Below are 1,024,909 nucleotides of genomic sequence, written 5' to 3' on the forward strand. Positions count from 1 at the left end.
TTTTTTGCAATATTTATGCCCCTAATGTGTATGTGCATTCATTTTTTACACAATCACTATGTTGATCCAATTTCCGGAATATTTTGAGGTATTGGAGGGGATTTCAGTTATGTTGCTGATCCTCTATATGATGCTATGCCCCCCAGATTATCTAAGAACAATGCTTCTATGAAAGGGATACGCTTCCTGATGAAGGAACTCCAACTATTAAATATTTAGAGGCTTTTACACCCAGGAGAGGATGATTTTTCTTTTTATTCAACCCCTCATGCCTGCTATTCTTGTCGAGATTACCTTTTGATTTAAGATTGTTTATTTCCTCTGGTTCAGAGTGCTGATATTAGAGTATCATCTATTTCAGATCATTGCTCCTGTTTCTTTTCAATTGCAACTTGGCCCTCCTGCCTCGCTTGCATTTAAATGGTGTCTCAACCCACATTATGATCATACCTTTAAAGACTATCAGTACCTGCCATTTTCAGGGAAATGTCAATGGGGAAACTCTCTGACTAAACTACAGCACTTCAGCAATTCAAAATAGCCATCAGACCCAGAGATACAGAGGTGGTGGATGCAACCAACACACTGCTCTTTTTCCTCCTTCTGCCACCAAACAGCTGTATCTGACCGATGTGGCCCTGGATTTCCTGTGGTCAGGCCATGGCTCCTATGGCCCATCACATTCCAATGCCTATAGTTTGTTATGGGCCCCATAGTCAGGGCAACCCACCTGGGGAGCAGCATGGGGCTGCAAGGCAGGATTCAGGACAAGACAAGGGACGGTCTCCTGCCTAGCCAGAACCCTTTGGGTTCTGGGGCCTGTAGGTCTCTGTGGCATCAGTACATCATAGTGGTGAATCCACACAGGCAAGGCTTGGACAAGGCAGGCTGGAGACGAGGCTTGGCCAATGCTGGCTGGAGACAAACGGAACAGACTTGACAGACAAGGCATGGCTTGGTACTGGACAGGACCTGGTACTAGACAAGATAAGGGTGAGACAAGGCAAGGACAGGACTCTGGTACAAGCAAGACTGGATACTGGAACAGACAGCACAAGACCAACAAGGCAGACAAGGGCAGGACTTAGACAAGGGAAACACCGAACAAACAACACAGAAGCTGAAGGCAGCAAGGCTTGGAACAGACTGAATAAGCCTGAAGGCCCCTGGGCAAGAGACAAGAGGCCAGAAGCCTCAAGACAGAGAACAAGGCAGGATAGGGCCGAGGGCCTCAAGGCAAGGCAGAAGGCCCATAGGCCACAAGGCAAGAATAAGGGTCAGGTCACGGAGCTAGAAGTGACATCATGAGAAGATAAGGCGAAACCGGCAAGGCTGGTTTACATAGGACTGAGGCTGAGGCGAAGCAAGGGCAGAGAGGAGGAGCTTGACCAGGTTAGAGGTGAAGTTTACTGAGGGCCTCTGCTGGTGGGAGGCATCATTGCAGGAGACAAGAGGGTAGGATAAGGCTGTCTAGCAGGCAGAATCCTAACATAGTTTAAGAGGGTAATTTTCAACAGTGTGCATAACTCAGCACACACATGCAAAAATAGCTGTTCCTAAATTTACACCTGTATTTTATAAACTTATTGCCACAAAAGTACATGTGTATGTTTCAGTATATGTGAATTTTTTAATGCAGGGATCCTACATGGTTTATAGACTTATTTTGTAAAAATACATATATTTTGTGTGTTAAATAACTATAACGTGCACCCTCAGTTTATGCACAGAGGCAGGTAGTTTATTTACAAACATTTGATAGTCAGTCTGTCTTTTCCTAAGATAGTCTCAAGGTGGATTTCAATCAATTTTATAATTAAAACTACAATAGAGTTGTCTCACAGTTTACGAGCAGCATTGAACAGGAAGGTGGGCATATAAACAGATATGATTATAGATACAAAGTAGGTAATTTGGGATGTATCAGAAATTATGGTAAATCACAAGTGTATTTGATAGATGGGAGAGCAGAGATAGGGAAATGTACAAGGGTGTAGATGAATTAAAATAAGACAGGCCCCTGGTCTAGAGAGAGTAAGAGTTATTAAATAAGAAGCTAAGTGATGATTAAGTACTATTTTTTTTTAAATATTTTATTTTCAAATTTCCTTATAAAACAAAGAAAAAACTTTGCTCAGAAACATCATGACAGCTAACAAATACAAAAGCAAATAAAGCATATCATACATAATCTTGCACTCATTATAATGTTCAAAACCAGTTAGTGGGGGGGAGGAGGGTAAGAAAACATGAGAGGAGAAAAGAACAAAAGAAAAAAGAAGAAAAAGCAATAGCATAGAGCATTAACCCAGTCCAAAATTAATTATCATAGACATATCTACTCAAAGCTGGAAAGATATTAAGGCTCACTTCTTGATCTTCCATCAATAAACAACCTTTGTAATTAACATTTTATTAAATTTTTGCCAAAAGGTACTATTGTGCCAATAGATACAATACAAAGAGCAAACCAGAAAATAAGCATTTCATCCATCGCTGTACCCTTATACCCCCCACCCTCCCCCTGAGTTCTCTTGGAGCAAAACAGTGGTAGTACAATAGATAAGAGTATAAGCAGGAGTCAGACCATAAAGGGAATACCGCAACGTAACTGTTCAAAACATTTTGTATCCCAACAAAGAAGCACACTCACTCGCAATTTAGAAAGAAAGCAAATTTCAGAGTAAAACCCTTGGGTATCCCCAGGGTAGACATTGCAAGGAAAGTAGGTTTTATATGGGCATCAAAATAAAAGGTATATTAAACTTGAAAGGGTTGCCAGATCCTATGAAAAGTGATCTTACGGTTATTTTTTGCTGCTGTTAAAGATGCCAGCCATCAATATTCGGTAAGTTTGACCAATACCTCTGAAAAGGTAGGAGCATTCTCAGAATTTCAGTGGATGGCAAGAACACTGCGAGCCGCTAAAAAGACTTGCATACAAAATTTCTGCTGGAATTTATTCACCCCCTGGAATTGGGATGTTAAACAGTAAACACTATTCCAGCTTCCATTGGTAATTGAGCCTTCAAGGTGTCGCCTAACCAAGACATTATGGTCTCCCAATAGGTAACAATTTTGGGGCACAACCACCAAATATGAAAAAAGGAGCCGACAAGACCACATTTCCTCCAGCACAAGTTTGATTGTTGGGGATGAAGTCTATGCAGCTTCTCAGGAGAGAGATACCATCTATATAACATTTTAAAGCAATTCTCTTGTAATCAAGCAGATATAGAGCACTTACTAGCATTTTTTAAAATGATATCCCAAGTTTTGGGATCTAAGGCTTTCCCCAGGTCCTCTGGTGTGATTAAAGGATTGTTGCCCTGAGTTATTTAATATACCATAAATCTTTGAAATCACACCGGAGATCGAATCAGCACTTACACAATAATTTTCAAAAAGAGGTGATCTAGCATGTAAGGCTTTCGAACGTATCAGGGAATCTAGGAAGTGCTTAGCCTGTGTGTAGGCAAGAAAACTGCCCTGTTCCAAAGAGAATTGCTGTTTGAGAAGATCCAAAGTTAGTAGATTCCCATGTCTGAAAAGATGTCCTATATGTAGAATCCCCGCTGATTGCCACAGATGAAAGGCCAATGTCTGGAAGCCGGCTGGGAAAACATGATTATGAAAAAGGGAAGATTGATAAAAATAAGAGTAGTCACCTACTAGTTTAACCTTCCATAAAGACCAGATCTTTAACATATTGTGGAGTGACCAGGGGATGACTCGCACAGGATGCCATGAATGCTGTGGCTGCCAGGGTAGGGCCTCCCACGGCATGTCCCCAAGAATTGCCTGTTCAATCAATGCCCATTGTTTTTTCATGTTTGTATGACTAATATCTACTAGAGCTCTTAGTTGGGAAGCAGCATAATACAGCATGAGATTAGGGACCCCAAGTCCACCCTGGGCTTTAGAAAGGAAGAGTACTTGCCGGGTCACCTGAGGGGGGTCTTCAATGCCATATAAAATAAAAAATCTTCTTCTGTCACCTACGCAAAAGAGCAGGGGAAAGGTAAATCAGTAGAGTAGAAAACAAGTATAGAAATCGTGGAAGAATATTCATTTTAGTTATAGCGATGCGCCCTAGCCAGGAGAAAAAGCCTCTTTGCCACTTCTCTAAGTCTCTGTCCACTGAGCAAACTAAAAGTATGTAATTGAGAGAAAATAGATCAGCTGGGGAAGATCCTATATGGATACCCAAGTATTTTAGGGAGGTCTTGGCCCATCGAAAAAGGAAGCACTTCTTGATAGAAGATACTTCAGATTCTGGCAGATTTATATTAAGGAGTTCTGACTTTTCAAAATTTACTTTAAATCCCAAAACTTTGCTGAACAGTTTTAGTTCAGTTTCTACCCCAGCTAGCGAAAAGCTCAGGTCAGAGAGAGTGAACATAATGTCATCTGCAAATAATGAAAGTTTAAAACTGGCTTCAGTAAACTGAATTCCCCGAATTTCTGTAGAGGATCGAATTCTAGGGGCAAAGGGTTCTAAGAAAAACGCAAATAATAAAGGGGAAAGCAGGCACCCTTGTGTAGTCAACGCACTGGAAATGCCAGCAGCCCCCTCCATGCAGGCACCCGAACCAATGTTGTCATTGCATGCCCAAGGCTGAACAATGATACCCGGCTCCAATCTTGGTGGCAGTGGTCGAACATCTGGCAGGCTAAGAGATAACCCCCTGGGCAAAAGTGAAACTCCTCCTCCCACTTCAGCAATGGGGCTTGAAACCTGACCTGGCTGGAATATGGGGACACAAACTCCTCAATCGAACACTGGTTTGGAGGTAAAAACTCTAACCTTCCTCTTCCTCTTTGGTGCCATCACAATTAAAGAGAGCTGTGGCTCTCAAAAAGAAACCTCACATTCAAAGAAACAAGGAAGCCAGCATTCAGAGCCGCATTTGGCTCTATGCCATCCAAACCTTTTGATTAAGTACTATCTTGATCAATAGCTCTTGTAGTTAAATGAAATGGTAGAGGAAGTCATGGAATCTAGGGGAAGGCTATGCTAAACAGCCCAGGCTTGGTGCAACCGGGTGTGCATACTGGGGGGTGGCGGGCCAGCAGCAGCAGATGTCGTGGGGCCACCGGCAGAGCTTAACCCACCGGTGGCTGAAGAAGGAGAGAGGCCGCAGGTCACTGGTGGAGCTCAACCTGCTGGCGGCTGAAGGAGAGGCCTGTATTTTTATTTGCATGCGCCCGCGTACAGCTTCTGCTGCCCCTCCCCCAAGCAGGAAGGCCAGTGGACCATGGTGGAACTCATCCCCCCACAGCTCGATGATGTGTATGTGTGTGTCTGTATGAGAGCCTATGTGTTTGTGTCCGTGTTGGAGCCCTTGTGTGTGTCTGTGTGATAGCCTATGTTTCTGTGTGAGCGTGTGTGTGTGTGTGTGTGTGTGTGTGTGTGAGAGAGAGCCTATATATTTGTGTGTGGGTGTGTGAGAGCCTATGTATTTTTGTGTGTTTGTATGAGAGCCTGTGTGCCTGTGAATGTGTCTGTGAGAGCCTTGTGCTTATATATGTATTTGTGTGCCTGTCAGAGCCTATGTGTCACATATAGGCTATCACAGGAACACACACATACACACATAAACGGGCCAATGCAATAAGGATGTGCTAAAAATGTGCATCTGTTCTGGTTGCCCGCTGTTTCACCGCATGCATAGCCACCTCTCCTGGGTACGCGATTGAGTATTCAAATGAAACACAAAGGACAACAGCGCCAAAAAAACACATTGTGCTCAAAAAAGAGCAACCAAAACAAGAGACACCTGAACACCAGGAATTCTTTATTCAGCACAGAACATCATAATAAGTCCGACTCAGGCAGAGTTTCGCTCATTTGAGCTGCTTCAGGGGCTATCAGAACAAAACAATATAACCTCATATAAATACATATAGAAACATATACACCATACATACATAATAAAATCATATGAAATAATATGAAATCAAATAGAAATGTACACAAACATTGGACATAATGAACAAAAATTGTGACAACACTCAATAGCCAAGAATTGGAAGATATTAGAGATGATCTAATCTAATAAATTAAAATTATAACAAAAAGAACTTCTATCTGTGTGAATAATTATATATATTTTTGTAGCGATCATATGGAGGAATTAGTGTTTGAGAGTTTTTTTAGTAGCTTCTAATGATTTTTTGTGAAATTCACCATGCTCCGTCCCAGGCATAATGTTTAATTGACTTCAGGTTTTTTGGCGCGCAATTTGACACTTCGATGGATGTCCATGTATAAGGTGACAGCTAAGATATTAAAATTTGTTTTGCAAAAATTTCAATACTTTGAATATAATTTTTGTGTTTCAGCCATGTGGTTTTCAAATAAACCTTTTGGGTTTGTTTTTTTTAAATCATTTTGGTGCGAGGATTGGCATTTAAATCGCTGACAGAGCATAAGCTGACATTGTTGATTGGTGATTAAGACTTCTTTTAATAAACCAAAAATAGGTGTATATATATTGTTTAAGATATTCTTTAAGATACACTTAATTAATAAGTGTCAGTGCTTGAGCCGGCAGTATAGCCTGGGTTGATCTCCGCTCCGGCATGACTTACTTCTAGCCAGACGTTGATATGTGATTTTTCCTTAAATAATTTCATTTTTTATCTTTTTTTTGGAGGGGATTAATTAATTGACATCTAAGATTGATTTAATATTTTTATGATACTTGTCCTTTGGGCAATTGATGTTTCCTTTTTTTAACCTATTTTAGCACACTCGGTGAAGCTGAACTGCTATATGCAGGCAACCACCGGCATCAAGTGTAATAGGTATTTACTCAAATCATTAAAACACTTTGATTAAAATGTTTTTAAATTAATAGACTGCACCAATGTAATCAATCTAATATATTGCATATATATAATTATTCACACAGATAGAAGTTCTTTTTTTTAATAATTTTAATTTATTAGATTAGACCATTTCTAATATCTTCCAATTCTTGGCTATTGAGTGTTGTCACAATTTTTGTTCATTATGTCCAATGTTTGTGTACATTTCTATTTGATTTCATATTATTTCATATGATTTTATTATGTATGTATGGTGTATATGTTTCTATATGTATTTATATGAGGTTATATTGTTTTGTTCTGATAGCCCATGAAGCAGCTCAAATGAGCGAAACTCGGCCTGAGTCGGGCTTATTATGATGTTCTGTGCTGAATAAAGAATTCCTGGTGTTCACCGGTCCTCTTGTTTTGGTCGCTACTGCAGTATTGGATCAGTTTCCGGTTTGTTTTTTTGGACCTCAAAAAAGAGCATCCATAGGTCTACCCATTTTATTGCTTCAGACATCCATATAGCATCCCGCATGTGGCATGTAGACACGCCAAAGTTCTGTCAAAAGGACATTCATCTGTCAGACAGAATACGGGAAATGTAAATTTGCAATTTATTTCCGATTTATTCATTTCAAATTTATCATTGCTCCCCCAATGTGATGTCATGCTGTGTGCCATAATCCTACCTAGGAGGTATATAATTTGCTCCTGGGAGTCGGACTGTCCTTTTGTATTCATTTCAAATTGGATATGTATTCTATACAGACTGGTGTGAACTGGTGCCTGGCATTCATATTCGATATCGGTATCTCAGGAATATCAAGATCAAGATCGGCATTGCTTCATTTTGAACAGGTAAGAGATATTTCTTTTTGTTTTACCTATGTGAACAGCTCGGGCACCCAAATCATGGACATCTAGGAAAGAGCAGGATGTCCATGATTTGTACTCTGTTGCCCTGCTCCTTTTCTGGTCGCTCATGGCTTGGGCAACCAAGTACAGGCCCATAATGGACAGTCAAATCACGGACATCCAGGAAAAGAGCAGGACATCCATGATTTGTACTCAATCACCCTGATCCTTTCCTGGACGTTCATGACTTGGGTGACCGAGTTCAGGCCCAAAATAGACCCACAAGTCCTGTTCCTTTCCTGGACATCCAGGACATGGTCGTCCGTTATGGGTCTGTAGTCAGTCGCCCAAGTCCTGTTCCTTTCATTAACTGCATGTATTGGTATCTGTTAATGCTAACCACGTGGCCTGCTTCTTTCTTCTTCTGTTAATTATTAGTGGAAAGTTATATTGACATAGATTAGTGGACAGTTGATATTTCAACATGTTATCTTGAATTGAAATGTATTGTTTATTAATAACTTATGTATGCAATGTTTTTATTTGAATTTACAGTCTCGAAAGCAGAGACAGATTATCATGGCTGAAAAATGAACCTTTGCTCAAGTGGAGAGAGAGGCTGGAGATCTGGAAGAGCAGGCAGGCTAGCGGTTGCCCAGTGCCCAAGAAGCAAACACGTGATGCTCGCTTTACAGACGGAGAGAATGACCTACTGTGCTGGGCCATGTGTGAAGGTATGCCGAAGGTTCACTCTATCACGTTTCTTGTGCTGGCATGGCCTTGTTATAACATATTTCGGCTACAGTGCATGGGGACAGGAGTGGAGTTAGCAACCAAGGCTTATAACTATAGCTGCCGTCACCTATAAAAGGGGTAACCAAGATTACATCAAAAAACACTAGAGAGACAACACCAAGCACATACATAGATCCATATGGCATATACATATACTCATTTTATACCCCACCACCCTATCTTCTTCATCCTCTTCATCATCACCCTTAAGACTAGTGCAAAGTGCCGCAAGACTGAGGATTCATTCATCCCTGCAATATCAACCGGATTTTGAAAACTTCCTGTGGCGAAAAAATGTAAACTGCACGGGGGTAGATCCAAGATGGCGATCTGAGAGGGAGCTGCTCCGGGAGTGAGACGCTGTCTTTGGAAAAATTTATTGCTATTCAAATAAAATAATGCCTCATAAGAGAAAAGTGAAGGTGAGAGTGTTTCCGGCTGAGCCCAGCCTTCCATTACAGCAACGGCTCATACCGGAGTTCGTGATACCCGCGTTGATTCAGGGGTCGACTATCCCCGCTGGTGGAGCGATGGGAGGAATTTCGCTCTCACCTGGGGAAATCTCCTTAAGTCCCCCTGCACCCCGACAGTTGATTACAGCTTCCCCCCCGAGGATTACCACAGATGCTGGAGGAGATGGTGGTATTCCTACCTTATTCTCTCAGACAGCCGGAGCCAGTGGTGGAGAATTGGAGGAGGCCAGGACCTCGACCCCAGACCAAAGTTTGAATCTACCCCAAGGAGAAGGAGGATTTATCAGGGACGGTGTTAGATGGCTTTGCCCCGTTTGCCTCACCTTGTTCATGGCTCCTCCCACTTACCTAGGAAAGATGGCTACCGCCACATCTACAAGCCAATTTCTCCAGCATGGCTATGGTGCAGCCTCCCGCCATGCTCCTCCCAGGTACCTACTAGGGTGGGCGCGCGCCACCCACTTCTTTATTCCAACCTTGGCATGAACCTCGGGGGCGTTCCCCCTTGCTGACGTCACGCCATCTGGGTATATAACCTATTCTAATTTGCTAGCTCGTTGAGTTAGCAAGGACTCAAATCCATTCCTGTCTATGCTACTCTGCCACTTCTGTGCTGCCACTGGAAGTTTTCTCTCTGCCCTTTGGGGTAACTGCTAACCTGGGTACCCGCTCCTTGGGGGCCCTCTGCTTTATTTCAGGTGCCTTACAGGGAACAGGTACTTGCTCCTCGAGGGCCTGCTCTCCCTGCCTTGGTGCCTGCACTTTCTTCTTCAACTTGGTGGAATCGCATACCTACAGCAAACACCTAGTGAATACTCTAACTCTCAGTCTGTCTCATCCACAGTACTACCTTGCTGGGAAACCTGCTTCGGAACCTCCCTATACCAATGGTGTGAGAAGGACTCCCTCTGCCGAGGTCCCTGAGACTGCAACTACCAGACTGCCTCACTACTGCCACTCAACGCACAATTAAGCTCTGGAATTTGTTGCCAGAGAACGTGGTTAGTGCAGTTGGTGTAGCTGGGTTCAAAAAGGGTTTGGATGGGTTCTTGCAGGAGAAGTCCATTAACTGCTATTAATCAAGTTTACTTAGCTACAATACTTAGCTACAATACTTTACTTAGCATCAGTAGCATGGGATCTTCTTGGTGTTTGGGTACTTGCCAGGTTCTTGTGACCTGGTTTGGCCTCTGTTGGAAACAGAATGCTGGGCTTGATGGACCCTTGGTCTGACCCAGCATGGCAATTTCTTATGTTCTTATGGCAAGCGGAGGAGAGCGCGAACTGGGTGCCGGAGGGGTGAATTTGAACCTGGTTGGGATTAAAACCCAGCAACTGTGATGTTAGATCCCTATGGGATCTAATGGTGGGACTGACAAATAGTTTCCAAGAACAATCTGTGAGTTTGCAAAAGGTGTCCATGAAGCTAGATACTGTGACTCAGGATCACCAGCGAGTTTTACTAGAGCAATGCACAGCAATTCCTCTGGAGGAAGTTAAAGATTTAAAATCTTCGACAGCCATGATTACCCGCAAGAGACTAGCGACAACTAGAAGAATGGAATTCCTTGAGAATACTATCTGACATCTTAGTATTCGGATATTAAATTTCCCTTAAAAGAGGAGCAAATGCTAATTACTTTGACTAAATATCTGGGGGAAATATTAAGAATTCCCACAGAGAAAATTCCTGTTATTAAAAAGTTAATTCACTTGCCATTAAAGCAAAGCTCCATAAGAAATAATCCCTCAGCAAATTCTATAAATTTTACAAATTTGACTCTGTATTTGGAAGAGTCTCATGTGGAAATCGTGGAAAGGATTACCTTATTAGTTACATTCCAGACCGAACAGGATATGAACTGTGTGATGTGTGCTTACTTTAAAAACATGAATACTTAGTTTCATGGAGCTCTGGTGAGAGTATTTCCAGACCTCGCCAGAATTACCCAAATGTGCCGAAAAGCATTTCATTTGTTAAAATCCGAAGCTATTGCTTTAGGAGCCAGTTTCATTATAAAGTATCCATGTAAATATGTTTTAAAGCTTCATGGTACCACATATATTTTTTTTTAAGTAAATCAGCTAAAAGATTTCTTGGGAGCTAGGAGACAAGTCTCAGTTATTAATGTGAATGGGGGTAATTAAATATATTGCGGGTAACTCTCATATCTGCTATACAATTTGGTGAAATGACTAAGTATGTAAAATTCTTCACTTTTCAGACTTCCGCCTCCCACATTACCTCTATGATGTCTGGACATGTTAAACAAAAGTGACGTAATGAGTCATTTATATTTCTCATCTTGAATTGATATTTAGAATTGTATTTTCAGTTTAAACATGTCCATTATTATTTCTTGTGCAAGGTGTGAATACTTTGTATAATTTGTGAAAAAGCAATAAAGAATAAATAAAAAAAAAAGTAAAGTACACAGAAGTTTCGTCAAACCAGGTATGGCATAGATGTGATAGGCCATGGGGTCAAGGTTACTGCGCAGATCTTCATAAAGGGTTAGAATTGCCTGAGGGGAGGATGTGATGTCACTGTTGATTATGGCCGCCTAGCTCCGAGCTCCTGACCTGATACGCATCGATCCCCAAACAGCTCCACTTGCTGAATTTTTTACCCCGACGGCCATCCCCCCAGTGCGATATATGCGCCGAAGAAAAAAACGGATCTGCTAAAGTTCTCCTTTACCAGCGCCGCAGCACAAATGGCACTGGATGAGGCAGAACGGGCCTCAGCAGACCCAGAGACTACGGAGGTGAGAGGGAACGGAGGGGATGGCGCGGGCGACAAAACACCGAGCCAGGCAGAATTCCAGCGCTGGTTTGGGGAGATTAGAGATGCCATGACAGGCCTCCAGAACGACATACAAGATTTGAGGACAGAAATCGCAGGAGATCTGGCTGCGCTGGGGAGCAGGGTGGAGGAGACGGAGGCACGGTTGGAGGACCAGGCCTCAAATTATCCAACTGTAAATTAGCCCAGGACAAGCTTCTCCAAGCCAACACTGATCTGTTAACCAGGATGGAAGATCTAGAGAACAGATCCTGCAGGGCAAACCTAAGATTTAGGGGGATCCGTGAGACGGCAGAATTTTTGGACTGTAAACAGGTAGTAATCGACATCTACGGGCAGATTTTGGGCTCGCTGGCTGATGATTCTAAAGCTCCAGTAGTAGTAAAACTGGAAAGAGCCCATAGGGCCTTAGGCCACCACGACTTAACAGGCCCAGAGAATTATAGTGAGTTTCCACAGCTACGCACAGAAGGAGGAAATTGCCTTGAAAGCTCGCAGAGAGGGCCCAGTAATGTGGAAAGGCAATAAAATAGAGGTATACCCAGGGGCGGATTGTGGGAAAATAGTGGCCCGGGGGATTTTTCTCCATACTGGCCCATGGGTACCCAATTACACATACAATTTAGTGAGTCACCAAATACAGAATAAAGGGGACCATAAAATATACAGAGAAATGCACAGACAAACTGAACTGGAAATCACAAGTTAGACTGTATGTAATGCAGCAATGGAAAAACAGAAAATACCATCATTCCTCATAAAACATCAAACGATAAAATCAAGAACTATAAAACATCAATCACAATAGGAAAATCATACTAAAAATATATATTTCAAAACTGCTGATGAATAGAACCTCCTGTAATTTAACTCAGGGAAACTTTCAAAAATTTGTATATAACACCAATAAAATATTTCAAAAAGAGCAGACATCAAATATTTATTTATTTATTTATTTGGCATTTTTCTATACCGATATTCTTGTAAACAAGTTACAAATCACCTCGGAAATAATATTCAATAATTAAAACTAATAAGGATAGAAAAAATCACCGGTTCTCCATACCTGGGAACTTTTAATTCCAGTCACCTTGAGATGGTCATGAATTAGTTGTTCTCTAGCACAGTGGTTCTCAACCTTTTTTCTGTCGGGACACACCTGACAGATGGTTCTTACATGTGTGACACACTGAACACATGACCATCATAGGACTAAATGTAAAAGTACAGTTTGTATCCACAGGAACCCCCATGACCCACAATTATGGATGTAAAGCAGAATTATGACATTTCCTGAACAACTCACCTTACAAAAAATATATTCTGGTTCTAGTGTCATCTCAGTAACAGCAACACAAACTCCAACTACCAGGCTCAATAGCCCTACTTATGAAAAGACAGCAGTTTATCACTAATGCATGTCCTCTAGAGAAAATAAAACAAATAAGACTGATACAGTAAAATACCTCACCTCGGTCACATACACAGAACCGACCTAACATACTCTCAGGATCTGCAGTAATGCACATAAACTAATCCGCACACAGTTACACTTATATTATGGAATGCACTCAAACAGTAACAACCCTACCTATGAAAAGGCAACACTACAAATATTAAATCAGGCCCTAAACACCAATACACCTCCTATTAGGAAAACAGAACTAGCCGAGCAGCTATAGATCCCAACACAGAAATAGTTTTAAAACTATACTAATAAGCAGAATAAATGTTTCACAACAACTATGAACAGAATAATATCCAACAATTAAAAACTCATAAAAATTATTTAAAATTCTCCAAACACCAATAAAATATTTCAAAACAGCAGACACATCACATAATATTAGGTAATTAAAATGGCAGTCAATCAAGAAAAATAAACTTAAAAAGCCACTTTTACTTAGCCCCTCCAGCAGCTCTCCTACTCCTCTTCCATGCAGGCCAGTAGCACACACCAGAAGCAGTAGTGGCTGAAGCTCTGTACTCATGGTCCTCTTCCTTAGGGCACACGACCAATCTCTCTGTCTCTCACATACACACATACCAGTTACACCCCCATGACCAGTTTCTGTCTTTCACACACCAATCATCTCCCGACCAGTCTTTCTCTTACATACACACCAGTCACCTTCCCGATCAGTCTCTCTCTCTCTCATGCCGGCCCTTATCCCATTCTTCCACCACCACCAACCTGGACTCTCGCGTTGGCCCATGGCCTCCTTTCCTTTTCTTTGACCGCCACTGGCTTGGGTTCCGGTGACAGCTCGTGGCCTCTTTTTTTCCTCTCGGACGTTACTCTCCCAGGTTCTTGCGGCAACAATTGGGTTTCTCTTCACTTTTTTCAACTGCCGCCAGCTTGGGCTCCAACAGCGGCTCGCGGCCCCTCTTTCTTTCTTCAGCCACCGCTGGCTTGGGCCCCGGCGGCGGCTCATGACCCCTTCTGCTTGGGCTCTGATGGGGGCTCTGCCGCAGCCTTGCAGGCCTCTCTTCCAGCCCCGCATGGCTGTCTACCGGCTGTGGCAGGATGGCTCTGCCGCAACCCCGCAGGTTTCTCTTCGGGTCGCAGCACCAGCAGAAAATCTTCTTGTCTTTGGCCAGGAAGTAAAAAAAAAAAAATCACGTGATGGGAGCGACCGGCCCACCGGGGGAAGCCCTATCCCCCGATAGGGCAATCCACCCCTGGGTATACCAATACTTAGCTCCTTCTATCATACGCAAGAGTAGAGAACCTAGAGATGTTGAAACTACGCTCCGCACTCATAATGTGAGATACAGCTTTATTTATTTATTTAACTTTTTTCTATACCGTCGTTAAGATGGATACCGTCACAACGGTTTACAGTAAGGCACATAAAATAATGATGCTAAAATATATCAATTTACACAGGTGCCATAATGGTTCAGTAACATAGGGCCTCATTTTCCAATATCGCATTGGTAACGCAGTAGGGGGCGTTACCAATGCAAATGAGGCTTCTTTCGTGCAGTGGGGAAACATCGCGTGCGGCGATGTTTTCGCCATTCGGGAAAACATAGAGAGAGAGAGAGAGAGAGCGCCTTACTATAGTGCCTATGCCCTAGACAGGTATTTTAACCCCTATGGGAGGGCCAGAACAGTGGTCTCTAGTGCAGATTTGCTGGCCGTCGGAGTGAGGACGCTCACTCCAAGAAGTGGTTTGGGCAACGTTCTCTCCACCTAGCTTGATGGACACTCTACCTGGGCAACAACAAGCTAGGTGGAGAGAATGTTGCCCAAACCACTTCTTGGAGTGAGCGTCCTCACTCCGACGGCCAGCAAATCTGCACTAGAGAGCACTGTTCTGTCCGTAGGTCTCATGTGGAATGCGAAAGTGGCCCCCAACCCCCGACGCTCATACCTAATCCCCACCCCGAGTTAGTAGGTGGCCCTCCCATAGGGGTTAAAATACCTGTCTAGGGCATAGGCACTATAGTAAGTCTCTCTCTCTCTCTCTCTCTCTCTCTCTCTCTCTCTCTCTCTCTCTCTCTCCTGAAACAGGCTGTCGTGGACCGTGATAACCCTTTAGTGGCCCCGTAACGCAAATTTCAGGGTTGTAGCTATTATCCGCGATAGCAGCCACGCTAACACTGCGGCTGTTTCGCCGCACACGATAGTTTTGCATATGCTCCGCCCCAACTCCACCCCCTGACGCATTCGCAAATCGCGATAACGGCCGTTATCGCGATTTGCGAATTTATCGCACGCGGTAAACTCCGTTGAAAATGAGGCCCATAGTTTGTAAACAATATTAATTGGTAAGTGTGATAAGTCATGTCCAGTTCTCACTGTATCAGTTTTGGATATGAGATTAGCTTTATAATTGTAACTTTATCCTTTGGTGATGATCCAAAAAATAAAAAATAAAAAATAAAAAAACTACACACACATTGATTTCGGTTATGTGTGTGGGTGTTCCATTGTTTGTACCTTGCACTTCCCTGGGTTCTATTCTCCCTTCTCTTTTTGATAAGCTTGTTTAAAGAGCCAGGTTTTCAAGTTTTTTCTAAAGGTTTTGCTGTCTCTTTGTAATCTTAACTCCAAGGGCATGGTGTTCCATAGTTTGGGTCCTGCCAAGGATAGCGCCCTTTCTCTTACTGTTCCCTTCAGCTTAAGTTTTACCATAGCGGGTGTTACATCACGGATCACTTCTCCGGAAGAAGCGAGAGATATTCTGCAAGCCGCAGGCATGAACGTTAATATTTCGACTAATGCTCCTGGAGGCGACAGGCAGGGTCGGCCACGCAGCGAGATGCCCAGATGGCAACGTGTAGAAAAGGGGGGGCAAGAGGCTTTGCCAACACTCTAGTGGATCTTTGCAACTCGGCGATCGCCCTGGATGAACTGTTAGCAGATGCCTCTCTCCAGAATTTCCACATGGGATCTGTTCCGAGATCCTTTCATACCGGCGGACTTAAACTGGTTTCGTATAACAAATGCTATTATTTTGTTTTGGGGGCCTAACTTTATTTTATTTCTTCTGTCATGTTGACATGTTTGCAAAGGGGGGACCGAGGTAGGACGGGGTGGAGGCGGGGGTTCTAATGAGACGATGCACACTCTCCTCCAAAATGAGGCCCACTGGGGTTGTATGTGGGCTTCAATCAGGTCAATCCGAGGGGGACGGGGAGGGGAGTTACCATTCTGGCTGCCAAGAGATACATTACCACACACAGGGGTTATGGAAGTAAGAGGATGCCTCACACTAACACTCAAGGGCCTAGATGGGATACGGCTTTATCTCAGATCCACAAGGGAACGATGGCAGGGTTACGAATAATGTCAATTAATACAAAGGGGCTGAACTCACCCTATAAGAGGAAATTATTATTCCAAGAGGCAAAAAAGGAGCGAGCAAATGTCATTTTCTGTCAGGAGACACATCTGCTTAAGTGCACAGAATGTATGCTCCAGGACAAATTTTTTTCCCAGCCCACCCCACCCCACCCCAGCAATATTTCCATCAAACAGAAATATTGTGGGGTGGGTGTCCTATTTGCACACATGTTGGTGATCAATGTCAAAGATAGCTGGTGTGAACCTGACGGGAGATACATTGCATTAAAAATTCTGGTAGGCACAAACTTGTTAACTCTTCTTAACATATATGGCCCCAACACCAATCAGGGCAAGTTCCTGAACACCATTTCCACACTGTTAGTCATGGGCTGAAGGACATGTGATAGTGGGAGGCGATTTTAATCTGTCTAGTTACTCTTTTTTGGACAACTCGGGGGATGGGGGCACTGGTCTCCGGGCACAGAGGCAGGCCCTTAAACACTTGATCTCCGAGAGGGGATTAGAAGATATCTGGCGGCTATGAAACCCCACTCAGTGCGACTATACTTATTACTCTGATGCCCACTGCACCTACTCTCGCATAGATATGTATCTTGTGGATAAAGAGTTAGTGAACCTAACAGTAGACTCAAATATTGGGCTTATCACATGGTCCGACCACTCCCCAATTTGACTGGAAATTACATTACCCAATAAAATGGCTATCTTAATTGACAAGTCTTTTGTCGACGCATTATCAGATGACATTAGAGAATACCTGACATTTAATAACCTGGATGGAATCTCTCCCAATATTGTTTGGGACTGTTTAAAAGCGATAGTCAGAGGTAAATTAATTTCACGGGCCAGTTTTCTTAAAAAGGATAGAAATGCCAGGCGGGCTTATCTTCTCCACCACATAGCCCGATTATCGCTAAGCCACAAATGCTCTTTAGATCCTGGCACACTAGAGGAACTCCTATCCGCTGAAAAGGAGCTTCAAGCTCTGGATCTTGCTAAGATGGCCTTTCAGATGGATCTGGTTGAGCAGCAACACTTAAGAACATAAGATCATGCCATACTGGGTCAGACCAAGGGTCCATCAAGCCCAGCATCCTGTTTCCAACAGTCACCAATCTAGGCCATAAGAACCTGGCATTTAACAACAAGGCCAATCCAGGCCATAAGAACCTGAATTTAACAACAAGGCCAGGCGTCTCTTGGCTAGATGCTTAATCACATATTACTAAGATAAAAGCTGCCTCAGGGGATCTTCTGTTAACTGCTGAAGAAATCAGCACACACTTTACAGGTTTCTATACTGATTTATATGCTTCAGACACGGCAGTGGAGGCCACTACTATAGATGACTATCTGGCAGGTGTTTAACTCCCTTCCCTACCTGACGAAGCCCAAAAATTTCTCAATGCAGAGATCAATCACACTGAATTATACAAGGCAATTCAAGAGCTGAAGGTGGGCAAATCCCCAGGGCTTGATGGGTATACTGCCAAATTTTATAAGGTGTTCCAAGCCGTGGTGATACCGCCCCTGCTCTCTATGTTCAATGCTTTGATAGGGGAGGGCTCGCTATCCCCAGAATTGAATCTAGCTGGCATAACAATATTGGCCAAGAGCGGCCCCACACCCCACACTATGTGGATCATATTGTCCCATATCCTGCTACCAGGCTCGCTATGGTGGCTCCATCCCTAACACATGAAGATCAGTCTGGTTTTTGTCCCAGGCAAACTGGCCTCGGATAACGTGAGGAGAGTTTTGGAGGTAATGTGGAAAGCGAAGCAGGCAGGTACCCCTATGGTACTTCTAGCTGTCGACACAGAGAAAGCATTTGACAGAGTACACTGGCCTTATCTGTTCAATATCTTCGTGATTGTTCAATATCTTCGTGAGTGACATCGCGGACGGGATAGAAGGTAAGGTTTGTCTATTTGCGGATGAAACTAAGATCTGCAACAGAGTGGACACGCCAGAAGGAGTGGAGAGAATGAGACGGGATTTAAGGAAGCTGGAAGACTGGTCGAAGATATGGCAGCTGAGATTCAATGCCAAGAAGTGCAGAGTCATGCATATGGGGTGTGGAAATCCGAAAGAAATGTATTCGATGGGGGGTGAAGGGCTGATGTGCATGGCGCAGGAGAGAGACCTTGGTGTGATAGTGTCTAATGATCTGAAGTCGGCAAAACAATGTGACAAGGCAATAGCTAAAGCTAGAAGAATGCTGGGCTGCATAGAGAGAGGAATATAGAGTAAAAAAAGGGAAGTGATTATCCCCTTGTACAGGTCCTTAGTGAGGCTCTTGTCTATTCCAAGAAAAACTACATGGTGGTCTCCAGGTGCCCAATCTCACCTGGTACTTTGGTGCTTCCCAATTGAGTGCATTTCTTCATTGTCATCCTTTTTTTTTTTCAAATGTAACAATATATATTCCAATAGAAACATTGATGCATAATAAATTCCTGATGTACAAGCCTAGTTTCTTCAAATATGTAACTCTTACACTTTTTAAAATATCTTCCCCCCATGCCCCCCCAAGTCCCTCCCCCCATACAATCCAACGCTTATGAAGGTTATAAGTTACTAAGAATGGATGAGTGTTCCTGTAGTTTCCGCCAAGCTGTAAATCGTTGCCATTGAACCAAAAATTTTTAAATCTGTTTCCTTCTCAAAGCTGTCAGTTTACACATGTACCATACTTTGGTCAGTCTCTGAGGACCTTTGTTCTATGAGGTACCTCTCTCTGCTTCCAATATCTTGCTACTTCGGCTCAAGCTGCTAGTATAACTTGTTGCATCAAGAGCACATGTTGTTCACACATGTCAGGTGGATAGATGTTGAGAAGAAAAATTTTGGGATCAGTAGGTACATGTTCATTTGTTATTTCAAATATGAGCTGAGTTACCATGTCCCAGTATCCCCTTATAGCCTCACACTCCCACCAAACATGTAGAAATTACCCCTTTCCCCCGCATTCCCTCCAGCAGGTATCCTCACATGTTGAGTAATATCTATGTAGTTTCTCTGGTGTAAGGTGTACCAACAATATAACATTTTGTAATTTTGCTCCATTATGGAAGCTGAAACGGAGCATTTTCTAGCCATATTAAAACAGGATAACCACTCTTGAGGGGTCAATTTAATATTTAAATCTTTCTCCCAGTGAAGGATGTGAGATGGAGGGGATTCCAAATCTTTGTTCAGTATATTGTAAATCTTAGAGATTGATTTTTTTGAGTTTCCCCGCTTGATCGCAATAACCCTCAAAGAGTGATTTACCCTTACAAAGGTCAGTTCGAACAGTTGTTTGAGATAAATAATGGCTTAGTTGTATATAAAAGAAATTGTCCTTCAATGAAAGCTTATATTTCTCAGCTAGTTCAGTGAACTCTTTAAGTTTTCCCCTTTGCCACACATGCTCAATACTTGTACAACCCTTGTGGGCCCACCTTTTCACTCTACCCGGTGAGTTCCCAGGGGCAAATTCTCTATTGAAGAAAATGGGTGATTTCATATATAGAACTCTGTCCCCTACTATCTCTCTCTTCTATCTATCCCAGAGTCTAAAAGTGAGATCGATAGTAGGAGCAGTGGTGGCTGGCTGTCTTCTAGAATTGCACGGTAGCCACACTAAAGAAGCCGGATTTATTCCCTCCAAAAGATCTATTTCCAATTGTACCCATTGTTTATTAATTCCTGTCGCGTGCCAGTCAATGATTGTACGTAATTGTGATGCTATAAAATATCTTATTAAGCACGGTACCCCTAGACCCCCCTTAGTCTTAGGTAAACACATTACATTCCCTCTAACCCTGGGGGGACAGCATTTCCAGATGAAGCGAAACAGCTGCTTTTGCCACGCTTTCAAGTCTCCTTCTTTAATGGGAATTGGAAGAGTTTGAAATAGATAGCTCACCTAGGGAGAACATTCATTTTTATGGTTGAGATTTGACCTAGCCACGAAAGTTCCAACCATTCCCACATTTGCAAGTCCTCCCCAGTCTTTTTCCACGTTGGTTCATAGTTATGTTTGAATAGTTCCCCCATGTCAGAGCCAATCTTTACACCTAAGTATTTTATTGTCTTAGGGACAAGCTTAAAAGGAAATTTCCGTTTGAGCTCTTTAACTGCGCTACTGGCTAGGGTGATATTCAATAATTCTGATTTTTCGATATTTAATTGGTATCCAGATACTCCACTAAAGCGCCCCAGATCACCCACCAGATATGGTATAGAATCCTGCGGTTGTGTGATTGTAAATAATATATTGTCAGCGAATAACAACAATTTATAATCCTATTCTCCCACCCATACCCCTTGTATTTCTGGGGTGTTCCTAATCCTTGTAGCTAAGGGCTCCAAACAGAAGTGGACATAGACAGCATCCCTGCCTTGTTCCCCGTTCAATCGGAAAGGCGTTCGAATACCTGCATTTACTTTTATGTATGCACTGGGGTTGGAGTATAATTTCATGATCCATGTCAAAAAATTTCCTCCCAGACCCATTTTCCTTAGAACCGAAAAGAGGTAGTCCCAGTGAACAAGGTCAAACGCCTTTTCCACATCTATTGTAAGCAGAATCATTGACTGTTGATTGTGCTGTGCATACCAAATTAAATCTAACACTCTCCTTACATTGTCTGCTGCTAATCTACCTGGGACAAAACAAGTCTATTCAGTCGTATAGCCAAACTTTTTGCCAATAGCTTTAGATCGAGGTTAATTTAGGATATGGGTCTATAGGGTCCGCACTGTGTCACATCCCTGCCAGGTTTCACTAAGATAGTGGTGCCTGCCCTATTTGCATCAGCAGCTATCTCCCCCTCCAGTAGTAGATTATCGAATGCCGCTGCCAGAGGGCGTGTAATAAGAGAGCTCAGGGTCTTATAAAAACTTGCCGTGAATCCATCGATACCCGGTGATTTCCCCACTTTTAACCCTTGAATCGCTTTCAGCACCTCCTCATCTGTTATTGGTTTATTTAGCTGCTGTTGTTGAGATTGTTCTGCACATGGCAAATGTATGTTCCCTAGATATGGGTCTATGGCCTCTTGGATGATGTCCTGTCGTTTGGAATAAAGTTGTTGATAGAATTGAATAAAACTTTCCCTAATTTTCTCATTATCAGAGAACATTTCTCCTGTATCTGACCGTATTTTTAATATGTTATTCTGAGTGACTTTGGCCTTAAGTCTTCTGGCTAGCAATCTCCCCGCTTTGTTTCTCCCTTCAAAAAAATCCTGTTTGGCTCTGTCCATTTGGAACGCCATTTCTCCAATTGATCATTCCTCCCTTAGTTTGTCTAACTGTGTCGACACTCCCTGATCAGCACTTCTTTTGTGCCTTATTTCTAATTTACTCAATTGGGACATAATTTCCAGTCTCCTCTTATTTTTTGTTTGCTGTACATAGGAGGCTCTTGCTATTAATTTGCCTAGTTTTTGTAGGGTTATTGTAATGGCAGCATGATCTGACCACATGATAGGTGATAACTCTGTGTTTTTTTTACCTTATTAATAAGATCTTTATCTATGAGAAAATAGTCAATTCTCGAATAGGTTTTATGGGCTTTGCAGTAAAATGTGTAGTTATGCTCAGTAGGATGATATAATCTCCAAGCATCAATCAGGTTCCAGTCTTTCAAAAGGATTTTCAGACCTTTCCTGTGCTGTCTGCAGTGACTCCCTCCTCCCCAGCTCGAGTCTAAAAAGGGATATCGGGTGATACTGCAGTCACCACCTATAATTAAGTAGCCCTCCACCCACTGTTGGAAGGTGATGGAAAGTTGTTTGAAAAATAAACCCTGTCCTGTATTAGGAGCGTATACATTTACTATAGTATAGGTTGATTTGCCCATTTTGAACTTAACATAATGAACCTTCATTCTGTATCCCACACACTCAAAATAATATCCACAGTCACATTTTTTGAGAAAAGAATACCCACACCCCCATATTTATGACCTACTGTGGCCGCTGCAAAGAATTGGGTGGGGAATTGTTGTGAAAGCAGCGGCCTCTCCTATTTTTTTCTAAGATGGGTCTCTTGACCAAGAAGGATATCAGTTTTATGCCTAGATGCATTCTGTAATAATCATTTACATTTATAAAAAGAATTAAGCCCTTTAACATTCCAGGACATCAATCTTAATTCACCTATAGTGGAATCTCCTCCCCCTCCCGCTGTGATGTCCCAGGTTGTCTCATGTCTGAGTCTGACCTCCCTTTCCCCCCAAAATCTTGGTTTGTTATTAACATCTCCTCCCATCTCTGCATAATATAGTTCGGACTGTATAAGTGCATCCTCCCGCCCCCAGTCTACGTTCCTCGTCCCCACCCTAACCCCCCTCCTTCCTTCTTTCCCTCCCATATCTAACATGCTTGGAGGACTATTGCCACACAAAACCTTTCTGGTGGCCGCATTCCCCTCCGCTCTCCCCCTCTTCGAAGTATTTACTATTACCATCCTCAACTCCACAGATTAATTTCTCTGAGATATATTACTAGGGGTAATTTTAACTATTACCTCATAAAACCTAGATAACAACGTATGGGAACTAATACCGCATAACCCAAACGTCTGCTATAAGCTGATTAAAGATTGCCAGCAGATTTCACGCTTGATCCGTCGTGGCTCACGTCTCGGGGTCCCTGGAGGTTCGCTGACCATCTGACTGACTTCTAAGGTGTTTTTTCCCCATGCTGGACCCTCTGCCATTTCTGTGTGTTTTCTGAGGGGAAACCAGGTGCTGGTGTCCTGTCTGCGTCCAGGTTGTGTTTCCATTAATCCAGCTGACCGCAGCAATTTTGAGGCTTCCTCCATGGTTTTGACTCTGGAAGATACCCCCTGGATCGTGACTTGAAGGCCAAAAGGGAAGGGCCACTTTTATCTGTAGTTTTCTGCACATAGGACTTGCAACACTTCTCAAAATTCACACCTTTTCCTTATAGTAATTGGAGACAGGTCTTGAAAGATTTCCACTTTAGCTCCATGCCACTGAAGATCTGTGAGTTGTCACGCTTGCTGGAGTATTTTTTCTTTTTGCTCATACTCGTGGAAACATACCACAATGTCCCTGGGCGTAGTCGCTCTCATTCTGGTAAGGGCTCTATGCGCCCTATCTAATTTAATCAAAGGAGGCATTTCTTCTTCATTCTGATTTTTCAAAATGAGTCTACAAATATCCTGTATGACTTTGGAGCAGTCCTGGTAAGCTTCTCCCTCTGGTATGCCCCTGAACCTTAAGTTCCCCCTTCTGGAGCAATTTTCTAAATCCTCTAATCAGCTTGATTGTTCACCCGCTCCCTGTTTTAGCTGCTCTATTTATTGCTGGAGTGCATTGATTACTTCACCCTGCTCTCCTGCCTGAGTTTCGAGGGTGTCCACGCGATCACCCAGGCCTGCAAAGTCACGGCGGAGCTCAGCAGCTATTGGCTGTAATTCATTTTGTAACATGCCCATACCTTCTTTTAGCTCTCCAAACCAGCGATGAAAATCAGCGCGGGTAATTTCTGACTCTTCAGCCACTCTCAGCTCTGTATTACACGTGGTGGCAGGAGGAGAAGCAGACCTCTGCTCTCCCTGATCCTGGTCTGCCATGCTGTCCTGAAGCTTATCTGCCGTGGCTGCAAAGGAAAATTGTTGTAGGTCCGCGATTTTTTTTTTTCTCGCTGCCATCAATCAGTCCCTGGAGACAAAGGCTTTGTTTTCGCCAATTTTTTTTTTACAGGTTTTTGATGAGGATGTAGCCAGATTTGAAAGCTGGAGGTGTGGATCTCTGGGTTTAAGCCGCCATCGGGTCGGGTAACGTCACTTCCTCCTCTCTTCATTGTCATTCTGAGGGTACACTTAAACCATGGGTGAGAGTAGCATCCCCACTTGGAGACACCCCCCCCCCCCCATTTATGTAAGGGCTTGGCAGAGAGGGCGTAGGGACAACAAAGATCTTTCCCCATTCACACATCACACAACTATTGTTTCAAATCTGGGATAACTGGAAAGATAGACTAGTAGGCCATAAGCAAGTATACCATCTGACTTCTTTTTTTATACGATAAATTTTTCCCACTGGGTCATGAACATGGTATTTTTACCAGATGGCGGCCAACGGTCTTTACAAATGGGACCAATTATGGGATGGTCAATGCCTTTTACCCTTCTCAGACTTACGTTTTTTTCACCTGCCAGATACAGACATCTATGCTTATAATCAAATCTTACATTACTTTAGTACGGCCCATACAGGACCAAAACTTCGCAAGGGCAAATCCCTCTTTGAAAATGTATGCTTGGTAAGCATACATTTCTAGTTATTGGTTTGGTAAGAGTTACCAAACCAATAACTAGAATTCTCACTCTCATTAAGGGTACTTTTCAAGGCAAGGCGATCTTTCAATGTGCATGAGAATGAGACCTAGGGGAAGTCCTGGCTGACAAAGTCTGGGATCAGATCTTTCATGCTATTAGTTGAAGTTCTGTATCTACCTCATCAAAGAAAATGGATATAAGGTACTATACCGGTGGTACCTAACCCCAGATAAATTATGCAGAATGTACGGGGGCACTGATAATCATTGCTGGAAGGGGTGTGGGCAGACTGGGACCATCTTGCATATGTGGTGGGAGTGTCCAAGGGTGCAACAGTTGTGGGAGGCGGTTAGGGATTTTATTTCTGAACTAACGAGTCTCGCTATCCCCACAGATCCCAAAAAATACCTGTTACATGCCCCTCTTGACGCAGGCATGTCCCATACACAATGATGGATATATCAGGGTTTCTCTGCTGTCAAATGCGAATTAGCTTTATGGTGGCAAAAAGCTGAAGTTCCCTCTCTAAATCATTTCCGCTCTTGATTGGAAAAAGTGTTTTACATGGGGAAGTTGACAGCTTTTCGCGGAGATAGATTGCATAGCTTTAAACAAGTATTGCAGCCCTATATTGGTTGGAAAAATTCCAGCTCCAGTTGAGGTATAAATACACCAGGCTTCCATGTGGAGATACTTCATAAATGACTTATAGGCCCAGGACACAGTCATACATATTCTGAGACGTTAATGTCCTCATTGCCTCTTCACTGTAATCCTGACAGTGCTAGACTTCGTAAGCAAAATCATAATGTATATCTTAAGGTGGTCTTAGTAGTGTGACAACAATAGCAGGGGGTGGGCAGGGTTGGGGGGAGAAAATCAATAAACACAGCAACAAGGTAAATAATAAACACTTATATAATTATAGAGCAATCCGTAAATGGAATCCAATAAATTGTCATTCAGACAGTTTAATCAAATGTTTTATTACGTTATCTCTTTAATCTATGACCACAGCAGTGTACAATTTGTAGAAGCGTTTTCTTATCAATGTATGCTAAGTTTTCAATCTTTCTGTATGAAAGGACTACATTGTTTGACAGTATACTACGGATGTTCGGATTGTCACATTCTAACTTGTGTTGTTAATAAAACTTAAATTATTAAAAAAAAAAAAAAAAAGAATTGCCTGTGAGCTCAGCTAGTATCTTCACAATACATCATGCTCAGGCAACCCAAGGAGGTTTGTCCGTGAGCGAATGATACATTGCCAGCATGGTCTATGGATGGCTCTGGCCTGTATCAAAAATAAAACAACATAAGATATATCATACTGGGTCCAACCAAGGGTCCATCAATTACAGTATTGGCCTATCCAAGTTGCAAGTATTTTGCAATTCAAGATAACATGTATGTAGGAATAACTACTGTCCACTAGCCAGCATAAATTGATTGGATGTCCATGTAAAGGCCCATGGGGATGCACTTTGTGGACGACTATTCCCTCCCTTCATGGATGTCCTGAATTTGGATTTGGCCTTCAATGTCCATTGTGGGCCCTTCAGACATCCAGATTGGGTATCCATTATCTATGTTACACAGACCCTTCATGAACGCCAAAAGCAAGGATGCTATTGGAAAGGCCAAGGCCTTGAGAGTCCATTATGGGCCCTTCAGATGTCCAGAATGGGCATGCATTATCTACGTCGCATGGATGCCCAAAGCATGGATGCCTTGGAAAGGCCAAGACCTTGGGTGTCCGTTATAGGCTCTTCAGAGTCCAATGGGTATCCGTAACATGGACCCTTCACAGACAGCCAAAGCATGGATGCCTTGGAAAGGCCAAGGCCTTGGGCATCCGTTATGGGTCCTTCACGGATGTCCATAACGGACTCCCAATTCTATAATGAGCTATTTATTTATCTGTTCTTGTACTGCCACGGGTTCTCTTATCTTTTGTTCGCCTGAACAATCACCTTTCTTTGCCTGGCATTCCGTATTCTTTCTTGTACACACAAGAGAAAGGTCAGTAGGACAAAAAAGTGCAGAAACTCCATTTGCTATGGTAGGAATCACACAAAAGCTTTCCCGATACTTCAGCTATCAGTAGCACCACCACACTAATGCCAGGGACCGGGTAGGTGCTAAATAAAAAAAACTTATTACGGTCGCACTAGTTTTGGGCATACGTTACTGGTTAGGGGTACTAGCTAATCTAGTCATTAACATGCAATTTACATGCAATCGGCGCTATTGCCTACATGCTGGTTAGCACACACATTATGGATGTGCTAATGCATGTATTGCATAGGGCGTCCATCTAGCATGTCGAAAATGTGCATCCAAAGCGAGTAAAATGGTGTGCTGGCCGGACCACCCGATATTGCATTGGCCTGAATGTGTGAGAGAATGAATGTGTTGTGCCTATGTGTGCGAGGGAAGATAAAATTTGTCGCCAATTCACAATGATCTCAGGGTGATTGGAAATCAAAAGATACCAGGTATGGAGAGCAGGAGATTTTTAAATCCTTATTAGTTATGATTATTGGGTGTAATTTGATGTTTCTGTTTTGAAATATTTAATTTTTTTGAGGGGGGAATAGAACATTTTTTAATTATTGGATTTTTTTATTCAGTAGATGTTTTGAAATATTTTATTGGTGTTTGGCAAATTTTGGATATTCTATTCCTTAACTGTTTGAAATATTTGTTCTTTTTACGAATATCATTTTACTATTATGATTGTTTTATAATTCTTGATTTATTATTTAATGTTTTATGAAGAATGGTTATGTTCCTGTTTTTCCATTGTTTCTCTGCATGTAGAGGCTGGCTTGTTATGGGTTCCAGTTCAGTAGTTCTCAGCATGTTTCTGTTTATACTTTCTGATCTCTTCATTCTGTATTTGGTGTATGTCTGTCTGTGTTCTATATATGAGACAGAGTTAAGGGAATTTCAGTTTTTAATAATCTAGATTCCAGGAGGGAGTTTGGCTTTATTTGATGGGCTGGGATAGAGACTGTTTGCACAGGACAGCAAAAAACCTAGCACCGGCCCTGAAACAGCCAAGTCTTGACTTTGTTCTAGAAGGTAAGATAACTGTTGTAATTAGTGAGGTTTGGGTGGACCCTTGGACACTGTGGCAGCTGACTACGCCCACGGGGGGCAGTCCCGTGAGGGGCCACAGGTCAGGCTCAGCTGAGGACATACAAACACAGAGTTCTGATCTTTATTTAGACAATGTTGTGTAGCCACCAGATGTGGCAGTGATGAGTAGTTGAAGTAGCCCGTCTGGGCTAGTATCCCTCAGGCTCTGGAACAGCGACTCCTCCGGTAGAAGTGCTGTAGTGGAAAGAACTGAGAATAATGAGTACAGTGGAATATGAACAAGCCCCAGTATGGAGAACTCCAGGCTAGGAAGAGCAGGCCCTCGAGGAGCGCGTATCTGATCCCTGAGAGCTGAGAGGCTTGTAGAAGATGTACTCACACAGCGATTCCACGTAGGAGATGGCACCAGGGCTGGAACGGAGGCAGGCCCTCGAGGAGCGAGTACCTGGTTCCAGGGAAAGCTCTGAGGTGGAGATGGTAGTACTCACTGGTGTTGAAGATAGCAGATTCTTCCAGGCAGAAGAGAAAGTAGGAGCAGGCAGCAAGTCAGGGAACATGGGCCTCGAGGAGTGAGTACCCGTTTCCTGATAGCGACCTGAAAAGCACGTGAGGCCCCCGAGGAGCGGGTACCCTCTTAGTGTAAAGAGTCCAATGAAGATTGGAGGCAGAGTAGCTGAGTACGGAGAGCAAATACCATCCATAGAATTCCCCTTACTAACTCAAAAGCTAGCAAACAGTGTAGGCTTTAAATATCCGGGCAGCTTGACGTCATCTCAGGGGGACGCCCCTGAGGTTTGCACAAAGTAGGAAATAAGAGCGAGGGCCGCGCGGTGCGCGCACCCTAACGTACAGATGGAGCATGGCAGGAGGCAGTCCCCAAGCTGGTCCATGGATGCCGGAGAAAGCAGCAGACAGACGCCGCGGCAGCCAGACGTCCATTAGCAACAAGAGGAGGAGCAACAGGAGACAGGTAGGAGGCGTGCAGCCATCGAGAAGGGACGGTTACAACAGTAACATGTCATAGTGAAGAGGTAGTGGCATCTTATTCCAAAGTTTTGGGGCATAGCAGTTGAATGTGTTGGGTTTGAGGCATAGTGTGGACTCTTAGTCACTGTGGAGATGACAGAAGCCCAGCAAGGTGCCAATACGTTCAAACAGCCTCAGATGGAGAAGCCTCACCCAGATATTTTATTTATTTTATTTATTTATTTATTTATTTATTTCTATACCGGCTTTCACGACCAAAGGTTGCATCAAGTCGGTTTACATTTAACAAGTCGTGTAATAAACATAGAACTAGGGTAATTGAACTGGTGCAGAAAATAATAGTTACAATGAACAAGGAAATTACCAACTGGGATAGGAGGAGAAAAGAGAAAAGGGACAGGAATATTTGCATAGTAAAAGGTTGGTAGTATTCCGCAGAGAGGGATAACCCGAACCTGGGGGTGGAAATGGAGAGCTGGATCATAGAGGTACTCACTGAAGAGTAGTGCAGGAATCCTCCTGGTAGTTGGTGAAGATGGGACCAGCGGTCCGTGATGCAGGATACTTCTGAGCTGGATAGGCCCTGGAGGAGCGAGTACCTGGAAGCACAGATGATCCTGTAAGAGAAGAAAGACCCTCAAGGAGCGGTTGTCTTAGATTAGTAGTAGAAGGCCCCAAAGGGTAGTAGGAATGAGAGGCCCCCGAGAAGCGGGTGCCCAGAGCTTCTTCAGGAGCGAATACCCCGGAGGGTAGCAAGGAGTCTAAGCGTGCAGCTTAGAAGCGGTCAGAGTAGCTAAATTGAAGTCCTTGCTAACTCGCTTGTACTGAGCAGAGCGGAGACTTAAATACCCAGAGGTATTGACGTCATGCGGTGGGGACACCCTCGAGGTTCCCGCCATGACATGTAGATAAGCGTAGGCAGCGTGCGAGCCCTAGGAGGCCACGGGAAGGAGCATGGCAACGGGGACGCCCATGCTAGTTGGAGACGCTGAGGGTTTTGGCACTTGGTACCGGAGGCAGCCGTCTTGCCCATGGAGGTGGAGAAAGGCAAAAAAGAGGTGAGGCAGAGCGGTCGCAGCCGTCTGCGACCGGACACAACAGAATGAATGAAATCTTGTATTAGTGTGGTGGATGTCAGAAGAGGGGAGGATAGGAGGGCCATTTGGGAGTACTGAAGTTCTCTTATGGGAATGTAGGAGAATAGAAGCTGGAGAGATGCTCAGGGGCCTTTGTTCGTTCATGCATTTGAAGACCATGCAAAGAATTTTGAATTTCTTCTTTAAGACTAGGAGCCAGTGTAGCTGACTTAGGATTGGCCTCATGTGATTAGTTGTTTTGGCCCTTACCAAAATTCTAGCAGCTATGCTTCTGTAAGAGTTGGAGATATTTGAAATTATATTGTGAGATGTTTTTAAATAGAAAATTGCAATAGTCAGTGAAACTGGTGATTAACGCATGTATCATGGCAGCAAGATATTGTCAAAGTAATTGGTAAATTTGGTGCAGAAACATAGAGGGGATCCTTACCTCTTTTGAGATGGGGGTTTCCATTTTAAGGTTGTGTTCAACTGAATCCCCAGACAACACACTGAGTCCTTAGGTTATGGGAGGTACTTGAGAGGGATGGCAGAAACAGAAAGGGGTGGCCTTGTTGGCATAGCTAAAGGAGTTCCAATTTGGTGGGGTTTAGTTTGATTTGTGGTTCTTGAGCCCAAGATTAGCAATGGCTGAAGCTTGACCTGATCTTATTTAGAAACAGAGTAGGATGCCAATGGAAAAGACGCAATATTCAATATTGAAGGCCTGGATAAGGTTGCAGATTGGATGAAGAAGATAGGGGAGAGCACTGAACCTTGTAATACTCCACAGGTGAAATCTCGGGGTGTGGATGATTTGTTGGCTCATGAGATGGAATGTGTTCTGTTGAATAGGAAAAATTGTTGTATCAAGAGCTGATGATTGATAGTATAAAAAACTATGGAAAGATCTAGAAGGATTAGAAGAGTGTTGCCACCTTGGTTGGGATTCAAGTGAATACTGTTGGTTATAGCTAACAGAACAGTGTCAGTTCTGTCTCCTTTGCTGAAGCTGAATGGAAAGTGTGAAGAATATTGCCGTTTTCCAAGAAGTCTGGGACCTTGGAAGAAGATTCTTTTTCTACTAGTTTGGACTGAATGGGAAGACTGGAGACTGGATGATGATAGTCAACTATGTTTTGAATAGAGGTTGTTTGATTATGGCATTTTTTGAGAGATAGGGAGCCTTTCGTTACCATGACATTTATTATGTTGGTTAGCCAAGATGCTAAGTCTTAACTTAAGTCACAGATAGATAAATATGGGAAATACTGGGTTTAATGGGCAAATGTATTGACTGATCCTCTGGAGGAGTTTTTCTATATCTTTGGGGGGAATGCCCTGAATTCAGACAATGGGATGCTGTCTGGAGAGAATTAAATTGACCTGGCTGAGGTTGCAGGAGGGGCAGTTGTGGATGAAGGAAGAGATATCTGAGTTACTTTCATTTTTTGTATGAGGTGAGTAAGGTGAAGGAGGAAGCAACAAATTAGAAGATATAGTTTTAATTTTTTCCATGAAGAATTAATCAAAGTGCTCAGCTATAGAGTCCTCTATAGTGGTAATAGGTATCTGTGATTTAGGCTTGGAGTGTTTCCATGCTAGCTGAGAGTCTTACATAAGAACATAAGAAATTGCCATGCTGGGTCAGACCAAGGGTCCATCAAGCCCAGCATCCTGTTTCCAACAGAGGCCAAACCAGGCCACAAGAACCTGGCAATTACCCAAACACCTAGAAGATCCCATGCTACTGATGCAATTAATAGCAGTGACTATTCCCTAAATAAACTTGATTAATAGCAGTTAATGGACTTCTCTTCCAAGAACTTATCCAAACCTTTTTTGAACCCAGCTACACTAACTGCACTAACCACATCCTCTGGCAACAAATTCCAGAGATTTATTGTGCGTTGAGTGAAAAAGAATTTTCTCCGATTAGTCTTAAATGTGCTACTTGCTAACTTCATGGAATGCCCCCTAGTCCTTCTATTATTCGAAAGTGTAAATAACCGAGTCACATCTACTCGTTCAAGACCTCTCATGATCTTAAAGACCTCTATGATATCCCCCCTCAGCCGTCTCTTCTCCAAGCTGAACAGCCCTAACCTCTTCAGCCTTTCCTCATAGGGGAGCTGTTCCATCCCCTTTATCATTTTGGTTGCCCTTCTCTGTACCTTCTCCAATGCAACTATATCTTTTTTGAGATACGGCGACCAGAATTGTACACAGTATTCAAGGTGTGGTCTCACCATGGAGCGATATAGAGGCATTATGACATTTTCCGTTTTATTAACCATTCCCTTCCTAATAATTCCTAACATTTTATTTGCTTTTTTGACTGCTGCAGCACACTGAGCTGACGATTTCAATGTATTATCTACTATGACGCCTAGATCTCTTTCTTGGGTGGTAGCTCCTAATATGGAACCTAACATCGTGTAACTACAGCTAGGGTTATTTTTCCCTATATGCAACACCTTGCACTTGTCCACATTAAATTTCATCTGCCATTTGGATGCCCAATCTTCCAGTCTTGCAAGGTCCTCCTGTAATGTATCACAGTCTGCTTGTGATTTAACTACTCTGAATAATTTTGTATCATCTGCAAATTTGATAACGTCACTCATCGTATTCCTTTCCAGATCATTGATATATATATTGAAAAGCACCGGTGATTCATTGTTAGTTCTAATTGTTTGTTGATGCAGGTTGTTTTGCTAGTTGAATGGACACCTTGTATTTTCATGTGTATTTCTTGCAGATATGAAGGTTAGTGTCAGTTTTTTGTTTCTGCTATTTCAAGTAGATGTAATTGTTTGAGTAGAAGACCTTTGAGAAACCAGAGGGCATTTTTGGGAGGTCTGATAGAATTGGATTTGAGGGGGGGGGGGGCTAGGGTCTCGGTGGTTGTGGTGCATTCATTGTTCAATTGTTGGACTAGAAGTCCTGTTGATTCTAGAGTATTTGGGGTTTCTGGTACATTGAGAAACCTGATTAAACTATCATTCATAAGAGAGGACATATTTCTAGTAGAAGGTTTGGGTGCAAGAGTGAGCTGATTTTGTTTAGAGATTGGAAAGGTGGTCCACACTATATAGTGGTTTGACCAGGAGATGAGGGTTACTATTATTGTGGTAGAGTCTGGGTTCATGCTAAGGGAGTGGAATATCAGGTTTAGAGAGTGTTTAATTAGTTGAGTGAGGCTAGTTGAAAGTTGATGATATTTCCTTTGGGAGGGGCCATAGCATGCTAGTTGAAGTCTCCTACTACCAGGAGCTTGTGTGTAATAGTAGTAGCAAGGTTACATAGGAGTTTGGAGAGTTTAAGAAAGAAGGCAGGTTTGTTATTTAGTGGTGGTAGATTAGGGCAGGTTGACTGATATATGCACATATCTCATTTATGAAAATACTTATTTATTTATTTATTTAAATACTTTTTTATACCGAAGATCATGTACAAGTACATATCGCTTCGGTTTACAGCGAACCAACAGTTGGAAATTACAGAAAACAATATGAACATAATTTAACAAAATTGTACAGCAAACAATATGAACATAATTTAAAAAAATTGTACAAGAATAGAATTATAATTGAACAAGCATAACGAGAGGGGAATATGGGGAATATCGAAAAAGGTAAACATGATAATCAGAACCGGGAGTACATTGTAAGGAGTACGGGGAACTTCGAACAGTTAGACACGTCTGAACCTAAGTTCTATAAAGTAGGGTTCGGTAAGGAACTTTAAGTAAATGCTCTTGAGAAGAGCCAGGTCTTCAGTTTTGTTTTGAACGTCCGCAGGCAGGGTTCTGTGCGGAGTTCCAAGGGAAGATTGTTCCATTGTAAGGGTCCAGCAATTGAGAACGCTCGTTTCTTGAGAGTTGACTTGGCGGGGGGAACATAAAGGGTACCTAGGTATGTTGTTCTAATTGGTCTGGAGGCTGAGTGATGTTGAAGAGGGCAGGATAGTTCGAGGGAGGTTAGAGAGTGAATAGTTTTGTGGATCATGGTTAGCACTTTATACTGAATTCTGTATTTGATAGGGAGCCAATGTAGATACATAAGGACGGGGGTGATGTGATCTCCTCTACTGGTATTGGTTAATATTCTTGCTGCGGAATTCTGTAGCATTTGAAGAGGTTTGGTGGTGATAGTTGGGAGGCCGATTAGAAGGGAATTGCAGTAATCTATTTTTGAGAATAAGATGGCTTGGAGAACTGTTCGGAAGTCCTGCATGTGAAGGAGGGGTTTCAGATTTTTTAGAATAAGTAATTTATGGATCTAAATTTATGGATACTTGTAAATGTACATTCAATCATATACCTCCACATTTGATTAGACCTTCACCAGTTCACACACCCACACCCTCCACCTCTTGCTGTAGACTCCCACCCAAAAAACTACAGACAAAAGAGAAATCAGATTTAATATCTGCAACTTGATTGGCATGTGAAAAAGCATGCATGCATATTTAATGTATGCAAGTACTCCATTTAAAAACTTCATGTGTGCATACTTCCAAACCCCGCCCCGGAATGCCATCAAAATGCTCTCTTTATACAGCATTCTTTTCTGCACAGCATGTACTCTTCTGAAAATTAACTTGCCACGCACAGAGACTACTTGTACACACATATGCCAATTTTAGGATATACAACTCCCTGCATAAGGCTTTGAAAATTACCCTTAATTGTGCTTTCAGAAGAATGAGAAACGTTTTCAATAAAAATAATCCACTTTTTTGCAAGGTGGGAAGTGTGAAATATTGATGCAAAATTATGCAAATTTGCCATATAATTGCCAGAGAATATTTGAAAAATCTGCTGCAGAAAATGGGGGGTTGTAATTGTGCCAAATACTGCTTTATTCAAAAGTTCTATTGATTTCAAGGGATGAAGAATTTTCCATAGGAGCTGGGCTGGCGCAACCCACTGTGCAAGCCATGCACTTGCACAGGACGGCAGCCTGGAGGGGGTGGCAGCCTCAGGACTGCAACCAAGTTGGGTGAGCTGCTTGTGCTGCTGCACTGCAAAGAAGAGGAGGAGCCGCATGCTGCAGCAGCAAAGAGGGAGGGAGTTGCAGGACCGTGTGGCGGTTCCCAATCAGCACACAGCAAAGATGAGGCATCAGCTGAGGACCGCACGGCGAAGAAGAGGAGGAGCCATAGTGCTGCACGGTGAAGAAAAAGGAGCCCTAGGGCTATGCAGTGGTTCGTATCCACTGTGTGGCAAAGATGAGAGATTTGCAGGGCCACGCAGCGAAGCAGAGAAAGAGCCATAGCACCGTGTGGTGAAGAAGAGGAGCCCTAGGGCCGTGTGACAGTTCGCAACTTGCCACATGGTAAAGATAAATTTGCAGGGTCACATGGCAGTTTCCAACCTTCCATGTGACAATAAGTTTTAGATCCGCGAGGTCAAGATGAGGAGTTGTAGGACCACATGCTAGGTGGCCAGGAGGGAAAACAAGCTACCAGGCAGCTCCCAACCTACCCCGTGGAAGAAGTGGAGGGCCAGGGCTGCTGGGAGAGGTGTTGGTGTATGTATGAGCAGGAGGGAACCTATGTGTGTTTAAGCTTGTCTGTGTCTGAGTGTGTGTGTGTCTCGAGCATGTATATGAGTGTGTGGGTGTCTGAGCATGTGAGAGGAGGCGTGTGTGAGAGAAAGAGAGAACAGAGAGATGCAAGCTCTAGGGATAAAGCAATAAGAGGTCTAAATAGTACCAAGTTCTTTTTGAGCAGTAAATTCTTCAGTTCATATCAGGAAAGGTTGAGATACTGAAGCATAGAGTGTTCTCTTCATATGTGTATCTGATCATCTGTGCGTTTGTGAGCATGTATGTGTGTCTGAGGATGTATATGTGAGAAAGAGAGGGATCTTATATACTGGTTATGTAAGAGGGAACATGTGTGAACATGTATATGTAGCAGAGAGCATATGGGAGCATGTTTGTGAGAGAGGAATCATGTGCATGTGAGCATATGTATGTAAGAGGGAACATACGTGTATGAGGGAGAGAGCATATGTATGTATAGATATATATCTATAAGAGAGAGAGGAAAAAGTTTATGCATCTCCCTCTCACTAATCCACAACAATCTGAGTGACTAGAAATCAAGTTTCCAGGCAAGGAGAGTGTGAATTATTTTATCCTTATTTGTTTTAATTTTTGGATGCTGTTTGTGCCTGCTGTTTTGAAATTTTTTTATTGGTGTTTGAGAAAGTTAAAACAAATTGTTTGAGTTTTAAATTATTGGATCTTCCATTCACCAGCTGTTTTGAAATATTCTTTTTATTAGTATGTTTAGGTTTCATGTATTTAAAATCGAGAAATATAATGTTTAATATCTGAGGATTGGTGACTTCTGGTTTTCCATTGGTGCACTGCCGAGTCTGACTTGTTGCGGTTTTCCGATTCAGTTTTTGCCTGCATGTTTCTATTTATATTTTATGGTTTCATTTTCCTGTTTTTGGTGAGGGTCTGTCTGTGTTCTGTATGTGTGATTGAGCAGGGGTAGTCTGCTAGCTTTTAGGAATCTATATTTATGTATTTAAAATTTTTTGTATGCAGCCTGTACAAATATTTTGGGTAGATCTAAGTGGTTCACAGTAAAATAAACATACATAATTCAAAGAAAAGAAGAGAGGAGGGGAAGGGTACAAAGGAACGGAGTAGAAGACATAAAAAGTAAAAAGATAAAAATAAAACTTAAAATTAATAAAATAGAGGGATGAAAGGAAGAAGATACATTGCTCAGAGCTTACTAAACGCAGTGGAACATAGATATGTTTTGAGTGTTTTTAAATGCTTTCGAGTTTGAGATTAATCTGAAGGAGTCGGGAAGTGAGTTCCATAAAGTGGGACCTCCCACTGAGAAGGTGAGTTGTCTTGATAGATCTATCCCAGTGGTCTTAATTGTAGGAACTTCAAGTAAGCATTTGTCAATTAAACATAGGTGACATGGCGGTTGTGGTATACTCTTAGGGGTATGCGCATGTTATATAATCCGGGTCGGCGCGTGCAGGGGGGGGGGGTAGATTTGGCCAGTTTATGCGCAGCGACGAGATCGGGCCTCCCCCAGTTCCCTCCACTTTCCTACTCCCCTACCTACCCTCCCTCCCTTTCCCCCTCTCTTCCCCGACCCCTTTGCAAGGCCTACCTTTTTTAATTTTCTATATTTCCAAACTTACGCCGGCAGGCTGCCAGCGTGCAATCCCCTGGCACAGCAGCAAATGGCCACTGTACCGGCCACCTCCAGCTCTGCCCCTCCCCGCCCCCCCAAGACTGCTCCTTTTCTTGGGCCTGGCACTTCTGCGCGTAACGGGAGTTATGCACATGGCTGGGCTCTTTGAAGATGCAAGTGCAAGGTCCGGCGGCGCGCATAACCCCCATTTTCCCCGTGCGCAGGGGATTTAAAATGAGGAACACAGCCACACTGTGGATTGTAGATTAGGTTGTGAATTATTGTAAGGACTTTGTATTGAATACGCTGGCGAATCGGGAGCCAATGATGAGTTTGAAGTACTGGGGTAATGTGGTCTCTATGGGATGAGTTAGTGATAAACATGCATAAATATTTTGGATTAATTGAAGTAGATGTAGAGCAATATCTGGGAGTCCAAGGTAAAGGGAATTACAGTAGTCAAGGCCGGTCAAGATGAGAGGTTCTAGGACCGTGCAGAAATCAGAGGGGTGTAATAAAGTTTTAAATCTTTTTAACAGATGAATTTTGTAGAATGATTTTTTTCACTACTGCAGAAATATTTGTGGACATTGATAAGTTGGAATCGAGAATGACTCCTAAATTACAGGCATAGTTAGCTATGGCAGTGATACAATTTTCAAAAACAAATTCAGCCAGGGGACTACAAATAGATTGGGGAATAGTGGATAGATAAATCTTTTCGGTTTTTGCGGTGTTTAGTTTCTAGGGGTTATGGGAAAGCCATGTATGGCAGCTTGGTTTCTTCTATTTTCCTAATAGGAGGTTTATTGGTGTTTTAGGGCCTAGTGTAGGGTTATTACTTTTTTAAGTGCTGGCAGTTAGTGCTGTTTTGGTGTGGGAGGTTTATTATAAAGTAACAAGCCGTTAAGCCCGTTAAAACGGGCTACATCCCTCTGTCTCTCACCTCCCCCTCATTCTCTCTCCCCTACCTCCCTCATTCTCTCTCCCCTACCTCCCTCCCACCCACTCACCCACTCCTCCCCAGCCTCCCTCTCCTCTCACTCAGTCCCTCCCTCCCACTCAGTCTCACTCACTCCCTCCCCCTCTCTCCCTCTCACTCACACTCAGTCCCACTCACTCTCCCTCAGTCCCACTCCCTCCCTCCCTCTCCCTCAGTCCCACTCACTCCCTCCCTCTCCCTCAGTCCCGCTCACTCCCCCTCACTCAGTCCCTCCCCCTCAATCCCTCCCCCTCACTCAATCCCTCCCTCTCACTCAGTCACTCCCTCCCACTCTCTCTCTTCGTCCCTCCCACTTAGTCCGTCCCTCCCTCCCTCTCTCTCTCTCCTCCCTCCCTCGCTACTGGCCGCTGCCGCTACCGCCGCCGCCCGCCACCGCCGCCCGCCACTGCCGCCCGCCGCTACCGCCTCCGCTGCCGCCCGCTACCGCCGCCGCCGCCCGCCCCCGCTGCCGCTACCGCCGCCGCCCGCTACCGCTACCGCCACCGCCCACCACCGCTGCCGCCCGCTACCGCCGCCGCTGCCGCCCGCTACCGCTGCCGCTGCTACCACCGCTGCCGCCATGTTTTTTGGTTTTTTTTGACGCTGCCTAAGACTGACGTGCTCGCCCGCACATGCGCAGTAGAGCTGCTCTCTACTGCGCATTTGCGGGCACGTCGGTCAAGCTTCATTTATCTAGTTAGATTGTTTTATTTATTTATTTGTTTTTATATACCGTTGTTCGATCTGGCATATCACAACAGTTCCAGTAAGATTTATGTTACTTACTTTACATTGTAACTTTGTATCATTTTTAACATTTTAACATGGAGTAATTGGTAACATATTACTAACAATTTCACTAACATAAGTAACGTTTAATGACATTTAACTAACTTTTTAATTCTGTGTCATTAGTAACATTTAACAAAGTAACTTTTAACATTCTAACTTGGTGTCGTTGGTAATGCTTTACATTCTAATATTTTACCTTCTGGCATTTTAACTTGGTGTTGTTAATGGCATATTACGTTGAGACTTCAGGTCTTTTGACGTAGGAACTTGGCGTTATTTGTAGTATTGTAAATTAGGAGGACTTAAGACGGAATAAGAGAGGGGTCAAACAGTGGTATAACAATGGGACATTTATATGGTAACATAGAATATAATGGTATAGTAAAGTAACGCAGAGTACAATGGGATGGTCAGCTGTAATTTAAAAGTGTAACATTTGACAGCAGTAATTTAATGGTGTAGCAATTGTCAAGTGACCTAAAATGTAAGAAATTAGATGTGCAACGCAGGATAGAATAGAGAGGCTTACTGCTGATGGGGGTGGGCCTTAGGTTGCTGTCAGAAATGCTTTTTTAAAGAGCCATGTTTTGATATTTGTTTTGAAGGATTGGGTTATGGGATCCAGTCTGAGTTGAGGCGGTAAGCTGTTCCAGAGTGAAGGTCCTGCTATCGATAGGGATCGCTCCCTTGTTGTGGTCAGGTGTGCTGTTTTTGGTGAGGGTATTGAATGAGTCCAGTGTTGGTGGAGCGTAGTTTTCTTTGAGCGGTGTGAAAGTATAGGGTGGAGTTAAGCCAGTTGGACTTCTCATTGTAATTTATTCATGGCTTTCTGAAGGTCACTCCCACACCTAACATGCATTACAGTAAACCCTAATGCTATATGGGTTCCAAGAGTTTGAATATTCTTTTTCATGTAAAATCTATTATAAATGCATAATTTTTAACCATGTACGTGGAGAGAGCAGGAAGTGGGGATGCAAGGGTACAAGATTTGCTTAGGGCACCTAAATACTCTTGCCCCAGCAATGGGTTCCAGGGAGGGGATGAAGACTCTGAGGGTAGAGGGTGACAGTTTTTAAAGTTTAAGTTGCTGGAAAGAGCTGGTCTTTTTTTGGCAGGCCCGAGACAGAAAATGAATGAAATGTGGTGGGAGGTGCCACACAGTAATTGTTCTACAGCGCAGCAACAAAGCTAGCACCGGCCCTGCATAGGAGGAACTGTTAATAGATAGTAATGTTTTCTGCTGTTATTTTGTGCAAGTAAAGGAGTCTTTATTTAGGGACCCACTCTTTTGGTGTCCCATGTGATGACTGATTTGCAGAGGTGAAGCAATTAAGGGCATTAATTTCATCTTTCCCCCTGTAGAAAAGAACTCCAGAATTAAATTATTTTTTGTGTGATTGTGTGTGATCGCATGAAGCTGGGTGGGTACAGAAACACCCAATGATATCGAGCATTTTCTTTCCTGGGTATTTTTGTGACGTAAGCATCTCTCTCTCTTCCTACAGTGTTACTATCTATATCATTAAAGATGTTCATTTTATTTCCTTCGAATTTCCTGGTTCCCAGGGTTCTTGCTTTGGACATAACTGTCTTTAACAGTATAGTCGTGTGGTCATGTTATGTCTCTGGGTTTATTATTCCAAGGGGGGCACCAGTGATCAGTGTGCACAGTCTATTTTTATATCCCTGGGCTCTGATCCCTTTTCCCTGGCATTCAAAAACAGCTTCTGAAATATTTTCTCACAAAGTACTTGCTGTTCTCCAGCACACCCCTCACATGCATATTTTGTCTCCACATGTAGTTTTTCAGTTTGCTTACTTTGTCTTGTAATTCTCTCCTGCTGTTTTGAGCTGTTCCCAGCTTCTTAAGGCATTTCTGTTATCGTGTTTACTTGTTTTTCTAGCTGATCTTCTAATTCATTCTTTTCTTTTTCAATGCAGTTACCTAGGCAGGCAAATTTCCACCTCATGTCCCAAGGTCACATCCAAAAATCTCGTTTTTGATTGCAAATCTATTTATCAAGTCATTGAGCCATCTTCTTGGCTCATTTGTCATTTCCTGGCTGTCCCGTTTCCTTGCAGCTGCTGCTCTCAGCTTTCTCTCCCACCAGAGAGGTGGGAGAGAAGGTGCTTCACATGACTTTGGGACTAATCCTCCTCTCCTGGCTGAAAATATTTCTTCAAGCCACTAGTTTTTCGCTAAATGCCCACCTCAGCTGCTTTAGAAATTCTTTTTTTTTCTTTGTGGAGTTTGGATGGCATCTGTAGGACCAGAAAGCAGTTTAATTTTTACTAGCTCCATGTTCAGAGTTGGCAATCCAAGCTACCATTTCCTGGGATGATATCACTTCTGCTAACTTCCCCATTCATATATATGAAAAATTTTAAACACTTTAACATCTTGTTTCCAATTTTCCAATTTCAGTATTACACTTCAGTAGCTTCTTATTGTACATTTTCCAAGAATTTTTAAGAAATCTTATATCTTCAGGTGTAGCCCCTACTCTGGTCTGTTTAGTATTTATATTTGACCAGATATCATCACAAGAGCAAATCTCTGCCATGCTATGTCAAACCATAACATCAAAACTATGAACCCAACAACCCCTTCCTACTAATAATATTGAAAGTGCCAGAAAAAGTTTAATTTATAAAGAACAGTAGAAGTGTTGAATATTTAAATAATAACAAAAGGTTTAATAAGTCAGTTTAAGTTCTTTATTTAATAGAATTGATTCTAGGTGATTGGAGTGTTTGGCTTCACAGTTATAAGGTATCACCTAGTTATGGTGGATTTTGAGTATAGGTAAACCATAACATCAGTCAGAAACAAAAATTAGAATGTTTACTGCATAAAAAGAAAAACTTTCAAAACAAGCCTATATATCAGAAAAAATCTGACACTTACATATTATTCAAATTGAGATCCTCTGCCTAGACATTTCAGATACTTGAAAGGTTTTAATGATCCATGGACAACAACAAACCTTTTCCGTTGAACTAGGGGTCACGATTTGAAACTCCAAGGAGGAAGACTCAGAACCAATGTCAGGAAGTATTTCTTCACGGAGAAAGTCGAGGATGCCTGGAATGCCCTTCCGGAGGAAGTGTGAAGACCAAAACTGTGGGAGAGAGGTTCTGGAATCCAAATTTAGGCTCTTAGGTAGAAAGCTGGAATCCAGAACATCCGGGGTAGCATTCTCTAAAATGTTCCCTGTTCCACGCGCAGATCACCAGAGGCAGGCAGAGCTCCGGAATCTCAATGCGTGGATGAGACGATGGTGCAAGGAAGAGGGATTCAGTTTTGTTAGGAACTGGGAAACCTTTTGGGGAAGGGGGAGTCTCTTCCGAAGGGATGGGCTCCACCTTAACCAGAGTGGAACCAAACTGCTGACACTAACTTTCAAAAAGGAGAAAGATCAGCTTTTATACTAGAACAAGGAGGAAAGCTGACAGTCACTCAGCAGTGCATGGTTCAGAGCAATGTATCCTTGAAGGATACAAATGAAACAGGAGAGTTAGGGCATCCCAACAGAGAGGTTCCAATAAAAGCAAACATAGTTCATATGCCTATATGTAAAAATCACCAAAGCTAATGATTTCCGAATTATCCCAAACAACTGAAAAGCAGGTTGTTAAAACAAGCAAAACCACACTTTGAAATGTCTGTATGCCAATGCCAGAAGTCTAAGAAGTAAGATGGGAGAATTAGAGTGTACAGCAGTAAATGATGAGATTGACATAATTGGCATCACAGAGACTTGGTGGAAGGAGGATAACCAATGGAACAGTGCTATATCAGGGTACAAATTATATCACAATGATAGGGAGGGATCAACTTGGTGGGGGTTTGGCACTTTATGTCCGGAAGGGTATAGAGTCCAACAGGATAAAGATCATACAAGAGACTAAATGCTCAGTAGAATCTATATGGATAGAAATCCCATCTGTGTTAGGTAAGAATATAGTGATAGGAGTATACTACCATCCACCTGGACAAAATGGTCAGACGGATGATGAAATGCTAAGAGAAATCAGGGAAGCTAACCAATTTGGCAGTGCAATAATAATGGGAGATTTCAATTACTCCAATATTGACTGGGTAAATGTAACATCATGACTTGCTAGAGACATAAAGTTCCTGGATGTAATAAATGACTGCTTCATGGAGCAATTGGTTCAGGAACCAACAAGAGAGGGAGCTATTTTAGATGTAATTCTTAGTGGAATGCAGGATTTGGTGAGAGAGGTATCGGTGGTGGGGGATACTTGGCAATAGTGATCATAACATGATCAAATTTAAACTAATAACGGGAAAGGGGACAATAAGTCAATCTACAGCTCTAACACTAAACCTTCAAAAGGGAAACTTTGATAAAATGAGGAAAATAGTTAGAAAAAAACTGAAAGGTGCAGCTGCAAAGGTTAAAAGTGTTCAAAAGGCATGGACATTGTTTAAAAATACAATCCTAGAGGAGTCGATCACGTGAGGCAGCGAGAGAAGCGAATGTAGGTTTCCTCGCTCCGAGACTCACCGCGCCATCCAGACTCATCCCCCATGCAATAATATCAGTCGATCAGTGAAAACATCTTCAGGTTTTTCCCCCTGACCGTGTGCGAGTGTAAACTATCGATGATGGCGATGTGAGTTGTCCGCAAGGATAAAGATCGGGAGAAAGACAAAAGTCGGAGCCAACCCGCCATCACCACCTGCGGCCGAGACAACTGCGGCGCCGACACCGGATCTTGAAAATATCAAGTCAGCGGTGGTGGCGGCAATCGGTCCGGAGTTGAGAATGATTGCCGAGAAAATGATGGAGGTGCAACAAGTTGGTGCTTGCCATGGAATGCCATCCAGGATCATTAAAGGTCCGTTGAAACACAGCCAAGAACTGACACAGCTCCCTTAGGAGAGAGTCTGATCGTTCCCATAAGGGTGAAGCCCAAACTAGCGCCTTCCCCTCGAGACACGACAGAATAAAGGTGATCTTGGTTAATTCGTCCTGGAAGACAGAAGGCTGCAGAGCAAATTGCATATAGCATTGTTTGATAAACCCTCTGCACAGCTTGGAGTCACCGTTGAACGTGGGGGTGCTGGTAGGGCCAGCAAGGCACGAGGCATCGATGATGATGGCTGTGGATGAGGAGGAACTGGCATAGAAACCGGATTACTGGTAACGGCATCAAGCCGGGCGTGAAGACGATCAATGGAGGAGGCCAGTACCTCAAGAAACTGCTGCTGTTCTTGTACCTTGGATGCCAGGCCTGCGGCTCCACCGAGTCCATGGCCTTTACGACCTGTTGCGCCGGAGGTGGACCCTTGGGCTGAGGTGGGGTTGACGCAACCCAGAGGTAGGACCTACGGGTCCCTACCGTCGGCAGGTGGAGTGGGCTGATGAACAGAGGCCAACTGGAGCTTCACTACTACCAGCCCTCATTCCCCATGGGTTGAGCCTTTGGGTGCCGGGGCCGGCTGGACTTAGGTGGGCCTCTATGTAGAGTCAATGTGGAGATCGGTTCACCCTAGAGACAGCAGGTGAAATATGGTATTTTCTTATGCTGGATGAGGTAGGGTACTGGAAACTCGGGCGCCAATGAATGGAAGCAGACAGGGGCACTCGAGCAAGAGCAGGCCGAAGCCTGAATGAACCAAGTCCAAGTGATAAGCTTAAGAGGCATCAAGGTACAGGCTTGAGTCAGGGCTGGCGGCAATCTGGAGACAATCTGGTGACAAGCAAGGCAGAGGTCTGAACACGAAGGTTAATGAGTAGACAGATGATGCAAGGTCTGGCTGGATCCGAGGATAGGCAAGAGCGTAGTCAGGCAAAGCGGGGGTCTGGGTCTGGAGATAGGCGATAGCATAGTCAGGCGAAGCTGAGGTCTGGGTCTGGAGATAAGCGATAGCGTAGTCAGGAGAAGCAAAGGTCCGGGCTTGGAGAGCGTCTATGGCGTGGTTAGGCGAAGCAGAGGTCCGGGCTTGAAGAGCGTCTATGGCATGGTCAGGTGAAGCAAAGTCAAAGTCCGAGTAGGCAATCCATAGAAAGGAGCAAGGCAGGAATGTAGGAACAAGGAGACAGGAACCAGGAACAACGAGGAGCAGGAACATAGAGATGAATCTCTTAAGAGGCAACGAGTACTCGACCAGCGAGGGGACCTGTTGCAAAAGCAAGCTAGGGAGCGGAGCCTGCGCTTAAATACAGTAGCTCTATTGATGTCATCATCCGGGGCCACAGCTAGGTTCCCGCCGCGGTCCCTTTTTAAGCAATACTGAAACGTGCGCGCACGCCTAGGGAGGGGCATGGCGCCGAGAAAGAGCATTTCTCCGCGGGCAACGTATGGAGGCCTGACGAGAAGCAATGGATGCAGTGGCTGGACCGGGAACACCAGGGACTGCAGCGGGGACCCGAGGCACCGGGGGAGGCCCGAGGACTCCCCCGGTGCCACCGCCGCCAGCAAGGAGGAACCAGGAGCTGGAGATACTGTAGCAAGAGGGAGCCGTGCCGCAGGTCTGCTGTGGACGGCATGCATAACAATAATATATCATCTTGGGAGATTTTAATTTACATCCTAAGACTAGTTCCTTATCTGATATTTGTGAACTTATTTTGGAAATCATAAGCACTTTAGGGTGGCATCAACTAATTAATGAAGCCACTCACAGGCTAGGTCATACTTTAGACCTAGTCTTCTTTAGAACATGTTCCTCCTATTTTAGTGCAAAACTTTTTATTAAACAGAATCAAATTGACAGAAAAAAAAATAACCTGAGATGCTGTTCCTCCTATTTTAATATGGCAAGACTAAATGTGAGGTTGTTCCCTGGTCAGATCATTTTTTGATTGAAATATCATCAACAATTGTTAAATCAACTATTAAGGAAAATAATCCTCGTTAGGTTATTAGTAAAAGGAAAAAATTTGAAGTTGATTCATTAAAAGAGTCTTGGATTCCCAAACTAACAGAAAAAAACTTTAATATACAGGACACAGGTTTTCTATGGGCTAATTCTTTAAATCTAGTCCTAGGTCAAATAGCTCCTATTACAGATTAAAGGGCCGATTCAGTAAAGTCCGCGGAAGAGCAGGCAAACGCCTGCTCTTCCGGTGCTCGCACAGGCCACCCGCCTGTGTGCGCGATTCAGTATTTAAATGAGGCCCAGCGGTAGAAACAGGCAAAAGGAGGCGCTAGGGACACTAGCGCGTCCCTAGCGCCTCCTTTTGGCCCGGAGCGGCGGCTGTCAGCGGGTTTGACAGCCGCCGCTCAATTTTGCTGGCGTCGGTTCTTGGCTCGGAAACCGGACGCCGGCAAAATTGAGGTTCCGGTTTTCGACCCGACAGCCGCTGGCCATTTAAAATTTTTTTTTCTTTTTTTTTTTACTTTGTTTACTCTTCAGGACCTCCGACTTAATATTGCGGCTTGGTTGCACATTTTACTTACTGAATCGCGCGGGAATACCTAATAGGGCCATCAACATGCATTTGCATGTTGAGGGCGCTATTAGGTTCAGCGGGTTGGACGCGCGTTTTCCGCCCCTTACTGAATAAGGGGTAAGGGAAAACGCGCGTCCAATGGCAGGTTAATCAATTTGTGTTTATTACCTATTAAATGGTTGTGTTTAAAGGATTAAATGGAATTGCCCCGCCTAGTTTTAATGCTGCCCTGAAACTTTATTGCTCTTTGCGATGTTTAAGGTCATCGAGTCAGGCTTTGTTTGTACCCTCTCCAAAAATTATTTGTTTAGATGATTCGGCCCGTTTGTTTGTAAAAGAATTCACTTGGCCCCATTGTTTGGGAAAGAAATGATCTTAAATAAAAGGTAGTTGTGAACTGCCGAGCGACGTTGGAGGAAATTCCTGTGATTGCAGGAAGCATTTTAAACCAACGAAAGTACCTTCATCTGAGAAGTGAGGTCGTGTTCTCGCGCTGCAGAGACCTGTTGCTTGGTGACCAAATCCTTCAAAACTCTGAGACCCGACGCCGGAGACCTCAGAAACCAACGGACAGCTGACTTAATCGCAAGGATACTGGAACTGCACCAACCCCAGCGCAACCAAATCTAACCGGAAGTTCAGAGCGCCCCTGATGTACCACAGGGATTGGCTCTCTGCCGTTCTTTTTAATATTTACATTGTCCCTATCTGCCGAGATTAGTGCAGTTAGATTTAGGTTATAGACTCTATGCTGATGATATTCCGTTTTTTGTTCCAATTTCAGAATTAATAGACTATGCTTTAAATAAGAGTTTTTCTTGTCTACCTGTCCTCAAGGATTGGCTTTTTGAAAACAGGTTAATTTTGAATATGGCTAAAACTGAAATATTGTATTTGGCTAGGTTTCCTGATTCTAAAGTTCCTAAGTTTCTTTTGATTGATGGCTCTCAAATCCCCAAAGTAAATGAAGCAAGAAATCTCTGTTTTATGATGGATACTACCTTATTAGAACCTCTGATTTTTTAAATTACCAAAAAAGCGCTTTATACAAACTTCATTTACAGGTCAATACAATAAAGTGCGGCCGCGGTTACCCTGCTCCTAACCCGCTTTCTACTCATTTTTCGGCTGCGTTAGTCCAACCCGAGATACACTAACCCCTTTAACCCATTCTTACCGCCTCTTAAAATCACCGGGTAACCCCTTCCGCCCGCGGCATGTATATTTAGATGTAAACAATCGAATTAGCTATTCCCTCCCATACAGTAACGTGCGCACCCCGACTATCGCTTTTTTACCCTGCCGTTTTGCCACGCGTTTAACCTGCTAACTTACCGCCTACCCTTACCCCTGCGTTAAAGGCAGGGGTAAGGGTAGGTGGCAAACTTTCCCCCAGCCCCCGCTCACCTGCCCTGGCCGCGTACATGGGTGCTGGTCTCCGGGGCAGCCCCAGTCCTCTCTCCCCTCCTTCCGAAGCAACGAAAGCGCGAAAAAGCGAAAAAAAAAAAAAATCGAAAAAGCGACTATTCCAAAACGAGCTGCTACGATTAGCAGATTTTCATGTTTGCTTTTTTTCAGTTTCCATGTTTGATAAATTAATGGTCCAAAGCATATTGCAGTATCAAATTCCCATCTGTCTCAACAACACCTACTATTTCTCTTACAATGGGTAGCAAAGACCTTTCTAAAGCAAGAAGCATATTTCTCAACATAGAAAATGATAGTGAAGAAAGCAAAATCTAAGTTTCACTTAAAAGGTTAAGCGAAAAAAAAAAGTAGCAACAAAGCGACTTATTTTTCTTGCAGCCCTCCTCCGGAGATGGACATCGGCGGAGACGGACCACGGCTCCCCTGCCTCCCGGAGGCAGCTGCCGGCGAAGATGGACGCCTGTACAGGCGAAAGCGGCCCCTGTACGTGCAATTGGGCCGCTCAAGGCGTGACGTCACGACGTTTGGTGTCACGGCATGTGACGTCACGTCTTGAGCGGCCAAATTGCACGCTCAGGGCCGCTTTCGCCCGTGCAGGCATCCATCTTCGCCGGCGGGGCCACTTTCGCCGCCAGCTGCCCCCCGGGAGGCAGGGGAGCCGCGGTCCGTCTCCGCCGATGTCCGTCTCCGGAGGAGGGCTGCAAGAAAAGTAAATTGCTTCATTGCTTTATACTTTGTCGTTTCACCAGTCCTCTCTCCCCCCCTCCCTGCGCCTTGCTTCGGGAGGAGGGGAGAGAGGACTGGCAATCCCGAGCGTAGGAGAACCGTCCACTTCCTGGTATCTGTCATTTCAAATGCCATTTGAAATGACAGATACCAGCGTGTCCGTGAAGCGTTAGGCCAGCGCACCCAGGATACTGTATAGCGCTCTATACAGTAAAATGGGTTGCGCGGGCCTAACGCTTCATGGACGCGGCTTGCATTTGCAAGCTATTTAAATACAGTATCGAGCGGTAGGTGAGCCGGACTGTGCGTGCGGCAACTGCGGGTGCGCCCGGCACTAACGCAGCTCTTCTTACCGCTCCTTACTGTATCGGCCTGTTAATTCACAGACTTCAGCCTTTTTTAAGTGAATCAGATCTGAGTACAGAACTTGGCAGCAAGGGTCATGTCATATATCAGGAATCTCTATACGTGAACATATTTCACCTTTTTTAATCAATTTGTGTTTATTACCTATTAAATGGTTGTGTTTAAAGGATTAAATGGAATTGCCCCGCCTAGTTTTAATGCGGCCCTGAAACTTTATTGCTCTTTGCGATGTTTAAGGTCATCGAGTCAGGCTTTGTTTGTACCCTCTCCAAAAATTATTTGTTTAGATGATTCACGTGAGAGGTTATTTTATGTTCAGGGTCCTCTCCTTTGGAACGCTCTCCTGCTATATTTAAAAGAGGAGATTTCTGTGTTAAAATTTAGAAAACTGCTTAAGGCTCACTTGTTTACTCGAGCTTTTGCTAGTGCATAGCTTTTTAGAGAGCATTTGAATATCTTAGGCACGATTTCCAGGTAGATTTTTATTGTTCGTATATTATTTATTTTAACATTATCTTAACATTGTTTATTCTGTATTATATCTGTATTAATATGATTTTTTATGTATGTTCTCTGTTAACCGCCTAGAAATGTTGATATTCAGTACATAAATGTTTTTTTAAATTAAAAAAACCCCACAAACTTATTCTCAAGAGCTCACTGTGATTAGCTCGTTTTCCTAATCAGTAGCTCAGAGCTGCTGATAAGGAAAATGGAGAGTACCTTATACTGGTAATGGGATGAATCCACCTTGAAGTGAAGGTAGCACCAACAGGAAGGATGGATGAATATATAAGCATATGGATGCTTATCAGAACGAGAGCACACATCCATTCTTGCCTTTGGATGCAAAGGAGAATCTTGTTGAGGCAATCCATTTTGAATTCCTCTCGATTTGGATGTTAGTTCAAGGGACTCATCCAAAATAGGTCTCAATCCTCCTGATTTCTTTGGATGAGGAAATATTGGAAGTAGAAACCCTGTCCATGCAGGGATGGAGGGACTAGCTCTATTGTTTGTTGGTGAAGTTATTGCACTTCTCAGTGAAAATACATGCAGTGAGACAAATGTGGATAAAGATTCGAGCAGTGTGGAAAGGATGGGTAGCTGAGAGAAATGCAAACAGTATCCAGACGCCACGATTTGAAGGACCCAGAGGTCTTTGCTTATCTGGCGCTATGCCGCCAAAAAGATTTCCATCTTGTTTCCCTCCTCCTCTCCCCAGAACGGAGTTTTGAGAAATAAAAAAACTAAGCCCGGGGGTATGCCGGGCCTGCTGTGTAGTCTTAGGCTGATGGTGCTCATGCTGTTGAGGTCTGACCGAAAGTAGTTGCTTATGCTGGGCTGGAAAAAGGAGGAGGTGGTACTGTTTGAAAAAAAATTAGAATCAACATTTGTGAAAGCATGACCATTTGTAACTGTAGAAGGTGCTCAGGGCCACTCGAGAGGGTTGGACCGCTACATTCCATTTCTTAATTTGTTACCAAAACCAAGTACCGTAAGTCTAGTAATGTCTCATTCGCAACATCTCAGATACTAGTCGCCCTGAGTCACATCATATGCTGAGCTCCAAATGAAGCTGAGGAGGTGTGTAAAAATGAAGTTGAAAAATCTATAGACAGAAAAGAGAAGGTGATGAATGTACTCTTTTGCCTTCAAAAATGATTATGGGTAAGAAGACCCTTCTTCCATAAGTTGTAGAAAAGCCTTCAGATTCTGAGTATACTTGTCAGGATATTGTATCATATAAAACGTGTGTGTAGAGATTCAGGTAGTAAGCATGGAGCTTTGGAAAACTTGCTTACCAAAATTGTCTAGCAATCTTTTTCAGGGCCAACTGACTGATTCGGCAGTTGGACAACTCCAAACTGTGGAGATTTCTGGACTCTGTATTTGAGACCCCAGCTTCCTAGCCGTAGGAACGCCAGAGATAGATTTTTCCTACATTCTCATTTACAATCGGTGTAGAATTCTGTGGACTGCGAGAATCACTGGATCTGATGGGGCATCCAATATCTGGAGAGGCCCAATGACTTCTAAGTGAGGGGTTTTTGATGCCAAGCATTGTCAACACCTTTTCCATGAACTGTGAATATGACAGGTGTTCTATTTAGGTGTGTCTGGAAATGGGTTAGAAGGTATATCTTCTGAAAGCGAGGGTTTACTAATCCAGGACCCCAAAGATAACAAAGGCAAACTGGGGAGGCTCTTCCAGTTGCCTTGGAGGGGAAAAGCCCTGGTCAACAACCTCTGAGCTATTTGACTCTGCTGTCATTGAGTAGGAAGATGAAGAACCTCAAATCAAAGGTTTTGATGATGTGTGAGATATTGCTGCAGTAAAGCTGGAGAGGAGTGGCTGGATTATTCTTTCTGTCTCTTTAGATGAAGATGTATGGAGATTTCGCACTAGGCCTGCATTCTAGTCAAGCGACTGATGTGTCTGTCCTCTGATCTGGTACAAGGTTAGGTTCCTGCACCTCGAGAGAAGGAGGTTTTGTTTTTTGTTTTTTTTGTGGAAGTGACAGTATGAAACATACTGGAGCTGGAGTCTCTAATTGGAAGCCCTCCGCTATCAACCTAGAAGGAATGAGGGTTGCGGTAACTGGAGGGGGCAAAGGAAAGATGGCCCCTTCAGCAGCTGGCCTAAAGTGGCTTGCATACAACTGAGTAGGTAATGCAGCTCAATGATTCTGGTATGGGTTCAGTGCATTGAATGCTTTGATGGAGTGCATAGCGGGGATGTTTGTGTTGATGCCTGCATTGGTTGCATTGAAGTGTGATTGTCTTTGAATGGGTAACCACACTCATTTTTGCACTGTACATTAATAGGCCATTAGGAAGGCACATAAATGCTTCCCGTGCATCGTATCATGTGTAGAGTGTGCCAATCTGCCTTGTACCGATGGTGCTGATGCTGACTTATGTTTCTTTGATTCAGGCTCCGGTTCAATGCAAGAAGACCTTATAGTTTCGATTTAGGTCTATGGGAGAGTCTTTGAGGAGTTCTGCTCAACTTATATCCCAGCGAGGAGCAGATGTACTGTGGGAGTAGGATCCACTGCAGCTTCTGAGAGACTTGCTCAGTTCCTCATGTATTCTGCCTTGGAGCATTCAGAATTTGTCCACAGGCATAACAGTCTACCTGGTTATGGGGTGGAGTGAAACAAGGAGAACTTTTGGTGAGGGCTTACCACCGATACAGTTCTTGAATCTAATGACAATGGGTTATTTCTTGCCAGCCATTTTTTTTTGTAGCACTAAAAAGTGCTTTTGTGGGTGCTGCAGTGCAGCAAGACAAAAATGATAAAGGATTTAGAAAAAATATCTGGAGAGACAGAAAAAACATCTGTGCTGTGTTCATACAATATAACGCCTTTCATCTCTAATCTGAAGCTCCTCTGGCATCATGCTGCATCCAAGGACCCTGGTTGAACTTCCTGCAGCCCCTGATCCCTTTTATAGGTCCTTCTGCCTGCTTCCTTTGACACACACTGATGACATCACATCCTGCCAAGTATAAAGGGAGTTTGGAACTACCACCCAGTGCCTCCACAACAGGTCTCTTGCTTGTTCAGCAGTGCTAGTTGCTACAGCATGTTCCTGACTTTATTCTTGATTTGTTCCTGTGTGTTCCTGCCTTGTTCTTGCTTTATTCCTGTGTGCTCATGCCTTACCTTATTCTAGCCTGCATGCCCTTCTTGCCTGTGTCCTCTGTCTCCAGCAGCCCTTGCCCACTACTGTGTCCCCTGCTGAGTCTCTTCCCCCTAGACTGACTTCTCATTGCCGATCACAGTCTGGATCTTGACCTCACCTTGCTCACCACCTGCTTTGATCTCAGCCTGGGCTTTGACTTCACTTTGTTTTCTACCTTCCTCAAACCCTGGTTGGGAAGTACTGCCGACTGCCAGAACCTGCAGGCCCAACCCAAAGGGGGAAGTGGCTGGTCAGGCAGAAGATCTAACCTCATGGCATTTCAGCTGCCACCTGTTAAGGCCTATCTTGTGCTCACTAACCTTGACCTCTGAGAGACAAAAAATGACTAAGGATAATCACAAGGAAACACATGCATGGGAACTCCCGTACATGTTTGGTAGAGCTCAACTAGGAGAGATGAGTCTGTCTGGTGCCACCAAATGACCATCACCCACATATAATGGCTAATTTAGCCTGCTTATCAATGGAAAATCATATCAACACATGCAGGTCTTGGTGAGAGACATTAGGAGTAGCATCACATATGATAGAATAATAAATTGCCTTTTCTCTCTCTGAATGAGTGACCTTTTGTACAGTCTTGCCATATAATTCAATAAACTCATTCTGACACTTCCATGAGAGATAATGAGCCTGTCCTTGCATCATTTTACCCTCTGTTTGACTTTGGCCAAATGATCACAAATGATGCTGTCATAATGAAGTATTAACAGTTCCAAGAACGTTCTCATTGTGTGGGTTACCTATCAGATTATCTCCTTAGAATATTAAACCTCTTGAAGCAAGATATAAGTAACATCCAATAATCTTTCCAATATTTCTTTCAGGATGCTGAGTGCTGTGCCGGGGCAATAGTAAGCCTGTGTCTTCCCAGCTCAGCTGGGAGATCTTTCAGAGGGTTTGAGGTGTTCAGGTGAAAGAGTGGGGGTGGGTGTTGCAGGTTGGGGAAAAATGAGAGGATCATTTGGCAAGGTTATGGAGGGTTTAAGATCAGGAGGAGGGGTGGATGTAAGACTTTTTTTTTTAATATATTGGATGAGAGGTGGGATTGGGTAGCCACAAGTTTTATATGTTTATTATTAGGAGGGGGATCAGATGGCTAATCTTTATTTTTTTTATCAGGAGGAGAATGAGATAGCCAGTCTTTTTTTTTTTTTTTTAATATTGGGAGAGGAAAAGGAATCGGATGCTGAACAGTCCTTTATTTATGTTTTACTTGAATAGTTAGCGCTGATTTTTAGAGCTAACCGGCTAAGGGTTCTATTTACTAAGCAGTTTTTCTGTTAACACAAAATGGGAGAAGTCCTATAGTACATAAGCCCCTAAGTTTGTAAATCTAGCTGGTCAAATTTTAACCGATAGATCGGGTGTAGGCAACTCCAATCCTCAAGTACCACAAGTCAATTGGGTTTTCGGGGTATCACAGTGAATATGCATTTACATGCAGTGAAGGCAGAAAATACAAATGAACTCATATTTCACTGTGGATATCTTGAAAATCCAACTGGCATGCGGCACATGATGACCACAGTTGCCTACCTCTGGCCTAGGTTTAGGCACATTTTCAACTAAAAATCCTCGCTCAGCTGAAAACTTCCCTAAAGAAATTTACCTGGTTGTCTTGGCTGCTCAAGGGGCCATTTGAAAATCGGCCTCATTGTATGTCTGTTCAGTTTTGTGCATCCTGTCTTTGCATTCTTTGTTCATGCTTCTTAGGGAACTATAACCATCATGTTTCTTCTCTTTTCCTCGGACTATCCTGAGCATGCAACAGTCTCATCAAAAGGCTTGCATTCTGCAGACCAGACATGCTGCCAATGGATGTGCAATACATTACATGCATTGCCTTGGGGTTTGTTCTGGAGGTAAAGGAACCAGATGGCAATTTTAGAGCTTTGAGAAAATTGCTAGATTTGTAGCTAAATAGTTCAAAAATCGCTAAATGCGTTCTCTGTTGCAATTCCGGTTCTAAAATCTACATCAGGTTAAAAAAGTCGTCAAATCTAGCAACAAAATCGCTGAATTGGCAACACTAGTACCGTGTGAGGGAGGGTTTTATAGGCTGATCTTGTTGAATCATGCAGCATTCAAGGCAGAGGCTAGAATGGGCCAGAGCATGGCCCAGTGAGGACCCCTGCTGGCAGGTGGCTACCTAGCAGCTAATATTGGTACAGAGCTCAACCAAACACCTGCCTTCTCGCTCAGACCATAACTAGAAGTTCTGTTTCCTATTTTTTTTTTGTATTTAATCATTTTTATTTCAATTCACAAGAAGCAAACAATACACAGTTATTGGTCATAAACAATTCAACATGTCAGAAACGGAGAAACAAAGCACGGCGAACTGTCATAGATTTTTGAATATTAAACAGATCAAAAACAAAGTATGCAAAGAATGTCCCGCCCTCCCTTCCCCTCCCCCTCTACTACCAAGAAGTCTTCCCGAACCTTCGCATGGAACACACATCCTCTTGAAGACAATTGTCTGGAATACATATATATATATATATATATATATATATATAAATAAGTAAAACAGATAAATTAGAAACAAATAAATTAAGAGAACATAAAAGATACAGCAATAAAAAAGCAGATAAGTACTACATGAGACTGTACCAGAAGTCTGTCAAGAACATCATTGAGGAAACCATCAAGAGCATGAGCTATGGGTGAGCTTGGGTCTGTAGCCATGTGTGATAGGGATCCCAAATCCTCTGCAAGGCGAGTAAGCGATCGTCGTGGATCGCCGTGAGTCTGCCCAGCTGAGAGTATGAATGTAAGCGCTGGCGTATGCTGGCTAAGGAAGGTGACACCGATTGTTTCCAGTGTAATGCAATTTCAGCTCTTGTCGCAATAAATGCTTGCAAAACAAACTTCTGAGTGTCCGTTGTGCAATCAGACATTGGTAAACCTAAAAAAGCATGCCACGGTTTGGGGGTGAATGACATGTGTAATATCTGGGAAAGCCACGTAAATACTCCACTCCACATTTGGGAGATCTTAGGGCAAATCCACAAAATATGGTAATAAGTACCCAGCTCCCCACATCCAACATTGTGCGGGTATTGTTGGTGTAAAATGGTGTAACCGAACAGGCATGTAATGCCATTTATACAATAATTTATAGCAGTTTTCCTGTAACCCAGTGGAAAAGTAACATTTATGTGCCATGGTGTATATAATATCCCAATCCTGATCGACCATTGCTTTTTTGAAATCCAATTCCCAATTAGTGCGATATTTTGGAATGTCACTCCCTTTCCCATTAAGAAGAGCATATATTTTTGAGATGGTTCCTCTAAGTGTAGAGGCATGTTTACAATAATTTTCAAAGAGAGTCCCAGTAGCCTGTATAGTTCCTGTTTTGAGTCCCTTATGAATAAAATAATATGCCTTTGCATACAGGAAGAAGTCTTTATCGTCAATAGGGAATAGAGCTTTAAGCTGCTTCCAGGTGAGAATAACACCCTGTTGATAGACATGCTCCACCCGTGTAATGCCTGCCAACACCCATCTCCTAGCGGAGCCTGTGTTCATCACACCCGGCTCTGCCATACTGGTAAATAAATGTGACATCGTCAAATATGGTTCAGCCTCCATCAACAGGGGTTTCCACTGTTGCCAAACCTGTAGGGTGGTAGCCAATGCAAAAGGGAGGTGAGGGATAATGCCCCAGGATGAACGAGGTTGCCATGGGACTGCTGTAATTGGTAAATTACCCAGTACTGCTTGTTCAAGCCTCACCCATTGTGGAATATCATGCATGCGATTCAGGGCCACCAAGGTGCGAAGTTGAGCAGCACAGAAATATCATGACAAATTAGGAAGTTGTAGACCCCCTCTAGCTTTAGGACGAAACAGTGTGCTGCTCGCTACCCTTGGCAGCCTCCTCCTCCAAATAAACCTGCACAAAATTGTTGCCATTTTTTAAGCAATGATGGTGGTAGTCCTATGGGAATAGTGGTAAAAAAATATAAAAATCTAGGCAAGATATTCATTTTGAGTATATTGCTAAGCGACCCAGCCAGGAATGTGTGTGTCTCTGCCACTTGTCCAAATCACCCTGTATGGATGTGATAAGAGGGCGATAATTTAAATCATACAACTGCTTTGTGTGAGACCCCAAATGTGTACCCCCAAGTACTTAAGGGATGTGATGGCCCACTTGAATGGAAATCGCTGGCGCAAAGCGCTCACCTCCTCGGTAGACATAGTTAGGTTGAGGAGTTCCGATTTCTCGTAATTAACTTTCATACCAGATACCTTCATGTACCTCCCTAGTTCCTTCATGACCCCCCTGTAACGAGGATTCTGGATCAGTGAGGGTAAGCATGACATCATCTGCAAAGAGGGAAATTTTAAAGTGGGTATCACCCCGATGTATTCCTTTAATGTCATCTGTTCCCCAGACTCTGGTAGCAAAAGGTTCCAAAAACAAGGCAAACAGTAACGGTGATAGGGGACATCCCTACCTCATCCCCCGTTTAATTGCAAAAGAAGGCCCATAGCTACCATTGGCTCTAACCTCAGCAAAGGGTTGCTCATAAAGTTTCTCTATCCATTTGAGAAATGTGACCCCAAACTCCATAACTCCCAAAGTCTTAAATAAAAATGCCCAATGTACTAAATCGAAGGCTTTCTCCGCATCCAAGGCCAGTAGAACGGCCGGGAAGTGATCTCTATGAACCAAGTCCATAATATCCATGATTCTGCGTACATTATCCGCCACTAGACGCCCGGGGACAAAGCCAACCTGATCACTGTGAATCAGCCCTGGGAGAACTCCATTAAGCCTAGCCGCCAATATTCTAGCCAAAATTTTTAAATCAATATTTATGAGAGAAATTGGCCGATAGGAGCTACATCGAGTGGGGTCTCTCCCTGGTTTAGCCAGGACAGTTTTGCCTGCCGTGTTAGACTCCTGGGTAAAAGAAGCCCCATGTAATAAAGAGTTAAAGGCGTCAGCCAGTTGTCGAATTAGCTGTGTGGCGAACTTACGATAGTATGCCCCCGTGAATCCGTCTAAACCAGGAGCTTTGCCTGGTTTAAGGGTCTTAATGGCTAGTAATACTTCATCCGGCTCAATAGGTTTATCAAGAAATTCCCTCTGACCCGGCAGAAGGGTCGGTAATGGTACTGTTTGCAGATATTCATCAATAGCTACTGCTGAGATGGAATTATCCAGGGCGTATAGCTGTGAGTAAAATTCAGTGAAAGAATCATGGATGCCCTCTGTGGAGGTAACTAACTCTCCTCGGCTGTTATGGACTTTTGCTACCACCGTTTGAGCTCATGCAGCTCATAACTGCCTGTCTAAGTATTTGCCCGCCTTATTGCCCCCCTCGAAGAATTGTTGTTTTAGGAGCGTAAGATAGTGACTAACTGCGGTATCCTCTATGGATCTAAGTTGGTCCTTAACCTTTAGTATTTTTTGGTAAGTCACTTCCGATTTAGTGATAATATGGGATTGTGTTAGTTGAGCCAGTTCAGTGAGCAGCAATTTACGCTGCCCTTCCCTTTCTTTCTTTCTTTTTATTTATTTAACAGCTTTTAATATACCGACGTTCGTAAGGCACATCACGCCGGTTTACAAATAACTCAAAGAAGGAGGAATTACAATTAACAGGGGGCAAGGGATGGGAGCAGGCAAGAAAGAGGTGAGGGGTGGGGGAGATAGGAGAGGAAAGAGAGAAATGCAGGTAGCATGAGAGAGAGCAAAAACAACCGTAAATACAGAAGGAACTTATTTACAGAAGGAACTTATTTACAACATTTACAACTTATTTACAACTTTGTTACAATGTGCTGCTCGTGCCAGGCAGGTACCCCTAATAACTGCTTTAGAGCATTCCCAGACCTTCAGTGGGGATATGCCCTCTGTCTGATTCTCCTTAAAGTAAATGTTCAACTGCGATTCAATCTGAGAAGCAAAGACAGGGTCTTTAAGCAAACTGTCATTAAGACACCATGGACGGTACCCCTTATCCAAATCTCTGAGCGAGCACTCCACCCATATTAAGGCATGATCAGACCACGTTATATTGTCAATATCTGCCCTCCGAGCCTTATTTTGTGAGGAGGCAGAAATAAAAAAGCAATCGATCCTAGTGTAAGTGCGTGTGGTCTCGAATAGAATGTGTAAGATTGTAAGTGGGGGTGTCATACCCTCCAAATGTCCACTATACCTCAATCTGCCATGAAGGAATACCATTGTCGTCACATCTGAACCTCCGGCATCCTACCAGAGCTAGAGTCTGCAATGGGGTCCTGCCCAAAATTGAAATCTTCCCCCTAATATGAGATCCCCATCCAGGTGAGTTTGTAGCAAACTATTCAGAGTGGTAATGAAGGCTGTTTGGTGGGAGTTCGGGAAATATACATTGAGCAGAGTTATCACTTGCTTGCCTACTCGAATTTTCACCAATATATATCTGCCTAGTGGATCGTGAATATGGGAGAGCACCTCATGTACAAAAGTTGAGGCAATAAGGATACTACACCAGCATACCGGTGATGCTTAACTGGCAGACCAGAATGTAGATGGGTATGTAGGGAATGCCAGGAATGTTTGCGGACATGGGTTTCCTGGACAAAAGCTATTTCGGCTTTCTGTCTTTAAAGCTCTCGTTTGAGAAACAGCCGCTTTCTAGGGGTATTTAACCCTTTTACATTTAAGGATATTAATTTAGTCGCCATTATGCTACATCACAACTCCACATGGTACAACAAAGCTACAACTCCTCCCAGGCTTTTCAGGATCTCGCCAGCTTACCCTGTGTGAAATGCTGCCGTGGGTACCCATTCCGCCACTAAGACCCCATTGGTACGCCCCTTAAAGCAAGTATAAAAAAAAATATAATAAAAAAAGAAAAGAAAAGTGGCCCAGATCTTCCGGTAGTTCCCTTACTAGTCCTATTGTATCCCTGTAACCTCCTGTGGGATACATCGGGCTTTCCGGCAAAACCCTTGACTGGTTTACATCCTTCCTCAAGAATAGATACTTCAAAGTTAACCTCAACAACCACTTCGTCTGAACCCATTCCCCTTGAAACCGGAGTACCTCAAGGGTCTGCACTATCGGCCACTCTGTTTAATATTTACCTACTTCCATTCTGCCAGCTCATCTCAGGCCTAGGCGTCACATACTACATGTACGCCGATGATATCCAACTACTCATACCAATAACCACCACCATTGAAGACACATTGATACTCGCAGCCTCCTACCTCGAATCAATAAGAAACATGCTAAATCACATGAAGCTCTGTCTAAACATGAGCAAAACCGAGTGCCTACTGATAGAAAGGAAAAACTCAGGATTAAACCTTAACCACTCCATACAAATCGACAACATATGCATCCAACTAAAAGAGAACGTGAAAGACCTCGGTATATTGATAGACTCTGAACTCAACTACAAAAAACACATCTCAATGAAAATCAAAGAAGGCTTCCACAAACTCCAAATCCTCAAACAACTCAAACCACTACTGTACCACCAAGATTTCAGCGCTGTCCTACAATCGCTAATATTCACCAGCTTTGACTACTGTAACTCACTCTTGATAGGACTACCTAAAACATCATTACGACCACTACAACTACTGCAGAACGCGGCAGCCAGAATCCTCACCAGCAAAAGAAAACATGACCACATCACCCCTGTGCTAAACAGCCTACACTGGCTTCCCATAGAAAAAAGAATTGAATTCAAAACTCTAACCATCCTACACAACACAATATACAACGCAGAATGTAACGCCCTAAACAACATTGTACAGATACACAGAGCACACCGCATTACAAGAACAGGGAGCAAATTACAACTTGACATTCCACCAATATCACACGCCGAACTATCCAATGTTAGAAATAGAGCCATCTCCATAGCAGGTCCCTCTCTCTGGAACTCACTTCCAGAGTACGTAAGCTCACTAAGCAACACCAAAGCATTTAGAAAAGAACTCAAAACATGGCTTTTCAGACAAGCCTACAAAGACAGAATTGGATAATCATACACGAGAGAAATATCCACTGACTGCTAAATAATACCACTGACGAGACTAATACGGATGACGATATCTTACCATTTTTTCAAATATTGTCAATCAATTTCCATTCGCATGCTTAATTCACGAATCTAAGATTTATTAACAAGATTTATTTTTATCACGATTTATTTATTATCACTAATTCAAGATTTATCAACAAGATGTATTATCTCCAGCTATCCAAAACTTGTAAGACGAGGTTATATATGTTATTCCTTATCTGGTTACTTGTTTCCAATTTGTATTACATTGTGTTATAGCAGTTGTTTCTCATATTGTAATAAGTTGTTTGACCTGTAAACCGGAGTGAAGGCATTCAGTTATACTTCGGTATATAAAAAACTTTTAAATAAATAAATAAATACTAAACATCCGAGGGGCTGCTGCAGCCCACAAGAACCAGACATCCTACCCCTCAATGAACCCCCCTCCCCCCCCCGATCCCAAAAATCCAATCGTTAACAAGAAAAACTATTTACCCACCACCTAGGAAACCTGGTGTTTTTTCCCCAAAACTTCACATTATCAACAGAGAATAAAATATTCAGCAAGTAAGAAGTATTGCACATTTCTGAGTAAATAACAAGTCCTTCAAGAGGCTACACACACCAGAATGCAGACCTCACGTGCACCGAAATATATCCCTGTGCTGATAAGCTGCACCTCATCCCTGAACTGGCGTTGGGGAGTGATTGTTGTCCAGTTGTCTCCGAAGCCGTTGGCCTCCTTTTCCCACCCGCTGCCAGAGAGGTGCTGCATCAAGCTGCTGCGTGTTCGGCGCCATTTTGGGAGTCTGAAATGCGATGGGGAGTCGTGCCTTGTTAAAAGCTTTGGCGGCGTCCTCAAGAGTGGAAATTTGATGTGTGACCCCTTGCGCTTGGAAAGTAAGTCCAAAAGGGTAGGTCCACCTGTATTTAATATCCTTCTCCCGCAGAACAGTAGTCTCAGCCCGTAGATCGAATCTCTTCTTGAGTGTGACCGTGGAGAGATCTTGGAAGATAGTTAACTTATGGTTGCCCCAGATTACTTCATTCAGCCAGCGGGCTTTGGAGTATATACGTTCCTTTAAAGGAAAGCTTGTAAAGCACAGTACAATGTCCCGAGGGCGTTGATCTCGTCGAGGGCCCAGGGCTCTATGCGCCCTTTCAAAGCTGACGGCAGGAACTAGTGATGCCGCCTCAGATGATTGGGCCTTATCGTGTGAGAGCAGACAAAGGCATATTTGAGTGGCAATCGCATGTACATCCACATATTCTGGCGACTCAGGAACCCCCCGAATCCTAAGATTGTTTCTCCTACTTCTGTTCTCAAGATCTTCAACTTTGGATTGCAATGCCTATATGTCAGCAGAAGTAGATTCTTGCCAGGTTTGCAAAGAATTTAGGGCGTCCCCGTGGTCATCAATGCGGGCTTCATTGTCATCAACTCGAGTCCCGAGTACAGCTAAATCCTCTTTCAGATCAGCGACCGACACCATGGTCTCAGTTTTATGTTGTTTCAAATCTGCCCTCAGCTCAATAAACCACTGCCGTGCTTCTTCTCTAGTGAGCAAGGACGCTATGGTCTGTGAATTCTGGCCATCCGTAGCCCCCATAGGGTCCATTGTCGCCATTATATCCTCCCCGTCTGAGCCGAGAGACTCAGCGCCATCTTGGCCTGCGTCTTGCAAGGCTTTACCATACGAAAATTGTCGGAGGTCCGTGGTTTTCTTCTTCAAAGCCATGCAGTACACGGCAAGCAGTGTCCTGACAAGCTAGTATAGTGTGAGTAAAATTTACCAAGGGATTTCAGCAATTCAGTGGGTAAATGGGATCGGGGAAAACAGGAGCCCGGGCTCTACACATCTGCTCTCATTGGCTGCCAACAGCGCCCCCGCCCCCCCTGTTTCATATCTTTTAACCAGTCTGCAATCCACAGTAGGCCATTGCCTCCTATCCTGTGACTTTTTAATTTTTTCAGGAGTGCCTCATGGGGAATTTTGTCAAATGCCGTCTGAAAGTCCAAATACACTACTATATCCACCGGCTCACCATTATCCAGATATTTATTAACCCCTTCGAAAAAAATGCAGATTGGTGAGGGAAGACTTCCCTTGTGTAAATCCATGCTGGCTGTGTCCCATTAAACCATATCTTCCCTTGTGTAAATCTCATTAAACCATATCTTCCCATTAAACCATATCTTCCCTTGTGTAAATCCATGCTGGCTGTGTCCCATTAAACCATATCTTTCTATATGTTCTATAATTTTCTACTTTAGAATAGTTTTTGTGATTTTTTTGTGGGCACTGAAGTCAGACTCACCAGTCTATAGTTTCCTAGATCACCCCTGGAGCCCTTTTTAAAGATTGGAGTTATATTGGCCACTTTCCAGTGTTTAGGTAGACTTTAATGATAGGTTACAAATTACTAGTAATTGAGCTGCAATCTAATTTTTGAGTTCTTTCAGAACTCTGGGTATAACTCAACTGTTCCAGGTGATTTGCACCTCTTTAGTTTATCAATCTACCCTATTACATCTTTCAGGTTCACTGTGATTTGTTTCATCTCTTCTGAATTGTCACCATTAAATATTTCTGACATGGGTATCTCCCCAATATCTTCTTCTATAAACAATGAAGCAAAGAATTAATTTAGTCTATCTAATATGGCCTTGTATTTTCGAAGTGCCCCTTTTAATCCCTCAACCATTTAACTGACAACCCTCACACGCTTCTGCTTCAGATATATTTTTAAAAAGCTCTGAATTTTTAGTTCTATGGTCATCTGCTTTTCAAATTCTCTTTTTGCCTGTCTTATCACATTTTACATCTAACTTATCAATGCTTATGTTTTTTCTTATTTTTGTCAGATGGATTACTTTTCCAGTTTTTGAAAGAATTTCTTTTGGCTAAAATAGCCCCTTTCAGCTCACCTTTTATCTATGCTGGCAGTCATTTTTCCTTGCTTTCAACTCTTAATGCAGGGAATACATCTTGTCTGGGATTTGAAGATGGTATTTTTAAACAATGTCCATGCCTGATGTAAACTCTTAAACAGTGCAGCTGCACATTTTAATTTTTTCTAATTAGTTTGCTAATTTTATCAAAAAGTCTCCCATGTTTTTATTTACCTTTTATTTTTGTACAGGAAATGATGGCAGGTAAAGGCCAATTGTCTATCTATCCAGGAGATAAGGGCAGTATCAGTAAGAATTAAAATGTTTATAACTCTATAGAGTCTAGAGCTCTTATTCTACACAGTGCTTATAGTTTACAAACCACTGTAATATAGTTGCAAAAACGTAACGGTCATGGCAACAGCCTCCCCATAAAAGCAGCGCTCTCGGGCAGCACGCCATATAAGCCCCCCCCCCAAAAAAATTAAAAAAAATGTCACTGCAATTAAAACCGAAATCATTGGTGAACAAATTGACTTAGGTGTTTTGAAGCGTTGAAGACAGCACTTTATCCCAGGCAACTATGCAAACGATTTTCACCTTAGCAGGAACAATATGGGTACTTAGTTTTAAAAACCGTGAATTTTTAATCATTTTTTTATATTTTAGAATGCTGCCTTCCACCACTGAGTGATAGAGCATTCCTCTACGGCCATAAAACATGAAACGACTTCACGAACTCCATTGGCACAGCTATCCTCTGGTAAAAGTCAGAATGAGGCTTGGCACACATGACCAGCAGTAGGCAAGTCCCAGGCGGACAGTGACTGCAACCAATCAGATCACAAGGATGGGTTCATCAGCTAATCCCTGTTCAGCCTAAAAGACTGCGAGTTGCGCATGCTAGTGCTTCTACATAGCTTTCAGAATGACAGGATGACCGCAGAAGCCATCCAATGGTATTAGCGATCTTGGAAGACAAACAGCTCGCTGTCCAATTGGAGGTAGGACACACACTAGGAGGCGGGGCGTAACTCTCGGTCGCCAGTGAACGGGGTGTGTTCCCGTGCGTGTGTATGTTTGTGTTTTGGTTAAATTGGGGGAGGGGGGTGGGCGAAAGAAACAAGACCGACGTAAAAGTTTTTATTTTTGTTTTACGCTTGTATTTATGATGTGACGTGAAAAAATAACTGAGGAGAATTACAAAGTCAAAACAACTATTAAATTATCCGGAGGTAAACAAGCCAAAAAAAAAAAAAAAAAAATTAAAAAAAGAGGCAACGTTCGAAGAAGATAAAAGCAGGATAGGAGCGAACTTTGGAGGGGTTAGTTGGGTGAGTACAGTTTTCCTTCCCTCTCTAACCCAAACTAAAACCCTTTCTCGTTCGGGGGGGGGTGAGAGGAAGACGAGCAGGCCCTGTTGCCGTAGTCGGGCCATGCTAGGCAAGAAGATGAAAGCTCTCCTCCGCCGCCTCCAAGGGGAGAAGTTGTCCTTAGCCGCGGCAGCTGCGCTCCACCAAAGTGTCCTTAAGGGAGGGCTCGCGCGGCTTAGGCTGCCTGTGGCCCTCTGGGCGGTTGGCGGGTCGCTTTATTTTCACTCTTCTCGCCCTCTTCGCTTACTCTTCCCGCGCCGTCTCGCGCATGGGTCGGGTGACGGCTTGAGGGGTCGCGTTCGGCTCCGGGGTCTCGCGCTGCAGTCGAGGAGGGGGGAGGGTCCTAGAAACCCCTCTTATGGGCGGCGAGGACCGAAATCACCGTGAGAGACTTCTTTAAAACACTTTTTTTTTCCTGCTACAACGCCTTATTTTCTTTTCATATTTTCTTTTCTCCTCCTCCTCCTTCCTACTTTAAATCGGAAAGATTTATTGGATATTTTACTTTTTGTTGTTGTGGCTAGGCAGGCGGAGATTGGCGAGTCTCAGGTGAGGAGGAAGAGGAAGCCTCCAAACTGTCACGCTGCTGCTAGGGTCTCTTGGTTTAATCTTCCACGACCTACCTTAAGCTCACCAAATTTTTAGTAGAACGTGCAGAGTCATGGTTGTTCCAGTCCGGGCTACCCCGCTGATGGATTGTGTTGGGCTTTTGGAGTGGAGACCGCTAATTCTGGAGACCTCGGATTTCGTTCCCCTGGCCACCACTTATTGCATGACCTCGCGGGAGCCCTTAAGATTTTTATGTTAAACGTTTAGGGCCAGATGTTCTGGAGATGTGTTTGCCATTGTGTCTGGAAAAAATGTTGAGTGTTATAAGGCTCCCTAGTTTGTAAATTCTTGTGTGAGAGAAATTTGTAGCCTTGTGAATGATCGTATATTATGGAAGTGTAACACTATAGCTACAATTAATAGGGAAGTGCCGACATGAAATTAGAATGTAAGCCCTCTGGGGATAGGGAGGGACCACTTTAAAGTGTCTTGAAAGGTGAAATATAAAATGTAAACAATCTAGCAAAGGTCTTGCCGTTCAATACATTGGAATGTTTTTGCAGGTATAAATCAGAGCTTTCCAAACTTTTCATGATGGTGACACACTTTTTAGACAAACATAATTTCATGACACAGTAATTCAGTCTATTAGCAAACCAGAGGTTAAAGGTTCACGAATGAAACATATTTTGACAATTTATGTATGTTTCCTTAAATATATACATAAATAAAATGTTTCACGACCAACCTATGTCATGAAAACCTTTCATTTATATTAAAAATATATAATATTCCAAGATTGTTATTGTTATAATTTGAGTAACACACTCATCTCTCTCCCCCCAAGCACATGTCTGTCTCCCACACACTCATCTCCCCCCCCCAAGCACATGTCTGTCTCCCACACACTCATCTCCCCCCCCAAGCACACGTCTGTCCCCCACACACTCATCTCTCTCTCCCCCCAAGCACATGTCTGTCCCCCACACATTCATATCTCTCTCCCCCCCCAAGCACATGTCTGGCCCCCACACACTCATATCTCTCTCTCTACCCCAAGCACATGTCTGGCCCCCACACACTCATATCTCTCTCTCTACCCCAAGCACATGTCTGGCCCCCACACACTCATATCTCTCTCTCTACCCCAAGCACATGTCTGGCCCCCACACACTCATATCTCTCTCTCTACCCCAAGCACATGTCTGGCCCCCACACACTCATATCTCTCTCTCTACCCCAAGCACATGTCTGGCCCCCACACACTCATATCTCTCTCTCTACCCCAAGCACATGTCTGGCCCCCACACACTCATATCTCTCTCTCTACCCCAAGCACATGTCTGGCCCCCACACACTCATATCTCTCTCTCTACCCCAAGCACATGTCTGGCCCCCACACACTCATATCTCTCTCTCTACCCCAAGCACATGTCTGGCCCCCACACACTCATATCTCTCTCTCTACCCCAAGCACATGTCTGGCCCCCACACACTCATATCTCTCTCTCTACCCCAAGCACATGTCTGGCCCCCACACACTCATATCTCTCTCTCTACCCCAAGCACATGTCTGGCCCCCACACTCATGTACCTCTTCTTTTTGATTTTTGCCAGTTAAGTGCTTCTCTCTCTTCAGGGTTCAAGCCTGCCATGGTGCATAACACTTTCCATGATCACCAGACACTGTTGCTTGCAGTCAGTACCTGTTTGCCCACATGCTCCTCATGGAGAGGCCTCATCGGCAGCAGCAGCCAATGATAGGGACAGCTGGGCTCAAGTCCCACCCACCAAGCCCAAACAAAACGCGATTGACAGCAAAAATCGCCCAATAATAAGCAACCTGCGAACTAAAAAAAAAAAAAAAAGCAAATCACTAGAAAAAAAAGATCAAACTCACGGGAAATAAGCTAGGTTGGCAACACTGCGTGCTACGTTCGCGTCAGAGTTGCTGTCGCATGAGCGTGATGCTGGAGGGGAACGGCTTCTGAGGTGCCGACTGCTTTAATGTGCTACGTTCGCGCAACACACCTTCACACTGCAGGTGACACACTAACATATCGCGACACACAGTTTGGAAAGCTCTGGTATAAATAAACAGGTAGATAAGCAGAGCTCTGTCTTCATTTGGAAGACTAGATAATTGCTTAGAGCACAGCAGGTTTCAGGGCAGCATCAGCTGCTCGGCCTGTTGACTCTATTGGTTACCTTCTCAAACCTCAGGCAGAGGTTTGAGAAGGTGACGGACCCCCCCCCCCCCTGCAGTGTGTGCAGAACAGAAGGGGAGAAGAGTGATGCTAGAGCAAAACCACTCTGCTCTATCCCAACGCAGCTCCTCCCCTCTTGTCCTGCAGGGAACAGGAGAGGAAGAAGCAAACTTGGAGAGGACAAGAATTCAATTTTTTGTCTGCAAATTTGTTTATAATTTGGTCTCTTATTCTGTATTTGAATATTTATTTTTCTGTTTTGTTTGTGATTAGCATTAGATATTCTGCTAATGTATAATCCAGCTTTTTCTGTTTGTCCAAAAGGTGTACTGCTAATAATAAACTTTGGATTTTTAGCCCACGTTTTCAAATGCTCAAGGGGATTTAAAACATTTTTAGAATTCATGTACTTTTAAGTCGTAGCACTAAAGAGTTTACAATCTACCTGAGACAATGGGAGATGAAGTGTCAGTGGGATTTGAGCCCTGGTTTCCCTAGTTCTCAGTCCATTGCTTTAAACACTAGGCCATTCCTTTTCCTAGGAAGAATTGTAATGCTGTTCTACATCCTGGTGTAGTATTCACATTGCTGCCTTTTCATGAGTAAGGTTGTTGCTGTTTGAATTCTTGGAGTTAGTGCTCTATTGATATGCAAGCAGTGCTGGTTCTTCCATTAGAGCAATTCTGTAAAAACCTAATTGGAGATAGGCTTATGCTTTTTATTTAAATCTTATTACTTTGAAGGTGGGTAATTTTCAAAAAGCCCTTTTATTCTGATAAATCAGAGAATAGTACAGATTCTGGAACCCAATGGATTATAAAATCTGAGGCCACATGGTTTTATTAAAGGTAAATCTTGTCAGATGAATTTGATTTTTATTTGAATGGGTGTCCAGAGAGTTGGATCAGGGGAGAGCAATGGATATAGGGTACTTGGATTTCAGTAAAGCTTTTGACACAGTTAGAGTTAGATACTGATGCAAAAAAAAATGTAATGAATTAGCTAACTTCTTCCACACCAAAATTACCAACCTTATATCATCTCTCCCTCCTCCCTCCCCTCTCCCTTTCACCATCCAGAAGAACCCCAACACCACTCTAAATTCTTTCGAACTTACATCTGCATCTGAGATTTCTAGATTCCTAAAGAAAATGAAACCGTCCTCACATCCTGAAGACTCCATCCCTACTAAATCCCTCTTGGCTATCCCTGACATCATAGCTAAACCCATATCAGAAATCATTAACCGCTCCCTCACTATTGGTCAAGTCCTCGCTGAACTGAAACAAGCCATCCTCAAACCCATACTAAAGAAACCTAACCTAGATCCCGCAGTTCCTTCCAACTTCAGACCAATATCCAATTTATCATTCATAGCGAAACTCATGGAAAGGGTAGTAAATGCTCAGCTCATAGAACACCTTGAAAATCACAGTCTGTTATTCCCAGCACAGTTCGGCTTCCGAAAGTTCTTTAACACAGAAACTCTCCTAATCTCCCTTTCCGACACCATTCTTAAAAGCCTTGATAAAGGCCAAACATGTATTCTGGCCATGCTAGACATCTCTGCGGCCTTTGATACCGTTAGCCACAATATACTAATCGACCGGCTCTCTGACATCGGTATCTCAGGCCCAGCACTGAGTTGGTTCACTTCCTTTCTGGCCGATCGTCACTTTAAAGTCAAATTCGGCAACTACGAATCAAACCCTGTTAAGCTATCCCATGGGGTCCCTCAAGGCTCCTCCCTTTCCCCAACCCTCTTCAATATTTACCTTCTTCCTTTGTGCCAACTCCTTGCAGACCTAGGACTTACACACTACGTTTATGCAGATGACGTCCAGGTTCTCATCCCTGTCACCGACTCTGTGACTAACGCCCTCAAAACCTGGGATACATGCCTCAAGTCAATCAACAGCCTTCTCACTAACCTCAGGCTCGCCCTAAACACTTCAAAAACAGAACTACTTTTTATCTCACCTGCCCACCACATCCCCACCCTCCCTATCCCCTCCAACCCCTCTTCACTTCATGTCAGAGATCTAGGGGTAACCCTGGATAACCACCTCAATCTCCAAAAACACATATCTAACATAACAAGGGACTGCTTCTTTAAACTTCACATACTGAAGAAACTAAGACCCCTCCTCCACTTTAGTGACTTCCGAACAGTCCTCCAAGCCACCATATTCAAAAAGTTAGACTATTGTAATGCCTTACTCTTGGGTCTACCTTCAACCACAATCAAACCGCTGCAGATGCTACAAAATGCAGCAGCTAGAATCCTCACAAACTCACGCAGATCGGACCACATAACCCCAATTCTCAAAGAACTGGCTTCCAATCCCTGCCAGAATCCAACATAAATGCCTAACAATTATCCATAAAACCCTACATAATAAAGAGATGATTTGGCTAAATGGTTCACTCCAATATCACTCCCCCAAGAGACCAACCAGATCCGCCTATTTAGGAACTCTGTCAACCCCTTCTTACAAACTCTCACACCTTGCCTCCACCCGACAAAGAGCCTTTTCCATAGCAGGACCGTCTCTATGGAACTCGATGCCTCCTGACTTACGTCTAGAGCAGTGCACAACAACTTTCAAAAAAAAGTTGAAAACCTGGCTCTTCAAACAGACATTTTTACCTAATCATAGCATCCCTGGACAACTTAGCTCTGTAATAAAGTCTGTAATCTGCAATGTAATATAATGTAATATACCTTCAGATAATGTTATATAATACTCTACTACGGTACCGTATTATAATGTGGCTGTAATGTAATATAGTTGCTCTCTCTCTTAAAGTTAATTCTAATCCTCACTAATCTTTGCTTTTCTTCCTCGCTATCCCGTTCCTTTTGAATTCCCCTGTTAGATGTAACTATTATTTTCCTCCTACTGTTGTTTATTGTTACCCCTGTTAATATGTAAACCGATGTGATATCCATTTGAACGTCGGTATATAAAAGTTTTAAATAAATAAATAAATAGAGTGCCCTTGGTATGGAATTTAGACTGACTGGGTGGCTGTTTGGGAGATGACAAAGGATAGTGGTCAATGGAGTTTACTTGGAGGGGGCTTTACTAGCAGTGTGTCTCTAGGTTCAGTCTTGGGACCAGTTCTTTTTAACATTTTCTTGAGTGATGTTGCAGAAGGATTGTCAGGAAAAGTTTCTTTTTGCCAATGTTACCAAACTCTGCAACAGGGTAGACAGGCAGAAAACATGAGGAAGGATCTAGTGAAGCTCGGGGAATGGAGCACTGGTTCTCAAACCTGGAGGATCCTCAACAAGTGGGTTTTCACGATATCCGCAATAAATATGCATGAAATTTGCATGCACTACCTCCACAGTATACAAATTTTATTTCATGTATATTCATTGTGGAAATCCTGAAAACCAGATTGGCTGGGTGACCCCCAGGACAGGTTTGGGATCCTCTGGGCTAGAGATTGACAGCTAAAATGTAATGTATTTAGGCACGAAAACCCAAGAGAGGTACAGTATTGAGGCAAATTCTTCTAGACACAAAAAAGGAGTGGGATTTTGGGGTAATTGTATCTGATGATCTTAAGGTGACCAAACAGGTGGATAAAGTGACAGCAAAAGCCAGAAAGATGCTTGGCTGAATAGTGAGAGGAATAGGCAACAGAAAAAGGGAGGTGATATTGCTCCTATATCGGTCTCTGGTGAGACCTCATTTGGAATACTGTGTACAATTCTGGAGTTCGCACCTTCAAAAGGATATAAACCAGTTGGAAGTCCAGAGGGTGGCTATTAAAATGATCATTGGTCTTAGTTCTAAAGCATATGGCGATAGACTTAAAGATCTGAACATGTACACTGTAAAGGAAAGGTTATATAGTGGAGATAAGAGAGACATTTAAATATTTCAAAGGTTCCCATGCACAGGAGGTGAGCCTCTTTCAGTGGAAAGGAAGCTCTAGAACAAAGGTCATGGGATAAGGGTTAAAGGGGGTAGATTCAGGAGTAATTTTAGGAAATATTTCTTTATAGAGAGCCTCCCAGTGAAGGTGGTGGAAACAGTATGTGAATTCAAAAAAGCATGGGATAAATGTAGCAGATCTCTTGAGGGAGTGATGGTAAATATAAAGGCAATATAAATTAGATGGATGGGCAGGCTAGATGGGCCATTATGGTCTTTTTCTGCTGTCATGTTTCTGTTTCTAAATGATTTTTAAAAATTGTCCTCCCTACATTCAGTTTGTGTGTTTTCAGGATTGTTCTGGAGGGCTGGTGGTGGTGTCATGATTTTTGAGTTTTATTATCAAAATCTTGAGGAACGGGATTAGTCCATGAGCTTGAAAGTTAATGGGAGGCAGAGGGAGGAGGAGGGGATGGTAAGGCTGAAGGTTGTCTGAGGGTGCATAATACTCTTGCACTGGCTCTGTAGATAAGGGTGAGCCAATTGATATACTATATCTGGATTTTCAGAAGGCATTTGACAAACTTCCTTATGAGACGTTTTTCATGAAATTAAAAAGTCATGGGATATAAAGCAGTGTCCTACTGTGGGTTGGTAAATAGTTAAAACACGGAAATGGAGAGTAGGACTAAATGGTCAGTTTTCCAGTGGAGAGAGGTAAAATAGTGGAGTGCTCAAGGGATCTGTACTGGGACTGGTGCTTTTTAATATTTACATAAATGCTCTGTAAAAGTGTGCTAAGCGTGAGGTGATCAAATCTGCAGATGACAAAATTATTCAAAGTTAAAACACACATGAACTGTGAAGAACTGCAGAAGGATTTTGTCAGATTCTGGGACTGAACATCTAAATGATAGATGAAATTTAATGTGGACATGTACGCAGTGATGCACATAGCTACACAATGCTGGTTTCTGTATTAGAATATAACCACCCAAGAAAAGGATCTTGGGTGGTTATATTTTAAACTGTCGCCACACACAAGCTCTTCAGCTTGTGTGTGGCGACAGTTTAAAAAAGAAAAAAAAAAGCAAATAGAATTTTAGGAATTATTTGGAAAGGAATGGACAATAAAACAAATTATGTCACTGTATTGACCACAGCTTGAGTATTGTGTGCGCTTCTGATTGCCATATCTCAAAAAGATAGAGCAACACAAATAATAAAGGGGCTGGAATGGCTGCTTTACGTAGAAAGGGCTCTTCAGCTTGGAGGCAAGGCGATTGAGAAAAGGAATATAACCAGGGTACACAATGCTGGATTCCAGATTAGGAGTAACCACCCAGGAGTCATTGTGGACAATCTTCAGCTTGTGTGCAGTGGCGGTCCAAAAATGGAAATAGAATGTTAGGAATTATTTGGAAAGAGACAGAGACTAAAACATAAAATATATCATCTCGGTAATGACCACAACTTGAGTATTGTATATACCGTAGTTCTGGTTCTGATGCTATCCATCTCACAAACATTACCTAGTTTTTTTATTCTTACAGTGACGGTCTTGGACTATGCACCATGTGAGCCCTTTGGCTGGATCATGGTTGATGCAGCCTAGCAGGCAAATCCACTAGGCCCATGTTGACAGCAGGTGGACACGCCCTTATAGGGACTGGGTCTAGGGCAGGGAGTGGGCAGACTTTTTTTTTTTTTTTTAAACAGGGTCACATTACTGGTGCTTATTAGAGTTGAGGGCCAGAGTCCCTTTAGAACTTTGTGTGTGTGTTGGGGGTCCCCTTAGAACTCCATGAGCAGCAACCATACCAATAAAATGATTTCAACACACTTTAAATAGAATACCATCAGATAGTTATAAACTTATATAAAAATGTTCTGGGAGTACTTCAGTGGTGGCAGAGGAGGAGCAACATTTGCTGGAACTGCTTAAGGAAGTTGTTCAGATTCCCCATAAGGGGGCCGTTCCGTTCTCATAGGGGTGAAGCCCAGGTTAGGGCAGAACCAGCCATGGGAGAGAGAGAGAGAGAGAGAATGTCGCCTTGATCTGGTCCGAAGAGAAGCTGTAGTTCAAAGTGCATCATGCACTGGTTAATAGTCTTTGCAGGCCTTGGTATCCCTGTCATATCCCAGTGGCAAATGTGGCATGGGTCTCAGATGCAGTGCTGGTGCAGCTGGGTGAATGGCTGGTGCAAGTATATGGACCTGCATGGAGTCCATTTGGGCTGCGAGACCTTGGAGTAATCTGGTCATACAATTGATCTGGTCTTGCTGCTAGACTTGGAGAGCCAACCCTGAAATAGCCTGAGCTGGGGATGAATCTACCGAGCTCATGATCTCAGCAATCTGTCACAGATGTGAGACCTTTGGCTGTGATGCAGTCTAGCAGGTGGAACCCACTAGGCCCATGCTGACAGCAGGTGGACACGCTGGCTTTGCCTATACCAGCCCCATTCTCCGCAGGTTGAGAGCCCTTGGGTTCCAGGGGCCAGCATGGCTTGGGTCAGAATTCTGTAAGGTGTGGTCAGTAGCAAGCCAGGGTCAGGGTGGGCAGTGAACAAATAGTGTCTAGGTCCAGGCAAAAGTCAGGCAGTGTTGGAGTCTGGGCCGAGGTCGGGGCAGGTGGAGATCAGGCAGTGTCTAGTCCAAACTGGGGTCAGGGCAGGCAGCGGGTGTAGTCGGGGTCTGGAAGTCAGGCAGGGATGAGCAGACAGTCAAGGACAAAGACATGGTAAACAATAAGACAGGGCAAAAGACAGTATGGTTAGGCAAGGAGAAAGGCAAGGCAAACACGAGATAGCAATACACCAGGGGTGGCCAATTCTGGTCTTCGAGAGCCACAAACTGGCCAGGTTTTCAGGTTAACCACAATGAATATGCATGTGATAAATTTGTTTGCAGTAGCCACTCCTGCAATACACACTGCAGGAGGATCTGTTGCTGAGGCACGGATTAGGAGCGTGGCTGGGGTTTAAATCCCCAGCTATCTCTGATGTCATCCTCCAGCGCTGCTGAGTTTTCCCTCCTCGGGGGTGCTTAAAGCATGGTCAGAAGTGTGCCTCCTAAGGTGGGCCGTGCCGACAGGGTTGGGCTGCAGGTGTTAGCAGCATCCTGGTCATATGGAGCAGCAGCTGGTGACCTGGGATAAGTGTGGCTAGTTGTGGGACATCCTGCATCCAGCCAGAATGTTATAGCTCCTAGAATCCTGCATTTATAGATCCTGAATCTGGCTACTAGGTGTCTCCCTTAAGCAATGGCCGTCACTCCCTCTCTTCCTCCTCGGCAGTATCCCCAGCTAATGTGGGGAATCGGAGACCCAAGTCGGGCATCAAATCTGGGACTTTCTGCATAGCAGTGGATTGCACTTGCCACCTGAACCACTTGGCTGGTTCACTAATCATCCTTTAGAGAAGGCTCTTGGGAGGTTTGAGCTGAGGAAATTCATACTAAATTTGAAGGTAATAGCTTAGTAGAGTATACTTTTCTGAGGCAGTGGCTGCCAGCCACCATAATTCCATGGAAGGGAATGAATGTTTAGGTTAAAGTCCCCTATACTACAGCCCATGAACTGGATCCTGACTAGCTCACATTGTTTCTTCTTTTCTGTGGCCAAATATATCTCGTTGAGGAAGTTGGGTTTTTTTTTCCCCCTCATGTGTGGCAGTGACACAGGGTGGTTGAGTTTCCTAGGCTAGGCCCCATTAACAGAATATTAGGCAGAACCCAAGGTGGGCTGAATGAGAGGGAAGGGAGGGGAGAGATTTAAAGAGTTGAAGGGAAGTGAGAAGATGAGAGAGGGAAAGAAGAGCCCCCACTAAGTCTGGGATCTGATCCGTCTCTACTAACTCAGGAGGCAGGGTTACTCCTCCATCCCTTCCAATCTTTTCTAAATTTCACAGCATGGAAATTGAGCGCTTGACCCTAGCACAATTCCACTTATTATCCAAAGTAGAAGATATCATAGTCTCGGCAAAGAAACAATCTATTAGATGTAACTATTCCTTCAAATGAAAACATTTATACCAGATGGTTTGAACAGCAGTCCATAAATCCATTCACATGTGAATCTCTCTGCTACTGCTGGATTACCTTCACTACCTTTTTGGAATAGGTCTCGCAACTTCTTCCATTAGAATACACCTGAGCGCTATATCCACTTACTAAGTCTCAGAGGAGGGTAGTTCTGTATCACACCATCCTCTAGTTTCTTGATACATGAAGGAACTTTTGCACTTGAGGCCCCCTATACAAAAGCCTCCCGTACCTTGGGGTATTAACGTAGTACTGCAGGGTCTAATCTCAAAATAAAGGAACTATTGTCTATTTTCACAATATGGTGCACACATATGACACAAATAAGAGAGAGAGTGTTTTCAATAGCAGGTCCAAAGCTCTGGAATTCCCTGCCTGATGCGTTACGTATTTTACCAGAAAGAAAGATTTAAACGTGAACTAAAAACATAGCTATTCAAAAATGCATATAATTTAACTTAAAATCATCAGAATATACAGAACCACAAAAATAAGGACAAAAATAATAGAATCATGAAGAATAAATAAATCAAACAAGAAAATGGAAGATTCTCAAAACAACTCGCTTACTAAGACATGAAAACTACCATTTTGTTTGTAATTATCCTTGTTCTTTGCCTCATGTACTAGATCAATTTTAAAAAGCCGACAGTCGCTCAGCAGCGCATGGTTCAGAGGGAGGTATCTTCAAAGGATACTAATGATGCATTAGAATTAGGGATTCCCGACCAGTGAGGTTCCAGTAAGAAGAAAAGTAATCCAAGTGCCTATAACTAAAAACTCACCTGAGCTAAAAAATTCTAACTTACCCTATCAATTAAAAATCAGAATGAAAATACAACCAAAAAACAAACTTTGAAATGTTTATATGCTAATGCCAGAAGTCTAAGAAGTAAGATGGGAGAATTAGAATGTATAGCAGTGAATGATGACATAGTATTAATTGGCATCTCAGAGACATGGCAGAAGGAGGATAACCAATGGGACAGTGCTATACAGGGGTACAAATTATATCGCAATGACAGAGGAGCACCCGGGAGGCAGTGTGGCGCTTTATGTCTGGGATGGCAAAGAGTCCAACAGGATAAACATCCTGCATGAGCCTAAATGCACAATCGAATCTTTATGGGTAGAAATCCCTTGTGTGTTGGGGAAGACTATAGTGATAGGAGTATACTACCGTCCACCTGGTCAAGATGATGAGACGGACAGTGAAATGCTAAGAGAAATTAGAGAAGCTAACCAAATTGGTAGTGCGGTAATAATGGGAGATACATTTACCCAGTCAATATTGGGGTAATTGCAATCATCGGGACATGCTAGAGAGATAAAGTTCCTAGATGCAATAAATGACAGCTTTATGGAGCAATTGGTTCAGGAACCGACAAGAGAGGGAACAATTTTAGATCTAATTCTCAGTGGAGCACAGGATTTGGTGAGAGAGGTAACGGTGGTGGGGCCGCTTGGCAATAGTGATCATAATATGATCAAATTTGAATTAATGACTGGAAGGGGGACAGTAAGCAAATCCATGGCTCTCGTGCTAAACTTTCAAAAGGGAAACTTTGATAAAATGAGAAAAATTGTTAGAAAAAAACTGAAAGGAGCAGCTTCAAAGGTAAAAAGTGTGCAAGAGGTGTGGTCATTGTTAAAAGAAAAAAAAAAACAAACAAACAAAAAACCATCCTAGAAGCACAGTCCAGATGTATTCCACACATTAAGAAAGGTGGAAAGAAGGCAAAACAATCACTGGCAAGGTTAAAAGAGGAGGTGAAAGAAGCTATTTGAGCCAAAAGAAGGATCCAACAGAAGAAAATAGGATAATGCATAAAAGTTGGCAAGTTACACAAACATATGAGATAACCCACTACTGTCGGACCAACTCGTTGGCAAGTTAAATGTAAGACATTGATAAGACAGTCTAAGAGAGAATTTGAAAAGAAGTTGGCCGTAGAGACAAAAACTCACAGTAAAAACTTTAAAAAATATATCCAAAGCAGAAAGCCTGTGAGGGAGTCAGTTGGACCGTTAGATGATCGAGGGGTTAATGGGGCAATCAGAGAAGATAAAGCCATCGCACCACGGAAAGGTTAAATTATTTTTTTGCTTCAGTGTTTACTGAAGAGGATGTTAGGGAGATACCCGTATCAGAGAAGGTTTTCATGGGTAATGATTCAGATGGACTGAACCAAATCACGGTGAACCTAGAAGATGTGGTAGGCCTGATTGACAAACTGAAAAGTAGTAAATCACCTGGACCGGATGGAATACACCCCAGGGTTCTGAAGGAACTAAAAAATGAAATTCAAACTATTAGTAAAAATCTGTAACCTATCATTGTACCTGAAGACTGGAGGGTGGCTAATGTAACCCCAATATTTAAAAAGGGCTCCAGGGGTGATCCGGGAAACTACAGACCAGTTAGCTTGACTTCAGTGCCAGGAAAAATAGTGGAAAGTGTTCTCAATATCAAAATCACAGAACATATAGAAAGACATGGTTTAATGGAACAAAGTCAGCATGGCTTTACTCAAGGCAAGTCTTGCCTCACAAATCTGCTTCACTTTTTTGAAGGCGTTAATAAACATGTAGATAAAGGTGAACCAGTAGATGTAGTATATTTGGATTTTCTGAAGGCGTTTGACAAAGTTCCTCATGAGAGGCTTCTAGGAAAAGTAAAAAGTCATGGGATAGGTGGCGATGTCCTTTCGTGGATTACAAACTGGCTAAAAGACAGGAAACAGAGAGTATGATTAAATGGTCAATTTTCTCAGTGGAAAAGTGTAAACAGTGGAGTGCCTCAGGTATCTGTACTTGGACTGGTGCTTTTCAATATATATATAAATGATCTGGAAAGGAATACGACAAGTGAGGTAGTCAAATTTGCAGATGATACAAAATTGTTCAGAGTAGTTAAATCACAAGCAGATTGTGAATGGATATCAGCTTCAGTTTCTAACCAAGCCTCAAATTCCACATCTAGCACCTCGGGGTTTGAAAACATTACACCCTCAACTCGCCCAAGAGATAGCCCTACTTCAACATCAGAAGGCTATCCGATACATCCCTAGGGCGCAACAGTGCAAGGGTTTTTACTCCCCATATTTTCTAATTCCAAAGAAATCGGGAGGCTTCCGTCCCATCCTGGACCTCGGGGACCTGAACAAATGGATGGTTCGGGAAAAGTTCAAGATGGTATCTCTGAAATTCATGCCGGGACTGCGGCCACATGTCCCCCCAAGCCCAGCGGTAAAGGTCTGCCCACATTGACCAGTTGAATGGAGCGGCATCGGGCTCCTATGCCCCTTCAGGGAGTCAGCCAGATCCTCTCTGGGCCCTCCCCCCCCGGACGTCTAAAGAACCCTTCCAGCATCAGGCTTCCTCGGTCGGATCTCCTGGCTCAGCCAGGCCGGCGCCGAAGCGAGCCCACGAGACACCGAAGCACGGAGTTAGATGTGTCGCCGCCGAAGAAAACATCTGTGTCGAAGTCATCGAATCATCATGTGCACACCGACACCACACAGACGCATCTACGTCAAAGAGTCGACCCCACAACGCACCACTGGCGCCCGCACCCATTCCATCGACGTACCAAAGCTCACTGATGCCGAAGCAGCCGATACATGGTGCCCCCAAGCCACAGAAGAAGCATGTTTCAAGACATTAGCAGCCTAGGGAGCACTCTCCCCTTCTGGTGGTCGACTTGGAGGGAGGACCATCTTCACCAGCTGTCTCCCACGGTTCCTCATCCTCAAGCATTTTCTCGGGCCTTTCTACGGCGTCCCAACACCAGAAGCAATCAGGTCTTCAGGAACCCTTACGGGAAATGGACAGACTGCCTCCTGTGAACAGCGATTGACCCAGGGGTCTGGACACTGACATTTTGTTGGCAACAATACCCCCGAATGGCACTCCAACAGAACCCAGGCCACTTCCTTCGACAAGCTTGGCCTCTCAGGCTATCTCATACTAACACGGTTTCTCACAACTGTGGAACAACAAGGTCAACACCCACCAGACAGACCCATGGACACCCTGAGGTCACCGCAGAGCAGCCCCAGCCCAGGGCCTTCACCCTCCGGACAGCCTCCACCACAGTCTCCTCCTACAGAGGATTCCCCCCAACCGGCCACTTCGCTGGGCTCCTCCACAGGATACCCCTCAGACCCTGCTGAGATTCCACCTGAGCCTGTCTCTCAGCCGGAAGATCTTTCCTATTCTAAATTCCTAGAAAAGATGGGACAACGCCTTGATGTGGAATCCCGGAAAGTCCCTGACCCCAGACAGGAAATGATGGGGAGCCTCGGGAGTTTTGACACTCCTGTGGAGCCTACGGCTTTGCCTTCCCACAATGTCCTAGACACTGTGATGACCAAAGCATGGGAATCCCCCTTTTCAGGACTGCCAACTTCCCATAAAATGGATCTAAAATACCGTATGAGTCAATCACTGTTTTATTCCATGGTCCAGCTCCTTCATGCCTCTGTCATGGTTGAATCCGCAATGCAGAGAGCAAAGAAGACTAGGCTGCATTTAAATTCACCCCCTGGCAAGGACTGCAAGTACCTGGATGACTTCACTAAAAAGGCATTCCAATCGGGCATGTTGAATGCCAAGATACAGCAGCACCAATTTTATGTGACGCAGTATCTTTATGATTGTCTCTAGACTCTAAAACCCCTGTTGCAGGCTGCATCCCCAGACGATCGACTTCCACAGGAGTTCCACGTCATGGAAGAGGGAATACGACACCTTCGCTCAGTATATGAGAGATTTCACACTTCGAAATCCACCGCCAATGCTTTTGCGGCTCGCCGATTGGCATGGTTACGAGCGAGCTCAGTCCGTCACGACGATGTTCACGAGAAGCAAGCGGATATTCCTCCCGGACAATCTTTTTGGAGATAAATTGACGGAGACGGTCGCACAGCTTAAAGAACAAAAGGTAGCTGTCATGTCTCTGACTGCCCCCTCCGATTCAGCTTCATCAAGACGCTCCTTTTCCTCATACAGAAAACCACCTTACCCACGTCGTGCATATCGGCTTTACCCAGCTTACTGGTCTCTGTCGTACCAGCCGAGTCGCCAACAGCCTTCACAGCAGCAAGGACCGCGGCAGCATTCCCGCCCCCCTCGGCAGCCTCGACCGTCAGTGGATTCTCATCCCCCTAAAGGTCCTCAAGGTTTTTAGGGAATTTGTCCCCACTGCTACCACCAACTTCAGTAGGAGGCAGGCTCTCCTGTTTTCGTCAAGCCTGGGAAAACATCATATCCGACCTTTGGGTCTTACAGATCATACAGGAAGGATACTCCCTCAACTTCCTTTCTCCTTTCCTTACCGCATCTAGTCTGACAAAAACACCACAATGCGGACCTCTGCTACAGGAGATCAACCATCTGCTCCAGCAGCGATGCATTCAAAAGTTGCCCTCCTTGCAGCTCCATCAGAGTTTTTATTCCCAATACTTCCTTATTCCCAAGAAATCAGGTGGCCTTCGGCCTATCCTGGGCCTTCATTCTCTCAACAAGTACCTGACGAGGGAAAAGTTCAAGATGGTATTTAATACATAAACAGTATTCTTCCAGTGCAATAATTTTGCACTATTTAATTGGCATTATATAGACATAAACTGTAAGTGTCACAGATCTGACAAGTAGCAAAGAAAAACTTTGGGTTGCCAAGCTCTGTAAGCCATGATACAAAATAAACTTCCTGGTTGCCATAGAAAATTAGGCTTTGGTTGTGAATTCAGAAGGGGGTGTTTCTTATGAGCTTCCTGCCCCTTAAACACTCCCACCCCAGATGGCATGTCCACATGCCATGAAGAACCCTTGCTCACTCCAGTAACTAATGGAATGTACATATCCCTAGCTAATCCCAATGAACAGCAAATTTGAATTAGTCTGTTGCGCTTAAGTACGATAGCCTAAATTGTATTCCTGTGTGCTTGGGTATAGGCTTAGACAGACATTTAAGATCTATTTGGGAAAAATTTGCTCTGGTTTTCTGGAATTTAGCTGTTCCATGCCTTATAGCTTTCATTGAGCTTGCAACTTCTGACTCATTTTGATATATAGATATATTTGTCAAAATGAGCCAAAGTTGCAAGCTCAATGAAAGCTATAAAGCATGGAACAGCTAAATTCCAGAAAACCAGAGCAAAATATGTATATGTATATTTCATTGAGCTTGCTTGTCGTCGTACTGCTATCATCTGAGAACCATGTTAAAGATAAGCCGTTTTGCTTTACTTATGTGCAGTTAACCAAAAGTACTATTTTAATGGATTTGTACAACCCATTCACTTTCATTTTGGGAGTTGTTTGCTCAGATCTATTCAGTTATGGACTTATCTAGATAAAAAAGCAAGTGATATTTTTGGAGTGTGTGAAAACTGGTGGTGTATCTTGAACAGACTTTTGAGTTCTAGAAATCAAACTTTGGAAGCTTCTTGTGGTGGCACATAGGGTTAATGTAAAATACTGTATTTAAAGAAGAATTATTATAGGAAGAATTACATGTCTTATGTTTTCTCTTTCTAATCTTAGATTGTCATGATGGAGATCTTACTTTTTCTTTTTCAGGTTTATTTTTTGTTGCACTGAATGTAGCCAGGACTGATCTTTACGGGCTTCCATTGTCCTTTGGAGCCAGTCACAAGGTAAACAAAGACCATAACACACAAATAATTGTTAGCATACAAGAAGAGGTGATTAAACCTACCTTAACGTTTCACCTATTTAGATTTGTAGTAGTACCCATGCTTGTTAGAATTTGCTGTCTGTTTCTATTATGGGATAGCTTGCTTTATCTTAAAAGGAAACTATATGTTGGCCAACAAGTCAAAAGATAAATGTGAAAAACACTAACAGCTGTGTGGCACTTCTTGATCTTTTGCTGAAATACATCACGCTTGTCTTCCCATCCTTTTCTCAGTAGTCACCAGTCATCACTCCAGTGCTTTCTGTGAGTGATATCTTGTGCCCATGTTTGAATGATTCAGCTCATAAGACTATTTCCAATATGATGGTTTTTTTTTATTTGTACTCTATTCAACTCTTGATTTCAGCCCTGTGTTCACTAGCTCCAACCCTGGAAACTGTTGCTCTGAGGTACTAGTTCTGCTGTCCTGGGGGTCCATATCACTGAGTCAATGGTGAGGAGGTTTATGCATAGAGAACCTAGCATTGAGGGTGAATCCATAGTTAGGGCTTGAGTGTACTATGTAGGTTGAATTTTTGCTTTAGTTTTTTTCCCTCTTATCTCTGTAATGATTTAACTGTACAGTTAAGCAATGTGGCAGAAACTGAGTGGCCAATAAAATTCATAAACAACTTAATTTGTAACCATAGGTGGCCAAATTATCAAGCTTCAAAAGGAAAATTATAAGGGAAACTTCTTAAGGCTGAAGCCTCCAATTCTGCAGAGGTTGTTTTCATACTAGGTACTCATCCTCTCTATTCTCAAGCTGTGGGAACCTGGGTGTTAAAATATACAGGTCTATCCTGTAAAGTGCGGCCGCGTTTACCCTGCTCCTAAGCCGCGTTTTACTCACTTTCCGGCCGCGTTATCCCTTCCTGCGATCCCGAATATACTTTAACCTACTCCTACCGCGTCCTAAAATCCCCGGCCAACCCCTTCTGCACGCGGCATGGATATTGCATGCAAACGAGCGAATTAGCTATTCCCTAGCATCCCGTAACCCGCGCCCCGACTATCGCTATCTTTCCCTGCCGTTTTGTCGCGCGTTTAACCTGCTAACTTACCGCCTACCCTGACCCTGCGGTAGAGGCAGGGGTAAGGGTAGGTGGCAAGCTTTCTCCCAGCCCCTGCTCACCTGCCCCGGCCGCGATCATGGGTGCCGGTCTCCGGGGCAGCCCCAGTCCTCTCCCTCCTCCCGAAGCAAAAAAAAGCGAAAAAACCAAAAGCAAAAAGTAAGTTGCTTCGCCGCTGTCACTTCTCCCCTCCTCCTGGAGCAGGGCGCGAAAAGCAGCCTTGCTCCGGGAGGAGGGAAGAAGCGAAGCGACTTACTTTTGCATCCCCGATCGGACTTCTCCTGCCTAAACTTACTTGTTTTGCAGCCGTCCGGTCCATCTGAAGAAGGTATCTTCCCCTCCCCAGGGAAGATGGATACCAGCACGGGGGAAAGCGGCCCCTGTGCATTCAATTGGCTGCTCAAGACGTGACGTCACGACGTTTGGCGTCACTGCATGTGACGTCACGTCTTGAGCAGCCAATTGAATGCACAGGGGCCGCTTTCCCCCGTGCTGGCATCCATCTTCCCTCGGGAGGCAGGGGAGCCACGATACCTTCTTCAGATGGCCGGACGGCTGCAAAAAAAGTAAGTCCGATCGGGGATGCAAAAGTAAGTTGCTTCGCCGCTTCTCTACTCCTCCCGGAGCAGGGTGCGAAAAGCAGCCTTGCTCCGGGAGGAGGGAAGAAGCGAAGCGACTTACTTCTTGCTTTTGGGTTTGGTTTTTCGCTTTTTTTTTTTTTGCTTCGCCGCTGTCAGGTTCTCCCCTCCTCCCGGAGCAAGGCTGCTTTTCGCGCCCTGCTTCGGGAGGAGGGGAGGGGGGATTGGCAGTCCCGACTTCCTGGTATCTGTCATTTCAAATGACATTTGAAATGACAGATACCAGCGTGGCGTGAAGCGTTAGGCCCGCGCACCCAGGATACTGTATAGGCGCTCTATTCAGTAAAATGGGTTGCGCGGGCCTAAGGCTTCACGGGCCCTTCTTAGACGCGGTTTACATTTACATAAAATTAGTGTTCAGGATCGAGCAGTAGGTGCGGCAACCGCGGGTGCCGCAGGCACTAACGCAGCTCTTCCTACCACTCTGTACTGGATAGACCTGATAGTATATGTGAGCACACTTACCAGCTCTGACACACACTACTACTACTACTACTACTACTACTACTACTGAGGGGGGGATATGATAGAGGTCTTTAAGATCATGAGAGGTCTTGAACGAGTAGACATGAATCGGTTATTTACACTTTCGAATAATAGAAGGACTAGGGGGCATTCCATGAAGTTAGCAAGTAGCACATTTAAGACTAATCGGAGAAAATTCTTTTTTACTCAATGCACAATAAAGCTCTGGAATTTGTTGTCAGAGGATGCGGTTAGTGTAGCTGGGTTCAAAAAAGGTTTGGATAAGTTCTTGGAGGCGAAGTCCATTAACGGCTATTAATCAAATTTACTTAGGGAATAGCCACCGCTATTAATTGCATCAGTGGCATGGGATCTTCTTAGTGTTTGGGTAATTGCCAGGTTCTTGTGGCCTGGTTTGGCCTCTGTTGGAAACAGGATGCTGGGCTTGATAGACCCTTGGTCTGACCTTGCATGGCAATTTCTTATGTTCTTAAGAGACTTACAGACCTGCATTTTGGTGTTGCAGCTAAAGGCATGTGACTCAAATTTTGTTTCATCACCCTTGTATTTCTTATCATAGAACTTCTTGAGTATCTAATGAAACTAGTGCTTTTCTTTTTGGCCTCTGTGAATTGCTCTGAAAACACACAGGCTTTCCTTCACCCTATCTCTGACTCACCCTCAAGATGAAATTTCTTTCTGGAATGCTTACTGGATCTGGTTATGAGAGCCGAAACATCCCATAATGCATTTAAATCCTCATTTCTCCAGTGAGAGTGCATTATGGTAGCACTAGGTCAGTGATTGGGCCCTCAGTGGTACTTTTTAATTAGCCACTAGATATAACCATAATAACAATAACTGTCTTTCCCTTCCCTTCCCTCCTCCAGGGATCTTGAGATATATCAAAGGGGAAAAACCCAAACTGGCAGTGACTTCCAGATCTTCTATTTGGTTATGCAGACAGTGCTTTTACCTAGTTTCAGCTAATCTATTTTTTTCACGTAGATAAGCAGCATGAATTAGCCATGCTGTCTGGGTATGTCCTCCGTGCCACTAGGTGGCGGAGCTCTCAAAGCCTAACAAAGTCTTTTAGCCGGAGGCTCCCACCCTGCTATATCCCGTAGGATTACCTCAGGCTCCTCAGTCTAAAATTTTCCGTGCAACAGTGTGCGGAGCTCTCATTCTCCTCACTTACTTAAAGTACAAACAGTCGTATTTCTATAAAAAAAAAACAAAACAAAAAAACCCTCTCATAACCATGAAGAAAGAAGATGAGGATTTCCCGTTGATAGCAGGGCTGAATTAACCATACTGTCATGGGAACTGTCCATCAGGGCCCAGGAGGCGGAGCTTTATAGTAGATACAGAGCTTTGCTCTGTGCAGCTGTGCGTGCCTTCCCGCACAGAAAAACAGTCTCTCCTCAGTCTGTTTTTCCGCGCGCGGGAGCGCACGCAGAGCTAGAGTTCTCCTCAGCAACTCTTGGAAACAGAAGAAAAATGTCTAAAAAAAAAACAGGAGCCAAGGCCCTCGGCATTCAAGCTCTGCACTTGTGGCAAGATTATGTCCATAACCGATGGACATGATCGGTGCTACAGGGGTCTGGGACCGGATCACCAACAGGCCACATGCAAGCACTGCGGCAGGATGTCACCGCAGGCTCGCCGGCAGAGGGCCCAAATCTGCAGTCGCTACGGAGCGAGGAATCGGGTGGTGCTACGCCTTTGAAGGCCCACTCATCACCTGGTCCGGATCACCATCGGACTGCTCCGGTAAGGAGAACAGCGTCCGTGGAACCTTCCATCTCCAGGCCTGGAAGCCGGCCATCGTGCCCGGAGTCCAAGCTGGGATCGGACGACTCACCGTGGCAAGGCCGAGGAGCGAAGTTAGTTACGACGCCCGGCGGAGGTGATGCGCACCTGCTGGTGCTGAAGAGTGTCGGCCAGGCATCGGAAGCGTCGACATTGCTGGCGCTGGAGGTGAGAGAGTCAAGTCACAGGGTGCCGGAGACGCTGGCATCGGCACACAAGTCGAAGCATGCGCCGAAGACCGACGCAAAAAGGGGCGGCCGCGGGGGAAGGAGAGAGGAGAGAGATCCCGGAGAGGAGCCTAATTACAGCACCTGTTTCCTGAATTGAACGGAGGGTGAGGATGCGTCCCGGCCCGATCGGACTCTGCCGCTGACATCATCAGAAAGGGGACGGTAGGTCTTAAAACCGCCCCTTCCTGTGGTGCGCAGCTGCCGCCGGCGCGCCAAAGGGGCGAGTGGTTTTGTTTGAGATTTGGCATAAAGAATTATTCCTCTATTATTTCGACTTTTGTGAGTATAAACTTTGTTTTATACAAAACTCTTTCTCTTTCCCTCTCTGATCACCCCCGCTTGGCAACTCCTAAAAATATAAGCTATTAGATCTAGAGATTTTGGAAAAAGAGCCCTGAAAATATTTCCTAAATTTAAGTACTTATGCCACATTCAAAAAGGAAAGCAAGGATTAGGGAGTTTGAGGCTGGAACCCAAACCTTGGATATCCTGCAACCTACAATGGAAGGGTTCATGCTTCCTGTAGTGGTTACTATGACTCCGAGGCAGTCCTTGGCATTCAATCCAGAGGAGCGTCTGGATTGTTCGCCGGACACACAAGTCAGCTTAAGTCCCCGAGCTCCGTCTACCCCCCCCCCCCCCTGTTTCCCTCAGAAGTATTGATAACAGCAGAAGGACAAATAGGTGACAGAGTTTATTCTCTTGTCACGAATGAGTCCATCCCGGAACCCAGAGCAGTGGGGTTCACGGAGGGTATAGTGCAGGGGGAAGAAGTACTAATCCCCCCCTGCAGTTAAAGCCTCTACTCCTAGAGAGAATCAAGAAACATTGGAGGAATCAAGAAATCTTTTGAAAAACCAACGAACTGAGTTTACTTTACTACGCCCAGCTATTCCAAAGCCTACTGAAGTTACAATGGACTCTATATGGACTGCAATAATGGTATTAGAAAAATCGGTATCTTCTCTAGTGGATGTTACTTCTAGTATGAACGGGAAGATTCACCCCATGGAATCTAGTATTTCTTTAAATAAGCAAAATATAGCTCACTTAGAGCAGAAAGTCACTACTTTGCAAACTAATCAAGTACAATTGATTAAGTCTGATATGATACAACAAAGGAAATTGGAGAATATAGAAAATTCCATTAGATATTTAAATCTTCGTTTACTTAATTTCCCTTTACTTGAAAAGGTATCTCCCTTAGAAATGTTTAAAAAGTACTTAATGGAAGTGTTAAAAATTCCTAAAGAGTTGATGCCTACATTGGCAAAAATTTACATGACTAAGATTGTCTCAATTGTATCAAATGATCATGTGCCTGATCCAGATTTAGATTTAACACAATTCCTAGAAACATCTATGGAAATAAAGATAAGTAAGAGAGGAACTCTGTTTATACAATGTGTATCTGCACAAGATAGAGAAATGATACTTAAAGCTTTTTTCCGCAATAGGAAGATACCTTTTCTGGGTCAATCCGTATGGGTTTTTCCAGATATTACACGTTCTACTCAGGAACGTAGAAAAAGATTTCTTTCATTGCGAAATGAAGTAGTGGGCGTGGGAGCTAAGTTTAGTCTTAGGTTCCCTTGCCAATGCATAGTGAATAAGCAAGGGGTTAAAAATGTATACTTTGAACCTGATCAGTTACAAACATATTTAAACTCAAGAACTTTGGCAAGTCCAAGTTAAGAAATATCTTGATTACGGTATGAGAAAATAAGTAACACTAATTTCTCTACTTCTATTATTTCCTGTTAGAGATATGTTTTTCTAATTTCTTTTGATTGCTCAGGATAGGAGTTGTCTTTCATTTCATTAATATTACATGGGAAGATGTTGCAGTTTGCTTAGTTTAACCCATAATAGTTTATCTTTTTTTGTTTCCTTAAATATGTTATAAGTGTGAAACTAGGAAACTGCAAAACTCCTTGTATTTTTCCTTGAATGTACCTGTATGGATGGTTAAAATTCTATAAATAAATTAATAAAAAAAAAAAAAAGGGGGGGGGCGGCCGCCCCAAACGACGCTGGAAGCACGGAGGTTGGTGCACTCTGCGCCGATATTGACGCAAGGAGCGTCGAAAGGCCCGGGATTGAACCCTGCAGCGCAGGTGTTGGCGCCGAAGCCGAAAAGCTCGAAGCATGCGACACATAAGCAGAAGTTTTCAGGTGGAGACCATCCGACGCGCCCTTCACAGACGGCGCAGAACATCGGGACGGGGTCAACCTCGCCGGATTCACCGCTAAAGAGCCAATACGCGTCCCCACCTGCCTCGCACAGTTGGGGGAGGACGGAGAAGCAAAAGAGGCAAGGGAAACCGAAACACCGGCCTCACGCGAGACCAGGTACATCGGCCGAAGCCTCCCCGAGGCTAGAGCACCCTAGTCCTAGGGTGTCCAACAGGTCAGGGTCCCCTAGGAGTGGGGGATATGGCAAATCCTCGATGCACTCGGAGGAGGAGTATGTCCATCTTATGTCCTCATCTTCATCCTCCCTGGTGGGCAGATCGCCGGTTCCATCACGGGCTCTGATCATGGCACGGATGACTCGGCTGTAGATCAACCGGTTCCAAAGAAGCATAGATTGGAGTTGGGAATGACGCCCCTGGCACCACCTGCCAGTGGCGCAGACCAGAAGCCGAAAATGCCCCCACAGACGAAGGAAGCCTTTTCTCAGCTATCCACCGCCTTAGTGGGTTTCTTTGAAGTCCTCAACTCCACTTTCCATCTTTCACCGTCTTCTAAGGAAAGCACTCCTCCCTCCCCTCAAGGGGAACCGGAGCCAGAACCGAGCACATCATTTGCAGAGACTCCCAAAGGTCTCTCCCCCACGGGCTCCTCTCCCACCCACCGAGAAGGGTGCAGTCACCCCCGGTAAGGGATCCAGAGTCACCGCCATCATCTCCGGCGTCATCCATGGGATACCCTTCCGATCCCCCAGGGGACGCGGCAGAACCATACTTGCCGCCAGAGGATCTCTTGTACCCAAAATTTATGGATAAGATGGGAACCCTTCTCAATTTAGAGGTACAGAAGGTACCAGATCCACGGGCAGAAACACTGGGAATCCTAAAGAATTTTGATGTTCCGGCGGAACATACAGCATTTCCGTCGCACAAGGTGCTTGACTCCGTCCTGGAGAAAATGTGGGAGTCCCCTCACCGGTATCCCGGAAATTAGATTTGAAATTCCGCATGCAAAAATCCCAGTTTTATTCTTTGCCTCAACTTCCACACTCGTCACTGGTCATGGAATCAGCGATGCAACGTGCCAAGAGATCCAAATTACATGGCTCTGCACCGCCGGGAAAGGAACAGCGCCTCTTGGACGAAGAAGGCGTACCAGTCTTCAATGCTTTCGGCTCGAATCAGCCAGCACCAATTTTATCTGGTGCAGTACCTCTACGAAAGTTTGCAGACCTTGAAAGGGGCGCTACCCGACTTCGACGCGGCACCAGAGGCAATACACCTGCCAATTCAAAACCTAGAAGAAGGGATTCGGCACCTCCTCCGGACAGTGTATGAGGGGTTCGAATCGTCGGCACACACTTCAGCATCAGCTATTGCCACCTGCAGAATGGTCTGGCTTCTGCAGTGCCATTCGGGAAGAACTGCACGAACGGCTGGCAAATATTCCTTGTAAGGGGGACAATCTTTTCGGGGATAAGTTTCAGGAGACGGTGGCCAACCTTAAGGACCGGGCGGTAGCGGTCCAATATTTGACCCACAACCCATCGTTTCCTCCGTGGTGGGTCTACGTACCTACCCGTAGACAGTCCTATACTCGGTGACCCTTTTGCCCGTACCAACAGAGCCGGCCGGCTCCATACAACCCCCCCACAGAGGACAGCATCACAAACTCCTCTCCCTAGACGAGGGAGACCGAGACCCCAAAGACAAACCCCTCAACAACCGCAGGTAGCTGCAAAGTCGACGCCCTCTTTTTAGGGCCACTGCCATCATCGCTGCCACCACACCCGCTGGGCAGGATTTTATTATGCCTACCGTACTGGGAAGCCATCACAACGGATCAATGGGTTCTGGAGATAGTGAGACAGGGATACCAATTACACTTCAAGGTCAAACCCAATCTACCACACTTATTGCCGCCCGGGGCCGGCAGCTACAGTTACAACAGGAAATCACATCCATCTTCCAACAGCGAGCGATCGGGCAAATACCAACTCGGACTCGTGACAAGGGATTCTACTCACCATATTTCCTAATTCCCAAGAAATCAGGGGGTGTGAGGCCTATATTGGACCTCAGAGAATTGAACAAACACTTGGTCAAGGAGAAATTCAAGATGGTATCCCTGAAAACAATCCTTCCACTTCTGCAACCCGGGGATTGGATGTGCCTATATGCATATTCCAATGCACCCGTCGTCACGGCAATACCTGTTGTTCCAGTTTCAGAATCGACATTACCAGTATCGGGTTCTCCCCTTTGGATTCTCAGCAGCCCCCAGAGTCTTCACCAAGTGTATGGCAGTGGTGGTGGCCCACCTTCGTCAACGGGGCATAACGATTTTTCCCTACTTGGATGATTGGCTGATTGTGGCCTCCGAACCCCAGATTCTCTGCAACGACCTGCATCAGACAATGCAGTGCCTGCATGGTTTGGGGATCCTCATCAATTATCAGAAATCCATTCTCATTCCAATGCAGTCTATTCAGTTCATCGGAGCGGCTCTCAACACCATCAGAGCCAGGGCGTTCCTACCCAGAGAGAGGAGGCTAGATATGTGCCGACTCTTCCGAGCCACAAGCCTAATCAGGACACCATCCGCGAGACAGATATTAACCGTCCTGGGGCACATGGCGGTGGCCATTTACACAGTTCCCAACACATGACTCCACATGCGTCGCCTGCAATGGGGACTCAAGACAATGGAAGCAACACATACAACCACTCTCAACCCGGGTGAAATTCACACAGGCAATGCTACGCGATATTCAGTGGTGGCTCCGAGGGACACATTTACGGACGGGAGCGTTATTCTCCACTCCTCAACACAATACTGTCCTTACCACAGATGCTTTCCGGAAGGGCTGGGTGGCACATCTAGACCACCTACAAACACAAGGCAGGTGGTCGCCACAAGAACAAGTCCTACAAATCAACCTGTTGGAACTCAGGGTGATAAACAACGCCCTACAGACATTCCTTCCGCACTTAAGAGGCCACAGGGTGATGGTCTACACCGACAACCAAGTCGCGATGTACTAAATCAACAAACAAGGCGGGTCCGGTTCCTGGTCCCTTTGCAAGGAAACACTGTAAATCCTGGAACATGTGGCCCGACACTCCATATGTCTGCAGGCTACGTACCTGCCTGGAGCAGTAAACACTCAAGCCGACCGCCTCAGCCGAATATTTCATCTGCACGAATGGACCCTTCACCAACAGGTAGCGGCCGGGTTGTTCCAGCAGTGGGGAGTTCCGACCATAGACCTCTTTGCCACGGAATTCAACACGAAACTTCTGCGTTTTTGCTCAGTGTGGGCCAGCGACACTCGGATAGCTCTGGATGCATTCCTCCTACCATGGACGGAACCCCTCATGTGTGCATTCCCTCCAATTCCTCTCATAACACGTACCATACAAAAGTGCATACAAGATGCAGCACAACTGATCTTGATCGCACCTGCGTGGCCATGTCAACCGTGGTACACTCATCTACTTCATCTATCAGTAGCGGATCCCTGATACTGCCAAACAGGGAGGACCTTCTCAGGCAAAACGGAGGAGCCCTGGTACATTCCATGCACACCTCCTTACACCTAACGGCGTGGAGATTGAATGGTGCTTATGGAAGGAACAAGGTATATCACACTCAGCGCAAACCATCCTTCTAGCATCAAGGAAACCCTCTACACGTAGAAACTACAGTTTCAAATGGAAGCGTTGTATGAAGTGGTGTTCCTCAGAAGGGATACCTCCCTTGGATTGCTTGCCGGAAAAATTATTGGATTACCTGCACACCTTGTATCAGGCGGGCCTCACCACCTCGTCAATCAGAGTACACCTCAGTGCCATAACCGCTTACCACAGACCATACAATGGACATCCCATTTCGGCTCATCTGTTTATCTCAAGGTTTCTGAAAGGCCTCATGCATCTCAGACCTCCCATTGCAAAGCCTCCGATTCCATGGAATGTCAACTTGGTGCTGGAACAATTAATGGTGGCACCATTTGAACCAATGGAAGAAGGTCATATCAAATACCTAACCTGGAAAGTGGTGTTTCTAATCGTGCTGACATCAGCCCGCAGAGTGAGTGAACTACAGGCGTTAGTACACTACTCTCCATATCTGCAGTTCTTTCATAACAAAGTAGTACTGCGGACTCATCCATCCTTCCTACCGAAAGTAATCACGCAATTCCATTTGAACCAATCCATTGAATTACCAGCGTTCTTTCCCAAACTGCATTAGAACGATAGAGAACGTTTGTTGCACACTTTGGAATGCAAAAGGGCGCTGGCGTATTACAAGCAATGCACACAGTCAGAGACCCGTGTATCGCAATTGTTCGTCTCCTTCAATCCGAACGCGCTGGGGCTCCCAGTAGCCAAACAGACTATATCCAGCTGGATTGCCCAATGCATTCAGTTTTGTCACCATAAGAAGAACCTCAGCTTACCTTCTCACCCAAAGGCGCACCAGGTATGGGCAATGTCCACCTCACTGGCTCATCTTGCATAATTACCACCAGTAGACATTTGCAAAGCGGCATCGTGGTCTTCATTACATACATTCACGTCCCACTACTGCCTGGATCAACAGGCGTCGCAGGATGCCAACCTCGGGAAGGTGGTTTTACACACAATATCTTCCTGATCTCCACCTGACTATCCACGCTTTGGATCACGCCAAAAAAAAAAAAAGAGGAAGAAAACAGGACAAAGAGAGTCTTTGTATGAAGTGCTGTAATTGCGTGATCGGGAGCTTAGGACTCCCATGACAGCATGGCTAATTCAGCCCTGCTATCAAGGGGAAAAAGCAAGTTTGCTTACTGTAAACGGTGTTTATGTAGATAGCAGGATGAATTAGCCATGCTGACCCACCCACCTCCCTGGATAGTCAGCAAGTTTTTCACCAACTGCTACATCACAGACTGAGGAGAGACTGTTTTTCTGCGCGGGAAGGCACGCACAGCCACACAGAGCAAAGCTCTGTATCTACTACAAAGCTCCGCCTCCTGGGCCCTGATGGACAGTTCCCATGACAGCATGGCTAATTCATCCTGCTATCTACGGAAACACCTTTTATGGTAAGCAAACTTGCTTTTCTTAAGGAAAAAAAAAAATTTCCTCCTCGAGATGCCCGTACAAGATTGCTTATCTCGGAGCACTACCCCCTCCCCCACTTCCAACGAACTGCTGGACTAGTCATCTCCTCGGTTACCCCCCCGGGTCTCCCGGGCTGGTACCGAGTGGAGACTGGGGGGAGTGGCGGTTTTTCTTGTCTGCAGCCGTTGCTCCACTTACCAGGCTGCTGGAGGAAGGAGCGCCAAACTATAGACTTGGCACACTGGAAACCCCGGCCTTGCCTCTGCGCTGAAGACTACCTCTCATTTAAAAAAAAAAAAAAAAAAAAATTCGTGGAAGAGCTGTAGAACCGGCGTGTCCAGCTCTGCATCGACAGGCCTGCTTAAATTGCAGGAGTCTGATGCACTTGAGAAGCCGGCGCATTTACTGCCTCCGAAGACGTCGAGAGGCACCGTGGAGCCAGTGCTGACTCGAGGCGTGCCGAGGAGCCAGCGCATCGCGCGTGTGCCGTTGACCAAAGCACCAGCGCGTGTGCTGTGTAGCCGGCGCATGGGTGCGTGTGCATGGAGCCAGCACAGCGTCTACGTCTACTGGGCGCCTGCGCCATGACACCGACGCAGTGAAACTGTCTGCCCTGCAGTGAGGCAACATACAATAAAAAAAAAAAAAAATAGAAGCTGAACTTCAGAATGGAGATTTTATCTCCAGCTGTTAACACTCCTAATAAGTGAGAAGCTCCAGCTCCGCATGCTCTCTACCCTTCTCGCCATTTCCTTATCTACAACTGATGTAACTTAGTCCTCCCCTGTGGGAGGTCATCCGTCTGCACCCAACAGGAAAGCGACATGCCCCGTACTAGCGACGGAGTAGATGATATTCTCTCCCCCGTTTACTGTAACATTACAGACTGGGCCAGAGCGTTGATGGGAGCACCACCCATGCAAAGACATCACTATGGCTACAAAGCGGCGCACACAATTTTGCTCATTAAGCCTCCTCAGACCAAAATGTGTAAAAAAAAAAAAAAAAAAAGGCAAAATGAACCCTCCAACTAATTTGAAGCCTACCACTAGGCATTAAAAAAAATACATTTTTAAAAATTAATTAATTATCTTTATACTGACAGGGATGACCATACTGAAGCGCAGTTAGTCATTCACCATGTATACCACCTATGCATGTAACAGGTCGGGCGATGACCATTGTACATACCACCTGCATTCCACTTCCATGCGCAACTGCGGACATTGTACAATTAAAGGTTTCCTGCTGACCTGCAACTCCCATTGCACAGCATTATGGAAATATCCCTGAAAAGGTAGCAGCCTCTGTAGCTTAGCTACAGGTTTCCAGCCTGAAACTCCTAGAGCCACAGGTTCAAACCTCAAGTGACCCAAACACTATTCTCCATGTAGGAGTTACATGTCCCTTCTGGGATTCTCCAATTATTCTCTCATCACATACAGTTTTCAACGGATTCATTGGGTCGACCATCCCAATGCACCACTGAGCATAACTCACTGGACAAAAAAAATAAAATAATAAAAAACAAAAACGAATTCCTACAAACAGAAACACAAGGGGTAAAGTCTTCTTGGGAACGGCTCATAACCCCGATGCTATCCACCAGAATTTGCATCGCATTTCATACTACTCAACGGGCTCTAGGAATCACGTTTTCCTATCAAGCCTTGCTTCAGTACCTTCACCTCACGAACATGGAAGCACTTCCTAAACTCCATTTTTTTGTTTCTGTAGTTAAGTCTCTTAAGCCTTCAGCAACTACTGGCAGCCACCTTCTATGGGTCAGTTCTCGCACCATATTTGACAATATTTTACGACTGTGGAACATTTTCCAGGTCCACCAAACAATTTCTTCGGAGATCAATTCCAGTGGCTGTCTTGGATTCCTATTGCTTGCTAGCCTTGCAAACTACCGAGAATAATTAAAAAAAAACAAAAAACCTTCAAGCCTTCCTCCACTTCTAAGCATTCTCTTCTCGCCCATCGAGGCAGCAAGCTAGTAAGCCTGCCCACCCACGGCATACTTCGGATCCTCAACCTCCACAAACCCAGTGGAATTGAACCATACATATTCTCACATTCCAATGCACCAGTTCCTAGTATTACCTTTGTTCCAGACAGACACCCAACTTCCAGTACGAGCTTCTTCCATTTGGCTTGGTTTTCAGAACCCAGGGTCCTCACCAATTGCATGATAGGGCGTGGGCGCACCTTCCTCGTCAGGGGTGCAAATATCTCCTTCTCTAAACAATTGCTCCTACTAGCATCCAAACCAATACTACTGTGGCAGAATCTTCTACAGACAATCTCTTGCCTACACAACCCAGGTCTTATGATCAATTATGACGTATCAAACCTGGAACCAACTCTAACTTTACAATTCATACGTGCCTATGTCGATACGATTCATGACAAGGCTTTCCTACCTCACCCGACAGCACTAGCTCTCTCCATACTGTTTACAACTCTGCTTCACAGTTCAAAAGTGCCAGCTCAGCAAGTCCTTGCTATACTGGGACATATGGCGACTACCATTTCTATAGTTCTTCCCCACACACACACACCCCTTCACATGGCCACCTGTAATAGGACCTCAAACTACAATGGACTCAATATCTGCAGTCACTGTCCACACCTGTTTCCTTACCCAACAGCATGAAGCGGGACCTACAATGGTGGTTGCTCCCACTAACACTTTCCATGGGTTCCCCACTGAGACCCCTTCGATATCAGGTGATACTAACCACAGATGCAGCTCATCTGGAAACGTTACAAACAATGGACCTCGTACAAACGGCACTTCATATCGCCTTTGACGCTCAGAACGGAGATTGACGCCCTCCAAGCCTTCGAAAGCGCCTTACAAGGACAGATGGGCAGGGTGCACACAGAAAACCAAGTGACCATATTCTATATCAACACATCAGAAGTCTCCAGTTCATGGAACTTCTGCAAGGAGGCAGTATAAATATTGGAATGGCCTCATCAATGATCCATTGCACTACAGGTAATCTACCTGCCACGGATACACAACTCCAGAGCATACAAACTCAGCACACTTTTCGTCCACACGAATTGGAGTTAGATCCAGAAGTAATTCAGGATCTTTTGGCACTATGGGGTCTTCCCACAGTTGCTCTGTTTGCAACACAGAACAACATGAAACTAGAAACCTTCTGCTCAGTTTACCCAAGCCCTCTAAGACGCACTCCAGACATCTTTCTCATCTATTGGTCGCACGACCTGCTCTGTTTTTCCCCCGATACCACCCATCTCTCACACAATCCAGAGATGCATCGGAAGCCAAGCGGATTTCATCCTACTTGCGCCAGCCTGACCATGGCAACCATCGTACAGTTACCTGCTACGACTCTCAATCCGCAACCCGATTCCCCTGGATAACAGTCTGAACCTTCTCAACCAGGACGAAGGAACATTACTACATCCTCTTCACCCCTCACTACATCTCAGGCGTGGGGATTGAAAGGATCTCTTACCAACATTTGAACATTTCTCCTGCCCTTCAGGACATACTATTGTCATCGAAAACTATCACCCAGACTAAATTATCAAGGAAAGTGGTCACGCTACACTTCCTGGTGTACATCACTACGCATTGACCCGTTGCCTGGCCCACCTGAATGTCTGTTGCGTTCGTGCCTGTTCTCGCCCTCGCTCCACCCTCCCTACCTTTGTGGTGACTCCCTTCGGGTTTGACGGACAGTTGCTTCTCCTTGCCTCTTCGCCCCGGAATCCCCGGGCTGGCTTGACGCTGCGGATCCGCCATGTTCCTGATGACGTAAGGGCGCTTTGTACCAGCAAGGGCGCGAACCTCAGGGGCGTCCCCCCGTAGTGACGTCATCCGCTTCCAACTTAAAAGGTCTTTGCTGGCAACAACGAATCGAGTTAACAAGGGGAATTCTTTCTCCGCTGTTCTGCCTCTACAAACTTACCTAGGGGTACCCGCTCCTTGGGGGCCCAGCTCTCTCTCTTCTTGATTTCAGATTGCTAAGATGGGATCCGGTACTCACTCCTCGAGGGCCTACGTCCCTAAATGCTTAGAAGACTCCTTACTGCCTGGAAGCGATCGCAGACGTGAACACTGTGAGTTCTATTACAGATAGGAACCGGTACTCACTCCACGAGAGCCCATGCTCCTAATCTCTGAAGACTCCCTTCTGTCTAAGACGTTATCGCAGGTACAGAGATCGTGAGTTATTATTGCAGATAGGAACCGGTACTCGCTCCACAAGAGCCTATGTTCCTAAATCCTTCCAAGACTCTCTTCTATTCCAGAAGCCATCTCATACACAGCTATTGTGAGTTCTTATTTCAGACTGCCTATAGGAACCTGTTCCTGAATATACTGAAGACTCTCTGTTGCATAAGAGGCCATTACAGATATCTACAATTGTGAGTGTATCATCTACTACTGGTTATGTATCCAGCATACCCTGTCTACTCACTATCTATAGTCTCTCTCTATAGCTTAGCAACCCAGAGATTGCAATTCCAGTATCTGAGGGACTTCAGCCCTGCCTGTTTGTCTCAATACTCCAGCCTAGCCGGTGGTCCTTCTCAGGATCTCCGCCTGGGGGCGCTGTCATCTGCCATCGGTCCAAGGATTCACCATTTCTACTAATTGTTTATTCCTTACACTACTAGAGTGGTATCATACCAACTGCCACTCTGTGGGAACCATCCCAAAACAGATCGCTAACTCCGCCTATGGAGTATTACATATCGCTAGCTCCTCTCCTTGGGGAAACAGCATTCTACAGAAGACTAACTCCGCCTCCCTGGCGATCACATCACTAACAGATTGCTACCCCTATCTTCTCGAGGAGTGATCTACAACAGATTGCTAACACCTCCCCTCTGAAGGAGCCAAGCCATATGTATGTATTGCTAACTTCGCCCTCCTGGCGGGGTTATCCATAACAGATGCTAGCTCCTCCTTCTACAGGAGTATCCAGCAGCCAGATCGATACCAGATTGCTAACTCCTCCCCTCTGGGGAGCAGATCAATAACAACTGCTTCTTTCACATCTCCATCTCCTCTACAACAAAGGACTAGCTTCGTCCTCGCTACGAGTTCACGTAAGTGCTATAGCCGCTTACCTACCCCTATAGGTGGAGAACCTATTTCATGCCATACCTTGGTATCCAGGTTTATGAAGGGCGTATTACACCTACGTCCACCTGTACACAAACCACCAGTACAGTGGGACATTAACATAGTTCTTGAACAGCTGATGCTATCACCATTTCAACCTTTGGACACTTGCCACCTTCGTTACCTCTCTTGAAAGGTACTCTTTCTGATTGCTTTAATTTCTGCAGGACGAGTTAGTGAATTGCAAGCATTAGTTCACTACCCTCCGTATCTACAATTTCACCATGCCAAGGTGGCCTTACAAACTCACCCTAAATTTCTACCAAAGGTGATCTCCAGTTTCCACATCAACCAGACCATCACCTTACCCATATTTCATCCTAAACCTCATGCTAACGCTAATGAGAAAAAATTACACACTTTAGATTGCAAATGTGCACTAGCGTACTACAAAAGACGCACGCTTTCACCTGACCGACCTTCACAACTCTTCTGTCTTTTAATCCAAACGCTCCAGGGCGTCCTGTGACGAAAAGAACTTTATCCATATGGATATCGAACTGTATACAGTTTTGTTATCAGCAAAGGTCGCAAACTTTATCTGAATCACCTAAGGCACATCAGGTGCATGCCATAGCAGCCTCGATCGCCTGTCTACATCAAGATCCTATCATAGACATACATAAAGCGGAGACATGGTCATCGCTTCACACCTTCACATCCCACTATTGTTTAGATAAACGGCGAATGATGCCCTAGTGGGGCGGACTATCCTTCAGAAGAGCACAGATTCCATGTAATTACAGCCTTCATAGGAACTGTCCGCTTTGTTTTCATCGTATTGAGCAAAAAAAAATTTTTCATTAATACACATTACCTGCTCAATACGTCAGCCTGGGTCTCCCAGACAGCATGGCTAATTCATGCTGCTTATCTATGTGAAAAGAGCATAGCAGATGAATTAGCCATGCTGACCCGCCCGCCTCCCCGGACAGTTCTAGCATACCTAACTAACGCTTTGATACTGACTGAGGAGCCCGAGGTAATCCTACGGGATATAGCAGGGTGGGAGCCTACGGCTAAAAGACTTAGACTTTGAGAGTTCCGCCACCTAGTGGCACGGAGGACGTACCCAGACAGCATAGCTAATTCATCTGCTATCTATGGAAAACACAGTTTACGGTAAGCAAACTTGCTCTTGTGGGTGTGTGTTTTACTCTTTTCTTCTGTCATGAATGTTTATCCTTGTATCTTTCAGGCAGTATTTGTACGTTTCTGCAGTTTTGCACAGAGTACTTTCTCATGCAGACGGATGAGGGTGAGATATTTGAAGAAAGCAGTCCCAAGGTAGGTGAAGTTCTTTATTTTATGGTTAAATTCATTCAAATAACTATTAAAACCCTTTAAAAAGTTATACCAGAATAGCAAATGAAACATATTCAGAAACACAAGGAATACTTATTTTTTGTTGTCTTACCTTATCTACTGTATTTCCCTATCTGCACTAATCTAGGGCAGATAGATTAAAGAGCCTTCATACAAACAAGGTTAGAGATGGTGTGTATAAATTGGCCTTAAATGCCGCTATGTAGGATCATCATTGACCATATTGCTTACCATACTGTGAGGGAATATTGGCAAAAATGGTAAATGTACTCAATTGTAAGGCTATCCCCCAAGCCCCTATCTAACTATCTTATCCATCCATCCATTCCCAATGTTGTGATCACAAGGATGATTTTATACATGAACTTGTAGCCTCATTTATATAAAAGCCCTTTAATCTACCCGATTAGATATTATGGGATATGTTTTAAATAGTTGATTTGATGAGATGTTTTTATTTTCATTTTTTTTTTTGGCATTTGATATTTTGATTTTGTCTTCTGCTCCTCACTATTTCCTTTTTTTATGGTTTCCAACATATGAAACAATGAGAAGAACTATGTAAAAAAAAAATCTGTTGTTTGTCTATAGGTACAATAACTGTCTATAGAAGGGATGAAAATTCACTAAATTTGGCATGTAGGGAGAAAATATAAATATCTTGAATGAGTTTGAAAACCAATAAACATCAGAGTAGTATTTTCAGAGAACCGGCAATGTGCCATTTCAAACACCCACCCCCCCTTTCAGCATTTTGCCACAGAGCAACACATGTAGAGAGATATAGGGAAAATAACTGAAGCAGCTGGGAAATGATGACATAAAAATGTGCTTCAAAGTACACCCCTGTCACTTCCCACATCACTCCCATTCACCTCGCATACAACATACCCACACCTATCCACACTTAAAACCTACCATATAGACAGGGAAAATAAATGATAGCTTTTCAATTCATTCATCCCACATATACTTGCTGCAACCACACTTGCCACCTACGCGCACACAGATCCCCCAAAAAAACCCATACCCCACAACATCTCTTACATATGCAACCCTATCACATAATATCAGAAACCTACCCAACATATATCTACTCCCCAACACGCTCTGATACGTACATAAACCTACCTGCATCCCCCTCATATATGCATACACACCCAAACCCCACAGAACCCCTCCATGCTCATCTAACTTATATATAGTGCCTCCATACATTCACTCACAGTCTCACAGCCACACCTACTATCCACTCATACCCCAAAAATAACATATTTCACAATCCCCATAGACACACAAACACTTCCCACCCATACAACCCCCTACCAACCCAAAGACACACTTACAACCCACATATCTATTCTCCCAGATACCCCCCACTTTACGCACACCAAACAGTCCTGTACCTGCCCTCTCCCCCTTACACACCCATACTTTCTATTCTTTGAGGACAAGCAGGATGGTAGTCCTCATATGGGTGATGTCATCAGATGGAGCCCTGATACGGAAAATTTACGTCAAAGTTTCTAGAACTTTGACTAAGCACCCTGAGTATGCCCAGCATGCCCTATACCACAGATCCATGCAGTGTCCCTCTCCATTCTCTTTTTCCACAGAGCTTAAGACTCTCATTGTGAGTGAGCTCACTTTGGCTGTTTTTGGCCTTATGGAAAACTTTGGTTTTTCTTGTGTTTTTCATGGTTTTTCCTCGTTATTCCATCCCTGGGTCCCTCTTGGTGCCCTCCTGTAGCGTCTCCTAGTCAGGGTTTTTGGCGATTCGGGTAAGTTTTCTTATGCGGTCGATTCCCTGTGGTGGTAGTGCATCAGTGCCTACTGGCCATCGCCAACCTGCTGCCATTGCTTTCGGTTTGTGCCCCTTTTGTTTCCTCCATCATGGCCATGTCGGGTTTTTGACAATGCCCCCAGTGCCTGAGGACCATGTCCATCACAGATCCACGTGAGATTTGTGAACTGTACCAGGACACTGAGGCATCCCCCTACTGATACAGTGGTCATTGCTGGTTCTTCTGAGGTGGAAGCTCCACTGAGGCTAGCAGAGACCCGAGGCGTGCCGCTCCCCCCTCCCCCTCGTTCAGTTCTACTGGTGCCTGCAGCTCTGGACGAAGACCAAGCATCTAGGGACCCATCCCCTGTGGCTTACAGTGAGGATGAGGAAACCCTGAGGGGGATGATGCTTTGGAGTCCTGCTCTGGGGGGTCTTCCTTCAGAACCTTCTCCTCCAGAGGAGCGAAGGAAGCCTTTGCCTGAGGACTTAACCTTCACAGGTTTTGTGAGGGTAATGGTGGAAACCATCCTGTTTCAGTTATTGACAGAGGAGGATGCTAGGCACAAAATGCTTGAAATCCTCCAGTTTGTGGAGCCTCCTAAGGAAATCATGGTGGTCTCGGTACATGAGATCCTTTTGGACTTGCTGCCGAGGGTTTGGGAACATTCCCTCACAGTGTTTCTTGTCAGTTAGAAGGCAGATGGGGTCTACTTTGTCCAGAAGGCTGCCGGATTCGATAAGCATCGGCTGCCCTACCAATTGGTGGTGGACGAATCTGCCCTCGAGGGCCAAGCGCACTTGAACTCATTCTTCAGTGCCTCCAGGGAAGGACCATAGAGCAGTAGACGTTCTTGGGAGGAAGGTGTTTCAAGGTGCCATGCACATTGCCCGCTTTGCTGCCTACCAGCTCTACATGAGCTGGCACTCATGGGACATATGGAAGCAGGTGCAGAAGGTGGCCGAGCAGCTGCCTCAATAGCAGCAGGACACCCTCATGTTGCTGCCACATAAGGGCTTGGAGTGCGGAAAACATGAGGTCCGTGCGACCCATGATGATTTCGAGATGGCATCAAGATTCTCTGCAGCGGGAATCATCAGCCTGCAGAATGGCATGGCTGCAGGTCTTGGATCTCTGATCAGAAGAACAGGAACGACTCATTGATGTGCTGTGTACTGGAGAGAATCTTTACAGAGATGAGTAACGCTGTGGCCCACCTTAGGGACCACAATGAAACCCTCCAACAACTCTCTGCCAGTACTCTGGATCCATACCCTTCTTCTAGGAGGCTGGCGAGACTGGGGCCAAGGAAGTCTTTCTTTCGCCAATTCTAAGCAGCAGAGAGCCCCTAAACCCCAGCCGGCTCCTCAGTCAACTCCGGGAACGGGATTTTGACTGGGTTGTAGGGAGCATACGCCAGTTGCCTGTACTCGGGATGATGGGCCCTCCAGTTGGGGGAAGGCTGTGGTTCTTTGCGAACCAGTAGCCCAGTATAATCTCTGACCAGTGGATTCTGTCCATTGCCTTCAGGGATACCAGTTGAACCTATGGGGTGTCCCACTGAATTGCCCTCCGTGCCTGTTTTATTAGCGGAGCTCTCCTCCCTCTTAATGGCCAGAGCGATCAAGCCTGTACCACCAGGGCAAACAGGGTGGGGATTCTATTCCAGGTACTTCCTGATTTCAAAGATAACAAGACTTCATCCCATCATAGACCTAAGGGCCTTGAAGAGGTTTCTAAGAAAATAAAAAAGTTCAAGATGGTTTTCCCATCGATAGCAGGCTGAACTAGCCATGCTATATGGGAGACATCCACAGCGACCTCTAGGCGGAGCTTCCTTAGGAAAATTCACAGAGTTTTAACTCTATGCAGCTGCGCGGTTCCCTTCCCGCGCGAATCAGAACCCCCTTCTCCTCAGTCGTTTTTTCTGCATGCGGAGTTTCTCCTCAGCGTTAGACTTTTTAAGATTTTCTTCAATTTTCTTCAATTTTTACTGCCATTATGGCACCTAAACCCTCTGGCTTTAAATACTGCCAGTGTGGGAAAGTTATGTACCTCTCGGACGGACTTAACTATTGTTACCTATGTCTGGGGCCAGACCACGACCAGTCCTCTTGTCAGGACTGTCGTTGAACGTCCCCCCTGGCTGAAAGTGTGCTAAAAAAATCGCTCGCCTCCGAGCTGAAAAAGGATCTTATGCCCCAACACCGGATCGCTACACCTTCTCTTCGCCCCGTCCGGGCAAGGTCAGGCAAAAATCAAAATCAAAGAGGGTGTCCTCCCTGGGACCTCATCGCAAATCCCAGGTACAGAGTGCTGCCTCGATCTTAGCTCCCCTGAAGTGCCCACTACATCAGCGTCAGGAGATGCGTCCAAAAAGATCAGTTCAAGCAGACTTGCATTGAAAGGGGGAGGCCTGGACAAGTCCTCCCAGGCCAAGGAGAAAGAATCCAGCGCACAACCCATCTTGTGATGCCAACATAACCACTCGACGCACCCCAAATGCGCCGGAAGCACACAGTGCACTCAATGCACAGGGTGCATTCGAAGCTCCTGAAGCACTCTAAACGGTCGGCATACTCCGACCATATGACGCATTGCTTGAACCACTCGACGCATTCCAGAGACTCGGCGCATTCACACATGGATTCCTTGCATTCGCCATCTGGAAAATCGCCGATCCCTACAATGGAGCCCTGCAGCACAGGGGCCACTGATATTCCGAGCCTCCTCAGTTCTTCCCCCATCTAGAAGCTCATCAGAGGGCTTAGGCGCAGTCTATTCAGGGATGTCCTCAGTTTCTAGAAGGAAGAGCCTGTCATCTGAACTGCAGGAGCCACTGATAAAAAGGCTCAGGCCTTCCTCCATTACACCACCGACCAACCAAGGTGGGCGAATGGCCCAGAAGGACACCTTGAGAGCAGCACGGCCTCTACGACCCAGACCACTTAGCTTCCAGCCTCCCAAAACCAGAAGCCTCAGCTCTCAAGCCATGCTCCATATCAAAGGTCTCAGGAATGGTGTCTCCAGCCCCCTCCTCACCAGATTCACCTCCTGCTGCTCCGCCGGCCCAATTCCGGGGCCTAATTGATCCAACATCCCCGGCCTATCCAGAGTCCCAAAGCCCGGACTCGCCTATTTCTACACCTTCTTCCCCAGGATCCTCCATGGGCATGCCGTCAGACCTACCAGAAGGACCTCCAGAACCTTATTCACCGCCCGAGGACCTTTCATATGCAAAATTAATCGAGAAGGTGGGCATCCTCCTGAAGGTGAAGACAGGAAAGGTCCCAGACCCTAGATCAGAGGTACTAGGGATCTTAAAAATTTTTCACATCCCTCCTGAACCAACAGCGCTTCCACCACACTCAGTTCTAGACACAGTGCCTCATTGGACATGGGAGTCTCCCTTCTCTAACCTACCTGCCTCCCGCAAAATGGATTTAAAATTTCGTATGAGACACTCAACAGTATATTCCACGGTTCAATTACCACACACGTCTATAGTAGTTGAGTCAGCTGTGCAGAAAGCGAAGAAATCCTGCCTGCACACCAGCGTGCCCCCACATAAGGACAACTGATACCTAGATGATTTATGATGAAAGACCTATCGCTCCACGATGTTGTCCTCAAAAATTCGCACGGAAGGGAGACGCCCCTAAGATGGCCGACTGAGAAGCCACGCTGACGAGAAGCTCCCGATTTTTTCCTCTGTTTAAAGTTCTTCTAATGCCGCACATGAAACATAAAGGGGTACGGGGAGGAGAAAGTTCTTCTACCCCCTTGGAAACGACACAACCCTGCATAGGGAGCTTTTTCGTGGCGGCACCATCATTAACGCCGAGTGAGCAGGTCGCAGAAGGGATGGGAAGGGAGCATGAGCCGTCGCCCCAGACCATTGATACATCTTTAAGCCCCGGATCTCCTATCAGACCGGCACCACCAGGTCGAGACGAGGAAAGAAGACAGCTGGAGACCACTGACTTGTCGGGTGAATCTCGAGGAGGGACAGGAGCGGTCTGGGGGAGTTCAACACCTGTAGGACTTACCATCGAGGAGAAATCGACAAAGGTACAGCCCCTCCGGGGAACTGGAGGTGAGGGACCGAGGAATGTCGAAATGCTGGGTTTGTCTAGCCTGGGTAATGGTGCCGGTGTAGCAAAGGGAGGAGAAGGAGAGGGTCGGAAAACTCTAAAGCTGGAAAGAATATTGCAGTCTTCTTCAGAAGTGTCACTTTCTACTAATTTGGATTGCGTGCCAATCATTGGAAAAATCAATAAATGCACTCACTAAAGAAGTTATTGACACTAAAATCAAGTACTTCAGAATGCAAATGGACTGAGTCAACAAAGTTCAAAATTTGAGTTGGTGGAGAGACGGCTGCAAGATGTAGAAAGAATACAAGATAATTTAATACAGAAGGAGACAGAGGTGGATAAAAGACTTGAGAGAAATGAGAATAACCTGAGGTCACACAATTTAAGATTCTTAAATTTCCCAGTCTTGAGAAATATATCCATGGTTAATTTGTTTAGGTTGTATCTAACTCAGATATTGAAAATACCGGAAGAGATAAAACCTGTGGTGATAAAAGCTTTTTACCTTCCTTATATTGAATCTAACCCTGAAAACCTGGAGGAACAAATATTCTCACAGGACAAGCAGGATGGTAGTCCTCACATATAGGTGACATCATCAGGGTGGAGCCTAATCACTGAACACTTTTGTCAAAGTTTCCAGAACTTTGACTGGCACCTACTGGGCATGCCCAGTATAGCACCAACCCTGCAGCCAGCAGGAGTCCCCCTTTAGTCTTCTTTTTTCCGCTCAGTAGTAGCCACGCGGGTTAAGGAGCTCTCCAGAGATTCCTGACAGGAATTTTTCCTCAGGAACGTCTTCAAAAAATTCAAAAACAGTTTACCCCACAGGGGTCCCCTTATCGATATCTTTGCTCCTCGGTCAAACGGTAAGTTTTTTACCTGCTTGCGGTCGATTCCCGTCGAGTTTTTCTCTTGCGGACTATTGGCCATCGACCGCACCGCGGCTAAATTTTGTCGAGGCCATGGCGTCGGGTTTCCGTCTGTGCCCTGACTGCACTCGAACGATGTCCATCACTGACCCTCACACGGTCTGTGTGATGTGTTTGGGGTCCGACCATGATGTCCTTACTTTCACCAAATGTGCCCAAATGACACCAAAGGGTTGCAAGGCTAGGCTGGAGAAGATGGGACTTCTCTTTGCCAAACTCCAATGTCATTGGCAGCTTCGACGTCGTCCGAACCAGTACCGTCTACTTCGCGCCAGCACCGGGAAACCACTGCTGCCCGACCGGCTTCGACGACTCCGCGGGTGTCGACCCCCTCTGTTCCTCCTCAGAAGAAAGACCGAGGGGAACATTGAGAAAAACATCAACACCGCCACCGTAAAGCTCAGGCCACTGATACAGGCAAGCCCTCGGCATCGACGTCGTCTGAGCCACTGACAAAGAAGTCCCGAACAGAAAAGGCCCCATCCTCTTCTGTCTCTGGGTCACCGAGGTGTTCCCCCACCTTGACAGGTGCTGGGATCCGCGATTCCACCTTCACCGGTGGACCCTCCGGCTATGCCAGTGCTGCCTCCTACTCCAGAACTGGGTATCCATGCCCCAGGTTTCCGTGAGGAATTGGATCGGTTGATCCAAGAGGCCATCGGAAAAGCACTCCAGGCGTTCAAACCTCCATCGATGTCTGTGCCGGTTCCCGAGCTGGCCACCGATCCAATACCCATGGCGCTTGCATCGCTATTGGTAAGAATGGACAAGTTAATCAGTGCCCTTCCACCGGTGCATCCGAGAGAACCGATTGCCCCGATTCCTTCCTCACTGATATCCTTCCTCACTGATACCCTTGTCATCGGAAGAAGAATCACCGATCTCCATTCCGCCCTCCGAAGTGCTACCACTGACACATCCATCAATGTCACCGATTCCATCGGTGCCTCCATTGATGTCTTCGGTCCCACTTCCAAAGCCATCGATGCCTAGGCCTGGACCTTCCGGAATAACACAGTTACTCCCTTCTGATGAACATATGGGAGCTGGTGATGAGCCATACAATCCCTGGACTGATGATTCGTCCTAGGATTCAGACGATGTGCCTTCACAGCCCTCTCCTCCTGATGAAAGAAAGCGTTCTCCTCCAGAGGACTTGTCCTTTATCAACTTTGTTAAAGAAATGTCTGAAATAGTTCCATTCCAGCTTCAGACTGAAGAGGACTCTAGGCATCAGATGTTAGAACTTCTCCAATTTCTCAATGCTCTTAAGGAAATCATGTCTATCCCTATTCATGACATCCTTTTGGACCTTTTAAAGAGAAATTGGGAGCACCCTGGCTCTGTGGCACCTGTTAACCGTAAAGCAGATGCCACTTATTTAGTTCAGCCAGCCACTGGCTTCCAGAGAGCTCAACTAGATCATCATTCAGTAGTAGTGGAGTCAGCCCAGAAGAGGGCATGACGCTCCAAACTCCTCTCTTCCATTCCCCCAGGAAAGGAACAGAAATTTCTGGATGCGTTTGGAAGATGAGTATTTCATGGGTCAATGCTCATCTCTCGCATTTCTTCCTATCAATTGTACATGACTCAGTGTAATAGGGCCCTCTTTACGAAGATTCAGGAATTTGCTGAAGCCTTACCTCTGCAATTCCAGGACCAACTTCATGCCCTAGCACAAAAGGGTCTAGATGCTGCCAAACATGAAGTACGTTCGGCATATGACATCTTCGACACCGCCTCCAGAGTTTTGGCGGCAGGAATTTAGTGCAAGGAGATGGGCCTGGCTAAAGTCTTCAGACCTCAGACCAGAAGTACAGGACAGGTTAGCTGACTTGTCCTGTGCTGGGGATAATCTTTTCGGAGAAAAGATTCAAGAAGCAGTGATGCAGCTAAAGGACCACCAAGAGACTCTGCGCCAGCTCTCCCTACTGCCTTCTGATCTCTCTTCCTCTTCCAAACGTTCTTTTAGAAGAGACTCCAAGAGACAATTCTACTGGCAAAGGAGATTCTATTCCCCCGGTGTCCAGGGCTCGAGCTTCTAAGCCTTACCAAAAAGGCCAATCCAAGCAACCTCGAGTACAGAAGTCACAGCCAGCCTCCCAGCCAGGTCCAGCGTCTGGCTTTTGACTCCTTCCTAGAGAGCAGTACCCAGCCTCCACTTCCGACTATTCCTGTCGGAGGCCGGTTGTGCCACTTCTCCAAACCATGGCACACAATCACCACAGATCAGTGGGTACTCGCTGTAATAACCCAAGGTTACCACCTCAGCTTTCTTTCTGTTCCACCGGATTCCCCACCTCAGCTGACGTGGGGAACATCCGACCACTCATCGCTCCTAGAGCAGGAAGTCTCCTTCCTCCTCCAGTCCCGAGCAATAGAACCAGTGCTCCTCTCCCAACAGGGGCAGGGTTTCTATTCCAGGTATTTCCTGATACCAAAAAAGTCAGGTAGTGTTCGCCCAATATTGGACCTTCGCACCTTAAACAAATACCTTCAAAGAGAAAAGTTCAACATGTTGACCTTGGACTTGGACACTCTAAAAGCGAAAGCCTTCCTACCTCAGGATTGAGCTTTCACTCTCAACTCTCTGGCCCAACAACTGCAGTCTCGACAACACTCAACTGCATGTCACTTTCTGATCTTACTGGGTCATATGGCTTCCTCGGTGCATGTCACTCCCATGGCCCGCCTGGCCATGAGAGTAATGCAGTGGACTCTAAAATTGCAGTGGATTCAGTCTTTTCAGCCAATGTCCACCATTGTCCACATCACCAACCAGCTCCGCTTATCGCTGGCTTGGTGGATAAACCAATCCAATCTGCTTCAGGCTCCAGAACCTCAAATAACTTTGACAACAGATGCCTCCAACCTCGGCTGGGGTGCACATGTTGCAAACCTGCAGACTCAGGGCATTTGGTCTCCAGAGGAAGCCAAACACCAAATACATTTCCTGGAGCTTCATGCAATCAGATATGCTCTCAGGGCTTTTCAGCATCACCTTTCCAACCAGGTCATCCTGATTCAAACAGACAACCAGGTGGCCATTTGGTACATCGACAAGCAAGGGGAACAGGCTCCTACCTTCTGTGTCAGGAAGCTGCACAGATATGGGCGGAAGCCCTTTCCCACTCGATGTACCTCAGGGCCACCTACTTACCCTAACCGAAAAGGTTAATATTTCAACCTCTTAGCCTTTCAGAGCCGGTTTCCCGTGTCCTAGTAGCTTCACGAAAGCCTTCCACAAGGCAGCCTTATCGTTACAAGAGGAACAGGTTTAAGGTATGGTGTACTTCCCATGTCCATCGAACCCTTCACTTGTTCCACACCTAGAGAGCAGCATGCAGCCTCCACTGATGCATGTACCAGTGGAAGGACGATTGTGCCAATTCAACATCCGGCACACAATCACCTCAGATCAGTGGGTTTTTACCATAATCACTCAAGGTTATCATCTCAACTAGGCCCAATATTGGACCTTCACACCTTAAACAAATACCTTCAAAGAGAAAAGTTCAACATGGTGACCTTGGGTTCTCTTCTTCCCCTTCTCCAAAGGGAAGACTGGCTTTGCTCTCTAGACCTCCAGGACGCCTACAAACACATTTCTATTACTCCGTCACATCGCAGATTCCTGCGGTTCTAGTAGGCCCAAAACACTTCCAATATCAAGTATTACCTTTCAGCCTAGCATCTGCCCCACGAGTCTTCACCAAGTGGGAACACTGAGAGGAGAGGATCACCTTGCTGTGGCTGAAAGGAATCAGTAAGTTTTTGCTTGGGACATTGTCTTTTTTAAAAGTATTGGGGCAAAGTTAACTATTTGGGAATATTATTTAGTGTGTTTGTGCCTTTAATAGTCAGAAAGGCAGTGAATAAACAAGTTTGACAGTTTGTATTTTTAAATAGTCAGTCAATAAGGTAGCAGTAGGTAGTGTGTTTATTTTTAAAAGTCTGCAGAACTGAGTGTTCTCCAGACTTTTAAAGAACTGAGTGTTTGTATTTAATACTAACTGAGTGTTTGTATTGAAAAAAAAAAAACCACAAAAATAAAAACCAACCCAAAAAGTAGCCAGAAGCTAGAAATAAGCTAGGAGCAGTGTATACCTAAGTAAAAAAAGTTGAATAGTTCAGCTCAGTTACTCACCTTGGAAAGGTGTTGAGGTAGTGTGATTGGGTTTGAATAGGGACCAACATTTGTTAATCAAGAGAGCAGTGAGTCACTCAGGCTGACTAACTGAAGTTAGACTGTTTGTATTTCCCAACCCACCCTTAGCTCATCCCTTAATTCCCTGTTCGTACCAGGATCAGTCCAGACTGTGGGTTATGTCCCCTGTCCAGCAGATGGAGTCAGAACAGAATTTTGGGAGAGGTTCTGTATGACCTCATCACCCTGGTCTCTAACTTCAGTATCGTTCTGACTCCAGCAGATGAGAGCAGGGAACCCAGAGTTCCCCACTGTGGTAGCTTAGTCTTTTTCTCTAGGCTCCTTTCTTTTAAAGTTTTAGGGATCAAGTAAAGAGTGTTTTTTAAATTTAGAGAAGCTTTATTTGCACGGTTAGTACTCTGGTAAAAAAAAAAAAAAAAATTCTTTCACCGGAGCTTGCTGACAGGCCGGCCTTCTCTTCTTCTTTATATTCTTTCCCTCTCTGGGGTATTAGAACTGGGGTAAGTGTGTTTTATTTTTTCCCCAGGAAGGCATTTTTCTTAATTTTTTATTTCACAGTTTTCATTGGGGTGTACGCTGGTGGCGCCAGCCCCTCCCCCCCCCACCACTCAACGAACGTTACTGCTTACCCGCGGCCCCGCGACGTTTCAATTCCCCGGGGCCGCCAGCTACCAAGAGGGACTATTCCTCTGTGGTTTTCGTCGGGTTTGCAGAGACAGCTGGCTTTTGAGCACAGGCTCTTGCGCAAGGGAGTTTTTTGCTGCGCTTGCAGTCAATTTCTTTTTCCCCTCACCGGGTCAAATGCCGCGTCCCGTGGCTTGCGTTTCCTGTGGCCAGCAGGAAGAAAACCTGCCTTCTGAGGGGAAGTGCTCAGGCTGCCTTTCCAAAGGGGAAGCCAGCCCTCCAGCGGGGGACGTTAGCGGCATTTCAGACCGCTCAGCAAGGAAGCGGCAAGCCCCGTTCCCGCTGAGCGCGGGAACGGCGGCCATTTTGGAATCCAACTCTGAGGCGGAAATTTCTGAGGAGGACCTCTCCTTTACCTCAGCGCCGCTTCCAAGAACATCTTTGTACAAATTAGAGACTGGACACCGGGAGGGGGAACCCCCAGGGGTCTCTACTGGGGGACTATCTTCTTTTTCCCCTGAATTTATTGTTTTAATGCACAAAGCTTTTCTGCAATTCCAAAATGCACCGCTGGATCTCCCGGCACCCACGCCCCCCAAGTTGGTACGTCTGTCAGCTCCTCTGGGGGGTCCTTCCTCTCAATCTACAGCTCAACCTTCGGGAAGCAATCCTGAACCCTCCAAGAGCAATTTTCTGCCTCCTAGACCCCTCGTCGATCAAGGTGGGACCCCTTCGGGGGATGATCCCACCTTAGCAGCTCCTATGGAAGGAGATGACCCGAGGGTTCTCCGCATATTTCAGCCTGAAGAATTGGAGGATCTCATTCCTCACATTTTGAAAGAAATGGACATCGACCCTCCTCCGGAACCGGTCGGTACAGATCCTAATGTCAAAAAGGGAGATCCTCTATTAGCGGGGCTTCGGCCCCTGGCTAAGGCTTTTCCTACTCATCCTTCTTTTCTCCAGCTCATTTCCCGGGAGTGGGATACCCCTGAGGCGACCCTCAGGGTCAGCAGAGCTATGGAGAAGCTCTATCCCCTTCCACAAGATTTTCTGGATATCCTAAAAGTTCCTGCAGTGGATTCGGCGGTTTCGGCGGTTACAAAACATACCACCATCCCTGTCACGGGTGGAACCGCCTTGAAAGACTCTCAGGATAGAAAACTAGAAGTGTACCTCAAGAGAATTTTTGAGGTTTCAGCATTGGGGATGCAGGCAGCTATTTGTAGCGCCTTGGCTCAGAGAGCAGGTCTAAGATGGGTACAACAACTTCTCACTTCGCAGGTATTGCCTGAAGTGGAAGGCCAACAGGCGGACCGACTGGAGGCCGTCCTAGCCTATGGGGCAGATGCCTTTTATGACCTCCTCAGAGTCCTTGCGCGCTCCATGGTGGCGGCAGTTTCGGCTCGGCGTCTCCTATGGCTTAGGAACTGGTCAGCGGATGCCTCTTCTAAGACGCGACTAGGGTCTCTTCCCTTTAAGGGACGATTCCTTTTCGGTGAGGATCTGGACCAAATTATTAAGTCCCTCAACGAGAATGCTGTTTACAAACTCCCTGAAGATCGTCCGAGGACTTCGAGGTCCTTCTATTCCTCAGCTAGATATACTGCCAGAAATCAGCGGAAGACCCGAGTTACGCGTCAACAAACTCCTCATAATCCGTCATATCGCTCAGGTTCTTGGAACCGGTCCTTTCGTGGGCGCTGTTCCGGTAGGGGAGGACAGGGACGGAGCTCAGCTAATTCCACCTCCCTCAAGACTACACAATGATGCCAGGCGGACCCACGATCCGATCCCCAAAGTGGGGGGCCGGATTGCTCTCTTTTACGAGGAGTGGATCCAGCTAACATCGGACCAATGGGTCTTAGACATTCTAAAGCACGGCTACGTGTTAGATTTTGTCCATCTGCCCAGAGACAGGTTTCTCTTCTCTCCATGCGGTTCCCGTTCCAAACAACTGGCAGTTTCTCACACTCTCAACCGGCTCTGCGCTCTCGGAGCAATAGTGCCGGTTCCTGCCTCCGAATTGGGTCGCGATCATTACTCCATCTATTTCGTAGTACCGAAGAAGGAGGGTTCTTTTCATCCTATTCTGGACCTCAAGACCGTGAACAAGTCTCTACGGGTTCCTCGTTTTCGTATGGAAACCCTTCGTTCGGTTTTGGCAGCGGTTCATCGGGGCGAATATTTGGCTTCATTGGATCTCACAGAAGCCTACCTTCATATTCCCATTTGCAGAGAGCATCAGCGCTACCTCAGATTCAAGATTCTGGGTCGTCATTTCCAGTTCCGCGCCTTGCCATTCGGTCTAGCCACGGCACCCCGGGTATTTACGAAAATCGTGGTGGTAGTTGCGGCGGCCTTGCGCCAAGAAGGCATTCTAGTCCATCCTTACTTGGACGATTGGCTGATTCGAGTAAAGTCCTTGGAACAAGGCCGTCAAGCAGTCAGCAGAGTACTTCGACTACTTCAGTCTCTCGGTTGGATTGTCAACTATGCCAAAAGCCATCTAGTTCCCTCTCAGTCCTTGGTGTTTTTGGGGGCGCGGTTCAACACAAGGGAGGGCATGGTGTACCTCAAGCAGGAAAGAGCACAGGCTCTCCGGGATCAAGTTCTGAATTTCTTGTCTCTACCGGAACCCACGGCGTGGGATTATCTGCAGCTACTAGGAACCATGGCCTCTACTATCGATCTTGTTCCGTGGGCTTTCGCTCATCTGCGTCCTCTGCAAAAAGCTCTACTATCCCGATGGAAACCAGCGTCGCGGGACTATCGGGTGCTTCTTCCAATCCCGAGGGAAACCCTAGACAGTCTCCAGTGGTGGCTGGACCCTCAAAACCTAGCCCGGGGATTTTCCTTGGAGATTCCGGATTGGATTGTTGTCACCACAGATGCCAGCCTTGTCGGCTGGGGGGCTGTCTGTCAAGAGAGTTCACTTCAAGGCCGCTGGACAATGACACAGTCACGTTGGCCCATCAATCGGTTGGAGACCAGAGTGGTTCGTCTAGCTCTCAAAGGGTTTCTCCCTCGAGTGCATCACAGGGCGGTTCGAATTTTATCAGACAATGCGACCACAGTGTCCTACATCAATCGTCAAGGAGGCACGCGAAGTCTCCAAGTCTCCTTGGAAGCGGACAAGTTGATGCATTGGGCGGAACAACATCTCCTGCGTCTCGCAGCCTCCCACATCGCAGGCGTGGAAAACGTACAAGCAGACTTTCTCAGTTGGCAGTGCTTAGATCCAGGGGAGTGGGAATTGTCGGACGCAGCGATGAATCTGATAATATCTCGCTGGGGGCGTCCTCACCTGGACCTCATGGCCACCGCAAGCAATGCAAAGGCTCCACGCTTCTTCAGCCGCAGAAGGGAGCATGGAGCGGAAGGGGTCGACGCTCTAGTCCTTCCGTGGCCAAGGCACGTTCTCCTATACGTTTTTCCTCCATGGCCTCTGGTGGGAAAGGTAATACGGAGGATAGAGGTCCATCAAGGTCCGGTGATTCTGGTAGCCCCAGAATGGCCTCGTCGTCCCTAGTTCGCGGACCTTCTTCTCTTAGCCACGGACAGTCCGGTACGCCTCAGTCATCTTCCACGTCTACTTCGGCAGGGTCCCATATTTTTCGAGCAGGCACATCGCTTTTGTCTAGTGGCTTGGCTTTTGAAAGGCGCAAATTGAGACGACAAGGTTACCAAGAAGAAGTCATTTCGACTCTATTACAGGCGCGCAAACAGTCTACTTCGGTAACTTATATTCGAGTCTGGAAGGTATTCGAGACTTGGTGCGGATCGCATGATATTCAGCCCTCTAACGCATCGGTCCCTCAGATTCTTTCGTTTCTACAGGAGGGGCTGAACTTGGGCCTCGCGTATAACTCGGTCCGAGTTCAGGTAGCGGCTCTAGGTGCATTCTTACATTCCGGGACGGATTCACTTCTTTCTTCCCATCCGGATGTTATTCGTTTTCTTAAGGGAGTTAAACATTTAAAACCTCCATTGCGTTCTCCTTGTCCATCTTGGAATCTGAACTTAGTCCTGAGGGCGCTTAGTGCTTCACCTTTTGAACCTCTGCGTAACTCCTCTCTCAAGGATCTTACCTTCAAGACTATTTTTCTAGTAGCGATTAGTTCGGCGCGGCGGATATCGGAGCTTCAGGCGCTATCCTGTCGAGAGCCCTACCTCCGTTCCACGGAAGGGGTATCTTTGCGCACGGTTCCATCTTTTCTTCCTAAGGTGGTTTCGGCTTTTCATCTTAATCAGTCCATAGATTTACCTTCCTTTGAGGCAAACGAATCTAGGGAGCTACGCAAGCTGGATGTAAAACGGTGTTTGATGCATTATCTGCACGTTACGAATGATTTTCGCACATCTGATCATCTTTTTGTCCTTTGGTCAGGTCCTAGAAAAGGTCAAATGGCGTCTAAGACTTCCATCGCCCGTTGGTTAAAAGGAACAATCGTGGCCTCATATATTGGAGTCTGTAAACAACCTCCTTTAGGGGTTAAAGCTCATTCTCTCCGCGCACAGGCGGCGTCCTGGGCGGAAAATAGCGCAGTCTCACCTCAGGAGATATGTAGAGCAGCGACTTGGAAGTCGTTACATACCTTTGCGAGGCATTATCGCCTGGATGTTCAAGCGCCTCCAGGCGGTTCTTTCGGGGATAGAGTTATTCGAGCAGGGCTCTCCACAGCCCGCCCATAGGAGGGAAGCTTTGGTACATTCCACCGTCTGGACTGATCCTGGTACGTACAGGGAAATGAAAATTATTCCTTACCTGCTAATTTTCGTTCCTGTAGTACCATGGATCAGTCCAGACACCCTTCCCTTTTTCATTTGAAGATATTATTGGGTGGGTCACCTCTGCTCGACTATCCTCTCCTGGCTTTTCTGATTTTTCCTGGGTTTTTTCTTTCACCAGGGTCTGTTATTTATCAGTTCTGCTTTTTGGCAAGTTTCATATTACTGTTAATGTTGAATTTCAATACAGTTTTTTGTAATTTTCTAGGGAATATTTACTTGATCCCTCAGTTATTTTCGGTTTGGCTTTGCTAGACTAGATACTGAAGTTAGAGACCAGGGTGATGAGGTCATATAGAACCTCTCCCAAAATTCTGTTCTGACTCCATCTGCTGGATAGGGGACATAACCCACCGTCTGGACTGATCCATGGTACTACAGGAACGAAAATTAGCAGGTAAGGAATAATTTTCATTTTATAGGCAGGTGCCACTTTCACACACAAAAAAAAAAAAAATCAACAAAAACTTTATTGAGAATTCGATCAGACCCCGGTAGGCCACTACCAGACACATAGTGAATTCACTAATACATTTAAAGGACATTAATTAGACACATTCCTACTCCCATAGCAACCTAAAACTTAACTAGGAACTGATCAAAATTGAGATGAAGGCAGCAGTCCAGCAGCAAGAGGGGGGCTTCCCAGTCTTTTGCATCGAGTGTCACATGTATGATTTTTTACCCACCGGTGAGAAGTTGTACATGTGCATGCGATGCAAAGAGCTCCTGGCTCTCAGAGAACGAGTCTGATCTCTGGAGGCTAGAGTGGCAGACCTGGAGGAGCTGAGGCAGACAGAGGTACATAGATGAGACCTTCAGGGACATAGTAGTCAAGTCCCAACTTCAGACTGGCAGCCCTGGTGCTGCCTTGGAGGAAGAAGGTCTCATGATGGGAGAGCACCAACCAGGTGCAGCAGGAAAGGATCCTGTAGCAAGGACCTGCTCTCCAGGTGATGCATCGTTCTTTCGCACTGAGGATATCTCCCCAAGGCCTACTGCCCAGGAGGGAAGGGTTAGGTCAGCCGTCATAGTTGGTGATTCGATTATTAGGAATGTAGATAGCTGGGTGGCTGGTAGGCGTGAGGATCGCCTGGTAACATGCCTACCTGGTGCGAAGGTGACGGACCTCACGCGTCACCTAGATAGGATTTTAGACAGTGCTGGGGAGGAGCCGGCTGTCGTGGTACATGTGGGCACCAACGACACAGGAAAATGTGGGAGGGAGGTTCTGGAAGCCAAATTTAGGCTCTTAGGTAGAAAGCTTAAATCCAGAACTTCCAGGGTAGCATTCTCTGAAATGCTCCCTGTTCCACGCGCAGGTCACCAGAGGCAGGCAGAGCTCCGGAATCTCAATGCGTGGATGAGACGATGGTGCAAGGAAGAGGGATTCAGTTTTGTTAGGAACTGGGAAACCTTTTGGGGAAGGGGGAGTCTCTTCCGAAGGGATGGGCTCCACCTTAACCAGGGTGGAACCAGACTGCTGGCGCTAACCTTTAAAAAGGAGAGAGACCAGCTTTTAAACTAGAACAAAGGGGAAAGCCGACAGTCGCTCAGCAGCGCATGGTTCGGAGAGAGGTATCTTTCAAGGATACTAATGATGCATTAGAATTAGGGCATCCTGACAGTGAGGTTCCAATAATTAGAAAAGTAGTCCAAGTGCCTGTAACTAAAAACTCACCTGAGCTAAAAAATTCTAACTTATCCCTATCAATTAAAAAGCAGAATGAAAATACAAACAAAAAACAAACTTTGAAATGTTTATATGCTAATGCCAGAAGTCTAAGAAGTAAGATGGGATAATTAGAATGTATAGCAGTGAATGATGACATAGACTTAATTGGCATCTCAGAGACATGGTGCAAAGAGGATAACCAATGGGACAGTGCTATACCGGGGTACAAATTATAACGCAATGATAGAGAGGAGCACTCGGGAGGAGGTGTGGCGCTTTATGTCTGGGATGGCATAGAGTCCAACAGGATAAACATCCTGCATGAGACTAAATACAAAATTGAATCTTTATGGGTAGAAATCCCTTGTGTGTCAGGGAAGACTATAGTGATAGGGGTATACTACCATCCACCTGGTCAAGATGGTGAGACGGACAGTGCAATGCTAAGAGAAATTAGGGAAGCTAACCAAATTGGTAGTGCAGTAATAATGGGAGACTTCAATTACCACACACTATAAACAGTTATAATAAAGCACAACGAGTGCAAGTCTCACTATCAAGACGTTGTGTAATGGTATTTTTAAGATTTTTTCTTAAAGGTGCTATTATTATTATCTAAAGAGCCATCATAACACCTGCAGGCATACCAGCATGTTTTGCTTGAAGGTTTTGCCACCTCAGGTCATTTTTAATCATTGGCCCCAGTCCTTTATTTTCCACCAATTTTTGGATTTTTTGTTTTTGTAAAATTCAATATCGGGGTAAATACGCTCGTTGAAGTAACTCGGAAATTTTATTTAAAGCCCAGTCCGACGCGCGTTTTGCTCCGCTTCATCAGGGACTGAAACAAGTATCCTCCGCTTTTATTTTTGGAGATAAATTGCCCCGTTACTCAGTTGTTGGCTTACTTCTAGCCTTCTGTGAAGGACAAACAACTATTATTTGATAAACTGTGCAGCACGCTCATAATTTAAAATTGGCACGTACCTGGGTAGAACTGAGTAGAAATGTAATGCACTCACCCAACCTTGCCGCCGTGTTTCTCTCTCTGGCGTCCGAGCAGAGTTGCCGCGAGATTCTCGCTGATTTTAAATGATTTTACATTCGGCAGCTGTGTGAAATCAAGCTGCTATTACATGATTTTACATTCGGCAGCTGTGTGAGATCAGGCCAAGTCGGCTGGGAAAGTGACATTTACATAAAATGCACCCATTCTATTTCTTTATTGAGTCCAGTTGGATGTACTGTATTAAGTGTAAAAATCCAGCGTTGTTCGCTTTGTCGAAGTCGTAGTAACCTGTCACCTCGCCTCCAGTGCGGTGGTGTTATCTCCAAAATGGTCCACTTAATGTCAGTAAATGCATGTTTATGCTCCATGAAGTGTGTAACCAATGGTTCCTCAGTTCTTCCCGTTTTTAGACAACACTTGTGTTCTGTCAGTCGTGTGCGAAAGGGACGCTTTGTCATGCCCACGTAGATAAGTGAGCAGGGGCAAAATATTGCATAAACAACATGTGATGTTCTGCACGAAGAAGGTGGTAATGATACTAATCGTCCTGCTGCTGTACGTATTGTGGTCTGGGTTGATTTTAAAGAACAGAACGTGCAATTAGCACAATCATTGGATATGATGTGAGGTATTGATGGCTCACGTAAGCTGAAGTCCTGCAAGAGTTGTTTATAACTTTTCCTTTAGGGTCTGGCATTCAAGGTCTCTGGTATTTTTCTGGTATTTTTTCCTTCAGCAGAAATACCATCAGTACGTTCAGCAATGGTGGAGATGCCGGGAATTGAACCCGGGGATTGAACCCGGGTATAGTCAGATCATTTGGTGAAAAGTAAGAGGATCCAAGAAGCCAGTCTTGAATAATTAGGAGCATACAGGCCAAATTATAATGTTGTAAATTTGGGCAATTTAGCTTGCCCCATAATAATGGCAACTGTAAAAATTTTAAAGGGAGTCTAGCCTTCCGACCCTGCCATAAAAAATGCTTGAAGGATTTCTCAGTCTCCCTGATACCTTTACATAAAAGCCAAAATGGTAGCATTTGCAACAACTATAGCCATTTAGGAATCTGTCATTTTTAATAAGTGAACCCCACCAGTAAGTGAGAGTGGTAGGTTCGCCCATTGGCTTAGATTAGTTTGCATAGATCGTAATAGGGGCTGGACGTTAGCCTTATACAAGGATTGTATATCTAAAGGGATCCTAACTCACAAATATTTCATTTCAATATTAATTCACCTTAAAGGGAAGGCTCCATTCCAAATCTGATGTAAATTCCCTGATACATCTAAAGCCTCCGACTTATCCTGATTAATTTTAAGCCCAGCAAAAGCACCAGTCTGATCTTGATAGGCCAAAACTTGGAATAACGAAGTGTTAGGATAGGTAAGAAAAATAGCAAATGCTGCAGTTTTAAAGGAAGTGCCTCCTACTTCCAGACCTGATATGGATTTGTCTTCAGCAGTCATCCTTAACAGGGAACAATGGAAAGTAAATATAAAAGCGAAGAGAGAGGGTACCCCTGCCAAAAAAGCCACTCTGCATTCTGTGCAAAACAGAAATATAGCACCTAACAGACTTCCAGGATCTGCAATAATGTACACAAACTAATGGGCACAAAGTTACACCTGCATTATGGAACTCAAACAGTAATAACCCTACCTATGAAAAGGCAGCACTGCAAAAATTACACCAGGCCCTAAACACCAATACACCTCCTATTAGGAAAACAGAACAAGCCAAGCTGCTATAGATCCCTACCAAGAAACTAAAAGCTTGCAGAACATCCTTAGCTGGGTCACACACGTAGAACACAGACAGACCCTCACCAAATACAGAATAAAGTGACCATAAAGCTAATGTTTTTGTGTTGTTGCACTGCAAACAGAGTTTGGCTTCTTGCTGTTTCCAGTTCAGTTTTTGTCTCCACATTTCTATTTATGCATTTTTCGAGAAATATAAAATAATTCTAAAACTAGAATATAAATGTTTCAAAACAAATGATAAATCATCCAATCATTAAAAATTTTCAAAATTATTTAAAACATTCTCCAAAACCAATAAAATGTTTCTAAAAGCAGACACATCACATAATACCCAATAATTAAAATGGCAGTCAATCAAGAAAGATAAACTTAAAAAGCCACCTTTACGTACCCTCTCCAGTAACTCTCCTACATCTTTCCCATGTAGGCCAATAGCACATACCAGAAGCAGGAAGGACTGCTGAAGCTGTGTCCTAATGCTCTTCTTCCTTAGGGCCCATGACTAGTCTATTTCACACACACACACACACACACACACTCACTCACTCACTCACTCACTCTCTCTCTCATACACACCAATCACCTCCCTGACCAATCTCTCTCTCACACACACACACTCTCTCTTTCTCTCATCACACCAATCACCTCCCTGACCAATCTCTCTTTCTCTCATACACACATTTATTTATTTATTTATTTAGTGTTTTTCTATACCGGCATTCAAGATTAGTATCACATCATGCTGGTTTACATTAAACAAGGGGGTGTAATATAAATAACTAAACAGAACTGTAACAAGTGTAATGAAGAAAAACTCTGAAGTTACAATAAAACAGGATGCTAAAACTGGGTGGAGGAAAGTCTAAAGGAACTTAATGGTAAGAGCTATTATTTACAGTATTATAAGAATGTCTGATTGTGGTTGTCGTTAATATACGATTCAGATAGGGTCTGGAAATGCTTGTTTGAACAACCACGTCTTAAGCCTTTTTCTGAATGTTCGAAGGCATGGTTCTTGATGAAGTTCTGGAGGAATGGAGTTCCATAGAGACGGTCCTGCTGTAGAGAAAGCTCGGTCTCTGAATGATATATGTTGAGAGGTTTTGGCATGGGGGACATGTAGTGAGTGAGTCTCTGTAAGCTTTTCTAGTAGGTCTGGAGGAGGTATGTTTTCTTAATGGGATTTGTAGGTTTAGTAGAGCTTGGTGATGGATGGCTTTAAATATTGTGGTAATGGCCTTATGCATGATTCTGTAGTGAATTGGGAGCCAGTGTAGGTCTTTAAGTATGGGAGAAATGTGGTCTCTTCTCCTTGTGTTTGTCAGTATTCTGGCTGCCGCATTCTGTACCATCTGAAGAGGTTTGGTGTGAGAAGAGGGGAGACCCAGTAAGATAGAGTTACAGTAGTCTATCTTAGAGAAGATTATAGCTTGCAGAACCGTTCTGTAATCTTGAAAGTGAAGGAGTAGTTTTATTCTTTTAAGGCATGTAGTTTGTGGAGACAGTCTTTAGTTGTTTGGTTGATGAAGGCTTTAAGGTTTAGCCAATTATCTATGATAACCCCTAAGTCTCTTGCTTGGGTGATGTGAAGATTTGATGGAGTGTTCGAGGTGATAGTACTATTTTCCGGGGAGATGAGAAGGAGTTTGGTCTTAGAGGAATTTAGAATTAAGTTTAAGTTGATGAGGAGGCCGTTAATTTCCTGAAGGCAGTTTTCCCAGAATTCAAGTGTTTTAGAAAAAGATTCTTTTAGGGGGATCACGATCTGGACATCGGTGTATAAGAAGTGTTTTAGATTCATTTTGGTTAAAAGCTTGCATAGTGGAAGGAGGTAAATATTGAAGAGGGTGGGGGGACAAGGAAGAACCCTGGAGAACTCCTAGGGCAGAATGGTGACGGAGTGATTCTTTGTTGTGTATTTTATTTATTTTTATTTATTTATTTAAACTCTTTTCTATACCGTCGTTAAGCTAGAAGCCGTCACAACGGTTAACAATAAGGCACTAAAAAATGAAGCTTTATTTTAACATCTAGACAGGTGCCTGTAAGGGACGGTACAAAGTTTCATAATAGCTATAAGATGCTAGGTGAGGTTGTGTGTTTAGGTTTATCAGGTCGTTCCAACTTATTAATAATCTACATATTATCTGTTACTGCTTAAAAGTAAAAAGTAAAACACACTCGTAATGAGTAGGGGTGTTGTGTCAGGGCACATACTCATCGCTTTCTGCAATTCTTTGGATTGTACTCTCCCTTCTCTTTGTGGTATGCTTGTTTAAATAGCCATGTTTTTAGGCTCTTTTTGAATAGTTTGATGTCTTTTTTGCAGTCTGATTTCTGATGGCATGGTGTTCCATAATGTAGGCCCTACTAATGATAGGGCTCTATCCCTTACTTGAGTTAGTCTTGCAGTTTTAACGGAGGGAATCGTTAGTAATGCCTTGTTTGCAGATCTCAGGTTCCTGTTGGGGACGTGTACTTTCAGTGCAGTGTTTAGCCATTCTGTTTTTTCGACATGGATTAATTTTTGTATGGTACATAGTGATTTGTATTGTATTCTCTGTTATCAAGGAAAGTTTTGAACCAGGACAGAGCAGTTACGGTTACTCCGATGTTTAACAACTGGTTTAGGAGGATGGAATGGTTCACAGTGTCAAAAGCCGCTGAGAGGTCCAGGAGAATCAGTAAGAAGGAGTGACCTTTGTCTAGACCCATGATGAGGTAGTCTGTCAGGGATATGAGTAGAGATTCTGTGCTAACTGCTTTTCTGAATCCAAATTGGGAGGGGAACAGAATTTTGTGGGCTTCTATATAATCTGATAATTGTCTGACTAATTTTTCCATGACCTTGGCTATAAATGGGAGGTTGGAGATTGGACGGAAGCTGTTGGGATCTTTAGGGTCCAGATTAGGTTTCTTTAGGAGTGGTTTGATGGAGGCCAGTTTAAGGTCGTCTGGATAGATTCCCTGGGATAGAGAACAGTTAATGATGACAGCCAATACTTTGGAGATGGAGTCTGGGATTAGTAGTAGCAGTTTAGAGGGGATTCAGTCGAAGGGATGAGAGGAGGGTTTCATTTTCTTCAAAACTACTTGGATCTCTGAGGTTGTTATAGGATCAAAAGATTTAAGAAATGTCTTTATTGGGGTGGTGATATGAACTCGAAGGCAAGATGGTATTGGAAGGAAGCTGTGATAGGAGGTTAGTGATTTTATTTTGAAAGAAGAGGGCCAACTCTTCTGCTTTTGATTGAGCTTGATTGAGTGGAATGTCAGGAGCATTGATTTGTGTTAGATTGGAAACGTATGCAAAAAGGGCTTTAGCGTCGAAGATGAGGTCATGTATTTTATGAGCATAGAAGTCCCTTTTTGCTTTTAGGGTAGAGCTCTTGTAGTAGTGCAGAGCAAGCTTGTAGGCTGAGAGGGTGTTGTGGCCAGGTGCTTTACGCCATTTACTCTTTCTGTCGTAGGCTCTGTTTGAGTTTTCGAAGGTCACTAGTGAACCATGGTTGTCTTTTGGAAGAGTTGGGGTTAAATTTTTTTTTGTTAGCGGGCATAATTTATTTGCTATGGCCTCTGTTATGTTGTTCCAGGAGTGGAGAGCTGAGTTGGGAGAGGAGACGTCAATGAGTGGGAGTTCTAAGGCCAGCTGTTTGCTGAGTTCATCTGATGAGCAGGTTTTTCTGTAGAGAAATGAAGGTTGAGGGAGGTGGATTTTATTGGATTCCGGTGGAGATTAATGTGTGGTCTGACCAGGGAACCTGCTTACATACTGGGTGGGATGAATGTGTGATACCCGAGTTTACAAAGATAAGGTCCAAAGTGTGACCCGCTTTGTGGGTAGGTTTGTTTATTATCTGCTTGAATCCCAAGGCTGACATGGCGGCGAGGAAAGCCTCGCAGCTGGATGAGCCTGTGGGGATGTCGACATGCAGGTTGAAATCTCCGAGGATTACAGCTGGGGAGTCCAGATTTATGTGTGATGCTGTTATTTCAACAAAGGTGGAGGGATCTGTTTCCATGAGGCCAGGTGGGGCATACGCAAGGAGAATTTGTAGTTGGGCTGATTTGTAGAGGCATGTTTCCAGTTTAGAGTTGGATTTAATTGGGTATTGTGCGAATCTCAAATCTTTTTTGGCTGCTAGGAGTATGCCCCCACCCCTTTTTTTTCTGTCAGGGAAGGGAGAAAAAATCGTAAGTATGTGTTGGTAGCTGATTTATTATTGCTATGTCCTTAGGTTTAAGCCATGTTTCTGTTATGGCGCAAATGTCCGGGTTCTCGTCTAGGAGAAGGTCATTGAGGACCAGAGATTTCTTGGTGAGGGATTGAGCATTAAACAAAATCAGGGAGAATAAAGTGAGGCCCAGGATTAGGGTAATCGGTGAGATCATGATGGGAATGAGAGATTTGTAGGTGTGGGAACGGGATAGCAGAGGTAATTTTCCAGTGTAGAGTGTATTGTGATGGAGAATCGGTATTGGGAGACCAGGAGGCATTATGGCCTGTAGTGTCCTAAGAGATGACTGTTAGAATGAAACACACATACACACTCTCTCTTTCTCTCATACACACCAATCACCTCCCTGAACAATCTCTCTTTCTCTCATACACACCAATCACCTCCCTGAACAATCTCTCTTTCTCTCATACACACCAATCACCTCCCTGAACAATCTCTCTTTCTCTCATACACACCAATCACCTCCCACACACACACACACACGTCACCTCCCTGACCAATCTCTCTTTCTCTCTCCACACACACACACACGTCACCTCCCTGACAATCTCTCTCTTTCTCTCTCTCTCTCTCACACACACACGTCACCTCCCTGACCAATCTCTCTTTCTCTCACACACACGCACACACGCCACCTCCCTGACCAATCTCTCTCTTTCTCTCACACATACACACACATCACCTCCCTGACCAATCTCTCTCTTTCTCTCTCTCTCACACACACGTCAACTCCCTGACCAATCTCTCTTTCTCTTTCTCTCTCTCACTCACACACACACACACACACGTCAACTCCCTAACCAATCTCTCTTTCTCTCTCTCTCACACACACACACGTCACCTCCCTGACAATCTCTCTCTTTCTCTCTCTCTCTCTCACACACACACGTCACCTCCCTGACCAATCTCTCTTTCTCTCACACACACGCACACACGCCACCTCCCTGACCAATCTCTCTCTTTCTCTCACACATACACACACATCACCTCCCTGACCAATCTCTCTCTTTCTCTCACACACATGCACACATACCAGTCATCTCCCTGACCAATCTCTATTTCTCACGCACACACGCCACCTCCCTGACCAATCTCTCTCTTTCTCTCACACATACACACACATCACCTCCCTGACCAATCTCTCTCTTTCTCTCACACATACACACACATCACCTCCCTGACCAATCTCTCTCTTTCTCTCACACATACACACACATCACCTCCCTGACCAATCTCTCTCTTTCTCTCACACACATGCACACATACCAGTCATCTCCCTGACCAATGTCTCTCATGTAGATAAGCAGCTGAATTAGCCATGCTGTTTGGGTACGTCTTCTGTGCCACTAGGTAGTGGAGCTCTCTAAGTATAGCAAAGTCTTTCAGCCAGGTACTCCCTCTTATATCCTCTCTGATTCACCTCAGGCTCCTTAGTCAGTTTTTTTCCGCGCGGCAGTTGGCACACGGAGCTCTGCTCTCCTGTGAGAGAAAACTTCTGAAATAAAAAAAAGGAAAGAAGCCAGTGAAAATCCTCTTCAAACAAACAGCAAATTGAAGAATGCCACGTCCTGGTTTCAGATTTTTGCTCTTGTGGTAAGATTAGGTTGGCCACTGATGGCCACAAGTCCTGTTATTTGTCTCTGGGACCTTCCCACGACCAAATTAATTGTGCGGACTGTGGACGCATGTCCCCACGTGCCCAGCGTCAGCGGGCAGCGAAAATATAGGACCTTCAATCCAAAACTTCAGGTTCCTATGTACCTTCTGAGGCTTCAGTAAGGTCATCACCAGGACCAAAAAGAAGAAAAAGGTCTCCTTCATCGAGGAGAGCTTCCTCAGTTGAGTCCCCCAGGTCAGAACACCCACCGTTGCTTAGCTGCGAAAAACCGGGGAACGGTGCCGGGATGCGTCGGTGGGATCGCCGACGGACTCGACGCATCGACGGCCAGCAGTGGGATGCGGCGCACCGACGCAGCAAAGGATGTTCGCATCGAAGCACCAAAACACGTCCGACGCACCGACACACGGATGCCTTTGCGTCGAAGCTGCATCGTTCCGACGTAACAACTTTACCATCGATGCACTATTATTCCTGTCTCAACATCACATATAATAGGTGCGTCGTCGACGCATATCGGCGCACAGCCGACGCAAATTACACCCAAACAGCATAAGAAACACCATTCGGGCCATAAGAGGCAAAGAGAAAAATATCTCCTCTTCCAAATTTAGAATCTGATTCAGAGTTTTTTCTATTTATTTATTTTTATTTTTAACATGTTTTGTATACCATATATTCAGTTTTGCCATCATAACGGTTTACATTAGGAGAGTGACATAGTTTTAACAAATACAATTTAAAGATAAAGTTTGGTAGCAATGGGGGTAAAAGAGGGTTAGATTATATAGGGAAAATTTAGATTTCTGTTATAGAGTTCTTGATTTGATTAGTCTGTCATAAGTTGATAGGATGGTGTCTTTGTTTTCTTTGGAGTTGTCTGGTTGGGAGTTTGTTGGTGTTGATAGTTGAGATCTTCTGAAAAAGCTCTGGTAAAAAGCCAGGTTTTGGTGTCAACTTGGGTTCTTAGATTTAGGGGTAAGGCGTTCCATAGCGATGGGCTGGCGATGGATATACCTCTCTCTCGGGTTGATACTAGGTGTGTGATTTTAGCATGAGGAATTTTGAGGAGGCCTTTATTCATTGAGCGAAGATTCCTTTTTGGAGCATGTAGTTTAATGTGTTCAGTTAGCCAATGGTTTTGTTGTCCTGTGATTAATTTATTGAGGATTGATAAAACTTTGTATTCTATTCTGTGTTTAATTGGGAGCCAGTGCAAGGATATGAGAGTAGGTGTAATGTGATCTTGTTTCTTTGTTCCTGATAGAATTCTGGCAGCTGCGTTCTGAAGAATTTGTAGTGGATGTATGGTGGTAAAAAGGAGGCCGAGGAGTAGGGCGTTGCAGTACTCTAGGTTTGCAAAGAGTAGTAGTTGCAGAACTGTTCTAAAGTCATTTTGAGTGAGGAAGGGTTTTCTGAGTGTCAATAATTTGTGGTAACCTTCTTTGATTTTATATGTTATATGAATTTTGTAGGATAATTCATTGTCGATTGTAATTCCGAGGTTTCTGGCATGGTCAACAGGACAGATTATTGTTTTTGGGTTTTCTATTTTGAGTGATTGTCTGGGTGAGTTGTTGATTTTTTTTGTCGAGAATGATTAATTCAGTTTTATCAATGTTGATTATGAGTTTTAGGTTGGAGAGGCATTGCTTGATTTTTGAGAGATAAGAGGTTATTTTCTTGTAGGTTTCTTCTAGCGTATTTTGGATTGGGACTAATATTTGGATGTCATCAGCATAAAGGAAACGAGTCAAACCTAGACTGATCAGTGTGTGACAAATAAGAGATAGATGTTAAAAAGTGTTGCTGACAGTGCAGATCCTTGTGGGACTCCTGTATTTAGATTCACTTTATTTGATAGGTTGTTGTTAAATATTACTTGAAAACGTCTTTGGGATAAATATGAGGTGAACCATTTTAGAATAGTGCCTGGTATTCCTATTTCAGAAAGTCTGTCAAGTAAAATGGCATGGTTGACTGTGTCAAAAGCGGCTGACAAATCCAGGAGTATTAAAATATAACTTTGTCCTTTGTCGAATCCTCGAAGAGCTGTGTCATTAAGAGAAAGGAGTAATGTTTCCGTGCTTAAGTTTTTTCTGAAGCCAAATTGTGTGGGGTCAAGTATGTTATTTGTTTCTAAGAAATCTGATAGTTGGGAGTGAATGATTTTTTTCTATGATTTTTGCAGTGAAAGGTAGGTTAGATATAGGTCTGTAGTTTTGGATGTTTTCAGGATCTAGGTGGCTTTTTTTTAATAGTGGTTTGATGATTGCAGATTTAAGGCATTCAGGATATATCCCTTCAGTGAGGGAGAGGTTTACTATGTCCGTTTAAAGATTTTATAATTGAGATATCAAGTAGTTTAATTGTTTGTATGGGATGCTGTCAATGGGGTGGTTTGCTGGGTTCATTTTTCTGATTATTCTTTGGATTTCAAGTGTTGAAGCAAAGTCGAAATCATTCCAGGTTGATGTTATTTCCAGGGGAGGTGTAGGAGGTTGGATGTGTGAAGTGTTGTAGATGTTAGAGTTGTTTAATAGTTTTCTGATTTTTTTTTTCAGTAAAGTATTCTGCAAAGTCGTTGCTATTACAAGTGTTTGGAGGTGTTCTTGTTTCATTGGGTGATTTGATGAGGTTTTTTACTATGGTGAAAAGCATTTTAGGGTTCTGTTGGTATTTGATTATTTTGGTTGAGTAGAATTCCTTCTTTGCATTGTGGATACGTTTTTTGTAATTTGCTAAATGGGATTGGTATGCATTGAGTTATGGAGAGGTTTTATTCTTTCTCCAGAATCTTTCTTTTCTGAGTTCTCGTTTAGCTGATTTTATGGTATCGTTGTACCATTGATTGTTATATTTAGGATTCTTTAATGTTTTTGTGATTGGGTTTGGTTTTTTTGCCTCCTCATATCTTATATCATATATATCTTATATCATATATCTTTTATATGATATTAATTTATTTAACCATTTTTATATACCGAGCTTCGTTGGGAACATCACCTCGGTTTACAGGTAACTTAATACAGCAAAAGGCTTTACATTGAACAGGTAACAAAATGTAGGAACATGTTAAGGAATAAAATGGAACAGAAAAAAGTTAACTATGTAGAGGGTGTATATATTACAGACAAGGGGGTCTATATTACAAAATATGAAAATATTACAAAATATGATATATCATATATCTCATAATCATATTTTGCCTCCTCATATCTCACCCACATCTCCTACCTCGCCTGGAACATCTGAGTCTATAAGTTCCATTGGGGCATCAAGTCCAGGACAATCTCAAACTTCTCCAGGGAATGGTTCAGAAGAGGTAATCCCTTTGTCTCTACCACCAAGTACGGAATCAACACAGGTACCGTCCACTTCGGGTCTCGCTACTCAGGCCATGACCCAAATCACCAACATTCCTTCTCAATTTCTACAGTCAGAAGAAAAATCAAATATTCAAACCCCATCTGCTACCTTACCATCAGTTCCAGTGGTTCCTGTCACACCAGGTCCAGCACCCAAGGTGCATCCAGTACCACATTCATCCCCACTTGAATATGATACGGATACCTCTGCAGACACTTCCACAGGTTATCCGTCTGACCCGGCAGAGATTCCTCCTGAACCATCTTCACCCTCAAAAGACTTATCTTGTGCTCAATTTATAGAGAAGGTTGGAAAATTTCTAAATGTAGAAACCAGGAAATTGCCTGATCCACGCCAGGAAATGATGGGCATACTGAAGATTTTTGATGCCCCCAAAGAACCAATAGCCCTTCCACAGCATTCTGTTCTGAGACAGCTGATAGAGAGATCCTGGGACACTCCATTGTCCATGCTTCCATCTTCCAGGAAAATTGATATAAAATACAAGATGAAAGATTCTGCCTTTCATACTTCTTCTCAGCTTCCGCATAACTCTTGTCGTTGTCGAGTCAGCAATGCAGAAGGCACGAAAATCCCGTATTCATTCGAATACACCACCTCACAAAGATCATAAACTGTTGGATGAATTTGCAGTGAAATCCTTTAACTCAGCAATGTTAAATACGCGAATTCAGAATCACCAATTTTATATTACTCAGTACCTGTTTGACAATTTACAGGCACTTAAAACAAATCTTCAACAGAGTTTTCCAGATATCGCATTGCCTACTCAATATCACAGCATGGAGGAAGGCTTAAGGCTCTTGTTAAGAATAGTCTATGAAGAACATAAGAAAATGCCATACTGGGTCAGACCAAGGGTCCATCAAGCCCAGCATCCTGTTTCCAACAGTGGCCAATCCAGGCCATAAGAACCTGGCAATTACCCAAAAACTAAGTCTATTCCATGTTACCATTGCTAATGGCAGTGGCTATTCTCGAAGTGAACTTAATAGCAGGTAATGGACTTCTCCTCCAAGAACTTATCCAATCCTTTTTTAAACACAGCTATACTAACTGCACTAACCACATCCTCTGGCAACAAATTCCAGAGTTTAATTGTGGGTTGAGTAAAAAAGAACTTTCTCCGATTAGTTTTAAATGTGCCCCATGCTAACTTCATGGAGTGCCCCCTAGTCTTTCTATTATCCGAAAGAGTAAATAACCGATTCACATCTACCCGTTCTAGACCTCTCATAATTTTAAACATCTCTATCATATCCCCCCTCAGCCGTCTCTTCTCCAAGCTGAAAAGTCCTAACCTCTTTAGTCTTTCCTCATAGGAGAGCTGTTCCATTCCCCTTATCATTTTGGTAGCCCTTCTCTGTACCTTTTCCATTGCAATTATATCTTTTTTGAGATGTGGCGACCAGAATTGTACACAGTATTCAAGGTGCGGTCTCACCATGGAGTGATACAGAGGCATTATGACATTTTCCGTTTTATTCACCATTCCCTTTCTAATAATTCCCAACATTCTGTTTGCTTTTTTGACTGCTGCAGCACACTGAACCGACGATTTCAATGTGTTATCCACTATGACGCCTAGATCTTTCTTGGGTTGTAGCACCTAATATGGAACCTAACATTGTGTAATTATAGCATGGGTTATTTTTCCCTATATGCATCACCTTGCACTTATCCACATTAAATTTCATCTGCCATTTGGATGCCCAATTTTCCAGTCTCAGAAGGTCTTCCTGCAATTTATCACAATCTGCTTGTGATTTAACTACTCTGAACAATTTTGTGTCATCTGCAAATTTGATTATCTCACTCGTGGTATTTCTTTCCAGATCATTTATAAATATATTGAAAAGTAAGGGTCCCAATACAGATCCCTGAGGCACTCCACTATCCACTCCCTTCCACTGAGAAAATTGTCCATTTAATCCTACTCTCTGTTTCCTGTCTTTTAGCCAGTTTGCAATCCACGAAAGGACATCGCCACCTATCCCATGACTTTTTACTTTTCCTAGAAGCCTCTCATGAGGAACTTTGTCAAATGCCTTCTGAAAATCCAAGTATACTACCGGTACATCTACCGGTTCACCTTTATCTACATGTTTATTAACTCCTTCAAAAAAGTGAAGCAGATTTGTGAGGCAAGACTTGCCTTGGGTAAAGCCATGCTGACTTTGTTCCATTAAACCATGTCTTTCTATATGTTCTGTGATTTTGATGTTTAGAACACTTTCCACTATTTTTCCTGGCAGTGAAGTCAGGCTAACCGGTCTGTAGTTTCCCGGATCACCCCTGGAGCCCTTTTTAAATATTGGGGTTACATTTGCTATCCTCCAGTCTTCAGGTACAATGGATGATTTTAATGATAGGTTACAAATTTTTACTAATAGGTCTGAAATTTCATTTTTTAGTTCCTTCAGAACTCTGGGGTGTATACCATCCGGTCCAGGTATTTACTACTCTTCAGTTTGTCAATCAGGCCTACCACATCTTCTAGGTTCACCGTGATTTGATTCAGTCCATCTGAATCATTACCCATGAAAACCTTCTCCATTACGGGTACCTCCCCAACATCCTCTTCAGTAAACACCGAAGCCAAGAAATCATTTAATTTTTCCGCGATGGCCTTATCTTCTCTAAGTGCCCCTTTAACCCCTCTATCATCTTAACGGTCCAACTGACTCCCTCAAAGGCATTCTGCTTTGGATATATTTTAAAAGGTTTTTACTGTGAGTTTTTTTGCCTCTACAGCCAACTTCTTTTCAAATTCTCTCATAGCCTGTCTTATCAATGTCTTACATTTAACTTGCCAATGTTTATGCTTTATCCTATTTTCTTCTGTTGGTTCCTTCTTCCAATTTTTGAATGAAGATCTTTTGACTAAAATAGCTTCTTTCACCTCCCCTTTTAACCATGCCGGTAATCGTTTTGCCTTCTTTCCACCTTTCTTAATGTGTGGAATACATCTAGACTGTGCTTCTAGAATGGTATTTTTTAACAATGACCACGCCTCTTGGACATTTTTTACTTTTGTAGCTGCTCCTTTCAGTTTTTTTCTAACAATTTTTCTCATTTTCTCAGTTTCCCTTTTGAAAGTTTAGCACGAGAGCCTTGGATTTGCACACTCTTCCTCTTCCAGTCATTAAATCAAATTTGATCATATTATGATCACTATTGCCAAGTGGCCCCACCACCGTTAACTCTCTCACCAAGTCCTGTGCTCCACTGTGAATTAGATCTAAAATTGCTCCCTCTCTCGTCTGTTCCTGAACCAATTGCTCCATAAAGCTATCCTTTATTCCATCCAGGAACGTTATCTCTCTAGTGTGTCCCGATGATACATTTACCCAGTCAATATTGGGGTAATTGAAGTCTAGAAATATACAGAAGCAACCTTGCACATCAGCAAGTCCAGAAAGTCAATGGTGCAAGTAGAAGGATAAAGTCCCATTCATTAATATGAGAATTTTATTGAACAGAAGTTCATAAATCATTCATTCAATACGGCAACTCCATACGGATAGCAACAAAGAGGTTAGGGTCCCCCGACACGGTCCCGTGTTTCGCGGTGGCTGCATCGGGAGGGACCAGAAAAGTGTTTACTCACATCTGCAATATAATATAATATACAATAATAAGGAGTGGAACAAAGACTGCCATAAAAATTATACATGTAAACTGCACATACCTATTAGAGTTTCCTCAGGAGCGCAATCGCCCTCTGATTTTCACAAACATTTAAAGAGCAAAAAAAGGCGCGAAGGGCAACTCTCGCGAGATGCTGTAATTAGCAGACAGACACCTGAGGTTAGGGTCCCCCGACACGGGACTGTGTCAGGGACCCTAACCTCTTTATTGCTATCCGTATGGAGTTGCCGTATTGAATGAATGATTTATGAACTTCTGTTCAATAAAATTCTCATATTAATGAATGGGACTTTATCCTTCTACTTGCACCATTGACTTTCTGGTAATTGAAGTCTCCCATTATTACTGCACTACCAATTTGGTTAGCTTCCCTAATTTCTCTTACCATTTCACTGTCCGTCTCACCATCTTGACCAGGTGGACGGTAGTATACCCCTATCACTATAGTCTTCCCGACACACAAGGGATTTCTACCCATAAAGATTCAATTTTGTATTTAGTCTCATGCAGGATGTTTAGCCTGTTGGACTCTATGCCATCCCGGACATAAAGCGCCACACCTCCTCCCGGGTGCTCCTCTCTGTCATTGCGATATAATTTGTACCCCGGTATAGCACTATCCCATTGGTTATCCTCTTTCCACCATGTCTCTGAGATGCCAATTAAGTCTGTCATCATTCACTGCTATACATTCTAATATAGAAACATAGAAACATAGAAATGACGGCAGAAGAAGACCAAACGGCCCATCCAGTCTGCCCAGCAAGCTTCACACATTTTTTCTCTCATACTTATCTGTTTCTTTTAGCTCTTGGTTCTATTTCCCTTCCTCCCCCACCATTAATATAGAGAGCAGTGATGGAGCTGCATCCAAGTGAAATATCAAGCTTGATTAGTTAGGGGGTAGTAGGGGTAGTAACCGCCGCAATAAGCAAGCTACACCCATGCTTATTTGTTTTAACCCAGACTATGTTATACAGCCCTTATTGGTTGTTTTTCTTCTCCCCTGCCGTTGAAGCAGAGAGCTATGCTGGATATGCATCTAAAGTGAAGTATCAGGCACATTTGGTTTGGGGTAGTAACCGCCGTAACAAGCCAGCTACTCCCCGCTTTGTGAGTGTGAATCCTTTTTTCTTCTCCCCAGCCGTTGAAGCTATGCTGGGTATGCGTGAAGTATCAGTTTTTCTTTTCCCCTGCCGTTGGAGCAGAGAGCTATGCTGGATGTGCATCGAAAGTGAAGTATCAGGCACATTTGGTTTGGGGTAGTAACCGCCGTAACAAGCCAGCTACTCCCAGCTTTGTGAGTGCAAATCCTTTTTTCCACATTTCCTCTTGCTGTTGAAGCTTAGAGTGATGTTGGAGTCACAGTAACCATGTGTATGTTTATTGAATAAGGGTATTGTGTCCAGGCAGTAGCCATCATTCTGGCGAGTCACCCACTCTTCATAGACTCTTCATAGACTTTGACATCTCATTCGGAGGTTCAGCAAACGCTTTGGCTGCATGCCGTCTCGCATGGCTTCGATCCAGCACTATACGAGACGATGTCTATGACAAATTAGCGAATTTGCTATGTCATCCAGACAACCTTTTCAGAGATAAATTCACGGAAACAGTATCAAAGCTTAAGGAACAGAAGACGGCTGTCCTTTCCTTAACTTCACCACATCAGCCATCTACTTCAAGAAGGCAATACACTCCTACAGGGTCATACCGAAGACCACCCTTTAAGTCTTATAAACCATTTTCATACTACAAACCTCAACCCTACTAACCTTCAAGGCAGCAGCCATACCAACCTTCAGCCTCTCGGCAAAGAACAAGGGCTTCTCGCCTGCCTAGACAACAGGCTGACCCTCAGCCCGCGAAAACTCAAACCAGTTTTTAGAAATAATTCCGCCACCGTCCCATCACCCCACGGTAGGAGGCAGATTATCGAACTTTCTTCCCGCCTGGACTCATATCACATCGGACCAGTGGGTATTATCAATCATAGCTCACGGTTACCAACTTCATTTCTCATCCCTCCCAACCTTTCCACATTGGGTTCCGCAAAAACAAGTAATATCTCACAAAGAACATCTACTGAAAAATTCAGAATCTTCTACAGAACAACTGCATTCAGAGGTTATCTTCCCAACAATCCCGTCTGGGATTCTACTCCCAATATTTCCTAATTCCCAAGAAATCAGGAGGACTGCGTCCGATATTGGATCTTCATTCTCTGAACAAACATCTCTACAGGGAGAAATTCAAAATGACTTCTCTCAAATCCATTCTTCCCTTTCTTCAACCAAAGGATTGGATGTGCTCCCTGGACTTAAAGGATGCCTATGCACACATTCCAATGCACCCCAGTTCCTGGTGCTACCTATGTTTTCAGGCGGACAATCAACAATACCAATACAAAGTTGTCCCATTCGGCCTCTCCTCTGCCCCCAGAGTATTCACCAAGTGTTTAGCGGTGGCGCACCTTCGTCGTCAAGGGGTGCAAATATTTCCTTATCTGGATGTATGGCTCTTAGTAGCCTCCAATCACAGCCTGTTACGGGCCAATCTCCTACAAACTATTTCTTGCCTAGACAATCTAGGCCTTCTTATAAATTATGAAAAATCACATCTGCAGCCCACTCAAACTTTACAATTCATAGGGGCCGTCATCGATACGATACAGGACAAGGCTTTCCTTCCCCATCCGAGAGCAGTGGCTCTCTCTACTCTGGCTACAGATCTCCTTCAGACTTCGATAACATCAGTTCGCCATATTCTAATTCTTCTTGGCCACATGACAGCTTCCATATATGTAGTCCCTCATACATGACTCCACATGAGTCGCCTTAAATGGGGACTGAAAAACCAGTGGAATCAATTCCTCCATCCATTATCCACTCTCATTACCATGACAAACAGTATGAAAACAGATCTTCAGTGGTGGATTTCTCCATCAGCACTGCAGACAGGGGTACCATTGAGACCATTACGACGACATCTAATACTCACCACAGATGCCTCCCCCAAGGGTTGGGGAGCTCATCTAGATCAATTGACAACTCAAGGTTTATGGTCGACATTCGAGAGGACTCAACACATCAACCTACTGGAGCTCAAAGCGGTCAGAAACGCCCTTCGAGCTTTCGAAGAATCTCTTCGAGGGAAGATAGTCATGATTCACATGGACAACCAAGTCATGATGTTTTAATAAACAAAGAAGGAGGGTCCGGTTCTTGGAACCTCTGCAAGGCGACAGTACACTTACTGGAATGGGCTAATCAAAGATCAATATCTCTTCAAGCAACTTATCTGCCTGGAATTCAGAACACCAGAGCAGACAAACTCAGCAGGATATTTCATCCTCATGAATGGCAGTTGGACAGGGAAGTAGCTCACCGCCTATTCATGGTTTGGGGTCACCCCTCCATCGACCTTTTTGCAACAGAAAGCAACGCACAGCTGGAAAACATCTGTTCAATATACCCCAGCTCGAAAAGAATCACGTCGGATGCCTTTCTCGTGAGTTGGTCTCACAATCTACTGTATGCATTTCCACCAATACCCCTCATCTCCCACACCATACAAAGATGCATAGAAGACGAGGCCGATCTGATCTTAATAGCACCAGCTTGGCCAAGACAACCATGGTACAGTTTCCTAGTTCATTTATCGATATGCAACCCCATTCCCCTGGGAAACAGCCCTCAGCTTCTAACCCAGGACAAGGGTCTCTCCTACATCCTCTTCATTCCTCCCTTCATACCTCCATTTACTTTATAATGAAGGTCTGGCAACTTCCTCACTCAGAGTCCATCTAAGTGCTATTGCAGCTTACCATACTTACCTTAATGGAGAACCCATTTCGTGTCGTACTTTAGTCTCCAGATTCATGAAAGGAGTGTTATGCTTACGCCCTTCATTGCAAAATCCACCAGTACCATGGGACATTAACATAGTGATCGAACAGCTAATGCTTTCCCCCTTTGAGCCATTAGACACTTGTCACCTTCGATACCTCTCATGGAAAGTTCTCTTCCTGGTTGCTTTAACTTGCGCAAGAAGAGTAAGTAAACTGCAAGCACTAGTCCACTATCCACCTTATCTGCAGTTTCACCATGACAAAGTGACTCTTCACACTCACCCAAAATTCCTTCCAAAGGTTATTTCCAGTTTTCACATTAACCAGACCATAACCTTACCTATTTTTCATCCAAAACCTCATGCAAATGACAATGATAGAAAACTCCACACTTTGGACTGTAAACGTGCCCTAGCCTACTACAAGCAGCACACTTCTTCACCTAATAGACCTTCACAACGTTTTTTATCTTTCAACCCTAATGCACAAGGATGTCCAGTGACTAAATGGACTCTTTCCACATGGATTTCAAACTGTATTCAATTTTGCTACCAGCAACGGTCACAAAATTTCTTCCAATCCAAAAGTGCACCAAGTTTGTGCACTGGCAGCCTCGATGGCCCATCCCCGTGAAGTTCCCATCATAGACATTTGCAAAGCTGCAACATGGTCATTGCTGCACACTTTCACATCTCATTACTGTTTGGACAAACAAACTGTAAATGATGCAATAATGGGTTGGACTATCCTACAGAAGAGCACATGTGCATCGCATATATAGCCATCATAGGAACTGTCCGCCTAAAAACTTTGTATTGAGCTAATTACCAATCAAAATACATGACAGCTCAATACCTCAGCTGGGGACTCCCAGACAGCATGGCTAATTCAGCTGCTTATCTACCTGAAAAGAGCAAGTTCGCTTACCGTAAACGGTGTTTTCCGTAGATAGCAGATGAATTAGCCATGCTGACCCACCCGCCTCCCCGAACTGTTCCAGCATGACCTGCACTTGCTTTATTACTGACTGAGGAGCCTGAGGTGAATCAGAGAGGATATAAGAGGGAGCACTCGGCTGAAAGACTTTGCTATATTTGGAGAGCTCCATCACTTAGTGGCACGGAAGATGTACCTAGACAGCTTGGCTAATTCATCTGCTAACTAAGGAAAACACTGTTTAAGGTAAGCAAACTTGCTCCACACACACAATCACACTCACTCACACTCACTCACACACACTCTCACTCTCACACACACCTCCCCTGACCAATCTCTCTCTCTCTCACACACCTCCCTGACCAATCTCTCTCTCTCTCACACACACCTCCCCTGACCAATCTCTCTCTCTCACACACACCTCCCCTGACCAATCTCTCTCTCTCACACACACCTCCCCTGACCAATCTCTCTCTCTCTCACACACCTCCCTGACCAATCTCTCTCTCTCTCACACACACCTCCCTGACCAATCTCTCTCTCTCTCTCTCACACACACCTCCCTGACCAATCTCTTTCTCTCTCTCTCTCTCTCACACACGTCACCTCCCTGACCAATCTCTTTCTCTCCCACACACTAGTGACTTTCCTGAGCAGTATCTTGCTCTCACATGTTTTCTCTTACTTACACACCTAAACACATTCTCTCATACACTTATACACATGCTGGCTCACTCTCTCTGTCTCACTCACTCACCCCCACCCCCACCACACATGGCAGCTACAGCAGAAGGTAGCCTGTATGTTGCTATTAAAAGCAGAGTCCTGACAGGCTAGAAACTGCAGCAGGAATGACCTCACCGCCCCGCAGTGGTAAGGCAGCACTCAGCTGATTGCTTATGCTGCTATCACGGCACAGAGCAGTCAGCCTAGTATGCAATTTTATGTCTTTTCTTCTCCCCACCCCAGCCTTTTTTTTTTTTTTTTGCAGTTTGCTTATTATTTTTTTTAATGTTTTCTTGCTGATGTCGCGCTGGCGATAGGGGAGGTCAGAGCTCCGAACTCTGCAGCCCCTCCGTACTCTTGCAGCCCCTAGCAAAGTGGCCAGCCAGCACCGATATTCAGGTCCGGGCAGCTGATGGATGGATTTCCCCAATAGCCACTCGGCAGGAAATCCCGGTGGCTACATTCTCAGCTGACTGCTCTGTGCTGTGAAGATCGCAGCATAGGCAAACTGCTGAGTATAGCTGGTCGGGAAGAGCCTTGGGATGTGATTACTGCTGCATGGCCTTTTCTTCTTCCCGCGTGCCCGGTAAACATCACTTCCTTTTCCAGGCCACAGGGGCAGGAAGAAGAAAAGGTCACGGTCCTGTTGCCGGCTTCCAAAAAACACTGCTGCCGTTCCCCTCGGCGCTTGAATGTGCTGATAACCCGAGCAGGAACGGCAGCAATGCTTGTCTCGCTGAGGTGAAAGGGGGGGGAAAGCAGCGAGTACGCGACACACCGGTTGAGAACCACTGGTGAAGAGTACTGTAATCTACTTGATTCAAGGTGCTATACTGTCCTTTTCTTTAGTAGTGTTTCCATAACTTTGCTCTTTTCTGAATCTAGACTGACAGGTGCGTAATTACCTGCCAACTCCTCCTTCCTGCATTTGTTGAGTGGAGCTACATTTCCTTTCCTTCAGTACCATAACATATTACCTGTTTAGAAAGACAAGTTAAACAGTTGTGAGGGGTATTCTTAGGACAACTGAGTGCTAAGAGTACCCCTCTGTGGTGTACCCCATCAGGTCTTATTGTCTTACCTACTTTTAGTTTTGATTGTATCTTAAATGCTTCCTTTTATATAAATAGATTTGTGATCATTTCACAATTTTGTCCCTGTTTCCAGTCTTCACCTATCTACTGCCTCTTCTGGATTAGGGTTGTGCAGTGAAAATTTTATTTCTTTTCTTTCATTTTTTGTTTGATCATTTTTAATTAATGAATTTTAGTGCACGCTATTTTGAAATAGCACATGCTAAACAAATGAAATGGACTATAATGAAAATGCATATTCCTGTTCTCTGTATTCTGAGCAGATGAATTTAAGACTTCTGGTTTTTTGTTCACTTCTTTATTATCCACACTTCCTTTTCTTATCTTTACTTTTCCTTGGTGTTTTCTCTTTTGTTATCTCCTTCTTTTGTAAGTTGCACAATTTTTTTTTCTTCTCATGTCTCCAAGATTGTCAAGAATGTGGCAGATGGTAGGAAAGTTTCCTTGCCCCAGGATAAGGTTAGGCCTAAGTATTTTTTTTTCAGTTTCCTGGAAGAGAGTTTAGGAGGCAGCAAATATTTTTCAGTTCCCAATCCAACTTTACCAAACTCTTCATAGGGAACAGTCCCTGTGGTAGGTGATGTGCCCAAGGAATTGCCAGTCAAAAGAAGATTCTGAGGATGCTTCATTTGGGAGGATAACTTCCAAACTGGAGATATTCCATCTTGAGCTAGGATGTAATCTGATATTTCAGAAATTCATAACTTCCACTCCATTTTTTTTTGTGGGGGTCTACATTCTCAGGGATGAAATGGAAGCCTTAGCTTTTTTAGATATGGTTCTCAAATTTAAACTCAGTAAGCCAATATCCTGCCTGGCAACTGATATGTTTATTGAGCTATTTTCAAAACTCATTTTAGTCTTAGACTTGTTTTAAGTATGCCTTAAAATCTTTGATGCAGGCAGTCAGGCCTGGAGTTTTTCTATTTTTTCCCTCTGGTTATGTAGGATTCTGATCTGCATATTCCTGTAGCCAAATGCCACTAGAAATCAGATTGCATTGGAGGAGCAGCATTTCTCCTCCCCTCCCCCCTTTTAGGCTTGCATCAGTTTTTCAGCAGGGTCCTAGTGACTTTCATTGTAGAGCTTAGGATGTAGGATCTCTGTTCTTATATCTGGATGACATTTTCATAAGCTTTCAGAGAGAAGATATCCCTATTTGAAAGTCACTGATGCATCATCAGCTGAGAGAAGAGTTCCCTGGATCCATCTCTTCTTACCTAGGAGCCAGACACTCTGGTCATACTTTCTCTATATAAGATCTTCCTCCTATTAACAGTTCAGAAGACAGAGAATGGGGTGTAGATGAGATGGCATGCAGACTCTGGGCCTTATGATCTCCATGGTAGATATGGTACTCTGATTTATGTTTCACATAAGAATGTTTCAATGTTGGCTAATACATAGTTGACCTATTTGACTTAGTTTATTGATATTACTGACAGACGTCAGAGAATTATTGGCCTGGTAGCTATCCAGATTTAATCTAAGCATAGGCATGAACCTGAATACAGCTTATACTCTTGCTTTGACTCGCAAGGGGTGGGGAGTAATCCTCCTGCATTAGACTACACAAGAGACCTGGACTGTAAGGAAACCACTGCACTTGAATATGCTAGAAATAAGAGCTGCCTTTCTCAATTTGACTAGGAACAAGTATGTGAGAATCAGATTAGATAATGTGGGGACAGCTAATTGAACAAAGAATGAGGAACAAGAATCTCTGCTGAATCTCCAAAAGTTTCATATGCAAAATTACTAAAGTACCTGATTGTAATGAAGCGCTGAAAAACGGAATACAAATAAATATTAAAAAATAAATATAAATTAAAAAAATAAATATACTTTTGAGGCATTAAAATGGAGTGAGAACAAATGGAGCGACATTGAAACAGTTATGTGCCTTGACGCAGCTAATACGAAATGTTGGCAATGTCTGCTTTTGTTTGAATGAAAACAGAGGCAGAGATTCAGCAACATGAAAAGAACTGGTCATATAAAGGTAAGTGCATTAACTGGATTTTGATATAATGAAATAGCCTAAACGTTTTCTAGTTATATACTGCTCAGAGGTACATATTGACGGCAAAAATTGAAACATTCATGAAATTAAATTGAATTGCACATATAGGGCAAAATTCTGCTCTTTTTATGAAATATAACTAAAAAAGATAAAAAAAATTGTTGAATAAAAAAGAAGTATTTTTAGATTTATGAGTGCACCTACTGGGTTAGGATCCAGCTTTTAGCACTTCCTTCCAATGCTGAGGTCTTTTCCTCTGATATTATAATTTTTTTTTTTTTTTTTTGTTAAAAATTAGAGCAGAACGAATAGTATTACATTGGCTGTTGGAGTTCCAACAGTGGCCATTCCAGGTCAAAAATACCTGGCAGGATCCCAAATGGTTGATAGATTCCATGCTTCTTATCCCAGGGACTAGCAGTGGATTTCCCGAAGTCTACCTTAATAATGGTTTATGGACTTTTCTTCCAGGAACTTGTATAAACCTTTTTAAACTCAGTTACATTCACCACAGTTTTCACCACATCTTCTGGCAATGAATTCCAGAGTTTAATTATATACTGAGTAAAAAAGATTTTCTTCTGTTTGTCTTAATTGTATCACCTAGTAACTTCTTTGAATGTCCCTTAGTCTTTCTACTTTTTGAAAAATGAAACAATTGATTTGCATTTACATGCTCCACTCCACTCATTAGTTTATAGACCTATCATATCTTCCCTCAGCTGACTGTTCTCCAAACTGAAGAGCCCTAATCTCTTTAACTCTTCCTCATAGGGAATCATTTCATCCCTTTATCATTTTGGTCGCCCTGCTCTACCTTTTCTAATTTTGCTATGTCTTTTTTGAGATGTGGTGACCAGAACTACATACAATACTCAAGGTGCGGTTGTACCATGGAGCAATGCAGAGTCATGATATTCTTGGTTTTATTCTCCATGCCTTTCCTAATAATTCTTAGCATTCTATTTGCTTTCTTGACTGCTGCTGCACACTGAGCAAAGGATTTCATCATATTATCCGCAGTTATGCCTAGATCCTTTTCTTGCATGGTGACACCCAATGTGGTACCTTGCATTGCGTAGCTGTAATTTGGGTTGCCCTTCCTTACATGCATCACTTTGCGCTTATCCACATTAATGTCAGCTGTCATTTGGATGTCCATTCTTGCGAGGTCCTCTTGTAGTTTTTCCTTCCTTTCTGTTTATCTTATTCGCTAGTTTGAAATCTCTCTTGTGCTTAAACTGTGCTTCACTCCTTGCTCGTTTTTCTATATGAGGCCATACTTGACACCTTTCTGCTGGAGATAACTGTAATCAGTAACTTGCAACTTAAAGCACACTTGCGTATTTGAGTTATAGATTAGTGACCCCCTGCAGCCCTAATGTGTAGCAGGGAAAGCCCGCTGAGTGGTACAACTGGGGTAAAAAAAACCCCCCCAAACCCTAGACACTACTGCATCACAGTATTTTGACTTCCTGATAGGGTCTGAAGGATATTACAAAAAGAGGCTATATGTGGTCATAATATGATAACTGGATGAGGAGAAAGGAATGCTAATATCCTTTCTCTGTATAAAAAAAAAAAGGGGTTGGTCAATAGATTTGCTCATGTGTGACACACAAGACAACTGACAGTTGTTTCTCTTTCTGTTACACTACTGTCACTTATGTACACATTCCAAATGTCACTTTTCCTTCTCTTTTATATTCCGCACATTGGTGACCTCCAGTGCTTGCCTTGACAGGTGGAACAGGAGGATTTTGCAATGGAAGGACATGGCAAGACTCCACCTCCTGGGGAAGAGAACAAACAGTGAGTCATAAATGTATTCAAAGTGGCAGATTCAATGATGTGAAGCATTCCAGTGAAACTGGCTTTGGAGTATCATATCCTTTATCTCTTTTTCTATGTTATATTCCCATATTGTTTTACATATGATTTTGAGTTTTTTGCAATTTTTTCCACTGAGGAAAATGTTTGTCTTTTTCCTTTAATTCTGTGATACTCTAACCCAAATCCATCATAACACTTACCAACTGTCTCCTTTGTCTTCCATTTTACGTGACATACATATATTTTGCTGAGATGGCCTTTTTACATAACATTTTGCTAGCCTTGAGTGCAGTAGAGTAAAATAAGAACATGCCATACTGGGTCAGACCAAGGGTCGATCAAGCCCAGCATCCTGTTTCCAACAGTGGCCAATCCAGGCCATAAGAACCTGGCAAGTACCCAAAAACTAAGTCTATTTCATGTTACTGTTGCTAGTAATAGCAGTGGCTATTTTCTAAGTCAACTTAATTGATAGCAAGTAATGGACTTCTCCAAAAACTTATCCAGTCCTTTTTTAAACACAGCTATACTAACTGAACTAATCACGTCCTCTGGCAACAAATTCCAGAGTTTAATTGTGCGTTGAGTGAAGAAGAACTTTCTCCAATTAGATTTAAATGTGCCACATGCTAACTTCATGGAGTGCCCCCTAGTCTTTCTATTATCTGAAAGAATAAATAACCGATTCACATCTACCCGTTGTACACCTCTCATGATTTTAAACACCTCTATCATATCCCCCCTCAACTGTCTCTTCTCCAAGCTGAAAAGTCCTAACCTCTTTAGTCTTTCCTCATAGGGGAGTTGTTCCATTCCCCTTATAATTTTGGTAGCCCTTCTCTGTACCTTCTCCATCGCAATTATATCTTTTTTGAGATGCGGCGACCAGAATTGTACACAGTATTCAAGGTGGGTTCTCACCATTGTTGTGTCCGTTGCTGCTCAACGCTCTCACTCCGCCATCTTTATCTCTGAGGTGACCCCCTTCGGGTCTGAAGGATGGCTGGCTGCCGCGGTGTCTCCCTCCGGCGTCCCCGTACCGGATCGACGTTGCAGATCTGCCATGTTGCCTGAAGACCTAGGGCGCGCTTGCTCTGAAGTACCAGCAAGGGCGCGAACCTCAGGGGCGTCACCTTGAGATGACGTCATCTGCTTCCAATATTTAAAGGTCTCTAATTCACTATCTAACTGAGTTAGCAAGGGGATTGCTTCGGCTTTTCTCCCAAGCTGCTCTGCCTCCTCGGACTTACCAGAGGTACCCGCTCCTTGGGGGCCTCGCTCTTTTCTTTACTTTCAGATTACAGATAGGGACCGGTACTCGCTCCCCGAGGGCCCATGTTCCTGGACATTCTGAAGATTCTCTACTGCCTGGAAGCTATCACTGCTACAAACAATTGTGAGTTACCATCGCTCTCTCAGAGCTTTCCCTGGGACCAGGTACTCGCTCCTCGAGGGCCTAAACCTTTCCAGCTCCTGAGCTTCCTTGAGACCTTATGTGAGTTTTGTCATCTAGTTCTGTTCATGAACCTTATCTACTCTACCTACTCACTTTCTACAGCTCAGCCATCCTGGATCGCGGTTCCAGTGCCTGAGGGACTACAGCCCTGTCGGGCATATCAGCTCACTACTGACACCTCTGGTGGTTTCCAAAACTTGTTTAATAAAAGAACTAATGTGTGTCTGTCTCCATACTCAAGCCTAGCCGGTGGTCCCTCTCGGGATATCCTCCCGGGGGCGTGGTCATCTGCCACCAGCCCAGGGATTCACCACTACTATCTCAGATTCATAACAGATTGTTAACTTCTAGCTCTAACACAGAGCTTTCCCAACTGATTGCTAACTCCTCACGGAGTACCCTAACAGAAGCGGAATATAACTGAATCTGAGACACTACAAGATAGCTGTCTCCTCCTTCTTAGGAGCCATTCATTCAGATTGCTCCTCCCATCTACGCCCAGCTTTCTTACCAGATTTATTACAGATTGCTAACTCCTCCCTCTTCAGGAGCTCGCAGTCTAACAGCAGATTTATTACAACCATGGAGCGATACAGAGGCATTATGACATTTTCTGTTTTATTCACCATTCCCTTCCTAATAATTCCCAACATTCTGTTTGCTTTTTTGACTGCCGCAGCACACTGAACCAACGATTTCAATGTGTTATCCACTATGACGCCTAGATCTCTTTCTTGGGTGGTAGCACCTAATATGGAACCCAACATTGTGTAATTATAGCATGAGTTATTCTTCCCTATATGCATCACCTTGCACTTATCCACATTAAATTTCATCTGCCATTTCAGTGCCCAATTTTCCAGTCTCACAAGGTCTTCCTGCAATCTATCACAATCTGCTTGAGATTTAACTACTCTGAACAATTTTGTCATCTGCAAATTTGATCATCTCACTCATGGTATCCATTTCCAGATCATTTATAAATATATTGACAAGCACCGGTCCAAGTACAGATCCCTAAGGCACTCCGCTCTTTACCTTTTTCCGCTGAGATAACTTGACCATTTAATCCTACTTTCTATTTCTGTCCTTTCTCTTCCTTCTCAGCCAAGTTCTTATCACCCTGTTATATGTAACTGCCTTTTCTGCACCATTGTTATAGTTATGTTTACTATGCACCCCTGTTTTATGTGAACCAGCACGATGTGACTGCTGTCTCGAATGCCGGTATATAAAAATCTGAAATAAATAAATAAATAAATTTCCTGTCTTTTGACCAATTTGTAATCCATGAAGGGACATTACCTCATATCTCATGACATTTTAGTTTTTTTAGAAGCCTCTCATGAGGGACTTTGTAAAACACCTGAAAATCCAAATACAATACAACTACTGATTCACCTTTATCCATATGTTTATTGACCCCTTCAAAGAAAATGTAGAAGATTTGTGAGGCAAGACATCCCTTGGGTAAATCTATGTTGGCTGTGTCCCATTAAACCATGTCTTTTTATATGTTCTGTGATTTTGTTCTTTAAAATAGTTTCCACTATTTTTCCTGGCACTGAAGTCAGGCTCATTGTTCTATAGTTTCCCAGATCACCCTGGAGCCTTTTTTAAATACCGTGGCTACATTGGCCACCCTCCAGTCTTCAGGTGCAACGGACGATTTTAATAAGTTACACATTTTTATTAATAGATCTGAAATTTCATTTCTGAGTTCTATAAGAATCCTGGGGTGTATACCATCCTGTCCAGGTGATTTGCTACTTTTTATTTTCTCAGTCTGGCCTACTACATCTTCCAAGTTCACTGTGATTTGGTTCAATTCATCTGACTCATCACCCTTTGAAACTGTCTCCAGAACTGGCATCTCCTCAACATCCTCATTGCTAAACATGGAAGTAAACAATTCAATTAGTCTTTCTGCAATGACCTTATGTTCCCTAAGAGCCCTTTAACTCCTCTATCATCTAATGGTCCAATCGACCAAGTAAGATGATGTGGAAGGGATTTGGCCATAATTAATGAAAGATAGAGCATATAGATTCCTTAAGAATGCACTGGAAAACTATTTTCAACACTTGGAGTTGGAGTTGTCATGTCCTTTTCAAATACTACCACAGTGTGCTGAGAAACTGCATATGCCTCAATCATTGAAACAGCAATCTTCTTCACTAATTCACATATTGGATTCAGATTCTAATTTACAGTATTAATCTTCCTATGAAGCATTTTCAGAACCATCTCTACTGAACTCTCCAGGGATATACCTCCTAGGCCAGATATTGAAAGCACGTTCAGCGCTTGATAGCCTGATAAGTAGGACTGAAAATCAGAGGCCGCTACTTAGCTAGATAAGTCGCTTATCCAGCTGTCTCTTAGCTGGCATGATAGTGGGTGTATCTGGGCAGTGCTGCTTAGCAGTATAACTTATTCAGCGTTAGCCAGATAAGTTATAAAGGTAAGTTATACCTACCAATGACCAGGTTTAGCTTATCTGGCTAAGTAGCGGCATAACTGTGCCACTGAATATCCCTTGTAACTTAGCTGGATAACTCATATCTGGCTGTTACTTGAATGGTAATAACTACAATGAAGGCACTATTTATATTTTCTCACATATCAATACAATACCTACACTAAAGGAGAAAACAATCATTTATATTATTATACCTCAATTTTAATGAAAGTATACAAATCTATGACCACAAAACACTTATCAAATATCCTACCTATACACATTAAAAACTACCTATCTCACCCATCATTCAATACAAGCCCTATACCGCATTCATACGCACCATTAAAAATACAATGTATCAAATTTTTACAAAATCACTCTAACAATGTTACATTGTAACTCACAAGTCTATCCTATATATGATTACAAACATAACTATTAATTCCAATGTCTCCTAAAACCTTAAATGAGCAATGAATTACTTATTTTGGAACATCATGTCTGAAAGGTATAACTTCAAGGGTCTGCTTAGGTTATTGTAAGTTTGTTTATATATCCAGTGCTCTTCTTTACATTAATCCAATTCAAATAATACTTCATCCAGGCTCTTAGCCCCTCCTGTATTGAATGACGGGTGTGATAGGTAGTTTTTAATGTGTATAGGTAGGATATTTGACAAATGTGTCTTGCGGACATAGATTTGTGTACTTTCATTAAAATTGAGGTATAATTATTTAAATGATTGCTTTCTCCTTTGGTGTATGTATTGTATTAAGTTACTTGAATGGCATCTTTCAATTTTGGGCCCCTTGATTCTTATTTAGAGAGCCAGGAGCAACATCCCTCAATATGACTTCCCATCCACAGTTTATCCAAAAAAATGGTAGAATCCCTCCTTTTCCAGCTACAAGAAGGCCCTGAACCAGCTGATAATTTCCCAAGATTCTTAAAATATATAAAAGAACTGAAATAACAGTGTGCTGTTTCTGTTCACAAAGCACTTTAGCCATGACATAGGCTAATCCCCTCTCCATAACAATAGTAGCCAGGAGGATAGGCTTCAAGTACAAATTTAAAAACCTTCCAGGTCATGACAGGGTATAGCTATCTAATGATTTGGTAATAGTAGAGTCAGAGCTTAGAAAACAAAAACAAAAAATCTAAGATATATAACAATAATCCACCAAGAAGAGTGTAAGCTCTTAGATAATTTAGGTAGATCTTACATTCTTCAGTGTTGCAGAGTAGGATATCATCTCATCAGTTTCATACGATGCAGCGCTTAACATTTTAGAAAGTTAAGATATTGTAGCTCTGTCCCGGTTGACCTCCAGATAAGATTTGAGACACACAAGATATGGATGAATGTTCTAAGCATCTGATAGACTGACAATTTTGATACATCCTCCTCAGTTTACATGTCATGACGACGAAACCTCTGCAGTTATTGCTTAATGCTGCTGCCCGTCTGATCTCTGGTTGCAAAAGACGTGACCACATTACGCCCGTGCTTATGGACCTTCATTGGCTCCCCATCACGGAACGAATTAAATACAAAATCACTGTCATTACCTTTAAACTGAGTTTCTCACTTATGTCACCTTGGGGCAATGCATTGCTACATACGTATTGCCCAACACGCCAACTGCGTTCCTCTCAAAGGGGCCTTGTGGACATACCATCTGTGCGTCATGCAAGATTATGTTGCACTAGAGACTGCGCTTTCTTTGTGGCTTCCCCAACCCTCTGGAATGCCCTTCCAGAGGCTTTGTCTGGCCGAAGGTTTAAAAACTTTAAAAACTTTGCTGAAAACTTGGCAGTTGAACTGGTCCCATTATATGTATTTTATGAGTTCGTGACTAACTGTAAACTTTTTAGGTATGTTTTGTTTGTACATCACCTAGTGTTTTGTTTTAGTCGATTCATAAATCTGAATAAAGATCTGAATAAGTCCACTGTACAACCGTACAAACCTTAACCACAGACACCACAATTTCATTAACCTTAGACAAAATATTTGAACCACAGTCATTTTAAGAAACCATTCTATTATCAGTCTAGACGCTACACACCATATTATCGCCAAAGGTACTGTTTTTGGAATCCAAAACCACACCATCAACAACTGTAAAGCAGACCATGTATGAGAGACAGACCAGGGTTAGGTTTTCGGGGGTTACGCGCGTATCCCTTTGAAAATCTACCCCATAATGCACACTAAATGCACCATCATCAGTCAAAAAACCTTCTTTTAGCTTAAAATTATTGCTCTTTATCTGTTTTTCTTTGAAAACATTTTTTCCCATTTTTTAAGTATAAATGAGTGACAACAAAACTGTCTAAATGTCCCAACAGAAAAAATATTAAGAATATATTAGTGTTTTGTCCATTCAATTAGAAAAATATATCAACTTAACTTGGCAATAAATCTTCAATTCTTACCCTCCCTGTTACAGTTACTGTTGTGATACTGTGGACCCTTGGGCCGGACTGTAGGGATGCTTCCTAAGCAGTCTGGGAGGCGGAGTCTATGGGTCTGGCAGGGCTTCACCCGGGACCCAGAATCCCCCCAGGAGGAGCCCGTAGGGATCCGGGCCCTTGGGGCTTAGGCTGAAGGTGGGCCGCAAGGTATGACGGAAGCAGGCCCAGGTTAGGTAGAGATAAGTAAGCAAGTCCAGAAGCAGGCCTGGGGCAGACAGGCTGCTAGCCAATAGTGTACTGAGGCCGGACCAGGCCAAGAGCGGTAACAGGCAAACAAAGTTCGGAAGCGGGCCAGGGACAGGCCTGGCAGCCAGTGGGCAGAGTTCTGAACCAACCAAGGTCGTGGCTGGCGGTAAGCTGGCAGAGCACTGAAGCAGACCGAGGTCGTGGCTGGCGGCAAGCTGGCAAAGTGCTGAAGCAGGCCGGGGTCGTGGCTGGCGGCAAGCTGGCAAAGTGCTGGAGCAGACCGGGGTCGTGGCTGGCGGCAAAGTACTGAAGCAGACCGGGGTCGTGGCTGGCGGCAGGCAGGCGAAGTACTGAAGCAGGCCGGGGTCGAGAACCAGGAAGACAGTCGAGGAGTCTCTGAAGCAGGGACGGGAACGGAACAGGAGCCAGCAGAGACGAGAAGGCAACTAGTATTCACGGAACCTCGTTGCAAGGCGTCTACTAGGAGTCTGGACGCTGGTTAAATGCAGGCCCGGGGTGTGACGTCAGCTTGGGGGCTGCACCGTACTTCTGGGTGCTGGACGCACATAAGGGCCTTCCTCGCGCGCGCGGCAAAGAGAGGGGCGGAGCTTCTGGGGGCCTGGACGGCGTTCTCCACGTGGGGAAGCAGCGACCATGCGGCCCACCGGACCGGGACCTTGGCGCGTCTTCTCGTGGACCGGAGTGGAGGTAAGCGGACCCGACCCCGAACATGGAGGAGGCGGTCAGGACTGCAACACTCCCAATGATTTATTCCTTTTTTGCATTCCATTCTGACACTGTTAGCATTTCACCTACAAGCTGCGACAAGGAAATTCAGTTCACTTATACACTAAAGCCAAAGCTAAACGTGTATATACAGAATGTCCATCCTCTTTGTTACTGTTGCAACACTAATGAAAAAAAATATGGATTTGAATGCTTAAAATGTTAATGTTGACCTATGCTTCTCAAAACAAAAAGACTTAAACATGGCGCAAACACCTATCATGAAAATAACTTAAATGAAAATGGCTGAAGTAAAGAGCAGTATTCCACCCAATATCTTTGAAAAACTATTTGAAAAAATTTACCCCATTAATATAGTTCTCACAGGACAAGCAGGATGGTAGTCCTCACATATGGGTGACATCACAGGATGGAGCCCAATCACGGAGCACTTTTGTCAAAGTTTCCAGAACTTTGACTGGCCCCTACTGGGAATGCCCAGCATGACACTAACCCTGCAGCCAGCAGGGGTCCCCCTTCAGTCTTCTTTTTTCCGTGCAGCAGCAGCCTCATGGTAAAGGAGCTCTGCAGAGATTCCTGACAGGAATTTTCCTCATGGAATTACTAAAAGTTTATTTGCCCCCACAGGGGTCCCTCCTTTAACTTTTTTCAAGCCACGGTACTCCGGTAAGTTTTTACCCATTTTCCGTCGATTACAGTCTAGTTTGGCCCTCGTGGCCTACTGGCCGTCGACTGTACCACGGCTCAATTTTGCCATGGCGTCTGGGTTCCGTCGAAGCCCGGACTGTAATCACACCATGTCTATCACAGATCCTCATAAAGTCTGTGTACGAGTCTGTGTCTTGGACGAGAGCACGATGTCCTAACCTGCACCAAATGTGCCCTAATGACACCTAAGGGTCGAAAGGCCAGAATGGAGAAGATGAAGCTTCTCTTCCGTGCTCAAACCCCAACTCCCCGGCATCGATGACATCTCAGCCTTCGACACCTTCTACTCCCCTCAGGACTGAGACGATTGCAGAGAGAAACATCACTATCGACATCGTAAGTCTCGGACCATTGAGGGAGCGAAGTCATCTACCTTGTCATCATCCAAGCTGCCGTCGAAAAAACCCTGTCCAGAAAAGGCACCGACCTTTTCGGCGACCAGGTCACCGAGGCAACCCTCACCTGACAGGGGATCGGGAGCCGCGACTCCGCCTTTAACAGTGGTCCTTCCGGCTATGCCTCTGCCTCCTTCTTCTGTTCCAGAACCGGGGCTGCTTGTTCCAGGTCTCCAAGAAGAACTGGACCGGATGGTTCAGGAGGCCATCGACAAGGCGATGCAACGACTCCAGGTTCCTCCGGCACCGACCCCGGTACCGATTGTGGAACCGAGCGCCGACCCGATTCCAGCATCGTTGGCACTGCTGCTATCCAGGATGGAAGCGCTCATTGCCGCTTTTCCACCGATGGACCCCCGGGTCACCGATGGCTCCGGTGCCCTCTCCACTTACTCTGTCATCGGGAGGAGAAACACCATTCCGCATCCCTCCATCCAGAGTCCTGCCTCAGCCATCGATGCCGATATGTCCCTCACCACCAATTCAACCATCGGTGCCGATATGTCCGGCGCCACCGAGCCATCCATCGATGCCCTCAATGCCTTCATCGGTGCCTCCAATAATTCCTCCGATTCCTTCGGAGCCTAGACCAGGAGACCAGGACCTTCAGGTATCCCACCATCCCGTCTCCCTCTAGTTCCTAGAGGGACAGGTGCTGATCCTTATGATACCTGGACTGATGATTCCTCGCCAGACACATGATTTACCTTCACCCACTGAAAGTAGGAAGCGTTTTCCTCCAGAGGACCTCTCCTTTATGAATTTTGTGAAGGAACTGTCTGAATTGGTTCCCTTCCAATTACAGACTGAACAGGATGACAGACATCAGATGATGGAGTTGCTCCAATTCCTGGATGCTACCAAGGAAATAACCTCCATCCCTATCCACCAGGTTCTTCTGGACCTTCTCAAGAAGAACTGGGAACATCCTGGCTCCATTGCTCCAGTGCACAGAAAGGCTGACACTACCTATTTGGTGCAGTCAGCTCCAGGTTTTCAGAAAACTCAATTGGATCACCAATCTGTAGTTGTTGAATCTGCACAAAAAAGAGCAAAGAGATCAAAGCCTCATACCTCTTTTCCCCCAGGCAAGGATCAGAAATTTTTAGATGCCATTGGCCGCTGAGTATTCCAAGGATCAATGCTCATCTCCCGGATTGCCGCCTATCCGCTCTATATGACCCAATATAATAGGGTCATTTTTAAGCAGATACAAGATTTGACAGATACCCTGCCTCAACAATTCCAAGATCAGCTTCAAACCCTAGTCAACAAGGGCTTTGAAGCAGGCAAGCATGAGATCAGATCATCTTATGATATCTTTGACACTGCCACTAGAGTATCTGCAGCCGCTATTTCGGTAAGAAGATGGGCCTGGCTCAAGTCTTCCGACCTTCGCCCTGAAGTACAAGACAGGCTATCCGACCTGCCCTGTGTGGGGGACAATCTGTTTGGTGAACAGATTCAGTGAACGGTGGCGGAACTTAAGGACCATCATGAGACCCTAAGTCAGCTCTCTCTGATGCCTGCTGACTATTCTTCTAAACAGCCCTTCAGAAAGGACTCTAAAAAGTCATATTCTTCCGCCCGAAGAAGTCCTACCCGCCACCAACCAGATTCCGTGCCACGAGACCTTTTCAAAAAGCACAGTCTTGTCAACCACGTAAACAAAAGCCACAAGCAGCTCCTCAGCCAGGACCTGCTTCAGGTTTTTGACTTCCACCTAGAGAGCAGCAGCCAGATTTCGCTGCCTCACATACCAGTGGGAGGTCGATTGTGCCACTTCCACAACATATGGCACTCAATCACCTCAGATCAATGGGTACCGGCGATAATTGCTCAGGGTTACCATCTGAACTTTCTCTCCCTGCCACCAGACTCCCCACCTCTACAGAGGTGGAGAACATCCGATCACTCCATCCTTCTGGATCAAGAGGTCTCCCTCCTTCTCAAGTCCAAGGCAATAGAACCCGTACCCTACTCTCAGCACGGCCTAGGGTTCTATTCCTGGTACTTTCTAATCCCCCAAAAAATCGGGAGGCGTTCGTCCTATCCTGGACCTACGGGCCCTCAACATGTACCTCCAGTGAGAGAAGTTCAAGATGGTAACCTTAGGCTCGCTTCTTCCTCTTCTACAAAGAGGAGACTGGCTCTGCTCTCTGGACCTCCAGGACGCATACACTCATATTGCGATAACTCCATCTCATCGCAAATACCTGAGGTTTCTAGTAGGCCCCAAGCACTATCAATACCGAGTGCTTCCATTCAGCCTAGCATCTGTGCCACGAGTCTTCACAAAATGCCTCGTAGTAGTTGCAGCCTTCCTCAGGACCCAAGGTGTTCTCGTCTACCCCTACCTAGACGACTGGTTAATCAGGGCTTCCACTCAGCAAGCTGCTCTGTCGTCCCTCAATCTAACCTTACTCACTCTAAATTTCATTAGGATTTCTCATCAATTACGACAATCCTACTTAGTCCCATCTCAAACCCTGTTGTTCATTGGGGCAGACTTGGACACCTTGCAGGCAAAGGCTTTTCTGCCTCAACAACGAGCTCTCACTCTTGTGTCTCTTGCACACCAGCTGCAGTCTCAGCGTTCCACAACTGCACGCTACTTTCTCATCCTCCTGGGACATATGGCGTCCTCAGTTCAGGTCACACCAATGGCCCGTTTGGCCATGAGAGTCATGCAGTGGACTCTACGGTCTCAATGGACTCAAAGCATTCAGCACCTGTCGACCATTGTCCACGTAACCGACTCACTCCGTCAGTCTCTTACCTGTGGAAAAATCAGAACAATCTCCTCCAAGGCTTGCCCTTTCAGGCTCCAGACCCTCCAATAACTCTCACCACCGATGCTTCCAACCTCGGCTGGGGAGCCCATGTGGCCAATCTGCAGACACAAAGATCTTGGTCTCTAGAGGAAGCCAAACACCAAATAAATTTCCTGGAGCTTCGAGTAATAAGATATGCTCTCAGGGCATTTCAGGATCGCCTCTCAAATCAAGTTATCCTGATCCAGACGGACAACCAGGTGGCCATGTGGTACATCAACAAACAGGGAGGCACGGGCTCCTTCCTTCTGTGTCAGGAAGCTGCACAGATATGAGCGGAAGCTCTCTTCCATTTGATGTACCTCAGGGCCACCTACTTGCCGGGAGTGGACAATGTGTTGGCAGACAAGCTGAGTCGCATCTTTCAACCGCACGAGTGGTCTCTCAACCCCTCAGTAGCGAACTCCATCTTCCAACAATGGGGATATCCTCGGATAGACCTCTTTGAGTCTCCTCAAATCTGCAAAGTAGAGAACTTCTGCTCTCTCATTTGCAGCAAACACTCTCAGCCCAGAGATGCATTCTCCCTCTCATGGACAACCTTTCTGCTCTATGCATTCCCTCCACTTCCTCTTCTCTCGAAGACTCTCGTGAAGTTACTTCAGGACAAGGGAACCGTGATCCTGATAGCACCTCACTGTCCACGCCAAGCGTGGTTTCCAATACTGCAGGATCTCTCCATTCGCAGGCGCATTCCCTTAGGAAAGGACCTGCTTCTGATCACTCAAAACGAAGGATGCCTCCGCCATCTCAATCTTCAAGCCTTGTCCCTGACGGCATGGATGTTGAAAGGTTAATCCTTCAGTCACTTAACCTTTCTGAACCAGTTTCCCGTGTCTTGATTGCTTCACGGAAGCCTTCCACGAGAAAAGCTTACTCTTACAAATGGAAAAGGTTCACGTCATGGTGCTCTTCTCAGTCCCTTGACCCCTTTTCCTGTCCAATCACAAAGTTTTTGGACTATTTCTGGCATTTATCAGAGTCAGGTCTAAAGACTTCTTCCATCAGAATGCATGTCAGTGCGGTAGCCGCCTTCCATAAAGGTATCGGGGATGTTCCTATATCAGTACACAACCCCTTGTAACACGTTTTTTGAAGGGCTTGCTTCACCTCAAGCCTCCACTGCGTCCTCCTGCCCCTTGGGACCTTAACCTGGTTTTGGGTCAGCTCATGAAACCACCATTCGAGCCTCTTCACTCTTGTGAACTTTGATATCTCACATGGAAAGAGATTTTCCTTTTGGCAATCACTTCAGCTAGCAGAGTTAGTGAATTACAGGCCCTAATTACCTATCCGCCTTACACTAAACTTCTGCAGGACCGGGCAGTACTCTGCACTCACCCTAAATTCTTACCTAAGGTAGTTTCGGATTTTCACCACAATCAATCCATCATACTACCTACCTTTTTTCCCAGGCCCCATTCCAATCCAGGAGAGCAGGCTCTGCATACCCTTGACTGTAAACGGGCTCTAGCATTCTATCTAGACCATACAGCTGCCCACAGGAAAAGCACTCAGTTGTTCATCTCTTTCCACCCTAACAAATTAGGGCAGCCTGTGGGTAAGCAGACTCTCTCCTCCTGGTTGGCGGACTGCATATCCTTGTGCTATCAGCAAGCGGCCATTCCATTTCAAGACCGTGTTAAAGCACACTCTATGAGGGCCATGTCGACTTCAGTAGCACACCTGCAATTGGTGCCGCTTCCTGATATTTGCAGGGCTGCCACCTGGAGTTCTCGCCACACCTTTGCAGCCCACTATTGCTTGGACAAAGCCGGAAGACAAGATTCCATCTTCGGCCAGTCTGTCCTTCGTAACCTGTTTACAACGTGACGTACCAACACCCTTCTGCCTGCCCGGTGGGGTTCAGGATGCCCTCTACCAAATTCCACCCCAGTTGTTGTGCCTGTTGCACGCCTTTGGGTACATTTGGTTCATGTTCGGACATCCTCAGCTCGGTACTCACGCATGTGTGAGGACTACCATCCTGCTTGTCCTGTGAGAAAGCAAGTGTTGCCTACCTGTAACAGGTGTTCTCACAGGACAGCAGGATGTTAGTCCTCACGAAACCCACCCGCCGCCCCGCGGTGTTGGGTTCGTAACGTTTTCTTATTTTATTTTTCGGCACTGCCTGTAGCTTTTAAACAAGACTAAAGGGGGACCCCTACTGGCTGCCTGGTTAGTGCCATGCTGGGCATGCCCAGTAGGGGCCAGTCAAAGTTCTGGAAACTTTGACAAAAGTGTTCCGTGATTGGGCTCCATCCTGTCATGTCACCTATATGTGACATCACAGGATGTGAGAACACCTGTTACAGGTAAGCAACACTTGCTTTTCCAAAGATCAAAATATGATAAAAACCTCCTTCACACACACTATCCGCATTTCTAAGGAGGTGAGGAAGCTTTGTTCAAAGATCTGACTTAATTTTGAAAGACTGTGTCCAATCAAAAAGTGACACGTTCTCTGCATTGATTGGATAGAAAATACTAACCACTCTATTTAATTGTTTAAACCACCGGGTTCTAAACTATTTAAGATGTGTATCCATCTTCACTCTTTTTGAACTAAGAGTTTCTCACAGTTATCTCCACAAATTTCTGATTTGCAGCCAAACAATCAGGCCGATTCAGTAAAGTCCGCGGGAGAGCGGACGAACGCCCGCTCTCCTGGCGCGCTCACCGGCCCTTTGCCGGTGTGAGCGATTCTGTATTTAAATTAGGTGACACGGTAAAAACGGGGAAAAGGAGGCGCTAGGGACACTAGCGCATCCCTAGCGCCTCCTTTTTGACAGGAGCGATGGCTGTCAGCGGGTTTGACAGCCGACGCTCAATTTTGCCGGCCTCTGTTCTCGATCCCGCTGACAGCCACGGGCTCGGAAACCGGACGCTGGCAAAATTGAGCGTCTGGTTTTCGGCCCGACAGCTGCGGGCCGAATTCAAATTTTTTTTTTTTTACTTTTCGGGACCTCCGACTTAATATTGCTATGATATTAAGTCGGAGGGTGCTCAGAAAAGCAGTTTTTACTGCTTTTCTGTGCCCTTTCCCAGCGCCAGAAGAAATTAGCGCCGACCTTTGGGTCGGCGATAATTTCTGAAAGTAAAATGTGCAGCTTGGCTGCACATTTTACTTTCTGTATCCCGCGCGCATACCTAATAGGGCCATCAGCATGCATTTACATGTTGAGGGCGCTATTAGGTGCCGCGCTTTTTCCTCCCCTTACTGAATAAGGGGTAAGGGAAAATGCGCGTCCAATAGCAGGCTAACAGTGCACTCCGGAGCGCACTGTACTGTATCGGCCTGTTTGTAACCCCAGTGGTGCCTCCTTTAGACTACTCAGATGTTCTGATATGTGTGTTCTCAAACTCGTGATGGTTTTACCAATGTAAATTTTATTACAAGGACACATTGTTTGGCTGCAAATCAGAAATTCGTGGAGCTTCATTTGTTTTTTTGCAACAGACATAGTTTTAAGACACCTGTGTGGCGGTGACCATATATATATATATAATGTGGGTTGAAACACAATTGGTAAAATTTCTCAAAATGTACTTCTTTTCCGTGGCTGGATTAATGAATTCCTTCTTAATGGTCGCTATTTCACAGGCACATCAAGATCCTCATCTATAATTAGGGTTGCCAACTTTTCCACAGACCACGACTGCACACTTGAGTACTCTGGGGGAGGCATCACAAGGAGGCATGGTGTCCTTCCTCATTTGCATTAATTTGCACCCATTTCAGATCATCCTCCTTAATCTCATGGTATCAGGCATATTATAACATGCATTGTTTGTGGGCTCGGCCCTCAGAAAGCCATGATAAATTAAATTGCTATTTCAAATTGGTAGACTTCCTAGACAAAAACAGGATGAACTGCCAGTTCTCAAACAGTAACAACCTTACTCATAAAAAGGCAACACTACAAATATTATACCAGACCCTAAAACACCAATATACTTTCTATTATGGTAAAAGAACAAACCAAGCTGCAATAATTCCTACACAGAAGCTACATGCTAGCATGCTAGCTACCTCACCTCTGTTACACATGCAGAGTCAGACACTTGCCAAAAACAGAATAAAGAGACCATAGTTTAAGTTAAAACATATAACAAGAACTGACCTGGAAACGCAACTCTACATGCAGTGCAATAATGGAAAAACAGAAACATCACAATAACTCATAAAATAACTAATAAATCAAGAAATATAAAACATCAATTGCAATAGTAAAACCATATTAATAAATAGAGTAAATAATTCAAAACATCTGATGAACAAAACTCTAAATTTAAAAGTTCATTTAAACTTAAAAACTTTATAAAATTTTCTAACCACCAATAAAATATTTAAAAACAGCAAACTAATCAAATAACACTCAATAGTTAAGAATTTAAAAACCTCCAACTCTCTATACCTGGGAGTTCCCGAGATTACATGGATTACTGGGGAGTGGAGGGAGGCAAGGGGGATGCACAAACTTTCTTCTCTCATATATACACACACAGTTTATTTTCTCATACACATATAAATGTTAATATTGCTCTGTGCAATCTCTCCCCTTTTCCAGCTCCAAGTTGATTTCCCTGATTTATTGTAACTTTCTCAATTCCTATATCTGATTCACGATATTTAAAGTTCAAGGTTCTTTTTGAGAACATTGTTTTACGTTATGTTATGTTTTACACACTTTGTTAATTGTAAACCGGGTTGATGTGATGCCTGTCATGAAACTCGGTATAACAAAAACAATAAATAAATAAATACACGCTCCCTCTCTCTCAATGGATACACTGACACACAGGCTTGCTCTATCACATTTGGTCACCCTAGCACTCACAGGCTTCTTCTCTCAAACACACTTCCTTTCACAGACTCCCCCCTCTCTTGTGCACACACATGCACCCTCAGAGAGGCTCCATCTCTTTCTGGCAAACACAAACACAGGCTCCTTCTGTCTTTTGCACTCTCATACACCTCTGCAAATAGGCTCTCTCTCACTCATATACACAAACACACACTCTCTCTCAAGCACAAAGGCTTTAAATCACACACCCACATGCCTGTCATGCGGTGCACACACACACTCACTACCTTGTCTTTCTAAAGTCTGAACAGCTTGTAAACTACATTTGATGGGATGGCAATTTTCATAATCCATCTCCTCAGGTAAAATAGCTGTCAGATAATTGTCCACCCTTTACCCAGATGGTGTGGTGGCCCCCAGTGCATACATTTTTAGCCCCATTAGGATGCAGCATTCCCAGAGGTACTTTTAAGTCGAGGGAGAAAAATCATGCTCGTAGCTAGCATTTTCGAGCATTATTTTCTCTAAGCATTTGTGGATGGGCACTCCTATAATGTAAACATTTATTGCGGTCCGTTCTCTTATGTACATGAGTGTTAAAACCCATTAGAACATTCTTTTGAACTGCCACATCCAGAAATGACATTTCCTTGCCACTATGATCTATCAAACTGTATTTCATACTGCAGGTATTTAGCCAACAATGAAACTGGTTCAACTCTTCTGCAGATCAATCCAAAAACATAAACACTTTGAGGTAGATCTTTAAAAAGTACGCGCAACCTGCTTGAGGCAGGCGTAACTTGTGCACGCCGCCTTGGCATCCCCTGGCACAGGCCGCAGTGCCGGGGGACTCGGGACCACCCTCCCGGCCTGCCCCCGAACCGTTGCCGTGCACGCCGGCGGCCTATGCAAAATAGGCGCGCAGGCGCGCTGGGCTTTTAAGATCTACCCCATCGTCTATGTACCTTTTTCAAAGAGCTATGTGTTCAGAAAATGGAAACTCCTTTACCCATTGTGTTTCGTTTTCTGACATATAAAGATTAAGAAAGAATTCATTAATCCAGCCAGAAAGAAGTACATTTTGAGAAATTTTACCAATTTTTATATTTATCTATCAATATCTATATCTATATAATCTTTATATATAAAAAAGAATGGGGTAGATTTTTCAAAGGCCCGTGCGTGTGTCCATGTGTGCACAGTTCCCGGCGTGCATGTGGATGCAGCGATTTTATAACATGCGCGCATATTATAAAATACGATTCCCATGTGCATATGTGCGCCCAATTTTAATATCAGCACATGCATGTGCGGGTATGTGGTATCTCGCGCATGCAAGTGAGGGTTTTAAAAAAAATAACGCACGGCGACGCGATCGGACCTACACCAGTTCCCTCCCAGTCCACTCCAATTAAGGGAGCGGACTGGGAGGGAACTTTCCTATCCTCCTACCTAGCCTTCCTCCTTTTTTTCCTCTCCTCCCTGACCTCTAAACGTACCCTAACTATTGTAATTTTTTTTGTTTTAGAACTTACCTGCTCCTTCAAGCAGGAGTAAGTTCTGCATGCCAGCCAGCTGCCGGCGGGCGCTTACCCGGGACAGGGTCTAATGGCCACTGACTAGGTCGGCCCCCGCTCAGACCCTGCTGCCCGACACTTCAGCGAGCATCGGGAGATATGTGCGGGGCCAGGTCATTTTTAAAATGCACTCGGCACACACGTATCCCCCGGTTGTTGTGCTCGGCTTTGAAAATTTGGGCTAATGTATCCATGTAATAAAATTTACAATGGTAAAACCATCAGGAGTTTGGGAACTCACATAAGAGAACATAGGAGTTGTCATAAACATGAACGAAAGGAGGTACTGTTGGTTTCACATTGTTTGGCTGTAAATTACAAATTCGTGGCGCTTCATTTTTTTGCAACTGATATGGTTTTAAGACATCGTGTGGAGATGACTGAGGGAAACTCTTAGTTCTGAAAGAGAAAAGATGGATAAACATCTTAAAGAGTTTTAGAACCCAGCGGTTTAAAAAATTGCATAGAGTGGGAAATGTTTTGTGAATTATCCTAACTATTGATGTGCATACATTAATATTTTTTTCATATACCTTCCTTTTCAAAAATCGATGTGAATATCATCACTAACTGGCTGAGGATTGTATCTGTCACTCTTGATTGGTTAGTATTTTTTATCCAATGAATGTAGAGAACGTGTGACTTTTTGATTGGACACAGTCTTTCAAAATGAAGCCTGATCCTTTAATAAAACATTTTCTTCTCCTTAAAAATTCTGATAGTGTGTGAAGGCGGTTTTAGCCCTATTTTGATCTGTAGAGACAATATTAATGGGGTAAGCTTTTTCAAATAATTTTTCAAAGATATTGGATAGAATATTACTCTTCAGCCATTTTCGTTTAAGATATTTTCACGATAGGTGTTTGTACCATGTTTAAGTCTTGTTGTTTTGAGAAGCATAGCACAGCATTGACATTTTAAGCATTCAAATCCATATATATTTTTTGTTGGTGTTTGAACAGTAACAAAGAATATGGACATTGTTTTTATACAGTATATGCATGCTTAGTTTTGGCTTTACCATATAAGCAAAATGGATTTCCCTGATGCAGCCTGAAGGCGAAACGCTAACAGTGTCTGAATGGAATACAAAAAGGAATAAATTATTGGAAGTGTAAGAACTGAAGATTTATTGTTAAGTTAAGTTGATATTAAAAAAACTACATAGAAACATAGAAATGACGGCAGAAGAAGACCAAACAGCCCATCCAGTCTGCCCAGCAAGCCACGCAGTTTATCCATTTTTTTTTCCCCACCCTTTTTCTCCCTCCCACTCATCACTATTGGCTTCCAGCACCCTCTGGCCCCAACTCCCTTCCACTCCTCCACCATGCAGAGAGCAGCGCCGTATCCGCATCCCAGTGAACATCCAGCTCAATCAGGGGTAGCAACCGCCGCAACAAGCAGGCCACACCCCTGCCCCCATACTCTTACCCACCCCTGCTTTGTTTGTTTGTTTTTTGTTTTTGTTTTTTTTGAGATGGCAGCCCTCGTGAAGGCGGAACACCAACCACTGGCCACTGGCATCCTGCTCCGTGAATGCCTCTGTGGCTACTGCCGCTCCGTGCAGTGTTTTGCTGCCTGAAGGTGGAACACCAACTACTGGCCACTGGCATCCTGCTCCGTGAATGCCTCTGTGGCTACTAGTAAGCTTTTAATATTTTTTCTTATGGGATATTTACACTATTTTGTTGTCACTCATTTACATTGAAAAAAATTGAAAAAAAATGTTATTCAAAGAAAAACTGATAAAGAAAAATTGATTTAAAAAAGCAATAATTTTAAGCTAGTGTGCATTTTGTTTCCACTTTTAAAGCCTTTTTGGCTTGATGTGTCCAACTTGAAAGACTTTTTGGGTGGAAATTTGGCATCTGAATTATTTTTCCTTTATCAAAAATTGTCTAATACATGAACATTTTTTTATATTATAAATATACAGGCCTACTTAAAACAATGGCATTTGGAACATTTATGAGCATATACCTATGGGAGAATAGCAACTTACATATAAATGCAATTAGAGTCAAATACCAGTGTGTTACCAGTGATTCAGTTTTAGGGAAATCCCCACTGGAGCTAGTCGCTCTTAAAGAGAAAAATCGCTAATAATAAAAAATCATAAAAGTAACAATAATAATAAACAATTTGTGTTGATGTGGCTAAAAAGTAAAAATAAAAATGAATAAAAATAAAGTAAATCTGATCAAATGTTTTAAAAATAAACACATGCTATAAAATGAATTAAAAACATGGCTATTCATTAACGAATATAATTTAACTTAAACCTCAGCATATACGGACCTAATAAAAGACAAAGCAAGACAAATGATAATTGCAGCATGAAGAATAAATCAAATGAGAGAATGCATGTTCCTATACGTACCCGGATCAGTCCAGACAGTGGGTTGAGCCTCCTTTCCAGCAGGTGGAGACAGACTAAAACTTGAAGGATGCCCTATATCAGGACAGAGCCTATCCTCTAACCCTTCAGTATTCGTCTGTCTCCAGCAGGTGTAACATCTCCCCTTCGGTTCTCTGCTGTAGGCTAGTCAGCCTTTTCTTCTGTCTTTTTGTAGGCTCAAGCAAGTAGTTCTTTTGGTTCTCATTTGTTTAAAAAAAAAAAAAAGGGAAAGTTTGCCTTTTTTGGTGATTTTTCCTTTTTCTGTGTGGGAGACGGCTCCGTCTCCCAGCTCTTGCCCGGCTCAGGGGGGTTTTGCCCCTTTTGCAACGCATAGCCTGAGTCCGTGGATGCTTCCAGGTGTGGGGACTGAGTCTCTCTGGGTCTTGTTCCCCCCCCCATCTGGCTGCCGGGAGGGTTTTTTTGGAACCTGCTGCTGTGCTCAGTAAAAAAAAAAAAAAAAAAAAAGTTTTAAACTTTAATAGGTTGCAGGTACTCACCTACCTCTAAGTTATTTGCAGCAGTTGACCAGCATTTTTTCCTTTCTCTGGTCAGAGCAGGCCTTGAACTGGCAGCCAGACAAGCAAGAGGCAGCAGGTTTCCCACCTGCTCTCTCCTGCTGTGCAGGTTGCCAATCAAAGCTTTTTTTCTGCTTTTTTTTCTTCAACCGCGGCTCGGCTATGTCCCGGCAGGCAGCCTGCCTGCCTCTCTTGTGGGCTGCCCTCCTCACGTTTTTCGCGGCAGGGACTTTGTACTGCTTGCCTGCCGGATGGGGAAGGTCCCTCCTCGCAGGGCCGGTGCAAGGGGATTTGGCGCCCTAGGCGAGCCTTCTTCCTTGCGCCCCACCCCCCCCCCCCCCGGTCTCGGCCCCGACTCCTACCTCATTCTCAATCACGCCCGCTGACTGGGGTTTTCTGGGTCGCGAGCAGATTGGGCACTGCTTGCGGCCCGCCAAATCTCCCCTCCTCTTTGCCACCACTTGCGGCCCCATATGGCTCGCACCCAGTGGCGCACCAAGGGTCTCCGGCGCCCAGGGGCCAATGCATTTGTGTGCCACAGAAAATCAGTGGCATCTCTAGACAGAAGAATTTGTTTTGGGTGGTGGGGAGCCAAAATGACATTTCTTCATCACACCCACCTCTATAGCATGGATCCTGCTTTAAAATTGGTTATAAAAAAAAGTGTTGTTAAAAAAAGTCCAAAGGGTCCTCTGCATTATTTTAAAAAGCTGGCCAGTTTCACACTTCTAGTAAAACTACTATAAAATTATTTGATAGCCTCATTCAACTAATTCTATATGGATTATGAGAGTGAAGTCTGGAATATATAGGAAGGGACAGAATGTCAATATAAATCCTGCACCTCCAGTTCTGTATCTCTGTGCATCCACTGAAATCCCCCCAACAATGGAGCTTGGATGTTTCCCTTACAGCTCATCACACTAAAAGATATTTTCAAATTCTGGTGTCACCTCACAGTAACAGCAGCACAAACACCTTCCACTGCCAGACACATTGTGAACTAACACAAAGCACCGCAAAAAAGACACCCAAAATCTATACTGCAATCCCAGCATAACATAACAGTAATAACACCAAGGACTCAAACAACAATAACCCTACCTGTGAATAAGCAAGGGTAAATATTACACTGGGTCCTAGAATACCAATACACCACCTACTGAGGAAACAAAACAAACCCAATTGCTATAGATCTCTATACAGACACTATATGATAGCAGAATCTCTCATCATGGTCACACATACAGAGCAGAGACAGACCTCTCATCAAATACAGAATACAAAATAAAGGAGCACAAATTAGAAAAAACTGAAATGGAAACCCCAAGAAGCCAGACTCTGTGTATTAGCAATGGAAAAACAGAACAACCATTCCTCATAAAACAAATAAAATCAAGAAACAAAGCATCAGTTATAATAGTAAAACCATACTAATAAAATATTTTAAAACTACTGATAAATAGAATTTCTATTAATTAAAATCATATACATTTTTTACAATTTCCCAAACACCAATAAAATATTTCAAAACAGTACATATATCAAATAACACACAATAATTAAAATTAATAAGGATTTTAAAAAGCCCCTGCTGTCCATACGTGGGAGCTCTTGATTTCCAGTCACCCTGATATTGTCGAGGATTAGGAGGTTATCCTCTCTCTCTCACACATACTCACATGTCCATTCTCTCTCACACATACACTGTCACATACATACACATTCATGCTCTTATACCCAACCATAACCTCTCGCTCTCACAGACACTGACACACTCAGGCTCTAAGGCACTCTCTCCCCCTCCACACACACCCCCACACAAACTCTTACTCCCCTGGATTTTCTCATACACACTCATGCTCTCACTCTCACTGGCTCCCTCACATACACACAAACACACACTCCCAGGCAAGCTCCCACTCGTTCTCACACACACACACACAGGCAAGCTCCTAGTCATTCTCACACTGAACCCCAGGCAGGCTTCCATTCATTTTCACACCACTCCCTCCCCATCCCCCAGGCATGCACACATTCATTCTCACACACACAGACCCCCAGGCAGGCACCAATTTATTCTCACACACACCCATACACCACAAACAGGCAGGCACCTATTCTCACACATACAAACCCCAGGAAGACACCCATACATTCTCATTCACAGACACACCCTCAGGCAGGCACCCATGCATTCACACACATACACCCCCAGGCAGACTCCCATTCATACACATGCACACACTAAAGGCAGAGACCCCCTCTCTTTCTTTTGCCAGCAACCTCAGAGCCTCTCTCATCCCTCTGCTGCCACTGTCACTGCCGCTGTATGGCTATTGCAGAGGTGCTGATTGCTGCTATTGGCACTGAAGCCCATTCTGCTGCCTCCTCTGTGCAGGCCCCGTGGGCTTCCAGTTCCTCCATGCTGATCTCGTACATTGTGAGATCCGCATAGAGAAAGTGCTACTCTTGCACATTCCCAAAGATTACATGTTCCAATCAGTAAAAAGTAATTTATTTCTTTTTACATTTGCTGTCTGATCTTAGTTTTCTAATCGGTTGGTCACAGGCTTTTTTTTTTCCACCTTCCCTTTCTTATTTTTTTGCCAATTCCTTTTATAACATATTTATTTTCTCTCCATCTGTCTGCTTCCCTCAAACACACGGTCAGGTTCTCATTCTCACATGCTTTCTCTCTCTCACATACACAGGCACTCATTCTCACATGCTGTCCCTCATACAATCATTTATACACAGTCTCTCTCTTGCACATGCTGTCTAACTCTCACTCCCACATGCTGTCTTGCTCAAGCACAGGTTCTCACTGTCACATGCTCTCTCTCATACAATCATTCCTACACACAGGCTCTCACTGTCACATGCTGACTCACACACACAGGCTCTCTCTCACTCCCACATGCTGTCCTGCTCAAGCACAGGCTCTCACTGTCACATGCTCTCTCTCATACAATCATTCCTACACAAGGGCTCTCACTGTCACATGCTGACTCACACACACACAGGCTCTCTCTCACTCCCACATGCTGTCTTGCTCAAGCACAGGCTCTCACTACCACATGCTGTCTCTCACACACACAAAGGCTCTCCCATGCTGTCTCTGCAAACATTCAGGTCTTCACTCCCACACACACACACAGTCTCTCAACTCATCTCATACACGCACACATACACACTGTACAAACCCTCAGTCTCTCTCTCACCTCTGGGCCTCCTCTTCACGGGCCACTGCAGGATGGGCTCTGCAGCGGCCCCGGTCTTCTCGAGCCGCGCTGATCCTCTTCTGAACGTGGCAGATGCTTCTCCTCCTTCCGGCACGCGGCTGATGCTCCTCCTCTTTCCTGCCCGCGCGGCTCCGGCAACATTTTTCTTCCGGGGCCGCGCGGGCAGGAAGGAGGAGAAGTTCCTGCATTGGCTGATGCTGCTCCTCCTTCCTGCCCGCGCGGCTCCGGCAACATTTTTCTTCCGGGGCCGCGCGGGCAGGAAGGAGGAGAAGTTCCTGCATTGGCTGATGCTCCTCCTCCTTCCTGCCCGCGCGGCTCCGGCAACATTTTTCTTCCGGGGCCGCGCGGGCAGGAAGGAGGAGGAGCACCAGCATGTTTAGACGCGACTGTACCACGGCCCTGCGATCTTCTTGCTGTGTGTATCTGCCATTGGGATGACGTCCACCGGCGGCCATTGGCCGTCAGCGGCTCGGCGCCCCCTAATGCTCAGCGCCCTAGGCGATCGCCTAGTTCGCCTAGTGCTTCCGCCGGCCCTGCCTCCTCGGCAGGACAAGCAAATTTAGCCCGGGGCTCCACTTCTCCCGGCATGGCCAGGCCTTTCCCGGGTTGGCAGAGCCTGGGAATGGCGGCCTTGTTGGATTTTTCATCGGGGCCGATTTCAGTGCTCCCTGGGGCTGGGGGGCCAGATTTTTTTGATTTAACCCCCAATTTGGCCCCTGCAGGTCCCCAGGAGGGGGGTCCTGACCCCTCCTCGCCCCCCTCGGCAAATTCAGGGTCCCTTTTTCGGCGGATTTCGTCCTCCTCATGCATAAATCTTATTTAGCTAGCTTGCATGAGCAGGATGAAACCCTCCCCCCTTGCCCCCCCGCCAAAAATCCCTCGCTCAGCGCCATTGACCGCTGGACCGGCTGCGGAGCCCCAGGGGCCAGTTCGGGTGCGGGTGGTCCCGGGGTGCCCCCCCCTTCCTCCCCCCCGGTGTCTCCTGGGCCCTCAGACCCCGCCGCTTCCCCGGATTCGGCGGATGCCCCCCCCCTTGGAGGGAGATGACCCCAGAGCCCTCCGTTTATTTCGTAAGGAGGAATTGGAGCCCCTCCTTCCCTTTGTTCTGCAGGATCTGGGTCTGGAAAGTCCTTCCGTGGATAATCTCTTGGCCTCGCTGCCCAAGGATATGAATCTGGTCCTGGGGGGGCTCCGGGCTCCGGCCTCGGCCTTTCCCTTCGACCCCATGCTCAAGCTCCTAATCCTGCGGGAATGGGAGGCCCCTGAGGGTGCGCTCCGGGTGGGGTGTGCGATGGATAAGCTCTATCCCCTCCCGGAGGAAGGTTTGGAGCTGCTGCGATATCCCGCTGTGGATTCTTATGTCTCTGCGGTGGCCAAACACACCATGATTCTGGTATAAGGTTCCACGGCTCTGAAGGATCCACAGGATCGGAAGTTAGAGGCTCACTTGAAGCGCATCTTCAACGTTTTGGCCCTTGGGGTCCGGGCGTCTTGCTGTAGCAGCCTCATGATGCGGGTAGGCCTTCAGTGGGTCCAACAGTTACTCTGCACCCGGGATCTTCTGCCAGCAGAGGCAGAGCAAGCCGAACGTCTGGAGGCCTTAACCGCCTACGTATCGGACGCCCTCTATGATCTGGTCCGTGTGCAGGCGAAGGCAATGGTTTTGGCGGTGGCTGCCCGGAGGCTCCTTTGGCTACGCCATTGGTCGGCTGATCAGTCGTCGAAGACTCGGCTGGGCACGCTGCCCTTCAAAGGTAAGATGCTCTTTGGAGAGGATCTCGAGAAGCTGATGATTTCCTTGGCTGATAACAAGGTCCATAAGCTTCCAGAGGACCGTCCTAAGTCTTCCCAGTCCTTCGCGCCTTCCCGTTCTCGTTTCAGGGGCCAGCGTTGCTTCGCTCCTCGGGGGCGGGGCGGTTCCGCGAGGGGTTCTTCTCGTGCTCAGTCCTGGTCGCAGTCCTTTCGTGGCAGGCGGCCCTTTCGTGAGGGCCAGCCCGCGCCTGCCACCACTAAACCTGCCACGCAGTGAAGTTCAGCTGACTCATTCCTCAGTTCCTTACCTCGGCGGATGCCTCTCCCTGTTTTTCGAGGAATGGGTCAAAATCACATCGGATCAGTGGGTCCTCGACATTATCAAAGAAGGGTACGCTTTCGAGATTGTCGGGGAACTGCCGGATCTCTTTCTTTTCTCGCCTTGTGGATGGGCCAAGAGGGACGCGGTGGTGCAGACTCTCTCCAAACTTCTGGATCTGGGGGCGATGGTCCCAGTTCCGGAAAGGGAGATTGGCGCCGGCCAGTATTTTATTTACTTCACCGTGCCCAAAAAGGACAGGTCCTTCCGCCCAATTCTGGACCTCAAGAGGGTCAATCGGGCCCTCAAGATTCCCCACTTCCGCAAGGAAACCCTGCATGCGGTCATTGCGCCGGTCCGTCTCGGAGAGTTCCTTGCTTCCCTCAATCTCGCAGAAGCGTACTTCCATATTCCTATCCACCGCGACAACCAGAAATCTTTCCGATTCCACATCCTCAATCAAGACTTCCAGTTTCAAGCTCTCCCCTTCGGCCTTGCGACCGCTCCCCGCACTTTCACAAAGGTCATGGTAGTGGTAGCGGCGGCTGTGCGCCGGGAGGGGATTCTCGTCCACCCCTATCTGGCGATTGGCTCATCAGGGCCAAGTCGCGACTTCCTGTCAACGGGCGGTGCATCGCGTCCTAGAGCTCCTTGCCTCCCTCTGGTGGATAGTGAACTTTTCCAAGAGCAAGCTTCAGCCCTCCCAGGAGTTGGAGTTTCTGGGAGCCCACTTCGACACCCGAGTAGGCAAGGTTTTCTTACCATCGGTGCGCGCCCTCACGCTGATCGATCAGGTCCGGAATCTGATTGCGCTACCTTCCCCGACAGCCTGGGATTATCTACAAGTCTTGGGATCCATGGCTTCCACCATCGACCTCGTCCCCTGGGCTTTTGCTCATATGCGTCCATTGCAGAAAGCTTTGCTATCCCGTTGGCAGCCAGTGTCGGAGCAGTTTCACATAGTCCTTCCGTTCTTGGTCTCTACTGTCGACGAATTACAGTGGTGGCTGTCTCTTCCTCATCTTCTGCAAGGGATGCCTCTTCAAGCTCCACAGTGGACGATAGTGACCACGGACGCCAGCCTGTTGGGCTGGGGTGCGGTCTGCCTTTCTCAATCCACCCAGGGAACCTGGTCGCAGACTCAGTCTCGCTGGCACATCAATCGACTGGAAACCTTGGTGGTACGCCTGGCTCTTCAGGAGTTCCTTCCCCTGATCCGCGGCAAGGCGGTGAGAGTCCTGTCCGACAACACCACAGTGGCCTACATCAATCGCCAAGGGGGCACTCGCAGTCCCATGGTAGCCTTAGAAGCCAGCCGTCTCCTCTCTTGGGCGGAGCGACACCTACAGTGCCTTGAGGCCTCTCACATCGCGGGCAAGGAAAATGTTCAAGCCGACTTCCTCAGCCGTCAGTCGCTCGATCCGGGAGAGTGGGAGCTCTCGGACGCGGCCATTGCTCTGATAGTGGACAGGTGGGGTCCACCTCACCTCGACCTCATGGCGACTCTGCGCAATGCCAAGGCCAATCGGTTCTTCAGCCGCTGGAGGGAGCACGGCGCAGAGGGCGTGGATGCTCTGGCTCTACCTTGGCCAGCGGACATCCTTCTGTACGTGTTTCCCCCGTGGCCACTGGTGGGGAAAGTTCTCAAGAGAATCGAACTCCTCCGGGTACCGGTGATTCTCGTCGCTCCCGAGTGGCCGCGAAGACTGTGGTTCGCGGATCTCATCAATCTAGCGGTGGACGGGCCCCTGCGCCTCGGTCATCTTCCTCGTCTCCTCCGGCAGGGACCTGTATTTTTCGACCAGGCCGATTGCTTCTGTCTAGCGGCCTGGCTTTTGAACGGCGTTGTCTGAGGCGTAAGGGTTATAAGGAGGAGGTCATCTCCACCCTACTGCGAGCCCGAAAGCAGTCGACTTCTCTGGCCTATGTGCGCATCTGGAAAGTTTTTGAGTCCGTGTGTGCGGAGTTGGGTGTTCTGGCACGCTCCGCCTCGATCCCTCTGGTTCTTTCTTTTCTTCAGAAGGGTCTTTCTAAGGGCCTCTCCTTCAGTTCTCTACGAGTTCAAGTCTCTGCGCTCGGCTCTCTCCTGGGTTGGGTGGACGGTCATTCCTTAGCTGCTCACCCGGACGTGATTCGTTTCCTGAGGGGTATTAGGCACCTTCGCCCCCCCCCCCCTCTCGTGCCACGTGTCCATCTTGGAGTCTCAACCTGGTCCTTCATGCTCTCTGTGCGGCTCCCTTTGAGCCTCTTCGCCACGCTACGCTCAAGGATCTAACACTCAAGACTGTTTCTTTGGTCTCTATCTCCTCCGCTCGCAGGATTTCCGAGCTCCAGGCGCTGTCCTGTCGGGAGCCCTTTTTGCGTTTTTCTGAGTCTGGGGTCTTTCTCAGGACGGTTCCTTCTTTCTTGCCTAAGGTTGTCTCCGCCTTCCATGTCAACCAGTCGGTAGAACTACCCGCGTTCTCTCCGGAGGAGATTGCGAGTACGGCTGGTGGCGACCTTCGTCGGCTAGATGTGAGACGAGTCTTGCTTCGCTATCTCCAGGTCACCAATGACTTCCGCGTATCGGACCATCTCTTCGTCCTTTGGAGTGGTCCCAACCATGGTAAACAGGCTTCTAAGACCACGATTGCGCGCTGGTTGAAAGAAGCCATTTCCTCGGCATATCTTTGTCAAGGTCGTCCGCTTCCTGAGGGTCTGATGGCCCATTCTCTACGTTCTCAGGCTACTTCGAGGGCGGAGAGACAATCTGTCTTCCCGCAGGAGATTTGCAGGGCCGGCACTTGGATGTCTCTGCATACTTTTGCTCGGCACTACCGTCTGGATGTGCACGCTCCGGTTTTCGGTTCCTTTGGGCGGCGAGTGCTTCGAGCGGGGCTGTCTCGGTCCCACCTAGTTTAGGGAAGCTTTGGTACATCCCACTGTCTGGACTGATCTGGGTACGTACAGGAAAGGAAAATTAGTTCTTACCTGTTAATTTTCGTTCCTGTAGTACCACGGATCAGTCCAGACGCCCTTCCCTGTCTGTCCTTCTGTCCTCTCGAAGCTTGTTTTCTTGCAGGTTCGCAGATTTTCATTTTTCACTTTGTGCAAGATTACTGAGCAATTACACCGGAAGCCTTGGTCGTTTTTTTATACCAAGTTTATGCAAGAGCATATAGGTATACCATGTTTCTACATTATTCTATGGTTGCTCCGTTGAGCTTTACAGTTACTTGCTTGATCCTATTCTTGGGTTTGTTGTTTTCTGCTTTGTCATACGTTATACTGAAGGGTTAGACCAGGGGTGGGCAAGTCCGGTCCTCGAGGGCCGCAAACCAGTCGGGTTTTCAGGATACCCCTAATGAATATGCAGGAAATAGATTTGCATACAACTGAGGCAGTGTGTATGCAGGTCTCTCTCATGCATATTCATTACGGATATCCTGAAAACCCGACTGGTTTGCGGCCCTCGAGGACCGGAATTGCCCACCCCTGGGTTAGACGATAGGCTCTGTCCTGATATAGGGCATCCTTCAAGTTTTAGTCTGTCTCCACCTGCTGGAAAGGAGGCTCAACCCACTGTCTGGACTGATCCGTGGTACTACAGGAACGAAAATTAACAGGTAAGAACTAATTTTCCTATTCTCTGGTCATATTTCCATTTGCCCCAGAAACAGTCTCTAGATAGAAATTAATACCTACATATGAACTCCCAACATCATAACTTATCATTTTGTTTTGTCTAGGTTTATCTGTTGAATGTATAACTATGAATGTCATCTTGTAAACTGTTGTGATCTATACATGGAACATTGATAGATGAAATACATAAATTAATAAATAAAGTATATGAAGTTTTAAAAGACTTTTTTTTATGTACTGTTTAGACTTAAGCTATCATTTAAGTCTTCAAGTCCACATAGCCCAAATTTTTCTTCATCTGTATTTAACTGGTGTTATCTGCTGCTTAATATGTTAGCCTCTATTAATCGCTTCTGAGGCTATTGTCCAGTTCCACTGTGGAGAATAATGAAAAATATATATAGATATATTTGTCTAATTTCCTATAGTGACACATTATTAATCAAAATTAACATAATGTCTTTTCTGTACGGGCAGAGCATATTTTCACATAGATAAGCAGCTGAATTAGCCATGCTGTCTGGGTATGTCTTCCATGCAACTAGGTGGCGGAGCTCGCTAAGTCTAGTAAAGTCTTTCAGCTAGGTGCTCCCTCTTGTATCTCCTCGGGTTTGCCTGAGGCTCCTCAGTCAGTTTTTTTCCGCAGTTAGCATGTGGAGCTCTACTCCCCTGAGAGACTGAAACGTTTCTGTGAGGAAAAGGTTTAAAAAAAAAAAGATTTAAATCATCAGGACAACATCCAGGGACATGCCTCGTCCAGGATTCAAATTTTGTTCCTGCGGCAAGATAATGTCGGCCACAGATGGCCACATTTCCTGCTATATATGCCTGGGACCCTTACATGACCAGGCAAATTGTGCGGACTGCGGACGTTTGTCCCCACAAGCTCAGTGTCAATGGGTTGCCAAGCTTCAGGAGCTACAATCCAGAGCTTCGGGCTCTTGTGCCCCTTCCGAGGCCACAGTTGCTCGCCCGCCAAAAATCGGTGCGGGGGATGCGTTGGTGGCATTGCGGCTGCTTGCTTCATGACGCAGTCGACGCATTGGCGCTCTGAAGACAAATGTGCCGGCTTCGCTCTGAAGCATCGGAACATCGATGCACCACCAAGAGAGCGGAGCATCGTCGCAAGGATAGTGCTGCGTCGAAGCCACGCCAATCTGGCGCATCATCGCATCTAACGCATTGGCGCAAGGAAGGCACTGCATTGCATCCTCTCCCGATCGACGCACACAGCGCTTTGCTGACACACCCGACGCAAAAACAACCTGAAAAACCACTCAGGCCACAAAAGACCCAGAGAGGTGTCACCACCCTTGATTATCGAATCTGATCCAGATATTTCTCCACCTCACCTATCAGATACGACTCCTACATCACTGGGGCAATGTCAACTGTTTCCCTGACCTCCATGGGCGCCCTCGCCCCTGATCAACCTCAGCCAACTCTACCAGTTCTCCCGGCAGAAAAGACTCCCAGCAAAAGATGAACACAGGCAGATGTACTCCAATCCACTCTACCACTGGTTGCAGAACCACCACATACGTCGTCTACGTCTGGACTGGCTAATCAAGCTATGTCTCAGATTATTAATATTTTGACTCAATTTTTACAGTCAGTAGAAAAATCTCGTCTGCCACCTCAACTGTCTCCTCCCATATCACCGACAGTTCCGGAGGACCCAGCGATACCAGGTCCAGCACCAAAGAACCTTCCAACCTTGCCTCCATCTCCAATTGAGGAAATTTCAGATTCGGATTCCTCCTCAAATTCTTTGATGGGCTTACCCGTCTGATCCAGCGGAGGTGCCCCCTGAGCCCTCCTCACCTTCAGAAGATCTTGCATACTCACAGTTCATAGAAAAGGTTGGTCAAATGCTTAATGTGGAAACAAGGAGGATTCCTGATCCACATCAGGAGATGCTAGGCATACTAAAAAATGTTGATACGCCTAATGAACCAGTGGCCCTACCGCAACATCCTATTTTGACAGCGTTGATGGAGAAGTCGTGGGATACTCCATTATCCATTCCTCCAACATCATGCAAAATAGATCTCAAATATAGAATGAAAGATTCTCCCTTCCATTCGTCAGTTCAGCTCCCACATTATTCAGTGGTAGTAGAATCGGCAATGCAGAAGGCTCGTAAATCAAGAATCCATTCCAATACACCGCCGACCAAAGATAACAAAACACTTGATGACTTTGCAAAAATGTCCTTTAAATGTGGGATGCTGAACGCCCATATTCAAAACCACCAATTTTACATCTCACAATATCTTTTCGATAGTTTATAAGCACTGAAACCACACCTCCAACAAGGCTCCCAGTACACCAATTTGCCTTCTCAGTACCATAAAGTAGAGGAAGGTTTGAGACACCTGCTAAGGTCTATTTATGAAGGATTTGATGTCTCTTCCAAGACTTCAGCGAATGCTTTAACAGTGAGACGTCTCACATGGTTACATTCCAGCGCCATAAGGGACGATGTTCACGACAAATAGCAAACCTGCCATGTCATCCGGAAAATTTGTTCGGAAATAAGTTCACAGACACAGTGATGAAGCTTAAGGAGCAAAAAACAGCAGTCCTTTTGCTAACATCCCCTCACCAACCATCCACATCACGGCGTCACTATTCTTCTGCTCCATACAGAAGAACCACTTTTAAAACATTCAAACCTTACTCATACTATAAGCCTCAATCATATCAACCATCGAGGCAACAGCCTTATCAGCACCACACCAGTGTGCCAGAGCCCCTCGTCAGCCACGTCAACAGGCTGACCTTCAGCTTGCAAAAACCCAGCTGGGTTTTTAAAAATCATGCTGCCACCGTCACAGTCACTCCCCATGGTGGGCAGGTTGTCCAACTTTCTTCCAGCCTGGAGCCACATTACTTTAGATCAGTGGGTCCTTTCAATAATAAAGCAAGGTTACTCTCTCCATTTCTCACCCGTTCCACCCTCCCGCACTGGGTTCCTCAGAAACAAATAACATCACACAAAGGATGACTCTAGAACAAGTGCATTCAGAAACTGCCTTAGCTGCAATTTCATCAAGGGTTTTACTCACAATACTTCCTAATTCCCAAGAGAACAGGAGGTCAGCATCCCATCTTGGACCTACGTTCACTCAACAAACACCTCCACAGGGAGAGGTTCAAAATGACTTCTTGCAAATCCATTCTTCCATTTCTTCAACCCAGGGATTGGATGTGTTCACTGGACTTGAAGGATGCATATGCTCACATTCAATGCACCCCAGTTCCTGGTGTTACCTTTGTTTCCAGGCAGACAACCAACACTTCCAATACAAAGTTCTTCCATTCGGCCTTTCCTCTGTCCCCAGGGTCTTCACCAAATGTGTGGCGGTGGCGCACCTTCTTCGTCAGGGGGTGCAAATATTTCCCTATCTGGGCGATTGGCTCCTAGTAGTATCCAATCAAACACTACTACGAGACAATCTTCTTCGAACGATTTCTTGCCTAGACAATCTAGATCTCCTAATCAATTAAGAAAAGTCAAGTTTGGAACCCACTCAAACCTTACAATTTGTAGGAGCCTACATTGACACGATTCAAGACAATGCTTTCCTTCCTCACTCGAGAGCATTAGCTCTCTCCATATTGTATACAATTCTACTTTACAGTGCAACAGTACCAACTCGCCAAGTCCTAACCGTTCTAGGAGACATAGCAGCATCCATCTACGCAGTTCCTCATTCGTGTCTACATATGCGTCGCCTACAATGGGGTCTGAAACACCAATGGACTCAATTTCTCAATCCATTGTCCACTCCCTTCTCCTTAACCAACAACGTGAAAAAAGACCTGCAGTAGTGGCTACTCTCATTAACACTACTGACGGGCTCACCCCTACGACCCCTTCAACATCAGATAATACTCACCACAGACACATCCCCCAAAGGATGGGGAGCTTACCTGGATCAGTTACAGACACAGGGACTATGGACCTCGTATGAATGTACACTGCTCATAAACCTTCTGGAACTCAAAGCGGTAAAAAAACGCCCTTCGAGCCTTCGAAGACTCCCTACGGGAGAAAATAGTAATGATTCACACGGACAACCAAGTTACAATGTTCTACATAAACAAAGAAGGAGGGTCCAGTTCTTGGAGCCTCTGCAAGGAAGCAGTTCAGATACTGGAATGGGCTTACCAGCGATCCATTTCTCTTCAAGCGACTTATCTGCCTGGAATTCACAATTCCAGAGCAGACAAACTCAGCAGAATATTTCAACCCCACGAATGGGAACTGGATTGAAAGGTGGCTCATCACATATTCTCCGTTTGGGGCCTTCCTTCCATTGACCTCTTTGTGACAGAAAGCAACAGGAAACTGGAAAATGTCTGCTCGGTTTACTCGAGCCCACTGAGACTCGCTCCAGACGCTTTTCTTGTAAGTTGGTCTCACAACCTACTGTGTGCATTCCCTCCAATACCACTTATCTCTTGAACGATCCAGAGATGCATCGAAGACCAAGCGGATCTGATCCTAATCGCGCCAGCGTGGCCAAGACAACTATGGTATAGCTACCTACTGCACTTATCAATCCGCAACTCAATTCCCCTGGGCAGCAGCCCTCAGCTTCTTACCCAGGACAACTGATCTCTACTACATCCTCTTCACTCCTCCCTGCATCTCACGGCATGGAGATTGAGAGGCTCGCGTACCAGCACTTGAATATTTCTCCTGCTCTTCAAGACATATTACTCTCTTCGAGAAAACCATCAACCGGACTCAATTACCAAAGAAAGTGGTCACGCTACACTTCCTGGTGCTCAACAACAGGTATGGATGCACTAACTTGTCCACCTGAACACCTTCTCTCCTACCTCCATCTTCTCTACAGTGAAGGCCTCACTACCTCCTCCCTCCAAATTCAAAAAAGGGGTTAAGACTTGGCTCTTTAAATTGGCTTACCCAGACTCTGACCCAACTTAGTCCCTCTGTTTCCCTTTCTTCATTCAGAGATTATACCCTGTCCATTGTACTTATCCTGCAAAGTTGTATGTAATGCTTAATGTATAATTTCACTGTTATATATAGTCCTCTCAGAGTGTATATTTTGCAATGTTATATATAGTGCTTATCATATGGTTATCCCAGTGCTTGTACTTTCCTCCTTCAGGTACTGTTCCTATTACCTTTTTCATCTGTCTTTCTTTCCCTCTCTTCGCTCATTCTTCCTCTCTTCTCAGCTGCTCCCCTCCCCCTCCCTGTTTTTTGTAGTTTCCTTCTTTCAGTTATATTGTAAACCGGCATGATGTACCCACGAATGTCGGTATAAAAAAAGCTAATAAATAAATAAAATAAATAAATTTAAGAGCTATAGCACCTTACCACATTCACCTAAACGGGGAACCCATTTCATGTCATTCACTAGTATCCAGATTCATGAAGGGAGTGTTACGCCTTTGTCCACCTTTACAGAAACCACCTGTGCCATGGGACATTAATATAGTCATCGAACAACTGAAACATAGAAACATAGAAATGACGGCAGAAGAAGACCAAACGGCCCATCCAGTCTGCCCAGCAAGCTTCACACATTTTTTTCTCATACTTATCTGTTTCTCTTAGCTCTTTGGTTCTATTTCCCTTCCACCCCCACCATTAATGTAGAGAGCAGTGATGGAGCTGCATCCAAGTGAAATATCAAGCTTGATTAGTTAGGGGTAGTAGGGGAAGTAACCGCCGCAATAAGCAAGCTACACCCATGCTTATTTGTTTTACCCAGACTATGTTATTCAGCCCTTATTGGTTGTTTTTCTTCTCCCCTGCCGTTGAAGCAGGGAGCTATGCTGGATATGCGTGAAGTATCAGTTTTTCTTCTCCCCTGCCGTTGAAGCAGAGAGCTATGCTGGATATGCGTGAAGTATCAGTTTTTCTTCTCCCCTGCCGTTGAAGCAGAGAGCTATGCTGGATATGCATTGAAAGTGAAGTATCAGGCTTATTTGGTTTGGGGTAGTAACCACCGTAACAAGCCAGCTACTCCCCGCTTTGTGAGTGCGAATCCTTTTTTCTTCTCCCCTGCCATTGAAGCAGGGAGCTATGCTGGATATTATATATATACTGGATATACTTCCACCCTTTGAACCATTAGACACTTATCACCTTTGATACCTCTCAAGGAAGGTGCTTTTCCTGTTTGCTTTAACTTCAGCAAGACGGGTAAGTGAACTGCAAGCCTTGGTTCACTACCTTCCTTATCTTCAATTTCACCATGACAAAGTGACCTTAGGCACTCACCCTAAATTTTTTCCAAAGGTGATTTCCAGTTTCCGTATTAACCAGACCATCACCTTACCCACCTTCCATCCAAAACCTCATGCAAATGAAAATGAGAGAAAACTCCATACTTTAGACTGTAAACGTGCGCTTGCCTACTACAAACAGCGCATCCATTCACCCATAGTACTTGTAGTGCTTTTAAGAGATAAGTGGGAAAACTGAGAAATGAGTTGCATTAGTCTAGGTATGAGAAAATTAGAGTTTGCTGTACAGCTTGGAAGTCTTCAAAAGTTAATAAAGGTTTCAACCAATGTAATATTTATTTATTTTTATTTAACAGCTTTTATATACCGTCGTTAAGTGGGACCATCACAATGGTTTACAATTCATACAATGTGGCATAATAACATAATAAATATTAATAATCAGATAATAAAATACATCAAATTACTAAAAAATAAAACCTAATAAAATTGTATAAAAATCAATAAGAACATAACACAACATTAATAAAGTAAATACACAATAAATACTATAATCCTAATAAAACAAGAAATAAACAACAAATAACTACTCTAAGTATCTCCTTTCCCATCAAATTGGGCAAACCTGTGGGTAAGCAGACTTTCTCCTCCTGGTTAGCGCACTGTATTTCCTTTTGTTACCAACAGGCAGGCGTTCCGCTTCAAGACCATGTTAAAGCACACTTTGTCAGGGCCATGGCGACTTCAGTAGCACAACTACGCTCAGTGCCGCTTCCTGACATTTGTAAGGCTGCTACCTGGAGCTCTCTCCATACCTTCGCAGCCCATTATTGTTTAGACAAGGCTGGAAGACAAGATTCCATCTTTGGCCAGTCTGTGCTACGCAACTTATTTGCAAACTGAGATACCAACACCCTTCCGCCAGCTTGGTAGGGTTCAGGATGTCCTCTACCAAATTCCACCCCAGTTGTTGTGCCTGTTGCACGTCTTTGGGTACATTTGGTGCATTGTTCGGGCATCCTCAGCTCGGTACTCACCCATATGTGAGGACTACCATCCTGCTTGTCCTGTGAGAAAACAGAGTTGCTTACCTGTAACAGGTGTTCTCACAGGACAGCAGGATGTTAGTCCTCACGAAACCTGTTCGCTTACGATTTATTATTTTATTTTTTGCATGTACTTTTACTATAAGACGAGACTGAAGGGGGGACCTCTGCTGGCTGCAGGGTTGGTGCTATCCTAGGCATGCCCAGTAGGTGCCAAAGTTCTGGAAACTGACAAAAGTGTTCCGTGATTGGGCTCAATCCTGATGATGTCACCCATATGTGAGGACTAACATCCTGCTGTCCTGTGAGAACACCTGTTACAGGTAAGCAACTCTGCTTTATTTTAAGTTTAGTCACTACGTTTTATTTATGTTCAGTTTAGCCTTTACCTGCAGCTTAGAATTGTTAAGTTGCTACTGATCTCTGATTGTATGTTACTATTCAAATATGTTGTATCTTGCTTTGGATGAATTTCCCAGTAAAAAAGGTGGGTAATAAATCCAAATAACTAATTGAGGAAAATGGATGCTGCAGGAAAAAAAAAACCCATCTGTGCATTAAAACAATTGGGAAACTGTGTCTGAATAAAGTAGTAGTGCAAGTTTCTACTTATGAAATTAAAATGTATCTAATTCTATAAAATGATATTTTGTGTTTCTTATAATACTGTAATTAAAAAGTAGGATTGCGCTATTGGAACGTTTGGAAGAAGAAGCCCACGTATTTTTTATTCTGTTTTACTTCTACATAAAAACCGGCTAAAGCTTTGTATTGATGGTAGTTGTAAAAAAATATGCTTTCCCTTTAAGGCGAGCCCATCCCTCCCTCTCTTGAATGACAGCTTACCCTGAGTCACATGATTTGCCTCTATTTGAAGGTCACAAAAAGCTGCTTCCTTTAGAGAGGGAGGGAATGTGAGAGAGACGGGCGACCAGAGTGAGTGTAAGCTCAAGCCAAAATGGCCGCCGGACTCTGCTGGTTCCTGAACACAGACATTTAAAAAGAAAGATATATACAAATTCAGTTTTGAAGAATTTTTTTTTTCAGTTTTTTTTTTTTTTTTTTTTTTTACCTTGAATGCCTCAATTTGCTGGATATAAGCACTGCTGCACTTTATCAGGTTAGTACGATCTTTCAGATATGCAGGTGATTTTGTAAGCGATTTCTGACATTATGCGACTGGTTTAAGTTCTCTTTGCTGTTGTATAAGGCACAACTCCGGATGTATTTTGATGATCCGCAAACCCACCTCTCCTTATTTTGTTTTCTTATCTGCCCTCTGCAATAAATATAGACTTTTGCATGTTTAAAGATGGTGCTGACTGTTCTTAAAATACTAGTATATGTTTTATGTTTTTGCCTTGAGCATTGTTATTTTTGGCAGTATGTTGATCTTGAAATAAAGATTTCGTTTTTGAAAGGTTACTTATTTTAAAAAATGTCTTATTGTTGTATAAATGTACTGCAAAAATTTGCATGTATATAAATGGGTTTGCATTCTTTTGGCTGCTAGGACCTACAAGGAGGGGGAGGGGAAGCTAATGAGAAAGCAGTTGGGGGTTGGGAATCTTTAGGCATAGGCTGTAAAATGTAAGGTGCTGCATTGTCTTTCCTCTTTTCAAATATCGGTTTGTGGGGCAAGTTAAGGCAATATTGATTTGGAATTTTAAGGCGGACTCCTAAGGTTTAAACCAACATCCTGTTTTTGTAAGTACTATGCATGCAGTTCTAGCTTGCGCTCTCTCTCTCTCTCTCCCCCTCCCCCACTTGTGAAACGTGTATATCCAGATGCAATCCATGTTTTAGGAAGGAATACTATTTAAAACACTGAATGGATTGTAATTAGATAATCATGCTTGCTAGTATTCTTTCTTTGCAGGTTTGTGAGGAAAATTCAGCACAGAATGCTTTTAAAAATAAGAATTGTAATAGTCTGTGAAGTAGTCTCCTTTTTTCCTCTAGTGAGTCTATAGAGAATACTTTTGTTTTATATAATTCCGCCACTTCATTTTTAGTGGACTTTTTTTTTATTTTATTTTGCAGTATCTTGCCTTGTTATAGATTAGCTTCTATCCAGGAAGGCATTGCTGTGCAGCAGATGGTACTGAAATTGCATTTTAATGCTTTCTTTATACAGTAGGGAAAATGGATTATCTATCTCTTCTTCAATAGATTCTAAACGATCTGAGGGTCTAAATGCTGAGTAACATGCTGGTGGTGGATAAGCAAATGTGAACTGGGTGAATATTGCCTAAACCTGATTATGGGAAGTCTGGTTGTTGGCTGCTTGAAATGAACTCTATTTCACCATGGTTTGTGTGCTTGCATATTACCGTGATAATTATGCCAGTTGCATTTTTCCACTGTTTACATGCTAGCAGGGTTCAGTCAACTTTTGCTCTTAGCAAGAAATCAAATTATATGGTGGAATTCAGCTGTAATATTTCCATCCCGCTTTCATTTAAATTATTTTGTGTATTTAGTTTGACTTGCTATGCACAGGCAAATGCGAAATGTGTATGGGGTACTATTAAAAGGTCACTGTTTTTAGATTGCAGAACTTTCTGATCCCTGCAGAATTAATGTGAGAAACCAAGAATCTGAGTCTGGAGGGTTTGGGAAAGGTTGCTGTTCCATGGTGATACTGCCACCACCAGACCCCCCCACGCATGCTGTTCAGGTAGAGAGAAGGAAAGTAGCAGATTGGTTTGGTTTGCATCCTCCTCTGCTGCTTGGGTTCAACTGTTTGCTTTCAACCATGGCTGATAGCAGCAGAGAACAATGATGCAACCCAACGTGCTGCTGCTGCTCTCCTCCCTGTAGTGTGACCTGTGAGGGCAATGTTGAGGAAAGTGAGGTCTGGTAAGAGATGCTTGAGGGTGTGTGTGTGTGGTGTATGTAAGCTGTGGGGGATAAAGGAAAGATGAGTTTGTGTGTAAAAGGAGAGGATGGGAGTGTCATAGGGAGCTTGGAGGGGTTTATGGGAAAGGGGCTGGGAGGAGAGGTGTGTGTATGATGAGGGTACTGGGGAATTGGGGTTTTTGTAGGGAAGGATGCGGGACAATTAAAAAAAAAAAAAATAATGGGGGTGGAGAGAAGAAGAGAGTATGAGGTGGGAAGGGTGATAGAGAGAGGGTAATGTTGGAATGTAAGGGGAAGAAGGGCTGAAGTTGTGGAGGGGAGGAGTAGTCTAGTGGTTAGAGCAGCAGGCTATGAACCAGGAGACCAGGGTGTTTCAGTCCTGCTGTCGCTCCTTGTGACCTTGGGCAAGTCACTTTACCCTCCATTTCCTCAGGTACAAACTGTCGGGCCGATACAGTACAGTGCGCCCTGACGGAGCTCCGGAGTGCACTGTTAACCTTGATTGGAAGCGCGTTTTCGACGCGCTAGCGTTACCCCTTATTTAGTAAGGGGCTGAAAACGCGCATCCACCCCCCCCCCCCCCCCAAACCTAATAGCACCCGCAACATGCAAATGCATGTTGATGGCCCTATTAGGTATTCCCGCGCGATTCAGAAAGGTAGGCGCTAATTTCTTTGGGCACCCTCTTCTGTGCACCCTCCCGAAAGTTACCAAAAGTAGAGAGAGAGAAAAATTTGAAGTCGGCTTGCGGGTCAAAAACCGGACGCTCAATTTTGCCATCGTCCGGGCTGTCAGTGGGCTTGAGAACTGATGCTAGCAAAATTGAATGTCGGCTGTCAAACCCGCTGACAGCCGCCGCTCCTGTCCAAAAAGAGGCGCTAGGGATGCGCTAGTGTCCCTAGCGCCTCCTTTTACCTGTTTTTACCGCCAGGCCTAATTTGCATACTGAATCGCGCGCACAGGAGAGTGGCCTGTGCGCGTGCTGGGAGAGTGGGCGTTTGCCCGCTCTCCCGCGGACTTTACTGTATCGGCCTGTTAGATTGTAAGCCCTCTTTGGATAGGGAGATACCTACAGTACCTGAATGTAATCCACAGAACCTGAATGTAATCCACTTTGAAGCGCTGAAAAAAGTGTGAAGAACAGAATATAAATTTAAAAAAATTAAGCTGGTGTGGGGTAGAAGAGACACTTCTCTCTGAATCTCCTCCTCCTCAAACTCCCCCAAGATCTCACTCATGGTGTTCCCCCCCCCCCCCCCCCCTTATCTTTCTTCCTTTCTTCTCCCCATCCCTGATCCTCATCCTCTTCTTTCTTCCTTTTCCTTATCCTTCCCGAGTACCCCATCTAAGATTCCATCTTTATTTCCCTCTAACATCCCTTTTTCCCTCTCTTCAGATCTCCTCTCCGTCCTTCCTCGCCAGCCTTAATCAGATATCCCTTTTCTCTGTTAAAGAAGCAAATAAATGAACGGGGGTCACATGTCAGAAAATGACTTAATTTTTATAAAGTAAAAAATAGATTTAAAATGCAAATTTGCAACAGGAAACCAAGGGCTTTGGCCTTAAGTATCTAGAAAATCATAACTTGGCCAAAGTTGTCTTGACTGTGAAAGACCTTAAGTGTATCTGTTGTTGTGGCTTGATAATCCTAAATGCAAGGTACTTAAAACGTTGGCCTTGGCACCTGATGGAAGAGATTCCCGATGGGCTTAGAAGAAGAAACTGGCTGAAAGGGAGGGGACTGGAATCCGAGGAGGGAGAGTGCTTAGAAGCAAGGGAAAGATGAGTAAAGAACATTGAAAACTTAAAACAAAATTAGAAAATTTAAAAAGTGCCCCTCCAAAAAAAAACAAAACAAAAAAACCCCAAACCAAAACCCCATAGGTTGTCAGAAATAAAACATTTATGCAAAAGTCTTTCCCTTGTTTAGTGAGTGCTTTTCTGATGCACAGTGCAAACGCATTTAATTTGGTTGCACTTATTTCCTGTGTATTCAGTCATGTGTTCAGTGATTTACAACAATTCAGCATAAATATTTCAGGTGTTATCTGTTTGTTTTTTATTTTTGGTATGTCAGTAAATTTGAAAGTAATCTTATTTTTCATGTTTAGAGCAGTGGTTCCCAATCTTTATTTTCTTTAAACTATTTATTTTGACCCAAAGCACATATAAGAACAAACAGTTCAGCAGCAACAAAATAGCAGCAATACATGATACAAAGAGCACTGAACCAGTACTGTATAGACAATGAATACAAATGGCTAAGCAGATATACAACTTTGCAAAAAAGAGCAAAACTAAGCATTCAGCATATCCCCCTCCCCCCCCCCCCCCCCCCCCCCCAATCCAATTCCAATATGGGGACCAAATGTCAGAGTAGCAGTCCACTTGTTCTTTGAGCATAGGTCATCCATTCCGAGTTTGCTATCTTACGGGCCGATACAGTAAAAGTCGTGGGAGAGCAGGCAAACGCCCGCTCTTCCGGTGCGCGCACAGGCCACTCTCCTGTGCGCGCGATTCACTAAATTAACTTATTTAAATTAGGGCCCGCGGCAAAAAGAGGCGCTAGGGACGTGCTAGAGTCCCTAGTGCCTCTTTTTGGAAAGGAACGGCGGCTGCCAGCGGGTTTAACAGCTGATGCTCAATTTTGTCGGCGTCTGTTCTCTGGCCCGCTGACAGCCATGGGTTCGGAAACTGGACGCCAGCAAAATTGAGTGTCTGGTTTTCAAGCCATGGGCCCATTTCAAATTTTTTTTTTTTTTAACTTTGGGGGCCTCTGACTTAATATCACCATGATATTAAGTTGGAGGGTGCACAGAAAAGCAGTTTTTACTGCTTTTCTGTGTACTTCCTGGCGCCGGCAGAAATTAACGCCTACCTTTTGGGTAGGCGCTAATTTCTTAAAGTAAAATGTGCGGCTTGGCTGAACATTTTACTTACTGTATCACGCGGGAATACCTAATAGGGCCATCAACATGCATTTGCATGTTGCGGGTGCTATTAGGTTCAGTTGGGTTCGACGTGCGTTTTCGACGCGCTATTACCCCTTACTAAATAAGGGGTAAAGCTAGCGCTTCAAACGCGCATCCAATTGTGGGTTAACAGTGCGCTCCACCGGAGCGCACTGTACTGTATCGGCCTGTTAACCACATTAGTGTCCCAGTAGATGATCATGGGAAAACACTTCCACATATGTGCTTTAATCAAGTGGGCGACAGCATGTACCAGTTGATTAGTCAGCTTCCTCTGTCCTCTCGTACTGAATCTGTTGGTCCATAAACCCAGAAGATACAAAAAAGGACTAACCAGCAGTCACTCACAAATAATGGAAATGAGATCTATCGCCTGGATCCAAAAGGATTTGACTTCTTTACATTTCCACCACATGTGTATAATTTCTCTCCCTGTCATGCTCTGTCCATAATAGAGCACTCACTTTACTAAATTTAGCAGCAAAAACTGAGTGTGATACATTCTATATAATTTGAATAATAGTTCTTGTGCTTTACTACAAATAGAAATTCTGCAGGCTGCTCACCTCCAAATAATTTCCACACTTCATTATTGTAAATCTGAATTATATTTGCTAATCAGAACAGGTGAAGTGCCCTCTTCACAAATCCGTGCATGCGATTGGAGACCTGAAACTGTCACTAGATGTGTGAAGGGCATAAATTGGCTATCAAGGAGTTGTCCTTGAAAGCAAAGCAAAATCCACATATGTTCCAAAGCTCAACATCTGGGGGGGGGGGGGGGAGTTTACTGGGATAGCATAGGGTTCCTATTTAGTGCAGATCTGTTATGACAGAGTAACCCAGCTTTTTTTGGGCCATTCTCCAAGCATAGAGTATGTGCTAGAATAGGAGGATCTCTGTTAATGTTTGAATGCATATGAGGTGGAAGTGAGCTGTAGTAAGGTTGATAAACTATCAGGATCTAATTAAAGTGCAACACAGTAGCGTCACTTTTCACTGATATTTAATGAAAGAAAATAGAGGTCAAAACAAATGCTCTCTGAGTTACAAACTACAAGAGAACAACTAAGGTAGTAGAGTCAAAAAATGTTTTCCTTTCCTGAGCAACCAAAGGAAGAAATCCTATACAGTTTCAATATGATGCACCACAGCCCTGTACAGACCCAGTCTTAAACACCTGAAACACATTGGGTCAGCAGGAACTCCTGCTGGCTGGAACTTAAAATAGCTGGGTGAATAGGGCTGGTCTGTCTTACAGCCAAAGAGTTCCTGACTGGGCATAATTCAGCCCACAATACTTGAAAAAGATACAAGGCTACTGCTTCCCCAATTCTCCATAGGTAAAACAGTGCTCTGCAGGGCCAGCAGTTAAAAACCCCTACCATCCTCACATTAATCACCCCCCCCCCCCCCCAAAAAAAAAGGGGGACCTCTGGGGCCCAAAGGACCTCCGTAGGACTCGCATGGCACCTCTGTTCTTTTACCATATCAGACTGTGCCCCCCACTCCCCCTGATGTTCCTACCATGAGAGGCACAGATTATTTGCAGACATTTGTTGAAACATGAAAAAGAGAAAAAAAAAGTCAGACTTTACTTTTTATAGGTAACTCTTGGGCAGCCATTGTCCTAGAGGAATGCAAGGGCAGCCTTATTCATATGGCACAGTAAATATATGGTAGAATGGGCTCTAAGGCTTCTTCCTACCTAGTATCTTCACTAGGGTATAGGCCAGAGGTATCTTGAAGTGACTCCATTCTTGAAGCCAGCTTATTTGCTGCGAATGTCTTCCCTCCAGCACCACTAGTCCTTTGCTGGCAGTCTTTTATTTTCTTTTTTATAATTGTGTAAGCCCCTCCAGGCTTTGAGGATTGCTTGCGAGTGCCCTGACCTCTGCTGTTCTCTCCTTAGCAGCTCCTCTTGGAGGCTTTGAGTCCTTGCTGACAGGTCTTTCTGGATATATCAGACTTCCTCATCCAAGTTGTTTATAGCAGGAAGAACTATGGTGTTTACCTTATCTAACTGTCGGACAAAAGGTGCCACTACCTCCTCAGTTTCCCTGATACAGGCCTTCCAAGTTTGCTCCATTAATTTGGACCTTTTGAAGTGATTACTTTTTTTTTTGCCTGACCTTTGCCACCTGATATTATACCACATAAGCAATCCGTTCCATACCTTATCGTTCCCCAGATCAATCCAGAGGCAAGGGTTTTTCTTCCCTACCAGCAGATGGAGACAGAAAAAAAGCTTTTACTGAATATTAAACAGTGTGCCACCTGCATTTGCTCAGCATTCTGTCTCTAGCAGATGGTAGAGATGCAAAATCTGCAGTTGGAGATTTTTTACAGAAGAAATTGCTCCCAGGGGTATTAGTGCTGCCTTTGGTACCATACCTGTGGTAGAGTAGGGGCAAGCAGGGGATCAGTTGCTCTGTACTGAGGAAAGAATCTGATAAACAGTTGTCTTGTATCCTGTTTCTGCCCCTTCTAGCTTCAGTTTACCATCTTCGGTGGTCCAGGGAAGTATTTTATATTTTTAATTTCTTTTTATTAGTGCAAAGGGCCTGTCCTTTTGTTAAAGTTTATTTTAAAAGAAAATGGGATCAAGGAGAGAGGACACTTTGATATAGACCAAGCTGTGCTTGGCTCCTGAGGTCAGTAGTTGTTGGAAGGTGGAGCACTGCAGAGCTGGGGCAGAGCCTCGGGGAGGTTTCAGGTGGCAGCTCTCAAAGTACGTAACATGAGTGCTGGTGATGTTGGCTCTTGCTAAGTTTGGCAAGCGCTGCAATGTGTGTGGTAAATTAGTTAAGTCAGCTTCTTCCAGGCTGTGTGGGAACTTTGCCAGTGACAGGTGGGTCCTTCAGGCTCAGGGAGTGCCATGACTACCAGGAAGAAGCAATTGCAGATGCAGTCAGAATAGAGCAACTCTGTAGTGCAGGAAGGGCATCCATCTTGTCTCCTCATGTGGCTGTCTTGGGGGTGGTGGGAGATAGCTCTCCATCATTGTCCTGGGCAGGTGAGCCCCCGGATTCGACTTGAGAGGAGTCTGGGGGCTGGTGATTCCTTAGAGGAGGCCTGATTCAGAAGACACATTCCTCCTCTTCCCCCCCCCCCCCCATCCTGCAGCATATGTGCTTATGCACAAGACCATGTAGGTTAGGAAGGAAACTGCAATAAAGAGGCTTTGAGGCCACATAAGGTGACCCCAAAGGGGGAGGGAGTCTGGCTTGCACAGCTAAGCAGAAGTGTGTTTCAGACCCAGGCGTGAATGTGGAATCCAAAGATTCCAAGGAAAATACAATATGGATGATCTGGTATCAGAACTGCCGACAGATGAGTGGGAATGAGGACCTCCCTAGAGGAAGGGGAGATTCCAGTGGCGGAAGATGATGACCCAAAAGTGGTTTGCCTTTTCAGTAAGGAGAAACTGAGACCAGTTTTGCAAGCTCTAAAGGAACTTGGTGATAAAGGAATCTGTGGTGTAATCTGAACATGAAGATCCCATCATGGAGGGGCTTAGGGACTTCGCAAAGGCCTTTCCCTTCCATTATACCATAAAGAAGCTGGTCTCTAGATAGTGGGATACTCTGTAGGTGGGCTTAAAGATTGAAAGGGCCATCGCAAAATTATATCTGCTACCAGAAGAGGCTCTAGAACCATATAGGTGGATGCCATAGTATTGGTGCTGACCAGGAAACCACCATTTCAGTGGCGGGATGTGTTGCTGCAGGATTGTAAAATAGAATTGCATTTGAAGAAGATTTTTTGGAGTCTCGGCAGTGGGAATTTGTGCTGCAGTGTGCAGTCTTATGGCTTGAGCCTGTCTACATTGGATTCAGCAGATTCGAGAAGGACAAGGTGCTTTTGTCATCCAAAGGGGCAGAACATTTAGATTCTGGCGTGGCTTTCATAGTAGATGCTCTGTTTAATTTGCTACGCACATTGGCCTGAATTATGCCTAGAGCAAACAGCGGACATCATATGTTCTGGCTAAGTAACTGGTCAACAGATGTCTGATCCAAGTTCCAACTTGGAAGTCTACCCTTCAATGGCAAGCCCTTGTTTGAAGAAGGCTTGGAGCAGCTGGTGAAACACGGGTGAATTGAAGGGGCACAAATTACCAGAGGATAAACCCAAAGGGGCCAAGAGAACCTTTCCCAGTAGGCAGGAAAGAGGGCCTCCTTACAGCATCTGTTTTCTGGCAAAAACAGTCCTTTCAGGGATCCAGAAAGCAAACTCGAAAGTTTGGGATGTGGCTCTGGAGGTCCCTAAGGGGTGCAATGAGATACAGCTGATCATTCTTTGAACATAAGCATTGTGGGTCATTTTTCGAGGAGTGAGCCAAAATAGTCATACCAGTGGGTCCTTTCCATGATAGGACAGTTACACTTTAGACTTTACATGCCTGCTACATGATGCCTTCATGATCTCTCCATATGACTCTTGAGACCAAGTGGACTGCAGTCCAGGCCATGCTAGGGTGCCTCTTAGAATTGGATGCAGTGGTTCCTATGCCCATGGAGGAGAGAGAGGACAAGGAAGGCATTCTATATGTTTTGTGGTCCCCAGAAAGGAAGGCATTTTTTGCCCTGTCCTAGATCTCAAGAAGTTGAATGCTTCCTTATGTGTGCCTCACTTTCTCATGGAGATACTGCGGTCAGAAAAGGAGTCTTTAGCATCCCTGGATCAAAGGTTTATATGTCATATGTAAACCGACCTGATTCGATAATTGTATTGAGAATGTCGGTATATAAAAATCCAAAATAAATAAATAAAGGTTTCTCAGATCCACAATGTTGGGGGAACAGTTATCCATTTCGAGCTCTTCTTTTGGTCTTGTCACAGCACCTTGCACATTTATCAAGATGATCGTGGCTGCAGTCTTCTGCAGGGAGGGCATTCTGGTTCACCCATATCTGGATGACCTGCATATTAAGACAAAATCAAGGGAGACTGGCCAGCAGTTAGTGCAGTGGGTGTTGCAGGTGTTAAAATCCCTGGGTTGGGTTGCAGATATGGCAGGAAAGCAGTGTTTTTTTTTTTCTCATATCACAGAGGATAGTCTAATTGCAGAACCAGGTGTGGCAATTAGGTCGCCTCTGGAGTCCAAGGGTCTGGGACTTCTTGCAGACGGTTGGCTCTATAGCATCTATGCTGGATTTAGTACCCTGGGCGTTTGTGCATATGCGTCTGTTGCAGAGGGTGCTACTTCTAGCTGGAACCCCAGTTGGAGGATTTTGGGCTTAATTTGCCCCTCCCTGAGAGATCAGGTCAAGTCTGTCCTGGTAGCTCTTGCATGACAATTTGGAGAGGGATGTAGGGCTGGAGATTCCAGGCTGGGTGGTAGTAACGATACCAGTCTGAAAGGATGAGAGGGCCGTCTGTTAGGATGAAGCAGCACAGGGACTCTAGTCATCAGAGGAGGCATCCTGTTCCATTAACTGGAAACTAGATTGATCTGTAAGGCTTTGCTCCTGTTTCTATCATTAGTTTGTGGTCTTGTGGTAAGGGTTCTCTGACGGTGATGGCAGTGGCCTAAACCAATTGGCAAAGAGGAACCAGGCGCAAAGTGGTTTCCTTGGAAGTTCAGCAGTTTTGTTGGGCATAACAGCACCACCTAGTTCTGTCAGTGTCTCAGATGGCTGGAGAGGAGAATGTGTAGACACATTCTAGACCTCAGAGTGGGAGTTGTCGAGCGAGGCGATGTCTCTCATCCATGTGAGGTGGGGTGTGCCTCAGGTGAACTTGGAGTTGAGGGCAAATGCCAAAGCTCAGTGATTTTTCAGTCTCAGAAGGGATGTGGGGGTGAGGACTCTGTTCTCTCTTCCATCCCTTACCGTGAGGTGTCCTGCTATACGTGTTTTCCTTTTGGCCACTAATAGGCAGGATCTTCAGGCATATAGAGTTGCATTGCAGGAAGGTAATTTTGGTGGCCTCTGAGTCTGTGGTTTGCAGATCTGGTAAACTTGGCCGTGGACAGGCCGCTGCAGTTCTGGCACCTGCCCAGGTTGCTGTATCTGGGTCCAATTTTCTTGGATCAGGTGGATTGCTTGTGGCTTGAGTTTTGAGCAGAGTACCTTGAGATTGAGAGGTTACTTGGATGAGATTATTATAACTTTGCTGCAGGTGAAGAAACACTCCATATTCTGTCTCCTGTACACTTGGTCTCGCATTTCCCCAGTTACTCAGGATCCCTCCTCTCAGGGTAACATGTTATTTCTCAGGGTAATTTTCAGTTGGAGGACTGGGCCATAAGTGTTTGAACCCTTCACACCACAGGCAGCAATAATGAGTTCATGGTTGCAGCTGTCGGTTAATGCCCCTTGAAACTGGCTCCCAGGAGGGTGTGGTGCAAATTTGCATTGGGATGTCCTGATTTTTTTTTTTTTTTTTTTGACCATTGAAGAATTTCATAGGGGGGTTGTGACCATCCTAGGACTAACCTTTTTGTTTTTCCTTCTTGATGTTTTCTAGACAAGTGTTGATCCAGATGCTGGTGTTGAGTAACTCTTTGAGGGAGGTTCAATCCTGCCATTTCTTCTTAAACCCAGACAGAATTGATGCAATAGCGGCTCCACGCTCCATCCTACATCTTGTAATTGGTGGAAGCAGGCAGTATAAGATAGGACAGAGCCTGCCCCTTGTCGTAGTTGTGTTAAGCCTTCTCTGCCGTATGTTTCTGGGGTGGATTGGAAAATGTTTAAATTTGTGAAGAAAAATACTGCACATTGTGAGAGGTTCCCGCTCCATTAAAGTGGCGGTCAATTTCAAGGCATCTTTCGTGAGTAGTTAATGCCCTGCACAAAGTATTCGGGATAAAGTTTGAAATGTAAGTCACATTGATACAGGAACCATTAGTAGCACCCCCTATCCCCATTGAATCACTTTGGGGACAATGGGTTAGGAGCTGGACAATTTCTCTTTATCTCATCCTCTAGTTGTTGACTTCTCTGTTCATAAAGTATGAGCATTGTTTCTAGCTGCTGACACTTGTCATCTGCATTGAAGTGGCAAAAAGCTGAATAAATAAAATAGTAAAATACTGGATTAATGGAGATTGCCTGAGCCAGAAACTGGATAGGCAAATCAAACAATGGGGACAAAGAACATCCCCGACAGGTACTGTGACAAATGGGGAATGGAGCAGAAACAACAGTAATTGCCAGGTTCTTGTGGCCTGGTTTTGGCCTCTGTTGGAAACAGGATGCTGGGCTTGATGGACCCTTGGTCTGACCCAGCATGGCATGTTCTTATGTTCTTAACCCCTTTGGAAAGTACTTTGGTGGTCAGGATAGAGTACAGTGTCTTTATCCAGGATGCAAACTGGGGGAAATCCAAAAGTGGGTTAGTGTGCCAAAAAGGAAAAACCAGGATAAGCAATCAAGTGCCTTGTCTGTGTTTGAGAGAATAGCCTTAGATTTGCTCCTTTTTTTAAAACCAGGTCCCACAATCTAAAATAGACTTTTGAGCATACAGGAGTTTAGGCTGTTGAATTGTATTTTTCCCAAGTAACTCAGTTTTTGCCATATAAGTCAAAAAGTCCTTCCATGTGTGAACTATGAGTAGCTCATCATTGTTCCAATTTAACAGAGCTACTTTTTTTTTTTTTTTTTTGCCAGAAGAATAGACATCACTAGGAATTTCATCCCCCCCCCCCTCCCCCCCGGGTAAAATAACACCTCTGTCCAAAAGATGTAAATAAATCAGATGCCTGTTCCAAGGAATCTGACATCTCAAAGTCTGATCGGACATCAGACAAATTTGATGCCAACTGAAAAAAAAAAATGGGAACACACATTAACCTGGTGATTACTACCCTTACTCAATAAGCCTTCGCATGGTTAATGCAACTCCAACACTGCTCTCTGCTTCAGCGGCAAGGGGAAATGTGGAAAAGAAGATTTTACATTCAGACAACAACCAACAAGAACTGAATTTCACAATCTGGATAAATTTGCTTATTACGGCGGTTACTACCCTACACCAGTGAAGCCTGATACATCACTTTGAATGCTTATACAGCGTTGCTCTCTGCTTCAACGGCAGGGGGAATGTAGAAAACAGGATTTATATTCAGACAACATCCAACAAGGCATTGATCTGTGCAGTCTGGGTAAACAAACATCGGGGTAACTTGCTTGATGTGGCTGTTGCTATCCTTAACCATTAACCCTTATGCTCACCTTTGATGCAACTCGCAACATTACTCTCTGCATCAATAACAGGGGATGGCAGGAAATTTGAATCAAACAGTTACCAACAAGGGCCCTGAACTTGGTGGTAGTTGAAACATAAGTATGGGAAAACGTGTGGAAGCTTGCTGGGCAGACTAGATGGGCCGATTGGTCTTTTTCTGCCGTCATTTCTATGTAGTGCATATGTTGACTATGAATACCCTTAGCCCCTGTAAAGGAGCCTTTTAAAATCACAAATCTACCATTTAGGTCGGTGATCAATTTCCTAGATAAATTCCATATGAAAGAGCTACATTCTGAATAGTAAAAGAAGCATACAATGACTGACCCATTCTCTCCTTAATTTCTGATGTTCTAGGTTATCTAAATGCATTTCCTGCAAAAACGCCACAGTGATTTTCATTTATGCAAAACTGAACTTTTTTTCCCCCCTTTTAACAGTGGAGTACAACCCAGCAATGTTTAAAGTACCAAAGCTGACATTAGCCATAATCATCTATGGGTGAAATCCCCAAGCCAAGACTTCTCATCTGTAGCCCTATAAACATTGTCCCCATCCACCCAGAGGCTGTCATTCCAGTGATGGGAAGCGCACACATGCATATGCACACAATTACCTAATCCTTTGCAGAGACAAAAAGAGAAACAGAAAAAAAAACACATGGAATAAAGAACAAACAAAAAAATTCCATGTTCTCTTTTAGTTTCATCTTCAGGGATCCATACTACTCCAGAGCTCGTCCTTATTCAGCAGAAATTTCCAGTTGACATATATCTTGAGCAACTCAAGTAGATCCATACCTCCCTGAATGTGCTGATCTTGTCTCATCTTGGAAGCTAAGCCTGGTTGGACCTGGTTAGTACGAGATCCCCAAGATCCAAGGGGAAAAAACATGCAAGATGTAACAGATGAATAACTGCATGATATTCCAGCAAACACAAAACCAAGCATGTGAACTCCCATATGCAAGAATAGACACCCCTGAGTGTGCTGACTGACTTTTCAGTGCGGCCAAGGAAAAAGCAAAATTATGTAGATATGCTGCTCTAACTCCCCTTCATTCCAATTAGTTAAAAAAAAAAGAAAGAAAGATGTAATGGCAATATAACAGCTCAATAAAGGCACCCCATCTTTCTGTTATGCATGACTCAAAAACACACAGTCCAACATTTTGTATCACTATCTGCACTCAAATAGGCATTACAACATTATTAGATTTCCTCCATGAATTTTGTAATTTCTTCTTTAGTAGAAAACGCACGTGCATTCCCCTGCTGGAAAACTCCCAGGCTGGATATTGTAGAGCAAACGTGATGGCCTTGTTGAAAAGTTGGGTGTGGCATGGTGTGATCTCCCAGTGCACTGCAAGCACTTTTGCTGAGAAATCAGGGAAAAGTGAAATTTTTTTTCCATCATATATCAGCTTTTTTTTTCTTTGGTAATCCTCCAAAATCTTGACTTTATCAATATAGTTGAGGTATTTGGCAATCGCCTGCCTCTGTTTCCGTGACATTGCGGCTTGTACACCTAACAGATGAGCTCTTCTACTATGATGTGTTCGGCCCCTGTGATCGTCAAGGCCTCTGGCAGCCATTTTTCAAATCACTGGAGAAGTTCTTCACCCTGTAACAGTACTGGTAAATAATGTGCCCAGATTTCTTCTACTGTGATTTTTCAAATTAGTCTGATTTATTTTCCAGCTCTTGGCTCTTCTTTTGTAACTTCACATACTGAGTTTCCATGTCGTCCAGCTGTTCTTCGTATTGATCCCCTTTTGGCGTCAAGCCACAATTTATTTGACTATTTTCCAGTTTATCCAGAGATTTGGAATTTTTGCAATTGATCCATTTAATGCAGTTGAGACTGCTTTAGTGATTTCACTAAAAGAGGCTCAAAAATACCATCAGATGACATGAACGGCGCCAGCATCTTATCTGATAAGCATGTCCCCCCTCCCCCTTCCCCACCAATGAATTTTTTTCTTTTTTCTGTTGAGTTGTCATATCAGTACTCAGTTTCCTTACAATATTGTCCATTCAATGCCAAGACAGCTCCTCCAGCAGAATATCTGAGAAATATCATACAACCTTGCAGATTCCCTAGGAGCAGAAAAACCAGACAACTGATAAGCTCTGTGTCATCACCGGAAGTTGTGCTCTGATTAGCCATTTGTATAATATTAAAAAGCTTCTGGGTGTTAGAGGATCTTCCCTTTGTGAACACCATGTGATATGTCAAATCAGCTGTGCTGCAGGATTTTTGCTAATATTTTAATATCTGCATTGATCAATGAAATGGGCCTATATGAGGAACATTCCAGAAGGTCTTTGTTTTAATACCTAAAAAATCCAATCAGGGCTTCTGTGAGATTTCCCATCCTAGTTACAGGCTTCCGGAGATAATTAAGAGTGCACAAAGCACAGGGACCAATTGCTCAAGAGTGTTTTATAGAAACCCAGCGGATACCTGTCCGGTCCAGGGCTTTTACCAGAGGCTAATACCTTAATCACCTTGGTCACCTCATCTGCAGTAATGGGATGCTGCATCTCTTCTTTTGCTTACCAAGGGAGGTGTGGCAATCCAAGAGGTTCTAAAAATTTCACCAACTCCCCCACAGGAGGTTCAGGCAAAGAGTCATACAGTAGAGAAGTGAGATGCGAAGTGGGAATTATGTAATATACAATGGTAAATGTTTGATTCCCTTGGTCATCTCTGCCATAAATCACAGAGCAGCTGAGCTTGTCTGACAGCTTTAGTCAAGAATGGGCCTGGCTTCCCCTACATGCTCATAATATTTCTCTTATGTAAACTGTAGGGATTTTACAGTGTTGACAGTTTGTAAGCCTTTTAGCTCATCTCAGACCAGAATTAATTTCTTGAATGGTAACTGAGCTATCAGACTTGTGTTTAAGTTCCAGTTGGTATATCTGGGCCTTCAACTCTGTTTGGCTTTCTACACTTGTGCAAATAACTCTCAAAGAATCCCACCCCCAACCACTGCCTTAAGAGTGTCCTAGTGCAAGGTAGGATCAAAATCAGAGGCCTGGCTGTCTGTTAAAATCAAAAGTCACTAAGTCTCTCTCTAAATTTCTTCTTCCCCAGCAAAGAAATATTAAGCCTTCAAGGCCTATGCAATTGTGAGAATAAAAGAAAACCAAAGGACATGGAGACAGCATGATTATCTGAGATTATGCAGGACAAAATGTCGACCAGAATGGGGGTTGCACAAAAAAATCGATCTGGCAATAGGACTGTTTGAGAGTGTGAACTTTCTAATGCTGGATCAGCCTCCACAGCTCCCCACTATCCACACAAACAGGCAGAGTCTTAGTAGTGCATTTATTTCTTTATTTTTTTAAGTCTAACCATGGTCAGATAACCAGCTAGGAACACAACAAAAAATATGATCCTATATGCTCTTTCCTGTTCATCCCCTCCCGAGATAAAATGTGTGTGCTTCCTCTGCTGACTGCACATTAACTACTGATGCATTAGCTTAGTACATTGGGAGTTTATACTTTGCATTAAAACTGTGAGCTGAAATTCAGTGTACAGGCTCTTTACACTTGTTGCATCATCCTGTCAGTGTGCTGAAAAGGCAGAAAATAGTGTCAAAGGTCAGGTCCTCAGGTGAAAAGGTCATGGAATGCCATGCTGATACACAGGGCACCAGGTTCCTTAGAAGAATGGTATCCTAGGGGTTTAGGTAAAACAATAAACCCCAGAAAATAAGTACATCAGGGTCATATTGTAAGGCTCGTATCTTGAGAACCGCTCCCTAGCCCAACTAGATCAGTCAGTGCTGGCAATTGTGCAGCACCTCAACAACATAATGTCTGAAATGCTACTCTGGAAATTTTCCCCCCAGCCCTGCCAGGGTTGGTGTGTGTGAGTATGTGGTTGTGTTTTTTTTTGTTTTTTTTTAACCACCTCAGCATTGTCAAAAACAATTTGTTTTCTGTTATCTTCAACCTGGTGGGATAAAGCAGCATGTATGGCAGACCTCTAGCATGTAGCTGCTTCTTAATGTTATGGAAGCCCTCCCACTTTTTGGTAAGGTCTGTGAGAAATCTGGAACAAAATGGATCTGATGATTATTATAGACTTCCTTTTTAGCCCTGGCCTTCTCCATTGTGAGGGTCTTATACAGAAAATGTTTCATAATTTTTCACAGTCTCATCTCTTGGATGGCTGCTGGAGGTGAGGCCAGAGCATAAGTTTGTTTGAGTTTGACAAGGCCTCTTTTGGCCTCTGTCCAGTGTCTCCGGCAGCCATCTTGAGAAGAAACCTACTGGATCTCGGAACTCCAGACAGAAACATTTGTGAATGGTGGGCTGTCTGCTATAGTTTTCGATGATATCCAGGTTTTCAGTGGCATCACAGACCCTCTACTACCAGGCATCTATCTTCTGTCATGCACTGCTGATCGTTGAGGTTCTTCACGTGGTCCTCAATCTGAGATGAAGCGGCATTTTCTTGGACACAGGAAACTAATTGGACAACTTTTTCCACAATGATTCCCAATTTATTTTTTGTCAGATGATAACTTCTCTGAGAAATCTTAGAACATTTTTCTAAAGCTGTTTCACGGTATTGAAGGGTGTCACTGGTGTAGGCCACGCTTCCTCCGAACCAGACTCTTCGGGCTGACTCACTTTATCCGCTTTTGTTTTCTTGGTGCTGTGTTGCAGCTTGCTAGAATGATCAGCCACGATCCCAAGAGGGATTTTGTGGACATATCTGACAAAACTAGAGTCTGAACCCAGCATAAAAAAAGGATAATTTGTTGGTTTTAGTATTTATTTTTTTAAAGCCTGGGCCAGAACTAGACATTCCTGTATCTGCTTTCTATCAGTTCATCAGGTACACCACCCAATCTGTTTTTTCTGTAATAGTACACACTGCACAGAGTTAATTACCTTAGCACACCACCACCTTCCCTATCATTTTTCCCCAAACAGCTCTGATAACAGCATCACAACGGGCTGGCTCCCCCCCCCCCCCCACCCCCACCCCCCCCCCAACCCCCCCCCCCCCCCCCAAAACAACAAAAAACATAAACCCACACCCCCCCACCCCTCTCCCCCCCCCCCCCACCCCCCACCCCCCCCCCCCCCCCCCCCCCCCCCCCCCCCCCCACTAGAGATTGCCTTCAGCCAGCAAGAGGAATCTGGCGAGTAATGCTTCTTACCTGTTGTGGCTGTCTTTGCCAGCTTTCCTCTGAATCAAAAACCACAAGGGTTTCAGTCTTGTAAGACTGTCAGGCCCCATGCAGTTCTGACTTTATAAGGAAGCTGACAGTAAAAGCTGCAGAAAGTTATAACATGCTGCTCATTGGCTCCTGCTGCTGGTGAGAGATTAAGTGATTGCATGGAGGACATGGAAGAGAGAGAGCTAGACACTGTAGCTGGCGGTAGTAGATGTCACCTGCCTCCACCTCCTTTCCAGTAGAAATTCTGCAGCACATCTCACATTCCCCCATGGTACAGTGGTTTGGGAGCCTTTGGTTTAGAAGGCAAGTTGGGAATCATGTCATTAAAAATATGCGACAATAGAACTTGTCTTTTCAATGTATATATGTTAATATAGTTGCTTACCACAGCAAAATCTGTCATTCTTTATGCATATATTGTATATTACCAAAACATGCGTTAAGAATGCTATTGGATAACAGTGGATGAGAAGAGAAGTCTGAGGTGACAAAGGGGTAGATTTTTCACTTTGTGGACTGGGAGGGAACTTTCCCGCCCTACCTTTTTTTTTTTTTTCTTTTGTTCATTTCACAACTTCAGTTTGCTCGTTGGCAACCGGGTCTTCAGGACAGCGAACAATGGTGATGGCCTGCCCCTTTGAAGAGGCCTGGAACTTATTTGCCTACTGGCATTTATGTGCATGACCGGGCCTCTTCGAAAACGTACCTGGCACGCGAAAAGCTCGGCTACGCGTGTAAACCGTTTAAAATCTACCCTTAAATGTAGTAAACTTCTAAGCCTTTGAGTACCTTCATGTGGTGACCTTGTTGTATAACTGGATTAAATCTGTTAAAGTATGAGGGGGAAAGAAGAAAATTCATACTGGCCACAGGATAAAAAGGTGATCACCCTTTGCTTCAGCACTGGCGTAAGTGATGTTGCAGATTTATCAGAGGACCATTTTGGTAAAGGCCATTTTAGACTTGTTCATGGACCTGCTGTAGCACTTGATAAACAGAATTTAATGAAAAATTTGAGGAAAAGAGTTGCATATACTCCTGAAGATACAAAGGAGATAATGTGCTTCTATTTTTATCCCATAAGCTCTATATTTGAATTCTTCCACGTGTTCATTCCCCACACAAAGGACATAAGACAAACGAATCTACACTCTTATTATTGGGTTATACAGGTCCTTCTGAGACCCCCTTGTTTTTTGTTTGTTTTTTTTTGCCTTGAGGATCGACCATGCTTAAGAGAGAGTTCACAAAGAGCATGCCAAAAACGGGAGGAAAGGAGAAATATCAAAGGAAAAGCAGTTAGAACCAACTGACTCAAATTTAAGATCTATAATAAAAATTAAAGAGAAGAATATGAAATTCTAGAGCAATTAAGCTACTCCTGGTGGGATATTCTGCATACTTTATATTCAGAATAACACGATATACATCAGTCTGAGTAATTGATATAAAATGTAATACAGAAAATGTATTACTCAGAGAAGCAGTGTGCTAAAGTTTGAGCAGAATACTCCTAGAAGTACACTGTAGATATATATGTCCCTTCCACCCCCTCTCCCTACTCCTTTGGCTAGTTCTTTCATTCTTTCCTCTCGGGCCCCAGGTCCTCCGTTCTTCACTATCTCTCCCCTCATCCCTCCAGGCGCAACTCCTTTCACGCTATCCATTCCCAGAGTTTGACTCCTCTCTCATACAAGCTCCCTCTCTTTCTTGGTTGGGCTCACACACCCCGCTCACACAGGCTCTCTTGCCATACACACAGACCCTCACACAGGTTCCCCCCTCAGACATTTACACTTGCACAGGCTCCCTCTCACATGTACAGACAGACTCCATTTCTCTGGTGTGGGCACGTCCCAAATAGTCTCTCTCTCACACAAGCTCACAAATTTTCTTGCCTCTCATGCTGGGCCCACTGATCTTCACCGTCAGCAAGATGAGCTCTTCTCATGGCCAGCTAATGGCTGCCAGGCCTGCCAGTCTTCACCGCCAGTGGGATGGACTTAGCTTGGGCTTTTCTCCCAAATTCTGCCCAAAAACATAAATTAAGAGCAAGAGGAGAATGCTGTGCTGCATTGGGTAGTGTAGAATACTCCAGGAAAGTACTGCTGCAGAAAGTGAAATACAGGCTGAAAGAAAAGATCTGGAGAAAAATGCTAAAGGAGATTTGTGTAGCAACATCCAAGAAATACCAGGAGAAATAGAGCCAGAACAGTTGGAAGAGGTAACAAGTGAGATCAGTGAGTATGGTGCAATACATGAAAATGAGATTAATGTAAGGAGGAGTACCAGAACAAAGGTACAGGAGCAATTAAGTGACGAGAAGCATCTGAATAGCCAAGGAGCTGAAGTCAGAAGGGGCTATAACAGCTAAAGCAACTGGAGGCAACAGGTGAAATATCAGAAAATAGGAGGCATAACACATGAGGGTTAGCCAATGGGAAGCATAGTGAAGAGGCGAGATGAGTAGATTTGAGTTTGTGGTTGAATAGCAGGATTTGTATGGAAATAGATATGTATGCTAGGATCCAGAAGAGGGAAAGACTGCCTAAGATCCTGACATCTATAGATTAATAAGGCCATAATTATACATAAAGGGACCATTTATGGATAAATCAGATACAGTATTGTGCAGTAAAACATATTACTGAGTGTGCTACCAATCAGAAGCAAAGGAGAAAAATAACCCCTCCTTGGAAAAAACAATATTTTATCTATGGAGGTGTCACTGATAGACAAGTATCATAAATTTTCATTTTCCTTCTTACTCCAAGTTATTGTTTCCCTGTTACATGTAACTGCTTTTCTGCACTATTGTTCAAATTGTAAAGTTTATTTTAATTGCACTCCTGTTTCTTGTGAACCTGCATGATGGGACTATCGTCTTGAATGTTGGTATATAAAAAAACTTAAATAAATAAAATCATCTCAAAAGGGTGAAGATATTCAAAATCTCAAATGGAAATGTGCTACACTAACAGTCTTAAATTAATATACTCCAATGATAAACTGAAAATAGCAGCTGAAGTGCAAAAGCTGCAGAGATGAAGAAAATAGGGAAGATATCAAAATAAAATATTTAGACAACCCAAGCAATTCTATAGAGAATTGGGAAAGGTGATTAGTGAAGGTAACACTACTGACTAAAGTTGAAACAGAAAAGTTTTGGGAGAACTTTTAAGATAGCGTAGAGTATAATAGAAGTAGAATGGATTACCCAACATACAGAAAAATATAGAAAAGGCAGGTATCAAAATAATGGGATGGCTTGAAGTAACAAGAGTTGGAAGTCGGGTTAAAAAAAAAAAAAAAGCATCAAACTGGAGCCCTGGCCCTGATGGAGTATCCAGTTTTTGGCTCAAGCAGTTAATGTCTAGAGTAAGATCTGGCAAACTGCAAAAATCAGTTGATTAGCGTACCGGAATTAACACCCCAGTGCTGGTTAAAAGGAAGAACGCTTCTCCTTTCTAAGGGGGACCCAAGTAACATACCCAAAGATAATTATGCAGTAACATGCCTACCTACTGTCTGCATTCACTGCAGTAGATGCAGACAATGGATGATTATATAGAATTTAATAGAATCATGGTATTAGGATAGAAGAGCAACAAAATGGGGACATATGGAACCAGATGATATTGAATATAGCAGATCATAACAGGTTGAAACCTCAGTACAAGAACATAAGAAATTGCCATACTGGGTCAGATCAAGGGTTCATCAAGCCCAGTATCCTGTTTCCAACAGTGGCCAATCCAGGCTGCAAGTACCCTAAAACTAAGTATATCCCATGCCACTGATGCTAGTAATAGCAGTGGCAATTTTCTAAGTCAACTTGATTAATAGCAGGTAATGGGACTTCTCCAAGAACTTATCCAAACCTTTTTTTAAACCCAGCTACACGAACTGTACTAACCACATCCCCTGGCAACAAATTCCAGAGTTTAATTGTATGTTAAGTGAAAAAGAACTTTCTCAGACTAGTGTGTGGTTTTTTTTTTGTTTTTCTTTTCAAAATTTTTATTGACATGGATACATTTCCATGCTGCATCAAGATGAAGGAAAAACACACAGTATAATTAGCACAAACCACGAAACACAATAACTGGAACAAAGCAAGTGTTGCCAAGAAATGCTGCATGAAACAGCAGGAATGTCTCTGTCCCATCACCTTTTATCCCCGTCCCCAGTGTCTACCTCTCACTCACACCACATGCACACCCCGTACCACAAACATCCACAACCCAACCTTCCACTCCTCTTCCCCAGCCTCCCCTACCCAACCCCTAGAGACCAGGGCTACAACCACCCAGAAGTGTAGCTGCTATCTCGCAATACATCTTGAATGTCTGCTGGTATTAATTTGGCAAGCGGAAAACCGACAAAATGTACAGGGCTTGTTGTTCTCTATGTGCCGATCAGAACATCCAAACGTTCTAGTTGCAGGAATGAGGCCATCCTCAGGAACCACGCCCGAATAGAGGGCGACACATGTGGGTCCACCCTCACAACTAGGATGGTATGGCAAGCCAGCAAGATCGCGCTCTACTAAACCTATCCTTCGAGCGGTTACATTCAGTAGAGCACGCTTGTGGACTACAAAGCAAAAACTGTCCAGTTGTCTGCCGTGGAGCTCCTGTACATGAAGAGACGAAAGCAAGGATATCACTCCAAAATGCAGTCAGGGAACGACACAGAGGCGATGCAGTAGTGTTCCTCATCCTGACCACATTTGATACAGAGGGGGGGAGTCCGTGAGCCCCATCTTAAAACAGACGTTGTAAAAAAATATACGATGCAGCATTTTAAATTGAACTTCCCACAACCCAATGTCCGGAACTTGCAGGGAATGGACAATGTGTTGGCAGACAAGCTGAGTCTCATCTTTCAACCGCACAAGTGGTCTCTCAACCCCTCTGTGCGAACTCATCTTCCAACAATGGGGATATCCTCAGATGGACCTCTTTGTGTCTCCTCAGAACCGCAAAGTAGAGAACTTCAGGTCTCTTATTCACAGCAAACACTCAGCCCAGAGACGCATTCTCCCTCTCGTGGGCAACCAGTCTGCTCTATGCATTCCCTCCACTTCTACGTCAGGACAAGGGAACCATGATCCTCATAGCACCTCACTGGCCACGCCAAATGTGGTTTCCAATACTGCAGGATCTCTCCATTCGCAGGCGCATTCCCTTAGGGACGGACCCGCTTCTGATCACTCAAAACGACAGGTGCCTCCGCCATCCCAATCTTCATGCCTTGTCCCTGATGGCATGGATGTTGAAAGGTTGATTCTTCAGCCACTCAACCTTTTGGAGCCAGTTTCCCGGGTCTTGATTGCTTCAAGGAAGCCTTCCACGAGGAAAGCTTACTCTTACAAATGGAAAAGGTTCACGTCATGGTGCTCTTCTCAGTCCCTTGACCCCTTTTCCTGTCCAATCACAAAGTTTTTGGACTATCTCTGGCATTTATCAGACTCAGGTCTAAAGACTTCCTCCATCAGAATGCATGTCAGTGCGGTAGCCACCTTCCATAAAGGTTTCGGGGATGTTCCTATATCAGTACAACCCCTTGTAACATGTTTTTTTGAAGGGCTTGCTTCACCTCAAGCCTCCACTGCGTCCTCCAGCCCATTCTTGGGACCTTAATCTGGTTTTGGGTCGGCTCATGAAACAACCATTTGAGCCTCTTCACTCTTGTGAACTTCGATATCTCATATGGAAAGTGATTTTCCTTTTGGCAATCGCTTCAGCTCGCAGAGTTAGTGAATTACAGGCCCTAGTTACTTATCCGCCTTACACTAAACGTCTGCAGGACCGGGTAGTACTCTGCACTCACCCTAAATTCTTACCTATGGTAGTTTCGGATTCTCACCTCAATCAATCCATCATGCTACCTACCTTTTTTTCCCAGGCCCCATTCCAATCGAGGAGAGCAGGCTCTGCATACCCTTGACTGTAAACGGGCTCTAGCATTTTATCTAGACCATACAGTTGCCCACAGGAAGAGCACTCAATTATTTGTCTCTTTCCACCCTAACAAATTAGGACAACCTGTGGGTAAGCAGACTCTCTCCTCCTGGTTGGCAGACTGCATATCCTTTTGCTATCAGCAAGCGGCCATTCCATTTCAAGACAGTGTTAAAGCACACTCTGTGAGGGCTATGGTGACTTCAGTAGCACATCTGCGATTGGTGCCGCTTTCTGACATTTGCAGGGTTGCCACCTGGCGTTCTCTCCAAACCTTTGCAGCCCACTATTGCTTGGACAAAGCCGGAAGACAAGATTCCATCTTCGGCCAGTCTGTCCTTCATAACCTGTTTACAAAGTGATGTACCAACACCCTTCCGCCTGCCTGGTGGGGTTCAGGATGCCCTCTATCAAATTCCACCCCAGGTGTTGTGCCTGTTGCACATCTTTGGGTACATTTGGTGCATGTTCGGACATCCTCAGCTCGGTACTCATCCATATGTGAGGACTACAATCCTGCTTGTCCTGTGAGAAAGCAAATGTTTACCTGTAACAGGTGTTCTCACAGGACAGCAGGATGTTAGTCCTCACGAAACCCGCCCGCCGTCCCGCGGTGTTGGGTTTGTAACATTTTTTTGTTTTTTTATTTTTCAGCATTGTCTGTAGCTTTTAAATAAGACTGAAGGGGGGCCCCTGCTGGCTGCAGGGTTAGTGCCATGCTGGGCATGCCCAGTAGGGGCCAAACAAAGTTCTGGAAACTTTGACAGAAGTTTTCAGTGATTGGTCTCTGTCCTGTGAGAACACCTGTTACAGGTAAGCAACATTTGCTATTTTAAAAAATTGAATGGGAAAGCAGTAGCAAATGGTTGTAACGAATTTTCAGTTTAAATCTTTCTAGTTTTGGTCTGAGGTTGTATGTAAAACAAATATTACTATGTCTACTTGATCAACATTGCTTAAGAATAGTATAATTAGGTCCTCTGTTCCTAGGGCAGGCCTTCCCAAACTTTTAGCCAGTGTGACCCATTTTAGCATTTTGAAAATTCACATGACCACAGAGGATGATAAATTTAGCAGGGATGTGGTTCCGCACAAAAAACCCCACCCTACTCTACCCTCCAGCAGACCCCTTCTTATATCCCTCAGTGCCTCTTATTTCTCCAGCCCATCTTTCACCCCTCCAGTTCTTTTTTTTTTTTTTTTTTTTTTTTTTTTTTATATCCCCATTGTTGATCTCTCATCCAATCTCTATTTCCTTTTCACACTCCTCTCCCTTCCCTTCTCTCTCCTTCCAGGTTCACCTTGTCCCCTCTAACCCTTCTTTCACATTGCATCTCACTCCTAACTCTCTCTTAAATCCCCCAATTAATCTTCTGTCATTGCCCCTTCCTCCTCATCCTGTGGGAGTACTGAGAGGAGAGGATAACCTTGCTGGTGGCTGAAAGGAATAAGTAAGTTTTATTGCTTGGGGAATTTTTTTTTTTTTTTTTAAAGTATTGGGGAGAAGTAAACTATTGGGGTATATTGTTTAGTGTGTTTCTGCTTTTAATAGTAAGGCAGCTAATAAGCAGTAGTTAGTGTGTTTGTATTTCCCAACCCTCTCACCCACCCCTAGCTCATCCTTTAATTTATAGGCCTGTGCCACTTCCACACTTAAAAAAACAAAACAACCCCCCAAAAACCTCTTAATTTCACTTCACGAATTCCCCACACCTTTTTGAGAGTTTGATCATTCCCCTCTAGGCCACTAACAGGCATATAGTGAATACACTAATACATTTAAAGGATGCTAATTAGACACATTGCTAATCCCATTTCAACCTAAAACTTAACTTGGAACTGAACAAATTTGAGATGAAGGCAGCAATCCAGCAGCAAGAGGGGGGCCTCCCAGTCTTTTGCATAGTGTCACATGTATGATTTTTTTATCCGCCGGTGAGACGTACGTGTGCATCCGATGCAAAGAGCGCCTGTCTCTCTCAGAGAACGAGTCCGATCTCTGGTGGCTAGAGTGGCAGACATGGAATTGCTGAGGCAGACAAAGGTATATAGATGAGACCTTTAGGGACATAGTAGCCAAGTCCAAACTTCAGACTGGCAGCCCTGGTGCTGCCTTGGAGGAAGAAGGTCTCATGATCGGAGAGCATCAACTTGGTGCTGCAGGAAAGGATCCTGTAGCAAGGATCTGCTCTCCAGGTGGTGCATTATCTTTTTGCACCAACGAACTCTCTCCCAGGGCTACTGCACAGGAGGGGAAGGGGTTAGGTTGGTTGTCATAGATTTGATTATTAGGAATGTAGACAGCCAGATGGCTGGTGGGCGTGAGGATCACCTGGTAACATGCCTACCTGGTGCGAAGGTGGTGGGACCTCACGCGTCACCTAGAGAAGATTTTAGACTGGGGAGGAGCTGGCTGTCATGGTACATGTTGGTACCAACGACATAGGAAAATGTGGGAGGGAGGTTCTCGAACCAAATTTAGGCTCTTAAGTAGAAAGCTGAAATCCAGAACCTCCAAGGTAGCATTCTCTGAAATGCTCCCTGTTCCACGTGCAAGTCCTCAGAGGCAAGCAGAGCTCCAGAGTCTCAGTGCGTGGATGATACGATGGTGCAAGGAAGAGTGATTCAGTTTTGTAAAGAACTGGGGAACCTTTTAGGGAAGGGGGTGTCTTTTTATTTCCGAAGGGATGGGCTCCACCTTAACCAGGGTGGAATCAGACTGCTGGCGCGTAGCTTTTAAACTAGAACAAAGGGGAAAGCAGACAGTCGCTCAGCAGCACATGGTTTGGAGGGTGGTATCTTCGGAGGATACTAATGATGCATTAGAATTAGGGCATCCTAATGGTGAGTTTCCAATTATAAGAAAAGTAGTCCCTAGTACCTGTAACTAAAAACTCGCATGAGCTAAAAAAAATTCCAGTTTATCCCTATCAATTAAAAAGAGAGAAAATACAAACACACTTTGAAATGTTGCCAGAAGTCTAAGAAGTGAGATGGGAGAATTAGAATGTATAGCAGTGAATGATGACACAGGCTTAATTGGCATCTCAGAGACATGGTGGAAGGAGGATAACCAATGGTACAGTGCTATACCGGGGTACAAATTATATCGCAATGACAGAGGAGCATCTGGGAGGCGGTGTGGCTCTTTGTCCAGGATGGCATAGTCCAACAGGATAAGCATCCTGCATGAGACTAAATGCACAATTGAATTTTTATGGGTAGAAATCCTTTGAGTGTTGCCGAAGAATATAGTGATAGCATACTCCTATCGTCCACCTGGCCAAGATGGTGAGACGGACAGTGAGATGCTAAGAGAAATTAGGGAAGCTAACCAAATTGGTAGTGCAGTAATTGGAGATTTCAATTACTCCAATATTGACTGGGTAAATTTATCATCAGGACATGCTAGAGAGAGAGAGTTCCTGGATGGAATAAATGACTGTTTTATGGAGCAGTTGGTTCAGGAACAGACAAGAGGGAGCAGTTTTAGATCTAATTGTCAGTGGAGCACAGGATTTGGTGAGAGAGGTAACAGTGGTGGAGCCGCTTGGCAATAGTGATCATAATATAATCAAACTTGAATTAATGACTGGAAGGGGGACAGTAAGCAAATCCACAGCACTAACGCTAAACTTTCAAAAGGGAAACTTTGATAAAATCAGAAAAATAGAAAAAAACTGAAAAGAGCAGCTACAATGGTACGAAGTGTGCAAGAGGTGTGGTCATTGTTTAAAAAAAAAACAAAAAAAACCGCTTCCTAGAAGCACAGTCCAGATATATTCCACACATTAAGGAAGGCCAAACGAATACTGGCATGGTTAAAAGGTGAGGTGACAGAAGCTATTTTAACCAAAAGATCTTCATTAAAAAATCAGAAGAAGGATCCAATAGAAGAAAATAGGATATAGCATAAGTGTTGGCAAGTGAAATGTAAGACATTGATAAGACAAGCTAAGAGAATTTGAAAAGTTGGCCTAAAGGCAAAAACTCACAGTAAAAACTTTAAAAAAAAAATATATCCGAAGCAGAAAGCCTGTGAAGGGAATCAGTTGGACCGTTAGAAGATCCAGGGGTTAAAGGGGCACTTAGAGAAGATAAGGGCATTGCGGAAAGATTAAACAATTTCTTTGCTTCAGTGTTTACTGAAGAGGATGTTGGAGATACCTGTTCTGGAGACGTGTCTCATGGGTAATGATTCAGATGGACTGAACCAAATCACGGTGAACCTAGAAGATGTGGTAGGCCTGAATAACAATCTGAAGAGTAATAAATCACCTGGACCAGATGGTATACACCCCAGGGTTCTGAAGGAACTAAAAAAAATGAAATTTTAGACCTATTACAAATTTGTAACCTATTATTAAAATCATCCATTGTACCTGAAGACTGGAGTAACCCCAATATTTAAAAAGGGGTTACATTTCCCAGTCTGTAACTTCCCGGATCCAGAGGTGATCCTGGAAACTACAGACCGGTTAGCCTGACTTCAGTGCCAGGAAAAATAGTAGAAAGTGTTCTAAATATCAAAATCACAGAACATGTAGAAAGACATGGTTTAATGGAACTGTCAGCATGGCTTTACCCAAGGTAAAGCCATGCTTTACCTTGGGTAAAGCATGGCTTGCCTCACAAATCTGCTTCACTTTTTTGAAGGAGATCTGCCGGCAGGAGCGGGAGGAGAAGGAGGTGAGAGGGGGAGGGAGGGAGGTGAGAGGGGGATGAGAGGGGGTGAGAGGGGGAGGAGGGGGAGAGGGGGAGGGAGGGGGAGGGAGGGAGGTGAGAGGGGGAGGGGGGAGAGAGTGAAGGAGGAGGGAGAATGAGGGGGAGGGAGTGGGAAGGAAACGGACCGAGCCCGTTGTTACGGGCTTAACGGCTAGTATATTTATAAATGATCTGGAAAGAAATGACAAGTGAGGTAATCAAATTTGCAGATGATACAAAATTGTTCAGAGTAGTTAAATCACAAGCAGATTGTGATAAATTGCAGGAAGACCACCTGAGACTGGAAAATTGGGCATCCAAATGGCAGATGTAGTTTAATGTGGATAAGTGCAAGGTGATGGATATAGGGAAAAATAACCCATGCTATAATTACACAATGTTAGGTTCCATATTAGGAGCTACCACCCAAGAAAGAGATCTAGGCGTCATAGTGAATAACACATTGAAATCGTCGGTTCAGTGTGCTGCGGCAGTCAAAAAAGCAAACAGAATGTTGGTAATTATTAGAAAGGGAATGGTGAATAAAACGGAAAATGTCATAATGCCTCTATCGCTCCATGGTGAGACCGCACCTTGAATACTGGTACAATTCTGGTCGCCCATCTCAAAACCGATATAGTTGCGACGGAGAAGGTACAGAGAAGGGTGACCAAAATGATAAAGGGAATGGAACAGCTCCCCTATGAGGAAAGGCTGAAGAGGTTTGGGCTGTTCAGCTTGGAGAAGAGTTGGCTGAGGGGGGAATTGATAAGAGGTGTTTAAAATCATGAGGTCTGGAACGGGGCACTCCATGAAGTTAGCATGCAGCACATTTAAAACTAAGCAAACTTCTTTCATTCAAAGCACAATTAATGTCGGGAATTTGTTGTCAGGGGATGTGCCTTTTGCAGTTAATGTAGCTGAGTTTAAAAAAGGTTTGAATAAGTTCTTGGAGGAGAAATCCATTACCTGTTTAAGTTTATTTAGAAAATAGCCACTACTATGGCTAGCAACAGTAACATGGGATAGACTTAGGGGCAGTTTTTAAAAAAGTACGCCGGATTTTAAAAGATACGCGCGTAGCTGCTGGCAGGCGTAACTTGCGCCGGCTGGCCAGGCCCCGACACAGGCCGCTGTGTCGTGGCTCTCGGCCACGCCCCCTGAGACACGCTCCCGGACTGCAGACATGCCCCCCGGACCGCCCATTGAACCTCAGAAGCTCTAAGAATTCCAGTTTTTATAATTGGTTATGTTGTATTATATATTCCTCCTTGAGGGGAATTTTTCTATGTTTTTTTGTTGAAAGAGGCTTTGATCAGGCCTATCTTTAAGAAACTTGGGTTGTATTCTAAAAATGTATTAAGTTTTTGGTTGGTTTCCCAAATCCCATTTGTCAAACATTGTGGGGAGAACTATGCTCTTTCAGATTGAAAAGTATGTTAATGAATCCAGTAATTTTAATCTTAGTATGGAGAATGGTTCTTGTTACTCAATGATTCATTGATCCAATATGAAGAAGAGTCTTTCAACAGTACTTATTCTGTTGGATCTTGGTGCCACTTTTGATACTGTGGACCATGCTATTATTGAATGATTGATCTTGTTTGGCTTTTGGAGTCAGTATTACTTTGGTTTCAGTTATTTGACAGATCGATAGACTTTCAATCCCCTACCCCATCCACTTAAGTATGGGGTCTCCCAATGTTCAGTTCTTTCACCTCTTATTTAATCATCTCAAATCCCTCACAGATATGGTTGTGGATCTGGGGTTGGTTTTTTTTTTATACAATTCCACAAGTGTGAGAAGTTTAATATTTCAGATATCAATTAAGGATTAGTGGAGGTCGGGAATTGGTTAATATTCAATTGTGCCTAAACCTTAATAAAATCTGTGGTGTGGGTTGGAAAGACACCTGATCAAAATCTTTGTGGCTTGGTGGGGTGGCTCTTTTCTGTCCAGAGTCAGGTGTAATTTTTGTTTCCAGTCTTTCTATGATAAGCATATTTCTAATTTGTATCTTTTTTCCTTCTGCGATCTGTTAGACAAATGATCTGTATTTGACTGTCTGTTTTGGTGTCAGTTTCTCGACTGGCTTATTGTAATAGTCTATTTACTGGTCTTCCAGCAAAATTGATTTGGAAAGTGCAGCTGATCCACTTGGAAAGCACCTCTAATATTCTGTTTGAAATGTTTTGCAGCTAACTTATAAATCTGGTCCTGTTTTCTCTTCACTGGCAGCCTCTGTATACATTAGCACATTAAATTTAAAAAATGCATTGACTTTCATAACCTTACTTTTGGGTGGACCATTATATATGTAAGAATTTTTGACATTTTACTCTCTGGTTAGGCAGCTAAGATTTTCACAAACTGCTTAGCTTGCTATTCATTTTAAGAAGACTCTTGCTTGTACAAGATATCGTACATTTTACTTTTTTTTTTTTTTTTTTTTTAAACCAGTCCTAACATAGTAATATGGCAGAAAAAGACCAAAGAGTACATCCAGTCTGCAGTGATAACTGCTACTTCATACAGGTTACCCTCATATTTCTGTTAAAGGTAGTAACTTCCACTCTGTGCAGGTATTCTCCAAGCATTACGTTAACGGTAGTGATATTTAAAATAAAAATTTACCTTTTCCATAGAAACTAGGACATTTATGGACATTGCTCAATTTAACCAAGTCTTGAGACCATCATTTTTTTTTTTTCAGAGCAAGCTTTTGGTATTTAATTACTATTTACACATTGCATTTTATTTTCTGTTTAGTGTATAATTGTGGGGTAAGATGTGATTGTTTTTCTATTTTCAATTATGGTAAGGTGGTGGCTATTAATGATTTGAGTTTTGTGGTGTTTGATTGTATTTCACTGTGAGCAATGTAAGCTTTGTGTGTGCACAAAGGTTGTGAAACCCAGAGGAAAACAGGTACAAGAAAAATAGAATAGTATCTCAAATACTGTACTCACATTTGTATACTATATTGCAAATAACTTTTGCATGCACAGCTCACAAAATACTAGAGGGAACGTTGGCTATGAGAAAATAATTTTAGCATGTAATACACTTTCCTGTTTACTGAATATATTAGCATAAGAGATGCCATACTGGGTTAGAACAAAGGTCCATCAAGCCTAGCATCTTGCCTCTGAGGCTAATCCAGGTCATAAGTATCTGCAGAATCCCAAAGAATAGATCCAGTCTTCTTAAGAACATAAGAAATTGCCATAATGGGTCAGACCAAGGGTCCATCTAGTCAAGCATCCTGTTTCCAACAGTGGCCAAACCAGGCTGCAAGTACCCAAACATTAAGTAGATCCCAGCCAGTTATAGCAGTGACTATTCCCTAAGTCAACTTGATTAATAGCAGCTAATGAACTTCTCTTCCAAGAATTATCCAAACTTTTTTTTTTAAACCCAGCTTCACTAACTGCACTAACCACATCCTCTGGCAGCAAATTCCAGAGCTTAATTGTGCATTGAGTGAGAATTTTCTCAGATTAGTGTTAAATGTGCTACTTGCTAACTTCATGGAGTACCCCCTGATCCTTCTATTATTTGAAAGAATAAATAACCAATTTACCCATTCTAGACCTCTCATGATTTTAAAGACCTCTATCATATCCCCCCTCAGCCATCTCTTCTCCAAGCTGAATGGCCCTAACCTCCTTAGCCTTTCCTCATAGGGGAGCTGTTCCAGCCCCTTTATCATTTTGGTTGCCCTTCTCCAGTGCAACTATCTTCTTCTTTTTTTTTTTTTTTTTTTTTTTTATTTGGGATGCAGTGACCAGCACTGTACACAATACTCAAGGTGCAGTCTCACCATGAAGCGATAGGCATTCTGATATTTTCCATTTTATTCACTATTCCCTTCCTAATAATTCCTAACATTGTTTTCTTTTTTTGACTGTTGCAGCAGGGATAAGTGACCTTCTCAAGTCTACATGGCTAATAATGCTTTATGGACTTGTCATCCAGGAACTTGTCAAGACTCCTTTTAAACTGTAATCTGTAAGCATTTGTATTTATTGTAAGAATTTGTATTTATTATTTAGCTATTTACATTGATCTGTTACCACTTGGTCCTGTTCTTTCCTTTACCTCAAGTTCTAAGTTCTTTCAAAGTTAGCCTTGTTATTTTATACCCACTTGTTTGATGTAATTTTCCAATATTGGTTCTGTGTAAACCGAAGTGGTATGTACTAGTACATGAACTCCGGTATATAAAAGCCTTTAAATAAATAAATAAACCCAGCTTGGTTTACTTTTCACCATATCCTCTGGCAACAAATTCCACTGTTTAATTGTGTGGAGTGAAAAAATAATTTTTGCCAATTTTTTTTAAATGTGCTACCTGTTATCTTCCATGGCACATCTCCTAGTTCTAGTACTAATTGAAAGGTAAATAACTGTTCTGTTTTTCTGATCTACCCCATTCAGGTGTATAAATCCATATAAATCTCCTCTCAGCCATCTTTTCTCTTTGTTTAGTAAAGCAGGAAGTAAAACAGTAAAGTCAGTATTTGAAAAAAGGTATATACAATTTTTGCCCCGCTTACCAAATATTTTTGACTGGTGCCTTAAGCTTTTTTTTTTTTTTTAAGTATTTTTTTCAACCCAAAGGAATGGAAAATGGAGAAAAATAAGCTTAAAAAGCAATACACAAAGCTAAAGGTCTTTCCCACCCCACAGAAGTTTGGCTGGCACTGAAGATTTTCAAAAAAACATTCTATCCTTACTGGGCTGCAGTGTTGAGAGAAAGTTATGGCCCACGGCACTCTCTGTTACTAGGCCACAGTGAAGAGAAAGCAGCACTACAGTCTAAGGCAGCCCTTTGCTTCCAGGCTGCAGTGGAGAAAGTAAGCCTCTTCTGTCTAGTGTGGGCCCCTTTTTTCCTGGACAACAGTGAACAGGTGGTCACCATTGGGAGGAAGGAGCAGGCATGAGACTAAGACTGGGAATCTTACAACAGAAAACATTTTCAGAACACCATTCTCTTTTTGCAACATAGAAACAGAATTGTAATGGCAGAAGAAATCCTTATGGCCTATCCAGTATAATGTACACCATCTACACAGCTCCTTCAGCAATTCCCTGTACTTCTCATGATTTCTTGAATTCAGGTGGTATTCTTGTGTCTACTGCCACTGCTGGAAGGCTTTTCCATGTGTTTATCACATTCTATAAAGAAATGTTTCCTTAGATTACTCCTGAAACTACCCCTTTCACCTTCCTCTCATGACGCCTCCTTTCTGTTGAATGACAACATCAATTTGCTTAGCTACTTACACAGCCTTTGGTATTAAGTGTAGCATTCACTTTGTCATCCTGTTAGACTAGTCCAGACTCATGGGTTTATGCCAATGAAGATCCATAATTTTTCAGTGATATGTTATAGTCTGCGTGTGGGCCTTTCAGAAAAACTCAGCCAGAGTAGTGTCGGAATTCTTGTAGAACTTTGTATCCCTTATTATGTGCACTAAATTGGTTACTAATTAAGTCACAAATACAATTTAAGATTTCTGTTTTGACTCTCCATGCCTTATGGGGATTGGCTTTTTGAGTATTTGGTCAGTAAGTTAAAATGGTATATATCTAGCTCATGTTTTAACATCAAGTCAGGAAGCGCTTTTGACGGTCTCATTGTTTTAAGGAAATGAAGAGTGTTCTGTTGCAAGCGAGGACTGTTTCAGGAGTAGCACCTACTCTCTGTAATTTACCAGCTAATATTGGGATGAAAAGAAATTATTTGGACTTTTGAAAAAAAAAAGATTTAAGACCTGGTGGTTTTGGGGAAGAAATCTGATTGGATATATATTTGATTAATTTCTTATATCAAACATGGAATATAAGCTGGCTTTGCAGTCCTGGTAATGGTAATCCTATTTTTGGGATAAAAGCAATGGCAATATGGCTTTTTTTTTTTTTTTTAAGGTTTTGTGCAAATTTTAATTTTTAAGTAGTTTTGTGTGATAATCATGCACCTATTGTGAACCACTTTGGATGGCTAGTTCAAAAAGTGGTTAAGAAATTTTAAAATAAGTGGCTATACAGCACAGGCACATGCCAGTATTTTCTTCTCTAGCAGATGGTGGCATGTATTAGGCAGGTGCAGCAGGATTCCATGCTCCCAGGTTTTGGACTTTGGGTCTTTTCTGATAGAGCTAATTTCATGGTTTGTTTGCTCCCAAGGCAACAGTCTTTAGATTGATTCCCCTGGTAGAGCCAGTCTCTCTGTTCCTAGGGCAACAGTTCTTGTAGTTATTCCTCTGGTAGAGCAGGCTTCTTGTATACTGACTTCTAAGGGCTCCTTGTGCAGTTTCTGGTTGATCAAGTCTTAGTGGATGTCCTCAAGATTATGGCTGGGTCTTGTTGAGCCTATGTCTTATTTGGAGATTGTGTGAAGAGAGCTCCCTTGGCAGTTCTCCTCTCTGGGGTTTGTTGCCCCCTTTAGCTTCTTGAGTCCCTAATCCCACCTTAGTTTGCCTTATCCATTGGTAAAGTTTAAAAAACTGATTCTCTGGATCAATGCCCTCGTATCAGCCATAACAAACAAGATTAGAATTCTGATTGAGAGAGGCATGGCTTTTAAAGATCTTCAGAATACTTCGTAAAGTAGTCTCTGTGCCTTAGACATCCAATCTTTCATTTGTGGGAGCTTTGTGGCTCACACTATAAGCTGCATACCACATCTCTGTTAAGAGTCCAGGGCTGTCTTTTTGGCAAACTCTGACATTGTTAGGCTTTCTTCTGTCATTGGCATTTGGCGTGGAGACTTTTATGGCTGTATAATTGGGTGGCAGATGGGATCTAAGGCCCATCTCTGCAAGCTTTCTTGCTTCAGAAACTCTCCTGAGGGGAGAGTCCATTTGACTTCCTGGATTGGCAGAAGTTGCAGTCACTTCAGGGATTCCAGGAGGTACAGGCCAGAGAATCTGCCTCCCAGTTGATTAGGTTTTGAGGAAGGAATTTCTTTTTGCGGTACCAGCAAGCCTAATAATGACCATGCTGGTCTTCTGGACCCTACTGTTTTGGCCCAGTGAGTCAGTGGGTTCTGTCTGGTCTAATCCCAGAAGGTGTTGGTCTTCACCAATTTTTCCGGGAGTGGACAAATATTGCTTTGGACCAGTGGAATAACCATTCCACCACTTTGTGTAGCATGGTTATTTCCTAGAATTCGCCATTCCATTTCTGACACCTTCATGGTGTCCCCCTCTGGGTATGCCAAAAGACTGCGGTAAAAGCCGCTTTGAAGAGGTTTCAATGGCTGGAAGCTGTGGTTTGATTCCACTTGAGGCTCAGGGTATAGTTTGCTACTCCATATACTTTATGATTCCAAAGAAGGATGGGTTCTTTTGGCCCATTCTCAATCTAAAAGGGGACACCAGATGTGTTTGGGTTTTCTGTTTCTTTTTTTTTAATTTATATCTTTATTAAGTTTTCAAAATTAGTACATGAAACAATTAATAATCTCATTATAATCTCATTATAATTCAGCCTGAACAATAATGATAATGCAATAATTCAACCTATTTTTTAACAAAAACAGAAATAATTACCCAAACATCTGCTTGTAAATAGAGGCTCAGAAAATAAAGGGAGTATATTAGGAAACAAAAGACAATTTCTTATATTAACATCATCCACAGTGAGTTCTGATTACATTTTACTATTCACTAGAAAGAGGGGAAGATGTGACTACTCTCCTTTGCTCTATGAAACTCTTTAATTGATCTGGTGAGAAAAACACAAAAAGATCCTGTTCCTTTTTTAACATACATTTGCAAGGGAATCTAAGAGTATAGGAATAACCCAGGGAGATTACCTCCTGCCTGAAAACCAAAAATTCTTTTCTTTTCTGCTGGGTAGCATAAGACAGATCTGGGGGAATTTTTACCACATTGTCACAAAATGATATGGGATAGGCAGAAAAATATTTTTTCATTACCTTATTCAGGTCTGATAGTTTTTGAAAGGCAATTAATAATACCCCCCTATCTATTATTCTCTCAGAATTTTCCAGAAAATTGGAAAGGTTACCTTGAAAAGGTAACTCCAAAGTATTCACCGCTGGATTTTTCTTTGGTAAAAAATAACATAAATTAATTATAGGTAATTCTTCTATAGGAAATAAAAATACTTCTCGAAACAATTGATGTAATGTCTCCATTGGCGTTTGTCCTACTATCCTAGGAAAATTTAATATCCTTAAATTTAGTCTTTTGGAGTTATTTTCATAAGTTTCAAGTCTTCTGGACAAATATTCTGTCTTTTGCTACCACAGCATGAAACTCTTGATTCTTTTTCTCTAATTCTTCTAATTTCTGGATTCTTCCAGTGGATTTTTTAACCTCCTCACGAATATCTTTAACCTCCTGAGAATAATTCCCTGCAATACCATCAATCTTTTTCTCTAACCCCTTCATATTAGTATTCATTTTAGTCATCAAGTCCCACAATAGATCTAGTGTTACCACTTGAGGAGGTGTTACGATCTCAATTACCTCACCTCCGGTTGCAGTGCTTAATCCCACAGTCTCGGCTGCCTGGATTGATCGAGCGTCCAGACTAACTGTTGGCTCAAGATCAATTCCTTCCGCTACTGGAGGAGTCTCACCTTGGTTCACCAAGTCTAACCTGGTCCCGGTAGTTGTCATCTTCGCTGCTACATCTCCCGGGGAGGTCTCACTTCCTCTCTGCGGTGGTGGCCTCAGATTTGGGCTCAGCGACGCCTCCTCTATTGTCTCAGTGTTTTCTCCCATTTGCACTGAGTCTGCAGTATCCTTGGTTGCTGGGGGTTTTCTGTTTCTATATGGAAACTTTGCTCTGTCATTGGGGTTGTAAGACACTTGAATCTTTCAGAAGCTTATTTTCACATTCCCAAGAGGTAGGATTACCAGAAGCACTTCCAGTTCAGAGTCCTTCCCTTTGACTACAACAGCACTAAGGACTTTCACTAAAGTGATAGTGATTGTGGATGCCTTGTGCAGAGAAGATATCAATCTTCCAGCTATAGATAAATAAGGGCCAAGTTCTTTCAGGAGTGCCAGTCTGCCTCAGTTAAGGTGATTCAAATCTTATGAGGTTTGGGCTGGGTATAGAATGTCTAAAGAGTAATTTAATTTCTTTCTGGTCTTTTAGAATATGTAAGGTCTCTCTCTGATACCAGGATTGGCAAAGTCTTCATGAAAAAAGAAAAAATAGTCAAGCTACTAGCTCATGTGCAGTCAATGCCCTTTTGCAGTGTTCCCAGGACCTGGAATTATCTCCAGGAGCTGGATTTCATGGTGGCCACCCTGAAATTGGTTCCTTGGATCAGAGCTTGCACATGGCCTATCCAGGTCTCCCTCTTGTCCCCGCAATTGCAGGGCTTCGATACTAGTTTTCCACTCCCTCACAGAGTGGATCTCTCTTGGTGGACCATAAATCATTTAAGGGAGATAAACATGGACTCTGCTTTCCCCAGGTTGCATTGTGGACATGTTGAACGTGAACCTAACGAACTGGATAGCCCACTGTTGAGATCAGGTAGCCCAGAAACTCTAGTCCAAGGAGGTGGCCTCATTGTCCATAAATAGGTTGAAAACCTATTGTCAGGCTGGCTTTTTCACTTCCTGCTTTTAGTGAAGGGAATGGCAGCTTAGGTGTTAAATGACAATGCCACAGCTGTAACTTTTTATGTGAGCAGACAGGGTGCATTTACAGCTCAATGCTGGCCCAAGTTGGTGGGGCATGGAAACAGAGCTTCTTGCAACTCAACTCACACTGCAGGAACAAAATTCATCCAGGCAGATTTCCTCAGCTAGGAAGCATTTCAGAGGATAGTAAACTAGTGGGCAACGCTGCAGCTAGCTTATGACCAATATGGTCATAAGCTAGTGCCATTGCTGGAGGGGAAGGGAGCTGCAGGAGGAGTGCTGCTGTCATGCTCACTACTTTCATATAGTAGCCCCACAGCCCATGATCCTTTGCGCCTCTCCTACCCTGTAGATTTCTTCCCTGAGGGAGGCCTCCACTGAGGAAGAGAACCTCACCACTAAGATGAAAGGGGAAGAAGAGAGCTCTCTGTTACGCTGGAAGACCTGTGACTGTCAGGAAATGAGGGAGGAAGAGCAATGCAGCAGAAGCCAAGGCCTGTGGTAGGAAAAGGATAAAAAGCTAAATTAACTCATCTGGAGGAGGGCAGGCAGAGAGGGAGGAGTTGGTGTTGGGAAGGGCCAGATAGAAAGATGGTGGTGTTGGTGGGACTCTGGACAGATAAGGGGATGGTGGTGGGGATTGCGGAAAGGGGGGGGAAAGAGAAGAGAGATATTGGTCATGATGGTGGTGGCCATAAGAGGGTGACAGGAGGACAGAGGTGGTTACTTTTTCACTTGGCCATAGGTGCCAAATTATCTGGCTACAGCTTTGCTGGTGGGACTTTCCTAACATGGATCTGATGGCAACTTGAAAGAACTCAAAGTATGAGATTATTCAGCTGCCAGAAGGAATGGAGTTCCAGTGGAATCAATACCTTAATCCAATGCTGCTCAACCCAGTCCTTGGCACACCTAACCAGTCAGATTTTCAGGATATTCACAATGAATTTGCATATGAGATTTGCATGCACTGCTTCCATTGTATGCAAATCCTATCTCATGCATAATCATTGTGGATATTCCAAAAACCTGGCTGGCTGGCTAGGTATGCCTTGAGTTCTGGGTTGAGAAGCACTGCCTTAATCCAGCCATGGCCAAAGACAGCATTTTTGGTTTTCCCCTCGCCCCATTCCCTTGGCTTCTCATACAGGATTCTGAGAAGAATAGATCTGGCAGTCATCTTGGTGCCTCTGGATTGACCAAGAAAATTGTGATTTTTGGTTCTGAGGATGCAAGCTGGTGCCCATATCAGTTTGCCTATAGTTTGCAGCCTTATCCTCATGGAGGATCCATCTCCATTCTTGTCTTAACGCCTAGCCCTTGAAAGGATTAATTAGTTCAGGAAGGAGTATTCCACAGCAATTTCTACTTTGCTGAAAGCCTGTAAGAATTCTACCTCTGGCTTATGTTTGGGTCTGGTGTCATGTGTGTTTTTTTTTTTTTCCTTTTCCCCCCCCCCCGAGCATTGTTGCAGCGATCTATCCGTTTTGTCCTTGTGAGCAGTTATTCCAATCATTCTGTCCTTCTTCCAGAAGGGTTTGGGCAAAGGGGTTAGCCCTTAATTCCCTGAGATTTAAGATGGTTATGTCCTGTTACAGGGCTTGGATTCAAGAGGTCTCAGTGGCTTTACTCCCAGATGTCTTGTTGCTTTTGTAAAGTTAAACATTTTCATATTCCCTTTAGGGTCTTTTTTTTTTTTTTTGAAAATGATTTTTATTGGGTTTTTCAAACATTAACAGTTATCAACACTTGATACATAAAAAGAGCACAGTGAACATTATCCCCCATCCTTCCTTAAGGTGCAATAATGTGTTGAACAACAAGCATACAATCAGTAACAGTTAGATGAGAGCACCATAGGCACTAGATATAGCGCTCAACTTAGGACTAAGAGTGAAATTCCCCCCTTTTTTATTCAACTCCCTCCCACCCTTTCTTGAACCCCCTCCCCTTTGTTCCCTTTATCACTGAGGTTAATGATTTCCGTGTTTGGAATGTTGAATCACTTTGAATACTCACAGCAACCAGAACAACCAAAACAACCAGTACATCCTATACAACCTATGCAGTGCCGCATAAGTAAATACCAATCCCAAGTAGTAATCCCCATTGCCAAATAAATTAATCATATGTAGCTGCAGCTGGTGTAATGGTGAGATCTCCCATGATTTGGTGATGTTAGCAATAAGGACAACTCCAGCGGGCACCCCCCCTTTGGAGCAGACAGGAAGCCTGGAGAACATTAAGTTATGATCTTAAGTGGTATAAAAAAGAAAAAAAAGGACCAAGGGGTAGAAAAGAGTGGCCCTTGGTCTGGTCTGTCCCCTAACATCTAGATGAACCTCTCCAGGGCAAGCAGCCACATACCAAGGCCTGTGTGTAGGCACATCTCAAACAGAGATATATTAGATACTAAAATGTTCTTGGTGTTAGATAAGTAAAAAGTAAGAATAGCTTTTTTCCCCAGTAGACCAGCTCTCTGGATGAACAACAGGGCCTGTTTTGTGGGCTCCACATGTAAGGAACCTGGGGAGCCAAACAGCCACAGATTCGGGTCTATAGGTAAGTGGGCGCTAAGCAGTTGGGAACAACTACCCGTGACTTTTTGCCAGAAGGAATAAATCTTGGGACAGTCCCAAAAGCAGTGTTCATAAGTACCTATAGCTGCTTGGCATTTTGCACAGGTTGCTGAAGGAGTCAGTTTGAATTTGTGTGCCTGTACTGGGGAGATATACAGACGCCAGAGAAATTTGTAATTGGTTTCTCTAAGCAGTACGTTATCGGAAACGTCTAGTAGTGTAACAAACAACTGTTTGAAATCTTCTAGTGAAACATGAAATTTTCGCCAATCAGCCCATTTTTCATATAAACGTACTATATGGTCCACTGCACCACCCATAGCCAGTAGCTTATAGTACCAGGTGATGTTTGGACGTGGGTTTGAGGAGTGGCAAAAGATTTCCCAGAGCTTCGTTAAATTAGCTGTAGGAGAAAAGCAGCTCTCGTTGTGTTTGATATAATGGCGTAATTGTAAATAAAAAAAAAAATCTGAATCGGACAGCTCATACTTAATTCTCAAGGCCTGAAAGTCGTATAACTGTTGTGTCTTGGTGTCATACATCTGGTGGATATACTTAAGACCGTGGTCTTGCCACTGGTGAAACACTGAGTGTGAGTGACCTGGAGGGAAATGTGGATTAGAAGTGATCGTGAGTAACTGGGTTTGGCGGTGTGCTATGTGTAGGAACTTCCCAAGGTAGGACCATGTTCTTCGACAGGTTTGTAAAAAGAAATGTGCTCGGATATCCTCTGATATATGTACATAATCCACTTGTAATAAAGGGTTCAAATTTGGCACTCGATACCATTGGGCTATACTCTTGCAGGGAACAAAAGCGGATGTGCCACCTATCCAATCTCTAATCGCATATTACAAGCCATATTATACCAAACTAAGTTCGGACATCCAAGGCCCCCCGCAGGGATTGGTTTATATAGGGTGTCCATGGACAATCTGGCTTTTTTATTCCGCCACAAAAATTTGCGGATTGCAGTTGTAACCTTCTTAACATCCCGGCGGTTGAGCCATATGGGTATCATCTGGAATACATATAACCATTTTGGTAAAATGATCATTTTAAAAATTTGTGTCCTGCCTACTAAGGAAAGAGGCAGGTTCTTCCAGTGTTCTAAGGTGTCAATGGTGGTCATCAGTAATGGTTGTATGTTTTCTGTATAGAGGTTTGCTATCTGAGTTGGGATTTTGATACCTAGATATTTTAAATGTGATGTAACCCATCATAGTGGGAACTCCCCCGGCCACGTATCCTGTAACTTGCCCGTGACGTCTATGGCCTCTGATTTTTCCTGATTGATTTTTAACCCCGCAAAAGTACCGAACCAGAATTGCAGGCAGAGCACTTCAGGAAGGGATTCTAAGGGATTAAGGAGGAAGACTAGAACATCATCCGCGAAAGCCGCAACTGTAAACATGTTACCTGGTCCGCCAAACCCTGTTATGGATGGGCTCTCAGCTATCTTTCTCAGTAGCGGATCTATAGATAAGATATACAACAGAGGGGAGAGTGGACACCCCTGCCGTACTCCTCTACCAATCCGCACATCGCCAGAGACATGTTTATTAGCTATAATGCGAGAAATCGGATTAAAGTATAGAAGGGAGATGTAGTCTAAGAATGCTCCCTCAAAGCCGAGTCGACGGAGTGCAAAAAACATATAGTTCCAAGAAACTCTGTCAAGCTTTTTCGGAGTCAAATCCCACCGCTGGGGTACCCTGAGAACTACAAAATTGCAAGGCCGTCAGAAGTTGGAGCATGTTAGCATTGGCTTTACGACCCTTGACAAATCCTACTTGGTAAGGAGCAATTAATTGTGGTAAAATGACATTTAGACGGTCAGCCAGTACTTTTGCAAGTAGTTTTAAATCACAGTTTAATAAGGAGATGGGCCTATACGAGCCTGGAAGAAGTGGGTCCTTGCCTGGTTTTGGAAGAACCGTAATGTGTGCTAAATTGAAATCGTTGGGAAATCTATGATTTGTGAGACCATCTTGGTAAAAGTTGGTAAGGGGGGTCCACAATCTGTGATCGGAGTATTTTATAAAAATCGTAAGAGAACCCATCCGGTCCTGGTGATTTACCCGTGTTAACAGTTGCTATGGCATTGAGCACTTCTATAGTTTGTAGCGGCCTATTCAAATAGTGGATTTGGGCTGTGGACAATTTGGTAGATGATAAATCTTGGAAAAAGGAAGACTCGCTGGGATTATGATCTGTAATATCATCAGTATATAACTGTTCATAGAATTCCCTAAAAACATCACATATTTCCAATTTATCGGTCACTATATTCCCTTTACTGTCTTTCATCCGTGGGATGAATGTGTGAGGTCTCGTTGCCTTGACTAAATTTGCCATCAGTTTTCCCGTTTTGTTCCCAAATTGAAATAAGCGCTGCTCCCCCTTATAGAACTGTTGTTGTGCTCTCGTGTGTAACAGAGTATTTAAGCAATTTAATGTCCGATAGGTACGGTTGTGTTGTCAGTGTCTTCTTGTGCCTCTGCAAGTCTTTCCCTAGCTGTATGATGTCTTTGTCTAATTTCTTTTTGTACGTGCTAGCATATGATATAATTTCACCTCTTAGGACTACCTTGGCTGTCTCCCAGAATAATTGGGGTGTATCTGCATGTTGATTATGTAAAGTGAAGGCGTCCCACTTGTCCTTTAAAAAGATATGAAAATTACTATCGTTCCTCAGGTGAATAGGGAAACGCCAAATGCGCTCTGCTGGTTCCATGGGATCAGTGTTGAGTCACCGATACCGGTGAGTGGTCTGATATGGCTTGTGCTTCTATTGCAGCCTGTGGTATGAGATGAAAATCAATTTGGGATACCAAAATATAATCTATTCGAGAAAGAGAGTTATGTGCTCTGATATATGGGTAAAGTCCCTCTCACTTGGATGAAGAACTCTCCATATGTCCAGTAATCCCAATTGATTGCACAGATACGCTATTCCTTTTAATTTTTTCCCTTGCCCTCTAAGTACGGGCGGATTCTTATCTATTGACTGATCATGGACACAGTTAAAATCCCCCGCTATGAGTAGTGTCCCTTGGGAACGCATTAATAAGGTGGTTCGTAAGGTTTCAAAAAAAGGGTGAGAATATTCATTTGGTGCATAGGCACTGCAAATTGTAAGGGGCATCTGATTCCAAGTACCAATGACTATGACAAAGTGCCCACTATCATCTATTATTTGGTCTTTAATGTGAAAGTTAATACCTTTGTTAATGAGTATGGCTACCCCTGCTTTCTTGCCTTGAGCGGGAGCAGCAATGCACATTCCCACCCATTCCCGTTTTAGCTTTGCACTTTCTTGCTCAGAAAGATGTTTCCTGTAGACATGCTATGTCGGTGCGTAACCTTTTAAGATGTGTGAGAATTTTTTTCCGTTTGGGCGTCCCCAGGCCATTTACATTCCAGGATACCAGTCTACCCATGGTCCATGAAAGCAAGACAACCAGTGAGCCTAGGCTCCTGGAACCCTTCCTTGCATGTAAGCCTGAGGGCCCCCAGCATAGCCCCCACGCTCTGCCCAAAGAGACCACCACCCGCTCCGTGCAGGGTGCGCCGCACAAGATATAAGATAAGATTGCAGAACTGTGTGAGATACAAGCTTTTAAGTACAACATTCCATACCTGACTGGTCCCCCATCTTCTCAGTGATTTGCATTTTCCCTCCCCCCTATTCCCCCAATAAGAACAAGAACAAAAACCCCAATTCCCAAAACCCTTCCCCAAAAACTTTAACTTTCCACCACCTATGTGGTTCGGAGATCATGTGTGATATGTGTGCAGGTGCCGCCCCACCACCCCATATAATAAAGCTGTGCTACCCCCTTCACGGGCAGAACTGCAATTATTACACAAGATCACGGAGGTCCATGTACTGTGGGCTTCTTAACTAGGAAGAGGTTTAAATAACAGTACTGATCAAAGCATCCTCATCAAGGCTCGTCAAGCGGTTCTGGAAGAAGGTCGATTGTCAGATGGATTAGCCCGGGAAATTTTTGCAGTAATAAATCCACTCTGTTCATAGGGAGTTCCGTATGTGGATCCCTCCATGTGTCCCGTAAATTTTGGACGTTAGTCATGTGAAACGTTGTTCCGTCCTACGCAGAGATTACAATCCTCGGTAAAAGTCCAGAACGGGAAGATCTGAGTAGAGAATAGTATCTTGGCAAGTGTAGTAAAAGAAGAAAAGTCAGACGGCCAAGATCCTCCCCAGCTACATGCACTGTATATATCAGCAAAATGGCCCCCCCTGATGCAACAAAACACAGTTTGACCCACGTTGCGGGAATAAAACAGCCCAAGTGGGGGTAAAGGAGAACTAAGTATAAATCAACAGCTTCCAGCATTCTATAAATCAACAGATTCCAGCTGGCTAACTTGATTAACCGGGTTCAGACATAACAAGGTATAAACCACCACACGTGGCATGGAGATCGCCTGAGCCCAGGTCAGCCACAGCTCTGTAGAAATTGCTGCGCCTTTTCTGGGGTATCATAAATGTGGACTTTCTCTTGATACCATATCTTCAGCTTTGCAGGGAATAATAAAGAGAATCTTATTTGCTTTTTAAAAAGCTCCGTGCACACTGGTGTAAAGGCTCTGCGCAACTCGGAGACCCGGCTCGAATAGTCCTGAAAAACTCTTATTTTTTGTCCTTTGTAAGCTATTTCTTGGCGCTTCCGATAAACCTGCCAGATATCTTGTTTGTGCCGAAAATTTAAAAGCTTTGCTATGACTAACCTGGGTCTGTTTTGCTGGTCCGTTTTCCCCCCTAAACGATGGGCCCGTTCGACTACCAAGGTGCCTTGTAGAGCGGGAAGGCCAAGTTCCTCCGGCAGCCATTTTTCAATGAGCGAACACAACTCGTGGTCTGCCACAGTTTTGGGGAACCCCATAAACCGAAGATTTCCCCTGCGGCTGCGGTTTTCTAAATCATCAAGCTTGTGTTCCAACGCGGTGATTTTTTTTCTCCTGCGCTAAGATTTTGGTTAGGTTAGCGTTGACATCTTCGACAACAGCGATACGGCCTTCCGCTGTATCTAACCGGGGGGTAATCTCCGTTAGAGCGTTACAGACCTCTGTCAGTCTTTCCTCTAATCCGGCTAGTTTTTCGCTTAGTTTCTCATCCAGCGCAGCTCGGACAGTTTCTTTTATGTCAGCCAGCGAGATCGAGGGCGCTTGTGCTTCCCCTGCTGATTCGGGTCCGGTCGCCATCTTAGATTCAGGTCCTCTCGGTTTCTCTTTGTCTCTTTTTGTACTCCGGGAGGCCATTCCGGGCGGCGTTTTTTGCATGAAACTGACAATGGACATAGGTCCTTGCCCTGAGTGGCTTTTCAGCTGTTTGATGCTGGTCTCAGCCCTCCGATGGTGATGGGTAGTAGGGCCGGCACCCGGAGCCTAGAGAAACCCGTCTGCTAGGCTCACCACATCACGTGATCTCCAATCCCTTTAGGGTCTTAATCTAGTTCTTAATGCTTTGGTGTGTCCCCCTTCAAACCTGTTAGGCATTTTTCATTAATGACAAATTTTCTAGTGGCTTTGTGTTCAACCAGGTTTATTTTGGAATTACAGGTCTTATGCAGTGACCTCCTCCCCCCCAAAAAAAAACAAACAAACCTGGTGGTGTTTATCTTGTCAGATTCCTTTTTCCAGTACTATCCTCCTTTCCCAGGGATATATCATCATGTTTTCATTTAAACCAGTTTCTCCTCCTGGGTTCCCAAAAAGGAAGTCTGATAGGTTGCTTTTGTTTGGACATTGCTAAGGGGAGGCAGCTTTAAAATCCTCTTTGTCAAAATGGATTAGAGACCATCGCCTCGGCATATTTGCTGAAGAGTCGGTAGCCTCTGGGGGTTCAGGTTTCTTCGTGGACAGAATCTTCAGCAGTTGCTGTGGAGTATGTTTGTAAAGTGGCCATCCGGCCTTTACTTTTGTTAAGCCTGGCTTACAGGCTAGATGTGCTGCATTTGTGACAGGCATTCTCAGAACAGTCTTGTCTTCCTCCCTCTCCCATTACAAAGGGCTTGGGTAGGTTCATGCCTCTGAACTGGTGTAGCAAGATGTCAAGGAAGGAGAAATTCTTACCTGTTAGTTTATTTTCCTTGAATCCTGCTATGCAAGTCAGCAGCTGCAATTCTGCTTGTTCTAGATTGTGAGACTCTTGGATCTTACAGAAGGTTTTCAGTATCTCACTGTGGAGAGAGCATGAGGATTCTCCATGGGTAGACTCAGGAGTAATCCTAGAAAAATATTTCTTTACAGAAAGGGTGAATGCATGGAACAGTACCCCCCCCCCAGTGGAAGTGGTGGAGACGAGGAAAATATCTGAACTCAAAACATTTGGACAAGTAGAGGAGATCTTTGAGGGAGTGATAGAGATTGTAGAGTGGAGAACTTGATCTGGATGAGCAAACTAGATAGGCTGTATGGTCTCTTTCTGCCATCATGTTTCTACGTATCCTGCAATTTTCCATAGGCTGTTCCTGTACGTACCCGGATCAGTCCAGACAGTGGGTTGAGCCTCCTTTCCAGCAGGTGGAGACAGACTAAAACTTGAAGGATGCCCTATATCAGGACAGAGCCTATCCTCTAACCCTTCAGTATTCGTCTGTCTCCAGCAGGTGCAGCATCTCCCCTTCGGTTCTCTGCTGTAGGCTAGTCAGCCTTCTCTTATGTCTTCTTAGGCTCAAGCAAGTACTTCTGTCCTCTTTTGTAAAAAAAAAAAAAAAAAAAAAAAAAAAAAAAAAAAAGGGAAACATTGCTGTTTTTCCTTTTTGTGTGGGAGACGGCGCAGTCTCCCAGCTCTTGCCCGGCTCAGGGGGGCTTTGCTCCTTTTGCGGGAGGGGGTTCCCTGCATAGCCTGAGTCCATGTATGCTTCCAGGTATGGGGACAGACACTCTCTGGGCCTCGTTCCCCCCTCTGGCTGCCGAGAGGGTTTTTGAACCCTCTGCTGCGCTCAGTAAAAAAAAAAAAGTTTTAAACTTCAATAAGTTGCAGGTACTCACCTACCTCTAACTTATTTGCAGCAGTTGACCAGCTTTATTTTTTTCTGGTCATAGCAGGCTTTGAACCGGCAGGCAGGAGGCAGCAGGTCTTGGACTCTGTCTAAGATTTACAGTGGTGGCTTTCTCTTCCTCACCTTCTGCAAGGGATGCCCCTTCCAGTTCCACAGTGGACGATAGTGACTACGGACGCCAGCCTGTTGGGCTGGGATGCGGTCTGCCTCTCTGTCCACCCAGGGCGCCTGGTCGCAGACTCAGTCTCGCTGGCATATCAATCACCTGGAAACCCTGGCGGTGCGTCTGGCTCTTCAGGAGTTCCTCCCCCTGCTTCGCGACAAGGCGATAAGAGTCCTGTCCGACAATTCCACCACAGTGGCCTTCATCAATAGCCAAGGGGGGGCACTCGCAGTCCCACTGTGGCCTTCGAAGCCAGCCGTCTCCTCTCTTGGGCGGAGCGGCCTCCCACTTCGCGGGCAAGGAAAATGTTCAAGCCGACTTCCTCAGCCGTCAGTCGCTCGATCCGGGAGAGTGGGAGCTCTCGGATGAGGCCATGGCTCTGATAGTGGACAGGTGGGGTCCCCCCTCGCCTTGACCTCATGGCGACTCTGCGCAACGCCAAGGCCAATTGATTCTTCAGCCGCTGGAGGGAGGAGGGCGTGGATGCTCTGGTTCTGCCTTGGCCAGCGGACATTCTTCTGTATGTGTTCCCCCCCCCCCCCCCCCCCCCCCCCCCCCCCCGTGGCCCCTGGTGGAGAAAGTTCTCAGGGAAATAGAGCTCCACCGGGGACCTGTGATTCTCGTCGCACCTGAGTGGCCGCGAAGACCGTGCTTCGCGGATCTCCTCAATCTAGTGGTGGATGGGCCCCTACGCCTCGGTCATCTTCCTCGTCTCCTCCGGCAGGGGCCTGTATTTTTCGTCCAGGCCGATCGCCTTTGTCTAGCGGCCTGGTTTTTGATCGGCGTCGTCTAAGACATAAGGGTTATCAGGAGGAGGTCATCTCCACCCTGCTGCGAGCCCGAAAGCAGTAGACTTCTCTGGCCTATGTGTGCATTTAGAAAGTTTTGGAGTCCGTGTGTGCGGAAGCGGGTGTTCTGGCGTGCTCCGCCTCGATCCCTTTTGGTTCTTTCTTTTCTTCAGAAGGGTTTCTCTAAGGGCCTCTCCTTCAGTTCTCTAGGAGTTCAAGTCTCTGCGCTCGGCTTTCTCCAGAGTCGGGTGGGCGGTCAGACCGTAGCAGCTCACCTGGACGTGATTCGTTTCCTGAGGGGCGTTCGACACCCCTGTCACCCCTCTCGTGCCCGACATGGAGTCTCACCTTAGTCCTTCGTGCTCTCTGTGCGGCTCCCTTGAACCTCTTCGCCACGCTAAGTTCCAGGCCCTTACACTCAAGACTGTCTTTTTGGTTTCCATTTCTTCCGCTCGCAGGATTTCCGAACTTCAGGCGCTGTCCTGCCGGGAGCCCTTTTTGCGTTTTTTCTGATCCTGGGGTCTCTCTCAAGACGGTCCCTTCTTTCTTGCCTAAGGTTGTCTCCGCCTTCCATGTCAACCAGTTGGTAGAGATCCCCGCGTTTTCTCCGGCGGAGATCGTGGGTACGGCGGGGTGGCGACCTTCGGCTGGAAGTCAAATGGGTCTTGCTTTGCTATCTCCAGGTTACCAACGACTTTCGTGTGTCAGACCATCTCTTCGTTCTCTGGAGTGGTTCTAACAGAGGTAAGCAGGCTTCTCAGACCACGATTGCGCGGTGGTTAAAGGAAGCCATTTCTTCGGCATATCTTTGCCAAGGTCTTCCGCTGAAGGTCCATTCTCTATGATCTCAGGCTACCTCGTGGGCGGAGAGTCAATCTGTCTCCCCGCAGGAGATTTGTAGGGCCGCCGCTTGGACGTCCCTACATACCTTTGCTCGGCACTACCATCTGAATGTTCACGCTCCGGTTTTCGGTTCTTTTGGACGTCCAGTGCTTCGAGCGGGACTGTCTCGGTCCCACCCTGTTTAGGGAAGCTTTGGTACATCCCACTGTCTGGACTGATCCGGGTACGTACAAGAAAGGAAAATTAGTTCTTACCTGTTAATTTTCGTTCCTGTAGTACCACGGATCAGTCCAGACGCCCTTCCCTGTTTGTCTTTCTGTCCTCTCGAAGCTTGTTTTTCTTGCAGGTTCGCAGATTTTTCCTCCTTCAGATTTGTGCAAGATTACTGAGCAATTACACTGGAAGCCTTGGTCGTTGTTTTATACCAAGTTTCTGCAAGGGCATATAGGTATACCATGTTTCTGCATTATTCTATAGTTGCTCCATTGAGCTTTATGGTTACTTGTTTGATCCTATTCTTGGGTTTGTTTGTTTTCTGCTTTGACATACGTTATACTGAAGGGTTAGAGATAGACTCTGTCCTGATATAGGGCATCCTTCAAGTTTTAGTCTGTCTCCACCTGCTGGAAAGGAGGCTCAACCCACTGAGTGGACTGATCTGTGGTACTACAGGAACGAAAATTAACAGGTAAGAACTAATTTTCCTATTGAAATCCTGCCCATTCATTGACCTCTTCAGTCTCCTAGGCTGAGATGAGTTGGCAGGAGGAAATCACAGGCAGGGGTCAAGCCTGCAATGGGGCTTCAGATAATAAAGTAGCAGAGCAGTCCCCACCACTAGGGCTGCTGTTTATTATTTGATGTAACTACTTAAGTAAAAGTTAGTGTTACAACTTGAACTTCTGGTATCCTGCAAATAAAAATTTCAGTCTCAAAATGAGTGATATGGTAAGCCTCAAAAATAGGACCTTAAAGCTATTACTTAAATTTTATCAGTCCTGTCTTATTTCCCACCCAACTCTGCAGCAGCATTCTCACTATCTTTCAGTTCCCCCATTTTAGCCTTTGCAGCCTTCTCACACTCCTCCTCCACTCCTGTTGCAGCCTCTCAGGCTCCAGTTATGGCAGACAATGCATCATCTTCCGCCTTGATTATGGGCAAACACAAATCTGCCATCTTCTGGGCTCCAATTAGTGTGTTTCCCTCAGCCGCACTATCTTGTTCTGTGGTACACAGACAAACAAGAAATTAAATAGGTACAATATATACATTAAATAAAATTAGACAATTAAAAATATAAAGGAAAAAACATTTTGTAAAAAAAGCAAAAATCTCACTAAGATGTTTAGCATTTTATATATATAAAGGTTAACTACCGCTTTGAGACTTTTTTTTTAAATATATATTTTGCAAATATTTTAGTGTTTTACTTATGTTTTTAATTGTCTAATTTTATTTTATATATATTGTACCTATTTTTAATTGTTTGTGTGCCACTGTTTTATTTTGGTATTCTTATTGTGGTTCCTTTTGCCTCTTTTTTTTGTTTTTTGTTTTTTTATTTACTTTGCTCTGTGGCAGAAATTTTTATGTTCCCTGTAGTTGGTTTCACTACCCTACTACCATATCATTTCCCACCATTTGGCTCTTGGCTGCTTTCTCTTCTAAGCTGCTGTGAGGTTTCTTTGACCTTCTTGGCCTTCCTTCACCTGCTCATGACAATCAAAAATGCATTCGCCCACAATTTGATTTTGAAAGCCTGTGGATAATTAGAAGATAGAGGATATGACCTGAAATTCATACAACCCTATGGGATGTATGTAAAGTGAATTAAAACATCTTAGTTTTACAAAGTGTTATTATAGAGGTATGATATTTTTCAAAGGTTTGAGCGACAGTGTTTATATTTAAGAGCATGGCATTTAATTATGGTATCCTTTGTGGTTTTGAGTGTAAACTGTTTTGTGGCATTGACTGCTCAGTACATAACTGAGTAATGATTATAATAATACCAGTATGATTTGCATTTTAATGTAAGAATGTCGGTATATAAAAATTATAAATAAATAAATAATGCCTCACTGAAAGGAAAAGCAGGAATTGCTGGGGTAAAGACATTACTGTATGTTATTGAAAGGCTTTTTCTGCATAAAATATTTGCTTTGTTCTGACCATTTTACCAGAGGAATTTTGTTTTATAACAAATCTTATTGGAGGCTAATGTACTTAGTGTAAGAATTGAAAAGCAAAAAATTATGTACTGTTTTTTTCTGGTACACTTAAGCTAACAAGATTGTATTCAATGTTTTTGTAATGTCTTACACACCCACACCTTTCAATACTATTTTTTATTAAATGGGAGAAACGCAGATTATGGTGGGAGACATACAGCCTGCTCATGTCTCCTTCTTCCTACAGTATTGCAGACACCATGAGATCTCAATTATGCCCTTACTTTTTTATTAATCATTTGTACCACTTTTATGCTTTTTTGAATTCCTATACTGTTTTTGTCTTATCACTTTTCTTAGGAGGCTTGTTCCATGGATCTGTCACCCTTTCTATGAAGAAAAATCTGTTCTTGTCTACCATCTTTAGCTTAGTAATATGACCTCTTCCTTTTCATAGAAAAAATTCTTGCCTCTTTTTGTATTGCATTTTTCTGAAGTATTTTGAATGTCTATCATTATTTGTATAGTGCTACCAGACATATGCAATGCTTTAGAGACCTATTAAGACTCAAGGCATGTCCATGTACATCTTGGATTCCAGAGAAGTAATCAGAGCAGCAGGCCAGCCAGTCTGGACAATTTTCAAACAGTCTGCTTTTTACTCTGACTTGCAAAAAATGTCAAAGGGAAAGTTCATGCGTAGTTTCCCTTTGAAACTTGAATACACTTCTGCACCTGCTTTTTATGTGGAAACATTTGTAAGGAAAAGAACGTGCATAGACTTGAAGATATAATCTGTACACCTTGTTTTATTATCCTACCCAAAATGCACCTCCAACAGTGCATCTACACTGTAGAATTAGGGGTCACAATATGAAATTCAGTATGACTGAGAACAAATATCAGAAAATATTTATTCTCAGAGAAAGGTGGTGGATGTCTGAAATGTGCGCCCCCTCCAGAAGAGGTGGTGAAGATGAGAACAATAATGGAATTCAGAAGGGTATGGGATAAACACTGCATATCCCTAGAGGCTGGAGTATGGAAAGGAGGAAGTAGGGTAACCTATATTAACTTTAGGTGTAACATTTCAAATTTAGGTAACCTGCCTGGTGTGCCAGGTACTATCATTAACATAAGGCTTGTGGTAACCACTCAGTTGAGGCCTCAAATTCATGCTTAGGTTGTGGCATAGAGCAATTATTTGAAACACGCACTTGCCGACCAATCAGCCTTGTTACTTTTGATGTAACTGCAACATCACTCTCTGCTTTGGGGATAAAAGGGGAATTTAATTGAGACTGCATTCAATACTGGGCCCCGACTTTTATGGACCGGGGTACTGGTATACAGACAGGGAAAAAGCACAGGACTGTTTCTTCGGCCAAGTCCAAAAGCAAAGCATATTTAAGCAGAATTATGTAATTATCAAAGTTGCTCACCCTGTAAAAATGTTGTTAGCAGTAATTTTGTGTTAGGTTATCACAGTTGCTTGGTTTTAATTGTTTAACATAAGGCTTGGGGGTAATCTGCATGGAGCAGCAGTTACTACCATAACAAACTTGCTGGGCAGAATGGATGGACCATTTGACCTTTTACTGCCATCATTACTATGTTACTATATGTTACTTTTAGCTGTATTGAGGGAGGCCGATTTTCTGACAGACAATTTTTATGTTGGTAAATCACTCTTTATCCATGTAAATTGCTTTGAAACTTGTCCTCTACATATATAATTTTCTCTACTCTTAAAAACATTTTTATCCCAGGACAAGCAAGATGCTAGTCCTCACGTATGGGTGACGCAACTGACGGAGCCCTATTGCGGGAAAACGTCTGGCAAAGTTTCTAGAAACTTTTGACTGGCACCGGACAGTGAGAAATTGTCACCGTTTTCACGTTAGTGAGAGCGATTCTTTTTCTCTCTCAAAAATTTCTGTTTTCATCGACTGCTGTTGATACTGACATGGCTTCGGGTTTTAAAAAATGCCCGATTTGTAATAGGACCATGTCAATCACAGACCCACACCTAGTGTGTTGTCTGTTTAGGCGAAAAACATGACATCTCGTCCTGCCAACAATGTCAAGAAATGACTCCAAAGGGAAGGAAACTTAGGCAAGAAAAAATGGAACATTTTTTTCACCTATAACTCCTCCTTCCTTCACCTTAGACGTCCACAAAATCATCCCCAGCAGGAGTTACAAAAAAAGTCCTGCTGAAAAAACATCGACTGGAAGGATCTGGAGATACAGCATCGCCAACACCGTCGACGGCATCCAGAAGGTCAGTAATCGAAATAAGGCCTAAGCATAAGCATCGACATCGTCATGCCCCGCCATCACCGTTAGCTCCCTCCCCAAGGGAACAGAGCGCGAAGTGGCAAAAACACACAGATACACCGCTACCGTCCGGGCCTACTTCGGTACAACCGACACAGCCATCGCAGGAGATATCATCTCCTCCTCCACCGGTGCCAACCGTTCCACCCATCCCACAGGACTTGTCCATACTCATCAAAGAAGCAGTAATGCAAGCCCTAAAAGACCAGCTTCCGGCAACTATGCTGGCGATATCGCTGATGCTGGTAACCTTACCGATGTCTATGGCACTCTCGATACTGGTGACATCACTGATGCCTGGGAAAACCCCAATGCCAGTGACGTCTATTCCACTCATGCCCTTGATGCAGATTCCAATGTCGATGCCTTATGTCTTATCGGACAATCTGACGATGACTTCATCAGTTCCGGCACCGATGCCCATCTTCACCCTCGCACCGACACAAGGGAAAAAGGCAAAAACATCGGTGACTGCAAGAAAACCATCGGACACCAATACCTTCGATGCCAAAGCCTTCACCAACGGTGCCACTGTTTCCTGGGGCTCCAGGATCTTCAGAGTCAGCACTACATAACATAATTATGAAAAGATATCAGGATTTATTAGATTCTTTACCATTTAATCCAAGAGAGGATAATCCAGAAGCCTCTTCTCCTGATGATCCTTTACCAGGACTTTCTGGCCTTCCTCTACCACCTAGGACTTCAGCTCCTCCACAACAAACTCAAGAGTATGATACTTGGAGTGATACTGCCTCAGACATCAATAATAATAATAGACAAATAATAGAATATGCATTTGGTTCAATTTAGTTCCTGTGGTTACAATCAGCTCTATTTTTGACTTTTATGTTCTAAGGTATTGTGTTGGTTCGTAAATGATTTTTTAGATACATACGATATCACTATGGTATATAAAACATTATATTAATTTATGGTTTACTGTCTGTTCTGCCTGTTATCATACATACCTGTTATCTGTAAAGCCTGTTGCTAATTATTGTTTATTGTAAACCGCGGTGATGTATCTTTTTACGTACTGCGGTATATAAAAATCCCTAAATAAGATTTTATCTGACCCATCACCACCACATCCTAGAAAACAATCTCCTCCAAAGGATTTCACCTTTACCACTTTTGTACAGGAGATGGCGGATTCCATCCCCTTTAAATTAGAGACAGAGCAGGATACCAGGCAACAAACCTTGGAGGTACTCCAGTTTGTTGACCCTCCAAAACAGGTAGTGGCCATTCTAATACATGATGTTCTCTTACAATTGCAACATCGTTGTGGAAACAGCCCTGCTCTGTCCCAGCAGTAAACAAGAGAAAGGACAGTACCTACCCAGTACAATCCATTCCTGGATACCAGAAGTTAAACTTCCTCACCACTCAGTGGTGGTGGAATCAGCACAAAAAAGAACAAGAATACATTCATCAAACCCCCCAGGTAAAGACCACAGATTTCTGGATTCCCTGGGTCGCAAAGTGTTTCAAGGGGCCATGTTAAACTCTAGGATTTCTTCCTATCACCTCTACATGACCCAGTATCAAAGAAATTTATGGAAACAAATTCAAGAATTTGTCCCATCTCTCCCTACTCAATATCAGGAGGCTGCCCAGGCCATCATACACAAGGGTCTGGAGGCTGGAAAACATGGTCAGTGCGGCCTATGATGGCTTCAAAACTGCTTCAAGGGTGGCTGCATCAGTGCCAGGAGATGGGCATGGCTCAAGACCTTAGGCTGGAAGTTCAGGAGAAGTTAGTGGATCTCCCCTGCCTGGGAGACAACCTTTTCGGATCCAAGGTCCAGGATGCTGTGTCTCAGTTAAAAGAACACACAGAAGCACTGAGACAGCTGTCTTCCCTCCCACAGGATCCCCCTACACACACTGGGCGTAGACCTCAACGAAAGGACACCAGAAGACCTTTTTACCGGCAGCGGAGGTATATTACCCTCCAGCATCTCAACCCAGGCCTTCTAGAACACAACAAAGGCCGCAACCACGACAGCAGAGAGCAGCTAGGCCTCAACCTGCCCCACAGACAGGACCTGCTGCTGGTTTTTGAAAATTCATCCAGAGAACTCAGCCTTTTCTCAAATCCTCAGCCAGAACTTCCAGTGGGAGGCCGGATATCCAAATTTTACAACAATTGGATACCAATAACATCAGACCAATGAGTCCTATCAATAATATATCGAGGATACCAACTCAATTTCCTCTCAATTCCCACAGATTTTCCACCAAGTCAGTCATCTCAGCGAAAATCACATGCTTCAATTCCAAGTAGAATTATCCACCCTTCTGAAAGCCAGGGCAGTAGAGCCGGTGCCCCGGTCTCAGAGAGGCAGAGGATTCTATTCCTGTTATTTCTTCATTCCAAAGAAAACCGGAAGCCTTCGTCCCATCCTAGACCTCAGAAATCTCAACAAATTTCTGAAGAAGGAAAAATTCAGGATGGTTTCTCTAGGCACCATGGCTTCCACTTCTTCAAACAGGAGATTGGCTTTGTTCTCTGGATCTACAAGACGCTTACGCCCACATTCCAATATTTCCCCCTCATCACAAGTATCTACGCTTCATGGTGGGGCAACGGCATTTCCAATACAAGGTTCTGCCATTCGGACTTGCCTCTGCTCCCAGAGTATTCACCAAATGTCTGGCAGTAATAGCAGCATACTTGCACAAGCAAGGTGTCCATATATTTCCATATCTAGATGCCTGGCTCATCAGAAGTCAATCTCAACAACGAGCTCTAGCTTCTCTGTCGCACAATTACTGTACTCCACTCTAAGGGCTTTCTCATCAATTATCAAAAGTCCCATCTTACTCCATCTCATCTGCTTCACTTCATAGGAGCAGAACTGAACACCATCCTTACAAAGGCCTTTCTACCCGAGGATCGAGCAGAAATACTGTCCCTGCTGGCAAACTTGATTCACTCAAAGAAACAAGCAACAGCTTATCAGTTTCTAACTTTACTAGGCCACATGGCCTCCACAGTTCACTTCACTCCTATGGCAAGGCTTGCCATGAGAGTAATCCAATAGACATTAAGATCTCAATGGATCCAAGCCATTCAACCACTGTATTCACCAATTCAAGTAACCCACCAACTACGTTCCTCTCTACTTTGGTGGGTAAACAAGGACAATTTGTGCAAGGGCCTACCCTTCCAACAACCAGTCTCACAGATAACGTTAACTACAGATGCATCCACTTTGGATTGGGGAGTACACATAGGCAGTCTCCAAACCCAGGGTACTTGGACAAAACTCGAAGCAACATTTCAAATCAATTTCCTGGAACTTCAAGCTATACGTTATGCACTGCATGCGTTCAAGAACTGCCTTTCACACAAGACTGTTCTGATTCAAACAGACAACACAGTGGCCATGTGATACATCAACAAACATGGAGGTACGGGCTCGTATCTTCTTTGTCAAGAAGCTGCACAGATTTGGGACTGGGCCCTGACACGCTCAATGTTTCTCCGGGCCACTTATCTGGCAGGCATTCACAACGTAGTGGCAGATCGACTCATCATCAGTTCCAACCACACGAGTGGTCCCTGGATCCCTCAGTAACGACCAGGATATTTCAACGTTGGGGACAACCAACAATAGACCTCTTTGATTCACATCTGAATCACAAAGTGGACAAATTCTGTTCTCTACACAAACAGAAAAACCAGCCAGCCAAGGACGCCTTTGCTCACCCTTGGAACTCAGGCCTTCTATACTCGTATCCTCCAATACCGCTCATAACCAAAACTCTTGTGAAGCTACAACAGGACAAGGGGTCCATGATACTCATAGCCCCCTATTGGCCTCGACAAGTATGGTTTCCCACACTTCTAGACCTCTGTCAGGGATCCCATTCACCTAGAAGTAGCTCCCACTCTCATAACTCAGGATCAAGGTCTGTTGCGCCATCCCAACTTTCAATCCCTATCCCTGACAGCATGGATGTTGAAAGCTTGATTTTACAACCACTCAATCTTTCAACCAATGTATCTCAAGTGCTTATAGCTTCACATAAACCTTCAACATGAAAGAATTATTTTTCCAAGTGAAAAAGGTTTACTTTGTGGTGCAGGCAAAAGAGTATAGATCCTTTCTCCTGCCCTACAACTTCTCTACTAGACTACTTATACCATCTTTCAGATTCTGGTCTCCAGACTTCATCTGTAAGAGTACACTTAAGTGCAATCTCTGCTTACCATAACAAGATGGGAGATGCGCCAATATCCATACAACCTCTTGTCAGCAGGTTTATGAGAGGTTTAACTCAAATTAGACCACCAATTCGACCCCCAGTCACAGAATGGGACCTGAAACTGGTTTTAACAAGACTCATGCGTTCTCCTTTCGTACCCATGACTTCCTGTGATGTTAAATTTCTCACGTAGAAGACTATCTTCCTCATAGCCATTACATTGGCTAGAAGGGTTAGTGAGTTACAAGCACTTGTCACGTACTCGCCTTATACAAAATTCTTACATGGCAGAGTGGTTCTCCGTACACATCCAAAATTTCTCCCCATGGTAGCTACGGAATTCCACTTGAATCAATCCATAGTTTTACCCACATTCTTCCCAAGGCCTCATTCTCACCAAGGAGAACGGGCCTTACATACCTTGGACTGTAAGTGTACACTATCTTTCTACTTAAACCGCACTGCAGTCCACAGAAAATCCAATCAACTTTTTGTTTCTTATGATCCAAATAAACCGGGTAAGGCAGTGGGTAAACATACTCTGTCCAATTGGCTAGCAGATTGCATAAAATTCTGCTATGAAAAAGCGGGCCTTCCTCTTCAAGGGCGAGTAAAGGCACATTCAGTAAGACAAATGTCAGCTTCCTTAGCACACTACCGTTCAGTGCCAATCCTTGACACATGTAAAGCAGCAACATGGAGTTCTCTTCACACCTTTGCAGCTCATTACTGTTTGTGCCTGATACTTCACTTTCCATGCATATCCAGCATGGTTCTCTGCTTCATCGGCATGGGAGAAAGACTGATACATCACGCATTTCCAGCATAGCTCTCTGCTTCAACGGCAGGGGAAAAAAAAACAACAAAAAAAAACAAAAACAAAAAACTGATGCTTCACGCATATCCTGCATAGCTTCAACGACAGGGGTGAAGAAAAAAAGGATTCGCAATCACAAAGCGAGGAGTAGCTGGCTTGTTACGGCGGTTACTACCCCAAACCAAATGTGCCTGATACTTCACTTTCAATGCATATCCAGCATGGCTCTCTGCTTCAACGGCAGGGGAGAAGAAAAAAAAAAAAAAAACAAAAACAAAAACCAACAAGGGCTGTACAACATAGTCTAGGTAAAACAAATAAGCATGGGTGTAGCTTGCTTATCGCGGCGGTTACTGCCCCTACTACCCCTAACTAATCAAGCTAGATATTTCACTTGGATGCAGCTCCATCACTGCTCTCTACATTAATGGTGGGGGTGGAAGGGGAATAGAACAAGGAGCTAAGAGAAACAGATAAGAATGAGAGAAAAAATGTGTGAGGCTTGCTGGGCAGACTGGATGGGCCATTCGGTCTTCTTCTGCCGTCATTTCTATGTTTCTATATGTTTCTATGGATGACAAGATTCAGCCTATGGACAATCTGTCTTAAAGAACTTGTTTCCAGTTTAAACACAACTCCTTCTACATCCAACCTGCTGTAATCTTCGGCTGACTCATTTTCAACAACAATACTTCACTGTTGCCGCAATCTGAAACGACTCAGCCTCTAGCTTGCTAATCACCCATATGTGAGGACTAGCATCCTGCTTGTCCTGGGATAAATTAGGGGTCCCTCAAGGCTCTTTGCTATCCCCTACGTTATTCAATATCTATCTTCTCCCGCTTTGTCATCTCCTTTCCAATCTAAAGTTAACCCATTACTTATATGCAGATGACGTCCAAATCCTTATTCCTATCACTGAATCACTACAAAAGACCGTACTTTTTTGGAACTCCTGCCTCCTCTCCATTAACAAACTCCTGTCTAACCTTAACCTGATACTCAACACTGACAAGACAGAATTCCTCCTGATCACTCAAGATGGCACCCTTCCATTGAATAGCTCTCACCTTACGCCGCTCCCAGTTCTCTCCCCATGGGTCAGAAACCTTGGGATGGTCTTGGATAACCAACTGAGCTTTTCTGATTTCATAAACACTACGGTTAGAGTGCTACTACAAACTCCAAGTTCTAAAAAGGCTTCGACCCCCCTCCTTCATTTTCACGATTTCAGGTCAGTGCTACAATCCATCTTCTCGAAAATGGACTACTGTAATTCACTGCTACACGGACTCCCAGTCTACACCCTAAAGCCTCTTCAACTGTTACAGAACGCTACAGCAAGGTGTCTCACTAAATCCAACAAAAGAGATCATGTAACACCAATTCTAAAGACACTCCACTGGCTCCCAGTCAAATTTTGAATCCTCTTTAAACTTTTATCAATCACCCACAAAGCCATATTCAACAACACTCCACTGGACCTCAGAATCCCTCTTCAGCTTCACACGTCTTCCCGACCGCAAAGATTAGCGCACAGAGGAACTCTACATGCACCTCCCATGAAAACATCTTTAAGTAAAAGAGCTCTATCCACAGCAGGCCCCAAACAGTGGAATCTGCTTCCTCCGGAGCTAAGGCTGATACATTGCCCCAACACGTTCAAAAAAAAGACTCAAGACATGGCTGTTCGGTCAAGCATTCCCTTAACTTACTAAGTCTTCCACAGCTCCCATAGACTGTTTTCATACTGTTGACGCCCAGAACCTATGCTCATGTTTTTACTCATCAGTAAGAAATTTCTCCCTCCTCCCCCCCCCCCCCCCCTCCACGAACAACCTTCCTTCCCCCTCCCCCCCCCATTAGCAAATTTCCCTCCCCATGCGCTAGTTTCGCTCTAATAGTGCATACTGCAACTGTTCCTAGTTATGTTTTATTATCCAAGTTGTTCACTCCCTTGTTCATTGTAAGACATATGTTGTCATTGTTTACTACCTGTTTTAATGTAAACCGGAGTGATAAGTAATTCTGTTACCTGAACTTCGGTATAAAAAAGTTATAAATAAATAAAGCAAAATTGCTTACCTTGTAATAGGTGTTATCCCAGGACAGCAGGATGTTGTCCTCACGAAACCCACCTGCCACCCCGCGGAGTTGGGTCTCACACCTTTTTATTTTATTTTTTGCTAAAGCTTATTGCTACAATACGAGACTAGAGTGAGACCCCTGTGGCAGAGAATATCATGGCATGCTCAGTGGCCTCACAGTACCAGTCAAAAGTTTCTAGAAACTTTGACAGAAGTTTTCCCGCAATAGGGCTCCGTCAGTGACATCACCCATATGTGAGGACTACATCCTGCTGTCCTGGGATAACACCTATTACAAGGTAAGCAATTTTGCTTTTTTCCCTCACCTTCCTACTCTTTACACTTTACAGTAAATACAAGGTACTGCGGCTTTAAACATTGCTTAATGTCCCACATGGTTATATGAGCTTATTATAGTGTTAAATATGGTAAAGAACTGAATCCCCAAACCCAGCCAACCTTCAGAAAAGAACAAGCTGTGATATTCAATATCGTATTATATTGCCATGGTAGTAAAATAGTTTGTTTTTAATATTTAACACTAAAATATTGAGGTCCCCAATATTCAGTGCTACTTAGCCGGATAAGTTCCAACTTATCCAGAGGCATAACCCTAATCCTCCATGTTTATCGGAACTTGTACCTTTTTAGTCAAGCTTATAAGTACTATTTCAAAGAAAGTATTTTTTTTTTCTTTTTTTAAATAGTATAGCCTTAAAACTGCATGCCAATTATTCTAAGAAAATATATAAAAACAGGGGGTAACTGCACAGACTGGCAGTTACTACTTACTGGGCTCACTGGATGAACCATTTGATCTTTATCTGCTGTCATTACTATGTTACTTTGTAGAAATAAAAATAATTAGATCTATTTAGAATTTGGAAAAGGTGTCGGACTAAAACTAATAATGGGCAGAGTCGAACAAGTATGCTAATATTTAGTGGTGGTTTGGTATTGCAGTAGTCGGGAGCAGAGGTGTGTACTCCAAGTAGTATAGACAAAGGTGTATGGAATCGTAAAACAAGATTGGCATAATAAACTTTGGACTAGATCATTCATAGTGATTCAAAGTGTACCAAAGATATCGCAAGTAGTGAGCAAAGTCCAAAATTCCAAAAAGTTGTTAGTGCAAATCTGATACCAACACAAGCTGTGTTTCGCCACAGGGCTGTCTCAAGAGGGGCAGCAACAATCCACAAAATGAAAAAATAAACAGTGAAAATAAGGCAAAAAAGGAACCATCCCATAGAGAAAAATGCCTTTAATGGCATCTGATTTCCCCTCCACACACTTCTAGCTACACTGAAAGATTTCAATGCTTTACTTACAGCCACCCCCCTTTTTCTTTCTTTCTTTCTTTCTTTCTTTCTTATTTATTTTTTGCAACTACTGATTTTTCTTCATACGTGCCATTTCACCAAATATTGCTGAGTCACATGGATTTGAAGAGGACTACTCATTTGAAAGGAACCTAAACTTCACCCCGAAAATCCTTTTTGTCACACGATAGCAGGAGATATTCAATTGTTAGTTTGATTTGAAGATCCTGATAATCAAAACTACGATAATCTCCTTAAAGGAGGAAGCCACAGTATGCTTTGAAACTTCAGTGCTCCACTGATCTATTAGACTTCCATCACCGCAAACTCCAATTAAACATTGTTAGATACCGCAAGAACTGAAACAAGAAGTTTCAGAAATTTCAACACAACGCCCAGGATTATGCCAATGGTATACACTTGGGTGGCTCCCTCTTGCCTCTCAAGCAATGGGTAACATTCGAATCTTTTTCAGACGCATTCGGAGACAGTGCAGCCATCCCACTGAAACCTTTACTCGTACTACTGGATCTTATGCATCCTCTTCTACATCTTCTTTTTTAGATCAATGTTCAACCAGCAGTGCTCTTCATAATATGTTGACACGGGGCCGTCCCAGAACTACCTCATCCACTATGAACCAGATCTCGACAGAAAGCCCGCTAGTAGTCCATCTTTCATAGAGGACCCTTTCACTATCTGAGAATCATCTCAACTTGGGTTTGTCCTTCATATCCACTCCACATTACGATTCATTTAATACCAGAGCGCCCCTACATATATTTATTTGCTTGTTAAAATTGAAATCTTGGAGAGAAGGAGAGGAGAATTACCTTGGTGGGGTAAGGAGTTTCTGGCCCTGCTTATTTGGACTGGTTTTCCCCTGTCTGTTGCTGTTTCCCTGAAGGAGGACTGCTTGTTTGAGCTGCAGCTGAGACCGGCCACTGACGTCACTGAGGGGAGGGGTTGGTAGTGTTAAAACCAACCCTCCCTGCGGCGCGCAGGCTTTGTTTGGATTCCACAGAAGTCAAATGGGAACAATATTTTATCTGTTGAAATAGTAAGTTTTACCAAGTGCTTAACTTATTACCCCTCTCTCTCTTCATCGATGATCCTAGAACTGAAAAATTAGATGCGCTGAGAAATTTAAAAACCATTTCCTCTAAATAATGCCGCAGACTACGTCCGGAGGCCCCGACTGTTCTTAGTCCTGCCCCCTCTCAATTATTAATCGATAACTTTCTCAGGACTTTAAATGCCAATACACCGGGAGGAGGTTCTGAATTGGATGCAAACCAGGAGCAGGTTATGTTATCCCAGGAACAGCATCAGATCTCATTGAGCCCCGGTGCGCCCTTGACTCCAGATGCGCCCAATCCCACATTTGACTCATTTTCAGAGGTTCAAATCTCCACTGAAAGTGTAGATTTGATGCCTAACATCAGGGCGGGAAATGGGAAAGATGTGGAGATAGTAAGAGGAAGTATGGGGGTCCACCCGCTGGAAGTGGAGGAGGAAAACAACGGAGAGAATTATCAGCCCTCTGATCCCTCAATATGAATACCTAAGGGCACTGAAGGAGGGGTAGCATCCTCTGTATCGAGGAGTGAAGACTACCCAAAATCAGGGAAGAAGAATCTTAAAGAGTTCTGAAGTGAATGAGACTCATAAAATTACCTTAGAAAATATATTTTTATTTATTTATTTAAAATCTTTTAGGGGTCTATTGATGGATTTGAAAGTTTCTATGAAAAATTTAGAGATAAAAATGTCTGAAATGCAAGTCCAAGATAGTACAATGGACAGTAAGGTTAAACAACATTCAGAGAAATTTGAGAATCTAGAAAAGCACTTGAATCAAATGCAAGAAGTCCAAACAGGGTTAATAAAAGGAGAAACAGCAAATATGAGAAGAATTGAAATAATAGAGAACAGCATGAGATATAATAACATTAGAATTTTAAATTTTCCCTTTGTTAGATTAATATCTCATTTGGGACAATTTAGAAGATTTTTAGGAGAAAATTTATTAATTCCTTCTCAAAAAATACCTTTAATAGAAAAAGTCTTCTATATTGTAACAAAGAAAAGGGGGAATGTCAATGATTCTAATCAATCTTTACAGCTAGGAAATCTTACTAATTTCCTAGAAGAGTCGATGGGAGAGCAAGTAGAGTCTAGAGCAGAGCTTTCCAAACTTTTCATGTTGGTGACACACTTTTTAGACAAACATAATTTCACGACACGGTAATTCAGTCTACTAGTAAACCAGAGGTTAAAGGTTAAACGAACGAAACATATTTCGACAATTTATGTATGTTTCCTTAAATATATACATAAATAAAATGTTTCACGACACAACCTATCTCATGAAAACCTTAAATTTATATTAAAAATATATATTCCAAGATTCATGTTATTGTTATAATTTGAGAAACAATAATAAAACAAATTGTCTGTCCCCCACACACTCATCTCTCTCCTCCCCCCAGCACATGTCTGGCCCCCCACACACTCATATCTCTCCCCCTCAAGCACATGTCTGTCCCCCCAGCACGTTTGCCCCCCACTCACTCATCTCTCTCCCCCCCAGCACATGTCTGGCCCCCACCACACTCATGTACCTCGTCTTTTTGATTGTTGCCAGTTAAATGCTTCACTCCCTTCCATGATCACCAGACACTGCTGCTTGCAGTCAGTACTCCTCATGGCCAGGCCTCATCGGCAGCAGCAGCCAATGCAAGGATGGCTGGGCTCGTTCCACCCACCAAGCCCCCCAAAAAAACACGATTGACAGCAAAAATCACCCAATAATAAGCAACCCATAAACTGAAAAAAAAAGTGAATCTCTAGAAAAAAAAAAAGCCCAAACTCGCATCAGAGTTGACCGGGCTTGCGCGACACACCTGCATACTGCAGGCGACACACTAACGTGTCCCGACACACAGTTTGGAAAGCTCTGGTCTAGAGGAACCTTGTGTGAGATTCCAGAAAGCTGAGGATAGAGATCATATTTTAAAGCTTTTCTTGAGAAATCGAGAAAAGCTTTACCTTACTGAGAGAATGTGGATGTACCCAGACATCACTAGGAATACCCAGTTAAGAAGGAAAGGTTTTCTGTAGATGGGCCCAGATGTAAAACAGCTGGGGGCCCACATGGTAGTTTACTTTCCCTGTAAATGTGTTAAACATTTGAATAATAGGTATGTGTTTCTGGAACCTACAGAACTTAGAAAATTCCTGGATTCAAAGTTGTCAAGATAATTGAGCCCTGATTGGTCTTGGGTAATTAGAATGTAGCATTTAATATACATCTATATTACTATGAAAATATTTCCTTTATATTGCTCCAGCTAGAAATATCTAGGATCATTAGGTTCTTTATAATTTGGCATATAAATATTAAGATTATATTGCTTTTTTTTCTCCTTTACTATGGATTGCCTTATAAAAGATGGTTAATTTCTAATATTGCCATATCATTGACAAGTATGATTACTGTCTATGTTTAAAATGGATAAATAAAGAATAAAAAAAAACCCAAGAAACTGAAATCTTTCTTTGCCTCCTGTCCCTCTTTCCCTAACCTCTGAGGCCAATCCAGGTCATAAGTATCTGACAGAATCCCAAAGAATAGATCCAGTCCTCTTAAGAACATAAGAAATTGCCATACTGGGTCAGACCAAGGGTCCATCTAGTCCAGCATCCTGTTTCCAACAGTGGCCAAACCAGGCTGCAAGTACCCAAACACTAAGTAGATCCCAGCCAGTAATAGCAGAGGCCATTCCCCAAGTCAACTTGATTAATAGCAGTTAATGGACTTCTCCTCCAAGAACTTATCCAAACCTTTTTTGAACCCAGCTACACCTACTGCACTAACCACATCCTCTGGCAACAAATTCCAGAGCTTAATTGTGCATGGAGTGTGAGAGAATTTTCTCAGATTAGTCTTAAATGTGCTACTTGCTAACTTCATGGAATGCCTCCTATTCCTTCTATTATCCGAAAGTGTAAATAACCGATTCACATCTACTCGTGATCTTAAAGACCTCTATCATATCCCCCCTCAGCCATCTCTTCTCTAAGCTGAACAGCCCTAACTTCTTCAGCCTTTCGTCATAGGGGAGCTGTTCCATCCCCTTTATCGTTTTGGTTGCCCTTCTCTGTACCTTCTCCATCGCAACTATATCCTTTTTGAGATGCGGCGACCAGAATTGTACATAGTACTCAAGGTACAGTCTCACCATGGAGCGATAGAGGCATTATGACTTTTTTTTTCCATTTTATTCACCATTCCCTTTCTAATAATTCCCAACATTATTTGCTTTTTTTGACTGCCGTAGCACACTAAACCGATTTCAATGTGTTATCCACTATGACGCCTAGATCTCTTTCTTGGGTGGTAGCTCCTAGTATGGAACCTAACATTGTGTAACTATAGCATGGGTTATTTTTCCCTATATGCGTGACCTTGCACTTATCCACGTTAAATTTCATCTGCCATTTCGATGCTCAACTTTCCAGTCTCAGAAGGTCTTCCTGCAATTTATCACAATCTGCTTGTGATTTAACTACCTGATAAAGGTTTATGAATTTTCCTTTAGGAACTTGTCCAGACCTACACCCAGCTATGCTTAACTGCCTTCACCACATCCTCTGGTAAAGAGTTAGAGTTTAAATGCACCTTGAGTGAAAAAGATATTTTCTCCAGCTGTTTTAAAACGTGCTGCTTAGTAATTTCATGGAGTGTCCTCATGTATTTATTTTGTTAACCTGTTCACATTTACCTTCTTTTCACTCACGATTTTATAGACCTTTATCATATTTGGCTGCCCCCCCCCCCCCCCCCCCCCCCCTTTCTTCAAGCTGAAGAGCCCTAACCTCTTTAGCCTGTCATCGTAGGAGAGCCTTCCATCCCTTTATCATTTTGCTCACCCTTCTCTGTACTGTTTTCCAGTTTAGAAACTGTAGATTGAACCTGAGTAAGGATGTATTTATTAATGATGTGTGTATTTATTCAGTTAATTTGAATAAAGCTGCAGCCTTTTGTTTTATCACGTCAAGAACCAGTAAGGTTGGGAGGGGTGAAGAGGGTAAAATGTACAAAAAGGGGTGGGGCACAAACTGGAGCTGGCATATGATTTGTAAATATTCATATAGAAGACTCAGTTGCATTAGAGAAGATGAATTAGCTATGTTTTCTGCTGTAACTTGATTTCTGCAGTATCTACAATATTCTGTAGAACAGTGTATTGAAAGCTAACCATCTGACTTATTTTGAATGTTGTGAAGGAGAAATTCATTCTAGAACCATGTTAAGACTATCAAACATTTCTTTCATGACAATTGCTCTTTTTGAACAGGCCCTTAGAAGTGATAGGGCTTGTTGGTTAACTTGCTGTTTCAGCAAGCTCCCAGAGCTTTTTTTCAGCAGTGTCTTTTGTTCTCTGCTACAGTCTAGTTTAGTTGAGTACAATATTAAAGTTACAAGCAGCTAGAGAAGCTGCTGAGTACAGAGTTTGCATTGTTACTTTAAAAAAAATTCTCTGTGCTGTGTATCAAATATAGTGGGAGACCTTGACTAAATAGAGCCTGCTTACATTGCAGTATGGAGCTGTGAAACTGGTGATATGGTGGAAATGGTTTTATCTTCTCCTTTCTATTTAAAAGTGAAATTACTAGCCATGCTTTGTGCAATATTTTGAAAGTATTAGGAGCTTACTTTACTTGCCAGCTCTGCTAGTAGGGCAGTGTGCATGTGTATGGAAAGTGTGCCCCTAACCACTTTGCACACTCCTCTGTCCCTTTCTCCTCACTGTTTTGTGGGTTGAAGGTGGAAGGGAGGATGGTAATATAGAGGAAGAGGGGGTGTGTATATGCTTTCTACATGGACAAGCAGGATGAATCCAGCCGCATAAGTGGGTAACATCACAGTACAGCAGTAGTTCTCAACCTTTTTTTTGTCTGACACATCTGACAGGTGATTCTCACAATCGGGACACACTGAACACATGACTGTCATGGGGCTAAAAAGAAACAATACTCTACATTCACAGGAATCCACTGCCCCCCCACCCCCCCCAAAACAAGGGGTGCAGAGCAGAACTAGGACATTCCCCGTACAACTCACCATACAAGAGAGATTCTGGTGTCATGGAGCTGCTACCGTGTAGTTTATATTAAATAGTGAGCAAACCTCCTAAAAATGGTGGGCTTTTTGAATAGCCTTTAAATTAAAAAATTTTAGGTTTTACATTCACTGTCGTGGCTGGAACTGTAAGTGACCAACATATAATCATTGGTTTCCACACTCAGCTGGTAACTCCAAAATCCTTGTTTGGACTATTTTTAAATATGCTATAATAGCTTTTAGGCAGTAAAGAAGAACTTATTGTAGCAGGACTTAGACAGCAAAGAAAACTGCACAGCCCGACACTGCTCGTGTTTCTTTAGGCTTCATCAGTGTATTAAAGTGCTGTATCTAGAATAGAAACACAAAGTTCTGTAGGCACATAAATCATTTCAAAAAGTACCTTGTCATCCTGCTTGGTGTATACATATGTTTCTGAAATCTGCCAAGAAATATACACTGCTACTCGGTCGCGGCTTAAAGCGAACAACTGAATCTGCCATTTTTTAATCATTTTAAACCTTTTGTTGATTTAGAAAGGAACCAATAGAATAGCAAGAAAGGGAATCAGAGAACCAATCAGAAGCTATATCACAAGGCCTATTCAACGCTATCATTCAAGCCTTGCAGTGATTATGATGCGAGCGTGAAAATCCACCATTGCTCGCAATAATTGAGAACGTAATCAAGATCACCTCCACGCTGATTTTTCACTATCTTCTCTAACACAGTCCATTTCAATTGCTCAAAAGTATGGTTAGCCATAAGACAATGACTTACAATGGGGGCTTCTGTATTTGATGTATTGACCCAACTCCTATGTTCACGGAGACTGAATTTGATCTGTCTCCTGGTCCGACCCACATAAATTAAGGGGCAGGGACATTGTATTAAGTACACTACATAGGTTGACTCGCAGGTCGTGTCTGATTTTTTTCTTATTTTTTTTTGGGTAACTGGATGCTGCCAAAAATTTCCTTCCATAGTGTTAACACACACATCACATTTTCCACATTGAGTGTGTGTACCTTGTGTTTGAGATTGAATGTCAAGTGAAAGTGAAGCATGTACTACATGATCGCATATATTTTTGCCGCATTGATAAGAAAACGGGAGTTCTACGAAAATAGAATGAAGCTGGAGGACATGCCAATGTCTTTTTATACTTTCCAATATTAAATATGATTTATCAGTGTGAGAATACACAAATATCTGATATCTATTTTGTCTGGTACTGTAATAATGCTGAATGCGGAGAATACCATGCTCATTTGTATGCTTTGTAAACAGCAGAGTAAAGATAGCCATGATCAGAAAATCTAGTGGCCAAAAATCCGGCCTGTCTTTTAAATTCTCTATCGGAGGAGCCAAAGATGCCTGATCCTGAAAAATAGGCTTACCGGGAGGCCATTTTTAAATGCCCGCGGTTGAAAACTATCATACTTCAATAAATTGCTCCTCTCAATTTCTTTATGGTGGACTGTGGTCTGTAACTAAGTGTCCTGTTTAAAAATTAATATATCCAAAAATGCAATTTTATCACAGCTGGATTGAATGGTAAACTGTAAATCTGAATCTAATGTATTGATCCATTCTGAGAATTGTAGTAATGAACGTTCATCAACAGTCCAAAAAAATAACAAATCGATATATCTGATCCAAAAAGAGATTATACCACGTAGAATGATAGAGATATAGATATATATATATTTTTTTCTCTCAAATCTGTCCATAACCAAGTTGGCTATCGATGGAGCTGCAGAGGAGCCCATGGCGATGCCATGAAGATAGAACTTTCCAAAAAAATTGAAAATACTTATTTTGAAGCACTAGTTTTGCAGTCTCAAATATGAAATTAAATGGAATACGTCCACCTCGCATCTTGCTTGCTGGAACAACTTTTCATGTGATTTTCCTTGCAGTTTTTCTTTCTTCCTAGATTGTTTCATGGACCCCGATGATAACTGTGTCCTCTGCCAGGGGGCACTGCATGATGTTTGGGGTTGCAGCAAGTGCACCCAGATGACCCCAACAGATTTAAGATCCAACTGAGTAAGATGGAGTGCCTCTTCAGGTCAGAGAAGACTGAACCATTGGAATTTGAGGCATCTGTTTCAAGGGACCATGGAGCTGCACCAGTGGTCGCAGGGACATTGACATGGGCAGGGCCGTTGGGTGCTTTTGGCTAATTGGGGCACTGGAGACTGGCCATGGTCTAACTCTTCCAGGCAGAGGAAGTCAGTTACTTGGCCTCTGCACTGGGAAAGACCCAGATTGAGCATCAAGGGAAGCCGAAGAAGCATAGACATGGTCCGCATCGAGGCACATGCCAGGCACGGGGATGTGCCAGCTCATATAATGATGCTCCTGAAGCAACCCTGCGGCGAGGAGAGCTGGTCCTTTAGCGATGCTGGAAGTGTGCAGTGGACTCCCATCAGTACTGATACCAGACACTGATCCTCCTCTTTTCTGAAGAGGATCTGGTCATGCCTCCCTCGTCCCAGTCTGTTCTGGCATCAGCAGTGTTCGAAGTGGTGCTTAAGAGGTGTGTGCAGCTGGCGGTCGAGAGAGTGTTGCAGAGCATCTGTGTCATGGCACAGAGGGCACCATCACTCTTGGAGCTGCTGCTGGAATCTCTGCACGTACTTATCGGATGTTAACAGCCCAGTGGGTATCACTTCCCAGGATGGCATCTATACCCATTGGGGCACCGCCTCCTGCCAATTCGGTAGTCATGGCCAGCTCTTTGGAGGAGGAAGCTCCACCCAGGCCAGCTGAGACACTGAAGCTTGCTGCTCCCCCTTCCAGTTCCACCAGTGCTTGCACCACTAGACAAAGGATGAGTGCCCAGGGCCCCATCCCTAGTTGATGAAAGTGGGGATGAGAGTTCCTGTGACCCCTGATGGGATGACTCGGGAGGTATCCAAGGATGCCTATGATGGTATCCCCTCAGATTCTTCTCCGCCAGAGGGATGCAAAGGAAGTCTCTGCTTGAAGACCTTTTCTTAACAGGTTTTGTTAAGTTGATGGCTGAGACCCGCTATGGGTTTTGACTAGCTGTGGAGGAGCATAAGCCATTCAACTGTACCCTTGATGCTGGGCCCTCCAGTCAGAGGCAGACTACGGTTCTTCGTGGACTGCTGGCCTAGTGTCACCTCGGACTGGTGGGTCCTGTCCCATCGTTCGAGGGTACCAGCAGAATCTTTGGGGGGGACCCTATGGACTCTCCCCCAGGGGTCTGTCCTTGCATCAGAAAATGCTCTTGGCAGAGCTCTCCACCCTCATAACAGCCAGAGCAGTTGAACCTGTTCCGCTGTTGCAGCAAGGGCATGGGTTCTACTCTTGCTATTTCCTGATTCCAAAGAGAACAGGGGGATTGCATTCTATTTTGGACCTGAGGGCCTTGAACAGATATGTCAGAAGAGAAAAGTTCAGAATAGTCTCTCTAGGCATCCTGATTCCCCTCCAGCAAAGAGGGTACTGGCTTTGCTCCCTCTATCTGAAAGACTCATACACCCATATCAAGATCTTCCTGGTCACAGGAAATACCTTCGATTTGTTGTGGGCGAGGAACATTTCCAGTACAGGGTGTTGCCGTTCGGCCTTGCCTCTGCCCCATGGGTCTTCACTAAGTGTCTGGTGGCAGTGAGGTCCTTCCTCCGTCATCTGAGGGTGCAGGTGTTTCCCTATTTGGACAATTGGCTGTTCAAGAGTGCCCCCAAAGTGGGAGCGCTTCGGTCCCTGCACTAGTTAATATGTTGGAATCCCTGGGGTTTGTCATAAACTATCTGAAGTCTCATCTTACCCCGTCTCCTCAGTCTAGCTTTATTGGCACCCAGCTGGACACAGCTCAAGCCAAAGCTTATCTTCCTCGTGATCGGGTGCTCTCATTGGCGTCCTCTGTGGGAGTGGTGCACTGGAGCCGGTGAGTTTCGGCCTGCCATATGTTCCAACTGCTGGGTCACAGGGCCTCTACTGTCCATGCTATCCCCTTGGCTCGCTTGCATAAGCGCAGAGCTCAATGGACATTGCAGTCCCAATGGCAACAAGCCACTCAGGACCTCCACATATGCATCCATGTTACTCTGGCTCTCAGGACGTCCTTGTTTTATTTATTTATTTATTTATTTATTTAACACTTTTTTATACCGACCTTCATAGTAAAACCATATCGGATCGGTTTACAAAGAACAAGGGATAACTAAGACAAATAACTGAGGATAATAACAATAGAGGTGAATAAGGCAAAGTTTTAGTGGGAGAGCCTACCCAATTTGGAGCAGGGGCTTCCGTTTCAGTGTCCCCCTACCCAAGTTGTGCTTACCACAGATGCTTTCACCCTGGGGTGGGGTGCCCATGTGGGGGTGGTCTGCACACGAAGTCAATGTTAGAGAAACTTCCTGGAGCTTCGGGCGATCCATTCTGTGCTGTGGGTGTTCAGGGATCACCTGTTCGATTAAAGCAGTCCTGATCCAGACAGACAACCAAGTGGCTATGTACATCACCAAGCAGGGAGGTATGGGGTAGTTCCTCCTGTGCCAGGAGGCAGTTCAGATTTGGTCATGGGCTCGGTCGGAGAATGTTGTGGCAGATTGGCTGAGTCTAGCCTTCCAGCCCCACGAGTGGACCCTGAATCAGGAGGTAGTGGATCGGATCTTCCACCTCTGGGGACCTCGAACAAGGATCTCTTTGCCTCCCCCTGCAACAGCAAGGTGGAACAGTTCTGCTCCCTGTACAGAGGGAATGGCAAACCAACCTTGGACCCTCTTGCCCATCATGGGGGCATGGGCCTTCTGTATTCTCTGCTTCCGCTGGTGGTGACAACTCTCCTAAAGCTCTAGCAAGACAGGGGGACCATGATCCTCATAGCCCTTTGTTGGCCGAGGCAGATCTGGTTCCCGCTTCTGCAGGATCTTTGAGAACAGATTGGTCTGGGAACTTCCTCCGACCTTGTCTCACAGGATTAGAGCAGGCTGTGCCATCCCAAGCTCAGGACATTGTCCCTGATGGCCTGGATTTAGAGTGTGTAATCCTGCAGCCCCTTGCCCTGTCTGAAGATGTCTTGGGTTCTGGTGGCTTCTAGGAAGCCTTCCACCTGGAAGTCTTATGATCTGAAGTTGAAGAGGTTTTCCATGTGGTGTGAGCGTCATGGCTTAGATCCATTCTCCTGCTCCACACCAAGGCTACTTGACTATCTACTATACCTTTCGGATACTGGCTTAAAGACCAACTCAGTCAGGATTCATCTGAGTGCCATCGAGGCATACCACCGGGGGTGGATGATTCGTACATTCTCCTGCGATGTCCTGGGACCTTAATATGGTGTCGGCACATGAAGGATCCTTTCAAGCCACTGAGCACCTGTGACCTGAAGTACTTGATCTGGAAAGTCATATTTTTGGTCGCGGCCTCTTTGGCATGCAAGTTCAGTGAGCTTCAGGCATTGGTGACTTATCCACCACACACTGTTCTTTCATGATAGGGTGATTCTGCGTACGCACCATTTGAACCAGTCAGTCTTGCCCAGCTTTTTCCCCAAGCCTCGTTCGCAGCAGGGCAAATGGGCTCTGCACAACTTGGATTGCAGATTGCAAGAGCATTGGCCTTCTACCTGAAGTGGACAGCAGGCCACACAGTCCACGCAACTCTTCATCTCGTTTGACAAAATCAGATTAGGAGTTGTGGTGGCCAAGTAAACCTTGTCTGTCTGGCTGGCGGATTGCATCTCCTGCTTGTGCGCAAGCAGGATTGCAGCTTGGGGGCCATGTCAAGGCTCACTGTCTGAGCCATGGCAGTTTTGGTTGCCCACCTGAGAGCAGTCCCCATGACTGAGATCTGCAATGTGGAGTTCCCTCCACACTTTCACTGCTCTCTACTGCTTGGACAGGGATGGCTGACACGGCCAGTCTGTCCTCTGAAATCTTTCGGCTGTAGAACCTAATTCTTCCTGCCTGGGTTCAGGCTATTTCCTGCTGTTACCAACAGTACCTGTTGTGCCCGTTGGCACCTGGTTGGGTGCCTGTTGGTCTTGCCTGTTCGGGAACAACCTGTAGCTAGGGATTCACCCATATGTGAGGACTACTATTCTACTTGTCCTAGGAGAAAGCAGAGTTGTTTACCTGTAACAGGTGTTCTCCTAGGACAGCAGGATGTTAGTCCTCATGAAACCTGCCAGTCACCCTGTGGAGCTGGGTTTCTCCTGGGTGTGTGATATCTATTTTTTTTTTTTTTTGTAAGTCTGTTACGAGATTGGAGAGGGATGACGTGTGGATAGTGGCATGTTGGGCATGCTAAGTGTGCCAGTCAAAGTTTCTAGAAACTGACATAAGCTTTCCATGCCATGCTGTATCTGATGTCACCCATGTGTGAGGACTAACATCCTGCTGTTCTAGGAGAACAGCTGTTACAGGTAAGCAACTCTGCTTTCCACTTTGTGGTGTATTTGGGGAGTATGACTGTTATAGGTGTTTGTGCAGGAGTAGGGTGCTTCTCTCTCCCCTCCTGTGTGGGTACAAAGTGGGGGGAGGTGGTGATGCAGGGACTCTTACAGCGTCATTGTCTCCAGTTTATAGAGAGAGAAGAAGCTATATCCATGAGTGGGGATTGGGAGCACAAGCTCACTGTGTCCAAGGGCTAGCCTGTATCTGTTCCAGGAATCTGGTTTTCTTTAGCAACTGGAAAATGGATTCTACTGGACCATAATTGCTTTGTAAGCCACTCCACTGCTAAACCAACAGGAGAGGGTTGACAGTTGAAACTAACAATCTTTAGTGCAGAAGTAGAAGTATGGATATGAACTGCACAGCTGAAGTTATCAATCATATTAAATGTGAAGTCTCAAATTACTTTTATTTATGAAGTGCCCCCCAGTCTCATTTTTTGCACAACCACTTTGCCAGGTAGCATCCCTGGAGGGCTTGTTGGAAGTCTACTTTGAGTCTTAACTTCACCACTACTTCATTTCATTATTTGAATAGTGCTCTTTTCTAATTCTGAAAATGAGATTGGATTACAAATATTCTGCCATTCTAAGCAAACTAAAATTAGACTAGATTAAGTATTTAGCAATTTTTCTTAACTATTTAAAAATCTTACAAATAACATTTGGTCTTGCATCAAAGTATTATTGCATTCCATTTGCATCCTGATGCGATTTAGTCACAATAGACTTCAAAATTCCTCGCTGATACTAAAAATTTTAAAAACAAATTTACAATTAAAACACTTACACGTCACAGCTAACTTCAGTAACTTCATATCCTAACCAACAGTCATAAAATTCAGCTCCAATTCAACCCAAGTTACTTGGCCTTAAGGGTTCAAGATAAAGTAGCCAAGCTTTCAAAAGCTTCTGGAAATCAAAAAGTCATCCACAGTATACATTTTTTATAGAAAAGGTATTCCATAGTTTAAATGCAATTACAGAAAACATCCTAGATCTATTCCTTTTGTATCTGATGTGGGAAGAACATAAAGACCTTACAGGAGCATAGTGTCCAATCTTTTTTTTCTGACAAAGAACTGGGGTCCATGTTGCAAAGTACCATAAACAACAAACCAACAACTTAATTTGCATCTGAAACTGGATTGGGAGCCTGCCCCCACAAATGAGTCTTAGCCGTATTTATAACTGTACATGTTTCAGTAACTTCTGAAAGTACTTCTGCTCGTTAGGAGTACCTTTCAAAATTTAGAATTCATGAGAATTTTTTTAAATAAAATGTACAAACCAGTACTAAGACCCTTGTCTTGACATACAGATTGCTTTTCTCTTGCTCCTGGAATTTAGTGCTTAAACATGTCCAGGAAAGCTTACTCTTTATTTGCTTTGTCATGGCAGTTTGCCATTCAAACGCCCACAATGTCAGGAAGGCCAGTTTATCTGATCAAACAAATATTTCCGCTATTTTCTTTGACTTTTTTTTCCTTAAGTTAGAGTAGTCTAAAGAATCTAATGCACTTCTGAGTTGCTTCAAAATATGGAATTCTGCAAGCTTTCTAATGGCCTTGTATTGGGACTCCTACTCGCAGCTCTGCCAGTGCATATTATTCTTGGCCTGCAGCACCTCGGGAAAGGTATTGTTTGGCTGTGTTGTGAGGGATGCAGTAGGATTAATTGCAGTCCAGACCGTGTGTGTTATAGCATAAACATAGAGTAGAGACATGTTTTCTGGTGGAAGGGAGTTCAGATTATATTTTCAGGAATTCCACAGCTAGGGTCAATGGGGCTTGAAATGCCAACCTTAAAGGCAAGAGTCAGGTTAGTAGCAGGGGACAGACAAGGGGATGCTTACCTTTTGGTTGTCATCAAGGTAGGCTTGTTCTGATTGGTCATAGTATTTAGAGAGAACAGCAGAGACCAATCCTTACTGGTACTAAAGATTCCTGGGAACCATCTTTCAGAGCCTCTGCTTCTCTGGTCCTATTCCTGCTGCACTCTTTGCTCTTTGTATCCATTTCCTTGTCTAGGCTTGGTTCTTCAGATCTGGACCTTGCTTCAGCATTCCTGCTCTGTGTGTGGCTCCTTGGATGCAGACACTGTTCCTGTTTCATACTTGTTTGTCCAACAAACCAACTAGCCCTCAACTGCATGCTTCCCCCGGGATAGACTTAGGTCCACTGGTCTGCTGTCCCTGACACTCACTTCCAAAAGAGGTTTGATAATTAGTGTATTTTAGAGAGAGATAGTAAGTCCTATGAATAAAGATGGTTTCCTCCTAAGATGTTTACTAGCCACACTGCTGAGTTAAATGATTTACTTGCCAAATCTAAATAAATTTTCCTTATCCTGTTAGACCAATCCAGGTGCATGGCTTTTCACTGCCTTCTGGCAAATAGAGATGGAAGATGTACATTTCTGGTGACGATATCCATAATAGGATGATGCAGTGTAAGCAAAAGCCAGCATTTTCCTAGGATAAGCAGGATGGTAGTCCTCACAGTTGGGTCACAGATGGAGCCCTGCAGGGCTCGGAAAACTGACAAGTTCCTAGAACTTTCACTGGCACACTGAGCATGCCCAGAATGCCAATATCTGCACATCCACACAGGGCTTCACTGGCACACTGAGCATGCCCAGAATGACAATATCTGCACATCCACACAGGGCTTCACTGGCACACTGAGCATGCCCAGAATGCCAATATCTGCACATCCACACAGGGCTTCACTGGCACACTGAGCATGCCCAGAATGCCAATATCTGCACATCCACACAGGGCTTCACTGGCACACTGAGCATGCCCAGAATGCCAATACCTGCACATCCACACAGGGCTTCACTGGCACACTGAGCATGCCCAGAATGCCAATATCTGCACATCCACACAGGGCTTCACTGGCACACTGAGCATGCCCAGAATGCCAATACCTGCACATCCACACAGGGCTTCACTGGCACACTGAGCATGCCCAGAATGCCAATACCTGCACATCCACACAGGGCTTCACTGGCACACTGAGCATGCCCAGAATGCCAATACCTGCACATCCACACAGGGCTTCACTGGCACACTGAGCATGCCCAGAATGCCAATACCTGCACATCCACACAGGGCTTCACTGGCACACTGAGCATGCCCAGAATGCCAATACCTGCACATCCACACAGGGCTTCACTGGCACACTGAGCATGCCCAGAATGCCAATACCTGCACATCCACACAGGGCTTCACTGGCACACTGAGCATGCCCAGAATGCCAATACCTGCACATCCACACAGGGCTTCACTGGCACACTGAGCATGCCCAGAATGCCAATACCTGCACATCCACACAGGGCTTCACTGGCACACTGAGCATGCCCAGAATGCCAATACCTGCACATCCACACAGGGCTTCACTGGCACACTGAGCATGCCCAGAATGCCAATACCTGCACATCCACACAGGGCTTCACTGGCACACTGAGCATGCCCAGAATGCCAATACCTGCACATCCACACAGGGTCCCTCTTCAGTCTTTTTTTTTTCTTCTGTGAAGACGAAGATTTGCAACAGAGTGGATATACCTGAAGGAGTAGAGTATGAGAACTGATTTAGGGAAAGCTGGAGAAGTGATCAAAAGTCTACAGTTGGGATTCAATGTCATGCATGTGGAGTATGGCAATCTGAAGGCAGCATGTGTTGGTGATCCAAAGACTGATGTGCACAAATTGGGAGATGCACCTTGGGGTGATGGTGTCTGATCTGAAGTTGGCAAAGCAATACGAGAAGGCAGTGGCTAAGGTCGGGCTGGGCTGCATCAAGAGGCATAACCAGGAGGGAGGGAGGGACGGAGGAAACGTAAGAAACTGGAATAAAAGAAACAAAAATTATACTTTTGTAAAAACTAGACCAAAAGAGGATACATAATGTCAATGTTTATGCCGAAAAAGCATACCTTTAAATGCAGAGTGGGATTCATACAGCTGACAAGGCAAGGAGAGCGGGAGGGATTGACAGAACACAGCGTTCAAAGCAGTCTGTTTTGGCACGAATTTTTACACCAATCAAAACAGAGGAAATCTGACCAATCAGAGAACAGGTAAACAATACAGTAATGAAACAGTGGCAATATTTCATATAACCAGTGATTTGATGCTCATTATTTAAACCCTTAGGATGAAAACAATCTAATTTGAAAATCCACTTTTGTTCTTTTCAAATAAGCATCTCAGTTTTTACAAAAGTATAATTTTTGTTTCTTTTATTCCAGTTTCTTAAATTTACTCTGTCCCTCCCGATGCATCCTTCGCGCAAAACACAGGGTCCGTGTCGAGGGACCCTAAAAGAGAACTATTTCAGTTTGGCATTTGAGCAGTGGAGTTGCTGTATTGAAAATAAACCAAATAATTCTTTTGCATGAATTCAAATGGATCTTTAAATTCTTTGCATTCCTTTGGCGTTTGACACAGAATAAAAAAAAGAAATAATTTGCAGGGCTGACTGGGTGGACCATTATGGTCTTTATCTGCCATCATTCACTATGTTATCATATAACCTTTGCTGGTTGCTTAGGGCACCGAGCTCTAGAGATCTCCAGCACTCTAGACCAATTTGGCTGCTGGGCTGAAGAAGAGCTGTGGTCTTTCTGATAAAGACCTGTGAAGCTGAAGAAGAGTAACTGCTGTCCCCCCACCCACAGTTATAATAGTTGTTGCTAAGTGCTGCCCTTTATCCCACAACCCACAGGGCCAAAGTGGATAGTCTGTCCAGAGAATGGTTACTAAAATGATCAGTGGTCATTTTTGTAAAGCTTATGGGGGACAGACTTCAAGATCTAAACATGGCATCTAACATGTGGGGGACTGACATTTCAATAAAGATTTGGCATTTTGGAACTATTGAACTTTTCCTGTTTAAATTGTGTTTAATGGTTTGTTTTACATGGACCTTTGCAATTGACTTTGCAACACACCTGTTGGATTGTGTATCTAACAGACATACACATGACTGGGTTGTCTAGCAGGCTGGGAAAATAAAATCAGCTGGGTCTAGTTCTGCAATTAACTAGCAGAAGCACAGGCACTCGTGTAACTAGAGCTGTCTGGCAAGCTACACAAGGGATCTTGCAGTGTTAGACTCAAAGCAGCAGCTGGGCCTATGTGGCAGGTTGCAGATGTTGTAATTAGAAGTTCTAGAGAAAATGCTTGTGCTCATGTAGCTGGGACTGTCTTATCCAGCTGTGCAGGGGTCATAGGAGGCCAGATGTTGGCTGCTCAGGTCATTCTCTGAGGACAAGCAGGATAGCAGTCCTCACTCATGGATGACTTCATCCAATGGAGCCCAGCACAGAAAACTTATGTTTATTTATTTTTATATACCAACATTTGATCTGAGATATCACATCGGTTTACATTCAGGTAGTGTAGGTATTTCCCTATCCTCAGAGGGCTTACAATCTAACAGGCCGATACAGTAAAGTGCGGCCGTGGTTACCCTGCTTCTAACCCGCTTTCTACGCACAATTTGGCTGCGTTAGTCCAACCTGCAATTCACTATCCCTTTTAACCCATCCATACCTCTTCTTTAAATCAACAGGAAACCCTTTCCGCCCGCGGCATGTATGAGATGTAAACTATCAGATTAGCTATTCCCTCCCATACAGTAACGTGCGCCCCGATTATCGCTTTTAAAACCTGCAGTTTTGCCGCATGTTTAACCTGCTAATTTACCGCCTACCCATACCCCTGCATTAGTGTGGAGCGTCAGGTCAGAGAGACGAAATTTCATGGGCAAACGACCCCCTCACCCCCCGGGACAAGAGCCAAGATCGGGCAAACTTTCCCCCAGCCCCCCGCTCACCTGCCATGGTTGCGTCCATGGTGCCGGTCTCCCGTGCGGGCGCGCTGAAAGCTCCGGAGCAGGAATAAAGGACCTGTTGTTTCCAAGCATAACCTAAACTCTTGCCTGCCCAACCTAAAATCCAACACGCCGGGAAAGCCACTTTTCAGATCGCGACTAATCCCAGCCCCCGCTCACCTGCCCTGGGTGCTGGTCTCTGGGGCAGCCCCAGTCCTCTCTCCCATCCTCCTGGGGGCAGCCGGCGGCGAGAGTGAGAGCATCCCGGGGCTGATCGCGAGGCGGCTTCCAGCAGCCCCTGCCAGCAAGGGTGCATGAACGCATGCTGTGACCTGAGCGCCCGGCTGGACGTCAGAGGTCACGGCATGCACCCATTTGAAATGACAGGTACCAGCGCACCCAGGATACTGTATAGGCGCTGTATAGCGCCTATACAGTAAAATGGATTGCGCTTCATGGACGCAGCTTGCATTTGCATGCCATTTAAATACAGTATCAAGCGGTATGTGATCCAGACTATGCGTGCGGCACTAACGCACCTCTTTCTACCACACCTTACTGTATCGGCCTGTAAGTTTGTACCTGAGGCAATGTAGGGTAAAGTGACTTGCCCAAGGTCACAAGGTGCAACAGCGGGACTTGAACCCTGGTCTCCTGGTTCATGGCCCGCTGCTCTAACCACTAGGCTATTCTAGAACTTTGACTGAGTGCTCTGAGCATGCTCATGCATGCAATATACCAGATGCCTATGCAGGATCCCCTCAACCTCTTCTTTTCCATGGAGCCTCATGTCTTGCGGTTAGTGAGTCTCTACCTTTTTTGTGGCTTCTGAAATTTTCAGAGATGGCCGCGACAGCAAGTTTGGCCAATCCATTCTTCGGAACCTGTTTCAGGTGTAAATCTCAACTCTGTTCCCTCCTAAGGCCCGTTCTTTCTTTCTGTTTAGGCTGCCCACCTCCTGTTACCAACGAGATGTGCCCGTTGGCACCTGTTTTGTTAGTCCCTTTTTTTTTTTGTTTGAGGGGCCGCCTATAGCTAGGGATTAACCCATGTGAGGACTGCAATCCTGTTCTCAGAGAAAGCAGAGTTGCTTACCTGTAACAGGTGTTCTCTGAGGACAGCAGGATGTCAGTCCTTGGGAAACCAGTCCACCTTACTGTGAAGTTGGGTTTCCACTTAGTGAGTAGTATATTATTTTATTGAATTTTATATTAGGAGACTGAGGGGATCCTGCTTGGGCATGCTCAGAGGCTCATTCAAAGTTTCTAGAATTTTAAGTTTTCTGTGCCGGGCTCCATCAGATGTCACACCTGTGTGAGGACTGACATACTGCTATCCTTGGAGAACCACTGTTACAGGTAAACAATGCTGCTTTATAAAACCTTGTATTTAGGAATGGGAAAGTTGGGGTGCTGGAGGGAAGTGGGGATCTTATATACCCTTCTTCCAAAGGTGGATTATAAAGAGAGAAGCCAAACACTGTCCTGGATAAGGAGAAAGCCTGCATCTGCTTACAGAGCAGATGGTCTTTCTGCTGTTCTTACTATATAACTAGAGAACTTGGTTTTCAGTGGTTTATTTTGCTTGGGAATTTAAATGCTAGAACAGAAAAATTGGTGGAAAAATAACTTTCTCCTAGGACAAGCAGGATGGTAGTCCTCACATGTGGGTGACATCATCCGATGGAGCCTGGCACGGACAACGTTTGTCTAGAAACTTTGACTGCCCAGCCTGCTGCTATCCGCGCATCCATACAAGGTCCCCCTTCAGTCTCTCTCCCCCCCCGCGATGCAGTACCTCGTGGTGGAGTTCCAACTCCTTGAAATTGTTTAACTTTTTTGTGTGTGTTTTCTGCGTCTGGTCCCCCTTCACGATCTGTACACCTCTGTTTCGGTAGGTACCCTTGTTTTCGCTCTCTTGTCATTCCTCATGGTCAATTACGGACTCTTCACTGTGGTGCCCATGGGTCATCGACCATGCGCCTGCCTTTTTTCCTTCTTCATGGCGTTAGGTTTTTGACGGTGCCCCCAGTGTCCACGGACCATGTCCATCATGGATCTGCACAAGGTATATATCCTCTGCTGGGGACCTCGCACGACATCAGAGGATGTTGTTTGTGTGACCAAATGACTCACCCAAAGGGCTTTGAGTGCGCCTCGATAAAATGGAGAAGCTCTTCGGGTCTCCAAAACCTTCTACTCCTGCTTCAGTGTTCTTGATGCCCAAGGACCGCGGGGAACCTTCTCCATCCCTTCCCCTGGCGGTCCCACTATCCAGTACCCCTAAGGATAAGGGAGAGGGAGATCGATCCTCAGAGGTCTCTCCCCTTCCGCAGACCTCTGGGTCATCTTTGTCCTCTGCACTGGGGATAGACTGGGCCGAGCACCAGAGGTCCAGGAAGCATAGACACCAGTCAGTCTTGCCATGGTTCCGGAGCAGCACCAGCCATTGGAGGCCCCATCCTCCAGTGCTCCTGGTAGCCCAAGGCATTCCCCACCGGCTACGGGTCAGGGTGCAGTGCCACCTCGTGGACCCAAGGATGTGCCGGTGACGCCTCATCCCCCTCCATCATTCCTGACCGCTCAGGACTTCCCAGAGGAGCTGGACCACAGAGTGCAATCTGCTGTGCTCGAAGCGCTCCAGAGCATTGAGCTGCTGGCACCACCAGCCCCCATACTGGTGCAGAGCCTCAGCCATCTATGCTTGCACCCCTGCTGAAGCTTCTGGATGTGATTCTCAGCACCCTACTGGCGCAGCCGGTGCCTGAGAAGCCTTTGCCTCCTTGGTCACAGACTTCCTCCACTGGCACGATCCCGGTTTCCCTGAGGAGGCTAAGGCCTCGGGGACCGGGCACCCTTGCCCACGGTTCCGCAAGCTGCTGCTGGTTTTCCCCCTGCGTACCACAACCAATGCCCCCCTTGATGCCAGGGGTTCCATCAATGCCATCTGCACCCGGGCCCCAGTGAGGAGGAGAGTCCTTATGACCTGTAGGGCGATGACTCTTTGGACATCCTCCTGAGTGCTCAGCTCCCTCTCTGAGCCTTCCCCACCAGAGGGACGGCATCTGTATCTGTCCGAAGTCCTGTTTGCCAGCTTTGTAAGGGCAATGGCAGAGGCCATCCCCCTTCCAGCTCCTGTTGGAGGAAGATACCAATCATAAGATGCTGGAGGTTTTCCAGTTCATACATGCTCCCAAGGAAATCTTGGCAGTACCTGTCCATGACATCTTTAAGGAACTCCTCCTTATGTGGGAACACCCAATGTCTGTGTCCCCAGTCAACAGGAAGGCAAATGCCACCTATCTGGTGCAGCAGGCCAAGGACTTTGAATGGCAGCACCTCCCCTACCAGTCGGTGCTTGTGGAGTCTGCCATCAAAGCTAGACATTCCTGGATGCACGCTTTTGCCCCTCCAGGGCATGAACACAGGGAATTCGATAGCACAGAGAAAAATGTTTCAAGGTGCTATGCTGGTGGCCCGCATTGCGGCCTACCAGCAGTACGTGACCCAATACAACTGCAGTCTGTGGAAACAAGTCCAAGACTTTGCGGAGGGCTTTCCCCAACAGGAATCTCTTGCAGCCATTGCTGCGCTGGGCCTTGAAGTGGGTAAGCATGAGGTGAGGTCCACCTATGACTTGTTCAAAACTGCAGCCCGGCTGGCTTGGCTTCGAGCCTCAGGACTCCGGCTGGAAGTCAAGACAGACTCGTAGACCTCTCCTGTACAGGTGAGAACCTGTTTGGGGACAAGGTGAAAAGTCATGGCTCAGCTGAAAGATCAGCATGATACTCTTCATCAATTCTCTGCCAGGAAGCCCTCCAGGCTGGGCTCTTGCAAGACCTTTTACCGGCTGGGAAAATACTATTCTCAAACTGCCCGCACTCGCCCGCCTTGGACCAGTCCCAGGGGTTGCGGCCAGGAGCAGCAGGCCCCATCTACAGGCTTTTGACTGACGGCGAGGGGGGCACGAGCCAGACGCCGGTTCCCCTGGTGGTCTATCCCGCGGTCAGTGGCAGGTGCCTTTGCTTTGCCCATCATTAGCAAGTGATCACTGTGGACTATTGGGTCCTCTCCATTGTCCACCAGGGCTAACACCTGAACTTCAGCAGGCTCCCAGAGACCAACCCCCATGTTCATCGTGGGGTTCTCCCATCCATCAGGTTGTCCTTCAATCTGAACTTTCTGCTCTTCTAGCAGCGGGCGCAGTAGAACCGGTGCCCTGCAAGCAGCGGGGCCATGGCTTCTTCTCAAGGTTCCTCCTCATTCCGAAGAGGAATGGCAGCTTGCGCCCCATTCTTGACCTCAGGGTGTTGAACAGGTTTCTTGTAAGAGAAAAATTCAAAATGGTCTCTCTGGGCATGCTGTTCCTGCTCCTCCAAAGAGGAGACTGGCTTTGCTCTCTCGACTTAAAGGAGGCTTATGCCAATATTGCAATTGTCCCCAACCATAGGAATTACCTCTGCTTCCTGGTGGGGATGGCACATTTTTAGTACAAAGTGCTGTCCTTAGGGCTGGCATCAGCCCCACGTGTCTTCACCAAATGCTTGGCGGTGGTGGCTGTCTATCTCAGGCACCGCTTGGTCCTTATCTTTCCATACCTGGACGGTTATCTAATCCGGAGTGACTCCTGCTCTGGGGCCTTGCAAGCACTGGCCCTGATGGTTCAGACCTTGCAGATGTTGGGGATTTGTCATCAACTTCCCCAAGTTGCATCTCTGCCCGTCTCCACAGCTAGACCTTCATAGGTGCCAGGTTGGACACGGCACAGGCAAAGGCCTTCCTGCTCAAGGACCAGGCAGTCACCCTTTCCTCGCTTGCTACCCTCGTTTGCAACAGCAAAAAGGTGCCAGTCCGCCTACTGCTCTGCCTGTTGGGCCACATGGTGCCCTCCGTCCACGTGACCCCCTTTGCCTGCCTCCACATGAGGAACTCTGTGGCCTTGCGTTCCCAGTGACGGTAAGCATCCCAGGATCTGGAGGCTCCGGTTACGGTCACAGACCCCCTCCGCTCCTCCCTGGCCTGGTGGGAAGCCCTCTCCAATCTGGACAGCGGGCTCTCTTTTTCAATCTACACTGCCTCAGATGTCCCTCACCACTGATGCCTCAAGGGTGGGGGGCCCACATGGGTGGCCTGCACTCTCAGGGCCTCTGGACTGTGGCCGAGGCTCGCTGCCAGAAACTTTCTGGAGCTTCTGGCATTCCAGGACAGGCTGGCCTCCAGGGTTGTCCTCAACAGATCGGACAATCAGGTGGCGATGTGGTACATCAACAAGCAGGGCGGTACGGGCTCGTCCCTTTGCCAGGAGGCAATGCAGGTCTGGGATTGGGCCCTTTCCAGAGGGCTGTATCTGAGCCACCACCTGCCGGGTCACCTAAACACACTGGCAGGCTGCCTCACTCTGTCCTTCCAGCCACACGAATGGTTCCTGAACCCTGCAGTGGCAGCAGATTTGTTCCACCACTGGGGTATGCCGGACATGGACTTGTTCACTTCTTCCTGCAATCACAAGGTGAGCAGATTCTGCTCCCTGACTCTGGGGAAAGGCCATCCGGCCTGCGATGCCTTCTCCCTTCACTGGGGGCAGGGTCTTCTGTACGCGTACCCCCCTATTCCGCACCTCTCGGATGAAACTCCAAGAGGACCCTCCTGGCCAAGGCAGGTGTGGCTCCTTCTTCTCCCAGGACTTATCAGTTTGTGTGCCTGTCCCGCTGGGGACGGCATCAGACCTCCATATTGCAGAACCAGGGCATCCTGCAGCACCCAAACCTCCGGGCCCTGGCCCACACAGCATGGATGTTGAGCACATGATCCTTCAGCCTTTGCAGCTCTCTGAGGGTGTGTCCAAGGTCTTGATCGAGTTTTGGAAACCTTCCACTCTGAAATCTTACAGCTCAAAGTGGAAGTGTTTCTCCATCTGGTGTGGTGGTCATGGCCTGGATCCTTTTCTCCTGTCTGCTTCCCCGCCTGCTGAATTACCTCTGGCATCTGTTAGTCTGGCCTCCAAACCAGCTCCGTCTGTGTGCACCTCAGTGCCTACCACCAGGGTGTTGCTGGTGTGCCCATTTCGGTCCAGCCTCTTATCTGACGCTTTATGCGGGGCCTTGTTCAGGTAAAGCCCCCGCTTAGGCCTCCGGCTACCCCGTGGGATCTCAGCGTTGTACTGGCACGGCTAATGTGGCATCCGTTCGAGCCTCTTAAGTCCTGTGTCATGAAGTTCCTCACCTGGAAAGTCATTTTCTGGTGGCGATCACTTCAACTCGCAGGGTCAGTGAGTTACGTACGCTTCCTACATGAAGTTCTTCCCTGATCGTGTGGTGCTGCATCCACATCGCAAATTTCTACCTAAGGTGGTGACTGCTTTCCACATCAACCAGTCCATCATTCTTCCCACCTTCTTGCCAAGGCCTCATTCCCACCTAGGGGAACATGCTCTCCACACCCTGTACTACAAGCAGGCACTTGCATTCTATTTGGATTGTACAGCGACCCATAGGCAGTCCTCCCAGCTGTCGTTTGACTCCAGTAGACTGGGAGCAGCGGTGGGGAAGCAAACCTTGTCAAACTGGCTAGAGGATTGCATTGCCTTCTGCTACGAGCAGGCAGGCCTTCAGCTGGCTGGCAGGGTGAAAGCTCACTCTTGTGTGGGCTATGGCGGCATCAGTGGCCCATCTGCGTGTGATCCCTCTTGCTGAAATTTGCAGAGCCACAACCAACATGTTTGCTGCTCACTACTGTCTTGACAGGGATAGTTGCCAGGACAGTGCTTTTGGCCAGTCTGTCCTGTGCAATTTATTCCAGTCCTGACCCCAACTGTCTCTTATGGTCTCTGTGGGACCAGACCCCGCCCCCTGTTTTCCCCACAGCGCTGCAGTTGTGTTGTGCCCGTTAGCACCTTGTTCGGCTACTGTGGGTTTCTCTGGTCAGATGGGGCAGTCTGGAGCTCTGTAATCACCTACATGTGAGGACTACCATCCTGCTTGTCCTAGGAGAAAGCACAGTTGCTTACCTGTAACAGGTGTTCTCCTAGGACGGCAGAATGTTAGTCCTCAGGAATCCCTCTCACTTCCCCACCTTCGGTTTGTTTTTCTCTCGTATTTTTTGCTATATTACGAGACTGAAGGGGACCTCGCGTGGACAGCATACTCAGTCTGCCAGTCAGTTTCTAGAAACTTTGACATAAGTTTCCGTACCAGTTTCCTATATATAAAGTTGTACGTATATCCTAGAGCAAGGCTTCCTGAACTGTGGACCAGGACCCCAAATAGGGTGTCAAAACCTTCAGCTGGGGCCACAATGTCTCAAGGAGTAGCAGGCTACAACCTAGGGAAACAGGGTTCGAATCCTTCTGTCGCTCCTTGAGACTTTGGGCAAGTCACTTACCTTCACTCAGTTTCAAAAGTAGATTGTAAGCCCTGTGGGGATAGGTAAATACCTATAGTACCTGAATGTAATCTGCTTTGTTGTACACTTTGAAGTGCCAAAAAGTGGAATATAAAAATCTAAATAAACGGATGTGCTCTTCAGATGCCAGCAGCAGCATTAGTTAGTAGTAGAAGTCAGCATGGGGTCTGGGAGCCAGCATGCACTCACAGACTCCTGCAGTGCCACTGCCCTTGCATGTTATAACATGAAGCGTTGTGCAAGGAGGGATTGAGGCCACAGAGGGGCTAGTTCCCAGGCTGTGTACTGACTTTCATTACTAATGCTGTTACCGCTTAAAGCAAATCAGTCAGGCTGGGGATTAGCCATGAGCAGAGGGGAGAACTAAATGTGCATGAACCAGCGGAGATTGCCACTGCTCTTCTCTCCTTACCCACCAATGAAACCTACTCAAGAGAAATGTTGCCCAGCCTACGTTTTCTACCACTCGTTGTCTACCTTTGACTTGGAGCCCAAAGAAAAATGTGGCTGCTGACTCTGGCCAGGAGGATGTTTGGAGGAGAGGTTGTGTGAAGGAAGGGGTAAGATGCAGGAGGGGTTGGAGAATTGGATCAGGTGGACAAGGATTGGCTGTGGAGGGTGAGAGTGGGCATGACAAGGTTGACTGGGGGATAAAAGAGTTGGGGTGAGAGGGGGCTCTACTGGGGATATGTGAAAGAAGGGTTGGAGATGAGAAGGTGAGGGGGAATGGGCTGAGAGAGGAAATTAAAGTATCATTTGTAGGTAATGGTTTGAGGGTAAGAATCAGCTGGGGGAATGCAAAATGGTCTGGAGAAGGTGAGAGGAGTTGGGGGATGTAAGAGTGAATCAGCTGAAGAAGTGGATTTTGAGAATGGAAGTCATCCCTGGAGTGGGGTGGAGGCTGAGAGAGAGGATTGACTGGAGAGGGTGGTTGTTTGAAGAGTGGGAATCAGCTGGAGTCTGGGGAGAGTGAGAATGGCATAATTGATAGAAGGGGGCCTCACACCTAACTTGTTTTGGCCTTCCTCTGAGGTCATGTGAATGGGGTCACATTGGCTAAAACTTTGGGGAGCCCTATCCTAGAGGAAAGGTGATATAAGGGAGATATGGTAGAGACATTTAAATACCTCCAGTGTGGATGCACATAAAGGAGACTGGAACAAGGGATTATGGGATGAGGGTAAAAGGAGGAATATTAGGAAATCTTTCTTTACAGAAAGGGTGATGGATGCATGGAATAGCCTCCTAGTGGGGTTGGTGGAGACAAAGACAGTATCTCAATTCAAGAAAGCACAGTATAAACACAGAGGGGCCGATGCAATAGTGTGCTCAACCTAGAGCACAAGTTAACTTTCTAAGTTGGATGCACGTTTTGGACACAGTAATGTCCAATGCAGTAAGGGACTTAGCGTGTCCATACAATGCATAGCTAATAGCGCTCATCACATTTAAATACCATGTAGATGAGGCGATTAGCTATTACCCCCAATGCAAAAAATCACAGTGCGCCTGACATGCACTTTTTAACACAGCAAAATAATACATCAAAGGCTCAACTACAACAAAAAAAACCCCCTAGTTTTTCTGTAGGGAGAGAAGCCCCGCCGAGCACTGCTGCAAGAAGCCATGCTCTCCTTTCTCAGCATCTTGACTGTTCGGGCTGGGTATTTTTATTTTGTGTTTTTTCTGTACACCAATGTAGATGTATTTTCTTTCTACTAAGCACTCAAGTGAAGGGCATCATGCCACCCTACCTGCCCAGATCGTTCTCTCTCGTACTCCTGTGGGGCGAGAAAACAGACACGCGAATTGAGTGCCCGTTTTCCTAACGGAACATAAGAAATTGCCATGCTGGGTCAGACCAAGGGTCCATCAAGCCCAGCATCCTGTTTCCAACAGAGGCCAAAACCAGACCAAAAGAACCTGGCAAAATACCCAATCACTAAGAAGAACCCATGCTACTGATGCAATCAATAGCAGCAGCCACTCCCCAAGTATAATTGACCAATAGCCATCAATGGACTTCTCCTCCAAGAACCCATCCAAACCTTCTCTGAACCCAGCCACACCAACTGCACCAACCACATCCTCTGGCAACAAAATCCAGAGCTTTATTGTGCATTGAGTGAGAGAGAATTTTCTCCGATTAGTCCCAAATGTGCCACCCGCTAACCTCATGGAATGCCCCCCAGTCCTTCCATTATTCGAAAGTGTAAATAACCGAGTCACATCCACTCATTCAAGACCTCTCATGATCTCAAAGACCTCCATCACATCCCCCCTCAGCCGTCTCCTCTCCAAGCTGCACAGAGGCACAGCTACAGCTCCACTGGGGCTCGATGCTTTTTTAACATGGCAGCTCATTAAAATATAGCATCAGATGCCCAGGGGAGGTGAATATGTGCGCGTTGAAAAAAACCGGGCATCCAGTTTGGGCGCACGTTTTTGTGCGTGTGATATTGTATCTGTCCTAGAGAATCTCTGAGGGAGTAGGGATTGAAGAGCCTAAGCAATTGTGTGGGTGGGCAGACTAGATAAAACCATGTGCATTTTCTGTTGTCACATTTTGTTTCTAAGTGCTGCTGCTGAAAGGAGAGCAAACAGTTCTTGTGTCTGCACCTATAATGTGCTATCTCTTATGCCGTGAACAGTTTGAACTGTACTGGGTGGAGGGGGGGTGGGGAGAGATTCTGATGGTAGGAAGCAGTGTTTTTCAGAGTTGCGCCCCTAGTTCAGTTCGTCTTTCGGCAAAACCAGATCAGGACTGGAAGATAAAAGCAAGGAGGGGAGCATGTAAAGTAGTGGTGGAGGCAGGAATGAAAGGAAAGCAAAGAGGGAAGAATCGAAGCAAGGAAGTTAGGTAGGAAAGATTTATTTTATATATTTGATTTATATTCCATATTTCAGGCACTTAAAAGTGGATTGCATTCAGGTACTATAGGTAAGAGTGAGGCTGCAGGTGGCAGCATAAGTGAAGTAGGTACTGTATTTTCCGGAGTATAAGACGAGTTTTTAACCCCTGAAAATCATGTATACTGGGTACCACATACAGTATGGTTATGTAGTGACACAGAAGGGTAGTTTTATACGGCGAGTATATCCCAAACTCTATATTTTAACTGGAAAAGTTGGGGGGTCGTCTTATATGCCGGAAAATACAGTGTGTGTGTATGTATGTGTGTATATATATATATATATATATATATGTATATATATATATATATATATATATAATTTTTTTTTTTTTTTTGTGAGGGAAGGAGCGTCTGTTTTTGCGCAGTGTGCCAGTTAGACTTGAGCTGGCTCTGCATGTTATGTTTACAGGAATTGAAAAATGTGCTCATCTGCTTATTTTAGGTGAGTTGATATTCACTACCAGCAAAATCTGCAAATATCTCCCCAGAGGAGGGAAGTGGGGCTGCAGGGGCACACTCTCTGTGATGGGATGCAGCTACTGACAGAACAAGGCTGCTGGGAGCATCCTCAACCACAGGAAGCAGTAGCTTCTCCCGGTCAGGTTTCAGGGTGCACCCTAATTTCTAAAAGCAGGCAAGCCAGGGAACTGAGTTGCTGCACCTGCCAAAGAGAAGTTGCCGATGCAGCAGCATCAGGACAACTTTTCTCACCACTACTCCCCTCTCCCAGAGGAGACAAGAAGCAGAAATTATGACGGGGGGGGCTTGAAAGATGAGATGTATGGGAGATTGGAGGAGGAGAAGAGGACTTTAGCTGAGTGGGGTAGGAAATGGAGGGGAGAGAGTGGATTGGATTTTGTGTACTATCCAAGGAAGATGAGAACTCATGTGCTTCTGTCACTAACTGCTTCAAAAGCAAATTATTGAGAGAGGAAGAGAAATAAGAATACATGAGTGTTGTCCCTGGCAAGCTAGTGGTAGAATCCCCCCCCCTCCCCCAACCCTGTATAGTTGCATGTTCCATATATCTGCAGTGATCATTCTGATCAGATTCAACACAATAGTATTGGCTTAATCATGAGTGACATTTTGAAAAAGCTTTCGGAAACATGAATATTTAAAGTAGGATTGTGATAAAAATGAGAACTACCTACTAGATCTTTTTTTTTTTTTTTTAATTTTAATAATGCAGTAAAAACCCTATTATCCTGCACACATGGGCATTGCTGTTTAATCAAACATGTTTTCTGAGAGCCTTTTGCTTCCTGTTCCAGGCAGCAGCATGCAGGGAGCAGGCGGGGTAGTAGGTGATACTGGAGTGTACAGAGAAGAGAAGCTACTCTGCTCCACAAATCTTCTCCTCTTATCAAGCCCAACCACTGAAACCTGAGTGAGATTCTGGTTACCTGCTCATACAGCATACTTGTGTATTGGATAATAGGGCTTTTACTATAGTACTTTTGCTTTACATGGGGTTTGTCATTTTAGTAGTAGTTGCATTCTCTGAAAACAAGCAGGATGGTAGTCCACACATGGGTGACATCACGTCAGATGGAGCCCTGATGCGGAAAACTTATGTCAAAGTTCCTAGAACTTTGACTAGGCACACTGAGCAGGCTTAGCATACTCTATACCTCGTGGGGGTCCCCCTCCAGTCTTTCTGCGGAGCTGTAAGCATCACGGTATGAATGAGCTCACTTTGACTGTTTGGCTTGTGGGAAAACTTCATTTTTCTGGAGGGTTTTTTCTCATTGTTCCATCGTCTGGAACCCCTCTGTGCTCTCCTGTAAGTGTCTCCTAGTCAGGGTTTTCGGTGATTCAGGTAAGTTTCCTTTTGCCTCCCGGCTGAGGACATCTGGTTCCTCGACATCAGCCTCTGCAGTGGGAAGGTCTGGGCTGAGCATCAAGGGAAACCAAAGAGTATCGGTACTGGTCCCAGTCAGTGCATTGGGATACACCAGCTTTTGCCACGATGCCCCTGAAGTGACCCCGTACCGAGGAGTGCCAATCCTCCATTGATGCCAGGAATCTGTGCCGATCTCCACTGGTCCCGATGCCAGTCACTGATCCACATTAAGGGTCAGAAGATCTAGCTTTTTGCTCTTTGGTGCATTACCAACCCAGCTGGCATCAGTTCCTGGGATAGCATCTGTGCCTGGCAGGATACAGAGATCACCTCCTACCGATATGGTGGTTTGTTGCTGGTTCCTCTGAGAAGGAGGCTGGTGGAGACCTGAGGCCTGCCTCCACCCCCCCCCCCCCGTCCCATTCTGCCAGTGCCTGCACCTCTGGATGTAGTCCGAGCACCTAGGGACCTATCTCCTGTCGCCTACAGTGAGGATGAGGATCCCTATGACCCTTGGAGATGAAGTTTGAGTCCTCAGAGTGCCTCCCTTCAGACCCTTCTCCAGAGGAGAGAAGTCTCTGCATGAGGATTTGACCTTCACAGGGTTTGAGAGGGTGGTGGCGGAAGCCATCCCTTTTCAGTTATTGATGGAGGAGGATGTCTGGCACAAAATGCTTGATATCCTCCAGTTTGTGGAGCCTCCTAAGGAGATCGTGGTGGTCCCGGTACACGAAATCCTTAGTTGCTGCTGAGGATATGGGAGCAACCCCTCACAGTGCCTCCTGTTAAGGCAGATGGGGGGGGGTCTACCTCATCCAGAATGCTTCCGAATTTGATAAGTCAGCTGCCCCACTAGTTGGTGGTTGAATCTGTTCTCGAGGGCCAAGCGCTCTCATTCCTCAGCACCCCTGAGGATGGAAGATGTTTCAAGGCACCATGCTCTTTGCCCACATCGCTGCCTACTAGCTCTACATGAGCCCGTACTCGTGGGACATCTGGAAGCGGGTGCAGGAGTTGACTGAGCAGCTGCCTCAAAAGCAGCAGGACACCCTCATGTTGCTGGTACATAAGGGCCTGGAGTGCAAAAAACTTGAGGTCCGTGCGAACTACAATGTTTTCAAGACTGCATTGCGAATCTCTGCAGAGGGAAATCGGTACCCGCAAAATGGCATGGCTGCGGGCCTCAGATCTCTGACCAGGAACAACTCACTGATGTGTACTGGACAGGGAATTGGCATGGCTTATGAAGAAAGCCATATTGCCATGTCCTCCGTAGGGGTTGCAGTAATAGTCCTGATCTAATATCCGTGGAAATCCTTGTATAGGGCACATGGAGAGCATATCGTGGGGATATAGGATACAGTAACTGGGACTCGGTCAGTATCCGAGAAAAACGAAGTACCCAAGATCCAGTCTCCAATGTGTCTCAAGTTGATGGCGTGGTTATAAACATGTAGATCTGGGAGGCCGAAGGGGCCCCCCCCCCCCCCCCACAGAACGTGGTCGCATCAGAGTTATTAAGGCTAGTCGAGGCCTCTTTCCACGCCAAAGAAACCTGGTCACGGTCCTCTGAAAGTTATCGTGGCTCGTTTTAAAATGAGCGGAAGAACATTTAGTGCATATAACCACCGGGGTAACACCGTTATTTTGATCAAATGTATGCGATCAATTAACGGAAGGGGGAGCTGGAGCCATTTGGTTAAGGAGGCCTCTGTTTTAGCTTGCAGTTTACCAATATTTACATCATATAAATCAGTGATATTTTTTGGTATCCAAATCCCTAAATATTTAACCTTTTCTGTTGCCCATTTTGAGGGGAAGGGGCCATCCCAGAGAAGAGAACTGTTAGGCCCAATCAGCATAGCCTCAGATTTGTCAAGGTTTAGTTTGAGACCCGCATGTGAACCATATTCCGATATGACCTTCAGTGGAGCAGGAAGAGAACAGGTGGGATTTGTCAAGTGTAGCAGAAGATCATCTGCAAAAGCCGCCATTTTAAATGACGATATCCCAATCTGAATACCCTCGATAGTTCGTGCTGCTTCTAACATGCGTAGGAGGGGATCTAAAGAAAGAACACAAAGAAGGGGGACAGCAGGCAGCCTTGTCTAGTACCCTGGAATAGTGTGAAATAGTTAGAAAGCTCCCCATTTACCCAAATATTGGCCTGGGGAATTTGAATAGATGGTTGTGAGAGAGGAAATGAAAGGGCCCCGGAACCCGTAGTAGTGGAGGGATTCAAAAAGAAAAGTCCAATTCACCCTGTCAAATGCCTTTTCGGCGTCAAAACTTACAAGGAAAGAATTTAATTTCTCCTTTTGGGAAAAGGCTATGGATGCTAGGACACGGCACATGTTGGTCACTGTTTGGCATCCCCAGACAAATCCCACCTGTGAAGAGAAAATAAGCTTATAGAGAAAGAGAGCTGATCCGCTATGACCTTGGCCATTAGTTTCAAATCACTGTTTATGAGAAGGGAGAGAGAGAGAGGCCTATAAAATCCCGGTAATTCTGGGTCTCATCCTGGTTTAGGGAGAATTACTATGGTAGCTTTGTTCGCTGACCATGCCTGAAAGTCATCTTATGCCAGGGTATCATAGACCTGTTGAATGGGCGGACTGATCTGGTCTGATAAAATCTTGTTAAACTCGTTCGTGAGGCCATCCGGACCGGTGGATTTACCTAAGGCAGAAGATTGGATTACGAATTCCAGTTCAATTTTACTCATTGGAGCATTCAGGAATTGTAAGTCTGCCACTTGCACCTGAGGAAGCTTCGATCAGGAAAGATAGGTCTGTATATTAGGGCGGTTGCAAGGGTCAGCTGTATTGTATAGAGGTGGTGGTAGTAAGTGAAGAATGCACCTAGATCTTTGGATGTTTATAGCCACCTCATAGCGTCTCTTAAGCCCTTAACATGGGATTGGCCTTCCCAAGATTTCACCAAGCCCGCCAGTAATTTTCCTGCTTTATTTCCAATTTGGAAAAGCTTATATTTGTAATAGCGGAGGCTTTTTTGAGTTTTCTGTTGAATATACTTATGTAATATATGTTGAGTGGAATAAAATAGTGTGTGATTTGCTTTAGTGGGATTGGTGTTTAGGTTACGCTTTGCTTTTTGCAGTTGCTTTTCTAGTCGAACAAATCAGGCAGAGACTTCCTTATTTTTCCTGGCCATGTATGCTATCATCTCGCCCCTTAGGACCGCCTTAGCAGCATCCCAGTAAAGGACCGGGTCTTTCTCATGTTGCTGATTAAAGTGGGCATATTCTTTCCATTTATCTCTAATATATGTTTTGAATCCCTCATCATAGTAAAGTTTAGCTGGGAATCTCCACAGTTTGTGGCCTCCCGAATCAGTCAGGCCCGAGAGATCCACCCATACATGCGCATGGTCAAGAGACAGCCAAAGGCCCGATTTTCAGAGTTCGTGATCTTAGGGAAACAATTTTGGCTCACCAGAATATAATCTCAGATTGCGACCAGTGTGCCCTAGAAATGTGTGTAATTTGACTCAGACGGGTGAAGGACCCACCATGTGTCAATCAAATCCAGATGTTTGCAGATAAATGGCAAGCCCCTCGTGTCTTCCAACCTAGAAGCTGGTCTAGGTGGCTGCCTATCTTGCATAGGGTCAATCACCGCATTAAAATCCCCTCCAATGATAAGGGGGAGATGGGAATTAGCCTGGAGAAATTGGTAAATCTTATAGAAGGCTTGTGAGTACGTGTTTGGAGCATAGATATTGCCCAGAAAGAGTGTTTTCCCATAGATTTCTATTTCTAAAAATAGGTACCACCCTTCAGGGTCTACGATAGCCTTATGTAATTGAAAAGGGAGCATCTTGTGTAATAGGATGGCTACTCCGGCCTTATGCGAGGTAGAAGAGGCATAGAAAGATTTCCCCACCCGTTGTTTAACTTTTCATGTTCTGCGTCATTTAGTCTAGTCTCTTAAAACTTTGTAATGCTTCGTGACAGAGCCTATACCACATACATTCCAAGTACAACATCGTATGCTAACCATTAATATGCAAAATCAGAGAATGTGTCTTGCAGTGGTCAAGTTTAACTATCCAATGGGTTGCAGTCCCCCAGCTTAGACCTCTACCCATTAAAGTACTAAGAATAGTGATCATAGGCAGTGAGAGTCTAGAAAAGTATGACCCATAAGTAAAACAATCCCATTCCTCAGTCTCTCTGTGTAATTCCCCATTGTAGATGTAGGAAGCCATACCAGAGAATCCAAAAGTTAGCCCTGGTGGCTGCCATGACATCTATTGATGAGCACAGGATCACTAAACCTGCGAGGACCCCCCCCTCCCAGTAATGTTAAAACAATACAATCATTAGCGCTAACCATAGTCCATGCTTAGGGCCACCACTCAGTAGGGCCACCTGGATTACAACACCCAAGGCCCTAAAAGAAAGTAACAGGTTTAGTTAAACATCCAGTGTGCATAGTAATACTTTTACCCTGAGGGAAGTCCTTGAATAAATACATTCGCCGCCGATGCATCTGTGAAAATATGGACTTGGCCATTGTGAGTAAGTCAAAGTTTTTCAGGGAAAAGCAGGGTTGCACGAATCTGCTGTGAGCAAGCTGGGGCAAAGGCCTTCCTTTGTGCAACCACTGAAGCTGAATAATCCTGAAATATGAGAATCTTAGCCCCCTCAAAAGTCAGGGCAGGCGTTTTACGATAAGCTCGGAGTATCTGAACCTTGTGGGCAAAATTCAACACTCTAAGTATTACAACTCTTGGTCTAGTTTGCAAAACCAGTCCCGAAGGGGGGCCCAATCTGTGGGCACGCTCGATGTGAAGATTCCCATGGAGATTTATCAATTTGGAGTGATTGAGAGAGCCAGTTTTCCAACCGGGTGCCAAGGTCCGCTTCAGGGAGACTTTCAGGAATCCATATAAGTCTTAAGTTGTTGCGCCTTGATCTATTTTCAAGATCATCCAATTTAGTTTGGAGGGCAGCTTGAGAATCTCTAAGGGCCTGTAACACCTGCCCCTCTGACTCCATCTTGTCTTCCATGTCTGAAATCCTTTGTTCTGCTGCCTGTATTTGTGTTTGAATCGTGGCCAGCTGCGTGCTGACATCGGCGATTTGAGAGGAGAGCTGCAGGAATCTTATTTTCCAAGGCAGCAATAACTATGGCTGTGACGTCCGGACCCGCAGGTTCAGACTGCTCCGGTACCTGGTGTAAGTCCGTTGCATCATCCATCTTGGCTTCAGGCCCCTTCACTTTGTCCTTTTCTTTTTTACTTGCCTTGGACGCCATGCGGAAGGTAAGACTGTAAATCGTGGGTCAAAGCCGTTCCAAACAAGTTTAGCTAGCCGCCCTGCAAACGCTCTTTAGTTGGGTTGTTGCGGAGGGGGGTCCTCGGAGAGAGTAGCCGCGCGTCTGATCACTTGGGCTGCATCACGTGATCCCCATTCTTTTTGCTTTAAATTATATACCCTTGCTTCAATCTATATTTTGGGGTATGGATTTTCATGCTTAAGGCGCATTACGACAATTAAAATGAAAGTACTACCAAGGCTGGGATACCTTTTCCAAACTCTGCCAATACATATTGCTATGTCATTACTTAAGAAATGGCAGGACTCTTTGCATTCCTTTGGAAATGAAAACCTCCAAGGGTGCCTAGGAATATTATGTATAGATCTAAACTTGGTGGCTTTGGGGGTTCCTCATTCAGGGTGGTACTATGCAGCTGCACATCTTAGAGCTATTGTAGATTGCTTTTGTTCAGTTTTCTTATTCCAGTGTGTTCAGTTGGAGCAGTCTGTAGTAAGCCAAATGACTTTGTGGACCATGATTTGGCAACCACGATTAACACCTTGCCATTATCAACTGAAACTAGTATGAGAGTATGGAAACAATGGAGACTGAAGCAAATTGGAAATATTTTCTCTAATTCCTCCTTCATGCACAATTTAGAATTCAAGCCAGGGTTAGAGGTGTACTTTCCGTGGGGGTGGGTGGTTAGGAGGATTTCCAGGTTTGGCAATCTGTAGACAGAGGGTAACTTTATACCCTTTTCAGAGCTCAGTCATAAATATTCTTTGGTTAATTCATATATATTGTTACTTACAAGTTAGGGATTTCATACATGCTAGAGATGTTTAAAGATATTTACTTCTAGGCAAATCATAATTTTAAGTGTGGTGTGATAACGCTGATAGAAAGAAAGTGATTTCCAATTTTTACACTTATCTTAATGCATCAGGTGATAAACCTGCCTATGTGAAGGCATGGGAAAATGGGCTTTGAGCTATCTGAGTCGGAATGTGATTTAATATATATAAATACTAAGAAGTTCCATATCAGTGGTGTAATGGAAAATAGCTACAAAGTTTTGATGTGCTGGTATTTCTCACTGGCGTGTATTCACAAAGCATTTCCAAGTTTTGGGGGACTTTGCTGGAGCAGATGTAAAATGCGTACGTGCTACCACATATGGTGGCCTTGTCCATTTATTGAAGCATTTTGGAGGGAAATATTTGGGGTGGTAAGATATGTGGTTTCCAGATTTGTTTCCCCCACCAGTGCATTACTTAATCTTCCTATTGAGTCTTTCTATCTCTACCTGGTCCCTTAATCACCAAATTCTAATAGCAGCGAGATGTGAAATATCATACTCATGTTTAAGTCAATATCATGTATAAGTCAGGTATTTTTTGGGCCCAAAATAAAGATTTACCTGTCACCCGTGGATAAGTCGTGGGTAAAACCTTCCCATTGTCAAAAACAAAACCAGCCTCAACCCAACAGATTCCACCACCACTCTCCCTCCCTCTCACATGGTAAGAGCAAAAGGCTGCCGGCGCCATTTTGTTTACTGGCAGCTGACTGTCCGGGAGCAGCAGACTGCTCCTGGGCCCCCCACTAGACCACCAGGAACTTTGCTTGGGTCTGGGGGGGTGGGTGGTTTGGGAGGGAAGGATTGAACAAGGAGAGTGGTGTTGGGCTTTGGGTTGGGGCTGGTTTTGTTTTTCAACAAGGGGGAGGAGTTTCGGAAAGTTTTGGAGTATACACGTGTATGTCGTGCCAGCCAATTTATGCTGATTTTTTTTTTTGGCATAAATTTCTCAATTTATATGCAAGTATATACGGTAGCTTTTTGTTGGAAAGTGATAGAACCTGCATGGCTGAGATGTAGTGCATAGATTGGATAAAATATATTAAATAAGCTGATGGCGATCAGACATGGGAACATGTCAAAAAATTGAAAAGATTTGAGAACCATTTGTGAAATGGCAGCAGTTGAACTATTATACTATCATAGGATTTTGGGATTTACATTTAGATTTCAATATTACTTGTTGAAATATTCCATTCATGCCCATTTCAATAGTCTGTTCTATATTAGGAGATGATATGAATACAGAAGTTGTCTGTCTTAAAACTATAGATTAGTCTGTGAAATGAAGATATGCGTTTGGGAAGGGGGGCTATAGGGATGGGGGAATGTCTGGTATCCATATTGTAAAACAAAATTGTGGTACACAGTTTGTATAGTATATTCCTGTATGATGTGGCACATGCCATTTTGATGCGCAATAAAATTTAATTTACAAAAAATTTCTCATTCAGTTTTTGGTGGTCATATGCTATTCTTTAAGAAAATTACTGAAAACATGCTTTTCGAAACTGCCTTCTCAACTCAAAATGGAGCTTAAGATGTCTCTGGTACCACTTTCTGAACTTTAAATATTCTGATAAAGGTATTGTAAAACTCCTTCACAAAACTCTGCTGGTACCACACCTTATTAAATGTATACCAGAGAGTCCCCAGAAACCATCCCTAATTGCCTTTTTTTCTCCTGCTCTGCCACCAGCTCCCAGTGCTGTGCTTTGCTGCCCCTTATGCTTGGAGTAGATTTCCTGAATTGGTGTACATTGCTGTCCTTCTGGCCTTATTCAAATCCAATCTGAAAATTCATCTCTTCATGCGATTTTAAATCTTAATCCCTATTATCTTGCTCACAATCTTTCTGGTTTTAACCATTTTCTTAATACATGAATTTCCCAAAGTCTCTCTTGCCCTGTATGTTTGTATTGATTAGATTGTAAGCTCTACAGAGCAGGAACTCTAGTTTTGTACAGTGCATCATATGCTGAGTAGCGCCACAGAAGTGATTAATTATAGCAAAACTGAAACCATGCATTTACGGTATATAGTTAACCTTGTTTTGTGCTTTTTTTTGATTCAGACTTTCTGCTATTCTCTATCTTGTACCTGTATATTTTTATATTTTGCAACATGCTTTGAGCTTTCTTGATGAAAAAGCACAAATTTTTTTTGTGGTAGCTATTCTGACTTGAGCATGTACTATAAACATCTAGTGACCAAATCATTGCATGTGACAGCCATGATATTCTGACTATTGGGTGTAGCATCAATAGATTTATGCTACTAATCATGGACTTCCAAATTCACACTACCCTTATTCTCCTTATAGCTATCTTAAAGCTATGTCATACTTGTACAGTATGCCAAATAAAATTAGTCAATCCTTTGTTCTCATTGATTTCCACATATGCCATCTTACTCAATCCATTTACAAAGCATTCAAAACCATGGCTCGTTGGCCTCCATAGAACATTCCACATCTCTTGGTTAAGAGCCAGTAGCTTGCACGATGATGTCCATGATTACTATATCTGGGTGATCACCTTTTTTGGAGAAAAGCTTAGAGAAAACTGTAGATCAAATAAAGGAACATGTGGTCCATTCTGACTCCATGGGATCAGAACAGTCTGCAAAATGTATTTACTACACTTCTAAGAGACCATATTTCCAGACACACCCCCTTCCGACCTGTTACTGGATCCTGTCTATAGTTCTGCTGCAGCAAGAACTTTCAGCTCGCACTAAAACATGAGTGCTGTCAACCAAAAGCAGCACACCAGGTCCAGCCCAAACCTGGACCAAGCTTTTGACCACCTTTCAAACCCAGCAACCATCTTCTCTGGTAGGGGGGAGAATCCAAGATCACTGGGTTCTCAAAAATGTGGCATCTGGATACTGTTTGCCCTTTCTCTCATCTTACCATGCTTCCTTATCACTCAGCATTTAATCTGGATCATTCTCACTTGATGCAACTCCCCGTGGAGGTGGAGTCATTCCTCAAACAGCAGGCAATAGAACTTGTTCCATCCCATCACCATGGCCAGGAGTTATACTCCCACTACTTCCTTATTCCCAAGAAATCTGGGGGATTGAGACCCATCCTGGTTTTAAGAAGCCTGAACAAGCACATCTTTTGGAGAAATTCAAATTTAATTCCCTCCACGTAGTTCTTTCCTTATCCAGAAGAGAGGGAGTGGTATGCCCTTTGGATTAAAAAAAATGCTTATACTCATAAGCCCATCCATACATCAATCCATCCCTCCCACTGGCATTACCTGTACTTTATGGTGAACGTCTCCCACGGTCCGTACAGGGTAATTGCCTTTTGACCTATCAGCAGTACTGAGGGTCTTCACCAAGTGCCCTACTGTAATAAAAGTGCATCTAAGGTGACAGGGCATCGGTCTTCCTGTACCTGGACAACTAGCTTGTAATAGAAAATTCCCAGGAGGGTGTATTAACCTCCCTGCAAGAGTTGATTTCTCTAAATTCACCAGAATCCCTAATTCCCTCACAGAAAATCAATTTTATTGGCACATATTAGATTCTCTGCAAGAGAGCTTACCTTCCATCAGATTGGACAAATGCTAAATAAAGCTCTGCATCATTAGTGGATGTGAGACTTGCCAGAAACCTTAGCCTGCAAAGAGTATTAATAAAAGTAACTAGCTTGCTAGCCCCATCCAACTTTGGGAGATTACATTCTATTTCTCAAGAGCAGTCTGGCTGGAGATGTTGAGGACAATCTTGAAGGAAATTGCTTGCTTCCTTGGTCCTGATACTGGCTGGGATGAGGAGGCATCTCTCAGCTCTGGGGCCATCTCTAGCTTTGTGACAGGTGGCCAGATATCAGGCAGGTCTTTCCTCTCTCCAGTCTCACCTGACAGCTCCCATAATCTATCTCTTCAATACAGGGAGGGGTAGGTTTGATGCCTCCGCATCAGGTGTTGACTATTTTTTTTTCTTTTTTTCCTTGTTTGCCCTCATCTTGTTTCTCTTTTGCTCTTAAGAGTCCAGACATACATATGTAAACAGCTCATGCATAGTCATGCGACAGGTGGGATAGTCATTTCTTCACTCTAGAGTCCTGGCTCCCCTTTCTCCATTGAGGGTCACTGCTCCTGCTGCGTGTGACTGACTCTGGACCAGGTCCGGTCACTCGTGACAGCACTGCTTTGCCATGTTGGCGATTCGCCATTTCAGATTGACCCCTCTCTCCCTCTTTGAGGGTGTTGCTGGTAGTGATGGGTAGTCACTGTCCATGGATAGGTTTTTTCTTTCTCTGGGTAGATTTTGTTTTTTGGAGTTCACCTTCATTCTTGGATTAGTTATTTTTTGTTTCCAGGCAGACTTGTTTATCTCAGTTTTCTCACAGGACAAGCAGGATGGTAGTCCTCACATATGGGTGACGTCACAGGACGGAGCCCAATCACGGAAAACTTCTGTCAAAGTTACTAGAATTTTGAGACTAACATCCTGCTGTCCTGTGAGAACACCTGTTACAGGTAAGCAACATTTGCTTTCTCACAGGATAAGCAGGATGGTAGTCCTCACATATGGGTGAGTACCGAGCTGAGGATGTCCGAACATGCACCAAATGTACCCAACGGCGTGCAACAGGCACAACAACTGGGGTGGAATTTGGTAGAGGACATCCTGAACCCCACCGGGCAGGCGGAAGGGTGTTGGTATGTCACGTTGGAAAAAGGTTACGGAGGACAGATTGGCCGAAGATGGAATCCTGTCTTCCGGCTTTGTCCAAGCAATAGTGGGCTGCGAAAGTATGGAGTGAGCTCCAGGTAGCAGCTCTGCAAATGTCAGGAAGCGGCACCGATCGCAGGTGTGCTACTGAAGTCACCATTGCCCTCACAGAGTGTGCTTTAACACGGTCTTGAAAGGGAATGCCTGCTTGCTGATAGCAAAAAGATATGCAGTCCGTGACTGGGCTCCGTCCTGTGACATCACCCATATGTGAGGACTAACATCCTGCTGTACTGTGAGAACACCTGTTACAGGTAAGCAACATTTGCTTTCTTCATTATTTGAGGGAAGAAGCTTATAGCTCCTAAATCAAACCAGATTTGTTAAGCTGGGTAGCATTGTTGTCCTGATCAAAGTTCCTTAATTTAGTTTCTCTCTGCTGAGACTTACATGGCAGCATCCATTTTTTAAAGTCTTCTGTCCCTTTGAGGTTAATGTTCATAGTAGGTAAAATGTATATTTTGTTGCTTACAGTGGTAGAACATCTGGTGTATTTCTTACCCACATATACTAATTACAATCAAACAAGGCACAGATATGGATATATACCCTTCATTGCCATCTCAGCCTGTGTCAGCTTAAGTGTATATTAGCCCAAATATTCAAGAGTATGCAAACTTTTGAACAGGATAATTTTATTATTTCCCTTACAACTATGGTTTAATGATTGTGCTATTCCGTGATGCATAATAGTTTAATTTGAAACATTAAAAATAAGATGTTTTGTCTGACTACTCATGTTTTCTTAAAATGTTACCCTGGCAGAATTTATAAGATGTGTGTGACGAGGTGGGCACCTTGGGGCCACACAGGTAAGGTGTTTTAGGCTGGTAGCTGCCTCACTCTTAGAAGCAGGCTGATCTGTAGCCAAGTAAATTGACAATTCAAAGAAGTCGCAGGGCTATTGTAGCCATAACTGATACTCCCTCAAAGGAAAAGGCATACCTTCCAATCAGGCCGATACAGAACGGTGCACTCAGGCCAAGCGCACAGTTAGCCCCCATTTGGACGTGCGTTTGACGTGCTATTACCCCTTATACAGTAAGGGGTAATAGCATGTGGGAAAATGCGTGATCAAACACCCCCCCCCCCCCCCCCCCCCGAAACTAATAGCACTCATTAAATGCAAATGCATGTTGATGGGCCTACTAGTCATTCCCACGCGACCCAGAAAGTAAAATGTGCAGCCAAGCCACACATTTTACTTTCAGAAATTAACTCCTGCCGACACCGGGCAAGTGTACAGAAAAGCAGAAAAAACTGCTTTTCTGTACACCCTCTGACTTAATATCATCGCGATATTAAGTCAGAGGCCCCAAAAATAAAAAAAAATAGAAATCTTAAAATCTTCCTGTGGGTTGGAAAACAGACGCTCAATTTTGCCGGCATCCGTTTTCCGAACCCGTGGCTGTCATTAGGTTTGACAAACGACGCTGGTAAAATTAAACGTCTGCTGTCAAACCCGCTGATAGCTGCCGCTTCTGCCAATAAGGAGGTGCTAGGGACGCCAGTCTCTAACCACCTCACTTTCACTAGCATACCTAATTAGCCTTGCCATCTTACTTCACCGCTTTTATTTATATTTTCTTTGGCTCACACATTTTCCATCCTAACTACTTTTCCTGCATTTTTTTATGCTTTACCAATATTCTGTGTGCTTCCCTTTGCAAGATCCCTTGTACTTTTTGAATACTAATGTTTTGCCCTTTTTTAACCATCTCTCTTAAATACCATGCTGGTCTCATTTCCTTTTATAATATAGCATGGCATGTCATGTTGTTTCTCACAGGACAAGCAGGATGGTAGTTCTCACAAATGGGTGACATCGAGGATGGAGCCCACCACGGAAAACTTCTGTCAAAGTTTAAACAGAACTTTGACTGGCCCCTACTGGGCATGCCCAGCAAGGCACTGACCCTGCAGCCAGCAGGGGTCTCCCTTCAGTCTTCTTTTTTCCGCGCAGCAGTTGCCACGCGGTGAAAGGAGCTCTCTAACCACGTTCCTGACAGGAATTTGGAAATTAATTTCCTAAGAAAATTTGCCCCTCAGGGGTCTCCCTTCGACAAATTTTTAGTCATCTTACGGAACCCGGTAAGTTTTTTGCCTTTTCCATCGACTACCGTCGATTTTGGCCCTCGAGGCCTGTTGGCACTTACCGATCCCCAGCCTAAATTTTGGCTTCCAGCCATGGCAACGGGGTTCCGTCGTTGTCCGGATTGTACCCGGACTATGTCCATCACAGACCCCCACAGGGTTTGTGTAATGTGTTTGGGTAGTGAGCATGATGTCCTGACTTGCACCAAATGTGCCTTAATGACACCCAAAGGTCGCAAAGCCAGGATGGAGAAGATGGGGCTCCTCTTCCATGCACCCACCCCAACGCCATCGATAGCATCGACGTCCTCGGAACCGGCACCGTCGAAGTTGTACCACCATCGTCAACCCTCCGGTGACCGTCCGCCATCGATCGCTTCTCGGCCGTCGACTCCTGTCCCTTCCCCGGATGGGCGAGGGGATCGGAAAGAAAAGCATCGCCATCGACGGCACAAGTCTCGGCCTGTCGAGGATCCACAGCCATCGACCTCCGCTCAAGCCGAGCCACCGACAAAGAAGCCGCGAACAGACCGGACACCCTCCACGTCTCATTCGCCGGCATCGAGGAAACCCTCACCCTCTCGGGGTGTGGGGGCCGTGATCCCACCGGTTACGGTGGTCCCTCCGGCCCTGCCTCAGCCTCCCTCTCCCGTCGAGCCGGGTATGGTTACCCCTGGTCTCCGGGCAGAACTGGACCGGCTGGTCCAGGAGGCCATCGAGAAAGCGATGAAGAAATTACAACCTCCATCGGCACCGTCTCCGGCACCGGTTCCAGTGCCGCCCCCGGCACCGATGCCGGCACCGGCTTCGCCACCGAGGAGGGAACCGTCCACCGAGCCGTTGGTGCAAGCGCTAGCACCGCTACTGAGCCGCATGGAGGCACTCATAACGGCCCTTCCATCGGTGATTCCAGTGCCATCGACAACACCACCGTCTCCGACTGGTTTCTCATCGGCAGGAGAAACACCGTTTCGACTTCCCCCTTCCGGGGTAGTTCCATCGGTACCTTCTGGTATTTCTCCACCGATTTATCCTTCGGCTCCATCGATTCCGCGCCAGGCACCGATTCCATCGGCAGCACCGAAGTCATCGATGCCATTTCTGGTTCCACCTACCGCACCGATTCCACCTCGGTTTCCATCGATGCCTTCAGAGCCTCAGCCAGGTCCATCAGGGCTACAAGCCCCACATGATCCCTACGATACCTGGGGTGATGATGATGATACTTCTTCTGACACAGATTTGCCTTCACCACCTTCTCCTACAGAGAGTAGAAAAAGATCTCCTCCTGAGGATCTATCTTTCATTAATTTTGTGAAAGAGATGTCAGAAGTTGTACCTTTTCAACTACAATCTGAAGCTGATGACAGACACCAGATGATGGAACTGCTTCAATTTCTGGATGCTCCAAAAATCATCGCTTCTATTCCTATTCACCAGGTGTTTTTGGATCTGCTCAAGAAAAACTGGGAATCTCCTTCCTCTGTTTCCCCAGTCAACAAGAAGGCTGACTCCACATACCTTGTCCAGTCAGCACCAGGTTTTCAAAAGCCTCAACTGGATCATCGCTCTGTTGTGGTTGAGTCCGCACAAAAGAAGGCCAAGCGTCTGAAACCACATTCTTCTACTCCACCTACCAAGGACAATAAATTCCTGGATAGTGTGGGACGAAAGGTATATCATGGAGCTATGTTGATTTCACGCATAGCTTCATATCAACTTTACATTACTCAGTACAACAGAGCCATCCTTAAGCAGATGCAAGACTATGCTGACACATTACCAGACCAATACCAACCGCAGCTTCAAGCCCTTCTTCACAAAGGATTTGAGGCAGGGAAGCACGACATCAGAACTGCCTATGACATATTCGATGCTTCCACGAAGGTTTCAGCCACAGCCATCTCAGCCAGACGTTGGGCTTGGTTAAAGTCCTCCAACCTTCGTCCAGAGGTCCAAGATCGTCTTGCTGATTTACCCTGCTTAGGCGACAATTTGTTTGGAGAGCAAATTCAACAGATTGTGGCGGAGTTAAAAGACCACCATGAGACGTTGAAACAACTCTCATCTGTCCCGCCTGAGGTGTCCTCCAAGCAACCACCAAAGAAGGACTCTAAAAAGTCGTTCTTTCGACCACGTCGCTACTTTCCTCCATCAGCTAGGGCTCGTCCTGCACGGTCCTCCAGCAGACCTCAGCCTCGTCAGCCGAGAAAGCAAAGACCTACTGTAGCCCCACCTCCTGGGCCTACGGCGGGCCTTTGACTTCCCTGTACTGAGCACATGCCAAATCCCTCTTCCACACATCCCTGTGGGAGGTCGTCTGTACCACTTTTTACACCGTTGGAAACAGCTCACCTCAGATCAGTGGGTGCTAGCAATTATCGCACAGGGTTACCACCTCAACTTCATAACTCTTCCGCCAGACTCCCCGCCCCTTCAGGCATGGAGTCTAACCAGCCATTTGACTCAATTACAACAAGAAGTATCCCTTCTTCTACAATCAAATGCTATAGAACCCGTCCCTCCTTGTCAACAAGGGAAAGGATTCTATTCCAGATACTTCCTCATACCAAAGAAATCAGGGGGACTACGTCCAATTCTGGACCTTCGAGCCCTCAACAAGTATCTGCAAAAAGAAAAGTTCAAGATGGTAACCCTGGGCGCCTTGCTCCCTCTCTTACGAAAGGGGGATTGGCTGTGCTCTCTCGACCTCAAGGACGCTTATACCCACATTGCGATAACACAATCTCATCGCAAGTATCTGCGTTTTCTGATAGGCCACGACCATTATCAATACCGGGTACTACCTTTCGGGCTGGCATCTGCTCCACGGGTCTTTACCAAATGTCTCGTAGTGGTAGCAGCATTCCTCAGGAAGGAAGGTGTCCACGTCTACCCCTATCTGGACGATTGGCTAATCAGGGCCTCCACCCCTCAACTTGCTCAATCCTCCCTGAAGTTGACAATTCACACACTCCTTTCCTTGGGGTTTCTTGTCAATTACGAGAAATCTTGCTTAGTCCCATCTCAAACCTTATCCTTCATTGGAGCGGACTTGGACACCTTACAGGCAAAAGCCTACCTTCCACTTCAACGAGTTCAAACGCTCATGTCCCTAGCTCGCCAGCTCCAGTCTCAACACACTGCCACAGCTCGCCAATTCCTCATCCTCCTAGGACACATGGCATCTTCGGTTCAAGTCACTCCCTTGACCCGACTAGCCATGAGAGTAACACAATGGACTCTACGACACCAATGGATTCAGGCTTTTCAGCCTCTGTCCTCCATTGTCACAGTTACACAAGCGCTACGCCTGTCTTTAACCTGGTGGACAACTCAAGTCAACCTCCTTCAAGGCTTACCCTTTCTCCTACCAGATCCACAGGTAATCCTAACCACCGATGCTTCCCACATCGGTTGGGGGGCCCATGTGGACAAATTGCAAACCCAAGGGTTATGGTCACCAGAGGAAGCCGAACACCAGATAAATTTCTTGGAACTTCGAGCAATCCGCTACGCGCTCAGAACTTTCAAAGATCATCTATCGAATCAGATAATCTTAATCCAGACAGACAACCAAGTGGCCATGTGGTATATAAACAAGCAGGGAGGCACAGGCTCCTTCCTTCTGTGTCAGGAAGCTGCGCAGATTTGGGCAGAAGCCCTCTCCCATTCCATGTACCTCAAGGCCACTTACTTGCCGGGAGTAGACAATGTATTGGCAGACCAGCTGAGCCGTGTCTGCAAGCCACACGAGTGGTCACTCGATCCTCTGGTAGTGACCTCTCTGTTTCACAAGTGGGGTTTTCCCCGCATAGACCTCTTTGCGTCCCCTCAGAACCACAAAGTGGACGATTACTGCTCTCTCATTCGGAGCCAACACTCTCAGCCGAGGGATGCCTTCTCCCTCAAGTGGACGACAGGTCTGCTTTATGCATTCCCTCCACTTCCTCTTCTGTCAAGGACTCTCGTGAAGCTACGCCAGGACAGGGGAACCATGATCCTGATAGCACCCCACTGGCCACGCCAAGTGTGGTTTCCCATACTCCAGGATCTCTCCATCCGCAGCCACATCCCTCTGGGAACGGATCCGCATCTGCTCACTCAAAACGACGGATGCCTCCTCCATCCCAACCTCCAAGCCTTGTCCCTGACGGCATGGATGTTGAAAGGTTAGTCCTTCAGCCTTTTAACCTTTCGGATTCGGTTTCTCGTGTCCTGATAGCTTCACGAAAGCCCTCCACCAGAAGATCCTATTCATATAAATGGAAAAGGTACACATCATGGTGTACTTCTCAGTCCCTTGATCCCCTTTCCTGTCCAATCTCTAAGTTCTTGGACTATTTATGGCACCTATCAGAATCCGGTCTAAAGACCTCTTCCATTAGGATGCATGTCAGTGCGGTAGCCGCCTTCCATAAAGGTATAGAGGGTGTCCCTATTTCAGTACAACCCCTGGTGACACGCTTTCTTAAAGGCTTGCTCCATCTGAAACCACCCTTACGTCCTCCGGCCCCATCTTGGGACCTTAATCTGGTTCTTGGTCGTCTAATGAAACCACCTTTCGAACCTCTGCACTCCTGTGAATTGAAGTATCTCACATGGAAAGTATTATTCCTGTTGGCCATTACTTCAGCTCGCAGGGTTAGTGAGTTACAGGCCTTAGTCACCTATCCGCCTTACACTAAACTCCTGCAAGACAGGGCGGTACTCCGCACTCACCCTAAATTTTTACCTAAGGTAGTTTCTGAATTTCATATCAATCAATCCATCATACTACCTATCTTTTTTCCCAGGCCCCATTCCAACTCTGGGGAACAGACTCTGCATACCCTAGACTGTAAACGGGCTCTAGCTTTTTACCTAGACCGTACAGTTGCTCACAGGAAGAGCACTCAACTGTTTGTCTCCTTCCATCCTAACAAGTTAGGACAACCTGTGGGTAAGCAGGCTCTTTCCTCCTGGTTGGCGGACTGCATTTCTTTTTGCTATCAGCAAGCTGGCATTCCTTTTCAAGACCGTGTAAAAGCACACTCTGTGAGGGCCATGGCGACTTCGGTAGCACACCTTCGATCGGTGCCGCTTCCTGACATCTGTAAAGCTGCAACCTGGAGTTCCCTCCATACCTTTGCAGCCCACTATTGTTTGGACAAAGCGGGAAGACAAGACTCCATCTTCGGCCAATCTGTCTTGCGTAACCTTTTTCCAACATTTATTTATTTATTTATTTAACAACTTTTTAAACATGATGTACCAACACCCTTCCACCTTCCCGGTAGGGTGCGGATGCCCTTTACCAAATTCCACCCCAGTTGTTGTGCCTGTTGCACGCCGTTGGGTGCATTTGGTGCCAGTCAGGACATCCTCAGCTCGGTACTCACCCATTTGTGAGGACTACCATCCTGCTTGTCCTGTGAGAAAGCAAATGTTGCTTACCTGATGTAACAGGTGTTCTCACAGGACAGCAGGATGTTAGTCCTCATGAAACCCGCCCGCCACCCCGCGGTGTTGGGTTCGTTTTATTTTTACTTTTTAGGCACTGCCTGTAGCTTTGAAATCAGACTGAAGGGAGACCCCTGCTGGCTGCAGGGTCAGTGCCTTGCTGGGCATGCCCAGTAGGGGCCAGTCAAAGTTCTGTTTAAACTTTGACAGAAGTTTTCCGTGGTGGGCTCCATCCTCGATGTCACCCATTTGTGAGGACTAACATCCTGCTGTCCTGTGAGAACACCTGTTACATCAGGTAAGCAACATTTGCTTTACTTTCCTGCCATCAAGATGAATTCCCTTACTATTTCGTCTCCTGGGTTATCCCTCTATTGTACTTCATAACAAACTTCTCTATGCCACCAATTCTATTTTAAGGACTCCCCACATTTTAACAAAGTTGGTGCTTTTGAAGTTCAGGACATTTTGTGACATTCTCTTGTTTTAACTGTTATATTAAACCATGTCTTTGACTGCAGCTTATTTGAACACTTGCCTAGACAGACATTAGAAATGCTATCTTCACTTATAATTAGCTAATCTATTCCCCCCACCCCCCATCCCTGTGGGTGCTTTTATCATTTGCATGAAGAGAACCCCTTGAAGGGAGTACATTATTTCACTACTTCTAACTTGGTCAGTAGATGGGATGTTACAATCAATATCCAGCTATTAATGAAAATAAAATCACGCATCAGCAACACCATCTTTCATTGCAGTCTTGAATATGTCTGAGATCTCTCTCCACATATTCTGTATGTACTTTGGGGAATTCTGCGCACACAATTGATTTTTAAAATTCTGCATACTATATTTATCAACGTAATCACTTTCTGAGTAGTAATTTAAATTTCAAAACAAAAAGTTTCTTACTCAAAGATGCTACATAGCTTTTGGAGCAGAATTCTCCTAGGAGTACAATACTGTACCATATCTAGGGCTTCTGTTTTTTTTTTTTGGGTGTATACTTTAGCAATCCACAGAATCTGAGAGTTCCGAGCTGCAATGCTGATTTCTTGCAGTTGCTAATACTTAGCAATACAGTGCTGTCTGTAGTTGTTAGTACAAATGTCAGCAGTTAAAAAGTATTGCCTGCAGCTCCTTTTTCCACCAATGGCCAATTAAAATCCTTGAAATCCAGAAGCGCTAACAGTAAAAGTAGTTGACTAGTGGTTCCCAGACCTATCCTGGAGGACCACCAGCCATTCAGGATTTTAGGATATCTGCAGAGAATATGAGAAATTTGCATGCAATGAAGGCAGCACATACAAATCTCCCTTATGCACATTCATTGCGGATACCCTGAAAACCTGACTGGCTGGGAGTCCTCCAGGACACGTTTGGGAACCACTGCAGTAGACTAAATTCCCCCTAAACTGTCCTCCCTCCCCCCAGTTCATTCCTTCCAACAAGTCTCTCCCCCTTTCACCTCATTCATCCTCTTCACTCTCTCTCCCTCCTGTTTCCCTCCAGTACTCTGCTGCTTCCCCAGTTCATGCCCTCCAACACTCTCTTCCCCAGCTTGTCCTTCCTCATACTCTCTCTTCCCCAGCTTCTCGCCACCCCGCAGACTCACATCAACCTCATTCTACAACCCACCTCTCCCAGATATCAGCCTCCACAAGCAAACCTGGCACAGCCCTCTTCCTGCACAGCATGACTTTTGCTGTGAAGCACAGTACCTGACCACCTGTGCTGTTCTCAGAATCTTGCAAAAACAGCACAGGAGTTCAGGCAACACACTGAAAGACCCACTGTGTATGAATAAGACAGCAGCAGCTACTCAGCCTCCTGTGAGTAACACACTGGCTCTCTTTCTCGCTGGCTCCAGAGGGTCAAATTCTGCAAGAAAATAGGTACCGTATTTTTCGCTCCATAAGATGCACTTTTTTTCCCCCAAAGGTGGGGGGAAAATGTATGTGCGTCTTATGGAGCGAATATAAAAAAAAAAACAAACAAAAATCTAACAAACACCCCCCCCCCGACTCCCCCAAGACCTGCCGACTTAATTTCCTACAACCCCCCCCCCCCCCCAAGACCTGACAAATTAATTTCCTGCAACCCCCCACCCTCCTGACCCCCCCCAAGACCTGCCAAACGTCCCTGGTGGTCCAGCGGGGGTCCGGGAATGATTTCCTGGGCGTGGGCCGTCGGCTGCCAGTAAACAAAATGGCGCCGACGGCCCTATGCCCTCACTATGTCACTGAGACCGACCAATAGCAGCGGTCGGTCTCAGTGACATAGTGAGGGCATAGGGCCGTCGGCGCCATTTTGTTTACTGGCAGCCGACGGCTCACGCCCAGGAGATCGTTCCCGGACCGCTCCTGGACCCCCGCTGGACCACCAGGGACGTTTGGCAGGTCTTGGGGGGGTCAGGAGGGTGGGGAGTTGCAGGAAATTAATTCGGCAGGTCTTGGGAGGGTCAGGAGGGTGGGGGGTTGCAGGAAATTAATTCGGCAGGTCTTGGGGGGGGTCAGGGGGGTGGAGGTTGTTAATTTAAAGGGTTGGGATGGGGGGGGTGGTTTTTTGGGGGTTCCCACAGAAAGAAAAATTTTCTGATCTGGGGAGTGGACCGAAATGGCCCTCCCCAGACCCGAAAACAAAATGGGGAGAAAAAAAAAAACTATGCACTCCCCTAATTTGCTCCATAAGACGCCCAGACGCAGAGCCGGTTTAGCACAATTTTTTTTTTTTAAATTTTCCCCCTCTGAATCCTAGGTGCGTCTTATGGTCAGGTGCGTCTTATGGAGCGAAAAATACGGTAAGTTCTGTGCTTTGGGAATTCTATGCACATTCTACATAACTCTGTTGCACAGAATTCTCTTAAGAGTAGTATGGAAGTACAACAAAATACAAAAACTACCTTTGGAATACAATAAATCTAATTATAAAGAAAATAAGCAATATAAGCTGGATAAACTGTCTTTAATAACCTGTAATGGGGATGTGAGCAACATAAAGATAAACAAAATAGCTCAAATATACAAATGTTTATAATATAAAAAACATTCTAAAAGTATTAGTTAATCCCTACAATTAATAGAGAGACTGAAGACATTTTGAAAATTTTGTGTGAATTTTCATTTCAAGGAACCTGAAGATTAATTGTATGATTGAGAGACTGTACACTTGAAAAAGTTGTGAACTTTATTACAAGAAACCTTGTAATAGTATGAGAGACTAGAAACATTGGAAGAAAGTGCTCTGCTTTATTAAATAGTGAACTGGAAACACTTTTAAAATTTTGAGAAATGTTTGGATATTCTTGATTGTGAATGTATATAGACTGTAGAAAATATTTTTTGATTTAAGCTAGTCTCATTGTAATGCTTGTTTGAATGTTATAAAAGTTTTCTGTTTGAGAGATTTTGCCTAGGTATGTTTAAGATGTTGCATACAATCATGTATTATAGATCAGTGGTTCCCAGCCTGTGGTCCACGGATCCCTAAGAATCTGCCAGGCCATAACAGATGGTCTGTGGGAAGTCATCAGGGATATAAGAGCCCATGCTTCAGAAGAAGAGGCCATATAGTCTGCCAGCGCACCCCAGCCAGAGAAGACTGAAGGAGACTGCAGGGCCAACAACACATTCATCCTGCCTGTAGCTGAATATTGAAGGAGGCCAGATAGGCCACCAGTGCACCCATCTCGCTGGCAGCTGAAGATTGAGAGGCCTGAAAGCCGCCAATGACTGAAGATTGAAAAATGCCAAGGGGCCGCCATCACTGCATTTCAACACACTGGCAGCCTGAGAGAGGAGGCAGCCTTTGGAGCTACACCTCCCCCCACCATCCAGGGAATAGAGGAACAGGCCCAGGTGAGAGTGAAGGTATGAGAGAGCATGTGTGCATGAGAGAGGGAACGTGTGTGAGAATGAACATGAGAGCTTGTATGAGACAACATGTGTGTTGGTGAGAAGAAACATATGTAAGAAGATAAAGATTGTGTGCTCCCTCCAATTCCACAGCAATCTCAGGGTGACTGGAAATCAAAAGCTTCCAGGTATGGAGAATGGGGAATCTTTTAATTTTTTAGTTTTGTTTGCTGCTATTTGATATCTGTGTTGAAATATTTTATTGGTGTTTGGGAAATTTAAAAAATTAGAGTTTTTAATTGGATGTTCTGTATATCAGTTTTGAAATATTATTTTTATTAGTATGGTTTTACTATTGACATTTTATATTTCTTGATTGTATTTGATGAGGAGGAATGTGATGTTTGGTTTTCTATTGTTGCACTGAGGTTTCCAGTTCACTTTTTGTCTGTTTGTATTTATACTTTATGGTCTCTTTAGTTTGTATTTGGCCAAGGATCTGTCAGTTTTTCATATGACTTAGGTGAGGTATTCTGCTAGTATGTAGTTTCTATATAGGGATTTGCAGCAGCTGGACTTGTTCAGTTTTCCTAACAGGAGGTGTATTGGTGTTTTAGGGCTTGTGGTAATATTTGCAGTATTGCTTTTTCATAGGTAAGTTTGTTACTGTTTGAGTCTGGCAGTTAGGGTGTTATGGTATGGCAGGCTTCCTGTAGGTCCCAAATATGTGTTTTTTGGTTTTTTTTTGCTGGATGTTCTATTATACAATGTTCCTGGTAGTGGAGGGAGCTTGTTGCTATTAATGAGGGGACACTAGAATTTGATTATTTTATAGTGAGTGGTAAGGGGAAATGCCCTTGTTCTGCTCTGCACCCTTTGGGAATTTCTATGAATGCAAGATATTGTAGAATTTGAAGTGCAGCTTTTATATTGGGATTCTGTCCCACTCATATATAGAAGAATTTTCATTGATTAATGCACTTGAATAACTTTGATAGTTTTTTTAGATGGTTGAAACTGGCCAGGAGTTTTTGTTACTTAGAAGGTGGTTCTTTCTAGAGATGTCACTGACATACATACATAGAAACACAGATATAACGGCAGAAAAAGACCAATCGGCCCATCTAGTCTGCCCAGCAAGCTTCCATACTTGTTTTCCCATACTTATCTGTATCATCAACCACCAAGTTCAGGGCCCTTGTTAGTAACTGTTTGACTCAAATTTCCTGCCATCCCCTGTCATTGATGCAGAGAGCAATGTTGGCCTTGCATCAAAGGTGAGCAAAAGGCTTAATGGTTAAGGATAGCAACCACCACATCAAGCAAGTTACCTCAATACTTGTTTACCCAGACTGCACAGATCAATGCCTTGTTGGATGTTGTCTGAATGTAAATCCTGTGTTCCACATTTCCCCCTGCTGTTGAAGCAGAGAGCAACGCTGTATATGCATTCAAAGTGATGTATCAGGCTTAATTGGTTTAAGGTAGTAACTGGGCATCCAAATGGCAGATGAAATTTAACGTGGACAAGTGTAAGGTGTTGCATATAGGGAAAAATAACCGTTGCTGTAGTTACACGATGTTAGGTTCCATATTAGGAGCTACCACCCAGGAAAAAGATCTAGGCATCATAGTGGATAATACTTTAAAATCGTCAGCTCAGTGTGCTGCAGCAGTCAAAAAAGCAAATAGAATGTTAGGAATTATTAGGAAGGGAATGGTTAATAGAACGGAAAATGTCATAATGCCTCTTTATCGCTCCATGGTGAGACCACACCTTGGATACTGTGTACAATTCTGGTCGCCACATCTCAAAAAAGATATAGTTGCGATGGAGAAGGTACAGAGAAGGGCAACCAAAATGATAAAGGGGATGGAACAGCTTCCCTATGAGGAAAGGCTGAAGAGATTAGGGCTGTTCAGCTTGGGGGGGGATATGATAGAGGTCTCTAAGATCATGAGAGGTCTTGAACGAGTAGATGTGACTCGGTTATTTTCACTTTCGAATAATAGAAGGACTAGGGGGCATTCCATGAAGTTAGCAAGTAGCACATTTAAGACTAATCGGAGAAAATTCTTTTTCTCTCAACGCACAATAAAGCTCTGGAATTTGTTGCCAGAGGATGTGGTTAGTGCAGTTAGTGTAGCTGGGTTCAAAAAAGGTTTGGATAAGTTCTTGGAGGAGAAGTCCATTAATGGCTATTAATCAATTTTACTTAGGGAATAGCCACTGCTATTAATTGCATCAGTAGCATGGGATCTTCTTAGTGTTTGGGTAATTGCCAGGTTCTTGTGGCCTGGTTTTGGCCTCTGTTGGAAACAGGATGCTGGGCTTGATGGACCCTTGGTCTGACCCAGCATGGCAATTTCTTATGTTCTTATGTAATAAGCAAGCTACCCCCGTACTTGTTTACCCAGATTGTGAAATTCTGTCCTTGTTGGTTGTTATCTGAACGCAAATCCTCTCTTCCACATTTCCCCTTGCCGTTGAAGCAGAGAGCAATGTTGGAGTTGCATTAACCGTGCGAAGGCTTATTGAGTAAGGGTAGTATCACCAGGTACAGTAATCCACCCCCATGGTTCTTCTCTTCATTCCCATCCACTAGCCTTTATGGATCCACAGTGTTTATCCCATACCCCTTTGAAATCCTTCACAGTTTTAGTCTTCACCACTTCCTCCTGAAGGGCATTCCAAGCATCCACCACCCTTTCCGTGAAGAAATACTTCCTTACATTGGTTCTGAGTCTTCCTCCCTGGAGCTTCAAACCGTGGCCCCCTAGTTCTGATTTTTTTTTCCCCCCCCAACGTAAAAGGTTTGTTGTTGACCATGGATCATTAAAACCTTTCAAGTATCTGAAAGTCTGTATCATATCACCCCTGCTCCTCCTCTCCTCCAGGGTGTACATATTTAGGTTCTTCAACCTCTCCTCATAAGTCATTTTATGTAGATCATCCACCTTTTTGGTCGCCCTTCTCTGGACCGCCTCCATCCTGTATCCCCTTTGGAGATACAGTCTCCAGAATTTAACACAGTACTCCAGGTGAGGCCTCACCAAAGCCCTGTACAAAGGGGATCATCACTTCCTTTCTCTTACTAGATATTCCTCTCTCTCTATGCAGCCCAGCATTCTTCTGGCTTTAGCTATCGCCTTGTCACATTGTTTCACCGACTTCAGATCGTTACACCATCACCCCAAGGTCTCTCTCCTGCTCCGTGCACATCAGCCCTTCACCCCCCCCCCCCCCCATCAAATATACTTTTGGATTTCCACACCCCATATGTATGACTGCATTTTTTGGCATTGAATTTCAGTTGCCATATCTTCGACCACTCTTCCAGCTTCCTTAAATCCCGTCTCATTCTCTCCACTCCTTCCGGCGTGTCCACTCTGTTGCATATCTTAGTATCATCCACAAAAAGACAAACCTTACCTTCTATCCCGTCCACAATGTCGCTCACAAAGATATTGTTGCTCTAGTCACCGATCCTTTCAGCACTCTGCTTAACCCCACTCTCTCTTCAGAGTAAGTTCCATTTACCATCACACATTGTCTTTTGTCCGTCAACCAGTTTGCAATCCAGGCCACCACCTCGGCACTCACTCCTAAGCCTCTCATTTTATTCACAAGCCTCCTGTGCGGGACTGTATCAAAAGCTTTGCTGAAATCCAAGTAGATGACATAGAGTGCTGTTCCTTGATCTAATTCCCTAGTCACCCAGTCAAAAAAGTCAATCAGATTTGTCTGACATGATCTTCCCCTGAATCCATGCTGCCTCTGATCCAGCAATTCTTCCGACTGAGATAGTTCACTATTCTTTCTTTCATCAGTGACTCCCATTACTTTTCCCACCACCGAGGTGAGGCTAACTGGCCTGTAGTTTCCAGCCTCCTCTCTGCTCCCACTCTTGTGAAGCAGGACCACCATTGCTCTTCTCCAATCATTTGGCACCACTCCTGTTTCTAGGGATCTATTGAACAGGTCACGCAGCAGACCCACTCTCTGAGCTCCCTCAGTATCCTGGGATGAACTTCATCACGCCCCATGGCTTTGTCCACTCTTAGTTTTCCTAGCTCTTCCCACACATTCTCTTCTGTAAACGGAGTTACATCTACTCCACTCCCCTCCAGTTTCATATTAACTAGCACTGGTCCTTCTTCAGGGTCCTCTTTAGTGCCCAGTACTTTGTGACAGTGGTACAGAATATTTGTAGTGGTGCCTCTTGCTTTAGGAGAGGAGGTGTCCCATCTCTGCATGTTTGGAATTTGGTAATAGGCAGGTGTGGAGGGAGCCATTGGACCCCTGGCAAGATCTAACAGGGTGGTTTCCCTGCCACAGATTTTCTTATGTCTAGGAGGACTTGGGTCAGTTGGGGTATGATAGGGCTCTCAGTACGGGAGACCAGATTACATTGAAAGCAAAGCTGCAAAATAGAATTTCCCCACCTATTCAAGTTGCACCCCTGTTTTGGTAGGGGTTCCTGATGCGAAACTGATTTTAAAGCAGTCTGTCCTATGGCATCTCTTAGAACCCAACTCCATTTCTTCCTAGTTCCTGATATTTTGGTTTAGACTGTGGCAAAAGAAAAAAAAAAAAAAGGAAAAATAGAATGTGAGCTTGGCCTGATGCCACCCAAAACAGTATTGTCAATACAGTTCAGTTTTACCTTTTTATTTGAAGCAGCCTATAACTTGAGTACCCACATTTGAGGACTGCCATCCTGCTTGTCCTCAGAATGTGAATTTACTTACCTGTAATGTTTGTCAGCAGGATGCTAGTCCTCAAAAGAAAAAAAACAAAAATACCTTCCAGCCTCCCCTAAGAGTTGGTTTTTCCCAAGTCTTAGCTTTATCATGGACTGGGAAGGCAGGGAGATGACTAGAGCATGCTTAAAAGCTTTTAGAAGCTTTGATATCAAATTTCCTAGCTGAAGTCCATGTGCTGTCACCTACATGTGAGGACTGACATCCTGCTATCCATCAGAGAACCAGCATTACAAGTAAGTAACTTCACTTTCCTGGATAATGACTTCTAATATGGAACCCCACATTGCATAACTACAGTTTGATTATTTTCCCCTATGTGCATCACTTTGTCCACATTAAATTTTATTTGCCATTTTAGATGCTTTGTCATTCAGTCTTGTAAGGTCTTCCTGCAATTTCTCACAGTACTGGAAGGTGTGTGTGTGTTTGTGTGGTGGGGAGGGGGGAGGGATTTAGTTTTTTTGGAAAATGGGAAAGTTGTGAATGTGAGGTAGGGTGGGGCAGATAGTAATGATATGGAATTTCAGGGGGGTTGCTATTGATTGTGTTGTGTTTATATCAAGAGTTTGTTTATGTAATTTTAACTTTTGTTCACTGCCTTGGGCAGGTTTTATTATCTGGCAAAAAAATATACAAGAAATAAATGAAATGAAATTGACTGGATTCAAGAAAACAAGGCCTGTATTCCAGTATCTGTCCCAGAGAACCCTCCTGTGGGAGGAAGGCTGAGTGTTTTTTGTAAACCATTTTCTCTATATAAACTTAATTACATTTTGGACTGGATAGAAATTTACTTTATTGAAAAGCTCACCATATTTCCCACAGACATGCTTTTGGTCTGCCTTTCAGCATCAAGAGTTGCTTTTAAAGGAGTTCGCCTCCATCTTGAGAGGACAAGTCGGTCAAACCCATCCCACTACGGAAAAGAGGGCAAGGATTTTACTCCCAAGTATTTTCTGATCCTAAAAAGATGGGAGGACTCCTCTCACCCAAGGGCCTTGAGCAAGTTTCTGGTAAAGGAAAAGTTTGATAGTTTCCTCTTTGGCACCTCATTTCCTTTCCTAGAATAAAGGAGATTGGCTATGTTTTGAGATTTAAAGAATGCCTACACCCACATAGGGATATTTCCAGGTCATGGTAGATATCTTTGGACACCACCTCTAATATTTTGTGCTGCCATTCAGCTAGTGTCATCTCCATGCATATTCACAAAATGCTTAGTGATCCTGAATGCACATGGGAATAAGCCCTTGTTGCTGTGGCATGGTTGATGTTGCTGTGTAGGTGAACCTACGAGGCCTACCTTGAAAGCTGGTGAAAGTGCCCTGTAGCAGGACAAGCTGGGGCTTTACTTATACCAGCTGCCGCCCCTGCAGATTGCTCCCTTGGGTTCTGGTGGCTGGCAAGGCTTAGGTGGATCCCTAGGGTGGTCAGGTGAGCAAGAGTCTGAGGACACGCCGGGGTCAGGACAGGTAGCAGACTGGAGGAGCTAAGGGCAGACAGCAGGCAAGTGTGGTCATGACCAGGCAAGAGGTCAAGAAGTCAGGCCAAGATGAAGGCAAACTGAAGATGTGGACGAGACTGGGCAAGGGAGGTTGGATGATGAAAGCTGGATGTGAAAGGCTGGACAAGGAGAGAAGGAATTAGGAATAAGCAAGAATCAAGACTCAGGAGCAACGCACACTGCTGATGCAGGAGTGTCTGAAGCTGCCTTGTATGGGTTATTGCTGACGTTGGAGGATGCCGGGTCCAGGATTCCCACAAAGGGACCTTTAGGTATAGATGAGCCTAGAAAGAGGGCCAGAAGGAGCAGGATGGTGGTGGGGCCTGAACGCTGCGTTGGTATGCAAGCCGCACAATGTGGCCCTGGTTGAGGAGAGCAGCATTCTTGCTGCATGCAGCTTCAGGTGACATCAGGGGTAAGTGAGGCAGCTCGCAGGATCCTCCTGCAAGCCATGCATTGTAACAGTACAGTTTCACATATTGGGAGTATATAGAATGCATTCTGAAAATATTCAGACCCCTTCACTTTTTTCCACATTTTGTTATGCTGCAGCCTTATTCTAAAATGAATATGCATTTTACCCTCCTAAATCCACACACAAATACCCCTTAATGACAAAGCGAAATCAGTTTTGTAGAAACTTGTGCAAATTAAACACAAAAAACTGAAATATTTACATTAAGTATTCAGACCTTTTACTCAGTTCTTTGAGGCACCTTTAGCAGCGATTATAGTTTCAAGTTGTCTTGGTAGGCACACCTGGATTTGGAGATTTTCTTTCCTCTACAGATCCTCAAGCTGTATCAGGTTGGATGGGGAGCATCTTTGCACAGCTATTTTCAGGTCTCTGCAGAAATGTTCGATCAGGTTCAAGTCTGTACTCTGGCTGGGCCAGTTGAGCACATTCACAGATTTGTGCTGAAGCTACTCCTGTGTTGTCTTGGTCCTGTGCTTAGGGTTGTTGTCCTGTTAGAAGGTGAATTGTCACCCCATTCTGACATCCAAAGCACTCTTTGTTCAGGATTGAGGGAAAGATGAATGAAGCAATTTTCCAGTTCCTGCAGCTGAAAAATATCCTGACAGCATGATTCTGCCTACATGCTTCACTGTAGGAAGCATGTAGGCATGCTTCCTACAAATACCATACCAGTAGGAATGGTATTTGCTAGGTGATGAGTGGTGCCTGGTTTCCTCTAGAAATGACGCTTGGCATTCAGGCCAAAGTGTTAAATCTTGGTTTCATCAGACCAGAGAATCTAGTTTCTCGTGCTCTTGAGTCCTTTTAAGTGCTTTTTGGCAAACTCCAAGTGGGCTGTTGTGTGCCTTTTACTGTGGAGTGGCTTCTGTCTAGCCACACTACTATAAAGGCCTGTTTGGTGTGCTGCAGAGATGGTTTTCCTTCTGGTTCTCCCATCTCCATAGCGGAACTCTGGAGCTCTGTCAGAGAGACCATCTGGTTCTTGCTCATCTCCTTTATCAAGGCCCTTCTCCCTAGATTGCTTAGTTTGGGTAGCTGGCCACCTCTAGGAAGAGTCCTGGTGGTTCGGAACTTCTATTTGAGAATGGAGGCTATGTTCTTTAGGACCTTCAATACTGCAACAATCTATTTTTATTCTCTTCCCCAGATCTGTGCCTCGACACAATCCTGTCCTGGAGGTCTGCAGATAATTTCTTTGACTTCATGACTTTGATTTTGTTCTGACATGCATTGCCAGATGTGGGGACTTGATATAGACAGGTGTGTGCCTTTCCAAATCATGTCTAATCAATTGAATTTTACCACAGATGCACTCCATGTTGGAGAAACGTCTCAAGGATGATCAATGGGAACAGGATGCACCTAAGTTCAGTGTCATAGCAAAGGGTCTGAATACTTGTATAGGTTTGTGTTTTTTTTTTTTTTAATTTGCACAGATTTCTACAAACCTAATTTGTTTGTCATTATGGGCTATTGCGTGTAGAAAAATGCGTATTATCCAACTTTAGAATAAGGCTTTAACATAACAAAATGTGGGAAAAAGCGAAGGATCTGAATACTTTCCGAATGCATAGTGATTGCCTGTTTGGACGATTTGCTTGATCAAGAGCACATTTCAAGTAGGTGTCACAGAATCGTTTGGGTGCTGGAGTTAATAGGGTTTGTCATCAACCACTCAGTATCCCTTTTAAGCCTCTTATCTCAGTTTATGTTCATTTGAGTCCTGCTAATATCTGTCAAAATCTTCCTTCTATAAGAAAGATAACCAACTTAATGTCTGTAGTGAAAGGAATAAATTAATGAGACTTGCATGGGATATGTTGAGCTTATTGGACCATTTGGTATTAAGAGAACATATCGAACCCCTGGCATATCTATATAAGGGATGAACCTAATGGACCCTTAAGATCTCAGTGGTTGCTTACCACACAAGTATTTGAGACAGTGTCATTCTCTTTCCAGCTCGTTGTCCTAGTGGCTAGACCTGAGGCATTTGACCAGGAAATTATCCTCCCAAATGCCACCATAAGACAGGTCTAGCCTGGACTAGGCTGTGCATGTTGATGGCTTTTGTACCCAAGGCCTATAATCTGCTTGGGAGAAACATTATATAAATCTCATAGAATTACTGATGATTTCTAATGCTCTATAAGTTTTCAGAGATTGATTGGCCAACACAATTTAGACATACCAAGTGACCTTGTGACCATATATCATGTAAACAAGTAGGGACGAGCAGGATCTTCTGTGTTGGGAATCTCAGAATGTGATCTTGAGCCATTTCACAAGGAAAGACCCTAAGAGCTATCTGGTGGGCAAGGACAATATCCTAGTGAACAAACTGAGTTGAGTCCTGGAGCCACACAAATGGTTCCTGGACAGGAATAGCAATTCGTATATATTGCGAGTGAGGAACTCTTCTGTAGATCAGTTTACATCCCTTCTGAACAGAAAGGTTCCTCATTTCTGTGCTAAGCGAGGTCATGGGTAAATTAGCCTTGGATGCCTTCTCCCTAAATTGGGGAAGGGGTCTTCTGTGCATATCCTCTGATTTCTCTGGTAGCAAAAATCTTGCTAAAACTCAAAGACCGAAGGACCATGATACTTACAGCTCCTTACTGGCTGAAACAGATATTTCCTATTTGTTTAGGAGTTAGTCTTCAGGGACCTAATCAGGTTAGGGAATTCTTCAGCACTCATCACACAAAACTAAATAACAGGTTCTTAGCCCCCTCTACCTGGATGTTAACAGGTTAGTATTAGGCTCCCTAAATCTGTTTGAGAATCTCTTAAATTCTTCTGGCATTTAGAAAAACTTCTACCAGAGGAGGTGGAGAAATTTAGTGTTACAGTATGATAGAAAAGCCCTAGATCCTTTCTCCTGTTCCACACAAAAACTGCTTGAATAACTTCTATATCATAACTGTTATGGTTCACCTTAGCGCAGTTAGTGCTTACCATCACCATGTAGAAGGTACATCTCTGTACAGTTTTTGATGTTTGATATGTGGAGGTATGCTTCTGTTGAAGCCTAGCAGTTTAAAACCTCATAGGATAGAAGAAAAACTTATCTGAAACCATATCCCAGTTAGAAACACAGGGACTGTCTAAACCAGTGGTTCTTAACAGGTGTTTTGGGACACACTGGTGTCACAAGGTCCTGGGCAGTGTGTCGCAGGGCCAGCAGATGGCTGACTCCTTATCAGCCTGGTTGGGAGTTGGTTGACTTCTCTTACAATTGGGCCTGATGGGAGGCTACTCTCACTTCTTTCTGGCCTAGAGGGAGGCCTTGTCCTCCTTCACCTAAATCAGAGAGTGAGACATTGCCAGCTCCTGCTGTTCTGGGCCCAGATGGGACACAAACTCTATCTTCCCCTGCTGAGTCTGGGAGTGATGCTGCTGATGATCTCTTCCACCTTGGAGGGTGGGGGAAAGGAGGTTGGGGATACTAGGCAGATAGAAGTGGAAGGGCAAGGGAGTATGGGGGCTGCTGAGCAGGAAGGAGTGGGAAACGGGTTGGGGGTAGCAAGAGTCAAGCGGGGAAGAGGATGTGAGAGGGTGAAGAATGCTGGGCAGGGATATGAGTGTGAGTGGATGATTGAAAGGGAGTAATTGGGAAAAGTGAAGGATGATGGAGGCATGGAAGGGGAATGATGGGGTGCAAGAGCCATAATATGTCAGTTTTGGGAACGTGCATTTCTTCTATCTTTGTACCTTGCCTAGTGTAGGAGGAAATGTTTTTCTGTTTCTAGCTCTCCAGTTTTGCACTGCATGCAGTGGCTTTTTGAGGTTTCTATTCCAGTTTTTGTCTCCACATTTGTAATTTGTGTTATCCCAGGATGCTAGTCCTCACATATGGGTGTCGTCACTGACGGAGCCCTATCACGGAAAACTTTGTCAGTTTCTAGAAACGTTTGACTGGCATCCTGAGCCCACTGAGCATGCCCAGCATGCCATGATCCCTCGAGCCACAGGGGTCTCCCTTCAGTCTTTTTTTTTTTTCCACGCTGCTGTTAGCCTCGCGGTTATAGGAGCCCTATGTGGTGAATATTCACTACAAAAAAGTTTAGAAATTTCGGAAAAAACTTATCCCGCCTTAGGGGTCTCCCTTTTTCCACAGTCTGTGAGTGTTTAAAATTTTTTCTGGTCGGTTCCGTTATTGTTAAACAGAGTCAGAAGGTCATAGACGGCTGTCCGGCCTTCATTATGGCTACCGGTTTTAAAAAGTGCCCGAATTACTCCTGCACTATTTCCATAATGGACCCACACATAGAGTGTGTACTCTGTCTCTGCGAGAGACATGATGTTTCGACGTGCCCGAGATGTGCCGAGATGACGCTGAAAGGCAGATGAGCGTGCATGGAAAAAATGGAACATCTATTCCATCTTCAACTGATGCCGTCCACTTCAACTTCGACACAATCGTCTCCGGCTGGAGCGATTAGAAAAGTCTTCCTAAAAACTAGACGTTGGCCGGATGAAGCAGGTGATCGGCCTTCACCAACCCCTTCACGGTCATCGATTAAAGTCTACATCTACCATGGACAAAGGCGTCTAACATCGACAGAAACACAGTCATCGACACCGGAGGCCTCAGGATCCAGAATTGGACCCGATAACCGGAGTTCCCTCGACAATTATCGAACCAACTCCGAAGAAACCTCGGAGAGAGGAGTCTGTGTCCTTCGAGGCCTTAGACTCCTAGGCAATCCCCACAGATATCGGTGCCGGGAACCGTACCTCCACAGGGACCTGTGGAGATACCGGTATCGCCTTCACTGTCTCCCCCCATAGCTGCTCTGGTTTCACCAGCTATGAGAGCAGAACCTGGATGGTTATATCTGCCAGGCAGTTCGAGATGCACTCCGTGACATGCCTTCGATGCCAGCTCCATTGCAGACACCGGTTTCACCCCCATCACCGGTGTCGAGTCCGATACCGTCAGAGTCCATTGCTGGTTCCGGTTCATCCACAGACAGCATTACCCTCACCGACACCGATGCCTACACCAATGCCGGTGCCGGATATGTCCTTCTTGGCGCCAATATTAGCGAAGTTGGACTGCCATTCCGGTGCAATCACCTGATGCCCAGACGCCAAGACCGATGGAAGAAGAAGAAATAACAAAGGAAGTACCGATGCCTGAACCTACTCCAGGTCCATCGGGAATCTCTCGACCACGGCCATCATTTTCTCCACTATTTCTATCGAAACCACCGGTGAAACCCTTTATGCCATCCTTTCCTCTTCCATCGATGACTCCTCGTTCACATTCATCGGACACTTGGGATGATCCAAATACTGGCCCTTCCTCGGAGGAAGTCCTCTCAGAACCTTCTCCGGAGGAAAGACAGAAATCCCCTCCAGAGGACCTCTCGTTCTCTCTCTAATTTCATCAGACATGGCTGATACTATCCCTTTTCAGCTAGTATCCGAAGAAGATACTAGACAGAAAACTCTGGAAGTATTAGTTTGTGGATCCACCTAAGGAAGTCCTGGCAATACCAGTTCACGAATTTCTAGTGGACTTGCAATACAGGCTATGGGAGCATTCCTGCACCATACCACCTGTAAATAAACGGACTGATGCTACCTATCTAGTCCAGCATATTCCTGTCTTCCAGAAAACTCAACTACCTCACCAATCGGTAGTAGTAGAATCAGCTCAAAAGAGGTCTAAAAGAATTAGACCTCATTCATTGAATCCTCCTGGGAAAGATCACAGGTTTTTGGACACCATCGGCAGAAAAATGTTTCAAGGATCAATGCTAGTGTCCAGAATTGCGTCCTACCAACTCTATATGACGCAATATCAACATAATCTGTGGAAACAAATTCAGGAGTTATCAGAATCTCTTCCCCAACAATTTCAAGATTTCTTCAATAGCATTATCCATAAGGGCCTAGAAGCTGGGAAACATGAAGTTAGAGCAGCTTATGACAGCTTCGAGACTTCATCTGGAATGTCTGTCTGCCATGGGCATAAGTGCTCGCAGATGGGCCTGGCTCAAGGCCTCTGACCTGAGACCAGAAGTGCAAGAGAAGCTTGCCGATCTTCCTTATGCAGGAGATAATCTCTTTGGAGATAAAGAACGTGAAGCAGTCTCCCAGCTGAAGGAACATTACGTCAACTTTCCTCTGCTCCGCCAGCGTCCCAAACATCCCATGAAGATTTCCAAGGAAGGATTCAAAAAGGCCATATTATAGACCATGGAGATACTATCCTCCTGCTACCCATGGAAGGTCATCAAGGCCAGCACAAAGATCGCAGACCCGAGAACCAAGAGCACCTAGAGCTCAACCCCCTCCACAAACAGGCTCGGCTTCGGGATTTTGAAATCTCACCAGAGAACAGAAACCTACCTACCAATCCGACCCCCAAATTTGCCAGTAGGTGGTCGGATCACTTTCTTCCATCACAATTGGTCGCCCATCACTACAGACCTATGGGTACTCTCTATAACATATCAAGGGTACCACCTGGACTTCCTCACTGTACCAAACGATACTCCACCCACCTCGTCTTGGACAGTGAAAAATCAATCCAAACTCTTACAAAAAGAATTATCCACCGTTCTGAGAGCCAGGGCCGTGGAACCAGTTCCCAGACCTCAGCAGGGCAGAGGATTCTACTCCCGTTATTTCCTCATTCCAAAGAAAACAGGAGGCCTACGTCCCATATTGGACCTCCGGAAGCTCAACAAATACCTACGAAAGGAAAAATTCAGGATGGTGTCCTTGGGCACCATGTTACCTCTACTTCAAAAAGGAGATTGGCTCTGTTCTCTGGATCTTCAAGACTCTTATGCTCACATTCCAATATTCCCTCCTCATCGCAGATATCTGCGTTTCTTAGTGGGACATCAACATTTCCAGTACAGGGTGCTACCATTCGGTCTTACCTCAGCACCTCGAGTGTTCCCAAAGTGCCTGGCAGTGGCAGTTGCCCATTTGCACAAGGAAGGCGTGCACGTTTTTCCTTATCTAGACGACTGGCTCATCAGAAGCCAAACAAAACAAGGAGCTCTCAATTCTCTCAAGCTCACGATAAATCTACTCCATTCGTTGGGATTCCTAAACAACTACCAGGCATCCCACTTCACACCATCTCACCTGTTGCAATTCATCGGAGCAGAATTAAACACCATAACGTCAAAAAGCTTTCCTCCCAAAAGACCGTGCACAGACACTTGCCTCGTTAGCAGGCTCTCTATGCGCACAGATGCAGGTGACAGCTCATCAATGTCTCACTCTTTTGGATCACATGGCTTCCACAGTTTGTCACTCCTATGGCCAGATTAGCCATGAGTCAGTCAATGGACACTCAGAAGGCAGTGGATACAAGCCATTCAACCACTGTCTTATCCAGTTCAAGTAACTCAACAACTACGGTCCTCACTCCTATGATGGACGAACGAGGACAACTTGCTCACAGGCCTACCTTTCCAACAACCGATTCTGCAAGAGACGTTAACTACAGATGAATCCACATTCGGGTGGGGAGCACACATTGGACATCTGCAGACTCAAGGTACTTGGACAAAACTCGAAGCTACATTTCAAATTTCCTAGAGCTTCGAGCTATACTTTATGCGCTGCATGCTTTCAAGGACTGCCTTTCCCACAAGACTGTTGTGATACAAACAGACAACACAGTAATGTGGTACATAAACAGGGAGGTATGGGCTCGTATCTCCTTTGTCAAGAAGCAGCACAAATTTGGAGCTGGGCCCTAACACACTCAATGTTTCTTTGGGCCACTTATCTAGCAGGCATTCACAACGTAGTGGTGTCAGTTCCAACCTCACGAGTGGTCCCTGGATCCCGTAGTAGCGACCAGGATATTTCAACTTTGGGGTCAACCAACAGTAGACATCTTTGCATCACAACTGAATTACAAAGTGGACAACTTTTGCTCCGTGCACAAGGCAGAGAAGCCGCTTACCAAGGGACGCCTTTGCTCACCACTGTAATTCAGGCCTTCTATACGTGTATCCCCCGATACCGCTAATACCCAAGACTCTCTAGTGAAGCTACAACAGGACAAAGGGTCCATGATACTTATAGCCCCATATTGGCCTCGACAAGTATGGTTTCCAATACTTCTCGATCAGAGACCCACTCTCATAACTCAGGATCAGGGCAGGTTGCGTCATCCCAAACTTCAATCCCTATCCCTCACAGCATGGATGTTGAAAGCTTGATTGTGCAACCTCTTAATTTTCAACTAATGTGTCTCAAGTGCTTGTAGCTTCACACAAACCCTCCACACGAAAGAACTATCGTGCTAAGTGGAAAAGGTTTACCATGTGGTGCACACAAAACAGTATTGACCCCTTTTTTTTCCTGCACTACATCATCTTTATTAGACTATCTGTGGCACCTCTCAGACTCTGGTCTCCAGACCTCATCTGCAAGGGTACACTTAAGTGCATTCTCAGCTTATCACAGTACCATCAGGGATGCACAGATATCGGTGCAACCCCTCGTTAGTAGGTTTATGAGAGGTTTAATTCAACTTAAACCTCCACACCGACCACCAGTCTCAGAATGGGACCTTAATGTAGTATTAACGAGGCTCATGCGTTCTCCTTTTGAACCCATGGATTCCTGTGATGTTAAATTTCTTACTCGGAAGACAATATTCTTAATAGCCATCACATCTGCTAGAAGGGTTAGCAAGTTACAAGCACTTGTCACATACTCACCCTACACAAAATTCCTGCATGACCGGGTGGTACTCCGTACACACCCAAAATTTCTCCCCAAGGTAGTTACGGAATTCCACTTGAATCAATCCATCATCTTGCTTACTTTCTTCCCAAAACCACACTCACCAAGGAGAGGGGGCTTTACACACCTTGGACTGTAAACGTGCGCACGCATATTACTTAGATCGCACTGCAGCCCATAGGAAATCCACCCAGCTCTTTGTATCTTTTGATAAAAACAAACCTGAGAAAGCTGTGGGCAAACACACTCTAACTGGCTTGCAGATTGTATAGAATTCTGTTATGAAAAAGCAGGCCTCCCTCTCCAAGGGCGAGTAAAGGCGCACTCAGTAAGAGCAATGTCAACCTTAGTAGCACACTATCGTTCAGTCCAATAGCTGACATATGTAAAGCCGTAACATGGAGTTCTCTTCACACCTTTGCGGCTCACTACTGCCTGGACAAGGAAGGAAGACAGGATTCAATCTGTCTTTAAAGAACTTGTTTCCAGTATGATCCCAACTCCTTCCACATCCAACCTTCTGTGATTTCAGGCTGCCTCATTTCTCCCAACAGTACACCAGTTGTGCCTGTTGCACAAATTGTACGCTGTTGGTCCAATACAAGGATGACTCAGCCTGGAGCTTGCTAATCACCCATGAATGAGGACTAGCATCCTGCTTGTCCTGGGATAAAGCAATATTGCTTACCTTGTAATAGGTGTTATCCCAGGACAGCAGGATGTAGTCCTCACGAAACCCACCCGCCACCCCACAGAGTTGGGTCCGGTACGTTTTATTTTATTTTTGGCTAAAGCTTATTGCTACAAACGAGACTGAAGGAGACCCCTGTGGCTCGAGGGATCATGGCATGCTGGGTATGCTCAGTGGGCTCAGGATGCCAGTCAAAAGTTTTCTAGAAACTTTGACACAAAGTTTTTCGTGATAGGGCTCAGTCAGTGACGTCACCCATATGTGAAGGTGAAGGTCAGATCTGTATGTGTGAGTGAGGTGAGGTATTACTAGTAGGTCGGTATTTGTATCAATCTTCATAAGAACATGCCATACTGGGTCAGACCAAGGGTCCATCAAGCCCAGCATCCTGTTTCCAACTGTGGCCAATCCAGGCCATAAGAACCTGGCAAGTACCCAAAAGCTAAGAAATTCCATGTTACTGTTGCTAGTAATAACAGCGGCTATTTTCTAAGTCAACTTAATTAATAGCAGGTAATGGACTTCACCTCCAAGTACTTATCCAGTCCTTTTTTAAACACAGCTACACTAACTGCACTAACCACACCTTCTGGCAACAAATTCCAGAGTTTAATTGTGCGTTGAGTGAAAAAGAACTTTCTCCGATTAGTTTTAAATGTGCCACATACTAACTTCATGGAGTGCCTCCTGCACTGCTGCCTTTTCATAGGAAGGGCTATTGCTGTTTTAGTTCTTGGAATTAGTATTGCAATGGTATGGAAGGTTAGCTACACATTTGCTGAGTCCCCCCCCCCCCCCCCCCCCCCCCCTCAGGTTTTGTATTTTACAATGCGCCTGGAAGTAAGTGAGTCTGTTTCTGTTACTGAGAGAACACCAGAATGAGAATATCTTTTATATGGCGAGTTGTAACTGAAATATCCTAGTTCTGCATCCATTGTTTGGGGGCAGTTTCCTGTGGATGCAGAGTATATGTTTACATGTACCCCCTTGATGGCCAAGTGTTCAGTGTCACGCCTGTAACCATTATCTTCCAGGTGTGTCCCAATAGAAAAAAGGTTGAGAACCACTGGTCTAAACAAATAGGTACCATTTCTACAGGGACCTGCTACTCTTGCAAGTTCTCTGCTATAGTACTGATCCATCAATATAATCATAAGTCTTCTAAGAAGTTTTTGGTTTTTCTATATTTTAATAAGACTTTGTAATTTTATTTATCACAGTGCTGGCAGTGTTTATCTTGCTTATGAGTCTTTCAGGCACCCAATACGGCTCCATTTTTCGAGAAGCGCTCTTAGGAGTACTCCATTTTGTTTGCATCCCATGATTTTCCAAATGATTAAAGAGAGGCTGTGTTGTACTCATGTATCCACACTGTGGACCTATCCCATTGAACTTGCTGTTCTCTTTTCTAATAAGCTGATAAATCCAACATGTCTGGCACTAATCAACAATTCAATGTCGCTCTCTAGTTTTGTTCAAGTCCAAAGGCATTAAGTCCAGTGTGTGAATATCCAGCACTATTCACATTTAATTGCATGCCTTTATTATCCCCATGTCCAGATAAATGTATTTGTTCAATAACTGTCCACTTCAGTTGTTGAAATGTAATTACAAATCAATGTTCTATTATTGGAGCCTGAACTTTCTTCATATTGAGACTACTAAGGTGTTCATCAGCAGCATGTATCATTGCACAAGGACACTGAAGCAAGTAAACCACAAGTTGATGAAGAATTTGATATTTAAACTTGATCATCCACTGCACAATTGGATGATTCCAAGTATTCCAGTCATTGCTGCTTGTTGTAAATCAGTATCTAAATTATTCATGACTCACAACTTTATCTAGTATGTTTACTTGATGGTTGGGAAGCACAGATCTCACAGCCAGGTCTTTGTTACAGCCTCTCAAACACTACTAGCGATGCATCAGTGAAAACTTCATGCATAGCTATTATGTGCCAGTATTTATAAATTAAGCCTGCCTGTGACTGCTGCAAATCTATTGGTGGTGTTGCAAGACACGTTTCTAGGTGCATAAGTAGGTGACTTGTACTGTGATAAATTCTCTCTAAGAGTACAGAGCTCTCAGATAATCTGATTTAATGGCTGTGCGAGGATATCCCTATGCTGCAAATCTTTCTGCTAGATCTTTAGCTTGCTCTTTAAAATCTTGTACATCAGAACTGATCCAGAAGAATTGGCTGACTGGCAGCCCCAGTTTTATAGCCAGTGAGGATGATGGTTGAGAATTGTTGCGCTCAAATGGTTTCCAACAAGCACTCTAAGACCTTTACAGCTTTTACAAAATGTGACTGCTAGAATATTAACCCGAGCCAGAAAATTTGATCATATAACACAAATACTAAGCTCTCTGCCCTAGCTCCCTGTTAAAATGAGGACTGAGTTCAAAGTCTTATGTTTGTTACATAAATATCTAAACGACAAAACAGAGTGGCTAAATGCAATTATCCATCTCTACACCGCAAAGAAATTTGAGATCTGCTGATAAAGGTTTCCTGTGGTACCGTCTATATACACAGTCCACCTCCTGCAAAGTTAGAGCCATTTCGATAGCAGGACTGAAATTGTAGTATTCAATACCTTTGGAATTAAGACAGACCTTATGACTTTAGAAAGAACTTAAAAACATGGCTGTTTGAGAAGGCATTTGAGAGAGCTACTTAATAGCTGATTGCATGTTTGTGGCCAGGATTTGTATTCTATTTTGAGCTGAAGACATTTTATTGGTGGTTGTTTTTTTTTGATATCTTAAACTTGTATTTATTAAATTTTATTTTTCTGATCTAATTTGATTATATATTGCTGCATGACCTAGTATTTTAATTTTATTGTATTTTCCGACTATTTTTAATTTATTTTATTTTTGTAAACTGTCATGATTGAAAATCAGAAGGACTGTGTATAAAAGTGTTTAAAGAACAAATGCCTGTGGCACTTTCCATAATATCTAAAAACAAAAAAAAACCCCAAACAAACTGTAAGCAGTTCTTATGGAAATCCAAAGAAATTCTTTAGTATTTAACATGTTGATTCACTAATGAAATTGCATACATTCTGAAAGTGCTGTGTAAAAAAAAAAAAAAAATCACCAATATAGTGCTTCCATAGCACTATATCAGAGAACCACCCCAATGTATATGAATTGTTGCTCAAATTGTACCTCATGCTTATTGGTGTTATCTGATGCCATTGCTCATCCTATTGCTGCACTTTGTACTTTGAATAAAAAATAGATATTAAAAACTGAAATTTTCCTCAACATTTTGCAAGCTCATTTCATATTTTTAGTGGCAGTCAGTTAGCTCCAGGCCCTAATGACACTTCCACCTAACAAGTTTTTCTATAATAGGACAGGTACACAGAACCACTCTTTCTACCTAAGGTAATTTCTGATTTACATCTTAATTGTCCTTTTAGTATTTTTCCCTAAGCTACATGTGCACAAAAATGAACAAGCTTTGCATAATTTGAATTGCAAAATAACCATGGCCTACTATCTGAGGGAGACTGACTTTTTTTTTTTATTTCCCATTCTTCTGATCCCAGTAGACCTGGAATTGTTATTGCCAAACATGGTCTAATTGGATGGCAGATTGCATCTCCTCCTATTATGCCCAGACAGGCCTGCCTCTGGAAGGGCATATCAAGACTGTCAGAGCCATGACAGCATCAGTAACCCACAAAATCAATCTCCAGGGAAGAAATTTGCAAAGCTGCAATCTGGAGTTCCATCCACACATTTGCATCACATTGTTTGCATAGGGATTCCTGATGTGACTTGGATTGATCAATTGGTCTTGTGTGACTGCTTTGAGGTTTAGAATCCAACTTCATACCCTGTAGGTACCAGGTTGCCTTGTTAAAATATTTTTTAAAGGAAATGTCTAAATGGCAGGTTGCCAACAAAATATTTTCCCCCATTAGTTGTATTGTACTTTCCCCTTTTTATTTAGGGGCAGTCTGTAGTTCCCTGTACATACCAGGATCATTCCAGACGATGGGTTATGTGCCCTGTCCAGCAGATGGAGTCAGAAACAGATTTCTGGGGGAGGTGCTACATTACCTCACCACCCTCGTCATCATCCCCAGTATCTTTCTGACTCCAGCAGATGCGGGTTGTGGAACTTAGGTTCCCCACAACTTTACCTTTATTATTAATTTTTCTCTCATTTTTCTTTAAGGGATCAAGTAAAAAGTTCTTATTTTATAGCTAATTTCTTTATTTGGGAAAAGTTAAAAAAAAAAAAAAAAAAAATTCTTTTGAGGGAAATTGGGTGCAGTAACGGTTTGTTACCTCACCGGGGATTCCTGACAAGCCTCTTTTCTCTCTCTTTACTACTCTTTCTCCGTTTCTGTTTGGCTGGGGTAAGTGTTTCTTTTTTGAATTTAATTTTCAGGTTACCTCAGCGCTTTTTCTTCGACGTTTTCTACGGAGGGTGCACGCTGGTGGTCCAGCCTCTCCCCCACTTCCCCCCTCCTCCTCCCACAACGCTCTCTAGTTGACCCGCGGTCCCGCGAAGTACATTCCCCGGGACCGCCGGCTGCCGGGAAGGAGATACCCCGGCGGTTTTTCTCGGGTCGGCAGGGGGGAGTTTCTTCTCTTTATTTCTCGCAGCCATCTCAGCGCGAGGCTATTCTTGCCGCGCTTGCTCGCCCCTCCCCCCCTCTCCCTTCATTGTTTTTCAATGCCGCGCCCGGCGACCTGTGTAATTTGCGGCCGGCAGGGAGCTAAAATCGTCAGGGAGGGGCGTTGCTCGGGCTGCCTCCCCGATGGGGAAACATGTCCGACTGAGGGGGACGCCGAGGGAATGGTGGACCGCGACTCAAGAAAAAGACAGGCCCCTTTCCCGCTCAGCACAGAAACGGCAGCCATTTTAATGTCAGACTCGGAAGCGGGGTTATCAGAGGAGGACTCCCCGATTATTTCAGCACTCCCTTTGAGAACCCAGCGGACCTCAGCAGAACCCAGTCACCGGGAGGGTGAGGCCTCAGGGGCCCCCTCCGGAGGATTTTCTGCTTTTTCACCGGAGTTTGTTGTTTTGATGCACAAAGCTTTCCTTCATTTCAGGGATGCTTCTTCGGATTTTTCTGTTCCCCCTCCACCAAAGTTGGCCCGCCTTTCATCATTGCAGGGGGAGTCCCCCTCTCAAGGGACTTCCTCTCCTTCTGGTGCTCCACCTCAGCCTTCCAAGGATCCCTCAGCTGTACCTCCACCACCGGTTTCGTGCTCAGGGGGGGACCCTCCGGGAGATCCTTCGGGAGATGATCCCACTTTGCTTTCTCATCTGGAGGGAGATGATCCAAGGATCCTACGTATTTTCCAATCGGAGGAATTAGAGGACCTGATTCCTCATATTTTGACGGAAATGGACATCGACCCCCCACCTGAGCCGGTTGGACCACAACCAAACGTCAGGAAAGGTGACCCTCTCCTTGCGGGCTTAAGGCCTTTGGCCAAGGCTTTTCCCACTCACCCTTCTTTTCTACAATTAATTTCCCGTGAGTGGGATACCCCTGAGGCAACCCTCAGAGTTAGTAGAGCTATGGAAAAGCTCTACCCACTCCCACAGGATTTCCTGGACATCCTCAAAGTTCCCGCCGTGGACTCGGCAGTATCAGCAGTGACCAAGCACACTACCATACCGGTCACGGGAGGTACGGCTCTGAAAGACACTCAGGATAGAAAATTGGAAGTCTTTCTCAAAAGGATTTTTGAAGTTTCCGCACTAGGTATGCGAGCGTCCATTTGCAGTGCTCTTGCTCAGAGAGCAGGTCTGCGCTGGGTACAGCAGTTGCTTACCTCGCAGTAGTTACCAGATGCTGAGGCCCTACAGGCGGATCGACTGGAGGCCGTGATGGCATATGGGGCGGATGCCTTTTATGACCTACTCAGAGTCCTCGCCCGTTCCATGGTAGCGGCAGTCTCAGCTCGACGTCTGCTCTGGCTGCGAAACTGGTCTGCGGACGCATCCTCTAAAACGCGTCTGGGATCCCTTCCCTTCAAGGGTAAGTTTCTTTTTGGGGAAGATTTGGATCAGATCATTAAATCTTTGAATGAGAATTCAGTGCATAAGCTTCCGGAAGATCGTCCACGATCCTCAAGGTTTTCTTACTCTTCTTCCAGATCTCGATACAGGAATCAGCGTAGGACACGAAACACTCGTCAACAAGCTCCTCGGAACCCCTCCTCTCGTTCAGGTTCCTGGAACCGGCCCTTTCGAGGGCGCCGTCCCGGCAGGGAGGGTCAGGGACGGGGTTCCTCTAATTCCTCCTCCTTCAAGACAAACCAATGATGCCAGTCGGACCCACGACCCGGTTCCCCGGCTGGGGGGCCGGATCGCTCTCTTTTACAGCGAGTGGCTCCAAATTACATCGGACCAGTGGGTCCTGGATATTCTAAAGAACGGCTACGCATTGGATTTTGTCCATCCTCCCAGAGACAGGTTCCTTTTCTCTCCTTGCGGATCCAGTTACAAGCAAGAAGCTGTCGTTTCCACTCTCGACCGACTTTCCGCACTGGGAGCGATATCACCTGTTCCTCCCGGCGATTGGGGTCGAGGTCATTACTCCATCTATTTTGTTGTCCCAAAGAAGGAGGGTACCTTTCGTCCCATCCTGGACCTCAAGATGGTGAACAGGTCTCTTCGAGTTCCCCGTTTTCGCATGGAGACTCTTCGATCAGTTCTAGCAGCGGTACATCGAGGAGAATTTCTAGCTTCTTTGGATCTCACCGAGGCCTACTTGCATATTCCTATTCTCAAGGATCATCACCGCTACCTAAGATTCAAGATCTTAGGTCAACATTTTCAGTTCCGAGCCTTACCTTTCGGTCTGGCGACGGCTCCACGGGTCTTCACGAAAATCATGGTAGTGGTGGCAGCTGCATTGCGCCGGCAGGGCGTTCTGGTACACCCTTACCTAGACGATTGGCTCATACGAGCGAAGTCATCGGTCCAGGGTTGCCGGATGGTCAGAATAGTGCTCCGCATGCTCCGGTCTCTCGGGTGGATTGTCAACTATGCCAAGAGTCACCTAGTTCCTTCCCAGTCCCTGGATTTCCTGGGGGCACATTTCGACACGAAACAGGGCATGGTATTCCTCAAGAAAGAAAGGGCTCAGTCCCTTCGCGATCAGGTTCTCCGATTCTTGGATCTTCAAGAACCCACAGCATGGGATTACCTTCAGCTCCTGGGCACGATGGCCTCCACTATCGATCTTGTTCCTTGGGCTTTTGCCCACCTCTGCCCTCTTCAAAGGTCTCTACTCTCCAGATGGAAGCCGTCCTCACAAGACTACCAGATGGTACTCCCAATTCCGATGGATACCGTCAACAGTCTTCAGTGGTGGCTAGAATACCGAAACCTAGCTCAGGGAGTCTCTCTGGACATGCCAGAGTGGATAGTGGTCACCACGGATGCCAGTCTATCAGGATGGGGGGCGGTCTGTCAGGAGAGCTCTCTACAAGGTCAATGGACGGTGGAACAAGCCCGGTGGCCCATCAATCGTCTGGAGACCAGGGCGGTACGTCTGGCTTTAAAAGGGTTCCTTCCTCGGTTGCGTCACAGAGCTGTCAGGGTCCTTTCCGACAATGCGACCACGGTGTCCTACATCAACAGACAGGGGGGCACACGAAGTCTTCAAGTATCCTTGGAAGCGGACAAATTAATGCTCTGGGCGGAAAGACATCTGTTGCGTTTGGCAGCCTCCCACATTGCGGGAGTAGACAATATACAGGCGGACTTCCTAAGTCGTCAACGCCTGGATCCCGGAGAATGGGAACTCTCGGGGGAGGCGATGAATTTGATAATCTCCCGATGGGGTCCTCCCCACCTGGATCTCATGGCCACAGCAAGCAATGCAAAGACTCCGCGTTTCTTCAGTCGCAGAAGAGAACACGGCGCAGAAGGAATCGATGCTCTAGCCCTGCCTTGGCCGCGGAACATCCTACTTTGTCTTTCCACCGTGGCCTCTCGTGGGAAAAGTGATTCGAAGAATCGAGAATCACCACGGTCCAGTGGTTCTCGTGGCGCCAGAGTGGCCTCGTCGACCGTGGTTTGCGGATCTTCTTCTCCTGACCATGGAAGGCCCTCTACGTCTCAGCCACATTCCACGCCTACTCCGGCAGGGACCCATATTTTTACAGCAGGCCGATCGCTTCTGTCTAGCGGCCTGGCTTTTGAGAGGCGCAAACTGAGGTACAGAGGCTACCAGGAGGAGGTCATCTCGACTCTATTGCTTGCTCGTAAGAGATCTACTTCAGTCACTTATATAAGAGTTTGGAAGGTCTTCGAAAATTGGTGCGGATCTCACGACATTCAGCCCACCAATGCATCCGTATCTCAAATTCTCTCCTTCCTTCAGGAAGGACTAGATCTCGGTCTCGCTTACAACTCACTTCGTGTACAGGTCGCGGCTTTGGGCGCCCTCTTATATAGTGGCGAGGGATCGCGTCTCTCCTCTCATCCGGATGTGGGTCGTTTCCTTAGAGGGGTGCGTCACTTGAAGCCTCCGTTACGTCCTCCTTGTCCGTCCTGGAATCTGAACTTAGTTTTACGAGCACTTAGCGGTTCACCTTTTGAACCCTTAAGATTTTCCTCTCTTAAGGATCTGACTTTTAAAACTATCTTCTTGGTGGCAATCTGTTCAGCGCGACGAATTTCAGAACTACAGGCGCTATCCTGTCGAGAACCGTATCTCCGTTTTTCAGATGACTGTGTGTCCCTCCGCACGGTTCCATCTTTTCTTCCTAAAGTGGTTTCGGCCTTCCACCTTAATCAGTCAGTTGAGTTGCCTTCCTTCAATTCAAACGAACCCAGGGATTTACGTCTTTTGGATGTAAAGCGATGCCTGTTGCGTTATTTGGAAGTTACCAATGAGTTTCGTCTTTCCGACCATCTCTTCGTTCTCTGGTCGGGTCCCAGGAAGGGTCACATGGCATCCAAAACGTCTATCGCTCGCTGGCTGAAAGGGACGATTGCTTCGGCTTATATTGGGGTCGGTAAGCAACCTCCTTTGGGGGTTAAGGCCCATTCTGTTCGCGCACAGGCGGCTTCATGGGCAGAGTCTAGCTCTGTTTCAATCCAGGAGATTTGCAGAGCGGCGACGTGGAAGTCTCTCCATACTTTCGCAAGGCATTATCGTCTGGATGTTTCTGCACCATCAGACGGTTCTTTTGGGGATCGAGTCATCCGAGCAGGGCTATCCATGGCCCGCCCATAGGAGGGAAGCTTGGGTACATCCCATCGTCTGGAATGATCCTGGTATGTACAGGGAAAAGAAAATTATTCCTTACCTGCTAATTTTCGTTCCTGTAATACCATGGATCATTCCAGACACCCTCCCGTTAGTTATTAGCAGGATTTAATTAGGGTGGGCTATCTCTGCTCGACTATGCTCTCCTTATTTTTCTGCTCACTCTAGCACTCAGAGTTGTTTGTCCAATATTTATGTGTTAACAAGTTCTCTGTTGAGGTTATCATTCTGTTCTTTAACAGTTTTTAAACTTTAAATTTTAGTTAATACGTTTACTTGATCCCTCTCTTCCTCTTGGGCTTGGCTTTGCTAGGCTAGATACTGGGGATGATGACGAGGGTGGTGAGGTAATGTAGCACCTCCCCCAGAAATCTGTTTCTGACTCCATCTGCTGGACAGGGCACATAACCCATCGTCTGGAATGATCCATGGTATTACAGGAACGAAAATTAGCAGGTAAGGAATAATTTTCTTCTAAGTAATCCCTTATGTGAGAATTGTTGTTTCTGGCTTGTCCTCAGAGAAAGCAAAATTGCTTAGAAAATAAGAGATGCCATACTGGATCAGACCGATGTCCATAGAGTCCAGTGCCCTGTTTCACAGTGGCTAGTCCAGGTCACAAGAACCTGGTAGAGTCCAAAAAGTACTCTGGTGGTGTTGCTCACTTTCAGGGATAGTGATGGCTATTAGGGACTTTTTCTCCAGGAACTTGTCTAAACCTCTTTTGAACACAACTTTGCTAGTTGCCTTGATTGTGTTTTCTTGCAAGGTTCAACAACTTGATTTTGCATTGAATGAAAGAGTAATAATTGTTCTTTATTTACCTGTTCCATCCCACTCTGACTTTATAAATACCTATCATATTCCTTCTTAGTTGTCATTTGCAAGATGACCTCTCCATCACCCACGTTTTCATTTCTGTTGCCCTTCTCCGCACCTTTTCTTCTGCTATGTCTCTTTTTTTTGAGATGGGGTGACCAGAACTGCACACAGTACTCAAGGTGCTGTTGTACCATGGTTCAGTACAAAGATAGGATGCGTCTCTGAATTTATTCTTCATTTCTTTTCAGATCATTCCTAACACTCTGCTGTTCTGATTGCCATGGCACACTGACCTGAGGATTTTAGTGTTTTGTCCACAAATACACCAAAGTCTTAGTTTCCTGGATGGTGACTCCTAATATGGATCCCAGTATATTATGACCCTGTATTTGGGACATTTCTTTTTTAAATCTGTTGCTTATAATTTAATAAACCACCACAAAAAAATTGTGAATTTATGAATGTATGTTCTGCTCTGTTTTCTCCATTTTTTTTGTGCATACAGAAGGCATGCATTTCCTCTAGGTTGAGTAACATTTAAATTACATGTTTATAGTTGCATACACCATCTCAGAAAAGGCCCTTACAATGTGATATCTAAGAGCAACAACTTAAGTCTATAGTTTGGAGTTGAACTAGGCTTCTGATATAGTGTTTGGTTTTTTGACAGAGAGAGAGAGCAAGAAAGGGAAGAACAGTTAATGGAAGACAAGAAAAGGAAGAAAGAGGATAAAAAGAAGAAAGAAGCTGCTCAGAAGGTGGGTTGACTGTGCCTTTATTCTCCCCTACCCCTGTCTGATTAAAATGCCTGGTTTCATTCATATCTAATTGTGATTTGTGCGCCTCCTATAGAGCAGAGGACTATTAAATATTTCCATGTCATACTTGGCCTATAAAATACATTGTATCCAGTGTAATAGATGACTATTCTGATTAGTTATGCTGTCATTTCTGTGATTGTAAAGGCGGCATATTTTGCCTAATTATTTCAGTAGGGTTGCTAAACTTTGTTGGTGTATGCATGTGATTACAATTTAAAGGTGTTGGTCAGTTCATAGTTCTCCTAGGACAAGCAGGATGGTATTCCTTACACATGGGTGACATCTGATGGAGCCCGGCACGGAAAACTTATGTCAAAGTTTCTAGAAATTTGACTAAGCATACAGAGCGTGCCCTATACCACGTGTCCACGCAGGGTCGGTCTTCAGTCTTTTTCTACAGAGCTTTCGCCTCACTCAGCTCATGCTTTTTTTTGTTAAAGCTGGAAAACTTTTCACCAATCGTTGTTGGGTTTTTTCTTGCATCTCTCTCTGAGGTCCCTCTTGTTTTTCTTAGGTTTTTCGGTGGATTGGTAAGTGTTTTTTTTTTTTTTCTGCTTCCAGCCCCCTGTGGTGGCAGTGCCTCAGTGCCTGCCGGTGTTGGTCGTCTGCCGCCTCGGTTGTCGTTTTCATCCCTTTCAGTTTGTATCGTCATGGCCTCAGGTTTTCGTTGATGCCCTCAGTGCCCGAGCACTATGTCTATTAAGGACACACACGATGTGTGTATCCTCTGCCTGGGGGCATCGCACAGTGTTCAGGGGTGCTGCCTGTGTGACCAGATGACCTCAAAGGGACATTGTTCTCACCTTGAAAAGATGATTAAGCTCTTTTGGGCGAGAAAGTCCGAGACATCGGCATTGGTGGCATCGACACCGAAGGACCATGGAGCTGCACTGATGGACACCAACAGGACCATCCTCTTTTTTGATGCTGCGGATAGGGGTGCCGAGGATGGACCCCTCTCTGTCTCTTCCAGGTCAAGGACATTGGGTTCGTAGTCTTCGACCTCTACACCAGGGAAAGACTGGCCCAAACACAGAGAGAAGCTGTGGAAGCATTGGCACAGGTCACCTTCGATGCACGGTGCCGGGCTCAGGTTAGCAACGGCACTTGCCGTGATGCCCCGAAGTGACCTTCGTGGCGAGGAGTGCCGGGGTTCTGCAACGGTCTCCACCAGTCCTGGTGTCGTTCACTAATCCACCTCAAGATTCTGAGGAAAATCTGGCCAACCCTCCTAGTCTGTTTTGGCATAGGCAACACTTGAGGAGAAGTTGGAGCACAGAGTCTAGCTGGCTGTCAATTGGACACTGAGGAGCATTGAACTAGTGGCATAGATGGTGTCTGTGCCCGCGCTCTCCCTGCTGGAACAGCTGCTGGAGCATCTGTGTGCTCATCAGTGTTACTGACCCAGCTGGTGCTGGTTCCCAGGAAGTCATCAGTGCCCGATGGGGCACCCATGCTTCCCCCGATGGATGCGGTGCTCATTGCTGGTTCCTCCAAGGAGGAAATACTGTCAGGGCCAGTGGTGTCACTACGGCCTGCAGCCCCTGTCAAATTTTGCCAGGGTTTGTACCAGTGCAGGCACTGATGCCACCGGTGCCTAGGCCTCTGGCCAAAGGCTGAGCTCCCAGGGCCCCATCCCTGTGGATTACAGCGAGGATGAGGCCCCTTATGACCCCTGGGAGAATGACATTGCAAAATCCTCCTCAGAGGACTTGGAGGGTCTACCCTCAGAACCATCTCCTCCAGAGGAATGAAGGAAGTCTCCACCTGAAGACCTGACCGCAGCAGGCTTTCTAAGGGCAATGGCAGAGGTCATCACGTTTCAGTTGACTGAGGACGGCACCAGGCACTAGAAGTCTTCCAGTTTGTGGAGGCTTCTAAAGAGTTTTTGGTGGTCTCTGTACATGATATCTTTAAGGAGCTGCTGTTCAGGATTTTGGAGCACCCCCTCATGGTATCTCCTGTGAATAGGAAGGCGGATGGGGTTTGCCTCATCCAACAGGCTATTGGATTCGAAAAGCATCAGCACACCAATCGGTAGTGGCCCATTTCGCTCTCAAGAAGCTCTAGGACCCATGCCTTGGTGCCCCCGGGGAGGGATCACAGAGCACTGTACACCCTCGGGAGGAAGGTCTTTCAGGGGGCTATGCTATTGCTCGCATTGCCTCCTACCAGTTCTACATGAGCCAATATTCTTGCAGCCTCTGGAAGCAGGTGCAGGAGGCGACTGAGCTCTGCCTCAACAACAGCAAGACACCTTTCTGTCGCTGGTGTGACAGGGCCTGGAGTGCGGAAAACACAAGCTTCACTCCAACTACGACGTTTTTCAAGATGGCAGCGAGAGTCTCTGCAGTGGGAATTGGCGCCCACAGAATGGCATGGCTGCAGGCCTTGGATCTCTGACCGGAGTTACAGGAAAGACTCTCTGATCTGCTGTGCTCAGGAGAGAATCTCTTTGGAGATAAAGGTGAGGCACGCAGTGGCCCAGTTGCAGGATCACCATAAGACCCTCCAGCATCTGTCTGCCAGAACGTCAGACCTGCCCTCCTCAGCCAGGAGTTCAGGGGAAGCTGGGTCAGAGGAGGCCTTTCTACCACCAGAGGAAGTACCATCCTCTAGCCCCTCGTTCCTGTTCACAGAGGGTGAGCGTGGCCGTCCCAGGCACCAGCGAGCTCCCAATTGGAACCCAAGCAAAATCCTCGGTCGGGGTTTTGACTGGATCATAGGGAGCATGAGTCAGCTACCTGTACCCGAGACGCTAGATCCCCCCCCCCCCCCCCCCCCCCCCCAGGTAGGGGGCAGGCCACAATTCTTTACAAATGGGTGACCCGGTATAACCTTGGACCAGTAGGTTCTGTTCAATGTTCGTCAAGGGAAGTGATTGAAACTATTAGGTGTCCCACCAAATTCTCCTTCATGTCCATTTTGGGGGCAGTTAGTGCATCAGGAGGTACTGTTAAGGGCGCTCTCTGCCCTCAACAGCCAGAGCGGTCGAGCCTGCCCCACCAAGGCAAAGGGGGCAGGTATTCTACTTCCTGGTTCCAAATAGAACAGGGGGACTCTGTCCCATCCTAGACCTGAGGGCCTTGAACAAGTTTCTGAAAAAGGAAAAGTTCAAGATGGTTTTCCTGGGCACCCGATTCTCCTCCTGCAAAAAGGGGACTGGCTATGCTACCTTGATTTAAAGAATGCATACACCCATATCGAGATTTTTCCAGTTCACAGGAAGTATCTCAGATTTGTGGTGGGAAAACAGCACTCCCAGTTCAGAGTGTTTTCAGTTGGACTATCGTCAGCCCCTTGTGTCTTTACAAAGTGCCTGGCTGTGGTGGAGGCGCACCTCCACAGGCTGGGAGTGCATGTTTTCCCCTATCTGGACGAATGGGTGGTCAAGAGCATCTCTCAGGCAGGGGTGGATCGGTCCTTGCGCTTGACCATCCGGGTGTTGGAGTCACTAGGGTTAATCATCAACCATCCAAAGTCCCATCTTTGCCTATCACCTCAATTGAACTTCATAGGAGCCCGGCTCAGACGAAACCCTTTCTGCCATGTTCAGGGCGCTCACTTTGACATCAGTAGCAGAGGTGATTCAACAGAGCCAGCAGGTATCAGCACGGCACATGTTGAGGCTGTTGGACAGTTGTGGCCATGTGACCCATGTTACTCCTTGGCATGCTTACACATGTGCAGAGTCCAATGGACCTTGAGGTTGCAGTGGCGTCAGGCCACTCAGGACCTCCAGGCTCACATCCACATCACTCTGTCTCTCTGGGACTCCTTGTCCTGGTGAATGGGTTTTTTCAAATATGGAGCAGGGAATATCTCTCCAAACTCCACCTACCCAAATTGTCCTCACCGCGGATGCATCCAACCTGGAGTGGGGTGCCCATGTTGATGGGCTCCACACCCAGAGCTTGTGGTCTACCCAGGAAGTACAATATCAAATCAAATTCCTGGAGCTCCAGGTGATCAGGTATGCTCTATGGGCTTTCAGAGTTAGGTTGTCCAACAAAGTTCTGATCCAGACAGACAACCAAGTAGCCATGTGGTATGTCATCAAGCAGGAAGGCATAGGGTCTTACTTCCTGTTGGAAAGCAGTCCAGATCTGGTCCTGGGCTCTGTCCCATGGGATGGTACTCCGGGCCATGTATCTGGCTGGAATGGAGAAGGTGATAGCAGACAGACTGAATCGAGCCTTCAGACCCCATGAAATGGTCCCTGAACCAGGGAATGGCGAATCGGATCTTGTGTCTCTGGGAAGCCCAGATGTGGACTTGTTCGCATCTCCGTGCAACAGGAAGGTGACTCAGTTCTGCTCCCTGTACAAGTCGGACAGCAAACCAGCCTCAGACACCTTTGGCTGCCATTGGGGCAAGGGTCTTCTGTATGTGTGTTTGCCGATTCCTTTAGTTATGAAGACACCTTTGAAGCTTCAAGAGGACTGGGGGACTATGATCCACATAGCCCTCTCACTGGCCGAGACAGTTCTGGTTTCCACTCCTTCGGGAGCTGTACTTCCAGAAACTGATCAGTCTGGGGACTTCCCCAGATCTTATCGTGCAATCAGGGCAGGCTGTGGCATCCCAACCTCCAGGCCCTGTTGCTCACTACCTGGATGTTGAGAGGCTGATTCTGCAGCAGCTTGATCTTTCCGAAGATGTCTCTGGCCCTAGTGGCTTCTAGAAAGCCTTCCACTAGAAAGTCCTATGGACTGAAGTGGAGGAGGTTTTCTGTGTAGTGTGAGCAAAAGGCCCTAGAACCTTTCTTCTGCCCCACACAAAAACTGCTTGATTACCTTCTGCACCTTTCAGAGGCAGGCCTAAAAACCAGCTCTGTCAGAGTTCATCTTAGTGCTATCAGCACATACCACCATGGTGTAGATGGTACACCCATTTCTGTACAGCCTATTGTTGTACAGTTCATGTGGGGCCTGTTTCAGTTGAAGCCCCTCCCAAGGCCTCCTGCGGTGTCCTGGGACCTCAAGATGGTGTTAACTCAGCTGATGAAAGCTCCTTTTGAGCTGCTGCGCACCTGTGACCTGAAGTACCTGACTTGGAAGGTCATATTTTTGGTGGTGATCACATCAGCGTGTAGGGTCAGCAAGCTCTAGCCTTAGTGACTTGTCCAACTTATACCAAGTTTTATTGTGACAGTGTAGTCTTATGTATGCACCCTAAGTTCCTGTCTAAGGTGGTGACAGATTTCCAGTTTAACCAGTCAATCGTCCTGCCAACATTCTTTCTAAGGCCTCATTCGCACTGCGGCAAATGAGAGAGTACAGTTTGGATTGCAAGAGCCTTTGCCTTCTTCCTGGAGCAGACAGAAGCCCATAGGCAGTCCACCCAACTCTTCATTCTTTTGACAGGAATAGAGTGGGAGTTGCCATTACTAAACAAATACTATCCAACTGGTTAGCAGATTGCATCTCCTGTTATGCCCAAACGGGACTACCTCATCAGGGTCATGTCAAGGCTTATTCTGTCAGAACCATAGCAACATCTGTGGCCCACTTGCAAGCAGTTCCCATGGAGATCTGCAAAGCTGTGACGTGGAGTTCTCTCCACACATTCACATCTCACTACTGTCTGGATAGGAATATCCAATATGACAGTAGTTTTGGCCAGTCTGTCCTTCGGAATTTCTTTGAAGTATAGAACCCAACTCTTCCTGAATATGGGCCATTGTTTGGGTTCAGGCTGTCTCCCCCTCTGTTACCAACAGCACTGTTATTGTACCTGTTGGCATCTGGTTGGTGCTTATTGGCCCCCTTTTGTATTGGGGAACTGCTTGTAGCTAGGGATTCACCTGTGTGAGGACTACCATCTGCTTGTCCTTTGAGAAAGAGTTGCTTACCTGTAACCGGTGTACTCCTAAAACAGCAGGATTAGTCCTCACAAAACCTGCCCGCCACCCTGTGGAGTTGGGTTTCTCCTGTTTTGTTTTATTGTAATTCTATGTTATGAGACTGAAGAGGGACCCTGCATGGGCACCTGGTATAGGGCATGCTGGGCATGCTCAGTATGCCTAGACAAAGTTCTAGAATCTTTGACATAAGTTTTCTGTGCCAGGCTCCATTCGATATCATCACCCATGTGTGAGGACTAACCTCCTGCTGTACTAGGAGAAAACCTGTCACAAGTAAGCAACTCTGCTTTTTTAAGAATAAAATTATAAGAATGAATGTTGAAGCTAGGAATGCCTGATCAGCATTTAAAGTGCTAGTACATATTTTTTTTAACTTAATTGTAAAAATGAATATATTCACATTTAATGGACAGCACTGCCAAAATGCGATAGCAAGATTTTCTAATCACCAGCTAAAATAAGGTATTAAAAAGTCTCATTTAACTTGTAGAACAGAATGTTCATCAAATATTACAATTATAAACAAAATATTCCAATGCTACCAAAAATAAAACATTCCTGACAATTTTTTCCTCATCAGTCTTCTGAATCCTTTCCTCAGTTCCTTTCTTTGTTTCCTCCTTCCTTCCACCTCATGCCAAACGTTTTCATGAAAGTTTACTCTCCTCTCTGTGCTCTTCAATATCTCTTCACTTTTCATATCACTTGCCTTTTGTCATCTCACACCCTTTTACCTCTCCTTTCAATCTCTAACCTTCATTGTCCCCTTCACTTTTACCTCTCCTTTCAATCTCTAACCTTCATTGTCCCCTTCACTTTTTTCTTAACTTCTTGCTTGCCTTTCCACTTTCTCTTATTGTCGGTAAGTTCTTCATCTCTACACCTCTCTGGTTGACCACTGCATCTAATCACTTTATCTTCCTGTATCTAATTCTCAACCTTCAATCTCCCCCACTTACGGGCCGATACAATAAGAGTGCAGGAAAACGGGCACTCAGTGGTGAATGCATGCTCAGCCACCTCTCCTGGGTGCGTGATCTTGTATTTAAATGATGATGTGGCTGTCAGCAGGTTCAGGAAACAGACGCTCAGTTTTACAAGCATCTGTTTTCCGAACCCGCTGACATCCATGGGTTAGGAAAACTGATGCCAGTAAAATTGAGTATCTGTCTTCCTAACCTGGCTGGCTGGCACATTCATTTAAAAGTTTATTTAGTTTTAAACATTTTTGGTTCCTCCGACTTTATATCGCTAGGATGTACAGAAAAGCAGTATTTTCTGTTTATGAACCTGGCATACTGGAAAAAGAATCTGTGGCCAAATAGCCTCATCAACATGCATATTCATGTGATGAGCGCTTTTAGTTTTCGGAGGGGGCGGGCATTGGACACGCGTTTTTGACACACTAAACCCCTTACAGTATAATAGATGGTGGACACGCGTCCAACAGCGTGTTAAACAGTGCGCTCAGCTTAGCACACCTTTATGGTATCTGCCTGTTAGCCACAACCTTTCACCTTCCCCTTTCACTCCTCTTACATGTTCCTGTCTTCACTTTCCCTTCGAAATCTATCTTCATCTATCTCCTTTTGTTCTTTCCTGGCAACCTCTGCCTCCATCTACTTCTTTCAGCTTCCTCTTGAGACAGTTCAGTGGTATAGACACAATAAGAAGAATGCAGGGCCAGCAGTGTTCACACATACGTTCAGCAATCCAGCTATGTAAGATGGTGCTGAATTTTTTTTATGCAGGTTTTGAAAATCTCAGGGGTGAATGTTGGCTCTTAATTCTGCTAACCACGCCTTCTAGACAGCTGTTGCAGGAGCTGACAGCAGGCATTTGAGATGGGAAGGCGTGTAGTTGGATTGGAAGTTTCCAGATTTTCCCTCTTCTGAAATTTGTGGTTTCCCATTATCTCGCTTGAACTAGAAAGTGTGAAACTACAGTAATTTGATTTTTCAGTAGTAATTCTCTAGTTCAAGAAGGATTTTTTTTGGTTTTGTGCTTTTTTCATTCTTTTCAAACGAAAAAATATTTTTCATTTATTCATTCGTTTCCCATTAAAGATAGTGGGGGAAGCTATGCATTGTCTTTTGGGCTCCAAAATTGTGATTTTCTAATGAACTCTATTGAAGACTGTTTCAAAGTGGCTCCAGAAATGACATGAATAGCCTAAGGCTTCATGACAGGGCCAAGTATCCCAGAGGCAGCCACATCCCAAGGCATGGTAAGAGGAACAAAGCATTCAGAAGATTGATAGGTATGCCCTAGAGCTCCAAAATAATGGTAAAGGGCACCAACAGTGGTATGAAGTCATTGTATTAAAAAGAAATGCACAGTTGCACCAAGAGTTGCATGAACAGCTGAAAGCACCATGAAGGGAAGGAAGGAAGCACCAAAGGTGGCAGGACACTGATTTGAGGGTCAAATGTATAAATCCCAAAGCACCATGAGAATTGCAAAGCAGTCACCCACAGTGACAAAAACACCTCAGGTCTCCAAAGGGCAACAATAAAATTGGTGGAAAGCCCTGGGCAGGGAGAAGCTGGAGGAAGCCTGCCTTAGTTTTGATATGCAAACCAGACTTTAGACCTGCATTATTTTAGGATAAGCATATTTGAACCATCTAGAAGCTGGAAGATAGTGTACTTACTACAATGACAGGTCTATCCTGTAAAGTGCGTCCGCGGTTTCCCCGTCCCTAACCGGCTCTCTACTCACTTTCCGGCCGCGTTAGCCCTTCCTGCGATCCCGAATCCCCTTTAACCTATTCCTACCGTGTCCTAAATTCCCCGGGCAACCCCTTCCGCACGCGGCATGTATATTGCATGCAAACGAGCGAATTAGCTATTCCCTAGCATCCCGTAACCCACGCCCCGACTATCGCTAGTTTTCCCTGCCGTTTGTCGCGCGTTTAACCTGCTAACTTACCGCCTGCCCCGGCCGCGATCATGGGTGCCAGTCTCCGGGGCAGCCCCAGTCCTCTCCCCTCCTCCCGAAGCGAAAAAACCAAAAGCAAAAAGTAAGTCGCTTCACTGTCAGTGTCTCTTCTTCCCTCCTCCCGGAGCAAGGCTGCTTTTCGCGCCCTGCTCCGGGAGGAGGGGAGAAGAGACACATTGACAGCGGCGAAGCAACTTACTTTTGCAGCCGTCAGGTCATCTGAAGAAGATATCGTGGCTCCTGCCTCCCGGAGGAAGATGGCTGCCAGCACGGGGGAAAGCGGCCCCTGTGCATTCAATTGGCTGCTCAAGACGTGACGTCACGACGTTTGGCGTCACTGCATGTGACGTCACGTCCTGAGCAGCCAATTGAATGCAGAGGGGCCACTTTCCCCCGTGCTGGCAGCCATCTTCCTCCGGGAGGCAGGAGCCACGATATCTTCTTCAGATGACCTGACGGCTGCAAAAGTAAGTTGCTTCGCCGCTGTCAATGTGTCTCTTCTCCCCTCCTCCCGGAGCAGGGCGCGAAGAAGAGACACAGCGGCGAAGCAACTTTTTTTTTTTTGCTTCGCCGCTGTCAGTGTCTTTTCCCCTCCCGGAGCAAGGCTGCTTTTCGCGCCCTGCTCCGGGAGGAGGGGAGAAGAGACACAGCGGCGAAGCAACTTACTTTTGCATCCCCGACTTACTTTTGCAGCCGTAAGTCGGGGATGCAAAAGTAAGTTGCTTCGCCGCTGTATCTCTTCTCCCCTCCTCCCGGAGCAGGGCGCGAAAAGCAGCCTTGCTCCGGGAGGGGAAAAGACACCGACAGCGGCGAAGCAACTTTTTTTTTTTGCTTCGCCGCTGTGTCTCTTCTTCGCGCCCTGCTCCGGGAGGAGGGGAGAAGAGACACATCGGCGAAGCAACTTTTTTTTTTTGCTTCTGGCAGTCCCGACTTCCTGGTATCTGTCATTTCAAATGACATTTGAAATGACAGATACCAGCGTGGCGTGAAGCGTTAGGCCCGCGCACCCAGGATACTGTATAGGTGCTCTATCCAGTACAATGGGTTGCGCGGGCCTAAGGCTTCACAGACGCGGTTTACATTTGCATAAAATTATTGTTCAGGATCGAGCGGTAGGTGAGCTGCACTGTGCGTGTGGCAACTGCGGGTGCCGCAGGCACTAACGCAGCTCTTCCTACCGCTCGGTACTGGATAGACCTGTGAGAAATTAGAAAAAATATATGGAGGAAACCTGATGTATTTTCCTTACTATATCATTTGGGGAAGGGGCTGGGGGTTCAGGCTTGGAAGTTGGTCTTCCCCTTTGCTGTAGTATAATATATCAAAGGCTAAATATTGGACGAGACCAATAGTTAGCAAGAACTGTAAGAGAGAATGTCCCAAGAGGGCATGAAACATTTAAAGGTAACTGGGTAAGGTATGTGTAGAGCAGTGTCTCCAAACTTTTCAAACAGACCTGTATGTGACATTTCTAATCATTGAGAGGGCCTAGAGAGGGATGGGTGGAGCAGGTCAGGGCTGTGGAGGGTTGATACTTTCAAGTCTGGCTCTTTCAGTGATTTGAACTGTTGAGGAAGAAGGGAAGCAGATGATGGGGTACCTATAGAGGTATGGTAGATAGGGTGTCAGTAAAAATATTCCTAGGAAGTTGGCGACCCCGTCATCTCTGGAAACTCAGGGGGAGGTGGAATGGCAAGACAGTGCATATGTGGCACACACTCCCACTTACAGATCCTCCTCCATATGCACTGTTATCTTCTGACTTCCCTTTTCACCCCCTTCCCCACTCTTCTTTCACTTTCACTTCCCCTCTTGCCACCCTCTCCACTTTTCTTTCTCCCTCGCCCCCATTGCTTCCCCTCACTTCACATGGCTTCTCTTCTGTTGACAGGATTGGGCACCCCACCAGCACTTCCTATTTCTGTTGCCACTACATGTGGTTAAAAAAAACAAAACAATCAAATGTAATCCTTTCTCCGCAGGCATAGGAGTGTTTTGTTGGGGGAGGGCAGACACATCATTTGGGGACTGGATGTGACCAGTGGGCCATAGTTTTGGGACCCTTGGGATAGAGTATCTGATTGGCATGGCAAGGACAGCAAACAGCAAGTGCCATAGGGAAATATGAAAAGAACTTTGAAGACAGCAGATACAGAGGTAGAAAGACCCATTACCCAAAAGTACCAGGAGAGTCTTGGAGTAATAGGAGCACTGGCGCTTTAAAAATCATAAGCCATAGGTGCAGAGCAACACAGCAAGAAGAGTAATATAAACTATCCCTTCTGTAAGGGGGTTAGCATAGCCCAAACAGAGGTATGAACTCCTCAAGGTACCTTAAGAGGATCAAAGGGGACCAACAATGGCATGAACACTACAAGGCACTTAGAGTAACAATGCAAAAGTGACAGACACACATTGAGGCTTACAATGAGGGGTAAAGCATCAACATAAGCCCAGAGGTAGCCACCCCCATTTATGTAAAGAGGGTTATCTTTTTAAAGTGTGTTTTTCTTACTGCTTTCACCCCCACCCCTCTCCAAATATGGAGACTGTTACATGCACATGGAATGCAGTGCACACAGTTCAAAAGTTTCAAAATTTTTTTTCAAAACTCTTCTATACAGTCGTTAAGTTAGGTAACCATCACAACAGTTTACATAGAGGCACGATAAAGTAAAATATGATTGGTATAGATTTACAAGTTAACCATGTGCCATCAAAGTACGGTAACATTTTTATAATAATAAACTATGTGTATAAATTAAACCTATCTGTATTAAGAAATATTGGTGATTCGAATTTAACATTATGATATATTTTAAGGTTAAAAACAAATTATTTGCTTGGTGCGACCTTTTCACTCAGCTGTATTTCTCCTTCTTTTTGTCTTTACAAAAAGCTTGTTTATAGAGCCATGTTTTCAAGTTGGTTCTGAATATTTTAAAATCTCTCTGTAGTCTCAATTCGAGTGGCATGGTGTTCCATAGCACAGGACCAGCCAGTGACAGTGCTCTCTCTCTCACTTGAGTAAGGCATGCTGATTTAACAGAGGGGACGGTTAATAGAGCCTTATTAGCAGATCTCAGGTTTTTGTTTGGGACGTGTACGCTCCGCTGCACTGCTAGTGTGTGTTCTCTGTGCCTGACTGTCTGGTGGTACTGTTTTTTGTTGTTTGTTTTTCCTCCAGAGATAAGTTTATGGCAAAAACATCATGCCAAAATTGTGGCATGGGTACCACAAGGTACCTAAAGAGCAAAGGGTGCCAACAATTGTGGCATGTGCACCACAAGGCCCAGTGACAGGTGAAGCAGCAACAGGTGCAGTGGCACTGCCTATGGGAAAAGTCCAAAGAAGAGCAATCAAAATGGTGAGGGATCAGCGGTAGAAGACTTATGAGGAGAGGCTGAAGGATCTGAATATGTTCACCCCTGGAAGAGAGGAGGTGCAGGGGGAGATATGATACAGACCTTCAGATAGCCGAAAGGTTTTAATGATGCACAATCATCAAACCTTTTCTGTTAGAAATAAGTAGAACTAGAGGTCATGAAACGAAACTCCAGGGAGGATGACTCAGAACAAATGTTAAAAAATATTTCTTCACAGACTTCCAGCGATGACGTCAGACTGAGTGGAGGTCCCACTCTGGGCTCCTTGAGAGTCCGTGATGAAAATCATATCTTGCTGCTGTTTACCCCTCCAGGAAACGGTCTCCCTCCCTAACGAGCTAAATCGCTGTAGTCAGCCAACTGGTTTGAACTTTGGTCGCAGCTGTAAAAACCCCTGGGATGGCGAGTCGGCTAAGAAAACCTCCGCTGGACAAGATTGTGGTGCCTGAGGACAAGATGGCGGCAGAGACCATGCTTTCCCCAGAGGGGTTGTCTGACAACGCTGATTAGGGAAATTACCCGTGCGCTCTGTCGCGCTGAATGACAAGCTCCAGAATTTACAGTCCTCTCTAGATGAACTACATAAGTGGGCCACTACCAGACTAGATTGGCAGCCATGGAAGCCCGAGTCACGCGCTAAGAACAACAGCAAGAGGAGGCCGAGAACAGCATGGTGGCCCTGCATACAAAAAATCAGGATTTGGAGGATAAATTAGACTAGCTTGAGAATGGAGCCTGGAGGAATAACATGTGGGTGGGCCTGCTGGAGTCCTTACAGTCGGACGCTTTACATCACTGGTTCGAAAGTTGGCTACCAACTGCGCAAAACATTGTTGTGACAGACCTATCTTGGTGGAAAGGGCTCACCGGCTCGGCCCACAGGCGGAACTGAATCGGAGACCATGACAAGCCATAGCATGTTATCTTCACTACATGGATAAACACAGCATCCTACATACAGGAAGAAGAGCTGCAATATGAGGGACACAATTTTGATTTTCCTGGATTTCTCAGCTGGGGTACTAGCAGCACGCAGAGAAATGACCCCATATTGCATGCAATTGTATCAGAAGGGGGATTCGCTTTGCTTTACAGATTCCCACAAAGCTGCATGTGTTTCATCGTGGAGAAGCCAGGGTTTTCAACACCAGGGAGGAGGCACACAGTTTCGTAGAAGGCCTGTAACTGGTGCAGTGGGATAAATGTTTCAGAGATGACAATGTCCAGATCTTTCCACGATGGCGCCAGCAAGGAAAAGGCTTGCAGCATGTTTTTCAACGAAAAAACAAAGATCGGTGTATCAAGGGACTTTTATTAGAACTCGCCCGACTGTCCGAGTTTCGCTCTCACAGGAGCTGCCTCAGGGGCTACTGTATAGATGGATTCTTGATTAAAGATACTTCAATGCAAAATCATCATAATATACTCATAGCGACTCTTAACGCTGTTTATACAGTCAATCCCGCAGATATAACTTAGGGTTTCATAACAGCACCAGTTATGCTAAGCAACATACCCAAATTGTGTGATGCCGAATGTCAAGTCAAAATCGAAAGAACAACTCATCTGGATTAGAACAATCATTATAAACTCCGACAGGGAACTGCAGCGCGTAGTATTATCTTCGTTTTTTTTTGCTACTCAGCAATATTGGATTGGCTTCCTCTTTGTTTTTTGGGTGCATGTTCAACCACAGGGGTAACCGTTTATAGGAGACTGTTGCGGACTCTCCGGAGCCCCAGAGTCCTTAGCTCATCCCGATATCCATAATATTACATTGCAGGTGGAAGAAACCATATTAGTGGGGTTGACCTGGGACTTTGGGTGTAGAGTTTGATCCTGATATGGGAAACGGGGTATGTATGTTTGTGTGACTGTGAGAGTGTATGTGTGTCCAGCCTGATCCAAGATTATTAGATTATTTTTTGTCTACTCAGTTGGTACAGCACTATGGGAGGGCCTCTGCTGGGAGCCCTTCCTGCTGTAAGGGGAGATCAACTCAGCACTTTGAGCTGGTGGTTCTTTTTCTATTGCTAATCTTATAGTTGGAACCTTAAATATAGCGGGACTTAACTCCCCCATAAAGAGAGAAAAAATGCTCTAAGAGCTTAAACGAAAAGGAGTAAATATCGCCTTTTTACAGGGGAGACATTTAACAGATGCTGAACACAAAACTGAGAAGGGAATGGGTGGGACAGGTCTCTTTTAGTCTTCAACCAGCCAATGCGGGGTGGCGGTGTTTATTGCTAAATCTGTCGTTTCAAGTGGAGGGTACTGTCGCTGATCCAGAGGGCAGGTACCTCGTAGTGCTACAGGGAATGAAGGTTTTATTGGTTAATGTTTATACCCCGAACCAATACTCTCACCGCTTCTTTACCTGTTTGGTCTCTAGGCTGACTGCCTGGGAGGATTATAGTATCCTAATATGGGGGGGGGGGGGGGGACTTTAACATTACAGACAACCCAAGCATTGATTGTAAGCCGGCTAAAACCCCTCAAAAACCAGGGGGGGGACGGACGACGACATTGGAATTAGTTTTCTATGTAAAAGATCTGCAACTAATTGACATTTGGAGGGCAATGAATTTAGACAAGGCGGGTTTCAAGCATTTTTCTCACCCCCATAATTTGTGCACCTGCCTGGACTATTTGCTCCCTCACAGAATCGCTTTATGCCAGGATGGAGAAAAGCTCTATAGAACCCACCCCACTCTCAGACCATGATTTAGTGATATGCCACTTGGGCTTTTCTCTCAGAAGGCAGAATTCCCAGGGTATGGAAAATGCCTCCTTGGCTGTACAAAGACCCAAAATTTGCCCTCGTCCTGAAAGCTGAGCGGGAAGAATACTGCATCCTTAATGGTGGGGTTGAGGTGGATGATATTTTTTGGAATACAGCCAAGGTGGTTCTGCGGGGCCATGTTTTAGCATACCAGGTTAGTCAAAGGAAAAAGCTCAATTCTAAAATGCTTGCATTAACTAAGAAGCTGATCACCCTGAAGCGTTCCCATGCCCAAATACTAGATGACATCACAAAAAGGGAGCTAATGTCAACCTGAAAGGAATTGAATGCCCTACTTACTCTTAAAGCTCAGCGAAATCTTTTTATTTTTTAAATTCAGGCTTTATCAGTGGGGAAACAAACCAGGGAAATTACTGGCCAAGTTGATCAAGGGCAGTAGAGGTCCGGGGGGGTGGTGGTTATCAATCATCTACGGGGCAATTCTGGTATGATTACTGGAACCTCAGATATTCTACAGGCCTTCATCCAATATTATCGACAAATATATACGGCTCAACCTTTTCCCTTCAAGGGCAGAGAGGCCTTCTTTCAGGATATTGTAATTCCCCAAATTTCTGATATTGCAAAACAACTAGAAGCGCCTATTCAACCTGAGGAGGTGATAATGGTCATAAAGAAACTGATCCTCTCTAAGACTCCTGGGCCAGATGGCTTGGCCCCAAATTTTATTGCATCCTGGGAATGCAGGCGGCGGTACCAATAATGACAATGCACCAGGTCGCAAGGAATAGGGATTACTTGGATAAGGATCAAAATATTTCCACTATGATATTGCTCCCCAAACCTGGTAAGGCCCATGATAGCCTAGAAGGGTACAGACCTATATCCTTACTCAACCAAGACATTAAACTTTTAACTGCAGTTTTGGCAGGGGGCGCCTCCCCACCTCGAGCATATTAAAAGCCATACTGGCGTTACAATCCCCCCTCAGATGGAAGGGGGACCCTTACTTTTCAATATATTTATAAATGATCTGGAAAGAAATACGACGAGTGAGATAATCAAATTTGCAGATGACACAAAATTGTTCAGAGTAGTTAAATCACAAGCAGATTGTGATAAATTGCAGGAAGACCTTGTGAGACTGGAAAATTGGGCATCCAAATGGCAGATGAAACTTAATGTGGATAAGTGCAAGGTGATGCATATAGGGAAAAATAACTCTTGTTATAGTTATACAATGTTGGGTTCCATATTAGGTGCTACAACCCAAGAAAGAGATCTAGGCGTCTTAGTGGATAACACATTGAAATCGTCAGTTCGGTGTGCTGCGGCAGTCAAAAAAGCAAACAGAATGTTGGGAATTAGAAAGGGAATGGTGAATAAAACGGAAAATGTCATAATGCCTCTATCGCTCCATGGTGAGACCGCACCTTGAATACTGTGTACAATTCTGGTCGCCGCATCTCAAAAAAGATATAGTTGCGATGGAGAAGGTACAGAGAAGGGCTACCAAAATAAGGGGAAATAATAAGAGGAAAGACTAAAGAGGTTAGGACTTTTCAGCTTGGAGAAGAGACGGCTGAGGGGAGGATATGATAGAGATGTTTAAAATCATGAGAGGTCTAGAACGGGTAGATGTGAATCGGTTATTTACTCTTTCGGATAGTAGAAATACTAGGGGGCACTCCATGAAGTTAGCATGGGGCACATTTAAAACTAATTGGAGAAAGTTCTTTTTCACTCAACGTGCAATTAAACTCTGGAATTTGTTGCCAGAAGATGTGGTTAGTGCAGTTAGTATAGCTGTGTTTAAAAAAGGATTGGATAAGTTCTTGGAGGAGAAATCCATTACCTGCTATTAATTACGTTGACTTAGATAGCCACTGCTATTACTAGCAATGGTAACATGGAATAGACTTAGTTTTTGGGTACTTGCCAGGTTCTTTTGGCCTGGATTGGCCACTGTTGGAAACAGGATGCTGGGCTTGATGGACTCTTGGTCTGACCCAGTATGGCATGTTCTTATGTTCTTAAAGACTTGCTGTCATGCTGTGCACTGGAGAGAATCTCTTTGGAGATAAGTTGATGGAAGCAGTAGCATAATTCTATGAACACTGTACAACACTTAAGCAGCTCTCCACAGCTTCTCCAGACCCATGCTCCTCTGTTAGGTATCTGAGCATGGGGCCAAGGAGAGACACTCCTTCCAGTTGAGGTGGTGGTATCCTCTGCCCCCTTATTCCCATGTATACCAGGTCTTTGTGCTTGCCCAATGCAGCAGAGGGCCTTTGAGCTGCAGCTGGCACCGCAGTCAAAACCTATGGCAGGGTTTGACTGATTGTGGAGAGCATAGCTGAATCACCACACCTGTGCTGGAAGACCATTGGCCCAGTGTAACTTATGAATATGTGGGACCTCAGCATGATAGGAAAAGAGTGTAGGTTATATTTGTTGAGGATTCCTCCAAATCAGTGATAGCAAGCTCCAATCTTCGAGTACCACAAACAGGCCAGGTTTTCAGGATATCTACAGTGAATATGCATGAAAAAGGTTTGAGTGCACTGCCTCCATTTTATGCAAATCTATCTCATGTATATTCATTGTGGATATCCTGAAAATCTGGCCTTTTTGTGGCACTCAAGGTCTGGAGTTCGCCATTACTGCCCCAAATCAATCTTTGGACCCTGCTTAGGGGCATTCTCCACATCAGGAATTACTTCAGAAAGAGCTCTTCAAGAGATTAATGTGGTCAAGCTCCTTAAGTCGAGGGAAAAGCAGGCAGGGATTCTACTCTACATCCTTATTCCAAAGAGAACAAGGGCACTGTCCCTTCCTAAAATTAAGCATCTTGAACACATTTCTGAAAAGAGAAAAATCCAAGATTACTTCGCTGGCCACTCCTTGAGCCCCTTTCTACAAAATGGACACTTACACCACATAATTTCCAGATTACAGAAAATATGTAGACCTTCATTTTCAGTTTTTTTTTGTTTTGTTTTTTTAAACTTGAAATTTTTATTGGTAGATCCAAATAACATCAACAAGAAAAATAGTAGTACATAGAATTAATGTTGAAACGTTAGACATCCTTTAGCATCCATGATGCATCATACTTAAAACAAAGTTTCACTATATGTTCTCCTTATTTTCTATACCCGAACCCCCGCCCCACCCCAGTTTCATTCCTTAGCCTGATGTAATTAATATTCACTTGTAAAAGAAAGCAGTAAGAAATATATATCAAAAAGAACTATGGCTCTGTTGTAGTTTCTCATCTCTCATAAAGGCCCCACACTCTTATGAACTGCTGCATGGATTTATGTTTAAATGTTATCCTGCTCAGCCGATATATCTTATCAAGATGGGTTTTGGTGTCAACTAACTGAGGGACTCTAGTGTCACTACCATATCTAGTAATCTCACACCTGGCGACTGTATATGTAAATCGTACAAATAAACTATAATGTTTTCATCCCAGGGAAAGAGCTAAATTAAGCAGAGCATGTTGTGGCTGTATTGGTATAGGTGAATGTAAAATATCTTCCAGCCAGTGTATGATGTCCCCCAGTACTTTTTGATGAACGGGGCATTCCCACCAGAGATGAATAAATGTCCCTCTCCCCTTACATCCCCTCCAGAAGGAGTCTGGCGATGAGGAATTCATTTTATGTAATCTAAAAGGGGTTAAATCCCATCTATATAAAGTTTTATAACCATTTTCAATTAAATTTACAGAGAAGCCCCCCACCAGTAGCCTGATATTTGCTCAGCCATTGCCCTTGAGAGATCTCCACCCCTAGGTCATCCTCCCAGGCTTTCATATAAGCGGGCTTAGTTGGTAGGTTCCCGTTCAGGAAGGTGTATAATTTATATAAGAGTCCCAGATATTTTGTCTGTATGTCTATAAAGGGTTTCGAAGTAGGATATGCCTTCTGTCAAGTGAGCTGCTAATTTATTCCTGATCGCAAAATTATGAAGTTGTAGATGAGCAGATCCCAGCAATTTATGACATTCCTGCAGCTCATGAAAGCTATGAAAACCCTGTATGTTCCAAAGGTATTCCCATTTTGCTATACCATGTGCTTGCCACTTGCAAAAATTTACATTTTCCAGCCCAGGCCTAAAGTTGTTGTTGTGATGTGCTATAATGATGGTCTCTTGATCCCACAAAAACTGTTCGCCATTTACGCCAAAATGTCAAAAGATAAAGACAGAGAGGGTGGTAATTCATGTGGTAGCTCCCCAGCTCCTTTAGGTTGCCATATCAGATAACTCAAAAGTATAGAGAGTAGAAAAGCTTGCTCAAAAATTGCCCAAGACTTTTGATGTGCAGATCTATGCCATTCCACTATCACTCTAAGGTTGGCTGCTGCATAGTACCATTTTAAGTTGGGGACCCTGACACCCCCCCTTTACTTTGGGTAGATATAGTAACTTCCTAGCTACTCTAGGTCGCTTACCCGACCAAATGAATCTCAGCAACCTGGCTTGCCATTTTTCTAAAAGTGGAGTAGGAATCTGTAAAGGCAAAGTTTGAAACAGATATAGTAACCTGGGGAGCACATTCATTTTAATGGATGCTATGCACCCCAACCAGGAAATATGGTAACGATCCCATTCTTCCATTTCTTTAAAGATGCCAGCCAGCAGTGGGGGGAAATTCAAAGAAAAAGATCACCTTTCGTACCCAGAAAAATCCCCAAGTATTTTATTTTACTGGTTGTCCATCTAAAAGGAAATTTCCCCTGGAGCACTTTCTCCTTTTCAAGCGATACAATAAGGTTTAAAATCTCAGATTTGTCCCAGTTAATCCGGAACCCTGAGACAGAGCTAAATTGCCCCAGTTTTTCCACTGTAGCCGGAAGTGATTCTTCCAGCTCAGTCAGCGTGAAAAGGACATTGTTTGCAAAGAGTGACAATTTGGAGGAAAAGGCTTCCAATGAGATGCCATAAATGGCTTGATTTTGCCAAATTTTTGTGGCAAAAGGTTCCAGAAAGATAGCGAATAATAAGGGCAATAAAGGACACCCTTGCCTTGTGCCTCTGCCCGCTTTGAACATGTCAGAATGTACTTTGACACAAGCTTTGGGGTCTGTGTATAGCTGCTGGATCCATCAAATAAAAAATTCCCCAAATCGCATTTTGTATAAAATTTGAAATAAGGGCCAATGGACGAGGTCTAATGCTTTTTCTGCATCTACTGAGAGCAACAGGGATGGTACCTCTGCCTTTTAACCCACCACATGACTTTGACTATTTTTTGAATGTTATCGGCCACCATATGCCCATGTATAAAGCCAACTTGATCAGAATGAATTATTTGAGCTATAAATTTTAGTTGACAAGCCAGTATCTTAGCCAAGATCTTTAAGTCAACATTAAGTAAAGAGATCGGGCGATATGATCCACATGTTGTGGGGGTCATGCCCTGGCTTCGCCAGAATAGTAATGCCGGCTACGTTAGAATGTGGTGACAATACAGACTTTGTCCTGAGAGAGTTATACATGTTAGTCAAAAGGGGAGTCACTATATCAATCATCTTCTGGTAGAAAAAAGTCTAGTCATCCAAGCTGGGTAACTTGTCAGTTTTAAGAGACTTGATTGCCATCATCACCTCAAGTTCAGAGATTTCAGCATTCAAAATATCCCATTGGGAGTCAGTTAATATAGGGCTATCAATTGGACTCAGGTAATTAGCTGGTTCATCCCTAGAAATGAGTACTAGGGCTGAACAATTCTGCATAAAATTCAAGAAATTGTTTACGAATATCTTTGTTCTTGAATAATAAGGTTCCTCCATCTCTGCCTTTAATTTTAATCACATTGTTTTGTATCTCCCACTTTTTCAGTTTGTTTGCTAAGAGTTTCCTGGCCCTGTTTCCCCCCTCAAAAGATTCAGGTTAATTCCAGCGAATCAGCAATGACGGCTGAATCCAAATTATTTAACTGATCTCTGCATTGGATCAGTTGTTTATAGATTGGTTGGAGAGAGCAAAGCCTGATGTTGTAACTCCAGGGATTTAAAATAGGTCCGTAGCTTCATGTATTCTGCCTCTCTACTCTTCCTTAAATAGGACGCTTTTGAAATTAGGAGTCCCATGTATCACTGCTTTTAGACCCTCCCACTGGACCGTTGGTGAGACCTCCCCATTGTCATTCAACTTTACATAATCTTCTATGTCTATCTTGAGACTGTCCATAAAACGATTATCATTAAGGATAGAATCGTTTAATTTCTAGTAGTGTTGGCCAGTATCATAATTCTTGAAGGAAATGGTGATCCAGGCCACCGCAAGGTCGGACCATATCACTGGTTCTATGTCAGACCTTGTGATCCTATTTATTAACCCTTTATCAACCAGCAACATATCTATAGGGGAGTATGAGTAATGGGGGCATGAGAAGAAGGTATAACTCCTAGATTAGTGGTTCCCAACCCTGTCCTGGCCCTCCCCCCCCCCCCCCCAGTCGGGTTTCAGAATATGCACAATGAATATGCATGAGAGAAAATGTGCATGTTACGGAGGCAGGGCATGCAAATTTTCTCTTGCATATTCGTTGTGGTTATCCTGAAAACCCGACTGGCTGGGGGGTCCCCAGGACAGGGTTGGGAACCACTGTCCTAGATCTAGGGTGCCTTACTAGCCCACACATCTAACAGGTCCCCTTGCATTGTTAGTGATTTTAAGGCTGATCTAGCGATATTAGACCCAGCGCTATGCTGTGGTGAATTATCAAATAAGGAGTTCATGGTGATATTGAAGTCCCCCAAAATGAATGAGCCAGTAGCTTTGTGCCTTACTAAATCACTAAGATGGGCAAATATGGTTTCTTGATGGGAATTGGGACTGTAGATATTGATTAAGGAAACTCCTCCCAAAGTATAGTGAGGAGAATATATCTCCCTCCTGGGTCCGTGATACATGTCTCTGTACACCATTGTACCCACCCCAGTGTACTTAGCAGAGTGTGAACTGGCAGCCCAGTATCTATAGGGATATTTGAGAACACATTAAGGATTCATACCTGGGTTTGGCAGCCTGGAGCCTATCCAGCTCCTTGAAAAAAAAACAGCTTACACTTTTTTGGGGTGTTTAATTTTCTGACATTTAAAGATACAACTTTAAGAGGTCATGGTAAGTAGGTAAATAACGTTTGAGAGTTGCTTTCCCCAGGCTTAGTATGGTGGAAATCCCTAATTAGTAAGAGAAGGGAGAATGCCCTCTCTTTACCATGGCAATGGAGGCACCCTACAACCAAAAATCTAACTGTTCTTCAAGAGAATTTCCAGGCTAAAAATACTCCTTCCAGCCCCTCGCCCCCCCCCCCCCCCCCCCCCCCCCCCCCCCCACAGGTTTTGTGGTCATCAGACCCCATTTCCTGCTGTCTCAGGAGAGAAATCATCATGTGAACAGCCCGCTACCCCGTCAAGCAAATCTTATGAAAACGTGTATATGAGGTACTATAAACCGATCATAACAGCAGCTTCGGAAACATAAATATAACAGTAGTATTACACTTTGGAACCAGGGCGAACAAAATGTTTACTGTTGTCCTCTAGGGACTAAGTAAAGTATTGTGAGGTTTCATGGCACATAATAATTAGATCAATTTCCATAAAATAAGGTCAGGTGTGCCTTTACTGGGGAAACCCCCCCAAATCCAAAAGCAATTCCAGATCCCCCTCCTTGCTCTCAAGTTGCATCCGTTTGAGGAGATAGAACCCAGAGTTTCTTCTCAGTCTGCGACCACCTTTAGAGACCCGCTGCCAGCGAGGAATATCTTCTTGTGTCTGTGTAGCCAATTTCGGTGCAGGTTGTATTGTAGCAAAAGAGATTGTCACTGCCTCATGGATAGTCTTCACCCGATGTGAGGGTCCTCTAATAGTAAACCATTAGTCCAAAGGGATATAGACAACGATATTGAATGTTCTCTTTTTGCATAAAGCACTCATTATCTCCCAGAATTCTTGTCTCTTCTTCAAGGAAGCGGAGAGATGTCAGCAAAAATAGCTAGGTCATGTCCATCCCAGATCCACATAGCTTGCTTGCGGGCCTCTTGAAATATCTGCTCTTTTAACACAAAGGAATGGAAGCACACGATGTCTCTGGGTTTATTAGCATTTTTAGGCCATAGGGATTGTTGCGCCTGTTCTGTTTTGATCGCCAAGCTATCTGCCTGTTTCTCACTCTGTGCGCTATTATTCAAGAAAAGATCTCGGCAGAGTTTACTGACCATCGCCTTACAATCCGCATGCTCCTGCGACTCAGGTATCCAACGGTAAGATTGCACCGGCAAGATCTATTCTTAAGATCTTCCAGCTTCTTAGCCACAGCATCTAACTCCATTTTTTGAAGCTGTCTGATCAGATCGCACCCGTTTCAAGTCCTCGCTGAGCATGCCACCCTGACACCTGTGTTGTCTTATTTGGTGGCCTAGTTCGGATATTTCCCCTTTAACGTCCGAGATTAAATTAGTTATTTCTTGCTTGTAATTCCTTATATCTTGCTTCAGGTCCCGAAACCATTCATGAAAATCCTTTTGTGACTGGATATCTGTCCCTGAGGTAACCGGCATCTCTCACTTTTGTCTTCGGCTGCCATGTTGTCTGCCTCGCTTTCTTGGCCTACCTCTGATTTTGAGTAGGAGAACTTACAAAAATCCACAGTCTTTTTCTTAATGGACATCTTAATTTACCAGTAAATTGATCGATTAGAAATCATTTCTCCAGCTGAACAAATGCCGGAGATATTTCTCAGATTGTTCTGCTCGATGGGAGAGCTAATCAGGAACCAACTGTTCACTTTGACGTCATTTCCTTGCCATTTTCAGTTTTTATATTTTTTCCTGTAAATTTTCAATGTTATAACAAAATTGGTGAAAACATAACTTTGTCACATGAGAAAAATCTGTGGAAAAGTTATTTTTCCACAAATTGGGGTAGATTTTCAGACCGCGCGAATAGGCGTACTTTTGCTGGCGCATCAGGCGCAAGCAAAAGTACGCGGGATTTTAGTAGATACGCGCGGAGCCGCGCGTATCCGCTAGAATCCTGGATCGGCGCGCGCAAGGCTATCAATTACGTATAGCCGGCGCGCGCCGAGCCGCGCAGCCTACCCCCGTTCCCTCCAAGGCCGCTCCGAAATCGGAGCGGCCTCGGAGGGAACTTTCTTTTGCCCTCCCCTCACTTTCCCCTCCCTTCCCCTACCTAACCCACCCACCCGGCCCTGTCTAAACCCCATCCTTACCTTTGTTGGGGGATTTACGCCTCCCTGTGGGAGGCGTAAATCCCCGCGCGCCAGCATGCCGCTAGCGCGCCGGGATGCGACCTGGGGGCGGGTCCGGAGGGCACAGCCACGCCTCCGGGCCGTAACCACGCCCCCAAAACGGCACTGCGCTCGGTCCCGCCCCCGACACGCCCCCCTCCGAAAACCCCGGGACTTACGCAAGTCCCGGGGCTCTGCGCGCGCTGGTAGGCCTATGTAAAATAGGCTCACCGGCGCGCAGGGCCCTGCTCGCCTAAATCCGCCCGGATTTGGGCGGATTTAGGCGAGCAGGGCTCTTAAAATCCGCCCCATTGTTTGTATAGTGTTGAAATTTCCTGGAAAAATTAAAAAAAAAAAAATTGAAAAGGAAGGTCCTTATATCTGAGATGTGTAATAGGGCACTGTTACTCTCCAGTATTGCATGCTGCCTTTTGGCTTTGCATTAAAATATCTTGCTTTGTTGGTGGTGAATCTACACAAACTGGGGGTGCATATGTTCCCTTACCTGGACGTTTGCCTTGTCAAGAACAATCTTAAGTGGGTGCTGTAGAATCTGTGCAAAATCACCCAGGTGTTGGAGTTACTAGTTTAACTACCCCAAATTGCACTTGAGACTTAAGCCCATCATTTCAATTAGTTTATTGGAGCACTGCTAGGCATGACTTAGTCAAGAGCCTTCCTTCTACAATAGAGAGCGATCGTGCAGTGGAAAGGATCCTAGTGAGTCAGCAGGCCTTAGCATGCGACATGTTGAGATTGTTGGTCCTTACAGCATCAACAGATTCTTACTCCTTTGGTATATCTCCATAGGAGAGCCACTAGACCCTCGGATCACAGTGGCTTTAAGCCACTTAAGATCTTCAAGACAATACCCACATCATGTAGCCACTCAAGGACTCCCCTTGTCCCAGTAGTGACACAGTTCCAATCTGATTAGTAGCATACCCTTCCAAATTCCATCAAGCCAATTTGTTCTAAGCATAGATGCATCAAACCTAGGGTAAGGAGCCTGACTAGAGGCTCTTTGCACTTGAGGCTTTTGGTATGTTCAAGAAAAGCTTCATCAGATAAAATTCCTAGAGTTAAGGGGTAGTTTGGTACACTCTGAAGGCTTTCATAGATTGATGGCCAACAAAGTGATAATGGTCCAGACTGACAATCAAGTTGCAGAGTTTTTATATTAAGCAGAGAGGCATGGGATCTTGTCTCTAGTCCTAGATGTGGGAATGGGCCATCTCTCGGGTTGGTCCTCAGAGCCACATGTCTGGCAGGTGGGGAGAATGTCCTGGCAGATTGAGCCTGGTTCTGGAATCCCACGAATGATCCATGGACCGAGGGATAGTAAACCAGATATTCTGGAAATTGACCACATCCATGATAGATATGTTTACGTTGCCTTAGAACAGGAAAGTCCCTCTCTTCTGTTTCAGGAAAGAGATTCAAGGCAAATTAGCCTCTAATGCATTTGCTATTGACTGGAGCAAAGGCTTGCTCTACGTGTTTCTTCTAATACCACTTATTGCAAAGACTTTGAAGTTGGACTGGGGGACCACAATTATCTTGGTTCCTGTTCCTGAGAGAGAAATTAATTGGGGAACTGATCAGGCTGGAGAATTCCACTCAGAATTGAGTATAGTTGCACCATTCAAACTTAAGGTTCCTGGCTCACAGCCTGAATGTTGAAAGGGTGACTTTGAAACCCTTAGATCTGTCAGAGGATATGTTTTGTTCTTAGGTTTAAGAAAGGAATCCGAGGAAGTTCTATAAACTGAAATGGAGGTTTGTGGTGTGAGCAAAAGGCCTCAGATCCTTTCATCTGCTTCACACACAAACTGCTTGATTACTTCCTACAGTTATCTGAGTCAGGTCTCAAGACCAACTCGATAAGTTACTCCTGGTGGAATAATGCTCTACTGCAGAGCGCAGAATTTGTGCAGAATTTGGAGCAGGCCCCGCATTCGCAAGCAGAGCCCATCCTGCTTGCAGTGAAGATGGTACAGGTCTGGTTGGTCGCAGGTGGAGCACTTCCCACTCGCGGCGAAGATGATGCAAGCCCTGGTGACGACAAGCAGAGCCCATCCTGCTTGTAGTGAAGATAGTGCAGGCCCCGGTGACTGTATGAGAGAGACTTTGTGTGTGAGAGAGTGTTTGAGAGGGTGCATGAGTGTCTGCCAGAGGGAACCTATATGAGGAGATTGTGAAGGAGTGTGGATATATGTGAGTTGGAAGCTGGTGCTTGTAAAAATGTGATTGTATGTGTGGGAGTGATGGTGCTTGTTTGTGAGAGAAGGGAGCCTGTATGGGTGGGTGGGTATGTGTGTGAGAGCGAGCCTATATGAGGGTATGTGTGTGTATGAGGGGGAGAAAGCCAGTATGCGGGTGTGCGTTTGCACGAGAGGGAGCCTGTGTGAGGGGGGGGGGGGGGGGGTGTATGCGAGAGAAAAAGAGCCTGTATGAGGGGAGATGTCTGTGCAAGAGAGAGGAGGATCCTTTATGAGAAGGTGTGTATGTGCATGAGAGAGAGGGAAAACCTGTATGAGGGGCAGTACTGAAAGAGTTCAAACTCTAGAGTGGAAAGGGTTGGGCGTAGAGGGAGAGGGGAGATACATAGTGGAAGGTGGAGGAGTTGGGGCCTAAGAGGTCAAAGTGAAAGGAGACTGGCCAGGGGTATAGGAATAGAGGGTGAAAGGGTCACTTACAGTGTACTTTTAGTGAAATTCTACTCAAAATAATTAAAACTCTGCATATTTAATTTTTTTTCTGTATTACATTTTAAATTAATTGCTTAGACTGTTATGTATATTGTGTTATTTTGACCAAAATAAAGTAGGCAGAAATTTAAGTACTTTGTGCAGAATTCCCCCAGGAGTAAAGAGTACATCTCAGAGCAATTTGTGCCTATCGCCAACATGTAAACAGTAGACCCATCTCTGTACATTCTTTGGTTTGATTCATACAGGTCCAGCTTAATTTGAAGTCTTCCATCGGAGCCGTCAGTGCAGTTCTGACCTAACTGATGAAAGCTCCCTTAGAGCCATGGCACTCCTGTGGCCTGAAGTACCAGACCTGGAAGAAGGTACAGAGAAGGGCAACCAAAATGATAAAGGGGATGGAACAGCTCCCCTATGAGGAAAGGCTGAAGAGGTTAGGGCTGTTCAGCTTGGAGAAGAGATGGCTGAGGGGGGATATGATAGAGGTCTTTAAGATCATGAGAGGTCTTGAACGAGTAGATGTGACTCTGTTATTCACACTTTCGAATAATAGAAGGACTAGGGGGCATTCCATGAAGTTAGCATGTAGCACATTTAAGACTAATCGGAGAAAATTCTTTTTCACTCAACGCACAATAAAGCTCTGGAATTTGTTGCCAGAGAAGGTAGTTAGTGCAGTTAGTGTAGCTGGGTTCAAAAAAGGTTTGGATAAGTTCTTGGAGGAGAAGTCCATTAATGGCTATTAATCAATTATACTTAGGGAATAGCCACTGCTATTAATTGCATCAGTAGCATGGATTCTTCTTAGTGTTTGGGTAATTGCCAGGTTCTTGTGGCCTGGTTTTTGGCCTCTGTTGGAAACAGGATGCTGGGCTTGATGGACCCTTGGTCTGTCCCAGCATGGCAATTTCTTATGTTCTTATGGAAGGTTGTGCTTCTGGTGACGGTTGTGTCAGTGCGCAGAATAAATGAGCTTCAGGCTTTAGTAACTCTTCCACCTGTTCTAAGTTTTATCATTATCATTCTACATACCCATACTAAATTCATGCTTAAGGTGGTGTCTGAATTTCACCTTAACCAGTCAATCATCCTTACAACATTTTTTCCCAGGCCACATATCCACGAAGGTGAATAAGCACTGCTCAGTTTGGACTGCAAAAGAGCCTTGGTCTTCTACCTCGAGTAGACTGAAGCCCATAAAAAGTCCACCTAGCCTTTTGTTTCTTTTAACTCCAAGAAACTGAGGATTTGTTGCCATACATATTTTATTCAGTTGGCTAGCAGATTGCATCTCCTTCTGTTATGACCAGGTAGGCCTAAAGCTAGTGGGTAATGTCAAGTCTCTGTGTTGGAGCTATGTCAACTTTCATAGGTCACCTTAAATTGGTCTCCATGGAGGAGCTCTATAAGGCTTGGACAGGGCCTCCTGACACAACAGTAGTTTTGGCCAATCTGTGCTGTGGAATCTTTGAGGTGTAGAACCCAGCTTCTTTCCCTCCTAGAGCCTGTTTTTGTTCCTGCCTGCCCTCGTAAGAAAAATCTGTTTTGTTTGTCCTTTTCTTCATTTAGATCTGTCTGTAGCTAGGGATTCCCTACTAGTTAGAACTGCCATCCTGTGTGTGTCCTCAGAGAAAGCAGAATTGCTTGTCTGTAACAAGTGTTCTGAAGCCCCCATGGACACATGGTATAATGGCATACTGTGCATGCTCAGTGAGGCACAGTCAAAGTTCTAGAAACTGACACACAAGTTTTTAGCCAGGCTGCATTGGATGATGTCGCTCACTTGTAAAGACTGACATCGTGCTATCCTTAATGAGTACCTGCTGCAGGTAAGCAACTCCGCTTTATTTTATTTCTTTCTTGAATATCCCTAATTGTGAGAATATGAAAAATGTTAGTTTATACTCATGAAAAATTTGTTGCAGTACAGTACCTGGTGCATTTGAGGCCATAACATTAAAATCTTTTGTATTTTATGCTTCCTTTGACAGCTTCTATGTGAAGCAGTCATAAGAGGGTCTTGGCAAATTTCTCATCTTCTCTTGCCTGATTAATAGTCATACAAGATCATATCTATTTCTGTAATCGCTGTGAAATGTTAGTGTACCTGCTATTCTTTCACTGAGCAGAATGAATACTAAATGTCTGTTAAAAGAAAAAGCTATTAATTATGCGCTGGGCATCACTTCAGAAGGTTATGTATTGCACTGTAATGTCTACTCTGTAGAAATTATTTTTCATGTTTTTATTTCTGAAAATGTTTATACTGGTTGCATTCAATTTCTGGGGGGCATCTGTGTTAAGTATCACAAATTATTTTGAATGGGCTGGTATTCCCATCAGTCCATCCATGCAGGCTATATGATGCTACTCCCATGGAGCGTGGGGATTGCAAGGAAACTGCTTAAAGTAGTCCAAAATGGTCAACTTTAAAATTTTCTGTTTTATTTGGGTTAGATATTACAACTTTATGCTTGACCTTTTGAAATTCTGTATATGAGCATGTTTATATTGTAGGTGAAGCTAAACTTTTATTTTCCATGTTTTTTATTCACAGGTCACAGAACAAAAAACCAAAGGTAAGAGTAAACCTTTTCATTTCTTATTGGGAAGATATCAATTAAATGGAAAAATGTCCTCTGTCCCTTCATTTCCCCATAGAACAGCAGTTCCCAAACTTCAAGGGAGGGGCTGCACAAGATATTTCAAATCACCAAGAGGACTGGAAAGGGTTCCCCCTTGGAATTAGCTGAGCTGGGGATGGGAGTAGATCAGAGATGTTTGAAGTTTTGTTTTTTTTTTTTGTTGGGGAGGGGGCAGCTATGTCTGGCCCTTTTGATGATTTGAAATACTAGGGAATTGGGGAGGCAGACTGGGGTTCCCAGGAGTGTGGCAGATAACTGTTGATATTAATTCTTTGATTTTCCCAAAGTTGGGATCCTACCTCTTTCCTAGCAGCATTACCCCTTTCCTAGCAGCATTACCCCTGCTTCCCCCCCTTTCCCAGTATCTGGCCCCCTAGGAGTGTGGCAGTGGGTGGATGGATAATGGGATGTACACTTGCTCCCTATCTACTTCCTTCTCCTTTTTTCATTCCTTTCCCTTGCAGTTATGTGCGTTATTTGTATTTACATTATTTTTTGCACATTAAAACTTCCTTTCCACATTGCTCGTCACATCATAGAACAATTTATATTTTATCATAATAGTTAAAGTAACTAAGATTACTTAAAATCAAAAACTATAAAATAATTTCACATACTAATATTAAATATATAGCCATTAGAAAAAGGCCTTGTAACCCATAAGAATCTAATAGTAAACAGCACAAAAATAGAAAGGAAATATAGTAATAAGCCTGTAAAAATAATCATGCCTAAAAGGATAAACTAAAAACAAAAAATAATCCCTAGATAATCCTATTTCCCTAGCAAGGGAATGCTACAAACTAGGGGCAGGGACAGAGAAGGCGCTATCATAGATCCTACGCTCTCGTGTAGAATGATGGCATTGAACAAAATCCTCTCTGGACAGATCTTAGATTCCTAATGGGGTCATAAGCAAATGATCTCTTAAGTAAGAGGGTCCTGTTCCATTGATTGGTGCTAGAAGGCCAAAAACAATATTTTATATTGAGACTGTTGCCACATTGGATTACTTTCAGCATCAAGGTAATATTTTCATAGTTTTTGGTTACTGTTAAAATCCTGGTAGAGTTTTGGAGTAACTGCAACTTTCATTTTTTTAGTGTTAAAACCATTATAGAGAGATGCAGTAGTCCTATTTTGAAATTAGAGTATGAAAATCTAGATATGGTGATAATTTACAAATTTCTCTTAGTCGGAACAAAATGTGTTTGGAAATTGCTTTTGATTTTAGGTTTTAGATTTAATTACTCATTTCTAAATCTGAGCTAAAGGTGTGTTCTAATTCAGAAACTTAGTTGTAAATCATCTTGGGCAAGGAAATAATCTAAATTGTACCTGAGGCAGTGGAGGGTGAAATGACTTGTTTGAAGTCAGAGTATCTGTGAGAGAAACAGGATTAAAACCTTGGCTTCACTGGTTCTAAGCTGGCTACTCTTCAATGCTAGGCTGCTAGTCAACCATCTACAGTGGACCCTTGACTTACGAACTCAATTCATTCCAGAGGGCTGGTTGTAAGTCAAGACTTTTTTTTCCCATAAATAATGGAAATACTCATAATGCGTTCCGAACCTCCCAAAGGCACCCCTTACCTAACATTTTCTTAATAAAAAAAGGGTTGTATAATGTGTATAATTACCAGAAACACCTATAATTTTCCTAGTGTACTCACCACAAAGTTATAAAATGTGCCTAGCCTACCAGAAACAACAATTTCATACTGTACTCACCATTCAAGTTGACATTTTTGGCTTGCAGGAAGGGAGGCGGGGGAGGATTCCCCCCTCCCCACCCCCTCAGAGCACATCTTTGGCCCCCAAACACTCATTTCCCTCTCCCAGCATACTCATTCCTCCCCTCCTGATAACTTGCTATAGCCAGCTGAGTGCTACACTCCCTTTCTGCTGCTGCACAGAAGCTTCCTTGGTCACCAGTTGATGCTGTTGCTTGCTGCAATGCCGTGCCGGGTCTGCCAATGTGCTCCTGTGACCATTTGCAGCTCTGGCGCCTGAGATGGACAGGCCTCGGCGGCAGCAGCAGCCAATCACTGCAACAGCAGAGCAGAAGTCCCTCCCACCAAGCCCAAAAAAACACGATTGACAGGAAAAATGCCCAATTAGAAGCAACCGCACACACGAGCGGACACACATGGCCTTGGCCGGCATTCAGGTTGTAACTCAAAACTAAAATTTTGGTTGTAACCCAAGTTTGTAAGTCAAGCCGGTTGTAACTCGAGGGTCCACTGTATATTTAAGGTGGAGTTCAAGATCACCCCTAGGCTGCGGAGCTGTTTGAAAAGGAAGCACAGGCCCTAGGTTGAAGCTGTTGGGTTATGTCCAGATCCCTAGTTTTTCCTACAAACAGCACTTCAGATATTTTGATTAAGCATCAGTTTTAACTCTTATCCAATTGCTTATTGTGGTCAAGCAATCTGATATTAACTAGCGTGTAGCAGATGGACTCAAAACAAGTGGGTATAGTGTGCTCGTGCTAGCAGTTGGAGACTGATCTGACGTCAGCACGGGGTACATATACCCCCACAGGAAGTGCAGCAACTCAGTAATTTCAGTCTCCAAAGCAGTTTGGAGCTCGCTTATGCTCACTGAGCGTTTTCTAAATTATAGCGACTAAATTCGTAGAAGAAATCCTACCTGAAGACGAGCCCCGCATTCCTGCGGTGATACCCTTGGGTCCCTCCCCCAGTTGAGTTTCCCGAGGTGATTTCCATGGTCCCTCGGAGGTGAGCGCCTCGAATCGGTGGCCGGATCGCGGCAGGGACCTAGCCCCCGAGTGAGAAGGGCTCGGGCGCGGCATAGAGGCAGCCTCGGTCCCGGTGAGGACTTGGCCCCCGAGCGAGACGGGTTTGGGCACGGCTTAGAGGCAGTGGGTGCACTTCCTCGATCGCGGCAGTGACGGTAATTACCCTCTCCCCCCGCAGCCGGAGACCGCCCGGGTCACAGCCGGGAAGCGCCGAAGATCAGGTAAGGTGTACATCTTTCTTACTGGTCTCCGAAGAGAGAGGATTAGCAGGGTCTGCCTACGTGGCAGCCTGCCAAGGAGGTTGCCATTTTGCCTGCTCGCCGTCGCTAGCCCTGGTTCGCCGCCTCGTTCTAAGCGGGGCGACGGGCGCATATGTTAGGTGCCCGAAAGGGATTTGGGCGCCCATTACTTGAGTTACGCGCATGCTTACGTTCATAGGCGCACATTGTTAAGCTGATATGCGCACGCTGCTAGGCGCACGTTGATACGCGCACATTAATACGCACACGTTTAAAGGCGCACGTTCATAAAGCACTCATTGAGAGGAGATCAGACACGATGGAGCGTATGAGAGCCCATGCGGCCGCAGAGCCGGCACCTCCAGACTCAGGCATAAGAGCTCTAGGCCTCTGCTCAGCATGCCACCTCAGAGCCACAAAGAGCGAGGAAGCAGACTCCCTATGTGCCCAATGTGAGGAGGCCCTGGGAGTTCCAGGCCAGGGCCGGTCTCAGCCCAGTTTGACTGCCAGTTCCTCAGGGAACACTCCGAACCTAGCAGGCCGCAATGAGCAGCCAGGGAATCCCACAGACCTGGGGCCCCTACGGCTACAACCTGCTTCCCTCTCCTGGGTGGAATTATTCAAGGGGATTCATGCCTTCGTCAAGATGCAGTCTGATCCCCGACCGGACCCATACGTACCGGATAACCCTGCCCCGGGACCCTCGAGGCCTACGCATGGCCACCCGCCACCCGGAAGCCCCACTTATGGGGACTCGGATTATTCTGAAGAAGATGGCGAGCCCCCCAAGGAGGGAGAACTCCCCTTGGGGATAGAATCATATCGAACCATGAGACACTTCTTTCCTAAGGAGGATCTTCCAGACCTGGTCTCTCAATGCCTATCGGAGCTGGCTATCCCGGGCCAGGGCACCCCAGGGGAGCCTAGAATGAACCCCCTGCTAGAGGGCCTGCGTCCCACGGCTCACCATTTTCCCCTCCTACAAGCAGCACAGCAGTTAATTGATCTGGAATGGAATGCGCCAGACGCTTCATTCAAAGGGGGTCGGGCTTTGTCTAGCATGTACCCCCTAGACCCGGCAACCAAGGAGCTGCTGGCATGCCCGATGGTAGACGCCATAGTTAGCGCAATTGTGAAGCGCACCACCATTCTGGTGGAGGGAGGGGCGGCCCTCAAGGATGCACATGATCGGCGCATGGACGCCATTCTGAAACACGCCTTTGAGGTGGCAGCCATGTCCCTACGAATTGTGACCTGCTGCACCGTGGTGACGCGCTCCTGCTTATCAAAATGGGGCGCATCTCCATTACCCCGTCTACCCGAAGACAGGTCAAGGAGGACCCAGCGCCCTTTTCCTAGACCATCCAGAGGTAGAAGCTCTCCACGCTTCAATCCTTACAGGGCTCGCTACCAAGCTCCTCATTCTCAGACCAGGAACCAGTCCTTTCGGACCCGGCACAACAAGAGGGGAACTGGGTCGGGTCCCGGCCGCACCCCAGAATGAGAATCAGCTGACCCATCTGGGGGAAGAGGCCATAGGGGGCAGGCTAACCCTATTTTACCGCAGGTGGGTCGAGATTACTTTGGACCAGTGGGTCCTTGCCATTGTCCGGGAAGGGTACTACCTGGACTTCTTTCATCTCCCTCCGAACAAGTTTGTGGAATCGCCTTGTCTGCCCCTCAAGAGGCCGGCGCTGGCAGCTACCTTGGAGAGACTCCTGTCCCTAAAAGCCATAATCCCAGTGCCTGCATGGGACATAAATTCTGGGCATTTATTTCATTATCCCCAAGAAGGGGGGCACCTTCAGACCTGTCCTGGACCTCAAGTCTGTCAACCAGCACTTACGGGTCCCGAGATTTCGCATGGAAACTCTGTGGTCCGTTCGAAGTGCAATACAGCCAGGGGAGTATCTCACATCCTTGGATCTCTCAGAGGCCTATCTACATATCCCAATTCATCGGGATCACCAGCGTTACTTACGCTTCAAAGTCCTGGATCAGCACTTTCAGTTCCGGGCTCTACCCTTCGGGTTAGCCACCGCGCCACGGACCTTTACCAAGGTAGTAGTAGTGGTGGCGGCGTCACTCAGGAAGGGAAGGCATTCTCGTCCATCCCTACCTAGACGATTGGCTGATCAGGGCAAAGTCACCGGAGGAGAGCCACCAGGCAACCAACAGAGTTATATCTCTTCTGGAAAGCCTAGGATGGGTAGTCAACATACACAAGAGTTCCCTACAGCCTTTGCAGTCGCTGGAATACCTAGGTGTCCGATTCGACACTCAGGAAGACATGATCAGCCTGACCTCCAGGAGGAAATCGAAACTCCGGGATTGCTTGCAGAATCTGCTGAGCACCGCTCGGCCCACAGCTTGGGATTACCTACAGGTCCTCGGCCTAATGGCCTCCACTCTGGAAGTGATACCATGGGCATGGGCCCATATGAGACCATTACAGCGTGCCCTCCTATCTCGGTGGTGCCCACGATTACAGAACTACACCGTGCATCTACCTCTACCGGCCAGAGTACGGAATCAGTTACGGTGGTGGCTGAAGCCCGGCCACATGAGCCGGGGGTCAAGGATGCCCTCCCCAACTTGGACCCTGCTCACTACAGATGCCAGCCTGAGCGGCTGGGAAGCACACTGCGAAGAGCTAACTGCCCAGGGGCGGTGGAACAGAGAAGTGTTGGGGTGGAACATCAACTGACCAGAGGCACAGGCGGTCAGGTTAGCCTGCCTGCAATTTGCCCGCAGACTTCGAAACAGAGCAGTCAGTGATGTCTGACAAGTCCACCACGGTGGCATACATCAACCGACAGGGCGGAACCAGAAGCCGACAGGTATCCTTAGAAATAGCCCCCCTGATGGCTTGGGCGGAGGCGAATCTTCAGGACATCTCCGCCGTCCACATCGCCAGGAAGGACAACACCACGGCAGACTTCCTCAGCAGAGAAAGCCTAAACCCGGGGGAATGGCAGCTGTCGCCCACAGCTTTCCAGATGATTGTGGATCAGTGGGGGACGCCGGGCATGGACCTACTAGCGGACAGGTCCAACGCTCAAGTACCCAGGTATTTCAGCCGCAGGCGGGATCCTCTAACCCAGGGGATCGATGCCCTGGTACAGCCATGGCCTCAGGGGATCCTGCTATATGCTTTTCCTCCATGGCCCCTGCTGGGCGCCATTATACACAAGATTCAGCGGCACAGAGGACTAGTTCTTCTAGTGGCCCCGGACTGGCCAAGAAGACCCTGGTACGCAGACATGAGAAGACTACTGGCAGGGAATCTTCTACCTCTGCCTCCATACAGGGACCTGCTGCTGCAAGGTCCCATCCTCCACGAGGATCCAGCTCAATTCTCTCTTACGGTTTGGCCATTGAGAGGGCTAGACTGAAGAAAAGAGGTTACTCGGAGCCCGTGATACATACACTCCTCCGAGCACGCAAGTTTTCCACTTCCCTCACCCACATAAGGATCTGGAGAATATTTGAAGCCTGGTGCGACACTCAGGGCACCAATCCACATGCGACCAAAATCCCTATTGTTCTGGATTTCCTGCAAGATGGGCTTCAGAAGGGTCTCTCCCTCAGCTCCATCAAAGTTCAGGTGGCTGCACTGTCTTGCTATGGTCCCAGGAGGGATGGCAAGACCATTGCCACGCATCCAGATGTGTCTCGCTTCCTGAAAGGAGTTAAGCACATTCGTCCACCACTGAAGTGGCCAGTGCCTTTGTGGAACCTCAACCTTGTTTTGGATTTCCTCGCGGGATCCACCTTCAGACCCCTTTGGGGCCTGTCTCTACGTTCTTTAACCTTGAAGATGGTGTTATTATTGGCGGTCTGTTCAGCACGCCGCGTCTCAGAGCTACAAGCACTGTCCTGCCGTGATCCCTTTCTCAGAATCACTCCAGAGGCTATCCATCTTCGCACGGTTCCCTCCTTTTTACCTAAAGTGGTCTCACAATTTCACCTTAACCAAACTATATCCTTGCCTACCACGGCGGGTTTGAAGAAATCTGAAGAAGGGCGTTTGCTACGCCATCTCGACATAGGCAGACTGCTGCCCAGATATCTGGAAATGACAGAAGACGTCCGAAAGACAGACCATCTGTTCGTCCTGCACAGCGGGAAACGACAAGGGAAAGTGGCCTCTCGGCCCACCATCGCCCGCTGGATTAAAGAAGTTATCAGAGCAGCTTACGTAGAGGCCGGGAAGTCTCCGCCTCTACAAGTCAAGGCTTATTCTACCAGAGCACAAGCGGCATCTTGGGCAGAATCCAGGATGCTGTCGCCTGCAGAAATCTGTAAAGCGGCGATGTGGTCCTCCCTCCATACCTTCTCCAGGTTCTACCGTCTGGATGTCCAGGCCAGGGAGGAGACAGCATTTGCGAGGGCGGTCCTACATGGTCCTCAGGCAGCCTCCCGCCCAGGCTGGGAGTAAAGCTTTTGTACATCCCATTTGTTCTGAGTCCATCTGGCTACACGACAGGAAATGTTGAGATTACTTACCTAATAATCTCGTTTTCCTTAGTGTAGACAGATGGACTCAGCATCCCGCCCAGCTGCCTGTGTACATGGGTTTCACCGCTTCAAGGTAAGCCATGTCATCTGTTTCCATAAGAGCGTACACTCTACCAGGTGTCAACGCCTTCCGGTTGGGAATGCTGGCGGTCTCCAGCTACTATCAATCGGTCAGGGGAATCCTGTTTCACTTTTCACTGAGCGTCAGTACACATATCCATAACAGCTTTTGCAAGGAAGATTACTAAGTTGCTACGCTTCCTGTGGGGGTATATATACACCCGTGCTGACGTCAGATCCGTCTCCAACTGCTAGCACGAGCATACTATACCCATTTGTTCTGAGTCCATCTGTCTACACTAAGGAAAACGAGATTATCAGGTAAGTAATCTCAACATTTCCTGATTTACGATGCACTGCAGGTACAAATGAAACCTGCAATACTCAGTTTGGGAAAAGCTTAAATCCAATTCTTTTATCCCATCCAGTCTGTATTTATTTATTTAATGGTTTTATATACTGATGTTCAAAATTAAATTTCACACCTGTGTACAAATTGAGTATAAATGCTCCTTTAAAAGCATTTAAACATTCAATTAAAGGAAATACTATTCAATTATAAACACCATAAAAGCATTTAAAACAGCAATCAAAGATACATTTGTTAAACTAAGTAAAAAGAAAATAAAATTTCGTAAATCTTAAAACCTAAAAGAAACTAAAATTAACTGTAAAACTGGAGTTTTAAGAGTAAATTTAAAGCTGTTCTTAAGGAAAGGCTTGTTGAAAAAGCCAAGTTAAGCCTTTTTTTTAAAGGCTTTCATGTTCGGCTCAAGACGCAGATATTGTGGAAGGGAATTCCACAATAGTGGTTTAGCAATAGAAAGCGCCCTCTCACGAACTGAATTTAAGTGAAGCGATTTGGGTGATGGTACAGGTAAGGAGCCATTATTAGCAGACCTGTTGGTTCTCTGTGGAACGTGGAAATGAAGTGATGCGGTAAGCCATTCTATTTAGTTATTGTAGAGTCTTTTGTGACTCATGGATAATGCTTGATATTGGATGCGTTGAGTAATGGGTGACCAGTGTAGTTCTTTCAGAATCGGTGTGATATGTCCTGTTCTTCTGGTGTTGGTTAGAATTCTGGCGGCTGAATTTTGGAGGAGTTGGCGTGGTCTGATTGTGGAAGCAGGTTAATCCCAGTAGTAGAGCGTTAAAATAGTCCATCTTTGAAAAGATGTAAAACTGTACAAAAATCTTGCTCATATAAAAGAGGCTCTAATCTTTTTAAAACATTTAGTTTAAAATAGCCATCTTTAATATTGTTTATCAAGTGTTTTAGGATTATTTCACTATCTAGTATCACTCCAAGATCTTTGATTTCAAAAGTCACTGGATATCTTTTTTGCATTTTTTTAATTACTTCTCCTATCCTTTCATTCAGTTCATTACAAATTATTAAAGATTCTGGGTTTTTTGGGTTGAGTGATAGACTCATCTGTGTTAAAACTTGACTTATTGCAGCGAGGTAGATTTCCCATAGTTTTAATGTTGATTCAAGTGTCTTGGTAATCGGAATTAAAATTTGTCCATCTGCATATATGAAATGGATTAATCCCAAACCTGCTAAAATCTTACATAATGGCAACATATAAATATTAAAAAGTGGATGATAAAGAGGAGCCTTGCGGAACTCCATGTTTTACTGTTAGTTGTTCGAACTCTGTTATTAATTTTTACTTGAATGATCTATTTGAAAGATATGAGTTGAACCATTGCAGGGTGAGATCTGTTTAAACCTATTTCACTTAACCTGGTCTGAAATGTATTGTGATTTACTGTATCAAATGCAGCTTATATATCATTTAATACCAGTAAGTACATTTGACCATTGTCTAGTCCTCTTAAGTATTGTGTCCATCAGGGATGTCAGCAGTGTTTCTGTTTTGTAAATCTACGGAAACAAAATTGTGTGGGATGAAGGAGGTTGTGGGTCTCAATGTGTTCTGACAAAATTGCTTATTTACAACTTTTTCTATTAGTTTTGAGATGAAAGATAGAGATGGGTCTTAGATTAGATGGGTCAATTGAGTTTATATGGGGATTTTTTTCTATTGGTTTGACTATGGCATTTTTTAGGTGATCGAGAAATCTGCCTTCCTCTCCTCGACCTTCAAACTACTAAACATGGTCCCGGGAACTTCTTCCAAGTGTTCCAGCATGAATCCCCTGAGGACCAATAGACATCATTGAGGAAGGGCCATTTGGAGTCTGAGCCTGGTTTCTCCAGAGCCATTTTATGGCTCCATGCATGGCATACCAGCCCAGGACTAAGCATGTTCAAGGCCAACCGCAACACTATTTGTCCTAACATATATCCAAGATGAATTTATGCTCCAAATCAGTGATGCAGAAAAATATACTAAACATTTAATTAAATCAGTCTGTGATGCCTTTAATACTTTGTCTTGATCCTCAGCCATAGGTATAGAGTCTAGAAGGCTCACATGACAAAGCGTTGGACTTAAGATGTGCATGCCAGATTGGCAAATGCTTCATTCACAGGAGAAAATCTTTTTGGTGGTAAAGTGAAAGAAGCTGTAGATATGATGAAGGATCATTGCTATACTTTACAGATATGCGAGCCCCGACCGGGATGGACGGAGGCGGCAGTCAGGGCCTGCGCAGTCAGCGCTAAAGCCCATCGGGGTAAGGCCATCTAAACACCGCGCTTACCTCCAGCTCCACTACAGACCACGAGGCAGCTCCCTGCCAATCACCGACCCTCCGGCTTGTTAGCCCCTCCTCTCCGCCCAGTAGCAGGCAGCCAATCAGGGCAGGGCACATTTCAGGACCTCATCAGGCAGCGTCGTGCAGGGATTTAAACCCCAGCCCTCCTCCTGGCGTCATGCGCCGAAGGAGAGCGACAAAGGGGCATGCCCCTTTGTGCAGCAACGTAGTGCAGACTTAGGTAGCCGTGGGGCCCGGTTCCACAACGGGCGTCCATCCCTATCTACCTCAGGCGCATTCCATTCACTTCTCTTCCTCCTATTGATTCAGCCTGGTTCCCCCTCCCGCAACCTACATATCTACCAAGATCCAAGGATGCACACCTTCTCCATCCCTTTCATCAACAACCTCCGCAGAAACCACTTAAAAAATACTACCTTTCCCACCATTCAACAAAAAAGACTGAATCCTATCATGATCTCTCCGCTTAATCAATTACTGCACCTCACTCTATTCTCATTAACCCCCCTTAATGCACAATCCCTCACGAAAAAAACTCCTCTATGACTATCTTCTGGAGGCCAAACCCGACATCTGCACAATCACCGAATCCTGGCTGAAGCCCGAGGACACTGCTTTAATCAACCAACTTCCGATACATACCTATGACGTTTTTTCAATCCCCAGACTTAAAAAAAAAGAGGTGGCGGTCTTCTTTTAGCTGCAAAAAAAGAGCTGGGATTATCCCTACAACATTCCAACTCAACTTCCACTCTTGAATTCTCCGTATTTAAATCCAAACCTCTTCAAATCTGTCTAATTTACACCCCTCCAGGGCTTCTAGAATCAGACCCTTCCCCTCTAATTGAACGCATAACCAAATATATCAACACTGACGCCCCCGCTATAATCTTGGGAGACTTCAACCTTCACGTTGACACGACTCCTCTCTCTTCCAACTGCGATATGTTTCTCTCTACGCTTAGCTACATGGGATTCAAACAAATCATTAACAGCCCTACTCATAAAGCAGGACACACACTGGACCTAATTTTCTTAAATGAAGGTCTCACTCCTTGCTCCACACCTACATGCTCACCGGTCCCCTGGTCCGATCATAGGATGATCACCACAGTCCTGAAAATCAATAAGTCCACACCCCAATCTCCCCATAAATCCACGGTCCAATTTAGGAAATTTGCAACACGGACAACCTCAGCTCCCTTCTATCCAAAGAACTAGATCATCTGGACCTTTCTGATGCAGTCGCAGCTACCTCCTCCTGGTTCAAGATTACCAATAAAGTAGCTGACCTAACTTGCCCCATAACAACTAAAATTCTACACACTAACTCAGTTAACAAGAAACCTTGGTACACACCTGAATTGAAAACTCTTAAGCAAGAACTAAGAAGCAGAGAACACATATGGCGAAAAAACCCTTCAATGACTCAGGCTGAGTATAAATCCCTCATACACTGCTACAGGACCTCTATCCTCCGAACAAAGAGAGATTTCTTTGCCCAGAAAATCCATCACTTCATCTTCGACTCTAAAGCATTGTTTTCATATGTCTCTGCCATCACCAAACAGTTTCCTCCAACTATTCTGGATGACCAAGCATTCAGCAAAGCCTCAGAGCTCGCCTCCTACTTTGAGAAAAAACTCAACAATCTGATATCTCCGCTAAACTCTAACAATGGACAGCCCCCTCCCCTTTACTCCACCTCTCTACAACAAAGCACAAGTCTCAAATCTTTTGAGCCTACCTCTTCCCTAGAGATAGAAACCTTGCTCAAGAAGTACAAACCTTCCTCACTCCCATCGGACTCGATTCCTTCAAACCTACTCATCTCCATCCCAAAAACCATCGCCAAGCCCATTGAGGAAATCATAAACCCCTCTTTATCACAGGGTCTAGTACCGGACGCTCTAAAACTTGCCATTCTCAAACTGCTACTGAAAAAACCCAATTTGTCTCCAGCAGATCCGGCTAACTTCCGCCCTATAGCCAACCTACCATTCATCTCTAAACTCTTGGAAAAAATTGTCAATAAGCAACTTTCCGAATATCTGGAAGAAAACAAAATCCAAGCCCCAGCTCAGTTCAGTTTCTGCAAATCTCTAAATACAGAATCCCTCTTAATTTCACTCTCAGACACCATACTCCTGAGTCTGGAAAATAAACAACCTTGTCTTCTCATACTCCTTGACTTATTAGCCGCCTTCGACACGGTGAACCATTCAATTCTCGTGGATCGGCTAGCTGACATAGGCATCAAGGGTACTGCACTTAGTTGGTTCAAGTCCTTCCTTAGCAACAGGTCCTACAAGGTCCAAATCAATAACAAAGAATCCCTCCCTGTTAGTTCCACCCTGGGAGTCCCTCAAGGTTCCTCTCTCTCCCCAACCCTATTCAACATTTACCTTCTCCCGCTCTGCCAGCTCCTCACAAATCTAAAGTTAAATCACTACATATACGCTGACGACGTGTAAATTCTCATCCCGATTACAGATTCACTCTCTAAAACACTCTGCTTCTGGAATAGCTGTCTTCAGTCAATTAACCACCTTCTCACAAGACTCAACCTAGTCCTTAACACCAATAAGACAGAACTCCTCTTCATTTCCCAGGACGTCAACAATGTAGTATCCAACAAACAGCTCACCGCTCATCCAAACTTCTCCTCCCATGTGAGAAACCTTGGAGTCATCATGGACAACCAGCTAAACCTAAAAACATTTGTTAGTAACACCACAAAGGATTGCTTTTTCAAATTACAAATCCTAAAAAGGCTCAGACCCCTCCTACACTTCCAAGATTACCGCACAGACGACCTAAAAAAAAAAAAAAAAAAAGACTCAAAACATGGCTGTTCGGTCAAGCTTTTCCCTAACTCAGATGAACTACCTGTACCCCTAACAATTGGACTGACTTATTTAATCAATCTTTTTGTGCTCTGATCAAGGTATAACTTGCTGGCAGGCTATACATCCTTCTGTCCCCATGTTAGTAAATCTGCTATCATCCTCTGGCCTATTGTCTCCACTTTTTCCCATCACCCTGTTAATTTACCTTTGTCCATTCCTACCCAGTTCACATGTTTTTTGCCCCTTTCGTCTTCTCATTCTTCAGATTCTAGCGAAGTTTGATTAGATCCCCTGTTATGTATTGCCAGGAAATGTGATAGTGTGCGTTTTTCAGTTTCTTGCTCGCAGGATGAGCAAGGCATTTACTTACAATGTTGATCTCAGTTCTTGTATCCCTTGTTTAATGTAATGCATTCTTTCATGCGATTCTCGTTTCGATGTAAACCGATGTGATATGTAATCTTGTACATGAATGTCAGTATATAAAAGTTCCAAATAAATAAAATAAATATTAACAGCTACTATGACAATATTCACAAAAGGAATTCTAACATCAACCTTTTAGAAACCAATATTAGTACTCCCACTGTCTATCAGCCTTACCCTCATTCTGGAGAAATCTGTAACTGCAACAATAACAGGTAAAAGCCTTTTCCCAGGTTGAGAACTTAGCAGATGTCTTCACAAAAGTCTGGTTTGCAATTTTGACTATCAAAATTATAGTATTTGCAGACTCTTTAATGGGGGAGAGGGAGGTTGTAGCACTTTCATATTACTCATCACTTCAGGCCATTAGGTTCCAAAACTAATTTGCAAATGTTATTGCCAGAATTTTCAGAAACTGCCACAAGTTAATCCTCCATGTCCACATTTAGTACCTCTAGATTAGTCAGATACTAAAAGAAGTGCTTGCCTCTCTTTTGACAATAAATACATTAGAACCAATTCCGCTTACAAAATGGAGGGGAAAAGTTATATTCAAGATGTTTTCTGATCCCAAAAAAATCTGGTGGTGGTTGTCCCATTCTAGATTTAAGGAGCCTAAACAAAATCTTCAAAAGGGAAAAGTTTAAGATGAATTTCCTAGGAACCATCCTTCTTTACCTGGAAATTGGGGATTGGCTGATAACCCTAGATCTCAAGGACGTATATATTCATGAGAATCACAGGAGATACCTCCAATCATAATAGCATTTATTCTTGTTGATGGCTCAAGGCTCCTCCTCCCTCCAACAGCATGTTTGCTGTGTCTCCCACACTTTACAACACTGTGCTTCTGCTTTTGTGCAGGACCAGGATGCTGCTGGGCAGTGTTTCCATTGATGAGGGGAGAAAGAGGAGTCCACCTTAAACACTGCATCAGCAATACCAACATAAGGCATTTTGGCTGTTTGAAGGGGCAAGGTTTTAAATTCTGTATTTGCAGCACTGGAGGGCAAACAGTTTCACTGGTGGGGGTTGGGACTGAAATGCAAGACACACTTTGATTCATATTGGTTTCCACATTTGTCTGGTCCTCTCCCCATTTTGCACCTGAAAATTGAGATAGGAGGATGATCTGATATAGGAAAAGAGAATATTATGATATCTGACTAAGGTAAAAATTGAGGACCTCAAAGTTGATCCTGCTGTATGTAAGTATGTCTGCCAAAAGGGAACATCTCTCAAGATAATTGAGCTGAAAAGTCTTAAGCTTTTAAAATTACTAGTAAGAGCCACCCCTGGAAGAAGTACCCTGTCAAGATTATGATTAAGATAGATAATCCAATTTCTCCCAATACATATTGCAGAGGTATCAGACTTTGAAAGCATTTGAAATTTTTTGAAAAAATGCATTCTAGTTTGTTGGGTCTGTATGTAGATGAGTAAAGCTTTCTAGCTTGTAAGATATTTTATTTTATTTATTTAAAAGTTTTTATATACAGACATTCACTGTGAGTATCACAGAATCCCAGATCTTTTAAGAGGAGAAATATTTAAAGAGAATATATACATTAGAAGAGACATGAAAAATTCTGCAATAGGGCTCACTCTAAAATATGATGCAGTTTCCTTACGGAACTCCAAGAGTATAGACAAAAAAGCCAAAACAGTGAAACTTTAAAGCCTCAAAAGGAATAAATTGCAAAAGTCTTTGGCAGTTCATTTGAAGCAAAAAAAACAAACAAACCCCAAAAAATTTGCAGTGTCTGTTGAAAAAATAGAAGTATGCAAACCATGCTGCTTGCAAACTGCATACAGATCGATCAGGAGATGCATCATACTTGAGCATGGTAGATAATGCTCAACAATATTGGCCTTTAGGAAAACATTGGATGAAATACAAGGCTAGAACAAATTGCTAAGCAGCAAATGTTTCAGTCAAAGAAATAATGCATGGCCTTTTCTCAACAACCAAAATAAATCAAGATGTGCATAAAGAATAAACAAACATTGTAAATTTATTTATAGAAATAGAAAAAAAATCTTTGGATCCCATAATATTAACATAATTCTGCTCACCCTTCAAATTGTCAGAGAGAAAACTGTGGAGTCAGTAAAAGTAAGAAAAAAAAAAAAAAAGAAATTGAGGCTTGGAAAACCAACCTCCCCCCCCCCCCGGCTACCATTCCCCCACACTACGTGATTCTTGTTCCACATCTCTCACTTGAGACAGCTTTGCTGAGTAAGGCAGTCTTCACATAAAAACATAAGATAAAGCCATACTGGGTCAGACCAAGGGTCCATCATGCCCAGTATCCTGTCTCCAACAGAGGCCAGTCCGTCACAACTACCTAGCAAGTACCCAAACATTAAATAGATCCCATACTACTACTGCTGGCAATAAGCAGTGGCTATTCCCTATTAATAGCAGTATATGGACTGGGGGAACTTATCCAAACCTTTTTTAAACCCAGATACAATAGTTGCCTTAACCATACCCCTCTAGCAACGAATTCTAGAGCTTGATTGTGTGTTTAGTGAAAAAGAATTCTGGACCAATGGGTATAGTGTGCTCCTGATAGCAGTTGAAGACAGTCAGATTTCAATCTGACGTCAGCACTACATATACCCGTGCAAGAGGCTCTATTCCTCAGTTTTTTCCATCTCAATAGCAGTTCGGGACTTCACACACGCTTGCACAGCTTTAGAAAACCAAACTCCAAATTCAAAGAAGAAAGAGAGAATCTTACCTTCAGACGAGCCCCGCTCTCCTGCGGTGATACCTAAGGGTCCCTCCCCCAGTCGAGAATTCCTGAGGTGATTTCAGAGATCCTCAGAGGTAAGCCTCTGTCCCAACATGGACTTAGCCCCCTGAAAAGGGAGCAGCTGAGAGGCAGCGGGTGCAAGGCAGAGCGCGGCGGTGAAGGTATTCCCCTCGCCCCCCGCAGCCGGAGACCGTCCGGCATGAGACTGGTCTCCGAGGCTCGGATAACCACACAGATGGTCCCTCTGGCGTCTGTCTGATTGGGTTGAGTAGCCCCGTCTGGGCTGGAGACCCTCGGGGGGGGGGGGGGGGGGGGGTGTGTGTGTGTGCCATCTTGCCCACTTGGTCGCTGGCGCCATTCCCCCCCTTAGTCGCCGCTTTGTCCGCACAACTGAGCCGTGTGCACAGCAGTGAGCCAGGCACATAAAATACTTGGGCGCACAGCGCCGCGTGCTTAGGGTGCAGAGTGCGCAACTAGACCCGTGCGCACAGCCACGCGCGCATCTTCCGTTCCTAGGCGCACAACGTAGGCGCACCCGGAAAGCCTAACTAGGCCTCCCAGCATGCACATCTGTACAGGATAGACGCGCAAATCATGGCACCGCCATCCAAGACAGCTAAAGGCCCAGTCCTCTGCCTGGCATGCCACCTGAGAGCGGCACAGCTGAGGTGACCTCCGCCCTGTGCCTGTTGGGCGAAGAAGCTCGGGGGAGAGCAGAGACAAGGTCCCCCTCAGCCTCTAGGGGACTCCTGATCTACCAGCGAGACTACCCCGGACCTCTCTATTCCCGACTCGGCCCTTCCACAGTGAGGGCCCTCGGGGAGCGCTGCCAGACCCAGTGTGGTCCCAGGCAACTTCACCTGGGTGGGATTCTTCATGGAACTACAATCCTTCATCCACACACAGACAGGACCACCAGCGGCACAACCACAGCCCCCAGCAGTGACCCAAAACCTCCCAGGGCCCTCCCGGCCTCCACCAGAGGAGCCGCCTCTGGACAAATACCTCCCCCTAGGGGACACAGATGATTCGGAGGAGGAACCAGAACCCCTGGAAGAAGGGGAACTCCTTCCAGGAACGGAACCGCATCGCACTATAATTCACTTCTTTCCAAAAGATGATTTATCAGATCTCGTAGCCACGAGTCTGAAGGCATTGGCCATCCCGGACACATGCGATGCAGCAGAGGCTAAGGCGAGCCCCTTCCTGGCCGGGCTCCACCAAACCTCACGCCATTTCCCCATGCTACAGGCCATATAACAACTGATCGACCTGGAATGTGACACCCGAGAGGCCACCTTCAAGGGGGGTCGAGCTCTAGAAGCTCTCTACCCCTTGGACCCCGCGACAAAGGAACTCCTGAGGTTTCCCAAGGTCGACGCCTTGGTCTGCGCCACCACAAAACGCACCACCATATCAGTGGAGGGTGGAGCTTCCCTCAAGGATGCCAATGACAGATGGCAGGAATCCATCCTCATGCAGTCCTACGATGTATCAGCTATGACCCTACAGATTGCTGCTTGCTGTGCCGTGGGTATCATGCGCATGCCTGGTGATGGCCAGGGACGCAACTATGCCAATCGAGGCATTAGACCCGGCAATATTCCTCACGGAAGCGACCTCAGACCTGGTGCGCACCTCAGCCAGGAGCCTCTCGTCCATAGTGGCAACCAGAAGACAGCTCTGGCTCTGAAGCTGGTCAGCCGAAGTGTTCTCTAAGACTTGGCTCACGAGAATGCCCTTTAGAGGATCACTCCTCTTTGGAAGTGACCTGGACAACTAGCCGACAAATGGGGCAAGTCCCTAGTACCCCGTCTACCGGAGGACAGGAGCAAGAGGAACCAATGCCCCTCGCCCCGGGCACCCAAGGGCAGAGGATCCCAGCAAGGGGCAGTCCTTTCGGAACAGACACAACAAAAGAGGAGCCGGCTCAGGACCAGGCCCCAGCCGCAACATGCAATGAGAATCAGCAGACCCATCTACAGGAAGAGATCATAGGGGGCAGGCTTGCCCTTTTCTACCAAAGATGGGTCGAGAGAACTTCGGACAATTGGGTCCTATCCATCATCCGAGAGGGATACTACCTGGACTTCCACAGCATCCCGCCGGATAAGTTTGTGATTTCTCTGTGCCACGACCCCTCCAAGAGGAAGGTAGTGGAAACCATGCTATCAAAACTACTCACCCTAAAGACAATAACACCGGTGCCTTCGCACCAACAAAATTCGGGGCACTACTCCATCTATTTCATCGTGCCAAAGAAAGAGGGAACATTCTGGCCCATACTGGACCTCAAGACCGATCACTACCTGAAGGTACCCCGCTTCCGCATGGAAACCCTGTGTGCGGTCATAAGGGCGGTACAACTGGGAGAATTCCTGACCTCCCTGGATCTGTCAGAAACCTATCTCCACATACCGATCCATCGCATCCACCAGCGTTTCCTACGCTTCGCGATATTGGGCCATCACTGCCAGTTCCAGGCCCTACCGTTCGGGCTGGCTACGGCTCCCCGAACATTCGCCAAGATCATGGTGGTAGTAGCGGCAGCACTGAGGAAAGAGGGAATCCTCGTGCATCCATACCTGGAGGATTGGCTGATCAGAGCGAAATCGCCAGAAGAAAGCCAGCAAGCAACCACCAGAGTCAAGGAGCTACTGCAGAACCTCGGGTGGGTCGCAAACACACCCAGGAGCCACCTGCAGCCCTCCCAATTTCTGGAATACCTGGGAGTCCGGTTCAGCACCAAAGGGAACAAAGTCACCCTTCACCCTACAAGGAAAAGGAGATTGATTGAAACAACTATGAGCATTGTTGAATTCCACTCTCCTCACGGCATGGCACTATCTTAAAGTCCTCGGACTCATGGCATCAACCATAGAAGTCGTCTTGTGGGCAAGGGCCCATATGCGGCCCCTACAACATTCCCTACTGAGTCGATGGAACCCGATGTCTCAAAACTACTCCGCCCCCCTCCGGCTACCGGCGAAAGTTCGGAACCAACTACAATGGTGGCTAAAAGAAGACCACCTGAGCGAGGGAACAAGCCTATCCCCACCGGAATGGACCTTGCTCACCACGGACACAAGCCTGCAGGGATGGGGAGCCCACTGCCAGGAGCTTAATGGCTCAAGGGCAATGGGACGAAGAAGAGTCGGCATGGAACATAAACCGACCGGAAGCCCAAGCAGTCATACTAGCCTGCCTACAGTTCAGCCACAGTCTCTGGGGCAAATCAGAGTCATGTCTGACAACGCCACAACAGTGGCCTACGTCAACTGCCAGGGGGGAACCAGGAGCCAGCAGGTGTCTCTGGAAATAGAGCCCCTAAGGACATGGGCAGAATCAAACATACAAGGGATATCAGCTGCCCACATCGTGGGAAAAGACAACGTCTCTGCAGACTACCTCAGCAGAGAGTGTCTGGATCCAGGGGAATGGATACTGTCGACATCAGCCTTCCAGCAGATAGTAAACCACTGGGGAACACCAGCCATGGATCTTCTGGCAACCGGGTCCAACACCCAGGCTCCCAAGTTATTCAGCCAAAGATGGGAACCGCTGTCCCAGAGAATAGATGCCCTCATCCAGATCTGGCCTCAGGAGGACCTACTGTGTATGCCTTCCCTCCATGACCACTATTGGGCGGAATCATCCGCAAGATGGAACACTACAGAGGGCTGGTACTTCTAGTGGCCCCGGACTGACCAAGAAGGCCGTGGTACGTGGACATGCGAAGACTTCTGGCGGGAAACCCTCTACGCCTACCTCCACACAGGGTTCTACTCCAGCAAGGACCGATCCTCCACGAACACCCAACAAGATTCTCGCTTACGGTCTGGCCTGAAAAAGAGTGGATACTCAGGACAGTGATACACACTGCTCCGAGCGCGCAAGTTCTCCACCTCCTTAACATATAGACTAGTATGGAGAATATTCGAAGCCTGGTGCGAGGACCGCAACATCTTTCCACGGACAGTCAAAATCCCCATGATCCTGGATTTTCTGCAGGACGGCGTGAGCAAAGGGTTGTCTCAACTCCATCAAGGTACAACTGGCCGCCCTGGCCAGCTTCAGACCCAGGGTGGACGGCAGCAGCCTAGCGGCCCACCCAGATGTCTCCTGCAACCATTGCCCGCTGGATCAAAGAAGTAATCAAGGCGACCTACCTAGATGCAGGCAAGCCCCCACCTCTACAAGTCAAGGCCCATTCCACAAGGGCCCAGGCAGTGTCCTGGGCAGAAACCAAGATGCTGTCACCCGCAGAGATCTGTCGGGCGGCAACGTGGTCCTCCATCCACACCTTGAGATTCTATTGCCTGGATGTTCAGGCCAAGGAGGACACAGCATTCACAAAGGCAGTACTAAATGGGCCACGGGCAGCCTCCCACCCGGTTCGGGAATAGCTTTTGTACATTCCATTGGTCCTGAATCCATCTGCTAAACGCTAGGAAATGGAGAAATTAATTACCTGATAATTTCATTTTCCTTAGTGTAGACCAGGGGTGGGCAAGTCTGGTCCTCGAGGGCTGCAAACCAGTCGGGTTTTCAGGATACTCCTAATGAATATGCATGAAATAGATTTGCATACAACTGAGGCAGTGTGAATGCAGGTCTCTCTCATGCATATTCATTAAGGATATCCTGAAAACCCGACTGGTTTGCAGCCCTCGAGGACCGGAATTGCCCACCCCTGGTGTAGACAGATGGACTCAGCACCCCGCCCATTGCTGCCTCGCAATCATGAAGCCCCAGGGGAACCTCCCCCCGAGTGCAACCCAGGCACGGGTAAGCCAACCCTTATTCTAGTTCAGACACCCATATTACCAGGTGTCTGCACTTCTCGGTTAAATGCCCTAGCGGTCTCCAGCTAGCAACCTCGTCATCCAATCTGAGTAATCAAGTTTCAAATTAATCAAGTTAACCAAATTAATCAAAATTATCCAAACACTCATATATCCATAATTGCTTTTCGAGGAGAAAACTGAGGAACAGAGCCTCGTGCACGGGTATAGGTGCTGTCGTCAGATTGAAATCTGACTCAGTCTCCAACTGCTATCAGGAGCACACTATACCCATTGGCCCTGAGTCCATCTGTCTACACTAAGGAAAATGAAATTATCAGGTAATTAATTTCTCCATTTCGTTTTTGACTATTACCCATAGGGGCAGATTTTCAGAGCCCTGCTCGCGTAAATCCGCCCAAAACCGGGCGGATTTACGCGAGCAGGGCCCTGCGCGCCGGGAAGCCTATTTTACATAGGCCTCCCGGCGCGCGCAGAGCCCCGGGACTCGCGTAAGTCCCGGGGTTCTCCGAGGGGGGCGTGTCGGGGCGGGTCCGGTCGTTGCGGCGTTTCGGGGGCGTGTCAGCATTTTGGGGGCGGGTACGGGGGCGTGGCTACGGTCCGGGGCGTGGCCGCGCCCTCCGTACCCGCCCCCAGGTCGCGGCCCGGCGCGCAGGAGGCCCGCTGGCGCGCGGGGATTTACGCCTCCCAGGAGGCGTAAATCCCCCGACAAAGGTAAGGGGGGGGGTTTAGACAGGGCTGGGCGGGTGGGTTAGGTAGGGGAAGGGAGGGCAAAGGAAAGTTCCCTCCGAGGCCGCTCCGATTTCGGAGCGGCCTTGGAGGGAACGGGGGTAGGCTGCGCGGCTCGGCGCGCGCCGGCTATACAAAATCCATAGCCTTGCGCGCGCCGATCCAGGTTTTTAGCAGATACGCGCGGCTCCGCGCGTATCTACTAAAATCCAGCGTACTTTTGTTTGCGCCTGGAGCGCAAACAAAAGTAGGCTATTCGCGTGCCTTTTAAAATCCGCCCCATACTGAGCAGACAATGTAATATCAACTATGATGCCAAGATCTTTTTCTTGGGTGGTAACTCCTAAAATAGAACCTAATTTCGTGAAGCTACAGCATGGATTATTTTTCCCTATATGCATCACCTTGCACTTGTCCACATTATATTTCATCTGCCATATGGAAGCCCAATCTTCCAGTCTTGCAGGGTCCTCCTGCAATTTCACAATCTGCTTGTGATTTAACTACTGTGAATAATTTTCTCATCTGTTAATTTGATCGCCGCACTCATTGTATCTTTTTCCAGATCATTTATAATGTTAAAAAAAAACAAAACACCAGTCGAAGTACGGAACCCTGAGGCATTCTTTTTTCACTGTGAAAACTAACCTTTTAATTGTACTCTTTCCTGTCTTTTAACCAGATTGGAGTCCTTAAAACATCTCCTATTCCCTGACTTTTTAGTTTTCTTAGAAGCCTCTCATGAGGGACTTTGTCAAACACCTTCTGAAAATCCAAATACACCACACCTACCTGTTTCCTTTATCGACATGCTTATTCATCCTTTCAATAAAATTTAGCAGATTTGTAAGGCAAGACTTCCTTTGGGTACATCCATTATGGCTGACCCATTAAATCATATCTATATGTTCTGTGATTTTATTCTTTATAATAGTTTCCATGATTTTTCCTGGCACTGAAGTCACTCACCATATGTAGTTTCCTGGATTATTTCTGGAGCCTTTTTTAAATATCAGGGATACATTTGGCCACCTTCCATTTCCTAGCGTGTAGCCAGATGGACTCAGGACCAATGGTTATGTGATCCCCTGCTATCACATGGAGATGGAATCAGATTTCAAAGCGGACGTCACCTTAGATATACCCCTGCAGTTCCCTCAGTCATTCAGTATCTCTCTGTCTCCTAGCAGATGTGGACGTGCTATCCCTACACCAGCATTAGTGTTTAGCGGGATTGCAATACTTGTTTCAAGAAGAAAATTTACGTTTAAATTGGCGAAAGATCGAGCCCCACTCTCTTGCGGTATTACCTAATGGTCCCTCCCCCAGTTGAGAATTCCTGAGGCGATTTCAGAGATCCCACAGAGGTGTGCCTTGGTCTGGTAGCTGGTTCTGGCGTTGACTTTGCTGCTGAAGCAGCTGAAAGGCAGCAGGTGCAGGTAGCCAAGCACGGTGGTGACAGCCTAAGCCCTCTCCCCCTACAGCTGGAGACAGTCTCTGTACTCAGCCGGTAAGCGCTGAGCCCAGCTAAGTAAAGTAGGATTCAGAAGGGCTCCAGTAAGTCTTCCAGTCTCTTGCTCGGTGCACCATACTGACGACGTTCCCAATCCTGTTGGGGAAAGGGAATGTGTTTCCAATAGGCTAAGCCCCGCTTCAGACTCTGTGGGCACTCCATGTGGCAGGCCACAGCAGCACTATCTTGCATGCGGTTTGGTGCGGCACCATTTTTCCCCATAGAATATCTGCATGCGTGGTGTGGGCTAACCCTACAGTGCACATAAGTGCATACATACCTGCACACATACATTTGCGCATAACCGGATGCTTATACTTAACGTGCTTCGGGGCAGATTTGTGTGTATGCTAGAGTCCAAGCGCTAACCAGCTGAACTCACAAGCTACAGTGAACTATGACTCCAGTAACAAAGAAGCACAAGCGATACTCTTTGTACTGCCTGCCATATTAGGGCTGCTCAGTCTGACCTAGAATCCTTCCTGTGTCAGCACTGTGAGGAAGTCCAGGGAAGGCCGGGCTCTCAGAACTTCTCCAAGCCTGGTCCCACCCAGTCGTGGCAGCTCCTATCCACAATATTTTTTAAGGACCACTTCCTCTGCATGTGGGAGCATCCCATTTCTATCTTCCCTGTCAATAGAAAGGCAGAGCTACCTATTAGGTGCAACAGGCCGTGGGGTTTGAAAAGCGACACCTCCCCCCCTTGTGGTCGTGGAGTCCTCCTTGAAAAAGGCCCGGCACTCCCGCACCCATGCCTCTGCCCTTCCGGGCCATGAGCACAGGGAGCTTGATGCCCTGGGCAGGAAAGTCTTCCAAGGAGCCATGCTGGTGGCCTGCATCGCCACCTGCCAGCTTAAAAACATGGTTATGTAGCATAGCTTATAAGGAAACATAGAAACATAGAAATGACGGCAGAAGAAGACCAAACGGCCCATCCAGTCTGCCCAGCAAGCTTCACACACTTTCTCTCATACTTATCTGTTTCTCTTAGCTCTTGGTTCTATTTCCCTTCCACCCCCACCATTAATGTAGAAAGCAGTGATGGAGCTGCATCCAAGTGAAATATCTAGCTTGATAAGTTAGGGGTAGTAGGGGTAGTAACCGCCGCAATAAGCAAGCTACACCCATGCTTATTTGTTTTACTCAGACTATGTTATACAGCCCTTATTGGTTGTTTTTCTTCTTCCCTGCCGTTGAAGCAGGGAGCTATGCTGGATATGCTTGAAGTATCAGTTTATTCTTCTCCCATGCTGTTGAAGCAGAGAGCCATGCTGGATATGCATCGAAAGTGAAGTATCAGGCACATTTGGTTTGGGGTAGTAACCGCCGTAACAAGCCAGCTACTCCCCGCTTTGTGAGTGCGAACCCTTTTTTCTTCTCCCCTGCCGTTGAAGCAGAGAGCTCTGCTGGATGTGTGTAGTATCAGTTTTTTTCTTCTCCCCTGCCGTTGAAGCAGAGAACTATGCTGTATATGCATAGAAATTGAAGTAACAGGCTTATTTGGTTTGGGGTAGTAACCGCCGTAACAAGCCAGCTACTCCCCCCTTTGTGAGTGCAGATCCTTTATTCCACATTTCCTCTTGCTGTTGAAGCTAGAACGATGTTGGAGTCACAGTAAGCATGTGTACGTTTATTGAATAAGGGTATTGTCTCCAGGCAGTAGCCATCATTCTGGCGAGTCACCCACTCTTCATTGGCGGCCTCTTGACTTTATGGATCCACAGTGTTTATCCCACGCCCCTTTGAAGTCCTTCACAGTTCTGGTCTTCACCACATCCTCCGGAAGGGCATTCCAGGCATCCACCACCCTCTCCGTGAAGAAATACTTCCTAACATTGGTTCTGAATCTTCCTCCCTGGAGCTTCAAATCGTGACCCCTGGTTCTGCTGATTTTTTTCCTACGGAAAAGGTTTGTCGTTGTCTTTGGATCATTAAAACCTTTCAAGTATCTGAAAGTCTGTATCATATCGCCTCTGCTCCTCCTTTCCTCCAGGGTGTACATATTTAGATTCTTCAATCTCTCCTCGTACGTCATCCGATGAAGATCCTCCACCTTCCTGGTCGCCCTTCTCTGTACCGCTTCCATCTTGTCTTTGTCTTTTTGTAGATACGGTCTCCAGAACTGAACACAGTACTCCAGGTGAGGCCTCACCAAGGACCTGTACAAGGGAATAATCACTTCCCTTTTCTTACTCGATATTCCTCTCTCTATGCAGCCCAGCATTCTTCTGGCTTTTGCTATAGCCTTGTCGCATTGTTTCGCAGACTTCATATCATTAGACACTATCACCCCAAGGTCCCTCTCCTGCTCCGTGCACATCAGCCTTTCCCCCCCCATCGAATACAGTTCATTCGGGTTTCCACTCCCCATATGCATGACTTTGCACTTCTTGGCATTGAATCTCAGCTGCCATATCTTCGACCACTCTTCCAGTTTCCTTAGATCCCGTCTCATTCTCTCCACTCCTTCCAGCGTGTCCACTCTGTTGCAGATCTTAGTGTCATCCGCGAAAAGACAAACCTTGCCTTCTATCCCGTCCGCAATGTCGCTCACAAAGATGTTGACCAGGACCGGTCCCAACACCGATCCTTGCGGTACACCACTTAAAACCGCTCTCTCTTCAGAGAAGGTTCCATTTACCATCACACATTGTCTTCTGTCCGTCAACCAATTTGCAATCCAGGTCACTACCTCGGCACTCACTCCCAAGCTTCTCGTTTTATTCACCAGTCTCCTGTGCGGAACCGTGTCAAAAGCTTTGCTGAAATCCAAGTATATGATATCGAGCGCTCTTCCTCGATCCAATTCCTTGGTTACCCAGTCAAAAAAGTCAATCAGATTTGTCTGATAGGATCTTCCCCTGGTGAATCCAGGGGAAGATCCTCTGGTCCATCAATTCTCTGGTCCTCTGGTCCTCTGATCCTCTGGTCCATCAATCTTCTGGTCCTCTGGTCCATCAATTCTCCGGACTGTAGATAGTTCACTATTCTCTCTTTCAGCAGTGACTCCATTACTTTTCCCACCACCGAAGTGAGGCTGACCGGTCTGTAGTTGCCAGCCTCCTCCCTGTTCCCACTCTTGTGAAGCGGGACCACCACCGCTCTTCTCCAATCACTCGGCACCACTCCCGTTTCTAGGGATCTATTGAACAGGTCACACAGCGGAGCTGCCAGAACATCTCTGAGCTCCCTCAATATCCTTGGATGAATCCCATCAGGCCCCATGGCTTTGTCCACTTTCAGGTTCTTTAGCTCTTCCCACACATTTTCTACTGTAAAAGGATTTTCATCTATTCCACTTCCCACCAGTTTTTTTGTTGTGTAGAGATGGTCCTTCTCCAGGGTCTTCTTTAGTGAACACAGAGCTGAAGTATTCGTTTAATATTTCTGCCATTTCTTCGTCTCCCTCCACACATTGATCATTACCACCTTTCAATTTCACTATACCACTTTGGATCTTTCTCTTTTCGCTTATGTATCTGAAAAATGTTTTGTCACCATTTTTTAGCTCCTTGGCAATCCTCTCTTCTGCTTGACTTTTGCCAACTTGATTAATTTCTTTGTCTCCCTCAGTTGATACAAATATTCTTCTTTGTGTTCCTCCCTTTGGGATCTTTTATATGTCTTGAATCCTGTTCTTTTAGCTTTAATTTTGTCAGCCACCTCCTTTGAGAACCAGATAAGTTTCAATTTTCTTTTGCTTTTCTTTACATTTCTAACGTATAGAGCAGTTGCCTTGGTGATTGCTCCTTTTAGATTGGTCCACTGCTGATCCACATCTCTCTCGTTCTCCCATCCTTTAAGTTCTTCCTCCAGGTACTTCCCCATTTCCTCAAAGTCTGTGTTTTTGAACTGTAAAACTCGGGTCTTTGTGGTTCTTTTCCCTATTCTTTTAGTGATTATTAAACCATACCGTTTGATGATCACTGCTGCTGAGGTGGGCACCCACCTGGACATCTGAGACATTATCTGCATTAGTGAGTACTAAATCGAGTATAGCTCCTTCTCTGGTGGGTTCCAACACCATTTGTTTGAACAAGGATACTTGCATGGCATCCACTATCCCTCTGCTATTTTTAGTTTCTGCAGATGGGATTTTCCAGTCTACATCTGGCATATTAAAGTCACCCACGATCACCACTTCTCCCTTCTTACCTATCTTATGGATGTCTTCAACCAGGTCTCTGTCCAGCTCTTCCTTTTGGTTTGGAGGCCTGTAAACCACTCCAATATAAATGGACGCTCCGTCATCTTTTTTTAGGTCGAACCATAGAGCTTCTTCCTTACCCCAACTTCCTTGTAGCTCAGATGCTTGGATGTTGTTTCTGACATAAAGAGCCACACCTCCCCCTTTTCTATCCTCTCTGTCCTTCCTTAACAAGTTATAGCCAGGTATTGTTGTATCCCAATCATGAGATTCTGTGAACCATGTCTCTGTGTTAGCAACAATGTCCAATTCTGCCTCAGCCATTAGGGCCTGCAGATCTGGGATTTTATTTCCCAAACTATGAGCATTTGTGGTCATAGCCTTCCAGGTACTCTCTTTAAGGTTATTGCTTTTCCTGGACTCCTTATAAGATATTAGTTGAGATTTGCTATTCACTTCACTCTCTCTTTTTGTAGTTGTGCCACTGTTGACAGAGTTATTCATCTGAATTAGATTTTTCTTTTGGTTACGGATCTTGAAATACTGCATGCATTGTGTTTTTTTCTCTCATTTCTGGTAACACTTCAATGTTTTTCTCAAGAACTTCTTCTGTTTTTAATATAGAGATGGCTTGTTGTTCTTTTTGCATTTGGTACATTGTGTGTCTCCTCATCACAGGTCTAATTCTACCTGAGCCCACTGTATTCCTGGATTTTAAAGAACTTAATGACCTGTTTGAGTGGGGGGGTGTACCTCTTGGCTGCCCATCTGTCAAGAATGGGTGACTGTGGGTCCTACCTGAGCCTAATGAATCTCCTTTTCTTGACTCCTGGTTTTTTTGTGATATTGGGGAATTATGGGGAATTATGTTCTGAGTAATGCAATGTGGGTGTATTACTTTTAATTGAAGCTAATTGATCTTTAATCTCAGTCAGCTCCTTTTTCAAGGAAGAGAGTTGTGCACAAATTGGGCAAGCTCTAAGTGTCCAGATGCTTTCCCTCAGAATAAAGGAAGGTGAATGAGGCCAGCCTAAAAAAAATCCTTTTTCCCTCTGCTGACACTTTCACGATTATTTTATTTCACCTTACTTTTGTGTTTTTATGCTAGAATTTTGATATTTTATTCTTTATCTGTTAATACTGTTTTATATTTATTCTTGTTACTTTATGCTTGAGAATTGTTCATTTTATTTTGAGTTTTAATATTAAACTTGACCCCTTTTAGTTTTTGTAACCCTGTATTTTATTCTTTCAAATATGTAAACCGTTGTGATAGCATGTCTGAACGACTGTATAGAAAATTTTTATAAATAAAAATAAATATGACCCAGTGTAACAGCAATCTCTGGAAGTGGGTCCAGAGCTTTGCTGAGGGCCTGCCTCAACAGCAGCAAGAGGTTCTCTTGGCCATTACCCTGCTGGGTCTCAAAGCAGGAAAGCATGAGGTACATTCCACCTACGATGTTTTCGAGATAGCGGCCAACATAGCGGTGGGCAGCAGTGGGCGTCTGCACCAGGAGAATGGCATGGCTCTGGGCCTCTTGCCGGAGGTCCAAGATAGGCTAGCCGATCTCCTTTGCATAGGTGAAAACCTCTTTGAGGATAAGGTCCGGGATGCAGTAGCACAATTGAAGGACCATTCTGATTTTCTTCAGCTGTCTGCTAGCTCCTTTGAAGGGCATATTCTCGGCCAGGAAATCATTCAGGCCGGGTTCTGGGAAGCCCTTTTACAGGCAGAGGAAACATCTTCCAGCCTCCTGGGCTCATACACCATGTACCGGCTCCAGGGGCTGTCCTCGCCAACAGCAAGCGCCTAGACCCCAGCCGGACCCCCAGCAGGCCACAGGCTTTTGACTGGTGACGAGGGAGCGGAAATCAGTTGATCGTACCCCTGGCATCAGATCCCCCAGTTGGTGGCAGGCTCTTGAGCTTTGCCCATCGCTGGGAGCAGATCACGTCGGACCGTTGAGTCCTCTCTATCATCAGTCAAGGGTACCGTCTAAATTTCAGTTCGAACTCTTCGCCTTCCTTGTAATGGGCGCAGTGGAACCGGTCCCTCACCCTTAACAAGACTGAGGGTTCTATTTGATGTATTTCCTCATTCCGAAGAGGAATGGTGTTTCTTGCACCCCATTCTCGACCTCCGGGTGTTGAACAAGTTTCTCATAAGAGAAAAGTTCAAGATGGTCTCTCTGGGCATGCCGATCCGCTCCTCCAAAGAGGAGACTGGCTTTGCTCCCTCAATCTCAGAGGCTTATGCATACATTGCAGTTGTCCCCAGCCACTGGAAGCACCTCCGCTTCATGGTGGGGAAAGCATATTACTAGTACAAAGTGCTGCCCTTCGGGCTGGCATTGGCCTCCCGCATTTTCACGAAATGCCTAGCGGTGGGGGCCACCTACCTCAGACATCGCTCGGTGCATGTGTTCCCCTACCTGGACGACTGGTTGCTCTGATCTTGATGGTGCAGATGCTGCAGACTATGGAGTTTGTCATAAACTTCCCCAAGACTCATCTGTGCCCATCTCCTCAGCTGGACTTCATAGGCGCCAGGCTGGACACAGTGCAGGCAAAAGCTATTTTGCCCAGAGACCGAGCGATCACCCTTGCCTTACAGGCTAGCTCACCACCTGCTCCATGTGACCCCCTCTGGCTCACCTCTGCATGAGGAGAGCCCAATGGACCCTACTGTTCCAGTGGCAGTAGATTTCCCAGGATCTCGAGGTGCTCGTCATAGTCTATCCTGGTGGGAAGATCTTTCTAACCTGCAAAAAGGGCTTCTCTTCCAACCCTTTCCGCTTCAGGTGATTCTCACCACCGATGCTTCCCCTCAAGGCTGGGGAGCCCATGTGAATGGTATCCACATGCAAGGTCTCTGGACTTCCTCCAAAGTCCAGTCTCAGATAAACATCTTGGAGCTTCGGGCAATTCGGTATGCCCTGTGGGTGTTCAGAGATCAGTTGTCATCCAAGGACATCCTAATTTGGACAGACAACAAAGTTGCAATGTGGTATATCAACAAGCAGGGTGGCACAGGTTCGTTCCTTCTCTGTCATGAGGCGGTACAAGTGTGGACCTGGACCCTTTCACAGGGAATGTCTCTGAGATGGCTCAGCAGATAGGTTGCACGCAATGTACTAGTGGACAATTTGAGCTGCTCCTTTCAGCCACACGAGTGGTCCCTCGACCCAGAGGTGGCGGCCAAGCTGTTTCGCCAATGGAGTTCACCGGATGTGGATCTCTTCGCCTTCCCACTCCAACCATAAGGTGAGCAGGTATTGCTCCCTAGTATCGGGGGCCAGCCATCCGGCCTGCGATGCCTTCTCCCTCCACTGAGGGACGGGCCTGCTGTATGCGTACCCCCCTTTACTGAAGCTTTAGCAGGACAGCGGAACCATGATACTCATGGTGCCGCCTTAGCCCTGACAGGTCTTGTTCCCACTTCTGCAGGACCTGTTGGTGCAGGCACCCATCTGGCTGGGGACGGTGCCCAATCTCATCTCTCAGAATCAGGGCACCTTGCGTTATCTGAACCTCCGGGTGCTGGCCCTCACGGCTTGGATGTTAAGCATTTAGTTCTCCAGCCTTTGGAGCTCTCGAACTGTGTCCCAGGTCCTCGTCTCAAAAGCCCTCCACCAGGAAGTCCTACAGTTTGAAGTGAGAGGGTCATGATTTGGACCCTTTCTCATGCCACCTCCCCAGGCTGTTGGACTATATGTGGCATCTGGCCAAGTCTGGGTTTCAGACTAGCTCAGAGTACACCTCACCGCCATCAGCATGTACTATCGAGGTGTTGCTGGCATGCCCATTTCGGTCAGACCTTTAGTAGGCCGTTTCATGTGGGGCTTCCTCCAACTGAAGCCCCCTCTGTGGCCTCTGGTTGTGTCTTGGGCCCCCAGTGTTGTCCTGTCATGGCTCATGCGTCCTCCTCCTTTTGAGCTGCTGCAACCCAAAGTTCCTCACCTGGAACGTCTTATTCCTGGTGGCAATTACTTCAGCTTGTAGGGTAAGTGAGCTTCAGGCTCTGGTTATGTACACCATACACGAAGTTCTTTCACGATCGTGTGGTCTTGTGTATGCATCTGAAGTTTCTGCCCAAGGTTGACTGATTTTCATAGTATGGCTTGGATCCGTTCACAAGACCTTTTCCCCAGTTGTTGGACTTCATGTGGAACCTTTCCGAGTCTGGGCTTCAAACCAGCTCAGTCAGGGATCATCTTAGCATTGTAAGTGCGTACTATCGGTGTTGCTGTTGCACCCATATCAGTGCAGTCTTTAGTAGGTCACTTTATGAGGGTTCTGCTCCAGCTGAAGCCCCCTCTTTGGCCTCCTGTTGTATCCTGGGACCTCAACATTGTCCTAGCGCGGCTCATGCATCCTCCCTTTGAGCTGCTGCGTTCCTGCGATCCGAAGTTCCTCAGCTGGAAGGTTATTTTCTGGGTGGCGATTATTTCGGCTCGAAGAGTCAAACTTCAGGCCCTGATTACATACCTGCCATACACCAGGTTCTTCCATGATCGTGTGGTCTTGCGTACCACCAAGGTACCTACCAAAGGTTGTGACTGATTTCCACCTTAATTCATCCTTTGTTTTACCCACCATCTTTATGAGGACTCCTTCCCACCCAGGGGAATGGGCTTTTGGACTGCGAGACGGCCTTAGCTTTCTATTTAGATCGCACGGCTGGCCATAGGCAGTCCACTCAGCTGTGTCCTTCGATACCAATACGCTGGGAATGGTGGTGGGTAAACAGACCTTATCCAACTAGCTGGTGGATTGCATCGCCTTCTGCTATGTTCAAGCAGGCCATCCATTAGCCTTCAGTGTAAAGGCTCACTCTGTGTGGGCCATGGCAACGTCGATGGCTCATTTGTGTGTAGTCCCCATCGTCTAAATTTGCCGGGGTTCTCTTCACATGCTTGCGGCTTATTACTGCTTGGACAAGGATGGTGTCAGGACAGTGCCTTTGGTCAATCCATCCTGCACAATCTGTTCCAGTCCTGAACCCAACTCTTCATGCCTCTGGTGGGAACCCTTGCAACCTACAGTGCTGCAGTTATTGTGTCCATTGGTACTTTGTTCGCTGGTCTCACCTGCTAACAGGGACAGTCTGGAGTTTGGTACTCACCTACATGTGAGGACTACTATCCTTGCTTGTCCTAGGAGAAAGCGCAGTTGCTTACCTGTAACGTGTTCTCTAGGATAGCAGGATGATAGTCCTCAGGAATCCTGCCTGCCTCCCCATGGACTTGGGTTCTCCTTCCGGTTTGTTTTATTTTTTCATTCGTATTTTTTTATTTTTCTATGTTATGAGACTGAAGGGGGACCTCACGTGGATGCCCAGATAATGGCATGCTCTGCATGCTCATTGTGCTGGTCAAAGCTTCTAGAAACTTTGACAAAAGTTTTCTGTTCTGGGCTCCATCGGATGATGTCACCCATATGTGAGGACTAACATCCTGCTGTCCTAGGAGAACACCTGTTACAAGTAAGCAACTGCGCCATCTCTTCATGACAGGTCAAAGAACAAGAAGGTGCTGTTTTCTCACAGGACAAGCAGGATGGTAATCTTCGCACATGGGTGACATCATCAGGATGGAGCCCAATCACGGAAAACTTCTGTCAAGTTTCCAGAACTTTGTCTGGCCCCTACTGGGCATGCCCAGCATGGCACTAACCCTGCAGCCAGCAGGGGTCCCCCTTCAGTCTTCTTTTTTCCACGCAGCAGTAGCCTCGCGGTTTAGGAGCTCTGAACAGATTCCTGACAGGAATTTTCCTCACGGTATTATTTAACTTAAATTGCCCCACAGGGGTCCCTCTAACTTTTCTCAGGCCGCGGTACTCCGGTAAGTTTTTTGACCACCTTCAGTCGATTACTGTCTAGTTTGGCCCTCGTGGCCTACTGGCCGTCGACCGTACTGTGGCTCGATTTTTTTTCTGTGGCCATGGCGTCTGAGTTCAGTCTGTGCCCGGACTGTACTCGCACCATGTCTATCACAGACCCCCATGGAGTCCGTGAAATGTGTTTAGGCCGTGAGCATGATGTCCTGACTTGCACCAAATGTGCCCTCATGACACCAAAAGGTCGCAAAGCCAGAATGGAGAAGATGGAACTCCTCTTTCGTGCTCAGACCCCGACGCCGTCCGTCACATCATCGGAACCGGCACAGTCGACGTTGTGCCAGCATCGTACACCGTCCGGTGACGTCCGCCATCGACGTCTACACGGCCATCGACGCCTGCTACTCCCCCTCAGGATCGAGGGGATCGCAGGGAGAAACATCGACATCGTAGGACTCGGACCGTCAAGGGAGCGAAATAATCGATCTCTCCACCGTCCGAGCCACCGTCGAAGAAGCCCTGTCCAGGAAAGGCACCGACCATTCCTGCGACTGGGTCACAGAGGCCACCCTCACCAGATCGGGGTTTTGGAGTCGCAATTCCGCCTGTAAAGGTGGTCCCTCCGACTGTGCCTCTGCCTCCCTCTTCTGTTCCGGAGCCGGGGCTGCTTGCTCCAGGTCTCCGAGAAGACCTGGACCGGCTGGTTCAGGAGGCCATCTACAAGGCGATGCAACTGCTCCAGGTTACACCGACACCGTCACCGAGGGTGGAACTGGTTACTGACCTGATTACAGCAGCGCTGGCACTGCTGCTATTCTGGATGGAGGTGCTCATGTTCGCCCTTCCATCGGTGGTTCCCGGGTCTCCGATGGCTCTGGTGTCCTCCCCGTTGACAACTTCATCGGGAGGAGAAACACCGTTCCGCATTCCTCCAACGGGAGTTCTGCCTCAGCCCTCGATGGCAATTTGTCCCTCGCCACCGATTCAGCCACCGGTGCTGATACGACCATCGGCACCATCGATTCCGGCACAGATACCTTCCTCGCCATCTTTGGTGCCCCTGGTGATTCCTCCGATTTTCTTGGAGCCTCGACCGGGGCCTTCAGGTTTCCAACCCCCTTCTCGTCCTACAGGTCAGCCTGCTGATCCTTATGACACCTGGGGTGATGATTCTTCCACAGACACCGATGACTTTACCTTCACCTCCTTCTCCTACTGAAAGTAGGAAGCGTTCTCCTCCAGAGGACCTTTCTTTCATTAATTTTGTGAAGGAAATGTCTGAGTTGGTCCCTTTTCAATTTCAGACGGAACAGGATGATAGGCACCAGATGATGTAGTTGCTCCAATTCCTGGATGCCCCCAAAGTGATCACTTCTATTCCCATTTATCAATTTCTTCTTGACCTCCTCAAAAAGAACTGGGAGAACCCTGGATCCATTGCTCCAGTACACAGAAAGGCTGACACTACCTATTTAGTACAGGCAGCCCCTGGCTTTCAAAAATGTCAGCTTGACCACCACTCAGTTGTGGTAGAGTCTGCTCAAAAGAAGGCAAAAAGGTCGAAACCTCACTCATCTACCCCACCTGTTAAGGAACAAGTTCCTAGACAATATTGGTCGACGAGTGTTCCAAGGCGCCATGCTCATCTCCCGAATTGCGGCTTACCAACTTTATATGACCCAATATAATAGGAACATCTTCAAGAAGATACAGGACTTCTCTGAAACCCTGCCTGAACAATTTCAGGACCAGCTTCAAAACCTTGTAAACAAGGGTTTTGAGGCAGAAAAACATGAGATTAGGACATCTTATGATATCTTCGACACCTCTACTAGCGTGTCTGCAGCTGCTATTTCGGCAAGACTATGGGCCTGGCTCAAATCTTCTGACCTTCGCCCAGAAGTACAAGACCGGCTATCTGACCTACCATGTGTAGGAGACAATCTGTTCAGTGAACAGATCCAGGGAATGGTGGCTGAATTAAAGGACCATCATGAGACCCTTAAACAGCTTTCATCGATATCTTCCAACTTCTCCCTAAGACAGCTCTTCAGGAAGGACTCTAAGAAGTCGTTCTACCGTCTGTGGAAGGCTTATCCTCCACCAGCAAGGTCCCGAACTACGAGACCTTATCAAAAGCCTCAGCCTCGCCAAGCCCGGAAGCAAAAACCACAAGCAGCTCCCCAGCTGGGGCCTGCTTCAGGTTTTTGACTTCCGCTTGGAGAGCACCAGCCTTATTCCTCTGCCAAATGTACCAGTGGGAGGTCGATTATGCCACTTTCACAACATGTGGCTATCAATCACAACCGACCAATGGGTGCTAGCAATCATTGCTCAGGGTTACCACCTGAACTTTCTCGCTCTACCACCGGACTCACCACCTCTGCGGACGTGGGGAACAGCCGACCACGCTATCCTTCTGGATCAGGAGGTTTCCCTCCTTCTCCAGTTAAAAGCAATAGAACCTGTGCCACTCTCGCAGCAAGGCCTAGGGTTCTATTCCGGTACTTTCTGATCCCCAAAAAATCCGGGGGAGTTCGTCCAATTCTGGACCTACGTGCTCTCAACAAGTACTTCCAGCGGGAAAAGTTGAAGATGGTAACCTTGGGGTCGCTTCTACCTCTTCTACAAAGAGGAGACTGGCTCTGCTCTCTGGACCTCCAGGACGCATAGACACACATTGCGATAACTCCAACTCATCGCAAATACCTCAGGTTTTTAGTAGGCCCCAAGCACTATCAATACAGAGTGCTTCCCTTCGGCCTAGCATCTGCACCACGAGTCTTCACCAAATGCCTCGTAGTTGTCGCAGCTTTCCCCAGGAAAGAAGGTGTTCACGTCTACCCCCATCTGGACGACTGGTTAATCAGGGCTCCAACCCAGCAAGCTGCTCAGTCGTCCCTCGATTTCACCCTACACACTCTAATTTCGCTAGGATTTCTCGTCAATTACGGAAAATCCTATTTAATCCCATTTCAAACTTTGGCGTTCATTGGAGCAGACTTGGACACCTTGAAGGCAAAAGCCTTTCTACCTCAACAATGAGCGCTAACACTCGTGTCTCTCGCTCACCAGTTGCAGTCTCAACATACAGCGACAGCTCGCCCATTCCTCGTCCTTCTAGGACACATGGCGTCCTCAGTCCATGTCACACCAATGGCCCGCTTGGCCATGAGATTCATGCATTGGACTCTGAGGTCACAATGGATTTAAGCTGTTCAGCCTCTGTCGACCATTGTCCACATCACCGACTCGCTCCATCTGTCTCTCGCCTGGTGGAAAGATCAGAATAATCTCCTCCAGGGACTGTCATTTCAAGTACCAGATCCTCAACTCATTCTCACCACCGACGCTTCCAACCTCGGGTGGGGAGCCCATGTGGACAATCTACAGATACAAGGGTCTTGATCTCCAGGGGAAGCCAAACATCAAACTTCCTAGAACTTCGAGCAATGTGATATGCTCTCAGGGCTTTTCAGGAACGCCTGTCAAATCACGTCATCCTGATTCAGACGGACAACCAGGTGGCCATGTGGTACATCAACAAGCAGGGAGGCACAGGCTCCTTCCTTCTGTGTCACGAAGCTGCGCAGATTTGGGCGGAAGTGCTCTCTCACTCGATGTACCTCAGGGCCACCTACTTGCCGGGTGTGGACAATGTCTTGGCAGACAAACTGAGTCGCGTCTTCCAACCACACGAGTGGTCTCTCAACCCCTCGGTAGCGACCTCAATCTTCCAGCAATGGGGATACCCCCAGACAGACCTCTTTGCGTCCACTCAGAACCACAAAGTCGACAATTTCTGCTCCCTCATTCGGAGCGAGCGCTCTCAGCCCAGAGATGCATTCTCCCTCTCCTGGGCAACCGGTCTGCTCTATGCATTCCCTCCACTTCCTCTTCTCTCGAAGGCTCTCATGAAGCTACATCAGGACAAGGGAACCATGATCCTGATAGCACCCCACTGGCCACGCCAAGTGTGGTTTCCCATACTTCAGGATCTCTCCATCCGCAGGCACATTCCCTTGGGAATGGACCCGCATCTGATCACTCAAAACAACGGATGCCTGCACCATCCCAATCTTCAAGCCTAGTCTCTGACGGTATGGATGTTGAAAGGTTAATCCTTCAACCTCTTAACCTTTCAGATTCAGTTTCTCGTGTCCCGATTGCTTCATGGAAGCCTTCCACAAGAAAATCTTATTCCTATAAATGGAAAAGGTACACATCATGGTATACCTCGCAGTCCCTTGATCCCTTTTCCTGTCCAATCCCAAGGTTTTTGGACTATCTCTGGCATTTGTCAAGAATCAGGTCTAAAGACGTCTTCCATCAGAATGCATGTCAGTGCGGTAGCCGCCTTCCACAAAGGTGTCGGGGATGTTCCTATATTGGTACAACCCCTCGTAACACGCTTTTTGAAGGGCTTGCTCCATGTCAAGCCACCTTTATGTCCTCCGGCCCCTTCTTGGGACCTTAATCTGGTTCTCGGTCGGCTCATGAAATCACCATTTGGGCCTCTTCATTCCTGTGACCTTAAATATCTCACATGGAAAGTGATTTTCCTTTTGGCTATCACTTCAGCTCGCAGGGTTAGTGAGTTACAGGCCCTAGTTACCTATCCGCCGTACACTAAACTCCTGCAGGACCGGGCGGTACTCCGCACTCACCCTAAGTTTTTACCTAAGGTAGTTTCGGAGTTTCACATTAACCAATCCATCATACTATCTACCTTCTTTCCCAGGCCCCATTCCAATCCAGGGGAACAGGCTCTGCATAACCTTGACTGTAAACGGGCTCTAGCTTTCTATCTAGACCGTACAGTTGCCCACAGGAAAAGCACTCAGTTGTTCGTCTCTTTCCATCCCAACAAATTAGGGCAACCTGTGGGTAAGCAGACTCTCTCTCCTGGTTGGCGGACTGCATATCTTTTTGCTATCAGCAAGCAGGCATTCCTTTTCAAGACCGTGTTAAAGCACACTCTCTGTGAGGGCCATGGCGACTTCAGTAGCACACCTACGATTGGTGCCGCTTCCTGACATTTGCAGTGCTGCCACCTGGAGTTGTCTCCATACTTTCGCAACCCACTATTGCTTGGACAAAGCCGGAAGACAAGATTCCATCTTCGGCCAGTCTGTCCTGCGTAACTTATTTCCAACGTGACGTACCTACACCCTTCCGCCTGCTTGGTGGGGTTCAGGTGCCCTCTGCCAAATTCCACCCCAGTTGTTGTGCCTGTTGCACGCCTTTGGGTACAATTTGGTGCATGTTCGGACATCCTCAGCTCGGTACTCGCCCATATGTGAGGACTACCATCCTGCTTGTCCTGTGAGAAAGCAAATGTTGCTTACCTGTAACAGGTGTTCTCACAGGACAGCAGGATGTTAGTCCTCACGAAACCCGCCCGCCGCCCCGTGGTATTGGGTTCGTAACATTTTGTTTTATTTTTCGGCTCTGCCTGTAGCTATCAAATAAGACTGAAGGGGGACCCCTGCTGGCTGCAGGGTTAGTGCCATGCTGGGCATGCCCAGTAGGGGCCGGTCAAAGATCTGGAAACTTTGATAGAAGTTTTCCGTGATTGGGCTCCATCCTGATGATGTCACCCATTTGTGAGGACTAACATCCTGCTGTCCTGTGAGAACACCTGTTACAGATAAGCAACATTTGCTTTTCTGCTCCAAAATGTTCACAAAGCAGGCTATCATGCGTTCTCTCTTGGGGATCAGGTTATATATATATATTTTATTTTATATTCTCCTTTTCAACACTTTAAAACAGATTATTCAGGCACTGCAGCTATTTCCCCGTGCCCAGAGGGTTTACAGTTTACTCTGTTGCCTCAGGTACAAAGTGATTTGCCCAAAGTTACAAGAAGTTTCCCTGGTTTGTAGCCCACTGCTTTAACACCTATACTATTTGTCCACATGTGTTCTCCAGTACCACTAATAGCAAAAATCTTAAATATGCAAAGACACTTAATGACAAATGACCCTTTTGGCCATAGTAGATCTGATTTCTGATCCTTTGGGATTTATCCATTGGGAAACCAATCAGGCTGGAAAGTTTTTCAATCCTTTTATTGTAGGGATAGGGAAACTTAATCCATCCTGTTTTCTAATCTCTGACCTCACTTGCATGCTAAGAGCAGTGTGATAATTTCCTACATCTCAAATTTCATTTTAAAACAACTCTTAAGGTTCACTTGAATGTAATTGACTCATTCTATCATCATGTATAAAGAACACAGATTTCTGTACATCGTGTAATTATAACATTTATGTGAAACTTGCTTCATTTGAAGCCTCCCTTCAGGTCTTCTGCTGTGTCAGAGGAACGCAGTGTGATGCTCACACACTTAAAGAGAACTCCTTTGGGCCACTGATCTCTTGTGGGCTGAAGTATCTGACCTGCAAAATTGCTTTTTAATAGTGGTAAATTCTTCTCTCATTATTCTTCTCTCATAACCTAACTGCTTGATACTAAATTTCACTATAAAAGGGTAGTGCTATGAATGCATCCAAAATTGGTGCATAAAGTGCCACTGATTTCCCCCTTAATTAGCCATTCTTCCTTCCAGCATTTTCCCACATTCTAGCAAATGTGAATGAGTTCTACATACTTTCAATAGGAAGAGAGTCTTTAGGCCATTTTAGACAGAAGGCAAAGACCTTAGAAAGTCTACCCAGTTTTTTTTTAGAGGTCTTTTGTATCAACAAGCTTGGTCTTGCTATGTTGTCACTGTCTAATTAGATATTATTCATTTATGCTCATGCAAATTTGACAATGACAAGTGAAGGCCCATAATGTGAGGGCCATAGCTGTGTTAAAAGCCCATCTACAGTCAGCCTGTGTTAGAGAGAGAGAAAGCTGTGACGTAGAGTTCAATTCACACAGTAACATCCCATTTTTATATACTGGCTGTTGACACAACAGATATAGCCAATCCATTTTTTAGGATCTTTTTGAGGTTTAGAGCCCAGAGTCAGTCTCAGCCAAGTCTCATTCTTCAAATGCACCACAGAGTTGTGCAGCCCTCTTGATGGGTTGTTTCTTCATTTTTTTTAAATAGCCTTTTGCTAGGTTGTGCCATTTATGACTAAGGTGAACTGCTTATCTTCAGGGAAAGTGAGGTTACTGACCTATAACAACTGTTCTGTGAACATAGCTATTTACTAGTCACACACAAACCTTCTACACTTCTATTCTGAGGCACAAAGTGGCTATAGTGTGAGAACCTCTGCACTTGCCCAGTGGGATTTCTTTACAATTTCTGGGAACGCTTTGGAAAATGTGTTCTTGAAAGCACCATCAAAAGTCAATCATATATGTGACTGGTAAGTCTTCAGAGAACATTTGTTACAGGATTTTTTTTTTAATTGCATGATGAGAGGCCTCTAGCTTCTTTATATAGGATACTGTGTCTCATCTAAGCAGGCTGTGTTGGCCTGTACCAGTGAAAGCAAGTGAGCAATCTTTTTTGCCACAGTCTCAAGTTTGAAATTAATATTGATGGTAACTTTATTAAGAAGTGGGTCAAACATTTTCTGGAATAATTTTGTAGAGTCCTGTGCCATTTTGGGGGGGATCTCTGTCCTTTTCTTCAAAGATTCCCTGAGAACAAACAGGATGGCAGTCCTCACACATGGATGACATCGTCCGATGGAGTCTGGCAGAGAACTTGGGTCAAAATTTCTACAATTTTTGACTGTCTCACTAAGCATGCTCACGGCATGCATTATACTATGCGTCCCTTCAGTTTTTTTGTGGAGCCCGGTGGTCATGGTAGGAGTTGGGAGTTTTTGCCCTTTTGCATATTTTATTTCTCATGTTTTTGTGCTTGCTATACATGGGAGTCCTGCAGTCTTCCCAATAGTGTCCCTAGGTAGGTTTTTTGCTGTTTTTTACCACTTTTCCTTTTGCAGGTCCCATCTGGGCTGTGGTGCTATCCATGCTCGTTGGCCATAGTTGACATCCACCATCAAGTTCGATATCATGTCACTTTTCTTTTGTGATGCCATGACTTCAGGATTTCAGCAGTTCCCTCAATGCAAGAAGACTATGTATATCATGGATCCTCGTGATAGAGGTGTCCTCTGCTTGGGAGCATCGCCTGATGTCTGCGGTTGTCATAGATGCATAGAAATGACCTCAAAAGAATGCCAGTCTTGCTTGGAGTTAGAGGTAACAGCATTGATGGACCATGAAGTTGCACAGAGTTGTTAGCATTGAAGGTGGTGGCTCATCTGCTCCTTTGGCGGCCATGGCTAGCAGGGAATCCAGAAACAGGCCACCCCCAAGCTCCTCCTGGTTAAAGGCGGCTTTGGGTTCCATCTCTACATTGAGGATAATCCATGTCCATCATTGAAGAAAGCTGAAGAAGCATTGGCATCTTTTCATTTCTGTGCATGGGGGGATGGTCTGCTGGCTGCTGAGAACCCTCTGAAGCAGCCATGTGGTGAGGAGAGCTCATTCTCAAAGAATCCCTCAAGCTTGACTTGTCAATCTCCACTTGTTGGCCATAATTGATCCTCCTCTCAGTTCCAAAGAGGAAGTGGTCATTCCTCCTGCCTCCCAGTCTATATTGGTGTCAGGAATCTTTGAGGAGGAGTTGGAGAGACGTATTCAGCAGGCCATGGAATGGGTGCTGCAGAACTTTGATAAGGAGGCACCACAGTTTCTCAAGCTGCTGCTTGGCTTGTTGCAGATGCTTGTCGGTGCTATACCTACACAGACTCTGAGACCTGGAGGGGTTTCTGAATTAGCAGCCAAGCCATTGGTTATCCCTGGATCCTCGGGAGAGGAAGCCCCCTGGGGGGACAGGGATCCTCAAGCCCAACAGCCAGCTACACTGGTCACTGACCTGCTCGCCAGGTACAGAGTGCCCAGAGGTTCCTCCCTTGCAAGCCATAGTGGGTTGGAATCCTCTTACTTCTGGGAGTGCAGAGGTTCAGACAGTGGTTCAGAGGATGGCTCATCGGTGGGCCTCTCTTGCCTCTGCCAGACAAAAGGAAGTCCCTGCTTGAAGATCTTATTCGCAGGTTTTGTGCAGTTGATGGCGAAAGCCATCCCCTTTACATAATAGACAGAGGAGGAATACAGGCACAAAATGCTAGGTATTTTCCAGTATATGGAGCTTCCTAAGGAGATCGTGGCTGTCCCAATGCACGAAATCATCTGAGGTACTGTTGAGGATGCGTGAGTACCTCCTCTCAGTGACTCCCATAAACTATGCGTTTTATCGCATTCAGCAGGCTCTGGATTTGACAAGCAACAGCTACCACACCAGCTTGTGATGGTTGACTCTGCTTTTAAGAAGGACAAGTGCTCTAGGACCTACTCCTCTGTGCTCCTGGGGAGGGATCCTTGAGCCATGGATAATCTTGGGAGGAAGGCCTTTCAGGGTGCCATGCTCACTAACCACATAGCAGTTTTCCAGCTGTTCATGGGCCAATACACTTGGGACATTCTTAAACAGGTACAGGAGGAGGCCGAGCAGCTTCCTCAGAAACAGCAGGACACCCTCCAGTCACTGGTTGCTTAGGGTCTGGAGTGTGGAAAACATGGGTCTGTTCATCCTACAGTGCTTTTGAAGCGGCATAGAGAGTCTCTGCCATTGGGGAGGGACATGTAGACTCGCCTGGTTGCATGCCTCTGATCTCCAGAAGAGGTTCAGGACAGGTTTGCTGATGTGCTGTGTACTGGAGAGAATCTCTTCGGAGATTGAGTTAAGAACACTGTGTGGTACAAATCCCTGATCGATGTGCTAGCAGCTCTCCACATCTGCTTCTGACCCACTCTCTGCTTCCAAGAGGTATCCAAGGTTGGAAGGTTGGGCATAGAAGGTACCTATTCCTTCCAAGGATGCACTATCCTCTGCTCCCTCAGTCCTGTTTTCAGTTGGGTCCTTGTAGCCATCCCCAGCAGCAGAGGGTGCCTAATTCCTAGATGGCATACCAGCCAAGACCTGGGACGGGGTTTTGACTGGACTGCAGGAAGTATATCCAAGATTCCAGTATTTGTGCTGCAGGACCTGCCAGGTGGGGGCAAGCTACAATTCTATGCAGATTAGTGGCCAAGTGTAACCTCAGCCGTGTGCCCCAGGCATTGTCCGGAGAGGTGCAAATTTTTAACCTGTTGGGTGTCCCACCAAATCGCCCTCAAGACCTGTCTTGGGGTTGACCAGCAAATCAGGAATACTGTTCATGGAGCTCTCCTTCCTCTTAACGGCCAGAGTGGACAAGCCTTTTTACACAGGAAAAAGAGGGTGGGCATTTTGCTCCAAATACTTCCTGATCCCAGAGAAATCATAAAACTATCTCATCCTAGACCTCAGGGCCTTGAACAAATTTATCTAAAAGAGATGTTCAACATGGTTTCCCTGGGCACAGTCATCCCCTTTCTGCAGAAAGGAGACTGGCTATTCCTTCTTTTTTTTTTTTTTTTTGTATATAATCATTTTTTATTGGCAAATCCCCAAAACAGGGTAATACATGAACAACAACCAGGTACAATATCGCAATTCTTGGCTATAATAAAGTTGTTTAACAAACTGAGTCAAATGTTTGGCTGCCAAACATCTTAAATCCCATCCCCTCCCTCTCCCCACCCACTACCGGATAATTGCATGACGTCATCTGAAGTCTGAGAAGAAGAAATAAAAAATGGAAAGTCTTTTTTAGTCTGCTCCTCACCCCTGGTCTGGTGTTGGTGAGTGGCGATTTTCAGGTTGCCTCCGAAGTCTCTTGCCTCCCTTTCCCGCTCTCTGCCATCGGGATGCAGCATAGAGTGGCTGCGTGGCCGGCGCCATTTTGGTGTGCTGAAAGGAGACCGGGAGGCGCGCTTTGGTGAAGGCCTCGGCAGCCTCCTCCAGATTAGTAACCCGATGTGTTGCTCCTTGTACTTGAAAGGTGAGGCCAAATGGTTAGGTCCATTTATATTTAATGTCCTTCTCTCGCAATGTCGCAGTCACTGCCTTAAGTTCAAACCTCTTCTTGAGGGTGACCGAGGAAATATCTTGGAAGATAGCCAGCTTGTGATTTCGCCAGGTGATCTGTCATCCGTCGGGCTATGGAGTATATGCGTTCCTTGAGAGGGAAGCTTGTAAAGCACAGCACGATATCATACAGTCTTTGATCCCACCTTGGGCCAATGGCTCGGTGCGCCCTCTCGAAACTGACCTCCGGGGTGGTGAGAGCCGGCTCAGATGCTCGATCGGTGCTCAGTGTTAGCAAATAGGTGCAGATCTGGGTAGCAACCTCAGCTACCTCCCTGAATTCAGGCGTTTCAGGGACCCCTCTTATGCGGAGGTTATTTCTTCTAGTCCTATTTTCAAGATCCTCCACTTTGGACTGTAGGGCTTGAATTTCAGAGGAATAAGTTTCTTGCCGAGCGTTCAATGCGTTAAGCGCGTCCCCATGGCTATCTATTCGGACTTCACTTTCATCCACCCTAGTACTGATCGCTGCGAGGTCCTCCTTAAGATCAGCCATCATCGCCATAATCTCCGTACTGTGCTGTTTTAAGTCTGCCCTTAGTTCTATAAATCATTGCCGGGCTTCTTCTCTGGTGAGCAGAGACACGATTATCTGGTTATTGGAGGCATCCACGGACTCTGGCAATGCTTCTGTCATCGTGGCTTCCTCCACGTCGGAGCTTAAGATTTCGCCGCCATCTTGCCCTGTCTCTGGCGGAGCTTTACCGTAGGACAGTGGTTCTCAACCCTGTCCTGGGGACCCCCCCAGCCAGTCGGGTTTTTAGGATATCCACAATGAATATGCATGAGAGAAAATTTGCATACACTGCCTCCATAACATGCAAATTTTCTCTCATGCATATTCATTGTGGATATCCTGAAAACCCGACTGGCTGGGGGGGTCCCCAGGACAGGGTTGAGAACCACTGCCGTAGGAGAATTGTTTTAAATCCGTGGTTTTCCGCTTCGAAGTCATGTTGTAATCAGTAGAATCGAGTCTTTTCGTCTTGAGATTGAAATAGTAATATTTGCAAGGTTAGAGTTGCGATGTAGTGGATTATAGGGATCGGGGAGTCCGGAGCCCAACTGCTACGCGTCCGCTTGCATCGGCTGCCGACAGTGCCCCCCTGGCTATTCCTTCTTAATCTCAAGAACATCTATGCTCACATCGAGATATACCCCAGTCATAGGGAAATATCTCAGGTTCGTAATGAGAAATTAGCACCTCCAGTATCTTGTTCTTTTTGGGCTTGTGTTTGCCCCGTGTGTATTCACGAAATGTCTGGCTGTTTTGGCGGTGCACCTGCACATGCTGGGAGTGCTCATTTCCCTACATGGACAGTTTGGCCAGGAGCCAAGGAGTCCATGCACATGACCATACGGGTGTTGGAGTTAACTAGGATTTGTCATCAACTACCAAGTCTCATCTCTGCTTGTCCCTTCAACTGGATTTTATAGGAGCTCTGCTAGACACAACTCAGATGAGCCTTCCTCCTGCAGCAATGGGCCTCCACCCCGATAGCCATAGCAGAAAAGACAAGAGTCAATAGACATCAGTTTGGCTCATGTTGAGGCTATTGGACTACATGGCCTCAATGGTGCATGTTACTCCCATGGCATGTCTCTTCAAAAGAAGAGCCCAGTAGACCTTGAGGCCGCAGTGGCTTCAAGCCACCTAGGATATCTGGGACTGCATCCACATCATTCTGCCACTGTGGGACTCTTTCCTGATGGCAGGACAATTCCAGTCTGGTTCAAGGTGTTCTCTTCCATATTCTACAGATTCAAATTGTCTAACCATAGATGCATTCTACCTGGGTTGGGGGGCTCTGCACTCAGGGCTATTGGTCCACCTGGGAACGTTATTTTCAGATTAGCTTCCTGGAGCTCCGGGCAATTAGGTATGCTTTATGGGCTTTCAGATCTGCTATCCAACAAAGTTGTCCTTGACCGGGCAGACAGTAAAGTAGTGATGCATTACATCAACAAGCAGAGAGATGCAGACTCATAGTGCAGCTGTGGTCTTGGGCTATCTCTCGAGGGATGGTGCTCTGGGCCACTTATCTGGCTGGCATGGAGAATGTGTTGGCGGACATCGTGAGATGGTCCTCTGTTCCACACACAGGGCATACAGCAATCTAGCCTCTGATACCTTTTGCCCTTCATTTGGGGCAGGGTTTTTTGTACATGTATCCTCCAGTTCCACTGGTAGTGAAATCTTTGAGGCTCAAGGAGGACAGGGGAGCCATGATCCTCATAACCCCCCATTGACTGAGACAGGTTTGGTTTCCATTCTTGTGGGATATGTCTTCAGGAACTGATCAGACTGAGCACTTCCCCAGATCTCATTACTCAGACTGGCAGGTTGTGCCATCCTCTGGTCCCTCTCCCTATCTGCTTGCATGTTGAGAGGTTAATCCTGCAATCATTTGACCTTTCTGAGGATGTCTCTCGTCCTCTTTGTTCCAGAAAGCTATTTACTAGGAAGTCCTGTGGGCTGAAGTAGAGGATGTTTGCTGTGTGATGTGAGCACAAGGCCTAGATCCTTTCTGCTGTTCCACACTGAAACTGCTTGACTACCTTTTACATCTCTCTGAAGCTGGCCATATGACCAACTCTGGGACATTCCATCACCATGTAGAAGTAAAGCCTTTAGTTGTACATTTTGTGCGGCATCTGCTTCATTTGACGCCTCCCATCAGTCGTCCTGCTATGCCATGTGATATCAACTTGGTTTTGTCCCAGCTGATTAAAGCTCCCTTTGAGCTGCTGCACTCCTGTGACCTGAAGTACCTGACCTGGAAGGTCATATTTTTGGTGATGGTGACTTCAGCGGGTAGCATTCAGGCCTTAGTAAATTATCCACCTTACACAAAAATGTTCATGATAGGATGGTCTTGCATACTCACCCTAAGTTCCAGCGTATGGTGGTTTCTTAACCAGTCAATTGTCCTTTCAACATTTTTCCCCAGGTCATGTGCTCACAAAGCTGAACAAGCCCTGCACAGTTTGAACTTCAAGAGAGCCTTAGCTTTCTATCTGGAGTTGACAGAATCCCATAGAAAGTCCACTCAGCTTTTTGTTTCTTTTGATCATAATTAGCTGGGGATTGCCATTGCCAAACAGATGCGCTCCAGTTGGCAAGCAAATTGCATCTCCTTCTGTTTATGCCTAGGTGGGCTTGACTCTGGTGGGCCATGTCGAGGCTCACTCTGTTCCGGCCATGGCAATGTTGGTGGCTTGCTTGTGCTCAGTCTCTGTGGATGTGATGTGCAAGGCTGAAATGTGAAGTTCTCGCCATTGGTTCACATCACACTATTGTATGGACAGGGATGGCCAATGTGACAGTCTGTCCTCCGGAACTTGTTTGAGGTTTAGAACCCAACTCTGTTCCCACCTAGGGCCTGTTTTTGTTTCATGCTGCTCTTTCCTTTAGGTATACACAAAAAAATAGTTTGTACCTGCTGGTGCTGCTTTGGTTCCCCTTTTTTTGTTGGGGCTGTCTGTAGCTAGGGCTCACTTATGTGTGTGAAGACTGCCATCCTACTTGTGCTTGGAGAAAGCAGAGTTGCTTACCTGTAATAGGTGTTCTTGAAAGACAGCAGGATCTCAGTCCTCACAATTTCCGCCTGCCTCCCTGTGAAGTTGAGTCTGTACTTCATTTTTTAGCTATATTATCAGACTGAAGGGATCTCTTGTGGACCCATGGTATGCATGCTCAGTGAGGCTCAGTCAAAGTTCTAGAAACTGAGAGAAGTTTTCCATGCCAGGCTCCATTGGACGATGTCACCCATATGTGAGGAATGACATCCTACTGCCCTTGGAGAATAACTGTTATAGGTATTTGGGGGATTGGCTGCATTGGTATCATCCAGTTGGTGTATTAAATCATTGTAGAATCACAGGCTTTAGGAACCTTTCTGTAAAGATCTTAAGATGGGTTATTACTAGGTAAAAGTCTTTTATATGTAGTGGTGTGTCTGTGGAACAAATTACTCTTTCAGGCACATATGGCTATATGAAAATGGTAGATAAATCCTTTTCAGGAATCTGTTTATGGAATTAGTTCATTCTGCTTGGAGGCTGGGTTGGAGGGCAGATTGCTGGCAGATAGACAGCACATGCATTGACAGCCTATGTATATTTTATGCCAATTGTGTTGATTGTATGTTATTTATAGGGACCTTCATTTTCAGTTTTTATTTTATTTTGCCTGGGAATTTCAATATTAAAACAAAATAAGTGTAAACTTTTTTTGTACTGATTTTTCTACTGACTCTTTTTATAACATTGAAAATCCCAGTCAAAATAAAATAACTGAAAATGAAGGTTCCTAGTTATTTATTAATATTTGAGCATGAGGTGGTACCTCGCCTAGAAGATTGGTTTGTTGTGGTAGGTTATTTGTAATTTGCCAAAGCCCTACGCAACAAACAGACATACATAAAAAAAAAATAAATAAAGACAAATACCAGTAAAAGACAAAAACAAAACAAATGAAACATTCAGTAAAAATTAGTAGTAGTAGGCAGTTACAAAAACGCTTGTCTACATACATTTTTTCAACAGAGGCATAAAGGTTTTTGTACATGGTATGGTGTTAGGCAAAATTCCTGGGAAAGAGAGTTCTATATTAATGGTGCCACCACTGAGAATGTACACTCCCTGGTTTTGGCAATGCAGGCCTGGTGCATGGAGGAATGTCCAACAGTTCATGCTGAGAGGATCGTGGGTAAAGTTAGATGCCATTGAATAGGCAACCAGTGGAGTTTGTATAGCACAGGAGAAATATGGTCCTTATACTGCGACCAGAGACCAGATATAAATCCGGAGGCTGTATTTTGCAAAAACTGAAGTTTAACAAATATGTACATATATTGAGAGCAATTAGTTTTAGGTGTGATGTTAAATGGGGAGAATGATGCTATTCTTGCTGACCAATAATGGTTATATAATATTGTATTCTACAGATCATATGGGAAATAGAGCAATGCAAATGTGTATACAATCTTATTTCTTCCTGTTTGCTTTGCTTCCTAGTGCCCGAAGTGACGAAACCAAGTTTAAGCCACCCAACGGCCGCCAGCCCGATTGGCAGCTCTCCATTGCCGCCAGTCAATGGTGGCAGCAATGCCAAAAGGGTGGCAGTGCCGAACGGACAACCGCCAAGCGCCGCCCGCTACATGCCTCGGGAGGTGCCGCCGCGATTTCGTTGCCAGCAGGACCACAAAGTATTACTGAAACGCGGGCAGCCCCCTCCGCCATCCTGCATGCTCCTGGGCGGTGGGGCAGGGCCTTCTCCCTCCACAGCACCTGGAGCAAATCCAAACAACGCACAACCAGCGGCAGGAGCACTACAGCAGGGTGACAGTGATACTGCACCAGGTAAAGACTAAGTTGGAGACCATGCTATATTGAGTGTGTGTGGGGGAGGGGGGGGGGGGGTTAGCTTTTTTAAAAATCTAACATGAAAACTGATTGTACATTGGAAGGTGGCAACTAGTTAAAGGTAAATATAAAATGGTTTTCTGTCAAAAACATTGTAGGCTAATTAGCTGATCATGGACCTTACAAAGTACATTATAAAGATTCTCTAATCCTATAGCCTTAAGATAGTTAATTGTATGTTGAATAATAGTTGAAAACTTGCTGGCACAGTGTAAATGGTGATTGTGAGTCCTTGACTCAGAGCAAGTTTTGACTATTTTTTTTAAGGATCGACCTTAGAGTATAAAGGTAACATATTCTATTAAATTATCATTGTAGACCATAGTTCAAAGCCATAGAGATTATTCTCCCAGGACAAGCAAGATGGTAGTCCTCACATATGGGTGACATCGATGGAGCCCTATCACGGAACACTTTTGTCAAAGTTTCTAGAATTTTGACTGGCACACTGAGCATGCCCAGCATGCCACTAACCCTGCATCCAGCAGGGGTTTTTCTGCGCAGCAGTTGCCTTGTGGTTCTTAGGAGCCCTGAGAGAATTTCTCATAACTTTTTCCTCATTAAACCTTTTCATTACATTTTTCGAAAAATTTTACCTATCCCGGGTTCCCCCATCGACCGCCATCCTCCAGTAATGCCAGTAAGTTTTTACCACGTTCTTGTGGTTGGTTCCCGGCTGTGCTTCCATCGGTGCCCAATGACCATGGACCACCCTTTTTGTCGAAATGGCGACCGGTTTTCGGAAGTGCCCTGAGCATCTGAGGATTATGTCAATTATGGACCCTCATGACGTCTGCGTCTTATGCTTGGGGCCTTGCCACGACGTCCAACGGTGCACCAGTTGTGCCCAAATGACTCCAAAAGGCTGCCGGGCCCGCTTAGAAAAGATGGAACACCTGTTCAAATCTAAGTGCTCGTCTCCATCTACTCTGGCCAAGAGTGCACCTAGTCGAAAGCAGTCTTCTTCCTCAACTCCGTCACCATCGACGTCTCAACACCGTCTCAACACCGGTGACCGGCCGTCACCGGCATCTTCGTGCTCAAAGGCATTGACATCCTCGTCCTCTGTGCCAGAGAAGGACTGGACTGAGAATCGAGAAAAGCACAGTCATAGTGTAGACAGATGGACTCAGCATCCCACCCACAGGTGCCGTCATTCATGGAATTCGCGGGCGACATCCCCTAGAGCGAGTTATTCCCGGGTAAGCCAAGCTTTCCCTCCAATTAGGACACCCATCAAGCCCAGCATCCTGTTTCCAACAGTGGCCAATCCAGGCCATAAGAACCTGGCAAGTACCCAAAAACTAAGTCTATTCCATGTTACTGTTGCTAGAAATAGCAGTGGTTATTATCTAAGTCAACTTAATTAATAGCAGGTAATGGACTTCTCGTCCAAGAACTTATCCAGTGCTTTTTTAAACACAGCTATACTAACTGCACTAACCACATCCTCTGGCAACAAATTCCAGAGTTTAATTGTGCATTGAGTGAAAAAGAACTTTCTCCGATTAGTTTTAAATGTGCCACATGCTAACTTCATGGAGTGCCCCCTAGTCTTTCTATTATCCGAAAGAGTAAAAAAACGATTCACATCTACCCGTTCTAGACCTCTCATGATTTTAAACACATCATATCCACAATTGCTTTTCGAGGAGAATACTGAAGAGCAGCACTTCCTGCTGGGGTATATGTACTAGGACTGGCTACCTATTGAACAAAGAATACAATACAAAGCACTGTGTATAATTCATAAACTAATCCACGATGAAAAGGCAGACCGGCTTAACACAGCACTTCGAGTACATGTACTCCACAGAAACCTAAGATCAACTAATAAAGCACTACTAACTGTCCCCTCTGTTAAATCAGTGCGCCTTACTCAAGTAAGGGAGAGAGCCCTGTCGCTGACTGGACCTGTTCTATGGAACTCCATGCCACCCGAACTTAGATTGCAAAGTAACCTGAAGCTATTTAAAACTAATCTAAAAACCTGGCTTTTCAAACAAGCTTTTGACAAAGAGGAAGAGGAAAACAAGTAAAAGCTAAGTAAGTACCAAGTAATCAGTTTCTTCTTCAAACATCCCAAAATACATATTAACACTAAACCTGAACCGTTTTAGCAGTTTTTCAACCAACATTTAAACTTTATTTATCTCATAGTGATTGTTACTGTTCCATGTTGTCACATGTATAACCTGTAATCTATACCAATTAACCTTGAATAGCCTTTTGTTCCTTTTTGTAAACCATTGTGATTGTGATTTAACTTAATGACGGTATAGAAAAGCTTTTTAAATAAAAAAATGAAATAAGGACTGACGTCAGATTGAAATCTGATCCGTCTCCAACTGCTATCAGGAGTACACTATACCCATTGGTCCTGAGTCCATCTGTCTACACTAAGGAAAACAAAATTATCAGGTAAGTAATTTCTCCATTAACATAAGATATGCCATAGTGGGTCAGGCCAAGGGTCCATCAAGCCCAGTATCCTGTTTCCAACAATGGCTAATCCAAGTCACAAGTATCTGACAAGTACCCAAACATTAAATAGATCCCATTTTACTAATGCTGGCAACAAGCAGTGGTTTTTCCCTGTTGATTAATAGCAGTTTATGGACTTCTCCAGAAACTTATCCAAACCTTTTTTAAATCCGGCTACACTAACAGCCTTAACCACATCCTCTGGCAACAAATTCCAAAGCTTAATTGTGCATTGAGTGACAAAGCATTTTCTCCAGTTAGTTTTAAATGTGTTACTTGCTAACACTATGGAGCACCCCCTAGTCCTTGTATTATGGAAAAGAGTAAATAAGTTTCACATTTACCCATTCAAGTCCTTTCATGATTTTGTAGTCCTTTAAAATATCCCCTCCTCAGCCGTCTCTTCTCCGAACTGAACAGCCCTAACCTCTTTAGCCTTTCCTCATAGAGATATGCCGTTCATGCCCTTTATCATTTTGGTTGCCCTTCTCTGTACTTTCTCTAGTAGTGCAACTATATCTTTTTTGAGATGTGGTGACCAGAATTGCACATATTTCCTAGCGTGTAGCAGATGGACTCAGGACCAATGGGTATAGTGTGCTCCTGATAGCAGTTGGAGATGGAGTTAGATTTCAATCTGACGTCAGCACTACATATATCCGTCCGGGAAGCTCTACTCTTCAGTATTTCTCAGTCTCCTTAGCAGTTTGGGACTCTACATACGCTTGCACAGCATTACTAAATCAAAACCAAAGAAAGAAAATTCCAAAATCTTACCTCTACAAGACGAACCCCGTTCTCCTGCGGTGATACCTAAGGGTCCCTCCCCCAGTCGAGAATTCCTGAGGTGATTTCCGAGATCCCTCAGAGGTAAGCCTCTGTCCGGTAGCCGGTTCCCGGCGTGGACTTAGCCCCCAGGAGGGAGCGGGTGCAATACCGAGCGCAATGGTGAAGGTATTTCCCTTTCCCCTCTCAGCCAGAGACTGCCTGGCACTAGACCGGGAAGTGGCGAGACAAGGTAAGGTAGAAAACTTTCTTAAAGTGTCTGGTCCCTGAGACACTGATAGCTGCACAGATCGCCTGCTGGCGTCTTTCCCGTCGGGTTGAGCAGCCCCGTCCAGGCTAGACCCCAATTTGGTACAAGGGTCCTCCCTTGTGGAGACCCTCCGAGGGGGGGTTTGCCATCTTGCCCACGTGGTCGCCGGCGCCATCTACCCCCCCCCCCTTGATCGCCATATTGTCTGCACAATTAAGCCGTACGCACAGTGGTGAGCCAGGCGCATAAACTACTTGTGCGCATAGCGGCACGCGCACCTGTGCTGTGCGCACAGCGATGCGCACAAAGGTGCCGGGCGCACAGTGGTACGCTCAACGGCGCCGGGCGCACAAATCAAGCCGGTGCGCACAGCGGCACGCGCATAGCGGAGCGTGCATCTCTCACTAAGTGCACATAGCGGCCTGCACGCACATTTTCCGTAGCTTACACGCACATCTTCACACCCGGAGCGCATATCTAATCCTCCCGGTGCGCGCACATAGGCGCTCAGATGAGTTTTGAATGACCCACATGCTCAAATCATGGCACCACTGGTCAAGAAAGCCAAGGGACAAGCTCACTGCCCAGCCTGCCACCTGAGAGCGGCACAACACGAAGTGGCTTCGGCCCTGTTCCTGCAGTGCGGAGAGGCCCTGGGGGAACCAGGTCAAGGCCCCCCCTCGCCCCCGGCCAGTAGAGGAATCTGGCTCCACCAACGACAGTACCCCGGACTTCTCTATCCCCGGCTCGGTCCCTACTCAATTGGGCAGCTCGGGGAATGCCGCTGGCTTCAATATCGACCCAGGAACCTTTTCCTGGATAGAATTCTTCAAAGGGTTGCAAACCTTTGCCAGGCACAATCGGTGCCACCGGGCGACACAGCCACAGCCTCCACCAGAAGACCAAAACCTTCCAGGCCCCTCTCTGCCTCCCCGAGATGTGCCCCCTCCAGACAAAAGCCTCCTCTTAGGGGAACCAGACTCCCTGGAGGAAGGAGAAATCCCTCCAGGAACGGAACCATTCCGATCCATGATGTGTTCTCCAGAGACGAGTTACCAGACCTCGTGTCTCTGAGCTTGAAGGAGCTGGCCATCCCAGACACAAGCGCCACAGCGGAGCCAAAGACTAACCCTCTACAGGTCGGGTTCCGTCAGGCTTCATGCCATTTCCCATTGCTGCATACTGTACAACAACTGATAGACTTGGAATGGAATGTTCCAGAGACCAGTTTCAAAGGAGGATGGGCCCTAGATGCCCTATATCCACTGGAACCCTCAGCCAAAGAACTCCTGGTGTTCCCCTAAGTGGACACCATGATCCGCGCTGTCACGAAGAGCACTACCATTCCAGTCGAAGGAGGAGCAGCACTCAAGGATGCACAGGACAGAGTGAGGAATCCATCCTTAAACAGTCATTTGATGCAGCAGCTATGTCACTACAGATCGCTGACTGCTGTGCCGTGGTGACACGTGCCTGCTTATCACTTGCCAGGAACGCTACCATGACTGTCGAAACATTAGAACCAGTGATATCCTTCCTCACGGATGCAACGTCCGACCTGGTGCGCACCTCAGCCAGGGGCATCTCATCCATTGTGGCAGCCAGAAGACAACTCTGGCTCTGAAGCTGGTCAGCCGTTGCGACCTCCAAGACTAAACTCACGAGAATGCCCTTTAAAGGAGCCTTCCTGTTCGGAAGCGAACTGGAGAAGTTAGCTGACAAATGTGGCGAATCCCCAGTACCTCAGCTATGGGAGGACAAGAACAAAAGAAGCCCTCGCCCCTCTCCCCGAACATTCAAGGGCAGAGGATCACAGAGCTTCAGACAGTACAAGAATCCATACCAAGCACCTCGCCCCGCAGGCAGTGGTCAGTCCTTTCGGAACAAACACAAGAAGAGGGGAGCCGGCTCAGGTCCAGGCCCCAGCCGCACCCCACAATGAGAATCAACAGACCCATCCACAGGAAGTGTTATGGTTTTGAGGTGTTCGGGTGGATTCGTGGGTACTGTGGCAGATGACCACGCCCACGGGGAGGAGCCCCATGGGGAGCCACAGTACTGGGCTAGACTCAGAGGACACACAGAGTTTTGTCTTTTATTGTACAGCTGATGTATACCACCAGAGGTGGCAGTAGTGAGGTGATCCAGAAGTAGCAGTCCAGGGACCCTTGGCAGAGGGAACCCATCTCACCAAGATGGTATAGGGAGATCCAGGTGTAGGTTTCCCAGCACGGCAGAGCTGTAGATGAGACAGACTGAGAATTAGATTACTTACTAGAATCTTGCTGTAAGGTTGACTATTCCACCAGGCAGAAGTAGATGGTTACAGGCACCGAGGCAGGGAGAGCAGGCCCTCGTGGAGTGAGTACCTGATCCCCGTAAGGCACCTGAAAGAAAGCAGAGGGCCCCCGAGGAGTGGGTACCCAGGTTAGAGAATACCCCAAAGGGCAGAGAGAGCTTCCAGTGGCAGCACGGAAGCAGCAGAGTAGCTTAGATCAGATGAGTTCAATCCTTGCTAACTCAATGAGCTAGCAAACAAGTGTAGGCTAAGTACCCGGATGGAGTGATGTCACTCGAGGGGGACGCCCCCCCGAGGTTCCCGCCATGACGTGGATAAAGATGTGGGCGGCATGCGCATGCACACCCTAGGAGGCCCTTAGGAGAAACATGGCGTTAGACTTTGCCATAGCTGTTCCGGGGACACCGGAGAATGTGGCTTGCAGACGCAGTGGTAGCCACCTTCCCAAGGCTAGCGGGGAGAGCAGAGAAAAAGGTGAGGCAGAAGGGTCGAAGCCGTCTGAGACCAACGGATGCAACACGAAGAAGTTTTCCGTGGTTGGGCTCCATCCTCGATGTCACCCATTTGTGAGGACTAACATCCTGCTGTCCTGTGAGAACACCTGTTATATCAGGTAAGCAACATTTGCTTTCCCATTGGTCCTGAGTCCATCTGTCTACACTAAGGAAAACGAAATTATCAGGTAAGTAATTTCTCCATTATTCGAGGTGTGCAGTCTAACCATGGAGCGATACGAAGGCATCATTTAATTAATTAATTTATTTATTTATTTATTTATTTAAGGTTTTAATATACTGGCATTCATGATTTAATCACATCATGCTGGTTTACAGTTAAACAGGGGTGCATAATAAACTTCAGACAAGAACTATAGTGCGGAAGAAAGCAGTTACAAATAACAAGGATGATTAAACTAGGAGAGGAGAGAAATAAAAGGAAACGGTTAACAGCTAAAAATATTTACAAAGAGCTGAAATTGAGCTGGCTGTGTTATAAATGTTGATGTTGAGACATTAGTTGGAGTCCGGGAATGCTTGTTTAAACAGCCAAGTCTTAAGTCTCTTCCTGAAGGTTGGGAGGCAGGGCTCCTGTCTGAGATTTGGGGGGGGGGGGGGGGTGGAGTTCCATAATGGTGGACCAGCTGTAGAGAGGGTCCTGTCTCTTAAGGTAATATGTCTAGTGGCTTTGGTTGGAGGTACCTGGAGTGATCCTCTGTATGCGTCTCTGGTAGGTCTTGAGGGGTTATGTAAGTGGAGAGGTATTTGCAGGTCAATTGTTGCATGTTGATGGATGCTTTTGTAAATAAAGGAAATGGTCTTGTAGATGATTCTGAAGTGAATTGGCAGCCAATGTAGGCTTTTTAGGATTGGAGAGATGTGGTCTCTCCTCCTGGTGTTTGTCAATATTCGTGCTGCCGCATTTTGTACCATCTGAAGTGGTTTGGTATAGGAGGAAGGGAGACCCAGTAAGATAGAATTTCAATAATCTATCTTTGAGAAAACAATTGCCTGTAGGATCATTCTGAAATCCTGAGAGTGGAAGAGAGGTCTTTTCCTTTTCAGCACTTGGAGTTTGTGGAAACAGTCTTTGGTAGTTCTGTTAATAGAAGCTTTCAAGTTAATCCGATTGTCAATTATCACTCCTAGGTCTCTCACTTGAGTGGTTGGTGGGTTGCCTGGATGAGTAGAGGTGATGTTACTGTTCTCTGGAGAGATGAGCAGGAATTCGGTCTTGGTGGAATTTAATATTAGGTTTAGACTGGTGAGGAGGCGTTTGATTTCTTGGTGGCAGTTTTCCCAAAGATCTAGTGCTTTCGAGTAGGTGTCTTTAATGGGGATCAAGATCTGAATATCATCTGCGTATAGAAAATGGTTTAGATTGAGGTTGGTGAGGAGCTGGCATAGCGGTAAAAGATAGATGTTAAAGAGCGTAGGAGACAAGGAATAACCCTGTGGGACTCCTACGGTTGAGTCATAGCATGATGATTTTTTGTTTTGGATTTTAACCTTGTAGCCTCTATTGTTGAGAAGTTTTAAACCAAGTAAGTGCGGTGCCGGTAATTCCTATGGAAGCTAACTGGTTTATGAGGATGGAGTGATTGACAGTGTCAAAAGCTGCGGAGAGGTCCAGTAGAATCAGTAAGAAAGATTGACCTTTGTCGAGGCCCACGATGAGGTAGTCTGTCAGGGAAATGAGGAGTGATTCTGTGCTTAAAGCTTTGCGGAACCCGTATTGGGAGGGGAATAGGAGTTTATCTTCTATGTAGTCCAATAGTTGAGTGTTCACTAATTTTTCCATAATCTTTGCTATGAAGGGAAGGTTGGCGATCGGGCGGAAGTTATTAGGGTCTTTAGGGTCAAGATTTGGTTTTTTTAGGAGTGGTTTGAGTGAAGCCAATTTGAGATCATCTGGGTAGAATCCTTGGGATAGAGAGCAATTAATGATGTCCGCCAATGTTTTGGAGATGGAGTCAGGAATTGTCAAGAGGAGTTTGGTGGGGATGTGGTCCGCAGGATGAGAGGAAGGTTTCATTCTCCTTAATACTACTTGTATCTCAGTGGAGGAGATGGATGCTTTTGATGGAGGGATGAAGTGAAGTCGAGTGGGAGGAGGTGTTGGAGGGCAGCTGTGTTAGGAGGCTGGTGATTTTGTTTCGGAAAAATAGAGCAAGTTCTTCCGCTTTAGCTTGTGCTAGGTTGCTGGGAATTTCCGGGGGGGTTGATTTCTGTAAGGTTAGATACATAAGCAAAGAGGGCTTTAGCGTCGAAGATCAGGTTATGGATCTTGGACGCGTAAAAGTCTCTTTATGATCTTAAGGTAGAGGACTTGTACTGGTGTAGGGTAAATTTGTCGGCGGAAAGTGTACTGGCGCATGGGGCTTTACGCCATTTGCTCTCTTTCTGTCTTAAACTTTGTTTTAGCTTTCTAAGTTCATTAGTGAACCATGGTTGTCTTTTGGAAGCGTTTGAGTGGGATCTTTTTGTTGCTAGTGGACAGAGCTTGTTAGCTATAGATTCTGTGATGCCGTTCCAGGAACGGAGAGCAGTGTTCGCATCGGTGAGGTCTATAAGGGGAAGTTGTGAGGCCAGGAGATTATTAAGGTCTTCTGAGGAGCATGATTTTCTGTAAGGAAATGAAGGTGAGGGTACGTGGGGGGTGCTGGTTTCTTCAGTGAGAATGAAGTAGAGATAAGTGTGGTCTGACCAAGGTACTTTCTTACAATTGAGGAGAGATGCAGGCTTGATGCCTTTTTTGACAAAGATAAGGTCCAGCGTGTGACCGGCTTTGTGTGTGGGTTTGTTAACTATCTGTTTGAATCCCATTGCTGAGAGGGCTGTGAGAAAGGCTTCACAACTGGTTGAAAGTGTGGGGTTGTCTACGTGCAGGTTAAAGTCTCCTAAGATTATTGCTGGAGCGTCCAAGTTGAGGAGAGTTGTGGTTTTTTCCACCATAGGGGAGGCATCTGTCTCCAGGAGGCCCGGAGGGGCGTAGACGAGTAGAATTTGAATTTGGTCTGATGTGAAAAAGCCGATTTCAAGTTTAGAATCTGAATTGAATGGGTGTTGAGAGAATCTGAAGTCTTTTTTGGTTGCTAAAATAATTCCACCTCCCCTTTTTTTTTTCTGTCTGGGACAGGAGAAGATGTCATAGGTCAGCGTAGGTAGTTGGTTTATTATAGCCGTGTCTGAGGGCTTAAGCCATGTTTCAGTTATTGCGCATATATCCGGCTTAGCGTCGGTGAGAGTCGCTGAGGATCAGTGATTTCTTGGTTAATGATTGCGCATTGAATAAGGATAGAGAAAATAGAGTGAGGCCTAGGAGTTGGGTGATCGGTGCAATCAGAATTGGAGTGAGGGTTTTTAAGTTGCGGTGTTGGGCTTGCCTGGTTGATTTTCCTATCGATGATAGGCAATGTTGTACAATCGGGATTGGGAAAACTGGATGCATTCTGGATAGTCGAGCTGGCAAGAGTGGTGGACAAGAATGGAGGTATAGAGTGGTAGCTGGAAGGGGATGGTAGAGGATTAGCTGAGAATAGGAAGAGAGGTCTGCAGGGACTGTTAATGTGAGACTGTTGTAGAGCTGTTGTAGTGAGACTGTTGGTCTGTTATAGTGGAGGTTGTTGGGTTGGCAGTCTGAAGGTTAGACCCGTGTAGATGTGGTAGTTGAGGGAGAGAAACGCCGCCAAAGTTTACTGGCTGGGGTAGGTGGAGCTGATGTGAGGATTTATTGCTTGCAGGAGAGCACTGCAGGGTGCCTGAAGGAAGATGCTGAAGTGTGGGGCTGGATAGCAGGTTTGAGTTAGATACAGATGAGTCCTGGAAGGGGACTGTTCGCCGGAGGAGATCCAAGGAAGAAGAGAGGTGAGGGGATAAAGTCGGCCATAACGAGGAGTTTAGCCTGCCCTCCGGGGCTGCACGAAGGGGCGCACAAAGGGGCGGGCCCCTTTGTCGCGCTCCTTTGGAGCGCGGTGCCTAGCTACCGCACTGAAATTTAAAAGTCCAGTCGGGGCTGTCCCCCGATTGGCTGCGCGTCAGAGGCTCTCCTGATAGGATTAGGAGCGAAGAGGAGGGCGGCCAGACTTCCTGGACCGCGCTGCCTCGTGGTCGGCGCTGGAGCAGCTGGGGGTGAGTGAGGATTTATCTGGCCTTTATGACATCAATTTTATTTGCCATTCCCTTCTTAATTCCTAACTGATTGTTTTTATGACCACCACTGCACACTGTGCTGACTATTTCAATGTAATATCAGCTATGACGCACAGATCTTTCCTGGATGGTAACTCCTAATGTGGAACCTAACATTGTATAATTACAGCATGGGTTAATTTTCCCCTATATGCATCACCTTGCACTTGTCCACATTATTTCATCTGCTATATGGGCGCACAATGTTCCAGTCTCAGAGTCCTCTTGCTGTTTATCCACAATCCACTTGTGACTTAACTACTCTGAATAATGTTGTCATCTGCAAATTTGATCACCCTACTCTTACCCCTTTCCAGATCATTTATAAATATATTAAAAAGCACCAGACCAAGTATAAATCTCTGAGGCACTCCACTGTTTATTTTTTTCCACTGTGAAAACAGACCATTTAATTTTACTGTTTCCTGTCTTTTAACCAGTTTGCAATCCATAAAAGGACATCTCCTATCCCATCGCTTTTTTAGTTTTCTTAGAAACCTCTCTTGAGGGACTTTGTCAGACGCCTTCTGAAAATCCAAATACACCACATCTATCTATTTGCCTTTATCCACATGCTTGTTCACCCCGTTCAAAAAAAAAAAAAAAATGTAGCAAATTTGTGAGGAAAGACTTCCCTTCTGTAAATCCATGCTGGCTATGTCCCATTAAATCATGTCTTATCTATATCTTCTGTGATTTTATTCTTTATTACATTTTCCACGATTTTTCCCAGCACTGAAGTCAGGCTCGTCAGTCTATAGTTTCCAGGATCACCTCTGGAGCCCTTTTTTATATTTTGGATTTACATTGACCACCTTCCAGTCTTCAGATACAGAGGATGATTTTAATGATAGACTACAAATTACTTGTAATAGGTCTGAAATTTCATTTTGAGTTCTTTCAGAGCCCTGGGGTGTTGCAGATGATTTGCTATGCTGCAGTTTGTCAATCTGGCCTACTACTCTTCCTGGTTCATTGTGATTTGGGTCAGGTCAGCTGAATACTAACCCATGAAAACCATCTCCGGAAAGGTATCTTCCCAACATCCTTCTCAAACACCGAAGCAAATAATTCATTTAGTCTTTCTGTATTGGCTTTATCTTCCCTAAGTGTCCCTTTAATCTCACAATCCTCTAACGGTCAACCCCCCCCCCCCCCCCCCCCCCCCACCTAGCAGGGTTCCTGCTTCAGATATATTTAAAAAAACATTTTGAAAATTTGCCTCTGTGGCCAACTTCTTTTCAAATGATCTTTTAGCTTGTCTTATCAATGTTTTAAATTTAACTTGCCAATGCTTATGCTTTTTTCTTCAGATGGATCCTTCTTCCAATTTTTGAAGGAAGATATTTTGGCTTAAAGCCTTTTTCACCTCACGTTTTAACCATACTGGCAATCATTTGACCTTCCCACCAGTTTGATGCTTTCCAGTCAAGAGACTTTCCTCCTGCAAGGTAGCACCAAAGCTGCAAGTCGGGATTTGGCTATTATGTCCCTGAAGGCTTTAACTATTTACCTCTCCGTTTGCCACTCCAGCCTCCAGAGATAGGACTTGTTCTCACAGGACAAGCAGGATGGTTGTCCTCACAAATGGGTGACATCGAGGATGGAGCCCAACCACGGAAAACTTCTGTCAAAGTTTCAGGATCTTTGACTGGCCCCTACTGGGCATGCCCAGCACGGCACTAACCCTGCAGCCAGCAGGGGTCTCCCTTCAGTCTTCTTTTTTCCGCGTAGCAGTTGCCACGCGGTTAAGGAGCTCTTACCACATTCCTGACAGGAATCTCTTCAACTACTTTCTTGAAGAAAAAATTGCCCCTCAGGGGTCTCCCTTCTTCAATTTTTCCTCCGCGGTACTTCGGTAAGTTTTTGCCGTTGTTTTTTGTCGACTACCATCGAGTTTGACCCTCGAGGCCTGTTGGCAGTCGACCGTCCCGCGGCTAAATTTTTGGCCTATGGCCATGGCGTCGGGGTTCCGTCAGTGCCCGGACTGTACGCGTACTATGTCCATCACAGACCCACATAGAGTCTGTGTTTTGTGTTTAGGGAGTGAGCATGATGTCTTAACTTGCACCAAATGTGCCCTAATGACACCAAAAGGTCGCAAGGCCAGAATGGAGAAGATGGGACTCCTCTTCCATGCTCACACTCCGACGCCATCGATTGCATCGACGTCATGGGAACCGGCACCATCGAAGTCTCATCGTCATCGACAGCCTCCCGGTGACCGTCCGCCATCGACGTCTTCACGGCCATCGACTCCTGTCCCTTCCCCCGAAGATCGAGGGGATCGGAAAGAGAAACATCGCCATCGACGTCATAAGTCTCGGACCGTCAAGGTCCGACACCGGTACCGATGCCGGCACCAATTCCATCGAGAACATTCTCGATGCCCCCGGTAATTCCTTCGAATTTCTCGGAGCCTCAACCGGGGCCTTCAGGTACACAGCCCCCTCATGGTCCTACAGGTCAGCAACCTGATCCTTATGACACCTGGGGTGATGATACCTCTACTGACACCGATGATTTGCCTTCACCACCCTCTCCTGTGGAGAGTAGAAAGCGTTCCCCTCCTGAGGACCTCTCTTTCATAAATTTTGTGAAGGAAATGTCAGAGTTGGTCCCTTTTCAGCTTCAATCAGAACAAGATGACAGGCACCAGATGATGGAGTGGCTCCAATTCTTGGATGCCCCTAAAGTCATCACCTCTATTCCAATTCATCAGGTTTTTCTGGACCTTCTAAAAAAGAATTGGGAATCCCCTGGATCTGTTGCTCCAGTAAACAAAAAAGCTGACTCTACCTATCTTGTGCAGTCAGCACCTGGCTTTCAGAAACCACAATTAGACCATCACTCTGTTGTGGTAGAATCAGCTCAAAAGAAAGCTAAACGAATAAAGCCACATTCTTCCATACCTCCTACTAAGGAAAATAAATTCCTAGATAGTATAGGTAGGAAAGTATACCAAGGAGCTATGCTCATTTCCAGAATAGCTTCTTATCAATTATATATGACCCAATACAATAGGGTCATCCTGAAACAAATGCAGGAGTACTCAGATGCCTTGCCAGAGCAGTTCCAGCCACAGCTTCAGTCCCTACTAAATAAAGGGTTTGAAGCTGGGAAGCATGAAATAAGAACAGCTTATGACATCTTTGATACTTCCACTAGACTTTCTGCTACGGCCATCTCTGCCAGACGCTGGGCTTGGCTTAAGTCGTCTGACCTTCGCCCGGAAGTTCAGGACAGGCTCTCTGATTTGCCCTGTCTAGGGGATAATTTATTTGGTGAGCAAATTCAGCAAATTGTTGCTGAACTAAAGGATCATCATGAGACACAAACAGCTCTCATCTATTCCTTCTGACTTGCCTTCTAAACAACCATTTAAGAAGGACTCAAAAAAGTCATTCTTCCGTCCACGGAAGTATTATCCCCCACTAGCCAAGTCTAAGCCTGCGAGGCCTTACCATAGAAATCAGCCTCGCCAGTCTCGAAAACAAAAGCCCGCAGCAGCTCCACAACCTGGCCCTGCATCGGGTTTTTGACTTTCAATTAGAGAGCAGATGCCATATCCCTCTTCCAACCATACCAGTAGGAGGTCGGTTAGGCCATTTTCTACAAAAATGGCACCATATCACCACAGATCAATGGGTGATAGCGATAATTGCACAGGGTTACCACCTCAACTTCCTGTCTCTCCCTTCGGACTCCCCACCCCGGCAGGCGTGGAGACTCACCGATCACTCTGTTCTTCTAGAGCAGGAAGTATCCCTTCTCCTCCAGTCAAACGCTATAGAACCCGTTCCTCTCTCACAACAAGGACTAGGGTTCTACTCCAGGTACTTTCTGATCCCAAAAAAGTCAGGAGGACTTCGACCAATCCTGGACCTACGGGCCCTCAACAAGTACCTTTACAGAGAGAAGTTCAGGATGGTAACCTTGGGCTCGCTTCTCCCTCTGCTGCAAAGAGGGGACTGGCTCTGCTCTCTAGACCTAAAAGACGCCTACACTCACATTGCGATAACTCAATCTCATCGCAAATACCTCCGTTTTTTAGTAGGCCAAAATCACTACCAATACCGAGTGCTACCTTTCGGCCTGGCATCCGCACCACGGGTCTTCACCAAATGCCTCGTGGTGGTTGCAGCATTCCTCAGGAAGGAAGGTGTCCACGTCTACCCCTACCTGGGGTTTATCAGGGCCCCAACCCAGCAAATCGCTCGGTCCTCCCTGACCCTGACAATTCAAACTCTACTTTCTCTAGGGTTTCTTGTCAATTACGAGAAATCCTATTTAGTCCCATCTCAAACCTTATCCTTCATTGGGGCAGACTTGGACACCTTACAGGCCAAAGCCTTCCTTCCTCATAAACGAGTTCAAATCCTTGTGTCCCTAGCTTGCCAGTTGCAGTCTCAACGCACAGCAACAGCTCGCCAATTCCTCATTCTGCTGGGACACATGGCCTCCTCAGTTTATGTGACTCCCATGGCCCGCCTGGCCATGAGAGTCATGCAATGGACTCTGAGATTGCAATGGGCCCAAGCTGTTCAGCCTCTGTCCTCCATTGTTCGCATCACCGATGCACTCCGTCTGTCTCTTGCCTGGTGGACAAATCAATTCAACCTCCTACAGGGCTTGCCTTTTCTTCCACCAGACCCTCCGGTAATCCTCACCACCGACGCTTCCAACATCGGTTGGGGAGCCCATGTAAACAATTTACAAACTCAAGGGTTCTGGTCACCAGAGGAAGCCAAACACCAGATAAATTTCCTGGAACTGAAAGCAATCCGATATGCTCTCAGGACTTTTCAAGATTGCCTATCGAACCACACAATCTTAATTCAGACGGACAACCAGGTGGCCATGTGGTACATAAACAAGCAGGGAGGCACAGGCTCCTTCCTTCTGTGTCAGGAAGCTGCGCAGATTTGGGCAGAAGCCCTCTCCCACTCCATGTACCTCAGGGCCACCTACTTGCCGGGAGCAGACAATGTATTGGCAGACCAGCTGAGCCGTGTCTTCCAACCACACGAGTGGTTGCTCGATCCCTTGGTAGCGACCTCTCTGTTTCACAAATGGGGTTATCCCCATATAGACCTCTTTGCGTCCCCTCAGAACCACAAAGTAGACAATTACTGCTCTCTCATTCGGAGCCAGCACTCTCGGCCGAGGGATGCATTCTCCCTCACGTGCACAACCGGTCTGCTTTATGCATTCCCTCCACTTCCTCTTCTGTCGAAGACTCTCGTGAAGCTACGTCAGGGCAGGGGAACTATGATCCTGACAGCACCGCACTGGCCATGCCAAGTGTGGTTTCCCATACTTCAGGATCTCTCCATCCGCAGGCACATTCCTCTGGGAAAGGACCCGCATCTGCTCACTCAAAACGACGGATGCCTCCTCCATCCCAACCTCCAAGCCTTGTCCCTGATGGCATGGATGTTGAAAGGTTAGTCCTTCAGCCATTTAACCTTTCGGATTCAGTTTCTCGTGTCCTGATCGCTTCACGAAAGCCTTCCACAAGAAAATCTTATTCCTACAAATGGAAAAGGTATACATCATGGTGCACTTCTCAGTCCCTTGATCCCCTTTCCTGTCCAATTTCTAAATTCTTGGACTATCTCTGGCATCTATCAGAATCAGGTCTAAAGACCTCTTCCATTAGAATGCATATCAGTGCGGTAGCCGCCTTCCATAAAGGTATCGGGGGTGTCCCTATTTCAGTACAACTCCTTGTAACACGCTTTCTTAAAGGCTTGCTCCATTTGAAGCCACCTTTACGCCCTCCGGCCCCTTCTTGGGACCTTAATCTGGTTCTTGGTCGCCTTATGAAACCTCCTTTCGAACCTCTTCACTCCTGTGACCTAAAATATCTCACATGGAAAGTGTTGTTCCTTTTGGCTATCACTTCAGCTCGCAGGGTTAGTGAATTACAGGCCCTAGTTACCTATCCGCCTTACACTAAACTCCTGCAGGACCGGGCGGTACTCCGCACTCACCCTAAATTCTTACCTAAGGTAGTTTCGGAGTTTCATATAAATCAATCCATCATACTACCTATCTTCTTTCCCAGGCCCCACTCCATCTCCGGGGAACAGACTCTGCATACCCTTGACTGTAAACGTGCTCTAGCTTTCTATCTAGACCGTACAGTAGCCCACAGGAAGAGCACTCAATTATTTGTCTCTTTCCATCCTAACAAGTTAGGGCAACCTGTGGGTAAGCAGGCTCTTTCCTCCTGGTTGGCGGACTGCATCTCATTTTGCTATCAGCAAGCTGGCATTCCTTTCCAAGACCGTGTCAAAGCACACTCTGTGAGGGCCATGGCGACTTCAGTAGCACACCTTCGATCGGTGCCGCTTCCTGACATCTGCAAGGCTGCCACCTGGAGTTCCCTCATACATTTGCAGCCCATTATTGCTTGGACAAAGCTGGAAGACAGGATTCCATCTTCGGCCAATCTGTCTTGCGTAAACTTTTTCCAGCATGATGTACCAACACTCTTCCACCTCCCGGTAAGGTGCGGATGTCCTCTACCAAATTTCACCCCAGTTGTTGTGCCTGTTGCACGCCGTTGGATACATTTGGTGCATGTCCGGACATCCTCAGCTCGGTACTCACCCATTTGTGAGGACAACCATCCTGCTTGTCCTGTGAGAAAGCAAATGTTGCTTACCTGATGTAACAGGTGTTCTCACAGGACAGCAGGATGTTAGTCCTCACGAAACCCGCCCGCCACCCCGCGGTGTTGGGTTCGTTTTTATTTTATTTTCGGCACTGCCTGTAGCTTTGAAACAAGACTGAAGGGAGACCCCTGCTGGCTGCAGGGTTAGTGCCGTGCTGGGCATGCCCAGTAGGGGCCAGTCAAAGTTCCTGAAACTTTGACAGAAGTTTTCCGTGGTTGGGCTCCATCCTCTATGTCACCCATTTGTGAGGCCTAACATCCTGCTGTCCTGTGAGAACACCTGTTACATCAGGTAAGCAACATTTGCTTTTTCTGAGAGCCAGGAGCTCTTTGCACCAGGTGCACACATAGAACGTCTCACCGGTAGTTAAAAAAAAAAATTCATACTTATGACACTTGATGCAAAAGAATGGAAGGTCCCCCTCTTGCTGCTGCACTGCTGCCTTCATCTTAATTTTGTTGAGCTCCTAGTTAAGTTTAGGTTGCTATGGCAGTAGGAATACATACAATTAGTCATTTAAATGTATTGGTATATTCACTATTAATGTGGTAGTGACCTGCAGTGGGTTAATTAAACTCTTGATAAGGGCTGGGGCAATCTTATGTTTTAGCTAAAGGGCTGATTGATTTTTAATGTGAAAACCTCTTGTCTATAAATCAAAGGATGAACTAAGTGTAAGAGGGAAGGAAAGACAAACACACAAACTCCAAGCTATTTCCTACCTTTTGACTTGCTTTTTTAACAAAAACACACACTAAAGAATATACCCCAATAGTTTACCTCTCCCCAAAACTTTGTAAGTTCTATGATTTTCCAAAGCAATACTTCAGTCCTCTTCAGCCACCAGCAAGATGATCCTTTCAGTGCTTCCTGCTCCAACCTTTCCTCCCCCGCCCCCACTTTTCTACTGCAATCAGCAACACTGCAAGAACTAAGGGTGAGGGTCTGGAACAGAAGGACTCTGCTCTGTTCTTTTTTGTATATTCTCTGCTCCAGCTCATCCCCTTCTTTCCTCTACAGTGTTAGTTGTCATGGGGACAGGAGGGCAAGAGCCACATTTTGCAAATGCACTTGCTGTCTTCTGCTGCTAGCCCTCATCTCCTCCCAGCATGTCTGTAGAGATGTCACTGCTGCTGCCATTAGGTAGTAAAGAGAACTAGCTGAGCGAGAGAGAGAACTTCTGTTGTTGCCACTAATATAGGGGAGTGGGAACGGAAGGAGAAAATATTAAATTGCTGGGCAAAAAAGGGAGGGTGGACTATGGGAGAGAGTGAAAGGGGGCTTGCTTGGATGGGAGAGAGGGGAAGACAAGTAAGACAGTTACATATTAAATAATGGCAGTTAAAGACCGAAATTGCTCATCTAGTCTTCTCAGTATCGATTTATCCACTTTGGGTAGGTGTGCTTACAAATTCTAATATGAAACACAACACTCATTCCCCTTCCTCTCTCTCACCCAACTTCTCAAAGTTGTATCATTGCCTTTTAGGGATATAACGTCCATGCCATGCATGTTACACTAATACTTTATCATAGATCTAATGGAATTGTACCCATGTTTTGTGCTGGTTACCCTTTGCTTTCTAGGCAGCACAATGCAGTCATTTTATTGCCATTTTGAGCTTTAGTTGCTGTTTTGATTAGGTTACCACAATGCTTTGTGACCATCCTCTTGCACTAGGGATCCTTTGCGTTTTTCTCTCCTTTTTTTTTTTTAGAATTCAGTTACCATTTTTGACTCCTGTCAGATATTTGCTATGCTTGTTATGTGAAATATTTCTCCATGGGCAGGCAGGAGCAAAATCAACCACACAAATAGGGATGTCATCCAAAAGTGTTGACATGGACATGCTCTCTCGGAGTTCAGAACATGCTCAGCTCTGAGCATGCATGGGAGTTCACATGTACCGGCTCCACGCAAGTCTCCTCAAGTCAGTTTTTCTGTTGTCGTGCAAAGACATTTCTCCCAGGAAAAACAGGATGGTAGTCCTCACATATGGGTAACATCATCAGGAGGAGCCCTATTACGGAACACTTTTGTCAAAGTTTCTAGAAACTTTGACTGGCACACTGAACATGCCCAGCATGCCATGATCCCTGTGTCCACAGGGGTCTCCCTTCAGTCTCTTTTTTTTTTTTTTTTCCACGCTGCAGTTTGCCTCGCGTTTAGGAGCTCTGAGATTTTTCTCACAACTTTTCCACACGGAAACACTTGAAGTTTTACTTCACAAATAATTTCCCTATACGGGTCTCCCTTCGTGTACATTTCATCGAGGGTCGGTGAGTACTATGCCCTGTTTTCTGGTCGGTTCCTGTTACCTCACTATCGGTTCCCCTGGGTTACCAACCGAATTGCGGCCCTCTTTTCTCCCTATGTCTATCACCCTCTGTCCACCCCACAATGCTCGCGAGTGTCCTTGCTGCAATCTTCCACCGGCTCCATTGGGGCTAGAATGATTGGGACGTCCACGGTTCCTGTTGCCGCCAGGGCCACCATAGATGCCGTCCATGCCTCCTATGCCCCCCTCGATTCCATCGATTCCCTCGACCAAAGAAAACGCTCCATACTTCGGGTTCTAAACCAGAGTCCCGAGTAATCCTTGGGCGACAAACAATGCCAGGAGCAGTACTGGTAAGGTGACAATCTGTCACCAATGTCATCCGGGACAGCGAGAGCATCTTCCTCTGTGCTGGAGAATGACCGGGCCTAGCACCATGGGAATCATCGTCGCTGGCACGGTGACTGGCCATCACAGACACCATCCATGACATCGGTGGCATCTTCCTTGGTGCAGGAGAATTACCGGGCTGAGCACAGAGGGAAACATCGCTACTGCCACGGTAACAGTCGCCGGCAACATTCTGGACATTGGTGTCAGCTTCCTCGGTGCTGGAGAATGACCAGGCCAAGCACCGAGGGAAACATCGTTGCCTGCACAGACGTGGTTCTGTGTTCGGTGCCGGCACTGATACCACACCGGCATCAGTGTCCATTGAGCCAGTTGCAAAGTGGGCCTGGGTACGAGAGTCTCCATGCTCCTCTGCATCCGAGGCACCGAGGTGTTCCCCCACTGGTGCTGGGTACTAAGCCACCACAGATTCAAGTGGAAGTACCAGTAACGCCTAGCCTGTCTCCCCCTGTAGCTGTGCTACCTATACCAGCTTCCAGGGAGAGCTGGACGTCCTCGTCCGTCTGGCTGTCCTTGATGCCTTCCGGAATCTACTAACACCGGAGCCATAGATATTCGCACCATTGTGGCTCTGCCTTGTTTGTGGCACCTACCAATGACAGCCTAAGTCATCGACACTGACTCATCCTTCTGAGCCTCCACGGACCCCTATACCTATCCCTGGATCATCGAACAGCGATGGGCACTCTAATTCCACTTCGGCACTGATCCCATCAAGACCTAAGTAAAGGACGTGTCTGAAACCATCCCTTTCGACCTGGTCACTAAAAAGGACCAGAAGTTTTTGGGAGGTTCTAGTCGTAACTTCTCCCAAGAACTATATTGGAGTCACATATTGCTATTTACCAGCTATATTTGACACAACACCAAGGGAACCTCTCTACCATCCATATGAAATTCGAGCAACATGTGATTGCTTCGAAACGTCCTCCCATTGCCAGCAACAGGACTCTGTGCTAGATGGTGAACCTGGCGTATGTCCTCTGATTTACGGCCCGAAGTCCAAGGTAAACTAGCTGATCTGCCTTGCACCGCAGATAATCTTTGTGCACAAGGTTCAGCAGACAGTGGCTCATTTGCAAGACCACCGCGAGACCCTGCGACAGCTCTCTACGTTTCTTGCACAGCAAAGAGGGATGCTAGAAGGACCTTTTACCGCTCCTGCATGAGACCAACTGATATCCAGATCACACCAGCCCCGCCAGTCGGGCAGGCTTCTAGATTTTTCAACCTTGCCAGAGACCAGAATGGTCCATCCCACTGAGGACCAGGGCTCGGGATACCGTTCCCTGGACACAGCAAGGCAGAGGATTTTAATCCCGCTATTTCCTACTTTAAAAGAAAACAGGTGACATCCTCCCATCCTGGACCTCAGAAATCTCAACAAATTTCTTCAGAAAGAAAAGTTCAAAATGGTATCTTGGCACCATGCTTTCCTTACTACAACAAGGTAGTTGCCTCTATTCTCTGGACTTTCTATACGCTTCATAGTGAGTCAACATTTTCAATACCAAGTTCTGCCATTCGAACTAGCTTCAACAACTTGTATATTTCACCAAATGCCTAGCAGTGACTGCTGCTCACCTACAAAGAACAGCATTCACGCGTTTTCCTTACCTGGACGACTGCCCAATAAGGAGTCAATCCAAACAAGGAGCTCTAAATTCTCTAAGTCTCACTATAAATCTAATACATTTGGCTGGGAATTCTGATCAGCTACCATAAATCCCATGTGGAGCAGATCTGGGCACTACAGTCACAACAGCCTTCTTGCTCAACTACCATACAGACATCCTATCAAATTGTCCACATCTCTGTGCACATGCAACATAGTCTCAGCCCATCCATTCTTCCATTGCTTGGCCACATGGTTTCCATGATCCACGTCACTCCTATGGCCAGACTAGCCATGAGAAAAACTCAGTGGATTTTAAGATTTCAGTGGCTCTAAGCCGTTAAACCACTTTCTTCCCTGATCCATATCACCGATCCAGTAACCAAATCCTCAGATGATCTTGGCCATGGTCGCATCCAACTTGGGTTGGAGAGCTCGTATCAACACCCTCCAAACCCAAAATGTGTTGACGCCGCTTCATGAAAAGTCTCAGTTCAACTTCCTGCAGCTTCGAGCCATGTGTTATGCCCTTTATGCTTTCAAAATCTGCCTCTCACACAATTTTGTGGATACAGACAACATAGTGGCAATATGGTACTCGAACAAACAGGGACGCACAGGCTCTTATCTGCTCTGCCAGGAAGCCGCGCAGTTCTGGGCCTGGGCCCTTGCACACTCCATCTCCAGGCCACTTATCTAACAGGCATAATGAACGTACTAGCAGACCATCTCAATCGATGTCTCCATCCCCCACAAGTGGTCTCTGAATCCATATGTAGCGAGTAAAATCTTCTCGCGCTGAGGTCAGCTATTGACCTCTTGCGTCCGAATCGAACAGAGTGGACAGATTCTGCTCCCTAAACAGTCTTTGAAATGCGTTAGCCATGGACACCTTTGCTTGCCCCTGCAACAAAGGTCTCTCCTATATGTATCTCTTCCGATACCGCTCATAGCCAAAACTCTCGTGAACCTACAGCAGGACAGGTTTTCAATGATTCTCACAACCCTGTACTGGCCTTGACAAGTATGCTTCCCCATACTTCTCAACTTATTACTCCATGAACCAATTTACCTGCCCACATGTCAACCTCATAACGCAGACTCACTGATATTCTCAGCTACTTGTAACTTCACGAAAAACTTCCACACGTAAATCCTACGATTCGAAATCGGCAAAATTTACCAAATGTCGTGCACAAAAAGGTATTGGCCCCTTTTTCCTGTCCCACTCCATCTCTATTAGGCTATCTAGGATATCTTTCGAATATGAGTCAGCCTGTAGCTTGCTAATCACCCATATGTGAGGACTACCATCCTGCTTGTCCTGGGAGAAAGCAGATTTGTTTACCTGTAACAGGTGTTCTACCAGGACAGCAGGGTGTAGTCCTCACGAAACCCACCCGCCACCCCGTGGAGTTGGGTCCGCTTAAGATTATTTTATTTTTTCGCTCGTGCTTTTTACGAAGCGAGACTGAAGGGAGACCCATGTGGACACAGGGATCATGGCATGCTGGGCATGCTCAGTGTGCCAGTCATGACAAAGTGTTCCGTAATAGGGCTCTGCCTGATGACGTCACCAATATGTGAGGACTACATCCTGCTGACCTGGGAGAACACCTGTTACAGGAAAGCAACTCTGCTTTCTGCTACTTTTCAGTATTTTTTTCTTGTATTTCTTCTAGTTTTCCACAGTTTTTGACTTCTCAGAGAAAGTCTAAACTTTTTTTTTTTTCAGCCATGCCAAGAACCTAGCTTTTCAAGTTGTGTGCCAAATGTAGCCATAAAATTGCTAGTGTTAACCTTCATGACAACTGCATTTGGTGTTTGAGTACTTCATGCAATATAAGTAATTGTGGTTTTTGTGGGAGGATGTCTCCAGAGCCTTGAAGTATCTAGAGTTTAAGCAGAAATATGAGTCTTCTCCTTTCTAGTAGAAACAGAGCCTAATCTCCAGAAAAACCAGCACTTTTAAAGAGGGCAGAGTATAGATTATTTCTGCTCTCATCAGCGTAAGGACAGAGCTCCTTTGGCGAATAAGTCTTGGCATTGTTTAGTTTGGTACAAGCATAAACAAAAAAAGCAAGCATGGTACAAGCATGTAGCCTGCATTATGTTTCCTTGGGGGGTTCCCTTGTTTTTTCTCCTCTATATATTCAGATATTTATACATGTATATAATTACATTTTATCCTCTGGTTTTCATTGAGTTTTTCCTTTGCTGTGTTTCGATTTCAGCTCAGCACAATTTGATGTTATTACTTGGCATCCTGTTTCTCAATAGTCATATCAAGCTAGACTATGTGCATTTTTAGGGTCTTGTAGGCTATATTTACTGAGCTTACAGTTCCTTTCCCTATCTGTATGCTTTTTAATTCTGGTTTTCCCTGGGTCTCACACTTTGATAAACTTCCTAGCTTTGATGGTTCCCATATTTGATTTGATTTATATTGTGCCTTTCAACCTTTTCATAGCAGATTTCATTCAGGTACTGTAGGTATTTCCCTGTCCCCAGTGGGCTCACAATCTAAGTTTTCACCTGAGGCAGTAGAGGGTGAAGTGACTGTCACAAGGAGCAGCAGTGGGATTTGAACCCTGCTTCCCTGGTTTTGTAGCCTGCTGCTCTAACCATTAGGCTACTCCTCCTTTCTATTGAATTCATTGAAGATGCTTATTATAGAAAAAATTGCTGATCTATAACTTATGGTTCTTGAATAATAGCAAGTCATAGATTTATACACTCAATTTGTCTCCCCTTATTGAGTTATGCTTAGCATTCTGTCTTTAAGCTTTTACTAGAAAAGGGTTTTGGAGTTGAAGCATGCAGTTGGTAACTGACTGGATGTCTAGTACCCAGTCTCAAAATTTCAGCTCTAAACTTGAAGTTCCTTTGTAGCATGTGGCTAGATCGCATGGCTGAATTGTGAATCCATTGAGCTACCTGCTATTCAAGAACCATAATCACAGGTTACCAGTTTCATTGTATTCTGCTATGCCAAAAATATGGAAGTCTTTGCAACTGTATATAGCTATATTCAATTGTAATATGTCACTTGGGTATAAGACCATCTTATAGTTAGGAGGTTTCATAGAACATGATGGTGTCTGGTTACCTGATGCTGCTGTTCCAGCATGTGCTGGAAATTGAAGGTCTTTCGGGGCATGGAACAATATTGTGAACTGAGAGCATAATGTTTTTTGATATACAATATCAAATCTGTTTAGAAATTCACTGCATAAAAATGACCACTGGTTTTATTTTGTTTTTAGATTCAACGACTGGAGGTGCTGCTACTTCAAATTATGCAAATTCCACTTGGGGCCCTGGAGCCACCTCCAACAACGGCACCACCGCCAACCCTCCTCACATCTGGGACAAGGTGATTGTAGACGGGTCTGATATGGAAGAGTGGCCTTGTATTGCCAGCAAAGACACTGAGCCTTCTTCCGAAAACACCACCGACAGCAACAACAGTGCCTCAAACTCCAGCTTGGAGAAAAGCTCCTTGTCAGGAAACACCACTAATAACAAAGGAAAAGGAAGCCAGTGCCAGTCTGCAAACACTGGGAACGAATGTACTCTTGGGGCCTGGAAATCAGACTCCAAGGCTAAATCTGTTCAATCTTCCAACCCTACTACCGAAAGCAACAATGGACTTGGAAACTGGAGGAATCTGAGTGGGCAGGACAGAATCAGTCCAGGTTCCGGTTTTAGCAATTTTAACCCAAATACCAACCCATCTGCCTGGCCAGCTTTGGTTCAAGAGGGCAGTTCCAGGAAAGGGATTTTGGAACCCGACAATGGGAGCTCCAATGCACAGCTTAGCACATTAAGTCAGATCTCTAGGGAACAGCAGTCAAAGATGGAAAATGCGGGTGTAAATTTTGTCTCTGGCAGAGAGCAGGCTCAGCTTCATAACACTGATGGACCAAAAAATGGAAACACTAACTCCTTGAACTTAAGCTCGCCAAACCCTTTGGAGAATAAGGGAATCCCCTTTGGAATGGGTTTGGGGAACCCCTCCAGAAACACTGATGCCCCCTCTCAAAGCACTGGAGACAGGAAGACTGCAAGCATTGGATCCTGGGGTACAGTTAGGGGACCTTCTGGAACTGATACAGTCTCTGGACAGAATAATTCTGGAAACAATGGGAACAATATAAAAGAGAGGGAGGACTCCTGGAAAGGGCCTTCTACTCAAAAGTCTAACGGGTCAAGAAGTGACACTTGGGATAATAGGTCTACAGGTGGCAGGTCTTGGAGCTTTGGACCTCCGGACCCAAATGAAAACAAATGGGGTGAAGGGAGCAAAACGACACCTAGGGTGTCTCAGGGAGAGTGGAAACAGCCAGCTGGGTCTGAGGACTTGAAAATTGGGGAATGGAGTGGTCCGAACCAACCAAATGCTAGCACTGGTGCATGGGACAATCAAAAGGGCCATCTCCTTCCAGAAAACCAAGGCAATTCCCAAGCTCCCTGTTGGGGAAGAGCATCCAGCTCCACAGGAAGTGAGGTCGGAGGTCAAAGTACTGGAAGCAATCACAAAGCAGGAAGCAGTGACAGTTTGACGTCAGGGCGTAGGATCCATCGGGTTCCACTCCCTGATTGCCAGGCAGTTTTGCAATCTATGCTAAACAGAACTGACTTGGACCCTAGAGTGCTTTCCAACACTGGCTGGGGCCAAACTCAAATCAAGCAGGACACAGTTTGGGAGACCGAGGAGGTGCCAAGGTTGGAGGGGAAGGCTGATAAAGGGACTGAGGGATGGGAGAGCTCCACCACACAGACAAAGAACTCAGGGGGTTGGGGTGATATACCCAGCCAAAGCAATCAAAACAAGTCTGGTTGGAGTGAGCCCTCCACTCCAACAGAATGGAAAGACCCCAAGAATACAAGTGGGTGGAGTGATTATAAAAACAACTCCAATTGGGGTGGAGGTACTGGTGTTGGGGGAGGAGGAAGACCAGATGAAAAAGCAACTTCCTGGAATGAGAATACCAGCAAAGAGCAAAGTTGGAGTGGACGGCAGTCAAATCAAGGGTGGTCTTCTGGAAAAAACAGTTGGGGAACTGGAGAGGAGACAGACCCAGTGAAGAGTGGTGGTAGCAGTGGATGGGACAGTTCAGGAAATAAAACTGCACCAACCTGGTGTGATGGTGGGCAGCATGAGATCGGGACTTGGGGCAATGGGGCTAACACCAATCCTGGTCCAAAAGGCACTTGGGATGACAGCAAAAGATCTCAAGGCTGGAATGATTCAGCCAGATCAGCCAGCTCTTGGAATAAGCCGCAGGAAGGTGCTGGATCTTGGGGTGGTCCTCCACAGCAATCTCCATCAGGCAGTGGCCGACCCCCTTCAAATTCAAGCTGGAAGAGCGGGCCTCAACCAGCTGCCTCAAAAGATGAGGAACCAAGTGGCTGGGAAGAACCCTCCCCACAGTCGATCAGTAGGAAGATAGACATTGATGATGGTACTTCTGCTTGGGGAGACCCTAGCAGCTACAATTACAAGAACGTGAACTTGTGGGATAAGAATTCACAAGGCGGGCATGGGCAGATTGCACGAGAGCAGAACCTGCCTAGCAGCACTCCAGTAGCTAACAAAACACCATCATCTGGTACTTTTTCTCTCTTTATTTTTCACATTATTCTTAGGTCTCATTAAATTATTGATAAATGTCTTTCATTTGGTTTAAGGTTTTAATTGCAGTTAATTGTGGAAAATATGTTGCCAGAAAAAAAAGTAAAATTACGGCAATGTAGTTCTACTGTCATAAAGAGAAACATTCCTTCTGTTTCTGTCTAGAAGTAACGATGTGAATATAAAATGTATTTGAGAATTACATATTTAAATCACTGTTCATGTTAGCTATAATGTTTCAGCTATTCCAAATTGTCAGTAAGTGAAAGTACTGTCCTTGAGATCTAAACATTTTTTTAGTGTTTTTTTAAACTATTGATTTAAAGACTAGTTCTTCCCAGTTTGAATTCATATTAGAGCTATTAGTGAGACAGTAACTGCAACCCAGGCAATCTGTCACAAAGCCAAACAGATACTTTTTGATCAGTGACAGGTTTTAAAATTATTTGTCAGATAAAATGAATAGATCTGCTAGGTGGCATAATATAGCCAAAATAGGAAAGTTAGTCCCAACTTGTTAAAATGACCAGTTCCTCTGTATTTTCCCACTATATTGCTGTATAGAGTGTTTTATTTTTCTCTTATGTATAAGATGGATAGGTGTGATTCAGAGCAATTCCTGGTTATGCATATACATTTTTTAACCATAAATTAAAATGAAAAAAACCTGATTGCTGTAAAGTAGCTGTTAGTCAAAATAGTTGTTTATCACAAATTTCAACAGCTATCTGAAGAAGCCTGATGCATTGGAGAAAAATAAAAATGCCTTTAATTTTTTAATGCTGTCTGTAGGTATTTCCTAGCGTGTAGCCAGATGGACTGAGGACCAATGGGTATTGTGCTCTCCTGATAGCAGATGGGAGACTAAGTCAGATTTCAAAGCTGACGTCAGCCTACATATTACCCGTGCAGCATGCTTAGCTCTTCAGGATTTCTCCGTCTCCCATAGCAGATGCGGACACTATCCAAATGAGAATAGTGTAACATTTACAAGAAAGAAGAAAATTTACCTTGAGAGCCCCGCTTCTCCTGTGGTGAAACCTAACTGTCCCTCCCCCAGTCGAGACTTTCCTGAGGTCGATTTGATATCCCTCAGAGGTGAGCCTTAGTCCGCCAGTCGATTCCCGGCATGGATGTTGCCCCCAGGGTGGCTGAAAGGCAGTGGGTGCAGATTCGAGTGCGGCGGTGAAAGTATTTTCCTCTCCCCCCGCAGCTGGAGACTGCCTGGCACGCGACAGGTAAGCGCCGAGACCAGGTGAGGTAGAAACCTTTTCTTCTAAGTCTTTGGTCTCCAAGGCTCGAACAGCCATACCGACCTTCCTCCGAGGTTTAAATTGGGTTGAGCAGCCTTCCTCTGGCTAGGCCCCAATCTGGTCGATGGTCCACACACGTAGAGACCCTCCGGGGGGGTGTCGCCATCTTGTTGCCAGGGTCATCAGCGCCATCTTTCCCTCGCCGTCGGTACATATGGAGCAGGCCCGAGGCGCCTAACTTGAGCGTGTCCATAGGGATACACGCTTAACTGCGCGCACATCTGGGTTGTGCGCACAGCGGCATGCACAAAATCCGCTGCCTGCACACATAACTTGTGCGTACGTACTGCACATACCTTCTGCGCTCCCGACGCGCACAGCTAAGAGCATCCGCGCGCATGGCTCTCGCACGGACTAATTTTTAAGCCCTACACGCGCACAATGGCACCACCATCCAAGAAGGCCAAGGGACCCTTCCTTTGCCCTGCCTGCCACTTGAGAGCTGCGCAGCCTGAATTAGAATCCCTGCTGTGCCAGCAGTGTGAACAGAACCAGGGAGAAGCCCAATCAAGACCTCCCACAGCCAGGAGAGAGATCCGGAACCACTGATGATGGCACTCCGGACCTAACTATGTCCAACTCGGCGCCCCAACAGAAAAGTTCCTCTGGGGCTACTACTACAATCCCTCCTGGCATCAACATGGACACAGGAACCTTCTCCTGGGTGGAATTTTTCAAAAGGCTGCAAATCTTTATTCAGGCGCAACCAGCCCCAGCTGTCCACTTGCCTCAAACTCGGCCGGAAGCACAAGCACTTCCCAGCACCTTCCGAGGCTCTCGAGACATGCCTCTCCTATCCAAGATCATCTCAGATGGGGAGCCAGACACCTCAGAGGAAACAGACTCCCTGGAAGAAGGGGAAATCCCCCAAGGGATGGAACCATACTGGACCATGCTCCGATTCTTCCACAAAGACGAATTACCAGCCCTCGTGTCCCAAACTGTGAAGACACTGGGTCTCCCAGGCACAGACCCTACATTGGAACCTAAAATGAATCCCATGTTGGTGTACCTCCGTAAAGCCTCATGCTATTTTCCTATGTTGGAGCCCATCAAGGAACTGATTGACCTGGAATGGAATGCTCCAGAGGCCAGTTTTAAAGGGGGATGGGCACTAGAAGCCCTATACCCTCTGGAACCCACGGCCAAGGAACTTCTACGCTTCCCTAAAGTGGACGCTATGATCTGCGGTGTCTCAAAACGCACCACAATCCCTGTGGAGGGAGGAGCGGCACTGAAGGACACCCAAGACAGAAGGCTGGAAGCCATCCTTAAGCAGTCCTTTGTCTCAGCAATGACGCTACAAATTGCCTCCTGCTGCGCGTTGGTGGAATGTTCCTGTTGAACCTATCCAGAGACGCTACCACGCCCGGAGAAGCGATGGAACTTGCAGTCTCCATCCTCACCGATGCTACCGCTGACCTTGTGCGTACATCATCCAGGGATGTCGCCGCAGCAGTGGCGGCCAGAAGACAATTATGGCTCTGAAACTGGTCGGCTGACGCGACTTCCATGGCGAATCTCACAAAAATGTCTTTTAAAGGATCTCTTCTGTTCGGAAGCGAACTGGAGAAGTTAGCCAACAAAGAGGCAAATCCCCAGTACCCCGATTTACCTGTAGACAAGAACAAAAGAACATATCAGTGCTCCTCCCCCCGAAGAACCAAGGGTAGAGGATTGCAGCGTTTTAAACCTTAAAGGAACACACAGTCCCAAGCACCTCGTAGTTCTGGAAGGTTTCAGTACTTTCGGAACAATCACATTGAGAGGAGCAAGCTCAGGGGCAGGCTCCGGCCATGCCCCACAATGAGAAGACGCAGACCCATCCACAGGAAGAAGACATAGGGGGCAGACTTACCCTCTTCTACCAAAGATGGGTCAAAGTAACATCGGACATGTGGGTCCTAACTGTCATTCGAGAGGAGTACGCCCTGGAATTCCAAAGCATCCCCCCAGACAAATTTGATATCACAGTGTCACTCCCTCTCCAAGAGACTGGCAATGGAAACCACGCTAGCAAGACTACTCAGCCTGAAGGCAATAACTCCGGTGCCTGCATCTCAACAAAATAATGGTCACTATTCCATCTATTTTATCATTCCCAAGAAAGAAGGAACATTCCGACCCATCCTGGACCTCAAGGCTGTCAAGTTACCTGAAGGTACCACACTTCCGCATGGAAACCCTATGCTCTGTGATAATGGCAGTGCAACCGGGAGAATTCTTAACCTCTCTGGACCTATCCGAAGCCTACCTTCCCATCCCGGTCCATCAGGACCACTGGCGCTTCCTGCGCTTTGCGATACTGGGCGATGATTACCAATTTTGTGCGATACCCTTTGGACTAGCCACTGCTCCCAGAACCTTCACCAAAATTATGGTGGTAGTGGCTGCACTGAGGAAAGGAGGAGTTCTGATACATCCTTACTTGGACGATTGGCTGATCAGAGCAAAGTCTCCGGAAGAGAGTCGCTACGCAACCACCAGAGTCAAGTACTTACTACAAGAACTCGGGTGGATCGTGAACACAGGCAAGAGCTTCCTACAGTCCTCCCAGTCACTAGAATACCTGGGAGTCCAGTTCGATACCAAACTGGACAAGGTTTACCTTCCCCCCCTCCAAGGAGAAGGAAACTGGGTCAATTGCGAAACCTGTACAACTCTGTTTGCCCCAAAATATGGGACTACCTTCAAGTCCTCGGCCTCAGGAGTTCAACTCTGGAAGTTGTTCCGTGGGCAAGGGTCCATATGCGACCACTACAACGCTCCCTATTGTCACAATGGAATCCAGTGTCCCAGAACTACTCAATTCGCATCCAGCTACCGACAGAGGTTCAGCATCAGCTTCAATGCTGGCTACAAGAAGAACACCTAAGCAGAGGCGTAAACCTATCTGCACCAAAGTGGATCTTGCTCACCACGGACGCGAGTCTGCGAGGGTGGGGAGCCTACTGTCAGGAACTAACAGCCCAGGGACAATGGAACAAAGAAGAGGCAGAATGGAACATAAACCGCCTGGAAGCTCAAGCAGTCACACTAGCCTGCCTGAGATTCAGCCACAGACTCAGAGGCGAGTCTGTCAGTCATGTCTGTCAACACCACAACTGTGGCCTACATCAACCACCAGGGAGGAACCAGGAGCCAGCAGGTGTCTCTGGAAATAGACCCTCTCATGGAGTGGGCAGAAAGAAACCTGCAAGGGATTTCGGCTTCCCACATCGCGGGAAAAGACATCTCAACGGATTATCTCAGCAGAGAGAGCCTAGACCCAGGAGAATGTCGCTGGTGGACACAGCCTTCCAGATGATAGTGAATCGATGGGGCACACCAGCCATGGACCTCCTAGCAACTCGTCACAATGCCCAAGTCCCCAGATTCTTTAGCTGCAGATGAGAAAGGAATCGGTGCTCTTGTCCAGAACTGGCCAGAGGAAGACCTCCTGTATGCCTTCCCACCCTGGCCGCTACTGGGCAGGGTCATTCACAAGAGAGCACCACAAGAGAGCACCACAGGCCATGATACGTGGACATGCGAAGACTATTGGCGGGGAATCCTCTGCTTCTACCGCCATTCAGGGACCTTCTTCAGCTGGGACCGATCTCCCTCGAAGACCCACCTCGATTCTCTCTTACGGTATGGCCCTTGAGAGCCTAACCTAAAGATGCGAGGCTACTCAAAAGCCGTGATTGACACCCTGCTTCGAGCATGCAAGTTCGCCACATCTGTCTTACATACGGATCTGGAGAGTATTGAAGCCTGGTGTGAAGACCGCACCCTCCTTCAGAGGACAGCCAAGATTCCCACAATCCTAGAATTCCTACAGGACGGCATGCAGAAGGGGTTGTCTCAACTCCCTCAAGGTTCAAGTCGCTGCACTGGCCTGTTTCAGGTCTGAAGCGGGCGGCATCAGACTGTCAACTCATCTTGATGTGTCTCGCTTCCTGAAAGGAGTTAAACAACTCCGGCCACCTCTAAAGTGGCCGGTGCCTCTATGGAACCTCAGCCTAGTACTAGACTTCCTAGCAGGGGTGTCCTTCAGACCAACAAGCGGCCTGTCCCTACGCCTCTTGACCTTAAAGACTGCATTCTTGATCGCAATATGCTCAGCTCTGCACATCTCCGAACTTCAAGCATTATCCTGTCGAGAACCGGTCCTCAGGTTCACCCCAGGCATCATACAGCTGCATATGGTAGCATCCTTCCTTCCGAAGGTGGTTTCCCGGTTCCATATGAACCTGACCATATGCTTACCATCACCAGATAAACACAGATTCGGAAGCCTTGTGCCTCCTTCGCCACCTAAATGTTGGCAGAATCCTAGTCTGATACCTCAAGAGATTGGAATCCTTGCGCAAAACTGATCACCTGTTAATTCTTCACAGTGGAAAGAAACAAGGGGAAGCGGCATCGCGGGCGACCATAGCCCACTGGATCAAAGAAGTCATTAATGCTGCCTACATAGAGGCAGGAAAACCACTACCTCTACAGGTCAAGGCGCATTCTACAAGGGCCCAGGCAGTCTCCTGGGCTGAAACCAGGCTTCTTTCGCCAGCCGAGATCTGTCTGGCGGCGACATGGTGGTCCATACACACCTTCTCCAGATTCTACTACCTGGATGTCCAGGCCAGGGAGGATACAGCCTTCGCATGGGCAGCTTTCCACCCTAAGGGGAGTAGCTTTTGTACATCCCATTGGTCCTGAATCCATCTGGCTACATGCTAGGAAATGGAGAAATTACTTACCTGATAATTTCATTTTCCTTAGTGTAGACTGATGGACTCAGCATCCCGCCCACAGCTGCTCCTGAAATAGAGATCCTCGGATATCAATCTCAAGATTGTACGGGTAAGCCTCGGCCTACCTTTATGTTAAGAGACCCGCAGTTACCTAGGTGTCTGCTTTTATTATTTTTTTTATTTTTTTTTTCTCACAGGACAAGCAGGATGGTAGTCCTCACATATGGGTGACATCATCAGGATGGAGCCCAATCACGGAAAACTTCTGTCAAAGTTTCCAGAACTTTGACTGGCCCCTACTGGGCATGCCCAGCATGGCACTAACCCTGCAGCCAGCAGGGGTCCCCCTTCAGTCTTCTTTTTTCCACGCAGCAGTAGCCTCACGGTATAGGAGCTCTGAACAGATTCCTGACAGGAATTTTCCTCACGGACTTATTTAAATTAATTTTGCCCCAAAGGGGTCCCTCCTCTAACTTTTCTCAGGCTGCGGTACTCCGGTAAGTTTTTCACCGTTTTTCGTCTATTACCGTCGAGTTTGGCCCTCGCGGCCTACTGGCCGTCGACTGTACCACGGCTCGATTTTTTTCTATGGCCATGGTGTCGGGTTTTCGTCGGTGCCCGGACTGTACTCGCACCATGTCTATCACAGACCCTCATAGAGTCTGTGTAATGTGTTTAGGCCGTGAGCATGATGTCCTGACTTGCACCAAATGTGCCCTCATGACACCAAAAGGTAGCAAAGCCAGAATGGAGAAGATGGGACTCTTCTTCCGTGCTCACACCCCGACGCCGTCCATCGCATCGACGTCATCAGAACCGGCACTGTTGAAGTCGCACCACCATCGACAACCGTCCGGTGACCACCCGCCATCGACGTCTTCACGGCCATCGACTCCCGTTTCTCCCCCTCAAGATCGAAGGGAGAAACATCACCATCGGCATCGTAAGTCTCTGACAGTCGAGGGAGTGAAATCATCGACCTCGCCACCGTCCGAGCCACCATCGAAGAAGCCCCGTCCAGGAATGGCACCGACCACTCCTGCGACCGGGACATCGAGGCCACCCTCACCCGATCGGGGTTTGGGAATCGCGATTCCGCCTGTAAAGGTGGTCCCTCCGACTGTGCCTCAGCCCCCCTCTTCCGTCACGGAGCCGGAGCTGATTGCCCCAGGTCTCCGGGAAGAACTGGACCGGCTGTTCCAGGAGGCCATCGACAAGGTGATGCAACGACTCCAGGTCCCTCAGACACCGGCACCGAGAGTGGAACCGGTCACCGACCCGATTCCAGCAGCGCTGGCACCGCTGCTATCCCGAATGGAGGCGCTCATGACTGCCCTTCCACCGGTAATTCCCGGGTCTCCGATGGCCCCGGTGCGCTCCCCGATGACAGCTTCATCGGGAGGAGAAACACTGTTTCACATCCCTCCTTCGGGGGTATTGCCTCAGCCATCAATGCCATGTCGTCCCTCGCCACCGATTCATTCATCGGGAGCGATACACACATCGGCGCCATCGATGTCTTTGATGCCGGCACCGATGCACCCCAGGGTGTCCACGATGCCCCCAGTGATTCCTTCGATTCTCTCGGAGCCTCAGCCGGGCCCTTCAGGTATCCAACCCACTTCTCGTCCTACAGGTCAGCCTACTGATCCTTATGACACCTGGGGTGATGATACTTCCACAGACACCAATGACTTACCTTCACCGCCCTCTCCTACTGAAAGTAGAAAGCGTTCTCCTCCAGAGGACCTCTCTTTCATTAATTTTGTGAAGGAAATGTCAGAACTGGTCCCTTTTCAGCTTCAGATGGAGCAAGATGATAGGCACCAGATGGAGCTTCTCCAATTCCTGGATGCCCCTAAAGTGATCACTTCTATTCCCATTCATCAAGTTCTTCTTGACCTCCTCAAAAAGAACTGGGAAAACCCTGGATCCATTGCCCCAGTACACAGGCTAACACTACTTAACTGGTACAGTCAGCCCCTGGCTTTCAAAAATCTCAGCTTGACCACCACTCAGTTGTGGTGGAATCGGCTCAAAAGAAAGCAAAAAGGACGAAACCACACTCCTCTACCCCTCCTGTCAAGGAACACAAGTTCCTCGACAATATTGGTTGTCGAGTGTTCCAAGGGGCCATGCTTATCTCCAGGATAGCTTCTTACCAGCTGTATATGACCCAATACAACAGGGTCATTTTCAAGCAAATACAGGACTTCTCTGAAACCCTGCCTGACCAATTTCAAGAACTTCTTCAAACCCTTGTCAACAAGGGGTTTGAGGCAAGGAAGCACGAGATACGAACAGCTTATGATATCTTCGACACCTCCACTAGAGTGTCTGCAACTGCCATTTCGGCAAGATGCTGGGCCTAGCTCAAGTCTTCTGACCTTCACCCAGAAGTACAAGACAGGCTCTCTGACCTGCCCTGTATAGGAGATAATCTGTTCGGTGAAAAGATTCAGCAAATAGTGGCTGAATTAAAGGACCATCATGAGACCCTCAAACAGCTCTCATCGATATCTTCTGACTTCCCTTCTAGACAACCCTTCAAGAAGGTCTCTAAGAAGTCATTCTTCCGTCCAAGGAAGTACTATTCTCCACCAACAAGGTCTCGAGTTACGAGGCCTTATCAGAAATCTCAGCCCCGCCAGCCCTGGAAGCAAAAGCCACAAGCAGCTCCCCAGCCAGGGCCTGCTTCAGGTTTTTGACGTTCCCTTGGAGAGCAGCAGCCTGATCCCTCTGCCAGCCATACCAGTGGGATGTCGATTGTGCCACTTTCATGGCATGTGGCAATCAATCACAACCGACCAATGGGTGCTAGCAATCATTGCTCAGGGTTACCACCTGAACTTTCTTGCTCTACCACCGGAATCACCACCTCTACAAGTGTGGAGAGTAACCGACCACTCTGTCCCTCTGGAGCAGGTTGTTTCCCTTCTTCTCCAGTTAAGAGCAATAGAACCCGTCCCTCTTTCACAACAAGGCCTAGAGTTCTATTCCCGGTACTTTTTGATCCCCAAAAAATCTGGGGGCTTCATCCAATTCTGGACCTACGTGCCCTCAGCAAGTACCTCCAGCAGGAAAGGTTCAAGATGGTAACCCTGGGCTCGCTTCTACCTCTTCTACAAAGAGGAGACTGGCTCTGCTCTCTGGACCTCCAGGACGCATACACCCACATTGCAATAGCTCCAGCTCATCGCAAGTATGTCAGGCTTTTAGTAGGCCCAAAGCACTATCAATACAGAGTGCTTCCATTCGGCCTAGCATCGGCACCACGAGTCTTTACCAAATGTCTCGTGGTTGTTGCAGCCTTTCTCAGGAAAGAAGGTGTTCATGTCTACCCCTATCTAGACGACTGGTTAATCAGGGCCCCAACCCAACAAGCCGCTTGATCGTCCCTGGATTTGACCCTACACACTCTAATTTCTGTAGGATTTCTCGTCAATTACGAGAAATCCTATTTAGTCCCATCTCAGACCTTATCATTCATTGGGGCAGACTTGGACACCTTACAGGCAAAAGCCTTTCTACCTCAACTGCAAACCCTCGTGTCCCTCGCTCATCAGTTGCAATTTCAGTATACAGCAACAGCTCAACAATTCCTTGTCCTTCTCGGACACAAGGCGTCCTCAGTCCATCTCACACCAATGGCCCACCTGGTCATGAGAGTCATGCATTGGACTCTGAGGTCACAATAGATTCAAGCGACTCAGCCTCTGTCAACCATTGTCCACATCACCGACACACTCCGTCTGTCTCTCACCTGGTGGAAAGATCAGAACAATCTCCTCCAGGGCCTGCCTTTTCACCTGCCAGATCCTCAACTCATTCTCACCACCGACGCTTCCAACCTCAGCTGGGGAGCTCATGTGAACGATCTGCAGTCACGAGGATTTTAGTCTCCAGAGGAAGCCAAACACCAGATAAATTTCCTGGAGCTTCGAGCGATGCGATATGCTCTCAGAGCTTTTCAGGATTGCCTATCAAATCACGTCATCCTGATTCAGACGGACAACAAGGTGGCCATGTGGTACATCAACAAGCAGGGAGGCACAGGCTCCTTCCTTCTGTGTCAGGAAGCTGCACAGATTTGGGCGAAAGTGCTCTCCCACTCGATGTACTTCAGGGCCACCTACTTGCCGGGAGTGCACAATGTCTTGACAGACAAACTGAGTCATGTCTTCCAACCGTACGAGTGGTCTCTCAATCCCTCGGTGGCGAACTCCATCTTCCAGCAATGGGGTCATCCCCAAATAGACCTCTTTGCGTCCCCTCAGAACCGCAAGGTGGACAATTACTGCTCGCTCATTCGCAGCGAGTGCTCTCAGCCCAGAGATGTATTCTTCCTCTCCTGGGCAGCCAGTCTGCTTTATACATTCCCTCCACTTCCTCTTCTCTCGAAGACTCTCGTGAAGCTCCGTCAGGACAAGGGAACCATGATCCTGATAGCACCTCACTGGCCACGCCAAGTGTAGTTTCCCATACTCCAGGATCTCTCCATCCGCAGGCACATTCCCTTGGGAACGGACCCGCTTCTGATCACTCAGAACGACGGATGTCTACGCCATCCCAATCTTCAGTCCTTGTCCCTGACAGCATGGATGTTGAAAGGTTAATTCTTCAACCACTTCACCTTTCAGATTCTGTTTCTCGTGTCCTGATTGCTTCACGAAAGCCTTCCACAAGAAATTCTTATTCCTATAAATGGAAAAGGTACACATCATGGTGTTCTTCGCAATCCCTTGATCCCTTTTCCTGTCCAATCCCAAGGTTTTTGGACTATCTCTGACATTTATCTGAGTCAGGTTTAAAAACCCCTTCAATCAGAATGCATGTCAGTGCAGTAGCCGCCTTCCATAAAGGTGTCAGGGATGTCCCTATATTGGTACAACCCCTCGTAACACTTTTCTGAAAGGCTTGCTCCATATCAAGCCACCTTTACATTCTCCGGCCCCTTCTTGGGACCTTAATCTGGTTCTCGGGCGGCTCATGAAACCACCATTCGAACCTCTTCACTCCTGTGACCTAAAATATCTCACATGGAAAGTGATTTTCCTTTTGGCTATCACTTCAGCTCGCAGGGTTAGTGAGTTACAGGCCCTAGTTACCTATCTGCCTTACACTAAACTCCTGCAGGACCGGGCGGTACTCCGCACTCATCCCAAGTTTTTGCCTAAGGTAGTTTCAGAGTTTCACATTAATCAATCCATCATACTACCTATCTTCTTTCCCAGGCCCCACTCCAACCCAGGGGAACAGGCTCTGCATACCCTGACTGTAAACGGGCTCTAGCGTTCTACATAGACCGTACAGTTGCCCACAGGAAGAGCACTCAGTTATTCATCTCTTTCCACCCCAACAAACTAGGGCAACCTGTTAAGCAGACTCTCTCCGCCTGGTTGGCGGACTGCATATCTTTTTGCTATTAGCAAGCAGGCATTCCTTTCCAAGACCATGTTAAAGCACACTCTGTGAGGGCCATGGCGACTTCAGTAGCACACCTACGATCTGTGCCGCTTCCTGACATTTGCAGGGCTGCCACCTGGAGTTCTTGCCACACTTTCGCAGCCCACTATTGCCTAGACAAAGCCGGAAGACAAGATTCCATCTTCGGCCAGTCTGTCCTGCGTAACCTATTTCCAACGTGACGTACCAACACCCTTCTGCCTGCCCGGTGGGGTTCAGGATGCCCTCTACCAAATTCCACCCCAGTTGTAGTGCCTGTTGCACGCCATTGGGTACATTTGGTGCATGTTCGGACATCCTCAGCTCGGTACTCACCCATATGTGAGGACTACCATCCTGCTTGTCCTGTGAGAAAGCAAGTGTTGCTTACCTGTAACAGGTGTTCTCACAGGACAGCAGGATGTTAGTCCTCACGAAACCCGCCCGCCGCCCCGCGGTGTTGGGTTCATAACGTTTTGTTGTTTTATTTTTTTGGCACTGCCTGTAGCTATCAAATAAGACTGAAGGGGGACCCCTGCTGGCTGCAGGGTTAGTGGCATGCCCAGTAGGGGCCAGTCAAAGTTCTGGAAACTTTGACAGAAGTTTTCCGTGATTGGGCTCCATCCTGATGATATCAGGACTGTGTCCTGTGAGGACTAACATCCTGCTGTCCTGTGAGAACCCCTGTTACAGGTAAGCAACATTTGCTATATCAGTTTAACCTGTTCAAAGTTATTCAAGTATACTCAAGTGTAATCAAGTATCAAGCAACATATATCCACACTGGCTTTTCAAAGAGAATACTGAAGAGCTAAGCATGCTGCACGGGTATATGTAGCCTGACATCAGCTTTGAAATCTGAATCCATCTGCTATCAGGAGAGCACAATACCCATTGGTCCTGAGTCCATCTGTCTACACTAAGGAAAACAAAATTATCAGGTAAGTCATTTCTCCATTTTCAGAGTTTTCCATCCTTTTTGCTAGTTTGTATATCTTGGGGGTCCATAGGATGCCTCTAGATTCCTGTTATTTAAAATTTCCTTTTTGGGGTAGTTTTGTATTGCACCAAGATGTCAGCTTTGATGACCTGAGGTAATTCTTACAGACAAAATCAGTTACTTGTTAAGCTAAGATATATAGCTTTCAAACAATATAGGTTGCATTTAATCTCAGAGAAGTTGTTGTCACAGCTGTGTCTGACCGCATTAATCACTACATAGCATTTCCTCGGGACACGCAGGACTTGATGGACTTGAAGAGAGGTTTTTATGCCTTCGCAAACTTTTACAGTGCTCTGGAAATGATGGTCATGTGGCCATCATTTCACCCCGTGAGAAGGGAGGAGATGTACTGCTACAGAAAGCTCTTCCACTCCATCAACGTGCAAGGGACTGTGATGTTCAAATGCACATCCTCGATGTGGTAGTCAGGTACCCGGGAGCCACACACGATTCCTTTTATATGTGGGCAATAGGGCCTGTGTGAAAATTTTGAGGACATCCTGTGCAGTGACGGTTGGCTCACAGGTAAAAGAGGGTTCTTTCTATATTCCATCTCTGGCTATGTTTTTGTGGCAAACTACATTAACGTGGGGGGTGGTTGGGGGGAATGTAACAGCATCACTGCCATGACTAGTGACTTGTACAGTTCAGTTTGCAGGGCATTGCCTCAGGGCCTGCCATTTTCTCCTTATGCTGCAGAGGCCTGCTAATCTTGTGAGGGCAAACAATGTATCTGCCCTAAAGCTTGGTGTGTGATCAGACACTATGGGGTAGATTTTCAAAAAACACGAATAGGCGTACTTTTGCTGGCGCATCAGGCGCAAGCAAAAGTACGCTGGATTTTAGTAGATATGCGCGGAGCCGCGCGTATCCGCTAAAATCCTGGATCGGCGCGCGCAAGGCTATGAATTCTGTATAGCCGGCGCGCGCAAGGCTATGAATTCTGTATAGCCGGCGCGCGCCGAGCCGCGCAGCCTACCCCCGTTCCCTCCGAGGCCGCTCCGAAATCGAAGCGGCCTCAGAGGGAACTTCCTTTTGCCTTCCCCTCCCTTCCCCTACCTAACCCACCCACCCGGCCCTGTCTAAGCCCCCCCCCCCCCCTTACCTTTGTCGGGGGATTTACGTCTCCCAGAGGGAGGCGTAAATCCCCGCGCGCCAGCGGGCCGCTAGCGCGCCGGGACGCGACCTGGGGGCGTGTCCGGAGGACGCGGCCACGCCCCCGGGCCGTAACCACGCCCCCAGGCCCGCCCCCGAAACGCTCCCAGCATGCCCCCTAAACGCCGCGACGACCGGGCCCGGCCCCCGACACGCCCCCCTCGGAGAACCCCGGGACTTACGGGAGTCCCTGGGTCTGCGTGCGCCGGTGAGCCTATGTAAAATAGGCTCACCGGCACGCAGGGCCCTGCTCGCCTAAATCCGCCCGGTTTTGGGCGGATTTAGGCGAGCAGGGCTCTTAAAATCCGCCCCTATATACTTTAAATGTGTTCATTTTAAAAATGGCCCTGTTCCTGTTGATCCATTGGGAACTATTTAAATCTCATTGGTTAATCATAAGCTTGAGTGTCCACACTGCTGGTACTGGATGATCACGTGTGGCCCGTTAGTGATGCGTCATCCAGATTCTCGGCCACAGTTTCTTGACCCTTATGCAGCTGAATCAGCAGTGTCCTGTGCATGATGGTGGCCTGGCCTATTCCCTGTCAGCGCTCACAAATTGGTGTCTCTGGAGGACATACTGCAGAGCAGGCAGGGACAATCGCAATCACCCCATGAGGTACCTTTTTTTTCAGCTAACACAGCTGTAGCAGCTCTTACGTATTGCTTCAAGGTTGGCAGACTGCTACACAGCAGTAGTCTTAGCTCGGTTGCGAGGGCCTGGCATGCATTCGTTGGAATAACCAGATGCGGTTTAGTAGTTGGGAAGAGCAGAGCTACTTTTGGCTACTGCTATCCTGCACACACATACTGGCCCAGAACAATATGACATGCACTTATACTTGGCAAATCAGCCTTTAAGGCTCAGGGAAAGGTACAGGTTACCTTATACAGTCTTATAGGATACTGTGGTTGCAAGCCAGATCTGCGAGTGACAGTGCTATGATTGGCTTAAATCTCTTTGCTACAGGAGATTCTGGGTACAGTTGCAGGACCTGGCTTCTCATCCTTGACATTCCCAACATGCCTGCAGAAACTAGGCACAATAAGACCTTATGTGCTACCCGCTATGTCATCGAATGCACATTTGGAATTCTCAAAAGTCTATTTCGCTGTTATGTCAAGACGAGTGGAGCCTTTAATGTATATCCTACTCAGAGTTGGAGATAAAGTGCTGCTCTTCTGTGTCTTTCATAATCTCGCTCTACGCCATGGACAATGAATGGATATACTTTGGGATCTCCCCCCAGATCCCCCATGTGTCCCCACAGGAGCCAAGGACACCATACTGAGTGGCCAGCCAGCTTTGCCGAAACCTTATACAATGCTATTTTGCCTGATAGGCCTCGCCTACCACATCCCCTTCCAGGGAAGGTAGGCCAGTAGAGTGTTAGCTGCTGCTCTCTTCGCTATCATTTTTCTTTCTCTCACTGCTTCTGTCTGGATCACTGTGTAACAGAAAACACGAAAGCCTGTTCAGGATTCGTCTTGACAATAGAGCAGTACAGTGTCCTGGAAAAACAGTTCTGAAAGTAAAGATGACATAAAATAAATGTGGCTGCTATGTGTTCTGCCTCATAGTGACACTAAGAGGCATCTGTGGCACGCGAGTTTGCAAATGCCCGCCCATAGTGTTCATAGTTTGGCCTAGTTAGCGCCGTGTGGCTTGCTGGCCTTCCCCAGTAGACCCCATTCTAGCGCTCACATGTGGATGAGATAGTTCCACAAGTGTGATGCCACCCCAGCTGGCCCTCTGACATGGAGAGCTACAGCTCTAGAAATGCTGTAAATATCAAATAGCTCTGAAGCTTTAAAGGCACAGCTTAAAGTTACAGGTAGAGAGTGAAAGGTTTCAATGACAGTTCCCATTTTACTGCTTCATTCTGTAGCTGAGAAACGTGTACGTGTGAAGTTATACGCCTGTTCTGGGTCAGCTTACTGTCACATGGGCGTGCCAAGACACAGCTGATGCTGCGTCACCAGTTTCAGACCCACAGCTGACTAGGCTTTCCAACTGGATCCAGATTTTCAGGGTATGTTGATCCAGTTCTGGTCTTATTCCCATGTATGCAGGTATTGATGGTCTTGGTTTTGCTCTGAAAAGCTATAGGGAAATCTGATGACATCCCTGAATGTAATGTGTTCAAAACTAGGTCAGGATTTACCTATCCTGAAAATTGGATGCAGTTGGCAACCCTATTGCTGACATCACAGTGCTCTAGTAGCACGCCTTGCGTAAAGCACCTGTGCTACTGGTGCCATTCCTGCAATGCGCACTGATCCTTCCAAGGTAGTATGCCTCTTGGTGATTGCATGTACCCTGACACACATGCACCATACTACACCTACCTATGCAGTTTGGAAAAATAATGTGCGGAAGTTAAGGCCCTTGGCCATTATGGCTCACCGATAGTCATGTGGTACAGCTGTATGTACTCAGAAAATACGCAGAGATTTCTTAGTGTGTAGACAGATGGACTCAGGACCATTGGGTTTATGCTCCCCTGCCAGCAGATGGAGACTGAGCAAGCTGACATCACAGTTTACATAACCCTGCAGTGACCCCAGCCTGCCAGTATTCTCAGTCTCCAGCAGATGGACATGCATCTCCCTATGGAGATTGCTTTGAGCTTTTTGACAGGAGAAATTTGAAATTCTAAATTAAGGAAAAGAAAGCAATGCTCTCCTGCGGTGATACCTAAAGTTCTCTCCCCTAGTTGAGAATTCCTGAGGTGATTTCCGTAGTCTCTCAGAGGTGTGCTTTGTCTGGTAGCTGGGTTTCCCAGCGTGGATTTAGCTGCAAGTTCAGCTGAAAGGCAGCAGGTGCAAGAGGCTGAGCGTGGTGTAGCCAGATGGACTCAGGACGAATGGGTTATGTGCTCCCCTGCTAGCAGATAGAGACTGTCAGGTTTCAAAGCTGACGTCACCCTAGATAGATACTGAATGGCAGTGACCTAAGCCATTCAGTATCTCTCCATCTCCTAGCAGATGTGGACATGCTATCCCCGCACCAGCAGCGGAATTTAGTGGGATTGCAGCACTGGTTTGAAGAAATTCAAATTTTACCTCTAAATTGGGAGAAAGATCGAGCCTAGCTCTTTCGATGATACCTAAGGGTTACTCCCTCAGTTGAGAATTCCTGAGGTGATTTCTGAGATTCCTCAGAGGTGTTCCTTTGTTCGGTAGCCGGTTCCCAGTGTGGACTTTGCTGGCAGCGGATGCAGGAAGTCGAGCGTGGTGGTGACTGCCTAAGACCTCTCCCCCCACAGCTGGAGAGACAGTCTCTGTACTCAGCCAGTAAGCGCTGAGCCCAGGTAATTAGAGAAGAACTACTCCTATTCAGAGATGTGAAAGGGCTTTGGTAAGTCTTTCCTCCAGTCTCCTTGCTTGGTGTGCTGTACCAATGTCGTTCCCGATCCCATTAGGCAAAGAAAGGGGGTTTCCAAGCGGGTTGAGCGGCCCCCTGATGGGCTAGGCCCCACTTCAGGCTCAGTGGGCACTCCACGTGACGGGCAGCGACAGCGCCATCTTGCTCGCAGTTTGTTGCGGCATCATTTTCCCCCATTGTACGTTGGTATGTGTGGTGTGGGCCGGCCCTTTGCATGCCTAATGCACACCTGCACATATAACTACACGCATAAGCGCATGCATAAGCACACGCATATATTAGCGCACAACCGGCCTCTTAGACGTAATGCACATTGAGGCGAGTTTGTGTGCGTTTGAGAGGTCTAACTGGCTGAATGCACAAGCTACAGAGTACTACAGCCCTGGCAGTAAAGAAGCACAAGCGACACTCCCTTTGTGCTGCCTGCCATATTAGGGCTGCACAGTCTAACCTGGAATCTTTCCTGTGTCAGCACTGTGAGGAAGCCCAGGGAGGGTTGGACTCTCAGAACTTTTCCAAGTCAGGCCCCTCTGTCGGAGGATGGGTCAGCCATGACCTTATCTGGTTACACCCCTGACCTGAGCAATTCCAGGACTGTGTCCTCCCCAGGATATGGCAGTTCAGCGGCTCCTACCCCATTTCCTCCCAGGCTAAATATGGACCTGGTAGCCTTTCCTTGGTTGGAATTGTTTCAGGGCCTAGTTCAGGCGCAGTCAACTACTGCCTCTGCCCGGACTGTGCCCCAGATGGGAAGGCCTCATCCTCCCAGCCCTATCAACATGCCTCAGGACATGCCTCGACTTACCAAGGGTATCCCTGACAGGGACCCAGACACCACAGACGACAAAGGGGATGCGGACTCATTGGCCTGGAGCCATATTGGACCATGCTTCGATTTTTCCACAGAGATTTTATTTTTTATTTGTGTTTTTCTATACCGGCATTCACGGAAATTCGTATCATGTCGGTTTACATAAAACAAGGGGTGAGCAATACATTATAACGTACATAACTAAAACATAAGAGTATACATTACAAAAGTATAACAAGTGCATGGAAGAAAAAGTTACAATAAAACAGGGGTTATTCTAACTGGGATTAGAGTTAGAGGAAAGATAAAAAGTTTAACAAGAAGTAAAACATTGTAGTGATTGGTTGGTAGTGTCTGTTTCAGTTTAATAGAAAATGTTCTATTAAATAAATGTTCTATTAAATAAATTTTCTATTTGATAGAAAATGTTCAGTATTGCTGCATTTGATGGAAGTGAATCATTAAGGGTCTGGAAATGCTTTCATGAACAGCCATGTTTTCAGTCTCTTCCTGAAGGTTGGGAGACATGGTTCCTGTCTTAATTCTAAGGGGATTGAGTTCCATAGTGGGGGACCTGCTGTGGAGAAGGCCCAATCTCTCAATGTTATATGTTGGGTGGTATTGTTGTGTGGTACCTGTAGATATTCTCTATATGCTTCTCTGATGGGTCTGTTGGAGGAGTGTTTTTTGAGAGCTATTTGTAGATGTAGTGGAGCCAGTCCATGGATATTCTTGTAGATTGTGGTGAGGGACTTATGAATTATTCTGTAATGGATTGGTAACCAGTGAAGGTCTTTAAGGACTGGTGTAATGTGATCTCTTCTCCTTTTGTTTGTTAGAATTCTTGCTGCCGTGTTCTTACCAGCCCTGTTCTCCCAGACCCTGAAGACTCTGGGAATTCCTGGTACAGACCCTATGTCGGAACCAATGAAGAATCCCATCCTGGTGTCTGTACGGAAAGCCTCTTTCTATTTCCCAGTGCTGGAAGCCATCCAAGAGTTGATTGACCTGGAATGGGATGCCCTGGAAGCCAGTTTTAAAGGAGGTTGGGCCTTGGAGATCTTGTACCCTCTGGACCCGGCGGCCAAAGAATGCCTACGTTTCCCAAAAATAGAAGCCTTGGTCTGTGCCATCTCGAAGCAAACAACTATCCCAGTAGAGGGAGGAGCAGCCTTGAAGGGTGCTTATGATAAGCGATAGGAATCCATCTTTAAGCTAGCCTTTGACTCGACAGCAGTGACAATGCAGATCGCTTCCTCTTGTGCCATGGTGGCTTGTTCATGTCTGCTTCTCGAGAGAGAGAGAGAGGCAGATAGCTCAGGGGCGCATACCAGAGAGGCAATAAAGCCCACCACGGCCTTACTAGCGGATGCAAGCTTGGACCTAGTGCGTATCTTGGCCAGAGGAGTAGCCTCAGTGGTGGCGCCAGAAGACAGCTATGGTTGCGAAATTGGTGAGCGGACGCGACCTCTAAGGCAAACCTCACGAAGATGCTCCGTAAGAGATCCCTTCTATTCGGAAGCGAATTGGAAAAAGGTAGCCAGTAAGTGGGGTGAATCTCCAGTGCCTCTGCTACCGGAAGATAAAAAGCTCGTAGCACCCCTCACCCATGAGGGGTCGGGCCAGTGACTCCCAGCGCTTCCCGCCCTATAAAACTTATCATTTCAGACATCTCGGCCCTCAGGAAGGTCTCAGTCCTTTTGGAGCAGACAACCAAAAAGAGGAAAGGGTTCAGGCTCAGGTTTGACTGGAACTTCCCAATGAAGTTTGGCCGACCCATCCACAGGACAAGGAGATAGAAGAGGAATAGTTGGGCCCCCCTATCAGCGGTGAGTCAAGATCATGTCAGACAAATGGGTACTGGACATCATATGAGAAGGATTTGCTCTGGAATTTTGCAGCATCCCTCGGGACATGTTCATGATGTCACCTTGCCACTGCCAGCACAAAAAACTGGAAGTGGAATCCATGTTAAGGCTCCTCAGTTTGAGAGCTATAACCCCAGTACCTACACCCCAAGTAAATACGGGACGTTATTTCATCATATCCAAAGGGAAGGTTCATTCCGACCCATCCTGGATCTCAAGAGCATCAATCGTCATCTGCGGATAATTCACTTCTGCATGGAAACTCTTTGCTCCGTCATAATGACCATACAACCAGGAGAATTCTTAACCTCCCTGGTCCTCTTGGAGGCCTACCTTCATATTCCAGTCTGTCAAGACCACCAGCGTTTCCTATGCTTTGCGGTTCTGGGCCATAATTATCAATTCCGGGCATTGTCCTTTAGCCTGGCAACCGCCCCCAGAACATTCTCCAAAATTATGGTGGTTGTGGCGACTTCACTGAGGAAAGAAAGGATCCTGGTGCACCCTTGCTTAGATGACTGGCTGATCCAGGCAAAGTCATTGGAAGAGAGCCTCCAGGTGAACAGCAGGGTCAGGTCCCTCCTACAGGAATTCAGTTGGGTTGTGAACATGGTCTAGAGGAGCCTCAAGCCTTCTCACTCCTTAAAGTACCTGGGAGTCCGGTTCGACAACCAAGCAGGAAAAGGTCTCCCTCCCTCCCTCAAGGATAAGGAAACTGATGTGCCAAGTGTGTTGATTGACAAACACAATGCATTCCAGGGTGTGGAGCTATCTCCAGGTCCTCGGCTTGATGGTGTCAACCCTGGAAGTAGTTCCGTGGGTGAGGGCACACATGCAGCCACTCCAACACTCCTCCCTGCTGTAACATTGGGAACCCACTGTCTCAAACTACCAGATTCACCTCCACTTACCAATGGAAGTATGTTCTCTGCTCCAGTGGTGGCTACAGGAAATTCACCTAAGCAGGGGTGTGAGCCTGTCCCCACTGAACTGGATCGTCCTTACAACAGACGTGAGTCTCCGAGGGTGGGGAGCTCACTGTCAAGAATTGACAACCCCAGAGGCGGTGGACCGAGGAAGAGGCGCGCTGAAACATAAACTGCCTGGAAGCACGGGTGGTCAGATTAGCATGTCTATAGTTCAGCCACAGGCTCCAGGGACAGGCAGTCCGTGTGATGTCTGAAAACGTAACAGCGGTAGCCTATATCAACCACCAGGGAGGAACCAAAAGTCTGGAGATAGACCCCCTTATGGAATGGGTGGAGTTAAATCTACAAGGGATCTCGGCCTCCCACATCACGGGAAAAGACAACATCAGAGCAGACTTTCTCAGCAAGAAGAGTCTGGATCCAGGGGAATGGGCATTGTCGACCATAGCCTTCCAGCTCCTAGTAGATCACTGGGACCTTGCATCCATCTACCTACTGGCTACATCTTACAATGCGAAGGTCCCCTGATTTTTCAGTTGTAGACGAGATCAGTGCTCCCAAGGGATCAATGCCTTTGTCCAGCCCTGGCCAGAGGAGAACTTATTGTATGCCTTCCCTCCGTGGCCTCTGCTGGGCAAGATAATCCGCAAGATTGAACACCACAGAGTATTAGTCGTTCTGGTGGCACCAGATTGGCCCAGACACCCATGGTATGCAGACATACAGAGGCTTCTCGTGGAGAGTCCTCTTTGCCTCCACCCCACACAGGGACCTTCTCCAACAAGGTCTGATTCTTCACAAGGATCCAACTCGATTCTGTGTTATGTTCTGACCCTTGAGAGGTCTTGCCTGATGAAGCAGGGATATTCGGCGGCCAAAATCGCCACCTTTCTCAACACATGGAAGTTCTAAACGTCCCTGGTGTACATACGGATTTGGAGAATATTGAGGCCTTGTGTGAGGAATGTGAGATGCCCCCGCGAACAACCAAGATCCTCATGATTCTGAATTTTTACAGGACTGCCTGAACAAAGGATTTTCCCTCATCTCCTTGAAGGTTCAGGTGGCGGCTCTCTTCTGCTTCAGGGGCGAGCTGAACAGAACCCGCCTGTCACATCCAGACTTGGCCTGTTTCCTAAAAGGGGTTAACCACTTCAGACCACCCTTAAAGTGGCAGGTCCCCCTATGGAACCTCAATCTGGTATTGGACTTTTTTTGCAGGGCCTTACTTTCGGCCACTGCACATTCTTTCTCTACACATGTTAACACTGAGGACTGTATTCTTGGTGGCGATATGCTCGGCTCGTCGCATCTCTGAACTACAAGCACTGTCATGTCGGGAGCCATTCCTTTGGTTTACTCCAGGAACAGTACAGCTTTGCGTCGTCCCTTCCTTCTTACCAAAGATAGACTTGGAATTTCACCTGAACCAGTTCATTGGTGTATTTGGATTTCCGGAAGACATTTGACAAAGTCCTGCATGAGAGGCTTCTAAGAAAACAAAAATGTCATGGGCTAGGAGGCAATGTCCTTTTGTGGATTGCAAGTTGATTAAAAGACAGGAAACAGAGTAGGATTAAATGGTCAGTTTTCACAGTGGAGAAAGGTAAACAGTAGAGTGCTTCAGGGATCTGTACTTGAATGGATGCTTTTTAATATATTTATAAATGATCTGGAAAGTTGTATGAAAAGTGAGGTGATCAAATTTGCGGACAACACAAAATTATGCAGATCAGTTAAATCTCAAGCGGATTGTGATGAATTGCAGGAGGACTTTCTGAGACTGGAAGATTGGGCTTCCAAATAGCAGATGAAGTTTAACATGGACAAGTGCAAAGTGATGCATATAGGGAAAAATAACCCTTGCTGTAGTTACACAATGTTAGGTTCTATCTTAGGAGTTACCACCGAGGAAAGAGATCTAGGCATCATAGATAATGCATTGAAATCGTCAGCCCAGTGTGCTGTGGCTATCAGAAAAGCAAACAATGCTAGGAATTATTAGGAACGGAATGGAAAATAAAACTGAGGATGTCATAATGCCTTTGTATCGCTCCATGGTGAGACTGCACCTTGAATACTGTGTGCTGTTCTGGTCACCGCATCTCAGAAAGGATATAGCTGCACTGGAGAAAGTGCGAGAATGGTGACCAAAATGATATGAGGCATGGAATGGCTGCCCTATGAGGAAAGGCTTAAAAAGTTAGGTCTGTTCAGTTTGGAGAAGAGATGACTGAGGGGGGATATGATAGAAGTCTACAAAATCATGAAAGGACTTGAACAAGTTAATGTAAATCAGTTATTTACTCTCTCAGGTAATAGAAGGACCAGGGGGCACTCCATTAAGTTAGCAAGTAGGTCATTTAAAACAAATCGAAGAAAATTATTTTTCACTCAGCGCATAGTTGAACTCTGGAATTCATTGCCAGGGGATGTGGTTTCAGCAGTTAGTGTTACTGGGTTTAAAAAAGGTTTGGATATGTTCCTAGAGATTAAATTAATAAACTGCTATTATGGTAATTAATAAGCAATAATAGTTTGCGATCTATCTTAAATGTTTAGGTACTTGCCAGGTACATGTAACTTGGATTGGCCACTATTGGAAACAGAATACTGGACTTGATGAACCCTTGGTCTGACCCAGTTTGGCTATGTTCTTATGTAACAAGATTACTGGATTCGAAAAGCATCAGCTGTCACATCAGTCGGTAGTGTGAATACACACTCAGGAAGGCCAAATGCTCTCGGACCCATGCCTCGGCGCCTCCAGGCAAGGATCATAGAAAGATAGTCGCGCGTGGGAGGAAAGTATTCTAAGGAGTCATGCTCATTGCCGCATTGCCTCTTGCTTAGCCCTATATGAGACAATTCTCATACAACCTCTGGAAACAGTTGAAAGAGGCTGTCAAGCGACTGCCTCAACAGCAGCACAACCCCTTTTTATCGCTGGTGTGTCAGGGCCTGGAGTGTGGAAAACACAAGGCTTGTTTAATCTACAAGTTTTTTGAGATTGCATTGAGAGTCTCTGCAGTGGGAATTGGTGCTCACAGGATAGCATGGCTGTGGGCCTCGAATCTCCAACCAGAGGTACAGGAAAGACTTGCTGACTTGCCGTGCACAGGAGAGAATCTCTTTGGAGATAAGGTGAGGAATGTGGTAGCCCAGTTAAGGGATCACCATGAGACCCCGCCAGCACTTCAGACCCGCCCTCCTCAGCCAGGTCAGAGGAAGTCTTTCTACCGTCAGAGGAAATACTATTCTCTGACCCTTCGCTCCCATTCAAAGAGGGTGAGCTCCTGTGGCCATCCTAGGCAATAGAGAGCTCCCAAGCCCCAGCTGGCTCCCCAGCAAAAACCTGGGATGGAGTTTTGACTGGATCATAGGGAGCATGAGTCAGCCATCTGTCCCCGATATGCTGGACCCTCAGGTCTGGAGTAGGCTATGGTTCTTTGCAGATCGGTGGTCCAGTATAACCTCGGACCAGTGGGTTCTGTCCATCATTCGTCCCGTCCCCCCCCCCCCCCCCCCCCCCCCCCCCCCCCCCCCGGGAGAACTGACCGCAAAGTGGCATAAAGTTAGCGAAGGGCCACTAACCTACACGCCCACGGTGCCATCGTCTACAGCATCGATATTGATGCCCACATTGACATCGCTGTTACCGCCGATTACACAAGACTTAACCGTCCTCATCAAGCAAATGGTGATAGAAGCCTTGCAGGCACAAGTTCCGGCGATCACGCCTATGCCGGTGAGCACCCCGATGCCGGTGCCGTCTCAGACGCCTAGGTCGTTGGTACCATTACCATCCGTATCGATGCCTCTCGCGATGTCAGAAGTTCCATCGATACCAAAATCTTCGATACCATTGATACCCTCGATGGCTACTCCCATATCGATGTTTTCCTTTCTATCGACATCGACCGTTTCATCGATTCTACAACAGATATCCGTTTATACTACGGCACCCACCATACCTCCGGCTAAGAAAGCATCGGTATCGAGACAAAAGACATCGACTAAACCAAAACCTTCGATGCCTAAACATCCATCTGCAGAAGCAGCGCTGCATGGTATCCTTACCAGGCGATACCAAGATTTGCTAGCCTCCTTGCCATCTAACCCTATAGAAGAGGATGTAGAGGACATTCCACCTGATGACCCTTTGCCAGGACCCTCTGGTGTACCTCCTCCTCATAGGGCTACACCTACTCCTCATCAACCTACAGACTACGATACTTAGTCTGACACTGACTCAGATGTCTCATCAGAGGCATTTGTCTGATCCGTCACCACTTCATGCCAGGAAACAATCACCTCCAGAAGATTTTTCTTTTCCAACTTTTGTACAAGAGATGGCAGATTCCATCCCTTTCAAACTACAAGCAGAACAGGATGCCAGGTAACAAACTTTGGAGGTACTCCAATTTGTCGACTCCCCCCCCCCCCCCCCCCCCCCCCCCCCCCCCAACACACTGTTGCAATCCTATCCATGATGTCCTATTGCAACTACAACAACGTCTCTGGGAGCATCCCTGCATGGTTCCTGCGGTGAATAAAAGGGTGGATACTACTTAACCTGGTGTTGATTGTACCAGATATCAAAAAACATAACTTCCCCACCACTCAGTGGTTGTGGAATTGGCGCAAAAGAAGTCCAGAAGAACAAGGGCCCACTCATCTACACCTCCAGGTAAAGACAACAGATTCCTGGATCAACTGGGCCGTAAGGTCTTTCAAGGGGCAATGCTGAACTCCAGAATTTCATCATACCACCTATACATGACCCAGTACCAGAGGAACCTCTGGAAACAAATAGAGGAGTTTGTGCCATCCCTGCCTACACAATACCAGGAAGCTGCACAAACTATTAACAACAAGGGTTTAGACGCCGGTAAGCATGAGGTCCGAGCCACCTACGATGGCTATGAGACGGCTTCAAGAGTTGCTGCATCTGGCATCAGTGCCAAAAGGTGGGCCTGGCTCAAAGCCTCAGATCTAAGACCAGAGATGCAGGATAAACTAGTCTATCTTCCTTGCCTGGGGGATAACTTAATTGGATCCAAGGTACAGGACGCAGTTTCACAATTACGAGAACACATGGAAACTTTGCGACAGCTATCCTCCCTCCCACATGACTCTTCTACACATACTGGCCGTAGGCCCCCACAACGAGATATCAGGCGGCCTTTCTACAGACAACGTAGATATTATCCGCCTGCATCCAGACCGAGGCCTTCCAGGCCCCAGCAAAGGCCGCAACAGAGGCAACAGAGAACATCTAGGCCCCAACCAGTTCCGCAAACCGGACCTGCTAGTGGATTTTGAAATAACATCCAGAGAATGAAGCCTTTACTCGAATCCTCAACCAGAATTGCCAGTGGGAGGCAGACTGTCCAAGTTTTACAACAATTGGACATCAATAACATCAGACCATTGGGTCCTGTCAATAATAGACCAAGGATATCACCTCAATTTCATATCAGTTCCCCAAGATTTTCCAGAGTCACTCTCATCTCAGCGAAAATCACACACTCCAACTACAACTAGAATTATCTACCCTTCTGAGAGCCAGGGCTGTAGAGCCGGTACCCAGGTCTCAGAAAGGAAGAGGATTCTATTCACGTTATTTCCTCATTCCAAAGAAAACCGGAGGCCTACGTCCCATCCTAGACCTCAGAAATCTCAAATTTCTGAAAAAAGAAAAGCTCAGGATGGTTTCTCTAGGCACTATGCTTCCACTTCTTCAAACAGGAGACTGGCTTTGTTCTCTGGATCTTCAAGACGCTTATGCTCACATACCAATATTCCCTCCTTATCGCAAGTATCTGCGTTTCATGGTAGGTCATCAACATTTCCAGTACAGAGTACTGCCATTCGGACTTGCCTCTGCTCCCAGAGTATTCACCAAATGTCTGGCAGTAATAGCAGCACATTTACGCAAACAAAGTGTCCATGTCTTCCCATATCTAGACGACTGGCTCATCAGAAGTCACTCTCAAGAGGGAGCTCTCACCTCTCTCAATCTAACAATTTCCCTACTTCACTCCATGGGTTTTCTCATCAGTTATCAAAAATCCCACCTTATTCCATCTCACCTTCTTCAATTCATAGGTGCAGACTTGAACACTACCCTATCAAGAGCCTTCCTACCCGAGTATCGAGCAGAAACATTATCCCTGTTGGCAAACTCGATTCGCTTAAGGAAACAAACAGCTCATCAGTTTCTAACCTTACTAGGCCACATGGCCTCCACAGTTCATGTCACTCCTATGGCAAGGCTCACCATGAGAGTAACTCAATGGACATTACTATCACAGTGGATACAGGCCATTCAACCACTGCATTCTCCAATTCAAGTAACCCACCAGCTACGCTCCTCTCTACTTTGGTGGGAAAACAGGGATAATTTGTGCAAGGGCCTACCCTTCCAACAACCAGTCCCACAGATAACATTAACTACAGATGCATCCACCTTGGGTTGGGGAGCTCACATAGACACTCTCCAAACTCAAGGGGCTTGGACAAAACTCGAAGCAACATTTCAAATCAATTTCCTGGAGCTTCGAGCTATACGTTATGTGCTGCATGCGTTCAAGGACTGCCTTTCATACAAGACTGTTCTCATCCAAACGGACAACACAGTAGCCATGTGGTACATCAACAAACAGGGAGGTACGGGCTCGTATCTCCTTTGTCAAGAAGCTGCACAGATTTGGGGCTGGGCTCTGAACTACTCAATGTTCCTCCGGGCCACTTATCTGGCAGGCATTCACAATGTAGTGGCAGATCGACTCAGTCGTCAATTCCAACCACACGAATGGTCCCTGGATCCCTCAGTAGCGACCAGGATATTCCAACGTTGGGGACAACAGACAATAGACCTCCTTGCGTCACATCTGAATCACAAAGTGGAAAAATTATGTTCTCTACACAAACAGAAGGACCAGCCAGCCAAGGACGCATTTGCTCGCCCTTGGAACTCAGGCCTATTATACGCATATCCTCCAATACCGCTCATAACCAAAACTCTAGTGAAGCTACAGCAGGACAAGGGGTCCATGATACTCATTGCCCATATTGGCCTCAACAAGTATGGTTCTCCACACTCCTAGACCTCTCAGTCAGGGATCCCATTCGTCTGGGAATGGCTCCCACTCTCATAACTCAGGATCAGGGTCAGTTGCGCCATCCCAACCTTCAATCCCTATCCCTGGCAGCATGGATGTTGAAAGCGTGATTTTACAACCACTCAATCTTTCCACCAATATATCTCAAGCGCTTATAGTTTCACGTAAACCTTCCACACAAAATAATTATTCTTTGAAATGGAAGAGATTTACTTTGTGGTGCAGACAAAAGAATATTGATCCTTTCATTTGCCCCACTATTTCTCCTCTAGACTACTTATACCATCTTTCAGAATCTGGTCTCCAGACTTCATCTGTAAGAGTACATTTAAGTGCAATCTCAGCTTACCATAACAAAATGGGGGATGCACCTATCTCCACTCAACCTCTTGTCAGCAGGTTTATGAGAGGTTTAACTCAACTTAAACCACCAATTAGGCCTCCAGTCACAGAATGGGACCTAAATTTGGTTTTAACAAGGCTAATGCATTCGCCTTTCGAACCCATAGATTCCTGTGATCTTAAATTTCTCACATGGAAGACTATCTTCCTTATAGCCATTACATCAGCTAGAAGGGTTAGTGAGTTACAAGCACTTGTCATGTACGCACCCTATACGAAGTTCCTACATGACAGAGTGGTTCTCCGTACACATCCAAAATTCCTATCAAACCATACTGTTTGGTCACTGGTGCTGAGGTGGTCCCCCACCTGGACATTTGAGACACTATCCCCATTTGCGAGCACTAAGTCAAGAATAACTCCCTCCCTTGTTGGTTCCATAACCATTTGTTTGAACAGAGCCCCTTGCAGGGCATCCAGTATCTTTCTACTTCGGTTAGATTCTGCAGAAGGATCCTCCAGTCTGTCCAGCAGATTAAAATCTCCAACAATCCAACACTTCCCCTTCTAACCTTTTGGATGTCTTCTACCAGCTCTATCTAGTTATTCTGTTTGAGTTGGAGGCCTGTAAACTACTCCAGTAAAAATGGATGCTCCATTCTCTGTTTTTTTGTTTTAAGGACTACCCATAATGCTGCTTCTCTGCTCCCTATTCCGGGCAGTTTCATTGCTTGGATATTGTTGTTCAAGCTGAGAACCCTCATAAATGAGACAAGGGTATAACACTTGTGCGTTAACACTATATTCACGTATTCAAGTAACAACATATTTGTTACCAAAGTGCTGTAAAATACCCGCTCAAATGCTTATAATCATTGGGTTCTTCACTTGTAAATACATGTCACAGTTTTGAAATATTTATGAAACTATATTAAGCAAAAGACACTTAGCGTTTATTTGTTGCAGCAACACTGATTCAAATGCTCTGCCTTGCCCGACACCGTGTGTTTTGAGAATATATTTTTCTAAAAATAAAATAGAAAATATTAAAATATCGAATACCCAACTTCTTAAAAAAAAAAAATTAACCAAAAATAAATGTCTTTGCAAACAAGAACATTTTCTCCCATTACATCATAATGGCAAGGCGTTTCTAAACGGATCCACCATTTTAAAGGACTACGTTTTTAAACGCACCCACGACTTATCATGCAACCAATAAGTTGTATCCTCCAATAGGAGACCTGAACTAAGCTCTTGAAACTAGCGTCATCCATTCTATGGTGTCGTTCATGCTGGAAGAAAATTCTGAAGACAGCTTGAAAATCCAACGTTGTTCTTTTATAGGTTAATAAAGATCGATGATCTCAACCTCTGTTAGATATTTGAACAATGTCTAAAATCGATCATTTCAATTGTTTGAAATTGTGTTGTGCCAATAGACAATGCTTAACAATGGGGGCTTCTGTATTTTTTGTATGTAACAGACTCCGATGTTCTCTTAATTGTATTTTAATCGGTCAGGAGGGACGACCGACATAGAGTTGAGGACAAGTACATTGTATTACATATACAACTTTGGAGTTATAAGAAATCATTCTATTCCAATTGTATTTAACACCAGATAGTTATCGGGTGCTGCCAACTAGTTCCTTCCAAAGTAACCGAGCACATATCACAATTGCCACAAGCTTCATGGCCGAAATCTCTTGATGGCTGGCCCATGGTGGACAGTGCGGCATAAACAACATGATTTTTAATGTTTGATCCTCTCTATGACGAGATCATTAGCTGTTCTAGAAAAATTTGATGCAGTTGTAAAACATGCCAATGCCTATGAATACTTTGGATGATAGCAGAGGATCGATTTGTATGCTGCAACACGAAGGTATCTTGAAGCAGATCACAAAGGTCATGCCGGCTGATAGGTAACGGAACCTGGAAAATAGCCAGGCAGGAATCCCTTAATGGACTTTTAAATCAGTGTAATTTAAAATTTGACACCCCAACATACTGGAAGTCAGTGGAGTGATCAGAGTAGAAGTAATATGTGCACGCATTGAAAGACTAGTGATCAGTCTAGCGGCAGAATTTTGTATAACTGCAACACCTTTAGAGATGATTTTGGTAAACCCACATAAAGTGAGTTACAATTATTAAATGAAGTGAGTATAAGCGATTTGTTACAACCTGAAAATCGAAAATATTTAGAAATGCTTTAATTGTTCAAAGAAGCTGCAGTTTAAAAAAATATTGCATCTGAGGGTGAAAGGAGAGAGAGGAGTCACTGACAATACTCACATCATGAGTATGTTATTTAATTGGTATTCGGGTTCCCTCATGACCAAAATTCTGGGACATCAGGAGTGACTGTGTGAGATAATCTGATGATCTGTTTTACTGAGCTTAAAGTACTTAAGGCCCTGGGTTATTTGTAAGCCAGGATCCAAATCTGGCTAAGCAGTTACCTCGATTGGTAAACACCTTATCAGTGGGAGATGAAACAGGAAGAAGAAATTGAACGTTGGCATAAATCATAAAGGTTGGAGGAAGTGACGTCATACCGCGCGAATGGCAGCTTGATCTTTCGGCTCCGTGTAGCCGCGGGAGACAAACGCAAGTAAAATTGGCGAAACTGCACCCCAAAGAATTTTAAAGCAAGTGCGGTTGGGGGGAAGCGTATGGCTGCGCGGCGACGAATAATAGATTTATCAGTATTCGCATATAGTGAGCATGCTGAGGCGCCGAGGTTACCGACTCCAGGGGAAGAAGATAAAATGGCGTTGGTGCAGGCTTCAGAGCTGGCGAATACAACTGCGCGGCAGGATGAACCTAGCCCAACCAAGCAGGAGCTCCAAACATGGCTCCAGGACATTAAGAAAGAAATCATTCAAACATTAAAATTGGAAATAAAAGAAAATATGGGGGCTCTCCGTATAGAGGTGGAAGAGATAGGGGAGAGAGTGCACGTGGTGGAACAAAGCGTGGATGAGCAGGCGGCAGCCATCACACAGCAGACGAAAGAAATTCAATCTATTCAGCAAGCTACGGAGGACCTGATGAACAAAATAGAGGATCTAGAAAAACCGGCAAAGGAGATGCAATATCCGAATCGGAGGCATACCGGAGGCAGAGGAAACCACAGACTGTGGCCTTAGTGCAGGGCCTGTGTAAGTCAGTTTTAAATACAGAGGCGGCGAAACCTTTTGGGCAGCCAGTTACCATCGATAGAGCCCATAGGGCATTGGGTAAACCCCTTTATAATAAGCCGTGGGATATAGTGGCATGTTTCCACAATTTCCCCATCAAGGACTTAATAATGAATAAGGCGTGTACATTTGGGCGCATTGAGTGGAGGGGGTCGGAGATTCAAATATTTAATGACTTATCCGCAGTCACACTGCAAAAGCGGCGGGCGATGAAAAATATTACTGATACCCTGAGAGCAGAAAATGTGAAATATAGGTGGCTCTATCCTTTTGGACTCATGTTTAACATCAGTGGGACTTCTTGCGTGGCGCAAAATCCAGAGGGAGCGGAGAAATTTCTGCGCCAACATGGCATTGAAGTAAAAACGCAGACCGCGGGGACTCAGTCCATAAGAATGGGACCCACCCCCAGATGGCAACGTATGGGAAAAGGAGGGAAGCGGTTACGAAGACAGGATAACAAGGATGGACCTGGACCTAGTGAGGGTTGAGCTATAACCGACATATGTATTGGATTACAGTTCTTCATTACCGGGGGTATTACTGTTCTTCCTTTTGCCCCGAATATCTTGGCTGGGGATCCGCGAAAAAGCTGCAGGCATCTGCAAATGCAGTAGTTAGTGGACATGTGTTGATAAAAAGAGTACTATGATATATGTACTAGTTGTCAGTTCATTGTTTGAAATGTTGGGGGGCAGTTTGTTATAAAATCTCATAAAGTATATAAGAGTATTATGGGATGAGTAATAGCACCAATATCAGGAATCAAATAGTACCACCAGTATATTTTAAACACCTCGCAAATGTGCAAAACCAAATATATGTAGGCCCCTTACTTTAAGGGTCTGTATTGTGCAACAGACGTAATAGCACTACACGGGATGGCGCCATTCTTCCATTGTTTCTTTTGGTGAGGATAGGTACCTCACAGTTGAATGATGGGGAAGGGGGGAGGAGGGGGGGGGGGGTCAGGGGGTGGGCAAAGGGGGTACGGGGATGGTGTATGAAGGTATATTTGTATTGCGGATAGGGAAGGAGGGAGTTCAGATTCTACGTAGAGGCTTCAGCATTGGCGGTCAATCACACGGGGATTATGGCTAATTTGAATATAGTATCTTTAAATGTTAAAGGACTTAATCATCCCAGGGAACACCAATTGTTATTTAAAGATGCGAAGGCGAATAAAGCACAGATTTATTTTGTGCAAGAGACACATTTGCTGCGAAGGGATGAGAGGTTGAGAGACAAGGCGTACCTGCATGTATAATTGGCCTCCAATTGTGAGGAAAAGACATGTGGAGTGGGAATTTTGCTGGGTAGAGATTTGCGGGTAGAGATAATAGACTGTAGGAAAGATCGGAAGGGTAGATATTTAGCTTTAGTAGTTAAAATCGATAATGTTTTGATGACATTACTTAATGTGTATGCGCCTAATCAGAACCAAGGGACATTTTTTACCCAATTGGAGCAATCGTTAAGTGACTTTATACAAGGGCCTTTACTAATAGAAGGGGATTTTAACACTATCCTGAACCCTAAACTGGACCATAGTACCGGGAGGGGAGGGGGATCTAAAGGCCATAGAGATAGGTTAAAAATTTTTATGGAACATTGGGGTCTGCTGGATCTCTGGCGAAAGCAACACCCCAAAGATAGAGACTACACTTTCATTTCCAGAGTTCATGGGTCTTATTCCCGCATTGATATGTGGTTAGGAAGTAAACAATGGTACGTGGGATGTCTAGAATCCAAGATAGGACAAATAATATGGTCAGACCACGCTCCCATTCAGGGATCCTTTAGTTTGGTACCGGATGAAGTGGGGGTTAAATACTGGCGCTTAAAACAATAACTTTCTGGCGGATGCGCAAACATGGGAGTCCCTAAGGACAGATATTGTAGATTATTTTGATTGTAATGACAATGGGGAAGTACCCTCACTTACGCTTTGGGACTGCTTCAAGGCAGTTATTCGGGGGAGGTTGATAGCCAAAGAGGCGGCGCGTTTAAAAGAGGCGCGGAAGACTAAGCTTGAGTTGACTAACGCCATTGGTAAACTAGAAATGAAACACAAGAGAGGTGGGGCCTGGCGTACCCTTCGGGAATTGGATCAGAAACGTAAGGAGCTACGCCTACTGTTGGATGGGGAAATCTTAGATAAGCTCGATAAGTCAGGGAACCTATTTTTTGGAGGATAATAAACTGGGTAAATTGCTGGTGCAGCAATTGAAGCAGCAAATTGCGAAAAGCACTATTCTAGAAATTAAAGATCCAGTTGGAACTTATATTATGGATAACGCGGGCATTCGAAACAGGTTTGCCCAATATTATCAGGATCTATATACGGCTGAGAATAATATACAGGTAGAACAAATTGATGATTACTTGAAAGGGATCACCATGCCCACTTTAAATGCAGATCAATCCAGAATTTTGGATAAGCCTATTACCAGAGGGGAAATTTCAGATGCAATATCTGGCTTGAAACCTCATAAGGCCCCGGGCCTTGATGGTTTTACAGGGTTATTTTATAAAAAGTTTAAGGACCTTCTTATTCCATATCTGCAAGGGGTATGATCTTCTCGAGACATCCACTTTACCTGCTTCTATGAGCTTAGTGGGTATTATGGTGTTGCCTAAATCGGGAAAGGATAAGTCGCTATGTGGATCATATAGACCGATCTCCCTGCTTAATTTAGTTTTAAAAATACTGGCTAAGGTGTTGGTGCGCAGACTAAATGTGGTATTGCCTTTGCTTATACATCCAGACCAATCTGGATTTATTCAGGGGAGACAAGCAGGGGACAATATTCGAAAAGTGGTGAACTTGATGTGGACTGCAAGGAGGAATAAAACCCCCTCGGTATTAATGGCAGTAGATGCAGAAAAGGCTTTTGACAGGGTCCATTGGGGGTTCTTGTTTGGGGTCCTGAGAAAGATCGGTTTGGGTAATAATTTTATACAGTGGATTAGGACCATGTATTCCACACCCAAAGCTTGCATAAAAGTCAATGGTTCCTACTCCACCCAGTTTGATTTGGGGAGAGGTACCAGACAGGGGTGCCCCCTATCCCCACTTCTATTTGCGCTGTTTGTGGAACCTTTTGCTGCATTAATACGACAAAATGGGGATATTCAGGGGATTGCAAGTGGGGGAGAACAATAAAAAATAACATTATTTGCGGATGATATTTTGTTCTCGATTGCATTTCCTCAACGCACTTTGCCAGTATTGGTCCGAGAGTTAGATAAGTTTAGCTCTCTATCTGGTTTTAAGATCAATATGACTAAAACGGAGATCCTGAACGTTACGTTGCTGGATACACAGATCCCTGAACTCCAAGAAAAATTCCCCTTTAAATGGGCTAAGCAGGGATTAAAATATCTGGGAATTACTATGAGCGCGAACTGAAGAAAGTTATTTACACTTAACTATACCCCATTGATGGCTCAAATGGTTAGAGACCTCGATATTTGGTATCCTTATAGGCTATCATGGGTGGGGAGAATAGCGGTGATAAAAATGAATGTGCTACCGAGGTGGCTGTATCTTTTTCAAACGTTGCTGATAGAGTTGCCCACTAATTTCTTGAAAACCCTACAGGCCAAGGTTTTTCATTTTATATGGCGCAGGAGGCCACCGTGAATTGCGAGGCAGGTGCTGCATAGAGCTCGTGAGGAAGGGGGGCTTGCTGTACCCAATTTTCTTAAGTATTATCAAGCAGCCCAATTACGGGTAATCCCAGAATGGTCCGCAGGGAGAACACTTAAACCATGGGCCAGGTTAGAGCAAAACATGGGAAGTGGAGAATCCATGTATTGTAGAGTTTGGGGGCTCCCATTGAAAGTGAAGGACAAGGAAATGGATAACCCCTTTACACAGGTTACACTGAAGATATGGCAGAAGTGCCGGATGATATTGTCGGGGAAGGAGTTGATTACACCACTCTTACCCATTGGTCTCTATAAACAAAGGTGTTGGGTAAATCAAGGGGGTACTGGTTATTTTATGTGGAATAAATGGGGGATTTGGAGTTATGGACAATTGATACAGGACTCTAACATTCTTGCATTTGAGGAATTGCAACGTCGACATGGTCTTCCAGATGTGGAGTATTATCATTATTTGCAATTGCGACACTGTCTCCAGGATCCATATATCAAAGAGAATGTGAGTAGGCAGTGATCGGCCTTTGAAAGTCTGTGTAAATATCTGGAGGACTTGAAAGGCACTATTTCAAACTTATATGTTTGGCTGTCAAAGCCGGGCCAGACCCTGTATCTGTTCCAGCGGGAATGGGAACGGGACTTAAAGATACAATGGACTGCGACAAGATGGAGACAATGCTTTCTCCAATTATCCCAAAGATCTATTTCTGCTAGCATAATGGAAACTAATTATAAAGTGCTGTCTCGATGGTACCTTACTCCTGCTAAACTGCATTCCATTTATCCTACTCAGGAGTATAGATGATGGAGGAAGTGTAAACAAGTGGGAACATATCTACATATTTGGTGGAACTGTGGCAGGATCGTACTGTATTGGCAGTGGATACAGCAGCTGATATTACAAATGTTACATATTATAGTGGCTTTTGAACCGGAGGTTTTTTTATTGTCAGACTACCCAGGGACGTGGCCCATGAAAGCGAGGACATTGATACATCATGTGCTTAGTGCTGCCCGGCAGGAGTTGGCGGCTCACTGGCGACAGGATGAACCACCGGCAGCGCTATCTGTCATACATAGACTATGGCTCATGCATTCGTGGTATTATCTGAGGGCTCAACTGCAAGATACGGTGGCAAGACATGTTTTAATTTGGGAACCCTTTCTAAATTGGTATAAAGATTATTGAGCTGATGATGGAAAATAGAATACGGGTTGATGGGAGTACAGACCCACTGGGATCCGTAGGCATAAGAGAGAGAGATAGGACTGTTGTGTTTGAACTAGCATGGACAAGGGATGCATGGCAGACATTCTTAGATTTTCCTGAGAAAGAAGTGTCTCTAGCCTCGATAGAATGAGCTCTCATACACCAGGAAGGGGGGGAAGAAAAAATGGAAAGGCAAGTCAGTGTTGTAAAAGGTTTATTGAAGGTTACATATGTATGTTTCTTTGGTTTATATTGCCATGACATTTGTACTGTTGCCAATAAAAATTAAATGAAAAAAAATAAAAATAAATCATAAAGGTTAAACCCATCTTCAAAAGTAGCTTACATAATGGCAGCATGTAGATATTGAATAAGATGGGAGAAAGGACAGAACCCTGTGGGATGCCTTTTATTAAAGGCATAGATTGAGAATGACAGTCACCAATAGTATGTGTAGTTTGAAAGGAAAGAGAAGAACCAGGCAAGAACAGAGGAAATGCTGCCATAATAAAATGGAATGATTAAAGGTATCAAAGGCTGCTGTAAGATCAAGGAGCGCAAGTATGTATTGGCTACTGGATAAAAGCCCTCTCTTACCCTGTCCAGATAGGATAGTAGCAAAAGTTCAGTACTGTGCTGTGGGCAAAAGCCAAATTGAGCAACATGGAGAAGTTGGTAGGTATCTAGGAATTCCTGTAGCTGTTGAACTATGTTCTCAATTATTTTACTTAATAAAGGAGGGGAAGAGATGGGACAATAGTTACCCGTGTCATGCACATTGTCTTTTTTGAAATTGGAAGAATAGAGGCAGCCTTAAAAGTGGAAGGTAAATTACCTTGAAGCAGGGAAGCATGAACAATAGTGAGGAACTTCAGTTAGTCGGAGTGTACAACCTTTATTAGTGCAGTGGAGCTGGAGTTGAAAGGATACAAAATCTTTCATGGATGAAAGAATAAAACTAATCTCCCTAGAAGATGGTAATTCAGTTACCCAGAGATGGTCTCTCTAAGGCTGGAAGTCAAAAAGTAATCAAGTTAAATGTGGGGAAAAATCATCCACATGGATATTAAAATCCATGGGGTTTTTTTTTGTTTTCATTTCTCTTTGTAGTCACAACCTGCTTGTTAGCAATTAGTACAGGCAGTTTAGAATCATTAAGACAAGGCCCTTCAATTCAACTTACCCAATAATCAATGTCTTAATAATGTTTCTAATATTTCAAATATTTTATTCAAAAATGTTTATTATTTTATATTGCACATATTCTATAAATCTATTAAAACTATCCCCTCCACACACATTATCATCCATACCTCACATACCTATCATAAAAATACAACCCTTCCCTATAAACCATATATTTTGACATTACATATTCATATACCTTTCTCCCAAATTATTAAATATCCCTTCAAACACTTTCCACGTTTAAGACATTTTAGTTCTATTTCAATATAGATGGGTCCATTTATTGTATAAGTTCCAACTGAAACTGGCCCCTCTCACCAGAGTAGAAGCTTTTTCTCATTTCTCAAATGTTCCCGTTTATCCGGCTGTGAAAAAACAAACCTTGTTGGCAGATCAACTCCTTCCGTGCTGTAAACAGACGAGCCCTGTTAACAAACAAGTCCTCGTTTCTCAAATGTTCCCGTTTATCCGGCTGTGAACAGACGAGCCCTGTTAACAAACAAGTCCTCGTTTCTCAAATGTTCCCGTTTATCCGGCTGTGAACAGACAAAGCTTATTGGCAGATCAATTCCTTTCTCAATTCTCCCACTGTCCGTGCTGTAAACAAATGAGCCCGGTTAACAAACAAGCCCGACGCCATGGCGTTTCAGCGGCTCCTCCACTGCCTGCATCAGGGGAAACTATATCCATTAAATTGTATGCTCAAGATAACTATGTATCCACTTCTTCAAAATGCTTTTAATACTCCGCTATCGGTCGGTTTTACCAGCCTCAATCTCATTCACATCAAGGTTGAGCCTTTACATATTTCTTCACTGCAACTTGGTTCCTATAGTATCTAAAATCAAATAATATACATATAACTTTCTACATCAAACCCACCCCCCCTGCCCATAAACTTATGCCCCTCTTACACTTACCCAACTACGTTCAAATCCCTGCTCCAAACCAACTGCTGTTGCAGCAGCTGTGAGTATTGCCGCCCTACCTCAGATTTAAATCCCCAAAACCCCCCACCCCTTCCCTCCCCCCATGTTATGACCTCACGGACGCTGGATCGATTTTTTTCTTATTTCTCTTCCTCTTTAATACTACTTTAAGGCATAGTCCTCAGAAACATCCCTTTGTATTGATATCTATAATAATACATGCCACTCCACCTCTTTATTCAACCCTCTCAGTATCACTGTATCCCATTGAAAAATGTATTTGTTCTTTGAATAAAAGAATTTTATTGATATCCCCTCCTCTCTTATTCAATACCACTTGTTCCACCACAGAGAACTTTAAATTCTCAATCTTATGTTGTACCTCCCACCAATGTTCGACCAAAGGTGCTTCAGCACGATTGCATCGTAAACAACTCAAATGTTCCTCTATCCGTACTTTTAATTTTCTCGTTGTTTTACCTATGTATTTCAACCTACATGGGCACCAAATTACATAGATAACCTGTTCAGAGTCACACGTTGTACATGATCGTCACTTAAACATTTTTTTCTGACACCATAATTTCATTGTCCTGGAAAGACTGTGGGCAAACATTACGGTGAGCACATGCACTATGTCCACTCAAGATGTTCTCCCTCACTACTGTATTTCTCATTCCAGCATATACCAAATTATCCCACAAATTCAATGCCCTAGAGAAAAGGCAAATAAATGTTTATCTTCAAAAACAGAATGTAATCCCAAAATATACCAATGGTGTATAATACTCTTACGTTCTTTCCAAGTATCTGGCATAAAGGGTAGCACACACACACACCAACTTAGATGTTTTCTCCTTTTGTTTAGGTCTCAATAACAATTCTCTGTTTGCCCATCTTCCCCTTTTCATGGCCCTCTTCAATACCCTATTGGGATACCCCTGATCTTTAAACCTTTGATACATGTCACTGGCTTTTAATGTATATTCTAAATTTGAAGAACATAATTTCCTCAAACGTAAAATTTGCCCTGTTGGAATGTTTTCCCTCAACTTTAAGCGGTGACAACTATGAAAATGAAGAACCGTATTTCTGTGTCTCTTTTCTAAAAATGGAAAAAGAAAACCTATTTTCCTCTAGCCTGATCTCAATGTCTAAGAAATGGATCCCTTTATCATCAATTTCTGCAGTGAACTGTAGATGTTCATTCTGTACATTGAGCCATTCTATAAACGTCTCTAATTCCTTTCGTGATCCCTCCCAGATAACCAGAACATCATCTATAAAACGTTTCCACATTCTAATATGGGCTTTAAAAGGTATAGTAGACATAACATGCTTTTCAAATTCCCCCATATAAAGATTGGCAATGTCAGGTGCCATTGATGCCCCCATGGCAACTCCCTTTATTTGTTTGAAGAATCAGTTGGAACTTATACAATAAATGGACCCAGCTATATTGAAATAGAACTAAATGTCTTAAACATGGAAATTGTTTGAAGGAATATTTAATAATTTGGGAGAAAGGTATATGAATATGTAATGTCAAAATATATGGTTTATAGGGAAGGGTTGTATTTTTATGATAAGTATGTGAGGTATGGATGATAATGTGTGTAGATGGGATAGATTTTATAGGTTTATATAATGTGCAATATAAAAAAATGTTTGAATAAAATATTTGAAATATTAGAAACATCATTAAGACATTGATTATTGGGTGAGTTGAATTGAAGGGCTTTGTCTTAGTTTCATTTCCTGGTTGTCAAGAGACAGGGCATAGTCGGTATTTATAAGTGAGTTTAGAATCATTCACATCTAAGTGCTCTTTCTGTGTTCATCTGAGTTACTTTAGCCTTAAATATAATCTTTCTACTGGGATATTCTAATTTTCTTTTTACAAGTATCTCTGAAAGATACATCCCTCCGAACCATGCACTTGTGAGGGATTATCAGATTTCCCCCATGGTCTAGTTTAAAAGCTGCTCTATCTCCTTTTTAAACTTTAGCACAGGAGCCTGGTTCACTCTGCTTGAGGTGGAGCTCATCCTGTCTGAGTAGGCTCCCCTTCCCCAGAATGTAACCCCCTTACAAGCAAATCTAAAACTCTCTTCTCTGCACCATCTCATCCACATATTGAGACACTGGGGTTCAGCCATTCTCTGGGTTCCTGCATGTTGAATGGGAAGCATTTCTGAGAATGCAAATCAGTTTCTGGATTTGTTTCCTATCTAAGAACTTAAACTTAGCCTTCACAACCTCTCACACCTTCCTATGTCATTGGTACCCACATGTATCTTGAAATTTGAATCCTCCCAAGCACATTCTAAAATCTTACCTAGGTGAAAGGGGAGTAAGGAGGTGAGCCAGGTGGTAGAGAATGGATTGGTTGAAGTGGGAAGGGATAACTTTTTAAATTAAGTTTTTTAGATCTTCTAATTTGTTTTGAACATTGTCTAGAGTCTTATGAATTTTCTTGTGCTAAAAAGGGGTCATGCTTGTTAAGTTTAGGAAGCCCTGGCCTAGCTAGTTTGGTTTTCAACCTATCCACAATGAATATACATGATAGCTTTATATGTGGTACCTCCGTTGTTTGCAGATCTCATGCACATTCATTGTGGATACCCTGAAAATTAGACTGATTCGGGGAATACTCGAGGACCACTGCTTAGAGTGCAGTTGAAGACCAGGAACTGTCTTCTGTCGCTGCAGCAGTCATCTTTAATTTTTCTACTTGTGGCTTCTTAGCTCTTGGTCTTTTCCTGGTTCCTGGTGCTTTTTACATCAGAAGGCTTCCAGGCAGCTGTGGTAGTGGTGGCCATCTTGGTTTTTTAATCCCCCATACTGCAGATTCTCCTGTCATAGGTCTCTTATTGGTTCCCAGGAAATATATTTTCAGGGACATCCTTGATCAGATCTAAGGACAGAAGAGCTGTGATTACATCTTCAAATCTTTCCCTGGTCCTCTGCACTCCTAATTTTCTCTGTCTGATCTAGAGAGTAAACTCCACAAAGCAAGCATGGCGTATTATGCTTCTGTACAGCATTATGTACACCTTGTAGTGTTGTATAAGCGTTTAGTAGTAGTAGATGCATCAGGTTATGTGGGTGCAGTTTTCTTCTTTCCCACTCAGAATTGAGCCGCTGTGCTACTAGGAAGGCATAGGATTCTCTAAATGTTACACATGACCTCATGACCCAGCAGGTGTCTCAGGTGCCAGGAGGGCAGACACAAGCTCAGAAGCTTCAAAGACCAGCTTTATAGGCAGTGTTACTGTTCAGTCTCTATGGCTAACAAAGAGACTTCCCAAGATATCTAGTTTACCGTCATAAAGGTCAAGGGTGATATGGGTTATGGCTTTAGACTCTGCTGCTGTTGACTGACTCAACTTGACTTAATTGAGAGCTGTGTTGTCTTGAACCTTCCAGGAATCTGAGGAACTGAAAGTAGGGAAGGTTTAATGAGTCCTTCCTTCACAGGAATATTGTGGCCTTGTTATCCTGTGAGGATTCTGGTTCCGAAACTGAGGAAGAAAATTAAAATTCCAGAAAACTCAAGCTGTTAAATGAGGTGGAGTTGGATCTGTTCATCATACTGGTGGTGCTACTACTAAAGCTGGAGATTATACATTCATAAAAGGATCAGGGGCTAAACTCAATTATGAAATTTTCAGGGAGGGATAGAAAGACTTCTCCCATTTACCCCAGTTACACCCATGCACTTTTTCTTTATTTCCAACCTCTAGCCTTTAAGATCCACAGTGTTTATTCCATGCCCCTTTGAATTCCCTGACTGTTTTCGTCTTCACCACCTCCTCTGGAAGGGCATTCTAGTCATTCACCACCCTCTCTGTGAAGAAAGGGTCCTTCCTGGAGTTTAATTTCATGACCTTCCAATGGAAAAGGTTTGACGATTGTGCATCATTAAACCTTTCAAATATCTGAAGGTCTGTATCATTATCACCCCTGCACCTCCTTTCTTCCAGGGTGTACATATTTAGATCCTTTAGCCTCTCTTCATAAGCCTTCCAATGCTGACCCCTCACCATTTTGGTTGCTCTTCTTTGGACCTCTATCCTGACTTTATCCTTTCTGAGATACGGGCATCAGTATTGAATGCAGTACTCCGGGTGAGGCCTCACCAAGGATCTGTACAAGGCAATATCGCCTTTTTTGTAAATTTGAGTCTTAATGTTATAACAGGTCTTTCCCCACATACAGTTTATATGGACACAAACATTAAAGGAATTACAATCTTCTCTGATCACAATGACAAGGTCTTCAGCCCAGTTGCCTGGGGTGAGAATAGGCCATAAGAATCATTTCTTCTGAGGAAAAAACTGCTTCCCAGGCATCCTCTGCTGTGAAATCTCTGAGATGAAGAAGGTGGTTTGAACTTGAAGCTGCTGTTCTGCTTTTTGGACATCGTAAGATCAAGGCAAAATTAAATGAGGCCATATTACTTTTGTTAGGAGACTGAAGAAATAATCTGACTAGGCACACAGCCATGCTGAAGAAAAACATGGGTTAATCCCGCAAGCATAAGAAATAGAGACAAAAACTAAATAGGGAAAGAGGTGGCAGAAAGAATAAAAATTAAAAAGCGCATGTAACTTGCAGGGCTATAGGAAGCAGCCTCTGCTGAGACCGCTCCCTATGGACTCAGCAGAGAAAAACAAACTAAGTAAAGCCATAGGGCCAAAACAACATGGAACTACTGCACATGGCAGTGAAAGGCTGTTGCCTTTCCAGAAAATTTCGAAGATACTGTTCATTTGGCACACAGCAGTCACGTGATCCACTTATGTGATTTGGTGAACCTGCTAGTCTTCAGGGAAATTTCACATCTTTAGTACTATAAAAGAGAAAAGAGAAGACCTCAAGTGCAAGAGTACAGTTGCTTACCTGTAAGGGGTATATTCCATAGACAGCAAGATAATCAGCAGCACATATAGGTGATATTATCTAACAAGGCCAATGTGGAGCACTTGCTATATAGCTGAGGAAAAGCCTAGAAGGATTGTCATGGGCATGCTTGGGATTTCTATCCCCTCAGTCCTAAATAGCAGCTCAACTAACCAACTCCAAGGGGAGGAGGGAAGGAATATGTGGATGATTATTCTGCTGTCCACAGAGAACACAATACATATAAGTCCATGCTGCAGATCTCCTCAATAGAGGCTGATCTTGGATAGGCCACTAACACGGCTATTGCCCTAATGTTATAGACGTGCCCGTCTAGAGGCAAGGCAATTTGGGCATAAACAGATGCAACCTGCCACCAATTAAAGTATGCGTGGTAATAGAAGTCTCAAATCTGTTGGAATCAAAGGAAACAAAGTTGGGTGCACCTTCTATAGGCTTTGGTCCACTGTGGTGGAATTCAGAGAAAAAGTATACGGTACTGATTAATCTTTAGGTAGGAACTTAGGATGAATGTGGAGCACCACCCTGTTATAATGAAACAATGTAAATTGCGAGGTTACTAGGGTCAGCAGCTCACAGACACTGAAAGCTGAATAGACCACACACACAACAATAAAAGAAAGTTACCACCCTGGTCAGATATTTGAGCCCAGAAGAGTTCAGAGGTTAAAAAGCAGCTTTCATCAACTGTCTGATTATTATTATATTGCAGTACTTGGTATATTAGATGGCTTGATGTAAGGCTTCAACTGAAGAAATTTTAGCACAAATCAAACTAAAGTCTATATAGAGATAGGGTTTCCTTCTATGTGCTGGTAGTATGCACCAATTAATGTAACTCCTTACAGAGTTTGAAGACAAAGATGCAGGGTGAACTTAAATAATTTTTGTGTAAAGCAAAAGAATGGATCTAATGCCTTGCCCTCATACCAGATGGTAAACCTGCTCTATTTGAACCAATTAGATCTTCTACTGGATACCTTCCCTAGAAGTCATAAGGACCCAAGATGCATCAAAGAAACCAAAATACAAATTATTTTGCTCAGTACCCAAGCTGTGAGGCGTTCCCTAGTTCTGCATGATCAAAGTTGAGAAACTGACCAACTTGACTGGTTTCCTGATGGATAACACCTACACAAGGAGGAGCTATAAGATCACAGATCAGAGTTTTACTGAGGTCTTCACAACCATGTGTATCAGATGATATGTATACAGAAGATCTATCACTCGATGAAGAGAGAAGGCAATATTGCCCTCTGATCCTCTCCCGGAACAAACTTAGAGCTTTGTTCAGAGAGATGGTGAAGAGGTTCATCTTTGGTGACCAAACTCAATATATTGTCTGTAGCATCCTGATCCAGGGACTACTTGTGAAGGTTTGCCATCTCTTTTTCTACCAGTTAAGTAGCTCTTATGGGCATCCCATGCAGTTTTATCCCATCCCAGTTTCATACTCTGACAGCTTCCCAACACAGAAGGAATGATCCTCTTCCTCCCTACTTATTCAGTTAAAACATAACTACTCAATTGTCCATATTAAGAGAAATTGTTGGCTATCTGATCTCTGAAAACCTTTAGAATATTCAGAGATCTTAATTTTCAGGTTTTTTCTGGAAATTTAGCAGTGTGTTTACAAGAACCAAAACAACCAGACAAGGAATATACTTAGCCCAGATATAACAATATTACAAAATGTCTAAATATCGATAAGCAAGTTTTTTTCAAAGAGCTTTTATTTGTCTCAGCCAGGAATGTAGGACTGCTGATTGCTATTGCAACAAAATAAAAAACATCTAGAAAAATCTAATTTTCCCATTGATCTCTCCCATTTTGGTTCTTGTAAACACACTGCTGTCTCACACACACCCAGGTTTCTAACTCCCATGCTCACTCTCTTCACATGCACAGGCTTCTCATTCCCATAATCACTTTCTCTCTGTTACACACACATACATACACACACACACCAGTCTCTCTCTCATTTCCATGCTCGCTCTCCACTGCACAGGCTTCTCATTCTCTGAATCACATTCTTTCTCTCATATTCACACACACCAGTCTCTTTCTCTCACACACCCCATCACCTTACCAACCAGTCTCTCGCTCTCATGCATGCACACACACAGGCTTCCCACTCCCATGCTCTTTCTCTCACATAATCAGGCTTCTCACTCCCATGCTTTTTTTCACACACACACACCCCCTCTCCCCCAACAGCAGGCTTATTACGTCCATGCTTTCTCACATACCCAGATTTCTCACTTCAATGCTTTTTCTCTCTCACACACACACACACATCAGTCACCTCCCTGACTAATGTCTCACACTCTCACATACACATCAGTCATCTCCTTGAGCAGTCACTTTCATTGTCTCTCACATACACACACACATCAGCTCTCTGACCAGTTTCTCTCACTCACACACATGCTCTCAATCACACGCAGGCTGGCTGCTTCTTTCTCACTCACTTCCTCTTCCCCGCCCCTCCCCGAGCACAAATGTTAGCTGCAGCAGCCTCCTTCTCCAGCCCCCGCAAGCCAAGAAAGTAGAATCCCATCGGCCGCGGGAGGCTCATGCTGCTCTCTCCTTTCTCGATTACCGGCTGCTTCGATTGCCCGGGGGCGATGATGCTGCTGTCTCGCTGCTACTTTATCACGTGGCACGGGCCGGCTCTTTCTCCTTCCCGCGCACTGCGTATCACTTCCTGTTCCGGGTCACGGGGGGGGGGGGGGGGGCGGGAAGAAGAAAAGGCCCAGCCACAAGTGCCACAGCTTCTTTTAGCGCCGCTGCCATTCCCGCTGGGCTTGAACGTGCTGATAGCCCAGCGGCAACGGCAGCAGGGAAGAAAGAGCAGCGGGAGAGACCGGGAACATGCGACACAGCAGCCGATGCTTGGCGACACACTAGGGTGTCGCGACACACCGGTTGAGAACCGCTGCTGTAGAGCATAGGTTGAGGTTTTCATATTCCATTGGTTCATGATAAACTTACAGATGGATCCTCCAGATCATGAAGAGAGTTTACAGATTTATATCTATTAGGAATTTCTCCAAATTGCCTGCCCTAAAGAACATTAAAATTTTCTCAACAGCAAGAATTGCTCAGGGTACAAATCTTTCTTACCAGCCAGACTGCTTGAAACTTCACCACTGCAGCAGAGAGGATAAAGATTTTACTTCAGGCTTTTCTGGTCCCCAAGAAGACAAGAGGATTCTGACCCATCCTAGACCTTAAGGTCTTTAAAAAAAAAAAATAAATCCTGAAGAGAGTTAAAGTTCAAGGTGGTTACTTTGGACTCCATAATTGTCTTTTATAATCAAGAGATTAGCTATGTTCTCTGGATGTAAAGGAAGCATATTTTGAGTTCTTATATTTCACCATCTTCTAATAAGTTATCTAGTGTGGATTGCAAAGTGGCATTCATAAAATAAATCTCACATTACAAATATATACATTAAATCAGATAAATTGAAAACTTAAGTTATTAATATGCCTGCCTAAAAAAATACTTCCCCCCCACCCCAAAAACTCAGTGCTATTGAGCATGTCTCCTGTAATCTGTAATTCTGGAATTAGAAGAGAATTTTGTCTGGGTGATCTTAATAAACATGATATGATATTGGTAGAGTTACAAGAAAGGAGTTACTATAAAGAGCTCTGAAAAAATGGTGAGAAGCTTAGTATTCTTTGCTGCTTTGGGAGCCATGGTAACTCTTTAAGCCTGGATGTAGAATTATGATACACTCTTGAACCAGTTATCAGTTCTTGCAGCACTGTTCTACACCAGTTGCAGAATATACAGGAGCATTTTTGGTAGCCCCACAGTTAGTATGTTACAGTAATCTAGTTTAGATAAAACCAGGGTTTATATAATTATCCTAAGTGTCCCTGGACACATTGTACTTTAGCCTCCTTAGCACTCTGAGCTTAAAGAAGGCTGATCTAGCCACCATTCTTATGAGCTTTGAAGGACAACTTTGGATTCAGTTGGATTCCTAAATTTCAGTCCTCTATTAATAAAAGTAATTTAAGGCCATCAATATCTAAATATGATGTATCTTTTGGGAGCAGAGAACATGATACCCAGAGTAATACTGACCTATAGTTTACATAGGCTATGATGGCAAGACCGTAGATTTTTTTCTTGTTCCACACACAAACTTCTTGATTACCTTATGCAGCTGTAAGTCTGACCTATAAACCAACTTTTAGGTTTCATCTTAGTGCATTTAGCTCTTATTGCAAATTTATATCTAAAAGGAAACCCCATTTTCTGTACTGATTCATGCCTGATCTGTTTCAGTTAAAGCCTCTTATCAAGCTTCCTGCATTGTCATGAGGCATTAACGTAGTTCTTACCTAGCTGATGAAAGCCACCTGCGAACCTCTATATTCTTGTGAACTCAAGTACCTGACCTGTAAAGTTGCATTGTCTGTGGTGGTCACTTCAACCTGCAGTCTGTGAACTTCAGCCTCTAGTGACTTAATAGGCTTTAAACTAGGTTTCATTGTAATAAGGTGGTGCTTTGCACATATCTTAGGTTTCTGTTTAAGATGCTCTTTGATTTCCACCTTAATCAGTCAGTCCTCTACAACAGGCCCTTCATTTTGTTGATTGCAAGAGCTGTTGCCTTATACCTGGAGTGAATTTGAACCATTAGAAAGCCACCCTGGAAATGCAGTGACAAAACACCATTTCTAATTGGATAACAGATTGCATCTCCTTGCATGCCTAGACAGGTCTGACTTTAGAGTGGCTTGTCAAGGCCTTTAATGTAAGGGCTGTGGCAGCTTTGATTTCTCAACTAAAATCTAGCTTCACTAAGATTTGCAAGGGTACAACTTGAAATTCAGACTACATATTCACATCATGTTGTTACCTGAACATGGCATTTCGGCAGAATAATAGATTTGGATTGTCTGTTCTCCATGGCTCCTTTGAAGAGTAGAACCTAACTCTGTTCCACCTAGGATCCAGTTTTATAATTATGGATTATCAACCCTGTTATATAGAATTAGAAAAAGTGGTGGTCTCAAAACAAAACAAGTTCCATCTGCTTGGGTTTTTTTTGTTCTATCTTTTGTTATAAATATGTCCTCATGGAATCCCACTTAAGTAACTAGGTGAACCTGCTTGTCTTCTGAGAGAGCAAAGTGCTTACTTGCTACAGGTGTTCAGTCACACACACGCACCCATCTCTCCTTCAGTCATGTGTCACCTAGTCCAACTAAATACCATATTTTTCACTTCATAAGATGCACTTTTTTCCCCCCCAAAAGTGGGGGGGAAAATGTCTGTGCATCTTATGGAGCAAATGTAGCATCACAGACCGTGATGTGTATTACCTGACCTGTCAGTGGTGGCGGCAGCTGTTAGAAGAGGGAGCAGTTGGCCTGCGCAAAACATTGGGAGATGATTAAATGTCCCACTTTACTGCTGAATCTCAGGGCATCTGGTCAGTTGCCACCCCTGCTGCCCATCACCCGGGACTTGGGAGAGTGCAGAGAGCCGCCTGACACTCTCAGCTACAACCGCTGACCTGCCGAATCTGCTGAGACTATTAACAGATACGAGGCTCAGTACCAATTGTCTTTGACACTGGATGGGGTCTGTCAGTAGAACCGCCTCCAATCTCCAGTCACTATGTATTAAGCTCTGCCAATCATCTGTCTCAGATGCTGCTATTGTCTCGTCTACCTCCACCTCCACGCTGTCTCCATTACACTGTTGTGTTGTCCTGCTGTGCAGACGGCACCAAACTGCCACCGATGTTAATTTTCAAAAGGAAAAACATGCCAAAAGAAGCGATCCCCCGAGGAGGAGTTGTGCATGTTCATGAGAGAGGATGGATGGACAAAAATGGAATGAAAGTATGGGTTGAAAAAATGTGGTCCAAACATCCTGGAGGGCTTCTGAAAAAACCTGCCCTATTATGCTTGACCAGTTAAGAGCACATATTAGCGAGACCACAAAAAAGAGCTTTAAAGAAGTGAAGACTCATCTAGCTGTAATTCCTGGGGGTCTTACCAGCCAGTTGCAATCTCTAGACGTTTCCATCAACAAACCGTTTAAAGTCTATGTGCGAGAAGAGTGGAACAAATGGATGGCTGCTGTTAATCATGATCTGACAACTACTGGACGAATGAAGAGACCCACTATCGCTCACGTTTGTGAATAGGTGTAAACATCATGGCAGTCAGTGAAGGATGAAACCGTTTTACGGTCATTCAAAAAACGTGGTATTAGCAATGCCTTAGATGGCATCATATATGAAGATAGCGAAGAAAGTGATTCCAGTGATTGTGAGCAACTGAGCTTCATAAATTCTGACATAAATTCTGGGGTTCCCAGTCAACTAGAAGAGTACTTGAACGTTAAAGTCTCTCCTCATTTGTTAATGACAGTGATGATGGTTCTTAATACTGCTGTTCACTTTACGTTGTTAAAATATTATTCTGTTATATTTTATTAAATATTTTAGCACACCATTTAATTCAGAATATTTTTTTTTTCTTATTTTCCTCCTCTAAACCCTAGATGCGTCTTATGGTCAGGTGCGTCTTATAGTACGAAAAATAAAGTAAGTAGAATGGGAGGAACATCAGGGCTGCAAGCAGTACAGGAGCTACTGCACATTGGCAGTGAAAGACTTGCTTTTCCAGAAAGCTCTCTAAGATTCTGTCCAGCACTATTAGTCATGAAGCACTTTAGTGACTAGTGAACTGTTTTCTTCAGAGAATACCTATTACAGTTTTGCTTTCTTTAGTTGCTTTGGTCTTAAATAATCTTAAATGTATTTGTATCTATGTATATGAATGTACATGCTTGAAATGTAGAATTATGTTAAGGGTTGTGGGGTTTTTTTGTTTTTTTTTTAACAGTCTGGAACAAAAGCAAACCACCAACACCGGATAATGGGACATCTGCCTGGGGTGAGCCAAGTGAAGCCCCGTCAGGATGGAGTGAGGTAGATGATCCAGGAGCTTCTGCTCCAGGGTGGGGAAATACACCCTCTAATGCTCCTAACTCCATGAAACCTAGTGAGTGTTAGCAAAGTATAATGCCTTTTGAGTTAACAATTTTCAGTAGAAGGGTTCATGAGAATTCTAAGTCTGTGATACAATATCATATTTTGTTTTCCTTTATTGTGTTAATCCTGTTCTTTGTTCTTAACCTTACAACAAAAGCTTAAAAGTCGCTGGTATCTTGGGACTGGGTTCAGAGACAAGCATTTCTGATTTGGATTGTACTCTCTAAAATGGAGCTGTCTGCAAGTATAGATTTAGAATATGTAGTACTTTTCATTTTTAGTGCAAGTAATTTAGCAGTATGCATGCTGTGAAGGAACACACTATTTTGAGGATCTGGCATGTTCCTTTAGAAAAGATATTTCATGTACAAACATTTTTTTTTTCTCCATATTATTCCTTTGAATTTTGAGTCTTCAGTAGCTGAATTATTTATATGGATTTATTTTTGTATTTTTGCATGTCTATAACTTATCAACTAATAAGACATTTTTTTAAAAATGAAAACGAATTGATACAAGCTATTTTGAAGAAACATTCTTTGACTAGTTTAGGGTCTCCAGGGTCTCTAGCCCATTGTCAGTCTGTGTTGTAATCCTACTGGCTTGCTGCATAGTTTGCCCTTTCCGTGATCCTGAAGCACCAAAATATAAAGAGCTGGAGAAAACAGTAAGATGAGTCTCCAGTGCTGCAAGTTGACTGTGGCTGTTTGTGATCACGACTTAATATGCCCTTTGAACTAACATGAATTTTTTTTCAAAATACAGTTTAAAACTAAATATTTAAGGAAGCAATGTTTAGCTGGATATTACTGTTGAAACTGGAGGTTCCTGCAGAAAAAAAAAAAAGAGGGCACAGTATTTATTTATAAAATATTTATAACCCACCTCATCCACAGTTCAAGGCAGAGAATATGGTAAACCATACATAAAAATCAGTATATCACATTCAGGCTGATACAGTATCAGCCTGAATGTGATATACTGGCCACACGTTTTCGACGCGCTATTTTTACCCTTTATACAGTAAGGGATAATAGTGCGCTGAAAATGCTCGGCCAACCCCGCTCGAAACCAATAGCGCCCGCAACATGCAAATGCATGTTGATGGCCCTATTAGTTATTCCCGCGTGATACAGAAAGTAAAATGTGCAGCCAAGCCGCACATTTTACTTTCAGAAATTAACTCCTGCCCAAAGGCTGGCGTTAATTTCTGCCGGCACCGGGAAAGTGTACAGAAAAGCAGAAAAAAAACTGCTTTTCTGTACACCCTCCAACTTAATATCATAGCGATATTAAGCCGTAGGCCCCAAAATTTAAAAAAAAATAAATTTTTAACTCTGCCCGCGGGTCGGAAGACGGATGCTCAATTAAGCCGGCGTCCGTTTTCCGAACCCATGGCTGTCAGCGGGTTTGAGAACAGACGCTGGTAAAATTGAATGTCGGCTGTCAAACCTGCTGACAGCCGCCGCTCCTGTCAAAAAGGAGGCGCTAGGGACGCGCTAGTGTCCCTAGCGCCTCCTTTTACTGCGGGACCTCATTTGCATACTCTATCACTCACCCCGGATAGTAGCCTGGGCATGTGTTGGGAGAGCAGGCGCTCGCCTCAGAGCACCTGCTCTCCCGCGAATTTTATTGTATCGGCCCGATTGTAAGATGTAAGTCAAAATGAAGAGAGAGGGGACGTGCTGCAGCATAACAAGTGCAGACTGGATAAAGAGGGCCAGTATAGCACTGGACGAATGAGAGATACTCTTAGGGGCACTGTCATACTGCCAAAAGTGGGGGAATTGTGCCTGATAGAATGAAGCGCTTTGAGTAATGTTTTTCTTGGCATTTTTCATTGCTTTATTGAAAGTAAACTATAAAATTTACACTGACATCCAGTTTTTCTTTGCAATCAAAACAACTTGGGCACAAACTGAATAGTTCTTAATACACTGTCTTTCTTTTACTCAAAACTGGTTAAATCAAAACTAGCACTGAATATTAATAAAACCGAAACTATGTACCTTTCAACATTTTACAGCTTCTAATGTTCCAAAGAAGATCCATTTTAAAATCCAATGCATTGCACTCACTGACTCAGTCCAGAATCTGGGTTTCATAATTGACTCATTAACTATGAATGTGCATATTAAAGCACCAATACAAACCTCACACTATAAACTTAGTCTGCTACACATCTCAAACCTTTCCTTGATGTTGGTAACTTTCATACGGGCCGATACAGTAAAGCGCAGCTGTGGTTACCCAGTTTTTAACCTGCTTTGGACACACGTTTTGGACACGTAAGGCGTACCCATGATTCAGTATCGGCTTTTACGCGTCCTTACCGCTTGCCGAAAAGGACACATATCCGTTTCCGCCCACTGCATGTATATTTGTTAATGATCTGATACAGTAACATGCGCCCAAATTATCGCCCTTTTAACCAGCTTATTTACCGCGTCTTTTAACCTGAATATTTACCGCCTACCCTGTCCCTGGCGTTAGTGTGGTGTTCAGTCAGCTTCGTACCGGACAGCGCCATGGACAACATGGAATACTACGGTAAAATGGACCAGACAGGCAGAAGCACAGACCCCCGTACAAGCAGCGGGGCATTTCAGTCATGGACGTCCGGAAAGAGACAGGAACGTCCATGAATGGAAGCCGCAACCTGGACCTTCCCGACTGTATCCGGGCGTCCATGATCGGAAGCCCCGCTGCCTTGAGTGCCAGGCCGGACGTCCAAGGTCGCGGCTTGGACGTCCGGCCAGGCGCTCAATGCAGTGGGGTCTGTAGAAAAGAACCATCCACTTACCTGGTGAAATGACATTTCAAATGACAGGTACCAGCGCACCCTGGATACTGTATAGGCGCTGCATACCACTCTATACAGTAAAATGGATTGCGAATGCCTACCGCTTCATTGACGCGCTTTGGACGCCGCTTGGATTTGCGTCTAATTTGAATACTGAATCAAGAGGCTTGTGGACCAAGATGTGCGCGCGGCAAACGAGTGGGCGCCCGGCACTGCTGCACTTTTTCTTACGCGTCCTTACTGTATCGGCCCGATACTGTCTTACAAGCACTTCTTTTTTCAGGCATTGACTACTGTAATTCATTAATCTCAGGTCTTCCAATTTACGCTATTTGTCCTCTTCAGATTTTTCAAAATTCAGCTGCTTGTTTACTAACCAATACACCGGTTAATGAACATATGACTCCCGTATTACAGTCACTCCATTGGCTTACAATAGCTTTCCATATATAATATAAACTAGCCATCATTGTGCGCACTCGTCAATAATTTACATTCACAATGGATTAATACCATGGTGAAAATACACGCCCCTGCTAGATTGCTGCGATCATCTGGTGAAAACATTTTGGATATTTCTTCTCCGAAGACAGCTCATTTAGACGAAAGCAGGGGGAACGTGCTTTCTCAATAGAAGGCCTGACTTTTTGGAACTCTCTTCCAAAAGAGATCCGAAACTTGAAGGAGCCCAAGTTTAAAAAAAAAAAAAAAAGCCCTAAAAACCTTTCTTAAAGCAAGCCTATGAAGGTTAAACATAGTTTGGGTTTTTGTCTTTTATTATGCTTTTATTATGGTCTTATGTAATTTTTACTTTCCTGTCGTGTAGCCAGATGGACTCAGAACAAATGGGTATAGTATGCTCGTGCTAGCAGTTGGAGACGGATCTCACGTCAGCACGGGTGTATATATACCCCACAGGAAGCGTAGCAACTTAGTAATTTCCGTCTCCAAAGCAGTTTGGAGAGCCTGCACGCTCGCTGAGCGTGTTTCCAAATCTACTTTCTACTTTCTTTTTCCTAAAACTTCTACAGCACCATCGAGCCCCGCACTCCTGCGGTGATACCCTAAGGTCCCTCCCCCAGTTGAGTTTCCCGGGGTGATTTCCGTGATCCCCCGGAGGTTTAAGTCCTCGGTCCGGTGGCCGAATCGCAGCAGGGACGTAGCCCCCGGGAGAGGCGTACGAGGTGCCTCGGTCCCGGCGTGGACGAGGCAGCGGGTGCATTTCCTCAAAGCGCGGCGGTGAAGGTACTTGCCCGCTCCCCCCGCAGCCGGAGACCGCCCGGGTTCTAGCCGGGAAGCGCCGAGGATCAGGTAAGGCGTACATCTCTTACTTTTTGGTCTCCGAGGAACGAGGATCGGCGGCGTGGCTTGTGGGCGGCACGCCGTGGACGGGCACCATTTTGTTGGCCTTACTCAGGTATTGAGCGCCCATGATCGGCACAGGTCTATGACTAAGCCGCATATGCATAGCATTGAGTGTATATTGCTAAGCCGCATATTGCTGAGAGCATATTGCATATCATTGAGCGGATATTGCTAAGCTGCATATTGCTGAGAGCATATTGCATATTATTGAGCATATATTGCTAAGCCGCATATTGCTGAGAGCATATTGCATATCATTGAGCGTATATTGCTAGCTACATATTGCTGAGAGCATATTGCATATCATTGAGTGTATATTGCTAGCCACCTATTGCTGAGAGCATATTGGATATCATTGAGCATATATTACTGCCGCATATTAAGCGCCTGTTGTACTAAGCGTATATTGCTGCCGCTTATTCTTGAGCGCCTATTGTATTAAAGCGTATATTGCTGCCGCATATTATTGAGTGCCTGTTGCACTAAGCGTATATTGCTGCCGCATATTATTGAGTGCCTGTTGTATTAAGCGTATATTGCTGCCGCTTATTCTTGAGCGCCTATTGTATTAAAGCATATATTGCTGCCGCATATTATTGAGCGCCTGTTGTACTAAGCGTATGTTGCTGCCGCATATTATTGAGCGCCTTTTGTACTAAGCGTATATTGCTGCCGCTTATTATTAAGCGCATATTTTTCAATGGAACAGAAGGCCTCAGTAGGGGCACCTCTTGCCTCTGGCATTAAAGCCCTCGGCCTCTGCTCTGCATGCCAGCTTAGAGCCACACACAGTGAAGAGCCAGACTCCCTATGGTGCCCAATGTGAGGAGGCCGTGGGAGCCTCGGGTCAGGACCAGTCTCAGCCACGATTCGCTGACAGTTCCCCAGGGGCTACCCCGGATTTAGTGGGCTGTCTCGACCAACCTGGAATTCCGGGGGATCTCGTACCCCAGCGATTAGAGACTGCCTCCATTTCCTGGGTGGATCTCTTTAAGGGGATTCATGCTTTTGTTCAGATGCAGACAGCTTCCCGTCCAGGCCCTGCTGTTCCTGTTGTTCCTGCTGTTTCTGCTGGTCCGGCTGCGGCTGCCGCTGCCACTGCGGTTACGGCGCCAGCGGATCCTGTTCCGGGACCTTCACGCCCTTATCGTGTGCCGGACCTCCCGCCTCCAGACAGCCCGGATCAGTCGGACCCGGATGTTTCACCGGACGAATCCGAACTCCCGGACGAGGGGGAACTTCCCTCAGGGATTGAGCCATATAGAACCATGAGGCGGTTCTTCCCTAAAGAGGATCTCTCCGACCTGGTGTCTCAGTGCCTGGCGGAGTTGGATATTACAGGTCCCAGTGCTTCGATACCCTCCGCGCAGAACCCCCTGCTGGAAGGTCTTCGTCCTACAGTCCGCCATTTTCCATTCTTGCAAGCGGCACAACAACTGATAGATTTAGAATGGGCTGCACCAGCGGCCTCATTCAAAGGGGGTCGGGCCCTGACAGGCATGTACCCCCTGGCACCGGCTATCCAGGAGCTGCTGGCGTGCCCTCAGGTGGATGCCTTGATTAGCGCTGTGGTCAAGCGCACTACCATTCCAGTTGAAGGGGGGGGCGGCCCTCAAGGAGCCTCATGACCGGCGATTGGACTCCATTCTGAAACAGACTTTTGAGGTGGCAGCTCTATCTTTGCGGATCGCTACCTGTTGCACAGTGGTGACGCGTTCCTGTTTGTCACAGGTCAGGAACAATGCTCCAGCAGCAGACATGGAGTCAGCTCTCTCATTCCTCACGGATGCCGCATCAGACCTAGTCCGGACAACAGCCAAGGGGATCTCATCCTCCGTAGCCGCCAGGAGGCAGCTCTGGATCCGGAAATGGTCAGCTGATGCTCCTTCGAAGACACGCCTCACCAGACTGCCCTTTCCTGTTCGGTAGCGACCTTGATAGACTGGCCAGCACATGGGGTGCCTCTCCAGTACCTCGACTGCCGGAAGATCGGTTCAGAAGGAACCAGCGTGCCTTTCCAAGGCCCTCTAGGGGCAGAAGCTCACAGCGCTTCACTCCCTACAGGAGTCACTACCAGGCGCCTCGTCCTCAGGCCAGGAATCAGTCCTTTCGGACCAAGCAGCGCAAGAGGGGAGCAGGCCCGGGCTCAGGTCCCGGCCGCGCCTCACAATGAGAATCCGCTGATTCATCTGGGGGACGGAGCCATAGGGGGCAGGTTAACCCTCTTCTACCCCAGATGGGTCGAGATTACGTCGGACCAGTGGGTCCTCACCATTATCAGAGATGGATATTATCTGGACTTTCATCATCTCCCTCCGGACAAGTTTGTGGAATCTTCATGTCCCATACACAAGAGGGCAGCATTGGAAGCTACCCTGGCGAGGCTCCTGTCCTTGAAAGCCATCATCCTGGTACCTGCCTGGGAAGTGAATTCTGGAACTATTCCATTTATTTCATGGTACCCAAGAAAGGGGCACCTTTCGGCCCGTACTGGACCTCAAGTCAGTCAATCGATACTTAAGGGTCCCGAGGTTTCGCATGGAAACTCTGCGCTCCGTCAAGACCGCAGTACAGCCAGGAGAATTCCTCACGGCCTTAGACTTGTCGGAAGCCTACCTGCATATCCCGATCCATCCGGATCAGCACTACCTACGCTTCAAGGTTCTAGGCCGCCACGTCCAATTCCGGGCTCTGCCCTTCGGGTTGGCCACGTCCCCGCGGACCTTCACCAAGGTAGTCGTAGTGGTAGCAGCGGCACTCAGACGGGAAGGAATCCTGATCCATCCCTACCTAGACGACTGGCTGATCAGGGCGAAATCACGAGAGGAGAGCCATCGGACAACCAACAGAGTGATCGCCCTTCTGGAAAGCTTGGGCTGGGTAATCAACCTCAGCAAGAGTTGCCTACAGCCTTCCCAGTCGCTGGAATACCTGGGAGTACGGTTCGACACCCAGGCAGACACAGTCAGTCTCACTACCAAGAGAAGGTTAAAACTTCAGATGCGTATCCGGTACTTGATGGGAGCCAGTTGGCCCATTGCTTGGGATTATCTGCAGGTTCTCGGCCTCATGGCATCCACCCTGGAAGTGGTACCTTGGGCAAGGGCCCATTTGAGACCGTTACAACACTCCCTGCTCTCTCGCTGGAGCCCCTGCTTGCGAAACTATTCCACGCACCTTCCTCTGCCAGCCAGAGTACGGACCCAGTTACGGTGGTGGTTGCAGTCCCAACCACATGAGCAGGGGGTCGAAGATGTTCTCACCCACGTGGATTCTGCTCACCACAGATGCCAGCCTGAGCGGCTGGGGAGCCCACTGCGAAGAATTCAACCGCATAAGGGCGGTGGAACAGAGAAGAGTCAGTGGAACATCAACAGTCTAGAGGCCCGGGCAGTCCGATTGGCATGCCTACGATTTGCTCACAGACTGAAGAACAGAGCAGTCAGAGTGATGTCCGACAACGCCACCACAGTGGCATACGTCAACCGTCAGGGCGGAACCAGAAGCCAACAGGTATCTCTCGAGATAGCCCCGCTGATGGCTTGGGCAGAGGCGAATCTTCAGGACATTTCAGCCGTCCGCATTGCCGGGAAGGACAACACCGTGGCGGACTTCCTCAGCAGAGAGAGCCTAGATCCGGGAGAGTGGCAGCTGTCACCCACAGCCTTCCAGATGATTGTGGATCACTGGGGGATTCCGGACATGGACTTACTAGCGGACAAGTCCAATGCTCAAGTACCCAGATACTTCAGCCGCAAACGCGACCCGTTCTCACACGGAAGCAATGCCCTGGTTCAGCCATAGCCTCCAGGGACTCTGCTATATGCCTTTCCTCCGTGGCCTCTGCTGGGCGCAATCATCCACAAGATTCAGAGGCACCGGGGCCTAGTTCTTCTAGTGGCACCAGACTGGCCAAGAAGACCCCGGTACGCGGACATGAGAAGACTACTGGCAGGGGAGCCCCTTCCCCTGCCTCCTCTCCGGGATCACCTACGTCAAGGTCCCATCCTCCACAAGGATCCGGCTCAATTCTCTCTTACGGTTTGGCCATTGAGAGGGCTAGACTGAAGAAAAGAGGTTACTCGGAGCCCGTGATAGATACACTCCTCCGAGCATGCAAGTTTTCCACTTCTCTCACCTACGAAAGGATCTGGAGAATATTTGAAGCATGGTGCGACACTCATGGCACCAATCCACATGCGACCACAATCCCTATTGTTCTGGATTTCCTGCAAGATGGGCTTCAGAAGGGCCTCTCCCTCAGCTCCATCAACGTTCAGGTGGCTGCACTGTCTTGCTATAGTCCCAGGAGGGATGGCAAGACCGTTGCCACGCATCCAGATGTGTCTCGCTTCCTGAAAGGAGTTAAGCACATTCGTCCACCACTGAAGTGGCCAGTGCCTTTGTGGAACCTCAACCTTGTTTTGGATTTCCTCGCGGGATCCACCTTCAGACCCCTTCGGGGCCTGTCTCTCCATTCTTTAACCTTGAAGATGGTGTTCTTATTGGTGGTCTGTTCAGCACGCCGCGTCTCAGAGCTACAAGCACTGTCCTGCCGTGATCCCTTTCTCAGAATCACTCCAGAGGCTATCCATCTTTGCACGGTTCCCTTCTTTTTACCTAAAGTGGTCTCACAATTTCACCTTAACCAAACTATATCCTTGCCTACCACGGCGGGTTTGAAGAAATCTGAAGAAGGGCGTTTGCTATGCCATCTCGACATAGGCAGACTGCTGCCCAGATATCTGGAAATGACAGAAGACGTCCGAAAGACAGACCATCTGTTCGTCCTGCACAGCGGGAAACGACAAGGGGAAGCGGCCTCTCGGCCCACCATCGCCCGCTGGATTAAAGAAGTTATCAGAGCAGATTACGTAGAGGCCGGGAAGTCTCCGCCTCTACAAGTCAAGGCTCATTCTACCAGAGCACAAGCGGCATCCTGGGCAGAATCCAGGATGCTGTCGCCTGCAGAAATATGTAAAGCAGCGACGTGGTCCTCCCTCCATACCTTCTCCAGGTTCTACCGTCTGGATGTCCAAGCTAGGGAGGACACAGCATTTGCGAGGGCAGTCCTACAGGGTCCTCAGGCAGCCTCCCGCCCAGGCTGGGAGTAAAGCTTTTGTACATCCCATTTGTTCTGAGTCCATCTGGCTACACGCTAGGAAATGTTGAGATTACTTACCTGATAATCTCCTTTTCCTTAGTGTAGACAGATGAACTCAGCATCCCGCCCGGCTGCCTGTGTACATGGGTTTCACCGATTCAAGGTAAGCCATGTCATCTGTTTCCATAAGAGCGTACACTCTACCAGGTGTCAACGTCTTCCGGTTGGGAATGCTGGCGGTCTCCAGCTACTATCAATCGGTCAGGGGAATCCTGTTTCACTTTTCACTGAGCGTCAGTACACACATCCATAACAGCTTTTGCAAGGAAGATTACTAAGTTGCTACGCTTCCTGTGGGGGTATATATACACCCATGCTGACGTCAGATCCATCTCCAACTGCTAGCACGAGCATACTATACCCATTTGTTCTGAGTCCATCTGTCTACACTAAGGAAAACGAGATTATCAGGTAAGTAATCTCAACATTGTGCCTTATTTTTGCTATTGATATGTTTTAATGATTATTATTTGTTAACATACTAACTGTGGATATTATGTTGTACCCCACCCTGAACGTAGGAGGGGGAGAGTAAGAATTGTGTTAAAATAAAGTGACTGCTGTGTAACTGCTTTTTAGGTACAAAATCTATGCAAGATGGCTGGGGAGAGAATGACGGACCAGTAACAGGAACGCGGCATTCAAGCTGGGAAGAGGAAGAAGAGGGAGGAGTCTGGAATAATGCAGGCTCTCAAGGAAGTAGTTCCTCCCATAACTCAAGCTGGGGACAAGGAGTAAAGAAACCACAAATAAAGGTAAGGTGCCTTCTGTTGCAGGGATTTCTTTATCATATTCCTTTTCTTCATATTGCTTATGAAGTTATAAGGTTAATAGCAGCTGGCTCTAACTAGAGAGATTGTATTTTGATGTGTAGCAAACTAAACTAGAATGAATGCTTAAAATCCTTTCTGTGAAACCAGCATTGCAGACCAAGGGAAAGGAGTGAGGTCAGCTACATCCTTTCTCATTCACTTCAAAAGGGGACCAATCCCCATTCATAACTAGAGTGCAATTATTCAGAAAAGTTATTGGCCCCTTAGTTTTGAATGGAGTTGCTCTCTTTTGAAGTGAATAATTAAATATAGAAGTAGCTATGCTCATGCCTTTCTCTTAGAGCTCTCGGCTTATAGGTCCCCTGGTTTGAAATACTGGTTTGCAATAAGACTTTCATTCCATTTCAGTAATTTTGGGTTCATTTGATGAAAGCTTCCTAAATCCTTGTGAACAGGCATTTCAAACCACAGGAAATTTAAACCCACAGTGTCCGACAGAAATGAGTATAATTGTAAACTATAGTGAGTTAAAAATGAAATGGTTACTCAATATAATTTTAATAGTTTAAATGGGTATTTTTTATATGATATTTATATCCTTGGTTCAGGTTGGGTCCAGTTTTGGAGACCATACTTACTTTAGCTAAGATATTCAGAGGATGGAAGCAGTTCAGAGAGAGGCTACTAAATTGATACAGGGTCCAGGACTGGATGAGAGGAGGGATAAAGGAGACATGCTAGGGACATTAAAATATTTGTCAGACTTCAATAAAGTATAAGAAGGTAAAATTATACATAGAAAACGAAATTCAATGACAAGAGATATGAAGCTGCAGGGAGGAAGTTTCAAAAGAAACATGAGAAAATACTATTTCCTAGCATGTAGCCAGATGGACTCAGGACCAGTGGGTTATGTGCTCTTGTGCTAGCAGATGGGAGACTGCGTTAGATTTCAAAGTTGATGTTACTCTAAATATACCCCTGCCATAACCTCAGCTCTTCGGTATCTCTGCCTCCTAGCAGATGTGGACACTATCCCACATACTACACAGTGTTAGGAAAATTACAGCAAGAAGACAAAATTACCTTAAAAAAGATTGAGCCCCGCTCTTCTGCGGTTATACCTAAGGGTCTCTCCCCCAGTCGAGAATTCCTGAGGTGATCTCAGATATCCCTCAGAGGTGTCCCTTGGTCCGGTAGCCGGTTCCCGGCGTGGACTTAGTCTCTGGTGTGTCTGAAAGGCAGCGGGTGCGGAAATGAGCACGGCAGTTAAGGTAATTTCCTCTCCCCCTGCAGCTGGAGACCGTCCAGCACATGATCGGTAAGCGCAGAGACCAGGTAAGTAGAAATCTTTAAATTCAAGTCTCCTGTCTCCAGAGCTCGGATTGCCATACCGAGGCCTCCTTCCGGCGAGGTTAAAAAGGAAGCACCGGGGGCGTTATTGAGCAGTGCTGCAAGATGGCCGCATAATCCATAAGCTCCCTCCCAATCTCTCTATTTGAGCTTTTTTTTTTTTGTAAATAGCCGAACTCTTTTTTTTCTTCAAAGCCTGGTAACTAATTGCAAGAAACAGCAGGGATGACCGCATGGAAGAAAACTGCCTATCTTAAGCAATTTTCATTTAGCAAAATTGCAGGGGATCTCCAGCCAGAAGATGATGGCGTGCAGGCCCTTAAGCACCGGGATGAATTAACCGAGCCAGCTGCTTTGAGCTCCGAGCCCGAGCCTACGGAGGACCAGCCTCCAGGAGCCCTGCACCCGGACATTCCAACTCGAACTGAAATCTGAACATGGTTTATTGAACTACGCGGACATTTTGGCAGGCATGGCAGAAATGAGGGAAGATCTCAGCTCCATGGGCCACCGCGTGGACAAGCTGGATCTTCGTGCTGACAACCAAATCGTAAATCTTGAAGTGCTCACCAACCACTCTAAACAAATATCATCGGACATGGAAGTAATGGCTGACAAAATCAAGGATCTTGAGAATCGCTCGCGCCACTCTAACCTTCGCATCCGGGGGTGCCTGAAACTGAACAGTACAAAGATAGCATGCTGATGGCGGCCATTTGCAAGGCTCTTATTTCAGACCACAAGGAGAGCCTGTATCCACTTTAGTGCTTGAGCTGGAACAGGCTCACCGCACACTGGGACCCAGGAGAGACAACCAGCCGCGAAACATTATTTTAAAATTTCTCAATTTCAAACAGGAGGAAGTTATCACCTTGGCAAGGGCTAACCCACACTGGAAATGGCAGGATCATGACATCGCCATATATAATGACCTGGCGCCCTCAACCCTTCAAAACGCTATCAGCTCCGAGAGGTAACAGCGGCTCTAAGAAATGCGGAAATTAAATATAGATGGGCCTTTCCGTTCGCCTTGTTGTTTCATAAATCTTGAACAAATAATACAATCTCCAACTCACAAAGCAGGCCACACAATTGACCTCATCTTTATCAACACTGAAATTTGGAAATCAATCTCTACTCACACTACAGAAATACCATGGTCTGACCATCACCTAATCCAAGCTAAACTACTCACCAACCTCAACCTAAAAACACTTCAAAGCACCCCAAAATAATATCTTACCGTCCACCATTTAACACAGATCTCCTACAAAAAAACTCTTCAATCAGAACTAAAAAACATCAACCTTTCTAACACAGATAATGCTATCTTATCATGGCTGAATATCACAAAAAAGTAGCAGACAACATCAATCCCATCATTACAAAATATAAACAGTCCAAACACAACAACCAATGGTACAATGAAAATATCAGAATTGCCAAACGTCTACTCAGAAAAAAAGAAAGAGAATGGCGGAAAAACAAAAACCCTACCACACTAAATAACTATCGGAACAATCTAACTCAATACAAAAATATCATCAACAATGCAAAAAAGAATTTCTTCTCCAATAAACTCTCCAAATTTCATCATAACCCCAGAATGCTATTCACAATAGTTCAAAAACTTACCAAAACCACCCAAGATTCTACATGCACCAAACATGGAAGTGACGACTTTGCGGACTTCTTCAACAACAAAATAGCTCATCTCATCCAATCCAACGTAACCAACAACAACCAGAACAACAAACTCAACAGCATGATAACTTCATCCTGGTCAAACTTTAACATCTCCTCCACTCTTGAAATTAAAACTATTATAAACAAAATGAACCCAGCCAACCATACATTGGACACCATCCCAATAACCTCCCTCAAAACAATCGAACCAACCATTGCTAAAACCATCACCAAAATCGTCAATTTATCATTGACCAAAGGCTACTACACCCAAATGCCTCAAATCTGCTGTCATCAAACCAATCCTCAAAAAGAACAACCTGGATCCAGAAATCCTCACCAACTACCGTCCCATATCAAACCTGTCATTCCTAGCCAAAACCATTGAAAAAGTTGTACACACCCAACTAGATGATTATCTGGAGTCAAACAACATCCTACATCCATCCCAATTTGGATTTAGAAAAAACCTAAATACAGAATCTCTCCTCATCTTCCTAAATGATTATCATCAGAGGCTTTGACAAAGGTGAAAAATACCTACTCACACTCCTTGACCTCTCAGCTGCTTTCGACACAGTAAACCACAATATACTGTTAGAACGACTGTCAAATATTGGCCTTTCTGGTACTACATTACAATGGTTCTCGTCCTACCTCTCTGAACGTACATACCAAGTAGTGATCAACAACACCCCATCAAAAATGATTGACCTCAAAACTGGAGTTCCCCAAGGTTCAGCCTTATCTGCTACCCTCTTCAACATATACCTCCTACCCATCTGCCAACTACTAAAAGATCATGGAATCTCACATTTCCTCTACGCTGATGACATTCAGCTTCTAATTCCCATGCAAAACTCAATTGAAGACGCATACAAAAAAACCTCAGATATACTTATCTCAATCAAGCATCTACTAAACTCCCTGAAACTCATAATCAACTTTGACAAAACTGAAATCATACTCATGGATAAAAAACCCAATCCAACTCCGCCACCCCTGACAATACTAGATAAACAAATGATAACGATAATCCCTACCACCCATACCAGGAACCTTGGAGTTACCATCGATGCTGATCTCTCTTTCAAATCCCACATAGTAAATAAAACGAAAGAAGGATACCACAAGCTACTAACCCTAAGACATATAAAGCCATTTCTCAACCCTTCTGACTTCAGAACCATCCTGCAGCTGCTTATTTTCTCCACCTTTGATTACTGCAACTCATTATTTATTGGAATCCCTTCATCATCCCTCAAACCACTCCAAATACTGCAGAATTCAGCTGCCAGAATCCTTACAGGAAAAAAAAGAAATGAACACACAACACCCATTTTATCCTCTCTTCATTGGCTACCTATTTCTGCACGAATTACCTACAAATCAATGACCATCATTCATAAAATCCTAAATGATGATCTTCATGGACTAAAAGGCTTAAACATAACCCCCCAAAACCCACAAAGAAACCTACGCTCTAACAACGCAGGATTCTTAAACATCCCCACCTTAAGAGACGCTCAGCTTTCAACTACACGAGAGAGAGCATTTTCCATTGCCTCCCCCAAAATTTGGAACACCCTACCCAAAAAACTGAGGACCCAGCACATCCTGAAAACATTTAAAAAAGACCTAAAAACATTTTTATTCCGCAAACTCTCTTCTAACTATCTGACACCTGATCATCCCAGCCCTCAACAGAACTCGCAAGCATAATCCTCGTCTTCATGCTCTCCTGATGTACCCTCCTTTTTCACCCCTCCCTGCTCTCTCACTTGATTCATTAAGTTCATTGAAAATGTTCTCCTCACTATTCTGTTATTCAACTACTAAGAAAAAATGTTTACTGTTCACAATACTCTACTGTTCCCAACTACCATGTTAACTCCATTTGATTGTATGCTAATTGCATATTTTGTATGCTAATTGCATATTTTGTAAACCGTTATGTTGGCTCTACTGAATAACGGTATATAAAACTCTACAAATAAATAAATAAACAAGGGCGTCGCTTACAAAATCAAAACAATGGCCGATGCTGTACACTCTTTCACGGAGACGGGCCTGGCCATAACCTTCGCCGTTGATGCTCCTTCCGCCCAGCCCAAGACCACGGATCCCACCCCAAGTTGGAGGTGACTAGGTGCAGGACGGGGACGCCTCCGCAGACAGCCCACTCAAACTGGCCTCTACTCCGCGGATAAGGGTCGACTGCAGCTAACTATGAACTTAGTAGTCCGGCAATTATGCAGATGATGTCTCTAGGATCCCTCAGAGACTGTTTTACAGTTAAACAGTTTGATTTCTTCGCTGTTTCCCTGCTTTGTGCACTTCTTTTTATTTTCTAATGTTTACCAAAGATTTCAATCTAGGTAATCGGCTATAAATCTTAGCAGATTGATGATATTTTAGTATTACATTATTTTTCTTCAAAAAGAGAGGGGGTGGGGGCCTAATCTTCGGCCAAAGGCACTGTTTCCTTTGTACCCCCAGGGCTCAGGTCCACGTGGAGAGGCGAGCGGATCTCTTTAGGTTCAGTACCTATACATGATGGGGTCTCCTCTGTGTTTTCTATACAGTAAGGGCTGTATGTCTCGGTTAATGGTTATAGACTTACGTTTTACTCAGTTATTTCCTCTTCTCTTCTGTCATACTAATTATGGAATGCATTAGTGGTATTTCTTGTGGATGATTTCTCTAGGTAATAACCATGGTTAAAGTTCTTTCACTTAACGTTAAAGGCTTAAACTCTTACAGGAAGCGCTTCCTCTTTAAACAAGAGCTAATTCATCAAAAGGCTGACATAGTCTATGTCCAAGAAACGCATCTAAAGCGCAGACATGATCATCTGTTGAAGCTCAGGAATTATCCACATGTATACCATGCAGCTTGTAGCAGAAATAACAAATGCACGGGGATTTTAATTTCAGGTACACTGGTGTTTGAATATATTTCTCATATTGCTGATCCCACTGGCCGGTTTTTACTGTTAAAAATCAGGATGAGTACCCAGGTTTACACTTTGGTCACTATCTACGCCCCAGATAGGGAGTGTGGCTCTTTTCTGGCAGAGATACAAAATTTATTATTAAATCACGCAGAGGGTTCAATAATTGTAGGGGGCAATTTTAATGTTACTCTACAACAGGACTTAGATAATTCAAACTTGCACTCCCATACGCCACACGTCCTGCGTAGAAAACTGAAGGGTATCATGGCAGAATGGAACTTATTTGATATATGGAGAAGTCGAATTCCCAGGTCTCACTCCTATACCTTCTATTCTAATTCCCATGACAGCTACACTCGCGTCGACTATTTCCTTGTTGATAAGCAATTGGGTAACCGGATACGTAGGACAGACATAGATGCCATAACCTGGTCCGACCACGCACCTATAGTCTTGGAGGTTGATGTGAGTGAAGGGAACCTGGGTGATCGCTTTTGGAAATTGAATGAATCGTTGCAAGTTGCACCTTTTGTTAAGAAACTTGAACTCCAATTACAGGAATATTCTATATTAAATAGCTCTCCAGTTAATCCTGGTGTGGTTTGGGAATATTCTAAAGCATTTGTAAGGGGGCTATTAATCTCTAGGGTTGCTGCATGTAAATGAATCAGTCAGCAAGCCAGGAGGGAGCTGTTACATAAGATTAAGGTATTGTCCCGAGAGCACATGAGAACCCTTTCCTCTCGCTGCTATCAGAAATTATTAGCTGCAAAATCTGAGCTTTACAAATTAGATAATGCACAATTGATACATGCCCTAGAAATTACTAAACAGGCATATTATGAAGGCGGTGACAAGGCTGGACCTCTGTTAGCCCACAGCCTGAAGGCTAGGGCCTCTCAAAATACCATCTCCAAAATTGAGAATCCCATGGGAACCATGCTGACCGCGTCTAAAGAGATTCGCGAAGCGTTCTCTGGCTTTTATGGCCAACTGTATAGTGCGGATGAGACAATTCGCCCTTCTGGTATAACTGAGTATTTACAGGATGTTGCTCTACCGAGCCTTATACCTGAACAACAACAAACTTTAGATGCCCCTATTACGGTGAACGAAATTCTGGCAGTAATAAAACCCCTTAAACCGGGCAACGCCGGGCCTTGATGGCCTTTCGGGCATTTATTATAAAAAAAAATGAGCCCATACGGTAGCTGAACCACTGGGTCATTTTTTTTTTTTTTTTAACAGCCTCTGAGAGGATGGGAGTCTTGTGCCTCAAGCCAATGTAGCGGGTATCACTGTGTTGGCTAAGCCGGGACGGGATCCCACTCAATGTGCCTCTTACAGGCCAATATCCCTTATCAATGTCGATCTTAAACTACTAGCCAGGATTTTGGCCGTGAGGCTAAACAAGTATCTCCCGTGCCTAGTCTATACTGACCAGGTGGGTTTCGTTTCACACCGTATGACTGCAGACAATATCCGTAAGGTTCTGGATTTGATATGGTGGGTCCATAAGAGGGGTGACTCGGCGGTGTTGCTTTCTATTGACGCTGAGAAAGCGTTTGACTTAGTCCACTGGCTTTTTTTATTCCTTTCCATGCAAAAAATTACATTCGGGCCTTATTTCCTCCTGTGAATACACAGAGGCTTTACAACAAGCCTAAAGCTAGGGTTAACGTTAACAACTGTTATGGTCCAGCTTTTGATATTGATAGAGGCACTCGGCAGGGGTGCCTCCTTTCACTACTACTATTTGCCCTCTACCTGGAAACAGTCACCACTAGAATTCGAGAATCTTAGGATATTAAGGGTGTCACCTTTGGAAATTCTCAGTACAAACTCTCGCTATTTGCAGATGAGGTGTTATTAATATTAACAGACCCCATATCGTCCTTGAAGAGGGTGATGCGAGAGCTTGATTGCCGTCTCTGGCCTCAAGGTTAATTTTGAAAAATCTGAGTTGCTCAATATTAACCTGAAACCGGTGGATGTGCAGGTAATAACAGAGAAATTCCCATTTAAATGGGCAAAGACCCATATTAAATATCTGGGTGTATTGATATCATCTCAACTTTCTGATTTATATCACATTAATTACCAACCTTTAGTAGATAAAATCCTCAAAGATCTGAGCAGGTGGAATAGTGGTGCGTACTCCTGGTTAGGCAGAATTGCTATCATTAAAATGAATGTTCTACCGAACTTTCTCTACCTATTCTCTTCCTTACCTGTCTATATCCCATCTCCCATCCTGCGAAGCTGGCAGAAAAAGATCTTCGACTTCATTTGGCACAGGCGCCCCCCAGACTTTCATGTGCTCTTTTATATATACCCAAACCACAGGGCGGCATGGGAGTCCCCAATATTTTATGGTATTATTGCGCTTCCCAGTTGAGGGCACTGTAGATATAACTTAATTTAATTTAACATTTTTCTATTCCGACCTTCAAGGATGAAAAACATATCAGGTCGGTTTACATCGAACAGGGGGTAGATAAATATAACATAAGGAACAACTTTTATAATCAGAAGAAGCAAAAAGTAAAAAAGTAAAAAGTTACATAAACCATGAACTTGGAAGCTGATTCAGCTGGAAGAAGAAAGGCCTTAAGAAGGTATTAAATTAAATACAGTGCATATTAATCGGACCCAGTTCCCCAAACAGTGGGTGCAAATTGAACAAGCTATAGTAGGCCCTATAGCGTTAGTTGCCATGCCTTGGCAACCACGCAACACTTGGCGGCCTGTTAAGAGTATTCCTTGGGCTCTTGAGACTAACGCATATGGGGCCAGAAAAAGAAACAACTGGTGGGGGATCACAAATATTTTTACCATTCATCCTTATTTTATAATTTGCAATTCCCCCCTGGTCACCACTCTCAGCAGTTTAAACGTTGGCAAGAGAGGGTGGTACTTACGGTAGGACAATTTTTGTCCCAGGGAGAACCCCTCTCACTGGAACAGATGTCCCTTAAGTATAGCCTTGAACCTCATGATTTCTTGGTTTATGCACAGTGTGTTCATTTTATACGCTCAATACAAAGGGCTGGATTCCTTTGGCCTGGCAGGTCTCTGGTTGAATCTTACTTTTCGCATAGTGATTTGCTTAAAGGCTCCATATCTAAACTCAACCAATTATTCTTTAGACACGGCATAGATCACTGTGTATTCATAAAACACTGGGAATCGGATTTGCAAACCCAACTGGGAGCACGCACCTGGGGAGACACTTTTCGAACGGCCAGGCAATGCTAGATTTCTGCCAAACTTCAGGAAAACTGTTGTAAAATGATATATAGGTGGTATCTCACTCCCGATAAACTTCATAAATTTTATGCCCAAATTGAGGATACATGTTGGCGCAACTGTGGAGTTCTTGGCACATACCTTCATATATGGTGGGATTGCCCCAAAATCACTCCTTTATGGAGGGAGATCTTTGCCTGGCTTAGCGATCCCCTGGCGGTTGATGTATTACCCTTGGGCGCCATGGCACTATTGAATGTCTATCCAGATACCATAACTTAAGAACCATCAGCAATTGTGTGCTCAACTATTCATTGCCGTGCGTAGTCTCGTAGCTCTACGTTGGAAATCTGAGCGCATACCTCTGCTCTCGGAGATCAAAGAAAGATTGCACTCCTATTATCGGTTGGCTTCTTTGACAGCTACTAAATATAACAGAATGTCCTCCTTTGACAGCCTGGAAACCTTTTGTCTTATCTAGAGAAATTGTGATATATTCTAAGTATGGTTTGGGAAGGGGTTCCAATCTGTGTTTGCTGTAAGGGTTTGAGCAGGTACACTTTTATTATGCTTTGTTATGGTTTGAGAGGTTTGAACTTTATATACCACTTAGACATTCTACTGTTCAACTTATGAAGAGAATTGGAAGTTACAATTGCATGCCATTGTTTATTTTCTTATTCTCTTACGGCTTACTGCACTATATAACTCGGTTGTTATGGAAAGAGACTGTCGTGAGGGGGGGGGGGGGGAAGGGGGGTTGGGATTGTTGGAGGGAATATATGTATGCTTGCATTGTACTATTTGTACTGTATCACGTTTCCAAGTGTTATGAATGTTTCTAATATTTGTAAAAGATGAATAAATATGATAAATTTAAAAAAAAAAAAAGGGGAGCACTGATCGGGTTGAGCAGCCTTGGTTGGGCTAGGCCCCGATCCGGTGCAAGGGTCCACACGTTGGAGACCCTTGGGGGGGGGGGGCGCCATCTTACGCACAGGGGTCGTCAGCGCCATCTTCCTTTCTCAACCGGCGGTACACACAGGGCAGGCCGGGCGCTCGTCCAATATAGATGCGCGCACAATTGAGCGCACTCAGTGCACACTCGATGCTCACAACTACACGCACAGCCGTGCTTACAACTACACGTGCGCATACACATAGGGACAGTGGCACCAGCACCCAAGAAGGCCAGAAGACACTCTCTTTGCACAGCCTGCCACATAAGAGCCGCGCAGCCTGAACTGGAGTCCTGCCTGTGTCAGCATTGCAAAGAAACCCAGGGGGAACCAAAGCCTGGTCCCTTACTTTCGGGGGATGGATCCGGAACTGCTACCGATGATAGCTCCCCGGATCTATGCATCTCAGAGATGGCTTCTTCACAAGAGGGGCACCTCTGGGGCCCCTACTCCATCTCCCCCTGGAATTAACATGGACCCAGGGATCTTCTCCTGGTTTGAATTTTTCAAAGGGCTGCAAGCCTTCGTTCAGGCGCAATCAGCCCCAGAGGCACCCCGGGCTCAACCCATGCCGGAAGTACAAGATCCTCCCGGCCCTGCTCGGATGCATTGAGATATGCCTCACCTAACCAAGAACTTCCCTGACAGGGACCCAGACACCTCAGATGATGATGATGGTGTCTCCCTGGAAGAAGGAGAAATCCCTCCAGGAATGGAACCATACCGAGCCATGCTTCGCTTCTTCCACAAGGATGAATTACCAGTCCTTGTTTCCCAGACTCTGAAGACGCTGTATCCCAGGCACGGATCCTATGCTAGAACCAAAGAAGAACCCCCATCCTGGTGTCCATTCGTAAAGCCTCATGCTACTTCCCAATGATGGAAGCCATCCAGGAACTGATTGACCTGGCGTGGGATACCCCTGAGACCAGCTTCAAAGGGTTCGGGCCTTGGAAGCCCTATACCCTCTGGAACCAGTGACCAAGGAATATCTGTGTTTCCTGAAAGTGGACGCTATGGTCTGTGCCATCTCAAAGCGAACGATTCCCGTTGAGGGAGGGGGCTGCATTGAAGGGTACTCAAGATAAACGATTGGAATCCATCCTTAAGCAGGCCTTCGATGCAACAGCAATGACACTACAGATTGCTTCCTGCTGCGCACTGGTGGGCACGTTCCTGTTTGCTCCTCTCAAGAGAGGCATATAACTGCAGATGTATACCGGTGAGATGGAACCTGCAGCAGCCTTCCTGATGGATGCAAGCTCAGACCTCAGCCAGAGGCATAGTCTCTGTAGTGGCAGTCAGAAGACAACTATGGCTACGGAATTGGTCTGCTGACGCGATATCTAAAGTAAATCTCACAAGAATGGCCTTTAAAGGATCTGTCTTGTTCGGAAGCGAATTGGAGAAGTTAGCCAGCAAATGGGGCGAATCCCCAGTGCCTCTGCTACCGGAAGATAGGAGTAAAAGATCTCAGCGTCCCTCCCCCAGAAGAACCAAGGGCAGAGGCTCGCAACACTTTAAACCCTATAGGAACTCGCAGTTCCAGGCACCTCGTCCCTCGAAGGTCCTAGCCCTTTCGGAACCAACAGACTAAGAAAGGAGCAGGCTCAGGGGCAGGCTCCAGCTGTGCTCCACAATGAGAATGGGCCCAACCCATCCATAGGAATAGGAGATAGGGTGTCGACTTGCCCTCTTCTACCAAAGATGGGTTGAGATCACGTCGGACAAATGGATACTAAACATCATTCGAGAAGGCTACTCTCTGGAGTTCCGCAGCATCCCTCAAGACAAATTTGTCACCCTACCACTCCCACACCAAGAGACTGACAAGACTACTCAGTCTTGAAGGCAATAACTCCGGTTCGCACGCCCCAACAAAATACGGGGCACTATTCCATCTATTTTATTGTTTCCAAGAAGGAAGGATCATTCCAACCCATCTTGGATCTCAACAACGTCAACAGTCATCTGCGGATACTACACTTCCACATGGAGGCTCTTCGTTCATTCATAATGGCAGTACACCCAGGAGAGTTTCTAACCTCCCTGGACCTCTCCGAAGCCTACCTTTACATTCCAGTCCATCAGGATCACCAGTGTTTTCTTCGCTTTGCAATACTGGGTCACCATTACCAGTTCCAAGCGCTACCTTTCGGCCTAGCAACCGCCCCCAGAACATTCTTCAAAATTATGGTGGTTGTGGCGGCAACACTGAGAAAGGATCTTGGTACAACCTTACCTGGACTGACTGATCAGGGCAAAATCTTTGGAAGAGAACCGGCAGGTGTCCAGCAGAGTCAAAAGCCTACTGCAGGAACTCGGTTGGGTCGTGAACACGGGCAAGAGCAGTCTGCAGCCTTCTCAGTCTCGAGTACCTGGAGGCCCGTTTCGACACCAAACAGAACAATCTTCCTCCCTCCCCCAAGGAGAAGGAAACTGGAACAATTACGATGATTGACCAATGCACGCCCCAAAGTATGGGACTATCTTCAAGTCCTCTGCTTCATGGCATCAACCCTGGAGATAATCCCATGGGCAAGGGCCAAACCAATCACCACCCAACAGCTGACAACAACAACTCACCATAGCACCGCTAGGCCAATTTCCTTCCAACCTCGGACTCCTACACCCACCAGCACTCCGACCCACAACAAAAAATGCAGCTTATCATCATTCGAGACCCCATCATCCCTGGAAATTGAAATCATCCTCAATAAACTTAAACCATCTTCTCACCCTCTGGACACCATTCCTTCCAATCTATTACTATCGACTCCCAACACCATCTCCAAAGCATTAGCAAACATCATTAATTGTTCTTTAACCCAAGGAAAGGTCCCAGAACAACTGAAAATAGCCATTCTTAAACCACTACTAAAAAACCCTAACTTGCCAACAACAGACCCTGCTAACTTCCGCCCGATAGCCAACCTGCCTTTAATCTCACGAGTAATGGAGAGATTTGTTAACAAACAACTGTCTGATTACCTGGAGGAGAATAACATCCTCTCCCCCTTACAGTTTGGATTCAGGAAATCACAAAACACAGAAGCCCTATTAACTTCACTATCTGACACTATCCTCCTCAACCTTGAAAAAAAACAATCGTACCTCCTCGCTCTTCTTGACTTATCCGCCGCATTTGACACCGTAAATCATGAAATCCTCCTCGAGCGGCTTTCGGACATAGGAATCCAAGGAGAAGCCCACAGTTGGTTTCAATCATTCCTAGAAAACAGATACTACAAAGTCAAGATAAATAATGTAGAATCACCTCCTATCAAATCAACCAGAGGAGTACCTCAAGGTTCTTCACTCTCTCCTACCCTTTTTAACATCTACCTGCTTCCGCTCTGCCACCTACTCTCCAGCCTCAAGCTAAAACACTATATCTTCGCCGATGACATTCAGATACTTCTTCCCATCACAGAATCACTCCAAAAAACCTGGGCGCATTGGAACAATTGCCTATTATCCATCAAATCCTTGTTATCCAGCCTCAATCTTATACTCAACACTAATAAAACAGAAATCCTCATCATCTCGCCCGATGAAAACCACACACTCTTCAACGTCCAAAACTCAACACAATCCATAAATCCACCTATCAACCACTCACCTTCAGTCAGAGACTTAGGGGTGCGCATCGACAATCAATTCAACCTTAAATCTTTCATCCACAACACAACTAAGGAATGTTACTTCAAACTACAAGTATTAAAAAATCTTAAACCACTCCTTCACTTCAATGACTTCCGCTTAGTAGTCCAGTCTTTAATACTGTCCAAGTTAGACTACTGCAATTCCCTTCTGTTAGGTCTTCCGCTATCATCCATAAAACCTTTACAGATGGTACAAAACGCTGCGGCGAGGCTACTCACCAACTCCAACAGAAGAGACCACATCACTCCAATTCTGCACTACCTCCACTGGCTTCCCATAAAAGCTAGAATCACCTTCAAGACACTATCAATGATCCACAAGGATATTATGGGAAGCGCCCACCTAAATCTTACCGCGCAACTCCGCCTTCACACATCAAAAAGACCTATCAGATATAACTGCAAAGGTTCTCTACACACTCCCCCGATTAAAACCTCGCTAGCTAAACGAGCACTCTCCACAGCCGGGCCCACCCTTTGGAACTCACTTCCGCCAGATCTTCGACTCGAAACTTGCCATCTAACCTTCAAGAAAAACCTTAAAACATGGCTCTTCCGGTAAGCCTTTCCAGAATCGCAGGAACACTTCGACACAGGTCAAAGAACAAAATAGCACAATTTAAAGTCCACCACCAACCTAATACCCTCAGGACCATCAGGACCTTATTGATTGTTCAAAGTAACCCTACACGTTCTCTGTTCAATACTATGTTTATGGTTTAATGTAACGACCTTACTTATTGTTTAAGGTTACTCTGTTCAATATTATGTTTATTGTTTAATGTAACGCCCCCCGGCGATAGTTGTGTTATTTGGAAACCGACTTGATTTGATATATATATATATCAAGAAAGTCGGTATATAAAAACCCTAAATAAATAAATAAATAAATATGCGCCCGCTCCAGTGCTCCTTACAGTCACAATGGAACCCACTGTCCCAGGACTACTCAATTTGTCTCCAACTACCAGCAGAAGTACATTCTCAGCTCCAGTGGTGGCTACAAGAAGACTACCTAAGCAGAGGAGTAAGCCTATCCCCACCGAACTGGACCTTGCTCACCACGGATGCAAGCCTGTGAGGGTGGGGAGCCCACTGTCAGGAGCTGACGGCCCAGGGACAATGGAACAAGGAAGAGGTGGAATGGAACATAAACCGCCTGGAAGCTCGAGCAGTCAGACTAGCGTGCCTGCGATTCAGCCACAGACTCCGAAGCAAATTGATTCAAGTAATGCACCAAGCTAGAAGTTTTTTTAGTAACCTACATAAGCATATTAATGTTAAAATCAACCTGCCTAATTTGTTCCTAACAATCAGTTTAACTTACACACCTAGTTTATTTTAAATTGTTACCGTACTATGATGGCACACGAGTAATTTGTAATCTATACCACCCATATTTCTCTTTATCGTGCCCTTCTGTAAACCATTGTGATGGTATTTAACTTAACGACGGTATAGAAAATTTTTAAAATAAAAATAAATAAAAATGTCTGACAACACTACAACGGTTGCCTATATCAACCGCCAGGGAGGAACCAGGAGCCAGCAGGTGTCTCTGGAGATAGACCCTCTCATGGCATGGGCGGAGATAAAACCTACAAGGGATCGTGGCCTCCCACGTCGAAGGAAAAGACAACGTCTCAGCAGACTTCCTCAGCAGAGAGAGCCTGGACCCGGGGGAATAGATGCTGTTGACCATAGCCTTCCAACTGATAGTAAATCACTGGGTCTCCCAGCCATGGATCTACTGGCCACCCATCTCAGTGCCCAAGTCCCCAGGTTCTTCAGCTGCAGATGAATGCCACACTCCCAAGGGATCGACGCTCTTGACCACACTTGGCCAGAGGAAGACTTACTGTACGCCTTCCCCCCCCCCCCCATGGCCGCTACTGGGCAAGGTCATCCGCAAGATAGAACATCACAGGGAACTAGTTCTACTAGTGGCCCCGGATTGGCCAAGACGACCATGGTACGCAGACATGCAAAGACTCCTTGCGGGCTATCCTCTGTGCCTATCTCCACACAGGGACCTTTTCTGGCAGGGCCCGAATCTTCATGAAGATCCATCTCAATTCTCTCTTATGGTCTGACCCTTGAGAGGACCGCCTGAAGAAGCGCGGTTACTCAAAGACCATGATTGACACCCTACTCCGCGCATGCAAGTTCTCCACATCTTTCATACATTACATACCTTAGTCTGTGTGCCTATTTGTAAACCGTTGCGATGGTATATAACTTAGCGACGATATAGAAAAGTTTTTAAATAAATATGGATCTGGAGAGTATTCGAAGCCTGGTGAGAGGACCACGGGATATTCCCGCGGACGGCCAAGATCCCCATGATTCTGGAGTTCCTACAGGATGGTATGAAGAAGGGGTTGTCACTCAACTCCCTCAAGTCCAAGTAGCCACACTGTCTTGCTTCAGAGCCGAAGTGGACGGTATCCAACTATCAACTCATCCGAATTTGTCCCGCTTCCTGAAAGGGGTTAAACAACTCCGGCCACCCCTAAAGTAGCCGGTGCCCCTATGGAATCTCAATCTAATATTAGACTTCCTAGCAGGGGCTTCCTTCAGACCATCGCGCGGTCTGTCACTACGCCTCTTACCATTGAAGACTGTATTCCTGGTGGCAATATGTTCAGCTCGTTGCATCTCCGAACTACAGGCTCTATCCTGTCGGGAACTGTTCCTTAGGTTCACTCCTGGAACCATACAGCTGCACACCATCCCCTCCTTCCTACCAAAAGTGTTCCCCGATTTTCATTTGAACCAGGCAATCTCCAGCTAAAACAGAACTGGTTTATGTTACTTCTATTTCTGAATCTACAATAGTCCTCCATCTCATTTTATTTTCAATGGAATTTCTATTTCAATTTGAAATCAGGCATCTAGTCTAGGAAAAACAATAAACTCTGATCTATCTATGAAAATCCATATATCTGCTCTTACAAAAAAATCTTTCTTTAAACTTCATCTTTTAAAAAGACTGCGTCCATTATTGTTTACTCGAGACTTCCATACCGTTCTGCAAGCCCTGAATTTTTCAGGGTTGGACTACTGCAATGCACTTTACCTAGGATTACCGGATTACCGGATACTACAATTCATTCATTACAATTAGTCCAAAACTCGGCAGCTCATGTTCTTTCTGGTTCTTCCCGCAGAAATCATATCACACCTATTCTCCATTCCCTTCATTGGCTTCCAGTAAAATTTGGAATACTCTACAAAATTTTATCCATTATTCATTCTCTTATTTACAATCCTGCTTCTACATGGCTTTGTACAACACTAAGAATATACAAACCAGTAAGACATTTGAAATCTTCATAAAAAAATGTTAGATCTACCTTCTGTAAAAATAGCTAGACTTGAGTTTAGTCACAAAAGAGCTTTTTCGGTGGCGGCTCCTTTCCTTTGAAATTCATTACCTGATTCTCTCCGTCTCATGACACATACCAAAGAGTTTAAGAAAGCAATAAAAACCCATCTATTTCAAAAATCTTTTCAATATTTAACAAGACAATAAGTTCTCTATCCTCACTGATCCATATTTTTACCTTATATTATATTGTTAGTTTTTCCTTTGTCCCTTCTCCTTCTCTTTCCCTTCCTTGGTTTACCTAACTTTTGATTGCGGATATTATGACACTTGAGTTAGTTTTTTGAGTTGATAATTGTTGTTACTTTGGTTATTTTTAGATTTTATTTTTTATTGTTTTTATAAATTGTTTGTTTTAGTTGTGAACCGTTTTGATCAAATATTTTTGTAAAAGCGGTATACAAACTATTTTTAAATAAACATAAAGACTCGGAAGTCTCACGCCTTCTTCGCCATCTAAAGATTGGCAGACTCCTGGTGCAATATCTGGGAAGAATGGAATCGGTGCGCGAAACGGATCACTTCTTCGTTCTTCACAGCGGGAAGAAGTGGCTTCGCGGGCGACCATAGCCCACTGGATCAAAGAAGTAATCAAGGCAACCTACATAGAGGCAGGAAAGCCCTTACCAGGTTAAGGCTCATTCTACAAGGGCACAGACAGTTTCTTTGGCAGAAACCAAGCTGCTGTCGCCCGCCGAAATCTGTCGGGCGGCAACGTGGTCCTCCATACACATCACCTCCAGGTTCTACCGCCTGGATGTTCAGGCCCGAGAAGATGCAGCCTTTGCAAGAGCAGTACTAAGTGGGCCACGGGCAGCCTCCTGCCCTGTCCGGGAGTAGCTTTAGTACATCCCACTGGTCCTGAGTCCATCTGGCTATGTGCTAGGAAATGGAGAAATTACTTACCTGATAATTTCATTTTCCTTGGTGTAGACAGATGGACTCAGCATCCCGCCCACGGCTGCCCCTCGGAAAGGACCTCGGAAAGCGAACCTCGAGACTAAGTACTGGTAAGCCGCTGCCTACCCTTAGTTCAAGACACCCACAGTTTGTCTGGTGTCTGCGTTAATTGGTTGAGTGCACTGGCGGTCTCCAGTTTTGAAATCAGTTGAACTAGTTCAATCAAGGTTTAATCAAGTTAATTAAGCAAGATATATCCATAATGGCTTTTCGAAGAGAATATTGAAGTGCTGAGGTTACTGCAGGGGTATATCTAGAGTGACATCAGCTTTGAAATCTGACTCGTCTCCCATCTGCTAGCAGAAGAGCACATAACCCACTTGTCCTGAATCTGTCTACACTAAGGAAAATGAAATTATCAGGTAAGTAATTTCTCCATTTTACCGAGTGATAGTAGATGCTGGAAAACCTTCCAGTAGAGGTAGTGGCAACCAAAATCATGACAGAATTGAAGCGTGCTTGGGTCGGACAGAGAGCATAGTGGTACGGGCCGATGGGGGATAACAGAAGGAGAGGTGGCTTGAGTGTTTGCTGAGTCTAAAACTTTAGATGGACAATGAGAGAATATGAACAAATGGGCAGAGTGGTCAACTGCATCAACTTCTCAAAAAGTCTGGGGAGACTGCGGCACAGAATGGCCTTCATTATAATCCTAATAGCTTTAGCCTTCCAAGAAGGCTGAGGTAACTGGCACAGAATAGCCTTAGTAGCAGCAGTAAAGTGGCATCTGGCATCCAGGATGACTGGGGGTAACCTGCATACAGTGGCCATGGTTATAACCCTGACATACATGAAAATGTTTGAGACAGATATAGAGGACAGTGATGGCAATAGGATTCAGAGATTAGGTAAAAGGCATGTGGAAACTGGGAACTGGAGAAGATGACACCTGGGTAGACTAGATGTGCCAATTCATCTTTATCTGCTGTCATTAACTAACAGGTCGATCCAGTAACGTGCAGTTAAAGATTGCCCGTCTGTAACATGCTGGGAGCGCACAATACAGACGAGTAAGGCCATCCAGCCATACAGTCTCCAGTTTCACGCGTCCTTAGCGCTTCCTAAAATAAACACCTAACCCTTTCCGCACCCAGCATGTAAATGAACGAAAAAGCTGTATAATGAAGGAATTAGCTATTCCCCTCCGATACTGTAACGGGCGCTGATATTATCTCCTTAGGAACGCGCTGTTTTGCCGCGGCCTTAACCTGTTAGTTTACCGCCTCCCCCTAGAAGGAGTTAGGACTGTGAGTCTAGTAACAAATCCATCGACACCGCTTAAGATACTCAAACACAATAAAACAATAAGCCTGGCACCCTCCTTGATGTAGTACGTCCCGGATGCCCCCCCCTCCCCAGCGCGCCCGCCACTACCCCTTTCATCAGCTGCATCCACCCATTATGCCCCTCAAGGGCATGTCCCGCTTCACAGAGCGCTCCCACTCAAATCCGTTCATGGGTATATACCCTTTCGCCCCCCTCACAGCGCCATGCTACCACTGTGACCCGGAGGAGGTGAGGCACAGCGGCGAAGACAGACGGGAGAGGAGAAAAAGCAGAGCCGAGCAAAGCAAAAGCGTGCAGCAAGCCGGCGAATTAGACCTGCGAGCAGAGGCAATAGCAGCGGTTCGGTAAGCCTGGCACCCTCCTTGATGTAGTACGTCCCGGATGCCCCCCCCTCCCCAGCGCGCCCGCCACTACCCCTTTCATCAGCTGCATCAACTGCGACCCGGCAGTCCCGTGAGGCCTACAAAAAAAAAAAAAATCCCCGGCTCCCGCGCCCCCGCACTGGCCCACCGACTAAACCCCCCCCCCCCCTCCCTCCTCCCGATCGGGCATGTAGGCGGCGGCGACGAAAACCAAAGCAATTTTTTTTTTTTTCAAAAAGCGACATCACACATTGCATAAAATAATTTCTCCAGCCTTAAAGCGACTTACTTTTGGGATCTGTCAAGATCCCAAAAGTAAGTCGCAAAAGTAACTTACTTTTCTGAAGCCATCAGGAATATGATCTTAGCTCCTCCGGACGAAGACGAAGATGGCCGCCTGCACGGGGAAAGCGTGCAATTGGCCGCTGAAGACGTGACCTCACGTCTTCAGCGGCCAATTGCACGCTTCCCCCGTGCAGGCGGCCATCTTCGTCTTGAGCTACGATCGTGATGGCTTTAGAAAAGTAAGTTACTTTTGCGACTTACTTGACAGATCCCAAAAGTAAGTCGCTTTAAGGCTGGAGAAATTATTTTATGCAATGTGTGATGTTGCTTTTTGAAAAAAAAAAATTGCTTTGGTTTTCGTCGCCGCCGCCTACCTGCCCGATCGGGAGGAGGGGGGGGGGGGGGGGGGGTAGGGTCGGCGGGCCAGTGCGGGGGCGCGGGAGCCGGGGATCTTTTTTTTTTTTTGTAGGCCTCACGGGACTGCCGGGTAGCAGTGGATGCAGCTGATGAAAGGGGTAGTGGCGGGCGCGCTGGGGAGGGGGGGGCATCCGGGACGTACTACATCAAGGAGGGTGCCAGGCTTACCGAACCGCTGCTATTGCCTCTGCTTGCAGGTCTATTTCGCCGGCTTGCTGCACGCTTTGGCTTTGCTCGGCTCTGCTTTTTCTCCTCTCCCGTCTGTCTTCGCCGCTGTGCCTCACCTCCTCCCGGAGCAAGGCTGCTTTCGCGCCCTGCTCCGGGAGGAGAGACACAGCGACGAAGCAACAAAGACTTTTCGTGTTTTTTTACACTTCCTGGTTCCTGTCATTCCAAATGCCATTTGAAATGACATTTGAAATGACAGGTACCGTCGCACCCTGGTTACTGTATAGGCGCTGTATTAAGCGCCTATACAGTAAAATGGGTTACGCGGCCATAACCCTTCCCTACCGCTTTAAAGCCGCGGCATGCATTTGCATGCGATTAGAGGAGAGTATCGGGGAGTTAGTGAAGAGAACTGTGGGTGCGGGGAGGAAGGGTGCGCCTGACACTGCCGCACTGTTTCTACCGCGGCCTTACTGGATCGACCTGTAAGTTACTATGAAATTACTGATTAACATTAATTAATGAAGTTGCTGGAAAATGACGGAAGTGGCTTCTGTCGCTCTCATCTTGATTCTATTTCCTCTTTCCACTCCTTTCATCAACTGGGTATAACATGCAGTAGATGACCAGGAGGAAATGGAGGTTATGTAAAGGCAGAAGGAAAAGAGATTGAAACCCTTCCAACCATTTACAGGCATGACCTGTTCTGTATTGTAAGACACATGAAGGAAATCAATCTCTGATATAGGTCAGTTAAGTTTGCCTTAAACTAAAGCAGATTTACAGTTTGGCATTGAGTTCTGGGTGGTCTGCCATGCATTGTTGTATTTCACTCTGTTCATGACAAAAAGTACTACTCACCCTGTAGTAAATATAAATATTTTTGAGAGTAGGGGTTATATATTTGTTTTAAGGTGCTCCTCTATAATTTTCCCGGTTCATTAAAATAGCTGAATTGAGAATTGTTAAAAATGGTGTTTCATGTTTTCTACAATATCATAAATGTCTCACATTTTGAACCAATCAAGATAATGTTTTTAATTCTTTGATGATGTTCTTTACAGTGTTGCTCATAACAGTTAAAGGAATTAAATAGGAAAAGAATAAAGAATATAAAGAAATCCAGTAACAAAATCCTAGAAGTTGTGTTTAATTGATATAGTGAATATTTCCTTTATCAGCTTCTGAAATGTTACATATTTGAAGGTGAATATGGTTTTCTTTTCATTAACCCTTTATAATATGTGCTGTTATCTGCTTTGGGAGTCATAGAGGCTCACTCAGTAGTCATACATGCAGTGTATATTGATGATTTAGAGGGCATCTAATAATTTGCTTCATCCTTTGCCTTCAACTTTCACTTTTCCCACCGACGCATCCCCCCAGCTCTAATTTCTCACATAACACTCTCCACCCACCCCTCAATTACTCTTGCTCTCAAACCTCGCTTGCTCTCACTCATTGGGGCCGATGCAATACGGTGTGCTGTGCTGAGCTGAGCGCACTTTTAACCTGCAGTCTGACACGGGTAGAATAGGCACTAATCAATCTCGTAATGCAAAAAGGGGGAGTGAATCTAATATCAATCATCACATGCAAATGCATGTGAATGAGGCTATTAGGCATTCACTCCTGATGCAAAAAAAAAAGTGCATCTGACGCACATTTAACTGTCATCTATTAATGCCTCAAATTACCAACAAACAGAAGACCATGTATTCTCTTATGTACATGGATGTCCAATACTACTGAATCAGCTCCACCACAAATAGGTGATAGCCTTTTTAGTGTAAATACCGTTTTTATTTTATTTTTTTATATTTATTTCATCTTCAGCAACATAATTCTCTTGTTCTTAAAAATAACCCTTCACCTAAGGTGTATATTTAAAACATTGCTAATGGTTTTATTTCAATAGCACTCTTATGTGGTCTCCTTATTTCGCCAATTTTAAAATTGCTTTGTACTTAGCTCTGTTTAGTTAGAACTAATCTTCTCTTATGCTGATGTTAGCAAAATTGGAGCCGTCAGCCCGACACTGGCAGTGTTTCGACTTTCCCGTCTTCCTCAGGAACTAAGAGATCTATATAAAATATTAACAATTATACTTATTCGCAAGCCTTTCAATTTCCGGACTATTTCTCCCTTGTGTACATGAACAGTTTAAAAACTTACGTTTTCGCTATCTTTTTCAGCCTTCCTCAACACCATGAATCCAGCAGACAATAGGCATGAGGTGTTGTGTGCTATTTAAATCTTAGGGGGACCAATGCCTATTCCTAAGCGAGGCTATCAACAGGTGGCTGTTGATTTCTCAGTTCTCTATCAAGTCCTCTGTGTGCTTTTTCTGCATGGCAACTTCCTACCCTATTAACTAATGTAGTTCTCTTTCAGGTTCTTATTCAGGTTCTTGTCCGCTGTTAGTGTGAAAGCCGAATTGTCAGAGGATAGTTCGTGCTTACTTAATAAAAGTAACATCGAATAGAGAATTATTTCCCTTGCATTAGAACACAATCTTCCTGACTTTTGTGATTCTCATTCATGTGCTATTCTCCCTGTTGAAGGATGTGCATGATGGAAGGATCGAGGCCATCCTTAAGCAAGCATTTAAAGCAGTGGCAATTACATTGCAGGTAGCTTCCTGTTTCCTGGTGGCCTGCTCTTTTTTGCTTCTCTCTCAGGAGGTTGATGGCTGTGGTGAATTCCAGAGCAGTTATGGAACCTGCCACTGCCTCTTTAGCAGATGCTGGCTGCAATTTGGTTCGCACCTCGGTCAGCGTGGCGGCTTTGGTGATAGCGGCCAGACCGGTTATGGCTGAGAAATTGGGCTGCCTATGCAGCCTCCAAAGCTAATCTTACGAAATTGCCTTTTAAAGGTTCGCTCTTGTTTAGGTGCCAGTTGGAGAAGCTAGTCAGTAAGTGGGGCGAATCCCCAGTTCCTCAATTGCCGGAGGATAAGAAGCAGTCACCGTGCCCCTTTCATATGAGGGGTCGACTCGGGGGTTCTAGGTGTTTTCATCCCAGTAAAAGGGCGACCTTTCAGAGGACTCTCTTTTGGCAGATCTGTCTTTTCGTCCCAGACAGCCCAAGCGAGGAGCGGGCTTGGGTAGTGGAACCTCCCGAGCATCCCAATGAAGGTTTGCCAAACCACCCCCGGAAACAGGAGATAGGGGGACGCCTCTCTTTCTTATCAGAGGTGGGTCGAGATTACACTGGATCAGTGGGTCCTGGAGGCAATATAAGAAGGATATGCGCTGGAGTTTTGCAGTATTCCTTGGGATGTCTTCATGGTGTCTCCCTGTCACTCTGCGCAGAAGAAGCAGGCAGTCAAGAGTACGCTGTCAAGGCTTCTCAGTCTGAAGGCTGTGGTTTCAACACCCACGTCTCAAGAAAATACTGGTCGATGATCCATTTATTTCATTGTGCCCAAAGAGGACTCCTTTCGTTCCATCCTGGATCTCAAGCGTCAATCGTCATTTGCGGTTGACTCAGTTTCACATGGAAACATTGTGCTCGGTTATAATGGCTGTACAGTCTGTGGAATTTCTGACCACCTTGGATCTGTCAGAGGCGTACCTTCATATTCTTATCTGATTGCAGCTTTCTGCGTTTTGCAGTGCTGGGGTGCCATCAGTTTCAACGCTGCCTTTTTGGTCTGGCCACTGCCATCCAAGGTTATGATGGTAGTGGCGGCGGAACTGAGGATGGGATCCTTGTACACTCATATTTAGTCGACTGGTTGATTTAGACCAAGTCTCTGGAAGAGAGCAGTCTAGTAATCCGCAAGGTGATCTCCTTGTTGCAGGAGTTTGGTTGAGTGTTTTGTTTGTTAAAATTTCTTAATCGTTTTTGCGCACACCCTAAGCGATTTACAAAATAAACATACATAAAATCACCATAAACAAACCACAACATAACTTCACAAACAAAAGGTAAGGCAATTTAAATACTCGGGGTCCAACTAGCGAGCTAGATCTTAAAATTAGGGCATTATTTTGATAAATGCTTGATTGATCAGAAAGGTTCTTAATGCTGTTTTAAATGTTTTTGAATACTCCACAAGTCTCAAAGTTGCAAGTATGGCATTCCACATTTCCAATGCCACAACTGGAAAAGCACAATCTCTAGTGACATTCTCACTAGTCGTACTGTAGGCACTTCCAGAAGACCCCTTTCTTGTGATCTGAGGTGTCTAGTCGATTGGTAAATTTGTAACAAGAAATTAATCCAAGGTAGAGAAGAAATGCTAACAAGTTTGTGACTAAGAAGCAATATCTTGGATTGAATCCTATAATGAACAGGTAGCCATTGACGATGGTTAGAGGGTGGGTGTGATGTCAGTGTGCTTAACTCCATTGACTAACCAGGCTGTAGATGATTTAAGTAGTTGAAGAGGTTTTAAAGCCGAATCAGGGAGCCCAATGTATATAGTGCTATAATAATCCAAGATGAGTAACCCTGATGCGTGAACAACCAGTATTTAGTATTTATTTAAAATTTATTAATCGCCTAACACATGAAGGCCTAAGTGATTTACAATAAAAAAAAATTAAAAAAAACATAATCGAAATTAATTGGCAGTAACAATAAAAACATTAGATGATCATTTTAAAAGAATAAAATAAAACATGACCAATAAAAAGCTTGCTGCAATAAAAAGCTTTTCAAAAGGATTCTGAATTTTTTTTACATTATCTTTTTAATCTGATGTTCTGTTTGTCAGCTGTTTTGTAACATTTTTAGTATAGTTTTACAATTATTTCTGTGTGGGGATCTATGGCAGCTTGGCTTATTCTCTTTTCCTAATAGGAAGTGTATTAGTGTTAGGGCCTGGTTTAATATTTGTAGTGTTGCCTTTTCATAGATAGGGTTGTTACTGTTTGTGTGTTCCATAATGCAGGTGTAACTTTGTGCGGATTAGTTTGTGTGCATTATTGCAGATCCTGGGACTATGTTAGGTGCTATATTTCTCTTTCCATTTCTCCAGGTTTGCACTCCTTGCAGAGTCTCTGTTTTGGTTTTCCATTCCAGTTTGCCTCCATATTTATAATTTGTGGTCTTTGTGTACTTGGTGAAGGTCAGTTCTGGGTGTGTGACTGAGGTGAGGTATTTTACTAGCATGTATTTTACTAGCATTTGTATCAATCTTATTTGTTGTGTTTTCTCAATAGGACATGCATTAGTGGTAAATTACTGTCTTTTCATAAGGAGGGGTATTGTGCCTGCCAGTAAAGACAGTTTGTTTTGCTTTTACTGAGATGTCACCTGAACCAGAATATCTTTTTTTGTATGGTGAGTTGTATGGGGAATGCCCTAGTTCGCTCTGCACCCATTCTTGGTGGTCGAGGGGGTTCCTGAGGATGCAGAATGTATATTTACATTTAGCCCCGTGACGGTCACACATTCAGTGTGTCACGCATGTGAGAACCATCTGTCAGGTGTGACCCGGCTGAAAAAAGGTTGAGAACCACTGGATTACAACATTGAGTAAACCTAAATATGCTGCGTTGTCAGTAATCAAGCACCGGTAAAATCAATAACTGGACAACAACTCTAAAATCATTAGAATCTAGAAGTGGTTTAGTACCACAGTGAAGTAGTAACTTATTAAAAAAAACAAACAAAAAAAAAACAACCCCTTGATCACAGCCTTTACTTGGTCAGTAAAAGAAAACTTTGAATCAATAATACCAAGTCTTTTAGTATGAGGAAATATTTTGTGTTCCTTGTCATCCAAGAATCAGTAAAAATGACACTTGGATAAGTTTTCATTTTTCAATGCCAAATAAACAGTATATAATTCTGCATACTGGCTGCTGTTCCCTTCCCCACTGTATTGCAACATATGCTTTGTTGAATTGTAAGCAACAGCTTTCCAAAATCTTTTCCCTCCTAATGTATTTTGCTGATCCATCGGTAAACCATGTAGGCTTTTTCTTTATTAGTTAACTGAGTGAAAGACTTCCCCCACTTTGAAACTTTCCTATTTCTCCTGAATACAAACTGATTCCCCTAATGAGGTGGGTGCATTAGCTACCTTCTCGTGCAATAGTGCAACATTCCCCTTGCATGTCTTTGCCCTTTCTTGAATATACCACTTCCATTTAATTCTACTAGCTGCTTGGGCATGACTAATTCAATGTTTTTTGGTGTACTCTGCACCCATTGCATGATAAGTATCTGGGGTCACATAACTACCTATGTCAGACAGTTTAACCGATCTTTATCAGATAGAGTCCAATAACAAGCCAGTAATTGTCTTTCAAAGGGTATGTATTTCTCTCTAGTCTCTGATAGTTTATGAATTCAAAACCCTAGCAGGACTCTGTCAGTCTTGTTTCTGCCATAAACTCCAATTTGCATGTTGCTGATTTACAGATACATGTAATTCTATCTCACTCTCCTGTACTGGCCAAAGATGTAATGTAGTTTGGATAGCTTGTTTAGCTGCTTTGAATGCATTCACCTATCTTCCCACTCAAATTCATACTTTTTTCTCGTTACTTTATATAATGGGGCTAATATCTGGCCTAAGTGGGGAATATGTTGTCTCCAAAATCCAAACGGACCAATAAACTATTGGGCTTCCTTTTTATTTTTCAGCATTGCAAACTCAAGGATTTTTTGTCTAGCCTTGGGCAAAGTCTCTCTATGTCCATTATTCCATTGAATCCCCAGAAATTTAACTACTTGGGCGGGACCTTGTACTTCAGCGGGATTAATTTCCTATCCTTTACTTTTCATGTGTTCTATTAATTTTTCCAAATATTTTTGTACTTCATCTTTATTAGATCCTTGTATTAATATATCATCAATATATAATATACTAATTGCATTTGGTCAGGTATCTGAAATTCATCCAAATGTTCCGCCACCATCCGGTGACACATAGGCTATGAACCCACCCTTGCGGCAATTGAGTAAAAGTGTATTGTCAGCCTTGCCAGGTGAAGGCAAATTGATTCCAATATTGTTTTTTGATAGGGATAGTGAAAAATGCATTCGCTAAATCTTTCACTTTGTACCACCTTCCAGGATGTGTTTTGTACCTTCTCATTCAAAATTATGGTAACAGGAACTGCAGCAGTTAACTGGGGAGTAACTTTATTTAATTCTTGGTAGTTCACTGTCATTCTCCAAGACCCGTCACTTTTCTTAATCGGCCATACTGGATTATTGCACTGGGTAGTAATGGATTGTAATACTCCACTTTCTGCTAAATCTTTTATGATTTGTGCAATTTCTTTAAGCCCTCCAGGTATCCGATACTGTTTCATAGATACTTCAGTTGCAGGAGAGATATCTATGGGGGGCATAGGAATCTTCCCCACCAATACTGGATGTGCTGAAATATATGGTTTTACCCCAAATTGATACCTACCATCTGCTAAATTCAAAGTCAATCCTGCCAATACATCTATTCCTAAAATATATTCGGGAATAGGTACTCTCATCACTTTGTTTGCTTTGGTAGTGTACCAATTTTAAATTCAATTGAAGTTTGTACCGCCTCTACTTGTTTACCCCCAAGCCAGTAATGATTGCCTTTTGTCCTTTAAATTTTTTCAGGTTCCCATAAATTAATGTAGCCTCAGCTCCAGTATCCACTAGAGCTTGCACTCTGTGACAGGACCCATTTTTCCAATATATACTTAGATCTACATGGGGATGTAAATCAGTACATGCCCAGTTTACCAGAGCCTGGCTAACCTGTCAATCATTTTTCCTCTTGGCTTTTTCTAATTCTACCCATGGATAAAGGTCTGAATACTGATCTTTCTCCAAACTAGGGACACTCAGCATTGTGTGAAATCCCTTCTCATTTTTTAAATCTTTCTCATTTTTACATAATTCTTTGTACTGACTTTGGCATTCTTATTCTCACTTGCCAATCCTTTTTTTTTTTTTTTTTTTTTATATACATCTGCCACATTTCAGTAGTTGGAATTCCATCCAATTTCTCTCTCGCCACTCCTTCTTTTAATAGAACAATAAACATATCTTTCCTCAAGACCCTATTATTTCCCCCATACTTTTATCTTTATCCTTCTCCCTAGAATTGGGTCCCCAATCTCCCAAATCCCCTAACTGTTGTACTTTTTCAATTACCTCTTGTAAAGGATTCCCTGTTTCGTTTATCAGCAATGTCATTATTACCTGCTTATAAGCAGGAGGAGCAGTTGTAATTCTATTCTGCATACTGTCAGGGCTCCACTGAGCATAGTCTCTGCTGTGCCTACAAATACTGCAATTTTCATTCCCTCTTCCTTCAAATGCTGAACACATTCCCTTAAAGTATACCACTGCCTGCCTACTCATGGCCAATTGGCTTCGGTAGGATATTTACTGCTACACCCATCAATCACTAATTCTAGCGGATCAGTTACCTTGGGTTGGGATATCCTTGAAAATCTTGAAAAACTCCCTGGACATACAGTTCCTGACTCAAAGGGATACATTTTTTTATAATCAGCCTTGTCCAATTTAACGGCCACTGCCTCTAACTCATATATCTGTACTGCCCAAGTTAACAAACCTTCATTCGGTCGCAGCTGGAATCGCTCCATTAAATCTACAATCTCATTTTGTGTATAGTCCTCCACTATATCCCTCCTATGAACATTTCCTTGAGAGTCCTGTAACAACCTGTGCCGTTCCACCAGGATAGCTTTACATTTCTTATCCTCCTCCTATCTCTATTCCCATTCCTTCCTCATCGCTTTCTATGGGTCCATCAGAACAGGATGAATCCCATATATCCCCATCCCATGTTTCAGGATCAAAAGATAATCCCACTTTCGCAGAGCACAAACGCACTTTCTTTTTACTTACTTTTCCCTTCCATTTTTTATATTTATATTGTGCCACTCGGACAGCTGCCTGATATGTGTCTACTTTGTCAGCAAGTAATTTATTCTGACATTGCAGCATAACATTTTGACTCTGTAAGTCACAGATTTGCTGTTCCATTTCAGCTATTTTCTGATGTTGATGGTCCCTATCCTGATATATTTTTCGGTAGACGGATGATAAAATCCACCCTCTGCATCCTACACTCAATAGCTTTTCTTTTTCCACTACCACTTTTTGCATATACCTCACCACATCCACTGGCTCTGAATCCTTTAAACAGGATTCCAAGTTCTCATAATCCTGAACATTTTGACCACTCAGTGGCCATAACATTATAAGGTGTTATATCCCAGCCCGGGATTTCTATTTGTACATCTTTAACATCGCCTTCACTTTCTGATTGTTTTGAACTATTCCTCTTCTTAAACAGTGACATATTTAAAGATATATCCTGCTCGCTGTGCCAAATGTATTACTATTTTTAAATCATGCAGCAGTCCTATATGTTTAAATATTGTCACTGTTTATTGATTTCCAACAGATATACAGTCATTATTGTGTAACAAATATAACAATGATTTAAAAAGATACATCACCGATCCTGATTTATACCTACATCCAGGCTGTACTTCAGCTGTGAAGTCCCGGGACAGCTTTTACCAGGAGTCTCACTATTGGGGAAAGTCCTGGCGCGGTGCATCCACCCACAGGTGAGGCTTCTGACAAAAACTCCCTAACCTCCTACTCTTAAAGTATGTCATGATGGCACAGTTGCCAAGAGACGCGTGGGCCAGATGCTCAAGGAGTAGTCACACAATCCATTCCCAGTCTATGATGTTTATTAGGCCAGTACTATAGTGATCATAGTCAGGGCAGAAGCAAGAGTCATTTCAACAAACATGTTTACTCCTGCTGGCACTTTTCCACAGGATTCTAGAAATGTCCAGCAATACATCGATCAACATGGTCAAAGGTAAGAGAGCAGGTGCTCAATATCTTAATACCAACAGTTCTGTCTTGGCTAGATTCAGGGCAAGTCTGTTCTCAGAGAGCCATCCCTTAATTGCAGATATACAGGCATTGGCATATAAAACTGTATGACATCCGCATATACTCTGAAACCTTCGCAGAGGCTGGCCAATAAATGCTAAGAGGCACCAGATAGATATTAAAAAAAAAAAAAAAAGCAGACAATACAGAGCCCTGTAGGCCTCCAGAGTACATGGAAAACCAGTCAGAACATAAACATTAATGTTTGCCTATTTGAAACACAGAGCCAGCAATTCCCATAACTTGAATCCACTGTAGCAGAATTTTATGATCTACCATAACAAATGCCGCACAATATCCAGAATAACCAGACAGTGGCCGTTATCCAATCTTCTTCTGAGAGCATCAGACAGTGGTGATAACAGCTCAGTGTTAAGGGATCTGCGAAAACCAAATCTGAAGTGGTTAATCCTCATTAACTTCCACAAATTCACATAGTTTTAAAATAGGTTCCAGTATCTTTGCCAGGAACGGAAGATTAGAAATTGGCCGATAATTTGAGAACTCACTTTGGTCAAGCCCAGGCTTTTTTTTTAAAAGTGGGTGAACAGCAGCTCTTTTCAGAGCAGCAGGGATATGACCACTTGTTAATGATAAATTGCCCAAATGGACAAAAGAGGTAATACTTTTGATGGTCAATTTCATATTAACTTTACAGCAGTCTAAAGAACAGGAAAAAAACTATTCATGGCAGAAACAGTATTAGATACTTCCAAAGTAGAGGTAGAGTCAAACAAAACCCATTTTTTTCTCAGTGGCAGTTACTGTGGTGGTATTAAAATGGGGAGTATTAGCAAAAGTTGCATTAATTTTTGCAAATTTTTCAGCTCCAAACTGCAAGAACGAATTACTGTCAACTTAGAATCATGTGCGGCAATTGTGGTAGTTAGTGTCAGAGCTGGTTAGTTGTTTAATAATATTGCATAGAATCTTGGGGCTGTTAACAGTCGACTGGATAAGACATTAGTAATATTTCTTAGCTTCCAGTTCTCTGACTATATTTGACAAGCATCATTCTATATTCGTCCTTGTTATCTCCAGACTGATTTATGCCACTTTTACATCATCACAATTGTTTCATCATCCTTACTTGAGATGTTATCCAACATTGTGAGTTTCTATTCTTAATCTTAGTTGTCTTTAAAGGTGTGATTGAGTCAAGAATGCTTAAAAGTTTGGATTCCAATAGCGAATTGCAGATTCGATAATCTGAGGTTTAGGTAGTGTCTAAGAACTGCCCTAAGCAATTATTAAAAACGTCTGGATCAATTATACCTCTAAGACAACTCAGCTTGTTTTCATTACTGGGCATCTTTTGTTTTACTTCAAGTTGATGGACAATTGTTAGGAAGTAGTCAGATCATAGCACTAGGTTTAGACTCAGATCAAACATATTTGCAGTCATGACTTTATCATCAATAAACACCAAATCGAGAGTATTTCCACATCTGTGTCGAACAATTTATTACTTGATTCCATACTAAGCTATGCATAATATCCAAGAAGATGTCACAGGTAGGGAATAATGATAGTTTGTTGACTAATAGGTTAGTCACCTAGAACAATTACATCATTGAAATTAGATTTAGAGTTTAACAGTTGCTCAAAAAAAGGAGAGCAATTATTATCAAGCCAGGGGAAACATAAGCAATGTGTAAATTCAGTCTTAGATAATAGAAGCATCATCTCATATGCAGAATTATTGCAGAGGTTCTCATAAGAAAAACTGAGATGCACTTTATGTATTATCAATAGTCCTCCACCATGCTTGGTTGGATGAGTTTAAGAATTAGTATAATTAGAACAAATCTAGTTAATACATACAGTATCAGTGAAAAGTAACCAGGATACTGTTACACAAAGCAAGTCAGGAGATTAATAACAGATCATAGCATTTTTCTTAACTGATTGGTCATTGATGGTAGAGAATTTTAAATGAATATGTGGGAACAGCAGCATGTCTTAATAGAAATGCTGGAAAGGCAAGATGGCCCCACCTTGTGTAAGGAGAACACAAGAAATGGTAGGTCCTCATAGTTGCCTTGGCCGGTTATCACTGAAATCAAATACACAGAGCTTTCATTTAGAGACTCCAGAAAAATATTATCCTCACCCACACTCATCATGTGCAAAGGAGCTCCTTTGTCACATTCATTTGTGTGCGCAACGGAGCATGCAGTGCCTTCGGCATTGCTCTCCTGTTCTTTAGCTCCCCACCCATTCCGACGACATCAGGTGTCAAGGCTTTGGCCTCAGTCTGTTATCCAGACCATCAGAGAGTGACTGGGTAAGGCCAGGAATTCCAATGCTGTCAGTCCCTTTGCATCGGCTGGAGTCTTAGTGGTCCTGCATGGATCTATGATGGGTTTGAGAGGGTCTGGGTGCTGGAGCTAGGAGGTGTCGAGAAAAGCTGCCTTGAACTGAACGAATGCTAGGATGGCTTGTTCTGGCCAGTTTTGGTGTCTGAGCCCTTTTTGATAAGGGATGGAAGTGGTGCAGCTAGAGTAGAATAGTTATGAATGAATTGTCGGTGGTAATTTGTAAAGCCTAGAAATTTGTTCAAGGCTTTTAAGGCCCACAAGTCAGGGCCATTTTTGAATAGCGTTTAATTATTCTGGGTCCATCCAGTGACTGAGGAGTTACCACCCAGGAAAGAGATCTAGGCGTCATAATGGATAATACATTGAAATTGTCAACTCGGTGTACTGTGGCAGTCAAAAAGCAAACCATGTTTGCTGTATGGTGAGACCACACCTAGAGTAGTGTGTGCAATTCTGATCCCGCATCTCAAAAAAGATATAGTTGTACTGGAAAAGGTATGGAGAAGGGCAACCAAAATGTAAGGAAAAGCTAAAGAGGTTAGGGCTATTTAGCTTTGAGAAGAGACTGCTGGGGGGGGGGGTGGGGGGGTGGAATATGATAGTCTACAAAATCATGAAAGGACTTGAACAGGCATATATAAATCAGTTATTTATTCTCTCAAGCAATAAAAGGACAAGGAGGCACTCCATAAAGTTGGCAAGTAGTTCATTTAAAAGAAAAGAGAATTATTTTTCACTCCACGCACAATTAAGCTCTGGAGTTCATTGCCAGAGGATGTGGTCACAGTGTAACTGGGTTTTAAAAAGTTTTGGATAATTTCCTAGAGGAGAAGTCCATAAACTATTAATCAATAAGGAATAGAAGCTTGGGACCTGTTTAATGTTTGGGTACTTGCCAGGTACTTGTGACTTGGATTGGTCACTGTTGGCAGCAGGATGCTCAGCTTGATGGACCCTTGGTCTGACCCAGTATAGCATGTCTTATGTTCTTATGTTGCTTTGTTCTTAGGTTAGGGGATGTTCAGCTTGGAGAAGAGATGGCTGAGGGGAAATTTGATGGAGGTCTATAAAATCATGAGAGGACTAGAACAGGTAAATGTGAATCAGTTATTTACTCTTTCAGATAATAGAACAACTAGGGGGTGGGCACTCCATGAAGTTTTCAAGTAGCACACTTAAAAAAAAAAAAATCTGAGAATCTTTTTCACCCCATGCACAATTAAGCTCTGGAATTTGTTGCTGGAAGATGTGGTTAGGGCACTTAGTGTAGCTGGGTTTAAAAAAGGTTTGGATAAGTTCCTGGAGAAGTCCATAAACTATCAATCAAGTTGACTTAGGGAATAGTCACTGCTATTAATGGCATTAGTAGCATGGGATGCATTTAATGTTTGGGGACTTTCCAGGTACTTGTAACCTGGATTGACCACTGTTGGAAACAGGATGCTGGGCTTCATGGACCCTTGATCTGTCCCAGTATAGCAACTTCTTATGTTCTTACAAAATATTCATAATGCCTGTCACCAGTATTGAACGCAGTCTTCCACTAGTCTTTCGTGTATGCAGATGAGGTTATAAGCATTTCTGAGGTCCAGCTTGTTAAAAAATATGGCTCCCTGAAAACGGTCAAACAGCTTTGGCAATCAATGGAAATGGATATTGGTTTTTGCAGGTGATAACATTGTCCCCTGTAGTCAGTGTCCTGAGAGATCCATCCTTCTTCCCCCATGAAGAAAAAAACCTGCCCCTGCAGGAAACGATGATCGAATAAAGCAACATTCCAGGTTCTCTTTAATATAATCAGTCATGGCTTTAGTTCCTGGAGCAGATAATGGGTAGACCCATCCTCAGGGATGATTCTTCCCTGGAAACAGATCAATGGGGCAGTCATGGGGCCTGTGGAGTGGTAATATTTCAGCGTGTTTTACTGAATACATCAGAGAATTCAGCATATTGTGGCTGAAAGACCAGGAAGGACTAGAACAGTAGTCCAGGTTGCCAATACTTGAGGTGAGACCCAAGGAATGCATTGTTGCAGACAGGAGGGACTTCAGGTGTCTGCCAGTCAGTGGGGTTGTGCTTAATTAGCTAGGGCAGAACAAGGATATGTGGACTCTCTGCCCTCAGGAAGACATAGGTCATCTGTTCTCTGTGCAAGGCTCCGATTTGGAGGGTGAGAAGAGTGGTAGTAGTGGGTCAGGTGGCATGGGAGGGGCCCTCTAGACAGAAATGATTCTTGAAGATGGTTCCAGGGCTTCCACCAGGAGGCTGTATTGCCATACCAGGGCCGCCTCGAAATTATCTCCAGTTCTGGAATCCAAAAAGGCCCTGTGTTGAACTCCGTGCCGTTCGATATGAGGCTGACGGGATCTAGTAGCTGAGGGAGAGGCTGGAGAATGACCTAAGGTTGCATCTCCAAATCAATCATAGGTTTGGAATTTTCCTGCCGCCGTGGTGTAATGTCCTTGGCCAGATAGTATAAGCTTAGGTGCCTTGTCTGACATGAAGAAGCGCTGTGGCTGCTGATGAAAAGCGTTTGGGTTCCTCGGACACATCTGAATTGTATAAGGAGTTTCTTGAAGTTCTCATGAGAAGCATCTCACTCCCAGAGAGGGGAGTCCCATGCTAGGGCCGAGCCTGACAGTAGGGGCATTATGAATGCTATTTTGGGTCTGTCTGAAGGAAAGCTGAGAGCTTGCAACTCAAAATGCACGAGGCACTGGTTCAAGAATCCCCTGCAGGCCTTAAGATTTCTATCATGTCTATGTGGTGGAACCAAGTGTGGCATAGTTCCTAGAGTACAAACTGGAGCTGGTGCAGGTGCCAGAAGTTGGGCCTGTATGGCATCTATCCATCCAGCCAGACCCTGGAGCAGTCCTGCCATTTGTTTTAGCTGCTCCCGCAGCTGTTGAATTCAGAGAGCCAAGGCCTGGGCTAAGGATGAGTCAACCGAGCTCATGGCTTCAGTAGTCTGTCACGATGTGTGAACTCTTGTGTTGTAGTGACAATGACGCTACCCAACTGGTGACCCAGCTGGGCTCTCACCAACCGGAAGCGGACTCTCAGGAACCAGAACTGTGCTTCACCTATACCAGCCTCTTGCCCCACAGGTTGAGCCTTTACATTCTGAAGCCGGAAGGTTTAGGCGAAGGTCCAGTAGAGAGCAGACAGGCATGGTCAGTAGACAGATAGTAGTCAGAACAGGCAGACAAGGAGCAAGGAAGTCCAGGCATCAGGTTCCAGACAATGATCAGGGCAGGTATAAAACAGACAGGTTCCAGACAATGGGAGGGGCCTTCTAGACAAAAATTATTCTTGCAGGTGGTTCTAGGGTTTCCACCAGGAGGCTGTATATCCATACCAGACGACATCAGGTTCCAGGCAATGGTCAAGGCACAGGTGAGCAATCCAAGGAGAGAGCTGGCCAGGGTCAGAAGACAGGAGCTGACAGGATAAGGCTGGAATGAGGCAAGGCAGGAGGAACTGTTTCTGGGGTGCCGGCTGGGAGCACGGGCTAGGTTTAAATACCCAGTCGGCGCTGATGTAGTCAGAGCACGACTCCCTTGATTTTCTGCCACAGAGAGTTGACAGCTTGTTCAGTCACACACAGGCCTAGGGAGAGGCACAGCATGGACAGCAAGGAAGAGCGATGATGGGGTCCTTGGTGAGTGCAGTCAGCTGTACATTATACTAGGTTGGTTATGAATGAAGAAAGAGTATCTGAGTTATTACATTTTTCCTATCAAGTTCCACAGCATTAGGGATAATGGAAGCATTTGACTAATATTATAAATCTTTATATTTTGAAGGTCCCTACTGTCATCCTTCCTCAATTGATGGGAGGATCAATATATTTTGTTGGAAGCTCCTGTAAAAGAATTAGAAATAAAAGTAATATTTCAAATACATTTGACAAAAGCACCTCAGCTGATGAGTTTGGGCTGGAATTTTATAAATTATATGATTTTATACTACCATATCTGAAAGATGTTTCAAGAATCAAGGAATGTAGGACATTTGAGGAGGGTCGAAACTTAGCTACTACTATTCTTTTTTTTTTTTTTTTTTTTTTTTTGCAATTAATATTTTTATTAAAGTTTTAGAAATCATTCAATACATGGAACAGCAAACAATGATTAAAGTTTATCAGCCCCCAGACCCGCCCTCCCTCTTTCCCCTTTAGAGCTCTCTAGGCATCAGTACCTGGAAAATGTCAGTTAAACAAAACTTTCCATTCTTGTAATAGTTACACTTCTGTAGTTAAGCCATAAGATAGAAATAATTATCGAGGTATAAGCTTTACAATGCGCTCTCTCTCTCTCTCTCTCTCTCTCTATATATATATATCTATATCTCTCTCTCTATCTATCTATCTATATATATATATATATATATATATATATATATATACGAGATAGGTATAGAATAAAGCAAAAGGCTATCCTGTTATTTTTTAACATAAAACTCTAAGAAAGCTTTCCATATTTGCATAAGGGAGGATGTTCATTTATGCTTAGTAGCCATTAAGGAGGCACGTCGGTAGGAGGCATACAATCTTTCTACAACATCCTTAAAGGCACCAGAATTGCCTTCCACCGGGTTACTACCAAGCTGCGCACAGCTATAAACACCTGGACACAGTTTGTGCTGATGTTTGTTTAACCTAGATGGTAGCGGTGTAGTAGAGCTGCCTCAGCAGAAGGAGCTAATGACACTCCCACTATCTCATTCAGCCAGGAAAAAACTGTACCCCAAAAAGGTAAAATTCGCAGGCATTCTCACCAGAGAATCGGAGATGCTTGGGTAAAATCTGTGCAGTTTTAACTGGTGTTAAATATCAACGGTAAATCATTTTACAGCAATTTTTTTGCAATCTAACTAAGAGAGCACCTACTGGCTATATGAACAACCTCCTCCCCCCCCCCCCCCCCCATATGTTTTAGAGCCTAATTGCTAACCTTGGTCCATTTCCCAATTTTCAATATGTTTATTGTCATAAAATAACTGATAAATTTTCAAAGTACAGCCAGTAATAATCGTTATTCATATAGAAGGTTTCAAATAAGGATCTACCATTACATAAGAGTTTTGCTTTCTGTAAAGAGCAAACAAAGTGCGTGAGCTGTGCAAGGGCTAAAAGATTGGTGGAGTCTATATGACATAGTTCTGTCAACACATCCTTAAATAATAGTTTGCCCTGGCGCAGAATGTGGCCAATTGTTTTAATCCCTTTTTCGCACCAAGCATTAAGCTGATGAGTTAGTGCACTTTCCACTAAGATTTCATTGGGAAATCAAGTTTGGTAAAAATATTCATATTCGCCCACCAACTTCTTTTGCCATTGTGACCAGACCTGCAAAGTAATCCTCGCTGCCCAGGGAAGACATTGTATCAGTGACCAGGATGACCATGGCATAGCGTGGATAGCCGTTATCCCAATTAGTTTTTGCTCAGTTTGCACCCATTGTTTAATAGAGATTCGGCGGTTAAAGTCTAGCATGATTCGCAGTTGGGAAGCTGCGTAATACCCAGGGCCGGCGGAAGCACTAGGCGAACTAGGCGATCGCCTAGGGCGCTGAGCATTAGGGTGCGCCGAGCCGCTGATGGCCAATGGCCAATGGCCGCCGGTGGACGTCATCCCAATGGCGGCTGAGCGGTGAACTACTGCTATGCTGTGTGCCGGATACACACAGCAAGAAGATCGGCAGGACCGTGGTACAGTCGCGTCTAAACATGCTGGTGCTCCTCCTCCTTCCTGCCCGCGCGGCTCCGGCAACATTTTTCTTCCGGGGCCGCGCAGGCAGGAAGGAGGAGGAGGAGCATCAGCCAATGCAGGAACTTCTCCTCCTTCCTGCCCGCGCGGCCCCGGAAGAAAAAATGTTGCCGGAGCCGCGCGGGCAGGAAAGAGGAGGAGCATCAGCCACGTGCAGAAGAGGATCAGCGCGGCTCGAGAAGACCGGGGCTGCTGCAGAGCCCATCCTGCAGTGGCCCATGAAGAGGAGGCCCAGAGGTGAGAGAGAGACTGAGGGTTTGTACAGTGTGCATGTGTGCGTGTATGAGATGAGTTGAGAGACTGTGTGTGTGTGTGTGGGAGTGAAGACCTGAATGTTTGCAGAGACAGCATGGGAGAGCCTCTGTGTGTGAGAGAGAGAGACAGCATGTGATAGTGAGAGCCTGTGCTTGAGCAAGACAGCATGTAGGAGTGAGAGAGAGCCTGTGTGTGTGTGTGTGTGTGTGTCAGCATGTGACAGTGAGAGCCTGTGTGTAGGAATGATTGTATGAGAGAGAGCATGTGACAGTGAGAGCCTGTGCTTGAGCAGGACAGCATGTGGGAGTGAGAGAGAGCCTGTGTGTGTGAGTTACCATGTGACAGTGAGAGCCTGTGTGTAGGAATGATTGTATGAGAGAGAGCATGTGACAGTGAGAACCTGTGCTTGAGCAAGACAGCATGTGGGAGTGAGAGTTAGACAGCATGTGCAAGAGAGAGACTGTGTATAAATGATTGTATGAGGGACAGCATGTGAGAATGAGTGCCTGTGTATGTGAGAGAGAGAAAGCATGTGAGAATGAGAACCTGACTTTGTGTTTGAGGGAAGCAGACAGATGGAGAGAAAAGAAATATGTTATAAAAGGAATTGGCAAAAAAATAAGAAAGGGAAAGTGGAAAAAAAAAAAGCCTGTGACCAACCGATTAGAAAACTAAGATCAGACAGCAAATGTAAAAAGAAATAAATTACTTTTTACTGATTGGCACATGTAATCTTTGGGAATGTGCAAGAGTAGCACTTTCTCTATGCGGATCTCACAATGTACGAGATCAGCATAGAGGAACTGGAAGCCCATGGGGCCTGCACAGAGGAGGCAGCAGAATGTGCTTCAGTGCCAATAGCAGCAGTCAGCACCTCCGCAATAGCCATACAGCAGCAGTGACAGTGGCAGCAGAAGAATGAGAGAGGCTCTGAGGTTGCTGGCAAAAGAAAGAGAGGGGGTCTCTGCCTTTAGTGTGTGCATGTGTATGAATGGGAGTCTGCCTGGCGGTGTATGTGTGTGAATGCATGGGTGCCTGCCTGAGGGGTGTGTCTGTGAATGAGAATGTATGGGTGTCTTCCTGGGGTTTGTATGTGTGAGAATAGGTGCCTGCCTGTTTGTGGTGTATGTGTGTGTGTGAGAATAAATTGGTGCCTGCCTGGGGGTCTGTGTGTGTGAGAATGAATGTGTGCATGCCTGGGGGATGGGGAGGGAGTGGTGTGAAAATGAATGGGAGCCTGCCTGGGGTTCAGTGTGAGAATGACTAGGAGCTTGCCTGTGTGTGTGTGTGTGTCTGTGTGAGAACGAGTGGGAGCTTGCCTGGGAGTGTGTGTTTGTGTGTATGTGAGGGAGCCAGTGAGAGTGAGAGCATGAGTGTGTATGAGAAAATCCAGGGGAGTAAGAGTTTGTGTGGGGGTGTGTGTGGAGGGGGAGAGAGTGCCTTAGAGCCTGAGTGTGTCAGTGTCTGTGAGAGCGAGAGGTTATGGTTGGGTATAAGAGCATGAATGTGTATGTATGTGACAGTGTATGTGTGAGAGAGAATGGACATGTGAGTATGTGTGAGAGAGAGGATAACCTCCTAATCCTCGACAATATCAGGGTGACTGGAAATAAAGAGCTCCCATGTATGGACAGCAGGGGCTTTTTAAAATCCTTATTAGTTTTAATTATTGTGTGTTATTTGATATATGTACTGTTTTGAAATATTTTATTGGTGTTTGGGAAATTGTAAAAAATGTATATGATTTTAATTAATAGAAATTCTATTTATCAGTAGTTTTAAAATATTTTATTAGTATGGTTTTACTATTATAACTGATGCTTTGTTTCTTGATTTTATTTGTTTTATGAGGAATGGTTGTTCTGTTTTTCCATTGCTAATACACAGAGTCTGGCTTCTTGGGGTTTCCATTTCAGTTTTTGTCTAATTTGTGCTCCTTTATTTTGTATTCTGTATTTGGTGAGGGTCTGTCTCTGCTCTGTGAGTGTGACCGTAATGAGAGATTCTGCTAGCATGTAGTGTCTGTATAGAGATCTATAGCAATTGGGTTTGTTTTGTTTCCTCAGTAGGTGGTGTATTGGTATTCTAGGACCCAGTGTAATATTTACCCTTGCTTATTCACAGGTAGGGTTATTGTTGTTTGAGTCCTTGGTGTTATTACTGTTATGTTATGATGGGATTGCAGTATAGATTTTGGGTGTCTTTTTTGCGGTGCTTTGTGTTAGTTCACAATGTGTCTGGCAGTGGAAGGTGTTTGTGCTGCTGTTGCTGTGAGGTGACACCAGAATTTGAAAATATCTTTTAGTATGATGAACTGTAAGGGAAACATCCAAGCTCCATTGTTTGGGGGAATTTCAGTGGATGCACAGAGATACAGAACTGGAGGTGCAGGATTTGTATTGACATTCTGTCCCTTCCTATATATTCCAGACTTCACTCTCATAATCCATATAGAATTAGTTGAATGAGGCTATCAAATAATTTTATAGTAGTTTTACTAGAAGTGTGAAACTGGCCAGCTTTTTAAAATAATGCAGAGGACCCTTTGGACTTTTTTTAACAACACTTTTTTTATAACCAATTTTAAAGCAGGATCCATGCTATAGAGGTGGGTGTGATGAAGAAATGTCATTTTGGCTAACCCCCACACAAAACAAATTCTTCTGTCTAGAGATGCCACTGATTTTCTGTGGCACACAAATGCATTGGCCCCTGGGCGCCGGAGACCCTTGGTGCGCCACTGGGTGCGAGCCATATGGGGCCGCAAGTGGTGGCAAAGAGGAGTGGAGATTTGGCGGGCCGCAAGCAGTGCCCAATCTGCTCGCGACCCAGAAAACCCCAGTCAGCGGGCGTGATTGAGAATGAGGTAGGAGTCGGGGCCGAGACCGGGGGGGGGGGGGGGGGGGGCGCAAGGAAGAAGGCTCGCCTAGGGTGCCAAATCCCCTTGCACCGGCCCTGGTAATACCACAGAAAATTTGGTACCCCCAGTCCTCCCTGCAATCTAGGGAGGAATAATACCTGGCTTGAGATTCTCTGAAAGAGTGTCCCGTCCACTCGCTCTCCCTACTCCCCTGGCCACTTTGCCCTCTCAGGCCCCAACTCCTCCACCTGCCAGTATCTCTCCCCTCCACCTCTAGGCTCAACCCCTTCCACTCTATTGCCAGTCCAGAGTTTGACCCTGATCTCAGTACTGTCCCTCACATAGGCTTCCTCTGTCCCTCCCTCTCTCTCTAATACATATACACACACCCTCATTCAGGCTCCCTCACTCTCTCACACATACACATCCCCTCATACAGGGCCCTCTCTCTTGTATACACACCCACACAAGCTTCCTTTCTCTCTCACACATACATCCTCACATAGGCTACCTATGTCTCTCTCACACACCCCTTCACACAGGCTGTCTCTCACACATACACAATCCCTTCAACAGGCTAGCACCCTCACATGCACACTATTCCTTTTTCATACACACGTGCTCCCAATCTCTCTCACAAACACACTCCTTCACATCTCCTCATATAGGCTCCCTCTCTCTGAAACCCACACTCAAGCATCCCCCCGCTCTTACCTCCCATGCTCTCACACCGCCTTTCTCACACCTCCTCCCTCTCCTCTCTCTCACACACACACATACATATTCTCTCTCTCACACGGGGGCCTTCCATCTTTGCCGCGAGCAGAGCACACTCCATTCGCAGCATACGGGGGTCTTCCATTTTCGCCGCAAACGGCACGCCTGGGCCTTCTTTTTCGCCGCAAGCAGAGCGCGTCCCGCAGTACATGCAAGCCTTCATCTTCGCGCACTCCGTTTGCGGCATGCCAGGGTCTCCTCTGCTATTTTCTGTGCAGAGTTTGGCAATTCTGCGCAGGGGGGGGAATTCTGTGCAAATCCTGCGCTCCGCAGTAGCTCAGAATTCCCCCAGGATTATGATATAGAAAGAGAACAGTCTAACACCAAGCACTTATAACTTCCATCAATGGAATACTGACACAATTCATAGTGAGGTAGTTTGGTCTCTGATTTACATCTCCCTAACCAAATTGCCTCGGATTTGGCAGTGTTAACATTGTCTGTGATCCTCCAGCCAGTTTGAAATTTCAGACAAACAAAAAAGTTAAATCTTGTCATATCAGGTGTTGTCAGAATTAAATGTAGCTATCATCTGTATATCATTGGTGTAAAGAACTAAAACCCAATTCCTGTCTAATTCTTGGGAGGTGCCCTAAAACAAGTTAAACAGGAGAAAAATTGACCCTTGAGCTCTACAAGCCAGTGTTCTAGAAGAAGAAATATTCCACTTCATATGAAAAGAGCGGTATTGCAAAAAAGACTTAGCTTCTGAGTGACTTAAAATAATTTAACAGTCTCTCAGAAGCACATGGTTCAGAATGATGTTTCTTTGAAGGATACTAACAGAATAGGGACATTAGAGCATCCCAGTAGAGGTTGCAATAAATGCTAAAATGGACCAGGTGCCTTTAAAGAGTACACAGAGCAGAAAGATTCCAAATTACCCCTATCAACTAATAAGCAAGCTGTTAATACAACCAAAATCATTCTTTGAAATCTCTGTATACAAATGCTAGACTAAAAAATAAGATGGGAGAGTTAGTCTATAGCACTGATGAAGAGTAGATATAATTGGTATCTCAGAGACCTGATGGGAGGAGGATAACCAATAGGACACTGTAATACCAGAGTACAAATTATATTGAAATTCTAGGATGGATCAAATTGGTGGAGGAGTGGCACTATATATTAGAGGGCATTGAGTCAAACAGGATAAAGGTTCTGCAAGAAACAATTGGCAATGTTGAATCTTATGACTAGAAATTCCAGATGAAAAGGGGAATAAAATAACAAGGGGGAGGGGGGTAATTACCATCCACCTGGCCAGAATGAACAGATAGACAATTGCTAAAAGAAATTAAGGAAGATGAAATCAACAGCCCAGTAATAATGGGTGATTTCAACTACCCCAGTATTGATGGGTGAATGTCACATCATTACATGCTAAAGAGATAAAGTTCTTAGATGAAATAAATGTCTGCTTCATAGAAGAGCTGGTAGAAGAACTAATAAGAGGGGAATCCTATTTTAGAACTAGTTCTTATTGGATTAGAGGTTTTGGTGTGAGAAGTAACAGTGCTGGAGCCACTTGCTATAGTGATCACCTCATCAAATTTGACTTACCATATTTTTTGCTCCATAAGACGCACTTTTTTTCCCCCAAAAGTGGGGGGAAAATGTATGTGCGTCTTATGGAGCGAATATAAAAAAAAAACACAAAAATCTAACAACCCCCCACCCTCCTGACCCCCCCAAGACCTGCCGACTTAGTTTACCGCAACCCCCCACCTTCCTGCCCCCCCCAAGACCTGCCGACTTAATTTACCGCAACCCTCCTGACCCCCCCCAAGACCTGCCGACTTAATTTACCGCAACCCCCCCTCCTCCTGACCCCCCCCCCCAAAGACCTGCCAAACGTCCCTGGTGGTCCAGCGGGGGTCCGAGAACAATCTCCTGGGTGTGGGGCCGTCGGCTGCCAGTAATCAAAATGGCGCCGACGGCCCTTTGCCCTCACTATGTCACTGGGACCGACCGCTGCTATTGGTTGGTCTCAGTGACATAGTGAGGGCAATGGGCCGTCGGCGCCATTTTGATTACTGGCAGCCGACGGCCCACGCCCAGGAGATCGTTCCCGGACCGCTCCTGGACCCCTGCTGGACCACCAGGGACGTTTGGCAGGTCTTGGGGGGGTCAGGAGGGTGGGGGGTTGCGGTAAATTAAGTCGGCAGGTCTTGGGGGGGGTCAGGAGGGGGGGGGTTGCGGTAAATTAAGTCGGCAGGTCTTGGGGGGGGGGGTCAGGAGGGTGGGGGTTGTTAATTTAAAGGGTTGGGATGGGGTTCCCAGAGAAAGAAAAGTTTTCTGATCTGGGGAGTGGACCGAAATGGCCCTCCCCAGACCCGAAAACAAAATGGGGAGAAAAAAAAAAAGCTATGCACTCCCCTAATTTGCTCCATAAGACGCCCAGACGCAGAGCCGGTTTAGCACAAATTTTTTATTTTTTTTTTTTTTATTTTCCCCCTCTGAATCCTAGGTGCGTCTTATGGTCAGGTGCGTCTTATGGAGCGAAAAATACGGTAACTTGGAGGGAGGACACACAAGAAATCTACTGTGACAGCACTTAACTTTCAGAAGGGTGACTATGATAAAATGAGGAAAATAGTTAGGAAAAAATTGAAAAGAGCAGTGCAAAAGTTAAGCGTTTTACATCAGGTATAGATGTTGTTTAAATGTACTATCTTAGAAGCCCAGACCATGCATTATGAAAGGCAGAAGAAGGTGAGGTGTGAGAGGCTCTAATAGCTAAAAATATCTTTTAAGAAATGAAAAATGGATCCAAATGAATAAAACAGAAAACAGCATAAGTGCTGGCAAGTTAGATACAAAGCATTGATAAGGAAGGCAAAGAGAATATTTGAAAAGAAGCTTGCCATGGAAGCAAAAACTTATAATAATCTTTTTCAAGTACATTCAAAGTAAGTATTCAACCCTTTCAGACTAGTACTTGGTAGAACTACCTTTGTTGCAATAACAGCTTTCTGTTGGGGTAAGTTTCTACCAACTTTGCACACTGGGAGTGATTTTTGTCCTTTCTGGCAGATTTGCTCCAATTTGTTCAGGTTAGTTGGATGACGCTTATGGACTGCATTTTTCAAGTAGTGCCATAGATTCTCAATTGGATTGAGATCTGGACTTTGGTTTGGCCATTGTAGAACATTCACCTTTTTGTTGTTCAGCCACTCCTGTGTTGCTTTGGCCTTGTGCTTGGGATCATTGTCCTGGAGAAAGGTGAACTTTCTCCAAATTTTAGTTTTTTAGCAGACTGAAGCAGGTTGACTTGCAGTATCTCCCTATATGTTGCACCATCCATCCATCTGTCCTTCAATTTTAAGAAGATGTCCAGTCCTTGTTGAAGAAAAGCATCCCCACAGCATGATGCATCCACCCCTATACTTTACTTTTGGGATAATCAACAGACAAGCAATGCAATAGTTATCCACCCTTTTTGATACTACAGGAAATATATATTTGAGTAGCATATCAGTAGTACCCTGGTACCATATCTTATGTCATCCAATTTCAGTTGTAGAGTAGGCATCAGGGTCTCTTTACTATTATGTATTCTGCATTCAAAAATTCCTTTTTCAATCAATACCTTCAATCATCCCCTTCTTTAGTGCTTACATTAATACACCAACCACCCTCCCTCATACCTATTCACACACACTATCCACCCACCCCTTGACCAGAGAGAAAAAATTATCCATATGCTTTCTTCCCTTACCATGCCAATGTATATTCCTGCTCGAGTAAAGATTAACTGGCAGCCGATGAAAAAATCTTTTAGACTACCACATATTCCATCACTTTACGCTTAGCATACTTCACATCCATATCTTCCAATGCCATGAAATCCAGCATTCTTCTTTGCCATAAGTTCAGATTGGGAGGATCATCTTCAGCCTACTTAATTAGTATGCGTTTACACACAGTTGAAGGCCAAAGAGATGAACCAATCCTCTCCCGGTTCCATTTAATGAATCTGAGAAAGAGATCCCCCAAGGAGCAGCAGTTGACCCTGCCATGGGAGTGAATTACCCTTGCACAATCTTGAGTAATAATCTGGTCCCAAAAGGCTTTTAAATGGGAACAATTAAATCAATGCACCTTAATTCCATTTTCATAACATAGCATAAGATATGCCATACTGGGTCAGACGAGGAGTCCATCAAGCCCAGTATTTTGTCTCCAACAGTGGCCAGTCCAAGTCACAAGTACCTGGCAAGTACCCAAACATTAAATAGATACTATGCTACTATTGCAGACAACAAGCAGTAGCTATTCCCTATTGATTACTAGCAGTTTATGGACTTCTCCAGGAACTTACCCAAACCTTTTTTAAACTCAGTTACACTAGTTACCTTAACCACATCCTCTGCCAACAAACTACCTATGTATCCACCTAGCCTATTATAGAAAATTGATAAATAACACAAAAAAAAGATTGATAAAATTCTGATATTTACACATAATCCTAAAGTCTTATTTTATATAGTGCATAAGCTAACAAATAACACTGCCAAGAATGAAACACTGTCAGAATCCCGTTGCAATGAAGTAGCTTTATTCTTTAAGAACAAAGTTGACACCCTAATAGGAACCCTAGAACATATCCCAAAACAAAAAATAAACATGACCAAAAGAGATCTATCACCATGGTCAGAATTTGAAAATACTTCTAAGAAAGAAATAGCTTGGTAAGTAAGTTAAACCCAGCTAATCATCCGCTAGATGTGATCAGCACAGTAACCCTTAAACGATGTTCAGAGATAAGACCATTTTTAACAGCAGCAGTAAATCAGTCTCTCATAGAAGGAAATCTGCACCCTATTTTAAAAAATGCCATCGTAAAGCCAATTTTGAAACAGAGTTAGATACCACTGATTTAATATTTTTTAGACCTATTTCAAATTTGCCATTTTTAGCGAAATTAATCGAGAAAGTAGTTAATGAACAATTAAGTGAGTATCTGGAAATGAGATTTTATATCCGTCGCAATATGGTTTTAGAAAATTATATAGCACTGAAACACTTATTATCTTTATCAGATAATATTCTTAAAGGGTTTGACAGGGGACAAAGTTACTTGTCCTTTGGACTCTGGATCACTAAATACTTCTCGATAGACTACAAGACATAGGACTATCTAATACTACATTGAAATGGTTCATATCATTTTTAGATAATCGAAATTTTTTACGGTGAAAATTAATGATAGTGTCTCTGAGAAGGTGAAATTATCAACAGGCGTGCCACATGGTTCTGCGTTGTCAGCTACTCTTTTTAATATTTATTTGCTCCCGCTATGTCACCTTTTAATCGGTCTTAGTTTAAATTATTTCATTTATGCAGATGACATCCAGATTTTATTCCCAACTTTTAAATTAGTAGTTAAGTATTTAAAAATAATTAGACAACTGCTAACACAAATGAAACTAGATAAATCTGTTTTTATGATTTTAGATCGGAAGAATGTTATTTTAGAAAAGAAAGTGGTAACTATTAATGATATAACAAATTACAAGTTAGTAGATTCAACAAGGAATTTAGGTGTAATTATGGATTATGAGCTAAATTTTAGAGTACACATTTCTAAGAAAGTTAAAGAAGGTTTTAACAAACTAATGATGTTAAAGCGCTTGAAGCAATTACTTTCACACGAAAATTTTAGATCAGTACTCCAAGCTATGTTATTTACCGGACTAGGCTACTGCAATTCCACGATGTTAGGACTGCCAAAAGCAACATTACGTCCTTTACAAGTCCTGCAAAACACTGCAGCCCGTATCCTCTCAAACACAAAGAAGGATAGTATCACCCCGGTTTTAAAGGATCTATATTGGTTGCCCATAGAAAGTAGAATAATGCATTAAATCTTATGCATTATCCACAAAATATTGTATGGTGAAATGACTGCCTGGTTAAATTCAACTATAAAATTACACATACCCCAGCGCGATCTTAGGTCAGCCAACAAAGCCCTCCTTTCAGTACCTACAGTAAGGTCCGCTCACTTGAGCGAAGTTAGAGATCGTGCTATATCAATCGCAGGTCCAACTCTCTGGAATAGATTTCCACAAGTTATGGTTACAACATAATTTGAAGAGATTCAGGAAAAATCTAAAAACGTGGCTTTTTAAGCAGGCATTTGAGACTGTCACTTAAGATATAAGCTAGGTCTTTTATACATTCTATCTTTATTCTGCTTTTTACTTAATTATAATGTTAATTTGTAGCCTCTATTAGCTTCTATGTGAATTATTGTAATTTATTTTTGAATATTTTATGATGTACTTTTATTTCCTTTTACTGTTTGGATTTTAGATGTATTTTGTAAACCGTAGCGATAGAACTCATTCTGTGCAACGGTATATAAAAATTGTATGTATAAATAAATAAATAATAAATCCCTGAGTTTGATTGTGCATTGAGTGAAAGATTTTTTTACTGTTTTAAATGTACTACTTGCTAACCCCATGGAGTGCCCCCTAGTCCTTGTATTATCCAAAAGAGTAGATGAATGGGTAAGTTTGAAATGGTTAAGTGTTTTCATGATTTTGTAGACCTCTGTCATATCCCCGCTGAGCTGTCTCTTCTCCAAGCTGTACAGCCCTAACGTTTTTAGCCTTTCCTCATATGTTTGAGCCATTCCATCCCCTTTATCATTTTGATCACCCTTCTCTGTACTTTCTCCAGTGCAACTATATCTTTTTTGAGATGTGGCGACTAAAATAGCACGCAGTATTCAAGGCGAGGTCTAACCATTGAGCAATACAGAGGTATTATGATATCCTCCATTTTATTTGCTATTCCCTTCATAATGATTCCTAACAGTGGGAGCACTGAGAGAAGAGGATCACCTTGCTGGTGGCTGAAAAGAATCAGAGAAATTTTAGAGCTTAAAAGTTTTGGGGAGAAGTAAACTATTTCAGGTATATTCTTTAGTGTGTTTGTGTGTCTGTATTAAACAGCTAGTCAGAAGACAGGCAAAATAACCAAGGGTTTTGTGTTTCTTTCCCACCCACCCCAGCTCGTCCTTTAATTTATAGGCAGGCGACACTCAGCGTTTTAACTTATATTCAGAAATTCCCTACACTTATCAAGAGTTTAATCATTCCCTTGTAAGTCACTACCAGATAGTGAATACACTAATACATTTGAAGAACCCTAATTGTACGCATTCCTACTCCCATAGCAACCTAATCTTAATTAGGAACTGAACAAATTTAAGATGAAGGCAGCAGTCCAGCAGCAAGAGGGAGGCCTCCCAGTCTTTTTTGCATAGTGTGTCCATGTGTGATTTTTTTACCCATCAATGAAGTTGTGTGTGTGCACCCAGTGCAAAGAGCTCCTGTTTCGTAGAGAACAAGTCTGATCTCTGGAGGCCTTAGTGGCAGACCTGGAGGAGCTGAGGCAGACAGGTATATAGATGAGACCTTCAGGGACATAGTAGCCAAGTGCCAACTCCAGATAGCAGCCCTGGTACTGCCTTGGAGGAGGAAGGCCTCCTGATCAGAGAGCATCAATCTGGTGCAGTAGGAAATGATCCCCTCACACAGAGGATGTCTTTCTCAGGGCTACTGCCCAGGAAGGAAGGGTTAGGTTGGCTGTCATAGTTGGTGATTCGATTATTAGGAATGTACACAGCTGGTTGGCTGGGGGGCATGAGGATCACCTGGTAATATGCCTACCTGGTGCAAAGATGACAGACCTCACGCGTCACCTAGATAGGATTATAGATAGTGCTGGGGAGGAGCCGGCTGTCGTGGTACATGTGGGCACCGACGACATAGGAAAATGTGGGAGAGAGGTTCTGGAAGGCAAATTTAGGCTCTTAGGTAGAAAACTGAAATCCAGACCCTCCAGGGTAGCATTCTCTGAAATGCTCTCTGTTCCACGCACAGGTCCACAGAGGCAGGCAGAGCTCCAGAGTCTCAATGCTTGGATGAGACGATAATTCAAGAAGAGAAACCTTATTAAAATCATCCATTGTACCTGAAGACTGGAAGGTGGCTAATGTAACCCTGATATTTAAAAACGGGTCCAGGGGTGATATGGGAAACTATAGACCGGTGAGTCTGACTTCAGTGCCGGGAAAAATCATGGAAATGGTTACAAAGAGTAAAATCACAAAACATCTAGATAGAAATGGTTTAATGGGACACAGCCAGCATGGATTCACCCAAGGAAAGTCTTGCTTCATGAATTTCCTACACTTTTTTTTTTTTTTTGAAGAGGTGAATAAACATGTAGGCAAAGGTAAACCGGTATATATGGTGTATATGAATTTTCAGAAGCCTGTTTGACAAAGATCCTCATGAGTGGTTTCTAAGAAAATTAAAAAGTCATGGGATAGGAGGGGGTGTCCTTTTGTGGATTGCAAACTGGTTAAAGATGGAAACAGAGTTAGATCAAATGGTCTGTTTTCATAGTAGAAAAAGGTAAACAGTGGAGTGCCTCAGGAATCTGTACTTGGACCGGTGCTTTTTAATATATTTATAAATGATCTGGAAAGGGGTATGATGAGTGAGGTGATCAAACTTACGGATGATACATTATTTTTGCTGAGTAGTTCAATCACAAGCAGATTGTGATAAATTGCATGGAGGACCTTGTGAAACTGGAAGATTGGACTTCCAAATGGCAGATGAAATTTAATGTGGACAAGTGCAAGGTGATGCATATAAGGAAGAATAACCCTTTCTGTAGTTACACAATGTTAGATTCTACCTTAGGAGTTACCACCCAGGAAAAGAGTTCTAGGCGTCATAGTGGATAATATATTGAAATCATAGACTCATTGTGCTTGTGGTGGTCAATTGCCTGTATGTTAGGAATTATTAGGAAGGGAATGGCAAATAAAATGGTGGATGTCATAATGTCTCTCTATCGCTCCATGGTGAGATTGCACATTGAATACTGTGTTCAGTTCTGATCGCCACATCTCAAGAGATATAGTTGCACTGGAGAAAGTACAGAGAATGGTGACCCAAAATAAGGGGCATGAAACGGCTCCCCTATGAGGACAGGCTAAAGACGTTAGGGCTGTTCAGTTTGGAGAAGACGACTGAGGCGGGGTATGATAGAGATCTATAAAATCATGAAAGGACTTGAACAGGTTAATGTAAATTGGTTATTTACTCTCTCAGATAATAAGACTAGGGGGCACTTCATGAAGTTAGCAAGTAGGACGTTTAAAACAAATAGAAAATTATTTTTCATTCAGCACTTAGTTAAGCTCTGGAATTCATTGCCAGAGGATGTGGTTATGGAAGTTAGTGTAACTGGGTTTAAAAACGGTTGGATAAATTCCAAGAGGAAAAATCTATAAACTATTAATAAGCAGTAGTAGCTTGATCTATTTAATGTTTAGGTACTTGCCAGGTACTTGTGACTTGCACTGACCACTGTTGGAAACAGGATGCTGAGTTTGATGGACCCTTGGGCTGATCCAGTGTGGCATATCTTATGTTCTTGCTTTGTTGACCATCACAGCACATTGAGCGGCTGATTTTAATGTAATATCAACCATGATGCCCAGATGTCCTGTTTGGGTAGAAACTCCTAAAATGGAACCTATCATGTAGCTTTGGCATGGGTTATTTTTCCCATTATGTATCACCTTGCACTTGTCCACAATATATTTCTTCTGCCATTAGGACAACCAGTCTTCAGTCCTGCAATTTATTATAATTCGCTTGTGATTTAACTACTCTGAATAATTTTGTGTAGTCAGTAAATTTGATCACCTCACTGGTCATACCTCTTTCCAGATAATTTATAAATAGATTAAATAGCACTGGTCCAAGTACAGATCCCCGAGACACTCTACTGTTTACCTTTTTCCACTGTGAAAACTGACCATTTAATCCTATTCTCTCCTGTCTTTTAACCAGTTTGCAATCCTAAAAAGGACATCTCCTATTATCCCATGACTTTTTAGTTTTCATAGAAGCCTTTCATGAGGGATTTTGTTAAACACCTTCTGAAAATCCAAATACACTACATCTACTGGTTTACCTTTATCCACATACTTATTCACCCCTTCCAAAAAAAAAAAGTAGTAGATTCGTGGGACAAGACTTTCCTTGGGTAAATCCATCCTGCATCTGATGCATAAGGGAGAATCAGTTTCATATTATATTGTCTAACATCTCCAAAATAAACATTATTTAGAATCCTATATTGGATCTCCTGTAATGATACATCCACATCTCTTATGTAAAAACTACATATGTTCATCTCTGTGGCAATGTCCATCTTCAGCTCCTTTCTCTAAAATGCTGATAATTTAAGCCATTCCTCTGATATCTTTTGTTGCTTGCAAAGAGTATTCCATTGTGAAATAGCGTTCCTGGTCTCTCCCACGCATTGTGCTGCAATGAAAAAAGCGAATTCCACCTTACGTTCTTCTTCTAGTCCTTTCATAGAGTCTCTGTAATGCTGTGATTGGAGAAATGCAAAAAAAGAGCTCTGTAAATCATATCGAAGTTGGATAGATTGAAATGTCTGGCAAGACATTAGCACATCATTTCCCATATGGCCCACAGAGATCATCCCACCTTGGCCCACTCCCTGAAAACTTTTTTATATTCATTATCAGGTGGAAAATGTCTATTCCCCATTAGAGGTAATTATAATGATGATGTACTCTTCCAGCCACTCCAGTGTAACCAATGCCAAACCCGCACTACTACCCAGGTTAATATATTTTTCCTCTTGATTTTTAGTACCCACGCCTCAGTAGTGTGTTAAAGATATATTGGGGACCATGGAGCAAGCATACTTGCCACCATGTCACGCTCACAGTATTTATATTTGCCTGTCAGCCATTCCCCTAGAAAACGTGTCACGCTCACAGTATTTATATTTGCCTGTCAGCCATTCCCCTAGAAATGCAGTGTTGTAGAACTTGAGATTATGGAGAACTAGCCTGCCAGATTCCTTGCTACTAAGTATCTTATGGTATCCCACCATAGGACCGTCTCCCTTGCCATATAAACTTAATAAACAATGATGAGGGAGAGATCTTTCTGCTTTAGCCAGCAAGGCAAGATATAACGTTTATACAGCAATTTAGGGAGAATAATCAATGGCAGGTCTCTCCAAGTCTGCAGTTGAGTATTGCTGTTAAACCTGTAGTGATAAGAATATATAAATGTGATAAGTTCCTTAGGACCCAAACACGTAAATACTTCATTTTATCAGGTGCCCATCTAAAAAGGAAATTCCCTGGCCATGACTTTTTAATCGTGGGGTTAAGCACCAAAGGTTCAGATTTATTGCAATTTATTTTTAAGCCTACTATTGCTGCAAATTTAAAAAACATTGCTTGAACCGCCAATATACTTTTATAGGGATCACCAACAAACAATAGAATATCTTCTGCAAATAAGGAGATTTTCATCTCCCTTCCCCCAATTGTGATTCCTTGAAATGCCCTCTCCCTCCTCAACAAACATACCATTGGCTCGACTGCTAGAACAAATAACAGCAGGGAGAATAGGCATCCTTGACGTAATTCCCCTGCCCAGCTCTCAAACCCTTTAGACACAGAACCGTTTATAAGTAAACACTCAGCCGGGTTCTGTATAGGATACACAACCATTTTATAATAGGACCCGAAAACCCAAAGTTTTCCAGCACCCAAAACAGATAATTCCAGGATAAGGAATTGAATGCCTTATCAGCATCTAGACTCTATTAAACCCTGTGTCATCTTCCTAGGCCAGCACTGCAATCAGCCTACAAACATTTTTGACCTCATGTCATCCCTGAACAAACCCTGTTTGTCATTTTCCACCAGACCTGGCAAAAAACAGTTTATGCGCCCCACTGCTACATGTTTCAGTTCAACATTTATCAGCAAGATTGGTTCGTAAGAGCAGACATCCATCGTATCTTTGCTGTTTTTGGTAAAACTATTATTAGATTCTGTTCTGGGGAAAGCATGCCTTGTTTCCAATTTCCCTTTATAAAAAGTTAACTGTTTAAGTAAAATTTTTGTAAATATTCTGAGCCAAGCCCATTTATACCTTCTGCTTTGCCCAATTACAGTTTTATTTTTTTATTTTTATTTTTTAATGACCACATGCACATCTATTCCTTTAATAGACTCATTCAGTTTATTCAATTGAGTTTCGGAGAGGGTAGGCCAGACAAAATCACAAAATCTTTCATCTGTGCCGCTCTTCTCCTGGCAAAGAAGTATAGAGAGAACTATAATATGCAAGGAAACTATCTTCTGTTTTTTTGCATCATATGTCCAAAAGTCCCCCAAGCACCAATATATTATGATGCATCTCTGCCCTTTAAGTTTTACCTAGTTAGCTAACATCTTGATGGCCTTATTAACAAATTTATAAAGCCTATATTTGAAAAAGTTCAGTGACTTCCTGAATCTTTGAAACAGCAAGCTATTTAAAGCACGCCGGGCTTGTTACCAGGCCTATTTCTCTTCCTCACTTAAAGAACTACTATGCTTAGCTTGAGCTTGTTTAACATAGTGAGACAAATGTAAAATTTCAGCATTCCTAGCTTTATTTTGTCTGGCTACATAGGCTAACACGTCCCTGCATAACCACTTTACTGGCTTCCCAGAGGAGAGATGGGGAAATAGAGCCTGTATCATTAAAGCAACATATTCTCTCCATTTAGCTTGGAGATATTTCTGAAAGCCTAATCCTTATAGAGACCTGGATTCATTTTTCCAATTAAGTTCATGCTGGCCAGGATCTCCCAGTTCCATATTTAGTGTAACCGGTGCATGATCAGAAATAGAAATGCCAATCTTTGCTTCTCTTTCCACTGAGAAAAGACCTTCAGAGATCAGTGTGTAATCTAATCTTTAATAGCTTTTGTGTGAAATAGAATAAAATGAATAATCCCGCTCTCCATAATGAAAGGTCCGCCAAATATCTATCAACCCCATTTCAGTAGCCACAAATATGACTCCCATCATTTCCTGAGCAGACTTACAAATTTTCCCTGATTTGCAATCTAATCTGCTACCATATTGAAGTCACCTCCAACAATCAGCCTGAATTCAAGAAATCAGAACAGAAGGGTTACCAGTTCACAAAAATAAGTGTTTGGTGCATATAGTACACAAAAACCTACACGCAAGCCATACAGACTACCAAGGACTACAGTGTATCTGCCTTCCTCATCAGTTAACTATTGCTCCAATTGAAAGGGCATTTGTTTACATACTAGTATTGCTACCCCTTTTTGTCTGCGAGTATGAGGGAAGTAACATTGTCTCACCCAGTCTTTTTTCAATTTGAGATGTTCCTCCATAGTTGTTTCCTGGATCATAGCAATATGAGTTTTATCTTTTGCAAACATGGACAACAGTTTTACATTTAATTGGGGAGTGTATACCATGCACATTCAGTGTGCAGACATTTACCTTAACTGTAATCTAATATCCAAACTTGTAGACACATCCCGCCTATCACAGAAATACGCCCCCTCCCCAAGTGCTTCCCAGCTTGCTCACTCAGGATTCACTTACCAGGATAATGTCAAGCTCACGCTCTCTATTCTCTCAGGGCAAATTCTACCATCCCATTCATACTGCCATACACACTCATTCATCCACAGCTGCACTCCATTTAAACACAACCATACTCTCATACATCTAGCTCCCTTTCCCCACTCCAAGGGGGACCACAAACCCCAGCCGCCTTCTACTCCTCCCTGTTGTGGAAACGCGGATAGCGGTTCCATCTCTGGTGTTTTTGTGTGCCCCTGGGCCCCGATACAGCCGAGGAGGAGCTCCGGCGAGTATCGAGGCAGGTGAGAGGTGCCCCAGCATGGGATGAAGATGGAGAGCGATGACCTCAACCACAGCAATACCTGTGCGCAGCAGAAAGAGACCCAAACAACGCACTGTTGGTCTCATGAGTGGTTCTCAGACTACTCCAAGCCCTTTCAGACCTGCCGCATGGAGCAGCAACTGCGACAGGGCGACCAGTGGTCAGAGGATGAGGACATCAAAGATGAAGACTTGAAGTGAGACAAGACTCATAATACGTGAAGTGGAACATCACTCTGGATACATGAAGTAAGACTAAACTTCAACACATGAGAATGCAATCTGGAGAGTGGAGTGAAGAGGAACTCTGATCACGTATATGAAGAAAACTCTGGAAGGCCATGAGTTGCTTTGAAGAGAACTTGGTCGGTACTGGACGTCACGTGCCCTACACAACCTAGCGGACTGGTCTCGGACCACGCAGGCAGCGTGCCCTACACAGCCGGGGTAGGCTGGTCGCGGACCAAGCTAGTGGTTTCCCCACACAAGTTGGCCAGAGCTGAGTTGGTACTGCACGTCATGCGCCCATATACTCAGCCAATGAAGACCAGGTCACGGACCACGTGGTGGTTCCCCCACACAGGGAAGATAGGAAATGAAATGAAGAGTCCGAAGCCTTTTCCAAAATGCACCCTGCACAGCTGATAAAGGTCAGGCAGGGCCACACCAGAATGGATCAGATAATAAAGTTCATTCGTGAAGAGGAGGCAGGGTGCAGACTTAGAGGATCCAGGCAAGGTTTAGGATTCGAGGGGATGCCTCTACAACTACAGTTAAATAAGAAGCTGGAACCTTATGGATACTTGCGCTGCCAAGAAGAAGATCAACCGGATAAAGGAGACATCAAGATGAGACATCTGGAGACCTTGAGATGATGAAGACGAAGACGTAGCTTGAGGACATCACGAAGACACGGGATCACACATAGAATGAAGTGCCTTGAAAAGCAGATGTCGAGAAGCCCTAAGGAGGACTGGCTGCTTGCGAAGGCAAGGAAGGAATGAAGACTGAAGCTTTTTATACTGCAGAAGAGGCGGATCCAATGATGACATCAGAAGTCACCACTCCCTCGTAGCTTTAAATACTGAAGAGAGCCGGCCTCGCCCCCTAGAAGCAGGAAGCAGTGCAGGACCCTGGACAGTGGCCCTGCTGCACAAGAAGATGTGGAGCTGAAGATAGGCCTCAGGGCAGGCCCCGATGTCCCAGGCGGCTTTCTGCTGCTGAAGGTGAACCAGAGGCAACCTCTGGACGCAGGAAAGGCCGGGGATGCGGGCCTTTTCCCCTCGGAGGATCCAAAGGTATGTTGGTGGCCTCCGGGCCACATAGGAAGCTGTAGGCAGCCTCCGGACACGCCAGGTGTTGCAGCGCGGCTCCTGCCGCATGGTAAGGGTTGCCGGCAGCCCTGGACCACAAGGGTGAAAGCAGGAGGGAAAAAGAAGGTGGAGATACTGCCCAAACATGGCAGAATCTCAACACTCCCTTTGGGATGTACCTAGGCAATCCTCTTCCATTTTAAAGCTCTAAAATATGAGGTTCTGTACAAGTTATCATCTTAGGATGAATCATAGCAAATAGTATGTGTGTATGTATATATGTATATGTGTATATAAATATTTAGTAAAAGTTAGTTCGGAAAGGTTTCAACAGTCTTTCAAAACATCTTCAGCATTCGCCTTTATGCTGAGTCCACTTTCTTAAACTGAAAGGAGAATAAATGGAAAAAAAAAAAGCAAGGGCCTACTGCTGGTTATGCTGTAAGTGCATATAACACAAGCATTAAATTAGACTTCAAAAACACTTCCAGCAAATAAGTTTCAGCCCAGCAGTTTCTTCCACTGTAGTAACGTTACAAAAAATAGAAAACCAGTCCCTACTTTCAGAAACTAAGCTTTGTGCACAGCAGGAAACCATGCTGCCTATGCAGTCTCCATTCTCTGCCACATTTCATTCTCTAGGAACAGCTTCTAGAGAACTAAAAAATGCAGCAGCCTCAGCTTTGGTAGTGAAAAACAGCACTTTATTGTTATGACAAACTCACAGCTTGGCTGGAAAGGGAAGAGAACATCTTATTTGTTTACGAAGCAGTTCACTACAGATAGGTGCCATGTCCATGCTTTGTCACCATGTGGGAAGAATAGAAGAATTTTGTTGCCCAAATCTACTGCCTCTTACGGTCAATGCGCCAAAAATAATTTAACTTTTAGACCAATTTAAAATGCGTGCCATGACTGGGCGAGAACTCCCACCCTGATCCTTTGACAGGACCAATTCAGTGCACTCTTTCACAGCATGACCGATCCTTGGGCCCAGTAAGACTCAATCGATCCAGGAGCCACGATTCCACAAACTGGTTTTAGCTCTGCTTCTTTTAGTGTCTCCGGCAGCCCTATGATGTGAACATTATTGTGCCGTTTCGATTTTATTGATCCTCAACCCTTTCCAGCAACACTGCATTTTTTGATTGCAATTCCTCAAACCTGCGTGTTCCACCATATTTGTTCTATCTTCATATGAGGATATGAGATTCTCAGCCATTTTCCAATTTTTTTTATTTTTGGCTTTCCAAAACTGCTTTCAAATTGCAAGCCTCCTCCATAGAGGCTTTATTAAATTGCAAGCCTCCTCCATAGAGGCTTGCAATTTAATAAAGTGGTCATCAAGTGTCAGTGAGAAGCTTTTCATTATCTGTTACAATACTTTGTCAGAGCTGCCACAATTTTTTCGCCACTATCAGTCACCGCCACTTACGCTTCACCAGCCTTCTTTTCCCGAGTACTCCTTTGCAGTTTACTGCTCATAACCACCGCACTTTCTCACCCAGAATCACTACAAAATTTCAGAGAGCGCACCAAGGATCACGGCATTTGAGATAGGAACTTGATTATATTTTCAAGTTTTACGAGAGGCCCCACAGGAGCTTCAACTCTGTGCATCCAGCTCAGTGTAGAGCATTACCAGAAGTCAAGCAGCGGTGTTCTTTTTAGAGAACTGTGGTTTCTTTCTAACTTTCCTCCCATGAATATCATTCCTATTCTGTTTTTTCTTGATGGTTAGTGAATGGACCCTCGCATCAGCTGCAGTGAGAGACTCCTGCAGATCGTTAGATATTAGTCTGGGTTTCTTTATGACTTTGTGGATGATTTTCCAGTTTGCTCTTGGGTGTTCTTGGCAGGACAGCTGCTCCTGAGTAAAGTTACTGTGGTTTTCAATTTTTTCCATTTGTAGACTCCCCATCTTGATAGTAGATGAATGGCACCCCAGTGTTTAGAAATCTTGAAATCGTGTCTTGACAAATGATCAATTATTTCTGTCCTCAAGAGCCACAAACAGGCAAGGTTTTCAGGATATCTGCAATGAATATGCATGAGATATATTTGCATGCACTGTTTCCACTGTATGCAGATCTGTCTCTTGCATATTCGTTGTGGATATTCAGAAAATCTGTTCTGTTTGTGGCTCTCAACCAGAGTTGGCCATCCTTGAACTCCTGTCTTTCGTAGGTGCTCTGAAATTTATTTTGATCCTGGATTCATGAGTTTCCACTAACTTGTGTTGTGAAAACCAAACTTGAAACATTTGGGACCTTTATATAGGACAGTCATGCAGATTTACTCTGCATGGTTGGTTACTTGTTACCCAGTTATTTAAGCACATGATTCTAATTAGTTGTTTGTGCTAAGAAAACTAGAGATCCACTTTCTGCTTCTCACACACTGATTCTGAATTTAAAGAAAAAGTAGATGGAATCAGGCCAGGAAAAAGGTAAGCTGATAGCTTTGAGACTCTAGCTAGTAATACTACTATCAGAGAATATGCAACACCACCCCAGTATGAATTTTTTCAAACTGCATAGTGTTGAGCTCTAGGAGGGACTTTCAACAGATGCAATAATTTAAACTTGAAAATATTTTCTCCTTCTCTATCAATTATGTAATATTGATGTAAGCCAGGGGTGTCTATAAACAAGAAATAGGGCAGAAAAAATCTAACGCCCATATGTTTTCAGACTTAGAATTTATTTTATTTATTTATTTAAAATCTTTTCTATACAGTCGCTAAGTTATATACCATCGCAACAGTTTACATGTAGGCACATATTTAATGTAGGTAAAAGTGTACTATAGTACATTCTAACAGGTGCCGTCAAAGGTTCTGTTACAATATACCAGTAGACAAAATAATTTTTAGAGAAGTGGGTCATGACCGAGTGTTCCGAAGGTATTTTCACGTGTAAATTTATCATACATGGTGTTATCAATATGCTTATTGTGATGTGTAGTTCATGGACTACTCTACTGTACCGTCCATGATCGTAATTTTCCAGATGTATCATCAGATGTTTCCAAACTTTGTGAAAGAGCTATGAGGTCCCCCGACCCAGACCATGTTTCGTACAGAGAGCTGTGTCAGGAGGGTCCCAAAATCTAGATGTAAAATAGGTAATACAATGTTCAAATAACAGGACATCAAACCACAAAAATGAGGGTATAAAAATAGAAAAGAGTATATAAAATGTATAAATACTTTTACCATAGCTTTGCAAAGTATTTAACTGCTGAGAAAATATGATTCTGGTGACAAAATAATAAAATGCAGTTAGCTAGAGGATATAAGCACATAAAACAACCACAAAAGTGATTAATGCAAGAAAATTAATCTATCAATAGTTGACTCACCCAGAATTCAATATATGCAAGATGGATGTGTTGAGGAATTTAAAAATACTTAAGGGCATCCAGTCTGTAACACATTAACATGAAGGGTCAGAAAAAGACTGAAATGTCAGTGAATATTTGAAATACATTGCCATATAAAGGGGCTGGACATTTGAAACAATGTAATTCAAAGGACAGTATTGTGTACAAATTATACTTAAAGAAGGTGGCAGCTGGCATCATAAATTAATAAGGTTATAGTAAATGTCCAACATTAGAAATCCCCACCCCCAAGTGAGTTTATGAAAGGGTCAAAGAAAAACAAGGTTGGAGTCAAAAATTATATAAGAAAATGTAACAGATTACAAACTGCGACAATATGACAAAACGAGGCATTCATGATGTAGTTAAATATAAGAAAAATGTTTTAGCAGACTGCAGGATTGTAAAATATTGAGGTTGATGGAATAAGCTATACAGCTTTTGTGGGCAGCGTGGGTGCAGTGGACCTAGCAAGGTAATTTACAGCACAGATAAGATATCACAGAGTAGCTGCTAAGAGTCAAAACATAATTGTGATGGTTATTAGAGCAAAGATAACTGACTTGAAAATTGGTTTAAATTGATTATAAAGCAACTTACCAAAGCAGGGGTTGCCTAGAGAAGCAATGATACATTGGAGAAAAGCATAGCTCAAATCTTGGTATTTAAATACTGAAGTGGACAGAGACAAAAACTAGGTCAGGGGTGGCCAACTCCAGACCTTGAGCCACAAACAGACCTGGTTTTCAGAATATACAAAATGAATATGCATTAGATAGATTTTCATGCAGTGCCTCTATTGTATACAAATTTCTCATGCATATTCATTAGATATCCTGAAAACCAGGTCTGTTTGTGGCTCTCATGGACTGGAATTGGTCACCCCTTTTCTAGGTAAACTAAATATTTATACTATAGACACAAAATGGAGCAACCCTTTATTAGTGCATCTTGACTCAGTGTTCTCTGCTCTTGACTCATAATATAGAAGGGGTAAGCAATAGTGATCATGAAATGCCACAAACTGGTCTGGTTTTCAGGATATCCAGTGCATGCAGATATACCTCATGCATATTCATTATGGATTTCCTGAAAACCAGACCAGTTTGTGGCACTTCAGAATTGGAGTAGTCTACCTGTGTAATAGAGGTGCCAAAGAGAATAAGCAAAGGTAAGTACCCCGTATTTCAGATTATACATCTGTAGAGGCGGTTAACTCATTAAACTAGTTTGTAAGAATTGCTTATGTATGGTATCTAAACATTTCAACTCCAATCTTCAGCTATTTAGTCATGTTTGTCTATTTTAGGGCTCCTTGAAAGGGGGAAACAGCGATTCTTGGATGAATCCCATATCCAAGCAGTTTTCAAACATGGGACTGCTGGTAAGTTTCCTTTGATATCTTTCTCAGGTATCCTAATGTTTATGGGTAATCATGTCTGTAATAGCATGGTTCACCTTTGCTCTCAGGAAAAGAATGCTGATGTGACAATTGGATTGTGATTGGAGAATTTGGGGAAAAAGAAAAGGTCTTTACAGGGCATTTTTTTGGTGCCTGCACACAACTTCAGTAATCAGCAATGCTGAGAAGAGTTTGTGGGGTAAAGTGTGACAGTTAATTGTATTTTACAGCTGTTCTAATTGTGCAGTGGCAGTGCATATACTGGCAAGTAGGATGTCTAGTTTTTTTAATGTAGGCAGGCTTGTTTTTTGGTTTGATCAGAAGTGGTCAGAAATGAAGACACAGGTGGTCTTTGTCAGCATGATAGGTGAAGCTGAAGGTGAAGACTCTGAGAAACCAGGAAGGTTAAGCAAAGCAACCTGGCTGGCCCAACATAATTTTTTTGAAGATATTTGCAAAATGTGACAGCTTTTTAAAACACATATTGTTCCTTAAACCAAATAGAAATTTTCTTCCCTTTCTTTGTTCAGTTTTCCTGCTACATGGAAATTTGATGTGAATCGGGTCTATTTTTGGCAAGTGTGTATGACATATATAGAGAATACCTCAATTAAAATAAAATTGTCAAGTTTGGTTGCAGTCATGGAAGATAATATACTTATATAATTAAACTAAATATTTTATAGATTTTTTAAAATAAAATCCAGTTAACATGTTTTATTGTGGTTATCAGCAAAATACCTCATTTCAGCATATGCTCATTGATATAGTAGAGTTTTACTTGTATTTCCATAGAAGTGTGCCACAAATATGCACTATGCCATTCAATGGGCTTATGCTGAAGGTAATCAGGTACATTGCTGACATCTGTAGTGAAAAAATTGCTTTTCTCTGTTAGCTGAATTGTGTGTTCATGTTAATACAGAACAACTAGAAGATTAGAGACAATAAGGTGTACACAAAATAGAAAAAAATGAATATTTGCCCCACAATATAATTCAAACACCTAGCACACATGTTTGAAAAAAGAAGGAAAGGACTTCAGATAGGAAGTGAATGCAATTCATGCTTTGGCCTTATATCAATCACTAGTCTGAAAAAACTATAACTCTTGTCAATAAATGTTCTTGAAAAACCTTAAATTTAGCTTTTTTGCAATTCCAGAAAGTAATCTGCCCAACAGGCTGCATCCAGAGAGCCACAAAACTGTAAATAAATAAATGTGCTTAATATAGAGACAATAGTGAAAACTGAAATAAAATTTGAATATAACTTACACGCCAGTTGAAAACTTAATCATTTGTAGTGACCCTAAGTCTACAGCTTTACTTTTAAACGGGGCACAACTGCAGCACAGTGTCTTAAATACAAAGTAGTGCTGAATACCTATCATTCACAAAATGAAAACCACATGATCTAAAATAGCCAATCAGAAGAAATCTTCTTGCACATTTAAAAAATTAACCAAACACCAGGTATTCTATAGGTCCATTCACAAAATTAAATACCATTCAGTATACAAGTTCAAATTTGCTGGTTCAATTGTTTTTAAATAGAAAATAGATCTTGTTCTCATCTGTGTTAAGTCCAGATCATGATTCCCTTTCTAACATTACTAGACCCCAGATCAATAGCCAAAAAAGGAAGACTATAAGTATGAAAATGGTCTAAACTATTGGAACCTCATGTCGTTTATTAAAAATTACATGTGCATAAAACTTAGTTTACCAACATATAGTTAGTACATGTACAAATCATGATGTAAAAAATGTTGAAGCAGAAATTGTACATTGATCCTAACAGAACAATTTTTAAGTCTTCGAAGTATGAGGATTTTTGTTTGATACATGACACAACAAACTGTAAAAGTGATCACATTTAAAATGTCCATAAATCAACTTTTCCTAGCGTGTAGCCAGATGGACTCAGGACCAGTGGGTTATGTGCTCTTCTGCTAGCAGATGGGAGACTGAGTCAGATTTCAAAGCTGACGTCACCTTAGATATACCCCTGCAGTGAGCTCAGCTCTTCAGTATCTCTCTGTCTCCTAGCAGATGTGGACACTATCCCACAGACTAGAATCGTGTTAAGAATTACAGCAAAGAAGAAAAATTTTTTACCTTAAAGAAGATCGTGAATTCCAGAGGTGATTTTCGATATCCCTCAGAGGTGTGCTTTGGTCCGGTAGCCAGTTCCCGACATGGACTTAGCCCCCAGAGTGGCTGAAAGGCAGCAGGTGCACAACAGAGTGTGGTGTCGGAGGATGGGTCCGGAACTACTACATACGATACCATTTCGGAGTTGCAGAGATCCGGGGTGCTATCTCCACAAGAGGGCACCTCAGGGGCCCCTACTCCGACTCCCCCTGGGGTTAACATGGACCCAGGGACCTTCTCCTGGCTAGAATTTTTCCAGGGGCTGCAAGTCTTCGTTCAGGCACAATCAGCCCCGGCTGCGACTTGGGTTCAACCCCTGCCGGAAGCATAGGATCCTCCTGGCCCTGTTCGGATACCTCGAGACATGCTCGCCTAACCAAGAATTTCCCGGACGGGGACCCGGATACCTCAGATGATGATGGCGGCTCTCTCGATGTTGTGTCCGTCGGTTCCCGACGACCTCTCTCTGCCCTCCTTACCTCTTTGGCGCCTCCCTCTTCGCCTGTGGGAAGATTGGCTGCCACGATGTTTAAACAGTTTTAATCAAGTTATTTAAGCAAATATATATTTACAATGGCTTTTCGAAGAGAATACTGAAGAGCTGAGCTCACTGCAGGGGTATATCTAAGGTGACATCAGCTTTGAAATCTGACTCAGTCTCCCATCTGCTAGCAGAAGAGCACATACCCCCACTGGTCCTGAGTCCATCTGTCTACACTAAGGAAAAAGAAATTATCAGGTAAGTAATTTCATTATCTGATATCTTAGGTTGAACAGCAGATTTAAAAATAATGTAAAGGACTCAAAATATCTTTCAAATTATATCCTTGAGTGTAAGCCAGCCTAAGGCAGCAAAGAGAATAGCTAGGAGGTAATTCTAATGAACAAGGAAATAGCAGATAAACTGAATGACTTCTTTGCCTCTTTCTTTGAGGAAAATGTTGGGAAATTCTTACACCTGAAACATTCTTTAGTGGCAGAGAATCTGAGCAACTAAAGCAAATATCTGTGACAATAGATAAACTAAAGAGTAACAAATCATCGGGACCAGATAGCATCTGCTCCAGTGTTCTAAAACAACATATGAAATAGCTAACCTATTATTAGTATATGTAACTTATTTAAAACAGTCACGATTCCTGAAAACTGGGGTGGCCAGTGTGATGCTGATTTTTACAAAGGACTCCAGGGGTGATCCAGGAAACTATAGACCACTGAGCCTGTCTGTGCCCGGCAAAACAATAGAAGCTATTCTTAAAAACAAAATAATTACCCATATAGACAGACACAGCTCAATGGAAAAGAGTCAACATGGTTTTAACAAGGGAAAGTCTAATCTTACCAAGCTTTTTTGAAGATGAATGTAAACATGTAGATAAAGATGAGCTAGTTGATATAATGTATTTTGATTTTCAGAAGGCATTTGACTTCCCCCTTGATACGTCTCAGGAAATTACAAAGTCATGGGATAGGAAGTAGTGTTCTATTGTGGATTGGTAACTGGGTAAAAGGTCAGAAACAGAGGATGGAACTAAATGGTTAGTTTTCCAAATGGAGAAAGGTCATTAGCTGGTTAAGAAAATCTAGAGGAAGAGCAGCAGTGAGCAAAACTAAAAGGGAAATATAAGGGCAACTAACCAATTTGTTAGGAAAGTAAATAAAGGAAAGAGGCCATTATGACTTTCTAAAGACGTAGTTGAAAGGGTAAGGGAGAAAATCTTAACATTCATAAACAAGAAATCATAGAATGAAGAAGACAGGCAGTAATATCTGCAAAAGCTAAGTGAAACTGGGAAAGTATTCCGGAATGCAAAAATTGAAATGGAAGAAAAAATAGCTAATATAGTAAAATGGAGTGCATGTTGATGAGCCTATTAGTCCCGCGATTTTTTATTTTTTTTAATTTGGGGCCTCTGACTTAATATAGCTATGATATTAAGTCGGAGGCCCCAAAATTAAAAAAAATAAATAAATCGTAAATAATAAAAAAAAAAAAAATCAGCCTGTGGCTCGCGGGTTGGAAGACGGACGCTCAATTTTCCCTGTGTCCGTTTTCCGAACCCATGGCTGTCAGCGGGTTCAACAACAGACACCGGTAAAATTAAGCGTCTGCTGTCAAACCCGCTGACAGCCGCCGCTTCTGTCAATAAGGAGGTGCTAGGGACGCGCTAGTGTCCCTAGAGCCTCCTTATTACCGCGGGCCCTCATTTGAATAGAAAATCGTGCGCCCAGGAGAATGGCATGGGCGCAAGTCGGGAGAGCAGGCGCTTGTCTCGGAGCGCCAGCTCTCCCGCGCATTTTTCTGTATCGGCCCGATTGCTTCTTTAAAGTTGGAAGTAGTTCTGAAGAATTGGAAAGGATTCTACTTACTTCCTATTCATGAAAATGGGAGTGAGCAGGCTAGTTAAGCTGACCTCTGTAGTGAGCAAATTAATGGAATTGCTGCTAAAACAGTTTCCAATGGATTGCATGGTCCGAGACAGCATGGTTTTACTAGAAGTAAATCTTATCAGATGAATCTGATCAGTTTCTTTGATTGGGTGACCAAAGAGTTGAATCAAAGGAGAGCACTAGACATAGTGTACTTGGATTTCAATAAAGTCTTTGACACAGTTCAGCACAGGAGACTTATAAATAAATTGACCATGCTTGACATGGAACCTGGAGTGGCTGAGGGAATGGCGGTAAATGGAGTTTATTCTGAGGAGGGGGCGGTGTTACTAACCATGTGCCTCAGGGTTCAGTCCTGGGATTGTCCCTCCTACATTTTTATGAGCAACACAGCAGAATGATTGTCTGGAAAGGTTTGTTGTGATACTGTCCGTGGGACAGGCCTGCGAGCAGCTTGCTTACCTCCAGCATTCCCCGACGCTGTCTGTTGTCCACGCGGCTGGGAGCCACCACTGAGGCCGTCTTCGCAGCTTGTGATGCCGCCTATGCTGATGCTATGGTTTGTGGCCTGGGGAGCCATGCCATCCTCTCCAGCCACCCCTGATGCTGCCTTGCCTCACAATGCACCCTGGAATGCCGCCGACAAGGTGCTCCTGCCTGGCATCTCCTAGGCACGTGTGCCTCTCAAACATTTAAAGGGTCCAGCGGGAAAAGCTCCACAGCCCTCCCTGATGACATCATGCCTGCAGCCATACAAAATGGCCCCTCAGTCACTTCCTGGTGGCCTTTTGCAAGGAATTGCTTGCTCCTGAATTTTATTCCAGCTTCTCACTACTGGAGTTCTTCCTGTTCCAGTCTTCGCTTCTTCAAGGCCTTCGTGTTCTTTCTGGGAGTTCCTCTGTTCTTTCCATGTTCCTGGTCTCTTGAGGGTACTTGCGCCTCTTGCTGTTCCTGATGACAAGACTTTCAAGTCTTTGGTCAAGTTCCTGATGTTCCAGTCCTCATCTCAAGTCCTCCTTCCAGGTCTTCTCTCTCGTCTACTTCTCCAGGCGTGTCAGCAACGTTGTCAGCGACCAGCCCAAGGGTTATGTAGGGCACCTCATGGCACAAGGACTGTCTCTAAGTCCATCTTCGCTGATCAAGTCTCCGGTAGTCCCTTGTTTTGAGTTCCTGAATGCTGGGGTCTTGAGTCCTTGAATCCTGTTCCTGGTCTTCGGAGCTCCTTGCCGGCTTCTGTCCATGTTCAAGTCTCAAGTCCAGAGTCTGCTCCATCTTTAGTGTGGTCCGCAACCAGCCCATGGGTTGTGTAGGGCACGCAGCGGGGCAGGACTCACCCAGAGTCTTTGTCGTGTTTCCAAGCCAAGAGTCTGCTCCACATTTGGCACGGTCTGCAACCAGCCCAGGGCATACTGTGGCATAGGGCTCAATCTGAACCTGAAGCTGAAACTTGAATCTGAACTGAACAAGAAACTGAGTCTTGTCTAGTTCCTGCTCTTCAGTGCCTTCATAATGTCCATGTTTCCAGAGTCATTTTCTGTCCTCGACCTCCATCTGTTCTGATTCACATGCATTTCCCAAGCAGCAGGTCCAAAAGGGCTTTCGAGTGTCTGGAGGACTACCCCAGAGACCAGCATTGCATTGCTGGGTCTCATTCCTGTAAAGTCTGCTGGGTCTCATTCAGTGAAGTCTGCAAGTGTTCCAAGTCTCCAAGTGCTTCTAAGCTTTTGTCCAGCCCGTGCCCGGATGCACTCACCTACCTACAGGGTGTACCTAGGAACCTTGTCCTGGGGTTGTGCCGTTGCCCAAAGGCTCATACTCTCCTGACAATCAGGCCTTGTGCCCTCTTGCAACATTTATTTTCCCCAATGATACCAAAATTTGCAACAAGGAAGACAGCCAGGAAGGTGGAGGAAACATGAGGGAGAGATCTAATAAATCTCGAGGAATGGTCTAGAGACTGACAGCTAAGATTTAATGCTAAAAAAATGCAGAGAAATGCATTCAGGCTGCAAAAACCCAAGGTAGAAGTATAGTATTGGAAGTGAAATTTTAAAGCACAAAAGAGCAGGTTCTGGGGGTGATTGTATCTGATGATCTTAAGGTATCCAAACAGGTGGATAAAGCGGCAAAAGCCAGAAAGATGCTTGACTGTATAGGGAGAGGAATGGTCAGCAGAAAAAGGGAGATGATATTGCTCCTGTTTAAGTCCCTGGTGAGACCTCATTTGAAATATTGTGACAGTTCTAGAGACAGCATCTTCAAAAGGATATAAACTGGTTGGACTCTGTCAATAGTAAAATGATCATTGGGCTTCGTTCTAAAGCATATAGGAATAGACTTACAGATCTAAACATGTATACCCTGGAGGGAAAGGCAAGAGGGGGGGGGAATATGATAGAGATTTAAATATCTCAAAGGTTTCCATGCACAAGAGACTAGCCTCTTTCAATGGAAAGGAGGCTCTAGAGCAGTGATGGTGACTTCCAATCCTCAAGTGCATCAAAACAGGCCAGGTTTTCAGGATATCTACAATGAATATGCATGAGAGCAATTTGCATGCACTGCCTCCATGTATGCAAATCTGTCATGCATATTCGTTGAGGATATCCTGAAAACCTGGCCTGTCAGATGAAATCTTAGGCAGAAAAGTGCAAAGTGATGCACAAGGGGAAAAATAATCCCAACTACTGGTTCTGTATGGAGAGTCACTAGCCAGGAAAGGACCTTGGAGTTCTTGTAGACAGTATGTTGAAATCCTCTTCAGTGCCCGGCAGCAGTCAAAAAAGCATATAGTGTTAAGATTTATCTGAAAAGGAATAGAAAAAATTGGCTCTGTCTAGGAAGGATGTGACCGCACCTTGAGTAGTCTAGGTATTTCTGGTCACCCCGTCTCAAGAAAGACATGAAGAAACTAGACAATATGCAGAGGGCAACAAAAAAGATAGGATGAAACATCTCTCCTATAATGAGAAACTATGCAAGCTTAGGGCTCTTCAGTTTGGAAAAGAGATGGCTGAGAAGGGACGTGATAGAAGTTTATAAAATCATGGGGGAGGTTGAACAAGTAAATAAGGATGGTTATTTACCCTTTCAAATACTAAAACAAGCATCTATTCCTTGATGCTAATGACCTGCAGATTCAAAACAAGTTGTAGAAAGTACTTTTCACTCAGGGTGCTGTTAAGCTGTATAATATGTTGCCAGAGGATGTAATCAAGAGGACTAGCTTAATGGGGTTTTAAAGAGGTTTCAACAAGTTCCTGGAGGAAAGGTCCGTAACACATTAGCCAGGTAGCCTGAAGATAGCTATTGCTATCCATGGAAGTGAGTAACTGGAATTAACTACTTTATGGAATCTGCTAGGTAATTGTGACCTGGATTGGCCACTATTGGAGACTAGATGCGGGGCTCAATGGACCTTGGTTTGTCCCAGCATGGCAATTCATATATTTTTATGTAAGATGTTGCTAATTTTTGAAGATTGCTGATAAAGCACAACACACAGATAATAGCTTCGTCACTGCATTGCATATTCATAAACACAAGGCACACTCTCAGATAAAATAATCCTTTTTTAGGCCTTAATTCAGATGAGAGAATCTTTGACCAAGATTTAAAATCATTCAGATCTGAACAAATAAGTTTGATTGCAAAAATTCATTGCAGTCCCTTAGCTTCTTGTATGTTGATGCAATAAGTTGGCCTGTCACTCCTTATCTGGATATCCAGAAAAGAGATTTCCACCATGCTGTAAATTGTGGTAAACTGGATGTTAACATCACATGAATTAATCCAGAAATGAAATTTCAGTTTCTCTTCTGTTCCATCCATATTAAACATATATCATCAATCTCTTCCACAAAAATCGCTTATCCAATAATTTGAGATGCATCAATCGAAGACTTTTCAAAATGAACCATGAAAAGATTTACTACCAAGGGGGGTCCATCATGGCACCCATGGTGATGCCTGAAGATATAATTATCAAAAATAAAATACTCTTCTTTCCTAGCGTGTAGCAGATGGACTCAAAACAAGAGGGTATAGTGTGCTCATGCTAGCAGTTGGAGACGGATCTGACGTCAGCACGAGTACATATACCCCCACAGGAAGTGCAGCAACTCAGTAATTTCCGTCTCCAAAAGCAATTTGGAGCTACCTCACGCTCGCTGAGCGTGTTCCAAATTCTACACAACTAAATTCATAGAAGACACCTACCTGAAGACGAGCCCCGCACTCCTGCGGTGATACCAGTCGGTCCCTCCCCCAGTTGAGTTTCCCGAGGCGATTTCCGTGGTCCCTCGGAGGTAAGGGCCTCGGTCCGGTGGCCGGCTCGCGGCAGGGACCTAGCCCCCGAGTGAGAAGGGCTCGGGCGCGGCGTAGAGGCAGCCTCGGTCCTGGCGTGGACTTGGCCCCCGAGCGAGAAGAGTTCGGGTGCGGCCCAGAGGCAGCGGGTGCACTTTCTCGAGCGTGGCGGTGACCGGTACTCACCCTCTCCCCCCGCAGCTGGAGACCGCCCGGGTCGCAACCGGGAAGCGCCGAAGACAAGGTAAGGCTTACATCTTTACTTGTTGGTCTCCGAGGAAGCGAGGATTCGCAGAGTCTGCCTAGGTGGCAATCCGCCACGGAGGTCGCCATTTTCCTGCCTGGTTTGTCACCTCGCGATAGGCGCACGCTGTTAGGCGCACGTTGTTAGGTGCACATAGTTAAGCATACATTCTTAGGCGCACGTTCATAGGCGCCCGCTGATACGTCCGTTCCCAGGCGCACATGGAGCGTAAGAGAGCCCATGCGTCAGCGGAGCTGGTCCCTCCAGCACCAGGCATGAGCCTCTGATCGGCATGCAACCTCAGAGCCACACAGAGCGAGGAAGCAGACTCCCTATGTGCCCAATGTGAAGAGGCCCTGGGAGTTCCAGGCCAGGGCCGGTCACAGCCCAGTGTACTTGCCAGTTCCTCAGGGAACACCCCGGACCTAGCAGGCAGCAGTGAGCAGCCGGGGACCCCAAGGGACCTGGTACCCCTCAGACCGGATCCTGCTTCGCTCTCCTGCTGTGCCAGGAGGCGGCGCAGATTTGGGCCTGGGCTCTCTCCCATTCCATGATACTGAGAGCAACCTACCTGGCAGGCATGGACAATGTGATGGCGGACAATCTCAGCCGGACCTTTCATCCCCACGAATGGTCCCTAGATCCCACTGTAGCAAACATAATTTTCCAGCAGTGGGGCCGCCTACACATAGACCTCTTTGCATCAATTCACAACTGCAAAGTAGATCAATTCTACTCTCTACACCTCAGCCGCACGACACCTCCAAGGGATGCCTTCGCCCACTCGTGGACAATGGGTCTTCTATACGCATACCCTCCGATTCCACTCATCAGCAAGACTCTTGTGAAGTTACAAGACCGGGGCACAATGATTCTCATAGCCCCATGCTGGCCGCGGCAGGTTTGGTTTCCCATCCTACACAACCTCTCAGTCCAGCAACCAATTTGCCTGGGCACAGATCCAACTCTAACGCAGAACAACAGACTGTTGCATCATCCGAACCTCCACTCCCTATCGCTTAAGGCATGGATGTTGAAAGGTTGATTCTGCAATCACTTGACCTTTCTAACGATGTGTCCCAGGTCCTCGTAGCTTCACGGAAGCCTTCTACTAGGAAATCTTCTCGTTCCAAGTGGAAAAGATTCTCCTTGTGGTGCACGACAAAGGAAATAGATCCCTTTTCCTGCTCCACAACAAGGTTCCTGGACTACCTCTGGCACCTCTCGGAGTCTGGCCTACAAACTTCATCCATCCGAGTGCATCTAAGTGCCATAGCCACTTACCACAAAGGTGTAGGAGATGCTCCTATTTTGGCGCAACCCATGGTAGGGCGCTTTGAGAGGCTTACTCCAGCTGAAGCCTCCTCTACGTCCTCCCAATTGCGGCATGGAATCTCAATGTTGTGCTAGCACAGCTCATGCAACTTCCATTTGAGCCCCTTCACTCCTGCGAGCTCAGACATCTCACTTGGAAAGTAATCTTTTTAGTTGCTTTAATGTCGGCTCGCAGAGTCAGTGAGCTACAGGCACTAGTAACATACCCACCTTATACCAAATATCTCCACAATTGTGTGGTACTCTGCACTCACCCTAAATTTCTGCCAAAGGTAGTTTCGGATTTCCACTTGAATTAGTCCATAATACTTACTACCTTTTTTCTAAAGCCCCACTCACACCCAGGTGAGCGGGCACTGCATTCCTTGGACTATAATCCAAGGAATTGATTTAAGGAATTGATTTAAGAAGTGATTTAAGGACCCCAGTCCTTAAATCACTTCACTGGCTCCCAATCGACCAGAGAATCAAATTCAAAGCATTAACATTAGTTCACAATGCATTACATACAACGGACAACACCGCTCTCAAAGAACTAATCCAACCACACAAACCTCAAAGACTGACCAGATCTGCCAATAAACTGCACCTTGAAATTCCCTCACTTCCTCTAGCCAAACTCACCAACTCCAGGAACAGAGCGTTCTCCATAGCAGGCCCAAATTTATGGAACAACATACCACAACATTTAAGCTCAATTCACGACATCAAATCCTTCAAAAAAGAACTAAAGACCTGGTTATTCAGCCAAACCTTTAGAGATGGCGTGGGATAAGAAATACACTCTCTTCTTGAACCGTTACACCTTGACGTTCCCAATCTACTAACACTCCTTCCCCTCTCCCCTCCCCCCACCATCCCACCCCTTTTCCCTCGTCCCTCTTCCAACCAATCCCTAGACATTACCTACATCACCCGACATACTCCGTTCTCCTTTTCAGACCCTTACCAAAGATAAATCATTTCTCCTGTTTAGCACTTACGTTGTTTATTTTTGGTCTATATGCTATTACAAGAATTTGATATACCAGCTCTTCTTAAGGAATATCTCATTCATATAAATTTTCAATTAATATGTTAAATAAGGTTCTACTTTTTGAATGTTAAATATGGTTCTAAGTTATATGTATGTATTATGTTGTTATCCTGTAAACCGGAGTGAAGGCAAAACGCTATACTTCGGTATATAAAAAAATCCAAATAAATATAATTATACACTCGCCTTTTATTTGGACCGTACTACAGCCCTTAGGAATTTCACCCAACTTTTTGTCTCCTTTGATAAAACCAAACTGGGAGTTCCGGGGGGCAAGCAAATCCTGTCCACCTGGCTGGCGGACTGTATTACTTTCTGTTACCAGCAAGCAGGCCTTCCTGCTTACTGGTAGCAGAAAGCGCATTCGATCAGAGCCATGGCAACGTCAGTGGCGCACCTCTGTTCCGTACCTATTGTTGACATCTGTAGAGCTGCCACATGGAGCTCTCTCCTTTGCTGCTCATTATTGTCTCGACAAGGCTGACGGGCAGGACTCAGTCTTTGGCTAGTCTGTCCTATGTAATTTGTTTCCAGTTTAATAACCCAACTTCCTTCCTGCGACCCACTGTGAAATTCAGGCTGCCCTCATACCCAGCAGCACCCCTGTTGTTGTGCCTGTTGCACGTTGTTGGGTGCTTTTGGTTACCTCTGTTCGGGCATCCTGTATCTCACTATTCACCCATATGTGAGGACTTCCATCCTGCTTGTCTTGGGAGAACACCTGTTACAGGTAAGCAACTCTGCTTTAACTCTTGAAGAGCCCCAAAAGTTAACAGAAAAACAGAAAATAGTTTTCTGTAGTTCCTCCAACTTAATATTGTGGCGATATTAGGTCGGAGGAGCCAAAAAAAGGAGTAACCTGTAACAGGTCTTCTCCCAGGACAGCAGGATGTTAGAACTCATGAAACCTGCCCGCCACCCCGCGGAGTTGAGTTCGTTTATGTTTCATTTTATTTTTCATTTGTACTTTTTGCTACAAACGAGACTGAAGGGGGTCCCCTGCTGGATGCAGGGTTAGTGCCAAGCTGGGCATGCTCAGTGTGCCAGTCAAAGTTCTAGAAACTTTGACAAAAGTGTTCTGTGATAGGGCTCCATCCAATATATCACACATGTGAGGACTAACATCCTGCTGTCCTGGGAGAACACCTGTTACAGATAAGCATCTCTGCTTTAACTCTTGAGGAGCCCCAAAAGTTAACAGAAAACCAGAAAATACTGTTTTCTGTAGTTCCACCGGCAGTCAGGTTAGGAAAATGGATGTTCATAAAATTGACTGGCCATTTTCCTAACCCACATACAGCCACTTTTCCTGGTTGCTCAATGCCATGGATGTGCTAGGAATGCACAATTTATCCCTAGTGCGTCCTTGTTAGCGTGGTGGCTCATTTGCCTATTGCATCTAGCGCCTAGGAGAGGCAATTGTGCGCACATTAAAAAAATAAGTATCTTCAGTTTAGATGCACATTTTTAGTGTATTGGTATTGCATCGGCATGTACATATTTGCTGTGATTCTTTTGGGTTTTTTTTTTAACTTTGCTTTACTCTTCCTTTCACTAATATTGCTTTTCTCATTGTACAATTGATACTCTTTGTCAAATCAGGCATTTTCTAGGCTCTATACCTTTCTTTTGACACTACTCAAGGAATAAACTAGCTTCTAATACTGAGGCTTCATCTCATCGTCCACCTTTAAATCTAAGCTAAAATACATTTGTTAAAGGCTTATTTCAAATAATGTATTGACTTATTTTTGATACAATTATATAATGTAATCTGCTCCTCATTTTATAGCCTTTTCTACATGTTGTAAGGTGCACTGTTTAAAGGTAGACCCAGTCCTTCCATTAGGCAAACTATGCAATTGCCTAAAGCAGCTTAAGTATTGGGGGCAACATGAACAATCAGGTCTCTTCCCCAATAACTCTAATGAACCAGGCCCCAAATCTGACAGAGAACAACTCTCTGCTTCCTACCTCAGGTCCTCCCCTTTGGGGCAGTATGCAGGGAACAGGAAGGGTGAGGGTGAAGCTAGACAGCACAAGGAAGTGTCACTCAACTTCTTAATCCATCATTTCCTCTCCCATCTATAGGAAATGGAAGGAGAAGGGATGATGTTGAAGTGGATAGCAGAGTAAAGAGTTCTCATGTATATTTCTATTTTAAATTTGTTTACGTATTTTGTATTTAAGGGTCTGTTTATGTGTGTGTGACAGGTAAGGTATTCTGCCAAAGTGTAGTTTCTGTATGAGTACCTTTAGCAATCCAGCTTGTTCTTGTATTGGTGTTCTAGGGCCCAGTTTAATATTTCCATGATGCCTGTTCATAAATAGAGTTGATGCTGTTTTGGTATGGCAGGTTTGTTGTATAGATTATTCCTTTTTTTTTTTTTTTTTCTTTTACAAAGTTGTTACTTCACAACATGCTTGGTAGTGGAGAAATTTTCTTACACTTACAGGTCGATACAGTAAGGCCGCGGTAGAAACAGTGCGGCAGTGTCAGGCGCACCCTTCCCCCCCGCACGCACAGCTCTCTTGACTTAGCGCCTGATACTCTCTTCTAATTGCATGCAAATGCAAGCCGAGGCTGTGAAGCGTTAGGGAAGGGTTAGGCCCGTGCAACCCATTTTACTGTATAGGCGCTTAATACAGCGCCTATACAGTAACCTGGGTGCGCTGGTACCTGTCATTTCAAATGACATTTGAAATGACAGGCACCAGGAAGTGTAAAAAAAACCCCCAAAAAACCAAAAATACGTAAAAACCTGAGTGTTAAAAAAAAAAAAAAAAAAAAAAATGTTTAAATACCTGTCAATTTCGTGCGGTCATCCAGGCAGCGGCGGGAGCCGGAGGGCCGCGTGGGTCCAGGCGGGCGGCGGCGGGAGCCGGGTGTTCCATCGGGCGGGTAGGCAGCAGCGGCATCTGGGGGGCGGGTGGGCCTTGGGCGGGTAGGCGCGTGTTCGATCGGGCGGGTAGGCGGCAGCGGCGGCGGGATCCGGGGGGCGGGTGGGCCTTGGGCGGCGGCGGAATCCGGGGGGGGCCTTGGGCGGCGGCGGCGGGATCCGGGGGGCTTTGGGCCCGTAGGCGTGTGTTCGATCGGGCGGGTAGGCGGCGGGATCCGGGGGGGCCTTGGGCGGGTAGGCGCGTGTTCGATCGGGCGGGTAGGCGGCGGGATCCGGCTGGGCGCGTGTTCAAACGAGGCCGCGGGCCGGGTCACACAGGCGCGCATTCATCCAGGCGGAGGAGCCGGTGGCGAAAGCAGCCTCCGGCAGCCCCCACCTGCAGTGAATGAATGCGCGCCTGTGCGACCCGTGCGATTCGGTGCGTCGTGACATCACGCCTTGAGCGCCGAATCGCACGGGTCACACAGGCGCGCATTCATTCACTGCAGGTGGGGGCTGCCGGAGGCTGCTTTCGCCACCGGCTCCTCCGTCTGGATGAATGCGCGCCTGTGTGACCCGGCCCGCGGCCTCGTTTGAACACGCGCCCAGCGGATCCCGCCGCCTACCCGCCCGATCGAACACGCGCCTACCCGCCCAAGGCCCCCCCGGATCCCGCCGCCGCTGCCGCCTACCCGCCCGATCGAACACGCGCCTACCCGCCCAAGGCCCCCCCGGATCCCGCTGCCGCCGCCCAAGGCCCACCCGCCCCCCGGAGCCGACGACTGCCGGCTCCCTCTGCCTGGATGAATGGCCGTGCGATTTCAGCGCTGAAGGCAGTCACATGCCGTGACTGCTTTCAGCGCTGAAATCGCACGGCCATTCCTTCACTGCCGGTGGCCGTGCATTCATCCAGGCAGAGGGAACCGTGGGCCGTTTTCGCCACCGGTTCCCTCTGCCTGGATGAATGCCCGTGCGATTTTGGCGCTCATGGCATGAGCGCCAAAATCGCACGGGCATTCATTCCGGCAGGGGCCGTACGTTCATCCAGGCAGAGGGAACCAGAGGCCGTTTCGCTGCCCGCTCCCTCTGCCTGGATGGATGCCTGTGCGAAATCGGGAGGAAGGGAGAAGGGACTGCCGTAGCAGGCCCGAGCCTTGCTACTTTTTCGTTTTGTTTTTTTTTTTTGCTTCGGGAGGGGACCGGATGGGGCTGCAGGAGACCGGACTGGGGCTACACCGGAGACCGGACGGGACCAGGGCAGGTAAGCAATGTTTTTTACACTACTCTAACTCCTACTAGGGGGAGGCGGTAAACTAGCACGTTAAGGCCGCGGCAAAACAGCAGGTTACTGAGGAGATAATATCAGCGCCTGTTACAGTATCTGAGGGGAATAGCTAATTCCTTCATTATACAGCTTTTTCGTTCATTTACATGCTGGGTGCGGAAAGGGTTATGCGTCTGTTTTAGGAAGCGCTAGGGATGCGTGAAACTGGAGACTGTATCGCTGAATCGCCTTACTCGTCTGTATTGTGCGCTCCCAGCACGTTACAGACGGGGAATCTTTAACCGCACGTTACTGTATCGACCTGTTACTGAGGTAACAGCAGAATTTGAAAATTTTTTTATTTGGTGAGTAGAAAGGGGAAACATCTTAGTACAGCCCAGCCAGCCATATCAGAGACTATCTTCAGCCAGTGCAGTATGTATTTCTTGATTTTGTTTTTGCACTCTATCCCCAAAATTCACAGTTGACATATTCATCAACCACTGTGACATAATTTCTGAAATGTGTGTGAATATATATATATGAGAGAGATAAAACAGTCAAATATTTAAACACATGTCTGTTTTTACAGGATTGTTCTGAGATTGTCGTGATTGTGGAGTTTAGCGAAATCTCATGCGGGGGAGGAGGGGAAGGTGAAGAAGGGGGTACACATTGAAGCTGAAGATTTACCCTAAGCTGTTTTATACCCTTTCATCAGACTGGTGGCTAAGGGCATCATATAAATGCAGCAATAAAGAAATGTTCTGACTGTGCAGTCCACTATACTGGCATATAGTTTACTGTGGCTGAAGTTTTATCCAAGAGGTGACAGTACATTGTTTTCCTGATTTTCAAAATGCTTTGCCAGTTTTATCTGTACAGTAGGTGTGTTATGAACTAAGATTTTATTTCTAGTGTTCAGACTTAAAGCACTGTTTCTTTTTGCCCTTTGCAGTAGTAGTATACCTATTTAACTTTTTGTGTTTTTTCAGAGCCAAGCAGATGATCCTTCTGGCAGTAAGATGGACTTATCCGTAGGTATGTATCACTGATATTCATAGAAACAGTATTATGTGGGTCACCATTTGTCTTCAGTGGCAAGGACCAGCTCATACATTCTTACTATGCAGGGTTCCCACATAGTAAGTTCATCTCACGTTAGACAATTCAGAAGGTAGGAAAAATATCTGAAAAGTGCAAGTGATAAATGAGTAATGACATCAGTTCTGAAATATCCATTTTCCTAGCATGTGTAGCCAGATGGACTCAGGACCAGTGAGTTATGTGTTCCTCTGCTAACAGCTGGGAGACTGAGTCAGGTTTCAAAGCTGACTTCACCCTAGATATAACCCTGCAGTGACTTCAGCTCTTCAGTAGCTGTCTCCTAGTAGATGCGGACTCTATCACCACACTAGCACGGTGTTAGCAGGATTGCAGCACAAACAAAGAAAATTTTTACCTTCACTTTAAAAGAAGATCGAGCCCTGCTCTCCTGCGGTAATATCTAAGGGTCCCTCCTCCAGTTGAGAATTCCTGAGGCGATTTCCAAGATCCCTCAGAGGTGTTCCTTGGTCCGGTAACCGGTTCCCGGCGTGGACTTAGCTGCTGAAGCAGCTGAAAGGCAGCAGGTGTAGAAGCAGAGTGTGGCGGTGAAGGCCAAAGCCCTCTCCCCCCCGCAGCCGGAGACATCTCTGTACTCAGCTGGTAAGCGCTGAGACCAGGTAAGTAGAGAAGAACTCCTCTGATCCAGAGACGTGGAAGGGCTTTGGTAAGTCTTTCCTCCAGTCTCCTTGCTCGGCAAGCCGTACTGACTTTGTTCCCAATCTCCGTTTGGGTGAGGGAAGGGGGTTCCGAGTGGGTTGTGGCCCCCCCGATGGTCTAGACCCCGTTTGCGGCTGTGACTCATCACATGGCGATCCGCGGCTGCTCCATCTTGCGACCAGTTTGTTACAGCATCATTTTCCCCTTCGACTGTTGGTACGCACGGTGCGGGCCAGCCTTCTGTGCGCCTAATATGCGCATAAATATTTGCATAGTTGTGTGCATACATACGTGCATAACTTAGCGCACAACCGACCCTTTACACATACTCGCGCTGAGGCGAATCCGTGAGCGCATGATATACAATAACCGGCTAAACGCAAAAACCACACAGGCTATGGCCCCGGCAGCAAAGAAGTTCAGGCGACAAACTCTCTGCGCGGCCTGCCATATTAGAGCCGCACAGTCTGACCTGGAATCCTGCCTATGTCAGCACTGTGAGGAGGCCCAGGGAGGGCTGGAGTCTCAAAAATTTTCAAAGCCTGGCCCATCCCAGTCGGAGGTCGGGTCAGCCGTGACCTTATCTGGTATCTCCCCGGACCTGAGCAATTCCAGGACGACATCCTCCCTGGGCGAGGGCAGTTCAGGGACCCCTATTCCAGTTCCCTCCTGGGACAAATATGGATCCGGCGGCCTTCTCTTGGTTGGAATTTTTTCAGTGCCTCCAAGCCTTTGATCTGGCGCAGTCAGCCCCAGTCACTGCCCGAGTTGAACCCCAACAGGGGGGTACCTCGCTCTCCTGGCCCTGCCTGCAGGCCACAAGACATGGCATGCCTCACTAAGAGGATCCCTGACAGGGACCCAGATACCACGGATGACGACTGGAATCCACTGGAGGACTAGGGAAATCCTTCCAGGCCTGGAACCATACCAGACCATTATTCGCTACTTCCACAGAGATGAATTACCAGCACTAGTCTCCCAGATCTTGAAGACTCTGGGAGTTCCGGACCCTATGGCGGAACCAAAGTAGAACCCCATCCTGGTGTCTCTTCGTAAAGCTTCTTGCTATTTCCCAATGCTGGAAGCCATCCAGAAGTTCATTGACCTGGAATGGGATGCCCTGGAGGCAAGCTTTAAAGAAGGTCGGGCCTTGGTAGCCTTGTATCCTCTGGAACCAGCGGTCAAGGAACGCCTGCATTTCGCCAAAGTGGATGCCATGGTCTGCACCATCTCAAAGCGAACAACCATCTCTGTTGAGGGAGGGGCGGCTTTGAAGGATGCTCATGATAGACTGTTAGAATCCATTCTTAAGCAAGCCTTTGACGCGACAGCAATGATACTGCAGATTGCTTCCTGCTGTGCCCTGGTGGCTCACTCCTGCTTGCTCCTTGTGAGAGAGGCAGATAGCTCTGGGGTGCATGCGAGAGAGGCGATTTGAACCCGCCGCAGCTTTCCTGACAGATGCAAGCTCAGACCTAATGCATACCTCAGCCAAAGGAGTAGTCTCAGTGGTGGCGGCCAGAAGACAGCTATGGTTGCGGAACTGGTCGGCGGACGCAACCTCTAAGGCTAACCTCAAAAAGATGCCCTTTAAGGGGATCCCTCCTGTTCGGAAGCAAGTTGGGAAACTAGCCAGTAAGTGGGGAGAATCTCCAGTGCCCCGACTACTGGAAGACAGGAAAAAGAGGTCTCAGTGCCCCTCTCCCATGAGGAGTGTGACCAGAGGCTACCAGCACTTCCGGCCCTACAGAAACCTGTCGTTCCAGTCACCTCGACCCTCTGGGAGGTCTCAGCCTTTCAGAACAGACAACCCAAAAGAGGGACAGGTTCGAGCTCAGGCTCGACCTGCACTTCCCAAGGAAGTTGGGCCGACCCATCCAGGAGGAGATAGGGGGTTGACTTTCCCTCTTGTCCCAGCGGTGGGTCAAGATCACATCGGACAAATGGGTACTGGACATCATAAGAAGGCTACACTCCGGAAATTTGCAGCCTCCCTCGGGACAAGTTCATAATATCTTGCCACTCCCAGCTCAAACTGGCAGTGGAATCCACACTGATAAGGCTCCTCAGTCTGAGGACTACAACTCCTGTACCCACACCCCAAGTAAATACGGGGCATTATTCCATTTATTTTATTGTGCCCAAGAAAGAGGGCTCATTCCAGTCCATCCTGGATCTCAAGAGTGTCAACAGTCATCTGCGGATATTGCAGTTCCGCATGGAAACTCTCCGCGCCGTCATAATGGCAGTGCAACCGGGAGAGTTTTTAACCTCCCTGGACCTCTCTGAAGCCTACCTTCATATTCCAGTCCATCAAGACTACCAGCGTTTCCCAAGCTTTGCGGTATTGGGCCTCCATTGCCAGTTCCCGGCGTTACCCTTCAGTCTGGCAACCGCCTCCAGAACATTCTCCAAAATTATGGTGGTCGTGGTGGCAGCACTGAGGAAAGAAGGGATCTTGTTGTACCCCTATTTGGACAACTGGTTGATCCGGGCGAAGTCAGTGGAAGAGAGCCTCAGGTGACCAGCAGGGTCTGGTCCCTCCTACAGGAACTCGGTTGGGTCGTGAGCATGGAAAAGAGCAGCCTCAAGCTCCTCCCAGTCCTTAGAGTACCTGGGGGCCCGATTCGACACTAAGCAGAACAAGGTCTTTCTCCCTCTCCTAGGAGGAGGAGGAAACTAATGGACCAAGTATGTCTATTTACGACCACAATGTGCTCCAAGGTGTTGGGACTACCTTCAGGTCCTCGGCCTCATGGCATCAACACTGGAAGTAGTACCGTGGACAAGGGCTCACATGTGGCCTCTCCAACGCTCCTTACTGTCACACTGGAACCCACTGGCCCAAGACTACTCGATTCAACTCCACCTACCAACGAGGTATGCTGTCTGCTCCAGTGGTGGCTACAGGAAATCCACCTAAGCAAGGGCGTAAGCCTATCCCCACCGAGTTGGATCGTCCTCACGACAGACACGAGCCTCCGAGGGTGGGGAGCCCACTGTCAGGAGCTGACAGCCCAGGGACAATGGACCAAGGAAAAGGTGAACTGGAATATAAACCACCTGGAAGCTCAAGCGGTCAGACTAGTATGCCTGCAGCTCAGCCTCAGGCTCCAGGCGCAAGTGATCCAGGTGATGACTGACAACTCAACAAAGTTGCCTACATCAACCGCCAGGGAGGAACCAAAAGCCATCAGATGTCTCTAGAAATAGACCCTCTTATGGAATGGGCGGAGTTTAACCTACAAGGGATCTCTGCCTCCCACATCGCAGGAAAAGACATCATCTCAGTGGACTTTCTCAGCAGGGAAAGCTTGGATCCAGGGGAATGGATGCTGTCGACCAAAGGCTTCCAGTTTCTAGTAAATCGCTGTGGCCCCCGGCTGTGGATCTGGCTACATCTCACAATGAGAAAGTCCCCCGGTTCTTCAATCTTAGACAAGATCAGCACTCCCAAGGGATTGACTACTTCATCCAGATCTGGCCAGAGGAGGACTTAGTGTACGCCTTACCCCCATGGCCTTTACTGAAGAAGATCATCCGCAAGATAGAAACACCACAGAGGTTTAGTCCTCCTAGTGGCCCCGGATAGGCCTAGACGCCTGTGGTATGCAGACATGTAAAGGCTCCTCATGGGGAGTCCTCTGTGCCTCCCCCCATACAGGGAACTTCTCCAGCAGGGCCCAATTATTCACGAAGATCCGTCTCGATTCTCTCTTACAAGTCTGGCCCTTGAGAAGGCTCGCCTGAAGAAGCATGGTTACTCGGCCGTGATCACCACCTTGCTTCGCTCTTGGAAGTTCTCAATGTCTCTGGCATACATACGGATCTGGAGAATATTTGAGCCGCGGGGTGTCCCCACAAACGGCCAAGATCCCCCATGATTCTGGAATTTTTACAGGATGGCCTGAAGGAAAGGGTTGTCCCTCAAGGTCCAGGTAGCAGCCCCTTCCTGCTTCAGGGCCAAGGTGAATGGAAACAGTCTGTCGGCACATCCGGACTTGGCCCGTTTCCTAAAATGAATTAAACAGCTCAGACCACCCTTAAAGTGGCCGGTCCTCTTATGGAACCTCAATCTAGTATTGGACTTCCTAGCAGGACTTCCTTCAGACTGATGCGCAGTTTGTTGCTACGCTTATTAACACTAAAGACTGTATTCTTGGTGGCAATATGCTTGGCCCGTCACATCTCAGAACTACAGGCACTATCCTGTCAGGAACCATTCCTTCGATTTACTCCAGGAACAGTATAACTTCGCACTGTCCCCTCCTTCTTACCAAACTTGGTCTCGGGGTTTCACTTGAATCAATCCATCTCCTTTCAGTCACCGGAGAGACACAGAAGACTCCCACCATCTAAACGTTGGCAGACTCCTAGTGCGGTACCTGGAGCACTCGGAACCAGTGCACAAGACAGATCGCTTGTTTATTCTTCACAGCGGGAAGAAACAGGGCGAAGCGGCTTTTGCGAGCTACTATAGCATGCTGGATCAAGGAAGTAATCAAGCCAGCTTATCAGAGGCAGTGAAGCCTTTACCCCTTTAGGTCAAAGCTCATTCTACTAAGGGCCCAGGCAGTATCCTGGGCGGAGGCTAAGCTACTGTTGCCCAACGATATCTGTCGAGCAGCGACATGGTCTTTCCTTCACACCTTCTCCAAGTTCTACCACCTGAATGTCCAGGTTCGAGAGGGCGCAGCCTTTGCAAGGACGGTGCTAACGGGACCATGGGCAGCCTCCTGCCCTATTCGGGAGTAGCTTTTGTACATCCCACTGGTCCTGAGTCCATCTGGCTACACGCTAGGAAATGGAGAAATTACTTACCTGAATTTCGTTTTCCTTAGTGTAAACAGATGGACTCAGCATCACGCCCACAGCTGCCCAAGAGAGGCGCCAATGAATTGCCCATGAGGCAAACCTCGATTACATATGAATATGGGTAAGCTGATGCCCTACCCCTAGTTCAGGGCATCCACAGTATGGCTGGTTTCAGTGCTTATGTTGGTTGAGTACACTGGTGGTATCCAGTTTTTAATCAAGTTTTTTTTTAATCAAGTTTTGTTTTTTGTTTTGTTTTTTTTTAATCAAAATTTGTTAACGAAGGGTTTAATCAATTTGCATCCAAATTCTAATCAAGTTCTTTGATATATATATGTCCACAATGGCTTTTGAAGAGAATATTAAAGAGCTGAGGTCACTGCAAGGGTTTATCTAGGGTGATGTCAGCTTTGAAACCTGACTCTGTCTCCCATCTGCTAGCAGAGGAACACAACCCACTGATCCTGAGTCCCTGTGTGTACACTACGGAAAACGAAATTATCAGGTAAGTCATTTCTGTATTTTTTATTAGTATGAATTTCCTGCAATGTACATTTAAATTAACACTTTGAATTTCAACCAACTACTAAAAAGCCTGTTTTACAGATTTACAGTTGTAGATGATAAAATTTTTTCTCTAACAAGCCATCTCATTTAATTCATGCAGATGGCTCAAATGACTCTCATGCTAAGTCAAAATTGCTTCCTAAGCTGATAATATGGAATCTTGAAGCATTTGAACTGTTGTGAAGCAGACAGCCAGCATACTATCTAATTGCCATTTTTATTTCTTTGAATTGCTGAGGGCATTTATCCTCCACTCTGTAAAAGAAATATGTAGAGAGAGAGAGATTTTACAATTCTTTTCTTTCAGATGAATTTCTACAGTATCAATAGGAAATGATACTTCCTGGGGCATGCTGTCTGCTTCCCTTGAATCACCTAGCAGACTGCAGTTGACTTGATTCTTGAAGGAGTCTGTTCTCCCTTGTAATGAGTGCTACAAAAGGAAATATGCTCCTATAAAAAGGATGCCCATTTCCCTGGACTTGCTCAGTGTACTGTTGACTTATATCTGTTCATCAGATCAGGTTGCCTCATTGCAGTTAAACTCTCATTTCCTAGCGTGTAGCAGATGGACTCAAAACAAGTGGGTATAGTGTGCTCGTGCTAGCAGTTGGAGACTGATCTGACGTCAGCACAGGTACATATACCCCCACAGGAAGTGTAGCAAATCAGTAATTTCCGTCTCCAAAGCAGTTTGGAGCTACCTCACGCTCGCTGAGAGTATTTCCAAATTCTAACTACTAAATTCAGAGAAGACACCTACTCAAGTCGAGCCCCGCACTCCTGTGGTGATACCAGTCAGTCACTCACCCGGTTGAGTTTCCCAAGCTGACTTCTGTGGTCCCTCGGAGGTAAGAGCCTCGGTCCGGTGGCCGGTTCGCGGCAGGGACCTAGCCCCCGAGTGTGAAGGGTTCGGGTGCGGCTTGGCCCCCGAGCGAGACGAGTTCGAGCGCGGCCTAGAGGCAGCCTCGGTCCCGGCGTGGACTTGGCCCCCGAGCGAGACGAGTTCGGGCGCGGCCCAGAGGCAGCGGGTGCACTTCCTCAAGCGCGGCGGTGAAGGTACTCACCCTCTCCCCCCGCAGCCGGAGACCGCCCGGGTCGCAGCCGGAAAGCGCCGAAGACAAGGTAAGGCGTACATCTTTACTTGGTCTCCGAGGAAGTGTGGATTATCTGGGCCTGCCTACGAGGCAGCCCACCAAGGAGGTCGCCATTTTGCCTGCCTACTCGTCTTTGCCAACCAGACTCATATTGCTAAGCGCACCGCGATAGGCACACGTTGTTAGCGCACGCTGTTAGCGCACGCGATAGGTGCACGTTGTTAGTGCACGCGATAGGCGCACGTTGTTTATTTATTTATTTTTTATTTATTTAAGTTTTTTTTATATACCAACATTCAAGACAATAGTCCCATCATGCTGGTTCACATGAAACAGGAGTGCAAAATAAACTTAAACTTGAACAATAGTGCGGAAAAAGCAGTTACATGTAACAAGGAAAAATAGAACTTGGAGTGAGAAGGAAAAAGGAAAAGGAAAACCAGCTAATTACATATAATTACATTGTAAGAGGTAGCTAATAGTGATATTGATGGTGATGTGTGTTGATTGTTAGGAGTTAAATAATATTGGAGTTAGGAAAAGCCTGCATGAACAGCCAGGTCTTGAGTCTTTTCTTGAAGGTTGAGAGACTGGGTTCCATTCTAAGATCTGGGGGGATGGAGTTCCATAAGGTAGGACCGGCTGTGGAGAAGGCCCGATTTCTTAGCGTAATGTGTCTGGTAGTTTTGGCTGGGGGTACTTGAAGTGATCCTTTGTAAGCATCTCTTGTCGGTCTTGTTGAAGTGTGTAATCGGAGGGGGAAATGAAGGTCAATTGGGGCTAGTTGATGGATGTTTTTGTATATGGTGAGAATGGCCTTGTAGATTATTCTGAAGTGGATGGGTACGTTGTTAGTGTATGCGATAGGCGCACGTTAGCAAACGCGATAGGCGCCTGTTGTTAGCGCACATTTATAAGACGCCCGTTTATAGGTGCACATTATAAGACGCCCGTTTATAGGCACACGTTCATAAGACGCCCGTTCTAGGCGCATGTTGTTAAGCGCAAGTGTTAGGCGCACATCATTAGGCGACACAGATTTTCAGGTGAATGGAGCATAAGAGAGCCCATACGTCCGCAGAGCCGGCACCTCCAGATTCTGGCATGAGGGCTCTAAGCCTCTGCTCAGCATGCAACCTCAGAGCCACACAGAGCGAGGAAGCAGACTCACTATGTGCCCAATGTGAGGAGGCCATGGGAGTTCCAGGACAGGACCGGTCCCAACCCAGCGGTTCCTCAGGGAACACTCCGGACTTAGCAGGCCGCGGCGAGCAGCCAGGGAACCCGAGAGATTTGGTGCCCCTACGGCCAGATCCGGCTTCGCTTTCCTGGGTGGAATTATTTAAGGGGATTCACGCCTTTGTCCAGATGCAGTCTGCTCCTCGAATGGGTCTTTCCGTTCCGGTTGACCTGGCCCCTGGACCCTCGAGACCTAGGCGCAGCCAGTCGCGACCCGACAGCCCCAATTATGGGGATTCGGATTGCTCCGAGGAAAATGAGGAGCCCCCCGAGGAGGGTGAACTTCCCTCGGAGATAGAACCATATCGGACCATGAGACGCTTCTTTCGGAAAGAGGATCTTCCAGGCCTGGTCTCCCAATGCCTATCAGAACTGGCCATTCCGGGCCACGACGCCCCAGGAGACCCCAAGATGAACCCCCTGTTAGAGGGCTTGCACCAAACGGCTCACCATTTTCCCCTCCTACAAAGCAGCACAGCAGCTAATCGATCTGGAATGGAGTGCACCGGAGGCCTCATTCAAAGGGGGTCGGGCCTTGTCAGGCATGTACCCTCTGGATCCAGCGTCCAAGGAGCTGCTGGCGTGCCCCAAGGTAGACGCCATAGTTAACGCAATAGTGAAGTACACCACCATCCCGGTGGAGGGGGGAGCGGCCCTCAAGGATACGCATGACCGGCGCATGGACACCATTCTGAAACAAGCCTTTGAGGTAGCAGCCATGTCCCTACGAATCACGACCTGCTGCACCGTGATGACATGTTCCTGTTTATCGCAAGCTAGAAACACCCCGGGAGAAGACATGGAATCAGCTCTCACATTCCTCACTGACGCAGCCTCCGACCTCGTCCGTACGGCAGCCAAGGGAGTGTCATCCTCGGTGGCGGCCAGGAGACAGCTTTGGCTACGTAATTGGGCGGCCGACTCGTCCTCCAAGACATGCCTCACAAGAATGCCCTTGAGGATTCTCTATTGTTCGGCAGCGATCTCGAGAACTGGGCTACTAAATGGGGTGCCTCTCCATTACCCCGCCTACCAGAAGACAGGTCGAGGAGGAGCCAGCGTTCTTTTTCTAGACCATCCAGAGGTAGAAACTCCCAGCGCTTCAACCCTTATAAGACTCTCTATCAAGCACCTCGTTCCCAGGCCAGGAACCAGCCCTTTCGGACTAAGCACAACAAGAAGAGAAGCGGCTCAGGTTCGGGCCCCGGCCACAACCCACAATGTCAATCAGCCGACCTATCTGGGGGTAGCAGCCATAGGGGGCAGGCTAACCCTCTTCTACCGCAGGTGGGTCAAGATCACTTTGGACCAGTGGGTCCTCGCCATCATCCGAGAAGGATATTACCTGGATTTTCTTCGGCTTCCGCCGGACAAGTTTCTGGAATCTCCTTTTTCACCGCTCAAGAAAGCGGCACTAGAAGTGACTTTACAGAGGCTCCTGGCCCTAAAAGCCATAATCCCAGTACCTGCAGGAGAGAGAAATTCTGGGCATTATTCCATTTCTTTCATAGTACCCAAGAAGGAGGGCACTTTCAGGCCCGTCCTGGACCTCAAGTCGGTCAATCGACACCTACGGGTCCCCAGCTTTCGCATGGCAACCCTGCGGTCTGTCAAGAATTCAGTACAGCCAAGGGAGTTTCTCACCTCCCTAGATCTGTCGGAAGCCTGTGTACATATCCCAATCCATCGGGATCACCAGCGCTATTTACGCTTCAAAGTCCTGAATCAGCACTTCCAGTTCCGAGCTTTACCCTTCGGGTTAGCCACCGCGCCGCGGATCTTTACCAAGGTCATAGTAGTAGTGGCGGCGGCACTCAGGAAGGAAGGAATTCTCGTCCACCCCTACCTGGACGATTGGCTGATCAGGGCAAAGTCACTGGAGGAGAGCCACCAGGCAACCAACAGTTATAGCTCTTCTGGAAAGCCTCGGATGGGTAGTCAACGTAAACAAGAGCTCCCTACAGCCGTCCCAGTCGCTGGAATACCTAGGGGTCCAATTCGACACCCAAGAAGACAAGGTCAACCTGACCTCCAAGAGAAAGTCAAAACTCCGGAGTCATCTGCAGGTCCTGCTGAGCGCCAGCCGGCCCACAGCTCTGGATTACCTACAGGTCCTCGGCCTCATGGCATCCACTCTGGAGGTGGTGCCATGGGCGCGGGCTCATATGAGACCGTTGCAACGCGCCCTGCTATCTCGATGGAGCCCACGATCACAGGACTACACCATACACCTGCCTCTACCGGCCAGAGTGCGGTATCAGCTACGGTGGTGGTTACAGCCCGGTCACATGAGCCGGGGGTCAAGAATGTCCTGCTCACCACAGATGCCAGCCTGAATGGATAGGGAGCACACTGCGAGGAGCTCACCGCCCAAGGGCGGTGGACCAGAGAAGAGTCAAGGTGGAACATCAACCGACTAGAGGCACGGGCAGTCAGGCTAGCGTGCCTGCAATTTGCCCACAGACTTCGCAACAGAGCGGTCAGAGTGATGTCAGACAACGCCACCACGGTGGCATACATCAACCGACAGGGCGGAACCAGAAGCCAACAAATGTCCCTAGAGATAACTCCCCTGATGATTTGGGCAGAAGCAAATCTCCAGGACATCTCCACCGTCCACATCACCGGGAAGGACAACACCACGGCAGACTTCCTCAGCAGAGAAAGCCTAAACCCGGGGGAATGGCAGCTGTCGCCCACAGCTTTTCAGATAATTGTGGATCAATGGGGGACACCAGCCATGGACCTATTAGCGGACAGGTCCAACGCTCAGGTTCCCAGATATTTCAGCCGCAGGTGGGATCCTCGAGCCCTGGGGATCGATGCCCTGGTACAGCCGTGGCCTCGGGATCCTGTTATACGCCTTCCCTCCATGGCCCCTGCTGGGCGCCATTGTACACAGGATTCAGCGGCACCGAGGCCTGTTTCTTCTAGTGGCCCCGGACTGGCCAAGAAGACCCTGGTACGCAGACATGAGAAGACTACTGGCAGGGAACCCTCTACCTCTGCCTCCATACAGGGACCTGCTACGGCAAGGCCCCATCCTCCACGAGGATCCAGCTCAATTCTCTCTTATGGTCTGGCCATTGAGAGGGCTAGACTGAAGAAAAGAGGATACTCGGAGCGGTAATAGACACACTCCTCCGAGCACGCAAGTTCTCCACATCACTAACATATATCAGGATCTGGAGAGTTTTTGAAGCCTGGTGCGATTCTCACAGCACCAATTCGCATGCCGCTAAGATTCCTATCATTTTGGCCTTCCTACAAGATGGACTTCAGATGGGTCTTTCCCTCAGCTCCATCAAGGTTCAGGTAGCACCGCTGTCTTGCTACGGTCCCAGGAGTGACGGCAACGCATTGCCAAACACCCAGACGTTTCACGTTTCCTGAAAGGAGTCAAACACATTCGCCTGCCACTGAAGTGGCCAGTGCCCTTGTGGAACCTCAACCTAGTATTGGAATTTCTAGCGGGATCAGCCTTCAGGCCCCTTCGAGGCCTGTCTCTCTGTTTGTTAACCTTGAAGATGGTGTTCTTGCTGGCTGTGTGTTCAGCACGCCGCGTCTCAGAGCTACAAGCACTATCCTGCTGTGATCCATTTCTCAGAATCACTCCAGATTCTTCGCACAGTTCGCATCCTTTTTACCCAAAGTGGTCTCACACTTTCACCTCAACCAAACCATATCCTTGCCTACCACGGAAGGTTTGCAGAAGTCGGAAGAAGGTCGAATGCTACGCCATCTCGACATCGGCAGACTGCTGTCCAGATACCTGGAAATGTCAGAAGCAGTACGAAAGACGGACCGCCTGTTCGTCCTGCACAGCGGGAAGAAGCAAGGGGAAGCGGCCTCACGGCCAACCATCGCCCGCTGGATGAAAGAAGTTATCAAGGCAGCCTACATAGAGGCGGGAAAACCACCACCTCTACAGGTCAAGGCTTATTCTACCAGAGCACAATTGGCCTCTTGGGCAGAAACTAAGCTGCTGTCGCCTGCAGAGATATGTAAAGCGGCGACGTGGTCCTCCCTCTATACCTTCTCCAGATTCTATCGTCTGGACGTCCAGGCCAGGGAGGACACAGCATTTGCGAGGGCAATTCCAAACGGTCCTCGGGCAGCCTCCCACCCAGTCCGGGAGTAGCTTTTGTACATCCCATTTGTTTTGAGTCCATCTGCTACACGCTAGGAAATGTTGAGATTACTTACCTGATAATCTCCTTTTCCTTAGTGTATGCAGATGGACTCAGCATCCCGCCCGGCTGCCGGTATACATGGGGATTCGCCGACTCACGGTAAGCCATGTTTTCTTATATAGGGCATCCACCCTGCCGGGTGTCGACGCCTTCTGGCTGAGTACACTGGCGGTCTCCAGCTACCATCAATTGGTCAGGGTAATCCTGTTCATTTAATCGATCGGTCAGTCACACACATATCCATAAAAGCTTTGTAAGGAAGATTACTGATTTGCTACACTTCCTGGGGGGTATATGTACCCGTGCTGATGTCAGATCCGTCTCCAACTGCTAGCACGAGCACACTATACCCATTTGTTTTGAGTCCATCTGCATACACTAAGGAAAAGGAGATTATCAGGTACGTAATCTCAACAATACTGCAATGGGGAATGACTTTGAGGGTTCTGGCCCCTTCCCTGGACTTGCAGAGCAGACTGCACTGGTTCATCCTCTGGGAGTATTTTCTTGAGAGCAGCATGCTTTCACACAGGAATTTTCCCTAATAATTGGAGCCCTGCCACTCAAGATTTTCAGCCTGGTGAGCATGAACATCTCAGAACAGGTTTTCCTCATCTCTCCATGTTGTCTGTGGGAAGCCTGAATTTGATAGTAAGTTCAAGGGACAGGTTAGCCAAGATTCAACAACTGTGAAAAACTTTCCCAAGTTGGTTCCAGCCACCTTGGTCATCATTATATATTATTTCTCTTTGGGGTCAAATGCAGACAGTGTTTCCTGGAGTTTAAACTGGCTGCAATACCTTCTCAGACAACTTAGTGTGTGCTACCTCTTCAGACTTGAGACAGTGTAGTCAGCTGTAGGTATAATCCCAAAGTGAAGAGCAAGCAGCACACAGGAAAACTGGCATGTTTTAACTGAGCAAGATCATGATGTCTCTTGACTGAGATGGCCACCTTCCCCCTTTAGTTGAGCCCTTGGGTACTGGTGGCTGGCAGGATTTGATTGAAAAAGCAGGAAACACAAGGCACACTAAGACAATGCAGAACCCAAACCTGGAGATATGAAGCTGTCGGCAGAGGCAGTGTAGGACTACTGCAGGAAGACTTTGGATACACGAAGCAAACTAGGACCAAACAGGAACACTGGATACATGAATTAATCTAGGTTCAAACAGGAACACAAAATGTATGACTGAGATTATGACCAAGTCTAGGTCAAACAATAAGATAGTGTCAGACCAAGCTCTGACCAAGACAGGAACAAGTTGGCCACTAGCAGGAAGCACGAGTCATAGAGCTAGGAGGACTAAACAGATAGCAAGAGGTTGACTGAGTCCTTCTGCTAAAGGAGGCAAGAACTGCCCAACAGGATCTCACAAGACTGAGATTTTGCTGAACATCATGTTTCTCACTGATATCAAGCTGTCAGTGGAAAGGTAAGATCTTGTGTTGTTACCCTAACACTGACATTCCACTGAGCTAATTCAGTACATCAGGCATCTTAATCTGCCTAAGGCATCATGGCTAAAGACTAAAATAGCTTGTTATCTCATAATTGCACATCTCAATTGTTTGATGGATGATATGTTCTTGAAGACGTGCCTTAGCCACCATGTTTCTTGAAGCTGTTTTAAGGCTGCTGTTCTACTTGAAGCCATCTTGACCAGCATGTGCTTTGATGCCACACAGTTCTTCTAATTGAAAACCCACACAGATGTTAATGCCCTGATGCATACATTCTCACAGGACAAGCGGGATGGTAGTCCTCACATATGGGTGACATCATCAGGATGGAGCCCAATCACGGAAAACTTCTGTGAAAGTTTCCAGAACTTTGACTAGCCCCTACTGGGCATGCCCAGCATGGCACTAACCCTGCAGCCAGCAGGGGTCCCCCTTCAGTCTTTTTTCCGCGCAGCAGTAGCCTCGCGGTTTAGGAGCTCTGAAGAGATTCCTGACAGGAATTTTCCTCACGGAGTTAATTAAACTTTCCTAGCGTGTAGCCAGATGGACTCAGAACAAATGGGTATAGTGTGCTCCTGCTAGCAGTAGGAGACTGATCTGACGTCAGCATGGGTACATATACCCCCACAGGAAGTGTAGCAACTCAGTAATTTCCGTCTCCAAAGCAGTTTGGAGAGCCTGCACGCTCGCAGAGCGTGTTTTCCAATACTACTTTCTATTTTCTACTTTCTATATTCTACTTACTAAATTTCTACAGGAACATCGAGCCCCACACTCCTGCGGTGATACCTTCGGGTCCCTCCCCCAGTTGAGTTTCCCGGGGTGATTTCCGCGATCCCTCGGAGGTCTAGGCCTCGGTCCGGTGGCCGAATCATGGCAGGGATCTAGCCCCCGAGCGTGAAGGGCTCGGGTCGGGCTGAGAGGCGCCTCGGTCCCGGCGTGGACCTAGAGGCAGCGGGTGCATTTCCTCAAGCGCGGCGGTGAAGGTATTTCCCCTCTCCCCCCGCAGCCGGAGACCGCCCGGGTTCCAACCGGGAAGCGCCGAGGATCAGGTAAGGCGTACATCTCTTACTTTTGGTCTCCGAGGTACGAGGATCGGCGGCGTTGCCTGTATGCGGCACGACAGGGAGGTCGCCATTTTGTCGCCCTTGGTCAGGTATTGAGCGCCCAGGATAGGCGCCTGTATATGATTCAGCGCATATTGTATATCATTGAGCGTATATTGCTGACCACATACTAATGAACGCATATTGGATATCATTGAGCGTATACTGCTGACAGCATACTGAGCGCATATTGGATATCATTGAGCATATATTGCTGACCGCATACTAATGAGCGCATATTGGATATCATTGTGCGTATATTGCTGAGCGCATATTGTTGATTATTGAGCGTATATTGCTGCCGCATATTATTGAGCGCCTGTTGTATTACGCGCATATTGTCTCCGCATATTATTGAGCGCCAGTTGTATTAAGCACATATTGCTGCCGCATATTATTGAGCGCCTGTTGTATTAAGCACATATTGCTGCCGCATATTATTGAGCGCCAGTTGTATTAAGCGCATATTGCTGCCGCATATTATTGAGCGCCTGTTGTATTAAGCACATATTGCTGCCGCATATTATTGAGTGCCTGTTGTATTAAGCGCATATTCTTCAACGCTACATTCGCAGGCCGTGATGGAACATTCGAACGCCCCAGCGTCTCCTGCGGCGGCGCCTCCTGATTCCGGCATAAAAGCTCTCGGCCTCTGCTCAGCATGCCAGCTTAGAGCCATGCACAGCGAAGAGCCAGACTCCCTTTGTGCCCAATGTGAGGAGGCAGTGGGAGCCTCGGGCCAGGACCAGTCTCAACCGAGGTTTGCTGACAGTTCCCCAGGGGTCACCCCGGATCTAGCGGGCTGTCTCGACCAACCTGGGATCCCGGGGGACCTGGTACCCCGACGACTAGAGACCGCTTCCATTTCCTGGGTGGATCTCTTTAAGGGGATCCATGCCTTTGTACAGATGCAATCAGCTTCCCGTCCAGGCCCTGCTGCCGCTCCAGCTGATCCTGCCCCTGGACCTTCGCGCCCTTATCGTGGGCACCCGCCTATGAGCAGTCCGGTTCAGGCGGACCCTGATGTCTCGGAGGACGAGTCCGAACCGCCTGAGGAGGGGGAACTTCCCTCGGGGATTGAGCCATATCGAACCATGAGGCGGTTCTTTCCCAAGGAAGATCTCTCCGACCTGGTATCTCAGTGCCTGGCGGAGTTGGCTATTTACAGGTCCCAGCACTACGGTGCCCTCTACGCAGAACCCTCTGCTGGAAGGTCTTCGTCCTACAGCCCGCCATTTTCCCTTCTTGCAAGCAGCACAGCAACTGATAGATTTGGAATGGGCTGCACCAGCGGCCTCATTCAAAGGGGGTCGGGCCCTGACTGGCATGTACCCCCTGGAACCGGCAATCAAGGAGATGCTGGCGTGCCCTCAGGTGGACGCCTTTGTTAGCGCTGTGGTCAAGCGCACTACCATTCCAGTTGAAGGGGGGGGGGCGGCCCTCAAGGAGCCTCATGACCGGCGACTGGACGCCATCCTGAAACAGACCTTTGAGGTGGCAGCTCTATCTTTGCAGATCGCAACCTGCTGCACAGTGGTGACGCGTTCCTGTTTGTCACAGGTCAGGAACAATGCTCCGGCAGCAGACATGGAGTCAGCTCTCTCGTTCCTCACGGATGTCGCATCTGACCTAGTCCGTACGACAGCAAAGGGGGTCTCATCCTCCGTAGCTGCCAGGAGGCAGCTCTGGATACGGAATTGGTCAGCCGATGCTCCTTCGAAGACACGCCTCACCAGAATGCCCTTAAGGGGTTCTTTCCTGTTAGGCAGCGACCTTGATAAACTGGCCAGCACATGGGGCGCCTCTCCAGTACCTCAACTGCCGGAAGATAGGTTCAAAAGGAACCAGCACACCTTTCCGAGGCCCTCCAGAGGTAGAAGCTCCCAGCGCTTCACTCCCTATAGGAGTCGCTACCAGGCACCTCTTCCTCAGGCCAGGAACCAGTCCTTTCGGACCAAGCAGCTTAAGAGGGGAGCCGGCTCGGGTTCGGGTCCCGGCCGCACCCCACAATGAGAATCAGCCGATCCATCCGGGGGACGGAGCCATAGGGGGCAGGTTAACCCTCTTCTACCCCAGATGGGTCGAGATTACATCGGACCAGTGGGTCCTCGCCATCATCCGAGAGGGGTATTATCTGGACTTCCATCATCTCCCTCCGGACAGGTTTCTGGAATCTTCGTGTCCAATACACAAGAAGGCGGCATTGGAAGCCACCCTGGCGAGGCTTCTGTCCTTGAAAGCCATAATCCCAGTACCTGCATGGGAAATGGATTCTGGGCATTATTCCATTTATTTTATGGTACCCAAGAAAGAGGGCACTTTCCGGCTCGTACTGGACCTCAAGTCAGTCAATCGATACTTAAGGGTCCCGAGGTTTCGCATGGAAACTCTGCGCTCAGTCAAGACCGCAGTACAGCCAGGAGAATTCCTCACGGCCTTAGACTTATTAGAAGCCTACCTGCATATCCCGATCCATCCGGATCATCAGCGCTACCTACGTTTCAAGGTTCTGGGACGCCACTTCCAATTCCGGGCTCTGCCCTTCGGGTTAGCCACGGCCACCAAGGTGGTCGTAGTGGTAGCAGCGGCGCTCAGACAGGAAGGAATCCTTGTCTATCCCTACCTAGACGACTGGCTGATCAGGGCGAAATCACGAAAGGAGAGCCATCGGGCAACCAACAGAGTGATCGCCCTTCTGGAAAGCCTGGGATGGGTAGTCAACCTCAACAAGAGTTGCCTACAGCCTTCCCAGTCACTGGAATACCTGGGAGTCCAGTTCGACACCCAGGCAGACAAAGTCAGTCTCACTACCAAGAGAAGGTTAAAACTTCAGACGCGTCTCCGGTCCTTGATGGGAGCCAGCCGGCCCATAGCTTGGGACTATCTGCAGGTTCTCGGCCTCATGGCATCCACCCTGGAAGTGGTACCCTGGGCAAGGGCCCATATGAGACCTTTGCAACGCTCCCTGCTCTCTCGCTAGAGCCCCCGCTTCCAGAATTATTCTGTGCATCTACCTCTGCCAGCCAGAGTGCGGACCCAGTTACGGTGGTGGTTGCAGTCCAACCACACGAGCAGGAGGTCGAAGATGTCCTCCCCCACGTGGATTCTGCTCACCACAGATGCCAGCCTGAGCGGCTGGGGAGCACACTGCGAAGAACTCACCGCACAAGGGCGGTGGGACAGAGAAGAGTCAGGGTGGAACATCAACCGTCTAGAGGCACGGGAAGTCCGGTTGGCCTGCCTGCAATTTGCTCACAGACTGCGGAACCGGGCAGTCAGAGTGATGTCCGACAACGCCACCACGGTGGCATACATCAACCGTCAGGGCGGCACCAGAAGCCGACAGGTATCCCTAGAGATAGCCCCGCTGATGGCTTGGGCAGAGGCGAATTTTCAGGACATCTCCGCCGTCCACATTGCTGGGAAGGACAACACCACGGCAGACTTCCTCAGCAGAGAAAGTCTAAATCCGGGGGAATGGCAGCTGTCGCCCACAGCCTTCCAGATGATTGTGGATCACTGGGGGATTCCGGACATGGACTTACTAGCGGACAGGTCCAATGCTCAAGTACCCAGATACTTCAGCCGCAAGCGAGATCCGTTCTCTCACGGGATCGACGCCCTGGTTCAGCCATGGCCTCCAGGGACCCTGCTATACGCTTTTCCTCCGTGGCCTCTGCTGGGCACCCTTATCCACAAGATTCAGAAGCACCGGGGCCTAGTTCTTCTAGTGGCACCAGACTGGCCAAGAAGACCCTGGTACGCGGACATGAGAAGACTACTGGCAGGGGAGCCCCTTCCCCTGCCTCCTCTCAGGGACCTGCTTTGTCAAGGTCCCATCCTCCACGAGGATCCGGCTCAATTCTCTCTTACGGTCTGGCCATTGAGAGGGCTAGGCTGAGGAAAAGAGGTTACTCGGAGCCGGTGATAGATACTCTCCTCCGAGCTCGCAAGTTTTCCACATCCCTCACCTACGTAAAGATCTGGAGAGTATTTGAAGCCTGGTGCGACACTCATGGCACCAATCCACATGCGACCACTATCCCTATTGTTCTGGATTTCCTGCAGGATGGGCTTCAGAAGGGTCTCTCCCTAAGCTCCATCAAGGTTCAGGTGGCTGCGCTGTCTTGCTACGGTCCCAGGAGGGATGGCAAGACCATTGCCACGCATCCAGATGTTTCTCGCTTCCTGAAAGGAGTCAAGCACATTCGTCCGCCACTGAAGTGGCCAGTGCCCCTGTGGAACCTCAACCTAGTTTTGGATTTCCTCACGGGATCCACCTTCAGACCCCTTCGGGACCTGTCTCTCTGTTCTCTAACTTTGAAGATGGTGTTTCTGCTGGCAGTGTGTTCAGCACGCCACATCTCAGAGCTACAAGCGCTGTCCTGCCGTGATCCCTTTCTCAGAATCACTCCTGAGGCTATCCATCTTCGCACGGTTCCCTCCTTTCTACCTAAAGTAGTTTCACAATTTCACCTCAACCAAACCATATCCTTGCCTACCACGGCAGGTTTGAAGAAATCAGAAGAAGGGCGTTTACTACGCCATCTCGACATCGGCAGATTGCTGCCCAGATATCTGGAAATGACAGAAGAAGTACGAAAGACGGATCATCTGTTCCTCCTGCACAGCGGGAAGAAACAAAGAGAAGCGGCCTCTCGGCCCACCATCACCCGCTGGATTAAAGAAGTTATCAGAGCGGCTTACGTAGAGGCCGGGAAGTCACCGCCTCTACAAGTCAAGGCTCATTCTACCAGAGCCCAAGCAGCATCTTGGGCAGAATCCAGGATGCTGTCGCCTGCAGAAATATGTAAAGCGGTGACATGGTCCTCCCTCCATACTTTCTCCAGGTTCTACCGTCTGGATGTTCAGGCCAGGGAGGACACAGTATTTGCGAGGGCGGTCCTCAGGCAGCCTCCCGCCCAGGCTGGGAGTAAAGCTTTTGTACATCCCATTTGTTCTGAGTCCATCTGGCTACACGCTAGGAAATGTTGAGATTACTTACCTGATAATCTCCTTTTCCTTAGTGTAGACAGATGGACTCAGCATCCCGCCCGGCTGCCGGTATACATGGGTTTCACCGATTCCAGGTAGGCCATGTCATTTTCTTACATAAGAGCGTCCCCTTTGCCAGGTGTCGACGCCTTCCGGTTGTGAATGCTGGTGGTCTCCAGCTCCTATCAATTGGTCAGGGGAATCCTGTTTCACTAATTCATTGATCGTCAGTACACATACATCCATAACAGCTTTTGCAAGGAAGATTGCTGAGTTGCTACACTTCCTGTGGGGGTATATGTACCCGTGCTGACGTCAGATCAGTCTCCAACTGCTAGCACGAGCACACTATACCCATTTGTTCTGAGTCCATCTGTCTACACTAAGGAAAAAGAGATTATCAGGTAAGTAATCTCAACATTAAATTGCCCCACAGGGGTCCCCTCCTCTAACTTCTCTCATGCCGTGGTACTCCGGTAAGTTTTTGACCGTCTTTCGTCAATTACCATCGAGTTTGGCCCTCGCGGCCTACTGGCCGTCGACCGTACCGCGGCTCAATTTTTTTCGATGGCCAGAATGGAGAAGATGGGACTCCTTTTCCGTGCTCACACCCCTGCCCGGTGGGGTTCAGGATGCCCTCTACCAAATTCCACCCCAGTTGTTGTGCCTGTTGCACGCCGTTGGGTACAATTGTTGCATGTTCGGACATCCTCAGCTCGGTACTCACCCATATGTGAGGACTACCGTCCTGTGAGAAAGCAAGTGTTGCTTACCTGTAACAGGTGTTCTCAAAGGACAGCAGGATGTTAGTCCTCACGAAACCCGCCCGCCGCCCCGTGGTGTTGGGTTCGTAACGTTTTGTTTTATTTTATTTTTTTTCGGCACTGCCTGTAGCTATCAAATAAGATTGAAGGGGGACCCCTGCTGGCTGCAGGGTTAGTGCCATGCTGGGCATGCCCAGTAGGGGCCAGTCAAAGTTCTGGAAACTTTGACAGAAGTTTTCCGTGATTGGGCTCCATCCTGATGATGTTACCCATATGTGAGGACTAACATCCTGCTGTCCTGTGAGAACACCTGTTACAGGTAAGCAACACTTGCTTATTCAGATTTTAGGTCATTTATACCATTTGGTGTGTACGTTAGGACACTCAAGATCTTATTTACTAAAGTGTGTTATTGCTCAAAATAAAATCTCAACTTTAACACGCAGAATATTTAAATGAACTGTTGCATGTAAATACATGCTATGAAGTGCATTAATATTCAAATTGATTAACCCCTCGCATTAACCCTCCAGTTAATGCTAAAGTACTTCTATAGTTCAGTTCAAGCATTAGCCCTAATGTGGGTTCTCATATCAAACCATACCCTCCTCCTCCAACGTCCAAAGAAGCCCTTGGCAGCCTGACTTCTCCACCCACCTCAACATACCTTATCAAGGGGCTCCAGGCCCCTGATCCACACCAGGAGCCCCCTTTCCCTCCTGCCTCCAACTTGATATTGAAGATCTTTGAAGGGGTGGATGGTGCTGTGGGAAAAATAGGCATTAACACCTGATTTAATATACTAATAAATATCCTCATTAAACTTGTGAACTGAATTACAAGTTGTATCCAATTTATTCATAAAGCAAGGTTAACTAAGGGGACATGTTTGGAAACTTCTTCCAGTCTTGTGCCCTATCACTTTCTCCATGGTATCTTATTCATAGATTTCTGGCTGTACCAGAAAGCATTGTTAGGTCCATAAGAACATAAGAAAATGCCATACTGGGTCAGACCAAGGGTCCATCAAGCCCAGCATCCTGTTTCCAACAGTGGCCAATCCAGGCCATAAGAACCTGGCAAGTACCCAAAAACTAAGTCTATTCCATGTTACCGTTGCTAGTAATAGCAGTGGTTATTATCTAAGTCAGCTTAATTAATAGCAGGTAATGGACTTCTTGTCCAAGAACTTATCCAATCCTTTTTTAAACACCGCTATACTAACTGCACTAACCGCATCCTCTAGCAACAAATTCCAGAGTTCAATTGTGCGTTGAGTAAAAAAGAACTTTCTCAGATTAGTTTTAAATGTGCCCCATGCTAACTTCATGGAGTGCCCCCTAGTCTTTCTACTATCCGAAAGAGTAAATAACCGATTCACATCTACCCGTTCTAGACCTCTCATAATTTTAAACACCTCTATCATATCCCCCCTCAGCCGTCACTTCTCTAAGCTAAAAAGTCCTAACCTCTTCAGTCTTTCCTCATAGGGGAGCTGTTCCATTCCCCTTATCATTTTGGTAGCCCTTCTCTGTACGTTCTCCATCGCAATTATATCTTTTTTGAGATGCAGCGACCAGAATTGTACACAGTATTCAAGGTGCGGTCTCACCATGGAGCGATACAGAGGCATTATGACATTTTCCGTTTTATTCACCATTCCCTTTCTAATAATTCCCAACATTCTGTTTGCTTTTTTGACTGCCGCAGCACACTGAACCGACTATTTCAATGTGTTATCCACTATGAAGCCTAGATCTTTCTTGGGTTGTAGCACCTAATATGGAACCCAACATTGTATAATTATAGCATGGGTTATTTTTCCCTATATGCATCACCTTGCACTTATCCACATTAAATTTCATCTGCCATTTGGATGCCCAATTTTCCAGTCTCACAAGGTCTTCCTGCAATTTATCACATTCTGCTTGTGATTTAACTACTCTGAACAATTTTGTGTCATCTGCAAATTTGATTATCTCACTTGTCGTATTTCTTTCCAGATCATTTATAAATATATTGAAAGTAAGGGTCCCAATACAGATCCCTGAGGCACTCCACTGTCCACTCTCTTCCACTGAGAAAATTGTTCATTTAATCCTACTCTCTGTTTCCTGTCTTTTAGCCAGTTTGCAATCTATGAAAGGACATCGCCACCTATCCCATGACTTTTTACTTTTCCTAGAAGCCTCTCATGAGGAACTTTGTCAAACGCCTTCTGAAAATCCAAGTATACTACATCTACCGGTTCACCTTTATTCACATGTTTATTAACTCCTTCAAAAAAGTGAAGCAGATTTGTGAGGCAAGACTTGCCCTGGGTAAAGCCATGCTGACTTTGTTCCATTAAACCATGTCTTTCAATATGTTCTGTGATTTTGATGTTTAGAACACTTTCCACTATTTTTCCTGGCACTGAAGTCAGGCTAACCGGTCTGTAGTTTGCCGGATCGCCCCTGGAGCCCTTTTTAAATATTGGGGTTACATTTGCTATCCTCCAGTCTTCAGGTACAATGGATGATTTTAATGATAGGTTACAAATGTTTACTAATAGGTCTGAAATTTCATTTTTTAGTTCCTTCAGAACTCTGGGGTGTATACCATCCGGTCCAGGTGATTTACTACTCTTCAGTTTGTCAATCAGGCCTACCACATCTTCTAGGTTCACCGTGATTTGATTCAGTCCATCTGAATCATTACCCATGAAAACCTCCTCTAAAGTGATTTCCTTAATTCATCTGGATTGAACAGTAAGGGGTTTTTTTTTTGTTTTTCTAAATTCGTTTTCACTTAAGACTTGTAGTAGTCTGAGGTTTTGGGATCCAGATGTCCAGGCAAGAGAAGTTTTTAATTCCTGACTCTTATCTTAATGTCAGAATTTGGTATGGGGGTTGGAGCTTACAGCTGTTCTTGGAGGACAAACAGGATATTGTGTACTCACATCTGGATAACATCACTGATGGAGCCTGGTATCCGAGCTCTCTTAAAAGATCTTCAAAGCTCTCTGAACATGCTCTACCCAATTTGTGCAGGAGTTCCTATGTTGTACTGTGCTCGCAATGTCCACTCAGTTCTGTTTTGGGGGGTTTTCCCACAGAGCCCAACAGTCTCATTTCTTTGCTCTCCCTTTCTTATCTAAAGTAATTTTTTTGGTATTGCATACATTTGCCTCTGTTCGTTTCCCTTTTAATGTCCCTTAGAACATGTTTGTCTCTCTTTCTTTTTTTTCCTCATTTTAATGCATCATCTCTCCACATGGCTTAGTGCATCAATAACGTCAGGCAGCCTTTTGTTTTCTAAGATTCATTTTATTTTGCCTTAGCTAAATCCTGGAAAGTGAAGAGGACCAGCAGTATTAGCAAGTTCCTCACCAGTGTCAACACATGTTGGTTACTATCCTTTATGATGTCTGTAGGGTATGCCTGGAAGCCATTTCCAATGTCTCGGGATATAGTATCTGAAGACATGATTCTCAGGGACAGTAAAACCTGTTTGGAACTCATAAAAAAAGTGCTTTGGGTCAAGTGAGTCATATACACCTGTATCAAAAGGCCCAGGAGCTGCAATGGATAATAGTAGTTCATTGACATTGACGAGATATCAATCTTCAAAACTGAACACCAAGAAGGGCCAGGAAGATAGAGCATCCTCTAGCTCATTCTACCTAATGAAAGTGAAGGTTTCCACTTCATAAATACAAGCATCTGATAGTTTGGTATCTGTGCATTGAGCAAAGGTAAGAAAGAATTGACTTTGATCCCTATTGATGCACGATGCTGGGAGCAGAGAAAGAGAGAGTCCAGTTTCCTTAAATCCCGTTACAATGGATCCGAACTATCCAGATCTGAAAAAAATGAAAGCTCCACCGATTGATTCAAATGAAAAGCGGAAACCACTTTCGGGAGAAAAGAAGGACCCTGCGTAAAGTAACACCCGAATCTGAAATGCACGAGAGAGGCTCACGACATGACAGGGCTTGGATCTCTGATACTCTACGAGTAAGAAATCGCCACCAGGAACACCACTTTCAACATGAGATCGTTCAGGGTTGACCGATTCAATGGTTCAAATGGATCCTTACACAAAGCGGACAGAACCAAATTCAAATTCCTGGATGGACAGGGCAGATGCAGAAGAGGACATAAATGTTCGCCCCCCTGAGAAAACGAAAGACATCCCAGGAGTCTGGACTGTGAGTGTTCCACCCCTACTATCTGCTGGAGACAGAGTAATACTGGCAGACTGTATTAAGAGTGTAAGCAGATGTCTCCGGGTTCCCTGGTTTCTCATGGAGATGCTTCAGTCTGTCATTGCCTCGGTTCGCAAGGGAGAGTTTCTAGCATCCTTAGTCCTCACGGAAGCGTATCTTCACATAGGCATTCGGTCAGACCACCAGAGGTTTCTTCGGTTTTCACTTCTGCATCAGCGTTTTCAGTTTCGGGCTCTACCCTTCGGTCTGGCTACAGCACCCAAGACATTCACCAAGGTGATGGTGGTTGTGGCAGCCCATCTCCGCAGAGAGGGGTTACTGGTGCATCCTTACTTGGACAATTGGCTTATCTTGTGAAATCAAAAGAATAGAATGGTGCCACATACAGTCCAGCAGTATTACTCAATGTCAAAGAAGAATGGAACTCTCAAAACCATCATAACTATATACACAATCCCCTTCATGCCTATTCTTCACTTTGTACAAAGTTACTCCCTTACGTTAAATTCACAACTTGTATATAGTTACTAATATATATATTTTTATTTCAAGTTATGTACTCTCTTCTTAATGTTATGTACTTTCTCTTAGCATGCTATACACTCTAATCGTTGCATGTAATTTCTCTCTAATTATTATATGTTCAATGTAAACCAATACGATGTGCAAACGGTTATTGGTATATAAAAACCTTTAAATAAATAAAATAAAGAAATAATAAAAGAAACAAACTGGTCCACTGAACCCTCCTGGGACCTGAACCTTGAAAAAACCACTTGAGGACAAAACATTAAAAATCTCTGTGAATCTGAAATAATGAAATAGATAAGAACCGAGCGGACTCTCCCGTTCTTCTATGCCTCTGACGGGCGGGACTCTGGACTGATCCGTGGTACTACAGGAACAAAAATTATCAGGTAAGAAACTAATTTTCCTTTCCCTGAACGTACCCGGATCAGTCCAGGCTCCTGGGATGTACCAGAGTTTTCTTACCTGGGATGAGATCCGGAGAGGCCCACTCGAAGCACTCCCTCTCCAAATCCTCCTGAAACTGGAGCCTGGACATCCAATCTGAATTTCTTGCAAAAGTATGCAGATATTTCCATGTAGCCGCCCTGCAAATTTCCTGCGGTGATACCATCTGACACTCTGCCCAAGACTCCGCTTGTGAACGTGTAGAATGGGCATGCAGATCTGTAGGAAGGGATCTACCACGAAGGAGATAGGCTTAACTAATAGCCTCCTTTAGTCAACGAGCTATAGTAGCTTTGGACACCTGCTGTCCTCATTTAGGACCGTTCCACAGCACAAAAAGATGGTCAATCACACGAAACTCATTGGTAACCTCAAGGTAACACAGCAAAGCTCTGCGAACGTCAAGCTTCCGCAAGTCGCTAACCAAAGGATCCAAATGGTTTAAGTCCATGAAGGCCAGCAGCTCCAGCAATTGGTTGACATGAAAAGAGGAAACCACTTTCGGCAAGAAAGACAGAACCAACCTTAAAGAAATGCCCAAGTCCGAAATCCGCAAAAAGGGTTCCCTACAGGAAAAATGCCTGGAGTTTTGACACCCTTCGAGCCGAAGTAATGGTGACCAGAAAAATCACCTTTAAGGTAAGTTCTTTTAGAGTCTATCTCTTCAAAGGCTCGAAAGGCGCCGAGCAAAGGGTAGTGAGGACTAAATTCAAACTCCACGACGGATAAGGATGCCGAAGCGGAGGATGCAAGTGTTTTGCTCCCTTAAGAAATCGAACTACATCCAGATGTGCCACTAACGCTACACCCTGGATGGAACCATGCAAACAACCAAGTGCCACAACCTGCACTCTGAGAGAACTACATAACAACCCTTTAGAAAGACCAGATTGTAAAAAAAACACAGAATATCCGACACCAAGGCCCGGGTAGGCGCAACCTCACGGTCCAAACACCAAGACTCAAAAACTTTCCATACTCTAACATATGTGAGATTAGTAGAAGTCTTACGGGATCGGAGAAGCGTAGTTACCACAGCCAGAGAATAGCCTTTGCAAGTTAACCTCTGCCTTTCAAAAGCCAAGCCGCTAGACAGAATCGATGGATGTCCTCCAAACAAATAGGCCCTTGATGCAGCAGGTCAGGGAGAACCGGAAACCGCAGAGGACCATGCACCGTGAGATTGAGAAGATCCACAAACCAGGGACATCTTGGCCATTCTGGAGCTATCAGCATGACCTCCATTGGATGGATCTCTCCCCCCGGAGCACTTTGCCGATCAATGGCCAAGATGGGAAGACATACAGCAGAACCTCGGTGGGCCAAGGCAATACTAGGGCATCTATCCCTTCTGCTGCTGTCTCTCTGCGACAAGCGTAGAACCTCGGTGCTTTGGCATTCCGAAAAGTTGCCATCAGGTCCATGCTGGGTGTGCCCCATGCATCGCATATGAGTTGAAAGGCAGTCTCTGCCAGCTCCCATTCTCTGGGATGTATACGGTGACTACAGTGTCTGCCTGCACATTGTCCACGCCAGCAATGTGAGACGCTGCTATGCTTACCAAGTTTAGCTCTGCCCAGCTGATCAATTGGCGAGCTTTATTGCCACTGGTTGACTTCTGGTTCCTCCTTGGCGATTGATGTACGCCACCGTGGTCGCATTGTCTGAGAGAATTCTGACCGACTTGCCCTGGAGGAGAGGATGGAACGCTTGCAATGCTAACCATACCGCCCTGGTTTCCAGTCGATTGAACGACCAGAGCTATTCGACGGAGGACCAAAGTCCCTGCACTGATTTTCCTTGGCATACCGCACCCCAACCTGAGAGACTGGCGTCTTTGACTACTGTCCAGTGGGGCACCTCTAGGGGAACTCCTCGGGTTAAATTGTCCATCACTAACCACCAATCAAGATTGTCTCGTGCTGTCTCCGTAAGTGGTAAAGGTAGATGAAAAAGCTCGGAGGCTGGGTTCCATCGGGAAAGTAATGCGGACTGTAAAGGTCTCATATGAACAAAGGCCCAGGGTATCAGTTCCAATGTTGAAGTCATCGACTCGAGAACCTGTAAATAATCTCTGACTCTGGGTGGGTGCTTGAGCATTAAACCTCGAACTTGGACTTGCAGCTTGGAGATGCATTCCATGGTAAGAAAAACTCTGCCTTGCTGAGTGTCGAAAAGAGCACCCAAATATTCCAATGACTGAGTGGGCTCCAGTCGGCTCTTGGCGAGATTGACCACCCAGCCTAGGGATTGCAGGAGCTGAAGTACTTTCTGAATTGCCTCCTAGGCAAGCGCTTTTGACTTTGCACGGATCAGCCAATTATCCAAGTAAGGATGCACCAGTAACCCCTCTCTGCGGAGATGGGCTGCCACCACTACCATCACCTTGGTGAATGTCTTGGGTGCTGTAGCCGGACCGAAGGGTAGAGCCCAAAACTGAAAATGCTGATGCAGAACTGAAAACCAAAGAAACCTCTGGTGGACCGAATGCCTATGTGAAAATACGCTTCCATGAGGTCTAAGGATGCTAGAAACTCTCCCTTGCGAACCGAGGCAATGACAGACCGAAGCATCTCTATGCGAAACCGGGGAACCCGGAGACATCTGTTTACGCTCTTAAGATCCAGAATGGGCTGAAAAGATCCCTCTTTTTTGGCACTATGAAGTAAATGGAGTAACAGCCCTTCCTTCTTGCCTCTGGAGGCACTGAGACGATGGCTCCTAGTTGCAGAAGTCGTTGTAAAGTGTCCTGCATCGCTCTTCTTTTGGTTTCGTAACCGCAGGGAGAAATTAGAAATCGGTCCCGAGGACGCCGTGCAAAATCTAAAGCATAGCAGTCTCTTATCACGGTAAGGACCCAGTGGTCCGTCATTACTTTGGTCCATTCCTCGTAAAACAGGGACAGTCTGCCCCCTACCTCTGGCACCGAGGAATGGACCTGTGTCCCTTCATTGTGATGCTTTTGCACTGGAAAACGGACTGGGATTTACCAGGTCTGCCAAAGCGATGGCCCCGAAAGGACTGGGACCAAGTCTGTTGCCTGTTAGGAGCTTGCCAAAAAGGGGCCGTGGGTGGTCTAGATGGGCGAAATCTTCGATTCCCTCTAAATCTGGCCCGAGAGGCAAAGGAACCTCTGGATTTTGGTCTATCCTCTGGTAACCAATTCTCACCCAGAAATTGGATCATATCTTCTAGATCATTACCGAAAGTAGTTTGCCTTTGAAGGGCAAGGACCAGTTTCTCAACCAGAGGAGCCTACGCGCTGAGACAGCTGAAACCATGGATCTGGCCAATGTGTGCAAAAGATCAAGCAGTGCATCCGCACTGTATGCCACCGAAGCTTCCAGACAAGCGATCACGTAAGACATCCACCAGCCTAGCATATATTATAGTATGGAGGATTTTTGAGTCTTGGGGTCTGGACCTAGAGGTAGCTCCTAGCCAGGCCTCTGTGTTGGATATTTTGTGTTTTCTTCAAGCGAGTGAAGTTAGCATGTGGCACATTTAAAACTAATCGGAGAAAGTTCTTTTTTACTCAACGCACAATTAAACTCTGGAATTTGTTGCCAGAGGATGTGGTTAGTGCAGTTAGTATAGCTGTGTTTAAAAAAGGATTGGATAAGTTCTTGGAAGAGAAGTCCATTACCTGCTATTAATTAAGTTGACTTAGAAAATAGCCACTGTTATTACTAGCAACGGTAACATGGAATAGACTTAGTTTTTGGGTACTTGCCAGGTTCTTATGGCCTGGATTGGCCACTGTTGGAAACAGTATGCTGGGCTTGATGAACCCTTGGTCTGACCCAGTATGGCATGTTCTTATGTTCTTTTGAGTCTGTTCAAGGGCTTGTCGTGCAGCTCTCTGAGTTCAGGTGGCGGCTCTTGGTTGTTTGCGTGGCTCTGTACAAGGCGTAGCGTTAGCAGCATATCTGGATGTGGCACGTTTTCCTACGGGAAGCAAAGCACTTGCGTCCTCCGCTAAGGCATCCTTGTCTGTCTTGGAGTCTGAATTTAGTCCTTACAGCTCTGCTCAGCACCCTCTGAGCCTTTGAAACGGTGGACTCTGAAAGATCTTACAGATCTCATATATGTTAGAGCAGTGGTTCTCAACCTTTTTCCCATCGTGATACACGGGACAGGCCACGCTCACATGTGTAACACACTGCTCATTACAATTCACGGCGGAAATAAAAAGTTAAGGTCCGGTAATTATTTTTATTGTTTAAAATGACACAAGAAAAAGATACATATTCTGTCTGAACAGAAATTGCTTAAATAGTAAACATCCCACACCAAAACAGCACCAATTTCCAGCACTTAAACAGTAGCCACCTTACCTAAGAAAAGGCAACACTGAAATATTATACCAGGCCTTAAGACACCAATACATCTCCTATTAGGAAAACGGACCAAGTCAGGCTGCTATAGAGCCCTACACAGAAACTACACGCCAGCAGAAAACCTCACCTGAGTCACATGTGCTGACCCTCACCTAACAAAGAATAAAGAGACCAAAACGCATAACTAGAAGCATGCAGAAAAAACTGAATTGGAAACTGCAACAAGCCAGGGTCTCTGTATGCAGTGTAATAAAGGAAAAAAGAAACATCACCCATCCTTATAAAAAAAAATCAAAAAATATAAAATCAGTAGCAGTAAAACCATACTAACAACCATACAAAAATAGCAGATTATTTCGAAACAGCTGATGAGTGGAATATCCAATAATTAAAAACTCATATAAAAAATTTCTAGATACCAATAAAATATTTCAAAATAGCAGACACAAAGACCCAGTAATGAAAAATAAGGATACAAAAATGATTTTGCTCTGCATACCTGGAAACGTTTGATATCCAGGTGTCCTGAGATTGTTTTGAATTAGCAGGAGGGAGGGGTGGTTTGCTTGGAACTTTCTCCTCTCTCTGTCACATACCAGTGCTCTCTCACACTGGCTCTCAATTATACACCTATACACACATGCTCTTAGTCACTCACATATACACATGCTTTTTCTCTCTATTATATAGGCTCTTAATTACACATTTACACACATGCTGTCTATCTTTTCACAGGCTTTCAATCACACACATATATGCTGTCCTTTTCTCTCACACACAGACTCTCATTCACATGCTTACAAACATGCTCTCTCTCATTTACACACAGGCTCTCAATCACATACTCACGTGCTCCCTCACCTAAACCAGCTCTCAATCTCACACAGACACACATGCTCTCTCTCTCTTACTTATACACATAGGCTCTTAATCATACATACACATGATCTCTCTCACACACAAAGGATCTCAATCATACACACACACATTCTTTCACCCAAACAGGTTTTCAATCACAAACTTACACATATAGGTTCCCAATTGTAAACTTACATTCATGCGCTCTCTCTCAAAGGCAGGCTCTCAATCACAGACATACTCTCTTTCACATACACAGGCTCTCAATCACACACATACGTGCTATCTCACTCACACACATGCTTGCTTGCTCATTCATTCATTCATTCACGCTCTCTCCCCCCCCGGAACTAGCGACAGCAGCAGCTTCCTCCCAACCCTAACCACCTTCATTTTCAGCCCTCGCGGAGGAGTCCCATCGGCTGCGGGGATTGACACTCTTCATTTTCCTCCGAGCCACGCTGCACATTCTTCAGACCGCACCTCTCTTCTGTTCTTCGGGCTGACGCTGACCTCTTCTTCCCACGCACGTACCCGCTGCTCACCAATTCCTCTTCCAGGCCGCGGGAGGGGGGGAGGGGGTGGGAAGAAGAGACCATGCCGATGCCAATTCGCTGACTCCAGCTGTCCTGCCGCGTTCCGCCCGGGCTGACAGCATTTTAAGCCCGGGCGGAGGAGGACCAGGGAGCAGATGGGTCAGCGGGGGACTGGGAAGTGTGGCGACACACTGGTGTGTCGCGACACACCGGTTGAGAACCACTGTGTTAAGAGTATGGAAAGTTTTTGAGTCTTGGTGTTTGGACCGTGAGGTTGCACCTACCCGGGCCTCAGTGTCGGATATTCTGTGTTTTTTACAATCCGGTCTTTCTAAAGGGTTGTTATATAGTTCTAAGAGTGCAGGTTGCGGCACTTGGTTGTTTGCGTGGTTCCATCCAGCGTGTGGATAAGCGGAAGGAAGGTCTGCAACGCCAAGCAGACCGCTCTGGTCTCGAGGCGATTGGACCATCGCGCCTCCAAGGACCACCGCCCCTGTAACAATTGTCGTAGACAAACTTCCACCCAACCGGAAAGGCTGGCATCCGTGGGGGTTTTTTTGTAACCTGTCACGGTGTCTGATGCTGAGGCGATCCTATTGGGGTGAGTGATCCGGGCTTCCCGGTATCACCCCAAGCTCTAGTGCACTAGTGGCAAAAAGGGGCCCTCGACCCTAAGCCACTGTCGATGTGCACACCGGCAGGGATGGTCCCCTCAGAACCTGTCCAGCTCACGGGAGCCTGACTGATGCCTTCTCACTGAACCTTGCTTGCACACCGGGAGGAATGGTCCCCTCAGAACCTGGCCAGCTCACGGGAGCTTGACTGATGCCTTCTCACTGAACCTTGCTTGCACACCGGGAGGAATGGTCCCCTCAGAACCTGGCCAGCTCCCGGGAGCCTGACGGATGCCGTCTTAATGAATCTTGCTTCTGTCCTTTTTTTTTTTTTTTAAACAACTTAAACAAAGGAAAACAAAAATCCCTAGCTCTAACTCCTCCAACTTTTTTTTTTTTTAAGGAACTAGTACAGACTGTGAGTGGCACCTGAGTATATATGGCAGAGCCTGTCAAAACCTCATGTTCTCCCAAGCATCCCTGCAGAAATGGCTTTTCACCCTTCAAGTATCCTGGCAGATAGCACCAATCTCCAAGGGTCACAGGTACTGCCATCAATACACCTTAGGTGACCTAGGAAAATGTCACCACCACTCCTGGACCCCCCCATGCTGTTTTTGGCTTTGACAATTCTTAAAGATGAGTTGGAACGAAAAGTCCAGGACATGGTGAACCAGACTCCATTATCTGTGTTGATACAACATAAAGTTCAGCCACTTCTGGAAATTTTGATGGCATCTAGTGGTATTAAATGGATGCAGCGACACAGATAAATATAGGCATCAGTTCCTATTGTCCCAATATCCATCTTCAGACCGGGTGAGAAAACTTCACTGATATGTAGAGGAGATGATAACTAGACCTCAGCAGTCAAGTAGTACACTCACAGTACCATGACTGCTAGTCAGGTGCAGACTCTGATAACATCATCTCATCATTGTTAGTCACAGTTTGAGCATTCCAAAGGATATGATTATGGATCTGCAGACTGCTGTGATCAGGAGGACTCAGCAGGTCTCCCTTCAGGTCCCTTTCCTCCACAAGAGTAAAGTAAGTCTCCACTGGAAGACCTCTCCTTTTTCATGTTTGTCATGACAATGACTGCAACCATTCCATTTCAGTTGGAGAAGGTGACTGAGCCTAGGCATAGTTACAGGACATCCTCAATTTTCTCACTGCTGCCCAAGTACATTGTAGCATTGCCTGTCCATGATATTCTGAAGGATGTTCAGATAAGGATATAGTAGAATCCCCTCTCTGTACAATCTATTAACAAGAAGGCAAATTCTATGTATAATTCAGAATGGATACAGATTACATCTGTTGGAGACACTATCATATTGTCCACTGAGAGGCTCTGGGTCTACTTCTGAGCATCAGGAACAGCTATCAATGGAGCTGTCCTCTCTCTTGGAGGCCAAGGCAGCCAAACTCATTCTACCATGGGAAAGAGAATAGGCCTAGACTTAGGGGCCTTGAATACATTTCTAGCAAATGAAAAGTTCACAGTGGTTTCCTTAGGCATCTTAAATCTTCTTTTTTTTCTGGAACAAAGGACACTGCCTGTGTTCCCTGGATGTAAAGAATGACTATATCCAGATCACAAGATATATCTCAGATTTGTAATAGGAAACACTATCTCCAATATTAGACTGTTGTTCAGCCTAGCATTGGTGCCATGCATATTCACAAAATGCTTAGCAATGGTGACTGCAGAACTTCACATATTGGGAATGCATGTGTTTCCTATCTGGACAATTTGTTAATCAAGAGCACAGCTTAAGGAGCTGCCATAGAATTAATGAACAAAACCCTCTAGGTGTTCTTCATAAGCTAACTAAAATCTCAATTAAGCTCTTCTCAATTGGCATTCATAGGAACTCTGCTAAACACGACCTACAAAAGCCTTTCTTCAACAAGAAAAAATAACCAATGTAATATCTACAGTGAAAGGAATAAGTCAGCTGATATCAGCATGTAACATCTTGACAGTGTTGGGCCTTATTGCATCAACTGTTATACCCTTGGCATATCTCCATTTGATTAGATAACACCAAAAAAAAAAAGAGTCCAAAGTGAAATGCTCAAAGATAAATCCAAACAAATTGGCATTCACATAATCATTTGAAAATTAAATATGAATTATATGCATCAACATGGGCCTCCAAAGACTATCATACCACCTGGCAACATATAAACCAAGTTTTGTTGCACAGGTCATCAGTAATCATCGGTCTTAGAGCACAGCAGCTTGAAACGTAACTTTTTTTTAATATAAATTTTTCTTCTGCATTTAAAATGTCAATGAAATCAAAAGCATAAGAGAATCAATCACTTCCCTCTTGTAGCACTTATTCGTCCTTGTCCTTAACCCTGAGGGTCAGGTGTTTCACTGCAACACTCAGCAGGAACCCGACATAATGCTATGTTTCGAATGTTGTTCTCCATCAGGGGTAACGCTTATGCTTGACACCATTCATTTCCTTAAGCTCATTCAACTGAAAGCAAACATAAGGGAACAATCATAAATCGTGTATTATTCATGAAAAAGAACTCATGCACAACATGCTATGTTCTTACTGGCATCACAAATTTCTCCGCTCGTCTGTGCCGGGATCATATGCGTTGAGTGCCATGCCGGCAGGGCTCTTTTTATAGACGCACACATGACATATATGGCATCAGCGCACATAAGCTGTTACAATGAGCTGTCAGACACCAGATGGTAAATGCAAGTTATAAACAAATTATAGACATAAGTTCCATTGTTGTTTAAACCATGAGGAAAAACTGAGTTCATTTTGAAGATCCATTTTTATTCTCACTGTAATAACATTTTAGCCTTATTTCCCCCACTCCAGTCTTCATTTTCAGTGTCCAAAATAAACCACTTAATTTCTTCAAATTGGTGTTGAAGTTTCAAAAAATGTGGGACCATTGGAGCATGACGTTTCTTGGACTTTAAACAACTTTTATGCTCCAATAGCTGCATGCAAAATTGCCTTGTTTGTCCTTTGTATTGCAAACAGACCACAAAAACCTTGCAGTTGGCAACCTTGAGTGTTGAATAAAGTTTCCAGGTGGCAAAGGACCTGATCTGCGTATTAATACCCTGCATCTCACAGATGCTGCTTTGTGTACTTGATTTACCAGTGTGTGCAAATGTTGCTGTCTCAATTGAAGGTATACTAGATTGAACAACTCTGTCTTTAATATTGTGTCCCCTAGCGAAAGCGAATCTAACAGGTAATTATGTGGATATGAAGGAATCCATGATTGGCCAATGTCAGATTATGCAACAAATTTTGATCGTTAAACATGAATAGATGAGAACACGTGTTTGATGTTCAGATGTTTGTTTCACCTCGGATGTTAGAAGTAGTTCTCCGTTAAACAATGCTCAGCGAAAAGCATGATTTCCTAGCGTGTAGCCAGATAGACTCAGGACCAGTGGGTTATGTGTTCCTCTGCTAGCAGATGGGAGACTGAGTCAGATTTCAAAGCTGCAATGACCTCAGCTCTTCAGTATCTCTCCATCTCGTAGCAGATGCTATCCACACACTAGCATGGGGTTAGTGGGATTGCAGCACAAAAGACATTTTTACTTTCACTTTAAAAGAAGATTGACAGGGGGGAGGAGTCAAGATGGCCGCGGCTTGTGGACGCTGAGTCGAACTGCTCCGCTATCCTTGTTTCCTTGGTATTATCTCTGCTTGTCCTGTGAGAAAATCTTTTACAAGCAGGATGGTAGTCCTCACATAAGGGTGACATCACATGATGGAGCCCAATCACAGAACACTTCTGTCAAAGTTTCCAGAACTTTGACTAGCCCCTACTGGGCATGCCCAGCATGGCACTAACCTTGCAGCCAGCAGGGGTCCCCCTTCAGTCTTCTTTTTTCCGCACAGCAGTAGCCTCACGGTTAAGGAGCTTTGCAGAGATTCCTGACAGGAATTTTCCTCACGGAATTACTAAAAGTTAATTTGCCCCACAGGGGTCCCTCCTTTAATTTTTTCAAGCCGCGTTACTCTGGTAAGTTTTTACCCGTTTTTCCATTTATTACAGACGAGTTTGGCCCTCGCGGCCTACTGGCTGTCGACCGTACCGCGGCTGAATTTTTGCCATGGCGTCGGGGTTCCGTCGGTGCCCAGTCTAATCGCACCATGTTCATCACAGACCCCCATAAAGTCTGTGTAATGTGTCTTGGATGAGAGCACGATGTCTTGACCCGCACCAAATGTGCCCTAATGACACCAAACGGTCGCAAGGCCAGAATGGAGAAGATGGAACTTCTCTTCTGTGCTGAAACCCCGACGCCGTCGATTGCATCGACGTCGTCAGAACCAGTTCCGTCAACTTCGTACCAGCATCGACCACAGGCCGGTGACCGTGCGGCATCGACGACATCTCGGCCTTCGACACCCTCTACTCCCCCTCAGGACCGAGGGGATCATAGAGATAAACATCTCCACCGGCATCGAAAGTCTCGGACTATCGAGGGAGCAAAATCATCGACCTCGCCATTGTCCGAGCTGCCGTCGAAGAAACCCCGTCCAGAAAAGGCACCGACCTTTTTGACGACCGGGTCACTGAGGCAACCCTCACCCGACAGGGTATCGGGTGCCACGACTCCGCCTTTAATGGTGGTCCCTCTGGCTATGCCTCTGCCTCCTTCTTCTGTTCCAGAGCCGGGGCTGCTTGCTCCAGGTCTCAGAGAAGAACTGGACCGGATGGTTCAGGAGGCCGTCGACAAGGCGATGCATCAATTCCAGGTTCCTCCGATACTGATTGCGGAACCGACCATCGACCCGATTCCAGCAGCGTTGGCACCGCTGCTCTCAAGGATGGAAGTGCTCATGGCTGCTTTTCCACCGATGGACCCCGGGTCACCAATGGCTCTGGTGCCCTCCCCGCTTGCTTTGTCATCAGGAGGAGAAACACTGTTCCGCATCCCTCCATCGGGAGTTCTGCCGATGCCTCAGCCCTCTATGCCGATACGTCCCTCAATGCCACCGATCCACCCATCAGTGCCAATACGTCCGGTGCCACCGAGCCATCCATCGATGCCTGCGCCGGTGCCTTCGATGCCTTCATCGGTGCCTAGACGAGGACCTTCAGGGATCCCACCGCCCCGTCGTCCTATAGCTCATAGAGGAACAGGTGCTGATCCCTATGATACCTGGACTGATGATTCTTCACCAGACACCGAGGATTTGCCTTCACCACCTTCACCTACTGAAAGCAGAAAGTGTTCTCCTCCAGAGGACCTTTTCTTTATAAATTTTGTGAAGAAGATGTCTGAATTGGTTCCCTTCCAATTACAGACTGAACAAGAAGGCATCAAATGATGGAGCTGTTACAATTCCTGGATGCTCCCAAGGAAATAACCTCCATCCCTATCCACCAGGTTCTTCTGGATCTCCTCAAAAAGAACTGGGAACATCCTGGCTCTGTGGCCCCAGTCCACAGGAAAGCTGACACCACCTATCTCGTCCAGCCAGCTCCAGGTTTTCGCAAACCCCAATTGGATCACCAATCTGTGGTTGTAGAATCCGCCCAGAAAAGAGCAAGGAGATCAAAACTTCACACTTCCTTCCCCCCAGGCAAGGAACAGAAATTTCCACATTCCATTGGTGCCGTGTCTTCCAGGGAGCAATGCTCATCTCTAGAATTGCCTCTTATCAGCTCTATATGACCCAATATAATAGGGTCTTATTTAAGCAGATACAAGACTAAACAGACTCCCTGCCTCAGCAATTTCAAGATCAGCTCCAAACCCTAGTAAACAAGGGTTTTGAGACAGGTAAGCATGAGATCAGATCATCTTACGACATCTTTGACACTGCTACCAGGGTATCTGCAGCTGCTATCTCGGCAAGACGATGGGCCTGGCTCAAGTCTTCCGACCTTCGCCCTGAAGTACAAGACAGACTATCCAACCTGCCTTGTATAGGAGATAATCTGTTTGGCGAGCAGATTTAACGAACAGTGGCGGAACTCAAGGATCATCATGAGACCTTAAGACAGCTCTCTCTGATACCTTCTGAGTACTCTTCAAAACAACCCTTCCGGAAGGACTCTAAGAAGTCATTCTTCTGCCCGAAGAAATCCTACCCGCCACCATCTAGAACTCGTTCTACGAGACAGTTTCAAAAAGCCCAGTCTCATCAGACACGAAAACAAAAACCACGAGCAGCTCCTCTGCCGGGCTCTGCTTCCGGTTTTTGACTCCTGCATAGAGAGCAGCAGCCAGATTCCATTGCCCCACAAACCAGTGGGAGGTTGATTGTGCCATTTCAACAACAGATGGCACACCATCACCTCAGACCAGGGGGTCCTGGCGATAATTTCTCAGGGTTATCATGTGAACTTTCTCTCCATTCCACCGAACTCCCCACTTCTACTGACGTGGAGAATATCCAATCACTCCATCCTTCTGGAACAGGAGGTCTCCCTCTTCCTTCAGTCCAGGGCAATAGAACCAGTACCCTACTCTTAGCACGGCCTAGGGTTCTATTCCCGGTACTTTCTAATCCCCAAAAAATTGGGAGGCGTTCGTTCAATTCTGGACCTACGTGCCCTCAAATACCTCCAGCGAGAGAAGTTCAAAATGGTAACCTTGGGCTCTCTTCTTCCTCTTCTACAAAGACTGGCTCTGCTCTCTGGACCTCCAGGACGCATACACTCATCGCAAATACCTGAGGTTTCTAGTAGGCCCCAAGTGCTTCTATTTGGCCTCGCATCTGCACCACGAGTCCTCACAAAATGCCTCGTAGTAGTTGCAGCCTTCCTCAGGACTCAAGGTGTTCACGTCTACCCCTATCTAGACGATTGGTTTATCAGGGCTCCCACTCAGCAAGCTGCTCTGTCGTCCCTGCATCTTACCTTACACACTCTAATCTCACTAGGATTTCTAGTCAATTACGACAAATCCTACTTAGTCCCATCACAAACCTTGTTGTTCATTGGGGCAGACTTGGACACCTTGCAAGCAAAGGCTTTTCTGCCTCATCAGCGAGCTCTCACTGTCGTGTCTCGTGCACACCAGTTGCAGTCTCAGCGTTCCGCGACTGCACGCCACTTTCTCATCCTCCTGGGACACATGGCGTCCTCAGTTCAGGTCACACCAATGGCCCGTTTGGCCATGAGAGTCATGCAGTGGACTCTAAGGTCACAATGGACTCAATCCATTCAGCCCCTGTCGACCATTGTCCACGTAACCGACTCACTCCGTCAGTCTCTCGCCTGGTGGAGAAATCTAGTCAATCTCCTCCAAGGCTTGCCCTTCCAGGCTCCAGATCCTCAAATAACTCTCACCACCGATGCTTCCAACCTCGGCTGGGGAGTCCATGTGGCCGATCTGCAGACACAAGGAGCTTGGTCTCCAGAGGAAGCCAAACACCAAATAAATTTCCTGGAGCTTCGAGCAATCAGATATGCTCTCAGGGCATTTCAGAGTTGCCTCGCAAATCAAGTTATCCTGATCCAGACGGACAACCAGGTGGCCATGTGGTACATCAACAAACAGGGAGGCATGGGCTCCTTCCTTCTGTGTCAGGAAGCAGATATGGGCAGAAGCTTTCTCCCATTCGATGTACCTCAGGGCCACCTACTTGCCGGGAGTGGACAATGTGTTGGCAGACAAGCTGAGTCACATCTTTCAACTGCACGAGTGGTCTCTCAACCCCTCGGTAGCGAACTCCATCTTCCAACAATGGGGATATCCTCAAATTAGACCTCTTTGCGTCTCCTCAAAACCACAAAGTAGAGAACTTCTGCTCCCTCATTCGCAGCGAACACTCTCAGCCCAGAGAAGCATTCTCCCTCTCATGGGCAATCGGTCTGCTTTATGCATTCCCTCCACTTCCTCTTCTCTCGAAGACTCTCGTGAAGTTATGTCAGGACAAGGGAACTATGATCCTGATAGCACCACTCTAGCCACGCCAAGTGTGGTTTCCAATACTGCAGGATCTCTCCATTCGCAGGCACATTCCCTTGGGAAAGGACCCGCTTCTGATCACTCAAAATGACTGGTGCCACGCCACCCCAACCTTCACGCCTTGTCCCTGATTGCAAGGATGTTGAAAGGTTAATCCTTCAGCCACTTAACCTTTCTGAGCCAGTTTCCCGTGTCTTGATTGCTTCACGGAAGCCTTTCACGAGGAAATCTTACTCTTACAAATGGAACAGGTTCACGTCATGGTGCTCTTTTCAGTCCCTTGACCCCTTTACCTATCCAATCTCTGGCACTTATCAGAGTCAAGTCTAAAAACTTCTTACATCAGAATGCATGTCAGTGCGGTAGCCGCCTTCCATAAAGGTTTCGGGGATGTTCCTATATCAGTACAACCCCTTATAACACGTTTTCTGAAAGGCTTGCTTCACCTCAAGCCTCCACTGCGTCCTCTGGCCCCTTCTTGGGACCTCAACCTGGTTTTGGGTCGGCTCATGAAACCACCATTCAAGCCTCTTCACTCCTGTGATCTTCGCTATCTCACATGGAAAGTGATTTTCCTTCTGGCAATCACTTCAGCTCGCAGAGTTAGTGAATTATAGGCCCTAGTTACCTATCCGCCTTACACTAAACTGCAAGACCAGGCAGTACTCTGCACTCACCCTAAGTTCTTGCCTAAGGTAGTATCGGAGTTTCACATTAATCAATCCATTATACTACCTACCTTCTTTCCCAGGCCCCATTCCAATCCAGGAGAACAGGCTCTGCATACCCTTGACTGTAAACGGGCTCTAGCATTCTACATAGACCATACAGCTGCCCACAGGGAAAGCACTCAATTTGTCTCTTTCCACCCTAACAAGTTAGGGTATCCTGTGGGTAAGCAGACTCTGTCCTCCTGGTTGGTGGACTGCATATCCTTTTGCTATCAGCAAGCGGGCATTCCATTTCAAGACCGTGTTAAAGCACACTCTGTGAGGGCCATGGCAACTTCAGTAGCACACCTACGATTGGTGTCGCTTCCTGACATTTGCAGGGCTGCCACCTGGAGTTCTCTCCACACCTTTGCAGCCCACTGTTGCTTGGACAAAGTTGGAAGACAAGATTCCATCTTCGGCCAGTCTGTCCTTCGTAACCTATTTACAACATGACGTACCAACACCCTTCCGCCTGCCTGTTAGGGTTTAGGATGCTCTCGGCCAAATTTTATCCCAGTCCTAGTACCTTGCACACCTGGGTACATTTGGTGCATTTCTCGGACATCCTCAGCTCGGTACTCACCCATATGTGAGGACTACCATCCTGCTTGTCCTGTGAGAAAGCAAATGTTGCTTACCTGTAACAGGTGTTCTCACAGGACATCAGGATGTTAGTCCTCACGAAACCCGCCTGCCACCCCACAGTGTCGGGTTCATTACATTTTCTTTTTTTATTTTTTGGCACTGCCTGTAGCTTTTAAACAAGACTGAAGGGGGACCCCTGCTGGCTGCAGGGTTAGTGCCATGCTGGGCATGCCCAGTAGGGGCCAGTCAAAGTTCTGGAAACTTTGACAGAAGTGTTCCTTGATTGGGCTCCATCCTGTGATGTCACCATTATGTGAGGACTAACATCCTGCTGTCCTGTGAGAACACCTGTTACAGGTAAGCAACATTTGCTTTCAGAATGCCTCATAAGCGGAAGGGCAAGGTGAGTTTCCCCTCCAGACTCACCTAGCCCAGTGGGACAACGTTACATCACCGACTTAGCGATCATTTCCTCTGCTGTGGGGGCTTCGAGCGCCGCTGCGGGAAAATTGAGAGGAGCGATTCTCTCGCCAGGTGAGGTCACCTTAAGTCCACCAGAACCCCGAGGACCGCTGAGTAGCTCTCCCCTCAGAGTTTTCGATGGAGCTGGACCTTCCGACGCAATGGCAGTTGGACAAGTGCAGCGTGGCTGATCCGTCGATCAGGCAGTAGCCGGGACTTTCCTGCCACTCCTGGCAAACAGTAATGAGACTCCTGCGAGGAGTTTGGTCGGAGCAGGAGTCGAATCGCTGGAAACAGCGAGAGAAAGACCACAAGAGGAGGTAGGAGAAAGCATTCTTGATCCCCTGGAGTTTGAAAAGCCAGCGAAAATCACGTTAGAAGCCATTTGGGACCTAATGGCGGTTATGGCCCGTACCCTGAAGGTCCATTCTCAACAATTGGGTTTATCTCAGAATAAACTGGATTCAGAGGAAAAAGAACATTCTCAGAAGCTACAAGACCATTCTAACCTTATACAGGACTTAACAGTTAAATTAAATCAGACTCAGTTACTTAACACAGCCCGTATGAAGGATTGTATTACATCACAAAGGTAGAAAATTACCTTCGTCATCTAAATGTTAGAATGGTTAACTTTCCTAAAGTATTAGGAGAGCCAGTTCTAATGACTTTTAAATGATATTTGACTGAATCCCTAAAGATTTCAACAGAGATGGTGCCATTTGTAAAGAAAGCATTCAGTCTACCACTTAGAAGGAATAATCTACAGATTACATCTGGAGAAAACAGGGACGAATTTGTGAATTTAACACTATATCTGGAAAATTCAAACATGGAAGTTTTAGAATCAGCTACTCTTTTTGTCACATTTTTCACTGAATTAGAAATGGGACAGCTGATGAAAGCATATTTCAAGAATATAAATAATGAATTTATGGGTGGAGTGGTAAGGGTCTTTCCAGACCTTTCAAGATTCACTCAACAGCGAAGGAAAACGTTTTTAGATATGCACCCCGAGGTCTTGGCCAAGGGAGCGAGTTTCCTATTACGTTTCCCTTGTACATGTTTTGTTAAATCAGCTGGGAATACATATATTTTCTTTATGCCTGAACAGTTAAGACAGTTCTTGGATGGGGGGACATAAATTATGTTAATCGGGATAAAATGCAGAGTTTTGCAAGCCTGTAATTTTGTAATTGGTATTGCCTAAATATCTCCTTTTGTTTTTCCTATTCTCTTTCCCTCAGAATTTCCAATGAAAAACTATAGAGATTATATTTTGTAAAGTATTATATGCATAAGGGAATGTATGCAAATTTCCTGTATATTATTTTGTTTCTGTATTTTCCTTGCAAAGTTGTTCCTTATTATAATATTTTGAAAACTTATAAATAAAGAATTAAAAAAAAAAAAAGATTGAACCCCACTCTCCTGCGGTGATACCTAAAGGGTCTCTTCCCCAGTTGAGAATTCCCGAGGAGATTTCTGAGATACCTCAAAGGTGTGCCTTGGTCCAGTAGCCGATCCCGGCGTGGACTTAGCTGCTGAAGCAGTTGAAAAGTAGCAGGAGCAGAAGCTGAGCTTGGTGGTAAAGGCCAAAGCCCTCCCCCCCCACAGCCGGAGACCATCTCTGTACTCAGCCGGTAAGCAGAGAAGAACGCCTCCGTTCCAGAGACGTGGAAGGGCTTCGGTAAGTCTTTTCTGTGGACTCCTTGCTTGGCATACCGTACCAACTTCGTTCCCGATCTCCGTTCGGGTGAGGGAAGGGGATTCCAAGCGAGTTGAGTGGCACCCCAATGGGCTAGGCCCCGTTTTCGGCTCTGTCGACTCACCACATGGCGATCTGCGACAATGCCATCTTGCGCACAGTTTGGTGCGGTGCCATTTTCCCCCTTCGACCATTGGTACGTGCGGTGCAGGCCGGCCGCCTGTGCACCTAACATGCACGCATAGCTGCATGCATAACTTCGCGCACAACCGACCGCTTACACATACGTGCACCAATACTAGAGAATTGAATCAGGGAAAGCCCACTCGATGTGATTTACTTGGATTTTAGTAAAGCCTTTGATACTGTCCCGCATAGAAGACTCATGAACAAAATGAGAAGCTTGGGAGTGAGCACCAAGGTGGTGGCATAGATTACAAACTGGTTAACAGAAGACAGCGTGTGATGGTAAATGGAACCTACTCTGAACAGAGAACAGTGTTAAGTGGAATGCTGCAGGGATCGGTGTTGGGACTGGTTCCGTTCAACATCTTTGTGAGCAACCTTGCATAAGGGATAGAAGGTAGTTTGTCTATTTGCAGATGATACTAAGATCTGTAACAGAGTGGAGACACCAGGAGTGGAGAGAATGAGAAGTGATTTAAGGAAGCTTGAAGAGTGGTCAGAAGATATCGCACCTGGGATTTAATGCCAAGAATTGTAGAGTCATGCATCTGAGATGCGGTAATCCAAAGGAACTGTATGTGATGGAGGGTGAGGCACAGCTGTGCATGGAATAGGAGAGAGACCTTGGGGTGATAGTGTCTAGCGATCTAAAGATGGCGAAGCAATGTGACAAGGCGATAGCTAAAGCTAGAAGAATGCTGTGCTGCATAGAGAGATGAATATCTAGTGAGAAAAAGGAAGTGATAACCCCTTTGTACAAGTCCTTGGTGAGGCCTCACCTGGAGTACTGTGTTCAGTTCTGAACACCGTATCTCAAAAGGGATAGAGACAGGATGCAGGCGGCCCAGAGAATGGCAACCAAAATAGTAGGAGGTCTCCATCAAATGACTTATGAGGAGAGGTTGGAGGACCTAAATATGTATACACTGAAGGAGAGGAGGAGCAGAGGAGATATGATCCAGACCTTCAGATACTTGGGAGATATGATCCAGACCTTCAGATACTTGAAAGGTTTTAATGATGCACGATCAACAAACCTTTTCCATAGGAAGGAGATCAGTAGAACTAGGGGCCAAGAGATGAAACTCCAGAAAGGACAACTCAGAATCAGTCAAGAAATATTTCTTCATGGAGAGGGTGGTGGATGCCTGGAATGCCCTTCTGGAAGAGGTGGTGACGACAAAAATGGTGAAAGATTTCAGATGGGCATGGGATAAACACTGTGGATCCCTAAAAACAAGAGGAGGGAAATGAAGTAAGAGGCATGGGAGTAGCTTGCTTGTGTGGCAGTTACTACCCTTAACCAATAAGCCTTCATGCTGATGATGCAACTCCATCTTTGCTCTCTGCTTCAACGGCAGGGGTAAAGAGAAATTAGATTGAACTGTACAGTCTGTGATAACAAATAAGCATTGGGGTAAATTGCTTGATGCGGCGGTTACTACCCTTAACCTGTAAGCCTGATACTATACTTCTGATGCAACTCCATCATTGTCTCTACTTCAGCGACAGGGGGTGGAGGGAAAATTAGACTCAAAAAGACACCCGTGCTTATCGCTTCTTTATAAAGAAAACCAAATGAATGAAATAATTTTCTGTTACTTCAAAGTTTCCATCCATTGACTCTTAAAAGAAACCTCCCGGTTGATCAATTCTTGCCTCTTCGCCGCATCTGCACGGATATAACAGAATAAAAGTTCTATCCCAAATGATGGCCAACAGATTTTTGGAGAAGGGTTATGCCAGAGACGTGAAACGTGCTTTTCGCCAAGCATTGTTTAACAGAGAACTACTACTAACATCCTTGGTGAAACAAACATCTGAACGTCAAACGTGTTCTCACCTATTCATGTTTAACAATGAAAATTTTTCACATAATCAGACAGTGTTGGCCAGTCATGGATTCCTTCCATCCACGCAATTACCTGTTAGATTTGCTTTCACTAGGAGATGCAATACTAAAGACAGTTGTTCGATTTAGTCTACCTCCAGTCAAGACAGCGTCATTGACACACATTGGTGAATCGTGTATACAATGCAACTTATCCCAGGACAAGCAGGATGCTAGTCCTCACATTTGGGTGACGTCACTGAACGGAGCCCAGGCGGGAAAACTTTCTGTCAAAGTTTCTAGAAACTTTTGACTGGCCCAGTGAGGCCACTGAGCATGCCCAGCATGCTATGATATTCTCTGCCACAGGTGTCTCTCTTCAGTCTTCGTTTTTCCGCGCTGCAGTTAGCATCGCGGGTCCGGAGCCGTTGAGTGTTTTCTCAACTATTTACTCGACTTAATAGTCTTGACTTGATATTATCTGTCACAGAAAATCTCTCGGGGTTTTTTCTTGCCGGCCGGTAAGTAACCCAGTCTAAAATTTTCTGTTTTTGGAGACTTAAAATTCTCCTCAGTCGAATCGACAGCCGTCGATTCACAATGTCCACAGGGTTTAAAAAATGCCCTGTTTGCACAAGAAAAATGTCACTTACAGACCCACACACCGAATGTGTGATGTGTCTGGGTGAAAAACATGATGTGCACAACTGTCCACAATGCGCGGAGATGACGCCAAAAACCCGAAAAACCAGGCTCGAAAAAATGGAGCATTTATTCAGCCTGCAACTTATACCTTCTCCATCACAGTCGTCGAAGTCGTCTCCGGCTGGAGCGACTAAGCGCATAGTCCTTAAAAAAAACCTTGCCCAGGACCGTCGGGGGATCATTCGTCCCCTTCCTCGTCCTCAACGTCGATAAAATCGACTGAAAAATCAAAGTCAAAACATCGACACCAGCATCGAAGCCCCTCATTGTCCGACCCGGCTTCCCAGGAACCCTCGACAGCGAAGCGGCCTAGACATCAGGAGACATCTGAGTTTTCAACGCCTCGGCCTACCTCGACTCCATTGCCGGCACCTGATCCAATACAAGGTACGTCTCAGGAACTGGTGCTTCAGCCTACGCCACCGCCCTCAACCGCTCTGACCTTAATGGTTGCGCGGCCGGAATTGTCAGATTTAATCCGACAAGCGATTTCACAGGCTTTGAAGGAACAACTTGCAGTACCGACTTCATTGTCGATGCCTTTGATTTCTACATCGATGCCAGCAAACTTGCCGATGCCGGTGGTAACACCGATGCCAGGGTCATTCTTGACTCCGGCACAGAGGGATTCGACGTCGACACCAAAGATCATTACGTCATCGTCGATATATGCCCAAATACCATCCTTTTCATCGATACCGATAACTTCAATGATACCGTCATCGACAGTATTGACACCGGCGGGACCACCCTCGACAACGACATCGAGACCACCAGTTATTTCCTCGAGGACAACAGTTCCAGATGATACTGACCCTCAGGAGTTAGCACTTTTTCAACGCCTTTTACAAAAATATCAAAAAGTTGTCGACATAACTCCTCAGAAGACTATAGAAAATATTCCTCCAATAATTTCCATCGATGATCCTTTACCTGGACCATCAGGTGTGTCCACTAATTTAAGGAAAACCCCAAGCACTCCATATCAGGAACCGGATGAAGAAGATTCTTGGGATGACCAAAGATCAAACACTTCTTCTGAGGAGTTCATGTCCGAACCCTCACCTCCTGAAGTAAGACTTCAGGAAAAGGATAAGTCCAGAGGACTTATCCTTTTCCAGTTTTGTCCAAGATATGGCAGATACAATACCATTCAAGCTGTCATCAGAAGAGGATTCAAGACAATATACCCTAGAGGTGCTACAGTTTGTGGACCCACTAAAACAGGTTCTGGCAATCCCTATCCACGAAGTCCTGTTGGACCTACAACAACGAGTGTGGGAACACCCATGCACGGTTCCAGCAGTTAACAAATGTGTAGACACTACCTACCTAGTGCAGCAGGCACCATGCTTTCAAAAGGCACAGTTACCACATCAATCTGTGGTAGTAGAATCTGCCCAGAAAAAATCTAAAAGGGTACGTCCACATTCTTCAGCTCCTCCAGGGAAGGATCATCGCTTTCTAGACTCCCTGGGCAGAAAAGTGTACCAAGGTGCACTTCTATCTTCCAGAATCTCTGCCTATCAACTGTATATGACACAGTATCAAAGGGATCTCTGGAAGCAAATGGAACACTTCACAAATTCTCTCCCAGAACAATTCCAAGAATCTGCGCAAACCATCATTGCCAAAGGCCTGGAGGCTGGGAAACATGAGGTAAGGGCTGCTTATGACAATTTTGACACAGCCTCAAGAACAGCAGCAGCTGGCATTACAGCACGAAGATGGGCCTGGTTGAAGGCATCAGATCTCAGACCTGAAGTGCAAGACAAGCTTGTAGATCTGCCATGCCGTGGAGATAATTTGTTTGGGGAAAAAGTACAGGATGCTGTCCAACAACTTAAGGATCACATGGAGACCTTAAGACAGCTGTCACAATTACCTCAAGAACCAACAACTCAGGCCCCTAGACGTTTTCCTCGTCGAGAACCTAGACAACCATACTACAGACCAAGAAGGTACTACAATCAACCTACTAGGGCTAGACCTTCTAGGCCTACCCAACGCTCTCAGGCCAGGCAACCAAGAACAACTCGTACCCAGCCTCCTCCACAGGCTGGTCCAGCTACGGGTTTTTGAACACAAATCCAGAGATCAGACCCACCCTCCTAAACCCCAAACAACACATACCAGTGGGAGGAAGAATTTCCTATTTCCAATCAGATTGGGAAAAGATAACAGACCAATGGGTACTTTCCATTGTAGCTCAAGGATACAAACTACATTTTCTCAATTCCTCCAGAATTCCCACCAACTTCCTATCCACAACAAAATTCCCAAATAATTCAATTACAAATAGAATTATCCACCCTCCTGACAGCCAGGGCCATTCAACCAGTGCCCAGGTCTCAGCAGGGCAGAGGATTCTACTCCAGATATTTCCTCATTCCAAAGAAAACTGGAGGCCTACGTCCCATCCTCGACCTCAGAAATCTCAACAAATTTCTAAAGAAAGAAAGGTTCAGGATGATTTCTCTAGGCACAATGCTCCCACTTCTTCAAGCAGGAGATTGGCTCTGTTCTCTGGATCTTCAAGATGCTTACGCCCATATACCAATATACCCTCCTCATCGCAAGTATCTGCGCTTCATGGTGGGCCTTCAGCATTACCAATACAGAGTACTGCCATTCGGACTAGCTTCTGCTCCTAGAGTCTTCACCAAATGCCTGGCAGTAATAACAGCACACCTACACAAAGAAGGTGTACATGTTTTCCCATATCTGGACGATTGGCTCATCAGAAGCCAATCTCAAAAAGGAGCAATACAGTCTCTCAACCAAACTATTGCTCTACTGCACTCCATGGGATTTCTCATCAACTATCCAAAATCACATCTAACTCCAAACCATCTCCTACAATTCATAGGAGCGGATTTGAACACCAACCTCTCAAAGGCATTTTTATTTATTTTATTTATTTAAAGTTTTTCTATACCGGCATTCGCAATAGATATCGCATCATGTCGGTTTACAATTAACAAGTGGATAGGTAACAAGGTAAAAAACTAACATTTATCTTAATAATAATAATAGTTGTAGTAATAATAATGATAAAAACATTAAACAAGAGAAGGTTAAGGTATGCAGTTACAATAAAACAAGGGAGTAATACAACTTGGAGCATAGAAAGAAGCTGGGGATTAAATAGAGAGAACGTAAATGCCAGTCAATGTGCTTAAAGCATTAATGAATTGTCCTTGTGAGGTAGGGATATTAATTATGCGGTAGAGATATTAATTACCATGAATAAGGCAAAGTCTGAGCGCCTAGTTAATAATGGAATAGGATCAGTTTAGTTCAGGAAAGGCTTTCAGAAATAGCCACGTTTTGAGTCTTTTCCTGAATGTGGGCAGGCAGGGTTCCTGTCGCAAATCTGGTGGGATAGAGTTCCACAGTGTTGGTCCTGCAGTGGAGAAAGCCCTGTCTCTGGTGGTTATGTGCCTCATGGATTTGGAGTGTGGTACTTGTAGTGTTTCTCTATAGGACTCTCTGATTGGTCTGTTGGATGTAAATTTTTTGAGAGGAATTTGGAGGTTGAGCTGAGAATGTTGATGAATAGCTTTGAAAATAGTGGTTATGGACTTATATATGATTCTGTAATGAATTGGCAGCCAGTGCAGGTCTTTGAGGATTGGTGATATATGGTCTCTTCTCCGTGTGTTAGTTAATATTCTAGCAGCCGTGTTTTGAACCATCTGAAGGGGTTTCGTGTGAGATGAAGGGAGACCTAATAGCAAAGAGTTGCAGTAATCTAGTTTAGAAAATACTATTGATTGCAGAATGGTTCTGTAGTCATGAAAGTGGAAGAGAGGTCTTATTCTTTTTAAGACTTGGAGTTTATAGAAGCAGTCCTTAGTAGTTTGATTTATGAATGCTTTTAAGTTTAACCTGTTATCAATGATAGCTCCCAAGTTTCTTACTTGTTGAGTTTGTAAATTGTGAGGGGGATTTGAGTCGGTGTTACTGTTTTCCGATGAAATTAGGAGGAGTTCGCTTTTTGAAGAGTTTAGTATTAGATTGAGGTTGGAGAGGAGTCCATCAATTTTTTTAAGACAAGTTTCCCAGAATTCTAGGGTTTTGCTGTAGGATTCTTTGACGGGGATGACTATCTGGATGTCATCTGCATAAATAAAGTGTTTAAGGTTTAAATTAGTTAGCAATTGGCAAAGAGGGAGCAAGTAGATATTAAAGAGTGTTGGTGAAAGGGAGGAGCCCTGTGGAACTCCCGTAGATGAAGGGTAGTGTTGAGATTCCTTGTTGTGAATTTTGACTTTGTATTTTCTGTTCCCTAAGAACGATTTGAACCACGAAAGTGCTGTTCCTGTTATTCCGATGTTTGCTACCATTTCTACCAGAGGATCGAGCGCAAACACTGTCTCTACTGGCAAACTCGATTCACTCCAAGAAACAAGCAACAGCTCATCAGTTTCTAACATTACTAGGCCACATGGCATCCACAGTTCATGTCACTCCTATGGCAAGACTGGCCATGAGAGTAACTCAATGGACTTTAAGATCACAATGGATCCAAGCCATTCAACCTCTTTATTCTCCAATTCAAGTAACCCACCAACTACGTTCTTCTCTACTGTGGTGGGTGAACAAGGACAATTTGTGCAAGGGCCTACCCTTTCAACAACCAGTTCCACAAATAACTCTGACTACAGATGCATCCACCTTGGGTTGGGGAGCTCACATAGGGAATCTCCAAACACAAGGAACATGGACAAAGCTCGAAGCAACATTTCAAATCAATTTCCTGGAACTTCGAGCTATACGTTATGCTCTGCATGCCTTCAAGAACTGCCTTACAAACAAGACTGTGCTGATCCAAACAGACAACACAGTAGCCATGTGGTACATCAACAAACAGGGAGGGACAGGCTTGTACCTCCTTTGTCAAGAGGCAGCTCAGATATGGGGTTGGGCCTTGAATAACTCCATGTTTCTCAAGGCCACTTACCTAGCAGGCATTCACAATGTAGTGGCGGACAGACTCAGTCGTCAATTCCAACCACACGAATGGTCCCTGGATCCTGCAGTAGCAACCAAGATATTTCAACGTTGGGGACAGCCAACAGTAGACCTCTTTGCATCACATCTGAATCACAAAGTGGACAACTACTGTTTCCTATACAACCTGAACAGGCCATCCAAGAACGCATTTGCTCGCCCTTGGAACTCAGGCCTGTTATATGCGTATCCTCCGATACCACTCATAACCAAAACTCTAGTGAAGCTACAACAGGACAAGGGGACCATGATTCTCATAGCCCCATATTGACCTCGACAAGTATGGTTTCCCACACTTCTAGACCTCTCAGTCAGGGATCCAATTCGTCTGGGAGTAGCTCCCACTCTCATAACTCAGGATCAGGGTCGGTTGAGACATCCCAACCTTCAATCCCTATCACTGACAGCTTGGATGTTGAAAGCTTGATTTTACAACCACTCAATCTCTCATCCAACATATCCCAAGTTCTTATAGCTTCACGTAAACCTTCCACAAGGAAGAACTATGCTTCCAAATGGAAGAGATACACTTTGTGGTGCAGGCAAAACGATATCAATCCTTTCACGTGCTCTACAAAGTCTTTACTAGACTACTTGTACCATCTTTCAGAATCTGGTCTACAGACTTCATCTGTAAGAGTACATTTAAGTGCAATTTCCGCTTACCATAATCAGATAGCAGATGCACCTATCTCTACACAACCTCTTGTCAGCAGGTTTATGAGAGGTTTAATTCACCTTAAACCACCAATTAGACACCCGGTCACACCATGGGATCTAAATTTGGTTCTAACTAGACTCGTGCGTTCTCCTTTTGAACCCATAGATTCCAGTGATCTAAAATTTCTTACATGGAAAACTATCTTCCTCATAGCCATTACATCAGCTAGAAGGGTTAGTGAGTTACAAGCACTTGTCACATATGAACCTTACACTAAGTTCTTACATGACAGAGTGGTTCTCCGTACTCATCCTAAATTCCTCCCTAAGGTAGTTACGGAATTCCACTTAAACCAATCTATAGTTTTACCCACATTCTTTCCAAGGCCTCACTCTCACCAAGGAGAAAGAGCCTTACACACCTTAGATCGCAAGCGTACTCTGTCTTTCTACTTAAACCGCACTGCAGTCCACAGGAAATCCAATCAACTCTTTGTTTCCTATGACCCCAACAAACCAGGTAAAGCTGTGGGTAAACATACTCTATCCAATTGGCTAGCAGATTGTATACAGTTTTGTTACGAACAAGCAGGCCTTCCTCTCCAAGGGCGAGTAAAAGCACATGCAGTAAGAGCAATGTCAACTTCAGTAGCACACTATCGTTCAGTGCCAATACTTGACATATGTAAAGCAGCAACATGGAGTTCACTTCACACTTTTGCAGCTCATTACTGTTTGGACAAGCAAGGAAGACAAGATTCAGCTTATGGACAATCTGTCTTAAAGAACTTGTTTCCAGTTTAAACCCAACTCCTTCTACAACCAAACTGCTGTGATCTTCGGCTGACTCATTCAACAACAACATTCCACTACACAGTGACTCAGCCTCTAGCTTGCTAATCACCCATATGTGAGGACTAGCATCCTGCTTGTCCTGGGATAAAGCAAAATTGCTTACCTTGTAATAGGTGTTATCCCAGGACAGCAGGATGTAGTCCTCACAGAACCCACCCGCCACCCCGCGGGGTTGGGCCTTCTATTTTTATTCTTATTTTTTGCTAATGCTTTTGCTACATACTAGACTGAAGAGAGACACCTGTGGCAGAGAATATCATAGCATGCTGGGCTCCGTTCAGTGACGTCACCCATATGTGAGGACTACATCCTGCTGTCCTGGGATAACACCTATTACAAGGTAAGCAATTTTGCTATCTGTGAGATGCGGGGCACTAATACGCAGATCAGGTCCTTTGCCACCCAGAAACTTTTTTCAACACTCAAGGTTACAACTGCAAGGTTTCTTTTGTGGTCTGTTTGCAGTGTCCTTGTGGGTTACAATACATATGACAAATCTCAAGGCAATTTTGCACGCAGCTATTGGAGCATATAAAAGTTGTTTAAAGACCAAGAAACTTCATGCTCCAAAGGTCCCACATTTTTTGGAACTTCAGCACCAATTTGAAGAAATTAAGTGGTTTATTTTGTACATTGTAAATGAAGGCTGGAAAGGAGGGAAATCAGATTAAAATGTTAGAACAAAAATGGATCTTCAAAATGAACTCCATTTTTCCTCATGGTTTAAACAGTGATATTGAATGGAACTTATGCGTAAACTTGTTTATAACTTGCATTTACCACACACTATCTGGTGTCTTTGTCAGCTCGTTATAACAGCTGATGCCGTATATGTCACCATGTGTGGGTCTGTAAAGAGAGCCCTGCCGGCATGGCACTAAATGTATATGATCCCGGCACAGGCAAGAGGAGAAATTTGTGATGCCAGTAAGAACATAGCATGTTGTGAGTGAGTTCTTTTTCATGAATGGTGCATGATTTACGATTGTTCCCTTTTATGTTTGCTTTTAGTTTTGAGCTTAAGGAAATGAATGGCATCAAGCATAAGCATTACCCATGAATCAGAACAACATTCAAAACATAGCGTTATGTCGGGTTCCTGCTGAGTACTGTGGCAAAACACTTGACCCCTCAGGTTTAAGGACAAGGGCGAATAAGTGCTCCAAGAGGGAAGTAATTGATTCTCTTATGCTTTTGATTTCCCTGACATTTTATATGCAGAAAAAAATGTATTAAAAAAACAGTCAAGTTTCAAGCTGCTGTGCTCTAAGACTGATTGATGATGACCCATGCAAGATCTTGACAAAACTTGGTCTGTATGATGGTCTTTGGATGCCTTTGCTGATGCATATAATTCATATTTAATCTTCAAATGATTTTGTAAACATCTCCATTTGAGACAAGCCTAATGGGACCGTAAGATCTGTGATCACAGGCCATGCAACTCATGGATTCTTTATCCTGGTGCCTAATCCAGGAGAGTATGATGAGGGGAGTTTTTCCAAATTTTACTTTCCCAAGTTACCATAATTATAGACTCAAACCACCTAGGCCAGGGAACACATCTAAATGGGCTCTGTACCCAGGGCTATGGTCTGCTCATGGGAAGTATTACCATATAAACCACCTAAAGCTACAAGCAATCTGGAACACTCTAAAGGCTCTCAAAGATCAGTTGACAATCATAATTCTAATACAGATAACCAAATAGCTATGTGTTTCATAAAAAGCAGGAAAGAACAGGATCTTACTTTGTGTTGGGAGTCAGTCAGAATGTGGTCTTGAGCCATTTTGCAGGGAATGACCTTGAGAGCCACCTGAAATGTTTTGGAAGATCATGCAGGCAATGAAGAAATTGAAGGTGAAAGGAGGTTGATATTGAGGATGCTCATTAGAGAAAGTGAAATTAATCAAGATAGTGATCTGAGCTAATATATATGAGCTATAAGAATTCTTTAAGGAAGAATGGAAAAATTCCAGTAGCAAAAAACCCCCCTCTTAGCTAACTACAGGAAATGTTTGGAAGCTGTTTCTGCCAAAAGAGGTATTGCAAAGTATTGACTGAAAGAGGTGTAACAAGTTTTGCACATACCATATTCATTTTTTATTTTCCTTCTGTTAAAATCAATGAATAATTAGTAATTCTGCATTGAAGATTGCAGAAAGATCTACTGTTTAACCTGTACCATGTAGAAATTAATTGAAACACAGTTCGAATGGGGTTCCTAAACTTTTTGCATACAACTATGATTGTGTATGGATGTATGTATGTGTGTATATATATATAGATATAGATATATATAAAATAAATAAATATATATATATAGTGTGTGTGTGTATACATACATAAAAAGTTGTTTTCTGGGCTTTGTTGAGTTATTTCTTAATGATGATCACACACAAATAGTTAATCTCTTGGAGTCTTTACTTACCTGCTCAGGGTGATTCTGAAACCTTTGCTTGATACCTGGTATACTCACCTTTAATTCCAATTTTGTTGGTTGCATTTTTGTTGCCTTCTAATCTATTTAATTTATATTCTGCCTTTACAAGCACTTCAAAGCCTATTAATTGAATGTACAGCTTTATGCTCTCATTGACCTTCCCTTAATTTATGGATGTTGCACATTGCTCTCTGAAATTCATACTTTGCTTTGGTAATCCTCATCTATGTAAATCCATTGAGGATGCTCATTAGAGAAAGTGAAATTAATTACCTGTAGTTAGGGTTTTCTAATAAAACCAGCTCAGTGGATTCACATAGTCCATTCACCTCCTCTTGTGGTTTGAAAACCCTCAGTTCTGGCTTTGTGATATGGAAAAAAAAGTTAATGGGGTGTCAGAATAGACTACTGGTAGTGTGGTTTCTTGGTTGCTGAGCAACCATTTCAAAAGCTTCAAGGTTCCGAACTGTTAGGTAAGCAAGTTTGCATACTTTCTGTTGCTGTTGGGATTTGAAGAGCAGTGGGGAACAATATTGTAGCATTTACACAATCTCTTGCACTTTTATCCTTTTCAGGTAGTCTCCCAGATAAGAAGTTTGATACCGAGAAAAGAGGCATGAATCTGGGGGATTTCAATGAAATGATAAGGAAGGATCGATCTGGCTTTCGTCCTCCCAGTTCCAAAGATATGGGATCCACAGATAGTGGGCCTTATTTTGAGAAGGTGAGCAACTTTGAGCCAATTTTGAATTAACATCATCTTGATGTTACAATAGTGTTTTTCATTCAGACAGTTGGAGTACAGCATTTAAGAATCAGCCTCCTTCAGAGTAGATTGACCTGGCTATAAGTCTTGATATCTGATCTGCATGATAGCTTTAATTGTGAAGTGAGAAGAGGCATAGAAAATAATGACTGAGTTACAGTTGAATACAAAAAATATTTGTGTGGGAGTTCTGTTGATACCTAAATTTGGAGAGCAAAGGTCAAGTTATCACACTCATTGAAACATTTATTTCCTTTTAGTTCACTTCAGCATCTAACCTTTTAATTTCTGTTATAAATGGATCCAAGATTTTCTTCTTTTCATCATTTTCCTTGACAAAATATCAACAGATGTTTATTGTGCTTAACAAAACAAATAAAATCTATTGACTGCACCCCTCTATACTTTTCTTCCTTCAGTTAATTTTACCCTTGTTCTAATTGCTTCATGGAAAAAGTGAACTAGTCATCTAAGGAATGAAAAGTACAATGCCATAAATATGTTCAGATTTTTTAAATTAAATATAGTGATTTTTTTTCATTTGTAAGGCAAACTGTGATTGTTAAAACCCCAGGATAAGAAAGATAGGCTTTCTCACCACCCAAACAAGTATTTTTGTGTATCTAACTTGCACGTTCATGGATTCATATGTTTGGTTTTGTGTCATTCTCCAAGAGAAATATGGAGTCTCTCATGAGAATAAGTTGACAGAAATGTGTGCCCCACCAGGGCAGAAGTACTCACAACTAAGTTTTTGGTGGTCTTCGAGTGACAGTTTTTCCCTAAAATATTCAGTTGACGTTACCTAATTGTAATTCATGGTGGTCATATTTTGGGGGAAAGCAACATTATTCTGCAGCTTTTAAGAATATAATATGAATAGAATATCCTGCTACCAGGCAGTGCTTGGCTCTTTGCTGACCAGTTGCTTCTTGTACTTGCTTGCTGCTTCTCATTGTCTGACTTCTGTTTCATTAACAAATTCCTGCATCTTTGTTCTCATCTGCTTTCTTCAGGTCTTATAATATACAGTATGTATCTTTTAAAGAGTGGTCTTTTTCATCTTTATTTTTCAGCTATTTGCTTCATCTTCCTAACTTGACTAATTTGGGCCTTCTTAACTTGCCTAATTTGTATTATAGTACATCAATCCTACTTTTATTTTCTCATTGTTTTTCATTGATATTTCAAAATTTCTTTGTCTTGATTTGGTTTTGTTCAAACCAATATCACTTATGAGCAAATGACTTGAAAACCTTTCAATTCAGAAAGTTGTCCCTTACCAAAACAGATAAAATCTATTGACTGCACCCCTCTATACTTTTCTTCCTTCTATCTGCTTTTGCTGCATGGAAGATGGCTGACTTTGCTGGATGCACCCCTAGCTTAGGGAATTTCTTTTGAGTTGTCAAATCCTACCAGGAAAGGCATATTACCTGCCTTGTAGAAAATAAATAATTTTGCTTCTTGCTTGTCACAAAGACTGTAGACTCCGGGAAGAGATTTGCTGACATTTTGGTTAAATTGCTAATCCTCAACTCACTGTTAAAGCCACCAGGCCTGAAGTTGAGAGGACGTGTCAGAGACCATACTGTTAGAGAATGATGTTGCGGTTTTCCTAAGCTGGCTTTCATTGATGTAAAAGGCTATAATTTAGACATCAGTTCACACAGGGTCATCTTGTCAAGATTGTGTGACCTTTTGATATTCCATGGATTATAGGATAAAATCTGTTCTGCTCTCTCCCATTCCCCCTTTTCTCAGCCTATTTTCTTCAATACAGCCATTATGAAGGTTAATTTACATGTGTATTGCCATCAAAATTCATCAACTTTATCTTTGGAAAGAGGATTTCTTACCTTTAGTATTTGTACTGATTATAGTTATACAACTCTCTTCCATTTTTGGCATTTGTCTGATTTTTGCACTCTTGTCTTGTAGCTTTCAGAGAACTGAAGCAGTTGGTCTGTTTAACTTTAAAAAAAAACAAAACAAAAAACTGCTATACAACCAAAAAAGGAAGAAAATCCAAGAAATCATGTGTCAAAAAGAATACAGTAGCAAAATAAAAAGTTTATTAAAAAAAAAAAAGCAAAAGATATCACTCGGAGCAAAAAAATGAAAACTATGAAAAATAACATTATTTTACTTAATGCTTTCTTAAAACAAATACTGTCTTATACCTTCTCCTTGAAGTGGAAAATATTGGCTGTTCATTAGACCTTTGGGTTCAAGTATTAATTTAATCTAGTCAATATTTCCTCCCTCGTGGTCAATATTTTCCACTGTTGCCTTATTGACAGTCATATCTTTCATAAACTTTGTTAGAGCAAATATTGGTTATAAGTATGTGAAGTCTTATCTACAGAAGTAGATTTTGCACACTATTAGCTAGCTATATTAAAACTTCTTTAAAAATTTACAGGCCTATAATGGTAATTTTATGTAAGTATATAGGTTTGTTTATATAGGGGCGGATTTTCAGAGCCCTGCTCGCGTAAATCCGCCCAAAACCGGGCGGATTTACGCGAGCAGGGCCCTGCGCGCCGGGAAGCCTATTTTACATAGGCCTACCGGCGCGCACAGAGCCCCGGGACTCGCGTAAGTCCCGGGGTTTTCGGAGGGGGCGTGTCGGGGGGCGTGTCGGGGGCGGGCCCGAACTGCGTGGCGTTTTCGGGGCGTGTCGGGAGCGTTCCGGGGGCGTGGCTACGGCCCGGGGCGGCCCGGGGGTGTGGCCGCACCCTCCGGACCCGCCCCCAGGTCGCGTCCCGGCGCGCAGGAGGCCCGCTGACGCGTGGGGATTTACGCCTCCCTCTGGGAGGCGTAAATCCCCCGACAAAGGTAAGGGGGGGGTTTAGACAGGGCCGGGCGGGTGGGTTAGGTAGGGGAAGGGAGGGGAAGGTGAGGGGAGGGCAAAGGAAAGTTCCCTCCGAGGCCGCTCCGATTTCGGAGCGGCCTTGGAGGGAACGGGGGTAGGCTGCGCGGCTCGGCGCGCGCCGGCTATACGAAATCGATAGCCTTGCGCGCGCCGATCCAGGATTTTAGCGGATACGCGCGGCTCCGCGCGTATCTACTAAAATCCAGCGTACTTTTGTTTGCGCCTGGAGCGCAAACAAAAGTAGGCTATTCGCACTCGTTTTAAAATCCGCCCCATAGCATGTACTTATGTGTATGTGTGTGTGTGTGTGTAAAGGTATACAAAAATACAATTTCTGGTCATGTACTTCTGTCGTCTCACAAATCTGAGCCTTGGATTCATACTGTCTTTGTGCAGGGTCGGAGCAATGAAAAATGCAACATTTGCAGACTTTTTAGGATGCTTCACATTAACTGATTATGGTGCTACCACACTTCAGTTTCTTTTTAGTTCCAACAGAATCGTGGTATGTTTCCTGCTCTTCTCTGGTTTAAGAGTTAGAGTTTAGTTTCTGCAGAGATTTGGATTCATGATGCGGAGAGAAATCAGGCCATGGAATGTCATGGACTGCCACTATAGCTTCTCTTTGGTTGATAATTCTTATTGCTGCAAATGACTATGTCTCTCTGAAAAGCTGTTTAATCTCAGGACTGCATTTTTGAAGGTATGTGCTTGGGTGTGCAATTATTTGCCACTGTGTTCCCCAAAACTGCAAATAAAAGCTTCTGGATCAGGTTGACTGAGTAGTAACTGTTGGGTTCTACAGGTTTTAATTGTTGAGCCAGTGGTATAACAGATTAGGTAATTTCAGTCCTTGAATGAGTAAGCATAGTGGACCCCCTTGTGCTGTGGCGTGGTTGATGCAGCCCACACTGGCAGCTGGAGAACATGCCCTGGACTGGGACTAGACTGGAACTTCACCTATATGAACCCCATTCCCCCGCAGGTTGAGCCTTTGAGTTCCAGGGGTTGGCAGGTCATAGGCAATCGTCCCACAGTGCATATATATAGAGAGAGTCCAGGGCAAGCCAAGATCTGGAAGGGCTGCGGTGAGACAGTTACCAGGAGCTAGTTAGAGGTCGAGGCAGGTAAGAGGGAAATACTGACCCAAAGCACAGGTCAGTGGCAGGCAAGAGAAAAGTCCGGGTACAAGGCAGAGGTCAGTGACAGATGTCGGGCAAGTTGGTGGTCCAAGGTTGATGTCAGAGCTGAATAGACTGGAGAAGTACTGGGAAGAAGGAAAGCCAAGGACAAGGTGGACTGGGCTGGGCAAGAGAGGCTAGACCAGGCAGGCTAGAACCATAGCAGGATCAAGAACCAAAATAGGAACAAAACGCATTACAACCGAGCAGGAAGGCCTGTTGTCTAGGCAATCCTATATAATACAGCTGAGCTTTTAATACCTAGCCAAGTGATGTTCTCGCTATGCACAGACAGCTGGGTTTCCTGCTGCAGGGTCTTCAAAAGGCACCACATCATGTCACGTGCCATGGGGAGGCCAGGAAACAGCATTGCTGATGGTGTCATGGCGTTACTGCCTCTTCGGAGGCCATTGGCCTAGGGTGAGTGCTGCTAATCATGAGACAACACTGAGCGGCGAACATTACAGTACACCACCCCCCCTTGTAAGCCCCTTCCCAAGGCCTCTAGGCTTGAGCTTCTGGGGGAACCAATGATAGAAGTCCTGTACCATATGAGGGACTTGAGGATTGGTTGCAGGTTCACATGAGCTTTCTTCTGGCCTGAAGGTTTTCCAGGAAATCAGATATTCCAGATAATAACTGTCTCTTAGAGTCTAGGATATCCTGGTCCTCAAATTCACTATCTGTTTCAGAGATTGCATCTGTTGGGCTTGGAGGGTGACGAGAAGGCCATGAGAGTAGTAGAGGTTTTAAGAGATACATGGAACACGCTATCGATCTCCAGTATAGGTGAAAGTTTCAGCTGGTAGGCGAATGCCCCTGTCCTGCCACAGGATGTGAAATGGTCCAATAAACCTTGGTGCATGCTTGATTTATGGCATCTTGAGATGCAGATTTCGGGTGCTTAGCAGCACCAACTCTCCTGGTTTGAACTAAGGTATAGGCCGGTGTCTTATCAGCTTGTTTCTTAAATCGATCTGCCGCTGCAATGAGCAGTTGATGTGTTCTATGCCATAGATCCTTGAGATTGCTGCTCATATTAGCTACTAGGCAGGAAACAGAGAGGTACTGGAAGGAGGACCCGAGGATAGAACCCAAAGACCATCTGGAAAAGAGAGGCTTCCATAGAACTCCCTACATGGCTATTGTGGCAGAACTCCACCAGGGGCGAAGGGAAACCCAATCATCTTGGCACTCGTTGATGTAGGCCCTTAGAAAACGTTTGAGAATTTGATTGACCCTTTCCATTTGCCCATTAACTTTGCAGATGGTAGGCAGAAGTGAAATCCAAGGTAATGTCAAACTTCTTACACAAACTTTACTAGAAGCAGGCAGTGAATTGTACCCCTCGGTCTGAAAGGATTTAAGAAGGCACTCCATGTAAACAAAAGACATGTTGCACAAAGAGACAAGCCAACTCTGATGCAGACTATAGTCCGGGAAGGGGCATGATATGAGCCATCTTGGAAAAGCAGTCCAGCACTAACCATGTAGTGGTGTGGCCATTTGAGAGGGGAAGGTTAGTAATAGTAGCCAAGTGGGTCCAGGGTTCCTTGGGAGCTGGCAATGGCCATAATAGCCCACAAGGGTGAGCTCAAGAGCTCTTATGCCTTGCATAGGTGGGGCAAGACTCCGCATAGCAATTCACATCTTGCTTCATTTGAGGCCACCTGTAGAGACAGTTGATAAGCTCCAGGGTATAAGTAGTCCCAGGATGTCCTGCCAGACGGGAATCATGAGCCCATTTTAATACTCTTTCTCTGAGTCATTTAGGGTATGGCAGTGGCATCCACAATTCTTGCTGGGTCTATGATGATGTGAGGAGCTTCTGGGGGTATCTTCACTCTCAAATGATAGTGTCCGCTCGTTGATTCTCTTCTGCAGGATGATAGCATAATTTAAAAGCAAAGCAATTGAAAAGCAATGACCAACAAGTTTGTCGAGGGTTCAACCGTTGAGCCTGTGACAAGATTCTAGATTCTTGTGATCCATATATATAGTGATCCGATGTGAGGCTCTTTCTAATAGATTATGCCATTCTTATAATGCCAGCTTAATTGTCAGTAGCTTACGATCCCCGGTGGTGTAGTTTTTCTGTCTGGTGAAAAGTTTTTAGAAAAGTAACAGCGTGGAAAAAGTCCCGTGTTCATTATGTTGGGTGAAGACAGTTCCTACCCCAGTGGCAGAAGTATCTACCTTTAGAACAAAGGATTTTGATAGGTCCAGATAATGAAGGCAATGTTTCTTAAGAAATTCTTGTTTAAGATACTTGAAGGTCTGGATGGCCTCTTCTGGCTAATGCCTGGTGTCTGCAGTGAGAAGAGCGGCCAGCAAAGAATATCCAGGTATAAACTGTCTATAATAATTGCCAAAGCTCAGCAAGCATTGTAAAGCCTTAAGTCCCACAGGTTAGGGCCAGTCCAGGATGGCTTTCCACTTTTCAGGATCCATGCAGAACCTGTGCCAGGAAGGGTAATTCTTTTTGTTTAAAAATACATTTTTCTAGTTTAGCATAAAGATGGTGCTCTTTAAGCCTCTGTAAACATGCTTTACTTGCCGCCAGTGTTGAGCCAGGGATTTGAGAGAAGTTGAGTATATCAAGGTACACTACCACATGAGAGAAGAGAAGATCTCATTGACCATGCGTTGGAAGATATCAAGAGCATTAAATATGCCGAATGGCATCATCAAATATTCATAATGGCTGTCTCTGGTGTTGAAGGCAGTCTTCCATTTTTAACCCTCATGGATCTGTATAAAATTATGGGTCCTGCGCAGGTCAAGCCTGGTGAATATTTGTGGCCCTCAAAGGTGGTCAGATAGCTCCTTAATAAGGGGCAGCAGATAGTGGTTCTTCCTTGTGATAGCATTGAGTCCCCTGTGATTGATGCAGGGTCTACGGGAACCATCCATTTTTCCCCACAAATAGGAAACCTGCACCTGCTGGGGATGAGGGTCAGATGAGGCATCTGTCTAAATTTTCCTGGATATATTTTGAATGGCTTATGTCTCAGTTTCTGACAAAGGGTAAACCTGTCCTCTTGTGAAGAGGGGGGTGGGGCATTTTTCCAAGTAGAAGATGAATCTGACAATCATAAAGACCTATGAGGAGGCAACTTCTCAGCCTGCTGCTTACTGAAGACATTGAAGGCTGCATATTAGGGCAGCAAACCTGGAAGACCTGGAGAAGCCCAAGTTTTAGGGTAACTCCTGACGGGACAGGTGCTAGGCAATTTTGTGTACAAGACAGACTCCAGCAAGTGATTTGCAGTGTAGGGCAACCTAAGGATAACAAGGTTAACTGCTTTGGGCAGCACATAAAAGGTAATACATTCATTGTAAAGAAGGCCTGTCTGCATCTTAAGTGGGGCAATAACCAATATCAGGTGATCAGGCAGTAGGTCTCTGTAAACTGAAGAGATTGTGAGAGCTTTAGCTAGAGTGGTTGTGGGCAGATTGTTGTCGTATTAGTGTCTCTTCGATAAAGTTTCCTCCTTCTCTGGAGACTAGGAAGTCCTGTATATATCATGGTATCTCCAAAGGCTAGACAGATGGGAACCACCAATTGTGGAGAGGAAGGAGTCCGGCCTAGGATTTTGCCTCTGACCAACCCTAGGTGTATGACTTCTCGGGACAAAATTGGCGAAGTGCCCCAGTCCGGTGCACTATGTACAGAGGTTCAGCTATTTTCGCTTACATTTTGCCTCTTCAGGAATCTTAAAGCGACCCAGCTGCATGGGTACCTCCACTGGGGTGGTCTGCATCAAGCTGGGCGAGGATGACATGGAATGCTAGGAATAAGGTCCTGCATGACAGGATATTCTGCTTTCTTGTGCTCACTCTTGGAACCTAAGGTCCACCCTAATAGCTATGACTATCAGGCCCTCCAGCATGGGGGATATCCCGGCCTGCTAGTTCATCTTTAATTCGCCCTGACAATCCTTGCCAAAAAATAACCATCTGGCTATCTTCTGCCCAGCTAAGGCTCAGAGCTGAATGGCATATTTGCCTGTAGTGTGAGTCCCTTGACAGATTTTCAATAGTTCCATAGTGGCAGAGGGAGCACGGCTTGGTTAATCAAACACCAACCAGAATTGTTGTAGAAAGAGATCCAAGTTCTGAAGTATTGGATCTTCTTTCTTTCACAGGCAAGAGTAGATCTACCCAAAAGGGACAATATGTATGCCACCTTTGAGCGATCACTAGGAAAAAGAGCCACCTGAAGCGCAAAGTGCATTCTACACTGGTTATAAAGCTCCTGCACTTTCTGGGGGGGAGGTGATGGAAGCTGTGGCAGGGGTCGAACAGGCCCCAGGTGAAGGCAAGGTTGCAAGAAAGGCGACCAGAAACAGTGACAGCAGCTATCTGTGCATCGCGTCTGTCCGTACTGCCATCCTCTCAAGTAGACTGGTCACTTGGTTTAGCACATCCTGTTCCTGGAATCGCTGGGCTATACCAGGTGTAGCCTGAAGCGCAGATGAGTTCACTGGGTCCATGGCCTCAGCAACCTGTAAGGATAGGGAATCCTTGTGCTGCGGTATAGTTGATGAAGCTTAGTAGGCAAACTTACTAGGTGCATGCTGGCAGCTGCCGACATGCTCTGGACTGGGACTAGACTTGGAGCTTCACATATACCAGCCCTGTCCCCTGCGGGTTGAGCCTTTGGGTTCCAGGGGCCGGCAAGACTTAGGCAAGGGTCCCACAGGGTGTATAAAGAAAGTGAGTCTGGGGCAAGGCCAAGGTCTGGTCAGGCTGTGGTGAGACAGTTACCAGGAGCTAGCTGGATGTCAAGGCAGGTGGCAAGCCAGGCATAGACAGAGTTCATAGCTGAGGGTCAGAGGCAGGCAGCAGGCAAGAGAATAGTCTAGGTCTGAGGAAGAGGTCAGTGGTAAGTGGCATCCTGGAGTGAGTGCTGCCAATCACAGGATGACCCTGCGATCAGTAAATGTTAGAGTGCCACAAACATGTTTAGTTTTCAGGATATCCACAATAAACATGCATGATACGTTTGCATTAACTGCCATCATTGTATGCAAATGTGTGTGATTCATATTCATTGTGGATATCCTGAAAAACAAACGTTTGTGGCACTTGAGGACCGGAGTTGCCTACCCTTGCGATCTAACATCTGTGGTTGATTTAATAGTCTCCAATCGGGATGCTAAATATTGTCATACAACATATGAGATCTAATTTATTAGATGTAATGCAGCTTTCTTCCTCCAGCTTTTGTGATATAAACCATGCATGTCCTTTTAAGATCACCAATGTATATACTACCAAGTGTTAAGTGGGATCAACAATTGTGTTCCCATCACTTGAGCACCCAGCAATCTGTGCTAGTGATTTCAGTAGCATCATGCTGACTCTGAAGTATATGATGATGAATAGTGGGTGGAGTAAGCAGCTAATAACAATCTAGCATTGATCTGTGATGCAAAAGGCACATTTCATTCTTCCCAGTTTTCTCCTGACCTTTCCTGGGTCACTTGAGTGGAAAACCACCCAAACCCGATTGTGTTGGATAACATTTCTCATAGCCGTCATGGGCCATCAGTCCTCCATATCAGACTTACTACTAGTACTTAACATTTTTGTAGCGCTACACAACATACGCAGTACTGTAGAAACATACAAAGACAGTCCCTGCTCAGTAGACCTTGTAATCTAATAAGACAAACATATAGGACAAGAGACTTGGGTCTTTCATAAAGCAAGACAATGGTTAAAAAAAAAAAAAAAAAAAAAAAATCACATGGTGAAGTGAGAGGGGAGAGATGTGACTCTTCTCTCTCTGAGGAGAAGTCCATTACCTGCTATTAAGTTCACTTAGAGAATAGCCACCTCCATTAGCAATGGTAACATGGAATAGACTTAGTTTTTGGGTACTTGCCAGATTGGCCACTGTTGGAAACAGGATGCTGGGCTTGATGGACCCTTAGTCTGACCCAGTATGGCATTTTCTTATGTTCTTATGTTCTCAATCCATCTCCCATCTGACTAAAATCACTGGGGGGGGGGGGGGAGTACTTTATGAGGCAAGTGAAGGCAACAGCAACCACTTTTTTTTTTTTTTTTTTTAAATCTGGGTATGTCTGCTCTGCTGGCAAAAAAAGAAAAAGTGAATCCTAAATTGGAAGAACCTAAAATGGGGAATTGACGTGCTAACGTGGAACAGAAAGTAATAAGACAGTGGCGATCTCTGAAGTTAAGACTGTGATAATAGAAGCCATAGAGCTCAAATTGAAAAAAATCTTTAAGTTGGAAGACATTTCAGCAGCAGTAAATGGATTTGAGTGCCGCTTTGTCAAGATTGAACAGTGTGTGTCCGATGCACAAGATGGCCTACAGGAAACGCAGACAGAGGTAACTGAGCTTAAAAGTGGCCTTAAACAAGAGGAGTAGATAGAAGATCTAGAAAACAGATCTCACCGCAATAACTTACGTTTTATCTGCTTGCTGGAGTCATTGGGAGAGAGGAAGTTGATGTTTTGTTTGGGGTTTTTTTGGGGGAAACCTGGTTGCCCCAAGAACAAAGCCTCTTAAAGATGCATGGAAACTGCATGAGAGAACATGGACAGTCCATAGGTAGCTAACTTGGCTGCTTAACTTTTCCCATAAATTGGAAGTCTTGCAATCACTCCACGCAGGAAAACAGCTTAACTATGAAGGGAATAAATTACCTGTCTTTCAGGACTATTCCACGAAATTGTCAGCTCAGTGCCAAGAATTCACACCCATTCACTGGGCATTCACTTGGCCTTGTTATATTCAGCTAATGGCTTAGTGAGGGGGGAGAGCCAGGGGTGCTGGAGAGCCCATCCTGCCTGACGGCAAATGAAGAGGAGGCTCGCAGCCACCTAGAGCAGGCATGTGCGCCAGTAATAGTAAGCCGAGACATTCCGTAGCAGAGGGGAAAGTGCATGCAACTGTCGGTAGACCTGATCCCTCAGGCGGCCCCACTCTCCCTGGTGGCCGAAAAACGTGGAGAGGTTGTGCAGCCGCCAGTAGACCTCATCCAACGGTGACTGAGCAGAGGACATTCTTCCCCTTGACTGTGCAGGCCCACTGTATTAGAATTCGCAAGAGTAGCATTTTCTCTATGCTGATCTCGCCAGCATGGAGGAAGTGCTAACCCTGCAAACTTTTAATATTGTGGGGCCTGCACAGAGGAGGCAGAACCAGTGATGAGTGACCAGCTCCTCCCCAACAGCCACACAGTGGCGATGATAGCAGCAGAGGAGAAAGAGAGGCTCTGAGGCTGCCAGCAAAACAGAGGCCTGCCTTCGGAATGTGAATGAATGGGAGCTTGTGTATGTGTGAATGAATTGGTGCCTGCCTTGGGGGTCTGTGTGTGTGTATGAGAATAAATGGATGCCTGCCTAGGGAGGGGTCTGTCTGTGTGGGAATGAATGGGTGTCTGCCTTGGGGTTTGTGTGGGTGAGAGCCTGTGTGTATGTGGGAATCTGGGGAAGTAAGAACTTTTGTGGGATGGAGGAGAGGGTCTTAGAGCCTGTGTTTGAGTGTATGGATGTATGACAGTATATATGTGCAAGAGAATGAACATGCAAGTGTGTGAGAGAGAGGATAAAGTTTGTGTACTCCTAGTCCCCTAATCCTCGACACTCTGTGTGACTGGAAATCGAGTTCCCAGGTATGGATAGCAGGGGCTTATTAGTTAATTAAAAAATGGTGACAAGGAGGTCACGTGATGCAGTGCAGGGGAAAGCCGTGATTTTTTCCCTCGCAGCGCCGACCCTCCTGCATCCAGCCTCATCCACGGCTATTTTGGCTTAAATTCAATCCAGGACCTTGGGGAACCTGTGCTGATCTCACGCCGAATCAGAGGAGCGCCATGGCGGCCCGTTTGAAACAAAAAGATAAGGAGAAGGACAAGCCGCGTGGCTCCGAAGTGCAGAGCAACATGGCGCCGGCCACCCCGCCCCCACCTACCAAAGCGGCGATCACTGAAATCAAGGCCGCAATATCAGAATTACTAGGTCCGGAGCTGAAGGGTATTTCCACTAAACTCACCGAGCTAGCCGCGGCGTTTGCGGGCTGCGAGGCCCGTTTTTTGACGTTGGAGCAGCGAGTCTCCGATCTTCAAGACGGCGCGCAAAACGTGGAGGCGGAGGTGACGGCCTTAAAACTGGTGGTGGCGAAGCAGGCAGAACGTCTGGAAGACCTGGAAAACCGGTCTCGCCGCTCAAATTTGCGTTTCCTGGGCCTCCCGGAGTCTATACCTGATCGAGAGCTTGTGACATTTTTGGAGGGCTGGCTCACCAAGGAATTGGGCCTTACCACGGCGCATGGGCCCCTGCGTGTTGAGAGGGCACACCGGCTGGGCCAAAGGAAGGAGTCGGATCCCAGGCCGCGCATCATAATCGCCAAGATTTTTAATTTTGTGCACAAAGGGGAAATTTTGCAGGCGACTCGGGCAGGTAAAACACTGATGTATGACAATAAAAAGATCATGGTGTTTCAGGATTTTTCGACCGCCCTGTCTGCGAAGCGCCGCGTTCTAGCCCCGGTATGCACTCAGCTTATTAACTTGGGATACCGTGCCACTTTGATATATCCGGCTAGGCTACGGGTGGTTACCCGAGAGGGAGTCCGGTGGTTCACGGAGCTCATGGAGGCGCAGGAGTTCGTGCGTACAATGGCCTCCAGAAGTCATCAGAGTTCCCCTCGTGCAAGTGAGGACCCAGATTGAGAGCAGCGGAGTGGCTAGCCATCGCAGTTTGGAGCCCTAACTGGCAGCATTTGGAGTTTTCCCTTCTTTTTTGGGAGTTTATTTCTTTCCCTACAGCTGGTGTCAGCGCGGGACTGGGCTGAGTTTTTTTTATCTGTGCCCAGGACTTTGTTGCAGCGGTTCCCCGTCTTGGACTCCTATACAGTTTTTCGGTTATTCTATCTGACACTAAGCCTATGCGAATGTCCATGTGCGGACCTCCCAGGGTCCATGTTCAGCATACATGGAGTGGATGAGGCTGGAATGCGTCGGGTAGGGGGGGGTGGGTGTTTGTATGCATGGTGGTGACTTCTTCTACTGTATGCATGTTGGGGTGGGGAGGTTTCGGGCACAGGGGGGGGGAAGGGGGGCAGGGGAGGGGGGGGAATTCATTTCAGATTCGGGGGGGGGGGGGTACCATGCACGTAGTTCGGGGAGTCAATTCTTGTCCTCTATTGGGATTGCTTTTACAGGAAGGTTTTAGCTGGGAGAACCTTCCTGTTTCTGACCTATGCTTACCTGTTGTACTGTTTATCCTCTTTTTAGGTCATGTCAGTTAGTGGATTAAGGTTCATATCCTGGAATGTCTGTGGCATAAATTCGCCTATTAAGACGTCAAAAATATTGAATCATCTTAAGAAAAAACAGGTGGACGTGGCATTTCTCCAGGAGACTCACTTGACAGATGTTGAGCATGCCAAGCTCCGCAGAGGTTGGGTGGGGGATGTGTATTATGCCTCGGCCTCATCCAAATCCGCAGGGGTAGCTATACTTTTTGGTAAACATGTGCCCTTCACCATAATCCGGGAATTGAAGGATCCACGGGGTCGCTACCTGATTCTAGTTGTTAAACTTTTCAATGTTTCAATCATACTTTGTAACGCCTATGCTCCAAATAATGACACGGTGGGATACCTGCGGGCCCTGCAGGGTCAGCTGCTGCCCTATCTTGATGATTTTGTTATCCTGGGAGGGGATTTTAATGCGATCCGTGATTTGCATTTAGATAAATCCAATAGTAGCCCAAGGGATCGGGTTGTCAGCGCCAGTTTGACGCAGCTTGAGCAGTCGATGCATCTTCTTGATGCGTGGCGCCTCTTACACCCAAGTGAGAGAGACTTCACACACGTATCTCGGGCCCACGCGACGTGGTCGCGTTTGGATTATTTCTTTATTAGTGATAAACATTTTACAAAGGTTAATGATGCATGTATTGGCGATATTCTTATTTCCGATCATGCTCCAATCTGGATGGATGTGCAGGTCTCCCCTTACGCTCCTACTCCACGGCAGTGGCGATATCCATATTTTTTGGCTGATGATATTCCTTTCCAGGAATATCTATGCTTGCGATGGCAGGATTACGCGACTCTTAATGAGGAACATAAATCTGACCCTGTGCTTTTTTGGTACGCCGCTAAGGCAGTGATACGAGGAGATATTATCTCCTTTGTAGCCCGTCGACGGAAAGCCCTAGATGCGAGTCTCCTCACTTTAAGTGCCCAGTTACAGAAGCTTAAACGGCGTCTAGCTCGTACTAGTATCCCAGAGGACAGGGAGGCCCATCGGGTATTACAAGGGAAAATTAACACTTTACTTCATCAAAGAGAAAAGAAAAGTCTGCTCTATTATCAATATCGGATGCATCGCTACAGTAATAAGTCGGGCAGGATGCTCCATAATTTAGTGAAGGCGTCTCGCTCCTCCAAGCACATCCCTGTAATCCGTTCAGAAACAGGAGTTATGCATACGGATGCTACGGCCATTCTCGCGCAGTTTCAGACCTTCTTCTCTCGCCTTTACACTAAGGGAGCTTGGAAGCCTGATGTCTGTACTCAATTTTGTGCAAAGCTGGATTTACCGGCTCTAACAGTGGCACAACAGGAGAAGCTAAATTTGCCCCTGGAACAGGAAGAAATCCATAAGGCCATCCAGCAGTCCAAGCGTTTTAAAGCGCCAGGACCGGATGGGTTCACGGCTGAGTTTTATCGTAGCCTAGTGGATCAGGTTAGCCCCGTCCTGGCTCGGACGTTTACCACCTTGGTCGCTCAGGGGCACTATCCTCATCATGTCAATCAGGCCCACATTACACTTATAGCCAAGCCGGGGAAGGATGCTACTTCCGTGACTTCTTACAGGCCTATCTCGCTCCTCAATGTTGACCAGAAGCTATTGGCCAAAATCCTGGCTGACCGCTTGGCGGAGGTACTTCCCTCCTTGATTGGGGAAAATCAGGTGGGCTTTGTAAGGAAGCGTTATGCGTTAACTGCTATCAGAAAGGTCCTGGCGGCCATGGAGATGAGTCAGATGATGGAAGAGCAATATCTTTTGGTCAATTTTGATGCAGACAAGGCCTTTGATCGTGTAGAATGGGGCTACCTCTTCTACATTCTGCGGGAGTTGGGCTTTGATGGCTGGTTCCTAGATGCCCTTCGCTTATTGTATCATGAGCCCACTGCGGTTATTGTAGCTAATAATGCTCATTCAGAGGTGTTTTCTATAACCCGAGGCACCAGACAAGGGTGCCCCCTGTCACCTTTGCTTTTTCTGCTACAGTTAGAGCCTTTATTACTGTCAATTCTTGACATAGGGCAGATACGGGGTATACGCATGCACCATGAAATTTTTAAATATGTTGCATTTGCTGATGATGTGATGCTCTTTTTATCTAGGCCCCAGCGCTCTTTACCTCCATTAATGCAGCTTTTTGCGGAATTTGGCAGTTTTGCGGGACTTCGCCTTAATCCTACTAAGTCAGAGGCTTTAGCCTTTCCGGATACCCTTAGAGAACGCTGGCAGGGTGATTTTCCATTAAAATGGGCTGCTGGTTCCCTCCGCTATTTGGGGGTGATCATTACCTCCCCTCTGACTGACCTTTACGTGGCAAATGTTAAGCCTTTGCTTCAGGTGACCCTGGATAGACTTCGCACTTGGCATGCCTTGCCTCTCTCCCTCTGTGGCCGTCTTAATTTGTTTAAGATGGTGCTTTTGCCAAAATGGCTCTTCCTTTTGCAAAATCTGCCTCTTTTGCTTAGTCGTCAAGATCTTAGATCCATTGACAAAGCCTTAAGGGTTTTTTTATGGAGGGGAGGCAAGGCGCGTATTTCATTGGTGGACCTTCGAGAGCGCTGGGGAGCGGGGGGATTGGGAGTTCCTGACTTGCGACTCTATAATCTGGCATGCAATCTCCGTATTTTAAGGGATTGGATGTTACATCAATCTTCCTTTATTCACATAACTGCGGAGTCGGCCTTGGTGGTGCCTTTTGCTCTTTCTTATGTTGTTCAAGCTCCTGCCCGGGAACTCCCTTTTGTGCTGCTTCATTCTTCCGTTGTCACCCCGATTCGAGCTACGTGGCGGCTAGTCACACAGCTGCTACGGACGCCTCGATTGTGTGTGCCCCTGCTACCTATTCAGGGGAATGGTGCTTTCCTTCCAGGCTCCCAGACCAAGGGGTTTCAAGACTGGCGAGCACAGGACCTTACTCGCATAGGGCAGGTTATCAATGATGATGGTCAGTTGCTCTCCTTTCCTGACCTGCGCTCAAGGTTTGGGTTGAATGTCTCTCATGTTTTCCCGTACCTCCAACTTAAGCATTATTTTCAGTCCTTACCGATGGACCCTGGCCCAGTGGAGGTCCTTACCTCCTTAGATAGGGTATTGCGGTTTAACGTCCAGAGGGCTCCCAAGGTATCCCACTATTACAAGATTTTACAAGGTGTCACGAGAATGGAGCCCTATGTATTACTGCTTGAACGTTGGAATAAAGATGGGATATTTGCTCTTACAATCCCCATATTAAAAGCAAGCTTTGGGCGAATTAACCTCATTACTATTAATATGTATTATAGAGAAATGCATTATAAGTTTCTGCGAAGGGCTTATATCTCTACCCAATTGGCTCATCGCGCCGGGTTGGTCCAGAGTGCAATTTGTAGTAAATGTCATGGAGCAATAGGGCATCTCTCCCACTCTTTCTGGGCTTGTCCTAAAGTCCGCCGCTTTTGGGGACGGGTTGCATCATATTTAATGGACCTTTTGGGGGTTAATCTGCCTATAACGCCACTACTGTTCCTTTTTGGCCATTTCCCACGCATTTCCTTGAAGCAGGGTCCCCGATATTTCATACACAAAGCTTGCTTGGTGGGGAAGAAGGTTATTTTATTGTACTGGCGGGATCCGGGTCCCCCCTCTTTTTGGACTTGGCGCAATCATTTACATCACTTGTTACGCATGGAGGAATTGGGCTCCCGAGTGGACCCACGCTCCCGCCGGAGATTCTTACTGATTTGGGACCCTTATTTGCAATCACTGTCTTCCCGGTCACGAAGTTTGGTTATCAACGATTGCTGAGGTTGTAGTGGAATCCACCTCTAGAAGATACATCTTGGCCTCTGGACGTCTCGAAGGAAGCTGCGTGCATGGACACTGACTTTGGACATTTATCTTTCATGGGGGGGGGGGGGGGGGGTTGGGGGGGGGATGGGGAGTTGTAGATTACTGTGGCGCTGTTGTTATTGCCTGGTCTGTGTAGAGGACAGTGTACCACCTCTCCAGACCTACTTTTTGGTTCTACATTTTGGTTATGTTCATAATAATAAAAACCGTTTGATACTAAAAATGGTGACAAAAAATTTTTCAGATACATCAGCGAAAAGAGAAAGGTCCAAAGTGGTATAGTGAAATTGAAAGGTGGTAATGATCAATGTGTGGAGAGAGACGAAGAAATGGCAGAAATATTAAACGAATACTTCAGCTCTGTGTTCACTAAAGAAGACCCTGGAGAAGGACCATCTCTACACAACAAGAAACTGGAGAGAAGTGGAATGGATGAAAATCCTTTTACAGTAGAAAATGTGTGGGAAGAGCTAAAGAACCTGAAAGTGGACAAAGCCATGGGGCCTGATGGGATTCATCCAAGGATATTGAGGGAGCTCAGAGATGTTCTGGCAGCTCCGCTGTGTGACCTGTTCAATAGATCCCTAGAAACGGGAGTGGTGCCAAGTGATTGGAGAAGAGCGGTGGTGGTCCCGCTTCACAAGAGTGGGAACAGGGAGGAGGCTGGCAACTACAGACCGGTTAGCCTCATTTCGGTGGTGGGAAAAGTAATGGAGTCACTGCTGAAAGAGAGAATAGTGAACTATCTACAGTCCGGAGAATTGATGGACCAGAGGCAACATGGATTCACCAGGGGAAGATCCTGTCAGACAAATCTGATTAACTTTTTTGACTGGGTAACCAAGGAATTGGATCGAGGAAGAGCGCTTGATATCATATACTTGGATTTCAGCAAAGCTTTTCATACGGTTCCGCACAGGAGACTGGTGAATAAAACGAGAAGCCTAGGAGTGAGGGCCGAGGTGGTGACCTGGATTGCAAATTGGCTGACAGACAGAAGACAATGTGTGATGGTAAATGGAACCTTCTCTGAAGAGAGAGCGGTTTTAAGTGGTGTACCACAAGGATCGGTGTTGGGACCGGTCCTGTTCAATATCTTTGTGAGCGACATTGCGGACGGGATAGAAGGTAAGGTTTGTCTTTTTGCGGATGACACGAAGATCAGCAACAGAGTGGACACGCCGGAAGGAGTGGAGAGAATGAGACGGGATCTAAGGAAACTGGAAGAGTGGTCAAAGATATGGCAGCTCAGATTCAATGCCAAGAAGTGCAAAGTCATGCATATGGGGAGTGGAAATCCGAATGAACTGTATTCGATGGGGGGGGAAAAGCTGATGTGCACGGAGCAGGAGAGGGACCTTGGGGTGATAGTGTCTAATGATATGAAGTCTGCGAAACAATGCGACAAGGCAATAGCAAAAGCCAGAAGAATGCTGGGCTGCATAGAGAGAGGAATATCGAGTAAGAAAAGGGAAGTGATTATTCCCTTGTACAGGTCCTTGGTGAGGCCTCACCTGGAGTACTGTGTTCAGTTCTGGAGACCGTATCTACAAAAAGACAAAGACAAGATGGAAGCGGTACAGAGAAGGGCGACCAGGAAGGTGGAGGATCTTCATCGCATGACGTACGAGGAGAGATTGAAGAATCTAAATATGTACACCCTGGAGGAAAGGAGGAGCAGAGGTGATATGATACAGACTTTCAGATACTTGAAAGGTTTTAATGATCCAAAGACAACGACAAACCTGTTCCGTAGGAAAAAAATCAGCAGAACCAGGGGTCACGATTTGAAGCTCCAGGGAGGAAGATTCAGAACCGATGTCAGGAAGTATTTCTTCACGGAGAGGGTGGTGGACGCCTGGAATGCCCTTCCGGAGGATGTGGTGAAGACCAGAACTGTGAAGGACTTCAAAGGGGCGTGGGATAAACACTGTGGATCCATAAAGTCAAGAGGCCGCCAATGAAGAGTGGGTGACTCGCCAGAATGACAGCTACTGCCTGGAGACAATACCCTTATTCAATAAACATACACATGCTTACTGTGACTCCAACATCGCTCTAAGCTTCAACAGCAAGAGGAAATGTGGAAAAATGGATTTACACTCACAAAGAGGGGAGTAGCTGGCTTGTTACAGCGGTTACTACCCCAAACCAAATAAGCCTGATACTTCACCTTCAATGCATATACAGCATAGTTCTCTGCTTCAACGGCAGGGGAGAAGACTGATACATCACGCATTTCCAGCATAGCTCCCTGCTTCAACAGCAGGGGAGAAGAAAAACAACCAATAAGGACTGTATAACATAGTCTGGGTAAAACAAATAAGCATGGGTGTAGCTTGCTTATTGCGGCGGTTACTACCCCTACTACCCCTAACTAATCAAGCTAGATATTTCAATGGTGGGGGTGGAAGGGAAATAGAACCAAGAGCTAAGAGAAACAGATAAGTATGAGAGAAAAAATGTGTGAAGCTTGCTGGGCAGACTGGATGGGCCGTTTGGTCTTCTTCTGCCGTCATTTCTATGTTTCTATGTTTCTATATTGGGTGGTTAATATATGTGCTGTTTTGAAATATTTTATTGGTGCTTGGGAAATTTTTAAAAAATGTATGACTTTAATAGAAGTTCTATTTGTCATTAGTTTTTAAATATTCTTTTTAGTTAAAATTGATGCTTCGTTTCTTGATATTTTGTTTTGTTTTGTTTTTTGAGGAATGATGGCTCTGTTTTTCCATTGTTGCACTGTAGACAGTCTGGATCTTGGAGTTCAATTTCAGATTGTCTGCATATTTCTGATTCTAATTTGTGATCCTTTATTCTGTATTTGGTGAGGGTCTGTCTCTGCTCTGTGCGTGTAACCAAGGTGTGAGAGATTCTGCTAGCATGTGGTGTCAGTGAAGGGATCTATAGTAATCGGGTTTTAGTTTCCCCAGTAGGTGTATTAGTATTCTGGGACCCAGTGTAATATTTACGGTGCGCCTTTTTCACAAGTAAGGTTCTTGTTTGAGTCTTTGGTGTTACTATATGTTATGATAGGTTAGCTGTATAGGTTTTGAGTATTTTTTGCAGGGTTTTGTTAATTCTCAGTGTCTGGCAGTGGAAGGAGTTTGTGCTGCTCTTACTGTGAGATGCCTGTCTAGATGTGGTGTAGTAGCTGCTTCTCTTTGTGCTTTGTGTATATCTGATTGCTCCTTTCAGCAACCTGAAGAGAATCCAAACTGGAATTTTGAGCTTCTGGCTGACAGTGTGATTGCCTGCTATTTGGCAAATGATACAACAGCTGGTTGGTTGGTGAGAGACTTTAACATACATATATACATGATATAACTCAATTTTGGTAGGTGGGGGGCCCAACAAATTGTAGGGAGGGAAGGGGGGGGTCCATGGCTCAAAATGTTTGTTCACCCCTGGCCTAGAATGCCACCAGTGGTGGGGGCAGTGATAGCATGGTCTTTCCTTCCAGTCTGCACAACCCAGAAAAGGAAATGGTGGGTCTATGTGGGCGAGAAGGAAAGGCCATGCAGTCACAACTAGAAAAAAAGAACAGTGCATCCTCTGTGGCGTGGCAGGAAGAGGAAGTATCGGCCCTGGGGACTGAGTGGTATTGGACTAGAAGAGGAACAGCACACTGCTCCCCCTCCCCAATATACGCAGGAAACAGTGCGGCATCAGCCCTCGCAGCCTCAAGAAGAGGAGGTTGTCTACTGGACTTCTGCATCTGATGGGAGGACATGAATGTGTCTGGAGAGGGGGCAGGTACTGAGCATATCTGTATGTCTGTGTGAGAGCATGTCTGTGTGTGTGTGAGCATGTTCTGTGATTCATCATATGTGTATATTTGAGAGAGAAGAGAAGACACTGAGCAACAATTCCTCTCCTCTCCCCTGCTAATCCACAGCCATCTCGGGCATCTAAAAATCAAAAGATTCCAGGTATATGTACAGCAAGGGTTTTATCTTTTTTCTGTCGATAAGCAGGGCATTTAGCTAAGCATACTAGGTGATGTCATCCGTGATGTCACAAGGTGGAGCTACTCTCTTAGCTTGAAGAGCTTTGAAGTGCACATGACCTCTGGTTCCCGGACTCCTCGAGCTTCCCTTCTGTTTCAGTTTACCGTGGTACTACACGGACGTGTGGCTACTCTCACCCTGACAGGAAAATTAAAATCTCGAAAGAATTTGAAGAAAAGAAGATAAAAGATGCCAAAAAGCCCAGGATTCAAACATTGCTCTTGCGGTAAGATCATGTCGGTGACTGATGGGCATAGTTACTGCTATTTATGCCTCGGTCCCGACCATGATCAGGCCACGTGCAGAGACTGTGGAAAGATGTCCCCGCGGGCCAGAAGACAAAGAGCAAAGAAGATGGAGAGGCTGAGGCACTCATATGCCCCCTCTCCTGCTGATAAGCGATCGACGAAGTCTTTCCCGGGCACTCAAAAGCCCCGGTCTGAGACTCCTCTGTGCGCGCATTCGGCCTCAGTGGGTCATGCGCCGAAGAATGTGTCTGCATGCGTCATTAAAACCTGCATCGCTTCAAGCTTCTCTGCCTCGTACGATGCAATCGACGCATGCGTCGACACCATCAAAGACGTCGACTTCTACTACGCATCACGATGCATCCAAAAAGCCCACGACGCAATCCACTCATAAACACAGGAAACCTTCTCATCCACAACCTGAGAAGTCAGTTACAACATCTAAACCTCAAGTCAACATCAAAGTCGAACACCTCCATCTGAAGCACCATCTTCCTCTAGATCTGCTCTTCGACAGCCTACATCTCTGCCAGGAGATCATCACTCTCCTTCATCAATATTGTCTGATGATATAATTGACGAGCCACTGGGTAGCTGGGAGTCATCGCCAGATCTGGTTGCTCTTTCTAAATCAAAGAGGCCAAGATCTCCTCATTTATCCCTTCTTAAGATGCCAGCTAAACGGTCTAAGAAGTCTACCAGATTGCCTGCTAGCTGAAGAGACAATGTCTCAAATCTTACTATGCTGTTACACACCTTCTTTCAGGGTTTACCATCAGGCCCTAACCTGTTACCATTGGATCCTCAAGATCCTACGTCACCACAGGTTTCTCCTAATCCACCTCCACAACGATACAAGTCTCCTATATCTTCTATTCACACAATCTCACTGGATCTTTCTCCTTTATCATCTCTTGGAAGTTCAGTGGGTATCCCACCGGACCCTCCACAGGATCTTCCCCAGCCTACTTCTCTGCCAGAAGATCTAACTTACGCTAAATTCCTTGAAAAATTGGGTTTAGCGCTCAGTGTAGAAACTAGAAAACTTCCAGACCCACGATCTGAGGTTATGGGGATTCTCCAAATACTTGATGTCACGGCTGAAGCAACTGCTTTACCTCCTCATCAAATCTTGGAGGGCCTTATGGACAAGGCTTTGGATACTCCACACCTTCTCCTGCCGGTCTCTAAGAAGCTTGACCTAAAGTATAGAATGCAAAAAAAGCCTACTATTCGTCTATACAGGTTCCCCACAATTTGATAGTAGTGGAATCGGCTATGAAAAGAGCCAAGAAAAACAGGCTATATTCAAATACACCTCCAGGAAAGAACAACAAACTACTGGATGATTTTGCAAAAAAGATTTACCAAAACTCCATACTTAGTTCTCGCATTAACCATCATCAGTTTTGCATCATACAATATTTGTTCAATTGTACTCAACATTTGCAACCTTTGCTAACCGCTTCGCATGGGGATGCTGCACTGCCTCAGCCCTTCCTAGACCTACAGGAAGGTTTGCGTCATTTATTGCGGACAGCATACAAAGCATTTGGTACCTACGCAGGATCATCAGCGACTTCCATTTCCGCTAGACGTCTGGCAAGGCTCAGAGCCAGCAGTATACGAGAAGACGTGCATGACCAACTAACAAATTTACCATGCAGACCAGACAATCTCTTTGGTGAGAAACTCAGAGAGACTGTCTTTGATTAAAGAACAAAATATGGCTCTCCAGTCTTTAGCAGCACCTCTAGGTACGCCTTCAACATCTAGATGTTACTTCAGTCAATACAGAAAAAGTAGCTATTATTGCAGACCAATCCGCTACTATCAACCCTACCAATCTACTTATAGGCAGCAGCCTTTCCAACCGCAGAGACCTCAATCTCAAATGCAAGGAAAAAGACCACGGCAAAGAACCCAAAGACAACAGAAGCCGCAACCTTCTCAACAAAATCCTAAACAGTCTTTTTAAATCAACTTGCCACAACAGCAGTTCACGGGAGGGGGGGACTCTCTTTATTTCATTCCCAGTGGTCCAGAATCACCTCAGACCAATGAGTATTGAGCATCATATCGCAAGGATACTGACTACGTTTCCTTTCCTTTCCAACTCTTCCACATCTCATTACTTCCAAGACTCCTCAAATTCAAATCCCATCTCTCATGAAGGAAGTATCCATCCTCCTTCAACAGAAGGCAATCCGGCTGGTGCCTTTCTCTCAAAAGGAAAACAACTTCTATTCCCAATACTTCCTCATCCCCCAAAAATCGGGAGGACTACGCCCCATCTTAGATCTCCGAGCTCTAAACAAACATCTCGCAAAAGAAAAATTCAAGATGACTTCTCTCAAAACAGTACTCCCCTTTTCTGCAAACAAACGATTGGATGTGCTCGCTAGATCTAAAGGAAGCATACACCCACATTCCAATTCACAAGGAATGTTGGCGTTGCCTCTGTTTTCAAGTGGCGAATCACCACTGCCAATACAAAGTACTCCCTTTTGGTCTCTCCTCTGCCCCACGAGTTTTCACAAAATGTCTAGTTGCTGTTGTGGCAAACAAGGAATAAACATATCCCCTTACTTGGACGATTGGCTCATTGTATCTTCCAATGCAAAACTCCTACAACAGCAAGTGGAATGTACACTCCTTTGTCTACAAAGCTTGGGTTGGGTAGTAAATTCCGAAAAGTCCCAACTCCATCCCTCCCAAACCATTCAATTCATAGGAGCAGTTATTCAAACCCCACTATCCAGAGCTTTTCTCCCTCTGGACAGAATCAAGACTTTACAATCCCTTTCTCAGAATCTTCTACACCGAAAGGTAGTTCCTGCACGACACATAATGGTACTCTTGGGGCATATGGCCACAGCAATTCATATAGTCCAAAATACTCGTCTCCATATTCGACGTCTCCAATGGGGTCTAAAATCTCAATGGAACCAGCTGACACAGCAGATGTCTCACAAAGTACGAGTTATGCAGGCCATGAAGAAAGACATAAAATGGTGGCTTTGTCTGTCCATCTTAAATGAAGGAAGCCCATTTCAGGATCCCTCTCATCAGTTAATACTCACAACGGATGCTTCAACAAAGGGACAGGGTGCCCATCTCTTGCATCTAGAGACTCAAGGCCTTTGGTCAGAAACCGAACAGTATCTCCAAATAAATCTGGAACTCAGAGCAATAAGAAACTCTCTATTAGCATTCCAGTCATGGATACAAGGGAAATCAGTAATGATTCATACCGACAATCAAGGGGCAATGTCCTTAACTCTTTGCAAAGAAGCAGTTCAAATATGGGAGTGGGCAGAACACAAGATCTTCCTACAGGCATCCTACCTTCCAGGTCTTGCGAACACAAGAGCGGATAAACTCAGCCGAGTTTTCCACCCACATGAGTGGTCACTCAAACGGAAGCAGACAAGATTTTCGTAATCTGGGGTACTCCAAAGATAGACCTCTTCACTTCAGAACAGAATCGGAAAGTAGAAATATTTTTCTCTCTTCTTCCCATTGCACACAGAACGTCGCAGGATGTTTTCCTGATTCCGTGGGGGAAGGGTCTTCTATACGCATTTCCTCCCATTCAACTAATCTCATGCACAATCCAGAAATGTATTGTGGACGGAGCAGATCTAATCCTAATAGCTCCAGCATGGCCAAGGCAACCATGGTATGCTTTTCTTCTTCGTCTTTCAGTCACTCCTCCAATACAACTACCCAAGAACCCATTTCTCCTTTCATAGGATGGAGGGAGTCTGATCCACGCCATGCAGTCCTCCCTTCATCTGATGGCGTGGAAATTGAACAGCAAATATTGAGCTCCCTGAATCTCTCACCAAACATAGTGGACGTTCTCATAGCATCACGAAAACCTTCCACCAGGAAAAATTGTCCTTTCAAATGGAAAAAGTACTCGAAAAGGTGCGCCCTAAAGGGACTCTACCCCCTTTCTTGTCCTCCTGAGTCGCTATTAACTTATCTCCTTCATTTATCCCTTTCAGGCCTGGCAGTGACGTCCATAAGAGTTCTCCTTGGTGCTATTGCAGCTTATCACCTCTCGGATAAGGGCTGCTCCATCTCATCCCATCCTTTGATTTCCAAATTCATGAAGGGGTTGCTTCGTCTGAACCCACCTTTTAAAAAAAAAACGAGTAGTTCCTTGGGATATTAATATAGTTCTCGAGGCGTTGATGTATCCACCTTTTGAACCCATGTCATCCTCTATGATAAAATTCTTAACCTGGAAGGTTCTTTTCCTAGTGGCCATTTCTTCTGCAAGAAGAATAAGTGAATTTCAGGCACTGGTAATCAATTTTCCATATCTTCAGTTTCACCATGATAAGGTGGTATTACGAACGCACCCTTCCTTTCTACCGAAGGTAGTATCTGCTTTTCACTTAAACAAAACAATCTCCCTACTGGTTTTTTGCCCAAAACCACATGCGGACGATCGTCAAAAACTTCTTCATACCTTGGACTGTGAAAGAGCCTTAGCCTATTACAAGAACAAGATTGACTCAGTCAGACATTCCTCCCAATTATTTGTCTCCTTCAACCCAAACAATCCCGGTCAACCGGTTTCAAAACAGATGCTTTCTAACTGGCTTACCGCCTGTATCCAATATTGCTATTCTACAAGGGCAATGCCTCTTGCAGGTCCAGTGAAAGCTCATCAAATTAGGGTGACTGCAGCTTCCATCGCGCATATTCGAGGAGTGCCAATCCAGGACATTTGCGGAGCAGCAACCTGGTCTTCCATTCATACATTTACATCACACTACTGTCTCGATCAGCAGTCTGCATAGGATTCTTCATTGGGATCTGCAATTCTAAGAACTGTTTCAAAGCATTGATTCCATAGGTTGCAAAAATAAAATAAAATAAAACGAATGTTTCTTACATTGTAATATCATCTTTGCAACCTATGAGCTTGAGACTCCCAATATGCATGGTTAAATGCCCTGCTTATCGACGGAAAAAAGCAAGTTTGCTTACCGTAAACGGTGTTTTCTGTAGATAGGGAATTTAGCCATGCATTCCCACCCACCTCCCTGGACAACCACCCATCCTAGCAACACCTAAACCAGCACTTAGCTTGGAAAACCAACTGAAGAGAAGCTCAAGGAGCACGGGAACCTGAGGTCATGCGCACTTCAAAGCTCTTTGAGCTAAGAGAGTAGCTCCACCTTTGTGACATCATGGATGACGTCACCCAGTATGCATGGCTAAATTCCCTGCTATCTACGGAAAACACCATTTACGGTAAGCAAACTTGCTTTTTTTTGTTTGTTTTAAATATTGGGTGGTATATATGACTGCTGTTTCAAAATATTTTTCTCTTGATTTCTCTTTACTGATTTTATTGTTTGATTTTTGAAGAATTGTAATGTTTGTTTTTTTTCCATTGTTGCACTGCATACAAAGTCTGGCCTTTATGGTTTACAGTTCAGTTTTTGTCTGCACATTTGTACTATTATTTTATGATCATTTTATTCTGTATTTGGTGAGGGTCTGTGTTCTGCATGTGTGTTTGAGGTTAAGTATTCTATAGAAGCTTGGTTTGTTCTGTTTTCTTAATAGGAGGTATATTGGTGTTTTAGGGCCTAGAGTAAAGTTTGCAGGGTCACCTTTTCATAGGGTTATAATGAGTGCTGGCTGTTAATGCTGATTTGGAATGGGAGATTTATTATATTGTAATTTAGTTGGCTCATGGCTTTGTGAAGACCAAGCCCACACCCAACATGCTTTACAATAGTCCTAATAACATATGTGTTCAAAGGGTCTTTTTGACTTTTATACAGGGTTTTCTGATTGACACCACAGTTGTGCATCTAAATATAATATACATGCTGTTGTGATATTTTTACTTCAGAACACTGTACTTTGGGGGGTTTTTTCTTGTAAAATCATAAATGCCTAATTTTAAATTGTATATGGAGAGGGCCATGATAAGGGGAAGGCTGGGCACAAAGCTTAGGGGAATTGGATTCGAACAGCAACCAGTGAGGGCCCTGACGTTTATGCTCTTGGGAAACAAGTATAGGGGTAACTTACTGATGCGGCGATAACTACCCTTAACCAATAAGCCTGATACTTTGATGCAACTCCAACATTGCTTTCTGCTTTAACAGCAAGGAATAATGGAAATTGGATTCAATCAGCAACCGAGGGCCCTGACTTTTATGGTCTAGGAAACTGATAAGCATGGGGATAACCTACTCAGTGCAGCAGATACTACCATATGCTTGCCTGGTAGACTGGATGGATGATTTGGTCCTTTCTGCCGTCATTTCTATGTTTCTAATACCCTTGACTTACCCTGATTAGTTAAAGAATACAAATTAAATGTTACAAAAAAAACAAATCAGAAAAGTTCGTACTGGCCCTGCAAGCAGCATCTTGTAATGACGTGCTGGTGGGGTTCCCATCCCTACCTAATGAAGAAACCGCACGCAATGGTGCTGTGCGGTGATACGCTGGCGGATGATGGGGGGGAGGAGAAGGGGGGGCCTCGCAGGGAAGACAACACTGAACACTTTGTGCAAAGAAGATGCGAATGCAAAATTTTAATAAATAAAAATTGGTGTAGCAAGGGTCCCAGGCACCAGAGGCCCTTGCTGTGCCTCTGTATCCAGCTAAACTTCAAGTGGCACACTGATGGAGTCAAATGGTTTCTCTCGGTGCTGGAAGCTAAAATATTTATCGAGGAAGTAGAGAGCAAGTGACAGTGATTTCCAAGAGTCAACAAGCTGAAGCTCTTTTTTTTACTTTTTTTTTTTTTTTTTACTTGTAGTCAGTCTGAATTGGAAGTCTGCAATTGAACAGGATAGTTTTTTTTTCTTCCTCTTACTTTTCTGTGATTGCAGTTAGAAGTAGGGATGCTTCATTGTATTGAGTGACTACATCTATGCCTGCATGGTATAACTGAGAGCTAATAGCTTACAAACCTGCAGTGTTGAGCGTTCAGACATATTAAAAAAAAAATTGCATCCAAACTGGACATGTTTTTTGAACATATGCACAATCACCTCTCCTGGGTGCTCGATGCAATAGGGATAAATTATGCGTCCCAGCGTGTCCATGGCTTTGGCCGCCCAGGAGATGTGTAAAACGGATGCCAAATTAATGGGCGACCGTCTTCCTAACCTGACCGTCAGCAAGATTATTTTTTTCATATTGCTTCCTGTGGTTCCTCCTACTTTCTATTGGGACGAGGAACCACAGAAAAGCAGTATATTATGCTTTTTTGTGGCTTTATGGGGCATTTTTCAGACATTACGTTTTCGCTGTTAAAATGTGCACATCAGGTGCACAGTGACTTTTTGCACCATTAACTACACACCTTTTGGACGCTCAAATACCCCTTTTGCATCAGGTTTTAGCTTAGAGCGTCCAAAATATGCATTCAAGTGTTCATTAATGTGTGCATTGGGCTCAGTGCACAATATTGCATCGGCCTGATTGTAAAGAAAAGTTCTTAGTATTATTTTATGTTAATTTGTAAGTCTTCTGTTTAAATGAGAAGGCTTGAGAGGAATATCTCACATGTTTTGTACACACAGTCTTGTTACAGAGGAGTAGAGGTTGCAGATAGGATTGCATGAAGGAGAGGAGGGAGGGGTCCTAAACACAGAACGTGATCTCCATTAAAGGGGTATATAAATGATAGAACATGAATGAGGAGAAGCTTTTTGGGGGGGGAGGGGAGTTTTTTGTGTAAACACAGAGGATCCTGTGGATAAGCTTGCTTATCCATTTCCAGGATATGGAAGAGTAGTAATCTTTTGGAAGACTTTCTAGTGTGAGCCCAGCCTGGGGGAGCCTCACATTTCCCAAAAAAAGTCAATTGGTGTTTTTTCTTTATTCTTTTTCTCATGGTATGGATGATAAATGATTCAGAATGTTAAGATAATGTCTTGAAATGTGTGTGGTATCAATTCAGCGATCAAGAGAACAAAGACATAGCTTTGAAAAAGAAAAGGGCAGCTCTGGTTTTATTGCAGGAGACCTATCTGAATGATAGAGAACATTAAGAATTGAAGAGATTGTGGGTCAGAGATGTTAAATATGCTTTGGCTACTGTCGTAAACCATCGGTACTGTGAAATATTTACATACTTAATTGTGATCATTTTTTGGAGAAATATACAAAATTCTTCCTTATTTAGAGGAAGTTTTGGTGTTAGGTAGAGATTTTAATTTAGTACACGATCCTGATCTGGACAGATCTCATCATATACAGGGGAATAGTGTTCAATCTGATAGGAGAATCTGTTTTTTTATAAGAACTGAATCTGGTAGATTCCTGGAGACTTATCCATCCTCTAGAGAGACTTTACTCAATTGTCTGGAGCACATGCCATTCACTCTAGGATTGATTATATTTTGGTCTCCAGGACCATATTTTCTCAGTTCACAGATGCAGAAATAGGTGATACTAAGTTGTCAGATCATGCCCTGATTTGGATTCATATGATGAGGGGATGGAGAGCATACAAATTGCTCTTGGAAATGTCCATATTTTTTGGCAGCAGACCCACAATTTAACAGATACATTAAATCTAAATGGCTTGAATATGAGCATCTTAATGACATTTATAAAGACCCCTTGCCATTTTAATATACAGCCAAGAAAGTTATAAGGGTGGAAATTATCCATATTTTTTTCATCTTTTTGCTATACAAGAGATTAACGGTTGCTAACTTTGGAAAGTCAGCTGAATAAAGCGAAATGGATGTTGGTAAGCTCCAAAATAAGGGAAAATAGAGAAAAGTATCTAGCCCTGTGTACAGCTTTACATTCATTAGTGCATCAGAAAATGGTAGAGTATTACCTATTACAAATTCCAGCTATATCAATATGGTAATAAAATGGGCAAAATGATGGCAAATCTGATTTAAATGAACTCTGGTCCAAGATTTATTGCTATACTTACATCTCATACGGGAATCTCTACTAATACCTATAGAGATTAGCAAAAATTTAGAGATTTATTTATTTATAAAATTTTATATACCGTCATTTAGAAGATTCCATGACAACGGTTTACAAATATCCATGGTAATAAACATAAGATCAGTAATAAACAATAAAAATTTTAAAAGACAAATATGAGCTACTATATTATACATAAAATCAATAGTAAAAAAACCACATAAAACAGGCTAATACTATATCAGGAATAAAATAAAATTCAAAGAAAATTTTATTTTCTTTGAATTGTGGAGAGAATGAGACGGGATTTAAGGAAGATGAAAGAGTGGTTGAAGATATGGCAGCTGACATTCAATGCCAAGAAGTGCAGAGTCATGCATATGGGGAGTGGAAATCCGAATGAACTGTATTCGATGGGGGGAGAAAGGCTGATGTGCATGGAGCAGGAGAGAGACCTTGGGGTGATGGTGTCTAATGATCTGAAGTCGGCGAAACAATGTGACAAGGCGATAGCTAAAGCCAGAAGAATGCTGGGCTGCATAGAGAGAGGAATATCGAGTAAGAAAAGGGAAGTGATTATCCCCTTGTACAGGTCCTTGGTGAGACCTCACCTGGAGTATTGTGTTCAGTTCTGGAGACCGTATCTCCGAAGAGACAGAGACAAGATGGAGGCGGTCCAGAGAAGGGCGACCAAAAAGGTGGAAGGTCTTCATCAAATGACTTATGAGGAGAGATTGAAGAATCTAAATATGTACACCCTGGAGGAAAGGAGGAGCAGAGGTGATATGATACAGACTTTCAGATACTTGAAAGGTTTTAATGATCCAAAGAAAACGACAAACCTTTTCCGTCGGAAAAAAATCAGCAGAACCAGGGGTCACGATTTGAAGCTCCAGGGAGGAAGATTCAGAACCGATGTCAGGAAGTATTTCTTCACGGAGAGGGTGGTGGATGCCTGGAATGCCCTTCCGGAGGAAGTGGTGAAGACCAGAACTGTGAAGGACTTCAAAGGGGCGTGGGATAAACACTGTGGATCCATAAAATCAAGAGGCCGTCAATAAAGAGTGGGTGGCTCGCCAGAATGACGGCTACTGCCTGGAGATAATACCCTTATTCAATAAATATACACATGGTTACTGTGACTCCAACATCGCTCTAAGCTACAACAGCAAGAGGAAATGTGGAAAAAAGGATTCACACTCACAAAGCAGGGAGTAGCTGGCTTGTTACGGCGGTTACTACCCCAAACCAAATAAGCCTGATACTTCACTTTCAATGCATATCCAGCAGAGCTCTCTGCTTCAACGGCAGGGGAGAAGAAAAACTGATACTTCACGCATATCCAGCATAGCTCTCTGCTTCAACGGCAGGGGAGAAGAAAAACTGATACTTCACGCATATCCAGCATAGCTCTCTGCTTCAACGGCAGGGGAGAAGAAAAACTGATACTTCACGCATATCCAGCATAGCTCCCTGCTTCAACGGCAGGGGAGAAGAAAAACTGATACTTCACGCATATCCAGCATAGCTATCTGCTTCAACGGCAGGGGAGAAGAAAAACTGATACTTCACGCATATCCAGCATAGCTCTCTGCTTCAACGGCAGGGGAGAAGAAAAACTGATACTTCACGCATATCCGGCATAGCTATCTGCTTCAACGGCAGGGGAGAAGAAAATCTGATACTTCACGCATATCCAGCATAGCTCTCTGCTTCAACGGCAGGGGAGAAGAAAAACTGATACTTCACGCATATCCAGCATAGCTCCCTGCTTCAACGGCAGGGGAGAAGAAAAAAGGATTCGCACTCACAAAGCGGGGAGTAGTGGCTTGATACGGCGGTTACTACCCCAAACCAAATAAGCCTGATACTTCACTTTCAATGCATTTCCAGCATAGCTCTCTGCTTTAACGGCAGGGGAGAAGAAAAACAACCAATAAGGGCTGAATAACATAGTCTGGGTAAAACAAATAAGCATGGGTGTAGCTTGCTTATTGCGGCGGTTACTTCCCCATCTACTCCTAACTAATCAAGCTTGATATTTCACTTGGATGCAGCTCCATCACTGCTCTCTACATTAATGGTGGGGGTGGAAGGGAAATAGAACCAAAGAGCTAAGAGAAACAGATAAGTATGAGAGAAAAAATGTGTGAAGCTTGCTGGGCAGACTGGATGGGCCGTTTGATGGTCTTCTGCCGTCAATTCTATGTTTCTATGAAAATGAAGAAAATAAAATCGACTAGCTATGACAACCGGTTCTGCTCATTGTAGGCTTTGCTAAAAAGCCAAGTTTTCAGGTCTTTTTTAAATGTATTTTTCATCTTGCTGCATTCTAAGATTTTCAGGTAATGCATTCCTGCGAGAGTGCTCTGGTTCTGACCTGCATTAGATGTGCTGATTTTACTGTCGGAATAGATAAAAGACCCTTATTACATGATCTGAGATTTCTTTGTAAGGAGTTATATTCATCAGAGGGTTGTAGTCTGGAGAAATGTAAAAAAAAAAAAATTTAGCTATGTGAATTTTCCTAAATTAACCGAGAAACATTTTGTGTGAAGGAAATTGCAGGGGTTATTCGAAGAGCTAAATCTTTGAAAGCTCCAGGATTTGATGGGTATAATGCTGAATTTTACCAGATCCTAATAGCTTGTGACAGTTCCACTTGTTTAGCATTTCAGGCTCTGCTGGACAAGGGGAATACCCATTTAAGGCAAATGAGGCACAAATTACAGTAATACATAAGCCAGGAAAAGATCCAGCCTCACCAGCTTCCTACTGTCTCTTAAATTTTGATCAAAACTTTTAGTTAAAATACTGGCTACAGGTTGGCAGTTATTTTACCTAAGATTTTTAAACCAGGTCAGGTTGGGTTTGTTCATAGACAATATAGGCATTTTCTGTTGACAGCTATGTCTGAGTAAGAATCAAAATCTCCCTTATTTGGCAGTTAGTTTTGATGCCAAAAAGGCATTTGACAGGGTCGAGTAGTAATATCTTTTCTATCTTCTGGATTATGTGGGATTGGTAGGATTATTTCAAGAAGCGGTAAAATTGTACAAAGATTCCAGAGTGCGTGTTATAGCCAGTGAATTTCAGTCTGAGATGTTCCCAATAAAGAGAGGCACTAGACAAGGCTGCCCTTTGTTGTGCTCTGTTCAGCTGAATAAAGAAATAATGGAGCTACAATTGGGTAATCAGGAATTTAAGTATGGGGCGCTTCTTGATGACATCTTAGTCTTTCATAGCAATACTGTAAATTCTCTGGAAGCCCTATTATAATTTCAAAATTTGGGGGAATTTTGTGGTTTTAAACTTAATACAGAAAAATCTGAAGCATTGGCATTTTTGATTGCTCTTAAAGAGCAATGTGGGGGGGAGGCGTATTTCCTTTGAAGTAAGCCCTTGAAAGTTTCAAATATCTGGGACTGCGGATATCAACAGACCTAGCACTATATGCTAATGTTTTATTACCAATTGAAAACTCTAAAGGGAAGCTTTGAGATTGTCAGTGTTTGCCTCTATCATTAGTGGGACGGATTAATGTTTTTAAAATGGTGTTATTCCCGAAAAGGCTTTACATACTTCAAAATTTGCCACTTCAGCTAAAGAGAAAAGATTTGGAAAGGTTAAATTCCTTACTCTTGACTTTCTTTTAGAGAGGAAAGAAACCACATATTCCGTTGACATGCCTAAAGAATGATTGAGCAGAGGAATGAATAGGGCTTTCAGACTTGGAAGTTTATACTTTGACATGCTTATTGATAATAATTAGGGACTGAGTGCATGATAAATCTGTATATGTTAATTTACTGGGAGACAGAGCACTAACAGCTCTTCTTGACTTGATGTATGTTTTGCATGTTCCTTATAGTAAATTACCAAGAAGGTGGTGTAAATGCATTTTGATTGCATCACTGAAATGGGCTTGGGTGCAATTGACCAGGTTACTTAAAAGGCCTTCATTTTGCTCCCAACAGTTGCCAATTGACTTGTGTTTTTCAATAAACAGTTTAAACATTAAAAAAAAAGAAAATTAGTTAACTAAAAGCAGATAGGCCTAAGATTTAAAAATGGCTTCAAAAAGATGGGTCTTTAGATGGGATTTAAACACTGAGAGAGGGAGCATGACATACCAGTTCAGGAAGACTATTCTAAGCAAATTGTTCAGCCAGGTGGAAAGCACAGAGTCTGGAACTGGCAGTAGAAGAAAAGGGCACAGATAGGAGGGACTTGTGCAATGAGCGAAGTGCATGAGGAGGGGTGTAGAGAAAGATAAGAGAGGAGAGAGAGTGAGGTGCTGCATAGTGAAGGAATTTGTAAGTGAGAAAGTGGAACTTGAACAGTGTGCAGGATTGGATTGGGAGTCAATGCAGTAACTTCAGAAGAGGGGTTATGTGAGCGTAGCAACTTAGGAAAAAATAAGTTGTGCAGCTGAATTTAGGACAGATTGCAGTGGAGAGAGATGGCTTGCCAGGAGACATGTGATAAACAGGTTGCAATATTCTAGTGGGAGGAGATGAGAAAGTGAATAAGGACTCTGATAGTATGTTCAGAAAGGAATGGTCATATTTTGGCAGTTTATAGAGAAAGAAACGGCATGTTTTAGTAGCGTTTTGAATATGCATAGAGGAGGAGAGAGAGGTTTCAAAGATGACTCCTAGGTTACGGGATGATGGAACTGAGAGGTTGACTGTTATCCACAGAGAAAGGAGGAAAAGAGGAGGTGGGCTTGGGGAAAAAGAAAAGGAGCTCTGTCTTAGCCATGTTGAATTTAAGGTGGGGCAGGATATCCAGGCAGCAATGTCAGACAAGCAGGTTAAATTTCTGGTGTTGAAGGGTAGATCTGTGAAGTCATCAACATAAAAATGGTATTGAAAGCCATGAGAGGAAATTGGAGCATTAAGGGAATTAGTATATAGTGAGAAGAGAAGAGGGCCCAGCACAGAACCCTAAGGCACACTAATAGATAGTGAAAAGGTAGTAGAGGAGGAACCACCAGACAAAACACTAAAAGCGCCATGGGAGAGGTATAAAGAGAACCAAGACAGGACAGAATCCCAAAATCCAAGCAAAGACAGTATCAAGGAGTGTAGGTGGTGATCAAGTGTCAAAAGCAGCAGACAGGTCCAGGAGAATGAGGACAGAGAAAAGACCTTTGCCTTTAGCATTTGGAAACTTTGGCAAGGGCTGTTACCTATTAAAAGTTCAACAAAGTTCCCTTGGAACTTTCAGAAGGCAAAATGGAATGAATGAACTAGAATACTAGATTGTACTGTGGTCACTATCCTTTCATGATGTATTCCAGTTGAGGAAGCATATCTCCAATTTCAAAAAGCAAACTTTAAAGCAACTTTTTTAGCTATCCCCCCTAGGTGCATTGTCTACTGTAGACTCCTTGCTTGGATGTAGAATGCCAGGCTCTCCTTAAACAGTACAAACCTTATGGCAACCTAGACATTGCAGACAACATGATGAACTGTCTTGATGCTGTCATGGAAAGATGGATTTTATTCATTCCAGGTGGAAATGCTAGAATTCAGACCATTACCTGGGTGCTGCTCTTCAGCTCCTGACACAAGCTCGACCTCTCATCTTGTCTAAAAGGGTTTCATTTCATAAGAACATAAGACCCCTCTGGAGAAACTTTTTTGTTGTGGGATCCATGACAAGTGGCACAAGTTCCAATGACAGAACAAGTACCATTTGATAGCCTTTCTCAATGGATGACAGTAATAAACTATATTAAGACAGGAACAGCAGCAGGTTGTGATATCTTAACCAGATTTCTTTAAACACCTTAGTTCAAAAGCACTGTTGTAACTATACATTGAGTTGGAGTGTAGAGGCTGCCCAGCAACTGGTGACATTCAAAGCTCATTGCCATACTCAGGCTGACCAAGAACCCTCATAACCCATTAAGCTATTGAACAAATTCACTGTTATCAGTCTACTATAAAGTGTTGGAGCTTCTGATTCATAGGCAATTTAGCCTAGGCCTAAAAATACTTGAGTAGATAGGCTTTCAGATGGGATAAGCACTTGCAATTAAGATGTAGCTAAGGCTGGAAATTATGAAAATGACTTCCAATATAATCTAAAAATAGGAGTGCTTTTTTTTTCTGGCCTTGTCTGCTGCTTATAGTACAGTTTGTCATAAAGGCTTTTTGCTTAAACTCTCAAAAATAGTACTTTATGGGTGTCACTACTGGGGCTTAGCAATCGGGGCTATCCCGAATGAAAGATGTATACCTGGAGATGCTAGGGCCATGGCGTAATAGTGGAGCCCAGGGGTTGGACAGAAGCCAGGAGAAAGGAAAGGAGCAGGAACACCAGAACTGGATAGCAAGGTAGGAACACTGGAACTAGATAGTGAGGCAAGAACACTGGAACAGAGTCAGGATCAGAAACCAGACAAACAGTTCTCCTTCAAGGCAGATGCCAAGACATTTGTTGGATGAGCAACTGTTTGCCTTCCAGGAGTGCCTTTATATATTGGTATCAATTTGGGGCACACCAAGTGCTGGTCGAATCAGACTGTTGCAGAGGTATATCTAGCTCTCAATAGTATAGAGGCTGAAAATGCCAGGGCGCCCTGGAGAGCCAGCAGCCTTGAGGCGAATTCACAGCCTGAAACTCCTAGGGGCATGATGTTAAACCTGGTTGAGCCTAATAATAGGATGGTAAGGGTCCATTAAGGACTTCCTTCAAGATTTAAAGAGCGACCATTTTTGGTAATACTTGCTTCTTCTAGAAACAGCAGGATTATCTGTCACCTCTCCTTCCTCCCAATTGGTGGTGGCATTGGCAGTGTTTGAGGAGGAGCTGGAGCACAGAGTCCAGCTGGCGGTGGAGTGGGTGCTGCAGGGTGCCACCCACACTTATACTGCTTCAGGAGAAACTTAGTGCTCATCTATGCATTACCAACCCAGCTGGCATCAGTTCCTGGTACAACATCGAGCGATCAGGTATGCGCTATGGGCTTTCAAAGATCGGCTGTCTAAGAAAGTTGTCCTGATCCAGACAACAGGCAGTCATGTGGTATGTCAACATGCAGTGAGGCACGGGATCCTACCTCTTGTCAGGAAGTGGTCCATATCTGGTCGTGGGCCATGTCCCACAGGATGGTGCTCAGGGCCATGCACCTGCCCAGGACAGAGAATGTGGTAGCAGACAGGCTGAGTCAAGCCTTCAGACCCCACGAGGTGTCCCTGGACCAGGGGGTAGTGAATTGGTTATTCCACCTCTGGGGGAGCCCAGACATAAATTTGTTCACATCCCCCTGCAACAGGAAGGTGCCTCGGTTCTACTCCCTATACAAGTCATACCGCAAATCAGCCTCGGATGCCCTTGCCCATCATTGGGTCAAGGATCTTCTGTATGTGTATCCTCCGATTCCCTTAGTGGTGAAGACTCTCTTGAAGTTTCGCAAGGATTGGGGGACTATGATCCTCATAGCCCCTTATTGGCTAAGACAGGACTGGTTTCCACTCCTACGGGAGTTGTCCATCTGGAAACCGATCAGTCTGGAGACTTCCCCAGATCTCATATGCAAAATCAGGGCAGGCTGCGGCATCCCAACCTCTATGCCCTGTCGCTCACAGCCTCAATGTTCTGAATGATGTTCTTCTGAAAGATCTGCAGCTGCTTGAAGTGGAGGAGGTTTTCCATGTGGTGTGAGCAGAAGGCCCTAGATCCATTCTAGATCAGCTCTGATCTAGAATGGATCAGAGCTGCTTCATTAACTTCACTTATCGGAGGCTGGCTTGAAAACCAACTCTGTCAGAGTTCGTCTGAGTGCAGTTGGCATTTACCACTATGGTGTAGAGCAGTGGTTCTCAACCCTGTCCTGGGGACCCCCCCAGCCAGTCGGGTTTTCAGGATATCCACAATGAATATGCATGAGAGAAAATTTGCATACCCTGCTTCCATAACATGCAAATTTTCTCTCATGCATATTCATTGTGGATATCCTGAAAACCCGACTGGCTGGGGGGGTCCCCAGGACAGGGTTGAGAACCACTGGTGTAGAGGGTACACCTATCTCTGTACAGCCTATAGTTGTATGTTTCATGCAGAGCCCACTTCAGTTGAAGCCTTCTCTAAGGCCTCTTGCTGTGTCTTGGGACCTCAGATTGGTATTTCCTTGCGTGTAGCCAGATGGACTAAAACCAGTGGGTTATGTGCTTATCTGCTGGCAGATGGGAGACGGAGTCAGATTTCAAGCTGATGTCATCCTGGGTACATATACCCCTGCACTGACATCACTTCCTCAGTATCACGCCGTCTCTTAGCAGATGCGGACACTATCCCATACACTAGCACAGTGTTAGGAAAATTGCAACAAGAAGAGAAATTTACTTTAAGAAGATCGAGCCCCGCTCTCCTGTGGTGATACCTAAGGGTCCCTCCCCCAGTTGAGAATTCCTGAGGTGATCTCCGATATCCCTCAGAGGTGTGCCCTGGTCCCGGCATGGACTTAGCCCCCAGAGTGGCTGAAAGGCAGCGGGTGCACATCTGAGAGTGGCGGTGAAGGTAAAACCTTCTCCCCCCGAAGCTGGAGACCGTCTGATACACAGGCAGTAAGTGCCGAGACCAGGTAAGAAGGAAACTTTTTAAATTCAGGTCTCCAGTCTCCAGAGCTTGGATCGCCGTACCGACTGCTTCCAGCGAGTTAAAAAGGGAGCACTGATCGGGTTGAGTAGGCTTGATTAGGCTAGGCCCCGATCCGGTGCAAGGGTCCACACACGTGGAGACCCTTAGCCATCTTACACACGGGGGGTCATCGGCACCATGTTCCCTTCCCCTTGGCGGTACGCGCAGGACAATCCGGCAGCGGTGCACACAACTCGGAGCCGCGTGCGCACACCGGAGTGCACTCCGTGCGCATATCTACAACCGCGCACAAATCCTCACTGTGCATATAAATACGGCCGTGCACAATTCTCGCGCGCAGTGAATCTAATTTGTGCGCCCAAGCATACATTCGATGGCACCAGCTTCCAAGAAGGCCAGAAGGCACTCTTTGTACAGCCTGCCATATAAGAGCTGTGCAGCCTGAATAGGAGTCCTAGCTGTGTCAGCTTTGTGAAGAAGCCCAGGGGGAGACCAAAGCCTGGTCCTTCACTGTCTGACTGATCTGGAACCACTACATACGATAGCTCCCCGTATCTATGCAACTTCGAGATGACTTCACCACAGGAGGGCGCCTCAGGGGCCCCCTACTCAGACTCCCCCTGGGACTTTCTCCTGGTTGGAATTTTTCCAGGGGCTGCAAGCCTTTGTAAAGGCGCAATCAGCCCCGGCTGCAACACAGGCTCAACCCTTGCTGGAAGCACAAAATCCTCCCGGCCTTACTTGAATGCCTCGCCTAACTAAGAGTCTCCCTGACAGTGACCCGGATACCTAGGATGATGACTGCTCCCTGGAAGAAGGAGAAATCCCTCCAGGCCTGGAACCATACCGAACATTGCTTCGTTTCTTCCACAAGGATGAATTACCAGCCCTTGTTTCCCAGACCCTGAAGACTCGGATTGTTCCAGGGACGGATCCCATGGCGGAACCAAAGAACCCCATCTTGGTGACCCTTCATAAAACCTCATGCTACTTCCCGATGATGGAAGCCACCCAGGACCTGATTGACCTGGATTGGGATGCTCTGGAGGCCAGCTTTAAAGGAGGTCGGGCCTTGGAAGCTTTGTACCCTCTGGAACCAGCGGCTAGGGAACGCCTGTGCTTTCCAAAAGTGGACGCCATGGTCTGCGCTTTCTCAAAGCGAATAACCATTCCTGTTGAGGGAGGGGCTGCATTGAAGGACACTCAGGACAGAAGTTTGGAATCCATCCTTAAACATGCCTTCGACGTAACAGCAATGACACTGCAGATTGCGCACTGGTGGCACGTTCCTGTTTGCTCCTCTCGAGAGAGGCAAATAACTCCGGAACATATACTGGCGAGACGATGGAACCTTGACAGATGCAAGCTCAGACCTAGTGCATACCTCAGCCAGAGGAGTAGCCTAGGTAGTGGCAGCCAGAAGATAGTTAAGGCTGCGAAATTGGTCTGCTGACGCAACCTCTAAAGTGAATCTCACAAGAATGCCCTTTAAAGGATCTCTCCTATTCGGAAGTGAACTAGAAAAGTTAGCCAGCAAGTGGGGCGAATCACCATTGCCCCGGCTTCCAGAAGACAGGGGTATAAGATCCCCTGCGCCCCTCACCCAGAAGAGCCAGGGACAGAGATTCTCAACGCTTTAGACCCTACAGGAACTCACAGTTCCAAGCACCCTGTCCTTCCGGAAGGCCCTAGTCATTTCAGAACAGACGGACCAAGAGAGGAACAGGCCCAGGGGCAGGCTCCAGCCCTGCCCCCCAATGAGAAGGGGCCGATCCATCCATAGGAAGAGGAAATAGGTCGACTTTCCCTTTTTTACCAAAGATGGGTCAAGATCACGTCGGACAAATGGGTGCTAAACATCATTCAAGAAGGCTACTCTATGGAGTTCCGCAGCATTCCTTGGGTCAAATTTATTATGTTACCCTGCCACTCCCATACCAAAAGACTGACAGTGGAAGCCACTCTAACAAGATTACTCAGCCTGAAGGCAATAATTCCGGTTCCTGCGCCCCCAACAAAATATGGGGCGCTATTCCATCTATTTTATCGTTCCCAAGAAGGAAGGGTCATTCAGCCCATCTTGGACCTCAAAAACGTCAAGAGTCATCTGCAGATAATACACTTCTGCATGGAGACCCTTCGCTCCGTAATAATGGCAGTACAACCAGGGGAGTTCCTAACCTCCTTGGACCTCTCCGAAGCCTACTCCACATTCCAGTCCATCAAGAGCACCAGCGTTTTCTACGCTTTGCGATACTGGGTCACCATTACCAGTTCCGAGCATTACTCGTCGGCCTGGCAACCACTCCCAGAACATTCTCCAAAATAATGGTGGGCGTGGGCGGCAACACTAAGGAAGGAAGGGATCTTGGTTCACCCTTACCTGGATGACTGGCTGATCAGGGCAAAGTCTTCGGAAGAGAGCCAGCAAGTGACCAGCAAAGTCAAGAACCTACTGGAGGAGCTCGGTTGAGTTGTGAACATGGGCAAAAGCAATCTGCAGCCCTCCCAATCTCTAGAGTACCTGGGGGCCCATTTCGACACCAAACAGAGCAAAGTCTTACTTCCTTGAGGAGAAGGAAGCTGATGGAGCAGTTACGACGATTGACCAATGCACCTCATAGTATCAATCCTGGAAGTCGTTCCATGGGAAAGGGCCCACATGCGACCGCTCCAGCGATCCTTGTTCTCACGATGGAACCCACTGTCCCAGGACTACTCAATTCGCCTCCAACGTCCAGCAGAGGTACGTTCTCAGTTTCAGTGGTGGCTACAGGAAGACCACCTAAGCAGAGGAGTAAACCTATCCCCACCGAACTGAATCTTGCTCACCATGGACGTGATGGTGGGGAGCCCACTGTTAGGCACTGACATCCCAGGGACAATGGAACGAGGAAGAGGTGGGATGGAACATAAACCGCCTGGAAGTGCGAGCGGTCAGACTAGCCTGCTTGCGATTCAGGCACAGACTCCAAGGCGAGTCCGTCAGAGTCATGTCGGACAACGCAACGACCATTGCCTACATCAACCGACAGGGAAGGAACCAAGATCCAGCAGGTGTCTCTAGAAATAGATCCCCTCATGGAGTGGGCGGAAATAAATCTACAAGGGATTGCGGCCTCCCACATCGCGGGAAAAGACAACATCTGTGCGGACTACCTCAATAAAGAAAGCCTAGACCTGGGGGAATGGTCGCTAGCGGACACAGCCTTCCAGCTGATAACAAATCAATGGGGTCTCCCGGCCATAGACCTACTAGCAACTTGTCGCAATGCCCGGGTCCCCAGATTCTTCAGCCACAGATGAGAACCACAGTCTCAGGGAATCGACACTCTCGTCCAGAACTGGCCAGAGGAAAGCCTCCTGTACGCCTTCCCACCCTGGGCAGGGTCATCCACAAGATAGAACACCATAGGGGACTAGTCCTACTAGTTGCCTGGGATTGGCCAAGAAGACCGTGGTATGCAGACATGTGAAGACTATTGGTGGGGAATCCTCTACGTCTACCGCCATACAGGGACCTTCTTCAGCAGGGACCAATCTCCCACGAAGACCCAGCTCGATTCTCTCTTACAGTATGGCCCTTGAGAAGACTAGCGTAAAGGACTACTCAAAAGCCGTGATTGACACTCTACTTTGGGCACGCAAGTTCTCCACATCTGTCTTATATACGGATCTAGAGAGTATTCGAAGCTTGGTGTGAAGACCGCGGTCTCCTCCCGAGGACAGCCAAGATTCCCACGATCCTAGAATTCCTACAGGACGGCATGCAGAAGGGGTTGTCCCTCAATTCCCTCAAGGTCCAAGTTGCAGCACTGGCCTGTTTCAGGTCCAAAGTGGACGGCATCAGACTATCAACTCATCCTGATGTGTCCCACTTCCTGAAAGGAGTCAAACAACTCCAACCACCACTAAAGAGGCCAGTGCCTCTTTGGAACCTCAACCTAGTACTAGACTTCCTAGCAGGGGAATCCTTCAGACCACAAGCGCCCTGTCTCTATGTCTCTTGACCTTAAAGACAGTGTTCTGGATCGCAATATGCTCAGCCCGGCGCATCTCCAAACTCCAAGCATTATCCTGTCTGGAACAGTTCCTCAGGTTCACCCCGGGCACCATAAAGCTACTATGGTACCATCCTTCCTTCCGAAAGTGGTTTCCCAGTTCCATATGAACCAGACCATATCCTTACCATCACCAGATGAGCACAGGGATTCGGAAGACTCATGCCTCCTCCGCCACCTGAATGTCTGCAGAATACTAGTCCGATACCTGAAGAGATCGGAATCCTTGCCCAAAACTGACCACCTGTTCGTTCTTCACAGTGGGAAGAAACTAGGGGAAGCGGCATAGCGGGCTACCATAGCCCGCTGGATGAAAGAAGTAATTAATGCTGCTTACATAGAGGCAGGAAAACCATTACCTCTACAGGTCAAGGCGCATTCTACAAGGGCCCAGGCAGTCTCCTGGGCTGAAACCAAGCTACTGTTGCCAGCCGAGATCTGTAGGGCAGCGACTTGGTCCTCCCTACACACCTTCTCCAGGTTTTACCGCCTGGATGTTCAGGCCAGGGAGGATACAGCCTTCGCAAGGGCAGCCCTAAGTGAGCCACAGGCAGCCACCCCACCTGATAGGGGAGTAGCTTTTGTACATCTCATTGGTCCTGAGTCCATCTGGCTACACGCCAGGAAATGGAGAAATTACTTACCTGATAATTTCATTTTCCTTAGTGTAGACAGATGGACTCAGCATCCCGCCCACGGCTGCTCCAGAAATCGAGAACCTCTGATATCAAATCTCAAGACTGAGCAAGTACAGGTAAGCCATGGCCTACCTCTAGTTCAAGACCCCCGCAGTTACCCAAGTGTCTGTGTTTATTGTTTGAGTGCACTGGCGGTCTCCAGTCCAAATTTTTATATATATACATAATCAGTTGAACCAGTTCAAGTTTAATCAGGTGTAATCAAGTATTAAACAACATATATCCACACTGGCTTTTCGAAGAGAATACTGAAGAGCTAAGCACGCTGCACGGGTATATATAGGCTGACGTCAGCTTTTGAAATCTGACTTCGTCTCCCATCTGCTATCAGGAGAGCACAATACCCATTGGTCCTGAGTCCATCTGTCTACACTACGGAAAACGAAATTATCAGGTAAGTAATTTCTCCAATTGCTATATTTTTAGTTCCTTATTTCATAATTTATGAAATTGTCTGTTCCTAATGATATGTTTAGTATATATTTTTCATTGGTGAGGTTCTAGAATTCTGAAGACAAGCAGGAACAACTGACTCAGGTGCTTTTTTTTTATTGGTCTTATCCTGCACAAAATAGAGAACATCATCTTGAGTTCTGTTAGAATTATAGTCAAATTCTATCAGAGATCATAGGACCTGAGTTCCATGTGCCCATATGAAGCAAAGCCTCTAATTTCTGACTGTATTGGCTAGTACCCTGAACCTCATGCAGCATAAACAACTGTTATATTATTTCCACAGCCCCTGTCCTCCAGGTAGCTGCAGAGAAGGAGGGTCAGGAGATGAGAGTAGAGCAATTAATTTCTGTTGAGCTGTTTCTGCTGTAACTTCACCTTCTCCCCTCCTGTCCATCCCTATGTCAACAAGCAACTTGGGAAAAACAAGAGTGGAGGAACTGGACAAGTAGCAGAGCAGTTGTTTTTTGCTCTGCTGTATTGGCTACAGCTTCCTGCCATTCCCTCCTGTCCCTTTGTAACAGTCTGGGCAATGAAGGGAGAGGCTGGAGTAGCTCTTTGGGATCTCAGGTCTCTGGATTCAGCTGAGGTCAGAATGGGGGAGGAAGAAGTAGGGACTCAAAGAGCTTTGGATTATCTCTGGAACAAAGAGGAGGCAAATGCTGAAAGGGGGTGAGATGAAGGCTTGAAGGGAGGGGGGCCGTACAAGAAGGGATAAAACATTTTGGATGGAAGTGAGGAAAGGTGAATTCTTGAGGGGTGGCAAAAGGTTGAATGTTGGAAGTGAGGGAGATTCAATGCTGAGGGAAGCAAGAGGAGGAATTAATGCTGGGAATCACAAATGGATGAATGGGGGAAGCACACGGAGGGATGAACTTAGTCTCCTCCATCTGCTTGAAGTAAGCATTGTAAACATGAGCTATTTGTCATGTCTTTCCTCCCAAGGTCTGTGATGCTACATGTTCTCCAGTACTTGTGAGAAGATCAGGGATTTGGTGGAGGTAGTGTGCCTGAGAGCCACATGGTGAGGGAAAATTATGAAAGTGTGTGTGTGGGGGGGGGGGGGGGGAGTGCAGAAGAGCCAGTGGAAATGGAGTGGGCATTTGAGAGAGTTGGATTTTTTTTTTTGTGTGGTTTGCATTATACTTTCACAAAATAAATATAGGGCCAGATTAACATTTTAGGAAAAAGTAGGGCAAAATCATTACTGAAAAACTGCACATCATTTATATTGCATTTATTTTTTTACAAGATGATTTAATTTCCTCTAACTTCAGGAAGAGAAAAGAATCCATAGAAAAACTTGTGCAAAAAGTACTGTGGGATGCATACATCAAAGTGCTAAATTCAAAAATTGTTCCATTGTGCATAGGTCCAAAATGTAAATCTGGGCCCCACAAGCTTACACTTTTTATAGCACAAAATATTGAAGACCACATATATCAGCTAAAATTGTAAAATATTTGATGTATAGGAAGTAAATAGGTTTTGAGTAATGTCTTTGGAATTGATATCCCTTTCCCTCAACGTCTTCAGGTGGCATCTGCTTATACTGTACTATAGACTTCACACAGTATCAAATTACAATACATGTAGTTACAGATTGCCAATCACTCACAGTAGTCTTTGTTTCTCCTTCCTTCCCACTTGCACTGTTGCTTCACTAACCACCACCTACTGATTGACTTAACTACTGCTTCAGCTGACTTTGCCTTTCTCCAATCAAGATGGGTGCCTTGGGGATGAGGCTCCCTGCTCTCCCTTCTCCCCTTCTCCCAGCTACAAGCTGTCTCCTTCTGGTTCCACACTATCCTCCATAGGCCTTGGGGCAATCGGCTCAGGGCTCAATCCCCAAAACTTCGCTGCTAGACAAGTAAGAAGGCTGTTTCTTCTTGGCTTCCTCTTATTCTTCACTCTTGTTTTTCAAAAATTGAATATTGAAGAAGCTAAGTCATTTAATCATCTGAAAACCCATGAAAATTTCTGAACTTCAGGAATATTATATCCAGTAATGAAATGGCTTTGTCAGCCTGTATGTTTTTTCTCTCTTTTTTTTAAGTGCATTTTCTTCTAGGAAAACAGGAATCAGTCACACATGTGGGTGATGTAATTTGACAGTACTAACATGGATCACCTCTCAGAGCTTTCTGAAAAAGCTTGGAATAACATTTCTGAGTATGTGTGGGATTTCCCCTACCATTACTGCCTCACAGAGCCCCTTCACAGCTATTTTTGTCTGGGATACATTTTCCCATTACATTTCCTCTTTTACCATAGAATTCAATTTTTCATGATTTGGTCTAAATCTTTTTTTTAACTCTTGTAATCCAGGTAGATTATTGTTTTTTGTAAGTGGGGGGTTTTTCACTATTTATTTATTTATAGAGTTTTATATACCGTCCAGTTTCGCCTTCACAATGGTTTGCAAAGTATCGATTCTCATGAATTGAACATTACCGATTATTAAACATTTGTTAAAATGACTATTCACTCGAACAATTAAGAAATCTTTCTTAGGGTCGTTTTAACATTTAGTCTCGTTTCTTCTAGTGAAGTCAATTTGGTGTTGCATCGTTGAGAGTTTGGTAAGCTTTTGTAAACAGCCAAGTTTTTAGCACTTTTTTGAAAATTTTTAAATTTTGTTGTGTTCTCAGATCTGTTGGGAGGGAGTTCCACAGTTCGGGGCTTCCTAGGGATATGGCTCTTTTCCTAGTTATGAGTTTGTGGTGAGTTGGTGGGATTTTTAGTAGGCCTTTGTTCGTTGATCGGAGATTTCTGTTTGGAGAGTGTAGTTTTATGGATGTGCTGAGCCAATTTGTTTGGTTTTCATATATTATTTTATAAATTATTGATATTTTGTATCCAACCCTGTATTTTATTGGGGGCCAGTGTAGAGAAATGAGGGTTGGAGTAATATGATCGAATTTTCTTGTTCCAGTGAGTATTCTGGCTGCTGTGTTTTGTAGGATTTGTAGCAGTCGTATGATGGTGAGGTAAGTGAACAGCAATGAGTTGCAGTAGTCTAGGTTGGAGAAGATGAGTAGTTGGAGTACTGTTCTGAAATCATTAGGTGAGAGGAATGGTTTTAGGTTTTGTAGTGTTAGGAGTTTGTTATATCCGTCTTTGTTTTTTGCAGAGATGTGATACTTGAAGGGAAAGCTCCTTATCGATAATGACTCCAAGGTTGCGTGTATGAGTGACAGGGGAGATTGCTATGTTATAATTCATTATGTTCAGAGATGGCATGTGAGTGGGATTGTTTTTTCTATCCAGCATGATTATTTCGGTCTTGTCGATGTTTAGGATGAGTCTTATGCTGCTACTACTACTTGACCCCCAAGTAGCCTAGTTCAGCAGCCCTGACCAGCTTTATTGTGTAAAATTTCATCTTTTCATGTTGCTTCATTTATTTTTTACTATGGCCAAGAAGTCCAGTGACTTCTGATTTTGCCGTTGCAGGCACATGGTGTTCAACATAGACCATTATAAAGTCTACATATGCTGCGTGGTGCTACAATAGATCTCTGGTTTTGGCATCTGCTGTAAGATATCACCCAGAATTATCAAGCTTTTGAGAGACTTAAGTTTCTTGACAGCATCTCCATGAAGATGGCACCAGAATCATCGGTTTTAAAGTATTCTGAAGCTGCACTAACCACTGACAATCATTTGGCAGTAAAGGAGCACACTTTGTTTTTGAAGCCAAAATTAAAATGCAGGTTCAGGAGCAGGAATCTTCCCACTCAGCTTATGAGAAGGGTTCCTCAGCGTCGAGCTTAGAATCTGAGAGAATTAGCATTGGACTAAGGTTCCAAAGCCTCTGCACTGATTTCCATCAGCACAGGAATTTAAAGGCAGGAAGATTGTAGTACATGCTATATTCCTCTCAAGTGGCTTTATCAGGAGGTGAGCTCAGCTTCCCATATTGAAACTCAGCCACAATGGTTTCCAGGGACCAAATCGGTATCACTGGCATATATCCCCTTTGGCCAGCCAGTAGAATCTGGCCTCTACAACTAAGAGCTCCCTAGTTTTGGCCACTGTAATCTTTTAGAGGGAACTGGACAAGAAAATTCTTAAGGCTCGCAGCCGGTACCTCAGACAGAGTTGCTGGCTCCAAGCATATCGGCATTATCCGTGTTGCTAACTGAACCAATCTTTCAGACCTTCGCCATAGCTCTGGGCAGTTTCGCATCAAAATTGATATCTTGTTATTGAGACTCTGCATTTGCACCATCTGCACTAAGACAAAGCCAGTCAGCTTTGTCCCAGTACTCAAGGAACTATCTCACAAGCCTATTGAGGCTATGGTTTGAGTGTTGTCATCTTAAACTGCAGCTCAAAATCTGAAGAGTCTTGGGATCCATCTAATGTGTCGATGGAATCTTATGCCCAAGATAAATATTCTTATGATCTCCCCTCAAACACCTATTCCTCCACAGTCAAAGGATAGATTTTCCCTGAGAACCTATCCTGCCCATTTTTCTTGCAGTGAAGCTGTTTCTTTTAATTTAGAGCTTAAGGATGAGCCCAGGGCACCAATCTTAGGCCTCAAATAATGAGTTGGTGGTAGTGCCCATCCACCAGCTTCTGCAAGATGTATGTAAGAGAATGTGGAAAAAACCCCTCAATGTGGTGTTTAGTTTGTTTGAATAATCACTATTTCTTACATTGGTAAAACAATATAAAAACAATTAAAACTAAATGTATAAATATAAAACAGAAATACTATTTATAAGAAAAATTGTCATACTGGGTCAGACCAAGGGTCCATCAATCCTACTAGCATCCTGTTTCCAACAGTGGCCAGTCCAGGCTTACAAGTACCTGGCAAGTACCCAGACACTAAGTAGATCCCATGCTTCTGATGCCAGTATAGCAGTGGCTATTCTCTAAGACAACTTGATTAATAGCTGTTAATGAGCTTCTCCTCCATGAACTTATCCAAACCTTTTTTAAACCCAGCTACACAAACTGCATTAATCACATCCTCTGGCAACAAATTCCAGAGCTTAATTGTGCACTGAGTAAAAAAGAATTTTCTCCAATTAGTTTTAAATGTGCCACTTGCTAACTTATGGAGTGCCTCCTAGTCCTTCTATTATCCGAAAGAGTAAATAATCAATTCACATTTACCCATTCTAGACCTCTCATGATTTCAAAGACCTCTATTATATCCCCCCTCAGCCGTCTTCTCTAAACTGAACAGCCCTAACCTCTTTAGCCTTTCCTCATAGGGGTGTTGTTCCATCCCCTTCTAATGGCCATTTATGACAAATCATAATTAAACTTCAGATACAATCATGTCTGCTAACAATCTTAATGCTGCTTTGAAAAATATATTTGCATAGATAGGTGGTAATTTAATGCTTTTCTAAATTTCTGGTAGTCCCTTTTTAATCATAGTCATGGCAGGGAATTCATAGATTTGGTGTGAGAGAGAAGCTTGATTCTTGTAATCTCTCATGGTGACAGATGATTCAGACGTTCATGCTGAGAAGAATGGAGTGATTGGACTGGAGAGTATGCTTCCTGTCAGTAATAAGACAACTCAGAAATTTGACAGAGTCCAGTAATCACACCAGTCTGCAGGTGTCAGATCTGCCCTAAAAGAACCAATGTAATTTTCATTCTTCAGCACCTCCAGACTTTGGAGCTTTACAGGAAAACATTTTTTCAGAATTGTGTGCTTCAGTCTCACATATCGTCCTATTAGATTTACATGATCAAATGTGTACATTCCATTTTGGCTCGGACAAAATTCTGAGTTTCTCCCTCAGGAGACTCTAGAAGAATTTGTTCACTTGCTCTGTATTGGTGAGGCATGTGGGTTACATCCAGTTTGCTCAGCCTAAATGCTTCTGAAACAGCATTGAGATCCTCTGCTATAGCTGTTGGTGCTTTCATGGTTATGAGGCTGAGGCTCTAGTGAAGACATGCAGGATAGGCTTGTAGAGATGCTTTGCAATAGAGGGGAACCTCATTAGGCACAAGTTAAAGAAGCAGTAGTTTTTATTAAAGACCACTGTTCTACACCTCTCAGCTACCACCTCCGAACCACCTTCTACATAAAGGAGACAGGGTGAACCATAGAGGAAACAGTCTTTTCCTTAGAAGAGATATTTTGTCCTTAACAGCAGAATTTGAGGCCTCAATGTATGCGAACACAAGTTCAAAACCTCATAAACAGCCCAGTAAAAACCAGAAATGAACTTTTAATTGATTCAGGGGCACTAGAATTCCAGTCTCTGTGCTAGACAGTGTATCTGTTGTAGGGAGGGTAAGATTTTACATAAATGGACTCTCATAACCTTGGATGACTGGATTTTTCGGATTATAAAAGAGGCTACAAATTATTTCTATTGAAAGCCTCACAGACCACCCAGCAAAGGAGTCATTTTATCACCTCCCTCACCAAGGATTGCCAGAACTGGAGCTCTGTTCCTTTACAGACCAAAGCAGTTGAACTTGTCTCACTGCAGGAAAGAGGGTGTGGATTTTACTCCAGTTTCTTCCTTATATGAAAGAAGAAAAGAGGATACTGTCCCATCCCTTCAAAGGTTATTTTGAACCAAATACCCTTTGAAGAAAAGGTTCAAGATTTCCCTAAGCATCATCATTCCCCCTCAACAAATGTTCCCTAGATCTTAAGGATGCATATACTCATATAGAAATACAGCCCATTTAAAAGATGTTTTTCAGATTTGTAGAAATGAAGCATCGCTTCTAGTACCACATATTGCCTTTTGGGCTGGCATCAACATCACAAGATTTCACAAAATGTTTTGCAGTCACTGCAGTATGTCTACACAGATTGGAGGTTTGTGTTTTCCTATTTAGACAATGGGTTGCTCAAGAGCAGAGTTCAGGCAGGGGCAAACAAATCCATGTACAATACTATCTGGATGCTGAAATCAGCTTCATTAAAAATTACCCCAAAATCAAACCTGAGCCCATTACCCCAATTGCAATTCACTGGGACTCAGCAAGACAAAACTCTGGTAAAAACGTTTCTCCCCACCTACAAAATCACTGACATAAGTGTTCATGATGAAGAGAATCATTCAGAATCAGCAGATAGCCTGGGACATGATGAGAATATTGGGCTTTATGACATCAAGTCTTAGTCCCCTGGCATGTCTCCTTATGAGGCAAGCCCAAAGGACCTTAAAGTCCCAATGTCATCAAGTCACTGAAGGAGCACATCAGTGTCGCAAGACTACCCAGGCATTCCCTATTTTGCTGGTTCTCCCATACCCTTTTGCCCTTGGCGTTACCCTTCCAAACTCTACCTCAACAAATGGTTCTAACAGATGTCTCCAACCTGGATTGGGGAGCTCATATACAAAGGCTTCCAACACAAAGCCCTTGGTAGTCTGTCCAATACAAAAAAAAAAAGGCACATCAAATTTTGGAACAATGGACTGTGTTGAATACTTTAAAGATTTTGAGATCAGGTAACCAACAAGATTGTTCTAATATAGAAATTCATGTTCTTCCTGAGCAAGCAACAGGAGAAGGATCACTCCTGCGTCAAGAGACTTGTCAGTATTTGGAACTTGGCCACTTCTCATAGGCCTAATGAGCCTCATACCTGCAATAAAAGAGAGCATCCTTGTAGATATTCTCAGTTGGATTTTAGACACCCCCCCCCACGAGACGAGAAGTTCCTGGATCAGGATGTAGCAAACAGGGTCTTTAATGAGGGGAGAGATCGGTTTGCCCCCATTCTGAGTGTAATATGCTAGCCATTTGTTCTAGGAGAAGATTAGAGAGCAGACTAGTATCAGATGCCCTCTCCCTTCATTGAGAGAGACGTCTTCTGTATTCATGTGCTATAATATTGCTGATACGAAAACCTTAATACTCATAGCACCTTATTACTCAAAACAAATGTTTTCCACACCTGCATGAGCTATACATCATGAATCTACTCAGCTTGGGCAATTGCTCAACATTGATCTCACAGAATCAACATCTAGTGTCTTAATCTCATAGCTTAAGTATTGAAAATGGTTCCTTTCGATTCTCTGACGTGTCTCAAGTCTGTTCTGTATTATGGAGAAATCCACCAGAAAATCTTATGGGTTGAAATGGAGAATGTTCTCCCATTTGGGGCTACCACATTGAATGAGGATTGCATATGCTGATGATCCTGGGAGTTATAATCATGGGAGCATAAGCTTCAAAGATTCAAAGATCTCCCCTCTTGCCATGCACAAAAACTGCTTGAATACCTTCTAAATCTCTTGATTCTGGCCTCAAAACCAAATCAGGATACATCTCAGTATGACTACTGCTAATCACCAGGAAGTAGAAGGAAACCCAATCTCTTTCCACCTTTTGTTGTCACACACATGTGGGGCATTGAATCCAACATCAGGCTACTCACTTTGTTAGGGACTTCAATGAGGTTCTTATCCATCTGAAGAAAGTGCCCTATAAGCCTCAAAACTCTTGTGAGCTTAAGTATCTGACCTAGAAGGTTATATTCGGTAGTGGTCACTTTGGCACAGAGAGTTTGTGAGTTCCAGGTTGTAGTGATTTCTCTTGTGTTTTACTAAATTTCATCATAACAGGGCGGTACTTCACATTCATCCTGCCTAAGATGGAGTCAGAATTGTACCTTAACAAGTTAATCATCCTATCAGCATTTTTCCCCAGGTCATACATTCATAAAGTTGAAAATGCCCTACACCATTTAAATTGTAAGAAAGCTTTCACTTTTGTAACTGGAGTGGACCAAACGCCCATAGAAGATCCACTCAATGTTTTTTCCTTTTGACCCAGTAGACTGGGGATTGCAGTAAACATAGTTTACAGTTCAATTGCATCTGCTTCTGTTTTGCCCAGGCAAATCTGCCTCTAGATGTGAATGTCAAGGATCAAAATGTTAAAATCATGGCAGCATCAGGTGGCCTCCACTGAAAATTTGTAAGGCTGTGATATCTAGTTCAGTCCATATATTCACATCCCATTATCTTTTGGACACAGACTTCTGACATAGGCTTTGTTAATCTGACCTCTCTAATCTGTTCAAGTGGTAGAATACAGCTCCATCCTCTATTAAGGCTCATTTTATTATTTTGGATTGCCTTCCTTGTTAAATAAATGTCTTGGCCTGTTGATGGTTGATTCGTCTATTTTGTTTTTTGTTTTTTTGTTGAAAGCAACCCTGAAAAAAGGATTCCTTTCTACTGTGTGATTAGCTAAGAATTCCCACGTGTGACTGATCTATCCTGCTTGACCTTGGAAAAAGCAAAGTTGCTTATCTATAACAGGTGTTCTCCAATAACACAGGATAACCAATTACACATACTTTCCTTTATGAAGAGAGTAGCTTAACAGAAAATCCCACACATGCTCAGAAAAGCTTTTTCAATAGGCTTTGGAAGATGCTTCTCCTTGGTGCAGTTGGATAACATCACCCACACATGTGACCAGTTATCTTGCTGTCTTCAGAACACCTGTTACAGGTAAGCAAATTTTCTTTCTTGTCTCTACAATTCCCATAGATGCCTTATAATACTTGACAGCATTTGAAACCCATGTCTCTCTTCTATGAGCACCTACTTCTAACCTTTGAGTCAATTGATTGTTCCTTTTCTGTTTACTTAATAATAATATAAGAAACTTTATTAAATTGCATTTAATACTGTTTTGCAGGCTAGCAATCATGGTTTGTTTGGAAACAGCGTGGCACAATCCAGAGGCATGCATACTCCGATGCAGCCTTTAAATTCTTCCCCCAGTCTCCGGGCGCAAGTGCCTCCCCAGTTCCTTTCTCCACAGGTATGCTAGACCTATAGGTTATGGTGCACTGTTGCATGAGTTGTACTCTTCTGACATTGACTTCCAAAAAAAAAAAGCACATTTTCTTAACTTATTGTTGAAATATAGTACGTAGTATATCAACAAAACAAACTTTCATTGCTGACTTCTAGCATATTTTTTATAATTTCATGAACACTGATTTCATTTTTTAGGATAAGACTTTAGTGAAGCTTAGTTAGGATTGATTACTCAATCACCACTAAAAAGGCCACACCCTATCCTGGGCCACCTCTCTATCTCTCCAAACCCACAAACCTCTCATGAAGCTGTTTCAGTCCTAGATCCTACTGTGGAAGAAGCAGGTTGTGTAGGAACGCAGGCTAGGGACTGACCTAATGCACAATGCTAGGACCCTTTGTCTCCTTTGTACTTCAGTCCCTGGTCCATGCTCCTTCACAACCTGCTGCCACATACAGATCCAAGAACAGACCCGCTTTAATAGAGAGAAGTTCAGCAGGGGGAAGGAGATAGGTGAAGGATAAAGTCTGAGCATGAAGAGGTCAGCACTGGCATGGGTATGGTGGAGAGGAAGAGAAGAACCCTGTAGGAGATTGTGTGGTTTATGGAGAGAGGCTTGGAGGTCCATGAATCGAGAGAGATTTCTGCTGTTGAGAAGCAAGTGGTTTGTAGAATGCTGGTCACTGGCATTCCTTAATCAAATTGGCCAGGCCAGCCAAATACTGACCAGAGGAGACCCTAAGTTTAGTGTATTCATCTTAAAAGGATTTTATAGAAGTGATATGTAACCATTAAGTGAGCCATGGCTTTGAGCTATATCAAGTGTTTCCTGTAAGCCTTAAAATAAGTGTTCCATTTAAAAAAAAAAAAAAAAAAACTTTTTTTTTAACATACTATATTGTATTACACTGTTTTAAAATTTTATAAGCAAAAGGCCATACTAAGGCCTGGATTCACTAATGCCGCAAGGCTTAGTGAATCCCGGCGCTAACGGAGGAGCGGTCCTGCACTAGCTGGCAGCAATCGCACCTCCATGGTGTGATCGCTGCCGGCATCGCACCGAATAACTACACCATAAACGGTGTAGTTATTCGGTGCAAACTAGGCAGTGATACAGCATCTTACTGTTTCACTGTCTGCACAGAATCGGCCCAGGTGACACCCCGACTCCTCCTCTTCAGGGGCTGACTCTGCCCCGATGCAGCTAGCGCAGGCCTAAAAAGCATTAGGTCAAGCATCGCATGTACAACAGTGGTGTAAGAGCAGGAAGGGGCTAGTCTGAAATATATTTCGATAAAAAGCACACTGGTCCTTTTTTAGAAGCAGGTTTTTGATCATCCTGTCAATTTTAAACTTACATCTATCTAGGCATCTGTACTTTGTACAAGGGGGGAAGGAGTGGATTTAAAATTGTAGCTGTATTTTTTATATCACTTTATAGTGTTTCACTAATGTCTACAGTCACCTTGACAATTCATGAAGCATATTGATTTGACAAATTCTAAAATTTGTTTGAAGATCATACAGAATCCCTTTATTTGGGAGAGGTATAGTGTTTGTATGTAATGTATGCCTGTTAATGGCAGATAAGGCCTGCGTGGTCCAACTATACTACATATACAGTCTTGGCCAGCAAATGATCTGAAACTTTAAGGACTTCACCTGGCCTAAAAAATGAGAAATTTAGGCTGATTCCACTGGGTGTCCCTTCTTTGGTCGTCATAATATGGTGCAATTGTAGATAATTCAACTGGAACAGTCCAGAATGTGAGATGTCTTCCAACCAGCATATGAGACAGAACAACTTTTATAGCAGGTGAGCCACTATCTGATAAATATCCCAGAACTACTGCTCAGATCCACTTTTTGGTTCTTTCACAGCAGAAGGAAAATCAAGAGAGGATCTTTGAAAATGTTAATGGAAATCTCCTACGATCCAGAGAGCAAAGTGTGAAGAAGTGTTTTGTGTAGAATGCCATGGCTAAATTAAATAATGCCTGGCCATTAGCATACCATAAACATGCCCTTATCTTTTTAAAGCTTAGCAATATAGTGAGTGGAACTGACAGCATAAATGGCAGCATGGTGTGCTGTGCTAAAATAGCACAGAATGTTTACTGTTCGTGAAAGCCATTATGAAAGTCATGAGTGGTGCGTGGATTTATCTGTACAGCAGAAAATGCAAGAGACAAACTGAAATAAGGTAATTGTTTGAGAGAGGCTGCTAAATAGCTAAAAATTAAGTAAATGCAGTAAAAGAGTGATTCAGAGAGCCCTCAAAATTAGTTAAAAGTGAAAGCAATCAATTTAAAGAACTATTCTATGTGCTAGAGAAACTGGCCACTATAGGAAGTATGTGTAGCTTTTGCATAGACTAAAGCAATGTTTTCCTAGCATGTAGCAGATGGACTCAGGACCAATGGGTATAGTGTGCTCCTGGTAGCAGTTGGCGACGGATCAGATTTCAATCTGACATCAGCCCTAGTACATATACCCCTGCAGGACGCCATGCTCTTCAGTATTTTCCGTCTCCATAGCAGTTCGGGACTCTATACACGCTTGCACAGCATTAGAGTATTCTAACCAAAGAAATCGAAAACAAAGAAGAAAACTTACCTCTACAGACGAGCCCTGCCCTCCTGCGGTGATACCTACGGGTCCCTCCCCCAGTTGAGATTCCTGAGGTGATTTCCATGATCCCTCAGAGGTAGGTCTCGGTCCAGCAGCTGGCCCCTGGTGTGGACTTAGCCCCCGGCATCAGGTGCAGCTGAGAGGCAGCGGGTGCAAATTCGAGCATGGCAGTGAAGGTACTTTTCCCTCTCCCCCCGCAGCCGGAGACCGCCCGGAATGAGACCGGGAAACGCCGAGACAAGGTAAGGTAGAAAACTTCTTAAAAGTCTCCGGTCCCTGAGGCTCGAATAGCCGCACAGGCTATCCCCGCCGACCTGGATCCTGCTCACCACGGATGCGAGTCTACGAGGGTGGGGAGCCCACTGCCAGGAACTGACCGCCCAGGGGCAATGGGACAAGGAAGAGTCGTGATGAAACATCAACTGACTGGAAGCACGGGCAGTCAGGCTAGCCTGCCTATAATTCAGCCACAGATTCTGGGGCGAATTGGTCAGTCATGTCGGACAATGCCACAACAGTGGCCTACATCAACCGCCAGGGAGGAATCAGAAGCCAACAGATGTCCCTGGAAATAGACCCCCTAATGGCGTGGGCGAAATCAAATCTACAAGAGATCTCAGCCGCCCACATCGCAGGAAAAGTCAATATCACTGCGGATTACCTCAGCAGAGAAAGTCTAGACCCAGGGAATGGAGGCTGTCGAACACAGCCTTCCAGTTGATAGTAAACCGCTGGGGAACACCAGCCATGGACCTCCTGGCAAGCTGGGCAAACGCCCAAGTTCCCAACTTCTTCAGTCGCAGACGGGAACCACAATCCCAAGGGATAGATGCTCTCGTCCAGACCTGGCCACAGGAATCCTGCTATACACCTTCCCACCATGGCCACTACTGGGTGGAATCATCCGCAAGATAGAACACCACAGGGGACCAGTACTTCTAGTTGCCCCGGACTGGCCAAGAAGGCCGTGGTACGCAGACATGCGAAGACTACTGACAGGGAGCCCTCTCCCTCTACCTCCTCACAGGGATCTGCTCCAACAAGGCCCGATCCTCCAAGAAGACCCAACTCTATTCTCTCTTACGGTCTGGCCATTGAGAGGACATGCCTGAAGAAGAGCGGATACTCGGGGGCGGTGATTGACACTCTGCTCCGAGCACGCAAGTTTTTCGCATCTCTAACCTACATACAAATATGGAGAATATTCGAAGCCTGGTGTGAAGACCACGACATCCTCCCGCGGACAGTCAAAATTCCCACGATTCTGGAATTCCTGCAGAACGGCTTACAGAAGGGGTTGTGTCTCAACTCCAAGGTGCAGGTGGCCGTGTTGGCCTGCTACAGAGCTAAGGTGGGGGGCGGCAGCATAGCCTCTCATCCGGTCGTCTCCCGCTTCCTGAAAGTGGGTCAAACAGATCTGACCACCCCTAAAGTGGCCGGTACCTTTATGGAATCTCAATCTAGTCCTAGACTTCCTAGCAGGAGCCTCCTTCAGACTCACCCGTGGTCTGTCCCCCCGACTACTAACATTGAAGACTGCATTTCTAGTGGCAGTCTGCTCGGCCCGTCGCATCTCCGAGCTTCAAGCACTGTCCTGTCGAGAACCCTTCCTCAGGTTCACACCAGGATCCATACAGCTACGCACGGTCCCCTCCTTCCTCCCAAAAGTGGTTTCTCCCTTCCATCTAAACCAAACCATGTCGCTGCCATCACCAGACGAGCACAAGGACTCAGAAGAATCTCGCCGCCTTCGCCATCTTAACATCGGCAGACTCCTACTCCGATATCTGGAAAGGTGGGAATCCGTACAAAAGATGGACCACCTCTTCGTCCTTCACAGCGGGAAGAAACAAGGGAAAGTGGCCTCATGGGCAACCATAGCCCGCTGGATCAAAGAAGTTATCAAGGCGGCCTATGTAGAGGCAGGCAAGCCTCCACCTCTAGAAGTCAAGGCCCATTCCACTAGAACCCAGGCAGTGTCCTGGGCGGAAACCAAAATGCTGTCACCCGCCGAGATCTGTCGGGCGGCGACATGGTCCTCCAGTCATACCTTCTCTAGGTTCTACCACCTGGATGTTCAGGCTTGGGAGGACACAGCATTCACAAGGGCAGTACTAAGTGGGCCACGGGCAGCCTCCCACCCGGTTCGGCAGTAGCTTTTATATATCCCATTGGTCCTGAGTCCATCTACACACTAGGAAATGGAGGAATTACTTACCTGATAATTTCATTTTCCTTAGTGTAGACAGATGGACTCAGCATCCCGCCCACGGCTGCCGACAATCACGGAAACCTTGGGGGACAATCCCTGAGAGTAAGACAAACACGGGTAAGCCAAGCTTCCCTCTAATTAGGACACCCATACCTACCAGGTGTCTGTGTTTCTCGGTTGAGTGCACTGGTGGTCTCCAGCTATATCCACATCAACCAGTTCAAGTTAACCGACGTGATATGTACTAGTACAGGAACATCGGTATATAAAAGCCTTAAATAAATAAATAAAATAAAATAAGTTAAAGTTAACCAAGTTAATCGTTATTCAGTCACACACACATCCACAATTGCTTTTCGAAGAGAATACTGAAGAGCATAGCATCCTGCAGGGGTATATGTACTAGGGCTGACGTCAGATTGAAATCTGATCTATCTCCAACTGCTATCAGGAGTACACTATACCATTGGTCCTGAGTCCATCTGTCTACACTAAGGAAAACGAAATTATCAGGTAAGTAATTTCTCCATTATAAAACTTTTGAATTCCAAGGAGCGGCTATCTAACTTCCTTAAATTCTGCAGACTAGTAGAGTGAGGGGGGCCCCCTGAAAATTAAAGAGCAAGGGATGGGGAATATACTCCTTCCCCCACCTGCCCTTTAATGTGATGGGTCATCCCTGCAGCTAGCCGATCTGTCACTTTAAAATTTTCTAAAGATGTTAAAAAAAAAATACACTCCCCCCCCCCTTATCTCTCTCAGCCAGCCAACAATAATGTCCTCAGAGAAAAAAAATTCCTCCTCCTTTCTCTCTGAGCCAACTACCAAGTTCATTGAAAAGGGCTTGGGATGAATACAGAGGATCTCTAGTGGTTAAAGTCTGGAATTGAAGATAAAGGGTAATCTGCATGAGCAGCAATAACCCATTTAAAAGAAAAAAAAAACTTTCTCCCAGAACAAGCAGGATGGTAGTCCTCACAGAGGACAGATGGGTGACATCAGATGGAGCCCTGTCACGGAATACTTTTGTCAAAATATCTAGAACTTTGACTGGCACACTGCGCATGCCCAGCATGCCACTAACCCAGTGGCCACACGGGGTCCCCGTTCAGTCTTTTTTTTTTTTTCCACGCAGCAGTTGCCTCGCTGTTTTTAGGAGCTCTGAGAATTTTCCTCAACTTTCCTCACGGAAAATTTGAAGTTTATCTTCATTTCTCCCCCTCACCAGGGTCCTCCATCGCACTCCGCCTCCTCAGACGCTCGGTAAGTGCGTTCCGCATTTTGCGGTCGGTTCCCAGCGACATACCCTTTGTGGTCTGACAGCCACTGTGCCACTTTTTTTCAACATAGCAACCGGGTTTAGGAAGTGCCCCGAGTGTCCGCGGACTATGTCCATAATGGACCCGCACGATGTCTGTTTTGTGCCTCAGGCCTTCCCACGACATCCGTCGCTGTCCAAGTTGTGTGCAGATGATCCCCAAAGGCCTGCGCGCCCGACTGGAAAAGATGGAGCATTTTTTTGCCTCAAAACGCTCTGCTCCATCAACTCCGGTGCAGGGTGTGCTGAGTCAAGGAGGCCCATCTACCTCCGGACCCCTCTCTGTTGTCACCCCGCCAGGAAGGGACCGTGCAACGGGTCACCGATGTCGACCCATTCCAAAACCTGTGTCTTCGTCCTCTGTGCCAGAGAAAGAGCGGGCTGAGCACTGTGGGAAACATAGTCATCGGCACAGACGTGCATCCCCATCCAGTGCCGGCACCGACACCACAGCAACATCAGCTTTGATCGAGCTGCCCCTGAAGATGGTCTGGGGAGAGGAACCCCCAGCCTCCTCTGGACCCAGGACCCTGAGGTGTTCCCTCACGAACTCCTGTGCAGGCTTCGGGAACGCCTAGCCTGCCTCCTACCTCAGGTGCAGTGTTATCCACTCCAGCCTTTAGGGAGGAATTGGACTGATTAATTCAACAGGCAGTGCTGAATGCCCTCCCGGGGCTTACAATCGGCACCGGAACCTGCACCCTCAATGTTGGAACCGCTCCTCAAGTGTTTGGACACCCTCATCGGTGCCCTACTGACTCAACCCACTCCATCGGATCCGTTTGCACAGAGTCAACCACCGATGCCCCTCACCCTGATTCCGATTCCAATTATGGGTTCCTTGGAGGAGGAAGATTCGGCCCCTGGCCCAGCCCCTGCATGGGACCTGCCAATGCCGGAACCCATTCCAGGGCCATCAGGTCTATCGGTGCCTCAGCGCACCTCACTAACCTCGGTGTCCTTAGTGTCGGCACCGCCTCCTTCGAAGCCGGTGCCACCTGCCTCGATGCCACCTCACCATCCATTGGTACCGCCTTCCCGCCCTCTCTGGCTTGGTGTTTTCCCTCCATCTGGAGGTCTGGTTGGTGAAGAGGAGACTCCCTATGATCCATGGGTCGATGCATCCTCTGACCACTCCTCACAAGCTTCTGAGGAATTTCTCTGAGCCTTTGCCCCTGGAAGAAAGGCATCATTCCCTCTGGAGGACCTCTCCTTTGTCAGTTTTGTCAAGGAGATGTCTGAAACTATTCCTTTCCAACTTGTAACGGAGGACGACGCTCGGCACAAAATGCTGGAGGTTTTACAATTTGTAGATGCCCCAAAAGAGGTTACGCAATACCAGTGCACAAAGTTCTTCTCGACCTCTTGCACTGCCTCTGGGGAACACCCAAGTACTGTGTCTCCAGTCAATAGAAAGACCGATGCCACGTACCTGCTATAAGTTCTGGGATTTCAAAAGAGCCAATTGCCCCACCATTCTGTGGTTGTGGAATCTGCCCCTCCTGGAAAGGAACAGAAAGCATTGGATGCTTTAGAGCACAGAGTGTTTCAAGGGTTGATGTTAGTTGCTTGCATAGCAGCGTACCAACTCTACATGACCCACTATAACAGGAATCTCTGGAAGCAAGTCCAGGAATTCTCAGAAACCCTACCTTAGCAATTCCAAGAGGGCCTAACATCCATCCTCCAGAAAGGATTAGAGGTGGGGAAACATGAGATCAGAGCAGCCTATGACTCTTTCGAGACAGCGTCCAGAGTCTCTGCAGCCGGAATTAGTGCCAGACGCTGGGCCTGGCTCAAAGCCTCGGATCTATACTCAGAGAGGTGCAGGACAAATTAACTGATCTCCCTTGTACAGGAGAGAACTTGTTTGGGGACAAAATCTAGGACGCAGTGGCCCAGCTTAAGGATCATCATGAAACCCTGCTTCAGCTATCCACTATCACCTCAGATGCCCCTTCCAGAGCCCGCAGGGGCCCATGTAGGAACACTAGGAAACAATTTTACAGACCACGAAGGTACTACCCTCCTGCATCCCGGGCTCGGACAGCTCGGCCCCCTCAGAGGCCAAACTCGTCAAGAGAACTCCTAGAGTGCAGCCAGCTCCCCAAGCTGGACCTGCAGCTGGTTTTTGACTCATCCAGAGAGCAACAGTCCGTCCCCCGTCCCCACAACCCAACTTACCAGTGGGAGGCTGCCTCTGCCACGTCGCAGCCAACTGGCACCCAATTACCACCAACCGATGGGTATTGTCCATCATAAATATATATATATATACAAGCCGTTAAGCCCGTAACAACGGGCTACATTAAAATTTTTTTTTTTGGTCCATTTCCTTTCCACAGCCCTCCCCACCCACCGCTCGCTCTCTCACCGCCCCCCACACCTGCCCGATCGATCTCACTACCTACCCCTACACCTCTAACATCCCCCAAATCCGCTTCTCTTCCCTCCCCCCACCTCCCTCCTCTCTCCTCCTCTCTCCCCACCTCACTCCCTCCCTCCCCTACCTACTCTCCCCCCCTCCCTCCCACCTCACTCTCCCCACTCCCTCCACCTCCACTCTCCTCCCTCCCCCCCCCCTCCCTCCCACCTCACTCTCCTCCCAGCTCATCCACAACCAGCAGACAGGGGCTGTCCCTCCCGCGCGCGCGCCGCTGCCGTTACTGCTCCTCCCTGCCTCTCGCACGCTGCCGCCGCTACTGCTCCTCCTGCCTCTCTCTCTCGTACGCGCGCGCGTCGCCGCCACTATTGCTCCTCCCTGGCGCGCGCGCGCGTCGCCGCCACAACTACTGCTCGTCGTCGTCGTCGTCGTCGTCGTCGTCGCCGCCACCGCCGCCGGTCCTGCTCGCTGCCGGTCCTGCTTCTAAGGAGCAGGCGCCATTTTTTTTCCTGACACGCTGCGCGCGCATGCGCAGTAGAGCTGCTCTCTACTGCGCATTTGCGGCACGTCGGTCAAGCTTCGTTTATTAGTATAGATAGAGAGAGAGAGAGAAATATCAAATAATTGGCGACCTACTTATACAAATAGGGTCTCAACAAAAATAGAAAACTACAAATAGCATAACATGAGTCCCCCTCATAGTACTTGAAATAAAAAAAAATTGTTTTAAAACACTATATATATATGTGTGTGTGTGTATGAAAAATAAAGAAAACTTGTTATAACTAAACAGCATTTATTCAATTTTATGTTTTTGGGAAATGTTCAATATGTATTAACAGATATGTTATGAATAATTATTTAAAAAAAAATTTCATACATACCACTCACACACTCACAACCTAATTATAAAATCATATAATGAAAGCATTAGAGAAGAAATGCACTTTGTGCCAAAATGTCAGTTATAAGAAACTTGCCCAATATTTCACAATATAGGAGTCTTATCTCACTGCTAATAGTGAGCATTAAAATTCATCGATAAGTCACACCTTTATGAAGCAGATGTTTATTTGAAAATCTGATTCATCAGTTGTGAACTTTTGTACTTCATATGACCAATATTCGGGTTAAATGAACACTGCAAGACACTATATACAGATTTAGTTTTGTATAGCAAGTATAGATCTTTACTATAGTTAATTGAACACAGTGAAAAGTATAAAGGTGACAATTAGGATTAATGACTAGGGTAAGGTAAAAAAGTTATTTTTCAGCTTTGGAAAATTAACTGCAACAGAGTAGCATACTGGGACTATTGATCAGAAAAAAAGCTCACCTGCTGCAAATGTTCTGTCTCTATTTACTGAACCAGAAAACATCTCATGCTCTAGACTGTTCTGGAGAAACTGAGAACTCAAATCATCAGGTAAGAAATATTGTTCTTGTCAAGCTTTGCAGACAAAAAGAAATTTACTTAATATATTTTTGTGGCTGTCTGTTCCATGTAGGTTTCTGCTTCCATGCTTAAACAATTCCCAAATAGTGGCTTGAATCCAGGTCTCTTCAATATGGGACTCCAGCTTTCTCCTCAACAGATTGCTATGCTGAGCCAACTGCCCCAGATTCCACAGTTTCAACTGGTAAGCAACATCCAGTTTCACTATTAGTAACTTTTGTTTCTCTATTGACAAACACATGAATTAACCATTATGCATGGAGTAATGTCATCTGAGGGCACCAATATGGACTGAGTTGTCAGAGCTCAGTAAAGACTTCACTGAGCATGTGCTGGAGTTCCCACACACACATGCTGCCTTGTGAGCTCATCAGTTCAACCAAGCTATTGCATGGACATGTCCCAGTCTCTCTTGAATTTCTTTCAAACTTAGGCGCGCTAGATGCTGTTTACTTCATTGCTTAGGGGCGCTTGGTGCTGTTTACCTCATTGCTTTCTTTTCTGTCACTGCCTCGGCAGCCCCTTAAACAGTACTTTTAAGTTCTAAAAACTTTCTTGGTCCCACAAGTATGTGGAAACTCACCAACCTCCAAGTGATGCCGGCCTCCAGATCCGCTTTAGGTCAAGGTTTGAGTATGGTGCAGAGAAATGTGCCTAAGCAGCATAGGGGACCCATTTTGGAACCATCCCCCTCAGAGCCAAAGAGAAGTTAGGCACCATTGGCATAGGTCTCCATTGGAGTGGGCCCTCCTTGACACAAACCTCATCAGTGCAAGTGTTGTCTTCATTCATTGTTAAGAAGATTCCCCATGTTGCTGAGCCATCTGTTTTATCTGGACCCAGGGTGTTAGCGCAGAGTTTACATTCCAAGGTGCAGTCTACACGCTTGGTACGGCAGCTCATGGCTCTTATCAGTGATTTCGGAGCAGTGTGTTTTAGCACCTACATCCAAGTATCCTGTGTTGGATGTCATGGCTTTGAAAGAGCCACTGGCAAGGTGCTAGTTGATAGTAATTGTTGATGCAACCAGCACAGAACACCTCAGAGCTGGCTACCTTTACAACAGGAGCAGCTATGGCACCAGGTTTCCCGTCAGCTTTACCTGCAATATGGATTGAGGGTGAGCCGATCCAGGTTTCTGAAGTCTCGTTCAAATCTAGCTCAAAGACGAAATAAAGAAAACTGTAAATAAATAAAGGGTTCCCCAATCAGTAATAGTCCAGTTACCGGAGCTAGTGAAAAATGTGTTTTGCCTTTTAAGCTCTGAGGACAGAAGAGGCAGATTAGAACCTCTCCTGATCAAGATGAAGAGAATTTTCCCAAAGCTTCTAGCAGTGGGAGTAAGTCCTCACCATGGGATGGTGGATTCTTCTCCTGTAAGGAAGTCTCTTCTTGAAACGGAAGGTGTAGTAGTGTACTTTTTGTGCTCGGAGTTTCTCCAATATGTTTCCCCTTTGGTGCAGTGGGTTCTCTGCTTCCATCAGCTTTATCATTATCAGGGTCGTGGTTTAGTATTCCTCTATGGTTAGGGAATGAAGATGACTCCATGGAGATTCTATGTGATCTCTTTCCAGACTTACCAAAGCATATTTCCCCTCTGGAGTAACTCTTGTTACTCCAGTAACTTGGATAAGCTAGCAAAGATTCTGTCAAGAAAGAAAAAGACCTGAGCTCAAATGTCTTTGGGCTCTTTAAGTTTCTTCAATCTTCAGTGGATTCTGTGGCTATCTTTGTTCACATACTTCTTCAGTACCTTCATATAAGCATATGGTGAGCACCTACATTGCGCCTTCCAATGGTCTAGAAACTGGACTCGAAAAATAGAGTGCAGGTCTCCACTGAATTTGGGGCAGTCCAATTACTGCACCACTCCATAGTGGTGGAATTTGCATTGAAGTGCTCTAAGTGCAGTCCTGCTCACTCTCATGTCCTGATGGAATGATCTGAGGGTTTTGGATGCATTTCAGAAGAAAGTCTTCCAGGTTCTATGCTGAGTGCCCAGATTATGGCTCCCCAACTCTATAAGATGCACTGTTTGCCCAAATGTGTCCAGAGGCTAAAACCCTTGATGGAATCATCAGACCCAGACCAGGTGGTCTTCTGGCAAGCAGTGAAATACATAAAGGAATGTGAGACACCTTATCTTTTCCATTTTCAAAGTGATGATGCTACTGCCAGGACTTCGATTTCTGTATGGGATCAAAGGCGTGCATAGTTGCAGGCCAGCAGCCTTCAAGAGGATGTGCCTGATCATGAATGTGCCCTGTACGGGGGACATCTGTTGACAAATTCCATCTTGCAACTTTTCTCAGTGTGGATCTCTCAGGCCCAGGCATATAGAAATATGAAATTGAAGTATGACTTATCTTCCCATCTGAAATGGAAGATTCAAATCAAAAAAATGTGTGCCAACAGGGTCAGTCTTCTAAGGTTTGAGGAAAAAGTTCTAATTCTGCCGACTGTATGAGGGAGAGAAATCTTCCTCACCCTCTTCCTCCCACAGCACTGTCTGTCAAGAGACAGCATCTTCCTAGTAGGCCACAATGCATGTAGGACTTCAACACAGAAACTTTGGCACAGCACTCATCGGCACTATCTTCATTATCTATGCTGATAGTTGTCACAGTGCCAAAAGTCAGCACTGATATAAAACATAAGCATTGTTCTTTCTCAACTCAAAAGAAGTCTCCTTCTGTTTTGGTTCCAGAGTCTAGTTAAACAGGCTGAACTTCCTCTGCTTCATCTTCCAGAATGTCACATGTTTGTATAAAATGATTTGATCACATTTTCTGTTAAATTGTATGTCAAAGGTATGATCCACATCTACTCTAGATCCTTTTTTGGAACTAATCTTTGAAATCTTTGGTTTCTTGTTTCATGTTAACCGATGTGATATCTCGATCGAATGTCGGTATATAAAAGCAATTAAATAAATAAATAAATATTGTCATCTCGGCTCTAGTCACAATTTTCAATTAATCCTTATAAAAAGTTTTTAAAAATTATCCTTTCTGTAATTACAAAAACATCTAACTCCTTTCTTCAAGGGATATGTCTGTCCCAGTAGTTTGTCTAACTTAGAATCTTCTGTTTATTCAAATGTGTGATTCTTTTCATTCTTTAGATAACTCACCTGAGTTGCCCTTCAACCCTTCTCCAGAACTTCCCAGAAGTTCTCCACCAGAGGGTGTGTTATATCCAGCATTTATTCAGAAGATGGCTGAATCCATACCATTTAAATTGGATAATTCACAACAAATAGAAGAATGTCGAGTTTTGAGGTTTGCACAGCCACCAAAACAAAATAAAGCTGTTCCAGTTCACAAAGCATTTCAGAATTTGTTGGAGGACTCTTCTGTCAGGTCCATCAGTGGCAAAAAATATAGATCTTCAGTACAGTGCTCAACAATGCTGAATCACACTAAACTACAGCTACTTCAAGAATCTTTGGTGGAAGCAACTATGAAAAGAACAAAAATCTAAGAATTTCTTTAGTATCCCCTTCACTTAAGAAATCTAAGCTTCTGACTAAAATTGGTAAAGTTTTTTAAGCAGTAATGTTGCAGTCCAGAATTGTGACTCATAAGTTGCAGATGGTACAATTCAGGTACATTACTTTACAATAAATAAGAGGCCACCCAGAGCTTAGATCAACAGGATCCATACAAGTTCACTCAATTTCAGTGAAGCTGAAGAGTGCACCAAACAGTATATGATTCCTTGATACAACTTCTGGGGTCTTCAGCAATAGCCATAGGAGCAAAAAGACTTGCTTAGTTATAAGCTGAGGGGCTTAGAGAAGGTGTACATGAGAAGCTAGCTGATAGTCCTTTGTTTGGCGATAAACTAAAAGCAGTTGATCTTATAAAAGGTCATTGCTCTGTTCTCCAAATCTTGTCAACAACTACAAATGATCAGTCCTGACAGAGGAGGAACCAACAACCACCTTACAGGAAACAATATCACTGTTCTTGAAGGAGATATCAACCCATAGTAGTAGTATAGACAATATATACTCCCACAACATCAGACTGAGCCGCAGATACTGCAAAGTAGATCTTGAGTTAGAGAGAGGCCTTAGTCTAATATCAGCAGTTGCCACAAAAACTGAATCCCAGTTTTTGACTACAGCTTTCTAAACCTTCCAGTAGGGGAAAGCCTCCAGTTCTTCCATTTCAATGGACCCTTACTATTTCAGACAGTTGGGCACTGAAAATAATCAATGGATATAATCTAAATTTTTCATTTTCTTCTGCTTTGAACGCTCTCTTGCTCACCACCCATCAGATCAAGAAAGAACTACAAAATTTTACTTCATGCAATAGAACTGGCCTTCCTTTGGAAAAAGGAAAAGGATTTTCTTCTTCATATCTCCTCATTCTGAAAAAGTCAAGGGGTCATCATCCCATATTGTACCTCAGAGATTTGAATGCCTAATAAGAGACATTCAGAATGTACTCTTTAGGTTCTGGCCTTCCACTTTTAGAGATCTGGGATTGGCTAACAATTCAAGGATGCTTACATGCACATGCCTTCCACAAGTTACACAGAAAATACGGTTCTTTCTAGAAAATTATTTTTAATACTGGGACCTTCCCTTTGGTCTCGCAGCAGTGCCGAGAGTTTTCACAAATTGCCTAGCAGTGTTGGCCAGCCATCTCAGGAAAAACAGTGTTAGTTTTTCCATACTTGGACAATTGGCTAATGTCAAGCACTTGTTACAGAAACTCAGTGCAGCATGCTTTGTGATCAAGATATTGAAATTTGTGGGATTCATTGTGAATTTCGAAAATACTCCTTTGAACCCAGAGCATCAGCTTGAATTCATAGGAGCCAATTTGGATATCAAATAAGGTAAAACATATCTTCCAGTTCAGAGAATGAACACCTTGATAAATATGATACAGGAAATATCTAGTCAGCAGTCACAACTAGATCTTTCATGAGAATGTTAGGACAGCTATGTTAAATGTTCTTCCTCTTGTAGTCCAAACATAAAACAACCTCAGTGACATCTCAAACATTGTTGTAGCCAGCTTCTACATCCTGCGTCACAAAAAATATTTCTTTCCAAATATCTTTCATTATTGCACTAGTGAATACAACCATCAAACCTTGTTTGCGTTTAGTCCTTTCATCCTATGCAAGTACAATAGATACTAACTACTGATGCATCTCCTCATGGTTAGGGAACCCATCTCAATGTTCTTTGGTCCCAAGGAACATGGTTGTCTTGAGAAGCCAAACTCCATATCCCTGGCTTTATAGCTTGACTTCCTCAGTAAGCCATGTCTATTTCTTATATTTTTTCGAAGATGTAAATAAACGTGGATAAAGGTGAGCTGGTTGACAAAGTATATTTGGATTTTCAAAAGGCATTTGACGAAAGTCCCCCATGAGATGATACTCAGGAAATTACAATGTCCTATTGTGGATTGGTAACTGGTTAAAAGACAAAAAACAGAGGATTGGACTAAGTGGTCAGTGTTCTAAATGAAGAAAGATCATTAGTGGAATTCCACAGGGATCAGTACTAGGACCTGAGCTGTTTTAACACATTAATAAATGATCTGGAAAAGGGAATGAGTGAGATGATCAGATTTGAGGATGACAAAATTATTCAAAGTTGTTAAAACAGCAGTGGTATTGCAGAGGGACCTTGTGAGACAAGGAGACTGGGCAACTGAATGGCAGATTAAATGTAATGTGGACAACTGCAAAATTATGTACATATAAAAAATAATCCCAACTACAAGTACACAATGCTGACTTCTGTATTCGGAATCACCATCCAGGTAAAGGACCTTGGAGTCCTTGTGGAAATCCTCAGCTCAGTGTGTAGCAGCCGTCAAAAAAGCAAATAGCATATTGGGAATTTATTTATTTATTGATCAAATTTTCTATACCATCATTCAGACGAGCCATCACAACAGTTTACGGCTTTTTAAAATACATAGGATAAATACATACAAAACTAATAAACAATTAAAACCTAAATTGTGAATAATAATGGGATAAAAAACTATTATAAAATAGTAAAAGGACTAAAACAGATAAAAATGAAAATAAAGAATGTTAAAAGTTAAAAATAGGACGCTACCTCATTTTCCAGCCATATATGCCTTCTCAGACAACCAGGTTTTTAGTTCCCGTTTGAACTTCTTAAAATCAGCTTGTTATCTCAGCTTTATAGGCAATGCATTCCATAATTCAGGCCCCGCGAGCGAGACAGCTCTTTCTTTAACTTGGCTAAGATGGGCGGATTGTAAAGTAGGTATTGAAAGTAGGCCTTTGTTAGCAGACCTTAGATTTCTTTGGGGCACATGAAGCCGAATTGCTGCGTTAAACCAGACCACTTGCTCACCATATATTAATTTGTATAAAGTGCAGAGTGTCTTAAATGATCTAAAAAGGAACAAAATATCATATTTCTTCTGTAACAAGCCATGATGTGACTGTATCTTAAGTACTGTGTGGAGTTTTGGTTGCCCCATCTCAGACACAGCAAAAAGATGTAGAGGACGGCGATAAAATTGATAAAGGGGATGGAAGAACTCTTATGATGAGAAGCTACACAGGCTAGGGCTCTTCAGCTTGGGAAAAAAAAGTCAGCTGAGAGGGGACATAATAGAAGTTTGTAAAATCATGAGTGGGTGGAATGGGTAATTAGAGAACGGTTATTTGTCATGTCAAAAAAATATTAAAACAAAGGGATACGCCATGAAACTAACAACCATCAGATTTAAAACAAATTGTAGAAAGTACTATTTCACTCAGCACGCAATCAACCTATGGAATCCCTTGCCAGATGACATAGTCGAGGCGACTAGCAAGGTGGAATTTAAAAGACATTTGGACAAGTTTCTGGAGGGAAAGTCCCTAACACGTTATTAGCCAGGTAGATTAAAGAAAACTATTGCTATCCCTGAGCATGAGTAACTGGAAATAGATGTCCTTTGAGATCTGCTGAACACTTGCAACCTGGATTGACCACTGTGGGAGTCAGGATGCTGAGCTTAATGGACCTTAGTCTGACCCAGCATAGCTTATTCTTATTGCTCCAAGAGATCACTTGAAGCTCTGATGTTCAATCCATGGAACGATATATGTGATTTGATATGTGTACCCTTCAAGTCTTCTCATATCAAAAATGATTATAAATTTAAGAAAGGACAAGGGAACAATTATTCTAATAGCTCTTTTTTTATCCTGGTCAAATCTGGTTTCCTTGGCTTCAAAGCTAGCGATAGCTTCACCAATTCACTTTCAAGTATTTCCAGATCTTCTAACAGCTCAAAGCCGTTTCCATTCCAACCTTCAGTTTCTACACTCTCAGTATGGATATTGAGAGCAAAGTAGTAATTGTCATGCCTTACCCTTCAAAGTAAAGCAAATTATATTGGTAGCAAAGAAACCAACTAGATACTCTTATAATTTCAAATGGAAACTGTTTTCCTTCTGGTATCATATCCTTCTGGTGTCATAGAGATCATATCACCCCTATTCTCCACCATCTCCACTGGCTTCCGATTAAATGCAGGATCCAGTTCAAGTCTTTAATGATGATACATAAGGCCTTACACAACATCGCACCTCTCAACCTAACATTTCAAATTCAATTACACACATCTGTGAAACCAACCAGAAGCGCCTATCAGAACAGACTAATCACACAACCGGCGAAATCCGTTCTGAGGAAACGTGCATTATCCACAGCGGGCCCTTCACTTTGGAACTCGCTCCCTCCAGACCTTCGTTTGGAACCATGCCACTCTACATTTAAAGGGAAACTTAAGACTTGGCTTTTCAAACAAGCTTTTCCCTAGAGCCAAGAACTCGAATAAAAGTCTTTTTCAAGCCCACAACGAGTTATTCAGATCTATTATTTTCTTCCTTTTTTCATTCAGAAATTTACACATGCTGACTTCAATGTAAAATCTTGTTTACTTAGTTCTTGTTCAATGTAAAACTTCTTGTTTATTCTGTTCTATGTAAACCGCTATTTGTAGCGATAGTTACTGTTCTTTGTGAACCGGGGTGATATGTATATTATACAGGAACCTCCGGTATATAAATTATTTAAATAAATAAATAAAGCAAATTATATTGGTAGCAAAGAAACCAACTAGATACTCTTATAATTTCAAATGGAAACTGTTTTCCTTCTGGTGTCTCTCTCATAAAGAAGATCCTTTTAATTGCCTGACGTTTGTGCCCCTTCAGTGTTTCATCTTTTCAATTCTGGACTAAAATCAACCTTAAGAATGCTTTTAAGTACTATAACATCATATCCTCACCATTCACAAGGTCAGCCTTTTTCTAATGATCCAGTAGTATCCAACTTCATAAAAGGATTTTATCACCTACAACCTCCACTTAAAGTCCTTTCTATTCAGTGGGACCTCAGTGTAGTTCTTAACTAATGAAATCTCCTTTTGAACTTTTGGTAACTGTTGAAATTAAGTTCCTTACCCGGAAACTTTTTCTCATAGCAGTGTCATCAGCACACAGAGTAAGCAAGCTGCAAGCTTTAGTAGTTTATGCTTCATATACTCAAATTTTTATAAACAGAATAGTTTTGAGAATGTACCCAAAGCTTTTGCCCAAGGTGATGTCTCTGTTCCATGTGAATCAGTCCATTCCTCCAATATTTTATCCAAAACCTCACTTCTCTCTGACTGAACAATGTCTTCATACACTAGAATGCAGGAGAGCTCTGTTCTCTTTGGACAAAGCCATTCAGAAAATCCTGGATTTCTCTCATATCTTTTAAATATGGAAGATCTGCAAGTCAATAAATAAACATTATCAAATTAGTTGCTGCAGTATATTTTCCTTTGTTTCAACAGTGCTGGAATTTGACTTCCACACAAACTGAAGGCTCATCAGGTATGAGTGACTGCAATCTCCATTGTCCACCTATGCTCAGTATCCATTCAGGATGTTTGTTTGCAAAGTCTCCACTTGGTCATCCATAATTACTTGTACTAATCCTTATTGCCTTGACAAGTTCTGCAATGATAGTTTTGGTCGAGCAGTTTTGCAGAACTTATTTAATAACAGCTTCACTTTTTCTCCAGCACCTTTAAATTGGGATGTTAAACTCCTGTGTACAGAGAAAATTATTCATAGCACCCTTAGCTTGGGACTCTCCACTGTGGCTGTTTTTGTTCCTGCTTGTCCACAGAGGAAGCGAAGTTGCTTATCTGTAGTAGGTGTTCTCTGTGGACAGCAGAACAAATCAACCACACAGTCTCACCCTCTTTTCCCCCCTTAAGTTGAAGCTTAGCTTGCAAATAACTGAAGAGAGTCACATGGCAGTGGCAGCATGGGAATATCCATGTTTGCTGAGATCTTTTTTTGGTCTTTTGAGCTAGGGAAGAACGCAGATTGTTGTTGGTGCTGTTGGATGACATCATCCACTTGTGTGGCTGATTTGTTCAGTTGTCTATGGAGAAAACCTGTTGCAAGTAAGTAACTTTGCTTTCTCCATTTATCTTTTGTAAGTATGAACTTATTTGTAAGATTTCTTGTACATGTTATTAATTCATATCAAAAACAGCCAATAGTTAATATTTTAAGCTTGTTCCTGTGAAATGTCTAACTGCATGAAGATATTGTATGATTATAGTAGAAGCTGAATTAACTTTTACTGTGATTCAATTTGGCTTAACAACCCTTAACACTGAGATTACAAAGTAATAGGTGATTTAATTACACAAAAATTTCTCTTTGGCTTGAATGTCTTATAGGCCTGTCAGCTGCTCCTCCAGCAGCAGCAGCAGCAGCAGCAGATGTTACAGAACCAGAGAAAGATCTCGCAGGCTATGCGACAGCAGCAAGAACAGCAGGTAGCACTTTGATATAAGTTTTTAAAAAGAAATGGAACTGAGTGGCTTGTCAATTTTAAGATTAAGCAATAGAAGACCTAAGAGAGAAATAATTACTTTTCTCTTCATCCTGTCTGACTGCTGGTTGTCCCTTCTTTCAATTACTTCTAACGAAAGTACCTGAGTGCAGAAAGGGCACAAATGATGAATGACCTTGGTGACTAAATTTAGATCTACAATATTTCATTAGTAAATATATTTTGTTATAACTTTGAGAAGCAGATTAACAGTAACACATACAAGCATGTGATCATTGCATGCATTGACAGAGTAGTTCCCAGAGCTTCTTCAAAAGATATGCTTATTGCCCTACAGCTAATTTTGATTTGTCCACCATTGCTGGACAGCCCAGACAGAATTCTACATGTGTTTTCGGCATGTTTTCAGATTGTTTTGCACTTTTGTGGTTTGTTTCTCCCAAGTATCTTCTAGGCAGGTTTGCAACAGTTTCAGTGTTTGTGTTAGTTTTTGACATTGTAGGCCACCATCTGCTTTAGTGCCAGAGCTTTTTTTTCCCCATGATGCTGTGGTCCAGCTTACCCATTTATCTTCATATCTATTGTTGAGAGAATATATTTACTTTTTAACTTAAATAAGTTTTCCCCTTGGTAGCAGGGCTGAATTAACCATGCTGTCATGGGAACTGTCATCCAGGGCCCGGGAGGCGGAGCTTTATCAAGCAGAGATTAGAGTGTTCCGTCTCTGCGGCTGCAAGTGTGTTCCCGCACAGGAAAGTAACAGATTCTTCTCAATCTGTTTTTTTCTGCGCACGGGATAGCATGCGGAGCTTTTTTCTCCTCTCTGTATTTCTTTTCACAAGAGTTAAAATGTCTAAAAAAAAAAAAAAAAAAAAAAAAAAAAAAAGTCAAGTTTTAAACCCTGTCCATGCAGGAAGGATATGTCAGTCACAGATGGGCATGACCTCTGTTACCGCTGTCTCGGACCGGACCACAATCAATCTGGCTGTGAATACTGTGAGAGAATGTTGTCGAGAGCCCAAAGACAACGGTCCTACAAAATGAAAGACCTGCAGAAATAAATCCCCCTTCAGAGGCGCACTCTTCGCCAGGGCCATTAAAACAGGCCACATCTAAGAAGAGAGCCTCATCATGGAAACCCAAGGCCTCCAGGACTGGAGGTAAGGCAGAAGTGCAACGCACTCAGGCTGTTAGCGGAACCCAGGGATCTGGTTCGCAAAAGCCTGCCATCGATGAGCCCACGACGGAAGGTCCTGGTGCAAAGACCCCAGCTTTGACAAAACAGTTGCCAGAGATGCATTGAGCGTCGTTGTCGAAGCACCGTGAACAGGGGAAAACCTTGCGAGCGCTGGAGGCATACCAGACGCTGACAACAGCGCATAGGACTCAAACATCTGCGCCGGTGCCAAAGAAGACTCATCCAGCACAGAGGACGGTGCTACAGCATGCTACACCAATACCTCTTAATCCAGATGTAACCTCAGTTTTTGAAGTCTTCACTCCTATAGAAATAACCGCCAGTTCTTATTTACTTAACCCTATTCTGTAGACGTAAACTTTTCATGAAGACTGTAATCTGTAAACACCTGTATTTATTATAAGAATTTGTATTTACTATTTATATTTATTATTTAGCCATTAACATTGTCTGTTACCACTTGGTACTATTTCTCTCCTTTACCTCAAACTCCTAAGTTCCTACTAAGTTAGCCATGTTATTTATACCCAATTGTTGGATGTAATTGTATATTTGTTTAATTGTTCAATCTGTTTGATGTAATTTTCTGTTCCTTGTTCTGTGTAAACCGAAGAGGTATGCACAAGTGCATGAACTCCGGTATATAAAAGCCTTTAAATAAATAAATAAATAAACCCGCACCGAAGACTGCGCACACAACGCAAAAATCATCCTATTCGATGTCACAGCCGTCAGGGTCAGTCCATCGCATTCAGACACCGCAAAAACGGAGACATTAATCTTCGATGCACTCTACCTCAAGGGAAACAACGCCAGGGCATTCTCATAGATCCAGTTCACCACCATCTCGACATAGAGATGAGTATACTAAGCGTCCACGACTTTCATCAACTGAGAGCCTCCCATCGAGAGAGACATGGAACATCCTCTACTGAACATCATCAAAAGTATGTCCATCACCATAGATGCAGACACACATATGAGCATTACATGTCTTGGAGATCTAATCTAAGTCCCTCAGCATCCAGCTCGTCTCACCAATCACGAGTATCTCGAACTACCTATCCCTCAGAGGACGATACAGTTCGCATTTCATCCTCTATTGCCTCGTCGTTCTCTCGCAGCACAAATGGGCAGTCAGTACATTCTAGTTCATGACCTGAGGATGACTATCTCTATCATCCCTCACCAAAAAAGAGGAAACATGGGGACTGTGATTAGCCCAAGACTTCAAAATCTTCTCAGTCAGGCCCTGACACACGGGACACATTACCATCTCTGGCACAGTATATTCGTCCACAAATGCCGCCGCAAGCGCGACAAGCGTTTTTTAATCTGTCCCAATCACTATCATGATTCTTTGAAAGCCTGCAATCATTATTCAATTTACCTCCTGAACCATCCCCCTGTTCTGCAGAGCTGTAACAGTCCTCGAGAGAACCGTCTGTTGAGCCCCCGCCATCACTAGGGCCACGACTGCCTATTTCGCCAGCTCATACACCCACATTGCCCGGGGCCTCCATTTCCCCTCAAACTTCACCAACCCCTTCTACAGGGTACCCTTCGGACCCACTGAAGCAGCCACAAGAGCCCTATCCAGCTCCAGAAGACCTGTCTTGCCCGAAATGTCTAGACAAATTGTGTGCGATATTGCACTTGGAGGTACAGAAACTGCCCAATCCCAGAGCAGAGACAATGGGTCTTTTAAAAGATCTTTGCTCCAGGGGAGCCAACATCTCTTCCCCCACAAGAAGTGTTACACAGCGTCCTGCAGAAGTCTTGGGAGACTCCATACTCATTACCGGCAGTTTCAAGGAAAACCAATCTGAAATTCAGGATGCGAAAATCTTCACATTATTTCCCCGCAGTTCCCACATGCATCCATAGTGGTCGAATTCGCTCTACAATGTTCTACAAAATCAAAAACACATGCCTCCAATCCACCGGGGCGTGATAACAGGTGCCTGGACGACTTCACAAGATGTATCTATCAAAATGCAATGCTCAACGCTTGAATTCAGCACCACCAATTCTATATGGTACAATACATGTATGAGTGTATCCAAGCGACCAAAGGTATGCTCACCTCCACTGGGGAGACAATTCAGTCTCCACTCCAAGACATGGCGAGTTTTCTCAACATTTGTTACGAGCAGTGTATGAAGGATTTGAGACCTCATCTAGAGCATCAGCTGCAACCATCGCGGCTCACAGGATAGCATGGCTCCGGGCTAGTGCTATCCGAGAAGTTATATGAGAAGCTCGCCAACTTACCATGTACGGGGGACAATTTGTTCGGAGACCATTTCCAGGACACAGCAAGCTAAAAGACCAGGCTATCGCTGTACAGTCCTTAACGGCTCCGTCCCAGTTCTCATCTTCTCAACGCTACTTCGGCACTTCTCGTCGGCAGAAATTCTCACGCCGGCCTTATCGATCTTACCAACAATACCGGACACAGTCTAATCCAACTTACCAGCGTTCACAAACGCATCAAGCACAACAAAACAAAGAAGGGGCAAACCAAGGAACCAAAGACAGCAGGCTCAACAACCTGCAGTCCCAGTGAAGACACCACAGTCTTTTTGAACATACGGCCGCCACCACTTCACCGGGCACCCCCAGGAAGGTTCACATCTCACCTTTCGGCCTGGGAAGTTATAACTTCAGATCAATGGGTCCTCAAAATTGTAAAAAAAACGGCTACCAACTCCAGTTTTCAGCCAAACCCATACTTCCTCTCCTCACAATTCGATTACCAAAGACATGTTATCCCCAACTCGGAAAGGAAATTGCCTTAATTCAAAAACAGTGGGCAATACGGCTTATTCCTCTGAACCTCAGGCTTTTACTCCCCATATTTCTTCATTCCCAAGAAATCCGGTGGCCTTTGTCCAATTCTGGATCTTTGGGATTTGAACAAATTTCTAATCAAAGAAAAATTCAAAATGGTATCCTTGAAATCAATTCTTCCCCCTCCTCCAACCCAACGATTGGATGTGCTCAATAGATCTGAAGGATGCCTACACGCACATTCCAATCCATCCATCCTCGTGGCAATACCTATGCTTTCGATACAAGCATCAACATTACCAATACAAAGTACTCTCCTTTGGCCTATCGGCAGCACCCATAGTATTCACCAAATGTATGGTGGTGGTGGTGGCTCACCTTCGACAACAGGGTATGACAATTTTTCCATATTTGGACGATTGGTTGATAGTAGCCTCAACTCAGGACATTCTGATCGAATACATCCATCAAGTGATTGATTGTTTACATGGGTTGGGGCTTGTGATCAATTTCCAAAAATCGACTTTGCGACCAACTGAAACTCTACAATTCATCGGGGCTCGACTGGATACCACGTGCAACAGAGCATACCTGCCAGAGGACAGGAAGCAGGAGATGTCGACTCCTACGCTCTCTTCACACGAGACACAATCCTTCAGCACGGCAGATCTTGACAGTCTTGGGCCATATGGCGGCAGCTATTTTCATAGTCCCCAACACCAGACTGCACATGCGACATCTGCAGTGGGGTTTAAAACGCCAGTGGAAACACTCGCAGCAGTTGACAAAACGCCTATTGCTCACGACCGAGATGAAGAGAGATATCACCTGGTGGCTCCTCGAGTCCACCCTATCCAAAGGAGCGTTGTTCAGCCTCCCTCCTCACAATGCAGTACTGACCACCGATGCGTCTCGCAAGGGTTGGGAGGCACATCTGGAAATTTTTGAAACGAGGGCTATGGTCAACGTCAGAACAAGCCTTGCAGATAAACTTATTGGAACTCAGAGCAATTCGAAACGCAATACAAGCATTTCAGAAACACCTGCAGGGCCACAGAGTCATGATCTACACAGACAACCAAGTAGCAATGTTTTACATAAACAAACAAGGAGGGTCTGGTTCATGGTCCCTATGCAAGGAAGCCCTCCTAATCTTCGAACAGGCACATCGAAATTCCATACATTTACAAGCAACTTACCTATCAGGAGGAGCCAATACCATGGTCCCTCAATCCACAAGTAGCTCAGGGAATATACCTGCAATGGGGAGTGCCCTCGATAGACCTTTTTGCCACAGAGACGAACGCTCATGTTCCACGTTTCTGCTCGATTCGACCCAGTCACATCAGAATCGCCCAAGATGCTTTCCCCATTCCATGGTCGAACGGCCTACTATACGCCTTTCCTCCCATACCGCTCATTACCAGGAAAATTAAAAAATGCATAGCGGACGGGGCTCATCTGATCCTAATAGCCCCAGCCTGGCCCAGGCAACCGTGGTACAGCTACCTCTTATGCCTCTTGATCAAAAATCCGATTCGGCTACCAGATCAACCAGATCTTTTACTTCAGGTGTGGGGAACGCTCCTACACCCGCTCCACTCGTCCCTCCACTTGACATCATGGAGGTTGAACTGTTCCTCTTGACTGAGCAAGGGGGTATCCACTGCAGCCCAATTGATCCTGTTAGAATCTAGTTGACTGTTTCCTGGATGAAATTACAGTTTCAAATGGTGCACATCCAAGGGCATTCCACCGTTGGACTGTTCACCAGAACTACTCATGGTTTACCTCCATTTGTTATACAAGTCTGGCCTGGCAACATCCTCTATAAGAGTTCACCTCAGTGCCATATCAGCATATCATAGGCCATTTAACAATCATCCTATCTCCATTCACCCTTTGCTTTCTCGCTTCCTCAAAGGTTTGAATCACCTTCGTCCACCAATCTCTAAACCACCGGTTCCATGGAACCTTAACATAGTCCTGGAACAACTCGTGCTTTCACTGTTTGAACCCATGGATTCGGCACACATGAAGTACCTGACATGGAAAGTAGTATTTCTGGTGGCATGACATCCACATGACATGACATCCAGAACTTTTTCCAAGGTTATGGTGTTGGTGGCGGCAGAGTTGAGAGAAGATGAGATCCTGGTACACCTGTATTTGGATGACTGGCTGATTCAGGCCAAGTCTCTGAAAGAGAGCTGCCTGGTGACCTGCAAGCTGATCTCCTTGTTGCAGGAGTTCAGTTGGGTGGTGAACCTGGCCAAGAGCAGTCTTCAGCCATCTCAGTCGTTGGAGTATCTGGGTGTTGGTTCGACACGAAGCAGGGCAAAGTTTTCCTGCCAGAAGCTCGTATTCGGAAGTTGATGACACAGGTGCATCTTTTGATGAACACTATACACCTGACTGTGGTCCTATCTGCAGGTACTCTGGCAGCATGCTGGAAGTGGTGCTGTGGGAGAGAGTGCATATACGTCCTCTTCAGCACTCCCTGCTGTCTCGTTGGAACTCGCAGTCTCAGGACTATTTGATTCGGCTTCACCTGCCGATTGAAGACTGCTCCCACCTCCAGTGGTGCTTGCAAACTGATCATTTGAGAGAGGGAGTTTCCCTGACATCGCCGGCCTGGTTGGTACTCACAACAGATGTGAACCTCCAGGCTTGGGGAGCTCACGGTCAGGAACTGTATCTCTGGAACATCAATCGGCTGGAAGTCCGAGCAGTCCGGTTAGCATACTTGCAGTTTAGTGGCAGGCTGCAGGGTCAAGCAATCTGGGTAATGTCAGACAACGCACCGTTGGCTTACATCAATCGTCAGGGAGGAACCAAAATCCAGCAAGTGTCGCAGGAGATAGACCAACTTTAGGAATGATGAGAAGTGCATCTTCAGGAAATCTCGGCCTCACATGTTGCAGGAAAAGACAATTTAAGAGCAGACTTTCTCAGCAGGGAGAGTCTGGACCCAGGAAAATGGGTATTGTTAGAAGCATTTCAGCTGATAGTGGATCATTTGGGCCTTCTGTTTCTAGATCTGCTGGCGACTTCTCACAGTTGCAGGAGAGATCTGAAGTCCTTGGGTATCTATGTTTTTGTGCAGGTTTGGCCAGAGGACAAGCAGCTGTATGCCTTTCCCCCTTGGCCCATGTTGAGAAGAGTAGTTTGGAGGGTCGAAGGTAACAGGGGGATGGTGCTTTTGGTGGCATCAGATTGGCCCAGGAGATTATGATATGCAGATCTGCGAAGACTCCTGATAGACTCCCCCTGCGCCTTCTGGCACACAGGAATCTGTTGCAGCAGAGACCTGTCCTTTACAAAGATCTGACTCTGTTTTGCTAATGGTATGGCCCTTCAGAGGGCTAGCTTGCTTTAAATGGACCTTACATAATATTAAATATTTGGGCATTCAATTGGGAGCAGACTGGAAGCAATTATTCACCTTAAATTATACCCCCTTAATGGCACAAACAACCAAGGATTTAGAGATATGGTGCCCGTATATGCTTTCTTGGTTGGGGAGAGTGGCAGTCATGAAAAAGGAATGTCCTCCCGAGATGGCTTTATCTGTTTCAGACACTTCCCATAGCAATACCAAATACGTTTTTGAAAGCTTTACATTCTAAGATTTTTTTACTTTATTTGGAGAAGACAGCCACCGTGCATTGCAAGGAAGGTTCTGTACCGTCCTCGTGACTAAGGGGGATTGGCCGTACCAAATTTTTTAAAATATTACCAAGCGGCCCAACTTAGGGTGATTCCGGAATGGTCAGCACGTCAAACTCCAAAACAGTGGATCAGAATAGAGGAAACAGGAATTGGTAGGACTTCTTTGTACCATCAAACTTGGGGGTTGCCCTCGATGGCCGGGGGGGTGTATGGTTAATAATCCCTTTACGTCATTGACATTAAAGATATGGACTAATTGTAGGCTGGCTTTGACAGGTCATAAGTCAACATCGCCATTATTACCTTTGGGTATATATAAGTGAGTAGTATGGGTGGTATGTATAGCAAATGGAAAATGTGGGGCATATGGTGTTGTGGACAATTCAACAATCCGAACTTTTTCCAATTTACAACATCAATACCAGATACCTGATCAAGAACATTTTCATTACCTTCAGTTTCATCACTGTTTACAGGATCTCTCTCTAAAGGAGCATACTCACAGGGCGAAAAAAGAATTTGAAGAGCTGTGTTTTAAACCAGCGACAACTAAGGGTTGGGACCATGCTTACTCGCTAACAGTCAGCATCAATCTCAATGGAAACGCGACTTGGGTCATCCGTGGTCCGATAAACAATGGCTACGATGCTTTAAGAATATAGCTAAAAGTTCGATTTCTGCAACCATTGTAGAGACAAACTATAAACTGATGTTTCGCTGGTATCTTACCCCCCTCAAATTAAGCAAACTTTATCCAGGTAAAGATCCAGCATGTTGGATGAACTGTAATACAGAAGGATCATTTCTGCACATCTGGTGGTCATGCCCTAAGGTAGTGGAATACTGGGAATGGATCACGGATCTACTACTCCAAATGATGACTGAAGCGATTCCTTTTACTCATGAAGTTTATTTGCTCTCTGCGTATCCCACGTTCTAGACAGCACATGAGAGGACATTGACTAACCATATCTTAAGTGTAGCTTGGCAAGAGTTGGCATCTCATTGGCGTAAAGAACTACCAGCCACTTCCCATTCTGTAGTTAAAAGATTATGGTTGGTGCATTATTGGTACTATTTGTGGGCAGTACAAATTGATACAGTAGCTCACCACACTAAAATATGGGAACCATTCCTAAAATGGTATAAAGACTTTTGAGAATGGAATTCTTGGATATGTTGGACTGCCACTAGCGGGGAGGGCACGTGAGTAACCATGCTAAGGGGTTTGCATTAGACATAATGGAATGGGAGTAATAACATATTTGATTTATTTAATTTGTTCCACCTAATTTCTGTCCATTGCAATTGTTAAGTGAAATTGCTTAGATTCATGATGTGTCAGGGGAGGGGGACGATAAATGGGGGTGAAATATATATTGGCTAATTATGTTTTACATGTATGGATCGACTATTGTTGAATGATCCTGTACTGAATGAGGTTGAAATTGCCAATAAAAAAAATTTAAATTAAAAAAAAACAAACTCAAGGATGTAGTAAATTAGATTGACAGACTATAGAAAACAAATCACAGGGCCTGGATGGTGTTGATCACAAAGGAACACAAGGAAATGATCATGTGGTGTAATGTGAAAGAATACGAGTTTCTCTCTTGCTCTGGGGCCTCGCTCCCTTTATTAGTAATAATATTGCGTTCTTAGAAATTTTACCTTGTTTTCAAGAAACACAGCATCGTTTTGTTTCTACTCGTGTCTTGGCTGAGCACCCGATCTCTACTTGACGCTCAAGGATGGCGAAACAATCAGAAAAGGAAAAAGACAACCCTGAGGGCTGAGGAGGCAAAGATGGCCAACACAGTACAAGATCCCCCATTGACCAGCATCTCACATTTCTTTGAATACCTTGTTGCAACAGAGAGCTAGGAAAGGATTACTCTATTATAAGTATAAATTCTACCAATATGGTAATGATACAGGAAGCAGTCTGTCTAATATTACTAAGAACTGGTCAAATCCTAAATTTATTCCTACTTTGAGATTAGAAGCTGGTACTTTAGTGAATTCTAGGAAAGAAATTTGTAACATTTTTCATAAATATTACCAGTCTTTGTGTACCACTGTGTGTGCTTGTTAGAATGTTTCTGGGTTCATTGGACTTGCCCAAACAGAGCCCTGAACAGTTGGCAAAGTTGAATGAGCCCATTCAGTTGTGTGAAATTCAAATTGGGATTTAAAGAGCCAATGTATACAGAGCCACAGGTCCTAATGTATATTCTGCCAAGTTGTATAAGCTATGTCTACCTCTGGGAAATATGTTTGAATAATTGATCATGACTAGCTACTTCCCCCTTTAACCAAATAAAGCCATCATTATGGTGTTACCCAGCCCTGGAAGAGATACACTTCTCCCAGCCTCCTATAGACCGGTCTCCTTGTTGAATTTTTACTTGAAACACCTGGTAAAACTTTTGGCAGATCGGCTTGCACAAGAAGTTGCTGTACTGGTGGGGGAAGAGTAGGTTGGCTTTGTAAAGGGGAGGAATTCAGTTTTGAATGTGCAGAGAATATTAACTTCTATGGCATTTAGTTGCTGCCATAATACTCCCTCGGTCTATTTAGTTTAGATACCTGTGATGGAGTATATCAACAACTCCCTCATTTACCTTAAGGAGCCCGGTTCAAGGTTTTAACCCAGTCCTCCTTAAGGCAGAACGCCGCAAGGGATTCTGTGTGAAAGGAGGTTTCCTTCACCCTACCATAAGAACCCTGGCCTAGAAAGGCTTGGAGAGGCCCCGGGGAGCTGGTAGGACTTCAGGATACACCCAGATGGTGGACGTTTACCTATTAATTGCAGCTGACACAAGATGAGCTACTATCTTGATTCTTGTATTTTTGAAGCACTGTAAATAAATATCTGCACCATTACTAAGTTGGTCCAGTCTTATTATATTCCTGAACTATTACTATGGCGGCAGCAGGCCCGAATACGCTACAATGCCAAAAAGGCAATTTGACAGGGTGGACTGGATATTTATTTGAATTATGGAAGGCATTTGGATTGAAGGCTTTTTCATTCAAACAGTACAAACACTATTCAATAACTCAGGGGTGTCAATGGTGGTTAATGTCACCTATGCAGAGGAAGTTATTTATAGAGAGGAACTTGCCAAGGATCTCCTGTTCACCTTTACTTTTTATTCTAGTCCTAGAAACCCTCCCCCCCGCCCCCCCCCCCCAAATCTCCAATGCATTAGAGCAAATGGTAACATCTTAGGAATTTCTCTGGGGAATTCTCAATTACCCCCTTTTTAAATTGGCTGCTTTTGCAGATGATCTCTTCTTGCATCTGGTGGATCCAGTGTCTCTTATCAGTGCTTTTGGAAGAAATTCTCTATATGCCTTATAAGCTTACAATTGAATCTTGATAAATCTGAGGTACTGCCTATGACAGTCTGTGCGACAATTATGGGGTTGTAATTCTCCTATGAAATGAGAGGGAGAATCACTTAAATATTTAGGGATAATATTTCATAAGAAATCTTAATGTACAAAGCCAATTTCTCTTCACTTAATGAATCCACAAAATCCTCTTCTCCATTGCACAGATTTTCCTTTATCCCTAGCAGGGATAATAAACTTGTTTCAGATGATGATACTCCCCAGATGGTTTTATGTTTCAAATTGCTTTTTTAAAAGCAATTTTTTAAAGCAAGATTTAAATAAGCTAGAAGAGTGTTTTACATAAATTTATTTGGAAAAAGACTAGACTGATTAACACCCTTTAGACCAGCGGTTCTCAACCGATGTGTCGAGACACACCAATGTGTCGCCAAGCATCAGCTGGTATGTCGCGGCTGCTGGTGTCCACAGCCCCAATTATATTTCCCTTTAACACCCCCCCCCCCCCCCGATGCAACAGTGAGCGCAGCAAAGCCGCAATTAAAGTAAAAAGTGGCACTCAGCCATGCTGATTACTGATGGGGCAATTGGAGCTCCCAGCGGCCGTAAAAGCAGGCAGATGGGGGGGGCCATGGGACCCTAGGGATATCCCAACAGCCAGAAGAAAGGCTTGAGTGCTGTGGCATATTTTTCTAAAATAAATATTTGCTGCTTCACTGTGACTGAGAAGGCAGCGGCAGCACTGGGAAATCTGCCACTGCAAAATTAAAGGGGAACACAGCATTGGGGCTTTAAGCAAAGTGTGTGTGAAAGACAGAGACTGGGCAGGGAGGTGACTGGGGTGTGTGTGAGAGACAGAGACTGGGCAGTGAGGTGACTGGGGTGAGTGTGAGAGACAGACTAGGCAGGGAGGTGACTGGGGGGGGTGTGACAGAAAGAAGAGGACCGTGAGGACAGAGCTTCAGCAGCCGCTGCTGCTCCTGGTATGTGCTTTCAAAGGAAAGGAGTAGGAGAGTTGCTGGAGAACCTAAGTAAAGGTGGCATTTTAAGTTTATTTTTCTTAATTGACTGCCATTTTAATTATTGAGTATTATGTGATGTCTGCTGTTTTGAAATATTTTATTGATATTTGAACAATTTTTAATAATTTTTATGAGTTTTAATTGTGACCTTATTCTGTTCATCAGCTGTTTTGAAACATTTATTAATATAGTTTTACAGTTATTTCTGTGTGGGGATCTATAGCAGCTTGGCTTGTTCTGTTTTCCTAATAGGAGGTGAATTAGTTTTTAGGACCTGATTTAATATTTGTAGTGTTGCCTTTTCATAGAGTTATGTGTTCCATAATGCAGGTGTAACTTTGTGCAGATTAGTTTCTGTTCATTATTGCAGATCCTGGGACTGTTAGATGATGTATTTCTCTTTCCATTTCTCCAGGTTTGCACTGCATGCAGAGTGGCTTTTTTTTGGTTTTCCATCCCAGTTTGTCTCCATATTTATAGTCTTTCTGTACTTGGTGAAAGTAGGTTCTGTGTGTGTCCCCGAGATGAGGTACTTTACTAGCATGTAGGCAATTGTATCAATCTTATTTGTTGTGTTTTCTCAAAAGGATATGCATTAGTTGTAAATTACCTTTTCATAAGGAGGACTGAGATGTCATCAGAACCAGAATATCTATTTTTTATTTTTTTTTTGCATGGTGAGTTCTATGGGTAATGCCCTAGTTCTGCTCTGCAACCATTGTTGGAGGTCAAGGGGGTTCCCGTGGATGCAGAGTGTGTGTTTACATATAGCCTCGTGATGGTCACATGTTCAGTGTGTCACGCATGTGAGAACTATCTGTCAGGTGTGTCCCGTCCGAAAAAAGGTTGAGAACTAGTGCTCTAGACTAATGGACAAGTAGGACAATGGTAATCTGGGCCTTGCTTATTCGGAATTATACAATATAGTATGTAACCTCCAGCATTTGGGAGACTGATTATTAGGCACCAACTTCTCTATTCCCCTTGCTATGGAAAGAACTCTGTTGGCTCCTTTAGACCTTTCTTATGTTTTACACGATTCCCCGGGTGAGATGCCAATACATCTCTGAGAGCAATTCCCTTGTTTTACCATTGTTGGAATCCTGGAAATGCCTGCTTAAGAGATTATAATTGAGTGAGATCTCCAAATATTTGCCATTTAGAGGTAATAGGAATTATCCCAGGACAAGCAGGATGCTAGTCCTCACATATGGGTGACGTCATTGACGGAGCCCTATTGCAGGAAAACTTTCTGTCAAAGTTTCTTGAAACTTTGACTGGCACTGTGAGGCCACTGAGCATGCCATGATATTCTCTGCCACAGGGGTCTCTCTTCAGTCTTCGTTTTTCCGCGATGCTTACAGGAGCCCTATGAGTTTTTACTCACACATCACTGACTGAAAAAGTCATTATTTTCAAATCTCTCCCATAAGGGATCTCTCTCTCTCTCTTTTTCCACCGGACGATGAGAAATTGGTATCGTTTTTACTGTAAGTAAGAACTTTTTTTCTCTCAGAAAATTTTCCCCTGTTTTCATCGACTGCTGTTGGTGAAAACATGACTGCAGGCTTTAAAAAATGTCCAATTTGCAATTAGACTATGTCTATCACAGACCCACACCTTGAGTGTGTTCTCTGCTTAGGCGAAAAACATGATGTCTCATCCTGCCAACAGTGTGCAGAAATGACTCCAAAGGGCAGGAAGCTTAGACAAGAGAAAATGGAGCACCTTTTTCACCTCCAGCTCCTTCCCTCTCCTTTGTCGACGAAATCGTCCCCAGCAGGAGTCACCAAAACGTTTTGCTCAAACGTCATCTGGAGGGATCGGGTGATCAGGCATCGCCAACACCTTCAACGACGTCGATAAGGTCGGTAATCGAACAAAGGCCTAAACATGAGCATTGGCACAGACATTTATTTATTTTTTTTTTGTATTTATTTAACACTTTTAATATACTGGCATTCGTGGAGCACATCAGGCCGGTTTACAAAAAACTTGGAAAGGCAGAAAATACAAAGAACACGGTAGGGGGAAAGGGGGAGCAGTCGAGAGCAGGGGGGAGAGTGGGGGGGGGGCGATAGCTGGAAAGGATAGTGCAGCAGTGCGAAATATGATAGGAACTATAATTAACTGGAGGTATCGAGAACAAAATACAGCAATTTCTTAACGATAAAAGCGAATCAGGCTGAGAGTTAATTTAAGTCGTTTTCAAGGTTCCCTTCAAGGGGAGAGGAGGGGAAGGGGGCGGGGGAGACCGGGAGGGAAGGGGGCAGGGGGGAAAGGCAAGGGAGAGAGTGGGGTTGACTAAGTGCAGAGAGTAGGGCTAGAGGAGGGGGAAAGACTATGTTTGGTTGATCTCTGGGTAAGCTTGAAGAGCCATGTCTTGATGCCTTTTTTGAAGGTTTGCAAAGAGGGTTCAAGACGTAGATGGGGGGGGAAGTGAGTTCCAGAGTGTGGGGCCGGCAATGGTGAACGCCCTTTCTCTGGTGCTGGTGAGGTGTGCGGTTCTAAGGGGTGGTGTGTACAAAGTGCCTATGAGGGCGGTTCTAGTGGGGCGATTAGAAGTATGGAGGCGTGGCGTATTATTGAACCATGCAGCCTTATGTTTATGGAGTGCATTGTGAAGGATGGTGAGGGTTTTGTATTGGATGCGGTAGGGGATCGGTAGCCAGTGCAGCTCCTTAAGTATGGGGGTTATGTGTTCGGTTTTACGGGTGTTAGTTATAATTCTTGCCATGGCATTCTGTAGGATTTGTAAGGGTTTGATGGTGGAGTAGGGGAGGCCTAATAGAGTGTTATAGTAATCAAGTTTAGCAAGGATGGTTGTCAAGGACATGCCCCGATACCTGCGTTAACTCCCTCCCCGGGAGAACCAAACACAAAGCGGCAGAAACAGAAGGAAACACCGCCACCGTCAGGGCCTAAGACATCGATGGAACCCATACAAACATCGCATGAGGTATCATCCACTCCTCCACCGCCACCGTCCATCCCAGCTGTATCACAGGAATTGTCCATGTTCATCAAGCAGGCGGTCATGCAGGCCCTGAAAGAACAAATTCTGCCAATGCCGGTGATTCTGCCAATGCCGGTGACAACTTCAATGCCACCATTGATGCCAACGTCAGTGACTGCGAGTTTACCAGTAACCATGCCGATGTCGATGGCTCTATCGGTTCCGGCACCAATCTTCACGATTGCGCCGATGCCCGGCAATAAAGGCAAAACAACTACGGTGGTTTCAAAGAGGTCATCGAAGACACTAGTCCCATCTTCGATCCCGAAGCCTTAAACATCGGTGCCACTCCTTCCTGGGGATCCAGGACACCCAGAGTCAGCACTACATCAAATACTAATGAAAAGATATCAGGATCTACTTGATTCTCTCCCCTCTAATCCAAGGGAAGAGCATCTTGAGGAGTCATATCCTGAAGATCCATTGCCAGGACCTTCTGGCATTCCTCCTCCACCTAAGACTTCGGCAACTCCTCAACACATCCAAGAATATGACACTTGGAGTGACACAAATTCAGAAACCTCATCTGAGAATTTTATGTCTGAACCATCCCCACCAGATCCTCGAAAGAAATCTCCTCCAGAAGATTTTACTTTCACCACTTTTGTTCAGGAAATGGCTGACACCATTCCTTTCAAATTAGTTACAGAGCAGGATACCAGGCATCAAACCTTGGAGGTGCTTCAATTTGTCGACCCTCCAAACAAGTGGTAACCATACCAATGCATGTTGTTCTCCTAGAATTGCAACATCGCCTGTGGGAACATCCCTGATCCGTTCCAGCTGTCAATAAGAGAATGGACCGTAAATATTTAGTACAATCTGCTCCTGGTTATCAAAAGTCGCAGCTCCCTCACCACTCAGTAGTGGTGGAGTCGGCACAAAAAAGATCCAAAAGAATTAGAACACATTCATCAAATCCCCCAGGTAAAGATCACCGGTTTTTAGATTCCCTGGGTCGTAAAGTCTATCAAGGGGCCATGTTGAACTCTCGAATCTTTTCATACCAACTCTACATGACCCAATATCAAAAAGATTTGTGGAAACAAATGCAAGATTTTGTTCCATCTCTTCCAACTCAGTATCAAGAGGCAGCCCAGGCCATCATCCACAAGGGTCTGGAGGCCGGAAAACATGAGGTCCTGGCAGCCTATGATGGATTCGAAACAACTTCCAGGGTAGCTGCATCAGGGATCAACGCCAGAAGATGGGCATGGCTTAAGGCCTCAGACCTTAGACCTGAGGTCCAAGATAAATTAGTGGATCTCCCTTGCTTTGGAAATAATCTTTTTTGGATCCAAGGTCCAAGATGCAGTGACTCAACTAAAGGAGCACACTGAAACACTGAGGCAGCTTTCTTCGCTCCCACAAGATCCCTCTACACACTCTGCAGGTAGGCCTCAGCGAAAAGAAGCTAGAAGACCTTTTTACAGACAAAGGTATTACCCCCCTACGTCTCGAGCCAGGCCTTCTAGAACTCAGCAACGACCTCAACCAAGACAGCCGAGGGCAGTTAGGCCTCAACCTGCTCCGCAGACAGGACCTGCTGCTGGTTTTTGAAACCACTTCCAGAGAACTCAGCTATTTCTCCAATCCTCAGCCAGAACTTCCAGTGGAAGGCCAGATATCCAAATTTTACAACAATTGGACGCCAATAACATCAGACCAATGGGTTCTGTCCATAATATCTCGAGGATACCAACTCAATTTCCTCTCAGCGAAAATCACTTGCTTCAACTACAAGTAGAATTATCCACCCTTCTGAAAGCCAGGGCTGTAGAGCCGGTGCCCCGGCCTCAGAGGGGCAGAGGATTCTATTCCCGTTATTTCCTCATTCCAAAGAAAAACGAAGGCCTTCGTCCCATCCTAGACCTCAGAAATCTCAACAAATTTCTAAAGAAAGAAAAGTTCAGGATGGTTTCTCTAGGCACCATGCTTCCACTTCTTCAAACAGGAGATTGGCTTTGTTCTCTGGATCTACAAGACGCTTACGCTCACATTCCAATATTTCTCCTTCATTGCAAGTATCTGCGCTTCATGGTGGGTCACCAACATTTCCAATACAAAGTATTGCCATTCGGTCTTGCCTCTGCTCCCAGAGTGTTCACCAAATGTCTGGCAGTAATAGCAGCACACTTGCACAAAGTGACCATGTGTTTCCATATCTAGACGACTAGCTCATCAGAAGTCAATCTATACAAGGAGCTCTCGCTTCTCTCAATCAAACAATTACTGTACTTCATTTGATGGGATTTCTCATCAACTATCAAAAATCCCATCTTATTCCATCTCACCTGCTTCAATTCATAGGAGCAGAATTGAACACTATCCTCTGAAGGGCTTTTCTACCCGACGATCAGGCAGAGACACTTTCCCTACTGGCAAACTTGCTCCGCTCAAAGAAACAAGCAACAGCTCATCAGTTTCTAACTTTACTAGGCCACATGGTCTCCACAGTTCACGTCACTTTTATGGCAAGGCTAGCCATGAGAGTCACCCAATGGACTTTGCGATCACAATGGATCCAAGCCATTCAACCACTGCATTCTCCAATTCAAGTCACCCACCAGCTACGATCATCTCTGCTATGGTGGGTGAACAAAGACAACTTGCGCAAGGGTCTACCCTTCCAGCAACCAGTCCCACAAATGACGTTAACTACAGATGCATCCACCTTAGGTTGGGGAGCTCACATAAACACTCTCTAAACCCAAGGCACTTGGACAAAACTCGAAGCAAAATTTCAAATCAATTTCCTGGAGCTCTGAGCTATACGTTATGCGCTGCATGCGTTCAAGGACTGCCTTTCACACAAGACTGTTCTCATCCAAACGGACAACACATTAGCCATGTGGTACATCAACAAACAGGGATGTACGGGCTCGTATCTACTTTGTTAGGAAGCTGCACAGATTTGGGACTGGGCCCTGACACACTCAATGTTTCTCCGGGCCACCTATCTGGCAGGCATCCACAATGTAGTGGCGGATCGACTCTGTCGTCAGTTCCAACCACACGAATGGTCCCTGGATCCCTCAGTAGCGACCAGGTTATTTCGACATTGGGGACAACCAACAATAGACCTCTTTGCGTCACATCTGAATCACAAAGTGGACAGATTCTGTACTCTACACAAACGAAACAACCAGCCAACCAAGGACGCCTTTGCTCGCCCTTTGAACTCAGGCCTTCTATACGCGTATCCACCAATACCGCTCATAACCAAAACTCTTGTGAAGCTACAACAGGACAAGGGGTCCATGATACTCATAGCCCCATATTGGCTTCGACAAGTATGGTTCCCCACACTGCTCGACCTCTGTCAGGGATCCAATTCACCTGGGAGTAGCTCTCACTCTCATAACTCAGGGTCGGTTAAGAACATAAGAACACAAGAAATTGCCATGCTGGGTCAGACCAAGGGTCCATCAAGCCCAGCATCCTGTTTCCAACAGAGGCCAAAACCAGGCCACAAGAACCTGGCAATTACCCATACACTAAGAAGATCCCATACTACTGATGCAATTAATAGCAGTGGCTATTCCCTAAGTAAAATTGATTAATAACCATTAATGGACTTCTCCAAGAACTTATCCAAACCTTTTTTGAACCCAGATACACTAACTGCACTAATCACGTCCTCTGGCAAAAAATTCCAGAGCTTTATTGTGCGTTGAGTGAAAAAGAATTTTCTCCGATTAGTCTTAAATGTGCTACTTGCTAACTTCATGGAATGCCCCCTAGTCCTTCTATTATTGCGCCATCCCAACCTTCAATCCCTATCCCTGACGGCATGGATGTTGAAAGCTTGATCATACAACCTCTCAATCTTTCAACCAATGTATCTCAAGTGCTTATAGCTTCACATAAGCCTTCCACACGAAAGAACTATTCTTCGAAATGGAAAAGGTTTACTTTGTGGTGCAAACAGGATATTGATCCTTTCACCTGCCCCACTACTTCTCTACTAGACTACTTGTACCATCTTTCAGACTCTGGTCTCCAGACTTCATCTGTAAGAGTCCATTTAAGTGCAATCTCAGCTTACCATATCAAGATGGGAGATGCACCAATATCCACACAACCTCTTGTCAGTAGATTTGAGAGGTTTAACTCAACTTAAACCACCAATTCGGCCACCAGTCATAGAATGGGACCTTAATCTGGTCTTAACAAGACTCATGCGTTCTCCTTTTGAACCCATGAATTCCTGTGATCTTAAATTTCTCACATGGAAGACTATCTTCCTCATAGTCATTACATCAGCTAGAAGGGTTAGTGAGTTACAAGCACTTGTCACGTACTCACCCTACACAAAATTCCTACATGACAGAGTGGTTCTCCGTACACATCCAAAATTCCTTCCCAAGGTAGTTACGGAATTCCACTTGAACCAATCCATAGTTTTACCCACGTTTTTTCCAAGGCCTCATTCTCATCAAGGAGAACGGGCCTTACATACCTTGGACTGTAAGCGTGCGCTAGCATTTTACTTAGACCGCACTGCAGTCCACAGGAAATCCACTCAGCTCTTTGTATCTTATGATCCAAACAAACCAGGTAAAGCAGTGGGTAAACATACTCTATCCAACTGGTTAGCAGATTGCATACAGTTTTGCTATGAAAAACCAGTCCTTCCTCTCCAAGGGCGAGTAAAGGTACATTCAGTAAGAGCAATGTCAACCTCAGTAGCACACTATCGTTCAGTGCCAATACTTGACACATGTAAAGCAGCAACATGGAGACCCACCCGCCACCCCATGGAGTTGGGTCCGATACATTTTATTATTTTATTTTTTGCTAAAGCTTATTGCTACATACGAGACTAAAGAGAGACCCCTGTGGCAGAGAATATCATGGCATGCTGGGCATGCTCAGTGGCCTCACAGTGCCAGTCAGAACTTTCTAGAAACGTTGACAGAAAGTTTTCCCGCAATAGGGCTCAGTCAATGACGCCACCCATATGTGAGGACTACATCCTGCTGTCCTGGGATAAAACCTATTACAAGGTAAGCAATTTTGCTTTTCCTCCCTAGATTTCACTCGAGGGTTTTCTCTATTTGGGAGGCTAAGAGGCTTATGGTGATATCCCAATTCTTTAGCAAGGGAGGCACTGGCAAAACTTTTCTATTTACTTCTATTACTAACATATCTAAAAAAAAAAAAAAAGTCTTCATGTTTTACCATATTTGCTATTTTTTCTTCCTTTGAATTTTCTATTCCTGACTACTTTCCTAGCAGTTCTTAGCTTTTTTTTTTTAAATATATATCTATAGAGAGAGAGAGCAATTTTAGATCTAATTCTTAGTGGAGCACAGGATTTGGTGAGAGAGGTAACGGTGGTGGGGCCGCTTGGCAATAGTGATCATAATATGATCAAACTTGAATTAATGACTGGAAGGGGGACAGTAAACAATTCCACGGCTCTTGTACTAAACTTTCAAAAGGGAAACTTTGATAAAATGAGAAAAATTGTTAGAAAAAAACTGAAAGGAGCAGCTACAAAGGTAAAACGTGTGCAAGAGGCGTGGATATTGTTTAAAAAAAAAAAAAAACCATCCTAGAAGCGCAGTCCAGATGTATTCCACACATTAAGAAAGGTGGAAGGAAGGCAAAACGATTACCGGCATGGTTAAAAGGTGAAGTAAAAAGGGCTATTTTAGCCAAAAGATCTTCATTCAAAAATTGGAAGAAGGATCCAACAGAAGAAAATAGGATAAAGCATAAGCGTTGGCAAGTGAAATGTAAGACATTGATAAGACAAGCTAAGAGAGAATTTGAAAAGAAGTTGGCCGAAGGGGCAAAAACTCATAGTAAAAACTTTTAAAAATATATCCGAAGCAGAAAACCTGCAAGGGAGTCAGTTGGGACAATTAAATGATCGAGAGGTTAAAGGGGCACTTACAGAAGATAAGGCCATTGTAGAAAGATTAAACTATTTCTTTGCTTCGGTGTTTACTGAAGAAGATGTTGGGGAGATACCCATTCCGGAGAAGGTTTTCATGGGTAATGATTCAGATAGACTGAACCAAATCACGGTGAACCTAGAAGATGTGATAGGCCTGATTAACAAAATCAGGCTTTCCTGGCATGTAGCCAGATGGATTCAGAACAAGTGGGTATAGTGTGCTCGTGCTAGCAGTTGGAGACGGATCTGACGTCAGCACGGGTACATATACCCCCACAGGAAGTGAAGCAACTCAGTAATTTCCGTCTCCAAAGCAGTTTGGAGCGCCTGCACTCTCGCTGAGCGTGTTTTCCAAATCTACTTTCTACTTTTTACTTTCTACTTTGCAAATTTCTCAGAAGACAAACCCCGCACTCCTGCGGTGATACCCTCGGGTCCCTCCCCCAGTTGAGTTTCCCGAGGTGGTTTCCGCGACCCCTCGGAGGTCTACGCCTCGGTCCGGTGGCCGAATCGCGGCAGGGATCTAGCCCCCGAGCGACAAGGGCTCGGGCCTGGCTGAGAGGCGCCTCGGTCCTGGCGTGGACTTAGCCCCGAGCGAGACGAGTTTGGCGGCTTAGAGGCAGCGGGTGCGTTTCCTCAAGCGCGGCGGTGACGGTATTTCCCCTCTCCCCCCGCAGCCGGAGACCCACCCGGGTTACAGCCGGGAAGCGCCGAGGATCAGGTAAGGCGTACATCTCTTACTTTTGGTCTCCGAGGTACGAGAATCGGCGGCGTTGCCTGCATGTGGCACGCCGTGGAGGTCGCCATTTTGTCTGCCTTGTTAAGGTATTGAGCGCCCATGGATAGGCGCCTGTTGATGGGCGCACAACGCAGCATATATTGCTAAGCGTATGTTCATATTGTATATTATTGAGCGCATATTGCTGACCGCATATTGTATATTATTGAGCGCATATTGTATATTATTGAGCGCATATTGCTGACCGCATATTATTGAGCGCATATTGTATATTTTTGAGCGCATATTGCTCATCGCATATTATTGAGCGCATATTGTATATTATTGAGCGCATATTGCTGATCGCATATTATTGAGCGCATATTGTATATTGTTGAGCGCATATTGTATATTGTTGAGCGTATATTGTATATTATTGAGCGCATATTGTATATTATTGAGCGCATATTATTATAAAGCACATATTATTGAGCGCATATTATTGGCAGCATAAGCGCCGGCGCCCTGTATTCGCAAGACGCGATGGAACATTTTAAACGCCCCGGCGTCTCCAGAGGCGGCACCTGATTCCGGTGTGAAAGCTCTCTGCCTCTGCTCAGTGTACCAGCTTAGAGCCACGCAGAGCGAGGAGCCAGACTCCCTTTGTGCCCAATGTGAGGAGGCCGTGGGAGCCTCAGGCCAGGACCAGTCTCAACCGAGGTTTACCGACAGTTCCCCAGGGGCCACCCCGGATCTAGCGGGCCGTCTCGAACAACCAGGAATCCCTGGGGACCTGGTACCCCGACGGCTAGAGACCGCTTCCATTTCCTGGGTGGATTTGTTTAAGGGGATCCATGCCTTTGTACAGATGCAGTCAGCTTCCCGTCCAGGCCCTGCTGCCGCTACGGCTGACCCTGTCCCCGGACCCTCTCGCCCTTATCGCGGGCACCCGCCTCCGGGCAGTCCGGCTCCTGCGGACCCTGATGTCTCGGAGGACGAGTCCGAACCCCCCGAGGAGGGGGAATTTCCCTCGGGGATAGAGCCATATCGAACTATGAGGCGGTTCTTTCCCAAGGAGGATCTCTCCGACCTGGTCTCTCAGTGCCTGACGGAGTTGGCTATTCCAGGCCCCAGCACAATGGAGGCATCTACGCAGAACCCCCTGCTGGAGGGTCTTCGTCCCACAGCCCGCCATTTCCCCTTCCTGCAAGCGGCGCAACAGCTGATTGATTTGGAGTGGAATGCGCCGGAGGCCTCATTCAAAGGGGGTCGGGCCCTGTCCGGCATGTACCCCCTGGACCCGGCAATCAAGGATATGCTGGCGTGCCCTAAGGTGGACGCCTTGGTTAGCGCTGTGGTCAAGCGCACTACCATTCCAGTGGAGGGGGGGGCGGCCCTCAAGGAGGCTCATGACAGACGCCTGGACGCCATCCTGAAACAAACCTTTGAGGCGGCAGCTCTGTCTCTGCGAATCGCAACCTGCTGCACAGTGGTAACGCATTCCTGTTTGTCACAGGTCAGGAACAATGCGCCGGCAGCAGACATGGAGTCAGCTCTCTTGTTCCTTACGGATGCCGCCTCCGACCTAGTCCGTACGACAGCCAAGGGGGTCTCATCCTCCGTAGCTGCCAGGAGGCAGCTCTGGATACGGAACTGGTCAGCCGACGCTCCTTCTAAGACACGTCTCACTAGAATGCCGTTCAAGGGGTCTCTTCTGTTCGGCAGCAACCTAGATAAACTGGCCAGCACATGGGGTGCCTCTCCAGTACCTAGTCTGCCGGAAGACAGGTCCAAGAGGAACCAGCGCACCTTTCCGAGGCCCTCCAGAGGTAGAAGCTCCCAACGCTTCACTCCCTATAGGAGTCGCTACCAGGCACCTCGTCCTCAGGCCAGGAACCAGTCCTTTCGGACCAAGCATCATAAGAGGGGAGCCGGCTCGGGTTCGGGTCCCGGCCGCACCCCACAATGAGAATCAGCTGATCCATCCGGGGGACGGAGCCATAGGGGGCAGGTTAACCCTCTTCTACCCCAGATGGGTCGAGATTACGTCGGACCAGTGGGTCCTCGCCATCATCCGAGAGGGGTATTATCTGGACTTCCATCACATCCCTCCGGACAGGTTTGTGGAATCTCCGTGTCCAATCCACAAGAAGGCAGCATTGGAAACTAACCTGGCGAGGCTCCTGTCCTTGAAAGCCATAATCCCAGTACCTGCATAGGAAATGGATTCTGGGCACTATTCCATTTATTTCATGGTACCCAAGAAAGAGGGCACTTTCTGGCCAGTATTGGACCTCAAGTCAGTCAACCGATACTTAAGGGTCCCGAGGTTTCGCATGGAAACTCTGCGCTCAGTCAAGACCGCAGTACAGCCAGGGGAATTCCTCACGGCCTTAGACTTCTCAGAAGCCTACCTGCATATCCCGATCCATCGGAACCATCAGCGCTACCTACGCTTCAAGGTTCTGGGACGACACTTCCAATTCCGGGCTTTGCCCTTCGGGTTAGCCACGGCGCCGCGGACCTTCACCAAGGTGATCGTAGCGGTGGCAGTGGCGCTCTGACAGGAAGGAATCCTTGTCCATCCTTACCTAGACAATTAGCTGATCAGGGCGAAATCCCGAGAAGAGAGCCATCGGGCAACCAACAGAGTAATCTCCCTGCTGGAAAGCCTGGGATGGGTGGTCAACCTAAACAAAAGCTGCCTACAACCTTCCCAATCACTGGAATACCTGGGAGTCCAGTTCGACACCCAGGCAGACAAAGTCAGCCTCACCACCAAGAGAAGGTTAAAACTCCAGACGCGTCTACGGTCCTTGATGGGAGCCAGCCGGCCCATAGCTTGGGACTATCTGCAGGTTCTCGGTCTCATGGCATCCACCCTGGAAGTGGTACCCTGGGCGCGGGCCCATATGAGACCACTACAACGCTCCCTCCTCTCTCGATGGAGCCCACGCTTCCGGAATTACTCCGTGCATCTACCTCTACCAGCCAGACTGCTGACCCAGCTACGGTGGTGGTTGCAGTCCAACCACACGAGCAGGGGGTTAAAGATGTCCTCCCCCACGTGGACTCTGCTCACCACAGATGCCAGCCTGAGCGGATGGGGAGCACACTGCAAAGAGCTCACCGCCCAAGGGCGGTGGAACAGAGAAGAGTCGGGGTGGAACATCAACCGTCTAGAGGCACGGGCAGTCCGGTTAGCCTGCCTGCGATTTGCTCACAGACTGAGGAACAGAGCAGTCAGAGTGATGTCCGACAACGCCACCACGGTGGCATACATCAACCGACAGGGCAGAACCAGGAGCAAACAGGTGTCCCTAGAGATAGCCCCGCTGATGGCTTGGGCAGAGGCGAATCTCCAAGACATCTCCGTCGTCCACATTGCCGGAAGGGACAACACCGCGGCAGACTTCCTCAGCAGGGAAAGCCTAAATCCGGGAGAATGGCAGCTGTCCCCCACAGCCTTCCAGATGATTGTGGATCAGTGGGGGACTCCGGACATGGACCTATTAGCGGACAGGTCCAATGCTCAAGTACCCAGATACTTCAGCCACAAGCGAGATCCGTTCTATCACGGGATCGACGCCCTGGTTCAGCCATGGCCTCCAGGGACACTGCTATACGCCTTTCCTCCGTGGCCCCTGCTGGGCGCCCTTATACACAAGATTCAGAGGCACAGAGGCCTAGTTCTTCTAGTAGCACCAGACTGGCCAAGAAGACCCTGGTACGCGGACATGAGAAGACTACTGACAGGGGAGCCCCTTCCCCTGCCTCCTCTCAGGGACCTGCTTCGTCAAGGTCCCATCCTCCACGAGGATCCGGCTCAATTCTCTCTTACGGTCTGGCCATTGAGAGGGCTAGACTGAAGAAAAGAGGTTACTCGGAGCCGGTGATAGATACTCCTCTGAGCTCGCAAGTTTTCCACATCCCTCACCTACATAAGGATCTGGAGAGTATTTGAAGCCTGGTGCGACACTCATGGTACCAATCCACATGCGACCACAATCCCTATTGTTCTGGATTTCCTGCAGGATGGGCTTCAGAAGGGTCTCTCCCTAAGCTCCATCAAGGTTCATGTGGCTGCGCTGTCTTGCTACGGTCCCAGGAGGGATGGCAAGACCATTGCCACGAACCCAGATGTTTCCCGCTTCCTGAAAGGAGTCAAGCACATTTGTCCGCCACTGAAGTGGCCAGTGCCCCTGTGGAACCTCAACATAGTTTTGGATTTCCTCGCAGGATCCACCTTCAGACCCCTTCGGGGCCTGTCTCTCCGTTCACTAACTTTGAAGATGGTGTTCTTGCTGGCAGTGTGTTCGCATGCCGCATCTCAGAGCTACAAGCGCTGTCCTGCCGTGATCCCTTTCTGAGAATCACTCCGGAGGCTATCCATCTTCGCACGGTTCCCTCTTTTTTACCTAAAGTAGTCTCACAATTTCACCTCAATCAAACCATGTCTTTGCCAACCACGGCGGGTTTGAAGAAATCAGAAGAAGGGCGTTTTCTATGCCATCTCGACATCGGCAGATTGCTGCCCAGATACCTGGAAAAGACAGAAGCAGTACGAAAGACGGACCATCTGTTCGTCCTTCACAGCGGGAAGAAGCAAGGGGAAGCGGCCTCTCGGCCCACCATAGCCCGCTGGATCAAAGAAGTCATCAGAGCAGCCTACATAGAGGCCGGAAAGTTACCACCTCTGCAGGTCAAGGCTCATTCCACCAGAGCGCAGGCGGCCTCTTGGGCAGAATCTAGGATGCTGTCGCCTGCGGAGATATGTAAGGTGGCGACATGGTCCTCCCTCCATACCTTTTCCAGATTTTACCGTCTGGATGTCCAGGCCAGGGAGAACACAGTATTTGCGAGGGCAGTCCTACGCGGTCCTCAGGCAGCCTCCTGCCCAGTCCGGGAGTAGCTTTTGTACATCCCACTTGTTCTGAGTCCATCTGGCTACACGCCAGGAAATGTTGAGATTACTTACCTGATAATCTCCTTTTCCTTAGTGTAGACAGATGGACTCAGCATCCCGCCTAGCTGCCGGTATACATGGGTTTCACCGATTCAAGTAAGCCATGTCATTTTCTTACATAAGAGCATCCACTCTACCAGGTGTCGACGCCTTCCGGTTGGAAGCGCTGGCGGTCTCCAGCTACTATCAATCGGTCAGTGGAATCCTGTTTCACTAATTCATTGATCGTCAGTACACATATATCCATAACAGCTTTTGCAAGGAAGATTACTGAGTTGCTTCACTTCCTGTGGGGGTATATGTACCTGTGCTGACGTCAGATCCGTCTCCAACTGCTAGAACAAGCACACTATCCCCACTTGTTCTGAGTCCATCTGTCTACACTAAGGAAAAGGAGATTATCAGGTAAGTAATCTCAACATTATCACATCATCTGAACTGGATGGTATATACCCCAGGGTTCTGAAGGAACTCAAAAATGAAATTTCAGATCTGTTAGTAAAATTTGTAACCTATCATTAAAATCATCCATTGTACCTGAAGACTGGAGGGTGGCTAATGTAACCCCAATATTTAAAAAGGGCTACAGGGGCGATTTGGGAAACTACAGACCAGTTAGCCTGACTTCAGTGCCAGGAAAAATAGTGGAAAGTGTTCTAAATATTAAAATCATAGAACATATAGAAAGACATGGTTTAATGGAACAAAGTCAGCATGGCTTTACCCAAGGCAAATCTTGCCTCTCAAATCTGCTTCCCCTTTTTTGAAGGAGTTGTTAAACATGTAGATAAAGGTGAACCGGTAGATGTAGTGTATTTGGATTTTCAGAAGGCGTTTGACAAAGTTCCTCATGAGAGGCTTCTAGGAAGAGTAAAAAGTCATGGGATAGGTGGCGATGTCCTTTCGTGGATTACAAACTGGCTAAAAGATAGGAAACAGAGTAGGATTAAATGGACAATTTTCTCAGTGGAGGGGTGTGGGCAGTGGAGTGCCTCAAGGATCTGTACTGGGACCTGTGCTTTTCAATATATTTATAAATGATCTGGAAAGGAATACGACGAATGAGGTAATCAAATTTGCAGATGACACAAAATTATTCAGAGTAGTTAAATCACAAGTGGATTGTGGTAAATTGCAGGAAGACCTTGTGAGACTGGAAAATTGGGCATCCAAAAGGCAGATGAAATTTAATGTGGATAAGTGCAAGGTGATGCACATAGGGAAAAATAACCCATGCTATAGTTACACAATGTTAGGGTCCATATTAGGAGCTACCCCCCCCCAAGAAAGAGATCTAGGCATCATAGTGGATAACACATTGAAATCGTCGGTTCAGTGTGCTGCGGCAGTCAAAAAAGCAAACCAAATGTTGGGAATTATTAGAAAGGGAATGGTGAATAAAACGGAAACTGCCTTAATGCCTCTGTATCGCTCCATGGTGAGACCGCACCTTGAATACTGTATACAATTCTGGTCACTGCATCTCAAAAAAGATATAGTTGCGGTGGAGAAGGGCAATCAAAATGATAAAGGGGATGGAACAGCTCCCCTATGAGGAAAGGCTAAAGAGGTTAGGACTTTTCAGCTTGGAGAAGAGACGGCTGAGGGGGGGGGATATGATAGAGGTGTTTAAAATCATGAGAGTTCATGGCATTCCAAGATGGTGATGTGAGGAGAGGACATGGAAGCAGTAGCTCCTGTGCTGCTCGTTGTTGTAATAATTTCATAAATGCCTCATACGAAAAGGAAAGGATGGGTTAGAGAAGGAGCCTCTGCCTCTCTAAAACCTGCTCTGGTTCAGGCGAGCATTGCTGGATTCTACCCACCTGCAGATGTAAATGCTCCGGAAGTTCCCAAGAGAGTAGAGGGAGGAGAGCAAGCCCCCCACTCATGGGAGAGATATCGCTGAGTCCCAGAGCTCCGACGCCCTCTCCATCACTGCGTCCCGCAACTGTGGGCCCGGACACGCCCCATAGACGGAAGGCATCCTTCGGAGTGAGCGCCTCCGAGGAGGGTCCTGCAGGGGTTAAAGTGGTGCCTGTTATCGAGGGTGGAATGTTGTTCTCTACCCCACGGATGGAAGAGCCAACTCTCGATATTGTGCGAGATGGTGGTGGCGTTTGGGCCACTGCAGAAAGGAGAGAGATGGAGCAAATGGCCTGGATCCAAGATGGACATCTCCCTCAAACATCTCAACCAGTAACACTTACTTCTCAATCCTTATTGGTGAAACCAAATGTAGGTACTCTGGATTCATTATGGCAAGCTATTTCTTTTTCTAAAAATTCAATAATAACTTTGACCACGGCTTTTAAAGATACCCAAGTTCAATTTAATAACTTAAATCCTGTTGTGTCTTTGTACACAGAAAAAATAGAAGGAATGGATTCAAAAATTACTCAAATAAAATCTGTGCAGAATGGCCTGATACAAGGTGAAACAGCTTTAATAAGAAGAGTGGAAAATTTAGAGAATGCTGCGAGATATTTAAATTTAAGAGTCCTAAATTTCCCAAAGTGTAACATGGTCTCGCCGAGGGAACAATTTACAAGTTACCTACAAGAAATACTGCAAATTTCAAAGAAGCACTACCACAGATATCTAAAGTGTACTTTCTTCCAGAAACATAAGATGGAAGAAGAAAATCATCAAGTTACTGGGCCAGTATCTTTGAATTTAATAGAGTTTTTGGAATCCTCCTTAGAGGCACAGATAGAGAAAAGGGGTACATTGTTGGTAAATTTTGTATTGTCTTCTGACCGGGACAATATTTTGAAAATATTTCTTTAAAATAGGAATACCCTCTATTTGGGCCAAAAGGTTTGGATGTATCCAGATGTATCTAAAGCAATACAGCAGCGACGGAAGAAAATTTTAATTCTCTATATGCGGGCACGACAGATGGGAGCCCAGATACTTATCCGTTTTCCATGTAAATGCGTTATGAAGCTAAATGGTGCCAGATATATTTTCTATGATCCCTCCCAGTTAGAGATGTTTCTGGATTCTCATTAAAAGACCCAAGGAGTAGCTCAAGTGTCTGTCATCTGTGATTGATTAGAGATCTGTGCTCTCCACTTTCTTTTTTGCTATCTGTATGTTGTAATTTGCTCTATTGATTACTTCCCCCCCCCCCACCCCCCCCCCACACACACACACACTTTGTTGTAACTTCAGAACATGGGAAAACTTGGTTTCTTTGGCATAATGGTAAATGGTTTCCTTCCATGATGTATCTGATATTTTCCGGGGCATGCTTTTTGCTGCAGTAAATGTGAAAAATTTATAAATAAAAATAAATAAATAAAAAATCATGAGGTCTAGAAAAGGTAAATGTGAATAGATTATTTACTCTATCGGATAATAAAAGGACTAGGGGGCACTCCATGAAGTTAGTATGTGGCACATTTAAAACTAATCTGAGAGAGTTCTTTTTCACTCGGTGCACAATTAAACTCTGGAATTTGTTGCTAGGGGATGTGGTTAGTGCACTTAGTGTAGCTGGGTTTAAAAAAGGATTGGATAGGAGGAGTGAGAGAGAGGCGGTTAGTAAGACTGAGAGGCACCCATTCGAGCTGCCTGGAGGCAGCAAAGAGACATACCATCATTCTCTGCGACGTGGTGAGAGAGAGCCCGGACCGGGTGGGTGGACCCGATTAGTGACGTCATCAAAGGGTGCCACCGGGAGACTATAATATCATGGGCCCTGCGGCGCGCAGCCGAAGCCGCGCGCCAAAGGGGCGTGCCCCTGGTAACAAATTTTCTTTTTTTGCCTTATTTGTTATAATGGGTAGAAAACGCAAATCTAAGAACTTTGCTTCCTCACCAATAACACCTGTGCCCAGAAAGACATGACCCATGGACTCCCATATATTACGTATGAGTGAGTCCATTGGAGAGGACGTTTTAGAAGGAAACTCACAGCTGGGAGTATCCTTAAGTCCTAGGTCCTCACAACCTCCTATACAGCCCAGAAGGGAAGGAGCACTTGAAGGTAATATAGGTATAGACCCCTTGGTTAGTGCAACCTCTAATAGAGTTGGGGAAGCTGAACCAGGAAGGAATGTACAATTCTCAAGTTTAAATATGGAGAATCCAGGAGTAGTTGCTAATACAAAAATTGAATGTCCAGGTACAATTTTTGAACCTACTAATGAAGTATTAGATAATGAAGTTGAACCAGAGAATGTTTCGCTGTTAGATCTATGGAAGCTTATAACAAAAATTGATAAACTATCCATACTTTCTCCGTGGAAACTAGGGGTAAATTTATGGAATTAGAGGATAGAACAAATAAAATAGAAAAAGAGCTGGGAAACCTGAATCCTTCTTTAAGTAATTTGCAAGCCACAAGTGTCTCATCTATAAAGGACAATCTTATACTGCATAATAAAATTGAAATGCTTGAAAATGATTTGCGATCATGTAATCTTCGTTTGTTGAATTTTCCTGAATCTAGACTGATTTCCGCTTTTGAATTATATAAAAAATATGCAGTAGAGATTTTGTCTTTTGATTCAATGCTTATCCCTAAACTATCCAAGTTGTATTATATACCAAAAGGGAAAACATTAAAGGCTCAAGAGGGTGGAATGGATATTATTGAGAGCCCAGGGATTTCTACTTTTTTAGAGGACTCCCTGGACAATATAAATTCTAGAGCAACCTTGTTAATATCTTTTTCTTTAAGACAAGAAAAGACTTGTTCTTTTCAAAATACTTTCAATTTAAAGATTTGAATTTTTGTGGACAGAAGATTCAAGTCTTCCCTGATGTCTCTCGTGCCACTCAGGCACGACGGAAACAGTTCTTGTCTCTTAAACAATCTGTTCTAGATATTGGGGCTAGTTTTTATTTAAAATTACCCTGTAAGTGCCAGGTAATGTATCAAAATAATTTTATTTTTATCGATCCAATGCACCTGGAGCGTTTTGTAAGGGATAAAACTTTACCAAATTAATGGTGTATGGGGAAGGTTATAAATTAAAATGTTTCAGTCTATCTGACTTATACTACACTCCTCCTAGATGTGGGCTAGATAACCTTATATATGAGTTAAAAAATATATGGAAATTGTATTCTCTTTCTTTTGGAATTCCTGATTATATCATTTGTATTAAATGTTATATTCAATAAAAAATAAATAAATAAAAAGGATTGGATAAGTTCTTGGAGGAGAAGTCCATTACCTGCTATTAATTAAGTTGACTTAGAAAATAGCCACTGCTATTACTAGCAACAGTAGCATGGGATAGACTTAGTTTTTGGGTACTTGCCAGGTTCTTATGGCCTGGATTGGCCACTGTTGGAGACAGGATACTGGGCTTGATGGACCCTTGGTCTGACCCAGTATGGCATGTTCTTATATAGATAGATATCTATAGATATAGATATTGTTGCTGGTCTTCCTTTCTCTTATCTCTTGTAGCTTGAGAGCTGACCTTTCAGCTACTTTATAAAACCAAAGCAGCCCCTTCTTCCTCTCCTTTATTAACTTTCATAACAAAACGTTAGTTGCCTTTATCTCCTTTTAGTTTTGCCCACTGCTCTCTGCTTGCCTTGGATTTTCCCATCTAGCTAACGACTCCTTGAGGTACTCTGCCAATTTGTTAGTTTTTCTGAAGTCTAGGACTCTCACCTTTAAATGAACCTTCATCACCTGTGTTCTAATAGTGAAGCACGGTGTAGAATTCTGAAATTGAGGGGCCAACTGGAGTGGGTGCCGGGTGGCCTAAGTTTCTTGAGCCTGCTCTTGGAAGCAGTTGATGCAATTAGCCAGACAGATTAGCACATCCACGGCTGTGGGGACATCACGACTTGCCAACTCATCTTTGATTCTGCTAGAGAGGCAGTGCCAAAACATGGCTGTGAGATTGTCCTCCCCCCAATAGAGTTAAGATGCGAAGGTATGAAATTGAATGGCATACTCCCCAACAGTCCATGAACCTTGCTGAATCTGAAGAAGCTCTCCTGCCATTGAGGAAGCATGGCCTGGTTCCTCAGAGACAAGCCAGAACTGTCGCAAGAAATCTAGAAGACTCTGAAGAAGAGGTTCGACCCACTCCCATATTGGGGACGCCTAGGCTAGTGCTGGCTTGCCTAGCAATGAGACAATATAGGTGACCTTGATCCGGTCGGTGGGAAATGTGGCTGATACAAGTTCAAAGTACATATGGCACTGGTTTAAAAAGTTGCAGCACTCCTTGGGATACCCATGGTAGCTTGGTAATGTCGGAAGTTGTGGCACCGGCCTCAGAGGAGAAGTAGGCCTTGGTAGGGGTGGAGCCATCGGAAGCAGAGCCTGTGCGGGCATCAAGCCATCCATGCAGATGCAAGTCTCTCAAGAAGCCCTGAAACTTGATGCTGCTGTTGGACGCGTTGGTCCAAGCCAGGGATTGCCTGGAGCGAGATCAGGTTCGCCAGGTTCATGGCCTCAGCAATCTGTAAGCAAGGTGGACCCTTATTGCTATGGTGAGGTTGATGCAGCCTATGTGGTGAGCCCCATAGGCCCTGACCAACAGCTGGTGGGGTTTCTCTGGTGGGAGATTGGTCTAGAGCTTCATCTTTACCAGCCCCTTTTTCTGCAGGTTGATCCCTTTGTTTCTTGGGCTGGCAGGACATAGGCTACAGTCTCTCAGAGAACAGGGTAGATGGTGGTCCAGAGGCAGGCAGCAAGCAAACAAGGTCAATGTCCAGGCAAGAAGTCAGTTGCAGGAGGCAATCCAGAGTAGTCTGTATCCAGGCAAGGGGTCAATTCCAGTGGTCAATCCAAAGAGAAGGCAAGAACAAGACAGGGCAGGCTGGATGGATGAGGCAGGGACAGGCTGACAAGACTAGGCAGGCTGGATGGATGAGGTAGGGAAGACTGGAAGAACAAGCTGGGAAGATGAGGCAAGGCTGGACGAATAGCAACACGCACTACACTAGGTAAGACCACCTGTTGCTGAGGCAAAGTAGGGGATGTCTGCTGGGCTCTTTTACAGGGCTGAAGTTAATGAGGTCATCCCTAGGACCTGCAGCGTTTTTCTTCCTCGAGCCCTTTAAAGATAGAGACAGGTGCACACGCACTTGTGCAGGAAACTGGAGGCGGCGAGCCCACCGCGTGAGGGAAGGACAGCAGTGTCTGCCATGGAGGGGAGGGACCTGGGTGCTGGTGGCAACTAGGTGAGTGCCACCACCAACACTTTCATGCAAACATGGATGTGCAACTGATGATAGTTAGGAGGCCTGAGGATTTTTGGCAATCTTTCCATAATGTCTTGGATTTTGGCAAACAGCACACTTCTCGGAACATGTCTGGTTGACTAGATGCCTCTGAGTCCCTCAGAGGTGAATCATCAGCCACCACTACTCTCCGCCTCCTAGGTGCAATGGTAGTTAAGCCCACAGCATTGGGGTGTACATGTTTTGATTCCTCCTCATCCTGGGATGATTTCTCCTCCTTTGCTTCCAGGGCAGAATACTGATTCTTCAGTTCAAGGCAAATCTGAGTTGTGATGTAGGTCTAGTAGCTGTAGTAATCTGGGTCCAGCTGTTATCTTGTCATCCGATTTAAAAAAAAAAAAAAAAAAAAAAAAAAAAAAAAAGACCTGGGGGAGAGCCCGTGCTCCGAGGCGAGCGCCCGCTCTCCTGACGCGTGTCCCGGCGCCTCTCCTGGGCGTACGATTCAGTATTTAAATTAGTGCCGGCGCTAGTGTCCCTAGCGGCGGCTGTCAGCAGATCTGACAACCAACGCTTAATTTTATCGGCGTCAGCAGTCAAACCCGCTGACAGCCACGGGTTGGGAAAACAGACGCCGGCAAAATTGAGTGTCCGATTTCCAACCTGCGGGCAGATTTTTTTTTTTTTTTTTAGTTTTGGGTTTTTTTGGAGGGGGGAGCCTCCGACTTAATATCACTATGATATTAAGTCGGAGGGTGTACAGAAAAGCTGTTTTTTCTGCTTTTCTGTACACTTGCCCAGTACCGACTGAAATTAACGCCTGCCTTTGAGCAGGCGTTAATTTCTGAGAGTAAAATGTGCAGCTTGACCACACATTTTACTTTCTGTATTTTGGGTGACTAATAGGCTCATCAACATGCATTTGCATGTGATGAGCTCTATTAGTTTCAGGGGGGTTGGCTGCGCATTTTCCTCACGCTATTACCCCTTACTGTATAAGGGGTAATAATAGCGTGTCAAAACCGAGCACACCGTTCTGTATCGGCCTGTGGGTGTTTTCCATCTTTGATGCACTGATAAAGAGTTAGTCAATATAGTCCTCATTCTTGCTTCTCACTCTTGCCATCTTCTCTCTTGAGTTCAGCCACCTGTTTCCTGAATGAGTTGATCTGCAAACATCTTTCACACTAAACTGGTTCCTCACTGTGGATCAGGACATCTACATTATCTTGTTAACAAAAGTGGTAACAGTGGCAACAGTCATGGTGATATGTTTCCCTACCATTCTTTAATTGTTGGGAACCTCTGGTACCTTTTGAAAAAAATGAAACCTAGCAGTTGAGGAAAAGTCCCTGCCTTTTTCTCATATGCATTACAAGTAAACTTAGCTAGACTGTGGAATCTAACTTCCACCTCCACACTCAGAATCCCTGCTTATAGTCCTGTTTGCTTTCTTATTTAATATTTTGAAGTATGAAGTATCATATTGTATTCTTTCAGAATACAAAATGTATTTATAAATCTGAGTTATATAATTGTGTGTTTTGTGTAGGTGGTGCATTAATGTGAATATATAACTTCTGAAAGGAAAAGGAAGGAGTAATCAAATGAAGTTTGGATGGGCGCTTAGTAGTTGACACCTTACTGAAACAGTTTTTTACTGAATATCTACCATTTCCCATAATTACAGGGATAGGAGAGTAAGAAGAATCAGACATTCCGGACATGTAAACGGAACAATACAGTAAATCATATAAGATAACAATATGAGCAGGACTAAATTCATCAATTGCCAATCTAAGGTTTGCCATCTTAGATGAGATTTGCAAAGGGATAACATGGAGCTCTGCCCACACATTCATCAAGCACGGTTTTGTTTTAATATGGCCTGGAGATTAAAGGTTTTGATTACAAGGTCTATTTTTGAAGTAGAGCCTAACTCCTCCTCTGCTAGGGCTCACTTTTGTTGGTTTCCAAGGTTGTCTTCCTATTTTAGCATTCATGTATGTGTTTAAAAGAAAAATTGATATAAGACAAAAGAATTATCTGACTAAGAAACATGTTTTTATGTTCTTCTTGGTGTTTTATGTACTGTCTTTCTTCTTTTAATGTAAAGAAAGCCCTTAGCTAACTAGTGCCATCAGTGTAGATTATTGTTCCTGCTTCCCTCTTGGAAGATAATGTAATTGCTTACCTCTGTTGCTCTCAGCGTAATGCATTTAGAACAGTAATCCCCACAATTTACACACCTCTCTGTTTGGGAAGTGTTTCTACTCCAGATTACAAGAAATACCATACTGGGTCAGACCAATAGTTCAGTCGGCTCAGTATCTTGTCTCCCAGGAGTGGTCAATGAAAATCACATGGAAGAAGTACACAACAAATCCTCCTACTAAGAATTTAATACGTTTAATCGCCTAACTCCTAAGCTTATTGTTCTTTGTTATCTGCCTCCCCTTACCCTATTTCCGGCTTTCTTAGCCTCCAAGTTATTCCACCTTGTTGATTGTAACTTTGCTCCATGTTTTAAATGATTTGTTAAAGTTAATGTTTTTATCCCCTTGTTCTGTGTAAACCGATCTGATATGGTTATGACCATGAAGATCGGTATAGAAAAGAGTTAGATAAATAAATAAATAATGAGGAGATCCGTTCCTGTTCACGTCTAGCTTCCAGCAGTAAGAGGTAGCATGCTGCAGTCCCATCTAGACCTAGAAATTTGTCTTCACCTTTTTTTTTTAACCCAGCTGAACCAGTTAAGCTAAACTGTATAATCAATTGAAGAGCAATATGTCTGGCAGAGCACAGGAAGTTCCCTCTCATCCTGTAGTACAATATGGAAGAGAGCATCTGTATAGCTAGTAATATTGTGGATCCTTCCCTTGTCAGGCAGCATCCACTCAGTTTTAAAGAATCATATCAGCACACTGTGGAAGCTCCAAGATGTTATGAGTACAACCTTGGGCCCAAAAAACAGCAGGGTAGGCAATCCAGTGAAGCCGTGAGGAAAAGACAAAATAGTGGATGCCACAAAATAGTCTTTTTCAATTATTAATCATGGAGACGTAAAGAATCATATACACATGCCCGACTCTGGCCGAGTTTCGCCACCAATGGTGGCTGCCTCGGGGGCTACAAACAAACATATAGAAGTATTTAATACGTTAAAAACATGGAAAATAAAAACATAAATAATCATAAACATATATATAAATAATGTATATATAATCATAAATAATATATTATAAAACATAAAAAATCATAAACATATATATAAATAATTAAAAGAAATTGCACAAACATTAACACAATCACTTTTTAAAAGAACATACAAATCATAAAAAGTGTGTAAAAACTTGTAATGACAATGGAATGTGAACATCAAAGGATAATATGGACTACTTCTGAAATGCTAAAATCAACTTTAACTTCATAAAAAAGTGCAGCAGCAAAGGACAGTACCTTGTTAATCACAGAACAGTTTTCAGGTGATGGTCCAGAAAAGGTCAAATATATACCTACATCTATTGGAACAATAAATAAATCAAGATCAGCTATATGTTAAATCAATAATGTTGAATGGGATGGGATACCTCTACTTCTATTCATTGCATAAATACCCCCTTCTTTTTTAGAAAATTATGATGAAATTCATATACAGCAATATGTATCAACATTGTTCGATATTAAACAAAACATGTCAATCAATCAATCTATCTCTTATTCAAATACAATTTAGATATTGTGGAGGAAAGCATTTTTAATAAGCAATTTTTCTAAATGCATCTGAGCTAAGCAAATATGCATAATAAAATTTTATAAAATTTTATTATATAGTTTATTTATTTCTCTTATGTCAAAATGCAACAAAATGTCCTGAAACCAGTGCTTAAATTGAGAAATCTAACAGGAAAAGTTTGTATATTTTGTCAAATCAAAAATCTGAAAAAACTCCCGAGGTGAGTGAGTTAACATGTGGATGATTGCATGAAACGTGAATATAATTCTATAACTCTATGACTGCAGAAAAACCCAAATACTACGTGACGTGTGCATGTCACGTCACGTAGTATTTGGGTTTTTCTGCAGTCAACGAGCAATTGTTTCTGCGTTTAAAATAATTTTTTGCTGTTGTACACATTGTTTGGTGCTACATTCGCCTAAAAACAGCGTAATTGTAGCTTATGTGGTATAAGAATTATAGATATTTATTACACACATAATTAATAGGTAAGAGTTATAGAATTATATTCACGTTTCATGCAATCATCCACATGTTAACTCACTCACCTCGGGAGTTTTTTCAGATTTTTGATTTGACAAAATATACAAACTTTTCCTGTTAGATTTCTCAATTTAAGCACTGGTTTCAGGACATTTTGTTGCATTTTGACATAATAAGAGAAATAAATAAACTATACAATAAAATTTTATAAAATTTTATTATGCATATTTGCTTAGCTCAGATGCATTTAGAAAAATTGCTTATTAAAAATGCTTTCCTCCACAATATCTAAATTGTATTTGAATAAGAGATTGATTGATTGACACATGTTTTGTTTAATATCGAACAATGTTGATACATATTGCTGTATATGAATTTCATCATAATTTTCTAAAAAAGAAGGGGGTATTTATGCAATGAATAGAAGTAGAGGTATCCCATCCCATTCAACATTATTGATTTAACATATAGCTGACCTTGATTTATTTATTGTTCCAATAGATGTAGGTATATATTTGACCTTTTCTGGACCATCACCTGAACACTGTTCTGTGATTAACAAGGTACTGTCCTTTGCTGCACTTTTTTATGAAGTTAAAGTTGATTTTAGCATTTCAGAAGTAGTCCATATTATCCTTTGATGTTCACATTCCATTGTCATTACAAGTTTTTACACACTTTTTATGATTTGTATGTTCTTTTAAAAAGTGATTGTGTTAATGTTTGTGCAATTTCTTTTAATTATTTATATATATGTTTATGATTTTTTATGTTTTTTAATATTATTTATGATTATATATACATTATTTATATATATGTTTATGATTATTTGTTTTTATTTTCCATGTTTTTAACGTATTAAATACTTCTATATGTATGTTTGTAGCCCCCGAGGCAGCCACCATTGGTGGTGAAACTCGGCCAGAGTCGGGCATGTGTATATGATTCTTTACGTCTCCATGATTAAAAATTGAAAAAGACTATTTTGTGGCATCCACTATTTTGTCTTTTCCTCATGAGTACAACCTTGGCCAGAGAAATGTTTTCATAGAAGCCAGGCCATGCTAGACAGAATAAAACCATTAAGCCCATGTAACATCTATGGACTTCCCCCTGGACTTGGATCCACGGCTGGTGCCTTGGACCATAACAAGGCCCATCACAAGCATCTGGCACTGATGAGGGATCCCCAGTTAGAGAAGGGATACTACTGTTGGTATTGATCTTTTCATTGATCTGTTAAGCTTTTGGTTCACCACGTGATTGTCTAATACTTCTCAGGTGGTTGTTACGCATTTAATCCATCACATACAACTATTGCTCTTGATGTCACATGTGATTGTTTAGTGTCGAGCATTGAATCTCTCACTATATCTGTAGTTCTCTCTATCTATAATGGTGGCTGTCTTTAATCCTTTTACTTATCAAAGCTATCTTATGTATTACATATTGGAGTGAAGTCTGATTCTTCCTTTCTATTAGCATAGTCTGCCTTAATCAGATAACACCCCCTAAGATGTGCACCCAACATGCTCAAAGCTTTTATAGAAAATGCTAAAAGAATCTGATATTATGCAAGTCATGTAACCCATCTGAGGGTCATTGCTTTGCTGCTATCAAAGGATGGCAGGTATGAGCAAGCAATTGTACTTCGGTATATCCTGACTGAAGAATTAACCTTTTTTCCCGTAGATAAGCAGCATGAATTAGCCATGCTGTCTGAGAACGTCCTCCTTGACACTAGGTGGCGGATCTCTCAAAGCTGCAAGGATCGTGCAAGCGCAGGATCATGCAAGCGCCCGCTTGCATGATCCCGCGTTGCCCCAAATCTCCTCAGTCCATTTTTTTCCTGTGTGATTGAGTGCATGGAGCTCTCTTTCTCCTCAATGTTTAAAAAAAAAAAAAGCAAATCTGAAAAATTATGAAGAGACATAAGGGAGACAGAACATCCTCTATGAGTGACAGGAATTCAATCAAAACTGATATTGACAGAAGTAAATAGATTTTCTCCTCAGTTTCAAAAAAAAAAACAAACAAACAAACAGAAGGGAGATAAAGAAGACAATAACCTTAAATATATAAGACAAATAATCAGGGGGGAGACATCCTCTGAAACTGTCAGAAATAGTATCAAGGACTGCCCTATGGAGAAGTATGTAAACCTTCTCCGGCGCGCCCCCCCCCCCCCCCCCTTCCTGGCCACAATGGGATCCTTACCATGGGAGCTCCTCAGTGGACCTCCCAATTCCGGGCTGGTGCTGATGAGAGATCCAGGGGCAACGACAAGGAATTCAAAATGGCGTTGACACATGTTACGTCGACACATGATCGATTCATGCCGAGGCACTAACGCACTGGTTGAATTACCAATGCACTTGCTGGCACGAAGAAGCGCTGAGGCGTCCGCCGGCGTATCGACATGTCCGGCGCATTGATGTGTCCACCGGCATGTCCACGCACCTGCTGACGCATCCACGCATTCACCAGCGCACTGATGCATCCGAGGCGTCCATCGCTACTCAGATGCATCCGCCGTCCATCGCCAACGCACGGACGCGCCCTCCGGTTGACCAGTGCATCGGGCTGCGCGGGCAAGAGCACGCCAGCATCCAGCGGATGTCTCCGCAGCACAATGCCAATGTGGAGGCGTCAGAATGAGGGGACCCACTCAATGCCCGGGTGCTGGCATGTCATTTTTCCTCACTGCCTCTGGACACCCGCGGTGCATGGACAAACCCACAGGTCCTTCCAACCCTCGAAAAAAAAAAAAGGGGGGGAGGGACCTTCTCTTCAGCCACTGACATGGATTGGAGCTCAGGAGCCCTTCCATGAAGGCTGGGTATGGCCTCCGGAGCACGTCCTATTCCCATGGGTCCGGGACGGCAATGTGCCGCTGGTTTCGGTGCACACGAGGGGCACTGAGTCTCGGCCACAATGTCACCTTCGGTGGACAGGGTTCACCACGCGATGTCTCCAGCACCAGACATCAGGCCTTCTCCAACCACAGCAGACACTCCTCTCCGCAGGAACTGGGTGCCCCTTGGTCCTTGCTGAACCACTGGGTGTCCGGTCTATCCATCGAGAAATCTGTCTCATGAACATCCTGAAGAGTTGGGCACACATTCTCGAGGTGGAGACTCGGGACGTCCCTACTCACTCAACAGATGTTTGAGATCCTTAAGAAAAATTTCTTTTTTTTTTTTTTTCCTGACACTCCGGTGGAGCCTACTCTGCGATACAAGTCCTGGGAGCCCCTTTTGGGGACCGTGGCCCTCCTTTCACATGGATCTCACATTGTGTGCACGGACATCAGGTGCTCCAGACTCTAATTCCCTCAGACATCGGTCATCGAGGATAAGAAATAAAAAAAAAAAAAGGAAAAAGCGAAAATCTAGCTCCCATCCAACACACCACCCAGCAAGGGCGATAATGTCTTGACGCCTTCGATTGGAGGATACTCCAATCCGCTATATTGCACACAAGGTTCCAGAAACACATGATTTGTGTGGCATGCCACACAAATCATGCCACACAAATGTTCCCTCCCAGTCTTTGGGACATAGGCCCCCAAAGACTGGGAGGGAACATCTTCCATGGATGTTCCCTCCCAGTCTTTGGGGGCCTATGTCCCAGAGCACTCAGCCCTGTGGACACTGCGGGGCATAGGAAGGGACTTCACGATGCTTTCTTCATTTTATCAATAGTCTTGGGCATTGCGACGGAGTTCACTGCCAATGCCCTTACAGCTAGTCACTGGACTTCCTTTCAGGGACTTTTGTGACATTGATAGGCAAACCATCCTTGTCCTCATGACATTCTTATTGCAGATAGACTGGCAAAAAAAACAGGGTTGTCCACCTATAGAGGTGGAAAGTGGTGGATGTGTCTTGTCAGCCCCCTCGGTGAGTTTCATCAAAATCATATTCCCAGATGACTTTTTCCTATCCAGGTCGTCTTAAACGGCTCTTTTTTTTTTTTTTCAGTATGTAATTCCAACAGGGTCGTCTTCAGCCTTCACATTTGCAGAGCAGTGGCATCACCATCATATTAGCACAGGGATCTTTGTCTCTCCTCAGTGACAGATTTAAAAAAAAATAAATTTTTCTGTAGTTTAGGTTCTATGCATCTACACCTCCTACAACATCGAGACTCTGACATGCCATGACCGCCAGGTGTTTCTACCAGTGTGATGGGATCATGTCAGTTATCGACAGGCATGCCCGATATTACCTCCGCGGGGTCCCACCCACAAAGAATGTCAAAACTCCAAGGTTTGAAAGAGACGTTTTTTCCCACTCAGATGAGTGGTCCCGATCCTCCCCAGACCCTTCTGAAGCCTCCCGTTTCGCCCGCATTGACACTGGGGTGCACTCCCTCAACTTCCTTTGTTCCTGCACAGGATCCGCCTACACACCGCAATCTACACTACAGGCTGCTGTTGCAGGAGATTGATCATCTTCCACAATGGTACATTCAGTGCCCTCGCCAGGGGTTTCTCCCCTAGCTTCTTCATTCACGAGAACTATGATAGTCTGTCAGTCTTCGATAGCAACCTTCAATCAATCAGCAGATACCTAACATAGAACAGATTCTCTGCACCAGGGGTTTTTGTCACCACGGGTTCCGTGGTAGCACTGGCACTGACGTCGACATGGGATCCAGTCACGTTTCCTTACCTAAACGACGACTTATGGTTGGACACTGACCAATCCACCCTGCGAGCCAATCTTCCCATAACCCTATTCTTGACAGGTCAATCTAGGCTTACTAATCTCTTACAAAAATTTCCATATGCAATCCACCCATGTCTTGCAGCTCATCGAGGCTCCTGGCGCCCATTCAGGACAGAGCCTGCCTTCTGAAGCGCATGCCCGTACAGTGCAAGCTGTTTGAACCCAAGAAACCACCACTGACCTGCGCCTGACACTCGCAGGGCACGCGACTACATGTATGTCATCCACAGTGCAGCCTAAGGACCCAGTGGAGTCAGTTCTTCCATCCTTCCTCCGCTCTGGTCTCACTCCCTCCCATCAGGCACAGAGATTGGAGTACTGGCTGACCGCATTGTCGATGCCAGTGGCCTTGCCCCTCCGACCCCCCTCTATCCAGGGTGGTGCGCTCCTACCAGGGAGTGGAGTTCCCCCTTTTTTCGCCCAACTATGGATTCAGGGTCTGTCATCCGCTTGAAAACCAGCGTGACACGTAACTTGCCCGGATCTTCGAGCCCCTCCCCCCCGGGCTTTCTCTTCAAACATTTCGAGCACACCCCTGTGGACGCGCTCTAGTGGTCCACCCGAACAACCAGATTTCAATTTTCTAGTTCACCAATGGAGTTCGGTCAGGTTCCTACTGCCCTGCAAAGCATCTGTAGAAGTCCTCAAATGAAGGGGAAGCAGATCAATCTACCTGCACCCTGCTTCCTGCCCATAACTAATAACTTCATGGCATATAAAATATATATATATATATATATATATATATACAGGTTATATTTGTTTCCGTGCTTGGAATCTCGGCCTCTTCGCAACTGAGCAGAACAGTATACTTGACCTTGTTTACAGGCAGTGCCTCACTGCACGCTGGCTACCACAAGTTGCATTCCTCATAGACTGAAGGGAAGCCACTGCACAGTCCACCACTGCATTGCAGATACCGCAAACCAAATTTCCTAATTCAGTTATCGGTGGCCAACAATACCCCTGTGAAACAACCCACTCTCTTCACCCAAGCGGTGATCTCCTCTTCCACCTGCTTCACTCATCTCTAGATTGCACGAATCTGATCCCAGGTCCGGGATTTTTCTCCTCAGCATGGAATTCTTCTGATCTCATTCCAAGGCACACTCCACTCGCATCAACTGCTGACAGGGTGAGAGATGCTGCACCTTCGAGTGCTCAGCGTGGCACAAACCCATTCACCTACCAGCCATGACGTCTCAGAGTTCCTCCATTTCCTTTGCAGAATCCTCTGGCTGGTTTTGGTTCTGGCATGCCTCGGGGCCATACCCGAGCCAATCTCTGGACCTGCTCACCTCCGGATTCACGTCAAGAATCCTACCTCTCTGATCCTGGCCCAAGAGGGAAAAAAAATAAAATAAAATAAAATAAAAAAAAATATATATATATATATAAATTTTTATTTTTTTTTTCACAATAATATAAATAATATATTTCCATGGCATATACACAGTGCTGGAGCAAATTCATGCTTCCATCAGAAGACCCGCTAGACACTTGTCATCTAATTTTCCTCGCCTGGAAGCTGCACGTTTCGGTCGCCCTCACCTCCTTCAGATGCAAGGTTAAGCTGCGTACGCATCCTGTTTTTTTCCAAAAACCTCAAGCCTACTAAAATGATCTTACACTCCATATACTGAGTGTAAACAAACTATCGCTTCTTGCGACATTACACTCCTTCCGACTACGAAGTCCTACAGCTCTCGGTCTCCTTAGTCCGAATGCTCAGGACTCCAATCTTCATTTTCACGCTCTTGTACAAGTCCTCGAGCCGCATTCTTTTCTGCTACCAACAGTGTTCACAGACTCTGTGCATTCCCTGTGACACGCTCCACATCCATACTGTCTGCTTCTCTGGATTATCTCCATGACAGACCTATCCTGGCACTTTGCAGCACAGCCCCAGGGTTCTCGCTATAGCTGCTCACCTCCCGCTACTGCTTACACCAGCAGACGGCGGGTGATGCACACATGAGAAACACAATTCTTGGGTAACACATCTGCACACAGTGACAGCAACATCATAAAACTGTCTGCCTATTGTCTGTCTTGAGCGCATCTTCCTGTTTTTATCATGGACCCATGATATCTGCTATATGCCCTCAATACTTCAGCTAGAGACTCCCAGACAGCATGGCTAATTCAGCTGCTTATCTATGGGAAAAGAGCAAGTTTGCTCATTTTCCGTAGATAGCAGATGAATTAGCCATGCTGACCCTCCTGCCTCCCCGGACAGTTTTTATCTTTTCATTTCATCTTGCTTTGATACGGGCTGAGGGAGATTTGGGACAGCGCGGGATCATGCAAACAGGTGCTCCTCACTGGCAAAGATCTGTTTTCAGCTTTGAGAGCTCCGCCGCCTAGTGGCACGGAGGACATTCCCAGACAGCATGGCTAATTCATCTGCTATCTATGGAAAACACAGTTTATGGTGAGCAAACTTGCTCTTCCATGTTTTACCTGAATGAAGTAATATATATACACAGTAATATGAAGACAGTCCTGCACCCTGAACACCCCTTCCGTAATAGTCTAGTCCTGATTATTTTAATAAACTATTCTCTGTGTCCTCTACAGTTATGTTAAACATATATTGCTAGGAAACCAAAATAATTCATTGTTTGTCCCCTAAATTTCTGGTAATAGCTTTGTTAGGAAGAGGGTCACAAATTCTCACTTACTTTATTTAATGGATTAAATTGGTTACCTTTGGTATTCAGGGAATTGCAGTTTTACTGTCTCTTCTCCCCTTCACCATTACTTTGTGTTCACAGATTGCCCGTATGGTAAATGCTCTCCAGCAGCAGCAGCGACAACCTGGCATAAAGCATTCGCCATCGCATCCCATTGGGCCTAAGCCACACATGGATAGTATAGTCCCTAATGCTCTGAACATTGGACTCCCAGACTTGCAAGCCAAAGGGCAAATACCTGGATACGGTACCGGTCAGTACTGCTTATTGATTCTAGAATTTTAGTGTACAGAGTACTGTATAGTCATAGAACAAATTGTAGTAGTATTTATCAGATACAATCTGCATTCCTTTAAGGTGGTATTGTTCAGGAACTAGCTAAAAAAAAAAATCTAAAATGAGTAACTTTTATCCAAAAAGTAAAATTTCATTGTCAGTTTAAAAGGTTTAATAATTTACTGATGTGCAACATAGTATTTGACTACTGCAAACATACTAGCATTGAAGGTATGTTAGTGCTTCTTTCATGTGACTTTTGGAATATGGAAACTAGTATTATAGTTTTAATTCCAAATTCCCCAATCATCCTGATGCCTTGCTGGAAAATCAATGTAACTCTAGAATATCACCCTCAAACGTATGTCTGGGGCAAAATGATATATGCTCCATAATTTAATCAGGACTTCCACAGTCACAGCTAGAAGAATTTTTTTAGGCGCCATGTACATTTCTATTTTATTAATTTAATTAAAAAAAAATTCTAGGCCACCCACTCGGCCTTTAAAAGGTCACCCAAGGCAGTTTACACAACATAAAATCAACCCAGTCCACCAGTTTACAATTAAGTACATCAAGTGTTGACATCAGTTTTGCCCAGTCCATATCCTGTTAAGAATTGTCCACATGTTACATGGAAAGCCTGGTTGTTTTATTGTTGGGTCAGCAAATCAGTTTATGTAAAAATGTGTGTTCTACTCAAACTCTTCTCCAGGATATTTTAGTATTATAACATGGAAGATGCTCAACTCATGCCCAAAAATGGTTTCATAATATCATATAAGTAGAAAGATCTTGAAGCTCTCTGTGGATGGAAAGGTTCTGATTATTGTTGATATGCCTTACTTCTCTTTGTATCATTGCATCTCATCTGATAGGAGGGGTAATATTTGAAACTACTAGTAGCAGTTAAACTGGAGTTGATTTTAAAATTCCAAAAATGATCTTCATCACTGAGTAGAGTTATGTCGATGATTTTGGTATGTTGAAATGAAACCCAAACAGGTACACTACACTCAGCTGCTGAGAAAGACCAAGGCTATGGCAGAGATTCAGAGAGACAGCTTTTTCACCTTAGCTTATACCAGCAAGCGTTTAACTATTTTCTTGTGCCTTTATTTTTATTGTAGTCTTTTGGAAAGCGATAACAGGTTAGGGCAGTGATGGCGAACTCCTGTCCTCGAGTGCTACAAATAGGCCAGGTTTTCAGGATATCCACAATGAATATGCATGAGATAGATTTGCTTACAATGGATACAGTGCATGAAAATCTCTCATGCATATTCATTGTAGATATCCTGAAAACCTGACCTGACTGTGGCACCCAAGGACTGGAGTTAACCATCACTGGGTTAGGGAGTAGTCATAGATCACCCAAGATTGATGGGACACAGGTCATATGACACTTTCTCCATAAAGATGATGATGAATGTTGTGTCCCTTGTGAGTTTCAAGATGGAATACTGAGACAACATATTGAGCTGTATTTGATCACATACTCTATTTATAAAAATATCCCGCCACTATTGACAAATCAGAATTCAATATAACTTCTAGATCTTGGAAAGTTTTCACCTGTGTAATAAAGGACATGGCATCAGAATAGATACATTTCCATAACAATGTGTAAGCATATTGGATTGTATAAATATTACACTCCACAGTACTTCTTATAGTTGTAGTGAAGTAATTGTCAAAATAACATGAAGATAACAAAAAGACTAATATACCTCCATCATTTAAAGAACCAAAATAAGCCTGTGATTAATTTTTTATCTCATTTAAATGACCTCATATGGGGCATCATCGGAAATGCTGAATAGCAAAACTTTTCTCTGCCAGCACTTTATAATCATAGGTGTTAGAATGAATTTTTTATAATGCTTCATGCAGCGTGCTTTTGCTACTTTCTGTGTATCAAATAAAGTTTATCAACTTTGTGTAGATTTGGTGCAAATACAAATAGCACTGTCATTTTTCATTATTTGAAATTAAAGCCGCTTAGCTTCATCTGAGAAACACTTGTTAGCCCAGCATATTAAGAGGCTTCAGATGAAACTGCCCAACACTGTCCGTGTTTCCGCTGACCACCTTCCTCATGGGGCCGAAATTTAACTGTAAAAGGCAATAACAAAAGTTACAAATTTTAATAATTCACATGCACAAAAACGATAATACTGACGTTTTATAGCTTCAGCGGCATTTCACCGGCCAACTGGTAATGTTTCTTCCACCGAAGGGGCCATACATGCGCCACTTTTAAAGGGGCTCCCAGCCAATCCGGGACAACCACATATGGAAATCAAGAACCAGCGTCAGAGCTGTCATTGTTTAAACCAAAAGGTAATCTCAAATTATAGCGTACCATTCAATAGCAGCGTTTATACCTGCAGGATGACAACTGTTAAGACAATAAATCCATCTTTGCTCATGAAAATGTAATAAGCTTTGTGGATGCAGCAACCAGAATTGCATACAGTATTCAAGGTGCAGTCTCACCATGGAGCGATACGGAGATTTTTACATCCTCCATTTTATTTGTCATTCCCTTCCTAATAATGCCTAACATTGCTTTTTTGACCGCCACAGCATAGTGAGCTGACTATTTCAATGTAATATCAACTATGATGCCCGGAATTTGTTCCTGGGTGATAACCCCTAATAAGGAACCTAACATGTAACTACAGCATGGGTTATCTTTCCCTATATGCATCACCTTCCACTTGTCCACATTATATTTGATCTGCCATATGGATGCCCAGACTCCAGTCTCGCAAGGTCTTCCTGCATTTTATCACAGTCCGCTTGTGATTTAACCACTCAAATAATTTTGTGTCATCAAATTTGATCACCTCACTTGTACATCTAGTTCATTTATAAATATATTAAAAAGCACCGGTCCAAATACAGATCCCTGAGGCACTCCACTATTTATCTTTTTCTATTGTGAAAACAAGACCATTTAATCCAACTCTGTTTCCTGTCTTTTAACCAGTTTGCACTTCACAAAAGGACATCACCTCCTATCCCATGACTTTTAGTTTTCTTAGAAGCCTCTCATGAGGGACTTTGTCAAACGCCTTCTGAAAATCAAAATATACCACATCTACTAGTTCACCTTTACCACATTTATTCACCCCTTCAAAAAAATGTAGCAGACTTGTAAGGCAAAACTTCCCTTGGGTAAGTCCATGCTGGCTGTGTCCCACTAAACCATGTCTGTATTCTGTGATTTTATTCTTTATATTTTCTATGATTTTTCCCAGCATTGAAATCAGGCTCACTGGTCTACAGTTTCCCAGATCACCTTTGGAGCCTTTTTTAAATATCAGGATTACATTGGCCACCTTTCAGTCTTCAGGCACAATGGATGATTTTAATAATAAATTACAAATTACTTTTAATAGTTCTGAAATTTCATTTTTGAGTACTTCCAGAACCCTGGGGTATATACCATCTGGTCCAGGTGATTTGCTACTCTTTAGTTTCAGGCTAGCCCAGCGGTTCTCAATCGGTGTGTCGCGACACACCAGTGTGTCGGCAAGAACACGCAGGTATGTCGCCCACTTCCCCGTCCCCCGCTGACCCAGCTGCTCCCCCTCCCGAGCAAAATAGGTCATCCACCTGGGCTTAAAACCCTGAAAGCTCGGGCGGAACACGGCAGGACAGCTGGAGTCAGCGGCACCGGCATGCTCTTTCCTCCCCCCCCCACCTCCCGCGGCCCGGAAGTGGTGAGCAGCGTGTGCGGGAAGAAGAGACCATGCTAGTGCAGGCAGCATCAGCCCGAAGAAAAGAGAGGCGCAGCCTGAGGAATGAGCTGCACGGCTCGGAGAAAAACAAAGAAAGTCATCAACCCCTGCGGCCGATGGGACTCCTTTCTCTGCGAGGGCTGAAAATGAAGTAGGTTGCTGCTGCCTTTAGGGTTAGAAGTGGAGGCTACCGCTGCCACTAGTTCGGGGGAGGGGGGGAGAGTGAGTGAATGAGCAAGCATGCGTGTTTGAGATCCTGTGTGTGTATGTGTGAGTGAGAGAACATGTATGTGAATGATTGAGAGCCGCCTGTACATGTGAAAGAGAGTATGTGTGTGACTGAGAACTGGTTTAGGTGAGGGAGCTTGTGAGTATGTGATTGAGATCCTGTGTGTAAATGAGAGAAAGAGAGAGCATGTTTGTAAGCATGCAAATGAGTCTGTGTGAGAGAAAAAGACAGCATGTATGTGTGTGATTAAAAGCCTGTGTGTAAGCCTGAAAAGATAGGGCCCAAAAAACAGCAAGGCAGGCGATCTAACAAAGCCGTGAGGAAACAACAAAGAAGTAGATTCCCAAGGAAGTCTTTGCCAAATCTTTATTAGGTGGAGACGTGTAATGTTAGTAAAATTGCCCGACTCAGGCCGAGTTTCGCCACATTCCAGTGGCTGCCTCAGGGGCTACAAATAAACATATATATAAAAAACATTAAATCATAATTGCGTAAAAACCATCAAAAAATCATAATTAAAACACACCAATTGAATAAATAAAATAAAATTAAGCCCCTGAGGCAGCCACTGGAATGTGGCGAAACTCGGCCTGAGTCGGGCAATTTTACTAACATTACAAGCCTGAAAAGATAGACAGCATGTGTGTAAATGTGTAATTAAGAGCCTATATAAGTGAGAGAGAAAAAGCACGTGTATATGTGAGTGATTGAGAGCCAGTGTGTGAGAGGAGAAAGTTGCAAGCAAACCATCCCTCCTCCTGCTAATTCAAAACAATCTCAGGGCACCTGGATATCAAACGTTCCCAGGTATGTAGAGCAAAAAATAGTTTGTATCCTTATTTCTCATTACTGAGTCTTTGTGTCTGCTATTTTGAAATAATTTATTGGTATCTAGAAATTTTTTATGAGTTTTTAATTGGATATTCCATTCATCCGCTGTTTTGAAATAATCTGTTCTTTTTGTTAGTATGGTTTTACTGCTACTGATTTTATATTTCTTGATTTGTTTTATAAGGATGGGTGACGTTTCTTTTTTTCCTTTGTTGCACTGCATACAGAGACTCTGGCTTGTTGCGGTTTCCAATTCAGTTTTTGTCTGCATGCTTCTAGTTCTAGTTATGCGTTTGGTCTCTTTATTCTTTGTTAGGTGAGGGTCAGCACATGTGATTCAGGTGAGGTTTAATGCTGGCATGTAGTTTCTGTGTAGGGCTCTATAGTAGCCTGACTTGGTCCGTTTTCCTAATATTTATTTATTTTGAATTCTTATATACCGACATTCCTGTATAATATACAAATCACACCGGTTTACAATACAACAGAACAGTCGCGGGTAAGGCGTTACATTAAAACATTGCGTCTAAGAGAATGTAAACATATAAACAATTCGAGGGGAATGTGAGGGAGACCCTATAAACATTAGAGCCTTAAAACATTAGAGAATTAACAGTAAACAGCATAAACCTTAACATTAGAACGTAAGCATAAAAATTTAAGTAACATTGGCTTAATGGCATGACTGCACTTAATGCGGTTGGGGAAACCAACTGAACAATGGAAGACTAGCAGGAGCTTAGGCTTAAATCGGGGTAACAATGGATAACAGAGCAGAGTAACTACATCGGAATAACTGAAGACCACAGAACCAAATAAAGCAATGAACAATATTAGATGAGACAAGGTGAGAAGAAGGGGACAGGGGAGAAAGGGTAGAGATAAGAGTGGAAGGAGGGTGAGGAGGAAAGGGCGGGCGGTCAGGAGATAAGGAGAGAAGGAACGGGCGGAAGTAACTGAGGAAGGAGAGATCCTAGATCCAAAGGGCGGAAGTAGCTGAGGAAGGAGAGATCCTAGATCCAAGCTATGTCCTTTGACCGGTGTCAGAGTGGTCTTGGGTTTCCGGGAAAGCTTGTCTGAAAAGCCACGTTTTGAGGTGTTTCTTAAAGGTTTGATGTAGCTCCGGTGGCAGAGAGTTCCAAAGGGTGGGCCCTGCTGTCGATAATGCTCGCTTTCTTAGGGTGGATTTGGCCGGAGGGGCAAACAAGGATCCTTTGTACGCACTTCTGACTGGTCTGTCTGAGGTATGTGGACGGAATTGAGAACTTCGTTTGAGGGGTGATGTTATGAATGTCCTTGTGGATCATCATTAGAGCTTTGAAGGAGATCCTAGATTTGACGGGAAGCCAGTGAAGAAAATGAAGGATGGGCGTAATATGGTCTCTTTTATTTGAGTTGGTAAGTATCCTAGCCTTGGCATTCTGGACCATCTGTAGGGGTTTGATAGTTCTCGCTGGGAGACCTAGCAGGAGAGAATTACAGTAGTCTAATTTAGTGAGGATAATCGATTGAAGTACCAAGCGGAAGTCTCTGAAGTGCAGGAGAGGTTTCAGTTTTTTAAGTACTTGTAATTTAAAGAAACATTCTTTAGTGGTGTTGTGGACGAACGATTTTAAGTTGAAGTGGTTATCGAGCCGAACCCCTAAGTCTCTAACGGAAGGGGAATGGTTGATGACTGTTTTAACGAATTGAGAAGCGCTTTGAGAGTTGAGGAAAACGTGGTTATCATCTGGTGAAATGATGAGGATCTCGGTCTTGTTTGGATTGAGGATAAGGTTTAGGCTAGTGAGCAGACTATTGATGAATCGTAGACAACTGTTCCAGTGGGCCCAAGTTTTTTGAAGAGAATCTGTGATTGGGAAGAGAATCTGTACATCATCAGCGAATAGGTAAAACGTTAGTTTGAGGTTGGAAAGTAATTGGCAAAGTGGCAGCAGGTAAATGTTAAGAGTGTGGGAGAGAGGGATGATCCTTGTGGGACTCCCAGTAATAGGAGATGTATTGGTGTCTTAAGGCCTGGTATAATATTTTCAGTGTTGCATTTTCTTAGGTAAGGTGGTTACTGTTAAGTGCTGGAAATTGGTGCTGTTTTGGTGTAGGATGTTTACTGTTTATGCAATTTCTATTCAGACAGAATACGTACACATGCTTACTGTGACTCCAACATCGTTCTAGCTTCAACAGCAAGAGGAAATGTGGAATAAAGGATCTGCACTCACAAAGGGGGGAGTAGCTGGCTTGTTACGGCGGTTACTACCCCAAACCAAATAAGCCTGTTACTTCAATTTCTATGCATATACAGCATAGTTCTCTGCTTCAACGGCAGGGGAGAAGAAAAAACTGATACTACACACATCCAGCAGAGCTCTCTGCTTCAACGGCAGGGGAGAAGAAAAAAGGGTTCACACTCACAAAGCGGGGAGTAGCTGGCTTGTTACGGCGGTTACTACCCCAAACCAAATGTGCCTGATACTTCACTTTCGATGCATATCCAGCATGGCTCTCTGCTTCAACAGCATGGGAGAAGAATAAACTGATACTTCAAGCATATCCAGCATACCTCCCTGCTTCAACGGCAGGGGAGAAGAAATACAACCAATAAGGGCTGTATAACATAGTCTGAGTAAAACAAGCATGGGTGTAGCTTGCTTATTGCGCGGTTACTACCCCTACTACCCCTAACTAATCAAGCTAGATATTTCACTTCGATGCAGCTCTATCACTGCTTTCTACATTAATGGTGGGGGTGGAAGGGAAATAGAACCCTAGATGGGCCGTTTGGTCTTCTTCTGCCGTCATTTCTATGTTTCTATGTTTCTATGTATCTTTTTCTTGTGTCATTCTTAACAATAAAAATAATACTGGACCTTTATTTTTTATTTCAGTCGTAAATTGTAATGAGCAGTGTGTCACACATGTGAGTGTGGTCTATCAGGTGTGTCACGATGGGAAAAAGGTTGAGAACCACTGGTCTAGCCTACTACATCTTCCAGGTTCACTATGATTTGGTTCAGTTCTAACTATTTTCCTCTTTTTATCAGTTTCCCTTTTAAAAGTTTAGTGCTAGAGCCATGGATTTACTTACTGTCCCCCTTCATTAATTCAAATTTGATCATGTTTTGATCACTGTTGGCAAGCAGCCGCACTACTGTTACCTCTCTCACAAAATCCTGCACTCCTTAAGAATTAGATTTAAAATAGCTCCTTCTCTCATTGTTTCCTGAATCAATTGCTCCATAAAGCTGTCATTTATTCCATCCAGGAACTTTCTCTCTAGCGCATCTTGATGTTACATTTACCCAGTAAATATTGGGGTAATTGAAATCTCCCATTTATTACTGCACTACCAATTTGATTAGCTTCCCTAGTTTCTCTTAGCGTTTCATCATCTGTCTCATCATTTAGGCCTGGTGGGATGGTAGAATACACCCATCACTAAACACTTACCCATCACACATGGGATTTCTACCCATAAAGATTCTATTGTGCATTTAGTCTCTTGCAGAATCTTTATCCTGTTGGACTCTGCCATCCCAGACATTAAGCACAACCCTCCCACCAAGTTCCTCCTACCTGTCATTGCAGTAGAATTTGTACTCTGGTTAGCACTATCCTATTGTTTATCCTCCTTCCACCATGTCTCTGAGATTTCAATTGTCTCTCATCATTCACTGTTATACATTCTAATTCTCCCATCTTATTTCTTAGACTTTTGGCATTGGCATACAGACATTTCAAAGTGTTGTTTATTTATTTTAAATAGATTTCATTCCCACCCTTCCTTCTTTCAGAGCGAGGTACAATGTGAAGCTTACACAGATAAAAGGAGAGGGGGAAGAGGACAATGCACATATCTTAGGATAAAGAGGAAGGAAAGCCCAATAATTTGAGTATGATCATTTGAGAAAGGGGGAAGAGGTTCATTTGTGGAGGGGGGTAGGGGTAAAAGGAGGAGAGGATTTAAGTAGCATCCTCTGAGGGGGGGCGTGTTGGGGGTAATCCATTGTCATTTAGGTTGGGGAATGCTTTCTTGAAGAGAGGTTTTTAGGGCTTTTTGGAAAAAAGTCCTTTCACAGAGACATCTTACTTCAGGAGGTAGGCTGTTCCAAAGGAGTGGTCCTCTAGAGAAGAAAGTGCGCATTCTGGCTCCCACAAGGTGGGTGAACTTTGGATGAGTATCAAGTAGCATTTGGTTAGATGATCTGAGAGGTCAGGATGGGGGCATGGATTTTTATTATAGAGGAGAACCATGGGGAGTCTAGGTTGTGAATTGAGGAATGCAGAATCATCACTAGCTTATATTGTACTCAATAGGAGAATAGGGAGCCAGTGAAAAGATTTGAGTACAGGTGAAATGTGATTGCACATGGGAGTGCAGGTAAGGAGTCTTGCTGCTGAGTTTTGTATGATTTGTAGTGGGTGTGTAGCATACAGCGGTAGACCTGACAGGAGAGAGTTGCAGTAGTCTAGCCCAGAGAATAATAAGGATTGAAGGACTGACCTGAAATCAGAAAATTTGAAGAGGGGCTTGAGGTGATGGAGTAGGCGCAGTTTGTAGAAGGAGGAGTTGGTGATAGTTTTTATATGGTTGCGCATAGAGAGTAAGGGGTCACTAATGACTCCCAAGTTTTGTATACTTTGGGAAATTGAGATGGCATGGGAATCAAAGGAGATATGGTTGGGTATGTCAGCAACAGGATAGCAAGACAACACAATGATTTATGTTTTAGATACGTTAAGTGCTAGTTTGTTGCGGTGCAGCCATTTTTTAATGGATGTAAGGCATTTGGTGAGGAAAAATCTTAGCCCATGTTTCCTTGAGAGGAAAAAAAGAATTGGATGTCACCAGCATAGATTTTATAGTGAACTCCAAGGTCGTTGAGGATGCGGCATTTTGGAGTTAGATAAAGGTTAAACAATGCAATGGAGAGCGCATTCACAACCTGCTTTTCAGTTGACAGGGATAATTTGGAATCTGTTAGCTCAGGTGATTCTTTACTTATAGGCACATGGACTACTTTCGCTTTTATTGGAACCTTTCTGTTGGGATGCCCTAACTCTCCTGTTTAATTAGTATCCTTTGAAGATACCTCCCTCCAAACCATGCACTGCTGAGTGACTACTTTCCCCTTTGTTCTAGTTTCAAAGCTGTTCTATCTCCTTTTTAAAGGGTAACACCAGCAGTCTGGTTCAAGTGGAGCCTGTCCATCGGAAAAGATATCCCTTTCCACAAAAGATATTGCCCAGTTGCTTACAAAACTGAATCCCTCTTCCTTGCACCATCATCTCATCCATACATTGCGATTCTGGAGCTCTGTGTGCCTCTGGGGACCTGTGCGTGGAACAGAGTGCATTTCAGAGAATGCTACCCTGAAAGTCTTGGATTTCAGTTTCTACCTAAAAGTCTAAATTTGGCTTCTAGAACCTCCCTCCCACATTTTCATGTCGTTGCTGCCCCCATGTGCCACAACAGCCAGCTCCTCCCCAGCACTGTCTAAAATCCTATCTAGATGACTGTGTGAGGTCTGCCACCTTTGCACAAGGTAGGCATGTTAATAGGTGATCCTCACAGCCACCAGCCATCCAGCTCTCTATTCCTAATAATCGAATCACCAACTATGACAGCCGACCTAACCCCTTCCTTATGGGCAGTAGCCCTGGGAGAGACATCCTTGGTTCGAGAGAACAATGCTTCACCTGGATAGCATGCCTTGCTACAGGCTCACTTCCTTCTGGACCAGGAAGATGCTCTCTTCCTCTTCCAAGGCAACACCAGGGCTGCCAGACTGAAGTTGGGACTTAGCTACTATATCCCTGAAAGTCTTGTCTGTATACCTCTGTCTGCCTCAGTTCCTCCAGTTCTGCCACTCTAGCCTGCATATAGAGAGGGTTCCTCTTCTAAAAGACCAGTACTTTACAGGTCAGCATCACAAAGTAGTGATTCGAGCTACTCATCTCATTCCGCTAGTAAAGAGGAATTCTCCCAGGACAAGCAGGATGGTAGCCCTCACATATGGGTGACATCATCAGATGGAGCCCTGTCACGGAATACTTTTGTCAAAGTTTCTAGAATTTTGACTGGCACACTGAGCATGCCCAGCATGCTACTAACCCTGTGGCCACCAGGGGTCCCCCTTCAGTCTCTTTTTTTTTTTTTTTCCGCGCAGCAGTTGCCTCGTGGTTTAGGAGCTCTGTGAGAAATTTTTCACAACTTTCCTCACGGAAATATTTGAAGTTTAACTTCTTAAAAAATCCCTCGCTGGGGTCCCCTATCGTGCTCCCTTTCCTCTGACACTCAGTAAGTGTTTTTCCCGTACTTTGAGGTTGGTTCTCGGCGGCTTACCACCTCAGTGCCCGACAGTCACGGACCGCGCACCCATCTTTTTCGGCATGGCGACCGGGTTTAGGAAATGCCCCAAGTGTCCGAGGACCATGTCCATAATAGACCCGCATAATGTTTGTGTTTTGTGCTTAGGCCCCTCGCACGACGTCCGTCAATGCCCCAGTTGCGCACAAATGACCCCCCAAAGGCCAGCGCGCTCGACTGGACAAGATGGAGCATTTGTTTTTGTCGAAACGCTCTGCTCCATCGACTCCAGCTTAAGTGGCTCTGACCAAAGAGGGTCCATCGACCTCTGAGACTCCTCACCAGGAACATCACGGAGCGGGTGACCGTCCATCACAGACACCCTCGAGGCCGGCACCAACTCCTTCGATGCCGGTGCCGCATCCATCAATGCCTTCTTACCCTCTAGGCTCTGGTATCCTTTCTCCCTCAGAATTACCAGCACGTGAGGAAGAAACTCCCTATGATCCATGGGAGGATGCATCCTCGGACCATTCCTCATCCGAGGAATTGCTCTCAGAGCCTTCATCCCCAGAAGAAAGACGTCTATCTCCTCCTGAAGACCTCTCCTTTGCCAGCTTTGTCAAGGAGATGTCTGAAACTATCCCATTTCATTGGTAACGGAGGAAGACGCTCGCCACAAGATGCTGGAGGTCTTACAATTTGTAGATGCTCCAAAAGAGGTAATGGCGATACCAGTACATGAAGTACTGCTTGACATCTTGCACCACTTGTGGGACCATCCAGTCAACAAAAGACAGATGCTACATACCTGGTTCAACAAGCCCCAGGCTTTCAAAAGAACCAGCTGCCCCACCATTCTGTAGTGGTGGAATCAGCCCAAAAGAAGGCTAAAAGATCCCCATCCACACTCCTCCTCTCCTCCTGGTAAGGAACAGAAGGCATTAGATGCATTAGGACGTAGAGTCTTTCAAGGGTCCATGTTGATAGCACGAATAGCAGCATATCAGTTATACCTGACCCAATATAACAGAAATCTTTGGAAACAAGTCCAGGAATTTGCAGAGACCTTACCACAACAGCAAGATACCTTGACCTCCATCCTACAAAAAGGATTGGAACAAGGTAAACACGAGGTCAGAGCTGCTTACGACTCTTTTGAAATGGCATCCAGAGTCTCCGCAGCGGGCATTGGGCCTGGCTCAAGGCCTCAGACTTACGCCCGGAGGTGTAGGACAAACTTGCAGACCTCCCCTGTACAGGAGAAAACCTATTCGGGGATAAGATCCAAGACGCAGTGGCCCAGTCAAAGGACCATCATGAGACTCTGCCTCAACTTTCAACTGTCACCTCAGAAGCACCATCCATAGCCCACAGGGCTATGCGCAGGGAGAACAGAAAATAATTTTATAGACCGTGTAGGCATTATCCTCCTCCCACGTCCCGTGCTCAACCAGCTCGAGCCCCTCAGAGGACATGCACGCCTTGCAAAGACACCTAGAGCGCAGCCAGCTCCACAAGCTGGTTCTTCGACTGGATTTTGACTCCTTTCCAGAGAGTAGCAGCCATTTCCCCTTGATCCCAGTGGGAGGCCACCTTTGCTACTTTGCAACCAATTGGCACCCAATTACCACAGACCAGTGGGTACTGTCCATCATAACCCACGGCTACCATCTAAATTTTTCAACTAAACCCCTGGACTCCCCATCCAGTCTAGCATGGAGCCAGGACAATTACACGACACTTCTCGAGTCAGAACTCTCAACCCTTCTGTATGCCAGGGTCATACAACCGGTTCCCTTGACCCAGCAGGGGAAAGGATTCTACTCCAGGTATTTCTTAATTCCAAAGAAGGCCAGCGACCTCCTTCCTATTCTGGACCTCCGTGCCTTAAACACGTTTCTTTGCAAGGAACGGTTCAGGATGGTGTCCCTGGGCACCATGCTACCTCTGCTACATCAAAGGGATTGGCTCTGCTCTCTGGACCTTCAAAACGCATACGCCCACATTGCAATCTTCCCTCCTCATCGCAAGTATCTGTGATTCGTGGTGGGTCACAGGCATTATCAATACAGAGTACTGCCATTCGGCCTCGCCTTGGCTCCCCAAGTGTTCACAAAGTGCCTGGCAGTAGTGACTGCACATTTACACTGCAAGGGCATAGACGTCTTTCCATATCTGGATGACTGGTTCATAAAAAGCCAATCCAGACAAGGGGCCCTAGACTCCCTTGGTCTCACTATATGGCTCCTGCACTCACTGGGATTTCTGATCAACTACCCGAAATCCCACTTGACACCATCTCGCCATCTCTCCTTTATAGGAGCAGACCTAGACACCACAGTAGCCAAAGGGTTCTTACCTGACGACCGTGCAACCACGCTGTCCAGCCTCGCCAGCTCTATCCACACTCGAAAAACAGCCTCGGCTCACCAACTTCTCAAGTTGCTTTGCTATATGGCATAAACAGGCCATGTCACCCCAATGGCACGCTTAGCCATGAGACTGACACAGTGGACTTTAAAGTCTCAGTGGCATCAAGCCACTCAGCCGCTTATGTCCCTTATCCACATAACCAGTCAACTTCGTTTGACCCTTACTTGGTGGGCACACAAGGCCAACTTACAAATAGGTCTACCCTTCCAGCAACCAGCTCCTCAGGTGACCTTAACCACGGACACCTCCATCCTAGGTTGGGGAGCCCATGTCAAAGGCCTTCAAACCCAAGGGACTTGGACAAAAACCGAAGCGATCTATCAGATCAACTTCCTGGAGCTTCGGGCAATGCAGTATGCCCTTTATGCATTCAGGGACTGCCTATCCAACAAGATAGTCTTGATTCAAACAGACAATCAAGTAGCAATGTGGTACCTGAACAAACAGAGGGGCACGGGCTCTTATCTACTCTGCCAAGAGGCGGCGCAGATTTGGGCCTGGGCCCTGTCGCACTCAATACAACTGCGAGCCACTTATCTGGCGGGCACACAGAATGCAGTAGTGGACCGCCTCAGCTGACGTTTCCAGCCCCACAATTGGTCTCTGGGTCCCTCTGTTGCGAGCAGATGGGGTCAACAGACCATCGACCTCTTTGCATCCGAACAGAACCACAAAGTTGAACGCTACTGCTCCCTACACAGGCACCAAAGAGCACCAACCATGGATGCCTTCGCCCGCTCCTGGAACACAGGCCTGCTGTATGCGTACCCTCCGATTCCACTAATCAGTAAGACTTTCGTGAAGCTACAACAGGACCGAGGCTTAATGATACTCACAGCCCCGTATTGGCTACACCAAGTCTAGTTTCCCATACTTCTCGACCTCTCTATCCAGGAACCCATTCGCCTGGGCACAGCACCTAACCTCATAACACAGAATCACGGCAAGTTACGCCATCCGAACCTCCAGACCCTATCTCTGAAGGCATGGATGTTGAAAGGTTGCTTCTACAACCCCTCAACCTTTCTACTAGCGTCTCTCAAGTCTTTGTAACTTCACATAAGCCTTCCATGCGGAAATCTTACCGCTCTAAATGAAAAAGGTTTACAGGGTGGTGCACACAAAAGGACCTTAACCCCTTTTCTTGCCCCACACCAGCACTCTTGAATTATCTCTGGCACCTCTCGGAATCTGGACTACAGACTTCCTCCATACGAGTACACCTCAGTGCCATCTCTGCTTACCATCAAGGAGTAGGGGATGCACCGATAACGGCTCAACCCCTGGTGAGTCGATTTATGAGAGGCTTAATACAGCTTAAGCCACCTCTATGCCCACCGGTTGTGGCATGGGACCTCAATGTGGTACTTGCACGGTTCATGCATTCTCCTTTTGAGCCACTGCACTCCTGCAAACTCAGATATCTTACATGGAAAGTAATTTTCCTCGTAGCAATCACATCTGCTTGCAGGGTAAGTGAGTTACAGGCCCTTGTGACCTTCTCACCTTACACAAGGTTCCTCCATGACCGAGTGGTTCTCCAAACTCACCCTAAATTCCTTCCTAAGGTGGTAACAGATTTTCATTTAAATCAGTCCATAGTCTTGCCCACTTTCTTTCCAAGGCCTCAGGCACATCCAGGTGAGCGAGCTCTACACACCTTAGACTATAAGCGTGCGCTAGCATTTTATTTAGACTGCACTACTACCCACAGGAAGTCCACCCAATTTTTTGTTTCTTTTGATAAAAACAAACTTGGAGTTGCGGTGGGCAAGCAAACTCTCTCCAACTGGTTGGCAGGTTGTATTGAATTCTGCTACCAACAAGCAGGCCTTCCACTTCAGGGACGAGTGAAAGCGCACTCAGGGCAATGGCAACGTCAGTAGCACACTACAGTTCAGTACCAATTGCCGACATCTGCAGGGCTGCGACATGGAGCTCTCTCCACACCTTCACAGCTCATTATTGTCTAGACAAGACTCTGTCTTTGGCCAGTCTGTCCTAAGGAATTTATTCCCAGTGTAGAAACCCAACTCGTCCTACCTCGACCCACTATGAATTTCAGGCTGCCTCATCCTTGCCAACAGCACTCCAGTTGTTGTGCCTTTTGCACATGTTGTGTGCTGGTTGGCCTGATTCGTATAACTCAGCCTGTAGCTTGCTATTCACCCATATGTGAGGACTACCATGCTGTTTGTCCTGGGAGAAAGCAGAGTTGCTTACCTGTAACGTGTTCTCCCAGGACAGCAGGATGTTAATCCTCACGAAACCCACCCGCCACCCCGCGGAGTTGGGTTCGATAACGTTTTCTTATTTTATTTTTCGCTTGTACTTTTTGCTACAAACTAGACTGAAGGGGGACCCCTGGAGGCCTCAGGGTTAGTGGCATGCTGGGCATGCTCAGTGTGCCAGTCAAAGTTCTAGAAACTTTGACAAAAGTATTCCGTAACAGGGCTCCATCTGATGATGTCACCCATATGTGAGGACTAACATCCTGCTGTCCTGGGAGAACACCTGTTACAGATAAGCAACTCTGCTTTGAGGGCTCAGAACAGATGTCTGATAAATGCCATGCTAAATCAGTCACAAAAAATTATCTGGTCCTGTCTTTCCAAGAAGCATCACTGGGAGGAATTGAGGCAAAAGTCTGACATCCTCATTGTCACGAAAAATCCTAACATCAGCACGGAAGTCCACGACACCATGCTTTTTTATTTGTTTTGTATTCTGTTGTATGATTAACATGTACTTATTATTTTATTTGTAAATTGCTGTCATTTTTAAGGAGATTAAGAAAATTCAATAAATTAACTCATCTGTGTCAACATTGGCACAAATGTCCTTGGCATCATAGTCACCAAAGCTATCAGTGCAGAGCACACCAAACACACAAATTACTTCTAAAATGTATTCTCCTCCAATAATGTCTGAATCTGACAAGTAATTGGTAAAGAATTTCTAGCACCTTCAGTGCTTCCTTTTCAGGATGCATTTTGACCGTAAGATGTAGAATGACTTTATACAAGACTACATGAAAAACCATCTACATCCAAAAATGATCATGAATCCTTACTTGGTATGGAGAGACTTGCTGTAGACATTGATGCAATCTCCCATTACACTTTATCAAAAGATCACTTTTGCTTAGAGAATCTTTACAAAAAGATTTTCACATAGTTCCTGATTGTGAGCAGTCAGTACCCTGACCAATCAGAATTGCTTCATTCCTTAGAAGACACCATAGATATACCACCGGATATTTCTTCAGAAACTAAGGAACTTCATCCCTCCGAGAATGATTTATCCTGCCTTCCTGCAAAAAATGACAGAAAATATCTCTTAAACTGGAAGACAATACTCAACCTTTTGAAGAGATGCAAGGTGTTCTAAGGATCATTCAACTTCTTAAGCAGATAAAGGTAGTACCAGTTCAGAAAGCCTTACAAGAACTTCAAGCCAAAATCTGGAAAAACTCATTATCAGTTCTTCCTGTGCCAAAAAATATATAGAGTTCAGCAGTACCCAGGTCATGAAAAATCTCTGCTTCCACATGACTCTCTAGCATTAGTCAGCTCTGAAGAAAGCAAAAAAGTCAAAATATTTTTCAGCAGTTCCACCAACCAAAGAATCCAGATTTATTGGCACTATGAGAAGGAAACAGTTTCAGATGGCTATGCTTCAATCTAGCAGTCCAATTGCAAATGGTCCAGTATTAATATAACACATTACAAAGAATAAAAGAAACTTCTAGCTCTTTTCAACAGGAAGATTTAGAGAAGTTGATGCCTTTACTGATGAGTTTTTCAAAATATGGCCAGATCCATATATGATTTTGATATCTCCTCCAAAGCTTCAGCTTTAGCGATTGCTACTAGTAGAGTTGCTTGGTTAGTCTTTGGAACTATGTGAGGATCTGCATAGTATACTGCAATAGCAGACACTTCAAATAAAAAGAGACAATTTATTTGGAGAAAAAGTAAGAGTAGTAGTGAATACCATCAAATAGCACTGATCTGCTTTACAGACTTTTAACATCAGCTATGGAACAACCTTCTCAAGAGATTCCAGCAGTATTCCTGTAGAAGACCTTATAACTTATATTCCATAAAGAGGTACTACCTTTACCATTATTATAGACAACAACCATATCCACAGCAACAGTTTCAAATTGTAGCAATTTATTTCTAAATTTATCAGGAGATTATATCATCTAAAACCTCCAGTCAAAGTTCCCCTTCTCAGTGGGACTTAATGTAATTCTTTCTCAGTTGATCAAATCACTTTTCAAACCATTGGCTACTACAAGATTGAAATTACTTTCCTGGAAATTTCTGTTCCTTACTGCTAAAACAGCACACAGAGTAAGTGAACTTCAAGCTTTGATAGTGTATGTTTCATACACACATTTTTCTCAGTCATTTTGAGAACAGACCCTAAATTCTTATCTAAGGTGGTCTCTCAATTCCTTTAAAAGTCTATTAACCTACCAACTGTTCTTTCCAAAGCCTCAATCATCCTCAACAGAACAATCATTTTATATGTTGGATTGCAGAAAACCACCTTGTTCTCCTTGGAAAAGACAACTCTTTGAAAGGATTTGTCCATCTCCTAGGACATAGTTAGGATGTCCAGTCAAAAAGCACTGTAATTGTGGTTATATCAATATATTTCCTTCTGCTTCTCAAAAACAGAAATTCCTCTACTGCAAAAGGTAAACGTGCACCAGGTAAGAGTTACAGTGAATTCTTTAGCCCAGGTGCAACAAGCCTCTACTCAAGACATTTGTAGGACTGCAGCATGGACATCATTCACATTTCATAAATACTACTGTTTAAACCAGGATTCTCACAATGATTATTTTAAGGCAGAAGATTCTCCAAAGTTTATTTCAATAATAGCTTCAACTTCCCCTTTTTCTCTGGCAGGCCACATTCTTTTGTTTCAAAGCAAGTTCTTTTATGCAGCCCTAGGCTTGGGAGTCCCCACTTGTGTGGCAGGCTGCTCCTTCTTATCCACAGAGAAAGCTTAATTGTTTACCTAAAAGAGGTATTTTCTATGGACAGGAGACCAAATCAGCCACACAATTCCCCCTGCTTCCCTGAAGTTGAAGCTCAATAATGTAATGACTGAGGTGGCTCTTGTTGGGGCAGCAGCATGGGAACTCCTGCACATGCTCAGAAAGACTTACTGGTCTTTCAGAGCTCGAGAGCGTTTTTATCCACATTATTATCAGATAATGTGACCCACTTTTGTGAATGATTTCTCCTGCTGTTCTTGGAGAGCAACTCTTAAAGATAAGCAACTATGCTTTGCCCACTACTCATGTCACACTAACAGGTCTGCAGTTTATTTCCTCTTGTTTCTGCCCTTTTACAGAAGTACTACATCTGCATTTCTCCAGTCTTTTGGACCCCTCCTATTTTCATTGATAAATTGAGCAAAGCTATGAGTGGTGCAGTTGGTACTGCTTAGAGCTCCTTTAGTATCCTGGGCTAAATAATCTGTCTGAAAATTGACAACCTTTTAATTGGCTAAAAGTATGTGCTTTCAGCTGCATTTAGGGTTGTGTGTTAGGAATTAGTGGAAAATAACACGTGTAGATTGTTTTCAAATCTGCTTGCTTTATTTTCTATTGAAGTTTTACTCACACAAAAAACAGAAGCAGATTCTGCAAGTACTATGCACCCATAGACAATACTTTCCCTTTGAAAATTAGGTACAAGGTTATTCCAGTGGACTTTGCATCTAGGTGAGATGTTTGAAAATTGCCCCCTTAATATGGCAAATACCACCTCATCAAATGTAGTGTATTTGCCTGCTAGTCTCTTATATCCTTGCCTGTTGCATTAGTCTTTACTCTCTTCCTATAATGTAAACATAGAGAAAAAGTATCCAAGATATCTTCTTTCTTCTAATCATATTAAACCCCATCCTCTGCTTTAATTCTTAATATTCCTCATGTAGTCATTCTCTTTCAATTATACATTCAATCCTCATCACCCGGCTCTCAGACATTGGCATCTCTGGATCAGCCCTCGAATGGTTCAGATCATTCCTTACCAACAGGACATACAAGGTCAGAATAAGCAACAAGGATTCTCACCCAGTCAAGTCCACTCTCTGAGTCCCTCAAGGATCCTCCCTCTCTCCAACCCTGTTTAACATCTACCTTCTCCCCCTTTGTCATTTGCTCTCAAGCCTAAAGATCACTCATTTTATATATGCTGATGACGTCCAGATTCTGCTGCCAATCACTGAATCTTTATCCAGCACCATCAACTTCTGGAACAAGTGTCTACAGTCCATAAACTCCCTCCTCACTAGCCTCAACTTAGTTCTAAATACTTCAAAAACGGAACTTATGCTGATCAATTTCGATGACAACTTTCAGGCCGCCAGCAATCTAATCACACCATCTTGGATCCCACCCACACATGTCAGAGACCTTGGCGTCACCATCGACAATAAGCTGAATCTCAAACAATTTGTCAAAAACACAACTAAAGAATGCTTTCACAAACTACACGTATTGAAAAAGCTGAAACCTCTCCTTCATTTTCAGGACTTTAGAACAGTCTTCCAAACAATTCTGTTCTCAAAAATCGATTATTGCAACTCTCTGCTAATTGGCCTACCAGCTATCACAACCAAACCACTACAGATGTTGCAGAACTCAGCTGCCAGGATTCTAACTAACTCTAGAAGAGGTGAACACATCACACCTATTTTAAAAAACCTTCACTGGCTCCCTATTAAATATAGAATCATTTTTAAAGTACTAACCATAACCCACAAGACCATTCATTCCCAAACTTCGTTAGATCTAAGTGACCCACTTCATCCCCACGCATCACTAAGACCTATCAGATCCAGCTACTTAGGCACTTTATATGTACCTCCAGCCAAGTCACTTCTTAAGAAACGAGCTTTCTCAACTGCTAGCCCTACTCTATGAAACGCCCTCCCCACGGACCTTCGTCTAGAAACCTGTAGTCGAACGTTCAGAAAGAAGCTAAAAACTTGGCTTTTTACAAAAGCCTTCACTTAAAGGTCTCTCCCTAGGGTTGATTCACTCATTTCATACCCCATCACGTTAGAACTACGACGCCGTAGCCCTTAATTCTCCTGTCTGGCTCCACTTACTTCAATCTTCACCCATGTTTATTAAGTCGGTTGTAATTCCGACTTTGTTGATTGTTGTTTATTTATTTATTATTTGTAATAATAATGTTAATTTTAATCCTAAATCGTCTTCAGCTCTATAAGTTCTCAGCATTAGCTGTAATTTCTCATGATGTTAGCCCTGTTATTTGTACCCTCTTGTTTGATATAATGTTCGATTGTTCGATGTAATTTCCAACTTTGGTTCTATGTAAACAGATGTGATATGTACCAGTACATGAACATCGGTATATAAAAGCTTTTGAATAAATAAATAAATAAATACATTTAAATAAACTTGTGTTCCTGCTTGTACTGATCAAGCAGTATACTCTTCTATTTGAGAACTTGTCGGTTTCTCCTGCAAATTTGGCCTTTCTTCTTCCTCCTGACTTTTATTTTCTGATTTCTAGTTTTTTCCTTTCATTTTTTTTAATAGCTAGGAGCCATAGTGATCTCTTTATTCTCTTCTCCTTATTGTCAACAAATCTGTATCAGTCATGTTATTTCAGTGCTCCTTTTTATTTTTAATCTATGATCCTCATAGCCTCACATTAGTGAGGCAAGTATGATTTTACCCTCTACTGGAGTTGTCCATCACAGAACCCAAGCATAAGTCAAGAGCCAAAGCACACACTTCCATCCCAACAGCTAATCCCATGAGAACAGTAATAAGTAGCCTTGGAGTCTCTGAGAAATTATCTTAAATATGTCTGCCTTTTATGAAGGAATTTCCCATTTAGTGGTTAGATTTATGGTTTGAAATAGAGAAAGGTTTGCCATCTGCTGCAAGAGTAAGGTTTTGGACCTTTTTGTTAACCCACATAAACTTGCTTGATTACATTCTGTATCGTCCAAAGTATGGATTGTAACCCAGTTCCATTAGGGTCCACTTAAGTACAGTTAGGTTTCTTTCTACAAACTGGTACTGGATTTCAGTTCAGCTTTTAGTTATCTGGTTTATGTGTGGGGTCTTTTCTATTAGAAGTCACCCATAAGAGACACAGCAGTGTTGTAGGACAATGGCATCTTAACCCAGCTAATATTAATCCTCCTGAAGGCTTTCAACTCCTGTGAGCTCAGGTATCTTTCCTAGAAGCTGATATTTTTAATAGCATCAACCCCCAAAATTAGCAAACTCTAGGTCTTGATAATTTATCAACCATGCTGTTAAGACTATGGTGACTATTGATTACAAATATGCCAATCTCCTTAAGAGTTTCAGGGGTCTGATATGGAGTTTCATTCATATAATGTGGCTATGAAAAGTCTATTCCCCCTTCCAAAATGTTCATCTTTTATTGCCTTATAGCCTGGAAGTAAAATGCTTAAAATAGTTTTTGTTCCATGTCTCTACACATTCTACCCCACAACTGCTAAATGAAATATATTCTAAAATTCCTTAGAAAATGAAATAGAATTTAAAACAAGGAGTAGCTTGTTTGGATGAGTGTCCACCCCCTTATAGTTTTGTAGTAATCTTGAATACTTAAAATCTCTGACATAACCAATCACCTTCAAAAGCACAAACTATGCGAGTTGAACCCACCTTTGTTAAATTGTGCTGATTCACATGCTGGCAGGATAAATTCAATAGTTCCTGTTGGTTCTGTCTGCTGGGTAGTGCATTTCAAAGCAAAGGCTGACAAAAGAACTCTAGGATAAAGTTGTCAAGAAGCACAGATCTAGGGATGGGTATAAAAGCATTGCAAAGTAATTCACTGTCCCTCAGCATGGTCAAGATGATTATTAAGAAGTGGAAGGCATATGGCCCCACCAAGACCCTGCCTAGATGTTGCTGTCCTTCCAAACTGGATGATTGAGCGGAAATTGATCAGGAAGACAAACAAGAGGCCAGTGGTAACTTTGACAGAGCTACAGGCTTCCATGGCCCAAGACTAGTCAAAATGTGCATGCAACAATATCCCAAAACTCCGACCAAAGACCTTCTGACATGCCCAAAAGTGGATGCTATGGTCTGCGCGGTCTCGAAGCGCACCACTATCCCAGTGGAGGGAGGTGCAGCACTCAAAGATGCGCAAGACAGACATCTGGAATCCATCCTTAAACAGTCCTTTGACTTCGCCGCTATGTCCCTACAAATCGCGGCCTGCTGCACGGTTGTGACACTGCCTGCCTATCACAGACCAGGAGCAACACCCCTGGGGAAGCCATGGAACCAGGAGTATCATTCCTCGCGGATGCTGCTTCCGACCTAGTACGCACTGCAGCTAGAGGAGAGTCATCAGCTGTGGCAGCCAGGAGACAACTCTGGCTCCGAAGCTGGTCGGCCGCGGCTTGCAGATTGAAAACCGGATGATCAATTTTTCTGGCGTCCGGTTTCCGAACCCGTGGCTGTCAGCGGGTTTGAGAACAGACACCAGCAAAATTGAGCGTTGGCTGTCAAACTTGCTGACAGCCACCGCTCCTGTCAAAAAAGAGGCGTTAGGGACGCGCTAGTGTCTCTAGCCCTCTTTTTACCGTGGGCCCTCATTTGAATACTAAATCGCGCGCACAGGTGAGTGGCCTGAGTAGACAACGTACAGGCGGATTTTCTGAGCCATCAGAAATTGGATCCCGGAGAATGGGAGCTGTCCAAGGCGTTCGCGTTGATATCTCATCGGTGGGGGGATTCCCCATTTGGACCTACTGGCGACTTGGGGGAATGCCAGGGCGCCCTCCTGTTCGGCAGTGAACTAGAGAAACTGGCTGACAAATGGGGTGAGTCCCCACTACCGCAGCTACCGGAAGACAAGCAAGAGAAACCAGCGACCCTTCCCCCAATCATCCAGGGGCAGAGGTTCACAGCGCTTCAATCCATACAGACACAATTATCAAGCGCCCCGCCCTACAGGCAGGAACCAGCCCTTTTGGAACAAGCACAACAAAAGGGGAACCAGCTTGGGTCCAGGCCCCAGCCGCACCCCACAATGAGATTCAGCCGACCCGTCCAAGGGAAGAAGCAATAGGGGGCAGACTAGCCCTATTCTACCACAGATGGGTCGAGATAACTTCGGACAAGTGGGTCCTAACCATCATTCGAGAGGGGTACTACCTGGATTTCTTGCGAACCCCTCCGGACAAGTTTGTGGAATCCCTCTGCCACGACCCCTCCAAAAGGGTGGCAGTGGAAACTACACTGACCAGACTACTGGCCCTCGAGGCCATAACCCCAGTACCTCCACAAGAAATAAATACTGGGCATTATTCCATTTATTTTATCATCCCCAAGAAAGAGGGGACGTTCAGGCCCATCCTGGACCTCAAGTCGGTCAACCGCCACCTGAGGATTCCCCGCTTCCGCATGGAAACACTACGCTCTGTAATAAGGGCGATACAACCAGGAGAGTTTCTCACATCCCTGGATCTTTCGGAAGCCTGCCTACACATCCCGATCCATCAGGAACATCAGCGCTTCCTACGCTTCAAAATCCTGGACTGTCACTACCAGTTCCGGGCACTACCCTTCGGGTTAGCCACAGCACCCCAGACGTTCACCTAGATCATAGTGGTGGTGACGGCAACACTGAGGAAGGAAGGAATCCTCGTACACCCTTACCTAGACGATTTTCTGATCAGGGCGAAATCCCCAAAGGAAAGTCACCAAGCAACCTACAGAGTCAAAACTCTCTTGGAGAGCCTCGGATGGGTGGTCAACACAAACAAGAGTTGCCTGCAGCCCTCACAGTCTCTAGAATACCTAGGAGTCCGATTCGACACCAAAGAAGACAAGGTCAGCCTGACTCCCACAAGGAGATCAAAACTGAGGAACTGGTTACAAATCCTGCTGAGCGAACCTCGCCCCACAGCATGGGATTACCCTACAAGTCCTCAGTCTGATGGCATCCACATTGGAAGTAGTGCCATGGGCGTGAGCTCACATGAGACCCCAACAGCGCTCACTCCTATCGCGATGGAATCCACTGTCTCAGAACTACACCGCACATCTACCACTAGTGGGCAGAGTTCTGACCAGCTAAGATGGTGGTTGCAGGTCAGCCACATGAGTCAGGGATCAAGACTATCTTCACCAACCTGGACCCTGCTTACCACAGACGCCAGCCTGAGAGGATGGGGAGCACACTGCGAGAAGCTAACCGCCCAAGGACAGTGGAACGCAGAAGAGTCAGGATGGAACATCAACCGCCTAGAAGCGCGGGCGGTCAGACTAGCCTGGCTATGGTTCGTCCACAGACTCCGAGACAAAGCAGTCAGAGTAATGTCGAACAACGCCACAACAGTGGCCTACATCAACCGTCAGGGGGGAACCAGAAGCCAACAGGTGTCTCTGGAAATAGACCCCCTAATATCGTGGGTGGAAGTAAATCTCCAGGAGATCTCAGCCGTCCACATCGCCGGGAAAGACATCACAGCGGACTACCTCAGCAGAGAAAGTCTAGACCCAGGAGAATGGAAGCTGTTGACCGCAGCCTTCCAAATTATAGTGAACCGGTGGGGAACACCGGGCATGGACCTTCTGGCAAACCGGTCCAACGCCAAAGTACCCAGGTACTTCAGCCGCAGGCGGGAACCTCAGTAACAGGGGATCAATGCCCTGGTACAGACCTGGCCACAGGAGACTCTATTATACGCCTTCCCGCCGTGGCCCCTATTGGGCGCAATCATTCATAAGATATAGCTACACAGGGGACTAGTACTTCTGGTGGCCCCGGAATGGCCATGAAGACCGTGGTACGCAGACATGAGGGACCCCCCCTGCCGCTGCCTACACACAGACTTGCTTCAACAACAGCCAATCCTCCATGAGGATCCAGCTCGATTCTCTCTTACGGCCTGGCTATTGAGAGGGCTCGCCTGAGAAAGAGCGGATACTCGGGGGCTGTAATCGACACCCTACTCCGAGCACACAAGTTTTCCACATCTTTAACGTACATTAGGATTTGGAGAGTATTCGAAGCCTGGTGCGAAGACCACGACATCATACCACGCTCAGTCAAAGTTCCCGCGATCTTGGAATTCCTACAGAACGGGCAACAGAAGGGATTGTTCCTCAACTCCATCAAGGTACAGGTGGCCGCATTGTCATGGTACGGCACCAAGAGCGAGAGCGACAGCATAGCCTCTCACCCGAACGTTTCACACTTCCTGAAAGGAGTCAAACACATCCGCTCACCCCTAAAGTGGCCAGTACCTCTTTGGAATCTCAACCTGGTCCTGGATTTTCTAGCAGGAGCCTCCTTCAGGCCCCTCCGCGGACTGTCTCTCCGACTATTGACTCTGAAGACAGCATTCCTGCTGGCAGTTTGTTCAGCCCGCCGCATTTCAGAACTACAAGCACTGTCCTGCCATGAGCCGTTCCTCAGGCTCATCCCGGGAACCATCCAGCTACGCACGATCCCTTCGTTCCTTCCCAAAGTGGTATCACACTTCCATCTTAACCAAACCATCTCGCTGCCATTACCGGATGAGTTTAAGAATTCGGAAGAAGCCTGAGGTCTACGCCACCTCAACATCGGCAGGCTCCTATCCAGATACCTGGAAATGTCGAAACCCGTACAAAAAACGGACCACCTATTCGTCCTTCACAGCAGGAAGATACAAGGGGAAGTGGCCTCGCAGGCAACCATAGCTCGCTGGATCAAGGAAGTCATCAAGGCAGCCTATGTAGAAGCAGGTAAGCCGCCGCCTCTACAAGTCAAGGCCCATTCTACTAGAGCCCAGGCAGTGTCCTGGGCAGAAACCAGAATGTTGTCACCCACCGAGATTTGCAGGGCGGCGACATGGTCCTACATTCACACCTTCTCCAGGTTCTACCGCCTGGATGTTCAGGCTCGGGAGGACACGGCATTTGCAAGGGCAGTACTAAGTGGATCACGGGCAACCTCCCACCCGCTTCGGGAGTAGCTTTTATACATCCCATTGGTCCTGAGTCTATCTGCTGCACGCTAGGAAATGGAGAAATTACTTACCTGATAATTTCATTTTCCTTAGTGTACAGATGGACTCGGCAAACCACCCTTGGCTGCAGTTACTCATGGAATTTCAAATGATACAAGGGTAAGCCATGCTTTCCTTCACTTAGGACACCCACCCTACTGGGTGTCGATGCTTTCCGGTTAAGGGCACTGGCGGTCTCCAGCTATAGCCAATTCAACCAGATCAAGTTAATCAAGTTATAAAGTTTAACCAAGTTATGAAGTTATTCAAGTTAATCAAATTAGTCAGTCTCACATATATCCACAATGCTTTTCGAGGAGAATACTGAAGAGCTGCACTTCTGCAGGGGTATATGTACTGGGGCTGACATCAGACTGAAATCTGATCAGTCTCCAACTGCTATCAGGAGTACACCATACCCATTGGTCCTGAGTCCATCTGTCTACACTAAGGAAAATGAAATTATCAGGTAAGTAATTTCTCCATTACTTTTGGGACCTCCGACTTAATATAGCCATGATATTAAGTCAGAGGGTGTACAGAAAAGCAGATTTTACTGCTTTTCTGTACACTTTCCCGGTGCCAGCAGAAATTAACGCCTACCTTTGGGTAGGCGCTAATTTCTGAAAGTAAAATGTGCGGCTTGGCTACACATTTTTCTTACTGAATCGCGCGGGAATAACTAATAGGGCCATCAACACGCATTTGCATGTTGCGGGCGCTATTAGTTTCGGGGGGGGGGGGTGTTGGCCGCGTGTCCAAACGCGGGTTAACAGTGCGCTCTGGCGGAGCGCATTGTATTGTATCGGCCTGTAAGTCAGTAAAGTTAGCTAGTGAAGGCCTCCAGCTTCGGCAGCCAGAATTGTGTGTGTGTGTGTATATAATATGTATGTATATGTGTGTGTGTATGTATGTATGTGTATATATCTGTGTGATGTAACACAATACTAAAAGACAAATACATGTAATAAGTAAAAACGTCTGATCCTGTAGACTCTAGAATAATACTGTATTGTACAAGTTGTAGTGATCTTGGATTTCTCAGCAGCTTTTGATACTGTGGATTACAATATCATGTTATCACAACTAGCAGATTCTGCCCTAAGTCTCAAGGTCCTAACCTAGTTCAGTTCCTTTCTATCTGATAAGCAACAATCAATATATTTCACTGTGGGTGAGAGATACCCTGGGTCTTGAATTATGTGGTTCCCCCAAGGCTCCATACTGTCACCAGTACTCAACAATATACCTCAAACCACTGGCACAGTTGATTTGAACCTTTGACATAAGTAACCAGAACTCAACCTTTGACATAAGTAACCACAACAGTACTCAAGATGTTGTCACACCATAGATTTATAAAGAGGCATTATGATATTCAATTTTCTTCTCCATTCCTTTCCAAATGTTTCCAAACATGCTATTTGTGTTTTTTGACCGCCATTACCCACTGAGCTGCGGATTTCAACGTATTGTCCACAAAGATTATCAAGATGCTTTTTTTGGCTGGATACTTCTAATACAGAACCCATCATTGTGAACCTTTGCTTTGGATTATTTTTCCCTAAGCCCATTGCTGCACTTCAAGACTTTAAATGTCATCTGCCATTTAAAAGTCTTGTTCCCTAAGTTCACATGGTGGTTCTGCAGTTCCTTACAGTCTTCTTGTGTTTTAACTACTTTAAATATGTGTCATCTGCCTGGCAGATAAACAGACACAGGAGATTGTAGCTCCTGTAGTGTTCCTTACAAAATAGCCTGTTTATATGACAAAACTAATCATATATTGATTGCTAGATGTAATCAAAGTTCTGGTTTGTGCCAGACATTGCCGAGTGATTTTTGTGCAGTCTGCCACTGGGATATGAGCATGAAAACTCTTTAAAATGCTTGCATTAAGACAAAGGCATGCACAGATAGTATGGGGAGTATAAACGGCAAAGATAAAGTGACCATACTGATGCCTAAAGATATTGTCCAGAAAATTTCCAAAAATGTCATCTGTCCCAGATCGTTACATAAAGGTGCAAGCAGTGATGGAGTGTAGGCGAGTTGCGGGGTGCAGGGGTCTGCTACAAGACACTGCCAGCTGCCCTCCCACCTTACTTGCAATCCTAAGTCAGGGAAAAGACAACGTGTTTGCTCCTCGGAAATAGACCTTTATTTATCAGATTTGGCAGGACATAGCATTTAGAAAATAACAATTCCTATCTTGAACATCCTGGCTACTATGCACCAGTTTTCCCTAAAGAAAGTTCTGTAACATGGGTGGTAACAAAATATGCCATAAACCTTATCCTGCTTAAGATACTAATACTTATGATTGACTGTGACTGACTGACTGACTTACTCCTGATTCTAACTTTCAGGCGATTTCTCTGTTCACCTCTGAAGCAGGATCCAGCTGGAGTGCTGAAGAGTGTGGACAGGGTAGAGGCTTACTTCCTGGCTGTCTAGGCTGGCTCTCACCCTTCGGACCCTCCTTTTGTTTCCAGGGGCACCTCAGCACAGGTTCTCGCTCTCAGGGTTTTCTCCCCGGGTTTGCGTTCAGGATTTGTGCCTCCTCTTCCTCCAGAGGTCTGTGGCTTGCCTCTCTGCTCCCTTGTAGTTTCAGGGTCGCTGTACCAGGGGATCTGTTGCTTTCTTTCCCTCTGGGCTGCTCTCCCCAGGGCGTTCTTTTCTTTCTTTTTTTTTCTTTCTTTTCCTATTTTCTTCTTGCCCCCCCATCTTATAATTCTCAGCCAATAAATATGCATAACCTCGTGGTGGGTGGAGGGTCTCTTGCCACATTGCATGTCTTTTTTTTCTTCCCCCCTCCCCATTAGTTTGGGAGGGGTCCTGTCAATTTGCAAGTCCTTTGTTCCCCTCCCATTTCTTTGGGGGAAAACTAGCACGTTGGCATGCCAAGCTGTATTTCAGAGTGTCAGCATTCTCAGGCTGCCCACCTTTCTTGCAAAAGTGGGGGTCTCTGCTTGCTTGCTTGCTTGCTTGCTTGAATGTTCCTGCCCAGTATGCTACTATCCACACAAGGTCACCCTTCAGTCTTTTCTTTTCCGCGGTACAGTTGTCTCGCAGTTTGTGGAGCTCTGTTTTTGCTTTCTCTTCTCGACAAGTTTGGGTTTTTTCTTGACTTCCTCGTCTGGTCCCCCTTCGCAGTCTGTGCCTCCTCGGTTGGTAGGGTTTTTTCTTGCCCTTTCTCCAACTTGCAGTCTATCCCTGATGCCTTACTGCATGGTGACCACCAGTCATCGACTGCACGCTGGGTATTTTTCCTGGCATCTGTGCCCCCAGTGCCCGTGGACCATGTTCATCACAGATCCGCATGAGGTCTGTATTCTCTGCCTAGGGGCCTTGCACGACGTCCGTGGGTGTCATCTTTGTGACCAGATTACTCCCAAGAGCCGTCGGACACACTTCAATAAGATGGATAAAATTTTCAGGGCGCCCAAGTCTGCTCCATATACCCTTGTTTCGGATCCCTCGAATCCGAGAGGTCGCAGGGAGCCTCTCAACACACTCCCCCTCACTATCTCGCTGGTCCTTCGAAGGATTGCGGTGATGGTGAAGAGAGCCTTGATGATCTCATCACTCTCCTTAACTTCGGGATCCTCGGTACCAGGGAAAGACCAGTCCGAGCACCGAGGGAGATCACGTAAGCATAGTTGCCGGCGACTCACTGCTCTGGTTCTGATGCGACGCTGGCAGTTGCCGGGCCATCACGAAGCAACACCGGCCATTGGAGGCCCCATCCTCAGATGTCCCCAGTAGTCCTAGGTGTTCCCCATCGATACTAGTGCTGGGCACTGCGCCTTCTCGGGGACCCGAAGAAGAGCTGGTGACTCCTTGTCCCCCTCCTTCAGTCTTGGCTACGGCGGACTTTCAGGAGGAGCTGGACGCAGGGTGCAGTCCGCAGTGCTCAAGGCGCTTCAGAACATTGAGCTGCCAGTGCCACCGGCCCCCATATCAGTGCCCGAGCCCCCACTATCTGTTTTTAGCACCCTTGCTAGAGCATCTGGACATCCTTTTAGTCGCCCTACTGACACAACCAGTGCCTGAGGGACCCTCGATTCCTCCATGGCCAACGATGCCCTCCACCAGAGCAAACCTGATCCTCTGGTCCTTCGAGGTGGAAGACTGGTGATGCTGTGGTTCCGAGACCACTATTTCTCGAGCTTCTGCGGGCCCATCTGATCCCCTCTGCCAGGGGAACCATCGATTCCTGCGATTCCTGAGCGGCTTCAGAGGCCATCAGAGCCCAGGGCTGATACCCCTCATGGGCCTCGTCCACGTCATGTGGGCCCTAGTGAGGAGGAAGGGTCTTACGATCCTTGGGGAGATGATTCTATGGAGTCGTTCTCTGAATATTCAGACAATCCCCCTCTCGGAGCAGTCACCACCCAAGGATCTGTCCTTTGCGGGGTTTGTAAGGGTATGTCTGAAGCCATCCCCTTTCAGTTACACATGGAGGAGGATGCAAAACACAAAAAACTGGAAGTACTCCAGTTTGTCGACGCTCCGAAGGAAATAGTGATGATTTCCATCCACGCCATCTTCAAGGACCTCCTCCTCTGCATGTGGGAGCACCCCATTTCTATCTTCCCCATCAACAGAAAGGCTGATGCCACCTCCCCCACCAGTTGGTGGTCATGGAGTCTGCCTTGAAGGCCCAACGCTCCCACACCCATGCCTCTGCCCCTCCAAGGCAAGAGCACAGAGAGCTTGATGTCTTGGGCAGGAAGGTCTTCCAGGGCGCTATGCTGGTGGCCCGCATTGCCACCTATCAGCTCTACATGACCCAGTACAACCGCAACCTCTAGAAGCAGGTCCATGACATTACAGAGGGCCTCCCTCATCAACAGCAGGAGGCCATCTCAGCCATTGTTCTACTGGGTCTAGATGCTGGCAAGCATGAGGTGCAATCCACGTATGATGTCTTTGAGATGGTGGTCTGCCTAGCCGTGGTGGACATCAGTGCCCAGAGGATGGCGTAGCTTAGAGCCTCTGACCTCCATCCAGAGGTCCTGAAAAGGCTAGCCGACCTCCCCTGCACAAGTGAAAACCTCTTCGGGGGCAAAGTCTGGGACATGGTAGCACAGCTGAAGGATCATCATGACACCCTTCAACAGCTGTCTGCTAGCACCTCTGAAGGCCAGTCCTCAGCCAGGAAATCCTCCAGGCCGGGATCCCGCAAGCACTTTTACCAGCAGAGGAAATATTATCCTTCATCCTCCCAGGCTCGTACGCCATGCACTGGCTCCAGGAGGCCACTCTTGCCAGAAGCGAGTGCCTAGACGCCAGCCAGCATCCCAGCAAGCCCCGGCCATGGACTTCTGACTGGCAGCGAGGGAGCGGAAGTCAGTTGACCGTACCCCTGACGTTGGATCCCCAGTAGGAGGCAGGCTTTTCAACTTCGCCTGTCGCTGGGAAGAGATCACTTCAGACCGATGGGTCCTTTCTATCATCCATCAGGTGTACTGTCTCAACTTCAGCGTCTCCCAGGGACCGCAGTTCCTACTTCAAACTGACCTCTCCATCCTCCTCACAGCAAGCGCGATAGAGCCAATCCCTCGCTCCCAGCAGGATTGAGGGTTCTAGTCAAGGTATTTCCTCATTCCAAAAAGGATTGGTGGCTTGCGCCCCATCTTCAACCTCCAGGCGTTGAGCAAGTTTCTTGCAAGAGAAAAGTTCAAGATGGTCTCTCTGGGCATGCTGATTCCCTTACTCAGAGGAGGAGACTGGCTTCGCTCCCTCAACCTCAAGGAACATAAGAAATTGCCGTGCTGGGTCAGACCAAGGGTCCATCAAGCCCAGTTCACATAGCCATTCTTCCCGGCCCCAGGAAGAACCTCTGCTTTGTGGTGGGGAAGGCTCATTACTAAAACAGGGTGCTGCCCTTCGAGTTGGCTTCCACCCCCCGCATTTTCACCAAATGCCTGGTAGTGATGGTGGCCTATCTCAGACGTTGATCAGTACACGTCTTGCTGTACCTAGATGATCTCATTTAGCAGAATCAGGGTGCCCTGCGCCGTCCAGGCATTGGTTCTGATGGCTTGGATGTTTAGCATGTCGTCCTCCAGCTCTTGGTGCTCTCAGACTGTCTCTCCCAGGTCCTGGTGGCGTCTCAGAAGCCTTCAGGCTGTAGGACTTCCTGGTGGAAGTGGAAAAGCTTTTCCATCTGGTGCGCAGGACATGGATCGGATCCTTTCTCATGTCCCCTTCCCCGGCTGTTGGACTACCTTCATTTTTTTCATTTCATTTATTAAAATTTATTAATTGCCTACCACAAGGAGGCCTAGGCAATTTACATAATCAATATACATAATAAAAACATAAAATTGACATGTACAATAACACACAATTTTCATATGTTTCACAGAAACAATAAAGCTCAATATCATATAAATGGAATGAATAATCATTCACTCAAAATATATATCATTATCCTCACATCTTTGAGAGGATTTAATCTGCTAACACCACTCTAAAATATATTGTATGCATGTCGGAGTAATACTCTCAATAACTGTCTAATTCACATCATCCAAAGATCTAAGTTAAAATGGGATGAGATTCCATTGTGCCGGTGCGGCAGTGGAAAAGGCATCTGTTAGTCTGGGCTTCAGACCAGCTCAGTCAGGGTTTACCTTAGCATTCTTACAGGCCAATACAGTACAGTGCCGCACATTTTACTTTCAGAAATTAGCGCCTACCCAAAGGTAGACGTTAATTTCTCCGGGCACCAGGAAAGTGCACAGAAAAGCAGTAAAAACTGCTTTTCTGTGCGCCCTCCGACTTAATATCATGGCGATATTAAGTCGGAGGTCCCGAAAGCTAAAAAAAAGTTTAAAAAAAAAAATTTGAAATCGGCTCGAAAACCGGACTCTCAATTTTGCTGGTGTCAATTGAGCGTCGGCTGTCAAACCTGCTGACAGCCGCCACTTCCGTCAAAAAAGAGGAGGAAGTGATGTCACCGGGCTGCATGGCTGCCTGAAAAGGGAGCTCCTCCGCTTGCCGATTAAAACTGCTTATTTGGGCATCTTCAAGCTTAAACGCCATAAAAACAAAGCAAGGGAACCGACAACAATTCAAGGATGGCATCGAAAAGGAAATCGGTGGATTTCCAATGCTTCTCATACCGCAAAGGAGAAGCGCGGGAGAGCAAGACGATGAGGCCGCTGCTGCAATGGACGGCGCTGTGGATGATGGCGCAGCACATTTGTGTGCCGATGAAGTCCCGACCAGAAAAGAGTTTAGAGAGTGGTTTGGGGAACTACGGAAGGATTTAAAATCCTATAAAAAAGAAATCACGGCGGTAATCAACGATTTCCAGGAAGAACTCTCTTCCATGGGAAGAAGGGTCGATGATATCGATATGAGAGTGGATGCCCAGGCAGAGACGTCCAAACAGAACGAGGTACTGTCAGACCTTCAAGAAGAAAATCTAGTCATGAAAGCTAAACTAGCAGACCTGGAAAATAGGGCTCACAGGGGAAATCTTAGGTTCTGGGGTTTTTCTGAAAAACCAGAAAATAATGACTGTACGGAGCTAATCCAGCGTTTCAGTTTATTTCTACCAAACTCCACCCTCGAGCATAAGGACATGTTACAAGCCAGTATCAAAATAGACCGTGCCCATAGAGCACTCCGGGCTGCGGGCACCAATCAGCCACGAGATATCATAGTCTGCTATCATGATTATACTATGAAGGAACGGATTGCAGGCATTGCTAGAAAACAGATGAGGTGGTCCTGGGAGGATCAAGAAATCTCTGTATATGCTGATCTGTCTCAAGCCACTCTACTGAACAGGCAGGAATTAAGAGAGGCCGCAGCTTTCTTACGAAAAGAAAACATCAAATACAGATGGCTACACCCGTTTGGCCTACGGTACACTTGGGATGGAATATCAACCCGCATCCTTACAGCGGCCGAGGCTGCCATCCAACTCAAGGAGCGTGGATTTGCACCAACAATTTCACAACCGGCAGGTCACAAAAAATTCCCTATCAGGAACCAGCCACCCAGATGGCAAAGGGTTGGAGCCAGGAATAGTAGCCTGAAAAGAAATTCAGATGCCCGGAAGCTTCAGGAGGCTGACACTTGATGATTAAGCGCAAGCTTAACTGGATTCACAGTTTCTTCATTGTCCCACAGTTACATAACGGTTCTATTATGAAGGTTTTTCTTGTTGTCGAGACTCATTAATACCTATACAATATCGGTACACCACACGGTGACGGATGCACAGAAGCCCACCAAGATTTTTCTTTTTCTAGTGGCTTGCTGGAGCATAAAGCCCCTGATTAATATCTTCCTCCATGAGAGGGGCTAAGCTGGATCTGCATGGAACTGTTAGCAGATCATGGCTGGGGGGAGGGGAGGGGAAACTTATGAGAAATAGATCTATCTGTATTCTTTCTGGGGATGAGAGACGTCAGCTGTCTATCTGGGTAATGCATATAATCACTGCACGAAAGGGAATCTGCTATTACATATTATTCAAGATCTGTGCTTTCTGTTTGAATGATCTGCAATATATACTATGGGGTTGTATTGCATTCGGGTTGGCTAAACATTTGCTCTATGTATCATATCCTGGTATTGGCTGGTGGAGAATCATAGATTTTTATAGGTAGTTATGGCTACATTCCGCCTGGTATCCCTTAATGTTACGGGATTAAACTCACCATACAAAAGACATAATCTGTTTAAAGAATTGAACATGCTCAAAGCGGATTTAGTCTTTATCCAAGAATCTCACTTAAAGCGTAAACATGAAACCTTGTTAAAAAATCACCAGTATCCACACCAATTCTTTACTCCAAGTAAAACCTCCACCAAGTACACAGGGGTATGTATATTGATTGCACAACATCTGGTGTTTGAATATCACTCTTGTCTTACAGACCCGCTGGGTAGATATTTATTGTTACAGATTGCAATAGATGGTACAGAGTATACTCTAGTAAATGTCTATGCTCCCAATCAAGAACAGGGGAAATTCTTCACTGAATTGAACAGTACTATCTTGCTACATGGAAAAGGGAACCTGATTCTGGGGGGAGACTTCAGTGTGGCTAGGAACCCCAGGGTTAGACACCTCTAGAGGTAGCGCGGCGCTAGCTCCAACTCATAGGAAACAATTGCAGAGATTGATGGAGGACTGTCAATTAGTAGATGTACGGAGAATGCACTTTCCTAAATCCCGTTCTTATACGTTTTACTCAGCCACCCACTCAACGTATTCTAGAATTGACTACTTTCTGGTCGATAAGGCACTGCTCTCTTATATTTCGAAACCCGACATTAGCCCAGTGGCCTGGTCGGACCATGCAGCGGTCCTGGTAGACATATGTATTCCACAATATGCCAAGGGAACTCGATTTTGGCACTTGAATGACTCTTTGCTGTCCGATGTTGGCTTCAACAAAATATTGGTAGACCAGATACAGGATTATATACGTTTAAACGACAACAGGGATGTAAGCTCGGCGGTAGTCTGGGACTCCTTAAAAGCGTATATGAGGGGTATATTGATCTCCAGAGCTTCATTCCTTAAGAAAAGGGATACTCAAAAGACACTCGAATTGCGCCAAAAACTGATACAGCTCACCCATAACCATCAAGCTACTGGTTCCTCAAAAATATGGCAACATATATCAAAGACTAGGGAAGAACTGGCTAGATTAGGAGCAGATTCGCTAGTTCACTCACTGAATATTGCTAAGCAGGCATATTTTGAGGGGGGAAACAAGGCAGGCCGTATCCAGTTCTTAGGTTTTTTAAGCAAGGCTCTCATCAGCCTTCTTTGATTAAGTTCGCACATCCCCATGTTACTGCACCTAACTTAGCAAGTTCCATGAATTTCGTTCTCTGCTTATATTTGGCCCGTTCTAGCCCTAACTGCTCAATGCTATCCACTGTCTAATACTATATTATATTTAATATAATTCTAATTTATTGTAACGTTTACCTAATGTTCTATATTCCTGTTGTTTTATTCAAAGTTTACTCAATGTTTCATGTTCTATGTAACGCTTTCATGCGAGGTTATTGTTTCACTGTAAACCGGTTTGATTTGTATCCCAGGCAAGAAGATCGGCATATAAAAATAAAAAATAAATAAATAAATCTTAGCTCGCAAGCTTAAACAAATCGCCTACCAGAATACTATAGCCAAAATAAAAAATGATAAAGGGGATATCCTTACTAATAATACTGATCTTCGCTGGCGATTTTTGGAATTTTATGGTAGGCTGTATGCCTCTGACGTAAATATTAGTAACTCAGATATAGATTCATATTTGGAGGGGATATGCATACCTACTTTGTCAAAGGAAGCACAGGATAGATTAGATGAAGAGATATCAACGGTCGAAATCCTTCATGCTATTAAAACATTAAAGAGTGGAAAATCCCCGGGACCTGATGGCCTCACAGCTAAATTCTATAAACAATTTGCTCCCTATATTGTGACCTACCTCCAAAAGGTTTACAATTACTTACGTGGCGGGGGATCCTTGGCCCACAATTCCAATATAGCTGGGATAACCATCCTGTTGAAACCTGGAAGGGACCCAACAGCCTGTGACTCTTACAGGCCCATATCGTTGATAAATCTTGATCTCAAAATCCTAGCGAAAATAATGGCAGCCCACATGAACTGCTTTATAACGGAGTTAATACACCAAGATCAGGCAGGCTTTATGCCTGGGCGCTTGGCTGGAGATAATTTACACAAACTGATCAATCTGATGTGGTGGGCACACAAACACCAGAAAGAGTCCATTTTTCTATCCATCGACGCAGAAAAAGCGTTCAGTATGGTACACTGGCCATTTCTATTCAGGGTCTTGCAGAAGATGGGGTTTGGATCTAATTTCTGTACATGGCTAACTTGTTTATACAATAATCCAAGGGCATGCTTAAAAATCAACGGGGGATATTCAGATAGATTTCAAGTGTGCAGGGGTACGAGGCAGGGTTGCCCCCTGTCGCCACTATTGTTTGCACTCTTCCTCGAACCTTTGGCAATCACCATTAGGGATAACATGGCGATTTCGGGTTTTACCTTTGCACAACAAACCTTTAAAATAACTTTATTTGCAGATATTATGTTTTCATTGACTAATCCCCATAACTCCCTAACGGCCATAGAGAATATCATCAGACGTTTCAGTAGTGTATCTGGTTTCAAAGTGAATTGGGACAAATCTGAAATTCTCAATATTACTTGTAGAGCCGCGACAGTTCAAGCAGTGCAACCCTTACACCCGTTCCGCTGGGCCAAGCAGAAGATAAAATACCTGGGGGTCAATATTGCGCCACACCCCACTGATTTATTTAAGTTAAACTATGTTCCCTTGATAAAGCAGATCATACAAGACATGGATAAATGGGGAAATTTACCAATATCATGGTTGGGGCGAGTGGCAATAGCCAAAATGAATATTCTCCCCCGATTATTATATTTATTCCAGTCACTACCAGTGCCGATTCCCCCAGAATTATTAAAGCAATGGCAAGGAAAGTTGTTTGGTTTCCTGTGGAAAAGACGACCACCAAGGGTGGCTCGGAGGGTTCTATACCAAAACAAGCTGGAAGGGGGTCTTGGAGTTCCTAATATTACCTGGTACTATGTGTCAGCACAGCTCCGACCCTTAATAGTCTGGCACCAGACGGAAGCACCAAAACACTGGGCTGTGATAGAACAATCCCAAATTCCTGACATGCCCCTAGCAGCCCTAGCATGGCAAACTCCAAAGACCTGGAAACCAACCACTCAAATGCTGCCTACTACTAGGCATACATTGAATATTTGGAGACTATGGCGGCTCAGACTTGTGGGAGATAGGAAATGCTATTCTCTAACACAGTTGTTCCATAATATTACTTTTCGGCCGTGTATATCTCCCAACTCCTTCTCCCTTTGGAAAACTAAAAGGATTCTCAAATTTGAGGATGTTTGGGGAGGGGAGGGTATTCTCTCCTTTGAATCCCTGAGGCCGAAGTATTCCATCCCCACTGCTGAGTTCCTGGCATATTTACAACTCAGGCATTTTTGCCACAGTGTGCAGGCTAAGGAAAACCTAGCTAGGGGGAAAACACTGTTTGAAGGTTATTGCTCTGTTCCAAATCAGTTTAAAGGTCTAATTGCTAAAGTATATAAACTGTTGAATGTGAAACTTCTAGACGATGCTGCTCATATGTTAGCTTGGAAGAAGGACTTGCCAAGAGAGTATTCGGAATCGGACTGGGAGGCACTTTTCGGACAGCTGAGCAAAGCCTCTATTTCTTCGGCATTGGTGGAAAATGGTACCTTACACCTAAACATATGGCAAAAATTTTGACGAAATATTCCAACTTATGCTGGAGAGGGTGCAATTCTGTCGGCACTTACCTGCATATGTGGTGGTCAGGAGATTGCATAAAACCCTTATGGACTCAGATTGAAGATCATCTGTCCCAGGTTCTGCATATTCCTATTCGACTACAATTGGAAACAGCCTTATTGAACGAGCAAGAAAGTGGACAACATCATAAACAACATCCTCTCGTCATACAGACTTGTATTGCGACGAGATTGGAAATTGCCAAGGAATGGAAGGCGCGGCATGGTCCAACCTTGGCCGCTGTCCTGATGTGACTAGACAATGTTTGCACACTAAATCGACTGACGGCGGCGAAACATCGCACCTTGCAACATTTTCAAAATACTTGGGCACCTCACCTCAGCTGGCTTAAAAGTATAACAGCCTAACTGGGGGTACCTTCCCACATGGCACTTCAATGCGAGAGGACCTGGTGGCTTAATCCTGACCCCCTATCGGAGTTAGTTACAGTCCACAAAGACATTCTCGTTACATATACTGCTCAGGACATAAACCCAGATGGGACAGATGCCAATCACCTCTTTTCTCATACAGCATCGGCAGATAGACGTTGGTAGATTCTGATTTCTTGACGTGCATAAGTATTGGGGGAGGGGGGTGGGAAAGGAAGGGGAAAAACCAAAATTTCTGGCACAGGGATCTTCAATTGTTCATATACAGTGTTATGTATTTTTCTCATGTTTTTTTTTAATGCCAATAAAACTGCAAATACAAAAAAAAAAAAAAAGAGGCGCTAGGGACGCGCTAGTGTCCCTAGCGCCTCTTTTTGCCGCAGACCCTAATTTAAATAAATTAATTTACTATATCGCGCACACAGGACGCTGGCCTGTGCGCGCACCGGGAGAGCAGGCGCTCGCCCGCGATATTTACTGTATCGGCCTGTTAGTGCGTACCATCGAGGTGTCGCTGGCACGCCTGTTTAGTAGCTTTTAGTAGGCCGTTTCATGCAGGGCCTCCTCCAGCTGAAGCCCCACTCTTCGGCTCCCGGTTGCATCCTGAGACCTTAACATTGTCCTGGCGCAGCTCATGTGCCCTCCTTATGAGCCGCTGAAATCATGCGACCTGAAGTTCCTCACCTGGCAAGTTATATTCCTGGTGGCGATCACTTCGGCTCGTAGGGTCGGAGCTTCAGGCCCTTGTCACATACCCACCACACACGAGGTTTTTCCATAATCATTTCTGCCCAAGGTTGTCACTGATTTTCACATCAATCGGTCTATTGTTTTACCCACCTTCTTTCTGAGGCCTCCCACTCGGGTGAATGGGCTCGTCATACTTTGGTCTATAAAAGGGCCTTGGCTTTCTATCTAGATCACACTGCTAGCCACAGACAGTCCACTCACCTCTTTGTGTCCTTTGATTCCAACAGGCTGGGAGTAGTGGTAAGTAATAAACCTTGTCAAATTGATTTGAAGATTGCATCGCCTTCTGCTATGCGCGGGCGGGCCTCCTGCTAGCCAGCAGGGTAAAGGCTCACTCTGTGCGAGCTAAGGCGATGTCGGTGGCTCATCTATGTGCAGTCCCCGTTGTTGAAATTTGCCGGGCCGCAACCTGGGGTTCTCTTCACACGTTTGGGGCTCACTATTGCTTGGATAAAGACAGGCGTCAGGACAGTGCTTTTGGTTAATCTGTCCTGCGCAACCTGTTCCAGACCTGAACCCAACTCTTCATGCCTCTCTGGGAACCAGACAAGTACCCTGATGACCTACAGTGCCGCAGTTGTGTTGTGCCCGTTGGCACCTTGTTCAGTCGCTGTTGGTCTCTCCTGTTCTCAGGGACAGTCTACAGGTAAGCAACTGTGCTTTATTACAGGGGGTCTTATTAGTTTGAGCATCTACAACGGATGAGTTTCTTCTGCTGGAGTGATCATAGTCATTTTGTTATACATAACCCTATAGGATAATCGGCTAAAGAACTATTGATATATGAGCCCTTGTTTGTTGTATTAGACTCAATTAGTTTCATTTTTGAGCCCATATGGAAAATATGCACTACTCTGACCCCAACAGGATGGTCATCTAGTTATTGCTGTTATACTATATTTTCTGGTTTGCGTGCAGATAAATAGGAAGTTCTGGCCCCTTACGTAACAATACTAGTCCCCCATGTTGATTCAATCCAGATGTTTTTGGGGCAACTCAGCATTGTAAACAATGATTTGAGCATATTTAATTTTATGCTCAGATTTGGCTTGTTTAATACTTATTTTTGTTATTTGTGAGGTGGTTGTTTTGAGCACACCTCAGTGAGAAAAGGAACATACTGGGGTTTGCAGAAAGGGTCCTCTGACAGTTGTGTGTCTGTCTGAGTGTATGTCAGTGTATATGAGTCCAATGGTATGCTATTGCAGAAATTTTTTGTGTATAGGGCAAGGGTTAAAGTTCTGATTATCTGTATTTGTCTGTGCTTAGTTGTGGTGTATGAGTGTGAACAAAGGTCCTTTGGAGGGGTACTTTAGCCATTATCTATTGCCAGCAGGGGAATATACTGTGGGCTATTGAAGTTATTATAATTAAGGGTCTGGTCATGGATTTTTGGGCTGGGATATATCTAGCATCCTGTGTGAAATGCTTCGTGTTTTGCTTTGCTGGAAGTTTCTACAGTTAAAATTACTAGACTCGAGATTGCAAGACATCGAGTGTTCTCTTTGGCAGGTCCAAGACTATGGAATCAGTTACCTAAGTCCATCCACAACTTTGTCTATGAGCCTTTTTAAGAAAGCATTGAAAACAAACTTATTTGAAAACTTATCAGTAATTAGGCCTCTTTTCTCTCTTTCGCTCTCTTACTATTTTATTTGCTTTAATTTATATTGTGCTATATTTAAATTGTATTGTACTTGTATATGCTTTTTATTTATTATTTTATAAGCCACTGTGAACTACTTTGGGAATAAGTGGGTGAAAAGAATTTTATAAATAAATGTCTGCACTATATCTATGTATTTAAATGATATGGGTTAATATTGCTGTGCTAAATGTTGATGGGATCCACTTCCCCATAAAGATTAAGAAGGTGTTAAATTTGTTCAAAAGGCCCAAATCCCATATTCTCCTGTGAGAAACGCTCCTTTCAAATGAACGCACAAAGCTAAAAAGAGAATGGATTGGGCATAGCTACTGTTCATCCTTTTCTAGATGGCAATGGGGTGTGGCCCATTAACAATTACCTTTTCAAGCAGAATGTAATCTGGAAAATGAGGGCAGATTTGTGTTCCCTGTACGTACCAGGATCAGTCCAGACGGTGGGTTATGTCCCCCGTCCAGCAGATGGAGTCAGAACAGAGCTTGAGAGTGCCACCATATATGCCAGTACACCCTCTGCTGGAGCTCAGTATCTTTCTGACTCCAGCAGATGAGAGTTGGGGAAACCAGTGACTTCCCCAGGGTGACAGGGTCTCAATCTTCTTCTTTTCTTCTGTATCTTCCTGTCACTTTCTTTAAGTATTTTGGATCAAGTTAAAGTTTGAAAAAAAAAAAAAAGTTCTAATTTTTGAGGAACGGCGGCCATTTTAGATTCGGATCGCGATGCGGTCAGGCCTCCAGAAGGGGAAGGGGTCTATCGTGAGGTCTCTCCCCCGAATCGGTCTTCGGAGGGGGGTTTGCCCGACCGGGGGCCTCAGGAAGGTACCTCCTCAGGGACTTCATCCAGCTTGCCGTTCTTTTCACCTGACTTTATTTTACTAATGCACAGTGCTTATTTGCAGGGACTGGTGGGCCCGGGGGGTTCTCCCTCGGGACCTCCTCCTCCCAAGACCCCTAAGATTTCTGTTACCCCTTCGGGATCGCAGGACCTGGGTGGTCCTGGCCCGGGGGTCACTGGTTTGCCACCCCGGCCTCATGCTGCGGGGGCGGCTTCACCAGCAGGTTTTGACCTCTCGGATCCGTCGGACCCAGCGCACCCTGACGGGCAGGCGGATGGAGACGATCCACGCGCCCTACGGATATTTCAGAAAGAGGAGGTAGATGAGCTCATTCACCATATTATACAGGAGCTAGACCTTGATCCTCCACCGGATCCTCCAGCGCCAGTGGCTCCTGCCGTCGCTACGTCTTCAAGGAAAGGGGACCCAGTTCTTGCCGCCCTCCGACCTAGGGCGCGGGCCTTTCCCATTCATGAGTCTTTCCTACAGCTTCTCACCAGGGAGTGGGACACGCCTGAAGCGTCATTGAAGGACACCCGTGCCATGGAAAAATTGTATCCGCTGCCGGATGATTTTTTGGATCTCATCAGGGTTCCCAAGGTGGACTCAGCGGTTTCGCCAGTGACTAAGAGGATGACAATCCCAGTCACAGGCGGGACGGCCCTGCGGGATACGCAGGACCGCAAGCGGGTTTTTGAAGTCTCCGCTCTAGGGATGCATGCCGTTATGTGCAGCTCGCTTGCACAGCGGGCCAGTCTACTCTGGGTTCAACAGCTTCTCATGTCTCAGGAGTTACCTCCCGAAGAGACCGCCCAGGCGGACCGCCTGGAATCTGCCATAGCTTACGGGGCGGACGCTCTGTATGACCTCTTTCGAGTACTGGCGAGGTCCATGGTGTCGGTGGTAGCAGCCCGACGGCTTCTGTGGCTCCGTAACTGGTCGGCGGATGCTTCCTCCAAGTCGAGTCTTGGCTCCCTTCCGTTCCGGGGCAAGTTTCTATTTGGGGAGGATCTGGACCAAATCATCAAGTCCCTGGGGGAAAACTCTGTGCATCGGCTACCCGAAGATAGACAGCGCCCCTTCCGGTCCTTTGCCTCAGCCAGAACCAGGGCTAGGGCACAGCGGCGATACAGGTCTTACCGGCAGCCTGGCCCTCTGTCAACCCCTACCAGGTCCCAGACCTGGTCGCGTTCCTTTCGTGGGCGGAGATCCGTGCGAGACGGTCCAGGGCAGGGGACCCCCCCCCCCACAAAGTCCACCCAATGATGCCAGAGTAGCCCACTCCTCCAATCCACGCATCGGGGGACGACTCACAGAATTCTACGAGAAGTGGGTAAATATTTCCACAGACCAGTGGGTGCTGGACACTATAAGGCACAGCTACGCTTTGGAGTTTGTCCGCCCGCCAAGGGACAGGTTCCTCTTTTCTCCCTGCGGTTCGGATCTCAAGAGGATGGCGGTCCAACAAACACTCGACCGGCTGCAGAGGGTAGAGGCCATTGTTCCCGTACCCTTCGCCGAGGTGGGCTTGGGACGTTATTCCATCTACTTCGTCGTACCCAAGAAGGACAGTTCCTTTCGGCCCATTCTGGACTTGAAGGAGGTAAACCGATCACTGCGAGTCAGCAGGTTCCGCATGGAAACTCTACGGTCGGTGATTGCCGCAGTGCACAAGGGGGAGTTCCTTGCCTCCCTGGATCTGACGGAAGTGTACCTGCACATTCCCATCCTTCCGGCTCATCGGCGTTATCTCCGCTTCAAGATCCTCGGACAGCATTTTCAATTCCGGGCTCTACCCTTCGGCTTGGCGACCGCTCCTCGGACCTTCACCAAGGTCATGGTTGTGGTGGCGGCGGCACTTCGAAAGGAGGGTATCCTAGTGCACCCTTATCTGGACGACTGGCTGATTCGCGCGAAGTCCTTCGCACATGGGCAGGCTTCAGTGGCCAGGGTCGTACAAGTCCTCTGCTCCCTGGGCTGGGTGGTGAATCTCTCCAAGAGTTCCCTCATGCCCTCGCAACGTTTGGACTTCTTGGGAGCGAGCTTCGATACACGGCAGGGCATGGTGTTTTTGCGTCCGGACAAGGCCCAATCCTTGAGGGAACACGTATGTCAGTTCTCTGCCTTGTCAGAACCCACCGCCTGGAATTATCTGCAGCTCCTGGGAGTGATGGCCTCCACCATCAACATGGTACCCTGGGCATTTGCGCATCTGCGACCCCTGCAGGCGTCTCTTCTTTCCCGTTGGAAACCGGTCTCACAGGAGTATCAGGTGATCCTACCTCTTCCACCGACTGCCAGGGGAAGTCTAGCTTGGTGGCTGGTCCCGTCTCACTTGGCTCGTGGCGTCTCGCTCGAGGTGCCCAATTGGGTGGTGGTGACCACCGATGCCAGTCTCGTGGGATGGGGCGCCGTCTGCGAACAAAGCGCCACGCAGGGGACGTGGTCACCAGAGGAGGCGAGGTGGCCGATAATCGCCTGGAAACCAGGGCAGTGCGCCTGGCTCTTCAGCGTTTTCTTCCCTTGGTCCGGAACAGAGAGGTAAGGATCCTCTCGGACAACGCAACCACCGTGGCCTACATCAATCGACAAGGGGGGACGAGGAGCAAGCATGTCTCCCTCGAAACCACGCTCCTGATGGCATGGGCGGAAATTCATCTCGTCCGAATCGCGGCCTCTCACATCGCCGGGGTGGACAAACATTCAGGCAGACTACCTGAGTCGTCAGCAGCTAGACCCCGGCGAATGGTCTCTCTCAGACGAGGCGATGCACCTCCTGGTTCGCCGTTGGGGAACCCCACGACTGGATTTGATGGCGACCGCCCTCAACGCCAAGGCTCCACGCTTTTTCAGTCGCAGGAGAGAACACGGCGCGGAGGGGGTGGATGCTCTAGTTCTTCCGTGGCCATCAGATCAGCTGCTCTATGCCTTCCCTCCCTGGCCCCTAGTGGGCAAGATCCTTCGCCGAATAGAAAACCATCATGGGACCGTGATCCTCGTTGCCCCGGAGTGGCCACGTCGTCCCTGGTTCGCAGATCTTCTACAAATGGCGGTGGATGGCCCGATACGACTGAGTCATCTTCCTCGTCTACTGCACCAGGGTCCGGTATTTTTCGAGCAGGCAGAACTCTTCTGTCTTGCAGCATGGCTTTTGAACGGCGCCGCCTCCGCCGCAGAGGCTATCCGGAGGCGGTGATCTCGACTATGCTACGGGCCCGTAAACCTTCTACTTCCGTTGCCTACGTTCGAGTCTGGAAGGTCTTCGAGGCTTGGTGTTCCAGCCATGGGGCCTGGCCCACGGAGGCGACGGTACCACTGATTCTTCAGTTTTTGCAGGATGGCCTGGACAAGGGGCTCGCCTATAATTCTCTCCGTGTACAAGTGGCAGCCCTGAACGCTCTAGTACAGAAGGAGATCTCTCTTCTTCTTCAACCGGACATCGCACGTTTTCTCAAGGGTGTCAAGCACCTACGACCGCCGGTCAGGGATCCCTGTCAGTCTTGGAGCCTCAACCTGGTGCTCCGGGCCTTGTCGGGCGCACCTTTTGAACCACTCCGCGGGTCTACTCTTAAGGATCTGACTATCAAGACGGTATTCCTCGTAGCCATCTGCTCCGCTCGCCGCATCTCAGAGCTGCAAGCATTATCCTGCAGGGAACCTTACCTTCGATTCTCGGAATCGGGAGTCTCCCTTCGTACAGTGCTGTCCTTCCTCCCGAAGGTGGTTTCTTCCTTCCACTTGAATCAGACGGTAGAACTCCCGGCGTTCGCTCCAGAGGAATCGAGGTCTCTACGTCATTTAGACGTCAAGCGCGCGCTTTTTCACTACCTGGAGGCTACAAATGACTTCCGGGTATCCGATCATTTGTTTGTGCTCTGGTCGGGCCCGAAGAAAGGGTCACCGGCATCGAAGTCGACCATTGCGCGCTGGATAAAGGACGCCATCTCTGTGGCTTATATCTGTGCGGGTCGGACCCCGCCTCGGGGCGTCGTAGCTCACTCTACGCGCTCTCAGGCGGCGTCCTGGGAGGAATCTCGTTCTGTTTCTTCGCAGGAAATCTGTCGTGCGGCGACATGGAAATCGCTTCACACCTTCTCCGGGCATTATCGGCTACACCTGGAGCCTTCGGCCCCTGGGCACTTTGGCGATCAGATACTCCGAGCAGGTCTCTCAGGGCCCCACCCGAATTAGGGAAGCTTGGGTACATCCCATCGTCTGGACTGATCCTGGTACGTACAGGGAAAAGAAAATTATTCCTTACCTGCTAATTTTCGTTCCTGTAGTACCATGGATCAGTCCAGACGCCCACCACTCTGGAATTTTGGGCTCCTGCTCGGGCTCTTACGTGTAGCTGTCTTCTGTCTTTTCAATTTTCTTATTGATGTTCACAGCTCCTCACAAGTTGGCTGTTTGTGGCCTTTTGTTGGCCGTTTCTTGTTATATTGATTGTTCTTTTATAATTAAGGGTTCTTGATCCAAACTGTTTTGCTCTATTTGAGCTTTGCTATTCGTTATACTGAGCTCCAGCAGAGGGTGTACTGGTATATATGGTGGCACTCTCAAGCTCTGTTCTGACTCCATCTGCTGGACGGGGGACATAACCCACCATCTGGACTGATCCATGGTACTACAGGAACGAAAATTAGCAGGTAAGGAATAATTTTCTTTTATTCTTTGGTTTCCTTTGCACAATGCCAATTTTTGCTTGTAATCTGTGTTCCTAGGTCCTACTCCCATGACTTTTCTCAGGGGATAGTTATGCAATTACTGCATTTTCCTGAGTATCGCTTAGTGGTGGGAGACTTTGTTACATATCGCAGCCTTAATTAAAAGCTAACCAAAGAACCTAAAGTTGATGAGGGAGACCTTAGGTATTACGTATGTAAAAAAAAACTAAGACTTTCGGACATTTGGCGGATTCTCCATCCAGGTGAATTAGATTAACCCGCATGGCAGTTACTCCAGGATTGACTATCTGTTGGTGTCGGAAAACTTGCTTGCTAAAATTCAAGATGCCACAATTGGTGCAGTTTCATTGTTTCATCATGCTCCTGTCTCATTTGATCTTGAATTAGGAGTTGCTGAGATAAGGGCATTTAACTGGAGGATGAATCCAGACTTATATTAAGATTCTTCTTTTCACTTATCTTCTAGCCAAGTGGGCTGAGCATGTATCTTTTAATGATACACTACAAGATTTCTTAAGTGATTTGGGAGAGTGAAAAGACCGATGAGGAGCCACAGCATTGCATATATGGCCAGGCAAAATAAGATTAGGAATGCTGAAAATCTTAGATTAATATCTGCTGTTAAGGCTCAATCTAGGCATCAGGAGAGCCTTTCCGTAGTACACAGGTTAGCATTGGACCAAGCACAGACAGCTCTAAACCACCTCTCATTCCAAAGGGCAAAAAAATCTTTGAATATTTTCATATATAAGCTATACAAATATAGGAATAAATCAAGTAGGCTAGTAGCAAATCTGGTAGGAATTAAAGGTCAGTGGTCTGTCATTACAGGGATCAGGGAGAGTCTGGGAACAGTCTACGTGCTATGCATGATGGTGAATACCAGTATTTGGACATTTTTCAGATGCTGTATGACAAAGCCAGTAAATGAGGTGGTCAAATAGGTGGTGTTTAGAGATTTTGAATGACCTAAACTTACTAAACAAGTAGACAGGCTACATTTACCTATAAGAGACAAAGGTTTACTTAGCTATTCAAAGATTTAAATTAGGCAAGGCAGGGGGACTGGATTGGTTGGATCCTGAATTTTATAAAATATTTAAGTTCCATGTACTCTCTTCTCTAGAAAAATTATATAATATTTGTAACTTTTTTTTTTTTGAGTGGTAACTCCCTTCAGGGCACACAGCTAACATATCTTCTAAGGGCTGCTCCAGCTAGCATGTTATCCCACGCTGGTTCTAATTCTCTGGGAAGGATTCTTTTACAGGGGGGGAACTCTCTCACTTATGGCCCAGACAATGAAAAAAGATCACCAGTGTTTGTATATTGTAGTGGTGCCTCCTATGAGGTGAGAAGCTATAATAAATAGACAGGACCATGTCTGGATGTTTAATTTTATTACCAGTCAGTAAACTTATTTAAGTCCATTTTCCAGAAGCGTGAGTTTACATCTGATTGATGGTACAACTGAAGTTATTTCCTATGTAGGTAGTTGTCTTTAATTCTGAACTTTGGGTAGAGCTCATGGTGATTTTAAATGCATATACTTGCCTATTGGCTGTGTGGGAATCCTATTGGAAATATCCTCAGATTTACTGCAAAAATGCTACCTTTAGTCATCTTCTCCTTGGACACCCAGCCTGTCCATGTCCCTTGGGAAGAAATCTGGATCGGATCTCCTGATTCTTGTTCTTCTTTCCTTTAGTTTAGGTGTTCCTTTCAACTTTGGTCCCCCCCCCTCCCCTGGGGACTTTTCTTGGGGAAAAATCAGTGGGATCAGGCAAGCTCTTCAAGCTGAAATCCCAGTGTGAAAGGGGGATTCAAAAAACCTCCCTACTCTGCTAAAGTCCAAAAATAACTCAAACTGGATATCTCTTCTGCTTTCACTGACTCTCGCAGCAGGATCCACCACTGGTGCTTGCCTACCTGCAGTTTAGAATAGGCTCACAGGTCTTTGGTCCACTAGTGAGATTGTCTCTTTGTAAATTGTAAGAAGGGCCCTCAAGCAGGGAGTGCACTGGGAGGTATTACTTCTAAAATAATCTCCTTTGCATGAAGCTAGGAGGCCCTACCAGAATGTGGAAAAAATACATCTTTACCCTCTGACTGCTTCATTAAACTGAACTCCACAAACATTAGCATGGCTGGGCTAAATAACATTTAGGCATCCAGTGCAGAACCTCCAGATGGGAAGGACTGAGAGGGATGGATGGATTCTACTAAGAGTGTTCTAAGGACAGGGACAATGACATCTAATGGCCAGACTGGGAGGGTCTGCCACATTCTATTGAGGTGTTTCTCCAGAAATAAACCAGTCTTTAATAGTAGTCCTGCCCAAGAGAATCAAAGATCCACACTATGTTCTTTCATATCACCTTTATTCTTTACTAAACCTAGACTTAAAATGTTTAGTAGTGGTATTAGCTGATAGAATCAATGAAGTAGTACCAGTTTGGTAGCCCCTGATCAAACTGGGTTTGTTCGAGTTAGACGAGTTTTAAAAAATATATAGAATTTGATGGCCTTACAACAAGATAACAGGAAGGCCTTAATTCTCAGCTTAGACGCCGAAAAGGCTTTTGCCTCTCCTAGAATTACGTGTTTTGGGCTTTTGAACATTCTGGTTTTCAGAGTGAAATTTTGGATTGGACATGAATCCTTGTATACAACCGTAGTGCACAAATTCTCATTAATGGCTCTGTTTCACCCTGTTTTGACCTGAGATAGAGTGTACGACAAAATATATATATATAATTTCCTGCTGATATTCTCCTTCTTGGTGATACTGGTATTGATATACCATTCATACAAGAATTGTTCTTGCAGTTTTGATCCTTTGCAGGATTAAAAATGTATTTTGACAAATCAGAAGCCCAACTTTTAGAAGTGGATTTGACACTAAAATGACACGGTCCCTTTCCTTTTAAATGGGTAGAAGAAAAACTTGAATATCATCATGGAAGATATTGCTAATATGAAAGAAGAGCTACATACTTGGAAAGATCTACCTGCATCTCTAATGGGTCATTGTGCATTTATGAAAATGATGCTCCTCCCCAAGATTTTATATAGGTTACACATGCTACCTTGCTGGTTGTCACAGGTTGATGTTTGTTGCGGTCAGTGTTTATTCAATTTATTTGGAAGGAAAAACCCCCCGTGATTTAATTTGGTCAACACTAAAGAATGAGGCGGCCTGGATCTTCCTAATCTCAACTTTTATAATGTTCCCTACCTGTTACACTTTGTAGGAGAGTGATGTAGGAGAGTAAGGTCACTGCCCGCCCTCCACACCCGGGAGACCCCAGCGCCAGCCGCGCTCCCAAAGCGCCGAAAACCTGCAAAACAAAACCGGCGCATAACCGCGCCAAGGCCCGCCCACACCACTACCTGAGACCCAATCAGGGTCAGCCAGACAGACATTTAAGCCTCACTCTACCAGGCGCCGCGCGCCGAAGGAGCGCGACAAAGGGGCCTGCCCCTTTGTGCGCCCCTTCGTGCAGCCCCTGAGGACAGAGGACCGTGGACTCGTCAAACGTTATCCCACTTCAATACGTCTCCCTCACCTACAAACATCCCCCAAACATTTGGCTTCACCAGTCAACAAACAAAATCACATATCACCCTGTCCCTTTAAGGACCACAAACGCTTCACCCTCAGCGGCCAATATTCATCGCCTGCCACAGCAATCTCAGAATGTCTCCATCTTTTCCGATCCCAATCCTCCCACACTGGCCACCTTCCAAAGGACAGTCAACTCGACAGGCCCATCACCACAACCTTAAAACCCTATCTCCAATCATGATCACTCCCTTCACCCAACTGCTAGGCCTCACACTATTTTCGTTAACATTATTCAATGCGCAATCACTAACAAAGAAATCAGTAATACTAAACGACTACCTCACCGATGTGAAACCGGATATATGCGCAATTACTGAGACCTGGCTTAAACCCTCAGACTCTGCAATAATTAACCAACTACCCACAGAGACATATAACTTCTTCTCCATTCCACGCCAGGGAAGAAAAAAAGGAGGAGGTATCCTCCTAGCCACAAAAAAGGACCTCAGATTCACTCAGCACTCCACCAATACAAACTCTAAACTTGAAATTGGCTTCTTCTCTTCAGACAAACTACAAATTCTACTTGTCTACGCCCCTCCAGGTGTCCTGGAAACGGACGCCTCTCCTCTGGTCGAACTAACCACATCCCTCATCAATCTGGATGCTCCAGCCATAATCTTAGGAGACTTTAACCTCCACGTCGACAACTCTAAACTATCACCCAACTGCGAAGCCTTACTCACAGCATACTCCGCTCTAGGTTTCACTCAACTAGTCAACAAACCCACACACAAAGCTGGCCACACGCTTGACCTCATCTTCGTCAATACAGCAATCAAACCTGTTCAGCACCCCACTTACACGAAGGTCCCTTGGTCAGATCACTCCCTCATAACATCTTCATTCTCAATAAAAGACACCAGTCCACCTCGCATACCCTCCCCCTGCTTCACTTACAGGAAAACATGCTCCATGGAAGATCTTAGCAATCACTTATCATCACATCTCACTCAAGTAGACCTCACCAATCCTAATTCAGCTCTACGTTCTTGGAACAACATCACGGAATCCATTGCCAACAAGCTATGCCCTCTAACAACAAAAAACCGCACCCCAATTCATCCAAAAGACAACCGTGGTTTACCCCAGAGCTAAAAAATCTCAAACTACTGCTAAGACAAAACGAGGCTAAATGGCGCAAAAACCCAAGCACCACCACGCTATCTACCTATAAATCAACTCTTCAACAATACAAATCCAATACACTAAGATCCAAGAGGAACTATTACGCATCCAAGATCCACCACCTAGTCTTCGATGCTAAAGCCCTCTTTAGCTACGTTTCTAACCTCACACAAACAAGCCCTCCAGAAATAGCTCTCACCCAAGCTAAATCTAAAGCGGAAGAACTAGCAATATTTTTCAACAACAAAATCAGCAAACTTCTAACCCAGCTTCCCTCTAACACCGTTTATACATCAACCTCACCTCAGACCGCCGTCAACAACACCCGCTTAGCTGAACTGGAACTCACTTCCTCCATTGAGATCCAAGATATTCTACGGAAAATGAAACCTTCCTCTCACCCATCGGATCACATCCCCTCGAAATTGCTTCTATCAATTCCTGACGCCATCTCCAAATCCCTGTCAGACATCATAAACTGCTCAATACAACAAGGATCTTACCCAGATGACCTCAAAATGGCCTCGCTCAAACCACTACTCAAGAAACCAAACCTAGATCCTAATGACCCAAACAACTACCGACCGATCGCCAACCTCCCCTTCATAGCCAAGATCATGGAGAAATTGGTGAATACCCGTCTCTCAAATTACATTGAAGAAAACAACCTCCTATTCCCATCACAATACGGATTCCGCAAAACACTTAGCACGGAGTCACTCCTCATCTCCTTAACAGATCACCTCATCTTGGGCCTTGATAAAGGTCAATCATTCTTACTGATCCTACTGGACCTCTCGTCAGCCTTTGACACCGTTAACCATTCCCTACTCATTAACCAGCTAGCCTCCTTAGGTATATCAGGCACAGCACTCTCCTGGTTCATATCATTTCTCAGCAATAGAGGATACAAGGTCAAGCTACAGAACAAAGAATCCTCACAACACCCTTCATCAGTAGGAGTCCCACAGGGCTCTTCCCTGTCTCCTACTTTATTTAACATTTACCTCACACCGTTATGCCAACTTCTCACCGACCTCAACCTCAAACATTTCCTGTACGCTGATGATATACAGGTCCTGATCCCCATTAAGGATTCCCTCGCAAAAACGCTGTCTTACTGGAACACATGCCTTCAAAAAATTCAACTCCTCCTCACCAGCCTGAACCTGGTACTAAATTCAGGCAAAACAGAACTCCTACTCATCACCTCTGAAAACAGCACCATCATCCCAACACAGCAAGACACACCAACAATTACACAAGTGAGAGACCTAGGAGTCCTAATTGACAATCGTTTGAATTTCAAAGCTACTATCAACAAAACAACCAAAGACTGTTTCTACCAACTACAGGTGCTGAAAAGAATTAGACCTCTTTTCCATGCCCAAGATTTCAGAACCATACTGCAAGCAATCATTTTTTCAAAACTGGACTATTGTAACAGCATCCTACTTGGTCTTCCCGCCTCTTACACCAAACCGCTGCAGATGGTACAAAATGCAGCTGCACGAATACTGACAAACTCCAGGAGAAGGGATCACATAACCCCCATCTTAAAGAACCTCCATTGGTTACCCATACACTTTAGAATAATATACAAGGCCATTCTTACCACATACAAAAATATCCATCTACTGGCTCCCATTGACCTACAGATCCCTCTCCAACTACATAACTCGTCAAGACCGACAAGAGATGCATACAAAGGATCACTACAGGTACCACTGCCCAAATCCACCAGACACATCACGCTAAGAGATCGGGCATTCTCTACAGCCATTCCACCGTTATGGAACTCTATCCCCTCTAATATCAGACTGGAAACATGCATCTCAACCTTCAAAAAAAGACTAAAGACATGGATATTCATACAAGCATTCCCGGACTCAAACTAATATATCTCATCCTCGCCAATCCTTATCTCCAATTACACCATGATTAACCATCTCCATTATTGTTTACATGTTTGAATTAATAACCTGTCCTTTCTCTTCTTTCTCTGCCAAGTTCCAATCTCCCTGTTATATGTAACTGCATTTTCCGCACCACTGTTTTTAGTTTATGTTTATGATGCACCCCTGTTCTATGTGAACCAGCATGATGGGACTGCGTTCTCGAATGCCGGTATATAAAAACCCAAAATAAATAAATAAATAAAAAATAATTACATTTATTGTGAAAGAAATATGGTGGAAAATATGGTTACCTCTTGGTCTCCTCTATTCCAAATGTAGACACAGGATGCAAAACTGATAACATCTGTTAAACCCAATGTTTTGATTTCATTTAGTGTTTAGGTTTGGCACTGTTTCTGACATTGGTGGGAATTGAAGGGGAACGCTTAATTACTTTTACATCTGATGAGAAACAAGGACTTTCCATTATGACTGGAATATAAGAACATTTTTTCAAGGATGGAAAGACTCTGGAGTAAAATATCCTGGTCATCTCTTTACAGTTTTTTGTCAAACTTTTCCGTCTCTTCAGTCAAAATATGGCTTGCATAATTCTCATTTCTTTTTGAGCAAGGCACTGTTTGAGCTCTATACAGTAGCCTGTGAATATAGTTACATATTATTGGCAGAAAAAGGTCGGTCTAATTTGCCCAGCAAGATTCCCATGGCAACAACTGCTGCTCCATGCAGGTTATTCCCATTCCTTATGTTAAGGATAGTAATACCAGCAAAATCAAGCAACTGTCAAACCCGTAACAAAATTACTGCTACATTTTTATGTGGTGAGCAACCTTCCTGATAATTCAGTCAATGGTGCTTGAACGTTCTATGCTTTTGAACTTGGCCGTGGAAGTTTTATCCCTAGTCTCAGCGTATCAGTACCCCATACTGTAAAAGTCAGGGCCCAATGTTGGTTGTCTTCAGAATCCAATACCCTTTTCTCCCTGCCCCACCGTGAAAAGTGGAGAGCAATGTTGCAGTTGTGTCAAAATCATCACGGCTAATTGGTTAAGGGTAGTAATCCCTCATGCCTTCTGATTAAGGGTACTAATTGCTGCTTCATGCAGATTACTCCCATGCACCCTTTTTTTTTTTCATTATCATCCTCATGCCTTTAGGGATCCACAGTGTTTATTCCATGCCCTTTTGAATTCGTTTACTGTTTTTGTCCTCGTCAACTCTTCTGGAAGAGCATTCCAGGCATCCACCACCCTCTCCTTGACAAAATATTTCCTTATGTTGGTTCTGTCTCTTGCCCCCTGGATTTTCATTTCGTGAACCCTAGTTCTACTATTTCCTTTCCAATGGAAAATGTTCAAAGTTTATGCATCATTAAATTCTTTCAGGTATCTAAAGAACTGTATCATATCCCCCCCCTGCACTTCCTCTCTTCCAGGGAGTACAAATTCAGATCCTTCAGCCTCTCCTCATAAGTCTTCTGATACAAACCCCACACTATTTTGGTCACCCTTCTTTGGATCGCCTCCATCCTCTCTGTCCTTTTTGAGAAATGTGCTCCAGTATGGAACATAGTATTCCAGGTGAGGCCTCACTATGGACCTGAACAAGGGCATCACAACTCCTTTTTCTTACTGGTTATTGCTCTCTCTATGCATCCTAACATTCTTTTGGCTTTAGCTATCGCCTTGTCACATTGCCTCACCGCCTTCAGATCAGCAGACACCATCACCCCAAGGTCCCCTTCCCAGTCTGTGCACATTAGTCTTTCAGCCCCCATCACATACAGTTCTTTTGCATGACTCTGCACTTCTTGACATTGAATCCCAGCTGCTAAATCCTCGACCAGGCTTCAAGCTTCCTTAAATCACTTTTCATTCTCTCTACTCCTTCAGGCATGTCGACTTTGCATATCTTAGTATTATCCGCAAATAGACAAACTTTACCTACTATCCCTTCCACAGTGTTGCTCACAAAGGTATTGAACAGAACTGATCCCTGTGGAACTCTGCTTACCACTATTCTTTCTTCAGAGTAGGTTCTATTTACTATTACACGCTGTTTCCTGTCAATCAACCAGTTTGCAATCCATGCCACTACCTTGCGCATACTCCCAAGTTTCTCATTTTGTTTACTAATCTATGTGGGACCATATCAAAAGCTTTGCTGAAATCCAAGTAAATCACACCTATGATTCCTCGATCCAATTCTCTAGTTGCCAAATGAAAAAAATCAGTCATATTTGTCTGACAGGACCTTCCTCTGATGACTCCATGCTGCCTCAGGTCCAGCATCCTACCGTATTGTAGATAGTTCACTATCCTTTCCTTCAGCAGAGTCTCCATTCATTTTCTCACTGCCGAGATGAGGCTAACTGGTCTGTACTTTCCAGCCTCCCCTTTCCTCCCACTCATGAAGCGGGACCACCACTGCTCTTCTCCAGTCTCGCAGCACCACTCTCGTTTCCAGGGATCTGTTGAACAGCTCTTTCAAGAGGTGGTGGAATATCTCTGTGCTCTTTCAGTTTCCTGGGATATACCTCATCCAGCCCCATGGCCTTGTCCATTTTGTTTTCCTAGCTCCTAATCATTCTCCTCTGTAAAGGGAATATCATCTACTCCACCTCCATTTACGTTTTTGTCCACCAGCAACGGTCCTTCTCCAAGGTCATCTTTAATGAATACCGAACTGAAGTATTTGCTTAATATTTCTGCCATTTCTTCATTTCTCCATACATTGCTCCCTTGTTGCCTTTCAATTTCACTATACCATTTCAGACCTTCCTTCTTTCTTTTATATTTCTGAAAAATGTTTGGTCACCTTACTTTTCCTCTTTGGCAATCCTTTCCTCTGCTTGTTCTTTTGCTTTCCTGATTTTTCTTCATCACCCTAATTTTTGTCAGGTATTTTTCCCTGTGTTCCTCTTTTTGAGATCCTTTATACTTCTTGAATGCTCTTCTTTTTGCCTTTATTTTTTCAGCTACCTCTTTGAGAACCAGATTGGTTTCTTATTCCTCTTACTTCTGTTTACTTTTCTAACATATAAATTTGTAACCTTTATATTAGCTCCTTTTAATTTGGCCTGCTGCAGTTCCACCTCCCCCATTTTCTCCCAGTCTTCTAGTTCTTCCTCCAGGGATGTCCCCATTTTGACAGTCTTTGTTTTTGAAATTCAAAACTCAGGTTTTCATGTGACTTCTCTGTATCCTATTTGTGATTTCAAACCAAATTGTTTGTTCACTGGTGCTCAGCTGGGCACCACCCAGATATTAGAGCATTATTCCCATTAGTGAGCACCAGGTCAAGTATCACACCCTCCCTCGTGGGTTCCATTACCATTTGTTTGAGCAGAGCCCTCGAAGGGTATCCATTATCTCTCTACTTCTCGTAAATTCCACAGAAAGAATTCTCCAGTCTACATCTGGCAGATTAAAATTTCCAACGAGCACCACTTCTCCATTCTTTCCCACCTTATGGATCAGATCTCTGTCCAGTTCTTCCAATTTGAGTCTAAGGCCTGTAGACTACACAAGTGAAAATGGATGTACCATCATCCATCTCATAAGAGCAACAATGTCCAAGTCTTCCTCCACCATTAGGACCAGTAGGTCTGGATTTTATTGTCCAAACTATGAGCTTTTGTAGTCATAGCTTTCCAATTCTTCTCCCTTGTTTTGCTGCACTTCCTAGTTACTTTTCTACTTTTTTCTTCTGATTGATTTTATTTTTTCCTCCCACTTCCTGTATTGCTGGGGGGTGACATGCCAATTTCATTGGCCACTTCCTTCCACCCCCATTCTCTAGCTTAAATGTCTGATAATATATGATCTGGATTTCTCAGTTAGCATTCTCCTCCATGCTACAGACAGATGTAGGCCATCCTTTCATATAACCTTTTACTGCTCCATACACAGCTCCAGTCACCAATGTATCCAAAACAATTTTTTGTACACCAGGTTTTGAGCCAGGAATGTAGTTCATTTTGCAAATGCAATTCATAGTGTAAGGGAGGGGAAAAATTCCATAGCACGATGGCACCTGCTTTGTAAGTAACAGCTTCCTCAAACAACGTTGGATTATTTGAGCAAATACTGGAGGAGGTTGCTAGATACTGAGGTCTCCAAGAGGGATAAAGAGATGATTTTCTAGCTATTGCACAAAGCGAATGTTGATGTGGCTTTGAAAGAAATATAGATCAAGCTTATACCGCTAATATATAGATGACAAGTGATAATTCAAACTTGTGAGGTCTCTTATATGTTCTAAATATCAGCATGAACACAGCACTATGCTACACAGATTTTTAATATGTCATAAAATGTTGTCTTTTTGTACGGAAATCTTGTTCCTTCAGAGAGGAGAAACATTATTAGATTTCTTGGGGGTCCCGAGGATCTTTAAGGGAGTAGATCATCTTCAGTTTAATCTTTATCTATAAACAGTAGAATAACAAAACAAGGAAAAAAACAATAAACCAAAAAATAAGAATACAGGTGGATGTGGACTAAGGGTGTCTAAATCTATATGAACACTGGATGTTACATAGAGATGCGTTGACCATGGAGCTTCCATTTGAAAGTTACTACAGTGCCGATTTCCGGATATACCATAATTCAGGAGTCAAGCAAGATGTGGAAGCAGCATGAGCAGGAGCCAGCAAATCCAGAGGCCACGCCCCCCCTCTATACAGCACTCATTGATGCAGCAGAAGCACCATTTGTTGGTGTCAGCATCGCCAAAGCTGAAGTCAGCACTGAAGCATGCATAATCAATGCACTCTGTGCAGGAACAGACCTTGGTGGGGCCTGGTGGAGACTGCTTAAAGTTACCTCCCTGCATATTGGTATCCTTATCTAAGTCCCACTACCTCGATCTGGGCTTCCTTTGGAAACTCTGGATCAGATATGCTCCACTGTGCCTCTGATTTCTGTGTGAGCACCAGTACTTTTAACTCAGAAGAGATTTCCTTCCTGGTTTGTAGGAAGATGACCCTATATTGATTTCAAAGGAGGATGTCTCTTCCCCTCTGAAACCATAGACAAGTGGCTGAATTGGTGAAGACTTTCTTTACCTTGAAAGCGGCCAGCAACAAGGAGGGCACCCTTCGACCTCTCCTCTCCAGAATGTCAAATTTGTTCCCCCAAGGTGGAGTCATAAGAACATAAGAAACATAAGAAAATGCCATACTGGGGCAGACCAAGGGTCCATCAAGCCCAGCATCCTGCTTCCAACAGTGGCCAATCCAGGCCACAAGAACCTGGCAAGTACCCAAAAACTAAGTCTATTCCATGTTACCATTGCTAATGGCAGTGGCTATTCTCTAGGTGAACTTAATAGCAGGTAATGGACTTCTCCTCCAAGAACTTATCCAATCCTTTTTTAAACATAGCTATACTAACTGCACTAACCACATCCTCTGGCAACAAATTCCAGAGTTTAATTGTGCATTGAGTTAAAAAGAACTTTCTCCGATTAGTTTTAAATGTGCCCCATGCTAACTTCATGGAGTGCCCCCTAGTCTTTCTACTATCCCAGAGCTTTCCAAACTTTTCATGTTGGTGACACACTTTTTAGACAAACATAATTTCGGGACACAGTAATTCAGTCTACTAGCAAACCAGAGGTTAAAGGTTAAACGAACAAAATGTATTTCGACAATTTATGTATGTTTCCTTAAATATATACATAATAAAATGTTTCACGACACAACCTATCTTGTGAAAATCTTTCATTTATATTAAAAATATATAATATTCCAAGATTAATGTTATTGTTATAATTTATGAGTAACAATAATAAAACAAAGTTATTGTGTTATTCAATTTACCTCTTTAATGAGATATATGAGCTTGATGGGATGAGCACAGCTTTTGAATATTTGGTGTTAATAAGAAAGTCCAAAGGGTCTTCTGTGTAATTTTAAAAAGCTGGCCAGTTTCACACTATATAATTATTTGATAGCCTCATTCAACTAATTCTATATGGCTATGAGAGTGAAGACTGGAATTTATAGGAAGGGACAGAATGTCAATATAAATCCTGCACCTCCAGTTCTGTAACTCTGTGCATCCACTGAAATTCCCCCAAACAATGGAGCTTGAATGTTTCCCTTACAGCTCATCATACTAAAGATGTTTTCAAATTCTGGTGTCACCTCACAGTAACAGCAGCACAAACACCTTCCACTGCCAGGCACATTGTGAACGAAAATAAAACCTCGCAAAAAAAAAAAAAAGACACTCAAAATCTATACTGCAATCCCATCATAACATAACAGTAATAACACCAAGGACTCAAACAACAATAACCCTACCTGTGAAAAAGCAAGGGTAAATATTATACTGGGTCCTAGAATACCAATACACCACCTACTGAGGAAACAAAACAAACCCGATTGCTATAGATCCCTATGCTAGTGAATTTCTCATCATGGTCACACACACAGAGCAGAGACAGACCCTCACCAAATACAGAATACAAAATAAAGGAGCACAAATTAGACAAAACCTGAAATGGAAACCCCAAGAAGCCAGACTCTGTGTATTAATAATGGAAAACCAGAACCACCATTCCTCATAAAACAAATAAAATCAAGAAACATAAAGCATCAGTTCTAATAGTAAACCATACTAATAAAAGAATATTTTAAAACTACTGATAAATAGAATTTCTATTCATTAAAATCATATACATTTTTTACAATTTCCTAAACACCAATAAAATATTTCAAAACAGCACATATATATCAAATAACACCCAATAATTAAAACTAATAAGGATTTTAAAAAGCCCCTGCTGTCCATACGTGGGAGCTCTTGATTTCCAGTCACCCTGATATTGTCAAGGATTAGGAGGTTATCCTCTCTCTCTCACACATACTCACATTTCCATTCTCTCTCACACATATACTGTCACATACATACACATTCATGCTCTTATACCCACCATAACCTCTCGCTCTCACAGACACTAAGACACTCTCTCTCCCTCCACACCCCCCCCCCCCCACACACAAACTCTTACTCCCCTGGATTTTCTCATACATACTCTGTCTGGCTCCCTCACATACACACAAACACACACACCCAGGCAAGCTCCCAGTCATTCTCACACACTGAAACTGACCCCCAGGCAGGCTTCCATTCAATTTCACACCACTCCCTCAGGCATGCACACATTCATTCTCACACACACAGACCCCCAGGCAGGCACCAATTCATTCTCACACACACATACACCACACACAGGCCGGCACCTATTCTCATACACAGACACACCCTCAGGCAGGCACACACTAAAGGCAAACCCCCTCTCTTTCTTTTGCCAGCAACCTCGGAGCCTCTCTCATTCCTCTGCTGCCACTGTCCACTGCTGCCGCATGGCTATTGGGGAGGCGCTGATTGCTGCTATTGGCACTGAAGCCCATTCTGCTGCCTCCTCTGTGCAGGCCCCGTGGGTTTCCACTTCCTCCATGTTGATCTCCTACATTGTGAAATCAGCATAGAGAAAGTGCTACTCTTGCACATTACCAAAGATTACATGTGCCAATCAGTAAAAAGTAATTTATTTCTTTTTTTTTACCTTTGCTGTCTGATCTTAGTTTTCTAATCGGTTGGTCACAGGCTTTTTTGTTCCACCTCCCCTTTCTTATTTTTTTGCCAATTCCTTTCATATTGTCTTTTTTTCTATTTCTTTTCTCTCCATCTATCTTCTTCCCTCAAACATTCAGTCAGGTTCTCATTCTCACATGCTTTCTCTCTCTCACACACTCACAGGCTCTCTCTCATACAATCATTCATACAGTCTCTCTCTTGCACATGCTGTCTGACTCTCACACACCCAGGCTCTCTCTCACACCCACATGTTGTCTTGCTAAAGCACAGGCTCTCACTGTCACATGCTCTCTCATACAATCATTCATACACAGTCTCTCTCTTGCACATGCTGTCTGACTCTCACACACCCAGGCTCTCTCTCACTCCCACATGCTGTCTTGCTCAAGCACAGACTCTCACTGTCACATGCTGTCTCTCTCACACACACACACACAGGCTCTCTCACATGCTGTCTCTGCAAACATTCAGGTCCTCACTCCCACACACAATCTCTCAACTCAGCTCACAGCCGCACACAATCTCTCAACTCAGCTCACAGCCGCACACAATCTCTCAACTCAGCTCACAGACGCACACAATCGCTCAACTCATCTCACAGACGCACACAATCGCTCAACTCACCTCACACACGCACTCTACGGGCCCTCAGCCTCTCTCTTACCTCTGGGCCTCCTCTTCACGGGTCGCTGCAGGATGGGCTCTGCAGCGGCCCTGATCTTCTCGGGCCGATCCGCGGTGGGGACCCTGCATCCGGCCTCCTCCTCTTCTTACCCGCTGCAACAACGCTGCTGCTCCTCTTCTGCACGCGGCTGACGCTCCTTCCCCTTTCTGCCCGTGTGGCTCCGGCAACATTTTTCTTCCGGGGCCGCATGGGCAGGAAGGAGGCGGAGCACCTGCACGTTTAGACGTGCCCTTTTTCTTCGGGCCGTGGTGACGTGAACTCACCACGGCCATGCCGATCTTCCTGCTGTGTGTCCGCGGCACACAGCACAGCGATTCTTTACTGCTCAGCCGCCAGTGGGATGAGCTCCACTGGCGGCTGCATTGGCTCCTACTTGCCGGTGTGTCACGTGCACCGGGCTTGCGCGACACACCGGCACACCTCAGGCGACACACACTTTGGAAAGCTCTGTACTATCCGAAAGAGTAAATAACCGATTCACATCTACCCGTTCTAGACCTCTCATGATTTTAAACACCTCTATCATATCCCCCTCAGTCGTCTCTTCTTCAAGCTGAAAAGTCCTAACCTCTTTATTCTTTCCTCATAGGGGAGTTGTTCCATTCCCCTTATCATTTTGGTAGCCCTTCTCTGTACCTTCTACATCGCAATTATATCTTTTTTGAGATGCGGCGACCAGAATTGTACACAGTATTCAAGGTGCAGTCTCTCACCATGGAGCAATACAGAGGCATTATGACATTTTCCGTTTTATTCACCATTCCCTTTCTAATAATTCCCAACATTGTTTGCTTTTTTGACTGCCGCAGCACACTGAACCGATGATTTCAATGTGTTATCCACTGACACCTAGATCTCTTTCTTGGGTTGTAGCACCTAATATGGAACCCAACATTGTGTAATTATAGCATGGGTTATTTTTTCCTATATGCATCACCTTGCACTTATCCACATTAAATTTCATCTGCCATTTGGATGCCCAATTTTCCAGTCTCACAAGGTCTTCCTGCAATGCTTTAGGAGTTCCCAACAGAGGTGCAAGTGGTGGTATCTAGCCCTCATCAGATAGGCATGCCATCTCTCTCTGCAGAGGAATCTAGCCAGTCCAAGAGTGGAGCATGGGATGCCACCATCTGGAGTATGCCTCAGGAACATTTCCCTCTGAGGTAACCAGGGACCCCACCACAATTGCCATCTTCATTGAGGTTATGAATTAGTGTCTCTTCACATCCTAGATCCGAGGAAGGGTCTACAGGGATTCCTTGAGAACCCTTACCTGACTTGCTAGAGTATGTATCATCTTCAGGAATTTGAAGCATATCTCATGCTTCAAATTCCTGGACAAGCTGGGCAAGGTGATCAAGTCAATATCTGTAGGGACAAAGATCCCCATGTTGAGGTCTTTAGGCTACTTCAAATTCTGGAAACACCTTCCAAACCTGCAATAATTCTGATTCATTCAATCATGTGGGATTTACAAATGACAATGTGAATATCCAGTTTCCTCCTCCCCAGTAGCCAGGCTCCTGATTTTGGGGTGATTCAACTACTGCACAGTTCAGTGGTGGTGAATTTGTCACTAAAAGGAGCTTAAGACTAAAATCATCTTCACTCCTCTCAGTAAGGACCCTAATCTGTTGGATATTTTTAGAATCTTTCAGAGCTCCATACTCTGTCCACCAACTATACATGCTACAATATATACATGAGAAGTTGAAGCCTCTGGTAGAGTGTCTCAAGGAGCAGAAAGGATATCAGCAGGCTTTTCTGGATGTAGAAGAGTGCAAAAATCTCCTCCGTTCAGTGTATGAATCATTTGATCCTGTGGCAGTATCTTCTGCTGCAGCCAGTGGAGCATGTTAGATGGCCTATTTGAGAGCTAGCAGGCTGCATGCGGACATTCTTAATAAGTTTGCCAAAGTCCCATGTTCAGATGACATTTGCTTTGGGAATAAGGTCAAAGAAACTGTTGCCCAAATTAAGGCGCAACATGCGGCCAGTCAGACCTTATCGACAGAAAACATAAGAACATAAGAAATGCCATACTGGGTCACACCAAGGGTCCATCAAGCCCAATATCCTGTTTCCAACAGTGGCCAATCCAAGTCACATTGACCTGGCAATTACCCAAACAGCTTTCTTCTTCTAGATGTCCTTACTTTGCTATTCTGATCCTTCTTCCAGAGACTCCCCTTCCCCCAGTTTCAGTGGTATGCCCCACCTGGACTATTGCAACAGTAGTTTTTGGCGCACACATGTCTATGCAAGAGATTTATTTATTTGTGTGTTTTTATATACCAAAGTTTGGAGCAAGCCTTCACTCTGGTTTACATGTATAACAATTTCTTGCATTAATAGATATAGTTAAGTAACTTTTAACTTTACTAACAGTTTGATAACGTTTAACTTTAGTAACAGTAACTTGGTCTCTAGTAATAAAACGTTTAACATTGTTCTTCTTATACTAAAGTTCATAACCTTATTATTGAGCATTAACATACAGTTTAATGATTAACTTTACTAACATTAACATGGTTACTAGAAATATGTTTAGTATTGTTCACATTTTCTAGTCAGTGATTTAAGTGCAAATAGTTTATCTTCAAGTTTATCTTCCCATCAGAGCTCAGATCACTGCAATGCTCCACTACATTTAAAAAAAGACTCAAGACTTGGTTATTCAACCAAGCTTTCCCATAACATCAACCTGCGAAATATCCCTGCCAATATCCCCTCAGTGGTAACACGCTAGAGAACTATATAGATCTTCTCTAGAAATCACATGATCTTTGGCAGTCTATTATCTTTGGCAGACTATTATCTTTGGCAGTCTATCATTAAAACCCAGCCTCTAGCCTATATTAGGCACCGCTCATGTTAATTATGTTATTACCCCCATATATCTTAATCCAAGTTAATTCGACCTGTTCATTGTAAGACATTTACTTGTCATTGTTGTTATTGTTTAAAATGTAAACCGAATTGATCAATAATTTTGTTATTGGAAAGTCGGTATAGAAAAATGCTAAATAAATAAATAAGGTTTAACATTAATATTCATTGTTAATGAGAGATGTCAGCCTAAGTCATTGCAACAAGCCCAGCCTAAGCCTGGGCCTAATTTTTGACAAGACTCAACCCTTAGAGGGGAGGATTTATCTATTCCTGGAAGGGCGGTGGAAAATCACCAAAGACAATAGCGTCCTCAAAATTGTGGTGTTTGGTTGCCATGGTTTTCCTCCTTGATTTCCCCCACCACCACTTTTCCTCCTCTCCCTTTTCTTTTCTCTATTCTAATCACTGCATAATGCTCCATCATGTGCCTGATACCAGTTCCCATTCTTACAGTTACCAATCAGGGTAAATAGTCTCCCCACTGTTTGCCCCACCACTCGATAAACCACCACAGACACACAAGGGATATTTCCATGCTTATAGTCCTTCCAAAAGACACTCCATTTATTTTCAAAGATTCCAACCAGATCACCCGTGACAGGCTTCTTTTTAATACCAGATCCATCCATAAAAACTTATCAGTGTTACACAACCTTCTCATAGATGACTCTGCTGACAACCTATGCCTAAACAAAACTTGGTCACATGTAACAGATACTCCTCAGTACATTCAAATCTGTCTTCAAGTTACTCCCTTGCCCTCTCCCTACCTGAGCAAACAGACCTGTAGGATAGCCATTCTTTCAGAGAATCCCTTGGCTTAACCATCTCCCTCACTAGAGTTCTGGATGGCATTGAATCAACCACCCATCCTAAATGGGGGCATTTCATGGTGTATTGCCCACCTAGGCACAGTGCTAAAGCCCTCTAGGAGCTCCTCACAATGTGATACCAAACTCGAACACCCCAGAGCCTTTATTTTGATTGACTTCAACATGTATATGGATGACCCAAACAAATCTAATGTTACAGACTTCTTATCCTCTCTGAAAATCCTGGACTTCACTCTGCTAATAAAGGAGCCTACCCATAAAGCGGGCCACACTCCTACAAGCAACGCTCATACAAGAACCATCAGACAAACTCATCCGAAACACTGCTATTTCTTGGACAGACCACTAACTGGTCCACCTGGAGCTTAGGTCACTCCCAACCAACAAATCCATTAAGGAGGTTTCTTTCAAATTGTCAGACCCACCTCCCACTTCAAACCAGAAAGCTTCTTATAGGTAATGCAAAAGCTGTCAAGGCCTTCAAGGATAGCTGACTGTAAGCTCTACCCCTGTCCTAGTAGAATGCTGATCTCAAGACAGCCCTGGATGTTTGCCCCTATGAGGGCTTCAACAATAAATAACCCCAACCCTACGCCCAGTACACACCAAAGATGAGGAAATTAAAGCAAATGGGAAGAAGACTAGGGCGATGCTAGTGAAAGTCAAAATCCCAAATGGATCAAGCTACTTGCCAAAGACACTTGAAATACTACCACAAAGTTGTTTTGGAAGCTAAAAGACACTACTTATCCACTACAATTTTCCAAGCAAAAAACTCAGAGAACTCTTCTGCACCTTCAGCAAGCTCATAGGAGTTATTTCACCCATACTGCCCTCTTGACAGTCACCCACTGCAATAAACTAACTGAATTTTTCACCAATAAGATTACCAACATCAGATCAGAACTTAATCTTGTCACCACAGACTCCACACTGAATACGATAACCAACCATGCCCTCTCATCCCCTTGTCTCTTTCTGCCCCCTGCCTCTGGAAGAATTGGACTATCTCCTCTCAACCTTCAAGCCCTCAACTTGTCTGATTGACCTGTATCCTATTTGGATTATCAAACAGGCTAAGACTGGTCTCCAAAACATAATTAACTCCCCTCTTTCAGAGGGCCACTTTCCTTGCTGCTATAAGGAAGCTGTGGTAAAAACCCAATTTGAAGAAACTGAATCTGAATCTTAATAACCTTAATTATAGGCCAGTCTCAAACCTTCCTTTCATTGATAAAATCATTGAAAAAGCAGACCTGAGTCAACTCAATGAGCTCTTACAAGCCATAGTCCTTTTGGACCCACTTCATTCTGGCTTCATACCTTACCACAGCATAGACACAGTTCTCATATGCTTGGTGGAACACCTACATCTATACTTTGACTGGGGTCAACAGGCTCTCTTAGTACTTTTAGACCTGTCTGCAGCATTTGACACAGTAGACCACGAGCTCCTTACATCCCAACTAATGGACCTATGTGTCTCAAGCACTGCCCTAGACTGAATCAAAGCCTTCCTCTAGGACCACATGCAAACCATCTCCTTGGGACAGGCCACTTCTCTTCCTCATCTTCTCCCTTGCAGTGTACCACATGGCTCCATTCTATTCCCAACCAATTCACCCAAAACCACTGTATTCCAGTGTACTGAATTGTCTAACAATAATATCAGGAATCAAATAGTACCACCAGTATATTTTAAACACCTCGCAAATGTGCAAAACCAAATATATGTAGGCCCCTTACTTTAAGGGTCTGTATTGTGCAACAGACTCTATTGTTGTATAGGGTCACCTTGCTTTAATTTAGATTTTTATCAATTGTCCATTTTTGTTAAGGTTTTTTCTATTATAGTAAAATTACACAACTCCAGGGAGGGGGACACAAATACTCATCTACTCCATGGTAGTTCACCTGACACAGCTGTGTTTCGGACGATGCCGTCCTGCTTCAGGGGGTGTCCTTCAAAGTTTACTTTTGAGAGCGTCGTAGGGAAGCCTTTTGTACATTCATTGGTATTGCTTCTTTCTTATAATCCACGGCAGCCCCGTTGGACTGCGTCTCCTTTTGAAATGACAACCACCTCAAGTGATCCTTATATACCCTAAAACGGAAGTCTAATTTGCCGGAAGCTCTAGTCCTCTTTCACGTCCGATGATGACGTCACCACCATCGGCTGAGCCGGCAGATACCCCAGTCTTCTTTCACGTCCGAACCGTTTCTCTCTCATATGAATTGTTATTAACAAGGGAGCCCGTTATTAACAAGGGAACAACCGAGGTATCAGTACTACCCTTTTTAGGAAAAAGACAGATCGGACAAACTACTTGAAATATTCTAGTGTTCATCCCTTGGGGCTAAAAAATGGCTTGCCCATTTCTCAATTTTTGAGATTGCAACGGATTTGCTCATCAGTGCAAGAATTCCGGGCACAAGCAGCAGAACTAACAAATAGATTTGCTTTGAGAGGGTACCCGAAAACAATTATTAAAAAGGCATACAAAAGGGCGCTGTATGCCAATGGAGATCTTCTCCTACAATACCAACAACGCCCTTTTTCCCAAAAACTTACATGCACCCTCCAGTATTCAAAACAAGTGGGCAGGGTAGTCAATATCATCAAAACACATTGGCATGTTTTAACCCTTCAACCAACTTTTCAGTTTGAACCACGGTTTGCCTTCTTTAGGGGCCAGAACCTTAGAGATATAATGGTTAAATCGACGTTTGTATCTACAGCTACATCTCAATTATCCGGTGGCCACCAAGGATGTGGTCACTGTGATATGTGCGCCCTGGCAATGACAGGGAATCAATGGCACGTTCCCAATTCCGACAAAATCGTGAGATTAAATGGATCGACCACCTGCGAGTCGGAACGAGTGATCTATGTCATTCAGTGCCCGTGCAAGTTGCTGTACATTGGCCGCACGAAACGCAAAATAAGAACCCGGCTTATAGAACATAGAAGTTGTATAAGAACCGAGAAAGTAACTGCGCCGATGGTACCGCACTGTATCAGGCATCAGCACCAGTTCACGGACCTAAGATGGCTCATCCTGGAACAGGTGCGTTTAGATCCACGTGGGGGGGACATTCAATTCCGCTTAAACATGCGTGAACAACACTGGATCTACTTTTTAAACACAGTAGACCCTACAGGATTAAATGAGAAAGTAAACTGGTATTCGTTGATCTAGATGCAAGGCAGTATATATTTGGATGTGGACGTAGACCCAATAAGACATAGCTGCCGATGGATGGACATGTGACCACCGTTGCGGCTACAGAAATTTTGGGTTATAAATTGTATTAGCTCTGTTGAGCCACCTAATATTAATCCGTGGGGGTATTAACCACCCATGGATGACGAGAAAGACACCTGTTTGTCGAATATGTAGGATAAGGGACACCAAGATGAAGTGGTGGTGTTCATGTTATTCTTAAATCCAATCCGCAGTGAAAGGTGTTTTTGTTGCCTGTGACGTGCCTATGAGGAGGAGTTTATCCAAATGAGAACGACCAGAAAGGAGACTTATTCTGTTGCAGCGACAACAGTAGCCAAGCAGTGCAAGACGGTGGAAACGAGCTAACAGGTTGAAAACTGTGATGAGTGGTCTAATGTGATGTCGTATGTATGGTAAGAGGGCTCTCTGAGATTTTAGAGGGCTCCCTTGTTAATAACAATTCATATGAGAGAGAAACGGTTCGGACGTGAAAGAAGACTGGGGTATCTGCCGGCTCAGCCGATGGTGGTGACGTCATCATCGGACATGAAAGAGGACTAGAGCTTCTGGCAAATTAGACTTCCGTTTTAGGGTATATAAGGATCACTTGAGGTGGTTGTCATTTCAAAAGGAGACGCAGTCCAACGGGGCTGCCGTGGATTATAAGAAAGAAGCAATACCAATGAATGTACAAAAGGCTTCCCTACGACGCTCTCAAAAGTAAACTTTGAAGGACACCCCCTGAAGCAGGACGGCATCGTCCGAAACACAGCTGTGTCGGGTGAACTACCATGGAGTAGATGAGTATTTGTGTCCCCCTCCCTGGAGTTGTGTAATTTTACTATAATAGAAAAAACCTTAACAAAAATGGACAATTGATAAAAATCTAAATTAAAGCAAGGTGACCCTATACAACAATAGAGTCTGTTGCACAATACAGACCCTTAAAGTAAGGGGCCTACATATATTTGATTTTGCACATTTGCGAGGTGTTTAAAATATACTGGTGGTACTATTTGATTCCTGATATTGTTGTTAGTCCATTCTATTCCCAACATTGTTCAACATGCATTTAGCTCCACTTGGCAAGCTAATCAGGAAATACCATATCTCATTCCATGCCTATGCAGATGATATTTAACTACTATGTCCCTTAGATACCAATTCTGCTCTAGCTATTGCTAACCTAAATACCTGCCTCAAGAAGATAGCAAACTGGCTTCACGTCACTAAACTAAATCTTAACCCTCAAAAAACAAAAGCACTTTGGATTGGAAAATTAGACCACTGACACCCCCACTCCAGAGTAATACTTAAAGGATCTTTTCTGCTCTTCAGTCACCAAGTCAGAAGTTTCAGGATCATACTGAACTCTAATCTCACCTTTGAGGCCCATAAACACTCCATCTCACCTTTGAGGCCCATATACACTCCATCTCAAAATCGGCCTTCTTCCACCTACATCTTTGAGTCCTCCATCCCCTCTTTGATGCTCCTGCCTATGCTACAGTCATTCGGGCCTTTGTAATCTCCCACCTGGACTCCTGTAATTCCATTTACATAGGATTACCAAAGAAGCTGATTTGACAGCTATAATTTATACAGAATATCTCAATACATGCAGATTTGAACATGTCATCCCTCTCCTGAAATCTCTTCATTGGCTTCCCTATCTCTTTTTGCACCACTTTCAAACTCCTCCTAGTCTATAGAGCAGTCAAGGACTTGTGTCCCTCCTACCTATCCAGCTGACTTTCTCTATACATTCTCGCTTGTCCTCTTTATACTCTATCCAATGCTTGCCTAATTGTACTTGCTTCCAAGGAAATGCACTTCTCTAGCACAAGAGAGAGAACTTTTGCTGGAACTCCTTACCACTGGACATTAGGCCAACACCAGATATCATGACCTTCCTGAAACAACTTAAAACCCGGCTGTTTAAAGAGGCCTTTGATCCATGAATGTGGGTTATTGGCTCTTCTTTCATAATTCCTCACCTTCGTAACTCCCTGATTTGGGTCTTGTAGTGATTGATAATGTTAGCTGTTACTACTATTTTGTTCGCTCTCATGCTCACCTGGTAATCCCTGGTTCTGGTTCATGTGTGAAGGTCCCAGTTGGCCATTGTTGGGGTCTGCTTTTATTGCCTACACTTTATGCCTTTTATGTAATTCACACACTTTGTATGTTGGTCCTTACTGACCTTGTTTTTTTGTAACATGCTTTGAACTCACTCGTTGGAAAAGCATGTAATAAACGATTATGATACCATTTGCTCTTCTCCCATTCTCCAGCATTACGCCAATGTTTAGCCTTCAATCTGGATTCATCTCACTCAGTCTAACTCTGTCTTGAATTAATTCTCAGCCAACAGGTGATTATAACCTATCCCAGGGCTGGTGCAAGAGTATTTGGCACCATAGGCAAACCTTTGCTCATAAACCCTCCTCCCACAATGTACGTCTAGCACAGTGCTCCCTCCTACCAGTGGAAGTGGCTCCAGAACCAGAGCTCCCTTCTTTGGTTGTATTGGCTCTGGCTCAACACCCTTCTGGGCCTTATGCTGGTGGGATTTTGTTGCCCCCAAAAATTTGACACTGTAGGTGACTGCCAAGTCTGCCTGATGCAAGCATCTACCTTGATTGTCTCTTCCAGAGACCATGAGAAGGGTCCTACTCCCACTATTTCCATATCCTCAAGAAGTCAGGGGGATTGAAATCCATCCTGTGTTTACAGAGACTGACCAAAACCCTGCTATGGGAGAAATTTAAAGGAATTCCATCCACACAATCCTGCCCTTCATTTAAGTGGGAGGCTGGATGTTCACCCTGGATCTAAAAGATGTGTATACTCACATACCCATATATCAGTCTCATTGGAACTACCTCCGATTTGTAGTGGATTCCTCTCACTACCAATACACGGTTCTTCCTTTTGGGCTTTCAGCAGCTTTGAGTGTCTTCATGAAATGCCTAGTAGTAGCAGCGGCACACCTTTGTCACCAGGGAATTTGTTTTTCATTACATGGACAACTGGCTGTGATGGGACCATCCCAAGAAGGGGTGTTGGATTCCCTGCAGAAGACAATCCAGTTGTTTCAGTTGCTAGGGTTCGTAATCACCTTTGCCAAGTCAAACATTTCTACCCAGAGAATAAAGTTCATTTGGGGCATGAATAGACTTGGAGGAGACATCATTCCTTCCATCAAATTGAGTGTTTGTCTTCAAACATTTATCCAGAACTCACTACAGTGGCATCAAGTCGCCCAGCCTAAGGAATCCTGGTTATCTTTAGGCATAAGGCAACATTGGTATATTTATTTATTTATTTATTTATTTATTTGAAGCTTTTATATACCGAGGTTTAGCGCATGCCTTCACCCCGGTTTACATTGAAACGAAACAATGATACATAGAACAAGTAGTGAAACAAAAGTATATGCATATAACAGGTCATGGAGCAGGTTGTAACAGGAAATAACTAAAATAGTTTAAGCCAAATAACGAAAATGAATATAGAAACGAAAAACAAGGAAGGTATATACAAACTCATGCTCCAAATACAAGAAAGTATGAGTGGGAAATGAAGGAAAGAAGGGGGGGGGAATGGGTGGGAGGTAGGGGTCGGGGGGGATAGAGGGGGAGGCAGTGGGAGGAGGAAGGGGTAAATATCTGCGGAAAAGAGAAGAGGGGAGAAGGAGATGGAGGCTTAAGGCATCACAATTGTAATTTGCTTAAATCATCATTGAAAGTCTGGCTGAAGATCCAGGTTTTCAGTTCTTTTTTGAATGATTTATTATCGATGATATTGGTGAGGTAGCATGGTAGGGCATTCCAGAGTTTTGGCCCAGCTATGGAGAGAGCTCTATTTCTGGTGTTCGTAAGCTTTGCCATGGGATATGTGGGTATTTCGAGAAGTCGTTTGTCAGAAGTTCTGGTGTTCCGTTGAGGTTTGTGGGGGTGGAACATTTTACTGACTGCGGAGTTATCTGTATTGTGTACTGCGTCGTGGATGATCGTCAGGGTTTTGTATTCTATTCTCTGAATGATTGGTAGCCAGTGTAGACTTTTTAATACTGGGGTGATGTGATCCGATTTTTTATTTCCGGTCAGTACTCTAGCAGCGGCATTTTGCAGTAACTGTAGTGGTTTTATGGTGGATTTGGGGAGACCTAGTAACATTGAGTTGCAATAGTCTAGGCTGCTGAAGATCAGGGATTGTAGTACTGTTCGGAATTCCTGATGGTGGAGGAGTGGTTTTAGGTGTTTTAGTACATGAAGTTTATAGAAACCTTCCTTGGTTTTGGTTGCTATGTTTGTTTTTAGGTTAAGATCTTTGTCGATCCATACGCCGAGGTCCTTTGTTAAACTTTTAGAGGTATGGAGATGTTGTTGATTAGAAGAGAGTTGAGGGAGATGGTTTGGTCTGAGACGTTTCTTCCAATGAGGATACATTCAGTTTTATTCATGTTTAGGCATAATTTTAACTTGTTGAGCATGTTACTAATTGTGGTTAGGTGTTTGGCAGCAGTGCGGAGAGCGTCTTCTATTGAGTTGGTGATAGGGATGATGAACTGAATGTCGTCGGCGTACAGAAAGAAAGTTATTCCAAGACTGGAGATGAGGTGGCAGAGAGGGATTAGGTAGATGTTAAAGAGGGTGGCCGAAAGGGCAGAACCTTGTGGTACACCGGTGTCTAGAGGGAGGGGTTTTGATGAGATGATATTCATAGTGACCTTGAAGGATCTGTTATTTAGGAAGGAGGTGAACCATTTGAGGGTGGTGCCGGAGAGGCCGATGTTTGTGAGGCTAGATAGAAGGATTTTGTGATCAACGGTATCGAATGCCGCGGAGAGGTCTAGGAGTATTAGGAGGTGGTTAATCTTGATGTCAGCACTTCTTAGAATTTCATTGGATAGGTTGGCGAGAAGTGTTTCCGTGCTGTGATTTTTTCTAAATCCGTGTTGATTCGCGTGTAGTATGTTGTTTGATTCAAGGTGTTCGTTTAGTTGTTTATATGTTTAGTTGTTTATATGTGATAAACATGACAGTCCTCCACTGTCTTGACCATGGGGATCAACTGCTTGAGAGCGTGAGTCCATTTCACACCCCATGAAGATTACCAAGGAGATGAAAATGTCTATCCTTTGGCAGTGATATCCAGAGGACCTGGAGATAGGTCTTCACGTCAAATTCTGCCTTATCTGGTGACACACAGAGGCTACATGAATTTTGCATCTTTTAATTTAGAAGAACATTTTCTGTTTAACAAGTGTCTGTACAAAGCAAATAATGGCTCCAGAATTCTAAGTGTTTATTTTTATGTCCAGACACGTTTGTTTTTCCTTTAACTTAGCAAATCCAAGTCACTTTTACCTATTTTTCGTATCCAGAACTATAGAATCATAGTAGGTGAAGGCTTGAACTGTCCTTACCTCACAGCTTGCATCCTAGGCAAAGAAATGCTCTGAGGAGTGTCTTAAGTTGAGACAGAGGTAGATATAGATGTGGTTGCAGATTTCACAGTGTGCTGTTTAATCATTATGCTGTATTAGGAAACCATTATTTACCCATGTATATTTGAGGCGCAGACTAACTTGGTTACAATTTTCCTGATTTTTCCTTTTTTCAAGGTTTGCTAGCTACATGTATATTCAGTTTTAGAGTACCTTTAACCATTAATGGGAAAATATCTAGGCTGGGTGGTTCTAGAACAACCTCCAGTGGAGAAAGTGGTGGTAAAAACATTATCTGAAGTCAAAGTATGAGACAAGCACAAAGAATCCTTATTTGTGGGAGAGGGGAGTAAAGCCAGAGAATAAAATAAAATCTGTGGTATTACAATAGGAAAGTAAAATGGATAGACCAAATCGGCTTTCTGTTTATCCTGTTCTTCATTTACTCAACACTGCTCAACTGGATTCCTAACTTATGTTTCACATTCCCTATTTTGAAGATTCTTCAAAAATGGCATCCAGTAACTATTGATGGGAGGTGGGAGAAATTAAGTAATTCTTATGGTGATACCTGCTGACTGAAGCAACACTAGTCAACCTAAGAGATCCCTGCATTACTTTGGTTTATTTTTTATGGGCGAAAACTGGAAAAAAAATATTGGAACTGCCTAAACCAGTTCCACAAGAATGGAGAAGGGGACCTTCAGCAGCAAAGAAACAACCTCTTTAATGCTGTGTAGTCCAGTTTGCAAAGCAATAGTTGTACAGTATTATTTACATTCTAGAAACTATGATGACTTATTTTCAAAGCACATAGCTGCCCACTCCCTGTGGAAATCAAACTGCCTAAGTTTCCCCGGCTCATTTGCTTCAACTTCTAGGAAAAAAAACATTTGGAAGATCTGGGAAAGTAAAATGTCTTACTGCTTTTCAGGGTTTGGACCAAGCAGCATGGACTACGGCATGGTGGGTGGAAAGGACACCGGAACAGAGTCTCGATTTAAACAATGGACATCCATGATGGATGGCCTGCCCTCTGCTGTGTCACAAGATGCCAATATACATAAAAATGGTAAGAGATCCCACCTAGGGATTGCATATTAGGATTTCAAGAGCCATAGAGATTTATACAATAGAAACTAGAATAGTATTCTTACAATGCGTTGAAGGTCCCTGTAATTTTCACGTGTAATCAAATTACCTGGAAATTTGATGGAAGGATTTATTTTTCTTGAAGTGGCAGCATTTAATCTGGGAAATATATAAATATGAGACACTTTAAAAATATTGTACATAACCATGCAAGTGCACTGAAAAAGTCAACAGGCAGACAAAACTTACTCATTTATTGTAAGAAAGCTGAACAATCCTATAAAAATCAAAGATTACAAAATGTATTAAACTGCCAATGTTTCATTTCTGTCCATTACATTTATATTATCCATGAATATCTTTATTTACATGCCTTGACTTCCTCTGTTAAACTGTCTATATTTCAAAATACCCTGCTGCCACATTAATAGTTTTCTTGTTCTTCATATTGCTGGGACATTTTATGACAGAGAGCCTGAATGCTGCTGCTATTAGACACCTTTTGTTTAATACCTATGAGCTCTACTCTGCAGCTGGGTACAGAAGGTGCTCAGATAATTTATATCACATGAAACATCTGAGCAATATGAAGAGAGTATATTTTACCTTTATCCTTCCCATCCTTACTATTACCAGTTTCTGTTTTCTGATGCTATATAGATTAAATACATTTTCAGAGCTGGTTTTGAATTAGCAGCACACACTTATTTTAACTGTCAGATGAATTTCTGAAAATCTCTGAAAGCAGAAACCATTTTTTAGATTCCAAATGATCAAGGACCTGATTTTATCATAAGTATAAGAAATCACCAAAAAAGTTCCAAATTTCTAGTAAGCCGCATAGAACCATGGATATAGCACCATATAAATACCAAATAATTTTGTATTGTCAATATTTTTATCGGTTGCTGTTCTAGGAGGTAGCAGCAGGTGGGGGCATAGAAGAGGAGGAGGATGAAACAGTAAGGTTTGTAGTGGTAGATGAGGCCCGGGAGAGAGTAGGTGGCAACAACTGCAGTGGTAGATCAGGAGCCAGCGGGGAGTTTTGGGGTATCGATAAGCTACAAAAATTAAATGAAAAAACAATTTTTTTTGGGGGGGGGGGTTAAGAAAAATTGCTATAAGTGAACATATCAGGTTCCTGCTAATTATCTTTCTCCATTGTTTTTCTTTAAATTTATTAGTATTTCTGTCTTACTAACTCAATGTCTGTGAGGTTGAAATGCCCTGAGGGCCTCTGTGTACCTATACAGTGAAAAAAAAACTTGTCATTTAAAATATTCTTCTCTGCAACTTGGAACTTGCTATTAGATGCCATGTATCCCAATAGCAGTCTGACCATTAATATTAACAGACAACTGTACTCTAGGAGAATTTGGTTCCCTCAGTTGACTTCACAGGAGCTTAGAACATTGCCAGGGAAGAGACATAATTTTATTTATTTATTTAATAAAATTTAGCACATGCTAATTTGTCAGACTCACAACAGGTAAAAACAGTAGCAACAAAAAAAATAAAATTAAAAAAATAGATGAACAAGAAACCAAGCAGATTAATACATTGATAAACTAAACATCGTAAAAATCCCTTAAGAAAAATAACATAGTGAAATAAGTGTCAATGCAATAAACACCAAACAAAAAGAAAGAAAATGCGCAAAACAAGTACATAAGTAAAATCTCAGCATCCATACATCCCAAAAAACAATGTTTAATAAGTGTATATCCCTTTAAACAAAAGAATTGGGAAAAGGCCTCAAATGTCTTTTCCTAAAGACTAGATAATAGATGTTTGGGCATCTAAATGTAGTGTATTCCAAATAAGAGGGTGCCACATACTAAAATGCACGCTTTCTAGTGCAAGCTGATTAGGCTTATATTAGGGAAGGCTCTTCTAATAAGGTTCCCATAATGTAACACCTGATTAGGAGGCTAAAGGAATAGCCATTTCAGTTAAACTACACCAGTGTTGTATTATGCTTTAAAAGACAAGGGATCTTAAATTGCAGGCAAATATGAATGGGTAACAAGTGCAGTTTTTGCAAGAATCAGTCATAAGATTCTTTATAACCACAGCCAACAATATATGCAGCTACATTCTAAATAAATAGTGCTTCCTTAAAATAAAAAATGTAAATCTCTCCACTGATAGTTGCAATGGAATTGTCTCATTGTTGAGTCAGTTAACTTTTCAGATATCAATCTATTTAGACATTTTATATACCGTCATTCCATGTATAGATCACAGTGATTGCTCCATTTTTGTTTTTCAACTGTTTAGTCTGGTGTTATAATAGTGCTGTCTGCTATGTGGAGGAAGATCTAGGTTTAATTCCCAGGTCAAGTCTTATGCAACCTGGACAGCAAGAGGCAGTGTTCACAGCCCTTAGGAATCTGTCATTGTACGATGGTGACACCTAGTGGTTGGATTTATGAGTTCTGTAAGGAGAGATTTTTTGGTCCCCAGCTGAGAACCGTTAATGAGTTGGTTATGAATTAGGGGGGATAACCCCAAAGTACTTGTAAATGAAACTCATGGTACCATAATCAAGAGTCCAGTTTGGTTTAAGCTGGAAGCCCAAGGGAGCAGAAGAAAACTTCTAGAGCAAAAACTAATATTTCTCAGTCTTTCTAATTTTCTCAAGGGCCGGTAGCTAGTGAGCACTGTTTTGTGATAATAAAATAGTTGAAGGCTTAGGTGAATTTGCTACTAAATATTCCCCAGATCATTAGTTTAATGCTTTGAAAGCTTTTATTTAGATAATTTATACTTCTGTCCCATCTGCACCCAATTTTAGTATTAGGATGTCTGTGAATTTTCAACTCATTTTTTGAGACATTTAGCTTGCTAATTCCCTTGAGTGTAAATATGTCAAAAATAGCTTTGAAGAAAGTGTTGAACTCCCAGTTTGCTATAGATTATGCTCCTAAAGTGAAAAATTGGCATAAAGGGAGTAATATCACGGACACAAATGGCCATACCTCCAAAGAGGAATTTGTAATATAGCAGAAAAACTTGATGGCATCAAGATAATGGAAGATTTTTGAGATAGCAATTGCGGCAGAATAGGAAGAGATGACTAGTAAAAGGAAATTAAAGGACTTAAAAGAATTCTTTGTTAAAGTAACAGAGATTCAAAGCACAGTTAAGCCAATACCACCAGCAGGAAACAGCATGGAGGTGTTGGACCATGAGGTTAATGAGGAAGAAAATCTGGAATAGTTGGGGCAGAGAACAAAGTCAGAAATAAAAGCAATGAAGCTGAGGTTTTGGAAACTCTCTGAATTGAGAAATGATTTGACTGACTTAGGTGGCCAATTAGATGAAATAAAACAGGATCTTGAGGAAGCTGGCTGTGAAGCATGGACAAGATTGGAGTGACTAGTGTTTTCAAAGCAAGAGTTAAGTGAAAAATTGGAGGCTTTACAGAATTGGGCATGTAGAAATAATTTGTGAGTCCAGGGGAGTGCCTGAGAATCAGGAGTACACGAATTGTGTGGAGAGGTGCAGAAAATTTGCACTGCCATACTAAACATGGGGAGAATGAGGTATCCAAAAATGTGGCTGTGAAAGTGGATTGGGCACACAGAGCATTGTCTGCATAGCTTTAGTGGGGGAGGGGGAAGTAGATCAGCTTGGAAGAATACAAGATTGAATTGTTTAATGATGGTATGGCGATCACTCTACAGAAAAGAAGAGAGATGAGAAAAATAACTAACCTGTTGAGCAAGTAGTGAAAGATGCAGACACAAGGTTTCAGGATTGCTTTCCAGTATAGATTTGTGGGGGATAGGAGTGGGGATTAAGTGGGATGTGGAGAGCTTGTGTGGCGGGGACATGTGAGTGTATTTTAAGAAAGGCATGTATTTATGAAATGTAAAAAGGTTATTTCATAACTAAAATTCCTTGTATGAGTTAGTTAAAATTAGATGATACATGTCTTCAACCACCAGAGGGCAGCAGAAGGTAAAAATAAATTAAAGAAAAAGGTTTGTTTACCTTAAATCAAGATTTTATTTATCATGATTTCTTTTATAAGGGGAACATTTAACATTACTTTTAAAAGCATGCAACCCTCTTGTACAGAAAGTTTTAGGGAAAATATGCTAGAGTGCAGTATTTTTCCGTCGATAAGCAGGGCTGAATTAGACATTTGTGGGTGACATCATCTGGCGGCATCAAGCAGATCTAGTAGAGCCTTTGTTCTACTGAACATTCTTATGTGTAGCTGAGACTAATTTGGCTAAAGATATAGGTGTGTACTGGAATAATTAAAGTCCCAGAACCTGGAGCACTTATTTGGAATGGTAGACTGCAGAGTTGGAACGATAGACTGATATCGTTATTATTACTTTATTATTTATTTGTTGTACGTTATTCCCCAGTTCCTTTTGATCCAAGTTTACCTCCCATATTCAATGTAATCGCATTCTTACATGCGTGTTAATGTTCTATTGTAAACCAAAATGATATGTAACTTTGCTACATGAATTGCGGTATATAAAAATGTTAAATGAATAAATAAAACATGTGCAGGTGTTCCTGTGCATGGGCTACTGGTGCTCTTCCTCAGTCTGATTTTGTCTGTGCTTCACATGGACGTGTTTCTCAGTCTCTCCTTAGTCACAAAATACTAAACTTCTTACTATATATATACTATATAGTGTGTGTGTGTATATGTATATATATGTGTGTATATATATATATATATATATATATAATATATATAGTTCTCTGCTCGGCTCACGCTCACCCAGCGTGAGCCGAGCAGAGAACAGAGCGGAACAAACTCAAAATAAAAATATTTAAAGCGGAAGGGAAGCAAAGTTTGGAACCCGACAAAGCAGAGAAACATCGCTGTGAGTCTGTAACCGCGCCCCCAAGGCAGCCGGCCTATCAGCAGGCGGCTAGAGCCCTTTAAATCTTAGCCCTTCCCGCCGGCGGCACGCGCCCAAAGGAGCGTGACCTAAGGGGCCTGCCCCTTAGCGCACCCCTTGGAGTATCCCAGGGCCTTTCCCCTCTCGCAGTCAGCCTGTTACAACTTTTATGGGTGCCTCAGTACAGCCGAGCCTGTTTATACCCTTATACGACCATTTCCCACAGAACACGAGTACCCCTAGTGTTCACTCCGAACCTTTATTGATGAGTCTAAGGTCAGGTCTTCTCCACCAGAGGCAACCCGACACACTCCAGCCTGGCCCTTAGAGTGCTAAATACTTTTCTCACCAAGCTCCAGCACTCACCTTATCCTAGCTCAGCATTCATCCAATCTTCATTCAGTATCCAGCCAACATATCTCCAGTACTCATACGATCTTATCCAAATCATATCTCCAGTACTCATTATTTAAATTTTAAAGAACTCCCGGCGGCGACCTTTTCCGCTCTCCGCCGCACCCTATAGCAGCCTCCCTGCTTCCTCTCCTCGGCCGGGGCTCCCGAAGCCCAATCGGGGCAGGAACCCGCCCGCTTTCACCAGCGAGCCGAGCAGAGGAGGCGGACCCGAAAACAAACTCGAACAAGGAGAAAAAGAAAGAAAAAATTACAGGAAACAACCCACTACTTCCTGCGCTCACTCTACTTACATCCTTCAACATCCAGCAATCACCCAGCACTCATCCTTCAACATCCAGCAATCAGCCAGCGCTCATCCTTCAACATCCAGCGCTCATCTCTCCACATCCAACAATCTTCCAGCGCTCATCCTTCAACATCCAGCAATCATCCAGCGCTCATCCTTCAACATCCAGCGCTCATCTCTCCACATCCAACAATCATCCAGCACTCATCTGTCTCCTTCCTGCAATCTTCCAGCGCTGAACGGCCGAAAGAAATAACTCACAATATACCTATCAGACATCACAGTCTCCACACCAACATTTATCCTGCTCCAGAATTACCATCAAGAAATCTCAGATCCCTCATACCAATCATGATCACCCCACTTACCCAGTTCTTAGGGCTCACTCTACTTGCGGTTACCCTATTTAATGCGCAATCTCTGACGAAAAAGATGCACATCCTCAATGACTATCTACTAGACTCCGACCCAGACATCTGTGCCATCACAGAAACCTGGTTAAGAAACTCAGACATTGCGCTAATTAACCAATTACCTATACACAAGTACGACATATTATCAACCTACAGACACAAAAAACGAGGGGGCGGTTTACTACTAGCAACCAAAAAAGATCTGACTTACACCGCATACAATAAGGTCAGATTACAATCTGGAACTGGGCTTAGTCAAATCGCAACAACTCCAAATACTACTAGTCTATGCCCCGTCTGGATCACTTGAAGCCGACGCCTCTCCCCTCATTGAATCCATAGTGAAGCATATTGATTCAGACTTCCCTACCATGATCATAGGAGATTGTAATTTGCACACCGACTTCTCACCCCGCTCCCCCAATTGCGAAACCCTCCTCAACTCCCTCAATGCAATGGGATTCACGCAGATCGTCAACAACCCAACACACAAAGCAGGACACACACTGGACCTGATCTTTATTAACTCGAAGTTCGCCTGCTCTTCGGCACCTTCTTGTACTCCAGTCCCATGGTCAGATCACTTTCTGATAACCACCAAGATCTCCGCAAAACAACAGACTCACAGACCGCAGCACCCTTCTACCATCCATTTCAGAAAAGCATGTGCTTCCGAGACCCTCAGCGACCATCTTGCGAAAGAACTCGCAAACCTGGATCTATCCAACCCAGATTCAGCCGTACTCTCATGGCACAACATTACGGAAGCAGTGGCAAACAATTTATGCCCTGCAGTCTCCAAAACAATAAACCTAGAAAAAAAAAGGAAATCAACCCTGGTTCTCTAATGAGCTCAAACGGATGAAACAAGTCCTACGTCACAAAGAAAACAGATGGCGCAAAGCTCCAAACCCTTCAACACTATTGACATACAAAGGAACCTTACACCACTACAGAGCCTCAATTCTAAAGGCAAAAAGAGAATACTATGCAAACAAAATCCACGATCTCCAATATGACGCAAAGGCGCTTTCTCTTATGTATCTCAAATCACAAAGTCATTCCCACCAACGATACCTGATGATCAGGCACAATCTAAGGCCAATGAGCTTGCTTCATTCTTTCAGCAGAAGACTGCTAAAACCCTGGCACTCCTACCTACCAAGACTACCCCCTGCTTTACATTCACCAACACTCACACCCACACTGGAATCAAGCTCAACAATTTCGATCCAACGTCCCCCGAGGAGATCGAATCCCTCCTCAAGAGACAGAAACCCTCTAGCCATCCAGTGGACAACATTCCATCCAAACTTCTGCTACTAATCCCAAACAGGATCTCTGGCCCTCTAGCAAACATCATAAACTGTTTGCTAACCCAAGGGATGTACCCAGACAGCTTAAAAACCGCTTCTCTTAAACCACTCCTCCAGAAACACAACTTAGACACTAAAGAACTTGCTAACTACCGCCCCATCTCAAATCTCCCTTTCCTAGCCAAACTAACAGAGAAAGTGGTAAATACACAGCTTTCAGAATATCTAGAAGATCACAATATCCTATACCCATCCCAATATGGATTTCGAAAATCTCGCAGTACAGAAACGCCTCTCATATCATTAACAGACCACATCATTATGGGATTAGACAAGGGCTACGCCTTCCTTCTAGTACTCCTAGACATCTCGGCAGCATTCGACACCGTCAATCACTCCATCCTCCTGACTCGCCTAGCAGACATAGGTATAGCTGGATCAGCCCTCAGCTGGTTCACATCTTTCCTCAGTAATAGAAGTTTCAAAGTTAAAATTAATAATAAAGAATCACCCTCAACAAGTTCCTCTCTTGGCGTACCTCAAGGATCCTCTTTATCACCCACTCTCTTCAACGTCTACCTCCTCCCCCTCTGTCAGCTTCTAACTGATCTTAACCTAACATATTACCTATTCGCAGATGACGTGCAAATTCTGATTCCGATAACAGAATCCATCGCAAAATCACTCACACACTGGAACAACTGCCTAAAATTGATCACCAATCTTCTCAACAGTCTTAATTTGGTTCTTAACGCGTCTAAGACCGAACTCCTAATCATCTCCTCCAACCAAGACAACCCACTCCCAAAGACCATCCTCAACACCCAGCTCACGCATACCCATGTAAGAGATCTCGGGGTTCTACTCGACAACCGCATAAACCTAAAGAAAATGATCAACCCCACAACCAAAGATTGTTTTTACAGACTCCAGGTTCTAAAAAGACTCAAACCTCTACTATTCACCCACGACTTCAAGACAGTTCTGCAAGCCTTGATATTTGCTAAAATAGACTACTGCAGTGCCCTCCTCTTGGGTCTCCCCAGCTCAACCACCAAACCGCTACAAATGATACAGAACGCCACAGCAAGAATTCTGACCAACACCAACCGTGGAGAACATATATCACCCATCCTCCGTAACTTACATTGGCTCCCAGTGAAATACAGAATCATCCACAAATCACTCACTATAATTCACAAATCCATTTACAATCACCTGCATCTTGACCTCAAATACCCTCTCTCTCTCCATATCACCAACAGACCGACTAGAGAAATACATAAGGAACCTTACAGGCCCCACCTACAAAAGCCACTCGCCTCACCTCGACCAAAGATTGAGCCTTCTCCACAGCAGGCCCAACTATCTGGAACAACATCCCATCGGAACTTAGACTGGAACCCTGCCTCTTAACATTTAGGAAAAAACTAAAGACCTGGCTCTTCTGCCAAGCCTTCTCAGATCCTCTTGATACACATTAGACCGAATATCCTTCATGAACAATGGACTTCCATACTACCTTCAAGTTCTGACTAAGAACCGATGATTCTTACTGTTTATACTATTTAAACACTACGTTCCTTAGGCCTATTCTTTCTAGCAGTTCAAGCTTCCAAGTTTACTAACCTTGTTATATGTAACTTTATTCTTCTTGTTCTTCTTATGGTTATAGTTACAATTCCCCTATTCGATGTAAACCGATCTGATATGGTCTTCAACCATGAAGGTCGGTATAGAAAAGTGTTAAATAAATAAATACTAGTGTTTAGTCCTACAACAGCACTTTTCAGTGCTGGCATAAAAAAAAATGAAACAAAAAATAAAGGAGAGAGCAACTTTCTCCACAGGATGACAGTCAACCAGTGGCTTCAAGGCCTGCCCCTGCAGACAGATCATGTCCATAATTGATTGACAAGACCTGTGCAAATCAATACCTGGGGCCAGACCATGACCAGCCCAACTGCTGGGCATACGGTTGAATGTCACCTCAGTTGCAGAGATCCAGGGCAGCAAAGATAGCCAGCCTCAGAATTGCTACTACGATCAGATCAGATTAAAGAAGCAACCACTCCTCTGCCATCTCTCATTACTACAGCCCTTCCAATAGCCCAGTTACTTTCTCAGGGCATCAGACTTGAATCATTGGAACCACTATGTTTAGCTATGTTTCCACCAGTATAGGAAAGGGATCTTCTTGTCTCAGAGGAGGATGCCCCGCCACTTGCCCGAGTGCAGAAGTCACAACAAGCCACTGACCATATTATCGTAAGAGATTATTTCCTCCAGATCCAAAGGAACAGATTTTCCCTCCAACCTATCCTATTCTTCCAGTGTCTCCCAGGAAGCTTAGGCCAGGTGTTTCACCTGTGCCAAACTCTTCATCAGTCTCAAAAGATCTTCATCTAGTAAGCTTCCTCATCTTTGTCCAGTCACCCTCATTCACCGCAGTCTTCCTGATCCAGTTACCATTCCCCAGGGGAGTCCTCAGGCCTCCCGTCAGATCCACCTTCAGGATTGCCAGATCACTCATCTCCACCAAAGGACTTAACCAACTATAAATTTGTGGAGACAATGGGGGACACTTGACCTAAAAGTTCAGAATTAAAACAAAATCTCTAGGATAGGGCATAGTACAACTCCCCTACAATTTGATGGTGGTCGAAAGTGCCATAAAGAAGACCAAGAAAACCTGTCTCCTTTCAAACATCCTCTGGTTAAAGATCACTGTGTACTGGATGACTTTGGGAAAATGATCTTCCAGGGAGTGATGCTGATCATGAGGATCACATTCAGTTCTACATTGTTCAATATATCTTCACCAGCATCCATTTGTTAGGATGGATGCTGGTGAACAATTTTCACCTCCCATTCTGTTTGACTTAGAGGCGGCAATAAACACCTTTTACGAACAGTATATGAATCTTTTCATACAACAGCAAGAATATCTGTTGCTTCCAAAGGGGTACGTCGCATGGCCTGGCTCAATTAAAGAAAACATTCATGAAAAGCTGGTAAACCTTCCCCGTTTGTGAGATAACTTGTTAGGTGAAAAACTGAGGGGGAGGAGTCAAGAGCATGAGAACACCACACATTTTTCTGACCTGTGTGGTTGTGGGTTTCTCCCTGTTACCGCTTCCAGATGTCTTCAAAATGAAAGGGGAAGGGTGAGTCTTCCCTGCTGAACCCTCGCCTCTCCCCGGTCAGCATTCCTTCACAGAATTCGTGGTTCCTGCTGCTGAAGGGGCTATGGAAGTCCCCATTGATGATCCCGGTTGAGGAGTCCTGTGTTCATCCAGGAAAGAGGCATTGTTTAGCCCTTGAGATAGTCTACCCACGGCACTTCAGAGCTTTCCCCTTGCAGCAGCTATGGTGTTGGATGAGGTAATCTTGGAGGGAGCTGCTATTCGTGATGGCTAGAGATTTCAACATCAGCGGCAAGCGAGGGCATGGTTTTTACGGGTCCATGTTCTGCTCAGCTGCGAGGGAGCATTTGTTGTGTGCTGAAGAGGTGCCATCTTCTCCGTCTGCAGGCGTTGCTATGTTTTCCTTGGAGCCGGGGGCTGCCCTGCCCTTTGTTTTGCCTTCTAAATCAGCGATAATTAAAGTTGAAGCCTTATGGGATCTGATGGCCAATGCTGCCTCTTTCACAGTTTGATAGTTTAGTCAAGGTAAATGATACTTCTTCTAGATTGGAAACTTTATTTCAAGATATATCTAAACAATTTCAATATCATTGAGGAAAGATCACAGTTCTGGAAGACTAAGTTAAACAGCAAAGATTAGTTAATGCTGCATTTGAGGAATATGAATTTCTGTCAGAGTAGAGTATATAGAGAATAATTTGAGGAATTTAAATTTACGGTGGTTAAATTTTCCTCAGATTGTTAGTGAAAAACCTTGAGAGACATTGAGGAAAGATTTGATTGAATTTTTACATGTTTCTTAATATAAAATTCCAGCATTTAATAAGGTTTATGTCCTGCCTTTTTGTGCTGCTAAAAGGCAGGAAGGAGCTGCCTTACAGCTATATTGGAATATTCTACTCAAGAAATTGTTGAAAGAGCAACATTATTAGTCTCCTCTAATTATGAATACAATCTTAGCTTTTCTTAGCATGTAGCCAGATGGAGTCAGGTTTCAAAGCTGACGTCGCCCTAGATACACCCCTACAGTGACCTCAGCCCTTCAGTATCTCTACGTCTCCTAGCAGATGTGAACATGCTTTCCCTATGGCAGTGATGGCTAACCTATGACACGCGTGTCAGAGGTGACACGCCGAGCCGTTTTGGCTGACAAGCGCAGCGTTTCGAGGACTATCAGGAATTATTTTTTTTTTTTATCGGCTGCGCCGAGCCTTTTCTTTTTCAGCTGCGCCGAGCCTTTAAATGTGTTTTTTAGTTTCCCCCTACCCTCCACCAATGCCCCCGGGCGCAGGGAGGCTCATGCGTCGCAGCGATGAGGCTCAAGACAACACGCTGATGCTCCTCCTTCCTGCCTGTGCGGCCCCGGAAGTAAACGTTGCCGGAGCCGCGTGGGCAGGAAGGAGGAAGCGAATCAGCGCGTGCAGAAGAGGAGGAGCCGCCGCGGGTCGCTGCGAATCCCAAGTCGTGGCGGCCCAAGAAGAGGAAGAGGCCCGGTAGCAGGGCTGCCGCGGCCCGAGAAGATCAGGGCCGCTGCAGAGCCCATCCTGCGGCGACCCGCGAAGAGGAGGCCCAGAGGTGAGAGAGAGGCTGAGGGCCCGTAGAGTGTGTGTATGAGGTGAGTTGAGAGAGAGGACCTGAATGTTTGCAGAGACAGCATGTGAGAGCCTGTGTGTGTGTGTGTGTGAGAGAGAGAGAGAGAGCATGTGCCAGTGAGAGCCTGTGTGTATGAATGATTGTATGAGAGAGCATGTGCCAGTGAGAGCCTGTGTGTATGAATGATTGTATGAGAGAGAGCATGTGCCAGTGAGAGCCTGTGTGTATGAATGATTGTATGAGAGAGCATGTGCCAGTGAGAACCTGTGTGTATGAATGATTGTATGAGAGAGAGCATGTGCCAGTGAGAGCCTGTGTGTATGAATGATTGTATGAGAGAGAGCATGTGCCAGTGAGAGCCTGTGTGTGTGAGAAAGAGAAATGCATGTGAGAATGAGAACCTGACTGTGTGTTTGAGGGAAGAAGATGGAGAAAAAAGAAACAGAAAAAAAGACAATATAAAAGGAATTGGCAAAAAAAATAAGAAAGGGAAGGTGAAAAAAAAGCCTGTGACCAACCAATTAGAAAACTAAGATCAGACAGCAAAGGCAAAAAAAAAATGTACTTTTTAGTGATTGGCACATGTACTCTTTGGGAATGTGCAAGAATAGCACTTTCTCAACGGATCTCACAATGTACGAGATCAGCATGGAGAAAGTGGAAGCCCACGGGGCCTGCACAGAGGAGGCAGCAGAATGGACTTCAGTGTCAGTAGCAGCAATCGGCACCTCCGCAATAGCCACGCAGCATCAGTGACAGTGGCAGCAGAGGAATGAGAGAGGTTCTGAGGTTGCTGGCAAAAGAAAGAGAGGGGGGGGGGTCTACCTTCAGTGTGTGAATGTGTATGAATGGGACTCTGCCTGGGGGTGTATGTGTGTGAATGCATGGGTGCCTGCCTGGGGGTCTGTGTGTGTGAGAATGAATGTGTGCATGCCTGGGAGATGGGGAGGGAGTGTTGTGAACATGAATGGGAGCCAATAAAAGAAACCGACTGACAGATGAAGTTTGTAACGCTTGCTTGGACTTGAAGTGTACGAAATACCAACCTTCAATTGAAGATTTAGCCAATGAAATTCAGCAACAAAAAAGTCACTAAGCAGGTAAGGTAAAGAATTATTTGTTTTTGCTTTATTAATAAATACAGTATATATATTAAAATTATAACTTTGTTGATTAGAGCTACAAATATCACAAAATTATGGATTTTTCTAGAAGTGACACACCACCCGAGTTATGCTCGGTTTTTTTATGAATTTTGACACACTGAGCTCAAAAGGTTGGCCATCACTGCCCTATGGGAATCGCTGTACCCTTTAGAAGAAGAAATTCTACTTTTAAATTGAAGAAAGATTGAGCCCTGCTCTACCTCAGTGATACCTAAAGGTCCCTCCCCCAGTTGAGAATTCCTGGGGTGATTTTCCGAGATCCTTCAGAGTTGTAACTTGGTCCGGGAGCCGGTTCCCAGCATAGATTTTGCTACTGAAACAGCTGAAAAGGCAGCAGGTGCAGGAAGCTGAGCATGGCAGTGACGGCCAAAGCCCTCTCCCCCCACAGCTGGAGAACATCTCTGTACTCGGGTAAGCGCTGAGCCCAGGTAAGTTTTTAAAAAAAAAAAAGAGAAGAGGATTCCTCCCGCTTCAGAGATGGAGGTGTTTCGGTAAGACTTCCTCTAGTCTGCTTGGTTGGTGCGCCGTACTGGCGATGTTCCCGATCCTGCAATTTATCACAATCTGCTTGTGATTTAACTACTCTGAACAATTTTGTGTCATCTGCAAATTTGATTATCTCACTCGTCATATTTCTTTCCAGATCATTTATAAATATATTGAAAAGTAAGGGTCCCAATACAGATCCCTGAGGCACTCCACTGTCCACTCCCTTCCACTGAGAAAATTGCCCATTTAATCCTACTCTCTGTTTCCTGTCTTTTAGTCAGTTTGCAATCCACGAAAGGACATCGCCACCTATCCCATGACTTTTTACTTTTCCTAGAAGCCTCTCATGAGGAACTTTGTCAAACGCCTTCTAAAAATCCAAGTATACTATATCTACCGGTTCACCTTTATCCACATGTTTATTAACTCCTTCAAAAAAGTGAAGCAGATTTGTGAGGCAAGACTTGCCCTGGGTAAAGCCATGCTGACTTTGTTCCATTAAACCATGTCTTTCTATATGTTCTGTGATTTTGATGTTTAGAACACTTTCCACTATTTTTCCTGGCACTGAAGTCAGGCTAACCGGTCTGTAGTTTCCCGGATCACTCCTCTTCAGAAACGAATTGGAAAAGCTGGCCAGTAAATAGGATGAATCTCCAATGCCCCGGCTACTAGAAGATGAGCGAACAGTTACAGCACCCCTCGCCCATGAGGGGTTGATCCGGGGGCTTCCAATACTTTCAGCCCTACAGAAACTCGACATTTCAGAGGTCTCAGTCCTTTCAGAGTCGACAGCCCAAGAGAGGGTCATCCTGAACCCACCCTCAGAACAAGGAGATAGGGGGTCAACTGTCCCTCTTCTACCAGCGGTGGGTCAAAATCACTTCGGACAAATAGGTACTGGGTATCATATAAGAAGGATATGTGCTGGAATTTCATAGCACTCATCTGTACATGTTCATGATGTCTCCTTGCCACTCTCAGCACAAGAAGCAGGCAGTGGAGTCCATCTTGGTAAAGCCCCCCAGGTTGAGGGCTATAATTCCTGTACCTGCACCCCAGGAAAATATGGGACGTTATTCCATCTATTTCATCATACCCAAGAAGGGAGGGTTCTTTTGCCCCATCCTGGACCTCAAGAGTGTCAACAGACATCTACAAGTAATTCATTTCCTCGTGGAAACACTGCGCTCCATCATAATGGCAGTATAGCCCAGGAGAGTTCTTAACCTCCCTGGACCTTTCCGGGGCCTACCTTCATATTCCAATCTGGCAAGAACATTGTTTCCTATGCTGTGGAGTGCTGGGCAACCATTATCAATTCCAGGCACTGCCCTTTGGCCTGGCCACCGCCCCAGAACATTTTCCAAGATTATGGTGGTCATAGTGGCTACACTGAGAAAAGGGAATGCTGGTGCACCCATACTTGGACAACTGGTTGATCCAGGCAAAGTCTGTGGAAGAGTTCTCCGGGTGACCAGCAGGGTAACCTCCCTGCTTCAGGAACTCAATTGGGTCATAAACTTGGACAAAAGCAGTCTCAAACTTCCTCCTATCCACACAGATAAGGAAGTTGATGTCCCAAGTGCGTCGGTTGACGAACATGGTACACCAGATGGTGTGGAGCTATCTTCATTCAGGTCCTCTGTTTGATGGCGTCAACCCTGGGGGTAGTACTGTGGGCGAGGGCACATGTGATCACTTCATCGCTCCCTGCTGTCACGTTGGAACCCGCTGTCTCAAGACTACGCGATTCGCCTTCACCTACTGATGGAAGTATGTTCTCGGCTCCAGTGGTGGCTGCAGGAAACTCACCTGGGCAAAGATGTAACCCTGTCCCCGCCACAGTGACTCCCCAGCCTCCAGGGCTGGGGAGTCACTGTCAGGAACTGATAGCCCAGGGGCGTTGGATCAAGGAAGAGGCACTCTGGAACACAAATCGCCTGGAAGCCTGGGCAGTCAGATTGGCATTTCTACAATTCAGCCACGTACTCCAGGGTCAAGCGGTCTGCGTAATGTCAGACAATGCAACAACGGTAGCCTACATCAACCACCGGGGGGGGGGGGGGGGGGAACCAAGAGCCAGCAAGCGTCAAAGGAGATGGATCTCCTTAGGGAATGGGTGGGATCACATCTACAGATCTCTGCCTCCAACATTGCAAGAAAAGACAAGGTCAGACCAGACTTTCTAAGCGGGAAGAGTCTGGATCCAGAAGAATGGGTGTTGTCTACCAAAGCCTTTCAGCTGATGGTAGATCGTTGGGGCCTCCCGTCCATCAACCTGCTGGCCACATCTCACAAATCAAAGGTTCCCCAATTCTTCAGTCACGGAAGAGATCAGTGGTCCCTTGGGATTTGATATATGCCTTCCCTCTGGGCAGGGTCATTCACAGAATCATGCACCACAGGAGATTAGTCCTGCTAGTAGCTCCAGATTGGCCCAGGTGTCCGTGGTATGCAGACATGCGGAGACTCCTGGTGCAGAACCCCCTGGGCCTCTCACCGCATAGGAACCTGCTTCAGCAGGAACCGGTCCTTCATGATGATCCGATTCTATTCTGTCTTATGGTTTGGCCCTTGAAAGGGCTCGCCTAATGAAGCGTGGATATTTGCCAGTAGTAATTGCCATCTTAGTCCATGCACGGTAGTTCTCTACATCCTTAGCTTATGTGCAAGTCTGGAGAGTATTTGAGGTCTGGTGCGAGGTAATGGCGCTCTCCTGTTTCAGGGGCCTGGTGAACAGAACCCTCCTGTCAGCTCCTCCGGACATGGCCTGTTTTCTAAAAGGGGTAAAGCACCTCTGGCCATGCCTGGTCACCGGTTCCCTTGTGGACTCTTAATCTAGTATTGGAGTTTGGCAGGACGCTCCTTTCGGCTGCTGCACAGTCTTTCCTTGCGCTTGTTAACCCTGAAAATGGTGTTCTTGGTGGCTATATGCCCAGCTCATCACATCTCTGAATTACAGGCATTGTCCTCCGGATAACTCCAGGAGCATTACAACTTCGTACCATTCCATCCTTGCCCAAGGTAGTCTCTGAGTTTCATTTGAATCAGTTCATTTCATTGTCATCCCTAAATAGGCACAAGGATGCAGAAGAATACCACTTCCGCCTTTTAAGCGTAATAGGCTTTTGGCGTGGTATCTGGAAGTTTCAGAATCGGTCTGCAAGACAAGACCGCTTGTTCGTTCTTCACGGTGGAAGGAGGCAGGGCACACCAGCTTCACGGGCTACCATAGGTTCCCGTGACCATCTCCTTGATCCAGCAAGCTATGTGGAGGCAGGAAAGCCATTACCCTTTCAGGTTAGTCATTCCACTAGGGCTCAGGCAGTCTCCTGGGCGGAAGCTGTCTCCAGTTGACATCTGCCGAGCGGCGACATGGTCCTTCTTACACACCTTCTCCAGGTTCTATCACCTGGACATTCAGGCCCGAGAGCACACAGCCTTTGCAAGGGCAGTGTTAACTGGACTGCGGGCAGCCTCCCGCCCCAATCGGGAGTAGCTTTTTTTACATCCCATTGGTCATGAGTCTGTCTGGCTACACACTAGGAAATGGAGAAATTACTTACATGATGATTTCGTTTTCTTTAGTATAGACAGATGGGCTCAGCATCCCGCCCACGGCTGCCCAAAAACTGTGCTGAGGAATCGCCCATGAAATAAATATCGATTCCAAGAGATTACTGGTAAGCAGTCACCCAATCCCTAGATCAGGGCATCTATAATCTTGCTGGGATTCAGCATTTGTTTGGTTCACTACAGTTACAGTTATCCATTTTTAGTCAAGTTGGTTTTAATCAAGTTTTTCAATAGTATGTCCACAATGGTTTTTTAAGAGAATACTGAAGGGTTGAGGTCACTGCAGGGGTGTATCTAGTGTAACATCAGCTTTGAAACTTGACTCAGTTTCCATCTGCTAGCAGGGGAGCATATAACCCATTGGTCCTGAGTTCATCTGTCTCACTAAGAGAAGAAAAATTCAGGTAAGTCATTTTTCCACTATAATGTGATGTTACTTTAGAATTTGAATTTTCTCTTTTTTGGTCAAACAGTATTTTTCCTGATATGGCGAGGCTTCTTGGCTCTCCACCAGGAAATCAGAGATTTGGGGGCCATCTTTCTATTGAAGTATCTTTGTAAATGTGTAGTAAAATATGGGGAAGATTGCTTTTTTTTTGTACCAGAACAACTTTGTACATTTTTAGATTCTAGACTATTATTTGAACCTCAGTAAACCTATTAGGGCAGGTTAGAGCTCATATGTATTAGCAGCAGGGTGTCATGCTAATTACTGTTTCTAATGTTCTATTTCTTTCTATCGCCTTATAATTAACCCTCCCCCTTTCCTTTTGTGGTCTAGAATGGAGATTTGGTATTCTTCAAGTAATGATTTTTCTTACGTTTCTATTTTCTTGATTTTTCCTTTCTAATATCTTTTGTTTCTGTACAAAGTGGATTCTTTGTAATTAAAAAAAATTAATATAAAGTGAAAAAATAAACTAAGGGAAATGGTTGGTCAAATAAAGGACAAATCATTATCCACTTCAACTGACCTACACTCCTCAGCAAGGACATATGTCTTATAAATGGCCATATTATCCCAGAAGATCCTACAGATCTTATTAGTACTATCTGCTGCCTCAACAAGAACATTGACAACAGCAACAATCAGCTTCCACTACAGGATGCCCCAAAGAGCACAGGCAACAAAAATTGCAACAACTATCACCAGCTAAGCCTGGTCAAAATTTTTGATCAATGGGAACATAGCATCCAGAGTTCAAGTGGGGGCCAGGATTCAGCAGTTTCTATCCATTGGGTCCTAAAAATCATTCAATATGGTTGTCTCCATTTCAAAACTCTTCCCAAAATCCCACAAAAAGCCTTGCCACCTCCCAACCCTGCACCCCTACCATGGGTGCAGCAGGAAGTGAACAAATTGCTGCAACAAAATGCATTTCAAGATATACTGTCTACCCTACACAATCGGGGATTCTACTCCCAATATTTTTTTATTCCAAAAAGACAGATGGGATTTGGCCAATCCTAGATCTTCAGAATCTAAACAAACACCCCCCCAAAGAAAAATTCAAGATGGCATCTCTTAATTACAGTTCTCCCTTTCATTCATCGGAACTACTTGTGCTGCCTAGCTCTCAAAGATGCTTAGGCCCATATCCCATCCCAACCACTACCAGTACAATGTCCTTCCATTTGGACTCTCTGGAGCTCCACGAGTCTTCACAAAATGTGTCGCAGTGATAGTGAGTTGCCTACAATGTCAGGGAATTAGTCTTCCCTTACTTGACTGGCTGCATGTAGCACCATCAAGGGGGACACTTCTAACATACCTCCAGATTTCGATCAGTACACTTCAGTCACTCAGATTCATAATAAATCTGTATAAGAGCATAAGAAATTGCCATACTGAGTCAGACCAAGGGTCCATCAAGCCCAGCATCCTGTTTCCAACAGTGGCCAATCCAGGCTACAAGTACCTGGCAGGTACCCAAACACTAAGTAGATAGTAGATCCCATGCTACTGATGCCAGTAATAGCAGTGGCTATTCTCTAAGTCAACTTGATTAATAGCAGTTAATGGACTTCTCCAAGAACTTATTCAAACCTTTTTTAACTCAGCTACAATAACTATACTAACCACATCCTCTGGCAACAAATTCAAGAGCTTAATTGTGCGTTGAATGAAAAAGTTTTAAATGTACTACTTGCTAACTTCATGGCGTGCCCCCTGGTCCTTCTATTATCTGAAAGAGTAAATAATGATTCACATATACCCATTCTAGACCTCTCATGATTTTAAAGACCGCTATCATATCCCCCCTCAGCCATCTCTTCTCCAAGCTGAATAGCCCTAACCTCTTTAGCCTTTCCTCATAGGGGAGCTGTTCCATCTCCTTTATCATTTTGGTCACCCTTCTCCGTACCTTCTCCATCGCAACTATATCTTTTTTGAGATGCGGTGACCAGAATTGTACACAGTACTGAAGGTGTGGTCTCACCATGGAGCGATACAGAAGCATTGCCGTTTTCTGTTTATTCACCATTCCCTTCCTAATAATAATGTTTGCTTTTTTGACTGCTGCAGCACATTGGGCCAGCAATTTCAATATATTTTCACAGGACAAGCAGGATGGTAGTCCTCACAAGTGGGTGACATCAGGATGGAGCCCAATCATGGAAAACTTTTGTCAGTTTCTAGAACTTTGACTGGTACCACTGAGCATGCCCAGCATGGCACCAACCCTGATCCAGCAGGGGTCCCCCTTCAGTCTCTTTTTTTTTTCCGCGCAGCAGTAGCCTCGCGGATTCTGGAGCTCTGTGAGTTTACCTCACAATTTTTCCTCACGGAATTTAAACTTAAAATTAAACAAATTTTTCTCTATCCCAGGGTCCCCCATCGACCACTGACTGCCGTTGACATCGGTAAGTTTATTACCGGCGTTTTCCGGTCTCTTCCTGGACGTTTTCCTCAACTGTATCCGACATCACCGATCGCGCGACCATATTTTTTTTTTCAAACATCATAGCCACCGGGTTCTGCAAGTGCCCTGAGTGCCCAAGAACCATGTCCATCACAGACACGCACAATGTGTGCGTTCTGTGTCTAGGACCGGTTCATGACGTGCAACAGTGTACAAGCTGTTCGCAAATGACTCCAAAAGGCCGCAGGGCCCGATTGGAGAAGATGGAACTCTTTTTTAAAGTATCTCCATCGACTTCGACAAAACCAAAATTGAGTCAAAATCATCTGTCACCGAAGACTCCGTCACCACCGAAGCCTAAACGGAAACAATCTACTGGTGATGTCACTTCACCTTCCTCTTCCTGGTCCAAAGCATCGACATCCTCTTCCTCGTATTCTTCAAAACCTTTCATCTTGAAGGTAGAATCCACTGCCATTGAGGAAGGGGCTGTCCTCACTCAACATAACCAAGAGACCCCGTATCATGTCACCACTTCTTCAATGGATTCACTCTTGCAGAAGAGGATTAACAGGTTGATACCCTTTTGCCTTTCTCCAAATCCTAAGGCTCCTTAGAACTTCCTCTGGAACCTATGTCTAACCTTCCAGTTCCCTAGATGGTAAAGCTATTCCATCAATGTTCTCCCCAGAAGCCGAGGGGAGGGGGCTTAGAAGAGGGGGTACAGTTATGTTTTGCTGCCCCTGGGAAGGCCCTGCGAGCAGCTTCACTCAGTCCCAACAGCTGTGCGGCTGGATGCTGCCATGTCGTCTTCCTGCTGGTCCACCACCTCCACAGGTGCGCAAATCAGCTGACAAAGGGCCCCGTAGTGGGAAAGTGGAGAAGTGCCAGGAAAAGATGTCGGTGCTGGCTGGGGACTTAAACCCCAGCTGGTGCCTCAGCAACAGGTCTCCTGCCTTAGCAGTTGTGTTGCGCAGTAGCATTGCTTCATTCAAGTCTTGCCCCGCCAGCCTAGCTCTTCTCTTGCTGTCTGTCTCTTTCTGTCCACCTGTCTTGTCCTTGTCCTCTGAGTCCTGTCTCGTCCATCTTGTCTTGCCTAGTCTTTCCATGTCTTTCTGCCTTGGCCTGATTCTTTGGTTCTGACCTCAGCTAAGGACTTTGTCTTTTCTCTTGCTTGCTGCCTGGACCTGACCTTGCTTCATAACTTGACTATACCCTGTCTGCTGCCTGCCTTGACTCTTGGCCCACCTCTGGGTTCTCGCTTGTATCACTTTGAGCCCACCTAGGTCCTGCCATCCCCTGAAACCAAAGGCTGAACCTGCAAAGAACAGGGCTGGGTCAGGCAAAGCACCAATCTGTCCCAGACTAGAGCCAGTTCACAAGCTGGCAGCATGGGCCTAGTGAGCTTGCTCACTAGGCAGCATTAACCACACCACAGCACAAGGGCTTACAAGCCTCACACCTTTAGTCTTTCCTCCCTGAGAAGCCAATCTGTCTACTTGACTTGTAGTTCTAGGCTGTTCTCAGGAAAGATGCATGGTACAGCAAGGAAATTGATCTATTCTGATGAATGCCCAAGCTCTTTTTGTTTAGGTAAATACCTGATTTTTTATCTTGCTTGGATCTTTTGTTGATGGTACTCTTCCGAGAGATTAGTTTTTCAGTATTCCGTTCTCCAACTGACAAGCTTTGTTTTGGGTGGAAAAAGGCAATACTTCCTATATCAGTATAAGTATATATCAGTATAAGTAATAATTCAGCACAAAATGCATCACTCATTTTGCAGGTAGGGGTGTGTGCATGTGTAGAGGTGGTATATGAAGGGTATAGGACTGTGTGTTGGAGATTTTGTATGGGCTGAACGGATGTGTGAGTGGGGGCTTGTAGAGGGTTGTGAGGTGTGGAAAAGTATAGCTGTATGCAGGTAGGTGTGGTGAGGGAGTTTGTATGTTGCGGTTGTGTATATATGAGGTGGGTATGGGTATGTATGTATATCAGAGCATGCAAGCGGTTGTGGGTAGGAGTTCTGTGACTGGGTTATATGTATAAAAGGGTTTGTGGGGACATATTCTTTGTGGATATGACAAAGTGTGAAGATGGGTGGGGAACTGAGAAGCATCAGTTATTTTCCTTGTCTCTTTGGACAGATGTAAGTGTAGGTATGTTTTGGGTTTGCTGGGGGGGAGGTGTGTTGTGTGGGTGAATTCCAGCTGCTTCAATAGGTTTTCCCTTTCTCTGTGTTGATATAGGCTAGAGTACTGTAAGGGTGTGTGTGGGAGTGTATTGGTGGGTTGATTTTGGAAATGTTGGGGAGATGGTTTTGAAGGCACATTCTGATGCAGTCCTTCATAACTGCTTCACTTATTTTTCCCTGTCTGTGTATCTTGCTCTGGGCCAAAGTGCTGAAGGATTGTGGGGGTGGCTTTTGGGTTTGACTAGGGATCAATATTCTAACAGTTTTGCCCCTCTGCGCCCCATCTATCCCACCCCTCTCCTCCAGGATTGTCAGGGTCAAGAACCTCCCAGTCCCCACTTACTCATCCTTTTATATACAAATGCACATCCTTTTTATATATAAATCCTTACAACATTCTATTTTTTGAAAAGCTTAAAAATAGATACATCTCTACACTGACAGAACTGCTGCAGAATTTTATAAAAATTGTAAAGAATTGGTTGTTAATTTATTAAGAAGTTTGACTATGCCAAAGTCTAAGATTAACTAGGATAATGGTATTGAAGACCATCCTGGATGTGGGTCATGTTTTATCTTGAATTTTAATTGGATGTTTTGTTATAACTCTCCTTAGTTGCTTTTTGTAGAAATGTAGGCTATAAATTCTGATAAATATAGGACAATATAACTTCTGAATGTGGATTTAAAATTTTGGAAAAGATACTCACTGGAAGATTAGCAGGACTCAAGCCAATACTGAGTCACTAAAATCAGATGAGATTAATTTTAAAAAAAAAAAAAGCAGTCTGGGAACAGTATTTAGAAACATTAATTTGAGCAACTCAGATAAAAAAAAGATCCCATCAATATTATCTATAAACACTGAAAAAACATTTTGATAGGATGCATAGGACATTCATGTTAGGAGTCCTGTGGAAAATAGGATTAGGAAAATCATTTTAATATGGATCTCTAAATTATAAATTTCTACCCTTAACAGAAAGCTTGAGGGTAACCCATACATAGTGGCAGTTACTGCCTTAAAAAAAATTGCTGGGCAGACTAGTTGGACCATTTTGGTCTTAATCTGCCATCATTTGCTATATTACTATAATTCAGAATGTTTTAAAATCACTGGTGTGGGTATTCAGAGAATTTCCATTTAGAATGAGGTATGAGATTGGGCTGCCTGCTTTCCCCTACTTTATTTGCTTTGGTAATGGAACCTTAGGCCCAGAGGGATAAGACATTGTGTGGCCATTTCAGTAATACAGGAGCAAAATGACTACAAAATATCGGTTAGCTGATGCCATGCTCATTTGGCTAAGCCATTTTTTCCTTGCCCATGCTGATGAAGGAAATAGAGAAACATGGGAGGGTGCCAGGATTTAAGATTAATGTGAAAAATTCAAAACCTCTGAACATTAATTTATTATAAGATACTGAGTGTGAAGCAGAATTGATCTTATCTGAGTTGAGATTTAAAAAAATAAAAAGGGGGGGTATATTTGAAGCTAACTACCCCCTCCCTTGACTCCTTTTTAAGGATCTCGTAAAATAGGAGAAATATGAAATTTCTTGGGTAGGATGGATTGCCAGTGTAAAAATGAATGTGCTGCCAGGTTATATTATTTGTTTCATAAATTGCCTATTGCAGTTCCAGTTAAGACCAAGAAAAACTTTCAAGCAGAAATTTGATTATATATGGCTAGAGCAGTAATGTATAGCTCTTGAGATCAAGGTGTGTTGGGAGTACCAAGTTTTATGTATTATGCATGTAATCTGAAAATTAAAAGGGGATGCTTATTAAGCAGTAGGTTAATATATACAAAACAACTGACAAATAGAGATTCCAGTAGAGTATACTGAATTTATAAGAAAAAAATCTAGGGAACCTTGAGAGTTTAAACCCACTTATTAATCATACAGAGGTAGATCTTCAAAAGTACGCTGGATTTTATAAGATACGCGCGTATCTTATAAAATCCGGGGTCGGCGCGCACAAGGCTGCGCAAAATCGGCAGCCTGCGCACGCCGAGCCGCACAGCCTGCCTCCGTTCCCTCCGAGGCCACTCCGATTTCGGAGCGGCCTCAGAGGGAACTTTCCTTCGCCCACCCCCCCCTTAACTTTGCGCGCGCCTGCCGGCAGCCCCGCTCCATCCTCCGGTCCCGGGGCTGGTCCGGAGGCCTCGACCACGCCCCCGGGCTGGCTCCACACCCCCGGGCCCGCCCCCGAAACGCTGCGTCGTTTTGGGAACGCCCCCAGACACGCCCCCTTTTCGAAAGCCCCGGGACTTACGCGCGTCCCGGGGCTTTACGCGCGCCAGCGGCCTACGCAAAATAGGCGTGCCGGCGCGCGCGGGCCTTTTAAAATCCACCCCATATTGAATATGAGAGAGACCTTCGTTTTCAGTTTTTATTCTATTTTTTTCTGGGAATTTGTTATATTTTTTAAATAATCAGTGGAAATATAACTTTTCGACTAAATATTCTACTGTTATAAGTCACTTTCCATGGATTTTTTTTTTTGTTATAACATTAAAATTCCTAGGAAAAATAAAATAACTGAAAACAAAAGTCCCTAGAGACAGACTAAACAAGATTAAACTTAGTGAAGGAATTCTCTTCCTTGTTGATAAGCAATCTGCTGTTCCCACCTGGATTGAAATCTCCAGATTATAGTTGCTAGAAATAGAAAAGGCTTTAGATATGCAGGGCAACTTGAGAGAAATACAAGAAATTTACATTTCCAAGAAATAAGAATCTCTGATGAGAAACTTTAGAACTTAAAAATTTTTATGAAAATTAACTGTTGCGGTATATTCTTTAATGTGTTTGTGTGTCTGTATTAAATAGCTAATCAGAAGCAGGCAAAAGCCAGGAGTTGGTGTATTTGTATTTCCCTCCCAGCCCTCTTCTATCCACTCCTAGCTCATCTTTTGATTTATAGGTCAAGGTAGGCGACAATCAGGCTAAATTGGTATCCAGGCAGACGGTCCAAGTCAGTATCTTGAGGTCAGGTGAAAGGAAACTGAAAGGCAAGGCCAGAGTGGAGGGCAAGGAAAAGAACAAAGCAAGGTAGGAACTGAGACAGGGCAGGAATGAAGGCATGGCAGGAACTAGACAAGCAACAAATACCAGCTGAATAAAGGAGGACCTGTAACTGAGCCATCTGACTGTTGTACAGCTAGCCTTTAAATAGTGCGGGCTTGGTGATATCATCTGTGTGCACCACAGAGCTATTCCCACCGCAGGCCCTTTAAGATTGGATTATGTACACGTGTGCCGAAGGCAGTTCAGGGATACAGAGTTGTTGGCACTGGTGGTGGTGGTAGCATGGGTGGCCTGAAGTATTACAGAATGTTCCAGGGCTTGAAATAAAAAGGACTGCTAGCAGGAATATGGACAGAGAGGGAGTGTCCCAAAATTTAGAATTATTGTCATGAAATATGAGAAGCATTTAAGGATATAACAAAAATTGCATTAGAATGGGACCCTAGGGTTTATATACTTACAAAAGTTCTAATCCCAGCCTCAAAAGAGAACATCGAAAGTGGTGTAAAAACATCATACAAAAATAACTAACCAACAAAATTAAAACTAACCAATTAAAACAAAGTAAGGCATCATAAAATAAAACAAACATACACCTTTGTCTTTTATGTTTGTTAGATGACCAATATGTAAAGCAACTACTGATAGCTGCAAATTGTGAAATAGCTGCTTCCTGAAGAGTTTGGTTTTTGAACTCAACATGTTACCAAATATAGCAAATACATTCTAAAAAGCATCAATAAATGTACATTAATTTTATGTATTGATGTATTTATCAGTAGATAACATCAGCCGAAAAACATTTAACATAAATCAAATACATATAAAACTTTATCAACAAAACCCATCCCAAACTCAGAGTATGAGCACCTAATTTTGATATGTCATAAGAGCTTGGCATATTGGTATGATGGGGAAACTTATGACGGTCGGGATTGAAAAATAGCCATGATTATACTAAATTATGGAATTTATATTTAAAGCAGATTGAAAGAGAGGATTACTAATGGGCATGTTGGTGAAAGATTGTGGGGCCCAGATATGCAGAGATATTCTGAGATATATCTCACTAATTTCTATGTACCTGTCTAGGAGGGAGTGGAACATGGGTTTCTTTTTCTTCCCTTTTAATTAAAAAAAAACCAAAACTTGATAGCATAAATTAGAAAAAAAAAAAAAAAGTTGCATTAACCAATATGGTGTGGGGTCTGTATTGGCAGACTTAGGAGAGGCTGAAGGATCTAAATATATATGCAGGGAAAATATAATACAGACCTACAGATGCCTGAGAGGTATTAATGATGCACAAGCTTCAAACCTTTTTTGTTGGAAGGAAACTGTAGAACTAGAGGTCAAGAAATGGAACTCCAGGGGGATGACTCGGAACCAACATCAGGAAATATTTCTTCACAGAGAGGGGTAGTGGATGCCTGGAATGCCCTCCCAGAGCATGTGGCAAGGATGAAACCAGTAAATGAATTCATAAGGGCATGACATAAACACTGCGGATCCCTAGAGGCTAGATTTTGGAAGTGAAGAAAGGGGTGCATTGGAGTAACCTGCACAAAGCGACAGTTACTACCCTTAACAGAAGGCATGAGAGAAATCTGAATGGAACAGCAGTTACTACCTGAGCAACTTGGCTGTGCAGACTTTGGTGGCCCAGTTGGTCTTTATCTGCCATCATTACTCTTGTTTTAGTACATAACATAAATACAATATAAATGTAAGCATGTTAAACATGTTGAATGTTCTCTATATTTATTAAAGTGTCTGATTGTAATGCTATCAATAACTATTTTTATTAAACAGATTGGTAGCTGAAGCAATCTGTTCACAATTCTGTGGTCAGAGATAGAAATTCTGGAAGCCTGTGAAGCATTAGAAGAGCACACAAGTCATATGACCCATCAATTTGAATCCATGAAAATATCATCTGCTCAGTCATTGTTGCCATATTTATTTAGAGTCTCATATATTAGACAACACCCATCAATGACCCCATTATGTATGGAAAACTGAGTCGAAAGAAGCATAAAGCTATATACCACCTAAGTTTGTGAGCCTATTCATATAGAAAGTGAGAGATCTTTTACAGTCTAGACTAAGATTCTCAGATGAGAAGCAGGATGGTAGTCCTCACACATGGGTGACATCATCAGATGGAGTTTCTAGAACTTTGACTTGCCACACTGAGCATGCTCGCATGCCCTATACCATGCGTCCACGTGGGCTCCCTCTTCAGTCTGTCTTCTGTGGAGCTGCAGCAGCCAGACAGAGGTTCAAGGAATATTCACCCAACTTTTTGTTTCTTTTGATAGGAATAGGTTGGGCATTGCTGTTGCCAAACTGACATTATCTAATTGGCTAGCAGATTGCATCTCTTTCTGTTATGCCCAGGTTGGACTGTATCTTGGGGGTCATGTCAAGGCTCATTCTGTACGAGCCATGGTAGCATCTGTGGCCCATTTGCAAGCAGTTCCTGTAGAGGAGATCTGCAAATCTGCGACGTGGAGTTCTCTCCACACATTCACATCTCACTATTGCTTGGAATGGGGATGGCCGACACGATAGTATGTTTGGCCAATCTGTCCTTTGGAATCTATTTGAGGTGTAGAACCCAACTCTCTCCCACCTAGGGCCTGTTTGGGTTCAGGCTGTCTCCCCCTCTTGTTACCAACAAAACCAATATTGTTGTGCCTGTTGGCACTTGGTTGGGTGTTTGGTCCCCTTTTATGTTGGGGGACAGCCTGTAGCTGGGAATTCACTCATATGTGAGGACTATCATCCTGCTTCTTGAAGAAAACAGTTGCTTTTCTGTAACAAGTGTTCTCCGAGGACAGCAGGATGATAGAGGTCACAAAACCCACCCGCCACTCCGTGGAGGAGTTTCTCCTGTTTTTTGATTTAAGAACATAAGAAATTGCCATGCTGGGTCAGACCAAGGGTCCATCAAGGCCAGCATTCTGTTTCCAACAGAGGCCAAACCAGGCAATTACCCAAACACTAAGAAGATCCCATGCTTCTGATGCAATTAATAGCAGTGGCTTTTCCCTAAGTAAACTTGATTAATAGCAGTTAATGGACTTCTCTTCCAAGAGCTTATCCAAACCTTTTTTGAACCCAGCTACACTAACTGCACTAACCACATCCTCTGGCAACAAATTCCAGAGCTTAATTGTGCATTGAGTGAGAGAGAATTTTCTCCGATTAATCTTAAATGTGCTATTTGCTAACTTCATGGAATGCCCCCTAGTCCTGTCTATTATCCGAAAGTGTAAGTAACCGATTCACATCTACTTGTTCAAGACCTCTCATGATCTTAATGTGTTACAATATTGAAGAAGGGACCCCGTGTGGATGTGTAGTATAGGGCATGCTGGGCATGCTCAGTGTATGGCAAGTCAAAAAGTTCTAGAAACTTTGACATAAGTTTCCCTGTCGGGGCTTCATCTGATGAGGTCACCCATACGTGAGGAATAACATCCTGCTGACCTCGAAGAAGACCTGTTACAGGTAAGTAACTACTTTCTCTCTTTTTGGCCCATCAGTTTCCTCCTGCTCATTTCAGCTTCTTGTTGGGCCTGAGCCAGCCTTTACTGAGTCTACAGTGCCTTCATTTGTTGCTACCCAGGGTTTTTTTTTCCCATTTTTAACAGTCTTTCCACAACCCGTCTTGCCAAGTCATCAGAGTGACAGTCCTTGGCCAGATACCACTACTAAGCTCTGTTCTGAAACTTAATACACATGCATTTTGAGTCTGATGACTAGGTATTTTGCCTTTGCATGTTGACTGGGGACTTCCTCCAGAGACAGTTAAAGCAGTCTCTACAGCATCCCCAGTCTCAGCCAGCCTGATAAGCAGAGAAGGGCTCGGGAATCAAACCCAGATCTCGTGCATGGCAGCATGCCATCCTTTTTCTGTTCTCAAACTTTGTATTTGTCTGCTCCTCTCATTCTGTCTTGGAATGCATTCCAAGTCTGAGTCCCTTCAACTCACTTTGTTCCTGTCTCAAGTTCTGTCTCAGATATATATAATCTGTCCCATCTTCTCAGACCTTTCACCCTTCTTTCTCTTCTTTCGTCTCTACCCCTGCCAACTGCTCCTCCATACTCTTGCTTCCATTATATACTCACCTTTCTCTCATCTCCCACAGTAACCCAGCCCCTATCATTCATTGCCAGATGCTCTCCATACTTTAACCCCATGCAGAATGCCACAGCAACTACTCTTCAGCTTGGTCCCACACAGAACTGTGCTACAGAGACTCTTGCATTAGCCTCTGAGTCTCTACTGGCAGCTGCTATAGCTCTCCCCAAACCTACAAAGATACATTTTGTGTCCCCTTCCCCACTCCCCAATTTCAGAACCTCTGCTCTAGACTAAGGAGGATTGCTTGTTCTTTGTGGTTATGAGGGGGAAAATGTTATAAGGATGGCTGACTGGTTAAGGCAGAAATCTGACTCCCTTTCAGTCATGAATTTTGAATATGTAGAGCATCACTTGTCCTCGTAGAATTTGAGAGAAAGTGGATTATTCACTGTGGCCTGGAGCTCATCAATATTGAGCTTAAGTGACCACCACCAAATATATAACATTCATAGATACTTCAGTTCACAAGAAGCAATTGGCTCAAAAAACGGGTAAGAGATGGGGAGGGCTTCATTTGGGATCGCAACTGGCAGTTGAAGCCAAACGTTTCTGAATAGGGAATAAAGAAATATTTAATGATTTTTACTTAATGGCATTGTTTAATCTGCCTGGTTCTGCTTTATCCCAGGCACTATAATGCCCCCTGGAAAACCCCGAGGAGGATCACCCTACAACCAGTATGATATGATCTCGGGTGACCCACTGGGCAATCACACTGGTCCTGCATGTGACAGCTGGTTGCCTGCCAAATCTCCACCAACAAGCAAGATTGGAAGCAAATCCAGCAATGCTAGCTGGCCTCCAGGTATTCCACAGCAATATAGAACATCTTAGTGGCAATAACGTTATGCAGGATACTATTTGTTCGCAATTTTTAATGGAGATACATAAATGTCATCACCATGTCCTCTAAGTTTGTACTGCAATATACAATATTTCCCCTGAGGACAAGCAAAATAACCTTTCACATATGTGGGTAATGTCTTTCAACAGCACCAATGTGGAACTTCTTATGGAGCCTTCTTGAAAAGATTTTCTGGGTATGGTGGGATTTGCTGTGCAGCTGCTGCCACACAGATCTCTCTCAATCTGTTTTTGTTCACTATAGCATTCAGACACATCTCCCCTAAACAGCTTAACTTTCTCTTTTTCATGACTAGCCACATCTGGTACTTTCTCCGTATTTTTGTCTCATGGTTTCTTAGGTAGATTAATTAGCAATTTGAAGTTTTATTATTTTATTGGTGAAGGGGTTCTTTATGGCCTTTTGCTCAAAAATGCTACCCAAGGATGTCAAGCTCTGGAGACTGGAATTACCTGGTATTTTCTCACAGACAGCGAAGGCATCCATTTTGCAGTACCAAGAAGCCACATCAAACATTGGCAATCATTTAATACCAAGGGAGCACCACTCATCCTAGAAGCAGAGACTGAAGCACAGGCCTAGGAGTTAGAAATTTATTGTTCTTTCTGCTTGGCCCATGAGAAGGTTTCCTTGGATTGAGCTCAGACCAGAAGAGAGCTGACACTGAGCAGGGGGCAAAAGCACCAAAGTCTTAGCATTGCTATCTTTCAATACATAAGTTGAGAGCAGGGAGATATCTCTAGCCATTTGTCCACCCAAGCAGCTGTATCATGAGGTGAGTTCTGCCTTCCAGACAGAACTTGGCAGTCTCAGTCTCCAGGGCTACAAATCACTGCCATCAGTACATCATCTTTGGCTACCCAGGAGCTCCTCTCCTTCTGATGTCTCTCCAGTGTTGACCTCTGCTGCCTTTAAAAGGGAACTGAATAGAAGGATACTCAGTTCCATACCAGCACCTCAAACAAGTGGAGCTGCCAGTACCAAGCACCTCAGCATTGACTATGGTGTCAGTTAACCCATTATGTCCCAGTGTCCTATTTAGAGCACAGCTTCTTAAAAAGGGCCCTTGGTCTCTCCAAGAAAAAAAGATAACATCCGTTTTCTGGAGCTGTGGGCTATAGTTAATACTTTAAAGATTTTTCAGAGATCAAATGGCCAACAAACAACCTAATACAATCAATCAGGTAGTCTGTTCTACCTGAGCAAGCAGGGAAGAAAAGAATGGTTTCTTTGTGGGTCAGGAAACAGTTGATGTAAAATACAAATATACTGACCCTCCTCAAAAGAAATCTCAAAGCAGGTCGCAACATTATAATCAAAATACAATAAAATATCAACAAATTCCTTTAGCAAAAATGGGCATCACAACTTTGCACAGAGAAATCTTCCTCATTTATATATTTTTTTTCATATTTTTAAGACATTTTGGCATAATGAAACTGTACGCCATAGTTAATAGCTCTTTTGTACTGCATCACGGAAGATATGTCAGCCTTTGATTTCAGAATATATTAAATTGATTAAAGGTGTTGCTTACCTGAAATAATTATTCTCTGATAACAGCAGTACAATGAGATATGGAACTGGACCATATCTTATGGGATGACCTGAAGAACCTGGCAGAAAAAAATACTCCTGACAAACTTTGTCAGTTTTTAGAGCCTTACGAGTGGGTTCCCTAGATCAGCATGTAGCATATTTCTCAAGTGGAGTAAATTTGAGATGGATCTGTTCACAATCTTTCTGAACAGGAAGATTCTAACATTCTTGTTACAGCAGAGGATTCGAGAGCAGACTAGCATCAGATTATTTTTTCCTTCATTGGGGGCAGGTCTTCTGTAGGCAAATCCTCCGATACCACTGATTGGGAAGATATTAATAAAACTCAGAAGAGACCAAGGAATTACAGTACTCTAGCTCCATATTGGTCGAGACAAATTTGGTTTCCACTCCATGATCTATCCATCAGGAATCCAGTCATGTTCACCAAGTGCCCGATACCTGATCACACAATCAACATACACACTTTCATCCCAACAACCAGTCTCTAGTCTTCACGGCCTGGATTTTGAATGGGAAATAATTTGTTCTTTTGGATTCTCCAATGAAGTGCCTCAGGTCTTTCTGGTTTCTAGGAAAAAATCCACCAGGTATAAGTTTAAATGGAGGACGTATTCCATGTAGCATAAAAGCAAGACCCAGATCCCTTATCTTGGCCTCTACAACTGCCTGAGTACCTTGTATATCTTTGAGTCTGACCTGAAATCAACTCTGTTGAGGTACATCTCTGTTCTATTGGCATTTGTTACCAACATGTAGAAGGGAAATAGTATCTCTTCAGCCTTTAGTTCTCAGAAGCATTCTTGCTTCAATTGAAGCCTCCCACTATCATAGGACCTCAGTGTGGTTTCAACCCAGCTAATGAAAGCCCTCTTTGAGCCTCTGGTCTCTTGTGGGCTAAAGTATTTAATGTGGAAGGTTACTCTTTTGGTGATGGTCATTGCAGCCCAAAGGTGAACTTATTCACCTTATACTAAGTTTCATCATAACAGGGTAGTGCTCTGCACTTGTCCCAAGTTACTACCTAAGATTGTGTGGGAATTCCACTTTAACCAGTCAATTGTATTCCCAATATTTTCCCCAAGCCACATGTTCATAGAGATGAACAAGCCCTGCACGGTTTGCATTACAAGTAAACTCTTGCCTTCCATCTGAGCAGACCAAAGCCCATAAAAGAACCACCCAATTTATTGGGGTTTTTTTATATCAGCTGATCTGGGATTGTAGTAACCAGACATTCTAATTAGATAACAGATTATATTTCCTCCTGTTATGTCTAGGCAGAATGGACTCTCAAATGGGCATGTCGTGGTTGTTAATGTTAGAGCCGTGGTGGCTTCAATGGCCTCTATGGAGATTTACAAGGCTGCAGCATGGAATTCAGTCCATACTTTTGCATCCCATTAATGTTCAGACACTGATTCCCAATACTATAGTAGGTTTGGGCCATCTGTCCTCCATGGTTTTTTCCAGGGGTAGAGTCTAACTCCATCCTTTCTAGGGCCTATTTTACTAAACCAGGTTACTTTCTTTGTAATTTTTTTTTTTTAATGTAAAAACAAACTGTTTTTACTCCAAAAAAAAAAAAAAGTTACTACCGCCCATCTGTGGTCTTGTCATTTTTTTCCCTATTGTTTTGTTGAAGGCGTTCCTTAATTTGGGATTCTCACATGCATAACTGGTCATCCTGCTTGTCTTCAAAGAAAGCAAAGTTAGTTACTTATAACAGGTGTTTTCCAAGAATAGCACAGGATGATCAGTCACACAGACTACCTTCTCCCTGCTAGAATTGCTTTTATGCATTTGCTAATTAAGTATATGACATGAGAGGGCTATCCAAGGATATGGCTGCACAGAAAAACCTAATCATGCCCAGTAAAACTTCAGTAAAGCTTTTCCTGAAGTTCTTAAGGAAATATTGTGTGTCTGTGCTTTCGGATGACATCACCCACTGATCATCCTGCTCTTCTCTGAGAACACATATTATAGGTAAGCAATTTTGCTTTACTATTGGTAAGAAATGTTTTTGGTCTAAACATAAGTGAAACAGTTTAACTTAGCTTATATTGTATATTCTTAACTCTAATCAACTGTTTATTTTGAACACATTTCCCTTTTCTTCTCATTTCTGTTATTCCTATCCTAGAATTCCAACCAGGAGTTCCATGGAAAGGTATCCAAAACATTGACCCAGAATCTGATCCCTATGTGACCCCTGGAAGTGTACTAGGGGGTACAGCCACATCTCCCATTGTGGATACTGACCACCAGCTTCTCCGGGACAACTCCACAGGTAACAGGAAGCAAAAGAGGTTGAGAAAGATAGTTATAACCTTGCTTTCAGCATACCTACATTTCTGGAGAAAGGCATAAAGGGAAAGACTTAAGTGAATTATTTAGAGGATTGGTACAGACATACAAAGCCTTGAACATCTCTGTAGCTTAGGAGATTGATGCAGGGATTTATTATTATTATTTTTTTATATACCGAAGTTTCATGAGAACATATCACATCGGTTTACATTAGTTAACAAATATTCATTTAAAAATATTTGCATTTCCAAAATTAAATGAAGAGAAGAAAATGCAAAGTTTCATTATAAACTAGTAAAACAAATAAAATAGTAAAATAATAAAACAAAATTTACACAGTTAAAGAAGCAGAGCAGTAAGAGCAGAGAACCTTTCACCTCTCAATCAGAAGATTGACCCTAGAGCAAGTTGATAGGGATTCAGTTATTCTCCCAGGACAAGCAGGATGGTAGTCCTCACATATGGGTGACGTCACTGGATGGAGCCCTATCACTGAAAACTTTGTCATAGTTTCTAGAAAGCTTTGGCACACTGAGTGCACTGAGCATGGCCAGCATGCTATTATCTCTGTGTCCACAGGGGTCTCCCTTCAGTCTTCTTTTTTCCATGCTGCAGTTAGCATTGCTTTCAGGAGCTCTGTGAGAAATTTCTCACAACTTTTCCTCACAGAAACACCTGAAGTTTTACTTCACAAATAATTTTTCCCTACACAGGTCTCCCTTCATGTACATTTAATCAACGCTCGGTGAGTACTATGCCCTGTTTTTTGGTCTGTTCCTGTCACCTCACTAACAGTTTCCCCGGCTTACCAATCGAATTGCGGCCTCCCTTCTCCCTATGTTTTCATCCTCAGTTAGCCCCACAAAGCCTGCGAGTGTTCTCCTGCGATCTTCCACCGGGTTATTGGGGCTAGAGGGATAGGGATGTCTACGGTTACCGTTGCCGCCAGAGCCGCTGTCAAGGCCATTGATGCTCTCGTCCCATCCATGCCTCCATCGACTCCCTCTGTGCCTTCATTGCGGTCGATGCCCCCATCGATACCATCTGTGCCTCCATCCATGCCATCCTGCCTCCATCGATGCTTTCATCGATGCCAGCATTGATTCCATTGATGCCCCCTTCGGTTCCATCGATGCCCACATCGATGACACTGATCCCTCCATGAACTCAATCGATGCCCACGTCAATGCCATCAACGCCATCCATGCCCGGGTCGATTCCATCAACGCCTGTGTCGACGCTGTCGACGCCATCCATACCACCAATGCCATCTGTGTCACCGCCCACGTCATTTCCATCGGTGCTCCGCCCGTGCCATCAACACTTCCATCGGTGCCGCCTTCAATGCCGCCATCGAAACAGTCAATACTACCGGAGCACCTAAACACAATGCCCTTGACTAAACAAAATGCTCCATACTTCGGTTACTTAACCAAAGCCCCATATCATCCTAGGGCACTAGACAGTGCCAGGAGCAGTGCAGGCATGGTGACAGTCTGTCACCCCTCACCATCCGAGACAGCGAGGGGATCCATCTCGGCGCTGGGGAAAGACCGGGCCAAGCACCGTGGCAATTACAGTCACCGGCACGGTGACCATCCACCACCGATGCAATCCAGGACAATGGTGGCATCTTACTCTGTGCTGGAGAATGACCGGGCCGAGCGCCAAGGGAGACATCGCTACTGCCACCGCCATTGTTCCGCACATCGGTGGTAGTTCCTCGGTGTTGGAGAATGACCGGGCCGAGATCCGAGGGATACTTATTCCACACCGGCATCAATGTCCATTGAGCCAGTTGCGAAGCGGGCCCGGGTTCATGAGTCCTATGCTCCTCTGCACCCGAGGCATTCCCCACCGACACCGGTGCCGGGTGCTGAGCCACCACAAAATAACGTGGAAGCGCCAGTAAAGCCTAGCCTGTCTCCTCTGTAGCCTCGCTACCATACCAGCTTACAGAGTTGAGCAGGATGTTTACGTCCCTCAGGCTGTCCTCGATGCCTCCCAAAATCCACGGAGCTGTCTATATTCACTGACTCGTCCTTCTGCGATCCACCACGAAGGACGGTAAGTACTCTAATCCCGCTTCAGCAACAATCCCATCGAGACCTGGTCACTAAATCGGGCCACATGGTTTCGGAAGGTTCTAGGTCGTATTCTTCTCCAAGAACCGTATTAGTGTCACATATCGCTATTGCCAGCTATGTTTGACACAACACCAAGAGAACCTCTCTACCAATAATTTGGGATTGCATCGAGACGTCCTCCCGTTGCCAGCAAAGGGACTCTGTACTCGATAATACTCTGGCTTCTGGTTCCTAATTATGGCCTAAAGTCCCAGATACATTAGCTGATCTGCTAGACCCAAGATCCAGCAGACATTGTCTCAATTGCAAGCCCACCTCGAGACCTGGCGACAGCTCTCGATGTTTTCTTGCACAGCAGACAGAGATGCGGGTAAGACTTTTGCCGCTCACGCTCCTGCGGGAGACCAGCTGATATCCAGATTACATCAGCTCCGCCAGTTCTCTCAACCTTGCCGGATATCAGAGCAGCCATCCCACTTAGTACCAGGGCTTGGGGTACAGTCCCCCGGACACTACAAGGCACGGGGGATGGGGGAGTTTTTAATCCCACTATTCCTTCTTTCAACAGAAAGCAGATGCTCTCCGCCTATCCTGGACCTCAGAAATGTCAACAACTTTCTTCAGAAGGGACAGGTAAAATGGTGTCTCTCATCACCGTGCTTCCCTTACCGCAGTAAGTGGGTTGCTTCTCTCCTCTAGTCTTTCTATGTGCTTCATACTGAGTCAACAACATTCCAATGCCAAGTTCTGCCATTCGCACTAGCTTCCACAACTTGTGTATTTCACCAAATGCCTAGCAGTGACTGCTGTTTCTCTACGGAGCAAAACATCATTCACACTTTTCCTTGCATGGACAACTGCCTAATAGGAGTCAATCCAAGCAAGGAGCTCTAAATTCTCCATGACTCACTATAAATCTACTACCTGGGATTTCTGTTTAACTACCATAAATCCCATATGGAGCAGTTCTAGATGCTACAGTCGCAACAAACTTCCTGCCAACAACCGCGCAGACATCCTGTCAAATTCCAACACATCTCTGCGCGCATGCAATATATCCTCAGCCCCTCAATTCTTTCATTGATGGGCCACGAGGTTTTTTTTACTATCCACTTCACTCATATGCCCAAACTGGCTATGAGTAAGATTCAGTGGATTTTCAAATATCAGTGGCTCTAAGCTGTTCAACCGCTTTCATCCCTGATCCATATTACTGATCCAGAACCAAATCCTCAGATGGTCCTGGTCACAGTCGCATTTACTTAGGGTTGAAGAGTTCGAATCCACATCTTCCCAACCCAATATGCTTCTATTCCGCTCCATACAGAGTTTCACATCAACTTCCTGGAGCTTCGAGCCATGAGTTATGCCTTTTATGCCTTAAAATACTGCCTCTGCAACAAACCTTTGTGCATACAGACAGCATAGTGGCAATGTGGTATTCCAACACACAAGCACGCACAACCTCTTAGCTGGTCTGCCAGGAAGCTGCGCAGCTCTAGCCTTTGGCCCTTGCACACTCCATGTATTCCCGGGCCACTTATCTAACAGACTTACCGAATGCACTAGCAGACCTTCTCCATAGATGTTTCCATCCTCTCGAATGGTCTCTGACTACATGTGGAGCGAGAAAAATCTTCTAGCGCTGAGGTCAGCCAACCTTGCCCTCTGCGTCCGAATCGAATCATACGGTGGACAGATTCTACTCCCTACACATGTATCGGAATGCGTTCCCATGGACGCCTTTTCTCGCTCTGCAACAAAGGCCTCTTATATGTGTCTCTTTCGACACCTCTCATAGCCAAAACTCTCATTGTGCTACAACAGGACGGGGTTCACTGTTTCTCAGACCCACGTCCTGACCGCGACTAGTATGCTTTCCCATACTTCTCAACCTATCACTCCAATAACCAATTCGCCTGCTCACAGGTCAGTCTCATATCACAGACTCACTGATGTTCTCAGGTACTGGTAGCATCCCAACAGCCTTCCACACGTAAATCTTATCATTCGAAATGGCATGATTTACTACATGGCGCATACAAAAGGATATTAGCCCCTTTTTCTACACCACTCCTTTTCTCTTACGCTTTCTAACATACCCTCAGATTCTGGTCTCCAGACAATCCTCCGCATGGGTACACCTCAGTTCCAATTCGGCGTACCACTTGGGAGTGGGGATGCCCGATTAACTGTTCGACCCCTTCTGAGTCAGCTTACCATGGGTTATCCACTGATTAAGCCGCCTCTTTTGTTCACTGATTACAGAATGGGCCTACATTTTGTGCTTACAAGACTCGTACGTTCCCTGTTCGAGCCTTTGCATTCCTATAACTTTAACAGTCTGACATGGGAACTTCTTTCCCTTGTAGCCATCACTTCTGCTAACAGGGTCAGTGAGTTACACACCCTTGAGCCATAATCACCCGACCCTGTGTTCCTCCGTGACTGAGTGGTCTTACGTACTCACCCTCATCTTCTTATGGTAGACGCAGCCTCTCACCTTACTCAGAATATACTCTGCCCACTTTTTCCCAACACCTCTCTTACCAGGGCAAGAGGGTTTTCCACTCCTTGGACTGTAAGAGTGCACTTGCATTCTGTCTAGACCACATTACACTCCATAGGAATTACACCTAACTCTTTCCTTCTTTGACAAAAGACAAGCTGCGAGTTCAAGTGGGCAAACAGACTCCCTCCAACTGACTAGCAGACTGTATCGAATTCTGCTATGATGCACCAGTCCTTCCTCTCTAAGGGTGAGTGCAGGCACATTCTATAACGGCCATGACAACATCAGTACCACACTATCATTCAATACTAATTGCAGACATCTGCTAAGTTGCAACCTGTAGCTGTCGTCACACATTCGCAGCCCCCTACTACTTATCAATGAAAGTCTGTCAAGATTCTGCCTTTGGCCAACCTGTCTTGAAAAGTTTCTTCCACTATAATCCCCAACTCCTTCCACAACCACCTGCTGTGATGTCAGGCTGCTTTATCATGGCCAATAGCACCCCAATTATTGTGCCTCATCACGAGTTGTCTGCTATTGGCCTGTTGTAATGTGAGTCAGCCTGTAGCTTGCTAATCACCCATATGTGAGGACTAGCATCCTGCTTGTCCTGGGAGAATGCAGAGTTGCTTACCTGTAACAGGTGTTCTCCCAGGACAACAGGATGTAGTCCTCACGAAACCCACCCGCCACCCCATGGAGTTGGGTCCGCTAACATTTATTTATCCCAGGACAAGCAGGATGCTAGTCCTCACATATGGGTGACATCAGTAATGGAGCCCTATGTACGGAAAACGTCTTTAAAAGTTTCTGTGAAACTTTTGACTGGCACCAGAGTGCCTACTGAGCATGCCCAGCATGCCATGATATTCCCTGCCACAGGGGTCTCCCTTCAGTCTTCTTTTTTCCGAGAAGCAGTTAGCCTCGCGGTTCCTAGGAGTCCTGTGGAAAATCTCCACAACTTTAACTTTTAAAAAAAAGTTTAGAAAACTTCAGCCACAAGGGTCTCCCCTCAGTATACCATCGCGGTAAGTTTTCTACCTTTTCTCGCGGTTCCGTTCCGTTTTTGACCGAGTTTTTTGTTCCTGGTCATTGGTCGTCGACGGCTGTCCAGCCCAAAATGGCTTCAGGATTCAAAAAGTACCCTAAGTGCACCAGGAACATGTCCATTACCGACTCTCACCAAGATTGTGTCCTCTGCCTTGGTGAGACCCACGATGTTAGGGCTTGTCCCTTATGTGCCACCATGACATCGAAGGGCCGTCGTCTCCGGCTGGAGAAAATGGAACAATTGTTCAAAATACAGCTCTTGCCAGCACCACCATCTTCAACACAATCGTCTCCGGCTGGGTCGATTCGAAAAGTGGTGTTAAAAAAGCGTCTACCAGGTGAGTCGGGAGATGCTCCTCTTTCCTCCCCCTCTCCATCGTCAAGGGCATCGACATCGGGTAGTGAAAAAGCACGCGAAAAGGAGAAGCATCGCCATCGGCACCGTAGGCCGCATGCGGCATCTACCGTCCCGATTCCCGGTGAGCCATCGACGGAAAGCGGCTTAACAACTAAGAAACCTCGGCTCGAGGATCCGGCTTCGGAGCCGTCGACAGGGCGATCCCCGCTGATTCCGGCGCAGGGAACCGTACCTTCTCAGGGCTCTGAGGAGGTACCGGCATCGCCACTACCGCCTCCCCCCATGGGTGCTCTGTTTTCACCATCCATGCGGGCGGAACTTGATGTATATATATGTCAAGCGGTCAAAGACGCATTCATCGAGGCAATACCGAGATCTCAGCCTTCTACGCCAGCAATGCCATCAACACCGATTCCGGTATCGACAGGGATATCGCCTCCGATACCGATGACATCGCCCGTTCCGGCACCGGTGCCCTCGATGCTGATTCCGGCTGTTCCACCGCCGTCGATGCCGATTCCAGCTATTCCTGTGCATGGACCGTCGATGCCGATCCCGGTACCGGCACCAATAAAACCATCCATGCCAGGTCAAGAAGTCTCCATTTTCCAGCCACTCATGGATAAATTGGACACCTTAATCCAGGTTTTCTCCACTACACCTCATGGCGTGGATCAGGATACACTTCCAGAACCAGTACCTGGTCCTTCTGGCATTATCCCACCTACGAGACCACATTCACCACAACCTGAGATTCCTTTCAAATCTCTCAGACCATCTGGTCACCCAGTGGACACTGGTACTGACTCTGAGGTAGATGTCTCATCTGAAGAAGATATATTATCTCAACCTTCACCACTAGAGGACAGGAGAAAATCGCCTCCTGAAGATCTTTCTTTTTCTACCTTCATAAAAGAAATGTCAGAAACCATACCTTTTTCGCTTCTTTCTGAGTTAGACACCAGACAGAAGACATTGGAGGTGCTACAATTCATAGATCCACCAAAAGAGATATTGGCTATACCAGTACATGAAGTCCTTCAAGAGCTAATGTACAGAATGTGGGAGCATCCTGGCTCAGTAGCTGCAGTTAACAAGCGTGCAGATGCCACATATCTCGTCCAACCCATACCCGGTTTTCAAAAATCTCAACTACCACACCAGTCCGTGGTAGTTGAATCAGCCCAGAAGAAAGCTAAGAGGCTTAAGACACATGCTTCCACGCCTCCAGGAAAGGACAGTCGTTTCCTAGACAGTTTAGGAAGAAAGATTTTTCAAGGTGCAATGCTGGTCTCAAGGATAAACTCTTATCAATTGTTCATGAACCAGTATCAGCGTGACCTTTGGAAACAGGTAGAAGGTCTTGCTCAAGAACTTCCAGACCAGTTTCAAGAGGGTTTCTTCCGTCTCGTGCATAAGGGCCTAGAAGCAGGCAAGCACGAGGTGAGAGCTACATATGACAGCTTCGAAACGGCTTCCCGTTTATCAGCCTCGGGTATCACGGCTCGAAGATGGGCTTGGCTAAAATCTTCTGAACTAAGGCCAGAAGTACAAGAGAGGTTGGCAGACCTACCTTGTCTAGGTGAAAACCTTTTTGGAGACAAGGTCAAAGAGGCAGTGGCGACCATAAAAGACCACACAGAAACCCTAAAACAACTGTCTCAACTTCCTCAGGAGACACATCAAACTTCTAGGAGGCCTCCTAGAAGAGAAGTAAGGAAACCTTACTATCGTCCTCGGCAATACTACCCTCCTGCTGGGCGAACGAGACAACCACACCCCACTCAGCGTTCTCAGGTTCGACAGAGGCCTACTAGGCCCCAACTGCCTGCTCAAACTACATCCACATCAGGCTTTTGAAAACCAGCCAGAGAGCAGAAGCCCTTATCAAAATCCTCATCCACACTTACCAGTCGGAGGTCGAATAACTTATTACCATCACACTTGGACCTCCATCACAACAGACCAATGGGTACTCTCAATTACAGCTCAAGGGTACCGATTGGATTTCCTCACTGTACCAAACGAAAATCCTCCTCTTTCATCTTGGACAGTGAATCATCACTCCATAATCCTACAAGCAGAATTATCCACCCTTCTGAGAGCCAGGGCCATAGAACCAGTTCCCAGGCCTCAGTGGGGCAGAGGATTCTACTCCCGATATTTCCTCATTCCAAAGAAAACCGGGGGCCTACGTCCTATCCTGGACCTCAGAAATCTCAACAAATTTCTAAAAAAAGAAAAATTCAGGATGGTATCGTTAGGCACCATGCTGCCTCTTCTTCAAAAAGGGGATTGGCTCTGCTCTCTGGATCTTCAAGATGCCTACGCTCACATTCCCATCTTTCCTCCTCATCGACAGTACCTGCGATTTCTGGTCGAAGGGCAACACTTTCAATACAGAGTGCTACCATTCGGCCTAGCCTCAGCACCTCGAGTGTTCACAAAGTGTCTTGCGGTAGCGGTGGCACATCTTCACAAACAAAGAGTGCATGTATTCTCTTACTTGGACGACTGGCTCATCAGGAGTCAGTCTCAAAACGGAGCTCTCAATTCCCTCAAGCTCACAGTAAATTTGCTTCACTCCTTGGGATTTCTAATCAATTACGAAAAATCCCATCTTACACCATCTCACCAGTTGCAGTTCATAGGTGCAGATCTCAACACCATCACAGCAAAAGCTTTTCTTCCAAGAGACCGGGCTCAAACGCTTGCTCTTCTAGCACAATCTTTGCGCAATCAATCTCGAGTTACAGCGCATCAGTGCCTCACCCTACTTGGACACATGGCCTCCACAGTTCACGTCACTCCCATGGCCAGACTGACCATGCGACTCATGCAATGGACACTCAAAAATCAGTGGATTCAAGCCATTCAACCGTTGTCCACTCTCATTCAGATATCACAAACTTTGAGTTCTTCCCTTCTCTGCTGGACATCAATGAACAATCTGCTCAAAGGTCTACCTTTCCAGCAACCAGTTCCTCAAGTGACTTTAACCACAGATGCATCCGCCTTAGGTTGGGGAGCACACATTGGTCATCTAAAGACACAAGGCACGTGGACAAAACTCGAAGCCTCCTTTCAAATAAACTTCCTGGAGCTTCGAGCTATACGCTATGCGCTACATGCGTTCAAGGACTGCCTTTCACACAAGACTGTTCTGATCCAAACGGACAACACAGTGGCTATGTGGTACATCAACAAACAAGGGGGAACAGGTTCCTACCTCCTTTGTCAGGAAGCAGCACAGATTTGGGACTGGGCCCTGACGCACTCAGTTTCTCTATGGGCCAATTACCTAGCGGGCATCCACAACGTAGTAGCAGATCGCCTCAGCCGTCAGTTTCAACCACACGCGTGGTCCCTAGACCCAACGATAGCAACCAAGATCTTTCAACGCTGGGGTCAGCCAACAATAGATCTTTTTGCATCTCATCTGAACTACAAAGTGAACAATTACTGCTCTCTGCTCCCGCAGCAGAACAGCCTACCGAGGGACGCCTTTGCTTGCCATTGGAATTCAGGCCTGTTATATGCGTATCCACCGATACCACTCATAATCAAAACTCTAGTGAAGCTACAACAGGACAAGGGGACCATGATACTCATAGCCCCATATTGGCCTCGACAAGTATGGTTTCCCACACTTCTAGATCTCTCAGTCAGGGATCCAATTCGCCTGGGAATAGCTCCCCATCTCATAACTCAGGAACAGGGTCAGTTGCGCCATCCCAACCTTCAGTCCCTGTCCCTGACAGCATGGATGTTGAAAGCTTGATCTTACAACCACTCAACCTTCCAACCACTATATCTCAAGTCCTGATAGCTTCACGTAAACCTTCCACTAGAAAGAATTATTCCTACAAATGGAAAAGGTTTACTTTGTGGTGCACTAAGAAAGCGCTATATCTTTTCACTTGCCCCACTACCTCACTACTAGATTACCTATACCATCTCTCAGACTCTGGTCTCAAGACTTCATCTGTAAGAGTACACTTGAGTGCAATCTCAGCTTATCATAACAAGCTGGGAGGCACACCTATCTCTACACAGCCTCTCGTCAGTAAATTTATGAAAGGTTTAACTCACCTAAAACCTCCAATTCATTCCCCAAGCATACAATGGGACCTGAACGTAGTATTAACCAGGCTTATGCGTTCTCCATTTGAACCCATGTGACCTTAAATATCTTACATGGAAAACTGTATTCCTCATAGCCATTACTTCAGCTAGAAGAGTCAGTGAACTACAAGCTCTTGTCACATACGAACCCTTTACGAAGTTCCTACAGGGTGGTTCTTCGTACACATCCCAGATTCCTTCCTAAGATTGTCACGGAATTTCACTTAAACCAATCCATAGTTTTACCAACATTCTTTCCTAGGCCTCATTCCCACCAGGGAGAAAGAGCCTTGCACACCCTGGACTGTAAAAGGGCGCTATCCTTCTATTTAAACCGCACTACAGTCCAAAGGAAATCCAGTCAACTGTTTGTATCTTATGATCCAAACAAACCAGGTAAAGCAGTGGGAAAACATACTTTGTCAAACTGGTTAGCAGATTGCATACAGTTTTGTTATGAGAAAGCAGGCCTTATTCTTCAAGGGCGAGTAAAAGCACATTGTCAGAGCGATGTAAACTTCAGTAGCACACCTTCGCTCTGTACCTATTCTGGACATTTGTAAAGCAGCAACTTGGAGTTCTCGTCACACCTTTGCAGCTAACGCTAATTGCTACAAAACAGACTGAAGGGAGACCCCTGTGGCAGGGAATATCATGGCATGCTGGGCATGCTCAGTAGTAATATGAAGGACTCAGTAATAGCCAAAAAATCCAACAACAGAAAATATTCAAGATTTGGCTAAAGAAAGAACTCTGTATGTGTTCTCTAAGCAACCATCATACTTAGCCACAGTGAGCTGTGGCTTATATATGCAAGCTCATATAGCTACTGGGCTTGACTAATCATAGGTTGCCTAGAGATTAGAGATGCTGACACTGTGTGCGAAAGCAACTACTGTGTGAGCACTTATCTGGTTCCACGTTTGACAAAATGGTGTATATAGTCCTGAAGTGCTGCTCCAACACTGCGGTGTTTCGGAGTATAGGACTCCTTCCTCAGGGACCCTCCAGGTGAAAATATACTTATGGTTCTGTGTGGAAACAAAACAGTTCTTAAATAATGCCTGAAAGGCTAAGAGAAACAATGTAACAATGTCAGGCTGGTGGGAAAGGACTTACAAAGCCTGTTGGTTGCAGTCAATCAAAACGCTTGTGAAACATCGCTGGAAAAGCAAAATGTGAAAAAAGAATTCAAAGTCCAACGTTTCTTACAATATATGTCAATAGAAGCCCTGAAAACGGGTTGCCTCACAAAAGAAAGTACTTACGTGCACTTTAACTGGTGCAGCCTCACAGCGGTTGTACTGCTGAATGACAGGAGCAGTGCTGAGAGAAAACGCCGGTTTTAAAGGCGAATCCTCCGAGTAGAAAATCTGCCGGCCGGAAATGACGAAAGTGAAAAAGTTGCTGTCCAATGACTAGCATCCCATATAAGGGCAATGACGTCGAGGAGGAAGCCATTTTGAAGACGGCTTAAAATTGGGGAATACTGTGTGATGGTGAACTCACCATATATGGGCACTGACATCGGAGGAACGGCCATTTTGAAAATGACGCGAGTATGGGGAATGCTGTGTGTTGATAAACATACCTTATATAGGCAATGACGTTTGAGAATCGGCCATTTTGAACAATATTAAATGGGCATGCTCAGTAGGCACTCTGGTGCCAGTCGAAAGTTTCATAGAAACTTTTAAAGAAGTTTTCCGTACATAGGGCTCCATTACTGATGGTCACCCATATGTGAGGACTACATCCTGCTGTCCTGGGATAACACCTATTACAAGGTAAGCGATTTTGCTTTATTTTAGTTTTCGCTCGCACATTTTGCTACAAACGAGACTGAAGGGGAGACCCCTGTGGACGACAGGGATAATGGCATTCTGGGCATGCTCGGTGCACTCAGTGTGCCTGTCAAAGCTTTCTAGAAACTTTGGACATTGTGGCTTCCTCTCCTCTAGAGGTTTTTTCTCACCTGTAGCTGCTGTTTGAAAGGAGATTTGATCACCCTCTACATCAAACAGCCCATATAGTTTTACCTTTAAAAAAAAAAATGCACAAAAAGTACGTGCAAATTTTTGCAGATGCTTTTCATGGGACAAAAAATTACATGGATACATTTGCTTTAGCTTTGATTATTTTGACAAACCTCAGAGGTAAAAACTACCTGCAGGATTTGCCCAGACTACAGGTAAATTTATTATCAACCTCTTCATGTTTAGATTAACAAAAGTAATGCTTAAGATTACTTAATGGAAGAGATCACTTAGAGAGTAAATAAGATGTGAAATACTCTGCTAAGAAAGTTCTTAACTATTTCAGTAACAATTCCAATGTAACCACCTTGTAGAATAGTGGTTTTCAACCCAGTCCTCAAGACACACTGAGCTAGTCGGGATTTCAAGATATCCACAATGACTATGTATGGGATAAATGTGCATGCACTGCCTCCATTCAGGTCGATACTCTAAGGCCGCGGTAGAAAGAGTGCGGCAGTGCCTGGCGCACCCTCGTTCCCCGCACGCACAGTTCTCTTCACCTACCGCTCGATACTCTCTTCTAATTGCATGCAAATGCATGCCGCGGCTGCGAAGTGTTAGGGAAGCGTTAGGCCCGTGCAACCCATTTTACGGTATAGAGCGCCTATACAGTAACCTGGGTGCTCGGGCCTAACGCTTCACGGCCACGCTGGTATCTGTCATTTCAAATGTCATTTGAAATGACAGATACCAGGAAGTCGGGATTGCCGTCCCCTCTCCCCTCCTCCCGAAGCAAAAAAAAAGTGAAAAAAAAAGTTGCGAGAGAGAGAGGGGAGAGGACGGCAATCCTACGCTCGGCGACTTACTTTTGCAGCCCCCCTCCGGACATCGTGGCTTCCCCCGTGCCAGTTCCCCTTCCCCTCCTCCCGAAGCAGGGCGCGAAAAGCGCAAAGCGACTTACTTTTGCAGCCCCCTCCGGACATCGGACGACCTCTCCTGCCTCCAGCTGCTCGTGAAGAAGGACGCCTACACGGCCGCTGAAGACGTGACGTCACGACATTTGGCGTCACGGCATGTGACGTCACGTCTTCAGCGGCCGTGCAGGCGTCCATCTTCGCGAGCAGCAGGAGAGGTCGTCCGATGTCCGGAAGGTGCTACAAAAGGTGAGTCGCTTCGTCGCTTTACACTGCCAGTCCCTTCTTCCCTCCTCCCGAAGCAGGGCGCAAAAAGCAGCCTTGCTCCGGGAGGAGGGAAGAAAGGACTGGCAGTGTAAAGCGGCGAAGCGACTTACTTTTTGCAGCACCTTCCGGACATCAGACGACCTCTCCTGCCTCCAGCTGCTCGCGAAGATGGACGCCTGCACGGCCGCTGAAGACGTGACGTCACATGCCTGACGCCAAACGTCGTGACGTCACGTCTTCAGCGGCCGTGCAGGCGTCCATCTTCGCGAGCAGCTGGAGGCAGGAGAGGTCGTCCAATGTCCGGAGGGGGCTGCAAAAAGTAAGTCGCTTCGCCGCTTTACACTGCCAGTCCCTTCTTCCCTCCTCCCGGAGCAAGGCTGCTTTTCGCGCCCTGCTTCGGGAGGAGGGGAGGGGGAACTGGCACGGGGGAAGCCACGATGTCCGGAGGAGGGGGGCTGCAAAAGTAAGTCACCGAGCGTAGGATTGCCGCCCTCTCTCTCTCTCTCTCTCGCAACTTTTTTTCGCTTTTTTTTTTCTTCGGGAGGAGGGGGGAGGACTGGGGCTGCCCCGGAGGCCAGCATCCATGGACTACGGAGCTCAAAGTCGTACGAGCACCCTTGATCGGAACCGGACTACGGAGCTCAAAGTCGCACGAGCACCCTTGATCGGAACCGGCTGCCTCGAATGTACAGCAGCACTGAAACTAAAAAGCCTTGTAAGCGCGGCGGCGCTCTACAGCTTTGAAAGCGCGGCGGCGCTCTACACAAGTGAGTCTAAAGCCTTGAAAGCGCGGCGGCGCCCCACAGCCTTGAAAGCGCGGCGGCGCTCTACACAAGTGAGTTTCGGAAGCGCGGAAGCGCTCCGTATAAGTAAGGTGATTCCGCCCCTTGCTCTGTTAAAAAATACATTTTATAACATGGACAAAAAATGATAAAAAATAGTAAAATTAATAAAGTAGAAAACTGAAGAAATCTGAAAAGAAACTAATAGTCTATTCTGGACCGATGATTAAACATGACCCGATATGGTTGAAAGTGTGGCTTACTGCCTATATCAACCAAGGGTGGTATGATGGTCCACATGTTGAGATAATATCCTTAAGCACATAAAATTTTCAAATTTGCTGGCAACGTGTTTTTTGTGTGATAAGTGTGGCTCGTTGCACATTCTTTCTTTAACTGTTTCTGTATAGTAAGGCCTCACTTATCCAAGCCCTAGATGTGCGTTTCCCATGTCCTAGTATGTGAGACACATGTACAGATAGAGAGACTGTAAGAAAGAAAAGATCTGTGATGCTGGGAACTGTATTTATCATACCATTTACCCATCAGTAAAAGATTTTCATTTTGGACACTAAACCCAAGCCTCTAGCACTTTTATTGGCACTTACAGCACCCACAGTGGGGAAAGGACACACACCTCTCTCAGGGAAAAGCAATTCAGAGGCACCCCTGAAAGGAAATTCTTTTCCCCACCAACCCAAGTATTCAGACCTGGGGAAAGAAACAGTGGTAGATCTAGCCTGTGTGATCCAACCCCAAGAGATTTACAAAATTCTTTTATGGCTCCGTCTATGTGCATCCTGTACCCAGGGATGGGGTTACATAAGTCACTCTGCCTAGTCAAATTGGAAAATTATTTCTCTATCAGTCCACCTATCAGTCTCAGAAAAAGCAGCCAGCTTACCATGGCTCTGATCATCATAAACATATTTTCTCTTCAGTCCTGGTATTTTCTTAGATTTTTTTGGCAACTATTTAAGTTTTAGTACTCTTTCAACATGGTTTATTGGTCCCAACACGTTTTCCTTCACTTTGCAGCACAGCCTTGTTCAGCGACCTTAGTCATTTTATTCTTCATCAGTTCACAGTTTGAATTTGTCACTCCTGTTTTCCTTCACTGTGGCAAAGAGAAAAGCTAGTGTCTTTGAATGTTTGTGCTGTGATCACAAGATAATCATAACGGACCATCGCATTATCTCTTTGGACCTAGCGCATGATGTCACTGATTGTGGATCAGCTCATAGATGATGCCCAGGGCCATAAAACTCAGAAGATTTCATCTCCTTCACATCCTTGGGCAAGACTTCAAAGCCTAATGCTGCCTTTTTGGCATAAAAGGCATTAACTACTGGGGTTCTCTCAACACTGAGGGGCCAAGTATTTTCCCAAATGGGATCCAAGAAGAAGCCAGGATCATGAAACCTTCCTGCTTTTACCAACTCAACACACAAGAAGGATTTCTTGGAGTTGAGTTCAGGAAAGATGAGACAACTCCAAGTATCCTGTGAGGCACTGAAGACTCAGCTTAGATTTCCTTTGGTGCACAAGTCTGAGAGCAGGTTGCTTATTACTCTGGCTCTCTTCCTTTTCAAGTGGCTTCATCAACTGATGAACTTGATCTCCCATACTAATGCTCAGTTGCAACTGTCTCCAAGGGTCCAAATCAAAGCCACTGGTTCTTCCCCCAGGTTACCTGAAGGAACTGTCCTCTCCTCTTGAAACTCCTTCAGTTTTGTCTTTCAGCAATTTTTAAAGGGAGTTGGTCAAGAATTTCCCTGCAGTCCTCTCATAGCACTTCAGCCAGGTGCAGGTGCTAGCAGTGATCATGTCAAGACAGATTGTGGTGCTGAGCAAACTAATATGCAAGGCCTTAATTATGGCACTAAGCAGTTTGATGCAGACTTTGATGTCTTAGTATCAAAATTCAGCATCAGTACAATACATGCCAAGCGTAAACTGTGCAGTATCAAAAATGGGGGATTCTCTTGCACAGCACCAATCTGTCCCAGAGCCCCAAAAGACATTTCATGTATCTGGTGTGACTAGGGCTCAGGAATTCAAAGCCTAGACCTCAACTTCTGTTTTGGCTTCTGAATCTATGGAGTCTTCTGCTTATGCCTAGGGTTGTGAGGATTCTTGTTGCAAAGATGAATATTAACCAGACCTCCTATCTGTTTCCTCATCTCCACAGTCTAGGAATGAGTCCCCTACTGAGGATCTGGTTTTCCCAGTTTTTTGTACAGAGGCCATTCCCTTAAATTTATAAACGAAGGATGTGCCCAGGGTGATTCCTTAGTTATCTGGATGCACCCAAGGAGTTGATGGTAGTTCACATCCACCAGTTCCTTCAAGCTATGCAGAAAAAATTATAGAAGACCACACTTTCAGCACTCCATTGGAAAGAAGGCAAACATCAAATGCCATGTCTAGGAGGCTCCAGAATTCAGCAAAGTCCAGTTAATACACAAATCTGTTTTTAAATCTGCCCTGAAAAGGGTTATGAAATCCAATGCTCATTCTTTTGTGCCCCAAAGACATGAATCTCAGATCTTGGACTTTTATGGGAAATAGTTCTTTCAGGATGCTATGCTTGGCTTACATATACTGTCCTATCAGATCTTGATGGTCAAGTTCATGCATATTCTACTGGGAGCACAGAAGTTCTGAATTTTTCCCTTCAGAGAAGCCAGAAGAATTTCTTCACCTGTTGAAACAAGATGAGGAATATGGAAAGCATCTAGTCTGCTCTGACCAGTGATGTTCTTGAGACGGCATCGAGCACCTCTGCCATAACTATTAGCGCCCAAAGGATCTCATGGTTGCGGGACTTCAGCCTAAGGGAAGATATGTAGGATGAGCTTGCTGTCCTGCCTGCAGTGGAGATAATCTCTGAGAGATACAGGCAATGGATCTCATCAAAGATCACTGTTCAGTGCTTCAGAAATTCTCCACTGCTACCCATGAACCATCCTCTGCATCAAGGAGATACCAGAGTGGACCAGCAAGGAGAAAGTTATTTCCTTACAAAAGACATTCTCTCTCTACCTTTCCCTGCAGCAGCAAGGCTCAAGGCTTTGCCAATAAGACCACAGACTTCTGAAGTCCCAAATGAAGTCCCAGTCAAAACCAGCGATAAGAAGGATGCATGTGCTTACATAGATACATTAAAATCAGAAGAAGTATCTCAGATTTGTGTTCTAGAAACACCACCTCCATAATAGGATATTGCCTTTTGTCCTGACATTCGGCCCCCACATGCCTTCACAAAATATCTATCAGTCGTTGGAATAGTTGTATGCAGATTTGAGGGTTCATGTCTTTCCCTGTTCAGATAACTGGCTGTTCAAGAGCACATCTCTTCATGCGTACCACGTTCTGGATGTTGGAGTTAATAGGGTTTGTGTAAATTATATCATATCCAACTTAAGTCCATCAGTTAAATGGGAATTTATCAGGGATCTGATAGATAGTACTCGGGCAAAAGACAGTTTCCCCACCAACAGGATCACAGAATTGAAGGTCATGTTGAAAAGAAACATTCAGTGTCAGTAGACATCTGACTAGGACATGAGGACATTGGGCATATGGCATCCGTAGTCTGTTACCCCATGGCACATCTCTATATGAGATCTGCACAACAGACCTTAAAGTCCCAGTGGGATCAGGTCACTCAAGAACTGAAAAAATGGATCTGTTACAGGCCAGCTCAGACACCCTGTCTTAGTAGCTTTCCCATGCCAATTTGGCATTGGGACTCCCCTTTCAAATTCTTCATTGCCATACAGCCCATATTAAAGGACTTTACACCTAGGGAACTGGATCTGTTCAGGAAAAACAATTACCGTTTCAATATCCTAGAACTAAGGGCAATTCTAAATACCCTAAAGGTTTTCACAGATCATGTGGCACCAAACATTGTCCTGATTCAGACAAACAATTGGGTAATCATGTTATTCCTGAACAAACAGGGAGAAACAAAGATCATGTCTTCTGTGTTTGGAGAATATGAAGGTTTGGAATTGGGCAATCTCTCATGGGATAACCTTAAAAGCCATGTACCTGGAAGGGAAAGAGAACATTTTGGCAGACAATTTCAGATGGATCCTAGAACAGTGAGTGGTCCCCTGGATCAGCATATAATGTACACATTATTTCTCAAATGGGGAACACCAAAAATAGATCCTTTTGTAACCTCACTGTCTAGGAAGTTCCAGGTCTTCTGTTCTAGAAGGAAATCAGAATACAGACTAACTTCAGATGCCTTCTTCCTTCATTGGATGATGGAACTTCTGTATGCATACCATTGTTTATGAAAAACTTAAGACTTTTGGCTGAGACAGATTTGGTTTCTGTTTCTTTGGGAGTTTTCCATCACTAATCCAACCAGCTTGGGCAATTCCAAAACTCAAATCACAGAGAATCAGAGAATGTTCTCTTATTTTCATATTCAGCCTCTGTCCCTCATAGCCTGGATGTTGAGTAAGATGATTTATTCCTTTGTATTCTCAAATGAATTGTCTTGGGTCCTTCTATCTTTCTCCCACCAGAAGATCTTATGACTTTATTTATGAATGAATGTAATTATTCAGTTTACATTGAATACCAAAAGAAACAGGAAATACATACTTTCACTTTACAATTCTCACAATTACAGACAATTATATCTGTATCTTATTTATTTATTTACTTATTTATTGCATTCCTTATTACAAAACAATTATGTGGGAGATCCAATATATTAGAGCATTTTTAAATCAAATTTTACAATATATAATGAGAGGTAGCAAAGTTATTTATTAACAATCCAACTACTTGGAAATTGATGTTCTGGGCTCAGTCCTTTGGTTCCGACGGGTTTCCAAAAATTTTTCCAATTGGTCTGGTTCGGGCTTCTACCCACAAGCAGAGTTTACAACCCTGGAGAATCCCGCGAGAGCGTTAGGTGGGGAGCAAGCACCGTCGCCCCAGGGAGAAATCTCTCTCAGTCCCGGGACCCCAACTACGCCTTTACCGCCGACAAGCGTCGCAACTATTGCCGACCTAGGCTCACCACATAGACTGGTGGCATCCCTGGAGGTGAGCCCAATCGAGGATACTGTGGGGGCTATGGCGGCACCAGAAATGGTCAGAGGACTGACAACTCCCTCCCCTCAGGTGGTAGGCTCTTTCGGCGAAAGCTGAATATACTCTGGTGGAGAAACAGCAGCTGCTGGAGAAAGGAAGCCGGCTCAGCTCCTAAGGACTCAGGACCTACATGGACTACCTTTGCCTCAACCGGTAACTTTTTCACCATTTTCATTGCTTGAGAAACTCAAAACTGTTACGATGGATGTGCTATGGCAAGCAATTGTCTCTTTGCAAAATAATATTATGAATTTAAACGTGAACATTAAAGAATTGCAAACAGTTTTCTATAATATGAATCCAATTGTTACTCAACATAGAGACTCTGGAGAAAGTAGAAGAAGAGAAGTCAAATTTAAAAAGTACAGTCTTTGATTATATAGGGAGAATCTCTGCTAAGTAGGAAAATTTAGAAAATGCTACTAGATATACCAATCTTAGAATTATAAATTTTCCAAAATGCAGATTAGTCTCCCCAAAAGAGCAATTAAAAAATTACTTTCAAGAGGTATTACAAATATCTCCTGAAAAATTACCACCAGTATCAAATGCATATTTTTTGTCTTGGAGAAATGTAATAGAAACGGAAAATCAACCAGTGGAGGAAGCTTCACCGAATGTAACTGAACTACTTGAGACTTCTTACAGTTCACAGGTTGAAAAGAGAGGTACTCTATTGGTTAAATTTGCTCTATCATCAGATAGAGATAAAGTTTTAAAATTGTATTTTTCTAACAGAACCTCTCATTACCTGGGACAAAAATTGTGGATTTATCCCGATGTCTCTAAAGATACCCAGACAAGACATAAAAAATGTCTAGTTTTGGCAAATCAAGTGAGAACCTTTGGTATAAAATTAGTAATTAGATTTCCCTGCAAGTGTATCATGCAAATTGATGGTATAAGATACATCTATTACGAACCAGATCTTATGACTTTAAATGGAAGTGGTTTGCCATCTGGTGGGAAGGCAAGTCCTTGGATTTCCTTCTCTTGCTTCACAAAAATATTTGAATACCTTATCCACCTGTCAGTCTAGCCTTGAAAACAATTTATTGGAGTATACATTACTGCAGTCTGCACTTAACATTGGCATGTATAAGGAAATCCCTGGTCTGGCCAGCTTTTAGTTAACAGATTTATGTGATACATGTTTCAGCTGAAGCCTCCCTTTCTCACCCACTGTATGATGGGACTTCAGTATGCTTCTTATCCAGCCAATGAACACTTCCTTTAAGTTTCTTGTCTCATGTGAGCTAACATACCTGTCTTGGTAGGACATTTTAACATGCCTGAAGAGATAATGAGCTTCAAGATATAGTAACTTATCCATATTTATACTAAGTTTTATTATAACAGGGTGGTGCTCTGCATTCATCCCAAGTTGTTCTGTCAATAAGCAGGCTAAATTAGCTATTACATGTGAGTGAGGTCATCTCATGGCACAGGACAGACTTGTGTCTCCAAGCTGTAGAGCTTTGAGTTCTACTGAGCATGTGCAAGACTTCTTGTGCAGCAGTTGCTTCGTTAGCTTCCTCAGTCATTCTTTGTCCAAGCTAAAGCATGGACATGTACTTCATTTCTCCTCAATTTTACTCTTTGAACTGCATTTTTTTGTCTTCAGAAATCTCCTCTTACCTCCCCTTGCTGTATCAGCTGCTACTCAAACAGCAGTTTTAAGTGCTACCAAAAGAAAAGAGAGAATGTTTGGTAGAAAAAACTGTTATGTTTAATTGTAAACCGATGTGATATCTCCAATGAATGTCGGTATAGCAAAAACGTTAAATAAATAAATTAATTTAAAGAGAGAGGAAAAAGCCAGATCATAACTTACTACTCAACTTACTTGTAGGAATGCCACACAAAAATATGCCAGCAGGCCTCAAGAAAATGTAATCAACTGTGGCAAAAAAAAACAAAACCCTTAATCAGATTAAAGATTTTGCTTAAACTAAAACTGGACTTCTGTAACAGGGAGTCTTTGTATAAATAAACATCTATATCAGTAGCTGGAATAATTGAGAGAAAAGGCTTCAAAGAATGCCTCCTCAGAGCTCAGCTTGAAATGCTTTAAACTGACAAAAATAATATTTATTTATTTATTTATTTTTACTTTTATATATAGAGGTTCCTGTGTGGGATACAAATCACCCCGGTTTACAAGAAACTGCAACTTCGCCCAAATAGTGTGAAGGAGATATTTAAATGTGCTTCCCTGAGGAAGCCGTCTTGATTGGCAAAACAAGGATCTTCAGTTGGGTTCATTAATATGCTGTTATGCTGCGCTGCAATAAGGCACATTTAAATATCTCCTTCACACAGTATTGTCAGTTTAAAGCATGTCTCTCAGTTATCCCAGCTACTGATATAGATGCTTATTTGTACAAAGACTCCCTACTGTAGAAGTCCAGTTTTGATTTATTTACGTGACTTTTCTTTAATATGATTAAGGTTTGTTTTTTGGTTGGTTTGTTTTTGCCAGAGTTGATTACATTTGCTTGAGGCCCGTTAGCACATTTTTGGTGACATTCCTACAAGTTTGCTTACTGCCATTGAGTAGTAGGTTATAATCTGGCTTTTTCCCCCTTTCCAAAATGTTTTTGCTAAGCACATTGGTCTATTCTTCTATATGATATTGATAACAGTATTTCTTATTATAGATTTTGTTTCGCTTTATAGCTATTTGTACATATCATTTATTGTACTGCCACAATTTGCTACCTATATATATAAAACATGAAAATTGGTTTCCCAACAAAAAAAAATAGAGTACTGCCCATTGACAGTCTTGGTTTAATGTTAAACCCCTTTTCTTTAAAGGCAACATGTAGCTAGATATTCCCACATGCATGTTAATTCATCCTGCTTGTCCATGCCTGCACCTCTGGACAAAGGCCAAGCGCCCAGGGCCCCATCCCCTGTCACTGTCAGTGAGGTTGAGGGTCCCTACGACCCCTGGGGAAATGACACCACAGAGTCCTCCACTGATGGCTCTGTGGGTTTCCCTTCAGACCATTCTCTTCTGAGGATCTAACCTTTGCAAGTTTTGTTCTTGTGATGGCAGAGGCCATCCCTTTTTAGTTAGTGACAGGAAGATGCCAGGCACAAAATGCTTGAAATCCTCCAGTTAGGTGAGCCTCCTAAGAAGGTCGTGGCAATCCCGGTGCGCAACATCCTTAAGGAGTTTTTTATTTATTTATTTAGATTTATATTCCGCTTTTCACACTTTTTCAGTGCTTCAAAGTGGATTACATTCAAGTACTGTAGGTATTTCCATATCCCCAGAGGGCTTTCAATCTAAGAGTTAGATCTTAAATAAGTACGTGCACGCGTACTTTTGTTCGTGCAAACGAAAGTACGCCGGATTTTATAAGATACACTCATAGCCGCGCGTATCTTATAAAATCCGGGGTCGGTGCACACAAGGCTGCGCAAAATCGGCGCAGCCTGCCTCCGTTCCCTCCGAGACCGCTCCGGAGGGAACTTTCCTTCCGTGTCCCCCACCTTCACCTCCCTACCCCACCCCCCACCTTTGTTGTGCAAGTTACGCCTGCTGCCTCGGCATCCCCCGGCACAGGCCGCAGTGGCGGGGGACTTGGGACCGCCCTCCTGGCCCGCCCCCGAACCATTGTCACGACCCGGACCCACCCCAGACACCCCCCCTGCCCCTTTTATGAAGCCCCGGGACTTACGCGCGTAAATCCGGCGGGTTTTGCGCGCGCAGAGCTTTTAAAATCTAGCCCTTAATTTGTACCTGAGGCGATGGAGGGTAAAGTGACTTGCCCAAGGCCACAAGGAGCAACACCAGGACTCGAACCCTGGTCTCCTGGTTCGTAGTCCACTGCTTTAACCACTAGGCTACTCCTCCACTTCAGAGTTACTGCTGAGGATGTGGGAACACCCCCTAACAGCGCCTCTCATGGGCAAGAAGGCTGATAAGGTTTACCTCGTCCAGAAGGCTCCCGGGTTCAATCAGTGGTAGTCGAATCCACTCTCAAGTGGGCCAAGAGGTCTCGGACCCATTTCTCGGTGCCCCTGGGAAAGGATCGCAACTCTCTGCCAGCACATGACCTGCTTGAATGTCAGCGTGATTGGGGTAGAAGAAATCTTTCTTTTGCCACAGGAAATACTATCCTACGCCCCCTCACTCCCATCAGCAGGATCAGTGCTCCTGCGGCCGTCTCGGGCAGCAGAGAACTCCCAAGGTGCAGCCAGCGCTTTAGTCAACTCCAGGGATGGGGTTTTTGTCTGGGTCAGAGGGAGCATAGTCCAGCTACCCACACCTGGGGCGATGAATCAGTCGGTCGGGAGCAGGCTGCAGTTCTTTGTGAACCTGTGGTCCTCCATTGTCCTTCAAGGGTACCTATTAAGTCTATTGGGTGCCCTGCCAAATTGCTGTCCGAGCCCGTTTTAGGAGCAGATAGCACATCAGGAGGTATTACTAACTGAGCTCTCTTCCTTAACAGCCAGTGGTGGAGCCTGTTCCACCAGGCAAAGAGAGTGGGGATTTTACTCCAAGGACTTCCTAATTCCAAAGAAAACCGGAGGACTCCGTCCCATCCTGGATCTAAGGGCCTTGAACAGATTTATCAAAAAGGAAAAGTTGAAGATGGTTTCCCTGGGTACCTTTATCTCCCTTTTTGAAAAAGTGGACTGGCTATGCTCCCTAGATCTGAAGAACTCATATACCCACATTGAGATTTTCCCAAGTCACTGGAAGTATCTTCGATTTATGGTAGGAAAACAGCACTTCCAATATCGGGTGTTGCTGTTTGGACTCACATCAGCCCCACATGTCTCTACAAAATGCCTAGCCATGGTGGTGGCACCCCTCCACAGGCTGGGAGTGTGTGTTGCTTTATCTGGTAAAGAAAACCACGTGCTTGGACTTGACAGCCCTTGCCTGATAGAACATCCATGTATTGGAGTCAATAGAGTTCGTCATCAACTACCCAAAGTCTCATCTCAGCCCATCACTTCAATTAGACTTCATAGGAGCCCTGCTAGACACGGCTCAGGCCAAGGCCTTCCTGCCCCTCATCAAAGGGGCATCACCCTGATGACCATCTCGGCAGAGATTCCGCAGAGCCAGCAGGTATCAGCCTGGCACATATTGAGGTTGTTGGGCTATTTGGCCCCAACTGTTCACGTTTCTCCCTTGGCACGATTGTACATGCTCAAAGCACAGTGGACTCTGAGGTCACAGATGGTGCCAGGCCACGCAGAACCTCCACAATCTCATCTGAATCACCTTGCCCCTTCGGGACACTTTGTCCTGGTGGCGGGTACTTTTGTTTCTAGAGTGGGCAATCTTTTTTTCAAGATCCTTCTACCCAAATTGTCTTAACCACGGATGCGTCCACCCTGGGCTGGGGAGCTCATGCAGATGGGCTCAGCACCCATCTCTGGGCTGCCCAGGAAGGCTGTTGCCAAATCAATTTCCTGGAGCTCTGGGTGATCAGGTATGCACTATGGGCTTTCAGAGGTTGTTGTCCAACAAAGTTGTCCTGATTCAAACAGACAACCAAGTGGCAATGTGGTATGGAGGTATGGGGTCATGCCTCCTGTGTCAGGAAGCAGTCCAGATCTGGCCATGAGACCTGTCCCAACGGATGGTGCTCAGGGCTATATACTTGGCCAGAGCAGAGAACATGTTAGTGGACAGATTGAGTCATGCCTTCAGACCCCACGAGTGGTCTCTGGACCAAGGGGTTGCAAATCAAATATTCTGCCTCTGGGGTAGCCTGGACGTGGATCACTTCGCATCCCCTTGCAACAGAAAGGTTCCTCGGTTCTGGACAGACGGCAAACAAGCCTCAGACGCCTTCACCCTGCATTGGGGCGAAGGTCTTCTGTATGTGTGTCCTCCAATTCCCTTATTTGCGAAGACTTTCTTGAAGCTTCGCAAGGACAAGGGGTCTATGATCCTCATAGCCCCTTATTGGCCGAGACAGGTCTGATTTCCACTCCTGCAGGAGCTGTCCATTCAGACGCCGATCATTCTGGGGACGTCCCCAGATTTCATCACTCACGATCAAGGCAGGTTGAGAGATCCCAGCCTCCAGGCCCTGTCACTCATAACCTGGATGTTAAGAGGCTAGTTTTGCAACCACTCAATCTTTCAGAAGATGTCTCGTGTCCTGGTGGCTTCTAGAAATCATTCCACTGGGAAGCCTTATGGACTGAAGTGGAGGAGGTTTTCAGTGTGGTTTGTAGATCCATTCTCCTGCCTACACAAAAACTGCTCAACTACCTTCTACACCTAATGGAAGTTGGCTTGAAAACCAACTCCATTAGAATTCATCTGAGAGTAATTGGCACATACCATCATGGTGTAGATGGTATGCCCATCTCTGAACAGGTTATAGTTGTACATTTCATGCAAGGCATTCTTCAATTGAAGCCTCCCCTAAGGCATTTCACTGTGTCTTGGGACCTTAACGTGGAGTTATCTCAGCTGATGAAAGCTCCTTTTGAACCACTGCACACCTGTGACCTGAAGAACCTGACCTGAACGGTCATAATTTTGGTGGCACTCACCTCAGCATGCAGGATCAGTGAGCTCCAGCCTTGGTGACTTATTCGCCTTATACTAAGTTTAATTATGACAGGGTGGTCTTGCGTACACACCCTAAGTTCCTGCCTAAGGTGGTGACAGACTTCCATCTTAACTACTCCATGGTCTTGCCAACATTCTTTCCTAGGGCCCATTTGCACCAAGGCAAATGAGCCCTGCACAGTTTGGACTGCAAGCAAGCCTTAGCCTCCTATCTAGATCAGACAGAAGTTCAAGGAATATTCACCCAACTTTTTGTTTCATTTGATAGGAATAGGTTGGATATTGCTGTTGCCAAACTGACACTATTGAATTGGCTAACAAATTGCATCTCCTTCTGTTATGCCCAGGCGGGACTGCATCGTGGGGTCATGTCAAGGCTCATTCTGTCTGAGCCGTGGCAGCATCGTACCACTTGCAAGCAGTTCGCATGGAAGAGAGCTGCAAATCTGCTACATGGAGTTCTCGCCATACATTCACATTTCACTATTGCTTGGATAGGGATGGCTGACGCGATAGTAGGGTTGGCCAATCTGTCCTTCGGAATCTGTTTGACGTGTTGAACCCAACTCTCTCCCACCTAGGGTCCATTGTTTGGGTTAAGCCTGTCTCCCCGTCTGCCTGCCATCTCGGGGAGTTGGATTTCTGCTGTTTTTTGATTTATGTCTAATTCTTTGTTGTAAGACTGAAGAGGGACACCACGTGGTATAGGACATGCTGGGCATGCTCAGTGTGGAAAGTCAAAGTTTTAGAAACTTTGACATGTTTCCCCTGTCAGGGCTCCATCTGATGATGTCACCCCCATGTGTGAAGACAAACCTCCTCCTATCCGTGGAGAACACCTGTTAAAGGTAAGCAACTCTGCTGTCCTCCGGGAACACCAATTACAGGTAAGCAACTTAATTTTTCTGGAGCAGTCTGATGGCTCACTGGCAGTGTTGTGCACTATTATGTGTGGAGATAAAGATTCGATTCCTAAGGCTAACTTTTGTTCCTTTGACTGGCTGGCTGTGGATTCTATGGGCGCAGCATTCATTGCCTAAGGCAGGAAGTTCCTGCCATTTGCACAACAGTGAAACCAAATGGTCAGACTTTGACTGCACATAAATCAGATTCTGGAGAGAATTTCAGGGTGTGACCCCTACAAATGATTTTTTGTTTTTATAGTAAGGGAAACCCTGTGTACTTATGAACAAATAATCATGGTGCTGCTGTCCCAGTTGGGGCCAGTTCCAACTGAGCTGGAAGCCCAAAGGAGCTGGAAGCCCAAAGGAACAGGAGAAAACTGATAGACCAGAAAAAAAAGACATCCATTTTCCCAAAAAATACCAAATTACTGCTGTTTCACATCAGCAAGAATCTGTCTGGTTTATCCATTGTCTTTGAATTCATTATCATTTATATAGTGTGTTCTATCTTTTCTCCTTCCTCTTTTTGTTTTGTTATAGGGTCTAATTCTTCCCTCAACACCTCGCTGCCTTCACCTGGTGCCTGGCCCTACAGTGCCTCTGACAACTCCTTCACCAATGTTCATAGCACTTCAGGTATGTGGGCACTTTAGTTTCTTCCCATATTCAGGCTGATGCAATACTGTGTGCTCGGGCTAGCACACAGGTAAATGCGCGTTTTGGACGCTCTAAACTAACACCCAATACAATAACCGGATTAGCGCGTCCAAACACACATCCAGAAAAGCACGTAAATGCCATGTAGATGAGGCTATTAGCTATTACCCGCCAATACAGAAAATGAAAACTCTAACACACCCTTTTTAACACGGCAAATTTAATGCCAACCCCGGAGCTGGCGTTAAGTTAAACCTCGAGTCAAGGGTAGGCTAGCTGAGTGGCGATTTTCTGCTTCCTCTGCAAAGGGCAGCACTCAGCTGGATTCCCGTTACTAAAAGAAGACCAGCAGGGAGCAGCGGAACAATGACCACTACATCTTTGGGAAAGGCCCTAAGGCAGATGTGTAAAAAGCAAGTTGAGTAGTTAGCCAAACTGAGGCAGCTTTAAAAGCGAATCTGCAGGACGTTAATGAGCAACGGTATAAAACAGATGCTGGTACTGAGTGTCCGTTTTCCTAACCTGCAAAGCACTCCTGGGCATCCTATGCCAAGGATACACTAGGGACGCACGATTTATCCCTAGTGCTTTCTTTTTAGCATGGCACCTCATTAACATATTGCATCGCTTGCCCAGTAGAGGTGGATGGGTGCACGCTAGGAAAACAGGTGCTCAATACGAGCACCGGTTTTCTACATGCTTTTATTGTATCATCCCCAAGTGGGTACTCCTAACATCTGGTACATGTGGGTGTTCTCATACTTGAGCTTTTTTCTTTTATAGTTTATTGGATGCCAGGCTAATGAGAAGGATCTGGGGAAGCCTCAGTGGGACCCAGCAGCAATAAAAGGTCTAGAAAACAGAGAGAAATACAGTTGTGCTCATAAGTTTTTTCATACCTCTGGAAGAATTAGTAAGATGTGTGGCATTTTAAGAAAACATGAGTGATCAGACAAAACACATCTGTTGTTTTTAATGTTTCATATTAAACTATTTTATGCATCACAGAATAGCACAATCATTAAACAAACCAGAGCAATAAAGGAAATAATAAAATGGTCTTGTTCAAAAGTTTACATACCCTTAGTGTTAGCTTCGTGGACCCTTGGGCCGATCGGAACCAGAAGATGGACTGCCTTTGGTGAGGCTGTGATACCGGTTCCAACCGGGAGGCTGCGAAGGCGGGCTTGTGGACTGCTGAGAGGAAGGCACGAAGGGCCCTATGCGACCAAGGGCCAGGAGAAGAGGCTGACCTGGTGGAAGGTGATGTTCGCCCTGGAAGCCGGTACTCCCCCGAGAGGAGCTCGTAAGAGTCCGGCCGCTGGGACTTAGGTGATTCGCCCTGGAAGCCGGTGTCCCCCCGGGAGGAGCCCGTAGGAACCCGGCCGCTGGGACTTAGGAGATCTCTACCGACGAAGTCGTTGCTCACCAGGCCAGGGTCAGGTGTGGGAGGATCGCCGTCAGCCAGTCCGAGTCAAGAGCCAGAGGGATACCGTAAGCCAAACCGAGTCGAAAGCCAGAAACCACCGAAGCCAAGCTGAAGTCAGGAACCGGGAAGAACCACGAGCCAATCCGAAGTCGAAAACCAGAAGATCAAGCGACGAGCAGGAACACAGCAACTGGGAGCAGGACGAACCTGGGAACCTCGTTGCAAGGCAAAATCCAAGTCCAGCTGCAGGGTTTAAATACCCTGCAGCGTCTGATGTCATCAGGGAGCGTCCTGTGCAATTCCCGCGCTGGCCCCTTTAAATTCTGGCCTGAGACGCGTGCGCGCGTCTAGGGGGCGGGGCTAAGTGCCGAACGACGCCGGCTGCTCCGGCGAGGCGAAGAGGAGGCAGCAGAGGGCCCTGCAGGCCCGGGAGAGAGCGCCCGACGTCGGGGCCGCGGCAGCGGGGGTCCGCGGAGGCCTGGGGGGCATGAGGCAGCGCCAGAGCCGCGGTCAGGTAGGCGGCGATCCCGGGGCTGACCCGGGATCGCAACAGTACCCCCCCTCCTACGCCCCCGTCCGGGGGGCTGGGGCTTGTCCGGATGTTGGAGGTGGAACTGCCGAAGAAGGCCCTTATCCAGGATGTGGGACGAAGGCTCCCAAGAATTCTCCTCCGGGCCGTATCCCTCCCAAGACAGTAGGTACTCCCAGCGGTGGCGACGGCAGCGGACATCCAAAACCTCTTTAACCGTGTAGATGACGTCCGGATCCGAGGAAACATTGGAAGGTACTGGCGGGGAAGCCCGAAATCGAGAGAGCACCAACGGTTTGAGGAGGGACACGTGGAAGACATCATGGATCCTAAGCGAGGAGGGCAGCCTCAGTCTGTAGGACACGGCCCCTATGCGTTCGGCCACCGGAAAGGGTCCAATGTAACGAGGCGCTAGTCTCATGGAGGGAGTCCGCAATTGAATGTGCTTAGTACTTAGCCATACCCTCGTCCCGGGTAAAAAGACCGGAGCGGGCCGTCGATACCGATCGGCATATGCCTTGAAGCGAGCTGCAGTGCTGCGGAGCTTCTCCTGAGTGGTAGTCCAGAGGTGGTGAAGCTGGCTTGCTGTTAGCTGTGCTGCCGGAGAGGTGACGGTCACCGGTAATGGTAGTGGAGGTCTTGGGACCCTCCCATAAACGAGCTGGAAGGGGGACTGTAGCGTAGCGGAGTGCTTGTGGCGATTGTAAGAAAATTCCGCCCAGGGAAGGAGAGAGACCCAGTTGTCTTGGAGCTCATCCACAAAAGCTCGGAGAAAGGTCTTAAGAGACCGGTTGGTCCGCTCCACTTGGCCGTTACCCTGGGGATGAAATGCCGTGGTGAAATCCAACTGTATCCCAAACTTCTTGCATAATGCCCTCCAGTATTTAGCCGTAAATTGGGGGCCACGATCTGAAGCGATATGCGAGGGCAGTCCATGTAATCGAAAAATATGCTGGACAAATAGGTCCGCCAGCTCAGGAGCCGTAGGCAGCTTGGGTAGAGGGATGAAATGTGCCATCTTTGAAAAGCGGTCAACCGTGACCCAAATTACAGTTTTCCCCTCAGAGGGAGGCAACTCCACCACAAAGTCGGTGGATAGGTGAGACCATGGTTCCGTGGGGATAGGAAGCGGCTGGAGTAAGCCCCACGGGCGCCCCGGTGGAGGTTTTTGCTGAGCGCATGTGGGACATGACAGAACATAGAGCCGGACATCCTCCTTCACTCGTGGCCACCAATAAAACTCGGTGAGCAACTCAAGGGTTCGAGCAATCCCAGGATGGCCAGCCGTCAAGGAGTCGTGTGCCCATGCCAGAACCTTCTTCCGAGAACGGATTGGAACCACCGTTCTCCCCTCGGGTCCTAAGTCAGAGGCTGCCAGTAGGACTTTAGCTGGGTCCAATATGTACTGAGGGGTCTCGGTAGCGTCATCAACTTCTGTGGTGCGGGAGAGAGCATCCGCCCGGACATTCTTGGCTGCGGGTCGGTAGTGGAGCGAGAAGTCGAACCGACTAAAAAAGAGGGACCAGCGGGCTTGTCGGGGATTGAGTCTCTGAGCATGAGACAAATACTGCAGATTCTTATGGTCGGTATATACTATGATCGGGTGTTGGGCGCCCTCCAACCACTGCCGCCATTCCTCGAACGCTAGTTTTATGGCCAGCAGCTCTTTGTCGCCAATCCCGTAATTCTTCTCTGCCGGAGAAAACTTGCGGGAGAAGAATGAGCAAGGCCGGGTTTTGCCGGTCGAGGAGACTTGGAGCAGCACCGCCCCTACCGCGACATCAGAAGCATCCACCTCTACTATAAACTGGCGTAGAGGGTCAGGGTGCCGGAGACAGGTATCCTGTAGGAAAGCCTCCTTGAGATCCTGGAAGGCCTGCGTAGCAGCGGGAGACCAGTTCCGTGCATCCGCGCCCTTCCGCGTGAGGGCCGTCAGGGGGGCTACCAGACTGGAGTAATGTGGGATAAATTGACGATAGAAGTTAGCGAATCCTAGGAACCGCTGAAGCGCTTTCACTCCCGATGGTTGCGGCCAACCCTTGATGGCGCTCACCTTGTCCGGGTCCATGCGGAAGCCTGTGGAGGAGACAATGTATCCTAGGAAGGGCAGCGATTCTTGGTCGAACTGGCACTTTTCGAGTTTAGCGTACAGGCGGTTCTCCCTCAGTTTCTGCAGAACTTGCCGCACGTGCTGTCGATGTGTCTCGAGATCCTGGGAATAAATCAAGACATCATCCAGGTATACGATGACGAAGGTGTACAGGAAGTCGCGGAGAACCTCGTTCATCAGATTCTGGAATACCGCTGGGGCGTTACAGAGACCGAACGGCATGACCAGATATTCGTAATGGCCGTCCCTGGTGTTAAACGCGGTCTTCCACTCGTCCCCTGGGCGTATGCGGACAAGATTATAAGCCCCTCTGAGGTCCAATTTGGTGAACACACGAGCCCCCTGGAGGCGGTCCAGCAGTTCCGGGATCAGAGGCAAGGGGTAACGGTCCCGGCGGGTGATTTGATTCAAGCCCCGATAATCAATACAGGGGCGGAGAGAGCCGTCTTTCTTCCCTACGAAGAAAAACCCGGCCCCGGCCGGGGATTTGGACGGTCTGATGAAACCCCGATCCAGGTTTTCCTTAATATAGGCTGACATAGCTTGGGTTTCCGGCAGAGACAGGGGATAGACCCTCCCACGGGGCGGTGTGGTTCCTGGTAGCAAATTAATTGCGCAATCAAAGGGTCGGTGCTCCGGGAGTAATTCTGCCTTTTCCTTAGAGAAGACATCCTGAAAGGCATGGTAAGGAGGAGGTACCGTTAATGGAGCTGTGCAGAGTGATATGGGTTGCAGCGGACGTGCAGGAAGGCAATGACGATGGCATGCGGAACTCCAGGAGGTAATCTGAAGGGACCTCCAATCGATCACCGGAGAGTGTTCCCTAAGCCAGGGTAGGCCCAGGATGACTGGGTGAATAGATTTTTCAAGGATAAGAAACGAGATTTCCTCCTGGTGGAGGGCTCCCACCTGAAGCTTCAGAGGACTGGTGCGAGTGGATATTAAGCCAGGAAGTGGATTCCCTTGAATAGAAGAAACCCGCACAGGCGGTTCTTGCGGGCGAACCCCGAGCTGTAGCTGTTGTACTAACTCCTGGAGGATGAAATTTCCCCCGGCCCCAGAGTCGAGTAAGGCTAGGGTATCAAAGCCTCCCTCCGGAAGACACAGGCGTACCGGAACGGTACATGGGGAGCTGGGTGAAATGTTGCCTAGAGTCAACTCCCCGCTGAACTCTAGGTTCGGGCGTTTCCCGGACGCTCGGTACAACGGGCCAGAAAATGCCCCTGACCCCCGCAATAAAGACACAGTCCTTGGGTACGACGGCGTCTGCGTTCCTCCGTAGATAGGGGGCCACGGCCTAACTGCATGGGTTCCTCGGTGGATGGAGTGGTGGCTGTAGGAGGTGACGCCCGGACTCGAGGCGGAGTGATCCTGCGGGTAGTTTGCCCCTGGGTAGACCGTCGCTCTCGGAACCGACGCTGGATTCGTCGGTCTATGCGCCCAGCTAGTTCAATGAGCTCTTGAAGGTCGTCGGGCAGGTCACGACCGGCGAGCTCGTCCTGTAGACGAGGAGAGATGCCCTCCATGAAGATGCCATGCAGGCTGTCGGTCCCCCAGGCCAGCTCAGTGGCCAGGGTCTGGAACTCTATGGCGTAGTCCTCTAGGGGCCGATTGCCCTGCCGCAGCTGAAGCAGTTCGGAAGCAGCCGTGGAGGCCCGGGAAGGCTCATCGAAGACTCTGCGGAAGGCTTTGACAAACTGAACCAAGTTGTTCAGTCGGGAATCCTGACGTTCCCAGAGAGCCGAAGCCCAAGACAAAGGTCTCCCATCCAGGAGGGAGATTATAAAGGTCGTCTTGACTCGATCCGTCGGGAATTGTGCGGGTAGTAGATCAAAACGGATGTAGCATTGATTAAGGAACCCCCGGCACGCCTTCGGATCCCCTGAGTACCGGGATGGGGCAGGCATCTGAACCGGAGCGGCGAAGTCAGGGGTGGCCCGAGAAGTAGACGCCCGGGGACTTGCTGCGGAGGCTCCATCAACGCGATCCGCCAGACGTTGTACCGTCGACATCAGCGTGTCGAGGCAACTCTGCTGCTGCTGCTGCAACTTCTGGGCTAAGCCTGGAATAGCCTTGAGGCCAGCAAGGTCCGCCGGGTCCATGGCCTTGCAATCTGTTAGCTTCGTGGACCCTTGGGCCGATCGGAACCAGAAGATGGACTGCCTTTGGTGAGGCTGTGATACCGGTTCCAACCGGGAGGCGGCGAAGGCGGGCTTGTGGACTGCTGAGAGGAAGGCACGAAGGGCCCTATGCGACCAAGGGCCAGGAGAAGAGGCTGACCTGGTGGAAGGTGATGTTCGCCCTGGAAGCCGGTACTCCCCCGAGAGGAGCTCGTAAGAGTCCGGCCGCTGGGACTTAGGTAATTCGCCCTGGAAGCCGGTGTCCCCCCGGGAGGAGCCCGTAGGAACCCGGCCGCTGGGACTTAGGAGATCTCTACCGACGAAGTCGTTGCTCACCAGGCCAGGGTCAGGTGTGGGAGGATCGCCGTCAGCCAGTCCGAGTCAAGAGCCAGAGGGATACCGTAAGCCAAACCGAGTCGAAAGCCAGAAACCACCGAAGCCAAGCTGAAGTCAGGAACCGGGAAGAACCACGAGCCAATCCGAAGTCGAAAACCAGAAGATCAAGCGACGAGCAGGAACACAGCAACTGGGAGCAGGACGAACCTGGGAACCTCGTTGCAAGGCAAAATCCAAGTCCAGCTGCAGGGTTTAAATACCCTGCAGCGTCTGATGTCATCAGGGAGCGTCCTGTGCAATTCCCGCGCTGGCCCCTTTAAATTCTGGCCTGAGACGCGTGCGCGCGTCTAGGGGGCGGGGCTAAGTGCCGAACGACGCTGGCTGCTCCGGCGAGGCGAAGAGGAGGCAGCAGAGGGCCCTGCAGGCCCGGGAGAGAGCGCCCGACGTCGGGGCCGCGGCAGCGGGGGTCCGCGGAGGCCTGGGGGGCATGAGGCAGCGCCAGAGCCGCGGTCAGGTAGGCGGCGATCCCGGGGCTGACCCGGGATCGCAACACTTAGTTCTTAATACCATGTATTGCTCCCTTTTGCATCAGTGATGGCTTGCAGTCTTTTGTGATAGTTGTGAATGAGGCCCCTTATGAAATAAAGTAGTTACAAGGCTCATGCACTCCCCGTTTGAGCCTTTGCTCTCCTGTGATGTTCAATTTCTTACATGGAAAGTTCTCTTCCTAGCAGCCATTACATCTGCTGGAAGGGTTAGTGAGTTATAAGCACTTGTCACATACTTACCTTATACAAGCTTCCTCCATGACCGAGTGGTACTCCACACTCACCCTAAATTCCTTCCCAAGGTAGTTACTGACTTTCACTTGAATCAGCTTATAGTCTTGCCCACCTTTTTCCCAAGGCCTCACTCTCACCAGGAAGAGAGAGTTTTACACACCTTGGACTGTAAACGTTCACTTGCATTTTACCCAGACCGCACTGCATTCCGTAAGAAATCCACCCAACTCTTTGTTTCAATAAAAACAAACCGGGAGTTGCAGTGGGAAAACAAACTCTCTCCAACTGGCTAGCAGACTGTATTGAATTCTGCTATGAGAAAGCAGGTCTTCCTCTTCAGGGACAAATGAAGGCGCACTCAGTAAGAGCCGTGGCAACCTCAGTAGCACACTATTGTTCAGTACCGATTGCTGAGATCTGTAAAGCTGCAACATGGAGCTCTCTTCACACATTTGCAGCACATTACTGCCTAGACAAGGAAGGATGTCAAGACTCTGCCTTTGGCCAATCCATCTTGAAGAACTTATTTCCAGTATAATCCCAACTCCTTCCACACCATCTGCTGTGATTTTCAGGCCGCCTCATTTTTCCCAACAGTACACCAGTTGTTGTGCCGGTTGCACAAGTTGTATGCAGTTGGTCCAATTTAAATATGTGTCAGCCTGTAGCTTGCTAATCACCAACATGTGAGGACTACCATCCTGCTTGTCCTGGTAGAAAGCATAGTTGCTTACCTGTAACAGGTGTTCTTCCAGGACAACAGGATGTAGTCCTCACGAAACCCACCCGCCCCCCCTCGGAGTTAGGGCCAAAACAGTTTTATTAATTTTTTTCACTTGCACCTTTTGCTACAAATGAGACTGAAGGGAGAGACCCCTTTGGTTACAGGGATCATGGCATGCTGGGCATGCTCAGTGTGCCAGTCAAAAGTTCTAGAAACTTTGACAGAAGTTTTCCGTGACAGGGCTCCATCTAATGATGTCACCCACATGTGAGGACTACATCCTGCTGTCCTGGGAGAACACCTGTTACAGATAAGCAACTCTGCTGTGTACATCCGATGCAAAGAGCTCCTATCTCTCAGAGACAGAGTCCAATCTCTGGAAGCTAGAGTGGCAGACCTGGAGGAGTTGAGGCAGACAGAGAGGTATATAGATGAGACCTTCAGGGACATAATAGCCAAGACCCAACTCCAGTCTGGCAGCCCTGGTGCTGCCTTGGAGGAGGAAGGTCTCATGATTGGAGAGTATCAACCTGGTGCAGCAGGAAATGATCCTGTAGGAAGGATCTGCTCTCCAGGTGGTGTATTGTCCTCTTGCCCTGAGAATGTGCCTCCCAGGGCTCTACTGCCCAGGAGGGAAGGGTTAGGTCAGCTGTCATAATTGGTAATTCGATTAAGAACATAAGAACATGCCATGCTGGGTCAGACCAAGGGTCCATCAAGCCCAGCATCCTGTTTCCAACAGAGGCTAAAACCAGGCCACATGGAATGTAGACAGGTGGGTGGCTGGTAGGCGTGAGGATCACCTGGTAACATGCCTACCTGGTGCGAAGGTGGTGGACCTCACACGTCACAGATAGGATTTTAAACAGTGCTGGGGAGGAGCCAGCTGTCATGGTACGTATGGGCAACAACGACATAGGAAAATGTGGGAGGGAGGTTCTGGAAGCCAAATTTAGGCTCTTAGATAGAAAGCTGAAATCCATAACCTCCAGGGTAGCATTCTCTGAAATGCTCCCTGTTCTACGCGCAGGTCCCAGAGGCAGGCAGAGCTTCAGAGTCTCAATGCATGGATGGAGACGATGGTGCAAGGAAGAGGGATTAATTCAGTTTTGTAAGGAACTAGGGAACCTTTTGGGAAAGCGGAAGGCTTTCCCGAAGGGATGGGCTCCACATTAACCAGGGTAATGCTAACCATTAAAAAAGTGAAAGAGCAGCTTTTAAACTAGAGCAAAGGGGAAAGACAGTTGCTCTGCAGCGCATGGTTCAGAGGGCAATATCTTCAAAGGATACTAATAAAGTATTAGAGTTGGGACATTCCAACAGAGAGGTTCGAATAATAATAAAAATAGTCCAAGTGCCTATAATTAAAAATTCGTCTGAAGTAAGATTCCAATTTATCCCTGTCAACTGAAAAACAGAATGTAAATACAAACAAAAAGCACACTTTGAAATGTTAGTATGCTAATGAGAAATCTAAGAAGTAAATTGGGAGAATTAGAGTGTATAGCAGTAAATGATGACAGACTTCATTGGATCTCAGAGACATGGTGGAAAGAGGATAACCAATGGGATAGTGCTGTACCGAGCTATAAATTATATTGCAATAACAGGAGTATCTTGGTGGCAGGGTGATGCTATATGTCTGGGATGGCATAGAGTCCAACAGGATGAAGATCCTACATGAGACTAAATGCACTGAGTAGAAATCCCTTGCATTATGGAAGAGTATAGTGATAGGGGTATTCTACCGTCCAGATGGCCAAGCTGGTGAGACGAACAGTGAAATGCTAAGAGAAATTAAGGAAGCTAACCAAATTGGTAGTACAGTAATGGGAGATTTCAATTACCCCAATATTGACTGGGTAAGTGAAACAAGGCATGCTAGAGAGATGACGTTCCTGGATGGAATAAAAGACAGTTTTATGGAGCAATTGGTTCAGGAGCCAACGAGAGAGGGACCAATTTTAGATCTAATTCTCAGTGGAGCACAGGATTTGATGAGAGGTAACGGTGATGGGGCCGCTTGGCAATAGTGATCATAATATGATCAAATTTGAATTAATGACTGGAAGGGGGGGACACTAAGTAAATTCATGGATCTGGCGCTAAACTTTCAAAAGGGAAACTTTGATAAAATGAGAAAAATAGTTAGAAAAATCTGAAAGGTGCAGCTTCAAAGGTAAAAAGTGTGCAACAGGCATGGACATTGTTAAAAAAAAAAAAAAAAAATCCTAGAAGCACAGTCCAGATGTATTCCACACGTTAAGAAAGGTGGAAGAAAGGCAAAACGATTACCAGCCTGGTTAAACGGTGAGGTCAAAGAGGCTATTTTAGCCAAAAGATCTTCATTCAAATATTGGAAGAAGAATCCATCAGAAGAAAATAGGATAAAGCATAAGCATTGGCAAGTTAAATATAAGATATTGATAAGACGGGCTAAGAGAGAATTTGAAAAGAAGTTGGACATAGAGGCAAAAACTCACAGTATAAACTCTAAATATATCCGAAGCAGAAAGCCTATGAGGGAGTTGGTTGGAACTTTGGATGATCGAGGGGTTAATGGGGCACTTAGAGAAGATAAGGCCACCGTAGAAAGATTAAACAATTTGCTTTGATGTTTACTGACGAGGATGTTGGGGAGATACCCATTCCGGAGAAGCTTTTAATGGGTTATGATTCAGATGAACTAAACCAAATCACTGTGAACCTGGAAGATGTGGTAGGCCTGATTGACAAACTGAAGACTAGTAAATCACCTGGACCGGATGGTATACACTCCAGGGTTCTGAAAGAACTAAATGGAATTTCAGACCTATTTCAATTATTTTATTTATTTATTTTATTTTTTATTTTAAATCTTTTCTATACCGTCGTTTGGTGGGGACAGTCACAACGGTTTACATTAAGGCACATAAAAGTAATAATGCTGCAATTTGTCCGATTACAAAAGTGCCATAGGGTTCGGTAACATAGGGGGTCATTTTTCAAAATGCGGTAAGGCGTTTTCGCATGCGTTAAGGGCTTATCGCATGCGATAGGCCTTTAACGCATGCGAAAACGTGTTTAACGCATGCGATCGCACCATATCGTATGGTGCGATGCAAATTCCAAAAATAGGAGATAGGGGCGGAGAGTGGGCTGGGTTAGCCTGTCTGCGAAGAGCTATCGCACAGCCATAACGCTGATTTTAACTATACCTCTTTCAAATGATTTAGGCTGTGCGATAGCTGCCGGGACCGTGCAGTAAGGTTTCATCGCCATTTGCGATGTCTCCCGTAAGTCCAATTTCAGCTGAATTGACAGGAGAGAGAGAGAGAGAGAGACTGGCCATAATATCATGGCCCATAGGCAGGTATTTGTATCCCTATGGTAGGCCCACCTAGTAACTCGAGGTGGGGATTAGGTAAGGCCCACCTAGTAACTCGAGGCGGGGATTAGGTAAGAGTGTAGGGGGTTATGGGCCACTTTGACATTCTACGTGACACCTACGAACAGAACAGTGGTCTCTTGTGAAGATTTGCTGGCCTTCGGAGTGAGGAAACTCACTCCAAGATGAGATTTGGGCAAGGTTCTCTCAACCTAGCTTCAAGCTCTCAACCTAGCTTTTATTTATGTATTTAATCGAGGATTGAATGAGGAAGTGATCTGACCAAGGGATGGGTGTATAATCAGTTTTGATGTGTTCTAGATGATTGTGGTTAATGAATGATAGATCGAGAGAGTGTCCAGCTCTGTGCTTGTCAGTAATTAGAGTGAATCCAAGTGCTGTCAATGCATCTAGCAGTATTTGGCACATGTTTGATAGGGGTTTAGTGTCTATGTGAATGTTGAAACCTCCCATTATAATGGTGGGTTTTGCAGTATTTACATGTGTTAAGAATTCAATTAGGGGGGATATGTTTAGTTCAAGCAAGCTTGGTGGGCAGTATATTAGGCAAATTTGAAAGTTCATTGTATCAAAGAGGGCAGTTTCGTGGTTTCTTGGCAGTGCCGTGGGTATTAGTTTACATTTGAATTTTTTTTCTATTATTAGCATGAGTCCTCCTCCTCTTTTATTTAGTCTGGGGATTGAAAAAACATCATAGCTTTTGTGGGCAATTTGATTTCATAAGACTGTGTCTGTCTGCTTTAACCAGGATTCGGTGATTGCAATGAAGTTTGGTTTTGTGTCATAGTGCAAGTCTGTAATGATTGGGAATTTTTTTGTGATGGATTGTGCATTAACTAACAGGTAGGTTAGCATTAATAGTTTGTTTGATAGAGGATTGTTTGAGATTTTGGTTCTATTTATTCTTATGAGGTTGCTGTGTTTGTGTTATTTTGTTTTTTCCTGTTTGTTATGTGTCTTTTCTTGTGTGTCTTTATGTAGTTGTCTCTATATTTACCTTTGTTTAGGCATGTCGTGATCGTGTATATTTCTGATTCTTCTCTTTCGTAGTTTCTCTCCATGTTTGTCCAGTCTGGGTTTGTTCTCTGCTCGTTTTCCATCCCCGAGCTTCTCAGTGTCGTACGAAGGGGCATATCAAGGGGCATGCCCCTTTGTCGCGCCCCTTCTGCGTGCGACGCCTCCGGTCTCGTGGGGGCTCTTTTATCCTCCCCCGGGGTTAATTTGTAACCTGTCTTTAAAATCATCTGATGAGCATTCATTTTTATTGGAGTGGTTTACAGGCCTCCAAATCAAATGGAAGAACTTGAGAGATCTGGTTGAAGACAACCAAAAGATGGGAAAGAAGGGAGAAGTGGTGATTATTGGAGATTTTAATCTGCCGGATGTAGACTGGAGAATCTCTTCTGCAGAATCTAACAGTAGTAGAGAGATAGTGGATGCCCTGCAAGGGGCTCTGTTCAAACAAATGTTAATGGAACCCACGAGGGAAGGAGCTATACTCGATGTAGTGCTCACTAATGGAGATAATGTCTCTAATGTCCAGGTGGGTGCCCACCTCAGCACCAGTGATCATCAAACGGTATGGTTTTATTTCACAAATAGGATACGAAGAAGAAGCACGAAGACCTGAGTTTTGCAGTTCAAAAACACGGACTTTGATGAAATTGAGAAATACCTGCAGGAAGAACTAGAAGGCTGGGAGAACAAGAGAGATGTGGAACAACAATGGACCAAACTAAAAGGAGCAATTACCAAGGCAACTAATCTATATGTTAGAAAAGTAATGAAACCTATCTGGTTCTCAAAGGAGGTGGCTGACAAAATGAAAGCTAAAAGAACAGCATTTAAGAAATATAAAGGATCCCAAAGGGAGGAGCACAAGGAAGAATATCTGGTGGAACTGAGGGAGACAAAGAAAGTAATCAAGACAGCAAAAATTCAAGCAGAAGAAAGGATTACCAAAGAGGTAAAGTGAGGTGACAAAACATTTTTCAGATACATCAGAGAAAAAGGAGAAAAGTTCAAAGTGGTATAGTGAAATTGAAAGGTGAAAAGGATCAATGTGTGGAGAGAGACGAAGAAATGGCAGAAATATTAAACGAATACTTCAGCTCAGTGTTCACTAAAGAGGACCCTCGAGAAGGACCGTCGCTAGTTAACAAGAAACTGGAGGGGAGTGGAGTAGATGTAACTCCATTTACAGAAGAGAGAATGTATGGGAAGAGCTAGGAAAACTAAAACTGGACAAAGTCGTGGGGCCTGATGAGGTTCATCCCAGGATACTGAGGGAGCGAGATGTGCTGGCGGGTCCGCCTTGTGATCTGTTCAATAGATCCCTAGAAACGGGAGTGGTACCGAGTGATTAGAGAAGAGTGGTGGTGGTCCCGCTTCACAAGCGTGGGAGCAGAGAGGAGGCTGGAAACTACAGGCCGGTTAGCCTCACCTCAGTGGTGGGAAAAGTAATGGAGTCGCTGCTGAAGGAAAGAATAATGAACTATCTACAGTCAAAAGAATTGCTGGACCAGAGGTAGCATGGATTCACCAGGGGAAGGTCCTGTCAGACAAATCTGATTGACTTTTTTGATTGGGTGATTAGGGAATTAGATCGAGGAAGAGCACTCGATGTCATCTACTTGGATTTCAGCAAAGCTTTTGATACGGTCCCTCACAGGAGGCTTGTGAATAAAATGAGAAGCTTAGGAGTGAGTGCCGAGGTGGTGGCCTGGATTACAAACTGGTTGACGGACAGAAGACAATGTGTGATGGTAAATGGAACTTATTCTGAAGAGAGAGCGGTGTTAAGCGGAGTGCCACAAGGATCGGTGTTGGGACCGGTTCTGTTCAATACCTTTCTGAGCGACATTGCGGACGGGATAGAAGGTAAGTTTGTCTTTTTGCGGATGATACTAAAGATCTGCAACAGAGTGGACACGCCGGAAGACGTGGAGAGAATAAGATGGGATTTAAAGAAGCTGGAAGAGTGGTCGAAGATATGGCAGCTGAGATTCAATGCCAAGAAGTGCAGTGTCATGCATGTGGGGTGTGGAAATCTGAAAACTGTATTTGATGGGGGGTGAAGGGCTGATGTGCAAGGAGCAGGAGAGAGACCTTGGGGTGATAGTGTCTAACAATCTGAAGTCGATGAAACAATGTGACAAGGCGATAGCTAAAGCCAGAAAAATGCTGGGCTGCATAGAGAGAGGAATATCTAGTAAGAGAAAGGAAGTGAAGATCCCCTTGTACAGGGCCTTGGTGAGGCCTCACCTGGAGTACTGTGTTCCAGGTCTGGAGACCGTATCTCCAAAGGGACAGAGACAGGATGGAGGCGGTCCAGAGAAGGGCAACCAAAAAGGTGGAAGGTCTTCATAAAATGACTTATGAGGAGAGATTGAAGAACCTAAATATGTATACCCTGGAGGAGAGGAGGAGCAGGAGTGACATGATACAGACTTTCAGATACTTGAAAGGTTTTAATGATCCATGGTCAACAACAAACCTTTTCCGTTTGTGAAGGATTTCAAAGGGGCATGGGATAAACACTGTGGATCCATAAAGGCTAGAGGATGGGAATGAAGAGAAGAGCCATGGGGGTGGCTTGCTGAAATGGAGGCTACTACCTGGTGATTACTACCCTTACTCAATAAGCCTTCGCACAGTTAATGCAACTCCAACATTGCTCTCTGCTTCAACGGCAAGGGAAATGTGGAAAAGAGGATTTGCATTCAGACAACAATCAGCAAGGACCAAACTTCACAGTCTGGGTAAACAAATAAGCGTGGGGTTAGCTTGCTTATTACGGCGGTTACTACCCTAAACCAATTAAGCCTGATACATCACTTTGAATGCATATACAGCGTTGCTCTCTGCTTCAACAGCAGGGATAAATGTGGAAAAGAGGATTTACATTCAGACAACATCCAATAAGGCATTGATCTGTTTAGTCTGGGTAAACAAGAAGGTTGATTTTTATTGGATGTATATGGCTGCAGCATACGTCAGCTGCATACAACAATTCAATCACTGAATATAAATGTCATCGAATAACTTCTCAAATTACCCATAAGGTGACCACACCCTCACTTGCTGAATTTCAAGTTGCAAACACTCAATAAGGATCATGCTGCCACTGGGGTGGTCATTGCAGCCAACCTCTTTGCAACATTTCGCTGTCAGAACTCAGAGCTCTCAAAAGAATCTTATAATTTAATCCTCAATTGCCATGTAAAAAAATTCTCTGCAATGTGACAGCATCCTTGTCCATAAAAGAACCGGTGTCACTTACAAATACATAAAATATTTGGGTCGTGAGCAGGCCAGTCCCAGCTTTCAAAGTCAGATTCAACAGATAAATTCTCAGCTCTCACTCAGCCATGCGATGTAGGGAACAGGAAGATCAGTTACTTGGTATTCCCTGCCCAACCAGCTTTAATAGAGTGCTTGCTGTGTGCCCATGAACATTGTCAATCTCACTTGCTGGGGTCTCCCCACCATCCTAGCTGCGGCCATCTCTCAAACTTGGTAACTCTGCATCTAGTTGTAAACACGTCTGGGCCCATGTTCAAACTTGTTGCTATAACATACTGTAAATTTCTGCACACATATCAAGGCCATCTGATGCTTGGTGATGCATACTATATATTGCCACAGACACGTCAAGATCACATCCAGCTATTGCTACCACCACCTTTCAATATGTTTTATGTAAGTTGTTCCCTTGTATGGAGGAAGAGAGAAAAAACAAAGAGCCTCCTATGCTGGGCATTGCCAAGGGTTATCAGATGGAATGTGCTGCTTGTACAAAATCTGAAGAGGACTATCGATATAATCTCCTTACCAGCTAATGTGTTCAGTGTCACCTACCTTACACGTGGTAGCGCTACATATTTCTGTGATTATACTGCAGAATACTGAATATTATATGTAGCCTGAACAGAACGAGGCCCACAATCTAGCCCCAGCCCACTTCTGGGCCACTGCCCATCTTTCTAGGAGATACTTCTCTAGTGTGTTCAAAATTAGGTGATTCCCTTTAGTGGTGGTGGCGGTGGTAAAGGCACCTTGCCATGCACCGCCATGGAATTGTGCTAGATATGCTACATGCATAAGATCTAAAGAGTAGGCATACATGAGCCATTGAGCATGATGCCTTAGGTGCGCTTGCAAGTGACAGCTTGTGCAAAGTTACCTGCCCAGATGAGGAAACCAAAGCAATAACTGCATGACCCATTGCATCAGGAGGAAAGTTTACTGTTCTTCTGAAAGATTTTCCTAAACCAGAGGTGGAGTACATGATGCTGCCAAGCCCATATATCTGATAGCAATCAGACATTAACCGAGAAAACAAAGGCAGTTAATTGCTAGATAATTGCACTGAAACACCAATTTTAACTCTAGGAGAGAAGTCCTATGGTATGCTGGCAAATTATACCAATATTGACTGCATGCGAAGATAAAGTGAATCTAGGGGACATTGAAAGTCATGTCATAGTAAATTTGACCCATCAGATGAAAAAATTAAATCTTTCTCCGATAGGAGTAAGAAGGATAAATGTATGAAGTCAATGCTGAGTGCAGGGACAGAATAACTATATATGTAATAGGCCTGCCTTCTGCCAGGTGAAAGAGGTCTGATAGAGGGTTAATGTCCACTTCAGCATGGTGAGGCCTTATTCCAGATCATTTATAAAGTCGTAAACACTTCTTGACTTCCATTGGAGATTACTCCTATGTTTGGAGATTACCTATATTTCAGAAACAGAAAGAGAAACCATGTCTGAACTCACAGAGCACATGGCTGTGTCAAGCCACAAGTTCAGTATAAACATGGCATCATCTGTGAGGAAAACAAAAGCAGAGTGAACGAATCAGCATACCTCAAAAGATAGCAACAGAATACAAACATCCCAAATAGTGGTGTGGCCAAAGGATAGACCACACACACACTAATGGAAATCAGAAGGAATCTATAGCAAGAGCCCTGAATCTCCTGTGCCATATAACCCAAATTATCAGAAGAATTTGCTGTCCATAATGATTGGAGTGTGGCCTCTCAAGAATGTACTAGTAAGGAGCCTTCCAGGGTAACTAATCTAAGCCTGGCACGTGTGCTGCTGGGATAAACACAGCTGGCCAGCAATAGAGGATCCTAGGCCTCCGAGGAGTATGTGAGAAGCAAGATGTGCACTCACACTACCACTCAGAGACCAGAACCCCAACAAAGGGAAGAAAAGCATTTTCATATGCTGCCTTAGATCACTCAGTAATTTTTAGTTTTCACTTCACTGCAGATTTGGTAGAACAGATATCTGACTCACACCAGCACTGAAGTATAGTACAGGCTTGTGGGAAAAAAATTCCTAAATGCAAACATTTACTGATATTATCACCATGTACAGAGCGTCTGATTACACCTGAGCTCTCTTAAAGGCAAAGCTACACGTGCACAACTGCCATAGGCAAGCCACAGCAAAGAAATGCTTCCTCGATTCAATAAGTGACCTGGCAAAATTAAATGGCAGCAGATTCAAAGAACATAGATACTAATACATGTGCGCTGTCCGAAAGGCGCAGTATGACATGCACAACAGCAGAGCAAGTTCCCTGTGTACCACTGTCCAAGATAAACCATAACAAAGCAAATCTCTTGTGGAATGTGAGCCCCCCGCCACCACTCAGACCAAAACCTCACTTTAGGGAAAAATGAGCACTTGAGTCTGTTGCCTTAAACTACTCTCTAATCCCAAACAGTTCTCACTTGGCTGTAGATTATGCTAAATCACCTCCTAACTCACAACATCACTTCAAACAGCTGCAATAAATTATTTGCTGGACAAAAGCTGATGACAGGATTGAAAGATATACTTATGCACATAGAGGCTGATGTGCGTAGATTGTCTTAAAGGCAAAATGCCACTAGCACCCCTGCAACAGGCAAGCAACAGCAAAGAATAGCTACCTGAAAACAATAAGTAACCTGGTGAAGAAAATTTATATAACTGATTTAAAGATAACTACAAGCGCATAGTCGTTGACTTGAATGTACTGTCAGAAAGGCAAAGTGACACATGCAGCAGTACCAGAAAAAAAGCTATGGCAGAGCAAGTCAGCAGCAGGTGCTAAAACCATAGTGACCTCTGTGGACCATTGAAAATTTAAAAAAAAAAAAAAAAACCCTTGCCAGATATATATACTTCAGGTTTCAATTTATGATGATTCAAAGTATACAAAGACTCGCATCTCAAAGACATAACATTAGAAGCTGGCAGAGCTCAAGGAATACATGGCCATGACAAGCAAAAGGGTTCTGGAGTGAAACCCTGTTCAGTATCTTTGAGTGACATTGCGGAAGGGATAGAAGGGTAAAGTTTGTCTATTTATAGATGATACCAAGATCTGCAACAGAGTGGACACGCCTGAAGAAGTAGAAAGAATGAAAAGTGGTTGAAGATTTGGCAGCTGGGATTCAGTGCCAAGAAGTGCAGTCATGCATCTGGGATACAGAAATCCAAAAGAGCTGTATGTGATGGGGGGAAGACTGATATGCACGGACCAAGAGTGGGATCTTGGGGTGTTAATGTCTGGTGATCTGAAGATGGCGAAGCACTATGACAAGGCATTAGCTAAAGCCAGAAGAATGCTGGGCTGCACAGAGCGAGGAATAACCAGTAAGAAAATGGAGGTGGTGATGCCCTTGTAAGGGTCCTTAGTGAGGCCTCACCTGGAGTACTGTGTTCAGTTCTGGAGCCCTTATTTCAAAACAGATAGAGACAGGATAGAGGTGGTCCAGAGAAGGGCTACCAAAATGGTGTGGGGTCAGTATCAGAAAACCTATGAAGAGAGACTGAAGGATATAAGAGAAGGAAGAGAGGAGAGGCAGAGAGGTGATATAATACAGATATTCACATACCTGAAAGGTTTTAATGTTGTACAAACATCAAACCTTTTCCATTGAAAAGAAATCAGTAGAACTAGGGGGTCATGAAATGAAACTCCAGAGAGGACATCTCAGGACCAACATCGGGAAAATATTTTTTCACGGAGAAGGGTGGTGGATGCCTGGAATGCCCTTCCGGAGGAGGTGGTAAAAACCAAAATAGTGAAAGAATTCAAAGGGGCATGGGATAAATACTGTGGCTCGCTTAAAGGATGGAAATGAAGAAAAGAGCACATGGGGGTAACTTGTTGATGCAGCGGTTACTACCCTTAACCAATAAGCCTTCATACGTTTGATGAAACTCTATCAAGGCTCTCTGCTTCAACAGCAAGGGGAAAGGGGGAATTGGGTTCATACAGCAACCAACGAGGTCCCTGACTTGTATGGCCTGGGGAAACGAAGTATGGGGGTAACTTGATTATGCGGCAGTTACTACCCTTAACCAATAAGCCTGATACTTTGATGCAACTCCAATATTGCTCTCTGATTCAACAGCATGGGGAAAAGGGGAATTGGATTCAAACAGCAACTGAGGGCCCTGACTTTTACGGTCTGGGAAACTGATAAGCATGGGAGTAATCTATATGGCACATCAGATACTACGATAAGATTGCAGGACAGAGTGGATGGATTATTTGATCCCTTTCTGCCGTCATTTCTATGTTTGTGTTTCATCCACACAGACCATGGAAGAGAAAATTGTGAATAGAGCCACTGCACACATTTCAAGCTAAAAAGGTATGGAGCAGTAAACCACACCACCTTAAACCCAAAAAGAATAGCTACTTGGATACATTAAATAGCCTCTTCAGCTTAATGTGCAGCAGGAGTAAAAGAAAAATGGAATGTTAAGAATGATCCATAAAGGAATGGAGAATAAAACTGAAAATATCATATTGCCTCTGTATCGAGCTATGGTACGACTGAATTTTAATTATTGTGAGCAGTTCTAGTCTCCCCATCTCAAGAAAGACATAGCGGAACTAGAAAAGGTGCAGAGGAAGGCGACAAAAATGATAGAGGGGATGGAACATGTCTCCTATGAAGAGAGGCTATGCAGGTTAGGGCTCTTGGAAAAAAAAGGCAGCTGAGAGGGGACATGGGAAGTTTATAAAATCATGTGTATTCATTCAAATAATAAGACAAGAGGATGCTTCATGAAACTAATAACCAGCGCACTATCAAGTTGTAGAATCTGTTGCCAGAGGACGTGATCAAAGTAACTAGCAGCATGGGGTTTAAGAGGTTTGGACAAGTTCCTGGAGGAAAAGTCCATAATACTATTAGCCAGATAGACTAAAGAAAGCTCTTGCCATCCCTGGAAGTGAATAGCAGGAATTAAATCTACTTTGTGATCTGCTAGTTACTTGTAACCTGGCTTGGCCACAGTCAAAAACAGGATATTGAGCGCGATAGACCTTGGTCTGACCTAGCATGTTAGTTCTTGTGTAGCAAAAAGTATAACAGAGGAAGAGCTGCATGCCAAAGGAGATGACAAGGAGATTGCTGCCAAGTGCCAACTTTCAGGTGACAGCAAAGTATCCATAGAATTTGCTATCCACAAGAAATCCAAAAGACATCAAAAAACCTTGCAAGAGAAAATCTGGGAGCATTTGGCTGCTAGCAGAATGGTTTGATCTGTTGACCTCTAGATTATAGGCCCAGCATGCTCACACTGCAGATGTGGACAGAACCACCAAGGAAACACTTGCAACAGAAAAAAAAACAAAACCCTGAAGATGTGGCTGGGATGGTAAATCCATCTGTTTAGTCTTTGATAAGGAGTGTTGGAGAATCAATATCAGGCCATATACAAGGTAATCCACCTGCTCTGAAAGTGGATTAAACATCCCCAGGCTGTGTAACCTGGATATCTATGGGGAAATAGAGATCTGAATAGATAATAGGATGTAGCCTGCACTATAGTAGGTTAAGTCTTGAGCTTCCTATGAGCCCAATGTACTGGTCAAAGTAGCACAATCACCTGTACAGAACCAAAGAACTGTAAAATAAAAATCAAAGGGGGAAGAGTGATAGATTCCTGGTATATTGTACATCTGGCCAAGATAGACCTGTGACAGTAAGATGCACTGACTAGGGCACTGGTCCATCTTTTTGCTGAGCCTGCCATCTCTAAGTGCAGCCTTGTCTCTCTTAGTACCCATAAAGATGTCAAGACCTACAATGCAAATTGAGATCTAGATGTAAAGAAGACACATGGAGTTAAGTAAAATCACAAATTTTAAACCACACCACTTTTTTTTTTGTATAGCTGGCCACTGTGCCTAATTGTGCCTTTAGCCAAGTTACCAAAAGGTGCTTGCCTGGCCATTGTACTTATCTGTACCCTTACCTAGCTACAAAGGATGCTTGCCATGCTGCAAGATGTTCTCCTTGATAGTATGCCTTCTACTCTTCACCAGCCTAGTGTAAAGATCATAACAAAAAAATGGTTTCTGTATTTGTCACACTATTTGGCCCAATCCAAGATGGCTGCCACTATAAATAGGAAAAAAATAAGCATTGGCAAGTTAAATATAAAACATTGATAAGACAGGCTAAAACAGAAATTGAAAAGGTAGGTTGTAGAGGCAAATACTCATAATAAAAATATTTTTTATATACATCGGAAGCCTGTGAGGGAATAGGTGGGACCATTAGATGATCAAGGGGTTAAAGGGGCACTGAGAGAAGATAAGGCCATCAGGGAGAGACTAAATTAATTCTTTCCTTTGGTGTTTACAGAAGAGGATATTAGGGAGATACCATTTCTGGAGACAATTTTCAAGGGTGACAATTCAGATGAACTGACCCAAATCATGTACAGAGAAGGGTGACCAAACTGCTAAAGGCATGAAATGGCTCCCCTGTGAGGAGAGGCCAAAGAGGTTAGGGCTGTTCAGCTTGGAGAAGAGAGGGCTGAGGGGAGTTATGATAGAGGTCTACAAAATCATGAAAGGACTTGAAGCTGTTTTTAACTTTTTGAATAATATAAAGACATGAGGACCCTCCATGAAGTTAGCAAGTAGTACATTTAAAACAAATCAGAGAATTCTTTTTCACTCAATGACAATTAAGCTCTGGAATTGGATGCCAGAAGATGTGGTTAAACAGCTAGTGTAGCTGTTGGATAAGTTCCTGGAGAAGTATATAAACTGCTATTAATCAATAGGGAATAGCCACTGATTGTTGTCAGCATTAGTAGCATGGTATTCATTTAATGTTTGGGTACTTGCGACTTGGATTGGCCAATGTTGGAGACAGGATACTGTGCTTGATGGGCCCTTGGTCTGACCAAGTATGGCATATCTTTTGTTATGTATAAAAGAAAAGGAGTCTCAGAAAATTGGCTGCTATCCAACCATACGTGTACACACTATTTCCCTTTGCAAGATGGCTGCCAACATCTTAGCCATATGTCCTTATAGGACATATGATAAAGACCCTGATGCCCAGCAATAGAGGGCCTTAATAACATGATTGTTCCACATAAACAAGTAAACCATCCCACATACCCAAAATAGTGAGAGAAGGATGCAGAGACCTGAAACATTCTGCTTTCAAGTCTCCTCCTTTTTTTTTTTAATGGCCGCTGGAATTGCCTCTCAAAAAGTGACCACCCCCCCTACAGTACATGGCTGCCAGGGGTGGATTCCCGCTCACAACCAGCCTGGGGATTCGCCGCCCCGGAGATACCACATAGTCTGCCGAGCGCGGCTCTGTCTCAGCCACGCTCGGCAGACTACGTGACTAGAGCAACCGGCCCACCTGGGGATGGACATTCAAAGAGCATTAATACAAAGGGGGGCAACATACAATGCACCCCAGCAAGTCAAGCTTGCCATCTTAGTCATACCACAGGATTCTGCTGAAACCGGGCTGGACAAGGGAGCACCTTGATGCTGGAACTCGGCATAATGGGGAAGGCGAGCCAGCAAAAAGCCTCCTTCCGACTGCAGCTCCCAGAGCCATGATCAGAATTCGGTTGAGTGGGGGGCCGGAGTTTTCACCAGGCTCACTATGGTCACCGAGCGATGTAAAACTGCCCAGTCACACCCCCCCCCCCGCATCCCCAGATCAAAGGTTCACCTACACCATGATCCCTGATAGTAGAATCCACAATAAGAAACATTAGAAAATCAAAGCTTTTTCCTCCGTTCCACCAACAAAGGAATAAAGATTAATGGACTCTATAAGTAAGAAACATTTTCATTGGCTATACTTTGGTCTAGAATGGCAGCACATCAACTTCATATGGTGCAATATCTATATAACATTTTACAAAGAATATGGGGGGCTTCTAATTCTCAAGATGACCAGGACAAATTCTCATCTCATTAATGATGCCGAAGAGAGTTCAAAACGTTTGGCGAGATTGATGTATGATTCTTACAATACCTCTTCTAGATCCTCCGCTATAGCAGTAGCCACCAGAAGACTAGTGTGGCTGAAAGCTTATGGCCTTTGTGAGGTTGTTCACAAAAAAAAATTGCATATGCCCCCTGTTCAGGAGACAGTCTTTAAGAGAAGATAAAGGAGGTGGTAAACATTAAAAACATTGTACCGCTCTTCGAACTCTTAACATCAGCTTCCACAGAACAATCTCAAAAGAGATACTACCCATATTCATTTAAAAGACCATATAGTTACCATGGTAGAAAAAGAGAAACCCATACTAATATTACAAACAAAGACCATATGCAGAATCATAATGTCAGTACAAGCAACAGCCACATCAGTCACACCCGTGAATCAAGGGTAGATCACAGCAGATGTCAACTCAGCAATCTTGCCAGAAGACAAATCAGAATTTGACTATGAATCCCTTCGATCCCTTCCAGTGGGAGAAAGGCTTCAATTCTTCAGCTAATGGGCCACCATTACATCATATCATTAGGTTCTAGCCACTAAAATTATCATCAAAATTTCCAGTCATGTGTTTCATACATTACCGCAACCTCATCTCCCAAAAATCAAGCCCCCGTTCTACAAAGAGAAATTAATTAATAAAAGCTTCTTTATTAGTTGGTTCCCACAAGACAAGAAGGGGAAGTACTTATATCAGAAAACTCAGGGGGGGCTTCGACCAATTCTAGACCTCAGAGACTAATTTGTTTAAAAAAAAAAAATTCAAAATGAATTTATTGGGTACGATTCTCCATCTTCTAGAGGAAAACTGGCTTAAGATGCATATTTTCATATTCCAATTCAAACATTTCACAGAAAATATAGTTTATTCTGGAGACTCAACATTTTCAATATCTAGTTCTGCCATTCGGTCTTGCATTGACAGCTAGAGTATTCAAGAAATGTGTAGCAGTAGTAGCAACTCATCTCAAAAAGGAAAACATTCTAGTGTTTCTGTATTTAGATGATTGGCTAATATCAAGCAGATCCTACATACAATCCAAGAACAATATTAGTTTAGTTCTCAAGATGCTAAAGACCCTAGGATTTATTATCAACCAGAAGAAATCCCATTTAGAGCCTATAGGAATTTATTGGTGCCCAGATAAATATGAAACTAAACAAAACCATCTTACTTATCAAAATAATGCACAACTTAATCAACATAGTGTAATCATTTTCCAACCGTACACAAGTAACAACCAGACTCTTAATGCAGATGCTAGGTCAAATGGCAGTCACAGTATATGTTACTCCAATGGCAAGACTACAAATGAGAGAGGCACAATGGCATCTGAAATTGAACTAGAAACAATATCTTCATCCTTTGTCCAAAAAGATGACAGAAAAACTCAAGATCCTTCAATTGGTAGACAAGACTGTTAAATCTCCTCAGTGGTCTTATTTATTTATTTATTTACGGGTTTTTTATATACCGGGGCATGTAAGTAACATCACCCATCAGAAATTCAGCATAATATAACCACAGATGCTTCACTTTTAGAACAGGGAGCTCACCTAAGCAATATTTGTTCTTGGGGAACCTGGTCTACACAAGAGAGGAGACATCACATCAGTCTGTTGGAACTAAGAGCTATGTATGTTCTCCTAGTTTTTGAAAATTGGATAAAAAACTCATCAGTCCAAATTCAGACAGACAACCAGATAGCCATGTTTTACATAAACAGGAAGGCACAGGTTCCAAGAAATTGTGCATGAAAGCAGTCAAGATTTGGAAATGGGCAAGTCTGAAAGAGATCACATTGGCTATTTATCTCCCAGGCAAAGACAATTTTCTAGCAGGCACACTGTCAGTGCGTTACACCTCATGCATGGTTTCTCCATCCCAAGGTGGTATAGGAACTTTTCTAAAAATGGGGCACTCCTCATATAACCTTTTTGCATCTTCTTACAGTTACAAACTTCCTCTTTAGTGCACCAAGAAGTCAGCAAACCAAACATATGCACCAGATGCTTTTCTCATACGAAGGGAAAGAAATCTTGTGTTTTCTAATAATTCCACTAATCCTTAAGACCTTAATAAATTTAAAAAAAAAAAGACAAGGGGAAAAATGATACTTCTAGCTTCTTTTTGGCCTTGTCAGATATAGTTTTCATGGCTTCAAAAGTCAACCATAGTATATTCTGTTCATTTTATGATCTTTTCAAATCTCCTACAAGATTCAAAGGCACTCCTTTCCATCTCAATCTGTAGACATTGGCTCTGACAGCTTGGCTTTTGAAAGTAGAGTAGTAATGGATTGACCATTCTCCTCTGTGGTGAAACAGGTAGTGTTAGCAACTAGAAAGTTGACTAATAGGCATTTCTATAATTAATGAAGAAGCTTCACCTCCTGGTGCTCTACAGTCAGAGAAGGACCCCCTTCATGTGTTCTGTATGCTTCTTGCTACCATACCTCTGGCACTTCTCCAATTCAGGGTTGAAATGTAACTTGGTAATTTGAGTACCAGTATATCAAATACCGGTAGTGTCAAGATTTATAAAGGGTTTATTTCACCTTAAACCTATGAGAATTCTTACTGCACAGTGGAACCTCAACATATTTCATGCCCAGCTCATGAAATTTCCTTTTGAGCTTAACTACAGAGATCAAGTGGTTGACTTGGAAATCATTTTTTCTCATAGCTATAACCTCTGCTTCAAGAGTAAATGAACTTCAAGCATTAGTAACCTATCCACCATATGCACAGATCTTTCCAAATAGAATATTTTGAGTACCTGTCCAAAATGTTTGTTTAAAATAGTCTGTCTCATCTAAACCAATCAATTAATCTTCCAGTATGTTTTCCAAAATCTCACTCAGCCTGAACAGAACTCTCCACATTTTCAACTGTAGAAGAGCATTATTTTCTATTTAGAAAGTACAAAACAAATTAATCAGATAAGGAGACCAAGATGGCTGCCAACTAAGAAGCAAGCTAAGAGCTCTCTCTCCCGGTTTGGTCCTTATTTCCTTTTCTTCAGTAATTCCTGTTATACATTACAACATGCCTCATACTAAACGTAAAGCTAAACTTCGTGAGAATACTACTATACCTTTGGAGCCAGATTCGGGCCAGCAGAGGATTGAGACCTTCTTTGCTTCCACGCCAACATTACCGGGAGCGAGGGCCACAGTGGGGGCGGGCGCAGAGCGGACGCCATCCCCTTTGGCTGAGGAGATCTCGCTTAGCCCTGGCATGCCAGTAACACAGTCTCCTCCATATGGTCTGGCTCTCGTGAGCCTTGATTCGGCTCTGGTTTCCCCCTTGGCTGATAGGAGAGAACCTGCTTTGCAGCAAAACATTTTGGAGGCCACAGGAGTACAGCGGGCATTTCTGCCGTTGGTAATGGCCATGTGGACAAAGTGACGATAGCGAGTACTGCTGGAAAGTTTCCCATGGGGGATTTAGATGTTAACTTCTTTGCGAGCGAAGCAGGTGCAACTTCAGGAGTTGTAGGAGTTCTACCAGCGTTAATAAAACCTGCTGTTATCACACTGGATAGTGTTTGGAACGCTTTAGTATCCATAAAAGCAGCTATTGTTTCTATGACGCGAGCACTACATGATTCTAATAAACATAGGCTGGAAATGGAAAAAATGGTCTCATCTCATGAAACTAGATTGAATTCTATAGAAAACAAGATTTCTTCTTTTGAGAAAACTCAACAAGGACTGGTACACTCTGAAATTATCCACACAAAGCTTGAGAATGTAGTGAACTCTCTTAGGTGTTTAAATCTAAAGGTTCTTAATTTCTTTAAAAGTTATTTGACTAATGTACTAAAGATACCGCCAAAGGCGATGCCTATTGTAACTAAAGCATATTATTTGCCAGTAAGTGATTTGGACATTCCTGGAAATCTGTCTCAAATTCATCGATCTATGAATATTACCGACGTACTGGAATTGACTCAAGAAACTGAAATCTCACAAGGAGGGACTTTGCTAGTGACTTTCACTTTCATGAATGATAGAAACACTGTCCTTAAATTTTTCTTCAGAAATAGAAGTCTCTTAATTCATGATGTGTCCTACGAATGCCGGTATAAAAAAAAGTGTTAAATAAAATAAATAAATAAATGGGCAGAAGATTTGGATTTATCCAGACGTCACCAGGATAACCCAGGAACGAAGGAAAAAATTTCTATTGTTAAGATATTTATTTATTATTTATACGCTTTTATATACCAAAGTTTAGTTAGAGGCCTTCACTCCGGTTTACAGGTAAAACAATGAATTACAAGTGAGAAAACAACTGGTATAACAACATAACTGGTGTAACAACAACTATGGAATGGTTATAACAGCGAATGCAAAAAGGTTCTAGCTAACAGCTTATATAGCAACAGAATGGGTTTATCGTCAGATGTAAAGAGAATAACAATCAGTAGTTGTATTTAACTATCGATGATAGTGTGCGGTGTCCTTTTTGGTGAGAGTGATTCGCCGATCCCATCTTTGAAGGCTTGTCTGAAGAGCCGGGTTTTCTTTTTTGAATATTTTAGTGTTGTTTTGTAATCTTAGGTGTTCAGGTAGTGAATTCCAGAGGTGGAGTCCTGCTATTGAAAAGGCTCTGTTTCTTACAGTGGTAAGTTTGGCGTTTGAGACTGATGGTATGTCTAGTTGTGTTTTGTTTGTTGCTCTCGTATTGCGTTGAGAGATGTGTTTCTGAATAATGTTATTTAGGGATGTGCTTTCACTGTTGTGTATTGTACTGTGTATAATGGTTAGAGTTTTATATTCGATTCTTTTTTCTACAGGTAACCAGTTTAGACTTTTTGGCACCGGAGTGATGTGGTCAGTTCTTTTGTGACCGGTGAGGATTCTGGCTGATGTGTTCTGTAGCAAGTAGTCGTATGGTAGCTTTGGGTAGGCCTATAAGGAGTGAGTTACAGTAGTCAAAGCTAGAGAATATGAGTGATTGTAGAATGGTTCTGAATTCAGGGAGATACAGTAGTGGTTTTAGGTGTTTGAGGATTAGTAGTTTGTGGAATCCTCCTTTGATTTTCATTGAGATGTGTTTTTTGTAGTTAAGCTCTGGGTCTAACCATATTCCTAGATCTTTCACGTTGTCTTTTAATTTGATGTATGTGTTGTCAATTTGTATGTTGTGGTTCATGTTGATTCCGGAGTTTTTTCTTTCAAGCAGTATGCACTCAGTTTTGTCCATGTTGAGACATAGTTTCATGTGGTTTAGCATGTTTCTTATGGTGTCGAGGTAGGTGGCCGAGAGTTTCAATGCGTTTTTGATGGTGTTTGTTACGGGAATGATTAATTGGATATTGTCAGCGTACATGTAGTATGTGACGCAGAGACTCGTGAGGAGCTGGCAAAGAGGCAGTAGGTATATATTAAACTGGGTTGCTGAAAGTGCGGATCCTTGGGGTACTCCTGCTTCAAGAGGTATGGCATCTGATGATTGGTTGTTGATATTTACTTTGAAGAATCTGTTTTTAAGGAAGGATGTAAACCAGTTGAGAGTTTTGCCAGAAAGACAGATGTCAGCTAGTCTGGAGATTAATATTTTATGTTCAACCGTGTCAAATGCGGCGGAGAGGTCGAGTAGGATGAGGATGTATCTTTGCCCATTGTCGAAGCCTCTTATTATTGTGTTTGATAAGTTGAGTAGCAAGGTTTCTGTGCTATGATTTTTTCTGAAACCGTGTTGGGCGGGGTGTAAGATGTTGTTTGTTTCGAGATGCTCGTTGAGTTGTTTAAGCGCTGCTTTCTCTGTCAGTTTGGTGAGGAGGGGTAGGTTGGAGATTGGGCGGTAGTTGTTCAGATCATCTGGGTTGAGGTTCTTTTTTTTTATTATGGGTTTAATTGTTGCAATTTTTAGTTTGTCAGGAAGTTCACCTTCTTCTGGAGATTTATTTATGATTGCCGTGATGGTTGGAGCAATGGTTTGGGCTATTTCCTTTAGGGCACGAATTGGAATTGTGTCGAGTTCATGACATGCTGGGTTTAGATTTCTTAATAGTTTCTCCATTTCGGTAGTTGATATGGGATCGAAGGTTGACCCAGGGTATTATATTATTAACTGTTTGCTGCTCATCTTGGTTGGTGGAATTGTCGGTTTCCTGTTATTTTGCTGATTTTGTTTTTGAGAAATATAGCAAGTTCTTGGCTTAGGTTTTTGGTTTGGGATGTGGGATTGTTGTTGTCTGATATTAGATTGTTTACTATGTTGAAAAGTGATTTTGATTTGTTAGCGGTGTTTTGGATTTTTTTACTGTAATAGTCTCGTTTAGTTTTGTTAATCAGCTTTCTATTTTTTTTTAAACTATATTTATTAGGATTTTCAAGTGATACAAACTCAACTCTCATAGAAACAGTAGTATGTCACAACAATGGAAAGCGTTTAACAAGCAAAATCTATGATTTTTTATTTCCACACCCCCCCCCCCCCCCCGCCCACCTACTATACACTGGATTCATGAGTATAAAGTCTTTAAGCTAGTACTCACAGATTCCTCATGTCATGTTCCCTGGGTACAAAGAGATCGTCTGCTGGCGAGGAAGGCTGGTATTATCTTCTGTCAGCTGTGTGTCGGCCTGTCCGAAGACCATGGATTCCGATAATTTCAAACTCGTGCAGTTAGATATTTTGTAAAAGCTGCCCATATAAGCTTGGTCTGTACAGATCTCTTTGGCGCCTCTGGTTTAGCAACAGCATGCTCCATAGAGCAAAGGCCTATTAGTTTCTGAAACCAGTTGTTATATCTAGGGGGATATTTATCTATCCAATTTGCAAGAATAACCTGCTTTCCCCACCGTACCTGCCCTTAATATAAAAAGACGTTCCGGGATAGACAATTTCGCATAAGGGAAAGCCGCTAGGCCAAAAAGCCAGAGATTGGGGTCTGGTGGGAGCGGCTTTTTCAGAAAAGTAGAACAAGCATGGCACACTTGTGTCCAAAAGTGTGAGATTTTTGTACATTCCCAAAAACAATGAAAATAATTACTGTCTTTAGCCGCGCATTTAGGGCATTGAAACGTTTTTGCAATTTTCATTTGATGCGCACATTTGGGTGTGTTATGGCTCAACCAAAGAAATCTGTACTGTATTTCTTGCAGGAGCACATTTTCTGATATCAGTGGTAAATCTTTGAAACATTTCTCAAAATCGACATAAGTTAAGGAGAAAAGGGGCCAATCTTGCCATCTGGCATACAATGGTGCGAGGAATTGTGCTTCAGAATACTTTCAGTTCCTTATAAAAATGGGATACCTTGGATTTGCTGCTTTTCCCCACCTGAACCATATCCCTTAATTTTTGGACTGCTGGAGTGTCTGCAAGGAAAGGGTTCGCTGATTTAATAAAATGGGTGACTTGGAGGTATGCCTAGAAATCCCCCTTTGGAAGTGTGAATCTTTGTTGGAGTGTTTGGAAGGATAGGATAGCCCCTATCTTCATATCAAACAAGTCAAATATATAATTTAGACCCAAATTTTTCCACTTTTGAAAAATACCCCCATCATTTCCTGGAGAAAAAAGATCATGGCCAGTAATAGTAAGAAACGAAGTAAGTCGGTTGGGTAGCTGTCCCATCCTACAAAGCATTTGCCAGGCCTTCCTACATGTTCCCAATAAGATTTGCGCTTTCATATGATAAGGAACCATTTGGTAAGATAGTTGTAATAGAGGATTAAGGGATTTAACTCCATACCATCTAGTAGATAAGCATACGGGGTAATGGTAGATAGTCCGAAAACCCTATCCCGAATGTGTCTAATTCTGCACGCTAGTTTATATAATTCCAGGTTTGGACACCCAGGCCCCCCCCCCCTTCTCTCTAGGACTCATGAGCACCGACATAGGTATGCGAGCTCTCCTTCCCCTCCATAAAAAGGAACGTAAGGCTTATTGGAGATTGTGTTGGTCTCTTTTTGAAATCCAAATAGGGGCTAATTGGAGGGTGTATAACCACTTAGGCAGCAAGATCATTTTGAAAATTTGAACTCGTCCCATCATTGACAAGGGGAGGGGCGTCCATCTCTTCAAAGTAGCTAAGGTTGACGCAAGTAGAGGGTGTATATTTGCCCTGTAGAAATTTGTCAACTTTTGGGGTATTCGTAAGCCTAGGTATTTTAAAGTGTCTATCGCCCATCTAAGGGGGAAGTCTGTTGGCCAGGTACCTCGTAATGTGCCTGTGATATCAAGAACCTCTGATTTTGCATAATTTATTTTTAGGCCAGCAAATTGGCTCTATTGGTCCAGGAGGTCAAGGACTTCTGGTAGAGATATTTGGGGTTGTGTGAGAAAAACTAGTAGATCATCCGCAAAAGCGACTACCTTAAAGATGTGTTTTGGTCCTCCAAAACACTTTATTCTCCTGGACCCATCTATTTTTCTCAAAAGAGGGTCTAGAGCCAAGATATATAATAAAGGGGACAGGGGACAACCCTGACGGACCCCACGTTGGATTGCTACCTCATCGGATAAGCAATTATTCTCTAATATCCGCGAAGTCAGGTTTGTATATAGTAATGAGATGTAATTCAAGAAGTCTCCCTGGATTCCATATCTTTGTAGTACCGAGAAAAGATACGGCCATGCCACTCGATCGAAGGCTTTTTCTGAATCAAAGCTGATAGCTAATGCTGGGATATTTTGATTTTGGCAAATGTTCATGGCTGTAAGTAATTTGATATTTGCATTGGGTTTCCGACCTCTAACAAAGCCTGATTGGTGGTATGAGATCAAAGTAGGAAGAAAGACTTTTAGTCATTCTGCCAGAACTTTGGCTAATATTTTTAAATCGCAATTAAGCAATGAGATGGGTCTGTATGAGGAGGGGTTCGTTTAATCAGCTTTTTATATGTTGCCAGCTGTGTGCAATATCTTTCAAGGGTCAGAGGACATTTATTTTTTCGCCATTCTTTTTCTTTTTTCCTTAGGGTAGATTTGGTGTCTCTTAGTTGGATGTTGAACCAAGGGTTTGTTTTTTCTCTTTTGTTCTTGACCTGTTTTGTTCTTTCTGGATTTATGTTGTTGGCAATTTCTGTTGTAAGTTGGTGCCATGAATGGGTGGCCTTATTTATGTTGGAGAGGTCTAGATTTGTTAGATGTTTTCCGAGTTCTTGTTGGAGGAGATCAGGTTGGAAGGGTGGTCTGGATTTGAAGAAGTACGTTTCATTTGTTTCAGACGTGTTGCTAATGTTTGCTTGGGTCTTGCAGTGCAGGAGGTAGTGGTTGGACCATGGGACTGGTGTGTATGATATTGTTGTGTTTGAGAAGAAGTCGTTTGTGAATATCAGATCAAGGGTGTAGCCATCTTTGTGTGTTGGGTTGGTCACCTGTTGGGTGTGTCTTAAAGTGGAGAGAACGTCAAGCAAGGTTTGGCAGGTTTGTGATGGGGGGGTGATGTCCATGTGAAGGTTGAAATCTCCAAGTATGATTGTGGGTTTCTTAAGGCTGATGTTTGATATGAAGTATTCTATGAGTGGGGATATGTTGTTGTCAAGAAGTCTATGGGGGGCAGTATACTATGCAAATTTGCAGGTTTTCTGAGTCGAAGATGGTTACTTCATATTGCTGCGGGAGCGTATGTGGGACTGGTTTCATTGTGAAATGTTTTTTTATGATTAATAGTAATCCGCCTCCTCTGCGGGATTTTCGGGGAATTGAGAATAGGTCGTAAGCATTGTTTAGTTGGTTTGTGATTACGTGGTCTGTATTTTTAAACCAGGTTTCGGTCACAGCGATGAAGTCGGGGTTTTTTTCCTGTATGTTATCTGATATGAGCATGAATTTTTTTGTTAGGGCTTGAGCTTTTATGAGGAAGAATGTGAGATAGATCATGTTTTTTATTGATTTGTTGAAGAGGATATTGATTAGATGTCTGTGTCTTTCGTGATGGTTTGTGTTGGGTGTTAAGGCCATCTTTGTTTGGAGTTTTGATCGGAAGTGGTTTTCTTTGTTATCTGGGTTGGGGAGTTATTTTGAGTTGGAGGCGTGGTAGGGGTGATAGAACATATGGAGTAATGGAGGGGTTGGTTGAGTTATTTTGTTTTAGTGGAGGGAAGTTTAGTGGTGCAGTGGGTCGAGGTCGGTTCTTGGTGTTCTGGTCACAGCTGTGGCGCTTTGCTTGACTTTTGGCTGTTATGAAGATATTGGTTGTTTTGAAATGTGTGGTGCGTATGTTAGTGTGTCCAGGGTCGCTGTTGAGTTGAGGCTCGTGGTTCTTGATCCGTCCGATTGTGGTGGTGGTGGTGAAGGGGCACAAGTTTAAGAGGTTGGTTAGTATCGCTTCGTGTTGTAGCCGGCTTGAGAGAGTCAGGTTGAGCTTGTTTCATTCAGTTTGGGATTTCTTGTTGATTCTCAGGGGGGGGGGGGGGGCGCACGCCCCTTTGTCACGCTCCTTGGGCGCGCAGCGCCAGAGGCACACTACCTTTGCTTTTGTAGTCTGGTCCCATGCCGTCACCTTGGGTGCGTCGGTGGGCGGGATCAGAGTTTTCTGGGCCTTCCTCAGGCTGGCCGGGGGCTTTTTGTAATGCGTGGCCTAATGTGGAGGTAGGTCAGGGTCGGGCCTGCCATGGAGGTGGGTCCGGTCGGGTCAGGCCTTCTGTGGAGGTGGGTCCAGTCAGCGTGGTCCGGTCAGGATCACGGTCATGTTCAGGTGGGTACGGTCACGGCAGGGCCTACCATGAAGGTGGCCAGATCCGGGCTGTGTGGGCCAGCCAGCGGCCCACGCAGCATTGTCAGGTGGTGCCTGATTTGTTCTACGCTATCCATGTAAATGTGTATTGAAATATCAAAATTCCAGTTGTCTTATGAACCATCACAGCTTCGATCTTTCTTGGACTCGCATACATAAGGCTCGCTTATTTTGACTGGCATCATTTGAAAGGCAGTAGTTAGACGCTTCATATTTCTTTTTCGTTTATGATGCATTGATTTTCTGTTCTTTTTTCTTGGTCTTCTCCCTATTTCCTATAGTAATGAGGAATATTTCTTTTCTTTCTTTATTGATAATTCTTGTATTTTAGAATTTATATAATCGGTTGCTGTACAAGTTATTCTTGTTTGCTTTAAAATTGCAATAAAAATAAAATAAAAAGACAAAACCATTTAGAAACTTCTCATTTGATTTTCATATTACTCCAAAAATCAAGGGTGTCCGGTTAAAAAGCAGGCTGCTATTTTTTTTAATTTCTTAAATACCAGTTTTTCTGAATGGCTTCCATTAAAACATGAACACAATTTTGCAATAAAAGTCATTTGAATCAAGGACAAAAACAAAAATCTAAACAGAAAATTAACACATGCTGCCAAAATAATTATACTATCATATAATCCTGCTGTATCTTTACTTAAGCAAAGGTTTCCTGGAAAAGCTATGCCCTTAAATGTTTACAGAAGAACTGATAATCTGAAATTCCCTTGGCAAATCATTCCACATGCCCAGACCAATACCAGAGAAGGTTTGGACAAGTCTCCTTAATACATGCCCTTTTCTCAGAGAGAACATCTAATGGCTCCTTCTGCTGAACGTACTGTAATTGACGCCTAGGAGAATAAACAGTAAGCCTCTTTCTCGATAGCCCTTATACACCAGAGTGAGTATTTTAAAGTTTAACCTCTGCGTAATAGGTACTGGAGAAGGGCAGTAATGTTCCTGCTTTACAAGAGTGGTAGCAGACAGAAAGCTGGAAACTATAATGGAGAGTCTGCTGAAGGAAAGGATAGTGAACTGTCTAGAATCCAGTGGGTTGCCGGACTCAGTGAGTCCGGCAACCCACTGGAGAAGAGTGGTGGAGGGACCTCCACCACTCTTCTCCAATTTCATGGCACCACTCCTGTTTCCAGGGATCTATTGAACATGTCTTTCAGTGAACCCGCTAGCACATCTCTGAGCTTCTTTAATATCCTGGGATATACCTCATCCGGCCTCATGGCCTTGTCCACTTTGTTTTCTAAGCTCTTCCCATACATTCTCTTCTGTAAATAGTTTAGTCTACTCCACACCCATCTATGGTCTTGTCAACCAGCAGTGGTCCTTCTCCTCGTCTCTCTCTACACATTGCTCTTTGTCAGCTTTCAATTTCACTATACCACTTTGGGCCTTCCTCCTTTCTCTGATATATTTGAAAAATGTTTTGTCACGTTGCTTTACCTGTTTGGCAAGCCTTTTTTCCGCCTGACTCTTTGCTTTCCTGATTTCTTTTTTAGTCTCCCTCACTTTCACTGGGTATTCTTCCATGTGTACCTCTTTTTGGGATCCCTTATACATCGTGAACACTGTTCTTTTTGCCTTTATTTTTTCATCCACCTCCTTTAAGAACCAGATTGGTTCTTATTCCTCTTACTTTTATTTACTTTTCTAACATAAAGATTTGTTGCTTTTGTTATAGCTCCTTTTAATCTGGCCCCACTGCTGTTCTACCTCCCCCATTTTCTCCCAGTCTTCTCGTCTGTCCTTCCAGGTACATCCCCATTTTGGCAGTCTGTATTTTTGATATTGAAAACTCTGGTCTTTGTGTGACTTCTCTGTATCCTATTGCCATACCATTTGATCACTGGTGCCCCTGGGCACCCACCCAGACATTAGAGAAATTATCCCCATTAGTGAGCACTAGGTAGATTATTACTCCCTCCCTCGTGGGTTCCATTACCATTTGTTTGAGCAGAGCCCCTTGAAAAGCATCCACTATCTCTCTACTTCTTGTAGATTCCACATAAGAGATTCTCCAGTCAGCATCCAGCAGATTAAAATCTCCAATGTGTAACACTTCTCCCTTCTTTCCTACCTTTTGGATGTCTTTGACCAGATTTCTGTCCAGTTCTTCTGTTTGAGCCGGAAGCCTGTGGACCATACCAGTAAAAATGGAAGCACCATCTTCTTTTTTTAGGACAGTCCATAATGCTTTTCTACCCAATCCCTTGCAGTTTAGTTGCTTGGATATTGTTTTTGACATAAATTGCTGCTACTCCCCCTTTTCTGTCCTTTCTGTCCTTCCTTAAGTTATTGCCTGAGATGGCTGTATCTTCCCAGTCATGAGAATCTGTGAACCATGTCTCCATAACAGCCACAATGTTCAGGTCTGCCTCCACCATTAGGGCCTGCATGTCTGGGATTTTATTACCCAAACTATGAGCCATTTGTGGTCATTGCTTTCCAACTTTTCTCCCTTGATTTGATGTTCTTCCTAGTCACCTTTTCTGATCCAATTGATTTTTTTTCTCCTCCCATTTGAGGCTCTCTTCAGTTGTTCTCTCACATGCACTCACTGTTTTGATGTCTTTGCTTGAGGGCACCTTTGACTCTGAAGAAAGATGCTGGACACTCTGATGGGGTGTTCAACAAAACTTTTCTGCAACCAAAAATACTTGAAATCCAATCCCCAGCAAAAATTCTCCAGTTTATCTTCATACAAAAAAAATAGTCCAAAGTTACCTCTTTACTCGGAGTTGTTTGTGTCCCTTAGGATGTGGTAAAAAACCCACACTTTTGAGTGACAGAGAATGGGATCTCCTATCTCTTTCTCTTGACTTCTGGTGGTAAAAAGCCCCAAAATCTCTCCTCCTCCTCAGTGGGCAGTACTGATGGCAAAAGGAATTCCTCCCAAAAACAAAACAACTCAAGCTCTCTGCAGAAATATTTCTCTCTTCTTCTCTGACAGGTCACTGTCCCTTCTTTCCTGGGTGGAATGAATCTTGGCAGCTTATCCTGACCTTCCAAGGCAGAGGTGACCATCCTCCTTAGGAGCAGGCTCAAAGAAAAAATAAAAACTTTCAGGAAAAACAAACAGCTCTCTCAAAAACTCATCTTCCACTTCTCCAAGACAATCCATTCCAGACGATGGGGTATTGGCCAGGGCAGAGTCTCTTCCCTTGGATCAAATGCCTCACCACTCCTCCAACTCAAAACTCCAAAATGCTACTTCCCCTGTATTGGGTTGTGGGGCCTAAAAATGGGGAGCACGCTTAAATACTCCAGCTTCCTTGAACTCTTAACAAAAGAAAAACCAAAGCCATCTCAGAATGTCAAACCAAAGAAAAAAAAGCACTGCTCCTCGTGCACAGCTTGCTTTTATAGTGCATTGCTGCCCAGTTCAGACAAGCCTCTATGGAGGGGATAGTCCTTTAACTACTCTATTCCTACAAAAATCCTAACCTAAGCTCAGCTAGGAAAAAGTCTACACATCCTTTTAGTTGGATTGAGTGAGGGCAATTTTCAGACAGCCAATTAATTGTCCTCTTATGGTATTTCATTGAGAATATTAATGTTACTTGAACTATTGTAATGAAAAAAATCTAATAAAAAATGCATTATGTTCCGTTTCCAGCAGGATAATGTGCTTTTATTGAATTAGTGTATCAGAAAGGATTCCTTATTTGCACAAAAATGTCCTCTGTATTCCATTCACACTTGAGGGGCATAATTATGGGATAATGGTCATTGATGAAATTTAGAATTGTGAAAGTCCAGTAGGTTTTATTTATGGCTTGAGCTGTTGGTGCTATGACTGGTTGTGAAAGTGCTGTTGAAGTAATCTTTGCAGCTTGAGGAGAAAAGGAGGTTGAGCCAAATGTGGTGCACCTACAGATCAACTGAAGAATAGCACTGGGCATGGCTTATAAGAGAAAATCGGGCCAAAAATGATGAATTTTGGAGGCAAGTTAGAGGAGGAATGGGGAGAAAAATTAAAATAGAGAATCTGACAGTAAAGCAAACTGCCATATTCAGATGTTTTTCCCCACCCCCTCCCCATCACTTCCCTCTTTTCTCATCTTTCAGCAAAGTTCAATGATTACAAATCAACATGGTCACCAGATCCCATAGGACCCAACCCTGCTCATCTGTCAAACAAGATGTGGAAAAACCAGCTCTCCAGGAATACTACTGGGTTGCCCCGCCCACCACCTGGCCTGACCAATCCCAAGTCATCCTCGCCCTGGAACAGCACAGCTCCCCGATCTGTCAGAGGATGGGGAGCCCAGGACTCGAGGCTTGCCTCTGGTGAGAAAAAATGTTTATCTAGGGAAAATTTGAGTGAAGTTGGGAGAAGGGGGTGTATTAAAATCTGTCACATCACTGCTGGTGTGATCTAACCCATTTAAGTATTTGTGTTGACACAGTTGTTATGGCCACTTCCATGAGAGATGAGGAAAAGCAGTTTACAATGTGTTCTTAAATTTTTCTATGCTGTGTTTTAAACATCTTTGTTTTAAAAAAAACAAATGAGATCCAAGACCTCTCTGTAAATTAATTACTGAGTTCCGTTAGAACTTCTTCATATAGACAAGAAAAGTGTATTTGATTACTCTTCACAAATATTCACTATTCACCCTTTAAATTCTTGAGGCACTGCACAGTAACTGTTTCTCTAAAGCAAGATTGAAAGAGGAAAGTTGCATGGATTTTTTTCTATTATTTAAAGGGAACCATTTATTGCCTAGATGTTTAGCTATATAGTATCTATTTTCTCACTCATGCCTCTTCTGTTTCAATGCCTGCAGCCTCAACCTGGAGTGACGGGGGCTCTGTACGCCCTAGCTTCTGGTTGGTTCTTCACAATCTCACTCCACAGGTATGCTTGTTTTATATAAACTTTTAAAAAGTATAGGTATGGTAGAAATATAAACAGAAAATATTGGTTTCATTTGCTCAAAATCCTGGGTTTAACTCTGGTGCTGCTATCAGTAAGCTATTTCAGTCTAGACAGATTTTTGCACACAGGATTTGTTCTGGTCATTCTGTTCTTTTGGAGTAGAATTTGAATTTTTAAGTAGAAAAAATATTAGGCAATCAGCAATGAAAGAATAATTGTTTTTAACTTCTGTTTTCGTTGCATAGATTGATGGGTCAACCTTGCGAACGATCTGCATGCAGCATGGCCCACTGCTGACATTCCATCTGAATCTGACCCAGGGAACTGCCCTAATCCGATACGGCACCAAACAAGAGGCAGCCAAGGCCCAAACTGCACTGCACATGTGAGCACAGCCTTTATATGTACACACACTTCACATGAGCAAGCATTTTGCACTGGATAGCAAAATAGTTTAGACAAATGAGGGGAGAGAGAGTGGAAATTACAGCAGTAAATAAAGTTTTGAGCAAAACACTGAAGATACAAAGAGACAAAATTTAATTTTAGATTTCTGTTCTGCCTCTTACAGCTGGTCAACCATTTCAAAGCAAAATTACAAAATGATTAGAGGGTGGCTGCTATAAGCAAAACATGTTAAAATTACAGTTCAGTCAAAGGGTTGAAATATATACATGATGACAGTAAAAGATCATGTGGCCTCTCTAGGATGCCCATCCATACCAACTATTCATCTTTTCAATCTGATTTCCCAGGCTATGCTCTGTTTATCCCATGCTTTTTTTTAATTCACTTATTTCCTAGCGTGTAGCAGATGGACTCAAAACAAGTGGGTATAGTGAGCTCGTGCTAGCAGTTGGAGACTGATCTGACGTCAGCACGGGTACATATACTCCCGCAGGAAGTGCAGCAATTCAGTAATTTCAGTCTCCAAAGCAGTTTGGAGCTACCTCACGCTCACTGAGCGTGTTTCCAAATTCTAAACGACTAAATTCCTAGAAGAAACCTACTGAAGATGAGCCCCGTACTCCTGCGGTGATACCAATCGGACCCTCCCCCAGTTGAGTTTGCCGAGCTGACTTCCGTGGTCCCTCGGAGGTAGGAGCCTCGGTCCGGTGGCCAACTCCCGGCGAGGACTTGGCCCCCGAGCGAGACGAGTTCGGGCGCTGCCTAGAGGCAGCGGGTGCACTTCCTCGAGCGCGGCGGTGAAGGTACTTATCCTCTCCCCCCGCAGCCGGAGACCACCCGGGTCGCAGCTGGGAAGCGCCGAAGACAAGGTAAGGCGTACATCTTCACTGTGGTCTCCGAGGAAGTGAGGATTTGCGGGGCCTGCCTACGTGGCAGCCCGCCAAGGAGGTCGCCATTTTACCTGCCTACTCGCCTTCGCCACCTAGACGCACGTTACTGTACCACGCTGAGATAGGCGCCCGTTGCTAAGCGCATGCGGATAGGCGCAGGCTGGCTAAGCGCACGTTCATAAGCGCACCGTTCATAGGCGCCCCGTTCATAGGCGCCGTTCATAGGCGCACGTTCATAGGCGCACGTTCATAAGACGCCGTTCATAGGCGCACGTTCCTAAGACGCTGTTGTAGGCGCCCGTTCATAAGACGCCCGTTCATAGGCGCACGTTCATTAGACGCCTGTTGGTAGGCGCACGTTCATAGGCGCACATTCATAAGACGCCCGTTCATAGGCGCACGTCCATAAGACGCCCGTTCATAGGGGCATGCAGCTAAGCGCAGGTTGATAAGCGCACACTCATAAGACAAGCGCATATTAGTAGGCGATACATATTGCAAAGCATATGGAGCATAAGAGAGCCCATACGCCCGCAGAGCCGGCACCTCCAGAATCAGTCATAAGAGCTCTAAGCCTCTGCTCAGCATGCAACCTCAGAGCCACACAGAGCGAGGAAGCCTACTCACTATGTGCCCAATGTGAGGAGGCCATGGGAGTTCCAGGACAGGACCGGTCCCAGCCCAGCGGTTTCTCAGGGAACACTCCGGACTTAGCAGGCCGCGGTGAGCAGCCAGGGAACCCGAGAGACCTGGTGCCCCTAAGGCCAGATCCGGCCTCACTCTCCTGGGTGGAATTATTCAAGGGGATCCACGCCTTTGTCCAGATGCAATCTGCTCCTCGAATGGCCTTTTCTGTTCCGGATGATCCGGCCCCTGGACCCTCGAGACCTAGACACGGCCACTCGCCACCCGGAAGCCCCACTTATGGGGATTCGGATTGCTCCGAGGAAGATGAGGAGCCCCCCGAGGAGGGAGAACTTCCCTCGGAGATAGAACCCTATCGGACCATGAGACGCTTCTTTCGGAAAGAGGATCTTCCAGGCCTGGTCTCACAATGCCTATCAGAACTGGCTATTCCGGGCCAGGACATCCCAGAGGACCCTAAAATGAACCCCCTGTTAGAGGGCCGGCGCCAAACGGCTCACCATTTTCCCCTGCTACAAGCAGCACAGCAGCTAATCGATCTGGAATGGACTGCGCCGGAGGCCGCATTTAAAGGGGATCGGGCCTTGTCAGGCATGTACCCTCTGGACCCGGCGTCCAAGGAGCTGCTGGCGTGCCCCAAGGTAGATGCCATAGTTAACGCAATTGTGAAGCGCACCACCATTCCGGTTGAGGGGGGAGCGGCCCTCAAGGATGCACATGACCGGCGCATGGACACCATTCTGAAACAAGCCTTTGAGGTAGCAGCCATGTCCCTACAAATCGCGACCTGCTGCACCGTGGTGACACGTTCCTGTTTATCGCAAGCTAGAAACAACACCCCGGGAGAAGACATGGAATCAGCTCTCACATTCCTCACTGACGCAGCCTCCGACCTCGTCCGTACGGCAGCCAAGGGAGTGTCATCCTCAGTGGCAGCCAGGAAACAGCTCTGGCTACGTAATTGGGCGGCCGACTCTTCCTCCAAGATGCGCCTCACAAGAATGCCCTTTAAGGGCATTCTTGTGAGGCGCATCAGAGCAAGTGTTTGGAGGAAGGGAGGACTTAATTATTAACCACTATGTTGGTTGAGGGAGAGGCTTTTGGGGACTGGGTAACAGAGGTTAGATTATTTTAAATATTTTAGTTGTTAAAACTGTTTAATGTTTAATTTTAAATACAATTTTATGATATTATTAAAGGAATGTAACCTAGATAAGTTTAGATTTGTTTTGGTATTTGGAATTTGCTACTGCAAATTCAACAATTGTAAACCGGCTTGACGTGTACTTGAAAGTCGGTATATAAAGATGTATAAATAAATAAATAAATAAATAAAGGGATCCCTACTATTCGGCAACGATCTCGAGAAATTGGCTAATAAATGGGGTGCCTCTCCATTACCTCGTCTACCAGAAGACAGGTCGAGGAGGAGCCAGCGTTCTTTTTCTAGACCATCCAGAGGTAGAAACTCTCAGCGCTTCAACCCTTACAGGGCTCGCTACCAAGCACCTCATTCTCACAGCCCAAGGGCGGTGGAACAGAGAAGAGTCAAGGTGGAACATCAACCGACTAGAGGCACGGGCAGTCAGGCTAGCGTGCCTGCGATTTGCCCACAGACTTCGCAACAGAGCGGTCAGAGTGATGTCAGACAACGCCACCACGGTGGCATACATCAACCGACAGGGCGGAACCAGAAGTCAACAGGTATCCCTAGAAATAGCCCCCCTGATGACTTGGGCGGAAGCGAATCTCCAGGACATCTCCACCATTCACATCGCCGAGAAGGACAACACCACAGCAGACTTCCTCAGCAGAGAAAGCCTAAATCCAGGGGAATGGCAGCTCTCGCCCACAGCTTTCCAGGTGATTGTGGATCGGTGGGGGACGCCGGGCATGGACCTATTAGCAGACAGGTCCAACGCTCAAGTACCCAGATATTTCAGCCGCAGACGGGATCCGCTATCACAGGGGATCGATGCCCTGGTACAGCCATGGCCTCAGGGGATCCTGCTATATGCCTTTCCTCCATGGCCCCTGCTGGGCGCCATTATACACAAGATTCGGCGGCACAGAGGCCTAGTTCTTCTAGTGGCCCTGGATTGGCCAAGAAGACCCTGGTATGCAGACATGAGAAGTCTACTGGCAGAGAATCCTCTACCCCTGCCTCCACACAGGGACCTGCTGCGGCAAGGTCCCATCCTCCACGAGGATCCAGCTCAATTCTCTCTTACGGTCTGGCCATTGAGAGGGCTAGACTGAAGAAAAGGGGATACTCTGAGTCAGTAATAGATACACTTCTCCGAGTATGCAAGTTCTCCACATCACTCACATATATAAGGGTCTGGAGAGTTTTTGAAGCCTGGTGCGACACTCACAGCACCAATCCATATGCCACTAAAATCCCTATCATTTTGGATTTCCTGCAAGATGGACTTCAGAAGGGTCTGTCCCTCAGCTCCATGAAGGTTCAGGTGGCAGCGCTGTCTTATGGTCCCAGGAGTGACGGCAACACCATTGCCAAACACCCAGACGTCTCACGTTTCCTGAAAGGAGTCAAACACATTCGTCCGCCACTGAAGTGGCCAGTGCCCCTGTGGAACCTCAACCTAGTGTTGGAATTTCTAGCGGGATCCGCCTTCAGACCCCTTCAAGGCCTGTCTCTCCATGTGTTAACCTTGAAGATGGTGTTCCTGCTGGCTGTCTGCTCAGCACGCCACATCTCAGAGCTACAGGCACTGTCCTGCCATGATCCGTTTCTCAGAATCACTCCAGAGGCTATCCATCTTCGCACGGTTCCTTCCTTCTTACCCAAAGTAGTCTCACAATTTCACCTCAACCAAACCATATCCTTGCCAACCACAGAAGGTTTGAAGAAGTCGGAAGAAGGTCGAATGCTACGCCATCTCGACATCGGCAGATTGCTGTCCAGATACCTGGAAATGTCAGAAGCAGTACGAAAGATGGACCACCTGTTCGTCCTTCATAGCAGGAAGAAGCAAGGGGAAGCGGCCTCACGGGCAACCATCGCCCGCTGGATCAAAGAAGTTATCAAGGCAGCCTACATAGAAGCAGGGAAACCACCGCCTCTACGGGTCAAGGCTCACTCTACCAGAGCGCAAGCAGCCTCTTGGGCAGAAACTAGGATGCTGTCGCCTGCAGAGATATGTAAAGCGGCGACGTGGTCCTCCCTCCATACCTTCTCCAGATTCTACCGTCTGGACGTCCAGGCCAGGGAGGACACAGCATTCGCGAGGGCAATCCTAAACGGTCCTCGGGCAGCCTCCCACCCAGTCCGGGAGTAGCTTTTGTACATCCCACTTGTTTTTAGTCCATCTGCTACACGCTAGGAAATGTAGAGATTACTTACCTGATAATCTCCTTTTCCTTAGTGTATGCAGATGGACTCAGCATCCCGCCCGGCTGCCGGTATACATGGGGATTCACCGACTCACGGTAAGCCATGTTTTTCTTATAATAGGGCATCCACCCTGCCGGGTGTCTACGCCTTCCGGTTGAGAGCACTGGCGGTCTCCAGGTACTATCAATCGGTCAGGGTAATCCTGTTCATTTAATCGATCGGTCAGTACACATATATCCATAAAGCTTTTGCAAGGAAGATTACTGAATTGCTGCACTTCCTGCGGGAGTATATGTACCCATGCTGACATCAGATCCGTCTCCAACTGCTAGCACGAGCACACTATACCCACTTGTTTTGAGTCCATCTGCATACACTAAGGAAAAGGAGATTATCAGGTAAGTAATCTCTACATTATCTTAGTCTCTACCACCTCCACAGGATGCTGTTGTATGCATCCATTATTCTCTCTGTGAAGAAATATTTCCTTAGATTACTCCTGAGTCTGTTCTCTTTCACCTTCAGCCCATGCCCCTCATTCTAGAGCCTCCCGTTCTCCTCTGCATGGAAATCGTGCAGGTATTTAAATGTTTTCCATTATAGCTCCCCTATCCCACCTGTTTAGATCTTTGTCTATAAGCTTTAGAGCAAAGACCACTGACCATTTTGGTGGCTACCCTGTGGGACTGGGTTATATCCTTTTGAAGTCCTGGTTTCCAAAACTGTACAGTGTTCCAAATGAAGTCTCAGCAGGGATCTATACAGAAGCAACATCACCTCCTTTTCTTTCTGCTGACTATTCTTCTCCCTATGCAGCCAAGCATTTTTCTGGCTTTTGCTGTTGCCTTATCCACCTGTTTTTTCACCTTAAGATCATCAGATATGATCACTCCCAGATCCTGTTCTTTCATGCTTAGAATAATTTATTTATTTTTAGACATTTTATATTCATCCTTCCTCTTCATCCAGTCAGGCCAGTCCAGATGAGCGGGTTATGCACACCAACCAGCAGATGGAGACAGAGATCAATAGGCTTATTAATGTCACCCCTATCTGTGCTGACACCAGCCTGCCAGTATTTTATGTCTCCAGCAGATGGTTGACAAGCATCCTGTGCTATGGACTCAAGCATGGTAGACTAAAAAAGGAAAGACTGATAATTCCTGAGGTGAAAGACTGAGTTCTCCATCTCTCAACTGAGTGGGATCCTTGGGTTTTGGGAAAAAAGATATTTGCTGCAGTGGTGACAACTTTGCATTGTTCTCTCTGTTGAGCAGACTAGGAGCTTCCAGTTATATTTAAATATTCTGCTCTGCTCCCTCTCCCCTCCTTCCCTAGCCTTCTTGTGTATTTGCTGTTTGCCCCTTTTGTTTTTTCCCACCCTCCTCTATGGCTTTGTTTTGCCATTGTTAATCCTATGCCTTTAAATTTGTTACCACTCATAAGAGCTAAGCAATAAAAAAAAAATAAAATAAAATAAAGATCAGATATTGCTCCTCAGTGTGACTGTAGGCCACAGCAGCAAAGGAGCAGTTTTGGCAGCTTGGGGAAAATATATTCATTTTTCACTGTCTGTGAATTTACTTTTTTATTGGACATGCATTTCTCTCAACATGAAGGGGGCAGTAGGACTAAAATGGCGCTGGCTGCAAAACATGGAAGAATAACCACACTCCACACATCAAGACAGCTTATAAGGATGCAGGCAGGAAGCAACTCAGAACCTGTCTGTGCGTGTTCTTCAGCAGGGGGAAGGGAAGAAGTAAGGGAAACGCCTTCCAATGAAACTTCTGCAAGCCCTCTTATTTATTTTATTTGAGTTTTTATATACCATCATTCCACATGAGAATCACTAGATTACACAGTGTATAAGGTTAGACGTAAAATACAAAGGAAGAGTTTAAAGGAAGACATATAAACAGGAAGACATTCAATGAGCATATCTTACAATTAAGGATGAGCTTTTAGTTAGAGTTAGAGAGAAGGCATTGTTGAAAAGCCAAGATTTCAGGTCATGTTAAAATTTCTTGGTGTCAGAAGTTATTCGAAAGTTTTCTGGTAAGGAGTTCCAAAGCATAGGCCCTCTTACTTCCCAAGAGGCCCCAAAATCCATTTTGCAGCTGTGAGGCAGTGAAATTTGCTATGGGCTGCCACCTCTTAGTCATAGAGGCAACGGTAGTCAAGCTTCTTGGCCAGCTGGGTCAACTTGAAGGGGGCAGCACTCCTGAAAGGGCAATAGACCCCCACACATCCTCCTCCCCAGAGGGTCTAAGGGGCACTAGCATTATTCCTCCGCCACAGATGTTTAAAAAAAATAATAATAATAATAATAATAATAATAAATCCTAGATGTCTTGGTTGAATAAATCCTAGATGTCTTGGTTGACTAGCCTTGAGGTTAAAACAGAAAACAGCAAAGCAGTAGCCAGGATTGCTCCTTCATTGGTGGAGGCTGCCTCCTGGGGAGTGAGTGAAGGAGCTGTACCCATACACGTAATGCTATAGCTTGGTCCAGCAATCTGCTCCAGAATTTGGTTCCTGGCTTAGAGTTTAAAAGAAGTCATAAGAAGATAAAGGCATCTGTGTCTCTTCCATGGGACAGAATTCAGTCTTGCTATCCTCCCAAGGTCCTTCAATTGTGCTGAAATTGTTTTTCATAAGCGAAGGCCTCAGGGAGATGAATTAGGCAGTGGGGTTTCCTCTGAGCCTGAGGTGAAGGCTAAAGTCCTGGGAAGGTTGGAAATGAACAGGACTGTGGAATTATGGTGGTCTCTATGGGCTGATCCCTTCAGAGAGAGGAACTCCTTGGCTCCTTAATGACTCTGAATTTGTTGAAAAGAGGGAAAGCAGTACGGTCACTATGGAAGACTTTATAATGGGCAATATTAGGAAGTATTCTGGATTCTTCCTTCTACAGAAGGTGATGAAGGTAGTCACCTTGATGTGTTCTGTGACAAATAGGACCACCATCCTGGTAGAAGGTGGGGCAGCTCTTAAGGATGCGCAGGAACAAAAGATAGAATCTTTGTTTAAATGGGCCTTGAGACTGTGAGCATGGCTCTTCAGATATTGGCGTGTTGCTATTAGCAGCACAGGGGCTTCTATGGATGCGCTACTGGTCAGTGGACTCTATCCAAGACTGATTTGTCTCAGCTGCCCTTTAAGGGTTGGCTCTTATTTGGAGAAGAGCTGAAAAAATTGACAAAGGTATGGGGCGTCTCAAAAGTCCAGAGACACCCAGTAGATAGAGTTCTTTGGGCTAGAGGTCTAGGCCAGATTCCAGTCTTTTTGACCAAGGAAGGAGGTGAGGATGGAGCCGTAGGCTGCAGCTCCTCTAGGATGGCACAATGAGTGCTTGGGGAACCCATTTTTAAAACATCTTATGATCTGGAATTCTCTCGTCCCATTTCTGATGCTTTTATAGTTTCTCCTTGCCATTTGGTTGCAAAAAGAGAGGTGTTAGTCTTCTCTGCAGTGAATGCTTGATTTGAAAGATGCTACTTCATTTGCTTTGTTGTCCCAAAAAAGGAAAGGTCCTTTAGCCCCATCCTGGCCCTGATGCAGGTCAGTGACTTCTTGAAGGTGGCCCACTTCAGGGTGGAAACCTTGAGATCGATATAATCATGACTGTTCAGATAGGAGAATTTCTGACATCTTTGAACCTAACAGAAGCTTAACTTCACATCATAATCTGGAAATATCATCAGCACTTCCTGAGATTTGCAGTGCTGAGTCACCATTTTCAGTTTTAGGCTCTGCCCTTTGAGCTAGCAACAGGCCTCAGACTCTCTTCGATGGTAGTGGTGGCAGCAATGCTGCGCAAGGAAGACATTTTAGTACACCTTTCTTTGAACAGTTGGCTGATGAAAGTGGAGTCCTTTCAAGCGGAATGTTTTGGCTTCTCAGCAAATGGTCCATTTGTTACAGGATTTGGGGGTGGATTATCAATTTTTCCAGGAAAAATCTTTAGCCATTTCAGACACTGGACTATCTGGAAGCTCAGTTCAGTTTGAAGTTAGATTGTGTTCATCTAACGGAACAAAGAGTTCAGAAGTTGGCCAGATCCGAATATTGGGAATGGCCAGGAATCCAACAAATTGATCCTGCCTCCTGGCTTTCAGAAAAAAGAAATGCAAAGCATGGCTTTTCAGCTACACCTTCTTTTAGAATTCCCAAGCAGAGGGACTTAGTCTTCCTGAACCATCAAGTAAGAACTATAAGTTATACGCAGTGGGATCTCAGTGATATCCAGTTGTTTGTGTTTTGATTTGATTATTGTGAGTTGTGCTGATCAATCTTTTATTGGATTTGCAGGGGATAAAAATTTGTACATTTGATTCAGCTGTGATTGTAAATGACCTTCAGCCAATGTACTGTAACGGAGTTAAAACTTTTTAAAATCTGCCTTGAAACCACTCATGCAAAAAGGGGAATTTACTTCTTACCTTATTTCCCTTCCTTGAATACAGTAGGACCAGTCCAGATAAACAGGTTATGTGCCAACCAGGAAATGGAGACAGATACAAGCTTATTGATGTCATCCTTTACATACATCCGGGCTGACACCAACCTGCCAGTATTCCTGTAACAAGAGAACTGTGGACAATATCAGTACAATCATCAAATCATATTACCAGTTCCCTGTACGTACCCGGATCAGTCCAGACTCCTGGGTTTTGCCTCCCCTCCAGCAGATGGAGACAGTTTTGACAGACTCTGCCTTATATGCCAAGGTGCCACCCACAGTCTGCCAGTATTACTCTTGTCTCCAGCAGATGGTGGAGGTGCAAAACTCAGTCTCTACTGGTTACTTGGTAAAAAAAAGTATAATTATAGTCTTAGATAGGGCTTAAGCTTTAATTTAATAAAAAAAAACAAGAAAGAAAGACATTAGAGAAGGAAGACAGGGAGAGCGTCCTTCAGCCTCCCAGGGGGTTTGTCAGGTCCTGAGGGGACCATCCTCCCCTGGTGTTTGAGGCAGCTGCGGCTAGGGGTCGAGAGCCCTATTGCCATTGTGCAGCACTGCTTGGGGGTGATACCGGGGAGCTCGGATCACTCACCCTCGCAGGACCAGACCAGGACCCAGGATTTGGCTGGGCAGGTTTTAAAAAAAAAAAAAAAAAAGGGACTTCTTGCTGTCCAGCTTTAGATTTTCTTTCTCCCAGGACTCTCCTTTATTTCTCTGCCGCTGCTGATGGGGACTGATTTAAAAAAAAAAAAAAAAAAAAGTGCTATTTTTTTCTCTGTACCTCAAACCGTGATGGGTGTTTTGCCGCACGTGCGGCTCCGGGCGGGCGCGCCTTTCCAGGGATGGCCTGTGCTCAGTCTGCCTCCCCGACGGCAAAGGGACCTCCTCGGCGGCCGGGGGGATGGTTCTTTGAGGGAGGTCGGTGTTGCTCGCGTTCAGAGAGCTGCCGGCTCCTTCCCCCATTCCTTTCCTGCTGTGCGCGGGAACCAGTGCCATTTTAGGCTCTTTTCCTTCGGCAGCTCAGCTCGCGTTGGGGGAGGGGAATCTTCTGCCCACATTGTCTCCTCAGCAGCCAGCACGATGGCCTAAATCTCCTGTGCTTGCTGGCTCAAACGCACAGGGGGATGACACTGGGATGGATGGGACTGATTCGGAGGGGTCTTCCTCATCTTTTTCATCTGATTTTATTTTATTGTTACATAAGGCCAGGAAGGCTAGCAAAAAACAGGCTGCTGACAAGGCGGCCTTCTCGAATCCTCCCGCCAAGGCAAAAAAAGTGGTCAGCGTCTGAGGGGATTGGAGGGTCCTCAAAAGCGAAGCGCCCCTTATGGGCGCCGGATGACTTAGATACGTCTTCAGACGCGGCGCATCTGGATGGTCAGGACCTACCATCCCAGCCCCCGAGGGGGATGGGGACCAGCAGAAGAGTGCTGCTTGCGAGTCCCATGTCATCGAGGGAGACGACCCAAAGGTAGTTCGCCTATTTAGAAAGGAGGAACTGTGACCTCTTATTCCCGCTATTTTGGGAGAGTTGGGAATTGATGCCCCGCAAGAAGAATCTCGCTTAGGTTCTATGGATCCTGTCTTATTGGTCCTGAGGGGCCCTCCTACATCTTTCCCTTTCCATTTCTTGGCTACGGACCTGCTATTCAGGGAATGGGACACCACAAATTTGGGGTTGAAAGTCTCCAAAGCAATGGACAAGCTCTATCCTCTGCCAGAGAAAGATTTGGATATTCTACGGGTTCCCAAAGTAGATGTAGCAGTATCAGCGGTCACAAAAAAGACAACTATCCCAGTCATGGGGTCGACGGCCCTTAAGCATCTGCTGGATCTGCAGCTTAAGAAGATCTTCGAGGTCTCTGCGCTGAGAGTCCGTGCAGCGATGTGTAGCAGTTTCTCTTTGAGAGCGGGCCTCCGCTGGGTGCAACAGCTGCAGGCAAAAGAATCACTATCTGAAGATGAAGCTTTTCAGGCAGGGAGGCTAGAACTGTGATAGCTTATAGTGCAGATGCCTTTTATGACCTCTTGAGGACGTGTGCTCGGTCCATGGTTTCTGCTGTCTCAGCATGTAGATTGTGGTTACATAACTGGTCTGTGGATGTTACTTCAAAATCCCAGTTGGGATCCCTGCCTTTTAATGGCAAGCTGCTGTTAGGGATGGAACTAGAGGACATGATTCAGTCCCTGGGCGAGAATAAGATTCATCGGCTACCGGAAGATCAGCCAAGGTCGAGAGGGTCTTTTTCTTCTAGGTCTCGCTTTCGCGAGGGTCGAAGATCTCGATTGCCCCAAAGCTCCAATTCCTCCTTTTGACAGAATTCTAGCAGGCAACAGTCGTGGTCTCAGTCCTTTCGTGGGCGATGCTTTGGCAGACCTGGTAACCCGCAGTCCGCACAAGGAAGTAAGCCTTCACAATGATGTGCGGCAGGTCCATTCCTCGGTTCTGGTTGTCGGGGGCAGACTGTCTCTGTTTTACAAGGAGTGGACCAAACTCACATCGGACCAGTGGGTTCTCTCTGTGATAAGACACAGCAACGCGTTAAATTTTGCATGGCGGCTCCAACCTCATTTCCTGGTCTCCCCTTGCGGCTATGCAGAAAAGCGTTGGGCAGTGCGAGAGACATTGCAGCACTTTCTCGACCTCGGAGCAATTATGCTGGTGCCGCCGTCGGAGCAGCGAAAGGGCCGCTACTCCATCTACTTTGTTGTACCAAAAAAAGAGGGGACCTTCCAGCCCATCCTCAATTTAAAGCGGGTCAACATGTTTTCAGATCCCTCGCTTCCACATGGAAGCGAGGGATCTGAAGACATCGGTCCATCATTGCTTCAGTTCGGCAGGGGGAGTTTCTAGCATCCCTAGATCTGACAGAGACATATTTACACATTGCCGTCCAGGCCAACCACCAGAAGTTCCTGAGGTTTGCTATGCTGGGGCATCATTATCAGTTTCAAGCTCTGCCTTTCGGCCTTGCTACAGCACCCAGGACGTTCACCAAGATAATGGTGGTGGTGGCAGCGCAACTACGCAAGGAAGGATTCTTGGCACATCCCTACTTGGACGATTGGTTGATTCGAGCGAAGTCGGAGGTGCTTTGTCACTCAGTAATCCACCGGGTGCTTAAGCTATTACAAGTGCTCGGGTGGGTTGTCAACCTTCCCAAGAGTAGTCTAATTCCCTCCCAGTCATTGGAGATTCTGGGGGGTATCTTCGATGCACAACAGGGCAGAGTGTTTCTGACGTCCGAGCGCATTGTCAAGATGCAGGGTCAAATTCAAGTCTTGTTCTCCAAGCATCCTCCAAAAGTCTGGGACTACTTGCGGGTCCTGGGCTCCATGATGTCTACGCTGGAACTGGTTCCATGGGCCTTTGCGCACATGCGTCCCTTACAATCAGCATTGCTTTCCCGGTGGAATCCAGTTTCCGAACAATTTCATCTACCCCTGCCTCTGACGGAGCCCACACGGTCCAGTCTGGATTGGTGACTACTCTCGGACAGTTTGAGTCCAGGGGGGGGGGGGTGTTCCATTAGTGATTCCAGAGTGGACGGTGGTCAACACAGATGCGAGTCTTTCCGGTTGGGGAGCAGTTTGTCTCGGGAAGTCCGTGCAGGGCCAGTGGTCCCAAGAGGAGTCTCAATGGTCCATCAATCGCCTGGAGACCAGGGCAGTACGGCTGGCGTTACAAGCCTTCCTCCCGATCCTCAAGGAGAAATCGGTCAGAGTGCTGTTGGACAATGCGACCACGGTGGCTTACGTCAATCACCAAGGAGGAACAAAAAGCCAGCTGGTAGCATTGGAAGCTCGTCAGCTAATCAGCTGGGCGGATCAACACCTGGTCAGTATAGCCGGGTCGACAACATTCATGCGGATTTCCTCAGTCGGCATCTGCTCGATCCAGGAGAGTGGGAGTTGGCCGACAAAGCATTTCAGCTCATCTGCAACACGTGGGGCACACCCTGCATGGATCTGATGGCGACGTTAAAAAATGCCAAAGCTCCGCCCTTCTGTGCTCGCCGCAGAGACATGGGAGCAGAGGGCATGGATGCTCTGGTTCTTCCTTGGCCGTCGAACATCCTGCTCTACTTATTCCCGCCTTGGCCTCTAATCGGCAAAGTACTACAACGAATCAAACTACACCCAGCAGAAGTGATCCTGGTGGCTCCCGAATGGCTGCATCTTCCTTGGTTTGCGGATCTTGTCAATCTAGCGGAGGCGGGTCCCCTACAGCTTCCAGATCTGCTGCATCAGGGGCCTGTCTGTTTCGACCAGGCCGATCGCTTCTCTCTAGTGGCATAGCTTTTGAGAGGTAGTGGCTGAAGGGCAAAGGATATCGGACGTTGTGGTGGCTACACTCTTGAGGTCGCGTAAAACTTCCACTTCCCTGTCTTATGTACGAGTATGGAAGGTCTTCGAGTCTTGGTGCATAGGGCAACAGGTTGTTACTACCTGGGCGTCCGTGTCAGATATCTTAGGTTTCCTTCAAGCTGGGTTAGCTAAGGGCTTATCGTGCAGTTCCTTGAGGGTGCAGGTGGCAGCTCTTGGTTGTTTGCGTGGTACCGTACAGAGGGTTCCGTTGGCTGCGCATCCAGATACATAAGAACATGCCATACTGGGTCAGACTAGGGTCCATCAAGCCCAGCATCCTGTTCGCAACAGTGGCCAATCCAGGCCATAAGAACCTGGCAAGTACCCAAAAACTAAGTCTATTCCATGTTACTGTTGCTAGTAATAGCAGTGGCTATTTTCTAAGTCAACTTAATTAATAGCAGGTAATGGACTTCTCCTCCAAGAACTTATCCAATCCTTTTTTAAACACAGCTATACTAACTGCACTAACCACATCCTCTGGCAACAAATTCCAGAGTTTAATTGTGCGCTGAGTGAAAAAGAACTTTCTCCGTTTAGTTTTAAATGTGCCACATGCTAACTTCATGGAGTGTCCCCTAGTCTTTCTATTATCTGAAAGACTAAATAACCGATTCACATCTACCCGTTCTAGACCTCTCATGATTTTAAACACCTCTATCATATCCCCCCTTCAGCCGTCTCTTCTCCAAGCTGAAAAGTCCTAACCCCTTTAGTCTTTCCTCATAGGGGAGCTGTTCCATTATCTATTATGCATTATCCTATTTTCTTCTGTTGGATCCTTCTTCCAATTTTTGAATGAAGATCTTTTGGCTAAAATAGCTTCTTTCACCTCCCCTTTTAACCATGCCGGTAATCATTTTGCCTTCTTTCCACAGTCTGGTCAGTGTGCTGCGGCAGTCCAAGAAGCAAACAGAGTGTTGGGAATTATTAGAAAGGGAATGGTGAATAAAACGGAAAATGTCATAATGCCTCTGTATCGCTCCATGGTGAGACTGCACCTTGAATACTGTGTACAATTCTGGTCGCCGCATCTGAAAAAAGATATAACTGTGATGGAGAAGGTACAGAGAAGGGTGACCAAAATGATAAGGGGAATGGAACAGCTCCCCTATGAGGAAAGGCTAAAGAGGTTAGGACTTTCGGCTTGGGGAAGAGATGGCTGAGGAGGGATATGATAGAGATGTTTAAAATCATGAGAAGTCTAGAATGGGTAAATGTGAATCGGTTATTTACTCTTTCAGATAATAGAAAGACTAGGGGGCACTCCATGAAGTTAGCATGTGGCACATTTAAAACCAATCGGAGAAGGTTCTTTTTCACTCAACGCACAATTAAACTGGAATTTGTTGCCAGAGAATGTGGTTAGTGCAGTTAGTATAGCTGTGTTTAAAAAAAGGATTGGATAAGTTCTTGGAGAAGAAGTCCATTACCTGCTATTATAGAAACATAGAAACATAGAAATGACGGCAGAAGAAGACCAAATGGCCCATCTAGTCTGCCCAGCAAGCTTCACACATATTTTCTCTCATACTTATCTGTTTCTCTTAGCTCTTGGTTCTATTTCCCTTCCATCCCCACCCCTAATGTAGAGAGCAGTGACGGAGCTGCATCCAAGCGAAACACCCAGCCCGATTAGTTGACTTAGAAAACACCCAGCCCGATTAGTTGACTTAGAAAATAGCCACTGCTATTACTAGCAACGGTAACATGGAATAGACTTAGGTTTTGGGTACTTGCCAGGTACTTGTGGCCTGGTTTGGCCTCTGTTGGAAACAGGATGCTGGCTTGATGGACCCTTGGTCTGACCCAGTATGGCATGTTCTTATGTTAACCCATTTCAGAAGGGGATAAATTCCAGCAAAAATTGGTGATTCAAGTTGTAACAGAAACGCGTTGTGAGATAGCTAGATTTTGGTGATCTTCACAGATTCCTTCCTTTCAGGGTTTAGTCTGCTGTGTACATAATTTATACTGCTTATCAAAGAAATACTATGGCGAAGTTTAACAAAGTGTGGTCCGCTTATGTTACATGGTGGGATTCTAGCCTTTAGAGAGGGTTAGTTAAGATAGGGTGTCTCCTTACTGATGTTTGGAATTGGGGAACTCTTTTTGTTGCCTACCTTGTTATACTCTTTACCTCAGGGACAAAATGAAGACCAAATATCTAAAGGCCCCCCAGGGGGGCGTTCAGGTGATATTGCTTTGGTGGTGGTGATAATAGGTATAGTTGATTTTCAGAAGTGGGGGTTGGGGGAAATCAAGTAGTTTCAGATATATTACAATCATATAGCAAAAGAATTGAGATCATATGAAACATCTCCATTAACATCAAAATAAACATACTTTTCAGAAATCACAACAGATCTCAAATTACAAGGAAATATTGGAGCCAAGATGTACGTAAGATCCACAAGCAATTCTCTACCTGGTACATCTGGGTTGTGTTAAGTAAATGCTTCTGCATTAATTCATGCCTGCTTGTTGAAAAAGTCAACAGATTTCCTTACCTGTAAACAGAGTTCTCCATAGACAGCAGGATGAATTAGCCTTTCTTAGTACTTGCCCACTTTAAAATTTAGTAATTAGTGAAGTCTCCAAGGAGTTGGGACATATTAAGAATGGGTAATTCATCTTGCTGTCTATGGAGAACTCTGTTTACAGGTAAGCAAACCCACTTTCTCTTTCAACAAGCAGGATGAATTAACCATTCTTAATACTTGTCTGCCTTCCTGGAGAATTGACTAGTTAGCTAAATCTTAAGCTCTGGAAGAGACAGAGGAGCTCAGAAGGCAGCATGCATGCGTGGGAAGTCCCATATATAATCAGTAAAATCTTTACTGGACTCTGAGAGCTGGATCCTTGTCAGTGCTGTTGGATGAAGTCATCACATGTTAAAGATTAATTGATCTTGCTTTCTACGGAGAATCCTGCTTACAGGTAAGCAAATTTGTGAATCTTGCAAACAAAGCAAGCTGACATAGCTCAAAAGTTAGTAAAAAAAAAAAAAAAGTAAAAATCATTGTGGCTCATACAAAGTATTATAACTAATTGTATACTTTCCAAATATTGTATAGTACATAGTGGTTGCAAATTTTATGGTTTGAATCATTATAAAGAATTTACATACATTCCACTACATATACTCTCTTAATCAGATAAAATTTGTTTATGGTCATATTTGGTTAAGCAACATGTTTGCAAGTCTGTTTAATTGTCTCATCACTGCGTTTTCTGTTGGGAGCTTCCTCTTTGCGTGATCTAATAGATTTCTCTCTGATCCCTTTATTTGTCCTCCTCATTGCCAGGTGCGTGTTGGGAAATACCACCATCCTGGCTGAATTTGCCACAGATGAGGAAGTCAGCCGCTATCTTGCACAAGCTCAGCCACCGACACCTACAGCCACCCCAGGCACCCCTACAGGAGGCTGGCAGCCCCTGGAAACGGGACAGAGTCAGGCAGATGCTGTTGGGCCAGCATTGAATCTTTTTGGTGGTTCAACAGGGCTTGGCCAGTGGAGCAGTGGTGGAGGCAGCAGCAGCAGTGATCTAGCTGGAGCTTCGCTATGGGGGACCTCAAATTACTCTTCAAGCCTATGGGGTGTGCCGAGTGTGGAGGACCCCCATCGGATGAGCAGCCCCGCCCCTTTACTACCTGGTGATCTCCTGGGAGGAGGGTCGGATTCCATCTGAACTCTGAACTTTCAACTCTGACCTCGTGACCTTTTGGAACAGCAGCAGCACTAACTTGACTTTTTTCTTTTTTTTTTTCAACTTGCAATAAATACATTTTTTAAAAAAGAAAAAAAAAACAGAAAACACAGAGAAAGAGAGAGAAAAAGGTGGGTCACTAACAGACTTTGTCTATCTGAGCACATAGTTGCCTCCCTTCTATAACTTTCAGTTTTTCTTTGTTTTGTTGAAATATAAATCAAAAAAAAAAAACATATCACTCTTGAAAATACTTGAATCATGAAAGCCAATCCAGAGAGATAATGTGAAGAAAGATACACATACCATTTGAAAACAATTTAAAATGTTGGGCATGGGGGGGAGGGTGATACATGACATTAAAAAAAAAAAAATTAGTTTATAGTTTTTCACTTTTTTCATGTTATACAGAAGTTGTTGCTAAGTAACATATATACTGAAAAGAAAAATAGCTTTTTAACATGGTTTGCACTGGGTGTGTTTCCGTCCTCTAGTCTGTTTTGTTGGGTGGGAATGGGAGGGGTTGAAATTGAGAAAAAAGTGTGTGGGATGGGAAGAGAGAGGGAGTGGGGGGAGGGATGTGCTTAAAAAATGGACTTGACGGAACCTCACTTTAAAACAACAAAATTGGGGGGAAGAACACTGTGTGTGATTGGATGAGTGATACCTACCAGCATGGCCTGGTACAAGTTGCTGTGTGTGAATGTAATTGTGTGTGTGCGTATGCATGTATTTCTTAAAAGCTGCATGGCTGACAGTTTACAGGCCACCTCAACTTTGGTAGGAGCAGGTCAGGGTCTAGATAGAGTTCCCTACCCCCCTTTTACTCAGTAATTTGGGGGAAGGAAGAGTTCAACTGCACAGCTGCATTAAAGTTGTCTTATCTTGGTTTGCAGTGCTCAGGACAGTTGCTTCCTGACTCCTGTGAATGGTAGAGTACAGCATGAATCCTTTGGAGCAGGTTCTCTGAGCTCCTGCCGTTGCTTACTTATTATATTGTTTTTCCCCAGTCTGAAAATCCTGACTTCAGACACCAAGGAGTTAATCTTGTTTGAAGAGATTTTGGTAAAGATGGAGAAAAGGAGGGATTCAGTGGCAATGTTTAAAAAAATAAATAAATAAAAATTAAAAATGTTGAACTAACTGGCTTATACAGAACCACTATTTATCAATTCTGTATCTGTATTGCAAATCTGTTCTTTGGCAGGTGATGAGCAGGGTTTGAGCAGAGGTTGCCACATGTGTGGTAGAGCTTGTAAGCCAGTTAGATCATTTGGTAACTTGGCAGCTTGTAGTACTAGCATTCTTGAGTTCTGCAGGGTCCAGAGAGTTATGGTGATATGCCACTCTCATAGTTACCAGGTGACTCTAGGGCATTAAGGTAGGCTCCCTAAGCCTGTTTTAATTCCAATTGCATTTGTCAAAAAAGTAAGTATTTAAAAATAAAAATCCACCATATCTTGTTCAGGCTACCCTTGATTACCTTGAGCCATCTGATAATGCTTAATTAGCCAGAGAGAATTAGGCTAAGCAAGCTGAAATTTAAAAATCATTTAAAAAATATATGGGCAGAAGGCCCATCAGACAATGAACATTTGGGCCAAGTATGGCAATTCCAGGGGCACAGGTCAATTGACTGGCTATACCCAGGTTCCAGACAGTCCCATAGTTCAGGAGAATGGTGTTCACAAAGTAATTATGTATACCCCACTCATACAGACGTTATTCCCTAATGAAGTTCTCATCTTAATGTCTTCAACTCAGGGCTCAAAACCCCCATAGTATTCTATGCTTGTTAGGTCCATCAGTTCATCAAACCATGCCACCAGATTTTCTTTTTATGCTGTGCTACCCAGCCTAAATGCCAATTCTTAATGGATCTTTTCCCTGAGCGTGACAATACACTCTCATGTTTTGCTATTCCACAAGTAGTGGGATTTATTCCTAAACAGTAAAAAAAAATAATAATAAAAATTAATGAAATCTGGAAGTGCTGCAAGCCATTTGCTGAAATGCTGCCATCATTGGTATATGTATCTTGGAAGTATGAGTAATTTAGCTGCTCCCCTACTCATTTTCCTTCATGTCTTCAGTGCAGCACTACTTGTGCCTGGCATGGCCCATTACAGCCTCCAGACTGTCACTGACAACCGAAAACGTTTACTTAAAACTTTTGAATGTTCTTTAAAAAAAAAAAAAAGTGTGTACTTCAAAATGTTTCCTTCAGATTGTTTTTATTTTTTATTAATGTGTGTGTGTGTGTGTGTGTGTTTTCTTTTGCTTGGATTGGTATAACTAGCAAATAATTTGTAACATGCACCTTTCATTTTGTTTATTTTTTAAGGAGTTTTCTTTATTTCCCATATATTTTTGCTTTTTTTAGTGTATTCTTTCTTTAACTTTGTTTTTTAATTTTGAGACTTAGTATTTGTAGCAGGCATTCTGGACAGAATAGAATGTCCTTTTGTAGTGATAGCAATAGCCATCACATGTGCATGCTTGCAACAGATCTCTTAAAACTATGGATAACTTGAACAGACTTGGATTTGTTCTGCTTAACAGCCCATATTGGTCATTGCGGCAGCAGTGACATCTTTTAACCTTTCTTATTAAGGATACAGTGAATCCAAGGCAGTTTTGCCCATCTCAGTAAAAATGATCTTAATTCTTCATTTGCTTTCTTTCCCTTTATTTTATTGTTAGAGCTGAACTGATGGAGGAGAGCCAGAGGGTTGACTTAATAAGGAATTGTTTTGTGGGGGTAGAGGGTGGAAGCAGGATTAAATGATTGTAAAGTAGAAACTTATAGGACCCTTTTATATGAATTTCCCAGGAATTTTGACTTTCATTTGTTAAAACCGTGTGAGATTCTTTTAATACTTGGTGCCTGTATAGGCATCAATTATTAATATTAATGGAACAAACTAAAGTCTGGAATGATTTGGTTGAATTGATGACAGTGAAAAATGGATTTTATCTGTAAAAAGATTAAAAAGAAAATGAAGGGCCATAAAAAAAAATTTGTAACACAGAGTTTTGTGAATCCAAGAACACATTGGGCTTGGTTTTATATTCTGAGATTTTGTTGTGCCATGGAGCATCACATTAATAATTTTTAAAAAGCTGACATTTGTACCAGCAAAAATGTAACTTATTGCTGCTTTTGATGTTACTACCTGGCAGCATTGTACCTGAACATATTTTTATTTTCTTCAGTCTCTCTGCATTCTTTGATTTGTAGTCCCAGTTGTTCCCTGCTAAACTGGATGCAGTGGAGTGCAAATTATCAAAACAAAACTGAACTGGCTCACCCTCTCCTATGATTTAAAACTATCTCGGTAATCCTGTGGGGCAGAGCAGGACTCTTTGTTCTTTGTATACCTAAAGAAGTATGAGGGGAGGCATAAGTTGTAGTTTACTGCAGCACGTACCATGATGCTGAATCTGTTCAACTTTGTGCTGAAATGTGTGTTTGCTTGTATGTATGTGGAGGAACATTTTATATTAAATGTAATGGTTATTCATTTGAAGATAAGGCGTTCTGGACTGTACGATGCTAAGTCTGGTAAAGCCCTGGAGGAGGGGTAGGGATGCAATGCTATTATGTTTTCATTTCTTGTTTTAAATTCTCTCCTAAATGGATCTGATTACTGGTAATTCTGCATTTATGATTGAAAACCTATAGGCTTTATAAAGGTGCATTGGAATGAAAGTGTAGAAAACAGAACAGCCCGGTGGCCTGGCAGTCAATCTTTTCTTGTAGTATGATAACATGGGCTGTTATCCCCATTTTTGGTAGTTGCTGAGACTAGAAATGCTGCTGAATAGTACTCTTGAGTCCCCCTTTCCCTGGGGGGCGGGTACTTTTTTTATTGTCACTTCAAATTGGCTTTGTATTGTCAGGGAGCAGTATTACATTTTTGGCTTAATGCTTCAGAGATCATATGTATCTGTCTATGGAAACGCTTTTGGGCGATAAATATGGTAATACTGGGAAGTGGATGATTGCTCCCTAATGAGAGTAAAATAGGGAAGAGTGCTCTTAACTGGATCAATAATCCAGTGTCTGAGAAGGATAAGAGTGAGTGAAAAAGAATATTTTGATCTCACTATGGAAGGATGTAGTGATATGTGCGCATGTTTAGATATTTATCTTTAAAACAGAGTTTGCAACACGTACTTTACCCTTTTTGAAACACTGCATCTTCTTCCCCTAGCTCTTTAACAGCAGATCACTTCAAAACCACATCTTATCAGGAATTCTTCTAAGACATTCACTGCATCTGATACCAGCAAAGAACCACCATAGCTTTGATGTACATTGTTTTTCTGTTAGCTTGGAATGGACAAGATTCATACAGCTTCTAGAGAGGATTGTTTGAAAAAGTCAGCTCCTGTTAGCATCTTATTTTCACTTGCCTAATCTGGACGTGCCCCATTGTGCCACGTGATCTGCTTTTGTACAGTATCTCAATATCTTTGCCTAAAACAATTAAAGCTTGTTTGTTGCCTCCAGATATTGGTTAAGTCAGCCTACTATATCCATCAGAGGAGGAGAACTAAGGCCACTACTAGAACAAAGATGCATTCATTACAATTCAGGATTTTAAAATCCTGTGGCACTTTTCATCTTTCATTCACCTTGGGAAAGGTTGTCTTGAGTGCTGTGCAAACTGTAATTTGCTTCACAGGCTGAACAGAGAAATCCAAACCTTTTTAATCTGTGTTGCCAAAGTATAGAGGCTCTGTGCTATAGGAAAGACTTAATTGGCCAATCTAATCATCTGATTTGGCCCACTGAGAAACAAACTCTTCTACCCATGCATATGCTGACTAAATTTGTTCAAGTGCTCCTGATGGGAAAGCTGCAGCAAGTGCTGTGGTATTGCAGTTTTGTCTCTTTGATAGAGCTGCATGCACTTGTATGTTATTTCCATCTCTAGGATTTCGAGAGTTGCCTCTTTGCTCATCTCTACCTCTCAGTTTTATGACTTGCCCACCTCTAAGCCTCATCCCCATTTACCTCTGCGTCTCTTTATTATTCATATTTTTTTTGCCTGCACTTTGGGCTTTTGTTGAGTTCATTGGGAAAGAACCAATGAACGCCAGGTGCTAAATAGCCCTCTTGTTTACAAGACATAAATGAGGGAATTGATATACTTAAAAACAAATATAAAATCAGAAAAGCTAAAATAAAATAGTTCTTCCATTGCAAGTTTAAAGGTTAAAAAAGATTTAAAAAATTTAAGAAAAAAGACCAAAAAGTTCTCGTGTATATTTTAGATGAGGATTAACTCTGGGAGCATTTAACAGTGTTGTAAAATTGTTTTTGTGTCTGTAGCATCTGATTTTCATGCTTTCCGTTTGTGAGATCTCTCAGGAACTCTAGGATAAGAATTCAGTGTTGGAATGTATTTCGATATTGTAACCAGACCTTATCCTAGATGACTTAGATTTCTTTTTCCCTCTCAATAATATAGAAATGTTTGCATTTTGAAAACTATGTAGAAAGTTTAACTTTAACAAAAATATTAAATATATTTACAAAAAAAACTTGTTCATGTCACAAACAACTGTGGGGTGGGGATCAAACATTTTAAAAACTTGCTAAAAAAATCATTTTTCACTGACTTACATGTGTGTGATGTGTGTGTATATACATACACACACATATATATATCAAAACAAATTAGAAATTTTAGTGACAAGGAGAGTAAACATTTTCTAAAAGCTGTTTTTAATCTGGAGTGTGTGTGTGTGGAACTGAAGTGGATTCTTTTTGTATACAGTACATAAGATACTTGGATCCTAGATATGAGGAATGTATGTATTGATATTAGAGTGCATGTATCAAAATGCCAGTTTGTTAAAATTTCAAATGGTCTGCATATCTGCTCCAATTTGCATGTTCCACTATTGTTGCACAGACAAAAATGCCTTGTAAATTATCGAACTGCGTTCCCTACTCATAACATCAGACTGTCAACAACACATTTCCTGCTAACAAATGTAAAATACAAGTTGAGCCTCACAAGCCATTTTAACTGAGCTGGAGACAGAAAATGTTTATCCAGGAAACTGTGGATATAAATGAGGTCATAGAGCAACAGTAGCAAGCCCAAGGTGGTATTTTTATGCGTTACTTATCTATATAAGAACACTGCCCATATGCCATTTGGATGAGTTACTTATTTCTTCTTTACCATTTAGTTCATCCCAAGAAGATCATATTTGTTTCTAGATATGTGGGCTCATACTTGTCACAATAGATTTAGTGCACTTAATCTTTAAAATAACTACATGGCTAATAAAAAAAAAAAAAAAAAATTGGCATTTCACAGTTATATTGCTGCTTACATGCATACATCTAAAAGAAAATCGCATTAGGTAGCACCCAGGAAGCAGATTTCACTGTTATGTACATATAAGGTATCCATTCCAGTGGAATTAATAGCATGCATGTGTGTATATGTATAAACCATTTGCATTTATATCCGCTTTTGTTCAGCTAGAATACCAATGTGCTTTTCAGTAACAGCACTTAAATATACATGCAGCCTCTTTTGAGTGGGAGTGTGCACAGCAAAAAAGTTTTCCTTGGTTTTTTTGTGTCCTTTTTGGCAGGGTTTTGGTTTTAACATATACTAAATCGTTTTAGTACATGTTAAAACCAATAAACTAAATGAGAATCGTTGTGATTTTCTTTTCCTGTCATTTTGCTTTAAAACATGAAACATCTTATATTGGTGTTTTCATGATGTTTTCAAATGACAGCACACTGCAACTTCTAAGGTGGATTGCTATGCATGCTGGCTTTCACAACTGCTTGCTAAGAGGAGAGAACAAATATTAATGTCCAGCTGTAATTGGTAAACCAAGGCATAAGAAGGTCATACTGACTTGTTAAATGGGCAGGAACCACCACAAAACACGTCTACTAGTGGTGGTTATGCCAGTGGAGCAGTAGTGTGCTGTAACTAGAAGAGCGCTTTCTTATGTGGCTGGAATTACTTTAATAATCATTCCAAACTCATAGAGATGAATGTGTTCCGTTAAAAGCAAATCAAAAACATGGAGACTTCTTGCCTAGTATGAGAGATGCACCCTGTTGGCTAATGTATCTGAAATTAGGAGTTTATAAACCATGGTTACATGCTGTCACCAGTTGTTCTACAGATTCTGAAAGACTTTTACCCATTTCTTCTCCATTACCTCAGCCAATTATATTTTTAACACTTGTTCCTCTTTCACTGTAATCTTTTTTGATACCACCTGCTGTGCCTACTATCCACAACTGTTGATTTGTTGTAGGAGGTTAGCATTTCGGGATAGGGCAGGAAAGGAGTATGTACATGTGAGAGAGCCAACTTCACTCATTGCATAAGTGATTTATCAACAACCCAAAGCATCTGGCAAAAGCTGTTACCTTGCTTTTTAGTGCCTTCTGACATATGCCACGTGTCCAATGAAAGAGGTAAAGAGGGGCATACACATCAAACTGCCTTAGCAGTTTGTCTTCTCTGAAATGAAAGGTGGTGTTATACATTAGTGGGTGCATGGGGAAATATTAAGCCATTGAATATTTTCAGTGTACAAAGTTGCTCAGATCTCTAAATCGTTATAGGGATCTTCTTAACAAAAAAAGAAGAAACCTGGAAATGGTATCTCCAGTGAAAATTCAGTATAAAAAAAAATTATAAATTCCAGGTTGTATCCACAGTCTTTTATTTCTGCTCAATTCTGCAATACCAAATAATAAAAATGTGTTCTGTAATACAGTAGAGGCCCCATAAATTGACCTTTAAAGAAGCAAGTTCATTGTACCTAGAGGGATGCTAATAGCTAAGCTCACATCTGTCCTGCACTTAGAGCAGGAATACAGGTCATCACAATCCTGCTCCTTATAGTGCCTCTGCCCCCTTCAGCAAAGAATGCATTGCCACCTTCCTAAAGTTGTTCTTGTGCACAATTTCACATATATATTTCCAAATCAGGTAGTCTGAAGCATCATGGTGTGGATTCTAGTTTTTTAAAAATTCTGACATTTTAACATATGTATGAATCCTTGGCTTTCTCAGCAGGTGTAGGTTGCAGATTTGACAGCTTTCTTGGCACAGTGGTGTTTGTCTGGTAAGGAGAAACATATGCACTGAATGCAGAGCTAGTGCACTTGTTTATTTCTGTTTGACTATTCCTGACATTTCAGAAAATGCTGTGCTTCATGCCAATTTTCAGACCAATGCAATAACTGGAGCATTGAAACTGTGCACTGAAATTCAGTGCATAGTTAAATATACAAGTTAATTTTTTTAAACTCCCGATGCAGTAAGCTAATACTATGCTAAGTAATTGGGAGTTAAAATGTGCAGATACCCAGCTAAAATGTACTTTCAGCACAGGCTTGAACACACATTTAACTCAGAGTGGAGTTCCTTTTAGTCAGGCAGGGGGAACTGGAGCTGCTGTCAGAGCCAGTGGGGAACGTCCTGCTCTGGGGCTGGAGAGGGGAGAAGAACCTCTTAAAGGATCAGCAGCCCCATTGGAAGATCTTCAGCTCTCAGTCTAACCAGTTTCAGCTCTGAATTCAGATGGATGCATCTCCATTCCCTCAGTGTTGGAAACTTTACTCCATCTGTGACCAACGCTAAGAAAATGAGTGTTCTAGCATACCTCTCTGCATTGGGAGGGGATGGCCTATGCCCTCATTAACATATGGGATAACTATGCGAGGGCACTAAGTCAAACATACAGTTTTAGCCACACATTTTATGCGTGTAAAAGTCCTTGCTGCATTGGCAGTAAGGTTTTTGCTTACAAAATGTGCATTCAAATTCAGGTAAAACTGCATTTGGCTGAACACAGCTTTCTGCATTTGGTCTGTTCATTTGGGAAATGTGATATTTCCTATCTGTATATAGCCAGCTGAGTATAGCTGTATTATTACTTCAGTTGCCTTTCCTTTCAGGAATTTCATTCTCTAGTTAATGCTTTTGTTGTACTGGCCACTTGTGTGTTTATTCTTATTCCTGTTCCAGAGTCTTTATAATCTCATCCTTTCTCACCACTCTGTCACTTGCACCATTGTTCAGCACACAGGAGATTGGCATTTTGATATGCCCTTTCCTAAAAGGATTTCCATGGTCTCTAGCCAGGAGGAATTCAGCTGATCCTGTAATGATCAGAAAACTTCTTACCCATTTAGAAAGGACGCATTGTTTTAAACTGAAAATGTTTTCACCATTGGTCTATTTTCATGGCTTATTTTGTAGTTCTTCTGCCTTTACCAGTTCTGCAGCTGTGATCTCACTAAATTGGCATCTTTTTTCTTTTTTTTTTAAACCAGAGTTTGTGTGAGCCAGCTTTTCCAAAAAAATTTAGCAACAAATATTGAATTATCAACAGCTATCAAAATGCTGAACCTGCCTCTATAGTTAACGCGCAATGTATTATTAGAGTGCCTCAGAAAACTAACTGCAGTCACTTCTAGGGTAAATGTCAATACAGCTTCTTGTTCTTATGGGTGGGTGAAGCATGCAGAGTGGTCTGTGTAGTCTTTCCCATGTACCCTACAGCTAGAAACAATAGAGACCAGAAGTATTAAAACTTATCATTCTTTGTTTTATTGTTTGTATATTACCATTCTTAGTATTTTTGAAGCATAGAGTTTATTCTTTGGACTCAGCTGCATTTGTAGCATGAAGAGCAGGCACCCAAATGGAAACTGAATGTTGTGGAAGAAGGATGGACTTCCTTGCTGTTCAGCATTCCATATGGAAGGGGTTGACATTTGTTTTCCCTCCTAATGATAAGTAGCATTTAACCTCAGAAGAACAAAGTTGTTAAACACTTAGTGCATTCAAGTTTTACAAAGCATGCAAAAATATACAGCCAATTGGAAAGTATGGTTGGTTGGATGTTGCAGAAAACCTCCCCCCCCCCCCCCCTTCTTTTTGAGTAGGTATTAGGTTACAGAATGAACTGTTCCTTTGCAGGATGGAAAGGAAGGGACTGAAGAGGGTGAGGAGATTTTCAGTGAGGGAGAAAAGTGTGCTTTATGTATATGCATGCTGAGGGAAGATCTCATGTGGATTGACAGCCTTGAATATTTCAAACTGAAGGTGGTTTGTTTCCAGAAATGGTTTCCCTTTTGGCACACTTGCTAATTCATATTAAATGACCAAATTGTGCATCTACAGCAGATGAGGTTTAGTATTTTGTTTTGTTTTAGGCTGTTCAGTGTTTTGTTTTTGTGGGAGGGTTGTTTGCCTTTTCTGGCCCTCTGTTGAAGACATAAGGTTTTTTTTGTTTGCATTTTGCCTGTTATGACCATTGACCAAGATATTGTAAGTTTTGTTTTTTCTTTTCAGACCATAGTCCAATATTGTTACTAGTTTGTATCAAGCTTTGAAAGTGGAATGCTGGACAGAATGGATGTTTTAACATCAACTCCTTACTGGCTTGTTTCTGCATTGTAATACTAATGAGGGTAAAAAATATTTAGAAAACTTCTATATCAGCCAAAAATTTGTAGGCACTAGAGAATGTTTTTCCTTTTAACGTTTTTTATTAGTTATTTTGCTTATTGTTTTGAGTTTATTTTGCTGTTTGTTTTTTCTTTTTTTAGGATCTTGACTTTTTGCTTCTTTCCCTCCTTCCAGGCACAATCTCCATCTCTACCTGCTTATTCCACTCCCTCTAGATGCTTTCTCCCCCCTGCCCCTCTTCCAACACCCGCTCTCACTCTTATCTTCCCTCTTCCTTGGCATACTAGTATAGGGCTGGATGACAGGACTGAGGTGGCAGCAGCAGCCTCTTGAGCCAAGTTGGGTCTTCCCAGGCCCTGCTTTGGTATTAGGCATCAGGGATTGAATTTTAGCCACCTGGGATTTTTTTCTAGCCCTGCACATTAAAACTTATTTTTTCCTTAGGAGAGTAGCATTCAGAATTGTGTATGAAGTATGGCAGAGGCTTTAAAGTAAAGCAACATGGTGTGCTAGAAACATTTCCTGTAATGTTCAGTGCAGAGTTTGTGTTTCTATCTGCCTTCACCTTTTCCATGAATGTCAATAGTCTAGAAGAGATGAAAACAGAGCTCTACTGGGTCACAAAATTTCAGCTAATGCCAGCACTGCAGCTGTAGAGAGTGCACTTCAGGTTCTGTAGCAGAGAACAATATAACCTGCCACTGCTACAAGCCAGTCAGCTGCAACTGTGCAGTCAGTTTGGTAGTGTTAGCTGTTTTTATGTGATGCTAGAGATTTTCTTAGCTTGTGTAGACATGCTTTCATTATGTAGTGTTGAATCTCTATTAGAAAATCCTGATGCATACTACAAAATCCTGTTTCCCATTAATGTGATCACCAGGACTGCAGCTGAGGTGGTAAACTGCTCTTTTCCACCTTGTTCAGTACTGAAGAATAGCTGCCAGGTGGGAGTTTTCAGTATATACAGACACCTTTGTACCTTATTTATACCTGCCTAAAATAAATTTGAATGCTGCAGTATTCTCAGTAGCTTTAAAAGCCAATTGTATGTAAGGTGGGATTCAGCTTTTAAAAGGTTTAAAATGGAAAGCCGTATTACAGCAAAAGAGAGCTTTGCAACAAAAGGATATACAATACTCCAAAACCATGCAACATGCACAAGCCAAAAATATAGGGGATGAACTTATGCAAAATAAATAAATCTAACAAAAACAGCTTAAGACAAATGCAGGAGACCAGGTAGATTCACATGATGCGGAGAAAGGTAGAGACAGGGTCTTCCAAGACAAGCTTATTGCAATTTTAGAACAGCAGTATAATGTTTCATAAAGTTTTTTTATGGCTGACAAAAACCATTACTACAAGTATTCATAGTGTACTAACCAGCACCATTTTTTTTTCTGAAAAAAATAAATGTAAGCCCAAGTCAGGTATGAAGACCAGGTATGTTATCTCGAATCTCTGGCACAAAGGACAGACCTTGTCTGTGTGAGGATCTGTACTGACCCTATTTCTGTTCCAGGACAGCTCTGGTTCTTGCCAGCAGGGTGTAGAGCAGCTTGGAGTGGGAATTACAGAATGCTGTCAGAGCTCAAAGACTCAGGTCTCTATTTTTTATTAGAACAGAAATGTTTGGTTGAAGGGGGAGGAAATTTCTTTGTTATGAGAAAGAAAGAAAAATCTTTGCTAGTGCTGTACAATTTCAAGGGTGACTTTGAAAGAAAAAATAAGTTGGCTTACCTAGTGCTGCTTTAAAAAAAAAAAAAAAGGTAGAAAGTAATGCATATAGGGTGTCATCTGTTTAATGGACAGGTGGGGCAGTAATATTAAATGTACTTATGAATGTGCCTTTTTATCTACAGTAAGGCTATCTGTGTACAGAGACAAGATATTAAGATGGTTGTTCCAGGATTAAGGTTGGAGGGATGAGCAACCTAGGAAAAAGGTCAAACTTTCTCAAAGTGAAACCTAACAGTTTAATCACCCATCCTGATGATTAGTATCTTTGGTTTCTGTTTGTAGGCAGTATGCAGAGTGAGAGACTAATGGGCAGATAGTTGGTGTGGGTGTGGCTTGCATGATGCAGAGAAGCTAGTGGCATTATCTATGTGCACCCCATTACTGCAAGTTATGGAAGAATTTAAGTAGTTGAGTTTTCTTTTTATTATATACTTGTTTAGAGGGTTCCTTTTTCCCTCTTTATTTTCATTCTGTGCTCCCATACCACCCCAATTCCATTTGAACTCACTGGAGAACTGAAGCATGATACTCATTGTGGTAACTCATGCGGATTTGTGCGCATGGAGAAGAGAGAGTTCAAGTTTTCCTCTGAGATGCCACTGTGATATAGCAGCAGAGGTTCATGTGTCTGAAGTAGGTATAAAATAGATACCAGCACCTATATTTTTGTTAATGTTTCAGCTTCCAGCAAAGGTAAAGAAATGTTGCCATTTAAATGAACAGGGTATTAAAGAAAAAGAGGAGAACGTTTGAGAATAGTAATGTCAATGTAAAAAATCTGAAGTAATTATTTTTTCTTCTAAACTGTTTGTAGTGAATATGGGAAGCTGTAGCGTCTCCTTTCATTTGTCACCCCTTCCTTTCTCTGACTTCCTCCCCACAAAGGTGTACAGTGCAACCAAAGCCAGGCCTTAAAAAATGAGTGGTATGTTCAACACCCTCAGCCTCCTGCTTTGTACACCAGTTTTTGTGCCGGGCTTCTCGGTCTGAGTTCAGCTGAGACCCAAGTACAGGGTCTGAGCCATGATCTCAGGACAGTCCCTTCTTGCTCTTTTGGCTGAGGCTGAGAAGCTGTATCACATGGGTAGAGTTAATGCCCTGCTACCTGACTCCACTGAGGATGCAGAATTGTTTGGACTGTGGCCAAACCAAGAGGATTAAACCTCCCATTTAAAAAAAAAAAAAAAAAAAGTTTACAGTTTTATATCCAGTAGTAAATAATCTACATTTAGGACAAGAATAATGCTCTTCCTGATTTTCATATTGGGTATTGTATGTGAAATCAGAAGATATGAAATTTTCTGCTGCAAGTGGCTCCATGGTGTATGAATCTATGTCATTTATCACAGGGACTGCCCTTTTGTGAAAATACTCTGCAAATGTGTAAATATATTATTGTTCCTCCACCCATCGCCTTTGTTGCACAATTCATGAAGACACAGGGAAGAGAGATGCTGCAGTTCACCCCTGCTCTGCGCTCATTCCTACTCTGATGGCCTTGAAATGTATTATGCAAATGTGAAGTTTTGATACTGAACTATATTAAAAAAAAAAAAAAAGTTGTTGGGGGGTGCGTGTGTGTGTGTGTGCACGTGTTTTTGTTTGTTTTGTTTTGTTTTTTTTTTAAAGGAAAAAAAACTTCCAATGTGTGGTTGTAGCCTCATTTACATTTAAACGTGAATTTTAAAAATTAAAAAGGACATAGACTATGCATTCTAAAAGGATGAGGGCGAGGTCTACATATTAATGTGCAACTATTTCTGTGTCCAGGTAACTTCTAGGTGAGGTGGTTTGGGAAAACATAAATGTTTGGTAAAGGGGTGGTACAGATGTACATCTTGGAGCCTCTTCGTGCTGCCAGAAGTAGAGCAAAAGACATTGTAGCAGATGGAGTTGAAAAATCTGCATCTGTAGAACAAAATTAGTCTGATCTGCTTAAAATGTTAAATCTTCTCAGGGTAAATCTATGGACGCTGTAGTTAATAAACTCATTTGAGTTCAGTTCAATTTCTATAGTAAATACAATCCACATATATTACTAGTCAACAAGTTAATTGCCTGCTTGGGTCAGGTTCTAATGAAAAGCTTTAATATTGTATATAGATAGCCTATGAGTAAAAATAGAGAGACATGCCCAGAATTCTACTCCTTGTTAAACCAATGTCCTAAGTAAAATGCCGAAGGAAGAAATCTGGTTTTGCATCCTCTTTCACAGCAACACCTGCCTTATTTCTAAATTAGACTTGTGCATAAGCTGCCTTTTTCTCACAGACTCTCAAATTATATTGCAACAATCAGTGCCATCCCAAACCCAGTGGTGTACCAATGCTAGTAATAACTCCTGGTCCTGCCTGAGCACTGATAAGTCCAGATCTGCTGGTTTTTTTCAAGTGACTTGAGCACATTCTGCAAGCCCCAGACACAGAGAAAATTCTTGGAGGTTGTCATTCAAGTGAATGGGGATTGAAGGGGGTGGGTTACGTAGTGAATTTAATCTGAACATACATCAGTTATTAAATTTAGTCTTGATTAATTTTCTGAACCAGGAGTCTTAAGAGGTTTGGCCTGCATCACAAATGTTGCATTTTTTCAGGTGCTGACATACATTTGCATGTTTTTATGTATGTATGTGTGTGATGCTATTGAATTTATATAAAAAATAAAATGTTAAGTCTAAGAAAAGAGCAATTGAATAAGTGAATTTAATGGATTCTCCTTACAGCTTTTCTTATCAAATTGAACTATAAAGCTGCTGTTGTGTGGGTAATTTTCCAGTTGGTCATTTTGCCTGCACCTGTGTTTGGTGGGCTGCTCTTTAATTCCTGCTGCATTTGTAAGTTGCTGTTTTTCAGCAGAATTCTTTATTTCAAACTGAAGTGCCCAGCACTGCTCATTAACGGTGTACACACCCACTGGCTGAATTTCTGCTAGCTGAATTATTTTCAGCTAATATAGACTTCTGTAATCTGGCAACTGAGAAGGTTAGTTGAAGGTTTGTTATGCCTATCCCAGACTTTTGGTTAAAACAATTTTGAGTTTAGTAGGCTGGACTGTAAATTGCAGTTGAGGCTTCATGTAGTAAGAAGATTGTTTTCCCTGCCGCTTGATGCTTCAGACAAGGGTTTGTTCACACCTATCCATGGCACATTTAACCTGATTTAAGAAAAGTAACATGGCTTTAATATCTAAATTGCAGAGTGTATTGAGCACAGCAACCTATTACCTAGGGGCAATAATTTTTTGCTTAATTTTAAACAAAAACATACTGGCTCAAGCCATCAGTTTTCCCTTTAGATGCTGCTTTGCTTTTCCAGGGTATTACAAGAATGAGATGGCTTTCTAATTTATTTTTTAGATCTCTGTAAAGAGGTAGCAGGCTCAGAAACAAGTTGGTTGAAAACCATTTCAGCTAAACTGGTTTATTATAAATGTGTGAGGAAAAGGCCAGGCACACAAAATATGGTATAGAATAGGGAGATATACTTTAATCAACATTACAGTCCATCATCTGACTTGAGGGTTACAATGTAAGTAAACCACAGGATATAGGTATATACAATTGGTTTTCCCTAAGCTTGCCAAAATTGCTGGAGCTATGATGATATGACATCACGTTGTCATGTGAAGTACAGAAATGCTGCGTGAGATACAAACTCACCATTTCTTCAACTAAAATGTTCAAATTATTTAGTATTTGTAACCTACTGCAGAACATTTGTTTACTTAGGCTCAGGGGTAAGAATATGTGTGTATATATATCCTGCGACTTATACTGTATCCTTGAAGTGATGGACTGAAATGTTGGTGGAAGAATATAAAATTTTTCTATATCATAATCAGGCCAATGCAATACTATGCACTCGGGCTAGCGCACAGGTTAACCCGTGGTTGTACGCGCGTCCATAGCCCCTTATGCAATAAGAGGATTAGCGCATCCAAAACATGCATCCAAACCAGCATAGCTAATAGTGCTCATCACATGTAAATGCCATGTTGATGAGGCTATTAGCTAGTGCACCCCCGAAGTAAAAAAAAAAAAAAAAATGAATGGGCGCCCAACACACACGTTTTTATCCCCAAAAATGAATGCCAGCCCCGGACCTGGTGTTAAATTTTGAGGAGCCCTAAACGTTTGTAGAAAAGCAGAAAATACTGTTTTTCTGTGGTTCCTCTGACTTAATCTTATGGCGATATTAAGTCTGAGGAACCACAGCAGTAATGTGAAAAAAAAATGTTTAAATGTTGCCAGCAGTCAGGTTAGGAAAATGGATGCTCAATTTAAGATTTAAAATTGAGTGTCCATTTTCCTAACCAGCTCACAGGCACTTCTGGGTGCCCAATGCCATGGACATGCTAGGAATATATAATTTATCCCTCACGAGTCCTTTTTAGCACTGAGGCTCATTTGCCTATTGCATCAAGTGCCCAGGAGAGGTGATTGTGCGCACACAAGAAAAAATTGCATCCAGTTTGGATGCACATTTTTAGCATGTTGGTATTGCATCGGCCTGTTTGTATTCCTAGCTTCTCTGTGTTTATAACCATTGTCTAAAGTTTGGAATACCCACTCAATTCTAATTTCTAGATAAAATATTTCTTCCAAGTGGTATATATCCCTATTTTGTAATACATAAATGTCAGAAGTACTTGAAATCAGGATAGCTTCTCTCTGAAAGACCAAATCCATTCCCTGCCCATAGATGAGCTGGATAGGTTTAAGTTTCAAATGCATTAATGTGAAAACAGGAAACAAAATAGGAATTTAATTTTCAAAACCAGTTTTCTGATAAACATGTTGAGATGCCCTTTTTTCCCCATTCCTGTGTTGCAATTATTTGAGTAAGTTTGAAAAGACATTTGTCCCCATTTCTTGAAAAACTGATGAAATTTCTGCAAAGTAAGTAGGATAAGGGAACAAATTTTGAATGCAACTATTTATGGCCTTAAATGGATGATCAAGGTGCTCACATCTGATATTTTATCCCCTTTTATTTCTGAGGAATGTTGAGCTTTCATTGCTGTTATCTCCCATCTCCTGCACAGAGTGCTTTCAAATGAATCCTACAGCCATGTTCCAAAAAGAGACAAACATTTTCTAGCACCTACAGTCTTAAACAATCGGGATCTAGTCAGCAGTTTAAAGGGCTGAAACCCCAACAGTTTGGAAAAGGTACAAAATCTTTTGCTTGTATGCCTCAAAGCAGACTTATTTTACACAATCCAAATATTGCAGCAAGCTCAAAGATAATCTCTTCTTTCTGTCAGGATATTTGCATGCAGTTTGTCATGGCTTGGCTAGTATTTTTCTTAATAAAATCTTTGTTTTTGATACATTCTGCAAAGCTAAAAAGTACCTACCATATGTCACACCTTGCTTCATTTCTTTGCCTTTTAAGTGCAGGCACAAGGGCTCCTTCAAGCTGCTCTATCTAAATAATAATGCCAGTATGGCTTTTGAAAGTAAAACAGTTCAGCATAGTTACTGTAAAACAGGTGGACAAAATGGACCTTGATTTCCAGTCAAATTTAAGGACTAAAATTTCTGATGAAAGGTAGGTCATCCATGGGGCTGTGATGAGAACTATGATTCAGCAATCTAGCAATTTGAGAACACTTTGCCCATCATGACTTGACACTATGGTGGATTTATTTGCTTTCAAGCATAGAGGATTTTTCAACCTAGCCTAAGACTTTACATTCATTTGCTGAGGGAAGAAATAGTATTACAAATCCAAGGATGCATTGTTAACAGTTTTGCTGGAATTATTACCAGAGTGCTGTTCTATTTGCATAAAGAGAAACAAAAATTAAAATGTTCTCCATAGATGCATGCAGAAGCCAATTAGTATAATTTTTTGGTGGGAGGAAGTAATTTTCTGCATAGTAGTGTGAAGTGAACTCTAAATGAGGAATGGCTTCTTTTTGTAATGTATTGAACTGAAAGTAATAAAATTAGTGCAGTACCTTAACATTCAGCTTTTTTCTTATTTTCAGATGGGCAGGGTGACTAGAGAACCAGGGGCAATAGTGCATATTTACATCACTTGATATTCCAAACATTGCCACCCTCACCTGATCCAGCCTTCACTTATTTGGAATTTTTTCTTTTTTTTTTACAGAATGTACACTAGATGCACCTTCATTATTTTTAATAATGTTGGCATTTTGAGTTTGGAATTCTATCAAGTTTCATTACACTTTTTCTCTCATTCTCACCCATTCAGTAATGCTACATGATCTGCTCTAGACATTCCCATTGACTAGTTGGAGATTCTGAACTTCCTGTTCCCCCATACAACAGACCCTTATTGACTTGTAATTCCAGAGCATTGTCATAGCACATTCTATCATCTGAATTTGTGAAATTGGTTCCATCTCACACACCCAGAGCAATAGCATGACCCTATCCCAGATCCTGTTCTGGTAACAAAATTTGAGCAAGGCATGTCCAAAAGGGACCCATCAGTGTCCTTTAGAGATTGTACAGAAAGCCATCATACAGCCATGCCTTCATCCCCTTATGTATAAGACCTTTATTTGCAATTCTAATATGCTGAATTGTTTTTTGTTTAGTGAAATGTTTACTTTTTAAATTCAGTAACAAAATAATGCAATATTTTTAAGGCAAGCGTATTCTGAGCTATTCGTTTCATTGTTTTGGTTGAGAAAGGTGGGGGAAGGACATTAAGAGAGGGTGATTTTTTATTTTTTTTTGTAAAGGAATTAACCTTTACAAGGAGAATTGCACACACCAGAGAAATGGATCTTCTCAGCACTCATCCCCTGATACTTTTTCTTCTTCTCCCTCCCTCACCCATTATGTGAAGCTGCCAATTGGGGTGTTCATGCTTCTGTCTGCTATAAAATCACATGTATAAATTTGTACTTAGTTTTTCTAATACAACCTTCTCATTGAAGGAAGAAGATTGCACGGATTATTGTAGTATAGTAGATATTATAATTAACAACCAGAGGTTAAGAGAAAAATGTATGGATTCCGTTATCCCATTTGTATCATTCCTTTTTCATCAGGAAATGCAGGGAAAGATTGTTTGGAGACTGTAGACAGAAGAGCTTAATGTGAAAATCCAGCTTTAACTTTGCACAGTGCAGATAACTAGGACACATTCACTGCTCTTGCTCCCTGCTTGGATCAGTATCTTGGAAGTCAAGCTGAAACTATGGCAAGGGCAGGGACTGTTTATAACCTTTGCAATTTTTTATAATGGTGTTTTCTTTTCCATACTTGAAGTCACCTTTTGCATTGGTGAAGGGCGCAAAGAAGTATATGACATCTTTAAAGATTGTCAGAATTTGAAAGCCTAGTGGGTCTTTTTTTCAAAAGAACATGCTGTCAATCCCAATGGCATTTATCAGTCATGGTGATATTTTGAAGGGCTTTTACAAATATGTAGTTCTTAAATACAAAAGGGAAGATTATTCTTTCTTAGTAGGCAGCCCTAAATACACACCTCATCTTATTGGTTCAGTGCTGAATGAGATACTGCCATGGAGAAATCCAGAGGGGAATGTAGTTAGTATGATAGTGACTATTCTGTGGATACATTCATAGCGATAGCACCTGAGAGGTATATGAGCGCAAGAGAGTATAGCACATGTAGTTCCTTGGGACAAAGACCCCAGGGAAGGCATAATCCTCTTCTCAGCCACCAACAGAAGCGTCATGTTCCTAAACGCCTTTTCTTGCCTCTGGGAATTACTTGGACACAGAAATATTTGCATGCGTAGTGCAGGAATTTACGACTGGCTGAGACCACACCTTTTTTTTCCTTTTGAATATATTTGTATTATTTTAGTGTAGTGGTACTTTCAAAACTGAATAAATCACTGGTTCACTTAAAAAAAAAAATGTTTAAACTCTACTAATGTACAAATAAGCTCCGTTGCATTTTATGTGTACTTCTTTGTTTGCCATAGCAGGTACTGTATTTTTTCTCATGCTGGATTAAAATAAAAAGGAGCGGGGAGAACGTGTTTTTACTGGAGTGTGACTGTAATAAAGAGTTCATAAGGAATACAAAGTCATTAGCATTTCATGGGAAAAAAAAACCCCGTATGATGAGGATTATAATACATATAGAAAAGTTTTCTGAAGTTTAATTATTTTATTTTTTTTTTTTGCTTTTAACAGCTTTTAAAAAAGATTTTTTGTTTGGTTTTGTTCTGTTTTAGAAAAACTTGATTGTATTATGTGCAACTCAGTTGCTTGCGTTATAACTATGATATTCTTTGGGTTTCTGGAAAAAAATAATAAATGTGTTTGGCTGCTATGTATTTAATACTACAGTTTCCTGTCACATTTTTTCATCTTGTTTCGGCACTTGGGTTATAGTTGAGTTTGATTGGTTCACTATTCTGCAAAATATATTTTAAAAAATGCTGGTCACTCATACACTTGGCAGTGCTTCAGGGGTTCACGTGGTAAGCAGTGCCTTCTGCATGACTCAAAACTATCAGCAGAGTTGCAGTACCTTTTACCTCTAGGTCGCCTGTTAAAATCTGGCTCAGGTCAGTGAGGATTTCATAAAAGTGACCTGTATGTGAGACTGTCTCACATACAGGTCTGATCTGTTCTTGAGACTTTTTTCAAGAGTGATGATTAGGATGAACTGAACCAAATTATGGTGAACCTGGAAGATGTAATAGGCCAGATTGATCAACATAAGTATAGCAAATCACCTGGACTGGATGGGTTACACCCCAGGGTTCTGAAAGAACTCAAACGTGAAAGGTTACAAATTTTTGCTAATAGATCTATCTTTAAAATCGTATATTGTACCAAAAGACTGGAAGGGTGGCCAATGTAACACTGATATTTAAAAAGGGCTCCAGGGGTGATCTGGTGGAAACTTTTCTTAAAAAAAAAAAAAAAAAGTCACAGAACATATAGAAAGACATAGTTTAATGGCACACAGCCAGCATGGATTTACCCAAGGAAAATCTTGCCTCACAAATCTGTTATTTTTTTAAAGAGATTAATAAACATGGATAAAAGTGAACTGGTAGATGTGTATTTGGATTTTTAGAAGGCATTTGACAAAGTCCCTCATGAGAGGCTTCTAAGAAAAAGCAGAGTTGCTTACCTGTAACAGATGTTCTCCCAGGACAGCAGGATGTTATTCCTCACATATGGGTGACATCACCAGATGGAGCCCTGTCATAGAACACTTTTGTCAAAGATTCTAGAACTTTGACTGGCACACTGAGCATGCCCAGCATGCCACTAACCCTGTAGCCACCAGGGGTCCCCCTTCAGTCTCGTTTGTAGCAAAGTACGAGTGAAAAATAAAATAATAAAACAGTAACAAACCCAACTCCGCGGGGTGGCGAATGGGTTTCGTGAGGACTAACATCCTGCTGTCCTGGGAGAACAACTTTACAGGTAAGCAACTCTTTCTCCCAGGACAAGCAGGATGGTAGTCCTCACATATGGGTGAATAGCAAGCTACAGGCTGAGTCATACAAATGAGGCCAAGCAGCACACATGTGCAACAGGCACAACATCTGGGATTCTGTTGACAAGGATGAGGAGGCAGCCTGAGATTCACAGCGGGTCGAGGTAGGACGAGCTGGGTTCCTACACTGGGAATAAATTCCTTAGGACAGACTGGCCAAAGACAGAATCCTGTCATCCAGCCTTGTCTAGACAGTAATGAGCTGCGAAGGTGTGGACAGAGTTCTATGTCGCAGTCCTGCAGATGTCGGTAATTGGTACCGGACAGTACTGTGCTACTGACGTTGCCATTGCTCTGACGGTGCCTGCAATGCAGTCTGCTAACCAGTTTGATAGTGTTTGCTTGCCCACCGCATCCCCAAGTTTGTTTTTACAAAAGATACAGAGAGTTGGGTGGACCTCCTGTGGGCTGTAGTGCGGTCTAAGTAAAATGCAAGAGCATGCTTATAGTCCAAGGTGTGCAGAGCTCACTCACCCGGTTGAGCATGAGGCCTTGGAAAGAAACTGGGCAAGACTATGGTCTGATTTAAATGGAAATCAGTTACCACCTTAGGAAGGAATTTAGGGTGAGTGCGAAGAACCACCCGCTCATGGAGGAACCTTGTGTAGGGTGAGAAGGTCACAAGGGCCTGTAACTCACCCTGCAAGCAGACATAATGGCTTCTAGGAAAAGTACTTTCCATGTAAGGTATCTAAGTTCGCAGGAGTGCAAGGGCTCAAAAGGAGTGTGCATGAGCCGTGCAAGGACAACATTGAAGTCCCATGCCACGACCGATGGCCATAGAGGAGGCTTAAGCTGTAATAAGCCTCTCATGAAGCAACTCACCAGGGGTTGAGCCATTATCTGGGGCATCCCCTATTCCTTGATGGTAAGCAGAAATGGCACAAAGGTGCACTTGGATAGATGACATCTGGAGGCCAGATTCCGAGAGGTGCCAGAGATAATCTAACAGTCTCTATGTGGGGCAAGAAAAGGGATCCAAGCCCTTCTGTGTGCACCACAAGGTAAATCTCTTCCATTTAGCACAGTAGGATTTTCGCGTGGAAGGCTTCCGTGAAGCTACGAGGACTTGAGAAACATCACTTGAAAGGTTGAGTGGTTGTAGAATCAACCTTTTAACATCCAGGCCGTCAGACGGGGCCTGGAGGTTTGGGTGGCATAACTTGCCGTGATTCTGTGTTATGAGGTTGGGCAATGTGCCCAGGCGAATGGGGTCCTGGACAGAAAGGTCGAGAAGTATGGGAAACCAAATTTGGCGCGTCCAGTACAGGGCTATGAGAATCATTAAGCCCGGTCCTGTTGTAGCTTCACGAGAGTCATGCTTATTAGCAGAATCGGAGGATATGCATAAAGTAGGCCTGTGTTCCAGGGGTGGGTGAAGGCATCCATGGTTGGTGCTTGTCTGTCCCTGTGTAGGGAGCAGAAGTGTTTCACTTTGCGGTTCTGACTGGACGCAAAGGTGTCGATGGTCAGCTGACCCCACCAGTGGAAGATTTTGCTCGAGACCGAGGGATCCAGAGACCACTCGTGGGGCTGGAAATGGCTGAGGCGGTCCACCAGTGCATTCTGTGTGCCCGCTAGATAAGTGGTTCACAGAAGTATGGAATGCGACAGGGCCCAGGCCCAGATCTGTGCCGCCTCTTGGCAGAGCAGGTAAGAGCCCGTGCCCCCCTGTTTGTTCAGGAACCACATTGCAACTTGGTTGTCTGTTTGTTTGAATCAAGACAACTTTGTTGGAGAGGCAGTTCTGGAAAGCACAAAGGGCGTACCACATCGCCCGAAGCTCTAGAAAGTTGATTTGATGGGTTGTTTCGGCTGTTATCCAAGTCCCTTGAGTTTGAAGGCCTTGGACATGGGCTCCCCAACTTAGATTGGAGGCATCCGTAGTTAAGGTCACCTGAGGAGCTGGTTGCTGGAAAGGAAGACCCACTTGTAAGTTGGCTTTGTGTGTCCACCAGGCAAGGGACAGACGAAGCTGGCTGGTTATGTGTACCAGGGATGACAGCGGTTGAGTAGCCTGTTGCCACTGAGATTTTAGAGTCCATTGGGTCACTCTCATGGCAAGGCGTGCCATAGGGGTGACATGGACTGTTGATGCCATATGGCCGAGCAACTTGAGTAGCTGGCCAGTGGAGGCTCTTTTCAGACAGCGGATAAAGTTGGCAAGGTTGGACAGCGTAATCGCACAGTCGTTAGGTAATGCTCTTGACAGTGTCCTGTCTAGGTCTGCTCCTATAAAGGAGACAAGATGAGACGGTGTCAACTGGGATTTGGAGTAATTGATTAGAAATCCCAATGAGTTTAGAAGCCTTATGGTGAGACTGAGAGAGTCAAGGGCTCCTTGTTTGGACTGGCTTTCTATGAGCCAGTCGTCCAGGTATGGAAAAACGTATACGCCTCTGCTGTGTAACTGTGCAGCCACGACTGCCAGGCACTTCGTAAAGACTCGAGGCGCTGAGGCTAGGCTGAATGGCAGTACCTTGTATTGATAGTGACTGTGACCCACCACGAATCGCAGATATTTGTGATGAGGGAAGATCGCAATATGGGCGTATGCGCCTTGAAGGTCCCGAGAGCAGAGCCAATCCCCTTGTTGAAGTAGAGGAAGCATGGTGCCCAGGGGATACCATTCTGAATCATTCCTTGCGAAGAAATGTATTCAAGGCACGGAGATCCAGAATAGGCCGGAGGCCGCCAATCTTTTTTGGAATTAGGAAATATCTGGAGTAGAACACCTTTCCTTGCTGATTTAGTGGAACAGGTTCCACAGCTCTGACTGACAAAAGGGTTGAGAGCTCTGACTCGAGTTTTCCTGTGTGGTCGTCCCAGCTCCAGGATGGATTGGATGGGAAGTCCGGGGGTATTTTTGAAAAATTTAGACTGTAACTGTGGGCTACGATAGACAATACCCACTGGTCCGTGGTAATTGCATGCCAATTTGTGGCAAAGGTGGCCCCCCCACTGAAATATGGCTGCTGCTCTCTGGAAAAGAGTCAAAATCCAGCCGCAGGGCCAGCTTGTGGAACTGGCTGTGGTCTAGATGTTCTCGCTTGGCTCGCATGTCCCCTCTGAGGTGTCCGAGCCGGTCGTGCACGGGATGCAGGAGGGTAATATCTGCGTGGCCTGTAGAATTGTTTCCTGGGTTCCCTACATGTGACCCTGCAGGCTATGGATGGAACATCTGGGGAGACAGTGGACAAATGGCGCATGGTCTCATGATGGTCCTTTAATTGGGCCACTGCGTCCTGGATCTTATCCCCGAATAGATTGTCTCCTGTACAGGGTAGATCTGCCAGTTTGTCCTGCACTTTCGGGCGTAGGTCTGAGGCCTTAAGCCAGGCCCAGCGTCTAGCACTGATGCCCACTCCCGAGACTCTGGATGCTGTTTCAAAAGAATCGTAGGCAGCTCTGACTTCGTTTTCCTGCTTCCATTCCTTTTTGCAGGATGGAGGAAAAAGTCTCCTGTTGCTGAGGCAACGTCTCCGCAAACTCCTGGACTTGTTTCCAGAGATTTCTGCTATATTGGGTCATGTATAATTGATATGCTGCGATTCGCGATATCAACATGGACCCTTGGAAAACTCTTCGTCCCAACACATCCAATGCCTTCTGTTCCTTACCAGGAGGAGCAGAGGAATGTGGATGCGATGATTTAGCCTTTTTCTGAGCTGATTCCCCAACTACCAAGTGGTGGGGCAGCTGTTGAAAACCTGGGGCTGCTTGTACCAGGTAGGTAGCATCTGTCTTTCTATTGACTGGAGGTACCGTACCTGGATATTCCCACAGGCGGTGCATGAGGTCTAAACTTCATGCACCGGTATTGCCATTATTTCTTTTGGAACATCTTCGAATTGTAAGACCTCCAACATTTTATGGCAAGCATCTTCCTCTATAACTAGTGAAAAAGTCTCAGACATCTCTTTGACAAAACTGGCAAAGGAGAGGTCTTCTGGAGGAGATTTTCCGGTGGTGAAGGCTCTGAGACCAAGTCCTCGGAAGTTTGTGAAGAATCATCTGAGGATACATCGTCCCATGGATTATAGGGACTTTCCCCTTCTCCCGGTGGATCTCCCGAAAAAGGAGGTATGCCAAAGCCAAGAGGGCAGGAAGTTACCACCCAGGATGGATGCGGCACTGGCATCGATGGAATCTGTGCTGGCATCGAGGGCACTGGGGCAGATGAGGTGTGCTTGGGTACCGGTAGCCCCAATGGCCCTGGCATGGGCTCCGGCATCGGTTCCTGTGGAGGGACGTGGCTGGGAATCGATCCTTCTTCCTCTGAAGAACCCGGTATTGGAATCGGAGCCTGTGGAGGCCTCGATGGCCGACTCGATGCCAGCGTGTCCTGTGGCGGAGGAGTCAGTAAGGTACCGATGAGCGTATTGAGGCGCTCGAGGAGTGGTGCAAACATGGAGGGAGCCAGTTCCGGGGCTGGCGCCGGCAGCGATTGGAAGCCTCATAAGAATTTCAGCACTGCTTCTTGGACCATGCGATCCAATTCTTCCGGGGAAGCTGGCATGGGTGGCATGACTACTGGGGTAGGAGGCAGGCTAGGCGTCACCGGTATCGGTGGGGAACGCCTAGGGGTTCTGGGTCCAGAGGAGGATGGGGGCTCCTCTCCCCAGGCAGTTCAATGGAAGCCTATGCTGCTGTGATATCTGTGCCGGCACCAGTCAGGGACACCCATCGGTGCTGGTGTCTGTTTTCCTCTGTGCTCGATCTGGTCTTTCCCCGGCAGCGAGGACAATGATGCCAATGTCCTCGATGGAGTTGGTGATGGACGGTCTCCCTGTCCATGATGCTCCTGGAGAATCGTCTCTGAGGTCAATGGACCCTCCACGGTTGGTGGCGCTTGTTATGGCGTCGATGGAGCAGTGCATTTTGAAGCAAACTGCTCCATTTTGTCCAGGCAAGCGCGACAGCCTTTGGGAGTCATTTGTGTGCAACTAGGGCATCAACGGATGTCGTGCGAGGGGCCTAAGCATAAAACAAACTTCATGCGGGTTCATTATGGACATGGTCCTCGGACACTCAGGGCATTTTCTAAACCCAGTCGCCATGTTGAAAATTGGCGGGCGCACGGTCAGTGACAGACAGGCACCAAAGCGGTAAGCCGCCAGAACCGACCGCAAGAACTGGAAAAAACGCTTACCGAGCATCGGAGGGAACAGAGCACAATGGGGACCCCTGTGAGGGATTTTTAAGAAGATAAACTTCAAATATTTCCGTGAGGAAAGTTGAGAAATTTCTCACAGAGCTCCTAAACCATGAGGCAACTGCTGCGTGGGAAAAGAGACTGAAGGGGTGCCCCTGGTGGCTACAGGGTTAGTGGCATGCTGGACATGCTCAGTGTGCCAGGCAAAGTTCTAGAAACTTTGACAAAAGTGTTCCATGACAGGGCTCCATCTGATGATGTCACCCATATGTGAGGACTACCATCCTGCTTCTCCTGGGAGAACTAAAAAGTCATGGGATAGGAGGTGATGTCCTTTTGTGGATTGAAAACTGGTTAAAAGGCAATAGAGAGTAAGATTAAATAGTCAGTTTTGTCAGTGTTAAAAGGTAAACAGTGGAGTGCCTAAGGGATCTGTACTTGGACCGGTGCTTTTCAGTATATTTATAAATGACCTGGAAAGGGATATGAGTGAGGTGATCAGATTTGCAGATGAAACAAAATTATTCAGAGTAGTTAAATCACATGCAGATTGTGATAAATTGCAGGAAGACCTTGTGAGACAGGAAGATTGGGTGTGAATATAGTAGATAAAATTTAATGTGGACAAGTGCAAGGTAATGCATATAGGGAAAAAAATAACCCATTCTGTAGTTACTTGATAATAGGTTTCATATTAGGAGTTACCACCCAGGAAAAAGATCTAGGTGTCATAGTGGATAATACATTGAAATTGTCATTGTGGTGGACAAACAAAACAATCAATTTTAGGAATTACTAGGAAGGGAATGGTGAATAAAATGGAGAATGTCATAATGCCTCTGTCTCACTCCAATTTGAGACCGCACCTGGAGAACTGTGTGCAGTTCTGGTCGCCACATCTCAAAAAAATATATAATTGCACCAGAGAAGGTACAGAGAAGAGCGAACAGAAGGATAAAGGGGATGGAACTGGTCCCCTTTGCAGAAAAACTAAAGAGGTTAGCACTGTTCAGCTTGGAGAAGAGAGAGCTGAGGGAGAATATGATAAGTCTATAAAATCGTGAGAGGACTAGAACAGGTAAATGTCAATCATATTTACTCTTTCAGATAACAGAAATACTAGGGGGCACTCCATGAAGTTAGCAAATAGCACATTTAAAACAAATAGAAAATTCTTTTTCACTCAAAGCACAATTGCTCTGGAATTCGTTGCCGGATGATGTGGTTAGGGCAGTTAGTGTAGATGGGTTTTAAAAAGGTTTGGCTATGTTCCTGGAGAAGTCCATAAACTATTAGTCAAGTTGACTTAGGGGTCAATTTTAAGACCCGTGTGCAGGGTTTCCGGCGCGCGCAAATGGACGCGGCTATTTTATAACACGTGTGGCAAAAATTACAATATCCATGCGCACATGCATGGCATATTTTAACATCCATGCGCACATGTGCAGGCGGGTGGCCGCCTACGTGCTTGCGGGGTGGAGGGAATTTTAAAAGGCAAGGTGCTGCAATGCGAATAGGGCTTCCCCAGTTCCTTATACCCCTACCTAACCTTCCTACCCTTTCTCCTCTCCTCCCTGACCCCTAACCCGTTCCTAGCTATTCATGTTTTGTTTTGTTCGATTACTTACTGCTCCTCAGGAGAAAAAGTAATATCCCCATGCTGGCAAGCTGCCGGCATGTGCTTCCCCAGGACAGCAGCTAATGGTGCTGTCTGGCCCCGCCCACCCCTTTTGCAGGGCCTGGCACTTATGCATTTAATGGGGGTTACAAGGGTGGCTGTGCCAGTTCTAAAATGCACGAGGCGCAGGCAAGGCTCGGCCGTGCAAGTAACCCCCGTTTTTTTGTACATGCACAGGCCTTTTAAAATCGGGTCGTTAGGGAATGGCCACAGCTATTACTGACATTAGTAGCATGGGATGATTTTCATGTTTGGGTACTTGCCAGGTAGTTGTAACTTAGATTGGCCACTGTTGGAAAAAGTATGCTGGTCTTGATAGACCCTCGTGTAATTTTATTGAAAAAAAAATATTCATGTGGATATTTAATCTGCAGGGCAAGGTTTCAGGTTTTACATATAAGTATCTGAGGGTTCTGCTGCTTATTGTAACTGAGATACTCATTCCCCTTCTGCCTCATATTTAGAAAAAATGTTTCACATATCTGGACCCTACTACATTTCATTTATGGACCTTTGAACTAAAGTGCATAGTAATTTTTTTTTTATTTTTTTTTTACTTAAAAGATTACAGATCATATTTTCAAAGTGACCATTAAAGAGTTCCTCAGCCTGATAAGATGTTTACTCTTCACACACAGCATGTTTTAAATCATGCATGCATGCACTTTTATTTAAACAAAATAACATAAAATAAAGGTCTTGATAATAGTCTAAACTCATCTTGGTACTAATCAGAACTCTGCAGATAAAGGTCTGTTTTTCTGAGACCTGCCATTTATTTTATTTTATTTTTAATTTTTTTTTTTTTTTTTTTTGCCATAAGCAAGAGTCCTGAAACCACACTTCCAAGCTGAAATGTTGACAGAAACTAACTAGGAGCGCACAGCCATATGGTATTAGTGTGCCTGTGAACCCTGACTTTCCCCAGGCCAGTAAAGTTTCTTTGGCTTCACTCCTAGTCTCCTTTAATCCTTTGCTTCCTGCTGCAATTGCATTATCTTCTAGCAATCCATGCTGCAACACTTTCCACAGTCTACTAGTTGATCTTTTAATCACTTTAATATACTGTACCCCACCTTGGGTGAATTTCTTATTCAAAAAAGTGCATTCAATAAATCTAAATAAATCTGCATTTAATTACCCTTTTCTTTCAACTGGCCATAATTAGGAAGGCACTGATTGCACCCTCTATTCCAGATCCCCACCGCTAAAGACCCAGTACATACCTTAGATTTTGCTGAGCTATTTCCCTGTAGGTATTTATAGTTCCTCATCATCCGGTCAAACTAGTCCAGATGAATGAGTTAAGCCTGCCTCCCAACAGATGGGGACAAATTACCAGGTTCGCTTTCGTCACCCCTTATATATATCCATGTTCACCTCTGCCTGCCAGCATACTGTCTCCACATTAAAAACTATCTAGCGCACACATCATCTTCCATTCATACACATTAAAAAATCAAACCAACCAGAATCATATACATGTTCCTCCAAATCATTATAAAACCCTTCTCAAAATACATGTGCAAAATATTTAAATAGTTATATATTTTATAAACTCTCCAACTATTTAAATATGTTTTTTATCCACTATTCTGAATTCTAACAGTATATTCTCTTCCAATATATTCCCAAATTTTACCATTGTTACCCACGATCTCAAATTCTTCTGTTCTCAATATCCTCCCTTCAAATATACTTCAAATATCTGACAAAGAATTATCCCAGGACAAGCAGGATGATAGTCCTCACATATGGGGTGACATCATCAGATGGAGCCCTGGTATGGAAAACTTCTGTCAAGAGTTTCTAGAAACTTTTGGCTGGCACTGTGGGCCTACTGAGCATGCCCAGCATGCCATGATATTTTCAGCCACAGGGGTTTCCCTTCAGTCTCTTTTTTTTTCCGCCTTGCTGTAGCAAAGCACATCAGGAGCTCTGGAAAAACAGTTCCCTCACATTTATCAGGGAAGAAAACTTTCCAGTCACACATTTTCAGTCACAATTTCCTCATAATTGGGTCTCCTTTCCAACATAGTCTCGGTGAGTACTTTTTCAGATACTTTTTGATTGATTCCGGTCACCTTAACATCGATTCCCACCGGTCATCGACCGTTATTAGGCCAAAGTTTCATCATGGCCTCGGGTTTCAAAAAGTGTCCGGATTGTAACCGGACTATGTCTATTACTGACCCACATTGTTTGTGTTCTCTGCCTGGGATCAGGCATGACGTCCGAGCTTGCCCAACTTGTGCCCAAATAACACCAAAGGGCAGACGTGCTCGGATAGATAAGATGGAAGAGTTATTTTAAAAGATTCCATCATCATAGTCACAGAGGATAACTCTTCCCTCGGACACTAAACACCGAGGTGAAAAAAGACCCGATGACCGACCATCACTGGCATCTTCCACAACCTCGATAGCATCGTCTTCGGCATCGAAGAGCCATTGAGAAAAGAAGCGACATAGACATCAATCTGTAGATCTAACGGATGATCAGCCATCGACATCAGGATCCGGATCAATCGGATCAATGCCGAAGAAAGTCTGTGTACTAGAGCCAACTCCACCAGCTGTACACGTGGAACCGCGCGCTCTCCACCGGGCTCGGTGTCTGAGGAAGTGCCACCATGACTTATCGTGGAAGTGCCTATAGCGCCAGCAGTACCTTCCCCGGTGGCAGTGGATACTGTCCCGATTTCAAGGGAGGAAGTGACTTCTTTAGTCCAACAGGCGGTCGTTGAGGCTTTATGAAACCTGCAGCCTCCGACAATGCCACCGGCATCGATACCGGTAGCGGACCAAGCCATTTTTCAGCCTTTGCTGAATAGGCTCGATGCCCTACTAGACGCATTCCCTATGGCACCGGCGCCGATTCCATCGACGAACCCATCGATGCCACCGATGACTCCAGCCATTCCGGTCCACGGATCATCAGAGGAGGAAGGAGGAGACTCCGATTCTGCCCCAGGTCCATCGGGACTCCATCGACGCAGATTTCCAAAGGAACCCTCGATGCCTCCCTCGGATCCATCGGTGCCAATACATCCAGGTCCCTCGGAGGATACAAGACATCGATTTCCATCAAGACCATCGAGGCCAATCGATTCACCAATGATGCCCTCATTGCCAAAACTTCAAAAAAACATACCAACAAAAGCTATGTTTAGGGCAAAACACCATCTGCCTTCAGATGATCCTGACTCTCCTTATCCCACATACTCACCGTGGAAGGATGTGGATTCGGACACAGACTCAGAGGAAATGCAATCGGAAACCTCGCCACCAGAGAAGAGAAAAAAATCCCCGCCTGAAGATCTGTCATTTTCCAGTTTTATTAAAGAAATGGCAGAGACAATACCATTCCAATTACTAACAGAGGAAGACACCAGGCATAAAGCATTAGAAGTACTACAGTTCGTAGATGCACCTAAGGAAATTATGGCTATTCCAATCCATGAAGTCCTTTTGGAATTGCAGCAGCGAATGTGGGAATATCCCTGCTCAGCTCCTTCAGTAAATAAAAGAACAGATGCCACTTATATAGTGCAGCATGCTCCAGGGTATCAAAAACCCCAACTACCTCACCACTCCATAGTTGTGGAATCGGCTCAAAAGAAAGCCAGAAAACTGAAGCCTCATTCCTCTGTCCCACCAGGAAAGGACCAACACTTCCTGGATACATTAGGGAAAAAGATTTACCAAGGTTCCATGCTGGTAGCACACATAGCAGCATACCAACTATATATGACACAATACCAGAGAAACTTGTGGAAACAAGTACAGGGTATTGTAGACAACCTTCCACAACATCAAGAACCTTTGACAACGTTGGTGGAAAAAGGACTAGAATCCGGGAAACATGAGGTAAGAGCAGAGTATGACGTATTTGAGACTTCAGCCCATCTCTCTGCCTCTGCAATCAATGCAAGACATTGGGCCTGGCTCAAAGCCTCAGATCTCAGACAAGAAGTCCAAGAACGTCTAGCAGATCTACCATGCGATGGAGACAACCTTTTTGGTGAAAAAATTCAAGCTATGGTGTCTCAATTGAAAGACCACCATGAGACCCTTCGTCAGCTCTCCAAACTGCCAACGGATCAACCATCCTCTTTCAGGCGACCAGCCTGCAGAGATACAAGGCGCCCTTTCTACAGACCTAAGAGGTATTATCCACCTACCTCTTCAGGGCTTCAATACTGCCCCTCACAAAGAGGACGCCCACGTCAAACCAAGCAGCAGAAAACCCAGCCACCACCCCAAACTACACCAGCAGCGGGTTTTTGAACCGAAGCCTATCTCTAAACCCTATACCTTCTCTACCAGTCAGTGGTCGACTTCATTATTTTCAACACTAATGGAGTTGCATCACAACAGACCAATGGGTATTAGCCATACTAAATCGGGGTTATCGTTTAAAATTCAAAACAATACCCCAATATTCCCCAGAGCCCTTTAAAGGGCTGAAACGGCTCCTGCCGCACCCTTTCTTCCCCCTGCGCCGCCAGCCGGCTCTTCCCCCTCGGCCCAGGTCGGCCCTCCCCACACGGTCGGCATCGGCCCATCGGGGCCAGGGGAGGTGGACCGGGACCAGCCTCTCGCGAGGCCCCCGAGGCGATCTCTTCAAAAGGAAAAACAAATAAATAAATAAAAAGCGGCCTTTAAAATCGGGACGGCAGCAGCGGAAGGAATTAAAAGAAAAAAAGGAAAGGGAACCGGTAAGCCCTCCCCGGAAGCCCCGACGCCTCCCCAGAGCCCTTTAAAGGGCTGAAACGGCTCCTGCCGCGCCCTTTCTTCCCCCTGCGCCGCCAGCCGGCTCTTCCCCCTCGGCCCAGGTCGGCCCTCCCCGCGCGGTCGGCGTTGGCCCATCGGGGCCAGGGGAGGTGGACCGGGACCAGCCTCTCGCGAGGCCCCCGAGGCGATCTCTTCAAAAGGAAAAATAAATAAATAAATAAAAAGCGGCCTTTAAAATCGGGACGGCAGCAGCGGAAGGAATTAAAAGAAAAAAAGGAAAGGGAACCGGTAAGCCCTCCCCGGAAGCCCCAACGCCTCCCCAGAGCCCTTTAAAGGGCTGAAACGGCTCCAGGCGTCGCGCGCCTAAGGAGCGCGACAAAGGGGCCTGCCCCTTTGTGTGCCCCTTAGTGCGCTCCAGCACTTAGAACCAAAAGCCACCCACGCTATTCTCCTTCGGCTATTCCCACCCGCTCCTTATTATAAGCGCCCTACATCCTTCTCGTCAAGCATTCTTCCCTGCCACTCCTGCACCCAGATTTCGTCCAGCCTCTCCAACATCCTGCATTCGTCCAGGCACTCCAGCATCCAGGCACTCCAGCATCCAGCATTCGTCCAGGCACTCCAGCGTCCAGGCACTCCAGCATCCAGCATTCGTCCAGGCACTCCAGCATCCAGGCACACCAGCATCCAGCATTCGTCCAGGCACTCCAGCATCTAGCATTCGTCCAGGCACTCCAGCATCCAGCATTCGTCCAGGCACTCCAGCATCCATCATTCTTCCAGGCACGCCAGCATCCAGCAACCGCCCAGGCACGCCAGCATCCAGCATTCGTCCAACCACGCCAACAATCACTCCAGCACCCAAAGTCTCCTGCACCCCACACTCACATCACTCAATTCCTCAACCAGCTATATTTCCCCCCACAATCCTAACAGTCATCCACTTTCTTCAAATAAAACATGATTCAAACCTACCCCATACCGATCATCCCTCGCTCACTCTCCAACAGAGTGAATTCACCCCTGCTCAATATACGCTCAAAGAGATCCCTAATTCCAATCATGATCTCCCCACTAACACAATTCCTAGGTTTATCTTTAATTACCTTAACCCTTCTCAACTCGCAGTCGCTCTCAAAAAAATCCCACATTCTCAATGACTACCTCATGGACACCCAACCGGACATCTGTGCCATTACCGAAACATGGCCGAAAAACACTGATACTGCCACAATTAATCAACTACCAATACAACAATACGACATCTTCTCTATCCCCAGACCTAAAAAAAGAGGGGGGGGAATAATGTTAATTGCAAAAAAAGAACTGAGGATATCCCAGCAAGCCTTCAAATCGACGACCAAACTTGAAATCGGACTATTCAATTCCTCTCAGCTTCAAATCTGCCTTATTTACGCCCCCCAGGGCTCCTAGAAGCTGACCCTTCTCCCCTCATCGAAGTCATAGCAAAACACCTCAACATTAATGCACCTGCTATCATTTTAGGAGATTTCAACATCCATGTTGATTCTCCCTCTCCATCATCCAACTGTGAAGCCCTTCTCTCCTCCCTCCAAGCGATGGGCTTCAAACAAATTATAAACAAGGCCACACGCTTGACCTGATATTCACGAATGAAACCATCTCGCCCATCTCCCCACCTTCTTGCACCCCCATCCCTTGGTCAGATCACTCACTAATAGTGACAGAATTAACTATAAAACAAAAACAGACTCCCATTGCTAAGAAATCCTCTATCCAGTTCAGGAAACCTTGTTCCATGGACACTCTCAACAACATCCTTGCCAAAGACCTAACCAAACTGGACCTCTCCGATGCTGACACCGCTATTAACTCCTGGCAAACCATCACACACTCAGTAGCAAACTTAATCTGCCCCTTATCTTCAAAAGTTATCAACCCTGCCCACACGAACAAAAAACCCTGGTTCTCTACTTAATTAAGAAAACTAAAACAAGACCTACAACACAAAGAACAACGCTGGCGAAAAGATCCCTCCCCTACCTCACTGGCTTCTTACAAAACAGCAATGAACTTTTATAGGACATCCATCACTCGCACTAAACGAGATTTCTACGCCAAAAAAATACACGGCTTCCTTTACGACCCGAAAATTCTGTTCTCATATGTTGCAGCCCTTACCACCCCTATACCCCCTACCTTCCCAGAAGAAGAAGCCCAAAGCAAATCTACAGAGTTGGCAATCTTCTTTGACAACAAAATCAAAAATCTTCTTGCCCCGCTGGCAACATCCAACACTTCATCTACTCCCTCGCTCCCACCAAGCCAAAATCATTCACCATCCATCCACGAACAGTCACTAGAATCTCTTGAACCTACATCAGCCCTGGAAATCGAATCAATCATCAAGAAAATGAAACCTTCTTCACACCCATTGGACCAAATACCAACCAAACTACTTCTCACCATTCCTAACACCATTGCGAAACCTCTGGCCGACATTATAAATTGCTCCCTCAATCAAGGATCCGTCCCTGACTCTTTAAAAATTGCTTCCCTGAAACCCCTACTAAAAAAAACCCAATCTGGACCCAGCTAACCCGGTAAATTTCCGCCCCATTGCAAACCTACCTTTTATAGCCAAGCTAATGGAAAAGCTGGTCAACATCCGACTCACAGACTACCTTGACTCTCACAACATTCTCTACCCTTCTCAATTCGGTTTCAGGAAATGCCTTAACACAGAATCCCTTCTTCTTTCTTTAACGGACAACATCCTGATGGGCCTTGACAAGGGACAATCATACCTGCTAGCCCTACTCGACATCTCCGCGGCATTCGACACGGTTAACCATTCTATCCTCATCAACCGTCTAAAGGAAATAGGCATCTCAGGCTCTGCACTGCTCTGGTTCAAATCTTTTCTAAACAGGCACTACAAAGTTAAAATTAATGACACAGAATCCCACCCCATACCTTCAAAACAAGGAGTACCACAGGGTTCTTCACTTTCCCCTACCCTGTTCAATATATATCTACTCCCTCTATGCCAGCTTCTAAACAGCCTCAACCTTACCCACTTTATTTACGCGGACGATGTGCAAATCATAATCCCCATCTCGGACCCCATCTCCTCTACTCTAAATTTCTGGAACAGCTGCCTACACGCCATCAACCTTCTTCTCTCGAGTCTCAACCTGGTCCTTAATACCTCCAAAACGGAACTCTGATTATCTCCCCTAACGATGACAACCCCTTCGCCAATAATACAATTATTCCGCTAGCTAGCCAGGTTAGAGACCTTGGGGCCACCCTTGACTCTAGAATGAATTTCAAAAAGTTCATTAACGCTACAACCAAAGAATGCTTCTTTAAGCTACAGGTCCTGAAGAAGCTAAGTCCGCTCTTACACTTCCAGGATTTCCGTTCAGTGCTGCAAGCCATACTGTTTTCAAAGATTGACTATTGCAACGCTCTACTACTCGGTCTTCCCGCCTCTTCTACTAAACCTCTACAGATGCTGCAAAACGCAGCAGCCAGGATCCTTACAAACACACGTCGTAAGGACCACATCACACCTATTCTAAAAATCCTTCATTGGCTACCCATCCATTATAGAATACTATTCAAGACTCTCACCATCATCCACAAATCTGTATACCAGCAATCCACACTCCAACTCTCCATCCCTCTCGAACTACATACTTCCGCAAGACCGATCAGATCCGCCTACAAAGGTTCTCTCAAGGCCCCCCCTAACAAATCCTCGGTCCACAACTCCATTCATAAGCGAGCACTTTCGACAGCGGGTCCGCTCCATTGGAATTCGCTTCCCCCGGATATACGCCAGGAACAATGCCATCTCTCCTTCATAAAGAAACTGAAAACCTGGCTGTTCACTCAAGCTTACGGTTGAAGGAACATTTTATCAAACACATTGTCTCTCACCCTTGACCACCTCCCCCCCTGCTTACCCCTCCATGCTTCCCCCGTCCACAAGATTTATGAATAATTGTGAATAATTACCTAAGATTAACCCACAGCTGAGCTTAATCTAGCTGATTTTGTATCGCTGTCTTTTGTTTTCATTGTTTTCAATGACTATTTTATCCCTCTTCAGTTGTTATCGTTTTAAAATATCTTTCCTGTCCTCCAGCTCCCATGTTTTTCGCTCCCTGTTTGATGTAACTTTTTACCTTCTATATAGTTGTTAATTGGTTTCCCCTGTTCTATTGTAAACCGGTACGATAAGACCGCGTCTTGAGTATCGGTATAAAAAAAGAATTTAAAATAAATAAATAAAATAAATAAATTCTCCTCCCAGTCCATTCTGGACCAACATAGTCATCACACCTCAACTCCAAGTAGAACTCTCGACTTTTCTGACCGCCAGGGCCATCAAACCAGTTCCCCGGTCTCAACAAGGGACAGGGTTCTACTCCCGCTATTTCCTCATTCCAAAGAAAACAGGCGGCCTTCGTCCTATCTTAGACCTTCGCAATCTCAACAAATTTCTTCACAAAGAAAAATTTTGGATGGTATTCCTGGGATCCATCATCCCATTGCTTCAAAAGGGAGATTGTCTCTGTTCCTCTGTTCTCTGGACCTTCAAGATGCTTATGCTCATATAACAATAAAGTCAAGAGGCTGCCAATGAAGAGTGGGTGACTCGCCAGAATGATGGCTACTGCCTGGAGTCAATACCCTTATTAAATAAACATACACAGGCTTGACTCCAACATCGCTCTAAGCTTCAACAGCAAGAGGAAATGTGGAAAAAAGGATTCACACTCACAAAGAGGGGAGTAGCTGGCTTGTTATGGCGGTTACTACCCCAAACCAAATGGGCCTGATACTTCACTTTCAATGCACATCCAGCATGGCTCTCTGCTTCAACGGCATGGGAGAAGACTTATACGTCACGCATATCCAGCATAGCTCCCTGCTTCAACGGCAGGGGAGAAGAAAAACAACCAATAAGGGCTAATAACATAGTCTGGGTAAAACAAATAAGCATGGGTGCAGCTTGCTTATTGCGGCGGCTACTACCCCAAACTAATCAAGCTAGATATTTCACTTGGATGCAGCTCCATCACTGCTCTCTACATTAAAGGTGGGGATGGAAGGGAAATAGAACCAAGAGCTAAGAGAAACAGATAAGTATGAGAGAAAATATGTGTGAAGCTTGCTGGGCAGACTAGATGGGCCATTTGGTCTTCTTCTGCCGTCATTTCTATGTTTCTATGTTTCTATGTAAATACCTAAGTTCCCTGTACGTACCAGGATCAGTCCAGACTGCTGGGTTATGCCTCCCCTCCAGCAGATGGAGTCAGAGAGAAAACTGAAAAGCACCCCCTAGATATACTGGTGTGCCACCTGCGATCCCTCAGTATTTCCTCTGACTCCAGCAGATTGAGAGGCATAACCTGCGGACCTGTAAAACTGACTAGCTTTTCTTCTGGAATTTTCCAGGTGTCTTTTATTTACGCTTATGCTGACTAGATCAACTAGTTTGTTTCTTTATTTCATTTAAAAAAAAAAAAGTATAGTGTTTGTATGCTTTACTGGTTGTTCTGCTTTGCTGTTTGTTCCACGCAGCATAAAGGCAGGCGTTGAGGGCACTGCCCTCAGTGATTTTTCCCGGAGATAGTGTGTCCCTATTTGGTCCTGGGGGAGAGCTTACCGGTGGGCCAGTCACCCTCCCCCCTAAGTGAGTGTATACCAGAGTTTATTTCTCTGAAGGGGGCTTACTTTAATGTCTGTAAAAAAAAAAAAAAAAAAAATCTAAAAATCTAGTTACAAGGATAGCTGCTTGAGGGCCACTTAAGTCCTGTTGGAGGCAGGCAGTGTGCTATTTCTACAGCCCCAGCCTGCCGCGCTTTTTGCCGTTTGACCAGGGACTCCGGAGGGGGTGGCAGGTTTCACCCAGCGTTGTCAGCTCCTGCCTCAGCACTTACTTTTGGCGCGCTTCCTCTCTGCCGGCCTCTTTATGCCACGATCTTCGGCCTGCACGGCCTGCAGGAGGGCGGGGGCGCGACTCTCCTGAGAGGGTCTCTGCTCCCGATGTCTTCCCGGGGGCGAGGGACCCTCTCGGGGGCCGAGCGCTGCCCGCAGCAGTTCTTCAGTGTCCTCTTCAGCGCAGCTAGGGAGGGTGTTTGGAGCCCGATCGTCGGCCCTGCCTCCCATAGAGAGGGAGGCGGCGGCCATCTTGGACACGCGGCAGGCTCATGATTCAGCGTTGGAGGAGGAAGATTCTCCTCCTCCTTCACTGCTTGCTTTAAGCCCGCACAGTGGCTCCGATTTGGAAGCACCTCGAGCCCCCCACCCCCCACCCCAGCCCGGCCCACGGGGGGCACATTTAAACGGCCAGTGCCTTTTTCATCTAAATTTGTGCTATTGATGCACAAGGCATTTTTAGAGGCAGAGGCAGGTTGGGAGGCGGTTGATCCCCCTCCTACAAAGTGTCCTAAGGCGGCTCAGGGGAAAGCCGGGGCTTGTGGCCCGCGTTCACTGGGGGGTGCAGGAGTTCCGGAGGCCCCGGATCTCGCCCAGGACTTGCCGGATGGCACCGGAGCAGATGTTGCTGACTGTCTGGGGTCTGTCGAAGGGGATGACCCCCAGGTTTTGCGCCTGTTTGGTAAAGACGAGCTCAACTTTTTGATCCTTCATGTTTTGAAGGAGTTGGAAATCCCGGCGCCGCATCAGGAGGCTGATACTTCCTCGGGGGATGTAGCTATGGCGGGTCTGAGGGCCCCTCCACAAACCTTTCCTTTACATTCCAAGGTGTTGCAGATTGTGTCTAAGGAATGGGATATTCCGGAAGCATCCTTGCGGGTTAGCAGGGCTATGGATAAGTTGTATCCCCTGCCATCTGAGTCCTTGGAGATCCTCAAGGTCCCTTCAGTGGATTCGGCGGTCACGGCCGTGGTTAAGCATACTACCATTCCCGTCACGGGGGGGGGGGGTAGCGTTGAAGGATCTCCAGGACCGGAAGTTGGAGATTTTATTGAAGCGCATCTTTGAGGTTGCGGCATTAGGGGTCCGGGCAGCGGCTTGTAGCAGTTTGGTGCAGAGGGCCACTCTCCGCTGGATTCAACAAATACTTACAGCACAGGAGCTTCCGCCGAGCGAAGCGGAACAGGCCAACTGCATGGAAGCGGCAGTCGCCTACACAGCGGATGCCTTGTATGATTTGCTGCTGACCTCGACTCGCACTATGTCGTTGGCGGTTGCAGCCAGGCGGCTGCTTTGGCTCTGTCGATGGTCGGCGGATGCTTCTTCAAAGTCGCGTTTAGGCTCCTTTCCCTTTAAGGGGAAGTTGTTGTTTGGTGAGGAGTTGGATCAACTCATCAAAGACTTGGGAGACAACAAGGTGTATAAGTTGCAGGAGAATAAGCCCCGTCAGTATCGTTCCTTCGGAAATTCCTGGACTCTGTTTCGGGGTCAGCGCCGGTTTCGTATGGGGAGGGGTGGTTCCTTTCCCCAAAAACAGCAGGGGTCCAGGTCTCAATCTTGGACTCCTTCCTTTCAGGGCAGGTGGCCTCAGCGATTGGGATCCTCGCAGAATTTTGCCGCCAGCAAACCTACGCAATGAAGGCGCGCAGGCCCATTCCTCCTTTCCACGCATCGGGGGTCGGTTGTCCCTGTTCTGGGAGGAATGGGTCAAAATCACTTCAGACCAATGGGTCCTCGACGTTCGTTACGGTTACGAGTTGGAATTTGCTCGGCCCCTCCGGGATCTTTTTATGATATCGCCTAGCGGTCCTTGGGAAAAACAACTGGTTATCGCCCAAACTGTGGACCGGTTGTGGATCCTGGGGGCAGTATTGCCCGTTCCGCCGGCCGAGACCAGGACTGGCCGGTATTACATTTACTTCGTGGTTCCAAAGAAGGAAGGCACGATCAGGCCAATCTTGGATTTGAAACGGGTAAACAAGGCTTTGCGCGTTCCTCGGTTTCGCATGGAGACACTGCTGTCTGTTATTGAGGCCCTCCACAAGGGAGAATTTTTGGCTTCTTTGGATCTAGCCGAGGCGTATCTTCACATCGGAATCCGGGAGCGTCATCAGAGGTACCTGAGGTTCATGGTGTTAGGGGACCACTTCCAATTTTGCGCCCTTCCGTTCGGGTTAGCCACGGCCCCGAGGGTGTTTACCAAGGTTCTCGTAGTCGTCGCGGCTTTTCTGCGCCATCAAGGAATACTGGAACATCCCTACCTCGACGATTGGCTCATCCGGGCAAAGCGGTCAGTCCAGTTGGTAGTGAAGCAACTTCAGTCGTTAGGTTGGGTAGTCAACTTTGCAAAGAGCCAGCTGGTTCCGAGTCAACATTTGGAGTTTTTGGGAGCCCGATTCGATACCTTAGTGGGCAAAGTATTTCTGACTCGCCAGCAAATGGAAAATCTGATGGTTCAAGTGCGGAAACTGCTGGATCTCCCGTTACCTACGGCCTGGGATTATTTACAAGTCATTGGACATATGGTTTCTACTCTGGAGATGGTGCCGTGGGCTTTTGCGCATATGCGGCCTTTGCAAAGGGCTCTTCTTTCTCTTTGGGATCCCAGGTCCGAGGATTACGGCGTGGAGTTGCCACTGATGGAGCCGGCCCGGTCCAGCCTAGATTGGTGGTTGATCCCGGACCATCTCTTGCAGGGAGTGGACCTAGATCTTCCTCCGTGGGTTGTCGTGACGACGGATGCCAGTCTGTCAGGCTGGGGCGCGGTCTGTCAATCCAGAGCGGTGCAGGGGAAGTGGACTCCTCGCCAGGCCTCTTGGTCCATCAACCGTCTTGAGACCAGAGCGGTACGTCTGGCCTTGCTCCGCCTTCTTCCGATGGTACAAGGTCGGGCGGTACGAGTTCTGTCGGACAACGCGACCACAGTGGCATATATAAATCGGCAGGGAGGCACAAGAAGTCGGCCGGTGGCGGACGAGGCGTCATCTATCCCGCATCGCGGCCACCCATATTGCAGGCGTAGACAACATTCAGGCGGATTATCTCAGTCGACAACACTTGGACCCCGGAGAGTGGGAACTGTCGGCCGAGGCGATGGGTCTCATAACCCTGCATTGGGGGTCCCGCGTCTGGACTTGATGGCGACTCGGCTAAATACAAAGGCGGCGCATTTCTTCAGCCGAAGGCGGGAGCACGGATCGAAAGGAGTAGATGCACTCGTGCTCCCGTGGCCTCGTCACATCCTCCTCTGTGTTTCCTCCGTGGCCCCTAGTGGGCAAGGTGTTAAGGCACATAGAATCGCATCGGGATCTGGTGATTCATGGTTTGCGGATCTCGTCAATCTCGCGGTGGACGGGCCTTTACGTCTGGGGCATCTTCAGAATCTCCTTCGACAGGGTCCGGTATTTTTCGATCTGGCGGATCGCTTTTGTCTGGCGGCTTGGCTTATGAGAGGAGGCAGTTGAGGAAGAAAGGGTACCCGGAAACAGTCATTTCCTAGCGTGTAGCCAGATGGACTCAGAACAAGTGGGTATAGTGTGCTCGTGCTAGCAGTTGGAGACGGATCTGACGTCAGCACGGGTACATATACCCCCACAGGAAGTGAAGCAACCCAGTAAATTCAGTCTCCAAAGCAGTTTGGAGCTCCTGCACGCTCGTTGAGCGTGTTTTCCAAATCTACTTTCTACTTTCGACTTTCTAAATTTCTAAGAAGATACCAGAAGACGAGCCCCGCACTCCTGCGGTGATACCCTCGGGTCCCTCCCCCAGTTGAGTTTCCCGAGGTGATTTCCGCGATCCCTCGGAGGTCTAGGCCTCGGTCCGGTGGCCGAATCGCGGCAGGGATCTAGCCCCCGAGCGAGAAGGGCTCGGGCCTGGCTGAGAGGCGCCTCGGTCCCGGTGTGGACTTAGCCCCGAGCGAGACGAGTTCGGCGGCTTAGAGGCAGCGGGTGCACTTCCTCGAGCGCGGCGGTGAAGGTATTTCCCCTCTCCCCCCGCAGCCGGAGACCACCCGGGTTACAGCCGGGAAGCGCCGAAGATCAGGTAAGGCGTACATCTCTTACTTTTGGTCTCCGAGGTACGAGGATCGGCAGCGTTGCCGGTAGGCGACATGCCGCGGAGGTCGCCATTGTGTCTGCCTTGTTAAGGTATTGAGCGCCCACGGATAGGCGCCTGGGGATAGGCGCACAACGTTGAGCGCATATAGCTGAACGCATATTCTTGAGCGCATACTGTATCTTATTGAGCGCATAGTGCCTAGCGCATATTGTATATTATTGAGCGCATAGTGCTGAACGCATATTCTTGAGCGCATATTGGATATTTGAGCGCATATTGGATATTATTGAGCGCATATTGCTGAACGCATATTATTAAGCACATATTATTGGCATATCGTATAGGCGGCGCCCTGCATTCGCAAGACGCGATGGAACACTTGAACGCCCCGGCGTTTCCAGAGGTGGCACCTCCTGACTCCGGCGTGAAAGCTCTTGGCCTGTGCTCAGCGTGCCAGCTTAGAGTCACGCAGAGCGAGGAGCCAGACTCCCTTTGTGCCCAATGTGAGGAGGCTGTGGGAGCCCCGGGCCAGGACCAGTCTCAACCGAGGTTTACCGACAGTTCCCCAGGGGCCACCCCGGATTTAGCAGGGCGTCCTGAACAGCCAGGAATTCCGGGGGACTCGGTACCCCGACAGTTAGAGACCGCTTCCATTTCCTGGGTGGACTTATTTAAGGGGATTCACGCCTTTGTACAGATGCAGTCGGCTTCCCGTCCAGGCCCTGCTGCCCCTGCTGACCCTGTCCCCGGACCTTCTCGCCTTTACCGCGGGCACCCGCCTCCAGGCAGTCTGGCTCCTGCGGACCCTGATGTCTCAGAAGACGAGTCCGAACCCCCCGAGGAGGGGGAACTTCCCTCGGGGATAGAGCCATATCGAACTATGAGGCGGTTCTTTCCCAAGGAGGATCTCTCCGACCTGGTCTCTCAGTGCCTGACGGAGTTGGCTATTCCAGGCCCCAGCACCATGGAGGCATCTACGCAGAACCCCCTGCTGGAGGGTCTTCGTCCCACAGCCCGCCATTTTCCCTTCCTGTAAGCGGCGCAACAGCTGATCGATCTGGAGTGGAATGCGCCAGAGGCCTCATTCAAAAGGGGTCGGGCCCTGTCCGGCATGTACCCCCTGGACCCGGCAATCAAGGAAATGCTGGCATGCCCTAAGGTGGACGCCTTGATTAACGCTGTGGTCAAGCGCACTACCATTCCAGTGGAGGGGGGGGGCGGCCCTCGAGGCTCATGACCGGCGCCTGGACACCATCCTGAAACAATCCTTTGAGGTGGCAGCTCTGTCTCTGCGAATCGCAACCTGCTGCACAGTGGTAATGCATTCCTGTTTGTCACAGGTCAGGAACAATGCGCCGGCAGCAGACATGGAGTCAGCTCTCTCGTTCCTTACGGATGCCTCCTCCGACCTAGTCCGTACGACAGCCAAGGGGGTCTCATCCTCAGTAGCAGCCAGGCGGCAGCTCTGGATACGGAACTGGTCAGCCGACGCTCCTTCTAAGACACGTCTCACTAGAATGCCGTTCAAGGGGTCTCTTCTGTTCGGCAGCGACCTAGATAAACTGGCCAGTACATGGGGTGCCTCTCCAGTACCTTGACTGCCGGAAGACAGGTCCAAGAGGAACCAGCGCACCTTTCCGAGGCCCTCCAGAGGTAGAAGCTCCCAACGCTTCACTCCCTATAGGAGTTGTTACCAGGCACCTCGTCCTCAGGCCAGGAACCAGTCCTTTCGGACCAAGCAGCACAAGAGGGGAGCCGGCTCGGGTTCGGGCCCCGGCCGCACCCCACAATGAGAATCAGCCGATCCATCTGGGGGTCGAAGCCATAGGGGGCAGGTTAACCCTCTTCTACCCCAGATGGGTCGAGATTACGTCGGACCAGTGGGTCCTCGCCATCATCCGAGAGGGGTATTATCACTTCCATCACATCCCTCCGGACAGGTTTGTGGAATCTCCGTGTCCAATCCACAAGAAGGCAGCATTGGAAGCTACCCTGGCGAGGCTCCTGTCCTTGAAAGCCATAATTCCAGTACCTGCATGGGAAATGGATTCTGGGCACTATTCCATTTATTTCATGGTACCCAAGAAAGAGGGCACTTTCCGGCCCGTATTGGACCTCAAGTCAGTCAATCGATACTTAAGGGTCCCGAGGTTTCGCATGGAAACTCTGCGCTCAGTCAAGACCGCAGTACAGCCAGGAGAATTCCTCACGGCCTTAGACTTATCAGAAGCCTACCTGCATATCCCGATCCATCGGGATCATTAGCGCTACCTACGCTTCAAGGTTCTGGGACGACACTTCCAATTCCGGGCTTTGCCCTTCGGGTTAGCCACGGCGCCGCGGACCTTCACCAAGGTGATCGTAGCGGTGGCAGCGGGGCTCAGACGGGAAGGAATCCTTGTCCATCCCTACCTAGACGATTGGCTGATTCGGGCGAAATCCCGAGAGGAGAGCCATCGGGCAACCAACAGAGTGATCTCCCTGCTGGAAAGCTTGGGATGGGTAGTCAACCTAAACAAGAGCTGCCTACAGCCTTCCCAATCACTAGAATACCTGGGAGTCCAGTTCGACACCCAGGCAGACAAAGTCAGCCTCACTACCAAGAGAAGGTTAAAACTCCAGACGCGTCTACGGTCCTTGATGGCAGCCAGCCGGCCCATAGCTTGGGACTATCTGCAGGTTCTCGGTCTCATGGCATCCACCCTGGAAGTGGTACCCTGGGTGCGGGCCCATATGAGACCACTACAACGCTCCTTCCTCTCTCGATGGAGCCCTCGCTTCTGGAATTACTCCGTGCATCTACCTCTACCAGCCAGACTGTGGACCCAGCTACGGTGGTGGTTGCAGTCCGACCACACGAGCAGGGGGTTGAAGATGTCCTCCCCCACGTGGACTCTGCTCACCACAGATGCCAGCCTGAGCGGATGGGGAGCACACTGCGAAGAGCTCACCGCCCAAGGGCGGTGGAACAGAGAAGAGTCGAGGTGGAACATCAACCGCCTAGAGGCACGGGCAGTCCGATTAGCCTGCCTGCGATTTGCTCACAGACTGAGGAACAGAGCAGTCAGGGTGATGTCCGACAACGCCACCACAGTGGCATACATCAACCGACAGGGCGGAACCAGAAGCCAACAGGTGTCCCTAGAGATAGCCCCGCTGATGGCTTGGGCAGAGGCGAATCTCCAAGACATCTCCGCCGTCCACATTGCCGGAAGGGACAACACCACGGCAGACTTCCTCAGCAGGGAAAGCCTAAGTCCGGGAGAATGGCAGCTGTCCCCCACAGCCTTCCAGATGATTGTGGATCAGTGGGGGACTCCGGACATGGACTTACTGGCGGACAAGTCCAATGCTCAAGTACCCAGATACTTCAGCCGCAAGCGAGATCCATTCTCTCACGGGATCGACACCCTGGTTCAGCCATGGCCTCCAGGGACCCTGCTATACGCCTTTCCTCCGTGGCCCCTGCTGGGCGCCCTTATACACAAGATTCAGAAGCACAGAGGCCTAGTTCTTCTAGTGGCACCAGACTGGCCAAGAAGACCCTGGTACGCGGACATGAGAAGACTACTGACAGGGGAGCCTCTTCCCCTGCCTCCTCTCAGGGACCTGCTATGTCAAGGTCCCATCCTCCATGAGGATCCGGCTCAATTCTCTCTTACGGTCTGGCCATTGAGAGGGCTAGACTGAAGAAAAGAGGTTACTCGGTGCCGGTGATAGATACACTCCTCCGAACTCACAAGTTTTCCACATCCCTCACCTACATAAGGATCTGGAGAGTATTTGAAGCCTGGTGCGACACTCATGGCACCAATCCACATGCGACCACAATCCCTATTGTTCTGGATTTCCTGCAGGATGGGCTTCAGAAGGGTCTCTCCCTAAGCTACATCAAGGTTCAGGTGGCTGCGCTGTCTTGCTACGGTCCCAGGAGGGATGGCAAGTCCATTGCCACGCACTCAGATGTTTCCCGCTTCCTGAAAGGAGTCAAGCACATTCGTCCGCCACTGAAGTGGCCAGTGCCCCTGTGGAACCTCAACATAGTTTTGGATTTCCTCGCAGGATCCACCTTCAGACCCCTTCGGGGCCTGACTCTCCGTTCGCTAACTTTGAAGATGGTGTTCTTGCTGGCAGTGGGTTCCGCACGCCACATTTCAGAGCTACAAGCACTATCCTGCCGTGATCCCTTTCTGAGAATCACTCCGGAGGCTGTCCATCTTCACACGGTTCCCTCTTTCTTACCTAAATTAGTCTCACAATTTCACCTCAATCAAACCATATCTTTGCCAACCACGGCGGGTTTGAAGAAATCAGAAGAAGGGCGTTTGCTACGCCATCTCGACATCGGCAGATTGCTACCCAGATACCTGGAAAAGACAGAAGCAGTACGAAAGACGGACCATCTGTTCGTCCTTAACAGCGGGAAGAAGCAAGGGGAAGCGGCCTCTCGGCCCACCATAGCCCGCTGATCAAAGAAGTTATCAGAGCGGCCTACGTAGAGGCCGGGAAGTCACCACCTCTACAGGTCAAGGCTCATTCTACCAGAGCGCAAGCAGCATCTTGGGCAGAATCTAGGATGCTGTCGCCCACAGAAATTTGTAAGGCGGCGACATGGTCCTCCCTCCATACCTTTTCCAGATTTTACCGTCTGGATGTCCAGGCCAGGGAGGACACAGCATTTGCAAGGGCAGTCCTACGCAGTCCTCAGGCAGCCTCCCGCCCAGTCTGGGAGTAAAGCTTTTGTACATCCTACTTGTTCTGAGTCCATCTGGCTACACGCTAGGAAATGTTGAGATTACTTACCTGATAATCTCCTTTTCCTTAGTGTAGACAGATGGACTCAGCATCCCGCCCGGCTGCCGGTGTACATGGGTTTCACCAATTCAAGGTATGCCATGTCATTTTCTTACATAAGAGCGTCCACTCTACCAGGTGTCGACGCCTTCCGGTTGGAAGCGCTGGCGGTCTCCAACTACCATCAATCGGTCAGGGGAATCCTGTTTCACTAATTCATTGATCGTCAGTACACATATATCCATAACAGCTTTTGCAAGGAAGATTACTGGGTTGCTTCACTTCCTTGGGGGTATATGTACCCGTGCTGACGTCAGATCCGTCTCCAACTGCTAGCACGAGCACACTATACCCACTTGTTCTGAGTCCATCTGTCTACACTAAGGAAAAGGAGATTATCAGGTAAGTAATCTCAACATTTCCACCCTTCTTCGGGCGCGTAGGCCTTCGACTACACTTACTTATGCTAGAGTATGGAAGGTGTTTGACTCGTGGTGCCGTGTCTCCAAAATATCGCCACGTCGGGCTTCTGTAGGTCATATCCTTATGTTTTTACAGGATGGATTGAAGAAGGGTTTGGCCTACACCTGAGGGTTCAGGTGGCGGCTCTGGGTTGTTTGAGGGGGTAAGGTTGAAGGGTCCTCTCTAGCGTGTCATCCAGATGTTGCCTGGTTTTTACGTGGAGTTAGGAACTTGCGTCCTCCTCTGAGGGTTCCTTGTCCTTCCTGGAACTTGAACTTAGTTCTCCATGGCCTCAACGCGGCCCCCTTTGAACCTCTTAGGAGGACCTCCTTAAAGGATTTAACTCTCAAGGCGGTGTTTCTGGTGGCCATTGCGTCTGCGCGTCGTGTTTCGGAGCTACAGGCTCTTTCGTGCAGGGAACCGTTCTTGTGTATTTCTGAGTCAGTCATGTCTTTGCGTACAGTACCTTCCTTCTTACCTAAGGTAGCATCGGCCTTTCATGTTAATCAGACGGTGGAGTTGCCTTCCTTCTCGGAGATGGAGCTCCAGTCTTCTCAAGGCCGAGATTTGAGGCATTTGGATGTCCGGGTACTCCTGCGATATTTGGAGGTCACCAATGACATTCGGAGGTTGGATCACCTGTTTGTTTTGTGGCAGCGACCCAAGAAAGGTCTGCAGGCGTCCAAGGCAACTATTGCCCGATGGTTGAAGAGCGCTATCGCGTCCACATACATTGGTTGCGGTAAGGCTGTTCCTGATGGGCTTAAGGCCCACTCCCTGCGTTCTCAGGCGACTTCGTGGGCTGAAAGTCAGCTGGTTTCTAGCCAGGAGATTTGCAGGGCGGCCACGTGGAAGTCTTTGCATACATTTGCTCGGCATTAACGGCTGGATGTTCGTGGTACGTCAGATGAGTCCTTTGGGAGCAGTGTGATTCGAGCGGGACTCTCTGGGTCCCACCCCATTTAAGTCGGCTCGGGTACATCCCAGCAGTCTGGACTGATCCTGGTACGTACAGGGAAAGGAAAATTAGTTTCTTACCTGATAATTTTCGTTCCTGTAGTACCAAGGATCAGTCCAGACGCCCGCCCGAGTCTGTTTCAGGAGAGTCCGCTCGACCCTTTATCAGTGTTAGGTGTTTCTTACTCATCTTTTTGCTCTACCTGGTATATGGTAAGTTGATACGATAAGTTGTTACCCACTTCGTTTTTTTTTTCGGGGTTTTTTCTCAGGGGGACATGTTTGTTTTAGCTAGTTTGGACAATGTTACTACTTGATCTGGTCAGTTGTCGTTTTGCTTGTTTGTTCATTTAGCGGAGGGGTTGCTTTAAATCCTTCTGCTTTGATATCGATTATATCGAGGGATCACAGGTGGCACACCAGTATATCTACGGGGGGCTTTTCAGTTTTCTCTCTGACTCCATCTGCTGGAGGGGAGGCATAACCCAGCAGTCTGGACTGATCCTTGGTACTACAGGAACAAAAATTATCAGGTAAGAAACTAATTTTCCTATTCGTGGTGGGAGGAAACCACTACCAGTATCGAGTCCTTCCATTCGGGGTGGCCTCTGCACCTCGAGTATTCACAAAATGTCTAGCAATGGTACCGCACATCTTAAGGAAACACTGTATTCATGTGTTTCCATACCTAGACGATTGGCTCATCAGAAGTCCTTCCAAACAGGGAGTTCTCTCTGCTTTGGAAACCATTATAACCCTATTGCACCGCCTAGGGTTTCTCATCAACTATCAAAAATCCCGCATAGAACCTTCTCAACTCCTTACATTCATCGGAGCAGACCTCGACACCACAATAGGGAAAACTTCCCTCCCAGGCAACCGTGCGGGCAACTTAGCTCGCCTGGCAAACATCACAATTCATCGCCAGTTCGCATCTGCTCATCAAATTCTGGTACTACTAGGACACATGGCCTCCACAGTACATGTTACTCCTATGGCGAAGTTATTTGCTTTTTTACTGCTGCAGCACACTGAGCCGACGATTTTAAAGTATTATCCACTATGACGCCTAGATGCCTAGATGCCTAGACGCCTAGACGCCTAGTCGCTCAGCAGCGAATGGTTCGGAGAGATGTATCTTTAAAGGATACTAATGATGCATTAGAATTAGGGCATCCCGACAGTGAGGTTCCAATAATTAGAAAAGTAGTCCAAATGCCTGTAACTAAAAACTCACCTGAGCTAAAAAATTCTAACTTATCCCTATCAATTAAAAAGCAGAATAAAAATACAAACAAAAAACAAACTTTGAAATGTTTGTATGCTAATGCCAGAAGTCTAAGAAGTCAGATGGGAGAATTAGAATGTATAGCAGTAAATGATGACATAGACTTAATTGGCATCTCAGAGACATGGTGGAAAGAGGATAACCAATGGGACAGTGCTATACCGGGGTACAAATTATATCGCAATGACAGAGAGGAGCAGTCGGGAGGAGGTGTGGCGCTTTATGTCCAGGATGGCATAGAGTCCAACAGGATAAACATCCTGCATGAGACTAAATACAAAATTGAATCTTTATGGGTAGAAATCCCTTGTGTATCAGGGAAGACTACAGTGATAGGGGTATACTACCGTCCACCTGGTCAAGATGGTGAGATGGACAGTGAAATGCTAAGAGAAATTAGGGAAGCTAACCAAATTGGTAGTGCAGTAATAATGGGAGACTTCAATTACCCCAATATAGACTGGGTAAATGTATCATCGGGTCACGCTAGAGAGATAACGTTCCTGGATGGAATAAATGATAGCTTTATGGAGCAATTGGTTCAGGAACCGACGAGAGAGGGAGCAATTTTAGATCTAATTCTCAGTGGAGCACAGGACTTGGTGAGAGAGGTAACGGTGGTGGGGCCGCTTGGCAATAGTGATCATAATATGATCAAATTTGATTTAATGACTGGAAAAGGAACAGTGTGCAAATCCAAGGCTCTCGTGCTAAACTTTCAAAAGGGAAACTTTGATAAAATGAGAAAAATTGTTAGAAAAAAACTGAAAGGAGCAGCTACAAAAGTAAAAAATGTCCAAGAGGCGTGGTCATTGTTAAAAAATACCATTCTAGAAGCACAGTCCAGATGTATTCCACACATTAAGAAAGGTGGAAAGAAGGCAAAACGATTACCGGCATGGTTAAAAGGGGAGGTGAAAGAAGCTATTTTAGCCAAAAGATCTTCATTCAAAAATTGGAAGAAGGATCCAACAGAGGAAAATAGGATAAAGCATAAACATTGGCAAGTTAAATGTAAGACATTGATAAGACAGGCTAAGAGAGAATTTGAAAAGAAGTTGGCTGTAGAGGCAAAAACTCACAGTAAAAACTTTTTTAAATATATCCAAAGCAGAAAGCCTGTGAGGGAGTCAGTTGGACCGTTAGATGATCGAGGGGTTAAAGGGGCACTTAGAGAAGATAAGGCCATCGCGGAAAGATTAAATGATTTCTTTGCTTCGGTGTTTACTGAAGAGGATGTTGGGGAGGTACCCGTAATGGAGAAGGTTTTTATGGGTAATGATTCAGATGGACTGAATCAAATCACGGTGTACCTAGAAGATGTGGTAGGCCTGATTGACAAACTGAAGAGTAGTAAATCACCTGGACCGGATGGTATACACCCCAGAGTTCTGAAGGAACTAAAAAATGAAATTTCAGACCTATTAGTAAAAATTTGTAACTTATCATTAAAATCATCCATTGTACCTGAAGACTGGAGGATAGCAAATGTAACCCCAATATTTAAAAAGGGCTCCAGGGGCGATCCGGGAAACTACAGACCGGTTAGCCTGACTTCAGTGCCAGGAAAAATAGTGGAAAGTGTTCTAAACATCAAAATCACAGAACATATAGAAAGACATGGTTTAATGGAACAAAGTCAGCATGGCTTTACCCAGGGCAAGTCTTGCCTCACAAATCTGCTTCACTTTTTTGAAGGAGTTAATAAACATGTGGATAAAGGTGAACCAGTAGATATAGTATACTTGGATTTTCAGAAGGCGTTTGACAAAGTTCCTCATGAGAGGCTTCTAGGAAAAGTAAAAAGTCATGGGATAGGTGGCGATGTCCTTTCGTGGATTGCAAACTGGCTAAAAGACAGGAAACAGAGAGTAGGATTAAATGGGCAATTTTCTCAGTGGAAGGGAGTAGACAGTGGAGTGCCTCAGGGATCTGTATTGGGACCCTTACTGTTCAATATATTTATAAATGATCTGGAAAGAAATACGACGAGTGAGATAATCAAATTTGCAGATGACACAAAATTGTTCAGAGTAGTTAAATCACAAGCAGATTGTGATAAATTGCAGGAAGACCTTGTGAGACTGGAAAATTGGGCATCCAAATGGCAGATGAAATTTAATGTGGATAAGTGCAAGGTGATGCATATAGGGAAAAATAACCCATGCTATAATTACACGATGTTGGGTTCCATATTAGGTGCTACAACCCAAGAAAGAGATCTAGGTGTCATAGTGGATAACACATTGAAATCGTCGGTTCAGTGTGCTGCGGCAGTCAAAAAAGCAAACAGAATGTTGGGAATTATTAGAAAAGGAATGATGAATAAAACGGAAAATGTCATAATGCCTCTGTATCGCTCCATGGTGAGACCGCACCTTGAATACTGTGTACAATTCTGGTCGCCGCATCTCAAAAAAGATATAATTGCGATGGAGAAGGTACAGAGAAGGGCTACCAAAATGATAAGGGGAATGGAACAACTCCCCTATGAGGAAAGACTAAAGAGGTTAGGACTTTTCAGCTTGGAGAAGAGACGACTGAGGGGGGATATGATAGAGGTGTTTAAAATCATGAGAGGTCTAGAACGGGTAGATGTGAATCGGTTATTTACTCTTTCGGATAGTAGAAAGACTAGGGGACACTCCATGAAGTTAGCATGGGGCACATTTAAAACTAATCGGAGAACGTTCTTTTTTACTCAACGCACAATTAAACTCTGGAATTTGTTGCCAGAGAATGTGGTTCGTGCAGTTAGTATAGCTGTGTTTAAAAAAGGATTGGATAAGTTCTTGGAGGAGAAGTCCATTACCTGCTATTAAGTTCACTTAGAGAATAGCCACTGCCATTAGCAATGGTTACATGGAATAGACTTAGTTTTTGGGTACTTGCCAGGTTCTTATGGCCTGGATTGGCCACTGTTGGAAACAGGATGCTGGGCTTGATGGACCCTTGGTCTGACCCAGTATGGCATTTTCTTATGTTCTTATGATCTTTTTCCTGGGAGGTAGCTCCTAATATGGAACCTAACATCGTGTAACTACAGCAAGGGTTATTTTTCCCTATATGCAACACCTTGCACTTGTCCACATTAAACTTCATCTGCCATTTGGATGCCCAATCTTCAAGTCTTGCAAGGTCCTCCTGTAATGTATCACAGTCTGCTTGTGATTTAACTACTCTGAATAATTTTGTATCATCCGCAAATTTGATAATCTCACTCATCGTATTCCTTTCCAGATCATTTATATATATATATATTGAAAAGCACCGGTCCAAGTACAGATCCCTGAGAAACTCCACTGTTTACCCTTTCCACTGAGAAAATTGACCATTTAATCCTACTTTCTGTTTCCTGTCTTTTAACCAGCTTGTAATGCACGAAAGGACATCGCCTCCTATCCCATGACTTTTTAGTTTTCTTAGAAGCCTCTCATGAGGGACTTTGTCAAATGCCTTCTGAAAATCCAAATACACTACATTTACCAATTCACCTTTATCCACATATTTATTAACCCCTTCAAAAAAATGAAGCAGATTTGTTAGGCAAGACTTCCCTTGGGTAAATCCATGTTGATCTTCAGAATAGTTTCCACTATTTTTCCCAGCACTGAAGTCAGGCTCACTAGTCTATAGTTACCCGGATCGCCCCTGGAGCCTTTTTTAAATATTGGGGTTACATTGGCCACCCTCCAGTCTTCAGGTACAATGGAGGATTTTAATGATAGGTTACAAATTTTAACTAATAGATCAGAAATTTCATTTTTTAGTTCCTTCAGAACCCTAGGATGCATACCATCCGGTCCAGGTGATTTGCTACTCTTTAGTTTGTCAATCTGGCCTACTACATCTTCCAGGTTCACAGTGATTTCATTCAGTTCGTCTTACTCATCACCCCTGAAAACCATCTCCGGAACTGGTATCTCCCCAACATCCTCATTAGTAAACACGGAGGCAAAGAATTCATTAAGTCTTTCTGCAATGGCCTTATCTTCCCTAAGAGCCCCTTTAACCCCTCTGTCATCTAATGGTCCAACTGACTCCCTCACAGGTTTCTTGCTTTGGATATATTTTAAAAAATTTTTATTATGAGTTTTTGCCTCTTTGGCCAATTTCATTTCAAATTCTCTCTTTGCCTGTCTTATCAATCTTTTACACTTAGCTTGACAATGCTTATGTTTTATCCTATGTTCTTCAGATGGATCCTTCTTCCAATTCCAAAATCTTTCAACGCTGGGGTCGCCCAACCATAGACCTGTTTGCGTCCAAACTGAACCACAAAGTGGAAAGGTTCTGCTCCCTCCAAGGACGACGACATACCATCCCCAGGGACACATTTACTCGCCCTGGAACACAGGACTTCTATATGCGTATCCTCCAATTCCGCTTATAGCGAAAACTCTCGTGAAGCTACAACAAGACAGAGGGACAATGATCCTCATAGTCCCATACTGGCCCCGTCAGGTATGGTTTCCCATACTTCTTGACCTCTCAATCTCACAACCAATCAGACTGGGCATAGAACCCACTCTCATAACCCAGAATCAAGGCAAGTTGCATAATCCCAACCTGACAACTCTTGCCCTAACAGCTTGGATGTTGAAAGCTTAATTTTGCTACCACTTAATCTTTCAACTCAAGTCTCTCAAATTCTAGTAGCTTCTCGAAAGCCTTCTACACGTAAATCTTATTACTCTAAGTGGACAAGATTTACAAAATGCCCCACTTTTTCCTTATTAGATTATCTATGCCACCTATCGGATTCTGGTCTCCAGACATCCTCTGTAAGGGTACACCTAAGTGCCATAGTGGCTTACCATAAGGGAGAACGCGATGCGCCTATAACGGCACAACAACGCGATGCGCCTATAACGGCACAACCATTAGTAAGTAGATTCATGACAGGCTTACTTCACCTTAAACCTCCCATTAAACCACCGGTCATGAATGGGACCTCAATTTAGTACTAACAAGGCTCATGCGTGCACCGTTTGAGCCTCTACACGCTTATGAAGAAAAATTCCTCACATGAAAAGTATTTTTCTTAGTAGCCATTACATCGGCTAGGAGGGTCAGTGAGTTGCAGGCTCTCGTCACATACTCACCTTACACACGGTTCCTACATGACCGAGTAGTCCTTCGCATTCACCCAAAGTTCTTACCAAAAGTGGTAACAGACTTTCATATCAATCAGTCAATAGTCTTGCCTACTTTCTATCCAAGACCACACTCTCATCCAGGAGAGAGAGTTTTACACACTTTAGACTGTAAACTTGCGCTAGCCTTCTACCTTGACCGCACAGCGGTCCATAGAAAATCCACTCAACTCTTTGTTTCTTTTGACAAAAATAAACCAGGAGTTGCTGTAGGAAAATAAACTCTATCCAACTGGTTAGCAGACTGTATAGAATTCTGTTACGAAAAAGCTAATATTCCTCTCCAGGGGCGAGTAAAAGTACACTCAGTAAGGGCCATGTCCACCTCAGTAGCACACTATCGTTCAGTGCCATTCCTTGACATCTGTAAAGCTGCAACATGGAGTTCCCTTCACACCTTTGCAGCTCATTATTGTCTGGACAAAGAAGGACGACAAGATTCAGCCTTTGGACAAACTGTCTTAAAGAACTTATTTCCAGTATAACTCCAACTCCTTCTACATCTATCCTGCTGTGATTTCAGGCTGCCTCATTTTTTTCCAACAGTGCACCAGTTGTTCTTGTTGCACAAGTTGTATGCTGTTGGTATAATACAGGAATGACTCAGCCTGTAGCTTGCTAATCACCCATATGTGAGGACTATCATCCTGCTTGCCCTGGGATAAAGCAAAATTGCTAACCTTGTAAATAGGTGTTATCCCAGGACAGCAGGATGTAGTCCTCACAGAACCCACCCACCTCCCCGCGGAGTTGGGTCTGATACGTTTTATTATTTTATTTTTTTAGCTCGTGCATATTGCTACAAATGAGACTGAAGGGAGACCCCTGTGGCTGAGAATATCATGGCATGCTGGGCATGCTCAGTAGGCCCACAGTGCCAGCCAAAAGTTTCTAGAAACTCTTGACAGAAGTTTTCCGTACCAGGCTCCATCTGATGATGTCACCCCATATGTGAGGACCTCATCCTGCTGTCCTGGGATAACACCTATTACAAGGTAAGCAATTTTGCTTTCTGTTTCTCCCTCTCATTTAAAGGCTTCATCAGGGAAATATATATCTGTTATCGATATACTTCTTCACTAATTTGTCAATTCACCAACTCATCTCACCACCAATTCTACAAATATCAAACATAAACACTAAATAAGTATGGAATAGAGTTAGGTGGTTAACATATCTCCACCTTTATACTCCCAGAACTCACCATCTATTTTACACACACAAAACTTTTTTTTGCGTGTGTAAAATAGATGATGAGTTGGTGAATTGATATAAATTAGTGAAGTATATGGATAACAACAGATATATATTTCCCTGATGAAGCCCTTAGATGAGAGGGTGAAACAGAATTCTTTGTCAGATATTTGAAGTATATTTGAAGGGAGGATATTGAGAACAGAAGAATTTGAGATCGTGGGTAACAACGGTAAAATTTGGGAATATATTGGAAGAGAATATACTGTTAGAATTCAGAATAGTGGATAAAAAAATATAATTAAATAGTGGAAGAGTTTATAAAATATATAACTATTTAAATAGTTTGCACATGTATTTTGAGAAGTGTTTTATAACGAGTTGGAGGAACATGTATATGATTCTGGTTGGTTTGATTTTTTAATGTGTAAGAATGGAAGATGATGTGTGTGTGCTAGATAGTTTTTAATGTGTATAGATAGGATGTTTATATCTGTTCAGCAAATAAATAATATTGAACTACATTTGATTGATATTTTCTCTGTGGATGGATATTAGGATTTATTTGAGAGGAAATATAGTGTACCTTCGTTGTGATTAGTATACTGTCTCCAGCAGATGGTAGGTGAGCATTCCATGCTGTGGATTGAGGCCTGATAAGGCTAGAGCAGATTTGCTGGTAACGGATGGCTCCTGTGTTGAAAGACTAGTTCTTCCTCCCTCAGTTGAGCATAGTCTGGAGGGAAGTGCAGGTAAATTTTCCCTTTGGGCAGCTCTTGAGGTAAAAGATTGGTCTCCTCACTCAGTTGAACAGGTCTAAGCCAGGGGGATTTCTACCAGTCGTTGTCATCTTCTGTGTTCCCCTCCCCCGGCCTGCCTACACCTATCTGCCAAGAAAAAATAGGGGGACAGGTTTGTTAGTTTGCTTCTACGCCATAAAGTTAAAAAAAGATAAAATAAAAAGGATCTCAAGAGAAGCTGAGCAGAATGGTGATTGGTAAAGCTCTCTGTGAAGGGGGCAGGTCTAGGCAGTAGAATGGCTGGAGCTGCATTTTGAGGGTGAGTGAGGTGCATTTTTTTCTTTTCCCGGGCCACGGTGGTACTGAGCCAGGGATTTGGAGAAAGAGCTTGTGTCAAGAACCGTGGGCCCCCAACTACTTCCACACAGCTTACCATAGGTCTGGCTTTCTGATGTTGCAGGACCGTCGACATTGTATGCACACGGACACGCATACAATGAGGAGCCAGCAATGGACGTCCTAGGCGCATGCACCCAACTACCTGTACTTTATGCATGCCTTGGGAAAACCACTAATATCACCCACCTTGGATATTTAAACCTGCCTAGGACCAGTGTTCCTTGCCTCAGCAACAGATCATCTCAGTGCATGTTGCTTGTTTTTGTCTCCTTCCTCTGTGATTTCCTCTTTTTCCAGGGTTCCAGTTCCTTGGGTTCCTGTGTTCACCTCCTTCCCCTGTCTCTCATCATTTTGTATGTCCTGCTCCTGTTCCTTCTCTTCCTGCTTCTTTGGATTGACTTCTTGGTTTGACCTCAGCTTGACTTCGAACTCTCTTGACTGCCTCTTGGATTTGACTATTGCTTGCTTGCTGCCTGCCATGAGCCTGGTTCGTCTGTTGGATTCTGTTGTCTGCTGCCAGCCCCAACCTTGGTTCATGTCCCAACCTTCAATTGGACATGGAATTTTTCCTTTGCCTTATCCCTGGGACCTCCTAACTCCTGCAGGCTGTCCGCACCAAGGGCTCAACCTGCAGAAACAACTGTTGGAATAGGTGAAGCTCCGGCTAGTCCCACTAATGCACTTCCGACAGCAGTCTATGTAGGCCATGTGGGTTTTCCTGCCTGGCTACATCAACTGCACCACCACATGGGTCCAGCATCCAATGGCATGGTTATGTCTTCAGAACGCAGGAAAAGTTCCCACTTGGCAGCAGTTGTGGAGACCACAAAATGCAAGCAGGAGGGATCGAGAAGGCTTTGCTGCACATGTTTGGGGGGATGAGGGGCTGAGTCACACCAAATTCGGCATTTGTGGGGGCGGGGGGCCACATCAGCAAGGGACCTCAAGATAGTCTGTTCCAGCTGGGGAAATGAGCACTGCGGTGGGAACGGTGCCATTTTGGCAGCATAGGAAGGAAACAGAGCAATAGCCTCCTGTCCTGAGCCTCGCAGGGTCACAGCCAGCAGTGTGGCATCATGAGCAGAGGCTCAAAAGGAGGTTGTGCCAGTGCCCTCTCCCAGCCTCCTTGTTGGCCTATACAGCCATGTTAAAAGTATCTGTAAAATGTACGCAGTGTGTTTTCTATGGTGCATAGTTTGGGCCAGCAATCCACCCTAGGTTTTGCTGTTACAAAGGCATCTTTGAAAGGCAAGAAGAGGCCCAGGAAGGCAGATGACATGGAGAAGGATTTTTGGATCCCAAACAAAGTCAGTGAGGAGAAGTTAGAGGAAGGGGAATGTCCTTCAGATCTGGAGCATATTTCCTCTTTGGTCAGTCTCTTTCACAGAGAGGCGCTCCCCTGTCTGAGAACACAGTTCCTTAAAATTCTGAATATTTCAAAGATGAGAAGGGAAGAAGATGCGGACACAGTGAAGGATCCTGTTATAGTCAGGATTAGGAAGCCTCCCCACTGTATGAGGTGGTACAGGATTTGATGGACCTGCAGTGGATCTCAACTGGGATGAATTTTAAGGGGAGCTGCTCTTGGCAAAGTGTATCCCTTTGTGCTCCAAGTGAGAAGAAGTTTCATTTTCTGAGGGTGGATGTCCTGTTACTAAGTGGACAACTATCCCAGTGATGGGTGGAGCCGCTTTAAAAGGAATACAGAACAGGAAAAATAAGTCAGTTGTGAAGCAGGTGTTTGAAGCTTCTAGTATGGCATTGCAGATTATGGCTTGTATTGGTATCACAACCCAGTCGAAGTTGCATTTGTCTCCATGCATTCTGGAGGAGATTTCAGACAGCCCAGAAATTTTGGGTGAGGTCTTCCACTTTGAGCTAAGCAGAGTACCTGACAGATGCCTTGTTTGATTTCATGTGCCCAACAGCTGGAAGTATGGCCTCCATAATTGCAGCTAGGAGGCTTTTTTTTTTTTTCACAAAACTGGTCAACAGATTCCATCTCTAAAACCAATTTGGTTTCCCTTCAAGGAAATCTTGTTGTTTAGAGAACTTGAAAAGATGGCTAAGGTGTTAAGGGATTCGAAAGTCCCCAGACTGCCTGAGAGTAGATCAAAAAGAGGGCGAGTCCCATTTGCATCAGTCCTGGAATTCCAAAAATGATAACGCAAGGTCAAAGCAGGGTCATCCTCCACTGGTCACAAGTCCCGGTTTTATGGGTGTTTACAGCCCTTTGTGGCTACAAAAAGAAGTCGTATTGAGGGATCCACTGGCTCATCTGGATCCTCCCATGTTTCCCATTGAATATTTCAGGACCCTGTCTCAGATTCTGGAGATGGCTGCTTTTGTGGTTTTATCAGAGTTAGGTCCAAATTACTTCAGATCATTGGGTTGTAGAGATTATAAGGGAAGGTTATGGCTTGAATTTTCCCGGCGGATATAGGACACTTTTTTGGTTTCCCCTTGTTTGGTCAAAAAGAGAAAGGTGGTAAGTGTGACACTTCAAAGGCTCTTAGACTTAAAAGTAGTCATACTGGTCTCTAGAAGTAGTTTGGTGGGGAGAATTCCTGACTTCCTTGGATCTAATGGAAGCCTATTTGTACATTCCATTTAGGAGTGTCATCAAAGGTTTCTTCATTTCATAGTGTTAGTACATTTCCAATTTCAGGTTCTGCCCTTTAGCTTGGCCATGGCTCCACAGACCTTTTCAAAGGTCATGGTAGTAGTGGTGGCAGTGGACGTGCTGCAGAAGGAAGGGATTTTGGTGCATCCATATCTAAATAATTGGCCCAGAAGAGCAGAAAGTTCTGCAACCACCAACCAGGTCATAATTTATTTATTTATTTGGCTTTTTTTATATACCGATAACCGTTTGCACATCATATCTGTTTACAATTAACTTGGAAATTATAGGCTAGGCCTTTACATGGAACAGATAACAGTAGGTAAAAACTGAGAGAACAAAAACAACCAAAAGTACATAAGTTAAACGCTAAGAAAGAACTTATTTACAGACTTACATAGCTAATCAATGGCAAAAATGGGCATTCCAGAATACAATTATATGGTGGGGGTAGAGGATGGGTAGGCCTGTAGGAATAATATTACAGGATCTTGGTTAGGTGGTAAATTTTTCCAAGAGAAGTTTGAGAACAGTCTCAGACCCTGGAGTATTTGGGAGCTCTATTCAACATTGGTTTGGGTAGCATTTGTTTGAAGCAGTGAATTCAGGAATTGTCAGCAGATGTGATATAAGACTATATGCAGCTTCTAGTCTCCCTGGGCAAGGGTGCATATGCAACATCTGTAAAGAGCCTTGCTGTCCAGGTGGGATCCACAATCGCAGAAGCATTTCCTGTGTCTTCCAGTTCCAGCACGGGTCAAACTGAGTTTGCATGGTGGATGAATTCCAAAAATTTGAACAAAGGAATAGAGCTCAAGACCCCAGACTGGGTGACTGTAACGACAGACACCAGTTTTTCTGGTTGGGAAGATATTTGCCTGGGGCAGATCACAGAATGGTCGATCAGTTGTTTGGAGACAAGGACTATTCATCTTGAACTCAGGTTTGTTTTGCTGCTCAAGGGTCAGGTGGTGTCAGACAATGTCATGGTGGGTGGTGTATGTGAATTGGCGGGGGCGCATATGAAGAGATATCAAATGTCAGAAAAAAATGTTTGTTGCTCCTCTGAGCGGAAAGGAATCTCCTAATGATATCCGCATTGTACATTGCAGGAGTAGATCACATTCAGGCCAATTTCTTCAAGAGTGTGGTTGATCCTGTAGAGTGATCTTTGTCTCTGGGGGCATTTGAGCAGGTAGATCATCGATGGGGGATGTCATTTATGATCTGGTAGTGACCACACAAAATATTAAGGTACACTTATTTTTCATCTGGAGAAGGCAGAGGGAATTTTCAGGTATAGATGCCTTGGTTCAATGGTGGCCATTGAACGAGGTGGTGTTCGTCTGCAGCATCCTCCCTAGGAAAGGAAATGGTGGTAAAAGGATTTCAGGCGACTAAGGGCTGGTCAACCTGGTGGTTCCGGACTGGCCGAGATGCCCTTGGTATGCAGACCTTGTCAGGTTGCTGTATGTATCTTCTCTGGGTTTCGTCAACCCAAGGATATGCTCTCGCCCATTTTTTCACAAAGCTCTGAATCAGCTTTCTCTTACGGCTTGGCCCTTGAGAGGGCCCATTTGAGCAAGAAAGGTTACTCTCCAGCAGTGGTGGATACTCTCTTGAATGCCAAAAAAGCTTCTACCTCGCTGGATTATATGAGAATTTGGAAATTATTTTGAAAGTTAGTGTTCTCAGAGGCAGGTGGCACCTAGGAGTGCTTTGGTGCCATGTATCCTTGAATTCCTGCGAGAGGGTCTGAAAAAAGGTCTGGTGCTAAATTCCTTGATGTTTCAGATTTCTGCAGTAGCTTGCTATAGGGGCTGGGTATTTTGTAGAACCTTATCTTCTCATCTAGATGTTCAGTTCCTGAGAGGGGTTAACCAAGTTAGGCCTTTGAGAGACCCCTTTCCCTCTTGGGATCTGAATGTGGCTTTGGCCTTTTTGATTGGGTATCAATTTGAGCCCCTTTGATTTTCTTGAAGATGCTTACCCTAAAGCTGTGTTTTCTGGTGACTGTTTATTTGGCCAAGCGAATATCAGAGTTGCAAGCTCTGTCTTGTAGGGAGCCATTTTTGGTAATTACAAAGGATATGGAGAAGATTGATACAGTGCCACCTTTTATCCCTAAAGTAGTATCGGCCTTTTATTTACTGTAAATCAAATAGTCTGCTTGCCCTCCTTTCATACAGGAGGAAATGGAGATTATAGTAAACTGTAGAGTTAAGATGTAAGAAGAGCTCTGCTATACTATTTAAAGGTTACAAATGAATTTTGAGGGTTGGATCATCCGTCTTATACAGTAGTGTAAGAAAGGTTGAGGTGGCATCCAAGGCTTCTATTTGCATGCTGAATTAAGGAAGCTATTACAGCAGCTTATGTGGTTAAGGCACATTCTACTACAGCTCAGGCAGCCTTTTGGTCAGAGCGTTGTTTATTTTCACCACAGGAGATTTGTAAAGCAGCAGTTTGGTCTTCCTTGCATGCTTTTTCAAAGCATTACCATTTGGACATGAATGAGGAAAAATGCCTCTTTTGCAATGAAAGTACTGAGTGTGTGGGTTTCAGTTTCTCACCCAGTTCAAGGGTGGCTTGGGTTCATTCCATTCATCTGGACTGGTCTGACTGGATGATGGAGAATTTTATACTTGCCTGAAAATTTCCTTTCCTTGAATACAATCAGACCAGTCCAGAACATTTCTACCAAACATTTCTTTACAGGCTTCAGTGTGATCGTTGAAGGCATTTTCTTCATGAGGAACCCTGTGATAAGATGGTAGTTGTAAATAGTTCCTTATCCTTGTCTTCTCATGTTTTTTGTATTTTATTTGGTGAACCCCTTAGACTCTGGAGAGGTTAAATGTTAAACTTAGCTTAATAATACTGGCAGGCTGAGGTCAGCACAGATGAATATAAGGGGTGACGTCAGGGAACCTGTTAATCTTTCTCCATTTGCTGGCAAGTGGGCATACCCCATTCATCTGTACTAATCTGACTGTATTCAAGGAAAGGAAAATTTCAGGTAAGAATACATTTCTCCTGATAGCCTAGTTCCTTATTAATGCAGGGATGACCTACCCTGTTGCATATTTCCCTATTTAGGACCATTCAGCTGAAGCCTACTTTCCACACCCTCTTCTCAAGACAAAAAAAAAATTACATTTAAATGCTATCTTCCCACTCTGATATATTAAAGAAGGTTTGTAAAGCTAGGTGATGATATTCTCTGTGGACATACAGGACAATAATCAGCCTCATCCAGCAGCGCAGAGATGAAAGAGCTCTCTGAGCTCAGAAAACCCTAAGCGTGAACAAGTGTTCTATGTAGCCACTGCACAATTCTCCTCAGTCTTTTGATTTTCTGCTGGTGCAAAAGGATGTAATTTTTTTTGCTGTCCAGCTGCTTGCCAGATTTTTCCTCATGTTTTCTTTTCATTTTTATTTCTCATATCATTTTTTCTTATGTCTCTTAAAAAAATAAAAAAATAAATAGATTCTAATTTCCAGAATTGGGGTTGACCTGGTTTCGGCTCTCTTCCCTATGGTGAACAACAAATCAGGCTTCAAAATTTTATCATGCTGTTCTTCAAGATGCCCTTATTGGACTAGAATGACCAATGTATTCACTAGTTAGGCCCTTCGTATGATGTGCCTAACTCTGCTGCCAGTGCAGAATTGTTTTAATTTTTTTTAATATTTATTTTTTTTAACTTCCCTTCAAGCCTCCGAATCAACCAAGCAGAAGTCTTCAGCTAAGAGACCATTGCTTAAATCAAAAAACGCAGTGTTGCCTCATTTTAAGTATCATGACTGTGATAAGTCTCAGCATAGGTACCATTCTCCCTCTTCTGAAGGAGAGAAGATGTGTTCTTTGGCATTGAAGCATATAGAAGAGAAAGAAGGCCATGGGGGTGCCAACGCATCAATGCATAGAAATGCACCTATAGGACCATCATTCTTCTGAGAAGAATTTTCACTAGAGACAATAAGCAAAGAAACCTTATTTTTGCAGCACCATCAACCTCTCTGCACCAAATATTGGTGATCAACCAAAATAATTAGTTTATGCTGAATCCACTTATACTAAACATTCTCCTCGGACAAGCAGGATGGTAGTCTTCATGAGGGTGACATCATCCGAAGGAGCCTGGCACAGAAAACTTTTGTCAAAGTTTCTAGAAGCTTTGACCAACATACTTTCATGCCACTATCTGCACGTCCACACGAGGTCCCCTTCAGTATCTTCTTTTCCGCAGTACAGTTGCCTCGCAGTTCATGGAGCTCCACTCTTTTTCTTGTTTTCTTCGAAAGTATCATGTGTTTCCCGTTTTCTATCATTGGGTCCCCCTTTGAGGTCGGTGCCTCGAATGGGAGGTTAAATTGCTATTTTTTTTGCTCCATGCAATCTATTCCAGACACCCCACCTCGCGGTGACCATGTGACTGCACGCCGGGTAGCTTTTGTGGCATCCGGTTTTCATCGGTGCTCCCAGTGCCCGTGAACCATATCCATCACGGATCCGTATGAGGTTTGTATCCTGAACCCTGGGGGTCTTGCATGACTTCCGAGGGTGTCATCTGTGTGATCAGATGACCCCCCATAGGCCGTCTGCACATCTTGATAAGATGGAGAAACTTTTCGGTTCTTCCAAGTCTGCTCCATCCATTCCCACGTTGGACCCCCTCGACACCAAGAGGTCATGGGGAGCCCCTTGATACGCTCCTGCTTGCTATTTCTCTCTCCATTTCTTCAAAGGATCATGGGGACGGTGACAGATCCTCCATGATCTCACCAGTGTCCCGAGCATCAGGGTCCTCCATCACCTCAGCGAAGGGGAAAGACCAGGCCGAGCACCTTGGAAGATCCCAAAAGCACAGACACCGGTCGTCTTCTGTGCACGGTTACAGCTCCAGCGCAGTACTGGCGGCTTCCATACCACCAGCAAAGCAACTCTAGACATTGGAGCCCTCATCCTCCAATACCCCCGGGAGTCCCAGGCATTTCCCACCAATGTTTGTGCCATGCACCATGATACCTCAGATTTGCAACGAGGAACCAATGACGCCTTGTCCCCCTCCCTCGGTCCTGGCCTCACCGGAATTTCAGGAGGAGCTGGACTGCAGAGTGCAGACCGTGGTGCTCAGGGCACTGCAGAGTGTCGAGCTGCCCGCACCACCGGTGCCCAAGCTTCTGCCGTCTATTCTAGCACCCCTGCTGGAGCATCTGGATGTCTTTTCAGGCACCCTACCAATGCAACCAGTGCCAGAGGGGCCTTTGATCCCCCAACAGCCACCGATGCCTCCCACTGGAGCAATCTCAATCAGATCCTCTGAGGAGGAAGAAGTGGCCGGTGCCGTCTTCCCGAGGCCTCTGTTCCCCGAGCCCTTACAGAGTCCCTCCACCCTCCTCGATGCCAGGGGAACCATCTTTTCCCGCGGTATCCTTGAGACCTCCGAAACTGTTGGAGCCCAGGACTGATATCGCACATGGGCCCCGCCTACGCTGCAATGGCCCTAGTGAGGAGAAAGGGCCCTACAATCCTTGGGGGGATGATTCCATGGAGTCTTCCTCCAACTACTCAGATGACCCCCTCTCTGAGCCCTCTCTGCCTGAAGAAAGGCGTCTATTGTCCTTCTCCCCCCTCCCCCCAAGGAACTGTCCTTCGTGGGGTTTGTAAGGGCCATGGCCGAGGCTATCCCCTTCCAATTGCGTATGGAGGAGGAATCATGACAAAAGATGTTGGAAGTACTCCAGTTCGATGCTCCTAACAAGATCGTGGCGGTTCCCATCCATGACATCTTCAAGGACCTCCTCCTTCAGATGTGGGAGCACCCGATCTGTATCTTCCCTGTCAATAGGAAGGCGAATGCCACCTATTTAGTGCAGCAAATCATGGGGTTCGAGAAATGGTTCCTTCCCAACCAGTCGGTGGTCATGGAGTCCACCCTGAAGAAAACCAGGCACTCCCATACCCACGATTCTGCCCCCCCCCCTCCCCTGGGCAAGAACATAGGGAGCTTGATGCCTTGGGCAGGAAGGTCTCCCAGGGTACTATGTTGGTTGCCCGTATTGCTGCCTACCAGCTATACATGTCTCAGTACAACCGAAACCTCTGGAAGCAAGTCCAGGATTTTGCAGAGGGTCTGCAACAGCAGCAACAGGAAACGCTCTCAGCAGTCCTGGGTTCAGATGCTGGCACGCATGAGGTGTGATCCACCTACAATGTCTTTGAAATGGCATCTCACATAGCCACGGTGGGCATCGGCGCCCATAGGATGGCCTAGCTCAGAGCTTCTGACCTCCACCCAAAGGTACAGGAGAAGCTAGCTGACCTCCCCTGCACAGGTGACAACCGCTTTGGAGATAAAGTCCAGGATGCGGTAGCACAGTTGAAGGACCACCATGACACCCTTCTCCGCAAGTGCTTCAGACACCCCGTTCTCAGCCAGGAAATTCTCCAGGCCGGAATCCCAGAAACCCTTCTACAGGCAGAAGTATTATCCTTCAGCCTCCCTGGCTCGCACGCCACGCACTAGCTCCAGGGGCCGCCACTGCCAGCAGCAAGCACCTAGGCCCTAGCCAGCACCCCAGCAAGCCCAGACTATGGGCTTTTGACTGGCGGCAAGGGAGCGTGAGTCAGTCGAGCGCACCCCTGATGCCAGATCCCCCAGTGAGAGGCAGGCTCATTGGATTTGCCCATCGCTGGAAGGATGTAACTTTGGACCAATGGGTCTTTACCAGTATCCATCAGGGGTGCTGTCTCAACTTCAGTCAGCTCTCAGGGTCCTCTCCCCTATGTCCATCGTGGGGTTCATCCACCCAGCAGGTTATTCTTCAAACAGAACTCTCTGCCCTTCTAACAGCGGGTGCAGTAGAGCCTGTCCCTTGCTCTCAGCAGGGTCAAGGATTCTATTCGAGGTATTTCCTAATTCCGAAAAGGAAAGGCGGCTTGCGCCCCATGTTCAACCTCAGGGTGTTGAACAAGTTTCTCTCAAGAGAGGTAATCAAATTTGCAGATGATACAAAATTGTTCAGAGTAGTTAAATCACAAGCAGATTGTGATAAATTGCAGGAAGACCTTGTGAGGCTGGAAAATTGGGCATCTAAATGGCAGATGAAATTTAATGTGGACAAGTGCAAGATGATGCATATAGGGAAAAATAACCCATGCTATAGTTACACAATGTTAGGTTCCACATTAGGTGCTACTACCCAAGAAAAACATCTAGGCGTCATAGTGGATAACACACTGAAATAATCTGTTCAGTGTGCTGCAGCAGTCAAAAAAGCAAACAGAATGTTGGGAATTATTAGAAAGGGAATGGTGAATAAAACAGAAAATGTCATAATGCCTCTGTATCGCTCCATGGTGAGACCGCACCTTGAATATTGTGTACAATTCTGGTCGCCACATCTCAAAAAAGATATAATTGCGATGGAGAAGGTACAGAGAAGGGCTACCAAAATGATAAAGGGAATGGAACAGCTCCCCTATGAGGAAAGACTAAAGAGGTTAGGACTTTTCAGCTTGGAGAAGAGACGACTGAGGGGGGATATGATAGAGGTGTTTAAAATCATGAGAGGTCTAGAACAGGTAGATGTGAATAGTTTTTTTACTCTTTCGGATAATAGAAAGACTAGGGGGCACTCCATGAAGTTAGCATGTGGCACATTTAAAACTAATCGGAGAAAGTTCTTTTTCACTCAACGCACAATTAAACTCTGGAATTTGTTGCCAGAGGATGTGGTTAGTGCAGTTAGTATAGCTGTGTTTAAAAAAGGATTGGATAATTCTTGGAGGAGAAGTCCATTACCTGCTATTAATTAAGTTGACTTAGAAAATAACCACCGCTATTACTAGCAACGGTAACATGGAATAGACTTAGTTTTTGGGTACTTGCCAAGTTCTTATGGCCTGGATTGGCCACTGTTGGAAACAGGATGCTGGGCTTGATGGACCCTTGGTCTGACCCAGTATGGCATGTTCTTATGAAGCTTATGCTCACATAGCCATTTTCTCCGGCCACAGAAAAATACCTCTGCTCCGTGGTGAGGAAGGCTCACTATCAGTACAAGGTGCTGCCTTTCAGGTTGGCCTCAGCCCCCCACCCCCCACATATTCACCAAATGCCTGGAAGTGGTGACTGCATATCTCAGGCGTTGGGCTGTGCATGCCTTTGTGTACCTCGACAACTGGTTAATCAAGAGTGATTCCTGCACAGGGACACTGAGTGCATTAGCCCTGACAGTGTGGACTCTACAAGCCTTGGGGTTCGTTATCAACTACCCAAAGTCTCATCTCTGCTAGTCTCCTCAACTGGACTTCATAGGAGCCAGAATAGACACGGCATAGGCAAAAGCGTTTTTGCCCCAAGATCGGGCTCTTGCCCTTACCTCGCTTGCAGCCTTCATCTGCAACAGCCGGAGAGTAACTGCCCACCTTCTGCTCCATTTGTTGGGCCACATGGTGGCTTCTGACCATGTCTCCCCTCTCGCCCATTTCTGCATGCAGAGGGCTCAATGGACCTTGCGGTCACAGTGGCGATAAGCCTCTCAAGACCTTGAGATTTGTGTTGCAGTCACGGAACCTCTGCGGGCATCCCCGTCCTGGTGGGAAAACCTCTCCAATTTGGAGCAGGGGATTCCCTTTCAAACTGCTCCACCTCTGGTGATCCTCACCACCAACACCTCTCCTCGGGGCTGGGGAGCCCATGTGGATGGCATCCACATACAGGGTCTCTGGATCGCTCACAAAGCCTGCTGTCAAACTTCCTGGAGCTTAAGGTGATCCATTATGCCTTATGGGCTTTCAGAAAATGGTTGTCACACAAGGAGGTCCTGATTCGGACAGGCAGCCAGGTGGTGGTGATGTATATCAACAAACAGGGAGGCAGGGGCTCGTTCCTCCTCTGTCATGAGGCAGTGCAGGTATGGACCTGAGCCCTGTCGCAGGGGATATCACTATAAGTGACGTACCTGCCTGGGACTCTGAACATGCAGGTGGACTGGCTGAGTCGCTCCTTCCAGCCACAGGAATGGTCCTCATCCTGGAGCCAAACTGTTTCATCGGTGGGGTTCACCAGATGTGGACCTCTTCACCTCCCCGCACAATCACAAGGTGAGCAGATTCTGCTCCCTGTCGACGGGGGGCGGAGGCAGACATCTGGCCTGCGATGCCTTCTCCCTCCATTGGGGGGGGGAGAGGTCTGCTGTATGCATACCCTCTCCTCTCGCTCCTCCTGAAGACTCTGCTGAAGCTTCAACAGGACAGAGGGACCATGAATCTCATGGTGCCTTTTTGGCCCCGACAGGTCTGGTTCCCTCTCCTGTAGGACCTGTCAATCAGGTCCTCCATTCGGCTGGGAACCTCACCCGAACTGATTACACATAACCGGGGCAATCTGCGCCATCCATACCTCCGGGCGTTAGCTCTAACGGCTTAGATGTTAAGCGCTTAGTCCTTCAGCCCTTGGCTCTCTCGGACAGTGTCTCCCAGATGCTGGTGGCTTTTAGGAAACCTTCCACCAGGAAGTCCTACAATTTGATGTGGAAAAGATTCTCCATCTGGTGCGTGGGGCATGGCTTGGATCCATTCACATGTCCCCTTCCCCAACTATTGGACTATTTGTGGCACCTTTCCGAGTCTGGGCTTCAAACCAACTCATTTAGGGTTAATTTTAGTGCTGTAAATGCGTACTATTGATGTGTCTCTGGCACACTCATATCGGTACAGCCTTTAATAGGTCACTTTATGAGGGGTCTGCTTTAGCTGAAGCTCCCACTTTAGCTTCCTGTTGCATCCTGGAACCTCAACATTGTCCTGGCACAGCTCATGCATCCTCCCTTTGATCCACTGTGTTCCTGCGACCCGAAGTTCCTCACCTGCAAAGTTATTCTTGGTGGCAATTACTTCAACACATAGAGTTAGTGAGCTTCAGGCCTTAGTCACATACCTGCCATACACAAGGTTCTTCCATAATCGTGTGGTCTTGCGTATGCACCCTAAGTTCCTGCCTAAGGTGGTAACTGACTTCCACCTTCAATCAGTCCATTGTTTTACCCATCACCTTTCCCAGGCCTCATTCCCACCCAGGGGAACGGGCTCTTCATACTTTGGACTGCAAGAGGGCCCTGGCTTTCTATTTCGATCACACAGCCAGTCACAGGCAGTCCACTCAGCTCTTTCTGTTCTTCGATACCAATAGGCTGGGAGTGGCGGTAGGTAAACAGACTTTATCTAACTGGTTAATGGATTACATCGCCTTCTGTTGTGTGCAAGCAGGCCTTCCGTTGGCCAGCAGAGTTAAAGCTCACTCTGTGGGGGCCATGGCTACTTTGGTCGCTCATCTGCGAGCAGTCCCCATCATCGAAATTTGCCGGGCCGCAACATGGAGTTCTATCTTAACCATACTCCCAAACCCCGGACCTACCGAACCCGTATTTTAATAGCTTGGTGGCTCTCTTATTAGGATACCTCAATAGCCAGCCCTGCATTGCATCTAAACTAACGGGCATCAGAGCCACCGAAAATAAATCGTTATGGCTTGGTTCCTTGCCCACCTGAGCCTGCAGGCCTCCTAACGCACTAACTAGCTGAGTGTCCAGCTCTGCATATGGAACAGGCATGTCGAAATTTGCAGCAGAGAATAAGCAGCATGTTTTATTAAATCACCTGCAAACATCTGAGGACCGAGACTGCGGTTTTGCCATCTGATCAACCTTTGAGCAGCCACCTGACTCACAAAAGGAACTCGCCGCAATCCCCCAGTAATTGTTTTATTAACCCTACTATGTCCCTTATTGGTCAACTGAGTTAACCATAAACTACTATCCTGTGACCCCCAAGACATATAATGATTTCCTCCTTATCTCGAAACCGTTCATAGTAACTGAGACATGACCACGCTTCATAATCCTTAAAGGCCCTCAAAATGCATAAGCCAACAACGCCCCATACTGCAAAGGATCAAAATGCCCCTCTATGCTCGCAAGCCACAAAAAACACCTAACCCATACAAAATACTCCTAAAAACTTTCATAGATGCCCTGCTAGCCTTCGCCTTCTTACCCTTTTTCCTACCCCCTAACCCCTCTCCACCCCTCCAACTGTTTGAAAATGTCAAAATAATGCTGCTTCTTAATTGTTTTCCTCAGATCCCTTGGAACTCCCTCCCACAACTCAGTCAATGCGTCCAGTGCTGGATGACCTATATTGGGGCCGATGCAATACAGTGCGCTCAGCCAAGCGCACTGTATAACCCACAGTCGGACGCAGGATAAATAGGCGCTAACCCACCCCCCTACTGCAATAGGGGGATTAGCGCCTTTTTAATGCGCATCCGACGCAGAGTGAATGAGATAGCGCTCATCACATGCAAATGCATGTGAATGAGCCTATTACTCATTCACTCCGCATGCAAAAAGATAAATGTGTGTCTCAGACTCACATATATCGCTCAGCTATTAACGCCTGCCTGGAGCAGGCGTTAATAGCTGAATCAGGTAAAAAGTACAGAAAAGCAGAAAAAGCAAATGTTGCTTACCTGATGTAACAGGTGTTCTCACAGGACAGCAGGATGTTAGTCCTCACAAATGGGTGACATCGAGGATGGAGCCCACCACGGAAAACTTCTGTCAAAGTTTAAACAGAACTTTGACTGGCCCCTACTGGGCATGCCCAGCAAGGCACTGACCCTGCAGCCAGCAGGGGTCTCCCTTCAGTCTGATTTTCAAAGCTACAGGCAGTGCCTAGAAAGTAAAAACAAAACAAACCCAACACCGCGGGGTGGCGGGCGGGTTTCGTGAGGACTAACATCCTGCTGTCCTGTGAGAACACCTGTTACATCAGGTAAGCAACATTTGCTTTCTCACAGGACAAGCAGGATGGTTGTCCTCACAAATGGGTGAGTACCGAGCTGAGGATGTCCTGACTTGCACCAAATGCACCCAACGACGTGCAACAGGCACTAGAACTGGGGTGGAATTTGGTAAAGGGCATCCACACCCTACCGGGAAGGTGGAAGGGTGTTGGTACATCACGTTGGAAAAAGGTTACGCAAGACAGATTGGCCGAAGATGGAGTCCTGTCTTCCAGCTTTGTCCAAACAATAGTGGGCTGCAAAGGTATGGAGAGAACTCCAGGTTGCAGCCCTGCAGATGTCAGGAAGCGGCACCGATCGAAGGTGTGCCACTGACGTCGCCATGGCCCTCACAGAGTGTGCTTTCACACGGTCTTGAAAGGGAATGCCAGCTTGCTGATAGCAAAAAGAAATGCAGTCCGCCAACCAGGAGGAAAGAGCCTGCTTACCCACAGGATGTCCTAACTTGTTAGGATGAAAAGAGACAAATAATTGAGTGCTCTTCCTGTGAGCAACTGTACGGTCTAGATAAAAAGCTAGAGCTCGTTTGCAGTCTAGGGTATGCAGAGTCTGTTCCCCGGAGTTGGAGTGGGGCCTGGGAAAAAAAGATAGGTAGTATGATGGATTGATTAATATGAAACTCAGAAACTACCTTAGGTAAAAATTTAGGGTGAGTGCGGAGTACCGCCCGGTCCTGCAGGAGCTTAGTGTAAGGCGGATAGGTAACTAGGGCCTGCAATTCACTAACCCTGCGAGCTGAAGTGATAGCCAAAAGGAATAACACTTTCCATGTGAGATGCTTTAACTCACAGGAGTGCAGAGGTTCGAAAGGAGGTTTCATTAGACGACCAAGAACCAGGTTAAGGTCCCAAGATGGGGCCGGAGGACGTAAGGGTGGCTTCAGATGGAGCAAGCCTTTAAGAAAACGTGTTACTAAGGGTTGTACTGAAATAGGAACACCCTGTACACCTTTATGGAAGGCGGCTACCGCACTGACATGCATTCTGATAGAAGAGGTTTTAAGACCTGATTCAGAGAGATGCCATAAATAGTCCAAGAATTTGGAGATTGGACAGGAAAGGGGATCAAGGGACTGAGAAGTGCACCATGATGTGTACCTTTTCCATTTGTATGAGTAAGACTTTCTTGTGGAAGGCTTTTGTGAAGCTATCAGGACCCGAGAAACGGAATCTGAAAGGTTGAAAGGCTGAAGGACTAACCTTTCAACATCCATGCCGTCAGGGACAAGGCTTGGAGGTTGGGATGGAGGAGGCATCCGTCGTTTTGAGTGAGCAGATGCGGGTCCTTTCCCAGAGGAATGTGCCTGCGGATGGAGAGATCCTGGAGTATTGGAAACCATACTTGGCGTGGCCAGTAAGGTGCTATCAGGATCATGGTTCCCCCGTCCTGGCGTAGCTTCACGAGAGTCTTTGACACAAGAGGAAGTGGAGGGAATGCATAGAGCAGACCGGTTGTCCACTTGAGGGAGAATGCATCCCTCGGCCGAGAGTGCTGGCTCCGAATGAGAGAGCAGTAATCGTCCACTTTGTGGTTCTGAGGGGACGCAAAGAGGTCTATGCGGGGAGAACCCCACTTGTGAAACAGAGAGGTCGCTACCAGAGGATCGAGTGACCACTCGTGCGGTTGGAAGACACGGCTCAGCTGGTCTGCCAAAACATTGTCTACTCCCGGCAGGTAAGTGGCCCTGAGGTACATGGAGTGGGAGAGGGCTTCCGCCCAGATCTGCGCAGCTTCCTGACACAGAAGGAAGGAGCCTGTGCCTCCCTGCTTGTTTATGTACCACATGGCCACTTGGTTGTCCGTCTGGATTAAGATTATCTGATGAAAGAGATGATCTTTGAAAGTGCGGAGCGCATAGCGGATTGCTCGAAGTTCCAGGAAATTGATCTGGTGTTCGGCTTCCTCGTTGGACCATAACCCTTGGGTTTGAAAGTCGTCCACATGGGCTCCCCAACCGATGTGAGAAGCGTCGGTGGTTAGGATTACTTGCGGATCCGGTGGAAGAAAGGGTAAGCCCTGAAGGAGGTTGACCTGAGTCGTCCACCAGGTTAAGTATAGGCGCAGCGCTTGTGTGACTGTGACTATGGAGGACAGAGGCTGAAAAGCTTGAATCCATTGGTGTCGTAGAGTCCATTGTGTTACTCTCATGGCTAGTCGGGTCATGGGAGTGACTTGAACCGAGGATGCCATGTGTCCTAGGAGAATGAGGAACTGGCGAGCCGTGGCAGTGTTCTGAGACTGGAGCTGGCGAGCCAGGGATATTAGGGTGTGGACCCTCTGAAGAGGAAGGTAAGCCTTTGCCTGCAAGGTGTCCAAGTCTGCTCCAATGAAGGATAAGGTTTGAGACGGGACTAAGCAAGATTTCTCGTAATTGACGAGAAACCCTAAGGAAAGGAGTGTTTGAATTGTCAATTTTAGGGAGGATTGAGCTATCTGTTGGGTGGAGGCCCTGATTAGCCAATCGTCCAGGTATGGGTAGACGTGGACACCTTCCTTCCTGAGGAATGCTGCTACCACTACGAGACATTTGGTAAAGACTCGTGGGGCAGAAGCTAGACCGAAAGGGAGGACACGGTATTGATAATGGTCGTGGCCAACTAGAAACCGCAGATATTTACGATGGGATTGTGTGATCGCAATGTGGGTATAAGCGTCCTTGAGGTCGAGAGAGCACAGCCAATCCCCTCTTTGTAGCAGAGGGAGCAGCGCGCCTAGGGTTACCATTTTGAACTTCTCTTTTTGAAGGTATTTGTTGAGGGCTCGAAGGTCCAAAATGGGACGTAGTCCCCCCGATTTCTTTGGTATTAAGAAGTATCTGGAATAGAATCCCTTGCCTCGTTGAGAGGGAGGAACGGGTTCTATAGCATTTGATTGCAGAAGAAGAGATACTTCCTGTTGTAATTGAGCCAAATGGGTGGATAGACTCCACGCTTGAAGAGGCGGGGAGTCTGCCGGAAGAGTTATGAAGTTGAGGTGGTAACCCTGTGCGATAATTGTTAGCACCCACTGATCTGAGGTGATCTGCAACCAAAGTTGTAGAAAATGGTACAGTCGACCTCCTACAGGGATGTCCGGAAGAGGGGTTTGGCATGTGTTCCCTACAGGGGAGTCAAAGGCCAGCCGCAGGCCCAGGAGGAGGGGCTACAGTAGGCCTTTGTTTCCTAGGCTGACGCGGCTGAGGCCTAGTAGAGGATCGAGCTGGACGAGGCCTGGCCGATGGAGGGTAATAACGGCGTGGTCGAAAGAATGACTTCTTAGAGTCTTTCTTTTGCGGTTGCTTGGAGGTCAGCTCAGGTGGAACAGATGAGAGTTGTTTCAATGTCTCATGGTGGTCTTTCAACTCCGCCACAATCTGCTGAATTTGCTCTCCAAACAAATTATCGCCTAAGCAGGGTAAATCAGCAAGACGATCCTGAACCTCTGGGCGAAGGTTGGATGATTTTAACCAAGCCCAACGTCTGGCTGAGATGGCTGTGGCTGAAACTTTTGTGGAAGCATCGAATATGTCGTAGGCAGTCCTAATCTCGTGCTTCCCTGCCTCAAATCCCTTGTGAAGAAGGGCTTGAAGCTGCGGTTGGTATTGGTCTGGTAACGTGTCAGCATAGTCTTGCATCTGCTTAAGGATGGCTCTGTTGTACTGAGTCATATAAAGTTGATATGAAGCTATGCGTGAAATCAACATAGCTCCATGATAGACTTTCCGTCCAACACTATCTAGGAACTTGTTGTCCCTGGTAGGTGGGGTAGAAGAGTGTGGCTTAAGACGCTTGGCCTTCTTCTGCGCGGACTCAACCACAACAGAGCGATGATCCAGTTGAGGTTTTTGGAAACCTGGTGCTGACTGGACAAGGTAGGTGGAGTCAGCTTTTTTGTTAACTGGGGACACTGATGAAGGAGATTCCCAGTTTTTCTTGAGCAGATCCAAAAACACCTGGTGTATAGGGATGGAAGCGATGATTTTTGGAGCATCCAGAAATTGAAGGAGTTCCATCATCTGGTGTCTGTCATCAGCTTCAGATTGTAGTTGAAAAGGTACAACTTCTGACATCTCTTTCACAAAATTAATGAAAGATAGATCCTCAGGAGGAGATCTTTTTCTACTCTCTGTAGGAGATGGAGGCGAAGGCAAATCCGTGTCAGAAGATGTATCATCATCATCACCCCAGGTATCGTAGGGATCAAGTGGGGTTTGTAACCCTGATGGACCTGGCTGAGGCTCTAAAGGCATCGATGGAAACCGAGGTGGAATCGGTGCCGTAGGTGGAACCAGAAATGGCATCGATGGCTTCGGTGCTGTCGATGGAATCTGTGCCTGGCGTGGAATGGATGGAACCGAAGGATATATCGGTGGAGATATACCAGAAGGCACCGATGGAACCACCCCGGAAGGGGGAATCCGGAACGGTGTTTCTCCTGCCGATGAAAATCCAGTCGGAGACGGTGGTGTTGTCGATGGCACTGGAATCACCGATGGAAGGGCCGTCATGAGCGCCTCCATGCGGCTCAGTAGCGGTGCTAGCGCTTGTATCAACGGCTCGGTGGTCGGTTCCCTCCTCGGTGGCGAAGCCGGTGCCGGTGTCGGTGCCGGGGGCGGCACTGGAACCGGTGCCGGAGACGGTGCCGATGGAGGTTGCAATTTCTTCATCGCTTTCTCGATGGCCTCCTGGACCAGCCGGTCCAGTTCTGCCCGGAGACCAGGGGTAACCATACCCGGCTCGACGGGAGAGGGAGGCCGAGGCAGGGCCGGAGGGACCACCGTAACCGGTGGGATCACGGCCCCCGCACCCCCGGGAGGGTGAGGGTTTCCTCGATGCCTGCGAACGAGACGTGGAGGGTGTCCGGTCTGTTCGCGGCTTCTTTGTCGGTGGCTCGGCTTGAGCAGAGGTCGATGGCTGTGGATCCTCGACAGGCCGAGATTTGTGCCGTCGATAGCGGTGCTTTTCCTTCCGATCCCCTCGCCCATCTGGGGAAGGGACGGGAGTCGACGGCCGAGAAGCGATCGATGGCGGACGGTCACCGGAGGGTTGACGATGATGGTACAACTTCGACGGTGCTGGTTCCGATGACGTCGATGCTATCGATGGCGTTGGGGTGGGTGCATGGAAGAGGAGCCCCATCTTCTCCATCCTGGCTTTGCGACCCTTGGGTGTCATTAAGGCACATTTGGTGCAAGTCAGGACATCATGCTCACTACCCAAACACATCACACAAACCCTGTGGGGGTCTGTGATGGACATAGTCCGGGTACAATCCGGACAACGGCGGAACCCCGTTGCCATGGCCTGAAGCCAAAATTTAGGCTGGGGATCGGTAAGTGCCAACAGGCCTCAAGGGCCAAATTCGACGGTAGTCGATGGAAAAAGGCAAAAAACTTACCGGGTTCCGTAAGATGACTAAAAATTTGTCGAAGGGAGACCCCTGAGGGGCAAATTTTCTTAGGAAATTAACTTCCAAATTCCTGTCAGGAACGTGGTTAGAGAGCTCCTTTCACCGCGTGGCAACTGCTGCGCGGAAAAAAGAAGACTGAAGGGAGACCCCTGCTGGCTGCAGGGTCAGTGCCTTGCTGGGCATGCCCAGTAGGGGCCAGTCAAAGTTCTGTTTAAACTTTGACAGAAGTTTTCCGTGGTGGGCTCCATCCTCGATGTCACCCATTTGTGAGGACAACCATCCTGCTTGTCCTGTGAGAAAACTACTTTAAACCCCAAAAACTCAGCAGACCACTGAGTTATGAAGACCGACGCCGGAAAACTCGGCGTTGGTTTTCAATAGTGGCAGACAGGCAGGTTATGAAAACTGAGGCTGAGTTTACCAGCGTCAGTCTTCATAACCGGCAGCTGCAGCGCGTCGCGCAAGCAACCCTAGCACCTCCTTCCTAGCATGCCCCCCCTCATTTACATATTGCAGGGCGCCCCCCCTTGTGGGTGCCATGCGTGCATTAAGAAAGCGGGCGCTGAAAAGTCAGCGCCTGCTTTCGCAAACATTATTGCATCGGCCCCATTGTATGCTGGGCCTTCCCCACTTCTTCCTTGCCCTGCAAATATGACACCTGAGGACGATAAAGTTGACAACGAAGAACACAACGAACGCTCCCTAGGTTTTTTCCTTGTCCCTGCAACTCCCTGAGATTTCTATACCCCATTCCAAAAGACTTGCCTAAGGAAGATCTGACAGCAGTATGCGAAGCTGCTCCACCTGATACTCCTGCCTGATGCCTCGCAATAATTGAAGTTCCCCCTTCTGCTGCATGCTGCTGAAGATCCCTCTCCCCACAATTGGCACTCTGCACTGACTCGTTGCTCTTCCTCTGCATGTGCAACTGAGATGTTTCAAGCTGCCCTGTCCACCACAGTACCTGCAGTTGAAGACACAAGCCAAGTACCTTCGCCAGAACCAAAACTCCTAATATTTCTACTCCCTCTAACCCCCGAATTCACCCCTAGGTGTGCCCTGCCTCGGAAGCCTGACTTAGCTCCTCGCTGTCCCAAGCTCCAATCCATACAACCAACCCGAGGTTAATTCTCCCATCCCACCCCAAGCACCATCCTCAGAAAACACTGGCTGGCCTCCTCAGCCCCATCTGCCTCTACCCATCCCACCAACCTTTAGCACCGCTCCCTAGCCACCCTAACTCACCAGACCATCCTGGCCCATAACCTCCCCTAGGAAACCCTTGCCAACCTGTACCAGAACCCCAACTGCCACTCGAATCACCCCCCCCCCCCCCCCACCCGTCCTGATACTCCAAAACACCAATGGATCAAAAGGCAACTGTGCCACTCTATTGCCTCCAACACTTGAAGGTAATCTTACACCTGAGATCTCTACCCTCAGAATCCTCCACCCCTTTCCCCATACCTGAATGCACCATCCTGCCTTTACCTTTATTGCCTTTCTGTCCATCTTTGTACAGTCCCTTCCTTCCCCCAGCACCATGCTCCGCTGTTTTCACAACTTGACCTGTAACACTGTCACCCCTAAGAATCTGAACCATATACTGAGCCTCAAGTGCTGAGCCTCCCGTCTGAACTGCAGACTCTATTTAGCCATCACTATTCCTGATTCTGAGCTCAAATTACTCACTGCACCTAAAGAACCCCCCTAGCCTAACAATTTCATCTACCATATCCACTGCATACTCACCACTGCAACTGCCGAGGTCAGGATCAAAGTAATCAGAATCCTTTGCCTATGCTGCACCTCCCACCCCTCTGAACACACCCAGCACCCCTGCAGAACACCCCCCCACCACCTAGCTGGCCCTGAGACTAGGTCCATCAACATCTGAAAAGCCCAGGGCTCTAGGTTCTACAAGCAAGGCAGAGGGATGAGATCCTGCAAGGACCACCACAACGCCTCTTGTTGGACACAGCCTGCCCAAAGGCCCCCCCATGATAACTGGAAAAACAGCCATCAGGCCCCGCAGTGAACCTGTCATCTCCAGAAGGAACAACAAAGCAGGAGCGTAGGCTATCTAAAACACCGTTTAGGCAAATATGTAGATTAGACGCCAAGAATAGTCCAAATTTGAGCATTTATTTGAATGGAGACAAATATATGTTTGTGCCCGACTCAGGCCGAGTTTCGCCCCGCCTGGGGCTGCCTCAGGGGCTAAAATCAATAAATAAACAATGTAAACAATACAGGACATAGGTAAATAATTAAAACCATCAAAATGTGTGATACTAGGTAACACATGGAGATACAAAATTATAGACATCACTTAGACTGAAGTAAAAAACATGAATAAAAAAACAGTGAGAAATCAAATTTTTACCTGTTTATGAATGAACAATGTGTGTACCAGATTGTTCTCAAATTGAGTGCATCAAAAAAATCTAGTAGTCAGGTGGTCTGAAATGAATTAGAAAACAGTAATCACAAATACCACTGGACTTGACATACAATTAAAAAAATCCGTGAGTTATTATAAAAATTGGTAAAAATGAAAAAATAGAAAAAATAATTAATGAGCGAAATCTCCAGAAGGAATCCTGCTGAAGCCCACATAGACCTCCTTTGCAACAGGATCGCACCATCACTCCCAGAGCCAGTAAACAAACACTGCTCCAAGAAAAGAGAACAGTGATCGCCCCTGAAAAATACACTCCCATGGAAAAGCACCGGAAAAATGGAAAACTGAAAAAATGAAGCACTGAGAAAATTCTCAGGCCATCAATACCCCCCAACCACTCCGCACCTCACTAAAACTCCTTCGAGACGTGAGAGGGAGAAGGGAAAGACACAGACCTCTTACACCAAGGCCAGACCTGGAAAGGAAGAAGTAGGGGAAAAGAAACCTCCCTACTCTCTTTTTCTCCATACCTTCTTTTGTTTTTTTAACCTGCGTTCAGCCCTCCCTGGCTGAGAGCATGACTGGGTCTCTGGCTAGGGGGGGGGGAAGAGGGTGAAAGCCTTCACCACCAAGCATCCCTTGTCCTTCATCTGCTTTGCCTTATTTTTTTCTAAGTCCCCACCTGAAGGGCTGCCAGACTAGAGACCCTCAACTGAGAGAGGAACCCACCAGTATCACCTCAAGAATTCAAGCAGTGCTATTAAACATCTTTCTTCTAAACTTTCTTTTTATTATTATTTTTTTTCACTACAAGCAATCCCTAGTAGGGAAATGCTTGTGCACCATCCGCTGGCGACAGAATATTGGTGGGCTGATGTCAGGACAGAACTATATGTCCTTGATGCCAGCTTTTACCCCACCTCCAACTACTGGAAGAGGTGCACAATCCACTTGGGGGGATTGGCCTGCCTGAATGCAGAAGAACTCAGATTATGCATGTTGATAATACAGCTTTTTCCTTTGAAAATTATCCTCTCAAAACCACTCAACATTTTTTGTATAACATTTTATTGAATTTTACAACAAAGATACAACAGTTAATTTCCATTACAACAAAACAAATGCCCTTCCCCTCTCCTGCCCCCACCTGCTTTCAAGTTGCCAAAGTCCGTGCTGTACGTATCAGAGTATAAGTCCAGAGAACTTCAAGAGGGATTCAACTTTTTAAGAATCTATAAACGAACACTAGGTTTTATTTGCACTTGGAGTCCATGATTGCAAGTATTCATGCCAGATATTTAGTGTGAAATATTTTTGTTGTTTTTTCCAGTTAGATATTAAAAAATCAAAAGACTGGAATCATTTCTCGGTTTCTTATTGAAATGATTAGGTAGGATTTCCATTTATCTACCAATGGTTCCAAAACATCATCTGCCTTAATATTTTTTCAGAAATATTTATAATGCATACTGGGTCAGTCCAAGGGTCCATAAAGCCCACCATCCTGTTTCCAAGTGGTCAATCCAGGTCACAAGCACCTAGCAGGATATCTTAAACAGTAGACAGATCCTATGCTGCTAGGGATAAGTTGTGACTTTTCCCAAATCTATCTAGACTATCTAATAACAGTTTATGGACTTCTCTTCCAAGAACTTGTCCAAATCTATTTTAAACCCAGCTGTGCTACCTGCCTTTACCAGATCCTCCAGCAATTAATTCCAGAGCTTGTGTGTTGAGTGAAAAAGAACATTCTCTGATTTGTTTTAAATGTTACTAACTTCATGGCATGTTCCCTAGTCTTTGTATTTTTTTTTTTAAAGAGTAAATAACCGATATACATTTACCCATTCTATTCCACTCATTATTTTATAGACCTCAAAGCTTAACACCCTTAACTTCATGGGGTCTCATCTCTGTATCTTTTCCAGTTCAGCTATAGCTTTTTTGAGATGTGGCAACCAGAACTGCACATAGTACTTACTAGATGCATTCTTACCGCTCGATTTGCTTTTTTTGACCAGTGTTGCACACTAAGACGAGGATTTCAAAGTTATGTTCATGATGACACTTAGATCATTTTCCTGGGTTGTAACCCCTAGTATGGAACCTAACATTGCAACTACAGTGTTGGGTTACTTTTCCTCAGCTCCAGCCCTGTGCACATTAAATTTCATCTGCTATTTGGATGCCCAATCTCCCAATCTTGCAAGGTCTTCCTGCAATTTCTCTTAATGCACTTGTGCTTTTACTACTTGGAATAAGTCTGTCAACTACAAATTTGATCACATCACTCAGTTTCCATTTTCAGATCATTTATAAATTTACAGTGGCTTGCAAAAGTATGCGATCCCCCTAAAATGTCAGCAGATGTATAGAACACGAATATCGATTGTTCCAGACCCTATGTTTATTATAAACCAGTATGCTCTTAAAGTACATTTTTAAAGTCACAAGTCATTACTTCTATACATTTTTGGTAAAAAAAAAAAAATAAAATTTAAAACT

At 45.0% G+C, this 1,024,909-nt stretch overlaps 1 protein-coding gene and 1 non-coding gene across 2 annotated transcripts; both read left to right on the forward strand.

Moving 5' to 3' along the window:
- Positions 1–64,690: 64,690 nt before the first annotated feature.
- Positions 64,691–942,152, forward strand: TNRC6B (trinucleotide repeat containing adaptor 6B). Its single transcript, XM_029590231.1, has 26 exons — positions 64,691–64,934; positions 82,249–82,325; positions 100,266–100,354; positions 144,510–144,577; positions 325,126–325,213; positions 354,750–354,771; positions 404,190–404,534; positions 429,359–431,707; positions 481,864–482,022; positions 491,924–492,099; positions 554,561–554,635; positions 571,259–571,304; positions 627,483–627,631; positions 673,593–673,763; positions 681,557–681,682; positions 691,738–691,869; positions 701,438–701,536; positions 747,103–747,274; positions 822,946–823,083; positions 853,261–853,437; positions 857,204–857,350; positions 884,576–884,671; positions 923,200–923,421; positions 923,922–923,992; positions 924,259–924,398; positions 941,459–942,152. Exons 3-26 carry the CDS (start codon positions 100,310–100,312, stop codon positions 941,841–941,843), a joined length of 5,598 nt encoding a protein of 1,865 aa, XP_029446091.1. The 5' UTR covers positions 64,691–64,934; positions 82,249–82,325; positions 100,266–100,309; the 3' UTR covers positions 941,844–942,152.
- Positions 822,791–822,872, forward strand: LOC115086396. Its single transcript, XR_003855270.1, has one exon. It is a non-coding gene; the product is annotated as a small nucleolar RNA SNORD121A (small nucleolar RNA).
- Positions 942,153–1,024,909: the final 82,757 nt, after the last annotated feature.

This window comes from Rhinatrema bivittatum, chromosome 2, assembly GCF_901001135.1.
Source record: "Rhinatrema bivittatum chromosome 2, aRhiBiv1.1, whole genome shotgun sequence".
NCBI lineage: Eukaryota > Metazoa > Chordata > Amphibia > Gymnophiona > Rhinatrematidae > Rhinatrema > Rhinatrema bivittatum.

Excerpts from the sequence above, each read along its gene's own strand:
- TNRC6B (XM_029590231.1), top strand. The coding sequence starts at position 100,310 with ATGCAGACGGATGAGGGTGAGATATTTGAAGAAAGCAGTCCCAAG. Across the intron at positions 554,636-571,258 it reads TTTCAAACATGGGACTGCTG|AGCCAAGCAGATGATCCTTC; the intron begins GTAAGTTTCCTT and ends GTGTTTTTTCAG. Across the intron at positions 701,537-747,102 it reads GACAGCAGCAAGAACAGCAG|ATTGCCCGTATGGTAAATGC; the intron begins GTAGCACTTTGA and ends TTGTGTTCACAG.